Consider the following 1,153,433-nt stretch of genomic DNA (forward strand, 5'->3'; position numbering starts at 1 on the left):
CTTGAACTCAGGGTCTGGGTCTCTGAGCTTCTTTTGCTCAAGGTTAGTGCTCTACCACTTTGAGCCAGAGCTCCACTTAGCCTCCTGAGTAGCTAGGATTATAGATGTGAGCCACCGGGGACTGGTCTCTCTACGATTAAGGTTTCAAGACTTAAGTCTTGCATTTCTTGGCCAGCTTGCAAATACACTCTTGAAATGCTCATTTTAGTGATGCAGTGAGCACGTAGGCAGATCCAGTAAAAACAAGCAATCAACAGATGATTTAAAATCTTCAGGATCATAGGCAGAGGTTACATGACAGTAGTGACTTTTTTTTTTTACCATGTACAGAAGGAAACTTTGACTAGATACATGTTAATTCTGGATTCTAAAAGCCTATTGTCTGTATTGGGTAGTTTGGAAACCAAAACATGAAACTGCAGACTTCAGCCCCAATTGAAACACTCACATCAAAGCCTTGGATGGTGAAGCTAATTAGGAGAGGACAGTGGGCTGCTGGCCTAGAAGAAATTAGGCCAGTGGGAACTGGAGCTCTGGGAGTGCAGTGACCACCAACCAATTACGCCTCCTGCCTGAACCATAATTAAGGCATTAGCAGCTCGCTGGAGCAGCTTCCCCAACATTCCAGTCTGAGATGCCTGGCGCCAGGGAAATTTGCAGTATACTTACAATGTGACCTAAGGTTTTGTTAAAAAAAATTATTTAGTTGGGCACCAGTTGCTCCTGCTCCTAATCCTAGCTACTCAGTAAGCTGAAATCTGAGAATCCTATTCAAAACCAGCCTGAGCAGCAAAGTCCATGAGATTCTTATTTTCAGTTGACTCCCAAACAACTGGAAGTAGATCTGTAGTTCATGTGATAGAGTGCCAGCCCTGAGCAAAAAAAGTTAAGAAACAGCATCTAGGCCTTGAATTCAACACCCAGGGCCAACACTAGAAAAAAAAATTATAGGCCAGAATCAATCAAGGAGGTCTTTTAGTTTCAGAACTGAAGCAAAAGTAAATAGGTGATTCAAAATTCAAACCCTTGGGTGTTTGCATGTATTGATTTGCTTAATCATTATCTTAATCTTTCTGCATAGATTTGGAGACAATTGATGCTCTGGGAAAGGAAGCCTCAGAGGTCTTGGAATGGCAACTCCTAGATTATTAGAATTGTGCTTGGGCTGGGTGTGTGGCTTGGTGGTAGAGTGCTTGCCTAACACGGGGTAAGTCCTGGGTTCCCCCTACAGTACTGCAGGAAAAAAATAAAAATAAAACTACAACATATAATGCTGTAAATCTATGGATTATAGATCTTCTATTTCCAATGAATGTAATATGTGTTTAAAGGCACAATGCTCAAAAAGATAGGCAAGAGGAAATAAGGGAGAGATGGGGTGGGGGAGATAGAAAGGAATGAAGAGAGCAGAGAAGAAGCAGGAAGGTCCATAATTTATCATTTAGGATGTCTAGATTTGTCAGCTGTAGACAATTGCTGTTAATTTCTTGTCTTAAAAGTTGTAAAATGAAAAGACATTCTATAGTCATGGTTGGTAAAAATTGATATGGGAAATTGTGAAATGACCATGCTTCCAAAAGCATGGTCAATGCAATAATACCAGAATCCCAGTGTCATTTTTTTCATGGAAATAAAAAAAGTAATCCTAAAATGTAAATGGAAGTATAATAGATGTTGAATAGCCAAAGCAAATCTGAGCAAAAGAGCAATGCCAAGAGTAACATAATACTTGATTTCAACTTATAACAGAACCATGTTAACACAAACAGCATGGTACTAGTTCAGAAACAGGCCCAAAGACCAATGGAACAGAGTAGAAGACCTAGAAATAAAACTGCAAAAATGGGTCCAGCCATCTAATTTTTGACAAAGGAGTCAAAAGCATACACTGGAGAAAAGACAAACTCTTCACCATTTTACATTTCTACCAACAGTGCACAAGCATACCACTTTTTCCATATGACTGCCCTGCCAGTAATTGTTTTCTACTGGTGTGTGTGTGTGTGTGTGTGTGTGTGTGTTTGTGTTTGTGTGTGCATGTATATATGCTTCTTAATGTCATTACAAGTGAATTCTTTATCTTAATTTAGATTTTTATTATTAAGCAGTTGCACAAAGGAATTAGCATTCAACAAGTTTATTTCTAAGTACAATAAATCTCAGTCACTGTCACTCCTTTTATCATTTTCCCCCTACCTCCCAACCCAATTCCTCCTCTTAATTTTCTTAGTTTTATAGGATATTCACTGGATATTACAATTTCATTCTTCCTCTTCCTCCTCTTTTCATTGGGCTAACCTCCTCCCCAGACACCCCCACCTGCTTCCAGAGCCAGTTTCCTGTTAGTGAATTATCTTCTTAATTTTCTTTTTTGGACTGTTTACTGTTGTTTGGTATATAGACACAACTGAATTTTGCTTGTTGATTTTGTATCCTGCAATTTTGCTGTGTGTGTGTGTGTGTGTGTGTGTGTGTGTGTGTGTGTGTGTGTGTGTGTATGCACATACGGGAAATGAAATGTAACTTTTTGCAGCCTTTAAGAGCATGTTTTCTACTCAGAAATGAACTTTACAACTGGGAGGAGAGTATAATCAAGGGGTAGGGAAAGCAGGAAAAGGAAATTCATTACCTTATTTATGTATCTGTAACCCATCTGTAATCACCTTTACAATAAATAAATAAGTAAATAAAGCAAAAAAGACTAAAAAAAGAGCATGTTTTCTGTCTATTAGGAGGCGGGATATGAGGACTGTTTGTGTGTAACATCACTGAATGCAGATAGGAGAACGCTGCTTATGCTGCACTGCTGTGGCAGACAGCAAAAGCCAATCACAGTTGTTCATGTGCTTTGAGCCTGTCACTTACACAGAGCAAAGCACTCATGGTCCAGAGTCTGGTGAAACATGTTGAGAGCAGAGAGGAATAATCAGGAGACCTTTGTAAGTGTTCTCCATTTGTTCAGTGTTAGAATGAGACCTGGGAAGGCATCTAAATCATGCGAACCCCTGCATGCTGAAATTGTTACAGAAAATGATATTTCAGGTATAAATGGTTGTCTTTGCTTTTCTTTCTTGAGTCTTTTTTTTTTTCTTCCAGTCCTGGGCTTGAGCTCAGGGCCTGAGCACTGTCCTTGGAATTTTCTCATGGCTAGTGTTCTACCCTGAGCCACAGCACCACTTCTGGCTTTTTCTATGTATGTGGTACTGAGGAATCAAACCTGGGTCTTTGTGCATGCGAGGCAGGCACTCTACCACCAGGCCAACCTCCCGGCCCGAGTCTTGTTTTTGTTCTGATGTATCAATCTTGGGGCTTGAACTCAGGGCCTAGACACTGTCCCTGAGCTTTTGTGATCAAGGCTAATACTTTCCCATTTAATTAGAGATAAGAATGTCAGGGATGTTCCTGCTCAAGTTGGCTTTAAACTGTGATCCTCAGATCTCAGCCTCCTGAGTAGCTAGGATCATAGGTGTGAGTCACTGGTTCCTGGAGTAGTTTTCAAAAAAAAAAAAAGATTTCTCTGCCTGAGAAAGGCAGCCCTCTCTACTCTCAGAATCACAGGTATCCTTCATTGAAAAAGGACAGTGCTGGGAATGCGGGCAGAAGCTGGGGAACTTGTTGAATGTCAGGTTAGAGCTCCAAGATATGACAGGCCTTTGGGGATACACCTGCAGCCCCATATTAAAGGATGTGACTGACAAGCAAAATTCTCTCAGCCTCGCCAGGTGCTGGTGGCTCAGTCTGTAATCCTAGCTACTCAAGGAAGCTGAACTCTGAGGATTGCAGTTCAAAGACAGCCCAGGCAAGGAAAGTCCAAGGGACTCATATCTCCAATTAATCACCAGAAAATCAGAAGTAGAGCTGTGGCTCAAAGTGGTAGAGTGTTGTCCTTGAGCAGTAAAGTTCGAGGACAGTGCCCCAGCCCTGAGTTCAAGCTCCATCTCTGAGCTGCCTCCTCTTCCACCCCCCTCCTCCCACAAAAAAAATCTGTCAGCTTCTTCTGCTGCAGGGTGTCAGATCCTGGAGGTGCTTACTCCTCTGCAGGGCCTGGTATTCTGGTCACAGGAGGGAGGGTCTATGTAAGTGGTGGCTTCACCTTGGCCCCAGAAATGTGCACTTAGGCCTTCTCCCAGCTTTCCTGGATACAGCCCTGAAAAAGATAATCCATTAAACCAAAGCCAGCCCCCTTCCCTGCAGGACCAATCACCACGAATATTCCCTGGAAGGCCATACCTGTGGTGGCTGGTCAGGCTCATTTCTACCTCTCAGCAACATTTCTACCTCTTGGCAACTCAGGAGGCTGAGATCTGATGATCTTGGTTTGAAGCCAGCCTGGGTGGGAAAGTCCCAGAGACTCTTATCTCCAATTAATCACCAAAAAGGCATAAGTGGAGCTGTGGTTAGAACCCAAGCCCTGAGTTCAAGGTATAATACTGGAGAGGGATATATATATATATATGTATATATATATATATATATATATATATATATGGAGAGAGAGAGAAGGGAGAGAGAGGAGGGAGAGGGGGAGGTAGGGGGAGAGAGAGAGAGAGGAGAAAGAAGGGGAGGGGGAGGAAGGAGGGAGGGAGGGAGGGAGAGAGAGAGAGAGAGAGAGAGAGAGAGAGAGAGAGAGAGAGAGAGAGAGAGAGCGAGAGAGATCTCTTTTCCTATGCGACAAACATCTCAGTTTTAGTTTAGCATGTAAGGAAGAAGAGGAGAAGGGATCTTGGTGGGTGGGTTTCATGGTCTTTGAGCTCTGCAGTTGCTTGCAGATAATTACCTTGTTCTTTCTCAGAGTGGAGGAAGAGATTCAACTTCAATAACAAGATAGACAGCTGCTTCTTCCCCGCCCCATAATAAGATCTGAATGGCCATTCAGGTAGCATTTAGGGCTGCACATAATTCTGTGGTGCCTGAAAGATGCTTGCTGAAAATTGTTTACTGAAGCCGCCCAAATCCACTTAATAATCTCTGCCATCAACCTTTACACTGATTTCTAACGTACATATTTTTGGACATACTACATTTGAAATACAATTTTGAATTTTTGCTCAGACTTAGGTCAACCATCTTCACGTTCATTTCATCAAGATAACCACAAGACAAAAGCCAATCTAATCACTCAGAGCAGAGTCAAGACCCTGTCTCACTTTCACCTCTAATAGAATAATAATTAATGAAAGAAACAAAATGGGATTTTCCAAAGCCACTTTCCTACAACTGTGTGTCTGTCTCTGGGGTGATTCAGTGATTATTCCTTAATGAAATCAGCTCCTTGTGTCTTACAGACTGATTTTTGTAAATTTAGAGACTACACAGATGATGGCTAACAGCTGGTTGATTAAGTTAATCCTGGAAAAACAAATCAATTTCTCAATCACCTTACAAACAATTAAGTTCCTTTCCCATGAAACCATTGTTTACAAGGAACAGGCAGCTTGAGATCCCTATGCCATTTAGTTACACAAGACATCGGGGTCATGTGTACACCATTTTCTCTCATTCAACAGATAACCTATCTGTTCATCCTACTGGGCATTGAACTTTGTATCTTGTTTTGTCAGGCAGGCACTCTGACCTCAGTAGAGCCACGCCTCCAGGCCCCCCCTCCACACCTTGGCTTCTTTGGGGGGGAGGGGGGTGTCATCAGGCTTGAACTCAGGGCCTGAGCACTGTCCTTGATCTCCTTTGCTGAAAGCTAGTGCTCTTTCACTTTGAGCCATAGATCTACTTCCAGGTTTTGGGTGGTTAATTGGAGATAAGAGTCTCATGGGGACTTTTCTGTCCTCCATCCTCAGATCTCAACTTTCTGAGTAGGATTACAGGCATAAACCACCAGTGCCTGGCTAGCTTGACCCTGAGTGTGCCTGGACCGATTTCTGCCACATGCCCCCCCCTCCCCCCCCCCGCTCTTCACATTTGGATGTCCAGTGAACAGTCTCTATTCCGATCCTGCTCTGAAGGTAAGAATGATGGCATTCCTAGGGCAGAGGGTTCCAGTTCTCTGTAAATGGTATAACAATGTGGCCAAACTAAAAAGACAGAGACAATTCTAAGGATGTGGATGGCGACTTTGATCATTTGTCCAATGTTACAGTTCAGGCAGAAGACATCAGTGGGTGCCCGGTGGCATGATCAAGGGCCTGGGTTATGGGGTAGTGATATCTGAGAGCCACCATAGACAGGTGATACAAGAGACATGCACAGGAAATATGTATCTGCTTGATGAGAATTTCATTTTCAGCTTGGACCTGTATTGGTTACAGTTAGCTGTGATGGCATTTGATAAAAAAAATTCCTAAGTAAGAAGAGTAGTTAAAACAGTAGTTTCTTTGTGCTATGGAGTTAGAAACTAAGGCCTTATAATTCATTACGGGTGAGGCTGCATCCAGTTCTTGACCTCATGGTAAAAAGTGGCTGCTAGAGTTCCAGTCATTCGTTGTACGGACATTACAGACAGGCAATAATGTTAAAAAAAAAAAAAGCAGGCTTCTGGATGTCACCACCACACTTATTTCTCATGACTCTTTTCTTGTCTTTTTTTCTTGGGTTTTTTGTTTGTTTGTTTGTTTTTGGTACTGGAACTCAGGACATCGCACTTGCTGACTCAGCCACAAGGGCAGCTGGGAAAAGTAAAGTTAGGTGCCTATGCACTCTGAAGTGCTGGTAAGTGAGCTTTTTCTGTGCCTACTAACCAAAAAAGAGAAAGACCATCAGAGGTGATTGCAGCATTTGCTAATTCCTGCAGTGCAAATACCAACTTGAAGACTGACTTGCATAATTCCTTGGACTGCAAACCTCAATTTGTCACTCAGAAGAAAGGTACAAGGAGTGATGAGCTTTATTACATTGAGGCATATCCCCTCTGAATCTAGTTTCTTCAGGAATTTTATCATAAAATGATGTTGAATTTTGTCAAAAGCTTTTTCTGCATCCATTGAGATGATTGTGTGATTCTTTGATTCTATTTATGTACTGTTTGATACTTATTCACTTACGTATATTGAACAAATCTTGCATCTCTGGCTGGAAAAAAGCCAAGGTTATTATTATGGTATGTGATCTTTGTGATGGTGAATTTGGTGAACAGATATTTTATTGAGAATTTTTGCATCTATGGTCATCAAAAAGATTGGTCTATAAAAGATAGTTCACAGAATGGGAGAAAAAATATTTCTCAGCTATCCATTAGATAAAACAAAGTCCAGAATAGAAAGAGATCCAAATATTGAATAGCAAAAGAACAAATAATCTGGGCCAGGAGTTTGGTCTAGTGGTAGACCCAGATTCGATTCCTCGGTACCACATATATAGAAAAAAAAGCTGGAAGTGGTGCAGAGGCTCAAGTGGTCGAGCTCTAGCCTTGAGAAAGTCCAAGGACAGGGTTCAGGCCCTGAGCTCAAGCCCAGGACTGGCAAAAAAAAAAAGAACAAATAATCCAATTAATAAATGGACAAATGAGTTAAACAGACATGTCTCCAAATAAATACAAGTAGCTAATAAATACACAAAAGAATGTTCAACATCTTTACCCATAAGAGGATTGAAAATCAATAATAACCCTGAAAATATTTAATACAAAAGGAATAAAAATCAAAACGACACAGATTTCACCTTGCCGCAGGGAGAAGGGCTATCGCAAGCAACCAAATAACAGCAAATGCTGCTAAGGATGCTTGGGGTGGTGGGGTGTGGATGTAAGCTAGCACAATCACTGTGGAAAATAGTGTGGATGCTCCTCAAAAAATTAAAATGAAACTCCTGTACAAGCTATCCATTCATATAAGTGAAAGACTGAAAGTCAACCTATAGTGGAGGCACAGTCACATCCATGCTCATTACAGCCCTATTCACCTGCCAGGAATAAATGAGTCAAGAAAATATGGTATATTTACACTGCATAGTATTAGCCATCAAGAAGAAGAAAATTAGGTTGTTTGTGGGGAAATGAAGCAAGTTTTGGAAGGACAAAGATCACGTGCTTTCCTTCATAGGTGCTTTCATATGTTCTTTCATATGTGAAGGCTAGTCCTAAAAGGTAAAACATATATGTAATCATACATAGGTCATGGATTCATATCTATTCTATCTATCCAGCTTGCCAGCTAGCTATTGAATACTATATGCTTTTGTTCATGATACCATTTGAAGGAATTATAGGGAGAGGGTGAACAATACCAGAATGTATCTGTGTGTAAATTTGGCAAAATGAAACTCACTATAGAGTAATAGGGGCGGTGGGGATGGGAAACGTGGGAGTCAGCCAGAGGTCTGTATGATTAAAGAACAGAATATGAGCCAGACATGATGGCTCATGCCTGTAAGCCTAGCTACTCAGGAGGCTGAGATCTGAGGATTGGGTTCAAAGCCAGTCCAGCACTAAAGAATGGGAAACTCTTATCTCCAATTAACCACTAGAAAATGGGAGGTGGGGCAGGGCTCAATGGATAGGGCAGTAGCCTTGAGCTGAAGAGCTCCGAGACAACGCCCAGGCCCATGGGTAGGATGGTGGCCTTGAGCTGAAGAGCTCAAGGACAGCACCAGGTCCAGAGTTAAAGCCCCATCACCCACAATAAATAAAATAAATAAATAAACAGAAAATAAAGTACAAAATAGGAGGCGGGAGATACTCGTGTGTAATCCTTTTGAACAATTAACTACACTAAAATATAATGAATGGCAGGAAAGTAAAATAGATCCCATCTGGTTACTAGTGGGAGGGGGAAAAGTGAACAGAAAGGGAGGAAGAAGGAGAATATAGTCAAAACATTTTAGGGGGGCTGGGAGTTTGGTCTAGTTGTAGAGTGCTTGCCTAGCATGCATGGAGACTCAGGTTCAATTCCTCAGTACCATATACATAGAAAAAGCCGGAAGTATTGCTGTGGCTCAAGTGGTAGCATGCTAGCCTTGAGAAAGCCCAAGGATAGTGCCCAGGCCTTGAATTCAAGCCCCAACAATGGTAAAAAAAAAAAAGAGTAACATTTTATGCACATGCATGATAATAGAACAATAATCTTGGTGAGATGGGAAGGTGGTAAGGAGCCATGAGGGAGAATGATGGGGGAGGAAAGTCTGACCAAAGCACATTGGATGGCAAAATGAAACTGCCATGTATCACTCTTTGTCTTGTCCTTTGTAACAGCTGCTGGATAGAGATACCATAAACTTTCAACACTCGGTAAGAATTTATCTTCCTTAGAATCCATGTGGTTGTCAGATAGTATCAAATGATACCTTCCTGGGACAGAGGTAAGCCTTCATTATGTCCTTCTGTGACTGCTAGAAATGACTGCACAGTTGCATAATGACAGGACACATCATGAGGAGTCATGTAGCATTGTATATTCTTACACAAATCAAGATGGCTCGGGTGTCACTAAGTATTATGATATTATGAAACCACTGGGGCCCAATTTGGAGATTCCTAATTTCATAGACAGGAGACAATTACGCACAGATGAAACAGGCAGATTGTCATGACAATTCTTTCAGAAGGTCAGGAGATGGAGGGAGATCATGATGGATGTGCTATAGGAAGAGAACCGCACAATTCTTTTGGTTGCAAATGAAAGAAAATCACTCTGGTCTAACCAGCATACCTTGCAAATGCTTTTTTTTTTTTTTAAATTATTGAACCAAGGAGTCTAGGGATAAACTGTTGTTTCAGACATAGTCTGATCTAAGCCCCAGTGGTTGCAAGCTACTCAAGAAGCTGAGATCTAAGAAATGAGAATTTTTTGAAGTCATCTTAGGCAGGAAATCCCGTGACAAACTTCTTTTCCATTAATCACAGAAAAAAGTGGAGTAAAGCTGTAGGTCAAATGGTAGAGTGCTAGCAGTGAGCAAAACGAGTTCAGTGACAAGTGCCAGGACCAGAGTTCAAACCCTAGCTCCAGCAAAAGAAGAGAGAGAGAGAGAGAGAGAGAGAGAGAGAGAGAGAGAGAGAGAGAGAGAGAGAGAGAGAGAGAGAGAGAGAGAGAGAGGACACCCACAAACTATCCTATGGTATTCATACATTATGGCTAGTTTGGCTAATTGATAGTCCTGTAATGCTGAAGTTGCAAAGACCTTTAACTTAGAATTTTAAAGATCTCTTGCCATTATTTAAAAACTTCTTAGTTCCTTTTTATTCTAACCTGCCTTTGTGAGTTGCTTTGCTTTTCCTTTGACAGCATACAGATATGTTCATTTCTGACAGTGAGCTGTTTGGAAATGTGCATTAGTGCTGATTTTTCTACAGCACCATCAGATTGCTGATAATAGAGGGCATAATCAACGAAGAGAGACTTCAATTCATGCTTTTGTATTTCTTGGACAGTTCTCTTTGTTCTTTCATTTGGCATGCACATCATTACAATATTGGCATTTTTTTAGTTTAATCTCTTCTATTTTCCATCTTCCAATGTGTCACCCTTTCCAGGTGGTTTTCTTGATTTTTCTCTCTCCAATCTTTTAATGAAGATTTAAATGTCCAACTTGTTTCCATCTCTGTAGGCTGGGACAGGCTGGGTCATGACACCAAAATAGCGATGACAATGGAGGTGTGTTGTTGGCTCAGGGGTGCAGGTGGCTCCACTGCGTTCCTGTCTGAGATCCTGATTAATGGCACACTCTGCATGGGTAACAGACAACTGAACATTGAATCCGGAAGCTTCTGCCTGGACTGCTGTGCCCATTCAGAGTCAGCTAGTTAGTTCCAGAACAAGTGAGAAAGTATAATCTAGCCTCTAGAGATAAGAAATGGCTATTTGTCAAGAGTAACATATCTAAACACACAAAGAGTAACATATTTAAACACACACAATACACACATACACAAATGTATTTGCATCAGTATTGGATGCTGTCCCTTAGCTTTTTTACCCAAGGCTGGTGTTCAATGGAGTACTTATGGCTTTTCGGTGATTCATTGGAGATACAGTCTCAAAGGCTTTTAGGCTTGGGATGATTTTGAATCAAGATTCTCAGAGCTCAGCTTCCTGAATAGCCAAGATGTGCAGGCATCAGCCTCCAGTATCAGATCTTATAATGCATGTGTGCGTGTGTGCATATGTGTGTGTGTGTGTGTGTGTGTGTGTGTGTGTGTGTGTGTGTGTGTGTGTGTGTTTGTCCTGAGGCTTGAACTCAGGACCTGGACACTATTTCTGAGCTTTTTTTGCTCAAGGCTAGTGATCTATTACTTGAGCCACAGCTCTTCTTATGGGTACTTAATTGGAGATAAGCGTTTCATACATGCTTCTGCCCAGGCTGGCTTTAATCATACTCCCCAGATCAGCTTTCTGAGTAGCTCAGATTATAAGCACAAGACACTGCTACCTTACATATCACATTTTTAAATTGAAAGATTATGTTCTTGCTTATACCATACAGATTCAGCATCACAGAAACATTAAAATATAAAGTTTTACCTGCACAGTGTTTCCCCTCATCCTCCCCTCCTTCCTCCCCCCCACTTGTTGACTATTGCCTGCACATGGCAGGATTTCTCTGATGGATCTTTGGTGTCTCGTTCAAGTGTGACAGGGAGTCTTCCAGAAGCAGATGGATAATGCCTGTGGACGGGGACCTCACCCTCAGCAACAGTCATTAGTCCCTGGTTATTAGATTTGCCATCTGTGCAGGAAATAGTGACATGCTCCGGACATGACGGGGTTGTAAGAGAGGCTGAGGGGACCAACCATGGAACGTTCAGGCGCTGACAACAGCAGCTGCCATTCGATGAGGGAGAGTGGAAGGTTCTGAACTCAAGTCACAAGTCCCAGATCCAAATATTGAATAGCAAAAGAACAAATAATCTGGGCCTGGAGTTTGGCCTAGTGGTAGAGTGCATGCCTAGCATGCATGAAGACCCGGTGCTGTTCCTCAGAACCACATACACAGAAAAAGCCAGAAATGATGCTGTGGTTCAAGTGGCAGAGTGCTAGCCTTGAGGAAAAAGCTCAAGGACAGTGCTCAGACTGTGAGTTCAAGCCCACGACTGGCAAAAAATAAAAGCCCCAGCTGTGGAAGAGGGACTCTTCTACAACAACAGCTACCACTAATGGGGGAATGTAGCTAGAGTCCAGGACCATAGCAACATGTCCCCAAGCCAGTCCATCTGTCAGAGGCTGAGTGCGAGAGCCCAAGGGACACCATGCCTGTGGCTTAACTCTGGGAACATTAAGTAGAGCAGGAAAAGATCTGAAAAGGGAGAAGATCCAGCACGGGGATCTTAATCTAGGGGTCTTCAGGATCCCCAAGATCCACCGAGAGCCTTCTAGAAATCTGCAAATGGGGTGGGGAGCCACGAGGGGACCCTCTCTCCACAGAGACCTCATTCCCACATTCTCAGCCCTGGTCTCCAGTCACCTGCTGTCCCAGGGCCTCAGACTCTCCAGAAGGACATGAGAGTTGATTTCCTTCCCATTCACCATTCTCTGACACCCACCTGGGCTGTAGCTTTCTCTTTCCCCATATTGCACACCACTTCCATCCCAAGAATCAGCTAGAATTCCTGCTGCTATGTACATTCATTTTTTCCCTTATTCCCCTATTTCATGTTGCTGGGAAACAATTACTCAGCATCTGTACATATATTTTAACAGAAGGACTCGCAGATTAATCCTTTATAATTTTTTTGTCAGTCTTGAAGCTTGAACTTAGCCTGGGCACTGTCTGTGAGCTTTTTGTTTAAGGCTAGTGCTCTATCACTTTGAGACACAGCTACATTTCTGGTTTTCTGTAGTTAATTGGAAATGAGTCTCATGTCCTTTCCTGCCTGGTATGGCTTTGAATGGTGATCCTCAGACCTCAGCCTCCTGAGTAGCTAGCATGGCAAGCATGAGCCACTAACAGCCAGATCATAATTCTTTAATATTATCCATGTTAGTGACATAGAGAGTAAATAATAATGCTTTGACAAGGTACTTTCAATAGATTTTTTTCTAAGAACAAAGAGAAAGACAAAGAAGTCGACTCTGGTGTTGGATATTGCTACACTAGAGCACTACCACTGGAGCCATGCTTCCAGTATGATTTTTGCTGGTTAACTGGAAATGGAGTCTTACAGACATTTTTCCCAGTCTGGCTCAGAGCCTATATTCTCTGGATATCAGTCTCCTGAATAGTTAGAATTGCAGGCACGAGCCTGGCTGAATATGTAAAAGTCTTGTGTGTGAATTGTAAAATACATGAGTATATACAGTGGTGAGCTAACAACATCTTTAGATGCTCCAGTCTTGGATAAAAAACACAGAGTAGAACTGAGCACCAGTGGCTCATGCCTGTAACTCTAGATAGTGGGGAGGCTAAGATCTGAGGATCAGGGCACAAAGCTAAGCCCAGTAACTAGCAAAAAACTGGAAATGAAGCTATGGTTCAAGTGGTGGAGCATCAGCCTTGAGCACAAAGCTAAGAGATGGTGCCCAGGCCCTGAGTTCAAGTCCTAGTACTGGCACAAACATATCAACTTACAAACAAAAATGGGGTGATATTTGCTTAGGACCTGTTTACATCCTCCAGTATAGACACTGTGTAAATATTCATTCTGCTGTATTGATTAGGGAAGGTTGACCAAAAGAAGTCTGTACCTATTCAGGACTTACACAATTTTTCACAATATTTTTTTTTATTTTTGTTTGTTTTGGGCCTGAGGCTGGAACTCAAGCTCAGTACCTGATGCTTTCACTCATTGGCTAGCATGCTACCAACTGAGCCACATAGTTGATTCAACATGTAAAGTTGCAAACATGTAAAATAATGCAGATATCAAATAGGGAGGTATAAGGACTGGTTGCAGATTGATATTTTTTCTGTGAAGAAGTGGCTGGAGGAAGTTTGGAAGAATTCTATGTTGTTGGACTTGATCTTCTGGTTTCAAACCCCAGCTATACTGTGTGTCCCTTTTGTAAAGAAGTGAGAAGCTCACAGCTTCACCAAATAGCGGTTCTTGCTTGAAATATTTGACCTAAATATAGTGGCTGGGAGAGAGTTGGACAAATATAGAAGGTGAGATGTTTTACAGGTTCTCTTCAAAGGACTTCTCGTCATGAAGAATAGAGTGAGGTGACGATATTGGCGGAGGAAAAGAGTAAAGAATTGCCAGGTATTTTGCCCAAATGTGAGGGTGGGACCCCTGCCACTCCATGTAGAGTTAACACATAGAGCACCGTTCAGGCAAGTGGGGGATTGTGTTGGCTTCTTCGATTGCACTATGCTGGTTTCTTGAGGGAAGAGGAGTAACATGATGAAAGCCAAGGACCTACAATGGCACCCATTTCCTGAGAGTTCTGCAAGAGGCAAGCCTGTGTGCAGAAGAGACATCTGAGCTCTTCAAGTGAAAGCCCTTGGCCAGCTTAGAGTGAGTTCACTATATTGTTATTTGTAAGTTCAAGGGAAAATACAAGTAAATGAGAAAAAAAAACCCCACCAACTTCCAAATTTCAAAAGGATTTCTAACTGGAACATATCTCTACCTTCCTCTCTCTGGTTCCCTCACTCCTGCTCTCTCACTCTCTTTAAGTAGCACAAATGGGTTTTGCTTTATGAAACAAATGCCCAAGGCATGCTGAAAGAAAAGAGGTCAGCTCAAGAGACCAGACTAGATAGATGGCCTCGGATGAGAAATGTCATGAACTCTTCACCCAGAACGCTTGCTCACAAAGATAATGGATTTTCTCTGGGCTTCAATTTCAAACTCCCACTGGCCAAACACCAACATGAAGCTGCTTTCCTATCCTCTAACTGGGTGGAATTTTCATCCACTCCTCTCTGAAGAGAGCTAGAGATCCTGGTGTGCTAACTCCCTTCTTCCTTGGCCCAGCCAGTCAAAGGCCCCATCTTGAGAAACTGATTTAAAAGCAAAGACTTTCCCTAGGAAGGAGTGGGGAAGCCCTGGTGTCTCATCACTGAATGCTGGAAGACAATAAGGTAAGAGATTTCATTTCGGAAGGATCTCAGAGGGATGAAGAAACACATGCGATACAACCAGACCTATTGATGCTTAGGGGTATCTATGGCTGTATGGCCACATATAATCTATTCTCCTACATTTATTTCAGTCACCTGTTTCTGGACTTCTCTTACAAGAGGACACCTGGATCTACTGACAGGCAACTCAAAGTTCTGTAGCATGTGGGGAAAGTGTCTGCTTTTACCCAGAGGTCTAGAATACCTGATGGAAGCTGATCTAGATTGTCTCCACTTTAGACACATCATACAAAACATACTTGCCCAGTGAGACATATGACATATACATTATGCACCAGTAATATGCCAATACGACTAATAAATATGCTTTGGATTTTGGGAATTTAGTACTTCTCTTTCTGCATTCATCCCCAATCTCTCTGAAGGTATGTGTGATTATCTGCTTGCTTTTTTTTAGGAGTGCTTGTGATGAGGCTGGCATAGCTACTTATACAAGTTTGCAGATATAGATATGATTAAAATGTGCATGACTGTTGTGTTAGCTAGCTTTCCATCACCGTAAGAAAACACTTGAGATAATTATCTTATAAAGAGAAAAGTTTTATCTGAGTTTATAGTTTTAGTCCATGATTTGTGGGCTCTGTTGCTTTGAGCCTATTGTGAGACTATACATCATGGTGGGAGTGCTTAGTGAAGTAAAACTGTGCATCTCATGACTAGGAAGTAAAAAAGCCCTGGCTCACGGCCCCTTCCTCCATCTTCAATGTGATCACGTCACTATTTTTCACATCCCATTTGTCTAATTCTTCTGCTGTACAGACATTTCCATCCCAGCTAGCTAGGAAAGGCTGTTTGTGATTAAATTTAGGACCTAGAAAACCCAGAACATTCTCCTCATCTCCAGGTTCTTAAAATTTGTGTGTGGGTGACAGGTCTTGAACTGGACCAGCATGTTGTCCCTGAGCTCTTCAGCTCAAGGCTACCACCCTACCCTTGAGCCAAGCCCCACTTTCCATTTTCTAGAGGTTAATTGGAGATAAGTGTCTCAGGTTCTTTTGTGCCCCGGCTGGCTTTGAACCTTGATCCCCAAATCTCAGCCTCCTGAGTAGCTCGTATTACAGGTATGAGCCACTGCACCTAGCAAGGTTCTTAATTTTCTTCACATTCACAAAATTTCTTTTCTCCATTTAAATTCACATTGTTTTAAATATAGAAATTAGGGCCTGGAGTTTGGCCTAGTAGTAGAGTGCTTGCCTATCATGCACAAAGACCTGGGTTCGATTCTTTGGTACCACATACATAGAAAAAGCCGGAAATGGTGTTCTGCTCAAGAGATAGAGTTCTAGACTTGAGAAAGCCCAAGGACAGTGCTCGGGCCCTGAGTTCAAGCCCTTGAACTGGCAAAAAATATAGAAATTAGGACATTTAAGGAGGACATTACTCTGCTCACCATATTGGCGAAACAAAAATTCTCCCTTTGAGAAGTGTCCACAGCCTCATATTTTCTTTCAAAACAACAACCAATACTTGGTGAAAGCCCTCTTCTGCCCCTTTTGAAAGATCACCCCAATGACAGATCTCTCACTGAGCCCAACCTCCTAAAGGCTCCCCCACCTTCCAATAATACCACCCTGGTGGCCAAGGTTTTAGCACATGGCATCACAATAACAGGCATGTGTGAAACAGGTTTCATACTGGTGCACACATGGCTATCACCCCAGCTCGGAGCTGTTCATCTCATTCTGGAGTCTTCTCAGTGTTTCCTCCTTTGGAAGACAACAGTTTTGCAAAGCCGTTCATCCTGTGTAGACACTAGAAGTAAGGCAGGAAGTGGGGCTAGAAATCAGATAGGGAGGAGTATGGGACACAAGACACTCTAATGAAAGGCACTGTCACCGGAGACCAGATCCTCCCAACTCTAAAGGGAATGGCAATCCACTCGGTCAAGACTGATAAATGAGGAGTCCTCTGAGATCGGCCAGTGTCTTCTCTTCCTCTTCAACTTTCTTCAAAGAAACCCTGCACCTTCCCTTCTATTGCTAGGGCTGGGATCAGGAACGTTATCCCAAAGCTCACATATTTCATGCTGGCTCTTCAGCCTATGAAGATCCTTCCTTTTGGGGAAGCAGTGGAACCTGCAGGGGGCGGGGCCTAGTGAGAGTCATTGGTGGTGTGCTCTTGAAGGGGAGGATGGCATCCTTCCCTTTCCTTTTCTGTGCTTCCCTTCTACCACGAGCCATTCCTCACCACAAGCCCCAAAGCAATGGTCCCATCAACCACAGCCAGAAACCTCCAAAACTGTGAGCCCAAACCCACCTTTCCTCTTCTTAAGTTGGTTGTCTCAGATATTTGTAACAGTGAAAGAAAACTAATACATGTGTTATCTCTAAGCTGGAAAATGAAGTTATGGGCAAACCCAGAGGATTCTGTAAGCTTCCCATTGGGAACAGCTCCCATCCGGATCCCTCCTCAGGGTCCGGAAGAGTTCCTTGGGTGTTGAGGATGGTGGTTCCGTGAACCTTAAGTAAAAGCAGCGCCTTATGGTGAAGGATAGTATATACTAGCAAGCAGATTTTTAGTCTGTGTCTTTAAGGAAGAGTGACATCTCATGGAATCTCAGTGTCAAGTATTGACTGTTTTCCAGCTGGAAACAGCCTCTTGTGGCTGCTTGCATCTGTCAGCTGGTATACTCTCAGCTTCTGCTGTCAAATACCTTCCCCTCTGCCATCAAATACCTTTCCCCTCTGCCTCTGCTTCCTCCTGGAAAGACACTGTGACTCCATCATGCACACCCAGATAATCCAATTGACTTCCTTCTCTCAGTCTCTTTCATGTAATCACATCTGCAAAAACCTCTTTTGCCCATAAGGCAATAGGCACAGATTCTGAGATTAGAAACAGACACCTGTTTGGCAGTGGGATCATTAATGAGTTGACACAGGAGGTAGATAGGACAAGGCAGTGAATTAACTTGGAGCGGTATTTCCAAATCAGTTAATCGTGACAAGCCAATAATATCAGTTCTCAGGAGGCTTGAGAGTTCAAAACCAGCCTGAAATACATGGTGGGATGAGGGAGAGAGAGGGGGGGGAGAGAGAGAGAGAGAGAGAGAGAGAGAGAGAGAGAGAGAGAGAGAGAGAGAGAGAGAGAGAGAGAGAGAGAGACTCCCAGCTGATAGCAATGATTTTTTTTATTAACTTGCCTTTCGTATGAAGTATACAGACCAACACAGAGCTTTACCATTTTAGAACAGAAGAATCAGAGATGGATTTGGTGGCTCATGACTGTAACCCTAGCTTCTTAGGATGAGATGAGATCTGAGGATTGCAGGTTGAACTTAGTCTAGGCAGTAAAGTCCATGAGGCTCTTTCTTACCTCCAGTTAAGCACCAAAAAGTCAGACATTGAGTTGTAGCTCAAGTGATAGAGTCTTGAGTAAAGAAGCTAAGGGGACTAGGCCTGAATTCAAGCCCTAAGACTGGCATATACACCCACATGTACACACACACACACACACACACACACACACACACACACACACAGCATTCAGTGACGTTAAACTTGGGTGCTGTAGCTCAGGTCTCAGCTCACCTAGGGAGGAGGGCTTACCCTGAAGCACAATATTCCAATGTATGGGCATGTGTTGCTAATGACTTTTATGCATTTGTTTCACTACAATCAAATGTGCTCAGTGGTTTGTAGAGAAAATAGACATGGTCATGTAAACGCTCTAAGAACTCTCGTGAAGCCAGACACTGGAAGATGAGATCTGCCCAGTGAGAAGGCAGAATGGAGCTGCAGTGCAAGTGGTAGAAGCCTGGACCAAAAGTTAAGTGAGAGTATGAGGCCCTGTTTTCAAGCTCCAGTACCAGCACAATAAAAAAAAGGCAGGAGCTGTTTGGACATAGCAGAAGCCGTTGGACATGACAGAGTGAGGATGCAGAGACTTGGGGTGCCATGGTCTGAATACAGCCAATAAGTAAAGTCATAGCATAGCACATTCAAGCAAGGCTTCATGGAAACCCAACAACTGGAAAGATGAACATTCATAACTTGCGAGGAGCTGAATTAGTCTTTTACAAACATTGCTTCCTGAAAGAAATCTTCCAGCAAACCAAATTTTAAGGTTGCTGTAAATTTGTGCCTAATCGTATATAGCACTTCTCTGCGAAGGAAAATAAAATGATTCAGCCCATAAGTAGATAGAAAAGTGCACTGGAGTCTGGCATTCGCACAGACTATAAACAAAATCATAAAATTAATGTGTGGTAAGGGATTGACTTTTATGACAACAGAAGAAAATGCACCAATAATAAATGTACTCTAAGAATAAACCATTTTTTTTCCTGGACTCTAGTCCATTCGGTTGTCATCCTGAAATGAATATATTCAAATAAAAGCATTTAAGTCTGTAGAAGGAATGTGTTTAGAAATATATGATGATAAAAATATAATACTAAGCTGGATGCTGATGGCTCACGTCTGTAACCCTAGCTACTTAGGAAGCTGTGATCTGAGGATCGAAGTTCAAAACCAGCCAGGGAAGAAAAGTCTCCATGAGACTCTTATCTCCAATTAACCACTTACAAACCAGAAGTGCTGCTGTGGATCAAAGTGGTGGAGTGCTAGCCTTGAGCAAAAAGAGCTCAGGGATAGTGCTCAGGCCCTAAATTCAGGGCTCATGAATGACCCCTCCATACATATATGTGTATATGTATATGTATACGCGTATGTATATAATAGTGAATGATGGGATGGAATGGATGTGTGTATGTGTGTGTGTGTGTGTGTGTGTGTGTGTGTGCGCGCGTGCGCACGCGAGCCAGCACTGGGGCTTGAACTCAGGACAGTGCTATTCCTTAGCTTTTTAATTAATTAATTTTTTTGCTTAGGGATGGTACCTATGAGCTACAGCTTACTTCCTATTTTATGGTGGTTAATTGGAGATGAGAGTCTCAGCTTCCTGGCCTGGCTGGCTTTGAACCAGGATCCTCAAAGCTCAGCCTCCTGAATGGTTAGGATTACAGGCATAACCTACCAGAGCCCAATTGAGTGTTTTAAAAATAATTAAGCAAACCATCTTTTTGGGGGGAAGAGTGTTAACAGTACTTTTTGGCACCTAAGAGTTTTTCTTAAGGACAGATAAGAAGTCTGTGAAATAAGAAATGACTAATTTCTGGAAATAGGATCTTTCCTGTTACCTGGGAGATTTCTCAGCCTCCATTCTGGGAATCTTTGGGCTAACAAGCTGCCAAGCTAGTGCCACAGCTGGTTAGAGTTATTTTTTTGTTGTTGTTATTATTATTGTTTGCCTGTTTGTTTGTTTGTTTTTTGGTAATGTGGTCCTGGGGGGGGGCCTTGTGCTTGCTAGGCAATCACTTGAGTCATACCTTCAGTCCTTTTTGATTTAAAATTTCTTTTTTTTTTTTTTAAATGCCCATGACAACATGGACCATGCTCATCTATTTGCACTTCCCATATGGCTGGAAGGACAAGTGCATATTACCATAGCATACTTTCTATTGGCTATGATGAGTCTCTAGCTCTTTTTTGTCTAGGCTGGTCTTTTACTGTGGTCCTTCTAACCTCTGCCTCCTCTCTAGTATCTAGGATCACAGATATGAGCCACCATACCTAAAGAGGTTAGGAGATGTTGATGTATGTACCTTCCAGGCTTGCCGGAGGGCACTGTCGCACTTTCCATGGTGATTTTGAGGTAGTGGGGTCTTTAAGGGGTGGGGCCTAGTGGGAGCAGGTGAGGTCATTGGAGGAGATGCCTAGGGAAAGAATCCTATTCCTTCTCATGAGAGAGTTGCTATAACATAGCAAGACTGCCTGCTGCCCTGGCTTGTCTTATCATGAGATCTTTCTTACATGAAGCACACTATGGGTCCATCTGTCATGATGTCATTCCACAGTTGGCGCCAGGATGTTCAGATGTCTTGCTTTTAAAACCATGAGATAGACAAACCTTTTCTTTACTAGTTTGCCAGGTATTTTGTTAGAGAACAGCAAATGGACTCGCACATGCTCTAAGCCAAGTCACCTACTCACCTGGCAAAATTGCCTTCGCTGAGGTAGGAGTAACCATTCCAGCCATCTGAAACAAGGGGACTAGGGAGCCTCAGGCAATGCCCTGCAGCTAACCTAATTCTGTTTCCTGCCCACACATAGCTTCTGCTTCAAGATAGTACCGTTGGCATAGAACTGCTTGTGCTGGTAATCCAGATACTGGCCAGGGCAGTCCCTGGGGGAGTAGCAACCTCCTTCCTCAATGTTTTCTTTTCCTGAGCATCATGGGTCACTCATAAGTAGAGATAAGGACCAAGTTCTGGAAGAAAGTTGAGTTTCTGCAGGTCACTGGACTCTGGGCGATGAGGATAGAGTGTACTAAATCAGCCACCATTTCAAATGGAACCGATCTGCAATTGACTGCTACTTCCCTGCAAGAAAACAAATAGGAAAACAAACACGTAAGGAAGGGCAGGTACAGTGCGGTGCATGCCTGTAATTTAGCTCCTTAGAAGGCGAAGATCAAGATTGTGATTCAAGTTCACTCCAAACAAAAAAGAGGCCTTGTCTCAACAAACAAGATAAATGTATACATATAATATAATGTGTGTGAGCATGTGTGTGTGTACACATACAGATATACAGGTGATATGGGTGAGTGTATCATGGTGGTCGGAGATTGGCCTTGGGCAAAACCAGGAGGCCTTACCTTAAAAGATAACTCAAGCAAATAAGATGAGGACAAATTTTCCTTTTTTTCCTTTCTTCCTTCCTTTTTTCTTTTTGTATTTTCCTGGCAAATGCAAGGTCCAGAGTTTGCATCGAAGCACTTCTAAAAAGAAAGGAAAAAGTGCAAGTTACACCACCGAAAACAACAATGTAACAAGTATTGACTCCAAATCCTGTGCCCTTTGGAAGTTCAGTGCTTGTTAACTAACTAATTAATTTTTGTGCTAGTACTTCGACTTGAACTCACGGCCCAGGCAACATTCTTTAGCTTTTCCACTTAAAGCTGGTGCTCTACCACTTGGACCACACCTCCACTACTGGCTTTTAATTAAACACAGATTAATTGAAAATCAGAGCACCGGGGACCCTTCTGCCTGGCCTGGCTTTGGACTATGATCTTCAGATCTCAGTGTCCTGAGTAGCTAGGATTACAGGTGTAAGCCAGCAGTGCCCAACTTAACATTATATTTATATGAATTTTGCTACACCTGCTGAAGTCGTATGGGACCCCATCAGAACCATCCCTCTCCATTCTCCTGTTCTCCCCAAGCCTGAGCTTAGCCATTGATCATCTCTGTGTCTTCTTTCTCCTCCCTTTTCCATGCACTAGCACAAATTACTGCCTAGCACGTCTTCAAACTGCTAGGACTTTCCTGTTGCCACTCTGGTAACTTCCCTGGCCCTGTGTTCCCCAGGGCTCCATTTCTCATCACTCCTCCACAGTCCTAGGCACAAATTCAGATATATTCTTGGACATGCTCTCCTCCATCCTTCCCCAGCCTGGAATACTCTCTGCCCCCTATTAGCTTGTTGAAATCTCAGAGACCTGGAAAGATACTGTCCCCTCTGGACTCTGTCCACCCAGTGCATATACCTCTCTGAGCTTGCCAAGTTCAATAATGAATTAATTTAAGGTGTGCAGATTCTGGGGCTTGAACTCAGAGCTGGAGTGCTGTCTCTGGGGATTTTTCTCAAGGTTAGCAAGCTATCACTTGAGTCACAATTCCACCTTGGCTTTTCATTTTTTGGTGGTTAATCGGAGATAAGAGTCTCAAAGTTTCATGCCCAGGCTGGCTTTAATTTCAGCCTCCTGGTTAACAAGGATTCTAGGTATGAGCCACTGGCTCCCAGGCTGCCACATTGTTGTTTTTTTTCCCTTCAACTTGTTAACTTTTAAGCACATCTCAGTAAGATTTTCAAGGTTTCTAAATCCAAACTATGGTCCAAAGAGTCCAGTGTTGGCTGTTATCCAGGAATCTAAGACCGTGATGCCAGTATGACTCTCTGGGACCCTTGCAACCACTGGGGCTTAGATCAGTCTATGTCTGAAACAACAGTTTATCCCTAGACTCCTTGGTTCAAAAAATTGAAAAAAAAAAGCATTTGCAAGTTATGCTGGTTAGACCAGAGTGATTTTCTATCATTTGCAACCAAAAGAATTGTGCAGTTCCCTTCCTATAGCATATTCATCATGATTTCCCTCCATCTCCTGACCTTCTGGAAGAATTGTCATGACAATCTGCCTGTTTATCTGTGTGTAATTATCTCCTGTCTATGAAATTATGAATTTCCAAATTGGGCCCCAGTGGCTGACACCTGTAAGCTTAATATTTATGAGGGTGTGATCCAGAGGATTGAAGTTTGAAACCAGCCTGAATGGAAAAGCCTGTGAGACTCCATGTCCTTAATAGCCAGCAGGGATGGAGGGGTGGTTCAAATGGTAGATCATTATTCTAACAAGCACACCAACCAAGCACGGGGTCCTGAGTTTAGACCTCAGTACCAGAAATAACTAAATAATAAACAACCAAATAATAATTGATTGATCCTCCAATCCAAGATTTTCTCCAAGGATTTCTTTAGTTATAAAATTTCCATGAGCCAAAGTTCTTTCCTTAGTCATAGTTGCTAAGATGTTTTTTTTGTTTTTTGTTTTTTGTTTTTGGCAATTGTGAGACTTGAATTCTGGGCTTGGGTGTTGTCCCTGAGCTCTTTAGCTCAAAGCTACTGCTCTACCCCTTGAACCACAGCACCACTTCTGATTTTTTGGTGGTTAATTGGAGCTGAGTCTCATGGACATTTTAGGCCAGGCTAGCTTTGAACCTCGATCCTCAGAGCTAAGTCTCCTGAGTAGCTAGGATTACAGGCATGAGCCATTATGCCCAGGTAGTTGCCAAAATCTTTACCATGTGCAAAAAGTCTGCAAAATTCGACAATGAAACCAGACATAGGATTTTGAATACTCATTCCAAGCCATGGAAATGGGCAGATGACCAGGCTTTACCAATGAGAGTAGTCCATTCCCCTGGCCACAGTGATTGGTTCGGAGTAGATACAGAGAAGCTGGTACTGTACACTAAGACATTTCCTCCAGCTCATCCATCCCCACACAAAAAGGAAGCTGTATACAATAGATAGGAATTCGTCTATTAGAAAAAGGAAGCCAAAATGCAAAGCCAAGAAAAGGAGAGAATGAGAGACGAGGAGTGTCTTCACTGTCCAGGCAAACTGTTATAACCTAAACTAAGCAGCTTCTAAACAGTGTGCCAAGATTGCTTCTTACTTTGATCTCAGCCTCCTGAGTAATGAGGATTATGATTGTGTATGAGAAGCCTTACTTCTCAATACTCCACAGTGCATGCACACACCGGCTGTGATTGGCTAGCAGTCTGCAATATAGAAAGACCCGGAGACAGGAAGAGCAGAAAGCCTGCAGTTGTAGTGTGGGAGCCAAGGTCAACTCTGAGCCAGGCCACGTCCTCACTGGGATCAGTGACAATGCTGGGCGGCACAGCCCAGCAGCCCTTATCTCCAGGCTCAACAATTTGCAAGATTGTAATTCACAGAAGAGTCCAAGAAGCCTGAAGAAAGGCAGCAAGGACTGACCTAAGCCAGTACACAGGCCAGCAGCTTCAGCCAAGCCTGGAAGGGTGGAGTTTCCTGCTCCCTGCTGGTCTAGCTGCACTGCAGCTAGGCTGGGTGGAGGCTGCCTCCTCTTGCTACCTCATATATCCCTCCAAGGCTCAGTTCCAGGTGATCTTGGAGGTTAATAGCTGAGTCCACTGGTGGAGGTGGCAGGCTAGGCACTGTCATGTGCTGGTGGCCTGCGTGGTCATCCATCCATATGTGATTGACCTGGACATCCCCCAGGTCATTTTCTTTGTCTGGCTGGTCTTTGTCTTATAGTTGCCTGAGCAGCCAATGTGTCACACAAGCTAAGTCCAATAATGGGAAATAGCTAGCAGTGGGCGTGCTGCTCCTTCTGTGGGAACAGAATCTGAGAAGTTTCAGAGCTCAGTTCATCCAGCTCAGAGTTCAGGTACAGCTGATGTCCCACTTTGGCACATAACACCTGGGTTCTAACATCCTGGCAGGAAGAGCAGGGCAGCAACACAGCTGTATCTTGTCCAAATGCTGGCATGAGATCCAAGAGGGGGCATCTGAACTCAGTCCTCATGGTTTTTTGTGTTCTGCTTCTGAGCTGGTATTGACCCAATCTTCAGCGGCTGGCCAAATTCAAGATCAGTTACTCCATGCTAGTAGACCTGTAGGGAGGAGGGACAGATAGGGGTCATTTCTTTAGCCAATTGTTGTGCTACTCTCCTGCTTAGGGAGAGTTTATACTCTTGTCTAACTAGGAACTGTCTTAAAAAGTTTTGTCATTCTGGGGGCTTGAACTTAGGACCTGGGTACTGTCCTGAGCTTTTATGCTCAAGGATGGAGCTCTACAACCTAAGCCACATTTCTAGCACGCATGCGTGTGTGTGTGTGTGTGTGTGTGTGTGTGTGTGTAACTGGAGACTTTCCTGCCTGGACTGGTTTTGAACCAGCGTCCTGAGTAACTAGGATTACAGGCATGAGCCTGTGTTTCTGGTTTATGAAGTTTTTTGTTGTTGTTTGCTTTTTGTTTCTGTTGTTGTTGTTGTTGTTGGGCATGGAGCCTGAACTCTGGGCCTGGGTGCTGTCCCTGAGCTCTTCAGCTCAAGGCTAGCACTCTACCATCACTTGAGCCACAGTGCCATTTCTAGTTTTCTGGTGGTTAATTGGAGATTAGAGTCTCATGGACTTTCGTGTGGCTGGCTTTGAACCATGATCCTCAGATCTCAGCCTCCTGTGTAGCTAGGATTAGAGGTGTGAGCCACCAGTGTCTGGTTTCTGAAGTGTTGTTTTGTTTTTTTTAACCAAAGTATTTATACATAGTTCCAACAGCCATTATTTGATTTTATTGTCAGGCTGAAGTACAGAGGGGTTACCGTTACGGTTACATTCATCAGGTAGTGGGTACATTACTACTTGAACATTGTTACTTCTTCCCATTTTCAACCCATCTCTATGGAGAACATTTGTCCAGAACCTGAGGTGTGTTCTTTCAACTACATAAAGGGCTGTCTGTATTTTCATACCTTTCATCATTATGTTGAGTTGTTTTATGTTTTTCACTATTGGGGTAAATTATTTCATGAACATTCTATGTGCACATATGAATATTTCAAGTGACAAATTACCAGATACGAAAACTTATGCTTAAATACATTTTAAATAACTAGGCCCAGTGGCTCATATCTGTAATCCCAGCTACTTGGGAGGAAAAAGATAGGAAGATCAGGATTTGAGACCAGCAATGGGAAAAACTAGAAGCCCAAAAAAGTTTAGCAAGTCATCATATCAAAGAACAAGCCGGGCAGGGTGGCTCACTCACATCAACGATCCTAATTATTCAGCAAGCACAGATAGTGGGATTGCAATATGCCTCCCCACTCCTGGCAAAAATGAGATACTATCTAAACAATAACCAAAACAAAAAAGGACTGGAAGTGTGGTTTAAATGGTACAGCATTTTCCTGGCAAGCATTCAACTCTATGTTCAAACTCCAGTACTGCCAGAGGTAAAAACAAAAAACAAAACCAACATCATCTTAAAGGTACAGTTTAAAAACCCTTGAAAACAAATAATAAAAGCAACCTGCTTTCACTTTATAAAATATAGAAAACACAGGAAAGTTGAGAGCTACAATCACTTATAGCAACATCTCTTCTAAACCTCTGATCAGATTTTAGTTAGATTTTTTGTTTTTGCCAGTCATGGGGCTTGAACTCAGGGTCTGAGCACTATCCTTGGGCTTTCTCAAGGCTCGAGCTCTACCACTTGAGCCATAGCATCATTTCCAGCTTTTTCCTATATTTGTGGTACTGAGGAATCAAACCTGGGTCTTCATACATGCTAGGCAAGCACTCTGCCAAACTTCTGGAACTATATTTTTTTAAAGAATACTTTATATGTACATGAAAATCCTGATAATTGGTCAGTTGATATCATTTTGTGTTTGGTGTTTTGCTTCATTGCATGGTAGGGTAATTCATAGTTGTGCCATACATTTCCTTATTCTTTTTGTGTCAATTCTTAACCTGAAGGATGTTTTTGGAGGCAAGGAGAGCTGTTTAAACACTACGGGTGTGAAAGTAATCACTGCCTGCAGGACACTGGAGAAGCCTGAGCTGAGCACTTGGGGTGTGAGGGGAAAGTTCAGGCCTAGGGTCTCAGGACTGCTAGAGCAGGGTTCAGCCTGCAGGATCAGAGTGGGCTGGTGGGAACCAGAAGAGGGCTGCATCTGGCTCCGCACACTTCCTGGAGAATAAACCTGCCTACCTGTGGCCTTGAAGCTGGAAGCATGATAAGGCTAGAAAAATATTAGATAAGGTTAGAAAGTCAGTCTTTCAAAGACAAAGCATTTGATTCTAAGTAGAAAATTACCAGTGGCTTGCTTGCTTAGTGACTAAAGCCTGCAGATAAACAGGACTGATTAGAAGGGGGCCTGATTAGCAAAGGAGAAAAATGGACTCCAATAAAATGAGAAAATGAGTAGGAGCTGTGTGTGCCAGAAAGCACAAACCTTCTTGCTATTTAACAATGATGGGGTGGAAGGAGCCAAAAGCCCATTTCTAAAACTCAAACATGATGAATTCAAGTTACCCAATAGAAAGAAACATAACTTAGGTGACATTCTGGAGAGAATGTGGCTTCCTGTTTCTTAGACCAATGAGGAATTAGGGGGAGGGACTTCCATGTACTGGATATAAAATTGCTTGTTGTTATCTGGGAGAGTGTGCCTGCCATCAGACATCTGTTCTTGCAAGACCTCCATTCAAGTCACTTTTGCTGTACTTCTTGTCTGAGTTCATGCTTTGAGGTTGGATGGGTGTGTTTCTCACATGAAAAACGTAGACTATGGGCCAGAGGTGTCTTGAGCATACTGGATATTTATCCAAGTAGCAGTTGTTGGTCTATACACCGGGATCCACTTTAGGTGTGATGGGCTAAAGGATGGTCAGGATGGACAGTCCTGAAACAGGGTTTTTAGGCCCTAGGTCCAAGTTCAGGAATCCTGAGTTAAGTCTGATCACTTTCTTCCGCTATACCAAATAAGGATACATGGTGAGAAGGCAGAGAAAGGGAGTTATGATATTGCAGCCAGGGTAAGGCAACACTTGAGAGTGTTCAGAGTCTGTCATCATCTTCAGAGGTTGGCTTCATAGTAAAAAGAGATGTAAGGGGGTGAGAAAGATATGTATGGTAAAAAGAATACTCAGTCATAGGCTTGGCCTGGTTGGTGGAGCTTTGTCTCAGGAGGAGTACTTTATTAATGGAACAGAATAGGAATAAGGTGGTCTTGTTAGACAGGCAGTTTGTCTTCCACACAAGATTGAGATCTGTCTCAGAGCCCACAATGATGACCCCGTTGACTCCAGCAGACAATAGCTCAGATCCAAAGGGCACCGATTTAAATGTGGGAGGCTTTTAAGTTGTCTCAAATAGTCTTTTTTCTCATTAAGCTTATAATGGAGTGGCGGAGACAGGGAATAACTACACTCAACAGAAATCTAAGAAGCGAAGGAGTTTTCTAGGAATACAAATCAGGCAAAGAGGCCTTGGTGGATGCGACTGTCACACGGAAGTGATGAGGAGGAAGGACCGTGCTGGGCACAGGGCCAGCTGGAACCAGGCTAATGGCTGGATGAATGAAGGAGAGATCTGAAGAAAGGAGGCAACAAGCTGAAAGGAGAGAACTTCATGCCTAGGATGAAATTTCCTACAAGTCCAAGGAGACAAAGGCTGGGTTTGGATTTAATTCCATTCAAGGACATAAAGAAATGGATACCAGTGGCTCATGCGTATTTCATAGCTACTCAAGAGGCTGAGATCTGAGGACTGAAGTTCAAAGCCAGCTTGGACTGATAAATCCAAGAGAAATCTTATGTCTGATTAACTAGCAAAAAGCTGAAAGTAGAGATGTGACACAAGTGATAGAGGACCAGCCTTGCGTGAAAAAGCTAAGCAGGAGCTGCAGGCCCTCTGTTCAAGTTCCAGTACTAGCACACATACAGACACACTCTCTCACACAGACCACCACCACCACCAAGAACAACAACAACAAAGATTCTGCTCTCCACTTGAGGACATTACACCCACCCCTTCCTGAATACCTTCATTCTTCATCTATGTTTTGCCTTCAAGGCATTAAAACCCTCCTATAGAGGTTGGAAGTTTGGCCTAATGATAAAGTGCTTACTTAGCATTTCCAAAGACCCAGGTTCAATTCCTCTGTACCACATACATAGAAAATGCCAGAATTGGTACTGTGGATCAAGTGGGAGAGCACTAGCCCTGAGAAAGCCCAATGACAGTGCTCAGGCCCTGAGTTCAAACCCCAGGACTGGTAGAAAACAAAAAAACCCCTACAGCCACTCATGGCTATAGGATCTCACACATCCTTACAGGTGCAATGCAAAGCCTCTCACCAAGCCACTGCCTCAGAGTCAGTCCTGCTTTTTTGTTCCCCTTTTAGTCATATTCTAACTTCTATCTCCATGATTTTTCAACAAGTCCCCGTAGCCCTACCACATTTTAAAATTTCTTCACTAAAGTCTCTTACATTTAAATACTCCCTTCCCAACTTAATAGTGAATACCCATGATGTATGTAGGTACTTGTAAACCAGAGAGTGTTATAAGGCCAGTGATAATAACAATAAAATACCAGCACCTTTGCTGGGTGCTGGTAGTTCACACCTATAATCCCAGTTACTCAGAAGGCTGAGACCTGAGGATCATAGTTTGAACCAGCCTGGCCAGAAAAGTCTAGGAGGCTTTTTTTCTTTTTCCATATATTTTTTATTGTAATTAATAGAAGGGTTACATTATATTCACCAGATAGAAGGGACATTACTTCACAAACATTGATGCCCTTTCTCATGTCTTGGTCCCAATTTCCCTTTCCCCACCCCTACCTCTCATCTTGTTTTCCCCCCCTTTCCTATCTGATTTCAAATAACCAAATATGCATATATACAATATATCAGATAACAAGGTGAAATACTGCAACAATATGAGATAACCAAGGGACAGCAAAAGAGATGACAGATAACATAGTACATTAAGGACAACTATCACTCATTATATGGCTTTTGTTTCTATCTCCTGGAGGTCCTTTCATTTAGCGTCATACTATATGGCCTTATGTATCTAGGTTTTGCTCTATTGTAAATCTCTGCTAGGAAAACCCAAAGTTTCTACTAATTATGACAAATGAAGGAAACCATTGAGCCTATGTTCCTTTGAGTTTGGCTTACTTCACTTAATATGATTTTTTTCTAAGTCTTTCCATTTCCTTACAAATGGGGCAATGTCGTTCTTTGTGACAGCAGCATAGAATTCCATTGTGTATAAATACCACATCTTGTTGATCCACTCATCAACTGAGGAGCATCTGGGTTGGTTCCATATCTTTGCTATGGTAAACAGTGCTGCAATGAACATTGTTGTGCTAGTGGATTTAGTATGTCCTTGTTTCTGGACAATTGGGTAAATGCCAAATAGTGTAATTGCTGGGTCATAGGGGAGTTCTATGTTTAGTCTTTTGAGGAACCACCATACTGGTTTCCATAGTGGTTGAACGAGTTTGCACTCCCACCAACAGTGCAGTAGTGATCCCTCCTGGCCACATCCCCACCAGCATCTGTTGTTATTAGATTTCTTGATCCTGGCCATTCTAACTGGAGTGAGGTGGAATCTTAGAGTTATTTTGATTTGCATTTCTTTTATGGCCAGAGATGTTGAGCATTTCTTCATGTGTCTATTGGCCATTCTTATTTCTTCTTCAGAGAAGATTCTCTTTAAGTCTTTGGCCCATCTTTTAATGGGATGGTTGTTTCTTTGGAGATTAGTTTTGGAGTGATTTAATTTTTGGAGCCGTTGATATATTTTAGATATGAGGCCTTTGTCTATTGTATGGTTAGTGAATATCTTCTCTCACTCTGTAGGCTTTCTAGTTAATTTGCTAGCTATGTCCTTTGCCATACAAAAGCTCTGCAGTTTAATGCAGTCCCACTTATCCAGACTTTCTCTGATTTGTTGTGTTTCTGGGTCCTTATTAAGAAAGTTTCGATCTGTGCCAGGGAGACCTAGTATATTTCCTATTTCTAGGAGGTTTTTATCTCCAATAAACTACCAAAAATCCAGAAATGAAGCTATGGCTCAAGTGGTAGAGCACTAGTTTTGATCAAGAAAGAATTAGCAAAAATGGGGAAAGATATTGTTTGCAAACGATAAGATACTGTTATTATTATTAGTTTTATGCCTGTACTGGGGCTTGAACTAAGGGGCTGGGTGCTATTCCTTAGCTTTCTTGCTCAAGGCTGGTATTCTCCCACTTGCACCACAGCTCCATTTCTGGAGTGTGTGTGTGTGTGTGTGTGTGTGTGTGTGTGTGTGTGTGTGGTGTTTCATTAGATAAGAGTTTCATGGACTTTCCTGTGAGGGCTGGCTTCAAACTATGATCCTCAGATCTAAGCATCTTGATCAGCTAGAATTATAGGTGTGACCCATCAATGCTAGGCTATTAGTTTATAGGTGCCCCAAATGTAATTGTTTGATTGGATACAGAGACAGAGGAAACTATACTTAGTCAATGCCAACTAAGTCCCAGGTTTATTTTCATTCAAGTATTGAAGTGAGGAGTCTGAGCCTAAGTAACTTCTCATAGCCATCCTGGCACCTTGCTGGCTGGAGCGGCCTCTCCACCCAGCTCTGAAAAGCCTAAAGGTAGGAGAGGCCATTGGTTGCCTTGCAGATGTCATACTGTTTAGCCTTAGGAGAGCTTTTGCTCCACTTTGATTATCTCCCTAGTTTGATTCACCTGCCTTTGAGTAGACTCTGTCTCTCAATGGAAAATTTAAGGTATATCCCCTTTACAGGAAGTTTAAGCTCACCCCTGAGCTATTTTCCTAGATGTAAAAGTCTGCTGGTACCTGAGCTACTTCTTAATAAGGTTTGCTTTTGTTGAGCTTGAGTGCCCCCACCCAAGCAGGTGGTTTAAATGCTTGTTCAAGTGCTGTTCTGGGGTGCTGGTCTTTAAGATGGCAGTCCACCTGCAGCCAAATGCTCTCCGATAAAGACTCCCAATTGGGCCTCTCAAAGCATGATTTCTTTATTTCTCAACGACTGAACTACCGTACAACTATATTACCAGTATTTTTTACTTGTTTCCCCCAGTGTTTTTTTTGTTGTTGTTTGTTTTTTTTTGTTGTTTGTTTGTTTGTTTGACACCCAGTGCCTTGTTCATTCAGAAGACTCTCCGATCTCTTTCAGGCTAACCAATTTCAAAGTTCAGCAGAAATCTTAAGAACATGTCTTTGGTATGCCAACGAGATTATCTGGAGCCCTGCATGCCCTATGCCCTTCTGCTTTTTCTCTGGCTTCTACTTTTGGGTCATTCCCACTCCTGTGCTAATCTCTCCAGAGCCAGGCTTCAGACACTTCACAGCCACCTTATATCACAGAGCTTGTAAATTCTTGTAAACACGAGACTGGTCAGCCTTTGACCTGTGCCTCACAGATGTTTTCCTAGCAAACCCCCAATCAAATCTCCCTTGCAGTTTCCTCTGCAAAGTTTTCCTGCCTCTGACTCTCTCTCAGTGCCTCTCAAATGCCCCTGCATGCTGTCTTCCTTTGGGGGTAATAAGCTACGATCCAATCATCTAACCTCTTACTCATATACTTGTAAAGCCTACGTCCTCCACCTGCCTTAAAAACAATATGCTGATTCATGGAATAGTCATAGCAATCCTGTAGAGAAAAGCATCTTAATAACTGAGAAGACAAGTGACTCTCTCCAGGTCATGGAGACACTAAGAGGTGAAGGCAAAATGAGACCTATGTCTGCCTAACTCCAAATTGTACGCTCCTCAACAATCATTATGCTACATGCAGAAGACAAAGCTACACAGTTAATATGTTCTACATGACTACTAGATATTTTATGTGTAGCTGATAGAAGAAATCCAGAGGCAAATAATGCAGTGTCTTTTTTCCCCTTTTTAATTTTCATCAGTTGTAGGGCTTGAAATCTAGGCCTGGCTGCTGTCCCTGAGCTCTTCAGCTCAAGGCTACCACCTTACCCCTTGAGCCATAGCTGTCCTTCCAGTTTTTCTGGTGGTTAATTAGAGAAAGAGTCTCATGGACTTTAGTGCCTGGGCTGACTTTGAACTGTGATCCTCAGATCTCAGCCTCCTGAGTAGCTAGGATTACAGGCATGAGCCACCGCACCCAGCTTAATTTTATTTATTTTTTATTTTATTGTATGCCTATGTTAAGCTTCCCAGCAGCTAGGGTAAAGGTATATACTACTACACCCAGTACTTTATTGAGAAAGGGGGTCATTTGATTTTTTTCTTTTTCTTCTCAGGCTGGCCTGGAATCTCTATCTTTCCAATTTCAACTTTCTGAGCAACTAGGGTTACAGGCATGAGCTCATATGGCCCAGCTGCTAATGTACTCTTTTCATCACTGAATTTCCAATGTCAAATTAATTCAGCATTTTTTTCTCTGCATCAGTTCCTTATTGCTTCTGTAAGAAATCACTGCAAAAATAGTGGTTGAAAATAACACAAGTTTATTGTGTCAGAAGTCAGAAATAGGACTTACTGAATAAAATCAAGGTGAAGAATTCACTTCCTTGTCCTTTCTGGCTTTTATTGACTAGCAGCCTTCTCTAGTTTATGTCCCATCTGTCTTCAATACCAGATGTACCATCTTCCAGTCTCTCTGACTCTGAGTCCTGCTTTTGTTGTCACTGATTCTTCCATTACCCTCTTGCCTTCCTCTTACAAGGACTCTTAGAACCACATAGCATCCATCTGTATTACTCAGAACACTCTTCCTATCTCAAGAGCCTTAATATAATCATATTTGGAAAATCCCTTCTGTCATGGCAAATAATAGATTCACAGGTCCAGAGGATAGGACATGTGTATCTGACATCATTATTCTGTCTACCATGGTTACCAAGAAGGCCCTTTATCAATCTGAAATGCTTTTGTAGAGTTTGAGAACCTTGCTTGGTGGTAGAGGATTTTCTTAGCATTCCTAGGGCCCTGGGTTCAATCTTCAGCACCACACACCAAACAAAAAATGAATGTTTATGTCAAAGTTTATTCACATTCCTATATCTTTTCCATTTTAATCTTACTCCCTCCAGTAATTTCCTCTGTTTGTCAAAGTGTTACCATTTCATTTGTCTATTTCTACCAAGTGGTAGTATATGATATATGCTCTTTCTCACTTTTTCCTCCCTCCCTCCCTCCCTCCCCTCCCCTCCCCTCCTTCCTTCCTTCTTTCTTCCATCCTTTTTCTTCCTTCCTTCCTTCCTTCTCCCTCTCCCTTGTACTCCCTTTCTTTTCTTCTTCTTTGCTTCATTACTTCTCTCTCTCTCTCTCTCTCTCTCTCTCTCTCTCTCTCTCTCTCTCTGTGTGTATGTGTGAATAATGGGGCCTACTGGCTGTCCTGTAGCTTTTTCGCTCAAGACTGGTACTCTATGACTTGAGCCATAACTCCTCTTCTGGCTGTTTGGTGGTTAATTGAAAATAAGAGTCTCACAAACTTTCCTACTTAGGCTGGCTTCAAACCTTGATCCTTAGATCTCAGCAGCCTGAATAGCTAGGATTACAAGGGTGAGCCACTGACCCTTGGCTTTAGCTATTTCCATGTATGTTACAAATGATTTGTTTCCTACAAATGATATTTTTACTTCATCCAATGATGGTATTTGATTATTATTAACAAATAGATTATTTTAGTTATTATATTATTAAATTTGAGGGTCCCAGACAGACAAATCTGAGGTGACTCTTAATCTCCAATAAAATAGCAAAAAGTTGCATTTGGAGTTGTGGCTCAAGTGGTAGAGTTCCAGCCTTGAGCAAAAAAAGCTAAGCGAGAGCATGCAGCTCTGACGTCAAGCCAAGTACCAGCACACACACACACACAGGAGGGGGAGAGAGAGAGAGAGATAGAATATGACTCCTCTTATCAATCAAAAAGAAAAATACTCAATTTTAGAATCAGCTAAGAATTTAAACAGACATCTTATAGGTCTAAAAAAAACCCACTAAAAATAAAAATGAGATTTCATCACTTAGCCATCAAACAGGTAAGAATTTTTTTCTCTGTATTCTTAGTATTACAAGAATTTGGAAACTTTCATATATTGGTAGATCCTGAATTTGTCCCCTAACTGGCCCATTCTTTGAAATACTTAACTTGCCTTTAAAATGTGTGAAAACCAAGGACTTTTAGGGGAAATTCACATTACAATGGCAGGCAGATGTTATTACATACCTGTCCTCACATGCCCAGTGTAAAACCAGCAAGTTTGGCGTTAGTCAAACCAGCAATGTGCACTTTAGTCTGGGCTAGTAATAATGTGTTACTCTCAGGGAATGTTCCAGGCTGGTCTGGAGGGTGGTAACTGGAAGCTGGGCCTTTGTGTGTACCTGCAGGAGCACATGGGAAGTGCCTGGACCCTCTACTCATTTTGTCAGTGAGCCTGAAAGTGCTCTAAAAATAATTAATGGAGGAAACTATAAAACACATGTAACATATAATGTATTTTCAAATACTAACATTAGATGCACAGCTATTCTACTTATTTCTCCTATGGAATTCATCAGAAATGTAAAGCAAAGCAAGCTTTATATATAGACTAATGATCACAGCACCATTATTTATAACTGAAAATGCCTATTCCGTAGGCAGTGATTTGGGGTTGTTAAGTGCTAATTAGCATATATCGGTGATGAAATATTCTGCAGAGTTTCAAATCATGAGTAACGGAGAGAAAGATAAAGCCCACATTTCGTCTCATGTGTGGAAGCTAGATCTAAATTGCAGAGATATGAGACATACACAGAGTCATATGCATATACACAGACATGGATTAAAGCACGATGCATGTGAAGGATTCCAATGACATATCTCCTTGGAACAATGAGCTTACAGTTTAACAGGAAGCTGAAGCGTGTGTTATTGATATGGAGAGGTAAGTGGAGGGAGGGCAGACAGAGGGAAAGAGGAAAGGTGAGGGAGTAAGGCCCTTAGTGAACACCTGTGAAAATGGGACCCGGGGCTGGGTGGGGCTGGGAGAGATCGGGGAGAATGAATAAAGGGGTGACACTGATCAAGATGTGTCGTGGTTAGAAATGGACATGTTGAGTAGTTTCATACAACTACTTAGAGATAATTAAAAAAATGAATGAAAGCATGAACACAACCTGTGAAATCACAAGAGAGGCTGTTCACCATTACTGAGGACCCATGGCTACGAGGAGTCCAGTACTGGAGTGTATGTGTGGCACAGAGAACGGGACAAAGTAGGCTTGGAAGTGTTAACCGTGGCTTTCTCTGTGTGCAAGAGCTGCACACTGTCTTATGTCCCTTTATACTTTTCTGTGTTGTTCAGATTCTATTCTATGTCATTCTGTTTCTCTTGAAAACAATGTTTTGTTGTGTGTGCAGGTACTGGAGCTCCAATTCAGAGCCTGGGCACTATGCCTTAGCTTTTTTACTCAAAGCTGGTGCTTGGTCACTTGAGCCAGAGCTCCATTTTCAGCTGCTTCATTTAATTGGAGGTAAGAGTCTTATGGATTTTCCTGCTCAGGATGGCTTTGAACCTTGATCCTCAACTTTCAGCCTCCTGAGTAGCTAGGATTACAGGCCTGAACTACTGGCACCCAACTCAGATCCTAGCTAATAATGAGCATGTAACAGGTTCTTTCTCCAAATGAATAATGGTATACAAAGTATTTACATTGGCTTAGTACGTGTGTGTGTGTGTGTGTGTGTGTGTGTGTGTGTGTGTGTGTGTGTATGCTGGTCTTTAGGGCGCTAACCCTGAACTTTTGTACTCAAGGCGAGTGCTCTACTATATTGAGCCACAACACCATTTCAAGGTTTTTGGTGGTTTCTTGGAGATGAAAGTCTCATAGACTTTTTTGCCTGGGTTGGCTTTGAACTGTGCTTCTCAGATTGCAGCCTCCTAAGTAGCTAAGATTTCAGGCGTGATGCCCTTGGTATTAAAAAAAAAAAGAACATGATTTTCTAATTTGCAATGAACTAGAACAATACCTGGAGAATGTTAAGTAATAGAAATTGAATATGAAGGGACCGGGAGTTTGGCCTAGTGGTAGAGTGCTTGCCTAGCATGCATGAAGACCTGGGTTCGATTCCTCGGCACCACATACATAGAAAAAAGCCAGAAGTGGTGCTGAGGCTCAAGTGGTAGAGCTCTAGCCTTGAGAAAAGTCCAAGGGCAGTGCTCAGGCTCTGAGCTCAAGCCCAGGAATGGCAAAAAACAAAACAAAAAAAGAAATTGAATATGAAGATTTTATGAAGAGTATGTCAATTATTTGCATGAGAAGTACACCCTGATTTATCTAGCTTCTGATAAACTGATAGAGATGCAAGCCATGTATTATACCAATGTACAGGTCACTCTATGGCTGGTTTTCAGCAAAGAATTGCAGTGAAACTTTGCTGAATCTGGAAACAAATCTCAATTTGAGAGCCTCATTTTTCATAGTCACAAATGATTAGTTAAGATTTATCGTCGGGGGCTTTCCTGAGCTGGAAGCCGCTGGCTGTGTTTTTAGAAATGTCTAATTTTTCATAGTTAAAATAATCTTGGTCATTTTGTTTAGGTAGCAGTTTTAGTAATTATATTTTTAAAAGATGAAAGTGTATGGGTAAGCTCCCTGTCTTTTTAAAATTGTTTTGCACTTGGTAAATTTAATATACAAAGTAGCTGGAAATCAGCCTGATGTAAGATGGGGCAGAAAACAGGCTAATGAGAAAGAGTAAGGAATTGGGTAAAGTAAGGAGTTGGAAACTTTATCACAGAGTCAATTTAAACTGTTGAAGACCAAATCTTCAGTTTCTGGTTCTTTTGTTTTGTTCCAGGGCTGGCGTGGAACTTGCAATACTTAGGCTTTGTCCTCCCCATTCTCTGTAGTGAACAGCAAGCTTCATATCTTTTTTCCTATTTATTCAATTCCATATTTATGGGATGGGATTGCTTTTTTTAATAAAAAGCATAATAAATACTTGCAAAGAAAACTCTATAACATCAATAAACTTGCATTATTAAAATCATATTGAAATAGATGACCTCCCTGTTTATATCCTAAGATTCTAAGTCCCTTCTAACTTGGCTACTTGTGTTTCTATCTACCTATATCAACTATCATATTAAAAAGTGAATCAGGTGAACTGGGAGTTTGGCCTAGTGGTAAGAGTGCTGCCTAGCACATATCAGGACCCAGGGTCAATTCCTCAGTACCATATACATAGGAAAAGGTCAGAAGTGGTGGTGGTGTAGCTCAAGTGGTAGAGTTCTAGCCTTGAGAAAGCCCAAGGACAGTGCTCAGGCCCTGAGTTCAGTCCCCACAATTAGCAAAAAAAAAAAAAAGTGAATCAACATGGGTAGGGGTAAAAATGTTCAAAAAGCAATGTACTCACTACCTTATGAATGTAACTGTAACTCCTCTATACATCACCCTGATAAATAAAGTGAATCAAAACTCCATCACCATCTACCTCTAGAGTTACTCTGTATCTCAGGCTATGCTTCATATTCTCTGCCAAAGTTTCAGCTTATTCAAAGTGTGCCAAGAGTTTAACCATTTCTTTTAAGGGACTTGACAAAGGTTATTATTATTATTATTATTATTATTATTATTATTATTATTATATTCACTCCAAAGTACATAGCAATCATAATAAACAAACCCAGCCATCACTCCAACAGGAACACATCAAATCCAAAGGTCACAGAGCATGTTGGCAGTGCTATGTGAAAGCCAGATAATGCCAGGCAAGAGGTAGACTCACAAACACTGCATTCTGGAACACTGACACAGACCTACTCTGTTTGACAGAAACATTTGAGCATGGAGAAATCTGACATCTTGTCGAAATGCCTTTTCCCAAAGGAAGCCAGCTTCAGGCCTTGAGCATGGCAGAGAATTCTGAAAGGTCTCATATCTGTTGTTGCTGTTGTCCTGTCGCATAGAAAAAGCTAGATGGCTTTGTTTTTTCCCCTTGGCCTAGCTGGTGAATTGGTTGTTAGGACTACAGATAGAAGAACATACTCTTCCTTAAGCCACAGAGATCAAGTTCCCATCAGCTCTTAAAGCTGTCCTCCTCTTTATCTGTTAGTCCTGTCTCATTTACTTCCACCTACAGAGAAGGGTTCCAGAAACTGAAGGCACGAATTTCATTGATTACCAGCAAGGATTTTGAGTGCGGATGACAGACTTGAGTAGCTCAGAGCAGGTCAATTCCTGTCAGGCAATACTCTCCAAAACCACAGGATGGCGCTTTAGCTACAGCAAAGGTGGTGAAATCTCAGAAGCGCTTCTGCTAGAGGCATAGAGGAACTCAGGCCCTTTGGTAAGAATAATGGCCACTATTCTGGGTCCTTGCTGCAGGCAAATGCATTACGATTATTTTTAATAGGTTCTTAATTTGTTATTGGGTGTCTTTTAAAAATGTGCTAATAAACAGGATTGCAAAGCTATAGAAAAGTACATCTGTAAACAGTTCTTATATCACTGCTTCAGGCATCATTTTTCTTTCTTCTAATGTGCATTTTAAATGGGAAAAAAATAAACTGTGGTTAAAAATCACCAAACAATGTTTTATCCTGTAAATCCCCAGGAAGATATTTTTCACTGCAATTTTCAAAGTGGATCCCCCCCCCCCACACACCCCTTCACATTAACAGGTAAGACGTACATGGTTCTCCATATAGCTTGATTCTCTTGAAAGCCACTTAATTCAAGATCTCAAGGGCAGAGGCAATTTAGGGGGTGCTCAGGTTAGTGTGCTCTGTTTTCACTGTGAACAAACTTGGTACATACCTGGTGACCATAAAGAGCACAATGAATGGTCCATGTTTGTCGCCTTGTTCTTGGCAAAGGACAGTGAAGTCTAGCATTCACTCATTCCCAAAACAGGAAACAGGCCTCCAGAGAGAGCTTCCGGTGGAAGAGTGGCCAAGTGGGGGAAACCCCAGAAGTTCTGTGATGTGGGGACTTACTTTCCTTACCATCTGCCAAGTGCAAACCTGCTTGTCGATTGGTGGTTGAAGCTGGGGTGCAATAGTCTGCACTACTTGACTTGGCCTGGCCGTCATATAGGTCCTACGTCAAAAGGTGAGAATTCTCCAGAAAGCTGGAGCTTGGGGGAGCAGCAAAGAGGTCAGGGGGAGAGAAATAGAATAAGGGGGGAGGCAGGAGAGTACAGCCATAATTTCCATGTACATATGTTAAAATGGAACTAGGAAAATTGAGGGGATGGGCAGAGAAACACCCTGTGAAACCTGCTGTCATTTGCTTACCAAGTAAACAGGGGCCCAGTCCTTGCTGATTTTGTGCCTGACTGCTGCATAAAGACCTCACAGAAACTTCCAACTGACGTCACAGCTACTTTATTAAGAGGTGCGAGCACTGTCTACATTACAGGTAGAGTGTAGGGCATCCCAGGAAACACACAAAGGTGTTTGCTTCTTTTCATAAGGAGGAGAGATACCAGAGTCAAGAGCCTGGGGCTGAAAACTATGCAAAGGCATGTACTCCTTACCTGGATCCCTGCTTGCCTTGAGCGGACACCAGCTTCACCGGGGTGGTTTTGGACCTCCATCTTCCACAAGAAGAGAGTGCACACTAGTTTTTCCACCTACATATGTAAGAGCAGGGATAAGGTGTACTGTTTAAAGATGGTCAATGGGAAGACGAACAGGAGCTGGGGAATCTGGGAGAAAGATAGCCAGATGGCAAGGAAGATTGAGAGGATTCATCTGATGAAGATGCCACCCCAGCCTCTGGTTTCAGCAAGGACCCAGCGGGCCAGTATGTATGCCACCTCCGGAACCTAGTTTTAGCTGCAGGTAGGAGGCAGAGGGCTCTTCCAGCTGTAGATGGGAGTCTCCATTTTCTGCAGCTTTTTGCAGCTGATAAATGGCTTGGGATGTCTGTGGTTGTCCCCAGGACAACCACTGAGAGGTAGGCCCTTAAGCCCTGAGCCATTCCTCCAGTCTGGCATTTCTGCTAGTTAATTAGAGATGGAGACTTCTGGACTTTTCTGAGGAGGCTAGCTTTGAACTGCCATCCTCCAGGTCTCAACCTCCTAAGTAGCAAGAGTCATCATCTCTTGGCTATCCAAGCTTTCATGCCAGCACTCCAAAGTGCCCTGTCACCCCTCCTTCCATCTCCTTAAAGAAGTTAGACCAATGTTTGCCTTGGGTGACAGAGGAAGAAGCCAGGACATAGAGAAGGCAGAGGGCCATGCAGGGTCACATGCCCTGTTGGTAAAGGAACCCACATTCTTTCAGGACTGCTTGTTGGGTTCCTGGGACTGCTTGTTGGGAGATGGACACAGAAAGAGAGGAAGGCGGGTGACACTCTTGGGGTGGGAAAAGTAACAGCTATTGCTGTTGTGGAGTGTTTCGAAGGCACCAGGGGCAGCCTGCTGGACAGACAGGCACACAGCTGAACCGGCACCATGCTGCCTTTATGAAGGACCATTAATTCTCTTAGAAAAGAAAAAGATGCATTATACCCACAAACTGACACATTAAATTGAAACCCCTTTGTACAACTACTTAAAGAAAATTAAAAAAAATAAGCATATACACATACATATAAACAAAATTGTTCTTTGAAGTGAGGATTTTATAGCCTAGATAGCAAGCCTACAGTGCAAAGGGGAGGAGGAGGCCTGGAAAAGAGACTGGTAGCAACTGAGGGAGAGCGAGGGACCCAGAAGCCCAGTGAGCTCTTCTGTGTACCAGGCCTCCCGCCAGGGAGCTGCTGTCATCCTCTTACCTTACAGGTAAGGAAATAGAAGTTGCCTAAATCTTAGGGCCACAGAGTCTGTGTGGAGTGGGCTGTGGCCGGGGTTTACACTCTCAGCTCTAAGCAGCGCTGCCCCGGGCTCTTCTGGTCACACCTGCAGCTAGGCTGTCCCCAGCACCCTCAAAGGAAGGAGTTCCAAAATCAGTATGGCTATTTCCCTGCCCACCCCAACCTTGTTTCTCAACTCTTCCTCACTCAAGAAATGCTGCCCACAGCAACTGTATCTTTTTTTTCCAGTCCCTGCCACCCTCCTCCTTTCCACACAACCTCACATTGTGTTCCAGGCTCTGCCCTATGCCCATGGTAAGTTGCACATCCCCTGAAATCCAGCATCATCCATGGAGGAGCCAGCTCTGCAGTACTACCTCTTCCAACTCCAGGCATGTGAGTCCTCACCTTCTGCCCTCTTCATCTGCTTGCCTTTGGTATTTAGTTTGTTTTGATAGAATATCAAGCTGTGTGTGTGTGTGTGTGTGTGTGTGTGTGTGTGTGTGTGTGTGCCAGTACCATGGCTTAAGCTCAGGTCCTGTTCCTTAGCTATTTTGCTCAAGGCTGGCATTGTACCACTTGAGCTGTAGCTCCACCTCTGGGGTCTCATGCTTTTGTCCAGGCTAGCCTTGGACCTGACCCTTTTACCTTTACCTATCCTGTAGCTGGGATTACAAATATGAGCCACCCTGTCCAGTCATTATCTTAGTTCTTTCTAACACCCCTGGATTCTGACTCTGAGTATCTTACACTCTCAGTCCACGGCTCCATTAGGTCAATGGTTCCCAATATCTGAGTACACTAGAGTGTTTCCAAGATGGCACACACAAACACAAGTATGTTCTGATTCTTTGGGTCTCGGAGTGTCAGGGCTTGAATCCAAGGTCTCCTCTGCCTGCTCAGGTTTTTTACTAACAGATGGCATCCTAACACTTGAGCCACTCCTCCAATACAACTTTTTTTGCTAGTTAATTGGAGATGATGTCTTAGAGATATTTTGCCCAGTCTGGCTTCCTCAGATCCTCAGATCTCAGCCTCCAGAGCAGCTAGGATTACAGGCGTGAGTCACCCGTGTCCTACTTGAATGTGCATTTCTAAGAAACACCCAGGATTTCTGCTGCTTCGGGAAATGCTTATTCCTGCCTGCTTATTTCAGTCACCCAGGGCATCCCAGAAGTCAGCCAGGTCCCAGCTCCACCTCAGGCTAATTAGCATCTAATTAACAGATGTTCTAGGGCCAGGCAGTTAGCCCTTGTGAAGCTCCCTAGGGATTCTGAACCATGGCCAGGACCAAAGGCTCTGACCCTTCCCTGGATTCTTTGGTCTCTCATCGGGCAATACCCTCCATGTCTTCCCTGCCTTGCTTAGCAGAATAGCAGTCCTGGAAGATCAATCAACACTCTGCTCTTTTCTATTGCTAGCCCAGAGCTGCGGAACACACACATCCTTGGGAATTGGACCAGCGCAAGCATGGCCTTGGCAGTCTCTGCTGGGTGCTCCCTGCTGTTTAACAGTCCTACAAGGACCCCTCATCAGCTCCCTCCAGGCTCCTCAGTCACAGGCAGAGCTGAAGGCACATAGAGCCAAGGTGCACACCACCACAGAGCATAGCTGCTCAGCCTCAGTGGCCTTATCTGTCAAAAGGTAGCTAAGATCATACAGCAGACATTTGTTAAGTCTCCAGAGCAGAGCAGAGCCAGGAACAGGAGAAATTCCTGGAGTTATACATCTATGTCTACATATGTATCTCTATAGAAATCTATATCTATAGAAATCTCTCTATATAAACTATATATAATTTTTAAATTGATGAATCAAAAATGCATGTACTGAGAGGCGTTGGTAGGTCACACCTACAATCTTAGGAACACGGGAGGGTGAGGTCTGCAGATCATGTTCTGAAGCCAGCTCTGATAGGTAAACTCTGTGAGATTTTAATCTCTAATTAACCAGCAAAATGTTGGAAGTGGAGGCATGGCTCAAGGGGTAGGGCACCAGCAAGCTAAGAAACAGCACCCAGGCCCTGAGTTCAATTTCCAGCGCTGGCACAAAATGGTGTGCAATATGGTGTTTTAAAATATACATTCATGGTGGAACTGAATTAAGGTAACTCATGTGTCATTTCACATCCTTACCATTCTTTTGTGATGAGATCATAGCCTAGCCTTTTTAGGTCTTTTCAAGTAGGTTATTTGCTAAACATATCACTTCTTTTTCTTTATTTTTTTTTCTTTTTTTTTGCCAGTCCTGGGCTTGAGCTCAGGGCCTGAGCACTGTCCTTGGACTTTCTCAAGGCTAGAGCTCTACCACGTGAGCCTCAGCACCACTTCCGGCTTTTTTCTATATGTGGTACCAAGGAATCGAACCCGGGTCTTCATGCATGTTAGGCAAGCACTTTAACCACTAGGCCAAACTCCCGGCCCTAACATATCACTTCTTATCTGAGGATTTTCTTCCTACAGTTCCCATTACCTATGGGAATAGTTTCAGTGGAAAATTCCAGAAATAATTCATAAATTTATTATAGTTATTGTTGCCTTTCCTGAGGCCTAAACTCAGAGCTTGGGTGCTGCCCCTGAGCTTTTGTGCTTAAGGCTAGCACTTGAGCCACAGCTTCACTTCTGGTTTTTGTTTTTGTTGTTGTTGGACTTTCTTGCCTGGGCTGTTTTTGAACTTCTCAGCCTTGTGAGTAGCTAGCATTATAGGCATAAGTCACTGGCACCCAGCCACAATTCATATGTTTTAAATGCACATTATGATGAGTAGCATAATGTCATCTCTTGATGTCCCCTGGTGTTCATTCCAGGACTGGAATCTTTGGCCTATATCTCTGCAGTGTATAGGCTGTGAGTCACCTGACAGCCATCTTAATTACCAGATCAAGATGGCAGATAATATAGTAGTGCTTGAGGTCACGTGATACTCATTTGATTCAATAATGGACACATTATTCTCAATTATACATACAATGAATAGTATTGTCAATTTCATCAATACCTCCTCACCATGGCCCTGTGACTAGCTCATAAACAAAGCTTTCTCCTGTGAATGTATGTGTAGGAAACAAACATAACATAGGAGGGCTTTAATAACATAATCTGGGCTGTAAGTGGTCTGTGGCACAGATTGGGACATTTTGGAACATGTCCTCCAGGAGATAAAGGGACTATAGAATAATAGCTACCATGTTATATAGTAGGTGTCTTGAACGTATTCCTCTAGCCTTAAGTGAAATTTTACATACTGTAAAATTTCTTCTTCTTCTTCTTCCTCCTCCTCCGCCTCCTCCTCCTCCTGCTTCTTCTTCTTTTTCTTCTTCCTACTGTCCTTAGGCTTTCTCAAGGCTAGAGCTCTACCACTTGAGCCATAGCATCAAGAATTGAATCTGGGTCTTTGTGCATGCTAGGCAAGCACTCTACCACTAGGCCACGCTCCTGGCCGGGTAACAATCTTCTTAATGTGCTCACGAAGTCTGTAGCACTCGGTAGTATTGACCAACTCTATTTTCCTGAAATTGCCCACTGAGCTCTTTTCTGGTTTTGAAAATGACTTGGCTGCTCCACAAGCCCTCTGAGGCTTCTGCCTCCCTTGTTGCCCTTAACGACACGCATCTGCTCTTTCTCCACCTTTCCTTAAATAACTCAGCCACTCAGTGGTCTAGTGCAAGGCTTCCTGTTTCTGGAGAATACGCCTGAACCTTAGGACCACTGTTCTGCTTTAGGGGACCATTCTGCCTGGGCATCCCAGAAGTCCACAACCTATGTCCAATACTGGCCTTGCTGTGACCATGCCTCACTATCACCCTGACTCCTTATGTGGCCTTATTGCCAGGGGCCACCATGAGCAACTTGATGCCAGGAAAGAGGATTCCTTGGGGTTCACTGTGGCCTAAGCTCTGAGCTGGTCATGCTGTGTTCACAGTGTTTAAGTCACTCATTATAGCCTTCTTCAAACAGCTAGGAACTCTGTGTCTGTCTTCCTCGCTGGAGCTTTCCTGCACCCCTTCCTGCTGTTGGGTGCCCTCTTAGCTTCCAGTAACACCATGGGGCCTGGATATGGTACATCACATTCTAACTGTTTATAATAAGTTGTCAGCCTTCTCTCTTCTCATAGAGGTTGGAGCTTCTTTCAGACTCTTGTCTTGGGGACTCTGCATCCCCAAGAACTCAATTTAGTACTCAGAGTACTATAGAATTTGTTACTAGGCGGGTGCTCATTATCTGGTTTACCAAATTCTTTTTTTTTTTTTTTGCCAGTCCTGGGCTTGAGCTCAGGGCCTGAGCACTGTCCTTGGACTTTCTCAAGGCTAGAGCTCTACCACTTGAGCCTCAGCACCACTTCCGGCTTTTTTCTATGTATGTGGTACCGAGGAATCGAACCCGGGTCTTCATGCATGCTAGGCAAGCACTTTAACCACTAGGCCAAACTCCCGGCCCCTGGTTTACCAAATTCTTATGCACATGCAAGGGACTGAGGCCAGGTAGGAGTATTAGAGATCTTTGTCTCCACAATTCAGACACCAACTGACCTGGTTATTCGTTTTTGTATCTATAAATGGAAAATGTTATAGTGATTTTGTTTTACTTTCATTTTCCTAATTTTTTTTTGAGGAAGGACAGTTTTATTATCTTCATGTATAGAGAAATCAACATTGTACACCTAACCCAGCTTAGTGGCCAGTTCCTTAGCCTTTGCCTTTTCCAGCTTGGTAATTTGAGCCACAGATTTTGGACCCAGGATGTTGCCTCCTCAGTGACGATGGATCTCATCCTATCTGTCATTGTAGTTGGTTCTGACAGCTTCCACCAGCTTTGCCAGCGATACTTTGTCTCCTGAGTTGACCTGGGTGAAGGCAATAGTGGTGCATGTCTTCCTGTGGCTTTCCCCTTTATGATGCAGTAGGAAACACCCATCTTTCGGCACAGGGCAGGCAGGAATACAACCAGCTCGATGGGGTCCACGTCATGTGCAATCACCACAAGCTGAGCCTTCTTTTTCTCCACCAAGGTAGTAACAGTGTTAACCCCTGCTCGAAGGACTGGTGGTCTCTTAGTGGGGATGTCTCCTTTACCAGCAGCTTTCTTCTCAGCTCGGGCCAACAATCTTTGCTTCTTCTCCTGCTTTGTCTCTGGCCTGTACTTTGGGCCAGCTTGAGGAGCTGCATAGCTGTCTGATGGTTCAAGGCCTGGGTAAACTGGTTGATTGCAGGAGGCACTTCCAGCTGCTTGTACAGGATGGCCCTTTGGCGTTGTGGTTGGATGTAGCGGGGACATTTGACAAAATGGGTGAGGTCCCTTTTGGGCTGGATGTCCTGTTCGATGCCAAAATTCTTGGGCCTTTTCTCAAATAGAGGATTTACCACCTTCTTGGCCTCCTGCTTTTTTACCACAGCAGTGGCCGGGGCCACCTTCTACCCCTTGGCCTTCCTTTCGGCATCTTGGGTGGCTGGAGAGAGAAAGCCGTTTCCTAATTTTTAATTTCAGAAATCATATAAAAATGTTGGGCACTGGTGGCTCAGGCCTGTGACCATCGTCATTATTTCCTATGCAGGAGGCTGAGACCTGGAGGAGCTTGGTTTGAAGCCAGAGTAGCCAGGTAAGTCAAAAACTCCATGCCCAAAACAACCAGCAAAATGCAAGACTGGAGGTATGGCTTGGGTGTTAGAAAGTCAGCTGAGAGCAGGAAAACTAAGCAAGAGCAACTATGTTCAAGCCCCAGATCCAACCCCACCCCCCACACACATTGTAGGAGAAGAGCTATGTAATAGAACTAGAACTTTCTTGTCATAGGCTTAACCAATGACTGGCATTCAGTAGATATTTTTTTTTTGCCCGTCCTGGGCTTGAGCTCAGGGCCTGAGCACTGTCCTTGGACTTTCTCAAGGCTAGAGCTCTACCACTTGAGCCTCAGCACCACTTCGGCTTTTTTCTATGTATGCGGTACCAAGGAATCGAACCTGGGTCTTCGTGCATGCGAGGCAAGCACTTTAACCACTAGGCCAAACTCCTGGCCTCTCAGTAGATATTTTTATGGCTAAAGTGTAGCTATTCCTTGTGAGTAGGGATCTGTTTATGATGAGAAAGAGGGGAAAGGACTTTGCCCTGTGGAGAAATTGGAGGGAAGAGGGAAGAGGAGAGAGAGGAAAGAAGAAAGGAGAGATGAGATGCTCTATTTGGGATTTTCAGTGTTTCCCAAATGCCCAGATGTTGAAGGCTTGGTCCCAAATCAGCTATGAGTTGATGAAACCTTTGGAAAGTGGGGCCTAGTGCAAGGAACTGGAGTGTGACCAGCAAGGTCCAGGGACCGTGAAACTGTGAGCCAAAGAAACCTTTGTATTGATTTACGTTTAGGTAGTATGGAGTTTGAACTCAGGGCTTTATACTTGCTAGGCATAGGTTATACCACTTGAGCCACACCCCCAGCTCTATTTTGCATTAGTTATTTTTCAAGTAGAGCCTCTTATTTCTACTTGGGGGTGAGCCTCAGTTTGCAATCGTCCTGCCCACAGCCTCCCAAATAACTAGGATGATAGTGATGTATCACATATCCACCTTATTGATTGAAGTGGTATTTTACGTTTTACCCAGGCCAGCCTTAAACTGTGATCTTCCTAATAGATACCCGCTGAATTAGAAGCATAACTCAGTGTGCTCAGCCTCCTCTTTTTTGTGTGTTAGATACACATGTACACACATATGGATATATACATAATATATGATATAGTAAAAATACACTATATTATATATATGTAAAACTGAGTTGACTAACATCAAAAATAAGGTCAAGTACAAGGCTCTGAGTTCAAGCCCTATAACTAGCAAAAATAATCCATAATATCTCATTTCTTCTACATTGTATCTGCATGTATTTGTTTGTGTATCAGAGAGAGTAGGGGTAAGAGAAAGGAGAAAAGAGAGAGAGGAGAATGAGAAGAAGAGAAAGACCAAAGATGACTGTTTTCACTTTGAGCTTATTAATATCAGACATAAGCATAAATCTCTAAAAGGATATGGCTTATTATTTGACTACTTTAAGTCTAAAATCCTCATTTATAAATCAAGGAGCAAAATGTCTCTTTTAGGAGTGAACTTATCTTAATTCACAAGAAATAATTACAGTTTTACGGATTTTCTTCAACCTCTCTTTGAAAGGTATTGTGTAAGGGGGAGCCCCTGTGGTGGTGGTATCCCCAATGAACCCCACAGGCCACAAACTGTGGGTCTTGTTCAATTTATGAAATATATTTCTAGTCTTTTCTCCCTACTGGCTATCCTAGATACTGGAGAATACTAAAATACTGTGAACAATGATAAATAAATGGATACAGAGTGAAATAGTAAAGCAATTTTAAAAAGTCAGAATGTAGAGCTCTGCTATGAAAACTGCTCAGAACTCAGCACTGGTAGCTCATGATGTAATCCTAGCTACTCAGGACCCTGAGATTAGAGGAATGGGATCAAAGCTAGCTCAGGCCAGAGTCTACCAGACCCTTGCCTCCAATCAGCTACCTAAAAGCCAGAAATAGCTCCGGTGGCAGAATGCTAGTCTTGAGCACAAAAGGTCAGAAACAGCACCCTGGCCCTGAGTTCAAACCCTAGGACTGGCACATGGGCATGCGTGTGTGAGCACACACCAGATCAGATACATGAGAATTTTTTTTTCTTTCTTTTTTTATTGTAATTAATAAAAGGGTTACATGATATTTGCCATATAGGAGGGGCATTAATTCACATACATTGATACCCTTTCACATGTCTTGGTACCCTTTACCCTTACCCCCCCCCGCCCGCTCCCCTTCCCGTCTTAGTTTCCCCCCTTCCCTATCCGATTTCAAATAACCAAATACAAATATATCCAATATATCAGATAACAAAGTGAGATACTGTAACAATATGAGAAACCAAGGGACAGCAAAGGAGATGAGAGATAACATAGTACATTAAGGACAACAATCATTCATTATATGGCTTTTGTTTCAATATCCTGGAGGTCCTTTCAATTAGCTTCACATTATATGGCCTTATGTATCAAGGTTTTGCTCTATTGCAGATCTCTGCTAGTAGAGCCCAAGGTTTCTACTGATTATGACAAATGAGGGAAACCATTGAGCCTAAGTTCCTTTGAGTCTGGCTTATTTCACTTAATAGGATTTTTTCTAAGTCTTTCCATTTCCTTACAAATGGGGCAATGTCATTTTTTTCTGACAGCAGCATAGAATTCCATTGTGTACAAATACCACAACTTGTTGATCCACTCATCAACTGAGGGACATCTAGGTTGGTTCCATATCTTTGCTATGGTGAATAGTGCTGCAATGAACATTGTTGTGCTAGTGGATTTAGTATGCCCTTGTTTCTGGATGGTTGGGTAAATGCCAAGTAATGGAATTGCTGGGTCTAGGGGAGTTCTATGTTTAGCCTTTTGAGGCATTGCCATACTGGTTTCTATAGTGGTTGAATGAGTTTGCACTCCCACCAACAGTGTAGTAGTGATCCCTCCTGGCCACATCCCCTCCAGCATCTGTTATTATTCGTTTTCCTGATCCTGGCCATTCTAACTGGAGTGAGGTGGAATCTTAGAGTTGTTTTGATTTGCATTTCTTTTATGACCAGAGATGTTGAGCATTTCTTCATGTGTCTATAGGCCATTTTTGTTTCTTTTTCAGAGAAGACTCTCTTTAAGTTTTTGGCCCATCTTTTAATGGGATGGTTGTTACTTTGGAGATTAGTTTTGGAGTGATTCATTTTTTTGAGTTGTTGATATATTTTAGATATGAGGCCTTTGTCCGTTGTATGGTTGGTGAAAATCTTCTCCCACTCTATAGGCTTCCTAATTAGTTTACTAGCTATGTCCTTTGCCATACAAAAGCTCTGCAGTTTAATGCAGTCCCACTTATCCAGCCTTTCTCTGATTTGTTGTTATTCTTGGTCCTTATTAAGAAAGTTTCGACCTGTGCCAAGGAGGCCTAGTGTATCTCCTATTCCTTCTTGTAAAGTTTTCAGTGTGTCAGCTTTTACCTCCGCATCTTTGATCCATTTGGAGTTAAATCTAGTGCAGGGTGACAAAGAAGGATCCAACTTTAGTTTTCTGCAGGTGCTTAACCAGTTCTGCCAGCACAACTTGTTGAAGAGGCTGTCTTTCTTCCATTCTATTTTTTTGACTCCCTTGTCAAAGGTTAGGTGGCCATAGGTCTGTGGTTTAATATCTGGGTCCTCAGTTCTATTCCACTGGTCTTCAGGTCTGTTCTTGTGCCAGTACCTTCAAGCTGTTTTGATAATTATTGCTCTGTAATAGAGTCTAAGGTTTGGTATTGAAATTCCTCCTGTACTGTTCTTTCTTTGAGACTATTGCAAAAAGAGTTGCTTTCCTGATTGTTGCCTCGTTCCTCTCACTGTTGGCGTAGAGGAAGGCAGTTGATTGTTGAGGGTTAATTTTATACCCTGCTTCCCTTCCAAAGTTTTGAATCAGCTCAAGGAGCTTGGGAGTAGAGTCTATAGGATTCTTTAAATACAGGATCATGTCATCTGCAAAGAGGGATAGTTTTACTTCAAGACGGGAGTCTCTTATAAATTTACTATCTAGGTTATCTTCAGAACTGGTCAGCATTCAGTATTCATCTGTGGCTCTGTTCTACAAGTTAGACAGAAAAAGATTACAACTCAAACTTAGTGATGATTTGGGAAAAAAAAGGAATCCAGCTCTACGTGCTTATGGTGCTCTGGTCATTTTCCTGCTGCCATGGTTCCTTCCCTCAAAAGACTCAACCTGGTTTTCCAAGATGATGACAGTAGGGTTGGAGATGCAAATAATGGAAACTAGGCTACTTAGCTGACTGACTTGCAAATTTGAAGATATAATAGCCCAGCCTGCAGTCTCTGATTAGTTTAATGAATCTAGTCTTCTGATGACTCTGAAGGAAAACATATTCCTGAGTGCAAAGAATTGTCAGGTTTTTATTACCTCCTGAAAGCAGGGAGCCTGTGGAGGAGGGCTGAGTCCAAATGAAAAATTCAGCAATACAGAAAAGTCATTTAAATGGCCCGACACCACTTTAAACACCAACACCAGGAAGATGCAATACACAGCCCCATCACCAATAGAGGAACTTGAGGTTTTCAGCTTCTTGCAGCCCCATCCTAGGAAGAAGTGTGATATATACATACATACACAATGGATTTTTCTCACGCAACAGGAAAAATTATATTATGTCATTTGCAAGGAAATGAATGGAATCAGAAAAAAATATGTCAAGTGAAATAAGCCAGGTTCAAAGAGACAAAGGACACTTTTTTTCCCTCATAGGTAGAAGTTAGATCTAAATTATAAATATATTAAGACATATACAGGGTCATTTGCATATGTACACTGACAAATTGGCTGAAGTTTGGTGTACACAAGGGAGGATTCCGATGCTGTAATTCATTTGAACAAGTCATTTCCAGTTTAATAATAATGAGTATCAGGAAGCTTACACATGTTTTGGCAGAGGGGAATAAAGTTAAGGAGAGTGCAGGGAAGACATAGAGAAAAGAGGAGTGGGCAAAATTTTACAGTCCTTATAATTAGTGTACATAGTGAAAATGAAATCAGTCACTTGAGGTGAGGGAAGGGGTTGGGAGAGATGAGGAAAACAATGGAAGATGCAGTGTGTTTAACAATTTGCAACAAATAGACTATTATCACAGTGTGGAAATCCTCACATGCTGAACTGCTCTGTGCATGCGTGTGTGTGTGTGTGTGTGTGTGTGTGTGTGTGTGTGTGTGTGTGTGTGTGCTTGTGTGTGTGTTTATAAGCACGTCATTGTGGTATTCCCCACATAACCTCTCATAGCCTGTGTTTCCTTGCCTGTCCATCTGGACACTGCTGCCATTTCTTGGGTTTGGTGGGAGAGTTTGGTTTTCAAGGTTTCTGGGAGAAAAATGTGTGACTTCCATGGTAGAATGCCAGCCTTGAGTGAAAAAGCTAAGGAAACATGAGAGCCTTGAGTTGGAAGTATCTGTACTGCTAAACACATAAACAAAAACTAAAGAAACCAAGATCCAAACCCCAAAGAACAAAAACAAAAACACTCCAACAAGCTCACTTCCATTTTTGATAGTTTTGTGATCATCTTGATTTTCTAACTAAAAAAGTTTAAGCACAGAAAATCATCTCTCCTTTGTAACTGAAATGGTTTGAAAGCTGCAGAGAAAATCTTGGCCATAGAAGAGCTTGGATAAAGGTGATTTTTTTAACAGTGTTTGTCCAGTTTGCCAGTTCTTTGCCCAGGCTGGCATTGGCACTCAGATGTACTATCCTAAAACTATCCAGAATAGGAACAGTCATCCTCAGAGTAGAATCAAAGTATCCTCATTGTAAAAGCAGAATTCTGGAACTACAAAAAATGTTGGTATAATGAGGACTGAAAAGGCTGGGGGAAGAATAGAATTTTCTTCTGCCAGCTGCTCAGAATAATGGGCTTGAGCCTGGATGGGAGAGTTGCTGTAAACTACAAGTGCCTGCAGCCGATCTCCACAGGGCTCATGGCACAGCTCGGCTTCTGTAGAGAAAAACCTAGGAGATGGGTGGGATAGACCCCAACAGCAGATTCTGAGATAAGCCTGGGATGGTTAGGTATTATGGGATTGATGTTTCCATCTCGTTCTATATGCAGACAGTCAGATGATGATACTAAACCCACTGTCAGCTTCTGAATTAGAGGCCAAAGGTGGCCTGATTTGGAGAAAGTCAATGAAGCCCATATACCAAACAGTGTCTATTCCAGGTGAACAGAACTTCCAGACAGAATCTGCTTACCCTACCCCAGTGGCAGGATAATCACCAGACAGTCAGGGGCGAGTAGTGTGCCCTTCACATTGAGCATGTTGGGAGTTTAGCGATAGACTGGAGCAAGCTGTGTTGCTGATTCCCTCAGAAAAGACTTGGTGATTCAGAGCAGCGCATCTCTTTTCTCCTATCTCCCCTAGTTAATGATGTCAGCCCACTGTGATTCAATAGAGAGCTAGACTAGATGAGAAGATACACTAAGTCAGGCAGGAAGGAAAATACAGCTGTGATTTAGTCATTTGTCATTAACATGGCTCTTTGGCAAAGCCTGACTCTGGCAAGGAAGCCAGAAAGATTGCAGGAAATGTCAATGTTTGTTTCTAGTAGCTTCTAGTTCTTTCTAAAGACTTCCACAGAGTTTTAAGCACTTGTTGCTCCATTTTTCCTTTGGTCAGCATGTGGATCTCAGCAGAGAAATAAATCACCGATGTCTTGTAATCTGTTTCATTCTTTCAACTCAAAAAGCCAAATTCAACCACCAGCCCTTCCCAATAATCTGGTTTTGCCTTAATAATAATAACATTAAGGACAATAGAGCTCAGCTGCTGCCAGGCTCAGCCTCAGTAAAAGAAGTGTAACTCTCCATTCCTCAAAACAGACCTGAAGCCTGGAGCTGCTACATCCCAGATCTATGATGTGACTTTCCCCCCTCCGGCTTGATGTCTGTGTTTCTAACAGGGTCCTCGGCAGGTGACTGCCCTGTTCTCAGAGATAATGCTGAGATCTGGTGAGCTGGGAGGGACGTTTGGTTGCTTCCCTGCAGGGTCTCCTTCACCTGCTGTTCGATTTTCCAGTCCACTTACATCTTACAGACACATCAGCACGTTCCACTGCAACCAGGCACGTTGGCAATCCGGGGGGTGGACTCTCAGAGGTACTGGCCATGCTGCATTAGGCATTGGGCCAGCAGGTTTCCATCTGAGAAAGCTCTCCATCTCATTAGTTTCTCTCTCTCCAGCAAAATGCGTGGTCATCTAGGTTACAGCAATCAGGGCGGAATTGCTTGCAGTTGCCAGCGATGGGAGAGACACTAGATTTCAGAGATGTTACACAATGCTGTTCTCTGAATGGTGGCATTTTTAAAAGCAGGGTTTACTGGGGGACAGCAAACAGGTTTATCCTATTCTGAGTGTTTGGATTCCCTCAACCCCCCTCGCCCCCCCCCCCTTCCACCCTCCTTTGCTCTGGAGAGAAAACTGAGAGATGCTTGCATGTGTCTTAGATCATTGACAGGCTCAAGCTTTTCTCTGGGCTTAGCAGCAAAACATAACATGCTCTGGGCTCTGGGAATAAACAGAAAGTGCAGTTTGCTCTGTTATGAATTCTAGTAGGGGCTTTAAGTGTCAAATAGGATCTGAGGCAATACATTGTTTAATCTGTAAAGTTAATAAACTGAGTCTTAGACCAAGATGCTACAGTGCTCCTTGGGTCCAGCCTGTGTGGATGTTAAGAGATAAATTGCTTTACAAGGCTATTATTGATCTTCCCATTCATTTCAGTAGATCATTCATTTTCTTAATTGGAAGAAAGCTAAGACAGCGAATGAGTAGATGACAAGCAGACTTCGCATTTGTGCATGAAGTCATTTATTTCTTCAACTGCTTCAGCTTAGATTCATACATAGGGAATCTGCTAACTGCTATCCCCTGTGTTAGGTGTCAGGTTGATCCTTGAAGCTTCTTGTGGGAGAGGGGTGTTTTATGTGTGTATATGCACATGCATGTGTAGACAGATTATTTCGATACAGTGAAAAAGATGACAGAAGCATTGTCCAAGGAGCTCTGTCAGTACTAATTCTGGATTGGATACATGAGAGAGCCTTCTGAACAAAGAAAGAGAATCCTGAACTGAGTCCAGTCATTATCTATAAAGGTTTCCAGTGAAGGACTGGAAGGTCATTTTCTGGGAGTGCTCTGGCTTCTCTTACTGGTGGTATATGCTTCTGATGGGTGCTCAGGTTCTTTGATTTGAGCAGGCCAAAGACAAAGATTGCAGAGGCAAGGTGGGGATGGAGGTGGTATACATCTAGAGTTCTCACCCCTAGATTGAGCACTAGCAGGAACAAGAGCAGCAGCTCAGAGCCTCACAACAAACTGTACACGGATCCATCCTGGCATAGACTCACCCTGCTACAGCTACATCAACCTCATTCTGTTCACAGGTTCACATCCTCTCCCCCTGTTGCAGCCCCTCTTTGTACCTGATCCTCTCGCAGCAGCACATAATTCAACAATGCTACCACCTGAAGGCCACATGCTGGCTTTTCGTGGTGTCTGTTTCTACTTTCTCTAGACAAAAGTAACATTTGGCCAAGGAAGGGCCACACACACACACAGTCTCAAGGCTACATGAGGAGCCACCTAAGGTATTGTGTGCTTACATGACTCGAGATTCCATGCATGCACAACCAGCAGAATCCAAGTTCTTGGAATGTGCTGGCCCTATACCCTCCAGATGCTATGGTGAGAATAACCTGACTTATTCCATTAGCCCTACATGGTAGACAATTGAACACCTTACACCCATCACTCAATAGGATGGAGCTGATCACAGAGGTATCTTGAGCTAGATTTCCAGAAACTGTAGGAACTGGGGGCCTGAGGCTTGGGGTTCAGAGAAAACTGCAGGGAGATGGGGAACATTTCACAGCCTGGAAAAGTCAGTCCACCAGAATGGGTGAGTCAACTATATTGCATTGAGTCTATCTTTTCCCCCATTCTAGCTTCCAACTTTGGGGCTACCAGTAAACATTTCAAACCTGCAATAAATGAAGAAGCACTTACCTTTGAATTTTTGTGAATTATTCAGGGTCTTGCTGGGCCCCTCTATGGTGGGGCCAGAAGACACACTTCCTCACCTGTCTTCCCCCTGGTGTCTTTCTGTGGGACACGTTTGCTGCTGAGATGGCCCATGGGGTACACATGTAATGAATCTGGGTCCACACATTGGCTTCTACATGTGAATGTAAAAGCTCATTTTCTGTATCTCCTGATCTCCAAATAAAAGCAATGGCCATATGTCCTTCATTCTTTGCCTGGACCACTTCATCTTGGGGCAATGTAGGAATTACAGTTGGGATTTGCTCATCTCTCTGCCCGTCCATGTGCTGCAGGAAAGTTGGTCACATCCATGATCAGCCAGGAATCGGAGTAGAAGCTCATTAGCAAATAGTTGTCAGTGGCACAGGAACTGACTCCAGATCGCTACAAAAGCTGAGCACAGGGCTTTTGAGACACTTAAAGAATCATTGTTCTTAAGAGTGAACCACAGGCCCATCTACCATGTCACCTGTGGAAGAACTTCAATTTCTTTCTCTTTGAAAGCCAATATTCTTTTTTTTAAATATATTTTTATTGTAATTAATAGAAGGGTTACATGATATTTGCCAGATAGAAGGTGCATTAATTCAGATACATTGATACCCTTTCACATGTCTTGGTCCCCATTACCCTCCCCCTGACTCCCACCCCTCATCTTGTTTTCCCCCCTTCCCTATCCTATTTCAAATAACCAAATACAAATATATCCGATATATCAGATAACAAAGTGAGATACTGTAACAATATGAGATAACCAAGGGACAGCAAAAGAGATGACAGATAACATAGTACATTAAGGATAACAATCATTCATTATATGGCTTTTGTTTCCATATCCTAGAGGTCCTTTCAATTAGCTTCATACTATATGGCCTTATGTATCAAGGTTTTGCTCTATTGCAGATCTCTGCTAGTAGAGTCCTAGGTTTCTACTGATTATGACAAATGAGGGAAACCATTGAGCCTAAGTTCCTTTGAGTCTGGCTTACTTCACTTAATATGATTTTTTCTAAGTCTTTCCATTTCCTAACAAACGGGGTGATGTCGTCTTTTTCTGACAGCAGCATAGAATTCCATTGTGTACAAATACCACATCCTGTTGATCCACTCATCAACTCAGGGCCATCTAGGTTGGTTCCATATCTTTGCTATGGTAAATCGTGCTGTAATGAACATTGTTGTGCTGGTGGATTTAGTATGTCCTTGTTTCTGGATGATTGGGTAAATGCCTAGTAGTGGAATTGCTGGGTCATAGGGGAGCTCTATGTTTAGTCTTTTGAGGAACTGTCATACTGCTGAAAGCCAATATTCTATCCTATGTAAATAACACTCTTCCATCTTCCATTCATTTATTAGGAGACTCCACCCCCAGGCTGTGTCCACAGCTGGGCTGTTGTGAATAGTGCTGCAGTGACTATAAAGTGCAGGTCTCCTGGAGATTCCAGTGTCACTTCTTTTGGATAAATGCTCCAACAGGGCATTGCTAGATTACAAAGGAATTCTGGGCTAAGTAGAATAAGCATCAACAGAACTGCCAGTATGGTGTGATTCCACTTTATATGAGGAATGTAAAACAGTCAACCTCACAGAAACAAGCAGCCAAGTCAGGGGAATGGCAACGGGGAGCTGTTTAATGGCTAAAAAGTTTCAGCTAAAGTGCTAGAGCTGTTCTGCATAGCATAGCAAAAAATATGCTATTATCTGAGAGTGGATGCAGCATGTTAACGGTACCCATAACTTCCCCTCCCAAAGTAAAAACAATAGAAAGAAGAAAAGAATAAAAAAGTATAAGGAATCTGTTTGAGATGAAAGATCTATTACGTTGCTTTTATTGATAGTTTCATGAGTACAGACATAAACCCTAACTCATAATTGTGTATAATATATGCAGTTGTTGGGTGTCGGGGTCCTTCATCCCCAGTCCCTCTCCAATTGTAGGAGGGATGGGGAAAAACACACCCCAACCAGGATAAGCTGCGAGAGGAGAGGGCCAACTGACCTCCCGTACTCAGCCTTCTTCCCCCGGGGCACTAACAGAGACACCATGCAGCTTCATCAAGTCAGGACAATCTCTCTCTCCATTCCCCAACTACTACAGGTCTCAGCAGAAAGTTACTAGACATGGCGTTACTTAGCCCCCGACAGTTGGGTTTGTATATTAAAATAAAAAAGAAGGAGCCACAGGAATGGATGATTATTCTCCCAGGGGACCCGAAGTCTAAGCAAAGGACCCAGATGAATGTAGAGCCAAGAGCCAAGAGCCAGAGCCAAGAGCACTACAGGGGATGGGACAAAGCCAAAGCTCCTTGATGTATCCCAATAGATACCTACTCTGTTAACAGACATGACAGACTTCCTTCTATTTCTTTTTCTCTCCTCTTTCTCCCTCCTTCCCTCCCTCCCTCCCTTCTTCCTCCTTTCCTTCCTTCCTTTCTTCCTCTTTCCCTTCTTCCCTCCATTCCTTGTGCTTGTCCTAGGCTTAAACTCCAAGCATAGGCACCATCCATGAAGTATTTTGCTCAATCACTTGAGCTACAGCTCCATTTCCAGCTTTTTGGTGGTTAATTGGAGATAAAAGTCTCACAGATTTTCCTGCCCAGGCTGGCTTTGAACTGTTATCTTCAGATCTCAGCCTTCTGAATTGATAGAATTATAAGTGTGACCCAATGGTGCCCAGCCTGACATTCCTCTCTCTTTCTCTCGCTCTCTTTTCTTTCTCTTTCTCTCTTTTTTCCTTTTTCTTTCTTTTTCCTTTTTACTATTGTTTTTAAGTAGTTGTGCAAAGGAGTTGCCATTAAATAGTTTATGAATACAATATATCTTGACCAATGTTAACCCTTTCAACAGTCTCATCCATCCCTCCCCACCCCTCCCCTTTCCGTCACTCTTCTTAATTTTGTAAGATGTACAGTGGACAGACTCTTTTCTACATTTCCTCCTCCTCTCTTTATTCTTCCCCCCTTCTCCACTTGATCCCAGCCTATCCCTTTCAAGTACCCATTTACTGGTGTTCTTTTTTAAAAAACGGAACTTGATTTTAGTTAAGGAATTACAGTATTTGAAATCTCCCTTGAATCTACTTCTTATTCCCAGTTAACTCCATCTTTCACCCCATGTTGAGTCTGCCCCAGTTTCAGCTGAATTGGGACCATCACTCCCCTACTGGGTCACAATGCCAGCCAGGTGATTCTGAAGTCCAGAGAGGCACTGCCAAGCCCCAAAGGCTTGCAACACCCCGTCTCACCCTCCTGCCCTCTGCAAGTGTCTGGTGTGTTTGCTGTTTGGATCCCTTCACCATCTCTGTTGTCATCTCTTCACATATACCATCCTTCCTCTGTCCAGGGTCCTCGCACCATGGGAAGCTGTGAATGAGGCAGTGTGTGTCTGCAGGGGTTTACCTGGAACCCCATCCCTTCTCACCACCACAGAGTCATCAACCATTCCCCAAGGGTGCTGCCTGGGTAAGGAAATTTTGGTGCAACATCCAGAAAAGTACCCTAACATTAGATAAGAACCCCCATTACACAGAAGAATCATGCTACCTTGTAGACTAGACCATGCTGGCCCAACATTCAAAAGCATATCTTTCTGATGCTCAGAACTTTACCAAATAAAAACATTATGATATTAGGCTGCTTCCTAGTAACGCTGCCTGGCCCTGCTCTCAGTAACAAGGACAAGATGTTTGAAGCACAGCCGACCCTCCTCACCTTGAGGTTCTACAATCGCAAAGGCAGCCAAGCTTGGGTCCAAAACATGTGACACAAAATGAAAATAAACTCGGTACTGAATAGATCTGTTTTTGTCATTATTCCCTACAAGGTAGACTATAACCATTATTTACTTTGTAAGTAATGGTATTATTATAAAAGATATTAAAAGTAATGTGGAGACAATTTAAAATATGTAGGGGATGAAGGTGCTGGAGGATCACACCTATAATCCTAACTACTGTGGAGATTTGGAGGATTATAGTTCAAAGGCAGCCAGGGCAGAAAAGTCCTAGAGACTCCATCTTCAAAATAGTTAGCAAAAACCAAGTTTGGGACATGGTTTAAGTGATAGAGTATCAGTCAAACACGTAAGCCAAGCAGGAACAATGCCCTGAGTCCAACCCTTGACACAGACAAAAGAGGAAGAGGAGGGGCTAGGAGTTTGGCCTAGTGGTTAAAGTGCTTGCCTAGCATGCATGAAGACCCGGGTTCGATTCCTAGGTACCACATATAGAAAAAAGCCGGAAGTGGTGCTGAGGCTCAAGTGGTAGAGCTCTAGCCTTGAGAAAGTCCAAGGACAGTGCTCAGGCCCTGAACTCAAGCCCAGGACTGGCAAGAAAAAAAAAAGAGGGAGAGGAAAGGCATACAGGAAGATGTACATAGGTAATATACAAACACCTGACATTTTACGGAAGGGTCTCGAGCATCAAAAGATTGTTGTATTTACAAAGGATTCTCAACCCACTTTTTGACAGATACTGAGGCATGATTGACTGTGTTTAGCAAGTCTTCCCTGTTGGAGGGTATTAAAATCTCCCTTTCATAGACTGAATTGTTTGCTTTGGTTAAAATGTGATTTTAATCACATTGTGAATCACCATTTTCTATTGTGCCAAGGAAAAATTTTACACAGTGAAACCAGCAAGAGAACAATATGGATGCCTTTGCATGGATGCCTATGTGAAATCCAGTGTCTCTCTCACACCCCAGCATGTAGAATGGTCACATCATTCTATCCAGTGCTCTTTACACACCCCAAAATGTGGTGTTGAGATCCAGCTTCCATGTCTGAAATCCATTCTGTTAGAAAAGCTCTAGCTTTTAACCAAGGAAGCACAAGATCATAAATCACATGTTGTTTTACACAGAAATTGCCTGTTAAATTTTAATATCAACCACAGGAGCAATGCTTCTTTCTCCCTCCATTAGGCTATGAGGAGAACATTCCTGCCTTCCAGCAGTGATAGGCTACCTACCCTTGAAGATGTTAGAGCTTTGTAGGTACCATTCCCCAGAGTGCTAAAAAAAATAGAAAAGATAGTCAATGGCCATTGATTAATTTCAAAACATAAATAATGGCTGTAATTGCAATTTAAAAAGGAATGTTTTTCCGCTTTGATTAATCTGACCTGTGGGCCACCGTTCATAGGCTAATTAGAATGCTAATAAGCATGGGAATGGGGAAAAGACCAGGCAGTGGGGCAGGTGGTCAGCTATGCCTGTCTCCCCCAGCAGCAACCTCTGTTCTCCCTTCTAACATCATCACCCGAAACGGGCCCTCCAACTGTAACAAACACCATACTGCATCTTCAACAACTCTCCCTTTCCCAGGGCCTCTAGACAAATATCCATCTTAGTACCAGAGATGTAGCCTGGCTGCTATGTTGCACATTACCCTTTGGCAATGTGCTTAGACTTTCTAAGCGACTCAGGAGTATGAGATTTGAAGATCATAGTTTGAAGCCAGTCAGAGCTGGAAGTCTATACGACTCTTACTTCCAATGAGCCACCAAAACAAGCTAGCAAGTTGTAGAGTACCAGCCTTGAGCAGAAAAGTCTAAGGGACAGCGTCCAATATTCCCATTTACAGATTACTAACTAGGCAAAGACACTGAGGTTAATGAGATTCCCTGAGCAGCTGGCCAGGTAGGAGGCAATACACAAGGGAATGTTTTTCTCCACATTGAATGTTCCAGCTGTATTTTGCTCGGAACTACTGAGAGTGGTTCTGAAAGAGCTCTGTTCCTTTTGCCTTTTTCCTAATCTCCCTGGGGTGCCCTGGTCTCTCTCTCTCTGCCTACTCTATCTCCCCAGCCCCACTGGTCACAGCCAAGCCTACAGAGGGAGCCCTACTCCTCTCTCCCCTCTCCGACCCCACCCCAGCTTCTCTTTAGTCACTCAAATAGCAGGAGTTTCTGAGTTCCTTTTCTATTACAGGTACTGCAGGGCTTGGCAGCAGAGTCCGGGAGGCTGAGCCAGAAGGGAAGCTCTTCTGACTGTATTCCTGCTTGGAATCATGACCATGCCTCTGCTCCCTTTGAATGCTGGGCCAAGACGCACAGCTGCTGGAGGAAATCTGCCACCTGGGTGGCCTTCTACCTGCTCACTCAGCTCCTTGCCAAGCCTGTTCAAAGAGCTTTCCTTCCCCTGGAGCAGCATGGACCGAGCCACTCCACACCCCTAGCCAAGTATTACATCCTCCCATGATAACATTATGAAACTCCATCAGGAAGAGAGGGTGCGGAGAAGAGAAAAGGTAGGGGTTCTTTTTTGCCCAGAAGAATATTCTGGCTGCTTAGGCTGGTCAACAGGCAGGACCACAGGCACGTCAGTCCTGGAGAATATTCCAGAAACCTGCACCCTACCCTGATTCTAGAAATGACCAATTCTTAGGTTCTAAAAACTAAGAACAGCCTTGTCAGAAATGAACAATTGACGTGAAATGTTCTGTTCTCTGTGAAGTCTTCTGTGAGAAGTTGGGAAACCTGTGACATTTTTCAACAGTGTACAGGCACCAGAGCCTCAGAAGAATCACAGAAGTCATTTGGCCAAAGGAAAGATCGTACTTTTTACCCAATTTGTTTTATATCTTTCTCTTTACATTTAGTGATACTGTATCAATGCAGAAGTACTCTGATGTTTTATCAAGACAAAAGGTATTAAAGGCATCCTTTTAGTCATGTAGCTTAAAATTTAGCAGCTTAGACATTTTTTTTGTCTGTCCTGGGCTTGAGCTCAGGTCCTGAGCACTGTCCTTTGACTTTCTCAAGGCTAGAGCTCTACCACTTGAGCCTCAGCACCACATCTGGCTTTTTTCTATGTATGTGATCCCAAGGAATCAAACCCGGGCCTTCACTCATGCTAGGCAAGCACTCTACCACTAGGCCAAACTCCCGGCCTAACAGCTTAGACATATTTTGACAACCCCTGCATGTGGGGCAGACATTCACTTGACTGGGGGATCAGACGTTGCTTCTAGAGATGACCCCAGTTACTGTGGTTTTGCAAAAGGTCTGTGGATACACGAAGACCCTGTGTGAATATTTGTACCTCTCAGTGATGGAGATAAAGCTTGTGTAGTATCTGGGCTCTGAGCTTTAGCATCTACATTGAACTTGACTTTGTTTTGTTTGTTTGTTTATTTTAATATTAAGTCCTCACAATCCCTTTTTCATATTTTTTGTTGTAATTGTTTGTTTGTTTATTTTAATATTAAGTCCTCACAATCCCTTTTTCATATTTTTTATTGTAATTAATAGAAAGGTTACATTATATTCACAAGATAGAAGGTACATTACTTCACACTGACACCCTTTCTTATATTTTAGTCCCCATTTCCCTCCCCCTACACCTCATCTTTTTCCCCCCTTCCCTATCCTATTTCAAATAAACATATATACAATATATCAGCTAACAAGGTAAAATACGGTCTCACAATCCTTTTATGTTTGGATCTGTCTTCCTCTTTCTCATCTTGGTCTATTGGGCCTCCCCTCTTTGTTTCTTCCTTTCATTCTTACTCTCTTCTTTGACTGTCTTAAGTGATCCCAATATACTTATGAGGTCCATTTAAACTTTGGTTTATTTTACAGGATCTTTTTTTTCTTTTAGTTATAAAAGATGAATGGATTTCCTGTCTCAAAAGTAAAATAAACTGAGCACTGGTGGCTCTTGTAATCCTAGCCTCTTCCTAAGGAGGCTGAGAAACAGGATTGGCTCAAAGCCAGCCTGGCAGAAAAATCCAGGGAAACTCTTCTCTCCAGTTAACCACCAAAAAGCCAGAAGTGGAGCTGTGCCTCAAGTGGCTAAGCATCAACCTCAAGTGACAGAGCTCAGGGACAGAGCCCAGGCCCTAAGTTTAAACCCTAGGACCAGCACAAATAAAAACAAAACAAAAACCAATAAGGAAGACAACCTTTGCTTTTAGTGGCCTGAGTTTTCACTACCAGAAGTCAATGGTTTTCTGAAATTCGCTTTTGCACTTACATAGGAACACAAATTGTCTATACTCAATACAGGATGGTAAGGCAGAGGATTCCATAAACGCCTACTTCAGTGGGTATGGGTTTGTTGACAAAACAAAGGGGGAGCTGTGCAGGCTGCTGTGCATGTACCATCAGCACAATAGTTGGGATCACAATTTCAGGAACTGCCACAGGTTAACCATCTGTTTCTAGGTTTGCATCTGGAAAATGTCCATTCGTGTACTGATTGCTTGCCAAGTTCCTGCTAGCACTCTCCGTGTCATGACTCTACCTGGCAAAGCTGAATAAAAATGACTGTTCCTTCCACTATACATATGCTCTGAAAAAAAAGGAGTTCTTTTTGTGTCAGGACTTGGGCTTGAAATTAGGGCCCAAGTGCTGTCCCTGAGCATTTTTTGTTTTTTATTTATTTTCCTATATTTTTTATTGTAATTAATAAAAGGGTTTCATGATATTCACCAGACAGAAGGTGCATTACTTCACAAACATTGATACTTTCTCATGTCTTGGTCCCCATTTCCCCTTACCCAATCCCCCCCATCTTGTTTTCCTCCCTTCCCTATTCTATTTCAAATAATCAAATAAACATATATACAATATATCAGATAACAAGGTAAAATACTGTAACCAAGGGACAGCAAAAGAGATGACAGATAACATAGTACATTAAGGACAACTATCACTCATTATATATGGCTTTTGTTTCTATCTCTTGAAGGTCCTTTCATTTAGCGTCATACTATATGGCCTTATGTATCTAGGTTTTGTTCTATTGTAAATCTCTGTTAGGAGAGCCCAAGGTTTCTACTGATTATGACAAATGAGGGAAACCATTGAGCTATGTTCCTTTGAGTCTGGCTTACTTCATTTAATATGATTTTTTCTAAGCCTTTTCATTTCCTTACAAATGAGGCGATGTCATTCTTTCTGACAGCAGCATAGAATTTCATTGAGTATAAATACCACATCGTGCTGATCCAATCATCAACTGAGGAGCATCTGGGTTGGTTCCATATCTTTGCTATGGCAAATAGTGCTGCAAAGAACATCGTTGTGCTATTGGATTTAGGATATATATCACCAGCTAAAAAATTGAATGACTCCAAAACTAATCTCCAAAGAAACAACCATCCTATTAAAAGATGGGCCAAAGACTTAAAAGAGAGTCTTCTCTGAAGAAGAAATAAGAATGGCCTATAGACACATGAAGAAATGCTCAACATCTCTGGCCATAAAAGAAATGCAAATCAAAACAACTCTAAGATTCCACCTCACTCCAGTTAGCATGGCCATGATCAAGAAATCTAATAACAACAGATGCTGGAGGGGATGTGGCCAGGAGGGATCACTACTACACTGTTGGTGGGAATGCAAACTCGTTCAACCACTATGGAAAGCAGTTTGGCCGTTCCTCAAAAGACTAAACATAGAGCTCCCCTTTGACCCAGCAATTCCACTACTTGGCATTTTGTTTGTTTTTGTTTTTGTGCTCTAGATTAGTGCTCTACCACTTAAGCCACAGCTTTATTTCTGGCCTTTTAGGGGGGAGGGAGGCAGTGATTAATTGAGGAGCCTCATAGACTTTCCTGCCATCTGACTTTGAACCACATCTTCAGTTCTCAGCCTCCAGAATAGCTAGGATTACAGCCACTGGCACCTAGCTTTCTACAGAGATTTTTGAAAGCTTCATCAGAGGATTGTGTACAATACTTCAATATTCAAGAGGTATATTGATCACACTCAGAACCTTCTCTTACATGGAAGGGTACAAGGTCAATAACTCTTATGATGACTGTTTTGGAGAGGGATAGATTATAATGATTCTGAAAGAAATTTGCATGGGAAATTCTCAAAGAGTAAAATTACATTCAGACATTTCTGGTACTTCTATTGGTAAGTGGAAGCTTTAAGAAAAAGAGGATAGTTCAAAATTTTAAAATGTGATGTAGAACTGCAGAATTCTACAAGATGTTTAAAGATAAAGTAACACCTATGCTCTTGAAACTCTTCTGAGAAATAGAAGCAGAAGGAGCAATACCAAATTCATTTTATGAAGCTAATATTACACTCATCCCCAAACCAGGGAAAGACCCAACAAAAAAAGAAAGCTACAGACCTAGCTCTCTAATGAACATAGATGCAAAACTCCTCAACAAAATACTGGCCAACAGAATCCAGAAACAAATTTAAAAAAATTATACGCTATGATCAAGTAGGCTTCATCCCACAGACGCAAGGCTGGTTTAACATTCACAAATCAAATCACTGTAATACATCACATCAATAGAGCTAAGGATAAGAATCATATGATAATTCTCTGGATGCAGAGAAGGCATTTGAGAAAATACAATATGCATTCATGTCGAAAGCACTAGAAAAAATAGGAATAAGAAGTACATACCTTAAAATAAAGCCATATATGACAAACCTACAGCCAGTAGTATTATAATAAATGGTGAAAGACTGGAAACATTTACCTTAAAATCAGGAACTAGACAGGGATGCCCACTCTCTCCACTTCTCTTCAATATAGTGCTGGAACCCTTAGCCATAAGGCAAGAAAAGGACATCAAAGGGATCCACACAGGGAAAAAAGAAATTAAACTATCCCTATTCGCAGATGACATGATCCTCTACTTGAGTGACCCAACAAACTCCACTCCCAAACTACTAGAATTAATAAACTACTTTAGCAAAGTGGCAGGATACAAAATGAACCTTCAGAGGTCAGTAGCCTTATTGTACACCAACAATACACAAACAGAAGGTCAAATCAAGAAAATGATCTCATTCACAATAGCCACCCAAAGAATAAAATACTTAGGAATTAACCAAAGATGTAAAGGAATTATTTACTGGAAAGTATAAAAGCCTAAGAAAAGAAATTAAAGGGGACACTAGGAAATGGAAAGACATCCCATGCTCATAGATAGGGAGAACCAACATAGTGAAAATGGATATATTGCCAAAATTGATATACAAATTCAATGCAATCCCCATCAAAATCCCAAAGATATTCTTTACTGAAGTAGAAGATATAATCCAAAGGTTCATATGGAACAAGAAAAGACCTAGAATAGCCAAAACAATTCTAGGCAAAAAGAGCAATGCTGGTGGTATTACAATACCAGACTTCAAACTCTACTATAGAGCCATAATAACAAAAACCGCATGGTATTGGCACAAAAACAGACCAGAAGATCAATGGAACAGAATAGAAGATCCAGAAATAGAACCACATACCTACAGTCAACTTGTATTTGACAAAGGAGCCAAAGATATACAGTGGAACAAACACAGTCTATTCAATTATTGGTGCTGGCAAAACTGGGCAGCCACATGCCTTTTGCCTGCACAAGCATTAACTCAAAGTGGATCAAATACCTCAATGTCAGACCGGAAACTGTGTAACTGCTACATAATAGAGTAGGAGAGACACTGGAACTCATAGGCACAGGCAAAAGATTCCTGAATAGAATCCCGTGTAACTGCTGATAGAGTAGGAGAGACGCTGAAACTCATAGGCACAGGCAAAAGATTCCTGAACAGAATCCCAGGATCACAACAGATTAGAGAGAGACTCAAATAGGACTACCTAAAAATAACAAGTTTCTGCACAGAAACAGCCAACCAACTGGGAAAAGATATTTACCAATAATACTTCTGACAAATGCTTAATATCCAGTATCTACAGGGAACTCAAGAAACTAATCCCCCCCCAACCCCAAGAAACCATTCAATAAATGGGCAAGGGAACTAAAGAGAGACTTATCAGAAGAAGAGATTAAAATGGCAGAAAAGCATATGAGAAAATGCTCATCATCCATGGTTATAAAGGAAATGCAAATAAAAGCAACCCTAAGATACCACCTAACCCCAACAAGAATGGCCAAGATTTTGAACTCAGATAATGACAGATGCTGGAGGGGTTGTGGAGAAAAAGGAACCCTACTACACTGCTGGTGGGAATGTAGACTAGTTCAGCCACTCTGGAAAGCAGTGTGGAGGTTTCTTAAAGAACTGAAAATTGACCTTCCCTACAATCCAGCCATACCACTTCTGGGCATCTGCCCTGAACATCATAACCCAATATATGATAAGGACACCTGCTCAGCTATGTTTATCTCTGTACTATTCCCAATAGCCAGGCGATGGAAACAATCCTGATGCCCTACTGCAGATGAATGGATACAGAAAATGTGATATATATATATATACACACACACACAATGGAATTCTATATACTCAATAGACAAGATAAAATAATGGCATTCACAGGGAAGTGGATGAATCTAGAGCAAATCATGTTGAGTGAGACAAGTCAAGACCTAAGGAACAGAAGGCGCATGGTATCCTTAATATGTGGCTATTAGATCCAAATGGTACAAGAGCAAGGACTCAATATTTGCATACCCAATGCTTTGGACATAGTATTGGAAATATAAACATAACTACATAGACATAAAAACCTAGGACTCTATAGACATACTATTTTATTTCATAAATTAATATTATCTATGATATACAAACCCTTAGCCTAATTTTGATTATGTTCTAAAAACTAAGTGCCAGTGATTGTATATAGAGATTCCCTTCTTGAACACTTGTTTGTTAAATATGTCATTTGAAATATGATGTAAAAATCAATGTTAATAAATTCTTTAATAAAAATATTACCCACAAAAATGTGGTGTAGAAGAGAAACTGATTCTCATAAGAACAAAACCAGAAAAAGACCACTAATTGAGTAATTTGATTACAGAGGCTGAATTTTGAGAATGTCAGTATGTCTAATTCATCTTAAAACTAAAAGGATTTCAGTGATTTTTCTCTCCAGAAATGCCATTCACGATTTACCTTGCCCAGTGGGTAGTGTGCTCATGCCACCATTTTTCTCCTATAACAATGCAGGGAGAGTGCTGGATGCTGCCCCAGGCACAGGCTGAATCTTTCTAACCAGGAACAAATGCCTTCAGTACTGTCATGATTCTTTTTTTTTTTTTTTTGGTTGTTATCATCAAGCCAACAAAAGACAATTTTTCAAGATCACACTTATCTATGCCTTAGATTTCACATGTCAAATTGCAGTAATTTCTTAGCAGAGTGAAAAATATTCACTGTTCAAAAAAAAACATTGGATTTTTATTCCCTTCTTAAGCACGCAGTAAACTTCAAATAGCCATTGGTGAATAATCTCCCTGTCTGTCTTCCCGCCGAATTAAAAAATAAGAAACCAACCTCCATCTTGCAGGAAATATGACAACATATACGATATTTAAAGTCAGGCAAAGGGAATCTCTAGACTATATATTTAATTCTGCCCAGGGCAAATAAATGCATCTTCCAGAAGCAGAGTGATTTTCTCTTTTGTTCTAATACTCTGCTACCTTAGGAAAGGGATTTTTCTCCCTAAGTTGAGATATATTAAAAAGAAGTAAGGACAGGAATTATTTTTGAAGGGAAATCATGATACTCAGCTCTGTCTGAGTGTCATCATTATTTCCAGTTGATCTGGAACATCACTTCCCTCCCCCACTTTCATTCCTGTATCACCACTTCTGCCAGACGTGATAGGTTACATTCTCTGATAAGTTAAATTCTCTGTTAGAATCAAGTACAATCTCCCTACCTATAGAAAATAATTTCTTGTGTCGTTGTTGTTATTGTTGTCAGTTGTGGGGCTTGAACTCAGGCCCTGAGCTCTTTCACTCAAGGCTAGCACTCCACCACTTTGAGCCACAGCACCACTCTGATTTCCTGGTGGTTAACTGGAGATAAAAGTCTCATGGAATTTCTTGCCTGGGCTGGCTTCAAATTGTGACCCTCAGATCTCAGCTCCTAAGTAGCTTGGATTACAGGCGTCAGCCACTGGTGCCTGGCTCTAAACTTCTTGCCTAGGCAAAGCGTTCTGATATAAGAAATTGATGTACAAATTCCAAAATTGCTCCATGGTGAATGAGATTTTTTTTTCCTGGAAAGTTATTGTCAGGGTTGTTCAAGGAAACGAACGGAAAGCAGAACTCTTAGCCCTTATGGGCAGGTAATTAACTCAACCTTGGTCCTGACTATGACCCTGAGCAAGATAGGAACAAGAAGAAAGTAGCTCACCTTGCCAGGTGGAGATAGCTCATTTGTTCATTAACTGGGAGAGGAACAGAATTCCTCCTGACCACCAAAAGATTCTCACTTAGCAATTTGAAAGTATCCTCCACATCGAATGGTCCCAAGCCATGTTGTGTATAAAAATCACAGGGATGGCTGACGCCAGTGTACTCCTACTCGGGAAGCTGAAGTCTGAGGATTGAGGCTTGAAGCCAGCCTGAGCAGCAAAGGCTGACTCTCATCTCTAATTAACCACCCAAAAGCCACAAGTGGAGGTGTGGTTCAAGTGGTAGGGTTCCAGCCTCAAGCAAAAACACTTAGGGACAGTGTCCAGGCCCTGAGTTCAAACCCCAAGACCAGCAAACACACGCGGCACACACACACACACACACACACACACACACACACACACACACACACACACACACTCTATAGGGATCTTGTTGTAAAGCAGGCTCTGATTCTGCAGGTGTGGTGTCTGGCCATGTGCATCCCTCAAGATGGCCCAAATGCTTCTGGTTTATGCACCAGTCACTGAGGAACCGGCTATGTGAATGCTAAAGGGCCCTACTGAAGACATGGCCTGCACTTTTGCACTATCACCTAAGAGCTGCTTAGAATGCCTATCAGTGAACCCCACCCAGACTGAGCCCATTCCAAATTCCAGGTGTGGTGCCCAGTAAATTCCGAATGGATGCCCACCTGGACATCTTGAACCAGAATCTGCATTTTGACCAGAGGCTCAGGTCTACACGTGAAAGTCTTGAGAAGCCTGCTCTTGAGGACTGTTCCAGAAGAATCATGACAAGCTTGAGTATCTAAGGAGAGTGACACACTTTAAACCTGAGGACTGCTCGCCTGGCACAGACTGCCCCAACGGTCTCCTTTTGAAAGGAGTGATGGACTCTGATGGACTGTAGTGTAATGGACACCACTTTTACCCTCCTGCTTCATGTGGGACTGCTCTGGGTAGGGGAGTCCCAGAGGATCACTGCCAGATCTCACCCACCCACCACGGTCCCAGTGCTCTGGCATTCACCTCACTAACCAGCAGGCCTTTTGTTGATGTTTTCTCTTCTTTATTTGATTAGAAGAGTAGTAGATAGATGTCTGTTGTTGGAAATTAAAATCTGAAAGACCAGTCTACCATTATTCAAGAGAACATTATTATTTCTATCTTGATATATTTTCTTTTTAGGCTTTGTTAGAATTCTACTTTGTGTAGTTTTAAGCTTTAAAGACACTTCAACGCAATTTTAAGTCCTATAATACTTGCATAGTAGACATTAATAAACTTTAAAAATTATGGTAGACATTGTGTCATTTAATTTTTCTTTCTATTCATACAAGCACAATCTTTATATTCATCTCTTATTTCCTTTGCGTAGAGTCCTATAAGTGTAATTACAGTAATTACTGGGCAAAATGATTTTAATATTTCTAAGGCTGTTGTTATCTCTTGCCAAGTTGTTTTTCAGGAAGTTTTAAATAGTTGGATCTTTTGCTTGTAAATCAGGATGCCTATCTCTCTGTACACTTAGAAGCCTCTAGGGCTGTTTGAGGAATATTTGCTAATGTGAGGAGAGATGCGATGTCATCATGGTCGTCCTTGCTGGCCTCATGCTTTATGTGAGGATTCATGTTGATCTGTCTACATAGTCACTGACTATAAGGCTGTGACTGGAACTTGTAGGAGGCTTGCATCCATAGCACATTGGCTTTTCTCCCTCTGCCTCTGAGCATCCAGTCTCCATGTCAGCCTCTTCCTGTCAGGCCTGCTTCACAATTCAGAGCATGTCCTCTAAGCCAACATCCAGGCTATTTTCACTTGAATCAGGGCCATTAAGACCTGTTCATAGGTAACTATTTCCCAGACAGCTGCTCACTTCTCATCTAAAGACTTTATGTCGGATAGGCATTGAAACATCATATTAATTGTGTGCATGTGTGTGTACATGCACTAGTTCATGATGCAATCCCATAACAGAGTGGGCAGGTTTGGGTGAAGAGAAGGAGCATCAGCAAGTATAACTCTACCAGCTATTCCAGACGGCTTAATGTTTTCTCTGTGTTTTTCGTGAGCCTCTCAGTGGGGTAGAGGAAATTGCTTCCCTTCTCTCTCTCTCTCCAATGCCTGGCTACATCTGTCTATAGGAATCCTTTTTTCTAATCTTTACATTTTAATGACTTTTATCCTTGCTGGGGGTATTGAGCTAACAGTTGCACAACTACAGATTTTTTTTTTTGTCAGTAGTGGGGCTTGGACTCTGGGCCTAGGCACTTTCCCTGAGCTCTTCAGCTCAAGGCTACTGCCCTACCCCTTGAGCCACAGCACCATTTCCACTTTTCTAGTGGTTAATTGGAGATAAGAGACTCACGGACTTTAGTGCCCCTGATGGCTTTGAACCACCATCCTCAGATTTCAGCCTCCCGAGTAGCTAGGATTACACTTTCACTCCATTTGAAAGGAGTAAGAGGCCTCACTGTAGTGGACACTGATTTTAGCCTCCTGTTTCATGCGCTTATTATCTAGCTGTTCATTTCATTCTAAAGCTATACTTCCTTGCTGGATTTGTCTCCAAATGTCAACATCACCACCCTTCTCCTCACAGTTGCTAATGGCCTTCGCCTGACCTCTCTCAGCTCACATCTTTGATAGAAGCAGCTGTTCACCTGATGATTTGGGCAGATTTCTGCTGTAAGTCTGAGATGAAGGACAGGGAGAATGAGATAGGGATGTCAGTTTGGAAGGGTGGGGGTGCTCCAGGAAAGACAATGTCTTCATTTTGGAGTAACAACTGGAAAAATGGTGAAGTCACGAGCCTTTAGGTCTAAATGGCAGTCACCAAGGAGAGTCACTCAGTAGGAGAGCATCTACCTGGTGTTAAAGATCATTAGGTATAAACAGAAACGACAGCCAGTGTCACAAACCCTGTTGCTGCTGTACCTCCATCTGTGAGGCAGTTTCAGAGATCAGAATAAGGTGGTGACATTTATTTGACTGCCTCTGATTGGTAACAAAGATGTGGAAACTTTTTAGGATTAGAATTTTTATTCTATAAATTTGATTTCTAAATGAATGGCTAGTACCAAAAGGTATATGTGTGTGTGTGTGTGTGTGTGTGTGTGTGTGTGTGTGTGTGTGTGTGTGTGCATGCAGGTACTGGAGGTTGAAACTAGGGCCTTGAACTCTTGCTTAAGTTCTTGTTCAACGCTGGTGTTCTACTACATGAGCCACAACTCCACTTGTGGCTTTTCATGGTTTATTAGAGATGAGTCTCAGACTTTCCTTCCCCAGGCTGGTTTCAAATCACGAACCTCAAATCTCAGCCTCCGGAGTGAGAAGGATTACAGTGTCACCAGAGTCACCAGTGGCTGGCTTGCTCTGCTACTAAAGCACTTGTAAAATTTATTCTAAACTATTTGTAAAACTGGATTTCAATTTTACATGTCAGTTTATGAGTATAACACGTACTCATGCACATCATCCCTTCCGTTTTTCTCCCACATTCTTTCTCAAAGTTACCCAGTTCCGTTTCCATTGGATATTATGACTGCATTTAACCACACTTTCTTTCTCCATTCATCTGCATTCCCCTAATTTTAGCTTTCTGATATTCTTTTGTATGTGCGTATGTGCTGGGCCTGGGGCTTGAACTCAGGGCCTTGACTCTATCCCTGACCTTTTGTTCAAGGCTAAAACTCTACCACTTGAGCCACAGCATGACTTCCTGCATTTCTGGTAGCTTAGTGGAGATAAAATTCTTATAGACTTTCTTGTTCTATCTGGCTTTGAACCACAATCCTTAGATCTCAGCCTCCTGAGTAGCTAAAATTATAGATGTAGTAGCTACTATAGATGTATAGTAGCTAAAATTATAGATCAGTGTAAGGCTTGGTCTTTTTTTTTACTTTTTTAATTAAAAAATTTAGTTATATTATAAAGCTAATGTACATAGGTGCTTCGTTAGCCCAAAGGGTAGCGCATCAGTCTCATAGAATTAATGTACAAGGTGGTTACAGTTACAATGGTATTCATTTTTTAAACTTTGCCATTTGACAATTCCCAAGAAATAACATACTTGTCAGTCAACTTGTAATACACACATGCGCGCGCGCACACACACACACACACACACACACACACACACACACACTCAGCTCTTCTTGTATAGGATACTTGAGAATTTGGGTATAGGTATATGTTCTACAACCAGTCCCCAGGATACTGTGTGTGTGTGTGTGTGTGTGTGTGTGTGTGTGTGTGTGTGTGTGTGTGTGCTTCTGTGTGTGTGTGTATGAAAACAAAGCAGTAATATTCCATCTATTCCTATATCTGTGTAAGAAAAGCATGGGTGTATGGTAGAATGATAATCATACTTCTGTTGTTGTTATAGATCATTTTCTCAAATAGTCCAGTTTTTCTATATTCGTTTACATTTCTATAATTCTAATACAGGGAAATAAGGAAGAAAAAATCAAAAATGGCTGCCAGAAAAAAAATGAGGCAAAATTCAACTGCAAGGGTGTGGTCTGTATAAAGGGGGGCTTATGGAAAGCTGTGACCCCAGGGGGTGTGGTATCTGGATGTGATCAAGATCTCATCTCTCTCTAGCATCAGCTTTCCAGGAAGGATGATGAAATTAATCAGATTTCAAAATTGCCTGGTGAGACTTTATTAGTTTCTTGAAGTTATACAGGCTGTAAACTTATGGCATTAGTCTATTAATAATATAATGGATGGCTTTTTCATCCTGGCTGGGGCTACTGTATCTAGACTACCAAACATTATAGGTCTTATGCTCTATTTCTATTATCTCTGAGGGCTGGAGAACAAATTTAAATGGAGAGAATGAAAGGTAAGATGACCTCTTTCTTACTGATTGTAGCAAGAATTCAGCTCTAAGCTTTGAGAGCTGTGTATCTTTTTCCAAGGGGAAAATGACTGTGAAATTTAGATTCATGTCTAAGGGTTTCTGAAAAGGTTGTAAAATTAGTCTCTTTATAGAGCTAATCCCTCTTTGGGAAATTTTATTAAATGAAATTTAATGTCATCGAGTTTTAGCTGGAGAAGAATTCCTTTTTTCCCCTGTCACTTTCCATTGGGCCTAAGCACATATCTATCTTTTTTCTCTTCTATTTCAAAACATGATTTTTCAAATATTGAAGTAATATTTCTTTCTCTTTTAAGATGCTTGTTTCAAGTGAGAATTGAAGGTGGATGTTCCCCCCAGCATTTAATCTGTAATTTTGTAGGTTACTCTCATTTGCAGATTTTAGAAAGTGCCTTTTATTCTTCTCGAAGTGTTAAAGCAATTTAGATTAATGGGCCTTGGACTCTTTGATACCCGTTTTTAAGGCGTTTCAAAATCAGTACAAGAGGATACCCTTTCAGACGTGATAAGTAAAAATCTTGGCAGATGAAAGTCTTTTTTTCCCCTCCTCTTTTTGTTTTTGCACAAAAGAACTCTTCAGAGCAGCAGAAAAACTGCAGAGGTGAGAGAAAAGAGCTCCATACTGTAGATTTATTATTTTTTTTTCATTCCCCTGAGAATCACACCTTTTGCAGCTGCTCTTGGGATGGAAGAAGACCAGGGAAAGCTGAGTGTAACCCGTGGTCGCCGTTTTTGTTTCCCCAAAACTGTATTTTACCAAGCCTGACATCCCACCTCAAGTTCAATCATCCATCAGCTCTAGGAGACTTTCTGAGGACTAGTATTGTCTAGTAAAGGTAGAAATCCTGGCTCCGCCATGGCAGGCTAACTTAGCCCTGAGCAGTTGTGTGAGAGGAAGCCTTCCTAGCCTGGATTTGACTCAGATTCCTGGGCAGATCAGCAAGTTTGGGGGCCCAGGCATATGAATTGAGTGTGGGGCCATTGGTTTCCAGTCCGTCCTTTAGTTGTGTGTTTTTATTTTTATTGAGTTCATCCTAGGCTCCACTACAGATCCTTCTGCCTCAGTCTTCCAAGGGCTGGGATCTGGACCATCATGCCTGAGTAGTTCTCCTTTTTTTCATATTTTTATTGTAATTAATAGAAGGGTTACATTATATTCACCAGATAGAGGTGCATTACTTCACAAACATTGATACCCTTTCTCATGTCTTGGTCCCCCATTTCCCTCCCCCCAAGTTCTCTCCTTTTTGACTGAAGATTCTCAGCATCTTCTGATGTTCTGCACTTAAAGAGAAATTAAGGGAAACCACTACAGGCACAGTTCAGCTTGGTGTGCAATGTATGGCCCTGTATGCATTTGGGTCCATTTGCCTGATTGGTAGAAAGGATGGCTATTACAGGCAAGGAGAGCTGGGTATGGTGGCTCAGGCCTGTAATCCCAGCACTTTGGAAGCAGATGCTATTCTGGGTATAAAGCGAGGTCAAGGCCAATCTGAGATACACATGGACATGCTATCTCACAAAACAAACAAAAGAGCCATCTATTTCTAATGCTCTTTAAATTGTTCCAGAGAATAATCCTAATCCAGTTCACTATGTGAAGCTAGTATAAGACTGACATCTTAAATTTGATTTTAAACACTCAAAAACAATACATAGCTGGGTACTAATGGTTCTAGCTAGGATGCTGAAGTCTAAGGATTCAGTTCGAAGCCAGCCCAAGCAGAAAAGTCTGAGAGATTCTTATCTTTAGTTAACTAGCAAAAACCTGGATGTGGAGCTGTGGCTCAAGTGGTAGCATACCAGTTTTGAGTAAAAAAGCTAAGGAGCAATGCTGTAAGGCCCTGAGTTTGAACCCAGTACCAACACCGATACCCATACACAAAGACAGTGTTACTTAAAAATCATTAGGTAAAATATGTTTGCAGAGCCATGATTATTAAGTTCAGTTTAGCTCATGAATATCCCTTTGGTTCAATATTAGAAAATCCATTTATGTAGCCTACATCTATCCTAGGGAGAAAATACATGTAGCTATTATCATAAATGCTGAAAAACATTTATTCCTGATGAAAATACTAAAGAAGCATGGATCTGGTGGTTATATTCTTATTTATTTATTTTTGCCAGTCCTGGGGCTTGAACTCAGGGTCTATGAACTGTCCCTGAGCTGCTTTTATGCAGAGCTAGCACTGTACCACTTGAGCCACAGAGCCACTTCTGGCTTTTTCTGGTTATGTGGTACTGAGGAATTGAACCCAGTGCTTCCTGCACATTCCCAGCCCATTGATGGTTATATTCTTAACTGTAAGGATTAAGTTCTTAGTCCCAAAGTTAATGTCTTACTTGATGGAGAAACTAGAGAAATTTCCATTAAGGTGAAGAACATTATAGGGGTTTGGCCTAGTGGTAGAGTGCTTGCCTAGCCTGCACGAAGACCTGGGTTTGATTCCTCAGTATCACATGCATAGAAAAGGCCAGAAATGGTGCTGTGGCTCAAGTGGTAGAGCTCTAGCTTTGAGAAAGCCCAAGGACAGTGCTCACATCCTGCATTCAAGCCCAGGACTGGAAAAAAAAAGAACATTGTAGGGAAGCTCACTGAGTTCAAAACTCTTTAGCATTGCACTGCATGCACTAGCCAATACAATTATACTACAGAAATAAATGTGCATGGATTAGAAAAGAGTTAAATCATTCTTCTTTTCAAGTGATATGATGCAATCCTTAGAAATCCCAGAGAGCCAGCAATAAAACTAACTCAGATGATCAAAATTCAGTAAAGTTCATAGACTGTAAAACTAACATATGACAGCAAACAATTCTATTAGAAGGTTTGGTGGTAGGGAATGTGATGTTTTCAGTAGAAGCAAAGAAGCAAAAACACTGCAGGCTCACAGTTTTGTAGGTTAACATCCAAGGCTTTGCAGCTCCAGTTATTTGTCCTTTGTGAGGACTTGGTGGTGGATGGCATCTCAATGGCAGATGAGATCAAATGGTGAGACAAGAGACCAGAGGGGTCCAGGCTTGCTCTTAAGACAACCCATTTCTTCTCTTTTTTTTTTTTGCCAGTCCTGGGGCTTGAACTCAGGGCCTGAATACTGTCCTTGGGTTTTCTCAAGGCTCGCGCTCTACCACTTGATCGTGCTGCCTGGGCTGGAAGTCTGGGCCATGGTCTGCACTTTCTGGCCTTCACATCAATGTCCATCCAACCTCCTGCCCAATGCCCCCAGAGGGCAGCCAACAGAGCCAGCGGGGAGGCTGGCACTTCAGAGAGAACTTATAGGGTCCACTCAGGCTCAGCTGTACCAGGACATAAAGATGTTTATCTGTGTCTACACTTGGGGAAACTGAGGCCCTGCCCTCTTCGGAGTCAGTTTCATCCTGGGGAGAAGGCTGGACATGTGGATTTGGTGGTATTCTTGATACACACACAGGCTCACTTCTTTCCTTTTGGGTTATTTAGAAAATAATAACATGAGCAAATATCTCTTGTGAGCCAAGCCTGGTTCAGAGACATTAGCTGATTCCTCCCCACCAACCTATGCAGCGGGCATTAGAATCATCCTTCTATTGGGAGGGAAAGGGAATGGAGGAAGGAATGGGTTGGCAACCTTTACCCAGTGGCATGACATCCCTGGTACCTTAGTCTATGATAACAATCCTTCCTAAAGAACACAGTCCTTCAATGTTGTTTGTTGCTTTAAATAACATTGTATTAGCAGTTTATTTTATGTGACCATAAACGATTGTAAGTTGACAGTGGAACAGGATTTCTGTATCTCTGTCACAGAGTGTGATTACTAGCTTGATTGAAATTTATTGAGTACCTAGTTGCTCAGGAAGCTGAGGCTGAATGATCAAGATTCAAAGTCAACTAGGTAGGGTAGGAAAATCTGTTAGACTCATCTCCAACTACCCACCAACAAAGCTGAAAGTGGAGCTACGGCTCAAGTGATAGAGTGTTAGCCTTGAAGGAAATAAGTAGCTCAGGGACAGTGCCCAGGCCTTGAGTTCAAGCTACAGTAATAGCACCCAAGAAAATAAAAAAAAGAAAAATTTAATGAATGGAAATAAAAACTGGTTTAGGTGTGCATACATTAGAAGGTAAGACATATTCAAAACATCTGCTGTGATACATTTAATGTATGGGAACATAATTGCCTTGTTCTGGGACACATTTGCCTTTAAAAATCTATCATGTCTGGGCAGGAGCCTCCTCCCAGATGGGTTGAATTAGCCATGAGGAAGATGTGACCGGGAGCCCAGCATATTTGCTGCTTGTTGACAGGAGGGCTTACAACAGCCACCTATGGTCCTCTGTGACCTCCCATCAGCCTGGCTCCAGCTCTGCCTGAGGAACCCCCACTCTCACCCCCCAACTCCCGCTCCAACTAGCTCCCCTCCTCTTAATGTGGCAGATTTTCTCTCACACCAAACATGCTAGGACACGGGGGTGCATGCGGAATTTGCAGCCAGAATTTGTGTATCAAAGCAGACTAAAAAGGTGGTGAGGCGATCATTTCAGGTCACCTCCCAGATGGCAATGCCAGGTGAGTAGGACATGGCTCTGCTGTGGGAATGCAGCCATAGCTTTGGAGGAAGCAGACACATGCCCAGAGCCAGGCCTGGGTCACAGCTGCCCTGTTCAGGTGGTCCTCAGGCATCTCCGTGTGTCCTTTGGCCCCTGTGACTGGATGCCTGTTTCTGCACACATCTTTGGAGTCCAAGCAGTCTGCTGTTCACACCCAAGTCTTCCAAGGGTGAAGGGCCATGATATGATTGATGACTGTGTGACTGCTCAAGGCCATAGTGAAGGGCGCAGAACCAACGGGGCGGAAGAACTTCTCCCCAACTGCCTAGCCAGGCTTTTTCTCTATTTTCATCAGCAGCCCAGTGTTTTGTTTTTCCTTTCTTTCCACAGAGCCTGGGGGGGGGCACACAAAGGGAAGGGGTACAGGAAGTAGCTCCAAAGACTCCTAGAGGAAAGGTCTCAAGCAACGTCCCAGGCAGGACAAAAGTCAAGAGGGGAGGTAGGAGGTAAGATCAGAAATATGTGGGCTTATCTGGACCCCAAGTCTAGAACTGCACACCTTTTTGGGTTACCAAGCATCTGTTTGTATGATGAAAGGGCATTGTGGTCGCTGGCTTTCATAAGTATGCACTCCCACAATCTAAACTTTAAAAATTATGAGTGGATCTTGCAAAAAATAATTTGGAATCAGAGTAGCCTTGATGAGGGAGTCTTAGTTTTACTGTTGTTTATTTGTGGGGAATATTTATAAAAGATTAAAGACTCACCAGACATAAGCTGTATTGTTTACTAATCATGCAGAAGCTCAAATACTAAATGAAGAAAACGTTGTTCATTGCAGTTGTAACAAGTTCATTGGGGCCTCATTCCCACGTGCACACCTGGGTTTGGAACTCAGGGCTAATTCCTTAATTGCCTTTCTGCATGATCTGCAAAGTCTTTCCCACTTGAACCACAACCCAGTACTTTGGCTTTCATTTATCAGGTAGTTCCTTGTGCAAGGAAAGTAAAGCATTCTTTGGGACAGAGTATGGAAAATATGATTAAGGAAATGCTTTTTTTTTAAAAAAACTAAAGTATAATGACTGTTAGAAATGAGAAAGAAACACGTATAAGACAGATGACGGAGGGGGGAGCGTATGAAGGTGGTAGAGAGCTTGTGAAAGAAAAATTAAGGCAAAGGAGATTTGTTAAGATGGCTAAGCTTAGAAAAGAGTTAAGTTGTGTGTGTCTACTTTTGTTCTTCTTTTGGTTGAGAATTATTTCTGACAAATTTCCTAGGATCAAATTCTAGCTTTATCCTTTTGACTTAAAAAAATAAGTTGCAGGTGTTCCAGAAAGGATCCTGGGGAATCTGATGGAGGGAGATTCTGAAATAACCTGGTAGGTTAACTGCCAAATTGGTTTTGTTTTTGTAAAAATGCTTAATCTGCCAGTAGTTATACCACCTGGGTGGTATATCCTTGTGGTTACTGACTGGGTATCGTAAGTGACGTCATATGGTGACTATCACCTATGTGTGGAGTTCACCTTTAAAAGCTCAGCGCCAAGGTGGAGAGTAGCTGCTGTGCTGCTATTAAACTGATTCCTAGAATGGTTCACTGAGTGATGGTGACTCTATTGCTGGTTCTGGGCTCCCCTAATGGCTGGGATATTACAATTCTAAATAAGACCTGACCATTTCTATGAGAAGGATTGTTCAGCAGTAACACTGACTCTTCAGTTGTGTTTGTTTGGCTGTGGTGATGAAGTCAAATGTTGTGGAGTTGGTAGAAACCTAATAGTACTGGTATGATGTTTTTTAGATTATGATTCTTATTAAGGTCTAATGATCCAACTAGGATAATTATTAGCACTTCCATCTCGACCATTAATCACTTAACTAACCATATCATATTGTTGTAGGCAATAGCTATACTGTAGTATAGAAAATCAGAACTAATTTCTCCTATGTTTTTCTGACCCTTCTTGCAACTTTCCCCTAGTCTCTAGTGGACCTCTTTTCCATTCTGTTTACTTTGTGGAGATGACTTTCTAGTTTATCATAGCTGTATGGGATCATTCTGTGTCTTTTTGTGTCTTGCTGACTTCACTTAACATAATGTCTTCCAATTCCATCCACGATGCTGCCAAAGCCTGGATTTCACCCCTTTTATGGCTGAATAATATTCTATGGTGTATGTAACTACGTTTTCTTTATCCATTCATTTTGTGATGGATCTCCTGGGTGGATTCCCTATCTTAGCTATCATAAATAGTGCAGCCATAAGCATGACCTATAGCCTGACCACACGGGGGCATACTTGTAATCTCAGCACTCAGGATATGGAGGCAGAAGTATTGAAAGTTTGAGGCCAACTTGGGCTATCAAGTGAGATTTTATTACAAAACATCAGCTAATGACAAAGCAGACACACGAAAAACCACAAGAGCAGGTATCTCTTGATATATAATTTTTCAAATATACGTACATATAGCAACAAGGCTGTCGGATCACGTGGTAGCTTCAGTTCTTCAAGGCCGCTCCCTGCTGTTTTCCCTGGTGGTTGTGCTAATTTGCTTTTCCTCCAACAGTGCCTTAGATCTCCCTTCTCTCTGCAAGCTCACAAACACTTATTTTGCACTTTTGATACTAGCCATTTTAACGGAGCTCATTGTGGTTTTAATCTGTATTTTCCTGACTCGTGATATACCAAGCATTTTCTTTGAGTGTGATTTTTAGCCATTGCTATGTCTGAGAAATTTCTATTCAGATCTTCATTTTGATTTTATTCATAAGAGTTTTGAGCTTCTTATATATTCTCAGTATTAACAATGTTTTGATGACTAGTTTGCACGTATTTTCTACTTTGTAGTTTATCTTCTCTGCTGATTATTGCCTTTGTTGGGATGAAGCTTCCTTCCTATAATTTATTTTTTATGCTTGTTTCTTTTGCTTTGGGGAATTCTTAGCCAACACCAAAGTCTTGTAATACTAAGTCTCCCCCTTCTCCTTCTCTCCCCCTCCCCGTTCTCTCCCCCATCCTCTTCTCTCCCCCTCCTTCTCCACTTCCATTTTCCTCTTTTTTCTTCTTCCCATTTTTTTTTTTTGCCAGTCCTGGGGCCTTAACTCAAGAGCCTCCTGGATGCTGTCTCTGAACCTCTCTGTGCTCTACCACTTGAGTAACAGCACAACTTCTAGCCATTTCAGAGTAATTTGTTGGAAATAAGAATCTCATAGTTCTCTGCCTGGGCAGGCTTTGAATTGTGATCCTCAGATCTCAGCCTGCTGAGTCGTTAGAATTACAGGCATAAATCACTGGTGCTCAGCTGCTGTTTTTGGTTGTTTGTTTCTTTAAGTGAGCTCCTAATTGCAGGCCTTGCATTTATATCCTTGTTCTGTTTTTGAGAATCCATATGTGTATGTATGTAGGCCAAGAGCATTAGGATCTAGTTTTCTTCCTGTGGTTACCTCATTTGGCCGGCACCATTTATGAAATAAACAGTCCTTTCTCCAATGTATGTTCTTGGGGCTTTCATCAAACATATTGGGCTGTAATCCTGTGGATTAATATTTTCATTCTCTATTCTGTTTGCTCTATCTGTCTATTTTCTTGCCAATATTGTGCTGTTTTGGTTACTATAGCTTTTAGTGTATTGTTATCAGCTATTGTGATTCCCTACAATTCTGTGGTTTTGTTCATTCCTTTTCTCAAGACTTAATTGGCTACTCTGAATCTTTTGTGGTTCCATATGAATACTAGGATTTTCTTTTTATTTCTTTCTTTAGTTCCTTTTCTTTAAAAACGTTGTATTTATTTTACTAGACAAAAAGACTATACATTATTATGGCAGGAAATGAAAGTACTGTCTATTTTTTTCCCCAGTGGACTGGAGGATGCTTCAAGGCTTCTAACTGTGGCTAATACACCTGCTGGAAGCATTAAGGTAAAGCCTCAAGAACAATGTCTCTCAAAGCACATAACATCTTATGATGTGGACAGCTTTTTCTTTGAGATGCCAGAGCAAGCCTCTTTAAGTGGACTGAGTCACTCAGTCTTCTTAATCTTCCTTGTGCCTTTTTTTTTTTTGCTTGCTAGACTTAGACCAGCAAACAGACTTCTAGACACTTTTCCTCACTGCTTGATTGAATTGAACCATTATTGAGTGTGGACACAGATGAATCCGTAGATGCTAATGCATAAATAAGTAATGTATAAAATATGTTTTTGGCCAGTTCTGGGGCTTGAACTAAGGGTCTGAGTGCTGTTGCTGAGCTTTTGCTTTGCTCAAAGCTAGTACTCTATCACTGGAACCACAACTCCGCTTCTAGCTTGTTTGTAGCTTATTGAAGATTAAGAATCTCATGGACTTTCCTGGCCTTGGCTGGCTTCAAAGCATGATTTTCAGATCTCAGCCTCCAGCGTAGGTAGGATTAGAGGTGTGAGCCTCTGGTGCTTGGTTGTCATGTATAAGTTACAGGAAAAACATTAGATTATGTGATTAAAAATGGGCAAATATTTTTGTTAGCTCATTCTTCAGTCAGTTGGTTTTAGTTTCTTAGGCTCTTGGCGATGTTAGGGAACATGCAGTAGTATTATCCTCTTGTTCATTTTTTTAATCAGTTGTGGAGGTGAAGCTTGAACTCAGAACCTGGGTACTGTCCCTGAGCTCCACTGTGCTCAAGGCTAGTGTGCTACCACTTGAGCCACAGTACCACTTCTGTTTTTTGAGTGGTTTAAGTGGAAATAAGACTTTTCCTGCCCAGGATGACTCTGAACCTCAATCCTCAGATCTCAGCCTCCTGAGTAGCTAGGACTGCAGGTGTGAGCCACCATGCCCAGTTCACTCAGTGAGTGAGTTCATGTGTGATCACAAGGACTTCATCTGTGGAAGAGAGACTGGAAACTTGAGATGATGGAGACTGAGTAGAACTGAAGGCTGAAGTTTGAGTCAGATTCAGGTACATGAACAAAAACATGGGTAAAAGGAATTGCTAGAAGTTACAGACTCAGGCTAGGAATCTGCATTGGGTCCAGTGGACCAAACCAATAGAAATTAACCACAGTGACTGAGCTTTGGCTGGTCACAGAGCCCCCAAGGCCAGATACCCTGATTATGGGGTAAACACGCTTACTAGTGAAGCTGTCACCAATTGCCTATTTGATTAGCGAGGCTGTGGCCAATTACATTTTCTGTACTTTTCCATAAATGCTGTCTGATCGCTTTGCTACTTGGAAATTTTGTGCCTGCTCTGCTTCAGGGAGCTGCGCAATTCACAAATTGTTTTTTTTTTTGTTTTGCTCAAATAAACTCAAATAAACTTAATTGGTTAAAGGATATTTTTCTCTTTATAGCTGTATCTACGACTTGGTGATTCCTTAGCCTTTGGGTTATATTTCGAGTTGTGAGATAGGCAGTTCTTTCTCATTATTGCTTTGTGCTATTTTTCCTGTAAGTCCTGTAAAGAACTCAGCTGTTATTTTGGAATGAAAACACATAAAATTGTGATGAGAATAGCTTTCACTGGTAACATCAAACATACTCCATACCCACTGTCCATGTCTATCATGCATACTTATTTTTTTTATTACAAGGCTAAATCATAAGGTAACATTCTTAAGGGTACTTAAACTCACCACATCTGGTACTAATAATGTCCGCTAAAGTGACAAACACATGAAATGTTTGAATCAAGTAAGTGCACACATGGTTGACAGGTTTTTAACCTGTCTCTTGCCTGACAGAGACTAAACCACATCCCTATCAGAATCCTACAATGTACATCCCACAGCCAACTCACCATGGCATTTGTCTGCCTTACTATATATATACATATATACATATATATATATATATATATATATATGGAGAGAGGGAGAGAGAGAGAGAGAGATCTATATGACTCAAGAGTCATATTTATGAGTGGGAAGGGGACGAGCCTGAGTGGGAGACTAGAAACATCATAAGTACCCAGACCTTTATCATCCCAGAGGTGATAAAGTTGGGTTTAGAGCAGGGCTCTTCTCTGGCCCTCCCCAGGTGAGTGTATTTTTTGGAGGGGTGCTAGTACTGGAGCTTGAACTCAGAGTCTTCAGCTCTCACTTGGCTTTTTCATTCAAGGCTGATGCTCTACCACTTGAGCCACAGCTTCATGTCAGCTTTTTTTCTGATTAATTGGAGAGAAAAGAGTTGCATAGATTCATCTACCTCAGTTGGCAGACTCTGTCTCTTATTTCCTGGTAAAGGAAGAAGGGAGGCTGTTCTTATTTCTATTATGGGACTCGGGATGGAAGAGCAGTGCCACAGATGTCTCTGTGCTGCCAAGACCCCAGAACACAAGAGCCCCATGCTCCTGGGGTGCCAGCCCTTAGATGTACAAACTTCTATTCACCATGTGGGAAAATCACCTGCCAGAGAGATGCCTGGATATCAGTAACCAGAGCCTTCTGCACTATGCTGCACACACTGGTGTCTCACCCGCCCATATAAGCATGAGGCTACATCCAATGTGACATGATATTTCCTGCTGGCCTTGCTCCTCAGCCCCAGTACACAACATGAAGTTGGTGCTGAGCCCTTGTGGCTGGAGTTAAGTGAGAGGTGCTCTGGGCTTGCATGCTCAGGGTTATCCAGAGAAGGAGATGGAGTGGGGAGGTCTGCATTCATCCATGCAGAAGTGGGAAAAGTGGGAGAAATCTTGGGCTTTAGGGGCAGTCAGGCCAGGGCTGTGTCTGAGCTACCACTGATAGCTGCAAGAGGTAGGGCATTGGGGAGACTCCTGGTTGGCTAGGAGGAAAGGTTTTATGTCTTTTCTTCCCATGTTGCTAGCTCTGTGCTCTACTTCTCATTTCCCATACCCTTTGGAGAGACTGAATAGACAGTTTTGTCGTTGTCCTGTCAGGCTGTGTCTTGGAAAACATCCAAAGCAGACATTTAGCTTTATAGTTACAGCCTTGTCAAGGTGGAAGTGATTGTGTACTAAAGCATTGTAGCTGTATTCTGAAGAACTTTGTAGGCTCAACTTTTGGGGAAGAAATGAATAAATACAGTCTAAAGGTGATCCTCTGGGGTTCCAATAAAGTTGAAAGTATTTATTTAATGAGAGGAGTTCAAATCTGGGATTTCAATGGACTGGTGACCCTGTCACCATCATAGTTACATGTTCTTTTATATAAAGAAAAGTTCATTTGACTTTGGAACTTTGCCTTTTATATAATGTTAGATCTCATATTGCTTGGGCATTTTCACAGAATTTACTGAGAGCATGGTGGAACCCAGTGGCATATAGGTTCTAAAAATTTTAAGTTAGGTGTAAAGGAGAAAGCAAAAGGGAAATATCAAGATTGTTATGAAAAATGAAAACAAAACTCTATGGTCAAGAGCAGCATTACTTACAATAGCTAAAAATGGAGACCACCAAAGGATCCATGTGTGAATGAGTAGATAAATAAAAACTCATATTTATACACATATACAATCTATTTTCTGCACATATACCAGTAGTCTTCAGGATTTGGGGAAGGGATATTGTTTAATGGACACAGTGTTTCAGTAGGGGAGGATGAGAATGTTCTAGAGGTGGATGGTGATGATGGTTGAACAACAGTGTCAATGTGTTGAATGCCACAGAATAGTAAAGTCTAAGTGGTTAAAAAGTAAAATTACACTTATGTTTGTTTCCCACCCCCTCCTCATAAAAAGTCTCGAAGCCAATGTTAACATTTAGATAGGACTCTGGTATTTTATCGGTGGGTTACAAGCATGTCCATAAGCTCTGCAGCAGGCAAGTCTCAAGACTTTCCGAGAGTGAGGGGTTTACCTGACTTATGAAGCAAGACACTTGGGAATAATGCCCACTTAAGGGCCGACAATTAAAACCAATACCTATTACACGGTCACTTAAACGTGTGACAATTTGCTAATGCTTTTATTAGCTAATAGGATCGGTAAGAGGTGAATTATATTAAATTGATGAGCGTACTTTAACATGAGGGTAATAACCGATAAATTGGTGTTTTATGAAATAGAGACATTGAGCTCACATGAGGATGAGCAGGGGACTGGAGCTAATGGACACAGACCCATCATTAAGTCATTAGATGAGCTGAGCCTTCTGCTTCAGGGTATGTGTGAATGCGTAGTAAGGTTCCAGCTCCTAGAAAATATCTGTAGCCTAATGAAGGCTTTCCTTGCCAGCCAAGATTTGCTGTCAGTTGTATTACCTTTTGGGAAGAGTGTAACAGTAAGTACATACACACCCAAGTTCATGTTCTCTTGCTAGGCAGACTGGAGCAGGTCCCAGGGAGTTCAGTACGGAAGACAAGCTGTTTTCCATTCTCCTGGACCTTGCTGGGCTCATCAATTCTGGGCTCATGTGTTAGGTGACTGGCTCACACTGCTGGAGGCTGGCAAGTGGGCCTGAAGCACCTTCTGACTACAATGGCTCCTCTCCCAAGGAGATCCTACTGTGGCTGGATATATATGAGTGGGAGGCCCAGAAGTTGCTGTGCTGGAAGCTTGGTCTTCAGGGGTGCTGTGTGGAAGGAGAGGAACAGCCTATGGGGAGATTGTTAGGCCATTGCTGGCATCACCCTTAGTCCTACCAACACCAGGAAAATGTGTCCTGTGGGGATTCCTGGTGGCCTTGTGGATGGATTGGTTCCCAGAAGAACAGGTTGTGGTAGAGCAAAGCCTCCTAGGGTGCTTGGACCTTTATCTGACACTTCCCTGCCCTGTGGTGATACTGCCAGGAAGCTCCATGGTATTTGGACCCGTGGTAAACCGTTTCAGAATATCACCAGTGTCAGGTATTTTGTCACAGCAGTGGCACATGGGCTTATACAGGTCCCTGTTAGGATGATGTGGACTGAGGGAGTTTTCCACCCCACCTCCTGGCAGGAGCCTTTTGTATCTCCACTTGTCTACCTCACTTCCAGGCTAGGCTTTCTCCAAGCTCAGGTCTGTAGGGTTATAATCATGGCCAGAGCAGAATTTCCCCATCTCAGAGGAGCGGTATTCCACTTGTATGTCATTGGTGAGGCCAAGCTTCCATGCTAAGAATGAACAAGTATCCTTAGGGCATGTGCTCAGCTGATACTCCCTTCTCCAAGCTCAGAAAGACTCTGGGGAGAGGCAGTCTCAGGTGTGGGAAGAAAGCATTCCCTCAGTCTGGACTTTTTGCTTATTTTTTTTTGTTTTCTGTTTCAGTCCTCTGGCTTGAACTCAGGGCACTCTAGGCATTGTCTTTTAGCTTTTTTGGTCAAGGCTTGTGGTCTACCACTTGAATCACAGCTCCATTTCTGGATTTATTTTATTTTATTTTTTTTGCTGGTTAGTTGGAGGGTAAGAGTCTCAAAGACTCTCCTGCCCCTGACTGCCTTGGAACTGAGATCTTTAGATTTCAGTCTCCTCAATAGCTAAGACTACAAGTATGAGTCACTGGCGCCCAGTAGCATTGGCTCTTTGAGGATGAGGCAGACTCTGCACTAGCTCTGGGTCCTGGGAAAGCAGAGCTGGGGAGAGAAATGTCAGCATTCCACTGCTGCCTCCAGAGTGGGTGGGGACAAAAATGGGCAGGCTGCTGTATGCCATCCCGGGCACAGGGTCTGAGATGTCTGTGACTCTGGCTGGGTCAGAGCCAGAGTAGCTCTGCTTCCACTTCTCTGGGAAAGCCTCTGAGTCTGGATGATGCTGGCATGATCAGTATTGCCAGCCAGAGAGGCCTTTCATGGCTCATGCCCTCGTAGCCTCACTGAGCTCTCAATTTCCAAGACCACTTTGAATCACCCTGCAGTGCTGAGCCTCTCTGGCCGCTCAGGGGATTCCCCCCCCCGCTCCCCGATAATCCGATCTTCATTCCTTCATCCTTGAATGAGATGGGATGACTGAGGAGAGAATCCCCAAGACCGTGTGCTGGAGTAAGACCACCAAAACCATGACTAGGGGAAGGAGCAAGCAAGCAAGAGCCTTGGACAGTGCACTTTTCAAGGAAGTACCTGACTGATTTGATCAGATAACAGAAATGAAGACCTGCCCATGGTCAAATAGAAAGTCAGGTGGCTGTTGCTGGGACCTTGGAAGCTGGCCAATCTCCCACCTGGGAAGCACATGGGTGAGCTGATCTGGATTCAAGTCCTGTCAGCACCTTGTTAGCGGAAAGGAAGCTATTTACCCTCGCTAGGTCAGGTTTGTCTCCCTATGTAATGGGGGCTGACAATATTGTAGTCATTATGGGGTGAGGGTAAGTGTCCTGGTCTTCTAGACTATAGAGAATATAAGTGGCCCAAATTTAGTTTTCTCGGTGCTAAGGTCAAGGAGCAGATTTCAAAAATCTTTTTTTTTTTGGTGGGTCATAGGGTTTGAACTCAGCCTGGGTGCTGTCCTTGGTCAATTCAGCTCAAGACTACAGCCATACCCTGAAGCCAAGCCCCACTTCCCTCAAAAACCTTTTAGGTTGACTCTGCAGTGGTAATTATACTTTCACCATTCTATTATTTATACTAATATTAGAATGGAAAGGGCATTGCAATATTGCTTTAATGAACCAGGAAGAAGCCTCCTTCAATTGACAAGTGCAGCATGGGGCTTGGGTTGTGTTCTTTTTTTAGTTTTTAGTTTTGGGTGCCCATCCCAGGACTTGAACTTGGGGTCAAGACACTGTCCCTGAGCTTTTTTGGTCAAGATTACTACTCTATTCCTTGAGCCATGGCTTTACTTCCATACTTTTTTTGGAAGTTAAGTGGAGATTAAGTCTCACAGACTTTTCTGCCCAGATTGGCTTTGAACTGTTATCCTCAGATATCTGCCTGTTGAGGAGTAGATTACAGCTGTGAGCCATCAGTGCCAATCTGTGACCTAGTTGCCTGTTGTTGGATTTCCCAGGGCCTTAGGGGCCCAGTTGGTTCATGGGAATAGCTGGAGGAACCAGGAGTCCATGCTGGCATCGCTACTCAGATGCAGTCAGTCAAATCAGTTTCCTCGGATGCTTTATTGTAGTTAGTTATATTTACATTTAGTTTCCCAAGATTGGCACTCTACCCATGTGGCAGTCTTTTGGTGAATAGAATTTCTTATATTTGATCACCACAACAACTGTATTTGACATTCATATTGCTCTTAACTTTCACCATCAATCACTATTTCTATTTCTTTTCCTTTTTGACAGTACTGAGGTTTTAATTTAGTACCCTGTGCTTGTTTGGCTGGTACTCTACCACTTGAGGTATGCCTCTAGCCTGGCCTTTTGCTAGTTGTTTTGGAAATGGAGCCTCACAGACTTCTACTCACTCTGGTGCTCAACCACCAACCTCTGTAGTATCCCTATCTCTTGAGCAGTCAGAATTACAGGCCTGAAGCATTGGTGCCTGGCCCTATTTTATTGTGTATCATGCTACATACTTGGGAAAGCAACAGGAGACATTGTCATAGAGAGAGGAATGGTCCCCATTGGCTGAGGCTAGCTTAGTTTTATTTCTATTTGGCAGTGAGTAGGACAAAGAAGAAAATGTGGAGTGTCTTATTCTTTCTCCCAAGTTTACTTGATAAGCACCCAGTGGAACTGAGCTGCTTAGGATCACCCATGTCTGAAATGGTACATTTAGAACCCGAAAACTAGAAAGCCCCCAGTACCTGGTATAGTCATGGCCTCATCATCCAATGCTGGTAGCTATGTCTATGAGCTTTCAATGATCAAAGCACAGTAATAGATTATCATATAGGAAAGTAAGTTGCTGTCCACATCCTGGGATAGCATGATGGGATACTTGAGCAGAACAAATGAGAGCAGACAGAAAATGAGTTAAGCAAATGGGTAACCAAGGGATTCCAGGCTTTCTGTCTGTTAAACACTGAATTCACTTAAGCAAGCCTATTGATTTAGCTTGGTACAGGGAAGGTTGCCATAGGTATGTGCAGAAAACAAGATATCTATTTTGTTATTGTAATCATTAACACGAGACAGTATTTGTGTGCATATTGAATAACTGGCTCCATTATTGGAGTTGAGGGGGAAGAGCAAAGACAGCAACTTAGACATAATTTAGATGTCAGTCCTACTTAATCTGTTTAGAACTTTCCAGGGTCCAGTTCTAAGCCTTCTGAGTAATGGCAAGACAGCCTTCCAGCCACCTAATCCTTTCCTAATCTTATAGCTCAGCTTCAGAGTTCCCTACAAGTAAGTAGAGGTCATGTGTAAAACTTTTAAGAGCATTTCATTTGTAGGAAAGATAATATATCTAAGTTAACAACATTAAGGAAGACAAGAACATAAAATTATCAGAGTACAACAGGCATGGTTTCTCTGTAATAAATACCTTGAGCACCATGGACTCTGGTGAGAACCAGCCTGGTTTGTATAAATAGTGCTCCCATCAAAATCAAAAGGAGTCAACCCAGAATTTACCTTCTGTGAGTGAGGACAAAGCAATACTCTCTTTGTCCTAGATTTCAGGAAAATGTAAAGTACCAGCTATTGAAATCATAGCGATTTTGAAGTCTTAACACAATGTAAAGATTATAACATTGAGAATTTATAGAGAATGAAAACAAAGACTAAAACCAGAAAGAAAACTGTGGTTTCAAACACTTCTCAGATCTCAGTCTTTGAGTATCTGGGATTCCAGGCCAGAGACACCAGCAATCAGATTATATTTTTTAATACATTAAAGATGTTATACAACTAACTATAAATGGATGGACCTAGAACAAACCATGTTAAATGAGGTAACCCAAGCTCAGAGAGACAAACATGTTTTCTCTCATGTACAGAAGCTAGATAAAATACCAGGACATAATAAGTTATACAGGACTCTAGACATTCACACACAGTAAAAAAAAGGAGGACACTCTTGGGAGAGAAAGAGAAAGGCACAATGCCTTTGTGTATCTCTGATCATACAAAATAATATTTATCAAAATGAACTCCAGAAAATGAAAATGAGTCCCTTCCTTCCTTCCTTCCTTCCTTCCTTCCTTCCTTCCTTCCTTCCTTCCTTCCTTCCTTCCTTCCTGCTGTTTTCTTTCATTTTAGTTCTCTTTCTTCGTTTATCTGTCTTTGGAAAGGTAAGGGAGGCACAGAGCTGGAGGGACAAAGGATGAACAAATGCAGCAATGGTTCTCACTAGACACTACGTTGAAAATGAATTATATAACCCGTATGGGTGGGAATGGGTGAGAGCAAGGGAAGGGGTGGTATCATCCAAAAAGAAATGTATTCTCTATCTGACTTAGGTTACTGTAACCCTTTGTATGTCACCTTTATAAAAACAATTAAAAACGGAAACAAAAATACCCTAAGTATTACAAGTATTTGGAGTCACATTTTGGGAAATTGTTCCTACAGGTAGGAGTTTCTTGAGCTTAGGACATCATAAGAAGTTCTTATCTCATACTTTATAATTTAAAATTTTTATACTCAAAGGACTGCTTTCTAGAAGTTTCTGCTGAATATCAGAGTTGGAACTTAATTCAGGGGTATAGAATTACCCCTACTAGATTTTCTCACTTAAAATGACAGACTTTGTCCTCTCATGGTTTCTGCAAAGTAGGAATCAGGCGCAGAGCTTAGGTGGGTGGTTCGAGGCCAGCATCAGTCACAATGAGGTTTTGCCTGAGGTTTATAGCTCATGAAGGCCTTATGTATCAGTCAGCTTTGTGACTGTGACAGATAACTCAAGAAAATCAGAAATTTTCCCAAAGATCCATGTGTTAAGGCAGTATTCCCAGCCTGTGGCTACTGTTGGGAGGTAGCTTAGCAGGTCCTGCCTAGTAAAAGGAAGTTATGTAATTGGGGGCGTGTCTCTGAAGGGGTGGGAAGATTCTGGCCTCTTCCCTTGCTATTTGCTCCCCATGAAAGGAACAGATGATGTTCTGCCCATGCCCTAAAGAAAGAGTGTCAACTGACCATTTTCTGGAACTCAGCCAAAATAAACTTTTCATCTTTTTATAAGATAATTATCTGGATACTTTATCACAGTGACAGAAATCTGAAAAAAAAATCAATTTTGAATGGATTTTCCTTTAAGGGACTTTGGTTCATACTCTGAGCCATGGTAGATTAGCCATGTCTGGCGCTTCTGTGGGTCATGGTGAATGAGTGAGTACCTGATAGAGCAAAGCCATTCACTTCATGGGGAAACAGAAGAGAGGAGATGAGGAGCTAGTGGCTCAATATCTCCTCTCCCCCCTTTTTTGTGTTGTTTGTGTGTGTGCTGGTACTAAGGCTTGAACCCAGGGTGTGGATTCTGTCCTTTAGTTTGTTTACTTGAGCCACACCTCCATTTCGAGCTTTTTGGTGGCTGATTATGGAGATGAGAATCTCATGGGCTGGCTTTGAACTGTGATCCTCAGATCTCAGCCTCTTTTTCTTTTTCTTAAATGCCAGCCTTGAGCTTGAACTCAGGGCTTGGGCACTGTCCCTGAATTTTCTTGCTCAAGGCTAGCACTCTACCAGTTGAGCTACAGCTACACTTAATTTTATATGGTGGTATATTGCATATAAGTGTCTCACAGACTTTCTTACCTCAGCTGGCTTCAAACCAAGATCCTTAGATGTTAGCTTCCTGAGTATCTAGGATTACAGTTGTGAGTCACTGGTGCCCACCTCCAACATTCTTTTTTGAAGTTATGTCCTCAGTGACCAAAGACCTCTTGAAAGTTCTGCCATCTATCTCCCCAAAGCATGGTGATTTGGTGACCAAGGCTTTAAAGCATGAGTCTTGGGGAACATGTATCTGAACCATAGCCCCTTAGCTCTGCACTCTAATTCTCCAGGGCCTCACCAAGTACCTGTCCAAAGTGAGTAGTCAAGAAGAGAGCAGAGCAAGCAGGCTGCCACAGCCTGCTTCGTTGTTTCTGCAGTTGAACACCTTCATTTCACTTCATGTGATGTCTTTGTTACTCAGCCTGGCCCAGACTAGAGGGAAATCAAATTCTGCCTCTTACTGGGAGGCATATTAGAATCTCGGTACCTATTTTACCACCAACAGAGCTTCCCTGAGTATGCTAGCTGCGGACAAAGCCAGGGCTGTTATTTTGAACATGAAGACAATGGACCACAGCGGTTGCTCTCTCACTTCTGAGTTCCTTTTAAAGAGCATGTGTTCCCCAGGGAGGAGACACCATACCACCCCTGTCTTTCAAGCACCATTAGCTGTTATAGAAACAGTGGAAACCACACTTTTGCTAATTTCCTGCATTTTAACTTCTCATTTTGAGCTTCTTTTTTGCTTCAATTTTTTTTTTCTGTTAGGACTAAAACCAGTTTCTGCTTTTATTATTATTTTTTCCTAGCCTGGGCTTTGGTACTAATTGTTGATATCTGTCTGTCTGTCTGTTGATATCTGTCTGTCTATCTATCTATCTGTATCTATATAAATATCTACAGAGATGTCCATATACCTAGATAGATGGATAGTGAGTAAAATTTTGATCTAGGATGTTTTGTAGTTTGCCAAGACCCTGAATAGACCCGTCAAGCCAGATAGGCTTGGCTCACATATGAAAGGGCAGGACCTGTGGGCCCATTCACTCACCTACAGTATGCAAGGTGCTGAGGCCTGCTGGGCATTGGGCTTTCCCTACTGAGCCCCCTGCAGGGGCAGGGACTGTCAATGTGGGGACACAGAAGCTCTGAGTGTCAAAGGGGAGGGCTCTAATGGTACAGATGTCTTCCACTTTTCATGGTGGGTAGAGCCTGTTGGGGGTCACAGGCTTCTGGCTCTGGAAGCAGGCAGAGTATGCTAGGTTGTCCGCCCTGCAGCAGGCAATGCCTACTAGTGTGGCAGTACCAGTGGCAGTCAGTGTCTGCTGGTGCTGCAGCTCCACCGCTGGCATCTGCTGCTGGTGCTGCAGCTCCACCGCTGGCATCTGCTGCTGCAGCTTGCTAGGGGTTCTTGATGAATGAATGCCACAGATACAAAGGATGCAGGCAGAGATATTTATTAAGAAGGGAAGGGTCTAAGTCAGAGGCTGCTGTCCAGCCTTTCTTAGCATGCTTGTTGTTGCTTTATCTGAGTATCACAGGCTAAGGAATTTATAAAAAATAGAGCTTGTTGTGGTTGATTTCCTCACAGGTTTTGCAGCTGGCAAGCCTAAGAGTACAGTGGTGAGGGTTTTCTTGGTGTATTGCAACATGGTGAGGACAAGGCAGGCATGCTAGCAACAATTGTTTTTCTTCTTTTAAAGCCACTGACATCAAGGTGGGTGTCCTACCTTCATGATCTTAGCTAATTTTAAATCTTAAAGATCCTACCTCTACGACCATTAGCATCTACATTTCAGGATTAAATTTGCAACACATGTTTTTTCTTCTGCATAAGTCTGTTGTGATGTTGCCACCATGTAGCTTCCTTCCTTCCTTCCTTCTTCCTCCTTCCTCCTTTCCCCCCTCTTTCTCTCTCACTTTCTCGCTTTCTCTTTTTGCTTTCTCTCCTCTCTCCTCTCTCCTCTCTCCTCTCTCTCTCTTCTCTCTCTCTCTCTCTCTCTCTCTCTCTCTCTCTCTCTCTCTCTCTCTCTCTCTCTCTCTCTCTCGTCTTTTTCTTTCTCCAGTCTTGGGGCTTAAACTCAGGGGCTTGGCACTGTCCTTGAGCTTTCTCAAGGCTAGTACTCTACCACTTGAGTCACAGTACCATTTCTAGCTTTTTCTGTGCATGTGGTACCAAGGAATCGAACCCAGGGCTTCATGTATTCTAGGCAAACACAATACTGCTATGTCATAATCTGGGTCCCTGTAGTTTATTTTCTTATTTCAGGTTTTGAAACACTAATCTGTTGAAGTTCAATTGGGGCCCTTTACATAACTTCCATGATAAATCTTTCTTCTAATATTTTCACCCCCTGTAATATAGTTATAACATCTTTGGGCTGAGTGTGAGTATGCACTATAATCCTAGCACCCAGAAAATGGGGGCAGGAGGCTCACTCATTTGAGGCCAGACAAGAGCTTGTCTCAAGAAGCCTAGAACCCAAACAAGATATAAAAAACTGTTGTGTTTGTCTACGGAGTCTACTTCTGTGCTAGTTCTGGGTCAGTTTGAACTGATTGAGTTTTCTCATCAGTTTGTGTTGTTTTCCTGAATTTTCTCATCAGTTTGTGTTGTTTTCCTGCTTATTTGTGTCCTTGGTAATTTGAGTTTGAAATGTGTGTGCTGTGATTTTTTTTTTCTTGGGCACAAGGTATGTTTTGCATTTCTATAAACATCTCGAGTTTTGCTCTGTGATACAGCTAAGTGGCTTGGAAACACTTTGGTGCTTAGTTACTTGGGTAAGCAGAACCACAGCTGCACTTAGATTCTGTTTTTTTTTTCCACTTACTGGGGTAAACCTTCCTGACTCTTTGGCTTATATGTTCTGAGTATTGTTTTCTCCTTGGCTTCAGGTAATCTGCTTGTACATCGGTACTTAGCTGAAGACTTAGGAGAGGTCCTATGAAGTTCTCTCTCTCTGCAAACTTTTCACCTCTGATTATCTGCCCTGATCACTCCCCTCATGTTGGCCTTTTTGAACTTTCAGTCTTATGCCCTTAAACAAAGAATGTCAGAGAACTCCACTCAATTCCTCCCCCACCAACCATGATCTTAACATTCCCTCTAAGCCCTCAGCTAAAAGCAATCCACCTAATGTTTCTGGGAAGTCAAAAGTCTGATATTGCCTGATGTTCTAGCATTTTGGAAGACAAAAAAGGATTTTTTTCCACCAGTGTTCTAATTGCTTAGTTTAGGAAGGTAAATGATGCTTTGTCACTTACCCTCACTTGTCTGTATATATTTCTTTAAAACTAACCCACTTGAAGGGTGATTATGATGGAATTTGAAGACATCAAAGGCACTAAGCATGTTGGCAAAACTACAGTTGAAATGATGTATTATATAGGAAACATAAAGGGACAATACTCAAAAACAGAATTGGAGATTTTCTTAAGTTCAAAAAACAAGGAAGTGGACTGGGAGTGTGGCCTGGTGATAGAGTGCTTGCCTAGCATGCATGGAGCTCTGGGTTTAATTCCTTAGTACACAGAAAAATCTGAAAGTGGTATTGTGGCTCAAGTGGTAGAGCTTTAGTCTTGAGAAAGTGCAAGGACAGTGCTCAGGTTCTGAGTTCAAGACCCAGGACTGGCAGAAAAAAAAATAACAAGAAAAACAAAAAACAAAAACCCAAGGAAATGGAAAGAAGGCAAGGTGAGAGCTAGTATCCGGGTAAGAATCTGGCAGGTTAAGAGAGGTGAGGTGGTTCAGGTCATAAGCCATGGGCTGTGGTCATCACTTCATTCACCTGGAGCAAGGAGATCACTCGTGGAGATGGTCTAAGTACTGGCATGGACAAACAAGTTGCCCCTGCTTGGGAACTTCAAAAGAGGCCATTACCTTAGAGTTTGTTACAAGAAGCTCTCCTGTTACTGAAGGAAGGAGTTTGTTTATAACTGAATGTTTATTTATTTAGCCTATACTAAAACTGGGTCCATATTTCCTTGGCCCATACTAAAACTGGCTGTGAGAGCTATCACCAGTTGATTTTTAAAAATTATTATTTATGGGCTGGGAGTTTGGACTAGTGGTAGAGTGCTTGCCTAGCATGTACAAAGACCCGGGTTCAATTCCTTGGTACCACATACATAGAAAAAAGCCGAAAATGGTGCTGTAGCTCAAGTGGTAGAGCTCTAGCCTTGAGAAAGTCGAAGGACAGTGCTCAAACCCTGAGTTCAAGCCCAGGACTAGCAAAACAAAAAATATTATTTACTAAAAGCATAGTTCGGGAAATGGAAACCTGATTTTTAGTGTTGGTGGTGGTATTTGTTTTTTTTTTTTCCTTTAGGAGAAGCAAAGTGTGGGGTGCAGAAAGAGAGGGAGGAAGGGAAAACAAATGCAATTGTGCTATTTAGTATGTGGAAAATGTCCTGTGTAAAGGTAGAAACAGAGGAAGGGATGACATTGCCCCCCCCCCAAATATAAAAAGAAATACTTGCTACCTGACTTATGAAGTGGTAACCCCTCTGTACAACAACCTAATAAAATATATTTTTAGAAAAGGTAGCAGTATGACCAGAACATAATATGAAAGATTCTTGATTGATGAGACAAGAACCGTAGAGATGAAATTTACTCTGCCCAGCTAATCAGATCACATGGGCGGAGGTGCCAAATGTAGGAGGTCTGAAGGTGGTCCGTAAGTATTCCCCTACTCATTCTTACACTCAGTCAGTTATATTCTTTCAGTAGGCGACCTATCCATATGGAGTAAGGTTGACTGTCCTACTAGCGGGATATTATTGAGATAACAATGTAGGAGTTCCAAACTCAGAACCTAAAAGAAATGGGGGCTTCTGCCTCAGTTTTGTTGCCTCACTGGTTGAGGACATGTTTGTAACTTGTGGGGAGAGCCACATGGGGAAAAGCTGGGTGTTGTTGCAAACAACAACTTGTGAGACACGTGTTTGCTGCTTGGGGAATGCCGCTCACTTCAGAGGACTACAGCACATGGCTCCTCTGAAGAAGGCCCTTACAAGATGTGGTTTCTTGAGCTTGGATCTTCCACCTTCTAGAACCTTGAACAGAATAAACTGTTCTTTTATATAAACCAACAAGCCTATAACATTCGTGATAGCAACAGAAAACAGTCTATGACAGAAAATCAGATAGCCCTATCTAATATTTTGATGGCTTGAAGAGATCTTCAAGCCAGAATCAAGAAGCTGACCCATTCCTAAATTTCTGACCTAAGAAACTAGATGAAATAATGGAAGTTTATTATTTTCAGCACCCAAATTTTGGATATAGAAGTAGACTACTAACACACAAATAGGCACTAATCTGCCAGTTCACACTGTGGGTAAGAGGCAGCAGTTGCATTACTTTCTGAGTATTAAAACAACTTAGTATATATATCCTATAAAGTTAGACAAAAAAGCAAGGTAAAGGGCAAGTTGGGAGGGATAGGTGAGAATGTTGAAATGTGACATTGGTCAAGATCCACTGCATTCATAAACTGCTTTGTTAAAAGGAAACCCCTTTGTACAATTACTTAACGATAAAAAAAAAACCCCAAAACACTAAAGTTGCTTTACCTCTACCCTCTAAATCTTGTATTAAATGACTCTTGAGGCTCACTAGAACTAGGAAGATAGAGAATAGAATTCTGGGAAATGTAGTTCATCCTTTCAGTGCCTCTATATTGCCCAAACATGTTAGATACTGTTACCAATTTGTTCTTGTGATGGGTGCAGCCTGCACTCCCAGCAATATGCCATGACTGGTTCATCATTTGAATTGAAGCACTAACACATGTACAGGGCTTAATAAAAATGACTGTCAGTCACTGTGCTTCACAAAAATTTTTTAATGAATAAATAATTTGATGAAATCAAAAACTATTTACAATATAAACAAATGGAAAAAGCTTTGGATCTGTAAATCTGACTGTTGCATTTTTGAACTGAGTCCTCCCAAGCTTTTCCCTTTGAAACGATACAAATCTGGTAGAAACGACCACTCATCGAACATATCTATGTTCATTACATGTTTATCTGTTAGTCCTGGAAAAGTTACAGAAGCTTATATTATGTGACATGTTAAAATACAAATATTAACTAAAAATAATATATTATCATAATGCCAGGTAGCATTCTCCACAGAACAAAAACATACACTCAGCTTTAACAATGACAAAGGATCACGGGCCACAAAAAAATACCCCAAAGGTACAAATTCCTTCATAAGAATATAATTGTGCTCTTCAGTTGACCAGATGTCTCCACCGTGCTCATAGGCCTGTGATGAGGAATACAGTGTCTGACGACTGTGTGCTGTGTGTGTTTCTGTCAGGCAGCAGCACTACTGGGAATTGGGCAGTGCAAGCAGTTTTATAAACACTTTCTTGGGCTCTTAAAAAGAGCCAATTATGCAAAGCAAAATAAGCATACTGAGAAATCTTCATCTCATCTACACAAATACCACAGGACATCTTGGCATTGTGGAAGGAAGGTTTCCGTGCAGAGCCGTGGATGCCATTAGCCAGAGTTCAAGTATTCCAGAGCCACCTCATAGCAGAACTTGTACTGATCCTGAAAAACAGATTAAGAATGGTGTCAGCATGGGGCTGGGAGCTTGGCCTAGTGGTAGAGTGCTTGCTTAGCATGCACGAAGTCCTGGGTTTGATTCCTTGGTACCACATATACAGTAAGAGCTGGAAGTGGTGCTGTGGCACAAGTGGTAGAGCACTAGCCTTGAGAAAGCCCAAGGACAATGCCCAGGTCCTGAGTTGAAGCCCCAGGACTGGCATAAAAGAAAAAAAAAAGAATGGTGTCAGCTTTGTATTATTTAAACACTGCTTCTATTCAAGCAGTTATACAGTGAAGGGTCTTAATTGGCAGAAATCAAATCAATAAGGATCTGAATTAGGAATTAATCAGGAAGTTACAGTTCTAAACACAAATATACATAAATATACTCAATCATAAATATATTCACTTTTCACAGATGTTCCCCTAAAGCAGTGGTTTTATATCTATATTCATCAGGCCACCCAAAGTCACATCCAGTTGCCTTTCTGTGTCCCTGGGTTCTGTATTCTTGGAGACCACCAACTTTTAACTCAAAATATTTGAAAAAAAATGCATCTGGACCAGGTGCCTGCAATCTGACCTATATAGGAGGCTAACAGATTTGAGGATCTGAAGCTAGCCTGGGTAGAAAAGCTGGTAAGACTTTTATCTCCAATTTATCAGCAAGAAGTCAGAAATGAAGGTATAGCATAAACCTTGCACAGAAAAAAGGGAAGTGAGAGCACAGGCTCTGAATTCAAACCCTAGTACCAGAGCACATGTGTGCATACACACACACTCACAATAGCATGCAAACAAAGAGAAAGAATTGTTTTTACTATGTAAGTTATTAGGTTATTATAATGTATATCCCCAAACAGTAAGAGAATCGCCACTCCTTACACAGTATTTACAATATATTAGTTACTAAAATTTCAAGATTAAGTATACCAAAAGGCTGATTATATAGAAAATATGCTGCTAATCCTAATATCAGGGACTTAGGCTTCTGAAGATTTGGTATCTGGGGAAGATCCAATGACACGGAAATACCAAGGAAGAGTGTTTTCCCATTTACCTGTGCATCAACAATCTGAACTTTGTTCAGGAAATTCAAGAGGTAGAAGAGTCCACAAGGACTGGTGGAAATGCTTTAAAGGCTTGCTCTTCGCAGTCCCACTTGTCTATTTCTTCTTAGGTTTCCCAATTAGTATAGAAACTTTCATAATAATCCTTAATGAATCTATTTCTCTGATACTTGTAATGTCTACTTTTTATTTCTCATTTCCTTTGTTGTGTCTTCTTTTTTATAGTTTAGTAAACCAGATAAAAAATCCTTTGTTAAACATTTAAAAGAAACTCAACTCTTAGTTCATAGAGCATTTATTTTCAGTCTCCATATTGCTTATTTCTATTGTCATCTTTATATTTGGTTTGGTGGGTTCTTGCTTCCAAGAGCTACATTGTTCATCTGAAATATATATATATATATATATATATATATATATTTCCAGTACTGGGGATTGAATTTAGGGCCTTGCTTGCTAGGCAAACATTCTAATACTTGAGCCATGCTTCCAACAACTTTCTTTTGACCTGGTTATTTCTTGGTTATGATCAGCTGGTCTAGCCAGGCATCCTGCTATTTGTGTTTCCCCATGTCACTGGGATGTATTACCATGTGTATTACCATACTCAGCAATTGGTTGAGATGGAGTATTGAAAGCTTCTTTTGGCTTCTTTTTGGCCTTGATCTGCAGTCTCCCAATCTCCACCTTCCAAATAATAAGGATTACAGGATTGACGCACCTTGCTGAGTTTCATTTTTTTTTTGAAATAGATACTTAATTGCTATAAGTTCTCTCTTAGCATTGCTTTTGTTGAACTTTTAAGTTCTGTTATGTTGTTTCCATTTTCATTTGCTTTGAGAAAAATGTAAATTTCTTTTTTAATTTCATCCATCATGTTGGTTCAAAAGTTTGTTTTTCTGTTTCAATATGCATTTATGTCACTTCTAAAAATTTTCTTTCTTGTTGGCTTCATTTTACTCTATTGTAATCAGACGAGGTACTATAGTTCAGTGTTAGTTTTTGTTTTTCAATTGTATTTTACTATTAGGGTGCTGAATAGAGAGGTTACAGTTATATACATTTGTAAGGTAGTAGGTACATTTCCTTCTTGAACATTGATACCCCTTCTCCTGTTTTTCTCCCACTTTCCCTCCCACACCCTCTCCCAATCATCTTTGTAGCCTTGCTTTGTGGTAGATTATATGATCTTTTCTAGAGATAATTCCATGTTCTGATGAAAAGAATGCTTACTCTGTAACTGCTGGGTGGAATGTCCTATAAACTTATGCTAAGTTGCTTCATGTAAGTATAGGTTAATTCTAATGTCTGTTGATTTTTTTTGGTCCAGATGACCTGCCCATGTCTGAAAATAGGATTCTGAACTTTCCACTAGTATTGCATTGAAGCTTATCTCTCCCTTTAGTAGCTTTTGCTTTAGAAAACTGGATGCCCTGATTTTAGGTGCAAGGAGATTTACAATTGCCATTTCTTCCTGCTAAATTGATTCATTATAATTACATAGTGACTTTCTTGTGTCTTTTGACAATTGCAATCTTAAAGATAGAAGATAAATTTGATGAATTTCAAATCATGCTGAGTGAAAAGTTAAACACCAAAGGTGTCAGATTGTATGATTCTATTTGTACAACAAATGTCCAGAATAGTCAAAGTTAGAAACACTGAATGTCGACTGGCATTGGGACAGCAGAGTCAGACTTCTATCATGTAAAGTGGTTGTGGTGGTGATGGAAGTGTTCTGCTTTTGATGAGGGCAAAGATGGTTGCATAGTTCATGAATATAGTGAAAGTCACTGGAGCGGATGCTTCAGAAGAGCAAAGTTTATGGCATTTTGAGTTCTAGTTCAATAAAGCTGTTATAAAAATCACTGTTTGAAAGATACTGCCCATTTCATGCCACGATTCCTGCTTCCTATGTCAGTCAGGGGTTCAGGTGTGACTGGGATTGGATAAGCTTTGTATGAAATGTGAATTCAGTTGATTGCATGTATTTCTGAGGAGCTACAAGTCTGAATGCTCCATACTGAGAAGGACCCCAGGGTCCTGTAACCAGCCCTGAGACATTGGCTAATCAGTCTCCTTTGGTTGTCAAATAGGTCTGTCACATCTATAGCTCACTTCCAGCCTTATTAATCTAGGAATCTTATGAAGTTTGGACTCAGTTGGCTTTTAAAGCAAATCTGACACAAGTGAATTAATTTTCTAACTACTTCATCTTGCAAATAACAAGAACCTTCCCAATCTAGCCTAACCAGTCCACTCTTTATATATAGAAGTTTCCAGGGCTTTTTGTTTTCTTTTTCTCTTTTCTTCCTCCCCATTCCCACCCTCTTCCTTTTTATTTCTTTCTACTTTTGAACTATTATTACTTGTCTTAGGCAAAGTTATATTTCTGAATCACATTCTAGTATTTATTATCTTAGGATTGGATACTTTTATTTTTAGGACACTTACAAGACATAATTTGAATTTCAAAATGTTTAAAGGCCATGTTGTCAGATCACCAAGCTGACAAATGGACCACAAACTGCAGCAACCATTTCTCTTGTTTCTGCAAAACACTGGGATGATGATTTTATGGAAATCAAATCCCTCATTGCATAAAAATAACTTTGGACAAGCCTAACTATGCCATTAGTTTCAGTGGCTACTAAGAAAGATCATCAGCATGATCAAATGTGATGAGTTGACCTGTGGACTCTGGCCCTCGAGCATGGCACAAGATAGAGTCTTACAGGAATTTTCAGGCAGCTTCAAGGCTGCCTGGAAGCTGCCAAAGTTGCCCTGTCTCAGACATAACTGTAATTTTCAAAAATGAATTCACCCTCTCCCACCTTATCCCTCCCAAGCAAGCTGCCAATCCTCACAGATTCTGTGATGAATGGTTTGTGAATCGGAAAAATAAGGGGAAGGAGAAGAAGGACCGTGAATTGCCATGTCCCGGCCTCCAAGCACCTGGGTAAATGTCTGAAATCTTCCTACATTGGAAACTGATTATACTTGATCACCAGGTACAGGCCTGTCTTCTGCAGTTTCTTCTGTCAGCTCACTTGCTTCTGAATGGTATAATTAAGCCACATGAGCTATCCCATGCTTCAGAGGAAAAAAAGAAAACAGAACATTTATGCCTTGGTCCTGAATCTTCCAAAATTGGGTGACATTAACTGTGTGGGCATGAATTGAATGTGGGGAACAGGGACTCTGTGCCTAGCCTGGCTTTCTTCACAGCCTTGTGTGGTACCTTCTGGTATGGCACAGGAATGTACTTTCTGGAACTTCAGTACCCCATGAAGAAGAGGGAAGTGAGGATGGTGTTAACTTATAAAACAGGCATCTTCAGACCCTGCAGCGTGTTACATACAAAGGCGAGTGGCCAGAGTTCCAGTTAGATGGGAAATGGTCTTTCCTTGACAGAAAGCAGAACTATCCAAAGGTGTCAGTACTCGGTGCAAAGTTATTTTGCAATGGAGGAGGAGGAGCCAGGAAAGGAAGAAACGCAGAAGTTTCCAGAAGTATCTTAGACATTTACCCTAGGGATCTGGGTAAATTTTATCTGTATTTTAATAGTCAGGAGGCATTAGCTAACACAGCTCAAGGTCAGATGATTAGAGTCTTTAGAGCAACGTGGCCAAAGCAGTACAGGTATTTGGAAGTGAAGTCATGGCTTAAGTGGTAGAACACCAGTCTGGAATAAAAACGCTAAGCAAGAGCATGAGGCCCTGAGTTCATGACCCAATACCAGTACAAAAATTGGGGGGGGGATGTGGATCAGGCACTTACTACCTGGCTGGCAAAAGGGTACTTCAGAAGCTTCCATCCCTTTCTGGGGGAGTCAGAGCCCTGTGAACCTCAAAGACAAGTGAAGAGGGCAAAGGTGAAGGATGCTGTCACAGGAAGCGGACATTTTCATGCAACTGTCACACCATCAAAGCCATCCAGCCCCCGGGACTCCATTTTACTAGGCTGGCTGTTGTGGTCCCCTATCTGGGGACCCATGTTTTGGATGGGAGCTGAGGCTGGCTGAAGAGACAGAGACCTGGCTGGAAAGAAGTCAGGAACAAGTGTAGCTGCTTCTGCTAGATGAAAAAAAACTTAATGTTGGAAATTATTTTCCCTCTTGGCAATCCACTGGCTTTTCTCCAGAGCCCTCCAAACATAGCATTTGAAAAAAAATCAACCTTCAGGGTCTTCTGGATCTCCCTTGAGAACGTCAGGCTTCAAAATGAATAGACAGGTTTTCAAGTCAGGAGCAATTTAAAAACAGCAGAGCCACACAAAGGAGAGTGAGAGAGACAGGCTGACCTTCTTGTGTTCTGTGGAAAGACCGAAGGCAAGCTGTAGCACTTTCAAGTTCCTGGTGGAAAGGGCCACAGCAGGCATAGGCCCAGTGAACAGTATGAGGAGACCCAGAGGGTTCCACGAGAGAGTTTGCACCCCACCCCATTCAGCTTTCTCACTGGCTAGCTCAGAAGCATGCCTCAGAGCTTTCCAGAATACTCCTCTGAAGATACAGATCACAAGACTTTACTCAGCACACTGCTTGCCTTTCTTAGCTGCTGCCCAACATTCTTCATTTAGGACTTGGGTTGTCTGTTACACCCAGAGCAATCATGCCAGACTTTACCACCCTGACCTGGGTTAATTGATTCCTTCAGCCAACATACTCATGTATGAATACCAAATGAAATAGAAATAGGACTTCCAGCCAAAACCAAACAAACTGTAAGCTCGTATTCAATTCTAGAAGCTTCAAATCCACTAAAAAGAGCAATGTGACCCCTCTATGCCCCCCCCCGCCCCATCACCTCACCAGATATCATCTATTATCCTTCTCACAGTCACTGCCACAGATATAGCAGATGATTTTCTCAGGAAATCTCACAATTTTCCTCCATTTCTCAGCCACTGACCTTCTAAAACCAGTGCTGATATTCAGAGTTCTGGATGTCTGTGTTCTACATCAGAATAACCCATGATATCTTGTCACAAGCTGTCCCCTGGACAGGTACATTTACTATGTGTCAATGAAAGATAGCAATTTTCCTTTTATTGTGAACAAAAAGGAAAAAGAAATGATGATACAATGTCCTATGTTTTTGTATAATTACTGGTGATAACCACAAGTTCTCCTTGGTCTAGCCAGCTAAGTCTCCATTCATCTCATGAAGAATTGCCTGCCCCATACTCCGCATCACCGATCTGGAAAGAGTCCCATTATTTCTGCCCATAAAATTTCCTGTGTGAGGAAAGCAAGAGTGGAAACGTTAGAGGAAAGGCCTGGCAGGTCTGCTTCTAATGATCTCCTTAATTCAGGCTTACTGAGAGAGAAATGACTTTTTTTTAACATCAAAGTCAGCTCTGCTTGAGTACTGACCAAAGTTTAGAAGCTGCATGTCTGCCCTTGAGGTTCAAAGTCTGAGATTTCAATTCCATCATCTGACAGCCTTATCTGTTCTAAACTTAAGCTCCCACTGACTATATGACTTCGCTCTCAAGTGTTTCAGCCTAAACCAGGCACCGATAATTCATGCCTATAAATCCTAGCTAATCAGGAGGCTGCGATTTCAGGATTGAGGCTTGAAGCCAGCCCAGGCAGTCAAGTCTATGAGGCTCTTGTCTTTAAATAACCAGGAAAAATGCTGGAAGTGGAAGCTCAGTTGGTAGAGTGCCAAACTGGAGTGAAAAAGCCAAGCAAGAGGTGAAACCCTGAGTTCAAGCCCCAGTACTGGCATAAAATAAAACCTTCCAACTTTTAAATGCTCCCACCCAGAAGACTGAAAACTTTACTATTTGTATAATATTCCAGGAAGGATGGTTTTACTGAAGCCCACACAAGATGGCTGTTTGGCTCATCTGCATGAAGTCTGTTACTATGTGAATGGGACTCAGAACCAGTGTTGCCATACACTGAACATCTTACAAACACTAGCTGTTAGCATCCCCTTTGAAGCTTGTTTATAACTGGATCCCTCAGGCTGGGAAGGAACAGCGCCTCCTAGATACCTACACTGACAATAACCATCTGTCTCCTCTTTCCAAAACATTTCCACATGTATCTCAATCCCCTTAATTTACACAACTAAAACCCAATGAAGTGACTTATTCAAGGACACTTGAGATGTGAAGTTAATATACCCACGGTCACCTATCCTCAATTAGTAACAGCTAAGATGGGAAATTTGGGCTTCCATAGTCTTCTTGTAGTGCAGCAGTCTGAGGAACACAATACTCTTTGTCATAGAAGCCAATATGCTAACTGCACCCAATGGCCAGCACCAGGCTTCTTGGGAGTAGAATGGCTCCTGAAGCTCAAGACATGTATCTGGGGGCTCCTGGAGAGTGGCTTATGTTGAGGAAGACTTGACCCTACCCCAGGGCTGGCTGTCATTTGTCACTCTTGATGTCCTGTTGCAGAGATTGTTGCAGTGATTTTCAACTCACACTAAAGGACTGTGACTACTTTCTCAACTTCAGTTTAGTCCTCTTATATACTTGGAAGTGATGAAGTTTGAACTCAAGGCCTTGCAATCTATTAGATTGGCAGACTATCACTTTAGCTGTGCCCTTATCTCTCTTTTTTGTTTGTTATTTTGGAGAATGAGTTGAGTATATTTTTTCTGATTGAGTAAGCTTTGAACTCTAATCCCCTAGATAGCAACCTCCTGGGTAGCTAGGATTACAAATGTGAGTTAGCTTCCTTCATCTTATTTTTTAAGCTCCTTAGTAGGCCTACAGTACTGTGGGCTCTAGAGCTCAGGCCTCCTGAGCTTGACACCCATCGGTCCCCTCTTCTCTCTGGCCTAGGCTACAGCCCCAGTCCTGGATTAGCCTTACTGTTTCCTTTAGATTCTTCCTTGTCTCACAGAGAAACACAAAAACCTAACTGAAAAGCTGCCTCCTCGAAGCTATTCTCCTATTCTTGAGTCACTGTGGTTGGCATTTCAACAGCTCCACATAAAGAGAGGATTTCATGAAATACTCCAAGAAAATAATTGCACCTACTTCTTTGTTTTTCAACTCCTTTAATCCTTTTCTCAGATATGGCCACCATAATTAAATGCAATATTCTGGATGTCAAACTAAAATTCTCAGCTTTGATAAATATTAGGCGATTAAGCTATTTATAAAATATATAATTTGAAAATCTGGCATTTCGTGTACTATGATTATTTCTTCTCAGTAAAGAATAAGTGCTTAGCCACGTGGAAGTCACTGCCAGGAAAGGAAATTAATAAGGATGTTCACTTGTGAGTTTCAACTATTTCTTCATTTCAAACAAGTTGAGACAGTCTTCTTGTGAAAAAAAAAAAAAACAAGGAGAGAAAACAGCAAAAAGGGAGAAAATTCCTTTGAGGAAGGCATTATGCTATGCTTTTGAAAATGAGTCTCTTCCTTTATCAGTATCAACACAGGGTTGTGCAACTCTGTACTAATGCAGGGATGTCCCATTTCCCATGAGAGAGGGGAGAGACTGAAGGATGTCCCACTATGACTCAGGAGAGAGGAACTATAGTCCTGTGCTAATTCAGAAATGTCCCTGTGGGTAGGAAGAGGGGGTGGAGTTCTATGCTAATAAGCCTATGTCCCAGGGAGGGGTGGGGGAGAAAACCTACCAGAAGGTCCACCATATTGGGTTTGTTGTTCCTTAGTGTCTTCACAGCATGGAAGACATCCACAGTTCTCTGGTGTCGAAGCATCTCACAGACAATGCTGATGGCGCAGAAGGTGCCACTGCGGCCTCCTCCATTCCTGTCAGAAAGAAATTAGATAAGACAATGTTGGCCTTTGCAAGACACCTTGCGCATGATCCGTGGAGATTTGGGACATAAGCTCTGGAGAACGAGGTATGATGAAGACCTCCATTAGAAGGCAAACGCTCCACCTGGGACTTGAGCTGAATCCCCTAGTTCACGGGAATAAGGTGGCCAAGTGAGGGCTCCTCGGTTCACCTGGCTGGAGGACCTTCCTAACTGTGCTTCTGCCCCCGGTTATGTTATCTGATACTGCGCCTTAGTGGTTTTTATATAAAGGGCCTCCAACCCATTTTCCACAGACATCTAATCCTGATGTCTGCCATGAAGACCGGTGACAAATGTTGGTTTTGTTCAAAGATATAGCTAGCCTTTAAAATTAAAATAATTCCATTAATATTTCACAAGCTTCCAAACATGATGGTTCTTTTTAAATTAAAAAATATTTTGAACTAATTTTAGATGTGTGGAACATTGCAAAAATAGTGTGGAGATGTTCCTTACATATCCAACTTCCCGGATACGAACATAGTTTTTATTCTGTGAACTATAAATGTTATCAATATGTATAGAGCCACAGCAATCAAAATGAGAACAGTAACAGTACTCTAATACTACCAACTGCATACACAGACTGAAGTCGAATTCCATCAGTCTCTCCATTCATGTCCTTTTTCTGGCCCAGAATGCAATGTGGGATCCCACTGTGCATTTGCCTGTCAGGTTTCTTCGACTTCTTCCAATCTATGACAGTTCTTCCTGTTTCCTTATCTTTCCTGACTTTGCCACTGTGGAGGAGCCCCAATTGATTATTTTCCAAAATACAGAGCACTGAATATAGAATGTAGGATGTAGAAAATACATGTAGAGCACTCAGAAGGGAAGTATCACAGTTGAGGCCAGCCTGGGCACAAAAGACCTTATCTCAATGAAGTAGTAGACACAGGTACCTATTATCACACCAATATGAGAGGTTCAACATAGGCGGATTTTGCCCACATGCATCTTCTAACTAAAATAACCTGTGAGAGCCCAGAACGCTGAACTGAGAGATTTGAAGGATTTGGAGTTTAATGCCTCTGCCCAACATGAACCCTCAGAACATTGTTTCCTGAAAAGGCAATCAAGTTCTGGCTTGACAGGAATTCAGATATCTATCCTGGGTGTAGACTAATTCTACCCCCAAACTTTTGGGGTGCATAGGGATAGATAAAAGCCAATGCAAATTGTAAGTCATTTACAGCTTACCTCTCCTTCCTAAGATAAGGAAGTCTTTTATCATTTGTTGGTGCCTATGACTTCAAGACATTTCGATACCTTATTTTCTGCAAGTATGCCTTTGTGTACGCCATTCAATAAATACCTTATATAAAGGATCCCAGGCACCTGAAGCTGGTAGAAAGCTTCAGGTTTCTGGTGCCCCAAACCTCAATTTCACAGTCTGTTCTCCATTACTGCCTTGTCTCCAGATGCAATAACTTGTAACAATAACTAGTGAAAATCAGGGCTAGAGACGTGGTGTAGTGTAAGAGAACCAACCTAGCAAGTGTGAGAACTTGAATTCAAACTCTGGTATCACCAACAAAAATGAGGCGCACGGACCTCAGTCACAATTTGAGTCTACATTTCAATTTGTCTGATGTCTCATGAGGTCATGTCTTATGGGAGGACAAGAATTTGGTAAGAAAAAACATAGCAGAGAAATGATTTTTTTTTCCTTTTTTGGGGGGCAGTCCTGGGGCTTGAACTCCGAGCTTGGGCACAGTCCTTGGACTTTCTCAAAGGCTAGAGTGCTACCACTTGAGTCACAGCACCACTTCCAGCTTTTTCTATGTATGTGGTACTAAGGAATCGAACCCAGGGCTTCATGTATGCTAGGCAAGCACTCTACCACTAGGCTAGGCCTAGGTCAGAAATGGACATTCTTGAAGGGATTTGTGATGATCTCATCCTCAGTGTTGTCTATCTTGCTCAAAGATGATGTCTGGCCCACACACACCTTTTTTTTTAACTATTAAGTGACCATTTTCTCTTTGTTAATACATTTTTCTCTTTATGAGGAAAGATTTATACATTTTTCTCTTTGTTTATGAGGAAAGATTTCTTGGGACTATGCAAACAGCACTGTTTCTCTTCAAAAGTTTCACCTACTTACTTGCTTATCCACCAGTGAAGCTCGTCTCCAATAACCTCTGAGTCTGGTACCTTCCCAATGTTAATTTTGTGTTTCCGTTCCTCTTTCCATATCTATCACAAGAAGGAGCTGTCTTCTCTCCCCATTCTTGATCTCATTATTTATATCAGTATATACAGTGATATTCAAGAGGATAAAATCCAGTATCACCAATACTTTATGGCTTAACCTATTCCATATTTAGCCATTAGAAGTACCATTGGGTTGATTTCCATGTTCTTGTCACATAAAACATTTCTGTCCTAGGGGTCAGGAGTTTGGCCTAGTGGTAGAGTGCTTGCCTAGCATGCATGAAGACCCGGGTTTGATTCCTCGGTACCACATACATAGAAACAAGCCAGAAGTGGTGCTGAGGCTCAAGTGGTAGAGCTTTAGCCTTGAGAAAGTCCAAGGACAGTGCTCAGGCCCTGAGCTCAAGCCCAGGACTGGCAAAAAAAAAAAAGTTTCTGTCCTCATTTGAGCAGTTACTTTCTAGAACTGTAAGATGTTCAGGCTCATCTTGTACTTTCATCATTCACAGTCTGAAGGTCAACCATTTTTTTTTCCAAGGAGCTAAAAGACCTTTATATTTTTAGGCCACTATTGGGCTTTGAACTCAAGACATTGTGCTTCCTTCACTTGTTGGCTCAGTTGAGCCATCCCTCCGCCCAGTTTTTTGCTGGTTATTTTTTAAAAGATGAGATCATTTAGAATTTTTTTTGTCAGGACTGGCATCAAAGATTAATCCTGATTTCAGCCTCCTGAGTAGCTAGCATTTCTGGCATAAGCAAGGATTACTGGTACCTGGCTCAAATTATTTTTAAACACAATATTGCATAACACCTGACATAAACATTATTGTGTTAATATAATCAAATATATAGGCAGTGTTCCAATTTTCCAGATTTGTTTTAATTAATTCTATGTTTAAGTAAAGTTTTCACATTACTTTTTTGGTATAACATACAGGCTTCTTGTAATATATAGGTTTCCTTTTTGTTCTTTGATTCTGGGGAATGTATATACTGAAGAAATGGAGTATCTGTCCTGTACAGAGCTCCACATTCTGGATTTTCCTCATCCATTTCATTTCTCTGAGGGCATTTAACATGTTTCTCTCTAATCCCAAATGTTCTGTCCTTTGGTGGTTAGGACTAGACTTGAAAAGGAACTAGGATGCACAGATGGATGGATAAAACATTCCTTTATTCATACAAAGGCACTTTATGACTATACTTTTCTTAGGAAGCATAATATACTAGATCTTTGCTTTGTAATTTTAAGATTGGGCAATGACCATGGTCATGGATCATTATCATAAACGTCAGCCTGATGAGACCATAATGCACTTCTGAGTCATCTTTTTAAATAAAGAATAGAATACCTGCGATCGAGTCCATGAATGATAAGTAGGATTCTGAGTTAATTTTATCAAATGAACACACATATTGGCTCCACCAGATCTGGCCACAGACCAGATCTGAGCCTCCTGGGTCTCTCTTATCTACCAAAACCTTGATAGTTCATCTTTGTTCTTTCTTCTAGTATCATACATTACTTTGTTTTGAACTTGGTATAACTGGAATTACACAATGCATACTTCTTTAAGTCTGACTCAGTTCACTAAATGTTATCTGCGTGATTTGCCCCTGTTACTACAGCAGTAATTTGTTCCTTTATATTGCTAGAACTCCCATAAATGAGTATATTATAATTTACTTATCCTATACCTATTGTTTTATTTCCAGTTTGTAGGTATTATCAGTAATCCCGTGATTAACAGGCTCAATAGCAAAGTACTCATTTCTGTAGTCACTTATCTAGAGTAGAAGAGCTCCAGCAGCACATGAATACCTAGCTTTGGGAGATAATGCCAAACAGTTCCGAGACAGATGAATAATGTTCAAACGGTTCCAAGACAGATATTACTTCCACTCAGCAGTGTTACAGTTCCAGTTTTTCTATAGTTTCACCAACACTTAGTACTAACATCTGTTTTTCTTGAACATGTCAGCCATCCTGGTGGCATGCAGTGGTATTCAGTCCTGGTCTTAATAGTGTGTTTCCTAAAAATGAATGGTATTAACTGTTTTGATAGGTTCCCTCCCCCTCCTTTTGTAATGTTGACCTCACTCAGGGCCTTTGCACAGGCTAGCCAAAGGTTCTACCACTGAGTTATATCCTTTATTGTTTCTTGTAAATGTGGTGTGTTTCTTTGCCCATAAAAATGTTGATTTATCTGTTGTGTTTTTTTTTTAAGTTGATTTGTCTGTTGTGTTTTAACAACTTCTAGTAGTTCCTAGACATTCTGGCCCTGACTTTTTTTCTTTCAGATGTATGGATTGCAAAATTCTCTTCACTGTCTTGCTTTTTGCTCTCTTATTGATGTCTCCTGATAAACAGAGGTTCTCATTCCAGTGAAATCTGGTCTATCACTATTTCTGTCTTTATAATGTTCCATTTTCTTTATGAATAGTTTTGGGTGCTCTAGTCTATCTTAACCAGTTGATAACCTTGCATTTCTAAAGAGTTTCTCTGGTGTCTTCTTGAAGGTTTGCTGTTGTGCTCTGACTTTTTGGGTCAGAGGAGTCCTCTCTGCAACGCTGCAACAAGCTGCAAGTAAGGCTGTAACTCAGGTAGCAGGGAGCTCCAGCCCTGACTCCGCCCTTGCTTGTTGGTCTGTTTCCTGTCCCTGGACTGCTAATCTGCTGCCTTGTTTACACCATCAGCTTTTAATCGAATGATTTCAGCAGCATCCATGACTTTCAAAATGGCAGCATCTAAATTCAGCTCCTTTTGTTTTCTGGTTTCCTAAGATGGAAGACATTTCTAAAGAAAAACATTCCTTGCCTGTATGTGACCCAAGGCACCATTCCACTTTTAAGCCTGTGGTGCTGTTCTTGAAGGCCAAGCATTCTCTGTCCTCAGCCAATAGGTGGCGCTGTACCATGTTGAATCTTTACCTTGAAGAGCATTATTATATTTCTGAAACACTTTCTTGAACAATACTGGAAGATAGTAAATTAAATTTTATTTGTTATAGTTTTAGAAACTCTTTTCCCTTGTCTTGTTCCTTTAAGATTAGTATTCATACGTATTTTTGCAGTGGTTAAAGCCAGAATTGATTAGAACAAAAATTTGTGGTTCATACAACACATCCTATAACTATAGGATGTAAAACTACTAGGGCGTGAACTCAGGTCCTCATATTCTCATTTAGCTTTTTCACTCAAGTCTAATGCTCAATAATTTGAGCCACTATTTAAACCTTTGGTGAGTAACTGGTGATCAAAGTTTCAGGGATTTTACTTTGCAGGCTGGCTTAGAACCTTCATCCTCAGATTTTAGAATCCTGCATGACAGGATTCTAGTTGTGAGTGCACCCAGCCTCAGTTTTTCATTTTTTTTTTGCCAGTCCTGGGCTTGAGCTCAGGGCCTGAGCACTGTCCTTGGACTTTCTCAAGGCTAGAACTCTATCACTTGAGCCTCAGCACCACTTCTGGATTTTTTTCTATGTATGTGGTACCAAGGAATCAAACCCGGGTCTTCGTGCATGCTAGGCAAAGCACTCTACCACTAGGCCAAACTCCCGGCCCCTTCATTTTTATTTTTGTCGGTAGTGGGGCTTGAACTCTGGGCCTGGGTGTTATCCCTGAGCTCTTCAGCTCAAGGCTACCACCTTGATAGTCTTTTGGACTTTATTGCCCAGGCTGGCTTTGAACCATGATCCTCAGATTTTAGACTCCTGCATAGCAGGATTATAGGATTACAGATGTGACCCACCATGCCTGGCTCTGGTGGGTCTTGCTAGGATATTCATAAATGTAAATAAGAACCCTTTCCGGCCTAAGTGTTATACCCAACTAGAAGCTTAGAGAGCAAGACAGCAGCTTCATGGTAAGATAAAACTATGTTTTGAATGGGGTCAGGAAAAGGTATGGATATCAGACAGGCAGGAAGAGAGAACAGGTATCTGTCACTACAGCCACACAGCCATGGTTACTTGACAATAAACGGAGCGGCAAATGTTTTTAGTTTGAGTGCCAAAGCTGACTCTTGGAGAACATTGTAGAGAAGTTTGGGGAATTTGAGGATTTCTAGAAAAATCTTTCTCTTAAACCTGTGTGGTATCTTAATTTCCTTTACTGGTGATTTAGTCCTGTGGATTAAAGTTTTTGCTAGAAAGCTACTTACCTAAATACTGGATTATGTTTCCAGATCTTGTGCTGGAGATCTTTTAGACACAGGAGAACTATCTGAAAATTACCTTTAGTATCTAAAAATACTAGACCGAGGGGGCAGTGGTGTAGCTGAGTGGTTGTGAACTTGACTAGTATGCACTAAGCCCTGAGTTTGACCACAACGCCACAAAACAAAACAAAGCTCCAACAAACAAGATCTAATGTAAATGAAATGTCACTTGTTTTCCTGCCAAGGCTTAATTAGCTCACTATAGTGATGTAGAGGCTACATCTGCACTTAGAGAAAGACAAATGAGATAAGAGATGTGCCTAAGAGAAAGAATGGTGGACAATAGTGAGAATGGCTAGTATATCACTTGAGAGACAATAAAGGTTAGATCTGATGGATGGCAGGCTCAAGTAGGATCCTGAGACTCTTTCCAAGAGAATGTTGGTTTGGCAAGAAGCAGGGCAGAGTTTAGGGCTTCAGGTCGGGGAAGCCTGTGCCTTCCCCGCCATTTACCACTTTAATTCAGGGTAGTCTGCTTAGAGTTTGCCTTCAATTTGGAAGAAATCTCATGGTGTACTTCTAATAACAGTAACTCCTCTAAACAGCAACATATGCTTATACTTTGCATTTCCACAAATTCTCTAACCATCTTCCCTAACTGACTTTTTAATTGCCTGTTTCATTAAGCCAATTCCAGCTGGATGATTAGCTACACATCACTGCCAGTGAGCAAACACAGGTGAAAGAGCTAGGGAAAGCATGGCATCTTAATTCAGTGACTTTCCATTTCTACCACGCATGGAAATAATGCAGAAGCTTTAAAACAAACCGATGCCTGCTTCTACCCCAGACAGGGATTTAACTGATTTGTATGGGGCCTGAGAGCACATTTTAAAAAATTCCCAAATGACTTTCAGTGTACAGGTGAGGGTAGAATTCATCTGTGCAGAACTTCTTATACTTTCAGCACCTGCTACAGGTCAGCAGGTTTGAAGGTCAGCCTGTGAGGACAGTGGGTCTGTGAGTCTGTATTAGTCTAATGAACACCTGAGATGGTCAAGTTATAAAGAGGAGAGGTTTATGTTGGGTTACAGCTTAGGAGGGCCTAGTCTAAGAGTGGTTGCTCTTGGGCCTGTGGCAAAGTAGAATATCGTGGTAGGAACATGTGTTAGAGGAAAGCTGCTTACCTCATGGCCAGAAAGCCACAGAAAATGGAAGAAATCAGGGTCCCGCAATCCCCTGTTCCCAATGATCTCACAAGGCCTAACCTCTCACCTCCAACATCTCTATCCTTCCAAGGAACAGTATGCTTTCTCTGGCAAACATCTCTCCTAAAACTCACAAAGGCAAAGATTTCCTTGGACCCTGGGCGCTAGAGGCTCACGTCTGTAATCCTAGCTATTCAGAAGGCTGAGATGTGAGGATCATGACTCAAAGCCAGCCTGGGAAAGAAAGTCCAAGAGACTCACCTCCAGTAAACCACCAGAAAACCAGAAGTGGAGCTGTGGCTCAAAGTGGCAGATCCCTGAATGAAAAAGCTCAGCCTCAGTTTAAGCATCATGACTAACTGGGGAAAAAAAAAGATATCCTTGGAAAACAATAATCTAGAATTAACAAACACTGTGATGGACCAGTTTTGGGTGGGAAAGAGGGAGCCCTTAGAGCATTTGTGGATTTCTGTGAGACTACTATGACAACTAGTGGCAATTTCAAATTACCAACAGTTTATAAAACAGCTCAAAAAAATCCTTAAAAGATTTAATACTTGGCTCTCCAAAGCTAGGAAGAGCCCAATGCATCTACCCAGATGTTCTGGGGTTTTTTTTGTTTGCTTGTTTTTTAATGGGGTTGTCGCAGTCACAGGGTCAATGCTTATAATACCTTGTGCTATAGGTTGAATGGGCCTTCCTCAGAGTTCTTGTATTGTAAACTTCCCCTCAAAGTCATAGAGTAGAGCTGAGTCCTCAGAAAGTTACTAGGATTGAATGAAATTATGAGGCTAGGGCTCTTTTGGTGGTATTAGTGGCTTTATGGATTTACCACACTTGTTCTGTCTCAACATGGGCTCCTTTCACCATGTTAACATGCAGAATGAAAGCCAGATGCCAGATTTATACTCTTGGACTTTCCAGCTTCTGAAACCCCGAGTTAGAAAAACCTCTAACCTTCTTGGTCTCAAGTATTTTGTTGAAGTAACAGAAAACTGACCAAGATGCATCTAAAAGCAAAATGTGCCCATGTTGTTTCTGGAAAGCCTACTGAGCCCTCAGTGACAATGTGACTTCTTTTCTGTTTATAATGAAATGAAGTCCAAAGAGGCAAAAGCTCAGCTGAGCTCTTGCCTGGTTCTAATCCTTCTGAGCAGAGCTTTGCTGAACACAAGTACTTACAGGCAGTGCACGACTGTGCGGCCCTCACCACCATTGTATTCTTCCTGCCACTTGTCCACCTGGCGGATGAGCTTCAGGAAGGAGCGCTTAGAAACTGGTGTGTCCCTGTACATGGGCCAGCCCAGGAACTGGAACTGCTGCACCATCCGATATCCATCTTGGGGCTGCACAGAACAGACAACAGTCAGGCAGGAGACAGAAAACAGGCATAGTTTCTTTATTGAATTCCAGTGAGGTGATTCCACCTACTTCTTCATATCAGAGCAGGACATTATTAAAGATCAGTCTGGCCACCAAATAATCAAGGCAGTTTCTATGAGCCTGAAGAGTTATGATTTTTAATATTGAGTAGCAATAATAATAAAAAAAAGAAACACCAGCTGTTGTAAATGACAGGCCACAGACAAGTCAAAGTGATGCAGCATGCTTACATTTTGCAAAAGCCAAAAGAATAATAATATCAGGACTATCTGCATTGTGCATTATGTTAATTACAGGTACATTTGAGATACACTAAATTATAACATATATATTTTTGAGCTTAGTGTGACATAGGTTATGTGTGTTTCTAGGAGTATGTTATATTTTCTTATGGATGTAATTTATGTTATATTTTCTTATGGATGTAATTGTAAGATATGTTTTAATTAATCTTTAGACATAGTTAAATAGAATTTTAGTATTCAACAAAACCAGAGTTCCTGCGGTGCCATTAGAAAAATGACAAGGAGTTGGATTGAGCTTCAGCAGACTCAATGCAGGCAGTATTCTCCCAACATGCTTTTCCTGGGACCTTGGCTTTCCTTCTCTGTTTCACCCTCCCTTTCTCTAAGATCTCTGGTTGACTAAAGCCTCTGGCCTCTGTCCTAGGCTCCTTTTTTTTTTTTTTGCCAGTTCTGGGCTTGAGCACTGTCCTTGGATTTTTCTCAAGGCTAGAGCTCTACCACTTGAGCCTCAGCACCACTTTTGGCTTTTTCCAAGTATGTGGTACCAAGGAATTGAACCCGGGTCTTCGTGCATGCTAGGCAAGCACTTTAACCACTAGGCCAAACTCCTGGCCCCAACCTAGGCTCCTTTTTTCTTGTGTCTGTTTCTTGATTACATTTTAGTCTCAAGCTTTTCTGTATCACCAATAATCGTAAGTTCTTATCTGCAGTTTAGATCTGTTTCCTGTCACCCTGTATTCCCACGTAGGGCTCAAAGAATCATCTCTTAAAGTTATCTCTAACTTCCTGAGTCTAAATCTAACCCTCTGATTTATTCTTCACTTGTGCACCCAGACTAAACAATTTTGTGATACCTGCCTTTTGCAGTTAATGCCAAGTTCATCATTTGGGTTCTTATAACAAAAATCTTGGGTCACTGTGACTCACTGGGTCTGGCTGTTCCACTTTGTATCATAAAGCTCTGCACCCTTTGGGTGATAAGTGCTACTATTCTAACACTGTCACTTGTCATCTGGATTCTTCTCAAAACTGTGTGTTGGATGAATTTCTCTTATTGTATGTTCAAAGCCAGATCGAGAATCTTCCTTTAAAATGTTGTACCAGACACCTGACATGAATCCCATCATGAGAAAAACAGAAAAACTACATTTTGAGACACAGGATTTGGAGTCTTTAACAAAAGGCCGGTGACTGCATGATAGACCCCTGTCTCAAAGACCAGCAACCAGAAAATATACTTAACATTGTTAGGAAACTGAACCATGAAGAGCAGAGAGGAAAGAACAAAAAACAGTACTACCAAACCAGTTCAGCTCCAATGTAGAGCTGAAATGGAACGCCATTGTGACCGGAAAAGAGACACATGGCAAGGCATAATGATACCTGAGCTGGTCTGGGCCTAAAAAGTGTCAGGATCAAGGGGCAGGACCACAGGAAACTCTAGTCCCTGGCACTGGACTGACAGGTTTAGTACCCTATTGTCCAAGTACCCACCCCTGACTCTAGGCATGCTCATCAAGTGGGGGGACACTGCACTTCCCCCTATCATAAGACAAGATGGCAAACCCCCTTCTATCCACCATGTGGCCAAGAGGGCGCCAGCCAGACCTACTCAAAAGCTCCCTACTTCAAAAGGTGTCCATGTGGTTTGTTTACTAACAAACATGTAATGGTTTCCAGTTTTTTCCAAGAAAAACCCTCAGTGGGGCAGCTGCCTGTGAGGCCCAGCAGGACCCCTGCAACCCTCACAGAATACCTCGGGCCTTTTCCTACTGGGCTTAGGCATACCAGCCTTCTGTTGTACCTGCAACTGCCCAGGCACAGGTCCAGCGCCAGCCTTTGCAGTTATCCAGGCAGCCCATGGTCACGCCCTCCAGCGATTATTTCCTGCCTATCTTTTTCTTTTTTCTTTTAAGTGCTGGTCCTAGGGTTTGCTCTCAGGGCCTGGCCACTGACCCTGAGATTCTGTGCTCAAGGCTAGTGTTCTAGCACTTGAGCCACAGTGACATGTCCAGCTTTTTTGGTTAATTGAAGATAAGAGTCTCATGGTCTTTCCTGCCTGGGTTGGCTTTGAGCCATCCAGTTTCAAAGATTCTCAGTTCTCCGGGATTCCTGAATAGCTAGGATTACAGAGGTGTGCCAAAGGCACTCAGCTATCACTTTTCTTTTGGCAAGATTCTTTGCTTACTCAAAGGTTAGTTAGGCTCTTGAGCCTTTTCTTAGGCCTCCTGCATATTTAAGAAGCTTAATTTTAGCAATCCCTGCTATGTCAACTCAGAATTTCTGCCCCTTCTTAAAATCTGACCACTCTACTTCCTCATATCTGATCATGTTCCCCAGCTTCTTTAATACCCACATCAGAGGTCTGATTTCCTCCCTGTCTGGTCTTCACCCAGGATTTCCCTTATCTCTGGTATTTCCTTTCACTTTCTCTTGGCTATCTACCCCAACTTTCCCAGAGTGTATTCAGAGAGGAGCCTAAAGCTCTCTTATCTGCTGCAAGACCCAAAGGCAGTGGTCCCTGCTCTACTGTGGTATTACAGAATCAAGTCTTCCTTTCAGTTCTTGACTGACAAGTGCTACTGAATAATGTTTGCTTTAACATGGCTTCTCTTATACCTGACTCCTGTTAGAACATAAGTCTCTAAGGTTTTGTTCCCTGGGTATACAAATTTCTGGAATAGTGAATGACAAAAGAGTAAGTAGCTCAAGTTTAATGGCTGAGAAAGCAATGAAAAAAGTAAAGCTGGCTCTAGCTCTTACTCTGGCAGCATTATAAATCCGAAATATTCTGCTAATGATGTCTTCTTCTAAATCTGCAGACACAAATTCCACCTGGATAGGCCCATGCCTGTGGACTCCATTTTCAGGCCAGTATTGTGGACACAACTGAAATGAAGACATAGAAACACATGTTCAGTTATCAAAATACATAGTCAATAATGGTCACTGTCAGCATTCAGCTATTAAGACCTCATGCAATCCTTTCCTTCTTTTTCTGTTTTGCAGCAAGCAAGGGTTAGGCCTTTTGTGATGATGGAGTCCTTTACTACTGCTGTCCTTTTAGGCCTCTTCTTCGTTTTTCTCAGGAAAGGTCTGCTAGGCAAAAACAATTCTGGATTCGAAGGAGGCCCTGTGGATTTTACCAAGACAGTCCTGGGTGAGATGCTATCAGCTGCCATAAGGAAAGTTATGGACATACAGTCCAACCTCCAGCCTATCCTTCCTGGCTAGATTTGGGGCTACAGATATTACAGGGTAACCAGTAACCGTGCTGAGGGTGTTCTGTCAGATTCCACTTCAGCTCCTTCCAGCTCAGATCTAGGAAACTACTGTGGCAAAAGAAAACTTCTGTTTGACCTGAACATGTTCTGATTAAATACAGAATTTTTGCTTGGGCATATTGGTACACATTGTAATTCCAGCATTCAGGAGGCCAAGGCAGGACACTTTTAGTGTTCTAGGCCACTCTATGACATGTAGTAAATTCAAAGACAGCTTGAGCTATATAGTGAGACTTTGTCTCAGAAAACCCAAACTAAACAAAACTACCACCTAATTTCCTAGAGCATCAAGGCTAGTGTGGGCGATACTAGGGAACCAGAACTTTTGCACATATATAATGCAGACCTCAGTGAACCAGAGAGGTTTTGAGCATGGTGGCAAAGTCCCGGTTATTTGTTATCATGCTACAAACTTCCTAACCTTGGAGACAGTCAGATGGGAAGAGTTCCTAATACCTTTTTCTTCAAAAATGTCCTGTAAATCCCTAAAGCCTCAATAGGAATTTAAAGTTTGAAAATAAACTTCTTTGGGGGATTGGTATTCCAGAGGTCTGTTTTAATGTTTATCTTTCTGCTTCACCTGAGGAACAGATGTCTTACGATTTCCTAACCTGTTGCTATGGGGCTATGAAAAGATAAAAAGCCAAACATCTCATTTTCGGCAAAATGACTGACCACAAAAGGCCAATCCACTGATGAATTTCCATTAACTTTTTTTTTTATGTGCTGGTATTGGGGCTTGAAATCAGAGCCTAAGAACTCTTCCTTAGCTTTTATAGTCACATCTGGTGCTCTACCACTTGAACTATGCCTACAGTTCTGACATTTTCATAGTTAAGTAGAAAAAAGTGTCTAGCTTTGCCTGTCTGGATCGGGTTCAAATCTCTAATCGGAGATCTCTGCCTCTTGAATAATCAATTATAGGTACGAACCATCTTTCTTCTCTTGATAAAGAAGCTAAAGGTTAAGCTGGGCTCTGGAGGCTTGCACCTATAAATCTAGCTACTCCAGAGGCAAAGATCTGAAGATCATGATTTGAAGACAAGCCCAGGCCGCAAAGTCTTTTTTAGTTTATTGTAAAGGTGATATGCAGAAGGGTTAACATTGCATGATTCAGGTAATGAGCACATTTCCTTTTGAATAGTGTCATACCCTCCCTCATTCTCTTCCAGTTTTTCCCCTCCCCACTTCCCTCACCCCCAATTTATGCAGTTCATTTCCAACATAGTGTCTAGTGGGTTTCACTGCTGGATCGGCTCACCCTGGGTCCCACCATTTCATTGCTTCTCCTTCCACTCTCCAAAGAAGATAAACTTACATACAGGACAAAGGATATGGAAATAGAAAATAGACAGAAGGGAATAAACCAAAGGATAAAGGAAAGAAGAAGAAAAGAACCATACAGTATGATAAAAATCATCTTGCATTTCTTGAGTTCATTTTGATAAGCATCATTTTATATTATCTTGTGCACATCGCTATTGAGCCCCTGTGATCATTTCTAAAGAATATATTCCCCTTTATTCTCAGCAAATGAATGTTTCATTTGTTGGTTAATTAATCTTGTCCACCCGTAGTTATTACTGTACATTGGATTTACTTACGGCTTTATAGGTACATTCTAATAATTACAAATGTTTCTTTTGATTTGACTTATTTTGGTTAGTATAATTTTTTCCCCAAGTCTTTTCATTCCTTAAGAATGAGGTGATGTTAACAAATGCTCGCAGGGATGTGCCCAAAGGGAACACTACTACACCAATGGTGGGAATATAAACTTGTTCAACCACTCTGGAAAGCAGTATGGAGGTTTCTCAAAAGAATAAACATGGAGCTTCCCTATGACCCACCAATCTCACTTCTGGGCATTTATCCAAATGACCACAAACCAGGCCACATTCAAGTCCACCAGCTTTTACCATAGCCAGGATATGCAATCAACCAAGATGCCCTTCAGTAGATGAATGAATCAAGAAAATGTGGTATATACACACAATGGAATGCTATGCTTGTAGTAGAAATACCTTTAAGACTCTTCTCCATTTAACCACCAAAAAAAGCTGCAAGTAGAGTTGTGGCTCAAGTTGTAGTATGTCAGCCTTGAGCAAAAAAAAAGCTGAGACAGCACCCAGGCCTTGAAGTTTAAATCTCAGTACTAGCACATACACTAAAAGCTGAAAGTTGGACTTGAAGCATCAAAGTAGGATCCTTTTTATGTTTTATATGGATTGCAGTGTAGAAGCTACATTTACTTAAAATAATGCTTCCATGAAAAATTTCCTTCCTCACTAGTATTTCCTGGAGACAAGTTATTAAACTTGCCTTGCCAAACAATAGCATACTGATTCTTATTTTCTTTTTGATACTCAAGGGCACCCACTGTTAAAATTAATCAGCATGATGATGGGAAGCCAAGATGGTAATAAAAGCCATACCCATTTGAACTATTCTGCCCATTTTCCTACTGACTGAGCCAGCTCTGCTTTCTGCTGCTTCTCTTAGTTCAAGTGCCTGATCAAAAGCTTGTCAATTACACCAAGGAGATATGAATAGCCAGGACTGGCGCCTGGCTCTTGGCACACGGCATCCTACACTCTGCCCAAGGAAACCATGTAGAAAATGGCTTAAATGGTGCATAACACATCCATGAACCAATGCTATAAATACTTAAAAATAGTTGAGTGCTTTTCTTGTACAGCTGCAAAGCCTTTAAGTTCAAATGCTTAGTTTAGTGTTCGCTAAAAGATAGTCCCAAGAGACTCTTTTCTCTCACTCTGAAAATCTGCTCTGTCTACTGAATAAAATTGGGAGTCTTTTTGTGTTTCTACCATCAGGCAGCCAAGGCCTGGTTGGAGACCAGACAGTTTGGGTTTAGAATGAAACATCACTAACAGCATGCTAGAATCCCTAATATCCTATTTGCTAACAGGAATAAAATCAGTACAGGTCACCATGTTTCAGGATCCCATCAGGGGAAAAACAAACAAACCAGGAACTCACTTCAACAAACGAGTCCCTTATGCCATGAACAGAAAAAAATCTTGAGTCAATGAAATTTAACCTGTGGTACTACGAATTTGACCTGTTGGAAAACGTGTGTTGTCGGGGTCCTTCATCCCTGGTCCCTCTGACTAGTAGTAGGAGGGAGGGGGAGAAACACACCCCCACGAGTCCTAGCCCCGAGAGGAGAGGGCCCACTCCCGCACTCAGCCTTCCTTTACCGGAGCACGAACAGAGACGCCATGCAGCTTCAAGGCAGGAAGATCTCTCTCTCTCTGCCTCTCTGCCTCTCTGCCTCTGTCTCTGTCTCTCTCTCTCTGTCTCTCTCTGTCTCTCTCTCTCTCTGTCTCTCTCTCTCTCTCTCTCTCATAACCCCCCCCTCCTTATATTGGGTGCGGGAGCCTATCAGCACAACAGGTGGGCAGGACAAAGAGGTCCACCTGTTTACCCCTACTACAGGTCTCAGCAGAAAGTTATTAGACATGGCGTTACTTGGCCCCCAACATCTCCCCTGTCTGTATTTTAGAAAAAAGAAAAAACCTAGGATATGTGGGGCTACCATCATGTCAGATCGACTGTGCCTGTCTTAGGTGTCTCCAAGCTCGCTAGTCTTCTTACCCATCATGGGATCACCAAGTCCTTTTTACTTGGCTCCTATCTTAGGTTGATGGGCTAACAGCTGGGACTTGCTCGTCTTTGACTACCAGCTATCCATTTAAGCAAATCAGACCTGAGGGGATGCACCTATTTCCATGGGAGCAGATGCCTGTCACATTAGCACTTTCTGCGTTGACTTTGTAGGCAGGCAATATAGACATATTAGAATATTGTCATTTGTGCACATAACAATTCCAGTCTTCACATTCAAAGCATTCTCTGTAGGAACCACAGTGGCAAGGACAATACTTGCAGCAGTAAGGGCAGGAAAACACCAAAGTCTCTTTTACTGATGAGCAGGAAAGCATTCTCCTCTGCATATACAGGCACTAGTATATACTGAGTGGCTCTGACTACAACAGTCAGAGAAAATAGGGAAACATTCCAACATTAATAAAACATTCACACAAGCCATAGGGAATAGCAGGGCAATGGAAGAATTAGAGGAGTCTTCCAGTCCCCCCACTTTTTTGTTTTAAACGACTGTCTCCTATGTCCTATTTCACCTTCAAAGAATGACTCTGGTCCCTTCATACGGGAGTTCTGGGTGAAGATCCATTTTCTGTAACTTCTTCAAGCTGACTCAGGGGCGTTGTCTCTGTATTTTGCCAGGGACCCTAAAAAGCTTTAGCCTGTTTTCAACTATTCTGCACCCAAGCACAGGCTTTCTAAATCACTACCACTTAATTCTTTCAAGTATTTTTTCAAGCGTCTCTGCATTTTTCACCTGTTCTTAAACTGTTTACTCCTGTATAGACTTAGATTTACCTTTCACAGACACATTCGCAGTTGTTCCGGTCTGAACCCATTTGGTTCTATTCTAAAATCTCTTTTCCCTTTTATACACACATTCATGGTCGTTAGACTTAGATTTACCTTTCACACACACATTTGCGGTCGTTCTGGTTTGAACCCATTTGGTTCTATTCTAAAATCGCCTTGCCCTTATACTGCTCTGGCCAGAGACTCCCGAGGGGTTCCTCCCTACCATGCCCGAAGTGACCTGCGCTTCGGAGGTGATCTGGGAATAATAATTAATATCTCTTTCACACACACATTCGCTGCTTTTTCAGTCTTTGAGGAGTTTTCTCTCGTTGTCTTTCTCCCTGTCTTTCTCTTTTTCTCTTTCCCTGTGAGCAATTTCAGCCTGCATTTTCCCTTCAGGTTTCTCTGGCCCTTCAGTCCCTCCTTTTTCCTTTTTCCTTTCAGGTTTCCCTGGTTTTTCAGTCTTTTTTTCTTTTTCTTTGCATTATCTTCCTTTCAGGTTTCCCTGGCCCTCGCAGTCGTGCCCCTTTCGTGCCCCACGTTGGGCGCCATATGTCGGGGTTCTTTGTCCCCGGTCCCTCTCAACTAGTAGTAGGAGGGATGGGGAGAAACACACCCCCATGAGTCCAAGGCCCTGGAGGAGAGGGCCCACTGTCCTCGGGTACTCAGCCTTCCTTTACCAGAGCACGAAGAGACACCACGCAGCTTCATCAAGGCAGGAAGATCTCCCTCCCTCCCTCTCTCTCTCTCTCTCCCTCTCCCTCTCTCTCTCTCTCTCTCTCTCTCTCCCTCCCTCTCCCTCCCTCTCTCTCCCTCTCCCTCCCTCTCCCTCCCCCTCTCCCTCCCTCTCCCCCTCTCCCTCCCTCTCTCCCCCTCTCCCTCCCTCTCCCCTCCCCCTCCCCTCCCTCTCCCCCTCCCTCTCCCTCCCCCCTCTCTCTCCCTCCCCCCCTTCTCTCATCTCCAATAACCCCCCCCTCCTTATATCGGGTGCCAGAGCCTATCAGCACAGCAGGTGAGCAGGACAAAGAGGTCCACCTGTTTACCCCTACTACAGGTCTCAGCAGAAAGTTATTAGACATGGCATTACTCGGCCCCCAACAGTGTGTGTTGGAAATGGCTGTAGTCTACCCTCTGGTACCCTCTGAGGCATCAACAGGGAAGAGTTTTAAAATATTTAAGCTTCTTAAGCCAAAAAGACTGGGTAAGAGTAGTTATCATTATTATTTCATTAACTTAATCTCAAGAGAGACTTAACAATACAATGACTTAAACAGTTAAAAACCTGTAAATCTCAATGTCCACATCCTGCCTTTTTCCATTTCAGATCTTGTGATCTAGGCCAATAAAGTTTGCTGTATATTAAAAATAAGAAGTCAAAAATATTTCAGCATTTACACTAGACAAAATGTCTCCCCCCTACAATCTTCTACAATGTAATTTCTTCTCACCCATTGTATAAAATTAGAAATTGTCTCTAATCAACTCAGCTCCATAGCAAGTTTATGCTTTTATTTTTCTTTTTGGTGCTGGTCCTGGGTCTTGAACTCAGTGCCTAGGCATTGTTGCTGAGCTTTCTGGGCTCAAGGCTAGTACTTCTTGGTGGTCAAATGGAGAAGAGTCTCAAGGACTTTCCTGCCTGAGCTGGCTTCTTACCTCGCTCCTCACACTGCAACTTCCTGAGTAGCTATGATTACTGGCACTTGGCTTGACAAATTTATTGTTGATATGCAAACTTTGACCTCTCTTACCAGCTCCTGTCATGGTGATAAAGTCAATGACTGGAATAAGTTCAGTTTCTACAAGGCCTTGATGTTCTAACACCCTTCTGGCAGCACCATCTAAGAACACATTTCTGTCTCCATTTCTAACAGTGAATTATCCTGTTCAATTCTTTCTCTGCTGAATGTCTTTCATTTCCATGTTCTAGTTTAGTTTCATTCTAACATCTTTACCAACGAGTTGACTAATTGCCATCCCTTCAACGCCCTTGCTTATTTTCCCTGTGCCCCTATTTTGATAGTCTCCACCTGTAAGACCCCAGTGAGCAGTGCTAGGAAGCATGTAAGGCCTTCTACTCAGGTGGAAACGGGAGTGTGGCCTGCCTCAGCTGCCCATTGGTTTGCTTGCTCTGCTAGATGCTTGAGTCCCCATTAACTATGGCTCTGTTATATTCCTTTTCTTTGGGGATAACCTAATTTCTGACCTTACCTTGCTCTGCCATTTCCTCTTTGTCTTTGGGGTTTCTACTGACTTTCTGCTCAAGACTTTAATAGTGCCTGATGGTTTGTCTGTTAGTACTGGGGCTTAAACTCAGGGCCTCACACACTCAGCTTATTTGCACACTACCATTTGAGTGGTATCTCCAGCCCATATTTTTGGAGGTTAATTGGACTTTGAATCCCACAGTCCTTACTGCTCTGTCTGCCTTGGAACTTAGATCTTCTGATCTCAGTCTCATGAACAGCTATGTTTACAGGTGTGTCCCACTGGTGTCTGATTTCGAATATAAGTGTTTCAGTATTCCTTAGTTCTGTCATCAACTGGCATTTCAGTTCAGGCATGGCAGTCTGTACATGTTAATGTGCAAAACACACATGGGCAACCCCTGTTACAATGACTCCTGGGTCTCACCTGGGCAGGATCCACATCATTGAGCATGACTACCGATGTGCAGTGATAGTCCAGGACCAGTCTCCAGAAGTCTTTGACTGTGTTTGGCAAAGGATGCTGGGTGACTATAAAAGCTGAAGGCTGTTTATAGCTCTGCAAACATAAATAAGAAGGATCCAAATATACCCAGGAAAATGTTGAAGGGAGGAAGTTATATTCATGCAAGTGGAAATGGAAACCATAAAACACTGAACATATTTATCGACTTCTGAATTCTATCACCGTTTTCAACACCAGAATAGCTTACATATAATCTTATCTGCAGAATAAGAATGTTGAAATATTTTCATTTTAATACCAAGAACACACATTAAGTATTTCTTATCAATTTTTTGTTTCTGATAGAAAGCCAATAATGGCTTTACTCATTCTTTTATTGCTTACTAAACATATTCATATTTAATGTTATTTAGGTTTACTTTAAAAGTTATACATAATTAAAATAGTCCTACTTTTCCTAAAAGAATGTTTGCTTGTCATTTGTATGTATGATGTTGCTACTTATTCTTGCCAATAAAGGAAACACATATGATATACATGCTTCTGGAAAGTTTACCCTTCTATATCACATCAACAGAATAACAATTTCCACATTAGCACTGAAAATAGCCATTTACTTTCCCATCCATTCAATAGCCAAAAGTAAACAGACTGAGGGGAAGTAATGAGTTGTGCTTTCTTTCCATGGTAATTACTGCTTAAATTAGGAGGGCAGGGAGTGAAAAGAATGCAGCCAGTCCCTTTCCAGGCTAGGGTTTTGGCCACTTAACAGCTGCTGCTTTGATCCCAGCCAGAAGGTTCATCTTTGCTCAGAGTCCCTACAACGTGTGCCCTTCTGAGTGGGCTCTGAAATGTGTATTTCACTGAGAACTGGTTTGCTGTGCCTTGGAAGGGATAATGGGGCTCAGGTGCATGCATGACTGTCCCCCAGGTAGAGAGACGGCTTACATCCATAAGGGCGGCGTTGATGTAGTTGCTGCTCTCCCCATCGATAGTAATGAGGAAGGGCAGGCAGCGGTCGGGAGGCAGGATATCCATGCACCGGTTTTTCTCGTGATTCCGGGGCAGGAGCGCAATGCTGCAGTCCTCTACGCGCAGTGTCGGTGTCACCATGTTTAAGGTCTAGGGGATGAAAGGGTGGTACAGGATTCAGGTTCTGCCAGGTTCACACAGATGAGAGACTTCATCCTTGCTATGACCTCGTCTAGAGTATGAATAAACCCATGCAGATGACATACTGTATGCCACAAACATGGACAGTTATGATGTGTGTCATAAAGGAGGAATCTCCTACAGTGGGTTAAAGGAACATTATTCTGTTTAAAAAGCAGAGGATGAGTATAAGGATGCACTTCCACAGGACATTTGTCTCCTGTCCAGCATATGGAAGACTCAAGGCTCTTGCAGCTGACTGCAAGACAGTGCTCCCGTTCCCCTCAGGACCACCTCAGGTAGACTATTTTTAATTTTCTCTCCTTAGATTTTGTGTAGCAAAAGTGCTTGGGAAACATAGAAGGCAGAGGCATAAAAGGCATGGCAGTAGGAAGACTGGACAACTAAGGATTTGCAAGGGCAGAAGCTGAGAGAGGGTCTAGATCACTCAGGTAAAACCTGAATATGGGTTTTTATCTAAGTGAAGAATGACGGATGCTCAGGAATTATTTCTAACATGTATTTCCACTATTTTACCACACCCATGGTTAGTTACACTTTGAACACAGGCTCTGGTGCTAAGGACCATTTGGTATCCACTTGCAATGCAAATGGCCCATTAGACTAATGGTTTGTAACCAGGTATTTCTGTCCCTTGTGCCCTGAGAACCATTTGGTGGTGTTTGGCATGATATTGGTGATACAGGCACCGTGAGCCCAAGGATAGTGCTAAACACTCTGAAGGCCAGTCCCACAAAACCCACAACCAAGTTACTACATGTCCCCAAAGGCCAGCATTGATGAGGTTGGGGAATCTTGTGTTGGCTGAAAAGTTCAATAACTGACTTTGAGATACTTTCTAAGACATAACGTCACAGCCCAACTGCTGCTCCCTTCAGTATGCCTTACCCGAAACTCCTCTTTAATCTGGCTTGAATTTGTCTGTGGGTCCAATTTGTTCATATCGTAATATAGAGATCTAACTTGGGAGGCAGGGATGGAGGTATCTCCACAAAGACAGGCTTCCAGGATTGCGTCATGGATAAATACATATTGCTCCTGGAGAAACAGAGGGAACTGGTTAGTGATGGACAAACAGAGAGAGAGAGAGAGAGAGAGAGAGAGAGAGAGAGAGAGAGAGAGAGAGAGAGAGAGAGAGAGAGAGAGAGACACACAGAGAGAGAGACACAGAGAGAGAGACACAGAGAGAGAGACAGAGAGACAGAGAAAGATAGAGAGAGACAGAGAGAGACAAGGAGAGAGAGAGACAGGGGGAGAGATGGGGGGAGAGAGAGAGAGAAAGAGAGAGGGGGGGGATTTGTTTTTAGTCCCACACCATCAAGTTAATAGAAATTATATTTTCAACAGAGAGAGACAGACAGACTCTGGTCCTGGATGCCAAGAGAATGGGTTTTCCAATGGTAGTAGTCCTGACTCACATGCACAGCTGGTATGCTACCTGACTGATATACTATGGCATCATATGGAATTATACAAACCAAAAGGTATTTATATAGTACCAAGCAGACACAACAACATTGTGGTCATGGTGGCTAAAGACTCTGAAATTCTGATTCCATGAATTAAAACTTCGTTGTTCAGATGAGGAATGACCAGAAGTTTTGTATGTTGAAAAAGAATTTGCTACCAAATAGTCTAAATTAACAGGAAAGCTTGACATTGCTTCAAAGACAAGCAGTTCTGAATACTGGGAACTAATTATTTAAAATATCAATTAAGGCAAAAATGGCAAAAGCTCTTTTAAGGTCAGAGTAGCGTATAGCTGCTATACACTTGTACAATCACTATATAGTTTAAAAATAGGTTCTCCATAGTTGGTGTTACAGCTCAGTGGCAAAATACTGGCCTTAAGGGTGAAGTCTCGGGTTTGATCTCTAGTACTGAAAAAAAGAGCAAAAATGCATAAAAATGAGTCCTCTAATCCTGACTAGACTAGGCAGAAACTTTTGCTATAACCAATTTAAATTCTCCATTATTTATTATTATTATTATTACTATTTTATTATTGCTGGTACTGAGGCTTGAACTCAGTGCTTTTTACTAGGCAGGTGTTCTACTACTTATGTCAAAACACCAGCCAGTTTTTGGCTCCAGTTATTTAAAAACATCATTATCTTTAAAATAAAGTATCCCTAGTCTGAAGAGACCAGAAAGCAACATTTCTAGGTTCGATGACTTTTATGCTGACTGAAAGAATGGATTAGATTTCCCAGTGGTTTTCACAGCTTTCATATACAAACTCAACATAATGATTCTTATTTATTCTTTCTCTTTTTGGGTCCTTTTCAGGAGATTAGGTTGTAAGGCCTCCTTAAAAGGATCAAATGTTACTAGACATGGGAAATTCTTCACACCAGATATAAAACTTCTCAAAAATTTAAATTCTGGAATCACTTTGAATTTCCATTTACCAAAGAGTTCTACAAAATGGGAAAATTCCCATGATGCTGGGCCACTGGACATAATTTTTAGGGACAGGAAAATAAAGTTCTTCCTGGTACCCTGGAGAAGAATAAAATGTACAGTGATTACCATAAAGCCACTTGGCAAACGCCGAGTTATTCTCAAGAGTAGTCTTGCTCTGGTTCCCAGCTAGTTTAAAAGGTAGAGTTAAAAAAGAAAAAGAAAAAAGGTACTGAAACCTTGAATGCTTAATGTAGAGACTCTACTAGGTCCCCTTGACCCAGATGCTGTCATCTGGAAAACTTCCTTTTTGGTTTGTTTATGAAAGGAATAAGGACACAACAGAAAGGAAGGGCCAGAAGGACATAGAATTGCAGGCATATCCCTTTTCTCCCAGGCCATTTTGAAGAAACAGTGGGCAGGCTTTCTTCTACCTGTGACCCTGGGAGGTGGGGGTGCATGAGAGACACAGGGGACCAAGCCCTGGGATGGAGGGTGGCCTGGGATACCTCTGTTTGCACCATGTTCACTCTCCGTGACCGCAGCTCCCGCACACAGTTGTAGATGTCCACCACTCCTTCTCTTTCTGCCATGTCCAACATGATATCAATGACGATGAAACAGCCAGTCCTTCCTGCACCAGCACTGCAGAAAAAGAGGGTCTGTCAGTGGACAAAAACTACTGTGTGAGCCTGTAATCCTAGCTATTTATTAGGAGGTCGAGAGCTGAGGATTGTGGGTCAAAGCCAGCCCTAAGCAAAAAATAAAGTCTGTGATACTCTTAGCTCCAATTTACCACCAGAAAATCATTAGTGGCTCTGTGGCTCAAGTGGTAGAGCACATGGACAGTGCCCAGGTCCAGAGTTCAAGCTCCATGACCGACACAAAACAGACAAAAAACTACTCCATTTCTTCTCCTTCAATTCTAAATTCATTAACTACCTAAAGGCACACAAGTCAGGTATTAAACACATTTTCCTCTATCCAGTTCCAAACAGTTTCATCACCCTCTGTAAGCTCCCGAATCCATCCCTGCTGCTCCCTTCCAGGGTCAATGGGCACTCAACTCACCTGCAGTGGACCACCAGGGGGCCTGCGTTGGGTGGACTCTTGGATTTGACCTGCCGGACAAATCCCAGCAGGCCAGTGGCATGGTAAGGAACACCATGATCCGGCCAGCCAGTGAAGTGAAACTGTCTGATCTCTCGGATTTCATGAACACCCCTCTGCAATCCATGGTCCGACAGCACAAGGTGGAAGAGAACAAAGGAAAATAAATGATAAGCAATCAGGGTCTCAACACATCCCTAAGGAGTTAAAGTCTAAGGCTGGAAAATCTTGAATTTCTGGGGAAGAAGGTCATTCATAGATTTAACAATCTGGAAGGTTTAGGAGACCTTAGAACCATGGCTGTAGATGGGAAAGGGGCGGGGGGGGGGGTCATGTTTGGGGAACATGCTAATTTGCATGCGAAATTCCACAAATAGATGATCTCATTGGTTCTTCAAAATTTCTGTCCATCAAGCAGACTATGTTAAAAGCTTCTTGACATCAGCTCCTGAAATGCAGGACTTGGTCCTGGCTCTTGTGTGTCCTCTATATTATCTCTTTGTACCAAGTACTTCAGGGTACACACTCTGTACAACTAGAGGACTACATTCTAACAGGATAGGTCCGTACCTATTTTCACTGCACTTGAAATGCAGGTTCCTTTCCCCACCTCATACCTCTTTATACTAAGGACTGTAGGGCACACACACTGTGTAAACAGAGGAATACTACCCAACCAGATCCGTCAGCGAACTAATTTCCATTGTAACTCAGTTCCTTATATGGATCTTTCAAATGGTTTGACACTTAACCTATTCATTCGACTCACTAATAATTTTGCAATTCCAATGTTCCATACTACTTTAGGTACTAAAGCTATAGAGATATGAAGGTATCACCTCTTGTCTTTAAGTTGCTTTCTCAGTGGGGAACAGACATGCCAGCAAATGCCTATCATGGGATTGAAGGGGTATTTTGCTAGAATTTCTGTTAGACCAGTAAATTGAAGAAGCAGAGATGGGGTAGAATAGCTGCAGGCCACTGAGTAGAAGGGAGGAGAAAGAAATGAGACAGCACTTGTTTTGTTTTTTTGCTCTTTTTTTAAAGAATAAGTTGATTCATAACCATCAGTTTGCTTTCTAACTACAGCTACTTGCTTTAGGACTCTTAAGGAAAAAAATCTGTTTTGAAAACAAAAATAACTTCTAAAATTAAGGCCGCATAACATCTGAGATCAAATTTGACCTGTTCTGTGCTGGAACTGGATAAGCATTGATTGAATACCACCTCAGCTCAGGTCTCGGCTTTGCTTTCATTTCATCTTAAAGGTAAACACACTTTAACACTATCACATTTTCTATCAATCATTCACACACATTTGGCAAACAAAGAATAAATTCAGAATTTTCATGTGCTTGGAAAGATACGGCAAAGCAAACAAAGTATAGATTTTAAGATAAGACTTGTTTGCTATCATTGTGTTACAATGACTCAGTAAGAATATAATCCACCAAAAAAGTGCTTTTGTTTTCTTTTGATTTACTGTGAAAATGCCCTTCTTTAGAAGAGTTTAAGCTGGAATTTAAATGGTTAGGGAATTATAATTCAAATAATGTACTGGGTACTTACAAACCCAAATTCCTACTGCTGGGGGGATAAAAGTTAACTTTTGGCAGCCTCAAAATCTCTACCAGAATTAATATAGTTGAACCCCTGTCATCCCTAAATTCCTAACTATGGGCTGGGTAAACAAGAATTAGGGAAGCTTTGGCAATAAATACTGACCTATTCCAAATAAGAAAATGGGTATTTCACTCTTTGTTAGACTCAGTTGTAGCATCACTAAACCCCAAACTCTCTCCACTGTTAGATGGGCTTCCAAGCAATATCTTTTAAGACTCAGTTTTGGAGTAGGCTAAATGTCAGTTTCTACAGTGCAGAAAACTGGTTCTACAATAAAACTCCACCTTTTAATATGTTCATTACTGACTAGATTAGCAAAGGAAATTGCTTCTGATCCAACTTGCATTCTTATTCATGTGAACAGAGCAGCTTCTCCTTTTGCTGTTTTGTAATACATTGGGGATGAAAGCCATAGATACAACCAACAATCACAGCCCCAACAGTTCCCAACTGGAAATGTAATGTTAATTACATTTTTTAGGTTTCATTATAACAGCATTAATGGTATGTAAAAATAGCCATTTAATTTTTCTACATAATATAATGGGAAAAGAAAACCATGTTCTACTGTGGCACTTATCCCAAAGTGGATGACTGAATCAGTAAGTGCAAGCTCTGTCTCTTACACAGGATCGATCACATTCCACTGCCTTCAAAGAGTATCAATCTCTTCCTAGGCAAGAGACTGTGTAACTTGCCAGGACAGGCAGGGAGATATTTATAGCCTGGATCTATGGAGCTGTTATGGATATTCTTTTAACTTGGTCATTCTATCATTTATACAACAATCAGACTTGTGGAAAAAGGAAGAAAACAGTGAGATGCAGGGAATTCATCTGTTTCACATTGCAACTGTCTATTTATTTTGTAGAACAATATCCAAAACCATTTTTTACCTTTAGGTTCTTGTTGCAATATGCTCTCAGAATCAGAATTGTTGGAATCTTTAGGTAAACACCTGCTTTCCTTTCTTTTCTTCTTTTTGCTGGTACTGGGGCTTAAACACAGGACCTGGGGACTCTTAGCTTTGTCACTCAAGGCTTGTACTCTACTGCTTCAGCTACAGATCCACTTCTGGCTTTTTGGCGCTTAATTAAAGATAGGAGTCTCATGGACTTTTCTGTCTGAGCTGGCTCTGAACCAAAATCCTAAAATCTCTGTCTTCTGAGTAGCTAAGATTACAGGCATGAGCCACCAGTTTCTGGCTTCTTTTTTAATGAGAGAGTTTCAAGTGTACAAGAAGAGATCTATAAAGTCCAATGCATTGTTTTGCTCCAAGATTCTAACTGCTCAGTTAGAAAATCACTAACATGTCATTTTGATTCCCTGGGTGCATTCAAAGGCTTCTCCTCCTCTTCTTCTCATACCATTTCCTCCCTGCTCATCTGATGCCTAAAATAACTGGGTGTTTCAGAAGCTGTACTGTGCAGCTGAACACAATAAGAGGTTAAAAAGAAGGAGTAAAGAAACAAACAATTCTGTCTTGAGCAATACAGATGCATTTTCAGCTTTTTAGAGAGCCAACTATTGTTCAAAGAACTCAGGGTTTAAGTGATGGCTTAAGAAAAAAATATTGAGGGTCTTTTATCACTGTTTCAATGTAGTTATTCATGAGTATTCTTGCCAAGAGCCATACAAAAATTGGTCACAGAAATTTTCCCCAAATCCTTCCTAAGAAAAGGGAAAAAAAATTGACATCAAAGTGTGAGATTCAGAACTTGAAGAACAAGTCAAGCAGAACTTCACATTCTTTGAAGTCTCCAAGCCTCCTGCCAGCTTATTTAAAAAGACAGGATATATATATATAGTTAAATACTAAGAGAAACATTAAAATAAAGTCTTTGCAGTCTTTCCATATTTGGATTTGCAAATCAAGAATGATATTTTAAACCATTAGTGTCAATTAGCCAATAAGCAGATGCTATGATTTCCTAAAACAAAATGGTCTTTTTTTTTTTTTTTTTTGCAGTCCAAGTGCTTGAGCTCAGGGCCTGAGCATGTCCTTGGACTTTTCTCAAGGCTAGAGCTCTACCACTTGAACCACAGCACCACTTCCAGCTTCTTTCTTTGTATGTGGTACTGAGGAATCGAACCTGGGTCTTTGTGCATGCTAGGCAAGCACTCTACCACTAGGCCAAACTCCTAGCCCCCAAAATGGTCTTCTTAATCCAAAAAGTACATTTAGACATAATGTGAATATAGAGCAAAGAGAAGGTCAGAAGCCAACTGGCTAGCAGCTGCTCAGAATCCAGGATGCCCAATGAGAGCTGCTACCACTCAGTAGTATAAGCAGAATAAGTTCATAACAAAATTGCTAAGTCCATTCAAGGCTCAGTTCTGAAGAAACAGCTCTCCATGGAAAAGCCGGTGTGGGCGTTTGGAAGGCAGAATGTTTTCTCAGCCACCTCACCTCCACCTTCCCCACACAGCCTACCTGTGACACTTCTCTGGATGGACTGCAGTTTGCTTCACCTCCGGCCCCTCCCTATGTCAGCAGAAAGAGAGGGAATAAGGAAATTCCCTGTTATGCCCTACAGTGCTTCCCAGAGAAGATGCCCCATCCATGCATATGGGATGAGGCAGGATAGAGCCAAAGCTCAGCATTCACTGACCCAACACCAGCAACTCCAGATAGATACAGTAGGATGGGCGTGAGTATGAATGGAGGAGTCGGTTCATGCAACAGTATCAGGTGTTTGATGGAGACTGATCACTTGGGTTTCCAGGTAGATCTGCTTTTGTCTAGAAACCCCTTCAGTCCAGACTGAACTGAGGCCTGAAATGCCTCAAGGTGCTTCAGAGATTCCAGGAGGAGTTGGGACCTGTGTCTCAACACTGATCCTTACTCACTACTGGGAAATTCGGGTGAATACTCAAGGTGAGAGAAATTTATCCTCTAAGTTTAACCAACTTCATTCTGTGAACAGAGAGATGGGCCAAGTAACATCAACTAGGACCAGAAGAGCACAGATATTGCCTTGTGTTTGGTTGCAAAACTTGAAGAGAGTGAAATGGGAATGATTTACTTTAAAAGATGGAACTGAGCTACAATATAGAATCAGAAGGCAAGATGCAGCTTTGAGACAGCACCAGAGCCTATCAGCATTCAGATACCACTGGGAATCAACCCGTGAGTTTATGAAATGACAATAGGATCATTCTCACTTTTACACTTACCTTCTCAACAGCAAATGTTCTTATCACGTATTCTGCCAGTAGTTCTGTTTCTATTAGGGTAACTTTAATATCTTTATATATCTCTGTATCATCTGGCCAGTATTTACAGCATTTGACCTTAAGAAAACACAAAGGAAATGATGGGTTTAGAACATGGTCTATTTTCTTTCCAAAAGCAAGCAAAATTTGAACCATGGACCAGTTTAAGAACATGGCCTAGAGTTAACAGATTACTATAATGAAGATATCTATACTTATGAATATAATTATTCCCATGCACTTCTAATAGCCTGGGAATGTAAACCATAAAAGACAGTTTACATTTTTCAGTTATTTTGAATCTTACATTTTTTTCCTGTTTCAGAAAGTGATTGGAAATTATTGAGCAGAAAACCAGTATCAACGCTATATATTAAAGAGACTCTTTCTGAAGAGAGAAGTAGCTAGGCATGGTTCCTAATTTAGAAAACAGGTTCATTTTAAAACAAGTAATTTCCATGAAACAGACAAGAAATGAACATACTCTTTAAATATTAGCTGATACCTCTGACCTGAGAGAATTTTAAGTAGAAGGCATTTGTTAGATTTGGCCCATCCTATATTTTTTTTTTCCTGGTCCTGGGGTTCGAACTCAGGGTCTATGTATTTCCCTTGAGCCTCTTTGTGACCAAAAGTAGCACTCTCCTTGACCCATAGCACCACTTCTGGCTTTTTCTGAGTAGTTTATTGGAGATAAAGGTCTCACAGATCTTCCAGCCCCAGCTAGCTTTGAATCTCAATCCTCAGATCTTAGCTTCCTAAGTAGCTAAGATGATAGGTGCCTGGCCTATTAAGTTTTTTGTTGTTGTTGAGTAGAACTTCCAGATGTTAGTGAAACTTGGGAGGGGGTAGAGACTAGATGCAGAGGCTGGGCAGGGACCTGTAGCCACCCTTAGCCTCTAAGTTTGATTTTTTTTTTCTGTTTCTCCCAAATTTCTGGTAGTTCTACCTGTTCCTGTCTCTGCATCTCCAAGGATAGCTTTTAACTCTGCTCTACCATATGCACAAAGTGATTGTTTACTTGTTTTGTGAGCTTTTGCCTTTGGATATCCTCAAAAGCAAAATGTCTAAAAGAGAATTCTTGCTCTGTTACTTTCTTGCTGACCTCTATTAAAGCCACTGCAATTTCCTGCTACCTAGGCAGAGAATCTGGCCAAATCACAGCCATTTTTCCCCCAAATCAAAGCATTGCTAAAATTAGGAATGTCTCTGCAGAGCTAATTTTCCACTGGGGGGAGGTGGGTGGGCAGGGAATACTTGTCCTGGGACTTGAACTCAGGCCTGAAGGCTGTTTTTTGGGGGCTGTTTTGCTCAAGGCTGGCACCATGTGAGCCACGTAAGAAACTCTTGTTTCTTTGCTGGTTAGTTGGCAATAAGGGTTTTACTAATTTTTTTCTGTCTGAGTTGGCTTCAAACTAGACCAATTCAACTTTCAGCCTCCAGGAGTTAAGATTATAAGTATGAGCTATGGATACTTGGTAAGTTTTCCCACCTAGTACTCCTTCTGCCACAGCCTCATTTTGGGCTCTGAGTCCATCCTGCACAGGCCTTCCACATAACTGAATATCAGCAAACGCGTCCTAAGTGCAATTCTTAACATAGCTCAAAGCTCTCCTGTTCCTACTGTATGCAAAATTAAATAAAGATTCTTCATTGCTATATATAAGACACTTTGAAAATCTGGCCACAGCATGAATTTTTAGCCTTATCTGTTGCCACTCTCCTTTCTATCTGATAATATTTTTAATGTTCAAGGACAGTTTATCCTAATCCCCAAATAGAACCCAGGATCCAACTCCTACGCAAACCATTCCTTCTGTTGAGAATCTTTCTTCCCACCTACTTATTTGGGCCAATTGAAGATTGTTTCAATTCTTTAATATATATCTCAAATACCACAAAATCTTGTCTGATTCCTGGATGAAATGAGCTTGTTTGGAGCCAGGATGACACTCATTTTACAATGCTGGGAAATTGCTTATTACCAGCCAGTGGACTTGTGGGTGGTGTTTTACTTCTGTCTGCAGACTCTGAAGCACCTGATAATCCCATCCCAAACATGTTAAATATGCACTAGACATATGAGATGCATTTCCTGGTGAAATGCACCATCAGTATAGGAAGGAAAATCCCAGGCTGGAAATGTTTATTAAAAGGAATATGGGCTGATAAGACTTTCCCCAGAACACCAAACACCTGTGGTGCAAAGGTTTCCAATATGGTCTGTGGTTGTTCATTATTGGAACTGATTCCTATGAGACTTCCTGGCAGATTTATTTATTTATTCATTTGTCAGTCCTGAGGCTTGAACTCAGGGCCTGGGAACTGTCCTTGAGCTTCTTTTGCTCAAGGCTAGAACTCAACTCTTTGAGCCACAGCACCACTTTCAGCTTTTTCTGCTTATATGGTACTGAAGAATGGAACCCAGAGCTTCATGCATGCTAGGCAAGCACTCTACCACTAGGCCACAATCCCAGCCCTCTGAAAGTTTTAGGTAGGCCTTATGATGCTTAATTGACAAAATATAAAGAAGAAATATTAGTTGATGACAGATGAAACAGATGGCAAAAATGTGCCAGCCTTTATTCAGGTTTTCATTTCCTGTGGGACCCCCCTCTCACATGGGGACATTATCTGTGCCTTTATCAAAGGGGATTATTCGTATCTCAGGAGTACACATCATGGATACCAGTGAGTATATGAAACATCCTAGAGTAAGACAGACCTGTACTTTCTCCTTTCCCAGATATACAGTAAGTCTGAAATGAAGATATCTAACTTTATAACAACCGTAATCTCATTTATAGGATGTCTAGCATTGTACTTTTCCAATGTTAATTAACAAAGGTGCTTACACGGTACATATTAGTGCCTGCTCTGTATTTATTTTTATGTGATTTCAATTAAACAATAGCTAAAAATTACAGCACATATGTATACTATTCATCTTTTACTTTCTATCCTTTGTTAAGGAAGGGTCTGGTTTTATAGGTCAAGCTAGCCTGGAACCCATGAGCCTCACCTCTCTATTGATGCAATGGCAGCTATACACCATACCTGGCTACATCTGTTCAGTTTTTAAATTATAGGATGCACGTATGATTACAAGATTCATGTATTTCTCTGGAAATTCTGATAGAGCAAACTGTGTTATAGAAGGGTTAGTTTACCTAGTAAAAGTGCCTCATTTTGGTGCATCTGTTAATAAACGAATTTACAAATGGCAGGGTGCAATGGGTGCAGGACATTTTCTACACTTGTCTTTTCTTCTGGTAGGCACATTACCCTCCCTGCTCTCAGATTTCCCTCCTTCCAACTTTCTTCCTTCCCTGCCTTTTTTGTGGGGTTGGAAGTTGGGGTTTGAACTTAGAATCTCACAATTGCTCCACAGGAGCTCTGCTGCAGAGTCATCAGCTCTGATTTTCAACAGGTGCAGCAGCTGGTCTCCACACGAAGTTCCTGAAAAGTTCACAAAGGAGCCTGGGGCACCGCTGAGCACCCTGGGCCAGAAGGATGCCTGGGCTGGCTGCCTGGGCAGGAAGGATGCCTGGATGCTTCAGTACCAGAAGCCCGGGGTGCTTCCTTCCAGAGCTCATCCAAGGCAGAGTTCATCCAAGGCAGAGCCGCTCCCACACAAAGGCACCTGGCTGGGTGGGCCCAGAAGAGGCAGTCCTCTTTCAAAGCTGGTCCTCCCCTTCTCATCTCCCAGAATATCCTGAAATGCTTTGCCCACATCTGTTTTCAGCCTACTAAACCCTTCTAAATTGGGTTCCTTTTCATATCTTTTTTTTTTTAACTGCTTGGATTTGAGTCAAGTTATTACCATGCCCGAAGACAATGGCACAGGACGATGAAGTATGTTTCCTTCTCTCTAGATGGAGATTTTGTAGGTCTGGAGCTTGCAGCCACCTCCTGTCCTGAATCTGAACAGACACATGCCAAAACCATTGCGTTTGAGATGCCTATTGAGCACAGGCACCATACAACGGATCCTGCGCCAGGCTCTGTTGCCTCTTACAGCCCCATGCGATTGCCCAGCTTGCATTGTGGGCTCTGTGACTCACTCATCTAATGATGTAAAGCTGCAGTCTCCAGCTGCGAAAGAGGCCTAGATCAGGATTGCCTAATTAGCTCTGTGCCTGAGCACAGGTTCCATCAGGGCATCAATCAAGCAAGCAGTGGTAGTACTGAGCCCAGCAATGTACACATTGCTTCACTCAGGGCTACAGGGCCTGTTCCAAAGGGGCTGATCATTTGGGGCTTTGAAAGTTCATAAATATGAAGCAGCACAGAGAGCAGTATAACTAACACCAGGGTTTTGAAGTTATAGTACTGAAAAAAAAATTTCAGAGAGTCATTTCTAACACTCTGGGGTGATGTACTGGGCTGGAACTTAATGCTGAGCAGCACAGCTTTAAACAAAAAGGACTGGGCTGATGTGAGGACACAGGAGTGTGTGCCATCTCAAGTCCTCTACCTGTCGAGGGTTTGAACCGTCTCTCAGCAGTTCCCAAGTTGACCTCCACATCAGAGTCACTTGGGAGGTATGGCTAAACAAATTTCAAAGCTGATGCCAGTTAAATCGCAATGTCTCGTGTGTGGCTCCTAAAGCTCCCCAGGGGATTGTTTAGGTTCCAGGCAGGATAGATAGCGGGAGAGACAGGAAATAATACTATTTTAAAGACATGCCAAGTTAAAACCAAGGAAATAAACTGATAAAAGCAGTTAAGCTCCCTTCCCACCACACTTATTTCTGGATGCTAAATTATAGGATTAGAAACAAAGGCAGGGCTATTTATCTGTCATCTCTTTTGACACAGTAAAAATCTGCAAACTGCAAGAATGGGTAGAGACAGAAAGAATGAGAAGTACCCAAGGCAAGTCTTGTGGACTGACTTCACCTATTTTTCCAGCCCCAAACGATTGATTGTAGAAAATTAGGAGAAAAAGCAGCCAATCAGATAATTGTGGTATATAGAACTTACAGATGACAGGAAAGACAGATACACCAAAACCTGCCAGATAACAAAATGGAAGGGAGCTACTGAAGAATAAGGAAGCAGAACGACAAAAGCATAAAGAAGAACCCAATAGTAAGTCTTAGGCTTTACAATCTTATAGTACACCAAAAGGAGACTTACCAATCAGGAAGCCATTCAATTAATACTACGCTATCAATCCAAGACCAAGCTTTGTTACAAAGCAGACAGCCAAAAATGACAAACATAGCAGACACGGGTTAAACTGCTACCTTCTCCATGGCATGTCCATACCATAGCTCTCTTCCTCATTAATATTTCTTTGCTAATAAACTTTTCTACCATCCTTACTTAGGTTCACATCTTGCCTGAATTCTTCCTTACAGATGGAAAGATTATCAAGGTGGTTTAGCTACTGTAAACTTTCTGGTTATATATTTGGTATGTTGGCCAAGGGAGTTAGGGATTGAGAATGTCTTCTTGTGACATGAACTTAATGAATAGTTATATATCTGGGGTGCTATGAGTTGAATCTGCTGTTCAAGTGGGAACACTAATATTGTGAACTGTAGTCTAGATGACCACAGAGTTTGAGGATTCATTTTGCTGAAAAAGCCCATGTTTCAGACAACATATTAAGAAACTCAATGGTTAGCTCTTAAGTTAGGGGCATGATAGCATGATCCTATAAACACAATTTTTTTTTTGTGCCAGTCCTGGGCTTGAGCTCAGGGCCCGAGCCCTGTCCTTGGACTTTCTCAAGGCTAGAGTTCTACCACTTGAGCCACAGCACCACTTCCGGCTTTTTTCTATGTATGTGGTACTGAGGAATCGAACCCCGGTCTTCGTGCATGCTGGGCAAGCACTCAACCTCTAGGCCAAACTCCCGGCCCCATAAACACAATTTTAAAGGGGTAGAAGAGAAAAAAAAAAAGAAAAAGGCAGCTGTTAAGCTTTGATATGACAAGAATTTCAATGACCTTTTCTTTTTGAAAGATACAGCTAAAGGGAGAATGACTAAACTATTAATAGTTGGGTTCACCTGCTGAGTACAGTTTTGATGGAGATATTGGATATAGCTAAAACACAGCTATTCAAAGCACATTACCACACAGACGCTGGCCAAGAGTAACTGCTGGATCTGTTTTCAAAAACCAGACACACTAGATTCCAAAAAAGAAAACATAGATGTCTTATAGGAATGAAAACATAGCTAGCTCATTTAAATATCATAAAGGTATAGATGGCTTTCATCCCAGAGTGATGGAGTAAGAAGGACATGTACTTGGCTTGTGTTATTCTAACTCGCTTTACTCGGCTTTCTGTCATGGAACACATGCTTCAGATAACCAATTTATATAAAAGAAGGGTTTATTTTGGCTCCCAGCTTCAGAGATTTTAATTCATGGTGTCTTGGCTCTGGAGAGGTGCAGGCAAGCTGCCATGGCTAGAGTGTATGGGAGGAGATGTGCTCAGCTCAAGGCCAGGGAGAAAAGAAAGAGAAGATGAGGCTGTACTTCCATACTCCTTAAAGTTAGGCTCATTTCCAATGACCTAAGTTTCTTTTTTTTTTTTTCCTTTTTTCACAATTTTTTTTTTGTGTCAGTCCTAGGGCTTGAGCTCACGGCTTGAGCACTGTCCTTGGGCTTTCTTAAGGCTAGAGCTCTACCACTTGAGCCACAGCACCATTTCTGGCTTTTTTCTATGTATGTGATACTGAGGAATTGAACCCAGGTCTTTGTGCATGCTAGGCAGGCACTCTACCACTAGGCTAAACACTCAGCCCCTAAGTTTCTTTTACAAGGCCCTGCCTCTAAAGGTTCCACCATCTACCCCATGCAATGTAGGTCATAGACCAACTCTTTAGCATACATACAATGTGTGATAAGATAATGTGGGATAAGATAATGAGGAATAAGATACTGCTGTCTTAAGGAGAGTATGAAAAAATGAAATTTATGTGTACATGCATGTGTAACCCAGGTGCATGCATATATGCTTACTTTAAGACTTCCTACTTTTTCCCTTCAAGGTGTATTTTGTTTGGCTGGGTAGTGGGGAGTTCCTCTGGGCAACATTCTTGAAGTCTTTCAAAACCAACACTAAATCAAGTACTTCTGGAGGTCTGGATGATGTGAATTTGGGAAAATAACTTTTAAGTATCAGGAATTCCCTCTTTCATGCTTTTAGTTGTGTAAACCCCGAACCCCTACCACCACACTAGCTTTCCATTTTAAAATTTAGTACATTAATTAATTTGATGACTTCAAGATCATCCAGTATTTCTAATAGCCCTAAGGGCACATCCATATCCATGCTGGTTTTTATCAGGTACAAGAAGCATACAGCCTGATACCTTTGGAGGGATTTTTAAGCATCCCCTCACAGATCTGTTTTGTTCCTTTGCTTTCTACTTCATTTGGATGAAAACTTAGCCAGCTAGCAGCACATGCCAAGGGCAGCTAGAAAAGCAAGAGAGGCACTTATCCAGACTATGTGTTCCCTACCTTATGCAAGAGATTTAACTTTTAGCCATTCCCAGAATCAAGTCCTTCTGCCAAAGTAAGGAGGTCTGCTATCATTAAGCACTTTGAAGAGTATTCTTGAAGATTCCTGGAGATCTTTTGAGCAACAGTAACATTGCTAGCATACAAATACAGGCCCAAGGTACCTTAGAGAATACGTGACCGAGCTGTGAAGAATGAAAGTCCCTTTTTGCTCCCATGATTGGTCTCCATACATGTCAGAGTCAGAGTTTCATCTGTGATCTTGTGCAAGTCATAGGACTTTCTGGCTTTCTTATGTGGCACCAAGGATACTGGATAACCTGGTGAGTAAAATGTTCTAACACTTAAAATTCTTTGCATGCTCTCTCTATTAATTTTGTGGGACACCCCCATGTTCTACCAATACCTAACCTGAAACTAGGTGAGTCAAGAAAGATATATCAGCACCAGGGCTGCAGTAAGGCCAAGGCCTTGGCCTTCTGAGTGTCTTGCTAGTCATCTGAACAGCTCAAAGCTCATGATAATCAGGACCCCATTCAGACACTGTTGAGCATACAAGGAAGTTGCACAGGGCTGTAATATCCTATAAAGAGAGGTGCATAGCAGCAAACAACTCAAGAAAGGATGAGAGGTAGGACAAGTGGTTCACAGACTACTCCCTGGGGATGTATATCTGGGGTTACAGCCAGACAGGTTTTTAGTTAGTCATGTGACCTTGGGCATGTTACCTAACCTCTTGGTTCCCCATTTCACAAAAAGAGGGTAGGTCAGGAATTTGGCCTAGTGGTAGAATGCTTGCCTAGCATGCAGGGAGACCCGTGTTCAATTCCTTGGTACCACATGCATAGAAAAAAGCCTGAAGTGATGCTGTGGCTCAAGTGGTAGAGCTCTAGCCTTGAGAAAGTCCAAGGACAGGGTTCAGGCCCTGAGTTCAAGGCCCAGGACTGGCAAAAAATTTTAAAAAATTTAAAACATTTAAAAAGAAGGTAAACACAGTCACTACTATAGGCGGTCAAAAGAATGCTATTTCCAATGGGATGGGAAGTTTCTCAAGGGAGAGGATACCACAAGTAAGGCCATCAAGATTGAGTGTGGTTTCATGGATGGATAAGAAGAAGTTGTCATTTGAGAAAATCATATAATTGGATTATTGTGCGACTGGGAATACTTTAAATAACCAGGCAATCTAGTGTGTCTTTTGGCAAACCAGAAAACTGAGGCCTACAATGGTTCAGTTACTTATATAATAAGGTCATGTGGGTAGATTACAATAAAGCTAGAATGAGCCAAAACCCTTCTTCCCAGTGGGCCTTCACTCTTCCCATTATACCACAGGAGTTAGTATCAAATGTTCTTTTGTTTAAGCTCTGGGGCTTAAACTCAGGGACTGGGACTCTTACTTGAGCTACAGCTCCACTTCTGGTCTTTTGGTGGTTAGCTGGAAATAAAAGGCTCAGGAATTTTCTGCCTAGGCTACCCTTTGAACCAGGATTCTCAACTTTCAGTACCTTGAGTAATTAGGCTTCCAGGCTTGAGCCACCATTTTTAAGATTGTTTCCATTTTTAAGATTGTTTCTAGAAGTCATTTTTATTAATTACCTTAAAGATGAACAGTAATAACTAGGTACTGACGGTTAATTCCTCTAATCCTAGCCACTTATTAGGAAGCTGAGCTTTGAGAATCCGGGTTTGAAGCTAGCCTGGGCAGGAAAATTCATGAAACTCTTATCTCTAATTAACTGGAAATAAAGCTGGAAATGGAGCTGTGATTTACGGGACAGCATCAACCTTGAATAAAAAGGCTAAGGATGGTACCCAGGCCAAGTTCAAGCCCCAATACCATCAGAGCTCCACAGGGCGATATAACCCTTGACACTTCCTGGTCTATGCCAGCACTGAGAAGACAATGAACTTTAGCTTCAGAAATAATAATTTGGGATAAATTACTGTTGGATAGTGTGGGGTACACAATTGCCATCATCTCAGTGAATCTCTCTCTCTTTTGTAGGTTACTGGACTTGAACTAGACCTGGGTGCTGCCCAGAGCTCTTCAGCTCAAGGCTACCACCCTACCCCTGGGCCTGGGCATTGTCCCTGAGCTCTTTAGCTCAAGGCTACTGCCCTACCCTTGAGCAAAGCCCCACTTCCTGTTTCCTACTGTTAATTGGAGATGAGAGTCTCAGGTCCTTTTGTGGCTGAGATGGCTTTGAACCTTGATCCTCAGATCTCAGCCTCTTGAGTATCTAGGATTACAGGTGTGAGCCACTGTGCTGCCTCAGTGAATCTCTTTAGAGTAAGTAAAGGGCTCTAAGGGTGAAAGATACAAAAAAGAGACATTTACTCAAGGTCAAGTTGGGCCCAGGCACCTCTACCTGTTCCAGTGCCTTTTCCATAGGTTATCTACTAGGAATTTGTAAACAGAGCCTCAGAAGGTTTAGAAGAATACTAGAATGTATGAGCCACCTAACCTTGACCAAATAGTGTATAAGTACTCCTAAGTATGTGAAGTACATGAAGTATATGAAGTCCAAGCAGTTGACTGGATTAAAGCAACTACAAATTCACCGACAATTCTGCATTTTTTTTTAAAAAAAAAAACAATTTCAGAAAGCAAGACTACATTTGGTGAGATATGAGTGCATCATTTTACTCTAGAATAAAGAATGATCTGGCTAAATGTGGAGATGTACTGGAAAAGAAGATACAGCAGAAGATGATGAGTTATAAGGTCAGCCTGTGTAGAAGGAGAGGAGGAGGGAAGGAGAAGTGGAGGAAGAGAGGATGGGGAGAGAGAGTAAAGGAGGGAGAAAAAGGGAGGGGAGGAAGGAGAGGGAAGGGTGAGAGAGAAAAAGGAAGGGGAAGGGGAAGGGAAAGAAGAAAGGGAAGGAAAGGGGAGGGGGAAGAGAAGGAAGAAGAGAAAAAAAGCAAAACAAAACCAAGCTAAACCAAGAAGAAAGATTTATCTGTCTAAAATTTTAAGTGATAGGAACTATTTCTGTTCTATAAGTAGATAATCCAAAGCTAACAGACACAAAGCCAGCATCAAGTTTTGAACTGGCTCTTAAGGAACTGTCACTCTGCACCCCTAGCGTCCTGTGGCTTTCCCATTTCTGACTCTTTCTTTGGATTGACTCCTAGGAAATAAGCCAATGGAATCCTGATAGCCAGACTTCCTGTTTCTTCTACTCACTACTGGCTGATGCCACCCGGGCACTTCTGTAACCTAGTAGTACCCCATCACCCAACACATATTCCTTAAAAGCATGTAATGGAGCACAGGAAGCAATTTTCACAGTCTTGTTTTGTCAGGTATGAAGGGATTGTTTAAGTAGATTTTCAACACTGCTGGCCTAGAGCTGATACACATTTTTACTTCTAGAAACTTCATCCCAGAGAAACTGGCTAGCAGCGTAAACCATAAGCTCTTGTCCCTCTTTGGACTTAACAAGGAGATACTGTCAGGGCAAAGCTCTGGAGCAGTGAATTCTGCTTGTTTGCAGCTTCCTCAGTCACATTCTGCCTTATTTCCTTAATTAAAGAAACTAGTGATGCTGTTGTCTGCCATTCTGTTAAACTCGAGCAAGTTGGAGAAAAACTCTAAAACTACTCACTGGATTATTTTGCTGTTTGGCCCTATCCTCTTGGAAGGCCCAGCATTTACTCATGTGTTTACTTGGCCAGATAACCTTAAGCCTTCAGGGAAAGGCAGAACAAGGACCTGGACGATTAACTTAACAGACCTAGAAAGCAGAGAAGGCAGAAAAGGATCCTGCATTCTTGCAGGGACCTCATTTACTACTTGTCAGCACATTGCTTGAGCACAGGCTTTTACCTGCAGTATGCAGAGTGGAGAAGATTGACTTTTCATGTGCTTGTGTAAGCAGAACAAAGAAGGCTACTGCAACTTTGAGACCTTTCCATATTGTGCCCAGTGATGGTGCCAAGAATCTACACTTGTTCTCTGCTCCAGCAGGTAGGGGTGTGACTGTGACTGTGCAATAAAAGCTCTTAGGCGGGGATACATCTGGCCCTCTGTACATGCAGCCATCTGCTACAAAGGAAGGTCCTCCACACACGTGGGCCTTTATAAACACAGAAGCAGGTGCCTTCCTACACAAGACCATGGCAGACCAAAGTAGAGGTGACAGGATGATCCAGCTCAGGGCAGTCAAATGGCAAACTGACCAAAAGCCAGGAGGAGAAGATTTTCTAGAACTGTCCGGCTTGGGCACTACAAGAGTATCTGTTGCAGGCAAGTGGCAGGGCTTGACAAGGATGATCACAGATGGGACCCAGGCATCTGCATAAGCTAGCTGGAGAATATTCCAGATCCATCTACTCACTCAGCCTGCAGTTCCCTGGGGAGCCCAGAGAGCATTCTGTGAAACATTTGTTATGCAGACCTGCAAATTTGCTTGATCTCCAATCATCCTGCCACTGTGGCAATATGAGAGATGGCCAGTGCAGGGACACATGATGAATTACAGCATGGCACAGTCTCCAAAGCCTGATTTGAAATTCATCAATATCGAGAAAAAGAATGATTTTTTAAAAAGACATTTGGAATTACCAGGAACTTAATACAGAAAGGTTAATCATATAGGCTAAAAGTAGATATTTTTTTCTGTTGCCTCAAACAGAGCTGCAATGACTTTCATGCACATCCATAATGAAGCGATTACATATCCATGTGACTGTAAATGCAAATCTGTTTTCCCCATGTAGAAAAAAAAATGAGGGAAAGAGAAGTCAATGGAAATTCACTTTGCATGCAGTCAGCTGTTTGGCACCAGTTCACATGTTCCTGTGTAATTATTCTTCCATTCATTCCCTTACTCGCTCCAAGTCCTTCCCAGGTGTCTGTCCTTTGAGATTCAGGGAGCTAATGCGGCCTCTGTTCCCTGAAGGCTGGGGATGGCAGAGGAGATCAACATGGTTGCAAAAGTTTCTTTTTTCCCTCTGTGTGTGTGTGTGTGTGATACTCAGGGCCGGAGTACTGTCTGTTAGCTTTTTGCTCAAGGCTGGCACTCTACCACTTGAGCCACAACTCCACTTCCTTCTTGCACATGCTATAGAGAGCACCTCTGTGATTAGACCAAAAATGTTGTGAGAAGTCCTTTCTTCTATTTCCTGGCCTAATGCAAGTTCTGAGGTCATCTAAAAGTCATCAGTTGCTGCTTAGTAAGGGGAAATATAGCCCAGAATGCACTTATACACAGCATACAGGTCATATAGGTAACCTAGGTTAACACAGCGTAATACATCTACAAAGTTACATGCCTGTGAATCCTGCAGCCAACACTATGATAATTATCTGTGTATGTATACCTATAAAAGGTATAGTAAAAATACGTTGTAATAGGGATAGTCCAGCTTCATTCAAGTCCAAAGGAACCTATGTCATCTATGCAGTCCAAGGAGACATAGTTATGGCCTATCCCTGTGCCTATGTGCTAACCAGCTACAGCTATACCAGGGAGAAGAGCCGGTTGGATAGGTGAACAAAGATTCCAAAGGCTCTAGGCTTCTCACACTGACAACAACACAGACATAGGAAGTGTCAGGAAAAGAGGGAACCCAAGCCTGTTTTTCCCACAGGAAATGCAGCAATGTAATGTGACAGCGCACACAGAAGTCAGGAAGGAGAGATGCTGGCCTGGGCTTCGAACATAGAGCAGACTGCTGTTCCTAGTAAGATGAGTACGTCTGAAGCTAAGGTAAAGATGTATGAGCACAAATGTGTGTGTGTGTGTGTGTGTGTGTGTGTGTGTGTGTGTGTGTATGTGTGACATATACACACTTAGAGAGAATAATTTATCAAATCTTGGGAAGAGGAAAGTTGTCAACAGGATTTCAATACAGACAAAATGAGGGAGGAGAAGAGCACTAACCAAAAATGGGTATATGTGTACATATGTAAATATATTTATGTCTGTACTTACTTGCTAGAATAGTATCACAATAAAATTTACTGAAGCATTTTAGGTGTGACATTTTATATAGAAAAAAAATCTCATGAGTTGAAGTTATAAACTGTAGGACTTGGAAAATGGAATTATGGATCCGGTGGTAGCCCCATCCTTGAGCAAAAAAGCCAAGGGAGAGCATGAGGCCCTGAGTTCCAGCTCTAGTTCTAGCACAAAGAAATGTAGCACTTAGAATTTAATTAAAAATTAGTAGTAAAAGTGATAGGACACTTTGTTAGGAAAGAAACATAGTTTCAATCGATGGAAAGTGGGTTGTCTCTAAGGCAGGAATAAATATTTAGCAAGACTGGAATAAAGTTGTGTGTTTTTTCCCCTTGCTTTAGTCTGAGAATATGTTTTCTGTTAGGCCACATTTTTCAAAAGCACTATGTAATTTAGTAGTCAATGAAGAGTTTCTTGTTAAATAGAATTATTTAAGCAATTGTTTCTGCATTTCCTTTCCGCCACAGGGTATCTTTCAAGTAAGCCGATTTGTTATCCAAGCTGGACTGAAGCATGGAGTGAGGATTCTTTGAGGATTTTATATTTTGGGTAAAATAAGTATTTCTGTGAAAGTTCTCCAAAGAAGCTATGTTCTCTCCTGAGACAACTTGCCCACTATAAGAAACAACTAGATTTGGTACAGCTGAGCCTCAGGTAAGGCAACAGAAATGTGCTTTCAGGATATGATTGATTTAATGTGCTGGCTGACATGCCAATGGCTAGTTATAAGCAATCTTGAGAACTTTTCAAAAGTGTATGTACTCTCAATGCTAGAGATTATTATTGTCACATTTGATTGCTTTCAAAAGAAGGTCTATAAATAAACTGAGTCCCTGGCTCATGCCTGTCATACTAGCTACTCAGGGGACTGAGAGCCAAAAAATCACAGTTTGAAGCCAGCCAGGGTAAGAAAGTCTGAGAGATTCTACCTGTAAACTACCAGCAAAAAGCTAGTCTGGGGCCAGGAATTTGGCCTAGTGGTAAGCGTGCTTGCCTAGCATGCACAAAGACCAGGGTTCGATTCCTTGGTACCACACACATAGAAAAAACACACATAGAAAAAAGCTGGAAATGGGTAGGGATCTAGCCTTGAGAAAGCCCAAGGACAGTGCTCAGACCCTGACTGGCCAAAAAAAAAAGGTAGTCTGGAAATGTGGCTCTAGTGGAGTAATCAAGTCAAGGAAGCACAATAACTTTAAACTCCTGTATTAGCAAAACAAAAAGGGGGGGGTGAGGGTTGGCTGGGAGTTTAGTTTAGCCTATCCTAGTCTAGCACTTGCCTAGCATGAACAAAGACCTGGGTTTGATTCCTTGGTACCACATACATAGAAAAAGCCAGAAGTAGCACTGTGGCATGAGTGGTAGAACTCTAGCCTTGAAAAGTCCAAGGACAGTGCTCAGGCCCTGAGTTCAAGCCCCAGGACTGGCAAAAAAAATTTATAAATCCAAAGAGCCTGAACTTTTTTTGTGTCTGTATAAACTAAAATACACATCAATCACTGATAGGATTGCTCAGGGCAACTGATCATACCATACCACCCCAGGAAATGTATATATACACGTGTGAAAGAAGCAGTTATGGCTGACTTTCTCCCTTTGTCCTACTGCTGTGAGTATGTGAGGTATCAAAGTTAACCCACATCTGCAGGCAGGTGCACTGGCAATTCATGGAAAACTCTTACCTAGAATGTAAACAATAAGCATGTCCCTTTAGAATACTAAGGTTAAGTTGGCCAATTTCCCTTTCTTCCAAGGATGTGAAATTCAAGCAAGCGCAGAGATAATTGGTTGGTTCCATTCTTCACCTTCAAATTCTCACAGTGCTAGATTCACAGTCATGGAGCCATTCCTCTAGTTCTTGAGGACTAAAGTACTGGCTATCACGAGATTCCAATCCTCCCATCTCCATCAGCTGCAGTCTTGCTTCCATTTATCCCTTCTTCATCTCCCCAAGAGAAAAGAAGTCAGGCTTCTATTCCAGACTACTCTCTTCCTTAGAGTCCCTGATTCTTCCTAACAGTTCCTTTTCCAATTTCCTTTTGTTTCTCAGCTCATTTGTGTTATAGGGACCACTGGTGGTCTCTTGGGGTTGTCAATTTGTAGTTAGACTTATTTAGGTATGACTACATCTGCTTTTCCTCTGCAGACTCAGGGAAAGGTATTATAAGGCTCAGTGTAATATCTATACTCTGACTCCCCTCCCATGCTTCCTTGTCTACCTTTTGAGATTTCTAGTTTTTCCCTTTCTCCTGATTATTTTCACACACACACACACACACACACACACACACACACACACACACACACGTAGTTTTCTACCTGACAGACATCCTATGATTTGAGGCATTTCACTGGTGTGGCCCCACTGCTACTTTCTTTTTCCTCCCTAAGTTTAAGTTTCTGGCAAGTCTACACTCATTTTACAGTTTTTCCCTTGGTTCTCCACACCAGCTTCTGTGCTCAGTATTTGTAGTGAACACTCACTGTCCATTCCTCCAAGCTTCATTTCCACTTTACCCTTACCTTCCCTGTAGAGATGAGATTAGCACATGAATCAACCCTGGGGGGGGGCAGGGCAGATAGTCTCCCTTTGTCTTTGAAATACTTCTAACAGGAACAGACACCCACCCTTCTCAGCTATGTAGTGGTAGTCTGATGACTAGTCAACCTGCTCTCAAATATACATGGTTTAAAAGTTTTCAAGCCGACCTTTCTTTCCTTTTTTCTTTCTTCCACATCTCTTGCTCAAGAACAGGGTTTCTAGCTCTAGGTGAACTCATGTGCTTATCTCTTTATCTTGCTGACCCAGGAAATAATGGAACACCCAAAACAGCAAGAGATACACTTCTGAAGACTAAGGTCAGTCTGAGAAAAAGAACAGAATCAAGAACCACCCACCACCCTCTTGCCCAAATTGCTTATCCTCCTCCCTTGAGACTGCAGCTTTTGAGATTGTAGCTCATTTCAGTCCTCATTTCGCCTGGCAAAATTAATAAGCCTTCCCTTCTTTTTCTTCCAAATCTTGTTTTCTTCTTGGTTTTGGGCCATAGCTCAAGTGGTACAGCCGTTGCTAGGCAAGCAAGAGGCTTGAATTAAATTCCCAGTACTGCACAAACACACAACTCAACAAAACCAACAACAAATCTCTGTCCTCATTACTTGTGAATCTGGCATCAAGTCCAAGGCTTGGATTTTCAGTATCATCCTGAGTGCTATGAAAAAACTGCAGTGCCTATCTCTTTTTACCACAGTACTAGACCAGGCTGTGTGTCTGTGAGATCTACAGAACTCCCAGCCTTGAGAAGCTGTTGCTTTTTTTCAGGTCTCTGCAAGTCTGATTCTTGGAGCCTTCCCACAAACTCCTCTGGCTTAAATTAAGCAAAGTGGATTTCAGTTTCATACAACCTTCTAGGTCTTCCCTCTCCAAGCCACAGAGGCCAAGAAAAGGTTACCAATGGCTTTTTCTTGTCAAGGCCTTGGCTGGTTTCTGCCTTGAGGAAGCTAGTGTCTCAGTAGCACCAGCAACAATGGGACGTTTTGGGGACTCTCCTATTGTTTACAAGCTGAAAGCCAATTCCTGACATGGCATAACCAGCTCTCCTTGATGAGGCCTCTCCCTACTTCTCCTAATCTATGTTCACATCTGTAGCATCTCTAGGAGTTTCTATGATTGTCTCTGCCTATAACAACTGTCTTTTCCTCTTGGCTATGTGTTTTCAGTACATACACTAGTGGCTCAGAGGGCATTACTTAACGAGCCTCTCCAGTTAGAACGCCAAGTCTGGATAAAACACCTCTTATAAACTACAAGGGCAGTTGATAAAACTATTCTCATGGAATGTAATCACCTGTGCCCAGGTATAAGCTGGTCAAGCGATCTTCCTCCCTCAGCCTCTGGAGTAGCTGCCACCACAGAGGTACACATGCACTATTGTGCATAGCCAGAACTGTTTTTCAGTAATGCTAATTAGAACATATCATTCACCCCTTCCAGTGTGCCTTCCACTGAAACAACCAATCAAAAGCATCAGCGGCTTTCTACTTCTAGCTCCCTTCACAAAGGTATTGCAGACCTTCCCCCAACCCAGTAATCCTTGAGTATCTTAGTGCTCAGCCTGCACAAAGCCTCACTTGGCCACTTGGTCTCTCCCCTCTTGCTCTCTGTTCAGTGGCTTTCCTTCCTTGTGCTGTTAAAGTGGTTACTGTTTCATGATGGGTATTCAAAAGGACTTTCTCCAGGCAATGTGTAGCTCTTTACCACTTCTCACAGAAGTTTTGGATTCCCATAGGGAGAATCAGTCTCTGCCTAGAGAAGGCACATTCTGGCCTAGTGACTTCTTCAGTCACTCCCTATTACCCTATCAATATGAGGGCAGGGGAATTAGAAATATATTTGAACTTCTCAGTGCCATGGAAGTAAATGCATCATTACATGTCTGGTTAACTTGTGCTAAGAAGGATTAGGAAGCCTAACCTTGGTTAGATGTGAACAAGACAAACTGGGCCTCTAGGCTATTGTTTTCATATTTTTCTAGAGTAGCTGAGATGTTTAGGTAAAGAATATTCAAGTGTCAGCAGACAGCTAGGGAACCATCTCTTCTGGGGAGCTGGCTATGACCACAGAGTCTCGAGGAAGTCTTTCCCCTGCTGCCGACTCCATGGATAATTGCTCTTGGGAGTCTTCTTTCCTGGCTGATGTGCTGTGGGAGTCCTGGTAGTGTGGGGATAGGTCACAGGTCATCGCTGACTTCCTCTTTTACTTACAATTGGATTAAACTCATAGTACATGGTAAATACTACATGAATCAATTACCCCATGACCCACAGAAATGAAGGAAACATCCCTGAAAACAGAGACGCCATTCCCACTGTCCATGTTCCAGGGAGTCTTCCAGCTGCTTCCCTGGGCCTCCCCAGAAGTGCAAGGATTGGTTAGTTGTTCAGACAAAAGGCTAAGAAGGTCAGCTCTGGGAATGGGATAAAGCACAACTATTCTAATATGAATTGTGCCATTTAGGTAATCCACATTTGTGCATTAGTCCCTTTCCTTTTCCTAAGAGGACACTGGAAACCCAAGGGCTTCTGACTTCTGACGTATCAAGGATGGGTAGGGAGGACTAAAATTTGTACTAAAGGGACAGGATGACAGCTAACGAAGCATAGAAGATTTCAAGAAGAAGGAAATGAGGAGGAAGAGTGACAGAGGGAGTGAGTTTGATTGAGTTACACTATACATAAATGGAAATAACACCATGGGACCCCTTTATACAACTAGTATATTCTTAATAAAAAATAAAATAGAGAAAAAGCTGTATTTTAAAGGTCATATTTCAGTAGGCAGAGAGAAGGCAAATGTCATCAGTCATAGATGACTAAGGATTTCTAAATGAATACAAGTTTAATTAATCTAAGATTTCGGCTTCTTGTCACATGAGTCACATTTCAAGTGCTCATTCAGTCAGGCAACTGCTAATCCAGAGTCTTCCCATCACCACAGAGGCTGGATGGCCATGCTAGGAATGGATCCATAGCAGCAACGTTAGAAGATGTGGGAGTATGTGTAGCAAGTGATAAGTAACTCCTGTGTTATTGTGTTATTCAGAGGTTCTCCCACCTGAGACAACTGGGACTGGGGCTCAGAGTTTTGGGGGTTTCAAGTCCTATTGCTTTGGGGCCTGATGTGAGGCAGCACCTCATGGTGACAATGTGTGGCAGGAAAGGTCCATTCACCTCATGGCAGGAAAACAAGAAAGGGAGGAAAGAGCTAGGATCTTATTATTCACTTTCAATGGATGTCTTCAGTAACTACAAGACTTCTATTGGGTAATATTTCTTTCTGGAAGCACTAGAGGTTGAACTCAAAGCCTTGCACTTGCTAGGCAGGTACTGTGTCTGTGGAAGGGGCGGTGGGTAGATGGGTCTTAAACTCAATCTTATGCTCATGCTTGGCTTTTTCACTCAAGAATGTTGCTACACTACTTGAACCACACCACTTCTGGATTTGGGGTGGATAATTGGAGATAACAGTCTTCTGGAATTTCCTACTCAATATGGCTTTGAACCATGGTCCTCAAACCTCCCCTTCCTAAGTATCTAGGATTACAGGCATGAGCTACCAGTGTTTGGTGGTAGGTTAACATTTTCTAAAGTTCTCTTGCTTTTTATGAACATAGGTTAACGTCTTTGGTTCCCTACTTCTCTTAGTGGTAAAACATTTTACCATCTGTTATCAGAACTATTCACAGTGACTCAACAATAATTTTCCTAAATGACTGTGAGACCTCATTTGGATTTTTAATGAACAGTCACATTCTAATGAGGTCTTCATAAAACTGACTAAATATGTTGAGAAATCATTAGCTTAAATTACCAGTACAAAAAAATCTCCTTTGGGAGTCCCGCAGATTTGGTTCGGAGACTTCTGGCAGATGGATTAGTTCAATGTCACGGCAGGTTTTGTATCTCCACACAGACAGTATGAATGGGAATGCATGGAAACTGGCGACTGGATGAAACACAAAATGTCCCTCAGGTGGGTTCATTAAAGAGGGAGAACAATCATAACACATTCCAGCACTACTTAAATGCCAGGTGTGCAGCTGTCAGCAGATGCCAGGAAAACTGACAAGGGTCCTTTCCTAGAACCCATGAGCTGAAAGGGGCTGTAACAAGGGTGTCAGGGAAGTCGTGGATAATGACGGGTCCTGGCAGATGTACCAGGGACCCCGCTGGAGGAAAGTGCCTTCTTTGTTTTCTGTACCAGGTGCTGAAACAGGGAAGGCCTCCCAGTGGCACCAACACCAGCAATTAAAGCCACCTAATACAGAGAGCTTCAGGGCAGGAATTGGGGTAAGCAACTCTGACTTAATGAATTGACAGTGAGTCTGTGTAAACAAACACATCCTCCTGTCATGCCTAATTCATGAAGGACACACCAGGAGTGGTACACATGTTAAGTAGGTAGTGGCTGCCCTTAAAAACCATGTGAGTTTGATTTCTTGGATGGTCTGTTGTTTTTCTGCATGGAAAGTGGAGGAAGTACAGGGTTAAGGATAGGAAGCAGGCTGGATGGAGGTGAATGACTCTTTACCTCCATCATGCCAGGCAATTCAGACTTATGCTATTAATGCCCTAACTAATTGAAGACAGACAGATCCAAGGTAGAGCTTAGTAGAGTTTGCAGATGCACACCAATCTTGGAAGAGTTTGGGAGGATTTTTGTTTTACAAATAGGTTTAGCAGACCTAAAATTATTAAATTGTTAAAGCCTATGAACATGGCTTTATAAGTTAACCAGAAATCTAATTACCACTCCATTTAGGCTACTGTCCTCTTGGCTGAACTCTACATGGGTATTTGTCAGATGCAGTAGCTACCATCATAAAAGTCCACTTAGCAGCCCATTTGGGACCATCCTCAGTGCTTGATGGAAGGAAGAGTGACCCCTACAATGTGACATTTGGAAGTGAAACCTGGCTTCTTGCAAGATATGTGATGGCTAAGAGACAGGGGCTGTCAGTGTATTGTTAATACTTTTTCTAGTAATTTTACAATGTAATCTTCCAATCCTTCACCTACACACTATACTGTCTACCTTTTCTTAAAGAGTTTATCATATGAAAATAACCTCATAAGCTATTGAGTCTGGAAACAGCATCCTGTGGAATTTAAGTAGGCAAAAAGCCAGGCACCAGTGGCTCATGTCTGCAGTCCTAAGTAGCTGAGATCTGAGGATCATAGTTCTAAGTCAACCTGGGCAGAAAATCCCATAAGATGCTTATCTCCAATTAACTATCAAAAAGCCAGAAGTGGAGCTGTGGCGCTCTAAGTTCAAGTCCCAGAATGGGCAATACACACACACACACACACACACACACACACACACACACCTTTATTCTTAAAAATTCAGTACTGCTTATAACTTTAATATTTTCAAAATAAATCCTTGTGAATGTGAGTTCTGAGGCAGATGTTTGAATCTGAGTTATATGGTAACCGTAGAAGTATATGAACCTCTACAATGCTTCTTCCCCAACCCTTCTTCTCCCCAGTAAGAATGTATGAAATGAACGTTAGTGAACACTTCAGGAAAAGCGCACAAGGACCTGGAGTGTGAGGAAGCATGTAGCTTGGCTATGTGTCTCTGTGGCAGTTCACTGTGTTACGGGAGCACTGGGCTGTGAGCATGCTGGGAGTATTCGTTCTCTTCTCTGCACCACTTTGTGGACATTCCTTGAGGAAGGGAAAGGCTACTTCATCCTTCAAAGAAGCTTGAATTCTGGTACGTCTGACTCTCCCAGACCCCTTCACCATTGTTAGTGCCGTCATAACAAGAGAGGGTAGTGTTTGTGTCTGTGTGTATAAACCAGATAATTATGTGCATCACTGTGGGTCTAGGGTTTATTGATGAGAAATGTGAGGCTGAACTAATACTTATATTTATTATGCCCTCAATGGACAGGAAGTTCTTTTTCTATGTTAGAAGTGCAAACTCATTTGATTTCCACAAGAATTCCACGAGGTAGCATGTTGTGGACTGACTACTGGTCTATTGTCAAATTGAAATGACGCCTTAATCCCTGGTATGGTTGTATGTGGAGATGAAGACTTGAAGCAAATAAGTCATTAAGGTTAAATAAAGAGGTCTGATAGTTAGGGGTCTTATAAGAAGAGTGGGATTGGCTCTCTATGCTAAACCATATAAAGTTGGGAGGAGAAGGGCAGGAACACAAGATCTGGGGCAAGCCCTTTCCAGATTGATCTCACATCTATACTCCAGAGGTGGAAGACAAAGGAAGTCTTAAACTCCCCAGCCTGTGGTATTTTGTTGGAGTAGTTGAGCTGACTGATACCAGGCATTATTATACCCCAACCTAGAAGCAGAAGAGACTTCTCTAGATTGCTCAGGCAGTAAGCCAGACCAGGCTCTGAGCCAGCTCACCTGCGCGCACTCCTACTGGGCTCCAGGCAGAGATGAAATGAAAGAGAATGTGACTTCTATTCTTTCAGAATATAGAATATTGTTTTGCAAGTTTTAATGCTTTATATAAGATCTCATCTCCTCCTTTATTTCTTATTTTAGTTAGGATAGGCTTGCAGTAAGATTCTCCAACCCCTTTCTTAATGTATTGTTTTGACGTCTTTGAAATATTCTTGAAAAGCAATGTAAATGTTTGGGATTTACATTTTTTTCTACATCTATTTTTTTATATGTATGCTGATCCTGGGGATTGAACTTAGGGCCTGGGTACTATCTTTGAGTTTTTTTGTTCCTTAAGAACAGTGCTCTACTACTTAGACAACAGCTTTACTTCTGGCTTTTGCTGGTTAATTGGAGATAAGTGTCTTACAACCATTTCTACCTGGGCTGGCTTTGAACCCTGATCCCCAGATCTCAGTCTCCTGAACAGCAAGGATTACAGGCATGAGCCTTTTAAAGCTCTTTTGATTCATCTGCTTCTCATTTTGGAGGCATTTTGTGATATGATACTTAAACTCATGTAAGTTCAGTATTCTATATTTTATAGTAATATTTATTATATTACTTATGATATATTACATATTTATTATATGCTTAAGCTCCCTTAACCTGTTTATTATATATCTTTCTATACAGTCCTAAGTCAATATATGACTGTCTGTTTAGACATAGCTGTTTCTTCTATCAATTTGTGCAGTGCATAATTTCCCAATTCCTGTACTTGTCTGATACTGATTTTATGGTTGTTCTGGCCTTAAAACAAGAGGGACAATCTTTTCCTCATCTCTTACAATAATTTTGTAATATTTATACAATGTACTTATACTTTAAATGTTCATTAAAGTTCATCTTTTAATATTCTTCATAAAGTTGGAATGTTCTGTTTCTTGACTAGCTAGTATTTACAAACATATTTGGGTATGGGTCATGTCTGAAAGTCTAGGTAAATTTTAAGTCATACATCAACTTTTAAATACTTGAAAAGTAATTACTATTCAGAATTTCAGTTTCTTCTAGGATGACCAATCATACAAAATATTGTTCTAGAAAATCATCTACATTTGTGATATTTACATTAACCTATTATAATAAGAACCTTATTGTAGTTCTACTATCAGCTATATGTGGGCTTCTTTTTCTTGATGATCATTACCAGAGGTTTGTCTATCTCTTCATAAAGCCAAGTTTATATTTGCTGGATCGATTTTATTTTCCTCTTGTACTAGGACTTATATTCAAGGCCTGGAACTCTTGTTCAACTTTCTTACTTATAGCTGGTGTTCTATCACCTGAGCCATGCCTTCAGCCTGGTTTTTTGCTGGCTAATTGGAGATAGAGTCTTATAGACTTTTCTGCCTGGGCTGGATATGAAACCAAACTCTCATGATCTTAGCCTTCTGAATAGCTGGGATTGCATGTACATGCTATGACACTTAGCTATTTTGTTGATTTTTATATTGGTTTATAGCTTTTTACTTAATTTTCTGCTAATATATTTTTCCCACTGGTTCTGTTCTGTTCTATTTTTTTGAATTACAGATTGGGTCTTATTTTCAATAACAACCCTTAAGAAATCGAGTAGCTTTCTTCTTTTTTTAATCCTGCAGGTTTACGAAAGTCTTCCCTTGGTATACCCTTGAGTACTGGTCCTAAAATCCTGGGCAGGATACCAAAGTCTGAAAATGTTCGGGTCTCTTAGATAAATGCCACTGTATATACATGGAACAGACGCAACCTTCCTACACACTTCACATCACCTCCAACTCACTTATAATGCTAATGACAGGAAAATGTTCTGCCTACATTCTAGGCAGACACAGTTTTGTCCTGAATGTTCTCAGCAGCTGGCTGAATCCATGGATGTGAAACCATGATTATCACGGACTAGCTCAAGTGCGGACTTGCAGCTACGGTAAATGTTTTCCTTTGATTCATGATGTTGCCAAAGTGCTTTTCACCTGGATCCCACATGCTGATGGATTAACTTCACTGCCTTTTCCAGAGTTGGCTGGTATTCCTTCCTTCCACTGTGTCCTTTCTCCTCCCCTCGTTTCACCCTTTATTTGATGGTCTGTGTTTTGTGGGCTATGGCTATATGTGCACTGCCCTGGTCCACATGCTATTCCCTTTTCTTTTTTTTTTAATTTTTTTGCCAGTCCTGGGCTTAAGCTCAGGGCCTGAGCACTGTCCTTGGATTTTTCTCAAGGCTAGAACTCTACCACTTGAGCCTCAGCACCACTTCTGGCTTTTTCTAAGTATGTGGTACCGAGGAATCGAACCCGGGTCTTCCTGCATGCTAGGCAAGCACTCTACCACTAGGCCAAACTCCCGGCCCCACTTTTCCCTTCTTGATGTTCTTTCACACCCAAGATCCAAGATCAGGCCATCCAAAGCTATTACTTCTTACCAAGATTCAGAGTACCCCTGCATGCTGTGTCCATTCTCTTTCATCTCTAGTCCTTACTTTACTTCTGGGCTGTCATAGTTTTCTTTAACCTTTTGAGTGCTATGCTACATACTTTTAATACAGGTACATGTTATGTATACACATATAGCATCAAATAAGTACACTATATAAATGCATATTATTTTATTGTGTAGCATTTCTAGATATTTATAAGAGGGTTTACAGGATAGGTTAGTTTGTCATCATTGCTAGATATGCATATGTGTGCATGTGCGTATGTATGTGTGTGTGCATATACAGTGTGTGTGTCAGTACTGGGTGTGATTCACAACCTCATGTTGGGCTTTTCCCCTATGGCTGGCATTCTACTACTTGAACTACCACTTCCACTTCTGACATTTTAGTGATTAACTGGAGATAAGAGTTTGTCAAATTTGTCTGCCTGGTTGTTTTTTAAGCTTCAGCCTTAAATATCAGCCTCTTGAATAGCTAGGGTTACAGGTAGGCTAGAGCTCTACCCTTGAGCTACAGTACCACTGCCAGGTTTTTTCTATGTATGTGATGCCGAGGAATCAAACCCTGGTCTTTGTGCATGGTGGGCAATCACTCTACCACTAGGCCAAACTCCTGGCCCCTCCTGATACCTTTAAGCAACACCTTTTATATTGCAATTATGGGCTGACTTTACCAATTTAAGAAGTAATGGAATCTTCTCTTGTGTAGACTATAACTACAAAATTGAATCTATTATAAATAAGTTAATTGCTTCCTATGTGTTTTCTCATTTTAATTTTTTTCTCTGGAAAAAATCCTATAGGATACCACTTCTGAGAGTACAATTCACTTAAGAGTTTCTTGGTTATGGGGCTGGGAGTTTGGCCTAGTGGTTAAAGTGCTTGCCTGGAATGCGCGAAGACCCAGGTTTGATTCTTTGGTACCACATATATAGAAAAAGCCGGAAGTGGTGCTGAGGCTCAAGTGGTAGAGCTCTAGCCTTGAGAAAGTCCAAGGACAGTGCTGCTCAGGCCCTGAGCTCAAGCCCAGGACTAGCAAAAAAAAAAAAAAAAAAAAAAAAAGAGTTTCTTGGTTAAACAAAAATAGCATTGATCAACCGTCATTAAGATAAACAAAAGCAAAACATTAGAGGGAGATTACAGCTTCTATTGCATAGGTTAGGAGACTGAGGCACAGGGCACTCAAATCTAAGCAACAGATGTGATGCTAGCATGGTGACCTAAGGATTGATCCCGCATGCACACTGTTTTTAGAGTCTATTTTACTGAATTATGGAATGTAGTCATCTCTGATACAGCACCCATTGAATTTTGATACTACCAACCAGCATTCACATTTAGAGATTTTTTTTCTTTACACAATATAGCCCGATAACAATGGCTTTTAAATCCTGAGTGCTTTTCCTGTCTGTTGCTATCGCAACAAATGAAAGCAATCCAGGCTATGTTTACTGATAATTTATAAGCAAGTGCAGTAAGCAATAGGAGAATCTGGAGTAGTTAATGTTTTGTAGAGCGTACATAATCCTTCAAGAGCTTGACTCATGCCTGACTTTCTATTACCAAGTAAGCAAAGAATCAAAAGGGGCTCGCAGTGCATGGTGGACTCACCCTTCCCACTTCCACAAGGTTGGTCACCATTATGATGCTTGCTGTGTTCTCGTGCCACACCATCCGCCAGAAGTCATAGACTGTCTCTTGCATGGGCCCTGGCATAAAAAGAAGACACTTGGTTTGTCATTGTTAAGTGTTCCCTGGGGGATTAAAAAAAAGTTTACTTTTAGTGATACTAGGGTTTGAACTCAGAGCCTTGTTCTTGGGAGGCATGTGTTTTTCCATTTGAACTATGCCTCAGATCTTCTGGCTTTGGTTTTTTGTTTATTTTGGTAGGATCTCAAGCTTTTGTCTGGGGCCAGACTAAGACCTTAATCCTCCCGTGCCTCTCGTGTAGCTGGGATCACAGGCTCACATCTCCATGCCTGATCTGCTTGATAGGGGTTCATTTTTGACCTAGGTTGGCCTTGAACAAGGATCCTCCTGACCTCTGTTTCCCAAGTAGCTAGGATTACAGCTGTGAGCCACCATGCCTGGCTGCAACTGGGTTTGCAAATAAATCTATACCTACCCATATTCAGATCTCTCACTTTTATAGATGAGCAGAGCTCTTTAACATAGATGAAAAAAAAAACCTCTGATTCTGCACCTAAGAAATAATGAATCCTTCAATCATGGTTGAAGTCTCTCATGTCATCAAACATTATCTGCATCTGAGTTCTTTTTACCCCTCTTACACTATTACCACGAAAGAAAGTTATTTCTCCATCATTTAGCTATTTATCTCCATAATACTCAAGAGTGAAATTTAAAAAAATGGATAACATTACTCTTTCTGCTAACAATTGGCAGATATCTCAGAGAAGTGGTACAGAGAATGAAATGAGCCTCTATAGGAAAAATGGCCTTTTCTTGTTTCTAATATTTTTCTTACTTGGTGCCATCTGTCAATTGAATGCCTTTTTTTCTGTTTGATTTTTCTAAAGCATGTCTAGGGTTGAGTTGTAAGCACTTGTACTTCCTTTCACTGGGCATAAAGATTCTGGCAGAGCATGGCTAGACTGGCTTCCAAGCTCTTGGGAATCTGAGCTTTATTGTGTCTTAAGGGGAAAAGGCAATGGGGCGATATGTATTACAAAATGGCAATGTTACAGATACCTTCACTTGCAGGAATGTGGGTTTAAAATTTCTCTTAATCTAGATTTAAGAGGAAAAACCTAATTCTATTTTCTGTCTATGCATCCTTAAGGGTATATGTGTAATCGTGTGAATCTCAGAGACAAGCAAGAATGCAAGAAGAAAGCAATGCAACAGTCGTGACACATGGCACATCACACAAAAGTTCAGGCTGAGTCAAATCCAGCACCCTCTGGCACTGGTTTAACATTACAGGTTCTTGGAAGTGAAACCCAGATGTCTGAATCTGAGATTTGCCTTTCCTTTTATCTGACTATGTAACTTAGGGCAAGTTCCTTAGCCACTGTGATCCTCAGTGTCACTCACTGTTCATGACAGTAACACCTTTGAAGGGCATTTTGAGAGCTCTCAGAATTAATGTACATGCAAGTATTTTTTATATACCAAAGCAACAGGAGGTAACCAATGAGCATTTGAAGCTATTTCCTGAGGATTAGATACTGAGCAATACTGGCACACTCAGGAGCCATTGAGTTCCCGCCTGCATTCCTCCAGATCAATTAAGAATTGGTCTTGTGTAATTCTCCTTTCTCTCTTCCCTGCCCAGGCACAGCTCCCAGTGCCACTGTTCTTCCCTTGCCGCTTCCAAGTCCACTCCTCCTCTCCTGCAAAAGTGGACTCTATGTCCTAATGCCCGTGTCTAATCCCTGTTAGTCACACACACACACACACACACACACACACACACACACACACACCCCATATCCTGTGACGTCACCCCAGCGACCTCTGCCCATTCCCCTGGCAGGTGCATGCCATCCTCCTGCAGCAGAGGCTGAAGATTGCAGTGACTTTAATCTAAGGCTACAGAGGGCCAAATAAACATCGAATTCTATCAGTCATAGTATTTCTAGCTGGCACAGTGGTACATGTATTGTGTACTTAACAGTTTGTTACTTATTCATGAGCATCTATCTTTGTGCAATTTGTCTTCCCCATGTGACCCCTGAGAAAGAAAGGTGGCTTTCAGTGGGTATACAAGCCTGTGCCACCTACTTGGAAACTTCCAGAAATGGTTCTGATGACAATGGCTACAGTGGGTGAGTCAGAGTTTGCCCGTATTCAGGACAGTGTGTACCTACAGGAAAAGTGAACTCCCCTTTGTGCCACCAGAGTCCTGTCCTTATCCACCATAATCCATGTCAGCAGGACGCCTCCTCTGGAGGTGCTCTCCTGGTGTATACTGAGCCTTCTTCAGTGCTCATGGGATTCCTGGCACGACGGGAGCTCCATGAATAGAAGCTAATGAGTCATCCATGGCCTCGTGGCTCATGCCTGCACTCCTAGCCACTCAGGAAGCTAAGCTATGACAATTCATAGTTCAAAGCTGGGCAGAAAAATACATAAGAACCTTATCTCCAACTAACCACCAAAAAGCTGGAAGAGGAGCACCTGACTTGAGCAGAAAAGGCTGAAAGCACTCAAGCTATAGGTTCAAGCCCCAGGACAAGGGAGGAAAAAAAAAGTATTTTTACATGTGTAATCTACATTACTGCTGCGGCGGTGTATTCAACACATGCTAAGTATTAAATGACATTAATGTCCAAGGTTGGTTTGATATTCTTTCTCAACTAATACTTCTAAGATTACTTACTGAAGTTGAGAACCTAATACCCTGTCTCCTTTCCCAGATCAGGGAAAGGGGGCATCTTTGCAAGGATTCTTCAAAGGAGAGAGATTATCACTCAGTCCTTGGGGTGCTCTCAGAGCACTGACATGGAACCACTGTTACCCATCACTAAGCAGATAGCCCTCCTGAGTCCCCTGTGGAAGGCTTTGCTTCCAAATTTGGATCAGTCCATTACTCTGGGTGGGCAAAGTACACTTCTACTTGCCAATCACGCTCCTCCCTTAACCACCAGTGTTTTTAATCTACTGATTAGTCGAAACCCATCTACAAGCTCTGTGAACCAAAGAATCCCATTTCTCTCCGACTGGAAGGAAGTTCACTCATTTGTAAATGTTATTTCCCTTTTTTTCTTTCACATATTTCAAATTATTTTCCAAGACCTGGGAAAAAAAAATATGTCTCCTGTCATCAGATCAACGAACTGTGCAAAAGGCCAGGGAAGAAGCAGTCTTGACTGTTACCATGAATAGTTAGTGCCAAGGGATTTTGGAAGTTCTAGTGGAGTCTAGGGGTGCTACTGGCCACACTGAGCTCACAGACTGTGCTGGGAACAGGAGGTGGCACCTTGGATGGGACTGTCCTACAGGGAGAAGCAAAGAAGGAACAATCTTCAGCCTGAGGGATCTGCCCGCCAAGGTCACAGGGGCTACTCACAGCAGAATCACAGCTCAGTTCCTGAGACAAGGGATCCCAAACTTCAGGGAAGTTTCTCAGGACTGAAGGTATGGTTGACAGGCTAGCCTCTGATTCTCCTGGCTCCCGGCTGGGTGGGAGCCACTGGTTTACACTGTTGGTTCCTTTACAAGATATCACTCAATGGGCGAGAAGTTATTCTGGGTAGTCGTCCCTCTGTGGGACTCCAGCATTTGAAAGGTAAAGCTGTTGAAATGTCCACTACTGGGCCACTACCACATTCCCTTCCCTTCACAATTGTTGACAGTCACAGACCTATGCTGAGATATGTAGAATGAAAAAAAAAAAAAACCCACCAAGAAATAAGAGCTAGTGCCATAAAAAGAGAAAGACATTCCAGGGTGGGCTTTAGTGTGTGAAAGATGAGTTCTCTGATTGGATGGTGTGAGAGAGATTAAAAGTTTTAACTTAAAATGTAGATAGATGACTTTAACCCCCTTCTTTGCACATTCAAATTTTTGTCCAGTATGTTTTCCTATCAACTAACGCTGTCAATAAGTCCAAGGTCTTTGAGCACAAACACTGGTATATGTGAGGTGTTTGTTTGTTCCTCTTCCCTTCTCCATCTTTAACAAATCATAAATACCAATTGGTATTCCATCATAAAATCTAACATTTTTTGAGCATTTTGTACTTTTCTAGGTCCTCTTGAAGGACCTAGAAAAATCACTATGCTATGAAATAGTTCTAACTGCTCACCTCCATTTTACAGAAAGGAGACTGAGGGCACAGAGCACTTGAATAAATTACAGGTAGTGAACTTCCTTCCTCTTAGCCTCTTCTCCCTTCCTCTCCTCTTCTTTACCCTTCCCTCTCTCCTTTCCCCTCCTCTTTTCCTGACAGGATTTCACTATGTAGCTTTAGTTGGCCTAGAACTCCTGTCCTGTTCCTTCTGCCTCATCTTCCTAGATGCTCAGATTAAGAGGCGTGGTTTTGAAACCAGCAGTCTGGAACTATTCCATCATAAGGCCTCTATGTGAATGTTAAGAACAGCTTAGCAGGGTTCACCTAGATACATGTGTGCCCTGTAGTTTCCCACAGAGGAAAACAGAAGAAAACCCATGTGGGTCACAGGGAAACTCTTTAACTGGTTTTACATTAGGTTACTTTCTTCCTTTAACAACCCCATTGTGGTAGAATAAAATCCAACTTCATGAGCACAGCTAGCTCCTGAGCCTCCCCACTAGCCCCACCCTCTCTGGGAAGCCCGTAGGAGCAGGTCTAGAACAAAGCCTTGCCTGCCCAGTCCCCTCCCTCCCTCCCACCTTGCTTTACCAGCTCACTGGAAACAGCAGAGGCCTACATGTTCTCTTCAGTTCCCTGCCCTGCCCCTCAGTCCAGCCTCATCTCTGAAACCTTCTCATCATCTTCCTGTTTAGTGTCTACCACAAAGCTCAGAATATAACTTTGTTTTTTCTTCTTTTGGCATGTGTGTGGGTTCTGAACTCAGGATCTTAAGCTAGCATTTTACTACTGAGTCAAACTCCAGTCTCTTTTTGTATTGGTTATTTTGGAGGTACGGTCTTGCTCTGTGTGTGGGCTGCCCCATGGTTGCTGGGGATAACAAGGGCATATCATCATGTCTAGCCATGGGTTGAGATAGAGTCTTACAAACATTTATGCCTAGACTGGTCTCAAACCACATTCTTCCTATCTTTACCTCTAAGAAATTCCCCCCCCCCCCCAGTTTCATCAACTTGTGCCTGAACTAGGTTTCCATAGTGATTATCTTGACCCTGTACTTCCCTGACTACCTTCCTCTCCTTGGCTACTTTGATGTCTCCTCTGAATCCCACCCCCTCTGTGTCAAACAAGGCTCAGCTTAGCAAACTGAAAGTCACTTCTTTAGACTACTAAGACTCATTAATTTGACAATCAACATAATTGGTGGAGTGTATGATTCATTCATTCATGCAGCCTCCTTGGCCCTGGTGGGAGTGAAGTTCCACCCCTCCCACACTAGCTCAACACTCAGCTTGAAGCTGCACAATAGGCATTCTGTACCAGGCCTATAGCAAAGTGCATCCCTAATAGGATGTAGAGGTTAAGAACATAAAGTATTCTGCACTTCCCAGAAGCTTGCTTTTCCTTAGCTAGAGATAAGGCAAGAACAGATGCCCTCGCTTATGTAGTACCAGAAGACAGAGAGTCCTAAGATGGAGACATGAACATTTCTTCAAGGCTAAATGAAACAACAGCTTTTTATTAATTAGTTAATGAACAACAGCTTTAATTAAGTTTGTGCTAGTACTGGGGCTAGAACTCATGGCCTGGGTATTGTTGAGCTTTTTTGCTCAAGGCTGACTCTCTACCACTTGAGCCACAGCTCTACTTCTGGCTTTTTTTTGGTGCTTCATTGGATCATTTCATGGACTTTCCTGTCCAGGCAGGCTATCAACAGCAGTCCTCAGATCTCAGCCTTTCAAATAGCTACGATTATAATCACCAGTGTCAGGATCCAATAGCTTTTAAAACATTAATTTTCTGGTGCTTTACATCCATGTATACTCTACCTAAACTCATCTCATTGAATGGGAGGCTCCACTGACAACTGCCTCTCTTGCACTTGACAAGAGTTTCATTCATCCCTGGTTAGATGACCAGGTACTCTCTAGGTATGAATACTATGGGTAAGAAACAAAGGAAAAGTAGAATAATGACCCAAAAAGACCTTACCCTTCTAAAACATTTCTGTTCAGATCAAATTTGGCATTTTGGTTCACTTTGGAAAGCTCTGGACTCAGAATTGGTTTTGAAATGGATCTAGGATATTTTATGGGAACATCTCATGTACTTGAATAAAACCAGGGGTGAAGGTTTCATGTGTTTTCTTTCAGGTTTGGTCTGCTTTAATTTGTAAAGTGGTTGAGGGCTATTTAACACATGTCCCAGAACACCCATTCTAATTACAGGGATCCTCATTTTATCTTGGAAAGTATGTAATATCATCATCTGTCCATGACTTAAACATAAACACCTGAGGAATGTTTTTATAGAATATTCAAGGGAGTACAAAATTTCAAACTCCAAATTGCCTTTTTGGGATTACACAGGAGGAGCTTGTGGAGACCTGAATTAGTAAATGATGTTTCCCAGCAGATAATGCTGGGAAAGGAGGGGATTAGATCTGATTGGTGCCTGAAAGGCCTTTGAGTATGGACACTGCCTTGGGCCTCATGAAGTAGACCTGACCTGATGCAGGCCTGAGGGTAGAAGGCAGAAACAGCAGGTCTTCTAGTGGGAACAACCACAAGAATGATTCACTCTGAACTGAATGGTAAAGGGGATACACTGGTGGCCATCTTGTGAGGAGGCATAAACTGTTTATAAATACAAACTGATGGTTCAGACTTGATGAGTAGTAAGAAGAAGGGGACATATACTAAAGAAAAGACAAGCTGCATTTACAGATTCCAGTCCTGGGCAAGTCAGAATGGAGAGGAGGAGGCAGTGGCTGGGTGCCACTGACATTTGGTCACTGAACAAACTGCACAGGAGGTTTCCACAGAGATGCTCAGCCTTGGGAGAGAGTAGGTGTATCTCTCAGGAGCCGTGGATGGACAGGAAGAACTGGCACCAAGGGCCGAGAGGATGGGAATGGAGCTGTTATCACAAGGTCAAAACCAGGGGTTCTCGACGTATTTCAGGCAGTAGCAGCCTCAAGGTTTTTGTTTTTCTTTTTCTATTAAATGAACACCTCCCAAGATGCAAGAATTGTTTGACCACAATAGTAAGGAAAAAAAAAAGTAACTGAAGAGATTCTATCCCATATGGATATAGAAAGGAAAAGTTGAAAAACATCTCATGGTATTTTAAAGCCAAGAATGGCTCTCCATCCTGAATGACCAGCAACACAAATGTCCAGATAGGATGAAATGGGAATCCAAAGCAAATGGGGGTGTGGCGTCAGGGGATGGGTCAAGGTGAGCTGCAATGAAGTATGGGGGCAGTGCAGCGTGACAGGTCCCGGGATAGCAAAGTCAGGGTGGGACTATGTTTCCTTAGAGCAGGGGCAGGGTAAGGTGGACTTCTAGGCCCAGGTGGGGCTGGTCTAGGAACCAGGAGGGTGGTGGAGAGGCTCATATCTGAACCTGACTAGTAAAGATCCATTACATGTACTGAAGTAAATCACGGTTCTAAGATCCTTGGACCCTTGGGAGACCAAGAGCAGAATGGCATCAAAATAAAAGGCCCACACACAAAGTCTTGGGAGATGCGTCCTGTATTCTGTCTCATTTAAGGTGCCACAACAGGAAAGACTTGGAAAAAATTCTACTCAGTGAAGTAAGCCAAGTGCAAAGCAACAGGCTGCATCGTTTCCCTCACTTGTAATAATTATAAATCCATAAGTAAACTTCTAAATCCACAAGTAAACTCAGTGGATAGTAAAAGACAAACAATCACACCAGGACATGATTAATTATACAGCAGTCTAAACATTCACACACTGAAAACCAAGGAGGATATTCTTAGGAGATGATTGCAAGGGCTGAATAGCTATGTGCATAGGATCAAATAAAATGATGCCTATCGAAATGAACTCCAAAGCCAGGTGCAGCGGCTCACATCTGTAATCCTAGCTACTCAGGAGGCTGAGATCTGAGGATTGAGGTTCAGTGTCATCCCGGGCACTAAAGACTGTGAGAGTCTTATCTTCAATTAACCACTAGAAAACTGGAAGGGACATTGTGGCTCCAGGGGTAGGGCAGTAGCCTTGAGCTGAAGAACTCAGGGACAACACCCAGGCTCAAGGTTCAAAAAAAAAAAAAAGAACTCCAATGGGCGGGGTAGGGGGAGGGAAATGGGGATCAAGACATGAGAAAGGGTATCAATGGATGTAAAGTAATGCACCTTCTATCTGGTGAATATAATGTAACCCTTCTATTAATTACAATAAAAATATATGAAAAAAACCTCCAAGAAATGGAAGCTAGAGGGTTTTCTTTTTCTTTTTTATGACATTGCTCTTTGCCTTTTAAAATGTCCTTTTGTCTTTGGTATTCCCTTCTGTCACTCTTTTTGATTTCTGTACCCTTTGTCTGATATATAAGTTTATCTGATTTGGGGAGAGGAAGGGGAATCATAGAAACTATGAGAAAAAGAGTAAGCCAATTCAGAAGTGATATCCACTAGACACTATGTTGGAAATGAACTATATAAGACTTGCAGGGGAGGGAAGCTGGAAGGGGAAAATAGGGAGAGAATGAGGGGGGGTGCTACTGTTCAAAAAGAAATGTACTCATTACCTGTCCTATGCAACTACAACCTTTCTGTACATCATCTTTACAAAATATCTAAAAAAAAAAAAAGACACCACAGCAATGGCAAGAAGCACCATCAGAAAATGAGAGGTAACTTATGAGACTAAAATATTTTCCTAGAGCTGCACGGAGGAAGTAGCAAAGCTGGGATTTCAGGACAGCCCAGCTATTCTGCTCCAAAATGAGCCAGGTAAGACTTCATTAGGGATCCTGTTTATGTACACGAGCCCTAAAATGCTGCAATAAGATAGATGATTTTATCTGAAAGATTTAATGCGGTATGTGGTGCTTGAGTGTTAACCCAGGCTAGGCTTTGTCAAGTTCTCTGCCCTCTAATTTGTTCCATCAGAACTGGAAACAACCAAAGAAACAGCATGAATGTGGAAAGAGATGAGCCTGAGATTTATGCATTAATCTTAAAGCTCTTGCTACATTCATAAAAGTGTTCCTAAATGTTCTATCCATTACTGCTGTTGTTGCTGCTGGTGATAATCTATAATAACTATTATAAAGTCAGTTATTCAATAGTTAGAGAATTAGGTATCCCTTCAGTGGTTTCTGAGTAAGTTTTTATAGCAAAACTTTATATGACTTTTTTTCAACATGATACTGCCATAACACTTACACTATAATTTCATATTTAGTATCTTTTCATTTTGGCAGAAGGGAAATGTAAAAAGTAGAACCTGACACTGTGCTTTGCGCACTGAAGTGGTAACAGTGACAGAGAAACAGCTGGCTTTTGCATTAATAATCTTAACATCACTTATTTGATTCATGCCTCCACTCTCCCCTGAGGCTACTTAGGATAGAATGGTGAATTTTTATGAATAATGTTTGGTTTCAGTTGCAGGAAAAGAAAAGGAGAATTGAGATAGCCAGGTACATAGCCGGTGATATGCTCATTTTCCAAAAGAATAGCCCACGGAAATTTCTATTCAAAAAGTAATAATAAAAACTAATTAATGAGGCTAGGAGTTTGGCCTAATGGTAGAGTGCTTGTCTAGCATGCATGAAGACCCAGGTTCAATTCCTTGGTACCGCATACATAGAAAAAAGCCAGAAGTGGTGCTAAGGCTCAAGTGGTCCTTGAGAAAATCCAAGGACAGTGCTCAGTCTCTGAGTTCAAGCCCAGGACAGGCAAAATAAATAAATAAATAAATAAATGAATAAATAAAAATTAACTAATGAGTGAGAAGCAAACACACCACTAATTATTCTATCTTAGGGAATATTTGGGATTATTTTATGTCACCTAAATTTGAAAACAGAACTAGCAGTATGTTAAAATAGTGTGAGTTAAGGACAGTCCTTAGGGGAAGCAGTCTTTAGATATAGAATTACAGGGTTGGGAATGTTCACCAGCCCATTGAAATTTTAATTGGTGATAGTAAAAGAGAAAATTGGCCTTGAAGCTATAATAAACCACACCTTTTTAGAAATATTGTTGAAAACAATGACTTAAATAATAGCATTAAGTTGTGTTTTTGGTTAATAAATGTCAGTGGTTCCCAAACAAAGACTTTCTCAAGTCTTCTAATCTGGATCCCCTGATAAACAGGTAGTTGACATTTGCCAGGGTTGACCTGCAAGTGTCTGTCTTCCTTTTCTCTATACTCCTCTCCTCCCGTTCCTTATTAATATTACGCTGGTACTGAGGCTTGAACTCAAGGCCTGGCCACTGTCCCTTAGCTTTTTTACTTGAAGCACAGTTTCACTTCTAGCTTTTTGCTGGTTAATTAGAGATAAGATTCTCTTGGATTTGTCTGACCATACTGCCATCAAAGTGTGATCCTCAGATTTCAGCCTCACAAGTGGCTAGGACCCAGCAGTGCCAGGCTCACACTGTTTGGCCTTCTTATCCTTAAAAGCAGGCACATCTTTCCTGTGTATCTATGTATCATCTTTCCCACAGACCATGCACCCACAGGTTGACATTTATACTTTGATCACACCCTTCTACCAGATTCTCCTTTTGGAGAACACTTGCCTGCATTTCCTGTGACAATCTCTTCATAATTTCATAGAATGTTTCAAGGTATATTAGCCGAATATATGAAACTCTGGGTGGACAGCAAAAGGTTATGTGTGATTTAATTAGGAGAAAATTGGTATAAACCAGACATTAATGAGCAGACTATAAGTAAATACTAAATTTCTTTGGAAATCTGTGTGCAATTTTAGTGATAACCTTATAACCATCATCTCCTTTGGAGGCTAATAACCTTTTACTTTATTCATTTATTCCTTTAAAATAATTATGAAATGTTAAAAAAAACAAAAAGTAGCAACGTGCTGGTGGCACATGCTGAAATCATAGCTACTCAGGAGGCTGAGATATGAGAATTAGAGTTCAAAGCCAGCCTGGGCAGGAAAGTCTATGAGTCTGTTATCTCTAACCATCAAAAGCCAGAAGTGGAACTGTGACTTTCAGAGCACTAACCTTGAGCAACAGGCTCAGGCACAGTGCTCAGATTCCTGAGCTCAAGCCCTAGAACCAGAAAAATGAAACACAAACAGAAAATACATGAAGTATGCATGGCATATTATTTTAATAAAGATCAACTTAATTGATAACCATGTTATTTCTAAAGATATAAGGAACCTAGTAAATTTTAATTTTGGTCTACTTTCCCATTTGGCAAATTATTATTATCAAGTACCTTAGTTGCAATGATTCCTTCATGATTTGCATTTTGGTTTTCCTGAAATATCTTGACAAGGACAACAATCATGCATTTCCACACTACTATTATGCCTTAATTATTTATGAAATGATTTTTAAAAAGTAAATTGAGGGGCCAGGAGTTTGGCCTAGTGGTAGAGTGCTTGCCTAGCATGCACAAAGACTCAGGTTTAATTCCTCGGTACTACATACATAGGAAAAAAAAAAAGCCAGAAGTGGTGCTGAGACTCAAGTGGTAGATTTCTAGCCTTGAGAAAGTCCAAGGACAGTGCTCAGGCCCTGAGCTCAAGCCCAGGACTAGCAAAAAAAAAAAAAAAGTAAATTGAAAACAAAATTACTCCAGTTTTCTTGGATACTTCTTTGTTTTCTCTATTCAGACCTTCAAATTCTTCAAACAAGTACATGAATGAGAAATGTGGCTTTATTGGCTAAGTTTGTCATACTTTTTGCATATATTTAAAAAGTTATACATGTTAAAATTATTATTTTTGCCATCAGTCTTGGGGCTTGAATCAAGGCTTGTGCATTATCTCTGAGCTTTTCTGCACAAGGCCAATGCTCTGCCACTTGAGCCATAGCTCCACTTTTAGCTTTTTGGTGGTTAATTGGACGTAAGAGTCTCATGTACTTATCTGCCTAGGCTGGCTTCAAACTATGAATCCTCGGATATCTCAACCTCCTGAGTAGCTGGGATTACAGCCATGATGAGCCACTCATGCCCAGCTGTTCAAATTAATTTTAAGGATACATTTTAAAATGAAAATTTATAAGGCTACCCTTAAAATCTTAAAATAAATTATTTCAAATAACTCATATGCCATTTAAATGGAAATGTTATTAAATTCCAGATAAATATAAAGGCATTTAAGATAGCTTTGATAATCTCATGTTGTTACTATATCTGACTTTGTTACCTGTTATATTGTATATACATTCATGTGTTTATTTGAAATAAGGAAGGGAAGTGGGGAAAACAAGATGAATGGGAGGAGAGAGGGGAGGGAAATGGAGCCTAAACATGAGAAGGGGTATCAATGTGTGAGAAGTAATGCACCTACTACCTGACAAATGTAAACTGTAACCCTTCTATACATTATCCTGACAATAAAATAAGAAAAATAAAAATGACTCTGAACATAACTTAAAAAACTTAAGTTATATCATGCTTGGCATATGATGACTTACATCACAATCATGGTTTGCTTTTTTAAAAAAGAAATCTTATCTATAAAAACGCTAATATGTAAACTCAAAGGATAAAAACTTCTACATATTAGTATTTCAAAATTAAGAAATTAAAAACTAAATACTAAAAATATAGAAAAGTGTTTCCTATTGTAAAATAGAGGCAGATGAGACTACTCTGATTGTGTTGTTTCTGAAACTTGTTAGTGAGTTTTTGCAGACAATTTCTCAGATCCTTTAGGCTCTCCCTTTGTGAGTAGGAGAACCCTGGGTGTGGTGCAGAGTAGGGTCACCTGGATTCATGTGATGTCTGTGTTTTATTATCTTTAAGGCAATACTTTACTGGGAACCAATATTTTACTTTCAAAAACAAACTTTCAAAACAAAGTCCATAAGATTCTTATCTTCAAATTAGCCATCAAAAATCTGGATGTAGAGCTGTGGCTTGAGGTATTAAATGTCAGACTTGAGCAAAAAAACTGAGGGACCATGCTCAGGCCCTTAGCTTATATCCCAGTATTGGCAAGCATGCATAAACACCTCCAAACCCAAAGAATTCCTTAAAGATATCAAACACTAACCTTTGATTGTATAGTCCTCTCCTTATGCTGACTTGCAGACCTGAGCCACATGTGACTCTGTATGCAAAACTGAATAAGAGAGGCCTTTCCAGTGCAGTTCCCCATTTCTCAGCTTCCTTGATATAAATCAAGATAGACTATCTTCAGCCATCTGGTCAACCTCAAGCCAAGCAGAAGACAATGGCCTAGCCAGACCCACTTCATACACACAGCAGAAGCAGCCAAGGGCATTCATTTCTTTCCTTTTGCCTTCTTTTTATGTTCCCTTCTATTCCTCTGAATTATTATCCTTTTCCCTAGAACATCATGTCTCAGCTTCATTCTGTTCTCCAGTGGCATCTTAGCTTTCCAAAGCATCACTGTGTAACATCCCCGAGTCATCTTTATTTCAGAAATTGCTTTCAATGAATTCTGTTGGGAAGGAACTGTTTTGGTGCTTGGGATTAAGCTGTTTTAATTCACATGTAGTCCAACTTTAAGTGTACTTCAGGAAACCTTTGGAACACCAAGTCAGGAGCGGAGTCCTTTGTTGCTTTTAGAGCTCATTCATTTCTGCAAGACATCAGGAACTGTGGGAAAACTGGCTTCTCACAGCCCATTATATAGTTTCCTGTCTTTCTACTCCCAAGGTGTGTTTTGTTTAAAATTTCAAGGATGTTGGGCACCAGTGGTTCAGGCCTATAATCCTAGCTATTCAGGAGGCTGTAGTATGAGGATCACAGTTCAAAGCCAGCCCAGACAGGAAGTCCATGAGAACTCATCTAAAAAAAGTCACCCAAAAGCCAGAAATGGAGTTGTAGCTTAAGTGGAGCTATGGCTTAAGTGATAGAGTGTTAGCATTGAGCAAGAAAGGTCAAGAACAATACCCAGCCCTGAGTTCAAGCCCCAGAACTAACAACCAACAGAAAAGTTCACAGTGATGATTGTAGAATATTGGTGACAAAACTTTGATCATGCTTCTAGAAGAAAACATTAACATACTGGGGGAGAGGGGGGAAGGAGAAGGAGGGATGTGAAGAGTGGGCTGACTCCGGAATAGGTAGGATCATAAGGATTATGCTAAAAGCCATCTGAGGTTGTGCAAAGTCTATTTCTGAGCCTGGGAATTCTACATCTAGAATCTATACTCTTAGACTCTTCTTTAGTTAGTCTTGGCCCAGTGATCGACACAAGACATACTTGTATAAAGAAGCAATGTTAGGTCAAGATTTAAAGATTGTTTGCAGGTTACAAAGAAGCAAGGAAATATTTTATGAATGAAATCAAGATGGGGTACCCTGATAATGTGGAGGTGAAATGTTGAAAAGCATTTCTGGAAACCCCACCTATCTAAATAAACCCATTAGTTATTTGGATTTCATTGTCTTGGGATTACATTCAGCTCTGTTCTGGAAGCATGCCCCTTTGGCAGTTACACAATGGGTTCAGCTCGGGTGGTACAACTGTGACTGGGAATGTGAAGGTTTCTTCTTGTGGAGAGCAGGTTGATAAAGGCAAACATCAGAGTTGCATGATTAACAATTAGGTGTCTGGTGAGCCACTGAAATACAAGAATGAAAAGGTTGGTGGTCAAGCATGTCAACAATCTCCTTTACCATGCAGAGCAGGAGTTGTGACTTCTGCAGGGATCTTTGATCCCTGATCTCTGGAACAAGCAACATGCAGAGGGTGTTGAGAGGAGGTGCAGGAGAAAGTACTGAGCCTCAGAATGGGGAGCATGACAGATGTTCACAAGAGCCTCCTGCTGTGACCCATAGCATTCATTAGTACTGGTCTCCAATGAGAAGTCTCAGAAGCTGAGTTTGGGTACTTGCAGCAAGGAGAAAGCAGAGAGAAGGCAACCAAGGAGGAAAAAAGGAGAAAGGCAGCTTTCACAATGAAGGGCTTTGGTAACCCAAAGGACTCACTGCCTTCTGTCAAGGAGAAGCAGAGTGGAGGGGAAAACCTATATTCATATGCTTCAGGGGTTATTGCCAGAGAAATAAAGGCTTTCATTACTCTCTATCTTCTTTAATTAAGCTTTTCTCAGTACACAAGTGGGATCCTCTTTTATTTAAGAAAAAAGAGAATAAATCTAATGAATGAATAAAACAGAGATAAATTGGCTCCCTAGACACAGCTTGGTGCAGGCAATCTTAAACATTCAATGGCTATGTGAGACAGCGTATCAGGAAATAGCCAGCCACAAACTTTTGGGTTGAAAGGCAAGAGAAAGAAGTTAACTTACAATGGACATAAACTTCCTAAACTGTTTCTTGCTTTGGTAAACTTGTCTGGAGCTATCCATAATAGATTAGGGACCAGAGTTAGAGATAGTGGCTTAGTCTTCTTTGGTTAGCATTTTTTTTCATCTGCCAAATGGGGAAGAGAAGTATTTAAAGAAGCCTGGAGTCTGAAGCCAGGTGCTGGCAGCTCGCATCTGCAATCCTAACTACTGAAGAAGGTGAGATCTGAGGATCAGGGGTTGAAGCCAGCCTGGGCAGACAAATCCCAGAGACCCTTATTTTTTATTAGCTGGCAAAAAGCCAGAAGTGGAGGTGTGGCTCAAGTGGTAGATCCCAGCCTTGAGTGAAAAAGCTATGCAAGGACATGAAGCCCTATGTTTGTCCCAGTAGTGATGTTTATGCACCGACCCCCAAACACTGCTCCCCTCCCGCCCCCGCTATGTCTGTTCTTGCATCACAATTACAAACTGGTAATAGAGATCATCATTTACAGATGTTTTTTCATGGAAATTCTGAGGTCCTGGTGCATTGCTGACACAGTGCTGAGCCTCCCACACAGGGTGACAGCAACAGTTCTTTACTTTTAGATGAACGAGTCTCTAAAAATGACTTTTTTTTTTTTTCCACAAGGGCCCAGGGAGCTTGAGGCCTGGAGAGTCTTGAACCATCAAAGAGATAAGGGAATTCATTTACAGTTCTATCTTTTCCAGGCTGAACCTGTTTTTTTTTTTTTTAAAAAAAAAGGTGTGTGTGTGTATGTGTGTGCACACACAAGTGAAAGAGAGAAAGAAAAGAGAGAGAGAGAGAGAGAGAGAGAGAGAGAGAGAGAGAGAGAGAGAGAGAGAGAATATATGGAATATATGTACACAATTTTTCCTTTTGAACAAAAAGGTCCTGTAAGGAGAGCAAGTCTGTCTTATCATATTGGCTTTTCTCCTAGATAAATGTTGCATATGCTCTTTTAAATTATGAATGTTTGCCCATTAAGTTTGATGATACTTTTGCATAGAGGATTTATTTCTGCATTATAGCGATGCATTAAACCAACTTCTACTTTAATTGGCAACTAGTTTAATGTAAAAAAGTAAGGACTTTTAAAGTTTCTATCAGCTTTAAAAGAGTCTGTAATTGTACAATTCAAATGTACCCCACATATGAATTTTTCTTAGATTTAAAAAACACGACTCTTTCAGATTTCACTGTAAGTGAGATAAAGTGACATTTGTCTCTCTGTGTCTGGCTTATTTCACCTTAACATAATGTACTCTTAAGGTCTTCTATGTTGGCAGTAATGATATTATTTATTTATTATTAATATTTGTTGGGTTGTGGGGCTTGAACTAGGCCTGGGCGCTGTCCCTGAGCTCTTCAGCTAACAGCTACTGCCCTACCCTTGAGCCAAGCCCCACTTCCCATTTTCTAGAGGTTAATTAGAGATAAGAGTCTCAGGTCCTTTTGTTCCCAAGCTGACTTTGAACCTTGATCCTCAGATCTCTCTCAGCCTCCTGAGTAGCTAGAATTACAGGCATGAGCCACCACACCCTGCTAGTAATGATTGATTGATTGATTGATTGATTTGCCAGTCCTGGGCTTGAGCTCAGGGCACGAGCACTGTCCTTGGACTTTGTCAAGGCTAGAACTCTACCACTTGAGCCTCAGCACCACTTCCGGCTTTTTTGTATGTATGTGGTACTGAGGAATCGAACCCGGGCCTTCGTGCATGCTAGGCAAGCACTCTACCACTAGGCCAAACTCCCCGCCCCTAGTAATGATATCTTTTAAAGGCTGAATAGTATTCATCACCTATACTGACCATACTTTAAAAATTCCATTTGTTGGCCTGGAGTTTAGCCTAGTGGTAGAATGCTTGCCTACAATGCATGATGACCCGGGTTCCATTTCTCAGTACCATATACTTCGCAAAAAGGCAGAAATGGTGCTGTGGATCAAGTGGTAGAGTTCTAGCCTTGAGAAAGCCCAAGGACAATGCCAAGACCCTGAGTTCAAGGCCCAGGACTGACAAAAAAAATTCCATTTGTTCACAGAGGAACACTTAGCCTATTTCCAAATCATTGCTATGAATCATGTTATAATGGATATAAATCATGTTATGATGGATGTATATCATATATTTGAAATAGCCAAAAGACAGGATTTTAAATGTTCTCACCACATAAAAGATTGAACAACATCTAAGATGATGGTAATGCTAATTACTAAATTCATACCACAATGAATATATGCATTGAAACATACTTGGTTAGCCATAAATAAAGCAAAATAAACTAAAAAATGAGAAAAATACAAAATGGGAAGTGAATAAAATGCATTTGTTTAACCACCTGCTTAATACCAGGACAACATTTATCAGATTTTTTCTTTGTGGCTTTAGGTTCCATTATTGTGGAACATGGATCTGCTGGCATCCACAAGTACATAGACAGATGTGAATTACTATGGTCTGTTGTTGGCATCACCTTTAATTTGCAATCTATCCTTCTTCCTATGTTTTTGATAATTAATCTGAACTGATAAAGAGCAAGTTCATCAGAAACACAGGGCCAAAACATGTCTATGGAAGTGATCATTTGGCTCATTGGCCAGAGTTTTTGGAAATCAACCTGATGATGAACAACTATTGTTGTTCAGGTAATGAAGCTGGGTTACTTAAGGAAACTGAGGCCTGGTGAAGGCAACTCAGAAATATGGTATTTAGAAACACGGAAGTGCCACTTTTGCTTCAAAGAGAGACAGCAGGATGCACAGGATGCAGGATCCTTCCTGAAGGATGCATTCCTCACCCAAAGAATTAACACTTGTCTGACAGGATGTATGTCTTCCTGAGAAAAACTGCAGATAGCAGGATAGCTCCTTGTCTGAAGGATAAGCCTCTGTTTTATGGCAGGATGAATTCTTTCCTTGAAATCAATAAGTAACAACAGGTGTGACTCTAGCAAAGACAAAGCATCTATCTTTACATTAACTTTGAGGCCAGGCCCCTGCTTTTACCCTATAAATACCCCCAACAACCCAAGAAGCTGTGTATCTCTCTGGATGTCTTCTTGGGTATATGTATGTCTCTCTGTATGGTTGTCTCTGTGTCTCTCTTTATGAGAGCATTCACAATCTGCTAGAGTGTGCCCTTGCCCCTCTGTGTGTTTGCTTTTTTGTCTGTTTTCCTGACTGCCTGCTTGATTACTTCCTCAATAAAGCTATCCCAAGTTTTACCATCATGACTTGTCCAGAAATTCTTATTCTGCCACTAAATGAAGAGTTCCTACATTTAAAGGGAAGCTTCATTAACCCTTGCCTCCCTCTAGTGACAGTACCAGTGGTAAACCTTATATAAATGTGTCCCTGGGTAAATGGAGCCCTTAGCTTCATGAGGCTGTGACTACCTTGGAATAATAATTCTTTCAATATTGAAAACAAGAGATATTCCATTTCACTAGATAATACCTTTAACCTGATCTCAACTAGGACATAACAAATGAAACTAAAACATAACCTACAACCTTCTGACAATGTAAAATCAACTTAGCCAAGGAAAACCAGTATCAGCTCCCATAGAACTTGTACTTGAGGTACAAGCCACACTAGTGCTTGCTGGAATTAAAACAAAAGCTGTTTACTGAGGACTTGGGTTGTGAGAGAGAAAGGGCAGGGAGAGGGGGAGAGGGGGAGAGAAGGAGGGGGAAGAGGGAGAGGGAGAGAGAGGGAGGGAGGAGGAATGTTCAATGTTCTTTCAGTTTTACTGAGAGATAATTTCAAGGGCTCATCTCCATCTGGAGGCTGGCATGCAGGTGACAAAAGGCAAAAGCTTCTTTGCTACAGAGCCTGCAGACCTTGTGCAGACGCCCTAAGAACTCCTTGCTTCAAGAATGGCTTGCCTGGGAACATGAAATGAACTACTCAAAGCCTGCTATTTACTGTTCAGAAGCCTGGAGGGGAATTCTGATCTGGGAAAATTATAAACCCCACTCATCTTGCTGAGAACCTTCATTAAAATTGCACACACCACACGAACTATGAGGAAGAAATGTAGAAAGGAAGCAGGTTTGTTGCAAAACCTGATGAAGTGACCACTGTAATTTGCTTGGTAAACATTTTCCACCAAAGCAAACACAAAGCTCCAGATAAAATACTATGTTTCTCTTTTTCAAATGATGGACTAAGCAGAAGGAGATTTGATAAGGTATATGAGGGGTAAGGTTGTACCATCAGGGGCAGTGAAGAGCTATGCAGAAATTAGTTTAAGAACAAGAGCTTTATCTTGTGTGATCTTTGTTCTCAATGTGCTTTGTTATTTCTCTTCTCTTCTTTTGCACTTTGGTTAATCTAATATTGTTACTGTATCTGACTTTGTTACTTGGTATATATACCTGGTAACATATATTGTAGATATGTTTATTTGAAATAGGAAAGGAAAGGGAGAAAACAAGATGATTGGGAGGGGTGGGTGGAGGGAAATGGGGACAAAAACGTGAGAAGGGGTATCAGTGTGTGAGAAGTAATGCACCCACTACTTGGTGAATGTAACTGTAACCCCTCTATACATTATCTCAACAATGAAAAGAAATAAGATGAGCGATTTCAGTTTAATTAGATGGGTGTCTGAGTTTACTGTGGAATAGCACTGGCTAGCCATTTATTACTGAAGAAACCCAACAGCCATAGATGTGGAGATAATGATACCAAAATAGTTCCTGGACAGCAAATGCTTTGTCTGGCTAGCATGACATGCCTTTTCTGCCTGGTTGGAACATTCTCCTATCTAATTGGTACCTGGCAACTCCCAGTTGTTTCATTTACTCATTCCTGCTGTCACTCATTCTTACATTCCTATTGAGTATCTGTCTCATGTTGTCTATGTATCTGGTGGTTGGTACCTACTTGCTAATTTAGTGAATGAATTCTGGCTCTCTTTCTTCTAATGCTATGGTCATGAAAGCTGGTTGAGGTCTCTTCTTTTTTTTTTGCATTTTTTTAAATTGTAATTAGTAAAAGGGTTACATGATATTTGCCAGATAGAAGGTGCATTAATTCACATACATTGATACCCTTTCACATGTCTTGGTACCCATTTCCCTCCCACCCTACCCCCCACCCGTCATGGTTTTCCCCCCTTCCCTGAGGCCTCTTCTTATTCTGGGTTCTAGGACCCTGTCAGGTGCCTGTATGTTAGACACCTGACATCTGGCTTTCTACATTCATTCCTCTGTTCTCTGCCAGTGGGAATTAACAACATCACACAGGATATCCAGTCCCACAGTGCTGACTGTAATAAGCAGGTGGTGAGAGGGTTAATGGCATGTGGCCCGGGTCTGTGTGGACAACAAAGGACATCTACAAGCTAGTCTCTAAAGAGTGAGTCAGTGCTTCTTAAAACCTTATAGATCACTTGTACTCATATGGGAGAAATTAGGGTTCCTGTCAGAAGCAAGAGAATCTACACAGACTACCTTGGTTTTTGAAATGTGAATATCAGTAGCTGTAAGACCTCTTCTAATGTGGTTTCAGTACATTTTTAAAGTCAGTGAAAGAGAATGTGTAGGTACTAGATAATATCCCAAGTGATCAAGGAACATTTGTCCATTTGTATGACTAACCTACAAGATTACTGATAGTATCTTAATTTATGCATAAAGATACTGAGCAACACAGGTTACACGTTGAGGATCCAGGGTTTGAGCCCAGATAACAGAGTTCCAGGGCATCTTCTTTGATCATGATGCCAGGCTGTCTCTTCCAAGTAATAACAACTCACACAGAGATGATATTTCCCCCCTAATACTGTATGTACCATTTACACACTGCCGTGTGCATTTATAACTACGAATTGATGCAATCCTCACAGTGGACGCTAGGAGGCAGTATAGAGATAATAACTTGTGATGCTGCAGTACAATGTCTTGTGTTGGAATACAACTTTCTTAGCCACTTATTTTGAGTCTCTTTGCCTTACTTTTCTCACTTATAAAGCAACAATGTTACCTTCTCCCCATATTCATAATGCAGCAGCTATGCTGCATCTAAGCAAAAATACTGGTACATAGAATTTGAATCTTGGTTCTCAGGACTATTTACCAAACACTAGCACTCTATCTTAAATACTTTCAGGTGATTCAAATAACTTCTGAGAGGCAGTATAAGACTTAGAGCCCAGGCTTCCTGACTGCAGTAGACATGAAATTAATAATATATTCTGTTTTTAAGAGATGAGCCCAATCAAGTTGTTATTCTACATGATTATTGAATTTTCTAATATAAATGCTATTATTGTATAAAAACAAGAAATGATACACACTTTTGTAATGAATTTCAAATAATGACATGCAGGCAACTCCACTGTCATTAAAAACACAAATATAAAAATTACTAGTTGTCAATTGACCTTGGTTCAAAATATTAAAGATTAGAACACTACTTCAGGGCATTCAGTAAAAAATTAAATAATAAAGATGTAAATGATAATTTCTCTAAATCAGTAAGGACTTCAATGCTCTTGGAAATGCATTTCAAAGTTATTTTGAAACTCATGTATGTATGTGTGAATGTATGCATGCATACTGGTTTTGGACTCTAACTAAGGGCCTGAGAAATGTCCCACAGCTTTTTACTCAAGGCTTAGTACTCTACCACTTGAGTCATATCTCCACTTCTGGCCTTTGGGCAGTTTACTGGAGATAGCACTCTCATAGACTTTCCTGCCTACTCTGGGTTCAAATTGTGATTCTCAGAGCTCAGATTTCTGAGGAGCTAAGATTACAGGTCTGAGACACTACCTGGATTTCCATACCTTTTTAACTCCCCCCAAATTATGAGGTTTTTGTTTTCTTTATTTTTGGTGGGTTGTGGGGCTTGAATTTGGCCTGGCCACTGTTCCTGAGCTCTGCAGCTCAAGGCTACCCCGCTACCCTTGAGCCAAGCCCCACTTCTCATTTTCTAGAGGTTAATTGGAGATAAGAGTCTCAGGTCCTTTCGTGCCCTGCTGGCTTTGAACCTTGATCCTCAGACCTCAGCCTCCTGAGTAGCTAGAATTATAAGTGTAAACCATCATACCCAATAGTTTTTTTTGTTTTAAGGTAGAATACTACTCACGTTTATGCTTAAAGCTATTTTACTTCATAGTAGCTTTCATTTTCTGATTGAAGATCTTAACCTGAGTTCTCTGCAGCCTGTGAATTCATGAGTGGGAGGCGTGTGTCCACAAACCATTCCAAATTGGTTAAGATGCTGCACGTTTAGGACATTTTCTCTTTGGAGATGATCTTTAGATTGCATCAGCTAGTGAAAAAAGTGCTTTGTTTCCCAAAGATGAGTAACTGTTAGGCCAGTGAACTTGGGGCAGGGCATGAGGAATCTCCACTTTCCCGCTCACCTGAGCACCCAATTCCTAGGCTCACAAAGAGGCTGCACAGGTTGAGCACTGATAGAAACCAAGGAGCACCTCATGCAGCAAGATCATAAGCTGGTCTAACATCCAATCCATCAAACAAAAGCAATGCTAGAGTGGGAATCAGATACCTGTACTTGGGAAGAGTACAAGGTCTGGATCTTATTATCTGAAATACAAATTATGATATTTAAGCTGATTTTCATTAAGATGTATTTTCTGATATGATTGTAGCATAGAAAGTCTACTTTTATACTGTGCTGTAGTAAGAAGCAGCATGATTCCGAAAGAAGGGGCAGGGATTCTAGACTCATCTTATCTGTTAAACGTGTGGAATGAGAATGTCACACTAGGCAGAGTTTGTCAGGCAAGAGCTTCTTTGTAAAAGAGCACCTTCAATACCTAAGTGTCTGGAAAAGGCTTGCTTAGAGGGAGGAAGAGGTTTAGTGATGTAGCTGAATACAACTACATTTCTTTCCTGTACTGGGGTATCAAACCTGGTGCTTTGTTCATGATAAGCAAATGCTCTTTCACTTGGTTACAGTAACAGGAATCACTTCCAGTGTTCTATAGTATGGTATAATGACTATAGCTGACTACGGAGCTTTTCTATTTTTTTTTTTACAAGGACTTACACTCAGTGCTACGGACTTGCTTGTTTTTCTTGCTAATGGCTGGTGCTCCACCACTTGAGACACGCCTCTAGCCTGGCTTTTGTAGGTTATTTTGGAAATGGACTCTCATAGATTTTCCTACCCAAGCTGGCTTCTAACCACATTGTAGCCTCCAGAGTAGCTAGAGTTAGAAGTGTAAGTTTTTGGTTGTTTTGGCTAATAAAAAAATAATTTAAAAATAGCCAGTATGTATGTGTGATTTGGAATGGATCCATCACAAAGAAATGATAAATGTCCGGCGTGTTGGACATGTCAATTGCCATGATTTCTCACACTGAATCTGTGCTTTAAGAGGCCATTCTATACCCTGTAAATGTGTGCAATTCTTATGCCAATTAAAATGCAAATATGTCAATACATTCATAAAATGATCAATGTCCTCTCAAGAGAAATAAGGGACAACAAAAGACTTTGTGATCATAAGCTAAACCTTCCACAGAGTAGCAACAAGTTCATTTTTAACTGTCTTTCTCTGAACTATCTAAGGCAGCGGGGAGGGAGGGAGGTAGGGAGGGAGGGACAGAAAGAGACAGAAAGAGGGGGAGAGGGGGAGTTCAGGGCAAGGCACTGTCCCTTAGTTTTTATCAGCTCAAGGCTGATACTCTACCACTTGATTCATAGCTTCTTATGGACTTTCTTGCCTGCGTTGGTTTTGAATCTCAATCCTCACATTTTAGCCCGTGAGGAGCTAGAACCACAAAACTTGAGGTTAGACCCTGCTCTTGCAGTCAGTTTTAAAAATGAAGCTAAACAACTAAATGAACATTTCTGCAGGGCCCCTTGGGTGTCCAACAAGAGGTTGGTAGGTGCCCACACCAATCACGATGAAAGGCCAGTTCTAAATGTTCTTCATCCAATCTGCAACTTGCGCTAACTCCACAGGGTACAGTTTGATGAGGAGACAGAATCAGCTCAAGGCTGGCCTGCTGGCCTGCCTGCCTGCTTTTCTACTCTCCTGCTTTGGAAATCTCAAATCCACTCAGGCTCTAAGCAGGCAACAAATGGGACTTCATTTCCTTTGATCCTCTGATTTGTTAAGTCATAAATCTTGAATGTTACAACTGTGTTAAGTGTGGTCATTTAGATGCGATGAAGTTAATATCAGGTCATCAATGTATTAGCTGACAGACATGAAACAATTTAACAGTAGATATCAGGAAGAAAAAATGGAAAAAGCATTAGCTCTGGCTTAAACAGAATCCCTTAATTGGCAGAAATATTATCAAAGGTCAAAGTCAGGCACTACTAGAAAAAGCAACAAATCTGAGGTAGTTGTGGGGAAGGAAGGACAGAAACTCAATACATAAATTCATAGTATATTCTGTATACTGAAGGAATCTGGTGAAAAATGTAAGCATTGCTGTCTCTTGGGAATAAAATTGGTTGTCTGCCAATTAGACTATTTATGTAGCTTTATAGCTTCAGATAGGGAATTTATCTTTAGAGCAACATTTCTATGCAAAACTGGAAAGCTATGTAAGGAGAGATGTAAAACTTGAACCTACCTGTCAGCCCTTATCATTTCTTATCTTCTCAGAATGAAGTGGCTGTAGGATGTGTGTATATGTGTGTGTATTATGTATAATTGTACATATCTTATGTAATATGTGTGTATGAGAGAGAGACAGAGACAGAGACAGAGACAGAGTCCTATTGCTTATTGCTTGAACTCAGGGCCTAGGCACTAGCCCTAGGTTTTTATCCTCAAAGTTTATACTCTACCACTTGACCCACAGATCTACTTCTGAGATTTTGGTGATTATTGGAGATGAGTCTCACAACTTTTCTGCCTTAGCTAGCTTTGAACCATCAGTCTTATACATCGGCCTTCTGCATAGCTAGAACTATAGGTATGACCCACTAGTATGCAGCTGTGTGGGTATTTTATCTTTTTAACAAAAGGTAATCTATGAACATATTACATGTTCATCTGATATCTTCATTATTGAACATCCACAGCCATAACTCATGCTTGAGGAAAATATCAGAGAGGAGGTTCAGATTCACAAAGTTTTTGCATCTGAACATCATGGCCCGAACATATTACTCTCAAACTGATGCATAAAGTTGACTGAATGTTAAAAACATTCATTCATGCCGGGTGCCTGTGACTCACACCTGTAATCTTAGCTTTTCAGCTGAGATCTGAAGGTTGCAGGGTGAAGCCAGCCTGATCAGCAGAAAAGTCTGTGGATCTCTTATCTCCGATATTAATTCCCAAAACAAAAAATTCTGAAAGTGGAGCTAAATAGCCCCACACTCGGCTGAGGAAAAATAAAGAAAAACAAGCTCGGGGACAGTGCCCAGGCCCTGAATTCAAGCCTCAACACCTGCATTGGGGGGAAAAAATATTCATGTTCCTTGTCTCCTACACCACCAGCAGTGATGTAAGAACTATCAGGCTGAGAATTCTGGTCTATAGCCATTCTGCCTAGAGAAAGGCCACCACCCGGGGATTCCTTTCTCCGCCAAAGGCAAGGTGCTGCTACAAGCTCCCCTCCCCAGCCTCCTCACCCACCACTGGCCAAAAGCTATTGAGAAGGGTTGCTGAGCAATTAAGTATACTAACCCATTCTGCAGAAAATGGTGTTTTCTTTCTAAGGTTGTGTTCCTTCAAAGAATAATCTCCCTTAGCGAGACAGGTATGGAGAGAATCAACTCATGGGAATCTCACAGCACTACTTTAGCTGGCTGTTTAATTATATTCATATAGAAATGCTAGGTCTTGAAAATTTCAAACAAGATTTAACTTTCTGTTCATGGTATTTATGAAGACGTGGGTTTCTAATAGAGTTATGGGATGGATCAGCTCAGGAACATTTGGATATCTTACAACCGAAATTTCACCTGCATTTATTAAAACTCTGCTTTTCAAAGTCTAGTCAATGAGATGTTACGACAGCTGCCTTAAGACACTTTAAAGCCATGACTATGAGTTTCAAAGAACAATGGAAATAAGACTATGGGAACAGCTGGGTTCTGGTGGAAGGAGCTTGGATGGAAGAGGAAGACTCTGATCAAAACAGATCATTTGCAACTAGAAAGGAGAAAAATAAAATCTGTTGAAATTGTACTGGGAAGAGAGGAAGAAGAGGAGGAAGAAGGATAGAAGGGTTGAAACTGATTGGAATAGATTATAAATGTAGAAATGTAACAATGAACACCCCCTCATAACTAATGTAAGAAATAAAAAAGGGCCACTTCTCAAAGCATTGTGACTTCAGTGGGAGGCATCAAGTCTAGAAGGTGCATAAGATCAGACTCAGAGGTCCTTGTTCTGTTCCTGATGCAACAGCCTGAGCCAGGCAGTGCTTTTGCAAGATTCTAGATGCTGCTAAACAAGGTTTCCTCAGTCAGGTTAAGGCACTCTGAAGAGTATGCATTTGGCTAGCCAAGTGACTTGAGGAGGGACTGTTACTGATGGCATGCCATAGGGGAGGGCAGGCAGTCATCTATCTTGACTTGGGTACAGAGGCCTTGGTGGTGCCATGAGGTCCTGTGGTTCACCCAAGTTCCCAGTACAGTGTGGCATTAGGCAGGACAAGGACACATCTAGACCTTTTCCACTCAAAACTTTGCTGTCTAAAACTACCACAGGGAAGTATCAAATGTAGCTATTTATCTAAATATTACAGTTTAAAACTCAGTCCCTTGTTTACAATGTTTGTTTGACTACATTTCAAATACAAGCAATCGCTTTATCCTCAGGGGATTGGTGCCAGACCCTGGAGGATACAAAAATCTATAGATGGCATAAAGTAACTTCTACAAAAAGGTGTATTTGTATATACCTGACATATATCCTCCATATATATGTATATATATATTGATATATCATTTCTAGATGACTTATAATACCAAATGGAATGTACATGCTATCTAACAGTTGTTATACTGTATTGTTTGGGGAATGACAGAAGAAAAACTACATATCCAATACATACATATTTTCTTCTCAAATATTGCTAACTGCTAGATGACTGAATCTGTGGATGTGGAATCCAAATATAAGAAAGCCCCATGGACTACCTTGCTTTTTGTTCTGGAATGTTATGCTTCTATGGTTTGGATCTTGAATGTCACAGCCTCAAAGCAATGCTCTGGCTGGTCACTGAATAAAAGCCCTGGACCTGTGGGCTTTTTTACATGATCATGTCAGGTGTTTTGTTATCGACTGAAAAGCTTCTGACCACGAAATACCACTGGAAACAATGTTGAAATATTAATATGGAGAAGATGCATGCTAGTCTACTTTCCTTGGGTCATCTCTACTTCTTACCATGTCTTTAGCTCATTTCATGACTCATTAACTCATCTTAAAATCCTCACACTTCACAGATGACTAGCCTCATGGCAGGAAGAGAATTATCATGCAACAACTTCTACCATGGCTTCCTTGACATATCGTCTACCTCTTGAAAGGACTCACTCTCCGTTTCCACCCTGGAGTACTAATTCCTGCTTGCACATCTTTGCTCACAGTGTTTGTTCATTTACAAGTCCTTCTCCCAGTCCCACCTGAGCCACAAAGCTGTTATGGTAGCCATCTCATCAGAAAGCCAGCCACCCTTTTCTGTTCCGCAATTTTCCACTGCTCTTCTGGCACCTCTCAGAGAAGGGACCTAGGATTGCACCTACCCATGTAAAACCAGACCATTTCATATCTTCCCCTACATACAACCACTCGATTCAACTTGGCTTCCTGCAGCAACTAGCACAGTGCAGAGCAGTCAGCATACAGTTACCTTTAAAAATGTAGGATGAATTCCTAAGATAGAATTCAATAATGAATTGAACACAGTTCTTCATATGATCCGAACATAAAGTTCTAAATAAATGACTACGCTAGCCACACTGCTGATGAAAGAGTAAGGGATACAAAGGGATGACTAGAACTACAATACAATACACATGTGATATCTTCGAGAGGAACCGGAAATTGAGAATGGCAAGCAACCAACCAAAGACAGACATCAAAGCAAAAGTAAACTTACCTTGGGTTGCAATATAATGATTGGGTCGATGATAGCCCTAAAAATAAATGAGAAAAAAATCTGATAAACTTGAAATCAATAAGTAGCATAGAAATCACATGCTAACTCTGTGAAAGTAACTCTGCTTATAAACACCAGCATGACATGAAAGTTAAATTACATATACAGGACCACTGAATTTTTCTTAATCAACAGAGATACATCAAATATAACCTCTCTGATATTGCATGGTTGGCATGAGTAACTTATTCACACCCTGGCTAGATGATGATGGATAAGCAATAAACACTAACAACTTATGGATCCTCTGAAATAACACAACCACAACTCTTATTAAGGTGCACGCTGCCAGGACGTGTGATAGAATTTCATTTGTGTTTGGGATGTTATTGGCAACATGCCAAGGATTTAACCTATCCAGTTATATCAGCATGGACAGCTACATCAATAGTAACACTTGGAACCATTTTTAAGCACTGCTAACATCATGACATGATGCCATTGTTAGGGCCAATAATTTAAAGAAGCACAAATTCTGCAGGATCTTTTTCCTTTAATCATGTTCCTACTGGAAGTAGGAAAGAATAAAATTAGATGGAAGAAAGCAGGCAGCAAAGACATTGTAGGATAAGTATCTTGGAAAGATAAAGCCACTTGAAAGAAAATTACACCTTGTATCATGATGGACTTTAATACTTTCATTTCTATCTCCTGAGATGACCTCAAATGTGGAACCCAAAGCTAACTGGAAAACAGGAAACAGAAAAAAGAAACTTGGAGAGAAAATATAAATCTCTTCGATAACTTAATCTGTTACATTAATTATTTCTGCTCTTAAAAAGTAACATCGGGGCCAGGAGTTTGGCCTAGTGGTTAAAGTGCTTGCCTAGCATGCGTGAAGACCCGGGTTCGATTCCTTGGTACCACATATATAGAAAAAAAAAGCCGGAAGTGGTGCTGAGGCTCAAGTGGTAGAGCTCTAGCCTTGAGAAAGTCCAAGGACAGTGCTCAGGCCCTGAGCTCAAGCCCAGGACTGGCAAAAAAAAAAAAAAAAAAAAACAGAACAAAAACAACATGAATGAACAACAGAAGCAAATACATTCTTTGCCCCCGCACCCTCCCCCCGCCCCGCTCCCAATCCTGGGACTTGATCTTGTTCCTGGGCTTTATTGCTTAAGGTTGGTGGTCTAGCACTTGAGGCTTTACTTCTAGCTAGTTTGGTACTCAATTGGAGGTAAGAGCGCCATGGATTTTCCTGCCCCAGCTGGCTTCATACTGTGATCCTCAGATCTCATCAGGCATTAGCCATGGAGCCTGGCTAGCAAATGCATTCTTCCATACAACTGACCTGTCTCACACACACATGTATATACATACATCTATACAATTACGACAAATATTCAATAGATTTCTTTACATAATTACACATTTCCCATTTAGCTAGTAAGTTTCACTAGGACAAGAACTTTGGTTTACTTGTTCTGTATGTCCTGAGCAGTGCTTAATAAGGAATCAAGGAGATAGGGGAGATGCCCTTGATAAACAGAAGTCACAACCAATTGATGAATGGCCTTCGTAACTAAACACTAGCGCTATTTCTCAGTCCTCACCTATGTGACCTGCCAACTGCATGAAAACCATCAATGCTGATAAAATATTTTGTTTACTTGGTTCCAGGGACTGAGTTTCTGCTGTGCTCCTTTTTTCTTGTAATGAGCAATCCTTTAGTTTAGCTGTGTGTGTGTGTGTGTGTGTGTGTGTGTGTGTGTGTGTGTGTGTGTACTAACTTTCTTGGTCATCTGATTCAGTCCCATGACTTTCAATACTATATGTAATCTGATGAATTTTATATTCTTATTTCCAGCCTAGTCCTTTTTCTTGAAACTCTGATGTGAATCAAGGTACCTTCCCAACACCTCTACTTGGCAGCTAATAAATATTTATAGCTCAATACATAGAAAATGGAACATCTCATTTCCTCCTTAAGTACTGCCCAAACACATTCTACCCACAGTCTACTGAAAAACAAAAAACAATCCCATCTCCTCAAGGAATCCTTGATCCCTCTGTTCTCACAATAGAAACCATCTGTAAGCAAATCAACTCAGCCTCAGGGTAGGTGTGGCATTCGTCCACCTCTCTCCCCACCCTTTCCCAGGTAGTCCAGTTCACCACCCCTTCTCTCAGGTCACTTCCATGCCATCCAGCAGATCTGCTTGGTTCTGCTCCTGTCCACCTACTTTATTCTCCTCCAAGCAACCTGACCTCTGTTCAAATCCATTTCTCACACTGATAGGTGAAGGTTGTGTCACTGTTTATATTCCTTTCTCTTCCCCCAAAGCCCTCACTCCACAGCAGACACCAATAGTCGCCTTTCTTTTAAATTTACCAAACCAGTTCTATAGCAAGGCATATGGTCAAGCTGCTTCTCCCTAATGGATATATGGCTCTACTCATCTCCGCGTCAAAGCCGTCTTCCTAGGAGAAACACTGAACTTCAGTTACCATAGTCAAAATTGCTGACCACTTCCAAACCTCACATTCCCATGGTTTTAGTATTCTCAGTAGTACCAACTACCTTCCAGCCTACCATGTAGAAGTACTTATTTTATTTGTCATTTCCCCTGATTAGAGCAGCTAGTTAACCAGGTTGGGAATTTCTTCATTTTGGGGAGTTCTGCTTTTAATGAGAATTGACTCATAGTTATAAACTTGGCATCCAGACTGGAGCTGACATATAATAGGTACTCAGTAAGATCTTATTGACTAAGTAGATAAGAGAGGCTTGGGTATTGATTCTTCTCTCAGTTAAAATACAACTAGGACTCATCCATCTGGTATTTCCTTTATTTGAGAGCTCTGCCCATATCATCCTTGAGTTGGAATGTGTTCTCACCTCTGATTCTCTCCCTATCATTATGGAAAGCTTAGCTCTAGTGACCTCCTCTATGGTATTCCCTTTGATCTCATTCACTCCTTTAGTTGGCAATTAATCAAACACTAACTCTTCACTATTCTGGGCATGTTCCAGGTGCTGGCAATACAAAGATGTGCAGGGCACTGTCTATGTGTTTAAGGGCTCAGACTCCCAAGGACAGAGAATGGGGAATCTTCATTGGCACCTCCCAGGGGGAAGGTGTGCCATAGTCCCACCTGGACAGAAGGAAAGTGAAGAGGACATTTAGTGCAGCTTCTACACTGTGAGGCTGTGATGATGGTGTCTTAGACATGTGTACATATGGCCATGCATGAAGGAATTGTGTAATGCACTTTGGAAGAAATTCTGAAAAGGAGCTTTTATGATTTTGGCCTTATCAAAATGGTACAGGATCTTTTATTGATGAATTGGGATATAAACTATTCAATAATTATCCTTAAGCCTAGCCTACAAATCTATACAAATGTCAAGGTTTTCCAATTAGCACGAACAGTAATATTTTATGATTACTTTTAGATAACTCTTTCCTAGAGATAATGATGCCAATTACTTGCAGCACCTGAGAAAACTCAACCAAGAAAACATAACAATCCCTAAAGCAATTGACTATCCATTCTCTGCGATTCTTGGGACTAGACTGTGGAATTAACATGATAAGTTTGGGATGGGACCCAACTCTAAACATGATATTCATTTACATTTTTCATGAATATAGGCTGAAGAAAATATATACATTATTTTAAATCATTTTGTATATGAAATAATGTTGGTGTATCACAACCAAAGGGATTGGGACATGAACTGTGTGTGGTGTGTGTAGGATTTGTCAGCAACTTGTCATGAAACATCAGATGTTGGATGTTCCACTGCGGTGGTATCACATCAGTGCTTAAAAAGTTCTAATCTTGGGCCGGGAGTTTGTCCTAGTGGTTAAAGTGCTTGCCTAGCATGCATGAAGACCCGGGTTCGATTCCTTGGTACCACATACATAGAAAAAAACTGGAAGTGGTGCTGAGGCTCAAGTGGTAGAGCTCTAGCCTTGAGAAAATCCAAGGACAGTGCTCAGGCCCTGAGCTCAAGCCCAGGACTGGCAAAAAAAAAAAGTTCTAATCTTGGGCCGGGAGTTTGGCCTAGTGGTTAAAGTGCTTGCCTAGCATGCACGAAGACCAGAGTTCGATTCCTTGGTACCACATACATACAAAAAAGCCGGAAGTGGTGCTGAGGCTCAAGTGGTAGAGCTCTAGCCTTGAGAAAAATCCAAGGACAGTGCTCAGGCCCTGAGCTTAAGCCCAGGACTGGCAAAAAAAAAAAAAAGAAGTTTTTTTAAAAAAAGTTCTAATCTTGGAGCATTTTGGATTTAGGGGTTATGGCTGCTTGTACTATACATGAGTAAGACATGTTCCAGAAGGTCAGTTGATGGACTTGGTGTATAGACCAAGCTTATAATATGTCTTGGGAATCACAGGGAAGCTGAAATCTGTTTAATATGGACAAGGGCCTTAAAAAAGAGCCACAATTTGCCCTTGATTTTTCAGTCTCCTTTTGATTTCATTCATTCTTTCAACTAAAAGCCTGCCGTCTCCTAAGGAATTTCTCCTCATGTAAAACATTAAGTTGACATGATGCAGAATGAACAAATACGCAACTTCAATAATTAAACAGCCTGCATATTTAATGGCATATCTTGCTTGCTGTTGAAAGTCCTGACAAACAGCTGCCTACTACTTTGAAGGCAACTTAAAAGTGTAATGATGACAAGAGATTGCAAATCACCACATTAGGAATTAAGAGAGTTTTGTCCCATTAATATGCAAACAGATTTCTTTTAAAGGTACCAAATAATTACAAGTTGTTGACAGGAAAATAAAAAAAGAGAGAAACAACATGCTTATAGTCCAGGCAAGCATGAGATAGCCAAAGACAGGTTGTAGAGAATTACATCCACCAACAGGCTGAGTGGAGTAAAGAGGCTATGTCATCACTGTGTAAGTCTGTGAGATGCTGTGCAATATTAATGTGTTAGATTGAAACTGATATGTGTTCTAATTCAAAATACATACATCGATATAATTTCCATTGATGTAGTCTGAGTTGGTGTCTCCTTCTATTGTCTGCAGCCTCACCCGAGAATGATCATCTGCAAAGGGAAAAGCAAAGAAAACCACAATGAACCAAAGCTCTGAGGCTGCCCACGTCCCAGAATCTATGCACATTACATTGAGATCCCTACACATGCTGCACTTAAGTTTGCTACAATTTGGATCTTGAATGTCTCCCTAAAGGCTAAGTGTTGAAGGCCTGTGGCATTACTGGGGGATAGTGGGAGATGGAGCCTTTAGGAGATAAGGTAGAGTAGAAGTCGGGTGTGTCATGCCAGAGGATGTTGAGAGCCTAGCTCCTCATCTCTATCTCTTTGCTTCTCGTCTACCATGAGGTAAGCTGGTTGCTCAACCAGCCTCCCCACTATGACGTCTGCCTTGCCATTTGCCCACTCAACAAGGTCTACTGATTATCTACTGTAACCACTGAAGATGCACCAAAATAAACCTTCCCTCTGCTTAAACTGATGTCCATCTTGAACATTTTGTTACAGAATCAGAATGCCCCTAACAAAAAATACTTAAATACCACATGTCTTCTAAACTTTCCTTTGTACTATGAAGACTGAGAAGGATTTATAATTCTTTACTATTTATAGTCCATTTCAATAACTTATTCTTTGAATACTCACATATATTTAATAATGACAAAAAGCTGGAGACTTTCACATGAAGGCCTAAAATGCACAACAAAATTGTTTCTTGGACTACCATTTCCAGCAACGTCTCTAAATCACATAAAAGGCCAAAGATATTGAAGGTTGCCTGTAACATCTTCCTTGACAAATGATGGTTATAATCCCACAGTCTAGCCCAGTGGGATGTTCAGATAGGGTCCTAATTCATCACTTGTGAACTCTTTATCTCCTCCCTCTGTGACTGAGGGCCTTGGCTGATAAAAGCAATGCTGTCACTAGTCAGCACGTGACCACAAATCACATAAATCCGTAGAAGAGGATGGTAGGACCTGCTTGAACTCGAGCTGTTTCAAAGATTAAATGAAAGCATACTTTGTCACGCATATGTCTGGCATATACATGCTAGAGTTGCACTGATAAGATTTTCCCAGCCAAAACCCTCTTTATTAACAATACTAAGAACATCAGTAATGTCCTTAAATTTCTGATTTTAAAAAGAAAGTGCTATATGATCAGCCAAGGTAGAGATTTTCCTCTTGGGCCCACTATATATATATGCGCCCTTCAAGAATTTTTTGAATTTAACTTTTTGTTTTGGTGCCAGTCCTGGGGCTTGAATTCAAGGCCTGGGTGCTGACTCTTAGTTCTTTTGCTTTTGCTCTACCATTTGAGCCATAGCTACATTTCCAATTTTTTTTTGTAGTTAATTGGAGATAAGAGTCTCATGAACATTTCTGCTGGGGCTAGATTAGAATCTTAATCTCAGACCTCAGCCTACTGAGCTATAGGTATGAGCCATGGATGCCTGGTAACATTTTGGTTCATGAAGAAAATATATCACATTAAAAATTATTGTCATAGAAATAAGACGCACTCAGTGGTAGAGTGCTTGCCTACTTAAATAAAGCCCAAGTTATGGCCTCATCCCCACAAAACAAAAACCTTAACTTTCTTTTTAGCAGAAGGCTATTTTTTTCTATTTCATTGTATTTAGAATATCAAAATCCAGTATTGAGGCTATTGCTCTGAAAGGGCAGTATTTAGAAACAGCTGCCCTGAAAGGGAAGCCCCTGTAGTGTCTGACAGAGGTAGCCTGATAAGGCATTTCACTAAACTTCACTTCCTCTGCTGCTGAAATGAATGCACTTAGCAGGAAGCTGCAGCTGCATTTTTCTGAGTCCAACTTTACCCAGAATTCAGTTTGGGGTGGTAGGTGAGAAGCAAAGTCCATAGCTTGAGGCAAGAGCCAGGAGAGTACAGGTGATAACCTCTTTGCCCCTGTTCTTTGGGCCAAGATCAACTCCCTGTTGGATGATTTTTTTTTCTGTTTTCAGTAGTGTAGGAAGATGGAAATAGGTGTCAATTTTCTAATGTCCCTCTTTTGACAGGGCTTTTTCCTTCTTGTCATGACAGATTATTTCATGTCACAGCCTCATAATGAATTAGGATTTAGTATATTTATTTGGGCTGTGGTTATAGACTGGGCCAGACAAGGAGAAATAGCTAAAGGAAGTGGTGTCTTCCAGCTCTGCTCCAAAGAGAACATGGGATGTAGCTACATGTGCAAGTCCGGGGTCAAAGCGTGAAACAGAATTCTTTTTTTTTTTTATATTTTTTTGAAACAGGATTCTTATTGGGGTGTGAGTTACCTTATCCTTTGTATCCATCTCCTTAGCTTCTTTCTCTGTAAGTGAGGATAAGCCTCTCTCATGGTATTATAGTGAGCATTAAAATAGTACACATAAAGAAATGAGATGTTTGCCATAAGTTATGGACATAAGTTATGTAAGTTATGTACAGACATTAGTTGTTACTGTCATGTGCTATGCAATAGATACATACACTTGCCTTCTCAGTATTGTTAACAGTTGATTGCCATATAAAAAAGAGGGCAGTCTGGAAATAGACTCATATGCAGTACAATGATTGATGACTCATGGTGATCGACTTTAGGAACTAATCCCTTAAAACTAGTGGGTTTCTAGACATAACATGAGCTCATTTTGGGAGCTGAGTGGGCTGTTGGTACACTGGACATGTATAGATTGTAATAGCTTTTGTATTTGTTAGAAGAACCAGTACACACACACACACACACACACACACACACACACACACACACACACACACACGCGCGCGCGCGCGCGCGCACACACACCCTTTTTTAGAGTGGAATTATAAGCAACTTTATTGGTAAAGGCATTCAAGCTTCCTGAATGAAAGGTGCTCTAACAGAGTCACAGCTGTTTCTCATACACAGCAAGCTTCCAGTCTATCTCCTCAAAAGAGGAATTTGGCTTCTAAGAAGGCAAGTGGAACGGGAGAACTTTCCAGTTTTTGAAAACTACCTTCTCTTACTTCATATCTCAGATCCTCATGATAAATGCTACCCACCCTCTGTGATTTTTTCACCCTTCCCTTCCTGGCAGTTGTTCTGGAACCTTCCATTTAGGAACTCTAGACTCTGACGAGACTGACTGCTCATGTTCTATCCACACTTCGGGATTATCTCTTACAGTTCAAACAATATTAAATCTTTCACTATGCTCAAGAATGGAAATTGGTCTGAGATTACTCAAGAGATCTAAACAAGTCTGTCCACAGTATCTTTTCTAAGGTTTTCAGAACAGCCAGGTCTTACCTCATATCGATCTCCTCTGTCTTTCTCTACCTCTAAATTTTGTCAATTTTTCAAAATCCAACTCAATATGCCTGTTGTTCATCAATATGTGTTCAGTGTTTGTTCCGAGTATATACTGTATGCCAAATCTCATGCTAAGTTTTGGTGATACAGTGCTAACACAAGTCACATGTGAGGTCCTCAGGTTTATGGCACTTCCAAGCAGTGGAAAAAGAATTAATCTGATTTCTTAAGTAATAAAATAAATGTAATCTTGGTAAGTGCTAAGTTGGAAAGAACAGAGAGTTGTGAAAGTCTAAAGTGTGAAACTCTGAGAGGCTAGCAAGCGCTCCATAACAAAGGGACATTTAGCAGGGAGATCGGAGGTTGCAAGTGTAGAGGACAAAGTTCCTCAATGCAAGGTCCAGCACATAGCATGTGCAGGCCCCACGGAGGGAAGGATTCAGAAACAAATGAAGGTGGGTAGAGGAATGGGGAAGCCTGTTGAGAAATGAGACTAGACAGACCTGGGGAACAGTCCTTTCAAGTAGGGGAAGACTATTCAGAACTTCCAGCATTAGAGCCCCTTGTGTTCCTTAGTCAGGAAGATCCTACCCAGATAGCTTAGACCCTGCACGTGAAGAAGTAAACACAGTGATGACAATGACACTATAGTTTACTAAGAGAAGATGGTCACACATTGTTAGTGCAGAATATAAATTGGAGGAGTGAATCTACTTTGGCCATGGAGACATAGTTGTCTCTTGTGTTGGTCTGGCATTTTTTTGCAGGACCCACTGGGTCCACTGATGCTTAAGCCCCTTAAGTGGCATAGGATTTTTTTTAATTCATGGCTTCAGAGTTTGAGTCTAGTGTGGTGGAGCAGGCATGTTAGAGCTTAGCTTCCCCATGGTGAACTCATGGTGGACAGAAAGCAGAGAAAGAGGATACAGGAAGGGTCCCAGTGCATACTCCAGTGACCTACTTCCTCCAAGCAGGCACCGTCTCCTTCCAGTAATGTTGCCATATTTATCTATCAAGAGATTAATTTACTTACTAAGTTAGAGCCCTCAGGATCTATTCACTTCCTCAAACACTATCAGTTGGCAATCAAGCCTCCAATACATATTCAGGGACACTTTGTATTTAAATATAACGGCTTCTAACAAAAGTAAATCACTACACTTATGTGCGTAAAAGCAACATCCTTGTGGAAATTTCACAACAATGCCTTTAAAACACAAAGAGATAGATATCTGCTTGGGGAATGGTAGAAGAAGCCAAGTACTTCATGATATAGAAAGAAAGATTAGGATGAAACAAAACAAAGGCTAGCAGGGTGTAAATTTAGATAATGAGATTTGGGTGATTTTCTGCCATGTTTTGTTACTGTATACATTTTCTTTAATGTATACGGGTCACTTTTATAATGGAAAGAAAGAAACCCAGTTGTCCTGCAGGGATGGAATATGATTAAGATTCAGTCATGCTTATATCATAATTACAACTTGATGTTTCCCCAATATGAAAGGTAACAAGTTCTACCGCTTTGAAAAATCCTGTCTGTATAAAGGGCTATTTGTGGAATATTCCTATCAAAGCAGGCAAAGCTTTGAAAGAAAAGGAGGCACAGAAGGCTTTCCTACATCCCCTAATAAGTCAACCCTCACACACAAAAGTTCTTATGATACCATATACCTTTCATTCTGCCCTAACTTGAATTTCATTTATTTGTGCAATAATTTATAATCATTTAATTCATCCTATGTTCTTCCTCCACACTGGATTGGCAGATTTTTGAAGGTTTCTGACAACGTGTGTGTGTGTGTGTGTGTGTGTGTGTGTGTGTGTGTGTGTGTGTGTGTGGTGCACTCAAGGCCTAGACACTGTATCTGAACTTTTATGTTCTGGCTAGCACTTCAATACTTGATCCACAGCTCCACTTCTGGCTTTTATTTGATAGTTAATTGGAAATAAGAGTATCATGGACTTTCTTGCTTGGGCTGGCTTCCAACCTTGATCCTTAGATCTCAGCCTCCTGCAAAGCTAAGATTACAGGCGTGAGCCACTGACACCTAGCTTCTGAGTGAGGGATATGTCTCTCTGCTCCAGCAACCATGGTCTTGCAGTTCCATCCCCACTGGGTAAGTCACACCTCCTCTTTCAGTGCCTCTGCATTAGTCACTTCCTTCTCTGTTTCACATCCTTGACTTATATTTTACCCTCTTGGGAAATCCTGCAACTATCTAAAAGGCTGCAATGCATGCTCCAGACCATCTCCCTCCCTGCTTTGTTTTCTCAGTTGCACGTGACTCTTTTCGTCATTTCAGTGCACATTTAGTGGTGGCTCTGTCCCTTCTACCTGCAAAGCATTATGTTGCTTTTGTTTCCTGCTCTGTCTCTGACCCGTGTAATAATATCTGGTTTAGTAGAAGCACTCAGTAAATATTTGTGAGGAGAATGACTTCAGTTTGGCAGAGGGCCTGGCACACGGCAGACCACTGTGTATTTCTTGAATAGATGACAGAAAGGAGGAGGCCAGGAGCATGCCTGGAAAGCTTTTCAGAGTTTGCCTCCTTCTCTTCAACTGCCAGCCCCATACGAGGAGCAGCTGCAAGGGGGCTGCCTCATTAGCTGGGAAATTTGGTGTATGCCTTCTGCTGGTTAATTATAACCAGGAATGGTTGAGAATATTAGGAGGGCCGTGTTTGTGTGTGCAGCGGTGATAATGGCGAATGGGATGATGTTAGTTTCTATTTGGAAAGGGCTAGCTCATCAAATTTATAGTGTAAATAAGGGAAAAGTGGAACTTACTTAGGAGCAAAAGCCAATAAACAGTTCTTAAGCACCATGAGTGCCATTTTGTATGCAAATACTGCTGCAAAACAATGAGTGTGATCATTACAGGCACTCTTTATATTCTTTTTGAGAAACTGGAACAAGGATCTCTAAGATAGGTTGGCTAAATCCCCCAATTCTTCATCCTCTGTAATGAGGGAGGGGAGTCCCCAAGGTCTTAGTTCTGTGAGGAAGACTTCCTATCAGGAGTAACTGACCTGTCTGTAACTAGAGTGGACTAAGACCATTTTCGATGTTTATAAAGAAATTACTGTTATGTATACAGGGACATATTCATAAGCATAATTATGTACATATGGGATGGATAAGTATTCTTAGTTTTTCTTCTTCCTTGAATCCTTGCATGACTTCAATAGGAAGCTAGATTTATTTTTACTGCAACAGACACACCCTGAATAAATGAAGTAGTGTCCAAATGAAGTTGTTCAGACTGGTACTAACACTGCGGTAGGTTCTTTAAAATTGCCCAGGACACACATTCTAGATAATCAGCAGCCCATGGCACAGCTTTTGGACCACAGGCTGGCAGGGGCAAGGAATGGCGTTAGACAGTTCTTCCATTTAGGCTGAGGAGAGTGATCTTTCCTACCCCACACACGGTATCAGAATCACCTCGGTTAACTAGGATAGATCACTAGCTGTACTTAAGAATGAGCACGTTCTGTTTTAAAAGCATTGGTAATTGATAGAAGACGGGCTAAAATATTGGTATCTCTATATGGGGCACCATATTTATCTACTTAGATAAATAGCCAACTGTGAATTACAAATAGTTCTAGAGGAATTTTAGAAAACAAAAGTAAACTAGAGGACAGGTAACACGATGTACATGGAAGGGCTTCAGACTGCTATGGAAAGGGACAGGAGGATAATGTATAGAATGGAGAGAAAGCTGACTTTGACCTAGAAAGGTGGGGAAAAAAAAAACATGGTAGGTAACTTGATATAGAAACACTGAAGGAATAGCATGAGGGAATGGAGTAGAGGACAGGTGAATGCTAAAAAAAAATACAGGCTCCCAAATTAGGTCAAAAGTCTACAGTGAGGGCCAGCCACTCAGAAACACAAGCTATAGCTAAGTGGGGGGAAAAGCCATTCCTGGCAGCAAAGTAATCCGTAATTACCTATTAGCTAAATCAATTGAAGCCTGAGACTTCAAAATGTGGCTCTTTTCCCCCTCCCCTCCTCCCCGCTCTCCCCCTTCTATGGCCTTGATCTCAGGGTAAGGATGTTTATTCTTCATCTGTTAGCCTTTGCCACTTAAGGATGGTGCTGTAGCACTTGAGCCACAGCTCCACTTCTGGCTTTTTGTTGGTTAATTCGAGATAAGAGTCTCGTGGACTTTCCTACCTGGGCTGGCTTAGAACCTCAAGACTGAGATCTTAGCCTCCAGATTATAGGCATGGGCCAACAGTATTGGCTCTGTTCATTTTGAATGAGTCTGCTAAGCTCAGGAGGAGTTAATAGTAATGAAAAGTAATGAAAAAGAAAAGCTGTGTATGTGTGTGTGTGTGTTTAAATCTGGCAATAATAATCAAAGTTGTTTTCATTTGACATTTCAATGTATTTCTACAACTGGTGATGTTCATAGGAAATTATGGCATTGAGAAGCATATGACTCACCCAAGGTCACTGGTCTACTGTACTGCAGACAAGCTCCATCTCTTAAGTCATACTTGTTCTCTTTTGCCCCAAAGGTCCTTCCTGGTCAGACGATTCCTCCTTCCCTGTCTCCTTCCCTCTTGGTTCTCACCAGTTTATGTACAATGTGGTTCCTACCTTGTTATAAACTGGATATCTACCATTTTTTGCAAGTATAGTCTGGTCTGGCCTGGCCTATAGATGAGGGCAATGCATTGATTTTCACCTCTGATTTCTGTGCTTGAGGCACAGGCCATTCAGTTCTTACTTGTTTAGTACTGAAATAATTGGCCATAATGCAGAGTTCTAAGAGTTGAAGATGACCTGGGAGATGATAGAAACAGGATCTGGGTATGATTTTCCTTATGATATCTGTTCACTGAACCAGGAATCAGTGTACTGTATTTTGTAGGTCAAATCTAGTGCCTTGCCTGGATTTGTGATAATGTTTTATTAGAACACAGGCCCATTTGCTTCTGTGCTCTCTGATTTTGTATGAACATAAGTGATGCAGCTGAACTGAGTCTGGCTGGCCTGGTGACAGTGTGTGAAGGCTTATGTCCCTTCAAAATTCATCTTGAAGCATAATCCCCAATGTAACATTTTGAGAGGTAGGGCCTGTACAAATTAATTAGTTCTTACTTTCTTGGGTAGATCTGGTCTCTTAAAAAAGGGCTGCAGGGAATTAGTGAGGTCCTTTGACACTTCCACTCTCCCTAAATGTTGTCTTCAGCTAAAGGACACAGCTTCCTGGAACAGGTTATATGTGAGCATCCATGCATGTTCTCATACTTGTCCCATTATTAGGAAAAAAGTCTTCTAATAACCCTGTCTTCTATGTGTCCATTATGAACTAGGTAAAAATAAGTAATTAAAAACTATCAGGCCAGGAATGTGGCCTAGTGATAGAGTGCTTGCCTACCATGCATGAAGCCCTGGGTTTGATTCCCCAGTACCACATACATAGGAAAAGCTGAAAGTAATGCTGTGGCTCAAGTGGTAGAACTATAGCCTTGAGGAAAGCCCAAGGACAGTGCTTAGGCCCTGAGTTCAATTCCTATGACTGGCAAAAATAAAACAGAACCCTAATTATCAACTGATAAATTAGATAGTGTCTCTAAGTGTCTCTGCTGTCATTCTCAGACACCAGACAGAAGCAATGCAGGATACTTACTGAGGCAGCTCTGGGATCTCTAGATGGGTTGTAGGCTTTAGAGTCAGCTTGGAGACCGAAGTACCTGTCTTAAAGGCTCTTTTGAGTGTGAAGAGATGAAGGAGATGAGGGAGATGTCTGAAGATTAAGTACCAACTTAATTCAGTATGGAATACTCAAACTCTACCCCTCAAGGAAGTATCTGTTCCTTACACAGGACTGTGACAGCCTTAGTGCCCTAAGTATGGCATGCTTTATAACAAACCTGCACCACACGCACAAAGCCAGCATTATTAATACCCTGCAAATCTTGTACTTGGTTTTACTGGTGGTCTAAGTGTGTGTGTGTGTGGGGGGGGAACAGGCTATCTGGTTGTTTCATATTCTACCTAAGCCCACCCTGTATTTACTTTGCAACAGAAACAACGCTTATAATGTCCTATATGATAGATGTTCATCTCAGACTACTCAAATTCAAAATCATAATGATAAAATTAAAAGCAGCTAGGCACCGTGGCTCATGCCAATAATTCTAGCTACTCAGGAGGTTGAAATCTGAGAATGGCAGTTTGAAGTAACCCCAACCAACAAAGTCCATGACTCTTATCTTCAATTAACCAGCCAAAAGCTAGAAGTAAAGTAATAGCTCTAATGGCAGAATGCTCGCCTCAGAGACAGCATCCAGGCTCTGAGTTCAGTCCCAGGAAAAACACATATACACAAAGTTATAATTAGCTCTGCATTTCAAGTGGTCAGTAACCTCCTTGGGCTAGACCAGAACAGAAACATTTTGACAATCAGAAAATGTTTTGTGGGTACAATCACAGTGAGAGAAATTGCACTGTCAAACCAAGAAATGTTAACTCAGCCAAACAGAATTTAACTGTGCTTTCACAATCAATAAAGCTAATACATTGCTCCCCTGGAATATCTTAACCTTCTAGGTTTGTTCTCTTTATAAGTAATAAGACGTGATGAGTGTGGTGTTCTCTGGGCCTAGCTGCATATCGTTGTTCAGTTTACATTCCTGTGTCAATAGTCTTAATTCTGTTAGGCTCCCACAGTGGGTTTGGGACTACCTTGATGCAGTCAGGGATGATTTGAAGCAGTTTAATACATGGGGATGGATGGCTTGAGCCCTGGGAGAAGGAAGCCCATCAATCCACCACCAGTCTCTGCATCGTTACAGAACATTAATGAGGCTGGGCTCGATTTAAAACCCGTCTGCGGCATTATGGATTGGTAACATTCAGCTTCACCAGCACTGGGAATTTCGGAGATATAATCCTTGCTCTTTTGATAATGAGTATTGTGATATGGGGACTATCATTTAACTTCAGAGTTTCGCTTTCCTGCCCTTAAAATGGGGCTATTACTGACCTCCCTAACCCAGTGTCCAGAGGATTAATGAGCCAATGTGGGCCCACACTCTGAGCTCCTTGCACATGGCATGCTGAGTGCATCATTATTTCTATTCATTTTCAGGTAGCAGCTGGGTAACATTAGGGCTCGGATGTCTGCTCCTTTGTATAAATGTACATTCTAACATTAGCTATGTTACCCAAACCCTAAATCTAAAGGTAAAACTGGGTCCACAGTGAGAGTGCATTGATATAGCAGAGATATTGAGGTATTTTTTTCCTTCCTTTAGTACGAGTATAGCAGCAGCTCTTGCAGCAAGCTAAAGGCAGTAATTGCATTGTAAATTCTCACCATATGAGTCTGGTGGTCAATCATATAAAAAGTTATATAACAGCACAATTTCACTGCTAACACTTACATGCAATGATATTCCCATATCTGTTCTTCATTCTGTTCTCATCTTTCTTAGCAGAATCCCATGGTGCAGATTGCCCTTCAAAGAAGCTCTGGAAGGAAGAGGAAGTGACACTAAGCATTATAATTTGACCCAGGGAAAGGAAGGATCCTAACCAGGGAGCAGGCCCTTAAAAATATGCAATAATGGTCAAGCAGAAAAGAATGGTCACAGGAAGGAGATAACCGAGTCTCAGACTATTTTTAGGGGCATTCATGTTTACTTTTTAAAGTATTTCTTTTTTACCATCTTTAAATAGTTATTCAACTTCAATTCAACATGTCACTTTATGAGCACAATGCATTTTGATCCATGTCATCCCTTCCATTGTTCTCCTATTTCATTCCAATCAGATTCGTGAACTGTTATCTAGCTTTTTACTCAGCCTTGTTTTCTTTGAGCTTAATATCAAAACAGCAGTGGATATTTAAGAGTGAATCTATAATGTATTTGTATAACCTAGCAGTATAACCTAGCAAAAGCAATCCCATCCTAACAATGCCTATCCTAATATTTTATATTATTCTGAAAATTTTATACAAAAATGAATGTTTTCCTCAATTTGTTAATTATGTTATTTTTCCATATTGGTACCTGGTATATTATATACACATTAATCTGTTTACTTGAAATAGGGAAGGGGAAAATAAGATATTGGGAGGGGGTGGGGGAAGGAAAGTGGGAGAAAAATATTAGAAGGGGTATCAATGTTCAGGAAGTAATGTACCCACTACCTGAAGAATGTAACTGTTACCCTCTATATATCACCCTGAGAATAAAATACAATTAAAAAAAGAAGATATCTTTTTTCTTTCTAATTGCTAACTAAAAAGAAGGTTATTTTTTGGCTAAAATAGGGAATGTAAGTAAGCTAAGACTTCATGACTTCAAGGCTAAAATCCTGTAATCTACTCTGTCTGAATCTTTCTCTTCATTTTTAATGGAGCTTAGATGTCCATTTATTTAAGGATTTGGCATTATTATGCCAATGGTCTTTAATCTTCATGTTATTAGATATATTTTTCCTGTTCCAGTTCTAATGAAAATTTCTTATTGCTATGAAAAGACAAGTGAAAAAAAATCCTGTGGTTTTATTTCCACTAAGGTCTGCCTGATATTTTGCACATGACTCTTTGCGTAGCCAACTACCCAAGGAGGTTACAGAAGAATGGCAACAAGGAGGTTTTAGTGAAACTGATCCTTTGTCTTTGTCACAGTTACCAACATATCTTTTTTTTCCCCCATTCCTGGGGCTTGAATTCAGGGCCTGAGCACTGTCCTTGGGCTTTCTCAAGGCTAGTGCTCTGCCATCTGAGCCACTTTTTCCTTTTTTTTTCCCAGCTTTTTCTATGTATGTGGTACAGAGGAATTGAACTCAGGGCTACATGCATGCTAGGCATGCACTCTATCATATCACTAGGCCAAACTCCTGGCCACACCATCATAGCTTTTTGACCCATGCTAGCTTCCCTCTTCTCTCTTCAGAATGGAATCAATATCTTACACCCCTAGGCTCCATCCTGTCATCTTGGCCATTTCTATCAGTCACTCCCAATGTTTAGTGATGAGCCATAGTTCCACATAGACTATTTATTTTATATATGGGCTCAGGGATTCCTTCCTCATTAAAGGGCCCCAGTACTGCTGCAGGTGCCTTTCCTACATGCCATGCTATGTTTGGACTCTGTGTGTAGCAGATGGCTTGGCATGTTTTTTGGCTGCTTTCAACTCTGTCTTTGTCATCAGACTGTGGGGTCTTTGAGAGTAGAGATTGGGTGTTTATTAATTTTGGGGGGAGGTGTCGAGATTGTGTCTTGTTGAGTTCAACAGTCAGCTTTTGAAGGAAGAACTGCATTGTTGAGTTTCAGTATGACTTGGCTTTGATCTCAAAATGAGGCTCTTTTTCTACAGTTTCAGTGTGTGACATGTTCTAGGACTTGGAATAGCCTGTCTGTATTAGTCTATTTTTCCACTATAATAATGAAGTATCTGAAGTAGCTCTATTTAGGTCATGGGTTTGGAGATTGAATCTCTCCCAAGATCAGGTGGCCCCACTGCTATGATCTCTTCTGGTGAGGGTCAAGGTAGAGTGCACACAAGAGAGAAGGATCATGTCATCACACACGAAGCCTCAGGCTGCTCATCCCTTCCAGAGCACATCCCCAGTTCACTGGAGAACCTCTCATGAGGCTCTCTCAATGGTTCTACTTCTCACCATGATCAAGACAAACTTTTTGTCACAGATTTCAACCTGGCAACACTAAACATGAGGGGTATTGGTATTACTACTGCCTTATCACTCAGCTATCTCTGAGTGATAGCTTTTATTTATTTATTTTTTTTTTGTCAGTCCTGGGGCTTGAACTCAGGGCGTGGAAACTGTCCATGAGCTTTCTCAAGGCTAGCACTCTACTTCTTGAGTCACAGCACCACTTCCAGCTTTTTCTGCATATGTGGTACTGAGAAATCAAATCCAGGGCTTCATGCATGCGAGGCAAGCACTCTACCACAAGGCTATTCTCCTGGCTTTCAGCTATCAGTGCAGACTCACTGATCTCAGGTCTGTCCATCCTTCCCTGAAGATCCCAGCTTCCCTGCAACCAGGCCATTGTCTAGGTGACAATACAGCTCCTGATAATAAGTGCAGGCATGAAGACAACACTACATATGTAAGAGCTTCATTTCACACTGTCCATCTACTTGAAGACCCCTGGGTTGTGGTCACAATCAGTACCATACCATCATAAAAAGTTTACATTATAGTTTCACAGTAAAATAATTTTTGTTCAAACAGCAAGACAACAGACTCAAACTTCACGTGAATAGTTAAAGGGCAAAATACTATAGGATGAAAGACAAGAGTACCAATAAAAAGATTTCAAGCTATTCATAAACTGAGAAAATAAAATACTTAAAGTAAAAAAAAAAACTAGTTCAGAATAAGACCATAATATAATCAGAATTATAAACATGGATCAAGCTAGAAAACTTTAACTTCTCTTCTGCTGTATAATATGCATTTAAAAATAGCTTCGCGTATATTAAAGTCAGATACTCTTGTTCTGAATAGTGTCTTTGTTAGTCTATGAATGACAATTATTTCACAGATGAGTAATAACTATTATTTGACTTTCAACAACGTGTTTCTACTTTGCATTTGTCATGATTTAATTACCAATTTCACTTCCCCTTGCCTTTTGCACCCATCTAAAAAGTTCTGTGTGTGTGTGTGTGTGTGTGTGTGTGTGTGTGTGCGAGTGTGATATAGAAAGAAGTAAGAGTCACTTTGAAGTCTTCCAACAAATCTATGGCTTCAATTCATAGGAAATATATTCACAGGTGACTCAAGCTAGAGCTGCACCTGAGCCCCACACATCCCTTCCCACTTCTAACAAAGCAGAGGCTCTCTTGTAGGGTCTGGGACTTACACACAGCTGTGTTTCCTTAGCAAGTGTGGTAATCATAGGATTTCCAAGAACCTTTCCACTTAAAAACAGTTATTGTAATTTCATTGTTTTCATTTAATTGAAGCCCAGCAAGAAGACACAAATCTACACAGGGGAAAATAGCCAATCTCATTCCAATTGAGAGCTACGGTTTCCACAATGTTTTCCTGAGGATAAGGCCAAAGCGTTGTCTATCTCTGAGCTCTTATTTTGATGATGTCAGACATGAGCAAATGTTTATAAGTCAGTCCATGGTTTCAAATGATCCTCACGGAGGGAGAGGCTGGCATGCTTACAGTGAAGGGACATGAGAGAGAAAGAGTATTCTAGCCCAATCCCAGCTCTTCAGAAACTACCCCAATCCAGACAATGACTTTGTAGGAGAAGACAACATCAAGTCTACTTGAATATACATGACCAACTACTGCTTTCCATACCTAGATCAGTACCTTATTTGCTAAGCAAAGTTAACAAGATGATGTAAAAAAAAATCTTTGCCTAGGAACTGGAAGTGTGGCCTAGAGGTAGAGTGATTGCCTAGCTTACATGAAGCTCTGAGTTTAATTAATTGGTACCACATACCCAGAAAGGCTGAAAGTGATGACGTGGCTCAAGTGGTAGAAAGCTAGCAAGACTGGCAAAACAAAAAACAAAAAAACATTTCCTATTGATTTTTCAAAGTTATTTTTACATTTTTAAAATTTTATTTTATTATCAGAGTGATGTATAGAGGGGGTACAGTTACATTTGTATGGTGGTAAGTACATTACTTCTTTGACATTGTTACCCCTTCCCATGTTTTTCTCCTAACTTCGGTCCCCTCCAGCCCCTTCCAAGTTGTCGAGTATTTTTCCACCTTTTATCTTGTGAATATCGTTGTTATATTGGTTTATCCTTTGTCCTTTGTTTCATCATCTTGTTTACCCCTTCCCTTCCCTGATTCAAATAAGCAAATACATGTCTACACAATACACCAGGTACTAAAGTCAGATACAGCAACAACAGAGGATTAAAACATAAGGCCAAGGAAAAAGAAAAAGAGAAAAAAAGAGTAAAGAAATAACTTCACATAGTACATCAAAAACAACAACCACAAGGATAAATCTCTGTTTACCTATCCTGGTGTTCATTTCACTTAGGCTCTTCCTATATGGCCATATGCACATAGCTTTTGAGCTATTGAGCTTCTCTGCTAGGAAAATCCTAGACACACACTAACTGTTACAGATGGGGGAAACAATGGAGCTATGTTCCTTTGGGTCTGGCTTACTTCATTAATACGATTTTTTCTCCCAAGTCTTTCCATTTTCTTACAAACAGGTCAATGTCATTCTTTCTAATGGCAGCATAGAATTCCATTGTGTAAATATACCACATCTTCTTGAACCATTCATCTACTGGGGGGCATCTGGGTTGGTTCCGTACCTTAGCTATGGTGAATAATGCTGCAATGAACATAGTTGTGTTGGTAGGTTTTGTGTGGCCTTGTTACTGGACATTTGGGTAAATGCCCAGGAGTGGGACTGCTGGGTCATAGGGGAGCTCTATGTTTAGTCTTCTAAGGAACAGCCATACTGTTTCCCGGAGTGGTTAAACGAATTTACACTCCCACCAACAGTGTAGTAGTGATCCTTCCTGGCCACATCCTCACCAGCATCTGTTGTTATTAGATTTCTTGATATGGCCATTCTAACTGGAGTGAGGTGGAATCTCAAAGTTATTTTGATTTACATTTCTTTTATGGCCAGAGATGTTGAGCAAGTCTTCATGTAAGACAGTTATTTTTGTTATATGTTTTGTGTTTGATTACAAGTCAAGGTAGTCCCCTACTACTTCTTATAGAAACTGTATGAATCACTATACATGGCGAAAAGTATTAAAAAAACATAAAAGCAAAACAAACAAACAAACAAGCAAAAATGAATGCTGTGAGGAACAGGACAGATGACTATTGTTTCATAGTCAAATGATACCTCCTGACTCCCTACAATACAGTCTCAAAATCTCTGGAATGCACTTACTTCCAATCTTCATAGAAATACATTTGCCTCAGACTTAGAAAAAGAAGTACTAGATCTATGGGAGCCTGGTCAGTGAACCAAAGGCTTTCTGCCTTGGCTGCCTCGGCTTTTGTTATGATGACTTCATTTTTTTCTATGACAGATCCAGTTTTAAATATTGCCAATTTTTATTATAGTTCAAAATATCTAAGGAAATACTTACTTTGAGAATTTAGACTTCCTCTTTTGCCTAAAATGGGAGAGAAGTCAACTGTTTGAATTGGTAGGTAGAAAATAAAAGCATCTACAGCTTCAGAGTCACTGAATCCAATGAAATACATGGGTCTTTTATATTGTGAATTATCGGCTGCTTTCCTCAATTGGCATTTCTCGGAGCAAGGGCAGTAATTTGGAACAGAATATTGGTCATTTGCGTTGGAAAACACAGCTTCATACCTAGACACAGCCAGGACTGACACAATATATGTGATTGCAGTGCAACAGACGTACTTCCTTCCTCCTTTACCTAAGAGGCTAGGACTTCTCTGATAATCTGCCAATCCATTTCCTTCTTTTGTTTTATGCTTTCAGACACATATATAGATAATTGCTAATAAATTCAAGAACCAGTGAAGTATATGATAGAAAATTAAGAACCTGGGATTATATGTAATTTGCTATTTGATTAATCTATTGTGTCCTTTTAAATATATTTCTTGGTTTTTTTCCCCCCCAAGATGTCATGATGTAGTACAGGCTTGCCTGGGACTCACTATGTAGCCTAGGTTGGTTGGTCTCAAACTTGACATTCTCCTGTGTTGTGATTTGTAGTGTGGCTCTTTAAATAAGATAGCATATTTTATAAGATTCTTTTCTGGTTCCTTTTCCTTTGTCAAGAACAAAAGGTTCTTTAGTTGTCTTTTTCATGTTGGAAAGGTCATAAGTTATAAAAGTTCTTTTAAAATGATATAAATTGAATGAAGGCTTTGATTACAATTCCACTTTGAACTGGGAAGCCATAATCACCACATATTCTGCATCATGTCTAGGGAGGAAGGGTTCCCATCCGATTTGTTGAAAGTCAAGGCAACCAGATTTTGAGCTACGCTTGTGCTAAGATGAGAGAGCTTTGTTCCTTAAAGAAAGCAGAGTTTTCTAAACATATGCCAACACCTGAGCAAACTTTGTTTATCTGTTCCTTACATTTCTCTATTATGTTCAAGTTTAAGGAACAGCCTCCAATTTCTCCTTCAAATCTCCCCTTATGATTTTCAATTGACAAAATTAGAACCAAATTCAACCAAAGCACAGGTGATGTGTGTGGGAGGGGTGGTGGGGGGAGAAGACTTTAGGAGAGACAAGAAATTATATCCAGGGAGGGGAGAAGGACGTTCCCCACTGGTGACTCAGGAGCTCCCTTCCCAGGAACAGTGACTTCAGGAGGAGTCTGGGACAGAGCTGGAGATGGGGCACCCTCCAGCACTTTATACAGGGGGCACTCTGAATACCATCTGCACACTTAGGCAGTATTTAGTGTTTAGGGCTGTTTTTTAGTACCCAGGTACGATTTAATAGACCAACTATGTTTTTTTTTTTAATACGGGGGAAAAACGCACTTTATGTATTTTGGGGATTTAAGTTAATGGTCTCCCTGTACCTTCTGTTAGAATTTTCATAAATATGCTTTCGTTCTGCTTAAGATGTAATTAAAGTGTTTCCTCTGACTACCTTAGCCCATATATACTGAGAAAAGGCAGCAAACCTGGAAAGCACTCCGCAAGAGTAATAAGTCTCTGAAACAATAAAAAAGAAATGGGGTGAGCTCCAGTGAATACCAATGACTTCTCTGCTTTAAGATGCTGCTCTCCTTGGGCTCAGAGCAGAAGGAAATTGAACATCCTGCATGCTGTCATATTTTTTTTTTGGAATAGGAAACATGTTTTTGTGATTCAATAACCTGCTCCCCACCTTTCATTTCACCATTATTTTCCACAGGATATAATTATACATCTCAGTTGCCCACCTCAAGAGAATGTTACTCCAAAATGATGCAGTCTGTTAAAAATGCCACAGCTCCTAGATATTAAAAAAGGAGAGGAAAAAAAAACCTATTCAATAGAAAGATTGCCAGAAAGAATGGAATGCAGGTCAAGGCTGCATGTAATATACTGTAGATTCCCGAGCAGCGCAGGGTCAAGTGTTTTAGAGGCTTCTGAAATCGAATTTTTCCTCCTTTTATCTTATGAATAAAATTGTACATGTAAAATGACTAAAATCATCACCTTGGAAGGAGGAAGATGAAGTCACTGGGCATGCAGGCTCTGAACTTTCTTTGTGTTCTACCCACATTTCTCTCCTGGTTCTTCAGAGTGCTGCGTTTTATTAGATCCATATAAACTATTTATGGCTCGAGCACCAAAGCAACTGATGTAGCTACCCGCGCCTGGTGAGTCACACAGCGGGATGCTGGTGGAAAGGGGAACTGAGGCTCAGGCCCAGTGACCTCAGTGATGAATCTTGGCTGTCTTCTAATGTCCTCGATAAAGATAGTCAAAGCCCACGACACTGCAGTAGCAAAAAGAAGTGGGACTGGATGACAACAAGAATCTCAATGTACTCAACCTGACTTATGTAACTATAACTCCTCTGCATATCAGCTTTACAAAAAGAATAATTAAAAATAAGAAAAACGGGGGCTGGGAATGTGGCTTAGTTGTAGAGTGCTTGCAGCCCTGTGTTTAATTGCTCAATACCAAATCCACAGAAAAAGAAAAAAAGGAGCCAGCACTGGCACTGTGGCTCAAGTGGTAAAGTGCTAGCCTTGAACAAAAGAACTCAGGGACAGTGCCTAGGTTCTGAGTTCAGGACTGATTCATATTTCTTTGAAAGATAACCACTTTTTACATTTATTTATTTGTTTATTTAGTTATTTAGCTGGTCCTGGGGCTTCAACTCTGGGTCTGGGCACTGGGCGTTTGCTTGTTTTTCTCAAGGCTGGTGCTCTACTACTTGAGCAACCATTTCTGGGTTTTTGGTAGTTCACTGGAGACAGAGTATCAGGGACTTCTCTGACAGGATGGCTTTGACTGGCAATCCTCAGATCTCAGCCTTCTGAATAATTAAAAAAATACATATGTGAGCTATCAGCACCCAGCCAGCAGAATTTTTCTATTTTGCCAGATCAGAACAAGCATTCTACTGCCTACAAAATCCCTAACGTATGGCTGAGCTTCAGAGCATAGCTTCCTATTTTGCAGAATAGTTCTCGGAATAAAAGATATCCTAAGTGACCATTCGTGGTAACATCCCATACTTTTCATTTGATACATGCTTATGGGGAGTTGGAGGCTGTAGCCAAGGAATGTTTATCCATGCTGGGGAGAGGACCGAGGGTTTTATGAATGCCAGATAAGCATTCTGAATTATACCATCAGTCCCAGAGGAGCAGTTTCTATACTGTAGTACAGATCAGGGATTTTAAGATCAAAGGTGCTCCTGGCATCAGTAGCAGTTAGCAGGGGGGAAGGACTCTGCATGGACTCCTATTTGAGTCCCAAACTTGATGTTCTTACTGCTACTAGTCCACACAGCTGGCTGAGAATTGGTAGCCTGTCCCTGTTATACACATGGTGTTATGAAGCCACCTTGGCTTGGGTTGCAACATTTCTGGTCATTACTTCCTAAGAAATAAGCCAGTTTGATGACAGCTCTCTGTGTGTGTGTGTGTGTGTGTGTGTGTGTGTGTGTGTGTGTGTGTGTGTGTGTGAGAGAGAGAGAGAGAGAGAGAGAGAGAGAGAGACAGAGACAGAGACAGAGACAGAGACAGAGACAGAGCAAGTGAGAACATGTACATTCTACAGAAACCTACATACTACTTTGCCTATCCAGGGCTTGAACTCAGGGTCTGGGCACTGTCCCTGGACTTCCTCAACGCAAGAGCTCCACTACTTGAGTTACAGTACTACTTCTGGCTTTTTCTATGTATGTGGTACTGAAGAATCGAACCCAGGTGTTTGTGCATGCTAGGCAAGCATCCTACCACTACACCAAACTCCCAGTCCCAGTTTACTTGTTTTTAATCTTCGCTTCACATTTGTTCAATTTTAACCCCTCTGTTGGTTCTTGTGGATCACAATCAGCAGAGGTCACCTCCTGCTAGGATGTACTTCTTCACACTCCACAGAAGCATGAAAACATTTGAGAACCTTGCCCACATGGTCAAAAACAAAACAAACCCACTTTAAGTGAGTGGCAGAGGGGGAGGTGAAAGCATGCTGGGGCAGCCACAGTTTGCTGGGCTTTTCACCAACAGGCTCACGTTGTAGTGTGGTGCGTGGCTGCTTTACCAAAGGGATGCTTTCTATATAGCTGAGAAAGCCTCAGGGCAGTGTGAATTTCAAGGCAGAGGGTTGGCTGGTGGAGGATACAGAACTTTCCTTTTGCTTGCATTTCTCTTCTCTTTATTGCCTTTATGACAGTTCGATAATAAAGACCCACATTCTCAGTTATGCCCTGCTCTTTTGCTATCTTGGATGTCTCAGTAGAACTTGAGCTCTTTGTAGTAGAGTATTTTGGGGCCCCTGGCCTTTATACTTCTCCTTGGAGGGGATATACAAGAGCTCATCTGAGGAGGATTTCAGTCCATTTGAAGCTCAAAGTCTCTTTCTGGATAGTAATTGATCCTTACAGGGTCTCTAGTGCTTATTATAGACTAAGGACAGGTGTCACGAGGGACTGGATAACAAGAAATTTCTGCAAGTGTTTATAGATATCATATAAAGTTTAACTTTTTCAAGTCGGGCTTGAGTCATTCCTTGCCTGTTTCTCGATTATGATGCTCTTCAACAAAATGGTCCTGTCTTTCAAAGACCTAGGACTTAGGTCCACTCCTATTCTTGAATCACCCTGGCATTTATTCCCCAATTTTTCCATGACTCAAAGTTGTGTTACCCTAGCAACCCCAAAGAGGCCACAATGACTGTATAGGGGAATCAAGATGGTGATATCAAAGAGCAAGCTGTGACAGGTTCTACAGAGAGGGTCACTCTGAAAGGCAATTACAAGTGTCTGACTTAATTGCTTTGTAACTGTCCTAAGCCATCCTGGGTTAATATCTCATCTGCAGGATTGTCACCCACTTCAGAGAGGGAAAGCCATTTTCATTTCCCTAATGATAGAAGTATTACCAAAGTTTATGGTGCTAACACTGCTTGCAAGTGTAATTTCCCTCCCCTGCATGTGACTTGAAATAAGGATCTGTCAGTAAGCCTGAGCTAGAGGCAACCAGATCTTCAAAGTGGAACAAGAGAACCCTCTTGGGAAAAGGTCACTTACCAGTCAGAGAATAAAGGGATGTTTCTGCAGAAAAGTAAGCAATGCCTGTTACCTGATGGTAGCCATAAAATGCTGAGTTCTTACTCATCTCTTGCCATACTCCTGAAGATGCTTCTGACAGTGCTCATTTGCTGCCCTTACCCCAGAGCGAGCTCCTTAAATTACACCAGGCTACCTGCACCAGCTACTTCCTTCCCTAGTGACCTCTGGCCATCACAAGGACATGGGACTTACCTGTGGACATGTGGATATGCATTAACCCTCAGTCCAGGTAGCCAGTGATGGTTCTGGTTCTAAGAATAAAGCTGGACAGGAAACCCTTGCTGACACTAATTATATTTTGTTATTTTCACCCTGGCAATCTTTTTCAGTTTTTTTTTTCTCCACTGGCCTTAATTTAGAAGTAGGGTAGTTTTGTTGTTATTTTTGCTTTTTGGTGCTGGAGATGGAAAATAGCACCTTAGGCATGCTAAACACATGCTCTACCACTGGGCTACTGACTACGCTATGTAGGGTAGTTATTTTATTCTTTCTATTCTGTCAAAATAATATAAAGCATAATGAAATAAAATAGTAAGTGTCCTCCTTGGAGAGCTGTGACTTTTTTTTTTAAAGTCCTCCCCTCAGAAGTTGGAGCACACACACTTCTCTGGAAGTGATTGAAAAGCTCAGGACACAATTTTAGAGATGACAAGCTGGGATATGAATAACTGTAGCAAAAAAAAGAATTTGTAATTTCTGCCTCTCTTTTTGACATGTATTAATTAATAAAATCTCTGTACAATTTCTGGGCTCTTCCTATAATATCCAAGTTATGTGACTGAAGACTAACATTTATTTTTAAGATTTAGATAATCTTAAGATTAGAAATACTTCTTTCAAATAGATTAGTGGAAAAATAATTACCTCTCAACTTCCTGTCAGAAAGTCTAATATGCATCTACTCTTACTCATCTATTTATTTTGCGGGTCTAGGGATCAAACCTAGGTCATGAGATCTACCAGTCAGATATACCCCAGCCCAAGGCCTACCCTTAAAACTATATTGTTATTGAAAATTGTGACCATATGCTTCAATGCTCTAGAGAAATGGAGAATCGTCTTCCTTGACTAAATTTCAGCCAAGTGTCCCACCTCTTGGAGATGAAACCCCCTCACTGCCACTACATGAGCTCTTGCTGGTGACGAAAGTCCTGGCATTCAGCTACGGTCCTTGAGAATTTGGAAGACAGACCAAACTACTGAACCGTCAGTCGGTAGCAGGTACAGAGCAGAATCTTGGTCTGGTGCAAGTTCCAAACCGCTGGGACCACCCATGTATAGAAGCAGGGGTAGGCAAAGCCAGCCCAGAGAACTTTGAATAAGATAACTGGTTAAAAGCAGATACATCTTCTTATTGTAGACCTCAGTGCAATGCCTTTGTCAGTTAAATGTACTCTCTAGAAATTAAAATTATTCTTATTATTCTCTGGGGTTGGAAGATGCAAGTGGCTGAATGGGATAGAGGGAAAGTGAATCCCCAGTTACTAATATAGACACTTAGGAAGAATTAACTACAATTTACAATGTCTCTTTAAATTTTAGCACAGTCACCATTTCCTTTACCCCTGGCCACTCTCCTCTGACTTATTTAGTAATTCAAATACATTTACTTGCAAATGCAAACTTATGCCATTACAATAAATAGAAAGCCAGCAACATACCAGGCAAAGATAATAGGGAAAACAGATAGAATTAAAAACAAAACAGCAGCAGCAAATTTAAGCCTGACAGTGCCACTTGGCTAGGTTGAGGTATGGAGCCCCTTCTTGTTATGAGAGATATGGAAAGATGATAGGCTCCGAATAAATGTTAGTCATCCAAAATATTGAGATATAACCAGGAAGGCAATCATTTATCACCCTGAAAGTGGGGTGACAACCCCTTGGGAGCAGACCTCTGACCAGCACTGATCTCCAGTAGCTTTTCTTTCTCATACTTGGGGAAAATTTCATTCCTGACCTGGTGCCTAGGGCTGGTCTTAAACCCCAATGTTCCTGAATTTCTCTTCCTGAGTGGCTATGGTTAAAACCATCATCATAGAAAAAGTGGGCTATGTTGGCAAATGAATATTACCCCAGCTATAGTAGGAAGTATGCACAGGAAAATCACAATCCAGGCCTAGCCTGGGCAAAAATTAAAGACATTAATCTAAAAAGAAGAGTATAAAAGAGCTAGAGGTATGATAGAGTGTCTGCCTAGCAAGTATGAAGCCCTGAGTTCAAACCTCATTACTACCCAAAATAAAAACAAATAAGTACATGCCTGTAATCCTAGTGACTCAGGAGGCTGAGATCTGAGGAACCTGGTTCAAACCCAGCCAAGGCAGGAAAGTCTATGAGATTCTACCTTCAATTAACTACCAGAAAACCAAAAGCAGAGCCATGACTCAAAGTGATACAGTGCTAACCTTGAACACAAAAGCTCAGAGACAACACCCAAGCTCTGAGTTCAAGCACCATGACTGACAAAAGAAACAAATGAGTAAACTAAATAAATAGCTTCATTTCACATCCCTCTTGACTGACCACAATGGAGGTTGAAAGGAATGAATATGTACCTTAGGATGAGAAGATTCAAGTTGAAATCCCAACTCAGATCCATTTCCAAGTGTGAGGCCACAGGATATCACTGCACTCGTTTTATTTTTTTATATTGACTTTAAATATTCATGATGGCTTGCCCCTAATTAAATTATTTCTCAGGATTGCTTCCAGTATTGAAACCAACCAATGGGATTGGCACTAGTGGCTCAAGCCTATAACCCTAGCTACTTAAGAGACTGAGATCTTGAAGACTGTTGTTTGAAGCTAGTTAGGGCCCAAATGTTCACAGGATTCCATCTCGGAAACTAACCACCTCAGACTGGAGATGTCACTCTACTGGTAGAGAGCCAAGCAAGCAAGCAAGCAAGCAAGCAAAGAAAGTAAGCTGAAAAAGCACGAGGCTCTGACTTCAAACCTTGGTACCAGTAAAAACAAAATAAAACACAACAAAAAACTAATGAATGTTTGCAAAGACAACATATAGAGCAGGCACAGAAATCTGCTTTCTGTCAAGGGCATTTGGAGATTTAACATCATTCATGGATCATTCAAATTAAAAATACAGGCAATGCACCCAATAAGAAACGTAAGAAAATCATGTATGTCTGTAGCAGTATGCACTAAATGATTTTATAGGCATCAAAAGCTGGACATAGAGCATGGACAATTAGAGGGTTGTTACTACAGCAGGAAATGTTACCACTTAAGAAATGTTACTACAGCAGGAAGTATTAACACAGCAAGAAAAGTTACCTCAATAGGGAATGTTATAGTAGGAATATAGCAGTACTATACTAGTTACCACAGTAGGTCGTGTTACTACAGTAGGTAGTGTTGCCACAATAGAAAACTTACAGTAGGAAATTTACCACAGTAAGAAATGTTACTAGAAATCAAAGCAATGCTAAGATTCCACCTCACTCCAGTTAGAATGGCCAGGATCAAGAAAACTAATAACAACAGATGCTGGAGGGGATGTGGCTAGGAAGGATCACTTCTATACTGTTGGTAGGAGTGCAAACTCGTTCAACCACTATGGAAAGCAGTATGGCAGTTCCTCAAAAGACTAAACAAAGAGCTCCCCTATTACCCAGCAATTCCACTACTTGGCATTTATCCAACCATCCAGAAACAAGGGCATACTAAATCCACCAGCACAATGATGTTCATTGCAGCACTATTTACCATAGCAAAGATATGGAACCAACCCAGATGTCCCTCAGTTGATGAGTGGATCAACAAGATGTGGTATTTGTACACAATGGAATTCTATGCTGCTGTCAGAAAGAATGACATCGCCCCATTTGTAAGGAAATGGAAGGATTTAGAAAAAATCATATTAAGTGAAGTCAGCCAGTTTCAAAGGAACATAGGCCCAATAGTCTCCCTCGTTTGTCATAATCAGTAGGAACCTTGGGCTCTCCTAGCAGAGATTTACAATAGAACAAAATCTAGAGACATTAGGCCACATAGTACGATACTAAATGTAAGGAACTCTAGAATAAGGAAACAAAAGCCATATGAGTGACTGTTGTCCTTAATATACTATGTTATCTCTCATCTCTTTTGCTGTCCCTTGGTTATCTCATATTGTTACAGTATTTCACTTTGTTATCTGATATATTGGATATATGCGTATTTGGTTATTTGAAATTGGATAGAGAAGGGGGGAAAACAAGATGAGGGATGGGGGTCGGGAGGAGGGAAATGGGGACCCAGACATAAGAAAGGGTATCAATGGATGTGAAGTAATGCACCTTCTATCTGGTGAATATAATGTAACCCTTCTATTAATTACAATAATATATATATATATAAAAGAAATGTTACTAGAGTATGGAATGTTATTATAGTAGGAAATGTTACTACAGTAGGAAATATAACTTAGTTGGAAATATTACTAGAGTAGGAAATATTACTAGAGTAGAAAATGTCATAATTGTACTATGACATGTACAAATGTAGCACTTCCATGGAAGTGCACAGAACATATAGTCACAAGCATCTATACCCTTCCCAGATGAATTGCAAAGGGGAGGGGCTTGATCTCCATACATTGCACCCTTAGCAGGAAGTGTCTACATAGAGCATCCCGCATTAGTGAAGCAATAAACGACAGTTACAAACTAGAGACTCACATGTCATAAATGTATTTAAACTCTTTGCCGCCGAGTCTTTAAAGTTTATTACAAATTATGTACTTCTAAATGAATTCAGACTTGGAATTTTACAAATTCCTTTAGTAATATAGTATTTTCCATTTCTTTCCCCCATCAGAATCACAGCCTGTTGTAATGATAACAATTTGTTTAACTGAACCAAGGTCAACGATAAAAGGAAGTAGCTAATAGTTGCATTTAGAATCTGCTGAATTTTTTTTTTATAATGAAGAGTTGGCCCTAATTCAGGGAACATGATATTAGCTGAAGCCCAGGGCATGAAGCTCACTTTTTTAAATAGCAAGACTACATTAAAAGCAAGATGCTTCATGCCAATGTCACAGATGAGTTGCCTTCGGCTGAGCAAACTCCAGGGTCAACTGTGAAACGCAAATAGCAGAGACCTGATGCCCTTGTAGGACCTGCTGCTGCTCCCTCCACTCTAAAATACAATAAGCCTTCGCACAACATCTACAGATTTGTTTCAGCAAAGCAAAGTAATGAAAGGCGCTTTGAATTAAGGAAAAAAAACATTGACTTAATTTGGATCATGTAACAATTCTTTGAATGCAATCATAATGAAGTATTTATTCAGTGGTGTTGATAATGACAACAGCTAATGCCAATAACAACAAAAAGTAACAAGGATAGTTTGTTCACAATTTTCAAATACCATGCTAAGTGTTTTATGCAAAATATCTCAGTGAAGCCGTGAGTAGTGCTCACACCTGTAATCCTAGATACTCAGGAGGCTGAGATCTGAGGATCAAGGTTCAAAGCCAGCCTGGGCACAAAAGAACCTGAGACTCCTATCTCCAATTAACCTCTAGAAAATGGGAAGTGGGACTTTGCTCAAGGGTAGGGAAGTAGCCTTGGGCTGAAAAGCTCAAGGAAAGTGCCCAGGCCCAGGGGTAGGGCAGTAGCCTTGGTTGAAGAGCTCAGGGATAGTGTTCAGGCCAAGTTCAAGCCCCATGACCCACCAAAAAAAAAATCTCAAAGATATCTATCTGCTTAACAGACTATCTTTCCTCTTTTTCTTCCTATAGCTGTCACCTGTAATGAATGAGCAAATGCTAAAAATACATTTTTAACTAATTATTGAAAACAAATTTTAAATTAGATAAAAAATAATGTGTGTGTGTGTGTGTGTGTGTGTGTGTGTGTGTGTGTGTGTGTGTGTGCTGTCCCTGAGTATTTTTGCTCAAGTCTAGCATCCTACCACTTGAGTCACAGTTCTACTTTTGGCTGTTGCTGGTTTATCTGGGTTAAGAGTCTCATAGACTTTTCTATTGGGCTGACTTTGAACCAGAATCCTCAGATCTCAGCCTCCTAAGTCGCTAGGATTATAAGCAGGAGCCACTAGAGCCCAGCCTAAGAAAATTTTGATTCCAGAGATTCTAAGTCTATGATCAGACAAACCCAATGATTTCAGGCCTTTGCAAAGCAGAGCTGCATAGTGGAGCAAAGCCCCTCACAAGTAATCAGGATCCAAAGAAAGGCACAGAGTCTCCTTTCAAAGTGCCCACTTCAGCCATGTAAAAATCTCCCACCAGGTTCCACTGGAAAGAGCCTCTGTGGGACCACACTTGAAATACATGGGCCCTTGGAGGTTGTATAGCAAGAGTCCCACTGCAGGATGGAAATACCAGGTGATTCACCCTTTCCCCTACAGAGGAACCATTTGATTCTTTTCAGTTTTGATGATTACAGGAAAAGCTATCATGAATGCTCACTTAAAAGGTTTTATGTGGAAGTGAAATTTCCGTTTTCTGCCACAGATGCCTAGGAGAAGTACTTCTGAGTTAGATTTTTTAAAAAAATGCCATGCGTTTTGCAGATGGGCATGACATTTTCACATCCCCACCATTAACCCATGGGAGGCACATTCTCTAAGTCCCGTCAGGATTGTCCCTGGTTTTTATTTTAGTTGTTTTGAGATACATGTAGGTTTTGTATGGTGCTTGCAATGTGTGTGTTTCTATAATGGCTAACGAGGTCATGTCGACTGCATTTTCATGTCTTTGGACATTTTCTAAAGGGATTAAAAAATTAATTTCTGTCCTTTCTCAGACATGTGGGGCATGCATGCACACAAGCAATGCAGAGACCACCCTAAGAAAGCCAAGGCGGGGGGGTGGGTGGAGAAGAGAGTCCCTTTGACCTTAAGCATTCAGTTCCTGAAATCAAAGAAATGGGCTTCTGTTGTTAAAGCCACTTAGCCTGTAGTCCTTTGTTAAGGCAGCCCAAGCAATTAAGTGCATTTCCTAGTTCTATAGGCAAGTCATTTTCCACAAAGAACAAACACATCTTAGACACAGGTGACTGATGTGCCACGAGCATTTTCTTTCTAGGTATCACCTATGGTTTGGGCCTATACAGTGGCACAAACTAGAGAGCATCTTGACTATCTTGAGTTTGTACAGTGAAGCTGCATGCTCTTAGATAAATGTAGGAGACAGAGAAAACCTGGTTTGGGGAGGTAGTTTGTCCTCTGTAGTCAGGGCGGGCGATGAATACACATCATGTCTCCTGAGACATACTTCTCACTATGAGCACTATCTGTCTGTCTGTCTATCTATCTATCTATCTATCTATCTATCTATCTATCTATCTATCTATCTATCTATCTAGGTATTATCAGTGATTTGTTAGTGAAACCACAATTAATGTAAAGATTGAGACATTCTCTCTCAGCACTAAAATCCCAGGATATATGAATTAAAATGGACTGCTCTCAGAAAACAAAACCACCTCAGCAACAAAATCCTCTAGGCTTCCTAGAGCAGACACAGCCTCCAAAAATCATGTCCATGAAAATAAGTGCCGTGCATGAATATTGTCCCACTCCTCAGGTAGGACTTAGGGTGCTATTATTCAGTGTGGGCTCCTCTGGCAGCAAGAACTTATTACACAGATAGGAGGATGCTCCAGATCTGCAGCAATGGACCATGCTTCTCTTCCAGCCCTGCAAAGTGCAGCCTCAGGGTTGCCACATCTTGCATAGATTCTGACTTTCTGTCATCCCCATTCCTTCCACTAGGTGTACAGTGAGACTACATGCCTCAGGACATGTGATCTTTGCAAAAAGGAAATCTTGCAACAGTTTATCAGGTTACACATGTTCCCAAAGAGATGGTCTTACAAAATCCCTTTGGAAAGAAGCAAGATATGTGAGCTATGGACTTAAGTACACCTTTGCACATGCATATACCACACTTGAAAAAAAAAAAAAAGAGGCAAGGTACTGAAAGTTCCCACCTACAATCCTTGCTATTCAGGAAGCTGAGATGTGATGACTGTAGTTTGGAGCACTTTCCAAGTAGGAAATGCATGAGACTCTTAAATTATTCAGCAAAAATCCAAAGTGGGAGTGAAGCTGTGGTTCTAATAAGAGTGTTAGCCTGCAATGAAAAAGCTAAGGGAGAGCCCAGTCCTTGGGCAAACAAAAAAGAAAGAAGACAGACAGAGGGAAGAAAAACAGGGAGAAGGAACGTTGGAGAAAAGAAAGAAAAGGAGGATTTTACAACTCATACAGCAAGTCCAGGTCTACTGGGGTATGCAGCCTGGGACACTGATATTGGGAAGAGCCCCGCTTTGCTGTCTCCAGCCTGCATTTGCCAAGGCTACATTCCACAGTCCCCAAAAAGCCATGGCCACACTTCACTGGTACCCAGTGAAGTGCAATTTTGCACATTCCTAAGAACTGCGAGTGAACTTGCAAGCAATTACATTTCCTCTGAAATGTATGATGGGATCAGGCCTTTCATTTATTTATTTTTTCATCTTGCCTCTGCTCACGATGGCGGCAGCAATCCCTCAATCAGGAGTGAAGGGTGAAGTTTAATGATTTCATGTATAATTTAGTCTTCTGCCATATGCCTCCTCACTTTGTTTTGCTTAAGCTTAGGAAAGGATGGCTGTTTGTCAGATCTGCAGGGATACCACAGATTTAGATATGTTTCAGCTCTATGTTTTTTATACCTTGGAATTTCCTTCATTCGAATGGGGCACACAAGTTCGATGAACTGCTATAAAAGACTAGAAAAGTTGTCTAGGAGACAGCAGATACTTTTCTGTTTGGGCACTGTTGTCCAAATAAAAACTTTTCAGAATGGCTATATGTAGTTTTCATCTTTATAAAGATGCTAGATATCTCTTCTAGCATTTGATATTCATGTAGGGAGCTGTTTATATTACAGGTGGGAAATATACTGAGAAGCAATCACAAGGTTTGACCAAGAAAAATCTAAAGAAAGTGTTGTGTGGCACTCATTCAGAACACTGACATGAAAAAGTGTGTGCTGATAAACTATTTAGATGCTTGTATTTTCCAAATCCCACCATTGAGGCTTCTTGAATTCACATGAATTTGCAGGAATGAGTACTATATTGGTTTTTCCCTTTTTTTCCCCACTGTTCTTTATTTCTTTACCCTTTGTCTTGTGTATAAGGTTATCTGACTTGGAGAAAGGCAGGGGAATCACAGAAATGGTAGAGTAAAGGGTGAAGTAATTCAGCAGTGATACTCACTAGATATTCTGGGAAGGAACTATATAACTTATGGGGGAGGTTGTCAGGAGAGGTAAAAGTGGGAGACAATAAGGAAGGGGTAACTGTTCAAAAAACTGTACTCATTACCTGCCTTATGTAACTGTCACCCCTCTGTATATCACCTTTACAATAAAATTTCAATTAGGAAAAAATCATCATGATTCAAGCCTTTTGGAATACCAAAATGCTACAAATAGGAAATATTTTAAGTGTGATTTTTTTTTCTTCTTAAATTTAATTTTGTTGTAAAGGTGATTACAGAGGGATTACTGTTACATAGTAAGGTAATGAATACCTTTCTTGTCTAACATTCCTACCCCTCCCTTTTTTTCTTCCACTTTCCCTCCCTCCTAACTTTACCTACCACACACCATTTTGTTATTCCTCTTCCATTCCTCAAATCAGATAATGGTATATACAAAATACAGGGTACCAGAATAAAAATAGTGACTTGACTACAGGGGATAAACCAAAGGAAAAAAAATGAAACAAAAAAGAAGTAACTTCATATGGTACATTAAAAAATGACAATGTCAACAACAACAAAATCTGTTTCCATATCTTGGAGTTCATTTCAATTAGCATCATTTTATATGGTCATATGTCCGTAGATATTGAGCTATTGTGATTCTCTGTTAGGACTATTCTAGACATATGCCAATTTTTACAAATGATGGAAGCCATGGAGCCTATGTTTCTTTGGGTCTAGCTTACTTCACTTAATATGATTTTTCCCGAGTCTTTCAACTTCCTTATACATGAGGCAATGTTATTATTTCTAATGGAAGCATAGAATTCCATTGTTTGTGTGTGTATATATACATATATACATACCTATATATATCACATACATGTATATATATACATACACCACATTTTCTTGATTCATTCATCTACTAAGGGGCATCTGGGTGGGTTCCATAATTTAGCTATGACAAATAATGATTCAATGAACATAATTGTGCTAGTAGCTTATGTGTGGCCTTGTTTGTGATCATTTGGGTCAAATGTCCAGGAGTGGGATAGCTAGATCATATAATAGCTCTATATTTAGTCTTTTGAGAAACTTCCATACTGTTTTCAGGGTGGCAATCCAGTTCACATTCCCACCAACAGTGTAGTAGTGTTTCCTTTTGGTCACATCCTTGCCAGCATTTGTTATTAATTGCTTTCTTGATAATCTCAATGTGGTTTTCATTTGGGCTTCTTTTACTGCCAGAGATGTTGAACGTTTTTTAATGTTTCTAATGGCTACTCTTATTTCCTCTCCAGAGAAGTCTCTTTTAATTCTTCCCCATCCCCAGTCCTGGGGCTTGAACTCAGGGCTTTCTCAAGGCTAGTACTCTACCACTTAAGCCACAGCATCACTTCTAGCTTTTTTTGTGTATGTGGCATGGAGGAATCAAGCCCAGGGCTTCATGTGCTAGGTGAGCTCTCTACCACTAGGCAAATTCCCAGTCCCTCTGTAATTCTTTAGCCCATTTTTTAATGGGGTGGTTGTTTCTTTGAGGCCTTGTTATTAGGGTGTTTGATTTTTTGATATGAGGCCCTTGTCTGTTGTATAGCAAGTAAAGATCTTTTCCCAATCTGTGGGCTTTCTATTTATCTTGCTAGCTATGTACTTTGAACTGTGGCTTTTTAAGTAGTACATCTAAAAACATCATCAAATAAATGTTGATTAGACTAGAATATTAGACACGTGCAATACACATGTGTATTCAAATAATTGCACTTAAAGACAGTAATCAAAATCAGGCATTGGTGCTCATGATTATAATCCCAGCTACCCAGGAAATTTAGTTACAGAGTAGCATAGTTCAAAGCCAGCCTGAGCAGAAATGTCTGTGAAATTTCATCTCTGAAATGATCAGCAAAATGTCAGGCTGGAGGCATGATTCAAGGGGTAAAGAGTCAGCCAAGCAAGTATGAGTCCCTGAGTTCATGTCACAGTACAGGCAAAAAACTAAATCCAACCGACGGCAATGATTAAAAAAAATACAAAGAAATTAAAACAAAACAAAAAACCAATGATCACTTAAAGCTTTGCATTTATATGACAAGATTTTAACTAGAGTCTTACTATTTGTATAATTATGAATATGACCGTTTGGTTTTCTGAGATGTCTCCATTTCTATACATCAAATGCTAATATTTTTAACACCTTTTTTTTTTTGGTTGGTCATGGAGCTTGAACTTTGGGCCTGGGAGCTGTCCCAGAGTGCTTCAGCTCAAGGTTAACACCTTATCCCTGGGTCTGGGAGTATTCCTGAGATCCTCAGCTCGGGGATACTGCCCTACTCCTTGAGCCACAGCCCTACTTCCCATTTTTTAGTGATTAATTGGAGATAAGAGTCTCATGTTCTTTAGTGCCAGGGCTGGATTTGAACCAGGATCCTCAAATCTCAGCCTTCTGAGTAGTTAGGATTACAGGTTTGAACCAATGTGCCTGGCATCACCTTTTTTTTTTCTGCTCCTCATCTTAAACATATACAATGCACTTATTGAAAATAAAAAGAATCACAATGGCTTAAGTACAGTGTGGCTTTGGTTGTTAGGTAAAAATAAGCCTGGCCCTCCTATACAATGCTTCTTCAGGGCTCATTTAGGCAAATCTGCACTTAGGACTTCCATTGATTTCAAACAATGGGTAAATTGTATAAGCAAGACATTTAAAATCAGGTTGGATAACAGGATAAAAATTCTAACATCAACAGCTGATTGTCATGCAACCAATAAATTTAATTTCCAACATTTTTATCATTTTATATCGGGGGCAAGTGAAAATAAAAAGGATGCTCTAAAACCATGATTTTCATTTCTGTTATTTACAATAAGAAAAAAAAATGTCAAAGCAGAAGGTTGCTCTGATACACACACACACACACACACACACACATATATACACACACACACACACAGACAGACATACACTTGGTTTCTATCATCTCCTTTACCTCTGTTTCTTCAGGTTTTTTTTTTCTGATTGTAGAAGGACTTAGGAGGTTGAATTTTGGAGCTAGCCAGCACTCTACCACTGAGCCAAGTCCCTAAACCCTAGACACTTTTTCTTTGAGTTCGTTTTTTAAGGAGGATCTCTTTCATCCATGTCTGGGTAAGCTTTAGACTACACTCCTACTTGTTTCCTAAGTAGGTAGTATTACAAGTGTGTAACACACATCTGCACCCCCCACCTCCAATCCATTTCAGGATTTATAGGTCAAGAGGACAGGGGAAATAGAGAAGGGAATTCTGTTTCCTTGTTATATGCAGAATACAGCATGATTTCAGGATCATGGTCATTGATTCTCTAAGCCTCAATCTCCTCCTCCCAAGTACTCAGGATGGTGGCAGTGAGCTATAACTGAGATAATACATGAAGGAGCTGAACCCAATGTCTGTTCCATGGCTAATGCCCAATAAATGTCAATTATTATGTTGACACAACTATTGATTACTTTTAGCACCACCATGAAACTGGCTATATAACCTGGTATTAAAAACTGGTCAAAACCAAGAGATTATAATTAGCTACTAAACTTCTGAATCCCTGGTTCAGGTTGACAATTCATAGTACAGCTTGAGAAAGAACTCCTTGTCCAAGAGTCAACTCCAATACCTCTTCTGCATTAGGTCTAGTGCTAGACACTGTAGAGACCAGGGTTGAGAATTTAAGACCTATTACTTGGAGAATCCCTGATGTTCCACTTAAGGAAACAGGCAGTAAAAGATATTTACCAGCATGTGAATGGGGACTGGATTTTCTCTTAGGGATTTTGGCTTGCTGTGATGGTTGGAGAGAGAAGACATCAGCAGTGTTTGATGAGTTTCCAAGGAAGGGGGTGGCTTAAGTTGGTTCTAGTAAAGCTGACTAAGAGGAGGAGAGTCAGAAATGTGTCCCAAGCAAAGAGGCAGGTATTTTCTATACCAAAGATGGCATAGAAAGAAAGGCAAGTGAGGGTGGGTGGGAGACTTTCTCCTGGGGATTTGAGGGGAGGACCAAAGGCTGTGGTGATGGGTTAGAAACACCCAGGGCATGAGGCTCCAGATGTTCTTAAGCATGAGGATGGGAGGATTTCAGTGAGGCTCAAGAAAGCAAAACCTAGTAGTAATACAATAAGAGCATCTATCAGACAGTGGCTCAGAGACTGTCGCAGTTATCCCACAATGAAGGCATTCAGGTCTGACTCTCAGTAAAAAGACATATCTACTTTTTTGTTGCTGTTTTTTCTAGCCCCAGGGTTTGCACTCTGAGTCTGAACACTGTCATCAAGCTTTTTCACTCAAGGCTAGCACTTTAGCAGTTGAACCACAGCTCCACTTCTGGCTTGTTTTATAGTTCACTAGAGGTAAATGAATCATGGACTTCACTGCCCTTGCTGGTTTTGAACTGGTATCCTCAGATCTCAGCCTTATGAGTAGGTAGGATTACAGATACATGAGCCACTGGTACTTGGCTATGTCTACTTTTTAGGCATATACATAAAATATCCCTTCCAAATTAACATTGTGAAAATGGCAATCTTGCCAAGGGCTATCTACAAATCCAACACAATACCCATCAATATCCCAATGTCATTCTTTAAGGAAATAGAAGAGGCAATCCAAAATTTCATATGGAATAATAAAATACCCTGTATGGCAAAAACACTTCTTAGCAGAAAGAACTGCACAGGAGGAATTTCAATACCAAAATTTAGACTCAATTACAGATCTATAATGATCAAAACAGCTTGGTACTGGCACAAGAACAGGCCTGAAAACCAATGGAATAGAACTGAGGACCCAGATATTAACCCACAGACCTATGGCTACCTAATCTTTGATAAGGGAACAAAAAAATAGAAGGGGAGAAAAACAGCCTCTTCAACAAGTGGTGCCGGCAGAACTGGTTAAGCACCTGCAGAAAACTAAAGTTGGATCCTTCTTTGTCACCCTGCACCAGGATTAACTCCAAATGGATCAAAGACCTGGGGGTAAAAGCTGACACTCTGAAAATATTACAGGAAGGAATAGGAGATACACTAAGCCTCCTTGGCACACGTCGAAACTTTCTTAATAAGGACCAAGAATCAGAACTAATCAGAGAAAGTCTGGATAAATGGGACTGCATTAAACTGGAGAGCTTCTGTATGGCAAAGGACATAGCTAGCAAATTAACTAGAAAGCCTACAGAGTGGGAGAATATCTTCACTAACCATACAATGGACAAAGGCTTCATATCTAAAATATAACAGCTCAAAAAATTGAATCACTCCAAAACTAATCTCCAAAGAAACAACCATCCCATTGAAAGATGGGCCAAAGACTTAAAGAGAATCTTCTCTGAAGAAGAAACAAAAATGGCCTATAGACACATGAAGAAATGCTCAACATCTCTGGCCATAAATGCAAATCAAAACAACTCTAAGATTCTACCTCACTCTAGTTAGAATGGCCAGGATCAAGAAATCTAATAGCAACAGATGCTAGCGGGGATGTGGCCAGGAGGGATCACTACTACACTGTTGGTGGGAGTATAAACTTTGTTCAACCAGTATGGAAAGCAGTATGGCAGTTCCTGAAAAGACTAAACATAGAACTCCCCTATGACCCAGCAATTCTACTACCTGACATTTACCCAATCGTCCAGAAACAAGGACATACTAAATCCACTAACACAACGATGTTCACTGCATCACTATTTACCATAGCAAAGATATGGAACCAACCCAGATGCCCTTCACTTGATGAGTGCGCAACAAGATGTGGTATTTATACATAATATATTTCTATGGTGCAGTCAGAAAGAATGACATTGCCCCATTTGTAAGGAAATAGAAAGACTTAGAAAAAATCATATTAAGTGAAGTAAGCCAGAGAACATAGGCTCAATGGTTTCCTTCATTTGTCCTAATCAGTAGAAACCTTGGGCTCTCCTAGCAGAGATTTACAATAGAACAAAACTCAGATTCATGAAGCCATAAAGAATGACTCTAAATGAAAGGACTTCCAGGATATAGAAACAAATGCCATATAATGAGTGATTGTTGTCCTTAATGTACTATGTTATCTCTCATCTTTTGCTGTCCCTTGGTTATCTCATATTGTTACAGTATTTCTCCTGGTTATCTGATATATTGTATATATGCGTATTTGGTTATTTGAAATTGGATAGGGAAGGGGGAAAACAAGACGAGGGGTAGGGGAGGGGGGAAGGAAGAGGGGACCAAGACATGAGAAAGGGTATCAATGTATGTGAAGTAATGCACCATCTGTCTGGCGAATATAATGTAACCCTTCTATTAATTACAATAAAATATATGAAAAAATAATTTAAAAAATATCCCTTCCACTATGACCTATGAGATAGACATGCCTCCTCTTTTCTAAAGAAGGAGAGGTATGTGAGAAGAGGAAGCCAAGCTACAAACTACCAGGACAAAGTGTGTCTCTTGGTAGGCAGAACCTGGCATTCCAGGAATACCTGGAGATGCTGGGACTTGCTGACCACCGTAGGGCCTCACAAGTCCTTTATTCATCTTCCAAGGTCAGTGCACGGAAGTTAAGTTTCCACTCTGAGTTTCTCATAAATCAACTGGACATAGCTGAAAAAGGGATGTCTTGATTTTTATTATCTATTTCATTGCTTCTTCACTTTCATACTGTGCTTGCTGGTCTCACATGGTAGCATCAGTACAAACACTGTTATCCTTCCTTCTACATGCTGGAATCCAAATCCCTGTGAGGTCTTTCTTGATTACATATACAAGCTCTTGACAGTAACATTAAAAAATGACTCTCACCTCCCCTCATTCACTGCTCTGGGTCTTGGTTAATGGAACAGTGGTGCCTAAACTATGTCTCTAGGGCTCTAAGGATCTATTAGTACTTCTGAGATATTGGTGAGAAAAGAGTTTAAAGGTCTAAGTATTTAATAAATGTTTAGGGGGATGTGACTGTGAAAAATGGGTTTTTAAGAACAGCTGAAGTATTGATGAATCCGTTTGGACAGAAGTGATGGTTCACGAGAATTATGATGGTCACTACTTGAACTGTTTGGGAGGGAAACGTATCGGAAAGAGCCATGTGGGAAAAGCTGGAAAGGTAATTATGGAGAATCGTTTATTTTATGGGAACTGGGAAGCGAAGCAGTAGCATTTAAAAGAAATTCTCACGTTATCTGATCGATGTATAGTCATAGCTAGAAATCAAACATAAATTTAAATGTTTCTATTTAGTGCAAAATAGATCCAATTTCATATTCTGCAGACTACCCCAGTACTTTTAAAATGGATAAGGGGTGAGTCATACTAATGAGGTCTGTGCCATGCTATAAGCAAGAAATCCAACATGGAAATAGGACCTTAAGAATCCTAAACACAGCATAAACCACTGAAGAATCCATGAAAGATTTACTTTCCACAGGACACTAGATAAGGACCACTTCTGTCAGCTCTATCTACAGGAACTACGAGGTTCCTGGGTACCCTGGAGGGGTACAGCACAGTGGTTTTCAGCACTCTGGGAGCAGGCCAGGTGCAACTCAGTACAGAGCTGCAGGGTTGGGAAGAAAAACCGTACAGGTCTGGATGTTGCCAGGCCATTCAGAGGAATTTTTAAAGAAAAGGAAAATGGGCAAATGTGAAAGGGACTTCTGGGAAAGTATTTTTCTCTTACCTTTATGTTAGTTGTCCAGCTTTCCTTTCCACTCACCAGATGTGTGTGGGGTACAAGTTATACTTTCTAGACAGAGGGAGTCTTGACTTATACTATGACTTAAAAATACCTATATGCTAACTGTTTCTACTATAGCTGACACAGCTTCCCAATCTCTGATGATGAGATGTGTGTGTGTGTGTGTGTGTGTGTGTGTGTCTACTATAGAGCATTTGTTTAAAAGTTAGAGAATGCAGTCAAAAATCCAATGTATATCCTACAAAATTAAGGAGATGAAGGACAAGATGGGAAGGGAGAATGTTGAAAGACGTACTTCATTTATATACTGCTTATTAAATGGCAATTCCTTTGTAACAAGTACTTAAAGATCATTTTTAAAAACTGAGCAAAAGTTAGAAATTTGATGCAAGGCCTCAAAAACTCAGCAATGGAAGAGAAGATGAAAGAAGAGGAGCTGTAGAGTAGAATGATGTGCAGATCTGCCTTCCATCTGGGACTCTAGAAGAAAAGGACAGGAAGATTAATAATGGACCCCAAGAAAGAAGACAGAACTTGGCAGAGGAGGTGGAACATGCAATCACGTTGCTCACAACCACATTCAGCGGTCTTAGGATAACAACCAAGCCTGGGATAATAGTGTAACAAGGGAAATCAAAGAGTACTGTTTGGATTTATACCAGTTTAGATGTATGCCCTACATGAAAGTATAGGCAGCAACACCAGGGAGCAGATACAGATGATGACAGAAACAGAACCAGTGTCACTGCAAGAAAGTCTGCCCTGTGGGATGACACGTGATTGTTATCTGGAGTGACAACTGTTATGAACTGATGGAGGCCCGTGTTCCAAGAAACGGGGTACTATTTCTACTAGCTATGCAGTAATTGAGAGGAAGACTTGGTTTCATGATATAAGAAAAGCATTCAAGCGAGGCACTGGTGCAATCCTTGGTATGCCTGTAATCCTAGTTACCAGGGAAGCTGAGATCTGATGCCAGGGACAGAAAAATCAGTGAGACTCTTATCTCTAATTAACCAGCCAAACGCCTTCAGTGGAGTTGTGGCTCAAGTGGTAGAGCACCAGCCTTGAACAAAAATGCTAAATAATGGTACCTAGACCCTTAGTTCAAGCGTCTGGAATGGTATACACACAAAAGCATAAAGCACACCATTTTTGGTGGATCCTTGCTTCCTCCTGGATGAGAAAAGAGTCTGGTTAGAGACAAAGAGTCAGTGAATTTCTTATTCCTAAGGCTTCATTTAGAGAATGCTCAGTCAACTGTTGCAGAATGCACGAACGAGCAGATTCTACACTACATTATACATGCTACAAGTCTCAAGGAATCCTCAGGAACTCTCTAACCAGGCGACACTGAGAGGAGGAAGAAAGTTCAAGAAGGAGAATATGAAGTGGTTCAATAATTCCAGGTCTTTAAATTTTACTATGTAAGCTACCATTTCTATGGTAACTAGCAGAAGAAAAGGACGTGTATAGTGACAAGAAAAAAAGAGTATATAATCTCTAGATTAGGGCACTGAAAACAGAATGAGAAAAACAGGCAGGAAAAGGTAACATTTCACAAAAACATAAGAAGAAATGTCACATATACAGAAGGTAATTTAAACACATTCACATATGTCAGTTATTACTATGAATTAAAAATACACACAGCAGTAATATATCATGACTTAAAGACAAAAGCTAAAAGATTCCATTTTCTATGAAGCCCAGCTATGGCTGCTCCTCTAATCTGTGGCTTTGCTTCTTACACATCTAGTTCAATCAGGGCTGTGAAATATTAAATAGAAAATTGCAACAAGAGAAAGAGTACATTTATGCTATTCCTATGACAGAATATCATTACGCTTGCTGTTTTATTATGGGATTGTCAACATTTTACTGTATCTGACTTGTTAGTTAATTTTCATCATATGTATGCAGCTATAGGTATACCATACTAGAAAAAGGGTTTATTCTTTCTATCCAATTTAAGATTCTTAGCTTCCATTGGAATCTTGGGATGTACTTCCTACAGAACAGGGGACTACTTACTGTACATGCTCTTCATAAGAGAAACAATGTACAGAGAATTTGAAAATATATTCCAGGTAAAGAATAATTAAAAACTATTAAAGCTATATTGTAAATAGGCAAAATAAACTGTATTTCAAAAACATTGCTAAAGACAGTGGTATCACAGTGTAATGACAAAATATTCTTTAATTCACCAAGAAGAAGCAAGAATTTTAAACTTCTATCTATCTAATAAGTTATTTTCAGAACACATGACCTCTTTTAACATACTTCCTCAGGAACTGATAGATTAAATAGACAAGTGACACAGTACATAAATGGAAAACTTTCATAACAAAATTTAAAAAGCTTGATCTATATATTTATATATTGTACTCAATATTGGTAAGAATATATAAAATAACTTTAGTGTGTTGATTCACACTCAAATCTCAACTACTCTAGAAGTGGAGATTGAGAGGTCATGGTTTGAGGCCAGCCTGATCTTATAAAAATGAGACGTGCACAAGTTCCCTATTCAAATTTTTGATGAATTTTGAGATTTACAGTTTTATTAAATATTTACTAGAAGCCATGTGTGATTGATAGTGTACATCTATAATCCCAGCATTTAGGATGCTGAGGCATCAACTGTTAGCCCAAGGCCAGCCTTTGCTACAATGTGAGATGCTGCTTCACTGTATCCATCCACATTTGAGCTTTTTGATTAGTTTTAATATCCTACTTAAAATTGTTTTGTTCAGATTTTCCATTTCTTCCTGATTCAATCTGGGTAGTTTGTATATTTCAAGAAATTTATTGAAATCTATTTATAGCTTTCTCCTAGGATTATTTGTATTTCTTTGATATAACCTCTCTTATATCAATGGAATATATTCTCTTTACATCATACCATTAGTCATTCAAATGATTAGCCTAAATGATTGACATTTATTAAACAATGCTTATTTTGTTGCTTTTACTTCTGCATTTCTGTTCTAAGTTTTACTATTTCCTTTCTTTTACTAATATTGAGTTTGGTTTGCTAGCTGAGCTAAGCTTTTCTGTTGCTGTTAATGAAGCCATTTATAGTCACAAGCTTTCCTCGTTAAACTGTTTTTCTGTACCCAATAGTTCTGGAGGTTGTGTGCCTACTTTCAATCATCTCACAATTGTTTTCATTTCCCTTTTGACTTGACTCATTGCTTGTCCAGATTATTTTTTTTTAATTCATGGATTTCCAATTTCCCACTGATTACTTGATATTATCTTAATCTTTCTGAATTTGCTAAGACCTGTCTTGCAGCCTAATTCATGTTCTGTCCTAGAGAATGTCCTGCATGAACTCAAAGACTGTTCTCTGTCAGGTAGATCAATGTTTGTCTCTGTTCCTTAGATCCATTAGGCCACAGTGCTTGGTTGTTGGTTTTCTCTCTGAATTATCGATTAAATGGTGAAGGTATTAAAGTCCTTACTTTTAATTTATTGCTAGTTATGCTCCTAGAGTAGCTAGTATTTGTTTTATATATTTAGAAGTGTTGATGTTTGGTATATGAAAATCCGTAAGTCCTGCATCATTTGATGACTTTCTCCTTTGATATTAAGTAACAGCTTTCTTTGTCTTTCATGACCATTTTTGAGTGGGATGGTAGGGGAGCATTGTTTGGGTTTGATTTCACTTGAGTTATATCCCAAGACCTTTGTGTTTTAGTTATATTTTTGGTAGATTCATGATTTTTTTTCTGCCTCAGAGTGATCTTTCCTACATAGTTGGAATAACAGGCAAGCACACCACTTGTGGTGTGTTGGTGAGATAGAACTCAGTATTATTTTGCTTTGGTCTGTCTTGAATTGCGATAGTTCATTTTTTGCCTCTCAAATGGCTAGAAGTATAGGAACACGTCACCAAGATTGGTACTCTGTATCTTTTGATTAGCGAATGTTTTCTATGTTTGATAAGGATAGGTAAGAATTTATGACATAGTGTTCCATTTATAGTTCCTTTCTTTCTTTAATACTATCTTCCCTGGGAACACAAATGCTCCTCCATTTACTAGGGAGTAAACTCAGGGCCTGGGCTCTCTTGGCAAGTGGTCTCCTAGTTGGGGTACAATCCCTTTTCTCTTTGCTTTTAGTTTGTTTTTCATATAAGGTCTCTAACTCACTCTGTCCAGGACCACAATACTTCTATCTTTACCTCTTAACCTGTGATTACATGTGTACATTACTATGCCTGACTTTGATTCCTTTCTTAATTTTCTTTTGTATCTACTGAGTATTTTTCCTTTGTGGCAACAATGCAATATATTTATAATATCCTATCTGGTAACTTTACCCTATCACATTTTAGGTTATTGATTGTAAGGTCTGCGGAAAGGAAACTCCACGCAGTTCAGGAGAAGAGGGTTTATTATGTGAGGAAAGAGCAGCCTCCTGCTGCCCAAGATGGAGTTGGGCGAGTAAGAGGGCTTAGGGCGGGAAGTGAGAGATTGTATAGGGGAGGGGTGTAGACACAGTGGAAGTGGATGTGATCTCAGAGGATGGGGAAATGCCTCAGTGGGGACCTCCCACTGCCCCCAGGCATACCAGTTGCCAGGGTTACAGGTGTTGGGCGGGGATTTCCAGGGTGCAGTGGGAGAGAGCCCAGGGAAGAAGTCATTTCTTCCAGTCGGACCTAACATTGATATTACAATTAACTTTTCTTTTTTTTTTGCCAGTCCTGGGGCCTGAACTCAAGGCCTGGGCATTGTCCTTGAGCCTCTTTGTGCTCAAGGGTACTGCTCTACCACTTCTGCTTTTTTCTGAGTAGTCTGAGATAAAACTCTCATTCCTGCCCAGGCTGGCTGTGATACACAATCCTCAAATCTCTGCCTCCAGAGCAGCTAAAATTATAGGCATTAGCTACTCGCACTCAGCTACAATTTACATATTTTTCATGGTGAGGTTTACACATTCATATGATTTCTTATTATTAATCAACTGTCTTTTCAGGTTCATCTATTTAGCAAGCTTTACTGTTGTTCAATTCCTACAGCTCTTCTTTATTTGTGAGATTATTTATATCTTTCATAAACGGAAGGTCATCATGGAATATATCATCCCATTCACTCTGGGCCTGCAAGATTTCTGCTAAGGAATATGCCAATAGCTTGGTGTATTCTCCCTTGCATGTGGTGTGCCCACTTTCCTTTCTGCTTTCGTAACTCTTTCATCACCTTTTGACTTTTGGTAGTTTAATCACCATATTCTCAGTGTAGGCTTTGGTAGGCTGAAAGGTTGGAGACTTTGAGCCTCATTAATCTAGATGTCTAATTCTTCCCTGTTGGATATGTATATCTATTATTCCTTTAAGAGCAGACTTTCTGCTCTTTTCCTTTTTTGCTTTTTTACGATTCTAATATGTGCCCCATGTTTTGCCAGATGATTCCCATAGATCTCATGGATTTTCTTTACTCTTTGTCAGTAATTTTCTTTTTACTCTTCCGACTACTTAATTTCAAATGAACTTCTTCAATTTTACTGATTCTTTTGTTTGGCTAAGTCTGCGTTTGTGGTTCTGTATTGAATTCTTTCAGATCAGTATCTCATTTATTTATGTATTATTTTCCTAGTTTTGTTTAGTAGACTATCCATGTTCTCTTACACTTCATTGAACTCCTTTTAAAAAAGTATTATTCTGAAAGGTTTGTCAGCCATCTCATGGATGTCTGTTTCTTGAAGGTCACCTCTTTTAAACTCATAAATTCCCTTCAATGTCATGTCATGTTTGTTTATTCACGATCCTTGTATCCTTGATTTGGTGCTGTGAACAGCCACTTTTCCTTTTGTCAGTCATAGGGCTTGAACTCTGAACCTGGGTGCTGTCTCTGCTACAACACCACTTCTGGTTTTCTGGTAGTTAATTGGAGATAAGAGTCTCATAGAGTTTTGTGCCTGGGCTGGCTTTTAACCATGATACCTCAGATCTCAGCATCCTGAGTAGCTAAGATTACAGGTATGAGCCACTGATGCTTGGTGTACCCATTTTTCTAAACTTTCAGGTTCTCTTTGGAGGCTAGATCATCCTCAGTCACTCACAGTTGAGTTTGCTGACATCCCAAATGACAGCATCTTCCAGAAGGTGGGTGGGGTTTTCTGTTCCTCCTCCAATAGTTGGGTAAGGTGGATGTCCATGCTGTGACGATGGCTAGTATGCTGGTTGGGTCTATATTTAGGTATGTCTAAAGACAAGCTTCCATGGTCAGTTGTAGCTTCTGGGTAGATTTTAAGGTAAAACAGGGTCAGCTTGATAGGCTCTGGCCTTGCATCTGATTGGACATCATTGCAAGCCATGTTCTCTAGTTGTAAGTGGGACTATTAGTTGGACTTATGCTTAAGGCAGGATCAAGGGCTGGCCTTCTGCTTAAAGGGGCCAGCTTGTTTTGTTGCCACATTGTTTTGCTGCCAACCTGTCTCCCAGGCTGGATGGTGCTAAATAGGCCATGTAGCTGTGTAGTTACATGGGGTATAGTATGGAATCCATAATCAACTGACTTTAATATCCTCCTGAGTTTTATTCAGTGTTATACTACAGATTATAGTTAGCTTTCTAATGGGAAAACACAGAAACAAAATGCAAGATTTAAATGAAGCAAAATTGTTAATAATGACAACTGACGTGAAAACCTAAAATAATCCCCAGAGAAATGATTGAAATAAAGACAGTTGAGCAAGATTTGTGGCTAGAAAAACAATGTACAAAAAGCAGGTTTATAGACACATTTATGCACCTGTAAAATTCTATCTCTCTGTATAAATAAATAAGGTAAATATATGCCACACTAAACATTACACATTCAGTTTGGGTACCTTATGTATGTCAGAATGAAAGATGAGGGTATCTAATCTGTAAACTTGTGACAAAAATAAAATTCAACTTTAAAAGATACCATTGTTATAAGGAACAAGGTAGAATATATGGAGGATTTTGTGAAGCTTTAGAAAGTTTATTAACAAAGTTAAAAAAATTATGAGTGAGTCAGCTGGGGGCAGTGGCTCATGCCTGTAATCCTAGCTACTCAGAAGAATGAGATCTGAAGATCAAGGTTCAAAGGCAGCCCAGGCACAAAAGGACCTGAGACTCTTATCTCCAATTAACCTCCAGAAAACGGGAAGTGGGGATTGGATCAAGGGTAGCACCAGGCCCAGCTCAAACCCCATGACCCACAAAAAAAAATTATGAGTAAGTGAAGACAGAGCTCATTATCCCAAGCCTTATGACTGGATCTCTAGTAATTCCTAATCACACAAGGTTTGAATGAAGCTGATTTTCTAGAAGGTCCATGTATCCCATGGACCAGGTAATCCTAAAATTATGGAAAAGCAAACACTAAGGACTTCAAACCCATTTTCATTGTAGGAAAGCCATGGAGCCAAAGAAGTAAACAGCAGGAATAATTCACAGAGGAAATTTCCACTTGTCCAGCCAACATGAAAACACATCTTGCTTAAAATTCAATATTTATGCGAGACATTTTAGCTCATCAAACTGGCAAAGGTTAACCAAAAACGATCAATGCTCATTTAGTGATGATGAGTTCAGTCAAGTATTCTTATGGTGTGATGATGGAAATGTGAACTGGTACCACCTTTCACAAGAGCCAGTCATCAATATGTAAAAGCCTGAAGCATTTTGTATCCTTTGAACCCCAAAATTCCACCTCTTAAATTATACTTTTAGAAAATGATGGTAAATCTAAATAATTATTTATATCAAGGTTCATGGAATGAACCCATTGTGATATTATACTAAGTAGAAAAACTCTGAGATATAATGCTACATGAAAATAAATGTGAAATATTAAGATTGCAACATTAAGATTCTACATTAAGATTCAGAAATTTACCAAGAATTGACAGTAAAGTTATAGATGATTTCTCCTTTTGAAACAAGATCTCACTATGGAACTTAGAAACTCAAAATCATTCTGATTTAGACTCACTAGTGCTGGGAATACAGGTATATACTACCATGTAGAGATAATTTTCTGTCCTTTCTACGCAGGGTCTTGTGGTTGTTAGGCAGGTACTCTACCACTTCAGGCATATACCAAAACCTTTCAAGCTATAATTATTTTTCAGATAGATTTTGTGTTTTTATGTGAGTTTGGCATCAGATCAGAATTCTTTCTATGCCTCTCATGTAGCAGAAATTATAGGCAGATACCACCACACATGTTTATTTGTTGATCGAACTAATCATTTGCCCAAGATAGCTTAAAATCATAATGTAGGCATCTTGTGTAGTTGGATTATTGGAATGAGCTGGCATGCACTACCTTCTGGTGAGTGATTTTCATTGTTTATTTCCAATATACTTTTCTTAAATTTTTCCAGATATCTTCCATAAATTACATTTTGCTTATAGAGGAAAATAACAATAAATTGGGCTTGGAATATTTCATAAACAAATTAAGTCACTCTCTATCCTTACAACTGTTTTTGCCATTCAAATTGAGCAAAACTTGTAAAAGCAAGAATTCTCTTTAGGTAAATAAATCGTGTTAATTAGATTTATAGTATATTCTCTTCATGATTCAAGAAGTAAGCTTAAAATACACTTAGTAATCAGCCAAGGAAAATATTTTGGCCATAAAATTGGCAAGGAACTAAAATGCATAATTACCTAAAGCAAATAAATACAATACATATAAAACATATACTGCATATTTATAATTAACACTGAATGCATTATAATTATTCAGTATCTCTTGGATGATTCGCTGAAGTAAACAGACAAGAGATTTGTTCACGTCTCCCTAAAGGGCAACAGAAGATACAGGGAATAGAAAAGTTTTAAGAATCTATAAGAAAGTAAATAATACATGGGAATTCTAATTCTATTACATTAAACTATTTTGTTTCATAAAATACAGTAAACTGGAAAAGCTGTTCTATTACTTTCTTGTGAAATGACAAGTCAGACTTTTATGGGCTCCAACCTGGGAGCTAGAAGCCCATCCCTGTAATCCTACCTACTCCAGAGGTTGAGGTCTGAGGATCTCAATTTGAAGCCAGCCTGAGCAAAGTACATGAATCTCTAAGCCCCAAATTAACCACTCAAAAAGTTGGAACTAAAGAACTGAGGTTCAAATGGTAGTGTGCTAACCTTGTCAAAAAACAAAAACAAAAACAAAAAACAAACCTGTTCAGAGAGTTAGGTGCCTGTGGCTCACACCTGTAATTTCAGTGAAATCCCTGAGACACTTATCTCTAATGAACCAGCAAAAAGCCAGAAGTGCACCTTTGGCTCAAGTTATAGAGTGCTATATTGAGCAAAAAAATATCAGGAACAGCATCCACGCCCTGAATTCAAGCCTTAGGACTGGCCACACACACATACACAAACACACAAATCTTAAGAGCTCTAATTCAGTATTATTATTGTTGTTGTGCTTTTGGCCAGTATTGGGCCTTAAATTAAGAGCCTGGGTGCTGTCCTTAGCTTTTTAACTCAAAGTTGGCTCCCTACCACTTGAACTACAATGATAGTTCTTGCTTTTTAGTGATTAATTGGAAATTGGAATGACACAGACTTTTTGCCCAGGCTGGCTTCAAACTTTGATCTTCACATCCCACCCTCCTAAGTGGATAAGATTGCAAGTGTGAGTCATCAGTGCTACATTCAGTATTATTTTGATGTAGTAATAATACATGTGGCAGTGCTATGAATTCACCCAAATAAAATGTGAAACAAGAGCAACTTTGATCAAGATGCATTGTATTCATAAATTTCTTTGCTAAATGGCAACTCCTTTGTGCAAGTACTTAAAGATAATTTAAAAAAGCAAACTTAAAAGTGGGGCCAGCAGTTTGGCCTAGTGGTAGAGTGCTTGCCTAGCATGCATGAAGACTTAGGTTCAATTCCTCAGTACCACATACATAGAAAAAAGCTGGAAGTGATGCTGAGGCTCCAGTGATAGAGCTCTAGCCTTGAGAAAGCCCAAGGACAGTGCTCAGATCCTGAGTTCAAGTCCCTTGACTGAAAAAAGAAACTTAGAAATTTGAAACAAATCAAGAAACATCAAAACATTCTGTCCTTATATTCCCTTATTACTGATGATCTTAACAAGTAGATCAGTGGGGACCAGTGACAGAATGGAGCTAGGGCTGTAGACACTCCAGATGCTAGGGAGAGTTGGCACAACATTGTGCTAACACCATTACATGATAGTGCTAAGAACTTGGGGGTTGGGCATAGAAAAGTGGTAAAAGATTATGGACTCATCTATTCCTTTCTCTATCTTCTGTCATAGAGTCCCTGTCCTTTCGCGACATTCAGTAGCCATCTAAGTTCCAATTTTCCTGTCTCCTTTCCAACACAGATGCTGTGACCTGAACTCAAATCTTCCAAATAACAATCCTAAGACCCCCAAATAAATGGACTACTTTTACAGTTCCTCCATCTGGACTGGCTGACAGAACAGTTCTCACCAACTTTATTCCATGTAGAAGTACATGTGTTTATAGATACAGAAATCGTTTCAGCATCCACTGAATAAGTCAATTAACACATCGCCTAGTATATTATCACTTACTACATTGTCTATGATATTATTATAACACAGAGCGATTAGACTGTGGAAGAAGAAGATCAAGGCCAGTCTGGGGATCTGGCAAGTAAAGGAAGTTGGAAGTCATTCTGAAAAGACCACATAATATACAGCACAGAGCACATAACACACACACACACACACACACACACACACACACACACACACACACACACACACGAGTGGTGGGAGTTTGAGGAATGGTAATTCTCACCAACTTTTTTTTTCTTAAAAAAAAAAAAAGCAAAAAGCTTGGCATCTCTACCTCCATTTTGCATATGTCTCATTTATTTAGAATCTCTCCTGTAATCACACTGGGTTCCACGAAAGGATGACATCTTTAGAATAGAAACTTTCCCCAAGGAAAGGGAGGGAGCAGCATTCCCACTGCAAGATAGCTCCCCTGTAGGCAGCAATGCCCTTGTGACCTTAACGAGGCCCTGCCTAACCAATCTCAAGATACAGAACAACCAGGTAACCTGTGAACACTGTCTTTGACCACTAGACCATAACTTTAACTAGGACTACTCAATAATTACATATGCTTTCTTCCTCTGCCACTAATTCTTTCTTGATTTAGCCTAAAGCCCATGTCCGTATGGGGACAATGAACTGAAGTGTATTGCCTCTTCTGGTGGCATACCTATGCTGCCTTCATTTAAATCTCTTTTCTCTGTCCTTTACTTAAATCTGTATTTGGCACATTGTAGTGACTGGCCAGACCTGACATATGGACTCCCTGGAGTGGGGCCTATAGCCTAAAACTCTGCTTATTCAACAGATTCAGAAGAGCTGGAGTAGAGAACAAGGAGGAGACTTCCTGTGGTTTAAACAAGCTGAGCCCATGTCACTGAGGCTTTAACATGCTCTGCTGATTTCCTGATTTTGTAAAGAATCTACAGCACCAAAATCAACACTATCCATGTCTTATACAGAAAATGGTGGTGGGATGGGCATGGGTAAAATGCACTGGCAGTGAGGTAAGGAGTTAGAGATTGATTGAACATTGATGTAGAGCAAGAGCAGTCAGAACTTGGGACCTGCTGGGATAGAGGTGGGGGATGAGGATCGAGAGGCTGGGACACAGGAAGGCACCATCTGCAGTCCCTTTGGGGCCTCAGCCTCCCACAAAAGCACTCGTGGCTAATGACATTTGACACTAAAAGCATGTTAACAAGTGGGAAAATGGCTCAACTTCTCTCAGATTAGATAAAGAAAAGTCTTAAAACCAGCTTCCAAATAAAAACCAGGCATTGCCTACAAGTGCTTCAAACAAATTGGAAAATGTCAGCTGCCATGAGCTATCATCAGGGTGAGGACAAAGCTAGCTGCAGAAAAGAAAACACTCTGTCACCTAGTTTTCTGAAGTCTGAGCTGGTGCATGAAGTCACTACAGGCCAGGACAAAAGGAACTAGGGGCAGAAATATCAGCTAGGACTAGAGAGGGGTCCTGAAAGCAAGCTAAACAAAGTGCAGCAGGCAACAAATGCGATAGATACTTCCACATCATAATGGCATTTGAGAAAAACTAAGCCATGTACTCAGTGCAAAAGTTCTATCAATTCCACTATTTAAAAGTATTCTGTGCTGGGGACCAGTGGTTGAGATCTAAGGATTATGGTTTGAAAACAGCTTAAGCAAGAAAAGTTTATAAGACTTTTAACTCCTATGAAGCACCAAAAAGCAGGAAGTAGAGCTGTGGGCCAAGTGGTAAAGTGCCTGCCTTGAATAGAAAAAAGCTACGGGGGCAAGTACAGGGCCTTGTATTCAAGCTCCAGGCTAGGCATAACAGCACAATATATATATATATGTATATATTTAAATCTATTTAATATATAAATATATTTAATACATATGTCTGTGTATATACATATATGCTATAACCTTTATTACTTTAAGCAAGTGTCTATAAACACAGAGATGAGTCTTGCCCAAAGAGCTTAAAGAAATCTTTAACATTTCAGAGATAAATTTTTAGAATCTCTTATCACCATAATAATTAGAGAGAGACACAGAAAGAGGACAAAAAGAACTATCAAAATCACTTGGCCACTACCCGAGCCACTGGAGACGCAGCTGCTGCAATGCAATTCTTAATGTGTTTGCAGTGCTTGCCAAGGCCTCCTTTCCTACACTCCCCACCCCCAGCCTCAGCCTGCAGTGGGTTTGTTTTGTGTGTTTTGTATCCTGTGGGATAGAAAATAACCTGGACTGATTGTGGCCATTGATAGACTCAGCTGGTGCCTAAGCCTATGAAATGGGGAGGGAGAAGCATGTCTGAGAAGTGTGTGGGCTGGCAGTGGGGGCGGCACCCCCTGTTCCCATGGCTAACTGCACTACAGCCTAGCCACCGATTGGTGTTGGCCTAGTGATTCCAGCAGCTGTCACACCAAGTACTTTTTATTCCACCTTTTATTTGTGCTTCTGTTTGCAAAAACCCAACAAAAGAGCTACTGAAAAGTACTCTTAAAACTCTCCCACAAGTACGAGCCATTCTCCTTCTGCAGGCGGGGAGAGGGATACTGAGTACTGGGCTGTATAAGAATCTGGACCTGTCCTCTCAGCTAAGGGCTTTTCCCATTGAAGAGCATTTGGAGATGGGGAATCTGAACAGCCACCTGGGTAAAGAGTGGTGGTTCTCAAACAGTACTTTCTTTCTAACAAGTGTTGGCTTCTCAGATAAGGGAAACAAACAAACTAAAAAAGATAGGGGGATGTTAGAGGGGAGGTTGTGGGGCTGGGGGGAGAGAACATGTGGATAATTCTTTCTCATGGACAACATAGACAAAGACCTCACAGAAACCACTGCCTTTGTGTTGAACAAACCCAGAGTTCCTTATGTTTCGGATACATTTCAGCTCTGGTATTAATAAAATAAGCTTTCAGCCTCCAGAGGCAAGACCATTAGGTACTGAGTCAGGACCCCTGGGTTTCCCAGCATGCCCTAATTGGAAAGCATTTTCAGTTGCTGTCAGATCTTCCATCATAATTCTACAGACCCAGAAGTACATATTGCTTTCCAAATAGTCTGGCTGTCTGCCTATTTAAGGTTGATGTCTTTCTGCTCAGATGCCTGAAAGGACTTTGGAGTAGGTAAAAATCAGAAGTATGAATAAAGCCCTGGGGAAGCACATAAGGGGAGAAAATTCCTGTCCAGGTTTGTGCAGGGTCACCACTGCCTTGCACTCAATGCACATGAACAACTTTCTGTGCTCTTGCTGCTAGGCCGGAGGGCTAGCACTCTGGAATCTAGCTCAAGGTCTACAGAGTCAGGGCTGAGCCACAGTGCTGTGATAAAGTTCACTTTTCAATTCCAGTTGATCAAAGGCCAAGCTGTCTGCAGGGCAGGGAGGCTGAGCTCCCTGGAGAGCAGCTATGTCCTTTCTCTATTTTTGAGATCACCATGTTGTTCCCAGGGGGTTCCCACAGACTGCCCTTTGCTTGCAGGAGAAAGAATCAGCTCATCCCTTACAGCCACATAAACAAACTTGCCCTTTCCACCTGGTCTTTCTCTTGAGATCCCTGAGCCATTCTGCTGACAACATCCCATTCTCCATTCAATTTCATGTTTATTTCTTTATTGTGATTCATGTCTGAGTTTCTTTGGAATCAAATTATTATGTCTCTCTGGTGAGATGTGCCATGTGACTATCTTGTTAGAACCAAATCAAATAAAAAGATCTACACTGAGGGTGGCGCCATTTCCTCCCCATCCCCATGTTTGCCTCTTGTTTGGACACTCTTCTGTCAACTCCAGCATCAGTCAGAAGGCCTTTCAGTAGTGTTGAGGAAAAGTAGTGTCTTGGAAAAGACAAAGAAAAATTGCTTGTCCTAGGGTTTACAGAGGAAAAAAAACACTATTTCAAAAATAGTGTGCAGCTTAGGTTACTGGGTTTTCCCAACATACATTTATTGGAAGAAACCGGAAAGAGCCTGGCTGAGCACACTGAGTCATCATGGTACTGGTGTGTGGGGTGGCTTGCATCATTGGAGGTGACTCTGGTCTGCAACCTCCACTGCTTCAGCTTGTCTGCAGGCTAAGTGCTATGGAGCATTTCTCAACAGGGCCATGATACTATCGTTCCTTTCTCAAGAGACATTTTCTCTCCCTCTCCTCCTTACTGCATTGGGGCGCTAGTTGTTACCTTTTAAGCAATACATAGATGCCTTGTACAAATAATATTTTACAACTGAGCTGTTCATCCTAACTAGCCTATGAAATGGCTACATTTAGGAAAGATAATTATTCTGATTGTTTGAATTGAAGCCCTGATCACTTGTAACTCGGGCAGACAACACTGGGGCTATTTCTCCACCACCTCATCTGCAATGTTCAGACAACACTGGGGCTATTTCTCCAGCACCTCATCTGCAATATGACCCTTCATCTTCTTCTGGCCAACTTGCACTCATCCTTCAAGTAAGAGTCATCCTTGCTCTAGGCTGGTTTGTGGACCCAACACTGGCCTTCAAAGCACTTGGAGAGTTTGCACTTTGATAAGAGATACCACCATTAGTACCTAGCTGCTTCCTCTGAACTGTGAGCTTCCCAGGGCAGGGAGCTTCAGTGTCTTTGGTGCTGGGGATGGTGCATAAGCTACTTTAAATTCTTCAGAACCAGGTCAGGAATGTGGCCTAGTGGTTGACTTTTTGCTTAGCATGCACGAAATCCTGGATTCCATTCCTCAGTACTACATAATAGAAAAAGCCAAAAGTGATGCTGTGGCCCAAGTAGCAGAGCACAAGCCTTGAGAAGGCTCAAGAACAGTGCTCAGGCGCTGAGTTCAAGCCCCATGACTGGCAAGCAAGCAAGCAAACAACCTTCCAGAATCTACACTGACAAAGACATCAGAGGAAGAGCATTCTACAGTCACCAGCTATACTATTCCTTGGGATTTCCTTAGGTATAAAAATTTTATGGTAGAAATATTATTTTAGCAGTAATATAATTAGCACTATATTTTAGCATCTATTTAAAATACTTTCATTATTAAACTACAGAATCAAATCTACTTATTTGTACATTATCTGTTTATTGTGCCAACACAGGAGCTCGCACTCAGTACCTCACACTTATTCTGCTTGTTTACTCATGGCTAGCATTCTATCACTTGAGCCATGATTCCAGCTCTACTTTTTATTGGCTAATTTTTAGTTTTATTTTGTGCTGGTACTGGGGCCTGAATTCAGGGCCAGGATACTCTCCCTTAGCATTTTTTGCTCAAGACTGTTCATCAAGCACTTGAAACATACATCTAATTCCAGTCTTTTGTTGATTAATTGGAAATAACAGTCTCATGGAGTTTTGTTTTTCTAAAAATCTGGTCTGACTTCAAATCTTGATACTCATTCTCCTAAGTAGGTAGGATTATAGGTGAGAATCCCCAATACCAAGCTATTTCTAGGTTACCTTTTGATTGTATATGATACCTGGTAAGAAAATGATGTGTGGGTCGGGAGCGTGGCCTAGTGGTAGAATGTGTATCTAACAAGGAAGAAGCCCTGGGTTTGATTCCTTGGTACCACATAAAAAGCTGGAGTGATGCTGTGGCTCAAGTGGTGGAGTGCTAGCCTTGAGGAAAGCCCAAGGACAGTGCTTAGGCCCCAAGTTAAAGCCCCAGCACTGGAAAAAAGAAACAAAAAAAACTATGTATTCTTAGAGATGTAGAAAAACGTACTGACACGTTTTCACATAGTGAGGGGTTCACTGTGTGAGGTGACAGAGATGACATAGACTGAAACCTAAACATAAAATAGTTTCCCTACAAAGAATGTTCTGTGAACTTATCTTAGATCTCATTGAAAGTTAGTACTTTTTCTTCCACAAGATGACATTTTAAATGAATGATTACTATATGCTAGATAGGATTCTAGCATTAATGACATATTGCATGATTTAATCCTTACAACAACCTTGTAAGGTTGATACCGTCAAAATTCCACTTTAGAAATAAAGAAATAGAGGGTTGAGAGTTTAGGGGACTTGCCCAAGGCTCAGAGAAAGAGCACATGTTCCAGAGAATGACTGAACAAAAAATCTAGCTGAACTTTAAAAGTGTACCCAATTAAAAAAGATGCCTAGAGTCTCACCAGGAAAAAAACTACATAGGGTAAAAGTAACAGCAAGAATAACTGCAAAATAGGACTTTTCTTTCATGGAACTGAGAACTTCCTGATGCTTGGTTGAAGTCACACAGCTAAGGGCCAAATCTAATATAATTCAGAAAGAACACAAAGGTGGCAGATGAGCAGGCATTCAGGTGGATCTACTTAGAAGGGCCCTTCTCATTGGACAGTTTCAACACTCTACTTCCTGGATAATAGCTCCCAAGCAACACTGAAAAGCCCCAGGAGGACAGCAAGGCATATAGGGCAGTGTTACTAAGGGACAGAATTCTTTAACAAGATGTTCCATTCATATTCTTCTCATTGCTCCTTCCTATTTTTTTCCCAATTTAATTTTCTAAAATATATTATTTGCATCTTTTCCTCCCCTTCTTTCTTTAGATAATCAATTAACACAACATTTTTAAATTTTGTGTTGGTATTAGGGCTTGAACTCAGGGCCTGGGCACTCTCCCTTAACTTTTTCTTTCAAGGCTGGCAATCTACTACTTGAGCCATACCTCCCCATCTGATTTTTTGGTGGTTAATTGAAGATTAGAGTCTGATAGAGTTTCTTCTCTAGGGTGGCTTAGAATCCTGATCTTTAGGTCTTAGCTTCCTGAGTGCTAAGATTATCCCACAAGTATGAATCATTGGCTCCTGGCTATAAGATTTTTATTTTAGTAAATAACTCTTTTTCTTTCCTTTTCCAAAGAAGGCTTTTAACTTGGGGCCTTCTGTTTGTTTGATTCTAGCACTTAGCCACTACTTCAGTCCTGCTTTTTACTGGTTAACTGGTGATCATCTCATCGACTTTTCTGTCTGGGCTGGTTCTGATCCTTAATTCTCTGGATCTCAATCTCCAGAGTAACTAGAATTACAGATGTGGGCTACCAGCACCTGGAAAGGTTAGAACAAGTCTAAATGAGATGTCAATCATAATATGCTTAAAACGAATATAAGACACTTCAATTTGTAGAAATAAATCCAAAGTCTCTAGGAGATCCAAGTAGGAAATGAATTTTTGTGCATACTTTCAAATATGTATTGCTTTATAGCTTGTTATAGAAATCGCAAGGTAGGTATTTTTAAACAGTCCATGAAAAATTGGACTCAGCTAATTTTTAAATTGTTATTTGAACCTGTAACTAATCTTTTTGACATTAACATCTTTAATAAACATGTGAGCAATATCTACATTCAGAATATTGGCTAGAACTAAGACATCATATCTATTCATTAGGATTCTATTTTCTCAATAACCTAATTTTTGTCTTTCATAAGATATTAATGCTTTTGAAGTCTCACTCTTAATCCTATTAATTCCTAGACTACCCTTTAAAAGTGCATGAGGCGATATGCAAAGGCAGTCAATTCCACTGAATTATACATTGAACTGGCAAAGGTAAATCTAAGAGTTTCAGGGTTGTTAAAATTCAGAACTTCATACGAAAAATATTTTCTTGATAGAAATCACCCTCGGAGGACATAGTTTGGATTACTTTCCCTGGCTTTGTAGTCTACTAAAAGGAGCTCACTGGCCACACACCAGATTTCACTCATGAACTGATCAAGGTGTGTCTATCTATGTCTTATTCTCCATGTGTGGCAGTGGCTGGGCCAACATCAGTCTCACATACGGTGAAATGTTCCATAATCAGGATTAAAAGGAGCCTGACCCACAGCAGGTGGCACCTGGAATGGGACATAAAGCACTGTGAGTGGACCCATAAGAGGTAACAGAGCAGACTTGGATGCTCCCAGGCTCTAAGTGGAATTAGGAACCACTAGTAAAAGAACTGTAATTCTAAATGAGATATATTCTAATTATGATGTAAGGATGTAAACACAGATCAGAAACATATTCTAAGGTTTGAAAATCCATATGTCAAGGGTAGAGGACTGGCTCAAGTGGTAGAACACCAGACATAAGCTCAGAGACATGCTCTGAGTGAGTGGATGCCCCTGAGTTCAAACTCTGGAACCAAAATGAAAAGCTACATGTCTACATAGTTCTATTTCTACCCTGAGTTATCATACTTTTTCACCTTCAACAATGATTGTAAACTAAGTGTAATAACATAAAACAATCTAACCTTCCCACACTGCTCCTTCTCACCTATGCACACCCTCAAGCAATGATATGCTTATCTGAGTCTGACTCATGCAAGTTCCTGAGTGACCTTTCACAAAATCCACTCATGGCAGAGGTCATGCAAAGGAGGGGTAGTGGCTGCATTTTATGTTTAGTAGGAGACTATCATCTTCCCAGCAATGTCTTGATAGCTGCCTCCAGGAGAGCCCAGGATGGTGATGTGCTCCTGTCTCGCTTGGCAGGACAATAGCAGCTGTCAGGGCCATGATAAGAGCCAGTCCCTGTCATCTAATTCTTTAATACATGACATCAATAGTTGTTCTAAAATTGCTTTCATTGGACATTTTCCTCCTGAGATAATGCCTACAAAATGAGGATTGAGCATTGTAGTTAATTAGCATTGTAGTTAATTAGAAGAAACACCAAAGAGGTGAAGAATGGGGAAGGTAGACTCTGTGTTTGTTTGCTGTTTTCTGTCTTGGTCCATGTGAATACCTTGGCAATAAGTCTCACCAGCAGCCAGAAGTGGATTCACCAGTCAACCACCAGCTCTTCTCTGGCATTTCCCTGTACCTGTGGTTTGCTGCATGTGGAAATGCACTATGTCTGGGACATGCTCACCTCATATTCCTCCTTGAAGCCATAGCCCTCTGCACACTTCATCTGGGTGATGTGTTGTAGGAGGTCTGCCACGCGGATGGCAGGATGAAGCTGCCCAGTCTGGTATGGCACGTCTGCTGTCTCACGCTTCTTGTAAGTGTGGGACTGCACCAGGCTGCTGGTTTCACTGGCCATTGTGTGGGTCTCATCTAGGAAAGAAAGCCAGGGAAAGTGAGGGCGAGCCAGTGGGTAAGTTCGGGGTCACAGAATGCTAAGAAGCTGCCTGAAGCCTCCCTCACTCTACAGCTACACAACCCCAAGGGTAGCTTCACCAAGAAAGAAAAGTTACACGTTAGGAACTCTAAATGGGGTCGGCAATACTGCTAGGAATGAGGCAGAAATCTTTGGTTTTACAAAGCAGTCCAAACGATCTATTTGCTTTTGCAAAGCTCAAGAATGAGAGCCTTTTTGCTGCTAAAATTGGTAGAAGTTTCCAACTGAAACTTCATCAAGACCTGGCTCAGAACCAGACTTGGAGACTTCCAAATTTTTGTTCCCTCGTTTGTGTGATGGCGGAAATAAACTCAGTATGAATGTTCTGTGAGCAAATCAAAAGTGCACAAAATGGGTTGGCTTCGAAAGCTAGCAATGGAAATGGGGGTTGCATACACAAAATCAAAGAAGAGTGGGAAGGGAGGGGAGCCTGGACTGGAGGAAAAGGTTTGGATGAGTCCCTTTGCATGCTTTGGGATCTGAAAGCTTGACAAAATACTGAGGACCAACACATCACACGTGGAATGTTCTACAACAGCAAACATGCAGGCCAGCTCAGGGCAACCCGCTGGCTCCACCAGAAGAGTCTACAGGTGAGACACACACTCTCCCACTCCCTCCAAAACTGCTCCATGGGACAAATTGGGAAACTTACCATTTATTGGCACTTTTAAGAAGATACATATCAGGAGAAAAGAGGAGAAGAAAAAGGAAACAGGGCATAAGCAATAGTACTGTGTGAATAGTTACAGGTAGTTTTTCTTTTAGTTTTGTGATTTCATTTGTTAAAAAAAAGTTTGTATTCAGAGGAGGTCAGAGGACAAAGCCTCTATGTCTCCCATCATCTTAGGATGGAGGTATTAGATATAAGCACTCAATGATAAGGAGGTTAAGGTTAATATCATACTTGCTTTTCATTCCCCATGAACCAAGTAATGACTAAATAAAGCTTATTTGTATTCAACACATTTTTTTTCCTCAACCAAATTGTGGAACAAAATTAAATGTCAGAATTTGGTCCAATAAGCCTAAAGAGGCTGTATTTTAATGAATGACGACTTGTAAATTAGATTAACGAACTGTAGAAATGGTAGATATTAAAAAATGTCTGTGGCAGGAAAGTGCTATTTGATTAAGAATTTCATATTCGACAGGTTAAACTCACTACAATGCTGAATCCCTTTAGTTTCTTTATGATTGAAGGTGGCTTTCATCAAAATATAAAGCTGAAGTCAGCTAAAAAGTAGATGCTATCCAAATTAATCTTACATATAGAGAATTAAAATATTTTTTGAAAAGTGTTTCTAATGTTGGCGAATTACCAGATGAGATATCAAGAAGGAATTCAGCTAGAGTTTCTGATTTTTTTAAAAAACTTTTGTACTCAGAGATTCAGCTCCAAAGAAAATTTAGCCTTAGGATGCTTGGTGAGCTGGGCTTGTCTCGGACCCTCACTTCTGTCTGCATTGCAAAGCCCCTGGGGATGCATGGTATGAAAGGTGGCACACAGGTGTGTAGCTATGTTGCTGTTGCTGAAATGGCACCTGGATCACTACAAGGCGGCTAAAGACACAAAGACAAAATAAAAGAGGGTGGTAAGTTGACTTTATGATTTTTTTCATTTGGATTTGCTTTGAAATTTAGCAATAAGTATGTTCCCATTTTAACCGTCACAAAGACACCTGGAAATTTTGTACCCTAGAGGTTCTGCTTGGCAAGTGCCAAGGTCTAGCAACTGATAAACAGGATCCGTACTGAAGTACTAAAATCGACTGGGCTTTTCATTCCTCCAGCAGGAATTTCTGTTCTTTATACTAAAATAAATGGAACATTAATTAGTTTCCCCTCTGTGCCTCTCTACTTCTCTTAAGTGTTATACTTTGTAGAAGGGATATAATGAATTTGCATTTCATTGTGGGTTAAGACTTCTAAACTGCACCTAAGTGATACAGGCCTTTCAAGTGGATTCATCAACAACCTAGTACCACTCTGATCCCAGGACTTAGGTGTTTCTGAAGTTTCAAAGCCACAGGGCTGTGGTCACTTCTATACAACCCTTCTGCACTGAATCGTGACACGTTGGCCTCATTTCAAATATAGAACACATCTTAAAGCACTCAACCACTACACCAAGTCCACCTAGAATGTTCTTAGCTAGTATGTATATGTTGAAGACAGAATAGTTTTCTTTTAGGAAACTGGGTTACCTCTTGAATCAAAAATTGCTGACTAATTGGGTCCTGGTGGTTCCCTCCTCTAATCCTAGCCACTCTGTAGGATGAGGTTCAAGGCCAGGCAAGGCAGCAAAGTCCACTAGATTCCCATCTTCAAAATAAGCAGCATATAGCTGAACTGAAATAATGGCTCAAGTGGTACAATATCAGCCAAGAAAGCATGCGGCCCTGAGTTCAAACACCATTATAAATAAACAAACAAACAACAACAACAAACCAAATACCAGACTCCAATAAAGGAGTCATTTCCTTTTCTGACTTCTCAATAAGGATTTATTGCTGACAAACAATATTACCTGTTTTATATTTCCTACGTATGTTTAAAATTTACCCATTAATATTTTAAACCAAATATAAATCCTTAGAAGAGGTAATAAGAGAAGCCTAGAAGCCTAGAAGGCCTAGTGGAACCATGCTTGCCTAGCATGCATGAAGCCCTGGATTTGATTCCTTGATACTACACACACATCATATGCCAGAAGTGGTCCTGTGGCTCAAGTGGTAGAGTGCTATCTTTGAGTAAAAAAAACTCAGAAACATTGCCCAGGCCCTGAGTGCAAGCCCCAGGATTGCTTTAAAAAAAAAAAAAGAAAGAAAAGAGGAGGTAATAAAAAACAAAGTTTCTAAATAACAGTGATAATTTTCTTAGAACTGAAAATTAATTCTATCTATATTCATGAATGCTTTATCATGAAAATTTTAAGAAATCAGTTGAAGAATACTGAATTGGAACTAATGCTGTATTTTTTGTGATGGGAGAAGATCTATCTAAGCATCAACCATCTATCTACCTATTATCTACTTTATATAACTAATGTAGCAACCCAAGCAATCTGTCATTCAAGCAATCAATCTGTTTAATTTTGTGAGAACATGAGGTAAAGACGTAATTATATTCTGTGCGAGGGCTGGACATCTTAGCAAGGGAGAATAAAAGGAAAGTACTAGAGAATTTAGTTGTGATGAATTCTAATTGGAAACAAAACATTTCTTCTTGTCTCAATGTATATTTACACATGAGACTATCCACCTAAATATTGGAATTAATATAAGTCTTATCTTTTTTTCCATGGTTTTACCAGATAATGTTAGCACTCTTATTAAGCAATATATGTATTTCCATCAGCAGGTATGAATATTCCTAAGGACTACCACTAATACCTACAGCAGCCATACATGAAAACACTTATTTGTGCATTTGGATAACTAATTTTTCATGTGGTGCATCATTTCTGTGACTTGTCTCTTCAAGTGAGTTTAGGAAAAGATGACTAACCAACTTTAAAAGATGTCATTAGTGTTCATAACAACAAAGCAACAGTTTTAGGAAAAAACGGTATTTGTTTAATAAGCTTTTCTCAATCCTGCTGTGAGCGCTGAACATCTTCTTCCTTCTGACAATGCAAGTCTCATCCCTCTCTGCTCTTTGCTCTCCCAGAGAAACCTGGGAATGAATGCCACAGCACACAAAGGAAATCACAAACAGCCTATCCATCAATTCTGAGAATGTCATTTGCATGTAGATACAATGTTTGGATTCCTGCATTCCTCATTTGTGAAAAAAAAGTAAGAGAGTTCTTCAACTTGACATTTTAAAAATGTGTGTGTGTGTGTGTGTGTGTGTGTGTGTGTGTGCGTGTCTGTATGTGTGCAAGCATGCTCGTGTGTACTCTGGGAGGCTCTATTAGTCCTCAAAATAAGACTCAAAAATTGAGTTTTATTCTTAAATTTTGTCATCGTTCATTTTCCCCCTTCTCAGGCAACAAACTTGCTTACATACAGACAATACCAGGAGGGAAATAAAAATTAGCTTCTATTAAGATACCATAACAAGTGAGAGAAAAGAGAAACACAGGGGGAAAAATGAGGCTGTGAGGACATAAGCCCTTGCAAAGAGAATTAAGAAGAGGAAGTTGAACGACTGAGAATGGAGCTCTTGCTATAATGAATTGTTATATACCTGGAAGTCCTTTTTGTTGTGCTCCTTTCCGGGAAGGTTAGTAGTAGAAAGAGAACACAGCCAGGACACACTTGGGTTACTTATGCGTCTCAAATGCAACAGCAGCTCATGCTCGTTTGCTTATCAGTCAGGTAATGCCATTTCTCCTCACCCTTCTTACACTGCACAAGCGGGAGGGGATTTTTTTTCCCCCTGTAACCCCCTGCTGAAAATATTTCATACTTTCAATGCATTCTGCCCCACTGGGCTAACATCTTAGTTCATTTCTAGTGACATCTGACATATCACAAACCACAGGATGACAAAGTGCCATCGTGTCATTTTGCTATTCAGAACACCAGCTCCACTGACATTCTGCTGTGTGTCAGTCACTTGGGGATGCTGGGGGCTTGCCCTAGGCAGATGGGTAGGGGGTCTAGACTCGATTATAATTGTTACACTGCATCACAGTGGGCATCATTAGAAAAATGCTATTTTTGAAATTGGCATTTTTAGTGCTTAGCAATAAGTGAAAATAATGAGAAGCTATTTTCACTTTTATGACTATCACATTGGACAGAATTCAGCTTTTGGAAGTACACAGCTGAGTGATGACATGCCATTTTTTTTCCTCTGGGATGGGAACTAACATCAAACCCTGAATATAGACAAGAACACTATTGGAGCTGCAACGGTTCCCTTGCATCTTCTGATATCATCCCTACATACATGCATCAAATCCTTCTTATCAATAGAGACTGCTCAGAGAAAGTCTTTCCATCCTCTACCCCTCCCCATGCTCCAATCCCCTCTCCCCACCCAAGTCTCCCTTCTAATCACTGCATCATGCAGAATTAGAACTGCAGTCTCCCGAGAGTAGTCCCTATCTCAATCACTCTTACAATTAACTGTGGCAAAGTGAAATGTTCTCACCTAAAATTGCAGTTGGCACAAATGGGTCTGTCATACATCGTAAGCAGGGCAGTGCAGAGAAAGCAAAAAGAGAAAGAATAGTAAATGACGGATGAAAGGTCCCTCAATTTCCCCCATGAAAGCCAGAGAAAGCTTTGTCTTACAACTTATCAAACACAGTAAGGCCCTAAAGCATGAGACAGAACAAGGGGTTGACAGTTCTGACTGCCAAGGGGTGGCAAACAGAAGATACAGTGGAGAAGAACTCTGTTACCTGGGTAGTAGGAATTAGGCACCGACGTGCTCAGTGTGTTAGTTTTCATGGTGAAGGATGATGGTGAAGACACAGCTGTAAAGAAAAGAAAGGCTGGTCAAAGGCTGTAGAGAGGGTTTGAGACCTTACGTTACCCACACTGCTCTATGGAATGGGAACTGTTTACATCAAATTCTGACATTCACTGAAGTCTACATGGGAAAGACCTGCATTCCCAGCTGACTTAGGTAGCTACCTGTCCTTTTAGAGACAAACACACTTGTATCACTTAGAGACTTGTCTTCCCCTGAAAGGAGAAACAGAGCAACATGCTGGGTGCTGATGGTTCCCTCATCTTCCTCCTGAGGCTGAGGTCTGAGGATTGCAGTTCAAAGCCTGACTAGCCCAGGCAGGAAAGACTATGAGGTTCTTACTTAGATCTATTAACTACCAGAAAACTGGAAGTATTGCTGTGGAAGAATGCTAGCCCTGAGCAAAAGAGCTCAGGGACAACACTCAGGCCTTGAGTTCAAGTCCTCACAACCGAAAGAGAAAGAAAAAAGAAAAGAAAAAAAAAAACGAAACAAAGAAAAGGCCCATAGTTACCACTTGTGACAAAACCAACAGACTTCTGTTTGGCTTCTAGCCCTTTCTTATATAATTCAGTAATCACAGTGAGTTGAGGTATATAAATCAAAGAAAGAAAGAAACCATGGCTTCTTTATAAGGTGTGACTGTTGTTCTTAATATGCTATGTGTTTCTCATCTTTTTTGTTGTCCCTTGGTCATCTCATATTCTTGCAGTATCTTACCTTGTTATCTGATATACTGTATATATGTTTATTTGAAATAGGATAAGGAAGGGGAGAAACAAGATGAGGGGAGGGGGTGAGGGAGGGAAATGGGGACAAAAACAGGAGAAGGGGTAGCAATGATTGCTAAGTCAGGCACCTTCTATCTGGTGAATATAATGTAACCCTTCTATCAATTATAATAACAAAAGAAAGAAATCATGGCTTCTTAAGAATAGTGAGAATGTTCGGTGTCAGTAATCCTAGCTACCCCCGAGACTGGATGGGAGATGTGGTAGAGTGATAGCCTTGGGTAGCAAATGGTAGAACATTAGCCTTGGGCAAACCAACTAAGAGACAGTGTCCAGAGGCTGTGTAAGCCCAGTATTGGCATAATGAAAAGAAGAAAAAGAAAAAAAGGGAAAGGAAAGAAAGAAACTGGGAATTCCAATGTTTTTGTAAGTGTGTCAAAATTCTTTCCTTCCTTATAGTTTGGAAATATCCAGAGCACTCCATACTGCTATGATCTGGATTAGAAAAAAATGAAAGGCCACGTGTCCTCTGCTGAATGTTTACCATATTGATCTTTCCTCTATTAACTCAGCACCACTGTCCTGTCTCTTTATCCTAACAGGGGAAGTTTATTTCAAGAAATTATATGGTTTAACATCTTTAGTACTCAAGGTGGTTAAACACCACAACCATATTCCTGTTCTATGCTTGTATGATTTGTTTGATGCCAAGTTCCCATCGGGTCACCAATATACACTGTCATTATTGCATTTACAAGAAGCATTTTGAATCCTGTGGCTAGTGCATGTGGTAATGATTCTGATGACATGTGTTAGCTTGAGAGCAGTACCTGCAGGGTGATGCCTGTGTTCAGGTGTTTTAAAGATAAAATTAATACATGAGAGAACCAGAACTGGGACCCAGGTGGTCTGCCATTCTACCAGATGCCTTTTCAAAAATACAGAAGCATGTTGGTAACAAGCTACCAAGACCAGAGAGCAATGCATTAAAATATTTTGCCCTTGTAAATTCTGTTAGATTACATGGCAATAAACCTGCTTTATTACTTGTGGGTATTTTTATGTGGTTATGCAAGCCAAATCCAAAATAGTGATATTTACTTTCACCTTTCTGTTAAAATATTTTAAAGTATATTTGTCTCTCAGTATACAAATTAAACTCCTTCCTATTGCCCTATTGTTATGTTCTCATGTTTATAGAATATTAAAAATAGAAGGCACTACTCCTATTTGCTTTGATGGGGAGATTACTCCCAACTGTCATAAAAGTATTCCTGCTTACTTAAAAAATTTCCAGGCTCCTTGATTTCATTGTGTCATTTCTAAAAGCAACCAATCACCCAGTTTCCAGCTCTTTCTTCCAGCCCTAAAAGATCTCACATGTATGCAACTTACCATAGGGGTGGGATAGCCAAGGGATATAACGAATACCTTTCCTGAGAATTTTCATCTCAGTAGCTGCACATTGATAGAGTATTATGAAAAAGCATAAGTATCGGGGTCACTGCTGATAGATGAGATACACAAGACCTACTCATTGCTGACAGACTAGGAGGAAATGAAAAGCCTCTTAATATGCTTTATCTGTAGGATTTAGTAGTTGTGTGCAATCAAACAATGACAAACTGCCAAAAAGCACATCCGCTACACAGGCCCTTGTATGCTGGCTTTTGCAGCAGTCCTTTGTGTGTCTATTTCGCCTCTCCACAGATACACTGACTTTAAAAGAAGTAGTTGCCAAATTAAACTGCCTATCCAGAGACATCCTGGGGCTCAAACTTCAAATGCCTCAAAACTACAATGTACATTCCGAATCTAAAGGTGGATCATTTCAAGTAAATTTATTTATGAGGTAAATCACCATGAAACAAAAGTTTGGAACCTTTTGAGGATATAATAGAAAGCAACAGCATGTATTTGTGTGACCTCTTCTTCCATTTTTTCCCATTCCCTCTCCCTGTTTACTTTTTTCCTTTTCCATTTCCTCCTTTTTTTGCTCTTTTTCCTATCCTGTAAACATTTCTAACTGTTCTTCTAGGCAAAAATTCTAACCCTATACTTGGCCAAAAGAACTTTTGAGTCCTAGCCTATAGCATTTAGTTTTATTTTGGCAGATAAATGTACTATACATGGAAATTTAAGTGAAAAATAAAACCTATTTTTAAAAAAGCAGTCAGAACCCCATGAAAAACATGAAGTAGCATGTGTGAAGCTGAGAAGCCAACATGAAATGGCAAAGAACAGTGCCAAGGTTGAAAATCAAAAGTGCTGTCTTTCCAGGGCAGCAGAGAAGCACCTTATGCTTGCAAGTCTACTGGGTTCAGTGTGTGTGAACACTCAAATGTGGCAGGAAATGGTAGAATGAATGTAGCCACTATAAACAGACAAAAGGAAGGCCTGACTTCTCTGAAGTCAAGCAGCATGTAGAAGAAAAGCCAGGCTCATGATGAGAAAAATGGCTGGACGAGCAGTGCCAAGCACAGGCCTAGGCAGGACACTGGTAGACACAGGCCATGTGGTTCTCAGTAGCCTACCCCCAAAACCCTTTTGAAGTCCCAGTACTCTCGATGTACCCACGAATGTCTTATCCCTACATATGGTACAATTTGGCTCCATCTCCCTGCTGACTAATGTCTTGATTGTGTAGCTGGGGTCAGTGTCAGGTTGTAGGCACAAATTTAACATGTGAGGTAAAGAAAACTTGAACCCTTAATTCAATGAGTATCTGCCATGAACTACAATATCAGACACAGTCACAGGATCTCGCTGTGGCCTCTCAGAAACTCATTAGGAACAAAACAATGGTTTTTTGGTACAGCACATAATCAACCTAATTGTTAGTTTCTGAAAATAAAGCCTTGTACCTGGATCACAGGTGGCAGCCCATGAAGATATTAGCTGAGCTCAGTGTGCAGTTTAAGACTTGTGAAGTTGGAATACACTTTAATTTATTAATTGTCTCTAAGACCCCTATAATAAAGGAAGAACAAGTCAGCTAAACAAATAAACAATTACCTTGTTATTGCCATCGAGTGAATTATTTGTAACAGGCTTCCCTGGAGTAATTCTATACCTGGCATGCTGCTCATGTACGTGATCTAAGCAAGAAAAGCAGTGATGTGAAGCAGGTGCCTTCCTGTCACTGCACCCAAGCATTCACTGGCACTTTACCATGGCTTCTTATGCTCTCTGACCTGATGCTAACACCTTCAGAACAGCATCTCTGCTACGCAACCCAAGGGCATCAGGCTTTCAGAATCACTTAAAAAGACTAGTGCAAGCAACCTGGCTTCGGAATGGTTTATTGCTGTTTTATCTCTGAGGATGACCTGGAATCTCAAAGAACCAGAGCTGTAGGAAAAACCACACGAAGTGTGTACGTACACCTCCCATTGAGATTGTGCGTGTCCATGAAGGAGAAGGCCTCATCGCAGTTGGTGCCTTGCTCTGCGTAGCTCTTGTCCATGGAGTTCACCATTACTGTCATTTCTTGCCGCGTGCTGCTCATTGTTTCCTTCCGCTTCTTGGCCAGTTTCCTTAGGACAAAGAATTCAATTACATAGAAGTGCATGGGAACAGAAAAGGAAGCAATACCATGCCTAGTGGCTGCTATTCACAAATAACAACTGAATTCATCACTTGTGTACTTATTTGTGTACCTTCTTTATGTCAGAGACTCTGCCAAGCTACATATATGAGAATGAAAAACATCCATTGCCTCCTCCAAAAATCCACAGCCTAAAATGGTGTCTTTCCCTACTGTTAAATTAAAATAATGGCCTTTCATATAACTCTATGCTTACTGATAGGCTTCGACAATTAATAACTTTTTACTGGATATTCTATATCACCACATAGCCTAGATATAGTCTATATTGCCACATAGAGTAATGAAGAGAAGAATCTAGTAAATGTTGGCCGGGCAAAATGAAAATAGAGATTTTTGACTTATCATATGTTAGACATGCACTGAATACACCCCACCTGCACACCACAGCTAAAAGGGTTCCTCTGTGAGAATTCTTTATCTTGTTCTCCTTCTATAAAAGAAATACAGAAAAAGAACAAGAAGCCAAGCATGGTGGCTTATGCCTGTTATCCTAGCTACTCAGGAGGATAAGATCTGATGATCATGGTTCAAAACCAGCCCAGTCACTTGAGACCATGAGACTCGTATCTTCAATTAACCATGAGAAAATGGGAACTGGTGTATGGCTTAAGGGCTAGAATGGTAGCCTCAAGCTGAAGAGTTCAGGGACATGCCCAGGCCCAGGGGTAGGGTTGTAGCTTTGGGCTGAAGTGATCAGGGACAACAGCCAGGCCAAGAGTTCAAGCCCCAAGACCAACACCCCTCCCTCAAAAAAAAAAGAACAAGAACAGCAATTTCTTTGCATATTGTTTAGTTACTGCTCAGTAACAGTAATAGAAACTCACACTCCAACACTATGTTACTTATATGAAAGCCATAATAACCTAAATAAATTAACACATAAAACACAGGTGGTTATCTTATGTATCCAAGGCAGAGCAGAATAAGGTCTGAGAAGCTCAAAGGAAAAAGATACAGTGGGAAAGTTTACATTCATAGCACTATCATACCATAAATAACATTCAAGATCTGCCCAGGCACTAATTAGTCAAATCCAAAGAAATAATAGCAGCTATTTCTAGTAAATCATCTTGACACTGAAGGAGCCACATAATCAAGACTGCACCCAAAGCAGGTGATCACTAATACAATGGAAAGCCCTGCATTTTAAGACCATATGGATAATCTTTATGATCATTTCCAACAGATACATAATCCAAATGCTTTCTTGCCTGTAGTTATACTTATCTGTTAATTTCATACTTTGAAGGCGCAAGAGTTTTACCAATGCATTGCCCTTTTAGTTGCAAAACGTTAGTAGAAAAAAGAAATACCTTTTTAAACAGATGAATAAAAATCACCTATAAAGTCTCTAGTAATATAAAGTTATAAAGATTAGGAGAGATACGCCAATTTGTGATCCCTATGGGTGATGACAACCCTCTCTCCCATGTGAAGTCATGGTTGTTTTTTTTTTCCCAAGGATTCCCTGTTTTTAGTCAGCTGTACTGGCATGCAAGCCAGAATCTGGGTCTGGATATTCTCAGCAGGTGTTCTGGGCAAAGGCTCCAGAACAAGCCCCAGATCCACAGCTGCGTTCCCAAGAATACATTTTCTCTCTACTTCTAACTGCCTGTTCCTAGAAAAAATATTCTCAGGCCAGGTCTCCCCAGGAGCCCTGAAATGGAGGACTGAGATAATTACCTCCATAATTCAGGGAAAACACTTTCTGCTTGAGTTTTTTTGATTTGCTTTTGACTGATAGATGTAGGTAATTGTGTCAGTGTTGTTTGTCTTCTTGTTATTCTGCATAAGGAGCCACAGTCACCTTTATTAGACATTGCCTTTTCTTCCTGATTTTCTCTAGTTCTGAGGATTTGGAAACAACAGATAACTCTGCAACAGATTCTTACATTAGTGTTTTCAGGGCAGGAAAGCATGTTGTTAGATGACGGGCACATATCCCCCAATAAGAGCTAGGCTGTATTGGAAAAATATTTCTCCATTTTAATCTTCAGTGATGTTACACTAAACACTCCATGGCTGATCTTTAAGCAGAAAGGAACCCTGGTAGGTATTTATGGGTGCATACTCAAACTAAACAGAAGTCAAGTAAGACCTGCCACCTTGAGCTCATATCCTTTAAGCCCCAGACTCCATGTCCACAAATCTTCAAAACTCAGCTCCAAAGCCAAGAAATGGAATCAACCTAAGATGCTCCTCAGTAGACAAATGAATCAAGAAAATGTGGCATATATGCACAATGACATTCTATGCTTCCAGCAGAAAAATTACATTGTTCCATTCATAAGGAAATGGAAAGACTTAGAAAAAAATCATACTAATAACTGTAAGCAAGACCCAAAGAAACACAGACTCCATGGTTTCCCTCATTTGTAATAACTAGAATGTGCCTATAAATCTACAAGCAAACCCAATGGACAGTAAAAGACATGATTAAACAGCAGTATAAACATTCACACAGTGAGAAGAAAGGATATTCTTAGGAGAGGATCACAAGGACTCAATAACTATGTGCATAATATCATATAAAATGATGCTTATCGAAATGAACTCCAAGAAATGGAAAAGATTTTTTATACTGTTTGTGGTTCTTTTTTTCATCATCTTTTCCCCTTTTTTCTTTGGTTTATTCCCTTTTGTCACTTCTTGTGAATCATGTACCTTTTGTCTTGTATGTAAGTTTATCTGATTTGGGGAAGGGAAGGGGAAACACAGAAATGGTAGAACAAAGGTAGAACCAACTGAGTAGTGAAAACCACTAGAACCATACAACTTTGGGGGGAATACAAGGAAGAGAAAACTGGGAGAGAATAAGGGAGGTGTGACATTGTTTAAAAGGAAACATACTCATTCCCCGACTCATGTAACTAACACTTCTGTACATCACCATTACAAGAATAATAATAAAAAACGATTCAGTTCTCAGCTCCCAATGTCTTCAGAAATTATTCCTGCATTAACTCCACTCTTCAATCACATTTTCCTCCCATCAGATGTGCTAGCCATGATATGTAAAGAAAGGACAATAATGGGTGTGAGAAACTGGAGGGAAATAGCAAGTTAGTCATTCTTGGCAGATGCCAAGTTTTAGGAAAAATCAGCAATCCAGCCTTGATGTCAACTTAATTTTCACATATTATTGAACAACTGAAATTAAAAAAACAAACACTGTAGGGCTCACATAAAACATACTACTCTCCATGAGTAAGAGATAAGAAACTTAATTGTATTGAAGTGGACACTAACACAATGCAGAAGATCACTGCCTTTTAGCACTCTGATCATGACATCCTGTTTAATCTGAGCAATGGTGTAAGAGTTATTCACCATTCTCATTTTATAGATTAGGCAACTAAGTTTTGGAGACATTAAAAAAAGTGGAATTGAGCTAAGACTTGGACCTTTACCAATCGAAAGATTGTACAACAAAAAGATTTCTTCTATAGTCCATCAATTTCCTTATAATTACATTATTACCAAATTCTATTACCTCAAAACTGAATATTATGTATTTAGAAAAAGTCAGATTGAATTACTAGAGCCTGGCCAAGGAATTACACAATTCTGGTAGCATCTAAGATGATCAGTAATTGAATTAATCATCATCACATGAAAACATTAGTAGTTGATTAACAGCTACTCATGTATTCAAAGTAGTACATATCATTAGTGAGAGTAGTGAGTCATTGTATTGGACTTTCATTTGTTCTTATTTTATTTTATTGTAAAAGTGATATACAGAGGAATTACAGTTACATAAGTAAGATAATGAGTAGATTTCTTGTCAAATAGTATTACCCTCCTCCCTTGTTTTCTTCTGCTTTCCCTTCCCCTCTCCACTACTCTCCCCCCAGGTTGTAAAATTCACTTCCAACATAGTATCTTGTGAGTTTTGCTGTTGTATTGGCTTACACTTTGTCCTTTGTCTCACCATTTCTGTGATTCCCCTTCCTTTCCTCAAATCAGATAAGCTCGTATATGCCGGGGCTAACCGGCAGCAAACCAGGGTTCGCAGATTGGGGTTCCTGAAATAGGGGGCAAGGACTAGGAAGAAATAGAAAAGAGACAGACACACCGGGTCCGGGATATCCGCAGTCCAGGTAAAGACTGCCGCATTTATTTTTCACTCCCGCTTCTTCCCTCCCTCAGACCCAGGGAACCTCCAGGTGTTACATTCATATGGTAAATCTCAGGTCATTTACATAGAATAAGGCCAGAAAACAATAAGACAATAAAGCCATTGTCTGATGCAAGTCAAGGTACAGTTTGATTCCACTCTGGCTCCCAACAGTATATATGACAAAAGGCATCCCAATCAAAAGCAATGACAATAGGGGATAAACCAAAGGGGATAATGAAAAAGAAATAAAAAAAAGAACTGCACACAATACAGACACACACACACACACACACACACACACACACACACGCACGCACGCACGCACACACACCCCCAAAACACCCTGTTTCCATATTTTCGAGTTTGGTTAACATCATTTTATATAATCCTATGTACCCAGAATAACATTGTCCCATTTGTAAGGAAATGGGAAGACTTAGCAAAAATCATATTAAGTGAAATAAGCCAAATCCAAAGAAACACAGGCTCCATGATTTCCTTCATTTGTTGTAATTAGTATATGTCTAGGATATTCTTAGTAGAGGATCACAATAGCTCAATAGTTATATACATATGACCATGTAAAATGAGGCTAATTGATATCATTTGTTCTTAGATAAAATATATATTCTTCATGATTGCAGATGGTTGAGAAAGGTTTCATTAAGACTGAGGCTTGGTTATGACTAGATAGAATGGATTTTAGTTTTCTTTCCCTCTTTTAGGCTGTGTGTGTGTGTAAACTTGTCAGAATCATGTATAGAGGGGTTACAGTTACATTAATCAGGTTGAGCCTTATGTTTCTGATTGATCTCTCTCTTTGTCTGTCTGTCTGTCTGTCTGTCTTTAGTGCCAGTACTGAGGCTTGAACTCAGCGCCTGCATGCTGTCCCTTAGATTTTTCTGCTCAATGCTAGTACCCTATCACGCGAGCCACAGCTCTATTTCTGATGATTTGGTTAACTGGAGATCTAAAAGAAAATAAGGTCTTAGATTTTCCTACATGGGCTGGCTTAAAATTATGATCCTTAGATCTCAGCTTTCACAGTAACCAGGGTTATGGGAACAGGCTATTGGCACTCAATTTCATATAATTTTTTTATTGAAAGCTTTGAAGACTATTTGGAAAGCATTTCAAATTAAACAAAATAAATTCCTTTAGACAAGACGATTCCTAATGTGGAACCATTTTCTTTGTAATCTTAACTAAAGGCACAAGTAAATTTGTCATTTTAATTTTTAGCAAATGGTTTTCCTGCACCATTTTACTTTCCACTCTCAAAATCTCTGAGACATGAATCTCAAAGGCCTTTCCTAATTAAAAGACAGAAGGAAAAGTTCCTGTCAACATTCATAAATAGACCATAAAAAAATTAGTAAAGACTTGCAGGTTTCAGAACAGTGGCAAGATGAGGGAACTCTTCCCCATGTCCTAACACAAAAGCTAAACACCCTGAAAATTAGCCCTTCTAAGGTCCTTCAGTGAACTGAAGTTACAGGACAAACAACAGCCCTTCAAATGTAAAAACCAGTAGTGAATCTTTACAACTTTTGGGAGTAAATACCTATGTGCAGAAATCTCTAAATGAATCAACACCTGGTCAGGATAACTCGCACTGTAGTTGAGAAGCTTCTGAGAAGCAGTGTGGACAAGATTTAGGGGATTTCAGGTGAAAAACTCCATGGTTGTGGATGGGGGTGGGGATGACTAACTTGAAGCAGCCTCAACACTTCCATGAGTTACATCTCCAGGATTCCTACCAAGGGTCACAGTTAAACTCAAAGCTCTCATACTGTGGGTGGGCGGAAGTCAATACCAGCCACATATTGAAATACGTGGGAGTGTTCTGATCTTAACTAGGCTTACTAGACCTCAAGGAAAACTACCCTGTTGGAGCCTAACCTGCTCAATTTCAACAGTACAAAACCGATATGGAAGAGAAAGTACCCAATCTTACCTTACTCAGCCTTCCTGGCCTGCCTATGATTGACATAGGCAGCACTTCAGGAATATTGGAGAAGCTCAGAGAGGTCAGCAGTGCAGGCTCACTGCAAGTCTGAGACCTCATCATAGTACTCAATGCCTCTGTGTTCCTTGACACCTAGCCTGCTGCTTGCAGTTTCTTGAAAGGAACACAACATGCCAGCTGGCCAGAAAGAAGATGAGCAAACATCAGAACCAGAGGTAGCGGAATGAAGACAATGAGGAATTAAAACAGCCATGATTAATGAAGGAAAGGACTATAAAGGAAAGATTATGCAAGAACAGACGGGCAATACCAACAGAGGTGGAAATTCTAAGATACATTAAAGATTCACAACATAGCCACTGAGATGAAGACTGCTTTCGATTGCTTTCCTGTTGAGGACAGGAAACAAACAGCAACAAAACCAAGTGCAAGGTAACCCCAAAGATGTAACATATATGTAGTGGAAATGCCAAGAGCACACAGAAAGCATCATACAGGTTTGAAGCAATAGTAAATATTTCCTAAGACTATGATCCGTTATTAAAGCACATATCCATGAAAATGCTGTTAAGTGCCAAATAAAATAGTAAAATAAAATGCCAACAAGAGCTATCCCTAAGCATCTTACATTCAAACTGCAGAAAACAAAAGATAAAGGGGAAAAATGAAGATCTATGACTAAAATACCTTACTTACAAAAAGCAAAAAAAAAAAATAACCTTTCAAAAGCCTCAATCAGGAAGCATCAGGGTCAGGTTGAAGAAGAGAGACACTGCCAGAAAATGCTGCATTCTCTGAAATCACCCGTTAAAAGCAAAAGGAGAAAAGAAATAAAAGACATTGGTAGACAAACAAAAATTAGGAAATTGGTTGGTGGTAGATTTTTCTTGGAAGAAATACAAGTTCTCTTTTTGCTGTTTCTGTTTTCTTTCCTTTTTGATCTCTTTGTTCATTTATGTCTTTGGGAATATAAGGGAAGCACAGAAATGGGGAGGAATAAAGAGTAAAAACAAATAATAGTACTCACTGGATACTATGTTGAAAGGAACTATGCAACTTGTGGGTAGAGATGAAAGTGGGTAGAGATGAAAGAGGAAAAACTGGGAGGAAGGGATGACACTTTGCAAAATGAAATGTACTCCTGGGTTAGGTAACTGCAACCTCTCTATGCCTCGCCTTAATAATAACAATAAAAAAGTTAAAAAGCACAAGTTATTCTCTGATTAGGTTCTTTAGCCTTGCCTGTTCAGCTTGCTCACATCTGCTCCCCATTTCTGCACTTAGGACCCCCCTAGTTCCCTATCCTCTGAAAACAATGAATCAGTTTTCAACAGTCAATCATTTGCCTTGCCTAGGATAGGTTCGTGCTCAGAGTGCTATGAACCCTAATCATCATAAAGTGACATCTAGAAGGAGCACGAGAACCACTGGTTCATTAAGGACTGAATGAGTAACCTGTAGGTAGTATAAGCTCCAATTATGACTCCATCCTTGCCTGTTCAACGGACTTGTACTGCCTATGTCTGGAGCCAGAAATATGGCCTCTTAGGAATGCAGCCCTGGTGATCCCAAAGGATGAATTACATAGTCACTTTTCTGAAGTGCCCCACCCTCCAGATAACTCATATATGGAGGGAAGTGAAGCAAGGCTTATTCCCCTTTCCTTTCAGTTTGAAAATGACTAATGGTTGGGCAAGCACAGTAAGGAGCAGGTTCATGCCATAGTTCTCTGGTGGAATTGGCATCCCAAACATGTTTTCCTGGCAGTAGGACCATGTAACTTCACACACAGTGTCTCCTGTCTTCAGAAAGATGAGAAACCAGCCAGTATGCTTGTAGGAGCAGATGCCTTAGCTCTGCTGATGGCTGAGTTTTATAGTAGAGGCCCAAGGAGCAGGTTCTATCTTTACTGAAAGGAGCTGCCTTGGCCTGCATGAGTCTACCGTGCCAACATGCTTGCTAATAACTCAAAAAGTGTTCAGGGCTCGACTCTGAAAACTAAGCTCCTGTAACTCCTGACTATATCGCCTGTTTCAGGGAACAGTGTGTTAACTGCAGTCCATGACTCCTCTCTAATGCTTCTAACTATCACAACCATGGCTCTTTGACTTTCATCTGTAAGCTTGATATTCCAAGATCATTCTAACCAGCACACCTGTTATCAAATGCTTTCAGAATATAGTCAAGAACTTCAGTCAAGGACCACACTGACCTCTGGAAACCCAGTTCCAGAATAGCATCACCAAAGCATCTATTTGTGCAATAGACAAGCAAGATCATAAAAATCTTTGCACTTTTGGCAGCAATGAAGCTATGGCTATGTAAGACTTCAAGATCTTAATGTCTTTTATTCAAAACTTTGGCATAATGCAAAGCACACCTAGCATGTTTGCGAGAAAAGCCAGACCCAAGAGCACACTGTAAATGCAGTATACAAAAATGGATTGTTCTCTTTCAAGAAGGGATGTTTTTCTTGGTTTTTGGTTTTTTAAAATATTTTTTATTGTAATTAATAAAAGGGTTACATGATATTTACCAGATAGAAGGTGCATTAATTCACATACATTGATACCCTTTCACATGTCTTGGTCCCCATTACCCTCCACCCGCCCATCTTAGTTTTCCCCCCTTCCCTATCCAAATTTCAAATAACCAAATACAAATATATCCAATATATCAGATAACAAAGTGAGATACTGTAACAATATGTGATAACCAAGGGACAGCAAAAGAGATGAGAGATAACATAGTACATTAAGGACAACAATCATTCATTATATGGCTTTTGTTTCTATATCCTAGAGGTCCTTTCATTTAGCGTCATATTGTATGGCCTTATGAATCTAGGTTTTGCTCTATTGCAAATCTCTGCTAGTAGAGCCCAAGGTTTCTACTGATTATGACGAATGAGGGAAACCATTGAGCCTAAGTTCCTTTGAGTCTGGCTTACTTCACTTAATATGATTTTTTTTTTCTAAGTAGAAGGGATGTTTTTGTTTGCTACTTCTTTGAACTCTTGACTAAAACTTGTCTTTAGGATAGTTTTGGAAAATTGTCATACTAATTCTTAAGGTAAGGGGTCTAGAAAATATGTAATTGCTTAGCAGAAAATTAAAAGGAAAACTTTGCATGATCTAGATCAGAAATGTGGACTCCATGAAGAAAGAAAGAGAGCCAGAGAAATGACAAGATAAAAGAAAATAAATTTTAAATTCTTATCTGAACTAGCAGATAAAATCTGTATAAAACAGAGAGCTGCTGCACAAAATTCCATGTCCACAGCTTGTGAGTAAGCGGAATGAACAATAGGAAAGGTACAGTGAGGAATAAATGACTTCGCTACTGCAAGAACATGTAGAACCCATGGTCCAGTGTAATTATCATTTTAAAGATGGAGTCACATTCGTTGCAAATGCATATTGTAAACTCTAGGACATCTAATGCAAAAAGTAAAATAGTAAAAGCAAGAAGGAAGAAAAAAATGGAATAATATAAAACATTTAATTATAACAACAAAAGGCAGAAAAAGAATGGTAGACAAATATAGGATCAAGGAAAATATAGGACAAGAAATGGTTAATGAATCTTAAAATTTTAAATATCAATGACATATACAGATGAATTAAGAAATTGTCAGCCCGGCATGGTGGCTCACTCCTGTAATCCTAGCTACTCAGGAGGCTGAGATCTGAGGATTGAAGTTCAAAGCCATTCTGGGTACTAAAGACTGTGAGACTCATCTCTAATTAACCATTAGAAAATCGAAAGTGGCACTGTGGTTCCAGGGTTCGGGAGGTAGCCTTGAGCTGAAGAGCTCAGAGACAGCGCCCAGGCCCAGAGTCCAAACCCCAAAGCTGTCCCTACTCCCCGCAAAAAAAGTCAAAGTGTGATTAAAAGCAATGCCTAATTATTATTTGTAAGAAATGTTCCGTGAGTATACAGATACATATAGCTTAATGACAAAGAGATGAAAACATATAGATTAAGAACAAAGGGATGAAAATGTGCAACTTAAATAGTAAGACAAATATACTGTATTAAATTCACCAGAAAACTTTACAGGAGGAGTGGATAAAGAGAAGGCAAAAAGGGCCTTTCTTCAGAAATACTTAAACAGCCGTGATATGTACATACCTGTAACAAACCATCAATATATACAAGAAAAGTGATAGAACTACAAAAAGAAATAGATGAATCCACTACAATAATGGGAGACTTAACATTCCTCTGTCATCTAGGGACAAATCTGGCAGGCAGAAAATCAGTAAGGACATAGTTGAACTCAACAGCATCATCAATCAACTGGATCTAACTGACACCTTCAGAATATTTCACACAACAACAGCAAGAATCACATTATTTTCAAGCTCACAGGAACATTCACAAGGACAGAATAAATTCAGGAGCATAAACTATACCCTAAAATTTTAAAAGAATAGAAATTATACAGTGTATGTCCTCAGATGAAAATGTAATCAATCTAGAATTCTGTAACAGAAAGGTTGCTGAAAGTCCACAAATACTTAAAGATACACACCCTCTTAAAATGACAACAGGGAAAAGAAGAACTCTCAGGAGAAATTAAAATAAAATTTAACTAAATGAATGTGAAAATACAACACCAAAATTTGCAGGCTCAATCAAAAGTAATGCATAGCACTTGAATTTAAAACATTGTGCTCAAATAGAAGCAAAGAAAAATCTAAAATCAATACTCTAACCATTGAACAAAGAAAACTTGAAAAATAAAAGCAAATCAAACTAAAGAAAGCAGCTGGGCACTGATGGCTCACATCTATAATCATAGCTACTCAGGAGGCTGAGATCTGAGGATCACAGTTCAAATTCAGCTAGGGCAGAAAAGTCTGTGAGACCCTAATCTCCAATAAATTACCGAAAAAGCCAGAATTAGAATTGTGGCTCAAATAGTAGAGCATTAAGTGTGTGAAAATGAATCTCAGAGTCATTACCAAGGCCTTGAGTTCAAGCCCTAGGACTGGCAAAACAACAACAAACCAACCAGCCAACCAACAAAAACACCAAAAACTAAAGGAAGAAAAAGATAAAAGTAATAAAGTTCACAAAATGAGGGGAGGGAGGTGTGAGGAGGGAAATGGGGACAAAAACATGAGAAGGGGTATCAATGTTTGTTAAGTAATGTATCTTCTATCTGGCTAATCTAATGTAACCCTTCTATTAATTACAATAAAATATATTTAAAAGTACTAAAATTCAAAATCTTCATTATATAATAATCTTTCACTACATACTACAGGGCTGGTAAAATTTACAACAATGGAAATCACAGGGAGACAAGAGCATGAAAGGACAAATGATTTTCTGGTGTTGGCTTTTATAATTAACTGTATGTTTAGACTTAATGGAGAGCTGAGGTAGAGACTGGAACCAAGAAGTATTTAATTTTCTCACAGTTGGGCTAGAATAGTTATTGGTTGAGTCCAACAATGCATACTATACCAAATAGCTAAAATCCAGCTGAATAAGCCTAAGTGACTAAGTAGATGTCACCTTAAAGATAGATCTGTAAAAATTACCACGTAATGATTTTTAAAGTCAAAGTTTTTGGAAAATCAATGTGATCTAATAACTAATTCTTTTAACCCAAACTAGTTAGTACAACAGCAACTGATAGAAATATGAAAATAATATTTATGGAAAGTTTGGAGGGCATCAGACAAGTAAGGCAATTTATATTCACAAAGTTGTGACTCTTACAATGATCCAGTATGAATACTGCTGCTATTATCCCTATTGTAGACAGAAGGCAACTGAGTCAGTTATGATCAGTTTTTCAAGGTTCCAAGGCTAGAGAACCTTAGACATCTGGCATTGTATTTGTTTTTTTATTGTTTTTTTTTTTTATTGTTGTTGTTTTTGCCAGTCCTGGGTACTGAACTCAGGGTCTGGGCAATGTCCTTCGGCTTTCCTCAATGCTAGGGCTCTACCACTTGAACCATAGCACCACTTCTGGCTTTTCTCTCTATGTGGTACCAAGGAATCGAACCCTGGTCTTCCTGCATGCTAGGCAAGCACTCTACCACTAAACCAAACTCCAAGCCTATGGCATCATATTTGTAGGGAGAGATAAAATCACCACTAAAGTAGGTGCAGGGGGTTTCTGGCTGCAATCCTAGCTATGCAGAAATCTGAAAGCTAAGTTAGAGTGGTTTGAAGCATGTCTAGGCAGAAAAGTCTGTATGACTCTACATAAACAGTGTAAAGCTGGGCTGGAGGCATAGATTAAGTAGTCGAGCACCGGCTGAGCAAGGGAGCCAAAGAAGAAGGTGAAAGTCTCTGAGTTCAAATCCTCATATTTGTCCAAATAAATTGTCTCTAAAACCATTGAGTAAATCAGTAATCACACTTTACTAGTTGCTTAAATCTGCACAAAGATAAAGGCTAGTTTACTTCGCCAGCTAGGCATTAGACTGGTAGACAGGTCTTCTATTATCACTTAGGATATTATATTTAAGAAGTTTCCTCAACTGACCCCAAATCATGGAGCATACTTACTGCCTACCCAGCTGATTTGTTTTTTATAGACTAGTTAATGAGGCATGACTTTAACCCAAATATTAGTTTTAAATTAAAAAAAATCAGATTTATGGCATTTTTGCCAGTTGTGTGGCTTAAACTTTGGGTACTGTCCCTGAGTTTCTTTTTTTTTCATTTTATTTTTTATTATCAAGGTAATGTTATAGAGGGGTTACAGTTAACATTTGTCAGGTAGCAGGCGTATTACTTCACACATTGATACCCCTTCTCGTGTTTTTGTCCCCTATTTCCTTCCCCCCACCCCCTCCCAATCATCTTGTTTTCCCCCTTCCCTTCCCTATTTCAAATAAACAAATAAACATATATACAATATACCAGGTAACAAACTCAGATACAGTAACAATATGAGATTAACCAAAGGGCAACAAAGTAGAAGAGAAATAACATAGTACAGTAAGAACAACACTCACCTGAGCTACTTTTTGTTTAAGGCTAACACTCTACCACTTGAGCCACAGCATCACTTCTGTTTTTTTCTGTGTATGTGGTACTGAGGAATTGAACCCAGGGCTTCATGCATGCTAGGTAAGCACTTTACCATATTCCCAGTTCCATGGCATTTATTTTGAAAATCTCTGTTTTAGAGTTTATATCTTGACAATACAATGAGTTAGAATGATAATGTTCTCAAATGTATGTGGAAATTACAAAAACTGATCTTGGAAGCACAGTAGAGTTGTAGTTTCCAGAAGTTGGGGAGGGAAGAAGAGAGAAAATGTCGAGAGGACGAGCAAGCAAGAATACAACAGGAGGGGAGAACTACCTTCTCTTGTTCGTAGTACAGTGGTATAACTGGTTGACAATACTTAAATGTCCACTTAGTGGAAAGGATTTTGAATGTTTCCATCACAAATGAATGCTATCAGATAATATTATTCTGAATGATCTAAGTGACAAAAGATGCTGAGGAATAGTCGGCAACAACCAATGGTATCCTTAAAGGAATGCATCAGGGCAAACAAGCTAAGACATATATGCAGATCTCCTGATCAAATAGCTGCTGACATCTCTCAGGATAGGTGGACACACATTCACAGGCTATATGCATTTGATGGAGAAGAGGTTCAAATTAGAGACTGTTGTATGAACTTAGTAAACATTACTCATTCCCAGACTTACAAGCTGGAAATAAAATATTTTCAAGACTGTCTTTCTTTTAAAATAAGTTGGAACTACAGGTAGTTCAGTTTATGATTACTTCTAACTCATGACATAAACGACTTATGTCATCTGAGCTGACAGTCACTATTATCACAATTTATAATAAAAAATAAGATCAAGATTATTATGTCATTTTTTGCAATAAAAGCATAGAATCCTAAGTTAAACTGACTTGTAAAAATAAAAATAGTTTCAAATAACCTCTGATTGAATACTTAGAATTTTAAGAGGAGAGAGAGTAGGAGTACCTACATTTTCCTAACAGTAGACTGTTGTTCTTGTTTGAGACCAGGCCTTGCTCTGTCACCCAAGCTGTCTGGAATCTCCTGAACCCCCTGCTTCACCCTCCCAAGTGCTGATCTACCATGCTTCACAAACAATGTAGCACTCGGTTGGTTGAAAAATTCAAATTAAAAAATTGAACTCTGAGGGGTCAAGAGTTTGGCTTAGTGGTAGAGTGCTTGCCTAGCATGCACGAAGACCCAGGTTCAATTCTTCCGTATCACATACATAGAAAAAAAAAAGCCAGAAGTGGTGCTCTGGCTCAAGTGGTAGAGCTCTAGCCTTGAGAAAGTCCAAGGACAGGCCCAGGACTGGCAAAAAAAAAAAAAGAACTTTGAGGGTATCTGATAGGTGAGCACAAATGGTTGAGTCATCAAGGGACAGTTCAGTAGGTGTTAGAGGCTGTTTATTATGCTAACAGGCACACCTTTCATGGTAGCTTCATGAGAATAGGATTTTTCTTTGGTTACTGTTCATCCCTCATCCTGAATCAGTAACTGTCAAATGCTGGCAGTCATCAGGTATTTAGATTGCCTGATTATAAAGCCTTACATAAAAATATGATACACACAATTGTGTGAGGGAGAGACAGAGCAGACAGGCAGATAAACACAGGCAGTGAGTGGCTCTGCAGGCTGGTTCAGTGCTTAGCAAGGATGCATGATCTCATGCTCAGTCCCATGCTTCCTCAGCTAATGAAAAATCCAAAAAGGATGTAGGCAATCATTTCATGGATATAGGCATTTCATCTCTGAATTTTTCTGAGTACTATGGTTTCAATGGGTTCTCCCAAATATTGATGTGTTGAAAAGTGAATTCTGTGATGTCTATGTTGATGGTATTTGGAGGTGGAACCTTTGGGAAATGTAGATTTCGATTCAATGAAATCATGAACTCAGGATCCCATGATGGCATTAGGGGCTTTATTAGAGGAAGAGAGAGACCTAGCAGAATACTTGCTGTCTCCCATTGTGATGCCTTCACACGTTAGGCTGCAGGAGGGCCTCAACACGTGCCAGAAGCTTAGTACTAGACTTATATGACAAACTAATTTGTTATAAACTGTCTACTTTGTAGTATTCTACTATGGCCGCAGAAAATGGACTGAAGACAGTGATGGGGGTTCAGCCTCAGTGACTCATGCCTGTAATCCTAGCTGAGATTATAGTCTGAAGTTAGGAAAGTCCAATTTTCAATTAACCAGCCAAAAGCTAGAAGCACAACTGTGGCTCAATGAGTAGACCTTCAGTCTTGAGTGAAAAAGCTAAGGGACAGTACCCTGGTCCTGAGTTCAAGCCTCAGTAAAGGCATAAAAATCAGACAGGCATGGAGAGTAAGTATGCACACTTGTACACATGCACATGTACACACACACACACACACACACACACGCCAGTTTTGTAAGTTGAATCATACATGATTCATATAATATCCTTAACCAAAGAAAGCCCTTGGTTCAATTCTAAAATGCTTACTGATGACTCCCTAAGTACTTAAATGTGGGGGAAAATACCAGCTTCACTGATTCTCTCACTTACCTTTCTATTAAGGAAAACTTCTGATACCTGGTTCTACATCTGGAGGGTGGGAGTTCCCATTCTGCAATGATTTGAGGCTTCCGAGCATGGACCACAGCAAGACTCATAAACACACACACACAACCTGCCCAGTAACATCCACCTGCACACACATCCTTCTAACACAAACAGCTTCCATTTGGGACTAACTCATGACTCACACAGGCCCCTGAATGTAATTTCCCAAACCAACAGAAGATTCTTAAACACTAAAAAAAAATCAGACATAAAAATAATAGATACAATATCTGACATCCTTAGTAATACTTTGTTTAGTTTTATTTCTCATATTAGGACAATATGACTCTAAAGGGACTGGAACTTGCGATTGGCACAAGAAATATGAAGTTGGTACAACCCACAGTAGAGCAAAAATGGGAACAGAGAAACATTAGTGATAGCAAGTCTGCTCACAGTCAGCTTATGGTGCTTAATTCCATGTGTGCACATTCCCTCAAAATGTAATGGTCTCAAAACTGTCACTATGCAGCAAGACTAAATTGGCATACTGTTGCTCCTCTATCAGACTATAAATACATGTGAGAAAGGGAGAATTTCAGTGTATGTCACACTAAAATTTCCCCTTGGTGATTATTTGTGAAGCTCCCTAAAATATCTTACAAAGTCTCTGCCCAATAAAAACAGGGCAGGCCATTGGTGCCAGCACACAGGGAGAAAAAAGGGACCTCAATAAAACTGCATTATTTTGCATTCTAACTTGTGATCATATTATAAAATCTTAATGATCCCTTGGATGTACACAACTAAGTATCCAAAAATCTCATCAACATGTCATTTGAAAATTTTATAAACCCAATTCACAATTGAAAGCATAGTTGCTGTTTAATTTATGCAGAAATAAATCCAACCTGCTTCTTCAGAAGCTATAGTAACTACCAAGAAACATTATTTCCTAACAGATGCAAGGACTTGAACCCAGAAAAGGTGCCCCCAATCATTAGGAAAAGAGTTCTCTTGAAGATTATCTACTATTGGAAATCTATACAACGTGTTATGTGATGACATGGAATTACAGATGAGATTGAGGTTGATAAGGAGGTAAGCCTACAATACAGAATTCATCCCCAATTACCCTGGTGGGCCTCTAAGGTAACATGATTTATACGGGGGTGGGGAGTGGTAGGTGGTGAATGCTCTACTTCTTAAACTACAGTTCCAGTCCCTCGTTTGGTTTTCAAAACAGGGTTTTCTGCTATTTTTATGTGTGTGGGCCTCCGACTCCAGATACAATCCTCCTGTGTTTGCCTCTTGATTACCTGGGATTAGAAGCATGAACCACTACACTTGGCTGTGAAACATTTCTGCTTTTGAATAAAAACATAAAAGGCAATTTATTTGGCCTTTCAATTTATTTGGCTATTTGTTAGTTCTGTATATATGTATAGGGTGGTGGAATGGGATGGGAATAATGGGGAAAGAGCTATTACTTCTTCCAAAATCTAAAGCATACATGTGAGTATCACTGAAGTTATACTAAGTTAAAATAGATTAGTTTGTTTCACCCATTTGGGCTGTCATTCATGAAAATGTTTGCCAATGTTATCAGTGAAAAAAAATGAACCTTATAATTTGTTGCTTTGCATATATATCTGATTATGTGTGAGGTTGAACTACTTTTCAAGTATTAATTATACTAGAAAATTTGTTTCTATATTACAGAATGTATTCCTGTTGTATTCTTGACTATATTTATATTCTTTTTAGTGGGCTGTCTTCTTATTAATGTTTACATAATTATATCTGAGCTGTTAGTATTCTGAAATCTAAATATTATAAATATTTCCTGCAAATCTATAGCTTAATTTAAGCTATGTTTATAGTACCTTTGTTATATAGAAGTTTCTAATTTTTAAATACTTAAGTTTATTTATTATATCTATTATGGGCTAGCAGTTTTTTCTGTTCCCAGACAACATGAAGATATTGTGTTAGACTTCGTTTTTAACTAACAGCCTTTCCCATTCTAATGGCATAGTTAGGGGAGGATGAATTAGATACTAGTGAGACAAGCATGGGTATGTGGGTCTGGAAGCAATGACTGATTTCGTTTTTAACTACGCTTTCTACTCATTATCTTCCACTTTAAGCAACCAGCGTTTGGTATAGAAAGGATTGATTCCAATTACAGGCAGACAACACACAAAATGAGTTGAAGAGACTGTACTGTCACAGAAACTCTCCAATGTCTAAAGCATATGAAAGCCTGGAGCTGATGGCTTATACAAAGAATCATAGCTAAGCAGGAGGCTGAGTTCTGAAGATCATGGTTCAAAGTCAGCCTGCACAGAAAAGTCTGTGAGAGTAATCTCCAATTAATCACAAAACAAAAGCCAGAAGTGGAGCTGCATCTCCAGTGGTAGGACACTAGCCTTGAAGATAAAAACTCAAAGACAGTGCCCAAGGTTCAAACCCCAGTGCTTTAAAAAAATTAAAAAAGGATATAAAAAATATCATGTGCTGGTTGCACATGAGATACTCTGAATATCGAAACACTAATTAGTATAAATATCAAACCTTAAACAAACATTAAAAACCCTGCATTCAGGAAAGGAAGAGAAACTGAGATGGGGAATTGGGCAGCAGCAAGCGTAGGAAGAGCTAACATAAAGAGTGAATGAGGATAAAGAGGGCTGGCAAGTCTCTTTCCATATATGAGAACAGAATGACAAATCTTGTTGTAATTGTTTTCAGAGAGGGGAGTGGGATGAGAAGAGTGATAGAGCTAAGGGGGTGAGGTTTATTAAGATACACTGTTTAGATATGTGGAAATGTCACAATGGAATCTATTTTGTATCAAACATACACTAATAAAACATTACTTGATAATTGTTACCAAGTATTAAAAAAGCCTGTGTTTAAATGGCACCACTAGAAATCTTATAAATGTCCTTTGGTGTCAATTCATCAGGAAGCCGAAAAATAAGGGGAATGAACGTAAAGCATTTATCTTGAATTTCCCATATGAGGTGCACTTCAAGGCAACCAAGCAGGTGAGTACAGAATGATACTTAATATGCAAAGAACATATAATGAAAGATTTCAACACTTTCAAATTAGTAATAAAATAATGGATCTAGGATGATTATCATAAGTCCCTAAAAACCCATTAAGTGCTAGGTGGTGCCAAACTTCATAATGAATGGACAAGACTGGCAAAACCATTACCCATGGTTCAGTCTCCACACACGTGCTTCCTGACACAAATACAAAACACTTCCTGTGAGCTGGGTGAGGGTGACACATGCCTGTTGTCCTAGCTATGGGAGAAGCTAAGATTGGGAGGAACATGGTTCCTCAATGATCAATGGGGGCAGAAAAGTCTGAGAGAGCCCATCTCCATTGTGGGAATATGAATGCTATAGTGAATGACAATGAGGACTAAACTAGGCAACTGAAGCTCAGGCAGGTACCCAGATGGGAAGTAAGACCCTATCCTGAAATTAATCAGCCAAAAACAGAGCTCAAGAGGGACAATGCCTGTTTAGCAAGTATGTGATCCTGAGTTCAAACTGCAATACTACCAAAGAACCATGCCCTATGAATGAGGCTACCATACCAAATCAAGACCCTGATTGTACCTCCAATCTCAGCCCCAGTTGATGGGAAGCATAACGAATGAGTCCAACAAGACCAAGTCCAGAATGTGAAGAATTCTACAGGTAGAACAGTTCATTCAACAAATAAGTAGGCTAGGGACACAATGTAGTTTTCCTGTTAACAGACAAGGAATCACAGGTGAGGTTGAGGGATTTTTCCCATGGTCATCAACACTTCAGGAATGGAATTCAAATGAAAATCCCAGTCTCTATTAGTTTCATTCATTTTTCCTCCCCTCAGGACAATCTGGTCATGTTCTCTAGCTTAACAAGGTCATGCATACTCAGACCAACTTTCCAATGGGAATCTATTTTTTCTGAGTTTTAATGGAAATTCTTAAGCAAAAGAATGGAAATATGCAGGACCTGAGAAACCGAGTCTGTTCCAAATGCATAGCTCAAGAAGAAACTAAAGGCTGATTCTTTCTGAAAATTGAAAATGGCTTTATTTTAATTGAGTGTTTCATCCTGAATGGCAGTTCTCCTTTCCCTCATTGACTATCTTTCCCCTTTCCTTGTGATTAGAGTTGCAGGATTTAAATAAAAAGAGAGAAACTGAACCTACCCAGGTGATAGCTACATAATTCTTTGAAGCAAAGGATGGAGACACAAAAGACATTTCCTACGATGTAAAGCAGGCTTTCAAATTATCTTTCTCGAACTCATTAGCATTTTAGAAAAAAAATAGGTTTCATCATTAAAGAAGCCATCTGCTTATCTGGGAGCTGCATGGTACACGGTGCTTGCTGGCTGTGACTCTCAGAGAATGTGGACCCAGCAGGCAGGGCACTGGCTTTGGATTTCTAGAGCAAAGAGAAAGATCCTGCTGTCACCACTTTCTCCAACCAAAGGAATTCAAGCACGATGGCCTATTCTGTCATGTGTCTCAAGCTTCAGTCACATCAAGGAATAAAGAAGGAACAAATATGACACCACAATAGTATTTGCAAGTTATCCTCTCCAAAGCTATATATACCAGGAGGAGATTTATGGCTTTGCTTCATTTCGGGAACACCTGACCCCCATATTAAATAGCATGACAGCAGACATATGTGCATGAATCACAGACATAAATCACAATCCTTAGATGGAATGAAGTATTGTTATGAACAGTCTGCACAGGTATGACTCCCACAGGGAGAAAATAGAGAAAAAAAAAGCTCAAGTCTTCAAGTCATCTTCAGTCAGATGCAGAACTTGGAACTGCCTTGGTGGCTGGGCTGAAAAGACACAATACCGTGGGAGGGTTTGTCTGCCCAGCATGGCAAGGGAAGATGCTCAGAATTTCATTCTGCTCATGAGTCTTCTGAAAAGTATCTGTACCAGCCAGGTATGGCGGCTCCCAGTTAATCCTTGGGAGGAAAAGACTGGAAGGAGAAATGTTTGAGGTCAGCTGGGGAAAAAAGTTTTTTAGACCACATAAAACCAGTAAAAAGCTGGATATGGCGGCATGCACCTGTCCATCTCGCTATGTGGGAAGTATAAATAGGATTGGGGTGCCAGGCAGCTCAGACATAAATTTGAGACTCTGCTTTCAAAAATAGAAATGTAGCCCTAGAAGTGATGGCCTGTAATTCTAGCTACTCAGGAGGCTGAGATCTTTAGGCTCACATTTCAAAGTCAGCCTGGGCAGAAAAATTCACAAGACTCTATCTCAGAATTAACCAGCAAAAAAAGCTGGAGTAGGGGAATAATCAAGTGGTACAGTATCAGTTATGAGTGGATAAAACAACAGGCAAATTTGAGGCCCTAATTTGAAGTCCTGTATTATCACACACACACACACACACACACACACACACACACACACACACACACACACGAAAGCAAAAGATTGAAAGCAAAAAGGGCTGGGGATATGGCTCAAACAGTAAAGTACCTGCATTGTAGACGTAAAGCCTTGAGATCAAAGTTCACCACCATCAAAAAATTAAGAAAAATAACTGTGCTATTTGAGATGGATCCATATACAATCACACTTTCATTATAGCATAGAAAATTGAACACAGGGTTGTGCGTAGATAAGGCAATGAATTATCTATGAGATGCATCTCTAGTTCCCTGAGACCAACTTATATGAAGAGTTCAAGAGTTGAAAAATTTTCCTTAATCTTGTAACTCTAGGCTACTGACTTGAAGCCTCCATATAATTTCTTTTTTGACACAACTGAAGAAATAGCCCCAAATTACTATCATATGGCTAAAATTCCTAAATCCATTATTAGTCAAACCAGGATTTAGAGAAATAACTAAGGTGTGATATATGCTGCTATAAGGAACGGCAGTGCCACTGTTCAGATCTGAGCTGAGAGCTTGATGCGTAATTAATTCTTAGGCAAGAAAAGTCACAATGAGGAAGAGAATAAAATGGAAAGCACATGGCATCTTCCTATTTATAAGGAAACGGAAAGATTTGGGAAAAATCATATTAGACCATGTCATGAGAAAGGGTATCAATGTTTGTGAAGTTATGCACCTTTTATCTGGTGAATATAATGTAACCCTTCTATTAATCACAATAAAAAATCTTTAATAAAAAAAGTTAAAAAAATCTTATTAGGTGAACTAAGTCAGACCCAAAGAGACATAGGCTCAATGGTTTCCATCATTTGTAATAATTAATACACCCCTAGGACTTGCCTAGCAGAGGAATACATTAGCGCAACACCTAGATACATAAGGCCATATAGGATGAGGCTTAAATAAAAGAATCTCCAGGATATGGAAACAAGAGCTTTATCGTGTGTGACTGTTGTTCTTAGTGTACTGTTATTTCTTTTTTGTTGCCCTTTGGTTAATCTCATATTGTTACAGTATCTGACTTTGTTACCTGGCATATTGTATATATGTTTGTTTATTTGAAATAGGAAAGGAAAGCGGGGAAAATGATTGGGATGAGGTGGGGGGAGGGAAATGCGGTTTCAATATGTGAGAAATAATGTATCCACTATATGGCTAATATAACTGTAACCCGTCTATCCATTACAATAAAAAAGAAAGAAATGGAAGGCACAGTTCTTTATTTTTGCTTGAATAAACAAAGCAATAGCCAGGGAAACTTCTTCTCTTGTTCTGTCTACTTTAGTGTTCTAGACAAAAGACATTGAAAGTCCTTAAGTCTTAGATTTGTCCCATGGATAATGGGGAGAACATACTGCCTACTCTACAACCATGACCATTAAATAAGAATCTGAGTAAGGAGGAAATATTAAGGACTGAATATTGCGCTCAAGAGAATGGAGATAGAAGCCTTTTCTAAGAGCCTAATCACAGTAAGTTCTCATATGTGTGTGTGTGTGTGTGTGTGTGTGTGATGCTGCCTTTATTTGTTTCCAATTATTTCATAAGCAACCCTATGAGCCTAGCAATGTGCCAGGTGTGGGGATATAGGACAATGCAACAGTTTTGCCTTCTGGAAGCTGAGTTACTGGGACAGATGTGCACCAACCACAGCAACAAAGTATGCCATCATACTGACTCTAAAGTAACAGATTCTTCTGTAAATAAAATAAGGACTATAACTTGGATAATGCTTTTCTTCACAACCATCCCAATCCTGTTCTGTCATGACAAAGCCTTCTAATGTTACTATGTTAATACATTACTTGCTTAACTCTGCAGTATCCTAGCGCGTTATTTTTTTTTCTCCCAAGGACAATCAGTTGACTTTTATCTCACTTTACTCACTGGGACCAACATCCTAAGGGTTTTGGAGAACATGTTAGTGAGTAAATAAACTGCTCTCACTGTCATGGCCTCATTAATAACTATAAAATAGCTGTCATATTTAAGAATATCCATCAGCTCATTAAGGCTTATGTTTAATCCGAAGGAACACTGCACATTAAACACTTAAGGATCTTAGGATAGATAATTCCAGCAATGATCAAAGAACACATCCTAACTAAATTGTCAATTATAGTCCCAGGTATTAAAATAAATACCTAAGAGACTAAATCTTGGCCTTTTCTAAGGAAAGAGAGAAAAAAAGGAAGGAAGGAAGGAAGGAAGGAAGGAAAGAAGAAGGAAGGAAGGAAAGGTCATTCAAGAGAAACTAGTTTTCCTTAAAAAATAAAGTGATAATATCCATTGAGTAAGCCAACCTATTATATTATTTTATTAGCCTTCCCTTTCCCTCTCTTCCTTTCTCCATTCCTCCTTTCCCCCTGCCTCCCCCCTTCCCCTGTTGGCTATTTTGCTCATGGCAGGCACTCTACCACTTTAGGCACACCCCCTCCTTTTTTGCATTTTGATGGTTATTCAGAGATAAGAGTTTCATGGATTTATCTACCTGGGATGGTTCTGAACTCTACTCTTCCAATCTCAGCCTTCTGATTAGCTGGGATTGTAAGCATGAGCCACTGGCACTTGACATACAGGTTATTTTTCTTGGTTTTCCTTTAACTGTATTTTTTCTGTCCATCCTTGCTATGTTTCTTCATTTGGGCTCATATTGGATGTTTATGTTCCTGATAATTATGGAATGATAATGATATAATCAAGTAAGCATTAGGACATTACAATTTGTATAAAACATCTTCATGGAGGGAAGGGCCAACTTCCAGGCTCCAGGTTGGGCTCAGTGGGCCAGACAGTAGCTGGTACTTAAAAGGCACTTTTGCTGAGAAGCACTACCTCCTTACTATGACCCACACATAAGCTGAAATCAGGAGAAAAACGTCATTTCTGTTCACATTTTTCTATTTGTCTCTGTTCTTCACTGTGCAATCCTCTTGGAAGCCAGGAAGGATAGGACTTACTGACAACATGCTTAAAACAGTAGGATGAAGAAAACTGATTTCAAGGAAAGGAACCTTAAAACCTCCTCAGGATAGACCACTAACCAGAACAATGACTTTGTTGCACTCAAAACTGCTCCTCTGAAGTGATAACATCTTCTCTAGGACTGCTCTTTAATAATCAAACAGGTCACATTTGGACCAGGACTGTATAAAATTGTCTACCCCTCTCCCCTGCCCCGACTTCTTTGTCTATTCAAACCTAAAACTCCAGCTTATACCTGAAAGATGGCTGAGTATTTACTTTATCTCTTCCTGCAATGTGCCTAGGCCACATACTCTTTCCCTTCCCTTCTTCCTTACTCAATTCTTTACTTGGTATGTTAGGACAGTGGCAAGAACTGACAGGAATTTGAGCTTGGAGCCTAAAACTATCATTATCGGCCCTCCATCTCTCTCAGAGGAGGAAATCTGGCTACAGTCACTGGGAAAGTGCTGTCTGTCTTCTCCAGTTCCCCTAGTACAGGGTCCAAATCCACAGTCACCACAACCACAATAGATGCATTGCTTGGAGAATGGCAAATACTATTCCATACAAGAACCTCCAAGAGAAAAAGCAGGGTTTGTGTTCTTCCTCCCTTTTTTCCTTTGATGGCTCTGACAGCCACCACTAAGGCTTCACACACAAAGCTAGTGAAATGCAAGACAGAAAAATCAGAATCAACGCATCTTTCACTCCACTGAGCACCAACTGCTCCTTTCCCAAAGTTTCCCGGATCTCCCACCAAAGTGCAAGAGTTAATCTGCTGTTTATTTGAAACCACCTACAGAAGTTAATAGACAGTTATAAACTAATTGAGTGCGTCTGTGGTGCTATCTCCTCATCCATCTTGCTTATTCAATTTAACTCCCTCCTCCTTCCAGTGTCTCCTTGCTGCAAGCCAGGCCTGCAACAACAGGAAGCTAATAGTTTAACCGTTCCTCTAAATTTGTTTGACAAAACTGACATTTACAGCATTATGTCACATTGTCAGTAATCTGCAATTTACCCTGGGGTGTGCAATGGATGATCATTTTATTTACCTCTCATAGTTCAAAGCGTAATTAATATTCTGCTCTGTAACAAAGATTAGAGACTTGACAAACATTGCAATTTAAATTCTCCATTATAGCAAACATTAAAATCAAACATCTTCCTCACGCCCCATTGCATAAAGGACATGTGTAGCTGTAATTTAACTTTTTATTTTTTAATACCACAAACTAATTTCTGCTGTCAGTTTAATGAGCTGGAAAACACAAATTTTGCTGCTCTCCATGTGGGCATGGCATGTGAAGCCTGAACTGAAGAGACAGAGCACGCACTTGTCCTTCAAAATATATTTCAAAGATGTGTCCAGAAAATCCTAGACGTCTAATGCCTAAGTGCACTGTGATAATATGTAGTCCCCTCTCCCACAAACAATTTCAAAAGGTTAAAAAAACCCAAAATAAAATATTTGAAGAGAGAAACAAAGTACTTACTTTACCAGTCTTGGAAGTAAAGGTGGAGATGTGTAAGTGTTATACGAAAATATATGAATGTAAGAGGCAACTTTAAAGCTACCTTTTCTGGACCTATGAATTAACTAAAAGCAGGATAAAAGCTGGGGACCCTGTGCCTCACTTTGCATCTGTGCCCTTTGATATGAGCTAGTTTCTCCTGCAGTCACCTTGCAATCACCTTGGATTCTAGGAAGCACAGATGCCTCCTTTTGTATCCTCTTGTATAAAAGGCAAAACTACTCTAATACAAACAGACAAAATCTCAGCAGAGGCCAGGAGTGTGACCTAGTGGTAGAGTGGCTCGCCTAGCTTGTTTGAAGCACCAGATTTGATTCCTTGGTACAACATACATAGAAAAAGCCAGAAGTGAAGCTGTGGTTCAAGTGGTAGAGTGCTAGCCTTGATCAAGCCCAAGGACAGTGCCCAGGCCCTGAGCTCATGCCCCATGACTGGCAAAAAAAAAAGTCTCAGCAGACCACCTTCCAGGCAACTTGGTTCTGGTCCCTTCCAGAACCCCTCCAGAGATAAAGACTGAGATGATGGTCAACCAGCTCGCACCTGTGACCTGGACTGTTTGAACTACGCACACCTTGTCATCGTCTGTCTCCAGTTCCCTGTCTACTTAAAGTTAAGGTAAATGTCTGTGCCCAGGAAGATCATTGAAGACTTAATTGTATCACTGTCTTCCCATTGCTACCATGTAATACATCTCCTTTCTTTGGACTCCACTATATATGGGGGCGAGTGGCCTGACCTGACCTGTGCAACTCCTGGAATCTGGGCCTGGAATCTAAACACCTGGTATCCTAAGAACTAACAACAAGCAACACAACACATAGCCACACTGGTATAAAGTGAGACTCAGTGTGACATACAAGGCAGTCATTAGGACATATTTTAGTGACAGGAAGCCCTTCCCAGGTAATTGAAGATAGAAGAAGGTGGCTAGCAAGTGGAAGAAGTTATCTAAGAAGCATCTACTCTATTCCAATTCATGCTAATTTCCACCAAGTTTCAAAAATTTTATGTGGCTGATTAAAATTATGGTTTTGTAGAATACCTCCAGGCAGCTAAATGGCTCATTAACAAGGAAGCTGGCTGGCAATTATCCATAACGTAACAAACTTGTATACTCTGAATTTGTCTTTAGAAGGAATGTAGATGAAATACACAGGCCTCTTCCCTAGTGGAGCTGGTATAGGAAGTGGAGGAAGAAAAAGCCTGTATCTCCAAGAGGTCCTGGTTCTTCTTCTCAATAAGCAAAATCCCATTGACTGCTGACTTCTGCAGAAGACTTTATTAGTCACTGCCAAGTTCAATCTGTTTCAGTTATTTTTCATTCAGGCCCAGGAAAGAGTATTCTCTGCTGTAATTTGGGGCTAACCCTAAGATAAACTGATTTACTTTAGAAAAGGATAAGCCACATATTACAACAATGAGGAGAGTGTGTGTCACACACTTGCCACAGTATAAAAGGAAAGATGCATATATGTTTCTCAGTTAGAAGGCTTAAACATGGACAGAGTGAAAAACATTGCACAGAGCTCCCTCTAAGAGCAACATGGTTCAGAGGTTAACTCCCCTGTTTCTTTTCCTCCAATGAGGGTGAATAGATATTCCTCCTGATAGATATTCTGGGAAGGAAACGCTGTCTCCACTGTAGGCTACTTGGCTAGGATTCATGAACACTGATAGTGCAATGGTTAGAAGAATTTCAAATGACAAGACTTGCCCCCCCCAAGTATCCGTTTCTAGGAAATGCCTGTAATTTCTCATAAAATATCAAGTCATATACTATGGAAAAATATTACCAATGACTAAGAAATGGCTTGTACCCTCAGGGGAAAACGAAAAATATAGCTGGTACTTAAAAAAAAACTGACCAGTAAAAAAAAAGTAATAGAAAAATAACAAAAACAATCAAAAGAAAACAAAAATTTAAAAGACTGAGTTTTCTTTATAGCATCTTATAAGCATTAATAATAGATTTTGCAGATGTGAGATACTGCTATTATTGTATGTAGATAGGCCAGTCTATGGATCTAGAAACAAATCACTTACTATTGAGATTAAAACGGGATACACAACCCCTTTTAATTCATACTTTGATTGCACATAGATTTCTATGTGTGTTAGGTCCATGGGAAATTTCGGCTATACAGGAAATTAATGGCTATTCATTCCTATTGTTAGAGAGAGAGAGAGAGAGAGAGAGAGAGAGAGAGAGAGAGAGAGAGAGAGAGAGAGAGAGAGAGAACCATAGAAAGCTTCATAATATTATAAAGCAGAAATAAGTTTGTATAAACAACTCAGTAAGACTGAAATGGGAAGAAAGACTTGTCACAGGACTGAACGTTAAGATAGGACCCTTGAGAGGTACTTCATAGAAAATCTTAGGCACAATCCAGCCAAAAAATCTGGGTTACTGGAGTTGAGTTGGGTGGAAATAAATTAGAGGAACTAAATTAAGATGACTCCAAGCCTGTTTTTTGTTGTTGTTTTTTTTTAACTCAAAGCAGCCAAGTTATACCGCTTATCAAGGGAGCACGAAAAGAATCCTGAGATTAAGATTTGGCGAAATAATTAAAATTAGAAAAGAAGAACATGGATCTTTAAATCATAAAGTTCAGTAGCCCACTTCTTGCTTAGCTTGCTCAAGACCTTGGTTTTAATTTTCTCTTACCAAACACAAACCCAAAGCAGCAGCAGAAGCAAACATTGCAAACATCTCCTTCTTTCCCTGCCTCCCTACCCACCCCCACAATCTGAAATGATCTGAAATGCACATGGGCATTCCTGCATTCCTGGTCTTCCTGGGCAACTACATTTGTAAGTATGAATAACCCCAACACAGAATGTCAATCCTCTGGGCTTTAGTTTTTCCCACAGTACAAATAAGTTACATCTTTTCTTTGTGGTCTCTCTCTTCTAACAGAAAGCAAGTTCCGTAAGACATCATGTTAACTTTGTTCTCTAATAGCTGCTCATTTGTTATCTGTTAGGTGAATGCAGAAATAGATCTTCATCATTCACATATGTACTCACATATGTGCTAGCCAATTTTCTAGTTCTGTAGGAAAATAACACTAAGAATACTGAATGTGTTGTAGGCTGGATGCAGAGACTTCATATGAGGACACAGAGGAGATATTGACCTGAAAAAGACTGAGGGGTCTCAGGTAGGATTACCATTGCTGACTGCGCCCTTCATTTCTGCACCCAGGAAAGACTTAATTGTTGCTCAATTCCCTGAAATGTTTCTAATTTTTCCTACTGTAATTATGGATTTTTTCCTTTAAAAATACCCTAAGTTCTGATTGTTATTTGAAAAAATACATTTCTTTTAGATAGTTAAGTATTTTTCTTAGCTTTACATGCATATCCTCTTTTATTGACAAGCTTAATTTCACGAGATGGTCCAGGGATAATTCCATTGTACCTCTCTTATTTGTTATATCTCAATAAACTGCTAGAATAAAAGTTTAGTTTTTCTAAAACCAATTGAGTTTTCACTGTATAAAAATCTAACAATAACAACAACAACAAATCTAACAAAATCTAAAGATAAAAGAAAATACAACTGTATATGCATATATACATGTATGTATATACACATTATATATGTATGTATACAAACCATGTGTGTTTACACGTGTACACACAAAACACATACACACATATATAATAGGCTTTGTTTTTTTTTAAATAAAGCATTAGGTTTGAACTCAGGGCTTCACATTTGCTAGGCAGATACTCTACCACTTGATCCATAATTCTGGCTTCAAACTCTCCACAATTTCCCTACTCAGAATAATAATAGCTGATATTTCAGAATATTGTTATCCAAGTTTTATTTTATTTTATTTTTGCCAGTCCTGGGCTTGAGCTCAGGGCCAGAGCACTGTCCTTGGACTTTCTCAAGGCTAGAGCTCTACCACTTGAGCCTCAGCACCACTTCCAACTTTTTTTTTCTATATATGTGGTACCGAGGAATAGAACCTGGCACCACTTCCAACTTTTTTTTTCTATATATGTGGTACCGAGGAATAGAACCTGGGTCTTCCTGCATGCTAGGCAAGCACTCTACCCCTAGGCCAAACTTCAAGCCCCTGTTATTCAAATTTTAACACATATTTACTTTAAATAAAAATGTGGATTTTTCTGTATCAATTCCTTCTGCATGTTCTTAAAATATATCTGAAAAGGTAAGTGTTAATGACAAAGAAACTATCCCCTAACTAAATAATACTTAAAGCTCCATCATTTATTCATGTCACTATTATTAGAAATGTAGGCAGTGTCTAAATATTTCACTGTCATATATAATCTTGTGATGATTACCCTTACCTATAAATCTTTACTGCCTCTGAAAATTCCCTTAGAAATTCTGAGTGGTATTGATTAATTGCTATGCATATTTTAAAGGGGTAATGATGCACAGTCTAAGTTGCTTTCCCTCCTTAATTTGTGCCCTGTTTTCCTTTCCCCAGAAAATATAACAGAATGCCTCTTTTCACTGAACCTTGACCAGATTTTAAAAATACTTGTCACTTTGATGAGAAATAACAAACACACAAAATTTGCATCTTGTTGCTTATTAATGAAGTTACAGCATTTGGTACTTAAGCATATCATTTATATCACCCCTTGCACTAACTGACTGCATACCTTTTACTCATTTTTCTCACAAGATCTTTGTGTACCATTAATGAATTTGGATGGACTGCATTAGGGATGTCAGCCTCAAAAGTGAAGGAAGGAGGGACATTGCCTAAAAAAGAAAAGTAGTCATTTTCTAATTCATTAAATGGTAGCCTCTACATTCAAAAGTTTCATAACAAAATTACATTAGAAAAAGAATGTCAGCCTCTGCCAATCTATACCAGTCCATCCTGGTTGCATCTGCTATTCACTTCTTCCACCAACCACAAGAGTCTCATGCATTTTCTCTTTGTGACTATGGTAACCTGGTTTTCCTTTAAACTCCAAATAAGTATTGTTTTCTTATTCTGTCTACTTAATTATCTTTCAATATATATAAAGTCATGTGAGATTCATGAGCAAAGAGACCCTTTCCCACACTTATTTCAAATCCACATGTGACCAACCAACAGTGCTCTGAATCACTGGCTACTCCAAATGCTGCTTAATGCCAAAAGATCAGCACTATCTTAAAAAAGGTGTTAGTACTGTTTTTTTTTCAGAAAAATACATTTTATGTTACAAGAAAAATGCTATCAAATATAAACAACTCTCAGATAATAGAAATCCATGATGTATCTAGATGAGATTATTTCAGAATCCACAGTACAAGCTGACATCATGTCCCGAGTTGAACAAGTAAGTAATTATATATGAAAGCTAGCAATGTGTAAAGGAAACTATTTTTGGCAGACAAGATATCCACTACACATGTGTTATTGGTAGTGGATATGTCAAATTATTTTTCTAACTGAAGCGTAACATATTTCAAATATAACTATAAATGGATTACAGTAATACAACATATTGCTGTGTTTTAAAATGCTAAAATATTGAATGTTATTAAGTATATAATCAATTAAACACACAATAAAGAAAGCAAAGAAACAAATCCAAAGCACTTAGTGTAATTTACTCTTAATAAGGATGGCCAAATGTATGCTTAATACATCTAAAAATAAAATTGCATGAATATAATCTAAGGCATGGAGGGAAAGTAGGGATATTTGTATGGAGAACGCAAAAAGCAATCTAATGGAATTTTTAATGGGAGCAGGGGCAATTAAATGGTTAAATTTACTGTTCTTTCCATGTACAGAAACAATATTTATCACAGTGACAACAGACTGTTTCCTTGCATAGAAGTGAACACAGTTCAGGGCTGGGAAGGTGTCTCAGTGGTAGAGAGCTCACCTGCATGCATTAAGCCAGGAAGCCCTGGGTTCCATTCCCTACTACCACATACAGAGAAAAAAAGCCAGAAGGGGTGCTTTGGCTCAAGTGGTAGTGTGCTAGCCTTGATCACAAAGCAGCTCAGGGATAGTCCCAGACCCCGAGTTCAAGTCCCAGGACTGGCAAAAAAAAAAGAGAGAAGTGAACAATTCATAAGATGTTCTACTAAATAAATGGTTTAGTTATTTATTTCAGCTCTAAACTTTAGGTCACGGTCTTTATTGGGGATAGGGAGATAATGGTCACATCTTGTTCTCAAAACTGAATGGTTGTATAATTGTTAAGCCAAATGGAAAATCACTGAGCCAAAGAATATTTTGTCAAATAGTGTAAGAGATACATTACAAAGCAAATATAATTTAGTGAAACTATGTCTGAAGTGGTAGCGTGCCATCTTTGAGTGGAAAGGCTGAGGGATATTGCTCATGCCCTATGTTCAAGCTCCAGTACTGGCACAGGAAGAGAGGGGGGGGACTTGTCAGGCAGACAGAGAGAAAGGACGAAAGGAACAAAGGAGGGAGGGAAGGAGAGAGAGAACGAAGGAGGACAAAGAGGAAGAGAGGGAGGAGAGAGGGAAAATAAAAGAAAAAAAATTAAGTCTGGAGTAGCCACTTAAACAATAAAGTATTACCCCAGGTTTGCAAATGTACATGAAGCAAACAGCACTTGGCATATGCCAATAACCCAAACTCTTTCTACTCTCTGGTCAGAGGAGCCACAAATATTATTACTCTAGAGAAAAAGAAAACACAAGGACACAAAACATAAAGAACATTTGATTTCTGTTGGAAAGAATGAATTTTATTTTTTCTTATTACCATAAAAATTATTTAGGAAGAGCTCTGGATGCAGTAATTTTCTGTATCAAGCCCAAATACAGTTTAAGACAATTCTTAAAATGGCCCTACAGGATTCTGCCTGCTCTACTGCTCCACTGTTTCCTGGTAAAGCCTTTCTTAGGCTATGGGCCACTCCCTCCATCTCCCACCAGGATTCTTCAAAGCTCTGACTGACATCAAGGTACTCTTCCTTACTTCTCCTATTTTCTTCTCTATATGTGTCTTTTCTAAGACTGCTTTCAAAATTAATCTTCCCTCTATTTGTATTTCAATAAGAAACCCAACTTAAGCCTCACTAAACAATTAGAGGGATTTTACAAAAGAAAATGGGGCCTATTTTTACTTCAAAATGTCAAGATTCAGTTCACCTTCCCACAAAATTCTACCCACACAAACAGGATAGAATACATGCCAAAGTATGGCAGATGATAACAGAAAAATAAAAAGTGCTCCATCCGGGAAGTGGAGGCCTGGGCTGCAGGTAATACTGCGAGAAGGAAGATGTGCAAGAAAACAACTCACCAGCGTTTCCAGTATTCCTCTGAGCAACACTGGAAAACCTTTTCTAAATCCTCCCACATCAAACAAATTAAATTACATGGGTCCAGTTTTCCAAGGAACAACAGAGAAAAGCCTGTTGCTGTCAGGACATGGATTCATTTAATTCTGTGCTGGGAAAACAGGGGAAGGGCCTGAGGATTGGCCTGGGGGATTCCACAACTCTCCCTCACGGGGAAGAACTCCCCCGTTCTTTGCCATCTACCAATAGAGTATAAGAGAAACCTGTCAGAAGGAAAGGAACCTCACAGTCTAAAAGTTTATTTAGGAAGTTAGCTTTTATTCAGATGAAATAAGGACTGACAAGAATAAATCTTGGTCAGGTATTTACTCCTGAAGGTGTGCAAATCATCATGCATGATTAACAGTGCTGAGAAATGTCATGTCACTTAATTTTGGTGTATGAAGCACACAGGGCATCCTTAGACACACTTGTCTCCTGGACCAATCACTTTACCAGCCTCTAGATGTGAGGCTGTGAACATGAGATGTATGTGCTGCTCTGAGCAACTTGTGGCATCCTACTTTACAGTCAACATGTGTTTCTTGGTGGGATTAGCATTTAAACTAAGTGTCTTGTGCTTCCTAAGCAAGTGAGCTAACTACATGAACCATATTTCTAGCACATTTTGCTTTAGGTATTTTTTGAAAAAGGTCTTATGTTTGTGCCCAGGCCTGGATGGTAACTATATGTACATAGGTAGAATGTTAGGCATGTACCATCAGAACAGATTTTACTGACCAAGATGAAGTCTCCTGGCCTTGAACAACAATACTCTTGCTTTTCCTCTCCTGAACTAGCTAGGATTATAGGCATAAACCACCATGCTCATCCTTTAGAGTCAACTTTTAAAAAAGAAGTAGGACAAAGGATAAATCAAAGTAACAGGGATACTTATTAGAAACTATGTTGGAAATGAATTTTCTAACTTGGGAGGAAGAGAATAAAGGGAGTGGAAGTAGGAGAAAATGAGGGAGGATGTAGCCCTATTGAAAAAGAAATGTACTTACTACTTTACTTGTGTCACATAAACCTTCTGTACATCAATTTTACAATAAGGTATTTTATTTTGCCAGTCCTGGGCTTGCGCTCAGGGCCTGAGCACTGTCCTTGGACATTCTCAAGGCCAGAGCTCTACCACTTGAGCCTCAGCACCACTTCTGACTTTTTTCCATGTATGTGGTACCAAGGAATCAAGCCTGGGTCTTGTGCATGCTAGGCAAGCACTCTACCACTAGGCCAAACTCTAGGCCCCCCAAAATAAAATTTTAAAATGAAGCAGGAACAGTATAGTCTCAGATAAAGATTAAAAAGTACAGTATAGTAAAACCCAGTAACAACTGTTCATCACTATCAAGTATATATACTGTACATAGCTGTGTGTGCTGTGCTTTTATGTGGTTGCCAGCACAACAGGCTTATTTACACAGCACTGCCATGAATGCACAAGCAAAGCATTGCACTGGTAATGTCAACTTGGCTGCAATATCACCAGGTGGTAGAGATTCTTCAGCACCATTATCATCTTAGGAGAGCACTTTCTGATGGGGTTCATTGTTGTTAAACCCCATGAGAACCATGACAGTGTGTCGAGAAATATGCATACACACATATACACTTACAAACCCTTATTGTGCCCAGAATTTGAAAGAGTAATATAAGATGATAATTTTCCCTTAATAATTTGGCATGTATTGTCCAAGAATATAACTTTTTCCATATGATGATAGCACAATTAATCTCAAGAAATGTAACATGGATGTAAAACTCTTGATACATACAAAATCTTCCAACTGTCATAATATCACTGCTATAAACACACACACACACACACACACACATACACACATTGAAGAAACACACATTTTGTTGCAGTGTTTCTTTGAACTCTTTTATCTGCAACAAGCCTCTTCATTTCCTGCTTTCATGACAATAGCTATTTAGAAGAACACAGCCAGTAGTTGCATAAGAGCTTTCTGAAAGTCCTGTTATTGTTGTTTGAGTAAGTGGTATGATCAGACATTCGCTCTACAGTAATCTGAGCCATGCTTCTCTGACTTTTAAAAAGATTTCCAGAACCTGTTCATGCATAATGGTAGTTATCTTGTATTCAATTCAAAGTCTAAGGCTGATGCTAACCAAGGAGCTGTATCTCAAAGTTGAGTAGATGGGGATATGCTCCTACACTGCCCAACAATGATGCCAACTAGCAGGAATCGGCTTAATTCATGGTACACAGATCGTCTCCTCTTTGTATACAAGCTGGGAAACATGTATGCAAACTTTCCCCCAGTGCTATAAGAAAATTATTTCTGAGTCTGAAGTTGTTGAGTAAGGAAAAGTTGGAGAAACAAGAAGTTTAGTGTCACAATACAATGGGAAAGTTGGCAATCACTTGTGGCATTGAAGGTGTATGCTATGCAAACTCTGCTCTGCCTGACTGCTGCCCAAGTTGTGGTCTGGGCAGTTCCTCACACAGCTCCTTTCAACTGAAGAAAGGCAGTTTAGGACATGGCTGAAACACAGGGACTATTAGTGGCCTGCAGGTCAGTTGTTTATTTAAGTGCGTGGCTATAAAGTTTCTTTTGGGATCTGTTTAGTGATATCTCTCATACATTATTTAACAACCAGTGTGCTTTTTGTGTTTGTTTGGAATCAGGTATGTTTCTGACTCTGGAAACTGAGGTATAGTGCTATTTCTTCTGTTTCTAATATTACTCAGTGATATTGTAGCAATAAAGCCTGAATGAATCATAGGGAAGAGAACTTCGTTAAGAGAACGAACAAAACATACTCTGATTATCTCTGCATTTGGCACACATACAATCAATCACTGCTCCCTCACCAGGGAGAATTTATAGGATTTATTTGGGCTCATTGTTTCCCTGTAGGACAGTTGGAAATGAAATACTTTCACTTCAATGAATTTTGTTCCAGTGATGTATTACTTAAGTAAATAATAAATGAGTCTTCCAGAGTCACTAAGCTTCAGGGAAAAGCAGAAACCACAGTGCTTATTTTTCTTGAGGGAATCTAGAGCTGCACTATCTTCTGTTACAGAATCACACTGACCTTGGCTTTACCCTTGCTCAGGGGTCTCGTTGGCCTACCAGGCAGGAATTATGCTGACAGATACAGACAGAATCCTGCATTTTAGATTGCTCCCCCCCTCTCTCTGTGAGAGAGAATTCTCTCCTTCTACCCAAGACAAGTAATGACAGGGACATGGGTGATTTAGAGCCCAGGCTCTAGTGTCAAAATGCCTGGTCCTGAGTCTTTCCATCTCCATTCTTTGGGATCTCAGTCAAGTGACTTACACACTCTGCATTTTATTTTCCTCTGCTATTATCTAAGGACAATACAGGCATTTCTTAGTATATAATAGCAACTCTTTTTTCCAAAATGCTTGAGACCAGAGGTGTTTGATTTTTTTTAATTTAGGAATATGTGCATACAAATGATAATTCTTTTGGGAATGGGGCATATATCTAGATACTACATACATTTCTTTTCATATGTGCTTGATAAAGACAGCCTACGGGTAACTTTAATAGAAAAAATGATAAAATAGAATAATATATTCATGGTGTGATTTAACTTGTTGATGGAATTCTAACAGTTTGGGAGTCTGGAGCATTTTGGACTTAGGATTCTTGGATGAGCTGTGCTCCACATGTACTATCTCCCTTACTGAGTTGAGGTAGCACCTACTTTAGGATAGGTAATAGCACGCACAGGTGCTTAAGATAATATCAGTCCTGCAGGAATAATAGAGATACTATTAAGACCCATGCAGAAGAGCATGCAGGTACCAGAAGGATAAGATATTCTCATTAGAAGCAACTCAGGCTGGGTGTGAACTCTGTCTCTGACCATTAGTCTATCTCTGTAGACATTACAAGGAATGAACACACATCCATGATGTCACCACATGCTCCAGTAATGAGGAAGAAGTCAATGCACATAAATACAGACAGTATCTGAGACTGTGTTGTCAGCCTCACCAGGCATTGTTCCGTTCCTCACATGGTGATGATCACGCAAGGCAAACACATGAAGCTCATATCTATACTTAGGAAGCTGAGATAGGAGCACTGTGGTTTGAAGTCAGAGTAGACAGAGAAACGTTCCTCTCTAATTAGCTAGGGAAAAAAAAGCCAGAAGTGGAGATATCTTTCAAATGCATGAGAACCAGGCTAGATTTATGCAAAAACAAAAAACAAACAAAAGAGCCCAGCAAGAACACAAGGTCCTGGGTTCAATCATCAGTAAGTACCAATATGTACACACACACACACACACACACACACACACACACACACACACACACATGTCATAACCAAAGCAGCCTATACAATGTGCCAAATACAGGTAGGAGCTCAATAAACACCTGCAGGAGTGACTGTCTTAGCTGATTAATTTTCTTAAAGAGTCATGCCTTTAATTTAAAAATAATTAAAAATAAGCTATTTTCAGGTTGAAATTAAACCTGGGTTCTAGGGCAGACTTTTATGATCATAGATGGATGAGTCTGCAATCTAACCAAGGACTATTGTATTCAATAGCTAAAAGCTAGAAGCAAGAAGCTACACTTCGGAAAATGTGGCAAAGGTCAGAGTGACTGCTTCTTTCCTCAGACATAGAAAAGCTCTGCTCCGCAGGGATAGGTGGAGGCTGGAGACCCTGGGATCAACTTGCAGCAGGAATTGGTGAAGTCAAGGAGAATGTGTTTGGCAGCCAAGTGCCTTGGCCCTATTTTCCTATCACACAGTTAGAGACCATTACCTTGTTCACCAAGCAGAACAGAAAAGCAAAACCTCATCCTTCACTGTGTCTGAACATTTACCATTAGGATTGCTAACACACTGCTCTGTAAGGCCTTTGTGTGTATGTGTGATGTGAGGGAAAACGCTGATGTTACTGAGAACAAGATTAGCAGAGCCAAGAACGGCATGTGGCCTGATTAATCCTATGAAGTAAGCATTAACTTATTGCTGGGGTATAACACAATTATACATTTATGAATGTGCAATACTGACTGCCAATAAACAGAGAAGCTTCCTCCTAAGCAACTTCTTCATTTGTGCTGTGAGCAGAAACTGAAGTTCTAAAGCAGTGGCTCATAAAACAAAATCCCACAGTCATGAAAAGTTACATATTATTTTTTCAATGTTCCCATATTTACATTCTAAACAGTGATCTAGCTATTGAAGACCATACTAAAATTTATGTGGAATAATTAACTGTGTGATGATCAGGGATACTTCATAGTTGTTTAGCTTAGTGACATAGTTTCTGGATGATGTACTGAATACACAGTAACATCAGTGTCTAAAGCCAAAACATTATATATTAGAACCTTAAATAATTTCCATCATTGTTTATGATGCTGGCCTCAAACTCACAAAGGAGGCGGTGGTCCTAAGTTATCCAATGCTTCGTTGCTCACTCAAATACCCAGTGAATATTTCTACAAAAGTACAAATGCCTAAGCTATCCTACTCTGCTAAGACAATTCAAAAGCAAACATTGTTAACCTGGAGTGCTCAGAGGGAGAATTGAGTTGGCTTTCTAAACAATGCTCCCAATTGACCATTTAGACACAATTAAAAGGTAGAGTGACTCATGGATCTTTAGAGTGCTACCTTTGTGCCCTTGAGCTAAGTGTTTGTCCAGGGTATGATATACGACATACCAGGGATATTATTATCCTATTACATACTCTATACAATTCTGAATTGCTAGGTGTCATAGACTGCTTCAAAATGACATCATGGCTCAGAACGGTGGCTTCTAATTCAAGTTCAGGACAGGGGAGGTGAGACCCATGGCCTAGCAATATAATAGTATATCAATATCAATATTTCACATTTTGTCTGTTGTGAGGCTTGAACTCTGGGCCTGGGCATTGTCTCAGAGCTCATCAGCTCAAGGCTACTATCCTACCTTTAGTCACAGTGCCACTTCTGGTTTTCTGGTGATTAATTAGAGATAAGGGTCTCACAGACTTCAGTGCCCAGGCTGGCTTTGAACCACAATCCTCAGATCTCAGCCTCATGAGTAGCTAGAATTACAAGAATGAGCCACCTGACCGGCCTTACACTTTATTTTTTTAATGCTACTCCTGAGGCTTGGGCTTGAGGCTTGGGCACTGTGCCTGAGCTTTTCTGCTCACAGCTAATGTTCTACTGCTAGAGCTCCCTTCCATCTTTTTGGTGACTAATTGGAGAGTATGTAGTCTTACAGACTTTCCTGCATGGGGTAGCTTCAAACCACTATCCCTCCAAACTTAGTATTACAAGTATGAGCCACTGGCACCCAGCTTCTAATGGTCACTTAAAACACAGTTGCCAAGGTGAAAACCAATAATAAGAGGCTGCTGCTGCCATTCTCTGTTGGGCTCTAACCCAGGTAAATCCTTTATACAAACAGCACATTGAATTTTGCAGAACCAGCATTTGTGAGAAGGCTGAGGGATCCTCTACCTGCAGTCCATTCTGCTGAACTGTTCACTGGTCACTCTGCTTCTTTTCTTCTCTTAACAGTAGGAACACTAAGGACTCTATTTGAATATAATAGAAGGTATCTGACCACTTTCATTAGAGCTGTAGTAAAAATCTTTCATTGTTTTTTTTTTTTTTGCCAGTCCTGGGCTTGAGCTCAGGGCCTGAGCACTGTCCTTGGACTTTTTCAAGGCTAGAGCTCTACCACTTGAGCTTCAGCACCATTTCCAGCTTTTTTCTATGCATGTGGTACCGAGGAATCGAACCCGGGTCTTCGTGCATGCTAGGCAAGCATGCTACCACTAGGCCAAACTCCCAGCCCAAATCTTTCATTGTCTTAAGGTATCTACAGAATACATGCCTTGACACAGATTGAAGGGGCTGACATGCGAGGTCCAACCCCAGAGATCCCTAAGAGATGCTGATGCCACTTCAAGACTACCAGCTACATCCAACCCCAAACACAGCTCACACGCCAATGGATTGCTAATGCCAGGAAAGTTGCTGAAGACTTTTCTCAGAGAGTGGTATCAGTTGAGGAATACTCATCCATTACAAGTCGCACATGTTTAATCTGGGAAAATCAGAAATGCTCCAGCATCCAAAAAAAATTTGAGTATTGATAATATGCGACCAATCAAAATTTTCACATGTGAAATTCAACCACAGGTGCACTAAAAATACTGTACAAAATCATCTCGGAGCTATGCACACAAGCTATGTATATAAGGTGTACATAAAGAGTAAATACATTTTGTTTAGACGTAGGTTCCTTCTTTAGGGTAAGTCATGACCTGCTATATATGCTGCAATATTCCAAAATCTGTAAAAGTCAGAATTTCAAGACACCTCTGGTGGTCCTAAGTATTTCAAGTAAGAGATACTGAGCCAGAAGGAAAAAAAAACCATGTACTTGAGCCAGAGATCAATATTTGCTCATGGAACTTGTGTGAAAAGAGTCTGTAACAGGTTTCCTTAGACCCTAATGAAAAATAAAATCCTACAAGCTGAGAATTTTGACTCATAATGGTTAACCCTTGTCAAAGCATGGATAAGAAATAATACAGCCATAGTTCTTGAAAGTCTCTATGCAAAAATCTGTCTTTGGAACTCTCAGATGTGAGGGAGAAGCCTTCTCTGCTTAATCCTTGCAATAATAATAATAGTAATGATGATAATAATAACCGGCTTTTGCAGCTAGGATCCGATAAGATAGAGAAAATGAACCAAGATTGGAACTGATAAATACTACATCACTCTAAGTATAAGGGATTCCTAAACAGGAGAGTACAGAACAAATGCAGTGTTTCAAAGAAAGAAAAAATAAAAAGGCAACAAAAAATGTCATTGAAGAGTGACTTTCTACATTTCCTTTGGGCAGACAGGATATGTTGGATAAATACAGCTGTGGCTGTGCTGTTTCCTGTCCACATGATTTCCAGAATGCCTCCACCACAAATCACTTTGATCCTAAAATCACAAAAATAAATAAGGTTGTGAATGAATATCCAGAACTACCATGGCTGTGCAGAAACTTCCGACTGAAACAAGGAAATCAGTTTGTTTCCAGGTTGGAGTTCAGCCTGCTGCTTAAGTTCTTCACAAATGGGGTCTACGCACAGTGTGAGTAATTTTTTACACAGAGAACTTTGCAGAAACAGGTTCATGATATTTTAATATTCTTGTGTTCCTTGTGACTCATCTCTTTGTTATGAACATCTATCCTGAGACTCTGCTGGCTGAAACAAGTAGTGAACTCAGCCAACCCAGGCAATCTTGATTGTTGCATGGTTCTATGAGTAACAACAAGGTTTCCAAAGAGGGAAACTGGAACTTCTATGGGAAATCTGGTCATGGTGTGGTAAATTTATGAAAGAGGGATGCTGCAGGGTGGGTAAATGCAGTCACACTAGGAAGAAGTCACAACCCAGAAATGTCAGGGCCAAATCAATATGGGGGAAATGATACAGGGACACATAACTGGAAATACAAGTTGGTTTCAAACACTCTTTCTTGCTTTGTGCCAGTCCTACACCTTAAATTCAGGATTTGCATGTTGTTACTAGGTGTTTTACTCAAGCTTGGAGTTCTACCACTTGAGCCTCACCTCCACTTGTGGGGTTTTAGGTGGTTAGTTAAAGATGAGAGTTCAATAGGATTTCCTTCCAGGGCTCGTTTTGAACTATGAATCCTTAAAATCTTAGCCTCCTGAGTAGGTAGTATCAAAAGAGAGAACCACCAGGGCCTGGACTCAAATGCCTTTTCAAGATCATCTACATAATGTGCTAAGAGAAACTACTTAATAATGATACAACTCAGTTATACCACATTAGTATGACTGGCACTTCTCTGTCATTTGTTATGTCATTGATGACATAACAAAATTCAAGATCTTGTGTGTCTGACACAATAACACACACACACATACACAGGGCATTATAGGGAGACAGTCCAAAGAGTGTGGCCCTGGGCCTTGGGTGCTGGCCCTGCAGAGGCTGTGCCTACCATGGAGATAGGTGCAACTCCTCCCTCCATCCCTTGTTTTGTGTGGCCAGCTGGAAGTCTATTTGGCCCTCAAAACTCTAGGTCCCTCAGCACCATTCTGCATTTCCATTAGTCAGGATGTTGCCAGCTGCTCACTGGCTGCTGTTTGGGACCTCTTTGTTCTTAGATGTTAGACCCTACCAGTAGAGAGAGCTCCCTGAGCCTGCACAAGAGAACCCTGTGGGGAAGACATCTGGCTCCAGACTACTGGGCAGCTTATACACATTGCAGCTGACCACAGCTCACGTGAGGATAGAAAATCCTTAGCTGTTATTTAATTGTGTTTTTCAATGGCCCTTGGGAGGTATAGATATTTTGCTGACTTGGGTAGAAAGGAGGTTACAAATAATGCAAAAGGTAACCATCTAAAAGAGGCAATGTGGATGTCTTTTTGTACTTCTTGATAGCTTCCTTCTGACATCTTCTCCCTCCCTCTCTCCCTTCTTTCATGTCAATGCTAGAGCTTGAACTCACGGGCTTGTCATTTTCCTTGACTTTTTCCGTTTAAGCTTGTGTTCTACTACTTGAGTCACACCTCCATCTCTAGCTTTTGCTGGTTAATTGAAGATAAGAATATCAGCTCTTTCAATTTTCTCATTATCTTACCTGGTCAGTCCCTTCATTATTTTTTTTTCCTGTCCTGGGGCTTGAACTCAGGGCCTGGGCATTTTCCTTGGATACCTTTTGTTCAAGGCAAGCACTCTGCTACAGCACTTGAGCCATAGAATGACTTCCAGCTTTTTCTTAGTTTATACTATCAAGGAATTGAACTCAGGGCTTCATTCATGCTACCTAAGTACTGTACCATTAGGCTCCACTCCAGGGCCCCCCTCATTATTTTTTAATGCTGTTATTCTGTATGATCTTTTATCTGCTATAGTTATAGGAAATTTAGGTATTTACTTAGGTCATGTTTTGGTCAGAAAAACTCATATCAGTCCTTATTTTATGCTGTAATTGTTCTGACATTTTAATAAAATAATGTTGTCTTCTCAAAAAAAAAAAAAGAGTATCTTGGATTTCTCTGCCCAAGCTGACTTTGAATCAGGATCCTTAAATCTCAACCTTCTGAATAGCTAGGATTATAGGAGTGGAGTCACTAGTATTTAACTCCATCTTATAGCTTTCCTTTCTTTTTATGTTTCATATTTCGGTCATATACACTATCAAGTACCAGTGAAAGCAAGGATGACATTAACTCCGACTCCATTTTCATTCACTGCTACAGTAATTGTTAATGTTAGCATCCTCTCATTCTCAATACTACATTTCCATTCCTCATAGTCAGCTTATCCTACGCCACCTGCAAGCCAGGTGTAGACATTATTTCTATCCCAAACAACTATGTGAATATGTATTCCTTATTAAGCAAAACGTACGCTAATCAGCTCCTAGTTCAAAACTTGAAATGTTCCAACTTCCAAATTTATTGAATGATATTATGATGCTTAAATCTGTCCTAAAAAGTTTTAGAATCCTTCAGATTTTGAATTTTTAAATTAGTGATCCAACCAGTGAAGTATAAACAACTATTCTCAATACACTCCCTCCAAAAATCTACTCTTGGTCCCAAAAGATTCAGATAAAGAACAAAGAACCTATGCTATTCTCACAAAAGAAGATTCTATAATAACACTTAATATAGCATATACATTCAATATAATAAATTGATCACTCCAATGATTTTATCTGCCGTGTGTGTGTGTGTGTGTGTGTGTGTGTGTGTGTGTGTGTGTGTGTGTATGCGTGTATACACACTGGTCCTAGGGCTTGAACTCAGGACCTGGGCACTTTTTGAGCTCTTTTGCTCAAGGTTAGTGCTCTATAATTTGAGCTACAGCTTTTTGCTGATTAATTGGACATAATAGCCTCGTAAACTTTCCTGCCTGGGCTGGCTTTGAACTGTGATTCTCAGAGCTCAGCCTCTCAAATAGCTAGGATGAAGGTGTGAGCCACCAATACTTGGCTTTTTTTATCTGTATTTGGTTTGTAGAACAGTCTATTTGTTTCACTTTTAAACACCAATTCTATGAAGTATCTAGGGCCAGCTGTTTGTAGAGTATATCATATTCTAGTTATTCCTGGTTGTTTCTAGATGAAACATTCATGATTCAAGCACTTCCAGGTGATTCTGAACCTTAGGCTCAGGATGTTTGGCTTAACTACATTAGTTAGCTAACATTGGTAAGTTAAGTATTGACCACCAGATCTTTGCATTATGACCACAATAAGATAATTAAGTTATTGTAGGTGACACTTTTAGTAGGAATACCAGAACATATCTCACTTATTTTATTTTTTGTTAGCAAAAAGAAAATGATATTCCTCATTAACTACTACACTGGGTTCTGGAAAATGGGAATGTTTGAGACTTTTAAAGCTACAACTAGCACAATCATGTACATTTCAGCATTATTTACCATACCCAAGATATGGAATCAGCCCAGTGCCCCTCAGTGGACAAATGGATCAAGAAAATGGGGGTATATACACAATGGAATTCTACTCATCCACCAGAAAGAATGATATTGTAACTATTGCAAGGAAATGGAAAGACTTGGAAAAACTGTATTAAGTGAAGTAAGACAGAGTCATTGCATGTTTTTCTTCATTTGTGCTAACTATAATGTGCTTATAAATCTACAACTGGATGATCAAAACAAAACAGAACAAAACCCATGGGGATATCATGGTAAATTATACAAGTCTCTAGGCATTCACACACAGTGAGACCAAAGGAGCATATTCTTAGAAGAAATGCACTGCTTATCTGACTATGTAACTGTAACCCCTCTGTATGTATAATAACAATAAAACAAGAAACAAGGGGGAAAATCCTACATTTTAATGAACACAGATCACTTTTTCTTTTCTTTCTTTTTTCTTTTGCCAGTCCTGGGGCTTGAATTCAGGGCCTGGGCACTGTCCTTAAGACACTTTATGCTCAAGGCTAGCACTCTGCCACTTGAGCCACAGTGCCACTTCTGCATTTTTCTTAGTATGTGGTACTGAGGAATCAAACCTAGGGCTTTGTGCATGCTAGGTGACCAGTCTACCACCAGGCTACACTCCTGGCCCCACAGATCACTTATTACAATGAACATAAGACATGAGAAACGGTATCAATATATATGAAGTAATGCACCTTCTATCTGGCAAATATAATGTAACCCTTCTATTAATTATAATAAAAATATATGAAAAAAGATTTAAAAAATGGAATGATGACTTCTCACCCTGTCATTTATTCTTTGGGAGCATTCTAGAAAGATGTTCTTTGTCCTTTCTATGTATTATTCTCTCCACTTTCTTTTCCTGAAACATAGTTGCACTACATCGTTCAGGCTGATCTCAAACCTGGAACAATATGTTTCAGCCTCCAGACTGCGGAGATTACAGGCATATGTCACCATGCCCTTAATTTCTTTATAGAAGTATTCTGCAGATTCATGAATTTAAAGAAATCAGTATGTGATATCCAGTTACTATCATCATTGTAGATGATCAAATCGTCCGATTTGTCCAGTGGGAGCCTTTCTAGCTGGCTGGAGCTTCATCATTTCCTGATTATTTCAATGAATGAAGCTTAAGGAATTATACACATATATTTAAATATGATTTCACACATATATCACCTTTTCACTGATATTTCCAGTATAAATTTGTTACATTTTCCTTATCATTTAAAAAAGAATTTTAATATTTTTCTCTCTCACAGTGAACATTTGGGCTTCTAATTATTTTGGATTGATAATTACCTCATTTGTTTTATCCTACTAAAATAATTTTGGAATATCAACTTAATACTAACTGCAAATATGCTAAGCAATGTGTAAGAATTCAACTCAGTTCTTTTGTGGCTCTGAATATATTCCACTAAGAATATATGGTTAAAGAGCTGTGGCCAAAAGCTTTTAGGATTTTAGTCTCTGGATAATTAAAAAATTAATTGACATTATAAAGGTGAGATACAGAAGAGTTACAGTTACTTAGCCAGGTAAAGAGTACATCTCTTTTGGACAACATCACCCCTTCCCTTGCACACTCCTTGGTTTTCCCTCTTATTTTCACTGTTCATTTTCAACAGAGTGTCTAGTGAGAATCACTGCTACATTTGTTCACCCTGTATCCCTCCATTTCTGGGCTTCTCTTACCCTCCTAAAGACATATAAAACAAACAAGACAAAAAGAAAACAAAAACAGTAGCAACAACAACCAAAAAACCTCATTTCCATTTCCTGGAATAAAAGATGAGTATTAGTTTGTATGATACAAGGCACCTTCATGTTCCTCTCCTGGAAGTGTCCTCCTTTATCTGGGTAATTTTGAAATATATCTTTTAAGCTGTTATAGATATTGCATGAGTAAGTCAAGTAAGTAGCATATCTGGGGCCTCAGATATTTTTCTCTGGGTGACAGTATTAGAAATTTATTGTATGGCTAGATTCTTCTGTATCCATCCAAATCCAATCTCAGGGTAATCACTGTTCTATATTTTAATTTGATTTCAGATTTGGGTATATAAAAGATTTACATGTTTCAGAAGCCAGAGCTGCCATGTACTAAAAAGTATAGTCTGATGAATCTCGTGCTCAGTTCTTGCCATATTCCTTCTACCTTATTTCTTCCAATTTCAGGTCTTTGGGGTTCGTTCTTCTTAGCTTCTCCTTGTAAAAATAGTGTGTGCTATATATGTTTGTAAACAAACATTTGTATGTAGTTACTAATTCCCTCTTATACAAAGCTCCTCATTTGCTTTTTTAAAAAAAAAATTTCAGTGGCTTTTTCAAGATGGTGGCTTTCAATTCTCATTGTTCCATCCACACTAATTAGCTGGCATCCTTCTGTCAGGCAAAGATGTTCTGCCTATCCAATTTCTGCTTCTATTGAGGTGGAATATATCTTTGCTATACTCTAATCTCAAATGCCACAGTTCTGACAGCCTTTAATTACCTTCCAGTTACCCTCCAGGCACACTCATCAAGTACCAAATGACATTGACCTACAGAGCATCCTTCTGGGCCCAGGTGAGCCCAGGGTGGACATTCCAGGATACAGGGCAAAGCCTTGAAACAGGCTTCTGAGTAGCCTCTCAGCGGACATGCCTTCTCCCACTCACCCCACTCCACTTCATTCAACCTTTCCCTCTCCAGCAAACAGAGAAACTGCCAAAGGCCCATCCAGTTTTCTAACTGTGCCCTCAGGCCATTTCCATCTTATAATTTATTAATTAATCATTTCTTTGCATGCTTATAACTTAATGTTTAATATATCCCAAACACACACAGCTTTTGGGAAGACGCTCATGTTGTCATATTGTCACATACACACACAAATCTGCCATGACAATTTTCTATATTTCCCCACATACAGTACAATTACATTAAAATAATGCAATTATCTTGTATACTACTTTTAACATCTGTGCATCTGAAATCAAACTTTTCTATGAAATTAACTATTTTGCATGACATTTCTATAGAGCATGTAATAAAGCATAAATTATTCAAATAAAATTTATTTAGTTGCTGATACTTAAGCACATAACAGTATCTCTTTTTCTGAAAGGCGAATAACACTAGAACAGAAAGTGGAGGTGTGGCTCAAGTGGTAGAACATCAGCCTTTAGACTCAACTCATGACGTCATGAGTTGAAGCTCTAGTATACGCATGCATGTGTGTGTATACGCAAACACACACACACACATACCAAGACTAGATGAAGCACCATACTGTCTGTTCAGAAAAATTGAGGAAAATTATAATTTGTGACAACATGCATGAACCTGGAGGTTACTGCGCTAAAGGAAGTAATCCAGGCTCAAAATAAACCACTGTTTATAGCGGCAGCCCATGTCATTTGAAATTAATAAATACACAGATTCATAAATAAGAAAATACAAGACCTTAGATGGAAAATACTAACTGTCTCTTCATCCAGTGGCTTTTAACTGGAAGTGGTGTACCTTTTATTAAATTTTTAAGATACTTATATACCTTTCATGGAGATTTTCTATAGGTCTTTAGTAGAGTTTGAATCACTGTATTAGAAAATCACAATGAGCAAAAATGTTTTCCAGGGTCATCTGAGAGTTATTTTAAGAAAACTGTATCTTGTCTAGTAAGCGAGTTATAGCAAAGCTAAGAGAAGTTTCATAATAGTGACCATCAACTAAATGATCTTTTCTGTTAAGCCATCTTACATGGTGATTGTCATTCCATGGCTGGACATAAACAAAACATGAACATAAACCATCATGGTGAGAGGCTAGGATTTAAGATGGATGTGTCCTGTATGTTGTGGTAATGTGATGCCTGTTATACAGAACACCTGCGGCACCTGCTTCATTACAGAACAGAATTGCCCGCTTAAATCTTCCCTGCAGAGATGGCTTCAAAATTATGGGTTTGTGCAATGCTCCAGAATGCAGAAAACTGTTGGCTGCTAACTGTTGGCTGCTGCCACAATGAAGCACAAATAATTTCAGCTGTGCACCACCTTTATATAATGCGGAGGTGGATGGATCCTTCTCTCATTCAAATTTTATATGCAACCAAAATAACCAAAGCTAGCTTTAATGATGCTGTGGTGAATCACTTCTGGATTACACTTATGGTTTATTTTTTTTCAAAATGGGACACTAACTTTTTTCTTTTTTCCTTCTCCATAAATATTTGAGCAAAAATTACTATAAAATGTACATTTATTTATTTTTTTGATTTAGGAACCTCTGATTTCTCACATACTTTCCCCTGGTTCTGGAATAAAATACATTTTTACCCCAGGGAATCAAAAAGTTTATATGCATTAAAGAAAAAATGTTATATGGCCTTTGAAATCACTAGCTAGAAAAAAACAAAACAAAACAAAAAAACAACCTAAAGAAGGTACTAGGCACTGGTTGCTCACACCTGTAATCCTAGCTAGTCAGCTGGCTGAGACCAGAGAGTAATGGTTCAAACCAGCCTAGGAAGAAAAGTTCAAGAGACTCTCATATCAAAAAAAAATATGGAAACAAAGCTGTGACTCAAGTGGTAGAGCACTACCTATGAGCAAAAATGCTCAAGGACAGTGACCAGGCCCAGAATTCAAGGGTCAGAACCAATATACCCACATACACACACACACACACACACACACACACACACACACACACACAAACTCCAAAGGAAAATGCAACAGAGCATGATATTTTGTATCATTATATATTGTATGGATTGCTCTTCTGGGATAAGAAGCCCGACAGAACTGAGAACTGTGTGTGCTGGCTTGAACAAACCAAAATCTCTGTACTACACTATAAAGTGCTAGGGTTCCTTGGCATTGAGAACAAGGACCCAGTGCTGTTGTTTTTCTTGTATAGCTATCTTGCCTCAACTGTCTATTACCTAAGTCCTGTAATTTAACCAACAAAAAGTAGGACTGAAAATGTGATAGAGTGCTAGCCAAACAAGTCTAACCAATAGCTAAGCCTTATCCACGCATGGTAGCCATGCTTTAGGCAACGGATCAGATCATTTTCCCATAGAGAAAATCACACCATACTCAATTAGGCTTCTCGTTTCTGTATCCCATTTCTGTTGTCCATCCATAAACACTTCCTGTTCACTGCAGAGCTGAGTGCGCTGAACCTGCTGGTTCTAAGGGATGCCTAATTCACATATCAATCTTTTCTCAATTATACTCTACTAGATTTAATTTGTCTAAAGTTCTTATTTTGGCAGAAGGTCCTCAGAATTGAATTGCATGAATTAAAGAGACCAAGAAAACTCTGAAAGATTGCTAGAGAAAGTATTTATTTTATTGTTTGGAATGATGAGAAGGATCGAAGAAATGCTTCTCAGACTTTTAAAAAAGGTGATATGAAAAGTAGATATGTTAGCTAGTTCTAAAAATTAATAAGAAAATATATCCTCTTAGAAGACAGAAGAATGCAGAGCTGATAGAAAAAGAATGTAATTAAGGAATCTTGGTAAGTTAAAAAAAAAAGATTAAGAGAGCATGAGCTGGGTGTGTTGGTACATGCCTGTAATCTTTAACACTTGAGAGGTCGAGGCAGGAAGATTATGCTTCAACACCAGCCTGGACTACACAGCAATTTTGAGACTACTGAGGGAGACACTGTCTCAGAAATAAACAAACAAATAAATGAATGAATGAGTTGAACAAAATATGTAAAATAAAAAATGAGACAGATGAAGAGCTGAACAGGAAGGGTACTATGGTTTGTGTCCTAAATAACCTTCACCCCAAGGACACGTTGAACCTTCAGGAGGCAAGGCCTAGCGGGAGGAAATCACTGAGGTGTATCCTAGAAGGAGAGATTTTGAAACCCTGGCTCCTTTCTTCCTCCACCTTCCCATTTCTTCCCAGCTACCATAAGGTGACCAGATTACCGAAGGCAAAAGGTAACAAGGTCAAGCAACCACAAACTGAATGAAGCTTCTGAAACCACCAAAGTAATCCTTCTCCCTTCTTAAGTTGATAGTCTTGGGTATTTTGTAATAGTGATAGAAAACTGAGGAACACAACTAGTCAAAGGAAAAAAGGTGGAAAGGAAACAAACATATTTCTTTTTTTCATATATTTTTTATTAAAATTACACAATGGAATTCTATGCTGCTGTCAGGAAGAATGACATTGCCCCATTTGTAAGGAAATGGAAAGACTTAGAAAAAATCATATTAAGTGAAGCAAACCAGACTCAAAGGAACATGCTCAATGGTTTCCCTCATTTGTCATAACCAGTAGAAACCTTGGGCTCTCCTAGCAAACGTATTTCTATTCAATCGAATTCACAAAAAAGAACTAAAAGTGCCAACAGGGCTTTCAAGCCACAGTGAAGGAGATTATTAGTCAAGTGTGCATGCGTTCAGTGGACAGATCAAGAATGGCAGGCTTTGTTTATTGCTGACTTCTCTTTAGGAAGGTGATCACCCTTGATCTCTTTTCCCTGATTGGCTGTTGGGGCATTGCTAATCCGAGCAAAAGTCTTCATGAGTCACCACTTACTACTCTGCAGCTAATCTTCACATGACCTCTCTTCTGCCCTTCCTTTAACAGTCATTTGGATGTTCAAAGTACATCCCAAAATGCCATCCAGTTGGCGATGAAGTGCACTTTGGTTCCCTAACAGAGATAGCTCTTTGAGGTTAAGCTAATAATTGATAATGACGTTCTATAGAGTGGGAGCACTGAGTCTTAGTAAATTCTGAATCAAGAAAGTACTGTTGCCTTGGTTTTGTTGCCGGAATCATGATGAGAACAAGAACAATGTAAGGACTTCAAGAGTCCCTGCCTCCTGGCACATCACTGACATTGCCCAAGATAGAAGCTTATTTCACCTATTTTTAGAGATGGCCACAGACAAAGATTACACAGGCTTCCTTGTTTACTTGTTCCCAAAAAGAAGTTCTAGGTTATTTCAAATTGTCCTAGCTCTGTCTTTATTATACTGCCATATAATCAGCAATTCATCAGCTGCTCAAAATAGGGGATAAATTTCCCCTCAGGAAACTTTTAACAATGTAAGCTCATATATTTTTTTAATTTTCCAGTTTGACCCTGGATGGATGAAATCTTTACAATTTAATACTTGATGAATACAGCTTCTCTTAATTAATATGCAAGGCCCTTTCCATTTCAAATATGCTTTCCCTTACAGGCCTGAGGACACATGCTTATCCCTAAGTCTTTAGGCTCTAAAGACGGAGAGGAAAAAAAAAACAAAAACAAAAAAAACACTAGAGCAGAGCAGTAAATGGCAGGCAGATAGGTCACAAATAAGGCTGCTAGCTGTGTTTAGGGGAAAAAAACCACTATTCTGTGTCTGTGACATGATTCTCATATTAAAACATAGGATGATTCAAAGTAGAAATCCTTGCAATTCAAGTGTGAAACAATGTGAAAGCAACAAAATTATCTTCAAGATCCCCATTGCAATCAGCGTGCTAAGTAAGTGAGGCCATGTGGCTGATGGCCATTTGTCAAACATGAGCTGAATATTGCCAGTGACAGTTCACTGGCAATAAACCCTTGCCCTGAGGCCTTCATAGGTGAAATCTTACAATAAGAAAATACAGACTGTCTAATTAAAGAGTTAGCTGTAAATAATGGAAGCTAGCATGTATTTATAGACTGTCAGTATGTATAATGTAGCATCAGAATATTAAAAAACTATAACCTTTTCTTTCGTCTAGACACTGGTGGCTCATGGCCTATAATCCTAGCTACTCAGGAGGCTGAGATCTGAGGATAGTGGTTTGAAACTAGTCCCAGGCAGGAAAGTCCATGAGATTCTAATCTCCAATTAACTACCCAAACCTGGAAGTGGAGATATGCTCAAGTGGCAGAGTGCCAGGTTTGAGCCAAAAAGCTAAGGGAGAAGCCAGAAACTGGTAGCTCATGCCTGTAATCCGAGCTACTCGGGAGGCTAAGATCTGAGGATCCGTGGCTTAAAGCCAGCCTAGGCAGGAAACTCTGTGAAACTCTTATCTCCAATTAACCACCAAAAAGCTGAAAGTGGCACAGAGGTCCAAACTGGTATCACCTTGAGCAAAATAGCTCAGGGACAGCACACAGGCCCCCAGTTCAAGCCTCATGACCAACAGCAACCACAGCAAATAAAAGAAGCTAAGAGAAAGCACAAGGCCCCGAGTTCAAGCCTCAGTACTGGCACGAAAACCAACCAACCAAACAACAACAAAAAACGTAGTATTTTTTTAAAATAAAGCAAAAGTAAAAAGAAAATAATTATACACTAAGCTTCTAGAAGAATTTGAGAGCCCAGTCCCCCTTTTAGCTAGAAGTACATGTCAAATTCCTTCTAGTTGTAGAATACTACTGCTTCTACTTGCAGAAATCTTTCTTACCCCATCATTGCCTTCCTTCTGACTCCTACAGGTCACTGAAAAGACCAATAATCATATTATAAATTAATTTTTCTTGACTATAGTATAATGACCATAATTAACAGCAAATCCCTTTGCTTTATTTGCAGGGGCTGAATTTTCCTTAATTACTCTGCAGTCTAATTATGGAGCTCAATCTAGAGAACTCACAAAAGCCAGTGAGGCAGAAAGCAGAAGACAAGCGGATTCTACGTGGGGATTTATGGCTCTGACTCCTCCAGGAAACCAGTTGGAACTGACTCTATTTGCGAGGGCATTAGCATGTAAACAGTGTCAGGGAGAAGACACATGGTTTCGGCCATACTAATGGAAAGTAAGATGGAGTTCACTAATTCAGATAAGGGCGCACAGATTGCCTTTTCTCCAAAGCACAAGAACTGTCAGAGAAACAAATGCGTGGCCCATGTTGCAATTAATTTGATTCTTGTTCTTTTAAGGCTGTACTTGTAGATTTAATTAAAGCTTTCACACACTGGGCACATTCAGGAAGGATATGATTTTAATGGCTTCTTTTGAATGAAAGCAGCAGTGGAAAGTTATGATTCAAACAGTAACAGGCAATCATAAGACAAAGATATTTTTAATAAGAAAGTATGTTCATTCTTACTCAGGTAGCAAGTAATTTTTTATTTTAATAAGAGCTGGAAAACTTCACTCTCTCCATACAGCTCACTCTCTTTTGCTTACTAAGTTACAATTTCTGAGCTAAATGCTCCTCTGCACTCAGTCATATTGTGATTATATTATCTGGTTGACAATTCCTTCCATCCAATTTACAGTAATATGTTAAAAAATTCTTAGGTTGTGAAACTCAGAGCCCATGTGTCTTTGTTTTGGTCTTTATGTTTACTTCCAAAATCATACTTAAATTTTATTTGTTGAACACATATTCTCTGTCTGAAAGCACTATTTTTCTGACTAGGTGAATCTCATAAAGCAGCCTGGGGCTAGGTGATATTAGGAGGGGTCTGGTAACCAAACAAAGACAGGAAAATTGGAAGAATGTAGTCATAATATTCAATGTCTATATATGAGAATGCAACTATGAAGACCTAGGGGAGAAATGGGGGTGAAGAAAGGGTGACATTGATCAACAGGTACTGTGTACATAAACCGACATGTTGAGTTGAAATTCCTTTGCACGTAGCTTAATGATAACAGAAAATAATACTATAAAATAATAATTATTGATAATGACAATACTTAATTTTAGCAGCATGTATAACATGAGCACTTGTTTACACTTTTTATCTCTGATAATCTCAAGAAGACTACCTCTCTACCTTGAGGCTTTCCTGACTACTGTTGCTGAAAGCACGTTTTCCACCTGAGCTGGCAAGGCCTGTATCCATAAATCAGAGTGTTGAATAATTTCCTCCAAATCATATTTCTGACCACAGCTCATGATTCTTCCCAAATAGTCATATCCTTGAGGTCCTTAGATTAGTCCGATAATTATCCCTTAGTGTCTTGAACAACAGGAACTTCAAATATTCAAGAATGAATCAGTGTTTCTCTCTACCATTCCTAATCCCCAGCCTGTTCATAGTTCATTATTAAGAAGGATGAAGCCTTCTTAAGAAGGATGGACAGAAGAATGGTGGTTTGAGGCTAGGCCAGGCAAAGGTAACATAAGATACTTTTAGGGGGTCTAAATGAAAAATGAACTAAAAGAATTAGGGTATAGTAACAATAATAGAACTCTGGCTTAGAACTGAGTTTTCCCCCCAGTATAAGCAAATACAATCCTAAATGTATCACAAAATATAAAATAAAAAGCATGTGTATGTAGAGTTTATATATATATATATCAACCTTTTTTTATCCAATAATTTGGGGCTTGAACTTGGAGCCTTACACTGTCACTGGTGCTGTACAAATCCCAAAGATTTGTCTATCTGGGCTGACTTAGAACCACAATTCTTAGATCTCAGACTTCTGGGTAGCTAGAATTAAAGACGAGAGGTGTATCTTTGAGATTGTTGTTCTTAATGTACTATGTGAAGTTATTTCTTTTCTTTTTTGCAGGCTTTGATATATTTTTTTTTAAAAAATTTACTGTTTGGATAATGTATAGAGGGGTTACAGTACGTACGTCAGGTAATAGGTGCATTACTTCTTGCATATTGATACCCCTTTTCATGTTTTTGTCCTCATTTTCCTCCCCCTAGGCCCTCCCAAGCATCTTGTTTCCCCCCTTCCCTTCCCTATTTCAAATAAACAAATAAACGTATATGCAATATATCAGGTAACAAAGTCAGTAACCATATGAGATTAACCATAAGGGAAAAAAATAGAAGAGAATTAACATAGTACTTTTTTCTCTTTTTTTCCCCTTATTGTTTACCTCATGTGGTTACAGTATATGAATTTGGTACCTGATATATTGTATATATGTTTGTTTATTTGAAATAGGGAAGGGAAGGGGGGAAAACAAGATGATTAGGAGGGGTTGAGGGGAGGGAAAGTGGGAGAAAAACATGGGAAGCTGTGTCAATGTTCATGAAGTAAGGTACCCACTATCTGACAAATGTAAATGTAACCTCTCTTTATATACATATTACCCTGACAATAAAATACAATTAAATAAATCTGACAAGCTAGAAAAAAAAGAGCCACCAGAGTTCAACTCCAAGTCTTATTTTAGGCATCATCACACTTTCGCACAATTAATAACATTGTCATATAACTTAGTTCATCTACTAACAATTTAAGACCAAACTGAAAGGTTATACCATAATTTGGAAGAATAAAAAACACTGATTTAGGTCCTCTTGAAGTTTTCCTTCTACTTTGGATACTTTCTTCTCAGGTTAATGCAAAACTATTTCTGTCCTTGTACTGAAACGATCAAACTATTATCTATCTCTTTCCTCACTGGTTCCTGTTAGGCAGTAAATTGTGCAGCTGATTTTCCTTTCCAGGGCACCAGTATTAAACACAGTGTAGGGATCACCATTCCATGGGAAAACAAGAATTTATATTGCTACGCCCCTTGCCCCACACCCTGAGCTATTGCTCCTGGGGTGTGCTCAAGAAAAGTCATGGTCATAAGCTCCTTGGTGCTTGTGTCAGAGGGGATTGGGACTGCACATAGGGGCTTACACTTCAGTATCTCAGAACAGCTCTGTCTTGTGCAGAAATCAATTTCCTAACACACTGAACACATAGGTAGTCAGAGACTGTGAAGAGCAAGCAGCAAGAGCAAAACCAAACCTGGGGTGATCTGTTCCTGAAACATATTGCAGGGAGTGGGTTAATCTAGAAAGCTCAATCTGTCCAACCTTGAAGCATACACATCCATTATATAAATCTTAGCAATGAGAGGGAACATATCTGAAAAGAATCAATCCTCTGTTTATGTCTTCATGTTTTTCTTTTCAGGTAATAGAATCATGTGTTGTGGCAATATTAAGACCTTGTTACTCTCAAGAAAGTTGCTGAGGGTGAGATCAGAGGCATGGGAGAATGCAATTTATAGGCTTCACACTATATTTATAGTCATCACATGCAATATAATACAAGAAGACACAAATCTCCCCATGGATTCAAGGCTTATTCAATTGAAAGGCTGGAGTGCATGCAAATTAACAAATCAAACAACTGACCACAAGTTCTCATAGAAGGAACCCGACTGTTTGCTTACCTAACTTTTTTTACGTAAAGACTAAACTTGGAAATACTATAAATCACATATCAGCAGTGCTATGGAGTCTTAAATGTTATCTGGCAATCTTTAAATGAATTGAACACGAGTCTAAGAGTGTTACAGGACTTCTCAAAGGTCACCTATCAGAAGCCTGACTTAATGACTCTGTGATCGCCATCCCTCGGCCCCAGCCTGCACACAGTCCAAGGTCTTTCTTTCCACACAAGATAAGGTAACAGCTTTCCTTCATTAGGATTCTCTTCAAGGCTCTGTAGGTGAGAAGTACAGAGCAGTTGTCATGGATCTCCTTTCTTTTACAGGATATGCTACCAAGGATCACTAAGACCTAGATGGGATTGCAAAAGCAAAGTTTCCAACTGCTACAAAATGGGAGATTGTCTACTTTCATCTAGAAGGACCTAGAGGAAAGTGGTGATATGAGGCATTCCGTTTTCTAGGCAGTCTTCCCAAAGACTCATATCCACATGCACTGAATTGCTCACATTATCACTGCAAGCTTTGTTCTTTGCTCTATGTGTAGGGTCACTTGCATCTTTAACATTCTTGCACCCTTAATATTGAAGTCTGCCAGGCTCCCTTCCCACTACACCTGACACGTGGTCCTCTGCTGAGTGCTGTCAATATTTGTAAGAGTTGGAATAGGCAAAACCAAGGATGTCCAAAATGCCGACTCTTAAGCCAACAAAACTGGATAATAAAAGTGTTTTATGTTTGAATAACTGCTTATGGGGAATAGGGAGCATCTTCCTAATATTTCTTTTACAAAATTTCCACTTAGCCATATATTATTTTTTGAGAAATGATTCTTGTCCTAATCGTGCTAAAAAATTAGAAATACATAAAAACAGGGGACTAGGCCTAAGCATTAAGGAAAATGTCTCTTTGTTACTGCTCTTAACACGATGTTTTTGAGTTTCATTCTGAAGAGATTTAAAAACTTTCTAGATAAATCCTGTTATCATTCTTCTTCCTGATTCTGCTGATTATAAGATTACAATAAAATCACATCTGGTATTTAGACACCAAAAAGACACAGGGATCCACCAGCACCTTTTAGCCTTATCCCGATCTAGACAATTATTCTAGGTAATCACAAGTTTTCTTGTTTGAGTCTAACTTCTCATTTCATGTAAGCACAGCACTTGCAAGCAAACACACTGACATCAGACCTGTCCTGCTCTCTCTTGCCTCTGATTGCCTTTCACTATGACTCCATCATTTTCTCCCCCTCAAAGAGGTCCAAGCTGTTTACAAGGCCACATTTCCTCATTTCTCACAGTCCCACATCTATGGCAGACCAGTGGCATCTGGTTCAATATTTCATTAAATCCTCCTGAAAACTAACAGTTCAATCTATTAGAAAACTATAGTCCCTGAGCAACATAAATTACCTAGCTAGCTTGCTGTGGCATACTACACAGGCCATTTGCTGTGGAGACATTTATAGCTGTAGACTTTCTGCACATACTAGAGTCATGAAGTATAACCTTTAGAAGCCTCTCTCAGACAGTAAATACCAAAACTGAAAAAATAAGTTCCTTAAGAAGGAAAGGTTATTTGGGTCCAGAATGAATGATTTCTGTGTGGTGACTTAATTATCCATGAACTGAATCTTGAATTCTTTCATGGGAAGATTTCTTTGCCCAGCCCACTCCTGTGGCCTTTGGCAAATGGTGGAAGAACACTCAGAAGAAAGCCCCATCCAAGGCTGGGCTGAACAGGAAATTTAGAGCTAATTTAATTTGCTGCAGGGCATGTATAACTTGGCTGGAAAAAATAAGGAAGGCAGAAGTGTTTCACTTTGGCCAGCACTGGTCAGTCTACCTGAATTTCAAAGGCAGTCGTCACTTTATAAATTGGGAAACTGGGACCTTAGATGCCAATCAGGAGCAGAAGAAGGGGCGGAACCTCAGGGTTTTCTACTCAGACACAATCACAGTGCTGGTACTTGCCACAAGCAAAAGGCCTTGACACCTTAGAGAACTATTCCTCAGCAATCTCTCTGAAATTTGTTCCTTTTGCATTTTTTCACTTTCCTTAGTCTAAGAGTCAAACTTTTCTTTGTAATAATAATCAGAAAGCCAGACAAACACAATACAATACAGCACACACATACACATGCATGCACACGTGTATCTTTGGTAATAAGGCTTGAAATCAGGGTCTGAGTGCTTTTTCCTAGCTTTTCACTCAAGAATGGTACTCTACCATGTGAGCCACAGCTCTACTTCTAGCTTTTTGGTGCTTAATTGAGATAAGAGTCTCATGGCCTTTCCTGCCATTCAAACTATGATCTTCAGATCTCAGTCTCCTGAGTAGCTAGGATTACAAGTGTGAGCCACTAGTGGCTGGAACCTTTGTATAATATTTTAATATTTTAAGGACCTTAAACAGATTAACTATAGGGCCAATACTAACTGTAGTGTAGGCATGAAAACGTTTTACAGAGAGAATAGTAAACAAAAAGCCTTAATGCACACAAATGCTTGGCTCATTTACAAATTTGTTGTTTGCTATTTGAGGATGCAAAGACTGTAACTGATGAGAGTGTGGCGAGTGGCAGAGCATCCTTCACATTGGGCCTTGTTTTGACCCAGTGCTTTTCTTTAAGCATCTGGGCCTGTCACAGCTGAAGATGGTTGGCTTACTGGAGCTCACCTAGCTACACTAGAAAAACATAATGCCATCAAATTAACGGTGAGGACCATGTGCTGTCGTCACTGTCATACCATGAAATTAGCTTAGCTGACATCACTCAGTTTAGCAATCATCAAAAAAGTCACATGGAAGTGATTTGTGCAGAAGCTGTAAATTTGGAGTCACAGCTGTGGTTTCCCCACTCCCTCACTCAACTCAGCACTTAGCTTTTCTAAGCTTGTGGGTTTTTTTTTTCTTGTATAAAATGAGAGGTTAGGAAGAGATGAACTCCAAGACTTCTCAGATCTTGAAATTCTATGTGCTATTTAGTTTGAACAATCTTGTGCATCAAACACTTTCCAAAAGAGAAGGGTGAGAAATGAATACTTGCATACCAAAATGTTTCCAAATCACACTTTTGTTTCAGGAAAAAGTATTTATAGGCAAAAAATGGGCCTAACATTAAAAAAAATCACATTTTAGGAAATTAGTATCTATTCAAGCTATATGAATATATATATTTGGCAGGAAAAAAAAGTCACATTAGAATCAACCCATGTGATGATTACTGAAAACTAAATACAAGTACACACACACACACACACACACACACACACACACACACACACATCATGCTAAGTTTCTGCCTTGGGTGAATTCCTTTCCAATTCAATACATGATATAGAGTCTTATGATAGCATAAGAGTCTCTTTCTTATTAATGATGCTGTTCTGAATCACTGTTACTGGAAAATTTGTGCAGATACTACTTTATGAAAAGTTCAGAGAACAACTCCCTCAGCCAAGAGAAAACTACTATAACTAGGTCTATTGTTTTTATTTCTTCCATACCCTTCCTCTGAAAAAAAAGTTTCATTAACTTGATAAATGATTGTTCTTTTTCTCTATTCAACATGTACTTGAAGATGTAAAGTTCTGGACAGCCATTAACATGTACCTGAGATACTGCAGCAGTACTCTCCTGCAGGAGAAATGAGCAGAAAATGGAGGAAGAAAATAGGACTTAGTCTCATTCCACTGAGTAGTGTTTCTTAGACATTTATACTTTTTACTCTTTATTTTCCTCCCATCTCTTCACAATATTTCTTTATCTAAGGAAACTATTGCTTAGAGGATTGATATGATATTTATAGAGAAACTTAATTTCCAAGTCAAACAGGAAGGCAATATATTTTACTTAAGTTCCTCCACTGAGTAGGGGAAGAACTCACATGCTTGGCATTAAAGTGAATCCTGATGACGGGCACAATCTTCCTCTTCATAACATGTGATAGGCAGACTCTGCTACAAGGGCTGTGTGCATAATGATAAGGCCCAAAGAAGGAAATTGCACTGTATGATACTTGTCATTGCAGAGATTGCAGTGGTTAAATACTGCTTCATTAATAAGAAGTTAGGTATGATGGCACATGCCTGAAATCCTAGTATACTGAAGGCAAAGGCAGGGAGATGGTGAGTTTAAGATCAGTCTGGACTACATAGTGAATTCTAGGCCAGATCTTATCTCAAAAACAAAACAATAACAATAAAACATAAGAGAAGGCTTTGTTTCACAACACTCAGCACTACTTCCGGCTATGTAAATAACGTGATTATTTATTGCTTTTTCTGGCTCTTTTTTCTTCTGCAATAGCACAAATAAATTGATTGTTAATACCACTAATATAATGAACTTTAGAAAATGGTTATTTTAAGGAAACTTAGTTAAAAAACTGACATTTTTCTCACTAATGAAGAAAATGTAAATTACTGAATTTGGAAAATCTGCTGCTGATAGGGTAAAAATTAAATACTGCAAGGCATTAAATGTAGTGTGCATGTTTGTTTTTGTTAGTTTAATTTTATTTGTTAATGATGATACTTCAACATATTTTGTGAGAATTCCAAAAGCTGTTCTAAGGACCTTAAAAACAAGGTGTGGTAGTACCAACCTATAATCCCATCTACTTGGAAGGCAGAGGCAAGAAGATCCCAAGTTTAAGGCCAGCCCAAGCAAATTTACTTTTATACCCTACCTCTACAACAAAAGAAAAGCAAAAGGGCTAGGGTTACAAGGTCAAGTGATAGAGTTCTCACCTACCAAGCATAAATCCAAAGAGTTCAATCTACAGTACTAGGAACATCAAGCCTTTTACTCAGTCTTAACTATAAAGCAAGAGGAAAAGGAAGAATGCTGGGTGAATGGCTCAAGTGGTAGAAAACCTCTTTAGCAAGTAAAAGGTTCCAAGTTCAAGCTCCATAACAACCAGATGAACAAAAAAAATAGTGATTTGGGGCTGAGGTTTAATGTAAAAGCCAAATGATTTGGCCTAAGAGTAGAATAATTTGTTGTCAAAAATAAAAATATGGGGCCTAAAGTTTAGCCTAGTGGTAGAGTGCTTGCCTACCATGCACAAAGACCCGGGTTTGGTTCCTCGGTAAAAAGCTGGAAGTGGGGCTGTGGCTCAAGTGGTAGAGCTCTAGCCTTGAGAAAAGTCCAAGGACAGTGGCTCAAATGGCAAGGTAGAAGTCATTGTAAAGACTACAACATACACTTACCTACATCATGGAAAGGTAACATCACCTTATTATCAGATGCCACACCTTAAATACTGCTGTCCCATGATCATCTTGCCCAACTGTTCCCACATCAGAGCCAAATGCCACCTCTGCCAGATGGAAAGCCAGTGTCTCACTAAACCTCACACTGCATCACATATTTCCACTCTGGACAGAACTCTCACCTCAGACTTCATCACCCATGTAAGTACGGGTCTCCTCCTCCTTGGTTTTTGCGGAGACACAGTAGTGACAAGGAGCAGTGCTAGGCCCTGGTCTGGATGCTCACAGGAGACCATGGAGGGAGGAAGAGGAACACAGCGGAAGTTTCCAGTCCAGGTCTCTCCCTGGTCACCAAGGTTAGTGGGGCTGTTAAGAGCAATGCTGGGGATACACAGTAAAAGCAGGCTTAGCTTTCAACCTATACCCATGTAGTACAAGGGAAAAAGCAAGATGTTGCAAGGATTTCCAAAGACCCAGGAGGTGTTGCATTAGGTAGGTGAGAGTCAGTTTGGGTGTTACCAAACTGACCAAATTCTCTATGGGTGAATTCCATAGAGTTTGTAAACAATACATATAAGTTAGATCTGGGCTTATTGTTCTTATTTCCTTTCAATTGGGGCCTATTTTAAGCATAGTCAGATGATTGGTAGGTCAAAGGTTTATAAAGGTACCCAGAGTACTTGCGTGTCTTTGGTGTGTCCTGACATTATGTGAGCAGGGCCTTTCAACTGAGGCCAGTTTCAAGACTTTGCACCTAGGACTGGGGTAAATATCTTCTCTCTAAATGAAGCAGATGGGAAATAGGGCATGGGGTTTTCTGGTGGTTTCTTTGCAGCTCATTAGATAGATTATCTCATTAATCAACTCCTAGTCAATTCCATTTCAACTACACAACCCCAATGGCTCAGAATGGCATCTCTGGATATAGGGTGCCTGGCTTTACTTTCTTAATTTCCCTTGTATTAAAACAGGGCAATACTTCAAGGCTTGACTGTGAGAATGCTCTTTACAAACTTTATAGCAGTGTCTTTCATGAGGCACATAATTAATGCTTATAATGCCCTGACCACCATCACCGCCACCATGACAGCTACAAAATCAACAAATGCTACAATGACTTAGGAGAGTCTACTCATGTTCAACTATAGGCCTGTTATTAGTCATTTAATCCAGGTAAGGCTCATTTTATTTATTCTTTCATCATTATCATCTCCATTGGTTCTTAAATTTGTCAGGAGAAAGGATGAGTTCATTAAGAAGGGTTTTTGTGGGCTTGGAGTCTGGCCTAGTGGTAGAGTGCTTGCCTAGCATGCACAAAAACCCGGGTTCCATATCTCGGTATCACATACATAGAAAAAAGCCAGAAGTGGTGCTGAGGCTCAAGTGGTAGAGCTCTAGCCTTGAGAAAGTCCAAGGACAGTGCTTAGCCCCTGAGCTCAAGTCTAAGACTAGCAAAGGAAAAGAAAAAAAAAAGAAAAAAAAGTAGTGTTTTTGGTTTTTATTTTATAAGCCAGGTGCTTGTGGCTCAGGTCTGTATTCCTAGCCACTTAGGTGGCTGAGATCAGAGGATCTTGGTTTAAAGCCAAAACATTTTCTTGTCAGGTGTGGGGCTTGAACTCTGGGCCTGGGCGCTGTCCCTGAGCTCTTCAGCTTAAGGCTAGCCCTCTACTACTTAGAGCCACAGTGCCACTTCTGGTTTTCTAGTGGTTAACTTTAGATAAGTGTCTCACAGACTCCTGCATTGAATGACCTTGAGAAGCAATCCTCAGGTCTCAGCCTCCTGAGTAGTTAGGAAAACAGGCGTGAACTACTGGCATCTGGCCCAAAACATTCTTCTCTTCAATTACCAGCAAAAAGCCAGAAGTGGAAATGTGACTCAGCCTTGAGTGAGAAAGCCAAGAGCCTGAGGACCTGAGTGCAAGCCCCAAGATAGCCAAACCCACAGGAGAACTTTCTTAGACATGTCATTATATAATGTATATAGTGTCCCAAAATAGGGCAGACAGGAGAAACTGCATCACTGGTTACTCTTACTTCACGGTGACTCAATTACTAGAGGGCTGTAACATAGGGAGAGGATTTTCCATAAAGGAAGAAGTGGTAAAAAAAAAAAATAAGACTTGCTGGCATTGAGGGCAGCTCAGTGGTAGAATGTCTGTGTAGCATACTCAGGATCCTAGGTTCTGTCTCCAGCACAGAAAGAAAGAAAGAAAGAAAGAAAGAAAGAAAGAAAGAAAGAAAGAAAGAAAGAAAGAAAGAAAGAAAGAAAGAAAGAAAGCAAGCAAGCAAGCAAGCAAAAAGAAACTAACAACGACCAGGACCTGTCCCCTGCCAAAGCAATGAGATGAAACAAGGACAGACTGTTTGGTAGGCAGAGCAACAGGCTTCTAAGTGGTTGGACCCGCTTATTCTCTTAATGTATCTTTTTGTGTTTTAAAGATAGTAGGGATGGGACACAAGGCCTTGCATGTGCTAGGCAGGTGCTCTATTACTGAGCTACATTCCTAGCCCTTGTTCATTCATTTATACAATGCATCAAATATTTATTAAGTGCTTAGTCTGGGTTAGGAATGGAAGAGATAAAGATGATTTAAGCTATGGAACCTGTGCTCTAAGACTTTCTAATCAATTGAGAGCCACCAAGTCTGATTTATGTAGAAAGGGAACTGGAGCATAATTTAGGATTCAGAACGGAAGCTTCATTCATTTGAGAGGAACTGAGCATGATGTATTTCATAGTGCACGCTGTAATTACTTTCTTCTTTTTTAATCAAACCTATAAGAAGCGGCACAACTCTGGACCCTACATTCAGGGATCCACGTGGTATGATTTGAAACACTCAGTCCCTAAGATGCCGGATATATTCATAAGCAGACAATCTGTACCACTGCCACTGTTACTGGTAAAATGATTTAGAAAAAAAAACACCCCAAATCCTCAAAGCTATTGAAGCCATCAACTTAATACTACCTATGTCTCACTCTGGAGTAAAAAAAAATCAAGTAACAGAACATATTGTTTTCCTGCTTGTGATTGCAGCAATCAGGGCGGCAGCGGCAGCAGCAATCTGAGAAATGTGCCTGGCTGCTCCACACCATGACCATTCTGTCTAGCTTCAGGGGAAGCTTCTCACACTGCAGGTGAAGCCTACAGAGGACAGTTGGCTTTCTCACCGTCACCCTTGTCAGTGGCAATGCTGAGAGACTGCAGGTGGCATATTCCCATGGGGCTTCACGTATACACATAGATTCAGGTGAACAGAGACCAACCGTACAAATATTTTCTTGCTGTCAGCCAAATAACACACCTTTCCCAGCCATGCAGGCCTAACTGTCCAAAAGGCAATACCTGATGACAAACTATACCATACCCACCGGGTCATCTCAGGCTATGAGGCTGACAGATGATGCTACGGTGAAGGAAGTGTTAAGAATTTAAATCTAAGTGTCTCTTCTGTCTACCAATATTAAACAATTTAATAAAATCCTGATAATATATGGTTTTATATATATAGTATCATTTTAGCCATTTTTAGTTCTGCAATTCAGATATATTGCATATAACTATATGCTTATATGACCATCGGCAATGCCAATATCCACTTATGGAAATTTTCAACAACCTAAACTAAAACTCCTCATTTCCTTTTCCTTAGCCCCAGGCAACTGACATTCTATTGCTTGTCTGTGAATTTGACTATTCTAGGTACTTCATGATAGTAGACCAATATGGTGTTTGTCTTTATGTTACTTTATGTTAGCATTAAGATCTAACTATGCGGTAATATGAGTCAACATGCTTCCTTTTTAAGGCCAGATACTATTCCACTGTGTGTATTTCCCACACACTGTCATTCGTCAGGTAACTCTTGGGTTTACTATGAACATGGAGGTATACATACACCTTCACAAATTCTTTGTTTTGTTCTTGATAGATACCTAGAAAGTTATTTTCATTCCAGTGTCTTTTTCCTAATTTCCTGATCCAAGGGACTTGTATCCCAGGTGCTGGCTTGTGATCCTAGTTACTAGGGAGGCTGAGATCTGAGGATTGAGGCTTGAAGTCAGGCCAAGGTAAAACAAAAAAAAAGAAGGAAAGAAGGAAGGGAGGGAGGGAGGAAGAAAGAAAGAGAAAGAAAAGCCTATGAGACTCTTGCTTTTATCTTCAATTAACCACCAAAATCTGGAAGTAGAGCTGTGGCTCAAGTAGTAGAACACCAGCCTTGAGTAAAAGGACAGCACCCAGACCTGAGTTCAAGCCCCGGTATTGGCACCAAAATGAGAGAAGGAGATTCAATGATGCTACAGAAACAAGTTAAGTAGTTTGTATTTTTACCAAATCACAAAATTAACTAAGTAAGAAACTTCCTGGCTACCAGTGGCATGCAGTAGAGTCCTTAATTCATAATGATAAAAAGCATTTAGAATCCCCAAATCTATTTTGTTTTTCTATATTCTGCTTAGTTTCTCTCTTAATTTATATCTCTTTCATGAAGGCTACTTCATTTACCTTGGCTTAATTTGATTTGTTATTCAATCAGAGCTCCAGTAAAATTGTTGTAAGTCCTTCCTGTATTATCACTAAAATTAGCCATGCCAACAGCTGAAAAGAGAAATGATTACTGAGTGCCCCCAATTTAACTAACCAACTAAATAAATAAATAATCCCACCAAAGCTAATGCAGTGGTCATGATACTAATTAAAGATGCTTTTTGAGAATTCACAATTTCACAAATCACAAAACGCATGGTATTTAAAAAATTGTGAGCAATATCCTTCATGTCTTGAAAACCAATGAAGACTGTTAACACTGTATATAACCAGAGCTACCATATTGACCTTTGTAACTGTGACCTTGTTAACTGTTCTCATTCATCATTTATTGGCTTCCTACGGTCAGTTTGCCCTCCACATGACGAACTGTCCTTTTACTTAGATACTTATTACTTGCATTACATTTGAGTGCTAATATTCTTTACAACATGGTGACTATGATAGAAAAAAGTACACAAGGCAAGAACCAGTCATTTATGCAATATTTCTTTGCTAAAATGCTGTTCCTCCACGTGGCTGACTTCCCTGTAGTATGTTTCAGAGTTAGCTTAAAATAGAAAGCTTGGTGAATATGTCTGTGGGAGAGAATGGGTGATAATGCAGAGGTAGAGTTAGATTGCAGATTGCTTGTAGTACCTATAATACAGTTGGGTAAATATGGTTTATAAGTATTCACTGAGTATAAAGAGGATTTTGAATGTTCCCAATACCAAGAAATTTTATATATATATATATATATATATATATATCACAGGTGATATGGTTCCTCAATACAATCATTCTATTGTATGAAAGTACTGATAATGTGACTGTGTAGCCCATAAATAAGTATGATCACTATGTGCCAACTGAAAACTTACAAAAAATGAGTTACTAAATGATGATTTCAGTAATAGTTATGAATTCATTAAAATCAAGCTGTGTCCAAATTTAAACACATACTGTTCATCAACTATTTTAATAGATCAAAATAAAATAATACATTTCAAGTGGGTAATATGTGTACTACATATACTACATATAAAAATATATACTATAAAACTTATATCACTAAACCTTTCTTTAAAAGACCAAAGCCATTCAAAGTCTAGTACTGTATTATTTATTTGTTTGTTTACAGTGTGGTAGATGAGCCAAGGACCTTGTGTAGGCTAGGAAGTGCTCTTTGATTGGGCTCTATTCCAGTTCATGATGGTGTGCATTAAACAAGTATTTACTCCCTTTAATGAGCTTCATACAACAGGCACTGTTCTAGATGTAAGAATACACTGCATGTTGAAGATGATTAACAGTGATCATCTCATAGCCCTTATGTGCTATAATCTAATAGGAGACAGATGGCACCTAAATTATCCAGCACATGACCACAAATAGGGTGGATTGCTGGCTTGAGATGAGGGGAGGGGGAAAGAACAACACCAAATCCCAGGTGTCCACATTGCAATTCAGGCAGGCAGACAAGAAAAGCAAGAAATTTGTATTGATGCTTGTGAGTGCACAGGAAAGATAAAATGGACCATTCGGTAATAGTTTTGCCAATGTTTTGCTTTGTTTTGTTCTTACAAACAAAAGTATGTTGGAACCTAACAAATCACTCCATATTTACTTGTTGCTGGCAAACTCATGAAAATAGCTTCGCTGTAGGTCTACCATACCAATGTCAATATGGAAGCAGAATATATGAAAATAACAGAGGCTACAAACTTCTTTCAGTAGATAGCATTCATTCACTTTCAAAGCACAACCTAGACGGATTGGATGGAGGCGTGGCTCAAGTGGACATGGGCAAATAGATCTTTTTGAAGTAAATATATTAAAGTAAAATATAAAATGAATTTTACTTGACCTAGTGTTATGTCGTGTAATCCTGACATTGTCCAAAAAATCCACCCACCCCCATCCTCTAATTATCAATCCATTTTCTATATTGTTCCTTTAAAAATAATTATATGCTATTTTTAATAGCATATATAAAAGGATTGATTTATAATTCTTTTCCCTATTCAAAAGAAATTTCTATTCATGTTATAAATTTTTGTTAGATTAGAAACCTGCTTACTATTTTTTTTGTGGGTCAGGGGGCTTGAACTTGGCCTGGCACTTGTCTTCAGCTCAAGGCTAGTGTCCTACCCATGGGCCTGGGCATTGTCCCTGAGCTCTTCAGCTCAAGGCTACAGCCCTATCCTTGAGCCAAGCCCCACTTCCCATTTTCTAGAGGTTAATTGGAGATAAGAGTCTCAGTTCCTTTGGTGCCTGGGCTGGCTTTGAACCTTGATCCTCAGATCTCAGCCTCCTCAGTAACTAGGATTATAGGCATGAGCCACTGTGCCTGGACTTTCTTACTTTTTCTTGATGTATACAAGTTTCCTTCTCCTGTAAGTATATTTAACTGGTGTTTTATTAACACAAAGCAAAACTGGAAAACATTGAGGATATATGGTCTGAATTTCTGTTTAACTGTGATGCAGGATTCAGTTATTTTATCTGGTATTTATATGGTATAAACTGAAAGAGTAAATCAAGGGAGTGTTCTCTACAGAACTCAAAGACTGGGCAAATGGCCTGAGCTGCCAATGTCATTCGGAGACAGCCACTGATGGATCATCAAATTCAGTAGTATCTATGCAATACTCTCAATACCTTATGTGATGAACTCTTAGAGTTGAAGCTTCATTGATAAGATCTGAAGAAGAGACATGTTTTCATAAGCTATGATCATAGATAGAGAATAAAAATGAGTTTTGCTAAGTGCCTAGGGCTTAACACTAAGAATCAGGAGGACAACCATGGCCTGTGATGGCCAGTAAACATTCATCTAGCTAAGTGGGGTGCAAGTGCTGTGTGGTGGCTGGACAGCCCAGGATTGAGAGGGTTTAGGAGTTAAAACTCTATCCTTGAATTGTGGTAGTTGCAGAACTGAAGACAGGCTCAGACTTTCCATTAAGGAGCATGGTGGAGTTCTAAGCACACTGAGAAGAGGAATGCTTCTTATATCCCTATCCCAGAAGGAAAACCACTGGGTACCCTGCTAGGTCTACTCTGACAGGTTTTGATGCCCCCAAACACTTAAGGCTTTGACCCTCCAGAGTGTTATAAGGTCATGTTCACACAGGAGTGTTTGGGACTCAGAAGGCTTTCTCTGGACTCAGTGCACTGAGCCAGCAACTCATACCCAGTGTTCCCATGTTACCTAGTGGCCTGCTCTCACCCAGCTATCCTGCTGAGACTAGACACCATTCTGTCTCTAGGCTGGAAGGAGAGTGACTGACATGCCTTTGCTTATAACTACTATAAATCTCTACAAATGCTAGCATTCATGGAACCACAGGAAAGCATATTCTACTGTGAATGATCAGAATCATTACTGGGTATGAATTAATCAATGATATAGAATATACAATTTAATAGATTTTTAAAACATCTCTATAAAAGACAATGCTTCAAAAAATTTTACTTAGATATTTTCCACTGATGGTTCACAAATAATGCCCTCCATAAAGGAAAGGCATATCAAAACACCACAAATTCTATCTCGGCCCAGTCAAATTAGACAGCGACAAGAATTTGAACAATCACCAGTGCTGGCAAGGATGTGGAGGGAAAGGAACTTGATTACACTGTGCTGTGGATGTAAGCTAGTAAAACCACTCTTGGAAGAAGATTCCTCAAAACAAAAACACCTAAATACAGAAGTACCCTTGAGCATCTACCCAGAGTATTACAAGTCAGGATTTGGTAAAGATACTTACACATCCATGTTCAGTCTGCTCTAGTCACAAAAGCCAAGTTATGGAGAAAGCCAGATGCCTTACAACACAGAGTAGATGTGGTACATCTATAATTGAATTTTACTCATTCATTATAAAGAATAATATGTTCATTATAGGGAAACAGATGGACCTAGAACAAACCCTGTTAAGTGAAGTAAGCCAGGCTCAGGGAGACAAACAGTGCATGTTTTCTCTCATATGAGGAAGCTAGGTCTAAAGTACAACTATGCATGATAACATATTCAGGGCTCAATGCCTTCGCATACAATAAAGGAGAGTATTCTTAGGGGAGGAATCTAAAGGCACAACTCATCGGAACAAGTAAAGTACAGTTGGTCAAAATGAACACCAGAAAGTGAAAATATGTTTTGAGAAGTGGGCAAAGGTTGCAGCCATTGGAACAGACACAGGAGGAAGGGTGGGCCAGAGTAGTCATTATATTCGATGTATATTATATTAAAAATGAACCATGTAACTGAGGGTAAAGGAGAAACATAAAAGAGAAGCTAAGGCAGGGGTGACACTGTCTAAGCAGCAACATACTCAGAAACTGACTTGGTACAACTACTTAATAATAAAAATAATGGCCTCACTGACCTTCTAGTGATATCTCAAATGTCTTAAAGTAATGCTAAACTATGAACCAGCTGATAAGGATTCCATATTTGTTTGTTTGTGCTAGTCCTGGAGTCCAGGGCCTGGGCACTGTCCCTGTGCTTCCATTGCTCAAGATTGACACTCTACCACTTCAGCCACAGCTTCATTTATGCCTATTTGGTGATTCCTTGGACATAAAAGACTCATGGACTTTCTTGCACTCCTGATACTGAGATATCAGTCTCCTGAGCAGCTAGGATTAAAGGTTTGAGTCTTTGGTGCTCAACAATTTTTAGCTGATGATTGTAGAAAGAGACTGAAATTTACAGATGCATTCAAATGTCACTGCAGCAGGGTAGTTAAGAACTACATGCAACCAACCGTGTGCCCATGGATTAGTACTCAAACTTCTGGGTTCTACAGATATTACTGATCAGTCACCAAACCAATGTACTGACATTGTACCCTTTTGTCTTCCTGATCCCTGTAGGAAATAGGAATCATCAGATTGCACATCTCCAAACTACTACAGAGAGGGAAAGTAACTTTGCTTATGTTTATGCATTACTTCAAAGTAGAGAGCTGGAATATGAATCCAGGTATGGACAATTTTAAAGCCATGCTCCTTCTAAAGTACTGCTAACAGATGGAAGATTGGTACATATCTTCTTTACCCTTCTTTAAAGATAGTATAATATTTACAGTATGTTCCCAAAAGCATGGTGTGAGTGGTATGCACCTATAGCACAATACTCAAGAGTTTGAGGTAGAACAATCATGAGGAGCTACAATGTAAGAACTATCTCAAAAGAAAAACTGGGCTGGAGTTTGGCCTAGTGGTAAAGTGCTTGCCTAGCTTGTGCTAATACAGAGGTTCTATTCCTCAATGCCACATACATAGAAAAAGCCAGAAGTGGTGCTGTGGCTCAAGTGGTAGAGTATGCTAGCCTTGAGAAAGCCCAAGGACAGTGCTTAGTTCCTGAAGTCAAGCCCCGGGACAGGCAAAAAAACTCTTCCAAAAAAAAAAAAGAGAAAGAAAAGAAAAAGCAACCCAACCCACATTAGAATATACTGAAATAAAACATTAGGTTGAGTGTTGAAAGGAGTCAAATAGCAAATATCTGCCATTTCCCCCCCAAATTTGTATTGCCTTCATTATTTTCCAAGAAGAGCAATTTCTGCAATTTCTATGTACTACAGGGCTGAGAGAGGAATATTATTTTAATTAATACAAATATCCCCAAACTTATGAGAGATCTACAATGATATTAGACACAATAGGAAAGATAATTAATCATGCTAAAATTGATGGTGGTTATATACTGAATTCTGTCATACATATTACTGAGATAAATTAATCCTCATGAAAAATCTGAAAATGCGGGTCTTTTCCTTTACACAAATATATTAATTATACATGGATGATAAAAATAAGTATCTGTGATTTGGAGAGTATATTGCCATGTGATGATACATGAAGATGATATATGTGTGTCTTTCCTTAACATTTGCTACATCAAAACAATGCACTATTAGAAGAACATGTCATATTATGATGGGGAAAATAAAGAAGAGATTGCCTTGCCTAAAGAGTCATGTAAAAACAAACGTATATTTACTTAATATATTTTAATTTATAATAATTGGCATGTTAACAAGATACGTTAGTATCTTGTTAATGATTAATATATTTAATTGATTTAATACTTAGAAACAAAAAACCAATCATTGATATGTAAACATTTGATATGACACTATATTCCTGTCCCTCAAAACACACAAAATGATCATCATATCTGTTCTTAATCATCATTCCCTACATGTGAAAAAAATTCTTTGAGTTACTATGAGCCAAATAGGTTTCACTATTTCTATTGGAGGTTTGCTTTCTGCAATTTTTTTTTAATGGAAGGACTTTCCTTCACAAGACAAAATGATGATAGCTAAGCTAATAATCTACAATGGCTCCCAACAATATGACAAACATTCCTGCAGTGCTGCAATCTTCCATCCTCCTCTGCTAATGAGCCAGCCTAATTTGGCTAGGTGTGCTTACTTCTACACATAACCATGACTAGCTCAGCCATTGCCCTGGCAGGGCAGACTTCCAATAATATGAATGGATTTGCTTCAGCTCCATTTACTCATGGGGCTAGGCTGTCTTCCAAAGCTATGGAAAATACACTAGTTGCCAATTCCGAATGCTGTGTGCAGAGGAAAAGCAGGTTTATTCCATATAGGAATAAGAATGGAGTTTGATAGTATTAAGTTCTAGCTGGTGAAAAGAAAACCTACTCTCCAGGATTTGGAAACAAGAGCTTTATAATGTGTGATTGTTGTTCTTTAATGTACTATGTTGTTTCTCTTCTTTTTTGATGCCCTTTGGTTTATTGTTACAATATCTGACTTGGTTACCTGGCATATTGTATATACATTTATTTGTTTATTTGAAATAGGATAGGGAATGGGGGGAAACAAGATGAATGGGAAGGAGTGAGAGGAGAGAAATGGGGACAAAAACATGAGAAAGAGTATCAATGTGTGAGAAGTAATGCTCCTTCTATCTGGTGAATAGAACTGTAACCCCTCTATACATTACAATAAAAATAATAAAGAAAAACTCCTGTTTGCTCTCTCTCTCATCCTCTCTCTCTCATCCTCTCTCTCTGTCTCCCTCTCCCTGTCCCTGTCTCTCTCTCTCTCTCTCTCTCTCTCTCTCTCTCTCTCTCTCTCTCTCTCTCTCTCTCTCTCTCTCTCTCTCTCTCTCACCTTTCCCCCATTGTTTCACCCTTTTAATTGATGGCCACCTGTGGGACACTGGTGGCTATGAAGCAAAGATCAACTATTCACCAACCAAAATTTCCAGTCTTGAAGTGACTGAACAAAGAGAGTGTTTCAAAGTCCTACAGGAGAGGCTTAAATAATGAAACACACTTGTTCTGCATCAGTCACAACTCAGAAGCAGATCTATGAGTCACACCACGTTTTAACTATTCTGCTTAAAAATATTTTTAAAATGTAGACTGAACTGTGATGAGAAATCCTGAACAATTCAAAGTTTCAAGAATTTCTACTGCATATGACACTTGTACCACATGACTGCTCAGGTCTAAATTCTACAAGTGTATTTATAGGCATGGCTTATTAGCTAATTTGTCTTATGGTAAGCATATTCTATATTTCAGAAAAAAAGCAAATACAGCAGTGACACATGGTGTGAAGACAATCCTTTTAAGATTATTGTGTAGTAAATAATCATGTAAAATCTGACATGACTTATGGGAATTTAGTCTAAAGTTGTATCAAGGCCATATGTTACTGGAGGCAATCTCTGCAAATGCATAATTTATAACACAGCCTCTGTGACTACCTGAGAGACCTAGATAGGAAAGTGAATTAATCTGGCAGAAAAAGCCTTGTGGAGGATTAGATAATGTTTAGCTAAGGTCACCAGGGCAACTAGAATACTAGTTTCATGCTATTCCTCATATAAAGCTTGGTAGATGAAATACAGATCCAATAGAGTCCTCAAATATAACAAATCTATGTGAAATGTTCAGTTTCAATATCTAGGCATGGAAGAGTAGTATGTGTGTGTGTGTGTGTGTGTGAATGTGTATGTATATGTACATATATTTAACAAAAGAAAGAGCATAATGCTCCAAATCACTTATAAACATAAGTGATTGAGGGAGGCGATCAAGAAAGATCATCCAAGAAGAAAATTGAAATAAGATGTAAGGAAGAGGAAAAAGAAAAAGGAAATAAGACATAGGGGAGAAAAAGCCATGATGAAGAGATATAGATAAATAAATAAAAAGAGAAGCATAGAGAAACAGAATAAAAAAATTAAAAAATGAAGAAAGCATTTAGATGGAGAAGAGAAGAAAAAATCAATAAAGGACACATGAAAAGGAAGAAAAGACACATTAAATGCTGGTGATCCAAGTCTAGAATACTTACTTCTTCAAAAGAGCAACATGTTGTCCCATGCGAAAAATGTAAAATGAGGGCAGACACTGGAATAGGAGCATAGGTCTGTGTGTGTGTGCGTGTGTGTGTGTGTGTGTGTGTGTGTGTGTGTGTGTGTGTGTGTGAGAGAGAGAGAGAGAGAGAGAGAGAGAGAGAGAGAGAGAGAGAGAGAGAGAGAGCGCTTGTGAGTGTATTTAGACATGAACACATCTTACATATGGCTCTCATCAAGGCTTTATCTTCTTTCTATTCCCTCTACAACAACAGAGTGACCTCTTCCTTTGTGGGGATTTAGCACCCAAGCTGTTGAAGATTTTCAGACTATCAAAATTACTGCTACTAATCAATAACAAGATATCCATCTACCAAGAAGATCTTCACTTAATGGAATCTGGTACTTAAAATGTTCACAGTTGGGCTGGGAGTTTGGCCTAGTGGTAGAGTGCTTGCCTAGCATGCACAAAGGCCTAGGTTCGATTCTTCGGTACATACATAGAAAAAAAGCTGGAAATGCTGCTGTGGCTCAAGTGGTAGAGTGCTAGCCTTGAGAAAGCCTAAGGAAAAGTGCTCAGGTCCTGAGTTCAAGTAACAGGATTGGCAAAAAAATGTTCACAGCTGACCTTTCCATTTTAACTTCTCAAATATTTTCTAGCTTCTCATCTATATCACACTTTGGCATATAATGCTGTTTCCACCAAATCACTCAGAAACTAAGCTTTCTCATTTCTCCAAGTAGCCATTAAAATTTACCTCCTCAAGTTCTTAGAGGAGGAATCAAAGCCATAGTACTTCTGTGCATCTGATCATATAAGATAATATTTATTGCAATGAACTCCAGGAAATGGAAACAAGAGGGTTTTCCCCCCTTGGTTGCTGTTTTTCTTTTTTCCTTGTCTTATTTTATCTGTTCTTGGGAGGTTAAGGGGAGGCATAAAATGAAGGTACAAAGGGGAACAGATGCAGTTGGTGGTGCTCTCTAGACACTGCTTTGAAAATGAACTATACAACTTGTGGGCAGTGATGGAGGGAAAAAAATGGAAAGAGTAGGGAGTGGATGACATCATACAAAAAGAAATACACTATTACCTTATGGAACTGTATCCACTCTGTAACACATCACCATTACAATACCAAAAAGAAATTTACATTAAAAAATTTTATCTCTTAAATGTTTTTCAAGTTGAACCCCTCTTGATTAAATTAGCCCCCCTCACCAGACCCCTTTTCCCTCTCCTAGCATTTAACTTCCTTAGATAAAACTTAGATCCTGACCTATTTAAAGGTCACATATTCTTGAAGACAGTACTTAACCAGCCGTGGCTCACTTTCCACTCAAGACTCCACTTTCATTCCATGACTATATTGTTTTAAACCACAAAGCCAAATCGAGAAGTCTATTTTCCAGAAAAGCAGGCATTACACAGGTTTCACATATGGAAAATAAGGATCACTTACAACAGTTATACCTATTGATTTCTTCCCTTAAAGCCTCCTTTATCTAGGTAGGGGTATGTAACTTTGGTCTTGGTTTAGGTCTCCTTTTACACATGAATTTTGCCATGTATTTTGTTCTTTTGAGATTTGTTTTTCTCTTGGGGTGGCATGTTGACTAATCTTAGTATGGCATGTACATTTTATAAATATACAACAAATGCTATCGTCAATATCATCTTTATAATACTGCAAAGGAAAAGCTTCCATTCTTAAATATAACAAGTGTATTAAGTATAATAGCATGTGAGCTATAAATACTATGCATCTGCAAGTAAGTAACTCCTAAGTTTTCATAGAGCTTTATGTAGCACTTTATGCTCCATGGAAAAGACATACCAGTTTTTTGGGGTGGAGTATGAAATATTTCATCTACTTATATAAAACCCTAGGCATTTATTCTTAATTTTTGTCCCCACCTTGAATGCTAGATGATGAAAAATGTTAATAATTAAAGTCACAGATGTTTCTGGAGGCTAATGACAACTCAGTAATTCCAAATTTTCACACATACACAGAGACCAAACAAGCAATGGATAGAACTGGATTTTTGATTAGAAACTCACCTTTTCTTCATTACCAACACAACTCCAAGAAATATGATAACGAACAGCAAGACACCAGCAATGACTCCAGCAATTTTAACCGTATGGTCTGTTTGTTTCTCTGGTTCAGGGACTGGTTTTGGAGTGGCAGCTCCTGAAGGTGAAATGAGATGACAAAAGGAAAAGAGAGTAAGTAAAGAGAGAAGAATGTTACATTTTTTAAAAAACGTTGCTGCATTGAACAGAGTAGTAAGATTTATCAGAGTCAACAGACAGATATGCTTCAATATTTTTAAACAGCTTTCATATGCCTTGAAAGGCTGCAATTGTTCATGTTGTTTTTCAGTATTTTACTAAACCATAGCACACCCACATCTGACCCTTTTATAAGAGTCTTCTCAAATACAGTTTTAAAATATTTTTATTATCTCATTTGGCTCCTCTTCTTGTTACCATTTAAAAAGTTGCTAATAACATCACAATAGCTATCCCTGAGCCTTTATCCAAATTTGATTTACTGGAACATTTTCTTCTATTATTTTTCATAAATGAAGCAATAATTCCATAACATATTAGCTCCAACACCTGGAAAAGTGAGATAAGCTCATTTACCATGCATTTTACTAGCAATTGTTTTCATTCTTTCCTTTTTTTTCCCTTTTTTAACACAATGGAGTTTTTCTTCCTCCTGCCTTTGGAAATCTGAATCTAGGTCACATCTGGTAGGCAAAAGGCTTCTTCTAAACAATTTATTCACAAAGTGGGAAGCAGCTGGTGATCACACCACTGGCACCCATGTTTAATATCTGTTTAAATGAGATAACCAGGGCCTCAGAGTGGAGACTATGGCTCAGCTCTCCTGCCTGCCCACTGCCAACATACAGTTCGTTTGTCCTGATTATGGTATAATGTGATGGAATGTCAAATCCATGTTTGATGAAATACCCATATCCACTGCTAAATGATTTGAGTTCAAGATAAAAAGTATTAGGATTCTAATGCTCAATTCACTACACAGAATCTTTTTTTAAAGGGCTTTTCCTCATTCAACTAGGATGTGATGCTTTTGGGTTATATGGGTTCTGGGCTACCAACACTTTCCTTACTAGGTAGACAGAAAGCTCTCACATCCTAACCTTGTATCCTAAAATTTCTTTTGAATTTTTGTTCACAAAAATATCATTAAAAGTGACTGTTTATACCAGCTCTTTCCTTCCTCCAGATTTTCCCTTGGTACTTGAACTCTCACTGCATCTGTGCCCTTATATACAGCAGACTGGCAAATTCTAAAATGAATCTATCCCACGAAAGAGGTTGTGCCAAACTATAACTACGTGTTTGTTTCTTCTGGGAATATATAAATCATGTTTCTCTCTAGTGAAAACTCATACTAAGATTTTATATAAGACTTAGCATCCAGAGTGTCACTGTACCCTAATGTGCCAAACCTAAAGATGGCAAAGACCAAGTTTATGCCAGATTTCACTGTGGACATACCTTCCCGTCCAAGTATACCCTTCTGATGAAATCTTTACAGGATATTTTTATTTCTGACAATGTCGAGAAAGTTCTGTTATTTTCTTTGAATGAATATCTCTAGAACTAGTTCTCCAGTTAAATACTGAAGTTTCCAAGCCAATTATTTTACAGCAATTACATTGAAAGTATACCACACCAAGAAACCACTGGGACACAGGACATGGAATGCAGGTAAACATGGTTGATGTGGACATTACCCCATTATATAAACTGCTAGGAAAAACTTCAAGAGAAAACATACATGCAATACAAGGGAGAATAGGGGGCTGGAAGTGTGGCCTCATGGTAGACTGCTTGCCTAGCATGTATGAAGCCCCTGGGTTCAATTCCTCAGTTCCCCATAAATAGCAAAAGCTGGAAGTGGTGCTCTGGCTCACATAGTAGAGCACTAGCCTTGAGAAAGCTCAAGGACAGTACCTAAGCCCTGAGTTCAAGCCCTAGAACTGGAAAAATAAGAGAGGAATGGAACATATGTTAGATTCAGAAACTGAAGACCACCAGTTTTTCAATTCTGATTTTGAACGCTATTCTTTCATCACATAGGACTATAAATTTAACAGTTGATTTAGTTTACAAACTGCTTGGAAAAATAATTGCTTTTATCCTATCTCCTCTCAACCCCAGCTGCCTTTTTTTTGGGCGGGGGAAAGAGGGGACAGGTTTAGAATGGCATAGACTTTCACACTTTTTACTGTGTAATTTTGAATTCTTCATGGAAAGACAATTTATTTTTCATCCTGTGTGCATTCTGTTTATGGATGACTACATACTTTGTTTCTCTTCAAGTGAATGAATATACTATGATGTGTTCATTAAACAGCAGGAACTGGCTAGATGTGACTCAAAATGAAACTGCTAATGAGACAGAGAGTTCCTGGACAGATGAGGCAGCTGGGATTAGGAAGCACCATCCTCACAGACACCTTTCTTCTGTCCCCTCCTGTCAGCTCCAGGAGCTTTTTTAATGACAAAAAATATTCAAGAGGATAGTATTTCAAACCCTATACTTTAAGTCTTTAGACTCCAGTGTAGGGGGAAAAGAAACTCAAAAGAAAAAAAAAGAAGTGTCCAATGTAGTATTTTGGTTGGTTTTCAAGTTGGCAGAAAAACAGTCCACTTTGGCCCAACATTCAATATTAAATTAAATAACAGCAGCCAGTTGGTCAGAGAACATGATGTACTGGGCCTCTGGCCTGAGATCTAGACTCAATACTGACTACTGAACTGGCTTCACAGACATTCCCAGAAGGTCACGGGGTAGCCACTGATGTCTGCAGCTACAGACAGTGCTAATGCTGCCCACAGCGAAGAGCAGAGTTCTTGTCAGAGGGAGGAAAGAGGCCAGATTGGGAATGGCCCATGGTTCAGCCTGACGTAAGTGTGCCAAGGGGAAAGTCTACACTACGGCAACAAGTACCAGGCTGACCTTAAACATAGATGGAAACATCAGCAGTATTATTCTCCTACAAAAGTGCTTTCTGAGCACTGATCTGTGTCCTCTCCTACTTTAGGAGCATGGGACAAATGGACCAAACAAAGCCCTCTGTCCTCCTGGAGCTTCCGTTCTCCCGAGGAAAGACAGACACGTGGACAAAAGGCTGCAGGGAGCATGTTTCTTGGTGTTATGAGTTGGTCTGCTTTCCGACAAGCATCAGGCAGGGTGAGATGAGTTAGGGCAAAGTGGGGGTGGCTGCTAAGATGCAAGCACCAAGGAAGATATTACTGAGAACATAATGTTTACATGGCAAACTGCAGGAGGAAGAGAGTGGGACAGCCTGATATCCAAGATGAAGGCCTGTGTGCAGACTGAAGGAAGAGGGAAGCGGTGTGAGATGAGACCAGAGAAGTGATGAGCCGTGAGCCTGGGTCACTTCTGTAGATGATAAGGAGAATTTGGTTGGTCTCTTAGAGAAAGAAGATAATGGGAGGTTTCTAAGCAAAAAAAAAAAAGTGGGGGGGGGATGTGGCCTGGCATGTCTTTAACAGCAACAAACATCATTAGCAGAAGGATGCTCAAGCCAGGGAGGAATGCAGGGATCAAAAGTTTTGATCTTTCCTTTGGATGGGAGAAATGATGGATGCTCTGAATAAAAATAGCAGTGCCCTAACTAAGAGGGAAATGTGCTGATGCAAGGGAGAAAGGCGCTGCCTACAAGAGAGATATCCTATATTTGAAGAGGTCAGAAGAGTCAGGGGAGGTCAGCATACAGGCAGAAAGAGGTTTGTTGAAAAAAGACCTGAAGGATTTCGATGGATGATTGGGAATAATGCTCCTAGCTTTGTTCTCTGGAGCCAGGAATCGGGTTTGGGAGCTGTGCAGTGGTGGGGCTGGCTTTGAACTGAGGTTTATAGTGTGACAGGTAGAACCCAGTTGATAGAACAGCCAGGATTGCACCCAACCAATCAGGAAGCACAGAGAATGATGGAGTAGTGGTGCTTTGATGAGAATCCATAGGAAGCAAGCCACAGGTTCAATTTGGGGATGAACTGGATGGCTTATGGCTTTTGTGGGAGAGAACCGTAAAAAGAGAAACTGAGCAGATGGGAAATCCTAATGAGAGGACACAGAAGAAGAAACAAAAGAAAACAGAAGTCATGGGGACATGTGAGAATACTGATAAAATTGTCAATTGGTTATTATTATTATTGTTATTGTTGTTGTTGTGTGTACATCACTTGGTTCTGGGGCTTGAATTCAGGGCCTGGGTTCTGTCTTTGAGCTCTTTTGCTCAAGGTTAATGTTCTACCACTTGAGCCTCACTTCCATTTTCACTATTTTTTTGTATCTTTTTGGAGATAAGAATCTCACAGACTTTTCTACCCAGGCTGGCTTTGAATTAAGATCCATCCATATATTTCAGCCTCATGAGTAGCTAGGACTACAGGCATGAGCCTTGCAACCAGCTCTGCACTAGCATATTTTTAAAAATAAATTTTAAGGAATTGATCACCTGTTTAAATCAACTGTCATATATTTTTCTTTTGACTCTTTGCAGAGGCCTTTTTCTTTTTTCTTAAAAATATTAACATTCTAGTCTGTGTGTGTGTGTGTGTGTGTCTTAAGTGAAAGGAGGATTTGCTAAGGCCAAACCCAGGGCTTCATACCTGCTAGGCAAGTGCTCTATCATTGAGCTAAATCCTCAAAGCTTTAAATTCTTGGTTTAAAGACTATTGTGAAACTGTTCATTCATGTCTTGTGTCTCAGAGAATTAAAATTCCTCACAGCCCTTAGGGAGTTTCTTTTAGTTGTACCTTAACATTATACTTAGTCACAAGACACCTCCAAAGATTTCTCACTTGTTACGTATCATTATTTTTCTTCTTGGGAATGGAAATGCAATTACCACTCCTGGGATAATATTCGTTCTCACTGTATGTATTGCTTGATGATGTTTTTGAATTATAACTCTTCTTTTGTCCTTCATTTTTACTCTGGGGATATACAGCATTCACGATTTATAATAATCGAAATCTCTGTTTTCATATAAAACTGAGGTGCTGGATTGTTTGATACACATCTTCTTTAAAAATTAATTTACTTTCTTGTCTTTGTTCTAATTTAGGACAGTTATTGCTCTCATTTATTGATGTGGCTGACACCCCATGGATAAGAAGATCTATCAAAGGCTTATCTCTTACTATCAGGTCACTAAAAGTTCTAAGAGAATTATTAGTGCGATTACTATTTTAATGAAATATTTTCTTTTTTCCATCTGAACTCTTCAAATCATGATCAAGTAATACAATGAGGAAACAAGTTGTCAATACTAAGGTGTCAACTGTGTATACCTTTAATATAAAATGAATAATCACACAGGGAGTTACAAATGAATGAACTGAAGTGCAATTGACTTTGGAGAACACAAATAGTATAATTCTTTTAATAGACTAAGTCGAAGCCCAACAAAATAAGTACCAAGAAATGGGTACTTGCAAGAAGGGAGGGTGGGGCCAAACAGCAATGTAGAAGAATGGCAGGGAGAAAGGGGGGAAATGTAGGCAAGGCTTCATTGTATATACCACAGACTCAAGAGCTATAAGGCAAGGGTGGGTTGAAGGGGGGTGAAGATGTTGAAGTGATGACACAGATCAAGATGCATTAGATACTAAACCTGAACTTATGCATATAAGAATGTAGAGAGGAGCGATGACATTGATCAAGATGTGTGGCAAATGGCAGCTCCTTTGTACAACTACTTGAAGATGATAAAAATACCCCAAAATATACAAAAAAAGAATAATCACTGAAGGGGATATGAGTGGATATGCTGAAATCTATGACTTTTGAGGATAACTTAGTTCAGAGCAAAAGTCGCCAACATTTTGTTTGAAACTAAACTTTGAAGGCATTAATATCAAAATCTACTGCCCTTCCAATTTTTTTCATAGTTTGTGCTTTGGATCATGGCTGGGCTTAGGTTTCACTCTTAAAGAATGGGTGTGGGAAAACAGGTATCACAACTTCCTACACAGAAGAATAATCGTTAATAAAACTCTTTAGAGCTTTTGCAGCTGCCTGAGATTTGTCATTCACTCTTGAGTCATTGCTTCTAAACGTTGGTAAGAAAGGTTTTCAGATTGGAGCAAAATGGGAAAAACAAGATTTATCAGGTTGCTACTTAAAAATACCTTCTGATACATTGATATCTATTGTTGTTAGCCAATTTCTATCAATCCATTATGTGAAAAGATTCTTTTATACAACAAAAAAAGCAAACCCAACAGAACCAAAACCTAGTTTATGATTAAACACTGCATGGAGTGATTGATGATATCTGTAATTACAAAGAAATTTAAAACATGTTAATCAGCAGATGAGATGTAATCTCATCTACTCAGGAGGCTGAGATCTGAGAATCATTGTTCAAAGGCAGTCTGGGGAAGGAAAGTCATGAAATTCTTATTTCCAATTAACCAGCAAAAAGCTGGAAGATAAGCTGTTGCTTAAGTATTAGAACACTAGTATTGAATAAAATAGTTATAGGACAGTACCCAAGTCATGAGTTCAAGGCCCAGTATTGATGACAAAAATGAATGAATGAATAAATCAATAAATAAAATATGCTGATCAATTGTCGTAGTGTAACTTATTTAGACAGGAAGGAAGAAAAGTAAGCCTTTTCAAAGTCTACCATATTCCAGGAACCTGACAGAACTGTTACCAAACATGATGTAAAGTATAATTTCTACTATATTCCAAATTAAGAAGCTGAGGCCAAAAGACACCAGAATTGACAGCTTGTCTTTGAGGTACACTCTGCATCTGGTGATCTGACTATAAAGTCCACTCTGGATTAATTGTACCACAGTGGTCTCTAGCATCACACAGAAAACTCAACAATGGCCTCTGTAAGACAACTTAGATAATTTCAACTTAGTACTATCTCATAGCAGTTAATGTAATAGTGAAAATAGTATAGAAAAATAAAACATCCTGAAATACAAGTAACATGAGTATTTTAGAACTTTCTGTGCAAAAGAAAGATCTGCAGACAAGACCACTTAATTCAGTCAACCTGAGGAAAAGCATGCACACAATCCTTACAGAGTGCAGAAGGCCCATCAGAGTAGAACCTGAAAAGCTCACCACAAAAGAACCACAGATTGACATGTATGATCAAAAGAAAAAACACTGATCAAAGAGCAAGCAGTTAGGGTCATTACCTCACCAAGGAGATGATGAGGTCTCTGACCCTGTCTCTCATTGGAAGTTCCCAAAAGTAAGGCTGTTTCTTAGCCAGGCACTGATTTTTCACTTTTATCATCTTTGCTACTCAAAAGGCTTAGGCCTAGAGCATCTAGATTCAAAATTAGCCTTGGCAAAAAAAAACAAACAAAAAAACCCTGAACCAAAAGACTCTACGACTAGCAAAAATTTGTGCGGGAAGCATGGCTCAAATGGTATAGCACCAGCCATAAAAAAGAAAATAGGTAAGTTGAGACCTTGAGTTTAAGCCTCTGGAAGAATAAGGACTGTGTCTTACTCTCTTGATCCTTAGTGGTCAACAAGATCATTAATGGGGTAGTCATTTGACAAATCTTTTTTTTTTCTTTTTTTGGTCTTGGGACTTGAACTCTGGGCCTGGATGCTGTCCCTGAGCTCCTCAGCTCAAGGCTACTGCTCTAAACCTTGAGCCACAGTGCCACTTCTGCTTTTCTAGTGGTTAACTGGAGATAAGAATCTCACCAACGTTAGTGCCTGGGTTGGCTTTAAATGCTATCCTCAGATCTTAGCCTTCAGAGTAGTGAGCCACCATGCCTGGCTTATTTGACAAATATTTGCTAAATGAATGTCTTAAACTGTTTCAGAAGCAAATACAAACAGAACAATGTATATGATGCGGAAAAATACTTTTCTGTGGTGCTAGGGACAGAACTCGGGATCCTGTGAACATTATCTAGCTACTCTGCTGTTGAGCTATACTTCTGGTCAAGAAAAAGTCCTATTGAGTCAAGTACAGGATTACACCTGTAATCATACTCAGGAGTCTGAAATCTGAAGGATTGTGGTTTGAGACCAGTATTGGCAGAAAATCCACCATCTCCAAATGAGTCTCCTCTTCATTTCCAAAAAAAACGGAAAAAAGCAGGGCTGGAGGCATGGCTCAAGTGGTAGTGTGCCAGCTAAGCAAATGAGCTATGTGAGCCTAAGGTCGTGAGTCTAAACCCTAGTAACACTCTCCAAAGAGGAATCATAGACTTTTATGAGTGGCTTGCCCTCCTTTCTTCACTGCATGCTTACTACTCTCCTTTACCAATGGACGTACTAGCTGGTGGAAATAATTTTCTTCCTTTTACCCTTCCTTTCATTCCTCCTTAAGATCTTTACACCTATAATTCTTTCTCTAGGACTCTTTATCCTAGCAACTTCAGGATCACATCCTAACCTTGTGTCAGAGGCAGAGTCCTCGTCCTGCTCCTAATGTCTTGGCAGTATGTGTTGGAAGCATTTTCCTACCCACTGAATTCTAATAACACTCTGCCTCACCTCTCTTGCAGAGAACTATTTCCAAGCATGAGTTTAGCTATTTTAGCAAATTCTCTGTATTACATGCAAACCATATTCCTTAGGACAAAATTGTTAAGTGTATCTCTGCTCCCCTTGCAGAACCTAACCCCATATTTTGCTGTATCTGCTGTGTGTGTGTGATGGCATACTGGCACAACTGATGTTCTCACAGGCAAATCTAACTTTACTTCTCCTGGTTCATTCATTTGCACTCTTGGAAGTCTCGGTTCACATGAAGACCCTCAAATATTGGGCAGTGGGCCTAACTCACAGGGAATAGAATAAAAGATCCCATTTCCTGCTTTTTCCTCCACAGATCCCTGGGTTTCAATTGATCACTAGCAAGAGAGGCATGTGGGGTTCTTTTGGATGGATCCATGGATATCACCCCAGTATATGAAGAGTGGTGGATGGCATCTGAACATGGCCTCACTAAGGATGCTAAAAGAGAGGCAGAGAAGAAGGAATGCATTCAGTATAGTGATGAGATATCAAAGTCTCCACTACGAAATTTACTCACCAAACTTCCATCAATTAGAAAGTAAGATCAAGAGAAAGAAAGAACATGGAAATAAATACAAGGGTCAAAATGTTGTATTTGCAGACCCACAGTGGTGAAATATACATATGTCATTGCAAAAGGAAGGAATAGCTGTCAAAATAAAGTGTGGGTAAGTGGATATCTGTAATAAGTTAGTGGATACAGACCATGTCTCATACTTATGTGCAATAGTCTGTCCCTGAATTTCATTTCCATTGTAATTACAATGGCTTAAAGTTCTTTGCAAAAGAAATATCATAGAAAAAGGCTTAATAAGATTCAAAACATTTTATTGAAAAGATGGTTGGCCTATTCCTATGTAATGTTTTTTCCCTTCTATGGGAACAGTTGGTTTATTACACATAGAAGAAACAAGACAGAAGAATAAATGATTCTTTTGATTAGGCCCTGATCCTGGCTAGAAAGGAACCCAGAGCTCACTCGGATGCTGCATTTGTATGTAACCATACACTGCAAGGAGAATCCACCACATTGGCAATATTCTCAGCTGTTTATATCATAGATATGCTTCTATCAATCTATCTAAAATCTTACATAAGAATAAAAAGTTAAGTCAGTATAAGCAAATCTACAGAAAATCTCTTGATTTTGACCAAGAGCTCCAATTTACATAAACTATGTATAACTAACTAAGAAACTATGAACCAGGTTCTGGACTCTTATGTCCCTGTTAGTTACTCAGAGAATGAGATCTGAGGATCCTTGTTTGAAGCCAGTTGGGCAAGAGGGTCTGTGAGACTTTTATTAATCAGCAAACGTTGAAAGTAGAGCTGTGGTTCAAGTGGCAGAACAATGGCTTTGAGTGAAAACAAGGAAATGAGAATGTGCAACGCATTGAGCTTAATCTCCAGTACCAGCACAAATATGCAAAATTATAATTCATAAGTGAATCATTACTAGTAGTAATATATAAATAAATACATATAAATGTGACCACCAGTTACGCTGCTCAAGTACTGTACTGCCTATATATTTACTAGAGTCAATGGGTAACCTCAGTGGATATTTTGCTAGATGTTCTGAAGAGATGTTATTTTTTAGCTACCAGCCATGTGCCAGGCTTGTTTTCAAGTATTGTTTCTCACAGATAGTTACTGTTTGTGCTCTAAAAATGAAAACAACATGTTGAAGAAAACAAATGTCTACATCCTACTTCTAAAATCTGTTTCTCATTCCCTTAGAAACTGCCTTATACTTTTCTCAACTTCACATTCAATTTTTGTCTCAAAAAGTTATTAATTGATAATCTATCACCCATCTTAATGGGATTCCAGTAAAGTGCATCCTCTCATGCTCTCTTGAGAAATGAAGTGACCGAAGGACAACCACAAAGGTGCCCACATTTAAACCAAGGACACTGGAGGGACAAAGAAAGCCCACTGGCCAGGACACAAAGGGACCATGGGGTTTTATTCAATGTGCTTGTGGAAAGGAATTAGGAAATAAGTTGCATGCTGCTTGGGGTCATTACTACTTCAAATAATGTAGTTGCATTTGAAAATGGAGCCACTTTTTCATCATGATCATTACCATGGTGTCAAGCAATAAATTAACAGCCTGGGTCTTGTAGTTGTTTCCCTACAGGGAGACAACTGGGAAAACAGATGCATGGAAGACTCACCACAGGTCCTGACATGACAGAACCTTTATTCTCTTGAGTTCCACAGGACTACAGTACCACATGGTGTTTGTATAAATATCACTTTACACTCCATCAAGAAATCCATTTGCATACATGATACCATCAGCTTACATATATGTAAATACACATTTATAATGTGACTATAAAATGAATGGACTTTTTTCTGCTTTGAACAACTATACAGAGATATAATATCAAACTTGGGACTGACAGTGGCCTGGGCTGATTATTCAGTTCTCTTGAAAGCCTCAAGGGCCATAAAATAATTCTACACTAGAATAACAACAAAATAACTAAAGAGGAACCTATCCTTTCATCTGCCTTCACTCTTGGCCAGCTCTTTGCTCAGCTGTATGTGTATTACTGCACTCATGGCCCTAGAGCCCACTGCGCTTTTAAGATATAGTATGAATGGAGGGGGATCTTCTGATTAACAAGCTTACTTGCAACCCTCAACTTGAATGCAATGTATTCTAGCTGAAGAACATAGTTTCCATGTGCTCAGAGATCTGGGCTTCCTGCAACTGGGGATGCAGTGTTAGGAGGATGGAGAGTTGGAGCACAGCCTGGACTGGAGAATGAGTTCAAGGTCAGTCTGGCCCTGGAGAGACTGTTTTGTAAGACCAGAGGCTTGGGTATATAGCTTAGTAGTATGGTAGTTGCTGAGCCTGTATAGGCATCTGGGTTCAATGTCTAGTTCTATGAAAAATAAATAAGAAGATAAGTTTAATCAAAGACTGAGTTGTTCCAGTCCAGATACCTATCTGGCATGCTTGTAACCTGTAGTAAGAGATGAGCCAGGTGGGTACGAAAATGATCTAGATTATACCAAGGCCCCTCCCTGCACCTTTAGAATTGGTGGAGGGAATAAAGTAATCTACCTACTTTTCTATCATGTGTCCCAGCAGTGGGGAGAAAGAACAAGATCCTGTGTGCCTCAACTGCATGGAAACTCTTCCATCTTTTAAAACAAAGCAGGCCCAAATCGCATTTTCACTCCACGCTGTATCCATTTTTAAGAAAAATAAAGCCCTAAATAATATACCATTAAGAAAATGGTGCTCTTAGAAGCTGCTTGTGCCTGGTCTTGTAGCTCTTTAATGCCCTGGCTTTGCAGCTGTCAAGCAGAAGAGATAGGACAGTAGCTGGGAAAACTACAGCTTCACAGTGAGGGGTGGAGAGAAAGGTTATTTGATAGGGAATGTATGGAAGCTAAGCCAGGAAAGGCATGGCTTGAGAAAGAACCAGACATGGAAGCCAAAGCCAAGAACATCTTCTGGTGAAAATAACAATTCTAAATATAGTGAAGCAGTGCCACTGAATGAAGGGAGAGGTATTTTTAACACACTAGAATTTTGTAACTCAAATTTCTGAAGACTTTGGGCTTCATTCTCAGCCCACTGAAGATGCTAACAAAGATTTGACAATGATAACATTGGAAGGGTAAACAGTGCAGCACTACTATAAAGACCATTGGCTTTTTCCCAAATTCTTTTCCAAGGTCAGTAACCCATTTCAAATGTGAATTCGTTCAGGATCCAGTGTCTCATGCCTGTAATATCAGCTGTTTGAGAGGCAGAGATAAGACTGGGGTTTAAGGGAGGCCAGGAGAAAATACAATCAGTGAGAGTTCATTTGCTATTCTTTTCCTTTTGTCTTATTTGTTAGTTTATCTGTATTTAGGAGCATACTAGAGGGCACAGAAATTGTGGGATGAGGGTGAATAAATACAGCAGTGATACTCCTGAGACACTGTATTGGAGATGACTTAAACAACATGAATGGGGACAGGAGAGAAAAGTTGAGGGTGAGAGAAGGGATGACATTGCAAAAAAAAAAAAAGAAATATCTCTTTCCTAACTTATGTAACTGTAATGCCACTGTATATCATGTCCATCATAACAATGTTTTAGAAAGCCAAGGATGGTGGCATGCTCTACAATCCCAGCACTGGTTAGCCTAAATACTCATTCATTCTCTCCTCTACATCTGAAGAAGATAGGAGATCCTGACTTGCTTTCCATTCTGATTAAATATACTGGATCATACCAGTAAGTGTTTCCAAAGAAGTCTCACAAAAACTGAGTGCTTTTGTAGTAATCTAATGATCATTATTTACAAGAGAAACCAGTTTCAAGTTAACCAAAAAGTCAATTCCATGGCAGCTCAATATGATCCTTGCCTTTGAATTCTGAGTGAAATTCATGGCAGTTCAAAGACAGAAATCTTGAGTTATTTTGAAGGCTTACATTTTAAATTACAGTAAAGACTTGTGTGAATGAAGGAATGACAAATCCAAAAATCACAGTACAATCTGTCTACAGGAGTTAAGGACAGCAGGCATCTGAGCTAGAAGGAAGAAAAAGAACTAAGAGAGTCTTGATGGATATTTGAAGATTATCCATATTTATATTAAGGATGTTTTAATTTTACTACAAAACAGAAATGATATATTTCTATATTGAGGAGGAATCATTTCATTATCAATGTAAAATATTGCTATGAAAAATATCTAACCTATTTTTTGGAATAGGAAATATTTTTTCTTTTTTTCTCAGTATTTCGCATCTTTTACCAAACTTGGCTGATTCTGAACTCAAAACTTTCTTCTTGGCACTCTGTATTCATGCATGATATATCGCATTCATATCAACAACAGATCTCATAAAATATACATATATACATTTATAATATATGTAATTCTTATTTATGCTTTTTTTAAGCCAGAAAATTCTATGTTAAGCAAATAGAAGACAGTTAAGTATATCGCTTGGGTTTTCTTTATCACACTTCTGACAGAAAAGAAAACCACCAAAGTATACTGAAAAATCAAATGATTTGCTTTTATAGGAAATATTTCTACCTAGAAAGTCTTATTTATGTAATAAAAATGGAAAACAATACCATCTCGGTGCAATTTACAGCTTTTAAAATATATTTCTATAATAAAATACTTGATACTTGACTCAGTATTTCTTTCTACAAATTGACAAGGAGAAAGGAGCAGGATCCTCCATAATACCCTATCATGGGACCCCATAATAGAGTACCCCACCATGTAGCCTTTGTCCTCTCACCATTTCCTGATAACTCAGCTGGTTTACATATAAAATTGCAATAGCAGAATGACATAAAAGAATGAGAGGATGATAAATCAATGGTGACACCATACCCCATTAAAATGCAATCAGCTCATGTTGCAGGAAGAATAAAATTTCCTTTTATTTCTATTTGAAAAGGAAATTTCAGAATTGTCCAGCAAAACTGGTAAGAGCTCTTATGATGAAATACCAAGCAATTCCTCATCCCTCTTCTGCACAAGCCTCCCCTGTGCAAATCCAGGGTAGTGAGTTCTTCGGCACGGCCTACCACACACACAAGCCAGTCAGCACTGTTAACTATCTGGATTTAGTTTCATTTTGTGCCAGTACTGGGGCTTGAACTCAAGAAGTAGGCACTGTCCCTGAGCTTATTCACTCAAGGCTATGCTCTATAACTTGAGCCATACATCCACTTCCACCTTTTTTTTTTTTGATGGCTAATTGGTTATGAGTCTCGCCAATTTACCTGCCAGTGTTGTCTTTGAATTGCTATCCCCAGATCTCAGCTTTCTGAGTAGCTAGAATTATAGGCATGGCTACCAATGTCTAGCAAACATCTGGATTCATATACTTCGCTGACAGTCATGTCAGCTAGTGGAAGTATGTGAGTGTTAAATCAGCCATATTCGAATCAGTCAATTACCAAGACAAAGGAAGAGTTCAGTCAATTTTCTAAGATATAGCTTAAAGAAAGACATTTTATTTATTTTTTCTTATATATTTTTTAAGAAAGACATTTTTAAATTTCAGTTGTTCCCTATACTATAAAGTACTCTAGAATCATATATATCATATTTCAGAGTATGACTGAATTGTTCACTTATTTTCTATTCACTTAGTATTATTATTAATAGTTCAAGGAATCAGTGCATTCGTTAATGAATGGTGAACTTTTTCTTAACAAAAGCCACACACCTGAGTTCCCTGAGAGTAAATAGCACATGCTGTTTGGTCTTTATTCCTTATCCCAGAGCTAAATACACCCCACATTTTCCCTTCAAGAGGATAAGAAACTCATGAATGCAAAGGAGGAATGACTCCAATATACTCTCAGTACAGCTCCCCACAGACAGGAAGTTGCAAGCTTGGCTTCTTTCAGTACTAAATGATAAGGGAAGCTGGGCAGAGGGAGTTTAAGTAACTTTGTCCAGTGCACCTGCAGAAGGCCCATATGTCCCAATAACATCATGGTTAGAAGACCCTCTGTGGCAGGGGTGTTAATTAGTTTATGGTTTCAAGGGAATTTTATCTTTTTTATTTTATTGTCAGGGTAATGTATAGAGGAGTTACAGTTACATTCATCAGGTAGTGGTTGCATTATTTCTTGAACAGTGAGGAAATTCATCTTTTACAAATGATTCCAGTTCTTTTCTTTTTTTTCCCAGTTTTTATTCAGTTCTTTATTTTCATTCAGTTCTTTAACAGTATGGATTCAGGGGTGATCTTGATTAATATACATTGTAATTAAAAACTGGAATCCCTTTTGTACAACAACCTAGAGATACATTTTAGAATTATTTTGGATTTTTGACATTTTCCCACATCCCTTCCCTTATTTAAATGTTAGGTTATATATTTAAATTATTTTTGCCTTTCAACAAAGCAGTTTATATGTACTGTGCATCTTTTTTTTCCCAGTCCTGGGCTTGAGCTCAGGGCCTGAGCACTGTCCTTGGACTTTCTCAAGGCTAGAGCTCTATCACTTGAACCTCAGCACCACTTCCGGCTTTTTACTTTTTTTTTTTAATTTTTTATTGTAATTAGTAAAAGGGTTACATGATATTTGCCAGATAGAAGGTGCACTAATTCACATACATTGATACCCTTTCACATGCCTTGGTACCCATTACCCTGCCCCCCGCCCCCCCACCCGTCTTGGTTTTCCCCCCTTCCCTATCAAATTTCAAATAACCAAGTACAACTAAATTCAATATATCAGATAACAAAGTGAGATACTGTAACAATATGAGATGACCAAGTGACAGCAAAGGAGATGAGAGACAACATAGTACATTAAGGACAACAATCGTTCGTTATATGGCTTTTATTTCAATATCCTGGAGGTCCTTTCAATTAGCTTCATACTATATGGCCTTATGTATCAGGATTTTGCTCTATTGCAGATCTCTGCTAATAGAGCCCAAAGTTTCTACTGATTATGACAAATGAGGGAAACCATTGAGCCTAAGTTCCTTTGAGTCTGGCTTACTTCACTTAATATGATTTTTTCTAAGTCTTTCCATTTCTAACAAATGGGGCAATGTCATTCTTTCTGACAGCAGCATAGAATTCCATTGTGTACAAATACCACAACTTATTGATCCACTCTTCAATTGAGGGACATCTAGGTTGGTTCCATATCTTTGCTATGGTGAATAGTGCTGCAATGAACATTGTTGTGCTAGTGGATTTAGTATGCCCTTGTTTCTGGATGATTGGGTAAATGCCAAGTAGTGGAATTGCTGGGTCATAGGGGAGTTGTATGTTTAGCCTTTTGAGGCACTGCCACACTGCTTTCCATAGTGGTTGAACGAGTTTACACTCCCACCAACAGTGTAGTAGGGATCCCTCCTGGCCACATCCCCTCCAGCATCTGTTACAATTTGTTTTCCTGATCCTGGCCATTCTAACTGGAGTGAGGTGGAATGTTAGAATTGTTTTGATTTGCATTTCTTTTACGACCAGAGATGTTGAGCATTTCTTCATGTGTCTATAGGCCATTTTTGTTTCTTCTTCAGAGAAGACTCTCTTTACGTCTTTGGCCCATTTTTTAATGGGATGGTTGTTACTTTGGAGATTAGTTTTGGGGTGATTCAATTTTTTGAGTTGTTGATATATTTTAGATATGAGGCCTTTGTCTGTTGTTTGGTTGGTGAAGATCTTCTCCCACTCTGTAGGCTTCCTATTTAATTTACTAGCTATGTCCTTTGCCATACAAAAGCTCTGCAGTTTAATGCAGTCCCACTTATCCAGCCTTTCTCTGATTTGTTGTGATTCTTGGTCCTTATTAAGAAAGTTTCGACCTGTGCCAAGGAGGACTAGTGCATCTCCTATTCCTTCTTGTAAAGTTTTCAGTGTGTCAGCTTTTACCTCCAGGTCTTTGATCCATTTGGAGTTAATTCTAGTCCAAGGTGACAAAGAAGGATCCAACTTTAGTTTTCTGCAGGTGCTTAACCACTTCTGCCAGCACAACTTGTTGAAGAGGCTGTCTTTCTTCCATTCTATTTTTTTTTGGCTCCCTTGTCAAAGATTAGGTGGCCATAGGTCTGTGGTTTAATATCTGGGTCCTCAGTTCTATTCCATTGGTCTTCAGGCCTGTTCTTGTGCCAGTACCAAGCTGTTTTGAGAATTATAGCTCTGCAATAGAGTCTAAAGTTTGGTATTGAAATTCCTCCAGCGTTGTTCTTTCTGCTAAGAAGTGTTTTTGCTATACGGGGTCTTTTATTATTCCATATGAAATTTTGAACTGCTTCTTCTATTTCTTTAAAGAATGCGATTGGGATATTGATGGATATTGCATTGAATTTGTAGATAGCCCTTGGCAATATTGTCATTTTCACAATGTTGATTCTTCCAATCCAGGAGCATGGGAGGTTTTTCCATTTCCTTAGTTCTGCTTTAATTTCCTTTTTTAGGGTTTTAAAGTTTTCATCAAAAAGGTCCTTTACATTCTTAGTTAAGCTAATTCCTAGGTACTTTATTTTCTTTGAGGCTATTTGAAAGGAGTTTCTTTCCTGATTATTGCCTCGTTCCTCTCACTGTTGGCGTAAAGGAAGGCAGTTGATTTTTGAGGGTTGATTTTATAGCCTGCTACTCTTCCAAAGTTTTGAATCAGCTCGAGGAGCTTGGGAGTAGAGTCTATAGGATTCTTTAAATACAGAATCATGTCATCTGCAAAGAGGGATAGTTTTATTTCCTCTTTCCCTACTTGGATCCCCTTTATGCTTGCTTCTTGCCTTATTGCACTGGCTAGGAATTCTATTACTATGTTAAAGAGTAGTGGAGAGTGGGCATCCTTGTCTCGTTCCTGATTTTAGAGGGAATGACAAATGATTCCAGTTCTATTGGAAACATGGCCTCTGAAAAAATTGTCCCTCCTTCAGGCACTCATGCCATCCAGTAACTCTAGCTACTTAGGAGGCTGAGATCTGACGACTGTGTTTTGAAGCCAGCCCAAGATAAGAAAGCCCATGAGACTCTTACCTCCAACTAACTATTAAAAATGCACAAGTGGAGCAGTGGCTTGAGCAAAAATGCTAAGTGACAGCATCCAGTTCTCAAGTTTAAGCCCCAGGACTGACACCTGTGCATGTATGCACACAGCACACATGCATATGTACATACACACACACACACACACACACACACACACACACACACACGTCTTCCAAACGTAACAGGTTTGCAGAACCTGTTATGTATAACAGCTTGCAGAAAATGGAAAGATATAGAGCATGTGGCCCTGGTCAAAGCAGATAAAAATGTCTGATACAATTGTTTGTGAGTTTAGGGACTGATCCTTCGAAAGGGCTAACTGTAACTACAGCTAAAGAAGGAGGGCTTTGGCTCGATGCCAGTGGATTCAGCCCTTGTTACTGAGTTTCCTTATCCTTTATCAGCTTTCATTCACACGTGTGTCCTTGGAAGAGCTCTCAAGTGTGATGGAATAGATCACATTGGCAATTGCTGACTGCCACCATTCCATGGAGAAGAGGGTATTCTGAGTACCACTAATCCAATAGATCTTCCCATCCCATCCCTGCACTTTCTTGTCCTGAGCACTTCCATGATGGCTTCAGATACTTACTTCCTCAGGGCCGTCCTCACATAGTAACCTCCTGGCACTCAGCTTTACTTACACACAATCACTTTGCTTTGTTTTCTAGATTGTTGCATGCTCTTTTGTTACCTAGAGTTCTACTTCCTGAGTTTTGGACCTGTTTATTTCTCTTCTTCCTTCTAGGGTGGGCTGGAGTACATGGGGTAAACCTGATCCTGTCTGTTCCTCATAAAGTAATTGAATTGCTTCTTATTGTCTAGGATTAAGACACGAAGACACCCATATTTCTTGCTCTAGCCACATGACTTGTTGTAATTCTTTATCTTGGATGTGCATATTTCCAACACAAGACTTTTGTACCCACTGTTCCTGTCACTGACCAAGCCAAAATTCAGTGAATAATACAACTGCCTTCAGGCTATATCCAGTCCCCTGGTTCTAGAATATGGCTAAAACTAGTTTCAGTTACATCTTCATTTACAAACACAGACTCCAGGTTCTACAGAAGGATACTCATCACCCATCTATAATCTAGCCCAGTCTGGACGCTCATGAATGATACCAGATCACTACTGGGCCTGCTAAGGGGAGGTAGAGAATGTTGTAGTGGTGGTGGGGGGGGGAGGGAATGGAGGTAAAAATAGACATTAATGGTTTAGGAAATGGGTTATTCCAAAAAACAAATGGGTTAACATGAAATCTTTTGCCCAAAATAATACACAATTAAAACAGTGCTTTTAGGAAGAAAATTTTAACTTGTATTTGCAATGGAAGGGAATGTCAACTGAATTTTAAAACATATACCATGAAGAGCCAGATTTTTACATTCAGTAACATAAAATCAAGTCAAAGTTGGCCAAGCAAACAAATTTCAAAGGATTCCTATCTTCAGGATTTTTTTTCACCATAATGCAGTATATTATCTAGAATACTTTCTGGAAGCCTGGAGCTACCTTAAGAACAGGAGCAGAGGCTACACAGCCAACAACAGAGAAGGTGAAAGGGACAGACAACCAGCAGGGCACCATGTGGCCATCGTGTATGGGGTCTCTCTGCAGGAACAACATGGCACTGGGCCCTGGATGCCAAGGCTTATCTATAAATTCAATGCAATACCCATTAATATCCCAATGTCATTCTTTAAAGAAATAGAACCCAAAATTTCATATGGAATAATAAAAGACCCCGTATAGCAAAAACAGTTCTTAGCAGAAAGAACAGCGCAGGAGGAATTTCAATACCAAACTTTAGACTCTATTACAGAGCTATAATTCTCAAAACAGCTTGGTACTGGCACAAGAACAGGCCTGAAGACCAATAGAATAGAACTGGGGACCCAGATATTAACCCACAGACCTATGGCCAACTAATCTTTGATAAAGGAGTTTAAAAAATAGAATGGAAGAAAGACAGCCTCTTCAACAAGTGATGCTGGCAGAACTGGTTAAGCACCTGCAGAAAACTAAAGTTGGATCCTTCTTTGTCATCCTGCACTAGAATTAACTCAACTGGATCACAGACCTCGAGGTAAAAGCAGGTACACTGAAAACTTTAGAAGAAGGAATAGGAGATACATTCGTTCTCCTTGGCACAGGTCAAAACTTTCTTAATAAGGACTCAGAAACACAACAAATCAGAGAAAGTCTGCATAAGTGGGGACTGCATTAAACTGCAGAGCTTCTGTATGGCAACGGACATAGCTAGCAAATTAACTAGAAAGCCTACAGAGTGGGAGAAGGTCTTCACTAACCATACAACGGACGAAGGCCACATATCTAAAATATATCAACAGCTCCAAAAATTGAATCACTCCCAAACTAATCTCCAAAGAAACAACAATCCCAATAAAAGATGGGCCAAAGACTTAAAGTGTTCTCTGCAGAAGAAATAAGAATGGCCTATAGACACATGAAGAAATGCTCCACATCTCTGGCCATAAAAGAAATGCAAATCGAAACAATTCCAAGATTCCACCTCACTCCAGTTAGAATGGCCAGGATCAAGAAATCTAGTAACAACAGATGCTGGAGGGGATGTGGCCAGGAGGTATCACTACTACATTGTTGGTGGGAGTGCAAACTCGTTCAACCAATATGGAAAGCGGTATGGGAGTTCCTCAAAAGACTAACAAGGACATACTAAATCCACTAGCACAATGATGTTCATTGCAGCACTATTTACGATAGCAAAGATATGGAACCAACCTAGATGTCCCTCAGTTGATGAGTGGATCAACAAGATGTGGTATTTATACACAATAGAATTCTATGCTGCTGTCAGAAAGAACAACGTTGCCCCATTTGTAAGGAAATGGAAAGACTTAGAAAAAATCATATTAAGTGAAGTAAGCCAGACTCAAAGAAACCTAGGCTTAATGGTTTCCCTCATTTGTTATAATCGTTAGAAATCTTGGGCTCTCCTAGCAGAGATTTACAATAGAACAAACCTAGATACATAAGGCCATATAGTATGATGCTAAATGAAAGGACCTCTAGGATGTAGAAACAAAAGCCATATAATGAGTGATTGTTGTCCTTAATGTACTATGTTATCGCTCATCTCTTTTGCTGTCCCTTGGTTATCTCATATTGTTACAGTATTTCACCTGGTTATCTGATATATTTTATAAATGAAGTCGGATAGGGAAGGGGGAAAACAAGATGAGGGGTGGGGGTGGGGGAAGGGAAATGGGGACCAAGACATGAAAAAGGGTATCAATGTATGTGAAGTAATACATCATCTATCTGGTGAATATAATGTAACCCTTCTATTAATTACAATAAAATATATAAAAAATATATGAGAAAAAGCTGTCTTCTCTGTGACCCAATAGTTGCCATCCCAGGACTATTAGGAAGGCAGATCTTGCCATTAGGGAGACCATAAAAAGGGAGGAAGAGAGCCAAATCTCGCTAAGCCACCTGTAGGAGTTGAGAACGGAACCTGGGGTGGCGGAGGGCACAACTGTACTACAAACACGTCCAAGACCTTTGGTGACCAGCATAGAGTGGTCCTATTATAAGGTTGAGGGCGCGTGTATAGAGCTTGTGTCTGCCATTTCTCCAGTCACACTTGGAAGTATGGAGGAAGAACGGAGAAAGCAGCTGCTGCAAGTCCTTAGGGCTGGATATAAGAATACTGTGGAATGGTAGGGCAAGGCAGCAAGGAGCCCAGGTGGCCAGGCTATCAGTGCAGCTCTGCTGAGATGTCTCTGAAAGATGTCAGTTCAGGGTGAGGCTCAGGCAAGGCCTGGAGGCGCCAGTGGGTGTGACAGGTAAATGGCAAACAGGCTGAGATGGGAGAAACCTCCAGATTCCAATCACAAAGCCTAATGGTAAACTGAAGTACTAAACTGAGGGAATATGGGAATTCCTGGCCTGTCCAAGTATACACTAACCTTTAGGCTGTCCTTTACCCATTTTCTGGGGGTGTGTTGAGTCAGGGGCAAAGAATACATGTGGCCAGCTCTGCATCACATCTGAGCTCAGAGGCTCTTTGTGAATACTAAACTTAATTTGCTTTGCTTTTTCAAGGGGATCAAGTTTTATCACATTCACATCTTAAATTTTATATTATTGAAAAAACCTCTCTATATCGCTATAGTTAAAAGGCACATTATGGGAAAAATGAAATTCCTTTGGCTGCAGTTCATGTTTTCTTGATTCTTTCTCTTAGCAGACCCCATGGTCATTCTCCCATGGGCCCAACTTTCTCAACCAGGCCTCAGCTGAAGCCTATAAAGACTGGAAAAAATACTGACATGGTTTCCATCCTTTAAACCTCATCCCCAGGTGGCTCTAGACTTATTAACAAGCCTGCCTGAGAAAACTGAAAGCTTCCAGAACTGAAGTAGCCTCTGCCATCGCCTCAGTATCTGTCTGCTGCCTCTGAAGAAGGGCAGTCCCTGGCACCGATAAAACTAGCAATGACCACAGATGGGTTTCTCGGAGGACAGCCTCAGTCTCCTTGTGGCTGTCTAGAATTTGCTCACTGCACTAGGCCTTCGTTTGTCCCTCTCCCTGCACCCACATTCTTTTTTTAAAAAAATCCCAGTTCCCTCATTTCCAAATCAGAGTGGAACTCAGCCTGCTTACCTTCTGTAAGTAGTTACTACATGAAGTCAATTCTCACTCCTTGCAACTTTAGGAAGGGATAATTATTAGCTTGTGTTTTCTATCTCTCTGTCTCTAAAACTAATTACATATCTAGCAAAAAAATCCCATATACTCTGAAAAAAACTGTGTTGTATTTGAACCTCAGAAGTCATTTTGTTTACAAATATTCTAAACTAAATCTTATCATATTAGATGTATGGGTGAAACAAATGAGTGGTAAGTTTTTACACAAGTACTTTTCCACAGCATTTCAGAGTTGGCTGGGTTATTAAATTAAAAACACAAATATATGAATATAAATAGCCTAAGCATATGTATTAATTTAAAATTCCTCAATGGAAATTTATCGTATGTATAGATTTCTGTTTCTTCTCAATGAACAATGATTTCCATAATAAAGAAAATGAGGCAGAGATGAAAGCACTTATACTTTTTAGCTCTTTCTAAGCATGAACATTCCAGAGACAGTGTTCTGAGGTAGACAGGATCTTCCTTCTGAAAGGACATTCTGCTGCTTTTCAATTTCTTCTGAATTTAGTGCTTCAGCATGTTTTGAAACTAAAGATTAATCCCATCAGTGGGAAATGAAATCAATTTTAGCAGGCAGCAATCAGCATTACAGGGCATCTTACATAGAGAGTGGTGTCTCTAGAGTCTGGGCTTCTAAACCTTTCATTTCAGTGACTCTTGAGGAGTGGATGTACATATGTGTTTGGTGAGGGATGGTGTTGACCAGGACAAATGTCTAAGGGACACTCCCCAGGGCTGCACAGGAGTTCCTGGGACATGTGCTGGTAGCTACAGGCACAGCTCCTTTATTGGAGCTCTGGTTCTGATAAGTGGGCCATTCATTCAAGGAGGTTCACAAATGAGCACTTTCATGGGCCCAGCACAATCCACAAGCTGGGAACAGATACCCTGGGCACTTGTTGTCCTTGGTGATAAAAGTATGCAAGTGGCCCTATCACCAGCATTAGCCACCTAACCAGTATACTGTGTATATGGCATGGCATGAAACAGGATGTACAAGTCTGATGCTCTCCAGAGAGCTTCCTAGAGGAGGTTTATCATTGAATAGGATGTTGAGGGACAAAATATTAGAATGTTAAAATGTAATAAAGTACGGCACTTCAGAACACATCCTTACTGTTGCCTTCTGAAAGGGACAGGACTGATCTAGTAAACCAAAGCTCATAGATGGGAAAGTTCAGAAGTGACACCCTAATCATTTCCTAAGGTGTTCCACATGGAGCATGTGGTCCATTTTCCCCTGTCAGTTATAAATCACTGTATTTCCTTAGCTCAGCTAAATAGAAAGTAGGATACTAATTTTTCATTCACAAGAGTATGTGTACACTGCTGATGATAAAACTAATGCAAATATACCAAGATGTCTGGGCAACTCCATAAACTTAAAATGTTTAAATAAGAACTGTCCACCCATACCTGATATACAGAAGGTGCCTAATAAATGTCAAAGCATGATTGAATGAAGTCTCAGGCTTGCAGTGTGACTTGAGAATAAATCTATTTAAAAAAAAGACAGCGTTAACTGCTATCCAAGTTGATGGCTGATGTAGATGGCAGATGCACAAGAAATATTGCTGGAGTGTGAATGTACGTGCATAAGCTGAACTGTCATTAAAGCCAGCAGCAAATATGGGAGAAAGAATAGAAGCTGCCTTCTTAAAGGTTTTTTTGGGGGGGCTTATTTTTACCATCTATCATTTTAATCCATAATAAACCAAAGTCAATGATGCAGAACACCTACAGCCCTTAAAGGAATGGTGGTCAAATACTGCATGGATGCAGGAAACTTTTACAGACTAGTTCCTAGTAATAATAGCTATGAGAGCCTTATGAATGAAGCTTCTCAATGAGGTTATCTTAATTACACATTTTACAGAGGACACTATATCCAGAAGCTTCCCTACTTCATGCCTGATAACTATCATGTTTCATCTGATGACAGGGGCTATCCCCTGATATTTCTCAATTTTAATGATCTGCTGACAACACTGGTGCCCGTTCATATATAATAGGGCAGAAGGGTTTAGACTTGTGGAAGGATCAGAGAGAACTCTCTAGATGGAGGCCTACTCATACATAGACTTCAATGTAAAGATTTGACGACTTTCATAAAGAAAGATGGCATCTCTCTGCTACTTTTCTGGTCAGAGGGGCAGAGTAGTGTGTTAGAAGTTCTGGATAAAGAACAGTCAAACTTTTATCAGTAATACATATATATGTATATATTTTTTCATATATTTTTATTGTAATTAACAGAAGGGTTACATTATATTCACCAGATAGAAGGTGCAATGCTTCACATACATTGATACCCTTTCTCATGTCTTGGTCCCCATTTCCCTCCCCCCCACCCCTCATCTTTTTTCCTCCCCTTCCCTATCCAATTTCATATAACCAAATACAAATATATTCAATATATCAGATAACAAAGTGAGATACTGTAACAATATGAGATAACCAAGGGACAGCAAAAGAGATGAGAGATAACATAGTACAGTAAGGACAACAATCATTCATTATATGGCCTTTGTTTCTATATCCTAGAGGTCCTTTCATTTAGCATCATATTGTATGGTCTTATGTATCTAGGTTTTGCTCTATTGCAAATCTCTCTCTCTCTCTCTCTCTCTCTCTCTCTCTCTCTCTCTCTCTCTCCATATATATATATATATATATATATTCTTAAAAGGAAACTTGATGGGCCCGGAGTTTGGCCTAGTGGTAGAGTGCTTGCCTAGCATGCACAAAGACCCGGGTTTGATTCCTCGGTCGGTACCACATACATAGCAAAAAGCTGGAAGTGGTGTTGGGCTCAAATGGTAGAACTCTAGCCTTGAGAAAAGCCCAAGGACAGTGCTCAGGCCCTGAGCTCAAGCCCCACGACTGGCCAAAAAAAAAAAAAAACTTGAAAGCAAGGGCAGTAGAAATGTCAGAATAACTTACAAGGTTTAGGCCCTAACATAGAGAACCAGAAAGCTGTCCCAGAATGCTAGTGAAGGAAGTAGAATTGTTGTACATTTCTCTGTCTTATCAAATCAGTTGATAATATCCTCAAGTCTTAGTCACTTTATTTTCCAAAACAATAAGCTTGCAGAACAGATACACTACAACTTCATTTTGTATTTTACTAGTTTGTGTGTGTGTATGTGTGTGTCTTTCTGTGTTATTAGCATTTAAACTCAGGGCCTTGTGCTTGCTAGGAAAGCATTCTACTACTAAGCCAAGCTTTACTCACCCTACCCCCTCCCTGACACAAATCAGTTATTTCTGAGACAGGGTTTCATTTTCTGCCAAGGCCTAAGCCTGGACTGTGATCTTGTTTAAGCTTCCTATCATTGCTAGAGTGAATGACATACACATGCCTCCATGCCTGACTTCTTCCACAGACATGAAGTCTTGACTAACTTCTTCCACAGACACGGAGTCTAGACTAGCGTAGAATCATGATCTTCTCTCTATCAGCCTCCCCCATAACTAGGGATACAGGTTCCTGTATCCCTAGTTACATTTAGCTGTAAATTGAGGAGGGACCTTGCAAACTTTTCTGCCCCAGATGGCCTCAAACTGTAATCCTTCCCCTCTTAACCTCCCAAATATCTAGGATCACAGGTGTAAGCTATTGCCCTATTATTTATGATCTTTTATTCATTTGCCAGTGAATATTCCCTAGTTTCATCCCCAAAAAATTGCTGAGTGAAAATATTGTGAAAATTGGTTGCATATTTTCTATGTGGCTTTAATCATATCTAAATTATATGCAATAACCCATAAGAGCTTGGATCCTGAAACCTGAATTTTGAATCCTCACTATGTGATTAGATTAGAAATCTTGACAATAATTTGCAGGATAAAGCTTTATGGAATTCAGTAATGACTCACCTTGGATATGGAGTAAATTAATGATTCTTCTATAGGCATTAATAGAGTTCCATACATCTTTAGAGATAATGAATGTGAACAAGCGTGTGTGTGTGTGTGTGTGTGTGTGTGTGTGTGTGTGTGTATCTATCTGTTTGATCACAGGGCATCCTACTTGCTAGGAGGTGCTGTACCCCCTTTAGTTGTTTTTAATTATTTTTCAGGTAAGCCATACATTTTTGCCTGAGCTGATCTGAAACTTCAGTTCTCCTACATTTGTCTCATGGATATCTGGCCTCACATCTATGATACCATATATGAGTTGCTAATTGGTAACTTGGTAATTTTTTTGCCCAGTCTGGCCTTGGACTGAGATATTCCTGCTCTCTGCTCCCTGAGTAGCTAGGATTATAAATATGAGCTATCATATCTGGCCTTATTTTTCTTCATGTAAAGAAGCTCTCAATTTAGGTCTATGATTCTAAGCCACTCACTTTTCTAAACTTCCCTAAATTACTTCATGCATTTGCACTGACTTGCAGATGCACTGCTGCTCGGTACAAGTGCTTAGCAATCATCTGCTCTGTAACCACTCTACATACACAAGAGCTATCTGAGCAGTATTACCCTGAACAGCTTTGAGGTGGCTTCTTTTTATAATATTGGCAGGTAAGATGTGTATTGCTAATGTTTGTGGCAACTCAACCTTGTGAGATGAGATGAAAAGAAACCTCTCTCACTCTCAAATTTCAATGGCTTTTTAGGTTAACTTGGAAAAATAGGAATCCATCTTTTAAGTATTTTGCTTGAAATCCTATCACTTGATATCATTGCTATTGCAAAAGCAGCAAATTTCATTTCTATATAACATTAGGCTAGAAAAGAATGCAACCAACAGACCAAACACACAATGAAAACATGCAGTGGGGTTGTTACTTAATGCATGGATATAAATGTGCACACAGAAGAGGCCAAGCATAATAGTTTAATGGGAGCATAGGTCTATACCAAGGGTCTGAAACATTGTAAGCAGGCCTTAAGCAAAGGAGGAAATGTAGAGGGGAAACAAAGCTGAGAAAAATGAGCAGGAAATGGGCAAGATGACTCATCTATACTTGAACATCTGACCTGTTAGTTGGCCGTCGCCTGCAGCGGGGGCGATGCGAATGTAAGGTGTTGTAAGCTGAGTCACGATTATCGCAGCTAAGGCAAAGGAGGATTTCCAGGTCAGCATGCATGAGGGAAAAAAAAGCCAGACTGAAGCTAGGCTAACAAGAAGAATCGCCATCAGCACATCAAATCGTCTCAACTTTGTTTCAACAACCACAGAAAGAAAAAGATAAAAGAGAGGGAAAAAAATCACAGCAAGGTGTTGAATTTTCAGAATTCTTTCCTCTTAAACAAGCTGTAGTTTGGCAGCAGGATTGGTAACTGACACAGTTTTTGGCTGAGATCTTAGAAAGAGCTAATGAAGAATTGTTTTTTAAGTAGAACAAAATATATATAAAAAAGTTAGTCCCACATTAAGCTGAAGACTTAATGCAATTGAGTGCTTTGTATAAAGATTCATTGCTAATTCTGATGATTCAAAACTTTACGCTTTTACATTGTATTAACTTACTTAAAATTATATTGCAGAAGTCACAATATTTTCCCTTCTTGCTAACATCACCTTTGTAAAGAATATTATCTTCTCTTGCTAAAAACATTTTTGTGGAGAGCAGTTTCTCTGATCACTAAATTTCATGCAGATTTCTACTCAGGAATTTTTATTTATTTTTACATGAAGAGGATAAAAATTGTGTCTCAAAGTCTATTTTGAAGACAAAATAGGAACTTCTAATTGCCTTTCCTATAATTGTCCTAGTTAACTCAAGATCAGAGAAATGATTTCAGATTCTCGAAGCAAACCAGGTGGGCTTCTTGGCCTGTCTGCACAGCTCCGTGGTTGGGTTTAAGTACTTCACAGTTATGACACATAGATATTGAAAATTTAAAAAAAAAAGAAAATTAAAACATCAGCTCTAACATGATACAGCTGGAAAATGATGCAAAGAAAAAATACTGGAAAATTAAGAACAGGCTTACATGAAAGATTACTAATTTACATGGAACAGCCTGGGGCTATTAGAAGTGTGGCAGCAACTGAGGAAAATAGATCATCTACCATCTGCACACAATTAAGCCCAAAACTGCTGTGGCATAATATTTTGAAATATCCCTCTGCACCATCCAGACACTGTTATTTCTCATAACCAGACAACTGCGGCAACCAATCTTAAAAATGATACAGTAATAATCTGTGTATTATTAATGAGTATATATACTCTCATTTTGCTTTATGAGATGAACAAGGTATTAGGTCAGAGAACAGATTTCCCAATACAGCCTAAAATACTTTCTTGAGACATGGCAGAGTTAGCAATTTTGTTCACTGGTATAAGTTGTCGATGGTGAGATGTTATTTCCCAGTCATGTTAAAATCTTGGCACCAGCTTTTAAGTGCTCTATGTAACATTATTTTGTTGGCTAGGAACTACCAATGTATTCCTGTGCAGTTCTGCATTACTTTCATGGAAAATCTGATTTCTACTTTGGAAAAACAATACACTTATTTGAATAAAAGTTACTTGAGCTCAGTGCTGGTAGCTCACACTATAATCCTACCTACTCAGGAGGCTGAGATCACAGGATCAGAGTTCAAAACCAGCCTGGGTAGAACAGTCCAATTGTCTCTAATTTACTAGCAAACAGCTAAAAGTAAAACTGTAGTTTCAGTGGTAAAGTACCAGTCTTGGGTGAAGAAGCCAAGTAAAAGCATAAAAGCACGAGGACCTGAGTTCAAGTTCCAGTACAAGGATACAGATACATACACACACACACACACACACACACAGGTTAGAAATAGCTATAGGCAGTCAAGTATTTATATATATATAAATGATAATTTAAAAATAGACCTCAAAAACTACAATCTGTAGCTCTCTAACACATGAAATGTACATTGCAAACTGCAGGAACAATCTTCGTAAGATCTTTGCAGAATGTCATTTTTGGCTTTCAGCTCTATAGAGTGATTCTGACTATTATAGTTAGTTCAATTAAAACATTTGATTATATTCCAAATCTCTTTAAAATGGTCTAATAGGTCTATAACTTGCTTTTAAAAATGATATTTTATCACATCATGGCCAAGCTCAATTATTTAGGTGTTACTCATGTCTGCTCTTTTTTAGAAAGGCAGAGCTGAGTTTGTGGAAGAAATCATACTGAACAATGCTTAAAATAGGATATCATGTATTAATTTGCTTATTTCAGTTCTAGAGATGGAAACAAAGGACTTTTCCACTGAACTATTTTTCAGCCAAATACTTATTACCTGGCCCATGATGTAAAATGTTTGTTGATCTTTATCTTCTAATATCAGTAAGAATGGGTCAGAAAAGAGGAGGAAATTTGGCACACTAAAGTCAGAAATTGCAAGTCTATACTTTTGAGGATATTGTCAAAGGTGAATAAACTTTAGGGTCTCCTCTAGGTATGAAAAAGTAACCAATATAGTATTTCAGGCAAATCAAACTTCTAATGTGTCATTTTGTTCTTTTGTTTGGTGGTGGGGGGAGAGATTACTGGAATTTGAACTCAGTGCCTCAAGCTTTCTAGGCTGATACTCTAGCACAAGAACTACATCCTAGCCCCATAACTGTCATCATAGCTGCATAGTGCAGGATTTTCAGGAATTGGTTGAAGCAGCTTTTCTCACACTGTTTTCTTTGACCCTTACATTCCATGAAAAAGGAGTTGGGATCAAATACATTTGAGGAGCATCAGGCTTTTGAAGATCCTTGCTTTTTGGAACCTCTCAGAAGTTAATGAACTAATAAATACAAATGGTAAAGAGTGTGTCAGATCAAGAAAATATTTTTAATGTAAAATGCTTCAAGCCTCATGCATATGTTCTGATTTCTACATCCATAGCCTAAATAATAGCAGATGAGCTTATATGAGTGGCTTCACTCCATAATGTTTGTTCCTATATTGAATATGAGTAATTAAGAGGAATCTTAATTATGTTTACATCTTAACATTCTTTTGGGTTCTTTTATCAGCACATTTTCATTTTGTAGCACTATGGTATAAAGGATGCTATTTCTTTGAACAGGAGTGTAAAGAAAAACACTCTAGAGAAACTTCTCCAAGAGCTTAGTGATGAGAAAAAAAAGAAACATTCAAATTTCTGAATACAGTTAGAAATTATATCAGAACAATAGAAATCCTTCAGTTTCTTCAAGGTCATCCAGCAAAATGTATTCACATTCAGTACAAATCTGAGTCCAATATGAAATGCCAAACTTACAAACAGCAAGGCGTCTTTTTCACAGAACAGTCTGAAAATATAATGTTGGAAAAAATAATGCTTTCTTCATGTTTAAGGCTTACACTCTGACCTTTCCAGTACTTTTGAAAAGAATTTAGCATGTGTTTGCATGTAGATTTTCTTCAGACTTCTAACTACCCTGCTGTGAGTTAAAGCATAGCAAGGAGAGGAACGAATTTACATGGATGACCAACCACTATCAACAACAACAACAACAACAAAACAGAGCACCTCCAAAACTTTTATGAATTCGAAGTCTCCCAAATTTGATATATCCTCATATAAGATACCTCAAAAGTTATATTGTCAAATACGAACATACTTGGCCTCCTACTATAGAAAATACTATTGAACAGAAGATTAATGTAATGTACACAGTTTAAGCTGATTATTATTACAATTTCATTGGAGAGATCTAATTTACAGACTTTATAAATCTGCCCTGTCAGTTTATAATTGGTCATCCACAAAGCCTTCCAAAACTCATGACAGTTTTACTTTCACAGTAAAAACAAAGGAGTTATAAAATATGAAAGTTAAATAAAACACACATATTAAGTTTAAATAAAACACAGTTGGATCAAATGATTATGAAAGAATCCAACTGTACAAATACAACTATGATTTTAAAAACCAGAAAATAAAATTTTGGAGCAACAAAAAATATTGAAAAGCGCTGCTAGTAACTCCACGATACAGATTTGAATTAGGATAATTATATTCAAATATCACAAATACATTATTGTAGGGTATCTTTGTTTTTGTATCTCAAGAGAGACTATTTTGTGATGAATTTATCTCTAGCTAACAATCAACTTATTACCATGTGAGCTTACATAGAGGGATCTTACCTATATAAACAAATTGAATCAACATATATAAAAATATAAGCAAGCCTCAAATAATAAGTATGTAAGATACACCTGAGGTATGTTTTTGCTGTATCTATTTTTTGTGAGGTCATATATTTGATATGATTTGACTCAACAATGAAGGTGCACTACACAAAGAAATTGTAGTTTATAGAAGGGGAAATTTCTCATTATAAATAAAGGTGGTAGCCATTATATTATGTTGGAAAGGGAAGTCACTAAATCTGCTGAGGTAGAACTTACTAGAATATCACACAGCAGTGTCTTCTGCCCAGGAGAGGACTATCTCCTAACATTTTCTACCTTATCGTGTTTGCATGAAACAGAAATGGGTAAGTTAGGAAGAGAATGTAAGTTTTCTTTCTGTCTTTTCTCCCCAGTGAAGTTATTTGGCTAGAGTTTGTTGCTGTGTAAATGTTCGCAAGTGACTCAGAAAATACAAGTGGGGAATATTCAGTGAATCAGGTCATCTGATTGCCTAATCATGCTTTGGTGAATTGAAAAACAAATTACAATATTGATGGACTCTGGCTGATGGGAGAAAATGAGCCAAATCACCATCTAAATTCAATCCATTGTGAAAACTCCAAACTTGTAAGGCTTTCATATATACTGATTTGTTGTTTATATAATTGTTTAACTATTTAAATAACAGCTATTTTGCTGGGGGTTTTTTCCTGCAATAAATTGAGCAATGACTCAGTCCTAACAAAGGGAAGGTCAGGTGCTTACACTGTGCAATTGCATAAAGGCCAGAGTTCTGCTGGGCTTTAAGCCATGAAATGAAGGTGTAGAAACCCTGAGTCCAAGTGCTTGGGACCAAGCCCTGACCCCCAGATTATTGGGAGATACATCAGTTCATCTCCCAAATCCCATTTTCTTCACCTTAAAACAAGAGTGAGGCCAGGAGTGAATAGTTCATGCCAGCGATCCTAGCTATTCAGGAGGCACGATCTAACTATGTTTTACCAGCATGAGCAAAAATACCTGGGAGATTCTTAACTCCAATTAACCACAAAAAGCCTGGAGTTGTTATAGTGCTAGCTTTACATGATTAAAAACTAAGGGAAAATGCTTGGCCCTGAGTTCAAGCCTCAGCATAAACACACAAAAATAAGTAAAAATTTTTAAAAAGAGTAGCAGCACTTGTCTCCCTTTTCACAGTAATAGTGAAGAAATAAATGAAAACACACGTATGAAGGTGAATTCAAAATGTTTAGCTGTGATGGTCAATGTAAGGCTTTATAAATTAGGCACTTGCAACTAGAGTACATTTTCAGACATAAGGGGAAATGAATGCAATGATATAATATTTCAAAAAGTTCTGTTCTTAGGCACAGCCATGAATTAGAGATCTAAGATGGATCTACACAGATACTTGGTTTGGGGGGGGAGGTTCTTCAATATTCTGGAAATAGCTGCTAGCACATTCAATTCACTCCTAATTAATACTTGTACAAAACTTAGGTACTTGATACAAAAAATCAACTTTGGGCATGGTGGTGCATACCTATAATCCCAGGTATTTTCTCATACTCTTTCCTATGTGATGGTTAAGGTGGGCTATGAAGTCAATGAGACATTAATGTGCATGTGCCAGGCCAGAGGGGGTATATTTCCTTAGGTGGTGCTGGCTGTGTAGAAAAGGCATGCACTCACCTATATACTCTGTCACATGTGTTAGGGTTTTTTTTTTTCAGTCCTGGGCTTGAACTCTGGGCCCTAAGTGCTGACCCTGAGCTCTTCAGCTCAAAGCTAGTGTTCTATCACTTTGAGCCACAGGCCACATCTGCTTTTCTGATGATTAACTGGAGATAAGAGTCTCACAGACTTTCATGCCCAGCCTAGCTTTGAACCATGTTCCTCAGATCTCAGCCTACTGAGTAGCTAGGATTACAGGCTTGAGCCACCAGCACCAGCTTCTTTTATTTTATTTTATTTTTTTTTTGCCAGTCCTGGGTTTGAGCTCAGGGCCTGAGCACTGTCCTTGGACTTTCTCAAGGCTAGAGCTCTACCACTTGAGCCTCAGTACCACTTCTGGCTTTTTTCTATGTATGTGGTACCAAGGAATCGAACCCGGGTCTTCATGCATGCTAGGCAAGCATTTTAACCACTAGGCCAAACTCCCGGCCCCGTGTTAGGGTTTTAAGCAGGCCTGGAAATAGAAGTTTCACAGAAATAGTAGCCGGCTGTAGGTTCATAAACAAGCATCAACACTGAAAAAAGTCTAGACAGACTTGGCTTCCAGTGCTATTGCAACTTTATCAATGCTGTCAAATTGCAGGTGTGCTAGGTGTCCTAGCTATCATCAAGTGGAATGGTCACTTGAGTCCAGGAACTTGGGGGCAGCCTGTGCAACATAGATTTAGTATCAACTCAATGTCCATAAAAGGGAGTGGAGGATAATATTTCATTCCTTTGTATATGCAAATTCACTAAATACAATTTTAGAAGCTATGATGCACTGTGGTTGAAAACATGCATACTGCAATCATAAACAAGTAATAGCATTTAAAATAATTTGTGAACGATACCATGAAAAACTGCTCGGAACAAAGCAGTGGTTTCTTATTTAAGAAACGTCTACAGCTGATAGTCAATATAAACTGCCATGAGTTCCCATGATACTTTTGCACACACGTGCATATACATAATTTCAATGAAGTTACATTTTAAGAGATTTTGGAACACAGTATAAGATCAATTTTGAAAAACATAAACCAGGAGATCATCCCACATTTCAACTTACCTTTTGTGGCCACTCGGACACAGTCAATTTTGGTTTCCTGTAGCAAATACAAAGAGGGGAAGTTATTATTCATATTTTATTTTCAGTTAAGCAAATGTTGTTCCAGTTGAATAACATGGATAAGGAAGCATCTCATTGTTCCACATGTGGCTGGTAACATATGCCAATTACTGTGTGAACTATGCTTGAAAACGTGCTCTGGCTCCAGGACCAGTGGTGGTGAATATTTCTAGAAAGGAAAAAGAGGAGGAGCCAGACACGAAATGTCTTTCCTGGTAGCTATAGGTTCAGATTCCTACTTAAGACTTGTGCTTGCTCTCTACGTAAAGAACATTGGGGAAGAATTTTGGATCCTGGACTTTCTCTACTTTTTCTGGTAAAGGTCAGGTGGACTATGAAACCCAGATCCGTGTGAAGGAGAGAAATCATCAAGAACATCAGTCACCACATTTGTCAGCTGAGATGGCTCTAAAGTCTTCTCACAATTCTGAACAGGAATGAGAAAACTTTGAAAATGATGACATATTTTGGTTTTGTCTTATCTTTCTAAAGCTATTTCTCTTACAAGGAAAAAAACCCTCTATATACTTTTTTTTTTAGCATAAAGACTTTGGAGCTAAGGAAATGAGGCTAAATATGTTGAAAAGACAGATGTGAATCCCACAAAACTGTAAACAAGCTCAGCATATGTGTTATTGCTATACTGTTCTCCTGAAAAATAGCAAGCTAAGCAGAATGACTACCCAATTTTGGTAATATGAAAATCTAAAAATTAAAATCATCATGTTGCCAATGTTTTCCCAACCAAAAATAAATGGGTATACTCATTCCTTCCATAAATTTTCTAGATGGATATGATCTTTTGAAGGAGACAAAATTATTTACAAGGAAACAAAATCACACTTTATGTGACTTACATGATTTAATTTTCCCCTATTATCTTTCTTAATCAAGGTTTACATTAATAATTCCAAATAGCCTAAATAAACAGTCATCTATAAAACTTACCCCATTGGCTCTACTAGCAGCTTGGAAATAAATTCTGTAGCTTTTATGTGGAAGGAGGGGGGTGTTCCAATATCCATTGTAGGTTTTATTGTCACCAATTGTGAAAGGTTGAGCAGCTTGGAGGCTGTCTGCTGGGAATTCAGCAGCAAAGTAGTATTGTGAGTTCAGTATGGATGCATTCTGGAAGTGAATGGGTACTGGGTAGCATTTCAAGATTTCTGTTGTCTTCTTAGTTCTTCGAGGACGCTCTTCCTCAACAACTATTTGGTAGACACTAGAAAAAAAGTACAATTGATGACATATTATGATTACGGAACTGATCCACTCTGTTCAATTATATGGAACAATATATGAAGTAGAAAACACCCTGAAATAAAAAACACACAGTAATACCTGCGTGGAGCTTGACAGACTCTCAGTCAATCTTCTTCTTCAGTGCTCTCTTACTTAAATGAACAGGTTATTAAATTCACTCATTCATGAACTTATTTATTTTGTACCAGTACTGGGCTTGAATTCAGGCCCCAACATAGTCCCTTAGCTCTTTTGCTCAAAGCTGGTGTTTTATCACTTGAGATACACCTCCACTTCTGGCTTTTTCATGATTATTTGGAGGTAAGAGACTTTTATCCCGCCTAGGCTGGCTTCAAAATCAGATGTTTAGTTATCAGGCTCTGGAGTAGCTAAGATTTCAGGAGTGAGTCATTGGCTCTATTTCAAACTAGCAGTTACTGAGAGAAACAAAATTCATTCTAATTTATAAAATATGTGACAATCTTTACTGTTCATAAGTCAGACTATAAAACCTGTAATTGAAGATGGTTTTGCAGAGCATTTAAACTTGGCTGTCATCATAAATGAAATTCTATTGACTTTAGGTTTACAAAGAAGAAGTCAATGTATTTATTTCTTCCATGGCATATGTACATACCCCTGAAGACTGGTCAAGTCACCAACACGCTTTGTGGTGATTCATATTAACCAAAGTTTACCTTCTCATGTTCCCTTATATTTTTTTGCCCAGTCCAAGATGACTTAAGAGGGGGAGTAAAATGTATAAAACCCAGGTTTTAGGAACTACAAGTCATTTGCAAAAGTAATGAATGAGGCCATCTGTGTCACATACAAGGACAAGATGGAAATGAGTACCTTCAAAAATGCCTACAAGAATGATGACCTCAGTTACAGAGGAGCAGGGCCTTAGACATCTGCCCACATACTTTCATGGACTTTGGAGCTTCAATAACCTCAGGAGAATAAGAGAAACCTTGAATGATGGACTTTTTAAAATATTAAGATGCTTAATTTTGCCAGAATAATGAACATTTCATGTAGTTTTGTTGGGAAAAGAAACCAGTTTCTCCTGGTGAGAAAAATCTAAAACTTGACAGCAGCTTTTACAAACTGAATTCTGGTTAGATGAAAAATCCATCTAGCAAATCCTTCTAGACGATAAGATGCATCTTTCCCTACAGTAACAGAGAATCTGTACAATTCCCTAGGACAGTGAGGTAATTCAAGAGTTGTTTAGTTCACCTAGATGTATAAGGCCATGATGTTAAATGAAAGGACCTCCAGGATATAGAAACAAAAGCCATATAATGAATGATTGTTGTCCTTAATGTACTATGTTATCTCTCATCTCTTTTGCTGTCCCTTGGCTATCTCATATTGTTACAGTATTTCACCTTGTTATCTGATATATTAAATATATATATATATATGTATTTGGTTATTTGAAATCGGATAGGGAAGGGGAGAAAACAAGATGAGGGGTGGGGGTAGGGGGAGGGAAATGGGGACCAAGACATGAGAAAGGGTATGTATATGAAGTAATGCACCTTCTATCTGGTGAATATAATGTAACCCTTCTATTAATTACAATAAAAATATATATAAAAAAAGAGTTGTTTAGTTCAGCTACCCACAATGCCAAGAGAGAAGCACGGAACAGGATGCCTAGCTCTTCTCATTCAGGGATGGCCTCTCTGTTCTCTTGTCTGTGTGATGTTTGAATCTGTACTTAGACCCTCTATCTCTGTGACTGCAACCACTTAACACAGTTGTCAAGTGCATGGTACCATTCTGTTTAACTAAAAATCAATTGTTTTAGAACATCTGAGTGATTGTCTGGTACACAGGTTTACAGGTGAGGATAAAGTAAATGTTTACAAGTGATATAAAACAAAAAAATGTAAGGGGAGGGGAGGGTCAGGCAAGAGAGGAGGGGTAACAGGAATGAAAATCTTACTTCTTATCACAGACTTTCCATTGGGTATAATCCACTAAAATGGGTTGACAGCTTGCTGCCTATCAGATGGGAGCCTTTTAGACCCTGAGCAGAATCCTTAAATGTGTCCTGTAGAGCATGGTGGGTTTGGGGTGTCTGGACCATTTACTTGGTTGGCTTTTCCAACCAGATTTTCACAGTCATGTATCTGCATGGAAGAGCAGGAGTAAAGGATAAAGGTCAAAGTAAAAGTCTAGATATAACCTGTCTCTTATTAGATGTCAGCTGTGGATTATCATCAGGTTCATACAGGGCAAGCACCTTCTGGAGACTGCTTTTGTCAGTGTAAAGACGGTACACAGGGCTTGGCTTTAATCTAATTTTGCTAACAACTGAATTAATTCACTTTAAATGAATTTGAAGAGGGAGTCTTAAATTGTTTTCCCTTAGGAAGTGAGAGAACTAGGTGAATGTATAAATGCCTAAAGTTGGTACTCAACATGTTAAGAATTGCTCTCACAAACAGAAAATTATTACTCTCACAAATTATGAAAATTATTACTAGCTTTGCAAAGGGATTATTTCTTCAATAATATAGGTTGCAAAATCAGCTTCCCTCGAAGAGTCAATTTTTTTTGGTTCATTTGCTATAGGACATAATGTTTGAACAAATCCATTAAAAAATTCTAGGAAATCTAAGTAGCAAACAAAGCTAAACAAGAAGGTGTAAGTGAAGAAAATATTGACTGTAGAAATTATTCTACACTAGTAACTGGTCTATTCCAGGTAGATTTATTTTCTGTTTTCTGATATCCTTGGACTACATAGAAGCTTGAGTACCAGGCTGGCATCTTCTCACCTCTCTACCAGCAGAGATCCCTAATTCTAAACTGATTCCAGGAGAAAGCACACTTGCTTCCAGACTTTCCAAAACACCACATCCTGAACTGTCTAGAATGAGACATCTTTGTCTCTGTTCTTTAATCTTGGCCTACCAGGCATGAAGGGTGCTGCCTATTTTTTTTTTTTTTTTTGCCAGTCCTGGGCTTGAGCTCAGGGCCTGAGCACTGTCCTTGGACTTTCTGAAGGATAGAGTTCTACCACTTGAGCTTCAGCACCACTTCTGGCTTTTTTCTATGTATGTCGTACCGAGGAATTGAACCTCGGTTTTTGTGCATGCTAGGCAAGCACTCTACCACTAGGCCAAACTCCTGGCCAAAATTATTATTCTTATTGCTTTTTTGCCAGTCCTGCCTGGGCTTGAGCTTAGGGTCTGAACACTGTCCTTGGACTTTTTCAAGGCTAGAACTCTACCACTTGAGCCTCAGCACCACTTCTGGCTTTTTTTTTCTTTCTATGTATGTGGTACCAAGGAATCGAACCCTGGTCTTCAGGCATGCTAGGCAAGCACTCTACCACTAGGCCAAACTCCTGGCCCTTGTGCTGCCTATTTTTGAGCTGGTACTAGGGCTTGAAGTCAGTGACATGTATTAGTGATTGTGTTCTCAAGGCTGACACTCTACCATCTGATCCACAGCTCCATTTCAACTTTGTGCTGGATAGTTGGAGATAAGGTCTGTCTGACTGGGCTGGCTTCAATCCTTGACCATCCGATTTTGGCTTTCTGAGTAGCTAGGATTATAGGTATGAGTTTCGTTTTTTTTTTTTTAAGCTGGGAATTCTCGGCAGGAAAGTTCTCATTAAATTAAGGAACACTCTGTGACCCCTCTCCCAAGGGACTACCGTGGGTCCCATAGTTTCATACATGCTTGCTTTGCTCCAAACACACAAAACACATGTTTTCAGAAGGAACCAGACACTGGTATGCTTTTATTATTATGTCTTTAAGTTCTTAGAGTAGGAAGGCAATGATTTAATTATTTTTGTATCTTGTGAATCATATAGAGATATATGTTTGAAAGTATAACAATTCACAAGTCATTTTCACTTTATTTCGGGTGTATTATACATGATATATGCTAGTTTGAATGAAGCTTACTGATATTCCCAAGTGTGCTTTGTTTTTCTAACATTTATTATGAAACTAATTATTTTATATTCATATCTTTAATTACAAAGGATTAAAAGAGGAGAGATTTACTACAAAAAAACATATGGTGCTGGTTAAATTTAAGTTTATTTTAGATAACCCACTGGTAGCAGATAGCTTACACCTGTAATCTAAATTACTCGAGAGATGAAATTTGGAGATCAAAGTTTGTAGCTAGCCAGGCAGACAAATCATCTCCAATTAACCAACAAAAAAGCAAGAAGTAGAGCTGTGGAGTGCCAGCCTTGAGTAAAAAGTAAAAAATAGTATGAATCCCTGAGTTCAACCTCCAGTATAGGTGCTCGTACACACACAGTAAAATTTTCTGGCGTAGTTACTCTGTGTCAGGAATTGTTCTACTTTAACTCAAATAGTACAATTATTGTTCCCTAATGAAATAAAGTAGTTTTTTCTTAATTTAAATACCATATATATAAATATGGATGAAAAACGTTAATTATTCCAATCAGGAATTTAGTGAGGATTAGATGAACATCTGATAATTAAGTGAACACTTGGTCTCCTATTTTTTTTTTAGCCAGCTTCTATTAGTTATATTATACAGTCCACTCCAGACATATTACTTTTTAAATGGCTACCATCTACTCATTTCCAGATACATTAAAGAAAGAATTGACTGGAGCAATTTCACACCCCAAATGTCTTTTCATCCTTGCTCCACAAGACAAATTAGATTTGCAAGCATCCAGACCTCAAATCTATTTGCTCTTTAATAATTTAAGCACTGAAAGGTCAAGCAGCTCTTCTCTATTCCCCTTTATCAAAGTCCAAGTGCTAATGAAAAATAGCAAAATCCTTTTAGCTGCCCAGTCACCATACATTGCTGTCTCCTTGATAGAAATTAACACGTTATTAGCACCCAGGTCAAGGGTAGCCTGGGTACCCTGAATGAACTATTTGGCTGTTGGGTTTTTTTTTGTTATTATTGTTTGTACATCATTTCACTAATGAATTCTAGGAAATCTTTCCATCCAGTCTTAATCTTAACACTAGCTTTGAAAAATCTCACTGAATATATATTTTTTTTCTTTTCCTGAAAAAGATTAAAGAAAGCAAATCTCAGGGATGGAAAGCCGATCAGAAGTTTCTGGCTTAGTGAGCTGAATTAAAATTTGATTATCCTTTTAATGTATTACTTAGGCTTCTTTTGTTTATTAAGCTTCTCCATTCCCTGCTCAGTTCTACCACCACTCTGGAATTTCAACTAACATTAAAATCTCCTGACAGTGTTTGCAATATTAAAGCTCAGCCCATGGTGAGGATGAATCTGCCCAAAACATGATATCACTCTATCAGAACTTTCCAATGGAAGGAAACTTAATTTAAAATTTAATTTATGCTAGGCTTTTCTACAACAAAACTCTAAGGCCTTTACAAGGAGAATAAGAAATCTGCATTTATATAGAATAGTACATTAAGTCTAACCTAGAAAAGAACATCTGAACATCTTTCATGTAGTTGCAAAGACTTGAAAGTTCAAATGTGATTAAATGATTTTAGCTTTTTCCTACCTTAGAGGTCTTTCAGAAGAAGCTTGTAGCAGACTGGAAATGCACTTACATTTTGGTGTCCTAATTCATGTCGTGATTTAAAACCTTCATTGTTAGGTCAATTTTTCTTATCCATTTATTCTATTTCTTATCAACATAAAATATTAGACAGTTACCCAACCAGTTACCAAAAGGACAGACAGGGAGCACAGGAGACAGGAAAGGATGTAGTGATCTTTTGTTGTGCTCTTGATGAATCCTTTAAAACAGGCACTACTCAATATTCCAGAGGGCCAGAATATTGCTCACTTGATGGCACTTCAGTGACTTTAACCTTGATTGGCTAGTTTTGATACAACTCATGCCTTCTCTATGTATAAAAAGATTGGTATTGATATCTTTCTGAAGGCTACTTAGGGGTAGTGACAGAAAATAAAAAATATTCATTATACACAGAGCATGCAAAATAAATGTGCAGTCAAGGTTTACTCGCAGACAACAACAAGAAAATGTGATGCTTTTCTTTTTGTTTGTTCAGGTACAGTCTTTGCCAAAACCCATCACCACTCATTGAAATAATAATCCAAATAACATGGTAAGACTGAACTAGGTTTTCAAAAGTATGTCACCAGTTTCACATGAGGAAAATCCAGCTCTGAATTCAATATGCTGCATCACTGTTAGAATTCCTTAGAGTCTTGCATGAAGCATCAGCATTAACAGTAGCTGACCTAATACTGATCTGATAATTTAATTGCAAATGATAACTGGTAAGTAGTTTCACAGATATTTACATTGGATAACACATGGTAGAGTATCAGCATACCTGTGGGATTGAATAGCCTATGTTGGCATTTTTAATTTCTCTTTGTGCTGGTGCGATCTGAAGGTTGGACATAAATTCCCATGGAATATTTGTAGGCCACCACAAATATAGTTCATGTTTATTCAGCTATAATTCATTACAGAAAGCTTTCTTGGTACCAGTGGTATGAATGCGTGTGTGTGTGAGTGTGTGTGTGCATGCTTGCAGTTCAATACACTGACACTATGCTACTTAGGAATAAAATCTGCTAGAATAAAATATAAAATATTAATGACAGTTGAACTGTTGGGTGAGAAATATGAACACAATTATAGTTCCATATTGTGAACAAGTGTAGATTGGAAAAATTCTTAGTTAGCAAGGTTTGGAGGAGGAGGAGGAGGAGGAGGAATGAAAAGAAGAAAAGGAGCAGGTAGACTCAGGCTGTGAGGCTCTGGAAAAAGGCCAGTTGTCAATAATCTTCACAACAGGCACCCTATTTGGAGTAAATCAGTAAATTAGAAATCACTTTTTAAGAGTGCTTTTTAAGTGGTGTGCGCTTTGAACAATGGAGGCATTTTCCATTTCACTTACTTATCATGATTCTGTCAATTATGACTTCATTGCAAGAAAGATTACATATATGAACAGTACAATTCAAGGGCTGGGCCCTAGTGCCTCATACTTGTAACCCTAGCAACTCAGAAGACAGATATCAAAGATCTGAGGCCAGCCTAGCAAGAAAAGTCTATGAGATTCCACCTCCAAGTAGCCAAAGACAAAACAAAATAAACCAGACTGGAGGAATGACTCAAGTTGTAGAGCACCAGCTGTTAGCAGGAAATATGCCAGTGCAAGGCCCCACTATTGGCATTAAAAATATAATCCAAGATCTGGGGCTGGGAGTTTGGCCTAGTGGTAGAGTGCTTGCCTAGCATGCACAATGACCTGAGTTTAAATCCTTGGTACCACCTACATAGAAAAAAAGCCAGACATGGTGCTGTGGCTTAGTGGTAGAGCTCTGGCCTTGAGAAAGCCCAAGGACAGTGTTCAGGCCCTGAATCCAAAGCACCAGGACTGGCGCCCAAGATCAGTTACTATTATGAGAATTGCTCTATTAAACAGCCTGACTTAATAATCTCAATAAAAATAGAAACAGAATACTAGTAACCTCACAGTTGACAGCATCCTAAATCCTTTTAAACAAAATCTGGATTTTTGGAACATCTAGGATTTCAGAATTTCTTATTTTGGATATTCAACTGATAAAGTCTCCCTCCAAATCTGAAAAGATTTGAAATCTGAAACATTTTTGGTCACAAGCATTTGTCATAAGGAATATTATGCTTATTCACAACGTTCTATTATTCACAATGGCTCAGTCCTGAGCCATTTAACTGCTGTGGGTGATGTGACCAAGGACTGGGGACTGGTCACCAGAGGAACAAGTGTCAAAATGGGAGTGCCACAACACTGAAGTGGAAGCAAGAGCTGGTTCTAGCTTTCCTAACAAAACCATCCATCCCCCTCCACCCCTAAGAGGCTTTCAGCCTCTCATTCCTCATGATTCCTCATAATTTGTGACACTGATACATGTAAAGAAAATTATTTTACTCATTTTCTTCTGTTTGTCCTTTTCATGACTGTTTTTCATGCTCTAAGAATCCATGAGTTAACCTAAGTATTTCCCAATGTATCAGTGATTTTCTCACTCAATTCTCACACTGCCTGACTCCTGGCAAGACTCCGTGTTACAAGGCATGAAAGCCAGTTTAGTCTTGAGCCAACCAGCCCTGAGGAGAGAAAGGTCAGTGGGTTGGAGGGGGTAACAGGTAGGATATGTTTAGTCTTTGGGATCACTGGAACCCGAACTGAAACCACTCTTTCTGCCTCTAGAACCACTCCTGAGGTAGCATGACCTATAATTCCTCAAAGTCAGCATATTAGTTCATATTAATTTCTTGCGTGGCCGCTTTTACCACTTGAGTCATGCATCCAACCTTGCTTTTCACTGGCTATTTTGGAGATGGAATCTCATGGCCTTTTCTGCCTTGACTTGATTGAACCATAATCCTCTTTATCTCAGTCTCCTGAGTAGCTAGAATAACCAATATGAGCTATTGGTTCACATCTCCTATTTTAATTATTAAGGTCAATTCAAAATATTATGTTTCTTTCATCTTCGACAAATAGTGATGGGAATATTTGGTCCCAGGAACCATCACAGCAGTCAGGGATGAGCAGCTTCCATCCCCTCCCCTACAGGAGGCTTGTGGCTTCTCCTCAGCAGGAAGTCTGGGCCCACTCACACAGCTACCTGGGAGGCTCTTTTCAGGACACAGTAGCTCTCTGATCTAATACACAGAATCTTTCAGAGAAGATTATGTGCAGGAGAAGGATATTTGAAAACTAGGGCAGGGAAAGCAAAGCAGTGTATTTTTATATACAGAAGCAAGTTTGAAATAGAGTTTGAGGAAAAGTTAAATTAAGTTTCATTGTATAAATGCTCCAATACATTTAGTCTATTATTATTATATTATCTTCCCCCTGCCATTTTTAGAGCTTCTCACCAAAGGTTCTTGAAGAGCAAACTTCATTTCCAAAATGAATTTTCAAAAGAAAATACTGACATTGTCATTGAAGAAGCAACATTAATAAAAATGATCTTTGTTTCTTGGCAGTAAAGGAATCCATGGTCTTATTTTTTAATACACTACAACTCCCCTAAATGCAAGTAGGGAAGGGTAGGGAAGATCCTAAGGGATTTAGCACTTTTCTGTAAACACACAAGTGTAGAGACCCAGCTATGGTAAGAAATAATGAAACAAGTTAATGCCATGATATGAAAGGTGAGGTTTTACCTAGTATGAATAGCATTCTGCTCTTTGTGCCCAGTGGAAAAAGAGAAATTACTAGATTGAAAGAGTTACTTTCTTGAAAGTATTTTAGCAATGGACAGAACTTTTCCCCACGAGACATAACAGAAACAAACGAAAAAACCATTTAATGCTAGTAAGTTAAGACATTTCTGTGATGTACATTTCTTCAGTGAACTAAAACTGAACTATCAAAAGAATATTTAAAAGCACCTCAAAAGACCAGGCATGATCCAGGCCCATGAAGGTCAAGTTCAAACGCACACCAGACAGAAAATTGTGTGAGACTCCATCACCAAAATAACCAGCAAAAAGCCAGGGTAGTGCATGGCTCAAGTGGTAGAGCACCAGCAGAGCAAATTGTAAGTTCAAACTATACTGCTGCATAAGTGAATAAATGTGAACGAGTAAGTGAATAAATAAATTACCTAGTCCTCTAATACAATTTTATTTATGTTCTTAGCTTCTTACAACTATATGGCTAAATGTTTAGGAGGTTGTGATAGAGTACAACTTGACCCTCTCCTAGATTATTTTAGCCCAAAACAAAAATGAAGAAAGCTAAGAACATTGCTTCTAAGAAGTAATGAGGATAGACTCTATCATGACAATCGAGAAATTAGTATAGATGACAGGAAAGAAGGCCTGTTCACTTGCAGAAGAGTGCAAGTCTACAAAGAATGGTGCAAGCACCTTGTTCCAAATAGCCATTAGGGAGTATGCGTTATGACCCAAGGCGGTGGGGAAGCAAAGGAGCATGAAGGAGACAGGGTGTCCAGGGCTCACCAGTGTTGAGGATATGAGCTCAGGAATCTGGAGTCATTCAGAAAGTGCCTGGCTTTGCGGTGAGACAGTGCAAGTCCATGAACCTCCCCAAATCTCAAGTTCCTTCAACTGTCAAAGACAGCTGCTGACATCTAACAGGAAAGGCTTCCCTGGGCAATTTAAAAGAATTCTATCAAGGACCAAGCAGAGACCTGGAACATTACAGCTCTCATGCCAAATGGTAATTCTGATTGGGTTATCATTGTAGTTATTGCATCTCTATCACGAGCTGTTCAGAAGATCATAATGGAGAGTTTGGGGGATATTATACTAGGACCTAGAGAATGTTCTAAGACATGTTTTATTCATTAGTTACTTCTTAAGGAAGTCTTCCTACTGAGGATAATGGCTGTATAAAGTGCCATCCAATTTGTGTGTACAGGTCATCAACTCTAGTTACTCCATCCTCTCCAGTTATCCTTGACATATAAACTAGTACTCTTCCTCTAAATGATGAGGATACTGAATCACAGAAAAGGTACATAAGCTTCCTCAGGTTATGGATCCAGAACTCCATGCTGTGGCTACGCTGTATTGTGGTTCTGAACACCTTTGTGCTTTCCTTCCCTGCAAACAGCTGTAATGTGCAACTACTCCAAACTACAATGCTCTTACTGATGAGGTCCCTGGATGGACCAGGAGGTTTTCTATATCATACTGACATCTGAATGCACCAAGAACAGTAATGCCCATGAAATATAAAGGGTAGCAGGGACAAGGTGTTAAATATTCCACTTAAAGCAGCAAACGGTTTTGTAGTAAAATCGTATTACATCTTTACTCTCTTATGGCAACAAAGTGGTTGGAACCCCTGTCTTCCAAATCCCTAATCTCATTTCACCTTTCTTTTTTTTTTTTCATTCTTTCTGGCTGGTACTGGGGCATGAATTCAGTGCTGGGTGCTGTCCCTTAGCTTTTTTTTCTGAAATCTAGCACTCTTATCACTCCACACTGCTCCATTTCTGATTTTTTTTTCTGGTTAACTGGAATCTGGTAACTTTGATAGCTTCAAATTGAGATCCTTAGATCTCAGGCTCCTAATTGGCTACAATTACAGGTGTGAGCCACCAGTGCTTAGCTTTTGCCTAATCTTTTAAGGATTCTCCTTTTCATATGTTTTCCTAAAATTCAGAAGAGAGAGCTCTGTAATACCCTCAGCTTCTACGAATTAATTTACAGAAAAGTCAAGTGTGAGTATGGAAAGAAAATGAAGGTGCTGGCCCCAGAAGATACAGGTCTTCTTATTAAAGAAGAGATCGAGATGGAGCTTTGGAGAGAAAGACTGTGCCCAGTAAAAGAATTTCATCCTGTTGTCTTCCCATAAATCTTTTCTGTCCCATGAAAATCCTTTGTACCCTTGATTCACCTCATAAATGACTCAATCAAAAGGCTCAGATGAACATTTACTTCCTCTATGTCTCTACCCTAGTCCTTAGCTCCTATGTAAATCCACTCTCAGTTCCGCCACTTCTAGTTCAATCATTTTTAATAAACAAATAAAAGCAATACTTATTGAGGTCTTGGCACAGACTAAAGATTGGAAATAATGAATAAAAAAATTCACAGGCAGTCCCTGCCTCTGAAGGACCTGATGATTTACCAGCTAGTATATACGTCTATAGTGAGCTTAGCTAGTCTGGGAGGATAGCGGGGCATGAAAGGGAGTGAGTCTAGAGAAGACCCAAAGAGTAGTCAGTCACTCAGGCCACATCTCAGACAAGGGTGGAAAAAACATCAAAGTAGGTAGAGTATATATGTGTGCTGGAGGTAGGAGGCATAACAAGAAAGAAAGAAAAAAAGAAGAGACAATTCCATTAAGAAAGCATCAGATGTAAAATACATGAACAAAATGTCCTGCCAGTACCCAGCATACTCTCAGGACTGACATGTATCCAAAGGAAATCCAAAAAAGTCCAAATTGTGAGTTCCTCATTGTGTGATGTTCTGGGTAGTGTGGTGAGCTGCTGTCCAGTCTTACTCAGGCTGTGATGCACTCAGTCTTTTCCCACTCTATATGCTGCACTCCTCTTGGCTTCTTATCAATCATCTCAGGTATCAAGCAACTATGTGGTTTCTTAGTGCTTATGATCAAATACCCCTTATTTTAATAATAGCTTTCTTGTGGAACACTGGCTGGCAAACTTATTCAGTTATTATGATGATTGCTAATCACTACTGTTAATATTTAATATGCTTAATTTGTAAATTAAACTTTATCACAGATATGTATGGATAGGAGGAAATACAGTATGTAGAGAGTTTAGCAGTAGTTACGGTTTCAGGAATCCACAGGGGTGTGTGTCTTGGGAAGTACATCCTCCAATATAAGAAGACACTGTATTGGTAGTTTCTACCCAGAGGATTGCTGCCAGGAGGTTCCCATAGATGCCAGAAGACCTGCATTAGAGGAAGTATGGCTTTCTTGGTGGACAATGTAGCCTGAAAGGGTTATTCTGAAGTAGGAGAATGAAAGCTGCTATAGTAGGAGTAAAACATGGATTGGAGATGTCAGATGACAGAAGTTTGCACTGAGGCAGTGACTAATGGTGAGCATGGATGGGGAAGGATAAAAGACATGTGTTCTGTGGAGGCTGTACTGATAGGCTGATGGATCAGACCCCTGATGGGATCTGTCTGGTTTGCTGAAATGGCTTATTTGGAATAAATTTTCTGAATTGCTTTTCTCAGTAAAAATGAATGATGAATAAATAACTTACTACTTCAGGGTAAGTACTTCATGGTGTACTTTTATGCTTCTGCATATGCTTCTGACTCCAGAAGGGTCAAGGTATTTAACTTTTATTTTAAAAAATTACCAAATTAATCCCAAACTCTACTTGCTGAATAGTTAAAAGAATGGTATTGGGTCTCTGGTTTCTCATCTGGAAGAGTTTTCAGGTGATAATTGATTCTGTTGCTAAGAGAAAAATTAGTTTCTATTTGATAAACATTTACTGCATTATTAATTAGGTTGGAGGTACTGAAAAATATTCAAAAAAGAAATCATTTTTGTGACCCGTTTGCATTTCCGGTTACATTTACATGCGTTTTCTGTAAGCTGGGCTAGGAAAACAGCCACTCCCGGATTAAGTCCATATTAAAGCTGCCAGTTGCTGGCCCAGATCTCACGTGTACATTTTCAACATTCTTAGCTAGAATAACCACTTTAACTTCTTTTAGGATTCCTTTATTATTTTTCTTCCCTATGTTTACTTTTTATCTTTAAGGAGTTGTCCAAAGGAGTTTCAATTCAACATGTCAACATGTCAATTTCCTGGAGTCATGATTTTAACAAAGACCATCCAGGAGTTTCTGAGAACAAATGTGGCCCTTTTGAGATTCACAACCAAAGGGAGTCATTTTGAATTTTCTGATACTATTTCTAAATTTTATTGTTCATATTTATGGATGGTTGAGATAGATGGAAGAAAGAGACCTCTTGCAGCTTTTTAGGCAGTTCGTGCAAAATTAGATCCACTTTTTTCCATATATTTTTTATTGTAATTAATAGAAGGGTTACATTACATTCGCCAGATAGAAGGTGCATTAATTCACATACATTGATACCCTTTCTCATGTCTTGGTCCCCATTTCCCTCCCCCCCACCCCATCCTCCGCTTGTCTTCCCCCCTTTCCTATTCAATTTCAAATAACCAAATATGCATATATCCAATATATCAGATAACAAAGTGAAATACTGTAACAATATGAGATAACCAAGGGACAGCCTGCCTTCCCTCATGAAAGGCTTCTGAGTAGATGGGCAACAGGCGAAAACACATAGCCTGGCCTTGCATATATCAGATGGCCGTCTATAATGCACTGCCCTCACACTAAATGACACTCAAGGACTTCTGGGTAATCTGGAGTTCCAATCTTAGACATTTATCTTTTCACAGACAAGCATAGTTCCTTGGGGATGACAGGTCCTTTGAGCAGTATGATTAAAAACTTGGGTCTTGGGAACAGGAATTAGCCAGGCATCTACTAAGTGAACCACTGGCATGCCTTTTGATGCTTAGAGAAGCATTTCATATTCTGGCTTTTGGAAAATAAAAACACCATGAGCACTCATTCAGAGAGCACTGCAGATTTATTGGTCCCCTCAAAAGTGAGTAAAGCAAAAGTTAGCTACAATCACAGCACTAGCACTGCTCAGGCAGAAAGGTCAAGAGTTCCAGATCAGTTTGGGCAACATAGAGAGACCTTGTCACAAACAAAGTAAAGCAAAATATACACTCATAGAAAAACCAAAACCAACAAAGTGACAGATATAGGTTCAGGCACAGAGGAAGAAGAAAAAAAAGAGAGATCCTAAAAGAGAAAGCTCTAGACAGTTCTTCTGAATAAGGTGGATTAATGCTACAGTTTCTTTAACTCTTCATGAGAACTGAAATTTAAAAACATTCATGCAAGCAGGTATTTCCAATAAATCATCAGAAGCTCTTTGCTAAGCTCGTGAATTTTTTTTTCTAACACCTTAGGATTCTCTTTAGCAATGCTTTAACTGTGTCACTCTTAACTGTAGCTTTGATTCGTCAGAATATTCTCCCTTTTCCTTCTAGAAAGGACTAAATGGTTTTATTTTTCCAACTCTTGTTTCTAAGGAAAATGTGGCATGCATATGGCCCTTGCCTCTGTCCCTAATAGGCCCAGGTAAAGGGTCTTCTCCTCAGTTTGCCCTCCTGCCCATGTCTGCTAGGTGTGTCTTCCTGCCCCAATCATCTCAGGTCTCCTCCACTGCTGCCACTACAGGTTTGTAGCAACAATGCACACCCATTCTCTCCTTTCATTTTTTTAAAATTTCCTGTCCCATACCTTGACATCCACAGCAAAATATTTTCATGTGTAGCAGACCCATGAACAATATGTATCTGACAAGATCTAGCTTCTTGGCTCCACAGTTGTATTGCCTTTCAAAACCCTTAGCAGACTTTCTATGTACTAACCACTTTCTGCAAAGGACACTTTTCTCTTTCCTAATCCCAACTACAAATTTCATTCTGTTTTCTCTCCCATCTACCTCCATTGTATCACCAATGAGTACAGAATGAAAAGTGATCCTAATCCAGCATACAAGAAAAGTTGGTTTCATCCTGGTATGTGAAAGCTCAGGATTAAGGATATTTACAAATTTGTAATGGTCACAGAATTATTCAGAGAAAGATGGATATGAAAGTAGGTTCACACAGCTCCAGAAAATGTGTCCTTTCCCTGTATCATTGTAACTCTGCTTAAAAGTTGTCCATTTATGTTGCCTAGTAAGCTGAACAATTAGACTATTGGTAGAAATGTAAACTAGTTCAGTCACTATGAAAAAGAACATGAAGTTCCAGAGAAAACTAGAAACCAGAGCTTCCATAAATCAAGGTATCTTCTTCTAGACATATACCTGAAGAAGTCAAAATCAGCATGCATTAGAGATATCTGCATAGTATACTGATTTATAGTAGACAAGTTATGAAATCAGCCATCAGCCTCTAGCTCTATCCTCTGGACTGATCCATCAGATGGATAGTGAAAATGGATGTATGTTCATGCACACATACACGCACACAAACACACACACAGAGTAGTAGTGAGCCATAATAAGAACAAAATTATGTTGCCTGCCAGAGGTCGCTATGTTAAACAACAAAAAAAGATGAGCTGGGAGGAAAACAGGAATTTCTCAGCGAGGGAGTGTGTAAGCACAGGGTGAAAGATGGGAGACCAAAGATGGTAGGGAGTTAGCTATGATCAAATCATCATGTATGCAAAGATGGAAATACCATAGTGAAACCCATTAATTTTTTCCCTTAATGTGTATTAACTTTAAGTTTAAAATTTAATTTTAAAAAGTAAATGCTGCAGGAGGAGAGACTGACTGCATCTGTTGAAAACGATTATGTCTGATAGCTCAGGAAGGAGAGGCAGGGAGGTTCCAAGTTTAAGGCCAGTCTGGGCTACAGAATTATACTATAATAATTTAAAGATAAAATTATTTTCATATTTATATTTCAGACTCTTTAGAAAAAAAATTAAATGGAGGAGAGATGCTAGGGTTTACCTCCTGTGTGCTGGATTGACATACTACCATTTGAGCTTGTCTCAAGTCCTGTTTTCCTAGTGATTTTTGAGATAGAGTCCCTGTTCCTGTCTGAGCTGATATATGTCTATTTTACATTTCCCCTTGATACTTGGATCACAGGTGAGTAACACAACTTCCAGATTTCCTCTGTGAAGATAGCAGTCCCATAGACTTTTCTGATAATTCTGCCTTGGATTTGCAATCCTCAGACAGAGATGCATGTCATTGAAGACAGCCATGAGTTAAGAAAGGGTCTTGCAAACTTTTCTGTTCAGGCTGGCCTAGAACGCAATTCTGTTCAAATTAAAGAGAGATTTTAAGACTCAAGGAATAAATTCTAATATAAGGATAGGATTTACTGGATCGACAATGGCAGATAAGTCACAATTATCTGGTTTGGATTTTTTTTTGGAAGTGGAAGAGGACTTCAATTCTTACAGGGTAAGCATCAGACTCTGCATTATATATATCACATGTCTCCCTGGCTTTTTGTAAATATGTCATACTGTAAATTTTACTCTTGCCAAATGACCTTTCATAGTAATCACAAACAGAAGATAAGTTTCTTTTCCTTTCTGGCTAAGTTTGTTCAGCTGAGGTGATAATAAGCATAATTAGGTGGTGATTCAGGTATTGCCAAAGAAATATCTATTTAACTTAAGAGTTGTTGAACTATCTCCAGGAGTCAAGAGAGTTTAGTACTAATCAATAAGATCAATGCCCTCTCTCCAATTCTTGGAGGTTTGCAAATATATAAACAGATAGCCATCGGAATGAAGTTCTCTGGGAATCCTATTTATAGTTTTGCTGATGGAAGAAATTGTCAAATGTATAACTAAGTTTTTATTAAAATCAGATTTCTATATCTGATTTTAAGAAAAGAAGACCAATATGAAAAGTTAGATTTGTTAAATGAAGAGAAACAAATGACTACTGATAAGGTTCAAAAGGCCACAGAAGGAAAATTAGCCATATTTAAGCAATTGTATCCTATGTTCAAAGTACACCTGACATGTTTAAAGATACATTTAATCTTGAAAAGATGACCATGAGTTTGGCAGCCTGAATGGCTCCTTATATGAAAAGTGGAACAGGTTGTTCAAGAAGAATCAGTAGAACCAAAGTCTCCTTCTGTGGTGCTACAGCTTAAAGGGTTTTGTTGTTGTTAGTTTTCCAATATCTTGTTCATACTTTATAACCTCTTGTGCTCTAAATCATAATTAACTATATGCAATCATTTATATTGCACTTTCTTCCTTTTTTCTTTTTGGAGGGGGTAAGTTGTGGGGCTTGAATACAGGTACTGAGTGCTGTCCCAGAGTCTCTTTGTGCTAGCTAGCTCTCTACCACTTGAGCCACAGTGCCACTTTAGTTTTTGACTGATTAATGGGAGATAAGAATCTCAAGGGCCCAGAAGCATGGTTTAGCAGTAGCATGTACCACTAGGTACCATATACACACAAAAAGCCAAAGTGGTACTGTGGCTCAAGTGGCAGAGCACTAGCCTTAGGCAAAGTGCCCAAGGACAGTGCCCAGATCCTGAGTTCAAGCCCCAGGATTGACAAAAAATAAATAAATAAAAATAAAAGAAGCTCAAGGGAACTTTTCTGCCTGGGCTGGCTTCAAACTACAATCCTCAGACCTCAGCCTCCTGAGTAGCTAGGATTACAGAAGTGAGCCAACAGCATCTGGCTCTTTTGCAATTTCAGGAAACTTCTTAACATAGAATGCCTGTTTATCTCCTGACCTCCTCTCTGTAAAACTCCCTATATTAGGTTCAGTGAGCACAACTGTGCTGAGCCCACTTAACTAATGGCTGTCGGGTGATCAGCTGGGAACATGCAGATCGGCTGATGGCCAACTGGAGAAATAATCTGATTCCCTACAAAGTACTAGGATCAAGTGAAATGTTTTTAGAAAGAATACAAAACACCTTTACTAAAAATAAATATAAATCTTTCACTGTCTAGTTTTCATCAGTACATTTGCAATACATACACACACACACACACACACACACACACAAAAGCAAAAATCACAGAACATTTTGTTAGTACAAGAATTTATGTAAAAGTCATAATTTATGTAGAGTTTCTTTCTCCAGGTTCCCTCTGTTGGACTGAGTCTACATATAATGAACCAAGAGAAGGAAAATGAAGTGATCTCAATGAGATAAAAAAAAATGAAACTTCTCCCTTGTCTTACTGAAGAAAAAAGTTGAAACCAAGTGTAGACATTAAAATTCTAACTTAGTTTACTGGCTAGAATGATAGAACTCATGTTCTTGCTGGCCACATCAAGATTTAAATGTTATGTGACAGAGCTGATGTACTGATTGTTAACAAGGCAACAATTATTTGCATTGAGAGCTGAGTGCAATTTCAGCCTTAATCAAGCTGAGTGTTTGCGGTGGAATTAATATACAAGCACCTCACCTAGTGAAATGTGTAAATGAAGTATCAACCCCAATGAATTTCTAACCCCAGTGAATATGGATCAAACAAAATCAAATCATTAGAGAGAAAAGGCTTTGGAAACCATATAATGACAGTCTTTTTGAATACATAAGGCTGGCAAAAATCTAGGAAAGCAAACAGATGTTCAAATCCTTTCTCTTCTTTCTTGTATTGCAGTTTGATTACATGTGCATTTTGCAAATTTCCAGATGTGCTCCCATGTTTTCAATCTACATTATGGCTTGATAATCTAGGTCCATATGATCCTCTAATTAGAATTCTTATTTCTATAAACATTAAATGAAACTGAGAATTGTAATACACCCCATTCATTTTGAGAGGATGATGGATTTCCCCCCCAAACTCATCTTTCTCTATATATTGGCCTTCCATCTTTTCACTAGATAATTAGTTCCATTATGTTGTGCTATATAGGAAATCTCTTAAAGCGAATGTGCACTCTTCTGCTCAAAAGAAGATGAACAAAAAAACCTTAACAGTTAAGGTTGAGACATTTTTCTCTCTTATTTGTACCAAGATAATTTGCTCACTTTACGATAGATATCTGCCAGACATTAGTGGCTCACACATGTAATCCTAGCTACTCAGAAAGCTGAGATCTAAGGATCACAGTTCCAAGTCAACCCAGGCAAATAAATCCATGAGGCTTTCTAAAAAAAAAAAAAACAACCAAAAAAAACCTCCAATTATCCAGCAAAAACAAAACAAAATAACGTACAAGTGATGGTATAACTGAAGTGGTAGAGTCCCAGTCAAGGGCACTGACTTCAAGCCCCAGTATTGATACAGGTTTGTTCTCTCTCTCCCTCCCCCTCCCCCTCCCCTCCTCCTCCTCTCCCCCTCCCCCTCTCCCTCACCCTCCCTCCCTCATAAGTGTGAATCCTCATTCTAACATTGTGAATTATGGACAGATGACAAGTTTATTAATGTCAATATGCTAAGGCTCTGTGTGAAGAAGCAACAATCTAGTTGGAATTCCAAGCCCTGGCAAGATCAATGAATAAGGAGATAATATCTAATCAAAGAAGTGTTCTAGGGCCGGGAGTTTGGCCTAGTGGTAGAGTGCTTGCCTAGAATACGTGAAGACCCGGGTTTGATTCCTTGGTACCACATACATAGAAAAAAAAAAAAGGTGGACGTGGTGCTGAGGCTCAAGTGGTAAATCTCTAGCCTTGAGAAAGTACAAGGATAGCGCTCAGGCCCTGAACTCAAGCCCAATACTGGCAAAAAAAAAAAAAAAAAAGAAGTGTTGTAGTGGACTTGGAAGCCCGGGTGTTACTACAACTGTATGTAAGGGTTTGACAAAGGGAACCCAATTTTAGCAGACTTCAGAAATGACTAGCAGGAAGAAATGATGTAAAAGAGGGATATCATCCAGATAGTTTGGATTCTGATAAGCATTTCAATCTTTTATTTTCCTTTTCCTTTTTTATGAAAACAAGAATAGAACACATGAGGATATCTGCAGTTAACGAACTAGGCAGGTCCTAAAGTCACTTCAAACAACAAAGAAAATATAAAACTTGTAACAAGAATGTCTCCCCAAGGCATAATAGAAAATGTGTATGGTAATTTGCAAGACACTGCATATTTTAAAAAGACAGAGAGGGGTTTCCCAAAGAAAAATTCCTTTAAAACTTAGACATGGAAAAGTCTAAGACACAGACATGGATAGATTCTGAGTAAAAGAATCTAAGGTTAAGACAAGACAAAATTGTTTTAGATTGTGTCAAAAGAACACAAGAGAACAGGGAGTAACCAGCTACTTTTTTGAAGGATTGGTTAGGACTTCAACTACCTTCAGCCAGCTGTCAGTGACATGAGGTGACCTTTAACTTTTCTGATTATTCTTGTAATACTTCACAGCAAAAGTCCTCCTACCACTACAGTAACCATGGTTATGTTGTCTTTCAACAAAAAAATCTGATCCAAAAAAATGTTCCCAAGGATATGGTTCAGGTGTAAATGTTTATTCTTCTTTAATGAACTCCGCACTTCTCAAAGTGCAAATGTCTAACCCCAAGGTATAGATACACCTATTTCGTTTTCAGTCCTGAGGGGTCACACAGACAGGTACAAGCCTTCATCAGGCACAGATTCACATGGGCCGTCCAAAAGGACCAAGCACATCATCTCATCAGCTCTGCCTCTTTTCACAGTCCTTACAAACTCCACACTGGAATGCTTACAAAAGCCATCATGTTGCATAATTAATCAGAGTAAATTCACAGAATTCTGGAGATTTTTTACACATAGTTTTCTATGATTCTACACTAACCTGACACCGCTAATGACTTGGTTGATGGTAAATGAGCTTACACTAGTTATCTACTGGAAAGAAGCCCAGCTGTTTGTCCTTGACAGTGCAGAGAAAGTGTGTGATCCATGTAGTTCCAAAAAGAGCTACAGAAAAATTGTACACAGCCCTGAGCTGTGAGTGGAAAAGTTATCTTGGCTTATGCTATTCACAATAATAGTTTATGTGGAGAGAATCCATTCTGATAAAGCAACATATTGAAATATCTGTGAAACAAGTAGAAATTTCATTTACACAGATTAATAAACTTCTGACAAGTCCACACTAAAGATTATTCTGCCATTCTCTTGCTCCTTCCTAGGAAAAAATGCATTTATTTTATTCATTCACTATAAAAGTTATACTTTATAATTCTTAGCTATGTAAATCATAATGGAGTAAGAAATTGGGCATAGATAATGGCAATAGATTTAAATCTATTCAAATAAAAGCTTAACAATACTCTTTACAAGCATTTGTTCCTCTTTACAAAACAAATATCAGCCAGCTACAGTGATGTGTGAGTATAATCCAGGCTATGGGAAGGTGGAATTTGGAATTTAATTCATGGTTTGAGGTTCACTTAGACAAATGTTTTAGAGGGCCCCTATGTAAAAAGCATATTAAAGTCAAAAGGGCTAATGCTGTGGATCAAATTGAATTACTTGCTTACAAAGAGCTATGCCTCAAGTTTAATATCTAGTACCATAAAGCTGTCCCCTGCAAAGAAACCAAGTACTTATGGTACTTAGCGTTCATTCCTGTAATATTAACTACTGGAGAGATAAGTAGAATCATGAGTTAAGGCAAAAATGTTTCTGAGAACCCACCTAGACCAATAAAAAGGATGCAGTAGTAAATACCTACAGTCTCTGCTATATCAGGTACTGTAAAAAAGCAAGGATCAAGGTCTTAGCTAGCTTCAGTAAAAAATGAGACTCTGTCTCAAAAATAACCACAGCAAAGCTGTGTGGTGGCTCATGCCTGTAATCCTAGCTACTCAGGAGGCTCAGATCTGAGGATCAAGATTCAAAGCCTGCCGGTTCACTACAAGACCTGAGACCTTTTTTTTTAGTTTTATTTTTATTTATTTTTATTTTTTATTTTATTTTTTGTAATTAGTAAAAGGGTTACATGATATTTGCCAGATAGAAGGTGCATTAATTCACATACATTGATACCCTTTCACATGTTTGGTAGCCATTACCCTCCCCCCCCACATCCCCTACCCGTCTTGGTTTTCCCCCCTTCCCTATCAAATTTCAAATTTCAAATAACCATATTGAATTTATTTGTATTTGGTTATTTGAAATTTGAAAGACCTGAGACTCTTATATCCAATTAATTTCTAGAAAATAGGAAGTGGGGCTTGGCTTAGGGTAGGGTGGTAGCCTTGAGCTGAAGAGCTCAGGGACAGCTCCCAGGCCGAGTTCAAGCCCCATGACTCACAAAAATAAATTTATTAACCACAGCAAAATGAGCTGGAGGCATGATTCAAATAGTAGAGTACCTGCCTTGCAAGCACAAATCCCTGAGCTCAAACCTCAGTACAAGTAATAACTAAACAATACAAATAAAGTATTCTAGGTTCAAATAAAAATTATGGAAATAATTCTACATTAACCATTCGATTGAGTAGCCAATTTACTGAAGTTAAAAGACATAAAACTCCATAAACAGGTTTCAAGGGCCATTTAAGGAGGAAGGGTAATGGAAAAGAAGAGAGGAAAGCTCAAGAAAACAACAATAAAACATTATCCTTGGGCAATCAAACTGGGGCATCAGTCACCAGTGGGAAGTAAACAGACCAGGGTTTTGTTCCCTAGCTTCCAAAGAACAGCTCACTTTTATCAGAACAGACAGCATTTCAACATCTTACACAGAACCCCTTCATTTTTCTGTCATTTTCTTCAAGGAAAGCTAATAAAAGGCAGGGCTGTACATGCAGAATGAAGTCTGTTGCAGATCTCCAGGAAAAAGTATTGGAGAAATCCACTCCGCTTTCATTTCCTCCTCTCTAGAGCCAGCCTACCCTCCCCTGGCTCCATACCTCACAGGTGCGCCTCTGCTCTGGGCAGGTTTCAGCAGGACTGTCACTGTGTTGTCAGTTTGATTTAAAGGTGTCTCAAGTTCATAAGCTGGCATAGATGGTGCTGGGGAAAAAACATTTAGATGGTAGACACATTATTTCGGGTTTATCTTTGTAATTTACTCTTACAAAAACAAAACAAAACAAAACCAGGGCCTCAGCATCCTTACATAAAGCTGCAGCTCTAAGTAAGGTGTATGAGGATTGTCCACACAGAGAAATGAGAGGCTGCTAAAACCAGCCCTTACTGACTGAAATCTTAGATCCTGAATGGAAACTTAGAGCAGGAACAGGGCGCATCTGAGGTCTTGGCCAAGTTCTGTTTTTTTGATTGGGATCCCAGTCATATGTAATCTGTGCTGAAAATTTGTAGTCTGTGCACTGTAGTATAAACATGTGATATTCATGGAAATAATCAATAGGACCATAAAACTCAAATTTAAGGTTTCTCTTGGGTCAGACAACAGTAACTCACTCCTGTGACTCCAGTAACTCAGATCTGAGGATAGTGATTTAAAGCCAGCCAGGGCAGGAAAGTCACAAGAATCTTATCTCTAATTAATCACCAGAAAAACCAGAAGTGGTTCTGTGGCTCAAAGTGGCAGAGGGTTATCCTTGAGAGAAAAAGCTCAGAGACAGTGTCCCTGAGCCCTGAGTTCAAGCCCTATGGCCACCATCAACAAGAATCCTCCTGGAGTTTAAGCAAAATGATGTTTAGAGGGACTTGTTGGAGCTGGTAATAACACAAGTTGTGCATACTCGAGGAAGAATGCAGCAGACAAACATGGGAACCGAAGAAAGATCTAGTGAATTTGACTTTTGGATGTGGTCTGTTTTAATCAGTGCTTCTGGAGCTTCAGTGATAGACAGTTGTCTCAGAAGATGAGAAACTACTCTCCACAGTTACGCAGTTTAAAGTAACAGGGAGACAGAGAGCATTATAGGCAAATACAATTTCACAAATATTAGTACTTTTCCCCCAAATCAAAAGCAATTTCTAGGCTATTTGCTGGCTTTTTTTCTTCTTGCCATAATAAGACAGTAGCAGCTCTTCTCAGCAATTATGTTACACTCTGAACAAGACATATCACCATGTGAATCTGCGTGTGTGTGTGTGTGTGTGTGTGTGTGTGTGTGTGTGTGCGTGCGTGTGTGTGTGTGTGTGTGTGTGTGTGTGTGTTAGGGGGGCCAAGAGAAGAGATACTATTTTCTGTACCCACAGAAAGAGATGTCTGAGGGAGAAGGCGGAGATCATTCCTTTCTTCTGAATATAGTTCTTTGTAAAGACATAGGAAATGCTGTTATTTAATAGACATGATTTGTTCCTCAGTTTTGCCTAACAATCTCTATGTATTCGAAATTAACTCCAAATCAGAACAGAATTATACCTTGGAAGTGAGACCAATTCCTTCTCTCAGTTCCATGAAAACAGAATTTTAAGTCTCATGAACTGTACCTATTCTTTTACTTTTTTCTTTCCAAATGAGGTGTACCTTCCCAGATGATCCCTCATTTCCTGGGCATTAGTAATCCTCTTGGTTCACCTTCCTGAGTAACAGGGATTGGTACCTGGCAACATTTTTAGTATTAGAAAAATGATGAACCTGCAAAGGCTAACTAAAAGTTTCCATGCTTCTGAATAGAGTTATATGAACTCCAAGTATTAACAGTAGTCAGATTCACCTGGTTGGAATTTTTAATGAATAAATATGATAAAAACGAATACTTTGGGGTAAAAGAATGCCTCCACTAAAATGATTATTGAAATATATTTTCCACTGGAAAATTTTTAGAAAATTAGAGGCATACAAATTGGCATATAATTAAATTCCTATGACAAATTGATGCATTAGTTAATACCTTTATTTCTTGATAAGTATCCTAATACTCATAATAAGGATTATATTTGCTCTATTAAGATCGGAGAGGAAGGATGTAATAATCAAAGCAAAAATCCAAATCTTCTGACCTTCCAGTGGGTTTTGTGTTCATTCACCTGTACATCTTCAGTCATTTTTAAACCCCAAGGATAAATTTACCCACTCTTTATTATTTGCAGAACCAAGTGCTTCACATTGGCTATCAAATAAGCATTAAACCTTCAGTCGATTTTTGCTGAAAAGAATAGTCTTCCAGCCAGGCACAGTGGCTCATGCCTATAATCCAAGCTACTCAGGAGGCTGAGATCTGAGGATTGCAGTTCAAAGCCAGCCCTGGCACTAAAGATCATGAGACTCTCATTTCCAATTAACCACTAGAAAACTGGAAGTGGCACTGTGGATCAAGGGGTAAGGTAATAGTCTTGAGCTAAAGAGCTCAGGGATAGTGCCCAGGCCCAGAGTTCAAGCCCCATGATGGACAATAAATAAATATTCCAGTGAATAAGTATGATTTAAAATTAGTTAAAAGAAAAATTTCAAAATGTCCTCCCTTATAACCTAGCATTGTACTTGTGCACATTTCTTCCCGTCTATACCAAACAAAAACTTTGATAAAGTTAGGAATTTAAGGGTCACAGAGACCAAAATCAGACAGAATATTGTTGTAACAGTGACTGATACCTCCCTTTACTCTCCTCCAGCTCCTCCTATCTGTTTATGCTTGGATATAAAATGTCTTCAAAGGCTCCTATGTTTAAGGCTTGGTCACCAAGCTAGGTGCCCTTTTGAGAGGTGGTTGGATCATATGGGGCTGCATGGGCCATCAGTAAGTAGGACCTCGTTGGAGGAAGTAGTCATGGGAATATACCTTTTAAGGACATGCCTATCCCAGAACCATCTTTCTCTGCTTTTCAGTCAAAATGATGAGCATGGCTTGGCTCCACTGTGTGTTTTCTCCATGTTTAGTCTCTTCAGAGGCCCAAAGTGACAGGGCCAATCAACCATGGACTGAGACCTCAGAGACCACAGCTGAAATTAGTGTCTCCTTCTTTAATTTGTTATGTCTCAGGTATTTTGTTACATTGCCAGAGACTACAGACTAAGACAACTCAACTCAAATACTTCCAGATGCCAGTGACTCATACCTGAAGTCCTAATCAGGAGGTTGAGCTCTGAGGATCATGATTCAAAACTGGGCAGGAAAGTCCATGACACTCTTAGTTCATATTAACCACTAATCCCCTCCCCTACACCAAAAAAAGAGAAAGCAACTTCAAATGTAGAGTTGCAGCACAAGAGGGCCTGCCATGAGATAAAAAGCTAAAGGATAGTGCCCAGACCCTGATAGTATGTACTCCTGCATATCCAAAAAAAACATTCCCCCCCAAAATAACAAATAACAACCAACCCCCAACCAAACAGACAAAACTAAACAAAACAAAACCTTTAAATGTTTCTACATTCCCAGCCAAGGATGGAGGAAAATGAAGAAAGAAAAAAACAAATCTGTTTATTGTGGTTACATATATACCATACCAGATGGTAACTTCATTTCCTCCAGCCTAACGTACAAAGATATTTTATACTCAGTTGAACATGCCCAGAAATATTTCCCAAATTATATCTTTTATTGGATGACATAACTGAGTCTCTTTCCAGCAGAAAACTAGGGGCCTTAAGTGCCTGGTATTATCCTGTATCCCTGCAAGATGGAAAACTATGAACAGCGAAGGTTCCAAGGCAGGCTGCTCTTCTGCTGAGCTCATGGCTCAAGCATGACATGTATTTTTCCAACATTGCTGCTCTGCTGTCTTGAGATTGCAAAGGGGATCAAAAGTGCTTTAAGGGAACTTTTGACCTCATATCCGAGTCTTCCAGGGCAGACTGTTCTAACACTGACCCTTACCCTAACACAGGAAGACCTTAAGCTCTCAAATGATAAAAATACTTACTTCACTCAATATCATAAGTCTGAGATTTAGACATCAAGAGGTGTATGAGCATGATTAAGATGTGTTTATTATGCAAGCTTGGCTATGGTGGGGGTGGCAGAGGGAAGAGGTGGTAGGGTATGGAGTTGGTCCCTTAGCTTTTTGTTTAAGGGTGGTGCTCCATTAGCTGAGCCACTATTTAACTTCTGGCTTTTTGCTGGTTAGCTAGAGATAAGAGTCTCATGGGTTTTCTCACTGGGGCTGGCTTTGAAAACATGAGTTTTCAGCCTCCTGAGTAGTTAGGATTAGAGGCCTGAGCTACTGGTGCTTGACTCAAGCTTGGCATTCATGACATCAGGAATAAAAGTACAAAATTTCTGCTTCTGAAGAAAAAAAATTCAGAATCCATGACTGTTATCATACCTGATATTTTGGTGGTGAACTGGTTTGTCGCAGGAGGCCCAAAACCCTTGGCTGTGCTTGCCTGGATGGTAAAGGAGTATGTGGTCCCCGGATAGAGTCCAAAAAACAGAAAGTGAGTTTCATTTCCAAGTTTGGAGACTCTTCCGCTTTGATTGGATAAATCTATTTCTGGATCAAATGAACTGACTGCTTTGTAGACAATCTGCAAAAGGAATAAGATGTGATGAAATCTCAGTATCACCCAGGCTGCATCTTTATCCACCATGGCCTTCTGCACTGTGAGAGCCAGAGTCATAAACAGTCCTCTACAATCACTCTTCAAATCCGGGATCCAGAGAAGGGAGCAGCAGCTCAGTCAACCGTCAGAGGAGTGCTCACCTTTATAGACAGGGGAACCTAAAGCCAGGGGATGAGAATGTGAAGGATGAGCTCAGATGTAAGATGATACTTTGAAGTTCTTTGCTTTCCAAGTATTGGCTTCACAAAAACACTTAACAGTTGGTTTAGAACAAAATAACAAAACAAGACAACTAGCTCAAACAGATAAAGCTCTCAGAAACTTGAAAGGCTTCATCTTTAATCTAGTGGCCATGATTTGATTTAGCACTGAATAGGATTATGGTCTATGAGGAACAAGGACACATTTAAGTGTTTTCATCACTGTGAGCAAGATGTCTGCTCTATAAATAAACCCTACCACTCACGATAGTAGCTTTCAGTGCTCTGAATAGTGTCCACCTTTGGGGTCAGTCACTTTTCTTCTAGTACAATATTGTCCAACAGAACGTCCTCCTGTGATAGGTTCTCTTTAGCACTGTTCAGATCAATATGGTAGCCACAAGCCATGTGTGACCAGGGAGAACTTGAAATGCAGCCACTGAGAACGAGTATAAAAATGTAAAGCAGCATGCTTGACTAGAAACTGGCAAACTAGCAAATGTAACTAGAAATTTTGATTGTATTTGTTACATATACTGTTTTCTTGGGCTTGGGTATTTCTGGAATGTTTGAAAAATAAATATAACATAGGTTCCTTTAAATTTTGCTATTTCATGGGATTTTTTTTTCTTTAAGAATTTCAGGATGAGTTCATCAACTATTCAAGAACATGTACTTCAGGAGTGATTACTAACTTCTACTGGTTGTAATGATATAATTTTTAAATGTGGCATATTCAAAAGTTTTAAATTGCAAAACTGAGCACTTTTCTTGCTTCTAAATAAGTAAACTTCCACATAATTTATGTGCATGAATACTAGCACTGTTATTATACAGAGTGATAATTGACATTCTTTCTTCTTATGTTTATACCGTGTCATTATAATTAAGAAGACCTCTGTGAAAGAATATTTAGATTGAATCAACTGAGCTTTGGCAAGGAAATACCTCATATATACATTAATCATTGGAGTGAATGACACAAGCAAGCAGAGTCAGACAGTAAGTCAGTTGTTAACCCTATATTAGATTTTTTCCCCTCAAAGTAAAGGACATGTCAGAAGGTACAAGACCAGATCTGCCAGGGGAGGGAGCTCAGCAATACATCTATCTGTCTGTACCCTCACTTGCTAGCTTAGTTCTCCATTCTAGAGCCTTCATAGAAAAAGGTAGCTTAAAAGAGGAAGTGTGCAGTATAACTGCTTCTCAAACTTTACTCATTTGTTCACTCATTCACATTCAAAGCCTATTTGTTGAGTGTTTCTAACATTCTTAATGCTATGTTGAGCTGGAGTCTCACCTGGTGATTCAGGTACTGCACAGCCCCTGGCATGGGGAGGTGTAGAGGCAGTCTAACAAGTAGGATACTGTTTAATTGCATAAGGGTGAGCACTGCTCACTAGGGGGGATATTAGTTTTCTCATTCATTTTACTGCATTGACTAGAAACTAAGGGCTTGACAAACACCCAAAGAACTAAGTCTGGGCACCTTTGCTTCTCCAAACTAATTTCTGAATAAATTATACTGTCTCCTATTACCCTCTGCTCTGAGTTCTATGGGTGGGGGGAGAAGATTGATGGCCCCAAGTGCTTTCAGGTCTTTCCTGAGGCTACTCTTGCTTCTACACTTCCTACAATTTCTAGGTTTGTCACTTATTTGGGGTTTGGTTGGTTTTGTTTTGTTTTTCCTGCCAATTCTGTGGCTTGAATAAAGGGCCTCATGCTCTTGCCTGTTTTTTTTTTTGCTCACATCTGGTGCTTTATCACTTTAGTCACCCCTTTTGGATTTGTCTGACCCCACTAGATTGAACCCAATCCTCATATGACAGCCTCCTAAGTAGCTAGACTTACATGAACTACAGGTAAGAAGGAAGGAAAATTCATTTTGGAAATGTTTTCAAAGACACTGCAGTGTTCAGGTGAGACAAGAATAAACAGGTGTCTACCTACATCTCAGGCCAGTATCCTAGTTTTGCTTATTTATAGTCTTCCCAAGTCTGGCTTACTAATCACATAGGTCAGCTAATGCCCACAGCTGAGACTGCTTAGATACTTCACTTGGCAATGAGTCAACAGATGCAATAAAAGCTCTCACCTAATCTTAAATCACAATCTAAGTATGTCAGAGGAATTAGAACATTTCATGTAATTATATCTCCTTTCCAAGGAATGACTGATGTTTTATTCTTCCCGATTCCCTTGTGATCAGCGAATATTCAGCACTCCACGTACATTTCCTGGAACAATTCCTGAGGGGAGCACGTGCTTACCTGTGCTCGTGCAAACCCTTTCACCCAGGCAAGCAGAAGCCTCTTGGCCTACCAGTGTAGACTACAACACAGAGTCTCCTCACCTCCCTGGGTTGATGAGCTGGATTTGTCTATGGTCACGAGGCCCAGGACAATCTACACTGGGGATTCTGATCGCTTTAGACACCACCCTTGATAATCTGGTAAAAATTCTAGATTCTCTCCCTTTGCTCTTACAAAAATGCATGACTGTGAAATCATGTTATCCTAACAATTATGAACTCCTTTTCCTTACCTCTAATAATGTAGTTGGGTCAGAAATTTCATGACTCAATCCCTACCCCCATCCTCACAAAATTACCCACAAAGCCAGAGCCCTAGGTGTCTGAGTCCTGAATGAAATTGAGATTCAGGGGCAAGCTAACTTGCAGAGTTCCATGGCTTATCCCAGAGGCCACAGGCAGTAAGCAGCTGCTGACCTGTCTTGACAGTGACGTTCAAGTACCACCATGCATGTCTGTAATCAAATCCACAGGCAACACAGCCCTCCAAAACTTTTGTTCGATTGTTAATTCAGCAAATGTTGATTAAGTGCCTATTAAGTACTTGGCAGTGGAGAGGGCAGCAGGGAAGCTCCCAGAAGGAAAGCCTGGGAAGCTTTTACACCTGCACATGATTGCTGAATGAGGGTGAGGGCATTGGAATGAAGCCTCTATAAAGACTGTGATACCCAGCTATGTTCATCGCTGCACTGTTCAGAATAGCTAAGAAATGGAAACAACTCAGATGCCCCACTGCAGATGAATGGATACAAAAAAAATGTGGTACATATATACAATAGAATTCTACATAGTCAACATACAAGATAAAATAATGGCATTCGCTGGGAAGTGGATGAAACTAGAGCGAATCATGCTGAATGAGATAAGCCAAGGCCAAAAGAACAAAAGGTACATGGTCTCCTTGATATGTGGCTATTAGATCCAAACAGTGAAAGAGCAATGACTCAATATTCAGGTACCCAAGGTTACTGACATGGTCTTAGAGATATAAACTACACAGACATAAAAATCTATGGTGAGACAGATACTCTATAGACATAATGCTATATTATATAGATTGATATATATCTATGACATACAAACTCTCAGCTTAATTTTAGTTATGTTCTAAAATCTATGTGCCAGTGATTGCATATATAGATTGCCTTCTTGAATACTTGGTTGTTAAACATGACATTTGAAATATGATATAAAAATAAGTTAATAAAATCTTTGAATAAAAATAGACTCTGATACCATATAGGAATCTGAGTAATTGTATGGTGTGCCCATGAGAAACCACTGTGATGCAAAAAACAAATGTGGGGAAGGGAGGAAGTTAAATTTAGGTGAGATAGAATGAACTATGCTTATATACTGATTTTGATTTCTAAGTGCCTAACATCTTCCAAAATTACCTACCTCTCTCTCCTTTAAGTTTCTAATTCTAAATGGACAGTTTCATCAACAGTATACGGGAGTAAGAGTTTAGGGAAAATTTTCCCAGAGTTGAGTTGGGAATAATTACAGCCAGCATAAAAATCAGGCCTTTACTTGAGATCTCCATAAATACAAATAAATAGATAATCAAGTTGAATTTCAGAGACATGAAGGGCAAAGGGTACATAAAAGGAAAGGAAACCATTTAAATGGAATACCAAAAGAGCAGCAGAAGTATGTATATTATGGGAGAAGAGAAGAAGAAGCTAGAGGAGCACAAGTGGAGGGGGGAGAGAATTCAGAAGACACTTTGATAAAAAAAAAAACTTCCTATATATACCTCATTGAATTCAGGAGGAAAAAAAAGGGAGATTAAGTGATAAATATAAATTGGGATTAGATCATGGAAAGTATTCAATATTGAAACCAAACTTTAAAAGAAATTATAACTTCCTTTTTTATTGTAAAAATGATGTGAAGGAGAATTACAGTAACATTTCAGTCAATGGCAATTGACTCTGCCCAAGTTATCCAGGCTCAGCATCTTGAGATCTTCAACTCTTGATAGGACAATGTCCTAATCAACTGAAAAGTCCAGTCCTACTCTACTTTGTTCCTGAACAAAACACCTCACTCAGTTCATTCACATGTTAAACTGACGATCTGGGTTTGGTACTTTATTTCTTCTTCAGATTGTTAGTTGCCAAAAGCCCAGCTGCTTCTAGCAGAGAGACACAGTACATTTTTTGTTGTTGTTGTTTCTTTACTCCCAAAATTTATTTATGTAAACCAAGCCTTATTTTCTTGTGTGCTGGTGCTGGGGCTTAAATTCAGGGTCTAGATTTTGTCCCTTAATATTATCTCCTCAAGACTATGCTACTGCTTGAGGCATAGATTCACTTCTGGCTTTGGGGTGGTTAATTGGATAAGATCCCACCCAGGCTAGCTTTGAACTTTGTTCCTCAGATCTCAGAACTATATATGAGTCAGGAGTACCGACCAAGCTTTTTTCTTTTTTCTTTTCTTTTCTTTCTTTTCTTCCTTCCTTCTTTCTTTTTCCTTTCTCCCTTCCTTCCCTCCCTCATTTCCTCCCTCCCTCTCATCCCTCCTAACTCCCCTCTCTCTCCCTCTCTCTCTCCCTCTCCCTCTCTCTCTCTCCCTCCCTTTCCCTGTCTCCCTCCCTTTCTCTCTCTCTCTCCCTCTCCCTTCTCCCTCCCTTTCTTCCTGTTGTTGGGTTACTCTGATGATCAAGAGACTGATTTACTCATTAGAGATTAAAAAAAATGCAAAGATTCATTGAGACACAAAAGTTGCAAACATTTGGAACTGTATCCTAATGCATTCCTGACTGACAACTTCTAGAAATAAGTTTAATATGTAATGTTTAAATTGTGATACTCTCAAATTGCCTACAAAAATACACTTCTCCAGTAAGTCTATGCAGGGCATACTTCATTTTACTGATTAATGTTACTATAGACATTAAAACATTTTATTTCATTGCTTAATAATTAGTTGGGTTAAGCAGACGTATTACCATATGTACACAGTGAAATCTTTGCATGTCATTGCCATTTTTTCTGAATTGTTTCATCCAATTCTTCATCCACATTTTTCCTAATGAGTTGTTTTGATTTTTACTTATTAGACTGTATTGAGTCTGCATTACAAGCAATTTATCTCAGTCTATTAAGATTTTCTTCATCAAATATTTCATTATTCCCCAGTAAAATATTTTTTTGAGACAAGGTCTCACTATGTAGCTAAGACTGGCCATCAACCCTTTTGTTCTTCTGCCTTAGTATCCCCAGTAGAGAGATTACAGGCATGCAGCAATGTGCCAGACTGTAGTTTAAAATCTTACATAAATCTGTCAGTCTTTTTAAATTAAAAAAAATCTAGAATACACCTTTCTATCTATAACAATCTGTTTTTATTTCTGTTCTCCAAAAATCACCCAAATATGTCACTTGCCTTAAAGAAATCTATTTATTTATTTCTGAAGTTTCTCTAGCAATGACATTTATCTGTTTATATTCATATGTGAGTCCATATAGAATCCACTGTTCCTATAATCGCTGTTTCATTAGAGAATAAAACAGTTGTCTCCAATTCTAGGGTTTGTGCCAGAAGACCACAATCCTCCAGAGAGGGAATCCAGTCTTAGTTCACATTGATCTTTCATCACAGAAGCTGTGTTGACTACAGACTAGCATAGTTCAGGTGAATCAGCGCACTGGGACACATGATCTAATCAAGAGTCTCTTTTGGAGGTTCTACCTAGAGACAGAATGTACCTGAGGACCCCAGGACCCCTTTTCTTCTTCTGTAGAAATCTGCTAAGAACAAGAGAAAGATTTGGTGACCACAAAACTTGTACTTAATCACTTAAGCCTGATTCACATGTTTGCAATTTCCCCCTTGGGTCCACAGAAAAATGAATCTATCTGCTCTACTTACAAATATCCACTTTTTAAAACTTTGATTTATGACACAATCCCAAATCCCCATGTACCAGCACTTAGATCAGTGTTCAACTGGGAGATCTTGGCTGGTGAGTCTGAGAGATAAATGAGTTCTTCCTTTGAGTTATTCTTTTCCCTGCTGTTTTCATGGTGAAGTTACTCATCACATAAAGATAAATGTCCAGTAGGATGAGAAAGAAAGAGTTTTGGTATTATTTTCTATCTGTTTAGATAACAACATGTGACTTTCAGGGTGAGTAGGCCCACTGCTTGCATCTTAAAGTGGACTTCCAAGACCATGTTTTCAAGTAAACAAATCTCAATATTCTTATGCAAGAATTCCCAAAACAAGAGGCTTGAAAATGTCCACAGGACCAAAATTGAAGTAAAGGATTCTCATATGTGGAAGATCAAAACAGAGTTCATTTGATGTGATTCTAAAGTTTGAAAAGTTTTAGGAAATGCTGAGCCATGAATTTTCATCACTACACAAATATTTTTATATAATAAATAAGCCAATGATCATGAACAAAAGTTTAAAAATCATATTTTTTCCTTTCATCTTTCTTCATTTTGCTATTCATCCACTTTTCTTGCACTTCAACACTAATTTTCCAAAGACCTCAGGAAACTTCCATGGAAGGCTAGGTGGGTCAGAGAAGGGGTTCATCAGTGATTACTGCTGACAGCTTCTCGCACGGGCTTTTGTCAGGAGTTCTGAAAGGGATTCAGGCAGAGGTTCCATGGGAGGACCTGCCACAATTTTTAGAAACCTTACAACATATAATTTTGTTGAATTTGCATTCAAATAAATGCTAGCTAAAAAAAATGTTCCTGCTTGTTTCTATGACAATAGAACAATGAACTGATGCCCACACACACATCTGCTGATGAATGTCACCCTGTTATTGCTGTTATTTTTTCCTGGAACAATTCATCAATTTCTTCTCTGCTGTCTGTCACTCAACGGTTTGATATGCTCAGTCGACAAAACTGTGTCAATGAAGTCTAACGGATGGTTTGTTAATACAAAGAACCCGAAGACATTATTCTGCCGTTATTCCTGAGACAATTACTACTGACTTTGCTAATTGAATAATCAGCATTCTTTTACAATTCAGAAGAAAAATATCTCATAGCGAAGAAAGAATAGGATTCAGTGTTTGCTTCCAAATTAGCATATATTTCCAAATACTTGCAGTTTTTAATAAGCAAAACTTTAAAAAATGTTGTACTGGCTTTTAATATAGAATAACATATAATCCAGAATAGAAGAACTCATTTCATATACACACCTTGAAATTGTACATGGTTATCAAAAACTCATTTAAAACTTTTCTTTTTAAAGCTGGGTGCCAGTGACTCATGACTGTAATCCTATCCATTTTCAGGAGGCTGAGATATGAGCACCCCAATTTAAAGCTAGTCTGGGCAGAAAGCCTTTGAAACTTTTATCTTCAATTAACCAGGAAAAAGCTTAAATGGTAGTGTGCCTCGACTGGCTGAGCACTGGATATGAGGGGAAAAAGCAAGCAAAAAATGCAAAATCCTGAGCTTAAGTCCTGGTACAAGCACGCACAAAATTGCTATTATATAATACCCTCAACTTGATAAAGCATTAAATGTCTCAGTAGGCATAATGAAATTATGCACTCTAAAAATACTAGACAGCCTAGGCTATCATTAGACAATATCATCAAAAATTATCAATAAATGTATATACTACCTCATATAAAGTGATGACACCATATGTTTGAGTTGGTTCTCTCCACTGAAGAAATATCTTCTCCTCAAAGGTACTTCCTTGGATGGACTCAGTAGGAACAGCACCTGGGACTGAAGAAGGATTAGAAAGAAAATGCTAAAGTTAAGTTTTAATTCTCCATTGAGGCATAAGGCTTGATTGTCTATAGAGAAAACTCAAATTAAAACCAATGGAACTACTCTGACCTTAGAAAGAATAATTCAGTGAATTTTTCTTTAAAGTGTTCATCAATTAGACAAAGCTTATCTGAATTTCTTCACTTTCTTTTAAAGAAAATGAAGATGATATGGGCAGTCAGATTCTACATATACTGCATGCAGGAATGAATGTAGGTAAGCCATTCTGGAAAATTACCAGGTGACATGTGATAAAGTTAAAGATAGATACCTAGAACAAGCTGGACATGGTGACACATTCTTGTAATGCCATCAGATGAGGCAGGAAGTAGGACCATGAGTTTAAGGTTAGCCTGGGCCACATAATAAAATACTGTCTTGAAAATAAAAACAACATGCACAAACACCCTTAGATATATTCCTTGCTAAAATGCTTGCTCACTGGAACCAAAATATGTATATAAAAATGTTAGTCTAGCAGTGAGTTTAATAAGAATAAAAACAACCTGGAAAACAAAGAATCTAACAAACTTACAGTCACATGACGAAAATATTAACTGAAAATAAATGACAGTTACATAAAACAGCAGGGACATACTTTATAATCATAATATTGAGTGACAAAAACATGTCAAAAGAATACATACAAAATCTACTTGGTGACTAACAACAGAGGAGCAATGGCTCAAGACCAGGCAAGAAAACAGATTCCAGGCCCAAAAGAATACATATGCATGTAATACACACACACATATATGTGTGTGTATATATGCACATACTATATACACACATATGTATCTTTCTATATATGTATATATAAAAATGAGTATATCTATTGGAAAGAAATGAAAATAAAGATTGTACAACAATATGTTTTCTAAAATCATTAATATTCAGGGAAATTTCATGTTATCTTTCCAATACCTCAAATAAGAAAAATGCAAATTTCTTTATCAGTTTTCTAGAAAATAAAAATTGAATATTACTTTTAAGTATTATTTTTCAGGCCAAGTGCTGATTGACTCATGCCTGTAATCTTATCTATTCAGAAGGCTTAAGCTCAGGATTGAAGCCGCTGGTTTCAACAAAAGTCCATGAGACTCTTATCTCCACTGAACCACCAAAATAAGATGGAAGTGAAGCTGTGTCAGCCTTGAGCAAATAAACTAAGGGTCATACCCAAGACCTGAGTTCAAGCCCAGTATTGGCAGAAAATCAAATGAGGAGAAAATAATCTGCCAACAAATAGTGCATGGCATACTTATTTAAAAGAATAACGAATGATTGTTATCCTTTAATGTACTATGTTGTCTCTCATCTCCTTTGCTGTCCCTTGGTTATCTCATATTGTTATAGTATCTCACTTTGTTATCTGATATATTGAATTTATTTGTATTTGGTTATTTGAAATTTGATAGGGAAGGGGGGAAAACCAGGATGGGTGGGGGGTGGGGGGGGAGGGTAATGGGTACCAAGACATGTGAAAGGGTATCAATGTATGTGAATTAATGCACCTTCTATCTGGCAAATATCATGTAACCCTTTTACTAATTACAATAAAAAATAAATAAAATAAAAAAAGAATGTATTCTTCTCTCCTGTTACATATAAAAAATTAAACCAAAACAGACTTAATACTTAAGAATTAAACTAAATAACATTTGGAGAAGAATTTTGGTGGAAACCTACATGTACTTGGACTAGGCAGTGACTTCTTAGACATCCTGATACCCAGCACCAACAGAAGGAAATATAAATTAACTCTGTCTCATTAAAATGGAAAGCTATAGTGTTTCTATGGGTAGTGTTAAGAAAAAGATTACACATGGAATAGAATGAAGTTTTTGCCAATCACACATCTTATAACAGACTTTTACTTAGGATATATAAGCCATTAAAACACAATAATGAAAAAAATATAATTAGAAATAGGCATAGGAGCTGAACAAATAGTTCTTCAAAGAATACTTACAAGGCACACGCGCGCGCGCACACACACACACACACACACACACACACACACACACACACACACACACACACACACACTAGACAGTTGGAAAACCCAGAGAAATGATAACCCTAATACAATGCAGGAAGGAATGAAAAATCACACAGCTACTTTGAAAATGGTCTTGCTATTTCTCAAATAGTCCAAAACAGATTTATAATATAACCAGCAATCTCAGTCCTAGATATACTTATTGATTATCTGGATAAACACTCAAGAAAACTATAAAGAAGCATTTCAGCTCAAAAATGTGTGCAAAAATACAGCAGCTTTTCAATTCATAATAAAAGTAGAAGCAATTCAAACGTGTATCCTTGATTAATGAATAAACAGCTCAGAATTTTTTTGTTGGGGGATGATACCAGTACTAGAGTTGAATTCAGGGTCTCTAGTTCTTGCTTATCTTTGTCACCTAAGCCTGGCACACTATCATTTGAGCAACACCTCCAACTCGGGCTTTTGCTTGTTAAAAGGAGGTAAGAGTCTCATGAATATGTCTGTCTAGGCTGGCAGATCTCAGCCTTCTAAGTAACTAGGATTATAGGTGTGAGTCACCAGTGCTTGACACCACAAAATTTTAAAGGAGGGCTGGAGAAACATTTTATATTGTGTGGATATGAATTATCTATTTAATATTCAGAAAGAATGCTGGTCTGGAGAGGCTGCCTGGAATTTCAAAAGGAAGTGAAAAAATTTTAAACCAAACTCATTTTTTTAGTTGAGGACACACTCATATTAGTTAGATTTGGAGTCCCTGCAGTTACTCTAAAGAGCTACGTACAATTTTAGAAGAAAAAAATTACAGTTACATATCACAGGCCTTAGTGATGGAAGACTCTTCAATAATTAAGCTGCAAATGTAGACAAACTGCCAAGCCTCCTGGCATTTTAGTTGCATCATTCCTAAAGTAGTTAGAGTAAAATGATTCCTAATGGAGAAAATCTATAAATGTACTTAAGTGTTCATATGAAGCTGAAATCTACAGTAGTCTACATTAAAGGAAAGACAAGCAAGGTACTAAAGAGGTTATCATAACCCAGAACATCACCATTAGATCTAGAACATTAGAGCGTTCTTCTATGCCCATAGGACGTCATCCTTAAGAGAAGACACCTTGACGGAATACTGATGCTTGCCTTGAAAGAGTTTATTACGATGTCACTCTCTGCTCACATAATCAAGACAAAATGATGTGAGAATGTTATTTCAGGATAATTTCCTATTTGAAGATTTATTAACTTAGATGAGGCTCAAATAAGTAAATGTTCAAAAAATACACATTTGGATTCATGTGTTTGGTAGGTAAAGAGCATATGAGAGTAAAATCAAATGACAGTTTTCAAACTATTTTGATCAAAGAACATCTTAAAGGATAAACAGATTCAAATATCCTGGGGATATCTTATAATTGAAAACATTTCTGAACTATTGACAGGAAAATGTTAATTGTATTCATGTAATTTTATTAATAAAAAGAATAAGAAATTGAACTTTAAAACCACCAGAAGATTAATTAATTAGTAAGATAAAGACAGTGTCTTTCTGAACTTTGACTATGTAAATATCTAACTTTGTCTCATACAGTTTTAGGCTATCCCAGGTGGCAGGATTTGAAGTCAGATGGCCTCATGATGCTTGGTTTGCTAGCACTCTGCTATTTAAGTCAAGTTTCCAGCCCAGCTTTTTTGTTAGAGTCTCTTGAGCTTTTCTGCCTCAGCTGGTTTCAAACACTCATACTCTGGGTATCAGCCTCTTACATAGCTAGAATGAAAGATGTGTGCTTCCTCTGGAACCTGCTTTCCTGTAATATACTTAACAGTTATGTTTCCACATATATACATTGGTAAAAACTGAAATAGCAATAAAGGAAAGCTTAACTTTGTTAATTGTAAGTAACCAGAACAACCTTACATTTACTCTTCAAACTTCATGTTTTTCCACAATTACTCTTTTTATCTTTCTTATCTTCATTTTTTGAAGTTGTTTTGTGTTTGTTTGGTGAGTTGGTTAGACAATGTAATTTATAATGACTGTTTTTCTAATTAGCTGGATGTTGGGGTGCTATGAGAGCAATAGCTTTCTATTTATAAACAATGTAAAGTCTTGATCCTAGAGGTGGGGAGATAATTTAAACAAATAAACACAAAATAAATGAATCTGACCTTATCAAAGGACTTCAAAGACACTGTGGCTTGTGTTAGTTCTCAATATGAAACTCAAAACTGTTGAGTGGTGTCCCATTCTAGCAGGTCTTCCCTGCTTTGTCTCTAGAAATGACTTCATTTAATTACTCACTGGCTTAACCATTTGTGCTGCTGACAACTTGAACTAACTGTTGACCAATAGTACTTTATTTTCTTATGTAAGGACTAATGTGCTTTATTATTTCAGGTAAGAACTAATTTTGTATTTTTGAGTGTTTATGTCCTACCCAATACCATGCATATTGCTATTGAAGAATGACTAATGGTTTCTCCTTGTAAGTAGTTAAGAGTTAAAATGAAATACATGCATTGTAATGAACAAAAGAGTTTCAGCATTGCTATGGATTATAACAACAACAATAGCAGCAATAAGTAATAAGAAAGTTCTCATGCTGAAACAGTCACTGGAGGATATCAGTGAGGTTGAGAGAGATGGGAAAGAATGACAGGAACGTGACATTGATCAAGATGCATTGCACTCATAAACTGACACATTGAATTGAAATCCCTCCATACAGCTATTCAAAGATTATAATTAATAAAAATGTTCCCTCTCTAGCAGTTACAATTATCTCTCATGTAAATTTCTTATAACCTTAATGTGACTGAGAGTAGTTATTTTCATTTTTCATAGCATGAAATTAAAGTTTGGAGCAATCAGGGTCTTACCAAGTGCAAATAAGGTAAAAGCATGAGTATAAAATAGGTGGTAAAGGCTGGATTTTTCAGTGAGAAAACTTAGAAGGATGAGCAAAAGATGGACTTGAGAAGTAGCCAAGAAGTCAGATAGATAAGAACAGGATGAAGGATAAAGTCATCAAGACAGGGAGAAAGGGAAAAGGGAAGAAAGAAGTCCTAGAAGCAAGGAACATGACATTCCAGACACATATTGAGATAACAGGCTACAGTACAGGGAAATTATTACTTCTAGAATGTGAGTCAAGATTCTAGAAAAGACTTTGAAAGCTAAGGTTTCCAATAAAGAGAACAAGCCACTGAAAAGTCTTGGAGGGAAAGGTACATTTTACAAATTAATGAGTGAAGAGTTGTGCCTTAGTGTCAGAAAAGGCAAGGGCCTCAAAGGTTAGAAATAATGACAGAATTTTAACATATAATTCTGGTAGTGGAAGTTGAGAGAAAATAACCTAATGTTTTGGAAGTAAAAACAACAATATATAGGAACATAATAAATTTGGAAATACAAGGAGCAAGGGACCATGTTCACCTGTTCCCCTGGAACAGGAAGAAATAAAACTGTAAGGACTCCTGTCTACATATATGTATATATACACACACACACATATATATATATACACATATATATTACACACATACATATGTATAAGTAAATACACACATGTATGTATATATATGCATGCATATACACATACATTTAACCATATACATATATGTATACATATACATATACATACATATGATGCCAAATAACTGTTGGAGAGTAAGCAACAGAAGTTCAATATAATGGACAAAGGAAATACTGTGCCTGCCAGTTAATGGGCTGTTTCAAGGTCATTCTTCATCAGCCAAAGTGCACAATAGTAGGTAAGTATGTAATAAACATTCAAACCCACTTTGCTAACTCCTCAAAATGCAAAGCATCAGTGGAGTGCTGGTGGCTCACACCTCTAATCCTAAAGAGGCTGTGATGTGACGATTGCAATGTGAAGCCAGCTTGAACAGGCAAAGTCCATGAGACTCTTTTTCCCCCCAATTAACCAAAATTCTAGAAGTGGAAATCTGGCTTAAAAAGCTGAGCAAGAATATGAGCCCCAATACAAACCTCAGTACTAGCACCAAAAAGAAACAACAAAAACTAACAGCAGCAAAAAAAATCCTACAAATATCAATCTTCCTATTTCATTAACAATTTAATAAGTAATCAAAATTAATTATCAAAATTATAACTAGTTGTATGAAGAAACAAAAATAGATTAACATCTATTTTTTCTAGGAATAAATTTATCCATTTAATGAACTCCCCATGTACTTTGTCATCTATTTTGACATCTGGCAAATGAATTTTAGGCTACTTATATAATATGCTGATATTATATTTTAGGTATACTTATGAACATGGTTTTATAAACCAAAGCTCTATGTACAATCAGGGAAAAAGTACATTTGCACCTATGCTCTGGTTTTCAAGATATATTATTTTTTACCATTTAAAATTACTTCAGAGGGTTTTATTTTTTATGAGTTTTTGGTGACATGCAAGGTTTATATGTAAAGTCTCTGTTTATTAACCTGATTTCTGTTTGCAATACTGTCCATATGGGGAAAATGTCTCATTTTGTGACAGCCAACTCAATGGCAAGGCTTGTCAGTACTGTGTAAAAGCAGTGGCAGCCTCTATTTTGAACTGAATTTTTATCAGCAGTAGAAAAAAAAGTTTCAGAAATGTCATTCAAATATATCAGAATAAGCATTTCACATAACTCAACTGGGATCCCCCAAAACAAATGTCCAATGATTTAGCAAAATCTGATAAAATCATTTAGAGAAATATAGAATCAGCAATAAACATAGAAGTACTGTATAGCCAACAAAGATCAACTTCTATATCTTCAGTCCCTATATTGAAAATAATAAGAGTACAGAACAGCGGTACACTTGCTTTACTATTAGGCAACGAAACAATCGTTCCTTCCGTTGTCACTATAAGCCTCTTACACTGAAAGAAATAAACGTTGCTAGTGGAAGCACACAGTTGGCACCAAAGCATTGTTTAAAAGGGCTCACCATCTTCATCTGTCTGCACTATGAGCTCTTGACTTTCCTTCCGCCCCTCAGGATTCATGAGGATGAGCTTCACGCTGACGTTGGTGTAGGGTGACAGGTTAGTGATTGTGTGTTGAGGGTGGGAATTATCTGTATCCCAGCTTACTTCTTCTCTCACTTGCTCTTGTCCTCTGACTTGGTAACAGTAGTGAACTGTGAGATTATAACTATGGCAACGGGTGACATTGTATCCAAATGGCTCCCACCGGATGGTGATTTGTCGAGATTTGACCTCTACTACTTCCAGCTTTCTGGGACCACGCATGGGATCTATATTTTAAGGAGAAGAAGAAACACAACATAAGAGAAAAGAACTTATAAAATATCTAGTGAAGCCCACATATCATATGTATAAATATATATATATATATATGTGTGTGTACTTTTTCCTAGAACCCAGTCTTCTTTTCTTCTGCCATAATACAATCCCTAAACCCTCTTTGAGTGTGTGTGTGTTAGTATGTGTGTATGTCAGTACTGGGATTTGACTTTCATCCAAGGCTGGTACCACAGCTAACCACTTGAGCCACAAATCCATTCCCAGTTTTAGGTGATTAATTGGAGACAAGAGTCTCATGGACTTTGCTGTCCAGGCTGGCTGTTTTTCTAGATGTACAGTTTTATCTAGAGTTGATAAGGGAAAAGATATGTGGAAATTAGACATTATGTGTGAACTACTTTACATATATAAGCTCCTTCCCTTCTTCTCAGGAATCCTGTAGGTTAGACACTTGTTTCGAAAATACATTGATGCAATAATGGTGGCCAAGTCAGGCTTAGTGACTTGATAATATAAATCTGGAATGAGGTACTCAGATTTAGAGATAATTAAGAAACATGATTCTATGTTACTTCTTTTGTGGTCTTGACCAGGGAAGAAAAAAAAATCTGGAAAAAAAGAGTGAGCTGAAAGATATGTAAATATTAGCAAAGAATAGTAAATCTAATGAAGATCCAATGTATTTAATTTTGTGTCAAAGGTGTTGGAGAGAATTCTCCTTTCCTTTCTATACATTTGAAGCAAGGTCTGAGCCATTGTCCTCAGGCCAGTCTGTGCTGCGAAGAACTGGAAATGAGTCTAGACTATTGTTCAAGTTAATTTCTTATATCTCTACATCCCTAAAACAAAGCTGAAACTGAAGTTTTAAATTCCAGAATCTAATTCAAGGAGCACCAAATCATGTCGAGAAACTTGTTCCTATATGCCAAATAAAGAAATATGGTGAAATTAGAAGAAGATTTATTATATCACAGTCAATAGAAGACAGAACTTTGTGGGTAGGCATAAAATATATCTTTATCTTAGGTTACATAGGGAGAACTGAAGGCAAGAGATGAGTACGTATGTACAGGCCAAACAGACCCAGGCTGCAGGTACTGGGTGGTGGCATTAGATGTTCTGACATTCTACTGTCAAAGGAATGGTCAAATGGGGCCTGTGACAATAGAGTTCCTTGGATTTGGTATGCAATCAGGTCATTCTTGGATTCCAAAATGCCCGCAAACAACTGCGAGGGAGAGTGGCTGAAGACAGAGGCTATAAACAAAATGGAGGAGTTATTGATGCCTGACCTTTCTCTTGCTTAATTTGTCAGCCTGAGTAAGTAGTCCTTATTTCGGGAGGGCAGGGAGAAGAGAAGAGGAGGAGCACTTTTTGTTGAGTCAGAATACAATTATTTGCAACTGTCTGGGACCCAGAGAAAACACATCAAAGGGAGAAAGATGCTTAAGATGAAATAATGCCTTGACCTTACATGTGCAAGTTAAACTGGTCTGTTAGAAATTTGCTCCAATTAGAAAATGAGATAATAAAGACTATTTGTGCTACTCTACCTTACATAAACTTAGGAAACAAGCAAGGATGAGTGAGACAAATCTTCCCCAAGGAAGCAAGTGTGGCATTCTAGCGGAATATTACTTATTACTAATAAGTTAGCAGAAAAGCTGACAGGGAAAACTGTGGCCACTACAGCTTGCAGAGACGGATAAGGATAAGCTGATAAACCAAAATCTACCCAACAATAAAATACAGGCAGAGGGTACAAAAGAATAAGGAAGTAAGGAGGATTAAAAAATGAGAAAAGGGCCGGGAACGTGGCCTAGTGGTAGAACGCTTGCCTAGCATGCATGAAGGCCTGGGTTCAACTCCTTGGCACCACATACACAGAAAAAGACAGAAGTGCTGGGGATCAAGTGGTAGACCTCTAGACTTGTGAAAACTCAATGACAGTGCCCACATCCTAATGTCAAACCCCAGGACTAGCAAAAAAAATGAAGAAATAAAGATGAGAGAGTAAATATCTGGGTCATAATTTTACAGAAAGCAGAAAAGTGTATCCATCAGTAAATCATTCAGTTTTCACTATTCAACTATAAGTCTGGCTCTGAAAGAATAAGATGGCTGAAGGGCCAAAATGATAGACATCGAACAAACTGCAGTCTTCCCCATAGTATATCTATATCAAATGCTGTTTTTCTCTGCTTTATTTCATTTCTAGCTTCACTATGTAACTATCTTGCCTGGATTCTTCTCTCTACATGCAAGAACCAAGGACGTTTAGCTTCCTTGAACTTTCTACTAACATATTTGGTGTGTTTGGCAAATGGTTACATTACTCAATTAATTCTTTATATGTAAATTACTAATGTTAGGGAAGATATCTTAAGTCAGTTATTTAGAAATTATACTCAAGATTTATTTCCACATTAGTAATTTACAGTTTAAAGGAAATGTCTAATTTTATTTAATGCTTCATTAGTTGGAAGTTTATACAAACTTTTAATAAGCTCCAAACATCTTAGATGTAAACAGATTAGCATGTGTATCCTCTCCTTTTCCCTTATTAATCACAAGCTTTCCACAGCACTGTTCTACAGCATTTTCCCAAGGTTTTCATCAATTTTATTCACTAATAAAATGACTAAACACTTCTGAAATTAGTTTAAACAAGCAATACTACTCTAACTTAATTTCCATGGAAAACAACTTTCTTTTGCATAAATTAATTCACATCATTTCAGTATTTCTAGGGCAAGAAAATACACATTTAACTCCATAGAAAAGCAAAGTCATGCTGGGAAGACAGCAGTACAGTAACAAGGAATCACCCTTGCTCTCTCAACTCAAGAGACTTAGGGCTCTAACTTTACCCCCAAAAGATCGATAAGCAGAAAAAGCTACACAGACAGAGAATCTGAAGAATGAATAAATAATGCAGAACTTATACCTAAGGCACAAGCACATGGGAGGTCAAACTATTGTGCCCCATCACACCTACAAGCAGCTAAACCTAGAGAGCGGCCCGAGGCTCGGGGACTGTGACCGGCACAGAGAACCCTGAGTAACCACTGCACTCAGACACAGAAAACGTTTACAATGCTGCCAGTCATCTCAAAACCAATATCAGGAACTGTGACTGACCCTTCCACAGGAGACCAGCACTTGTGGTGACCCACAGTATTGTCTGGATCCTTATCTCTTGCCTGAGAAAGGATGAAAAGGAGAGGACAGAGCCCTTCCTCATCTCCTCTGTCTGACTTCCAAAACAAACCAAATCCTAACGCCAACAACAATCCAAGGAAGAACCCTAATGGCAGTAAAGGAGAATGGAGGACGAAACAACTATTAATGATGAGAGAATCTGCCAACAAAATAAAGGTGATATCCCAAAGTAAGTAGAAGAATGTAAGGAGAAATTGACAAAATAATACAGTTTTCACAAAAAGATATGGAGAGAAAAACAGAAACACTATATGCCACATTAAGGGATGAACTTAACACCATGAGGATGGACTTCAACAAAGAACTTGGAAACGTTAAGGGTTCAGTGTCCCTACTGCAAACCATAACTGAAAGCCTAAGCAACACAGTAAGCGAAATGGAAAATAGGGTATCAGGAGTTGAGGATAAAACAAAGGAATTAGAAAAACTCAAAGGCATGGGAAATGCAAGGAGATTATCCCAAAGAGAAATCCCCAAATGGGCAAATTCATCCAAAAGAAAAAAATGTATGCATAATTGGGATTGATAAGGGGGAAGAAATCAAAGTTAAAGTTACTGAAAAACTATTCAATAGAATAATAACAGAAAACCCACCTTACAGAGGTATATAAATCTCCTAGCAGACAGTATCCAAGAAGAAATACTTCTAGACACACTTTAGTGAAAACTTTGCATTAAAAATCAAGGAATTAATTTTAAGTGCAGTAAGATCAAAGATGGAAATATATAAGAAAGGAAAGACGCTAAATGAAAGGACATCTAGGATATAGAAACAAAAGCCATATAATGAATGATTGTTGTCCTTACTGTATTATGTTATCTCATCTCTTTTGCTATCACTTGATTATCTCATATTGTTACACTATCTCACTTTGTTATCTGATATATTGGATATATTTGTATTTGGTTATTTGAAATTGGATAGGGAAGGGGGGAAAACAAGATGAGGGGTGGGGGGGGAAATGGGGACCAAGACATGAGAAAGGGTATCAATGTATGTGAAGTAATGCATCTTCTATCTGGCGAATATAATGTAACCTTTCTATTAATTACAATAAAAATATATGAAAAAAAGGAAAGGAAAGAAGATCAAAATAAGGACAGATCCTTCCATACAAACCCAATGCAAGGAATGCTGGAATAGTACAGTTTAAGTCCTGAAGATCAGTAACTGCCAATTCAAACTGTGTACCAAGTAAAGCCATCAATCCCAACTGACAGAGAAACTAAAACCTTCATGACAACACAAATTAAATGACTTCATACACACTAAAACAGAATTACAAGGAATAATAAAGGGAAGCATAAAATCTGAAGAAAACAATGCCAGTCAAGGAAACGCATTAGACAATAAAGAAGCAAGATTGGGAAATCAGGAAAAAAGTCAGGAAACATGACACATCTCTTCATAATAACCTTAAACACTAATAGACTCAGTTCTCTGACCAAAGAAGTAGAACAGTACACTGGATCAAAGCACAACACCCATCTATATGTTATTTCCAAGCGACCCATTTCACTGTCAAAGATAAAACCAACTTTTGAGTGAAGGAATGGAAAAACATCTGTGCAAATGCATCCCGCGAGAAGCAGGACTAGCTTTATTGGTATCTGATTGAATAGATTTTTTTTCTTTTTTTTCCTATATTTTTTATTGTAATTAATAGAAGAGTTACATGATATTTGCCAGATAGAAGGTGCATTAATTCACATACATTGATACCCTTTCACATGTCTTGGTCCCCATTTCCCTCCCACCCACCCCCACCCCTCACCTTGTTTTTCCCCCTTCCCTATTCAATTTCAAATAACCAAATATAAATATATCCGATATATCAGGTAACAAAGTGAGATACTGTAACAATATGAGATAACTAAGGGACAGCCAAAGAGATGAGAGATAACATAGTACCTTAAGGACAACAATCTGAATAGATTTTTTTCACTCAAATTAGTACAAAGAGATAAAAAAAGGTCATTATATACTAATTAAGGGAATGATCCATGGAGAGGAAATCACAGTTACCAATATTTATGCACAAGACAATGAAACATATAAATACATTAAACCAACACTTTTCCACTTACAGAACAGGTTAGACTACAACACAATAATAGTGAGAAGCTAAACCAAAGATAAGCATAGAAGAATCTGAATTAAATGTCATTACAACTCACATAGATAAAAAATATCTACAGAGTATTTCATGAGCCGATTTACAGTCTTCTCAAAACCCATGGAACATACTCTAAAATTCATCATATTATAGGACATACAATGAACCTAAGCAAACACAAGAGGATTCCATTAACTCCTTGCATCCTGACTACAGTGGAATCAAACTAGTTCTTAACAACAAAACACTGTGCTGAAAGCACTCAGACACTGAATAACACACTACAGAAAAACACATGGGTCACAGAAGAAATTAAGTAAGAAATTAGAAAGTTCTTATAATTCAGTGAAAATGAAAACACATCACAACAGAGCCTCTGGGAAACAGGAAAAGCAGCAGCTGAAAGTTTATAGCCCTAACTGCACGCATAAAGAAAACAGGAACAGCTCAAGTAAATAACCTTCTGATGCAAACAAAACTGCTTGAAAAGAACAAATCAAACCCAACAGTATGAGATGGAACAAGATAACAAAGACTGGAACATAAATTAATGAGCAAGAGTGAAAAAAACTGTACATAAAGTCAAGGAAACAAAAAGCAAGTTCTTGGTAAAATTGACAGTACACTAGGGAGGGATCAACAAAGGGAAGAAATTCAAATCAATAAAATCAGAGATGCCACAAGGCAAATCGCAAAAAACATCAAAGAAAATCAAATAATTAGAAGTACCATAATAACAGAAATTAGTAGTAGTAGTAGTAATAATAATAATAACAGAAGCAACTGGTTCTATCTACCTACTGTTCAAATTGACCTCAAGTAGAAGAATCCTTTCCCCTTTGGTAGGAACTTCTTAGAACCCCAGCATGTTAATACTACATCTCCAGCTTTTTGTTTACCAAGTAAGACACTCAGCTTGGCACAGAACAACCATCTCCAGAGCCAGGTCAGCATTTTGAGTTTTAATTAATATACTAGAGATAGATATATGAGGTCCAAATTATAGATGAAGAGGCTCATAGTCATTAACTGGCATTAAGTTCAAGGTTTACCTCATCCTGTCTTATAAAAGCACCTGTGTAATACAAATAGTTCCTGGCAATCTGAGATAGAAACGTTCAACTTTACAATGGGGGAAAAACCAATGCATATTTAGTAGAAGTGCTATTTCAAACTTTTAATTTTTAATATAGTTTTATTGTAATTAATAGAAGGGTTACATTATATTCGCCAGATAGAAGGTGCATTACTTCACAAACATTTCTACCCTTTCTCATATTTTTGTCCCCATTTCTCTCCCTCCACCCTTCCTAATCATCTTGTTTTACCCCCTTCCCTATCCTATTTCAAATAAACAAAAATATACAGAATATATCAGATAAAAAGGTAAGATACTGTAACAATATGAGATAACCAAGGGACAAGAAATGAAATGAGAAATAATATAATAGTACATTAAGAACAACTTTGAATTTTTTATCTTTCCCAGGCTAGAAGCAGTGAGTGACAGCTCTCCGTTGGCTGAACAACCATGAGGGAAAACAGGCCCTACAGTGCCTGATGTTTGGTGGTTTAGTTGGGTTCACTGGAGTATCTGCTTAGGATATCTCAACTTAAGATGGGTTTATGCAGAGAAAACACCATTGTTAGTCAAGGTGCCTCTAGACTTCCCTTTACAGACTTTGTAGCCAGAGAGGATGTCTTATGGTTCTGTTATACCTGCTACTAATATGCTGATACCAATACAGCAGAGCCAATACCTATAGGGTAAGCGATGAATCATACCAACACCAAAGTGATAAAAACCATTTTGACTAAATTCTAAGCACATATCCCAATGCCAATAGCCTTAAAGAGAATTTGAAGGCACACTTGGCACAAATCACATGGTTCACCAGGGTTAGACTACTAGTCATTTGGCATGGTCTCCTGCCAGGATCCAGGTAAAATGTTAAGTGAGTTGTGACTGAGGCACAAAAAGTATGATGATGATGATGATGATGATGATGATGATGATGATGATGATAGGAACAACAAAACCAGATGTGCCCAAGAATATGAGAGAATCCTACATGCTACCATGCACTTGTGAAAGCTGAGTCCATGAAAAAAAAAAGCTGACAAGCCTTCCTATTTATTCTAAGTGTCCCTTCTGATTGCTAATCTGCAAAACTTAGTTTGAACTAGCACATGGATTTATAATCGTTGCAACTGAAGTTAGTATTTTACAGTACCTTTATTTTCAAAGTTTCTGTAGAAATATTTTCATTAATGTGCTGGTAACTGTGAAAGAGCTCTTCCAAAGGGACTTTTAGTCTAGTGTGTTATGCTAATTATCACTGACAACTTTGAGGGGCATCACTGTAGAAATATGCATCACCCTGAAGGAAATATATGGTGACTTCATAACCAGAAATGTGTAATTTCTGAGGCTAATTGCCACTCACACTGCATTTCTGAAAATGGAATACAAATATGGTGCTTCTCCCTTATGCTCCCAGCATTCTATTACGACCATACTATATGCACAATATAAATCTCTTACAGTTAGATAACAGGGTAATAAATTATATTCATAGGACCGGTAGTTAGAGCATACTTGTTCCTCTTTTTTTCACAATCCTAAAATGCTACTGAGAATAAGGATCAATTCCAAGGCCATTTATTTCTCTTCACACTCACACCCGTTGGCCACACTGACACGTCCTCCTTTCTCTGAAATGAGCATCAGGACACATGCCACTGGCATGAAACATAAGGCTGATCAGTCCACTCTTGGGTACAGAGGCTTATGATGAGAGAGACAAAAATGGCCTCCCTAAGGAGCTCATAGGTGGAGGTGTGGCTGGGGGAGCTTATCCAGGGAGCTCTGAAACATTTTTCATTTTGTTCTCTTTCTGTCAGTTTGAGCCAGGTTTCCCATAGAGAAGCCTGACAGCTGCAGTTCAGACCTGAGGGACTAGCAAGCCCTGTTGTAGCCTCCAGTGCTTCAGCTTCCTATTTAATCAGTGATCCACACTCCCTCTTCTGTTCCTCTCTAAATAAGGGCCAGAGCTGACTGATAGGATCAATTTCCACTGCAGGCTCAATTCACAGCTCATTTTTCTGGAACTCTGCACTTTACCTCCTATTACTTCTACAGTGCTTTCTCAGAAACTCAATTTCAGAACCTGTGAGAGATATTTGGGTGTAATTTTAGGATCCTGTCATTGATAACCAAAAACATAGATTACAACCAATGGACCTGATAACAGATTTCTCTTTCCTACCTGTTCATGAACCACACAGAGGTCTGTTACAATAAGGGGAATCACACTTGAGTAGAATGGTGGCCTCATTAGCCCTTTCAAGCTCTTGCTTGCTCTCTCACCACATTCACAAAAGAGGGTGATGCATAAAATGCAATCACTTCATTTACTTTACTATTCATAAAAATCAGAGAAAACACCTGATTTACTAGTAGTACAGTGGCCTACCCAACAATACAGTATTTCTAAGTACCAAAGATCCAGACATGTGGTGCTCTTGTCATGTGATAGTGTTTGAATCAGTAAGTGCTTTCCAGAGTTTAAAGATCATTTTTGCCATTGAAGAGGGGAATTCTGAACTACATTAAGTTGAATTTTTAGGATTCTACTGGTATCTACATACCACTGGTATAACTGAGTCAATTTAAATTTACAGAATTATATATACAAATGGTTTCTTCCACTAGAATCTCTTTTCCAATTTATATTAAAACTTTTCATAATTTACCTTAAGTAGAATCAATAAATTCCTTGAAGTATTTGGGAGGCTGAGGAATTTAAGACAAGCCTGGGGATGTAGTGAATCTGAAGCCAGCCAAGAGTAGAGATTAATTTTATCTCAACAAACAAACAAAGTTAAGTAAGTTAATTCCCTAAAATAAAAAAGCTGACTCTTAAAAAAATACTAACACCTTAAGATGCAAAAAAGGCCTTCAAGAAAAAATGTATAATTTTGCAGCAGTGCTAATCCCTACATGGAAACAAGCATTCCACTTCATTTCTTGGTTATGGTGGGCATAGAGTTTCACCATATCTTTCATGTTTCCCAATGGCTAATTTGACTTAGGCCTTATTTCTAAACCTAAGATCCCATGTTGCTGTAAAATGCATGGCCCACATATCAATTGATCATTGTATTTACCATCCCATGAGAAAGCTTGATTTCTATTTCACTTTTATAAAGGATGCCCCTATGTAAGAAGGTAGGAACCCTTTCAGTAGGAACTAAGGTTCCCTCAGGGGTCAGTTGACAGGAGTAACAGCTCTGAAAACATTAGTCTTCATAGTGGTCAAAAGCCTAGTTATTTCTCCACTTGGCCATCTGCTGAAACAATAAAGTAAAATGAAACACATTATAACATATGTTACTCACCATAGGTCTTTATATCAAAAGTCACTAAGTCTTTCAGCTTAAAACTTTGAGTTTTGGGCCTGGAGTGTGGCCTAGTGGTGGAGTGCTTGCCTAGCATGCACGAAGATCTGAGCTCGATTTCTTGGTACCACATACAAGGGAAAAAGCTGGAAGTGGTGTTGTGGCTCAAGTGGTAGAGTTGTAGCCTTCAGAAAGTCCAAGGACAGTGCTCAGGCCCTGAGTTCAAGTCCCAGGACTGGCTCTACCACTTAAGCCTCAGTACCATGTATGTGGTACCGAGGAATGGAACCAGGGTCTTCATACATGCTAGGCAAGCACACTACCACTAGGCCAAACTCCCGGCCCAACGTTTTGGATTTTGTTTCAGTGAATTTTGATTAAAGACATAAATTATTATAGGTACAAATCCCTTTTATCTCCTCCTGACTTGCTATTCTAAGGAAATTAAATAGTATTACCAAACATATCTTTATATTTTTCCTGTAAGATTCTTTACACTTTATACAAATGCTACTATCCATTTTTGCAACTTGAGATTTCAATGGGGCTAAGCTGAAGCACAAATACCTATCACCTTCTAATTCTTGTACATAACTGTATTAATTAAAATATGGTTTAATTATCAAAACAGCTTGGTACTGGCACAAGAACAGGCCTGAAGACCAATGGAATACAACTGTGGACACAGATATTAAACCACAGAACTATGGCCACCTAATTTTTGACAAGGGAGCCAAAAAAATAGACTGTAAGAAAGATAGCCTCTTCAACAAGTGGTGCTGGCAGAACTGGTTAAGCACCTCCAAAGTAACAACCATCCCATTAAAAAATGGGCCAAAGACTTAAAGGGAGTCTTCTCTGAAGAAGAAACAAAAATGGCCTATAGACACATGAAGAAATGCTCAACATCTCTGGTCATAAAAAAAATGCAAATCAAAACAACTCTAAGATTCCACCTCACTCCAGTTAGAATGGCCAGGATCAGGAAAACGAATAACAACAGATGCTGGAGGGGATGTGGCCAGGAGGGATCCCTACTACACTGTTGGTGGGAGTGCAAACTCGTTCAACCACTATGGAAAGCAGTGTGGCAGTGCCTCAAAAGGCTAAACATAGAACTCCCCTATGACCCAGCAATTCCACTACTTGGCATTTACCCAACCATCCAGAAACAAGGGCATACAAAATCCACTTGCACAACAATGTTCATTGCAGCACTATTCACCATAGCAAAGATATGGAACCAACCTAGATGTCCCTCAGTTGATGAGTGGATCAACAAGTTGTGGTATTTGTACACAATGGAATTCTATGCTGCTGTCAGAAAGAATGACATCGCCCCATTTGTTAGGAAATGGAAAGACTTAGAAAAAATCATATTAAGTGAAGTAAGCCAGACTCAAGGGAACTTAGGCTCAATGGTTTCCCTCATTCGTCATAATCAGTAGAAACCTTGGGCTCTACTAGCAGAGATCTGCAATAGAGCAAAATCTTGATACATAAGGACATATAATGTGAAGCTAATTGAAAGGACCTCCAGGATATTGAAACAAAAGCCAAATAATGAATGATTGTTGTCCTTAATGTACTATGTTGTGTCTCATCTCCTTTGCTGTCCCTTGGTTATCTCATATTGGTATAGTATCTCACTTTGTTATCTGATTTATTGAATTTATTTGTATTTGGATATTTGAAATTTGATAGGGAAGGGGGGAAAACCAAGACGGGTGGGGGATGTGGGGGGGGAGGGAAATGGGTACCAAGACATGTGAAAGGGTATCAATGTATGCGAATTAATGCACCTTCTATCTGGCAAATAGCATGTAACCCTTTTACTAATTACAATAAAAAATATGAAAAAAAAGAAATGCAAATCAAAACAATGCTAAGAGCCTTCCTTTACGCCAACAGTGAGAGGAACGAGGCAATAATCAGGAAAGAAACTCCTTTCACAATAGCCTCAAAGAAAATAAAGTACCTAGGAATTAGCTTAACTAAGAATGTAAAGGACCTTTTTGACGAAAACTTTAAAAACCTAAAAAAGGAAATTAAAGCAGAACTAAGGAAATGGAAAAACCTCCCATGCTCCTGGATTGGAAGTATCAACATTGTGAAAATGACAATCTTGCCAAGAGCTATCTATAAATTCAACGCAATACCCATCAATATCCCAATGTCATTCTTTAAAGAAATAGAAGAGGCAATCCAAAATTTCATATGGAATAATAGCAAAAACACTTCTTAGCAGAAAGAACAGCGCTGGAGGAATTTCAATTCCAAACTTTAGACTCTATTACAGAGCTATAATTATCAAAACAGCTTGGTACTGGCACAGGAACAGGCCTGAAGACCAATGGAATAGAACTGAGGACCCAGATATTAAACCACAGACCTATGGCCACCTAATCTTTGACAAGGGAGCCAAAAAAATAGAATGGAAGAAAGACAGCCTCTTCAACAAGTTGTGCTGGCAGAACTGGTGAAGCACCTGCAGAAAACTAAAGTTGGATCCTTCTTTGTCACCTTGCACTAGAATTAACTCCAAATGGATCAAAGACCTGGAGGTAAAAGCTGACACACTGAAAACTTTACAGGAAGGAATAGGAGATACACTAGGCCTCCTTGGCACAGGTCGAAACTTTCTTAATACGGATCAAGAATCACAACAAAGGCTGGATAAGTGGGACTGCATTAAACTGCAGAGCTTTTGTATGGCAAAGGAATAGCCAGTAATTAATTAGGAAGCCTACAGAGTGGGAGAAAATCTTCACCAACCAAACAACAGACAAAGGCCTCATATCTAAAATATATCAACAACTCAAAAGATTGAATCACTCCAAAACTAACCTCCAAAGTAACAACCATCCCATTAAAAAATGGGCCAAAGACTTAAAGAGAGTCTTCTCTGAAGCAGAAACAAAAATGGCCTATAGACACATGAAGAAATGCTCAACATCTCTGGTCATAAAAGAAATGCAAATCAAAACAACGCCAAGATTCCACCTCACTCCAGTTAGAATGGCCAGGATCAGGAAAATGAATAATAACAGATGCTGGAGGGGATGTGGCCAGGAGGGATCACTACTACACTGTTGGTGGGAGTGCAAACTCGTTCAACCACTATGGAAAGCAGTGTGGCAGTTCCTCAAAAGGCTAAACACAGAACTTCCCTATGACCCAGCAATTCCACTACTAGGCATTTACCCAATTGTCCAGAAACAAGGACATATTAAATCCACTAGCACAACAATGTTCATTGCAGCACTATTCACCATAGCAAAGATATGGAACCAACCTAGATGTCCCTCAGTTGATGAGTGGATCAACAAGTTGTGGTATTTGTACACAATGGAATTATATGCTGCTATCAGAAAGAATGACATCGCCCCATTTGTTAGGAAATGGAAAGTCTTAGAAAAAAATCATATTAAGTGAAGTAAGCCAGACTCAAGGGAACTTAGGCTCAATGGTTTCCCTCATTCGTCATAATCAGTAGAAACCTTGGGCTCTACTAGCAGAGATCTGCAATAGAGCAAAGTCTTGATACATAAGGCCATATAATGTGAAGCTAATTGAAAGGACCTCCAGGATATTGAAACAAATGCCATATAATGAATGATTGTTGTCCTTAATGTACTATGTTGTGTCTCATCTCCTTTGCTGTCCCTTGGTTATCTCATATTGTTATAGTATCTCACTTTGTTATCTGATTTATTGAATTTATTTTTATTTGGATATTTGAAATTTGATAGGGAAGGGGGGAAAACCAAGACGGGTGGGGGATGTGGGGGGGGGAGGGAAATGGGTACCAAGACATGTGAAAGGGTATCAATGTATGTGAATTAATGCACCTTCTATCTGGCAAATATTATGTAACCCTTTTACTAATTACAATAAAAAAAGGAAAAAAAAAAGAAAAAATCATATTAAGTGAAGTAAGCCAGTCTCAAAGGAACATAGGCTCAATGGTTTCCCTCATTTGTCATAATCAGTAGAAACCTTGGGCTCTACTAGCAGAGATCTGCAATAGAGCAAAACCTTGATACATAACGCCATATAGTATGAAGCCAATTGGAAGGACCTCCAGGATATTGAAACAAAAGCCATATAACGAATGATTGTTGTCCTTAATGTACTATGTTATCTCTCATCTCCTTTGCTGTCCTTGGGTATCTCATATTGTAACAGTATCTCACTTTGGTATCTGATATATTGAAATTATTTGTATTTGGTTATTTGAAATTTGATAGGGAAGGGGGAAAACCAAGATGGGGGGTGGGTGGTGTGTAGGGGGGAGGGCAATGGGTACCAAGACATGTGAAAGGGTATCATTGTATGTGAATTTATGCACCTTCTATCTGGCAAATATCATGTAACCCTTTTATTAATTACAATAAAAAATATTAAAAAAAAAAAAATGCTAAGGTTCCACCTCACTCCAGTTAGAATGGCCAGGATCAGGAAAAGAACAACAACAGATGCTGGATGGGATGTGGCCAGGAGGGATCCCTACTACACTGTTGGTGGGAGTGCAAACTCGTTCAACCACTATGGAAAGCAATATGGCAGTGCCTCAAAAGGCTAAACATAGAGCTCCCCTATGACCCAGCAATTCCACTACTTGGAATTTACCCAACAATCCAGAAACTAGGCCATACTAAATCCACTAGCACAACCATGTTCATTGCAGCACTATTCACCATAGCAAAGATATGGAACCAACCTAGATGTCCCTCAGTTGATGAGTGGATCAACAAGATGTGGTATTTGTACACAATGGAATTCTATGCTGCTGTCAGAAAAAACAACATCGCCCCATTTGTTAGGAAATGGAAAGTCTTAGAAAAAATCATATTAAGTGAAGTAAGCCAGACTCAAAGGAACTTATACTCAATGGTTCCCCTCATTTGTCATAATCAGTAGAAACCTTGGTCTCTACTAGCAGAGATCTGCAATAGAGCAAAACCTTGATACATAAGGCCATATAGTATGAAGCTAATTGAAAAGACCTCCAGGATATTGAAACAAAAGCCATACAATGAATGATTGTTGTCCTTAATGTACTATGTTATCTCTCATCTCTTTTGCTGTCCCTTGGTTATCTCATATTGTTACAGTATCTCACTTTGTTATCTAATATATTTTATAAATGAAGTCGGATAGGGAAGGGGGAAAACAAGATGAGGGGTGGGGGTGGGGGAAAGGAAATGGGGACCAAGACATGAAAAAGGGTATCAATGTATGTGAATTCATGCACCTTCTATCTGGCAAATATCATGTAACCCTTCTATTAATTACAATAAAAAATAAATTAAAAAAATGAAATATGGTTTAATCATCTATTTCCCTCATGAGAGATAAAAGTATGAGTCAACTTTCTTATTATTACAAGAATTGGCACAGGCCACATCCGCAAGCACAGAAAAATAGACTGATAACTTGGATTATGCTAAACTGCTCTCCAAAAGAAAACATGTATTCAAATATTCCATTTTCTCCAAAGATATCCAATACTGATTTTCCTAAGAACAAACCTTAAGGAAGCAGCACTAGATGCACTTAAAAATGAATATGCAAAATATAACAAGGGACAAATCTATGAGTTGCTACATTTACTTGAAATAACTCATAAACTAGATATTAATAATGAAAAAATATGTCCTTTGATAGAAGTAATTCTGACACATGTCTACCTGAGAACACTTTCCCCCCTGCCCCATCAGTCATGGGGCTTGAACTCTGAACTCTTCAGCTCAGGGCTACCATCCTACCTCTTGAGCCTCAGAGTCACTTTTGGATTTCTAGTGGTTAATTGGTAAGTGTCTCACGGTCTTTAGTGCCCAGGCTGGCTTTGAACCAGGATCCTCAGATCTCAGCTCCTGAGTAGCTAGGAATACAGGCATTAGGCACTGCACTCAGCTGAAAAGACTCTTAATCATTAATTATATTTATATTATAATATGTATTTGTACGAAAATAAAGCATTCACAGTAAAAAAGATAATTATATATAATTAAATGGTATTATTGATTCTTACAATAATTACTAGATATGATAATAGTTAATTCTGATTGTTATTCTTTATTTTTATAGCCAGTCCCTGTGTTTGAACTCAGCCTGAGCACTGTCCTTTGCCTTTAGCTTTCTCAAGACTAGAGCTCTACTATTTGAGCTAATAGCACAATTTTCAGGTTTTTCTTTTTTTTTCTTTTTTTATATTTTTATTGTAATTAATAGAAGGGTTACATTATATTTGCCAGATAGAAGGTGCATGAATTGACATACATTGATACCCTTTCTCATGTCTTGGTCCCCATTTCCCTCTCCCCCCCCACTCCCACCCTTCATCTTGTTTTCCTCCCTTCCCTATCCAATTTCAAATAACCAAATACAAATATATCCAATATATCAGATAACAAAGTGAGATACAGTAACAATATGAGATAATCAAGGGACAGCAAAAGAGATGAGAGATAACATTGTACATTAAGGACAACAATCATTCATTATATGGCTTTTGTTTCTATATCCTAGAGGTCCTTTCATTTAGCGTCATACTATATGGCCTTATGTATCAAGATTTTGCTCTATTGCAAATCTCTGCTAGCAGAGCCCAAGGTTTCTACTGATTATGACAAATGAGGGAAAGCATTGAGCCTATGTTCCTTTGAGTATGGGCTTACTTCACTTAATATGAGTTTTTCTAAGTCTTTACATTTCCTAACAAATGGGGTGATGTCATTCTTTCTGACAGCAGCATAGAATTCCATTGTGTAGAAATACCACATCTTGTTGATCCACTCATCAACTGAGGGACATCTGGGTTGGTTCCATATCTTTGCTATGGTAAAGAGTAATGCAGTGAACATCGTTGTGCAACTGGATTTAGTATGTCCTTGTTTCTGGACAATTGGGTAAATGCCTAGTAGTGGAATTGCTGGGTCATAAGGGAGCTCTATGTTTAGTCTTTTGAGGAACTGCCATACTGTTTTCCATAGTGGTTGAACGGGTTTGCACTCCCACCAACAGTGTAGTAGTGATCCCTCCTGACCACATCCCCTCCAGCATCTGTTGTTATTAGTTTTCTTGATCCTGGCCATTCTAACTGGAGGGAGGTGGAATCTTAGCATTGTTTTGATTTGCATTTCTTTTATGGCCAGAGATGTTGAGCATTTCTTCATGTGTCTATAGGCCATTTTTGTTTCTGCTTCAGAGAAGACTCTAAGTCTTTGGCCCATCTTTTAATGGGATGGTTGTTACTTTGGAGGTTAGTTTTGGAGTGATTCAATTTTTGGAGCTGTTGATATATTTTAGATATGAAGCCTTTGTTCATTGTATGGTTAGTGAAGATCTCCTCCCAGTCTATAGGCTTCCTATAATTTACTAGCTATATCCTTTGCCATACAAAAGCTCTGCAGTTTAATGCAGTTCCACTTATCCAGCCTTTCTCTGTTTTGTTGTGATTCTTCGTCCTTATTAAGAAAGTTTTGACTCGTGCCACGGAGGCCTAGTATATTTCCTATTCCTTTTTGTAAATTTTCAGTGTGTCGGCTTTGACCTCATGGTCTTTGATCCATTTGGAGTTAATTAATCATGACTATATAGCTGAGAATTTTATTCGCAAAATATTATAGCCCCCGAATATATAATGTTTATTTTTTGCAGTAATGAGGTTTGAATCAGGTCCTTGAACTTACTAGGCAAGTGCACTACCACTCAAGAAATATTTCAGCCATTTCTTGTGCTTTAGTTCTATAAGGCAGGATCTCACATTTTTGCATTGGACCAGCCTCAGACCACAAACCCTTACCTTACGTATGTCTCCTAGGAGTCACCATACCTGCCTTGTTTGAAATGAGGTTTTGTCAAACTTTTGCCCAGGTTGGCCTTCAAAGAACAACCTTTTAACTTCTCTCCCTTGATTAGCTGAGATTACAGACATATGAGCCAAAGTGCCTGGTGTAATTGGTAATTTCAATTCCAGAAACAAACAAGGGTGTGTATGTGAACAATGTATTTCATTCTTCATTATAGACACAAAAATTCTAAGCGAAATATTCATATCTAACCTTATACATATGAAACATCACATGACCAATTAGGATGAAAAATTATGACAAGCAAAAAGTTTTAATATATTAATATAATTCATCACATTAACAAATTAAAGAATTAAACATCTGAGCATTTCAAAGGATTGTGAAAATGTTTCTGAAAACATCCATTCATAATAATCAAAAAATCAAGTTAAGAAAAAATGAAAATTTTAAACACTGATTAGCAAGCATGAGTTAAATATCAACAAGTGCAGGTGTCAAATAAAACACACACTGCTGCTACATACATTTCCAAAGAAGTTTTATTCCGTGAGAAAGAAAAGATGTAAGAATAGGCAGGTCAAGTGCAAGGAATTAAAGAAATCCATACATGATATAAAACAAGAGGTGCAAGACATCAACAATGAGCAATTAGAAGCAAGGGAGATGAAGAATAAAGTAGAAATCTTTGAGAGCAGGTTAGACAATGCAGAAGAGAGAATTTCTGGGGTTGAAGATAATTTAGTTGTTATAGAGAAAGAACAGAAAATGAGTCAATTCGAATCTAGGAAATATGACTTCATTAAAAGTTTAATTGTATTAGGGATGGAACATCAAAGTTCCAACCCAAAGAAAACAAAATAAAAAACTATCGAAGACTGTGTCTAAAAGGACATGATGGGAATGTTGATACATTTCTTCTTAATATCTATTTGAAAGGTAAAGTAGGAGAATAGTAGTCTGAGGCTGGTATGGGGCAAAAGTGAGATGCTATCTAAAAAGCAACTAAAGCAAAAGTGAGTTGAGGAAGGACTCGAAAGACTTTGGCTGGGAGTTTGGCCTAGTGGTAGAGTGCTTGCCTAGTATGCACAAAGACCCAGGTTCAATTCCTCAGTACCACATACATAGAAAAATGCCAGAAGTGCTGCTGAGGCTCAACTGGTAGAGCTCTAGCCTTCAGAAAGTCCAAGGACAGTGCTCAGGCCCTGAGCTCAAGCCCAGGAGTAGAAAAGAAAAAAAGTAAGACTTTGAATTAAAAAAAAAAAGTTACTGGTGTTTAAAAACCAAGTATGAAGTTAAACAATGGGGCATTATTTATGTGATTTCACAGTAGGGAAATATTTCTTAAATGGAAAAACCACAAGCCCCAATTATTAATGCAATGCAGATAATGTATGCTACCTTAAAATCAATAACTTATGTCCAACGTGTACCATAAAGAAGGATAGAAGGCAACGAAATAAGTCCAACACTGTTTTATGTTTTGGTTTTTTTCTGCTAGTCCTAGGGGTTGAACTCAGGACCTGGGCACTGTCCTTGAGCTTTCTCAAGGCTTTACCATTTGAGCCACAGCACCACTTCAAGCTTTTTCTGTGTGCGTGGTACTAAGGAATCAACCCAGGGCTTTGTGCATGCAAGGTAAGCTCTCTAGTACTAGGCCACACTCCTGGTCCAACACTATGTTTTTAAGGTTAAAGAAAAATAAGTAAAATGACAAAAAAAATACAAATAGACATTTCAGAAAACTAGAAAAACAAAGCATGGAGTGAAAGATATTCACAACAATATAAGTTAGGAGAGACAAAGATTCCATATAGAATATCTATGAATTATAGGAAAGAAGATAGTACTCAATATGAGACAGGACAGAAAGACAAGGAGATCATATTACCTTAAACCAACATGGAAAGGGCCAACCTCAGAAGTTGACAAACTGAAAAAGCAGTTAAGTTTTCTTCTTAATACACTTATATTTGAATGTTAAATACAAGATTAAGAACATAGGAAGAATGATCCAAATTAGCTTTGTCATTTGAAATGGTAAAAATCTAGGAACCATTCTAGAATGGGTTGAGGCAGAAAGAATGAAAGTCATGTTAGGCAAAAGAAAGTACTGTAGTTTACATGTGTTTTGGGAAGACCCACTCATTTTATCCATCAAAACTCACTATATATATAAAACAGGATTAATTGTTGCTGGATGACTTGATTGCATATATTCACTGAGTTTAGAAAGTATAAAAGCTGGGCTGGGCTATGAGTGTGGCCTAGTGGTAGAGTGCTTGCCTACCAACCATGAAGCCCTGGGTTTGATTCCTCAGTAACACATTAACAGAAAAAGCCAGAAGTGGTGCTGTGGCTCAAATGGTAGGCTTATGGAGAGTACCCAGGCCCTGAGTTCAAGCCCCAGGACTGGCAAGATAGATAGGATAGACAGACAGACAGACAGACAGACAGACAGACAGACAGACAGACAGGAAGGAGAGAAAGAGAGTGAAAGACAAAGTAAAAGAAAGGAAGAAAGAAGGAAAGAAGGAAAGGGAGGAAAGGAGGGAAAAGCCACAGACAGGAACTACTATTCTGTCTCCAACTCCCATTCTTTGCACAGGCAGTCTCACTAAGCAGTCAAATCAGTGGGTTTGTATAGATACATGTGTGATGTTATAAATGTTTAATTTATATAGCAATTATAAACTTTCTACACAGACACAGATAGCTATATGTGGTTATATACATGTATATATGTATATACACATACAGTTTGTAATACACACTAGAAATCCTTAGAGAGTATATCTGTAAGCAACTTCAAAGCTTATGATAAACCAGGTATGCAGAAGTAAATACGTTGAAGCATGCATGTTAACAGAGGTAAGTAGCTTATTTTTCATGAAACTGAAAGTATTTACTTATTTACTAGACTTCATTATTCATATATTCTGTAAAGTACTACTTAAACTGCTTTTTTCAGAAAGGTTCCATCTATCTATTAATCTCATTTATCCCTCAGGACACTGTCAGAATGCCTTCTGGATAAGACATTTCATCGCAATCAATTGAAAGATTTCAAATTAATATCCTCTGATTATGTGGACCAAATAAAACATGTTTCCATTAGTAAGTCACAACTATCAAACTGATCACATAACACTTGTTGCTTTGCCAAGCAGTCATGGAAATTTACATGCTGTACTTCAGACAGTTCACTTTGGAAAACTCTTTGCTCAAGTAGATCCATAGCCACACAGTAATAGTTGCCTTTTTAATCTGCCAACAAGTCATTCTAAATTCTCTTCCATCTTCAAAATGGGACTCCTTCATAGCTATCTTTTTCTTAGTTGAAATAAAGGTCATGGCCCTACATGGTCCAATTCTAATGTGCATGTGAAGTTCCAGTCTCTATATGTCTTACCATGTTCTACAACTCAAGTTACATAATCTCATCCCACATCTAACTGTGATACTTGTCCTAGAAAATATCTCAATTTTTTCATTAACATAGTTGCAAAATAACAATAACAGACAATAATCAAGGATGATCATCACCTTGCTCAGTTCTTTGCTGCTCGAGTTTATCCAGAAAACATTCCTCCAATGTTCACTTATTTCCTTTATTTTTCAAATTTTGATTGAATATATACGAATGGTTACATTAGCATATGTTATATTGCTGTGTGGCATGTTGGTATATGTATATCACCTATGATGATGTAATCAGCCTGAGTCATTAGTACTTAAAAAACTCCCTAAACATTTATCATTACTTTATGTTAGACTTCTTTTGTAACCCCCTTTCCCCATCACTTCTCCAACCAGAAGTAACTGTTACTCCACTTGTGGGTGAGCGTATACAATATTTGTCTTTCTGTGCCTGGATTATTTCACTAACATAATGTTTGATCCCACTATTATGTGCAACAGTATGGAGGTTCCATACAAATCTAAAGGGAGAATTATCACATTATCCATCAATATTATTACATTATCCATCAATATACCTTCTAGATATATGTCTAGAAATAAAAGTAGGATGTCAAGGATATATCTGGTATAGCTGGGTTTATCATTACAGAAGGAACACTGTAGCTCTACTCAAAATTAGCATCTCAAATTGTCTTGATGTACCAAAATGAACCAACAGCAATTCGTCCTATAGATGAGCTTTACAAAAAAGCCATTGAATAAAATAAAACGAATCTGCAGGAAAATATTTTTTTGGTACTTACTTGTGACTGCATGAAACAGGAGGAGGCAAAGTGATTTTCACAGAGTTTTGCAGAACTGTCAAAAATTGGTTTAGAATGAGTTCTGACCTTTTCTAACATTCACAAATCTATGATACCCACCAAAAGCCTTAAAAGATTGGAACTGAGATTTAATTCAGGGCAAAAGAGCACTCAAAGTCCCTCTTTCTTATAGAGATAATATGATTAAAGTCAATAAAAGACAACTATGACCCAAATGTAACCATTCTCTAGCTAATATTAAGTAGATGAATGTTATTTAAGATATTTAATGTGTTTAGATACTGATATGCTGTTCCTTTTATGATTGTACAGTATTCCATTTGAAGTTGTTTATGAAACTGGATACAAGGTTTCACAAAAGACCACATTCAACTCTGAGTGGCGGATGTCTATACTGCATTTTGTCTTCTGTTTTTCATCAAGAGTGTGTTTCAAAACAATTTCTTCAGTTTAAAACAGTACATGAAGCCTGAGCCTGGTGGTGATGACTGTAATTCACAATTAATTGGGGCAACAGATATAGCATTCTGATTAGGAACTGGCCTGGATAAAAACTTGAGATGTAGTTGGTTGCTTGTGGCTCACACCTGTAACACTAGCTACTCAGAAGGCTGAGATATAAGGATCATGGAATGAAGCTAGCTTAGGAAGAAAAGTCCATGTGACTCTATTGCCAATTAACCAAGACAATAGAGAAACTTTTGGCTCAGGTGGTACAGCACTAGTCTTGAGCATAAGAGTTTAGGGACAACGCCCATCCTTATCCCCAAGAGGCACAGACACAGATTCATTCTCTCTCTCTCCCTTTCCCCCTCCCCCATCTCTCTCTCTCTCTCTCTCTCTCTCTCTCTCTCTCTCTCTCTCTCTCTCTCTCTCTCTCTCTCTCTCTCTCTCTTTCTCTCGATCTGAACTGAAAAATAACTAAAAGCAAATGAATTGAGGGATTCAGTAAAGTAAACAGGTAGGGTGTTTTACTGCAATGTGAACAAATGAATAACTACAAAAAAAAGTAGCATATGGCTGCAAAGTTAATTATTATACATCTTTGGGTTCAATTGATTTTTTTAACGTTTATTTATTCATTTTTATTTTTTCATATATTTTTATTGCAATTAATAGAAGGGTTACATGATATTTGCCAGATAGAAGGTACATTAATTCACATACATTGATACCCTTTCACATGTCTTGGTCCGCATTTCCCTCCCCCCACCCCCACCCCTCATCTTGTTTCCCCCCCTTCCCTAACCAATTTCAAATAACCAAATACAAATATATCCGATATATCAGGTAACAAAGTGAGATAATGTAACAAAAATCTTCTTTAGAAACCAGGAGTATGAGAGGAAGGGAAGGTAGCTAAAGGAAGAATGTGGTTGGCATCTCTGGAGGATTATTCCTGAGAACAAGAAGAGGCCTGACCATGGCCGAAAAGAAAACCCAAAGGCCTACTGTGAAAAACTTCAGCTCCATCAAACAAAACCATATATTCTTTTAAAAGTCTGTCTTTCTGTAAAGAGTATTTCAAGTCTCTGGACAATGATGTCTATTCACTTGACAGTTACTATTTGGTTTTGTTTGGACAGCAGTTGAAAATTAACTCAGGTCCTCGGGCTCTTAATTGGCTTTTCTGCTAAAGGCTGGTGCTGGTGTTCTACCACTTGAGCCATACTTCTTTCTACTTTTAGATTTTAACTTTTTGCTGGTTAGAGATAAAGAGTGTCACAGACTTGAACGACCCCAGCTTCCTGAATACATGTATTATAAAATGCTAGCGATTGTGCCCAATTTCTTAACTAGGTATTTTCTTATGAAGAACAACAGGTAATTCATTGGACTAGTAATATAATAAACACTTAAAAATCGAGCTTTTGAAATACTTTCAAAAGTTTAATTTTTAGTGAAGAATAAGTTTTTCAGAATGTAAAAGATCTCTTTGTTTAGAGGTCCTATGAATTTCCGGATATTTTTCTGACTTGTAACAAGATGATATGAAGAGTTAAAAATGTTATTACAAACTAACCAGGCTTGAAAAGTTAGTGATGAATATAGTTCAAAAATAAATGTACTCATTACCTAACTTATGTAACTGTAACCTCTCTGTACATCCCCCTTACAATAAAAATAATAAAATTTAATAAAAGAAAATCAGCTTTAAGAAAGAAGGATTTGTTTTCAGAAAAAAGTTGATGATGAATGTCCAGAAATACAGATTTTCTAGAAAATCATTTAACAGAATCATATCTACGCTTAAAGATGTGACTGGACAAAATATTTGATTACTCAATGAATATTGGGTCATTCTGGACCCTGAAACCTAATCTTCTCTGGAGTAGGAGAAACAAATAAAATACTGTCTTTGGTTAAACATAACAGATTCAAACAAGGAAACCATAAGGAAGAGCAATCGTTATATAGATGAAGACTCAAGGAACTGATAATAAGCAATCCAGTTTTTTCCCAGTTATCGCTCATGCTAGACTAGGAGGTAATTAATAAAAAGCAAATACAAAAGTATTGATAAAAGAGGAATATAAGACGGGAATCAGATGAAAGATTGGTATTCTTAGTAATCCATTGACATACTAATTTTTGGGATGCCAGTACACAACAGTCTTTCTACACATTATATATATTCTGTCTTGGTTCTCAACTAAGAGATGGATCCTACTGATATAAGACAAATAAAGGTAATTAAACCAAATAAAGCTGGATTCTGTGGAAGCTTCCTTTTGTTATTCATATTTTTTTACTTTTTAAAAATATTTTTATTGTAATTAGTAAAGGGGTTACATGATATTTGCCAGATAGAAGGTGCATTAATTCACATACATTGATACCCTTTCACATGTCTTGGCACCCATCACCCTCCCCCACCCACCACCCACCCCCCGTCTTGGTTTTCCCCCCTTCCCTATCAAATTTCAAATAACCAAATACAAATAAATTCAATATATCAGATAACAAAGTGAGATACTGTAACAATATGAGATACCCAAGGGACAGCAAAAGAGATGAGAGATAACATAGTACATTAAGGACAACAATCATTCATTGCATGGCTTTTGTTTCAATATCCTGGAGGTCCTTTCAATTAGCTTCATACTATATGGCCTTATGTATCAAGGTTTTGCTCTGTTGCAGATCTCTGCTAGTAGAGCCCAAGGTTTCTACTGATTATGACAAATGAGGGAAACCATTGAGCCTAAGTTCCTTTGAGTCTGGCTTACTTCATATTCATGTTATTCATATTTTTATTTACACTCCTTTTAACATATTTTGTTCTGTAATTCAATTGCCATTAAACTTACAAGTCAGTAATCTTTACTACATGCATAGCTTAATGTATCTACTACTATGAATTATAAGTTAATCATCTTAAAAGAGGCTCCATATGTTTTAGTAATCTCCTCTCATTTCCCATCTCATCCCGAGACCTTAACTACCTCTACTCCACACTGTTTCTTTATGGGTTTGCCTCTTCTAGTCATTTTCTAAAACGGGAATCACACAATATGCAAGTTGTGACTGCCTTCTTATATTTAGTAAAATGTTCCCAAATTCATCCATGTTGTAGAACATGTCAAACTTCACTCCTTACTGTTGAAAGGTAAAATTTCACTGGATAGACATCAACTATAGGATTTTTTTTGTATGTGAGTGTGTGATAATGTTCTCATTTACCACTTTTTTTCTCAAGGCTGCTGCTCTATCAGTTGAGTCACACTTCCAACAGCTTTTTGCTAGTTAATTGGAGCTAAGAATCTCAAGAATTTGTCTGCCCCAAGTGGCTTTGAACTTCAGTCCTCAGATCATAGGTTCCTGAGCAGCTAGGGGTTATTGGCATGAGCCACTCTCACCTAGCTAACTACATCATTTTTTTATTATGTGTGTGTGGACACACATATTTAGATCTTTGGGATATTCTTAGGTATATAACTAGGAATGGGTTTATTTGGTCATGTGGTAATACCATGCATAAAAATGCAAATGCCTATACTATTTTATATCCCCACCACCAGAAGTATCCAATTTCTCTACATTCTTTTTTTTTTTTTTTTTGCCAGTCGTGGGCTTGAGCTCAGGGCCTGAGCACTGTCCTTGGACTTTCTCAAGGCTAGAGCTCTACCACTTGAGCCTCAGCACCACTTCTGGCTTTTTCCTATGTATGTGGTACCGAGGAATCGAACCCGGGTCTTCTTGCATGCTAGGCAAGCACTTTAACCACTAGGCCAAACTCCCGGCCCCTTCTCTACATTCTTAAATTGAACTGCCACTTTTAAGCTGAACTGCCTTTTTTATTATTCACTTGTAAGAGTTTATCTTTACATATTTTGAACTCCAGTTTATAACCAGAGACAGGATTTCCAAAATATTTCTTATTATATATATTTTTATTGTAACTAATAGAGGGGTTACAGTTATATTCGCCAGATAGAAGGTGCATTACTTCACACACATTGATAGCCCTTCTCATGCTTATGTCTCCATTTCTCTCCCTCTACCTCCTCCCCTCATCTTGTTTTCCTTCCTTCCCTTTCCTATTTCAAATAAATAAATATATATAAACATTTATATATAATATACAATATAACAAGGTTAAGATACTGTAACAATATGAGAATAACCAAGGGACAGCAAAAGAGATGAGAAATAACATACTACATTAAGAACAACAATCACACATTATATAGCTTTTATTCCCTATCCTGGAGGTCTTTTCATTTAGCCTCATCCTATATCGCCTTAATACTTTTCAAATCTTTATGCCAAGAAATTTGAGAATCTAGAAGAGATGGATGAATTTCTCATTTTTTTAATTACATGAATTTATATTTCTGTTACTTAAATTTTTTGTTTGTTTTGGTACAACAGCATTCTACGTTATTTATTTATTTACTTGCTTAAGATTGACAATCTACTACTTTAGCTACACATTCTCATTTGGCTTTTTTGCTGATTAGCTGGAGATTGATGTATGGGGAACTTTACTGCCAAGGTTGCTTCAATCATTCATCTTCATATCTCAGATACCTAAGTTGCTAAGAGTTCAGGCAAAAGCTTGGTGGCATATATGTATATATATGTATATATATGCTCTTATATTTTTGAGTTAATTTTTTAAATAGTGTAAAGTAGAGATATAAATGTATGTCTTAGCACATAGATGTCCATTTGTTTCTGCTTTTTAAAAAATTTTATTGCTTGGGTAATGTAAAGAGGGATTTCCATTACATTTGTCTGGTAGTGGGTACATTACTTCTTGAACACTGATATCCCCTTCTCATGTTTTTCTCCTACTTTCTCTTCCTCCATCCACTCCATCCACTGATACCCCCCCAATCATCATGTTTTTCTCCTTTCTTTCCCTATTTCAAATAAATATATATACAATACACCAGGTAACAAAGTCAGTTACAGTAAAAAAAAAATATATATATATATATATATATATATATCAATCCTGGGCTTGAACTCAAGAGTCTGGTCACTGTTACTGTGCTTCTGTGGCTTAAAGTTCCTGAGTGGCTAAAACTACAGGCATGAACCAATGGCACCCAGTTCTCCTGACTACTTTTTGAAAAGACTATTCTTTCTCAATTGAACAATCTTGACAATAAATATAACACAGACTTATTTCTAAACTTTCAACATTATTATGCTGATCTGGGATACATAGGTTTTTTGATTGCTGCAGGCATGTGGTGAATCTATTTATGAATTAAGTTTTCACCCTCCATTTACCAGGAGATCTAAAAAATCCTCACATCTACCTTAGGTGGCACAACATACCTGTGGTTTTAGAAAAGCACATTTGGGACATCAGAGAAATTCCTACAAGAAGTTAATGAGATACCTTACATTTGTCTCTCAAATGTCAGTATTTCACGGAGTTTTTGCTCTTCTAGGAATGAGCTACAACTAGGAAGGACTGAGAGCTGACAAAGATTCTCTGTTTGACCAAACTCCAGCGAGGGTCCTCTGAGTACTTCTGGACAGGGTGTCAGTTTTGGCCTATAATGAAAGGAACAAGCACTATCTCCTAACAGCAGTATCCCTAAGATGAGCCTATATTCCCTTATAAGGCCTGCGTAAGGAAACTCAAAGCTACCAAATGAATTTCTGTGAGTTCCAGCCAATAATCTAGGATAGGGCCCCTGCCTCCTTGTCTTTCTGGGACAGAGGAATCTACTTTGGTAAAGGCAGAGGAGGAGAGGTTTTTGTTTTGTTTTGTTTTCCTAAGAACTTGCCAAGTGTATACGAAAATCATCCTCTAAACAAGAATAAGGTGAAAGACTCCAAAAAAAAAAAAAAAACAAGATCTAATTAAACGGCATAAAAATGAAAACTAGTCACTGTGGTGCATACAAACTTACTTTCTACCTTCAAATCTGAACAGTGCATGTAAAGACACTGCCCTAAAACCCAATAATAGCCAGTAGTCAATGGAGATATGTCAGGTGATTATACAATGTATCAGTTCAGAAGGCTGTAATAGCAGCATGCAGTAGATATAAGGAAATTCTGCCATTCACTGCAGTCTTAAATGTGGGATTGAATACAGAGCAAGTTATGTCTGGATGATTAAGAGAGCTGGGTGCTAAAATAAGTTTGATAGGGGTGTAAATCCTGGCTATAACAGGGCCCGAAGCAGGATAAGACTTATCTATACAAGGAGGAAAATGGCCCTAGCCATAGGAGAAAGGTGTGGCAAGCCTAAAAGCACAAGGAGCAGATCTAAACAGCAGAGATGAACTGCAGACAGAGAGCATGGAAAGGGGAGGCCCCAGTCTTCAAGGCAGGCCTGTAGTGGCGATGAGAAAATGGGTTCTGGACAGGATATAGGACTGTGAAATCATCTTGAAAATACACAACACAAGATGATGGTTTAGATGAGCAGCATTGAGGTGGAAGGTGATAAAGGAAGGGTCAGAAAAAAAAATCAATGAAAACCTAACTTGCACTGGAGGTAATTCTGTGACATAGAAAAAAAAGAAGAGGTTGGATGAGATGTCCATGAGGCTTCCTGTGGGCAGTCAAGACATTCATGTGGGAAGACCCAGCATGCCACTTACAACAGGTCCGCAGCTCACACTGAGAGGCGGAAAACAGAAAGGCCATGCGATGGTTCAAGCCACCAACATAGATGACAATCCCAAGAAAGCATTCAGAAAGAAAAATAATAGCAAAGAGTACCGTTCTTGGAATTCATTGTACCTTCATTTTTTTTTCTTTTAAGACACCGTAAGGCATCTGCCCTCTCACATATAATTGACAGTAATGAAATATTAAGGGTTATAATTTTAAAGCATTCATTCTGTGCTATTTGCCACTTCTGTGTATTATTTTACAATAAGCTTTACTTGAATTTTAAGAGAAGATAAGTTTTTTTGCCGAGTGCAGGATTTTCAACTCTGAACTAAAGCCAACTAGTATTCTGATTTTTTTTAAAAAAATGATACATACTTAATAGTTATATATTTCAGAGAATACCTCATTTAAATTCTAATGTATTTTAATAAGGAATGAAAGAAAATACCAGCCAGTAATTTTTTTTCTTAAATTACCCCTAGTGCTTGATTACTCCTCCACAATCAAAATCATGTCTTAAATATGAATGATACAAAACAAGGCTACAGACTGAATGTCTAACAGAGCGAGTTTAGCTGCTTGTTTAAAATGACATACCTAGCTATTCAGTAATCACTTTATAATAACCCCTTTCATTTCTAAATCCACTCAGCCATCAGGCAGCAGAGAGGAAAGAGCTGGCAGCAGAGTCTACAACTACACATTACTTTTACATTTCATGACAAGCTAATTCTAGTGAGTTCTAAAGAGAGACACGCAAGGGTTCTTGCAATTTTCTTTCCTTTGCATGAAGGAAACATGTGTCTAGCTGATAAATGGAAGATAAAGTGTACAGATATACACTATTCACTTTCACCCTGCACCAGTGACAGTTTGCCCCAAATGTACCCCGGGTGACACAGTACACATCTAAATTAACAAAAGTAACTCATTTGACAACCTCTATTTGTTCAAACCAAGAAGAATTGCTGCAAGGGTACAGATTTCCTACAGTTCAGTGGTGGACAAAACCATAGAACGATGGTATCTTGTCACCAGGAGTCCTGTCACAGTGAATGCAGGATACTGCTTCTCACATTGCAAAAGGTGGGAACTGCAACCACATCATTAGAAATGACGTATTTCTTTGGCCTTAATTTTTTTTGCCTTTGTTCCATATAAGGTGCATTTCAGTGCAGACTAGTTCAAGATATTCCTTTAAATTCAGTCCTCATTAAACTCAAAATGCCTCCAAGTGTCAAGTGTGTGTCCATTTGGCACTAAAGAGCTAAGGGAGTAAAATGGCTTTCCAGGCATTTTTGGAACCAATCCATGTAATCCACAACTGAGCAATACATTATATTCTCAGTTTAAGGCTTTAAGATTGCTAGGAAAATTACCTGGTACAATGATTAAAGACAGCATAAATCTATGCAGATCCTAGCAGCTCCATTCTTGCCCAGAAAGCACAAGCACAGATGTTGTTTATCACACTGTACAAAAAATAAATGGGCTTTGTTATTTGATACATCGGCATGAGGAAGACTGAAGAAGACTGTGGTTTATGGCTGCTGACAAACTGCACTGATTCAAAATCATTATCACCATCAAGGAGAGCTAAATAGAGAATCTTAGACATTACTGAATCAGTGACAAGACTGCATGGTCCTGTCAATCAATGCTAAACAATATCAGTGAATGCTATATTGCAAAATAGCAAAGATAGTCTTCATAAATGTAATCAGCATGTGCCAAAGAATGTATATAGTAAAACCATGTTTGGCAAGTTAACCCTAGAATGCAGGAATTGATAAGTGAACTAGATTGGCTGAAAAAGAAACTTTGAACTTCACAGTGCAAAATGGAGAGACAAGACTTACTAGCAAATAATTATATAAGGACATTTTTAAACATCTGCCCACAATATAGAAATAATAAAAATGTTGAAAATTGAAAAATCATTCAATAGACATTATGTTGAAAATAAACTATGGGTAGGAATGTGAGGGGAAAACATGGAGTGTGAGGGAAGGGGTGCCATGCCAAGAGAAATGTATGTTATCTGACTTGTATAACTGCAACCTTTCTGTACAGCACCTTTATAATACCAATTAAAAATAGGAGAAAATAGGCAAATCTGTGTCAGTGGCCACTGGCTCATACTTACAATTCTAATTACTAAGGAGAGTGAGATCTAAAGGTTCCAGCCAAGGCAGGATGCCTGTGAAACTCTTATCTCTGATTAGTCAGCAAAAATCTGGAAATGGCGCTGTGGTTCTACAAATGATTTCATTTCTTCTAATTAAAAAGGCTACTTCTTCAATAAAGCCATATGAAAAGCATTTTTAATGACTGAAGGCAATTTGTTCTATCACTTTGCAATACCTGCAGTTTGAGATTTGAAATACATTTGATGGATGTGTGTATGTTTAGATGGATGTGCATATTTCTATTATTGTTGGCCATGGCCTAAATATCTGTAATGGTAACATTTTTTAAAATTATCTCCAAATTGGACAGGGAGTTTGGCCTACTGGTAGAGAGCTTGCCTAGCATGCCCAAAGATCCGGGTTCGATTCTTTGGTACCACAAACATAGAAAAAAGCCAGGAATATTGCTGTTGCTCAAGGGGTAGAGCTCTAGCCTTGAGAAAACCCAAGGACAGGACTTAGGCCCTGAGTTCAAGGCCTAGGTCTGGCAAAAAAAAATTATCTCCAATGGTTACGATATTCTATAGCTTTATCGAAATTATTTATCATTTCCATTGTATATTTGTTTATTTGAAATAGGAAAGAGAATGGGGGAAACAAGATGACTGGGGGAGGCGGGGGAGGGAAATGGGGACAAAAACATGAGAAGGGTTATCAATGTGTGAGAAGTAATGTATCTACTACCTGGTGAATATAACTGTAATTCCTCTAATCATTACCCCGACAATAAAAAAAAAAAGAAGAAAAAAAAGAAGAAAGTGGCCTATGGTTGAAAACCAAGAAACCTAGTTAATATGGGGCCCTTAACAAATCCAAACTAAAAACTAAAAAAGACAAAGCAACAAAGAACATGCAACTTTTGATTATCCATAAGATTAGTCTTGGTGTTCAAACTCAGGTCTTGGCGCTGTCCCTGAGTTCTTCAGCTCAAGGCTCCTTCTCTACCACTTAATCCACAATGCCACTTCCAGTTTTCTGGTGGTTAATTGGAGATACGAGTCTCACGACTTTCATGACTGGGCTGGATTTGAACCATGATCCTCAGATCTCAGCCTCCTGAGTAGCTAGGATTAAAGGTGTGAGCCACCAGCACCCAGCAGAAACCTCTTTTAATTAATTAATTTTAGCGGATTCTGGGAAGAGACCCTAGACCACACTCTTCTATTTAGCTACATCATCAAACTTCTGTTAAATTAAATAAGAAAACAACCAAACAAGTTATCGCATTGTTGACAAGAGAACTGCTTATAAGGCTTCATCTTCCATGCAAGCAAAACAATACACAAGATTTAACAGGTATCTGAAACATAGGCAACTGAATTAAACTTCAAAGGCTGATTTCTAAACAATAAATCTAGTGGACTCTTAATAATATTACAAATCTGCCACTTAAGAGAATTATGAATCTGGTAATTACCTCTGATTGCACAAAAGCACATATAATTTTGGTAAAAAAAAAAACCTAAAATGAAAGCAATTCTAGTAATATCACTTGTCAAAATGTCTCAAGGCCACAAATATGTTCCCTCATGAACCAAACATTCTAATTCTAGTTGATTGCATGACTCAATGATTTTTGCCTTGTCCTCCATTCAAAGTGGTAGGGAAAGGAAAGCAGAGATTTGTATAATAAAAATAAAGGGGCTGACTAAATAGCGACTGGGAATAATATTAAAGCAGCCTATATATGATTAAAAATGTGATTACCTGAGAGAAACTCAAATTTCATTTTTTAAAAAAATCCTCAAACTCCAGAAAACCAGTATCTGTTTTAGAAAAACATATAAGCCTTTTTAATATTTTCATTTTATCATCGATTTTATTTTGTCTCCTAGGGAAAAATATAGCATTATTATGGCATTCTATGAAGAACTTCAGTCTTTGGTCTCAGCATTAAGAGCTCTTGGAATATAAGCCTTTTAGGCAAAGAAAATTTGATCAATAGGACAATTAACTTCATTCTAAGACTCCAAAGGTAAATGGCAGGGCTATAGAACAGTGGAGTATTGATATACATCTCAGTGGAGACACGCCAAAGTCCAGTGGGAGACAGAGATACAAACTTTCTCTGTTAAAATGGACTTTGCAGAGGGATCTGTCATTCAAAGTACAAGAAGAGAGCAAGAATCACAAAGTAAGGATATCAGTTGAAAAGGCCAAGGCGCTCAAATGCTCACATCAGTCCTATAGATGTAATTCCAACAGACTGTAAGAATTTCAAAAGTAGAACAATGTCCTGCACTACTAAAACACACACAGGGGAGAAAAGAAAGAAAGTATGAACAGATCAATGTGAGTCACCTGGAGTGAATACACAGCAATGCAGCTTCCACCTTGACACCATGCCAGACAGGTGCTGAGTGTATGGGCTTCTCTATCACTATCTCAGACTTTTTCTTCTTCACATAAGAACGGAAGCAATCTCAACTTACACTCAGCCTTTAAAGAGTGATTCTCAATGAACAAGAAAACCAACTGGACCTGCAAATTTGGGATATGCAAAGACACCCAGAAGTCTTTATATTAAAGGCCTGTACCTCAGCTCCTGGTACTCTGAGGATGGCAGAACCTTCAGGAGGTGGGATTTCATGGGAGGAAGTTACTGGGGATGTGCCTCAGAGGAGATCTTGAGACAATGATCTCATGCCATCTCTGTATTTGGTTCCTGGCTACCACAAGGTAAACAGTTTTGTTTTACACCATGTATTATATTGCACAGGACCAAAGGAATGGGGCCATGTAACCACAGACTACAACTTCTGAAGGTATGAGCACAAATAAACCTTTCAACCTTTTAAGTTGATTGTCTCAGGTACTTTGTCCCAGTGATAAGAAGATCAGTGACATGCTCATTTATTTTTAAAAGTTTACAAATATGAATTGTAGTGAGGAGAAACAAAAGGAACTAGAGTCAATAAGAACTACAACTATTTCTGAAACTATGACAAGGGTAAAGAATTCAGACTGTTCCCAGATACATTTAACTCATTTCTTAAAGTGAGTGATTTAGAACCTCCAGGGAAATAGGTAGTGTTCAATAACTGTAGTTTAATATTTCACAGATGCTTAAGATGTTTAATCAGCAATACAGAAATGACAATTTTTCTGCTTCTGAAATTAAATAATAATACCACCGTTAAAAAGCAAAAGAGAACATTTCAAACATCCCAAAGAATCCATTATCTGAAGCATATATTTTTCCTCATATAACCATTTCTGTGAGCCTGAAAAATTAGCAAACATGTAAGAGATGTATTTTCTGTGAGGCAGGTGCAATAGGAATAGGATAATTCCAGCCAATAAAGGTATTAAATGGGAGAGAGGTACAGAGCTACCATAAGAAAAATCACATAAATTTTGAAAAAGCTTCTATCTGTTCTGGTTAGAAAAGCCTAAAAATGATATTGGCATCTCTACCTATATGTTTTATTTAGCTTCATGTATTACTCACACACAATTTCCATATTTTGTCTAAATCATTCATTTCTGCTGGGAAAACTTGCAATCTGTAAGGTAGGATGTATCTCATAAAACCAGAAGCTCAAGTTCTTCTTTCTTGAGCAGAGAAAATTCCTCAGGCAAAATATCCTGTATGTGTAGCTAACACAATGCACAGACAGCTAGTTCTCTTGCATCTTTACCTTGTGTACCACTGCAGACAGAAGAATCACATTTATATTATAAACAGTAGTATTTAAACCAAGAGGGCACATTCCAATCTAGAAATACCTATATTAAATATATATTCCTTGGTTGATCCAGAGGATCATAGTTTGAGTCCAGCCTGGGTAAAAGTAATCAGTGAGAGCCTCATTTCAAAGAACAAGGTGAGAAATGTACAGCCATCTCCAATATATCCATATTGGAGACAGGAGGATACTATCTGAGGAAGGCCCTGGGAAAGAGTGGCTAAAGCAAAAGGACTGGGGCATGGCTCATGTGGTAGAGTGTTTGGGTAGAATTGCAAGGCCCTGAGTTCAAACTCCAGTACCACCAAAAATATTGCTACTAATGTGTATACAAAAATTATTTCAAAAAAAAATTATTTCACAACATCCCATTTGTAGGTAATGAGGCTACTTTAAATGATTTTTTAATGTTTATCTTAACAAACATTCTTAAAGCTCTCTGTCAGCAGGAATTATTCTCTTCTCTCTATTGTTTGGTTTAATTCCTGGGAACAGAAATGCTAGCTCAAAGAGAGTAAAATGTTCAATAATTTCAGTATCAATGACCAAAATAACCTCTAGAAAAAAATGTTCTACTTTATATCTCCACTAACCATGTCTATTTTTTCTAATGCTAAGTACTGTATTGAATTGATTGATGGTCTTTAAAAAGATATGCTGATGATCTAGATCCTAGGAACGGAACTTCATATGGATATAATTTAGGATTTTCAGGTGAAAGCATACACCTAGGTTATGTGGGGGAGGGGCAATAAATGATCACCATCCTTATCAGAGAAATTTGAGATACTTTTTTTTTTTTCTGGCACTTCTGTGGTCTGAATTCTGGGCCTTAAGCTTGTTTGACATGCATTCTACTTCTTGAACCACACCTCCAGCTCAATAAGGGTGGTATGAAAGCAGAAAAAGAGAGGACCATGGGAGGGTAACTGATACAGCCACAAGCCAGGGAATGTCAGTAGTCATAGAAATAAATGCAACCTTCACTGCAGCCTCATTAAGAAACACAATCCTGGGCCGGGAGGTTAGCCAAGTAGTAGAATGCTTGCCTAGCATGCATGAAGCCCTGGGTTCAATTTCTGGTAACATACATGCTCAAGTGGCAGAGCAAAATAAAGTCCAAGGATAGTGCCCAGGCCCTGAGTTCAAGTCCCAGGACTGGCAAAAAAAAAAAAAAGAAGCACAGTCCCGCCAGCACTCTGACTTTGGACTTCAGTCTCCAAAGTGTTGTTGCTTTCAACTAAGAGTACAGTAATTTACTACAGCAATCATGGAAAGGTAAGATGACGCTGTGACTAATTCCTAATCTTGCACCTGAGGAGGTGGGCAGCAAACATAAGGTGAATAAGATTTATGTCATATGATACAAAGAAAACCTTAGATTGCTTTGAATACACTTTCAGTAGAAAAAATTTATATTACAAATATAGCTGGTGAAGCCAGGCACTGTGGCTCACACCTGTAATCCTAGCTACTCAAGAGGCTGAGATCTAAGGATCAAGGTTCAAAGCCAGCCTGGGCACAAAAGGACCTGAGACTCTTATCTCCAATTAACCTCTAGAAAATGGGAAGTCAGGCTTTGCTCAAGGGTAGGGTGGTAGCTTTGAGCTGAAGAGCTCAGGGACAATGCCCAGACCAAGTTCAAGCCCCATGACCCACCAACAGAAAAAAAAAAAAAAATATATATATATATATATATATGACATACAAGGAAATAAAATATTTGAGGGTAGATGAGAGGTAATCTTTGTTATAGAAGACAGAATGTCTGGTGGGATAATACTCTGCAATTGTGTACAAAGCAGAATTTGTAAGTGATAAACTTGGAAATTTAGCTGCAATCTCCAAGCCAACATCCAAGGTTTAACCTGGTCTCACCTTGGTGCTCATAATAAAACAAAATACAGATGCAGTCAGGGGAGAAAGGGAGGAATAGAGAAAGAAAAAGGATGAAGAGGGAAGGAAGTTGGTAGGAACACGAAGAGAGATATAGTGAGAGCAAAAAAAAAAAAAGAAAATCTGGCAAGTTAAAGAGCTAGCATTTGGTAACTTGGAAGGTTCTTCCTTTGTGAAGGATACTAACATTGGGCTATTCAGTGTAAGAAAGATACTGTAAGAAAAAGTCAAAGATTGGCTGGGAGTTTGGCCTAGTGGTAGAGTGCTTGCCTAGCATTAATGAAGACCCCGGTTCGATACCTCGAGACCACATACGTAGCAAAAAGCCAGAAGTGGTGCTGTGGTTCAAGTGGTAGAGTCCTAGCCTTGAGAAAATCCAGGGACAGTGCTCAGGCCCTGAGCCCAAGCCCAGGACTGGCAAAAATAAATAAATAAATAAATAAATAAATGAATAAATGAATGAAAAAGTCAAAGGTCAAGTGGGTGGCTAAACTTTCACTAAAGAGATGGGACCTGGGACCTAGCAGGCCCATCAATCACCTGAAATCTCAATGGAGTACTATCTGTCTAAATGCATGAATCCTGTACCATGTGCAGGAGACCTAGAACTTGTTTGAAAATGTATCAAGAGAAACACTGCCAGCTTGGATAGAATGGGGACAGAGAGAGGATGGGATGCAGGGAGGCTGTCAAATATCTGTGGGGCTGAAAGAGATACTTAACTATAAACATGTAAAGGGAGATGATTCCTATAGCAGAACCCTTGTCTCCAGTGGTACAGCAGCAAACACAGGGACAGAGGCTGACAGAACTGTGGGCCCAGAGAGAGACTGGATCCATCAAGGATTATTCTCAGGCTAGGAAATTTTAATGGAATCTTCACTGCTGGTCTTCAAACTTCCCTGGGTATAAAAGCGTTCTAATTTTCTCCTACTGGCAATGATAATGACAATCCTGAGTCTACTTTACGTGAAATTTGGAAAACACTGTTTTTTAGTTGTGTAGGTTGCAGATAGAGGAGTTGACCCTCCATAACATCAAATCCAGGAATATCTGATCCAAATGACTAAGATGATGACACTTAGCACTTTTGAGCTGATGCTTCTGAGCCTCAATATGACACTGAGCCTTAGGAAAGTTAGACTAGGGTGAAGGCATATTGCACAGAATGGGTATGGGTGTTTCAGGGCTAGAGGGTGTACTATGTGGATTGAGTGGTGGGCTCTCAAAAGAACTTATAAAAGTTACGTCATTTGGAAAAAAGTCATCACAAAAGCAATTAAAGATCTAGAGGACAGAAAACAATCTTAGATTATGCAGGTGGGCTCTAAATTCAATCATGTATGTCTTTTGAGGACTTCCAGAGGGCAGCGGTGATGAACAATAATAATGTAAAGGCAAAGTCAATGCTGACAATATAAACAACCATTAGAAGCTGTTGGAGTAGAATCGCCCCTAAGCTCTCAAAGAAGCCCACTACCCTGATACCACTGATTTCAAGACTCCCAGCACTTAGGCAATGAGGGAATAAATGTTGCCTGTATTAGAATATACAGTTTGTTAATTTGTTATGATAACCATACTTTCACACATCCCCAATAGATTGTATTCTATACAAACTTTCCAATTTGATGTCTGCTAAAAATATCAGTTGAACATGTGTATTTTTCTAGATAGGGCTTTTAAAATATGTTTTAACAACTTATATACTAACTTATATTTCAGAATTGTTAGACTGCCAGTTGCAATTCTTTGATCAATTTATTCTGCCTTTTTTTTTTCTCATTGATTGTTAAGAGTTTACAGTATATTGAAAACCGTTTTTACTTCAAGGCTTTTAGGTCGTCATTTGACTTTTTCATGGTTATTGTATGAAGAGACACAGACTGTAGTCAAATGTAGCTAATTTTTCTTCATCAGTTAATTTTTTTTCTTTGTGCTGGTACTGGGGTTTGAATGTAAGTCTGAGTGTTACCCATTTCTTATTATTGTAAATGGAATCTTAAATTTGCTATGAAGAGTATACAAAAGCTACAAATGGAAACAACAGTCAGACCAAAGGGCTGTATTTGTACCAACCTCATAGTGTACTTCACATACAATAACTTTGTTCATTCTCATGATAAACACAAGAATGCAGATAAGGAAATGAGTCATAATGGTGAGATATGCCAAAGTTCCCAGAGATGATAGGTGGCTGAACAGTATATTCCACAGACCCTGACTTAGATATATTCTGCTTCATTGCTCTCTAGTTAGCTGACTGTCCTAGAGGTTTTAACCAATTTACAATATATTCTTCTACATTTCCAGGAAGAAAACATTATGAAAACCTTTCGCACCTACATCAACACTGTACTTTTGTTTTGCCCCTAAGGTACTGAATTAGCACATAGTTCCCTAATAATAACTCTGTATCCAATTTTCACTCTAGGATGTTGGCGGTTATTATATCTGAGTTCTACACACAAAAGCATGTGTATTTGGACATTTTTTCCACTGCTTTTTCCATTTTGTTGGCTAATCAAGCCTTACTAAAGTCCCAAACAAAGCCAAACTTGACTGGCTTAGAAAAGAGTGGTAACTGGCTTGGACTCAGCAACTTTGAAGTCCAGCCAAATTCATTCCATCACTCCCCATATCCCCATGCGGCTGCCAGGTACTTGGTAGAGCCATGGGGAGCTAAGATAGCAGACTATCCTTCCTTCTTTGCCTGGCTGCTTCATTGTAGCTCTGTTACATTGTCTTTCTAAAATGTATTCACTTGGGAGGCAAGAGGAAGACAGCTGCCCTAAACTTTATTTTTTTTTTCAGCTCCATTTCGCTGTCTAGACTGCCTTGTTTCTGGCATTTTCATTAATTCCACACATATTGCATCTGACAGGATTACTGCTGTTTGTTGACAGGACCCTCTGGCCTCCAAACATCAAATGCATGATGTCCCTATCAAACTTGACACCTGTTTTTCATTCCCAGGCATTGATTTTTCCACTCACTAGCCAGCATATTTCATTGAAGGAGGTGGGGGGGAAACACCAACCAATGCTATCTGTCAAGTATTGATCACAAAAATGCTGAAATCCCTACCTGAAAATTTACAACCTTAATTTCCAGTAGGGTGCATTGGCTCTCTTCAAATGGGTAAAAATTTAACAGTATGATCAGCATGTGTTTACAACCGAACAGCCTACACAACTGCAGCTCATACAAAAATTGGAAGGATAGAAATGAACATTGGGTGATAGCTTAGCTTTTTTTTTTTTTTAAAGAGCAGATAGATGGAGCCAGATTCTGTCCTGAACAACTGTGACCCCGACACTCTGGAAGCTGAGTCATGAGGATAGAAAGTTTGAGGCTAGCCTGGGTTACAGAGGAAAAATTCCAAAACTACATAAAGGAACCAAACAAATCAGGTAAGTGACCAACTATTTCCATATAAGGCAAAAAGAGGGTAATTTCTTTTAAAATCATGAAAGTGGGAAATGTAAGCATTTGAATTTTGACTTAGAAAGAAAATAATTTATTTTACCATCAGAAGTCAAAGTGTTAAGCTGGGCACTTGCGAAGTAAAAGGTGTTGACATTTGTGGTTCTAGTTCCTCAAGGGGTCAAGGCAAGAGGGCCAACTGAGCCCAGCTTCAAGAAAAGCCTAAGTGGGGCTGGGAGTTTAGAGTGTTTGCCTAGCATGAATGAAGACCTGAGTTCGATTCCTTAGTAGCACATACACAAAAAAATCCAGATGTGGTGCTGTAGCTCAAGTGGTAGAGCTCTAGCCTTGAGAAAGCCCAAGGACAGTGTTCAGACCCTGAGTTCTATCCCCAAGACTGGCAAAAAAAAAATAAAAATAAAAAAAATAAAAAAGTGCCTGAGTAACATTATGGGAACTCAACTCAAACACAAACAAACAACAAAAAAAAAAAACCACAAAGCAAAGACATGAACAGAGTGGAAATGTTTGATGTCTTTTACACAATCTTGTGCCATAAATCTTATAACTTTACATATATACTGTATATGTAAATATACATGTATTTATCCATGTAAATTTTTAACACTAAGACATATAGCAACTTAAGATTTGTCAGCAATGTTTGTGAAGTAATGCACCTTCTATCAGGCGAATATAATGTAACCCTTCCATTAATTACAATAAAATATATTAAAAAGATTCAACTGTCACTCATTTATGAGCATTTACCTATTAAAATACTACTATGTGCTTGTTATTGTAGTATTTCATTTGAAGCTAGGAGCTACACTTATAATCTTACCTACTCCGTAGTCTGACACTTGAAGATTAAGATTCAAAGCCAGCATAGGCCAGAACAGTCCACCCAATATCATCTCCAACTAACCAGTAAAAAGCCAGACTGAAGGCATGACTTCAGTGGTAGAACAGCAACTATGAGTGAAAAAGCTGAGCAGAAAGATGAGGCCTTGAGTTCTAGCCCTAGTAGTGGCATCAAAACAGAAGAACAAAAGAAAGAGGAGAAGAAAGGGGAAGAGGAAAGTAAACGGGAAAGAAAGAAGAAACAGGAAATAACAGAAAAGGAGAAAAAAATCATTTAAGTCAGTGCTGGTGGCTCATGCCTGTGATCCTAGCTCCTAGATAAGAGTGAAATAATAGAAGTTATATGTCAGCCACAGCAGAAAAGACTGAGAGAATTTCCCTAGAACACAACCAACAAGAAACGGGATGGGGAATGGCTAAAGTGGTAGAGTACCAGTCCAGCAAGCAGGAAGCTCCATGGCTTACATTACTTGTGAAAATGACCCTATAGTACTTTCCATTCTTTTTAAGAGAGGACAACTTACTTGGGTTCCTGTTTATGTTTTATTCAGAGCAAGCAGATAAAATATTTTCAGTAATAAAACTGAAAAATAGTCTTAAAATCTATTGTATCAAGGTAGAGAGAAACTTAACCTTAAGGTCTGCATGCTACCTTACTACTGTGCAAATGTTCTGCTCACAAGGATACTTTACACAATTCCTCCTCTCAAGATTTGAAGAAATTCTCACTGTATAGGAGTATGTGAAGAAAAAATCTGGGATATTACTGCACCCTGGAGCATCTACAGCACCCACCACTTGTTTCTGCATTTCACTAGAAAGTAACAGGGTTAGCCTCCTCTGTTTTTATGCCTCTTACCTACTTCATGTCACTACTTTTGCCTTTGGGTCACTGCCAAGGAAAACAAAGATTAACTGAACATAAACATGGAAGTCCTCCAGTGTGGTACTCAAGGTGGTCACTAGCCAGCTGTTCACAGGTGTTTTATACAGCTTGGACATGGCAGGCAATGCAAGATTCCAGTGCTGAGCTGACCAGAAACAGGCAGTTTGATTTTTTCAAGTGACACAGAATTGCACATAATGAAAAATTCATTCTTGGTTGGTTCCATTGCATTTTTTTTTGTGGGTCATAGGGCTTGAACTTGGCCTGGACGCTCCCTGTCTCTGAGCTCTTCAGCTCAAGGCTACCACCCTATCCCTGGGCCTGGGTGTTGTTCCTGAGCTCTTTAGCTTAAGGTTACCACCCTACCCTTGAGCCAAGCCCCACTTCTCATTTTCTAGAGGTTAATTGGACTGTGGAGCTTTTGTATGGCAAAGGACATAGCTAGTAAATTAATTAGGAAGCCTACAGAGTAGGAGAAGATCTTCACCAACCAAACAACGGACAAAGGCCTCATATCTAAAATATATCAACAACTCAAAAAATTGAATCACTCCAAAACTAATCTCCAAAGTAACAACCATCCCATTAAAAAATGGGCCGAAGACTTAAAGAGAGTCTTCTTTGAAGAAGAAACAAAAATGGCCTATAGACACATGAAGAAATGCTCAACATCTCTGGTCATAAAAGAAATGCAAATCAAAACAACTCTAAGATTCCACCTCACTCCAGTTAGAATGGCCAGGATCAGGAAAACGAATAATAACAGATGCTGGAGGGGATGTGGCCAGGAGGGATCACTACTACACTGTTGGTGGGAGTGCAAATTCGTTCAACCACTATGGAAAGCAGTGTGGCAATGCCTCAAAAGGCTAAACATAGAGCTCCCCTATGACCCAGCAATTCCACTACTTGGCATTTACCCAACCATCCAGAAACAAGGGCATACTAAATCCACTAGCACAACCATGTTCATTGCAGCACTATTTACCATAGCAAAGATATGGAACAAACCCAGGTGCCCCTCAGTTGATGAGTGGATCAACAAGTTGTGGTATTTGTACACAATGGAATTCTATGCTGCTGTCAGAAAGAATGACATCACCCCATTTGTTAGGAAATGGAAAGACTTAGAAAAAATCATATTAAGTGAAGTAAGCCAGACTCAAAGGAACTTAGGCTCAATGGTTTCCCTCATTTGTCATAATCAGTAGAAACCTTGGGCTCTACTAGCAGAGATCTGCAATAGAGCAAAACCTTGATACATAAGGCCATATAGTATGAAGCTAATTGAAAGGACCTCCAGGATATTGAAACAAAAGCCATATAACTAATGATTGTTGTCCTTAATGTACTATGTTATCTCTCATCTCCTTTGCTGTCCCTTGGTTATCTCATATTGTTATAGTATCTCACTTTGTTATCTGCTATATTGAATTTATTTGTATTTGGTTATTTGAAATTTGATAGGGAAGGGGGGAAAACCAAGACGGGTGGGGGGGGTTTGGGGGGAGGGTAATGGGAACCAAGACATGTGAAAGGGTATCAATGTATGTGAATTAATGCACCTTCTATCTGGCAAATATCATGTAACCCTTTTATTAATTACAATAAAAAATTTAAAAGAAAAAAGAATCTCAGGTCCTTTTGTGCCCAGGCTGGCTCTGAACCTTGATCCTCAGAACTCAGCCTCCTGAGTGGTTAGGATTACAGGTGTGAGCCACCACACCAAGCTCTCCACTGCATATTTTATAAGTAAAATGTAGAAAATAAAACCTATAGATAAAAGGGGCGGTAACTACTGTAAACTACTAAAGAAATACAAACATTTAGCAAAACATAAAAACTACAAGAGTGTTGGGGATGTGGCACCATAGAGCATTTGCCTAGCGTGCATAATGCCATGACTTCTATCTCCAGCACCGGATAAAGAAAAAAGTACAAAAGAACAAAAGGGAGGACAGAAGGTGCTCTCACTGGGGACAGAGCACGAAGAGGATAAGTGCAAGGAGGCTTCTTCAAAGAAGGATGCCTGAACTAGGACTCAGGGATGACAGCCAGGGGGCAGCAGATGAGAATGGAGAGAAGAGTATTCCAGGAAGGGCAGATGAGTCAGGGAGACAAAGCTGGATCCTGGGTGAGCAAGTCTATGGGAAGATACTAGAGATGGCATCTTGGATATCTGTGTATCCAAAGCATAATGGTGCTTCAGTCAGGGAAGATAATGGACTCATATGTCCATTTCCCAGGAGACTGGAGTGGATGACAAGGGTGTAACTGAAACTCAAAAAGAGCATGACATCATCAGCCTTTGATATGTTACTACTAAGGTGTTATAAGCACAGTGGTGAGAGAGACAGTTTCTTTCTTGGTGGTAGTCCTGGGGCTTAAGCTCACATATGGGTACTGTCTCAGCATTTTTTTACTCAAGGCTAGTGCTCTACCACTTGAGCTAGAGCTCCTCTTTTGGCCTTTTGCTGGTTAAATGGAGATGAACATCTCAAGACTATTCTACCTGTGCTGCCTTCAAATTGCAACCTTCAGATCTCAGGTCCTGACTAGCAAGGATTATAGATATGAGTCACTGGCCCAGGAAGAACAGTTTTGTGGTGGACATTCAGTTTTCCTACATATATCCTATTCATGAATGCTCCTGCAATCAACCAGCTGACAGGCTAGAGATGTCAAAGTCATGTCTGATGATAATTCATTCTGATCCCTCTCTCGTTCCCCTCTCTCCATCATACGCTTACTATTCCTCTCATTCAAAATTCATCAATTTTTATTTACTCCAAATATGGCAGCCTAAAACACATTTTAGCTTTAGTAAAATGTGCCTTTTAATCCAGTAACTGTTATAATAGGCATTTAATAAAAGTTAGCATTCAGTTAATCTTCAGTGAGTAACTGTCTTAGGAAACAATTAAATAGGATTCTAGGCAGTAGCACAGGAAGTATGACACATAATTTCAATAGGCAAGTTCTGAATAGCACTTTATATTGGCCACAGTCAGGAATTAAACCATGCTGAAGATAATTCATTGAAATATAAAACAGTACATATGTAGCCCGGTGTGAATGGCTCATATCTGTATTCCTAGCTTCTCAGAAGGCTGGGATCTGAGGTTCACAGTAGGCCCCAGTAGGAAAGTTCTTAAGATTCTCAATTGCAATTAAGCAGCAAAAAGCCAAAAGTATTGGGAGAGGGTAGAGAGAGGGAAAATACATGAGAAAGGGTATCAAGATTTGAGAAGTAATGTACCCATAACCTGATGAATGTAACTGTGACTCCTCTAAATATTATCCCAACAATAAAACACAATAAAAATAAATAAAAGGAAAATTTCTAGGAAATGATTTGATATATAGTTTGATGACATATCTATTCATATACTATATTCTGTTTATTTTTCTTGAATTATTGATTATAGTTTGTAGAATATCATCACACTTGGGAAGATATTGAAAAATAAAACATCTTAAAGAAGAAAAAAGTCCAAATTGTGGCTCAAATGGTAGAGCTAAGTGAAAAAGCTAAGGAACATTGTCCCAGTCATGAGATCAAGCCCTAATGAGTGCATAAATAAAGATATATATATATATATGATTATTTAATTAACTTAAATCATTATACCAAGATCCACTTGATTTTCTCCAAGAAACAGTAGCAATTTACCAGATTAGGGATCTGCACACTTATGAAGATCCGAGAGGTGATTAAGCAAACTGCTGGGATTTAGAAAGAAAAAGAGAAATGTCATTTTAAAAAAAAAACTAACCAACTGGGGTTGGGATGAAGTAGGAGAAAAACAAGAGGGCTGATGAGAGAGCTAGGGCTAGAGATGGAGGAAGCTAGGGACAGGGTGAAACAGACCCAAATATAAGCTCTATTCTGTATGTATGATTAAAATTCTGACTGTAAAGCTAGTGTTTGTGACTAGCTCATTGTTTCACTAAAACTGTAGTAAACCTATTTCTTTTAACTTAGTATGCTTAGTCTTGTCTTCTGTAATAATTCAAAAATTACTTTCCCTTTTAAAATCAAATTTTCATAGTCGAAGTTCCTTCCTGCTTTATATTGTTCTCTTTTTAAAAGGGTTTTCCTGTGTAGCAAATCTCTTGCATGTATGGCAGGTACCCAGGTATTTTTTACTACACAAATAGATTTGGCAATGAACTATGTTAGCAAAAAATGGGCAGCATCTGATTAAATAGAAATCTCAAAATGACTTTGGAAGGACATTACCTCACCAGTTGTACATATTTCCATATAAAACAGATTCCACAGGAATGTCAAATCCTAACAGTTCTCACATGCCAAGGGGACAACCGTCATTTTTAACAGATAAATTTCTCTCTCTATGACAGACAACTAATTAACAGGCCATCTCTCTGGGTAAAAATTGAATGCAATGAGGACCATAAAATAAGCATCCATCTAATTTATTTACATTAAGATAGTAAAAAGATTAAATTGATTATCACTCAAATCCTGAAAGATTAATTCTTAAATGGATACATCAGGACTTAATTAATATTTATGTGCTTTGTTAAAAGCACACTGTGTGTGTGTGTGTATGTGTGTGTGTGTTTATGCTGTAGTAGGGCTTGAATTTAGGGCCTAGGCTAGGAGTGTACCAGCTGAGGCACTGCTCTACTTCTTTTATTTGTGTAATTACCCAGAATATGAGTCTGTACTGGCTAGCTTTGAACCACAATCTCAGCTTCCAGAATAGCTAAAAATCAGTCAAGTTTTGACTTTTGATGAAGGACTGAGCATGACCAAAACAAGTAATGTTCTTTATTTCACATACCCAATAGAGAAGTATACAGATGAATATCTACATCAATAACAAATACCACTCATTTTGGATTTTGATAGTTACAGAAGCTTCCTAACAGATGTAACTGTCTAGTTATAAATGAACCAACAACCGCAGAGAATTATCAAGTAAGGTCAATTTTAATATTAACAGGCTTTGATAGATATTTAGGCCACTGATATTTAGAAATAGGATAATAATTGAAATGTGGTTGAAATACCACACTGAATATTACGTATGAGCCTACAGTCCAAATATTGCCGCTGTTCACTATACTTCACAGACTTGCAAATGGAAAAAGAAGTTGGTGTCTGATACCATGTGCTTCTAACTCTTCCTCTCCTGAAAATGTCAGGACAATGACAGAATGAACCATTCAGAAGCAGAAAATTCCTATAAACCTAGAACCCAGAGGTAAGTTGAGAATTCCTTACCTGAGATACCATGAAATGCTCTGCTATGCCACAGTCTGGTCTGAGGCTGTACCTGTGCCAAGGATATCTGTGGATGTGGAAATATATATATGCTCTTCCTTCTGGTGGAGAGCTTCTGCTCAATCCTTTGTGCAGCTCAGGCATCCCAGTGCCTAACAGACTTTGACAGAAAGAAGAACTTGCCCTGCTTTGAAATCTTGTGCAGCCATTTGCAATCATACCAGACATTACAGAAACTCCTGGGGAATGGACCGGCAGGATTCAGAACAGACCAATGTGGGTGACAGTTATGATAGAAAGACATCCCTACAACACTGTTTAATCTACAACTCAATCCTACTCCTTCTTACTCCTTCTACCCTCAACATTCTTCTTCTGGAATGATTCTACACTCTGTGCTCTCCTCACATGAAAACACATGGTGGAAGATTCACATGCTAAGCAATTTACCAAGATATTTTCGCCCATTGAATCCATTCCATTGCTTGATCTGAGGGCAGCCACTGAAATAGTTCAAACTTTATTTTATCCCCTTATTATAAATTTATATGAAATGCAACCACAGTAAATAAATATACCAATATTTACTGAAATAAATCCATGAAGATTTTCCTTGAGTGGATTTTCCACTCAAAAGTGATAGTTTCAGAGAAGAAACCTCTCCTGGTCCCTGTCTGGTAGATTTTTAAGAGCAACCAGGAAGAGTTCTACACCTCCTTCCAGCAATGACCGCTATACTTCTAGAAAAAGCTTGGAGAACAACAGCAGGGCTTCGATGCTTTCAGAGCAGAACTCATCTGTTTCTCTTGTCTTTGATATTGAAAGTCACTTAAATTGGATCTTTAAAAAAAAAATCTCCACAAAAGCACCTCTGGCAGTGGCCCAGAGAGAAAGGGAGGTTCATGGATGTTTTATGAAACCACTTGTTGCAAACAGGATTACCTCTCTGAGGATCCAGAGTTTGATCTTTAAAAAATGCAGATTTTAGCCTAGCTCTGATGTCTCACACTTATAACCTAGCTATGCAGGAGACTGAGATATGAGGACCGCGGATGGAAGCCCTCCCAGGCGGGAAAGACAGTGAGACCATCTCCAGTTAATCACCAGAAAAAAAAAGCTTCAATGCAGGTATGGCTCAAAGTTGTAAAGTACCATCTTTGAGCAATAAAAAGCTCAAGGTGGGCCTGGAGTTTGGCCTAGTGGTAGAGTGCTTATCTCGCATGCATGAAGGCCCCAGTTTGATTCCTTGGCACCTCATACATAGAAAAAAGCCAGCCTGAGGCTCAAGTGGTAGAGCTGTAGCCTTGAGAAAGTCCAAGGACAGTGCTCAGGCCCTGAGGTCAAGCCCAGGAATGGCAAAAATAAAAAAAATAAATAAAAATAAAAAACTCCAGGCTATGAAGTTAAGCCTCTCAACCCAAAACAAAAACAAAAATAGTAAGTACTGAACTCATTCTAATATCAAAGAAGAAAATTGCTTTACCTTTCCTAATACACAAGATAGGTATGGTTCCCTCTGGTAAGAACACTTTGGACATGCAAGGTTAATGAAGAAGCATAGGTCTAGCCTGATCAGTAAGGAAGGACATAATAATCCAAACTGATCACAACACAAATCTCAAAAAAATACAGTCAGTAAAGACAGGATAAAACACAAAGCCAGAACTTGGTGTTGTAAGGTGAATCCATTGAGCAAGACAGAGAAGTCACATTTGAGAGGTTGCAAGCTGACTATTGTCCCAGAGACCTGCAACCCCATAAATACCCTTAACACTTAGAAAACTGAGCCCTGACAGCAGGAAATGTGAAAGCAAGATGGCACCACTTACATCCAATACCCTATCATCTACTTAACATGGCCAAGATTGTGCTGGTTAGATTTGGCATCCCTACTTCATTAGTTCACTTGAATGTGTGTGTGTGTGTGTGTGTGTGTGTGTGTGTGTGTGTGTGTAAATATTTCATTCTATAAAAGTTTTTTTTTTCTCTGATTGAAAATGATGAATTTCTTAAAAGTTGTTCAGCACTCAATGTTGACATTCAGTTTTGAAAGATTCTCATCAGGTCACTTAGGCTCAGCTTTAAGATATATACTCTAAAACTGTTTCTGTGAATAATTAGAAGAAAAGCACATTAGGGGCTGGACTGAATGTGAATGAACTCGCTTTGACTTAATTTCTACCAATATGAGTATCTACTTTATCTGTTCTTGTAGATGCTAGACCCTTTGTTGACTTAAGTAAACTGTCCCAAAGAATGAGTAATAAAGTTACTGCTAAGGCCACCTACTGTGTTGTTTCCTCTTTCCTTTCTTTCTAGCTTTCCCAGGGAATAATGTGAATAGTAGAGCTTCCGTGGGGTCCTTTCCTGAGGCAAGGTGACAAATATCTGGAACGCTTTTCTGTAACCACATTCTCCCTAGGACTCTTCTGAGAAGCACAATACCCATCAGAGATGTTACCTTAGCAATCTTCACCATTTACCTGGGATACTGGTTTGGAATGTTATTTCCATTCTTGTTATGTATGGGAATATTAACAGAAGCATTGGTAAGCTTGTATGTAAGCAAGTGAGTGACAGCTAAGGATAGAAGCCTTGCCATCTAATACATAATATACAGCTCTAGCCACTAATTCTTGCTTTTTGTGAGGTGGTAAAGCCCATAAGCCCATGCTACTATTAATCTTTAATGAAACCAAATGTCAGCTATACTATTCAGAATCATCACTCAGATTCTAGGGTAATAATCAGTGGAAATTCAAGCTTAAGACCACACATTCCTATAGAAAGGTTGAAACAAAATCCAATTTCCTTTCTATAATTACAGAAATTACTTTTAACATGTCACAACAATTTTACATGAGAAAGGAAAATTAATTTCCCCATCAGTTTTACCCTGGAATATTTTTCCTCTCTTTCAAGAGCTGATCTTGTATTATTATGAACTAATTATTTTTACTTTCAAGAATCCTTCCAAATAATGATGTCATCCTAGTAAATGTTTCATTTCCTACCTACCAGTAGCAGAAGCCTTTTGCCAGGGGACATTCTGATGCCCTATGACAAGTGGGTTATATAACAAATGAAACAGTATATATTTGAGGCTTTGCTCAAATGAGGCTCATTAAGCTCTTTATTACTTTCCAAAATGCACAACAAATTAAAAAACCCTGCCATTTAGTCAGGTACCAGTGTGCCTCACCTGTAACCCTACCTATCAGCAGATTGCGATATGAGGATCTGAGTTTGAAGCCAGCCTTCCCACCAAAAAGTCAAACGTGCATGTGTGCCTCAAGTGGTAGAACAAAACCTAAGAGGTAGTTCCCAGGTCCTGACTCCAAGCCCCAATATGGGCACCAAACAAAGCAGACACAAAAACCTTCCACTGACTGAGTTTTCCCAACTCTGTTTAGTAATAATAATAATAATAAATAATGATAGCTGGGAGTGGTGGCTCATGCCTGTAATTCTAGCTACTTAGGAGGCTGAGATCTGAGGATCAAGGTTCAAAGCCAGTGTGGGCACAAAAGGACCTGAGACTCTTATCTCCAATTAACTTCTAGAAAATGGGGAAGTGGGGCTTGGCTCAAGAGTAAGGCGGTAGCCTGGAGCTGAAGAACTCTGAGACAGCACCCAGGCCTAGTTCAAGCCCCATGACTCACACACAAATATTACTGCTACTACTAATACTAATAATGATAAATTTCCTACTTCTTTACTGACAGTTTGACTAAAAGTATCTGTTATATGGTTGCAAAAATCTGCAATAAACAAAAAATTGATTTTTATAGATGAATGTAGCAAAAGCTAAATTTTTTACTATTGGTTTATCTACTGATTATAACCATTTTTGTCAGTGATCCCGTAGAAACATTTCTTTCTGCATTAATTTTAAAACTGACAATAAGTCAAACAACTTCTAATCAAGTAAGCTAGCTCAAAGTAGCTAACTTGCCAAAGACACTAGTCCCAGGGTTATTCAAAGACATCTATCTTGGCAAATGTAATGTAACCCTTCTATTAATTACAATAAAAGATACATGGAAAAAAGACATCTATCTATCTATCTTTGTTGGATTGAAACTGTGTTGCACATTCTGAATTAATTATAAAAGTTTTAATGCATGCCAGAATGGGTTATAGACTCATCATTTATAAAAAGAGAATATGGGCCGGGAGTTTGGCCTAGTGGTAGAGTGCATGCACAAAGACCTGGGTTCAATTCCTCGGTACCACATATATATACATATATAAAGCCAGAACTGATGCTGAGGCTCAAGTGGTAGAGCTCTAGCCTTCAGAAAGTCCAAGGACAGTGCTCAGACCCTGAGCTCAAGCCCAGGACTGGCAAAAACAAATAAAAAATGAAAATAAAATGAAGCAGCTTTAAATAATTTGATTTAATGTGAAAATGTGGAAACCTGAAAAGTATGTGTAGTCTTTGCACCAAAGAGTAGCCAGAGGTTGGATTCTGGGTTGTACCCAGTATCTTTGAGGCTGTGAGGAAATGGAACATCCTTTCTTGTAATGGTTAAATTGCTAGTAACTCACAAATGTTCTGGGTTCTATGATTAGGCAATACTCACAGCCATGCAAAAGAAGGTGAAGGGATGAGCAAGTTCCTCTGAAGCTTCAGGTAACTACTAGAACTAGAAAATCAATTCTCTGATTTACAACCTCCTCTAGAGGATTCAGAAATGCATTAATGGAACATGATGTATGAAATAGCTGTTACAAATTCATTCTCCTTCACAAACATTTAACACTAAGTCAAGACTGTAAGTCTATGTGTATACGTGTGTGAGATGCACACATGCATTTATAGGCATTGGTATATGCTCTTAGTTTAGACTGATTTACAAATGTTCAGGCAGAACACAAACTTTTGTACTTGGATCTATTTTGTATATTATTCCTTACTCCAATATACACTTTTACATTTCACTTAGCAGTAAACAATGGAAGCATAATGCATCCATAAAAGCCACTTATCCTAACAATTCTAATTATCTTTTAACACTGTATAGTTTCCATCAGTGTTAGATACACTAATGTTGCTTTCTTCCAAAAAAATGGACAAAGGGGATGCTTTTTTTTAAGCAATTCACTTATTCAGGAGACTGTAACTTCTTCAAAAGCAAAGACAGACAGACAGACAGATAAGACACACACACACACACACACACACACACACACACAGTTTGAAAGAATTTTTAAAAATCTTCCAGTTAAACATTGCTTAACTATCACAGAAACCAAATCATTGGTTAAAAAAGGACCTGTCTAGGGGCCGGGAGTTTGGCCCAGGGTAGAGTTCTTGCCTAGCATGCATGAAGACCCGGGTTCGATTCCTTGGTACCACATAATTAGAAAAAGCCAGAAGTGGTGCTGAGGCTCAAGTGGTAGAGTTCTAGCCTTGAGAAAAATCCAGGGGCAGTGCTCAGGCCCTGAGCTTAACCCCAGGACTGGCAAAAAAGAAAAAAAAAAAAAAAGGACCTGTCTAACTTTTAAAAAGTGTATGTATGCATACGTGTGTTAAAAGAAGTATTAACCAAGACATGTGAAAGGGTATCAATATATGTGAATTAATACACCTTCTATCTGGCAAATATCATGTAATCCTTTTATTAATTACAATAAAAAAAAGAAAAAAAGAGAAGTGTTAAATCTTCCATACTACTTTTTTTTTTACAGTTTATTTGCTCAAATCTTGCTTACAGGCATTTTTCCTTAAAATTTAACCTATATTAATTTCTCACATAACTAAAAATTATGTAAATAGTTATTTAATTGCTTAAAAGCCAAATTAAACTGAGAAAAGAGTTTAATTCAATGGTAGAATATTTGTATCAATGAGGCCCCGGGTTAAACCACCAGAATTGAAGGAAAAAGAAATATAGCTAGATAATCAAAACCAACTATGATTTATGACTATAATCCTAACTACTCAAGAAAGCAGAGATTGGAAGAATGAAAAAGGCCAACTTGGGCAAAAAAGATTGTAAGATCCTATCCCCTTATGGTTAATCTCATGTGGTTACTGTATCTGACTTTGTTACCTGGTATACTGTATATACATTTATTTATTTATTTGAAATAAGAATGGAAGGGGCTTCGGGGAGGGAGATAGGGACAAAAACATGAGAAGGAATATCAGTGTTTGAGAAATAATGCTCCCACTATCTGACAAATGTAACTGTAACCACTCTGGACATTACCTAGACAATAAAATACAATTAAAAACAAGCTGGGCTTGATAGTAGGCGTCTGCCATCCAAGCTATGTGGTGAGTATAAATACAAAGGTTGCAATCCAAAACACTAGAGAAAAAAATGAAATACTCAATTACAAAATAAAAAACAAAAGCCTGATGTGCTAGTGGATTTGAGATGTGGAGATAGCTATTTGAAGCCAGCTTAGGCAGGAAAAGTCTTATGTGAACCTTACCTCAAATTAACTTCTAAACAAAGACAAAGATGGAGTGTGGTCAAGTAGGTAGAGCATTACCTCTGAACAAAAAGCCCAGGAACCATGCCCAGGCCCGAGTTCAAACCACAGCACTGTCTCATGCTCATGTGCATGCACACACACAGCAGAAATGGCTCATGAAGAGTGTCAGCTCATGAAAAGTGCCAGCCCAGCAATCGTGCCAGCCCAGAATCATAAAATTCAACACCTAATAACATCAAAAACAAATAATGTTCATCTAAATCAACAAAACCTTATTCTTTTTAGACTATATATGTAAAGAAAGAAAAAAGAACGGATTCTGAAAATCTTAAAATTCCCCACTTAAACTTGAAGATATTGTCATGAAAAATCTTTGCATTTCAGGATGACATGTTTAGATATAATTTTAACTAATAACCATAGATGTGTACTATTCTTTTTTATTAAAGAATTTATTAACCTTGATTTTTACGTCATATTTCAAATGACATGTCTAACAACCAAGTATTCAAGAAGGGCTTCTCCATACACAATCACTGGAACTTGTGTACTGTTCTTTTAAGAGGTCTAAATTTTAATGCATAGAAGTATAATATGTATAAATGCAGTGATATAATTCATATAGTTTAATATTTCTGAATCTATATAAAATTTTCAGAAGTTTGAAATAATTTTTCTCCAAGTTAACCAATGTTTCCTTACTCTTGATCAAAGTAAAACCAGTGAAGGGAGCACGGCCAGGCCAATACTATTTTCTGAATTCATAAAAGAACTAAATTTAGAATTTGAGTTACCATATATTCAAGTTTTCTGTTCTTTGATACTATTTCAGATTACTTTTTGAAGGTTTTCATGCTGCTGAAAATCCCAGCCCATGCCAACATTACTATATCAAGAATAGCTTTCATACTAAGATTAGAGTGCTTTCCAAGCTAAGCTAATGCTCTTCTTTGGGTTTGTTTGATCACAGGGGCTCTTCAGGGAAGGCTGGTGGCTAGAAATAACTGTTTCTCCTGTACCTTCACCTCTCCATTGAATAGCTGGGAGTGTCTGCCCCAACCTTGGAGTGCTCTAGGTCTTGGTGTTGTTCCCTGTAGCCTACACTCTGGCACAACAAACAACACACTTCATTCGAGAGAGACAACATCCTATGAATCACCATTCCCTTGGTGAAGAGAGAGCATTTCAAAATGACAGCAGTGAATGCTCTTGTAAAAAACCAAAGATGAAACAATTAGAAGACCGGAATGCCAGCGGAAGGTCAAGGGAGAAGCACCATTCCAGAGAAATCTCCACAGCTCATCCATCTATCACAAACACAAGATTGCTTTGGAGTCTTCAGAAACAAGAAAGCCATTTCTAAAATAACGGTTACATTTGGAATCAGAGGAGACACTATTTCCCATAGCTATATAGAATCAATAAAGGAAACAGTGTCTAAAAATAACTCCCCAAGGCCTAATTACTGGTTTGAAAGAAGTGAGAATGCACTGCAATGCAGCATTTAAATAGACGAATGTTTCCACTGCTTGGGCAACTGTGATCACATAGAAGTATCCAATAAAAAAAAAAAGGCCAGAAATGCAGAGAGAGATCTTGACTTTCCTTAACTCAACCTCCAGCCTCACTGAGCCAAAGTCTTTGGCCCTTCTCATTTCCCTCACCTATCCAAGAGCTACCACACAGACTAGGTAGAATTATATAATCTGCATTTTCACAGTTCCTACTATATCCCTAGATTACTCTTGTGTGTGTGTGTGTATTGCTTCATTCATGGTAAGAATATCTTACTCAGCTACTGACCAAATCAACAAAACCAGAAGGTTCTGGGAAATGAAGTATGTTTGAAGTCCATGAGTTAACCCAGCTCTCAGGAAAAGAAATTTAATAAGGAAAAAAGTAAGAGGTAACAGTGAAAAGCAGCAGATACCACATTGAGACACTAATACTTTTTCTTCTCACTGTGGGAAACAAAAACTCATTAGAGGCTTTTGAGCAGAGAAATAACTTGTCCAAAGAAACAAAATAAACTTGGTAATGATTTCATGAAAAAGGAAAGTATATATTCTAAATCACCTTTAAAAGGTCATTTAGAGCTAGGCGAATGTGGCTCATACATAATTCTAGCTACTCAAAGGCTGAGCTTTGAGGATTGTAGTTTGAAGATAGAAAAATTTGTTAGATGACTCAACAAAAAAGTAGGACTGGAGACATGGTTTAAGTAATAAAATACCTGGTAAGTAAATAAGCAAAGCAAGCATTAGGGTATGATCTCAGTACTAATCTAGAACATTTTCCTGTGTGTGCACTCAAAGCCATCATATGAATTGTAAAACGTTCATAAAAACAATTGTATAAAAGAAATCTATGGTCTACCTAATCATATACCTATCCTTTAAATTTAAATAACTCAGTGTTTTATTCTTACAAGTCACATAAAGTAAGTTTCCATGCAAGTAGGTACTATACTTTCAAAAAAGCATAAAACTCATAGAAGTGGCCAATAGTTAATTGTTACCTTCCCTGGTTTTCCTCCTTGATTACTATATATTTACTCTATTTTATTTATTAATTTATTTTTCCAGTCCTAGGACTTGAACTCAGTGCCTGTGCACTGTCCCTGAGCTTCTTTTGCTCAAGGCTAACACTCCAGCACTGAGCCACAACACCAGTTTCAGCTTTTTCTGTTTATGTGGTACTGAGGAATCAAACCAAGGGCTTCATGCATGCTAAGCAAGCACTCTACCACTAAGCCACATTCCCAGTATACACTAAGTATGCACAAAGTATCCTTTCATCCAAGAGAAATACTTTACAAGGAAGAAAAGTGAGAGGGAAAGCAAATAATGGGTATAATCTCTTAGCTACTTGGTCATAAAACCAAGACTAATTTTAAATAATTGGCTCTTAGGACTTGAAAAAGAAGTGTGTGTGGGGGGGAGGGCAGAAGCCAGCGAAATTTAATGTCATCTTCACTGTATCATGATGCTCACCTTTTCATTTCACACCTTCATGTGAAAAAAAGTATCTTCTATGACTTGATAGGCTCAAGATTTACACACTTTGCCATGAATTCTTACCCAGCACGCAGGACCAATTCATCTGAAGAAGGCTATCGTAAGACACCACTGCTTACCTGTCCTTGTTCTTCCCTCTCTTGTCTCAGCAGTGTTTGCCCTTCAAAGCGCAGGCTATGTTTCCACGCCTCTGGGGCCCACTGACAACTGGTTTATTTCCCACTGAATAACTCGAGCATAAACTTGACTGCTATTCAGGGCCAGGCACCAATAGATGTTAAATCTCCTTGAGATTGTTGTCAGGCATATCCTATTAACCACTGCTTTCTCTAACTGCACTATGAACTCTGAGTGGGCAGAATTACTCTCCTATCTCTTCCTGCTCTAGTGCTTGCTGAGCATCCTCTGCCCCACCATTCTGGTGGTTTAGGGGAATGAAGAAAGCAGGGCTGTTTGCCCAGGGGTGTTGCCATGGATTTCAGCACTGAGGTGGCGGGATTCTAGCACCACTACCTCTGCAAAACTGTGCATGAAAGAAAAACCCGCATTCACAACCAAAGCTACAGGAATTCAAGGAGAACAGTTCATTATGTTTTTTTTCTCTGTCAGCCAACCACATTATTAAATCCTAAAATACAAAGAACTAACATTAGTAGTTAAGTTTGGAACCAATGTATTCAAGATGCGAGGATGGGGGAAACACATTTTTCTCTCCTTATTTTAATAATCTATTTCTCAAAACAGTAAGTCATAGCTTTTTATTTGAAAATATAAAACACAAAATAGCTTTTTCCCCCTCATTTGGGCTTTTGAAGCTGATAGATGAAATCATTTCTACACCTTCTTCATCAGCCTTTCATTTCCCTCTTGCCAGTCCTGTCGGCCATGTCTGCTGATTTCTTAGTTTTATTCTGTGAACGGCAGCTCTCCTATTCCCATTCAATGTTAAAATGTCAGTTTTTAGAATTAGGTCTTCAGGGGTCAGTGGGAGATTTAGCATTGAATCTCAAACACAGACCTACAGTACTACTGTCAGCTTAGTATATGTCCTTATCCTTTGTAATCCTTTATATCTTGATCTCACCCATGATCTCTCTAAGATTTGCTTTTGTTTTCATTTTGGTGCCAGGAATTGAACAGAAGACCTCACACTCTGCCAATGACCTTTATCTCTATTCCTAATTTAAATCAAGATATCCCCTTTTGGATATTTTTCCACCCAGTGGCTTGATGAGCAATTTTAGGTAAGTCATTTGACTCTGCTGCATTTTAACTTTACTTAAAAAAGAGATCAACTATTTACTGTGATTCATTAAATTGTGGTGCCAAAAGAGAAAAATAACTCCCAATACTTGACAGTTAGAAAAGGGCTTTAGCAAATAAATGAAGAATTGTGGATTCTAGAAGGGATACAGTTTGATCCATGTGATTCTTAGCTGCCTACAAAAATGGTAAGCTAAAAAAACAATGTTGTTATCCAGGGCTGGTGGTTCATATGTGTAACCCTAACTACTCAGAGCCCGAATCTTGAAGGCAGCATAAGTCCTTGAGAGTCTCAACTCCAACTAACCAACAAAAATTATGAAGTGGAGCTGTGGCTCAAGAGAGTAGCGCAATGGCTTTGAGCAAAAAACACTCGGGGTCAGCACACAGGCCCTGCATTCAAGCCTTAGACCAGCACCAGACAATCAAAGAACAAAAAAACAATGTTCTAATAACAGAGAATTCTGTTATGAAGTACTCTGAGAGACATATATGAGTAAGTAAAACTATAGGTATTATTTAACACCCCTGCAGAACGTCCCCTGAGCCAGAGCTACACAGTCACACTGGGTTAAGGGGCTAGATACCTGGAAGAAGGGAAAAGTTGACAAGTATCCTCCAGGGAAGTGCAATGCAAAATAAACTAAAGCATTTTGAGAATAATTTTATTTGTTATCTAGCGAGGACAAAGTTCCTGAAAAAAGACTTCAAAGAGCTTTCAATAGATGAATTCTCAAGAGAATATCCACACTAAAATAAATCCACACAAAATTACAAGTACTGATGAAAAGGCACATTTCCTCTGAACATCTTCTTTGGACCTAACAGATGTCATGGAGGACACTGAGAAAGTTCTAGAACCATGGTGCCACCTGGCTCTGGTTCAGGCTCAGGAGGCCTGGTTCTCCAGTGGCAGGAACTCCATACAATACAACACAAAAACTCTGAGTCTGTCTGAGATTGCTATGCTTTTTAGGATTAGAAAAACCTCTCAAACCTAAACCCAGTCCTCTGAGAACTATGCCAAAAGCAAGCTAGCTTCCAAGCCTGGGAAAAGCCAAGAGTTCAGACAGAAAGCAAGTTTCCATATGGCTCCAAACAGTACCCAAATAAGACCAGAAAAAAGAAGAGGCAACTTATTGCATCTCAAGAAATTACAAGACTTAAAATTTGAAAGGCCAAGGCACCACTAAAGTAAGTTTTTCAGTTATTGAATAATAATAATACAACTACTAAAAACTTCAAGCAGAGGAGAAGAAGCAAGTAAGAAATTTTGGGGAGCAGTAGACACTTTCTGAAGCAAAGGAAGTACAGTGCAAAACACTGCTACAGGGCAGGATGTAATTTTGGTAAATGCTCCCCAAAGGCTCTTTTATGAAATGCTTGATCCCCAACCTAAAATACTATTGGGAGGTAGTGTACCTTTAACAGATGGGGCGACACTGGAAGTCTTCTATATGCTCAGTTGCAAGCCCTTGAAGGAGATCTTGTGACTCTGGCTGCTGCTCTTTCTTTCTGAATTCTAGCTCTCATATAATAAGCAGCTTCCTCAGGTAGTGTGTTCCTGCCTTGTTGCTATCCTCACCATAGACTTAAAAGGAATAGGCCAAGTAACTGTGGATGGAAACCTTCAAAGCTGTGAGCCAAATTAGACCTTTTTAACATTTTTATCTCAGCACTTCTGTAGTCAAAACAGAAGGCTGACAAACACAGCTCAGTGAGCTTGGATCTGAGTCTGTTTCTTTATCAACTGTAAAGTCAAAGGGCAGCTATCACTGTGCTAAACAATAGCTTACACTATCTGTAAAATAGGTTACATCAGACTCAACCATTACCCTGAGAATTTGCTGGGATCATTAATATACAAGTTTTTTTTAATAGGATAAAGTAATCCATTAGAATGAAACAACATTTCTCCATAAGAAGGTCGACTCAGAAGATAAAACTTTCTAGAAGCTGAGCACAGATGCTCAGGCCTATAACCTTAGCTATTCAGGAGGCTTATATCAGGAGGGTGGTAGTTCCAGGTCAGACTGGACATTAGTGAGACTCCGTCTTAACCAATTAAAAAAACAACAACAAAAAACGCACAAAGTGGTAAAGTGGTATGTGGCTTTCATCCCAGCTAGACACAAAGTGCAAATAGGTCAAGGTCTAGGTCAGACTGTGTAACAACAACAAGAATATAATTAAAAAAAAAAAACTAAAATGGGGCCATCAGTTTGGCCTAGTGGTAGATTGATTGCCTAGCATGCACAAAGACCCAGATTCCGTTCCTGGGTACCATATACATAGAAAAAAGCCAGAAATGGTGCTATGACTTAAGTGGTAGAGCTCTAACCTTGAGAAAACTCAAGGACAATGCTCAGGCCATGAGTTCAAGGCCCAGGACTTGGAAAAAAACCAAACTAAAGTAAAAAAGGCTGAGGGAATAAATTTAGTAGTAAAGTCTTTGCCTGGCAAGCACAGCACCCTGAGTTCAAACCCTAGTACCACCAAACAACAAGAACCACATGAACTTCCAAGAGACATGATATTGTCCAAAGTGAACCTGCCTGCTTTTAATAGACTAAATGGTACAATGATCTTTTGGTTCTGCAGGTCAAATCAGGCAGCTCAACCTGAGCGGATCAATGAAAGATGTGGGTTATTCGTTATGCTAGTGACACAGTTATCAAGAGCATCCCTCAGCTAGAATCCAACTGTCCATAGTTTTAATATCCTGCGTAGAGTGTATGTACATATAACCATTCTCCAGCCAACTCAAAGAAACCTTCTGGTATAAACTCAGAAACAAATCTAACACTTAGCTATATATACTATAAACATGCTTTTCTGGAAAATGAAATATAGTGCATACTCATCATTTACATAACCAGTTGGTTGGAATCTACAGACTGTAAATTCTATCTTCATTAAAAGCAAAAAAAAAATATACATCATGGAAATGCGAGGTGACCACTTGAGGGAAAAGAACAAAAATCTAACCTTTAGTCCAATAAAACAATTCAAATTATCTTCCAACATATACATAAGTGTAGGGGTTTGTGTTCCTTTATATGCCCCCCGTATTTGTGCTGACCAATGGATTCCCTGATCCATGATGCCTTCTACAGCACCAGTTCTCCCACACAGCTCACAGCCACCCTTGTGGAGGCCACTGTCCTTTTCCTAGTGTTGTGGCTTTTCTTCATTCTGTTTTTCTTCTGTCTTATCAGGTGTTGGTCAGTTCTGAACTGAATGGCTAGGGCTGCAAGCAATACCAGTTCCTTTTGCAGGTCCCTTTGTCTTTGAGAACTCAGTTCCAAATCTGTTACAACATTTTCTCATTTTCTTTTCTTTTTAAAACCCATGAAATAGGCAGGCAAACAGCCAGTCAAAATATGCTAACTCATGCCAAACATTATCAATATGAATTGCCTGAACAATTTTTCTACCCAATTTCCTAGAAGACAAGGCACTGCACTACGTGGTGCACATTCACACACACATACACTCACAGACACAATTTTCATAAAAGCAGAGGAAAAATCCAGCAACTATAAAATTACAGTGATTGTATATGTCTCTCATTATTTTAAAATAAGGGGATTATTCTAACACGTGACCTCTTGACCTCACTCAAAGGAAGTGACTTGCTTTCAATTTAGAGCATAAATCATTTCAGTCCTCAAAACAATCCTCAATTCACTCTCAAATCACAGAAAGTGATTTGATTCCAGAAATATCAGTGCAGATGAAGATTGCCCTTCTGTCGTGCTCTCTTGGGCTGTACAGGGCTCAGGTCAATAGGGCAGGAGACCAATAGGTCAGTGTAAAAGAAAGGATTTCAATTTCTATTTCCATTTCTTCTGAGAAAGGCCTGTGCTTTCTTCCCAGCCAACATGAAGCCAGGAGGAGTTCCAGTAAGTGCCTTTCAATGTTGGGAGATACACTCAGCAACCATTCATCAGAACTATCATTTCTCTGAAATTCAGGCAACAAATAAATGGCTGAACTTACAACTCTGATGGAAAAGGAAGTGGAGAATTTCTCTTTCCTTTTGCCTGAGTTTCTTTATATAGCAAAAGGACCAAGGGGAAGGGTCAGAAGAGCATAATTAAGGAATGCCACATTAATTTGTATATAGCTGGCCTTTTAATGTGTATTGCATAGGCTACTGGACTGATTCAGTGGGTATGTACATGGAGAGAAATGCACAAATCTCCTAACTTGTAAATGAACATATGTGACATCACTGACACTCTGAATTTGGTTTAGGCATTTATGTTGCTGCTAAGACTTGTTTTTATAGAACTAAAAATTTCTTGTTTTGCCTACTAATCCTACGAATGGTACACAGTGGGGGTGGGAGGCTGCTATGAACCTCATTCAGCAGAAGAAATATTGCCCCAAGACCATATCTGCATGAGCAGAAACCAGGCAGTCAGAGAAGCCTTCCTCTCTCTCATCTGGAGAGCTTAAGTCCGAAGTCATATTGCAAATGGAAAGTACATGTTTGCAAACTGTTTCTCAGTCTTTGTAAAATGAGAAATATGGGGCAGCACAATATGAAAAGTGCCTGGCTTTTTTCTTTTTTTGGAGGGACTGGCAGTACTAGGGTTTGAACTCAGGGTCTTTTACTTACTTGGCTTTCTGGCTCACAGTTATTATTCTTCCACTTGAGCCATAGTTCCATCCCAGCAATTTGCTCGTTATTTTAAAGATGGCATCTCACTGATTGGAACTGCTATGCTCTGGACCTTAGTCTCCTGAGGAGCTAGATTATAGGAGTGATCCACCAGTGCCTAGCTTGTTTCATACTCTTTTTTTGTGGGTTTTAAACTTGGCCTTGGTGCTGCCCCTGAGCTCTTCAGGTCAAGGCTACTGCTCTCCCCTTAAGCCAAATCCAGCTTCTTTTTTTTCTAGAGGTTAATTAGAGATAACAGTCTCAGGTCCTTTTGTGCCCAGGCTGGCTTTGGGCCTTAATCCTCAGATCTCAGCCTCCTGAGTAGCTAGGATTACAGGCGAGAGCCACCATGCCTGGCTATTATATTTTCACTTGAATCATATTGAGATTTTTAGAGGATCCTTCAGAATTTCAGATTTTAACAATGAAAAGCATTCTATTTATTTTAGTTATCTAGTATATTAGTGGGTGAAACATAATTACATTCTTTACTCCTCATCTTAGTTTGAGGAAAGTTGGCTATGCTATTCCCTGTAGCTTGCTGGATGATTCCTGTTTGTTCTCTATCATTAGAACACACCAGAAAACATTTGTTGAAACTATATTGCCAGGTGCCACAATGAAGTGTCTGAGTCAATTACACCTGAGCCATAGCCTGAGTATTTGCATTTCTAATCAGTTATCACAGGATGCCAAAGCTTGCTAGTCTAGGGACCACTGAGCTGCATTACTGACAAATAAGGATACCTGGGGCCAAGGAACAAGAAATCCCAGAGTCTCCCTAGCTCATGTATCTTTCTTGCCACAATTTTTCACTCCCAGCCTTGGCATTCAATCACTTGATGCTTGACTTTCAGGCTGATGGTTGTGCCCTTTATCTTGTCCACATTCCTATTCACTTCTAACATAACCCAGAGTAGTACTGGCTGGAGAGTTAGCATTGTCCTGATTATGTGCAAGAAACTACTTCCTCTACTAATTAAATGTATCTCCCCGGTAATAGGAGTCATACCCTTCCAAATATTTGCTTCTTAATGCTATCAAGGTTTCCAGAAAACAAAACACAGATGAGAAGAAAGGACAGAAACAATGCACACATTTATACATACAGATATACTCAACCTCTGCATATCTACATTTCTGAAATCCACCTCTTCTGTGTGTGTGTGTGTGTGTGTGTGTGTGTGTGTGTGTGTGTGTGTTCACTTTGGGGGGAGGTTTCATAACTCTAAAAACAACATGACTACAACTGTATGGATTATTACCTGTGATTTTTTAAATATATAATTTCAACTCACATGATTCTTTACAGGCCAAAATAATCAGAAGCAGTTTTCAACATATAACAGTAATTCTTGTTAGATTCTGAAACTTAATGATGTTATGTGAGGCAGAACTGTTCAAGAAATTCAAAGGAAAATGTCAATCATAAAACACAGCTACTGCAGACAATGAACGCAGTGCTAGGAGCTATAAATATTTGTCTTACCATTACTAGAAAGCTATTTGTTAGGTAAGGCCAGTTTTCATGTCTCTGCTAGTTTGTTTCCCAAATGCCTAGAATTGCTACCTGATGTTATTCAACCTCACCCAGTAAAGACAACCAACAGGGGATGCTGTCTGGCTTTTCACAGAGAACTCCAGTATGAAGCATGGATTATGGGCTATGCAGCTTTGAGTGTGGGTTCAAGGGATCATATATATATATATATATATATATACACACACACACACATATATACATATATATAGTATGTATATATATATATGATAGTTTGAAGCTAGGCTTGACAAGGCAAGTTCATGAGACTCCATTTCCAATTAACTAGCAAAAACTAGGTCCGGAGACATGGCTCAAGCATTAGAGTATCAATGTATCAGAGGGATAGGTAGTGAAACTGCTTCCATCTCCTCTGACAAGCATGCCACAGTTCTATCCTGGAGTTGGAAAGGTCTACACTGCCTCTTCTAACAAGACTACAGGTGTTAAGAAGGCCAGCTTAGCAGAGGTTTTTACAGACCTACTTCAACGTGGCCCCAAGCAATGAGAAATGCCTGTGGATGCCATCCAAAATTCCCTGCTGAACACAGCTCCTTGTTCTTCTTTCTGTCTCATCAGAAGCTTCCACTTTCCTGTAATGTCACCCTATTCACTCAACGTGCTATAACTGAAGCTCTTGTTCCTGGGTACCCAATCTTCCACCCATTGACCACACCACAATTATTTCCATGTCTTTAAGTCATTTGCTATATTCTTTCCAAACTGAGTAGTTTACCGAAGAGCAAATAAGTTTTCAGAAAAGTACAATGAAACATAAACAACTAGAAAAACTGACTACTTTGTTATATTCCTGTACAACATTTCACCTCCACTGCCATCCACAAATGATTGCTCCTTCTATTTTCTTACAGGTACACAATAGATGGGTTACAATGATGAGACAGCCACGGAAAGCTTCAGGCTATGTTTCTGTAAACTTGAGTCTAAAACAAGTGACACCAATTGTGCCATAACACAAACATTTTCCCTATCTGTAGCTAGATTCTAGAGGGTAATTATTTTTTTGCTTAACTAAGTCTCTATACAACCTTGACCATTACTTTTGCACATAAATATGAGTGGTAATCCTAGCTACTCAAAGTGAGAACTCAAGATCCAGTTTGGAAGCCAGCCTAGGCAGATAAATCCAAGACATTTTTATCCCCAATTAACCAGTAAAAAGCCATAAAAGGAGGCGTAGTGCTAGTGGTATACCAGCTTTGAGTGAAAAAGCTAAGCAAGGGAGCAAGACGCTGAGTTCAAGTCCAAGAACCACACACAGAATTTGAGGCCAGACTCCACCAAGAACTGAGAATTCTCTTACTCAAATCTACTCATAGAAATGCAAACACGGAAACATGCAACCATGCAAACTCACAAGAGTTTCAGGAGTTAGTTAACAAGTTTCTTCTAACAATTTGTGGTAATTTGGATCTATACTTTTGGTATTCAGGATTGTGATGTTTAAATTTATGTGTCAATCTGAAAGGTCATAGAGTGCCTAGATATTAGGTGAAATATTTTGAGTGTGTTTGTGAGGTTACTTTCTGCACAGTATAAACCTCTAAATTAATGCCTAAGTGAAGGAAATTCCAACTATCCTACATAGAGTGTGTGGAAAAAAAGCTGGAAAGATCCAAAAGGCCATGCCATCTGTGAGTAAAGGGATCTCTTTCAGCCTGCTTCCTTTTGGACTAGGACATTTTTTCTTTATAGCCTTTGGATTTGAACTGGAACACTTGCTCTTCCTGGCCCTTAAGCCTGTGGCTTTAGAAATAAATCATGCTATTGGCTCTCTATACCACTAACTGTTCATTATGGATCGTGGGACCTAGTGTATTATGTCAACCAATTCTTTATATGTTTACACACATACACACACATCTGTTAGTGTTCCGTAGAGAATGCTCAATACAATGAAAGAGAGCGCTCTTGCAACTCCTAACATAAATGTTCTCTCGGAATGAACATGTGATTTTCAGCATTCCCTGGGATATTGAAGGGAAGGCCCTGCTCTTACATCTTGTCCATGTGGTCTGTGTGTCTAGAATCTCCTCCCACTTTCTTCTGTTGACAGTTTATTTCTTTCTAGATAGTCCAGTTCAAGAACAGCTTTATCTATGGAATCATCCATGCTGTAGCCTGCACTGATAATACTGCCTTCAATAGGAATTGAACACTAATTATTGCAATCTGTCATCCTTACTACCAGTGCTTTCTTTCATAGAGATTTTCTGTTATCAACTGGTCAGAAAATACACAGTAACACGTTTCCCCATGTTCACAAAAGCTAGTGTCCATCCTATCAGCCAGTATCCACAGGTTACAACCAAAAGGTAAATGGAAACATGAGGCTGGTCTCCCCACTCACCTCTGCCTTTAACCACAGAAGGGAATCTTGAAGAGGAAAGGTATGCACCTTTACAATAAAATAAAATAACAAACAGAAAATACATGAGGAAAAAACAGGCCTATATGAAACATCAGTGCTTTCACATATTGTCTCATCTGTGTTTGTCAAACAATCTCCAATAAGAATTTTTCACTTTCTGTAAGAGATGCTGCTTCCATGTTCAATAAAGTGGCATAAGCTGGTGTCTCAAAAATATTACTCTTAAGAATACAGTGTTACCACTCTCACCTTTGGACAGATCAACAAGGCAAAAACTCAACAGAGAAACCTTAGAATTGAACAACTATATAGACCAACTAGATCTAACAGACATCTGCAGATTATTCCACCCAGCAACAACACAATATACGTTTAGCTCAGCAGCACATGGAACATTTTCCAAAACAGACAACATTTTAGGCCATAAAACAAACCTGGTCCGATTCAGAAACACTGAAATTATTCCCTGCACTCTCTCAGACCACAAGGGCATCAAATTGGAACTGAACACACAACTCCACCAATGAAAACCCTGTAACTCATGGAGATTGAACAACACATTGTTGAATCACCAATGGGTCATCGAAGAGATCAGAACAGAAATCCAACTGTTTATGAAATTTAACAAAAAGGAGCACACAAAATACCAGCTCCTTTGAGACACGGCAAAGGCAGTACTCAGAGGAAAATTTATAGCTCTGAGTGCCTACAATAACAAATTGGAAAAATCGCAAACCAATAATTTAATGTGTCACCTTAAGCTCCTGCAAAAAGAGCAACAAACCAACCCTAATCCCACTAGAAGGAAGCAAATTATTAAAATCAAAGCAGAATTAAATGAATTGGAATCCAAAAAAACTATAGAAAGAATCAACAAAACAAGGAGTTGGTTCTTTGAAAGAATTAACAAAATTGACAAACCCTTACCAAATCTTACCAAAAAAAGAAGAGAGCATATCGAAATAAACAAAATCACAGACGAAAATGGTAATATCACGACAGAAATTACCAAGATCCAGAACATCATGAGGGAATACTTCTCAAACCTTTACGCCAACAAATTTGAGAATCTAGAAGAAATGGACGAATTCCTAGCCAATATTAACATACCCACACTGAACCAAGAAGAACTAACTCAACTAAACAGGCCTATTTCAACCACTGAAATAGAAATGGCAATAAGAGAACGTCCAAATAAGAAAAGCCCAGGGCCAGATGGATTCACAGCTGAATTCTATAAGGTCTTCAAAGCAGAGCTCACACCAATACTCCTAAAGCTCTTCAACGAAATTGAAAATGAAGGTTCTTTACCAAACTCATTCTATGAAGCCAGTATAACCCTCATCCCCAAACCAGACAGAGATTCATAAAAGAAAGAGAACTATAGACCTATTTCTTTGATGAACATTGATAAAAAAACTTCTCAACAAAATACTGGCCAATCGTCTACAACAACTCATCAAAAAATTTATACACTATGATAAAACAGGATTCATCACAGGGAGGCAAAGCTGGTTCAACATACACAAATCAATTAATATAATTCAACACATCAACAGGAGCAAGGACAAAAATCACATGTTTGTCTCAATAGATGCAGAAAAGGCATTTGACAATGTTAAAAGCTCTGGAGAAACTAGGAATCCATGGAACATTCCTTAATATAATAAAGGCTGTGTATGATAAACCCACATCTAGTATTATACTTAATGGCGAAAAGCTAAAGCCATTCCCTCTAAAATCAGGAACAAGACAAGGATGCCCACTCTCACCACTCCTCTTTAACATAGTACTAGAATTCCTAGCCAGTGCAATAAGGCAATAAGCAAGCATAAAGGACATCCAAATAGGGAAAGAGGAAGTAAAACTTTCCCTCTTTGCAGATGACATGATCCTGTATTTAAAGAATCCTATATCAGTTCCTTGAGCTGATTCAAAACTTTGGAAGAGTAGCAGGGTATAAAATTAACGCTCAAAAATCAACTACATTCCTCTTCGCCAACAGTGAGAGGAATGAGGCAACAATCAGGAGAGCAACTCCTTTTGCAATAGCCTCAAAGAAAATAAAGTTTCTAGGAATTACCTTAACTAAGAATGTAAAGGACCTTTTTGATGAAAACTTTAAAACCCTGAAAAAGGAAATTAAAGCAGAACTGAGGAAAGGGAAAAACCTCCCATGCTCCTGGATTGGAAGAATCAACATCGTGAAAATGACAGTCTTGCCAAGGGCTATCTACAAATTCAACGCAATACCCATCAATATCCCAATGTCATTCTTTAAAGAAATAGAAGAGGCAATCCAAAATTTCATATGGAATAATAAAAGACCCCGTATAGCAAAAACACTTCTTAGCAGAAAGAACAGAGCAGGAGGAATTTCAATTCCAAACTTTAGACTCTATTACAGAGCTATAATTATCAAAACAGCTTGGTACTGGCAGAGGAACAGGCCTGAAGACCAATGGAATAGAACTGAGGACCCAGATATTAAACCACAGACCTATGGCCACCTAATCTTTGACAAGGGAGCCAAAAAAATAGAATGGAAGAAACACAGCCTCCTCAACAAGTGGTGCTGGCAGAACTGGTTAAGCACCTGCAGAAAACTAAAGTTGGATCCTTCTTTGTCACCCTGCACCAGGATTAACTCCAAATGGATCAAAGACCTGGAGTTAAAAGCTGACACACTGAAAACTTTACAAGAAGGAATAGGAGATACACTAGGCCTCCTTGGCACAGGTCAAAACTTTCTTAGTAAGGACCAAGAATCACAACAAATCAGAGAAAGGCTGGGTAAGTGGGACTGCATTAAACTGCAGAGCTTTTGTATGGCAAAGGACATAGCTAGTAAATTAATTAGGAAGCCTACAGGGAAAAGATCTTCACCAACCATACAACAAAGGCCTCATATCTAAAATATATCAACAGCTCAAAAAATTGAATCACTCCAAAACTAATCTCCAAAGTAACAACCATCCCATTAAAAGATAGGCCAAAGACTTAGAGTCTTCTCTGAAGAAGAAACAAAAATGGCCTATAGACACATGAAGAAATGCTCAACATCTCTGGTCATAAAAGAAATGCAAATCAAAACAACTCTAAGATTCCATCTCACTCCAGTTAGAATGGCCAGGATCAGGAAAACTAAGAACAACAGATGCTGGAGGGGATATGGTCAGGAGGGATCACTACTACACTGTTGGTAGGAGTGTAAACTTGTTCAACCACTATGGAAAGCAGTATGGCAGTTCCTCAAAAGACTAAATATAGAGCTCCCTGATGACCCAGCAATTCCACTACTTAGCATTTACCCAACCATCCAGAAATAAGGACATACTAAATCCACTAGCACAACAATGTTCATTGCAGCATTATTCACCATAGCAAAGATATGGAACCAACCCAGATGTCCCTCAGTTGATGAATGGATCAACAAGATGTGGTATTTGTACACAGTGGAATTCTATGTTGCTGTCAGAACGAATGACATCGCCCCATTTGTTAGGAAATGGAAAGACTTAGAAAAAATCATATTGAGTGAAGTAAGCCAGACTCAAAGGAACTTAGGCTCAATGGTTTCCCTCATTTGTCATAATGAGTAGAAACCTTGGGCTCTCCTAGCAGAGATTTGCAATAGAGCAAAACCTAGATACATAAGGCCATACAGTATGATGCCAAATGAAAGGCCCTCTAGGATATAGAAACAAAAGCCATATAATGAGTGATTGTTGTCCTTAATATACTATGTTATCTCTCATCTCTTTTGCAATCCCTTGGCTATCCCATATTGTTACAGTATTTTACCTTGCTATCTGATATGTGCTTTATATGCTTATTTGGTTATTTGAAATAGGATAGGGAAGGGGGAAAACAAGATGAAGGTGGGGATGGGGGGGAGCGAAATGGGGACCAAGGTATGAGAAAGGGTATCAATGTATGTGAATTAATGCACTTTCTATCTGGTGAATATAATGTAACCCTTCTATTAATTACAATAAAAATATATGAAGAAAAAAAGAATACAGTGTTGTATGCAATGAGATCCTATCCTATCTAAGTACTCAAAAGATAAAACAACACTTAGGTTAACTGACCGGACATAGGAGAAAGGGCTAACAAAAATTCCACTCCTGGTCTGTTCACCCAGAAACTGTACCACAAAAAAAAAAAACCCTCATACCAATTCAAGCCAAATATCTCCATCTCCCATCAAGGACTAGTCTTCCTCCTGTGTCTAGAGTGAATACAGAGTGAACATTTGCATATCATGTATAAAGTCTAGTTCAATCCTAAGCACTGGAACAAAATCTTTTTGTCTGATTTTTCCCTTACTAGTTCTCTTTTTTACTACAGAATAACCAATTTAAAATGGAAAGGAAAAGAAAGAGGAAATTTCCATCCAAAATATTTAATGAGAAAAATCCTTTTAAAATAATTTTAAAAGGAGTATTTTTCTTCTAAGAATTTCAAGTATCACAAATCTATGTTACAATGGGTTATTTTCTGTGTAACTCTTGGGGGAGTTGCTACGTACATCACCTAAGTCCTAAATCTTTACACCAGTATTTTGAGAATGAGGAACTGTATGATCTATCAGCAAAATACTTCATGTCAAATCTGTACTACTAGGAACTAGCTCTTCCTGGGTCAGGAAGCAAAACATGGACCAGGAGTTTGGCCTAGTGGTTAAAGTGCTTGCCTAGCATGCACGAAGACCTGGGTTCGATTCCTTGGTACCACATATATAGAAAAAGCCGGAAGTGGTGCTGAGGCTCAAGTGGTAGAGTTCTAGCCTTGAGAAAGTCCAAGGACAGTGCTCAGGCCCTGAGTTCAAGCCCAGTACTGGCAAAAAAAAAAAGTAAAGCAAAACAAAGGTATTTTACATGAATTGGTAGATTAGATTGCTGTCAACAAGTATAAACCTTCTTGGTGACTCTTAGCTCCTTTCTTTTAGGAGGCTTTGCTTCCAGCTTGGTAATGAAATCAGATGCTGGCATTCTATCACATGCTATTCTCTTACAAATGAATATTCTATTTTAATAATGAATTCTAAAGAGTCTTAGATTTACTTCTGTTCCTCCTCTTCCCCCTTCGTCATCTTCCTCTTCTCCTCTTCCTTCCTTCTTTTCTTCCTTCTCTTTCCAATTTTGAGGCATTTTTTGTTCATAAATAACAATCCTGCTCCCATTACAATTAGAACCACCACAATTCTCAAGTGCTTAAAAGCACTATGTTGCAAAAATAAATCAACCCACACTCTGGCTATTTCACATTAGTTCTCACATAGAGCAGTTACCAACAGACAGGATCAACAGTGGGTGAGGTAAGCTGGGTTTTTAAAGTAAGGTTTCTTTATATTTTAAGCTTTTGCAGAGCTTTTAATAACATTCCGCCTAAGTTCAAGGCTGAAGCAGAAAAAACAAACTAGGAATCTCATTTGTGGTGACTTCATTCTCAAGAAAATACTGGTATTAAATGCATGAGTATAAATTCACTGATTCTGTTGAATTACACTCAATTACACTGGGTCAGTAAGCTTCAAGCAAACCAGAGGCTTATTCTGATTCATTTCACAGGGCTTCCATTAGCTTCCACAATCATTCTTGTAAGAACTCATTGCAACACTCCGTTGTCTGCAAAACCTGGCACCTTGATAACAGCTTTATGCAACTCTTCTGCTACTCACAATACTTATGGTCACTTCTACACAGTGAACACTTAAGCACCATGAACATGTAATTCTCAGGTGCATTACTTTTATCCATGCAATAAGGAAGGAGTTTTTTTTCTCCATCGGGAACCAGGAATGACTGTTTCCACAGAAGCTCCTGTTGGTCAAAAGGCTGAAAGGTGCTACCCACACGTCAACACCATCCAAACACCATGGCTATCTTTCTGGGCAGAAACCTCAAACCCTTCCAATTCACACCAGTTTTATTTATTTTTTTCTGTCAGTACTAGAACTTAAGTTCAGATCTGTACTCTTATTGGTACTCTACCACTTGAGCTATACCTCTACTTTTCTACTTCTGGTGGTAAGTTGGAGATAATACCGTCATAGATTGGTCTTCCCAGGCTGTCTTTGAACCATGAGCCTCATTTCTGAGTAGTTAGAATTCTATGTGAGCCACTGGTACCAGCTCTCACTTTGAATTTTTAACACTAATATATGTTGGCTATGTAGTAAGCCATTTATTTCATATTTCTAATATCCATATAGTTGGTCCTCCATATCCATTGATGCTACATCAAGGGGATTCAACAAACACTAGATAGAAAGTAAAATTGCTACAGAGAATATATATTTTTTCTTTCTGACACAATTCCATACACAGTATAGCATATGTGCATAGCATTTACTTTATAGTGTATATAATTCATATAGACCTAATTTAAAATATCAAGAGTGTAGTGGCTCACGCCTGTAATCCTAGCTACTCAGGAGGCTGAGATCTGAGGATCTAGGTTCAAAGCCAGCCTGGGCAATACAAAGCAGAGAGACTCTTATCTTCAATTAATCACTACAAAATGGGAAGTAGGGCTGTGGCTCAAGGGTAGGGCGGGAGCCTTGAGCTCAGAGACAACATCCAGGACAAAGCTCAAGCTCCATGACTCCCCCAAAATATATATATTGAGGATATTGTCGGTTGTATGTAAATAGCATGACACTTTATCAAGGAGGCTTGATCATCTAAGGAGTTCAGAGCCTGAGAGGGGTTCTAGAACCAACTTACGTGAATACGGAGAAATTTTATACATATATATATATATATATAAACTAGCATGGTATATATAAACATCTAAATAGCAGTATCATGTTCTCTAGCCTTAGTGACACTCTTCATTGATTTCCATCGAAATTGATTTCCAATGTAAAATTTTGTGGGGACTATATCTAATTTGTATCAAAAGCCCTTAGAACCTGAATAGTTTCTTGTTAATAGCAACATTTCTCACCACAGAAGAAATGTAGAAATAAATCCAAATGTCAACCAACTGACAAATGGATGCATACAATATGGACCAGTACATATCAGCCATGAAACAAATGACGTTTTGGTGTATGGAAAGCATCATGTTTAATGAAACCAGCCAGCCACAAAAGGGCACATATGGCAATTACATGTGATATGGAGGACTAGGAAATTCAAAGGCACAGTAAATGAAGGTGGCCAGAGTAAGAAGACTACGGGGGAGGAATGGAGACTATTGTTTAGCAATGTTTCATAATGGTAAAAGATGATGGAAACAAGACTGTCAGCAAGTATAATAACAGAACAATAAAACCTCTTGAAATTATGATCGGAAAGAGTCAGGAGTGTATGAGAGGCAGTAATGGACAGGGATTAATTGGAATACTTTATATACATTTGTGGAAATATTACAATGAATCCCCCCTTGAACAGCTAATATTTGCTGATAAAAGTATTAAGTCAAAGTATGACCTTAAACAAGTCAGCCGCTCAGCTTCCTGATTAATAAATGAGGGTAATACAATATCCTAAAAATTAGGTTCACAGTTCTAGACAGAGATGATGAAAATGTTTGGGTATGTGATGATGGTCTCACAGCAATGTGAATACCTTTAATTTCACTGACTCATACTTAGAAATGGAGAATTTCTATTTACCAAGTATATTTATCACAAACACCTCCCCTCTCTTAATCAAAACCAGAAAGGGTTCATTGCTTCAAATCATAAACTAATAGAAGGATTGTTTATTAAAAGTTTCAGATTACATAAAAAATCGAAATCATTCCTATTACAAATATATACTTGTTTATAAAATATCAATAATATACTGTATGAAAATTTGCAAAATGAATCAATGAAGATAATAAAAAAATCATAACCCCTCTGGACATTACCTTTGCTATAAAATAAAATTTAAAGAATGAATCATATTAACTTTGACACATATTATCTTTCATCTTTAATGACATTTTGAATATGACACTGAATTAAAAATCTATTCACTTTTCCAGAGTTTTCTGAAACAATTAAAATAAGATCAAAGGCACTGCCAATGTAAATTTCCATACCAGTGAAGGTATGTAACTGGTAATCCCATTCCCTGCTGGTGACCTAACAAGCCATGGCTCTTTTTCCTCAACCAGCCTTTGCCTACAACATACTCTAACTGCCCCAACTCATGCATGCCTTCCAGTCCCCACAACAATGTGTCTCTGGAGCACAGCAGCAGGCAATAGGAGACACTGTCCAGTCAACAGCTGCTACCCAACCATTCGAATGAAATCTATTATGCTTCTTGCTCAAAGACTAGACCAGGACTCATAGAATAAAACCTATTTCTAGGTGATCAGGTACATAAAAGTAAGATATCTGCTTTTCACTCCCCTCCTCAAAACAAAGAAACACATTTCAAACTCCTACAAACGGTTTTGATTCTGTCTGTGTTAGGCTGAACTAAGCTGCTTTAAACCAAGCGTCACAGTACAGAGGATGTGGAAATATGGGGAAAACTGTTATTCTCATTCATTTTGAATTCCGATAAGCTTGTCAGATTTTTTAAAAAACATGATTTTTTGTCCATCTATTTGGGCTCTAGGCCTTAGACAGTTTTCCTTTTATGTTTCAACTTCAAAGTATGATTTTGAACTAAAGGTTTACTTTCCTGGTGAATTCTGAAAGCTGGATACTGTTAGAGCCAATGTGCTAAAGTTTGCTGAAATGAATTTCACACTTGGAGAGAACTTTTATTTGTATCACACATTCTCCCCTTGGTGGGTAGCTGGTACTAGTGAAAGGAGCGATGGTGTACACTCAACTCTGACATCCCTGTCCCCTCCCATCCCAGGCTGCCAAGCTACTCACTCTTGGAATATTAATCATGACGGTAACTTTTCTAGCTATGTTACATACTTGTATTCACTGGAACTGTGTTAGGTATCTTAGCAATAAATTAGCTATGTCTAAGAAAGAAGACCGCATTTTTTAAAAATCTACACCATTTTATTTCTCCTAGAGGCTTGAGATCCAGTTGAATCCTTTACATTTTGAAATCTGCAATCAAATATTTATATATACATGTAACTCTTCCATTTGGAAAAATAGCAACAGGGAATATATAATATTAAAATGATTACACCCAGTCATTGGGTAGATTCTTAAGAGAATGATAACAGAAATTGTCCAAAATGCAATGTTATATATACATATGTATTATATATACATATATAGTGACCCCATTTTTTTTATTCAAACACATTTTGGATGTTTATCTGATGTGTGTGAGTGAGATCTCTGAGGGTCACTTACCTTCTCTGAATCTTGGTTCCCTGATTTGGAAAGAGAGGTACTGTCATCCACCTTGTAATCATTAGGAGGTTTAGGGAAAGGAAAATGCACTAAGGAAGAAATGATGGTGACAATTTTGGCTTGATTCTCTAGTTACCATGTGGCAGACCAGCAGTCTTCACTGTCCTGTTCTAAGATTCACATGATGAAGCTGCTTCACATCCTGGTTTCATTTGGAGACTGTTTCAAAAGGAACTTTGAAACACACTGCTTTCCAGAACACCATTTTCTAACAATTCACACTTTTATTCATCAAGTTAATAATATTTCAAGGCAAATTGATCATCTACCAACCTTGATAATGTCAATTTACTATTATGGGTGGAAATCTCAAATGCCTCTTGCTCTTTAGCATTAAATATTGAGTGGAAGTAGAGCTTTTATTGACAGCTTTATTACTTTATTTTACTACCACATGCTTTTATGTGACAATAAAGCAGCTAAACACACATTAAGTAAGTGCTGAGATAACTTGGTAATGACCTTTCTCAGATTATTTCTTCAAAGAAGGTTAGTGGCAAGAAGACAGGCAATATACTGCAAGCTAAAAACTAGCTCCTCTAGACCATACCAGGAGCAGGGATATAAATACTGCCCATATTTCTTGGGTCTCTCATGTATGCTAGGAACTGGAACACGTGAAATAAGAATAGGATAAAGGCTTTTAGAAACTAATGACAGCCAGAGTGTGAAACGAGATTTATAATACATGTGAGAGATGCCTGGATTCAAACTTACTGCCAGGCAAGGAATAGGCATTGGGTTTACCTGATGAGTAAGTCACTCCAATTCCTTTCCACCAAAGATGGATATATTTGACAAGCAGCAATGAGGAGGAACAAGCATTTTTGAGACAGGGCATAGTATGTCACAGGGTATAGAGGTAGGAGCAAGAGTGTCAGGATGATGGATTCAAGCAACTCGTATTGGAATTCCTACAGGACTGAGGAGCTCTGAGAAACCTGTGTTGGTGCCATGTTTCAGATGTGCAGGCCTCTCACAGAGAATGCCTGACCCTTATGGACTCTCAGAGAACCCTAATCTCCATACACAATACACTTATGCATGAAAACATTCTGGCTGGCACTCATGGCTAATACTCCTCAGCACCCAGTCTGGAGTGATGGTACAGAGATCTGAAGCTGGTAGGGCAGAGGGAAAGGAACAGGACCTTGGGCTCAGCTAATTCAACTGTCTCCGATTTCCTCAGATTCTAGTGGTTTCACCAAGGTAAAAAAGACAGTGACTATTTGCAGCTCATACGATACTGATTCAAACTTTGAGTGATGAAGACTTATCTTGAAAGCTCATACTTAGCTAGGTGCTCTGTGAACACTTGTAAGCAAAAACCAACATGGTTCCTAAGGCCCTGTGGCCTTCTGTGTAACAGAGTCTAGATGTTTAAGAAATAACTAAATGACAGGAGACAGAAGGGTGGCTCAGTACAGTACTTGTCTAGCAGCAGGCATAGTCCAGGGCTTGCCACCACTGAAAAATAACAGCGTGTATGATAGAAGGCAGGATGAAATAAATGAAAAATGATGGGGAGATCGGGGCAGGGATATATCTGCACTGCTGATAAGCAGTTGAGAAGAAGAGCGATACCCTTATATTCTAAGCCAGGAAGGAGTAACTTGATGGGAGAAGAGCTACTGCAAGGGTTAGGGGTCTATGGTGCAATCTTCATGGCATTCCTTGAGTTCCTTATACAGCTCAGGAGCTCTAAAGGGACAAGTATGCCCAGGGTTTAGGTTCTAGTGGAAGAAGACTGAAAAACATATGGAATCACCATCTTACATGTTTGTTTACCTGAAGGACAGTTAGGAAGAGAAAGGACACAGGAGGGAGGAATCAGTTGGCATTTGAAGCACCTGATATGCAACTGGCTGCCCACTAAAAAAGCTTAGAAACTCCATGACTACATTAACAGTTACTTACTTACTTAGCATGCTATTCCTGGAGCTTGAACCCAGGACCTAGACACTGTCCCTGAATAACTTTGCTCAGTGCTAGGTCTCTACTACTTGAACCACAGTTCCATTTCTGGCTTTATTTTTGTGGTTAACTAGAAATAAGAATCATCAGAAATTTCCTGCCCAGGCTGGCTGTGAGCCTTAATCTTCAGATCTCAGCCTCCTGAGTAGCAAGGATTATGGGCCTGAGTCACTAGTGCCTGGCTTGACTAGCATTTCAAAAGAATCAGTGACTATAGGTTAGGATGATTTAGAATGAACAAGGGACAGTCACATATGAGCGGCCCAAGTGAGCCATGGCCAGGCTGCAGGTGGGCTGACATACTACTCTGAAGCTCCCCAAACACAAAGATCTACAGGATAGAAAATAGGTGAGACTTGAAGATAGGTTAGATTAAGAGTGGAGAGCTGCAGGGGAGGCACAAAGTTTGGCTAGAATGAGTCAGTAGTTTATGGGGCTGACAGAAAACATGCTTAGGGCCAGAAGTTTGGCCTAGTGGTAGAGTGCCTGCCTAGCATGCACAAAGACCCAGGTTTGATTCATAGGTACCACATGCATAGAAAAAACCAAAAGTGATGCTGTGGCTCAAGTGGTAGAGCTCTAGCCTTGAGAAAGCCCAAGGACAGTGCTCAGGCTCTGAGTTTAAGGCCCAGGACTGGCAAAACAATCTAAAAAGAAAACAGATGTGGGCAGGGGCTGAGAAGTTGAGCAAGGCTGATGAGGAAGATGGTCAAATTCATTACAGCAATGCAGCAATGCCTTTCATGCCTCCAACCACCTGGCCCAATCTTCCCAGTGGGCTTTCTATACTTCCACCAGCACACTGCAAGGTGACCAAGGTTCATTCACATTCTTTTCCACTCTTCTTCATGACTTTTATATATCATTTCTAGCATTACTCATTCAAATCATGTCATTTTCTGAGAATAAACTGCAAGGAAAAGATAAGTAATGCAAACACGTCTCATTGTGATCTACACTATCTTTGGGAAGACAAGGTTTAACTTAAGCAAATATTTTACATTTTGACTCATCAATTTATCATGTAACATGCCAAACATTTGTTTCAAAGGACACACCTGTCATTTGGAATATTCCTGGAAAGAGTAGCTTAGATCTACGTACCCACAGGCAGCATGAAAATGCTTCACAATGTGTCTAACTGAGGAACATCTCAAGAAGAATTCAAATTTTACAACTGCTGGAACTCCTGCATCATAGTAATAATTATAATAATCAGAATAATTTCTGCACCAACAATTTCCTACACAACTGCTCTTTCTTTAGAAGCCTTTCCTAGAAAGTAAAGAATTGTCTGCTCAAACAGGAACACTTGTTTGTTGTATAAACTTACACAGGGTCAGACCAAGGTGACCAGGATACAAGAGACAGCAATGGGCATTCGTGGTGGGTTCCTCTGATGACCAGAAACCGTGCATCTGCAGAGATTATCCTCATGCTCACTTCGGTTTCCAGAGACTTTACTGTTCCGGCTTCAATATAACCAGTGATAAAATTAAAGACGTAGTTTATAGATGAGATTGCCCACATAACATTCAATTTTCTTTGCTACAGGCTGATGGCTCCGTGGAAACAGGTGTATGTGGCCTATGGTCATGTCTGCTTCCCGAGTGAAATATGGTTCTGTTTTTTGGATGTGCCTCCCTGCCCCCACTCCCACTCCAAGCTGGTAGATGCAATTCTGAGAATAGAAATTGTCTTAAAAAAGAATACTGAAAAAAATCATGAAACTATATTGGAATTTTTATGAAAATATTCTACCACATACTCACAGAGCATTCATAATTTGTAATATCCTAACTTGAACATTGTGGTATATAAAACATTTTAATAGTTAAAACTGAGATTAATCACTATTTGTAAAGGTCTGGTATATTATATGCAATATATGCATATTATATATGATATTGCATAGAACATAAGGACAATTTCAGTATAAACAAGTTTGTTTTAAAGAGAAAAATAGGTAGTGGTGGTTAGAGCCTGTAGCTACTCATGAGGCTCAGATCTAAGGATCATATTTCAAAAGCCAGCACAAAAAGCTGGAGGTGGAGGTGGCTAAAGTGGTAGAGCTGGGGTGGTACTGTGGGGGTGAGTGTAACAGGTCAGATTAGAAAAGGATAACCAAGTTATCTTTTCAGGTTATAAGAGCTTGTCCTATATTCCTAAGCTCCTGAGAAACACAATCTCTATTTTGCAATGTTGTGTATGACCAATCATCTTTGAGAGACACTCTAGAACCAAGTCCTTTTGGGCCTCAGCTTGCAAGATGAGCACAAGTGTGGCAGACTTCCCAAGGAACTGCATCCTGGCATCCTTGTGGCATTTCAGGTTCTGCAAACTGCTTTCATAAATAGACTCATGGGCAGATTCACGTTGAATATGAAAAAATGGGCTTCTAATTGATCTAAACAGGCAAATATTCTGGTACCCCTACTAAAGTTAAGCATATCTATGTATGTAGGTAGGTAAATATTTGTATGTATGCACGTATTTGCATGCATGGAGCTTAAACTCAGGGCTGAGGCATTGTTCCTTAGGTTTCTCACTTAAGTTAGTGCTCTACCATTTTAGCCTAAGCCACAGTTCCATTTCTAGCTCCTGCTTCTTTCCCCTTTCTCTTTCTCCTCCCCTCTTTGTTCTTTTCTTCCTCCTTGTGCCTTTCTTCTCCTCCTCTTCCTTCTTTTTTTTCCACACTGGAGATAATGGAGGTAAGAGTCTCATGGATTTTCTTGCCCAAGCTGGCCTAGAATAGCCATCCTCAGATCTCAAACTTTTGAGTAGTTAGAAATATAGATTTAAGCCACAAGGACCTGGTAACTCAAGCATTTTTGTTTATTGATTTATTTATCTTTAAACTGGTATATAAAAAAGTTTCAATTCAGTATATCAGTTTATGACTACAATGCATCTTGGTCAGTGTTATCCCTTTCATAATTCTCCCTTACCACCCCAACTCCACTCATCTCCTCAAATTAAATAAAAAGGAAGGTTACTTTCAGATCTTAATTCTGATTCAAGACAGGACTTAAAAAACTTGGACACACCTACATGAGATAAAAAATAAATTTCACACAGTTTCTTTGGTCATTTCACTTTAAATATGTTATTTATTTCCCTCACCTTCCATAGTGGACATTGTCAGTTGCTTTCCTCTCATTCGTTCTCTCCTTCCCAAATCTGATTTGTCTTTGAGTTTTCCTATGGACTTAATTTCCCCAAGCAATTTTAGCCTCACAGTATCAAGAAGGCAGTGCACAGAGCTCCCTGGGCCTATGTCTTCCCAGCATGCACAGCCTCTCCCACTACCACCATCTGATACTACACTGCTATATTCCATTATTGGCAATGAGCCTACCCTTGTCCCATTATTATCACTCAATGTTCATAGCTTAGACTGGAACTCCAATTGTTGTAGTTGCTACTATTTACAACAAATGTATACTGGCATGCACCCACTATTATTTTCATTCAGAATTGTCTCACTTCTCTGTTTTCTGGCCTCCCTCACCTATCCCTTTCTATTCCCTAATCCCTGGCAACCACTGTAATTTTTTTTAAAGTATTCTTCCCTTCTTCCATATCTCCAAACAGTTGTAGTCATATTTTATATAGCAATTTTAGATTATCATTTTCCTTCAGAAAGGTCCGTATAAGTTTCTTTCCTGTCTTTTCATGGGTGAGGCTCTCATTTCTTTTAGGGCTGAATAATGTATATTTCATGTACATTCTCTTCTATTAACAGCTCTGCTGATATGATTGAAAGTGCTTCATGAGGCTACTATTTCTATGAAAAGGACTAGTCCTGAGTTGAAGCTCAGAGAAATGAGATTTGGAAAGAAACTATTCCATGGTCAGACTCCTGAGCTACTAATCAGTAACTCGTAATGTTCAACTTATATGAATTTCTCATTCATACATGTTAATACAAGTTAAATTGGTGGTTAGCCTTGCTATTTGAGCCAACTTTTAATTACAACAAAAACATCCTGATTAAATCAATTTATTTGTAAATTTCCTCTCTTTTCTAATGTTTGTGTTTACCTCAAGACCCTTGTCTCTACATCTGCTCTGGGAATCACAACGGACTCTACATCATGTAAATGTTTGCATGTATTTCGAATCAATGGATAACTGGATAAATGTCAAAGCTATGTCCATGAGGGTGGGGTAATAGTTTGTTTTAGGCATCCCTGTAGCTTAAATCATAGGAAAGTACCTGACAAATAAAAGATGCTTAACAAATATTTGCTGACTAGATGAACAAATAAATGAAGCAGATCAAAATGAGCTGCTAGTATGTGAATTCATCTATGTCTCATCTGCTTTCATCTGGGCTGAAGTCGCTGGATTATCTGGATATTTCTGGGTTACATCACACAACATCCAAAGGCAAGAAAGGATGTCATCGGCTATGATCTCCTAACTGAAATCTGTAATCTAGTTGGGTACTGGTGGATTACTTCTATAACTCAAGCTACTCGGGAGGTTGAAATCTGAGGATCACAGTTCAAAGCCAGCCTGGGAAACAAAGTCCATGACTAAATCATTAGCATAAAAAATCTGCAAGTGGCACTATGGCTTTGAGTACCAGCTTTGAGCAACAAAGCTAAGGAACAGTACCCAGGCCCTGAGTTCAAGTCCTATTACTGGCATACACATACACAGATAGATAGAATGATAGACAGATGTAGACACACACCTACACACACATACACAGACACACAGACACACACACACACACACACACACACTTGTTTTGGTTTTTGCACATGAAATGAATGGCTCTCTGCTCTGCCATTTGCTTCTGTCCGGATGTGCCGCTTTGCCACAGACTTAAAAAATGGAGCCCATAATCATGGACTGAAACCATTCAGAGACAGTATCAATCATTTACCTCCATAAATTTATCACTTAGGCTACTTGTTATCTTATGGAAAACTGACTGACATGGGTAAGTGATTTATTTTTGTCTTCTAGGAAAGTAACTAAAATAAATCTGTTAAATTTCTGCCTTGTGTATGTCTATTTTTGTATATGACATCTATGACATTAATAATTAAAATAGATCATTAAGAAGAAATAAATATATAATGTGTGATTGTTGTTCTAAATGTACTATGTTATTTCTCATCTCTTTTGTTGCCCCTTGGTTATTCTCATCTTGTTACAGTTATCTCATCTATCTCACCTTGTTATCTGGTATACTGTATATATATTTGTTTATTTGAAATAGGAAAGGGAAGGAGCAAAAACAACATGAGGGGAGAGGGTGAGGAGTGAGAAATAGGGACAAAAACATGAGATGGGCTATCAATATATGTGAAGTAATGCACCTTCTACCTGGTGAATATAACTGTAACCCCTCTATTAATTACAATAAATGTGAAAAAAGAAATAAATACTAATAGGTTAGTTATGAACACATTTGATCCAAATTAGGATTAATAAAAATACTGAAATATGTATTTAACATTTCTATATATTCTAGTAATAACTTATGCCAGAAAGGATTTTTCACTGCCAGTTATAAATATCTGCCCATATCCACAGGAAAAAAATATTGCTATTTGTTAAAAAGAAATACACTGCCTGAATAAATTGCATTACTTATAGTGCTCATTCTACCAGGGAAATAAAATGGCTGAATGATCAGCAATTTTGATATACAACAGTCCTACTAAACTTTCTTGTTTTAATAATAGGGGTAACTATACTTGCTAATAAAATTCCTTGTATTGTAGCTGAAATTTCATCCATATGCATTATTCATTTTAAAGCTTTCTATTAGCTTGCAATTTATTCTAATAGGTAATTATCAGTTCTTTATATTCCCAAATTAATTTATAAAAATGTTATACTAACAAAAGATCATCATTAACCTTCATGAACTAAAAAAATCTGACACATCATCAAGCTTTTATAATCTTTTATTACTGTAAATTTTTTAGCTCTCATTCATTTTACTGATTAATTTTGTTTCCAAAAACATGAGTGGCATTTTCCTTATAATACAACAAGCCAGCTCTAAAGGAAGGCCAGAGAATATATACCAATGAGCTACATAGTAACATGAATGGAAATAAACGACTGAGAGTTGGTTTGGTAAGAGGAGAAGAAATTAGCATGAAGGCAGACTATGGACAAAAGCAATAGATGTAAGGTCAAAGGCAAAAATCTACCAATTTTCCAGTGCTAGACATTGTCTTGTGTCTTGCTATAACTTGAGGTTCCAGGTATAACACATGACACAGCTGGGAAGTGAGGAATGAGTGCACATTTTATGCAATGTTCTGCATACAAAGGCTTCCTGAGACAAGCTAACTGCTCTTGGCTCCAGAGCATAGAATACAGATAGGAGAAGCTCAGAAATTATCTTCATTGTCCCCATGCCCTAGATCCATCAATTGCAGGTCTCTCATGCCGTTAACCCTTCTAAGTCTAGGTATAAATGAGCAAAAGGGAAACCAGTCCCTCAATCGTGCTGCTCTAACCAAAGTGTTCTCCACCTTTGCATGTTCTGGGCCATCTTCTTAGTATTAGAGATGGAAGTGGTGCTGCTCCTCAGGATAAAAGTTCTACAAACACTCATTACATCACTAAGCTAGTCCATTACTATGGAATGATAACAGCTCACACACGAATGAGGCATTAATGGCTTTCTGTATTCTCTGTCACCTGCAAAGTAACACTGGGCCACCAAGCTGTTTTCTAACTTTCCATTGACTAGTAAGTGAAAGAGTAACAAAAATCAATCTATATTTCAGTGTCCCATGTGATCTTTTCACAGTAGCTTGAGAACATATGGTTATTTATTTTTCTTACTATAAACTGCAACTTGATCTATCCATCTATCTATTTATCTATCTATCTATCTATCTATCTATCTATAAAATAAAACTCAATCCCTTCAGCTTAAAGTCTTATTAAAAGATTTGTTTTAACCAGGGTAGTATGAATGTTCAGTTTTACTAAAGAACAGTTTCATAAACTGATCAAACGTGGCCTGCAGCGCTATGTAAGATTCAGTAGATACCAGATAACCAGGGAATGATGTTAGAAAGAAGACGGTTGGTATTGGTAGAAAGTTAACAACATCTTTAGAAACCCCAAGTTTAAGAAGAGTAAAAAATGGCTGAGGACCTGCAGAAAATTAAAGATGGATCCTTCTTTGTCACCCTGCACCAGGATTAAGTCAAAATGGATCAAAGACCTTGACTTAAAGGCAGACAAACTGAAAACTTTACAAGAAGGAATAGGAGATACAGTAAGTCTCCTTGGCACAGGTCAAAACTTTCTTAATAAGGACCCAGAATTACAACAAATCAGAGAAAGTCTGGATAAGTGGGAATGCATTAAACTACAGAGCTTCTGTGTGGCAAAGGACATAGCTAGCAAATTAACTAGAAAACCTAGAGAGTGGGAGAAAGTCTTAACTAACCATATAATGGGAAAAGGCCTCTTATCTAAAATACATCAACAGCTCAAAAAATTGAATCACTCCAAAACTAATCCCCAAAGAAACAACCATCCCATTAATAGATGGGCCAAAGACTTAAAGAGAGTCTTCTTTGAAGAAGAAATAAGAATGGCCTACAGACATATGAAGAAATGCTCGACATTTCTGGCCATAAAAGAAATGCAAATCAAAACAACTCTAAGATTCCACCTCACTCCAGTTAGAATGGCCAGGATCAAGAAATCCAGTAACAATAGATGCTGGAGGGGATGTGGCCAGGAGGGATCACTACTACACTGTTGGTGGGATTGCAGTATGGCGGTTCCTCAAAAGACTAAACATAGAGCTCCCCTATGACCAAGCAATTCTACTACTTGGTATTTACACAATCGTCCAGAAACAAGGACAACTAAATCCATTAGCACAATGATGTTCATTGCAGCACTATTTACTATAGCAAAGATATGGAACTAACCCAGATGCCCCTCAGTTGATGAGTGGATCAACAAGATGTGGTATTTATACACAATGGAATTCTATGCTTCTGTCATAAAGAATGACATTGCCCCATTTGTAAGGAAATGGAAAGACTTAGAAAAACTCATATGAATTGCAGTAAGCCAGACTCAAAGGAATATAGCCTCAATGAAAGGACCTCCAGGACATAGAAACTAAAGCCATATAATGAGTGATAGTTGTCCTTAATGTACTATGTTATCTCTCATCTCTTTTGCTGTCCCTTGGCTATCTCATATTGTTACAGTATTTCACCTTGTTATCTGATATATTGCATATATGCTTATTTGGTTATTTGAAATCAGATAGGGAATGGGGGAACACAAGATGAGGGGCAGGGGTGAGGGGAGTGAAATGGGAGCCAAGACATGAGAAAGAGTATCAGTGTTTGTGAAGCAATGCATAGTCTATATGGTGAATATAATGTAATCCTTCTATTCATTACAATAAAAAATATATGAAAAAATTGGCTGAGGGTTCTTAGTCTTACTGTCACTATCAGCATTCACCCAAATTCAGTCAGACATCAAAGTAAAAGTTCTCCAGGGGAAAACTACCTCCTGTGAATGTTTATAAAACCAGCAACAAATATAAACCTTTGTGATAATTTAAATGGGCAATTATGTTCCAAGCATGCAGCACATATTGATTATGAACGAAACCCCAGAGTATTATAAATGCTAACAGAGATTGCAAATGCAACCCCAGTGTGTCATAAATGGAATGAAGAGCTACGACAGTGGCTCTGAATTACAAAATTATTCATTTCATTATCACTATTTCTTCTTGCTAAATCTGTGGGACATGTTAAGAAAGCTTTTGATGGTCCATAGGGTCTTCAAAAATGGTTTGAAGATGATTAATGAAGTTTAAATCTAAAATATCCCCCAAATGTCTATGTATCGAAAGTTTGGTTCCAACTCATAGCATTACTTGAAGGGGTAGTGCCTCGTTAAGCGACTGAGATCAACAGGGGTGACTCTGAATAGGATGTTGGGACCACAGCCCTCTCATTCATCACTGTGTTGCTTCCAGTCTAATATAAGGTAAGCATCCTCTTGTGTTGTGCCTTCCTACCATGAAGTAATGAGCTGTCACTGGCCTAAGGCAATGGGTCATCTAATCATGGACTGAAACCTCAGAAATTATGAGCCTTATCCATTGACTATCTCAGGAGGCTGAAGGCAATAAATCTGAGGATTTTTAGCGATATCCTCAAACATTTATGCATGAGACACAGTAAAACTAGTTTTCAAAGGGACTGACACTAATAACTGATGCTTCAGAACACTAGAACAAGGAATCTAGTCAGACACTGGCAGGTTACCAAATATGATCTGGGAGGATTCTGCGACTTCCTCCCCCATGTAGTATTCTTAGATGGCCCATTAGAGCCCCATAGGTGCCCAGATTCAGGGTAATTACTGGTTGTCTTCAACTCTATTTTTTTAACCTCCTCAGTTTCTTCAAAGCCATACAGCAAGTTTTCTGCCAAAATTTCAGAAAAAAAAATTGGGGGAAACTAAGAGTTAGCAGCATGCTCAATACTTAAAGCTAAGGAAACTGCCTTACCTTGCAAATAACCCCAATTCCAGCTAACTTCATCTGTTGGCACTTTAAGATTTTCTTCCTAATGCCCCAGGTAGTTCCTTTGTAGTCCTGCAGTTCATTGGTTCAATGAAAGGCAGGCTTGAACAATTGTAAGGAAGGGATTTAAGGAAGGGACTAGCAATATTATAGTGGAAAAAGTTATGTACTCCTAATACATTCCTGTTTTTCATATACAGTGCAATGCAATCCAAAGCAGAAAGTGTTTATATCTGCTGTCTAATAGAGAATGCTCTTCTAATGCCCTTTTAATGTTGGTAATTTTAAAAGGTTCTTAATGATTTAATGTGTTAGGCATGCATTAAAAACATGTTGCCCTTTGGCAGAGATGTTTCAGAATTAGAACACTTTTAATTTTTCCCTGGCAAATAAGCTTGAATTAAAAGTGAATTACATTCTATTCATTTAGGTCCTAGAATCTTGGTATGTTCTGAGAAACAGCCACAATTAGATCACAGCCCTCAAGCTTCCCCGGGTTAGAAGTATAGTCTAAATATATGTTATAATGGTGCTAACAGTCACAAATACAAATGACTAGTCTAGCTACCTTTGATTTAGGAGGGACAACATACATTTTGGCTTAGCCTAACTGCAGATCAGGTCCATTCCAAACAAAGTTATTTCTTTTTCTCCAACAAGAATGGACTAAAGATAATAAACAAATAGAATTGCAAGGACAACCTTCAGTTGAAGGCTGGCAGAATAGAGTTTAGGCTTCAAGGATGTCCCTTTATGAAGTAATACATCACAATCATCAGGTATATTTAAAATGAGTCTCTCTGGTTTCACAGTTAGATAAACAGAGGGAATTAATATTTCAGAACCAATATTAACTCACACTTTATGGTATTTAGACTCTATCTGTTATAACAATGGGCCTTCACAGAGAACAGACTGAAATGGGCTAAGGGTGGATCATAAGAGAAATCATAGATTTGCTGGGAGGCAGTAGCTCACACCTGTAATTCTAGCTACTCAAAAGACTGGGACCAACACTAGTGCAGTCTTAAGCCAGTCTGCATGAAAATTTGGACTAGAGGCAGGGCTCAAGTGTTAGAGGAACAACTATGAGACAGAGAGCAGGTCCCAGTACTGGCAAAAGAAAGAAAAAGGAAATCACAAGTCTTTAAAAGTTTAGCCAGTACAGATTCCTATTGAGAATGCTGAGTCCTACCACAAAGGAATATTGGCTGGATGCATGTGGTTTATTAATCAAAAGACATGACCAAAACACAATATAGCTCTACAAATGTATTCTATTAATTAAGTGCAACCAGACAACTATGATAACAAATAACAGGAAATAAACTAAAATCACCCCACAGGGGTTCTGCATGCACTCAGTCTGCTGAAAAATAAAGAACCCTCAAAGGTGAAATGTCTCAAAATGAGGGGATGGTAGGTCCAGTATATTCTGTTACTGGCAATCATATAGACAAGATAGCTGCCCTTATATGTTATCAGAAATAAATTTTAATGTCATACAAATTCAAAAATTTTACTTGCAATTGTGCAAGGTCTCTAACTAACTAGCAGCATATAACCACACAAATGTACACATTCTGAAAGTAGGTATAACAAATGTATCACCCTTAGTATAAAAAGATAAGCTATTAAACCACCCTCACCTCTGTCCATCAGTCTTCATTGACACCAAGTAACAGGTGTGGGCCGGCTGACCCAGTGGCTCTAGCACAATCATTTATGCTCTACACAGCAGTGGGATCTATGCCAGACCAATTTCTCTAAATTGTAAAGGTGTATTTTTTAACTTTAATAGAAAGCCAGTTAGAGCCTCAGTCTCTGAATAGTCCACAAAGAACTTCATGGAATAGACACAGAATGTAATTGCACACAACATAATATGGATGTGCTTAGAAGACATCTGTTAAGTCTCTCAGATGATCTCTCAAGAGAAGTTAAGCACACTGGGACTGTGGTTAGCACACAGATAGCCAGAGTGTGGGGATAGCAAAGATGAGAGTTCAATTTGTCACAAAAAAGTTTCAATTTGGGAAAGGCAGAACAGTTGTGGAGATGGGTTGACGGCACTTATCATTTAACTGAACTTAAAAAAGAACTGGTTAAGTGTTTTCATCTTATTCTACCACAGGAAAAAGAAGATAAGAACATATTCCTTTTCCTATTTTTCAAAGCATTTATGGCTATACAATCATTTGTTAAAACATATATGCATTTTATATTTATATTTTATATATAAATATATATTTATATATTTTATGTATTTATATTTATACATATTTATGTTGCCTACATATTCCTTTCCTCTAATACCACCTGAAAGTGTAGTATTCAAAATATGAAAGAAATCAGGTCTTGCTCTAGAGTTAGGGCTTGGAAGAGTTCCTGGCACATAAATAACTTATTAATGTTTTTAATGGCACAATAATTCCTTTTTTGCAAAGCAATTTAGTTACATTAGTCCTAAAGAACACATCTGAGCTGCTTTTCCCTGTCATCAATTTTAATTGCTCTATCCCATCGTTAGTTTATTATATTCCTCCTTAAACTTTTGGGGCTAGTTGTTAGCAAGGAACAAACCACAGACAACCAATATCCAGGATGCATAAAAGCAGTGTCCTCAAATAAAACACATACAAAATCTACTGTGAAAATTAATCTAACAGTGTCTCTCTTTTCTCTGTTTCAAGTAGCTATGACTTAATGGCTTGGGATTATACTGGCAGCTCATAACTGTAAGAATATAAAATAGAAATCACAAACTAAATTACATTTTGTTTAACTGGATGCTGAAGTACTTTCAATTCTCTGAAGTTACCCAACTATGGCCCAACTGCAAAGCTGGGAAATAACTAAATATGTATGTAAATCATTAAGCTAGCTCCTTATCATTATTGTACTTCGAAAAATAACTCTTAGGACAGAGAATTCTATCCTTTTTAATATGCCTTTATAGTGAAGATCTGCCCTGACCTTGAAAAACCCCATTGCTTCAGGTAGGGCTGGTATTGCTGCTCCTAGTTAGGGATGAAGATGTGGAACCTGAGGAGCTAAGTGACAGAATCAAGCTCTCACACATGGGGCCTCTGCATGTACTTGGAACTAATTATCAGAAGCTTAAGAAGCCAGTATCTGGAAGTGAGCTACAATAGGTTTCTTGCCAAAATCTAGCAGGTAATGACAATGCACCCTCAAGCCGTAGAGGAACATGAATTTCACAGCACAGAGGGCAGACAATAAATGGGGATCCTGCAATATTAATGTAAGAAACTAAATGTAATTTCAGAGGTGTAACCAAGACGCAGACATGCTAAGACAGTTCTCAATGGACCACATACATGGATCTTAAAGATGAGAGAGTGATGTCTGTCAGAAATCTAATACTCTGCTACAGGCAACGAATTCTAAGAGCTTGAGGTATTAAAAGTAGTCCTCAGATTCTATGTTCATTAGGATGGTAATATTTCTCAAAGATCGGGGTAAACGGGCTGCAAATGTCAAAAGGTTTGGGTAAAAATAGAAACACATTTCTTAAAGTCTTTTATTTTGACTACTTGATCTTAGGTAAGGCTCTCTATGCAGGTAGAAGTGTAATGACAAGAACAAAGTCTGTATATGTTCAGTACAGATTTTTTTCCCAAATATTTTCAACTGGAGGTCGGTTAGATCTGTGGTTATATAAAGCCATAGACACAGAATACCTGTAATTTTAATATTTTTTTGCCAAGAAATGAAACTTTGACACTGATCTTCTTAATTCATCAAGCTCCATGGAGTCTCCACTCAGCACAGAAAACAATTCAGTACAAGTACTCTTGATGTCTATGACAAAACAGAACTTTAGGAGCCACTGTTGTTCTATCTTTAACCATAGTTCAGAAATAGCCTAGAGACTTCCAACATGAACTTTCTTCACATTCTGATTTTCCAAAGACCTTACTCTACATCAAGCCTACTTTTATTAAGTTTGCAGAACAGGTTTAGCCCAATAAGGACTTCCTAATCTAAGAAACGTAAAGACTCCACAAAGTCCATTAGTCATGCTGGTACCTGTTCCAAATGGGCCTGTATCATACCATACATCCATTAGCAAAAACACAGCACTCAATCTTTAAGAAAAAATCTATGGCTCCTTGCCCCAGTTTATAACCACATTAACTTTAAAATAAGACAACGCAGGCAGCCAAAGAAGGCCAGACCCTTGAGTAGACATCATTCAAGTAGATAGATGTTGAGATCTTTAGGGACCATTCTAATATAACTACATGACAACCAAAAAAAAGGTGTAAATTAAGAACAGAAAAAGAGATGGAGGTTAATTAGCACAACGGTGTTCATTGCAGCACTATTTACCATAGCAAAAATAGGGAACCAACCCAGATGTCCCTCAGTTGATGAGTGGATCAATTGTGGTATTTATACAAAATGGAATTCTATGCTGCTGTCAGAAAGAACGACATTGCCCCATTTGTAAGGAAATGGAAAGACTTCGAAAAAATCATATTAAGTGAAATAAGCCAGACTCCAAAGGAACATAGGCTCAATTGTTTCCCTCATTTGTTATAATCATTAGAAATCTTGGGCTCTATTAGCAGAGATTTGCAATAGAGCAAAACCTAGTACATAAGGTCATACAGTATGATGATAAATGAAAGGACCTCTAGGATATAAAAACAAAAGCCATATAATGAGTGATTGTTGTCCTTAAAGTACTATTTTATCTGTCCCTTGGTTATCTCATATTGTTACAGTATTTCACTTTGTTATCTGATATATTGTATATATGTGTATTGGGGTATTTGAAGTGGATAGGGAAGGGAAAAAAACAAGATGAAGGGTGGGGGTGGGGGTGGGAAATTGGAACCAAGACAGGAGAAAGGGTATCAATGTATGTGAAGTAATGCACCTTCTATCTGGTGAATATAATGTAACCCTTCTATTAATTACAATATAAAATATGAAAAAAAAGAGGTGAAGGTGAGATGAGAGACATTGGGTCCCATGTTCCAAAGTTCATAAACTCCTAGCTTGAGGTTCTCAGGGACAAGGGGATATTTATCTATACATAGGTTGGCACTGCTAGGGAAACATGAATGACCGTAGGATCCCAATATTGTTGATCAATGCCAGAAAGACCATCATGTTTTATGGACATTGTCTTATACTCACCAGCACACTTGGTCCTTGTCCTGAGAGCTGGTCCAGGAGATCCTGTGCCACCCTCTCCTGGTCTGGTGAGGAGTACACTAATCTCATATTCTGTATCTGGGTCAAGGTGCCCAATTTTGTAACTGGTGGAATCCACTGGCTGCCGGTCATTCCAGCTCCCACTGGCTGTGCAGTATTCCACCTCTCGGGCCACAATGGGCCCATCCCCATTGATGGAGTTGGCGTTGAGCTGTATCCACAGGTAGGTTGCTCCCACAGAAGCAAGCTGAGGGGGGGCAATGGGAACAGGTGGTTCTGAAAGGCAAAGCAGAAACACTTTTCAAACATTTTTGTCTCCACTTGGAAAAAAAAGCTAAGTGTCTGTCAATGATTAAAAAGTAAACAACATTAAAATATCAAGAAAGAACTGATGAGAATAATTCTTTTTTGCTTAATAAGAATAAGCATGGAGGATGGGAATGTGGCTAAGCATGCTTGCTTAGTATGAATAAAGTCATGTGTTCAATTCCTCAGTGCCACATAAGAAAAAAAAAAGGTAAGCACAGTTGTTGAGTGATGCCCACAGGATCCCACAATCTATCTTCCAGATGTCTGTCCGAAGGAAATGAAATCATGATGTTAAAGACACAATTGATATGGCTGGGTGCCAACGGCTCATGCTTATAATCCTAACTAATCCGGAGGCTGAGGTCTGAGGAACACAGTTCTGAGCAGAAAAATCATGAGATGAGATTCCTATCTCCAATTTATGACCAAAAAGTTGGAAATGGAGGTCTGGCTTAAGTGATAGAATGCTAGCCTTGAGGGAAAAAAAGGCAGGTAAATGTGTAAGACCCTGAGTTTATACCTCATACACCCACACATACACAAGCACACATGGGCACACATGCGTACACACACACGCACTCACACATACACACACTCATGGAAAAAAAGGATTTCACAAAGTTCACAGTAAAAATAAACTGTTTTTAAAAACTTGAGCTTGGCAAATTTAGTCTCAGCTACATAGAAGATTGAGCTGGATCACTGGAGCCCAAAAGAAATGTTCAATACATAAAGACCCTGTCTCAAAATAATCAAGAACTACAATCTAATGTATTTAATAAGATATACCCCTAATTGCTATAGGACACAACTCTATTTACTCAGCAATACAGACCGGTAACTTACCAAGAGAGTCACCAGTGAAAGCTGTCATGGTGGTGGTATTTAATCAATAGTAAACATTCCAGTGACAAACTCCTGAGAATCTTTTAAAAATCAAATGTACAGTGAGTGTGGCCTAGTGGTAGAGTGCTTGCCTACCATGCATGAAGCTCTTGGTTCAAATCCTCATTACCACATACACAGAAGAAGCTGGAAACAGTGTTGTGACTCAAGTGGTTGAGTGCTAGCCTTGAGAATGCTTAAGGACAGTGCCTAGGCCCTAAGTTCAAGTCCCAGGAATGGCAAAAAAAAAAAATCAAAGGTACTAGAGTTCTCTTTACATTAGTGAGTTTTCTTACACTTACATCCCAAAGATACTATAATTTAGAAAGCATTACTGAACTTATGTTTATCTCAGCATAAGGGCATTTTTGAGATGACTCATTCTCAAAAACAAAACAAAAAAACAATCAGAAAAAAACCCTATCACAATAGACTCATGTATCTGGAGGAGAATTGACCATTTTGAATAATAATGTCTGCCATTGTTAGTGTTCAGTGGACTTCCAATAATGAGTCTTATTAAAGGTATGAATAGAAAGAAAAGCTTCAAATCAAAAAATATACTATGCCCAGCTGGAAAATGTCTAAGAAATCCATAGTGAACTGTATACAACCCAAGGAAGTTTCTCTATTTATAACCTGAGAGTGACTGTTTCTGCATCACTGTCTGAGAAGACACAGAAGGTCCTGACACTTCAGTGCTAGTTGAACGTCCATTCAGGAGCCCAATAAAGGTTAACCACAAGCCAATGTCCCTGCTAAGGGTCCCCCATATGAGAAACAAGGTCACTCTTCATGTTTATGCTTCAATGAGTTAACATATAAGGAAAAACATAAGATCTGATGATTTTTCTCCCAAATGTTTCCACCGGTATTTTCGTTCTTTTTGTAGAAACAAATACATGGAAAATAAAGCCTACTCCAATCTATTACCAGCATATGGCTTGCCTGGGGCAACTTCTTCCTACTCCCAGGGAAGAAAGATAGGGCCAACTTTGTTTCCTACTAACAAGACCTTGGGAAAACTAGGGCCATCTGAGGCCTGCACCTGGGATGCTACGTGAATGAACGATTCCCAGACCAGCTAAGAAACCAGCAACATCCATTCTTTTATTTGTTCTTTTTTATGTTTAGTTGTGCTACGTTACATGGAATATGAAACAGCACCTTAGATTAAGTCAAAATAAGACATGAAATTTTTAATGGATTTCATTTAAAGGATATAAATGTGATGTGAAGGTACTATCGTTTCTATTGTTAAAGTATGTGCTGTATAGTTCTCACAACGACTTAACATAAATTTCTATCAGGCAATTTCTTGAATTAGGATAAACACATTCAAAGGAATTTGCATAGCCATAAACTGAGTGAACCTTTTATCTCTTTCGAAATATAAATGGCAGCAAGAGAGATTTTTAGTATTTTGTTTTGATTTTGTTTATTCTTAGGGTAATGAATAGAGGGGTGACAGTTACATTCGCCAAGTAGTAGGTACATTAATTCTCACACATTTATAACCTTTCTCATGGTTTTTAGTTTTTAACTGCTATTCAAAACTAAGCAGCAAGATCACAATGGGTCAACTGTTGGAGGAGTGTACCTACTATTGACTTCAGTGTATATTTTTGTCAAGCAATGTTTTTCTATGTGAACTCTCTATAGAGAAAAGAAACTCAAATGCTAAATCAGTTGATCCAGCAATAACCTGGAAATAAACATTCAAAAGGACTTTTGGTTAATGAAAGAATCAATAACAAAAAATGTCAACATTTAAATTTTGACCAGAATTTCACAGGGGTGGCAGGAAGAGTGGCTGGACAGAATAATGGCAATGCAACATAGTATCTCTTGTTGTTGTTGTTTTAAGTACTAGAGATTAAACTCAGGGGTTCATATTTACAGGCAAGAGGTCCACTTTTTTTTGTGAGTTCATTCACAATGCCTTTTTATTTAATGACTTCCTTTACATGGTATTGAGGAATTAAAACCCAGGGCTTCATGCACGCCAGGCCAGCACTCTAGCACTAGGCAATGCTCCCAGCTCCCAAATTCATGTTTTTGAACATCAAAGTGTTTCCCACATTGCTCACATACACAAAGCTTCTCCCCAGTGTGTCACTTCATCTATGTGTAAGGAACTAGAATCACTGAAGGCTTCTCCACATTCATTACAGAGGAAAAGTTTCTTTTCAATGTGAGTTCATTCGTGAGTTCGTTCATGTTTCCGTTGACCACTCAGGGTAAAGAAGGCTTTCCCACACTGCTTACACACATAAGGCTTCTCTCCAGTGTGAGTTCTCTCATGGATGAGACAGTGACTGGACTGCCCGAATGCTTTCCCACATTGGTTACAGACATAAGGTTTTTCTCCAGTGTGGGTCCTCTCGTGGATGGTCAGATAACCACAGGACCTGAAGGCTTTTCCACACTGTCTACATACATAGGGCTTCTCTTAAGTGTGAGTTATTTTATGTTTGTGCAAGGAGCTTGAATCACTAAAGGCTTTGCCACATTCCTTACACAGAAACGGTTTCTCACCACTGTGAATCCATTCATGCTTTTCAACATCAAAGAATAGAAGGTTTTCCCACACTGCTTACACACACAGGGCTTCTCTCCAGTGTGAGTCCTCTCATGCCAGATGCGGTGACTGGACTGCCGAAAGGCATTCCCACAGAAGCTACACACGTAAGGCTTTTCCCCACTGTGCGTCCTCTCGTGTATTTTAATGTAACTGGAAGAACTAAAAGCTTTCCCACACTGCTGACACACGTACGGCTTCTCTCCTGTGTGAGTGCATTGGTGTGTCCTAAAGGAAGTGGGGTGACTGAAGACATTCCCACACTGCTCACACTGGTGGGTTCTGGCATTCTGACAGCACTGGGTATGACTGCAGGCTCTCCCGCACACGAGGCATTTACAGGGCTTCTCTTCAAGTTCCCCATACTCATAGAGTTTGGAGTCAGTGTAAATTCTGAAGGCCATGCTCAAGGATGAATGCCTGAGGAAGATGTCAAAGACACTCACTTCCACTCCAGCAGGGGTTTCAATGTTCATAACAGAATCTAGAGTACCACCAAACACTTCTCCACCTTGAAGACCTTCTTTTTATTTTGCCAGTCCTGGGACTTGAACTCAAGGCCTGGGCACTGTCGCTGAGCATGTTTTGTTCAAGGCTAATGTTCTACCATTTGGGCCACATTGCCAATCCCAGCTTTTTGGAGTTTATTGGAAATAAGAGTCTCATGCACTTAACTGGCTGGTCTGGCTTCAGATCACGAGCCTTAGATCTCAGCTTCCTGAGCACTGAGGATTACAGGTGTAAGCTGCTAGTCCAGGGCCTGTTTCCATCAATCCTGAACTCTTGGTCATCTCTGGGGACTTTTGCACACTTCTTCAACTGCCTGGTCTTCCCGTTCTTTTTGTATGGAGGCCAGGTTCCTGAAAGTATCCACCATCACATCTCTGTACAGCTGCTGTTGGGAAGGATGGAGCAAAGCCCATTCCTCCAGGGTGAAGTTGACAAACACATCATCAAAGGTCATAGACTCATTGCTGAGTGCATGGATTCACTTACAGCAGGAAAAACTCCTGACTTCTTAGTTTACATTTGGCATGTGGAATTGCTCTCCTCCCTGCCTCATTCTCACCATGGCCGCCTCCTGGATCCGCAGCGTCCTCCCTACACCAGGAGGCCTGCCGGCAGCGGAGGCCCAGCCACCGGGGCCTGGGACAGCCCGGAGCCCGAGGCCAAGAGGTCTACTTTTAAAGTCATGAACATTTTGCTTTCCTTAGTTTGGTTTTTTAGATAAGGTCTCATGTCCCATCATCCTCTTTGTCTCTACCACTAGAGTAGCTTGGATTATGGACCTGTGCCACCAGCTATAAGAAATGAGAAAATTCACACACATAGGCAAATATTTAGAGACAAATAAATGGTAGTGGCTAATATAGGTCATTATCACATTTCAGTATATGAAATATAAACACATGAATACATTTTACAGAAGTAAATATTGATATTTACATATAAGAATATTTATATGCACTGTATGAATAATGTTATGTCCTTGTCCTTTAGGGAATGGACATCAAATCAGTATGTGATCTTTTTTTTTTCTTTCTGGCCAGTCCTGGGGTTTGAACTCAGGGCCTGGGCACTGTTCCAGAACTCTTTTTTCACTCAAGGCTAGCACTTAACCCATCTGAGCCACAGTACTTCTCTCAGCTTTTTCTGTGTATGTGGTACTGAGGAATTAAACCCAAGGCTTCATGCATACTAGGCAAGCACTTCAATGCTAAACCACATTCATTTCTAGCCCCAGTATGTGATCTTAACAAAATTATAGGCTCTAGAGAATTTAGCTTTTCCATTTATAAAATAGGAGCAAAACAAATATTACATGGTATATTAAAATTGTTTCATATACACTAGAGACTTAAAATGTTATTGTATATCTTCAAATGTTGCCTCAAAGAAATAACTAGCAGCATCCAGAATGCTGTCACATTTTCCAAAACTGAAAAAAAATATAACAGGCTTAACAATTATTAATAAAGGAAAAGATACAGTTCACATCTCAATCTTATTTGTATGCCCACAAATAGGGAAGGTAAGTAGGAGCAGCAAGCATTTATCAAGGAGCTAGAGAAACTACAAGGTCCTAAGACAGAAAAATGTGCTGCACAAATCTAAGCAAGAACTCACCTATTCCTTCTATCTGTGTTTGTTGTGGAAGACTAGAAATTTCTGGTTTGCTTATATGTTAACATACTTGAGGTGGCATGTTTATTTATTTATTCATTGTTGGTACCGGAATTTGAATTCAGGACCTTGCAGTAGGTGGGCAAGCACTCCATCCTAAGAATTTTCTGGAGGAAATCTGGGCTGTCTTGGAACTGCTGTTCTCTGGGTCTCAGCTGAAATGAAGGTTCATGCCAGGACACGGAGCTCTGGATGGAGATGGGGCTCATGTGGGGTTCATGTGCAGGCCCTGGAGCTAGGTAAGTCTAATTCAAGTTTCACTAAAACCAAAATACCCAAGAGTCTAATGTGACAAAATATAGGATTCCAATAGCTATTTTCATGCACAGTTCCCTACAAATATTTCTAGAGGGAGAATCCTCAGTAAACTAGTATTGCCTTTCCTAAGTTGTGTGTGATGATGCAGTGATCTTGTGTCAGAGCAAATGCCCAAACCAGCTCTATCTTTTAGAATGAAAGTTATTCCAGGAGATTCTGCGTGTGATTGTGGCAGAAGAAATGAAGAAACAATTGAGAAAAAAGCATTCATTTATTTATTTTCTCAATTAAACTCTTTTCAAATTTATTCAACTGAACAGATGAAAATCAAGTGAATTACAGTGAATTCACTTGACAAAATGATAAAGTGATCAGAAACTAATGGCTGGAAAGACAACATAGCTAATGTGGGGCAATATTCATATGAAACAGAAAAAATGAGGATATAAAAACTATACACCCTGTAACGATAATTGATGAATACTCAAAATAAAAATTCAAAAGAAAATTCAATAAAATAATCATGATCCTATGATCAGAAAATCTATGACTCTTTTTCTTTGAAAAAGAATCTTTAATGCTGGGTGCGGTAGCTCATGCCTGTAATCCTAGCTACTCAGGAGGCTAAAATCTGAGGATCTTGGTTCAAAGCCAGCCTGGACACAAAAGGACCTGAGACTCTTATCTCCAATTAACCTCTAGAAAACAGGAAGTGGGGCTTGGCTCAAGGATAGGGTGGTAGTCTTGAGCTGAAGAGAGCTCAGGTACAACACGAAGGCCAAGTTCAAGCCCCATGATCCCCCGTCCCCCCAAAATAAATAAAATCCTTAATAGTGATTTTAATTTGAAAAGGTACTTTTGCTGTTCATTCTCAGATATAAATCACAAATTTCTTTACCAAGTCAGATAGTAAGAGTATCCCTTTCCCACCCACTCCCCTTCATGGCCCTGACATGGCAGGCAGCTTATTCTGTACACCCTATAACTGGCACAGATGTGCTTTCCACAAGTGATTCCTCTGAGTCCTGCCATGGCTGTTTCTCTTCCATATACAAGAGAATAAAAGCCCAGAGAGGGCAAGCCCCTGGCCTGTGTCTACAAAGCCAATTCAGGAATTTGAACCCACCGTTCTTTAAAATGTCCTGAAAAGAGGAAATTGCTGATGAAAAGAATAGTCCATCTTTTTTTCATATATTTTTATTGTAATTAATAGAAGGGTTACATGATATTTGCCAGATAGATGGTGCATTAATTCCCATCTTAATAAGACTAATTTTACCCATTCTACATTAAACTTATACAAAAGGAAAACTGAAAAACAGAGCATAGATATGGCAGTGGGGTAGCTCAGTAGTTACACATGTGCAAAGCTTTGGCTTATATGTGTGTACGCTTGCACACGTGAATGCACACTTGTGTGCACGCACACACACACAGACACAGACACAGACACAGACACACACACACACACGCATGCATGCACATACAAGGCCACTATTCTGTTCTTTTAAAAGAAACAGGTATTATCTGCTGCCACCAGTGCCTACAATGGTGCCTCCATGGTACCTCAGTAAGATTCAATTATTCTATTTGTGACCCAAAATTGCCCAAGTTGTTTCATAATAAAATTGTCAGTCCATTATAAAAAGTATTAAACTGATTAAAGGAAACTTGTTTCCCTTCTCTCTTTCCCTTATCCTCCACCTTCTTGAATATAATGACTCAATTTGCCAGTCACGCAAAATATAGTAATAGAGCCTAACTGGGACATTATGAATGCTGAGACAGTATTATCAATATGGCTGGTGTGATATAATGGAACATTTTTATACTGACACTGTTTCATTTTATTAACCACCCTGCTATCATAAACACCCTAGCTGCTGAATATTTGCATTTTAAGTGATTTTTCTATCAGTAAGAAATTTTTCATTCCTTAAAAAAATTATAGCTTTTAATCTGTATATATAGAGCTGGCAGAGGACCTTGCCAAGAGCACATTCATAGCTTTATATGCAACTAAACCAACATAAATTACATGCATTTTTCAAAAATATTGCTCACATGCAAAATTTGTACTTAAAATGCAATCCATCAATGTAGGCTATCATCAAACGACTGTACAGACACAGACAAGAATAAGCTTCAGCTTTAAACAAATAGTAAACTAACCACCACCTAGCATATCTAGTTTCATAGACTATTTGGGGATATTTTTTAAAAAGATGTTCAATACCTTTAACTACCAATTCTGCATAGTTGGATATCCCCACACCTCCTTCTGTGCGAATCAGGCAGCGGTACTTCCCTGCATCTCGCTTGGTAGTATTCACCACATTAAATGAAGCTGTAAATCTTCTTTGATTAGTCACCTTTATTTCCTTCAGAGGAGCATCCTGGACATCAATGCCCTGTATCAAAGGGATGGGGTAGACAAAAACCAAGCAATATCAACTATCATATCAAAACAGTAGGACACTGGTGATGCATTATCAATGTCATGCTTGTGCATTTTTGTTTGGCTGTTCATGGCCCCAAGGAAGCTGTTTTATGAGAACAGCTGGCCAAGACTTGTAATTTTGCCCAGCACAACATTTCTAAGATTGAGGGGTGCAGAACTGAATATGCAAGAAACATCATGCTTTTACTCTTTCAAGGTTTTAATCATGTTAAATTAACTCAGCTGCAGAAGAGAGAAATTAAGTATACAGAGAATTTTTTTCTTACTTTGCTCCCTACCCATGTTTGGTCTTTTTTTAATAACATTTAATCTTATATTTTGTATGCTTGAATAGGAAACAAAATTAAGTCACCCACTACCCTATTACTGATCCCAATTTATATATGAATAAATAAACAATTTATCAAGAATAATACTAAGCCCCATGTTGTCTCCCAAGTGTGTAATCCTAGCTATTGGAGAGACAAAGATGGGGGAATCACAGTTTGAAGAAAGCCAAAAAATAAAAGTTCAGAAGAGTAGTGTCAGTGGTTCATGGTTGAGATCTGAGGACTGATGTTCAGAGCCAGCCCAGGCACACAAATCCATATGATTATTATTTCCAATTAAACAGCATAAAGCTAGAATAGGTAGTGTAGTTTAAATGGAACAGAATCAGATGTGAGAAAAATAGTTGAGTGAGAAAGTAAGGCTCTGAGTTCAAGCACACACACACACACACACACACACACACACACACACACACACACCATCACCACCACCACCACAACAATGTATGTGCATGAAACTATCTCAACTGATTGCAGGATGGTGGCACACATTTGTAATCCCATCCACAGGGGAAACACACTGAGTGCAATAGTGAATGGCTGTCATCCCCATGACATAGGCAAGCAAATAAGATCAGAATCCAGCCTCATCTGAGCATAAAACAAGACCCTATTTTAAAAAATTAGTTGACACAAAAGGGTTGGAAAAGTGGATCAATCAGTACCATGTTTGCCTACCAAGCACAGCTTGGGGTTTAAACCAAAGTTTCAAAAAGCAAGCAGGCAAACAAACAAAAGAAGACACTAGAATTTACACTGAGATTACTGAACTCCTAATGGCTCGGTCTGGAGGACTAAACTTTATTTTTTTCTAATATAGAAAAAACCAAACAGAAATTGATGTTTAACAAATATTACCTGGTATTGAAATGTAACCAGAGAGCATTTCCTAGTACCACATAAAGTTGGTCTCACTGCTGGAATATTTTATCTTTCCTTATCCCTGAACTCTTCTAGTTATTCACACTTCAAAACCCACGTTATGCTTGCAAGAATTTGCAGTTACAAAAGATGGCTGCAGATGTGCATTAATTTGGAGAACTGTCTATAACATGTTACTTGCATTAGGAGTAAACAACAGAGATCAAGGCTAATAAAGTAAACACGATACCTATTATTTACTTAGCAGCCAATCTTGGGGCATCATCATTGTGCTAGCCAGTGGGTGAAATGAAAATAATTGTGGTGTTTCCCAGGTGTCATGTGGGGAATGAAGGCTTGAAATGAACATACGGCCACCAAAGATTGCCTGTATGGAGAAAAAGGGGAAGATCGTGGTGGTTGGAAAAAGTCATATGGAACCATGTCTCATGGACATGGGAATCCAGTTGGAGAAGTAGCACATGAAGTGAGATCTAGGGAGTGAAAGGGCCTTCTAGCGTAAGAGTCCCACAATAGTCAGAAATTACTGGACAGAGTAAAGTCAGTAAAAGGAACTGAAGGAGGTGAGCAAGCCCCTGTGAATTCAGGCTATGTGGAAATGCTTTTTATTTATAACTATAAAAGAACAGACAGCATCTGCACTATTCAGTACTCTATATTATGCTAAGTCCTTTAAAAGCTTTTATCTGTAGTATTTTTATTCACAGCAGGTCCTTAAGGACTCAGGTTTGGGAGTTAGCCTGATCAGGGTACCAAATCAAACTTGATTTTGTGAAGTGATTTACTTTCATAGGACCCTGTTTTCTGAAAGAAATGACTTTCAGAGCTGTTGTAAGAAATCAAAGATATTTACAAGGACACTGGCATAATTGACTGGCCCCACAAGTCCCTACAGAGCTTTGGATAAAATGAACAATGAATTCCATGAAAAAAAGCAAGCAGGCTTTCAAAAATATCACCTTTATTACCAGCATGCCGGAAGACCTTAACCTCTGGTTGAGGTGAGCAGAAAACAATGGGTTTGTTCATACTGAAGCACAGAATTAAACAGACTCACCCACCCAGTCACAAGCGGCATTAGAGAACCACAAAGGCCCTTTATATGTTAGCTGCTGCTGTAAAACTCACAGGATGGAAGAACAGGGCTTTCACAGGCAGTTAACTCCCTGAAGAAGAGGCCGACCTAGTCACGATTGACACTTCCTCCCAGGCAGTTCCTGCTTGGGCAGGGAGAAAGCAGGCAGGAGTGTTCCTCTACTTATAGTTCCTGCCACATGCAAGGAAACATCACAAGTGGGAAACTAGAGTTCCACTTACATTATCCTTAGCAATAAGTATAAAGAAATAATGATAGCTTAAAGCCATCAATCATAGTATGAATCCTATATACATCTTATGTCAGTGTGAGTCTTAATAAATTCCAGAAATTAGATCCAACTAATAGCACCAAGAAGTTAAAAGACAAACCCAATAGAATTTAGCAATATTAATTAATAGAAAGCACTTCTCTCTGCATTCAATACATTCAATTTCCAAAACTCTCCTTCGAAATAACCAAATACTATCATGCAGTCTTACATTAAGGGTCTACAAAATTAAGTATTTCCTCAAACTAAAAAGCAAAAACACCCTCAATTCTCCAGTTGCTGAAAGAATAAACACTGAAGAAAGGGATATTGCATATTGATAAGTTAATTTAGTTTATGAAGGGCAACAACAAAGAACTAAGAGGACCATCTAAAGTTTTCATCTTCTTGTGGTATTAAGCTTCTAAGAAGGCAATCACATAATATTTCTCTAATAGGTTTATATGCCAAAAAATTTTTCAAGTATACACTGTGGATCTCTTACAATAAGTCAGGGCTATCCCGAGTGTCCTCAAGGGTAAGCAACCCCCTCCCCCATTTTGATTCATACATAAACTGGAAAAGCATTACTAAGGAGCTGCTCTGTCACCATACCACAAACTCATCCTGTATGATATATAACTTCAGAAAAGCAAGTCTATGAAACCAAAACTTATCACATTTACTCTCTAAAAGGAGCTTTTAATTTTTGAAACTCATAGGAAAAAATGAAAAGACAAGATATAAAGGAAAAAAAAGAGGTAAATTTTAGGGAACTTAACTGCTTTACTTTCAAGTATATTGTATTGCAATACAACCTGTGTCCTCTAGCAAACCACAGGGTTTTCAAAGACATGGAGCTTAATCTTCCATACTTAATGTAACCAAGTACACTACGTAGATGTGTGAGTATCCATGTATCTATATGTATATGTATCTATTACTCATATGCCTATTGTGTATGCATGCATGCATGTATGTATGTACCCATGTATGTTTTGTGTTGTCTTTGTTTTGTTGGGCTAAAATAAAACCTAGGCAAATATTTCCCCACTTATCTCCTGTACCTTAATCCTCTTCTAACTCTTTAAAATGGACAATACATTATTGTTACCTTTGCAAACAAGACATTTCAGAGTTTCTGGGAATGCATCCGTGAGCAACTTTGTTCAAACTCATCCTGACTGTTCCAGAAAATAGACCCAAGGATGACTATACTCTAGTCTCTAGAACCTGTGACTATTACCTTTCATGAAAAATATATGTGTTTGGAGATGTGAACCTGGAGATGGGAAGATTATACTGTAATTTTGGGTGGCCAGTGTCACAAGGAGCCCTAAATAGGGATGACAGAGGATTCAAATATGGAAGAAAGAGATGTGATGACAGAATACAAATAAGAGTAGGACTCACAGAAGACGGTTTAAGGGATCAAGAACTAAGAAACAAAAGGAGAAGCTTGAAAGGTAAAGGAGCAGATTCTCTTCTGGAACTCCATGCTGTCCCTTTACCTCAGGTCTTCTGAGCTACATAGTATCAGACAATGAAGCTGTTAATTTGGGAGTAATCCATTACAGCAGCAATAAGATAATAATATAATAATCATAGGACTAATGAAAGGCTTGTGACTTTTTGAAGGTGTGCAGTCACTAAATATCCTAATTTGTCAGAGCCACATAACAGTCATTCAAGGTTCCACTGGAACCTTACTCACTAGCAAGAGTTCAGTTCAAAAGCTACCACTGCAACCAAATCTAAATAACGAAGTTAGAGAACTCACACTTTTCAATTTCAAAGTTTACCAAAAAGAAGCGGTAATAAAAGGACAGTAGAGTATTGACACGGGTTAGACATGAACCAATGGAATAGTTTCTATAGAATGAAATTATATTAAACACTACTTTTAAATTAAAATAAATGATAAATTCCCTATTACATTTTGAGAGACTATGTTGACCCTTTTTACACAACAAAGATATTCCTTGAAAGTATATTTTATGCAGCTATCATTAAATAGTTCTTGAAATTGAATACACAAACCTAAGTAACATGAAGAGTGCTTGCAATAATTTAAGAGGAGCACTCATGGTGTTATAAAAATATATACTTAGAATTAGAGACACATGGTAATATTTAATTATCTGTAAAATTACTCACTCAAATTGGTATGCACCATTAAAATTAGTGGCATTACCAATAGTTATATACAAGTAGAAAAACCCTACTTTTTTATTTGGCCAGTCCTGGGACTTGAACTCCAGGCCTGTGCAGTGTCCCTGTGCTTCTTTTGCTTAAGGCTAACAAATTACCAGGCACAGCTCTACTTCTGGCTTCTTCTATGGTTAATTAAACATAAAGAGTCTCATGGACTTTCCCACCCAGGCTGGCTTCCAACCGCAAGCCTCAGATCTCAGCCTCCTGAGTAGCTAGGATTACAGGTGTGTGCCACTTAGTGCCCAGCTGAAAAATCCCACGTGGAGACCACTGGCTAGAATAATGACCTGTACACAAGTGAGTCTTGACGTTGGAAATAAAGAAGGAATCAAAAGGAAAAAGACATGCAAGGAGAAAGAAGGGGTGAGGGGGTGATCATGCAAAGACAGAAAAGGAATGAAGAAGAGTCTGGGGAAGCAACAGGGATAAATGAGGAGAAATGGGGGATTATCTTCAAAATATAGTAAGGGTTGAGAAAGGAAAGGAAGAGGAGCTGTGCACCACCACTTGTTTACTGTGATGTAGTCTAGAAAATGCTACCTCCAAGTATGATCACTCTGCCTGCTAATAAGCATTTTAAACTAAAAACTACCAAGAACAGTATACAAACAGGAAATGTGACCTAATCCTATCATTCAGCTCTCCTAAAGCAGTCCTTAGAAGGAAATCCCCTAGTTCATTTCTCCCATGAAGCAGGCCACCAAGCAGGGATTTTCCTCATCCTGTCCTCCCTGACTAAGGCTACACATCCTAGGGGGGCTTCCTTTTTGACCTCCTCCCTTCCTTACCTGCTGAAGCCTCTCATGTGAAAGCTGAAGGTCCCATATCCAAAAGGAAGGTGATATATAGTCAGATACTGTCTGAACCAACAAATCTTGCAACTATGCATAGAAACAATTCTTTCTGCATCATTTTTTTTGCCAGTCCTGGGCCCTGTCCTTGGGCTTTCTCAAGGCTAGAGCTCTACCACTTGAGCCACATCATCATTGCTAGCTTTTTTTCTATGTATATGTGGTAACAAGGAATCGAATCTGGGTCTTCCTGCATGCTAGGCAAGCACTCTACCACTAGGCTAAACTCCAGACCCTCTCTACATCTTTTGATTTTTCACTTTCAACAGGCTCTGGGTCACGCTCCTTTTGCTCAGTACTGTACTGCTGTTCCTTAAGGAAGGAAAAAAAAAAAAACAGGGGCCGGGAATTTGGCCTAGTGGTAGAGTGGTTGGATAGCATGGACAAAGACTTGGGTTTGATTCCTTGGTACCTCATACACAGGAAAAAGCCAAAGTGGTGCTGAGGCTCCAGTGGTAGAGCTTTAGCCTTGAGAAAGTCCAAGGACAGTGCTCAGGCCCTGAGCTCAAGCCCAGGGCTGGCAAAAAAAAAAAGACACAAAAACAATATCCTCTCTGATGCAGGTTACTTTCTTACTATGGCCATTCTCTAACATTCCTTGTAGGATACAAAGTCCCAGGAAAGCAGACAGCTTTGGAATTCACTTTACTACTTTGTCTCCAGCACAGCAACCATGCCCACCACATACAGGGAGGAGTTGTCTCCTGACAGTATTAAATAACATTTAACGAAAGACTGACTGATTAATGAGTTGATCTTAAAACCTCTAGATTTTGAGTCCCTATCTAAGCAGCAAGGGTAGCCAGCTGTGGTGCTTTCTATACTAGCTAAGTACAGAAAGACAAGTGAGGCCCCCTATTCCTGTTGGTCTTCCCCCAAATCAGTATCCACCAAGAGGACAATGTATCAGACTCTTGGTATCATTAGCATATAGGGTGCCTATGGCTTCTGTTGTCTAGCAGAACAAAATATTGACATGTATATTGAATATGTTAGGCAGAGCTAATAAGTTCATCAGCTGGATTCTTCCCATTGTTTCCAGGGTAAGAGTTAGCCATAGTAAGCATTGGTGCCCCACTTACTTCATAGCATGACAGTGACTCAAGCAAAGTCCTGCAGATTATTCCTTTTGACATAAAGAGTTCGTCATGCAAAACAGCCTAAGACAGGATTACTGAGAACAAAAACAAGACAGTTCATGCAAGGAAGCATGACACCTGCATCTTCAGGGTTCTTAATGGACTTGCTGTTCTATCTTTTGTTAACTTAATAAGAGACCCATAATGACAATGCCTGAGAGAAAATGATCTTACTGGGTTAAATACAGCCTTTAAGAAGGCGAGATTGTCTTTAAATGCATGCGTATTTCAATGTGAGCAAGCCAGAAAAAAGTACTGATAGTTACTTAAATTATACTTACAACCTTTTTTATGCAATGGACTAACTGGAGGACTTCTAAATGAGCAGTAATTTACCCGCAAAAAAGATACATATTAAGTCTTTCAGGAATAGTGTTGCAATAATCAGAGCAATGATTGAAAGAAATTGAGGCCTGGGAAGTTAGCAGCACTTGCAGGCAAATTAATCAATCTCAGGCACTCTGGAGTAGCTCTGAGTGGGTGAGCACAGGGGAAGTGAGCTAGGTCCTCCTTCCTCAGCCACATATGTGGGAATTAACCTGCACTTCTTCAGCAGCAAAGCCAGTGTATATTTTCCTACCTCCAAACATACCCATTTCTACCATGCTGATAAGCCTCTACAGGACCAGAACCCATTTTCTTTGAAATGTCCCATGCAATCTAAATCCAGTATTAATTGAATCTCAATAAATGTGATCTCTTTATCTCTAGCTTTTTAATAGTTAAGATATTACTAGAAAAGCACAGAAGTTATGTGCCTTCCTAGGAATTACAGGACCAGTGCCATGTCTGTCTTCCCTTCTCATAAGGGAGTCTCTGATTCTTGGAAACAAGGAAGCTGTTTCTCATAGAATATATGAAAAAAAAAAGACGTGAATTTCACAGCCTTGATCAAGATATGCTGTGTTCATAAACTGCTTTGTTAAATGACAACTCCTTTGTACAACTACTTAAAGAAAAGCTTTCATAGGATTTTGAGTATCCTGATCCAATGGAAGCAACCACTACAATGAGTAGCTGAGACTGGTGCTGATTCTCTCCCTCCCTGCACATGATACCACCCTGATCTAAACCCTGTATTAATTGAACACCTCAATGATATACTTTCTCTACCAACTGTGGAGCTGTGGAGCAGGAAGGACTCCTGTATGAACCACTAGATCCTCCTATTTTTCCAGGATTTCGATAATGTCACCAAGCAAACTTTATTAATTTCTCCCAAAATCTCAGCACACACTTCTTATCGCCTCATCAGCATGGAATAAATCTCAAATTATATTGAAGTAATCACAAATCATGCTAAGTTAAAACATAAGGCAAAAGCTTGAAGGTCTTTCAGTCTACATGTTCAAAGTTATATCATATAGTACTACAGCTAGAGAGATAACTGATTAAAAATAATAATGGATGTGATTTTTCACCACTCAAAAGTTTCAGACAGGAAACGGTTCCTATAGCAACAGAAGGCAGGTCTCTGTACATTCCTGGTATTTTCTGATGGGAAGTGATGTTAAATTCATGCATATATATATATATATATAGTGCAAAATACTCTAAGTTTGCCAAGAGAACCACAATTTCATTTGATCATAAATCATTTTATGGCTTTTACATCTAGTAACAAAGTGGTTCCAATACACCATTGTGTATTTTTTTCATTTTCCTTATAATCTGTAAATCTATAAACATTACCATAGATTGCTGACCACATGCATACATTCATGTACAAAATGCAAGCCAAGATCTGAGAATGTGGATTACAGGTAGAGTGCTTGCTGAACATGCATGAAGCCCTGGGTTCATTCCTCAGTGAATGGGAGAAGTTTTGTTTACCTACTACAGTGCACAGGTGTAACATGCCCACACCCTACTATTCTATTACCTGAAACACGAGGAAAGTAGGGGAAAATTTTTAAAAGGTTCAGTGAAAAGGAAGAAGAAAGAAGAGTAAGGAAAGGAAATAGATTGGTCCTCCTGGCTGCTAAAATCACACAAAAGAACTAGTTTTCTTGGTTTTTTTAAACCCTCTTCTTATGTGCTGTGGAGACACCAGTAGGATTTCTCCATACCTCTTGAGATTCCAGTCTATGTAGGAGCTGAGGGATTGGCACAGATATCTCAAATAGATATATATGATTCCCTCTGGGTTCATCATCCTGTTCCAACCATAAATCTGCCTGTGTGAAGTATCACTGGAAGAGATGCATGACTGGCAAAAAAGTCACTAAGCCTCATGTTTCAGCAAGTATCCAAGGAGCATATATAATACTGTACTAGCACAGGTACCAAGTTATGCCAGTGGTAAATTATGTGGTAGGAAACTTCACAATATCATCATCTTACATCCTTTAGTAAAATAATTTATGACTACTGTGATACTTTCTTCCAAAAAATGTTAAGATGTTTATGAAAGAATAAAACTATTAACTATATAAGCTATCATTAATTCTCAAATTCGAAAGTAAACACCTATTTTTCACAATAAATCTCAGAATATACAGGTTAAAATTACTTGCAATACAACATCACTTTGAAAAAAGAAGTCCAAGTGGCTAAATTCACTAATTTGCACTAATACATAGAGAATAAGCATAAATACATGCACACATAAATTTACATATGGAACTTTTTCATGAATAAAAATATATTTACTCACAATAAATACCCTCAGTACTATGTGTGTCTATGCTAAAGTTTTATATATTTTCTAGACTTACATTTTCACATTAATTAAATTAGGAATTTAATTTGAAGACTTCCAAATTCAAAAGTTACACACATGGTAATTGTGTAAAACAAGCCATTTAAATAGGGTAGGGGTCACTGTCACAGGAAATGCTTTTCTTCCAGGTTTCCTTTCTTTGATGGGTGCTATTCATTCAACCCATAAATGCTTCCTGAGTGTTAAGAAAGAACAGGATCTAAGCATTCTACTATTTGTCTGGACGTACTTTGAGAATCACATGGTAGCTAAGTGAGAACAATAGGGAAATGAATTAAAGGTCAGAAGTTAGGAAAATACCCAAACAGGACCAGATGCTGGTCAAGAAAAGGGCAGAGTAGATCCAAAGCATTGTGCTCTTGATCAAAACATGTGCATAGCACTCTCAAACAGGACACACAAAGGCCAACTTTCGCCCGTTTTGGTTACTGCCATCAGTGAATGAAAATATGAAAATGATTTTATAAATAGGAATGCCCAAGAGAAATAAAACTACTGAAGATAAAATTTGAAATACTGAAGAAAGAACAATAATGAGTGTAAGATAATCTTACCTGGCTTACAGGATCAATGACCGCATAAAAGATAAGCAACTCAAGAATTCCTTTGGAGCAAACGAATGTATTAAAGAAGCATTAAAGGATACTAAACATATATGAGAAGCTAAAATTTCATTTCCTCTTCTAGGTATGTTGAGGGGGAGGAGAGGAAGGGAGCAAGGGAGAAAAAGAAGGGGATGGAGAGGGAGGAAAAGAGAATATACAGCTACAATCTCCTGAAATATTTTCAAAATGTTTGTTTTAGAATCTCATACAGATTACCATGTCTGGTAATATTAGAACTTCGTTGCCTATCAGTTTTGCACTGCCAGAAAGTAGTCCTATAAAAGTCTTCCCACTGTAGATTTTCTGCAATGTGTTCTAAGTACACTCCAAATGTAACAATGGATCTTCATGCACTAGTTTTATTTTGTTGTATATGGTTAAAAAAATAAAATTCTCACACTTGCACTAACCTGTGCATTTCACCGATGCAATGGAAAAATAGATGCAGATGGAACACATCTGCTAGTTATAAACATTTCTCCATTGGTGTCACTATCAGATTTATTCATATTATGATTTTATGAAGACTACAACAAGAATTATACATAAACTTCATTTCAAACACTCAAATTCCTGGTCATTTTCTATAGGTAGGGTGGAGTGTGATCATGGTATAAACATGGAAACCTCTCCTATGTTCAGATGTTAATTATGTCATTTGATCAGAGCCACTCATCAAGTATTCAGTGCTTATGGTCAACTCACCTTCCTTCTGGATAGCTCGGTGGAATTAGTGAGTGTGAAGCACAGGTAGAGACAGAGGGTTAGACTATTCCTAATGATGCCACTTCCCTTTGTGACCTAGGTCAATCCTGATCCTCAAGCACCTCATCTATAAAATAGACACAACAAGCAGCTGCAAAACTAATTGCCAAAGGCCTATGATGGGGCACACATAAAATGACACATTTTTCAGGTGACTACACTAAAAGCACTGAAGTCTCCCATATTAAAGATGTATTATGAATTTTGAAATCTTAGGGAGATTCATATCACAGAGAAAAATGAAACATATTCTCACTAAACTGTCTGTAGGCCAGCATCTTGGAATCATGTTAAGAACCCAAGTGGGCTTATGTACAAAAATATATTTTGCTACTGTAAAAGCATTAGCATGTAGCCAGACAGGTACAGTGGCTCACATCTATAATCCTAGCTCCTCAGGAGGCTGAGATCTGAGGATCAAGGTTCAAAACCAACCTCCAATTAACCTCTAGAAAAATGGAAGTGGGGCTTGCCTCAAGAGTAGAGCAGTAGCCTTGAGCTGAAGAGCTCAGAGTCAATGTCCAGGCCCAGGGGTAGAGTGGTAGCCTTGAGGTGAAGAGCTCAGGGACAGTGTCCAGGCCAAGTTCAAGCCCCATGACCCACAAAAAAAAAAGCATTAGCAAGTAGTAGATTTAAAAAATCCTTTATCAGAAATACTTAGGAAAAAATATTTCAGAATCAAGAGTTCTTCTGATTTTGAATATATGCATACACAGAAATGATAAATGAGTAAACAAAGTTCATTTACATTTCACACACATTTGATATATATTACTTGAAAGTAATTTTATAAAATACTTTTTTTTTTTGCCAGTTCTGGGGCTTTGTACTCAAGAGCCTGAGCACTGTTCTTGGGCTTTCTCAAGGCTAGAGTGCTACCACCTGAGCCACAGCACCACTTCTGTTTGTGGTACCGAGAAATCAAACCCAGGTCTTCATGCATGCTAAGCAAGCACTTTACCACTAGGACAAACTCCCGGCCCCTCTAAAATACTTCTAATAATTCTTCATATGGAAGGTGTGGCTCAGTGATAAAGCCTTTGCCTATTATCCTCTAGGCCCCCAGCACTGTAAATAATTTTGTGGATTAAACAGTTTAAGGTATGGAATTTTCTACTTATAGTATTATATGTTATCACTCCAGAGGCTCAAAATTTTGGAGCATAAGGGATTTTGATTGAGAAGGCCCAACTTTTGTTCTGTTAGATTACAGGAATCCATGATCACAGGTTTACATCTGTCTTTAACTCTTAAGAGCTGTCCTGAGACAAAAGGCAGGGAGTGGGGGACAAGCGAGCAGGGTATTTTCATTGCTGCTGGAAAATGAAGACCAAATAAAACTCTCCTGGTAAGTAAAGTACACCAGTGTTCTGTCAGGAGCTAGCAATAAACACCCCTTGATAAAGAGACTCCTCAACCAGTGCACATGAATTATCAGTTTTTCCAACATCACAAAGATTCACAAGCCAAATAGTATCCTCAGTGCAGGATGAGCTAAGTTTCTTTTAAAATCCAAACTTCTCTATACTATCCTCCTCTTAACCTAGATTTGAGGTAAACAGCGGGACAGCATGTAGGCCAAAAGTTCTAGTAGTGGATTATCAATGTTTATACTCTCAAATACAGCTAACCCCAATATCCACTGGTTGTCCCCAAAGATTTGAGAAACCACAGGTCAAAATATTTAAGAAAAAAATAAACTGAAAAGTGAAATAAAACGGGGGGAAATGTTGAGTACTGACAAAAATTTTACATGGTATTAACAAGCCTTAAAGTAGTAATTAAAACGTTTTTCAAAACAGAATAAAGTAAAATTAGATGTAAAACATATAGTTTCAGTCTTGGGCATATGCTCCTCTTTCCTATTTCAAACAGGTGAGGATAACACAGTGTCATCAGACAAAGGGTGGGGCACCCTGCTTGAAGGATTAAACCACATTGAAGAGGATTCTTCTCCTCAACAGAGTCCCATCTCACAACCCATTAAGGTCTTGCCTTGGGCGAGTACAATTAGCTATCTCCCATTCTCTCAGAAACACAGCAAAAAAATAACACTTTTATAAGTAGTAATAATTATAAAGAACAAGAAATTCAAAAGTTAATATCTTATAATATAACATATAACTATTATCCTGTCACACAAGAAAAAAGTGTGATAAAGCAGAGAGGTGATAGATGTCAGGAAAAACTATGAGGCAGGGACAGCTGAGGTGATGTAATATAATACGTGCAGAACAGTTGAAATATGAAGGTGAGTACAGCTTAGTAGCATAGTCAATCTTTTTTGTTACTAAAATGACTATTTTGAGAAGCCTAGGTTGTGGTTCAATGGTAGACCTCAGGCCAAACTTGGCTAAGAAGTTGAGTAAGGGGAATGGAGGAGATAGGACGTAAGGAAAAGGGATAGGAAAGGAAAGGAGAGGAGAGGTTCAGGAAACTCATGCAAAGTATACAGGATGGAAAAACTGGACAACAACTCATCAAGCTATATTAAAATTATGCATAACTGATTATATAACAACAATATTTATAGAAATCAACTCCAGGAAATAGAAACAAGAGGTGTATACTTGGTTGCTGCTTTTGTTATCTTTTTTGTCTTATATTTTTATCTATCTTTGGGAGGGCAAAAGGGACACAGATATAGGGGGACAAAGAGCAAACAAATGTAGCAGTTGTACTCACTAGACATTAATATACAATGAACTATACAACTTGTAGGTGGGGATGAGGAGTGAGGGAAGGGGTGATATTGTTCAAATAGAAATGGATTCTTTATCTGCCTTAAATAACTGCAATCTCCCTGAATATCACCTTTAGAATAATAATAAAATGCTTGACAAAACACTGTATTTTTTAAATGTTTAAAATTACAAGTATGTTATCAACTTCTATATTTAAGTGAATTGCTTGGAACTCCAAGTTATATAAAGGCATATTGTGTGCATGTGCAAGTATCTGTGTATCTCGGAAGCTCTGCGTATTTTCTTAAGGCAAAAGGGGGTAATGGAATTATAATTTGGAATTTAATAGTGAAAAGTAATTTTTCCACAAGATCTACCAAAACAGATATTTAAGTGAAAAACAAAAGGGATGATGGGAGTTGAGAAAACCTGTGAGAAAGAAAATGAATCACTTATTATGCAGAACACTTAAGAGTCTGGCAAGTCCTACAACTGGGCCCTGACAAGACTGAATGTCTCCAGATCCCCCCTCGGGGTGATTTAGCCTACAGCTGGAGTTATGGTGTACGATTACTATACCTGCAGCCAAAGCCTGTCGCTTGCCACGGTCCTGCCGATAGCGCTGCACTGAAAGGTGGCAAACTGGCCAGCATTCACCTCCACATTCTGAACCCGCTGGAAGTGGGGAGTTCTGGCTACATGAAGAAAAGAAGGCAACATATTAAAATGGATCTCTGAACTTACAGGTGTCCCTTTCAATCCATGTGCACCTTTCCATTTCCTTTTCATCTTAGAAGAAAATAGTGTTTTTGCTTCTCTAAGCTTTAATGATTTCACTATAAATTGTATAAAATCTCATGAAAGGTTTGGGAGATAATCTTTGTAAAAGACAAAAACCACCAAGCAGTCTCATATAGACGAAAAGAGAAGATATCTATTGCTCCTGCTGTGTAAATTATCATAACTCAGCAGTCTTCTTGTAGTAACAGATCTGTATTAATAAAGATTATACTGAAGCTTAATTGATGTTTTGAACAAAAACATATTAGATATTTATACTAGCAACATGAAAAGAACAGTAAGAAGTTAAATGATGTTGTCAAGGAAACTTTGAAACCCAAACACAGAGCTGTGCATAATACATATTTTAATATAACTAATTGGTATGCAGCATAACTTGAATAATATTTTCCAACCACCAAAAATACTATCCCTATAGACACACTCTGTGGTGCTGCAACACCCTTGGCCCAGTAATTTCTGCTGAGTCTTATTTTTAATTCAAGAATAAAGAATGATTCCAGATGCTGAGAAGCATTGTCTCATAATGTGTATTGTCCATATGGGACAGCTGTTCCAATAAAGGATAATTCTATTTGATGTGAGACCAATTTCTTCAATGCATGAAAACCTAATATCCAGGAACTCGAATGACAGGTCAACTTGTGCAACTTCTACAAAAGCATTCTGTTATCATAATGATAGAGAGAAAGTCAGAAAGAAAATGAAAGAGAATAAAACAACCTCTCTGAAAAGGACAGATAAGGCAGGGTAATATTGAGAATTAATTAATTATGTCTTGCAATTTTCTTCTATTCAGGCTCTGTGTAGGTACTTTCACAGAACAGCACCTTATCACTGAGTGATTACAAGCAGAATGTAACAGGAATGAAAACTGGATGACAGCTACAAAGCAAAAAGATGCACATCAAATCAATAAAAGGTAAGAAAAAGCTATTTGTAATTTGGAGGCCACAAATAATTCCATGTATTCATGGTATTTAGCATCTAAAATGTGCTAAATGGCTTATACAGACCTTTTTTTGCTTAATATTAATGTATTGAAACAATTCTATGGGTTCTAGTTCACTGATTAAAATTACTCCTTGCTCAAACATAACATGAATAATGTATTTTTTTAATGATCTCTGTAAAGATCCAAGTTCAAGCCCCAAAACAAAACAAAAACTCTCTCTATGAAAAAACAAAAACTCTAAGTCAAAGTTCTCTCCTATACTTCATTCCTGAGAAACCAGAAACCTATTTTTCCTACAAAATGAAAAAAATAGCAATTATTGAATACATTGTGCCCCAGACTCTCCCTCCAAACCAGAATGTCACAAATGTTTTATGAGGTAGGTATTTTACCCATTTTTTCAATGAAGAATATGTAGGTTCTGGACTAGATGGGTCTTTGAAGGATAGAATCTTGAGTCTACCATTTTCAAAGTCGAGGCAGACACCACTGTATCACACTGCTTCTCTAGCCTTCCCTTCCCTCCATCATTTCTAATAATCTTCATTCAGGTTAGGTGATTCTGTCTGTTTGCTGGAATTGCAACTTTTTTCAAGACCCTACTTCAAGACTATTCCTTCTAAGAAGTTTCTGTAGATTCCCTCAGCTTGTCTTTACTTATTTACTATCAATAGTATATAACATATATACACACCTTTATACTTGGCTCACAGCTAAAACTTTTAGAATAGAAGCTAGAAGATCCCCATTTGTATCAGTATTTGTATTTTAAATACACTCTCACCTATGGGTATTGTGTGTGTGTGTGTGTGTGTTTGTGTGTGTGTGTGTGTGTGTGTGTGTGAGATATTTCCCTACCTCTTTATCAGCTCTTGGGGTATTACCAAATTAATAAAGAAAAAATTATGTTGCAATTGATTAGAGCACAATCTGTGCTTCTGTAAAAAATGCCCCTTGAATGTTTCTAAAACTCTCAAAATACACTGATTCATTGTATTCACATAATGCTTTGTTATATGGCAAAAAATAAGACTACATCAGTTTTCTAAACGATGAATGCAAGTTCATATGACTTATTAAATCTTTGATAAATAAAACTGGTTACCTTAGAGATGGATAGATGGACAGATGGGTGAACAGACAGAAGGAAAGAAGAGCAAGAGCAAGAGCTATCTTCTAAGTTATTTGAATTCAGTATGATGAAGCATATGTTTGTATTCTAATTGGGCTTACTAGTCAAAATGCTATTGTTTTATTTACTAGATATTTAAGTTAATGACTTTAATCAAATTAAGATTTTTTTTGACAGTCCTGGGCTTGAGCTCAGGTCATGAGCACTGTCCTTGTAGTTTCTCAAGGCTAAAGGTCTACCACTTGAGCCTCAGTACCACTTTCGGCATTTTTCTATGTATGTGATACTGAGGAATCGAACCTAGGTCTTCGTGCATGCTAGGCAAGCGCTCTACCTACCACTAGGCCAAACTCTTGGCCCCAAATTAAGATGTTTTAACAAGAGTTATTTAAACAAAAACTATTTTGCAAAATATATCTAAAATAGCTTCCAAAATGTTTTATAACTTGCAAATATTACAATGTTAAGCTAAAATGTTTAGAATACTGATAAATAAAATAAAATCTGATTTAAGCTGATTTATTTTTATTTCTTCTTCTTACAAAGAAACTTAAAAAACCCTCTATACATTACCCCAACAATAAAAGAATTAAAGTAAGAATATATGGATCCATTAGAAAGAAGCATGTTTTGCCACATGAAAGCATATATATTCACAAGATTTGAAAATGACACATTCATAAAATTTGCTAATCCTCTACAGAAGCCTGAAATATGAGCAAAGTTTGCAATTATCTATACACTAACTTTCTCAGTAAAATAAGGGCTGCTAACGATTAAAACATAAGTGGCACATGATACTTTCTCTTTTTTCAAAAATGATAAAATATCGATCTTGAACTGATTTGGATGTTTCTCAAAGGACCCTGAGAAAAATTTCAAAGGGTTTGTTATTTATTTTTGTAGAAAGATGGATGTCAAAAAACATAGTAATAATTCACCATATTTTATGTGTTGACTAACATAAAAAGCATCATCTAATAAGAAGAGTAATCTTTCTTAGGTTATTATTTGCATGAGTAGTATTAACATAAATATTTCAAGAGTCATAAAATTCATAAAATGTTAATTCTCTAGTTGTTAATAAAGAAAATGGCATCCTATTAGTCATAATTCCAGTTATAAGTTGAAATGTATTTTAATGAAATAAACTGTCACTCTAATTTGAAGCTATTAAAACTAGAGTTGTTTTCTTAATTTTCTTTCAGGATTATTGTTACTGCATAAAACGTAACTGTCAGATAGAGAAAATGCGGCCATGGACCTACAGACACAGAGGTGGCAATAAGAGTATTATCAAGTAAAAATATTGATCTGAAGATAAACTTCCCTTATTTAATGAAAGCAGAGCCTCTGCAAAATAATTTCATTAAATCGTCTTAAGCATCTTTCTGCTAATTCAGCTTTTTCCTGTTACTATCCAAAATAGCCCAAGAGAGATTTATATACCCTTAAGTCAATTCTTCCCCTCATTTCTGTTAACTTGAGTGGGTAAATATTTATCTCTAGCTACAAAGAGAGGTTGCCACATCAACCTGCACGTGATTGGAAAAGCAACTTTGTCGTTTTCCCCATTAGTCTGTCAGCTGAATCTAAGGCAGAATAAATATGAAGACAGACATGAGTTACCCATTTTGCGTTTCTGTGGGTTAAAAGCTTAGACTACTGTTTAGAATAAATATGGTAAGGTGCCTCTATTAATGCTGTCTTCTCCAGTATTCCCAAATTCTGATTTTGTTCATCAGTCACTAAAATTGAATCTCCCTAACAACACTTTATATATCCACCCATTGTTCCTCCTAACTTACTGCTAGGGTTTAGACATGGTTGAACTGCAGTCATATTATGGAGCACTTCTCTTTTAGCTGGCAGTGATGGGAGATGGTGTGAAACATGTAAGAGTTGGTACTAAGCTGGGAACCAATGGTTTGTGCTTACAATCCTAGCTACTCAGGCTGTTGAGATCTGGGATCCCATTTTGCAGCCACCCCAGAGAGAAAGAATTCTGAGACTTTTATCTCTAGTTAACCAGGAAAAAGCCAGAACTAGAGGTGCAGTTTAAGTGGCAGAGAGCCAGCAGTGGACTACAACAACCAAAGAAGAATGTGAGGCCTGACTTAAGCCCAGCACACACAAGCACACGCAACTGCATACATACACCACACACACACACACACACACACACACACACACACACACACACACACACACACACACACACACACACACGGGACCTAGACAGAAGGTTTTAGGTCTTCAACAAAAAGGACCCTCCAAGAAATTAAAGCAGTTCTTGTGGACTCTCAAGTTCTCAAAAAAGGCAAAAGTTACAAGATCAAGCTTGACCTGGGAATTACTCTCCAAGTCTTATGATCTTTTATTCCCACAAATGGGGAACCAGAAATCTGCCTGATGTTAGGCCTCTGACTCTAAAATGTGAGCTATATGAAGCCATTTTTCTTTGTAAAATTAGCCTGCAACATATATTCTTGTATAGTAACTGAAACAGCAGATGCTTTGTTCCCTATGTCTCTCCTCCAAGCTGCTAAACATCTCCAAATGTCTCTTGCTTTTCTTATGTAGTGCAAGAGAGTTGTCATAACTTTCCCCAACAAGACTCATGGAAGTGCTAATGAGATCAGATCTGTATTCTCTGATGCACATCTCCAGAGCCATTCCATTGCCTTAGCAACCTTCCTTTCCCTCTATAATCTATGGCCCTTCTAAGATCAACCTCATACTCAGTATCATGTTTTTAGTTGTGTCACAAACAAGATCTCTATCAACAATAATTTTCAAATAAAGTTTAAAGTTTAAAACATACAAGTTCATTCCTGATCACCCATTTCAGGAATTATTTCAAAGAGTTATTTTAAAAGTTATCTCCAAATAACTTAGCAATAAGCCAGAAGTAGTCATGGCTCAAGTGGTAATAGCCATGCACCAAAAATGTCAAGCAAGAGTGGAAGGCCCTTAGTTCAAATACTGATACAAACGTACAACTGAAACAACATCAACGAACAAAATACTCTGCTAATTTCTAATAAACCAAAAACGAAGGCTCAAAATATACAGTAGAATTCCCTTCCTGCATACTTGAATATGGGGTCTGTGATTTTACAGGAAATGTTGCAGGAGATGCAGAGAAAGTTTTTGGCATTGTACCTAACTCTCAGAACTATACTTTGCTATTATAGGAACTGCACATTCTCTAACTTGACTACAGTCATTATTTTTCTGTACTTTTCATGGCTGTCAACATTTTTCCGAAGGAAATTTCCATATAAATTCATTTGAAAAACTGATTATCATATACTACTTTTCTAACAAGAGGTTATTGGTGCCCTCAGAGGGCAGCCAGCTGTCTAGCTGGTGCAAAGGTAATGCTGGCTGCTTGTGGTAGGCAGAAGATGAGGATGCTGCTAAATATGGTGAAATGCAAGACACCATTGGGAACAAAGAATTGTGCAGCTGCAAATGTCAAGAAAGCCTCAGGTGAAAAACTGATACACACATATCAAAGGGATGCACAAAGTCAAGAAAACATCCACCTACTACTGAACACGTACACAATGTGGAGAATTATAATTAAACATATAAATGTTTAATTTTCATTGGGTTAATTTTATTAGAAATTAGTATATTAAAAAGAATGTTACTCATTTTCAAAGACTTTTGATGAACCTGTCAAAGTGTGTTCCCCAACGTAACAATTTACATTTCTTTCAATAGTACTTTATCACCCCTTCCAAAATATTATTGATTTCTGTTTTCTTTCTTGAGAAAGTGATGAAATAAACATACTCTGCTCTCTCTGTGAACTAATCTTTACTGCTATTGTAATGGTGATATACAGAGGTGTTACAGTTACTAAGCCAGATAAAGAGTACATATATTTTTGAATAATGTCTCTTCTTTCCTCACTCTGTCCCAGTTTTTCCTTCCCATCCTCACCCACAAGTTATTTTTTCAAATTAATTTATTTTAATTGTATTTTATTGTCAGGTGAGTGTATAGAAGGGGTTACAGTTACATTCATCAGGTAATAGATGCTTTACTTCTAGATCCTTGCTACCACTTCTCATTTTTTTGTCCCCCTTGCCCTTCCCTCTCCGACTTGTAATGATCTTGTTTTCACCCTTCCCTTCCCTACTTCAAATAAACAAATGAATGTATATATAATATACCATGTACCAGAGTCAGATACAGTAACAACATGAGATTACCCATGAGAAATAAACAACTTCACATAGTATGTTAAAATTTTTTTGATTATCACAGTGATGTAAAGAGGAGTTACAGTTACATTCATATGGCAGTCGGCACATTACTTTTTGAACATTGTTATCACAAGATCTTTGCATTTTCTTGTTTTTTTTATTGTCGGTATAATGAATAGAGAGGTTAGAGTTACATTCATCAGGTAGTAGGTGCATTACTTCTGGCAAACTGATAATCCATCTCATGTTTTTTTCCATATATTTTATTGTAATTAATAGAAGGGTTACATTAAATTCACCAGACAGAAGGTACATTACTTCACAAACACTGATACTCTTTCTCATGTCTTGGTCCCCATATCCCTCTTCTCATCCCTACCCCTCATCTTGTTTTCCCCCCTTCCCTATACGATTTCAAATAACCAAATACAAATATATCTAATATTGAGATAATAAGGTGAAATACTGTAACAACATGACATAAGCAAAGGACAACAAAAGAGATGAGATAACAGAGTACATTAAGGCAACATCATTCATTATATGGCTTTTGTTTCTATATCCTGGAGGTCCTTTCATTTAACATCATTCTATATGGCCTTTTATATCTAGGTTTTGTTCTATTGTAAATCTCTGTTAGGAGAGCCCAAGGTTTCTACTGATTATGACAAATGAGGGAAACTATTGAGCCTAAGTTCCTTTGAGTCTGGCTTACTTCACTTAATAGGATTTTTTTCTAAGTCTTTCCATTTCCTTAGGATGCTCAGCTCATGTTTTTGTCCCTATTTCCTTCCCCCACTCCTCCCAATCATCTTCTTTTCCCCCCTTTCCTTCCCTATTTCAAATAAACAAATAATCGCATAAACAATATACCTGGTAACAAAGTCAGATACAGTAACAATATGAGTTTAACCTAAAGTACAAAAACAAAGAGAAATAATAGAGTACATTTAAAAAAAAACAGTAACACAAGATAAACTCTTGTTTCCATAGAGTAGAGGTCATTTTGCTTACTCTCATCCTATATGGCCTTAGGTACATAGATTTTGAGCTACTATAATCCTCTGCTAGGAGAGTCCTAGATGTGTACTACTTATTGCAAATAAGGGAAACCATTGACACTATGTTCCTTTGGGTCTGGCTTACTTCACTTAATATGTTTTTTTCCAAGTCTTTCATTTCACTACAAATGCGGTGATGTCATTCTTTCAGATGGCAGCATAGAATTCCATTGTGGATAAGTACCACATCTTCTTGATCCCCTTGGAATTGCTGGGTCATAGGGGAGCTCTCAGTTTAGTCTTTTGAGGAATCCACATATTGCTTTACAGAGTGGTTGGGCCAGTTTACACTCCCCCAACAGTATAGTAGCCATCCCTCCTGCCCATATCATACCTGCCCAGCATCTGTTGTTATTAGATTTCTTGATCATGGCCATTCTAACTGGAGTGAGGTAGAATCTCAAGGTTGCATTTCTTTTATGTCTAGAGTTGTGGAATATTTCTTCATGTGCCAATAGGTCATTCTTATTTCCTCCTTAGAGAAGTCTCTCTTTAATTCTTTAGCCTACCTTTTAATGGAATGATTGTTTCTTGGAACATTTTTTGAGAGATTCAATTTTTTGAGCTGTAGGTATATTTTAGATATGAGGCCTTTGTCTGTTGGCTAGCCCACTCTGTGGGCTTTCTATTTAACTTGCTAGCTATGTCTTTTGCCATACAAAAGCTCTGCAGTTTAGTGTAGTTCTCTTTGTGCAAACTTTCTTTAATTTGTTGTGTTCTGGGTCTTTATTAAAAAAAAGTTTCAACTTGTGCCAAAGACACCTAATATATATCCTATTCCTTCTTGTAAAGTTTTCAGGGTATCTGCTTTTACCTCAAAGTCTTTGATCCATTTGGAATTAAATCTGGTTCAAGGTGACATAGAAGTATTTAAACAATTCTGATAGCACAATTTGTTGAAGAGGCTGCCTTTCTTCCATCCTATTTTTTTACTCCCTTATCAAAGATTAGATGGCTATAGGTCTGTGAGTTGATTTCTGGGTCTTCAGTTCTATTCCACTGGTCCTCAGGCCTGTTCTTGTGCCAGTACCAAAATGATTTGGTTACTATAAATCTGTATTAGAGACTAAAGTTTGGTATTGACATTCCTCCAGGTAAGTTTTTTCTGCTAAGAATTATTTTTGCCATACAGGGTCTTTTATTATTCCATATGAAATTTTAGATTACTTCTTCTATTTCCTTAAAGAATGACATTAGGATATTGGTGGGTATTGCAGTGAATTCATAGATAGCCCTTGGCTGGATTACTCTTTTCATGATGTTAATTCTTCCAATCCAGGAGCATGGGAGGTTTGTCCACTTCTTCATGGCTTTAATTTCCTTTTTCAGATTTTTAAAGTTTTCATCATAAAGGTCCTTTACATTCTGAGTTAATTCCTAAGTACTTTATTTTCTTTGAGTTGCTTTCCTGATTTCTGCCTGCTCCTCTTGTTAGAACACAGGAAAGCAGTTATTTATGAGGGTTAATTTTATACCCTGCTACTCAGCTCAAGCAGCTTGTGAGTGGAATCTATAGGATTCTTTAAATACAGAATCATGTCATCTGCAAAGAGGGAAAGTTTCACTTCCTCTCTCCCTATTTGGATCCCCTTTATACTTGCTTCTTGCCTTATTGCTCTGGCTAGAAATTCTAATACTATATTAAAGAGGAGTGGAGAGAGTGGAAATTGTTTCATTCCTGATTTTAGAGGAAATGGCTTTAGCTTTTCACTATTAAGTGTAATGCTAGCTATAGGTTTGTCATACACAGCCTTTATCATACTGAGGAATATTTCATGGATGCCTAGTTCATCCAGAGCTTTTAACATAAAGGGGTGCTGGACCTTGTCAAATACTTTTACTACATCTATTGAGATACTCATGTGATTCATGTCCTTGCTCATGTTGATGTGATGAATTACATTAACTGACTTGTGTATATGGAACCAGTTTTACATCCTGTGATGAATCCTGTGTGATCATAGTGTTTGATAATTGTTGAAAACGATTGGCTGGTATTTTGTTGATAAGATTTTTTTTTCTTTGCCAGTCCTGCACCTTGAACTCAGGGCCTGGGCATTGTCCTTGGGCTTTTCTCAAGGCTAGAGCTCTACCATTTGAGCCACAGCATCATTTCTGGCTTTTTTTCTATGCATGTGGTATTGAGGAATTGAACCCAGGTCTTCATGTATGCTAGACAAGCGCTCTACCACTGGGCTAAACTCTCTGCCCTTGTTGACAAATTTTGCATCAATGTTCAACCAAGAAATGGGTGTATAGTTCTCTTTCTTTGATGAGTCACACTATCTGGTTTGGGGATGATGGTTATGGTGCCTTCATGCGTTTGGCAAAGAGCCTTCATTTTCAATTACATTGAAGAGCTTGAGGGGTATTGGTGTGAGCTCTGCTTTGAAGGCCCTATAGAATTCAGCTGTGAATCCATCAAGTCCTGGACTTTTCTTGGATGGGAGTTCTCTTATTGCCACTTTATTTCAACACTTGAAAAGGGTCTGTTTAGTTGGGTTAGGTCTTCTTGGTTCAGTTTGAGTATATTAATATTGGCTAGAAATCCATCGATCTCTTCTAGTTTCTGTAATTAGTAGGCATAAAGGTTTGAAAAGTACTCCCTTATGGTGCTCTGAGTCTTGGTAATTTCTGTCATGCTATTTCCATTCTCATCCATGCTTTTATTTGGGTGTGCTCCCTTCTTTTTTGGTGAGATTTTGAAAGTTCTGTCAATTTTGTTAATTTTATCGAAGAACTAACTACTTGTTCTGTTGATTCTTTCCACAGTGTTTTTGGACTCTAATACATTTAATTATGCTTTAATTTTAATAATTTTTTTCTTTCTACTGGAATTGGGATTGGTTTGTTGTTCCTTTTCTAAGAGCTTAAAGTAAACCATTAAATTGCTGGTTCGAGATTTTTCCAATTTGTTAATACAGGCAATCAGAGCTATAAATTTTCCTCTGAGTAGTACATTTGCTGTGTCCCAAAGTATACTGGGTTTGTGGAGGCTCCTTTTTTAATGGCAATGTTTTGAGCAATCACTGTGTCCACCAAAGAAATATATGTGGTAGAAGCTCATTCATTACTGCTATCTAATATTGTCACCAGGGATTACTACATCTTACTTTTTTTTGCACATATGAGGCCCAAGTCACCATTATGTGATATGAGCCTATGTTGCCTCCGTCCTTCATAAATCAATACATGTTGCACAAAAGAAAAGTTACCACTTCTTGCCTAAAATTATTTTGACCATCAAATGACCTTCTGATACACTGCTAGTGCATATTACTCATACAATGAATTTAAGGTACAAGAGATATATGCTTTTGTTCAGTTATATTTAAGGAGGACCTCTCTTCCTAGAACACATTTGCGTTCTTTTCAGCAAACAGCATTGCTTGAAAATGAGATCTCCAGAAAAACTAATAATAAAAATAGCAAAACAAAGCCAAATCTCCAATGGAAAGCCAATTAAGACTTGCAAGCCTATTTAACTAAAACATTTTTTTAAGTATCTATTTCAAATTAAAGACAATTGGCCTGAATGGTTGGCAATCAATCATCCACCAGGATGAATAAGACCAAGAGACAGTAGAACTATATTTTCAAGATTACTTTCTTCCAAGAACACAGGTATCAAACATTCTAGTATAATGTATAAAAATTTTTCAATAACCATCAAGGCTTATATAGTTTTACAAGGTTTAAAGAAGCCTGAATTCTCTTTGTCTAGAGCTATAAATCTTGGAACCATTTTCAGGTGGCAAACCCTTTAAGGTGGATACAATTTTGTGACTTGAGTTTCTGTACATCTGCATTCAAGATTCAATACTTCACCCTATTTACAACTTCAGAATACATGCAACATTCCTAAACCCAAGCCTTAGTGGAATTTATTTCATTTGTAAAATAGGGATGTTTTTAAAGTACCTATTTCAAGGGGGTGGTATAAAGAGTAAACAAGATGATACAGGCTAGGCAGCCTGAGTTCCTGGTACTTAGCCCTCCAAAAAGGTCTAAACTGTTTAAAATAACTGACCTATCACTGGAAACTGGAAAAGAGCCTGAGAAAAAGGGCTCTACAGCCAGGAAAGTTTAGATCTCAAGCTGAGTTATAAGCTTTGAACTTTGCCAAGCTACTTTAATTGCAACTCCAGGTATAGCACCTTTAGAATGGAAATTTTCAATCTATCTCATATTCAAAAAGAAACATTCTTTCTCTCTCCAAATTTATAGGCCCATTTGTCTCCTGGATACCCTTTCAAAATGTTCTGCCAGCTTTCTTCTAAACTCTGCAGGAGCTCTGCAAACTAAATATCTTCCATGAATAACAAAACAGGCTTTGGTATAGCTTTCCTATTTTCTCTTTCCTGGCACCTTCTGTTGCTTTGCACAAAGACACACGTTTCTAGGTATTAATTTATTTGATATTAACTTCCTTCCTCAAATAAGGAATTAGCACTAAGAAATCCTTTTTGACGATGTGTCATTATTTTCACTCTTCAAAGCCTCCATTCAAATATTAGCAACAAGATTACATAATAATAACTTGCAATATCAACACTGAGTCTTAAAGGATACAACAAAGGAATAGGCTTTAACCCCTTTTATTGTCCTTATCTCAACCTATGGCTGAAATGAATTCAAAGCATGCCTATGATACAGAATTAAGAGTTGATGATTCTCTATTGGCACATGCTAGCAAAAAGAGCTAATATTGCCCACTGTAATTTTGAAAAATAATGTATTTTGCAAACATGTTCTAAATTTTAAAATGGACACAATTAATTTACCCTCCTATAACCTCAGTCATTTATCTAGTGAGATTTTAGTATTTACATCCAATTTCAATGAGTTCATCAGAATGTTATATATATATATATATATATATATATATATATATACAATAAAGAAGGTTCAATATCCCTTCTCCAGCATGTGTATGTACAAGAATGTTTGAATGTTTGATATTTTTAGTTTTTGGAGTATTTGTATACATATACTGAACTATCTTAGGAATCCAAGAAAGAATAACTTTGATTTATATTTCATATGTTAACCTCACAGACACTAACTCGAGGTAATGTTGTACAACATTTTTAATGGGCCTGTGTTTTGATGGTGACTTGTCATATGAAGTCAATTAGGAAATTTTCCCCAATGTCTGGGCAATAAAATTTTCAAAGTTGGGAGCATCTCAGGTTTCAGGCTTTCACATTAAGGAAGCTCAAGCTGAAAACAATATTAACTAATAGTAATAGTGAACACTCATTAAATTCTTAGAATGAGCTGAGTGTGGTTCAAATTCTTTATGTACCTTAAAAAAATAAAAAACTACTAAACTGTCTATTTACCCTATGGGGGAAAAATGTTATTACTTTTCTCAATGCCAAGTAAGACTACAGGTCAAAAAGAACCAGGCCATACTTGCAATCAAACCAGAAAACTTTGATGTTAACATATTTCAGGAACTAAATTATTTTTGTTTTGCTTGTCAGTTAAAAATAGTATTCAATGAAATAAATTCAGGTGGAAATACATTTGACATGCTTATCCAAGAAAAATAAGTTACAGCATATGAATAACTACGTCTATATTGTAAGAATGATTTTGATGAAAAATCTAGATTTAGTTCTGTAAAATGAAAGTGAAACAAATCTTTAAGATGTCTATTGTGAGTCCTGAATTCCTCTCAGTGTAAAAGCATGTGGATGTAATTAACTCAGTAGGAGTTAATTACAAAATAATTCTAATTTGTGCTTTCAAGGTCATTTCAATTGCATTACATAAGTCTTCATAAAATCTAAACTTAAAAATAAGGAGGCAATGGATAGCAATACAAATATATTAATAAAAATGTTTAAAAGTAATTTATAGGAGCTCTGCATTATTTTCATATGTTATTACTTTATAAACACTTAGTAAAATAAAGTGATTCCAAATAATATTTAGAGTGCAGCATTCCAGATATCATATATGCAAATAACCTTATATTTGATGCTCTATATAGCAACAAATGAAAAGATTATGCATCATGATCAAATGGATTAATTTTAGGATTGCTAGATTAGCTTAAAATCAAGAAGATAATCATTAACAGAACACACTATGCTTGTAAAATAAAAAATAGCAACCATGATAATTTGCTAAAACCAAAATAGCTTTTCATAATAAAAACACTCAACATACTAGAAATAAGACAATTTTCTCCCCAAAATAACTATTCAAACACACACACACGTACACACACGCACACACACACACACACACAAAAACATGTGGCATCCTACTGAGATATGGATAGACATTTTCCTATGTCCAGGAACAAGGTAAAGATTTTTCTTATCTAATCAACATTGTAGGGGGTTCGCAGAAATGACAAAGGAAAAGAGGCACCATATTGGAAAACAAAACTGTGTACTCTACTTGAAGTGATGTGATTTTGTAATAGAAAAACAAGATGATGAGACAATGGACCAAGGATGAACCACTGTAAAATCAATATTCACAGACCATATGTTGCAAATGTACTCTATAACTTGGGAAGGAGTGGGGGAAGGGAAAGTGGGAGACAAACATGGGAAGGGGAAACAATGTTCAAGAAGCAATGTACTCACTATCTTATGAATATAACTGTTACCCTTCTATACATCACTCTGATAATAAAATTTAAAAAGAAAATCTTAAGAATTCATACAAATAATAGTCAATAAGCATGTTCAGAATGTGATGAGATATACTACACAATGAATAAAATTAATGGTATATGTGTACAATGGCAAAAATCCCAAATCTGAAACAATGAATAATCATATTTCTAAAAACATCATGACAAAATACAGGAGTAAATTCTACATAATAAGAATAACCTGTATATTACTTTAACAATGAAATAAATGTTGGAAGAAAAATGAAAAGATCTCAGTAATAGGAAAGATATCCCATGTTCACGCATCAACAACCTAATATTATTAAGATAGCAATAATCATTCACTTGAAACAACCTACAGATTCAGGGAAATTCCAATTATTATACCATCTAATTTGTTTTAGTTGGAATTAACAGATTTTATCTTCAAATTCATATGAAAATGCAGGGAACTAAGAAATATATTTATGGAAAGCCAACTGAGTAAGAGTTTGTCTCTGAACTCAAATATAAATACACACACACACACACACACACACACACACACACGTAGTTGTTGTTCTACCATGTCTAAAATGAGAATCTTATGTCTAATTAAGGACCAGAAAACTGGAAGTGGAGTTGTGGCTCAAAGTGGTAATTATCTATTCTTGAGTAAAAATCTCAGAGACAGCTCCAGGCCCTGAGTTCAAACCTCAGGCAATAAATCAATAACTAGCCCCCAACACACAAATTTACTGTAAAACAACAGTAATCAAAGCAGTATTGTAATAGCATAAAACTAAACTTATAAATCAATATGAATGGAATTAGGTGTCCAGAAATTAATCTTTATATTTTTTCACTAGCAGATGTTAACAGATGCTTAATAATACTGTTCAAGAAATTAAATGGGGCTGGGCTCTGTGGCTCATGCCTGTAATCCTAGCTACTCAGAAGGCTGAGATGTGAGGATTGAGGTTCAAAGCCAGCCCAGGCATTAAAGTCCAGGAGACTCTTATCTAGAAAAGTGGAAGTGACGCTGTGGCTCTAGGGGCAAGAAGGCTAATCTCATGTGATTACTGTATCTGACTTTGTTACCTGTTATATTGTGTATACGTTTATTTGTTTTGAAATAGGGAAAGGAAGGGGGAATGATGATTGGGAGGGAGTGGGGGAGAATAATGGGGACAAAAACATGAGAAGGGTATCAATGTGTGAGAAGTAACACACCTTCACTACCTGAAGAATGTAACTGTAATCTCTCTATACATTATCCCAACAATAAATTTTAAAAAATCAGAAAGAGAAAAATTATCAGTTGGTACTACAAATTAATAATAAAAATGCCCATAGATGCTTGAAAAGTTGTCAGTAAATGTCTTTAATTATAGCCCTTGTAAGGCAAATAAAGGAATAATTAGTATAAAACCAGTCTGTACTATTTAGTGATACTGAAATACACACACACATACACAGATGTCCATAGATGCATAGAGCATAACAAACTACCCCAACTGTAAGAAGCTGATAATGTGCTTCTTCACATTTCCCTACTAATATTATTGACCAAATTCAAACATGGACACATAGATTAATGTGAATATCAAATGCAAGACTTATCTACATTTGTTAGCTATGTGATCTTTAGAGAGCTGCTGATTCTGCACAGTCATCTCCACAATTCCAGCTGACCCTGCATCTGATTGTCACTACATTAAAATCAATTTTATGAGCAAGTACATACTTGCTACTATTAAAAGAATGATTGTAATGCCTACTCATAAATGTACATGAATCCAAACAGGAGCCTTGATACAAAAGCAAATAGGATTAACTATTCTGCATCCATTTGAAAATTCATAATGTTGGACATGAAATGTTTATTGTTCCCTTGGGATCTAAACCTAATAAACATTAAAATTCCACATTAATGGATGATTATTTAAGAATCTTGATATAGGAAATCTCATAAGTTATTACCTATAAACCATTCCATTCTTAAAATCAATGTAATGTCATAATCCATAAAATCTTTATTTTGCTTATTTCCCCCATAAACTTAAGTATTCAGGAAAAATAGTTTCACAGGGCTATCAGCAAAAAAAATCACTTAAAGTACACAGATCAAAATGATATGCATCATGCATCACCTTAGTAAGAGCTGGTTGCAGTGCCATGCCTCCTGCAAGTAGTTGACAAAAGTGCTTAGATATTAACAAGAAATTCTCTATAGAGGACCATAAACATTTTGTCTATGGCTATGAGCGGCTAAGCCCTCAGGAATGCCCAGCTGCTGCTATCTTATTTCTAGAGCATATCAACAGAAGGCTAAGTATTCAGTTTTCTTATCTTTGCTGATGACCATGCCTAAAACCCAGAGGCATGCAAAGGCCTTCACCAGAAAAGCTCCTTGGTTGTCCAGAGGCCAGATACAGGAGAAAGGAACTCAGGACACAGACTGATGAAGCTCTGGCTTGAACCAGTGTGCTATGTCAAGCAACATCTGGCAGGTTTACTCTAAAGGAGAGGGAGGCAAAGGGGGATATGTCACCAGGTCACACAGCAGCAGTGCACTATTGCTGGCTCTCACTTCTATATTTCCTCATAAGCACTGAATAAGAGGCCATGGATATTTGTTCGTATTAGATCCTGTGGCATTTTTCTCAGCCAGAGGCTATTACTTTGAGGATTTGGTCAAGTTCCAATTCAGGTAATTATATTCTGCTTCTTAAGTTTTGCCCCATCGTTTCAATTAAGTGCAGCCGGTTTTATTTTCCTGCCTTTTCAGCATAGAAAAGGAAGAAATTCTTCTGGAATTACCCAGTCTTCTGATGTGGAAGAAAAGGCAAATATGAGAGTTAAAAAAATAATGACCTCATACTAATGAATGACTCTTGTATCCTAACCGGCATGCTTGGCAAATCGGAGTGCCAAAGATATTAGAGAGAGCAAAAACCCTATAATGGAGTTGGATAACTACATGTGAATATCACCTCACATAAGAATCACACAAATCTCCATAACTACAAGAGTAAAACATAATAATCTATCCAAATACTTTCCATTCAAAAAAGAAAAAAAATACGAAGGGGATCCCACAAATGTTTGCATTCCAAATACAACTATTCCCTCTTGAACAATCTTGAGTAGGAAGACAGCAGCAAAGATCCATGAAATTCACAAACTCACCAGTGTCACCCAGCATTAGGCATTCTATAAATAAGACAGGCTGTCATTGCTCGGGTGGACAAATCCTTAAACTCTATCAGTTTTGGGCAACGATGTAGGGGAAATGTGACTTCCACATACCACTGGTGGAGAATGATATACTTCTGCAGATACTTTTCATATGTATTTGATAGCCTCTAGTAATATATATATATATGCATATATATATATCTTGCCTACATCTGGTAACTTAGCTTCATAGCTTCTAGGATAATGGGGGAAAGGGCAGGAGGGGGTATCCCACCAAACTCTCCACATGGCACATAGGTACAGCTGTTCCCACAGCAATATTTTTCTTTTTATAAGTGATATACAGAGGGGGTAGTGTTACATGAATCAGGTACCATCAGATATCCAGTTCCTTTTCCACATAGTGTCTAGTCAGTATCACATTGCATTTATTCATTCTTCTTCCACATTTTACAGGTCCTCCCTTCCTTACCAAATACAGACAAACTTAACAAATATGCCAAAAGGAAGGGAAACAAAACAGCAACAATGGCAACTAAAGAATGTACCTTGCTTCCTTTTCTTGGAGTTGATTTCATAGAATATTACTCTGTATGAGCATGTGCTCATAACTATTGACTTTGTCCCTCAGTGGATGAATGAATAAAAATGTGATATATATATATCATATTATGGAACTCTATCTAGCAGAAAAAAAATGATACTGTTCCATTCATAAGGAAATGGAAGAACTTGGGAAAATATTATATTAACTGAAGTAATCCCTCATTTACTGAAACTAGAAGTGCCTATAAATCTACAAAAAACCCCACTAAATGACTAAAATAAATCATAAATTATATAGAACTCTAGTCATTAATATATAGAGATCAAAGGATGCCATGCATAGGAGAGGTGTACAAAAATATTTTTAATATAGGAAAAGGGGGAATGGACACCAACTGATTGGAAAGAATATAATGTAGTTCATCATTATGAAAAGATACAATGGCCTTTAAAATGAAGAACTAAATAGAAGGCAGTAGCAGACACTACATACCCATGGGTTCAATATCTGCAGCCTGAACAAACCACAGATAGTATATATCAAGAAAAAAAAAAGCCGGGTGCAGTGGCTCACACCTATAATCCTAGTTATTCAGGAGGCTGATATCTAATAATGTGGTTCAAAGCCAACCCGGGAACAAAAGTCTGTGAGACTCTTGGTATCTCCAATTAACCACCTGAAAACCAAAAGTGGCTCTGTGACCCAAAGTGTAGGCCTTGAGCTGAAGAGCTCAGGGACAATCCAGGCCCACAACTGAACCCCCAAAAAGCAAAAGAAAAAAAACAAAAATCAAACCAGAAAAAATTGCACTCTCAGTGAATATACTAATTCTTTTCCCTTTTTTGCCCTGTCTCTTTTTAACCACTTACATAGGGTTTACACTGCATTTGATATTATAATTAATCTAGAGGGGCTTAAATCATATGGGCTAATGTGCACAAGTCATATGCAAACATAGTGCCAGTTTTTATAGCATCTCATGTTTCAGAACCTGTGGGAAGAATACCAAGGTACAGTTATACAGCACAATTTATACTCAGATACTAGTCATTAGCATTTACAGAACAAGAACTTCATGTCTCAGCTTTATATGAATGTGGACTGATTACGGGAAACACATTACTCATGCACACAGACACAGACAGACAGACAGACAGACAGACAGACAGACACACACACACACACACACACACACACACACACACACACACACACACAGAGGCACATGCACATTTACAGAGCTTGGTTTCCCAGCATGGTATATTTCTTGGCTTAGCTCCCATGACAAAGTAAAAATACCATACCTTGCTCTCCTGCATCATGGTGAATGCTGGGGGTGGAGGTGGGGGTAGACAGACATTTAAACTAGCTTTTTCACCTTTACATTCCCAGTAGGACTTTGAGCATAATCTGAGTATGGAAAGATACAAAGACAGCAGGGAACACTCAGCTCCTAGAGACAAAGGTTATCTTTCCAAGGGTAAGTGGGGCAGGGACATAGCAGGCCCTCTGTCATGACAGTGCTTATAGTCTCTCTGTACCAAGCCAGGATTAGGATTTCTCCCAACTCCGGTTTGAACCAGGTGTGCTACTAGGTATTCTACCTGCCAACCAATGCCCTTCTTATAAAATGACTATTCCATTTAACCCAGCTATTACTAGCTGCTATTGTTGCATGGATCTAGAATCTGTAACTGGAGAGGTTCAAGGGACAAGTCACTATGGGGGCACTTGTGGGGATGGGGTGACATGGCCTTGGCAATTGCACTAGCTTGACTGCTTATCTATCGATCTATATACCAACCTATCAACCTACCCTTTACCCACCTACCTACCTATGATAACAATCACTGTTAAAAAGAGTTGTTCACATTACTATTTTCTTTGCTGGTACTAGGGTTTGAACTCATGGCCTCCAGGGCTCACTTGGCTGGTACTACCCTATATGAATCACACATCCAACTTTGAATTTTGCTGGCTATTTCAGAAATGAGTCTCATAAGTTTCTGTCTATGCTAGAGTCAAACCATAGCCTTCAGATCTCACACTACTTTTATCAAAGAGCATATTTCTCACCTACCCTACTGTTTTTATTTTTTGATATTTCAAAAAATAAAGCGTTTATTTTTAGTTTTTATTATCTTTAAGTAGCTGTACAAAGGAGCTAACATAAAAGTTTATGAATACAATATATTCTGATTAATGTCATGGTTTTTTCATCATTCTCACCCACCCTCTCTACTCACCCTTTCCTTCACTCTTTTCTTAATTTTGTAAGATATGCATTAGATTCTCTGCATTTTCCCCATCTTCTCCTCTTCTTTCATCTAACACTGTTCCCTTGATACCACAATATTCCTTTTGAGTACCCACCTCCTAATGTCTCATTTTGATGAACTTTGATTTTGGTTTTCTAAGGAATTACAGTATTTTAAGATCTCCCTTGAACCTACTGCCTTTTGGTTCACCCATTTGTATACACTTGCATACCAGCCAACATCTTTATTTATGAGTTTACTGTAAGCTAAATGCAGCTTCCACATATAAGGGAAAACAGGGATCCTTTGTCTCTCTGATTATGTTCAGTTAACATAATCAGAACAAATGCCCCTCAGTGAACAAATGGATCAAGAAAAAATGTACTATACATATTCAATTTAATGTTACATATTCATTAGAAAGAATAATATACCACTTGTAAAGAAATGAAAAGACCTGGAAAAATGTTGAGTGAAGTCAAGTCAGGCCCATCCTAATGCTTTTAAAATTCGAATTTGTAAAAGACTAAGACTAGGCAGTTTAGGACGGTATCTTACATTTGGAAGATCTCAGCCCTGTTAGGGAGTAAGACTGTTTGAAATTGTAATAAAAGAAAAGAAAAAAACAACAATAACAATGAGGGAACAATGACAGAAACATATTTAACTTAGGAATGAAATGAACCAATTCCCAAGGTTTGCACTTCTCCTACTATTTAAAATGAAAATTCAAATCATGCCTGAAGCAATGTTCAAGCATAATAAAGAATTCTTTACCCTCAACTCCTGATTTTTATTTTAAGAGATACTTACATATACATAAACCATGCCCTTTTATGTGAAACACACAGTTTTGGAATTCTGGACTGGCAAACTAATTCTCAGGGATTTGTTATGAAATGCATGCAGGATGTGGATGCCATATCCCTATGTTTTGATCCCTTCTTTTCATCTATCATGTAAAACAGCCTCTCAGTGATTACACAAATATTTAGCAGAAGTGGACACTTACTACACGGATGTCCTAACACCTTCACTTCATCAATTGCAATGTAGCCTTGATGTCCAGAAGTAACCACTTCAAAGATCACCTGGAAAAATGAAGAAAGATTTACATTATTCACTTAACTTTCTCAAGACACGTAATTTCACTCCTTGCTTCCTTGGTATTTTCAACCTCTATTAGTGGAATGAGTGCCTATCACTTACTATTTGATGTTCCAGGTTTTAGGCTACAAAGATAAATAAGATCCTTAATACTAGCAACAGAGAGACTAAAGAAAAGAGAGTAGGTCATACAGCAACTGACTAAGACTCATCTACACAGCGCGGGGAAAACAAAGGGCAGATATTTGGAAGGCAGAGTATTGGAGTCATTTATAAAGGGCATAAACTCCTTCTAAACTGCACAATGCTATGTTATAACATACAATACACATGAGAATGAGAAGAGGCTCCAAAGGAAAAAACAGATATGTGTCCTGTTCAAGTTGAATACTTTTTACTATTTTTACTGCTAATATCAAAGAAAGAGATGCTCAGATAGTCCTGCAATGGGACCATGGTAATTTTTCTATGACTAATTGTATAAGAGGACAATGAAGCCATAAAAATGAACTTCATAAGGCATCTGTGGTTCACACCTGTAATCCTAATTACTCAGGAGGCTGTGATCTGAGGACCATAGTTCAGAGGTAGCAAGGACAAACAAATGTAAGATAATCTGAGGTGTAGCTCAGGTGGTAGAGCAACAGGCTTGAGCAGGAAAGCCTAACAGGAGTACCAAGCCCCAAAGTTCAAGCTCTAGTATTAGCATGCACACAGGTGCATGCACATGTGCATGTACGCACATACAGAGATGAATTTCAAGATTAAGGATAGAAACATGATTCAAGAGATGCCTTGTAAACCATAGTGGAGATATGGAACCAACCTAGATGTCCCTCAGTTGTCTATGCTGCCATCAGAAAGAACGGCATTGCCCCTTTTATAAGGAAATGGAAAGACTTAGAAAAAATTATATTAAGTGAAGTAAGCCAGACTCAAAGGAACATAGGCTCAATGGTTTCCCTCATTTGTCATAATTAGTAGAAACCTTAGACTCTACTAGCAGAAGTTTACAATGGGCAAAACCTAGATACATAAGGCCATATAGGATGACACTAAATGAAAGGATCTCCAGGATATAGAAACAAGAGCCATATAATGTATGATTGTATTTCTTAATGTACTAGGTTATTTCTCATCTTTTTGCTATCCCTTGATTATCTCATATTGTTACAGTATCTTACCTGGTTATCTGATATATTGTATATATGTTTATTGATTTATTTGAAATAGGACAGGGAAGGGGGGAAAACAAGATGAGGGGAGGAGGTGGGAGAGGGAAATGGGGACAAAAACATGAGAAAGGGTACCACCTTCTATATTCTGGTGAATATAATGTAACCCTTCTATAATTACAATAAAAATATATTTTAAAAAAGAGATGCCTTGTAAAACAGCTGTATCCCACAAAAATCAGAAACCTATTTGTCTCTGCAGGGATCTGCAAGCTGCTCTTGTACAAACAACCTCAGCTGAGGCAGAGGCAGATGACAGCACTATCAACAACTACTTGACATCACTGTCCCTCTGGCTGTAAGCATGGCTTTTCATCCAAGAGAAGTGGTATGATTGATGACTCAAGCCCATAACCTTAGTGATATTTGGGATATATAATCAGAGGAGATTGTGGTTCAGTGCCAGTTTGAATATAAACAAATTCACCAGATTCTATTTCATTCAATGGCTAGGCACAGGGGCATACATTATTATTCCCAGCGACTTGGGAAAGCACAAGTAGAAGGACCACAGCCCAAGCTGATCTAGGCTTACAGAGAAATTCTTCCTTGAAAATCGACAATAGAGAAAGGGACTGGAGGCATAGCTCAAGTAGTAGAATGCTTGCCTAACAACTATGAGACTATGAGTTCAATTCCTAGTACCTCTAACCTCTTAAAAAATACAAGGTTCATCTTAAATAGGTCTCTTAAGAACAGATTTCAGAACCCTATTGAAGGTTTCATTGTCAAAACCTCTTGTCAGATATTGAGTTTTCCATTTTTCATTCCTTTCTAGCCAATGGCTACAGCAGGAAAGCTTCAAAAGAAAAAAAAATAGCCCATGTCTCTTTCATCAAGTAAGGGATTTGTCTATTTAAAGTATGAGTATTGCCTCATGCAGCATAACAGTTGTACGAAAAACTCAGAAGGAGTCACGAGGAAGTCTCAAAATGCTGATATACAGGTCTGCAAAGACTGAGGTCATGGAAAACAATAATGTAAGAATATCAGTGGCACCACTAGAAAAAGAAAACAAAAAGATGCAAGACACAATGTGCAAATATGTCATTCTTGCTTTTATCAAATAACACAGAACATATCAAAAGTGTTCTGTATTAGAAGTAAGGCTTGGACTAGCAGAATGATGTATATTGCAGCACTATTTACCATAGCGAAGGTATGGAACCAATCCAGATGCCGCTCAGTGGATGATTAGATCAAGAAGATGTACTTTCACACAATGGAATTCTATGCTGCCATCAGAATGACATTACCTGATTTGTAAGGAAATGGAAAGACTTGGAAAAAAATCACACTAAGTGATTAAGACAGACCCAAAGGAACATAGGCTCAATGGTTTCCCTCACTGGTAATAATTAGTACACATCTAGGACTCTACTAGCAGAGGATTACAATAGTGCAAAAAACTAGATACAATAAGATGATGCTAATTTAAGCCATATAATGAATGATTGTTGTTCTTAAGGTACTATGTTATCTCTCATCTCTTTTGCTGTCCCTTGGTTATCTCATATTGTTACAGTATCTCACTTTGTTACCTGATATATCGGATATATTTGTATTTGGTTATTTGAAATTGGACAGGGAACAGGGGAAAACAAGATGAGGGGTGGGGGTGGAGGGAGGGAAATGGGGACCAAGACATGTGAAGGGTATCAATGTATGGGAATTAATGCACCATCTATCTGTCAAATATCATGTAACCCTTCTATTAATTACAATAAAAATATATGAAAAAAATAAAATAAATGAAAGGATTTCCAGGATATGGAAACAAGAGCTTTGTATCATGTGATTGTTGTTCTTAATGTACTATGTTATTCCTCTTCTCTGTTATTGCCTTTGGTTAATCTCATATTGTCACTCTGACTTTGTTACCTGGCACATTCCTTTATTTTCAGAGGTACTCCTATATCCCAGGAATATATTGGATGTGTTATTTACATTGCCCTAGCCAACCATCATGAGGTAGGTCACATTGACACTCTTTTTGTGATGAGCAAGTGAACTCAGAAATGTTAAATTACTTTTTGTGACAAAAGTTAAATTATTTTTGTGAAGTCAAATAAACTATTAAATTTATTTAGGTTTACTTCATCTCCAAATGTGGACAATCTGTTATCAAATTAACTTATGTACTATAAGATTATACCCAGAAAACACGTATGTGTACATCTGCATGTACATACATATGCATGTAAACATACATTCAAATATATATGTATATATATGAAAAATCTATATATGTTCTTTAAACACATAGGTACATATGTCCCAAAATGTTTAATTATATAAGACTTTTATAAGAAACCTATTCCACTTACAAATGTAGCTGCAAGGAAAAGTTGTATCACCCAATCTTAACAATATAAATTTTAGGACCAGAATCAGCATTGGACCAAATGTGTCCTAGATTTTGTACCAATCCCAAGCTAAGGATGATTTTTATACTTGAGACTGGAAGGAGAACATCAAGAGTCTAATAATAGACTTGTGATTTTGAGAATTATATTAAATGGAAATATCAACGTCCATGAATAAACTTTTATTGAAATATATCCATGCTCATTTATTTATGCTATGGCATCTTCTGATTTCAGACAGTATCAGAGGTGACTAGTTTCCACAGAGACTGTCTGCAAAACCAACTGAAATATTTACTATCTAGTCTCTGATTTTAGAGAGACTTTCCTGCTTGGTTTTCTAACACACTGTCATTATTTTGCTTAACAAGAAAGCACATGTCAAAAGCAATATTTTGTAAAAGCCAAATACAATATGCTTGGCAATCCACACATGAGATTCATATTCCAGCACTGACAGCAAGACCACTCAGCCTCTGGCCTGACCAGTGATTTATCATTGGAGTGATATACATACAAGGTATTTTAAAGTCCATAGGGTTTGTAGTATAATTACCATTTTTAAAATAATACAAAATATTTATACAATATGCCCAAATGAAATTATAGAAACTATTTTATAGATTATAACATATGATATAAAATAAAACAAGATAAATTACTTAAAACTCAAGTCTTCCACAGAAAGAATAAACAAAAAACCTGAAGATTTGTAACATGTTAGCATTAAAATCTGGCCCTCTGATTTTTAATTTCATAATTCCTGGTTTAGCTAGATTTGGGCTAAATGTTTTAATTTGCTTCTTACACACATTTTGGAGAAAGAGTATCTTCCTTTAGCCTAACCTACATTATATTTTTGTTAGTTAGTAGTTTTTGATAAGTAGGATAGAAACAAAGAATTGCTCTTACTCTGGAATAATTTTGCCACAGCCCAGTATGTAATTTTACATCACCTTGGCTTTACAGAAAATATGACTGGCCCTCATTAAGCATTGACTGAATATTTTGAATTTTCTCAATCCCTGTGTAACCCCAAATCATGTCTTATCAAGTTTTATGATCATTTGTGGACATGCACAGAAAAGCACAGTATAAGAATTACTTGATACACTTGCTCCTAGCTGAGGTAAGGAACACAATACCTGTCTCTTTTTTCTGCTTCCATGGGGTAGAAATGTATCCCTATAATGATCTACTAAGCTTGACATCTCCTCATATTCTATGCTTTTCTTTAGGGATTCTGAAGGTTGAAATAGTCATGGTAGTATTGCTTAATTACTGAGTATTGTTCACTTTTAAGTGCAAGAAGCTATGCCATGCTGAACCAAGAAAACAGAATGAATCACATAGGCTTTTATTCAGGCATGAGATCATGTTGGGCATGGTTTAATTTTAACCAATTGCATAAATTATATAAGGTATTTTAACAGGAAAATACACAAAAAACAAGGTCATGAATCAGTGAGTTGACAAAAACATAGTGACTATAGACATGTAAGAACCTGAGCCACATTTCCCATTCTGTATCTTAAGAATTCAATCCACTGTGGATGGCAGATATTTGAAGAATAACCAAGGCTGCACTGAACATGTATAAACATTTTTGTTGTCATCATTCCTTCACTGGTATAGTGTAACAACTACTTACAAAGCATTCATGTTACTTTAGGGATTATAAATAATCCAGTCATAATTCAAAATATAAAGGAAGCTGCACATATATGTGTATGACATTTTCTATAAATGGATTTGCACCCTGAGATGTAACGGCGTAAGGGACAGACAGAATCAACATTTATTCCATCCTACACCCAATAACATCTCAGGAGACAAGTACTACACTCTCTTAGCCTTTGGAGATCTTGGGAAAAGCCACTTTCTGTGAGATAGGAAACAAGTAGCTAAGCCACTGACTGGGCTGTCATTTGCTCCTAAACAATCCTCCTGAAAACTGGCCCGCCAAGGGCTGACAGGAAGCTCTTCTCAGGTTCCTGCCAAGGGGGAGAGGGAGAAGTTGAGCACTGCCACATCCTGAACCTCTCTGCTTCAGTGAAGAGCAAAATTAGCTTTCCAGGCTATCACTTCCCTTGTAGACAGGACCACGTGTAAGGGATTTTCTTACCAGTGCAAATGCTTGCAAAGGAAAATATATGGGTGGATGTCATTTGTAATTTCTCTACAACACAGGGGATTAAAAAGCAAGCAATGCACTCCTGCAGATTACCTATAGGGTCCTATCGATTTGGATGTAAATAGAAGGCAAGGGTAGTCCATACCCATTGTCAAAGCTTTTCTGTTGCCTTTGTCAAATGAGTTAAATACAAAATAGTAACACAAACAGTAAAAAGGATTCTGTAATAATAAACACCTAAAGCAAAAAATATGTCCCATTAAGACAGCAGGAGCGGTCTTCAAGATATTTGGTTGGGAAAATGAAAGTTATATGCCTTCTTTGAAAAGAATTAGATGATAGTGATTGATCTTTCTCTTCCCACAAAAGCCATAATTAAGAAAAAAAATCATGAGGTAACATCCTTTTTGGTGCTTCTTGGATAAAGAGAAGTCCCAAACTCAACCTCAGGGTATATAACATAGATACTTGTCTCAAAAAATACCTTTTGAGTTTATAGTCCTACCTCCCTGAACACATTCTGTTTCGTTCTTCTCCTTCTAGAAGAGAAACGCACACATATAAAGATCCTGATTTAAAAAAAAACAAGGCAGGATTTTATTCATCCACTCACTCACTCTACAGCTCCATGTCAGGCCTATTTATTGGTATTAGAATGGTTTACCAAACAAGATTTGTCTATGAGCAATAGTGGTACAGTTGTAATTTACACCCAGCCAGTATGATTCCAGAGGCTTTCATAGAAAGAGGTTCTTTGTATCTATGACTGGAAGGGGAAAACCCTTAGATATCAGATTTGTAGGCTGTACGCCTCTCCTTTCATGAGTTCTCTGAGGCACTGGTGCATGAGTGTTGGTAATAATGATACCGTACATGATAAAATAGTTTAAAATATAGCTGGCCTTTTATTATTCATGAATTTCATATTTATTAATTCAGTGTCTCACTAAAAATTATTTTTAATTATCTCTTCTCCTGAGAGATAGGAAGAAATCAAAAGCAGGGTAAGGATATAGCTCATTGCATAAACACCTGGGAATCTTTGCTAACAAAGGGGAAAATGGATAATTCTTTAACTGGGTGTCGTGGTGCATGCCTAAAATACCATCACGCAGAAGGCTGAATCAGGAAGATAGTATGAGACTAGCAGGCATTACATTAAAAAAATAAGAAAGAATCAAGAGCGAAGTAGTCAAACATTTACTTATTTGGATGCAACATCAAAATACAAGGTGATAACCTAATTTGTAAACCTAAAGGAAAGAAAACAAGAGAGCTATTATTAGTGCTCTGTCATCCCCATCACCATCCATCTATCTGGCTAGCTAGCTAGCTAGCTTCTGAGTGTCTATTCTGATGTCTCACTCATGCTAGGTGATTTCTATACTACTGAGATACACTGCCAGCAACCTAGCAGCACAGGATACATTTTCCAAAACAGATCATATTTTAGGAAATGAATCATCTTAACTAATATAACAAAATTAAGGTAACAACAAGAGAAGCTACAGAAAGCATAAAAATAGAAACAGAGACGAAATGATATATTTTTGATTAATCAGTGTGTCACACTAAAAAAACTGGGGGAGGGGGAGGATGTGATAAAAAATATTCCCAGAGGTCAATGAAAACAAAAACATAACATCCAAAACCTACAATAAAACAAATCAAAAGAGAGAAGTTTATAGCTGCAAGAGCCTCTAATTAAAAAAAAAAACTAAGATATATCAAAGGTAAAAAGAACTAGCACAAGCCAGTCTCAATGTGACATGAAGTAACAACTATCACAAATGAAACTAAAAGAATGAAACAGAGGATAAGTGAAACAGTTGCCTTTTTAAAGAATAAACAAAATTGACAAACCCTTAGACGAATTAGTAAAAAGAAAGAAAATATTTAACTACATGGATGGAAAAAAAAGTCAACATATTTACCCATAAGAGAAACACAAATCAAAAAAATATCAAGTATCTACCTCAACTCAGTCAAAATGGCTATCATCAAGAAAATAACAAAGAATATAATAAAGAATACAGCAAAACACAAATTCTTATTCATTGCTAGTGGGAATCAATATGGAAATATTAAAAATAGGCTGGTGCTGTTGTCTAATATTTGCAGTCCTAGCTATTTGTAAGGCTGAAAGCAGAAGGACTGAAGGACAAAGCTAGCCCAGGCAACTGTTTGCAAGAGTCTCTTTTAACAGCCCAGCAAAAGTACGGCTAGAGGAAACCTTCAAGTAGTAGAACATCAGCATAGCAAGTTCAAGTTCCTAAATTGAGAAAGGAATTTAAAACAGCAATTTCACATCATATTTATATCACTTCTGGGTATATACCTACAAAAACTAAACTTGGATACTTACCTTGCCATAGAGATGTACAAATACCTGTGCTGTTAACATCTCTATTCACAATTTCCAAGTTATGGAATCAGCTTACATGATTCACAGAAGAACTATGAAAATGTTTATGTACCAGGGACTATGATTTAGCCATTAAAAAGAATGAAACTATGTCATTTTCTGAAAGATGGATAAACTAAAGACCATCATATTAAGGAAAAGAAGCCAGTTCTACAAAGATGTGGAGAAAGAACTAAAAACAAGATCAAACTGGCAGGTGGGAGGTGAGAAGGGACTAAAGGGCACTAAACTAGTAAACATAATCCAACTATATTATACACATGTATGGAAATATGATGAAATCCCTAACTAGATAAAAGTCAGTATGTGCCACTAATGTGTGAAACTAAAAGTAAAACATCATTGAAAAGAAAAAGAAGGAAATGTTAGAGACGTTCTAATAAGTAACCATCAGCAGCCCACCTACAGATGTGAGAATGTTAACAGAAAAGGTGCTTATCCTTGAACAACAAATAATAAGTACAAGCTGAAAATGAAATGTAGAGATGTGGCAAGTTTTTTTTTTAATGAATAAACAAAATGTGGTCCTTGAGCATAAAAAAACCATAATACAAACTGTTCAACCTCCTGGAGGCAGCTGTAACTCAACAGCAGAGTGACAACCTCAGGTGCCTCCACTGGTTTCTCAAAACAGGTTGTTTATCCTCTTATAAACCCAAAATACACAGTACAGGGACAACTATCTTAGACTAATTTTCTTGTTGGAGGAAAAGAGTTATACATCATTGTCATATCAAATTCCCCAGGTCATCTGAAAGGCAGGAAGCAATTCAATAAAGGCCACAGGCAAGGAATTTATGGAATCAAGATAGGTGTTATTTTTCAGTTGGTATTTCCCAAGGATACTTCAGGAGCAATGGACTAAAGACAAGCTTTGCAGATGCATAAGCCCATGCCCAGACTCTGCCTGGGCATGCACACTCACCATGTGATTCTCTTAGAGACTCAAAAATATACACAAGCCCTAAGGAGACCGTTAGGTCAAGAATTATCCATGTGTCTTCCCTTTTGGCCAACACTCTCCTAATACTCCCTAGAATTTCAAATCAGAAAACAGTTACCTATTCCATCTTAAAACACTGTCTCTAGGCAGCAAATACATTCGTGCTGTCATTCACCAGGGCCTTACATAGCTTCTTGATAAAATAAGAGACCTGAAGACAAATACAGTAAAAAAAATTTGAGGCAGCTGTGCATGGAACGAAGATTGAAACTAAACACGAAGAAGCTGGGGGAAGATCAAGTCATTCCTATTCCCTCAACTCCTCATTTACCAGCAAAGCTGTCAGCCTGGTAAAGGGCAAGTCTTGGTTTAGCCTCTCCCAACCCCCAAGTACAAGCTCCTTTTGTAGTTTCCCTGCATAAAGAATTTAGAGCAGGGCCCAGCTGGAATCTGCTCCTAATCGTCTCCCAGGGCACTTTGACATATCTGAGAAATTTGTTTTAACAAGGAGGCTCCAGTGAGCCTCATTTGATGACTCTATCTGCACATCCATTAGTCACTGCCCACCCTCCTCAAGGGCCCTTTATTGCAAGGCCTGAGCAAGGAGATTCCCAGGTTACCTGTGCATCTTTCTCTTTTCAAAGTGATCTTTAAATACTTTGCCTTTCTGGACTCCAAGTAAACTCAGAACCATTGTCGGGCTTTGAAAGGGCTGCATGATTAGAAAGAACACAAAGAAATTAAATGGTGATTTGTTGGCTTCAGAAGCAACTGAAACATGGAGGCAGGAGAGAAGAGCAGTGGTAGAGATTCAAAGCAGACAAATGTTTTTTCTTAGCAGTATAACTAAGAGTGAAAGTGAATGTGAAAGAAAAAGATTCCTCTTCAGATGGCAGGAAGTCCATGTCTAAACTAAGAAAGTAACCCAGGAGAGAGAATTGTTCCTTCCCTTCTGCTTCTGAATCCCACAGGGCAGGTAAGAAGAGCAACAATTGGGCCAAGCATTAATTGAAGAATTAATTCGGTGGTAATTTTTGACAATTATGTTTGATTATTTATGTTTTAAAAATTCCTAATTAACCTGCAATTAGCTTTATTCCATTCAGGTTACTATTGTGATTTCTAGCTGCAGAATGCTTCTCTACATGGTAGAGAAGACTGTACACATTGTTTCACTGTCATGAAAAAAATGACTCAGTACACTGTAGATACCATAAGAAGGAGGACTATGACAGACAAAACCTGCACAATATCTACAGTGTTTAACAAAGATATAAGAAGTTGTATCTGGTTTGATTAAAAATTTTCCCCAGTGCATCAAGAGCAAAATTTACATTTTGAAGTGATTCTCAGGATAAATGGATGAGAAGGTACAAGGGGAAAAGAAACCATCAGAGTTCTATGTAGAGGTTCTCCACTGTGGACTTAGACCACCCCTTCCTCAGTCTGTAGCCAAACAAGCTACGTAAGCAAATTCCAGGGATTAAACCTCAGCAGGTATTTTTTAGGACAACAGAGAAGATGCTTTTGGGTAAAAACAAAAGTAGAAGCGAACTTGTTTTGTTCCCTTTTCAAAAAGGATTTGTTAAAGAAGCTATCTTTCTTCCATTCTATTTTTTTGGCTCCTTTGTCAAAGATTAGGTGGCCATAGGTCTGTGGCTTAATATCTGGGTCTTCAGTTCTATTCCATTGGTCTTCAGGCCTGTTCTTGTACAGTACCAAGCTGTTTTGATAATTATAGCTCTGTAATAGAGTCTAAACTTTGGTTTTGAAATTCCTCCGGCGCTGTTCTTTCTGCTAAGAAGTGTTTTTGCTATACGGGGTCTTTTATTATTCCATATGATATTTTGGATTGCCTCTTCTATTTCTTTAAAGAATGACATTGGGATATTGATGGGTATTGCGTTGAATTTGTAGATAGCCCTTGGCAAGATTATCATTTTCACCATATTCATTCTTCCAATCCAGGAGCATGGGAGGTTTTTCCATTTCCTCAGTTCTGCTTTAATTTCCTTTTTCAGGGTTTTAAAGTTTTCATCAAAAAGGTCCTTTACATTCTTAGTTAAGGTAATTCCTAGGTACTTTATTTTCCTGAGACTATTGCAAAAGGAGTTGCTCTCGTGATTGTTGCCTCATTCATTCCTCTCACTGTTGGCGTAGAGGAAGGCAGTTGATTTTTAAGGGTTAATTTTATACCCTGCTACCCTTCCAAAGTTTTGAATCAGCTCAAGGAACTGATATAGGATTCTTTAAATACAGGATCATATCATCTGCAAAGAGGGAAAGTTTTACTTCCTCTTTCCCTATTTGGATGTCCTTTATGCTTGCTTCTTGCCTTACTGCACTGGCTAGGAATTCTAAAACTATGTTAAAGAGGAGTGGTGAGAGTGGGCATCCTTGTCTTGTTCCTGATTTTAGAGGGAATGGCTTTAGCTTTTTGCCGTTAAGTATAATACTAGCTGTGGGTTTGTCATACACAGCCTTTATTATATTAAGGAATGTTCCATGGATTCCTAGTTTCTCCGGAGCTTTTAACATAAAGGGGTGTTGGATCTTGTCAAATGCCTTTTCTGCATCTATTGAGACAACCATGTGATTTTTGACCTTGCTCCTGTTGATGTGTTGAATTATATTAATTGATTTGCGTATGTTGAACCAGCTTTACCTCCCTGTGATGAAACCCGTTTGATCATAGTGTATAATTTTTTTTGATGAGTTGTTGTAGACGGTTGGCCAGTATTTTGTTGAGAAGTTTTGCATCGATGTTCATCAAAGAAATAGGTCTATAGTTCTCTTTCTTTGATGAATCTCTGTCTGGTTTGGGCATGAGGGTTATACTGGCTTCATAGAATGAGTTTGGTAAAGAACCTTCATTTTCAATTTCGCTGAAGAGCTTGAGGAGTATTGGTGTGAGCTCTGCTTTGAAGACTTTATAGAATTCAGCTGTGAATCCATCTGGCCCTGGGCTTTTCTTATTTGGATGTTCTCTGATTGCCATTTCTATTTCAGTGCTTGAAATAGGCCTGTTTAGTTGAGTTAGTTCTTCTTGGTTCAGTGTGGGTATGTTAATATTGGCTAGGAATTCGTCCATTTCTTCTAGATTCTCAAATTTGTTGGCATAAAGGTTTGAGAAGTATTCCCTCATGATGCTCTGGATCTTGGTAATTTCTTTCATGATATGACCATTTTTGTCTGTGATTTTGTTTATTTCAGTATGCTCCCTTCTTTTTTGGTAAGATTTGCTAAGGGTTTGCCAATTTTGTTAATTCTTTCAAAGAACAAACTCCTTGTTTTGTTGATTCTTTCTATAGTTATTTTGGATTCCAATTCATTCAATTCTGCTTTGATTTTAATAATTTGCTTCCTTCTAGTGGGATTAGGGTTGGTTTGTTGCTCTTTTTCCAGGAGCTTAAGGTGACACATTAAATTATTGGTTTGCGATTTTTCCAATTTGTTATTATAGGCACTCAGAGCTATAAATTTTCCTCTGAGTACTGCCTTTGCTGTGTCCCAAAGGAGCTGGTATTTTCTGTGCCCCTTTTTTGTTAAATTTCATAAACGGTTGGATTTCTGTTCTGATCTCTTCAATGACCCATTGGTGATTCAACAATATGTTGTTCAATCTCCATGAGTTACAGGGTTTTCGTTGGTGGAGATGTGTGTTCAGTTCCTATTTCATGCCCTTGTGGTCTGAGAGAGTGGAAGGAATAATTTCAGTGTTTCTGAATCTGTCCAGGTTTGTTTTATGCCCTAAAATATGGTCTATTTTGGAAAATGTTCCATGTGCTGCTGAGAAAAACGTATATTGTGTTGTTGCTGGGTGGAATAAACTGCAGATGTCTGTTAGATCTAGTTGGTCTATATAACTATATATTCTAAGGTTCAATTCTAAGGTTTCTCTGTTGAGTTTTTGCCTTGTTGATCTGTCCAAAGGTGATAGTGGTGTGTTAAAGTCACCAACAGTAGGTCGAAACTTCCTTAATAAGGACCAAGAATCACAACAAATCAGAGAAAGGCTGGATAAGTGGGACTGCATTAAACTGCAGAGCTTTTGTACGGCAAAGGACATAGCTAGTAAACCAATTAGGAAGCCTACAGAGTGGGAGAAGATCTTCACCAGCCATACAACAGACAAAGGCCTCATATCTAAAAATATATCAACAACTCAAAAAATTGAATCAATCCAAAACTAATCTCCAAAGTAACAACCATCCCATTAAAAGATGGGCCAAAGACTTAAAGAGAGTCTTCTCTGAAGAAGAAACAAAAATGGCCTATAGACACATGAAGAAATGCTCAACATCTCTGGTCATAAAAGAAATGCAAATCAAAACAACTCTAAGATTCCACCTCACTCCAGTTAGAATGGCCAGGATCAAGAAAACTAATAACAACAGATGCTGGAGGGGATGTGGCCAAGAGGGATCACTACTACACTGTTGGTGGGAGTGCAAACTCGTTCAACCACTATGGAAAGCAGTATGGCAGTTCCTCAAAAGACTAAACATAGAGCTCCCCTATGACCCAGCAATTCCACTATTGGCATTTACCCAATCATCCAGAAACAAGGACATACTAAATCCACCAGCACAACAATGTTCACTGCAGCACTATTTACCATAGCAAAGATATGGAACAAACCCAGGTGCCCCTCAGTTGATGAGTGGATCAACAAGATGTGATATTTGTACACAATGGAATTCTATGCTGCTGTCAGAAAGAATGACATCACCCCATTTGTTAGGAAATGGAAAGACTTAGAAAAAAATCATATTAAGTGAAGTAAGCCAGACTCAAAGGAACTTAGGCTCAATGGTTTCCCTCATTTGTCATAATGAGTTGAAACCTTGGGCTCTCTTAGCAGAGATTTGCAATGGAGCAAAACCTTGATACAAAAGGCCATATAGTAGGACACTGAATAAAAGGATCTCTAGGATATAGAAACATAAGCCATATAATGAATGATCGTTGTTCTTAAGGTACTATGTTTTCTCCCATCTCTTTTGCTGCCCCTTGGTTATCTCATATTGTTACAGTATCTCACTTTGTTACCTCATATAGCGGATATATTTGTATTTGGTTATTTGAAATTGGATAGAGAACGGGGGGAAAACAAGATGAGGGTTAGGGATGGGGGGGAGGGAAATGGGGACCAAGACATGTGATAGGGTATCAATGTATGGGAATTAATGCACCATCTATCTGTCAAATATCATGTAACCCTTCTATTAATTACAATAAAAATATATGGGAAAAAAAGGATTTGTTCTAGGTCCCTTGCCATTTAACACCTCTGACATACAGTTAAACACATAGGGAAGGGCTTACTCAAGGACACAGTGCTTAGCTATTAACTGGTTCCTTTTTGACAGTCTCTCAGAAGTCTTAATGGTGTCTCAACAGGCTGCTATAATTTATTGAAATGCTACAATATCCCAAATGCCTTCTCCTATGATCCATACACACTGACAGGTCAATGTACTTAGACTATAATTAGGAAAGTGAGGCTTATTAAATTTAAATTATTTATCAAGGATCATAAACAAGCAGGGATGATATTCACATCCAATTCTGTGCCATCAAAACGTGTTCTCTTCTACGTGGTGCAATGTTGCCCATTTTACAATATTATGTGAAGTACCTCCAAAAATATTTGATTTATTCATATAAACTCATGCCAAATATTCACACTTGTTGGATGTTCTAGCTACTCAAAAAGCTGAGCTCTAGAGGATTGTGGTTCAAAGCCAACCCAGACACAGAAGTCTGTAATATTCCACCCGCGGTTAATCACAGAAAAGCTGGACTAGAGGTATGGCTGGTAGAATGCCAGCCAGGAACAAGTAAGGCTAATGAGAGCATGAGGCCCTGAATTCAAGCCTCAGAACTGAAAAAGAAAGTTGTTTATTATTATTATTGTTGTTTTTGTTATGAGCTGTGGATGCAGATCTGTGAGAGAGAACATACTTAGTACATATACCAGTGCTGGGTGCTATCCTCAACACTATATATTAAATATGCAGTAACTATCACTTTAATTACATAGTATATACTAATATTGCAAGTATATATAAATCATGTATTAATTTTTTGCAAGCTTTATGACATATACTGCAACTGATATAAAAAGTGCTGTGCTGGGCTGGGAGTTTTGCCTAGTGGTAGAGTGCTTGCCTAACATGCATGAAGACCCAGGTTCAATTCCTCAGTACCACATAGATAAAAAGCTGGAAGTGGTGCTATGGCTCAAGTGGTAGAGCTCTAGCCTTGAGAAAGCCCAAGGACAGTGCTCAGGCCCTGAGTTTCAATTCCCATGACTGGCAAAAAAAAAAATCACATTCACACCTCCAGCCAACTATAAAAATCTTTACGCTAAAGTGTTTATGGAAAGTGGAATCAAAAGTAAATAGAAACTGGGTGCCAGTGTCACTTACCTGTTACCCAAGTAAGGTATTCGAGAGGCTAAGATCTAACGATCTCTACTCAAAGGCTGCACCGGCACAAAGCACATGAACCTCCAATTAACCACCAAAAGGCCAGAATTAGAGCTGTAGAAGCACTAGAGTTCTGGACTTGAGTGAAAAAAACTAAGGACAATAACCGGGCTCTGAGTTCAAGCCTCAATATCACAAAGTAGATGGAAGAAAATATAAGAGGTGATATTGATCAAGATAAATTGCACTTATAAACTGATTTAGGGTCAAAGATAAATGTAAAAGGATACTTACAAACTTAAAAGGTACTTACAAACTGATGTGTCGGATTAAAACACTTTTGCACAATGAAAGAAATAAAACAAATACAAATGAATGAATGAATGCAGACAAGGTTTTGTATCAGATGAAGATAGTTAACTCCTTTGCAAAGGTATAGTGGAGAAGAGCCTGGGACTTAGTCTGTAGCCCATGGAAGCTCTGTCATTTGCTGCATCTGGCAGTTGAATATCCTGGCTCTCATGTGATGATGAGCTATCCAGCTCATATCTTACTTCATTTCTACTGACACAGCTGGGTTTCTCATCCCAATTCAAAACCATAACTCAGATCTTATTTGGGGTTTTAAGGCTTACAACTCAACATTTGGCACGTTTGCTATTAATCTCTCTTGTATATCATTTATGACGTGTCATTTATGACTTCAGTATATATACTTCACTCCAGCAGAAAAAAACAGAAAATATGAGGAAGTACTATGTCCACAATCCATTTTATCTTCGGGCTTAGGTATACCTCAGATAAGCTTTCCAAGGCAAAACCCCTACATGGGCAATAATTTAATCCTATGAAGAAAACTTTGTCTCACAGGCCATCTTTTAAAATTATTTTACTGATAGTTTACTAGAATGTTTGTGTTAAAATAAGATATTTTCAGGTTTGGTGTATTGGCTCCTACATGTAATCACAGCTACTTAGGAAGTAGAGCTCGGGAAGATCACAGTTCAAATCCAGGCTGTGAGAAATGGTATGCAGACTTCCAGCCCAATAGAAATGCTGAGAGGGAAAGCATGTGCCCATCAGCTTCCTACAAAGTGAGGCTAAAACAGGAGAATCATGATCTAGTTTGGTCTACGCAAAAAAAGTGAGACTATTGAAAAAAAAAATGAAAGCGGGCCGTGAGTTTGGCCTAGTGGTAGAGTGCTTGCATAGCATGCACGAAGAGCCAGGTTCGATTCCTAGGTACCACATACATAGAAAAAGAGCCAGAAGTGGTGGTGAGGCTCAAGCGGTAGAGTCTATCCTTGAGAAGGTCCAAGGACAGTGCTAAGACCCTGAGCTCAAGCCCAGGACTGGCAAAAAAAATTAATAATAATAATGAAAGCCAAATATCTAGGTGTAAATAGTAAAGCACTTGCTTTGGAAGCATTAATCCACAAGTGCAAAAGTCATTACTGGGAATTAAAAAAATAAACACAAGAAAAGGCTATTTTCCTACCTCGAGGAAAAATAATCCTTTTTGTTTCAGCAATATATATTGTACCTGTAAGCTGGGAAAATGTACACTATAATAAATAACAGAAACTATTTAGATAACTTTTTTATTCCATTCTCTAGAGAAATACCATTTTTATATGTTTATTTTAGAATATATTTTGGTTTTTCATTAAATATTAAATTAATTCATTAATATTAGATATTAATGTATATATTACTTCATATTTTAATATGTAATTATCTAACATATATTCTCAATTTATATATACACATGTATTTAAGAATGAAATTTAAGTAATGCTTTTTACCTTCCATATCCATTTACAAAAATAAAGTTAACTATATCACTATATCATCTTCCATAATATTAATAGCTACAAAGAGAATTTTTGTATTGAGATAGCATAAATTAAAATCCTCTGTTGTTAGAAATATTACTTATTTTGCATTTTTATAAATAAACCATTACGAATACCTTTGCAGTTGCTTGCTGCAATCACTGTTCTTTAGCAGACTGCTAAATTTAGACTTATCTAAATTTTCAGCTATCCTAATGCTTACTACCAAGTATACTCTAAAACGATACAAGTAATTTGCTTCTATTCTAATAGAGGATTTCCCCCCATTTCATTTCTATCATAAAGCATTTGTCATTCATTAGTAGTAGAAACTGTGCTGGGCTCAGGGATCCAATGATTACATAAGTAAAAATTTTACCACCATATACCCATGCCCATTTCCAAGGCAGCTACAAAGGCAGTACGTCTAAATGATCTTGGCTAAAAAACACCCAAACAGCAGAATAGAATGTCTGAAAGTAGGGGAGTTATTGCTCAAGTAGTAGAGCAAACAAGAACAGTTCCTAGGACCCGAATCCATACAAGCAAAACATACAAAAACAAACACAAAACAGATGGGTACTGGTTGTTCATGCCCATAATCCTAGTTACTCAGGTAACTGAGATATAAGACTCATGGTTCAAAGCCAGTGGAGATAGTAAAATCCTTGAGACTCTCATCTTCAATAAACCACCAAAATCCAGAAGTAGTGCTGTGGCTCAAGAAGTCTTGAAGAAAAGAGCCCAGAGACAACACCCAAGCCTTTAAGTTGATTCCCCCAAACCAACACACACATACACACACACACACACAACAAACGAAATACAATCTTATATAGACTTCCTCAACAAAAAAAATCAACAGTATTTATTACCAGGGATTTGTTAAAGATGTGGCCAAAATGCAAAAGTACCCCTTTTTGCCCAATTGCCACTTATCACCTCAGGTCAGAATGGTTATGTAATTACTTACATTTTTCTTTTGTGCCAGTGTTGGGGCTTCAACTCAAGACCTGGGCAATGTCCCTGAGCTTTTTGCTGAAGGCAAGATTAAGCCACAGCTTTTTGCTGTTGAGCTGAAAGTAAGTCCATGAAGCCTTTGTTGCCTACACTGGCTTTGAGCCATAATCTTCATATCTCAGTCTCTTCAGGAGCTGAACCATAATCTTCATATCTTGGTCTCTTGGGAAGTTAGAATTACAGGCAAGAATCACATGTGCTCAAGCTATTGCGTGATTGATTTTTTTATGATGTGTGAACTGTCCTAGTTTTATCGCTTCAGTTTTTTTGTTTTGTTGTTTTTTTGTTTTTTGCCAGTCCTGGGCTTGGGCTCAGGGCTTGAGCACTGTCCTTGGACTTTCTCAAGGCTAGAGCTCTACCACTTGAGCCTCAGCACCACTTCTGGCTTTTTGCTATGTATGTGGCACCAAGGAATTGAACCCGGGTCTTCGTGCATGCTAGGCAAGCACTCTACCACTAGGCCAAACTCCTGGCCCTTGCTTCAGTTTTTTAAAGGAGATCTCAATGAAAGGAGATAAAGGGGGTTTCAACAGATCCTCTAGAAAGAAACTCACAGCAGCTCCTCTGTGACAAGGACTTAGTGTGAAAGCCCATCCTAAGCTGCCCTCACCAGGGCTCCCTTCTTCATGGCTTATCAGTGCCAGGGGAGGCAATTGTATTTTCAGGGGCTATAGCTAGGTCAGCATGCTTACTTTATACAGAAAGCAAGGTATCCTTGCAGACAAGACTGCATCATGAAAGACAAACATAAATCAATTTGAGTTAAATGTTTATTCATTTCAGAAAGCCTCAAGATACTAGTTATCAAGCAGCATAGGGCATTCTTTCAGGTGTATTTTCAAAAACACCATTTCTCCTATACTCTGTAATAAAACTAATGTAGGAACAATTTATGGTTTTAGAAATGAGAAGATATTTTAAGATGCAAAATGAAAGGAAAGCACCTACCTGATAGAAGTTAGGCCAGAATGTACTGATGGCCAGTTCTGCCCTGTTCCACGTACGTGTTGGGTCTCCAGATATATTCCAGATAGTATTCCCTAAGGGTCCATTGTTGACCTTCACATAGACATTGAGAAACCCCGGAGCAGCATTACTCTTGCTGGATACAAAATAGTGAAAATCAATGCAGTGGGTGTCATTTTCTTTGAGCTGAGGTAACAACAGGTGAGTTCTCTGCCCCTCAGGTCTTCCAGATGTGTTCACCAACATGAAAGAGCCTACACAGACAAAACAGAGGACAGTCAAGATCCAAACCCTACTTCTGCTCAGCTCAGAAGGGCTAGTCCATATATCTTAGCTAAGCTTAAAACTACTTTCATAGCTTTTTCATCCATTACAACCTGCTTCTACTACTCTAGGTGTGCTCTCAAGGTTTAGTAATGTAGTTCTCTGGATGATACTGGATTCATCTATTAAACAACACTTATGCAATATAAATAGTTGTAGACTTGCCAACATCAATCTGGGAGGTACATGTGTTTACTAAAACTCAAATTAATTAAAATCCCATACTATTAAAACATTCAGGTCCTCTGTCTCACCAGCCACACTGTATTTAAAAACTCTATGGCCACCGATGACCACTTAAAACACAATGAACAGCATGGGCACAAACAACTGTTCTGTATCAGAATGTTCCATGGGTCAACATGAATTTCACTTGGTAATCACTTTACTATTTTGGGTGGAGTCCAGGCATAGTGATCCTCCCGGGGGTCATATGTGAGTTCTAACCACTACCCCTTTACCACACTGCAACTGTGACTTTACAATGTGTATGGGTGGAGGTGGGAAGTGACAAGCAGGTGTAGACCCAGCACACTGATGTGGCCATTGCACACTCTGAAGGTGGACAGTATCAGAAGTCTCCAGGTGTCTTTCTTGTGACAACCACACCACTGACCTGCAAGTGCCAAAGATTGCCAGATCATTTCATATTTGCCAGATAATGTGGCATTTTAGTGCCCCTCGTGGCCAAGATGAACAGAAACAGTGATTAAAACTACAAGTTCTTATACCATTGTAAATATTCTGAGAAAAAAAGAGGAAATGAGTGAAGAAAGTCATATTGAGAGACTACGGAGGAAATCTTAGTTTTTGTATTCTGTTCAAGTGAGGCTAGACTCCAAATTCCTCCAGAGCAAGCCAGCTGCTGCCCCTGATATTTAATAATCTTCATAAGGCTCCCTCCCATCTAAACCTCAATGGTCAAGGTGGTATGTATATATATGCCTGTACATAAATTCTAGTGAAAACCATACATATATTTACAAACAAATAAAATACTTAAGAAGTGTGTATAATTTTTATCTTGTTCCTAGATGCCAAGATTCCCCAAATAGCCAACAAGTAGACTGCCTTTCCAGAAAAAAAAATTGTTGTAAGGCCCAATTGAAAAGAAAAATGTATCCTTTACATTATTAAGAAATTAATGTTGATAGTATGTTTGCTTACAGTTGTTGCCATTACAATGCCCTGTGGAATAAGCTACTTTTAATGTCATTTAATTAAATAGTACTGGAAACTCTTGGAGATTAGGAGGCAGTTCATTTAAGTTTTAGGATGAATGACTGACAATATCAGATCTTTGAGCCTCTGAGTTTCTAGCCCATTAGTCATCCTGCCATACTCCTATAACCTCATGTGCTATTGAAACATATATGACAAAAAAACCCACAACAAACTTCTTTATAATAGTACAGGAAAATTGTAGTAGCTATTTTAAAATAGAACAATTTTTCAAAAGATGAATGTTATACACCTGGAAATATAAAAGCTAACAGACAAGGAAAAGGGTTACCTATGGAACATATATAGTTCAGTAGTAAGGTAGAATTCTGTGAGTTAAGCCAGATTTGGGAGCTGGTTCAATGACATGTACTGAACAGTCCCAGCTTCCAGGGAGACCATTGCTTGAGGCCAGGATTTTAAAACCAATCTAGGCAACATAGAGAGAGACCTTGTATTTAAAAAAAAAAAAAGGAAATGAAAAAGTGTTTTCGGCCCTCAGTGAAATAAAAACAAGCTGATTTTCTGTTAATTCTACTAAGGCCTCTGTGGTCTGCCACACAGCGGCTATGTGATTTCCTCCATGTGGGGCTGAGGCATGACGGGACCTTGAGACCACTTCTGAGTCACCAAAACCTAAAGTACTATCTGAAAAATTATTCTTCACACTGAATCCATAAAGAAAACTATAGACTAACCATAGGGGATAATTATGGCAATGTGTACAAGATGGCACAAATCCTTGTTGCCCATATCCCAGAAAGCAAGCAGCTCTTCATATGCCCCATAAGGGCAAGTCCTAGTACTCTAAAATAATTAAATGGAAAATCCAAGAAGTAAGCAATTCAGAAAAGTTTTTAACCTATATCATACTCAGTGCAACCTGATAAAACTTTTGGATCATCCTTTTGTTCTACATATCCATGCTGTCATCTTATTCTCAGAGCTTCTACATACAGTTTGGTCCAATGCAAGATTTCAGGCATCCTCTGTGTCTTGGAATATTTCTGACATAAGGAGAGAGATGTTGTACTCTAGGACTTGATGTTTTATAGTCCTCTCCTGCTTTGCATCTCTGACTGAGTGTTATGAATCCATTTGAAAGCACTCAGGGCAAAGTTTGTCCACAGTATAAGCTCTCTCAATCATAGAGACTGAGATAACCTTAGCTCTTCTACCTCCATAAATACATGACTTCCTTGCCTTATCTGCAGTACTCTACCATCATCTGTTTCCCTACCGGGCCTAACCTAATTCATCTAAGTGGTGATTTTTTTTTCTTTCCTGTCCATATAAAAGAAATGCTGGGCCTGGAATGTGGACTATTAGCTGCATGCTCGCTTATCATGCATGAAGCCCTGGGTTCAATTCCCCCATATTACATACACAGAAAAAGGCAGAAATGATGCTGCAGCTCAAGTGACAGAGTGCTATCCTTGAGCAAAATTGTCCAAGGACAGTGGCCAGGAACGGAGTTCAAGCCCCAGGACTGGCAAAGAAAGAAGAAAGAGAGAGAAAGAAAGAGGGGGGTGAGGGATTCCGGGGGAGGGGGAGAGGGACAGGGAGACAAGGGAGACAGACAGACAAGAGAGAGAGAGAGAGAGAGAGAGAGAGAGAGAGAGAGAGAGAGAGAGAGAGAGAGAGAGAGAGAGAAAGTAAGGGAGGGGGAAGGGGAGGGGAAGGGAGGAAAGGGTGGATGGGGGGACAGAGGGAGAGGAGAGGACTGATACTGATATCCATTTTGGGGGAAGAATTTCTTCAGTGCATGGCCATTAAGACTCATGGCTTTAAAGCAAATAAGGGAACATTTGCACCCCCATGAGACTTTCCTGATAGTACTGCACTGAGTTTTCAGAATGAAGTGTGAAACTTTGTGTTCAGCCAAGTCAAGCAGCCCAGTCTCAGGAAAGGCACAGTTATGCATAAAGAAATTGCTGGAAGTGAAGGAGTTGCCTTTTGTTTGAATTTATCACCTATCTGTAATGAAAGTAAAGTCAGCTCACTAACTAATGTCTAAAGAACTAAAACATTCAAAGCACTAATATTCAAATACAGCTCGGTATGTTTGTATTTTTAAATAGCCCCTTTATAGTTGAATGTTTAAATTTCAATTCAATGTTTTGACTGTAGGGAGAAGTATTTTCAAAGAGTAATTGGGCCTCCCTCTGCAATTACTTTCTTGCCTAAATTTTTGTCCATATACATATATACATGTGTGTATATATATATATACACATACATATATATACATATATATACCCAACTAGGCAAGTAGATAAAAGCAATCATAATTCAAATTATTACAGACATTCTGTTTGTACTCAGATAAAGAAAAAACAGCCTTAAATAACTAGGCCTTACGGGCAGAGTATATAAAATTACAGGCAAATTAAATGAGGTACACTTGAGGAAGTTTACTTCAAAATGGACAGTCTTTCAATGTAGACTTTGAAGGTTTTTAAGAATGATTATTTTGGTATCCCTGAAGAGGAAAACTCTCTTCAGAGAACACCCAATGTTCACATTCTCAAATCTTAAGGTGAATTAAATTTAGTTTAATCATATCCAGTGACAAACACATTTGATTAGACTATCTCCTGTCATTGTTTGTGGCAGCAGTAATAGCTTCATAGAATCCATTATTCCTTTCTACCCCATCATTAAATTTTGCACTGGTGTGATACAGCCTGGAGACTTGCGGGGGAAATGTAACAAAATGAGGCTGAGCATGAATTCTTATCCTACATTTGAAAAACTATGCAAACAACAAAATAGGAAACATTTTCCAGTAGACAGTGGATGTCATTCAGTCCTTAGGCTGACAAGAAGCAGTATTTTGTGAACTTTAAAGCCATTAAGAAATTCACTATTTCAAAGCTTTTTGAGCTTTGGCAACATATACACAGATCATTGGTCTTTCCTTCCCTTTGGCTGTTTTGTCTTTACTTTTTCCTGTGTAAGCCTTCAAATGGGTGGATTTAGTATCTAAAAACTGCAGAAAATGTTCACAAGTTCTATTATTCCTGAAATGTGCCCTGACTTTGGCTGGTGAGCCCACTGACAACAACTCAACTACTAATGCAGCACTTTTCAAGCCATCTATGGAGGAATAGTTTCTTAAAACAAAACAAAAAAAGCTAATATGTCCCTGGCTGAATTTATAAGAATGTCATAAACATGAATTGCTACAAAAATGGTGAAGACTCAAAACAAACAAGCTTGAAATTGGTTTATATTCAATAATAAGAACAAAGGAATATTGTGTAACATTCCTATAAATGTTTTATCAAGACTTGCTATCCATTTCTGTACTTGTCATGGACTAGGAACCAAGGTACACTATATGAGTAGCACACACTCCTCATTACAGCCAGCACTGCTGTACCCAGATACCCCTCTCAGCACTCTGGGATTACTTTCAGAACTCCATGAAAGATAGTAATAAAGTTAAGAATTAATGTACTCACTACCTTATGAATGTAACTGTAAACCTTGTATATGTTACTGATAATAAAAAAATAAATTAAAAATTTAAAAATTTAAAAAATAAAAAGCCCTGAATGCTCAAATCTTATATTAACATGATGTGGTTATTTGCATATACAGTACATATCCTCCAGAATACACCATATCATTGGATTAGTTACAATACCTAACAGGATGTAAATGTAAGCAGCTGCTATCCTGTATGGTTTAGAGGAAAATAGCCTATGAGGAAGAGGGACTGCACATACTCAGTAAAACTGTGAACATTTTTTCAAACATTTTAAAATATTTTGTATCTGTGAATATAGAATGGCATTCATAGGGGTGATTACATACATTTCCTCAATAGCAGATAAGACAAATTGGAAGAAAAACCTGGAAGGAAAGCATCTGATTTCTTTTAATCCAAAGCTATCAGTTATAAAAACCAAGGTTTTTGAAAGTGAAAGTTGTCAAGAGTAAAATGCACATAAAAAGAGGTTATCATGGGGACTGGAGAAACAAAAACAAACACAAAACCAACTACTAGGGAGGCCAGGAGAAAATGCAGAACACCAGGAGGCTATGATATGTTAAACTGTCGTGTGAGTGCGTGCTTGTGTGTGTGTGTGTGTGTGTGTGTGTGTGTGTGTGTGTGTGTGTGTGTGTGTGTGTGTGTGTGTGTAGATATTAAGAGGGATGAGGCTATGAATGTAAACCATGCCATCCTAAGTGAGGCACTACACACATTTAATCTTAATGAATCTTGCCAGGATAAAGAATTAAATAAACAGAACAGAGGGAATCTAGCAAAACAGCACCAGGAGGCTCTGAGATAGCCAAGGAGCATCAAGGCTCTTTCCTTCACGTTCTAGAGGTTCTAAATGCTGGCATCCTAAATGCTCTAACATGACAACTTTTGAATATTGTGACTCTAATTCAGTATAAAATGTGTTGCTTATTGCAACCAAGTATCTATATGGGATGCAGAGTCTATACCTCCACTTCCATACATACAAAAAAATAACTTTCATAAAAAGTATCCCATGTTTATGGACATGAACTCCAACAAATGGAAACAAAGTTTATTTTCCTTTTTGTGGTTCTCTTACCCCTTCCCTTTCTACCCTTTTGTCCCTTCTTTTGATTTCTGTACCTTCTATCTTGTATGTAATTTCACCTGATTTGGGGAGAGAAAAAGGAAGCACAGAAATGCTGTGACAAAGGATCAACTAATTAATCAGTGATACTCACTAGACACTATGTTGAAAATAAACTGGGGCCAGGAGTTTGGCCTAGTGGTAGAGTGCTTGCCTAGCATGCACTAAGACCCAGGTTCGATTCCTAGGTACCACATACATAGGGAAAAAAAGCCAGAAGTATTGCTGAGGCTCAAGTGGTAGAGCTCTAGCCTTGACAAAGTCCAAGGACAGTGCTCAGGCCCTGAGTTCAAGTCCAGGACTGGTTACAAAAAAAAAGAAAGAAAGAAAATAAACTGTAAAACTTGGGGGTGAGAAGAAAAAAAAATTGGGGAGAAAGTGAAAGAGGGGTTACACTGTTTAACAAGACATGTACTTAATACCTGACTTATACAATTGTAACCCCTCTTATACATAACCTTTACAATAAAACTTCTGAAAAGTAAAAACTAAAAAAGTATCACAGCTTCTCATCATGTGTATATATGCAATGAATAAACTCACATTTTATAGTCTACTGAATTTCTTTTTGCAAGATAAAGCAATCGATGCTAGCTGTAGCCATTAACTGACTTCCCAGCCCATGAAGGCGATTCTTTCCCCCAATAACCAAAACCACACATCCACATTGCACACATCCACATTGTATCCAGCTCTGTCAGAAAGGCAACATTTTATTTTTGTACTTTAAAATTTGATCTTGTTTCCCCAAGGTGAAAATACTAGTTTACATGCCTCTTTCTGTTCCCTTGGTCAGTAGTGCCAATGCAGTGCCAATGCAAAAAAATAAAAATGCCGGTCATTGTACAGATGGAGTCTCTCTGACTTGTCTGCTCAGACTACATTCAAATCACGATACTCCAGCTCTTAGCTTCCTTGAATAGCTACATTTAGAGGTCATATGAGCCACTGGCTTCATGCATATTTTTGTAGTGCTGGGTTAACACAAAGTCTTTCAACATGCTTGAGGAAATCCCGTATCACTCTAGATGCTTGTTATAGTTAGATCTGGAATGTTTGCCAGGGGGCATGTATTGAAGGCTCACCTCCCCACCTTGGGGAGAATTCAGGGATATTAAAAAATTGAACAGTGGGAGATCTTGGGTCACAGGAAACACGCCCTTGATGGAAGTGTGGGACCCTGGTCTCTTCCCCTGTATCTTTCTTTGTGGTCATTCCAGTATGTACTGAATCCTCCCAAAGTATGAGCAAAATAAATCTTTTCATTTTATAAGTTGATTATTGTAGATATTTGTTACAGTGTTGGAAAACTGACTCATACCAGGCTATGGAAAAAATATCAAATATAGCCCATATACCTCAAATGTACATACCTACTAGGGTTAGGACATTTATAATAAATACTCAAAAGATAATAATTTTCAATTCAGTGGCTCAAAATGGACCTGAATGGTTATTTTGTAATGATTCATAAAAATATGGAGCTGAGCAAAAATATATTATTTTGCCATTAACCATTTGTTTTCAGCTATGGCAGGAATCATTTGAAAAAAGATTGTATTAGAAATTTTTGCAAATATTAAAACATGAACCTATTTCTCTATCAATAACCTCACAGCTTACTCATAAATCACAGTTTAAATGTTTGTAATCAGCATACGCACAATTTAAAGTGGCTGTCAAAACAAATCAAATCCACCAACTTTGCCAACAAATTTACATACATGTAACCTGAAAGTAGCTGAAAACTCATTTAGGAGCTATCAGCCCATCTTTAACAGGAGTTTTAGGACACACTTATAAAAAGAGAAGAGAGATATTTGGAGAGGTTCATAGAACAGGAAGCAGCCCTAGGAATTCCATTTATGAATAGTGGCTTTAATGAGAAGTAACTGTATTACAGTGTCAGAGAAAAACTACTTCATTGACTTAGCTGAAAACACAAGATGTGTGCCTTACCATTTATAAGAAGAAAACAAACAGAGCAAAGCAAACACAACCTTTTAACTATCTCAAAAAAGCTAATGACTATATCTTAGGAAATGAGACTCAAATACAACAATCTAGTAGTGACAGGTAGGCTATTTAAAATGTTCTTAAGAGACTGCTTAATTTCCCATATGTCAAGCATTTTATTGATTGACATCTTTAGAAATAGATTCCTTTTTGTTCTAAATCTCAGCATGACACCAACGATCACAATATAAGCTTTCACTTATTTTCTCCCAAAATTACCGTTGATTCACAGATCTTTTTTTCACATGTGTATCTGGTGATAGTCTAACAACTCAAGTGGGGCTTACCTTAAGAAGCAATTATATGGTGAGCTTTTATACAAAATGGAGACCAACCTTGAATATATATTAATGTCTCATCTTTGCTATTCTCCACTTAATAAATGCCTGTTAGTAGTCCTATGAAGGAGCTAGCCAAATCCCAGCCTATCATATAAAATTGTTATCTAAGGAACTCCCAAGGTTCTGTCCATAGCCCTACCTCAAAGTTCTGACAGTCACGACATGAAAGCTAAAGGGCTTTTTGTTCCTCAGGATGGAGTAAGCAGAGGGATTTCCTAGAACCACTCAGGGACTTCCACCACAGAGGACAGAAAGAAGGCATTGGTTAAAAAAGTAAACCATTCTCCACATGGATCTGGTGACAAAAAAATTTTAACTTATAAGTTTTTGAAAGGTCTACCTCTTAAGACATCTCATGGGTTAATTAACTAGGAAAGTAACAAGACACCAATAAATATATATGATCTGAAGAAGCGACTTGCATAGGCAGAAATCAGTTAGATGGCTAGGAAAGTATTTCTTTTTGCCATTAAACAAAGATATTTATTCATTTATGTATGTATATCTGTGTGCGCGTCGACATGTTTTTTTTATTTTTAATTGTTTTTCAGTATGCCCATTTTTAAGTACAATGCATCTTTACTAATATCACTCCTTTCATCATTCTGCCCCATAGTTCTTAATATTGTTAAAAAACAAACAAAAACCAACAGTTTCACTATGTTGTCCAGGCTGGTCTTGAATTCAAGATCTTCTTGCCTAAGATACCAAAATGTTGGGATTATAAGAGGTATCCTTGGCTAAGATATTAAATAAGATATTAAAGCAAATATCTGGTGTAATTTTAACATGTTATTAAACGTGTAAAAAATTGACATAGCCATCTTGTCAGGATCTGATAAAGCTCTTATGTGGGTTTGAGAAGAAAGGACAACCTATAATTTATTACAATATTCCTATAGAGGCCACTATGAAGAATATGAGACCCTGGGTCAGAGGACAGACAAAGCTGTTCAACAAATCCAACTTACAAAACTCATCAGCATTGTGATCTCATGAAAACCACTCTCAACCTGAGTCAATTCATCAAAAAAAAAAAAAAATCCAGAGACCAGTAAGTATGTGCTTGGAAATACATAGACTAAGGCTCCTTAACCAAAGAGGGGTGGACTTAGCCATCTAATATGGGCCATGGAAAGAGTTAGTTATTTTCCCGATGCCTCTATTTCTTAATCTATTCAATGGAAATAACACTGCATCCATTTGAAAGATTTTGGGTGAATGAAATAAGAAAATGCACATAAAATGCTTAGGTATGCTTATTACAAAACAGAGATGCAAGCATCTTAGTCCTAGATTTTATCCAGATATATCTGCACCTAGCTCAGGAAGATGAAATAGTTTGATGCCTACTTCAAAGTCATTTCTGGTACCCTGAACTTACAGGTATCAACGGTGTGATTATGTAGGTTACAAACAGTCATCCCGACTCAGCCTAGCAAGGAAAATAATACAACCAGGTATGCTAGTAGATTTGTTTTCAATATCTAAACAATAATTTTCAAATATAAGTGAACATCCTAGATGTAATTTAGTGTGAAAAATATACTGTGATATAAATGCTGAAATGTTAATAAGTCTGTTGAATTTTAAATGCATCTGTTTTATTACGAGTAAAAATCCACAATAGTCATTCGTAATGGTAAAAGCTATTACTTTTATTTCAAGAACCTATCATCATTCATTGGCTGGTGCTCTTTCACTTGAGCCACGCCTGTTCCTATTCTAGTGTTTTGTTACTTTACTGTAGATAGAATTTTATGGGTATTAGTGCCAACACTGGCTTTAAGCCTTAATCCTCTGCATCTCAGCCTCCTGAAAACCTGGGGTTACAGGCAGAACTCACTAGCTCCAGGATGAAGTTTTTGATTTTCTCTTTCTCCTAATGTTTTAAACCTGTAGGAACTATATACAAAATAACACTGCTTAATTCAGGGCATCCTAATTTATTCTGTTATACATGCTCACATGCTTATTTCTGTTACTATTATCTCCAACTTGGTTGGAAGGCAAGCTATTACTACAGAGCTTGCTATTCAGTATAATTGTTGCTAGTTTTTTCCTTCAGAGGTATAATTCCAATGAAAACTAACATTTTAAAACTCAAAGTTATAACTTAATTTTTCCTATTTTCAGCATGTTTTATTTTTATTTTAGGTAAGCTTATCATAGCATAAGTTTTAACCACTTTAAAACTTCACTTTTATTACTTTTCCTTTCAATGTACTGCTGCTGAGTTGTTGTGTCTACAGGGGAAATAAGTACATTTAAGGAAATTCTATGTATTAACTCTTTAAGTAGCACAGAACTGTATAGTTAACTGCTAGACTTCTTTGAAAGTTGTTTAACACAGTCCCTGTTTTTTCTTTTGCTGGTTTAATATTCTGATTTTCTTTAAAACAAACTAGAAAAAATATTCATTTATTTCAAAGTACTAAAAATAGTTTCAAAGGAAGAATGAACCTATTTTTTCTCTCATTCCGACACAAACTTATACCACATAGGTAGTTCATATTGCCCTCAAAATTCCTCTTTGTACACATATAAACTGTACTCACAAATATGAAAGGTTATTTCAGTCTCTTGCTACTTTTCCTAAAATCTAATAACTTCATCTGTGCCTTTGTGATTTATCTAGTACCTTTACCAATATTGTATGATGGACACCCTGAAAGCAAACAGAGACTCAAAGGCCCACATTGACATTTTTAATACCTGCTATTCCAAAGTCTACTTCCCCAAATGTCCCCATGAACACACAAACAATGGGAATGATAAAAAAAAAAAAAAGCTTCTCCATGGCTACACACAAAATCAGGATTCTCATGTGGTCATCTTGATTTCAGTTCTGACATATTAGCCTAATACATATAATCAAACTATCATAGCACACCTCAGAGTCAAAAGAACAAAATATTTGCAGAACATGCACTTGAGAGAAATTCAAAACAGACAAACAATGACAAAAAAGCACGAGAAGCTAGTAGAGTGATCTTCAGTTTTGAATTACAACTTAAATAAAAAGTAGTTGATTATAAAATTATGTAAGCTAGTCTGTTGTTTATAAAACACAAATTAAGCCCTACTATATTTACAATGACAGAATGAAGCCAAAATTATTTCTATTATTTTTGCTCAACTAAACAGAAGAATTTGTGACAGAAAGCAAGACAAGAAGAATCAAATTATTTCTTTAAAACCATGGTTCACTGAAAAACATGAATTTTAAGTAAGACTGAATATAATATAAACAATTAAACCAACTCTGTGCTCTCTTCAGAAGCCCGAATGATAGTGTTTATTCTTGCTGTTTCTTAATACAATAAAATGGTAGAATAACACTCATGTGGCTTTACTTAAAAGTACAATTTAAGGTCAATTTATTCAAAACAGATGTTCAGTCCTCTTAGCTTACACAACTCTGGCAGAGACATACATTATCTACTGATCGCTAAAGGAGTGTGATGAATTATAGAGGTACTCAATGTCAAATGCACTTCATGTTCAACCTGGACAGGTGTGTCAGGAAATATACAAGGAATCATCCAAATGTTCATTATTATACAAATTATAATTTAACTTGTGGTGACATAAGTTGTAAAGAAATATACAGGAGCTAAAATAATTGATGGCTCTCAGAACTTTCATTCAAGGCCCGTATCTCTTTTGGTTAGCCAATGTTTTTGTAAAAAAAAAAATCCATGTAAAGAGCTGGTCTTAATCTAGACGGACAAATAAACCAGTATGTATAAATAGTACTATTTTTTTTTCTTTCTGTTAGCATGAAGGGGAAATACTAGCCTGGGATAGTAGATAATCAAAGTCTAGGGTAGGAACACTGGTGAGTTGGGAAGGATTAGAAGGTAAATTGAGTTTCAATGACAGGATTCACTATCAGAAACAGATAATGACAGGCTGGGGAGCTAATGTTGTCCAAAATTAGTCTCAGGTTAAGTAATACAGGATTGTACAGAATGTTGACTCTACAATGAAATAGTATCCTAATGAAATAGTAAAAATAGAAAATTTTATACTAGATTACAAATTCCAGAAAATAGTTTTAGTGTTATGTACCATTATATATTATATAATGTATACATTGGCAATGGGTGCATTCTGAAATCACTTTATGTATTGTACAACTTGAGCCTTTAATTTTACAGATAAAGCAAATGTCAGAAGTATGTCAAATTCCTTTACAATGTATTACAACCTTCTGAACAAGGACATAAAGGTCCCACCAGTCTACAAGTACAACTTCACTTCTGATCACTGTTTAAACATATATCTACACCTTTAGCAACCACTGTACCAGGCACTGTGGAAGTCACAGTGGATTCAAAGTCACAGGATAAGGAATATGATACTGCCACAGAATGAGTAGTGAGAGTAATATACTAACAGAAAAGACTACCACACCCAGTTTAGGGAGGTGAATGCTAGAGATGGCTCTAAGGAAAAGGTATGTGATTGTGTCTTTCAGGATCGGGAGTTAGCCAGAGTTAGAAGAAGGAGGGACTGGCACTTTAACATAAGTCTTTGCAAACATTTCTGAGATCTCTATGGGTATCACGCACTGATACTGGCAGAATAAAGATATATCCTTGACCCTTGGAAGCTTCTAATCTAAAGGAGTTAGTAACACATGAACCAGAAATTATAATCAAATATCTGAGTGGTTATGGCACAACATACATAATGATCCAGATAATGGAGAGAAACAGAAAGACAGCGCAGAGAAAGATTAGGCAATGCAATTTTAAGGAAATTAAAAACTCAACTGGTCAACACTGAAAAGATTTAATGCTCGCACTGATACAAATAATCAATATAATTCTTTTGAATGGAGGGATACTCATTATTCATTTAAACTGCTATGCAAACCATGGAGGTTTACACTGCACTTGGGTGATGAAATCGAAGTGTAAGTTAAGCACAGGGAGACCCATACTTCCTCAAGTGTTTTAGGAATCACAGTACGGCTTTCCTAGAAAGTAACTGGGTTTTTCCAAAAACTAATAGGAGCTTGCATTGAAATGCTTTGGTCCTTCCAGCTTGATAGACTAATTTTTTTTGATATACTAATTTTTATAAAACTTCTTTCAGGAGCTTTTTTTATTGTCATAAGTGTTATTCCAGGGAGTTGACCTCTGCCCTTCCATACAAATACTTCACCCTAACCACTTCTGTGAGGAGTTTGAAAGCTACTTCCTCGTAGTAGTAAACTCCAGAGATACGGCCCCTTGGTAGAGCATTTTAGGGTGTATTTTTGTTGGAGACCATTGCTTTCAGCCTCCTGAGGAAGTAAGATTATAAGACTGCACCTGGCAGCTCGCTAATGAGTCAGTACTTGTTGACCAGGAAGTTTATTTGCATTTGTTGATTTGTTTCTTCCGTGCTTGTAGATAGAGTGGATCACTAGATTTCTTCCAGGTTTGTTTGCTGCTTTGCAGTTGACCTTTACTGTGATTGGCTGCTTAAAGTTATAAATAGTGTGGGGTTTCCGGGGAACGAGAAGAAGGTTGAAAAGATGGAGAAGGGAGAGGAGAGAGGAGAGAGGCAGAGAAGAAAAGAGAGAAATAAACGACCTCTGCTTGCAGCAATTTGAGTCTGTGATCATTCCCAGTACGCCTCCGAAGTGATGTGTTTTTGTGGCAGGCAGCGACAAGTGTTGGCCCGTATGGGGACATTTTTTGGGCCTGGTGGTAAGTACTGAGGAACCTCGCGGAGGGCGAGGCAACAGTTATTCCCAGTCCACCTCCGAAGCGCAGGTCACTTAGGCACGGTGGGGAAACTGAGGTACCTCGCGGAAGTCTCTGGCCAGAGCAGAAAGGGCGAGGCAATAAGAGGTTCGGTAAAGAACCGGGAATAAGGGGTTCAGTAAAAAACCAGGATTAATGGGTTCGGTGAAGAACCAGGAATAGGGGGTTCAGAAAGAACTGGGAATAGCGGGTTCAGGAGATTCCAAAAACCAGATGTTGTAGTCCAAGAAAAGGTTTGTGCAGTTGTTAAATGTGAATAATGGGTTCAGAAGTTTCCAAGGACCAAATGGTTAGAGTCATAAGAGATTTACTTAAAGTTAACGGTACCGTCGTAAAAGAAGCCACAGTTAAGGGTCATGTGGATACGATAGCGAAAGTAAGTGCCTGGGTTTTGAATGAAGGACTTCTTAATGTACCACAGTGAGATTTACATAAGTTAGATTTGGAAAAAGCTTTAAGACAGGGAGATCTCCCATGAGGAACAGTTCCTATGCTGCAAATTATACGGGAGTGCTTGCTTTCGTCCAAAGAGTTAAACAACAGGAGGAAAGAAGCGCAGAGACACTTGGAGAGATATATGAGAGAGTCCAGTAAACAGGGAGAGGAGGAATTAAGTGGTAATGATTTAGAAAGTCTGTGTTCTGGAGTGGAATTGCAAGATAGGGGGCCACGGCCCATAGTTCAGCTGTCTGTGCCTCAGTGGGAGGAGCCAACAGCTAGCCTCCTCCGATCTGTCCACAAGAATAGAAATGTTAGAAATGGGGAATGGGTGGGGTTTTCCAGTGTTTGAGGCCTACCTCAGGATATGGCTAACAGTCCCACAATCTGTCAGGTGTATGTTGATGCAGCCATTAAGACCCTTAGAGAAAGCTATCCTGACATAATGGTAATATATTATATGGATGATGTCTTATTAGCACACCCCAATTTAAATTTACTTTTACAACTTTTTGGCTTGATGTTGGATATGTTAAAGAGTCATGGACTTCATATAGCTGAGGAAAAAGTATAATCAGGTTCTTCCATTCTTTATTTGGGATATCAAATTCAAATTGCTATGTTCTGCAGGAGATAGACATTTTAATCCTTCTAGAAGTCATAAACCTTTAGTATTGTGGAAAGATAGTTTTTCTGGAAACTAGAAAGGGCCAGACCCTATTCTCATGTGGGGGCAAGGAAGTGTTTGTGTTTTTCCACAGGACGCTGACAGTCCCATTTGGGTGCTGGAGAGTCTCATGCATCAGACGGTGGAGGTTCCTCAGAAGCACATCGGTCAAGATGAAGGCTCTTCTACTTAGCACAAGTACGGTTCCCCAAATGAATCCATGTGTGGCAATGATCAATGTTGCTGAAGACCACGCTGCTGGGAACCTGAACAATCTTGGCCACCCTCCTGGACTGGATGTCAAGGATCCTCAAGAGCTAATTTTGTGGCTCAGTCATCTTTTATCAAAATCCAAATGATGACTGGAATTGTTATGCTTAATCAACGAGTTGATTTATTGCAAGAACAATTGAATGTTCTGGAGCAGGTGATGAGCACCTCTTGTGTAGCAGCCTATTCCGGATTTTGAACTTGGACAACATGGAATGCTCAGATTGATAACTTTATGGCCTCTCTACGTGCCCAAATAATTAGACACATGTTGATATTCCAACCTTGGGTGATTGGTCATGTTTATTTGAGACTGTTTGGGGATTTGATCAAAGGAGGGCAGGATTGATTGGCTTCGGTTTGTTTTTATGTGTTACAATTGTAATATGTCTATATTGCTTGTGTAAAATAATGCAAAGTCAATGTAGACAGCGAATGCTGATACGACAGGTGTTTGCTGCCATGGAAACAGGTGCATTCCCTCAGGTCTGGCTTGCTTAAATGGACAGCTGATAGTCAGAGACAGGTAAGTCCCAGTTGTTAGCCTATCAACCTAAGACAGGAGCCACTTAAAGAGTACTTGGTGATCCCATGACAGGTAAGAAGACTAACAAGCGTGGAGACACCTAAGACAGGCACAGTCGATCTGATATGATGGTAGCCCCACATATCCTAGGTCTTCTCCTTTTTTTCCCTTTCTTTTCTTTTCTAAAGTAAAAACGGGGGAGATGTTGGAGATCATTGCTTTCAGCTTTCTGAGGAAGTAAGATTATAAGATGGCACCTGGAAGCTCACTAATGAGTCAGTACTTGTTGACCAGTACTTGTTTGCATTCGTTGATTTGTTTTTTCCGTGCTTGTGGATAGAGTGGATCACTAGATTTCTTCCAGGTTTGTTTGCTGCTTTGCAAATGATCTTTATTGTGATTGGCTGCTTAAGGATATAAATAGTGTGGGGTTTCCGGGGAACGAGAAGAAGGGAGAAAAGACGGAGAAGGGAGAGGAGAGAGAAATAAACGACCTCTGCTTGCAGCGATTTGAGTCTGTGATCATTCCCAGTATGCCTCCGAAGTGACGTGTCGTTGCGGCGGGCAGTGACATATTTTTAAGCCTTTTCATTAGGCAGAGTCACTTCAGTAGAGCCTAGATGAGGTTAAGAGGAAGCACCATATCAAAGGCAAAGAATATGTAAAAAAAATTCAGGAGAACAAAAAACAAAACCCACTTTAATGTGGTTATGTGATGTTCCAATGAAAAAAATCACTCATTGAAAAAAACATTTAAAACTATCTGTTAGACATTGCGTGGATTTGTAGGGAGTACAGGTAGGTAGAAATATCTATCATTCAAATGAAAAACTTAGTCCTGGAGACAAAGGACAGAAAAGAAAAACTCCTGCACAGCCCAAATGGATACCATCAAATACACCCACGTTCAAAAGATTCTGTGATTTAACTCATCTACAGATACAAAAATTATGCTCTTAGCCTTCTCCAACTCAAGGAAGTGCCAGTGTAGGCTGTAATAAAAAATGAGAAGACATGAGTTGTCAAACAAAGGACAGCCATGACACACAGCAGGCATAGCAAAGCCATGAGCACAAGCATGGTAGCAAGGGAATCTCATGCTCCTAATGATGACCTTCACCTACCATACACAGGCTCCTGCATGTCTAGTCTCCTGGAGGAGACGGCTGGTGTTCCAAATGCCTGTAGATACAGGCAGCCAAGGGAGGCCAGTGCCCACTCATGGAAAAATTCAGCTCTCCAAGAAATGTTACCAGGTAACAAGGAAGATAGCAGTCAAAGGGCAGTTTCGCCTTTCATTCCTGTGCTTTTCATTCCTTTACTTTTCTGTAAGGTTCCCATCTCCAGGTCCAGGAAGATCTGGATCCCTTATCTCTTAAGCTATTCCACATGCACATTGAGTATGAATGTGCAGAACAGTACTGCCACGTGGTCAGATACTGAGGGAGTAAATATCCATAGACCCCACATTAAGAAGCACTTAATAATTGGTTACATTAGAACATACACAGAAAATTAGCATTTCTTTGAAAAATCCACCATTATACACTCCAGAAGGACAAAAGCTTTCTTGGGGAAGTTAAAAAATTCAAAACATTATCAAGTCTCACTTGAAACTACCGAATTCCAAATCACCTGAATCCAAACATGTTCTGTTGATGCTTTTTTAAAAATTGGTTTATTTTGTGTCCTCAGAACATTTACATATGTTTGTATTATACATGTTATCCTATTAACATTCATTACTATTTCTTAACTTCTATCTTTCCTCTCCTGGTCACTTCCCTAGCAGTCCTTTTTCTTTTTATGACTTTGATTTTGCTATTTTACTAAACTCATCACAAGGACCAATCCTAGCACCAGCCTTTTGACCATTCTCAATCTACTAACAGAAAAACTAAGTATGACCAGAAGAAACTAGTTTCCATAGACATCTCCTTTAACAGGTGTGTGGGTAGTTTCTGGCCAGTTTCTACTGTGACTGGACAAGCAAATCCCCTGGGACAGATTATAGGCATTCCTAGTTAATACAGGAAGCCAGCATCGTAAGGGCTGAAACCTACGATATCAGAATTCTGTAATAATGCAACAGTAGTAATGAAGGTAAAATTACTGACAGTCCCATTTATTAACTAACTATACTTAGGCCTGTTCAACAGACTAAGGACAGAAAACATTAATAGTCTCAGTAGGACTACTGCCAGCAAGTGTCAAGCTCACTTTCCATCTTCTTCCTCATTCATGCTTTTCTTTCTCTTAACCTCTGCTTCTTTCCTAACACTCCATTTGTGTACCTAAGAATGTGTGCAACTAAATCAGAAAAATACACAGGAGCGAGTATATAGATATAATTCAAGGGGTTCATGGAGTTGGATGAGCATACACTTTCACTTGAGTTTTCACACCCACCCAAATAAATGTAGCATTTTCCTTCCATTATGATATAGGCAACAAGCCACATTCATGTGACAGTCAGTACCTGCAACTCTGCCGTCATTCAAAACTGTCAGAGATTTTCAAGTTGCGTTATCATGTTACATTAATTCAATCTACTTCTGGATCTCAGTATCTGTGCATTGATCAAGACTTTAAAATTACATCATAAATTTGGTGTAATGTTTAGGTTCTCAACCAAAACCTTGATATACAAGTGAGTATAACAGAAGCCTTAAAAAATGTATCAGTCTTAAACTTGTTGAGGCATATTTTATAGTTTTTTGTTTGCCAGTCCTGGGCTTGGGCTCAGAGTCTGAACACTGTTCTCGAACTTTCTCAAGGCTCTACCACTTGGGCCTCAGCACCACTTGTGGCTTTTTTTTTCCTATGTATGTGGTACCAAGGAATCAAACCCAGGTCTTCGTGCATGCTAGGCAAGCACTTTACCCCTAGGCCAAACACTTGGCCCACTTTATAGTTTTTATGCTCAATTCAAGACTGTAGAAAACAGTGGTTTAGTATAAATATAAATATTTTTCAGTTTTTTTGTTTTTAATTTTACTTTCAGAGTATAGAGGGTTTACAGTTAACATTCATAAGGTAGCGAGTACATCATTACATCTCAAATATTTTTTACCCCTTCCCAGCTTTTTCTCCCACTTTCCCTTCCCCACCTGCTCCCAAGTTGTAAAGTCCAATTCTAACATATTGTCTTGTGAATATGGCTGTTACATTGGTTCACCCTTTGTCCTTTGTCTCATCTTATTGTTTCTTTCCTTTCTCTAATTCATCTAAGCAAATAAACTTATATATAATATACCAGGTACCAAAGTCAGATACAGTAGCTATAGGGGATAAACCAAGTGTAAATATTTTAACATAGGATTCCACCACTTGCTAAATCCTATATAATACACCAGGTACCTAAGTCAGATACAGTAGCTATAGGGGATAGACCAAGTGTAAATATTTTAACATATGACTCTACCACTTGCTAAATCCTAATGAAATGAGGCAGATTGCATTCAAACTTTAAAAATGTGAAAACTCTCTGCGAATAATTGTTAAGCTCCCTATATTACTATAAATACTGAGTGCATTTCAACTTAATCATTATTATGTTTACTTCATAGGCAGAAACTGAAAAGCACAAAGCATTTTTTTTTCAGGGGAGTTAAGGAACCACAAGCCTGTAGTTAAGCAAAAGCCATATAATGAATGATTGTTGTTATCTCTCATCTCTTTTGCTGTCCCTTGGTTATATCATATTGTTACAGTATCTCACTTTGTTATCTGATATATTGGATATATTTGTATTTGGTTATTTGAAATTGGATAGGGAAGGGGGGAAAACCAAGATGGAGGTGTGGGGGGAGGGTAATGGGGACCAAGACATGTGAAAGGGTATCAATGTATGTGAATTAATGCACCTTCTATCTGGCAAATATCATGTAACCCTTTTATTAATTACAATAAAAATAAAATAAATAAAAAAAGAATAAATAAAATTTCAGGGCTGGCAGGAGACACAAAGAAATAATCCATTCAGTCACACTGAATGCATTTATTAATGGTGGAGACACTGAGCTCAACAGCCCGGGGGTTGGAATTCAAAGAAAAAGACACAGACCAGGGCTACAGGGAGCTCATCATAGAAGGAAATGCAGACATGCTGAAGACATAAGAATACAGTCTGCCTATGGGATGTATGGTGTTAATAGAGAGAGGGTTTAATGAAGGGGGAGGTAGGGGAAGGCAATCAGATCACAACAGTTTGCTTCTCAGGAGAGTTACTATTAAAGGATCCCCCTGCCATCCAAAGAATAAATAGGAGGCCCCTAAAATAAATAGGAGGCTCCTAATAGGAGCCAAAATACTTTGAAATGCTAAGGATATGGGACAGAGGTGAAATCTGACAAGTATTGTATAGAGGAGCCCTCTACCAAGCAGTAGAACATCACAGTTCTGGTGCGAATTTGCTATGAACCACACATCCAAATGTGCCAAGTAAAATTAGACAACTGTAAGACACAGCCAATGTAATTCCCTGCAGATTTTAAAAGCTGTGCTTGTACTGTTTCTGCTAAATACAAGTATTATACATTTCAGCTAACAACTGTTAAATTCATTCTAATATGAAGAGGAAGTAGTGGGAAGAGTATGACTAGATGATGCCCAAGTCTAGGAAGGAAATATGAGAAAAGCAATGGCCCCAAGAACCTGAGACTGAGTCCCAAGCAAAGAGAAAGGATAAATGATCAGGAAGTGGGATCTACACCCTTGCAGGAGCAGAAGAATCTGCAGGAAGAGAACACCGAGATAGACAAAGACCCATTCCTGCACCACGGAAACACTGAACTCAAAGGAGAACGTAGGTATGATCTGATCCCCTGCTCGACAACTTCCTCGTGAATTTCTCCCTGCAATGGGAAGTCATTTCATGAAGATTTCTTTCATGTAAAAGCCCAGATGCTAGTACCTGCATTGTATAGTTAAGGATGCTTGATATCTTGTGATAAGGTCAAAGTACTAAGCAGATACTTTCAGGCTACTTGTCTTTAAAAAAATTAAAAATTCTTACTCTATCTGCTTAGGACATGAAGCCTAGTGTTATCAGCCTGACACACAGGACCCTTCAAATTCAGCTCAGCCTACTCAATAAGTGTAACCATCTGTCAAGCAGCCGGGCATGTACCTATTTATACTTCTCAGCCCAGACACAATCTACTGATTTTCCACCACAGCTGAGACTAGCATTCCACAGGTCTCTGAAAACTAGTTCCAGGAGCAAGGGTAAGAGAAAGATGTCAGCACATCAAGGTCCCTGAGTTCTTTGTACATCAGATGATTTGGAGACTAGCATTGCCTTTGCATAAACAGAAAGAACACAGATACAGCCCCTTGTCACCCTGAATAGCGCCAATTGGCATTATTCAAATCAGACAACACTGCTGACCTTTTCAGCTGGTCCAATAGCCATGAGTATTTTAATTTCCCTCTTAGGATTATTTATTATAATCACATCACATCATATATACATATATATGTGGTTGTTGTATATGTGTAGAATGCAACTATGAATGCCTTAAAATTTTTTATTCTTCCATGAATTCTTGTTTTATGATTGGTATAGTTTAACAAGTACAGTTATGAACAGAGCAAGCATTACTAACTTTTCCAGTCGGTGGAAAGCAGAAAGAAATTAAGAATATAGAATCATTAACTATGCTAACTATACCTATCAACCATAATTCAATGTTCTAAAGAGAAGGACTAGGAAGTCTTGTACCTTTAGGGCCTTTTCATATAGAGGTATTTTATAATTACTCCAAGCAAACGAAATTTATTACATTCGCATTGCGAAGTTAAGACAGAGTCACGGAGGCCAGTAACATCCTATTGAGACTGAGGGTGTGTGAGTCATGGGCTGCTCACTGTAAAGCCACATTCCTGACTATGTTACACATTTGTATTATCATTATTTCTCCTCTGCTTTTGTTTTCACTAAGGTAAGCAAGCCTCTCCAAGAAGTTCATATGACTGGACAGAAGAAGTGATGTCTCCCTTGATTACACTGTTTCACTGCAAAACAACTTACTGGGATTTAATGGACTTTCAGTGTCTTGGGAGCTTAGTGATAAGAAAAGATCACTTCAATACCTAACAAACTACAAAGAGTTTTGTCCTATTTCTATTTTACAAATGAAGAGTTACAATATTAGACAGGGGAAGTAAATTAACCTCTTTGGTTAGTTTGAGGAGCAAGAGCAAGAGAAGGTAGAAGTAAACTAGTCTCTTTGGTTAAAATAGCATTTTGATTAGTGTAGCTGGGATTCAAAGGCAAGTTGGTTTCTGAGTCTGCAACTAAGATTTTCCCACGTCCTCTTTATGCCTATGTATATCTGTCCCCATAATACTCCCAAAGACATCCCTTAAGATAGAGGAGAATTGAATGGATATGTAGAAAAGGCAGCCTTTGCCAGAAGTTTGGCCTGGGGGTAGAAGATTTGCCTAGCATGCACTGAGGACGTGGGTTCGATTCCTTGGTACCACATACATAGAAAAAAAAAAAAGTGGTGCGAAAGTGGTGCTGAGGCTCCAGTGGTAGAGCTCTAGCCTTAAGAAAGTCCAAAGACAGTGCTCAGGCCTTGAGCTCAAGCCCAGGACTGGCAAAAAAAAGGGGGCAGTAAAGACAGTCTTTTCCAAATCAAATCATAGGCCTTCTAAACCATGTGTTCTGATGTTATCTCTCAAGGAGAAAACTCATTAATTGCAAATTAATTTCAGGCACCTACGTTAGGCAAAATGTCTGGCATATCATTATGTATGTATATATTTATATTTATTTATGTGTATATATATATTGTAATGAAATCAAATCGATGTTCTTATGCATGCTAGGAAAGCATTTTTTTTATTGGCAAGTCCTGGGGCTTGAACTCAGGGCCTGGGCACTCTCTGTGAGCTTTCTCAAGGCTAACACTCTGCCATTTGAGCCACAGCACAACATCTAGTGTATATGGTACCAAAGAATCAAATCCAGGGCTTTGTGCATGCTTGATGAATACTATACCATTAGGCCACACTACAGGCCCATAGGAAAGCACTCTTATCAGTAAACTGTAATAGCTAAAGCTTATATGAAGAGCTTAATGCCCAGCTTTCTGACAATTCAGGGTATTTGTGTACAGAGGACTAGAGAGCAGGTATTCTTCTCTACTTGGGGATGAAAAAGAAATTGCTCAGAAAAAGTTCTACAACAGCAGATACAACCAACTATGAATCAAAAATATTTCATACTTTTTGTTGTAGAAGTCCTGAAATATAGTACTTGCAGGGGAAAATTTAAACAATTAAATTTCTTAGAAAAATCCAGTCTAATACTAGGAAAACCAGAAAATCAGTGCTTGAAAGTATGTAGGGTAGGGTCAAAGGGAAGGAAGAAGACTAAGAAAGAGAAGAGTGGCAACTTGCAGTCATAATATTCATTGCATGTACTATGAAATTAAGAAAATTGAGAGTAGAGGTATTGGGAGTAAGGGAGGGATTAATAAAAGGGGTGACACTGATCAAGATGCATTATATTCACAAAATGATTTGTTGAATGGTAACTCCTATGTATAACTAAAGATAATAAATACAAAACTGCATTTGTACTGAACATGTACATTTTCATATATTTCTTATCTAAAGAATACTGTCTATGAATTATTCACATACAATTAGTAGGTGTTAGTGTTATAAGAGATCTAGCTATGATTTGAAATGTACAGGAGTATATGGAAAGGTTATATATAAACTTATACTATTTGATATGAGCAACAACTTGAGTGAACTTAAAACTTTGTGTCTATGGGCAAAGGGAATTCTACAAGGAATAACAGTATTCAAGAAAATCTTTATGTTGCTGGAGGTACGACTCAAGTGGTATATAGTATTTGCCAAACAGTATTAAGCCTTGACTTCAAATGGCAGTACCACCAAAAGAAAAAGAAAATTCTCCTGTAAATAAAGCTGAAAATTATCCCCTGGAAACCCTCAGTATATAAATATTTTCATAAATATTTTAAATAAACTATACTATATATTTTATATATAATAAAATATAAATTTAAATATAAAAATGAATTCTATCAAGTGAATTAAGCCAGACACAAATGTTGCAGAGTTTCTCTCATTTGTGGGTGCTATACAAATGATTACAAGTGAATTAACAGAAATATAATAGGACTCTATAGAGACCTCAAATATAGTTATTTAGAAATATTTTTAAAATGTTTTAGAAACAGCACCAGAAAACGGGTACATGCAAAAGGGTAGGGCCCAAGAGGAAAGGGGTAAACAAATGGAAGGGGGAAAAGAGGAAAAATTCAGTGAGGAATCCATTGTATATTTTCCCAAATGAAGAAAAGGGAAGAGGTAAGGCAAAGGAGAGGTAATGCTAGAAGAATAACAATGATCAATGCATTATATTTAGAATCTGCTTTGTTAAATGGCACCTCCTTTGTACAACAATGTAATGATAACTGTTTTTTTGGTCTAGGAAAATTACTTGGCAAATACATGCATGAAGAAATGTTATCCAATTCTTAAGGATAAGTTTGCAAAATCATAATTATTTAAAATTACTTGCTTGAAAAACATGTTAAAGATCAAAGGCCAAGTATGGAGAAGAAATAATATAAAGTGATAATCCTCTGCAATATTCTTATATACTTTAACATTTACATAGGAAACCTGGAAGAAGAGAAAGTGGGGAGAATGCGCTCAAGGATTCAATGGATATTCTACAAAATTAAGAAGCAGGAGGGAAGGGATGGATTGAGGAGGTTTAAGAATGTTGAAAGAAAAACAAAAGAATGTTGACAGGGGGACACTGATGAAGATACATTGCATTCATAAACTGCTTTGTTAAATGGCAACTCCTTTGTATAACTACTTAAAGATAATTGAAAATCCTTTAGAAATGACATGTCAGGGTAAAAAAATCCTAACATATAAGAAGTAAAAGTAAATACTAGAGGTCTCCCACTATCTTAACCTTTAATTTCATGCCTCAGAGGTGACCAACTGCTAACAAACTCATGTGTGTCCTAATGGATATAAAGAGATTCATCTTTCAGCAGTATTTTAAGGTTGGCAAGCAAGTCAAAGACTATTTTGATTGTGGCTCCAGTGTTTTCAAGGGGTTTCAAGTATCTTAGAATACAAACTTAACATTCCATAATGGATTTTCAAATAAAATAAAATTTAGGCTCCACTACATTTTGTGCATCACAAATTTTTCACAGGACTTCTGAAGAGTTTATATAGGGAATTCACTTGAGTGTCATAAAAGTAAAGGACATTCATAGTAATTGAAATGGGGTAAGATACAAAACGCTCATTTTTTCTACTATAGCCAAGAGTGGCCAAAAAAATAAAAAGACCATAATTGAAATTTCATGAAATTCTTTCCATGCTAAACTCTTCCCCTGTTTCAACAATAAAAATCAGTGGATTACATAGTAAAGCAGTGTCAGTGACTAGCAAGTATTTCTTTAATATCAACTATAGGCTTTAATATCAACTGTAGGCTGGGCACCCTCACTCCTGTAATCCTAGCTACTCAGAAGGCTGATATGTCAAGATGTGATTCAAAAGCCAGCCCAGGAAGGAAAATCGGTGAGATTCTTATCTCCAATTGATCACCAGAAAACCAGAAGTGGTGCTGTGGATCCAAATGGTAGAGTGCTAGCCTTGAGCAAATAAGTAAAGGAACAGCACTCAGGCCCTGTGTTTAAGCAACTACAATAATTTCCCATAGCTAATGGAATCAAAATCCTTCATCTTCTTGGCACATTAAAAAATCCCTGATATTGTTGCTTAAACTTTTTGATATATGTAACTATGGGGGCAAATCCCAAAATGCAGCTCAACAAATGGCTGATTCAGCAACTCTCAACTCAGCAGTCTAGGTCCAACAGATTCAGAGATAATTTTATGCTCGTTTTTCCTTCAACACCTGCTCTCATTAGCTAGACTTCTCTAAATGAAAAGATAACCAGACTGAAAACATAATTCTACTGACTACTAACAATTTACCAAATCAGCTTTCATTGAAGTTCAAAGATATAAACCTGATTAGAAAAGACTGCTCCCCGATTGAAGTTATCTCTAGTGGACAACATAAGTTTCAAAGAGAATCAGTTTGGTATAGAATATTATTCTGAGCTAAAGACTGCTTTTTCTAGCTTCCATTTTCTCCTTCCAAAGACTGTTGGATATCTTTCACTTCTTATCAATGAGATGATCATATTGAAATAGGAAGTTCAGGTCTGGCCAAATGGTGGATGGGAGGGTCTACCATCTTGTCATCCAAGTGGAGGAAGGAGGTGAAGTCTGCCTAGATGGAGAATGGCATACCTAAATCCCTGGAAGTGGTGGGGGGCGGGCGATTGGCTGATAGGTTACTAAACCTGTCAGTCCAATGCCTGACCTGACCTTGCTTAGGCCTAGACCAGCTCAGGCACCATTCCACACAGGTCTCAGTGTTCGTGACTTGTCTCTTGTGTCATGGTTCTCCAGTCACCATATTGTCCCAAGTCAGCTCTCCATTGGAGCTGAATTGGTTTATTGGTATTGTTTTTGGTTTTGTTTTTTTTTTCCCCTCACTGGCCTTCATGGCTCAGTTTCCTAACTATGTTGAGTGCATTTGCTGGCTGCTGGTCTTTGAGACAGGAATCCACCATGCAGTGGCTGGCCTTTTAATGAAGACTCCAAGATTCAACCTCTCAAAAATGTGGCTTTTCTGTTTTCTCACCTTACAACAATATTAGTAACTAGTGAGGAACTGATGCATGGAAAGGAAATTGGACAATCAGAAAATTAGGTCAACTTATTTATGGGGTAAATCACACTTGTGGGGATGTAGTGGTATAGGTGCATGTTAGACAAACACTGTACTAGTCAGTTACATGCCTGATATTTACACATATGATAAAGGAAAGTGAATTTCCCTTTTCTCAGCATGCTTTCAAATTTCCAAAGTTCCAGTACTACTTCCAAAGTTACTGTAATCTAGTAAGGCTTATACTTAGGCACAAAAACAAACTTTCTCACTGTTGGCCCAAGATATAACCTATAACTCTGGGAAGGGCCACTTCCATCAAATATTACCTGTAAAGGTGGATATTCACTTCTCTCTAGACAGATTTCCTTTCTGTGTGTGTGTGTGTGTGGTATGTACATTCTTGTACAAGAGCATGAAGTCAGAGCCTTGAGCTCTGACTTGGCTTTGCAGCTCAAGGCTGCAACTGTACCATTTGAGCCATACCTCTACTTCTGACTTTTTACTGGCTAATTGTAAGTAAGAATCTCAAAGACTTTTCTGCCAGCACTAGCTTTGAACCATAGTCCTCAAATCTCAGGTTAGGATAATTGGCATAAACCAGCAGTGCTCAGCTTAGCCCCACTTCTTAAACTATACAACTGAAATTTCTAAAACTATACAGTGAAAGACATCTATATTTTTGGAAAGAACTTATGCATTTGAACAGAAAGTTACACAAATATTCAATCATAAACATTATTCACACAATGCATGAAGTCTCTGTTGTCTTTAACCAACTCGATTCTTTTTAGATAAGCTAATAGAATATTGCTAAATATTCTTCATTTTATTTATGTACTGTGGATATGTTAAGTAGAAAAGATTTGGAAATGGCTTATTTTCCTTATGTTTATCTAGTGGAACCTTTTTTGTTATGTGAAAGATCTCAACTTGCAGTCCTTGGCACTTTGGCATCTGTTGACAGCTGCAGTCAGTCTGATTATTATTCCTGTTAAGATGGGAAAGGAGAAAGCAGATAGGCCAGACATCATACTGGCTATTCAGTATGGAAACTAGTTTCCCATATTCAATGTCTTTTTTTCTAGCTGCTTTTAAGACTCCCTTTCAGTTTTAGTTTCTAGTAGTTTGTCAATGGTAATTTTCAAATTTTCTTCGCATTTATCCTGCTTGAGTTTATAACTTTTGTTTGCATTAGTGGTGTAATGTTCTTTGTCAGTTTTGGAAAAGAATTTGACCATTTCCTTTCCTCCGGAAAGGATCCACGTTATACCTTCCGTATGGACTAGGACTCCTAACTCATTCCATTCTTTTGTTCCTCTTTGTAATTTTTTTTCCTGTCCAAAATTTGGCTAATTAATTTTCTCCTACCTATGGCAACAACCAATTGTTGTTATTGTTATTATTATTACCTTGAATCATATGAAAAGTATTTTAATTTGACAAATCAGTTTTAAGTACAATGTATCTTTAACTTAAAGTGGCTGTCATTCTCCAATCTCTATTTAACAATTACATAGACTGAGTTGCCTGTGAAGTTTTTTTAATCTTGTTAACTAATACTCTAAATATGGTTATCATTTTTATAATAGCTACATAGCTAAGAGTTTCTACTTTCAAGCTCTTTCTTCTATCAATTTGCAGTTAAATGATGTGTTTTGGACCACTTGCTATTTTTTTTTTTTTGGCCACTCCTGGGCCTTCAACTCAGGGCCTGAGCACTGTCCTTGGGCTTTGTCAAGGTGAGAGCTCTACCACTTGAGCCTTAACACCATTTCTGGGTTTTATTTTTTTCCCTAAGTATGTGGTATCAAGGAACTGAACCTGGGTCTTCATGCATGCTAGGTAAGCACTCTACTACTAGGCCAAACTCCCAGCCCCACTTGCTAATTTTAATGGAGGAACACAATAAATGAAAAATGACTGAAAATTGCTAGGCACTCATGGATGTTAAGTTCCTTTATAGAGAAATTCCTTTGCTTCTTTCTTGACGAGGGTCACGCCAAGACATACAACCGTACGCCAGGGCTAGTGGGAGGAAGAAGTGAGTAACAGCCATCGTGTAAGCTGTTGTTTTTCAAGATCACACTATTTCCATAGTATAATCTTTGGGTCCCTGTGAACACTGGACCTATCTCTGAATTCCACTCAAGAACTAGAGCCTAGAAGCGATGTGGCCATCTGTAATATTAATAGAGATTAGGAGGATAGAGGTTCAAGTCCAGCTTGGTCACGAAAGTTCATGTGACCAAATCTCATCAGAGGAAAAGTAGGCATATGTCTATATACCCATCATCCCAACTACAGAAGAAAGTATAAATTAAAGGACCATAGTCCAGGGTGGCCTGGATGAAAAAAAAAAAAAAGAAAATATTTCAATATAACCAGACCAGCCAGGAGTTTTGGCCTAGTGTTAGACTACCTGACTAGAATGCATGAACACCTGGGTTTGATTCGTTGGTACCACATACATAGAAAAAAGGCAGAGCAGTTCTGTGGCTCAGGTGGTAGAGCTCTCGCCGTGAGAAAGCCCAAGGACATTACTCAGGCCCTGAGTTCAAGCCCCATGACTGGCAAAACACACACACACACACACACACACACACACACACACACACTCACAAATAATCCATGCACAAACAGCTTCAGGTATTGCTCAAGCTGTAGCAAAAATAACAAGTCTAAAGCCTTGAGTTCAAACCCCAGTACAAGAGTGGGGGGAGGGACTGAAGTTAATACTGTACAAGGTTTTTAGAGATGTGCTTGTACAGATTGAAGTCTGAACACTGAAACTACTGTTCTTTTTGTCTAAAACAGACTTATACAAGCTTCATTTCCTGGCTACCACAGAAAAATTAAGTGAACTTGGGGTACAGGAAGGGGGCCATGAAACAATGTCATTAAAACACACAGGTATCTCCAAAGGAAGAACAGCTTATAGATGGATAACCTGACACACTGAGTCCTTTCCCTGAAATTACAGACATACAGGCTTCACTCAAAGTTAAATGAGAAAACCATCCCAGGCAGCCACTGGGGGGATAATCCACTCCATGGGGAAAAGGGAAAGCCAAATACAGCCAGTGTAATATATTTTACCAGAAAGATATTTACCAGTTAGATGCCATCTCAGATCAGGTAAATGCTCCCCTCTGACAGGGGAGAGAGAAAGAAAAACAAAAAAACACAGCACTGACAAGAGTCAAATCCCTTGAACTGGAATCAAGGCTGAACCACATTTGATAGCTTATTTGACAGTGGAAGTCATTTAACCTCACAAAGTTAATGTGCTTCTTTATACAATAAATTACCCAGAACTTTAAAAAAAATGAAAAGACTTTATTTTTGAATAATGAGCTTACCTTCACTGATAAGTGAGGCAGTTTATAGTTGAGCAATTTCGTATAATTCTGAATTTAATGAAACCAAGGCATTAGATGTCAGGTGCTTTTAACATGGCTAAGTCAGATCACTCCTTCAGACAGGGCAGAAGATGGAGGATGCTCCTTTTCTTCCCCTCTTCTCTTTCCCTCTTCCCCTCTCTTCTCCTTCAACACACTGATCCCTGAGGCAGTTGCAGGAGACATGTGCTATCTATTTTTCACTTCAGGAGGTAGCCTTCTGGGGAACATACAAAGATGTTCCTTCACATGCCTCAAACTAACTTTGCATAAGGGCAATTAGAGAATGTAGAAATGGACAACTAGACCACAAATACTTGTGGCTCTCTAAAAGCAACACAAGATCATCCAAATACTGTGGCGAGTACTTATATGTTAATAGAAAATTATCAGTAACAGAGAAACGGCACATAAAAAGAGAAAGCATTTGAAATAAAATTCATGGACTTTTTTATTGATCATATTTTATTTTTAGTTGGCAATGGAACTTGCAAACCATAAAGTTCAGAAATGTAGGTCTAAATCTCATGTTTGCAGTTATGAATTGACTTTAGCTCATTTCTTTAAAATGAGTGTTACAGGCTGGGAGTTTGGCCTAGTGGTAGAGTGCTTGCCTAGCATGCGTGAAGACCCGGGTTCTATTCCTTGGTACCCCGTACGTAGCAAAAAGCCAGAAGTGGTGCTGTGGCTCAAGTGGTAGAGCCCTACCTTGAGAAAATCCAGGGACAGTACTCAGGCCTTGAGCCCAAGCCTATGACTGGCAAAAAAAAAATGAGTGTTACAGATGGGTCCTGGTTTTCCAAAGGAATAGAATTGATAGCACAGAATCCCTCTTATACACATACAAATGTGTGTGCAAGACAGAAAGAGATTCAGCTCAAGAAACTCTTAAACAAGTATTGAGCTGGCAAGTCACCATTCCCCAGGACATCAACCTTGAAATTTAGGCAGGGATTTTATCCTAGTCTAGACACATCTGTTGCTCAATAAAACTCACTTTCCATTTACAGGCCTTCTACTGGATGAACTCACCCATGTTAGAGTAGATAACCTGCCAGCTAATTGGGCCCATAATAGCCAGTACCTATATGAAGAAGAGAATCAGATAGAAGGAATATATAATGCCAATAGGAGATTGGCATACCAGACAATGAGTTAATGCTCAAAGCAAGGGCAATGTTGCTGACATGGCCATCATTCTATCTTCCTTCCTACTTACTGATCTTATACAACTGCACATAGCCCCTTCACGTTCCTTAGTTTATATACAAATTGATCTTGCTTCATGTCTCCTCCCATATGGATATAAAAGAAGCTGGCAAGGATAAAGGAAGCAGGCATGTTTGTCTGTCTAAGTTGGACACCATCCTCTACTTTGGGTGGCTTCACTGCTAGACTACTCTCATACACTACGACAGCAACCTCGTCACTGAGCTATGAGCAAGATGTGGCAAGTAAGTGTCACCAGATCTCTGCCTTGAGCAGAAGGGTATACTGTTCATTTCAGAAATAAAACAGATTTTAAACAAAGATAAGCACAAAAGTTGTTAAACACTTATAGTCATTTTTTTCTCAGGTTCTAGAAAGTTTATCACTTATATGCTCAAGTAACTTCAGAAATAATGACATGGAATATAAAATTATGACAACTAGCATTTTTTGCCTTTGATATTCCAGATCATTAAGAAAATAATGCAAAGTGTCACAGTTCTAAGCATAATAGATCAGGATTTCAAGGTGTGAGTAGTTTTAGGGGATTTTTAAACTTTTTCCATTCTTTTTTTTTTCTTTTTTTTGCCAGTCCTGGACTTGAGCTCAGGACCTGAGCCCTGTCCTTGGACTTTCTCAAGGCTAGAACTCTACTACTTGAGCCTCAGCACCATTTCTGTCTTTTTTCTGTTTATGTGGTACCGAGGAATTGAACCCGGGATTTTGCCCGTGCTAGGCAAGCACTCTATCACTAGGCTAAACTCCCAGCCCCTGTTTTTCCATTCTTTTATAGGGGCACACATATTTGACAAACTTCAACTTTTCTGTCCATTTGGAAGTATACTGAATGTTCAAATTACTTCAGCAGTTTTGTTTTTTAGTTAATGGGCTATTTTCATGCTATACTCATTTCAGAGCATTTTAAGAAATTCTGATACCATATACAAAATCTCTAATATTCAAGTGCTAGCCATCCTTACATGAATCTGATTCAAGCCCCAATGTCCAAATCTGAGTTGAACTTAGAAACCTAACTCTTTTCGTTTTCAAAGAAGCATCAGGCAGAAAAGGGGCTCTCAAATGGCTCTTTCATCTTTGCTCAATTACTTCATTTTCCTCTGTCTAAGGATGAGCTACACACCTTATTATTCATGTATGCTCAATATTGGTACCAAGTCCTTGCATGTGATTCACTTTTAAGCTAAGGGAACTCAAAATAGTGCCACATGGCTATGAAAAAGTCTGATTTTTGTATATAGTTTCACTGTGATATTTCACAAACCTTAACTTGTGTCACAACACACACATTACACAAGTGAAGCCTGACTTCCAAGGAAAGTCCCACTAAATTTCATGTTAGTTGTAATACACAAGCCCATGAACCAAAGAATCCTGGATTATCATGAACATGTCAAAGCCAAAAAGTTTCAGCTTCTGGAGTTACAACACCAACTCTGCACCTAGTAGGTACACCATAAGTTTCTAATGGTTTTTATTTTACACTCCATCAGTTTATCATTTGAACAGAACTCAATATCACAGACTCAAAGAAAAAGATATTATTTCTGATTGCTCATTTCTTTCAATAGCAAGCTCTGAGTTCTAAACAGGAAGAGATCTGCCAAAAAAATTATAGCTAAAGCGTCCATGTTCTTTACATAGAGTCAGCTAGGAAAAACACTAACTGGTGAGTTTTAGAGGTAGGCCTATAGAGTTATTGTCCCAGCTTCTACATAACAAGAGCACGAACAGAGACACTTATAAACAAAGAATAACCTGCTAGATCCACATATGTCTTTTTATAAGGAATTCATGTCTGAACTAACCTCATATACATATATATTATATATACATATATTATATATAGTTATTTCTTTATTGCAAGCACTGTACCATTAAGGTACACTCCCATACTCACAAGTATATTTTTCCTTGCAAATTATCCTTAACAAAATTTAAAAATACTGAAATGCTTCCTGTGCCATTGAGTAGTCCTGGCTGGAAAGTTAACTGGAATTTTTTTCCATATATTTTTATTGTAATTAATAGAAGGGTTACATTATATTCACCAGATAGAGGGTGCATTATTTCACATACATTGATACCCTTTCTTTTTTTTGTTTTTGGGGTTTTTTTGCCAGTCCTGGGCTTGAGCTCAGGGCCTGAGCACTGTCCTTGGACTTTCTCAAAGCTAGAGCTCTACCACTTGAGCATCAGCACCACTTCCGGATTTTTTCTACATATGTGGTACCGAGGAATTGAACCCGGGTCTTCATGCATGCTAGGCAAGCACTTTAACCACTAGGTCAAACTCCTGGCCCTACATTGATACCCTTTCTTATGTCTTAGTCCCCATTTTCCCTCCCCCCACCCCCACCCCTCATCTTGTTTTCCCCCTTCCCTATCTGATTTCAAATAACCAAATATGCATATATCCAATATATTTAACTGGGATTTTTTAAAAAAATAAATATATCCTTGCTCTGATAAAAGACTGACATGATAAGAAAGGTTGACTTGATCCCTAAGGGTTGTATTTCAAAGTAAAATATAAATCACCTTCAGCAATATTTAAGACCCTGCTCCACTTCTCAGTACAGATAATCAATAGTTGCTAACTGCAATCTAGCCCTTGCTGACAATAAAAGGAGTATGTGTTTGCCTCAAGTACCAAGAAAAGAAAGAATGTGATTGTTCAGAACATTCAAAAAAACTTAAAACTCTATGAACTTCGTACAAAAATTGTGCCTAAACATGATTTTGGACTATCACAAAATACATTCAATACCATAAATTTTCAATTCTTTTCTATGTACTCAAAAATGTCAAGAGTCCAAATAATAGATTCAAGATTATCTCACTAGGCTGTATACAAACAAAATGATGTTGCCTTTGTTCTTTGGGGGTCATAGAATCTCCCTTTGAAGCCCAGACTGGCCTTGAACTGCCTGTCTCAAGATCCTGAGTGCTGGGTTTCCAGGCATGAGCCAGAAAATTGACCTATAATTTTTATTATATTCAATAGTGACAGAAAATTTATTTTTTAAAACATGAACAGACTAATCCAAAAGGAAACAATATGTGTATGTATAAAGAGAGGCAGGAGAGAGAGAGCAAGAGAGAGGGAGGGCGGGCAGGATGGAGGGAGGAAGGGAGGAAACAACAATATGGTATACAGTATATGGTATATACTGAAGGAAGGATACAAAGGAAGCCCACAACTCAGCTAATTCCCTAGCTCTGACTGAAGCTTATAAAGAATGCTTGGCAGCCAAAATACAACCTAGCTATAACCTACCTCTCTAAAGCTCTTGGGAAATAAAAAGTCACAACTTTCTAAAAACTGTGACAGTCTCATGATTCACTCTGGTGGATACACTCAAGTCTCTAAATAAGCAACTAGCACAGGGAATTGAGTAATTCTGTGGACTTGTAATACAAAAGTCAGATTCCCACCACTGAACTAAGCATTGTGGCTGTGGAAAACTGAGACTCTGAATGGCCAGCCATGAGATGACACTGAAAGGTAACACTGTGAGCTCAACTTGAAGCTTTATGGTCTGAAGTGGTACACCTCCCTAACAGGGTACTGAAAAGAAAGGATATCTAGTGTGGAAAAATCATATCCAACATTTATTATGGTCTACTAAATTAATAAAAAAAAAGTATGTTGGCAGGGAGCATGGCCTAGTGGTAGAGTGCTTGCCTAGCATGCATGAAGCTCTGGTTTTAATTATTCAGTAACACATACACAGAAAATGCTAGAAGTGGTGCTGTGGCTCAAGAGTACAGTGCTAGCCTTGAGAAAGCCCAAGGACAGTGCCCAAGGCCTGAGTTCAAGTCCCAGGACTCGCAAAAAAAAAAAAAAAGTGTGTTTCCGTGGTCACAAGATGTTTTTTTTTTAAGTGCTGTAGACTCAACACAGGGCTAGAAAGACTCATTCAAATGATATTTTAACTAACAAGAGTTGTAAAAAGGAAATGTCTCATTTAACACCAAATAACCAGAATATTCACTCACCCATAAAGTAAAAGACAATATTTGTAAATGAGGAGAGGGAAGCAAATGGGGAAGCTGGAATAGACAGGCAAAAGAAAGAAAGAAGAATGGAGGGGGAGGGAAGGAAGGAAGGAAATCAAATTCAGAAGAGGAGTAACCCTGGTTAGAAAATTCTTTTAGAATTTCATTTCCCGAAATTCCTCATACTAGAAAGAATATCATTCTCATTCAAAATTACTTACAAGTGATTTGAAAATCATTTATGTTCCTGTGAGTTTTAAGTCACAATGATTTAAGATACCTCTAAACATGAGCCATAGCCAAACCTTTATAATTTCAGTAGCTTTAACATCAATTTGTGTTTTGTTTACTTTTACTATAATTTTTCAATGTATATTTTGGAAATCTATGAGCCACTTTCATTTAACAATCTGGTTTTGCCTATATCTGGAGTAAAAGTATCCTGATTCTTTCCCAATAGAATCTGCTGGTATTTTCACTGCTATAAAATACATGTCTTTTGTTATCTTGAGTATGAAAAGTGCTAGATTCAATTCTAAGGCAGGCAAATATGCAACTATTGAAGATACAGACACAAGCTTCCTGAAAATATAATGCACATAGCATCATTAACATTTATGTACATTATTTCTGTTTGTTCCTTGCAACTCAAAAGTGTTTTAAGCCATACAAATGCTGTTACAAGGTATCACTGCTATCATCATCTACATTCAGGTTTCTATTATTTATGATAAAAACGGTACAGATAATCCACATGGAAGATAATCTGAAAATCATTTCAATTTCAAAATACAATTTGCTAGTTAGAGTAAATTTGGTATTTTAAGAATCAACAGCACTGAAATTGAATTACTGGAACTCACTGAGGATCAGACAAAATAAGAGGAATGTCGTTCTTTATTGAAATGTTCTTATGCTATCATTTGTGTAACCCCTTTTACCTTTTAAAATACTTTTCATATCTATTTCCTCATTTCTCTTTTCAAGGACACTAAATGTAAGTGGCTATTTTGTCAGCTGTAGTGCTGCAGGGCTCATTCCATAACTTAGGTTTTGGTAATGGCTTCCATCTAGGAAATGTTACTCTGTTGGGCTGGAATCATCTTGTCCACTATAGTTCTTTATATTAATTTGACTTAAGTGTAGCCATCTTCAACCATATCCACCATGGCTGCCCCTGAGTAACCAGGTTGGTTCCCCTTCACAGCTTCTGAATACACTATGAATTGGGTTTTTTTGAACCCTGGTGCCACTAGTACCAGAAATGAGCCTGATGAGTTTTATATTAGCTTGAGATAACCAAGTCCATTCCAGCTTGAATGAAGTCCCATTTCTCCTACCATTACATACACCTTTCTCTCTGATACAAATTGTGGAGATTCACCTGATCTTGCTGTTGCCCAAAACCACACTCCTGTCAGTTACTCCTCGGGCACTGTACCCTGTGCGGTGCTAGATCTGCTATGTGTTTCTTTCTTTTGTCTCAAGGAACTTTGAGGCTGTATCTCATCCACTAGAACATTTAGAATTATGTCAAAATATTAATTCTTATTTTAGTCTAGAAAAATAGAGCACCCTTCCAAACAGAAACAGTGCATGACACCACTGTTCTGTTAGATGTCCAACATCATTTGTTAATTTAAAAAACATCCTGTTAATCAAGGTGCAAGGTAAGCAAGACTTAGGCAAGGAATCACTTGTGAGGAGGCACGAGCCATGACTCTACTGGAAGGAAGGGCCTAGTAATTTTGTCACTTTGACACTTGGATTTCCATTCCAATATAAATTTTATGACATAAACTTTTACTGTTTCATTTTACTTTATTCTATTATTTTATGTTTTGCCAATATCAGGAATTGAACTCAGAAGCTATTCTCATGCTCCTATTTTTACAGCTGGTGCCCACCATCTATGCTATACTTCTCACACATTTTTTGCTAGTTCATTGGAGATGGAATATTGAGGAAATTTTCTACCCCACCTACCTTTGAACTACAACCTACAGATCACAGTTTCTGGAGTAGCTAGGATTATGGGAGTGAGCCACCTGTTCTCAGTTTGGAATTAACAATTATAAATCAGTAGTTGCTAAAACTGATTATCAGAACCTTAGAGGAAACTTACAAATGTTAGATCCCTAAAGCCATTTAAGGAAGTATGAGGTTGAACCAAATAGAATCATTAAACTTGGATACACACACACACACACACACACACACACACACACACACATATATTTTAAAAATTTCCCCAATGAGTCCAATGATGAATTGCTGCCACTCTGATCTAATTTTTAAATTGTCAATGGTCTCAAAACCATCCATAGCCCTGATAAGCATTGGTAAAGTATCCTGTGCAGTGTACGTGAATTGTGACTCTGACTGACAGATAAGTAAGGATGTCATAATACAAAGAAAACTGTGCTTTCTGACACCTGCCAATCTCACAATGTATGTTCATTACTGACATAAACACCAACAAGGGCACAAGTGCTCACATAAGGGTTCAAAACTAAAAGGAAAAATTAGCTGATTGATCTTGACACAGAAGGTCAAAAATTCCTGAACATTAGTTTGTGACCTATTATTTGTGACTCCACTCTGATACTGTACCTGTAGTACCTGTACTACAGGTACTGATAATACTTAGCATAGCCATGGTGCCCAACAGCCTCAGAGAGGCCTGGGAGTTGTCCCTGAGCTCTTCAGCTCAAGGCTACTGCCCTACCCTTGAGCCAAGCCCCACTTCCTGCTTTCTTTTTTTGGGGGGGACATTTTTATTATAATTAATAGAGAGGTTACAGTCATATTCACCAGATAGAAGGAACATTACTTTACACATATTGATACCCCTTCTCATGTTTAGTCCCCATTTCCTCCCCCCACCAACTCCCCTCATCTTGTTTTCCTCCCTTCCCTTTCCTATTTCAAATAAACAAATAAATGTATATACAATATACCAGAGTACAAGATAAGATACTATAACAATATGAGAATAACCAAGGGACAACAAAAGGGATAAGAAATAACATAGCACATTAAGAACAACATTCACCAAGACACGAGAAAGGGCATCAATGTTTGTGAAGTAATGCCCGATCTGGTGAATATAATATAACCGTTCTATTAATTACAATAAAAATATATGAAAAAAGAACAACATTCACTCATTATATAGCTATTTCCATATCCTGGAGGTCCTTGCATTTAGCCTCATCCACTTCCCATTTTCTAGAGTTTAAGTGGAGATAAGAGTCTCAGGTCCTCACACTGAAAACTTTACAAGAAGGAATAGGAGATACACTAGGTCTCCTTGGCACAGGTCGAAACTTTCTTAATAAGGACCAAGAATCACAACAAATCAGAGGAAGGCTGGATAAGTGGGACAGCATTCAACTGCAGAGCTTTTGTATGGCAAAGAACATAGCTAGTAAATTAATTAGGAAGCCTACAGAATGGGAGAAGATCTTCACCAACCATACAACCAACAAAGGCCTCATATCTAAAGTATATCAACAACTAAAAAAATTAAATCACTGTAAAACTAATCTTCAAAGAAACAACCATCCCATTAAAAGATGGGCCAAAGACTTCAAGAGAGTCTTCTCTGAAGAAGAAATAAAAATGGCCTATAGACACATGAAGAAATGCTTGACATCTCTGGCAATAAAAGAAATGCAAATCAAAACAACTCTGAGATTCCACCTCACTCCAGTTAGAATGGCCAGGATCAAGAAAACTAATAACAACAGATGCTGGAGGGGATGTGGCCAGAAGGGATCACTACCACACTATTGGTGGGAATGCAAACTCATTCAACCACTATGGAAAGCAGTATGGCAGTGCCTCAAAAGACTAAACATAGAGCTCCCCTGTGACCCAGCAGTTCCACTACCAGGCATTTACCTAATTGTCCAGAAACAAGGACATATTAAATCCACTAGCACAATGATGTTCATTTCAGCACTATTTACCATAGCAAAGATATGGAACCAACCCAGATGTCCCTTAGTTGATGAGTGGATCAACAAGATGTGGTATTTATACACAATAGAATTCTATGCTGCTGTCAGAAAGAATGACATCGACCCATTTGTTAGGAAATGGAAAGACTTAGAAAAAATCATATTAAGTGAAGTAAGCCAGACTCAAAGGAACATAGGCTCAATGCTTTCCCTCATTTGTCATAATCAGTAGAAACCTGGGCTCTCCTAGCAGAGATTTGCAATAGAGCAAAACCTAGATACAGAAGGCCATATAGTATGACACTAAATGAAAGGACCTCTAGGATATAGAAACAAAAGCCATATAATGAGTGATTGTTGTCCTTAATGTACTATGTTATCTCTCATCTCTTTTGCTGTCCCATGGTTATCTTATATTGTTATAGTATCTCACTTTGTTATCTGATATATTGGATATATTTGTATTTAGTTATTTTAAATTGGATAGGGAAGATGAGGGGTGGGCGTGGGAGGGAGGGAAATGGGGACCAAGACATGTGAAACGGTATCAATGTATGTGAGTTAATGCACCTTCTATATGGTGAATATAATGTAAGCCTTCTATTAATTACAATAAAAATATATGAAAAAATAAACAAACAAATAAATAAATGGCAACTCACATTTTCCAATTCTCTAATGTACTGCACTGCCAATGAGAAAGATGATTGGATATGAAGCCCAAAAGTAAATAAATAAAGCTATATTTGAAAATGAAAAAAAAAAAAGAGTCTCAGGTCCTTTTGTGCCTGGGCTTGCTTTGAACCTTGATCCTCAGAATTCTGCCTCCAGAGTAGCTAGGATTACAAGCATGAGTAGCTAGAATTGCAGGCATAAGCTACTGCATCCAGCCATCCATCTTTAATTTCTGAAGTTCTCCCTTTGAAGGAAATAACTGAGCCTTACAACAAAGGGAAAGAAACCATGTTGCCATGCTCAGTCTGCGCTTTTGAAGGGACAGCATGGGTCAGGACTAGGTGGCACATTTGGTCACCATCAATCCAAGTGTGACCACACTATCAGGCCCCTGCCCACATCAGCATGCTGAATTCAGATGCGTACACACTGGCCCTAAAAAGGCACAGCAATATGGAACAGCCCCAAGGGAGGCTTATCATGTTGTTCGTGGAGATTTCACTGGAGAGAAATGCTTCATAAAGTACATTTATCAAATCTTTATCTCGCATATGGAGAAGATAGTCTACTCCAAGTCATTTAACCAACCCTGTATGATTTTTTGTGAAATCCTACATGGCAGATTCTTACCACAGGCAGAGTCTTAGCCAGGATGCACATGGCTATAGATGCTATGCTTGAAATGTCTGTGCTCTCTGGACACAGCAGGTTCAGGTTTATGAGGGTGAGGAAGAACAATGGGCAGGCTGGGTGTCACTGCAGCATCATTGTGTAAAAGTACCCTAATGAGTAAATGTTGTGAGGATGAAATGCATTAATATTTGTCACAGAATAATGTCTCCCATGTTCTCAACACTGATAATACTCATTGGATTTGATTCTAGCACAATGTAAGTTTCAAGTGATTTCCATTTTTCTGTTGTTTAGAGCCCAGCTGCTTAGCCTGCAGGTATCTTCAATAAATAGGCAATTAAGGGTCAGGACAAACAGGTCAGTGCTTGTTCAGTCAAAAGCATAATACAGTTTGAGCCTAAAACTCCACAACTTTCAGATTAATGGAATTTTTTTGGTTCGATTATCCAAATGCATACCTATCCTAAGCACTTGCAAATGCCTGGTGATTCTCTGAGCTCTTAAGGAATATTCAATGCTCCCTTAGAGCAGTTGTAACACCTTCCTTCCTTAGAAAAGACACCCTGAAACCACTGGGATTTCCTTAAAAATGTAAATGCTCCCTACACTTTCATGGACTGTCTTCCATGATTCAGGATGCCTTGGCCCACAGCTGGGGGAAATTAGGTCTTAGTATTTCCCTCTCTTCTCTGTCACAAAATCTGGGATGCAATTTAGTCCTGTATCCTGGCTCCCAGCCACTTTTTCCTAGCCAATTTCCTTCTTTGATAGCTGGACAAAAACTCTGTCCCAACAGACTGAAAGCCACTCCACATGAAATATGCTATGTCTTATACCAACTGGAGCAGAAGAAGACTCCTCCTCACCCGCCCAGACAAAAACTTTTGTGTTTACTAGAGCTCCATGAAGACTGAGGAAAGTCTAAAAAGCTCAACAGCAGTTCCATTCATACAAGAGTATAAGCAGACAGGCCTGCAGTGGTGGGGGGAGGCACTAACCTCTCCCCCCCCCCAACTCAGGGAGCTTCAGCTATAATCAATTACCCTGACACAGTGTGGACTTTCTCTTCTCACCAAGTCTCCAGAGAGAATTGTACTTTAAACACAGCTTAGGCTGTATTTTGTTTTATAAAGAATGGAAAGGCAAAAATCTTTGAACTTTAGTAATCTAACAAGAAAATATAGACAGCACAACTGCATCAGAAATATTCCATGACAAGAAATAGGCAATCTCTAGATTCCCACAGGGAAAACAGTGTAGAAAGAGAAAAAATAAAACCCTCAATGATAAGCAGACATATTAATAATAAAAGGGATTTCTTATCTCTAAAGATTTCATTTGTCCAAGACTTTCTGTGCAGCAAAAAGTCAAATGAAATCTCTTCATTTACACACATAAAACCACACCAAGAATTTTTTTGGCCACTAAGGTGCCTGTGAAAGAGTTTGTTTCACATGTGCCTGTGAAAGAGTTTGTTTCACATGGAAGACATGACTGATGACCAACTTTCCAGCAACTTTCCTGAGGAATGGAAGATAACTAGACCAAGGGGTCTTACTTCAGGGTCCTCATAAGATCAGGTTCTACCATTTGCCCTGAAAGAAAGTGAAACAGCAAGGCATAGTGAGGCATACCTATAAACCTAGCTAGCACTAGAGAATGTGACATAGTTTGGATGGAGGGTTTGAAGGCATGCTACAAAATCAGTTTGAGTACAGCCTGGGCTACACTGAGATTTTGCCTCAAATAAAAAGATAGAAAGAGAAAATGATGGGGAAGGAGAAAAAGTCAGAGAAAGAAGGGGAAGGGAGAATATATTTACACATAAACTACACATGTAAGTGTATTTATATATGTATGATTACCTTTAAGTCTAGAATCCACACACATGAAAAAATGTTTATTGATCAGAGCTGTTGTTCCAAGAAAACAAGATGATTGCGAGAGAGAAAACTCAGGGGGAAAAAGAGGGGTAACTCAAAAGGGAAAGATCAAGTGAGGTCCTTCAGATTAAAGAACTGGAGACTTCTAGGCACCTTTCTGGTAGTCTGCCAAAGAAGAGTCCACAGCACAGGCCTGCAGCAGCCAGGCTCTGAAGGAAGGAAACTGGCATCTGGAGATTGGGCCCTACTGCAGGAGAGACTTTTAACTGAGGAGCAGCTAGCTACCACTGTTCAGCTCTACTATTGGAAGAGGGCATGCATGGACATTTAGAAATCTAGAGTGCAGGGAGAAACCCAAAGGGTCTGTAGAATACATACTATGTCTTTGCTGATAGACCAGGTAAAACCATGAGTATAAATCAGCAATGGACTTGACAGGATAAGTGACTTCAGAAATTATTATGAAAGATCAGAAATGGAGGAGCTGATAAGACACTCCAGTCTTCATTCTCCTAAAATGTCACCCCAGATGCAGGAAATTGCCTCTGTGTCCCCCTGGTGACCTAGACAACATTCACACTGTTTGATCAAGTAACTTCCCAGACTTTGTCTTTTACAAGTTTGCCTCAGCTTAAATTTTTCACCCTGAAATTTGGGGTTCTTATATAATCATTCACTTTGATGGGTCTGGATCTACTGAATCCTTGGGACAGCCTTATCACTCTGAAAGTGGGCTTGATCTTTTAAGACTGTATTCCTCAGTCATGAGGAGAATGGCTCGTCATACAAATTCAGCACCAGCACAGACTAAGTGTTTTACAGACTCACCTACAGAATTCTGTGCTGTAGGATTTATTATTATTTCATCATGGGAATGCAAGAGTATGTGCCTGCCTCCAAAACTATCACATTTACTAAGTGCAAGTGAGGATTAAATATTATTTACTTGTCTAAGGCTAGAATCCCTATGCAGCAGGCTTGGGGTACACATAGAGAGGAATACAATCTGAGTAGAGTATAGGAAGAGAGGAGACATAAAGAGTTCTGATTGGTACAGGTATCAGTCTACACCTGACTTGATAAAGCTTGAAGAAGGGAGAGATCAGTTCTACCTTGATTGGTAAGGAAATAAGAATTTATGTATTTCGATACAGTGAAAGTACATTACAAACAATAATACCCATATCTAGCCAAGGAAATATGTGCGTGTGTGTGTGTGTGTGTGTGTGTGTGTGAGAGAGAGAGAGAGAGAGAGAGAGAGAGAGAGAGAGAGAGAGAGAGAGAGAGAGAGAGAGAGAGAGAGAGACAGAGACAGAGACAGAGAGAGAGAGAGAGAGAGTGTGAGTTTGTTGCGGGGAGTACTGAAGCTTGAATTCAGGGCTTCTATTCTAATTTGGCATTTTTGTTCCAGGCTGGATAAGGAAATTAATAATGGTTCCTTAACTACCAAGCTGTTTTCCACCTGTAGTCTTTTTTGAAAAGAAACCAATTGAGTCAACAAATAACCAACAGGAAACCTACATTCATTATTTATACTATTGTATAAAATCATGTTTTCTAGCAATTAAGCAAGTTTCCTAAAAAACTGTAGTTGCAAGCTTCCTTCAAAGAAGGTATTAGCCAAGAAAAGAGGAAATTAATTTTGCTCTGGAGGAAGAGGTTAACTAGAAACAATCCTTGGGCAGATCTGATGTTAAGGGCAGATACTAAGTTCCCCCAGATACCATCTGCCTGACAGAGTTTTCCTTCCTAGTACAACACTGTTTCTTAACATCTCAGATGGAGAGGTCAGCACCATCGCTGCTGACCAGCTCCTGGGCATCTCACTCACATGACCAGTAGTCATACGGACACTGAGCATAGGTATGCAACAGGCTGCCCCGGATCAGTACACAAACTCCAAGACTTCTGCAAATCACATGGTGCAAACACAAGTCCAATTCTACAATCCGACCCCAATTATCCTCCCAGAGTTAGTTCTATCCATCATGCTGTCATAGGAGTGGAAACAACCAAAGTGCAACCCAGTTCACAGCATGCATTATTTCCTGGAGTGGATATGAGAAGAACATGGAAATAATCTGATAAAGCAAATAGTTTAAAGTTCTGCATGAAGCTAAAGAACGTATCTAATAACAAAAAAAACATGTCTTTCATCCCTGTGCAAGTACACAGTGGTCAACAATTACTAGAAAAGCTCAGCAACAGAACAGGTGTTTAGGTATGTGTGAGGCTTGGGTCTAATCTCCAGCCCCAGAATAATAACAAAACACAAAACACAGAGCAGGACTCATATGAAATTAATGGAATGGTGGTAGTATTTTATGGCATTCTCATCAACATATTTCACATTGAAATTAGCATTTTTAAGCCTGTTATGCATTTCTTATAGTCAGCTTTGTGCTGGATTAGCAACACGCCCTTTATATTAGGTCCTAGTCTGAAAATCAAATATTATCTCCCATAGGCCAAATATTAATGAGGAAAAGGTGTTCTTAGATGAATTTCAAATAATTGCAGTTATTATGATTATTATCAGTCTTCTGTAAATTCATGATTCATGTTATATCAGTTGTTTGCTATCAATAATTGTTATGTCAACTCAATTTAAAAGAATTTGATTTTTCAAACAGAATTTGGAGTCATGAAAACTTTTACAAGTATCATCTTACATGTTTATTTTAAATATAGATTAGCATGACGAGGTGACTTATGCAAGTGTGAAAAGAAGCAAGCACATGACACAAGGTATCAGAATTCAATTGAATGGGAGAAAGAATGAAAATAGGACCCAAGAAGAAAAACAAACATGTAAAATGTCTGACTAATAAAAAAAAAAAGAACAAGCTTAGGAAATTAAATGGAAGTAGTATTTCCAATACACGGGTATTAACATTCCAGATGATAAATTTAGAAGAATAATTATATTTTCTTTAAAAAATGTAAATATTTCAGCTATGGCATGGGAGGAGAAACACCCCAGGGGGGAATAAATATAAAAAATAAAGAAAAATGCAAATATTTATAATTTACTGAAAATGACAGCCTTTACTTACATTTATAATGTTTATTTAAAAATTTTTTTTTCCAGTCATCGGGCTTGAACTCAGGGCCTGAACCCTGCCCTTGGGTTTTCTCAAAGCTAGTGTACTACTACTAGAGCCACAGCACCACTTCCAGCTTTTTTCTATGTATGTACCAAGGAATTGAACCCAGGGCTTCGTGCATGCTAGGCAAGCACTCTATCACTAGACCAAACTCCTGGCCCCACATTTATAATTTTTAAAAGCTCATGTCAATATACAAATGAATGAATAGATGATTAGAGTACATTATTATTACTTAAGAAACTATTTTTCTAGGGGCCAGAGACGTGGCTCAGTATACATCATTTACCTAGTATGAGTGAAATCCTAGATTCAGTCCTCAATACCAGAAATGAGTTAGCAATAAAAAAAAATAAAACTAAATTCTTCTAAGATATACAAAAGGAAAAAGTCTGAAGATAACTGCCAACTGTGCCAACTGCCAAACCATGCCAATTGTAAATAAGGCTGTAGGTTCAAATGACTGCCAAGATAGGAGCAATTCCCCCAACCAGCCAAATACAGTCCTTACTTTTTGAGGGCAGTATCAGTTCATCCAGCTCCCTCTTCAAACCTGAAAAGACTCTGCATTCAACATAATCAACAATCATCTTCCAATGGACAACAAAATTCAGATAAAAATATGTAAAGCCATATTACTAGCTTTTAGTCACTAGATTTTTTAAGATGTATTATATAATGTTCTTCCTTGGGAGGGTTTCCAAGCTATATATATCGCATGGGGGCACTGAACCAAAGACCAACAGATTCCCTGTGCTGAAAACACAAAGAAGAAAGTTTGGAGACACCAAGGTAACTGAGGTTTAGGGAGCAGAGTACTACAGAAAAGAAAGATAGGTAAAGAAAGCAAAATGAAGGTACAAAGAGAGAAGGATTAAGCCCCAGGAGGCCAGCAGAGCTCATAACTGCAATATTCCATGGTGTGCTAATCACCAGAAGAACACACAAAACTACCAAGGTCTAGAAAGGATCCTCTACAAGGTTTAACAGTAACAGTGTCATCAATGGGCCACAAATACTACATGTTCCCACCAATCAGACTGGAAAACCTTGGCATTCACAGAGTATAATATAGCAGACTCAGAGAACCTAGTGGGTTAAAAGTACTTCTATAATATATATTACTCCAGGTATTAGCTCTACTTAATACATCAAATAAATAAAAATGGATTTAGCCAATTTCAAATCACATAAATTAGAAAAAAAAGTAGTTTAGGAAAGTGTACAGAAAAGCAAATGTATCTGGTATCCAGCAATGTATTTTTAACCATATTTACCAGCTACTCAAAGGTTACCAAGCATGCAAACAAATTAGAAAATATAACATAGTGCTACAGATCAGTCAATTCATTGATATGAATTCAGATATTAGAATTAGTATATAAGGACATGCCTAAAACATAGAGAAATATACAATACAAAGACTGATGCAAGCATAACTTCTAAGTATGAAATCTGCAATGTATAACATGCATACTACTGAATGTGAAAGATTGTAGATTAGACATTACACAATAAGAGACCAAATAACTTGAAAATACTGTAATCGAACTAAAACTAAATAAGTACAGACTAGAAAAATTTTAAAAATTGAAATAGATTTTTGACGTAATAATGGGACATCAGAAATACAGTTGATGTTCCCAAAGAAGACTAGTAGTAACAGAGACAAATATTATTTGAAAAAAGACCATTTTTTAAATTTTATGAAAACTAGAAGCAAAGCATCCAAAATACTCCTAACAGCATTTGTTGCATAAAAATGAACAAAGGCAAAGATGATTTCTTACTTACTAATCCAAGAAAAAAGTCATCTTCAAAATTGTTAAAGAAAAATTCAAAGCAAATTAAAAATATATATAAAGACAGAGGGCTGGATTATAGCTTAGCATTAGAACAGGTGCTTATTAGCGTGTGTGGGAGCCAGAAGTCAGCATGGAAAAAAAGAAGAGAAAAGAAAGGAAGGAAAAGAAGAGGCAAAATAAAGATATTTACAAATACAGAAATGCTGATAGAGAATACACACACAGACACATACACACATACACACACACAGGTCATTTCATAATAACAAAACAGCTAATTCATCAAAAGACCACAATGTTTCTAAAAGTGTATGCACCTAATAATAGATCTATGAAGTAGAAAAGTCTATAGAACTATATAAGAAATAACTGTGCCTACTCTTATCATCTAGATTTTAAAACTCCTTGCTCAATACAATAAGACAAGCAGACTGAAAAGAAGTATTGATATACAGGACTTGAAAACCATTAGTAATAAACTGAACTACTGATACTTGTAGGAAACTGTAAGTAATAACACAAGACTATACATTAAAAACATTTTTATTAACACGTTAGTTATACCAAAGGAGTCTGTCATTCCCATACACATAAACACACATATGTACACAGACAAACACATACAAACATACAAAATCACCCCAATCACTCTTACTATCTCTCTGTGCCATCCTTCATTACTCCTTTAAAACAATTTTAACCAGTTTCATTTTTCTATTTCATACATTATCCTTCATTACTCCTTTAAAACAATTTTAACCAGTTTCATTTTTCTATTTCATACATGCTTATGAAGTACATCAAAAATATTTACCTTCATTTACCCTCTCCAATGGCCTCTCCCTCCACTGGTATCCACTCCCCAACACAGTCTGTTTTATTTTGCTGTGATTTTTTTCCGTGTGTATCAGTTGTACCAAAGAGGTTTCAATATGGAAACTCATATCTGCATGTATCATAATTCAATCATAGCTTATCTGTTGCTCTCTATTTTTCTGTTTCTCCCACATATTGCCAATTATATTTTCTACTCTAGTGCATGCAGATTTGCCAAGATGAAACTCAGTCTGTAGCACAAATAAATATTAAAAGTTTTTTAAAGGTATCAAATTAAGCCAGGCATTGGTGGCTCAAGAAGCCTATAAGCTTACCTACTCAAAAGGCTGAGATCCAAAGGATCATGGTTTGAAGCCAGCCAGGACAGAAAATCCCTGAGATTTCTATCTCCATCAAAAAGCTTATCTGAAAGCATGACTCAAGTAGAAGCGTGAGCAAACAAGTAAGTGAGAGCTCAACACTGTTTGAGCTCAAATATTGGAGTACACATACACAAAAAGTAACAAATTATACCACATTGTTTCTTGACCATAATGGAATTGTTAGAACATGTTGAAAGTAACATACTTCAAAGTGACTCAAGGGTCAAAGAAGAAATTGTAAAACATCAAATTTTGTGGCACATTATGCACAATCAGCTTTGTGTACTTTAGTAAAGTCTGAGAGCAACAGAATCAGAAAATGTATTTCATCACTGAATCCTTTTTTTGAGCTCATTTTGAGAATGCTATTAAGAATTGGAGACCCCAAAGCACTTATTATTCATTTGCCACTTAGTGATATACTGGCCGGGGTTGTTCCATTTTTCATTCAGACATGTCTGATCTATTCTATTAAATTAAAATCTCTTCAAAGGGAAGGGACATAACATATATTGGTATCCTTCAAAAAGGACAAGGTGGCTCTTCAACTTCATTTTCTTCTCCACACTATTTCTCCCCACAAATATTAAATCCATTCTCATATAAACATGGCCCACATCTGGGTAAGAAGCCCTGAGGCTAAATCTTCTGCCTTAAACATCTAAGTATCTCAAAAGTGCTCACTGCAAATGCTCTATATCAAAGATGGACTGAAGATAGAAAAAGAGACCCACAATGAATGCCTGGCTATGCTTGAAAGGCTTCCTGCCTACTGAATTCAAGCTTTTGATCCTTTTCAACCTCAGTGAAGTGCTTCTGCTGCAGTGATCCTCTTGAACTCACCATGTAGATGCATTGTTCCCTTGAACTCACATCTACTCTTTCACTCCTTAATTTCTCCCATTTTTCATTTGTAGGCAAAATAATAGGAGCCTGACCTGGGCATATGTTTATCTTTGCGAGAGAATAACACCCATTCTAGAAGGAAAATGCCACCAATGTGGGCATGACCTGAAACCATTTATATATCACAGGGAATAATTTGCCTGTAAATGTTTCAACATAATGTCTTCAACATGATGACCACACATAAGCTACAGCAGAAGGAAGAAATACCTTTCTCCCTGCTTCCATTCAAGCTTAGATTGACACTCCTCAGATTCAAATACCCAATAAGTGCAACACTGAAGATAGGTAAGTAGGTGAGTAGGTAGATAGGTAGGTAGGCAGGTAGGTAGGCAGGTAGGCAGGCAGGCAGGCAGGCAGGCAGGCAGGCAGGCAAGCAGGTAGGCAGGTAGGTAGGTGGAAGGGAGAAAAAGAAAGGAGGAGGAAAGGAGGGGCGGGGGGGAAGAGAGGAAGGAAGGAGAGAGGGAAGGGGGAAGGGAGGGAAGGGAAGGGAAAAGGGAAGGAAGGAAAGGGAAGGGAAAAGGGAAGGGAAGGGAAAAGGGAAGGGAAGGGAAAAGGGAAGGGAAAGGAAAGGGGAAAAGGGAAGGGGGGAAAGGGAAGGGAAAAGGGAAAGGAAAAGGGAAGGCAGAAGGGAAGGCAAAAGGGAAGGGAGAAGGGAAGGGAAAAGGGAAGGGAAGGGAAATTCCCAGGTCTCAGTTTTCAATCTTTAGTGGTAAATGTGGCAAGTGCATATTTTAAATTCCAGCTGATTCCACAGTTCTCCCAAGCTGCCTTGTAGAGTTTTATTTTCACATGATGCATGTCAATCCATCAGTTTCTGTACCCTAAGGGAAGAACAAGAGTCCATCTTTGCAGCAATAGCTGCAGAAGATTCCTAAGGAAAATCTTCCCTTCCAGGCTGAAGCTTTGAGCTTAGATCAAAGAAACTCACTTCCCACTGAGAAATATCATTCACCCCTGACCACTGAAATGTTCATGAGACTACTCTAGCAGCCCCAACTAGAAAGAGTAAGGCAGTTCACAGTACATATCCTGCTCATGGAAGGTGGAAAAAGAAAAGGAAAGGGAGTAGGTTCACCTAACTGAACTAGAAGAATGTGAAGCCTCATTACAATAATTTTTGAATGTTTAATAATTCAGGTCTGATTTTATTATCCATCCTTTTTTCACATATTTTTTATTGTAATTAACAGAAGGGTTACATTATATTCACCAGATAGAAGGTGCATTATTTCACATACATTGATACCCTTTCTCATGTCTTGGTCCCCATTTCCCACCCCCATTCCTCATCTTGTTTTCCCCCATTCCTATTCAGTTTCAAATAACCAAATATGCATATATCCAATATATGAGATAACAAAGTGCAATACTGTAATAATCTGAGAAAACCAAGGGACAGCATAAGAGATGAGAGATAATATAGTACATTAAGGACAACAATCACTCATTATATGGCTTTTGTTTCTATATCCTAGAGGTCCTTTCATTTAGTGTCATACTATATGGCCTTATGTATCTAGGTTTTGCTCTACTGCAAATCTCTGCTAGGAGAGCCCAAGATTTCTACTGATTATGACAAATGAGGGAAAGCATTGAGCCTATGTTCCTTGGAGTCTGGCTTACTTCACTTAATACGATTTTTTCTAAGTCTTTCCATTTCCTAACAAATGGGGCAATGTCATTCTTTCTGACAGCAGCATAGAATTCCATTTTGTACAAATACCACATCTTGTTGATCCACTCATCAACTGAGGGGCATCTGGGTTGGTTCCATATCTTTGCTATGGTACATAGTGCTGCAATGAACATCATTGTGCTAGTGGATTTAATATGTCCTTGTTTCTTGACAATTGGATAAATACCAAGTGGTAGAATTGCTGGGTCACAGGGGAGCTCTATGTTTAGTCTTTTGAGAAAGTGCCATACTGATTTCCATACTGGTTGAATGAGTTTGCATTCCCACCAACAAGTGTAGTAGTGATCCCTCCTGGCCACATCCCCTCCAGCATCTGTTATTAGTTTTCTTGATCCTGGCCATTCTAACTGGAGTGATGTGGAATCTCAGAGTTGTTTTGATTTGCATTTCTTTTATGACCAGAGATGTTGTCGAGCATTTCTTCAGGTGTCTATAGGCCATTTTTATTTCTTCTTCAGAGAAGACTCTCTGTAAGTATTTGGCCCATCTTTTAATGGGATGGTTGTTACTTTGGGGATTAGTTTTGGAGTGATTCAATTTTTTTGAGTTGTTGATATATTTTAGATATGAGGCCTTTGTCCATTGTGTGGTTAGTGAAGATCTTCTCCCACTCTGTAGGCTTCCTATTTAATTTACTAGCTATGTCCTTTGCCATACAAAAGCTCTGCAGTTTAATGCAGTCCCACTTATCCAGCCTTTCTCTTATTTGTTGTGATTCTTGGTCCTTATTAAGAAAGTTTCAGCCTGTGCCATGGAGGCCTAGTGTATCTCCTATTCCTTCTTGTAAAGTTTTCAGTGTGTCAGCTTTTACCTCGAGGTCTTTGATCCATTTGGAGTTAATTCTAGAGCAGGGTGACAAAGAAGGATCCAACTTCAGTTTTCTGCAGGTACTTAACCAATTCTGCCAGCACCACTTGTTGAAGAGGCTGTCTTTCTTAACCAAAGACCTTAATCTATGTCCTACCTCCTAAGGACTCTGACAAATAAGCCTTTAACACACCAGCCTTTTTAGGATGTTAGACATCCTATCTTCATCAGTAGTTATTACAACCTTTGACAATTTATCCCTTTGAGATTTCTTTTTTTATTGTAATTAATAAAAGGGTTACATGATATTTGCCAGATAGAAGGTGCATTAATTCACATACATTGATACCCTTTCACATGTCTTAGTACCCATTACCCTCCCCCCCACACCCCACACCCGTCTTGGTTTTCCCCCCTTCCCTATCAAATTTCAAATAACCAAATACAAATAAATTCAATATATCAGATAACAAAGTGAGGTACTATAACAATATGAGATAACCAAAGGACAGCAAAGGAGATGAGAGACAACATAGTACATTACGGACAACAATCATTCGTTACATGGCTTTTGTTTCAATATCCTGGAAGTCCTTTCAATTAGCTTCATATTATGGCCTTATGTATCAAGATTTTGCTCTATTGCAGATCTCTTCTAGTAGAGCCCAAGGTTTCTACTGATTTTGACGAATGAGGGAAACCATTGAGCCTTGGCCTGAAACTTTCTTAATAAGGACCAAGAATCACAACAAATCAGAGAAAGGCTGGATAAGTGGGACTGCATTAAACTGCAGAGCTTTTGTATGGCAAAGGACATAGCTAGTAAATTAAATAGGAAGCCTACAGAATGGGAGAAGATCTTCATTAACCATAAAATGGTTTTTTTAATGTTAAAAGTCAGAGCCAGATGTGTGGCCTAGTGGTAGAGTACTTGCCTGGTATGCATGAAGACCTGGGTTCGAATCCTCGGTACCACATACACAGAAAACGCGGGAAGTGGTACTGTGACTCACGTGGTAGAGCAGTAGTCTTGAGAAAGACCAAGGACAGTACTCAGGCCCTGAATTCAAGCCCCAGAAGTGGCAAAAAAAAATGTCACTTGAAATGTTTAGTTTAAAGGGGGCAAGGCAAACATGCCATGTACCCAATAATGTTCATCTATCTGGTATCATATTCCCACAGGGTTGGTACTCAACATGTTTTTAATAAAAAATGGATTCAAGTTTTTACTAAGAAATCAGTGGCAAGAGGCTTGATGGACATGTATTGTCATATGAAAGGTCTTAGAACTATGGTTCAAACTTACCCTGATGAAATACACTGAAAGTTAATTTTACAATAAAGAATCTCAGATACAATTCTTGGCAGGATCACTCATGAACAGAGGCTGACACAACATATGTGCAAGCATCATCCTGGTTACATTAATTCTTCCACGTGTTCAGAATATTAATTAGACTCTGTGCTTCTGACATATATGTTTCCAGAAATCCCATAGGCTTCCTGTAACAGTCTCACAAAGATACCTCATCTTCCCTGTTCTCAGGAATACCAAACAGCACACAAGTAATCTAATACACACACACACACACACACACACACACACACACACACACACACACACAGCTCACAGCCAATAAATACAGCCTGGGCCAGGCTTTAGCCATGCTGCAGCTACAGAGGCTCCAAGTCTCCCAAACATCCAGTGTAAGTAAAGTCAATGCAAACTGCTCTGTGAAGATAGCAGAGGCAGAGGAGCCTTAATGTTGTGGATTTCACCATGTTAGGAGTGTCATGGCTCAAGATCAAAATGGAAAAAGTTAAGACAGATCTTAATTCAAAAACGACATTAAGAGTGCTGGCACATGTTTGTAATCCCAGCAAGTCTGAAAGGTGAGATAAAACGACTACAGACCAAGACTAGCCTGGGGTAAAATGTAAGGCCCTAGCTGAAAATACCTAAAGCTTACAAAAGGCTGGAGGTATGACTGAGGTATTACCTACTAGAGACAAGTCCCTGAATTTGAAACCTAGTACCAGCAAAATAAAAAAGGAATAGCTTATCTGTATCTTTTCAAAAAGTATAACAGGTATTAAAAATGGAGATTTGTTAAAAATCAGTACATTACAGCCGGATGCTGTGGCTCATGCCTGTAATCCTAGCTACTAAGAGGCTGAGATCTGAGGATCAAGGTTCAAAGTCAGCCTGGACACAAAAGGACCTGAGACTCTTATCTCCAATTAACCTCTAGAAAACGGGAAGTGGGGCTTGGCTCAAGCATAGAACTTGAGCTGAAGAGCTCAGGGACAGCTCCCAGGAGGAGTTCAAGCCCTATGACCCACCCCCCCCACTCCCCAAAAATAAATCAATACATTTCAAAAGAGGAAAAAGATGTTAAGTACAAGAGTACCCACCCAGTTTATGCCTATTTTGGGAAATGAAAAAATATCACATCTTCTTGATCCATTCATTTATTGTGGGGCATTTGGGTTGGTTTCATATCTTAGCCAGGGTAAATAAGGCTGCATTCAATATAATGGAATTCTATGCTGCCGTAGAAAGAATAACATTGCCCTGTTTGTAAGGAAATGGACTTGTAAAAAATCGTATTAAGTGAAGTAAGCCAGACCCTAAGAAACATAGGCTCCATGGTTTCCCTCATTTGTAGTAATTAGTACACATCTAGGATTCTCCTTGCAGAGGATCACAATAGGTCAAAAGCTATGTATATGTGGCCATGTAGGATGAGGCTAATGAACTCCAGGATATGGAAACAAGAGGTTTATCTTTTTGATTGTTGTTCTTAATGTACTATGTGAAATTAGTTCTTTTCATTTTTCCCCATTTATGGTTTATCTCATGTTGTTACTGTAGCTGACTTTGTTAGCTGGTGTATTGTATATAGGTTCATTTGTTTACTTGAATTAGGGAAGTGAATGGGGTAAACAAGATAATTGGAGGAGGTGGGGGGAGGGAAAGTGGGAGAAAACATGAGAAGGGGTAGCAATGTGTGAGAAGTAATACATCCATTACCTGATGAATTTAACTGTAACCCCTCTATGTATCACCATGACAATATACACTTCAAAAAAAAGAGGAGGTTTTGACTGAAACAATGGATTTTTATGAAGGCATATATCTAAGCTATCTGGCCTAAGTCTTCATACCAAGTTTTAGAGTACATTCCAATTTTCCAATTCCTGTCTCCCCATTTGCCACTCCATCTCTGTCTCTCTTTCTCTATTTCCATGCCTTTGTCTCCCCCTGGCCTCCCCCACCCTGGCAACAAATCTCACCTCCTCACATACACAAGCTACTAAGTAAATATCTCCAAGCAGACTAAGGTACAGGGCTCAGTTTTTCTCTCACTAACCCTAAGTATACATGCTTTAATTATAAATGCATCAGTCAACAATTTACAACAGGCTTTACTCAATAAATTCATATGTAATCCAACTATACAGAAATCATAGTAAATGCTCTCGTGAAAACTATGTATTTCAAGCTATTTGTATCTCCAGGCTATTTATAATGAATCAGCAGCATAACCAGAAAGTTATAGAACTCACAAGATTACAGGACTATCTGGGGAATACAGTCTTGCTCTTTGATGACCTGGCTCCTTCCATATCCTAGCTCCAACACTGAAACCCAGACCAATTTGGCAAGAAAGGAGCTTTTCAAGATGTTTTCCCCAGGGAGTGAGGGGATGGGAGAAAAACGTGGGAAGGGGTAACAAAGTTCAAAAGTGATGTACCCAGTACCTGATTAATGTAACTGTAACCCTTCTGTACATCACTCCAACAATAAAAAAGAAGCACCTGCAGAAAACTAAAGCTGGATCCCTCTTTGTCACCTTGCACTAGAATTAACTCCAAATGGATCAAAGACCTGGAGGTAAAAGCTGACACACTGAAAACTCTACAGGAATGAATAGGAGATACACTAGGCCTCCTTGGCACAGGTCGAAACTTTCTTAATAAAGACCAAGAATCACAACAAATCAGAGAAAGGCTGGATAAGTGGGACTGCATTAAACTGCAGAGCTTTTGTATGGCAAAGGACATAGCTAGTAAATTCAATAGGAAGCCTACAGAGTGGGAGAAGATCTTCACTAACCACACAATGGACAAAGGCCTCATATCTAAAATATATCAACAACTCAAAAAATTGAATCACTCCAAAACTAACCTCCAAAGTAACAACCATCCCATTAAAAACTGGGCCAAAGACTTAAAAAGAGTCTTCTCTGAAGAAGAAACAAAAATGGCCTATAGACACATGAAGAAATGCTCAACATCTCTGGTCATAAAAGAAATGCAAATCAAAACAACTCTAAGATTCCACCTCACTCCAGCTAGAATGGCCAAGATCAGGAAAACGAATGACAACAGATGCTGGAGGGGATGTGGCCAGGAGGGATCACTACTACACTGTTGGTGGGAGTGCAAACTCATTCAACCACTATGGAAAGCAGTGTGGCAGTGCCTCAAAAGGCTAAACATAGAACTCCCCTATGACCCAGCAATTCCACTACTTGGCATTTACCCAACCACCCAGAAACAAGGACATACTAAACCCACTAGCACAACAATGTTCATTGCAGCACTCTTCACCATAGCAAAGATATGGAACCAACCTAGATGTCCCTCAGTTGATGAGTGGATCAACAAGTTGTGATATTTGTACACAATGGAATTCTATGCTGCTATCAGAAAGAATGACATCGCCCCATTTGTTAGGAAATGGAAAGACTTAGAAAAAATCATATTAAGTGAAGTAAGCCAGACTCAAAGGAACTTAGGCTCAATGGTTTCCCTCATTCGTCATAATCAGTAGAAACCTTGGGCTCTACTAGCAGAGATTTGCAATAGAGCAAAATCTTGATACATAAGGACATATAATGTGAAGCTAATTGAAAGGACCTCCAGGATAGTGAAACAAAAGCCATATAATGAATGATTGTTGTCCTTAATGTACTATGTTGTCTCTCATCTCCTTCGCTGTTCCTTGGTTATCTCATATTGGTATAGTATCTCACTTTGTTATCTGATATATTGAACTTATTTGTATTTGGATATTTGAAATTTGATAGGGAAGGGGGGAAAACCAAGACGGGTGGGGGGTGTGGGGGGGAGGGAAACGGGTACCAAGACATGTGAAAGGGTATCAATGTATGTGAATTAATGCACCTTCTATCTGGCAAATATCATGTAACCCTTTTACTAATTACAATTAAAAAAAGATGCTTTCCCCATTCACTCTTCTTCATAATTGTACTTCAAGTTCTTCGTGCCTCCTATAATTTAAAGTCACTCAGTTTGGGGGAAGTGCATGAAGAATGTCTTACACAACTGGCTGTGGAAGAACAGACTGTGATGAGCCAGAAGCAAGCACACTCCTGGAAGATTTCCTGAGAATTTTATTGCTAGTGTCTTTAAGATGCATTTGTCTACAATTCTCAACATTCTTGTCCCTTTAATCATGTACTCTGCCACAATCTCCCTCTTATCCCATACTCTGTAAGAATGTAGAACCTCAACAGGTGTGTTATAGAAAAACTTGTCTCTATTCAAATGGATATGGCTCTGGCTAGGAGGGTGATGGGCAACCAGACAGGGATACTGTGATGTTAGGAGAGGTGGTGGTGACAAGGCAGGGGCTGTGGCTGCACAGAGGTAGCATCATCCTGTCTCTTTCCCCTTCCCTGAAGAGACCCACATTGGAGATATACCTGAGCTCAGGAAAAGCCAGAGTAGGAAAAAATACTGTAGTTCTCACAAGGGTGGAAGGGAAGACAGTAAGAGTCCGAGACATACTGACTTTGCCCTAAAAAGTTTTCATCATGTACAAACTTACAGAACCCTACTTAGGAGATGGGTACTGAAGTCAAAGCTGAGAAGTGAGCACACAGAGTTGGAGACTTTGTCTAGTCATTATAGTGGGAATCTGAGTTCAGGCTCATCTGAGAGTTTACCATATTCTTGTCCTCCTCCTGGGAACATTCCACACACACACACACAAAAAAAAACCAAACAGATGATCTGGGAGGCTGAAGTCAGAGAAAGGCAGGAAACAGTCCTGCTGCAACCCAAATCAGTTCTACCAACCCAGACCTGCTCCTAAACCTCCTTATATCTCAAAGGGATAAATTGTCAAAGGTTGTAATAACTACTGATGAAGACAGGATGTCTAACATCCTAAAAAGGCTGGTGTGTTAAAGGCTTATTTGTCAGAGTCCTTAGGAGGTAGGACATAGATTAAGGTCTTTGGTTAAGAAAGACAGCCTCTTCAACAAGTGGTGCTGGCAGAACTGGCTAAGCACCTGTAGAAAACTAAAGTTGGATCCTTCTTTGTCACCCTGCTCTAGAATTAACTCCAAATGGATCAAAGACCTCGAGGTAAAAGCTGACACACTGAAAACTTTACAAGAAGGAATAGGAGATACACTAGGCCTCCTTGGCACAGGCTGAAACTTTCTTAATAAGGACCAAGAATCACAACAAATAAGAGAAAGGCTGGATAAGTGGGACTGCATTAAACTGCAGAGCTTTTGTATGGCAAAGGACATAGCTAGTAAATTAAATAGGAAGCCTACAGAGTGGGAGAAGATCTTCACTAACCACACAATGGACAAAGGCCTCATATCTAAAATATATCAACAACTCAAAAAAATTGAATCACTCCAAAACTAATCCCCAAAGTAACAACCATCCCATTAAAAGATGGGCCAAATACTTACAGAGAGTCTTCTCTGAAGAAGAAATAAAAATGGCCTATAGACACCTGAAGAAATGCTCGACAATATCTCTGGTCATAAAAGAAATGCAAATCAAAACAACTCTGACATTCCACATCACTCCAGTTAGAATGGCCAGGATCAAGAAAACTAATAACAGATGCTAGAGGGGATGTGGCCAGGAGGGATCACTACTACACTGTTGGTGGGAATGCAAACTCATTCAACCAGTATGGAAATCAGTATGGCACTTTCTCAAAAGACTAAACATAGAGCTCCCCTGTGACCCAGCAATTCTACCACTTGGCATTTACCCAATTGTCCAGAAACAAAGTCATATTAAATCCACTAGCACAATGATGTTCATTGCAGCACTATGTACCATAGCAAAGATATGGAACCAACCCAGATGCCCCTCAGTTGATGAGTGGATCAACAAGATGTGGTATTTGTACAAAATGGAATTCTATGCTGCTGTCAGAAAGAATGACATTGCCCCATTTGTTAGGAAATGGAAAGACTTAGAAAAAAATCATATTAAGTGAAGTAAGCCAGACTCCAAGGAACATAGGCTCAATGGGTTCCCTCATTTGTCCTAATCAGTAGAAATTTTGGGTTCTCCTAGCAGAAATTTGCAGTAGAGCAAAACCTAGATACATAAGGCCATATAGTATGACACTAAATGAAAGGACCTCTAGGATATAGAAACAAAAGCCATATAATGAGTGATTGTTGTCCTTAATGTACTATATTATCTCTCATCTCTTTTGCTGTCCCTTGGTTATCTCATATCGTTACAGTATCTTTGTTATCTCATATATTGGATATATGCGTATTTGGTTATTTAAAATAGGATAGGGAAGGGAGAAAAACAAGATGGGGGTGGGGGTGGGAGGAGGGAAATGGGGACCAAGACCTGAGACAGGGTATCAATGTACGTGAAGTAATGCACCGTCTATCTGGCGAATATAATGTAACCGTTCTATTAATTACAATAAAAATATATTTAAAAAATCAGAGATATGTAGAAATATGAAAGCTAGTATCTGTGAAAAACTTATACCTTGGGCTCTCCTAGCAGAGTTTTACAATAGGGCAAAACCTAGATACATAAGGCCATAAAGGATGAGGCTAAATGAAAGGACCTCCAGGCTATAGAAACAAAGGCATATAATGTGTGATTGCTGTCCTTAATGTACTATGTTATCTCTCATCTCTTTTGCTGTCCCTTGGTTATCTCATATTGTTATGTATTTTACCTTGTTATCTAATATATTATATATATGTTTATTTGGTTATTTGAAATAGGATAGGGAAGGGGGGGAAAACAAGATGAGGAGCAGGGGTGGGGGGGGGAAAGGGGACCAAGACATGAGAAAGGGTATCAATGTTTGTGAAGTAATGTACCTTCTACCTGGTGAATATAATGTAACCCTTCTGTTAATTACAATAAAAAATATGAAAAAAACTTTTAAAAAAAGAGTATGGGCTTTGGTTATTAGGGATGGACAATTTTAGAGGACTGTGGGACCCCAAGCCATTCTTCTTCCTCTTTTGCTTCTTGGTAATGAGCCATTTTGAACCACTACTTGCCATGATATAATGCCCCAAGCTCAAATCAATGGGCCAATCAATCCTGAAATGAAAACTTAAAAACAGTGAGGCAAAAATAAACCTTTTTACTTTATAAGTACATTTTCTTAGGTGTTTTATGACAATGGCAAAAAGAATAACCCAATATTGTAATTAAATTTCTAAATCTCCCTTACAAGTGGTACTCATAATTCACAGCTATTCTTACTGTTAATTCACCTCTGAGTATCTGAGGGATTTTTTTTGCTTAAGTTTCACTCAAGATGAAAGGTAAAATCAGAAATTAATTTCTTAAAAATTATTGTAGTAACTTGGAATATTGTAACTACCTATGATGACATACTAAAGAGATAACAAAATGGTCCTTATTCAAAAACATTCCTCATTGCTCATACATAAAATTTCTCATACCCAACATATCAAAAACTTTCTTCAAGACATTTGGAGTCTTGTATTGCATATAAAATCTCAAAAATTCTAACTACATCCTCCATCAAGAGTAAAAGTGAGCTTGACAGAGAAAAAAAATATCTAAAGTATGACACCAAATTCAGGCTAAGTGTCTTTACTAGAATCCAAATAAGAATTTTTTTTTGTAAAAAAAGGACAATTCCGCTCTATTCCTTATAAGGGCAGTGTTTCCTGAGGAGGGACAGGCTATGTATCTTACAATTACAATATAGTTGGGTCCAACCCTTGAAATGGAGTAGGTGTAAGTTCTGTCTTAGACATAACTGTTTATAGATAACAATCAGAGTCTGATTTTCACATTACCACCAAAACAATATCCCCTGATGGAGAGGACAGGACCTCTTTACCTTTAGCCATCTACAAGTGAGCCACTTCACCTCACATCTTTAATGGTGTTTTATAAGGGGATCCGGAGTAGAATAAATTAGGTCTTATTCTGTTGATTTTGTTTTTGGCTTACAGATTTCAAGATGGAGGGGGAAAAAGAAAAATACTGGTGAATATGGAATTGGAGGACTGCTTTTATTGCATCTACTTAAGCTCCATCTACTGCTCATAAGCAGCAATGCTTATTATGTTATGATTACGCATGGAATGCAAATTCCAGGGCACAGGAAAAATTTACTACTTTAACTTTCAAGTTAGAAAAAAAGTAGTAGAATCCGAGAAGCAAAAAATTGAAGGTTGAAGGTTATATTTGTACCTTCTCAGTAAACACAAGGTATGAAAAACACACCTTGGGGGGGTGTGGGGGAGGGTAATGGGTACCAAGACATGTGAAAGGGTATCAATGTATGTGAATTAATGCACCTTCTATCTAGCAAATATCATGTAACCCTTTTATTAATTACAATAAAAAATTAAAAAAAAAGAAAAACACACCTACTAAAATAGGGAAGGAGAAAGACAAGATGATTGAGAGGGGGTGTTGGGAGGGAAAGTGGGAGAAAAACATGAGAAGTGGTATCAATGTTCAAGAAGTAATATATCCACTGACCTGACGATTATGACTGTAACCCCTCTATATGCTACCTTGACAATAAAATACAATAAAATAAACAGATGGCATAGAGACTGTAAACATAGTCAATCAAACTCAAAATTTACATATATCTAAATGTTACTGATCTCTAGTTCCTTAAACATCTGCACATAGTTACATAAGTATCACAGTAATTCAGAAGTAGAAGTTGTATCACTCCATGTTTATCTTTCATTTGTCAATACACTAGTATTATTATATGTTTACTTGGAGGCTTCTTTGGTATTAGAACCACAAAACAAAACAAAACAAAATCTGCTTCCGGACAGAAATGTTCTTTCCTGTTCTGCCACCATTTGAACTTTAATTAGACATCCACAAATCTGTGATGTTAGGGTATACAAAATGAATACAAAGGACGTGTGTCTTAGGGGGAGTAAGCAAGTTTTTGAAAAATCAACAAGTACAAGTTGTTTATAATTGAAGGCGATACCCAAACTATACAGAATATTAGGCATTTGCTGATATATGATACACATTTAAAGCCAAGACTGACGTGTGTTAGGTTTTAGATTGTTTTCAGATTTTGAAATATTTGAAAATCCTGGGAGATGAGATCCAAGTCTAAACTGGAAATGCTCTTATATATTCACATACAACTTGCATGCAAAGCCAAAAGGGAATTTCTGTAAGATGGTTAATGCACGTGTTCTTCTCTTGAACTCAGGTGGAAATTTTCGCAATTGTAGCTATCACATTGCTGCTCAAAAAGTTTTGGCTTTTGAAGCATTTTAGACCTCAAGCTAAGAATGTTTGAGCCAGGAGTGTGGCCTAGTGCTAAAGTGCTTGCCTAGCATACAAAGTTCTGGGTTCAATGTGTACCACATATTTGTATTTGGTTATTTGAAATGGGAAAACAAGATGAGGGGTGGGGGTGGGAGGGAAGGAAATGGGGACCAAGACATGAGAAAGGGTATCAATGTATGTGAATTAATGCACCTCCTATCTGGCAAATATAATGTAACCCCTCTATTAATTACAATAAAAAATATATGAAAAAAAATCTGAAAATAAAGTTGTGGCTCAAGTGGTAGAGTGCTAGCCTTGAAAATGCCCAAGGACAGTGCCAGGCCCAGACCATGAGTTCAAGCCCAAGGACTGGAAAAATAAAAATAAAAAGATCAACCTGTATTCTAGTAAAATATCTCCATGCTAATTTACAATTTTATTTTTTTCTTTTCTCTATTTGCTATCAATGTGCCTTAAGTGGTATAAAAAAATATTTGCCAAAGGAGGCAGTTTAGTAAGGTAGCTCTTTAAAAATCTCTTATGTAAAGATTAAAACAAAAATTCAGTGTGCAAGAAGTAATGTACGTACTACCTGACAAATGTAACTGTAACCCCTCTATATATTATCCCGAAAATAAAAAAAAAAGATTAAAACAAAAATAATGATGCCACCAATAGTTTCAGCACTGAGCACAGGAATCAGTGGAGAAATATGAACATTCTGAAGCATATTTAATTTAGCAAAAGAGAAACCCGAGGAAGGCAGGGAGAAAACTGTTTCCCTCACAATAAGCACAATCATTCAAAGAAAGCCTCTCAAAAGGAGCACTGTCCAGGTGTGTCCAATGAGTGAGATAAACATGTAGCTGCCTCAAAGGAAGTGAGAGGGAGATAAATGTTAATGAACAGCTGGCAGAGAACAGCTTGGAGCCAAGGAAAAAGAGAAAAAGGAAATGGAATTCCTTCTTTCATGCACAGGTCCTCTCCCTTTATCACGGAAACCATCTCAGGCACTCCAGCACCTTACCAACTTGGTTTATGATGTTCTCATGAACACATCATTTCTAACTTCACCCCTGTAATACACACACAACCAAACCAAGCTTGCCTACATTTAAAGGAAAGGCAACCAAGCATGTAGCTCTGATGCTCTGCCTAAGTGAAAGGTGCATTATTTCTATGCACAGTACCTTCTAACCGTGGACCAGCCACATCCCAGATCTGAAAAAAAAACAAGTGAAAGTGACCTCAGCTCTAGTCACCAGCTCTTCAGGCCAGCATGCCCCCCCCACCCTGAAATGAGTACAGTTAAAATGTTAGTTAAAGGGATATAACTATGGTAGAGCATTGACAAGCATGTGTCAAGGTCTGGGTTAGATCCTAGTATTGAGGGAAAAAAAAAAACCTCAATTGTTATATTTTTATTTTTAGATTCAGTTTTCCTCGAGTAAGTCTGTACCTTGTTGCTGACGCCTTGATTATTCCTTGCAAGGTTCCTTGCTAAGAAACTTCAATAATTTACAGGGAAATTTTTATATTTGTTTCTGAGACTGAGGAGTCTACACAATGAAAATTTATTGAGGAAGAAGGGACAAGCTATAGAGTTCTAATTACCAAGTGGCTCAGTGCTGGGTTTCTTCATGGAGCCTTCTCTGCCTGGGCCTCTACCCATCCTCAGTCTGCCTGAACTCGCAATCTAGATCTGCTGCACATTTTCAACTCCAATTGTTTCTCTTCTGAGGAAAGCGTGGTCTCTCTTTTCCTTTTTTGACACCTAAAGAATTCCCTTTCTCAGGACTGAGATAGTGTGGGCTTCTAAAAATCACTTGCAATATTAAACATATTCAATTTCTTAATCTGTCCTTTGATCAAAGAGAAGAGACCATCCATTTTAATTCATTCCGCCAACCCAAGAAAAGGTAGTTTTCTCTCCCAGCCTCTAAACTCCATCTTGTCATCTCGAACTCAGTCCTAAGCATCTACCTTCCATCATGAGTGGCACTCAGTTCTCTATGTCTTCTGTGCAGAAAAGTACAAGCTATGTTTTCTATTCTCTACAGACTTAAGTCCAATCTGAAAGATAAGGTGATGCTCGTAGAAGAAATAAGTATCAAACAAAGAATACAAAACCTCCAAGAGTTGTCAAGTTCAGTAAAACTGCCTCTCAACCAGATGTCAAAGGAAGTAGTGGGATATAAAGCTCAATTCCCACAACTCTTTGAGCTCTGAAAGTATTTTGGAAAGTCTTTATCTCAATCATCACAAGACTGAAGTGAAAGAGTTTATAGATAGAGCACAGCAGGTTACTGGAGAGGTTCAGAAATTGTACAAGGAATTGAAAGATTGGAAGCAATCGTTGTGGAAAGAAATAAGAAAGTTTGGATGAAATGTGCTGTGCTGATGGTTTGAACAGGAGGAGGGAGTATGGCAGAGAAATCAGAGATGGTAAGGGCATCTGTAGAGATGAGAAGTTCACGAAATTGTCATCAGCCCACTAAATGTTTAAGAAACAAAGCTGGAAACACAGAAGCACAGAAAGGGGTCAGGCTTGGGGCTACTTACTGCCTAGACACCTACAGAGGGAGGGGGGACACAGGGCCTCAGAAGGCTGATCCCGACAGAGTGATTCCAAGTTTCTACCACTTGTAGTGGAACACCAGTGGCTCACACCTATCATCTCTAAGTACACAGGAAACACAGATATAGAGAATTTCAGTTCAAAGTAAGAAAATTCCATGAGGCTGTATCCTTAATAATTACCCGAAAGCTTAGATAGAGATATGGCTCAAGTGGCAGAGCACCAGTCAGGCAGGTTTGAGGCTTAGGATTCAAGACATGGTAGTGCCAAAAAAAAAAAAATAGTTTCTGTCACTTTAGGATAAATCAAGCTAAATAATGCCCCATTAGGACAGTTATGTTTTTCCACTCTGAATTCTCCTGCTCTTAAAAAAAGAGGAGATGTCCTACTGAAGAATGTTCAAGCATGAACAACTGAAATGCTAGGGGCACAATGTCAAAGTGAAAGGAAAAGTGAATTATCCTAACACACTTCTGTATTTAAATGAAGATAAAGTGACTGAAAAAGATTTACTGGAAGTAAGATTAAATCTGCTGACAGAGACTTAAAGAGACAGTTGCTCAAGGGAAGGAAGTGATCTAAAATAAAAGCACATTTTTCCACTATTATATGAAGTTTAATTAAATATTACCATTTTCAAATTCAGGCAAATGACACCCATTACCAAAAGCCTTTGTGTTCACTTAAAACTGACAATCTGGCAGAACACAGATGTGTTCATCTTAAGATTTCAAACCCAGACCTAGCTCCAGAGAACAATTAGAAAACATCAATCGCGGGATAGATTTCAGATGATATCTTTCCACAGTAATGATAATGTAAAACAAAGAGCCTTAGCCAATACCTCCATTTGAATGATTTCAATTGAAATTTGAGAACAAAGCTCAGAGTCCAACTCTGCAATATATAGCTAACACTTGGAAGCAGTTTCCAGGATTGCTTAACTAGCAAAATAATCCAGGCTGCTCAATACATAGTCCCATCTCTCTGAACACAGTGATTGACATCGAGTTGAGTGTAAGATTCAGGGTGTTGTAAAATAAGGCTCATTCTAGATTTGCTCTTAACCTTCCTCTCTTCCCATGTCAGGTTTATAAGGCAATGGAGCAACAGCCTGAGCTGTTAGGTACCTGTTTCCACAGGAGAATACTGAAGACAAAACCAACACAGACAAGAGCACAGCTAGTACATGGGAACCTCCAGACCCAGCTATACCTGAGCGTTTGAAATCAACAAGCCCTGCTGGGTGAGTTTGGATCTACCTGAGAAAGGTATTCACTACATGAAAGAGATAGAATTCAAATGTGGATCAATATTCTGACTGGCTTGTCATACTCAAAGTATTTGCGGAATTATATTCGTGTGTTCTGTGCACAGGAATCTTCCTTTTTTCTTACCTATATTTCAGATTAAGCTCTGATAATTCATAGATAATTAGCTTCAATTTCTAGTCAGTAAAGAGTGCATGTATTATCAGTGAAGAGCCTTCAAGGGTGGGTAGAGGAAATTTTCAATAACTCAAATCTAATTATTTCCTCTTTAATAGTCTCTCACTTTCCTCGGGATAAAACTCAATCACATGCTCATGGCTGCTTTCTTCAGTCCCTCTCCTATCATATGCTTTCCCCTGGTTGAGTCTGGCTGAAACAATTGTTTTTTCAGCTCTTCAAATATGTTCATTTCTAGGGATGCAGAATAAGGCTATTCCATAATCTACATAAACATGACTGTATCTTATGTTACAGAGAAAAATAGGATATTCTTATTCTACTTGCAACCCGAATTCACATCAGCTTACCTGGATATTAGGAGATGACAGCTTTGGGCCCAGAGTCATCACAAGACTCTTATAAAGTAGGAAAAGAAGTCAAGAGATCAGGCCATTGGGATTGGAAGACAGAAGAAATAACCACATATATGTTTATTTATTTGAAATAGGAAAGGAAAGGGGGGAAACAAGATGATTGGGAGGAGGTGGGGGAGGGAAATAAGGACAAAAACATGAGATAGGGTATCAATGTGTGAGAAGTAATGCACCTACTATCTGACGAATTAAAAAAAATTAAAAGAGAGAGAGAGAAGCAAATAGCCATTAGAACCTGGGAAAAGCAAGGAAACCCATTCTGCTCAAGAACCTCCTAATGGAACATCGCCCTTTGACAATGTGATTTTTAACTCAATAAGAAATCATTTTAAGCTGAGAAGTATATAGTGATTTATTAAAGCAGTCAAAACAAATCAATGTATTTGTCTAGAAGAATCTTCCATTTCCTATCCGCCACCATTTCTGAGCTCTTGAGTTAGGCATCTTGTCTCCTTCCGGAGGCAGTGTATGCCATCTAATGGTTGGTTTTTCCATAATCCTAGCAGACACTTTATGATTAGAATGAAAAGTGATTGTATACTTGTCTATGTCCCTAATACACTCACTGTATCTTGTTTGAAGATCTGCTTACTGTTAAATATGCACTACCCAGTAGTGTGCCTGGATAAAGAGTTTTTCAATAATTGTTGAGTGAAGGAACGATGTTGCCAGTGAGTGAATCAATGAATCAATACAGAGATGTCATCCTTTATCTAAAATTGTAATAGACTGTCTCATTGAAGGCAAAATCCAATTCAAAGAGGCTGGTTTCAAAAGTGATGTCAATCGTATAAGCCTTCTAATGCTGTAGCATTAACTAAATACTGCACATCTGTAATAATAGCAGTGGAATATTACATAGATGGGTAATAAAAGAAATCAGAAATAGCAAATTATATTTCCCTTAAATGCTGTTGCCAAATAATACACAGTTCCCTGAATCACCAGGGCTTCATCTTTGACTCTATCCATTTAGTGGTAATTCTCAACAGCTAACACCATTTAGAAACTTTTGTAGTACCAACAGCTTTGGTAGATGACATAACATTATCACTTCATGGCCTCCAGATCTTTAAGTTTGAAAGCCCAGAAATCTCCTAGGTTAAATAAAAAATCACATCACTCAGTGGACCTGGGAAAAAGAAGCACAGCACACATAATCTTTTCCCAATCAATGTAAGAGCTAGCAGCATCCAAACAAACAGATCCAGGATAGAAATTGGGTGGCCAGACACATTCCCCAGGTGAGCATCTCAGGAAACCAAGGCCAAAAAATGATACCTAGGAGTTATATCAAACTGAAAAGGCAGAATAGAAAAGAACATGAAGGCAATGAAGTGGGAAGAAAGGAACATTTCTACCTGAAAGTGGAGAGGTGTAAAAGAAGGAACCGTATAGAATATATTTTCTTTTCTTTTTTTATTATTGAGGTAATGTATAGAGAGGGTTACAGTTACATTCACCACATAGTGGGTGCACTACTTCTCACACACTAATGCCCCTTCTTAAGACAAAAACATATAGGATATTTCTTAAGTTGGTGGATGTACTACACTGTCCACTATAATAACATGGATATGAGCGTTCTCACCATAGAAAATCCCATTGGGCAGTGCTCTAAGTGATGTTTTGTGCTCATTTGGCTGTTGAATGAAACGCTTATCAGCTGAAGCACAGTGATTTAATGCTTTCAGTGATTATACAGATAATAAGAACAATTAATTTTAAGGGCTTGGGATAATTGAGATTTTATTGCTTGGGTTCTTTCTAACTAGACTCATAAGATGTTCAGATACAAATATCCCATAGTACACTACAGAGTAAGGTCAGGGTGACATCAGCCCACATTCACAATACTCCCTGGCCAGCATCCCAACTACAGTGAGGAGAGTTCGCAGGGAGTCACAGTAAACAAGCAGTACTAATTTAATGAATGATTAATAAGGCTTCCGGAAATCTGTCTTGTCAAAATTCCTATCATCCTAAGTTTAGGATGATATATATGAATGTAAGTATTTTTTCCCTGAATCATTAAGTGAACTGAACAAAACGAATATAATTTTATGTGCCCACAATATTAAAAAGTGTTTTTTTCCATCAGTTGTGGGGCTTGAACTCAGTACTTTGGTGCTATCCCTGAGCTTTTTTGCTCAATGTTAGCATTCTGCAACTTTGAGCTACAGTGCCACTTCTGATTTTCTAATGATTCATTGGAGAAAAGAGTCTCACAGACTTTCTTGCCCAGTCTGACTCTGAACCACAATCCTAAAATCTAAGATTTCAGGCATGAGCCACAGGTGCCCAGCCACAAAGTGATATTTTAAAAGTTAATGTTTATAACCGTATTTAAAAATATCTAGCATCAAAATTACATCTTACCAAAGCTGTACAAGTACTCCACCATGTACAAGGGTCTATGTATATGTCTTCACTGTAATATATATGTATACATGTGTTTGTATATGTGTGTATAGGTGTGCATCTACATGTATGAACATGCATCTCAATACATTTTCATTATATAATACTTTATATTTTAGAAATACATAATATACTTTGATAATACGTTAAATATTTCTATTTCATATATATGCTATATATACATATATATCTATTATATATTCTTACCTTACTAAACACAAATTTAAAGGATTAAATAAATGGACACCCACTAATTGACTAAAAAAGCACAATGTATTTTATTTCTCACAAGCAATCTAATGATTAAAGACAATCAGAATCAACCTCCAAGTTGACCAGCTGGATTTAAGATACCCAGTAGACCCTTGGTATCCAGAGGTATATGGTTCTAAGAGCACTGGTCACAGGAGAATATGCACATGTTCAATATGGCTAGAGCTCGGTACTGTAATGTAGATCCTTCATTCACTCTCCCCATGACAACATCCAACTTCTACTAAAGACATACCACCTTTCAATCAATCTCAAAATTTTACTGTATTATTTCTACTGAGCACATTCACTTTTACCTTGCTCTTTGAGCTTCATTTGCTTTAAGAAAAGCAGATTTCCACAAAATCAAGTACAGGAAAATATTAATAAGCACATCATACAACTATTGAAATAAAACCTAAGATGACATGAGACTTACTTGGAGTTTCTTGTATCAACTGTGGGATGCACTGATGGGAATCTTTTTTTGTCTACATATGGCCAAAGCCACGTGTATAAATAAATAAGCCACAAATAAGGTTGCTTGCTATATACAGTAAAGCCAAAACAATCTACTATAGTATCTGCTATGGCATATACTACTCAAAATCATTTGTTTCAACTTCACATTTGTTTCAACTTAACACCTAAATGCGGCACTCTGGTGGATAAACTGTTAGGGTCCAGTCCCCCAAAATTACGGTCTGTGATCAAAGGAACGAGTCTGACACAAAAGCAGAAGTTAAACTGGGTTTTATTCCACGCCTAGCATCGAGAATCATACTGACCAGTCAGGGCCATCTCTAAGATGTGAGTGAGAGAGCGACCCCGCCTAATCTTACAGGCTACTTTTATAGACCGCCAGCCATGTGGTTGGGCTGGCCATACACAGGTGGCCAATGGAATTCAACATAGTTGATTGATGGCTGGGGCAACCTTTGCTGTTTGAATGGACCTATCATCTAGGCAGGCTTCTGGTGCACTGCTCTGTCAATGAAGGAAAGGGAGGGATTTTCCTGGCAGGCCAAGGGGGTTTGGATGGGGGAGGAATTCTGGTAACTTCACCTGGTTTAACTGCTCTTGTAATCTGAGCTGTTATCAGGGATTTTACAGCCCCTGCCTTGGGTCAAGTACTCCTTTGTCATGAAGATGGGAGATGCCTATAGGGGATGGGTTTTTGGGGATGTCCCTTTCAAAACAGGGCATAAAGGCATACTCTCTCTTTCCTCCTCCTCTCTTCCCCCTCCCCCAACTTCTCTCTCTCTCTCCAGGACTAGATCAATGTCCTTACAAAAGAAGATTCAAGAGCTGCTTGTCCTTTCCTCCTTCTGGGGTGCCAATATGGATGCAGAGCACTCAGCAGGAAGGGAGCCCTCAGCAGGCATCAAATCCTCTGTGCCCCCATCTTGAACTTCCCTGTCCTCACAACTAAAGGAAATACATTTTCATTAGTTATGCATTAGGCCGTCTCCAGTTCTTTCATATAAGAAGAAATGCAATAACTCACTAAGATGGGACCAAAGAACATAAAAAGGGACAGGTTGGACCTGCTCCAACAGATAAAATGATATCATATACTAGTAATTCCTATAGTCATTAAGAGCTGTCTATACTTATCTGGGAATTACTTTAACTGAACAAATCTATACCTCTATTTCAAAACATTTTTAAAAATTCAAACCATGATGTGGTCAGGACTGTATTCTGAGAGGACAGAATGAGAGGACCAGTACAAAGGCATTTTCAGTATTTTCTTTTGCAAGGCTGTTTAAGCAATGAAGTTTTGCCTAAGATAATTAAGAGATTAATGTATTTTATTTGGATTTTCTAAATCCCACAAAGTCATGCACTAATTATTTTCATGTTGATTAAGGCAATAAATCAATCTATTTCTCACTTAAGCAAATGTTTTTTACAAATCCAACATAGGGACTTATATTTAAATCATAAAGAAAACTAGGAAACATACTCAAGTAGTCATCTACAATAGTCATTGTAAATACCTCGATTATATCCTACCAAGCTCTGATTTTTGTAGAATATGATAATAACATATAACTTTGTAATATGTCATTTCTCTTACTTGTAGATATTAAATTAGCCCTCTACCAATGAGCTTCATCTCTACTGTCATAAACTGTTGCAATGTCAATAAATATATATTCCTGTCTCCCTTTAAGGGATTTAGAATATTCAGAACCTTCTAGGTCAGTTTCACAATCCCTAGATTACTATTTGTTTACATTTATTCATTACTTTAATTTTTTATATTTTACTATAAAGGTGATGTGTAGAGGGGTTACAGATAATTATGTAAGATCATGAGTACATTTATTTCTTCTTAAACAGTGTTATGCCTTCCCTCATCCTTTTCCCATTTCTCCTCCAGAACCCACTTCCAAAGTTGCAAAGATCATTTCCAACATAGGCTCTAGTGAAATTACTATAGAATTAGTTCACCCTTTGCCCCACTATTTCTGTAATTCGTCTTCCAAGCCCCATATCAGATAAACTTATATACATGACAGAAACAGTGACAAACGGGAATAAACTGAAGGGAAAAAGAAAGAACTACAAAGAGTACAATTAAAAAAAAATCCTCTGGTTTTCATTTCTTGCAGTTCATTTCAGAAAGCATTATTTTATATGGTCATACACACATAGGTATTGAGCCATTGTGATCCTTTCCTAAGAATATTCTCCATTGTTTTTGCAGTGGGAATGCTTTGAGTGTTATTTAATTACTCCTGTCCAAATGTAATTATTTGTCCTTAACTATCCATCAGATTAACTTATAGATTTAGAGACATATTCTAGTTATTACAAATGAGGGAAGCCATGCAGTCTACATTTCTTTGGATCTGTTTTTAATTTGCTTAATATATGTCCATTCATAAGGAAACTGAAAGACTGGGAAAAATGACAATCGTTACTTTTAATTTTCAGTAAATGTATGGCATGATGGTGGCCAAGAACAATGGGTCCAAAGCTATTCTATTTATATACATATTATAAATTTGAATATAGGCATATTTGGATATCCTAACAATTGTTTAGCCCTTAAAACTTACACATGCACTACATATACATACACCTATTGGAAAATGAAAAGAAAATCTTCTTAGAGCCAGCTCTTTTAAGCTCAGTGCACCAATTAACAAGGATCCATCAAAATGGTCACCAGATGACAAGCTAAATTAGACCTCAAATTGTGTGACGCTTTCTGGATTATTTGATCTGACTGAATGCTGATGACAGCATTTCAAACTGTTTGACTCTACTGGAACGAAAGTAACCACAGCCACACAGCATTAGAAGAGGTACCGTCCCTAGGCCTCTTCTCTCTCCTTGAGAATAGATAAGGGACATTCTACTGGATGATTGAAGAAAAACTATCCCCGCCAGGACCTGTTGGAACGCTTATCCCCCTTCTCCTAGATTAAAGTCAGTAGAAGAGATAGACCCATACTTTCTTGTGCATCACATGGTCTGAGTACACCTAACAAGGCAAGTCTTTGTTTTAATCTTAAAGGTCATTTATATGCACATTCATCAAAAGTCAAATTCAAGATATCTATGATCTGATATTCAGTCCACTTGTGACTTGAATGAGGGGAGGGAACACTGCCACACTCAGATTTACCAGAACAGCATTCGCATTCGCCACCTCACCAGTGCACGTTGGCTAATGAACATTTACATAAGCTACTTATTAGTAATTTCAGCTCTTAAATTTGGTTCAAGTTTACTTACATCAACTTGTTATTGCTAATCACAGCTGTTGTGTCCATAGCCTTTTCAGTTGTGCTTTGACTAGTATTCATAAAAAAATTCTTATTTTCAAAGTGGTTATTTAACATAAAGGTAGTACACTAGTGGTAAGAAACTTCCTAGTTGTGAAAGCTGCCTGGTAAACTGACATACAGTGCAAGTGAGCAGTGGAATTGAGCATGTGCTAATACCCAAGGGAGATATGTCTTCAGGAGGGATTGTTTCATACATTTTGTCATAATAAAAGTTCAAATAGGAAGCAGAAGATGAATATCATGAAAGTCAGATTTGACATGACTGACAGCAAGTTGCTTCTAGTCCTTAGTAAATTGACCATTATTCAACTTTCAAAACAACAGCATCACAAAAATTTATAAAATGTCTGAAGTGCTACTATCTGATTGATCCGAGAGAGATTTTTCCCCAAGCACAGTCATTTTGTCTATGTACCTACTAAATGTCAGGAAAGAAGAAGAAGTACCCCAAATTACAGAAGTGCTATTACAGAGGCTCAAAGGGGAAGGGGTCACTATGAAACTCTCAGAATCAGCTGTAGGGAAGTAGAAGAGTTCACTGACATAATTCCTACAGAAACGATGCTACTAGCTTTCTGTCAAACAACAACACACATCAAAACTAATAGGAGAAACAGTACCATTTGCCAATGAGTAAGTCACTAGGTACAGTGGGAGCATAACTTAGTACCCCTGGGTATCACAAGGAGTACTATGATATAACTGAGTTAATTTGACAAAAGAGCAACTTTAAATCATAGGAGGCTTTCATTGTCAGCCCTAATGCAGGGAAGGTCTCTAGGGCCAGTGTCAATCTATACTACACCTTGATCTACTTCTAAGGAAAAGTTGTGTGGGGAGACTCAGAAATGGAAGAGCCCCATGCCAGTGCTATTTTAGGTTTGAGGCATATTAAACATAACAGAGATGCCAGATGCTGATGGCTCATGCTGGTAATCCCAGCTACTTAGAAGGCTAAGATCATAGGATCATGGTTCAAAGACAGCCAGGGAATGAAAGAACATGAGACACTAACCTCCAGTTAACCACAAAAAAGCAGGAAGTGAAGCTGTGGCTCAAGAGGTAGAGCACTGGCCTTGAAAAAAATAGCTCAATAAGGACATTATACAGGACCTGAGATCAAGCTCCAGTACTAGCACAAATGTAAATAATAAATGGTGAGATGATATGATACCATTCTTAGTGTTATTTTAAATGTTTATCACAGACACTTTAAAGAATGAAAACCTAAAACACAATGGATTGTCATTTATTCTATTAAAGACAAAACTAAAAATATCAATCTACCTAGGAAATGGAAGAAAATTAACCCATAGGTGAACTTATTCATATGTATACTATTGTAGTCAGTCTTATGACTGACAACTGACTGTATTCACTGAAGATTCATTACAAGTTGCCATGTAGCTCCACTCAAATTCTAAACAATCATTATTAATATTATCTTAAGGTTTAAATACTTCATTTGCTGTATATAGACATAACCTAGGATGGGATGGGACTGTTATTTAATTTTTCAACATTTTCCTGTAAAGTAGTGACCTAGTTTTTAAATCACGGGAAGTGTTGTGGAGAAGAAAAGTATTTCTTTCTGAAAGTTCTATTTTCCATGGTTTTAATCATACTGGGATTTTAATGAATTATCTCCCAATTAAAACATTTGAGTATAAAGTAAAAAAAAAAGTATCAACTCAAAATTCACAGTAAGCCATGTAACTCAGAAGTAAGATACTGCTGGTATACATTCTATACTCCTGTCAAAGCAGGGCTTCAAGTGTCAACTCAAGAAAGGTGTTGAAATGCTTCAGCATCACATTCCCGTCTTCCATCATTTTTTCCTCCATTATTAGAACTAAAAACAAGTTTATATAATGGGTGCTGGTGGCCCTCACATGTAACTCTATCTACTCAGGAGGCAGAGCTCAGGAGAATCACAGTGTGAAGCCAGCTAGGTCTAAATGAGGCCTCACCTGGGGGTACTGGCATCAGCTGTCATCCAAATCTTAGGAGGCTGAGCAATACTGTGGCCCTAGAAGTTCAAATCCCTTGCCAGCAAAAACAAACAAACAAAAAAGATACTATTTCTAAATATGGCTCACATTCTGGAATGAGGACTGGGACCTCAATACATGAATTTTGGTGGTGGAGGGCAGTTCTGTCCTCACTAGACAGGTTGTGTTACAACTAAGGTTGTTGTTACTGGCTATCTTATTTGAAAAACAATTAACTCAGCATTGATCCTGGACATAGAGGAAAATCAGTGGAAAGTAAATGTGAAATTTTGGAGAGAAAAATCTATGAAAATATGATCCTGATCTTGAACAAGGATTCAAAGTGAAGTCCATAAAAGAAGAAAGAAACTAATTAGACTCTATGCCTGATTTAGCTCTCAGCTCTGTATAAATTCCCATTTAACTCAGGAGCCAAGATAGATTATCTCCATTTTACAGATGAAACATTTGAGTCTCAGAGAAAAAAGGAACTTAAACAAAAAGTCATATATGTAGGGGGTACTGAAGTCAAAGCACTCGTAGCAACTACACTAAGAGAGACTTTTTATTTTACTTATGAGGCATGCTGCAAAGCCGAACACAATCATATTGTAATTTGACAACCTACTCATTGTCTCTAAGTTAAAATCTCCAATTTCTACTTTTCGATGGTGGGATTTATTATTATTATTATTATTATTATTATTATTTTTGGTCAGTCATGGGCCTGGGTATTGTCCCTGAGCTCTTTAGCTCAAGGCTACCAACTTACCCCTGGAGCCACAGCACCACTTCCTGTTTTCTAGTGGTTAATTGGAGACCAGACTATCCCATACTTTAGTGCCTGGGCTGGCTTTGAACCATTATCCTCAGAACTCAGCCCCCTGAGTACCTAGGATTACAGGTGTGAGCCACCATGCCTGGCTATGGGACTTATTTTTTTTTAAGTGGGGAGCCGTATTGGTCCCTCTATATTCTACAGGAAATACCAAAGACCAGTTACCAGAAAATTTGATAATAAACATTTGCCACTTGTATGGAATCATTTATTTTGACAAAGTCAATGTAAACTTTCAAAAACAATCTAAAAATTGATCAACCTTTTCTCCTAGAAAAAGTTACGTGTCAGTCTTGTAATCAAGGAACACAAACATTTTTCAGAGTGAAGTCCATATTGAAACAAAAGCCATATAATGAATGATTATTGTCCTTAATGTACTATGTTATCTCTCATCTCTTTTGCTGTCCCTTGGGTATCTCATATTGTTACAGTATCTCACTTTGATATCTGATATATTGGATTTATTTGTATTTGGTTATTTGAAATTGGATAGGGAAGGGGGGAAAACCAAGATTAGGAGGGTGGGGGGAGGGTAATGGGGACCAAGACATGTGAAAGGGTATTAATGTATGTGAATTAATGCACCCTCTATCAGGCAAATATCATGTAACCCTTTTATTAATTACAATAAAAAATATTTTAAAAAAAGAACATGAATCCCAAGAACACACTTTCAGAGGCATGTTATGCAGCAGATCAGCAGGATTACAGACCCTTGACTAGAACAAACAGAAAAGCAAGGACCCTTGGCCCCCTCTGGAATTTTCCTATTGGGAAAGAGAAGTTGGAGTAGTCTTTATACACTTTAATAATAAATGACTTTTCCACAGTACAAGTTTAAAGTGAATTAGATGTACAAATAAGACCACAGTGAAGAATGATCTATAAAAATCATGATGCCATCGTCTATAAATATCTATTGCTACCAATACCTTTATATTATGGGTTGGCATCTCGGTTTATTAGAAAGATCCTTCAGATGTATTAAAAATTCTGTTTACTTTCAGTATGGATTTTTTGATTAATATATTATCCAGGGAGGTTATATGCAGTGATTTCTCTGGAAAAGCTGACATTTATTCAATGATATTTGCTTTACCGAATTAAGTAGCAATATATGCTTATATATCGTTGCTGTATTTGAGAAATTATCTTTCCAGAGAAAAGTGAATATTTTATAGAAATTTTAGGATTCTAATTTAATAATATGAAGCTTAGGGAAGAATGTAGTTTTTTAAGATCTAGATCTTTTTCACTAACTTGCATGTCAAATCATCACAGAATTCTCAAAACATCATAGTCAGTTGTTTAGATCTTTTAAAAAGATGACACTTGTCACAAGAATAAAAGTAATCCTACTTTCTCCTCAAAATAATTTTCCAGTACCATTTTCTTTTTCTTTTTTATCCTTTATGGGGGTTAAGAGAGATGAGGTTTTTTTTGTTTTTAAAAGTCTGCTGCCATTACATAGTTGTCTTCCAACTCTCATTCCTCCTGTCTCAGACTGCTCAGAGCTGGGATTACAAGTGTGAACCATTATACCTGGTCAGAACACCATTATTTAAGTAAAATCCTCTAAGGCCAAGTGCAGCAGACACAACCAGCTTGCCATGAAATGTTCTTTCCTTCCTTCCTGAGACTCTCTACTAAATGTTAGTCCCTAAATTTTGTTCCCGACTGCTCTTTCTATATCCTGATTTGGCCCAAAGAAACTTCTTGCAAGACCCTCCAAGAATTCTCTCTTGCCATGAATTAGTCCACTTGGGGGCAATCTTGAGAAATGTGTTAAAGATGGCACAGCATTTTACCCTGGACTTCTGTGCAGATCTTCCAATGTTGGGAACATTCTCCCCCTCCCTGAATTCTTAGCATAAGAATGTGCCTTCATAGTTCCTTGTTCTAAGGGCAACATTTTGTAAATTAGGTTACTAAGCAACGCATGCCTGCTTGTGTTGATATGCAAACATCCTACCACCTGACCTCCTACCCCAAGCAGTACCCCAACCCCCTTCTGCCTCTCCTGAAGAGGTATATAAACCCCTGTGTGAAAAATAAAATTCGCAGCTTGATCAGAACGCTTGTCTCGCTGCCTTCTTCGTGTCTCCTGTCCCTTTCATTCCTCCCTCTAGGTTCTTGGCCCTAGTTGACGTCCAACTCACATACTTTTCAACCTGCAGCATCCACAGCATGATACAAAGCAAATAAATTTGTCCATAGGGTTAAAGCACTGCCACTTTGAGATTAATTTTTTTTCAAAATCTAGTATTACTCCAAAATATACATTTTTGAGTTCTAGCAGCAAAAAATATTAGTTTTATTCTCTCTACAAAGTGAATAAATCTTCAAATAACAATCTAGAACACAAGTTCTACTGAATTTGATGTGCTCTCACATTCTCAATATTTCTCAAAATAGTACAAGTAGGTAACAATAAAAATATAATTTAAAAAATGACTCCAATAAATCAATAGTAATTTAAGAAATAAGCATTTCATTGGCTTTTATCAAGATTTACAAGGCAAATGAAAATATTATGCATGACTGTAATTCATGATTTACCCTACAACACATCCTTAAATTCCATCTTTCAAAGACAGAAAAGTCTTATGCTTCAAAGTTCAAAATAAATAAATAAATAAGCTGGAAATAGAGCTGTGGCTCAAATGGTAGATCCTGGCCTCAAAATAAAAGCTCAGGGACAGTTCCCAGGGCCCAGAAATGATACACACACACACACACTACTCTAAGAACAACAGATTTAGTTACATTTCACATTATTCTTATTTGTTTGGCAAGTGAATTGTTTTGTGGGAATGTTTACTTATTTTATTTTGAACCAAATTTCTTTGCCAAACTTAAAAGAGTTTTTAGCTACTTCCATGAAATTACCTCAGGATGCTACCTTTCCTTCTTTTTGAACTTACTGGAAGAAAGACAGTTTGCACAGAAAAAAAAATTGTGTTTAAAAAATCTAAAAGGCAATCATTGCCCCCAGAGGATCAGTATAAAGAGTAACAAATGGCCTGCACTTATTGTACTTCTAAACAATTTTACTTTTGGAAAGTTCTATTGGGTTTGTCAGGTAAAACCTTACATGACCTTTTCTTCGATGGGTGGAAACCATGGAGGAAAGAAGAACGCAGAAGCCCAGCTTCTCTACTCTTTATGCTGATCTCCAAGATCTGTGACCAGAGTTTGATCCTGCTGGCTGAAATCAGATTTGACCCTTTAGCATATGCTCTGAACCACAACATGAGCAAGATATGGCCTGTGAACTTCTCACATAAGATTTAATCTGGCCCCATGCAGCTGGGAAGATGCTCTGCCCTGAGCTCTGCTGAAGATGTATCATTAAAGAAAATACTGCTCTCATCTACTGAGGAAGGTCACTAATGATAAAGACTTTATGCAATGAAAGAATACCTCAGAAGCAGGAGGGTTTATCCATTACCTAATTAGTCAGCTTAACCTGGAGCACAGGCCCCAATTATGAAATGAAGAATTACACATCTCCATCTGCTGGGGGACTTAAGGAATTACCCAAACTAGAAGGTGTGACTTGGTTGAACATTACTTCATTTTAAGGGTAAGAAATTCTGCCAGCTCAGTCACCACTATGATTTTGTTAAAGGATAAAATGATACTACATGCCATTTCTCTCTTCACTGTCAGGGTCAACAAAATAGGAGCTGAATAGAACTACTACATGAATATATCTTGAGGTAAAAGAGTGCTTCTCAGTTATTATTTGCCAGTCCTGAGGCTAGAACTCAGTGCCTGAGTACTGTTCTTCGGCTTTCTCAAGGCTAGAGCTCTATCACTGAGCACCACTTCCGTGTTTTTCTATGAATGTGGTACTGAGGAATCGAATCCAGGTCTTCGGGAATGCTAGGCAAGCACTCTACCGCTAGGTCTCACTCCCACTCCCCACTTCAGTTGTTTATGATGATGATGCAACCATAGCATCATGGAGACCCATGAGAGGTAAAGGACAGCTTCTGCAAATGTCAGTTGGCAACTTTAGACTGTCTTGGTTACATCTACTACATTTTCTTAGTCAAGCAAATTCCAGTTAAAGTGTTCTCAGACTGCTAGGGACTTCGATAGCATATCATTTCTAAAGTGAGTCTTGGGCTTCAAAAGCCACTCGTGTGGGTAAATCAATTAGATAAACTTGTTGGCCTGTCTAAGGCACTTGATGAATTTAACTTTCTTTCAATGAGCCCATTATTAAATTTAACACTCAATCCTCCTGTGGAGAAGGAGGTGTCAGTCTCCCTATCCTGACCTCAAAACTTATTACACAGGCCTCCAAGAAGTCATCTTGTCAGAAACAAAAATAATGCCTTCACAAATATTTGTGCTAGAAAGAATTAAAGAGCTTCCTTCCAGTGTATTAACTATCTATATAGTAGCTAAACAAATCTATGAAGATCACCACATCTCAATGGGAAATTATGTTATCTTCATCAATACAGAATTCAGACAATGTTTATCATGCTTTCCATATATTAGCAAGCCCTGGTAGAACTGCTGTCTTCATCTTTAGAAATGAATGCAGTGCTTTATATAATCAGTCTATTGTCAAAAGACTTGTGACTGGTAAATTCACCTGGGATTTGTTATTGATTCATAATCTCCACCAACCACAATTTCCAAGTCTCCTGAAACATGTTTAGTCATCATAACATCACTTTGTCACTATTCATTTCACAATAAAAGAACTAAAGTGATTTTATCATGACAATATGTATGACAGATCACAGTTAAAATCTCAGAAGTAGTATCATTGAATAAATTTAAATAGAATACTCATATATAAGCTTAAGTAATTCACTTTATCCAACCCTCTAACTCTCTAAAATCCTATATTCAATTTCAAGTATATGAATATTAATCTTATTTCCAATTTTTCTAGAACAAAGGATTTCATAAACTCAACCTTCATAGAATTAATATTCACATACAGGCATGTGTCTTGATACAACATCATTCTCTGGATGTTAAACCATTTGATACTCTAGTGAAATGTATATTTGTTATTATAAAGGACCATGTCTCAATAATAAGCATAATGAAAAACTTACTGGTTTTATTCTGAAAGGAAAGGTAAATTTTAATACTTGAGGATATCCTTTTTTGCAAGGCTTCCCGATAGTTTTTCTGCCTGACTCGGCTGAATCTTCAGGCACATCCCTCAGGAAGAACTACATCAATGCTTCTCCAAGTGTTTTCCAGGGTCCCTTGAAATCTCTAAGTCACTGAGGTCACAAGATAAACAGACCACAAGATTCTTTTGGTTATTATTACTATTATTTGGGGCAATACTAGAGTTTGAACTCAGGGCTTGATGCTTAAATTTAAACATTTTATTTCTCATGCCACACCCTTCAGCCTTTTTTGCTTTTAGTCATTTATTCACATGGGGTCTTCTACTTTTTAACAAAACTGGTCTAAAAACCATCATCCTCCTACCTAAATCTCCTACCTAGTTCAGATTACAGGCATATGCCATTAGACTAGGTTAAAAAACAAACAAAAAAAACAATAAACAAAGTTCATGATCATCAGAAAGCATTACCTGCCAAGCACCAGGAACTATAGCTTGTGCTCCTGTCTACTGGAGAGGCTGAGATCTGAGAACTGTGGTTTGAAGCCAGCCTAAGCAGAAAAAGTCCATGAGACTCTTATCCTACAATTAATCACCAAAGAAGCTGAAAGTAGAGTTGTGGTACAAGTGGCAAAGCACTAGCCTTGAGTGAAAAAAGCCAAGAGATAGTGCCCAGGGTCTGAGTCCAAGCCCAGTACAGACAAAAAAAATAAACAAATCAAAAAAATTACCTGACTTTAGCATTCCCATTTGATTCTCAACTGCTCCCAAATGCATAACACAGCTCTGATGCCCAGTAAAACGGACATTTATGTACCCTCATGTTTTCAAAACTTCTCATTTTTAATTTATAATTTAAGTTTATGAACAGGTATTACTGTTTTCAAAACTTCTAACTTTTAATTCATAATTCAAAATTATCTGCAGGTATTACTGTTTTCAAAATTTCTTACTTTTAATTCATAATTCAAAATTATCAACAATTATTACCCACATGAACAATTTTTTGGATATTTCTAACTATTTTAAGAGTAAAATAGGCCTTAAGGCTGGTAGCAGTGGCTCATGCCTGTAATTCTAGTTATCAAGAGTTAAAAATCAAGACATATGGCTTGAGGTGAGCCTGAGACCCCAATCATCCAATAAAAGCTACAGGAGATTTTCTAACAGCTGTAACAGACACCCAGCCCAAAAGCAACCCAACACTTCCACAGTTACAAAGACAGAGGAATAAAAAGTATAGTTTCACCTGCTGAATCTTGTCCTGGTTCTACAAGCTTCTGCCTAAAATTAACACCAGGCATATTCATTAATATTTCACCAGTCAACATAGGTAATTCTATATCAAAAGCAACACAGATTTACAATCTTCCCAGATGTCCAGAAAGCTGTGTCTAACCACTACTAACTATTGCTGGGACTACATCTGGTGACAGCTAACTGCTTCACAGCCTTTCGCAAAAGTTTCCTGCCTGGATGACTCTTCACCAACCTAGCAATACACATTTCAGAAAATGTACAGTTACTATTTAATTATGAAACACACAAAAACTCATTTCTTTTCATTTTTGCCACCCCAAAACTACAGAGAAATATTCTGCGTAAAAACATCTCATCTTAAAGTGAATTCTTGCCAGTAAATTCAAAACTAGTAATGGTACCATGTAAAATAAGCCCTTTAAGAACATTTGTTTGCAAGACGGGTGGGGGGTGGGGGGGGAGGGAAACGGGTACCAAGATATGTGAAAGGGTATCAATGTATGTGAATTAATGCACCTTCTATCTGGCAAATATCATGTAACCCTTTTACTAATTACAATAAAAAAAATAAAAAAAATTAAAAAAAGAACATTTGTTTGCTCAGTGTGCAAAACAATTATCACAATAATTTGTGCCACCCACAAATCTCCTGAACCTTTATCTAAGAGCAGGACCCAGATCAATGGAAAGAATTAACATTGCTGTCTGATGTGACTCATCTGGCCCCAGGAACAAATTCGTATGTCAATGGTGGAAGGGCCCAATAACCTATCCTCTGAAAAATACAAACTGTATCATTTTGTTTTCCAAATAACAAGCATCGATTGCAGTGCCAGAAAGGTCACTTGTCATCAGCTCAGTTGTTGACCTACAGACAAATTGCAGCCTGTCACTCCCCAGTCAGCAAGAATCATCAGGATTCTGTCAGGACATCTTATTTATACAGTGCAATTAAGGAGGTGCCACTATTTTACAATGTGTGCACTGAGCAGAGTCTTAAATTCAATGAAGATAAAATGAGAAGGCACCGGGAAAAGGAATAAAGGGATGAAGATTTAGCCACTTCCCAAGATAACAGAAGAAGTTTGATCATACTGATCAAACTGATCGAACTGGGAAACAAACCCCAACTCATGTCTTTTAAGTCTTACTACAAGATTTCGATATTCCATTCATTTACTGTAAATAAGAAGAGATTCTTTCTTCTACTTGTGAGGGAAAAATGCAGTTAACAAATAAAACCAAGCCAGGCATTGGAAGCTCACAGCTACAATTCTAGCTACTCAGGAGGCTGAAATCTGAAGGTCCAAACATCCCAGGCAAAAATATCCCTGAGGCTCCTTTCTCTAATTAAGCGGGCAAAAAAAACAAAAACAAAAACAAAAACAAAAACAAAAACAAAACAAAAACCCAGACGTAGATTGTGGCTCAGTCTCAACTTTGAGAAAAACAAAATAACAAGCAAGTGTGAGGCCCTGAATTCAAGCCCCAGTTATATTTAGACAAAGATTGAAAGGGAGAGAGAAAGAAAAAAGGGAAGAAAGGAAAAAAGAGAAAGGCAGGAAGGAAAATTAGAAAAGTAAAAGCACAGAAGGGTGGGTCATTTGAAAAATTAATTTTCAGTGAAAACTTCCCTAAAATAGCCACCATATTAACATGGTCCTGGCATATCCAACACAGGTATTTCCTATAGCATAATCTGTTGCTCAGATTCACCCACCTACCATAAGGAAGTGTGATGCTTGTCAGGCACACAATTAATTAAATAGCCATACTTACTTCTCTTTCAACCACTCAGGCTTTAAAACAACCATATTAAAATATAATTTGTCACAATCTCTAAGAATAAAACATTGGTTAACTAGGCATTAAAGTCCACTTATTTAAAATAATGATCTGCACAATCATTTACTGGAGTTTGCCAAGAAATTCTGCATTGTATGTTTTCCACATTCAGTTTCATAATATGAAGTTATAAATGCATACTAGTATGTATCCAAATATAAAATTTAATAATTCTTGATGCACCTTCCTATAAAGCTTCACCATCTACCAATGGGATAAAGATGACTGTATTTGATACAGCCATTGAGGTATAAAAACCACAGCATGGAATATTTGTCCTATTTTAGAAAGTCCTAAAATTATATCCCTGAAACGAGGTGTTCCAATATGGTGGTTACATAAGTCCTGCTGCTCCACTTAGCCTCTGTACTAACAACCCTGAACCATCATGAGGAGCTCAGAAATGGGAACCAGAGTTCAACTTAGAGTTATGAAATATACAAATTTCAGTTCAGTGTTATGGCACTGATTTTAAATTCATCAGAAGGTAAAAAAAATTACAGTGTCACAGCATAAAGACAGTCTCCTTCAATCATGTATTTTTTGCTTCACTAATTTATAATTTTTACTTACCATCAAAGGTATGGCAAAGTTGAAAACATATGCTATTTAGTTATATTTCACCAAGATATGCCATGTTTTAACAACTTAACATTGATCTGCCTATTTATACACACATGCCCACACACACACACACACACACACACACACGCACATTTTTCCTTCTGGATAGATTCTGAACACTTAGCCCTTAATACTTTGGTGTGAAATCTCCTAAAACAAGGACATTCTTCTTTAAGTTTTGTAGGTATATATTTACTAATTAGATTTCTGTATCATAACTTTATCTAACATAATAATGGTACAAAGTTTGGTACATACTCAAATATCTTCTCCTTTGCTACACGGAATTCAATATTCAAATCAGCCTAACATGTCTCAGTTTTCTCATGGTCCTACAGACTCTCAGAGCTCTTTATCCCTATCTTTTCTTCCTCTTCTAGGTAGCTGAGATTTCCCCAAATTACCTCCAGCTTTTGAGTGCCTTAGCCACACCTATGTTTTCTTCCTCACCCCTCTCTAACTTTGGACAGGAGGTTCCTCTGTTGAGCATTCTGATTTTCTCCAGCCTTATTCCCTGTGCTATATGCCCATCAAGGGCTCTGCCTCCTCCTAAAAGCCCTGTCTCTCTCTCACTCCAGTACCCTCATTGGGTAACAATCTTACTCAGGCTCCATGCAGCTGGGTGGAGCCATCAGCAATATGATCTCACCACATCTCTTCTCCAAGGCCAGAAAGCATAAGCATTGTCTAAGCATAAGCATTGCCTAAGCATTGCCTTATCACAAATGACCCAGTACCTGAAACTGTCTCAAACATGCCATATGCTCACAAAGCAGACCTTTATGCTACCCTGCTGTGAGGCTAAGCAGACTATTCCCAGCCTAACATTTCTCATCTACACGTGTTCAGATCTTTGGTTCTAGAACTATGGAAATTCCCAAAGGCACTTCTGAGCATCCTGTGACTGACTCAGTCTGACAGGAAATGGGTAGACCAAAGCCCTCAGGTCACCTAGAAATACCAAGGCCTTTCCCATCCTGGTTGTCTGAATGAGGGTCAATCACAGGCCACTAGCCATCTGCCAATGCTCTGTGACAGGTGATGCAGGAACAGCCCACCCAAATCCATATGACCCCTGGATCCTGGTCCCTAATAAAGAGTACTACTGAGCTGGGCATGGTGGCTCACATCTGTAATCCTAGCTACTCAGGAAGCTGACATCTGAGGATCTAGGTTCAAAGCCAGCCCGGGTACAAAAGGACCTGAGATTCTTATCTCAAATTAACCTCTAGAAAAGGAGAAGTGGGACTTGGCTCAAGGGTAGGGTGGTAGCCTTGAGGTGAAGAGCTCAGGGAGAGCACCCAGGCATAGATTAAGCCCCATGATCTACCCACACCCCTCCCCCCAAAAATAGTGCTTACTGGATGACTGTTCTTCATATATGAGGCTAAGATTCCCCAGGGCTGTGACCTTCTAGTCCTTAGACAGATTAATTTGCAATTAACTCTATTCCTACTTAACTCATCCTTCACAATTTTACTATGAATCTGGGCTCAGAAGAACAAGGTGCTTTCTCAGGGCTGTGAGCCATGTGCTATTTTCCCTTTAAAAAAAAAAACAAAACTGATGCCCAAGTAGCCTCTTTTAGTACTTGCCCTACCCTGCACTAGTGCCTTACACTATGGAGCTCAACACAGAAGACGCAAAAAACTTGAAGTCTTAACAAATCCATAGAGTGATGTATAAAACCTGTTCTATCACCTTAGCTCTCTGGTCTTCATCCCCTGTATTTCTCTACTCTCCCACACACTAGAGTCAGATGCTAACTATGTGATTTACAACATCTGTTGCACTTGCACTTGGTCCATCTGCTTATTCTATTGCTCGGCCACACATAGTTCTCATGTTGACATCTTGAACAGTTTTACAAGAAATTAAGAAATACACGTATTTTAAAATGCAGATTTGTATACACAAAGCTAATCTGTATACTTTTTAGCAAATATTTAAAATCCAGCTAGCCACTATACTTATTTTTGTATGAATTTCCAATCAGACACCACAGGAATTGGGAAAGAAAACATTTGTTGAATATTAAACATAAACTGAGGGCTGAGGTAATCTATGTACCTCAATGGCTAACACCAGTCCCTGTGAAACAATGAAATATTAAAAATCAACATGCTTCAAAATGATGGCCCCAGTCTTAGTATATCTTGACATATAAAAATAGAAACATTGAAAATATTATGTGCAGTGCAATAAATCAGACACTAAAGGATATCACTGTATGATTTCATTATATGAGTGGGAAAGCTGTAAGAACAGTAAGAAGCATGGTTTGTTGAGCTGGATAGAGTTTCTGTTTGCAAACATGCAAAGAATTTGAAGATGGATGGTTGTGATAGTTACATAGCAATATGAATCTCCTAAATGCCAGTGAACTGCACAGTTAAAAAATGGTTAAAATGAACCAGGCAGTGGCTCATTTTAATATACCTACACAGGAGGCTAAGATTGGAGGATCAAAGTTCAAAGCCAGACCAGGAGGGGATGCCTGTGAGACTCTTATCTCCAATTAACCACCAAGAGTAAGTAGAGATCAAGCAGCAGAAAGGTATTCTTGAGTAGAAAAAGTTAAGGAACGGTGCCCAGGAACTGAATTCAAATCCCAACACTGGCACAAAAATAAATGGTTATGATGATAAACTTTATGCTTTGTGTGTTCTCCCATAATTAGTTAAATGGGAGAAAATACAAATCAGATGCATAATTCAAGAGCTAAACAATTCTTTTTTCTTTCCTAATTACTGAGAGCAGGTAAGACATCACCTAGCATGAATGTTGACATACATGCACCTCATATAACAGTAAGAGTCACCAGGTACTTGCTCTTATTTATATGTTTAGGGGACTGACAGTCTTGGAGTATGGGCCTACTGGTTCCCTTATAAGTCCTGTTTTTATTTTTTTAACTATAAAGTTGTTTTTCTAAATTCTGTAACCTAGAAGTTGCTGGCTGAACACAAGTCTAGTTAAACATCTTGGATAGTATATCATTATTCACTACTTAAGTGCTAACTGTAAACTCGTTGAGAGCCACACCAACATCAAGAAAGATGTAGATATGAAGAATACTTGTCAGTGACTATATTACATCAGATGTTAGACAGGAGCTTTGGTGTGAAACATTTACATAGACAACCAAAGACCACAAAACCACATTCAATCACTAGAAATATTCAGGCTCAACTAAAATACTGTTAAATTCAATGTTCCTCCAAATGCTGTAAATATTAATTTTTACTATCAAGTTTGAGTGACTTCAAGTAAATATGTGGAATAGAAATGAAGGAATCCTACCATCTTGCTACAACATTAATTGATTTTTGGCTTTTGTACTTTAAGCCACTGAAAATGTTGTCAAGATATATAAATTCTGTTTCTTATTTGGTATCATTAAGAAACAATATGAATTTGGAATGAACTACCAATTTCACTGTGTCAAAATTAAATTATAAGCTGGATTCATACTCTATTGTCCATAAAAAAAAGGAAAGATGGGGAGGAAGGAAGAAGGGAGAGGAAGAAGATAAAGGGGAAGACATTTCTTAAATACATATTGAATCAGGTATGAAGCTAAGCTTCAGATAGGGATTATGGACCATTTCCTGGTCAACAACCCTCAGGTAGGCTGTCAATCACTTCCTGTGGCTATTAGATTCTACAGGATCTTACCACTAGCAAAGCTCACCTCACTGTTCCTGTCTCCCCTCACCTGGCTCTCCTTGTTACCACAGTCTCTTCTCCTTGCTTTTGATTCATGTCTCTGCTCACAGACTGCCTCAAGTCTGCTCTTCCCATGATGCCTAAAGCCCTTATCCTGATTTATTATCTTCCCGACTCTCAGCATTGGTCAGTTGCCTCCTTCATGAAATAACACACTGACAAGTGAATAGATTCAGGTGTTGCAGCACCAGCACTTACTAAAAAGCCCATGGTAATCTCTCCATAAACATACCATTGTCCCTCCATATCTATAGGGAATTGGTTCCAAGAGCACTCAATGATAACAAAATCCAAAGATTATCTTCCTTTGTACTAAACGGTATAGTATTTACTAAGTACATCATCTCATATGCTTCAAATCATTTCTGTATGTCTTATAATACCAAATACAACATAAATGCTATGTGTACAGCTGTTGAATAACAACAACTAAATATAACAGTAGCTAATAATAAAATAACTACATGTGCAAATCCAATATGACCATTAAAAATACAATCAATCTGCAGTTGTTTGAATCCATGCATATGGAATCCTTAGATACAGAGGGTAGACTGTAATACTGAGATTTTACAGATGAAAAGAATGTAATACTACAGAGCTTAAGAATTTACCCAGGTTTGAGTACGATAAGGTGTCAGAACAAGCAGACTCCAGAAGGGTATACATGCAGCCCTCTCTGAGGGTGACCTTCATGTTCATTTTGAGAAGATGTCAACAGATGTCACCTGAAAAAAAGATGGATACTATTCCCTTAATGCATGTGTGCACACATCCCAAGGAGCAAAGATGGAGACTGTTTTGTTCACTGATAACTCTGGAAGAAGCTTACATATTTAAGCTTCAGCCTCTATGATGTCAAACAGGGATAATGTCAGCAGTTGTTGAGGACCATCAAGAGGATCAAATGACAGAAAGCAAAGTGCAATTCATCAACTTGTAAGTGTCACCTGTGTGTACAAGATTATCTTGTTTCACAGGACACATTAATCAGAAGCTGTGGCACTGTCCCCTGTGTTTGAAAATTTTTCTTGCCTTTGCTCTTGTTTTGTATTACTTTTGTAAAGGACAAAATATAGAGGAAATCTAAATCTGTACTGTACATCTGATGAACTGGATCAACTCATTATGAAATAGGAACTAACATGATTATCAGCATAAGATCGAGAGAGAGAGAGAGAGAGAGAGAGAGAGAGAGAGAGAGAGAGAGAGAGAGAGAGAGAGAGTGTGTGTGTGTGTGTGTGTGTGTGTGTGTGTGTGTGTGTGTGTGCGCGTAGATCCTGGGGCTTGGATTGAGCTCTGTCTCATTGAGTAGCTAGCATTACAGGTGTGAGCCACAGTGCCCAGCTAGCACAGGTTCTGTTAGCCACTCAAGAAGAGCAGATAAGAGACAGCAGGAACACCAGGGCAGGCATCATTCTCTTCACTCTCAGTGTAGAAGCCCAATCATCAGTAACAATGCCTGGCATGAGGCAGGTGTTTAATAAACATTTGTAGAATGCTCACTGATTGAAGAATGAATGAGATAATTAGGCAACTGTCTAAGAATTCTGTGCCAAACCTACTTCTCATTGGATATGTACTAAATTTTAAAGGGATGAGGGAGAATGTCTTTCTAAGCGCATAGTCTCTTCTTCATTACTCACTAAGTCACAACAGAAACCCTGCAGAGTGAATAAATGGGGAAAACCTCCCTCGCACGCACAACAGATGCTTGGTAAATGCACCCAAATAGAACTTCAATTACTTTGTGCCTCAATCCATCATCTTTCCTGAATGGGAAGCTGATGCTACACAAACAATCATTTTTTTCTGTTTTCTGGGTCATCACACTGAGGGTACACATGGCTGCTCTACTTCAGAACTTCTGCCTCTGCTTTTCACACTGGCATTGCAGCCAAGACTTGATCCTTAGTTACAGAATCAGCGTGAAGATGAGCAAAGGAACAAAGCTGAGGCATGGAAGGCAAAATGAGCTTTGTAAAAGCATATGCCACATCACCTGAAGAAGGCAATTAGCATTTTCTAGAAATATAAGTCATACTGTCTAGGGAATGACAAAGATATTTACATTTTTCCAGCACTAGGTTTCAAATTCACTTCAGGCCAGTTGTTTTTGTATGTATGCTAAGAAGAAAATACAGGGAATAAATATCAATTCCATAACTACCAAATGAATATGATTTGAAGTTACCTTTAAATATCAATACCATAGGAAAGCTCTGTGTATGTGTGTATGAGAGAGGGAGGGGAAAGGGGGAGGGAGAGAGACAGTGACAGAGAGACATAAAGAGAGACAAAGAAACAGAGACACAGAGAGAGACAGAGAGACAGAGACTAGGATTTAAATTCAGGGCCTTGTGCTTGCTAAGTAGGCAAGCTACTCCTTCAACTTTAGCCAGAGTTCTTTTCGTTTTGTTATTTTTTATTATTTTTATGATAGGGTTTTGTCCATTTTGGCCTATACTTTCATCCGCCTATTTACACATACTACATAGCTGGAATAGTAGATATAGACCACGATGACTAGTTTCTCATTGGCTAAGAGAGGGTCTCAAACTTTTTGAGTTAAGCTGTCCTTGAATAAAAATCTTACGAATAGCCACATCCCAAGTACCTGGGATCATAGACATAGGGCACTATATTGGCAGTTTACTTGCTCACTATACCAGGGTAATATTTTTCTCCCTATAATACAGCAGCTTTTTTAATTCTTTTTTTAACTATATTTTGCTAGTCTTGGAACTTACACTCAGAGCCTGAGCACTATCCTTGGGCTTTCTCAAGGCTAGAGTTCTACCACTTCAGCCACAGCACCACTTCTGGCTTTTTAAATTTATACGGTACCGAGGAATTGAACCTGGGTCTTAGTGCATGGTAGGCAAGCACTCTACCACTAGGCCTCGGCTCCTTAAATTACAATTTCTAGAAAACTATGAGTAGCAGCATACGAATGTTACACAGAAATAAAGTATAAAAATATGAGCCATTTTTAAATATGGTAGGTTGAAATTTCTTAATTAGAAGAACAATTACCTATGTGATACCTATACAATGTTGTAACTCTACAACCTTCTGTGCTATATGGAACATTGAAGAAGAGCTATATGAATTATTGAGATCAATTTTTATGCTCCAAGCAAAATTCCATATGATAAAGCCTAAAACATTCCCCATTGCTAGTGGAGAAGATAACCTACTATGAAATAAAGCCCATGCTCACCAATAAAAACTAGGTTTGGCCTTCTTTTACCATCAAAGAAACTGTGGTTCAGAGCTGACTGCAAAAGGACAACCTATTGCTACCTCTATCTGGTAAACTACAAAGATCTAAATGCCATTTTGTATTTACTTGTTCTAAATATGTATTTCCAGAACTGTCTCAGAGAAACGATCAAGTAGCTGGTAGCAAGTTCCTGAGTTTAAACTTTTTAAATTTGGATTAAAAAGAACTTCATATATATATATATATACATATATATATATACATACATATATATATGTATATGCAGGAAAAAACCTCTAGCATTTGATTTAAAATACAGGAACCCTAATTTCAAAATAGGCACAGAAAAATTATAGATCTAAGAGAGTAGAAATGTTCATCAGTCATCATTTTCAATTCATCTTGATGGGTTATTTGCTAATTAGAGTAACAGTAGTGAAACATAGCTGTGGTACTGGAAGAACACAGCAATGTTCTTACAATTGGTATTTAATACAAAGAAAATCACTAACCTTGTTTGTTTTTATTTTGATTTTTTTCCATTGTATTTTATTGTTGGGTGATGTAAAGAGGGGTCAGATAGTGGGTAGCTTACTTCTTGTACATTGATACCACTTCTGATGTTTTACTCCTGGTTTCTCTCCCCTCAACCCCTCCCAGTGATCTTGTTTTCCCCCTTCCTTTCCCTATTTCAAATAAACGTACACACCAAGTACCAAAGGCAGATACAGTGACAACATGAAATAAACCACAATAAGATGAACCAAACCAAACAACCAGAAGAAAAAAAAAGGAGCGAGAGAGGGGGGAAGAAAGCGAGAAAAGAATGAACCTCACACAGTAGGTTGAGAGTAACACACACAAAATCAAGCTATTTATTTTGATTTTTTAAAAATCTCTAGAGTTCATTTTGATATTTTATATTATCATATGCATATATCTAAATGAATTCTATAAAAATGGCAATGACAACATTTCTTTGTCATTTTTACTTGATTTCCCCTCCTTTGTCACTATTTTTGATTTCTCTACCTTTTGTCTTGTATATAAATTTATCTATTTGGGGGAGGATAGAGGGAGCACAGAAATGGTGGAACAAGGAGTGAACAAATGCATGTGTGCTACTTATTAGACATGTTGGAAATGAACTATACAACTTGCAGGAGACAGAGGTCAGGAAAGAGAAACTTGGAGAAAACAAGTGAGGAAATGACAGTGTTCAAAAAGAAATATACTCATTACCTGACTTACGTAACTATAACCCCTCTGTGCATCACTTATATAATAAAAAGAAAAAAATCTCTCTTTTAGCACAGTGCTGGTGGCTCATGTGTATAATCACAGCTACTCAGGAGGCTGAGGACAGCAGTTCAGAGCAAGCCCAGGCATGTAAGTCCATGACTCTTGTCTCCAATCAACCACCAGAAAACTGGAAATGGCACTATGGCTCAAAGTGGTAGAGCAATAGACTTGAGCTAAAGAGATCAGACATAGCACCCAGGCCCATCAGATCAAGCCCCATAATCACCACCAACAACAAATATCATTTTATGAAAATTATATGAAAGTGAAAGAAAGTGGAAGTTGCACTTATATATTAATTTTTATGAGAACAGAAAACAGTAACAATATAAACCAAGAGTCCAATCCAACAGTTCTATGCAAATATCATAGGTCAACTGGACCTCAGGTATTCAATTCTGATTTTCACCTTCCCATCAGCCACCTCCAGAATTTAAATTGCAGAACATGAACATGTGTCAGTAAAACTTCATGGTGAAAAGTGAAGTTCACATGTCCCAAAATACTATTGTTTCTTCAATGTTCTTTAGAAATGGCAACACCTCTCCTGGCTAACAGTCAACACTGATGGCTACTGAGCATGCTCAGCAGGACCCAGTTTTCAACTGTCAATTTAAACTGTTATAGAAGCAGCCTACAAGGGGTGGGGGGAGGATTGGAGAGCTTACAAATACACATATAAAAACAAGTCTAATTCTATTCTAAATAAAGCTTTAAAGAAATGAACCCACAGAAGCTATGGCTGTGTGATTTTGACCATTTAGGCAAAGAAGTTTAAAAAGTTAGCTTCTGTTTTTTCATTAGAGAGAACCAGCTTTGCCCTCAGCTTTTGAGAGGCAAAACTCACATTCAATACACTAAAAGAAAAAAATTAAAAAGGAGGAAACACTTGAAACTAAGTAGTATTTCAAACTTGTGCTGTATTTACGTGGTAGAAACTCAGTTTTAAAATCTATCCATCTCTTAGATCCTATGTTTCTTTGGGTCTGGCTTACTTCACTTAATATGATTTTTTTCCTAAGCCTTTCCATTTCCTTACAAATGGGGCAATGTCATTCTTACTGATGGCAGCATAGAATTCCATTGTGTTTATAGATCACATCTTCTTGATCCATTCATATACTGAAGGGCATCTGGGTTGGTTCCATCTTCGCTAAGGTAAATAGTGCTGCAATGAACATCATTGTGCTGGTGGCTTTAGTGTGGTGATCATTTGAGTAAGTTCCCAGGAGTGGGATGGCTGTGTCATTGTGGAGCTCTATGTTTACTCTTTTGAGCAATTTCCATAGTGCTTTCAGAGTGGGTGAACAAGTTTGCATTCCCAACAAGAGTGTAGTAGTCTTCCCTTATGGCCACATCCCCACCAGCATCTGTTATTGTTTTCTTGATAATGGTCTAAGTGGGATGAGGTAGAATCTCAATGTAGTTTTGATTTGCATTTCTTTCATGGCCAGAGATGTTGAGCATTTATTCCCATGTCTATTGATCATTCTTAATTCCTCTCCAGAGAAGTCTCTTCTTAGTTTTTTAGACTACTTATTTATGGGGTGGTTGTTTCTTTGAGGATTTGCTTTTGGGGATTTAATTTTAGGGGTTCTAGGCATATTTTTGATATGAAGCTCTTGTCCATTAAATAGCTAGTAAAGTTGTCTTTGCAATTTGTGGGCTTTCTATTGATTTTGCTAGCTATGACCTTTGCGACGCAGAAGCTCTGCAGTTCAATGCAGTCCCATTTATCCAGCCTTTCTTTGATTTGTTGTATTTCTGGATCTTTAGTCAGTCAGTTTCCCTCATTTGTAATTATTAGTATATGCCTAGGATAGTCCTAGCAGAAATTCACAATATCCCAAGAGCTATGTACATATGACCACATAATGGAAATAATCTCCACAATTTGGAAACAAGAGGGTTTTTTTTTGTATGCGTGTGCGTGTGCGTGTGTGTGTGTGTGTGTGTGTGTGTGTGTGTGTGTGTGTATGTGTGCACACATGCATGGTTGTTTTGTTTTTCTTTTTCTTTCTTTTTTTTAGTGTACGGTTTTGCAATTATTTCTTTTGTCTTTTATTTTTTTCTCCTCTGGATTATTGCCCATTTCCAGCGTTTCTAATTTTGATACCCTCTGTCTTGTATATGTTTATTTGATTTGAGGAAGGAAAAGGGCATCACAAAAATGGTGGGACAAAAGGGGGAACCAGTGCAACAGCAATACTCACTAGACATTACGCTGGAAGTGAAATTTACAACTTCAGAGACAGAGGAGTTGGAAGAGGGGAGGGGCAGTAAGAAAAAAATGAGGAAGGAGGTAATGCTGCTTGAAAAGAGATATACAGGGCCAGGAGCATAGCCTAGTGGTAGAGTGCTTGCCTAGCCTGCATGAAGCCCTGGGTTCTCCAGAAGTGGCGCTGTGGCTCAAGTGACAGAGCACTAGCATTGAGCAATAAGTGTCAAAGCACAGTGCCCAGGCCTTGTGTTCAACCCCCAGGACTGAAGAGAGAGAGACAGAAAGAGAAAGACAGAGTCAGACAGACAGACAAAGACAGACATAGACAGACAGAGACAAATATATTACCTTAGTTATATAACTATAACTTATCTGTACATCTGATTCATAATAAAATAAGAATTCACTTCATCCCTTAGTGTAGACAGGGTGAGTACTGCTCATCCCAAATGCTCAGGAACAAGTGTGGATATTACAGATTTTCCTGAATTTCACATATGTATACGATACTTTGGAGATGGGACTCAATGCTAAGCATAAAACTAATTTAATTTTTTTGATCAATGCATCTTTTAATGCCTAACAAAAAAATCTCACAGGTACAATTTTATCATTTTGTATAATCAAATTTGGTTATGAATTTTGTTCACTTACTACTTTATTGTATTTTATTGTTGGGAAAATATATAGAGTGGTTACAGTTACATTCATCAGGTAATGGGTACATTACTTCTGGAACACTGTACCTCTTCTCATGTTTTTGTCCCCCTTCCCTCCCCTTACCTCACCTAATCATCTTGTTTTCCCCTCCCTTTCTCTATTTCAAATAAATAAATGTATATTCAGTATACCAGGTAACAAAGTCAGATATAGTAACAACATGAGATTAACCATAGGGGGGAAAAAAGAGAAGAAATAACTTCATATAATACCATAACTCACAGTTCATTTTTTAAAATTATCCTTCAGATCGAATGCAGCCCCTTGAATACTTAGCAAATTTTCAACCAATGATTTTCCAGACCATATAAGTATATTTGCCCAAGATTTTTGTATACTGTGTTGTGACTGATCTATCATATGAGGTCAGGTGTAGAATTTCCATTCTTGTTGTCATATCTTGTCAGCACTCAAAATACTGAAAATTTGAATCATTTCAGGCTTTAAATAATCATGCTAGGGAGATTCAAACTGTAGTCAAATGTATCAGATAAGAGCTCCTTATTTCTAATAACACTGCAGGAGAGTTTAACAACTCACTTACAATGAAATGGTCAGTGGAGCACATGTCTAACACACTAATGCACTGGGCTTACACTAAGAAAACAAAACACTTCTCCTTGACCCCACATCTAATAATGAACAGTCTTAGGCTATTCAGCTTTCCTAGTAGATAAGTTGGAATATATTTTCCCATGTTGGAAAGATAGCCTATATTTTTATGTTTTCCTGTAGCAGTGACCATAATGTTTGTCCTAGTACTAGGGATAAAAGAAAAAGAAAAGAAAAGACAGGCCAGTCACCAGCAGCTCACCCTTGTACTCCTAGCTACTCAAGAGGCTCAGAGGATCACAGTTCCAGGCAATCATCGGCAGGAAAGTTTTTGAGACTTTTACCTTGAATTAACCAACAAAAAGTCAGAAGTAGAGTATGATTCAAGTGGTAGAGTGCTAGCCTTGAGCAACAACAACAAAAATGCTCAGGGACAGCACCCAGGTGTTTAGTTCATGCTCAAGGACCAACCCAAAAAGCATGGCAGAGACTAAGGTTTGTTAAATAATAAAACTTTTACTTTCTAAAATACAGAAAGTACTTACTTTGATGAGACCATTATCTATTTTCAAATGTCTCATCTATACCCATGGCAGGTAAAAATACAGTTGTATACAGAAAACAATAGGACTAACTAGACACAAGGGCTTACACTTGTAATTCTAGCTAATCAAGAGACTGAAATTAACAGGATTGCAGTTTAAGGTCAATCTAGGCATAAAGTTCATGAGACTCCACCCTAATCAATAAAATGGTGGGAACAATAGCTGTACCTATTTTCCCAACTATATAAGACATGTAAATGGAAAAACCAAGTATCAGGTAAGGCCCAAGCAAAATGCAAAAGCCTACTTAAAAGTAACAAAACCAAAATTACTGTGTGGCTTAAGTGACAGATCACTTGCTTAGAAAGTTCAAACTCCAGCACCTCCACCTCCCAAATAAAGTACTAGGTTTTCCTTCCTCACTTAATAAATAATGGCAGGAAATAGCGACAATTTCAAAATATTATCTATATCCTACTTGTAGCATATGTACCACATACACAGAAAAAGCCAGAAGTGGTACTGTGGCTCAAGTGCTAGAGCACTAGCCTTGAGAAAGCCCAAGGATAGTGCTCAAGCCCTAGGACTGGCAGAAAAGAAAAGAAAAAGCAAAGAAAAGAAAAGGAGAAAGAAGGGCCACATGAAGACCCAACCCAACATCTCCATGATGATACAAAACAAAAAGGCAGCATGGCAGAATAGAAGCAGGAGAATTATCTAAAGCAGACCACTGATTCAAACACACAAATACTCAAAGATACACACAGTTACAAGAGTATAGGAGAGATAGAAAATAAAAGTAAGCTATGGGAAACTGACCAAGAGCTGAAAAGCAAAAACTCTAGTTCTCAATAGACCAATAATCTTTTAACGGAAATCATGAAGAGTTAAATGTAGGAAGGGAAGGACAGAAGGGCAGAAACATGGCTAGTTTAGAAACATGTAGCCAAAGGTTAGTTATATTTACATTAACTTCTCTTTCATGTTTAAAAGCTATCTTTTTTCTTTTCTTTTATTTATTTGTGGAGAGGGGGAATTGTGGGGCTTGAACTCTGAGCCTGGGTGTTGTCCCTGAGATCTTCAGCTCAAACTAACCACCTTACCCCTTGAGCCACAGCCCCACTTCCTGTTTTCTAGTGGTTAATTGGAGAGAAGTGTCTCACATACTTTACTTCCCCCGGATAGCTCTGAATCTTGACCCTCAGATCTCAACCTCCTAGCTGGCTTACAGACGAGAGCCACTGCACCCAGATTCAAACCTATCTTTACAAGATCACTTATGAATCCTAAATTGGCATGCTTATCAACTCATCACTATAATGAACCTACAAATCTAAAATTTTAAAGTGATGTCCAAGGTTACAACCTGAAAATGAGGTCCAATAAAATTAGACAAGCTCCAGTATGATTCCAATTTTCCAGTCACCCTCATTCTGTTTTTCCATCCCAAATCATTGTTAAATTCTTGCTGGTTTGAGTAAAATGGATGTCTTACTCCGAAGACACTTGAGTACTTCTAGAGTACTTGGTGAAATGACATCTACATTTATGCAACAGCAATGAATCTTCTGAAGGCTTTCAAGATCACTAGATACTCTCCTAGATTTCCCAGATGCTAAGTAAACCCTTGAGGCTGAGAAAGGAAGTCACCTCCAAGCTCTTCTTTGTGACAGACTTATTACTTGCATTCTTCAAGAACAGTTCCATCCATGAGTCAGATAAGAGTTATGTATTTTTTTTCATTCCAAGGGAAAGGGCCAATTGGATAATGACAATAATTTACCTAAAGTATATCTATCCAAATATAAAGGAAGTCAATCATCACTAGACTTTAAAAAGGGACATTCCTAATTAACACCCTGGTAATACCGTTCTCACTAGCTGGCAGCCATCGACTGTTACCCTCAAAGACCAAAATCCCTCTTCATTCCACCAATATCCCACGATCAATATTGTCAAGGGATGTTTAAGACTCCTGTTTAAGACTCCCGTAATTAAAAAAAAAAAACAAAACCTGACAAGTAAAAGCAAACCTGATGGCATCCATGGATCTAAAGTTGGTTTGGTCAAAGTGTTTACTTGTTCCCAATTGAAGTCATCATCTTCAGACTGACTGTATCCACAGGTGCTATATGGCTCATCAAAGACACAACCACCTATAATGTGAAAGAATAAAAAGTAATGTAAATAACAGTCAGACTCCAGAATAAGGTGTGGTGGCTACAGGAGGCCATATATTGGATATCACACAAAATTTGGCTTGATCTGTTTGAATGGGAAGCTCAGAACTGATACCTATTGTACTCTTGCCAAGCTCTGGGAATTCTCAAGCATGCCTTGTTCTTTCTGCTATATTGTTTTGCTCTCCAAAAGGAATTCAATGTTGGTAGAAGAAAATTGGAAGTAGGACACAAGCAAATTTAAAACTGCATTTTCCAGATGTATAGAAATTTAGAAAATTCATCTTGCATTCAAAACTTTAATAGAACATTCTTAAGTATTCAATATGCTTTCAATAAGAAAAAATGCAGCATAATTTGTCAAAAAAATGCTTCCAGTAGAAAAATGGCCCAATGGCAGAGAAAGAAGTTACACAATACAAACTACAGATAGTCACAGCTTACAAATCTTTTTCAAAGTATTGTACTGAATCTAAAATAGAACATATTTCATTTTATGATTTTGGAAAATTGAGGTATCAAAATTTAAAAAGATTATAATTTTATTTTATAGCTCACACATGTTTTAAATGCAATAGTAATTCCAAGATTAAACATGTGGCAAACATCTGCTTAATTCTGGTACTAGAAATAAACTACTTAAATAAAGAACAACAAATAATAGAAAATGCAGAATATGCATAAAAGTTTAGCTGTTTCAGCATCAACAGCATACAGCAAATGATAATTTCAGGTTTCACCCTACATTCTCTTAATGTCTATCCATATGAATGATCATAGTATCAGATCTGTTGCCAATTGTTTCCAGGATGGAATGTGTAACTATATTGATCATAGTAATAATTATAAAAATAAGCCACCATTATACAATGTATATTATATATAACAAAGCATATAGTATGTTAATTATATTAAGTCAGTATATTAATTATGATTGGTTGCCAACAAGAAGTAACATCAACATCAAGATAACATGAATGCACATCTTATGAGATGTGTCTATAGGCATTCAACAGGAAGATCTTGAATTTGAGCTCCAGCCTGGGTTACATATCATCTTCCTCGCAAGCATGAGCTTTAGAACAAGACTTTATCTCTAATAATAACTATAATAATGATTTAAAAAAAGTCAGCATATGTCAGAAAGAATGACATCGCCCCATTTGTTAGGAAATGGAAAGATTAGAAAAAATCATATTAAGTGAAGTAAGCCAGACTCAAAGGAACTTAGGCTCAATGGTTTCCCTCATTTGTCATAATCAGTAGAAACCTTGGGCTCTCCTAGCAGAGATTTGCAATAGAGCAAAACCTTGATACATAAGGCCATATAATATGATGCTAAATGAAAGGACCTCTAGGATATAGAAACAAAAGCCAAATAATGAATGACTGTTGTCCTTAATGTACTATGTTATCTCTCATCTCTTTTCCTGTCCCTTAGTTATCTCATATTGTTACAGAATCTCACTTTTATTATCTGATATATCAGATATATTTGTATTTGGTTATTTGAAATTGGATAGGGAAGGGGGAAAACAAGATGAGGGGTGGGGGTGGGGAGGGGGGAAATGGGGACCAAGACATGTGAAAGTGTATCAATGTATGGGAATTAATGCACCATCTATCTGGCAAATATCATGTAACCCTTCTATTAATTACAATAAAAATATATGAAAAAAAGCATAGGCCTATAATCCCAGATTTACTCAGAAGGTAGACATAGTTAGATTGTATTTTGAGCCTAGCTCAGAAAAAGTTATCAAAACCCCAACCTCAAAAAAGAAAAAAACACAAGAAGATTGGGGATATGGCTCAATGGGTAGAGTGTCTGTCTAACAAGTTCAAGGCCTTGAATTCAAATTCTAGTATCATAAAAAGTAAACAACAAAAGTGATCCTAAAAATTAAGAATAGTATTAATATGCATTCTATGTATGTATGTATTCCCAAAGAGAAAAGAGATATTGGAGGTCAAAAGTGTAACTCAGTCCTACGTTCTCCCCAAGAGTCAGACTCCTAAGAGATAAGATAAAGGATTAAAGTCAGAATTTTATAAAATACACCTACCATGTAAAAAATTCTCTGCACCTGTAATCCTAGCTACTCAGAAGGCTGAGATCTGAGGATGATAGTTCAAAGCTAGTTTGTGCGACTCTTACCTCCAACTAACCAACAGAAAACCAGACGTGGCACTGTGGCCCAACTAGTAGAGCAGTGGCCTTGAGCTGAAAAGCTCAGAGACAGTGCCCAGGTCCGGAGTTTAAATTTCACGACCAACCAAAAAGCAAAAACAAAAACAAAAAATTCTCCGTAATAAGTCTGATGTTTGACTTCAAGGGATGTATACCCATTTACATTTGCTCTACTCACTTTGGAAAGAGTGAAACTCCCTGCTCCTATACATGAAAGCTAATTGCTTACAAAGGACTATCATGCTCTGGGTCTTCAACTCTCCAGACAAAACATGCTGTGCTCTCATTTCCTCCTACTAGAACATTTAGGACCTATCATCTCCTGGCAGGTGTTCTCACTGGCCCAGAACTTAGCAACGGAACCAGAAATCATGTAGGTCCTATCCTTGATCTGCTGCTCTATTGACAGCCTAGGGAAATTGCTTGTTAGTCCACTCTGTCCTGCTGAGATTTGGAGATCCATTCATCCACCATTTCTTTAATACTACTCTCTAGTGGTTCCTCCATTTTTATAATGAGGTAAGTGATTTTTCTGAACGTACAATAGTAATATCCAGTTTCCCTTACTAAGTTCATCTTGTTGGTGCCAGGGCATTGCTCTGGCATGTGGAGAACTTGGATAATACCTGAATAGCAGGGTCAGGATTCCCCCTCTTACTAGATTCATGTTGCACATGGAACAAATATTCCTAATTTTAAAAATCAAAATTCCAAACTCTCCCAAATATTAAACTTCTTATGCATCTGTAAGATGACCCAGTGGAAAACTTTACATCCTAACTCATGTTCTTGGGTCAAGATCAAAAAGTAGACACAGTAAAAACAATGTATCAAAATTATTTCAGGCTATGTGTAGAAGGAGTTATACATAATAAAAATGAATTACATTTTTTAGGCTTGAGTAAAATCCCCAGGATATCAAATTGTGCAAATTGTGTGTGTGTGTGTGTGTGTGTGTGTGTGTGTGTGTTTTTCAATATCAAAACAATTCCCAAACTTGAAGTGTTTCTGGTCCAAAACCTTTGAAAAACTTGTACCTGATAGTTTCATGAGATCTGCCTCTACCTGCTAATAAATGTTCAACAAGGGACAAGCAAAGAACTCTGGGCTATTCTAAGTGGTCTCTCAGCTTTCTGCTTTTTTTTTTTTTTTGCTCAGCGATTCTAGTCATGGTCTGAAATCAGTGCACTATCTTCTGGAACACTTTGAACCATTCTGCTCTCCACTAAATTTTCCCCAAGGAAAAGTAACCTCATTATAAAAGATACAGGATGAAATCCAACATTTCACCTTGACAACATATAGTCATTTTTTATCTCCCTCTTACTGAGTTCTAACAAGTATAGGAGCAAAGTGGATTTACTGAGTTCATAATGCTAATGGCTTTCCAATTTGGGATAAGAAATGTCAGAAGTGTGTGCAAATATTTATGAGATTTCTTTTCTCTTTAGATGCAAACTCCATTTTAAAGGCAGACAACAGTTCCAGCACTGAAGGGATATTCCTGAACAAGCAGTGGCACAAATAACAGTAAAAAAAAAAGTGAATAAAATAATCATCAATTTAGACAGAACTGGCCCCCCAGGGGAGACACACACAGAATGCTGATAAAGTCCTGTAGTATCATCTTAAACAGCAAGCTTTTGGGGCAGCATCACAAGCCAGGTAAGGCTAGTGTATGACTAGGTTTGCAAAATGACTGTTGGCATTGAAAACACACACACAGGTACCTAGGCAAGAACATGCATGGCTGACAGCAAACCCTAAAGACCCATACAATGCCAACACAAGGATGCAATTTTCTCATTTCACAGAGCTGTTTTATCACTTGAAAGGAAACATAAAATGGGTAATATGGTTCTTTCTGAACCCAGTATGATATGAAGCTCCTCCAAAGTGAGCTGACTGTACTATGAATTTCCAATGGCCCCAGCACATATTCCCCTCTGCATAACTGTCTTTACTAGTGAGGCCCCCTAACACAAGAAAGAAGGCTTACAGAACTAAAATAAGTTGTGGACCCACCAAGATAGTAAACGTGGTTTATTGAGCTAAAATAGGATGAGCCTAAAGGAGATGATGTCAGAACTGAAGCAACCAATTAAAGAAACAACTATTAAGCTTTTGGCTTTCTGAGCAGCTTTCAGTAGCAGTGATGCGTACAAGTCAAACACCCCTAGGTATTTTTCATAAAATCTGCATATTTATGGACATGTATCTGGAAGTTCATGGGCAGCAAAGGAATTCTGCCCATAAGCAATACTGACGCTAACTGCATCTTAGTTACATGGGTATTCCCTAGAGTGGGCACACCTAATAAATGCTTCCTTTACAAATACACAATGAAATTCCCATAATTCTATGCAGAATGTGGCTGTAACAATTTTGTATGAAAATTTAAAAAAATATAATGTAATATCCACTCAAACAATGAAGAACATGTTGATACAGTTCCACAAACCATCTAGCTTGGTTCTAGTAGATCCCAAGATAACACAGCTGCAAAATGTGACTAAATCACTGAACACATCTACTTTTTATTGTGGTTGAAATGTATAAGCCACTTAAATGTTAATGAAGTCTCTGCAAATCATGGCTTTCCAACTGTTTTATTTTTTTTAATCCTGGCAATAATTAGATAGCAAGGCTAGTTGTCTATAAAGGTCATTCCCGATTTATGAAAATAAAATATTGTCATTTGCATACTAAAGAAATTTTCTCTTTCTTTCCTCTTAACAGTAATGACTGTTCAACAGGAGTAGTATGAAACCATTAAGGGATAAGGTAAAAAGAAAATGACCTAGCACAGGGTGCTATGAGATTAACCCTATAATCTCTGCTACTCTGGATACAGCAATCTTGAGGATGGCTGTTCAAAACTGCTCCCAAGTTAAAACACAAGGGGCTGGGGACGTGGAAGTGGCTCAAATCTCAATGATGGAAAAGAAACATAAAAAGCAGAAAGAAGGCATCCCAAAGGGAACCTTCTATATAAGCATTCTATATACTGAAGCTCTAGGCCTGGAACTGTGACATCATAAAACAAATTGGCATAGATTAGAATTCACCATGTAAAGTGGGATCTTCAAATCTTGTTTGATTGTAAGCCATGGTCATGCCATACATATGCAAATGTATATGCACAGTATATAAACCAAATGAGTTTTGTCCTGCGCTTAACTTTATAGAAGGTAGCTCTAGATGTAAAAAATCTATTTCAATACCTTTCAAAGTTGCTAGCTTTATATTCTCTAAGGTTTGGGTGTGAAAGCCATTCCCAGGGACTGAGTATTTAGCTTGACACTGTTGAGTAATACTTAATGGGCAAGAGCACTACTAAGAGAGTAGCCCATGATTGACAAAATCCTCCCCTAGTACCATTTCCCATTTCCTCCACATGTGCAAATGGCAGTCATGGTCTGTCAATATAATACTTAGTTTATTACTTACAACTAATGTAAGACTTTTGTCTAGATATGCTAGATTGCAAAATCTCACTGCATGAGAAAATTTACGTGTGTGTGTGTGTATGTGTGTGTGTATGTGTGTGTGTATTATCTCACCTAGTTTTCTTTTTTTATATATAGTTTTATTGTAATTAATAAAAGGGTTACATGATATTTGCCTGATAGAAGGTGCATTAATTCACATACATTGATACCCTTTCACCTAGTTTTCTTTTAAACTCTGGTGATAAGCATCTATAAATTTGTAGCAGACATCAACTTTAAATCAACTTTTCATCATTTGCTTTGAGAAAACTATTCCAGGCCCTTTACCTATATTTCCCGTCCTAGAGTGTAAATGTTCCATTTAATTTTCCCTATTTGAATTACTAGTCTATCTTCCTTTGGTTTGGACCCTGATCAATACACTCCTATTTTTACAAAGAGAAGTTTCCAGTGGTAAATACTGGATGAATACAGTCTGAATACTCAATATGTGAGAAGAGAACTTGAAAAGATGGATAGTGGTGGGACAGCTGGTAAAGAGAGTAATAGAGTGAAAAGATGCATTGTACTCAAAAACTGATACACTGTACCTGTAAGTTGAACTGAAATCCCTTTACATATAAGTTTAAATATAACTTAAAAATAAAAATAATTTACAAAAAAAATCTCACCCCAATTTCCACAAGTTTCAGTGCATGCCCAGACATTTCAACAAGGTCTGAATTCAAAGAACTTTGTAGCCTGTACACTTTCACCCACTCCTATAAAGCCAGGAATTAATACACCAACTGTCAAGAGAACTGCACAGTAAACAAGTACAGTATCTAAGAAGCCAGTAAAGATGATCAAATATTAATTTCATAAACGTGTACTTTAAACACACATCCACATCTTCAATGGCTTCTGCCTTAAAGGGGTTAAACTGACTTACACACTTCAGTAATCATTCTGATTGTTGTAATTATAGTCCATTTAAAGTTTTATAGAAAGTCTGTAACACTCCTTGAGGAATTCTCCAGAATAGTTTTCTCATTTGTTCTAAATACAGGATGACCCCATTTAAGGCAATCCTTATCAAATGCATAAAGTATTAAATGGGTCTCTCCATACTGAAAAGAGATGTTAAAGACAGTGTTAAAAGTTTCTCCTCCAATAGTTAATATCCTCTCTTCTATTTTCTTTAGATACATGAAATCTTAAGCAGTCCAATCTATTTTAAATTTTAAGACTGTAAGATAAATAGCTGTAAGTTATGCAGTTCAGAGAATAAACAGAAAGTGAGCCATAACAGACATAATTAAGAGTTAAAGAAAAAAAAGTACACCAACATGCCACAGAGTCTCTACTTCCTTCTTTTAAATCACACTGACATCTACATTTAATTGCCTGCCAAACAATAAAAGTCTATAATGTCTCAAACTTTGAGTGTGCTGGTGATGTTTAGTGAATCAGACACTAAGCATTATAGAAATGCTCTTGTACATAATTTAATCTAGCAAGCAGTTTTTCCACATTGCAGAGGCATTTAAATAGCTAATGCTATGCACTATTGTAAAAAGTCCTAAATGCCAATGGATGTATCCCATAGGATGTAAAGGAAATGAGAAATGAGTTGTCTTGTTCCAAAGGTTTCTGAGGCTTATTACACTTACCATGTACTTCACATCAATCTACAGATCCTTAATGTATTACAACAAATACCTATGTGCTTTCTATACTGACATTAAAAATCTATTTTTCAATGAGCTAAAAAAATTTTTTAATGAGTAATGATATTATTTCTTTTTTCTTTTCTTTTTTTTTTTTTTTTTGGCCAGTCCTGGGCTTGAGCTCAGGGCCTGAGCACTGTCCTTGGACTTTCTCAACGCTAGAGCTCTACCACTTGAGCTTCAGCACCACTTCCGGGTTTTTGTATGTTTGTGGTACCAAGGAATCTTTGTGCATGCTAGGCAAGCACTTTAACCACTAGGCAAAACTCCCAGCCCCAAGTAATGATATTATTTCTAAATACAGTTCAGACATAGCCAAAGTTAAGGGACTTAATTCCTGATTTTCCATACACTAATTAAGTACCTAATGAGGCTGCTACTGGATTTAATTAAGCCACTTATATGAATTCCCTTTGTAATTAGAATATACCTGAACTTAACACAAGCTCTTGGGGCATGAACCATAATTCTAAATACCACTACTGATACAACTAGAAATATGGCTTAGAAACAAAGAAGAACCTTCCAGAGGTAGTGGTACAATCTGATTTTTTGGAATCCTGTGATGGAGCAGTGGTTCTCAAAGTGGGTTCCTGGGCCACCCAGGACCATGGGAAAAGTGTAAATCCAACCTGAACCCAAAACTCCTGAATCAGACACTCTGAAGGTGAAGCCTTACAAGCTCCACTTTAACAAACCTCTAGTGATTCTGATGCACACTAATGTTTGCTAACCACTGTTCCAGAGTGACCTATTTAATGAGAATCTTCTGGGAGCAGCCCCAGGAATTTGTGATTTTAAAAAGATGTCCCAGAATAATCTAATCATTGACCTATTTTAGAAACAGTTGTATAGATTAGTGGTTTCAAGCTGTTTAAGAAGACATCTTTACTTGTGAAGCAAAGGGATATATCTCAGTGAGAGAATGTAGAGAATGTTTATCTACCATAGATGAGCTTAATCCATACCATAAGAGGAAAAAATGATACTGATACTTTCTTTCAAAAGGACTACAATCTTACTTATATATTATATAGATATTTATACACCCTCGTTGTAACAACACGTACACAGTGGGGTTTTTAGAAGACTATTAGGAAAAAATATGCATCGAAATCCAAATATTCTCTCTCTCTCTCTCTCTCTCTCTCTCTCTCTCTCTCTCTCTCTCTCTCTCTCTCTCTCTCTCTCACACACACACACACACACACACACACACACACACAGAATATTCCTCAAAGAAAGCATGAAGGAACCCCTTTGAAGGTTATGACTTTATGTAACTTAATACTTTAGACATAAATACATTTCAGGTGAATAAGGAGAACAAAAAGCATGCCTAGATCAAAGTATTTAATTGTGGCTCTAATTGCCTGCTAAGAACCCCTGATCTGTGATGTTTCTTCTAAATCAAACTACTCACAAAGAGGAGGGGGATGGAGACAAGAAGAGAGGGAGAAATTCTACTTAGAAAATGATCCTGGTTACTGGTCAGTAATACTCAAATAGGCAATAAGTTTGGCCTAGGGATAGAGTGCTTGCCTAGCACGCACAAAGGCCCAGATTTAATTCCTCAGTACCACATACATAGATAAAAGCTGGAAGTGGTTCTGTGGCTCATGTGGTAAAACTCTTGCCTTGAGAAAACCCAAAAACAGTGCTCAGGCCCTGAGTTCAAGCCAGGACTGGCAAAAAAAGAAATATATATATATGGGAATATATATATATATGTATCAGAAATACAAAGCAAAAATTCATTTAATACCCAAGAGCACTCCTGCCAAGGCTAATATGATTTACAGACCTTTCTTCTGATCATTGTATTTGCATAAAATCCTGATCTGGGACAGCTAATAAAAATGAATTCACCATTTTAGACATGAAGCCAAACCAGGCTGTTCAGCCGGCTAATTGTTCATGATTGTGGGAGCTGATCAACCTAAGCTCAGGTAAATGCATATACCACAGAACTTTTATACCAATTACCCTCATTTAGCAGAATCAAATTAAAAGGAAGAAGCCAAATATCACTACACATGCCTTCTTGGTAAAACATTCAACCCAATCTCCTTTCATTAGGAGAATGGCAAGCCTAACAAGAGGGAATTTACACAGCTGACTACACTGAATTTAGACCAGATGCCTGGGATATATGCTGTCCCCTATCCATCAGTTAAGTGTGACTTGCTCACTGTGTTAGAAAATATAAGCAGGCTTACACAAAAGGTACACTGAACTGGCATGATTTCAAGGATGAAAATGGAAGTGTGTGATAAAGAAGTGTGTGTTTTTAGTTCAGGAGTCAAGACAATAAAATACCCCAGATGGACTAGAAACCAGAAAGGAGAAGGTGACCTACTGTTCTTTCCTACCTTTCCAAAAGCTGTTCTCTGTTCCTTCACCCTTTATGACTCTCTCAGTATAGGCATCTCGTTGGGGAAAAAAATTCTCAGGTCTTAAAATTCAAATTTTGACTAAGACCTGATTCTGAGATCAAAAGAGGAAAGAACAATCTATTTAAATATAAGGAGGCCCTGGAGGGGTTCTGCTGAAATGCCTGAGGAAGTGTGGTGATCTTCAACTCACAAGTTCCCTAAAGGATAACTATGACCACAGGCAAATCCAAGGACCTCTGTCCTGCAGCAATTATAATTCCTTCACAACAGTTACCACTGATCTCCCAGGACACTGGAGAAAGTTGAACTTGGTACATGCCAAAGCCTAGTTATTGATACATGATGAGATTGGTATCACTGAAACTCACAGCTTGTTGGCCCCTGGGACCTTTGAACTAGGAAGGTAAAGAGATATTTCTTACTTAGCTACATTGTCCTTACCTCCCTCTTTGACTAATACTTTGTCTCAATAACTTCCTAAATTCAGGGTCCTTCATCCCCAGTCCCTCTAGGGATATACTCATTTTCCCTACTTTGCTGTGAGATCCCTGGACCAGCACAATGCTCTGTTCAGTTTTATATCTCTGCTTCCAACCCCTGAGAAGTGCTAAATATTCGATAAACAGTTTAGAATTTTGTGAAAACTGCTATCAAAAACACTGTTCTCTTTGTTAGAAAGACAATGGACACAATTCATAAAACAGGTGGCTTCACCAAAAGAAGATATGTTGACACTACAGTTTTTACCTTTTTTGATCAGACTGGTGGCATCTTCTGATGTTTCTCAGCACTATTCCTACTAAGAACTTTATATACCAGGCATTCTATCAGGCAGGGGAAGGAAGGGAGGTACTTTAAGATCAGAGGGTGAGAAAAGTTCTTCTCAAGGAAAACAACTTGAAGGTCACAGGAAGTTAAAAAGTGAAATGAAAATTCTGTAGGACTCACCCCCTCCCTAAAAGAGAGCAAAAACTCATCTTAGAGTTGTCTTCTTAATAGTCCACATAAAAAGGAAACTAGAGAGTCAGCAACTGGATGTGAGAATCTGCTATGATACTCATAGCTATTGTAAGAATATGCATAATGAGGTTAGTATTTGGTAGATCTCAGCGTAAGTGAACGGAACACATGGAAATGGTATATGCACCACACCAAAGCTCTGCTTTAAAGTCTCAGCCAGATGTATTTGGTTTTAGGTTTAAAACATGAAAAGAATGTTAATGATCATATATCCTATATCTTTTAATTTATGAAACATAAATATAGTTAATACTCAGCATCAAATTTTGGCATTTGAGCGATAAAGAAAGCATGCTTTGTAAACACAAAAGTGAGATGGTTATCTAATTTTAAAATCAGAATGCTAAATTCCACGCAAAAAATTTCAAGCTGAAAGCAATACTTAAAAAGCACAACAAGGGTTATGTATAAGCTTTTCTTCTAGTCACTCGATTTGACTACTTAAATACAAGAACTAATATCATTAACTCTTCTGCAGGTTAACATAGCTGCATTTCCAGTTCTAATTGAATGTTTGCTCAATATCCTATTTACTTGTAAGGATATATTTTTAACCTACTACAAAGAAAAAGAAGCAAAGATAAAATGATGGTGGATCAAGCGGCAAAGTCTTGGCTCAGTCCCTGTCTATCTACATATGGCTGTGGCCAAGGCAACCAGCTGGCATAGTAGATACATTAGACAGAATGTATACTTGCCACCAAAGAGACCAAATAAAAATTCTAAACCTGCCCACTTAAAGGCCTCCATCTTTTCATGTATAAAATTGCCTAACTTTAAAAATACGTACAAAGGCTTTGGTGGTGGGGTAACACAAGCTTGTGATCCCAACTTGGAAGGCAAATACAGGAACATGGGTCAGTAGAAGCCCATGAAAACACTAGCAAGACACTAGCTCAAAACACAAGCAAGATGTGATGGTCAAAGCCTGTAATGCCAGTATACAAGAAAGGTGGAAATGAGGATCATGACCTAAAGCCAGATCAAGAAAAACAACATAACTACATAGATAAAAAAAATAACCAAGCTCATAGAAATCATAGAAAGCGCTGGCAATAAGCCAGGAATGTGGCCTAGTGAAAGTGCTTGCCTAGCATGTAGGAAGCCCTGGGTTCTATTCCTCGTTATCACATACATAGAAAAAGCTGGAAGTGGTCCTGTGGATTAAATGGTAAAGCCCTAGCCTTGGCCCCAAGGATAGTGTTCAGGCCCTGAGTTCAAGCCCCAGGACTGGCAAAAAAAGGGGCGTGGGGAGTGGGGCTGGCATATTCCCTCACATCTCACATGATAGCATCAGCCTAGAAAACATAAGCCTAACATATAAACCACAGTCATATCATAAAGAAAAAAAGTAAAAGAGTAGTTTTGTATATGTGCATATGTTTATATATACATATGTTGTATGCTGTATTTACCTACCTATATACATACTTACACATCTATCTGTCTGTTCTTTCATCTATCTATATATCTATGGATCAGTATAGGCAAATGTTGCCTTTTTTTCCTCTTAGCCCTTGGTTTCTGTCTACAGAATAGCAAGAATGAATTAGATCATTGTTCTTTGTTCACTTTTAACCAGGGATTGAACCTAAGAGCTCTCCTATAATAGACAAGTCTGTCATTTAAGCTATAGCCTAGCCCAGTCTGAGTATAATTTTATACTTCATTATACATGGCCTGGAGTTATTTCCCTCTCTCTTTCCTTACCACTTCCCCTTTCTTGGATAGTGGTTGTTGTTTTCAGACAACACTCAGAGGCTTCACAATCCTCCTACCCTAACCTCCTGAGTGCCTCCTGATGCTTGATTATAGGCATCTATCTCCATACTTGCTTCAGATATTTCCTCTTTAGGGAGAAACTTAGAACTTCTCCACAGTTAACCAGGTATTCTATTACTAAGCCATGCCTCTAGCCCTTTTTTATACTAATTATTGTTGAGACAGGGTTATGATATTATTTCCTTCTTTAGGTACAGCAGCAGACTATTTGAGGCTTCCTGGTATAATAGGATAACAGGTGTGGAATCCAGATCTCCATTAGGAAGGAATTGAGAATATTTTTTTCTGTCTCATCCTCCCAAGTAGCTAGGATTACAAGTGTGAGTAACCAGCACCCAGTTTAGGTTATTGTTTCTTATTCTCTTTAATCTTCCAGTTAGTGGTCACATTTGATATTTTAACAGTATCTAGCCTAGTGTGTGCATCTTATGAATAGAGAAAAAACACTAACTGGGCTTAACCAAAAATAATTCTTTATGAGGCCATAAATTTGTTTGGAGAAAGCTTCCCAGCCATTGTAACATCTGGAATGTTAAAACCAATGATCCAGTAGAGTACTCTGGGAGCCATAATCCCAGCTGAGGTTTACCAACTGGTACCTCTGACTTGGCCATTTCTGGAAAACACGTGATTTGGAATTCCTGTGCTCTAGTTGCTGCATTCCATTTGGAAGCTGAATGTATCAATATCAATATTACATTCCTTCTGCTCTGAGACTGGGTAAGTGAAGGACTATACACCACTTTTCAGAAGTATACTTCTCTGAGAGTTGACTGACAACAAGTTACATCTATCTCATTTTTCCCACACACTCTATCAGTATTTGCAAAGATGTTTGTAACAGAAATGTAGACATGACCTTAAACATAGGAGAGCAAAATGTGGCACCATTATTAATCATTCTTAATAAAGACCTTCATTCTAAATTTATAAATGCCATGTCTAGAATTCAAAAAAATAAGTAAAACACCAGAGTAAAACAAAAGGTTCTTAGGTCAGAAAAGAGAATTGTGTCCTGAAAAGTAAAATGTGTTTTAGATGTACAGCTAAACTATTAGATCCATTAAACACTGAGAAATCAATTTAAACATAAGCCTAACTCAAAGTGTTTTCCTCCACTTCAAATTCTTGAAAACAAAATTAATTCCCACAAGACATTTCCTTATAGGTCCCTATTTTCTGGTTTCCTGGCCAGGCTGGTCATTCTTCGTTATATGCTCAACTCCTAGCTCAATGATCCTAGTACTGGGATGCAGACAGTTACTTATAAACCTTCTTAAGCTAGCCATAACCTGTATCTTCCCAGCAAATGTATATATGTATACATTTTATAATTCCTTGTTTACAAAGGACTCAGACAATTTAGCTTTTACTCAATGGGTAATTCACATTTGCTGGAATCATTTATTACTATACAAATCTTGAGCCTCACTCTAGATTTATTTACAGGATGGGGTAGTATGTATGCAGAAACTAGCATGTGGAGTGCAGGACATACCCCTCGCCTTGTACACAGGCTCTGACGCATTTTCTGGCACACTGTTTTCTCATGCCCTGAGACTCAGAAAGTTAATGACTCTACTGTTCCAGAGTTGTTAGCCTTTTACTATTACTCTCATACATAGTGAATTGGGCATTTGCACACTCAGCCTCCAATAACCCAGTGGCATCCAAAACTTGCTATAGAAACAGTACATGCTACCAAATACTCAGGAGTCATTCTTACCTATACTAAGAATAAAGGATATACAGTGTAAGTGTTCATAAAGAACCTGAAAACGTGTCCTCTTACACTCAAAAGCTAAAAGGTTGTTAGGTATTCTGCACATATAGAGACTAAGATTGAATGTGTTGCCTGACTTATCAAAAGCAATCCAGCCAACACCTATCTCCAATCCACATCAGGGCAAAGTTCAGTGTGAGAAAAGGTGCCCATGTATCCTGACCCAGACTTAAATCAGAATACAAGACCCACTTACACATGACCAAATACAGTTCAGCACACTGGCAAGAACAGGAAATGCAACAGAGGGAAAAAGGCATTTCACCTGTAGCTGGAAAGTTGGGTAAACTTTTGAGGTACAGAACATTCCAAAGAGCATAACTAAGGGGTATGTAACAGCGACATTATGTATGTATGCATGAAATAGAAGTTTACTGCTTCATAAATAATGTCAAAGAATAGCTGGAGATCTGCCTGCAAACATGGCTGGGAATAATACAGTGGTGGGTGGCAGTCCACCCCCCAGAAATGGGCTCTTCACACTGCTCTATCATGGTTCCACTCAGCCATTACAAATCTGCTAACAAAGAAGGGTACAGATATCCTTCCCTCTTACAGAAAAGGGTCAGAATCAGAATGGTCTGACACCCCTGTAGTGCTACAGATCGGCACCACGGGAGCTTGAGAGGGGAGGACCTGGTATCTTATTCCCCAAGAGTCAAGTTTTCCCAAAAATACAATTGTAGATAATCACACTAGGATAATGTACTGTTCTCTTCTGCTATGTTTCCTAAGTGAATTGTATCTGATTGAAAGAGCCATTAGATGTCACCTTTGAATTATCCAATCAAACAACATGGACACCTCAATATCATTGATGGTCCCTTTGACATTTTATTAAGTGAAGATCCATTGGTCCTTTAGACATTTATTAAGTATAGATCTGTTAACAGAAACGAGTTAATGAAAGAAAGGTATTATGAAACTCTGTGGCAGAATGCTTGCTGAGCATTCATAAGGCTGTAAGTTCTATCCTAATACTAAAAGAAAAAAGAAATCAAGAAAGGCACAGAGGAGCAAGACTAATTTCTTCAGATACCAGAGAAAGTTCACTGCTAGGATTATCAATAATTCTGCCCAACAAATAAATCCTGTACAAACAAAAATATCCTAATCAAAACTTAAAGAGGCAATAGACTACTTGAGGCCACGGGTTGCGTGTTTGCTTTCCAATTCACATCAGAAGCCTAAATGGACAAAACTAAGTTAAAACAGGCAGTAGATACAATTAATCATTCAGAATGCAAGGAGGGCAGAGTTATAGCTCATTGGTAAGAGTATTTACTGTCAAGCAGGCACCAGGCCCAGGGATTGAACCCTGTCATCACAAAAGAAAAAGCCACGTATGGGCCCCTGGCAAAGCGTGCGTGGATATCAAAATCGCTCTTCAAAATTAAAGAAATGCTTCTGTACACAGCTCATGATTGCCATGCTGCAGAGGAAATTAATGTCAAAGCTAGACTGGAACAGAAGCTACTGCTACTCCTCACAACACAATAAAACAATGTGGCCAGCCCAAGAGTGTAAAGAACTAGAGGAATCTGATAGAACAGAGGAAATGAAAACAAACCTTAAAAAAAAACTCAACGATGAACAAAATTGTACAACTTACCACTGGGAAAGGGACAAGTCCAGGAGTTCAGATGTTGGTGTTTAAAAGGATATGATTTTAAGAGCTCTTAGCATAGGGTCCCTCTTAAAGATTGCACCCTCCTATGTTAGCAAGGAACCAGTACAAAGCAAAAATTTGAGGAAAAAGTCACTGAAACGTCAGTTTTCAAAGACAGAATTTTGGAAAGACTAGGTACCATTTTGGCCAATGATATTTAAGAAAGGCACAAAGAGAAGGAGGAAGAATAATTTCTTTGGTTTTGTTTTGTCAGCCATGGGGCTTGAACTCAGTACCTAAGCTCTTTCACTCAAGGCTAGTACTCTACCACTTTAGTCACAGCTCTGCCTCCAAGGGAAGAATAATTTCTGTCATTTTAATGCTGGTCTATTTAAGAGTTAGTGACACATAGCAGAAACTAAGATTTTTGAATGTATAAACTTTGAATCTAAATTCACTCAGCTACAAAGCATTTTAAGGATTCTTCTTCATGAACCAAACATGTGATTCTTGGCCAGAGCAGGAAGGCTTTCCTTATCTACATCTGAAGATACAGGATGTACATACTATCACCCTCCACCATGTTATGTAAACAGCTAGGCTGATTCAACAAACCCAATGCTTGGAAAGATCTCAAAATAAAAAAAAAATCTACCATTTTGGTATTGCAAAGCATCCAAAATCCTTGCTCCTCACTTGTTAAAACATATAACGACTATAAACATTTACAACAGACCCACCGCTTCTTTTCTTATTATTAATTCTCTAAGTAGTTGTATGAAGGAGTTACAATGACATCAGTTAGGTTGAGTACAAACCTTTTTGACAATGTCATCCCTTCCTTCAGTTCCTCCCCCTTTTCTCCCTGAGCTTCTTGTTCTTAATTAATTGTAACAGTAGCAACTAATAACCCTTCCCCATCACTCCTTGCCTTCCTACATCCACTTTACAGTCTTAGCTTCCAAGAGTTCAATAGAGCCTTGAATAGAGCCCACATCCTATCTTTATGGTTAGTTGGGGGTTTTATTTTATTTTGTTTTTTAAAGGGGAATCATCTCTGGTGTCTGTGCTTTCAATGAAAATTCTACCTTTTCCTGTAGGGGATTATGTATTCTTCCATGACCATTAGATGTTTGATTTGTCTGACTTTTATCTTCAGATTCTTCAGATACTTAAATTGAAAAGGGCATTTTATGAAAAAGAAATTAATAATAGTAAGATTAGATAACTATACGCTGGCAGGGGTGTGATGAAGGAGATACACATGGGTTACACCAACGAAGTTTGTCAGGCTAGCCCTCTACTTCTAACTACTGGTGACCCTCCAATTGTCTGTAAGAAGTAAAAGATCCACTTCCCAGCTGACAGCAAGTATCTACATCTTCCTCTAGTTTCCACATTTCTCAGGATCTCATAAACCGCTTCTGTCAGTTCTAGCTGCTTATCTCATAAGAGAGCAGACTGAAGGGAACTAAAGCCATGCTGCTACAAAGCTGCTGTCACAGGTAGTGTGACTTCTGAACAAATCAAAGAAATCCTGTCCCTTGCAACTGGTACAGCCAAATGGCAGACTTTGATAGCTTGCATGAATCCATAGAGAAGAAAGGAAGGCCACAACTTAGGAGCTAGAAGCCTGGTCTATAATAAAATAGTGCTCATATTTCTTGGTTTACTATCCATAGTCACATTCCTGCTCCTACTCCTGCTACTATTGCCTCTTGTTGCTCCTGCCACCAAAGATGGTGCTACTACTGTTTCCACTGCTTCTATCTTCTCTGCACCTCTCTTGTGTTACCATGTCAGCCCACTCAACCATTGATAAACAACAAATGGGGTCTATTGTTGAAATACCAATAAACAGTATGAACAGCACAGCAGGCTGAGGCCAGGAGGTGAGGCATGATGGGCAAGCCTGTAACTCCAGCTGCTAGAGAAGTAGAGGTGGGAAGACTACAGTGTGAGGTCAGTATAGACACAAGACACTATCTGCAAAGCAAACTAAAGAAGGAAAAGGACTAGGAATGTGACTCAAGTGATACAGCATTTTTCCATCAACTGAGATACTCTGAGTTCAATCCCTAATACAGCATTTTCTCCAGAAAAAGAAAGCAAATGGCTTTAATGTATAGCCAGAAAGGGGGTGTGGTGTGGCATGAGTGTTGTAATTTGTACCAATCACAGAACAGTTTCTAGTTTTATCAATTATGGCATATGTATGGGACCAATCACAGGCTTTCTGTTGAATCATTATGGAAAACTCCAACTTTAATGAGAACAGGTTCAGATAATAGTGATGTCTTCTAAGGCCATGCAGATTAACTGAAACAACGGTTCCTGCGGCAGACGTCATTGCTAGCAACGGTTCCCTGCAGGTATCGATCCAAGCAAGACAGTCTAGCCAACTGATATAAGAGGCTACATGTCTAACAGGTCTGCACTCAAGTCTACCAGGAATAATGGAAGGGTCTACCAGCTATTATTCAACAGATCCAAGAGCTGCATTCATAATACTTTTGCTCATTCAGAGCAAAAGATGACAACAAAAACCACCAATAGGTTCTTATAGTAAGGCCTTATAGCTTTCCTGCAAATGTTCTACACTACATAAAATATTCTCAGTAACATTAATATGCAATGTTCTTAGTGACATTAATATGCAACCCTAGCCAAATGCCCTTGGGAAGAAGTCCTTATCTTTCTCATTCCTATGACATTTTGATCCTAGCTCAAACATCACATCCTACGCAAACCCATTTCAGCCACAAAGGTTTCCCCAAGTTCCCACAAAATGTAATACTTTGCTTTGGTAGCACTCAGTATGCTTGTGACTATTTATTCTGTGTATAAGAACCAAAAACGAAAAAAAAAATCACTATTACCTAGAAAGTAGGCAGTAGGAAATTTTCTCAGAGGAAGAAGCATGCTCCAGAACCTGAAGTGGCCAGGGTAAAAGCTGATGAGGCATCTGGGTATACCATGTCTACTGGGTACCTGGCAATGTAAAGGTCACTCTGCGAATGAGGACATTTCATGGAACCCTAATTGCAACTCTATCATGAACTGACTATATACGGCCTTCCCAGATGATGAAACTGGGGCCTTGGGTAGACTACAATTTCTACCTAAAGTCACATAAATTGCACATGAAATAAGTTACTTTCCAGATACATGTCCGATTCTAAAATTACATGTGAAAAATGTGTTTCCCAATTCCCTTCATTTTCAGATTAGAGATCAAGACCCTAGGATATGAAATCACTTTCCTGGAGTGGCAAAAGGCAGGCTGCAGCAGCAGCAATGTATTGAAAAGACTGGAAGTGAATATAAATGAACATGAAAACCCAACCAAGTTAAAACAGGGGTGGAGGGATAAAGAAAAGCCAAGTAAGACACCAACATTTTAGTCTATTTAGAACAGACAAGTTAGAAGAGTCAGGCAAGGGTCTAATGAAAATGACAGGAGACATCTAATGAAGCAACAGATTCATTTCAAATATACTTCCAGAAAATCGTTTTTCAAGCAGTACAAATTCAAATTCTTTAGGTAAATAGAACTCATAGGCCCAGGTTGTTAAACAAGGACTTCTTTGTTCTATCTAGTATTTTCCAGTCTTCCTTATGGCTCAGCACATAAACACAGAAAACAAATATTTACATCCCCATGTACTACTGGAGAGACAGTTTCATATGGAACACATTTGAGACACACAGGAAGGTAAAGCTCAAGCTGGCTGTGTCATGGGACTAAGATGACATATTCCTTGTTCCCACTTCAAGAGGACATTCTTATATTTTATCATTTCTGGCCTCTGACACTCAGGACTGGATTATTAAAAGCCTGGCACATTGGGAGTTCAGTTTTCTTGGCATCAAAGGTTGAGAAAGAGGCAAGTTTTAACTGAGTGCATAGTCACACAAAAACTAAGAATATGTATCTGACTACAGTAAAGGGCTAGAAGACATTTTATTCAGATATGTAAGAAGAAGATCCCTGGTAAAAGTGGTCAATAAAGTACATATGGCAAGCAGGAGGCAAGAAGATCAGGTGCTGAAAGGCTTTAAAGTTTTATCATATCCATTATAGACCTGCCCAAAGACTATTGAGATGATACTCTTCCATTTGTAGCTGCATAACATAGAGCTAGGTAAAAATAGATGGGCCAACAATGACCAGAGGTGCCTTCAAAACTAGAAAAATGGGTTAATTGCACAGAGTGCTTTACAGGACAATTTAGCAAAGTAATAGAGGTTACCTAAAAGCCTTTAACAAGCTTGTTTTGCTAAGAGGCTTAGAAATCATTTGAAAATGAGAAAGGAATGATACTAGTCAGGATGCATTGTACTTGCAAATGGACATACTGAATTGAAACCCTTTTGTATAATTACTTAACGATAACAAATGAAAAATAAAAATGTCTAAAGCAAAAAATAAATCATTTCAGTGCTCTTTATGTTAAATACAAGATCAGGAGAGGTATCTAAATCTACTTTTTTTTGGAAATTGTGAAAATCTCAAACTCATGAATGGGTGAGTAGAGAAAGAACAGAATTCATCTGACAAATGGAAGGCCTTAAGGCTATGTGAGGTTTGGCATTTCACACATCTAACCTGCCCAAAATCACTACCTAGGATTAAGAGTTGGTAGATGACTTGGCTCAAAAAATATACAAGCCCATAATATGATTTTTTCCAAGTCTTTCCATTTCCTTACAAATGGGGTGACATCTTTCTTTCTGATGACAGCATAGAATTCCATTATGTATAAGTACCACATCTTGTTGATCCACTCATCAACTGAGGGACATCTGGGTTGGTTCCATATCTTTGGTATGGTAAATAGTGCTGCAATGAACATCACTGTGTTAGTGGCTTTAGTATGTACTTGTTTCTAGACATTTGGGTAAATGCCAAGGAGTGGGATTGCTAGGTCATAGGGAGCTCTATGTTTAGTCTTTTGAGGAATCACCATTCTGCTTTCCATAGTGGTTAAATGAGTTTACACTCCCATCAACAGTGTAGTAGTGATCCCTCCTGGCCACTATAGCTCTGTAGTAGAGTACTGATAGTGAGAATTGATATAGAGTATTGATATTCTTCCTGGGCTGTTTTTTCTGCTAAGGATTGTTTTGTTATTATTTTGTTATTATTCCATAAGAAATTTTAGATTGCTTCTTTTATTTCCTTAAAGAATGATATTAGGATATTGATGGATATTGCATTGAATTTGTAGATAACCCTTGGCAAGAGTGCCATTTTCACGACATTAATTCTTCCAATCCAGCAGCATAGGAGGTTTTTCCACTTCCTCAGTTCTGCTTTAATTTCCTTTTTCAGGTTTTTAAAGTTTTTATCATGGGTCCTTTACATTCTTAGCTAATTTCTAAGTACTTTATTTTCTTTGAGGCTACTGGAAAAGGAGTTGCTTTCTGGTTTCTGCCTTGCTTCTGTCGTTGTTGGCACAGAGGAAGGCAGTTGATTTTTGAGGGTTAATTTTATACCCTGCTACTTTGCCAAAGTTTTGAATCAGCTCAAGCACCCAAAGGAACATAGGCTTAATGGTTTCCTTCATTTGTAATAATTAGTACACATCTAGGACTCTAGCAGAGGATTACCATAGTTCAAAACCTAGGTACATAAGGCCATACAGGATGAGACTAAATGGAATATGGAAACAAGAGCTTTATCTTGTTTGATTGTTGTTCTTAATGTACTATGTTATTTCTTTTCTCTTTTTTTGCCCTTTAGTTAATCTAATATTGTTACTGTACCTGAATTTGTTACCTGGTATATTGTACATACATTTGTGTTTTTGAAATAGGAAATGGAAGGGGGAAAACAAGATGATTGGGAGGGGGTGGGAGAGAGAAATGGGGATAAAAACCATGAGAAGTATGAAAAGTAATGCACCAACTACCTCGAGAATGTAACTATAACCCCTCTATATATTACCCTGACAATAAAAAAATAAATAGAGGCAAAATTAGACCACAGTAGCACAATAGCTATGTACATATGATCATATAAGATGAAGTGAAATGATCTCCAAAAAAATATTTGGACCATTTTGAAAATTACAATAAAAGATTTGCCTACATATACAGTAATATCTATCTATATATGTGTGTATGAGTATATATATATATATATATATATCCCAGCACAAGTGGGTCATGCCTATGAGGCTCTCATCTCCAGTTAACCACCAGAAAACAGAAAACCTTAAGTGGTCCTGTGGCTCAAAGTGGTAGAGTACTAGCCTTAAGCTAAATTACTCAGAAACAGTGCTAAAGCCCAGAGTTCAAGCCCCACAACCAACCAACCAAAAAAAAAAAAGGCATAAAAGCTGCCAAGTGCCAGTGGTTCAATGGTTCAAAGCCAGCCCCAGCAGAGAAGTCTATGAGACTCTTATCTTCAATTATCCACACAAATGATGAAGTAGTATAGCAAATGATCAAGTAGTATAGCAAAACCACGCAGAGACATTGCAAACGCCTGAGTTCAAGCCCTAAAACAGCACACATACACACCAAACAAGTATAAAATCTACTCTGAGAAATGCCATTCTGAGTTATTAACTCCCATTTCCAGTTTCCTACCAGAGGAAAAATGTTTTTCTGTTTCCACCACTGTCATCTTAAAGTAAATCTTTGCTAAAACTTTTTTAATGTGTACACACACAACTTAAAAGTGAACAAAGTGTATATATTTGTATCGAGCTTATCACAACTAAACTTATTCTTTGGTGTCTCCTCCTACAGTTATTAAAGTAATAACAGAAAAAAATATGGTTTAGTCATAACACTCTCCTGAAATTCCAATTCTCCTAGAAAAAGATCATGTGTTTGGGGATTTATATAGAAATTCTTATCAAGTAGGATACCAGGTCTTGAAATCTGGGTGAGTAAGGACCTTACATAAGAAATGAAATAATCAACAGTTACCCAATATGAAATGTCATTATAGTAGATAGAACATTTTGTAAGCTATCTGCAAACACAAAAAACACTTTTATCTGACTTGTAAATGAATATTTTAAATGCTTCACAAAGCAGAAACAGGTCTGGCCTTGGAAGGCAAACAATTTCACTTAAAAACAGAATTGTTTAACTCTAGGGATCTTGGCAAACATTTTGTTTTCTGTAATAGCTCTAACACAAGGATTGAGAGAGTCATCTATGCTTTTCTAAGTACAAAGCAACAGATTCAGGTAAATCATCTTCAGTGAGAGCATCTGCCAGGAGCCTCTGCTTTCTGCACATGACCTGTAAGCACAAACCATCTACAACCTCATCACAAGGGCCCACACCAAATGTTAGGAGCAACTGAGGTCAGACTGTAATTACACTTTTTCTTTTTGCCAGTCCTGGGGCTTGAACGTAGAGCCTAGGCACTGTCCTTGGACACATTTTTGCTCAAGGCTAGCACTCTGTCACTTGAGCCACAATGCCACTTCGAGCTTTTTCTGTGTATTTCTTACCCAGGAATAGAACTCAGCACTTAAGGCATGCGAGGCAGGCACTACCACTAGGCCACACTCCTGGCCCATAATTGCACTTAAGTAGGACCCCCAAGCCTTATCTCAGTCGACATAATTAGGAACTTTCTGTTGTTGTTTTAAATGCACCCATAATCTCAACTTGAAATAAAAATATTAGTGCTTCATATCTCTTGATATTCCAAAGTATACAGAAGAAGACTCAGAAGGTTCTAGATTACAGGAAGAATGGCAATTAATGAGCTATTACTATTTAAAGACCAAATCCCTGTCAAAACAGCTTGACAAAAAAAATGGTGGGTTTAAACACACACAGCTTGCAGAAATGCTGCCAACAAAAACAGTGGGTGGTGACTTTGCCAGCCAAATGGAGCAGTAACAGGGGAATGCTAGACCCATGCTGCAGTCCCAGTGCCCACCCTAGCAGCCACCAGCTCTGAAAATATACATGCCCTCCCCCACACTTCATTTCTACAGTGCCCCTTCGTTTAGCATAGAAACCTTGGGGGGGGGTCCTTTTATGAACAAGTAACCCCAAAGAAAACTGTCAAAACAGCTACAACCCTAAAACCACTGAAGTGAAACTACTACTCAAATGCAGTTTTCTCATTCCAAGCAAACTCAGAGGTCTTAGGTTGTAATCAAGCAAGATCAACAGAGGAATTCTAAAATTAGCCTTGAGTTAGACACAAGCAAATCTTTCTAAATGCTTTACAGAAGAGAAGTTTCCAGGGTGTCTAGTTGGTAACTACCGCAATGGCGAACATCTAAAGGGGTCCTCTCCACCCTGGCAAATAGATGGATGTAAGTTATAAGCAAAAGAAGTCTGCTTCCTCCTCTTTTGTAAGTGTTTGTTGAAAGAATGGCAACAAGCATCTATTGTCATTACTAATGCTGTTGAGATTTACACTTGGCCTTTGCATGAGATTATCCAGAGAGAGTGAGGAAACTCAGGTAATAGTGGACCGAACACAATATCGTTCCAGATTATTCCACTCCTACACATTTTCCACATGCATAAGTAGCCCAGGGGCTGATATGTCAGCTCCCCTTCACGAAGTCCACAGAGACCAGAGCCCTCCAGCAGTCCTTACAGCAAAGCCCTCATCCTCAAAATGAGACTGAGACTCCAGTCGTCATCTCACACCTATGCTGAAGGGTAGAGGGAGAAGGGTAGCCTCTATTCTCAGCAGACCACTCCCAGGTCTATGCTATGCTGTTCAGTACTAGGCTACAAACTAAAAGTATCTAAACTGAGGGCAACTGCATATCACTAAAACTGAAAGTATATTATTTAAACTTGCCAGGCAATTTCACGTTCTCAGCAGCCTCATATGCTAAATGCCTACCCTTCCAGACAATTTCATTATCACAGAAAGCTCTATTGGACAGTTTGCATCTGTAGATGAAAGCTCCATCTACTACGAGAGGGACTGGGAAATGCAGTGTTGGTGGTAAATGCCATATACTCAAGTCAACTTAGATAGCACCTTCCTACAGCAGAAGAGACCCCAGGAAAGCTGCAAGGTATCGCATGCAAAGAGATTTTTTAAAATCTTTAATGTTTTAAAACATTCCTGCACTCCTCACTTAACAATAGCCCACTTGGAAATGCCAGTATTATGGGTCCAGTTATGTCAAATCCTAATCCCAGACCTCACAATGTGGCCCTATTTAAAACTTATGTCATTGTAGGTGTCATTACTTAACATGAATCACATTGGGATAGGATGGGCTTAATTCAGTGTGACTTGTAATTTTATAAAAATGGGAAATCTGGACACTGAGACCCCGCATAAGAAGATGTCATATGAACACTGAGGTTGAGACAGAGATATTTCTACAAGCCAATGAAAAGCCAAAATTACCAAAATAACTGTAGAAACAAGAACAAGAATTCTCTCAAAGCCTTTGAAAGAGCCCTATCCTGCCTACCAATCAGTCTCCAGAGCCTTGAGATAATCCATTTCTGTTTAATCTATTCTACCAAGTCTGTGGTGCTATCTATGGTTGCTCTCAGATTCCCTCACAAGCCATGTGAGACATTCTGCTTATGAAATACATTGTTCTCTGTCAGATTCCCCTCTTTCGCTCTCCCCTTTTTCTTCTCCTTGCCCTCTAGAATAGGCACTACACCTGCTCCAGGGATGCCACGAGCAGAGCAAAGCTGGCTGTAGAAGTCAACACCATCCAGATGGGAAAGGAAAACCCAATAAGGCTACATGAAGTGAAAGACAGGGGAAAGAGGTTTTCTACATCGATGTAGAACTCAGGTCCAACTGTGAGCACATGATTTTAATAGAACCCCCGATTTAACATGCAGTACTATGGAACTATTTAGGGACTCTAGCAAATTCAACATACTACTAAACTTTATATGTCTTAATGCATCTGAATGATATCCTCACTTTCATAATTGATCATTATTGGGTAGAGCTTTACAAATGGTGTAATTCTTCCAGGACTTCAAAATTATTTCACTGTCTATTAGATTTTGTTGCTTCTGCTGAAAAAAAATCCAATAAAAAGCATTTATTGCTTCTAGTAAGTATGTTTCTTTGCAGGCTGCTTTTAACACATTTTTTTTTAGCAATTTGACTATGCTGTGCTTATATATATATACATATATATATATGTATTTCTTTGTCTTATTTTGTTGACATTTGAATTTCTCCAAATCTCTGCTCGATGTCTTTGATCAATTTTAGAAATTTTACTGCATCTTTTCAGACACTGCCTTTTTTCTCTTTCTTTCATTTTTTTCTAAGACTTTATATTCATGTTGGTTACATCTATCTATCATATCCCCCTGTCTCACAGACACATTTTGCTCTATGTCTCTACCTTGATATTTTGCTTTTCACTATTTTCCTATTCATATGTGAGTAATCTATTTAAGTCATCTTCAAGTTTGAACTGTTACATTTATAATTTTCACATTTCTAGTAAGTGATATAAACTTTTAAATCTTATTGTTTTCTGTTTATGAGACATTTTGTTTATAGGCTTTTCTTTTTTCTGCCTTTCTCTTTCTCCCTACTTCCTTCCCTCTTTCCTCCCTCTCCTTCCTTCTCTTCCCTTTCTTTCCTGTATGCCAGTTCTGGGACTTAAATTCAGTGATAGATATTCTCATTTAGTTACCATGTTCATGGCTATTCTACCACTTGAGCCATGACTCCAGTTGGAGCTTATTTTTTGATGAACTGAAGGTAAGTCTCTTGGGTTTGTTTGCTCAGATTGGCTTGGAAGTCATCTCAGCCTCCTGAGTAGCTAGGATTATAAGTGTGATCCACTGGCACTGGGGCATGTATGTATTCCTACTGTCTATAGTTTCTCTTGGTTTTTGGTCACTGATTTGTCATCTCTTCATATATGCCTAATGTGATTGTTACTGACATCTGACAATCAGGAAGGTTTGGGGCACCAGCAATACCAGACCACTATAATCTAATCAGTGATTTAGATAACTCAAACTTGTCACTTCCTATGTACCCTATGGCCTAGAATATAACCTTTGGGAACCGCTGTGCCTAAGAGGCTTATATCTACCTTCAATTCAGTTCTCTCACAGACAGCCTTGACAGTCTTCTGGAATTCCTGATCTTCCTTATCAACTACTCATACCAAAGCATATGTTTGAGAGGAAGAAATACTGGAAGAAATACTCAATATTCCTAGGATACTCAGGTGTCCTAAATGCCATTTGGAACCCCAAGCAAGGAATCCTACAGAAGTCAGTTTGGGAACCAGCACTCTAGGGACTAGGGACTTCCAAGTTTAAAGAGGTTAGGATGAACAGGAATAGGTCAGTGAGTGACCTCAACCTCGGTTACTTCTTACTCTTCCCATAGGCTATATAAGAAATATCTCTGCTGTGTTGCTACAGTGCTTGAGCCAAAAGCTCTGCCATACAATTGTAGAGTTCCAGTGTCAGTGTAGCCAGGCCATGACCTATCCCCGGTGCCTAGATACCCTTGAAAGCACACAGGTACCTCTTTGGTTCCTTGTACAGACAAACTGTGTCAAAGAAGAAATATGATCACTGGGATAGTTTCCTCTTGGGCCACACCAGAGAGACCTAGGACTATCATGCAAGTAAATGCAGAATAGGTTGGTACCAACTTACATGGCAGTATTGTCTGCATGTTCTGTGGATCAGCAACTACACTGTCTCCTGGAGGAGGCTAAAGAGACATTCTAGGTGGAAGATATACCAGCAAGTGGCTCCAGGTCACATAGAGGCAAACTGTAGAGCTTGTATGCCTGAAGAATGTGCCAGTCAGCCAGACCAAGTCAAATGTACTTCTACCCCCACAAAACCATGACCCTTGTGGATTAGCATTTGAACACACCATTTTCTGAGAGATGTTGTGGGCTTTGGTTTCTACTCACTGGTGACTCTTAACTTTGAAGTTACGCTTGAAGTGGGTTCTAGAAGCATATATACCATTATGAGCACTGGGTGCTGTTAACTTCCTCTCAGGGGGGCTGTCCATGCTGGCCTGTGTTTCCAGTGTATGGTCCTCAGCTCTCTCAGGGATAGAAAATGTCTGGAGCAACTATTTGGCCTGTGGCTGCTGCTCTTCTTCCTCCTCTTTCTTGATAGGTCTGCTGGGCTCTACTACTGTACCGCTGCTGTGTTGCTGGATAGACTAGGCATAGGGGATGTGAGCTTCTACCTGGTAGCCTAAATTTCCTTCCAGGTCAGTCTCTGGTTTGCTAAAAGGGTGCCATCTTCATAGCCATAAGATTTGTCTGTATTCATTAATTCTGAAGAAAAAAAGTATATATTCTGCTTTAGGTTTTAAAAAGGATTTCATCCAGTCAGTCTAAATACAAATCCATGTGTGATGCTTTCCCACTAATCGAGGAAAAATATAACTCCCAAGCCTGTTTTCATAGTAATCATTGCCATTTGTTTGATGAATTCTGTAATTTCAGAATACTCCTGAAGCCTCTTAGATAAGAGCACACTCAGCTCAAAAGAAGAGCTACTAAATAATACATTCCTACTTTTATGTAAATAAAAGTGTTATTAATTTTGATAGCTTATATAGATGTTTTTAATCTACAGTTTTAGAGCACAAGTTGCTCTATAAACCGGCCAACAGGCTAAAATATATTAAGGAATAATTATATGTATTTTCTCTTTTTCTGCTTTAAATCTAAAATATTCAAGGGAAAACATACTGGTGTTAGCCAGTAAGAGACTTAATCCTGTATGGGAAACCCAGGGTCAACTTCCTAAATAAAGCAGGGGTTCTATTTGTTTAATTTTTGAAATATTAGGTTCAAGCCCTGTTTTTCTTTTTACTTTCAGAATTTATTATTCTTCAAAGTTTTTATGCAATTTTCACATTGCCATCATTCCGGTAATTCACAGTAACCATTCAGTAAACATTTTTAAATGATCTGACAAATAATGAACATTAACTAGGACAGATAAGAGTTTCTTAGACATTTGCAAATGATCTAAAAAAATGTGGTATATGTACACAATGGAATTCTATGCTTCCATCAGAAAGAATGGCATTGCTCCATTCGTAAGGAAACAGAAAGACTTGGAAACAATCATATTACGTAAAGTAAGCCAGGTCAAAAGAAACATAGGTTCAATGATTTCCCTCATTTGTAATAATTAGTGTACATCTAGGATAGTCCTAACAGAGGGTCACAATAGCTTAATAGCTACATACATGACCATATAAAATGATGCTAATCAAAATGAACTCCAAGACAGGAAACAAGAGATTTTCGTTTGTTTCTTTTAAATGTACTGTGTAAAGTTATTTTTTTTCCTTCAGTTTTTTTCCTTTGGTTTATACATGTTGTCACTATTTTTTTTATTTGGTAACCTGTGTCTTGTATACACATTTACCTGATTCAGGAATGGGAACAGGAATAACAAAATGATAAGACAAAGAGTGAACCAATGCAAACAGTGATACTCACAAGACACTATTTTGAAAAAGAACTTTACAACTTGAGGGAGGGGGAAGGGAAGTGGAAGAAGTGAGGGAGGGGTAACAACGTTGGAAATGTACTCATTATCTTACTTATGAAGCTGTAACTGTTACCTCTCTATATATTACTCTTACAATTCAATAAAAGAAAACAATGGACTAAATAAAAGAGCATTAACTTGCAATAATGCACCAAACATTCCATGCCCATTATCCCTTACTATCTTCACAATACCATATTGCATTTGATAAGGCAGGAACTGCAATGCCCACCACACATCAGCAAAATAAGGCAAATGTAAGTTGTATGTTAATCTTTACACTGGTTTACTTGATAACTTTTGAGCTATTTTTTTCTCATTTATCAGGCTTAAGTTGTATTTTATATCCTGGGCTCAAGTGATTCTCCTGCCACAGCCTCCCAGGGAGCTGGATTTACAGGTATGTACCACCATGCTGGACTCTGTAATGACATTCACATCAGACAACATACAAATAATGCCCCCAAACAGGCAAGTATCATCTAATTTAAGTATCTAATTTAATTTCTGGTCTTAAAAGTAAAAATTTCACTGTTAAAAAATAACAATTTTGGGTTGAGAGTTTGGCCTAGTGGTAGAGTGCTTGCCTAGCATGCACAAAGACCTGGGTGTGATTCCTCAGCACCACATACATAGGAAAAAGCCGGAAGTGGTGCTGAGGCTCAAGTGGTAGAGCTCTGGCCTTGAGAAAGTCCAAGGACAGTGCTCAGGCCCTGAGCTCAAGTGCAGGACTGGCAAAAATTTTTTAAAAAATAACAATTTTATAAATCTATTCTTGCCACACAATCTATCTTTGGCTATGTCTCCTACTTCTTAGCTACTTATATGCACATTTACTTTGGTCAGAGCCAGAACTCTGATCTGCTACATAGAATTTCAAAGGAGTTCTTTAGAAAAACAAAATTGCATTTCTCAAATATTCATCTTTTATCAAGCAAATTTCATGGTACTATACCTTAATCATAAAATGATGGCAAGATAGATATATGAATGGTCAGAGAGATGAGTATATGGACAAGAAAATCTAATTCTTCAACTATTTGACACAGATTGAGAAAATCCCAGAGGCCTAAGTACTGTGTAAGAAACTGATGGAAGCGCCCAATATTCATATCCATTTACGCAAAATTCATAAAGAGATTACTTTTAAAACTTTCCACTGTAACTTAACATCACTCAACTTTACATATAGAAAAATTCCTTATTTGTAGAAATATGAAAACACTATATAATCAATTCCTTTAAATTTATAGTCCTGCACTACCATTCCTAGGTAATTTCAAAATTTGAGTATCTGAATGTATTTATTTATTGCTTCCCACATACCCACGTCTTGTCTTCCTTCACACTAGAAAACTTCAGTGGTCAGCAATGTGTTAATAATGTAACAGTAAATTCTACAAGATTTCGCTCTTTTTTAATAAGACTTTGAGTAGTTGATGGTACATGTTAACATAACACAATTGCTTTTGACAAATGGGTGCACAGTCCTTCCCATAATCAGGAACTTCTCTCTAGGAAAACTTCCTCCATTCCCCTACCCCCTCCAGGTAACTATAATTTGGCTGTTTCCTGAGGACACTGATGAAAGCATTTACAGGACGTAAGAGTTGACTTCCCCAGCATCTGTTGAAGCAAAGCAGCAGGAAGGTTTCATTTCTACCAAAGGTATTCATGGTTCCTTCACAACAGAACTCTGAAAGATGGAAGACATCTATCTCATCAGAGGCAGAGGCACCTAGTGAGGTGAAAACTCTTTTTTAAAGTTTAACATCCTAGCCTTAAAGGTTAGTCAACCTACTAAAGTCTATAACAGTTTTTTCCAAAACAACCACCCCCAGTGTTGCATGGAAGACATAAGCAAAACAGTACAATTTCTATGTGTTTTCATTAACTGAAAATCAGTCACTGGCAAATACAAACATTTATTAAAAATCAGTGGAAATTGCAGTGGAAAAGTGAGTTCCCTATTCCAGTGTTTTAGAAAGGTAATGTCAGTAGATTAACCTTGCCAGTCATGTGAGACTTTGCTTGATGGCAGAGACAATTACTTGCACCATACATTTAAGTAAATCAGCTTAATAAAGAAAACAATTACAGAATCAACTCACTAGCTTCTCTAAAACTCCATGGCACAAACATGTTATAGACACAGGGAACTACTTGCTTTCAAGTACAGTGAAAGTGAGGATGCATGTATTTTCAGGTATGACGATAACCTGAAATACAGCCCATGAACATTCATTGGATACCCAGTACATACCACCACTTGCTATGCTAAGAACTTCGCAGAAAGTATCCCACTATGGCTGTTCCACTAGCCAATCTAAAAGAATTAAAGAAACTCTGAAACTAAAAGAGATTCATAACTTCCTCCAATCACAAAGCCATTGAGGTCCAAGAGTCTTCATGCTCAGCATTATCCACATACAACTTCTGCAACACAGCCCACTCAAATGCGGGATAATTACAGACATGATGCTTCCAACTTGGCACTAAGAGGTATGGTAGGTATAGAAATGACCATTTGAGCCCTCAAGATCTGACAGCAGCCCAGTCCAACAGAACTTTCTCTGATGAAAGAATTGGCCAGTGCTAACTTTCATGGTACTCACTGATGATATGTTGCTAAGGCAGCTGAAAGAGCTAAGTTTCTTATTTCAATTTTCATCTTGAAGCAGTAAAAGGTAGATAATGGCATGTGTGCTGAATAGCTCAACTTTAAAGATTAAATTGAGACAAAAGATATTGCCTCCTATCACTACAGAGCAGGAAATAAAAAATGGCAAACACTGTAAGAAACATACAAATGAAGCCTCTTTCTCTAAAAATTCAAGGACAAAAACAAGCTGAAGACAATCAAAGTTGATGTAAGGATCACTTACACAGGTGAGGGAACAAGACGAGCTTTATATGTTGATGGTTCAGAGAAAAGGAAAGGCAGATTAAATCCATAGGACTGCAGTGAGAGAATGTGGGGGCAATAATAGGTAAGACACACAAGGGCAGCCTACCTGCACACTGTGGTTGATTCCCACTAAATCCCAAGGCTAAAGAGTAAGAAAACAAGAGAAATAAGTGGTTTATACCCAAAAGAAAGGCCTTACCAATCCAAAGGAATGAAAAACAAAATTACTTGCCTATGAAAAAACTGATAAAGCATCTATGAAAAGGATCCACTGCAGTAAATAGAACATAACTCAAAATAGTTTAATGAATGCTACCCTCAAAATAAAAGTGAAATCTATAGGACCCTGAAGTTCTATGCATGAACAACTGGGATATGGAAATCAACAGCCAGAGTCTCAAGGCAGGGCAGGAGTGGGGCTATTAGACTCACTGTAATTGTCTTTCCTTGTATTCTATAGTCACAATTCTGGAATTCTGTGTACTAGAGACTTTGCTCCAAAGTATAGAAGACAGCCTGGCACAGAGAAATTGCCATGGATGGGCTTCCATAGTCCTTAGCCACACAGAGTTCTTCAGTAAAGCCAACAGCATTAGGCCATGGCCATTGAACAAACCAATGCTTCTGTCACATTTTAAAAACCAGATGCATGTGTACCAGTGTTGGCTAAGTAGGAGTTCTGGAGTCTTCTTGGAAGGGTCAAACCCTATCTTCTATCATTTGCTGTTTCTTCTTTCACTTCATTTGAATTAGCTGGCAACATTTGAAGATCCTAATGTTTTACTTAGAAGTTTCTAGACTGAATTTTTAAAAATACAGACCATAAAGATCTGGCAAAATTCACCCACCTAAAATTATATAGGCCCCTTTTTTACTTGGTCACTGTGGCTGTCATCTGCTCCTCATCCATGGAGTCATCTAGGTTAGTGACTTTGGGTACCTGTGCCATAAAGTGACACTACAACTAACACATGGGATCAAATTGAAGTAAAGTGAATTCCCCAAGTAAGGTAACAAATTTCTGTTCTAATGAATCTGAAAGAGCCAACTTTTAAGAAAATCCATGTTTTCCTACTTGCCAATGACCATTTTTAAACAGCAATGTCACAATACCACCTGCAATGTTAATAAATAGGCATTGTTTCAATACACTATAAGTAGTAAATTTCACACCATTTTCTCTAACTTTTCATACAAACATGTATCACAGTGCTTTATCTATTCCACACCTTATGAAATAAGTCTTATAAATTAACGTATAACTTGAATAACTCCTTTGGGGGCCAGTCCTAGGTCTTGAACTCAAGGCCTGAACAATCTTCTTGGGCTTTCTCAAGGCTCAGAGCTCTTGTGGCACTTGAGCCACAGCACCACTTCGGTCTATTTTTATATATGTTATATCAAGGAATCGAACCTGGGTCTTTGTGCAGGCTAGGCAGGCATTTTACCACTAGGCCAAGCTTCCGGCAACTTGTTTAACTTTTATTAAGTTTTATATGAACTAGTAACTTGATTTTCTGTTCAACTAGAATCCAGACCTGTCTGCCTTTCCCTAAGATGTTTGTCTGTGGACCTGATAATTTGAATTTAGAATTTAAAACACTATTTGGGTTTAATTAAAAATAGACTATTAAGTATACATGAAATCACAATAAATAAATAAATCCCAGAAATATTAGATACACTAAAATCCAATTTAAAGTAGAAATGTGTCAGGGTATAGGTGACCATGCTGAAGGCATACTGTATCCTCTGGAGCACATACCACCTTGTTCTTTTTCTACAGACACTTCCCATGTTCTGCTGCTCATGAAATAGGACTTAGGGTACTAGTCCTTGTACTTTTTATACGACTTAATATTGATAGCATGTGTCTGCCTCTGGGCCTAAGGCACCAGGTCCCAAAAAGGGTCTATTGCATTTAATGCAAAATCCCACTACACTGTTCTTGGTTTTGGATGTAGATATGGAACTTCCCACAAGTTTCACCCCCTTGGCAAGTATACAATGTTGAGCATGGAGAACTTACTCCTTTACTGAGGGGGCAGATCTATAGCCTGTACTGTAGTACAGTGGTTCCCAGACATTGAATAAAGCTGGCTGTGGCTGTCTGAGGAGTCTTGACAAAGCACCTTGAAATCGAATTACCAAGTAAACCCAGAGCTTCTGGCTCCATGGCTTAACTATGATGTCCAAATTCTGGGTACATATCTCCTATGAGTTTCTGAAGGTTGGGTATGTCGAGAAGCAGTCCTCCCTTCAGTTAGTACTGCTCTGCACCTCTCTGTCAAGGTTGCAGCTAGGTTAAAGGACACTGAGCGTTTCAGAAGAGGTACTCTGGAGATAGGATGTGAACAGAGAGAGGAGCTCTTCAACTTAAAGCCACTGCCATACCCCAGGCCTGGGCTTTGTCTGAGCTCTTCAGCTCAAGACTACTGCCCTACCCCTTGAGCCACAACCCCACTTCCCTTTTCCAGTTGTTAATTGGAGATAAAAGTCTGAAGATCTTTAGTGCCTAGATTTGAACCATGATCCTAAGATCTCAGTCTCTAGTGTAGCTAGTATTACAGGTGTGAGCCACTCCAACTGACTAACACATTGTTTTTAAGAGTCAGAAAACCTTTATTTTTGCCCTGGTTTGTCTATGAATTATTTAGATGGCTCTGTTATGAAACACATACCTCTCAAGGCCCACTTTTGTCTCGTTTTTTGGATGAAAGCTTTGGGTACTTTCTAACTCAAGGATTCAATAGTACTTACTAAAGTAAGTTTAAGGGCTCCAGATTAAAATTTATTGTAGCAATTCTTATTTCAATTAATATCGTCAATATTCAAGAATAAGATATATATATATATATATATATATATATATATATATATATATATATATATATTTGGTCAGTCCTGGGGCTTGAACTCAGGACCTGAGCATTGGGCTATTTCAAAGATAGAGCATTGCCATTTGAAACCCAGCACCACTTCTGGCTTCTTCTATGTATGTGGTACTGAGGAATCGAACCCAGATCTTTGTGCATGCTAGGCAAGCACTCCTACCACTAGGCCAAATTCCCGGCCCCAAGGTATTATTTTATATGATTGTAGTTCATATGGATTTCTTTACGCTAAATTTGATAGTCATACTCCTCGCTGAGAAGAAACTTTTTACAAAAGTTTTTTGAAGAAGTTTCAAAATTTTAAATTGATAAACTAAAAGCAACAGCCTGATGGAGCAGTGCTACTTACTTTTCAAGTGTGTGAATCCTGAAGATAAAAGTTGTTAAACATCACTTAGTTCACTCTAGAGTACAGTTAAATAGATATGATGGATGGCAAGTTGTCTTGATCTTTTCCTTTGGTTAAATTATGATAGATGAATGATGCTCACTGATGAAGTTCCAGAGGCAGTGTTTGAACTCTTTGTTGGTATTAAGAACTTCCCATCCACATTTCTTCCACATCTATCTCCATCAGAACAATGTGACACTCGAAATTATGATAAAGGGAAGACCAGAACACTTACAAAATAAGTCACGGTTTCAACACTGGTGGAATTTGGCAACTTTCTATTCACTGAGGATATAGCCCGGGTAGTCAAAAGAGAAGTTTAACATGCACATAGTAGATTTATTGCTGTATTAATGACTTAGTTTAGGGAAAGTATTAACTGGCAGATACTCAAGGTCCATGTTTCCTGAGTGATGCCGCAGCCATTGATAAATGATTTTTAATTCATTGTTCTAAATTCAATAAAAAGTCACACAGACCAGCTCAACTGTACATACCCCAAGAATAAATGTTTGGCCTTCAGGTAGTAAAGGTGTTTGTAGAGTGCTACGTGCGCTGAGCATGTGTGTGTTTCTGCTATTATGGAGTTTGAGGTAATGCAGACCACTTTCTGCATGCTCATTTTCAAGTTAATTTGTAATGAGACTGGGAAGATGGGAAGTGCAAAAGTACAGGAAGACTTCCTAACAAGTAATATTGAAATAATAGTCCCCTACATGCTCCCAGTGCTTAAGGCAATGATTTGTGCACCAAATTTATTAGTGAATAAAAGATTTATCTTCAACAAAGAAAAAGTGGACTCAATAAGGTTCATCTTCAACATCATACTTCCTCCCAAAACCTGACCATAGAAAGGCTTTCACGTAAACACATTTTAATTCAATGATTACAGTTCACTTTCATTTACCAGGGTTCATTCCTGGCCTAAGGTAAAATAGTTTTCATTACTTCAGTGTGAGAAGTGTAGAACAGTGCAAACTTCCACATCCACACAAGCCAAAAAGATGCAACAGTAAGGCCCAGGGCATACCAAAGATTCCACATGAGCACTGAAGTATCCTTTAGAGAATATGCCATTCATGAGATACACTAGAGACAGCTTCCAGAACACAGAATGTCTGAGATACTGATTTTAGTTCATTACCACAAAGATAAAAATGAGATAAAGGCTTCAGTTAGATTGATGCGGCTCCTTATTATCAGATTTTATTCAAATTAGATGCATTTTAAAAAACCAAGGTAGTTAATAAGGATAATAACTGAAGTAATAAACTCAAGTGGCAAACTGAAGAAAAAATCTACAAGTTGCTCTAGAAGTAGCAATACAGTAAGCAAAATTATGAGCCTAAGTACTGTTTATAACTGACCTACTTATGTGCATGGCTTACTTCTTTTTGATAAGAAGTCTATTTGGACTATATTCTGTGTTTTGTAATATTTTTCTATCTTACTATAAAACAAATTGTAATTGTTTTTGTTGTTTGTTTTTTTGTGCTAGTATTGGGCTTAACTCAATGCATGTGTGCTCTCCCTTAGCATTTTGCTGAAGATTGGCATTCTACTACTTAAATTACAGCTCCATTTCCAACTTTCTGATGGTTAACTAGAGGTAAGAGTGTCATAAACTTTCCCGTCTGGAGTGGCTTTGAACCAGATTCCTAAAATATCTGGGATTATATGCTCCTGGCTCTTATAGCAGCTAATTAACAGAAATGGGAAAAAAATGATATTCAAGGATAAGCTTAGAGCATGACTGTATAAAGTATTCTGAGACCATCACCTAAAGGGGATTCTGTGTGCTAAATTAGAAATATACTGTGAAGTCCTCCATCAACACAAAAAGTAAAATCTTGAGGCCATGAGGACCAGTAATTTTTCTGTCACTCTGATATATAAGAGAAGCCCATCCATTCAGAATAACACAGAAAGATGGAAGTAGTCTAAGCTTTAAAAACATCGGTAGGTTGAGTTTCAATAATACTTCGGTTTCTTTTTTACTCTTGAAAATACATGTAAATTTGAGATAGAGCTCACAAGTACTCCAGGACACAGATCAATGAATCCTATTTCTATCAATAGAAATACTAGAATAGTTAATGTGTTGGAATAGGTAAAACTTACTATATAAGGGAAAATAAATAAATGAAACTGGAAAAACTCAGAGAAACATTTAAATTAGCAAACTTCAGACTGGAAACAAGATTTGGGCTCTATTCAAGAGGCAGGAAAGTCTGCAAGACTTTTCTCCAATAAAGTGTGCAGCACACACACACAGCTGTGGCTCAAAGGACAGTGCACAAGCCCTGAGCCATAAAGCTAAGGAACAGTGCCTGGGCTGAGTTCAAGCCCCAGTACTCATGCTCATACTCACACACACACACACACACACACACATCTACCATAAAGGAAAAAAAGAGATTTGAGTTCTAATCCAGGTTTATTACTCATACATGGTGATCTCTGTCTATGAGAGATTTCCTTCAATTGTGATGACGTAGGTTTTAGTGCCTTCAGTATAGAAATAACACAATACTACAGTGTTATTTAAGGACTTCCATTTCATTTATAAATGGTATGACATAAGCAGATGATCTCAAGTAACAGATTTTTCAATACTTAACATAATTCATTAGGGTTAAATTTCTCCCATTTGGAACTTTGCAAAATTGCAAGCATCTAACACAGCACCGAGGAAAACCTATTTTTACATCCTCAAGTCATTCCAGTAATAAAAGCCAAGTCCATACTTAGTTTCCCACATTCAAATTAAGGACAAACAATAATTTGGCAGTTTATTTGGACTTCTCTTTGTGCTAAACAGCTTTCCAACATAAATTCAAATATGACATGCCATTGGCTTGCCACGAAGGAAAAAAAAATCATTGACTTGGCTGTCTCTCAAAGGATCTTACTAAATACAGCTGTGAAACTTAACCAAAAAAGTGAGACTATCGAACCAAAAAATTCATCTGTGCATACACTTAAAATCATTAACAGGGACTGAAGATGTAGCTCAGTGGTAGAGCACTTTTAATATACACAAGGCCTATAGGTTCTATTCTAAAACAACGAGTATCAGTAGCTACTAATACTGAATATATTTTCTCTGTAACACAAAATAATTATGAATTTTTTAGAAATTGGGTTTAAAAGAGCTACTTTTCTAAATTAAAATACACTAACAATGCACATCATTTAAGTTTTTAAATAGCATTTTTTCTCACAAGTATTTTGGGATGTTAATGGAATTAAAGATAATCATTTTAAAAAGTTTATCTTCTAACCAAGATTCCCTTCTACCAATTTCTGACCATTGTCTACTCAGGCTCCACTTAAAAACCGTGAAAGGCAAAGAAGTCACTACTTTTCCAGTCAGCCACTCCATGGTTTCTGAGTTCTAACCAATCTTCAATATTAGTGTCATAATCTTTGCTGATCTTGTCTTGCACTGAACAATAAGCTGCCTCCATCCTTTCGATTAAACTTCGTACAAATCATTATGCTTATCAAAATGTTTTGAATTTATAACTCAAAGAGTGAATCCTAGGGTAACTTATAGATTTCACTTAAGAATAATCAGAGAATAGTGAAATGGAACAAAGTCACGTTCTCATTTACTTGTTGGAATGACGTTTGACAAGGGTGTTTAGTGCATTTAATGGAAGTTGGAGGAATAGTACCCATAGGTAGAGGAATAAATCTAGACCTTTACCTTACTCCACATATGGAAACTAAGTCCAAATGCATTAAGGACCTGAACAGAAGACTACCATTATAACAAACTTAAAAACAATCTTAAGAGGAATAACTAATGATTTCTTGAATATAACACTAAAAGTACAGGCAACAAAGTAGAAGACAGGTAAATTGGATCAAAATTTAAAACCGTGAATCCAAGAATATAACAGTGTGAAAACAACTCACAGAAAAAAAGAAGCTATTTACAAAATATATAGATAATCTGATAGAAGCTAAGTTATAAAATGTAATCAATTTCTATAATTCAGTACTGAAAAACAAACATCCCAATTATAACATAGTAAAAGAATTTACTAGATATTTCTCTGAAGTAATCTGTATAGAAGTGACATTTTTTCAATGAATAATCCTCCCAAAGTAAGTTACTGCTATCCACTTGTCCAGATCTACATTTGAAGTGCGGTCTTGAGTTCCCCTTATATAGATTTTACAAATGCATATTGTTTTTGTTAATATTCTAGTTGGACTGTTCTCTTCTGTTTTTAACATACTTATCATACTATTAACTAATATTCACATATATTAAGGCTAGTCTTTTTTTTTTTTGCCAGTTCTGGGGCTTGAACTCAGGGCCTGGGTACTGTCCTTAGACACATTTTGCTCAAGGCTAGCACTCTGCCACTTGAGCCATGGCGCCACTGCCAGGTTTTTCTGTGTATGTGGTTCCGGGGAATCGAACCCAACGCTTCGTGCATGCTAGGCGAGCACATAACACTAGGCCACACTCCCAGCCAAAGGCTACTCATTTTTATGTATTAATTGTATATCTTGCTGTCATACTTAACCCTTAAATCATTTGTATAAGGTTTATCACTGACTCTGAATTTTTCAAGTATTACCTGTAAGATGATTTTCCTTCCTTGTGCTTAACTTCTACACTTCTATTTTTCTTTCTCTCATTTAACTGGTTATTGGCCCCCAACATAACATTAAATAAGAGTGAAGGCAGTGTGATGCCTTGTTTGGCATTTGGTAGGATGCTTCTCTGTTTTACCACCAAATAAGATGCTGATCTTTTCTGCATAATGTAAATACTCCATATCATGCTCAGAAATTACCATTTTAATCAATGTGTTTTTAGGCCTCAAGTCAGAATTAGGTGTTAAACTTTTTCAGACTTTTCTAACAGCTATAGAAAGAGTAATACTGAACATCTTGACCACAGTTATTAGGAAGAAATTTCCAATACACTCTCTAAAGAAGGCCCACATACCAAGTTAGCATTACTTTCAATTACTGATTGAGAAATGTTCAGGTCCCAGCTTTCCTGAATAATCTATCGATTAAATTTTTTTCTACTGTTTATAGTTCAAGAAGTAGTCACACTTCTCACCTGATGAGTAGGCTCAAGAAATTTTTAAAAATAAATAAATAAATAAGAGCTAGTTATGGAGGCTGGACAATTTAAGCTTTAAAGCAGCTGACAAATATTCCATCTCTGTCGTGGGGAGCTTGTTTCTTCTCTCTCCCTGGAGGTCAAGAGCAGGGAGAGAGCTAATGTAAGCCTATTTTAAATAATCTACACAACTTTCAACATTCATTATGATCTCATTGTAAAACCATGCAGGTAAAAAGCTCAGGGCTCTGCACAGCGGGGTGAAGGTTTTAATTCAGTGGGAAGAATGGACAAGGTAAGCCAATAATATAAAAGCAATTTTAACAAAGGATGTTATTCTCTTAAAGTAGCAATCTATAGCAAATTACAGAGAAAGAGCGTGATTATAGTTTTCAGTCATTTAGAAGAGGATAATTTAATACGAAGTTAAAAGCTGATTCGTCTGTGCAAAGGGTTTACTAGCTGTCAATTACACTCCATGAGTCATCTGCTAAACTGATACAAGTGGAACAGACTAGGAAATACTATTTGCTTACAATTAGGGCTCCCAATATGATATTGCAAAAGTTGGATATATACCAAAAATTCCTAGTCTTGAACCTGTATTTTGTGTAAGTCGAGATGCTCATGTTACTTAAAAACCTTACACCATCATTTCTAAAAGCCCATAAGAATAAAGCCTTTGAAGACAAATAATCACAAAACACTTTAAACAGCAGATTCTGCAATATTCTTGTACTAATTCTTACTGGAATTCTAGAGGCAGCATAGGAAATCAATATGTCTAAACACAAAAACAGATTATTGTGATAGAGGAGACCTTAAAGACTATTTACTAATAATTTCACACTCTCACATTAGAAAGTTTAAAGAATCCAAAGAAATATAGTATTTTTCTAGGTGGCACATCATATTACTGATAGAACCAGAATTTACTTAGGCTTCTCAATCCACTAAAAACTCCAGTCTATTTTGCTCCGTCTGTGCACCATACTTTAACAATCACAACAAATTATCAGATAGCTGGCAATATAGACTTTGATTTACATTTTACTTCAAAACCCTGAGGTAAATTGCCTTAACTCAGTTAAAAAGAGCCTCAAAGCCAGGGCTTTGGTGTCTCAAACCTGTAATGTTAACTACTCCTGAGGCTGAGAATTAAAGAATAGGAATTAGAATATAGCCTAGGCAGAAAAGCTTCAAAGACTCCATCTTCAATTAAGTAGAAAAATACCTGACTAGAGGCATGGCTGAAGTAGTAAAACACCAGTGAAGAAAAGCAAGCAAGAGGCACTAAGTTCAAGGCCCTAGAATGTGAGATGAGGGGGAGAGGAGAGAAGAAAGAGGAAAGAGAAGAGAGAGGGAAGAGAAAAGACTGAGGTTCAAAGCCCTAGAGGGAGAGGGAGAAAGCAAGAGGAGAGAAAAAGAAGAGAAGCAAGAGGAGGAGAGTAGAAAGGAGAGAGACAAAAATTATCTCCTTCAATGTTTTTACTTGCATAATAAATGATCAGAATGTTGCTTCAAGTACTTAATAAAGAATGCTTTATTATTCTATAAATTGATTACTAAATGTTCTCTCAAACAAGAGGTAGGTTTTGTTTTTTGTTTTTTTTTCTTGCCAGTCATGGGCTTGAGCTCAGGGCCTGAGCACTGTCCTTGGACTTTTCTCAAGGCTAGAGCTCTACCACTTGAGCCTCAGCACCACTTCCAGCTTTTTTGTATGTATGTGGTACCAAGGAATCGAACCCAGGTCTTTGTGCATGCTAGGCAAGCACTCTACCACTAGGCCAAACTCCCAGCCCAAGAGGTAGGTTTTTAAAAATGTATTCTACAACATCTCTATAATGAACATAATCCTCAGGAACCCCTAGATATCAACATTCTCAAAACCAAAAGTCACTTTTTGTATTTGTTTTCCTTTCTGCTTCCCATCTCAGCTCCCAATCTTGAAGCTTCAAAAGTAAAACAAAAAATTCCCAGAAAGATACAAAAGCCCGGCTACTCATTTATACTTCCTTTCAGAAATTTTGGTCTGATTTCTGATTTAAATCAGAACAAAATTCTCTCAAGAGTGAGGATATGCACTACTAGTCTTGAAGCACATCTCAGTTCGTAGGCGTGAACAACCTCCCTGCATACAGACAGAAGTGGGTAGCCTGTGTTCCATAGAAACAGCCTGCTCCTCCACATGACCTCAGAATCCAAACTCTTCTAAATCATATCCCATTGGCAGCCACTCTTCTGAACTATTTTTATATCTCAGCAAGAATAAAGAGAAGCATGGACAGACACACAGCATGTGTGTGCATATACGAGCACACACATGCGCGCGAACACACACACACACACACACACACATATCTCTTTCTTGATTTTTCTCACCCCCCCACGGTGATTACAGATAACCCTTCTATGTCCATAGATGCTTCTCAGATGATTTCAACCCAAAGAAATATTTTATCATTGTCTACAAGTAGTATTAAAATGCTTACAGAAGTTGGGAACACAAGAGGACTACTATAGAAAACATTGTATCTGAATATGATCTCTTACCTATTATATATCATACTCCCTTATCTTTTGACAGTTTAAAGAAACTTTTTAAGAAAAAGATTTAGTGAGGTTTTTTTTTCCTTCAAATTCATCTTAGTCCTTTAAAGTCAAAAAAGTATGAAGCAGACTCACTTGACTTTATTTCTGCCAATTTCATCCTGTCCAGCTGCTGCCCAAAGTAATTACAATGGTTTCTTTGTGTCTCCCCAACATGAGTTCAATTTTTATATTTTTCCTTCTAGAAAGGCTAACTTTGGAGAAAATAATCAAAAAGCAACAGAGAAGATTTTAAAATTACACATGCTAAATAACCCACAAACACAACTACTTTGAAAGTTTTCAGAAATACTGGTGTATTTTCAATTATTTTTAGGCAGAAATTATAAGATTTTATATAAATGGAGTAGGTGATTCACAAGTTATATTTTATACGTAATGCCTTTGTTTAATTTGATGTATTTTTCTTATAACCCAATAATACTAACATATTACTTCTAGTAATTATATATTACTTTCATTATATAGAATTAATCAGCTTTACAAATCCCTCCATGACAGAAATCTGTTTTCAAGTTTGAGCTCTTACAAACACTGGATTGAAGTTCTTATTTGAATATATTACATGACAGAAGTCCAAACGAAATCCCCTTTATGAATCTACATTAAGAACCAAAAGCTAAACTGCAACAACTCTTTACATCACCTCTACAATAAAAATAAAAATTTTTTTTGTTTTAATTTATTCATTTTTGCCAGTCATGGGGACTGAACTCAGGGCCTGAGCACTGTCCTTGGGCTTTCTCAAGGCTAAAACTCTACCACTTGAGCCATAGCACCACTTCTGGCTTTTTCTGTGTATTCGGTACCAATGAATTGAACCCAGCCTTCATGCATGCTAGGTAAACACTCTTACCACTAGCCCAAACTCCCAGCCCCCCAAAATATGTTCTTTTTTTTTAAAGAAAAAAGAAACAACTAAGAGAAGAAAGATTCAGAGATCTAGTTTCTTTGTACACAATCCTATGTCCCACAGCTATTGATTTGTCTGTGCACAGAGTCTAGTAGTGAGATTCTAAACTCCTACACCCAAGATTGTGTTGTTAATTTGCTCACCTTACAGGGATGCATTTTTCACGTCTTATTCCACTGTCAGGAAACCAGAAATGAAAAAAACAGAGCAACTACTCACAGAGAAGAACCATAGGAGAGAAAAGGGAGAGGAAGATGCATTGAGCCAGGCAAGGCAAACGTCCACAATCACTTCAGATGTCCCATCATTTCCATAGCCTGTAAATCCTGTATTACTGAAAGTATCCTGTCTTCAAAATAAATACCTGAGAACAGCTGAGTCAGAAACCATCTCTTGTTACAGATGCATATAATTCAGAAATGACAAAATGTTTATACATGCTTTGATCAACTATCAACATTTCTATATGAGCATAATTTCTATACAGTACATGAGAATCACTAGGACATTTATAATTGGTACTTTCTAAAACTGCAAAACAGCAATGTATAAATAAGACTGGAAATCAAATAAGTTACCTACTCAGAGAATCAGTCAAAAGCTTTCAATTACCACTTGCATACTGATTTTTTTTAACAACATGCATTAAAAGGGTAATAATTGTAACACAGTGGGATTTCTTCCTGGAGGACTCATCTATTCACTGGCTTTCCTACTACATGCAGTAAAAAGTCTATTCCGCTAACACCCATTTTTAAAAGTGAGGAACATGCTTAAGTTTGCCTTCTGGCAAATGCATATCAATCAGTTCATCCCTGACAAACATTTCTTCTCCTTTAAGAGCAAGGTCAGTTATCGCCTCAATTACACATTATACCCCAAAACACTGCTTGCAAACCTCCAGCACTGGAAACCCTTGGAACACAGTGGAATAACACAAATCCCTATTCCAACAAAATCAAAATTGTCAGTAGAAGCAGATGCTGAAATGCTATGTGAAATCTCTATCACTAGGCACCAAAGTTGGGGGGAAATGTGGAATTTATACACAATGGAGTATTATTCAGCCATAAAGCAGAATAAAATTATAATTTGTGAAGGAAATGTATGAAGCTACATACCATGATGATAAGCAAACCAGGCTCAAGACAAAGGTCACATGCTTTCTCTTTACAGATTTATCCCTTAGAATTAGATTCTCCATGTATACATCTATAGAAGAGATTTCAAATGATCTAACCACAGAGAGATGGTAATAATGTGGAATGTCAATGATCCTGACCTAACTGCCGTATATCACATACTCACATGATATGAGTTAAGAAGCAGGACTGGTTTTTGTTTTTGCTTTTCTTTTGGTCTATCAAAAACCATCCCACCACAATTTTGGGGGGAAGGTGCTGTTATTGGGGCTTTAACTCACTTTCTTTCAGCTTCCACACTTAAAGTTGGTGCTCTACCCTGTCACAGTTTTAGTTCCAGCTTTTTGGTAGTTCATTTGGGATGAGTGTACAGACTTTCCTACCTGGACTGGCTTCCAACTTCATTCCTTTGATCTTAGACTAGCAAATCATCCTCTCTAAAGGCAACCTCTCTTGACGCCTAATTCGGTCAGTATCTACCAGGCTAGGCTGTGGTAGCCTCTCTTACCATGGAAACAAACTGAAATACAGGGCTATCAGAAAAGTACAGCATTCTTAAGGTTTGATTTCTTGTTATTTTCCGAGTCTGTCCAACAACTGAGCTTTCTTCCAAGGGAAAAAGTGAACAGTAATTCAATACTACTCCAAGATTTTGTCAATCACACCACAGTGCTGTTTTTATCATCCCAATGGACAAGATCCCTATTAAATTCCTCAAGTGTATCCAATAATCTTCAACAAGATTGAGCACGTATTAGAGCCTCAATATCTGCTAACCTTGCTTGTTTGTTAATAGCTTTGAATTCTCTTTTAGGATTCCCAGAATGTTTTTTTAAGAAAAGGCATTTAAAGAGAACATTTGTGAAGGAGTATAATTTAACTCTGATTAGGCCAATAACCAGGTACCTCAGGATCTAGAAATCCTCCAGGTATGGATGCATATGATGTTTAAAATCTCTAGCAAATTGCTTCATTTTACTAAACTTAGCGATTAGCTCTGAGATGCTAATGTTTGTGGCAATCCTTTGCTAAACTGTATCCCTTTCTTTTTACATGCACACATATGGAGAATGATGTTTGATATATGCTAACAATCTTGGCAGGTTTCCTTTTAATAAGCCGCTCCAGATGCTAGTCCTAGTAATTATGCCTGACATAATTCAGCTTTAGGAATGAAATACTGCCATCACAATTCCTTGTGTGTGTTTCTATGGATCATGTACAAACATAAAGGAGCCCATGAGGAGACTCTACATGAAGACCTGCACAAAAACCCAGCAATAGGAAGAGCAATAGCATGAGGAAATGACAAAAAATGAACTTTGTAATTCCACGCCATCACATAAGAAAATCCTTATGTAGTATGTGTGCATCTCTACATCGAATGCAGTATTCCTATATGCGAGAAAAAAATGTGGTTTAAAATAACTTTCAAATATTGGATGAGGAGGGGCCAGGAGTTTGGCCTAGTGGTAGCGTGCTTGCCTAGCATGCACGAAGACCCGGATTCGATTCCTTGGTACCACATACATAGAAAAAAGCTGGAAGTGGTGCTGTGGCTCAAGTGGTAGAGCTCTAGCCTTGAGAAAAGCCCAAGGACAGTACTCAGGCTCTGAGTTCAAGTCCCACAACTGGCAAAAACAATATTGGATGAAGATAAAACTTGGTATCACACACGATAGTAAATATACTCTGAGAAAGAGGTCCTAAGAAACTTAAAATATACAAGGCGTGCACTAAACTTTCAAATGTGTCATCAGAACCAAATAATTATGGTATAGTTTTCATTTTCTAAAGGCATGATTTGCCAAATAACAGAAACAAAAGATTTATTATCCTACTTTTAATAGGACATTAGGGACATTAAGATACTAAATCTATTTAAAGACGAAATCCCCTGAAAAGGACTATCTAATACTACAAGTAAGTCAGGATCTTTGTTTGGTGAGGATTAATTTCTCTGGTTTTCTGAGACATTTCAGTGACTGCGTGAATATGCCAATATTATCCATTAAACAAATCACACTGATACATCAGGTGATGACTAGCATTAGAATATAGAAAGTATTAATAAGTGATAAGCAAGAAGCTCCTAAGAGAACTAATTTTATGTTAAGAACTTAAGCAGTTTTTTTTACCTATTTATCTTTAAACCATCTGAGGATAATGTCAACTACTCCTGTTAAAAGCCATTTGCTTCACTGAAAGAACATGAAGACCCAGGCAGTTGACCATCAATTTCAGCCCAGATTTACTAGAGCTACCTTAATTGTAGCTAGGCTAGTGGATGACAATACTCAAAAGCAGCTAATTCTATCTAAAAGACCGTGGAAGCAGAGGAACTCTAAGTACAAAATAGCAAGACAATGGAACATAAACAATTATATGTCAATGGCAGGCAGAGATTTAATAAAGTGTTGTGAGCTTATGGAACAAGATGTGCTGTTACATTCACTTGAAACTAAGAAATAACCAGGAGAGTACATGCCAACTCCACATTCAGGAGTCCATTGATAGGCACAGGCTGCAGTGGAAAAATTCTGTATGATAGCTCATTGTTTCTTTCCTCAAGATACTTTCCAAAGGGGAAATGTTACAAAGCTTTTGTAATTTAATCTTACTTTTCTCTAATCCAAGGATCTAGGACTTTTGGGTTTCTATGTGCCTTTGGCAAGTGATTTTGGTGACATGACGAGCTAACTCTATTTATAGAAAGGCTACAAAACCATAAGATGGGAATAGAGGTCTACCTGGGCTCAAGGCTCTCTGCGGCTCATTAGCAATCACAACATTTCAATCATGTCATTCATACTAACTGAGCAGATGTTTCCTTATCAGAAAAATGGAAATACCAATGATCCTCTCTCTCAAAGCTATGTCAGGATTAAACAGAACTAAATGCTTAAGAAAAACAGAACATGAAGAGTTTTTAATAGAAATTTGCTTCTGAGTCTTTCCATTTCCTAACAAATGGGGCAATGTCATTCTTTCTAACAGCAGCATAGAATTCCATTGTGTACAAATACCACATCTTGTTGATCCACTCATCAACTGAGGGACATCTGGGTTGGTTCCATATCTTTGCTATGGTAAATAGTGCTGCAATGAACATTGTTGTGCTGGTGGATTTAGTATGTCCTTGTTTCTGGATGATTGGGTAAATGCCAAGTAGTGGAATTGCTGGGTCATAGGGGAGCTCTATGTTTAGTCTTTTGAGGAACTGCCGTACTGCTTTCCATAGTGGTTGAATGAGTTTGCACTCCCACCAACAGTGTAGTAGTGATCCCTCCTGGCCACATCATATTAAGTGAAGTAAGCCAGACTCAAAGGAACTTAGGCTCAATGGTCTCCCTCATTTGTCATAATCAGTAGAAACCTTGGGCTCTCCTAGCAGAGGTTTGCAATAGAGAAAAACCTTGATACAAAAGGCCATATAGTAGGACGCTAAATGAAAGGATCTCTAGGATATAAAAACATAAGTCATATAATGAATGATTGTTGTTCTTAAGGTACTATATTATCTCTCATCTCTTTTGCTGTCCCTTGGTTATCTCATATTGTTACAGAATCTCACTTTGTTACCTGATATATCGGATATATTTGTATTTGGTTATTTGAAATTGGATAGGGAACAGGGGAAAACAAGATGAGGGGTGAGGGTGGGGGGGAGGGAAATGGGGAGCAAGACATGTGAAAGGGTATCAATGTATGGGAATTAATGCACCATCTATCTGGCAAATTATCATGTAACTTCTATTAATTACAATAATAAATATATGAAAAAAAGAAATTTGCTTCTGTTTCCTCTTTCAGTTTATGGTGATTACTACTGTTTAATCTTAATTTTGTAAATGCTGTTTTAAACTTTTAACCAAACTTCTATTATAAACCTACCACATATCTAAATGAGCTATAAGCATCTTATTAATATGTTCTCCCATTTTTGAAATTTTCCCTTTCTCTATGTATGTACGTTGATGTGGAAATGTATGTATTATGCTTCCTCCAGTTAGATGTCCACATAATTGTTGCCTTTTGATCCAATCAAAAGGCCTCGTATTATTCACAAGTAAAACCATTACGGTGCATTGTAATTTTTCACAATGTTGCCTGAAATTGAAAATGCCTTAAAAACAACACACATGAAATTTATGATGATGAGAATACTCTCCTTCCTGCTCTGAGGCTGGTATGTAAATGTAAAGCAAGGGGATAGCATCAGAGAAAAACAATAGGCATAAGGGTGTCATTAAAAGCCATGAGGAAGACCTCATACAGAGCTCACAAACTCTGCAATAACTCGGGCCACCCTTAATCCCATACATGGTATAGCAGAAAGCTAGTTCACTGTAACTGTGGCTCAAATGGTAGAACACTATCCTTGAGCACAAAAGGTCAAGAACACCCAGGCCCTGAGTTCTAGTTCCAGGACTGGCACATATAAAAGAAAGCTAAGGGAAATAGGAAAACAATATGAATGGGGGGAAGAGTAGGGAGGGAAAGGGGACAAAACATGAGAAGGGGTATCAATGTGTGAGAAGTAATGCACCTAGTATCTGGCAAATATAACTGTAACCCCTCTATACATTACAATAAAAAATGATTAAGAGGTTAAAGAAATCTATATTCTACCTTGTACATCTGTTATATTCTACTCAGACTTTGACCTAGGAACCAATGTAGGATGAATTATGGCAGTGAAGACATTCTTTTGGCAGAATACACAAGTTATATAAAGTCTTTAAGTCAAAGGCTTGGTTGTATTGTTGGTTACCAAAGTATGTTCCACTGGGCTTATAAATTTCTGCTCATTACCCTTTTCATGTTTTTGGAACAGGAAAACATTAGGAAATAGTAGGAAGGTAGGTCTTTGAGATTCAAATATCTGATTTCTAATCCTATTGTGCCACATCATCAGCTGTGAGTGTGTGGACAAGTTACTAACAAATGAGGCAAGCACAAAAATAGATGATAATAGCTATTGCTTACAGTAGTTCTAGACAATGTGTTCGAGATCATAGTGGTGGGAATTCAGAGCCCCACCCCACAAAATACTAATTAATCTCAATAATAATTTCTTCAGATTCCTTTGTAATTTTTCAGCTCTTTCTTCTTTTCATGTTTTTGTAAATTAAGACTATACAGTAACAGCAACATCATTTTTAGGAAGTCCCAATCACTAGTTAATCCATGCGTGTGGAGAGCACAAAGCATTGCATGCAATTGGCATCATTCGAAATACATAGATGACTTCTTGACCAAAGCAGCATTCATTCAAGAACCTCAGGAAATGATAAAAAGCATCACTTGACAGTTTTCCCATTCCTCAACTGTTAGACATGAAATGAAAATGCTGGTCAGTCTTGAATCAAGCTTTGATAGCATTCCATTTCATATTCCTCTGAAAATGTTCTTCCAGCAACACTTTTGAGTTTTTAAAGCTGTTTAATATTCTCAGGCAAGGTAGCATCATGGATTTTAACATACATTTAGGAATGAAGAAGATTTAATGGGGTCCCAGAAAGAGAAGGCAGAAAAATATTTCACGAGGTATCTAACATGCCTCAGTCAATTTTTCCGAATCTATTTATCCCACAAACCATCAGTGGCTCCTGTCATGTGCCAGGCTTAGGAGGAGTCACTTTGGAAAAAGAAAAAAAAAATAAGAGAGTTTTTCAGAGAAGTAGCTGTCCAAAGGAAAGCAGTCTAACAGATTCAAAACTCAAAATATAAACACATAACACAATTTATGCTTTTATTAAAAGCATGGTTCACAAATTTCTATGCTAGCTCCATGTGTTCAACATGAACATTTTAGAATTTCCTTCCAATATTTCAAAAAAGAAAAGCAGCCTGATTTTCATACTTTCCCATACAAGGAAGTTGTTAGTATAATTTGAGATCTTAAAGGAAAAGTGAAATCAAAACATTTACTGTACAACTGGCTCGTAAAAATTGCTTGATTGAGATATAATATCTACCAATCACTCTCCAAACAAAAAGAAGAAAAAAAGTATATTTGTGGGTCAGATGAACCAGGCTTTTGAAATCTATTGTAATGGAATTATTCGCATTCCATTAAGATTCTAGAAAACAAAGAATGCAGCATATAAATCATAATTTTTTCAGAGTCAGAAAATAATTAGACTGAAAGAAGGCTTATCCTAAAGCCCAATACCGACCCTTTCATTCTGATTACTGTGCAGCTGAAGAAATGGTATGTTTCCCAAAGGGTTTTTATCAAGGCAGCAAGAGCTAATGAAGTTTAGGTAATAGCCATAATTTTAAAATATTGAGCTATATAGCTTGCAGACATTCTTCAATTTACATATGCCATGAGTATTTCTTGGCTTTCTGACTTGAAATTCTGAATAGATTTCTCTCCTGAAAATACAAATTGTACATTTATAGTTCTCTGGTACCTATTAAATGTTATACACTTAGTCACTTTAAAGAAAATGTATTAAAACATGCACTGCAAGTAGGTAGACCTGAGCTTGATAAATCAATACTAACAAATAAAAGCAAGTTAAAGATCATATATAAATATATATAGTACACAAAGCAGGGGAAAGTACAGACATATAGTGGTTAAATATGTACTGGGGAACAGAACTTGGAACAGAGCTGCAGTTCAAACAAATTTATTTGTTTGTTTACTTTACAAATATCATTCCAAACAAGGATCTAACAAATTACCCTCAAAAAACACAATTTCTGAGGACTCTGATAATGGGAAGGGCTCTATGAATCTTTATGGACTTAGAAAATACAGACAGGTCTGTATTCTGTGGCTTCTGAGAGATCTGATATATCAGGGATAGATTGAATGCTACAGGCTATTGATGAAAGTATTGGATTAGTAGTTTAATTCAGCATGACTATACCTGCTTAGCATCCATAAGGCCCTGAGTTCAATCCCAAGCACCACATCTCTGCATGTTTACTTTTAACTGGACCACACTTGCCAAATGGCTTCTTTCCTTTGATTCCTAGTGGTTCTTGGTCAAAACACAACAGGTCTATACTACATAATTCTCATACAAACATACACACTCACACACAAACATCTATATATATCTAGAAATAAATCTAAATATTTAGAAATTATGTATCTATACACAAAATGTGCATGTCAAAAATAATACGGGACCTATCATTTTCAAATAGCAATTATTTAATTGGGCTTCCTGCAATGTAATGAAAGATAAAAGATAAACAGCAATCATCTCCGGGCTAAACCCTTTCTAGGAAAGCAACTCATTCAAAAAAAGAAGAAGGTAAATAACCTGTCTCAACTACGAAAGTTATTTTACAAAAACTAAAAGGTACTCACTACACTAATTACAACTTATATGAGCATAATAAATATGAATAAAGCCAGGAGGCTGACTGGCAAGGAATGTAACTGATGTCACAATTTCCTGTTGTTAATTATTTTCTGACATTAGCCTATACACATCTCAGTATATCATGATTAAATTTCAAACTTACATTTCTTTTGTTGCCACAGCCCCCTCATGAAAATTCAGCATACATCTGCATCCTGGTGACTAAATGCAAATTCAGTGAGAAGCTGGTAAGGTGCATGCTTGCAGGAGGTAGGTGGATGGTAAATTCATGGCTAACAAGAACTACATAGTACATGCCAGGAGAGCCTGAGCTACACAGAGAGATCTTGTTGATCAATCAATCAATTATTGAACAGGATGTAATAGATCCCAAGTACAGCTCCTGTCATCGATGGGATTCCAATTTTAAAATCATGGAGTATTTTCTACTCATAAGAAGACCAGTATGTCACTTGGGTGCCCAAAAGCTGCTCATAGAGATGAAGATGGAGTGAGAAAGGAATATATTGTTATTGTATCCCCAATGGCACCAAGCACCTGATATGGCCTATCTGTGAGTTTGCTTTCCAGCCCCTGGAGTCCAAAACTGGGTAGTCTGAAGGAAGTTTTGTCACACTGCTCAGAACTCGGCTCCTTCAGCTGCTATTCAGTCAGGTCCTTCTTGTTTAGCTTCTCTTTCCTGCACCAATGCAATTTTTGATAGATACTAATAGTTATCAATTTACTTCAAATGGGACATCATGTTCCTTTTACCTTCAATTATCTAAATACCTCTTATTGTCTCCCTTATAATAAAGTTCTTAATAAAAGAACATACTGTATTCCAACTACAGATCATGTTCGCACTATACACAGAAAACAAGTACTCATGAATCACTGAAATCACCTTAAAACAAAAATCCAGGACACAACACCATGCTCATTTGTATTTAGTCACCAAAACTTCCCTCACATTCACCGTGGCTAAGGGTTTCTTCCTGCTCTAGTGAGTTACAGGAACACTGTCCTTTTAGAAAGAAGACCTGCTCACAACTTTCTCACCCCATCTTCTCTGATTTAGAAGTCAGATTCTCAGAATGATTATACTCCCATGCATCTGGCCATTACAGAATGGGTCAGGTATTCTGACAGATATCAGAGGACAACTTAAGGCAAATCCCCTGGACCAGAAGGTGCTTGGACTACTCTCTCCTGACTTCTTGGCATAAAGTCTTTTCAGCTTTCCTCCACAACCCACCTTCATAAAATAATGACCTTCAAAAAATAATGACCTTGTAATGTACCTAAATGTCATTACCCAAGCTTCAGTCTTCCCTCAAACCTACTCTGCCCTCAGCCTTTACAAAAAAACAGAATTTTTCAGAGGTACTCCGTATATTGGGGTTTAACTAACCAAACCAGGAAAAGTTTTTTTTTTAAGAATTTATTACTGTCATTTAAAATATGATGTAAAAATCAACAAGTTTAACAAACAAGAGTTCAAGGAGGGAATCTCTATTTACAATCACTGGGACTTAGTATATAGAACTTAATCAAAATTAGGCTAAGGGTTTATATGTCATAGAAACATATTAATTTAAGAAATAAAACATTATGTCTATAGAGTCATAGGTTTTTATGTCTATATAGTTAGGTTTATATTTCCATTACCATGTCCATAGCTTTGGGTATGCAAATATTGAGTCCTCGCTCTTGTACTCTTTGGATTTAATAGCCACATATTAAGGATACCATGCGCCTTTTGTTCCTTAGGTCTTCACTTGTCTCACTCAACATGATTCGCTCTAGGTTGATCCATTTCCCTGAGAATGCCATTATTTTATCTTGTCTATTGGCTATGTAGAATTCCATTGTGTATATATACCACATTTTCTGTATCCATTCATCTGCAGTAGGGCATCTGCATTGTTTCCATCACCTGGCTATTGTGAATAGTGCAGAGATGAACATAGCTGAGCAGGTGTCCTTGTAATATCCTGGGTCATGATGTTCAGGATAGATGCCCAGAAGTGGTATAGCGGGATCATAGGGAAGGTCTATTTTCAGTTCTTTAAGAAACCTTCACACTGCTTTCCAGAGTGGCTGAACTAGTCTGCATTCCCACCAGCAGTGTAGTAGGGTTCCTTTTTCTCCACAACCCCGCCAGCAACTGTCATTGTCTGAGTTCAAAATCTTGGCCATTCTTGTTGGGGGTAAGGTGGTATCTTAGGGTTGTTTTTATTTGCATTTCCTTTATGACCATGGATGATGAACATTTTCTCATATGCTTTTCTGCCATTTTAATCTCTTCTACTGATAAGTCTCTCTTTAGTTCCCTTGCCCATTTAGTGAATGGTTTATTGGATTTTGGGGGGATTACTTTCTTGAGTTCCCTATAGATACTGGATATTAAGCATTTGTCAGATGTATTGTTGGTGAATATCTTTTCCCAGTTAGTTGGCTGTCTCTCTGCTTTTGCAACTATGTTTTTATCTGTACAGAAAATTTTTATTTTTAGGTAGTCCCATTTATCGAGTCTCTCTCCAATCTGTTGTGACCCTGGGATTCTGTTCAGGAATCTTTTGCCTATGCCTACGAGTTCCAGTGTCTCTCCTACTTTATCATGTAGCAGTTTCACTGTTTCCCATCTGACATTGAGGTCTTTGATCCACTTTGAGTTAATTCTTGTGCATGGCACCAGTCTAGAGTCAATTTTTAGTTTTCTGCATATGGCTGCCCAGTTTTGCCAGCACCAATAATTGAATAGGCTGTGTTTGTTCCACTGTATATCTTTGGTCCTTTGTCAAATACAAGTTGACTATAGGTATATGGTTCTATTTCTGGGTCTTCTATTCTGTTCCACTGATCTTCTGGTCTGTTTTTGTGCCAGTACCAAGCAATTTTTGTTATTATGGCTCTTTAGTAGAGTTTGAGGTCTGGTATTGTAATACCACCAGCATTGCTCTTTTTGCCTAGAATTGTTTTGGCTATTAGAGGTCTTTTCTTGTTCCATATGAATCTTTGGATTATATTTTCTATTTCCATAAAGAATGTCTTTGGGATTTTGTTGGGGATTGCATTGAATTTGTGTATCAATTTTGGCAGTATAGCCATTTTCACTATGTTGATTCTCCCTAGCCATGAGCATGGGATGTCTTTCCATTTCCTAGTGTCCTCTTTAATTTCTTTCGTTAGGCTTTTATAGTTTTCACTGAAAAATTCCTTTACATCTTTGGGTAAGTATATTCCTAAGTATTTTATTCTCTTGGGGGCTATTGCGAATGGGATCATTTCCTTGATTTGGCATTCTGTTTGTGTATTGTTGGTGTACAAGGCTACTAAATTCTGAAGTTTAATTTTTGTATCCTGCCACTTTGCTAAAGTGGTTTATTAATTCTAGAAGGTTGGGAGTGGAGTTTGTTGGGTCACTCAAGTAGAAGATCATGTCATCTGCGAATAGGGATAGTTTAATTTCTTCTTTCCCTATGTGGATCCCTTTGATGTCCTTTTCTTGCCTTATTGCTCTGGCTAAGGGTTCCATCACTATATTGAAGAGAAGTGTAGAGAGTGGGCATTCCTGTCTAGTTCCTGATTTTAAGGTGAATGGTTCCAGTCTTTCACCATTTAGTATAATACTGGCTGTAGGTTTTTCATATATGGCTTTCACTATTTTGAGGAATGTACCTCTTATTCCTATTTTTCTAGTGCTTTCAACATGAATGGATGTTGTATTTTGTCCAATGCCTTCTCCGCATCCAGAGAAATTATCATATGATTCTTATCCTTAGCTCTATTGATGTGATGTATTACATTGATTGATTTGCAAATGTTAAACCAGCCTTGCATCTGTGGGATGAAGCCCACTTGATCACAGTGTATGATTTTTTTAATTTGTTTCTGGATTCTGTTGGCCAATATTTTATTGAGGAGTTTTGCATCTGTGTTCATTAGAGAGATAGGTCTCTAGTTTTCTTTTTTTGTTGGGTCTTTCCCTGGTTTGGGGATGAGAGTAATATTAGCTTCATAAAATGAGTTTGGTATTGCTCCTTCTGTTTCTATTTCTCAGAAGAGTTTCAAGAGTATAGGTGTTATTTCATCTTTAAATGTCTTGTAGAATTCCACATTGAATCCATCTGGACCTGGGCTCTTTTTGGTTGGCATTTCCCTGATTGCTTCCACAATTTCGTTGTAAGAGATTGGTTTGTTCAATTTGTTTACCTCATCGTTGTTCAGTGTGGGTAGCCTATATTTATTTAAGAAATCATCCATTTCTACTAGATTTTCTTGTTTCTTTGAATATAGGTCCTGGTGGTACCTATTTATTATGGACTGAATTTCTTGGGAATCAGTTGTAATTGTTCCCCTGGGGTCTCTAATCTTGTTTGAGTCTCCCCTTTCCTTTTTTTTCATTAATCTTGCCAGGGGTCTGTCTATTTTGTTGTCTCTTTCAAAGAACCAACTTTTTGAGTTATCAATTTTGTGTATAGTAGATCTTATTTCAATCTCTGATATTTCTGATTTTATTTGTTATTTCTGTCCTAGTTGTTTTAGAGTTAACTTTTTCTTGCTCCTCTAGGTGTTTCAGGATTTTTTTAGGTTATTTACATGCTCTTCTTCTGTCTTTTTAATATAGTCTCCTAGTGCGATAAATTTGCCTCTTAGAACTGCCTTTGCTGTGTCCCATAAGTTCCTTTGTGATGTTTCTTGATTGTCATTACATTCAAGGAAGTTTTTAATTTCATTTCTGATCTGATCTGTTACCCAGGAGTTATTCAGAAGTGTGTTGTTCAGTTTCCAAGTGATTGAATGTTTTTTAACTTTGACTGCATTGTTTAGAATTAGTCTGACTCCACTGTGGTTTGATAGAATGCATGGGATTTTATCAGTCCTCTTGTATCTGCTTAAGTTTTCTGTATGAACTATTATATGATCTATTTTGGAGTGTGTTCCATGTGCTGCTGAGAAAAATGTAAAACATTTTGCCCTTGGGTGGAAGACTCTGTGTATATCTGTTAAGCCCATCTGGGCTATGGTGTCGTTTAAGTCGATGGTATCTTTGCTTAACTTTTGTTGAGTTGATCTGTCATTTGTTGAGAGTGGTGTATTGAGGTCTCCCACTATGATTGTGTTTGAGTCTATCTTGTTCTGTAATCCTAAGAGAGTTTGTTTGACGAATTTGGGTGCTCCCGTGTTGGGGTAGTAAATGTTTATAACTGTAATATTATGGGCATGGATTGTACCCTTTACTAATATGTAATGGCCGTCTCTATATGTACTGATTTTACTGAGAAGTTAATTTTATCGGAGATTAAGATTGCTACTCCTGCTTTTTTGGTTGGTGCATTGGAGTGGAAAATTCATTTCCATCCTTTCACTTGGAATTTGTTTCTGTCTTTGGCAGTGAGGTGGGTCTCTTGGAGGCAACATATGGATGGGTGGTGTTTCTTAATCCAGTCTGCTGCTCTGTGTCTTTTGATTGGATTGTTCAGCCCATTCACATTTAGGGAAATTATAGAGAAGTGTCATAATTTATTTTTACTTCTAAGCTTCTTTATCTCTCTTTTTTCTCTCCTTTGGTGTTTAGTGAATTATAGATATTCGCTTCTTGATGGGGGTTCTTGATGTCCTACAATTTGTTCTCGATTAATTAATATTTTTGTAATGCTGGTTTAGTGTGCACATATTCATAAAGCTTCTCTTTGGAGTGAAATATTCTTGTTTCTCCTTCAAATGTAAATGCTAGTTTTGCTGGATATATCAGTCTGGGTTGGCGGTTGTTGGTCTTCAGGACATCAATGATGTTTTTCCAAGCTTTTCTTGCATTTAGAGTTTGTGTGGAGAGATCTACTATGATTCGAATTTTTTTCCCATTGTAGTATAGCTCTTTCTTTTTTTTTTGCAGCATTTAAGATCAATTCCTTGGTATTTGGGTCTAGTGTCTTTACTATGCTATGTCTAGATGAGTTCCTTCTAGGGTCTTGCCTGTTTGGAGTCCTGAAACCCTCAATAATGTGAGTATTTTCCCTTTTGAAGTTGGGGAAGTTCTCTGCTATGATTTTGGTGAATAAGGGTTGCATTCCTTTGTCCTCATATTCGGCCCCCTCATCAATCCTTATTATATGAAGATTAGACTTCCTTGCTGCATCTGCCAGTTCCTGGAGTTCTCTCTGGTGGATTCTGACTGATTTTTCCAAGGTGGCGATTCTCTGTTCCAGCTCTTGTGTTTTATCTTCCGTTCCTGATGTTCTATTCTCCATCTCAGTCAATCTGCTGCTTAATGCCTTCATTTTTGCTTGAAGTGTGGACACTGAGCTGATAGTGTCTGCTGAGAGGGTATTGAACCTTTCTTCCACTTTTCTTTTGAATTCGAAGAGTTCCTTGGAAATTTCTTGCTTTTGTTTTTGGAATTCAGCCTTCATTTCCAAAATCAGCTCCTTTATTTGGGTCATATTTCGTGTCTCTTCAGGTGTCATTTCTTGGGATGGTGACATCTCTCTCATCCCTTCGCTCATTTCCCTTTGGGCTTTGTGTGGGACTTTGATTATTTATGTATGTCGTAATTCGTCTTTGTGCTTTTCTAGGCATTGAGAACTGTTGTTGTAGTCGCTCTGTGGTCGGTAGGTGGCGGTCTTTACTTGGATTGGGACTGGTGGTTCTCAGCCAAATTGATTCCTCTGCTGACTAGGTCAGAGTTTGCAGTTTTTGCAGGTGTTTGGCCTGTTCTCAGAGGCTGTGTGCCGCTGTATGACTAGCTCTCAGCCCAATCAGTGGCCTCACAGTGGTCCTTGGGATGGGTCTGCATGCTTCAGTCTCAGCGGGCTGGGAGGATGGTTGGTTTTCCTGCGCTGCTTCCAGGGGCAGCGCCCAGCCAAGGGTCTGGAGTTTGGGAGTTTCCAGGGACCCTCAGGTTGGCCAGCTGGTGTCCCCTCTGTTCCAAGGGCGGAGCCATGCCTTTCTGGTTCTCAGAAGGCAAGCTCGGCTACTGGTTGGCCTTTCAGTTCCCTGCTGTGTTTCCACCTCTTTGGCCAGGAGTCTGTGACTGTGGGGGGCCCCTCGGTGCTGTCTTGCTCAGGATTCCCAGATGGAGGGTGCCCGGCTCAAGATTTGAATGGGACAGATGCTGGTTCCCAGACTCCCACAGACCCCACCCGCTGTTGTAAGGCAAGGTCTCAGCACCCCCCACTCTCCAGACCCAGTGGCCTGGGAGAGGAACCTGTTGGGCGGGTGGGTGCTGGGACACCCACGCCCCCTTTGGTGGGGTGCTGGGTTTTAGAGCCAGCCACCTATCAGTCTCCAGTCAATGGCCTGGGGGAGGGGGCTGTTGAGGGAAGGGACAGGGTTCTAAATTCCTTGCCCCCCTGCTCCTGCCAGTATTTCTCAGGCGGGGTGGAGGGGTCTGAGTTAAGTTCTATATCTTGGCACCAGCTCTGCTTTCCCAATTGGTTTGGGGACCCGCTGGGCTACTCACTCCTCTGTGTTTGCTATGGGTGCTGCAAGGTTTTGGAAAATCATTCACTCCCCTCGGATCTCCGCCGCCACCTGTGGTCCGCTGCTTGCTGTTCTGGTTCCGCGTCTGGGTTCTGCTGCTTCTGTGCTCGCTGGCCCCATCCTATGCTGGTTTCTGCAGCGGTCGGGGCTGCCCGGCCCGGCACCTCCGCCGCTTTTCGCAGCTCAGAGCTGGCAGAGAGGGGTGGGGGGAGGGGTCCTCGCATTCCGAATTCTTCATGTGGATTTATCTGGATTCTTTATCTGGATTCTTTATCTGGATTCTTTATCTGGATTTCTTTTCCAGTTTGAGTTCTTCTCCCTTGCTTCTTGAGTTTGTTGTTGTGGATTTCTTAAGGTAGTTGGCTCGTGGGACTCCCTGGTTCTCTCTTTTTGTGGGAGAGAGCTAGGCAGCGTCTCTATTGTCTCAGCGCCATCTTCCACCTCTTCAGGAAAAGTTTTTAAAAACTATTTTTGAGCCAGGTGCTAGTAGCTCAAGCCTGTAATCCTACTATTGAAGAAGCTGAGATCTGAGGATTTCAGTTCAAAGCCAGCCAAGGTATGAAAATTTGTGAGACTCTTATCTCCAATTAACCACCAGAAAACCAGAAGTGGTATTGTGGCTCAAGTGGTAGAGAGCTAGCCTTGAGCTAAATTGCTGAGGGACAGTGCCCAAGGCCCAGAGTTCAAGCCCCATGACCAAAAAAAAAAAAAAAACTAGCAAAAATCCATTTTTGCATTTATGCATGCGGAGCATAAGCAGACTTCATTTGCCCTTGATATTACTCTGGAAGTAACATAGGATAACAAGTGCTTCCACACCATTTCATTAAGTATTGTAAATCACCTAGAGGAGATTTTAACGTATCCAGGAGGATACGCATAGGTTCTATGAAGAGATCACACCATTTTATAAGAGGGATTTGAGTAACTGCTGATTTTGGTATCTGAGGCCGGTCCTGGAAACAATCTCCTATAGATATCAAAGGACAACTTACTATGAAGCCTCCATCCTCTAATGATGGCTAGACAACAGTCTTAGAAATTAGCAGCTTTGATTGTTGTCCTTAATGTACTATGTTATTTCTCATCTCTTTTGCTGTCCCTTGGTTATCTCATATTGTTACAGTATTTCACCTGGTTATCTGATATATTGTATACATTCGTATTTGGCTATTTGAAGTTGGATAGGGAAGGAAAGAAAACAAGATGAGGCGCAGGGGATGGGGGAGGGAAATGGAGACCAAGACATGAGAAAGGGTATCAATGTTTGTGAAGTAATACACCTTCTATCTGGTGAATATAATGTAACCCCTCTATTAAATACAATAAAAAATATATGAAAAAAAAAAGAAATTAGCAGCTTTGGAACTTGAACACGATTTCCCCCACAGAACTCCTGTAGAATCTCCATAATTCTCTCTCCTTTCTTTCAACAATAGCCCTGGAGAGCTGGGTCAAAGGTGGAGCTCTGTGGGAAGCTGTGTCCTGACTGGAGAAATCTATTGCTGAGTAACATGCAGTGCTGAAACTAAGGTCAGAAAGACAAAAGAACCATCCTAGCCCCCTTCCTTTCCCCAAACCAGGCAGAAAACAAAGGGAGGTAAAGGATCTTCAGAAGTACCACCAGTGTAGGGAAGTGCCTAGGCCAGAGAACCTGTGAGGCCTACAAACTATGATGCCATAGCTCACCTTGCTTGGAGACCTTGCTAGGGAATAGTTTTTAAGTTTTTGCAATATCTTAAAGAGTTCCTTGTTTATGCTACATCCAGCCATAGATGGTGCATATAGTACAAAGCAATTGATGGTAATCCATCCATTACCATAAAATATGAAGCCTAGTATTGCTGCCCATTAACAAACCCATCGTTCTCCATGAAAGCAAACAACTTTTGATGCCAATACGCACTTCATAATGTTGAGATGTGCGTTTTAAATGGAAAGTTAAATTATTCCAGGGAATAAAATTATCATTAGGAAGGTTTCCTAAAGCAATTACAGTGGCAGCAGATTTTTAAATTATCATCTAACAGGCTGCTGATATCAGATTAATTAGAGTAAATCAAAATAAGATTAAATGTGTAAATAATGTATTGCTTCGATGCTAATATAGGTGTAAGTCATTATGATAAAAGACTTTTATATAAAATGAGGATCATATACCAAAATTGTCATTTTTTAAATTTTCCTGCTGCTTTTATGCCATTTTTAAATTTTTCCTGCAAGAACACAATTAAATCTTGAGATTTTTAGCTCACCAATATAATCCTTTTTGCCTGCTTATTCATTTAGAAATCTCACATTTTAACTATGCGAACTTTGTGCTACCAAAGCAATGCTTTAGTCCAGTCATAATTATATTATCCATATTTTAACAGAACTTTGCACACTGGTCAGTAGAATTCCCAAGGCACATATTAAAATTCTACTTTGAAACATTTATTACAAGATTAGCTGGGGTTATAGGCCAGAAAAAAAGTCATTTTCAATCAGTGAAAAGCAATAATCTTACTTTACACGAAGTCTTCTTACAACAGCCTATATCATTTTATAAAATAGTCAAAATCTTTTTGAAACTATTACTTCCTTCAGGAGCCTTTGTCTTTGATGTCATTAACTTTGGTCTCTCTTTTGTTTTTTAATCTTCAATCTTAAATTAATTCCCTGGGAAGCTTGCAGCAGGTTGGCTGGCTGAAGGGATTAAGTGTAAGATTTATAAAGAAAAGCAGCTTTTGATACAATGCTATTACAAAATGATCATTTACCCATACATTTCCAGATACAGAATTTTTTATGTGAAACACAAATGCTGTTCATTTTAAAAGCCATTATCATGCAATAAACAGAAGAGAGATTATTTTCATAGTTTTTATTTACCTTAGCAATAAAAACACAGTTAAAATGACCCTGACATCAGGGTCATTTTTACTCCTGTGTATTTACTTGCTGATTTTTCCTTCTGAGAGTTGAGGAAAGTGTAGAGACATCACTTTTACCGTGCTGTGATGGATGGAACCTTTTTACACAGCTAAACAAAAGATTTCATTGATGTTATATAAGGAGAAATATGTGCAAAATACTCTAACACATTTTGGGGAGGTAAGAATTTTGATTATTGAAATGATTTAGGACAACAGTAGTATAGGAATTTAAGACTATACTTTTGTCTAAGAAATTCATTAAATAATCACTCAATACTTTCGATTGGGGGAGTGCGGGAGGTAGGGGGTCATGTGTTGGTAGTAGGACAAAAACTCTATGCCCAGACACTGTTACTTCATTTTTATCATTCAAGGCTGTGCTCTGTCATTTCAACTATAGCTCTACTTTTGAATTTTTGGTGGTTAATTGAAGATAAGAGACTTACAGACTTTCCTACCCAGGCTGGATCCTCAGATCTCAGCCACCTGAGTAACTGGAATTAAAGGCAGGAATCACCAGTTCCTGGGTGACCTTTTTCTTACATCACTTTGAAGCAGCCTTTCAAACAACAAGGAATATCAATAAATACCACAATACTCTAGCATTGACTCTCCCCTTGCTTGGGAACAGCATTCTCTTTCAGGGACTCATCAGGTTGCAGACTTGGGTAACTGTCCCTAAACATGGTTCTAGAAGTACTTTGAGTTTTGACTGAAGCAATGTCTGGAGAGAGTAGAACTAATTCCCTCCTATTTCCTGCACTACATTTGAAAGCCAGGGAAGAAGTTAGACAGGAAATGAAGCTCCCTATCTCTCTTGATCTATATGCTGTGTTACTTTTCTGGCCTGCCACAGCATTCTGTAAGTTTCCCGATGGCCTTACAATAAATTTCTATTCTGGTTTAAGAGAACTGCAGTCTAATTTTATTGCTGGCAACCAAAGAACCCCAAATAATAAAGGTGCCCTTTCATGAGATTATCTCTGTGATAAAGTAATGGACTTTGACTCCATTTTAACCACCAGACACTCTTTTTAGAGATAAATTATTGCCTGACCTGCCTCCTTGCTTGGAGGAGTCCTTAAAGGTAAACTAAAAATCAATAGTCTCAGGAGAACAACTTCTAATGGCTTTGCTGTTACTATATAGCCTTAGGAGTTGATAACTGATCAAGATGGTAAAGCTACATTTGTCCATTTATGTGAGAGATCTTCTAATTTATGACCTGTAAGTCCAATTATATTTGTAGAAAGCCAAATACACCAGTTCCACACTTGTTCCCAGGATCAAATGAGTAGCAAACTGACTCAAATGCTTGTTGTATGTCTTTATCACATCTGTATAACACTGAATCTGTATATAAGAAGGTCTACGTCTACAAAGCTGGAACAATACTTGTTCATTTTCTAACAAGTTTACTCTTAGTTCCAGGAATCTCTAATGCCCTTTTGGACATCAAGAAATAATAATTGCATATTAGCTGAAATTTCTGCCCATAAATACCTTAAAATCAAATAAAATTAGCTATTTGTACTGAATGGAATGTTAGTCAGGCCAGCAAATAACAGCATGGTTCAGACAGAGCTAGGACACGTGAATGGTCTTTGGACATGGATGAAATGCTAAAATATGCACCCATGTGACCAGAGTTTGCATAGAACTTAAATATAACTTGCGCCCAGAATAATGCTTCTCATCGTAAGCAACCTAATTTAGGTAGCAGTATGAGTTGCCATGCTATTAGATGGCAGTGCTGATCTTAAACACTGCAATTCTAACTGGAACCCTTGAGTCCTGCTGCTGTGAATATGCACTGAAACAGCCATTATAGAAAATAGTACCAATATGCCTCAAAAAATAAAAATACTACTACCACCAGTGTAATCCTAGCTACTCAAGAGATATAAATCTGAGAATCATGGTTTCAAACTAGCCAGAACAGGAAAATGTATGAGGCTCTTAAATCCAATAAACTACTAGGACAGCCAGAACTGGAGTTGTGCTTCAAGTGGTAAAGCACTACCCCTAGCAAAAAGCTCAGGAGCAGTGCCCATGCCCTCAGTTTAAGTCCCAGGATGAGAGAGAAAGACAGAGACAGAGCCAAAGACAGAGAGACAGAGATATACATAGAGACAGACAGAGACAGTGAGAGTGAGACAGAGAGAGAGCAACTACAATTGAAGTAGCAACTCCAATTGTAGACATTTATCCAAAACAATTAAAGTCTGGATTTCAAAGTAGCACTATCAAATTTATTTCGGAACTACTCAACAAAGCCAAGATGCAAAAATAAATGAAATGTTCATTAATAGGTAACTGAATGAAGAAAACAATGGTAACCAGGTACACTAGTGAGTGTTGTAATCCCAGCAACTTCGAGACTAAAGCAGAAAGCAGCATAAGCATATAAAGTAGAAAGCAGCATAGGAATATAAAGCAACAGCTGTCTAACACAACTTGAGCATGTTGTTAAGTGAAATAGGCCAGACACAAAGTATGAACAGTATACAATTCCAATTCTAGGAAATATCTAACTCATAGAAGCAAAGAATAGAACCACGGTTGCCAGGACCAAGGAGGAGCAAATGGGGAATTTTTGATCAATGTATGGAAAGGGATGCTTACATAAGATAGATTTTATAGAATTGCTAAACAATCTCATGCCTACAGTAACTAATACTATATTATATACATCAATGTCTCAAGGTAAATATTATGTAAAATATTAATACAAAGTTTTAAGTATATATACATATAATAAATGTATATACATGCAAATATACATATATTTATGTATATATACATATATATGTGTGTGTATGTATATATGAGAGATACTAATTTCTGGGTCTGATCCAACCAAAGGGACCAAGGTTTAGAGCTTTGAGGTTGCTGGCAAATTGGAGCGTAAGGGATTTGACTAAATGGGCAATGCTAGGCTTAAAGATGGAGCAGCAACATGAACAGGAAAACAAGGACACCTGAGCAACTAAAAATATGTCACTGACAAAGAGAACCACAAGAAGCCAGTCCTACCCAACAAGGGAGCCTGGAAGTTAATTCCTTCCACAGCCTCAAGTTAAGACCTCCGCAAACAACCTTGACTGTGGCTTCTGTAATACCCATGGCTTGGTAAAAGCCCAACAAGTGTTACTTTCATCTACCATGTCTGTAGCAACCAGCAATGAAAAAAAGGAATCAATCATTCCTTTCCACATGAGGCTTTAAGGTCTCTTCTCATGTGCAAGAAAGTATCTCTGAGAAATCATCCTCCAGTTTCCTCAACCAGTTTTCCAAGTCCACTACTTGTCACCAGAGGTAAGAAAGGAAAGGAACCTTTCCTGCCAATCTGTGCCAGTGATACCACGGATCGTCTTTCCGTAATATATACTGGCCAACAACCTTAAGCATATCCTACACAGAAACATGAAAAAACTAAGCCTCACAGGCACAGCCTACACAAGAACTCAAATCCAAGCTCCAAGTCATAACAGCAAATTAAAGCCAAGAAGAAACATGCTGTTCTCCCACAAGCAGAGTTTTTATTCTTAAATTTATACTCACCCTAAAACCACTTCAGGATGCTGAATCATAAGAACACTGAAGAAACCAAAGGAGATGGCGGAGGTCACATGGCACTCTGGCCAATGTTAAGCTGTAATAGTTCTCAGAGGCACCTTGAGAACATTGCTGGTACCCTGCAATGCCCAAGACAGAAAGAATCCCAACATAGTAAAAGGGCCATTTAAAATAAAAAGGTCCAAATGACTTCCTTCAGCAACTTGTGATCTTTAAAAAATGTACAATTCCCTACAAATTAATACCTACATTTTATGCTACATTTTACAGCTAATTCAAAGAGGTCATAAATTTCATTGAACCCCACTGTTATACAACATCATTAGGCTTGGGTACCTAGGGAATCTTCTACAGATAGCACTATCTAAATATTTTCTGCCAAATGCAAACTGCAAAGAAGCACTGCTGATCTTATAAACAACTCCCCATTCCCTGAAATGGGGAGAGTAAATCAAAGAGCCTACAAAAAACTTAGGGCCTAGAACTGATTAAAATTTAAGATGCTAATGACTTTCTTCTGTAATCTTATTATTTTTCAGGAAACGGTTGTAATCTTGATGAATAGGTAAATGATTCTAAAAGCAATTGATTGTTTAGTATATTTTCTAATGCTGATTCCTCAAAGTATTTCATACACTTTCTGCAACATTTTTTGAAATGACTTTCCTCAAATTATTTACTGAGATACCTCCAGAGAGAGTATTTACATACATGCATACCAGGCTATAGCTAAACTCTATGGTACAGGTTAAGAATAGAGAATCAAAAACCTGATCAACTGAATTCCAACCCTGTTCTGTCACTTACTTCCTAACTGCTGGCCATACAACCTTGTGCAGAATTTCAACTTTGAAAAAGGTGGAATCTAGGAGCAACAAGCACCCACTACATACACACACACACACACACACACACACACACACACACACACACACACACACATACACACACGGCATAAATATCAGCTCTTGGGTGTTTTGCAACACCCAAGATATGTGCAAACTCTGCCGATATGGGAGACACAGGAGAGACTTCTGGGCACATCCTACCTAGGTCAGCACAACTGGACCACACATTTACTCATTCCAGGCCACGGATATGAGAGAGCCACAAAAATGTATGATCCTAAGTAAAATGAGCATCCAAACTTTAGAGTTGTAATTTAAAAAGTCACTGAAAATCAACCAACTCACAAGGGCTGTGAACGACACCACTATCTGGATGCTATGCCAACTAACAGCTATGTCCTGAAAACATGGCTTAGCAAAATGTAAAAAGTATTTCAAAAGAATATGACACCACTTTAATTCCCAAACATGGGACCTGAGAGACCCTGGGCGGAGGTCCAAATCAAGGTGACCCTAAAAACAAAACTGTAAGGAGTAAACTTGATTTCCATGTGCGTCTCCACTTGCCCACAAACTAACAATTACAATTCTTGACTGTTAAGAAAACTGCTTGCACAGGAGACAGGGAAAGCACAGGCTTCCTAGTGGAGGGAGGGAGGGAAGGAAGGAAGGGGGTAGGGACTGTTTTTCTGCAAATGTGTTACAAGGGCAGCCACACTAGCAATCCTTATTTTGGTAAGCTATTTTACACTTCACCAGACCTCACGGTGCTTTCCCAAGGAGGTTGAAGATTAAATGATATTATATAACAATCTATAAGAAGGATTCATGAAGTTCCTCTACTATCACTATTAATCAGACAGTTCCCAAATTCATACTAAAAAAATATACCCAATCACCAAAGTGTTGGAGGGGAGGCCTCAGGGCAAGTCATTACACTTCTTCACCATGGAAGTCATGAAAATCTAAGGTCCTTACAGCAATGTCTGACCTTTCCTTTCACCTCTGCACTGCTGACCCACATTGCCCCTCACCCTGCTAAGCATTCCACACCCTCCGCAAAGACCCAAACAGGTGTCTCAGACAGGAAGAAGACAGGAGAAATGGTGTGTGCATACTCTGAGTGACACATGCTAAAGGGCAGGGGCTCTGGACAGGTATGGTTATGGAAGGAAAGAGTGGGATAAAGAAGAGTGACAGGATACAGAGTTCAGGGAGCTCGTGGCCAGGCAAGGCCTATAGAAAAAAAGGCATTTCATTGCTTTTAAAGAATCTTCTCAATATACTGCTGAAAAGAAAACATGTTAAGTATCGGTGTATACCTTCCTTCAGGCGAAATGATCCGTTTTCTCCAGTAAAGTTCTATGCAGCAGTTCTCACACTCAGCACTTACCACACAGCAGAAACATACAACAGTTCTAGCATTGTAATCACCATGTTGCTGCATCTTCTGAAGTAATTCTTCGTTCACAAACATGAGGCCTTCATCACTACTCCAGATAACTCAAGTTACAGCACAACATAGCCCATAGAGATGGAAATCTGCAGCTAAACTGGATAGGACACCCTGCCATAAGCAAATTGCTATTCATATTCTGCCTTCAGTTGAAGGGATAGAGACCCAGTTACTGCACTGCACAGAATCACAGCTGGGGTCCCTGCCCTCTCCACTGAATTTCATCCTTCAGATTTAAAATATTCAGCATTTATTGCACTGACTAATTACATGTAAATAGATGAGTGAATAAATCCTAAACATTTCATGACAAGTTCACTTGCATTACAGTTTTCCAAATTGTTTTAGTCAGACAAATTCTCCTGGGGTCACTCATAAAAACATTATGTGAGGGCCGGGAGTTTGGCCTTGTGGTAGAGTGCTTGCCTAGCATGTACGAAGACCCGGGTTCAATTCCTCGGTACCACATACATAGAAAAAAGCCGGAAGTAGTGCTGAGGCTCAAGTGGTAGAGCTCTTGCCTTGAGAAAGGCCAAGGACAGTGCTCAGGCCCTGAGCTCAAGCCCAGGTCTGGCAAAAAAATTATGTGAGGGACATTCACATTCACATTCACAACTTCTAGAAAATGAAAACTTTTCCAAGGAAAACCCTCATCTCAATATTCCTTATTAGTCAAACTTGGAAATCAGACCTTTTCATTTGAAACAAAGTGAAATAGCTGATATATTAAACAAGTAGTAAAATGTGGAACAGGCACATGGGGCCAATCATTATAAAACCTGAACAGTCCAAACTCCATTGACACATGGAAGGTACAATAAATGCTATTTGTACATGTAACAAAAGACTTGGCTAGATACTGAAGAATGTAGGGGAAAAGAGAAAGATGATTTCAGTTCCTACTTGATGGATTAGAAAAACATAAAAATGACCCAAGAGTCTACTTCCAGTCAAGGTACAAGGACTGAAAGGTGTAGCATTGTTGCTGGGGGAGTAACAGGACATTTAAGGACAGTATCTGACAAAGACTGGCTTAAGTGGTTGAGCACAGCATTCATTAACTGTCAATAGGTCCTGAGTTCAAACTATGGTACTATTTTGTATATGCAAAAAATATAGGAAGGAAGGAGGGCAGATAGAGAAGATGAAAGCACCCAAGTAATGGTATTTGGAGATGGGACCTTGGGGAGAAGTTATCATTGTTAAGTTGGGAATAAGCACACGAGTAAACCCCTACAGCTCCCAGCCCACACCAAACCACACATTTCAGCTACCTGCTTTAGGATAAATGGCTGATGAACACCAGGTGCAAACATTTTCTTTTCATCAAGATAGAGGGGCTCTCAACAGGTTCTTCTAAATTTCAGCTCTATGCTCCCTCCTCTAGTACCTTTGGACAAGAGGAAACTCGCACACCCAATACTATTTGCTTTCCTTGAACATGTCACACTTGCCTTAGCACCAATTTCAGGCTGGTCCCAGTAAGCTATTGGAAATGACTGCAAATATAAATTCCTGGCAGAAGGTAACTCATGCTTTTAAAACAATGAAAGAACTAAGACACTAATGAACACAGAAGTCTCTGATCCTAGGACCCCACCATCACCCACAAAAGATTAAAATTTTCCTTACAATATTTACAAAGGCAAGATTTTTAGAAAAAACTGATTTAGTTTGTTTTCCACCAACTTGATTCAATTTTTATTTTAAGACACAGTTTGGTAAGCAGTAAGTGTCAACACTTAATTGTTACCATGCCAACACACCACATTCTTAAATCACATGCTAGGTTCATAGCACAATCATGTTGAGTGGGTAGAACTTTTAAGAGGTAGATAAGTCACAAGGCACCACCTCTAGGGTTAGCTCATGCCTGCTTCTGCTTTGCACATGCTTGCTTTCTTCCCATCTGCATCTCTGCCATATTGTAATGAACAACAAAGGCCTACACTACACCAAGCAGATGCTGGTATCATACTATTGCACAACCAGGAGCCAGAATAAACCTCTTTTCTTCATAAAGTTCCTAGGCTCCAATATTCGTTATAACAACACTAAATTAACTAAGACAGTCCTTCTAACCCTGCTAAGGATCTAATTCCCTCCCATCTTCTTAGGATCTTGTTTCATGGCTTATAAAATTTGTTTTCCAATTCAGAAATCCTGTTGAATTAGTGAAGCAGCTTTAAAACCTCCATTGCACACATGTCTAACACCAATTAAATAGGAATCTCTGTGGGAGTGACAAGCCCATGTTTTTACTGGTGTTTTTGGCTTTTTGCAGTACTGAGCATTGAGCCCAAGGATGCAAGCTTGCCAGGCAGAGATGTTCTACTACTTGAGCCACACCCCTACTACCTACCCATCAGTGCTTTACTAAGTCTCCAAACGGTTCCAATTCACATTTAAGATTCGAGAGCCCAGGCCTTCTTTGTATTTGCATATTCTTTATTGGTAATTCAATATTTGTAGCCCTTTCCAATCTTTAAGAAAATACAGCCAGTGCCTCACACCTGTAATTCTAGCTACTCAGAAGGCTGAGATGTAAGGATCATGGTTCAAAACCAGCCCGGGCACTAAAGTCTGTGAGACTCTTACCTCCAATTAACCATTAGAAAACCAGAAGTGACGCTGTGGCTCAAGGGGAAGGGTGGTAGCCTTGAGCTGAAGAGCTCAGGAACAGAGTTCAAGTACCACTACTGACAACCCCCCCAAAAATGGAAGAACATAGAGCTTCCTTATTATCAAAAAAAAGGACAAACACTAACAAATACTGGTAAGGATGTTGAGAGAACTCTCATACATTGCTGACAAAGATATGAATTAGTACAGACATTATAGGAAACAGTATGGAGGTTCTTAAAATAAATTGATCTGAAATAGGATCCCACTAACCTACCTATGGAAGTATATACAAAGGAATAACATAAATATGCGAAAGAATCATCTATACAACCATCAATTGCCAAGAAATGGGAATAGCTGAAATGTTCTTCAGTGGATGAACAAAAAAAGGAAATGGGACACCTACACACAATGAAATGTTAGTCTGATGTAAAAAAAAAAAGAATCCTGTTATTTGCAGTGATATGCAGGAGTTGGAAGGTCATTATGGTAATAGAAATAAGCCAGACACAGAAAAACAAGTAGTGCCTTTCTTAAAATGACGTGATAGCTAAGAATTATAATTTCATACAAGTGAAGAATAGAAAAGAGGCTAGAAAGGAAGGAAGGTAGGATAAGAAACACTAAATTGAACTTGTGCTGGAGGATAAACTTCTAGCTGTAAGATGGGGTCAAGATAAATCATGGTAATTCCCATACATTTCATAACAGGAGGCAGAGTTTTGAATGAGACCAATGCAGAGAAACAATAATGCTTGAGGTGACAGGTAGGCCCATTACAGAGATTTTCATATATATGGAAATCTCCACACTGCCCTTTTTATCAGTAAGTCCATCTCCCTAGTCTGCTTCACAGGGAATCTTTTTCTGATCTGACTTGCCTAGGGCCTGATTTACTTGCTGACTCTCCCTACTCCCCCCCCCCCGCCCAGTTCCCCTCAGATCTCCCTGGCTGCTTCCACAGAAGTGCTCCGCAATGGCCCTGGACACCCTGTCCTCTTGCCCCAGAGTTCTTTACTATCCAGTAATACAGGGCTTTTGATTCACTGTCCTGAACAGTTTTTGCTGTACATAGTGTGACCTTCTCACCTGCACATGTCTCCCTTTTATCAGCAGAGTTTTCTTCCACTAACCCTTTGAAGGTTTCCCCCTCCCCTTTGGCATTCACTTCCTTGAGAGAACAGGTAAGTGTGCCATGGGTAAGCCTGCTTTCTTCACTTGTCATCTTCAGAGAAAGTCTTTTTATCTCATTTTTCACTTTGTTGTCTCCAGTCTCTTTATCCCTGAATTTTCACTTGTGTTTACTCTGTTCGGTGGTTTCTAAGGTGATTTTCATCTTTCCAGTGGATTTGTATTTCTTTCTCTACTAGGATTGCTTTCCTCACGGGCCCTTTATTTTCTCTTTCCTTTCATCTGATGTATCTTTCCTTTGAACTCTGTTTTAACAAAACTCCACTCCCATCATGCCTTTCAGGCCATGGAGTACAAGGATTGTGAATTTTAATTTTGTCAGTAAAGTGACAGGCCTTATGGCTTTTTTCTCTTCCTCTGACCTCTGTGTCCCCTCCCCTGTACGTACTGCCCTCACCCCAGAGACATACAGACCGGGGGTGACCTGCCATGTGCCAGAGAATAGCTCCACATCTCCACTGACCTCCATTGTTCCAGCACTCCTGGACTGTAGGGAGGATTTCAGATGCATCTTTGGGGGGACGGGGTGGCTCCCTTCAACCTAAGCAAAGGATAATATAGGCTCTGTCACTGACATTCTGTGTGGTGAAATCTCTGCCTGTCTAATCATCCTCTACCTCACTGAAAATTCTGTACATCCAAGACCCTGCACTAAATATTAAGATGGGACCAGCCCTCCTGGATGAGATAGGCCTGGGGATTAGGAAACTTGAGCCCAAGGACCTGCATTCATAAAAACATTGGTGGGCATGGAGGTCCCTGGAGTTGCTCAAATTGACACTTGCCCAGTGCTACACAGAACTGTCTGTGCTGCCTGGCCACATGGTAGGGCAAAAATCGTTCTGCTCTTCTTTTTTTATCTCAGCAAAGCTCTTGGATCCAGAGGACCATGGCTGGAGAAGTTTATTCCTACTCCAAATTTGAGGACTATGAAAGTTCACAGCAGCCTTTTCTCCATCGTTTCAAATTCATCGTGTTTGGAAGAGTTTCTGTAAAGTTTATGGTTTGAAGTAATAGCTGTTCAACACAAGACAGCCATTTCTTCTCTTTTTTCATTGTTTTGTTCCTTTGTGGCCTTAAAAGCAGAAAACTGAAATAAAAATACTACTTTACAACACCATCTTTAACTAGCTCTTTATTTAGTTTTTTATCAATTTGAAGTTAAGCCAATGAACATTTTTCCTTGTAGTTGAGCCAAACAAATGCTATCCCAGAAGTTACATTAAGCTCAAGTATGGAAAGTTATATTAACATATACTCCCAAAGGCACATTATTATTTTTGCTACCTTTCATTCTCACTGTATATGTAAGTCATATATAGGTGCTTTTCAATTCATAACCTGAAGTACTGCACATACTTCTGTGGTTATGAATTCCAGCATTTGTTGAACTTATCATCTTCACTATATAACTACATACATATATATATATATATGAGTTCCTGAAAGACATTAGAAAGAAAATCGTGATTCTTTCCAATGTAGTGAATTCCTTCCAAATTAATTCTTCTGAAGTTAATTCAAGTTGAACACTTGAGGAATAGCATTCTTCTCTGAGAAACTACACTTCCAAGTTATCTTTTGGGTTGAGGGTATGGCTCTGTGTACTGCACTTCCTTGGCAAGTGGTTATCACTAGTTGTGAGATCCAGGGTCCCTGGTCGTGGGTCCCATCCCATCATAGCCTTAAAGAAAAAGAAAACACTGAAGGAGGAAAGAGGGATGGAAGGAGGAGAAAGAGGGGAAGAAAAGAGGGGAATAAGGGGAGAGGTAAGAAGGAGGAGAGGTAGAATGATGAAGAGAGGACAACAGGAGAGGGAAAGGGGGAAGAGAGAGGAACGATGGAAGAGGAAGAAGTATGAAGGAAGAGGAAGGAGAGAGAGGAGGGAGAAGAGAGGGGAAGAAAGGGTGAGAGGAAAGGAGGAGATCAAGGAAGAGGGAGAAGGAGAGAAAGAGGAAAGGGGGAAAGGGAAGAAGAAGGAGTAAGAAGGAAGAGAGAAAAGGGGAGGGGACAAAGGAGGGGAGAGGAGGGAGGAAGGGGAAGAAAGATATTACTCTATAAAATTCTAATCCTGTCTCCATTTATGTTCTAATTTTTCTATCAGGTCAATAAAAATTAAAATTAATCTCTATATGCTTTAAAAGGTTTGGTTTTCTTTTCTCTGGGGGCACTTTCCTTGCACTGAACTAATATAACATCAAGTACAGAATCACAATAAATTGCAATAGCTACATATATATGTAATTGGCTTACAAATAAATGATTCATTTTGTTTTGAAAATCAAATTGCTTTCTTTTGAAAGAATAATTTATAATAATTGCTATATATCCCATATTATGGCACATCCCACTTATACAACTAATGAAACACTCAAATATATTTATCATAAAGACAGTTGTCCAAGGATAAAAAGATTAAAAAGAATTCACTTAAGCTATTGTTCTATTTTTCTAATTGAGATGGGTCAATTGAGTACCTCCAGGTTACATAGGAGAAGGGAGTCTTTGAGGACCCTAGCACACATCTGGCTAAGAAGGCAGCAGCAATAAATGCAAGCTGACAAGTATCCAGAGACCAGAGCAATATCCTATCAAGTATTTTTAAATTCAGTTCCACACAAGTCAACTCAGTTTTGCCTGGAGATTTTACCAGACATTTAGCTGGTATATATATAATTACTTGTCTCTCCGAATTGGGAGTGCAGAGCGGAAAACAGCAGAAGGAGATATACAGAAGGTTTAAAGATGGCAATAAAATAACAGACATCATGTGCAAGGAGCTAACCCCTGGAGAATCATTCCACATCTTATTAATAACATCTTTAAGAATCATCTTTTTTTTAATTCAGAAGGTCATCATTATTGTTTTACTCGGATGGTGAAAAACAAAATCATAATGCTTTCTATTCCTAATTTCAAGAGCTTCTTTCTCCTTCGTCTAATTTGCTATGTGTGTCAAGCCTAGCAGGATTTAGGGCATGAGTTACCACCTCAGTCCTCTTTCAGAGCTGGTCAAAAATTCTTACCTATCATAGACTTCTGTCTCAAGTAGCAAAATACTACTACCTGTCCAATTGCTACATGTGTGTATATACATGTGCATTTATATAGCTCTGGATTTCTGCATTCACTATTTCTCCTAGAAATTACTGTGCTAATTTGGTTCACCAATTAAAAGGAAAACAGAATCATTACAACTAATGATTATGTTCCTGATTGCCTATAGAGTAATATACATTTTCATCCTGCTTCTATGTGACTCAATAACATCAAGAATGCTCCAGTATAATTCATATACTGAAAATAAGGTAAGTATTTTTAACAAAGAGAAGGAATCTACATGTAGCCAGTTTTCTACTTATCATTAAACCCTCATAGCTGAGGTATCCATCTACACATATCAGCCATAAGTAACTGACTACTGTATACTTGAACAGGTACTTTGAAAATTATATTATTATTTTTAGTCAGTACTAAGGTTTAAATTCAGCGTCTTGTGCTCACTGTGTTTGCTTTTGCTCAACAAGTACTCTACAACTTTTTAAAAAATAAATCGGTCCAGCTTTTACCTGGCTAAGTAGAGACTTGTCTGCCCAGGTTGTCTTTGAACCACCATCCTCTGGATCTTACCTTCCTGGGTAGCTAAGATTACTTTTTAAATATATGATTACTATAAAATGTTGACTTGAAACTTCAACTTTTAACTATGTATCCAATTGGAAAGTGTGGGTTTGGTATGAGGATTTTGTTGGTGGTGGTTTTTGGTCTTTCCAGTGACTTACTTTTTGTTTGTTTGTTTTCTGCCAGTCCTGTGCTTGAGCTCAGGGCCTAAGCATTGTCATTGGACTTTCTCAAGGCTAGAGCTCTACTACTTGAGCTCAACACCTTTTCCGGCTTTTTTCTATGTATATGGTACCAAGGAATGGAACCCCAGTCTTCATGCATGCTAGGCAAGAATTCTACCACTAGGCCAAACTCCCAGCCAGTGAATCATCTTTTGCATGGCAGAGTTTCAGGATATTTTTTTCATTCATCCATTCCCTCAATAACAATTTTTCAAGGTATTGCTGAAAGAACTTACATTACTGAACAAGACACAAAGGCAAGCATTTTAACAAAAAGGTAACTTATGTGTCACTTCTATGAGGTAGTAAGTGCTCAGCAAAAGTAATAAAAAGCTCAGAAAAGGAAGTTCTGGGGCTCTGGATGAGTGACTAAGCTGGTATATGCAAGAGCTAGGAAAAGGGTGACACCTCAACAGAGACAAGGAGGACAAAGAAGCAAATCTGCCTTCAACAGGGCAACTGAATGCAGCAAATATCATAGCTAGGAGAAATGGTTTCTATGTTCCTCTTGCAGGCAGTCTGTACTGCAGGAGGAAGCTGGGTTAGGAGCAGAGAGACAAGTGTTCAAAGGTTCATGTGGCCAGATCTCAAAGGCCATGGTCCGCCCTAAAGACTAGCTTTGGTTGAGATGAAAGCCCTTTAAGTCTTGGCTCAGAGTCATTCCCTCTGCCTTTTGGATATATCACCAGGCCCACTGTTCTGAGGCTCTTGGGTGGAGGGTAAAAATCAGGAGGAATATTTAATGAAAAGATATCAAATACTGTTACAACTGAAAGCTAGGTAGTGACAAGAAAGACAAGGATAATAATGTTTGATTGGACTGACAAAGGAAAGGTGGTAAAGAGGTAACACCCAAAATGGTGTTACCCTGACTCCTAATGCAGGAGTCCATGGGCGCCTCCAGGCTGCGACTCCTCGCTGTGCCTTTGAAGGAGAGAGCCTTAAAGAGATTCCCTAATATAAAAGAAGAAAGAAAGGAAGGAAGGAAGGAAGGAAGGGAGGGAGGGAGGGAGGGAGGGAGGGAGGGAGGGAGGGAGGGAAAGAAACTACTTCTCTAAAAGAAAATACATTACACCAGCAATAGAAAGAAAAAGGGAAAAAAGGGGTGAAGACAATTAACCTGACATTGCTAACCTAATTCATCATTTAGTCAGGAAACATAGCAGGCATGTAGACTGCCTTTGGATTACATACTCACATTCCCCTGCTAGTGGAAGTAAAGAAAAAAAATCACCAGTATAAATAAACATTAATACAGAACTAATTTTCTTAGTTCTCATTTCACTGAATAATTATACCTTTGGGCTAACATGAATAATTTATTAAGTAGCATGCAGTTTCTACGTAGCCTTACAACTTACTGTCCTCATTATGCAACCATCTGAAATCATTCTAGGGCAAACCAGAGCTGGAAAGCAACTTCCATGCAAATACCCTTTCCTTATGAGTCTATGGATGGTTTACTAAGCATCTCTTTAAGGTTAGCCAGAAAGATTCAAAATGATATTTAAAAAAATAGTTGCTTTGAAAAATGTTCAATAATTCATTAAAGTTCTAAACTGTCAACCCCTTTTTTTCTTTTTTGTACTAGGCAGGGTGATGTTTACCTCAATAAGGCTTTTAAGGAACATTAAATCATGTATTCACTTCCTGATTTATTTTTTAATTATCAGACATAACCTATCCTTTAACAAGAACTATTGTCACAAAAATGATCCTCATAAAATAATTCAGCGAGGGCGCTTTGGGATCTTATGGCCCTAAGAGAGCTCTACTTCCATTAAAACAGTCTCCATTTTTAGCTGTTATAATAAGAATCCAACATGAACTGAAATATCAATACATTAATCCTGAGTTGACCTGTTTTCCCAAGTCTCACGAAGCACAGAGCATTGATCAGATAGATCAAGGTGGGCCTCTTCAACTGTCTTGCCACTTTTCATTCTCAGTTATGTGGTAGCTCATCATCAAATGGTGATCTAATTAATCTAATGATTAATTATGCTTATGATTAATCTGACACATATATACCTGGCTATAGTGAGAGACAGTACTCCATCTTAATGAAATCCCAACACCTGAAACTGTTAGGCATTATTATCAGTAAAGGAACTGAGATAAATTTCTCTAGTTAGGCATATTAATAGACTTGTTCCCTAACATTATTTACTAAAATTTTGCTTTAATACAAAGTTGTGAATGTGCACCTCAACTATGGCCTTAAACTAGAGGCTGAGGTCCATACGTGCCTTTCAGGAAGGCTGATCTTTATAATTGCTAGTCTGTGCTTTTGACTGCCTCTGAATGCTCTCCCTTGCTGGTTTTCCTGAATTCCCTAATCGCATAAGTCCTCAAGTCTTTTTTAGAGTTTCGGAAATGTTGAAGAGAAAAGGAAACACAAACAAAACAATACAAAACAACAACAACAAAAAAGCTTTTATTTGTAAATTATTTCTCATCCATGAGATTCAATGCAGGCCAGAGGATATAACTAATAACTGGGTTTTCAGAAGACAATCAGAACTCTCAGGTATGGATTCACATTTGCAAAAGTGCCATGAGTGTTAGAACAAGTGTTGTAAAGAATGTTGTAAAGAATGTTGATGTATTTGAGCCTCTCCCCAAATTAAAGTCTAATTGTGAATCCAGGTATCAGGCTACTGCCCCAGTGGTTAGCAAACAAAAACATCCTGGAGCCTCATCTTCTTCGGGTTCAGCCAAAAGAGGAGGTGAAAGTACCATGAACTTGTGTGCTACTGTTGATATGATTTCTGTTCCTTAAGTTCCCCCTGGCCACCAAGAATTGGGATGGATGGATGCATACATGGATAGAAAGACAGAGAGATAAATGGATGGATAGAGAGAAAGGGGACAGAGAGAGAAAAGGGAGGTCAAGTAAGATTAGATGGAAGGAAAAAGGAGCTTTAGTTAAACCTAAGAGTAAAATGTTTTCAGCAAAATGGTTAATTGTTTTGCCTCCTAACAAGTTTTTTCTCTTGAGTGAAAAATTCTTCAATAAATAGAAAGTTGATATTTTTTAAATATTTTATGATGGGATGTTGAATACATCCTGTTATTTTGCCATCAGTTAATTTATCTCATGGTTTGACACTAATAGAATTTTTCCATTTAAGATTTATGGGATATTAACAAAAGCTAAAAAGAATTCCATTCTTCAAGTCCTGACTCAAGCCCATGTAGGGGGTTGATCCAGAGTAACTCAGTTTAAGTGCTCTTTGATATTTTCAAAAAAAGAATCAAATTTCTCAAAGACAGAAGGGCAATAATTTGGTCTTCCATTCTTTTTTCATATATTTTTATTGTAATTAATAGAAGGGTTACATGATATTTGCCAGATAGATGGTGCATTAATTCACATACATCGATACCCTTTCACATGTCCTGGTCCCCATTTCCCTCCCCCCCACCCCCACCCCTCATCGTGTTTTCCTCTGTTCCCTATCCAATTTCAAATAACCAAATACAAATATATCCGATATATCAGGTAACAAAGTGAGATACTGTAACAATATGAGATAACCAAGGGACAGAAAAAGAGATGAGAGATAACATAGTACCTTAAGAACAACAATCATTCATTAAATGGCTTATGTTTCTATATCCTAGAGATCTTTTCATTTAGCGTCACACTATATGGCCTTTTGTATCAAGGTTTTGCTCTATTGCAAATCTCTGCTACGAGAGCCCAAGGTTTCTACTGATTATGACAAATGAGGGAAACCTTTGAGGCTAAGTTCCTTTGAGTCTGGCTTACTTCACTTAATATGATCTTTTCTAAGTCTTTCCATTTCCTAACAAATGGGGGCAATGTCATTCTTTCTGACAGCAGCATAGAATTCCATTGTGTACAAATACCACATCTTGTTGATCCACTCATCAACTGAGGGACATTTATGTTGGTTCCATATCTTTGCTATGGTAAATAGTGCTGCAATGAACATTGTTGTGCTGGTGGATTTAGTATGTCTTTGTTTCTGGATGATTGGGTTGGTCTTCCAATCTTTTAAGCACCATTTAGGCTGTGAAATAACTTTAAGAGTTTAAGAAATTTACATGCTAATGAGTAAGATGTATGAAAATGTCTGTTCACATGAAAATTAATTTTTTTTTAATCTAGGTAATTTACACCAAAAGAACACGTTATAAATGAAAGCTCTCAGCTGAGATTTCTAGAATGTAATACGTACACAGTCATATACTGCAACACATACATAATCCATAATTACTCCCAAGAGCATCAACCAGTAGGGAAAACCACATATTGAACATCTTCACTGAGGTTTCTAAATTATGAGTAAATCCCTCCCTTAGTTTTCTTGTCTCACTCCACCTCACACATCTCTTCTATCCACAAATATACACATTTTGTTAACAGCAATCAAACCAGTGCAGTGGCTCAAGCCAAAAACATTGGAACCACCCTTTACCACTCTCACAAGTGAAATCTAAACCCGTCACTACATCTTACTTGCTCCATCTCTGAAAAGATATCCAGAGAATCTGGGTGCTGGTGAATCACACTTGTTATTGCAGATACTGGAAACCATGGTTTAATGCCAGCTTACACAGGAAATACAATGCACCTGTTATTATCCAAGCTGTATCAGGAAGTCTAAAACCCTAAGGGATCATTCCCAGGCAGGAAGTGAGACCTTATCTCAAAATAAATTATTAGATAACAGGGATGGAGTCATGGCTAAGCAGTTAGGTAACAGGGATGGAGTCATAGCTAAGTAGTTAGGTACCTACTTAGCAAGTTCTTAGCCCCTAGTTCAAATCCTAGCACTTCCATTTTAAAAAAAAAAGGAAAAATGAAAAGAAATATATCCAGTATATCCACAGAGTAGTCATTCCTCATCACTTCCATTGTTATGACCTGATCTAGCCCAATTATCAGTCTCTGAATTAACTATTCCCACAGTATCTTAATAGGTCCCCCTGCTTCTGCCTTGTCTATCTCCAGAGCACTCTGTAAAGAGCAACAGCTGGCACAGGGAACTTTCCAAAATATCAAGCAGACTAGCCATGATGGTCCTGCCATGCCATGGCTAAGAAACCTTCAAAAGTATCTCCTATGAGACCACAAAGTCTCTTCCGGATTCCCACTCCCCTGGTCCCTTCCAGATCCACCTTTTCCTAGTTTCCCCCTTTGAGTCTGGTCTCTACTTCTGTGAACAGCTCCAGCATGCTCCTTGGAATGGAACATTCTTTTCCCAGATATCTAATGGCTCCATCTCTAACATTCTTCATGAAATTAATGCACTGTTGCAAGCTACCCCACCCACCAACACTCCTTTTCTGCCTTCTTCAGATCTAGTCTTTTTAGGGTCTAGGCCTCTCAAACCTGGGCAGGCCCTTGGGCCTGCTTCAATAGTGTATGTGGGAAGTGATTCCTAAGATCCACAGCTTGGCCAGAAATGCAACAAAACTTCTGTGTGGCTCTCCTGGGACATGTTACTGGAAGCCAGCCAGCACACTGTAAGGAAGGCCCTGCCACAGAGACAGTCACGTGAAGAAGTCCAGATGGTGAAAAATCAATCTCGACACCTGGCGGAGCTTCTAGTCAACAACCAGCCCCAACCCACCAACTACAGGAGCAGGTACCTGGAAACAACTCCTCCAGGTGACAGCAAGGATAGGGAACTAGTATCTTTGCCAGAGACCTGGGTTCCCAAGAACTTCCCGGGAACCTAATGCTTTATGGTCATGACCTAGAAATCCTAAGCAACTTTAATTCTGAATCTTTACTCTGTAAGAGAAGAACAACGGGGAAAGGATACTTGAACTTGCATCCCTGTGTGATCCGATCTTCCTAAGACATGACCTTAGGAGTCCCCTAGCTACCTCTGTCCACCACTTCAATAGCCACTGCCTCCTCTGCCCTTCAAAGTGTCTGAGTGAAACTCTAGGAAAGTCTGGACCGGTGTTCCACAGTGTGGTATGTGTAGCATGGTAGAAGCTACACTGTTCAGGGCTACAAGAATCTAAGACAGATGTCAGAATTGGTATCCCAATCTAGATGCTAAGCATATTAGACATGGAAATAGCAATCCCTCAAAGATCCTCAGTCTACTGTTCACTAGTGCTGGACAAGGAAATGGGAAAAGTCCATCTTGACATCCCTGAAAACAGGGCTACAGTTTGAGTGAGTTCTGTGGGGTCAGAGATGGAGCAGCTTGGGAAATGAAAGCACTGAGGCAGAAGTTCCAAGTGCTAGTCAGCAGTGTCCAGCAAAGAAGCTCATCTCCTAGCTTTCTCAAGGACCTCATTATTACAAAGCAAATGAAGACTACCACAACACCCTGGTGCCACACAGTCAAGCCTGCAATCTCAGCTACCCAAGAAACTATGAGTTAGAGGATTGTGGTTTAGAACCAAAGTAGGCCAAAAAAACAAAAATCCACAAGAATCGTCTCCAAAATCACCAACCAAAAAGACTTGAGTTAGGGTTCAAGTGAGACAGCACTAGAAAAGCTGAGCAACTGTGAATTCTAAACCCAGTACTGAGGGAGAAAAAGATTGCCATGATTATGAAGAAAGGAATGATTTAAAGAAAAGATACTTCATATTTTAACATTAAATATTTCTGCTTCTTAAAAAGGGGCCACTGTTACATGCCAGCTCTCAGTATTTGTACCGAATCATCACATTGAACCTTCCCCACTGAACCCTACCCAAACTATAGATATGTGAGCATATGCTTTTAAGTCACTACTTCTGGGAGAAGAACAAAAAAAAATCACTAAAACACATGCTGCTTATTTGCTGACAAACTTGCTCTCTCCCCCTCTCTCCCTCTCCCCCCTCTCTCTCTCTCTCTCTCTCTCTCTCTTCTCTCTCTCTCTCTCTCTCTCTCTCTCTCTCTCTCTCGCACATACACACACACACACAAACATGCAAACTCACCCTCATGATTTCAAGACAATGATTTTTTTATTTATTAATGTTGATTTTTACATCCTATTTTAAATGACAAGTTTAACATACAAGTGTTCAAGGAGGGAATCTCTATTTACAATCACTGGGACTTAGTATTTAGAACTTAATCACAATTAGGCTAAGGGTTTGTATGTCACAGAAACATTAATTTATGATTTACCATGTGGAAGTAATGATATGATGATCATTATTTTGATTTATTTCAGCATTCATTCCATGATACCACATTGCCCCTCACTCTCAACTGTCTCTCAGTTGTCCCCCAGCCAGGACTGAGAAGATACACATCAGAGGGGGTCTCTTAAGGAGACACATATGTAAGAAGGACAAGTTGCCATGTCACAGGAGCTGCAGGTTTGCAGCACAATGCCCCCTTCATCTCTCCATGGGATTCCTGGTTTTCCTGGCCCATTCAGAAGAATGAATTCATGAGAAAATAACCTAAGGAGAGCTGTGTAAAAGAAACTCTTCCAACCCAGCAGAGATTGTAGCTTCACTTACCAGCATGGAAACTGTGCCAAGAAATAGAATCTGTCTTCCCAAGGACCCATGCCACCCTTTCCCTATTGAGAACTCAGGAGCAAGACTTTTGAGAACAGCAAGAATTCCACAGAAGCAATGTCTTTATGTATAAGAAAAAAGTCTCTTTTAGCAGGAGCATGGAGGTAGGAGGATGAGTCTGAAGGGAGTCCTATGCAAAAGTCGAGGTTTTTATCTAAAACTAAAAATCACTAGAGAAAAAGCACGGTAGAGCATGGCTCAGGTGTTAGAGTGCCTGGCTAGTAAGTTTTAAGCTCTGAGTTAACCACCACCACCAATAACAACAGCAAAAAGCAGAGTTCAGAAGAAATTGTCAGAAGGCACAAAGTACTAAGTTCCAGTTACACGGGATGAATAATCTCAATGTGCAGCACAGGGACTACAGGTTATCAATTCCATACCTATATTACACACTGGCAACATGCTGAGACATAGAACTTAAATGCACTTAAGAAACCCATCCATAGAAGGCTACTGGAAGTGACAGAATGCTACTCTGTACACCTTAAATAGAACCAATTTTTATTTGCCAATTATAATGCAATAAAACTGTAGGAAAGAATGAATAGGTGACAACACTGAGCTCTTCCCACGGAAATATGATTAAAAATCATTATCATGTCCTGGAAAAGAGGCTTCCTGGTAACAAGGCAAGCCGGAGCTGGCACGAGCAGATCGCAAATGAAACACCTTTTTCATCTCACTGCTGGTTTTCTGGGCTGTGATGCTTGATGAAAATTTCAGTCTATCTCCAACAGACACTGCTCAGTGCAAGGCCAGCACACAATGAAAAGCACATGCCCCTTCTGTAACTCAGCTTGAGCCTACTGTGTAATTTGACTAGAAAATAGCATATAAAATGAGTAATGGAGCCGTGTGTGTGTTCTGTCATTCTGCATTACTACTGTGTACAGAAAACAAGATGCAAACATTTGGTGATGAGCAGGGTGAAAGAGGGAAATGAAAATGTCAACCTCAGGAGGAAACCGTTAAATGGCACCCACTGCCTGGGTGAAGTGTTTGTCTACCAATGTGCTGCTTGTCTCTCTCAATCTATCATCAGAAAGGACAAGCCACCTCAGGAGGAATGGATGTCCTCAGTCAGGAGGACAGGAGAGCCTCTGCTTGGACTGCCCAGGGCAACAGCACACTTGCCCTGAACTGTCAGTCTGCAAGCTTCACTGTAATCTGACTGCTGTGCATGGAAGATCCAGAAATAGGCAAGCACAGGGCCTCCTATCCTTTCAGCCCTCCCTGTTTGGCAATCATTAAACTCAGGGGAAGCATGGTGATAAGAAACATCTTTTAAAGCAACATGTTCTGAATGGGGACAACACTAGCATCTCAGTTTCTTGCCCACTGAAGAATCCCAATTTTATCCAAAGCATGTATGGCCTGTGGGAGAATGCACGGCTAACATGAAGGAGAAAGACCTGCAAAGCAAATTTCAGAGGAAGCAAAGTTACTTCTGCTTATTATACACTCATGTAATATAGAAAAAGATGGTAAAAGAATGAAGTTAGAAGAATTCCATTGGGAAAAGTAGGTTTGGGCCTCCAGAGAAAGAGATGTTTAGAGCTGGGGAGATAGGTAAACTATTTGTATATCTGAATCCCTTCACAAGTAAGGCAAACAAGAAAAATTTTAAGTACTATTAGCTCTCAGAGAAAGGGCAGGTAACTAACTGGGCTGCAGGAAATAAAGGAGACACCCTCAAAATGTTTGTTATATTTGTCCATCTCTTCATAGTTCAGGTGGATTTAGTTCTCTGCCTGGCACTGCATGAAGCTTTGTTGTTTGTTTTTTCAGAGATATGAAGTAATTTATTTGAAGTAAAACAGCTAAGAAATAATAGATCCAGATGTGAGAATTTAGCTACTATCCTCTTCACTCATTTTTATTAAAAAGAACAACTCTGCACTGCTCTCTGTTTACAGGTGTTTTCTTTGTGCTCACTACCAAGCTAGCAGTATGAATTAACACAACTATTTCTTATTATACTTGATGAGATAGATATGCTTATCAAACTTGATGCTTAATAAAGAAACCACTTTAGTGAGATTTAGTAACCAGCTTACCTCTATGTCACTAACAAATTTAGTTCAAGATCAGTTGCATTCCAAAGTTCATATCTTAATCATTGTGCTGTCCTACCAACATTGATTAATGTGGTGTTTCTGTCTATTCGGGTCATTAATACAGTGATTGTGTTGTTCTTTGCTGAGTTTTTCTGGTGGTGCGGGGGCTTGAATTCAGGACCTTGCACTCACTCTACCTTCCTGTTCAGTGGGCACTCTACCACGTGAACCATGTATACAGCCCAGTTTTTTTCCTGATTTTTTTGAAGATACAATAGCCTACGCTTTATCTGCCTGGGTTGGCTTCAAACTGTGATCCTCCTGGAATTAAGCTCTCTGAATAGGTAGGATTATAGGCACAGGCCAGAAGTATTCAGCTTGCACTAGAGCTTTCAATGACCATGTACATAGTGACAGGAGCAAATGAAAAAGATGAGATGAAAAGAAAAATAATAAAACAAATATATCTTCAGGGTGTCAGTGGTTCGCACCTATGTTCTTACCTACTCAGGAGGCTGAGATCAGAGGATCACAATTGGTAGCTAGACTAGGCAGGAAACTGAGACCCTTATCTCCAATTAAACACCCCCCCCACACACACACATATAAAGTGAGTCAAATGGTAAAGCATTAGCCTTGAGCACAAAAGCCTCTGAGCTGGGCATGTTGATTCACATTTGTTTATGAGATCTTAGCCCTCCTTTGAACCTATTCAGGGTTCAAAGCCAACCCAAGCAGAAAGACTATCACCAATTAAGCAAATAAAAGCAAGTTTGGATGTCTAACATACGTGGTAGAGCAAGCAACTCTTGCTCAACTGAGGAAGCTAGCAAGTTGAACAAATCAACCAAACAAACAAATATATGCTCCTCTCTAAACTGAAAGCAGTGATCTTCAAAGGGCAAGAATGTGCTGTTGTTAAGGCTAATAAGGCTGTAATAAGTAAGCCCTGGCATATGCTTACAGAAAAACTTGACATTTCCTACTCCCAGGCTCACCAAAAGTATCTGGATTAAAAGAGATGCCCACAGTGCTTACCAAAAATAAAAACAAAGATTGCTCTGGCTAAAGGTTGTGTGTCCAACCTCTTTAATCTGTCCTATTTTGTCATAAATTAATAAAACCATTGCAGTGGTACCTACCTGTTATATAGCAGTTAATCCGGCTGAAACAGGATGATTATCTGAGTTACCAGTTCAAAATCAGCCTGGGCACACAAGTGAGACCTTGTCATCAAAATTTATAATAACAACAACATAAAAATAAAAATTAAGAAAGTGCCGTGCTTCTGTTTTGGAAGAGGCCCACGCTGCACGAGAGGATAAACATGATACTACCACTTTTAAAGACCAAGGAACAGATTCTTAAGTCTTAAAACAGGCAAATTCATAAGAGCTGCTGTCCTCCAGAAAGCACCAATGTTTATTCCACTGTATCAGCTGTTTCTTTCCATCCACAGGTTAAACACTTCAGATGAGGACAGCATCCTGAGCTGATCTTTATCTGTGTTCCTTCCTCCACAAAGACCAGTCTATCAGTCAAAAGGAACAGTATTCCATGGTAGCAAATGAGATTGCTCACACAATCATTGCCTTGGACAGTTACAGGGTTTGTATTAACATTTGTGTAACACCTAACTTACATTTTAGCATCCTTTAGGAAAATGGCTATATGTTATTCGATGTAAAAATTCCTTATCCTAGTTAAATTCAGATGAGTTTGAATATAGCAAACAAAACATTCCCAGATAGGACAGCACTTAAAACTAAAGCAGGTTCTTTAAAAATAAAAATATTGTAAGGTGATATACAAAGGGTGACAGTTACATGAGTCAGCTAATGTGTACATTTCTTTTTTAACAGTCACCCCCTACCTCAGTCTCTCCCAGTTTTTACCCTCCTGACTTCCCTCCCCACAAAGTTGTATAGTTCATATCCAACATAGTATCTAATGGGTTTCACTGCTGAATTGGTCATTCTTTGTCCCACTATTTCTGTGCTTCCCCTTTCTTTCCCAGAATCAGATAAACTTATACATAAAACAAGGTTCAATGGATATGGACCAGAAGATTCTAAAGCAGATTCTTGAGAACTCCAACCAACAATGTAAGCAGACACTTTTACAGGAAAATAGAATGGAAGGACAGAAAACCACCCAAGAGGCTATGGAGTATAGTCAACCAGTTAACTCATCACAACTAAACTAGTTCACTGATTACAGAATATCAGGGCCTTCTGCTACCAGCCAAGCAAAGCTCATACACTATTATTAAACTCTTAGATTGTTGTGGTCTCATGTCACCACATAGGTGCCCAGTCCAAGAACTTTATCTAACAGAAGTGATCCAAACAAAAGAAAACCAGAGGTTCCTATTTTGATAAACTAGGGGGTCATGAATCATTTTCATTTCTAAATATGAAGCATTTTCCTGGAATTGTTTAAATAGTTACATAAGTAGAACTGAAACATGATTAAATCATAGGCACAAAAATATGCCAAGCACTGAATTTATTCCCCAAATAAACAGTGTAAAATGAGGCTGATATTTAAAATTCGTTTTTTATAATTAAATTTAAAAGGTGGCTTTTATTTCAAGTAAACGTTTACTATTTACTTACCTCCTGGGCTGCACTTTAAAAAATGTAATATTTCTACAAACTACTACATAGTCTAATGGCCAACATTTCTACAGCTGTTGAGAGAAAAGCAAGTTATTTTCATATTTAAATGTGTTGATACGGTAGAAAAATGTAACTGTCTGAAATGTCTTAGTAAAAAGTGAAAGAGTTATACGATCTGAAGAGAAACCATAGTATGAAATAAGTTTTTTTATATAATATATAAACTATATAAACTATCAACTGAAATGAAATCTATGAAACAAGTGTTTAATAGTAACCATTGGATTAAAAGTATTTTGTCCAATTGTGAATAATATTAATAACTGTAATAATAGCTGTTGACTTCATTGGGCAGATGTTACAAAATGAGGACTGAATGTATTTTGAATATAAATGGTAGATATTTATTTGACTCTCTAATCTTTTAGTCTATGGCCATTGCCTTTGGTCATGCGTGCTGATTACAGTTCATAAACTATCTGTTTTACTTAACTCTCAAATATCCATGCTTTCTCTCAGGGTTGAGATTTAGGTTTCCTCTATTTCTTTCTCATTTCTGAACTAGCTGTATCACACTACTGTAGTAACATTTTTTTCTTACAAAAACAGTTCATTTTTAGTATTTCTAAAAGAACCATCCAAGTTTTTATGGATCAGTGCTCTTTCACCCAATTCAAGCTTCTTCAATTTTCTTGGCAGAATAAAGTTTTAAATTGATTACATTAAAAATGCAAACAGGATAAGCAGGGACATTTGACACTTCTAGACATACAACCTACTGCTTTTATCATAGAGTGACATCAGTTAGCACGAACTAGTATCTGAATTTAAAGACATAGTTGGACAACTGTGTTAGACAGCTTTCTACAACTATGGTTAAAAACTGTGATAATCCATTTATAATTTTTTTAATGCTGCAGTCAAGGATCTGCTGGCTCCTTTGTTTGTGGGCCTGTAGTAAGGCAGAACACTGTGGTAGACGGTACCTGGTAGAGCAGAGCTGTTCACCTCATAGCAGCCAGGAAGCAGAGAAAAGAGGAAGGGATTGAAGTCGCAATATCCCCTTTCATGGGACATTTCTAGTGACCTAACTTTCACTAGGCCCCACATGCTAAAGTTTCTACCATCTTCCAACAGTCACATTTTGTTGATCAAGCTTTTAAGTCATGACACATTTAAGAACCAAACTACAAATAATTCATGGTATATTTAAGATCCAAACTACAGCTAAACTAAATATGAATATCCTTTAAGTAATACAATATGCTATACCTCAAATGTATAAAAACAAATAACACATTATTTATTTTTAAAACTCCTTCCTCACTTTACCAAACATTACTCTCAGCCCTTTTACTAAGGAGCAATGTAAACTATTAGAAATCATTCCCCATATGGCATTTCAATCCATATGCACATTTTAAAAGAAATATTCTTATTATAATATGCTTCTAATGTATAAAAAGTTTGTGTGAAGATAAGAAAACATTCCCGGGAATCTAAGAAACTATTAGGTTTAAATTTTGCAGTCTGGTTATTCTTTCCGTTTAGCTGTTAACTTGATACTGTTTTGATAATATGTTGTTGTTGTAAAGTTAATAAGATTGTCCATGAATTGTGGTAACAAATACAAATGAAATAATGAATAATACAAAAATAATCTTAGTAAAAATTAGTACAAATTTTCTTTGAACTGCTTTGATTTTTTTAAAAAGCCCATATTGGTTTAAATTGCTTATTTGTTTTACTTTTTAAAGAAAGGGTGATCTTTACCATCTAATGAAATAACCAGGAAAAAAAACGATCCACCCCAAGAATAAAGAAATGTAGCTTTCAGCTTTGTAGAGGTTTTCCCACTAACAGGTCTCAGTGACTGCCATGTCAGCATATCAAATTTTAATTTATAAATTATGCCTGCAATCCTAGCCACTCAGGAGGCTGAGATCTGAGGATCGTGGTTCAAAGCCAACTCAAGCACTAAATGATGTAAAACTCTTATCTTCAATTAATTGCTAGAAAAAATGGGAAGTGGGGATGTGACACAAGGGGTAGGGTGGTAGCCTTGAGCTGAAAAGCTCAGGGACAGCACCCAGTTCCAGAATTCAAGCCCCATGACTCACCAAAAAAAAAAGAGTATTATTTTTAGGAGAACAAATAAAGGTGATTGAAAAGGAGTATCAAGCCACATCAGCGAATTAAGGTTTCAACTATGAAGAGTCATCTCAAAAAAACTCAATCATCTATGAGCTTGCTCATGTAACGAAATGCAATACCAACTTAAAAAGAATACAACATATAAATTGTATACAATAGTATACAGACAATATATCCCTAAACATTAGAAAGAAACAGCTCTATTATTCAGAAATGAAGTTCATCTTCCATATACTTGTAGCCCAAATGTGGAACTTTATTAATGTCCCATTATTAAAAGGCAAATACTACAAAATGGAAAGACTTTTTTCATATATTTTTTAAATTTTTTATTGTAATTAATAGAAGGGTTACATGATATTCGCCAGATAGAAGGTGCATTATTTCACATACATTGATACCCTTTCTCATATCTTGGTCCCCATTTCCCTTCCTCTCACCCCCACCCCTCATCTTGTTTCCCCCCCTTCCCTATCCAATTTCAAATAACCAAATATGCATTTATCCAATATATCAGATAACAAAGTGAAATACTGTAACAATATGAGATAACCATGGGACAGCAAATGAGATGAGAGATAACAGTACATTAAGGACAACAATCACTCATTATATGGTTTTTGGTTTTATATCCTAGAGGTCCTTTCATATAGCGTCATACTGTATGGCCTTATGTGTCTAGGTTTTGCTCTGCTAGGAGAGCCCAAGGTTTCTACTGATTATGACAAATGAGGGGAACCATTGAGCCTATGTTCCTTTGAGTCTGGCTTACTTCACTTAATATGATTTTTTTCTAAGTCTTGGAAAGACGTTTTTTTAAGTAGTAACATAAGGAAAATGAGTAGCTACTCCAAAAACCTTAGCTCCCTTTACAAAGGTGTGCTGTTAATGTGGCCACAGGACCTGAAGGATACAGACCACTCATAGTCCCCCAGGCAGTCATTACAGCGAGCACAGTAAGTGAGCACAATGCTACGATGGCTCTCCATGGAAAAGGTAGCCCACACATGTATGTCATCTGTGAGTGAGGCAGCTCCCAGAGAGGAGGTATTCACTGGAAAGACAAGGAAAAAAAAATAAAACAGAGTATCCAAGCACTGTTGTGTTTCCCACATTGTTGAATAATTTTTTCCATTCCCAAGATGATTTGAGTTGACAAATTGGTTCTTCTGGTTGCTTAGCTTCCTGTCCTAGAAAAGTCCATTTTCTAACTTCTATCTCATCCAGCTGTTGACAGGATAATGCCATGAACCAATGTAATAAACCCTCCACAGGGTTTAGGATTAGGATAGGAAACTGTAATGACAGCAGACGCATTAGATGTGATAGCTGTCCAACTTTTAAGAACAAATCTGTCTCTAAAAGAGAATAAATAGTTCTCTGGAAGGAGTCTAATACATATTCTGTTCCTCTCGGGGAACTCGGCTATAGAGAGTTTCCTAGGGAAAAGAACTGAGAATTTTCCCTGCTAAAACAAAAGAAAACATTTGATATAATTTAAGTACACATTCTACTTTGGAACAGTTTTTGTCAGAAAAAAATATTCAACTTTTTTCTTCACAGAACTATGAGTCAATAATTTAGTAAAGCTATTAGCTTTTCCATCCTAAAAATATTTTGGGAAATATCTGCCTTAAATGTAGGCAGAAAATAAGGTGGGGCAAAATCAATTGTGTTTATACCCAAGGTGGAAACTGTGACCTATCCATGCCCTCCTCATCCATCACAGTAGCTAAGAGAAAGGAGTCAGATCTTCCTCACATCATTTTCTTTATCTCTCTTAGCCCATGTGCTCTGTAAAGTGAACTGTATTTACAACTGTATTAGAATGTATACACAGGACAGTGCTAAATGAAAAGTATCCAATCTATTTTTTTCAACTGTTTCTTTACTGTCCCATTATCTGATCTTAGCAAGTTAACAATGATAAAATCTTCTACTTTAAGACTACCTTTGACTCATCAGTATGCCCTCCATATCATATCAAAGTCTGTAAGAATGATCATTGTATTTATCCACTAGAGACAGAATCACAGCATTTGGAAAATTCCCCACATATTAGACTCATGATATCTTTCTGGTTTGGCAATATGGGCTGCATTTAAAGAATCCACATTCTTAATACTAATACTGGAATATGTGTTTTTCCTAGGGCATAAGAGAAAGTAAATATCCTATTATATGATAGCAATTCACATATTACACTGTTTTGGGGTTACTAATCTTTCCCTGTTTTCCTTTCTTTCCTAATACAGTATTTCTGATCACATTTACAACTACTAGAGAAGTTCTTGAGGAATCTCCATACTGCTTTCCATGGTAGCTTAACAAGTTTACATTCCCACCAATAGTGTAGTAGCATTCTCTTTTGGCCACATCCCCAACAACATGTTATTGTTAGTTTTCTTGACAATGATCATTGTAACTAGGATGAGGTAGAACCTCAATGTTGTTTTGATTTGCATTTCTTTTATGGCCAGAGACATTGAACATTTCTCTTCATGTGTCTATTTGGCTAAAAAAAAGTTTCTGCTTAAGTCATTTATTAATTGAATTATTGTTCCTTTGAAGGTTTGTTTTGGGGAAGGTGAATTTTTTGAGCTCTAATTATATCTTAGATATGTGGCCCTTGGCTGATGCCTAGATACAAAGTCCACAGAATGGGCAATTTTTTTTACTACTATCTTGCTAGCTACATCCCTTTTACCATGTGGAAACTCTTCCTTTTACCATGTGGAAACTCTTCCAATTTGACGCAATCCCATTTATCCAGTCTTTCTTACATTTGTTACAATTTGGGGTCTTTACTTAGGAAGTTTCTACCTGAACCTAGGATCCCTAATGTTTCCCTTATCTCTTCCTCTAATATTTTCATGGTATCTGGCCTTACATTGAGGTCTTTAATTCATGACCCAGCAATTCCACCACTGGGCATTTGTCCAATAACACAAAAAAAGAACACACTATAACTAACAGAACAACTATGTTCACTGTCACATTTGTTTACCATAGCAAGACATGCAATCAACCCAGATGCCCCTCAGTGGACAAATGGATCAACAAAATGTATCATATGAACACAATGTGCTTTCATTAGAAAGAATAATATTAAACTGTTCATACAGAAATAGAAAGATTTGGGAAAATACATTCAGCAAAGTAAGTCAGACCTAAAGGAAAATAGTATGATTTCCTTAGTGTGTGTGTGTGTGTGTGTGTGTGTGTGTGTGTGTGTGTGTGTGTGTGTGTGTGTGTGTGTGTGTGTGTTTGCCAGTCCTGGGCTGGGCACTGAGCACTGTCCTTGGACTTTCTCAAGGCTATCATTCTATCACCTGAGCCTCAGCACCACTTCCGGCTTTTTTCTATGTATATGATACTGAGGAATCGAACCCGGGTCTTCATGCATGCTAGGCAAGCACTCTACCACTAGGTCAAACTCCGGACCCTTCCCTAATGTGTTATAACTAGAATGCACATTAAAAATCTACAAGTAAACACATTGTATGATAAAAGGCAAAAAAATACACTTGAACATGATACATCCTACAGGACACTAGACAGTCACATAGTGAAATCAAAAGAGGATATTCTTAGAAGAGGATCACAAAGACTTGATATCTATCGACATGATCATATAAAAAGATGTGTATCAAAATCAAGTCCAAAAAGTGGAAACATGATGTTTTCTGATTTTGTTGTTTTTTTTTTATCCTTTGTCCCTGTTGTTGTTTTCTGTACCTTTTGTCTTATAAGTTTATCTGTTTGGGGGAGAGAAAAAGGGACCACAGATATGGTAGAACAAAGGGTAAACAAATTCAGCAGTGCTACTCATTAGACACTGTTGACAATGAACTATGAAGGGGCCCAGAGGGAAAAACTTGGGAAAAACTTAGGGAAGAAATGTAATCATTAGCTGGTCTATATAAATGTAACTCCTCTGTACATCATCTTTACAAGAATAATTTTAAAAAGAACTACTAAAACTAGTTTTTAAATCATCAGACATAAAAATTCATGTATACATATTGAGCATGTTTAACATTGAAAAACAAAGTAAATCTAGTGGTTGAGATGAGCCTTATTTATGAAATGTTTGGGCTTCAAACTCCATACCTGAGAGAACTGAGTGGAGAACTGCATCTTTCCTTATAGGCTAGTTTAAAGTAGTTTGAGTTGCAGATCCTTTTACAAGTAAAAACATCCTAATACACAATGACCTTTGAAAAGCCATATTACTTGACATCTCAGATTTCCCATTATCACAATGAGACAATCTCCAGAGTTCCTTTCATATAATAATCCATTTCTAGATATGTAACTAGCAGATCATCAGGAATTCCTCAGGGAAAAATGGAATTTTCTTCAGCAAGTTCTGGTTTCCCAACTAGTAATCTTAACCACTTCAGGAAGAAAACCCTAATGTTATTATTCATCAGCAAACTAAAATAGGGTTAACACTTTCATTCACCCTGTCAGATACAGAAAATAAATTTTAACAATCATTTCCCCTTTTTTGTCAAGTATTGTCACTGCCAATCACCTTGCCATTCTATCATTTTTTCCTTAACTACTCACCTCCTTTACCCTACTGCACTTTACCAAATAAAATATCAGCAAAACACTAGTTAGGTGCTCTGTGGATTATTCAGGAACTTGCAATTCGTTACAGGAAAACAAAGCATGAGATGACAAGCTGGCTCCTACTTTTACTAATATATGTTTACATTTGTTGGGCAAATTTCTAAACACAGATATAGTCTAACCCAAAATGAGCTAGCAATAATATAAAAACTCATTTTTTTTGCTTACTGGGAATGAGCCAATGGAAACACAGTAAGAAATTGCATGTGCTACAATATAAGGAGAGTATCTGCTGCCTCAACATACACAAGAAGTGAAAATATGTAGAACTGTGTAAGTCAATCAAATCACAGAAATGCTGAAAATGGAAATAAAGATACCTAATTGAAATTCATCACCTAGAAACCAAGAAATCTCACAAGATAAAACATAACAGGTCTAGGGAAACAAATATGATTAAGTTTATATGAGTTTACATTTTTTTCTAGAAGATTTGTAATAATTCTGACCTGTAGAAGTTAATATTTAACTAGATTTGGAGGTGCTAGAAATATACCTGCACTAAGCAGTTAGACCAAAAGAAAAGCACATTTTAATAGATGCATAAGAAAATGCATTTCCTTTTTAAAATTGTTTTTGTATGGCTAATCTACAGTTATATGAATAAGGTACAATTAGTACAATTCTTTTTGAACCATGTCTCTACTCCTGTCACTCTCTCCTAAACTTTCGCTCCTGTCCTCACCCATAAGAGGTCCCTAAGAAATGCACATGCATACACTTATTTGTTTATCTGATCAGGAAGGGAAGGGGAAAAACGAGGATTGGGAGGGGGACGGAAAGTGGGAGAAAAACGTGGGAAGGGGAAACAATGTTAAGAAGTAATGTACCCACTACCTGACGAAAATAACTGTAACCTTTCTATACATAACCCTGACAATAAAAATTAAGAAGAAAGAAAGAAAAGCATATCCATTTCTTTTAGGTAATACTGGGGTTTGAATTTAGGCCTTGTGTGTTAAGTAGACACTATAATGTTTTTGCATTCCTAATTGTTCTAATATAATCTTACATTGGGCCCAAATCAGCCTGGACCATGATCCTCCTATTTATATTTCCCACATAGCTGGGATGACTGATGCCTATTATAGCAGGTAATTTTTTATTGGTTGAGATAAAGAGTCATTAACCTTATTCCTGGTCTAGCCTGAAACTTGAAACCTCCTGACTTCTACCTCTCAAGTACCTGTATTTTTGTCAATGTGAATTATAGCTGAAGAATAAGAGTAATAGTTGGCAAATTCAGATATTCTGGTCCAAGTGATTATCAGAATTCTGACAGACTTTGGTAACAAGTCTAAAATTAGCATAGGACTTAAATGAACAATACTAAGCTAACAAACACATTAAACGTAAGATCATCATTGCCATAATAGAGTACTTCCTGCTGTTCCTGGGAAGATGGCCTAAATTAACATTTTCAGCCATTTTCAGTTTAAGAAATAAACTTAAAATAAGCAGAGCACTGGAGTAAACATAAACTGTGAATGCTTTACAAGTACATGTCATTAAACCAGTGTGTTTAGAAAATTATAAGCCACTGAGTTGTTTATATAACACAGAATAAAACATGGGACAGGTGGAAACATTGTTAGCTAACATCAAAAGAACAATCATAATACCTGAGTTCAAATTATTCTACTGAGCCATGGTAACAAAACAGCATGGAACTGGTACAACAATTGTTATGTAAAAGAGTGGAACAGAAGATCCAGAAATAAGCACAGACACAGCGACCTGACTCTTGACAAAGGCCTGAGAAGTATATATTGGGGAGGGAGGGAGAAAATACAGCCTCTTCAACAAAAGATGTTGGGAAAATTGGCTATCATGTAAGTCTTCTATGTAAGACTTAACCTTTCCCCTCTTGTATCCATTCAAAGTGGGTACAAAAAACTTAAAAGCAAATTTTAAACAACTGTAAGGAAACAATTCAAGATACAGGCATAAGCAATGACTTTTTGAGTAGAACTCCCACAGCTCAGGAAAAACATGAGATGACATGGTGGAGGCATGGTTCAAGTAGTATAGCACCAGCCATGAGCAAGTAACTGGAGAAAGAGTAAAAGTGCAAGAGTTCAGCCCCAGTATTGGCACAAAATGAAATTCTTTAAGATACACACACACACACACACACACACACACACACACACACAGATTTGACAAATGGGACTGCAATAAATTAAAAGCTTCCCCACATTGTAAGCCTCAGTGGCTCACACCTATAATCCTAGTGACATGAGAGATTGCAGTTCAAGCAGCCTGTGCCTGTTCCTCTCTCTTACTGCAATATCCTCCCTCTGAAATCTCCACCCTAGTCCATTTCTTTCAAATCAAGTATCTCATTTGAGGGCTGTTCAAAATCCAATTTGTTCTTGCTAGTGTTCAGAACTTTTAGATACTGTACAGAAAATTTCCCCCGCTCTGAAATGCCTGGATGGGCAACACACTTTGTTCTGTATTGAGAGTGGTATAAATTGTCCTCATCACGTCTGGAAGATCTCATATATCTGGAGAAAAACAACCTTGCTTATATTAGAGCCCCTGCTCTTCATGAGAGGCCTTGCAACTCTGAGACACACTGAATCACTGTGGAATGAATGAAATTAATACGATCATGACAAGGAAAGCTGATTTTCACTCTTAAGTCAATGATACAGCACAATATTGATGCAAAGATGCAATTCTACTCATTCATCTGAAAAAGGACTGACCTTTTAGGCAAAGCATAAAGTCCTGGTGGAGCCAAACTAGATACTAAACCATCTCTGCAAACTGAGCTTAGCTCCTTCATCTACTTTGTCTCTTCTGCTTTGTCATCATTCCGTCCCAAGTAGTCTCCAAAGACTAGATTCCAGGCACTGAAATGCTTTATTGGTAGAAAATAAAGAAACCTGCAACAGAGCAAGTCTAACTCTCAAAGACAAGCAGTTTCTGCTTCAAAAGTCTCACATTTGAAAAGCCACCATGTTCTCCTGTGCCTATACAATCACAAAGCAGAAAAGCAGAAGCAGTTATCTACCCTATACAGTGACTCCCATTGCTGAACCCAAATGGTCATGAACCATAAATAACCTGAGTAACTAATCTTCACAAAATGTGGAACTATCAAATTCAATTCAAGTGGGGCTTCTATGGGTTTTATGGTGCTTTAGTGGTCTCTGATCACAGTAATATATCCCTATTAATTTAGTAGAACTGCCTCTCTGTCTGCGGCAAGGATGCCATTAAGACAGGCAAATGTGACTTCTCTTTAGTCCCCAGGGAATCCTCCTGTCTCCAGTGGCTTTTCTGGGATTAGTTCAGGCATTAACTTGTCTGCTTAGAACTTTCCACCATATTTGGGCTCTATATTATAGAACTTCAAGTAATCAAAGCTACTTAAAATTTCAAAGAATGTTCACATGTTCATTATTTATTCAGTAGATAAATAATTTATTAATTCCTCACAATGTACAAAATTCTCTACAATCTTAAAGTACGCTTAGCTAAAAAAGGGATAAAAATAAGAATAACACAACCATGATACATGGAATATTGAATAATAAGGCAAGATCTCTAAAAACAAGACAGCACCAAGTACTAATTTTATATTATATAAGACTGTGCTAAGTAATTTATACAAAATATTAGCACCTCCAATCATGAACTGGCAGAAAGACAGAAAGGAAGTAGTATAATATGTTGACTTAATGATGAATATAAGTCCTTTGTAAATTTTTTCTACTATCATAAAAATATTCTACTATCTATAAAGTATATAGAGCAAACATCCCAAATATTTAGCGGTCTCAGGGAAAATTAACTGTTTTTTCTTTGTAAGTAGTTAATTTTTATTTAAGTAATAATAGCTTTTCTTCTGAAAATCTAAAACTCATTAGGAAGGAACGAACAAACAACAGAAACAAAATATATGCCTGACCGATATGTTAATAATTCATTGTTTATTTTCTTAGGGACATTTAATATGAAAATAATATATCCTAATTTGTTATCATATACATGCTCTCTCTTGTTCATATAAATAATTCATATAAAAGGAAATAACATCTTCCATGCTAATTGAAATAATTTCAAATACGAACTTAGAGATGTTTCTAACAGTTGGTTTAACACAGCATAAAAAGGGATAATTAAGGATGGATCACTGAAATTGAAATAAAATCCTTCATCAAAGATGATACAATGACAACCAAGGAGAGATACTCACAAATTAATTCTCTAGGCCAAATGTGGCCAATGAAATATATGTGGGAGCAAACATCAGAGGGAAGAGAGGCAGAACACATTTTTGAGAGGGGCACCTGCTATGATTTCCTGAGTTGGTTTGGGCATGAAAAATAAGAGTCCCTGGGAAAGTTAAAGTGATCAGAGATCATCACAGTTAAGAGAAGAATAAAGACAAAACAAGGTCCACCTAGGGTCAGGTACGCGAGCACAGCTTGGCGTCCTGTAAGTTACAAATTGACAGGGAACTGGGTATTGTGGAGAAGATCAAGTGCAACTAGGGAGTATGAACTTTAGCTCTCAAACTGAAAAGAGAAGGAAAGAGAAAGGTACAAGGAGTAGATATAGCAGTCAACAAAATGAAAAAAGGCCTGTTATTTTATACAACAGGAAGCAAAGATGACAAAAACCAAACAACAGTGACAACAACCTCCTTGACAGATAGTACAAGGGTAGACAATTCAATATAGAGTGACATGTGACCTGAAGGAATGAGATAAGACAGGAAAACAAATGGGGTTTACAGAATTTAGAGAAAAGGAGACTCTAAGAAGAGCCACCTAATGGCCCCTGCTAAAAACTCTGAATTTTGCTTGGTGAAATGTGAAGCTATTGTGTAATTTGATTCCAATTTTCAAAGTAGGAAGGCCAGTTAGAAACACAAGAATCTTAAAGAGGAGTTACACCAAGAAAGACCTGCTTGAGGACAGGAGGCTGGTTGGAAATATTCAGAAGGGAGAAATCAACAGAATTCGACAGCAGGTTGAAAAGTAGAGGAGAAATGGAAGAAATGAGGATAACTGTGAATATTTCTATCTATAAACCAGCTCAAAAGCCATTCCCGGAGAGAAGGAGGTTATGAAAGAATACATGGAAATAAAGACAGGATATCAAGGATTTGCAAATAAGAAATTGCTGAACATGTGCCAGAGTAATATATGGAACGGGTCAAATTCTAATCTAGATCTGTCAGATTCCAACACCCACATTTGTCCCAAAGAGGTGACAACAGAAGGAAACAAAAGGCAGGTGGGGAGGGTGACATTATAGCAGAGAATAAAAGGGGATATTCTTGTCTGGACAAAAAGGCAAAGGATTTGAGAACTAACCATCCTCCCCCCCCAAAAAAAAAACTTTGTTGAATCCCAGCTCCTTTGTATAACTACTTAAAGATAATAAAAATGTTTTTTTAAAGCACAGAAAAACAGATGTGCAAAATATCTGTTGAGTGATTCATACAAATTTGAAAAAGGCCAAGAGCATGGAACCTGCTGGTAAAATTAGATAATAGACCATGGAGTATATATCCAAGAGGGTCTACTTCTTTAAACAATGGTACATAGTGGGGGCGGGGCTTTCCAATTTAGCAGCTATGTTTCCTTCCAGAGAAAAATGCAAAAAAAAGAAAGAAAGAAAGAAAGAAAAATCTCATTAATGTAACTTTAAGAGCCACTGCCACAGCTCTATGAAGTTTGAGAGATCATGAACCACACTGTTGTCAGTAATGTATCTTCTTACATGTTCGCGCTTAGAAGCCGAGGCAGAAAGAAACCATTGTTTATAAAGACAACTGCCACTCTTCCATATTCTGGCTTCAATGTAATATCGCAGTACCACTGCTGTCTGACATTGTGTCACATGGGGCCATGTGGCTAATCCTGATGATTCTCTGTGATCCACTGTGTGATAATAACAGCATCTGAAATCTGATAGATTAATGAAAGACCATTACTGCTAATTGCTAGCATAAGACTGTTTAGAGCACTGAGACAATCTCTGAATTTTTGTGTTTTCACAGCTTCTCAGAGAAATATACTAATCAGTCATGTTAATTCCTAGAGTAAACAGCAAGGAGCTTTCTCATCGCTACAGTTCCTTCCAAAACCAGCCCTAAATCCAGCTTATTCTCTTTTAGCATTTACCTGGCTATAACATGCTACCTCTCTTGACTCCAGGGAGAGTTAATGGCCATCTCCTAGTGAGAAAAGATTTGGATAGACAAGGGAGGCTTTCTCAGCTACCTACTGTTTCAGACAGTGTGTCAACAAGGTGAACCAGAAGTCTTCTCATGGAATGACACTGAGCTTTAAGACACAAAGGTTTCCTGGAGATGGATCTAAGTCAGAATTGATCTGTGGATTCTACATCCTAAGAGAACTGTCCCATGAGTAGAAATACAGCCAGTGGAATTAAATACAAGCTCAAGCTCCAACTTGACTCTTACTTTCTATGTAACTTAGGCCAATTACACAAGACTTCCAGGCTTGGATTTCCTCATCTCTAAAATGAGCAAATTATTTATTTGTATGTTAAAAGTGTAGGACATGGATCTGAACACCATCCTGTGACATAGGAAATACCTTTCAGGCTTATGTCACAGCTATATCACTACACTAAAGAGATTCACCCTGCAAGCAGCTAACAACGTCCATTTGTGATGATCCCACACTCAATACAATCTTCTCACCTGATTTCCCATTTAGATAGTTCAGACATAGGTAACACATGCCCAGCATAGAACATCACATTCCAGATATCCATATCAACTGTGAAACTAGCCCTCTGATTTTTACCTATTTATACCCTATGATTGTGTTTAATTTGAGTCAATTAACTGGCAAAAGATGTATTGTCAAGGAAATTTCATAACATTTTAGTTAACATACTTTGATGGATCTGTAGTGCAATAACAACAATAAGAAATATCCCTAACCTGGAAGAAGAGGCAGTATTTCAAAATGAACTATGAAAAAAGTCCTTCAGCATCTTTTTTTTTTTAATTGCCAGTTCTGGACTTGAGCTCAGGGCCTGAGTGCTGTCCTTGGACTTTCTCAAGGCTACAGCTCTACCACTTGAGCCTCAGCACCACTTTCGGCTTTTTTTTTCTATGTATGTGGTACCAAGGAATCGAACCTGGGTCTTCATGCATGGTAGGCAAGCACTCTACCACTAGGCCAAACTCCCAGCCGCCCTTCAGCATCTTTACATTACCATCTAACCCCTAAACTGAACTCTGTAATCCTCAGAAATAGGCCCCAATCAATCCTTTAATACATCATGAAATTGAAGTCAGCCTAGTATTTGTTCACTCTGTCATTCTGCATACCAATGTGTTATTATAGCAAGGCTGGTGGGAAGAAATACACCCTCGTCCACCCTAGTCACCATAACTAATACTGATAATCATCACTGTAGAATATAAAGCTACTGAAGAAAGGAATGACTTTTTTAAAGAAATTAACACGGGTTTTGAGAAGGCTGGGTAATATTTTCTCTGTGGGATTCTGTTTCCATTTAAAGCTGGAAGAATAGTACGGGTCTAAAGATATTGAGTGATTTAGCTAAAATTCCAGAGGATTGGATTTAAGATTACTTTGTAATCTCATGTCTTTAAACCATTCTTAATTAAGGACTTACATATGTTTTAAATAAAATGGCAAAGATTTCTAGAACCGAAAGGCAAATCACTAAGAGGGTAAATGTTTCTGCACAGTAGTCTCTGAGGTACCTGAAATTAATGTTTTCATCAATTAGAAATGAAAATCAGATCAGGGACAAAGGTTGTCTTGTTGTCTGGGGATAACAAATAAGCTGACTTATAGGACCCATGGAAAACAAACCACTGTCTCTTAAGATTTCACAAATACACTTCCAGAGCCACCCTCTCTTAAATACAAAAGCAGAATAGGCATGTGTCTCATCTCAAGAAGAGAAAAACAAGCTTTAGTTTTAAAAAATGCTATTTATCAAGGACCCCTGTGTAAGAGACTGTGAGTATAAATCTACCATCCACTCAACAATTCTGAAGCTGTGGTAGAAAACATTTTAAATAACAAAGATAAAAAATTTAAAACATTCTATTTATTTCTTTAATTCCTTCATGTTACTCAAATCAGCAAAGACACAAGAAATCTATTCCAGCTTTAAAGAGTGTTTTTAAAATGTGGGGTATGCTCAATGGTAAAATTCTTGTTGATGTAACATCAGCGAAGTCCTGGGTTCAATGCTTGCCCTGCTGTGTATTGTAGCACACACCTACAATCCCAGCCCTTGGATGACTGAGGCAAGAAGTTCCCAAGCTCCCAGCCTCCCTAGGCTACAGAGCAAGATTTTCTGCCTCAAAAGGTTAACAATCTCCAAGTGCAGGTCCTTTTTCTGAAACAAACATCCATCTTCTTCTGAGGCCTCCCCTTCTCGCTCTTTGTCTGGAAACTTATTTTTCTTGAGCTTCCACAATAGCCACAGTTCTGCTGACCTATCAACTGCTGGGCATTAGATGTCAGGAGTGCTCCCTCTCGGTCCTGGCTCCTCTACAACACTCTTGCTCTCTGAAACTTGTCCTATGTTACATCATTTCCACCCATTCACGGCTCCAAAGCCTGATCCCACATCTCCAAATCTACTTTCAACCTCTGGAAGTGGCACAGTGGTTGTCACAGGCACTTCTAGGTCCCACACACTCAAAACATACCCACAACTTGGGTCTGCCCTGAGTGCTTCCCCAATGAGTAAGCCAATTCCCCTCTTAACACCTTACCCATGTATTCAGCCAATCATGGCCACGTGAGCTCCTGGCCAAGGGTTTGCCTAACATTAAGCCTGCCTGCTGCCATCTGTACCTGCCTCTCTCCAACATCTGCAAATCCAGTCTTAAATATTATGTGTATTCATATACACACACACACACACACACACACACACACACACACACACACACACACCTTCATCTGCCCATATAATCTAGTCACTTTCTGTTGCTCGAGATTAAAATAGTCTGCAATTGCATATCATCTTCATTCAGCATGATGTAACTCAATCTCCTGTTTCTGGCCCATGCCTGCATGCCCCCCTTTTCTACACCTCTCCTTTCACTCTCTTGTACAGCTACAAAGTGTGTTTTTCAGTTCTGAAGGCATTCCATACTCTTGCCTCAAAAAATAGATTTGTACATCAGCCACTTCCAATGAACCTACCAAACCCTCATACCTGGTAAACGGGTCATATAATACATTGGCTGAAATGTCACATGTTCCAAGACTACTCTATACCAAATGAAACAAAGGCATTCCAGGCAACTGCAATTCACCCCTCCACAACATGCAGCTACATAATTTGATAGGTAAAGGGGAGAACCTAATATAATCAACCATCCAGGGCAAAATCTCCAGTCACAACTCAGTACACAGTGAGGTAGACTATCTCTTTTGTGAACAGGTTAAACATTTCTTTCTTATATTGTCCAGAAATCTACCTCCTGTCCCTTCTATCCATTGATTCTAATACAGTAATTCCTTCTTCCATGTGAGTGTAACTCTACCATCTTGACTGGTTATCTCTGAGATTATATACACAAGTTTATCAATATGTGTGTGTGAAAGAGAGAGAGAGAGAGACAGACAGACAGACAGACAGACAGACAGAGAGTCTGAGCCTGGGCACTGTCCCCAAGCTTCTTGTGTTCAAAGCTATTGCTCTACTACTTGAGCTGCAGTCTACTTGCAGCTTTTTAGTGGGTAATTGGACCTGTGTCCATTAGACTTTTCCACCTTAGCTGGCTTCAATGTATGCTACTCAGAGCTCAGCCTCCTGAGACGTTAATATTACAGGCATAAGCCACTGACACATGGCTTCTACAACAATTTAATTTATTTAATTTTGTGGTGCTGATTATCTCAATACATAGTTCCAGGACAACTCTTCAATGAAGCTAATTCAATAGTTCAAACCACAAAACCAGTATTAGGGCATATGGAGATGAACAGGAAACTCAGCGAGTTACTTCTGAGGCCTGAGACTATACCGCATCAAGCCACAGCTTCCTCCTGTGTTAAATCCTGGTAACAGCTATGCCCTGTGTCTTTATTGTATCCTTTTGTCCATACAGCTCTCTGGGAAGATAAAAGGAAAACAGTTCATGCCTGGGCAGCATGAAGTATGGATAAAGAGAATGTGTGTTTCCTGAAGACAGAGATTCATGGCTATTTTATTTAATGTCACTAGCCTTTGGAATATGACTAGATACTATAGATGCTCTACAGTTATCTACTGAACGGATAGAGTTATCTTTTGAATGGATTATGAACAGAATTTAAGGAACTTTAAATTTCTTAATGTACTCTTTAAAGAATACAGAAAATGGGAATCAATTTGAATTTAGTTTTCCTCTCAGTTCAAATTCAAGCACGTTCACTAAATTACTCTTAAAATTCCAACTAATAGTTTTGGCATCATTTAAATAGTCCATTCTTTTAAATGAAATACCATAAGACATATGATTTTAAATCAAGTTTTTGTACTATAACTACAATTTTCAACAAGTTAAATTATCTTTTTAAACTCTCATTTCAAAGACAGTAACTGCTGTGTTGCAATAGCACACTGGGGAATCACAGAAATACATTAAATTAGTTGCATTAATTTAAGGCAAAATCATTATATTTTCATTACTATTTTCATTACTGAATTGTGTGAATGCTTTGGTATTAAAGTGAAAAACTGTGTGAATGCTTTGGTATTAAAGTGAAAAATTAATAACTACTTCAGACATGTTTTTAAAAATCTAGTCTGACATTCATAAATTAATAGTCACTCATAGAATGTGTATCTTTTTCCATATATTTGTTATTTTAACTAATAGAAAGATTACATTATATATTACTAACTGAACTAGTACATCTATCATATTGTCAAGCTGAAATTTTTCCAAATCTATTTATTATTTTAATTGTATTATAAAGGTGATGTACAAACATATTACAGTTACATAAGTAAGATCATGAGTACATTCCTTTTTGAACAGTGTTATTGCCTCCCTGTTTTTCATGCCCCCTCTCCCAAGTTTTAAAGTTCATTCCCAACATAATGTCTGGTGAGTAGCAGTGAAGGTGCTTTTTTAATTTTCTTTTAATTTCAATTAGGGATTGAACTTGGGGCCTGGACATCATCCATATACTTTTCTGCTCAAGATTAGCATTCTACCACTTAAGCCAGAGCTCCATTTCTGGCTTTTTGATGGTTAACTGGAGATAAAGAATCTCATGGACTTTCCTGCCCTGGCTGGCTTTGAACCCTAATCCTCAGATCTCTGTGTTCTGAGATATGGTTCACAACAGGCATGTGCCACTGGTGCCAGGCTCTCTAAAATGATTTATAAATATCAAGACAGCCCCTTTGCTTACTTGCTTTCATGCATGTGTGTTGTACTAGAAATTGAACCCAGCACCTCACACATGCCAAGCATACATTCTATCAGTGAGCCATAGTCTTGCACTAACCCAGGATTTCCTATTTGAAGTAAATGAAACTAACTCTAGCTGCTACAGCAAACTACCTGTTTCTAACTAACAGCTACTGTCAGCACCCTCTAAACTCCTTTTAAAGGTCATTAGAGAAAAATCCCCAAGAAAGTTGTCAATTCTGGTCTTTCCTATACACCCTCCATGTGAAGGGCTCAAGGATGCATTAAGGTAATAAAATCCCAGGTGCTCTGGTACCCATACTAATGATCTCATCTTCATGTCCCCTTAGAAACTCACAGTACTGCAAGATACTTCCTAAATCGTTGTTTGAATGGACTGTGTCTTACCCCAAGCCACTGGGCCTTTGGGATCCCAAACACTCTCTTTCAATGCACTTTAAGATCTAGAACTCTCGGGGTAAAGATCTGCCCCCCAAATACACAAGAGTCTCCAGAAAGGGTGAGAATTGTGGTATGGCAGGATCTCAAATAGAACGACTAGGGGCTCTAAAATAGGATGATTTTAAGGTGTATGCCAAAACTTGCATCCCTTCAAAGATAGTGGTAACTATGAGAAGGTCCATTATCTGGCACCCAGAAGTTCGAATGTGTGGTAGACAAAAATCAAAGTAGAAAATGTCTTGTCCAACAGAGTACCTGGTTATGCAAGTCAGTGGGGTTGTAGAAGTGAATGGTAACTTCCTTCTGGAAGTTGTATTTTAGTGTGAGTCATCTCAGAACCTCAAGACAAGGGAGGAAATCAAAGAGGTCTCTCCACATTGAGGAAAGACACTAGTCCACATACACGAGGTGATGATGAGTGTTTGGGATCAATTGAGGGTAATTCTCCAGTGGAAGGATATGACTAGATAAAGTAAGGAAGCATGTCAAGTATCTGACAACTAGACCAGGTGTGGTGATGCATTCCTGTGATCCCAGCTACTTGGGAAGTAGAAATAACAGGACAACGTTCTAATGCCAGCCCAGGCCAAAGCTCAAGATCCTATGTGAAAAATAAACTGAAAACAGCAGTACTGGGTTATGTGGCCCAAGTGGTAAAATGCATGCCTAGGCAGCACAAGGCTCGGAGTTCAAACCCTGGTAATAGAGGGGACAAACCCTCACAACTGAAACTCAATCAAATCCCAGTGTGGAACCCAAGTCAGGCTGCACCCTGAGCACAGAGCACTGAGGCTGCATGTGTGATAGCCTCGCTGCTAGCCTGGCCTCTTGGTTCATGACATCACTGGCTGTGTTCTGGGAGAGACAGGGACTATACTAACAGAAGTTATCTGCCTGCACCTACCATTCTCCACTCACATCCTTCTAAGTATACAGATTGACACCTGATGTCATTAAAGAAGTCCCTGGGAGCAGGTTTTTAGTCCATGCATGAGGCTGTGAAATGGAAAAATTATCTCTGGTAAACTTTATGTACTAGATCAGTACTTTGTGGAGCTGGCTAACCAACAAAGATTGCTGAGACCTTTTACATGAAAGTGAGTCTTTGACAAAGTCAGGTTTATGTCTTACAGACCATATAGTACATCTATGTCATATTCTGATCGAATTGTGTGAGAAAATAAATCTAGTCTAAAATCCTAGAATAAAGTCCTAGTTTGGAGCAGGAAATTCTGAGGATATGTGCCACATTTCCTTTCCTTAGTAAACAACATCAGAGAAAATGATGCCATAATCACAAGAGCCTTGTTTTGAACATTTAGAGAAATAAATGTTAACTCATTCCATCCTCACAGTAGGAAGCACTGCATCTTGTCTATTTCACAGAAAAGTAAAGCTGCCAGGTGGGGGTGGCTCATTTCAGCAGCATGTTGTATACCTGGGTTCTAAGCAAGCCTCGGCTCATGGCCATGTCTGCCCCACAATGCTCCCCACCACCAGACTCAGCTGGTTGAGATGTAGAGTGCTTCTTGATTCTCAAACCCTGACTCCTCCTAACTCCCAACCATTCTCTTCAAGAAGGCATAGAGGTTCATAAGGGAAATCTGCATTCTTTATTGTTTTACCTTGCAACTCAACTGCACTGCAGTACATGCCTGAGGCCATATTCCTTCCTCATTTGTAAGCCAAAAATAGAAAAATGGAATAAAACAGTGTGGGAAACTAGACTTTTGCAAACATCTGTTTGTATTCAATACAATAAGCGCTAGGAAATTACTAATAAATGAAACCAAATCAGGAAATCTGGAAAGCTGCAACTTATTGATAAGCTATCAAGTTGTTTTGTTTGGTTTTAACTACTTTCATATCAGCAAACAAAGGAAACATTGGAGATGACATTCCCATGGCTGCTTAAAAAGCCCTTTGAACTTGGGAGTTTTCTTAGCCCTACAAGCTTTTTTCACGAAAGCTTTTATCTTATTACTCTGTAAATACACACTCTCGAATGACAGCTGTAGGTGCATTTCAAGGTCTTGTGAGGCAAAAATGATTCCTTCAAGGTCTTTGAAAATCGCTGCTAATGGAAGGAGCTGGAAAAGGAACAAGGCCTGACTCAAGCAGAAGCTCTAGGCGCACAGTGCTCACTTGAAACATAAGCTTGGGGTTCTGTGCACACATGGGCATACGTACACATAATATACATACATACACACACACGCGCGCGCACACACACACACACACACATACACGCACACTCTTTGGTCTTCACTATTTAGTACATGCTGCCGTGTTTCTCATCTCCTAACAGAAAAGGAAACTGAGGCATTTCCCAGGTTAGTGAGCCAAAACAAAAAGGGTGTTCTAGGATTCAAATCTAGTCACTACAGAGTACTTCAGTGGACACTGGTAGATTTCAAGTTGGTCATTAGGAAGAAATCTCAAGGGATGCACTGAACATAGAAGATGATTAATGGAGCATTAAGATCACACTCGTTGTCCCAAGTAATAAATACATTGTGTCCTTAGGCAAGCTTAGTTAATTATACTGCTGGACAATTTGGTTCTCAATCGGAAGCTCCAGAAGCTGGGAAAGGACAACCTGAGGATGGTTACTAGTCTATTCCTGAGTTAGCTAGATCTGAACCCTCTATGCTCAGCAGTTTCGGGTTAACTGGCAGCATCTTTACCCACATAATTTCCAGAAGTCCTCTCACCAGAGTGGCAGCTGCTCTCCACAAGTGACCAAGCCTAGCAAAGGAGGGGGCTGGGTCCAGAGTCCTGAAATCAGATCCATTTATGGCCTACAGCACACGGGGTGAGGGGTATATACTCCAATTTGCATAGCTGCAACTAAGTTCAAGCCCCAGTATTGGCATCAAAAAAAGAAAAGATGGGGCTGGGAGTTTGCCCTAATGGTAGAGGGCTTGCCTAGAATGCACAAAGACCCAGGTTTGATTGCTCGCTACCACAAACACAGAAAATAGCTGGAAGTGATGTTGTGGTTCAAGTGGTAGAGAACTAGCCTTGAGAAAGCCCAAGGGACAGTGCCCAGGCCCCAAGTTCAAGACCTACGACTGCCAAAGAAAAGGGAGATTTTTTTTAGTATTTTTATTGTGATTAATAGAAGGGTTACATTATATTCACCAAATATTCACAAACATTGATACCCTTTCTCATGACATGGTCCCCATTTCCCTCCCACACTCTCCCCCCCCCCCGCTTACCTTGATTTCCCCCTTCCCTATCCAATTTCAAATAACCAATTAAGCACATATAAAATATATCAGATAACAAGGTGAAATATTGTAACAATATAAGATAACCAAGGGATGGCAAGAGAGATGAGAGATAACATAGTACATTAGGACAACAGTCACTCAATATATGGCTTTTGTTTTCTTATCCTGGAGGTCCTTACATTTAGTGGCATACTATTTGGCCTTATGTCTCTAGATTTTGTTCTATTGTAAATCTCTGCTAGGAAAGCCCAAGGTTTCTACTAATTATGACAAATGAGGGAGACTATTGGGCCTATGCTCCTTTGAGTCTGGCTTACTTCACTTAATATGATTTTTTCTAAGTCTTTCATTTCCTTACAAATGGGGTGATGTCATTCTTTCTGACTGCAGCATAGAATACCACATCTTGTTGATCCACTCCTCAACTGGGAGACAACTGGGTTGGTTCATATCTTTGCTATGGTAAATAGTGCTGCAATGAACATCGTTGTGCTAGTGGATTTAGACTGTCCTTGTTTCTGGACGACTGGGTAAATGCCAAGTAGTGGAATTGCTGGGTCATAGGGGAGTTCTATGTTTAGTCTTTTGAGAAACTGCCATACTGCTTTCCATAGTGGTTGAATGAGTTTGCACTCCCACCAACAGTGTAGTAGTCATCCCTCCTGGCCACATCCAAAAGGGAGATTTCTTAAATTACTTTTTTATTGTCAGGGTAATGTACAAAGGGGTTCCCAGTTACATTCGCCAGGTAGTAGGAGCATTACTTCTCACACTTGATATCCCTTTTCAAGTTTTTGTCCCCATTTCCTTCCTCCCACCTCCTCCCAATCTTGTTTCACCACTTCCCTTTCCTATTTCAAATAAACAAATAAACCAGGTTAACAGTCAGATAAGGTAACAATATGAGATTAATCAAAGGGCAAAGAAAAGAGAAGAGAAATAATCCAGTACATTAAGAACAATCATCACGTAAGATAAAGCTCTTGTTACCATATCCTAGAGATCTTTTCTTTTAGTCTCATCCTGTATGACCTTATGTACCTAGATTTTGGGCCACTGTATTCCTCTGCTAGTACAGTTCTAGATATGTACTAATTATTATAGATGAGAGAAACCACTGAGCTGATGTTCCTTTGGTCTGGATTACTTCACTTAATATGATTTTTTCCAAGTCTTCCTATTTCCTTACAAATGGGGTGATGTCATTCTGTCTGTTGGCAGACAGAATGTGTAAGTGCCACATCTTCTTGATCAAATCCTCTACTGAGGGACATCTGGGTTGGTTCCATATCTTTTTTTTTTTTTTGCCAGTCTTGGGCTTGAGCTCAGGGCCTGAGCACTGTCCTTGGACTTTCTCAAGGCTAGAGCTCTACCACTTGAGCCTCAGCACCACTTCCACCTTTTTTCTATGTATGTGGTACCGAGGAATCGAACCCGGGTTTTCATGCATGCTAGGCAAGCACTTTAACCACTAGGCCAAACTCCCGGCCCCAAAATGTTGGAATTATTTATGGATACACTACTTTCAGATAAGGTATTTTTTTTGGGCCAGTCCTGGTGCTTGAACTCAGGGCCGGAGCACTGTCCTTGGACTTTCTCAAGGCTAGAGCACTACTACTTGAGCCTCAGCACCATTTCCAGCTTTTTCTATGTATGTGGTACTGAGGAATTGAACCCGGGTCTTCATGCATGCTAGGCAGGCACTCTACCACTAGGCCAAACTCCCGGCCCTGGCTCCATATCTTTGCTATGGTAAATAGCACTGCAGTAAACATCACTGTGCTAAGTGGCTTTAGTAAGATCTTGTTTCTGGACATTGGGTTAAATGCCAAGGAGTGGAAATGCTGTGTCACAGGGGAGTACTGTGTTTAGTCCTTGGAGAATCGCCATACTGCCTTTCAGAATGGTTGAAGAAGTTTATACTCCCACCAACAGTGTAGTAGCCATCTCTGCTGGCCACATCCCCCTGCCCAGCATCTGTTATTAGATTTCTTGATCATGGCCATTCTAACTGGAATGAGGTGGAATCTCAAAGCTGTTTTGCTTTACATTTCTTTTATGGCCAGAGATGTGGTACATTTCTTCATGTGTCTATAGGCCATTCTTATTTCCTCTTCAGAGAAGTCTCTCTTGAAGTCTTTGTCCACCATTTAATGGGGTGGTTGTTTCCTTGAAGATTTGTTTGGGACATATTCAATTTTTTTAAGATGTAGACATATTTTAGATATGAGGCCTTTGTCTGTTGCATGACTAGTGAAGATCTTCTCCCACTCTATGGCCTTTCTATTTAACTTGCTATGTCCTTTGCCATACAGAAGCTCTGCACTTTAATGCAGTTCCATTTATCCAAACTTTCTTTAATTTGTTGTGTTGCTGGGTCTTCATTAAGAAAGTTTCGACCTGTGCCAACTAGACCAACTGTATCTCCTATTCCTTCTTATAAAATTTTCAGGGTATCTGCTTTTACCTCAAGGTCTTTGATCCATTTGGAATTAATCCTGGTGCACAGAAAGATCCAACTTTAGTTACCTACAGGTGTTTAACCAATTCTGCCAGCAATAAGTGTTGAAGAGGCTGTCTTTCTTACATTCTATTTTTTTGGCTCCCTTATCAAAGATTATGCTGCCATAGGTCTGAGAATTGATTTCTGGGTCTTGAGTTCTATTCCATTGGTCCTTAGGCTTGTTCTTGTTCCAGTACCAAGCTATTTTGGTTACTATAGCTCTTTAATAGAGCTATAGTATTGAGCTGTTCTGTTCTGCTAAGGACTGTTTTTGCTATACGGGGTTCTTTTGTTAATCCATATGAAATTTTAGATTGCTTCTTCTATTTCCTTAAAAAATGACATTAGGCTATTGATGGGTATTGCATTGAATTTGGAGATAGCCCTTGGCAAGATGGCCATTTTCATTACATTAATTCTTCCAATCCAGGAGCATGGGAGGTTTCTCCACTTCCTCAATTCTGCTTTAACTTCCTTTTTCAGGTTTTTAAAGTTTTCATCACAGAGGTCCTTTAAATTTTTAGTTAATTCTTAAGTACTTTATTTTCTTTGTGGCTATTGCAAAAGGAGTTGCTTTCCTGATTTCTGCCTAGCTCCTCTCATTGTTGGCACACAGGAAAGTAGTTGATTTTTGAGGGTTAATTTTATACCCTGCTACTTTGCCAAAGTTTCAAATCAGCTCAAGCAAGAGGATTCGACAGGGTTCTTTCAATACAAAATCATGTCATCTGCAAAAATGGAAAGTTTTACTTCCTCTTTCCCTATTTGGATCCCCTACATGCTTGCTTCTTGTCTTACAGCTCTGGCTAGGAATTCTAATATTATATTAAAAAGGTGTGGAAGGAGTGGGCAGCCTTGTCTCACAGAACAGATTTTTAAAAAGATTTTTCCAAGATTATTTCCCATCATGGAAAAATGATGATAAAACTAGCTCCAGAAAATGTCACTTGTAAAATAATATTAGGTAAAACACATGTTTTATCTATATATACCTGCAGGATAATCTATTCATAACAAATTGTAAAGAGTACTTTTCTTTGAGTAACTAGACTATCATCTATTTTCCTTTCAATAGTTCTTTTGGTATTTTCTAACTTATCCTACTGTAATATAGGAATCTAATAATCAGAAAGAGGTTTAAAAATTAAAAGATTATGGGAAAATAAACTTTATTTTCAAATAAAGGTTAAGATTTACATTGCAAATAACTGAACCATAAAATTATCACCCCAATCAAAAATATGTGAAGAAAAGCAGAGAAATGAGAATTTCTAAAAATTATAACAGAATTCAAACATACAAGTTTAACACAAAAAGGATTTCTGAGTTAAAAACATAAAACTTTTATACACATTTAGCTGCCCAGAGTAACAGAAAAATCAGAAATGGAAACTTTTAGAAAATGATTTTTCTTCATACGCTTGGGAAAAAAAAACTTGGAAGGATTATGGGTTTAGAAGAGAACTTGGCTGTTCCAACAAGGCCATTTTTTTATTCCTCTTCTCTGACAGACAGGCTGATGACTGGATCAAAGGACAGAAAAAAGGAATTTTGCTTGCTCCTTTGTTTCCCCTTTTTCAGAATGAAATTTTGTTGGAATCATTTTCAGGTTTCTCTTTCACTCATCAACTTACATTTCTTCCATATCATTTAGTGGATTCATTCATGTCATTTCGTGGTTTGATACCTCACCTAATAAGGGACATTTTTACTGCTTCTAAGTTCTGGACATTGTAAAGATGTACCATTGTTCAAGTTGATCTAGAGCAGTTTCCTGTCCTGTCTATAATGATGAAGCTGACCCTTGCAGTAAAGTTTTCTCCTGGCCTTGCTTCTCTGAGCTTCTCACTCTACAGAAGGCACCAGCTTGACTTAGGGCCACAGCACAACCCACAGCAATTCTGATACCCAAACCTGCTTCAGTGGCATTTGTAACCTTTACCTACCATGCAATACAACACTGGATGACTTGCAAAATAGGCATGGTCCCACAACAGTTCACCAGCCTATCTCTGCCTCAATCTGTATTCTTCCTACAGAAAGCCACCATGTCAACAGACCTTTTTAGATACACACTCATTGCAGTCCAACACTTCTTTTTTGAGGACCAAAACTGATGAGCTAGAGAGCATAGAAAATCCATAGAGAGTACAGACCACAAGAAACCCCGTACTGATTCTCATATCAACATACAACTGACTACTCCTGTGAAGAATGAACTATGGGGTGAGGGAGGGATCAGGGAGGGGAGAGCTTGTGGCTAGAATCTTGAAAGACAAAACATTTAAACAGACACATCTTTCATGTATTAGGATCCTTTAAATATGCATTGCAGAAAGTGTAGAGCACCTATTTATAAAAATTCAAGAATACTCTTCTCACACATCTATTAGACCAAAATTGCTCAACTGACATCATCAAATGCTGGTAAGGATATGAAGCAATGGGAACTTTCAATACTGCTGGAAGGTATATAAAAGGAGTACGACTGCTTTGCAAGATAGCTTGCTTCTTTCTTACAAAACTAAACATCCTCTTTCTACATGATTTCAATCTGGAACTGAAAACACACACTTACACAACTTGTAAAAGTAACATAGCCACAATACCCACACCTGGGACAGTAAAGACAGTAAAATGATCAATGGTTGTCACTTTATCACCAGATAGTGTACATGGGAAATGAAAAGGAAAAGCACAGAGGATGACGAAAGCAGTGAAATTACTCTATGCAATAAATAGTGGATGTCTGGCGCTGTACATCCTTTCAAATCCATAGAATTTCCAACACAAAGTGTGAACCACTACGTTGTCATGTCATCACTCTGGGTGGGGATGAAGAGACAATGAAGGTTCTTCTGCTGTACCTCTGTATCATTCTGCAAGAATGTTGACAGTGAAGGAGACTGTGGCTGTGGGGGAACAGGTAGGATCTCTCTACACCTTCCTCTCAGCCTTACTGTAAACTAAAACTGCTTTAAAATGTAGTAATCATTGAGCTACAGTAACAAAAATTAATTTCATCTTTAACAGCATCTCATCTTTATTGAACTGTAAAAATGCAAAACCTTTTTTCCTGCCAAGGGCAATTTGGATATTAATAATACCGCTTGTGAGCCATAAAAAATACCTTATTTCCATATCCTGGAGTACATTCTATTGGCATTTATATAGTCATATGTACATAGCAATTGGAGTGATTGTGAGCTTCTGCTAGGACTACCATAGACATATACTAATTATACAAATGAGGGAAACCATTTAGCCTATGCTTCTTTGGGTCTGGTTTAGTTAACGTAATATATTGTTTCCAAGTCTTTCCATTTCCTTACAAATGAGGTGATGTCATTCTTTCTGATGGAAGCATAGAATCTTATTGTGTATATATACCATATTTTTTTTGCCAGTCCTGGGCTTGAGCTCAGGGCCTGAGCACTGTCCTTGGACTTTCTCAAGTCTAGAGCTCTACCACTTGAGCCTCAGCACCACTTCCGACTTTTTTCTATGTATGTGGTACAGAGGAATCGAACCCGGGTCTTCATGCATGCTAGGCAAGCACTTTAACCACTAGGCCAAACTCCCGGCCCTATACCATATTTTTTGAGCCATTCATCTGAGGGGTATCTAAGTTGGTTCCATATCTTAGCTGTGGTAAATAAGGCAGCAATGAACAACGTACTGGTAGCTTTAATGTGGCCTTGGTTGTGATCATTTGGTTAAATGCCCAGGAGTAGGGTTGCTGGATCATATGGAAGCTCTATATTTAGTCTTTTGAGGAACCTCCATACTGCTTTCCAGAATGGTTGAATTAGTTTGTATTCCCATCAACAGTGTAGTAGCACTCCCTTTTGGCCACATCCCTGACAACACGTGTTATTTGTTTTCTTAATAATGGCCATTCTAACTGGGTGAAGTGGAATCTCAATTTGCATTTCTTTTATGGCCAGATATGTTGAACATATTTTCATGCGTCTATTGGCTATTCTTATTTCCTCTTCAGAGAAGTCTCTTTGTAGTTTTTTAGCACACTTCTTAATGGGGTAGTTGTTTCTTTGAGTATTTTTTATTGGGGGAGGTAATTTCTTAGCTCTAGGTATCTATTTTTATATAAGGCACTTGTCTATCATATGACTAGTGAAGATCTTCTCCTAATCTGTGGGCTTTTTATTTATCTTGTCCTTTGCCAAGTAGAAACTCTGCTGTGTAATGTGATCCTATTTATCGATGTGATCCTGTTTATCCAGCCTTCATTTGGTTTGTTGTGTTTCTGCAGCTTTTTTAGGAAGTTCAGACCTGTGCCAATAAGCCCTAGCATATCCCCTTATCCCTTCCTGTAATATTTTCTGGTATCTACTCTTGCCTCGAGGTCTTCAATCCATTTGGAGCTGATTCCAGTTCAAGATAATATATAAGGATCTAACTTCCATTTTCTACATGTGTATAGCCAATTCCGCCAGCACCATTTGGTTAAAAGGCTGTCCTTCTTTTATCTGATAATTTTGGCTACCTTATCAAAGATTAGGTGACCATACGTCTGTGGGATCATGTCTAGGTCTTCAATTCTATTCCATTGATCCTCAGGCCTGTTCCTGTTCTTGTTCTCAGAATCAGGTTTATAATAGAGTTTGAAGTTTGATATTGTCAATCCTCCAGCACTGTTCTTCCGGTTAAGGACTGATTTTTCTATTCAGAGTCTTCTATTATTCCCTATGAATATTTGGATGATGCACTGATTCTTAGTGTTGTTGTCCAGGAGAGACATGTGACTCATGTCACATGCCAACAGATATATCCAAAAGAATAGGAAAGTTCAATCCTGTCTACGCCCAGGAGAGTCACCATATTGTCGAATATCCGCATGTAGACAGGGAGGTCTCCAGAATCTGCTTTTCCTGTCTGCTCATTACTGCAAACTTTTGGGAAATAGCATTTCTTAATAAATCCTAAAATAGACAATAGACGTTGATAGAGTTCCAGACTATAAATGTATCTCTCCTGCATCTCCCAAGTGTTTTCCTAAAGCTCAACTGGTAAATAAGCAGAGAACTAAGACAGTTGCCTACAATCTTGGACACACAATAGAGACACACTCACAGACACATGAGCAGCAAGTACCAACTACCTGTAGTGAGAATAACATTTTCTTTGTTTTATGAGTCACACATTTTTAGGACTGGGGTCCCTGGTCAACATGTCTTTACAAAGCTCAATCCATCTCAAGTGCAAATTCTTTCTCTTCAAAAATGCCATCCTCTGTAAATGCTTCCTGGGGCTAAGCTCAAGAAGGCTTCTGGAGAGTCTTCCAGAGCAAAACCTTCCAGGGACCAAGCTTTTAGATCCTCTCAATGTTCCTGGCACCCAGACATTCACGCACTCCTGAATTATTTATGCATCAATCTTTTCACAACTTCTGAAGCACCAACAGAGGCTAGGACAGTCTTGCAATTTGATGTTCCATCTTCTCAAGTGGCTAAAGAGGCTATAAAGCCCCCCCATTGCTTAAGCCTGCCATCCTGTTCCATTAGCAGTAAAGACCTCTCTATTTACACTGCTAAGTAAATCCTCCGAGAGAGAGGGACTGTTTCACGCTTGAAAGCAACTGCTAAGAATTTGACAACAACCAAACTGTTCCTATTTAATCCTTCTCCCAAGGTAAAAAGAATTATAGGTAAACATATGCCTTCATTATTTGCTTTACTGCATTTCAACATCCAATCCTACACAAAAAATTGCTGGGCAGAAATGAATGCAATTGCTTGTGCATTTCAAGCTCCTGCTTTTTTCAGCATAGAGAAGGCCTATCCAGAGCCATGGAACCAAGTTACCTAGGGGCAATATCTTTTGTGATGTACATGTATGTCTCAAGTGTCATGAGGCGAAGGTGGAGGAAAAGGCAGCACAAATCAAAGGTTATGACAAAGGAGGAAGACAGGTGATGCAGAGCAGAAAGTCTACCAATTTAGTTTTGAAAGACAGCAGATACAGGGTATACATTGAGGCATGAGGATTTATTTGGAGAGTTTTATCTTTCAAAGCATTTTGTTTTTGTTGTGAATCTTCAATGTCTTGTCTGCTTGACATGTGTCCAACTTAGTACTTCTCAAGGTAGTCTCATTAATATATTGCTTATAGTAAACCTGCATATATGCATATATATAAATACTTATAACTGGGTAAAGGGGTGAGAAATAAGCATCCTGTAAAAATGTATTATTTCAAGCCAGGCATCTGTAGATCATGCTTGTAATCTTAACTAATTATGAGCCTGAGGTGATTGTGGAACAAAGCCAGCCTGGACAGAAAAGTCCATGAAAATTATATCTCCAATTAAATAGCAAAAAGATACAAGTTAAGCTATGGCTCAAATGGTTTCGTGTCAGTCTTGAGTGAAAAAGCTAAGGAACAATATCTAGGCTCTTTCTTCGAGCCCCAGCACTGGCACAAATAAAGTATTATTTAACAAGGAATAATCAATCAATGCAACACAGTAAGGAAAAGGTGGGAAGTGAAAAGACAAAAGGAAAGCAGAGATCTGAACTTCCAGTAATGTACTGTCTATGTTTAAGTGACTAAACCTTGATCTATTTCTTGAGATAAAACAGTACATTCTTCATTATCCTGTTTGATTCAACTGTCTATGAAATGAACACTAATAAGGAACTGCTTACAGAAGATATTCTGGGGGAAAGGAGGGGGATTTTTGTTTTGTTTTGGGATTTTTGGCTAAATCACTAAGAAGTTGCATGTGACAGCAAACCCTTCTTATTAACATTGGAATGCTATTTCCAATATGCTGCTGTCATCAGCAAGTAAGACCCAAGGCAGCCTCTTGGAGAACAGATTCCAGTCCATGTACTTCTCAGAAGCCCTGTGTCTGACACTCCCCACGCCAGCAGCTACTTCCAGCATTCTTCCTCCTCCTCCTCAGAGCCAATTCACACAGAGCCAACCAAAAGCCCAGGCCACAGTCCAGCTCCCCCATCCAGTTCTTGCAGACAGAGGAGAGGTAAACCAAATTGAAACCAGAAATGCTCCCAGGACACAACAAGGCAGCATTCCTCGCCTCCCACTCCTCATACATTCCACCACTTGAACTCATGTATTTAGCAATTATTCACTCCTCAAATAACACTCACACTGGGAATGGGGAATGTCCATCTACAGATATGAATCTGTAGATATGATCGTTGGTGATCAAACTTGATGTAACCCTCCTCAAAACGAGCTCTGGGAGTTAAGGGGGTAATTCAGTGGTAAAGCATTTGCCTAGCATGCACAAGGTTCTGGATTCCACCCCAGCAATGTAAAACAAAGCAAACATCCACAAAATCTAGAATTAAGCTTTCTTTTTAATTGTAGATTTTTTTCCTAGTTAGGTATAAAAAGTTCTCAGTATACTTAGGAAAATGATGTTTTTCTTCAACAGATACACACAGAAAGAATACTGTACTATATGCTAACTCAAGTCAATAAATCTTTATTGAGTGTGTAATATTTGCAGGGAAATAAAATGGAAAGAAAGAGGCTAAGCCCTCAAAGAGAACACACAAGAATAAAGTAATTTAATCAAATAACCATAACTATAAATTCAGAAATGTATAGTGAGCAGATAACCTACTCAACACAAAAACACCAGATATGGTATTATCAGTAAGTGTCTGTCCCATCACTCCAAGCTTTCCAAGTCACTTTTCCCATACTCTCCTCCAACTCTAAAATCCGTTCTCACTGACTGAGCTGAGCACCTCTCCACATGCTCCTAACCATCTTATGGTGGAAAGAATCCACTTAACTATGAATTCTAAGGCATCAACTATATTAGTTTTAATACCCTCCTGTTTTTTGTGAATACAAACCTCCCTCTCTGCCCTTCTTTTGATCAAAGAGGTGCTGACAGCAAGAACAATGTCAAATGACCCGGGCACTGTATTGCCATCACATATGGAAACACTAAGAAACTCAGTCTTGGGCACCAGCCAGGAAAAGCTGGCCAGACAAATGAGACACACCAGGATCACTTGGCCATGGGAGTGAGAACAGGCGGACCTCTCAGGCTTCCCACTAGGAAGCCTCTCCCTCAAAAGAAACTATCAGCTAGGCTCTTGTGGGAAGGCAGGCAGGAAGGGAAGAACAGAAGCACCAAAGGATCACCCTTTCGTTGCAAGCACAAACAGGCTGCCAGCTTTCTTGAGGCATTCCCCAGGACATTCATACTGGACAGGAACCACAAAGGAATAGACCTACAAGGAAAAGATGTCGAGGCTAGTACCTAGTAGCTGGATTCAGGGCCCTGCAGTATAACACATAACTCCTCTAACAAAATACTTGAGGTTAGGTGTTTTATAAAGCATGATGCCTGTGGAGGCTCCCAAGAAGAGCTACTGCACTGGTGAAACTCCCCTAGCTTCATTACAACATAGCAGACAATCCAAGAGAACTCGCCACATATAGAGGCACAGGGTGGGGAATGGCCTTATTTGAAAATAAGCTAAAAAGACATCCATTGATCTCTTCTGAAAGTAGTGTCTCTGTAACCTAATCACTTATACTAAGTCCCACCTCTTAAAAGCCCTGACACTTAACACTGTCCTACTAGGAACCAAGTTTATATAAAACACTTGGGGGTCACACCTACACTATATCTAATCCTTACCAATGTTAATTCACCTAGAGATCTAATAAAAGGAAATATGTAACCACTTACGGGGCATGCACATATCTCCTAAGGCCTCAGGCTGTTCCTGCACATCAGGCATTGGTAGGCCATTATTACACACATCTGAAACCCAAGCATGGGATCAGAAATATAAATGATATGAGCTTCTGTCCCTTACTTGGCTGAAAGATTTGATACTTGTACCGAGGACAGGAAAGATCACATGCCTTTCCTGTTTCCACAGAAGAGATCAAAACAAAATCTTCTCTAGGTCAGAGATGGCTCATAGGGCCAACCAAAGGAGAAAACATTTTTGCTGAGGGTTAAAGGTCACTGGGGTGTCTAGATGAAAAATCTACATTGTCTTTAGGCCCTGGTCCATAAGTCTGTCACTCTGGACTACATGTTCTAGCCCAGCATATGCAGGACTTGGGAAGGGTTTCCAGGCAGCTCCACCCTGTCATTCTAGTATATTTCCCAGAAGGTCTCCAAGGCCATCAGCAGTGGAGGCTCCACAGAATCAGGATGCCTAACATGAATGCATGCAGGACATTCTGTAAGCTGTCTTGATAGCTCAGGGGCACCTTGAGGACCCAGAAGCTTTGAATTAAAACAAAACCTTTTATTAAACTTTTGCTTAGGGGCACATCTTCAAAATACCTTTAACAGTAATAACCAACCTTTTTCTCATGCACAATCTACCTATACATATGCAGAACTTACCAGAAAATAGGCATGTATGCCTTATGGGCTTAATGTGCTACTAAAAATGTTTCCCTTATACAGCCCTTTCCCACCTGTCCCTGTGGTAACAGCTGTTTCTCTCATAGCCTTCTTGAACAAGACAACAGCCTGTCTAAGGGTGGCTGCCTTCGAAATTCAGGAACCATGCATGATATCCCTCTAAGTTTTGGTGGTGGTGTTAGTTTTTGGTGCTATACTAATTGTACTTTTTGTGCTATACTAATTGTAATTTAACTGGAAAGAAATCCTTCAGAGCAAATAGTGTGCTAGTATATTGTGTGTCATTTCCATTATGCAAGTAAAGGAAAAGACAATTCTAGGAAGATCAAGTCACGTCAGAATACAGTCATTGTGGAATACCCGTGGCACACACCTGTAATCCTAACTACTTAGGACCCACAGTGACTGCCTGAAATAGCAGTTGGTAACTAATCTTTTGGATATTTTGTCTCCCCTAAACAAACAGACCTACACCTGCAGTACAATTTAATTTACAAACTAAGCATGATATGAGATTAGCAACAACTAGGAATAAAACAATTATTTTTTAATGTTGTAATGTGTCATGTGGTTTCTCTCAAATTATTACAATACATAGTACATGTAAGTTTCTGTGCCATGCACAGTGGACAGCAGGTGAGCAGAACTACAGGTAGCCAAGCTAATACAACTTCCACTTCACCAACCAGCAGCATATGGAGCTGATCCTTGGGAAAAGTGCAGAGGTCTTTGGAAGCAAGACACTTCTATTTGCACCAAGGACAAAGAACTCCCAACTCCACTTAACCTTGGCTTTCTGGTGCCCTTTCTGGGATAGACCAGCCCTCACACACCTATTCACATCTTCTCTCCAAAAATTACCCAATACACTCAATGCAGCCTAGCATCTAGCTCCAGCTCCACACTGCTACCCTCCTCTGGAGGTACAGGTCTTCTGTGGTACTCCAGGAAAAGACACAAAAGAACTTTTGAGAGTTTACCAGGGAGAAGTCAGAAGATACCCACCATGCCTAGCCCTTGTTTTCTGCCCCAGTAATTAAATACAACCTGAGAAGGCTGTCAGAGGATATCTATGACTGTGTTTCTAAAATGATATGCCTTATTTGGCTCCTTGGTTTGATGATTTCTTGGTTTGATGATAAAGACTAGCTTTGCCAGTTCAGCTACAAGGCATAGAAAGAAATACATGTAAAGCAAAGGCCATTGGACAGTTTGTATTTATTCTAGGACTACAGAAAAAAGTCTAACTTTATAAATCAAAATTATTTTGAGAGAACAGAAATTCTTGAACAGTATTAGCTGTACAGAGTTCCAGACATGTGCCACATATAGAGGATTAACTTCTCTTGTAAGGTGGTATCTTTGTGCCTCTAATGTACCTATCCATCAACACAATCAAGTGTGGCCCCCTCCCTATCTGAGCCAACCCTATACAATATGTATAAAGTAAGCAAGAAAAGCCCCAGGAGCTCAGATCCCTCCAGAGCACCAGTTCCCAAGAGTGAGAAGCAGAAAGCCACCCTAAAGATGAAGAAACTTTAGGATCAGAGGGCACAAAACAAAGGAGCTCTGGAGGAAAACCCAGATCTGACAGAACTCTCAATAAAAATGAGATCATGGAAGACTTTTTCATTCTCAGATTTTTCCAACTGTTACTGTGGAAAGCATGTTTGTACATAAATGCATAGCTAGGTGGATAGCCAAAGCAAACCAACTTTTCAAATTGAAAATTTATCAGGGTTAAGTAAACAATAATGATAAAGATAACCTTCCTGGAAAAATTACCAGTTTTAGCCTTTCAGAGTATTTAATTACACACCTTCAACCATAGTAAGGCTTGAAGTTGGGGCTCTGAGCTTACTAGGTTCGCTTGGTCAGCTGGGGCTCTGTGATATAATTCATGCCCACAGCCCAGCTTTTTATTCTGGAGCTGGTTTCCTATGGTATTTTTGGCCAAGGCAGGCTTTGAAACTCAATCTTGCAATTCTCAGACTTTTGAGTAGCTCAGATTACAAGAATGAGCCAAGTACCAGCTCAAATCAAAATGTGAAACTACACCCAACACTCAGGAAAAGACTGAGGCAATAGGATTGCAAGTTCCAGACCAGTTTGAATTAAATAGTGAGAAACTGGCATGCGTGCATAAGCACACGCACACACATACACACACGCACACAGAGAGCCAGAGAAAAGTTAAGGGATTAAATCAAAACACTGTGCGTGCATTCAAAACAATAAAGACTAAATAGGGTCATCATTCAATTACTAAATCAGAGAAAACAACAATTACAAACTAATCATCCCTCTTAAAATTTTGATAAAACTTAAAAGAACTATTCTAACAACTAATTTTGCAAGTTCCCTACAGTGAGAAACAGTGCTTTAAGCTAAACCCTGCTTTAAGACAATAGGTTACAAGATAAACATATGGCTATAGACTGATGGCATATTGATCCCAAGTAAAAGACATTAAAGGTTTGTCCACAGCAGCTGGCAATGTACTACTGAAAAATGAGTGGGGCACTGAACTAGTCTGTCATGTGAGGCAGGAGAAGGCAAGAAAATTTATCTAGACAATTTGGCTGGGGCTGATAACATTCAGATTTTTAACTGGATCTGCTGCCTAGACATGACACAATTCCCTCTGGAAAGAAATATCCAAACACAACAAAACAGAGAAAGTCTGGATAAGTGGGACTGCATTAAACTGCAGAGCTTCTGTATGGCAAAGGACACAGCTAGCAAATTAACTAGAAAGCCTACAGAGTAGATCTTCACTAACCATACAACAGACAAAGGCCTCAAATCTAAAATATATCAACAGCTCAAAAAATTGAATCACTCCAAAACTAATCTCCAGAGAAACAACTATCCCATTAAAAGATGGGCCAAAGACTTCAAGAGAGTCTTCTCTGAAAAAGAAATAAGAATGGCCTACAGACACATGAAGAAATGTTCGACATCTCTGGCCATAAAGGAAATGCAAATCAAAATAACTCCAAGATTCCACCTCACTCCAGTTAGAATGGCCAGGATCAAGAAATCTAGTAACAACAGATGCTGGTGGGGATATGGCCAGGAGGGATCATTACTACACTGTTGGTGGGAGTGCAAACTCCTTCAACCATTATGGAAAGCAGTATGGCAGTTTCTCAAAAGACTAAACATAGAACTCCCCTGTGACCCAGAAATTCCACTACTTGGCATTTACCCCCTGGTCCAGAAACAGGACATACTAAATCCACTAGCACAACAATGTTCACTGCAGCATCATTTACCATAGCAAAGATATGGAACAAACCCAAATGCCCCTCAGTGGGTGAGTGGATCAACAAGATGTGGTATTTGTACACAATGGAATTCTATGCTGCTGTCAGAAAGAATGACATCGCCCCATTTGTAAGGAAATGGAAAAACTTAGAGAAATCATATTAAGTGAAGTAAGCCCGACTCAAAGGAACATAGGCTCAATGGTTTCCCTCATTTGTCATAATCAGTAGAAACCTTGGGCTCTCCTAGCAGAGATTTACAATAGAACAAAACCTAGATACATAGGCCATATAGAATGACAATAATTGAAAGGACCTCCAGGATATAGAAACAAAAGCCATATAATGAGTGATCATTGTCCTTAACATACTATGTTATCTCTCATCTCTTTTGCTGTACCTTGGTTATCTCATATTGTTACAATATTTCACCTTGTGCTTAATTGGTTATTTGAAATAGGATAGGGAAGGGGGGAAAACAAGATGAGGGGCATGGGTGAGGGGAGGGAAATGGGGACCAAGACATGAAAAAGGGTATCAATGTATGTAAAGCAATGTACCTTCTATCTGGTGAATATAATGTAACCTTCCTATTAATTACAATAAGAATATATGAAAAAAATAAATATCTGTGTCACAAAATGATACTTTGTTCCTTCTATGGTTGCTCTTTATCAAATCCCTACTCCTAAGCCTACAAGAAGTTCTAACCACCTCACACATGACCTTTAAAATCTCTTCAGTTCCTCAGCTTCTAAATGAACTCTGATCATATGGAATCAAGCTTCTAGTACTGAAACCAGGATTCCCAAGGTGTCCTGAACCAAAATTTCCCACAAGCCACTAGTACACTGACCTGTGTATATTTTGTCACTATAGCAACAAGTTGAGTCTATGATTCAGTTGCTTTATGCTGAGCTGGCAGGGCATATAAATTTCCACAATAAGTCTTAAATAATTTGTACAACTTATAGATATGATTTTTATTCTATTTAACATATATTCTTCATTTCTGCTTCTTATCTTAAACTGTTCTGCAGAGGGTAGAAAAAAATGTATCTTCTTATCTTTGATGTATTTTCTATCTGCACCGATAAACCAGCTGAATCATGAAGTTGACCAGTATCTACTGTGTAGGCAAAAATCAAACCAAATCAAACCAAAGCAAAACCAATGACCATTAACCACAGAAAATACATATGCCCATTTAGCAGAATATTGTCATCTAAGTGACATCTCAATTTATCTGAATCAAAGTAAACAACTTTGAGAGTCCTATTCAGACTGATCATAATAATCTGCCAATCCCAGGAGATTAGTCAGTAGGTCACTTCATCATTGCACTTGAATTAACCAAGCTGTCATTTATCAATTAGTATGGGTATGGTAACATAATCCTGTTTCTCTAAGTATTTTCAGTCTCCTTAAAAAACAAGATAGCTAGGTCAACAACAGCTGGAAGTATTATCTATTGAAGGCCCCCCCATAAGAAGAAAAAGCAACTAAGACAAAATATAATCCAGGGTCACATCTTGTAAAGTAGTTATGAAAAGAATTATTGAGAGAAGGGATGTGTGTGTGCCCATGCACATGTCGGTGCATGTATAAGCACATACTGACACAGGGCTTGTACAGAGGCCTTGTACTCTCTCTTGTCTTTTTCATTGATGTCTGGTACTCTACCATTTGAGCCATACCTCCAGTCCAACACTTTTTCTGGTTAACTACAGATGGAATCTGGAAAACTTTAATGCCTAGGCTAGTTTCAAATTGTAATCCTCAGATTTCAACCTCCCAAATAGCTAAGATTACAGGTGTGAGCCACCGGGAAGATTTTGAACACACAAGAATCACGGACATCTCTATACACCATTACTCTAGGTTGATGGAGTCATGGTGTTATATTTGAATAATCTCAGGACTCCCAAGTTTGAGAATCTCCTAATTGCACTTAGAACCATAGGCACAATCTTTATAGGTGGTATCACTTCTAAAGATTTAACATTACAGTAGCAATTGAGTTCCAAGTAACAAGTACATTGACTTCCTGAGCCAGGAAGGAAGACAACTGCAGATTCTGTTGTCCTGGGTGCTATTTGTGGGCAGAACTAGAAGCAGGCTGGGAAAGCCACTTCATAAGTGATTATTTGTGTGTGATTTACAAAACCTCCACCTGGGCTACAGTGGAAGGAAGGTGACAATTAATGATCTCTGCCTCCTCTAGCCAATGTAGAGAACTGAACTCCAATGACCACTGTAGCATGGCTTCTCTCCTACACACAGAATAGCTAGCACTTAGTCCAAACAATAGGTTGAGCTTCAGATATATGGAAGAAAAGACATGTTAATTCAGGGGTCTAATATGAATCAAGGTTCCCAGGAGATGGAGATGGAATCAAGTGAATTTACAGGGCAACCGGAACAGGCTGGTGCTGCATTTTAACCAAGAATTCTAAGAAGCAGTAGCCAACAGGAGCAATGCCAGACTACACAGCAAAATCTGGCACAGTACCAAGGGAGTCAAGGAAAATTATCCAAGCAGAAAAATGATCCCCTGCTGTTAAAGACACCTGGCATGTGACCAGCACCTCACCAGACTTCATTCACATTTTGGACATTTATTCAGAATAGCGGGAAAACACACAAATTGAAGATGAGAATGACCCCCTGCCACAAACATGAGTGCACATGCACACTACTTTCTCTACCTTAATGAGAGAAAGCAACATGTTACTTGAAATGTTAAACACATGTGGGAGAAAGTCATATAATTCACACACTTTACCTCAGTGATTTCTATGTCAGTTTTCAAGTCTGAATAAAGAAAAGTTTATAAAGAAAATAACGAACAACTCAAATAATATTTTACTGAAGCATTTTAGTGAGCCCTGGTTTGAGAAGCACCAACTTAAAACAAAAACAACAACAACAAAAAAAAACACTTTTAAAAAAGACATTACAGTTGTGAACTAGTGGCTCATATCTGTAATACTAAATACCCAGGAGGCTGAGAGCTGAGGATCATAGTCTAAAGCCAACATGGGCAGGGAAGTCTGTGAGACTTTAATCTCCAACTGATCACCAAAAACCAAGAACTTAGGGCCCGAGAACTCTCTCCAGGCTTTTTTTTTTTTTTGCTTAGGCTGGTACTTTAACACTTGAGTCCTTTTTATGGTTTATTTTTCAAATAACACCTCCCTAACTTTGCTTGAGTTGGTATCAAACCACTTCCTGAATAAGTGGGATTACAAATGTACACCACTGTACACCACTGCACCCAGCCTTGCATGTAACTACAAGTCTGAAACTGAGGTCCCACACAAAACTATATAAAACAAAACTTCCCTTTTTTTTGAAAAACAGGGAGCATCGCTCCTTCAAGATCCAATTCTCTATCAGAGAACATGGATTTTCTGAAAGGAGAAGTGATATGCCAGTAAGTACCACTCCGATCAGAACACTGGAGACTACTCTCCAGGCTATCACATCCTAGGACCAGCCTATGGCTGTCTCCCTATGTAGGTAGTAGCTCTTTAGTACACTGAAAACTCTTAACCACCTACCATCTACAGCAAGGCAGAGATGTGAGGGTAAAATTCACTCCAATGAAAATCTAAGAAAAAGGCTGGGCAGGAAAATCTTAGGAATGTTAATTAAGGACAAGAGAACTATTTTAGCTTCAAATGACACTAGCTAGAAAGCATACACTAGAAAAGGAATATGCGAGTACACGTAATCATTTAATAATAGCAAGGCTGTGCCCTAAGGGAGAACACAGGAATTCTGAAGAGCATCCCAGATCACTAACTGTGACATCTGCTTCCATCTCCTCTGATCGCAGGGACTAGCCTACACTTGCAGTTTTCCAGATGTTTCTGGCCTTGCTCTTTTCTTTAAGGATCTATTCAAAGTGAGAGAAATTGCTGCATCTCCAGCTTTTTCCCCCCCAAACTATACTCACACTTGCTTCCTAGAGTTTTTCTATAGTTATAGAAGCCATTTCAGAGCAGACATACTTCACTCATCCTAGGATAGCTGGGGTAACTGTATCACCCCCAAATAGCATGGTTTAAGAATAGGAATCATGCAGCAGAAAATAGTCCCAATTATGCGGGGCAAAAGGCCTTCATCTCAAGGCCAAGGACTCCAGAGAGAATTCAGAAGAAACCTGGACTTCACAGATACCCACACACCGATGTCACTCAACTTCTCAGCAATAGAGCTAGGCCTCCTCTTTCTCACTTCAGAGACTTCAAAAGCTCACTGGCATTAATACCAAAGATTAGTATACAACTTCAAAGGGTAAAGGGGAAGGGGATCAGGTAACCTATAGGGTATTCCTTCATATAATCTCACAGGGCAACAATGTTGTCTTTACCTTGGAACTCTGCCCTTGTCTTTTGTAAAGATGCAATGTAACTAAACAGAGTTTTCTTCATCCTGGCTAAGCTTATTCTGGCTAGCAGAAGTATGATGCTGGGAGTATATAAAACCTGCAATCTGACATAAGCATCAGTCAAAGAAAAGCATTTTCCATCTCTCCCAACCATCTATACCACCTTGTCCAAAGCCACATCACCATTCTCATATTTCTATCCCAACAGCACTTTTCAAAAGCTATTCAGAAAAATAAAGTGGATGCAAGTCCCTTTGAGGTGACTCTCAGCCAAAAGACACTTCTCCCAGAAACTCTATGCCTTTTCAGTGTCATTTCTAACTGGAGCCTGGAAGGCCTCGCAGTCTCACTCATTACCGCAACAGGTGGCAGAAAGATCTTGTCCAACAGCAGGGTCCTATGCCCCTAAAAGGCCATCTAGCAGCAGCTGTAAGGTGAGAACTGTAATAAGGGCTACTGAGATGGCCTCACCCTTACCCAAACCATTCAGCAAAAGGGAAGAAAATTCAGTACTGGAAGCTTTGGGAGTTCTGGAGAGGGTAAACAGGGCTCTAAGACAGAGTGAGACACAGGCCTTATACCTAAGGCATCCGGAATGCTTATTTCAGGAAACTGACATCTTAGCCTGAAACAGGCAGCAGCAACTTGAAACCAAAAACCCCAGAGCTTATCTTAGGACAGTCCATGCAACGCACCCTATCTTCTGGCCGATCAAGCCAAGCCAGCACAGAAAAAGCAAAGCTTCACTCCACTGGTGTAGTTACTCTGTACTGCCAGCTCTAATGTTTCGTTATTTAACGAATAATGACACAGTGATGCAGGGAAGTAATTCAGCCAGTTATACAATGTGGTGGGCAATCAAGATTAAAATCCTGAGTGTAGCACCTTCTGTCTGGCAAATATCATGTAACCCTTTTACTAATTACAATAAAAAAAATCCTGAGTGGCAATACAACTATACTATCAGTTATGAGAGAGGATAAACCAGGAAGATCCCAGATGGCCAACAATTTAAGACCACTATGAGCAACTGGCTGAGTCCCTATCTCAAGAACAAAAAAGACTGGAACCCATATCTGAGTAGAACTCTGGTGTGACAGAAGGTTAGAATGCATTATTAAATAAATAAATAAATAAAACAAAAAAAGCCAACACATTGGACTGAAAAAGCTGCAAGAGGTGCTGTGGCTCAAATGATATGGCAATAGCCTTAAGAAAGCCCAAGAACAAGTAGGGCCTCCTCAGGAGGCTAAGATCTGAGGATCTCAGTTCAAAGCCAGCCCAAACATTGAAGACCACAAGATTCATATCCAATTAATCACTAAAAAAAATGAGAAGTGGGGCTATAGCTCAAGAGGTAAAGTGGTAGCCTTGAGCTGAAGAGCTCAAGAACAGCACCAGGCCCAGAGTTCAAGCTCCATGACTGAACAAAAAAGAAAGCCCAAGGACAGTGCTCAGGCACTGAGTTCAAGCCTTAGGACTGGTGAAGAAGAAGAAAAAAAGGTAGTATCAATATCTCCCTTTAATAGCTTCTGTGAATATTTAATGAAGCAACATAACACATGCACACCGCACACCCAACACATATGAAGGACTTTAAAACAAAATGTCCCCGGGCCAGGAGTGTGGCCTAGTGGTACAGTGTTTGCTACCATGCATGAAGCCTTGGATTCAATTCTCAGTACCAAATACAAAGAAAGTTGGAAATGGTGCTGTGGCTCAAGAGGCAAAGCACTAGCCTTCAGTTAAAAAGTAGTCCAAGGACACCCTGAGTTAAACCTCAGGACTGGCAATAAAAAAACAAAAAAAAAAACAAAAAAAAAACAGTCCTTTTCCCTTCCTCCTCCTCGAGCAACAGACCCAGGAAACGCAAGATGACTCTTCAATTGTTGGTATCCAAAGATGGAAGGGTGGTGACTGTATGGTTCTCCAGCATGAAAACATCATTCTCTTCCCCCAAACACTCCATGACAGCCTCCTTTCATTCCTAAGGAGTTTGTTTTTTTGCTTTCATTATTATTTCTCTTTGGCAGTACTGGGAGTGGAAGTGAAGGATTCAGACATGCTAAGCATGCACCACTAAACTACACCTAGAGCCTTAATCCTTGGGAGTTTTAAAGATGGCCTCAATCTTCACCATACAATGTATACAGAAAGCCACCCCTATATCCACTTTGTGGGCCAGGGGTCAAGCGAAAGAAAAGCTCTGAGAGGGAATTTGGGAAACATCCTATTTCCCAGGCTCACCTCAGGCCTGGAAATGCTCCTCTGGTTCCAAACAACAGCCTTTCCTTTTCTGCATTGTTCTGCAAAAGCCTGCCCAGGTATGAGAGCCTGGCCCCTATCATCTCTCTGTATGAACCCACTTAGGTGAAGAGAATCTGAAGAGCTGTATCACCAGGCAGCTAGGCTGGCAATATAGTTTCAGATCTACAGTGGATCACAGCTCAACTGAAGCCATTCAGAAGAGGTAGTGACAGGAATGAAGTGTACATGGTTCCCTTCCACTCACCCTACTTCACTAACACCAGAGCAGGCAACCTAATTCCTGAGACAGCCAATGACAGGGCCCACTGCAGGGCTTAAAAAGACATAACCTCCCATGTACATCTACAGGCTAGAGAAAAGAATACCCAGTTAAAAATGAGTGTACCCTTTCTATACATGTTACGAAATATGTTATTAAAGTAGAAGGAGAAGTACTTACGACACGGTCTCTGACTTCTAAAGTAAAAAGTGATATGGTGAGCTTAGCGGCAGTGGCTCATGCCTGTAATCCTACTCAGGAAGCTGAGATCTGAGGACAGCAGGTCAAAGCCAGCCCAGGCAGGAAAGTCCCTGTGAGACTGTTGTCCCTAAACACTGGAAAACCAGAAATAGAGCTGTTGCTCAAAGTGGAAGTGGCAATAGCATCAGGTGAACTGAAGGCCAAGCACACATTTCATAGTAAGGTACAACATGTTTCTCATCCTCTGGGCAAATTATTCCTTCATAAACTTGGAAAAAGGGTCCAAGGGGTCCCCTTCCCCTCAGATTCTATCACTGGGAGGAGAAGATTCCACATATCTTCCTTTCAGCACCTGTTCCACATGAACTGAGTTTCTTCTTACTGTGTTTGATTATTTTTAACAGAGCAGCCTATCCAAATCCCACCAATTTCTAGCCTTGCCTCCTACCACGGCCATGTAGCCAAGAAGCCATTCGTGTCTGCTCTTCACTCTCCAAATCCTAAATCTGTCTCCTGATGTCCCAAATTTAGACTGAAAGTCTGCTTGGTGTGAAAATAATTGGAACAACTCAGTTACAACCTGGATCATTTTCTAGTCTTCTAAAGAGAAATATTTTTAGTAAAGCAATAATTTAAAAAAATGAAATCAAGTACCCATGGCTCATCTCAGAAGGCTAAGATTCTGAGGATGGTGGTTCTAAGCAAGTCCATGAAGAAAGGTTCAATGAATTCCATTCCCAAAGTAACCAGCAAAAAGCAAGGCTAAAGGCATAAATCAAGTGGTAGTACCACAGAAACACAAAATGCATGGGTCAGGCTCAATTTCCAGAAAAACAGATGAATACATCCCTTGAAGGTCATAAATAATGATCATAAATAATGATCTGTCATCACAAGAATGAAAAGACAGAAAACAAGAGTGAGATTATAATAATGCGAGCTCTCGGATGAAGCTACAAACAAGAATAAAATAGTCTACTGAAAACCCATCCTGGCTGAATTAAGTACTAACTTTGCTGCAGAAGCCAGGGAGACTAAGTAGTAGGGACCAAAATCCTCCATTGTAAATGGCCTACTTAGCAGACTCTACAAGGCTACCAATAAGCCACCGAGAGAAAAAAGTCACAATTCCAACGCCAAAAGCAGGCGATTGCTGAGTGAAAGTACTAATGGGTAGTTACAGGAAGGGCAGAGGGAACCTGCAAGCTGCAGACAAATAGTGATCTCCTGAAATAAGAAGAGTGGAAAGGAAAAGAGTGAGGCAGTCTGAGGCCTCCTTCAGATCCCTGCAGAGGTTAAGAGGCTCAGGGCCTTAAACACATGCTCAGTAAGCATCCAAGTCAAGTACATACAGAAAACTCAAATCCCCCAAAATATTCTTGCAGCAATATCCTCTGGGTTTTACAGTAAATCTTAACAATATAAATTCTACAGTTAAAGAAATTTCCAACCATTTCTTCACCATAAAGTTAAATGATAGCAAGAACATGGTAAGAATGAATGAACTATTATGAAGATTATAAGAATGAACTATTTCCAATGAAATAGTCCTTAGATATATCACAGGGTCATTTTTCTTTCAGGTCCTAGGCTTGATCTCAAGATCTGGACACTGTCCTTGCACATATTCCACTCAAGAGTAACGCTTTTCTTACTATTTTATTAGATGTGAGAGTTTCATGGACTTTCCTTACATGTGCTGGCTTCAAAATGCCATTCTCAGATCTCAGCCTCTGGAGTAGCTAGGATTACAGGTGTGAACCACCACTGCCCAGTTCTCTCAGAATATTTTTAATATTAAATACTGAAACACATATAAATTCACAGAGCAGTAAAAAGCAATTTCCTTCTTCTAACAAGTTCTATTTTTTTTTCCTTTGCTAGTCCTGGGGCTACACTCAGGGCCTAGGACACTGTCCCTAAGGTTTTATACTCAAGGCCAGTACTCTACCACTTTAGACACAGCTCACTTCTAGCTTATTTTTTGTAGCTCACCGAAGATAAGAGTCTCAAGGACTTTACTGCCAGGGATGGCTTTGAACTGCAATCTTCCTGAGTAGCTAGGAGTGCACGTATGAGCTACTGGCACGGTCTAAGTTCTTTTCTTTTGTTTTTTACTGACTATACAGGGGCCTGAACTCAGGGCCTAACACTGTCCATCAGCTTTCTTATTCACAGCTTGAACCACAGCTTTGTTCTGGTCATTTTGGAAATTAGAGTGTCATAAACTTCTGGGCCTAGGCTGATTTTGAACTATGATTCTCCAATTCTCAGTCACTTGAGCAACTAGGATCACTGATACCAAGCTCAACAGACTTTATTTTTAAAAGCAACATGGTCTAGATAAAAAGGAAACTGGCCCTACTGAAAATAGTACTGTATTAACACATTATTGCTTATGAAGTATCTTTTATAACACTGTTGCCACCATCAAATTTCATAGATAACCAAAAGATGGATATCAAATTCAAAGCCTACCAATTCTTTTTTTTATGTTTAAAATATATTGACAATATTGATTAAAGTCTGACCAAGGCATTAATTGTATGTTTCTGCTAGACCCCAGTAAACTTTAAAGCTCATAAGTAACAATAATCAACAGGTATATTCTATTTTAAAAACTGCTAGATTGTTGGCATTATGTGTTTTTATGGACATATTTTACATTCTATTGTCAATAATAAAAAAGCAGAAACTATCATCAAATCCTGTATTAACCTATCTCATTTATTTTTTTTCATATTTTTATTGTAATTAATAGAAGGCTTACATGATATTTGCCAGATAGGAGGTGCATTAATTCACATACATTGATACCATTTCACATGTCTTGATCCCCATTTCCCTCCCCCTCACCCCCACCCCTCATCTTGTTTTCCCCCTTCCCTATCCTATTTCAAATAACCAAATACAAATATATCCGATATATCAGTTAACAAGGTGTGATACTGTAACCAAGGAACAGGAAAAGAGATGAGAGATAACATAGTACATTAAGGACAACAATCATTCATTCTATGGCTTTTGTTTCTATAACCTAGAGGTCCTTTCATTTAGCATCATACTATATGGCCTTATGTATCAAGGTTTTGCTCTATTGCAAATCTCTGCTAGGAGAGCCCAAGGTTTCTACAGATTATGACAAATGAGCCTATGTTCCTTTGAGTCTGGCTTATTTCACTTAATATGATTTTTTTCTAGGTCTTTCCATTTCCTTACAAATGGCGCGATGTCATTCTTTCTGACAGCAGCATGGAATTCCACTGTGTACAAATACCACATCTTGTTGATCCATTCATCAACTGAGGGACATCTAGGTTGGTTCCATATCTTTGCTATGGTAAATAGTGCTGCAATGAACATTGTTGTGCTAGTGGATTTAGTATGTCCTTGTTTCTAGATGATTGGGTAAATGCCGAGGAGTGGCATTGCTGGGTCATAGGCGAGTTCTATGTTTAGTCTTTTGAGGAACTGCCATACTGATATCCATAGTGGTTGAATGAGTTTGCACTCCCACCAAGAGTGTAGAAGTGATCACTCCTGGCCACATCCCCTCCAGCATCTGTTATTATTAGTTCTCTTGATCCTGGCCATTCTAACTAGAGTGAGGTGGAATCTTAAGAGTTGTTTTGATTTGCATTTCTTTTATGACCAGAGATGTTGAGCATTTCTTCATGTGTCTATAGGCCATTTTTGTTTCTCCTTCAGAGAAGACTCTCTTTAAGTCGTTGGCCCATCTTTTAATGGTATAGTTGTTACTTTGGAGATTAGTTTGGGAGTGATTCAATTTTTTGAGCTGTTGATATATTTTAGATATGAGGCCTTTGTCTGTTGTATGGTTGGTGAAGATCTTCTCCCACTCTGTAGGCTTCCTAGTTAATTTACTAGCTATGTCCTTTGCCATACAAAAGCTCTGCAGTTTAATGCAGTCCCACTTATCCAGCCTTTCTCTGCCAAGGAAAAGCCTACTAATTCTTTTTTTAAAGTTTTTCCTTGGTCTTTGTATTCTGCCTCTCGAAGAACTATCCCTCCAAAGCTTGGCTTGTGCTACACTAAGTCAAGCTCAGAGAAGTGGAGAAATTGGGCCATAGTCTTACCACCAAGTTAGTGATGTAAACTGGGACCCTGGGGCTTATGCTCTGCACTCCTGGCTGTCTGGAATGTCACAACCCTAAAAAGTGACTGCAAAACTGTTGTCAAAAGGGTCAGACCTAAGCAGAGCTTCCTAGGCTTTGTAAGGGCTCCAAGCCTTAGTCACTTCAGCAATAAAAGGGAACAGTGAGGCTCTTTTCTACTGTGTCAGTAGAAGTCATTGTGTGCCATAGTTCTTAAAATGAAAAAAGTTTAAAAGAGTAAGTCAGGTGTTTGTGGCACATGTCTATAATCTAGCTACTTAGGAGGCTGATATCTGAGGATCTTGGTTCAAGGTAAGAGTCACACACACTTTCCCCACCAGGAAAGTCAATGAGACTATCTCCAATTAACCCACAAAAAAAATCCACAAGTGCAGCCTGGAGTGTGGCCCAGTCGTAGCGTGTTAGCCTAGCATGCACAAAGCCCTGGGTTCAGTTCCTTGGTACGACATACACAGAAAAAGCTAGAAGTGGTGCTGTTGCTCAAGAGGTAAGAGTGCTAGCCTTGAGAAAGCTTAAGGACAGTACCCATGCCCTCTGTTCAAGCCCAGGACTGGTAATAAGAAAAAAGAAAAAAATAAGTGGAACACTAACCTTGTACAGAAAAAGCTCAGGGACAGTGAAAAGGCCCTCAGTTCAAACCCCATGACTGGCACCAATTAAAAAGAAAAAATAAGACTTTCTGGCCAGGCATAGTGTCTCATACCTATAATCCCAGCTATTGAGGATGTTGAGATGGTGAGCATTATGGCTTGAGGCCAGACTAAATTAAAAGCTAATAAAACCTCACCTCAACAAATAAGCTGCATGTGATGTTTCATATCTATAATCTCCACTACATAGAACAAGTAGGAAGACTGTAGTCCAAGGTTGGCTCCAAGAAAAAATTCATGACCCCATCTGCAAACTAACTTTTTATTTTTTAAAGTATATCTCAAGTATAGAGCCCCTAGCCCAGCAAGCAAGGGGCCCTGAATTCAAATCTTAATACAGAATAAAAACAGTGGTTTCAATGGGGAGGGAGTCCAGTCATATTATTGAAACAAAAAAAGTTATTTCATTTAGATATCTAACTTCTGGGAAAAAATGACTAGATATACAAAGAAGAAGAATATTAAATATGTGTACATAACAGATTATTTAAAGTGGTACACCGAAAAATATTGAATGTGTTGCTTGTCCATCAGATTTAACCCACTACTTGTTTGTTGCTTTTTTTGTGTTTTTATTGTCGGGGTGATGTAGAAAGGTGTTAGTTACACTCAGCAGGTCCATTACTTTTTGAACACTGATATCCCTTCAAAATCTCATTTCCATTGTTATTGTTATAAAAAAAAATTCCTGGTAGTAGTTAACACACAAATTTAGCCTACGGAACTGGCACATTAAAATGGATATATAACCATGTAAACTATCGCTACCCAGGTGCAGTATGCTGGACGTGCTCACCCCAAGATACCAAAGTCCAAATCCCAGGAGCCTATAAAATGTTCTTATTTAAGGAAAGGGGCTTTTCAGATATGGTTAAGGGCTGTGAAACGATTATCCAGGAAGGCCAGAATAGTCTGGCTCAAGCCTGTAAATTCTCACTGCTCAGGAAGCAGTATGCAAGGCCAACCAAGAAAAAGTTCACAATACCAATGTCAACAAATAACTCAGACATAATGGTAAGAGCCTGTGATACCAGCTACACTGATAGAATAATTAGATATATATCCAATACTGATTCCAGGCAAAACTGTGAAATCCAGTCTGAAAAATTAGGCAACGGGTTTGAGGTATATTTCAAGCTGCAGAAAACACTGGGGGGAGGGGTTTGCTGGTGGCTCACATCTAACTACTCCGGGGACAGAGATCTGAGGATTAAGGTTCCAAGCCAGTCCAGGCAAAGAAAGTCCATGATATTCTTTTTTTTTAATGTTTAAAGACAATTTTATTTCTCATGTTATAAAATTTCTACTTTTCTTCAGTAAGGTAACCACGAAGTTTTTTCAAGAAAAGGACAGAATGAAGTAAACGGGATTCCTCACCAAGAACCACACTACATCTCTACAGTGCAGAAGAGCTGAGCTGAGCAAACCAAGATGATACAACAGTCAGCTGTGAAACTACTGCCCAAGGTAAAAAGCCCATTTGGTTCTTTTTGCTAATGAGAAGGACTAAATAATAGTAATAAGGAAGGCACTGAGGATGAGCTGGAGGAAGTGCTGTTGTTTTGGTTGCTTTGTTATGATGAAGTCCAGTTACCTCAGTAATCCCCTTGTCAGTCACTGGTCAGAATTCCTACACAACTCATGGTATGAAGACAAACGTAAGAGCTGAGGCAATATAGTTTGCTTCCCCCAAATGAGTAGAGACCGTTTAAAGCATGCTGTCCCAAACTCCTCAGTATTCTACTACATACAATTAGAAAACTATCATTTATTGATAGATTTAAGGCGTAATACAGGTTTCCAAAAGTGTGGCAGTGAGAATACCAGCATAAAAAAGAGAAACTTGTGCTAAAAACAACCTGAATTCATCATTGGCAATATTACATAACAATCAAGATCCTCACATACTAATGATTTCCACTTTGCCTATATTGCCAACCTCCCATGCATCAAAAACACAAAACTAAGATTATCAAACCTGGGAAGCAATAAAGTACTCCGTAATTTTAAAATCATAGTATTAGGAAAGTTTGGGAGATTCGCAAAATATATCCTAATCATCCATGTGTACAATTTCATTTCTAGTCATTTTTGCAGTGATCATTAGAGAATAAAGAACAGATTTTACATTTTAATATAGCAGGGCATCTGGGTTCAACATAAAACTGTTACAGACTTTAGGTAAATACATTTTTCATGAGACACAGCTAACACTTAAAGGAATTAAATAAAATTCCAAAACTTGGAAAGCAAATAAAGACAAGACAACTAAGAAGCATTTTCCACCATTTACTCTTGTTATCAAAAATAGTTCAACTCTTCTTGCAAAACAAAAACAAAATAGTACATACTGGACACATACATAGTCCATGATATTCTTATCTCCAATTAACCATCAAAAAGCTAGAAGTGGAGCTGTGACTCAAGTGGTAGAGCACTAGCCTTGAGCAAAATAGTCCAGGCCCTGAATTCAGGCCCCAAGACGGGAAAAGACAGACAATAAAGAAGGGCGAAAATAGGAGGGAGGAATGGAAAATAGGAGGGGGTGGGCAGAGAGACGTAGATGAGGGGGAAGAAGGTGGGATGCAGGAAAGAAAGAACAACTGATCTGTGTATTAACAGAGGCAGAGACCAGATCCACACAGACAAAACTCAAGGACCACCAGGTATTTCTGCAGCCCAGGATACTGAGAGGGACAAAGAAAGGACCAAGCAAGCCCAGCCCTGCCTGCAACTTCATCCAAACTTCTGTCTCCTGATCTGTAGAGAATAGACTTCTGCTGTTTAAAGCAAGAAGTGAGAAATAATTTTCTGCAGCAGCCTAGGAAACTAATTCACCAGGGTGAAGCATAGTGATTCACAGAGTTAAGAAATAAAAAGGAGAAGAGAACTTTCCACAGCTAGGACAACTATACTTCTTGCAGAGACTGAGGAGGAACTCCTGGCTGAAACTTAGATTTAACACCCATGAAATTGTTTATAAACTGTGCAGTCTGGGAAAATGGTCATTTGGACATTATGACCCATTTTCTGACTCATAAAAGGTAGACAATTTTATGAGAAGGGGACCTCAGGATAGGTTGCTTTTTATTCCGAGAAAGTCAGTCCAGCAAGCCTTAGCAGTCTGGATGTGACTAGCCAAGGAGCCTGGAAGCATGGGTCCTGCAGAAGAAAAGCTTGCTGCTGGACAAGGATCCAGGTCTGTGTAACAGGCAGTAAGCTTGTCCTGAGTTCAACAGCACTCAATGCCAGTAAAGGCATGATCTCCTGTAGGCCCTGGTACACGCAGGGACAGGCAGTGGGCCTGAGGCCACGATATCTTTGGGCACCTTTCAGGTGGCTGTGGCCTGGAACTTGCATTGCAAGTTCAGCCAGCCTCAGCAGCAGCTGTGAGAGCAGCCTGCTCGTTCCTACACTAGAGATGAGCCCAAGGAGAACAAGGCCTGTGTAGATAAGTGGTAAAGGGGCTTATATTCCAGGGGAAGCAGGTGAAGAAAGCACAGGTGGTAGCCAAGTCTGTTGAGGCCTGGTACCATCAACATCAAGAAATGCATGTGCAAGGGAAGTCAGAACAAACCCATCAGCGTGGGACGAGCAGCCTGGGGAGCAGCAGTGTGTCTGCTGCTGCTTAAAGTGGAGGGAGACAGCACTGCTGCCCCCTAGATCTAGGGGTAGAGAGGGAGGGCTCTGCAGGGTGATGCTAAAAATGGCAGCAAAAGAGCGAGATCACAGCCATGGCATGGCCCACAATGTTACTTCCTGTTCCTAGATCTGCCACTTTATTTTGTCCTTGCCACAGACAGGAAGAAGTGACCATTCTCCCCATTTTGAAGCACAGAAAGGTAAGCTATCCTTGGTCAGACAACTAAGCCAGCAACCACATTTCCAATGCAAATGTCTGGGCCCTCAGTCCAACTCTGGAAGGAATAAAAAGACTGAGGTAGAGCACTGTGAGAGCAGATAAAAGCAACCAACTTTACAACAAAGCTGGGTGCATTAGAGGAGACTCCCTGTGCAGAGGTGACTGGAGAGCAAAAGAGGAGGAGATACCAGGAGGGAAAGGTGTGCCTCATGCCAACACCTGAGCCAGAGAATAGGGTAGAAGCAGACAGTCAAGTTGCATGTATGCTTCAGGAGCAGCCAGTGTATGGTAGCCAAGACCCATGGCAGATGCCAAAGGAACAGAGCCAAGAGCATCTTTGGGCCACTAAATGGCTTTCGTTTTCTCTCAAGAGGGCTCTGAATCACCTGGAACAATTTTGTAAATCACAGGCCTATCCTGGGCCCCATGCCAGCTTCCTGAATAAAAAATGCCCACTGTGTTGGGAGCATACTCCCAAGAAGACACTGGAAACCCTCAAGGTGGGGAATCCAGGTGGCCGTAAATGAGAGCATTCACAGATCAAAGGCCGAGAAGGGGATAATGAGTGCTACAGTGGGACTTAGGGGAGGGTGCAGGCTTGGCCCAGGCAGAAGATGGAGACGGCTTGCTTACATAGTGACATCTTCACACAATGCTTCCCATGAATCTTGAATGAAGGCTTACTTACTTGGACCACATTAATTCTCTTAATTCCTGATCCAACATCAGCCAATCAGCTATTAATTAAAATTAACCAATCCAGGAATGTTGAACCATTTGTTACTTCAGGCTTGAAAACTGCACTTTAAAGTAGTTAGCCATATCTCACAACATAAAGCACTCTGAGCACATCATCTTTTCTAATCCTCTTTTTTAGTAATAGCTCCTAAGGATAACCTACTTACAAAACCAAATGCATCATATTTCCCAGTGACAGAAGAGCTAAACTCCTCTGATCTTACTGAAGTCAAAAATGCTAAACTCTTCATGAAACTGTTCCACAATGGGAGAGGCCACAGTGTAGTGGGAAATGGCAAATAACAGAATAAAATAGAGTATCTTTATTTGCTCCAAGTTGGGAATTAGTGCTATAACGTTGGTGGAGTCCAAGCAATTTAAAAGCATCCTTTAGGAATGAGAGTTCATTGCTAAGTAACTGGGAATAAATCATCTTAAACTGGCTAATGTACCAGGGGAAACAGAGTTACTAGAAGAAGTGGAAAAAAGACTAGGAGAAGTAGAAAAAGAGAAACTGAATTTTTAGGCTGAACAGCCAGTTGAAAAAAAAAAAAGCTGGGATAATAGCAATGTTTAGCAGGAAGAAAAAAAAAATCTAACATGAGGCAAAAGTTGAATAAGCAAAAAACACTCCTCCCAAAAAGTGCTGACATCAACAATACTATTAATACTGCAAAGCTCTTCTATGGTTGGAAGCAGTTATAAAAGATTAACGCTGTTTGAAAGACAAGTGTTACTTACTTCTGGAAAATTCTCTCCAGTATCTAACTTCTTCCCCTCCCAATAGAAAAATACTGCGTTTCCAAACAATGTGAGTGTAGAGCAAATGATCAACAAGCTTGTAATCCTAGCTACTTCAGAGGCACAGATCAAAGTTTAGGACCAGCCTGAGCTTACAAGTTCAAGAAAGTCCAGTTGAACCAATGGTTAAACATGCCATGTGACTATCATCCTAGCCACAAGGGAAACCTAATGGCTGGGCACAGCAACATATATCTGTCATCCCAACAGCAAAGGAAAGTACAAAGAAGAGAATCACAGCCCAGATCTAAAGTGAAATCCTCACCCAAAATAACACAAAAAGGGGCTGGAAGAAGAGCTTAAGTGGTAGAGGGTCTGCCTAGCAATATGAGGCCCTGAGTTCAAACCCCAGTACTACCAAAAATAAAAGGGGAGGAAAGAGGGGGGGAAGGGAAGAAGGAGAGAAGGAGGTAAGGGGGGAAGGGGGAAGGGGGAAGGGAACAAGGGAAGGAGGGGGGAAGGGAACCAGGGAAGGAGGGGAAAGGGGGAAAGGGGGAAAGGAGGGAAGGGGGAAGGGAGGAAGGGAGGAAGGGAGGAAGGGGGAAGGGGGAAGGGAGGAAGGGGGAAAGGGGAAGCAGGGAAGAGAGGGAGGAGGGAAGAGAGGGAGGAGGGAAGGAGGGAAGAGAGGGAGGAGGGAAGGGAGGAAAGGAGGGAGGAAGGGAGAGAGGAAGGGAGGGGGGGGAGGGAGGGAGGGAAGGAAGGAAGGAAGGAAGGAAGGAAGGAAGGAAGGAAGGAAGGAAGGAAGGAAGGATACACTTGGTAGAATGAGATTAATAAATATTAAACTTCTTCATCTCAGAATTATGCTTTGTATTCATTCCTGTGAGAGAATGTATGACTCCAAATATAATCTTAAGCATTTAGCTGAAGATTTCACTTATATAAACATGGAGTCATGATTGGAGCCACAATGCTTACTAAAAGACAACTATTGCCAATAAACATTTTTGAGTTTTGGGAAACCAAAGGATTTCTTGGTAATACTTAGCTTCAAAAGAAGAAATACATATTTGGATTAAACTAAAAAATTCCTTTTGTTACACTCTTAAACAAAATTCTTTAGGGGAAAAATGCAAGTCTTCATTTTATTCAAGAATCTAACCTAAAATTATGTCTAGAACACCATACTAATTTCAGAAAGACATTTTCTATACATTTTTGACCATGCAAACTAATTCATTTTTGGAAATCTAGTACAATTTTTAAATATGATATTTCAGGTCTTGGAAATTGTATTACTCAACAAAGTTATGATGAGTTATTTACAAATGTCTGATCCACAGTTCTAAACTGATTCTGCAGTTTTAAGAAAGATTCTTTTTACCCCATCACATTTTAGTTCTCTTTGCAAATCCACATTTTCTTTTAAATAGTGTGGTTCCAAAATCCTTTGCAGGAGGTCTGATTACATATACTTATTTAGCACTTTCCATTATATAATAACAGAGTCAATCAGTGATATCACATCATGGGTATGCTAAACTCATACAGTGGTTCTCTTTCCTGCCTGCCTGGTCAGCTCCAGGAAAGCTGAGTGGATAAGTTAAATGAGGACCAGATTTTAGTACAAACATAGTATAAAATAAACAAAAACACCTCAGGTAGTGGTGACAGTGGCTAGCTACTTATTTCTAATTTTATTCTATATTCATCTTCCCCACTAAATTATAAAGACTCTCCTGTATATGAGAATTAGCACACTGATGACACTGTATCAATCACTGCCCATTTGGGAGAAGTATAACTTCCAGTTGCAACACTGATAGGATCACTTCCATGACTAAGATCTGAAGGACTGCAGTCTGAGGCCAGTCCAGGCAGAAAAATGTCCACAAGACTCTATCTCCAAAATAACAACAACAACAAAAAGGCTAGGGATATAACTCAAGTATTAGCGTGCTAAAAGAAAGAGCAAGCAGAGCAAGAGCCAGGCCCAAGTTCAAACACAAACTGTGGCTCCTGTTCATCTGGGAGGAGCCTCGTGCTGTGGGGATTTTCTAGGCCTGACCCAATGCTCTCATTCTGCCCTCTGCTATTTAACAGTGGCCATTCCAGGGCCCAGTGTGTGCCCCTGTCTCTAGAAAGTGAGAGCTGTAAGCAACTCCAAGGATTTTTGAGATCTGACAAAATAAACTTACGTAAATGTTAAATTTTATTCTTAGTAAGTGAAGTTTCCACGGGCTTCCTCACAGAGAAGTCACACAAATTTGAATATTCACAGATAAACAGCAGAGGAAAGAGCTTATCAGTAAAATGATCTTCATCTTCTACAGTCAGGATATATTCAAATGTAGACAGAGTGACATTACTATGGTAATCTCAGACCCATCACTTTCTTCATCCAATACAAACACTGAGGCTTTATTGAAGAAAGAAATGCCCATACCACAGAGGGCTCTCTTACAACACTAAGTCTCCTGGGATGGCCCTGTCACAACACAATGTTCCCAAATATTATCATCTCATTATTTCCCCCGAAATGGCTGAGCATCCTGCTGGAACAAAAAATCACTCATGGATATCCCCCAATGCTTAAATAGCTCCGATTTTAAATGCCACTCAATCTTTGGGTCAATCTGTTTCGCTGCCTCCAGGTGCACTTTTTCAGCCAAGCACATCAAAAAGGTTGCTCAGATTGTTTGACTTCCTGCAAGCATGGTGACTCCTTGGATAATACCTGCTCCAAAATCCTCCAGGCAAAAAACATTCCTGTCATTGTCAGAGGTCCAGGAATCTGGAATCAAACCATACCCTGTCTGAATCTAACAAAACAAACTGGGTCCTACCTACGTCCAACCTGGTAGAACAAACCATTCAAAAAATAAATTGAATATCCTACCATTCCCTAATCATCCCTAACTGCAAAGACCCTAAAACTAACTCCACATATTGCAAGAGTATTTATCACTGCTTTCCCTGTTGCCAACATTCCGTGCAGAGAAGTGGATGACCACAGAACTGCTTTCTCTGAACTGTTAGAAGTAATTTCTTCAATTTGAAGGTCAGATTAAAAAAAAAAAAAAAAAAGGTGCACCATAGTCTGCTACCACACTGACCTCAAGCTTATAATGAGAAGAGCCTCATTCATTCTATAAAACCTGAATTTTATGAACTAAAGCCTTCCTGAATTTCCCTCTGTACTGTTGCTGAGGAGCTCAAAGCCAATATTTAATGCTAGATAGATCTTTCGCCACCACTCTTGTGTTGGTAATATTCTTATCCTTACATGACTATTTGAAATATGCCAAGTGGAATGGATGTCATTATGTCCTCCAGAAATTTGATTTGTTTTCCTTAGTCATTCAAAATTATCTACTAATTCTGTAACATAACAAGCACTAAACTTAGGAAGTGAGAGGGAAACAAAAAGTTACTCTGTTACATCCACAAAGAATCTGTGAATATCGTCAGGAAAAAATTCTTTGTGGAGTGAGACTCTATTTCTACCACTTATTTCCCAGAAAACCTTAGGAAAGCTGTACAGATCTACTGCACCTCAGCAGCCACCTACATTAACTGTGGGCCTGAGGTCTTCCTTGTCAAGATGATGAGATTCCCAGCGTAGGAAGAGGAGAGCATTAGCAAAACATTATATCTGAATGAGCCCCATATGTCCTGAATCCAGAATCCAAGGTTAAAGGCGTGAGAAGTAAAATTCTTGCACAGCCATTTTCTCAAGCAGAGAAGCAGCAGGTAGAAAGTGGACTTAAGTGATTGCTAATGCATTAATGACTGACATGTGGCAGCCACCATGAGACATCCCAATGCAATGTGACATTAATGGAGAGAATTGCCTGTGGTCACGTATGTGGGGTGGAAGAGCTGCACCGCCTCTTGCCTTTAACTTGGCTATGAAATCAAACGTCAGCCAAAATTAATTAGAAGCCTGTGGTTTCATTCTACTGTGTGGATAGGGAAAGTATATTTCCATAATGGGAGGAAGCAGGACTCGGGGAACACAGAGCTGGCTGACATTGAGGGAAGGGCTGCTTTATTGTGAAGGCTGCCTGTGTGGTGCTTGTCAGGGCAATTACTTTCTGCTCAAGTGGCTTGCTTTTAACATTTTATTATCTTAACAACAAAAAGCCCTGCAAGCAATAATTATTTATTATGTTAATTCTCTAGCTTTCTTCCTGAAAATTCTGTAAAACCATTAAAACCTCCTGTGCTCTTGAAACAAACCATGAGTTTATTAATACTCAACCAATTAGGGGGAGAAGGAGGAAGAGAAAGAACAGAAAGCACCACACCAGCAATTATTAACCAAGGGGTGGGTTCCCATCACTTTCCTGGGCACAAATTTTGATCAAGGAAATATCCTATATATTTAATCAACTAGCAAACAATGTGAAATGTGTTTAAATCATTACTAGCACCTAGAAAATGTAAAGGGAACTAAGGGAATCTATTGCACAGGTTATAGTAAAAAGCCAAGCTCCTTTGGTTTCTTTCTTAAGGGAAGGGCCAGCCTATTACAGAAGGCCCCATGGCACAAGGCACTATTCCCTTCCCTGTTCAACTCCCACTGTTAAGTAGAGTGACCCCAAAAGGTCATGTATTAAAAGGCTTGGTCCCCAGTCTATGACACTATACAAAATAGTATAACCTTTAAGAGGTGGAACCTACTACGAGAAGTCAGGTCACTGTGAATAGCCCTTGAGGGGGATTTGGGGATCCAGCTCCTTCCTATCTCTATCTTACATCAGGAACATGAGGTAAATAGTTTCACCAGGTGCTCCAACCTCCATGTGTTACCTTATCACAGGCCATCAATCCTGCACTGAAACCTCCGCAACCAGGAGCCAACGCAAGCCATGCATCTTTTTAAGCAGATTATCACAAGAATTCTGTTTAGAGACTGGGTGATCAATTAGTTTATCAATTAAATCTTAGTAATACTGCTTTTTAAATAACATGAATGCTAATAATTTTATTTTATCAAGCCCCAGGAGTGGCAAAAAATACTTTTATGCTTAAAAACACATTTATCACTTTTTGTTTTGGGGAATGAAAGGGAAGGAAATACTAAGGCTTCAAATCGTTCCTTACACTTGACTGACTTCAGTTGCTCACAGCTAGCATCCTAACACTTGAGCCATAACATCACCCTAGCTTTTTGCTGAGTAATTAGAGGTGGAGTATCTCAAACTTTTTTGCCTGGGACTTCCTTCAAATCACAATCCTCTGCATCTAACTGCCTGAATAGCTTGAATTGTAGATAGGTTAAAGACAGCATTTCTTCAAAGAGGTTCATATTCAAAACAAAATACACTTAAATAAGCAGATTGCTAAAAATGCTTAGAATTCCATTACTGTGATAATGCTGAGTGTAAATTTTGCAATCTGCAGGGAAAGGAATGGGTACAGGTAACTTAGGATATAGACAATCAGATAATACGGCAAAAATCTTAGAGACTGGTATTGTCTCCTCATCCTTTTCCCTGCTCTATTGCTTAAAACACAGCCAACATTCTCCGATGCTAAATTCATCTTTCTTACTTTCAGACAAAAACAGCTGTCAACCACGGTTTTAAGAAGTCCATATAATCCAAGCTATTATGTTTATTTTTTAAATAGACATGATCCAATTATATTTTCTGAAATTGTTTCCCTGTCTTTCTCTAAGCACACACTACCACTAGGCTCATGCCTAAATATAATCAGAAGCAACGAGAATAGAAAAAAGAAAATGGAAAAAGGAAGACAAGCACTCTAGAGATTTTAGAAATTCTTGCTTGGCTCTTTTCCCCCAAATAAATGTAAACCCAAATGATTTAAAAAAAAATTCACCATGTTGAACTAGCTTGCATATTGCCTCTTTAGTAGCATTTAGATATGCAACAATAAAGATGTTGGTATGCTTTAAAATCCTTTTCACCCTAAGGTTTTCCATAACTGTTTTATTTTAGGAGCAGGGGCTTGGGTGGGGGGTCTTAATTAGTGCCCAAACTTGTTAGTCTCAAAATCCTCCCATCCTCCATTACTCCTGACACTGGCAGGCTGTTTCTCCAAGTTTGGATCTAAAGCTGAACAAATGCTTAATAAGGTTGTAGAGATTTAATACAATTAGGAGTGTTGTTCACAAATTAACCAATCCATTAACACTCCTGCAAAGAACCAATTCCAGAGGAAAAGCCAGCCAAATGAGAATTAGAAAGGTCCAATGTGTTATTTTTTTAAAACAATACACCATAATGCATGTTCACACCTATATTTGTTTACTTTGTGTTTTCCATATATCAGAGCAAAGAAAAACTGGAGGTAAATTTTGACATCAGAAAATGTCCTCTTATACCACTGGGCCCCTAACAAAAGAGGAAACAATACCAGTTTTTGCCAGGTCATGCTCACCAAAAACTTTACAGTGCTCTTCACTGACTCAAGTATGGACTCAACTTTTTCATAATAACTACTTTAAGTAATTTTCTCTCATTTTAAGACAGATATGCATTCAAAGAAGCCTACTGAACAAAGAAAGGTAAGGAAATGCAAAAGTAATAAATGCACTATCTAGAAATAATTAAGGATCATATCCTATATATCTCCACACATTTTTCAAAAGCATTTTGACAAATTAAATAACAGTGGCATTCTCTTTAACACATTCGATCACTAGAATAGACCCCATATAACTACACTGTGATCATCTCATGCCTTAGATACTTTTTGTCATAATTTGTGGCTGTATGCCAACCACCTTAAACCTGATTTCCCTCTCAATTGTTGGATATTTATATTCTTTTCAAGATTTTATTCCTCTAAATGACACTTCAATGAAGACACACCTAACATACTCTTTGTACATACTCCTCTGAGACTGAAGCCCCATGTTAGGAGATGTGTAGACAGATAAATAGTGGGGACAGGTGGAATGCAGAAGTGGGTCAGGCACACCAAATATGAGTGAAGCCCTGGTAATGGGCCAGACAGAATACAGACGTGAAGACTGAGCTCCTGCATTCCTCATTTGAAGCATGTTCCTCGGGGCTAAAAAAAAATAAAGAAAAAAAAACACCAGCAACCTCATGAAAAAGAAATGATCAGCACAATCCCCAGTGATTCATAAAAGCCTGCCCCCAGTGCCCGATATCAGCACAGCCGCAGCACTAAACTCTGCCTAACTGCCAGCCGCTTATCTTTAATGGCATGCACATTAAGCCTTTGTTTCTCATACCCTCCTATCAAAGGACAAATGTGTCCTATTTCAATAAAGTCCTACTATGTTCTTTATTCACTCTGAGAAGTTTTGTTTTTCAGGCTCCATCCCCAGGAAAGAGTCAATGATCTGGACAGCCAGCAATGATCAATGCAAAGTAGATTAAGGATCTTAATATAAGACCTGAAACTTACTACAGAATATGTGGGGGGGGGGAGAAGAACACTATAACATATTGACATCAGCAGTAACTTCCTAAACAGAACTCCAATAGCTCGGCTAGTAAGAGCAAGGGTTGACAAATAGGATTGCATCAAACTAATTCTATACAGAAAATAGCCTCTAAAGAGAGCCTACAGAATGGGAGAAAATCTTTGCCTGCTATACAACTGATAATTATTAATAGCCATAATATAGGGAACCCAACAAGCTACAAAAGAATCAATAGTCCAATTAACAAATGGGCATATGAACTCCAACTCGCAAAAGAAGTATAAACAGAAATATTCAACATTCCTGGCATGAAATGAAAATTAAAATGACACTGACAGTGAGATTTCATCGCAGTCCATTCAGATTGGTCATCAAGACCATCAACAAATACTAATGAGGATATGGGGGGAAAGGAACTCTTGTACACTATTGGTGGGAATGTAAACTACTATAAACACTATGGAAATCAGTATGGAAGCTCCTCAAAAGGCTAAAAATAGAACTATCTGATCATCCAGTGATACCACTCAAGGAAATAGCCAAAGTAACATATTTATGTCATGTTTGTAACTGCAGAACTGTTTTAAGAGGATTAGAGAGAGGGGGAAGGAAAAGAAAATAATAGAGCGAACAATCAAATTTCTTCAATGAATGTAGATGGGCCCAAACCTAAACAGTACAAAATAACAGATATCTACGAAGTGTTTGCATGAAATTAGGTACTATAGTGTGGATATGCAATGAAAGCATCCAGGAGTATGTTCTATGAAAATATATATAATTCACATAGGAAGTAAGCATATCCAGAGATCCCAGAACCAATACCTTAAAGAATATACCAATGGACCACTCTACTAATGACTTAACACCTAATGTCTTACATCTAAACTATCTATATCATAATTACCTGTTTTGATTTCAAAAGAGGTAGTCAAGGCAGAAAGGCAAGAAAATAACAAGCATGGTATGAAATGCCAAGCATGGTAATGCATACCTATTAACTTTGCCTTAGGAAGCTGAGGCAGGAGAGACCAGCCTTGGCTACATAGAAAGACCCTGCTCAAAAAGCAAAAACAAAACCACAACAAAACTCTTGCCAAAGACACAGACTAATAAGAGCAGGGTTACAACCACAAAGCAGCTCAATCATTTCAACTGGAAGGAGGAAGCCCCACAGAGCCACCCTGTATGAGTACAGGAAAACAGAGGGCTACAATACTGAAAGGTCAAAGAACATCAGTGGTTCTCCTTTACCATTCTATTTCTCAACAGATCTCATCTCTTTCAAAAGCAAGGCACACCCCTCCCAAAACATGTAATACCTTCATGTTTCCATCCAAGGAACTGAGCTTTTCTCTCAAGCTTTGTGAACAGTCAGCCCAACAGCAGACATTTGCTGCAGGGCTTCTTGTCTTCTCCTGTCACATCCGTATTTCATTAGAGGGTAAAAACATACTAAAGAGAATCCTGTAGCCCTTGGAGGTTGTTATAAAACTAGATATATTACACAGCCTAACATCCACATAACTTACTTCACATGACCATAGTCAAACAGTGTGTTTCACGGCCAAAGAGGGAAAATTTAAGGAAAGATTATTGTTCAATATCAAATATAAACAACTCTTTCTAGTAAGAATACTCACACTCATATTCGGTGTTAGCTTGGAAATAACCTCCCAGAAACTACAAACTATAAGGGTAAAAGACTAAACATTCTTCACACTCACACAGAGAGAGAGGGAGGGGGAGGGGGGGGAAGAGGGAGGGGGGAGAGGGAGAGGGAGAGGGAGAGGGAGAGGGAGAGGGAGAGGGAGAGGGAGAGAGAATTTGTGCATAAATGGGTGAGTGCATGCGTGGGCGCCAGGGTTTGATGTCAACGAGAGCTTCTCACTGTTGGTTCGCTTTTTCCATTAAGACTAGGTATCCTAACACTTGAACCACACCTCCACTTCTGGCTTTTTGCTGCTTCATTGGAGATAAAGAATCTCAAGAACTTTAAACCATGATCCTCTGATCTCAGCCTCTTGGGCAGTTAAGAGTACAGACAAGAGCCATTAGTCTGACCTGATGTTTCAAGTAGAGAAACACACAAACAAAAATGTCTGAGGATTGAATTTAGATTTGGTACGTATTATACAATCAAATATATAAAAATCTATTTTAAGAAATATGTCTATGTATGTTCCCAGTGATGGGGAGTCTACCTTCATAAGATGCTTATTATTTTCTATTTCTTATTATTTTCTACATCTTATTAATAATTTTTGTGGATCTGACAGACAAAAAAATTGACAAAACTTTTTAGCAATGTTAATTTCTTATCAAATACATAGTAATTAAAAAGTTGGATCTTGAAGTCTTTGAAAATTAATATTCTTTCTGGAGGAATGCCAATGAGTCTTATAATTATTCTCAGAAGCCAGATTCTTAAGAGTTCACTGTACATGTTTGCACACATTTGACAGAAAATTGCATGCTTTTTAAACATAATACTCACTTTATAATAGTTCTTAAGTTTAATTGTTTATTATATTCATGTAAATTAGTGAAAAACAGATTTTCTATGGTTTTATACCTTATTTTAAAATATAAACAAATCTTTTTGGTAGTGCTAGGGATTGAATTCATAACCTGAGACTTGTCAGTCAAGCACCCTAACATTTTTTTTTTCTACGCCAGTCCTGGGACTTAAACTCAGGGCCTGGGCACTGTCTTTGGGCACTTTTTGCTCAAGGCTAGCACTCTGCCACTTGAACCACATTACCACTTCCGGCTTTTTCTAAGTATGTGGTACTGGGGAATACCAGGGAATCAAACCCAAGGCTTCATGCATGCTAGGCAACCACACTACCACTAGGCCACACTCTGGAGCCAACTACCCTAACATTCAAGCCACATTGCCAGCTTTAATTCTTTTAAGTATACACCATCTTAAATTGGTGAAGCAAGTCAGGCACAGTAGCTCATAGCTGTAATCCTAGCAATTTAAGAGAGTGGGATCTGGGATCAATTTGAGATGTAACCAACAAAATGTAGCACCTGAGGTGTGGCCCAAGCAACTGGGGACCAGAAATGTGCAAGAAAGCCAAGTGAACAGACCCAAACTGATATGCGTTCCCTTCCAGTCCCGACTCTAAGTACACAGCTTCCACCTTCAGATACTCACCAGTTTAGAAGAAAAGAAACATGTAAGGGACATATGTAAAGATGTGTTCAGTGTATTCTGAGTAGTGCCTGAATTATTTGAATGTGTCACTAGCAGCTGGGCTTCGGACCAAACCACTTGAGCTTTCACTGCCTAACTTCATGCAGAAGGCCCTGAAAACTCCTCTGCCAAATTCCATCTCTTAATGTCCACATTATGTCTTCTTAAACATACAAGGAACAGCTAACTCGAGGGCCTCAGGTGTTGCTGTGAGTTCCTTAAGACAGCCTAACTAAAACATTCTTACCCCATCAGTGGCCAGCAAAGTAATTTCAAAGCCTGGGTAGAACTCGTCCACTAGCTCTAAGGCCATCAGTCACAGCAGGAGGACATCATCCTATCCTACTGCTCTTTTAGTCTGTCCTGGGGAGTTTTGTTCTTGAAGAGAGCACGTCTTGCACATGATTCTTGAATATCCTTGCCTTTGCTGCTCAGTGTGTTCAGTTCTTCCTACTGCGTTCGCTGGGGCAGGATAGAACAATCTCAAACTATAGGAGGTAGTCCAGAATGGAACAAACAATATGCACTCAGAAACGGCACCCCAAGAGGAGAAGACACCCACTTAATAGTGAGTTCTCATTTATAAAGAAAGCAAACACTGAACTGGTGAACTAACTTATTTAATTGAACCACAAGCCAGCCTTAAAAGAATCAGAGTACAAGTGTAACTTGAGGATAAAATTCTGCCAAGCACTAGTGGCTTGTGTCTGTAGTGGGAGGTGTAGGGAGTCTGAAGTCTAGAGGACCATGGTTCAAGGCTAGCCTATAGAAAAGTCTACAGGAATCCATTATCAAAAATAATCAGGAAAAAGCTGTGCTAAGGCATGGCTTAAGTGACACTACACCAGCCATAAACAATAAGTCAAATGAGAGATCAAGGCCCTGAGTTCAAAACTCCATACCAGCATAAAATAAACAGTTAAACCCCTATACAACAAGGGCAACGACTGTAATGAACACAGGACATACTAGACGTAAGCAAGCAATTTTTATATCATGTCACCTCATAGCTATAACCTTTTAAGGTAGTCAAACTCATATTATTGTCATAATATCCATCCTACTTCTCCAAGACTTGAACTGCACTGGAAAAGGCCCCATCTCAAGTCACAAGCCTCAGCTATCAGAAGCAAACTTTAATATCTTGTGTCCTAAACATCAGGCTTAGGATCTTTCACGCCCTCACCATCAACAAACACCTCAGTTTACCTCTACTACATCAGGACTCTTGCCAAAACAAGTACTTATATCTTCATTTGCACCTTTGAAGATGATTTCATTAACAATTTTAGTAAGAAATATAAGCCTATCTTTTAAAAAATCTCATTGTAAATAGTCATGTTCTCTCAATATTCAAATATTCTTGCTTTTGTTAATTTTTATGTAATTTTCCCCAAAGATGCTCCAAAAGAAAGCCATTTAAATAAGCAAAATTTGTAGACATTTCTACAATCCAGTTCTTTCCCATAGAGAACACAAATGGACACTACTGGACTGCTTTAAATCCTTTAAATATGGATCTGCCTGTGCCTTTACCTTTGTCAAACATCAAAAGACAATGTATTTTGTCATAGAGAAGGTGGTTTGCTTGGGTCATCAAAGGCCTATTCATCTCCACTTGAAGTAAAAGTCTTAAAATACATCATTGCTGATTTTAGTGCCGTTTTGCTCCTGAAACTTCAAACACAAAACTTTATACCTCTCAGATTTTCAGATACAAAACACAGGATATTATAAACACACAGAAAACTTGAAAGCACAGAGAAGACGGTCTACTTTCCTCTCCTCATTAAAAAAAATGAATAAATCTCTATTTCATTAAAGCTATTTAAGTTCCTAAGCAGTTAAGTACTCTTCCTTCTAATTTACTGAGAGGGCTCTGAAATAACAAAGTCCATACTGGGCTACAACAACCTTACAGTTGTTTTTTGAAATTCATGTGAAAAATTAATACTAAACACAAAGACAGAGTTGAAAAGCATGGTCTGTATTTTGAAGTCTACAGGTGAAGATAAAAACACAGATTTTGAGCCCAAAGGACCTGGTACAAAGAAGCACTTTGGAAACCAAATCAGCTGTACCCACTGTCTGACAGCCTGGTATATGTTGGGACCTCAGTTTCCCTTTCACTCTACAATGGAAATAAAAGGGAAATATTCACTGTCATTTAAGGATAGCTCAGGAAGTAGATATGTACAGGATCTAGTACTAGGGTACCATGAAACCATCCTATCTCCTTTTCTCTTGCTTCTGAGCAACGGGGATGGGGGAGGAGGGAGGGGGAGAAATCACAAGTTTATACATCAGAATCACAAATAGACAGGAAAACTGGGGAACAGGAAAAAGCATTCAGAAAGTATAAGGCAATGATGTGAACTTTTACGCCTCAGACAGGGGGCTCCACTAACAGTCCCTGAACAAACTAGAATGGAAGGTACCTGCAATTCTTCCAGCTGGAAACTAAGACAGACAAGAAAGATCTAATACAATTAAAAATAATGAATACCAAGAAGCTGCAACATGTGTTGTAAGGGGAGAGGAGAGATTAAGGGAAATGGGTAGGCAAATAAAGAGAATAAGGGTAGGCAATGCAATAATAATATTCAAGGTACATATGTGAAAATAATAGGACATTTAAGGGGATAAGTGGGGTTGGGAGAGATGGAGGGGGAGAATGATAAAAGGGGTGACATGGACCAAGATGCAATGTACTCAAACTGACACATTAAATCCAAACTCTTTTGTACAACTACTTAAAGATAATAAAAGTTTTTTAAGGCAGGGTCTAATAAAACTGAGGCTTTCAGAACACTAAGGGACAGGTTTATGAAAGTCTTGTCATTTGATCTCAAAGGCAAACCCGTAAAACATGGTGGTACTGAATGACAGTGGCTTATCTGCAACTAGGCTAATCTACAATTAACTTCACAGAGTTTAACAATTTCCTTCTTCAGATGACAATGAGAGAAGTGACCTTTAAGTGCAGGACTGAAATCTAAGTTCCTTTTTTTTGTTGTTGTTTTTGCCAGTGATTTCCTACATATGTTCTATTCTGAAGGCAGAGACATCAAGTCACATGCACTGGTTCAGTTGGACCCATGTAGGGCACAATTCTCCTCCTGACATTATTCAAAGCATACAACGCACAGCAAATCAACCCACCGAAGAGTGAGGTATATCAAGCTGATTTGGAAGCTGGTTCTGAACAAAAACAGAGTGATGAGGTACCTTCCCAAACACAATCCAAGAAGTCCTGTTGCAATTAACCTCTCTTTGGAAACTCCAACTATGAGAGAGAGCACCCAAGTTGCCGCCAAAGCCATTCTAGTCAACCAATTCTATAAACAGATGGAGTTTGTTTGAAGCCTCTAACGTTTGTGGTAGTTATACATCAAACTGCTAACTGCTAACCAATATATCTATATCTGAAGTACTTTTATCCTTTTGTTCCTATGTTAAATTTGCTTGATCAAAACATAGAGACTTTAAATGATAAATTTGAAATAATCTACGATCAGCTTTACACTCACTCCTTAAAATTCACCTTAGCAAGCTACAAAAGTATTCTCTGGTGTCATTAAGAAGTGAAAGAAAGAGGCTGGGAGTTTGGCCTAGTGGTAGAGTGCTTGCCTAGCATGCACGAAGACCCAGGTTCCATTCCTCGGTACCACATACATAGAAAAAAGCTGGAAGTGGTGCTGAGGCTCAAGTGGTAGAGTGCTAGCCTTGAGAAAGTCCAAGGAGAGTGCGCAGGCCCTGAGCCCAAGCCCAGGACTGGCAAAAAAAAAAAAAGTGAAAGAAAGCAGGACCCGGTAGCACACACCAGTAATCCCAAAACTCAGGAGGCTGGAGGAGGAGGATATGAAGTTCAAGAACAAGAACAATCTGGGCTGTAACTCAGTGATTTTCAGGGTTACATTCTTGGGATTCTGACTTTAAAAATCCCCCCAAAAAAGAAGAAATGAATGTATACACACAAAAGTTGCATCTGGACTATTCACTCAAATGCTAAGATTTGAAACTCATTACCTCCACCCAGTTCCAAAACATCCTAGTACATTTATAGTGATTATTATGTGAAATATAATACAGCAAAACTTAATAAGATGCTGTAAGACAAGTGAAGAAAGAGAACACTAAGAAGCAAGCCAAATGGGGGCCAGAAACTATAATCTATAAATAGATGTCAGCTCAGAATGTTTAGCTACCTTTGCCCAAACAATCCACTCTCTCCCCCTGACAACAGTCTACTTTTCCTGGGCACTTAATAACAGAACTGATTTGTACACTGCCAAGTGGTGGGATTTTAGCCTGTGACTCCTTAAACTAGCCCTACCTGCCCATAGACTTCTCTGTGACAAGCACCAGAAATTTTCCTTGATGCTGGTTGGCACTTTTGCTGCTCAATTCTGAAGACTCTAACATTTGAATTCTCCCAAGATCATCAGACTTTTTTTTTTTTGAGAGGGGAGGGGAAGGGTTGAATCCAGGTATGATACACAAATGCTCTACTTTCTGAGATAGCTTTGCTATTATCTCAATCTTCATGCCCCCTATCTCAATTAGCTAGAATTACAGGCATGGACAACCATGCCTGTCTTGTCATACAGGTTTGTTTTTTCACTTTATTTCAAGAGTGGTGTACAGAGGGGTTACAATCACATAAGGAAGATAATGAGTACATTTCTTCTCAAACGTTGTTATCCCCTCCCTTGTTTTCTCCCACTTTCCCTCCTTTGCTGACTCCCCTCCCCATTAAGTTGTAAAGTTTACTTCCAACAATGTGTCATGTGAATATCGCTGTTGCATTGGTTCCTCTTTGTCCTTTGTCTCACCTTTCTGTTATTCTCCTACCCTTCCCCAATTCAAATAAACCTATATACAAAACTCAGCGTACCAGAATAAAAAACCGTGACAACAGGGGATGACTCAGAGGGGAAAAGAAAAAAGAAATAAAATAACATCACAGGGTACATTAAAACAAAACAAACAAAAAGTGCCTTTGTTTCCTTATCTTGGAGTTCATTTTTATTAGCATCATTTTTTTTGCCAGTCCTGGGGCTCGAACTTAGCACCTGAGCACTGTCCGTGGGCTTTTCTCAATTCTAGAGCTCTACCACTTGAGCCATAGCACAACTTGCAACTTTTTTCTATGTATGTGGTACCAAGCAATCGAACCCAGGTCTTTGTACATGTTAGGCAAGCACTCTACCACTAGGCATGCTGCTGGCCCCTACTAGCATCATTTTGTATGGTCATATGTCCATAGTTATTGAGATATTTTGAGCCTCTGCTAGGACTACCATAGACATAAACTAATTATACAAATGAGGGGAACCATTGAGCCTGTTTCTTTGGGCCTGGCTTATATTAAGCGAATTAATTGTTTGCATTTCCTTATGAATGGGGCAATTTTATTCTTTCTGCTGGAAGTGCAGAATACATATTCTTTCTGCTGGAAGTGCGGAATATAACATTTTCTTGATCCTTTCATCTACTGAGGGGCATCTGGGTTGGTTCCATATCTTAGCTATGGAAAACAATGCTACAATGAGCATAGTTGTGCTGGTAGCTTTAGTGAAGCCTTGTTTGTGATCATTCAGGTAAATGCCCAGGAGTGGAATTGCTGGATCATAGCTAAGCTCTATGTTTAGTCTTCTGAGGAACCTCCAGAGGTTAAACCAGTTTATATTCCCAACAACATGTAGTAGCAATCCCTTTTGGCCACATGCCTGCCAGCATTTGTTATTATTTGTTTTCTTGATAATGGAAATCTCAATGTGGTTTTGATTTGCATTTGTTTTATAGCCAGAGATGTTGAACATTTCTTCATGTGTTTACTGGCTATTTTTATTTCTTCTTCAAATAAGTCTCTTTTTAATTCTTTAGCCCACTTACTAAGGAGTGGTTGTTTCTTCGATGATTTTTGTGTGTGGGTGAGTGTGGGGTGGTTAACTTTTGAGCCCTAGGTATATTTTTGATATGAGGCCCTTGTCTATCATAGTCTTATAGGTTTTAAATAATGTAATCCCCTACAATTCAGTCATACCACTCCTGGGCATCTACCCTAAGCATCATAAACCAGGATATCATAAGGACACCTGAACAGCCATGTTCATCACTGCACTATTTACAATAGCCAAGCAATGGAAACAACCCAGATACCCCACTACAGATGAATGGATACAAAAAAAAGTGATACATATATACAATGGAATTACAAATAGCCAACAGACAAGATCTACTTCACTGGGAAGTAGATCGAACTAGAGCAAATCATGTTGAGTGAGATAAGCCAAGACCAAATGGTCTCCTTGACATGTGGATATTAGATCCAAACAGTCCAAGAGCAATAACTCAATATTTGGGTACCCAAGGTTATTGACATGGTCTTGGAGATATAAACATAACTACCTTGACATAAAAATCTATGATGTGATATCTACTCTATAAATATAATATTGTATTATATAGATCAATGTGTATCTATGAAATATAAACTCTCAGCTTAATTTTAATTATGTTCTAAAATCTATGTGCCAGTGATTGTATAGAGAAATTCCCTTCTTGAATACTTGTTTGTTAAACATGATATTTGAAATATGATATAAAAAATCAGTGTTAATAAAATATTTCAATAAAAACTGTAAGCCCTCACTCAACACCACTCTGATACACTTTGAAATTTTATTTTTAGTGTACTGTTAACACAGGTGAATAAAAGCAAAGCCCAAGTCAGTTAAAAGGTAACTCTGTATACATACAGGGCCCACAGTACAAGAGACGTGATACCCTACCCTCTGCCCTCATGTTAGATGACCTGCCCCTGTCAAGAAGGGCAACAATCTGACCTAACAAATCCACTGTGAAATTTATATTAGCTACAGAGGTGCAATAATTTTAAGGATATCATCCTTTAAGGATATCATCTGCACAGCATGGTACCTAGAACATCATCAGTGCTCAAAATACAGTCATAAATTATTACTGTCAATTCTAAGCCCCTTGAATTAAAGGTGAGTATATTGTGTTGTTTGTTTGTTTTTGCATAGAACCTGACATCTCTTAGTAAGCAGGAAACTGTAGGGCTTGGGGGAGCACCGGTGAATGGTTTAGAACAGAGGACAAGTGCCAACTCTTCTAGCATGTATTATAGCCATTAGCCTATGGTAAATGTGCAACACACCAAAACGCCACATACCTTTGGCAGCACCTATTTTCTCTAACCAGAGCACCTCTCTCTACCAGATTACCATCAGCCAGATGGGCCCAGTGTTCTGGACAATTGTCTCATCCTCACAAGATCAAAAATAACCTAGTTCAGTACCCAAGTGATAGTCACTTGCACCATTCTCTCCATCAAATTCAAGTGAACTAAGATGCAAGTACCTGATAGCCCTCATACTTTCTAAGTCCTAGAATCAAATATTTCATTGTACAAATGAGAAATGTAAATGCAATAATGTCAATGTATCGAGGTGACAGCTTGTTAGGGTTGTCATTTGAATGATAACTTAGCAAACCAGCTCTCCTAGAGACTATATTTTGACAAGTATCTTTCTTTCTTGACCAAAATGTTGAGGAAGTAGAAATTTCAAGTGCTTTCACAAAAGAGAATGTTCATTTTTGAGATCTGTGAAACCAAGAAATTTGAGTACCAAGCTTCAGCCTGTGCTTATGGGACTCACAAGGTGAATTATTTTACAGCACCCATGTTTCAATGAACATAAAATTAAGGCAAACATGTTGGAAAACAATCTTCCCTGAATGAGTCATCTGCCAATTTAGAGAGCTAAAAAAAATAACTGTTGTTCTGATCACTGTATCCTCAAGTTCCAGACATTTACTAGATAGAGGTTACCACACTGAAGGGTGGTGTGAAGCAGCTAAGTTTTTATAAAATGCCTTCAAAATTCATTACAAAATTTATCTGCATTATGCATGTGTGGCATCTTTGTTCAGAACCATTTAAACTCAAGGCCTTGTTCTTGTTAAGTACTTGCCCCATTATCACCAGCCCTTTTAATTTTAGCTATTTCTCCAATAGGGTATCATGTTCATACTTGGGTCAGCATGTACTGCAATTGTATTTACATCTCCCATGTAAAAAGGACGATGGGCACACATCACCTCCAGCTTTTCACTGATTGAGATGGGGAAATTTTTGCCTGGGCTGCCCTCAAACCACGATCTTCTTAATCTCAACCTCTCAAGTATCTACAGATATGAGCCATTGCAACCAGCTTGTGTTTGTGTGTTATATACATACACGTTCTTTTATATGTATAGAAATTTTGTATACACACATACAGATGTAGATATACATACTGGCTACTTTGAAATGTAAAAATGAATAGTTCCCTCAAATGTTCTAACACCAATCAGAGAAGATGTGGTTAATTCTGCACAAGGACAGTACCTGAATCATTGCTATTCCCCCACCAGAAGCTCTTGAACTTGAATGAGTAGCAAATCATTTGAAGTATTTCCTAACAGTCTCTGTGGCCCTGCTCCAATGATCCTGACTCACTCTGAGGGTTAGGAATCCACTCTTTTTCCTTCTCTGGTAGTACACTAGAAATGGAACCAGGGCCTGGTATTTATGCAATACCTTACCACTTGAGCCATACCTTCATGCCATTTTGCTTCTAATCTGTTTAGTCTGGGCTGGCCTCTGATCATGATCCTCCAACCTGTACCTTCCAAGTAGCTGACTTGCTCTTGAGATATCTCATTAACTTTTTGCCTTGTGCTGGCTTTTAACTATGATCCTCCCAACAGATGTACACTCAAGTCATAGGTGACCATCTGCTGTCTGCAACGCTCAGTAATGCTGGCTTTTCACCCTGCCAACTCTGAGGTACTCATTTTGCTAATCTCAGGTCTTTATTTTCTTTTAGAACATAATAGTAGTCATCCATTTCTAACACAGATGTACATTAACTGCACATGCACACTTATATGTCTTATACAGCCTTCGAGCACCCAGGCCACCAAAGCCTTAGACTCAAGAGAAAGGTTACCAATGTTCAAATCATTTTTTCTGACTATCAGAAAAAAAAACTGAGGTAAACGCCATTTACCTAAAAGGTAAATGGAGACAGGTGGATTCCCTCTTATCCTGACCATTAAACATATATAGACCTACCATTCCCCACAAGTAGATCCCTTCTTATCATGATACTTAAACCCACACAGCTCCATACCCTCCAGACACACCTAAATAACACACCGTGAGTTCTCAGGTTGATAGCTTCAATAACCCTATTACTCAGAAAACAAGATGAAATCATGGCAAAATAACATGCCCAAGACCCCAGGCTACTTTAGGTAGAACCAGAACTCAAACCCACGAACAAGTCATCACCCTAAGACCTTCTGCCCACCAGTGTGTCCATACTCCAGGAATCTCCAGTGACTGATCCTTTCCACTCCCAGTCTCTGCCTGGGAAGCCCTACCTTAACCCACCAAAGATCAGGAACAGATATTCTCCCTCTGAATTCACAGCCTCCTGTACAGAGCTACAAGGGAATGGAAGGCTCTCTAAAATGCCATTTGTGATACAAATGGCAACTGATGTAAGGACAGAGGAGGTCTCTCTGAACTTCTCCTGCCTCCTACCTCTTGCCACCCAAAATGATCATAGAAAACAAAATTCTTCTTCCTCCAAGTAGATCACATAAACTAGAACCCTGTTCTTCCAAAGTCCATGCTAGAAAGGGCTCTGTCTCCCTTCTCCTCCCTCTTTCCAGAGAAGCCCTATCTTCTACCTGAAACAAGGAGTGCTACCCTGAGAACACAGTAAGAAACCTGGAAGGACAGGCCTTGTAGAGTTTCTACTGTCTAGCAGCATTTTTGCATGGTTGTCCATTCCTCCTTGAAGTGTAACATAAAACCAGGAAATTTTCCCTAGGTTTTTCATGACTGCAGGCTCTGGAGTCACCCCAAACTTGAATAGATGTGGCGCGTTTTTCTCTCATTAACCTGTCTTTGGTTATGTGTCATAACTTGTCTTTGGCTATGAGAATGTGGCCTGTGACTCTTGAGGTGAGTAATATCATATCTTGTTGCCCCTAAGATAAACCCAGACCCCCAAAATAACAGCTACACTGCCCTGACCCTTTACAGAAGATCATCATCAGGGAAAGAGCTTTCAAAAGCCAACAAAGAAGAAAACAGCATATAAAATGGTTGCTTTTTTATGAAGAAAAGAGGAACAGAAAGAGCATGCACCTTATAACAGAGATGAGACCGGCATAATCATACACAGTATTGAGTTCAATGGGGGTGTAATTAATTCCATTGTATATGTAAAATAAAAAGCTGTAGCTATAGCATATGTTATTCTCTTCTTACTAGCAAATGATATCATGGTTCTTTAATATACCAGGACCAAAATCAAATCCCCCTACAGTAGAATCATAAATATACCACATGATAAATTTTACTTGTTAGTGCTCAGTCTGTCAAAATTGTACTTTGCGGCAATAACTGTTTTATAAATTTTTATATGTGTGATAAAAATACAGGTTTACTTTTAACTAGGTAACAAAAAGTAATATTTTCCTTTGAACTTATCAACTGAATCTCTACATATACATAAATTGCTAAGGGATACATACATTGCTAAAGGATACATAAATTGCTAAGGGCACCAGGCAATAAATCTAGACCTGGTTCTGCTTAAGGTTACTCCAAAGTATAAAAAAGTCAAACTGAGTAATTTTTTTTTTGCCAAAGTAGTATTCAACCACACATACTCATTCACTTAATATTTACTAAATTCCTACTATATGCCAAACACCATTCAATAATTTGACTCTAAACAATCAGTATGAATAATTTTAAAATAATTTAAAGGAATGTTAACTTTATTATAGCTAGATAGAATACAATGAGTCTATTTCAACGATGTGATTATTACAATATGTAAAGCTACTCATATTGAGAAGGGATATCAAAAAAGATCCTTAAGAAAAATTCTAACGAGTGTGGTCAATTCCTGGCCACCCTTATGGAAGCTCATCTCTGAACTGATTTAATTCTAGAAGGAAGCCAGAGAGAAAGCCAGGAGGCCTCAGACTTCCACAGGAAGCCACTCTAAGAAATATCTTTTCCATTGTTTGTGATCAATTTGCTTTCTGCATACTGAATAGAGAGAGTAAAATGAATATTCACCCATCTGAAAATAAACCGGTGCTCTATAAGCATTTATGCTTTGCAGTCCATAAAAAGTAAATGGTTTGCTTCCATTTAGGCTGCTGCATGTTCAGATAAATCTCTGCTAACCAGTGGCTGCTCCTCTGGGAGAGATTCTAAAACCATAGCAACTCTGACAAGTCTCTAGCTCCCCTACTATCATTCATTTGCTCCTCTGGATCCAAAAATCTGAATTCTTTCAATATGCGAGGCCATTCCTCTTCCCCTGAGCCTTATCTTGATAAACCTTCTCCCTTCCACTTATCCTTGCTTTCTTCCATCACAAGGATGCAAATTTTTGTGCTTCCTAGAAAAAGTTTTTGACTCATTAGTGTCTGAGTGTTAAGTAGGACAAAACCATAGAATAAGATTTCCATACAAACTTTAGTGGCTCTTATACATAAACCTCAGCACCTCATGAGTAATTGCTTGCAGATGGAAGCAAAGATGCACCCAAAGATGTTCCACATCAGAGTGCTTAGTACTCCACTGCTTTTGCTGGTCTATAAGTCCCCAAAAGTTAACAGGAATTCCGACCTGGTTGGCCAGTAAATACTATGCTCAGTTCCACCTGTATAGACACTGAAGCAGCAACATAGCAGACAAACAAAAAAGAAAGTTGTCTTTGGGTCAATGTTGAATTACTCCTAAACTAGGCTACAATTAATAGAACTATAATTTCCTCTGAAAAAAAAGCCTGAAATTTCCAAGTAAGATTTAGAGATAAGCCAGGCAGTTAGGCTCACACCTATAGTCTTAGCTACTCAGGGCACTGAAAACAGAAGATGGTAGTGTGAAGCCATCCTGGGCAGAAAAATCTGCCAAGAAAAGATCTTCAATTAACAAACAAAATGCTAGACTTAAGGCTTGGGTTATTCAAGTGGTAAAGTACCAGGAAGTAGTGAGCAAGCAAGCAAATAAGCAAGCAAACAAACTGATCAAGGTGCCTAGAAGCCTTAAATTCAAACCACATTGCCAGCAAGGAAAAAGGAAAACAGAGATACTAAAGATCCTCTCTTTGTTCAGCTGTAAAGGTATTGCATCCAGGACTCCTTTCCTGGCTCAGGCAGGTGGGGCTGGGACAGCAGCTACACCTAGTGATCAGCTGCATGTGGGATTAAAGCAAGAGAGCAGACAGCAGGAAGCAAGCCTCCCTGGCACACAATCTTAACTGTTTCTAAGAAAGGCAGGCTGGACGTGTTCAAGTAAATCTTCTCAGTATTGCAACTACTTTCATTTACCTCAAGGATTAAATGACAGAGATGCAGGGATTGTCTTCTGTGGCCAGTGGAAAACGAGTCTTTGATTTAGGAAACACACTGTTAGAAAATAAAAGGCTTTCACTTTGTGTCTAAAGTACTATTTGGAAGCTGAGTCTATTTCCAAAGACAAAGTCTCACATTTTTACATTCAAACCCCAACCCTTATATATAAATCAATTTCAGTTCCCTCCAAAGGCGGGGGGCGGGGGGGGAGGATCTTGTTTCTATACATTTGAGTCGATTTTTAAATTCTAAGTAGATGGACAACTTTGTTATATACAGCCAAGACACTTTCTTATCTTTTCCCACTAGCACCTCATTCAGGGGCCTTATAAACAACAAGAAATATTTGCTTGAAGCAAAGGCATTATTTTAACAAGCACAGTTGGTTACGCCCTTATAACAAGCCAATAAATATCTGTTAGGCCAAGTGTCCCAGAGAAAGTTCTAATGGCTGAATGTGACAGCAAAACTTAACCAAAGTTTATGTAAAATTCTAGAAGGCTTTTTCCCCCTAAACTTAGCTTTACAACCTACTGGACTCATTCAGTGTCTTCTGCAGAAAAGACGAAGGTTCAGGATATAGCTCATGAAGTAGTGTGGCTGCCTAGCAAGCAGGAGGCTTTCAGTTCAAATCCCACCACAAGAAAAAAAGAAAAGACTATTTGAAACCTGACACTGGTGAACCTAACAGTCTAGCACAGTCACAGCCCTGTGTCTGGAATTTTGACAGAGCAAATCAACAGGGTAAGAAGACATGTATGCACATTATATGTGTATCCCCAATGTGCATTCAGCTTTTCCCAAGGAAGTCTAGCAATGGACTGTACAAAGGAGTTTCTCACATTTCCAGGTATACCAGAACTCCCTGCAGGGGGGCCTGTGTCCAACCAAATGCTGGTCCTTAGACCACAGTTTTTAACTGATGCTGATGCTGGAGGCCCAAGGACCACCCTAGGAACTTCTCTGTTGGAGATCTCAAAGGGTGGTAACAGCATTGCCTGCAGGTACAGTGGGACTCTCATCTAGGTGACCGGACATCAGAACCACCAAGGATTGGCCCAGGAAAACAGCATCCAGGAGGGTTCCAGATGAACCTTACCTACAGAAATATTCAATCCCTCCTAAAGGCAATGAAAGCTGCCTAAATGCACATTACTTACTCTTCCTGGCCCTCCTTCCAATTTCCCTGGATTCCCCACTTAATATCAAAGGGCCTAAGAGCAGAGTCCCATTCCCTGCCCTCAAAGATCACAGGATGGATGAAACACACACAAATCCTAGTTTACCCTCACTCACTTCGAGCCCCTTACTTATGCTCTGGCCTTGCAAGCTGCCCCACCAAAGGGAAAGAGAATACATTACACATCGGAAAGTCTGATGACTAAATCCTTCCTCCTCCCCACCCAGCATGGCCCTACTTATTTTTCCTTTCTGAAGCTACTGCGTAAACTCAGGCTTTCTGAGGACTAAACTAAAAAACCACTGCAGTATTTTAGGAGCCCAAGAAGTTGAATTGCCTTGTGATGGAATGCTGGCTTACAATAGTTTATAGCTTTACAAAATGTTTCACTCACGAGTTAGAAAGATACTTATACTTAAACCTCCCCTGGCTGAATGGTTAGGAATGAGCAGGGTCTGTGTCATACTGGTGATGTGAAACTATAAGGAACTTGGTGAAAAAGTTGGTTTTCAAAGAGAGATCTCCGAATGGAAGTCAATGTGAGGTATCCAACATCCTTATATTTAGACAAACTGAACACAGTGCTGCAGCATATTTAGATGACACATCATGCTGGGAAATTTCATGAACTATAAAAACAAAAACTGAAGGAATACTTAATCTACAATGGTTTCTCCACAAGGCTAAACAAGGCCAACCACGTCTTATATTCGATAAAAAAAAAAAAAAAACGTAAAGCCATTGACTTTTATACATCCATCTCAGAAATAAGTTCTAAAATCCAGCATTTCCCAAGAATAAAGGCCAGGCTTCCTTCGTAGAAGCTTATATTATATGAAGATTTGTCAAGTGCCTTCTTGTTAGTGAAAGACTATTTAGAATTACTCAAGTTAGGCACACTTACTGTATCACTCCATGTCAGAAACTTCCACTTTGGAAACCTATACAATAACCCTTAGGAAACAGAGGCTAAAACCTGTAATTTTCTAGATCAGAACAATTTATTATGTTCAAGCAATTCTTCCATGCAAACACATAATACTAAGAATGGTACAGTAATTTCCCAGCATATTCCATTCAGGCTCACTGATTGAAACTTGAAGTATTTTCTTCCTATCAATTATCTAGTGAAAGCACCACAGAAATTTAAAATGCCCTGACTATAGCTATCTGCAAAAGAATAAATATATCAGACTGCTAAACAAACGTATCACCACCCTTTGTAAATAGACTTTTGCAAGTTTGCATTTTGAAATAATTTTAGGCTTATAGAGGAGTTGCAAAACAGCACAAAGACTTCAAGTAGCCCCTTCACATTGCTTCCCTAGTGCTAGCAATGACCTTATATAACCAGATCACAATTCCCCAAACTAAGAAGTTAACACTGGCACAATGCTTTTAATTCAGCTGCAGACTGTATTCAAATCCTGGCCGTTTCCCCACTTATGTCCTTGAAAGATTATTTTGAAAAGAAGTTTCTGCAGAGGCCTTCACATTCAAAAAGTTATGGCGAGGTTTAATCTATTCCAAACACTTCAGTTGGAAAAAAATTTAAAAGGCCAACTCTGAATTTGTTTCCGCAAACTACAGCTTAACAAAACTTAACACATCAATCCCACAGAGACACAAAACTAAGCATTTCATTGTACAATTCTTATTAAAATTTGGCTTTTAAGAAATGGGGTCAAAGAAGAATAACTTGCCAACTCTAACTTCTCACCACAAAGAGTTTAAGCAAAACTGAAACAACTTTCTTCCTCATGTCTTGTAGTGCTATTCTTACCACTCTAAGATGAGGAGACAGAAAGTTAACTTCAGTTATTTTGCTTAGCAAATCAAAGGTATGGAGAGAATGGAAATAATTTTCATGGAAATAATTTTCAAACAAAATATTTAGTTAATAAAGTCCTCACAGGCCAAAAGTCTTAATGACTTTCTCTTTTAATGAGTTTAGCACTCTGCCTGGTGTCTGCTAGCTAAAGAAGGGTAAGTCAACTACAGAAGTGACTAACAATCTTAATTCCAAACTCATTCTTAAGGAGGCAGAAAACCACTGCAAAGGAAAGGGCAAAGTTGTCTTCAGTATAAATCTTAAATGAAAACTCTCACTGATTACAAAAATCCATTAAGTGGGGGAGTGGGGGACATGGAAAACACAAGCCAAAGCCTAATAAGGTATTTTGTATCTGCATAGTGCTATGGATGCACCTCAGTTTTGAGAACCCAGGACAAGAGATTCCAACAATCACTGTTCTCTCTCACTTTTGGACCAGACAATTCACATACAATCTGACTGCTGGTAAATGATCTATACTAGTCATTTATTCAGCTAATAATGAATGCCTGTTGTGTCTAAGGAGCTATGGTAAGTGTTTTGTGGGGGACAAAAAAGGAAAGGTAATGACTTAGCCTTCAAAGAGCTTCCAATCTAGGGTCTCTAAAATTTATTCATATGTCAGATAAAAACCAGCCAATTATTGCAATTTTCAAGTAATCATAAAAAGAAACATGTTGTCAACTAAAGCATCAAAATGAATTTTCCCAAATTGGAAACACATACACACATACACACACAACTGCCTTTTGCAAGACTTCCAAGTGCCCAGCATCTGTAATTCCTAAAAGGTGAAGTGGGTAGGTGGAGGAATTAACTGAGTCCTATCGGATCCTTATACACATGAGACCTGCCACATTCAAATTCTACACTTATGTCAGCTTTTCTAAGCCATTACTTACATTACAATCCTCTTTTTTCCTTTTACCCACTAACATAATAGATCACTCTTGCCTTCCTTAAAGAAAAAGTTGTTCCCATTAATGCACAGATATCTCAACTCTAGTGTGGCTTGGTTATTTGTATCAGCCTAACAGGCGAAAGTCGGTGGTACTGTTAAGGTTGAAATACTTTTAATGATGCAATCATGGTTTAATTAGTCATATACATGTTTGTTCCCCACCCCCTTACAATTTAAAAATCTACCCCATTAACGAAACACAGCTGTTTCAATGATCCTGTTGGTTGGATTTTTTTTCCTCCTCTCTACCGAGCATACTTTTTACCTGATGTCTCATCTAATGCAGAGTTTGCCAACACAACTGAACAAGTCTAGTGTAGAGAAAGGTAATGCCTTTGGAGAGCATCCAGCAGAACAGGTCTGTGTCAGTCTGTAAGATTGGCCATATTTTCTGTCTGAGTTTTCTTTTCTTTTTCCCTGTAGTGGTACAGCCCTTGCTTCCTTGAGTCCTAGGGTTCTCAGGCACTCTGGGGAGAGACATGCGTTGATATTCATTCTCAATCCTTCCTGAATTGAGTATGTCTTTGGGCAATACTGTTTACTTGCTGGCCTGTTTCCTTATGTGAAATCTGACTGTCTAGTTCCAAGTCTGGTCACAAATTGGCCAATGATTGGTGAGATTAATTATCCTTGTGGGAAGAAACTTTACAAATGTTAAATTGTACAATGTTGTTGAGTAATGTAAAACTTGTAAATAATGTAAAACTTGTAAATAAAGAGTTCGAGAAAGCAAAAAAATAAAAATCTATCCCAAGGCATTAACTTCAAACAAGACCCTGGTAGTCATGTTAGCGATTTTAATAAAGAGAAAACTTCACCCAGGCTCAAAATTGACTTCTTATACTAATGAGCTACAAGGCTCCCCAACTGGCAAGTGCTACTCCATTATTCACTAACAAGACAGGCCCAAATTGGCATCGAGTTTATATCAGACAACTGTGCATTATGTTAACTCTTCTGCAGCAAGTGCAATTATAGGATATTAAGGAAATATTAAGCTTGAAAAGAGGCAGTTTCTCCACACAACTCTGAATTTCTTTCAAAGCACAGAGCAATCAGCTCTCTCCCAGCCAGCCCACTCTCTCCAACTGTGGCCAAAGTTCCAGGGAGCTCAGCAAGGCACAAGATACAACTCTCTGAGCCTCTGTACACAGAGGCCCAATACCCAATGGTTCCAGCCGCCAAAAAAAAAACAAAAAACTGATGTTACCACGCTCACAGAACCAAACATATTCATGTGCCACCAATTGCAACCAAAGGGGACCTTCTTCGGCAAATAAAAACCAGCCCAGCATGGTTCTGAATAACCATGCTGTCAATAACCATAGAACACTATTTTATGCACCAAATGTAAGGATAACTAGTGAGCTTTAAAGAAAAAGAAAATGCACTTCTACGACTCCTTAATCAAACTAATAAACAGAAACATGCAAATGTGGCCAGGGTTTGCCACTCACCCACGAGTGTCATCCAGGCACGCATACACACACACACCCCTTCTGAAGGAAAGCCCTGGGACATCATACACGTTTGGTGCAGGCCCGGCTGCACCCCCAGCTCCCACCAACTCGGGTTCAAGACCCGGACCCCATCCCCACCTGGTGCACTAGCGGCACTGACTCAGCTGGCAGGCTGGCCTGCTCCCTCGCACCCAGAGTAAACAAGCCGCCACGGACCCTGGCGTTCTAGGGAGGGACCCAGGGTGGCAGGGGCGCCTGTTAGGGCGGAGGGGACGGTGGAGGGGGGTTGCCTGGAGGTGGAGACCTCCCTCCAGGATCCACCCAGACGGCCCGTCTGTACGGCCACCGGCCGAGCTGGCGGAGGAAGGCAGAGCTCCGGGAGTCCGCCGCCGCCGCTGCCGCTGCCGCCGGAGCGGGTGCCAGGTCCAGCGGTCGCCCCGGCCGAGCCCCCCGCAGTCCCAGGGCGGCCGCGCCGCGTCTACGCCCGGCGGCTGCAGCTGGGAACTTCAGGCAAAGTTTTCTGCTGTTGCTTTGGAAGCCGGGAAGCCGGCCAGGAGCGCCCGCGCCACCCGAAGCACGAGCTCAGGCCGCGGGGGCTGGACCCCGGTGGGGCGGGGGGTCCCGGCTCGCGGACTCGGGCTCGGGCGCGTCCGTGGCGCCGGCCGGGGTGCACGATGCCCGCTTTCCCTTTTAACCCGCTACTCGGTGCCCGCCTCGGACTCTCCCGCCCGCAGCGGCCGGCGTCCCCGGCTGCCCACTTACCTGAAAACGTCTCCCCCGCCACAGCTAGGAAAAGTCCAGCCAAAGTCGCCAAGCAAGTCCCAAGTCGCGGCATGGTGCGCAGCGCGCGCCGGGCCGCGCGGGCAGCGCAGGGGGACGCGAGCCGGGGCTGCGGGAGCCACGCGCCGAGCCGAGCCCTCAAAGTGCCAACAGTTGCAGAAGTCCGAACTCGAGCAGCCTCCGAGGCGCGGGGACGGCGTCCCGGGTCGTCCAGCCCCGGGCCGGAGGTCCACAAGGTGCCCGACGCTGCGACGGGAGGGACCGGAGGGCGCGCCCGCCGAGCCAAAAATCCTTCCTAGATTCCGGCGGCGACACCCACCGCCCCTCGCTTCCTCCGCTCCGGACCGAGCCGCCCGCGCGCGGCCGTGGCCGTGGCGGCAGTCGTCTCGCGCGTCCCGCCCGCCTTCTGTCCGCCGGCAGCCCCAAGCCTGCCAGTCTCGGGCGGCGGCGCGCCGAAGGCAGAGCCCGCGCCGGCTGCGTGCGGGGCTCCTGCTCCCGGACTGACTGGCGGTGCCCCGCAGGCCGGCTGAAGGGAGCCCACGTCACGGCCGCCCGCCCGCGCCGCCGCGGCCCGCTAGAGGGCGTGAGCGCCGCGCCCGCCGGCCCGTGCCCGGCGCTCGGCCGCCGCGGCGCGGCGGGAGCTGGGGGCGGGGGGCGGCCGCGGGTGGGAGGCGTGACCCGAGCGGGGAGGAGCGGCCGCCGGGGTCGCCGCGCTCAGCCCCTCCTTGCCGGAGCTGCGTCGTCTCTCCGGAGGCTGGCTGCGGAGGGCCGGCCGGGCCAGGGGCTGCGCCTCCGCCAGAAGTTTGTCCCGGGTCACCAGCCGCGAGGAGTTTGTGAGCGCCGCGGGGCGGGAGCCGGGGCCTGGAGCCGCGTCCCTTCCCCGGCGCGGGGATGGCCGTGACACCGGACACGGGGCCAGCTGCGCCCGCAGTCCCAGCGCCGGCGTTCGCGGGGATCGCTGCGGCGGCCGCTGCGATCGCCGAGGCTCCCAGGGGCTGTGGCTGCGCCGCGGCCGAGCCAAGTTGGTGGGCGAGAAGCGGCAGGGCCCGGAAAGCGGCCCTGCGCCCAGCCCACGCCGGCCCGATCTCGCCCGGACACGGGGCGCGCTCTGCGGCTGCATGGTGCCCCGGCGTCCCGAGGAGGCGGCGCGTGGAACCCGCCGCCATGCCGACCTCGGCCTGGCCCTGGCATTTTCAATTCGGTGCAGATTGCTGGGCAACGGGAGGTGGGGGGGGGGAGGTGGGGGCGAGAACGGAATTGTCATTAAATCTTTTCCTTTGGGGTCTGAGACAATTGTTTTATTAAATGAATAAAGATCCCTCGGGTGCTTCTGTCAAAAGTAAAAAAATAAATAAGTTTTAAATTGTAATCTTTTAAAAAGTGATCCTCTTTCGGGATCCACAGCAACACATAGAGCCAACACCTGTAGCTCAGCTGTATGCAATAGAGGGCTTGGAAAGAGGTGAAACGTTTTGGCCTGGGGAGGGCCTTGTTTGCATGGAGCCAGGAATTATTCCCCCCCCTTTTACCTCCCCCTTCTGAGCTTATTAAGAACCTATTAGGAAGGGGTGGAGGTGGGGGGGAGGGAAATGGGAACCAAGACATGAGAAAGGGTATCAATGTATGTGAATTAATGCACCTTCTAGCTGGCGAATATGATGTAACCTTTCTATTAATTACAATAAAAATATATGAAAAAAAAAAGAATCTATTAGGATGCTTTAAAGACCCCAGAAGGTGCCTATGGACCCAATCTCCCGTGGCCCCAGAACTAAGAGCAAGGGTATCTTTCAGCTCTCACCAGCCCAGGACAAGTTTGGGAACTGTAGGGCTTTTGCTTAGTTAGGTAGCACTCTTCCTTCTGGAATTCCACTTACTAAGGCCTTGTGAGAACTGTTGTTTCCGAGTCTTTTCCCCTTTCATTATTGGCTTTCTAATCTGACCTTATATTACTGTGCTTCTTTATCCAAATGTATACCTGTTGAGCCTTATCTTGCAATGTGAAATGAAATTTTGAAGTTTGATAGGAAAGGGAATCCCATAGCTCAAAAAAGATCAATAAGTGACAATGAAAATGCTCTGCTAGAACTCAAGGGTACTTTTTTTTTTTTTTTTGGCAGTGACTTTCCTAATAGAGCTGCATACTTGTGGGAACTAGGATTCAGAGGAGGTGGTAAAAGCCAATCCAGAACCCTTGTTTCTGAACAACTTTGCACAGGTTGATTTCCTTCACCAAGTATACTAATTTTTTTCAGCAAAAATCTAGTCGAGCCATAGTGTCCAGCTGGCACTGCAAAATGCTGGGAGCCCCCTTTGACTGGGCCCCCAAAGAAACAGACCCAGAGGTTAGGATTTAAATACAAGTGATTTTTGACTGGAGAACTGATCCCAACAAAGACAGAAAATGAGCCAGAGGAACAGAGAAATCAATATAGAATGTTAATGAGCCGGGTATGTCTCTGTGAGCCTCTGGAGTCCCCCTGACATTTAGGAATCAAACTAGAGAACTGCCTTGGTTCTTAGTACTTGAAGCTTAGTAGGGGTGTGTGGATTTCTGATATCCTGAGCTCTGCTGCTCACCACACAATGCAGAACTGCCTCTACTCTTTATAGCCTGCCAGCCATCCACAATGCAAAAGGTAATCCTTTTGTTATTGTTATTGTTTCTTTGTGTAAGTACTGGGGTGAGAACTCAGGGCCTGGGTGCTGTCTCTTTTCACTGAAGGTTGACCCTGACAGCTGACTCACAGCTCTACTTATGGCTTTTTTGATGGTTAAAGTCTCATGGGCTTTGCTGCCATGGCTGGCTTCAAACCTCAATCCTCAGATCTGTCTCCTAAGTAGCTAAGATTACAATGGCACATGTAATAACCTGGCAGGTTATTGTCAAGTAACCAAATTGTTTTTGTTTTTGTAAAAATGTGTAACTGCTCAAGCACCTGCAGGTGGTTTCATCCTTGTGATTACTAACTATGGGCATCTTCGGGTGACATCATAGGGTGACTACCACCTGTGTGTGGTGTTTACCTTTAAAAGCTCAGCCCCACTGAAGGTCGGGACTGCTCTCAATCAGCCTGAAGTAAGAGACTAGCCACTTTGCTGCTGTGAATCTGACTCCTAGCTTGGTTCACTGAGGCCTGGGGGGTTCAGGGCCCCTCAAAAATGGCTGAGATATTACACCACAGTAATCTCAAGTAGGGTAATGGAGTTTTACCAGCCAATAGTTCCCTTAAGACCCTGATAACTGCAGTTTCTTTAGTATCCCTTAAAGATAGCCATGCATGCCTTTCTACGTTTGGTTTAGTTTGATTTACATTTGTTAGGAGTGTAGTGATGTTACCCAGAGGATAGCACCCAAAATTGGAAAGCCATTGCTTACTGAACCTACTCCTTTAGAGGCAGCAGGAAATGGCTACATGAACTGGAAGCACAGTGACAATACTAGTACTGTGCTTGCTTCCTTGCAAGACAGAGGTTCACCTTTCAGTTTCTTTGTCTAAAATAATTATCAATATTTCCTAGTATTATTATAGAGGTAAGATTTTTTTCTTTTTTGGGGGTGGGGTGGGGGGTCAGTTGCAAGGCTTGAACTCTGGGCCTGGGCACTGTCCCTGAACTCTTCAGCTCAAGGCTAGCATCTGCTACTTGAGCCATAGTGCCACTTCTGGTTTTCTAGTGGTTAATTGGAGATAAGAGTCTCATGGAGTTTAATGCCCAGGCTGGCTTTGTACTGTGATCCTCAGATCTCAGCCTCCTAAGTAGGTAGGATTGCAGGAATGAGCCACTGGTGCCTGGCTTTGAGGCAGGATAATTTTTATACATGAAAGTTCCAGTCCAAATTAAACTTTAAATATTCTGTTAAGCTTTTGTTTTCTGTGGATATCCTAAATATGAACACCTAAAAGGCATTAAGAGTGGAGATTAACTGGAATTTAAAAAAAATGTTCTGTATTAGTGACATAGAAGTATATATATATACTTGTTAGCATACAAACCAAACTGATTACACTAGATGTGTGCTATCTGAAAAAATACATTAAAATCTAATACCAAAAAAAAAAAAGCCATGCAAAGCTGTCTTTGAGCCTCAATGGAAGGCCGCCATTGAAAATGAATGCATAGGACTTATTCAAGGAAAGGCCCTGAGAAATCCTCCCAGGGGGATATTTTCTGTGAGTTGTTTTTGTAACAGTAGAGATTTCACAGTTCAGTCCAATCGGGTGTCACTTTTCATTCTCTGGGGACAAGAATGACATTTACAGAGTGATGGGTGTGATGAGGTCAGCTACTAACATTGATGAACTTAGAGAAGAGGACAAAGGAAGAACCACCAATCATATGTCTAAATACTGCTGAGCTAAAGATGTCGCAGACGTCTTGCATCAAGCATGAAGTCCTGAGTTCAAACCCCAGGGCGACCAAAAGAAATACTGCAGTTATAAGTCACGCTAACAAACTATATCTACCTAATACATTGTGACAAAACCAAGTTGAAAGATAAACTCTATAGTTGTCTTTTCTGGGAAGGAGCTTAGTAAGCACTGAACAAGAACCTTCAACATAGTAGGTGTCCCATATCAGAATTCTACCATCCTTCCTGTAGTTCTCATGTAACAAAAAACAGACATCAGAGACAAACATACTGTTAGTGCATTTCTAGATTTTTCATTGAAAAACAGGATGACTATATGGATAAGTAAAAAGACACATAATCCATGTTGTCATATATTCCAGAAAATTGCTATTCTCCTTTATCTTAGTAAAATCACTATGTTGTACTAGTGAGGATTTTTTACATCCTGTTGGTAGTATGGACTTAAAGCTATGCTCTGTGAGGTCCCATTTATCTACTCTCAATTCCATCTATTTTTGTTATTTGACAACACTGAGATATGAACTCAGAGCAAATGAGACGAATGCTCTACCATTTTAGCTTCATCTCAGCCGTTTATACTTTAGATTAACTTTTTGTTTTCTCAGATAGGATCTTGCATTTTTGCCTGAGCTGGCCTCAAAACACAATCCTCCAATCTCCACCTTCCAGATAGCTGGAATGACAGGTATAAATGACCGTATTCAGCCTTTTGTTGAGTCGTATGGGGGGAGGGCATATTAGGGCCTCAAATTCTTAGTTTTTTTGCTCACGGCTGGTTTATATCACTTGAGCCACACCTTCCTTTCCAGCTTTTGGCTGACTACTTGGAAGTGAGAAGATTCATTTTTTTTTTTGAGCTAGCTCTGAACCCCAACCCTCAGATCTCTTGGTAGCTAGGATTACAGACATAAGCCACTGACTCCCAGCTTTAGTTGTCTTGTCTCTAGATAACAGTGATCACATTTCAAGTGGCACATGTGTCTAGTGGACAGCACACATAGAACATCTTTGTCACTGCAAAAGGTTCTGACAGCCATGATCTTAAAAGATGAATGTGTCCAAATTGTGCAAAGTTGGATTACATATGTAGCATCAAGTATCCATTTTTAATTCAAAAGAATAAAACTATTTCCCTACAGCTGTTGAAAGTTATTTTCCTCCAATAATTCAGAGATCTGTTACACTTAAAGGTAAAACAACGAGATTGAATACCAACTTTCAATGGAGATCACAGCTTAAAATTGAATTTAATATTTGAAAATGTTTTTAGAACTGATAATATTTCAATAAAAGATGAAACTATTACCAGCTCTACACTTCAGTGTTCACCTAGTTGCCAATGTGATGAACCATTCTTGTGTTTCACGTGTCACAAGTACATATCTACCATTTAACATTAACACTCATTATTTAAATTTGACGAATATTGCGCCACATTGAATAACATGCAAATGGTGGCTATATAATGATCATGGTACCTCCCCGGTGCTGTAGATTGGAACATAAAGAGAACAAAGCACATAGGTGTTTGATACTACTGGGAAATAATCTTCAGTAAGAATTATATTTTTGCTGTCTAGAAGGATCTGACAGGGGGTTCACTTGACTGTCCATCAAGTGTCTCCCCCATTATACCCTCCACACAGCAGAGGGGCCAGTGGGAGCCTCTCAGCTATTGGATGTGGTCACCTATGTTTCATAGACCTGTGGCAAAATTATGATCTGTGTTCAGGGGCCTGCCCTAAGCAGATGTCCAGTTATGTTTGCTATTCTCTCAGCACTGAGCAGAAGATTTCTCCTGACTGAAGTGTCCTTAGTGTGCCTTAGCAATGTACATGACATCACATACCTGACATGCCAGACACATGGGGGGAACTATTAGCTGTGTCATACTGTGCCAAAGGTCACAGCGACTCTGTTTCTAATTGTGATCCAAATCAATTAACATCACAAAAAGAGTGAAAAGGAAAACTGATCTGACCATAACCTGTTCATACCTGTCTACATGCTATGTTGAATTTGGAGGGTAACTATGCACTGAAAGTTCCTAAGTACATAAGGTATCACATCTGCCAAGAAGCAGACACAGAGAGATCATGTCACTCTCTTCAAGCCACTTAACTGGACAGTTGGGATCCAATGGGGGAGGGGAGAACCTTCTTTGTAGGAACAGCTAAGTACAAAGGTGACCTGCCAGAGAATCCCTATCCCCATCTAATCCCCTCCAGAGACAGTTCTCTTATCCTCTTGGGACTCAGGGGTCATGGTGACTTTCTGTTCCATGTATAGGCAGAACACCAGGCTTACTTTATGCCCAGGGCCCTCTAGGGAAACAGGTTACACTGTACCCTTTCCTTCCTTCCTGGACTAGAGGAAATTGCCTACGCACAATCCCTCTGTGTGACCAGAGCAGCCTGTCTGCCCTGTCCTAATGGGCAGGAAATGTCTGGCAGGCTTTTTTCCTGCCTGGAAGCAGGGTTCTACCTTATCTCCCAGGACTGCCAAAACAGCACAGGCATGGTGGAGCACCTACCCACTCTCAACCTGCTTAATCACATATACAAAAAGAAGAGGAAAGTGGCTGATTTGTGAAGATTCCATCAGAGCCCTATGGGCAATCACGTCTTCTGGTTAAATCACCCAGAAATTCTAGAAGAAAATGTTCTCTACAAACTTTCTGGAACTGAAAAGTTTGAATAGATCTGCTGGCTCATTCTGAGAGTGTGAAATGACACTTCACTGTTGAAATCACAGTCAGTTCAAAGGCACAGACACCAGCTCATGGAGTGACAGCTAGTTTCCATGTGGGGGTTCATTAAAGGAAGAAACTGTCTGCCTTTGTTTCCCTCTCTCTGCCCAGAGGCTTTGAACTAACATTTTATATTAGCTCTTGTGTGTTTGCATGAGACAACTGTTTTTTTCTCAGAACCCAGTTTGGAGGTTAGTTAGATTGTCCAAAAACTCAGGATGGAAATCGCAGTCCTCTATCAGGTACTCAGAGAATCTTATTTCCTTTTTATTTCATTTTCTTTAAAACAAATCCTTTGAAGTCCATAAGTATATGCCTTAAAGCTCAGCTTGACTAATACTATTACGAAAAGTTATGCTAACAATATCAGAAATACTTCACTTTAAATTATTGCAACAATGTATCCCCAGTCCTGTGATCTGTAATAAGGCTAGATTTTCAGTAGAATATGAAGGGGGGGAAGTTTCAATGCTAACATCAAAGAAAAGATCCTTTTTACTTTCTCTTCTTCTTTGATTTTTTAAGTTTCCAAATGTTTCAGTTTAAATTAAGGAATTCTAGACAGGCATTACCATCAAGAAGAGACAAGTCACAGTAGAAAAATATTCCAACATATCCCAGGGTGTGTGTGTTGGTACTGGGACTTGTACTCATAGCTGCCCCCTCTCCCTTAGCTTTTTCACTTTCTTAAAACTAACACTCTACCAAAGCTCAAATGTTAATTGACAATGAAAGTTGCAGGGCTTTTTCTGCCTAGATTAACTTTGAGGCTCAATCTTCAGATTTTAGCCTCCTGAGTAGCTAGAATTACGGATATAAGCCACTAGCCACTGGCTCACTTACTGCATTCTTGCTATTAAGGAAGCATTTTGATACAACATTAAACTCTGAAGGATATATGTGAGTAATGTTCCCATTTTCAATGAGGACATTTAGGCTTAAAGCTAGAATGATAGATGCTATCAAGATAAGGCACTGTATATAATAAAGACACAGAATTACTCAGCAGCAAAAGATTCTAAATCCCAATGTCACCCATATGTTTTTCAGCAGTTAAGAGAGAGGTAATTTTGACTGTCCCAACTCCTAGTGCTGTTCTCTGAGGCAGATGCAGTAATACTCCTAGAAGAGATTCCAGATTTAAAAATCTGGGGTTAAAATATGTTTTTTATCATCTACATACATACCATGAAATCTAATTTCATGTCTGAAAAATCTTCATTAAATCCCCAGTAATTTTTTATAACCAATAGACTTAGCTAGATATTTTTCTGAGACAGAAACTCTTCAAGTAACCCAAACTGACCCTGAACTCACAATTCTGTCTCAGACTCCTGAGAGTTGGAATTATAGGTATGAACTACGATGCTCAGCATATGATATCCATTAAAACACAACAAACAAAAACATGGATATGTCATCAGGAACCAAAATAAAAACTAATGCTCTCAACCTGCTAGTTTTCTATTTGTTCCAATAGCTCTGTTGCTGGCAGTGAGATCTGTGATCACACAGGAATCCCTTTGATCTTGGCTTTCTCCTTAGGTGAAAGGAACTAACAAGACACACCCTCACTGACCAACACAAGAACCATGAGGATAAAGTGAGACCCTTTCATGTGGGTTAAGTATCCTCTTTCTGTAATATTTAGGGGAGAAAGGGATCCAAAATTTCAATTTTTAGAAAATTTACTTATATGTAAGCATCTGAGTACCAGAATTATGAAAACTCCAAACTCTGAAGCATTCTAAAGTTCAAAATGTTTTGAATATTGTCTACACATAAAATGTTCCATGTTTTGGACTATTTCAGATTTAATACTTTGGGATATGGATACACAAATTACACTATTAAAGTGCTCTATAGATAAAAGAAAATCATCTCTCAGAGCCTAGGTTTCAACTCTTTCTTACAGGAAAAGATACTGAGAGCACAAAGCTCAGACAGTTTATCAGGGATTCTGGTTAAAGATGCCAAACTTAAACCCACCCTTTTGCCTTGTCTGTAACTTTGGATTTAGAATTGTAGGAATTGTAGTGGAGAGAACATCAGATTAGAATAGAATTATAGGAATTATAGTGTAGGAAAAAATCCAGCCTGGTAGAAAACTTGGAAAAATTAAAACTCATGAGAGGTGGCCAAGTAGGTAATAATGATAAGATACTTAATATGTTTGGCCATACTGAAAAAAGAGTTAGCTTTCTGTGGATACAGTATAAATATAAGTTGATAAGAAAATTAGAAAACTGTAATTAATAGAAGGGTTGCATTACATTCACCAGATGGAATGTGCATTAATTCACATACATTGATCCCCTTTCTCATGTCTTGGTCCCCATTTCTCTCTCCCACCCCAGCCCCTCATATTGTTTTCCTCCCTTCCCTATTTGATTTCAAATAACCAAATCCGAATATATACAATATATCAGATAACCAGGTGAGATAGTGTAACAATATGAGATAACAAGGGACTGCAAAAGAGATGAGAGATAACATAGTACATTAAATGTTGGGAGCCAGAGTGGAATCAAACTGTACCTTGACTTGCATCAGACAATGGCTTTATTGTCTTATTGTTTTCTGGCCCTATTTCTGGGGGGGGCTCTCTGCTCCATCCCCATTTTCGATAGAAAATGTAGCATTTCTTCTAACTTCTTCTCCATCGTAGCCATCCGGCCCTCCATTGATTCATCATAACTTTCCTCCTTGATATTCAAACCTGAATTCTGATACTCAATATCTACTGGTTGTTGTTCCCTTTTCAAGATCTCACTTAGACTCTCTTGGGCTGCGGCATATGGCTCAGCCTCAGGTTTTTCAGAAGGGTCCTTTAACTCATAAATTTCCCTTAATTCAAGATTAAGTTCAGCATTTTCATGTTGAGGATCTATGCATTCACTTACTAAATTCCATACATCAATAGCCTCTACTGGGGTCTTTTCGGGGCCATATACATTATAATATTCTTGAATTCTTTTTCCCATCCGCTGCCAGGTTTTTTGGAATTCCTCCTCTATAAACCTCGGGCATGCCTCCTCGACAAACTGTAGGAAGCTCTGAAGCACCCCTTTTTCCACCCACGTTCCGTGGGCTTCAAGTAGGCCTGTTAAGATCGGTACATATGACCTATGGCTATTAACTTGACCCATAATTTTTACTCCTGACTATACACTCTCTTAAGATCCTCTCTTAATAGTCCTACGATGTGTTACTCACCACAGGGAGGGGTCCTTCACCTTCGTCCCAGATTTTCAGGGTCCCTGTTCAGGCGCCAGATGCCGGGGCCAACCGGCAGCAAACCAGGGTTTGCAGATTGGGGTTCCTGAAATAGGGGGCAAGGACTAGGAAGAAATAGAAGCGAGACAGACACACCGGGTCCGGGATGTCCGCAGTCCAGGTAAAGACTGCCGAGACTGCGGCGTTTATTTTCCACTCCCCCTTCTTCCCTCCTCCAGACCCCGGGAACCTCCAGGTGTTACATTCATATGGTAAATCTCAGGTCATTTACATAGAATAGGGCCAGAAAACAATAAGACAATAAAGCCATTGTCTGATGCAAGTCAAGATACAGTTTGATTCCACTCTGGCTCCCAACAATTAAAGACAACCATCACTCAATATATGGCTTTCGTTTCTATATCCTGGAGGTCCTTTCATTTAGCATCATTCTATATGGCCTTAAGTATTTCAGTTTTGTTCTATTCTAAATCTCTGCTAGGAGAACCCAAGGTTTCTACTGATTGTGACAAATAAGGGAAAACATTGAGCCTATGTTCCTTTGAGTCTGGCTTACTTCACTCAATATTACTTTTTCTAAGTCTTTCCATTTCCTTACAAATGCTGCGGTGTCGTTCTTTCTGACAGCAGCATAGAATTCCATTGTGTATTAGTACCACATTTTGTTGATCCACTCATCAACTCAGGGACATCTGTGTTGGTTCCATATCTTTGCTATGGTAAATAGTGCTGCAATGAACATTGTTGTGCTAGTGGATTTAGTATGTCCTTGTTTCTAGATGATTGGGTAAATGCCAAGTAGTGGACTTGCTGGGTCATAGTGGAGCTCTGTGTTTAGTCTTTTGAGGAACTGCCACACTGCTTTCCATAGTGGTTGAACGAGTTTGCACTCCCACCAACAGTGTAGTAGTGATCCCTCCTGGCCATATCCCCTCCAGCATCTGTTGTTACTAGATTTCTTGATCCTGGCCATTCTAACTGGAGTGAGGTGAAATCTTAGAGTTGTTTTGATTTGCATTTCTTTTATGGCCAGAGATGTGGAGCATTTCTTCATCTGTCTATATGCCATTCTTATTTCTTCTTCAGAGAAGACTGTCTTTAAGTCTTTGGTGCATCTTTTAATGGGATGGTTGTTTTTTTGGAGATAAGTTTTGGAGTGATTCAATTTTTTGAGCTGTTGATATATTTTACACATGAGGCCTTTGTCTGTTGTGTGGTTAGTGAAGATCTTCTCCCACTCTGTAGGCTTTCTAGTTAGTTTGCTAGTTATGTCCTTTGCCATACAGAAGCTCTGTAGTTTAATGCAGTCCCAGTTATCCAGAGAGTCTCTGATTTATTGTGTTTCTGGGTCCTTATTAAGAAAGTTTCGACCTGTGCCAAGGAGGCCTAGTGTATCTCCTATTCCTTCTTGTAAAGTTTTCAGTGTATCTGCTTTCATCTTGCGGTCTTTGATCCATTTGGAGTTAACCTGGTGCAGGGTGACAAAAAAGGATCCAACTTTAATTTTCTGCAGGTGCTTAACCAGTTCTGCCAGCACCACTTGTTGAAGAGGCTGTCTTTCTTCCATTCTATTTTTTTTTGCCTCCCTTATCAAAGATTAGGTGGCCATAGGTTCTGTGGTTTAATATCTGCGTCCTCAGTTCTATTCCATTGGTCTTCAGGCCTGTTCTTGTGCCAGTATCAAGCTGTTTTGATAATTATAGCTTTGTAATAGAGTCTAAAGTTTGGTATTGAAATTCCTACTGAGCTGTTCTTTCTGCTAAGAAGTGTTTTTGCTATACAGGGTCTTTTATTATTCCATATGAAATTTTGGATTGCCTCTTCTATTTCTTTAAGAATGACATTGGGATATTGATGGGTATTGCATTGAATTTGTAGATAGTCCTTGGCAATATTACCATTTTCACGATGTTGATTCTTCCAATCCAGGAGCATGAGAGGTTTTTCCATTTCCTCAGTTCTGCTTTAATTTCCTTTTTCAGGGTTTTAAAGTTTTCATCAAAAAGGTCCTTTACATTCTTAGTTATTTCTTAGGTACTTTATTTTCTTTGAGGCTATTGCAAAAGGAGTTGCTTTCCTGATTTTTGCCTCGTTCCTATCACTGTTGGCATAGAAGAAGGCAGCTGATTTTTGAGGGTTAATTCTATACCCTGTTACCTTGCCAATGTTTTGAATCAGCTCACGCAATTTGGGAGTGGAGTCTATAGGGTTCTTTAAATACAGAATCCTGTCATCTGCAAAGAGGGAAAGTTTCACTTCCTCTTTCCCTATTTGGATCCCCTTTATGCTTGCTTCTTGCCTTATAACTCTGGCTAGGAATTCTAATACTATGTTAAAGAGGAGTGGAGAGAGTGGGCATCCTTGTCTCGTTCCTGATTTTAGAGGGAATGGCTTTAGCTTTTTACCATTAAGTATAATACTAGCTGTGGGTTAGTCACACAGCCTTTATTATACTGAGGAATGTTCCATGGATTCCTAGTTTCTCCAGAGCTTTTAGCATAAAGGGGTGTTGGATCTTGTCAAATGCCTTTTCTGCATCTATTGAGAAAATTATGTGATTCTTGTCCTTGCTCCTGTTGATGTGTTGAATTATGTTAATTGACTTGCATATGTTGAACCAGCTTTGCATCCCTGAAATAAATCCTGTTTGATTATAGTGTATAATTTTGTGATGAGTTGCAGAAGACAGTTGGCCAGTATTTTGTCGAGAAGTTTTGCATCAATATTCAGCAAAGAAATGGGTCTATAGTTCTCTTTCTTTAATGAGTCTCTCTCTTATTTTGGGATGAGGGTTCCATTGGCTTCGTAGAATAAGTTTGGCAAAGAGCCTTCGTTTTCAGTTTCATTGAAGAGTTTGAGGAGTATTGGTGTGAGCTTTGCTTTGAAGACCGTATAGAATTCAGCTGTGAATCCATCTGGCCCTGGGCTTTTCTTAGGTGATAGGTCTCTTATTGCCATTTCTATTTCAGTGCTTGAAATAGGTCTGTTTATTTGGATTAAGTGTTGTTGGTTCAATGTGGGCATGTTAATATTGGCTAGAAATCCATCCATTTCTTCTAGATTCTCAAATTTGTTGGCATAAAGGTTTGAAAAGTATTCCCTCATGATGCTCTGGATCTTGGTAATTTTTGTCATGATATTACCATTCTTGTCTGTGATTTTGTTTATTTTTTTGGTAAGATTTGCTAAGGATCTGTCATTTTTTGTTAATTTTTTCAAAGAACCAACTCCTTGTTTTGTTGATTCTTTCTATAGATTTTTTGGACTGCAGTTTATTTAATTCTGCTTTGATTTTAATAATTTGCTCCCTTCTCTGGGATTAGGGTTGTTTTGTTGCTCTTTTTCCAAGAGCTTACATTGTGACATTAAATTATTGGTTTCTGATTTTTCCGCTTTGTTAATGCAAGCACTCAGAGGTATAAATTTTCCTCTGAGAACTGCCTTTGCTGTGTCCCAAAGGAGCTGGTATTTTGTGTGCTCCTTTTTAAGTTTCACAAACTGTTGAATTTCTGTTCTGATCTCCTTGATGACCCCTTGGTTGATTCAACAGTGTTGTTCAATCTCCATGAATTACAGGGTTTTTGTTGGTGGAGATTGGTGTTTAGTCCCAATTTGATGCCCTTGTGGTCTGAGAGAGTGCAGGGAATAATTTCAGTGTTTCTGAATCTGTCCAGGTTTGTTTTATGGCCTAAAATGTGGTTTATTTTGGAAAATGTTCCATGTGCTGCTGAAAAAAATGTATATTATGATGTTGCTGGGTGGAATATTCTGCAGATTTCTGTTAGATCTAGTTGGTCTATACAGTTGTTCAATTCTGAGGTTTCTCTGTTGAGTTTTTGCCTGGTTGATCTGTCCATAGGTGAGAGTGGTGTGTTAAAGTCACCAACAATCACTGTATTTCGATCTATGTGCGGTTTTCGTGAAATTAAAGTTTGCTTGATGAAGTTCGGTGCTCCGGAATGAGGTGTGTAGATATTTAGGATGGTTATGTCCTCCTGGAGGAGAGATCATGTGCTTCATTCTTTCAGAGAATTGGCACGTGTGTAATCTAACACAGCTATAAACTAATTGCTTTTCTCTCTATTTCCTTTTCAATGGTACAAAGAATTTTGAACTTAGGATCTCTTGTTGCCATTTTTTTAATAGAGTCTCAGTTTTGCCTCTGATCTCAAACCACTATCCTCTTAGTTATTCCTCTCATGTAGCTTATATTACAGGCTTATATATCCCATTAAGCTTATTAATTGAGATAAGGAATCACAAGTAATTTTTCTTTTCTTCAGTTGGCCTCAAACTATGACTCTACCAATCTCTGAATCCAAGATGGTATTACAAGTGTGATCCTCCATAACCATCTTAAAGTAAATTTCTTAAAAAATCAACTAGATTTGCCAAACTGTGTTTTGGCCACAAAAAACAAAATTATAGTATTTCCATTCTAATTTTCCCTTGCTTATTAGATTATAGAACGAGCACATCTTCAAAATAGTAAATAAGCAAAGAATGAATGCCGAAAATTATATAAAAATAGGAATTTGATCGTCAGTCAGTAGCAGCCAGCCGAGGAAACCCAGCCACCATGTATAATAAGTAACTACCCCATGAAAGTAGCCAGTGGATAAGTCAGACTTGGAGATCAGACTCCTGTCTTCAGCAGTCAGTCCAAGAAATATAACAAAAGCCCGTATAAAAAATTCAGACCGGGGGGAAAACCAAGACGGGGGTGGGGGGGAGGGTAATGGGACCAAGACATATGGAAGGGTATCAATATATGTGAATTAATGCACCTTCTATCTGGCAAATATCATGTAACCCTTTTACTAATTACAATAAAAAATTAAAAAAAATTCAGACCCCAGTAACATTTGATGGGTAACAATTATCTTAATTTTCTGTCCCTGCTTCTAGTTTGGGACCAATGAGAGATAGTCAAATATATCCTCCCTCCCCCTGTCAACCACATAAGGTACTCACTCTACTTCTTGTTAGCCTACTTTCAGCTTCCTGTGCCAACAGCCACCAATCAGAATAGACCTGGTATCATCAACCCTTTTCCTATTACAAAGCCTTCTCCTTCTCTACCTTTCTTTCAGTCTCAAATAGAGACTGCCCTGTCTGCCCCCTATCTGCTAGCAAGCTCTGAATAAATATCCTTTGTTTTTCTTTGTATGCTCTTCATCTATATACAGACATTATTTTGAGGCATTGAAAATGTCCAAAGATTGGAAACAAGTTGTTAAGAATTAATAGCTGCTGAGCACTGGTGGCTCATACCTTTAATACCAGCTTCAGGCCACTAGCTACCTGGAGGGTCAAGATTGGTGGCCAGCCTGGTCAGGAAAATCACTGAAACTCCATCTGCAGCCAAATACTAGGCTGCAAATATGGCTCAGGTGGTAGAGTACCACCTGTAAACAGAAAAGCCAAGCCAAAACTTGAGGCCCTCTATTCAAGCCCTGATACTGGCACAAAAACAAAAATGAAGAAGACAAAGAAGAGGAGTAGGAAGAGGAACAAGAAGGAACAGGGAGAGATGGAGGAAGAACAGGAGGAAGAGGAGATAAAGAAAGAAGAAAGAGAAGAGAATTCTTATGTGCTAAATGAACAATCCAAGTTTAAGAATATTTATGTTCTTGAGGATTTGGGTCATGGGAAGAGCTCTTGAGTAATATATACAAGACTCTGGGCTTGATCTGTATTGTACCCCTTGTAACAAAAACAAGGGGGAAAAAAAGAATGAATTTGTTCATTCATCCACATATTTTTTTTCTGTTTCCAGATACAAAGTTGTACAGTGGATGTTAAGGAAGACAAAGGTATATTACATAATTGAAGTATTTTACCTAGTTGGATTTAATAATTTGAGTTTCTTAAATTCAGACAAAGTGATTTCAATTTACATAACTCAATTAAAGCTGTATTCATACTTTTAAGAAAGTGAAAATTTTTCAATGAGTTGCCATAAAGCAAGAACAAGTTTTTTTTTCTTTTATTCATTTCTATTTTACACTGTCTTTCCAATTGTGCATCTTAAATTTCATTAGCATATTTTAGTATATCTCTCAAATATGCTTCCTGCCTTGAAATCTCTTACATTTACTATTGCGAATAAAAATGTTAAAAAGTAATTTCATTACTCACACTTTCCTCTTTACTTCAGAACTGAGTTACAGATGTCCTGTGATGGAGCACACATACGATTATAGCAATTATTCTATTGGAAATAACAGTAGTTTTTATAATGATGTAAATCTGAGAAAGCAAAAGAAATTGCAGTTAGAAAAACAGATGTGTTCAATAGAAAGCTACTGTGTGCACGTGGTGAACTACTTAGCAAGATCCAAATAGTGCAATCAGTAGGATGCTGCCTGGTCTGTGGAGTTGTAAAAGCCATGTGGAACATTTGAATAATAGCTGTAAATTTGTTGTGGACACGAGGCTATTAAGCCTGTCTCTTGATGCATTCAATCTGGTCATAAAAACTATTATTAAATAACTGATTTTATAGCAACTCTTGAATTCTTTGGCCAAAGTATAAATTAAACTTTATGATGGATACAAATGTATGTCCTAAAATGTATAATACTTATTTGGGTTCCTGTCCTATTTTAAAAGAATCACTCAGATGAAAAGAACAGTCATTACCAAAATAAGAACAAATGAATATGGCTGCCAAGAATTCTTCTCAAAAGTGTGAAGCATTAAATGTGACTTGACTTGTCAACACAGGAACCCAGGGCTCAGGGTCGTGTCCCTAGCTGATGGCTTACAAAATCCTATTAGCAACAATGAAAGTGACACATGTGAAATTGAGAAAGGAAGAGGCACAAATTACTGATTCTCTACAGCCCCTTAGGTAGCATGCAGATGCTAGGGTTGACCTGCAGAGGTGACTGATTGAACAACCAGTTTGGCTCCACTTCTAGCTTGTGCTGTGTGTATCCCAAGTCTTGAACTCAGGGCCCAATATTGCTGCTGCCATGAACTCAACCCACCAACGTGCTGTATTCTGGTGTGCAGTCTAGGAAATGGTGGCCCCCCTTACAACTAGGATCCCTCTAAATATCAGACAGAAATAAGGATGTCATGAGAGGCAGATGGAAGCAGAGTGAGATGGAGGCTGGGTAGGTGAGCGAGGTTATTTTGAGTGAGGAGTTTCAGGGGTTCAACAGCCAATATGTTCACTGGGGAGGGGAGTGGGAAAGCATCAAATGTGGCCCTGGTCTCAGGCTATCTTCCAAGATCCTTGGTACATTTTTTCAGGAGTAAGGGGAGGGGAAATGATTTAAGAGGTCTTCAGCAAGGACAGTTCTAAGACATGGCTCTTAGGGGAAGGTGAGTGCTGTAGATTAAATCATTTCCCATCACCTCCATTTCTGGCTTTTTATGGGTTAGTTGGAAATAAGAGTGTCACACACTTTCCTGTCATGGCTAGCTTTGAACCAGGATCCTCAGATCTCAGCCTCCTGTATACTAGGATTGCAGCTACAAGCCACTAGTTCTCAACTTAATTTTGATTTCTACTTGTACCCTTTTTCTCTCTACAGCCCTGCAGTAAAACTTGCCAATTTATAATGCAGTGTGTCAGCCTTGGAGATAAGTTTTCTTGGTTCTGTGCGAAGGACCAATTCTTCATTTTTCCTCCCTGGTCTTCCTCCTGTATCAGACTGATTGTCCGGTTTGAGAAGCATTTTATTCCAGAAGCTGTTTAGTAATGTCCAATTCTCACATTCCACTCTGTGTTTACTGAGCCTGTGAGGTACTCTGCAGTACCTAATTTGGGCTCTGCTGAATGTTGAAAGATGGACTAGTTTTAAGAAGCACTTAATCAGGCATTATTTAAAGACAGGATGCAATCTCAGAAGTATGTTTTCTTATACTTTTCAATTTAAATTTAATTGTGAAGATGATGTACAGTTACATAAGTTAAGTAACGAGTACATTTTTTCTTGAACAGTGTTACCCCTTGCCTCATTTTCTCCCACTTTTTCCCCTCCAAGTTATATACTCATTTCCAACATAGTGTCTAGTGACTAATCACTGTTGATTGGTTTACCCTTTGTGCTACCATTTCTGTGATTTCCCTTCCCTTCCCCAAATCAGATAAACTTATATACATGACAAAGGGTACAGAAAATAAAGAAACAAAAAACAGTGGCAATAGGGAATAAATCAAAGAGGGGGGAAAGAAAGAAAAAAGAAAGAATTCCAAAAAATACAGTAAAAAATTCTTGTTTCCGTTTCTTGGAGTTAAGAAATATGTCAGGCAATTTTATGATTGTGTGAACATGTTGTATACTTGCCCAAGCTAAAAGGAGTATAATGTCACTAGGTGATATTTTGATAATTTTTAAATTAATTCATATTAATTATACTTAAGGTTTTCTTACAATATGTATTTACATATGCATATACTGTACTTATTCACCCTCCTCTTTTCAAGTTTTCCTCTTCCCTCCTTTTTTTTCTTTAATGGGCTATATTATTAGTCTATTTTCATACAAGCAAATAAAGTACTTAAATCATATCCCCTGTCCTAACACTCTTTTCCTTTAAAATATGAGGACATGGTCATAAATATGACTCTGCTAAGCAAAGTATTGTTAAGTAGACAGATCAAGATTTGCATTCACACAAGCACACACACACACACTTTAAAAAATTAAGTTTATAAAATGAGTACAAATATCTGATATATTTTATATGTGTTTAATTGGTTATTTGAAATTGGATAGTGAAGGGGGGAAATCAAGATAACCGGGGAGAGAGTGGGAGGGAAATGGGGACCATGTCATGAAAAAGGGTATCAATGTTTGTGAAGTTATACACCTTCTATCTGGTGAATATAATGTAACCCTTCTATTAATCACAATAAAAATATTAAAAAATAAAATAAAATGAGTTCAAAGCTGTTTTAGAAATCATATAATCTAGGTTTGTATTGTAACTGTTTGGAAAAATCTAACAGAGGATAAATTAGCTCAACTGCTGTGCCTTTGTTTTAGAGATGGGGCCTGGGACTTGCCATGGCTTAAATCTTTGAAAACACATTGTCTGCCTCATGTACAAATGTTCAGTTTTCAACCCAGGCACCTTGTTCTTCCAGGACCTGCCCATTTATCAGCAAGTTCTCCTTCCTTCAGCAAATGGTTGGCCTAATTCTCACTGAGGTGGCCTGTACAGCAAGTAGGGGAGGGGATGGCAGACAACTATCCCTCCCTGGGGCTGGCCTCTGGTGGTCAGCCAGAAGCAAGACCTATGAAACTCCTTCGGCAACTTCACACTTTTATCTCATAGTGATAAAATCTGAGTTTAATCTCCCTTGTAAGCCACAGCATTCTTGGTATAGCCTTGTAAAGATGAGTGTTAACCCAGTATAGACATGGTTGAAAGGTGGTCTTGGTAGATTTTCCTTCAAGTTCCAAGTTGTCAAGTTCATTTTGGGTTCTATCAATCTATACATTAATTTCTGTTTCTCCAAGATCATGTCATACTTGTATTTGGTAAACAGCAACTTCTAGCCTTACTGAAGTTTATTGATAAGTTTAGGAAATGCAGGAGAGCTATGGAGCCGGTCTCTTAAAAGCCTTCTCTGGATATTCTTCAGTTTGCCACCCTCTTTGGTCCAGTTTTCCTCTGGTTACAAGTCTACTGGTTTAGCACAAGTTTTCCACCTGGTTAATAAAAATTATTTAAGAAGTTTCAAAGAGCTGCTTTCCTTAGATAAAATCTTAAACCTTACATTGTTTTATACTACCCCAAATCTTTCTGCTTCTGTAGCACAAGTTTTGATTTTACATGTTCCTAATATTTTATATATAACGTTTTTGCTGTGTAAAGATGCCTTTCTTAATTTAAAACCTACCTATTTTCATTTTTTTAATCTAGGAGCTAACTTTACTACTGTGAAATTTCTTAGATTTTTTTTTTCCTTCCACTAACATATACTGTCTCCTTTCATGACAAGATTCTGGCTGTTCTAGAGGCTGCCAGCGCTGAGAGTAATTCAGTGAGGTACCACATTTCAATTGCTTTGCCACATTTCAATTAGGAGACCTCTGAGGTGAGAAAGAAAAAGAAATCTAGTGGAAGCCAGGTGATGAGAAAGGAAACACAGCTTGAAAGGCCAGGTTAAGAATCCTCTCCAAGTAATGGGCAAGAATTCTCAGGAACAACTTGACTTTACCTTTAATTCAAAGTAAACTATCATGAAATACGCATGTGAATAAAAAGTTCCCAGCCCCTAAAACTATGAGTGGAGATATTTTTGTAGAAATTAAGTTCTAATTGTAAAGTAGTAATTTATATACTGTTATTTCTTTTAGGAAAAAGGGGGGAAATGGCTGAAGGAAAGAAAGAATTTATTGTCTGAAACTCAGAAAATGGCTTCACTTCAGGCCTGGCTGTCATAACATGAAGTCATTTGCCTGGGTCATGATGTGATAAGCCCTTGTTTCTCTCTGCTGTTTTCATCCACTTCCTCCTTCTGCTGGCCCCATTCTCAGGCAAACGCCCATACTTAGAGCTAAATCCAGGAACAAGGAAGTCTTTTCTCACTTAATTTTGTCCCAGCGTAATAAGTTGAGCAGTGGTCACCTGAAGAAACCTGTAACTAGCAAATGTTACCTTCTTCACATCTGTGTAGATATGGCAGGTTTTCCCTGAGGTTTGCAGATTTTCCCAAACAGCAGCCGAAGGGTCCTTCTAAGAGAAAGGCTGAGAGAATTCTCACAAGGAAGAACAGGAGGGAGGGAATGTGGCTGTTGTGGCCCATAGGAGGAATGCAGCCACAAATCCAGGAAGGCTACTGGCCACCAGAATCCGATTTCAGACTTCTAGTCTGGAGAACTATGAGAGCATAAATTTCAGTCATTTCATGTCACCAAATTTATGGTGATTGGTTACAGAAGCAGAGGATATGAGTATATCACATAATGAATATTGCACTAATTTGTCCAAAGCTGAATAACACCACTAGCTCTGAACCAATCCCTGCTCTCTTTCAAGAGCAGCCTGAGCTATAATAGGAGGAAAAGGAGGAGATGGAAAATGAGGAGGAAGAGGAAGAAGAGGAGAAGAAGTCTCTAAAAAGAAAACACAACAGGAAGTAAATGCTGCTGGAATGAAGGGGAGAAACCCCAGACATTCATTTCATATTTAAAGGAAAGAAGGGAAAACTTGAGTATACCTCAATGGTAGCATATATGATCCCCTATGTTTAATTCTTACAACCACCACCAGAAGAGGAAAAAAGGAAATAGAAAGAAATGAGATACAGATTTAATATTTATGCATTTATGTGTTCATAAATTTATGTATTATTATATCAGTAGTGTAACCCAGCTTTTTATGTTGATAATTCTTAAGAAGCATCTGATCAAAATATACAGAGTTAAATAATCACCACTGTGAAAGATCTTATTTGTTTTCCTTGAGGATCACTGGACCTTTTCAAGCTTTGACATGCCCTTTGGAAAAGTACTGTACAGTAGACCCATCTTATTCTATGTCTCATTTTTCATAGTTTTAAGTACTTATGGTAAAAAAAATAAATTGGGAAATTCATGTTTTAAGGTAAGTGCCATTCAGAGTAGCACTATGAAATCTTCTGCCATGTGGATTTGAACTGTCTAGAATGTTCTGAGGATTCATGTTGTGTAGACTATCTTTCTGTGAGTCACCTAGTAAGTGGCACAATTATCATATCCACTGTCTTGTTGACATAGGACTTGTGTTCAAGTAATCACTGTTTCATCGTTTAAAATAACCCCAAAGCTAGATGCTAATGGTCTATACCTGTCATCCTAGCTGCTTGGAAAGCTGAGAGCTAACAATAATGGTTTTAAGGCAGCCTAAGCTGAAAAGCCCATGCTGTTCTTACCTACAAATAACCAAAAAACGGAAGGGGAGGTATGGCTCAAGTAGCAGAGGGCCTACCTTAAGTGAAAAAAGTCATTTAGAGTCTGGGACAGTGCCCTGGCCCTGAGTCCAAGTTCAAGACCAGACACACACACACACACACACACACACACACACTGATGGTGGTAATTATGACAAAAAGAAACTGTACATTGAATCCTTTAAGTAAAAAGATAGAAGTTCTCTACTGAATAACAAAGGAAAATCATTGAGTTTGCTAGGATGAACTTTCTGCCCTTCAGATTGTGAAGAAGGGAAAAGAAATTCATGCAATTTTTGCTGTCATGAATGTATCAGCTATAAATAAGGAGGGTCACTACATTAAGATGCTACTTATTATTCTAAATAAAAGTCAACTATGGTATTCGGGGAAGAGAACATTTGGTATTTATTATTCTTTCTAGTTATGTCTATGAAAAAATTATATAAACAACATTTGACACAGTAAGAGTAGAACCAATGTGTACCAAGTGAAGTCTATACTACTTCTGTATCTATTATTTTCTGTGTCTTTTCTGAAGAATGCTCAAGGATGATTCTGTCCACATGAATTCTTTGGCTTTGGGTAAGTTATCTATACTTTCCATATCACTTTCTTTATATATTACTTAAAGCTGATTTTTTCAGCATTTTCTTTGTGCTGGTGCTGAGGCTTGAACTCAGGTCCTCATGCTCTCACTGGGACTTTTTTTTTCTGATCAAGGCTGGCACTCTACCCCTTGAGCCACTCCTATATTTCTAGCTTTTTGTTAGTTTATCGAAGACAAGGTTCTCTGAGACTTTTTTGCCTAAGTTGGCTTTGAACCATCATCTTCACAATTTGACCTCCTGAACAGTACCTCAACCACTAACCACCACCAACTGGCTTAATTTGTCATAATTTTTAAAGTACTATATAAAATACATGTAAGTTTTTAGTAGGGTACATAGCATAAAAATGCTGACTATGAATCCACTATATTATGAATCCATAAAACAATTTCAGCTTAGCTCATTATTTTCTCATCTATCTTCATATTCCTACCACACTGAGGCTGGCATAGTGATGTGTTTCTGCTTCAAATGATCTGTTTGTGATTCCTATTTGGCTTACATGTTCATTTTCAGAGTAGTCTGATGGCAAGTTTATATTAGATGTGTTAGCATTCTGAACCCCTTCCAAAACCTTTATAAAATTTAAAATAAGATCCATGTCAATGCTGTCTCACTCAGGGCAAGACCAGCTATATACTCTCAAACCATCATGGATGCTAATAAGACTTCCTTGATAGGACTGAACAGTAAAGCCTCCCTCTCCAACCTGAGATGGTTTGTTTGATTTTCTTGTTAAACTGTCAGATTTTATTTAGAAGGTTCAAATGAAGTGGAGCTATTAGTTTCCCCCTTAGCTTTCTCATTATTAACTATCAAAAACTCTTGGGGATAAATCAGGCATAATTTCCTTTTAAGGGCATTTTGCTGAAGGCAAGTGGAAAGCTGGCATTGTTTGATCTACAGACAAGAGTGGGTCCTGGTTAAATGCATATTACCTTGGACTCTCTAGCATCTCGGTGTAGATGGAGTTGCTTCTGGATCAATTGGTGATGCCAAAGCATCTCCGAGATCTCCAGGAATACTGGAGAAATCTTACTGTCATAAGTAGGCAGGCCAAGACATGTGAAAGGGTATCAATGTATGTGAATTAATGCACCTTCTATCTGGCAAATATCATGTAACCCTTTTACTAATTACAATAAAAAAAAATAAGTAGGCAGGTTTGGGGAGTTCCCAGTACTCTATCTTTGCCTGGGAAATCTTACAACTCATAAGCATTTCACTGCCAGACTTTATTTAATAGTTTTATCCCTCTATTCAGGTATTCAGGTTAGTTATCATTCCAAACATTATAAACCACAGATAAAATATACCTTATCCAGGCTTCAAGGACTTAAGGAAATTCAGAGATGAAATATAGACAGATGGCTTTCATAGATATAATTTAAATATTTGCTCAAATTTAAATAAAGGAAGCTTATTATTTAATGAGGAATTTTATTCACATTGTATCTGTAATTTATGCCTCCTTGATTCCAAGATCTTACCTGTCCTATATGAATAGCTGTTTTCTGGCAGTCACATGGAATATACCAAAATCCCAAATCTGAAAAGTAATGAAATTATAAACAACTTCTCATTTTTTTATTCTCATGGGCAAAAATTTCAAAAATTCTATACTTGACCAAGATGATATTCATAATAGGTAACATTTGTATTTTAGAAAAGTTTTGTATTTTAGAAAAGATTAAGCTGCAATGAAGAATATGTTAGTTTTTAGTAGGTTAAACCTGCAGATAGATCTAATCACAGAAACTATTGAATTTAACTTTTATATCCTTACAGTAAGATACACTCATCCCTTACGTATAAGCATTTACATTTATTTGAAGGTTGGAAAAATACTAGTTTAAATTTTATACCAGTTTTCCCAATTCTTTTTTTTATTATTCAGTCCGGAAGCCAATTCTTCTTATTCACTTCCTCTTCACCAAAACTTTTATTTTCATTTCCAGATGGAAAGCTTATGTATTGAGAAGAAAGAATATGTTAATGAAAAGACCACTTTACATTTATACCTGGGTCTTCTGAAAGTCAGTCGTTGCTATTAATAAACAACTGAGACTTAGATGAAATATTCTTTTTATTAAATGATTTGGAATTGTACTGGGAAGGAACAAGAACATTTAGAATATCGTCAGAAATACTTAGAATTCACAAATGGTTATAAATATGAGAGGTCAAATATTGATAAACATTTTATCTTGAGAGCTGGAGCATAAAAATAAAATACAATCTAGTTACATATTATATCTACATAGATGTATATTTATAATGTATATGTACACACATATGCATGCATGTGTGTGTGTGTGGTATGTGTGTGCCAGTAGTGGCACTTGAACATAGGGGTTGGAGCTCTTTCTTAACTTTTTTGCTCAAGGTTTTTGCTCTGCCGTTTGAGCCATAGTTCCACTTCCAATTTTTTGCTCATTAATTGGAGATAAGAGTATCTCTGATTTGTCTGCATGGGCTGACTTCAACCTCAGATCTCAGCCTCCTGAATAACTAGGATTACAGGCATGAGCCACTAACTCCCAGTGGAGTATAAATGAAAAGTTTACATCTCCCTCCACCCCTCCCTCTTCCCCCTGCCCCACTCTTCTTTACCTGCACTATAAGAAAGAAATGGAAACACTTTCCCTCATCTCATGACAAATTAAATTCCCCTCTCTGGTGGAGAATGATTAGTTTCAGGCTCTGGGTATAATGAGCCACCATATACACAGTGAGAGCTTATCAGGAAGGAGTGGATCTCAGAAAAAGCCCTGCTCTGCAGAAGCTGGCTGAGTCTGCTTTACTAGGTGCTGATACATGCCAAGAGTCCCAGTATGATGAGAAGCGGTTTTTTTGTATGCTCTAGCAACTCCTTTAACAGATCACAGAGAAACTCCGTGAGACATATAGAATATGTACTAAACACGCCTTTTTATCTAGCTTTTTGGTGCTTAGATACATTAGGGCCTTATTGAGGCATCAGGGGTTTATGATCCTGGGCTAGCTGATTCCAAGACAGAGTACCCAACTCCTTAGCAAACATATCTTTCATATGCTAACCCCTCAACCCAGAATTCACAGAATCGTTTATTAGACAGTTTCTTCTGGTTTACAATTCCCCTGGTCTAGCCACCCCAGGACCAGATAATCCTGAACAACCGGGATACCTCACATCCTTGAACTTACTTAAACTAGCTAATCATAAGCCCTCATACCACCTGACCTGTTCCTCCCAATGGATTTCACAGGAGCCTTTTGTTCATTTCTGTTCTCATCCTCATGGTGGCCTGACCAAACTTAGACTTTCCTCATGTAGTCCTGCTTTAGGTGACTATAGGTATAATCGATGCTATAGGTATAAACTTCTCCCTTTAGGAGAGTCATTTCGATGTCTATGAGTTTTACCAGACCTGATTAAAACAAATCCTAGATTTTGTTAAAACAATGAGTCAGTAGAGCCCAAGAGAGTACGGGAAAGAACGTCTAGCATCCACAACTTTATAGAAGCAATAACAAAATAATGAAAACTGCTAAAATCAACTTCCTGAAACTTCTGGAAATTAATCAAAGACTTATAAACAATATGAGATCTGCTTAACAAAATTGGCAGAAGTGTGGTAAGAACAGCAAGATGTGTGATTTTTAAACTTGATCTAGTCCCATTCATCTCTCAATTCCATAGTAATGTTGAATGCTAACTATCTGAAACTAACATGAAGGGAGATGGAATATGAGGTCTCTCATGATGCCCCTTTTCTGTTGCTTTCCTATTATTCACCCTGTTTCTCAGCTTTCTGGAAAAGCTCCATTCATAGGGCACTGAGCCCCCAAGGCATTTTTTAAAAATCAGTAACAAATTGTTAATTATCACTTTGCAGCTACAATACCAATTGAAGGCAAATAAGAGCCTGGATTAAAAGCTAAAAGGCAAATCAATCAAGGGAATAGATCTTCAAAAGCAGCTTGGAAAAGTTTTGTCATATCCCTCGAGCTTTGAAGTGTAGGTATGAGGGCAGGGGTATATGCACATCCAGGAAGGATCTTACTGATCTGCTCACCTTTGACCTTGAGACCCTGTACAAATAGAAGGTAAGAGCTGAGGCAGTTTTAAACTATGAGAGAAATGAAAGTGTTCCCAATCTGTGCATGTAAGTAGCCTCATGGCAAAGTGCAGAAGATGTACTGGTTCATGCTAGCTAAAAGAGTCTCTGAGGAGCAGTAGCTGAGCATGGAACTAATCAAGCACACTTCAGTGGCTGCTCATTACAAGAAATAAAGATTTTTACCTAAGTAGTCCAGGGAAATCACTGGAAAATAGCAAAATAACAAAAATCAGCAATAGGGCCAAGTGTATGACATATACCTATAATCCCAGTTACATGAGAGGCAGAGATGAAAGAATCATGATTTCCAAATACCCTTTAAAAAAGTAAGACCTTATCACAACAAATGTGGTGGTTGTGATGTGCCCATTTGTAACCCTAGCTATTCAGGTGGAAGAGATAATAGAATCATGGGCCAAGGCTGGACAAGCAAAAGCAAATAATCTTACCTTGGAAAATAAACTAAAAGCAAAAGAAGTGAAGTATGGCTTAACTGGTACTTACTTAACAGGAGTCCCTGTAGCACTGAAATAAACAAGCAAACAATAAACAAATAAAACCCTTGTTAATGACAAGAATGAAGAGAGAGTGCTAATCATATTTTCAAAGTTAGTACATTGTATTATCTAAATGTCCAGTTTTCAGAAAAGATTACAGAATATGGTAATAAACAGAAAGTATCCCCACACAAAAAATAGAACTGTCCCTGTGAGGTCTGTTCTGACACCTTAAATTAGGTAAAGCCATGTTCAGAGAACTAAAAGACACGCTGTTAAAGGATTTTAAGATACATCTAAAGCTATATTAAAATTTATATTTATACAGTGCATATTAATGTATATGTAGAAACTATATGTGTAGTACATGTAGGATATTTATAGATGTTATATAATGTATAGTAATATATAACAATATAATATACATATACAATATATGTAGATATTGATATATTGTTGATATATTATATGCACACACAAATACATACATAGACATGACTTTCAATTGAGATGATATGGCCTCAGGGGAAAAAAGAAGGAACAAAAATGAACAAAGCCTATGAAATAATGACTGTACCAACGTATGTTCAGTGTGAGTTCTCAGATGAAAGAAGAGAGAATGAGGCAGGAAGCTATGCATAGGTAAATAAAAACTGGGAGTTTTTGTCATAGAATTCCTACCCTGCAAAAAATACTAAAGAAAATCATGTAAGATGAAATAAAAAGGAACCAATCACCTGAATCCACATGAAGAAATAAAGAGCATTAATAAAGTTACCTACATAGGTATACAAAAAAAAGAAGTATTTTATTGCTCTTTTCTTCTCTTATGTGATTCAAAAACAAAGTATAGGACAGTACTTAAAAATTCTGTTGATGGTTGCAGCACTATTTACTGTAGCAAAGATATGGAAACAATCCAGATGCCCCTTAGTTGATAATTGGATCAAGATGTGGTATTTATACACAATAGAATTCTATGCTGCCATCAGCATTTGTAAAGAAATGGAAAGACTTGGAAAAAATCATATTAAATGAAGTAAGCCAGACTCAAAGGAGCATAGGCTCAATGGTTTCCCTCATTTGTCATAATTAGTACAAACCTTGGACTCTCCTAGCAGAGGCTTACAATAGGGCAAAACCTAGATACATAAGGCCATATAGAATAAGATTAAATGAAAGGCCCTCCAGGATATGGAAATAAGAGCCATATAATCTGTGATTGTTATTGTTAATATACTATGTTATTTCTCATCTCTTTTGCTGTCCCTTGGTTATCTCATATTATAATATCATATCTTATTATCTGATATATTTTATATATGTTTATTTGTTTATTTGAATTAGGATAGGGAAGGGGGAAAACAAGATGAGGAGATGGGGACAAAAACATGAGAAGGGGTAGCAATGTTTGTGAAGTAACGCGCCTTCTATCTGGCGAATATAATGTAACCCTTCTGTTAATTACAATAAAAATATATTTTTAAAAATTCTGTTGATGGAATTATAATAATCAAAAGGTGCAGATACAATACAAAATAAGGAAAAAGGAATAGAAATTCCTTATTGTTGGCATTCTTTTGAATTTGAGTTAATATTCAAACAAACTAGGTTGATTTGAGTTAGGGTTCTACTTGTAACACAATAGGTAAACACTAAGTAAATAACTTAACAATATGATAAAATAAAATTAAGATGGCACACTAAAAATACGTAGTTGTAAAAATAGGCAGTAATAGAAGCATAGAGGGGAAGAATAAAGCAAAAGAGCAAAATAGTAATTTTATTGACTACAAATATGCTAAGCATGCTAATTAAAAGACAAAGATTGTCAGAATTTATTCTAAAAACTCATGATCCAGGGTTGGAGATATAGCTCATTGATAGCTCACAGGCACAAGACCCAGGTTTGGTCTCAAGCACCACAAAAATAAAATCATGATGTAATTCTAAGATGTCCATTCTAGATTAAAACATAAGCAACTGAAAATAGTACTGAATATGTACATCTATATTAATAACAAACTTTAAGTTAAAGACACTGCTACTCGAGAAGAAGAAATTTGCCTCATAATTACAAAAGATGTAGATAAACTAGGAACGTGTCTTACTGATAGCACATGCATGCCTCGTGTGCATGAAGCTCTGGGGTCGATTCCTCAGTACCACATAAACAGAAGAAAACAGAAGTGTCTCTGTGGCTCAAGAGGTAGAGTGCTAGTCTTGAGCAAAATAAGATCAGGAACAGTGCCCAGACCCTAAGTTCAAGACCCAGGACTGACAAAAAATATATGTGTGTGTGTGTGTGTGTGTGTGTGTGTGTGTGTGTGTGTGTACCTAAAAGTGACCCAAATTATTTGAAGGTAAAGTGACATAGTTGAAGAGAAATGTAGACAACTCACTAAATAATACTTGGTGACTTCATAAGCCTATATTTTTGTTGGTGGTGGTAGTCGTGGGGCTTGAACTTGCAGCCTGAGTGCTGTCCCTGAGCTCTTCAGCTCAAGGCTACTGCCCTACCCTTTGAGCCACAATGTCACTCCCAGTTTTCCAGAGGTTAGAGTTAAGAGTCTCACAGTCTTTAGTGCCCAGGCTGGCTTTGAACAGCAGTCCTCAGATGTAAGCTTTCTGAGTAGCTAGGATTACAGGAGGTAGCCACCACACCAGGGTAGAGGCCCACTTTTAATAATGGGTAGAACTATTAGGCAGAATATTAATAAGGACTTAATACTTAAGCAATATTATAAGTCAACTAGATTTAAGAAAACATTAATAGGTTATTCCACTCAACTAATGTAAGGTAAATATTCTTGCATGTATGGCACATTCTCTAGAATAAACTGTAGGTTAGGGTATGAAATAAGATTCATAAATTTAAGAGTTAAAGTCTTATGCAATATTAACTCTAATTACAGTGAAATTATGTCCAAAATTAATTATTGAAGGAAATGTGGAAAATCACAAATAAGGGCAAAGAAGACATTATACGAGAAATTAGAAAATATTTTTAGTTGAAGGATAATTAAATTTCAATATCACAAAACTTACAAAGTCACCTAAGAGAACATTTCAACAGAAATGTATACTTAACAACATGTAGACATAAAATAAAAGAATGAGCTAAAATCAGGACACCAAATTTCCACCTTAAGAAATTAGAAAAAAAATAGAAAAGGCAGGCACTAGTGGCTAATGTTTACAATCCTAGCTACTCAGAAGGTGGAGACCTAGAAGTTCATAAGTTGGCAGAAAAATCTTCAAGACTTCATATCCAATTAATCAGCACAAAGTCCAACTGGAGGCATTGTTCAAGTAGTAAAGTGCCAGCTGTGAGCATGAAAGGCGAGTAAGAACTCGAGGATCAAAGATCAATCCGAAGTATGGATCAAAAGAAAAGAATTTTTAAAAAGATACCAGTAAATTTAATCCAAGTAGATTACATAAAAAGTATTTGATAGACATTAAGGTGAAGGATAATTGGGGAAAAAAGAAAAAAATTAAGTATGATTTCACTGGATTGATACTAAGACATGTCTTATGGCTAGGCACAATTCTAATTCTAGCTACTCAGGATGCTGAGATTTGAGGATTGTGATCGGAAGCCAGGTGGGCAGGAAAGTCATGAGAAACTTTAATTCACCACACACACACACACACACACACACACACACAAGTGGAGTTGTGACCTAAGTGGTAACTTGTTAGTCTTAGCTCAGAGATAATGCCAACGCCATGAGTTCAAGCCCCCCAAAAAGAATATCTTGGGGCTTGAACTCAGGGCCTGAGCACTGTAATTGGGCTTTCTCAAGGCTAGAGCTCTGCCACTTGAGTCACAGCACCATTTCTAGCATTTTTTCTATGTATTTGATAGTGAGGAATCAAATCCAGGTCTTCGTGCATGCTCGGCAAGCAATCTACTGCTAGGCCAAACTCCTGGCCTTGTCTTATGAAGTTAATAAAGCACACTGGGGATGTCTTTGAGGATGTTCACAGAGATGATGTGCATGTGGGTCAGTGAAATATGGAGAGACCCACGTGCTATGGCTGCATTTCTCAGTAGGCTGGAGGCCTGATGAAACAAACAGTAAAAAAAGAGAAGTACTTGCACAGAACAAGCTCATCTCTTCTTGAGCAGAGACCATCACCACTGAGAGCAGACTGCAGATGCTTCAGCCTTTGAATGTGAACTCACACCAGTGACTTCTCTAGGAAGCTTCTAAACTGTCAATGTGCACTGAGGCTGAACCAACGGTCAGTAGTTCTGAAGCTTGAAGCTTCTTGGACTGAACAGCTGCTAGTTTCCACAGCTCTTCAGCTTACACATAGTAAAGCTGGACAGTGAGTCTATCGGTAAGTCAGTAAAATAAGTGCCTCTTCTAATTGTATAAACTGATGTTATTGATACTGTTCTCCTAGAGAATTTCCCACTAATAATACCAAAAATTTATTCTTTGAAAAATTGAACAAAATTGGCATATTTAGCTAAAGATAAAAAAAGAGAGAGAGAGAGAAGACACCTGGATAGCCTACGGGATTGGAAGAGTTCTTTGTACTAAAGGTCAGAATTTCTGCTAGTGAGTGAGGAATTCCTAGGTAAGGCTCTAAATAAAGCCTTAATTTCTGTGAAAAAAAAAAAAAGAGAAGATTCAGGGCCGAGAGTTTGGCCTAGTGGAGGGTGCTTGCCTAGCCATGCACGAAGACCTGGGTTCGATTCCTTGGTACCACATACACAGAAAAAAGCTGGAAGTGGTGCTGTGGCTCAAGTGGTAGAGCTCTAGCCTTGAGAAAACCCAAGGACAGTGTTCAGGCTCTGAGTTCAGGCCCCAGAACTGGCAAGAGAGAGAGAGAGGGGGCGGTGGGATCAAAATTATTAAATGTAGGAATCATAAGAAAGTGCTACAAGGAAGTGTACACAAAGAAACCATGGGGTGAGTGACAATGGATGGCCCATGGGGGTGTGGTCAGGAAATGATTCATAAATTAGCTCCTCTTCTGCACACACATTTATACTTGTTCACATAGTAACTTACAGATAAAGTTTCCTGCTTGGATAATGCTGGTGGTACGGTCTTCATTACGCTGAGAAACACAGCATACAGGATTTCCATAGTTTTCCCATGTATGAAACTCATAACTACTTTACTAAATGGAACTCATTAGAAATCTCAAAGAATAGGAAAGGGAAGGGGGGAAAACAAGATGATTGGGAAGGGTTGGGGGAGGGAAATGTGGACAAAACCATGAGAAGTGGTATCAATGTATGAGAACTAATGCACTTACTCTCTGGAGAATGTAACTGTAACCTCTATACATTACCCCAACAATAAAAAACAAAAAATAAGAAATCTCAGAGAATAAAATTAAGATTATAATAATAATATCTAGAGACACTTGTGATATTTAAAAATATCACTCTTCTTAGTTATAAAAATATAAGATAATCAGCATGTTTGATTTCCAGCACATTCTTAGGATAAGTAACACTAAAAGGAAGAACGTTTCCTTTGGACTCGTTGTTTCAGAGATATCAGTTTTTAGTCAGTGTCTTCACCGGCTTGAGGCCTACGATAGGCAGAACCTTGTGGTAGGGTTCACACAGTTGAGAAAAGCTGCTCACATCTTGGTGGCTAGGAAGTAAAGAGAGACCAAAAGTGGTCAGGAATCTAATATTCCCTTCAAGAGTTGATTCTCAGAAACCTAACTCCTCTCCACTGGGCTCCAGCTCCTAAATGTTCCAACACCTCCCGATAGTAATGTATGCTGGGAACCAAGTCTTTGGTGGAACATTTAAGACCAAAATATAGCACACCAAAAAAAAGAACAGAATTTTTCCCTATCAGTCAACTTAGTTTTATTTCTGTTTGTCTACTGATAGCAAAAAACAAAGGACACTTCCAGTACTGTAGGTTTGCTCATAAGGGAGCTTATGTGCATTTGTTCTTTACCTGCCATACTTTTGGTTCCTGATTCACTAGTAGTACCAACCACACAGTTTCTCCAGGCCTGACCGCCTCTCAAGAGCCTTGCACGGTTGCCCAGATAGTTCTGTCAAGTTCTGCATCCTTTTATGATCTGAGGTCTTTCCATGCATACTAAAGAACAGAGGAAGTAATGGTGCTGAGAGGCAGAGGAGGGGAAAGCCCAAGTTAGCTGCTAGACTCTTGGGATAGAGGAAATGATGGTGCCTGCTGGCTGCTGTACTTCTTCCGCATTTGGTCTGCATTTTCTTTGCAAATGTCTTTTCTTTGTTTGTTTTATTTTGTTTTGTTTTCAGCTCCTGAATTTACCAAGCATGGAGAAAATCTGAGAATGGTCTCCATCCTTCAGGTCTGGACTTGACTTGAAGTGACAAGTCCTCTATGAGGTCAGTCCTCAAAACCTGTGTAAGAGTTTTGTCATAAAGTTTCTTTCATTATGTGATAGAAGTATAATTTATTTAACCATTCTCTTGTTGAATATTTAGAAAGCATTCATCTTTTATTATCATATGTTATACTTTCCTGAATATCTTTGTAATAAAAACTTCAACCACATGCATTATTATTTCTTTAAAAGAAATTCCTAAAAGGGCAATTTATGTGTCAGAGGATGTATGTACATACTAAAATATGCTTTTGCTTTATGCTACCAATCACTCCCCAAAATGTAACTACTTGCCTCTCAAAAATAGTGCCTAGAAATCCTGATTTCTGGGGTCTGGAGCGTAGCCTAGTGGCAGAGTGCTTGCCAAGCATGCATAAAGCCCTGGGTTTGATTCCTTGATACCATACACTCAGAAAAAGCCAGAAGTGGCGCTGTGGCTGAAATGGCAGAACGCTAGCCTTGAGCAAAAAGTGTCCAAGGGCAGTGCCCAGGTCCTGAGTTTGAGCTCCAGGACTGGCAAAAAAAAAAAATCATATTAAATGAAGTAAGCCAGATTCAAAGGAATATAGGCTCAATGGTTTCCCTCATTTGTCACAATCAGTAGAAACCTTGGGTTCTCCTAGCAGAGATTTACAATAGAGCAAAACCTAGATACACAAGGCCATATAGGATGACTCTAAATGAAAGGACCTCCAGGATATAAAATCAAAAGCCATATAATGAGTGATTGTTGTCCTTGATGTACTATGTTATCTCTCATCTCTTTTGCAGTCCCTTGGCTATCCCATATTGTTACAGTATTTTACCTTGCTGTCTGATATGTGCTATATATGCTTATTTGGTTATTTGAAATAGGACAGGGAAGGGGGAAAACAAGATGAGGGCTGGGAGAGGGGGAAGGAAATGGGGACCAAAAATGAGAAAGGGTATCAATGTTTGTGAAGTAATGCACCTTCTATCTGGTGAATATAACGTAGCTAATATTAATTAAAATAAAAAATATATGAGAGCCGGGAGTTTGGCCTAGTGGTAGAGTGCTTGCCTAGCATGCACGAAGACCGGGTTCGATTCCTCAGTACCACATACATAGGAAAAAAAAGCCGGAAGTGGTGCTGTGGCTCCGGTAGTAGAGCGCTGGCCTGGAGAAAGTCCAAAGACAGTGCTCAGGCCCTGAGTTCAAGGCCCAGGACTGGCACCAAAAAAAATATATATATATGAGAAAAAATCCCGGGATTTCTTTATGCCTTGGAAGATATAGCAATAACTTAGCCACACTATTAATGTCTATGGAATATCCTCACATAATGGTTGCTGTAAAAATTAGAATTAGGGGGGGCATCGTGGGGCTTGAAATCTGGGCTTGGGTGCTGTCCCTGAGCTCTTCAGCTCAAGGATACTGCCCTATCCTGGAGCCTCAGCCCCACTTCCCGTTTTCTAGAGGTTAATTGGAGATTCAAGTCTCATGTTCTTTTGTGCCTGGGCTGGCTTTGAACCACAATTCTCAAATCTCAGCCTCCTGAGTAGCTAGGATTGCAGGCTTGAGCCACTGTGCCTGGCTGAATTATTGTTCCTTTAAACTAAAAATCTCATAAAATGTTTGTCTCAGAATTCACTTCTTGACAGGACTTCAACAAGGCTAATAATTAATGTCCCACCCAGCTCTACTGTGCATTGAGTACAATTTTTTTTAGCTATGTAACAATAATTATTGGGCAGAATAGCCCCTAATGAAAAATTCCCCCCCTAGTGTCTGAATCTTGGACATGAGTTACAACAAATAGCAAAGGGGAATTTGAAGATATAATTGAGGTTGGAGTCCTGGATTATAGGTTAGGTTAAAATCAGGCTGTGCCTGATGATCTGGGTGATGGGAACTCACAGTTGGTCCATTAATGAGGGAAATTCATGCTCTGCTGTTGGAACCTCTCTGTAGAGTTCCACATAGTGAGAACTGGCAGTAGGAGGTCAGCCCAGCCCAGCTAGCAGCCAGAAAGGAAATGAAAATCTCAGTCCTCAACTGTAAGGAAATAGGTGTTGCCAACAGCTTAAATGGGCTCCCCAGTAGATGCTTTCTAGAGCCCTCAGGGCAGAGCCCTGCAGGCAGATACACACATGGCCACCTCTACTTCTCACCAAGGTAACTGACGAGCATTTGTGTTGTTAAATTGCTGAGTCTGTGATTTCTGCAATAATTGGAAATTAGTTCATTGAGTGAATAAATGAAGGAAAGCAAACTTACATAAATGAACGAATGAATGAACATGAATTCACAATGGGAAGTAATATACCAAAAAGTCACTGCATCTTTCACTTTTTGGCTAAATCACACCAGTCTTGCCTCAACTTGCTTTTGAGAGAAGACAATTATGTGATGTAATTATCACCTCTGTATTCTGTGTGATCCCTTTTATGATTATTTTTTGTGTGCAGTAACTGGTTATGCATGTGGTTCTCCATTATTACTGCCTGAACTCATAAACATTTTTCATCTAGAACACGCTGTCTCTCTTCTTGCACAATAAGGCACAAAGAAACACCTGAGTATCTTCATGTCTCTCAACAGATATTCATTAAACTTTTGTTCTTTTTTTTTTTGCCAGTTCTGGGCTTGAGCTCAGGGCTGAGCAGTGTCCTTGGACTTTCTCAAGGCTAGAGCTCTACCACTTGAGCCTCGGCTCCACTTCTGGCTTTTTTTTCTATATATGTGGTACTAGGAATTGAACCCGGGTCTTTGTGCATGCTAGGCAAGCACTCTACCACTAGGCCAAACTCCCAGGCCCTAAACTTCTGTTGTAAGTATAGTCTTCTATTAGGATATAATGCTAAAATAATTACAAAATAACTAAATACAAAATAAATCAGAAAAAGAATAGAAATTTAGGTATTTCCTGAATTAAAACCTAATTTACATTCTGTTAGGAGTTTGTCACTCAGAGCAGAGCCCTACTGGTGCTAATGGCTCGCCCTTATAATCCTAGCTACTCAGGAGGCAAGTTGAAGCCACCTGGGCAGGAAAGTCCATGAGACTTAGCTCCAATAACCAGCAAAAAGCCAAATGTGGACCTCTGACTTAAGTACTAGCCTTGAGCAAAAAGAAAAAAAAAAGACCAAGCAAGAGCTTTGTTCTGAGTTCAAACCCCAGTACCTAAACAAAGCAAAACAAGAAAACCGTTGTTGAATGACTGAGTTAAGATGTATATTAAGATGAGTTAAGATTTATATTTCTATAAGAAAGAATCAAGAGAACATTTTAGGGACGCTGATTAGAGAAGACAATAAAGGCATTGAGAGGCAAAGAAACAGAGGACTTGCTTTCTGGAAATAAACGGTTCCTGTTGAAGATGGTAGGAGGTAAAATGCTCAGAGTAGTTGGGCAGCAGATGGTATAGGACCTTTCCTGATGCCTTGGGGGTGAGAGTTTGGACTTCATTCCGAAAGCAACAGGAAGCCGTCGATTGCATTGTTAAAGTAGGCATTTAGCAAGATTAATTTGGCAGCCATATGTAAGGTGGACACAGGGTGCTTATTAAAAAGATATTTTGGTCATATAAGGGTTGAAGGTACAAATTTTTAAAGACTTACTCAAGTGTACAACAACAGGAACAAACCCACAAATGTCTAGAACTGATTTAAACTTCTAGTGCTAAGTATTTGTTCTGTTTCCCATAGAAATGTATTCTAATCCTTCCTAAGTAAAAGAAGTCCAATTCTGTAATTTCTCTTTTTCAATCTGATCAATCAGAGAAGGGAAGGAAAGAAAAGTGGAAGTGAGTTACATTTGTTTAGCCTTCCTTGTTTCCTTGTACTGTCATGGACCTGTACCTAAGTTCACTCTTCCTTTATGAAGGTGTGTGTGTGTGTGTGTGTGTGTGTGTGTGTGTGTGTGTGTGTGTAGATGTGTGTGTGTGGAGGGGGTCCCTTCAACAAGAGTGGATGGTCAAGGAGCCAAATTGGTTCATACATCAGAAGACAGTGGGAACCTTCAGCTCTATCCATACCACGTCAGACATAGGACATCAGGTAAGTTCTGTAGCTGTCATTTGAAGGTGAATTATTCCACCAATTCTGCACTCTGCTTTTTCTTGTCAATGTTAGACAGGCTGTGTGTGTGTGTTTTTGTGTGTGGGGGGGGGGATTCTCTCTGAGCTGGTAACCATCTTCCCAACTTTATCAGAATATACATTTCTTGTCATAAGTCCCCTAAATCAAATAAAAAGAACTATTATGTAGTCTTAGGACTCATCCTGACTAAGCAGAAGACAGAACATAATCTACCCTACCTCATTCTCATGGAAGGTCTTTACTTATTCCCTGTCAATCATTTGTATGCCTCTTATTTTCAGCTTGGACATCCTTTTGTTCTGGTCTAGGTAGGGGAGTCATCCAAGAAGACATGGAATTTTGAATGTAAGAGTTGTGGATTCCTTGCTTTCACAATGTATTGTTGTTTATTGCTTCTACAAAAATGTACTGTCTCCTGCCAGTCTTTTAGAAGTAGGAACTTGTGGTAATGAATGATTTAGGTGAGTGGAGAAGTTAGGGGTAAACAAATGAATTAGTACATTGACTGTGAATTAGTACATTAGTATTATGCCACCACATGATTCGAGTGCCCCCAAATTGTGGATTACATATAAGAAAATATAAAGAGGAAACATCTATTAGACTTGATTCGAATATGTCTTGGTTTGTTTTGTGCTGCTATAACAGAATTCTTGAGACTGGTAACTTATAATGAAAGTTGATTTCTCATAGTTGTAAAGACAGAGGTGCTGGGATCTGGAAAAGCTTTACGGTAGACTGTGGTAGACAGTGGAAAGGCAAGCAGAGCTTACGTGTATGAGGGAGGGAAGTCCAAACTCCTTCTATAACCAGCATATTCCCACAGTACGTTTTCCCTCCCATTGATGTCATTATTCCATTTACGAGGGAGGAGCCTTTTTGGTGTCATAACACCTCAGCACTGCTGCTTTGTGGATGAAGTTTCCAGCATATGCACACGTCATAGCATATGCTATGTCACATCATAGCAGAGAAGTATGCACAGCACTCTGTGAATCAGTTAAGGGTTATTGAGCATCAATGACTGGAAAGGAGTGACAATGACAAAATAAAAAGGGAAAAGAATGAGAGACAAACCACCAGCCTGTGTCTTTATGGCTTGATATAGTTGAACCAGAGTGGGGACAATGCAGTGAACATGTGTATGATGTACATTTTATGAATGATGTAGAATGTGCTGTCTTTAGAGCATCATTTGATCTAACTCACTAAGAATGATCTGGAAAGAAGTATATCTGTAATCAGAGTTTCAGATCACCAATTCCATGTTTCTGCATGTCAGGTCTGCTCACTTGCCTCAGTACACATAATCAAGAGACATGTGGGAAAGGCAGAGGAAGACTTATTCAATGGGTAGCTATGGAAAGTCAACACTTCAGCCTATCTTCAGCCATCTTGAGCTTTAGGTTTTATAGAAAAAGAATTGAGGTCAGGGAGAGAAAAGTATATATATTTATTAAATAATACTGGTCAAAGTGAGGCTAGGCTGCACTTACTTTGGGAATGCCTTTGTATTGCCAGTCCTGGGCCTTGAACTCAGGGCCTAAGCACTGTCCTTATTTTCTCAAGGCTAGAGCTCTATCACTTGAGTTACAGCACCATTTCTGGCCTTTTTCTATGTATGTGGTACCAAGGAATCGAATCCCGGTCTTTGTGCATGCTAGGCAAGCACTCTATAACTAGGAGTCCCTGTTTTTATGGACAAACAGCCATGGCATGGAGGGTGGTCTGTCCTAAGGAAGCTTCATATTTCCTTAAGGGTAGTTTCTTTCCTTTGCAACAAATTCTCTCTGGATTCCCATTGCACTGTGCAGAGGTAATAGCTTAGAGCAAAGACACATACAAAATGGAGGCAGGGATGCTACGCTCTTCTCCTGCTGTCATTTCATTTCTGGACCCAAGGAAGTCAACAAAAACAGCTATTAAGCACCTCTTACCAGCCTACTCATCCATTAGGCTGGGGAATCATATTGAACAGGGCGGGCATAGCAGCCATTCACATATGAACACTGAATCCTTTCGACGGGAGCTGGACCCGGGCTAGTCCTTAGATGAGGAAATTGATGAGTGAATATAGACTGCTAACAGAGAGTTAGCTGTGATGACAGGCTATCCAACTATGAATATAATGATTGGCTCTTCTTGGTGCTAGGAGTATTTCAAACTACTGTCTTTAGGCTCAGAAAATTTCTCTACCTAGAGAGTAAGGACACATTAACAAATTCTACCATACCATTCATTTTCCATATCTTTTTTCTGCAACCTAAAGCTTCCATCAATTCCTGATGACACTTGGCAATTTCTTAAATTACTGCTAATCTTCCTCCAGTTACATTTTAAATTGATGCCTTCCTTTTCAGGGAGGCATACCAGACCTCTTGGTGCGACTTGGAAAGTACCCTCAGATTGCAAGTAATATGCCTGCGAATCATGTCTTCAGTGGCTCATTTCCCAGTGATTTTTGCAGATGACTAATCTTGCCCATTTCATGTTGATTTATTTCTGTGAATTCTGTAAGGGTAACAATGTCTGTCCTAATTTTAGATATGCTTTTTTACTATTATTACTCTTTAGACTTACTTTCTAAAGTTCTATATTCATGGTATTTAAAAAATTTTAGAAAGGCAGGTGATGTAGTGATAATGACCTAAACTTGGAATATATTGAAATTATGATATATATATATATACTCATATTGATCTAATTAGAATTAAACTGTTACGTGTAGAGGTCTAGGAGGCCAATACACAACTTTTAGTTTTCCTTCTCCACTGAAGAATTAGGTTATATAAATTAGACAGACAGAGATAAAATAAAATCTCAATTACTCTCTCCCAAGTGCTTAGAATAATGCTTAGAAGATGATAGAAATTCTATCATGCTAGTTTTGAGGGTTCAACTCAGGGGTCCTTGCTGTCATTTGTTTTTCTCACTCAAAGCTGGTGCACTACCACTTGAGCCACAGCTCTACCTCCAGCTTTGTGTTAGTTAACTGGAAGTAAGAGTCTCGTGAACTTTCCTGACCAGGCTCACTTCAAGCCATGACCCTCAGATCCCAGTAGCTATGATTACAGGAGTGAGCTACCATAATAAAAGCCACTCAGCATAATATTTTCTTTTTATTTTGAACTAGGGTCTCTGGTCTTAAACTTGCAATCCTCCTACCTCTGCTTCCCATACGCCTAGGTTATAGGCAAGTGCCACCTCCCCAAATCAGATGTCTTAGCATACATTGGTTTCCTGAATTGTAAGATTATAGTCCCTACTGGAAGATCTAGGTCACCCCAAAGCTCTTCTATGGAGGTGAAAGACTTCATGACAGGCGGCCTCCAAGAGAAAGATGATATGGAAGGAGTCAGTGTGAGCGGGGAAGTTGAGTTTCCTGTCACGGGAAAGAGTAAATGGGAATGTGCAGAGGCCAGAAAGGTCATTCTGAGAGAATTCTCCTCATGGGACAAGAGACCATAGACTGAAGTCTCCTTTATATTTTTCTAATACTTTAGCTCTTCTAAATCATAGAAAATAAAAGCTGAGCATACAATCAACCAAAATTCCCCCAAAACCTTGGGGAATGCGAGCAGAGGAACTTTTTGACCAGTGGAGGTGGGGGAAAGATGTGGGCTGAGAATAGTTCACTTATGTCTTTAATCCTAGCTACATGGGAAGTAAAGGATATGAGTTTGAGGTCAGCCTAGGCACTAAGTTAGCGAGACCCTCCCCCTTCATGTCTCAATGAGATGAGTGTTCATGATCCTATCTCTAATCCCAATTGCTGGTCTGCAGAAGAGAAATAATTACTGTGCAGATCCTGGCAAAAACATGAGACCCTGTCCAAAAAGTAACTAAAGGAAAAACAAACTGAGGCTCTGGCTCAAGTGGGAAAGTGCCTGCCTAGCAAGCATAAGGCCTGGAGTATATATCCCAGTACCAACATATTAAAAAGAACGTGAGAAAATACACTTAAGATTTACCACTTAGCCATTTGGAAATGTGCATTTCAGTGAATTCATTTTGTTTTGTGGCCAATACTCTTTTCCTATTACCTATCAGAAACCCCACACTCATTCAATAAGAGCTCTCATCCCTTCCTTCTATTACCTTGGGAAACTGTCTCTGTGAAGTTAGCTATGACAGAAGAGAGCTTTAAAAATTATCCTCAACCCAATTAAAAGTTGGCTGGAGCCAGGTGCCAATGGCTCATGCTTATAATCCTAGCCACTCAGGGGAATGGGATCTGAGAGTCCTAGTTCAAAGCCAGATTGGCAAAAAAGGCCGTGAGACGCTTATCTCCAATTAACTGACAAAAAGCTGGAAGTGAAGGTGTGGCTCAAATGGTAGAGCATGAGCCTTGAGTGAAAAAGCCAAATGAGAGCATGAGTCCCTGAGTTCAAGCCCCATAACTGACATGAGAGGGTGAGCATGCGCACGCACGCGCGCGCACACACACACACACACACACACACACACACACACACACACACTAGTTGAAAGGACAGAGTTTTAGATATTGTAATCACATAACCTCCTTTGCTCTAAATAACTCCAGAATTAAATGCCTGCATGTTCTAGCCTTCATAGGTCCCTCTTTCCCCTCTCTAGGAGAGACACCCCAGGATAGCAAGACCATTCTCCACACAAGCAGATTCTGAGGCCCAACCTCTCCTACAGTTAGAGAAATGTGACAACTTCTCCAAGTGTGAAGGAAGGAACCGACCAGATATGGGAGAGGCTAGGAGGCCTGCTTTCCCTCTCCCCTTCCCTCTTGGCCCCTGAATGGGTGTCTTACCATGCTCTGAGGATAGACAAGGTCAAAGGAGGTAAGGATAAGTGGAAGAAAGGCCTAGAAATTGAATGTCATGCTATCCCTTGAAACCTCACAGAAGGAAGCAAAAGCTGTCACAAATTGTGTGACAATGGACAGTGACAATTACCTGGAAGTCTTGTCACTGTAACATCAATTCCTGCCTATTTCTTTGACTCAGGTCAGGAAGGAAAGGAACCAAAGCTTTAGTTACTGGTTACTGACAATTACATATAGATGTGAGATTTTCAGTTGGTTTTCTCTGTGTGTGTGTGTGTGCGTGTGTGTGTGTGTGCGTGTACCCACAGGTGCAGTAAAAACTCTACCATCACAGACTAAAGAGATTATTATTCCCAAGAGGTCACTTTGTCAACCACAGTGAATCACTGGCCTATGTCACAGGCTGTCTAGATAAACTATAAGAAAACAAACGCAGAAATCTGAGACAGAGCTGGGAGAAAGGGTGCAAGGCCAAGGTTGCTGTTAGAACTTGCAGGCAGGTCATTTGTCCTTAACAAGAAGGATGTTTGTGTTGTTTCAGGGCACTGGATCAACCTCTCTCTCAGCCGAGTATACAATTCTGGCTGAAGCTGAAACCTAGCGAAGAGTTAGAAGAATACTGTTTGTGGGCTCTATGAAGCCAACTGCTACTTGCAAAGAGCCAGTCACTAACGCGACAAGAATAACAGATAACCTGAATGTTTGATTTTTAATTTAGTTAGTTAATTAATTAGTCAGTAGTGGTGTTTGAATATTTGCTAGGCAGGGGCTTTCTCTAACACTTCAGCTGAATTTCCAGTTCTTTTCTGTTTCAGTTATTTTCCAGATAGAGTCATGAATCTTTGCCTCAGACTTGTTTCAAACTGCAATCCTTCTACTAGGATTACAGAATTGCTATACCATACCCAATATTTGTTCAGATGTATCTCACTAACATTTTACACAGGTTGTCCTTAAATGATAATCTTTCTGATCTCTGGTTTCTGAATAACTGGATTTACAGACATATGCCACATGGTCAAATTAAAAATTAAGTCAGTTATACATTAATATTTTTTGGAGTATAGGGGTTTGAACTTGTGGCCCTCTACTTCCTTGGCAATTACTTGAACATTTGAACCACATCTTAAGCTCTTGGGATCTGGCTAAATTTGACTACCTGAGGGTTTTTTCTTTGTTTGTTTTAGACTCAAGGATTTTTTAGGTCTTGTAGAAATTGATATTCATGGATAGTCAGAGGTTGGAAATCTGACAAAAAAGCAGCTGGAGGATTGCTTTTCCTTGGAAAATGAGAAATGACCCTGTAGCTCGTGGATAGCACTTTCCCATGATGCTCTCAGCCCTCTTCAAGTCTTACTTTTCTCTTTTCAGAAGACTGTTATATTTGGCATTCAAAAGTCTTATGTCTTTAGAATTCATGTGGAGGACAATTCACTAGGATAATACATGTACCCACAAACCTATGTTCTCTGTCATAATATTCATAATACTCAAGCAATGGAAACACCCCATATATCCTACAACAATGAATGGACTGAGAAAATGCAGTGTATATGCACAATGAAATACCATAAAGCCATAAAAAAAACAAAATTATTTCATTGGTAGTGAAATGAATGGGTCTGGAAAACATTGTACTAGGCCAAATAAGCCAAATTCATAAGGACAAAGGACACCTGTTCAATTTCATATGTGCATGTTAGGCCTAAAAATAAATGTTCGAGTAAACACATACCGAATCATTATATACATATCTTTCCCCCCCCCTCTCTCTCTCTCTATATATATATAATATATTCTCTTTCTCTCTATATATATGTATGTGTTCATATGATTGAACTAAGCTCTCATTTTGGCGATATGTCCTACTTGATCATAGCATATATTTTTTGTCTTATATTCAGTTTGCTGTTGTTTTCTTTAGAATGTTGGTGTCCACACATATAAGTAAAAAATATTATATGGAACCGTGTTTTCTTGTGACTCATTTGTCTTGTTTTTGTACAGTAGCCTTATAAAATGAGTTGGGAATTTTTTCTTCTTTTTCTATTTTTTCAGAAGAGTTGGAAAATAAATCAGTCATTAAATGTTTGATAAAATTCAACACTAAGGCTCTCTGGACTTTAAGCTTTATCTTATGGATTTTTTTTAAAATTTCTGATTCAGTCCAGTCACTTGTCATAGGTTTTTTCAGAATGTTCCTTTCATCTATCAGCTTGAGTATTGGGTAATTTATGTATTTCTGAGAAATTGTTTCATCTAGTTTATACAGTTAAATAACTATAGAATGACTTCAAAATTTGTTCTCCCTTTCTCAAGACAGTAGTAATATCTTTGTTTTATTTCTGACTCCATTAATTTGAGCCTTTTCTCTTTTCTGTGCCTAGTTTAAGCTTCTTTTTTAGCTAGGATAGTAGGTATTTGTTACTGTATTATTTATGAGTTGAGAAGAGGAGTCTCAATAAACTTGTATTCCTGGGTTGGCCTCTAACTGTGATCCTCCAATTCCTAGTCTCCCAAATAGGACTACAAGCATAAATCACCAGTGTTCAGCTTTCTGAGATCATCCCAGCTTAACTTTTCTAATATGGAACCACTTGCTTTACAAGGTAGTCCAGATGGGTCAAGTTATATTAGGATCTCATTATCTTTGGTTTCCCTGAGTCAGAGCCAGGAATGACTACACTTGACTTGGACTTCATCTCAGCAACAGGTAGCTATGGAAAGACAGAAAGAAAATTCCAAGGTTAAGAGCTGGAGGAGAATTTCATGTTCTTGTAGAGTGAAATTTTGCTGGTAAGAAGAGGTAAAATAGTATAACTCAAATACCACAGACTCTCATCTCATCATATATATGTAATATGTTTTGTTATATATATATATAATTTTCCTGCATCTCATTTTCCTCACAAAAGGCTACAAGGATCTCTGAAGTCTTTATTCTAATGTTTCATCACCCTAGAAAGATTGCTTTGCTCACATCCTATTTTCTTTTGGTGTGCTTTGAGGTTCATGTCTATCTCTATAGCAGGTAGAATCACCAAAAACTATAACAAATGATAAGGAAGGATAATTTAGCATCACTTTCTTCCCATGACCCAGAACCTCTACAACTTTCTAAGTCTTTCTATGTTACTTAGCAATTAGGGTATTTGTAAACATAGCTCTGTGAACAGTGCTAGTCAGGTTCCTATTTATATCAGCTAGTTCTCAAGAATCATGGAAAACTTGAAGAACTTTCTAGTAGCATCCTCTGCTTCCTTTACTACTGTCAGATTCTTTTATAACAGTATGGTCACTCAAATCCTTTCTCTCCATTCAGGGATTATGTTTCAACTTATATTATACCTTGGTGTATAGAAGCTACAGGTCTACTCCTATGGGTTGGCTTAGGAATTTCAAGTCCTGAATTCCTGTCTGTTCACTGCCTAACTACAGGAATCTCTGGTGGAATTTTTTTTAATTTTTTTCATATATTTTTATTGTAATTAATAGAAGAGTTACATTATATTTGCCAGATAGAAGGTACATTAATTCACGTACATTGATACCCTTTCTTATGTCTTGGTCCCCATTATCCTCCCCCCCACCCCCACCCCACATCTTGTTTTCCCCCCTTCCCTATCCAATTTCAAATAACCAAATACAAATATATCCAATATATCAGATAACAAAGTAAGACACTGTAACAATATGAGATCATGAATGGATAGCAAAAGAGATGAGAGATAACATAGTATGTTAAGGACAAAAATCATTCATTGTATGGCTTTTGTTTCTATATCCTAGAGGTCCTTGTTTCTGGACAATTGGGTAAATGCCTAGTAGTGGAATTGCTGGGTCATAGGGGAGCTCTGTTTAGTCTTTTGAGGAACTGCCATACTGCTTTCCATAGTGGTTGAGCGAGTTTGCACTCCCACCAGCAGTGTAGTAGTGATCCCTCCTGGCCACATCCCCTCCAACATCTGTTGTTACTAGTTTTCTTGATCCTGGCCATTCTAACTGGAGTAAGGTGGAATCTTAGAGTTGTTTTGATTTGCATTTCTTTTATGACCAGAGATGTGGAGCATTTCTTCATGTGTCTATAGGAATTTTGTGTTTGAATTCCTACCAATTACCTGCATGTCTTCAAGAGCCCAGTTGCACATTATCACTGTTTCCTTTCTTACTTCCTGTTCTGATATATTGCCAGATTTTTTTTTAACTCCAGCCTACAGGAAGGATTGCTTGAGGTTGTGGACAAATAAACATATTTTCCCAATACACAATAGACCATTCAAGGAGCTATCATGACCAAAACTTGGGAAAACTTTAGAACGTAAGAAATTGAAATAATGCCTGAAAAGAGCACACAAACCAAGATGATTCAGAGAATTAAGAAGAAAAAAAGTCATAAGAGTAGAGAAAGAAAAATACCACATCAGCTGGAAATCTAAAATTATGAGCAAAAAAAAATCCCTCCTGAAATTTTATAATAATTTTCAAATATTGCAAGGTAATATCTCTTGCCAGATAAAAATGAAACCCCTTGTAATATAGACTGGTTATAGGATTGCCAATCTCTGCTTATGACATTTATCTTTATGAATTCATTGAGCTCATAAGGGAGAAAGGCTAAAATAGTATTGGCATTATCTTACTTTTCTTCATGAACAGAAATGTCAAGGCCATAATAAAGATGAGGTATACTTTACACAGCTGCACTCCTCTTTATATTATATTATGAAATTATAAATTAAAAACAAGCAGCCCAGTTTAAATATAGGATGATTAGTAGAAGGGCAAGGAAAAACTTTACATTTTTTATTGAAACATAATAGATATATAGATATTCAAGATTACTCCTAGTTCAAAAATAAATTTTGGAGTTCAAAAACAGAGGACCACTGGGAGATAGCTTTAAACTTTTCTAGGGAAAAAGAAGGGCCCTGGTTCCTGGGAAATGCCCTTGCCTCTTCACGCCTTACTCTGCCCTCTCCTGCCCTTCCGTGTCTTATCCTCCCCTCTACTGCCTTGCACTGTCTTGCTCTTCCCTCTTCTGCTCTCCCCTCCCTTCCCCTGTACTGTACATCCCTCCCCTCTACTTCCCATCCCTCCTTTTTACTTCCTCCCCTTACCAACCTTGTACTTTTCTCCTCTTCCTTCTCTTCCCTCTCCCATGTCTCCCCCCATTCCCTCCCCTTCTTCTTATCCTCTCCTTTCTTTTGACTTCCAGCCAATTCTACCTCGTAGCCACCATTTCTTTGTGTTCCTTGAGTGTGGGCTGAACCCAGGAACTTGCTTCTCATGAACAGAACACTCACCATCACCAACAAAAGACTTGGGCCTCTGTCTTGGATGTCATCTCTTGATCTCTCATTACTTATCTGATGGAGCCAAGAGCCATATTTGTGGATGGCTGTATGGAGTACAGCCCTCTCATGAAATAGAGAAGCCTGCAGGATAAGAAGTAAGGATGCTTTCCAGACAAGAGTCAGTGAGGAAGTAAGTCTATAAGTCTAAGTCCTCAAACCATTGATCCCACCAACAATCCCTTGAGTTCCATTGGAGCCAGAATGTCCTCAGTCAAGCCATGAGAGCTGCCCTACTGATGACACCTTCATCACTGTCTTGAAGAGACTTCAAGAGAGACAGCCAAGTAAGCTCCACAGTTTTCCCAAACCACAGAAAATGGAAGAGAAGAAAATTTAGTTATTCTGAGTCTCTAAATCTTGGCACATCTAGTATGCAGCCCTAGGGAATTACGATAGACTTCCATGATAGAAAAGTGAATTATTCTAGAACCAGTCACTGGTGGCTCAAGACCATAATCGTAGCTTCTTAGGAGGCTAATTTCTGAGGATTGCAGTATAAAGCCAGCCCAGGAAAAGGGGAATCTTATCTCCAGTTAACCAACAGAAAGATGGAAGTAGAAGTGTAGCTCAAGTGGTAGAGCATCACCAGTCTTGAGCCCAAAAGCTAAGAAAAAATGTAAGGCCCTGAGCTCATGTCTCAGTGCCAACACACACATACACACACACACACACACACACACACACACACACACACACACACACACACACACACACACAGAGTGATTCTAGAGTACAGAACAAGTTATGTCACTAGCACAATGATTGACCTCTGCCTTGAATTTAAAGATTCACAGTCTTATTTGACATTTGATATAGCCTTGGCTTTATCCACAGTAAACTGCCTAGACCATGCCTAAAACATCCCAAGTACATAGTTTTTCAGCGAATTTAATTCCACATATCCTTTCATTAGTTGCAAAGTCTGGAGATATAGAATTACCTTTCCCCTGAGGTTCCAAAGTCCAGAGAAACAGAAAGGAATTGAGACAGAAAAGACATAGAAAACATAGAACTGGAAAGTTGTAGGAAATAAATACTAACAGGGACACAAAGGGTAAAAAGATATGAAGACAGCAGAGAGGAACGCTGACAGAGATTCTTTGGCTTCAAAGAGAACAGACTGTGAACTGCAGCTAGATTGGGACAATCTCACATCAGGAAAGGAGGTTGTCTTACTTTGTAAGAGACTCCTCCTCACTCACAGCTGGGAGAAGCCTTAGGTGAAGGAAGGCTGTAGTTATTTCTGGTCAATCAACATAAGCAGCTCTAGGCACAGGATTCTGCCTAGGGCTCTGCTCCCACAGGCAGCCATCATGCAATAGCCTCTGGGTACATTTACAAATATTATTTTTAGGTGTCATTTTTTGGCTCTCAGAACTTTGGGCTCTGAGCGTTACTTCATTCTCCACTTTTAAATTAGATTTCTTTCCCGTGGAATGTCAAGGCGTCTAAGTTGAAACTCAAATGTTCAACTCTTTGCTCAAATCTGTTGTTAAATCTGCTTTTCAGAATGCTTTTATTTTTCTTGTCTAGGCTGTTTGGTCTAAGAGTTAATAAGGGAAAACAAAGCAAAAATAAAAATAAAAGCAAAATGAAACAAAAAACTTGGCTAATGGAAGCAAGGCTGAGAAAAATTGAACAGTATGTAAATTCAACAGGAAGCTCAAGGACTGCCACGAAAGAGAGTGGGCTACTCTGCTCTTTAAAAAAGGAAATATATTAAAATGCAGTCATTAACTGGTACAGTTAATGGGACAGTTACCAGCTGGGAATTGGGATGAAGCTTCTCTAGACTGTAATTCTTCCTTTGCCAAAGCTAGACAAAGGAATGCTCAGGAGCATAGGCCTTGTTCTTTGCAGTAAGAGAAGGAAAAGTGGAAATCTCCCTGCTTTATCCCGAGGGAAGATAGAGACAGGTTGCCTGGGGTGCAGGTAAGTAAAAGTTAGGATTCCCATAGTAAAAGCTGTTCCACGAGGGCCAGCCTAGGGCTATGTCTTCTATCAGAGGATGTGTATGTGTGTGTGTGTGTGTGTGTGTGTGTGTGTGTGTGTGTGTGTGTGTGTGTGTGTCCGCATAAGCTTGTGCTAGTACTGGGACTTGAACTCAGAGCCTCACATTCATGGTTGTTGTTTACATTCAAGACTGGTACCCTACCACTTGACCCACACCTCCACTTCTGACTCTTTGGTGGTTAGTTGGAGATAAGAGTGTTACAGATTCATCTGCCTGGACTGGCTTTGATTCCTAGATCTCAACCTCCCAAGTATCTAGGATTACAGGCTTGAGCCACTAGTGCCGGGTGCTAGAGGGTAGGGTTCTTTTTTTTTTTTTTTTTTTTTTGTCAGTCCTGGGGCTTGAACTCAGGGCCTGAGCACTGTCTTTGGGCTTTCTCAAGGCTTGTACTCTACCACTTGAGACTTGAGCCACAGCACCACTTTTGTTTTTTCCTATGTATGTGGTAGTGAGGAATCAAACCCCAGTCTTTGTGCGTGCTAGGCAAGCACTCTACCACTAGGCCAAACTCCTGGCCCCTAGAGGCTTGATTTTTTTTTTGCATTTTTTATTGTAATTAGTAAAAGGGTTACATGATATTTGCCAGATAGAAGGTGCATTAATTCACATACATTGATACCCTTTCACATGTCTTGGTACCCATTTCCCTCCCCCCCCCAAACCCCCCACCCATCTTGGTTTTCCCCCCTTCCCTATCAAATTTCAAATATCCAAATAAGAATAATTTCAATATATCAGATTTTTAAAGACATTTTTTTTTCAACTGTGGTGTGGAGACTTGGTTACTGGTTAATGCCTACACCAAGGAGCTGCCATTAGGTTAGACCTTGCTTTGGCAGGGTCAGTCCAGTGAGGTTCAGGGTTCAGTCCTTCATTTATCCCAGGGAAAGCTGGCCACCCTGAGGGCTTCTCTTGTTGCAGGCCCATCTCTCAGTCTCCTGATCTCCATCCATTGGGATCATTCTCAAATCTGAAATGTTCTGAGTTTTGACTATAGAGCTTCTACTATTAAATTGGAATATATCTTGAAGTCAAGGGTAGTCTTTAAGATATGGTTAGGCCCAAATCACAACTTAAAACATGCTGTTGCTGAGGCCTGTGACTTGAATACAACTTTAAATATATTCCCTTTCATTTGATCTGTTCTCTACTGCAGTCCCCTTTACAATCACTCCGGACTCCAAAAAAACACTAGACTCACTTATAAATGTTTATTAATGTTTTGTGTGGAAGGCAAACTGCCCCTCAAACAGGCAATACCTGATGATCTTAAAGAAAAACCATCATAGTACCACGTCACTCATGTTCCAGCAATAAAATGATAATTTTCTAGAACTCACCAAGCTAATGGTCAACCAAACCATACTCGTGAGTAGGAACTGTTTTAATTATGTAGACCTTTTTCACTTCCTGACCCAGTATTTCCTATTTAACCTGAAGCCAATGTCTTTCTTTACCCTTGAAGCCAGCCAAAGATGCACTGAAGTGCTCTCTTTCCATGGCTACTATGTAATACATCTCCTTTCCTCTGTGTTTCACCATTGCTCTTTAGGTGTTGGGCCTAGTAGCTGGGACTCTGGGACTCAATTTCAGTATCAGGCTAGCTTGTTCTCCATTTCTGCCCCACCGCAGGTCAGCACCGTGGTCTAGAACTCTGCAGTTCTTAAGAACTTACATCTATTCAGCCCAGGGCTGAAAAAGTTACAGAAACAGAATCGTCAAAGCTTGAATAAATGGCTACATGAGGTAGGAATAAGTCTAGGAGATGGGGAGATGTAACATACAATTAGGGGTGGGGATGGGATTTAGCCATTTCAGGAACATTTCTTCACGGTCAGGTCACTGAGAATGATTCTCAGGCTTAGCACTTCAAAGGCCTTTGGCATTTAGCCCTATCTGTGGATCACTCATTATCCTATTATAGTTGCAGAAGGACTTGTATGAAGTACACTTTTAAACTGAAATCTAAGTAATTATTAAAGGAACAAACTTTTGCACCATCTGACTTCATTTGGTCTTAGGAATATATAGCCTGGATCACTCGAATAACCCAGCCAGTATGTTTTTGAATGACATGTAAGCTAAGAACAATTTTCATATGTGTGTGTACATGCATGCACGTGCATGTGTGCATTCATGTACAGTATGAAAGCGCCAAAATAGTTGTTGGAGGGCGTTCATGTACAGTATGAGAGCACCACAATAGTTGGAGGAGGGCCTCCAGTTCGCTTGACTTGGCTCTTCTCACAGTTGGTGCTCTACCATTTGAATGCTGCCACCACCTTCGCTTTTGGAAATGAAATCTTGTAGATTTTTCTGCCTGTGCTGGCCTTGAACCTCAATCCTCCAGTTCTCAGTTGCCTGAAAGTTCTAGCCACCTGAGCTATAGTTAGAGACATCTTCAGCAACCAACTCTGTGTCATTTTTACAAAAAAAAAAGTCTGCAAATAGAGTTTAACTGGAACTGATCCAAGTTCATCCATTTATGTGTTGTCTACTACTGCTTTCACATTACTGTGGCAGAGTTAAGAAACTGCAACAGGGCCGGGAGTTTGGCCTAGTGGTAGAGTGCTTGCCTAGCATGCACGAAGACCCAGGTTCGATTCCTCGGTACCACATACATAGCAAAAAAAAAAAAAAAAAAAGCCAGAAGTGGTGCTGTGGCTCAAGTGGTAGAGTCCTATCCTTGAGGAAAAAAAAATCCAGGGACAGTGCTCAGGCCCTGAACCCAAGCCCAGGACTGGCAAAAAAAAAAAAAAAGAAACTGCAACAAAGACCATATGGTCTGAAAAGACTGAAATATTCCCATTACAGATGTTTAACAATTCTTTCTCTATCCTGTTCTTCTTTTCATCCCCTTTATCATCCCCTGGCATTTCCCTACCTTTAAGCCTGAGCTCAACCCCTAACACTCCAAAGTATTTGCAGTATAAGTGCACACCAACTTTTCCCTCCCTCCCTCCCTTCCTTCTTTCTTTCCTTCCTTCCTTCTTTTCTTTTTTTTTCTCTACGCTGGTCCTAAGGTTTTAATATGGGTCTTGAACTCAGAGTATAATCACTGTCCTGGAGCTTTCCTACTCAAGACAAATGCTCTGTCACTTGAGCTACAGCTCCTTTTCCAGCTTTTTGGTGGATAATTGGAGCTAACTCTCATGGATTTTCCTGCCCAGGCTGACTTGGAACTGTAATCCTCATATTTCAACCTCCTGAGTAGCCAGGGTTATAGGTGTGAGCCACCTGTATCTGACATTTTCCTTTTCTTAATACCCATGATGCCAGCCCCAAACAGGAAAACTGCTATGTGTAACTTGTAGCTGGGAGTTTGGCTTAGTGGTTGAGTGCTTATCTAGCATGCATGAATACCTGGGTTTGATTCCTTGATACCACAAACACTGGGGGGGGGGGCAATGCTAAAAGTGGTGCTCAAGTCTTGAGTTCAAGCACCAGGACTGGCAAACAAATTAAAACCAAAAAACAAAATACACCCATGTTACACTAGGATTCATGTATATGTCCTGAAGATTTTAGCAAAAGCAATTGCATGAGATTAAAAGGCACCCTTCATCAACAAGAGTGTAAGACATGGCTGGTATCTATCAGAGAGATCTTGTGATCACAGTCTCAGGTTGGGTGAGACCATATCCTGAACAAAGAAGCCTATAAGCAGATGACTCTTCCTGCCATACCACATAAGTGAGCTTGGAAATGGGTCTTGTAGTCCTGGTCAAGAATCCAGTGACAGAGCCCAGATAATAGCTTGACTATAACCTAGGAGAAAGTTGGAGGTGGAGACAGATCAACCAGTTAAGCTATATCCTTCATGGATAATTTCTCTCATGATCAGAAATCATATGAGAAAATAAATGTTTGAGAAAACCAATGTAAAACTCAAAAAAAAATTTTACCTTGTCCACCATGGTATGTTGGTCAGGTCAATCTTTAGGATTGTGTTCCAAGACCCCTACTGAATTCCTAAAAATACAGATTGTAAACACACACACACACACACACACACACACACACACACACACACACAGAATTTTAACTAAGAGGTTGATGATGTAATAAAGCAGAACAATTAAAGCAGCATAATGAAAGAAAAATAATTTAAAACTTACAAATTGTTTCTTCCTGGAATTTTCCATTCAATATTTTAGGTTGGTTTTGATAACAGAAACCACAGAAAGTGAGTTGTGGATAGAGGAGTGATACTATACTGTTTTCATACCTATCATCTACCTTGTCTTATGTGCTTTGTCTCTCTTCCATAATTTTGCTATGATCCTGCTCAAGCTGCCGCATATGACAGAACTTCCAGGGCTCATAGGACTTCTCAGAGAGCTTGGCCCAGGGCTTAGCTGTTACTGGTTGGCTGGGTAGGTATTCCTGTCCCAGCTGGAGCAGCAGGCAGTCATTGTCTCTGTCATCCTTTTCCTGCCTCCATTGGGCAGCAAGTTGCTTTGTCTGGGCCAGTGACCTCATTACGCTGTGACCAATGTCTTGTGTGGGCCTGAAATGGGACTCCTGCATTCCTGCTCCCTGCACAGACAACAAAGGATAACCTATGAGGCTTCAGAGACCACTTAACCCAGGCTACAGAGTCCTGAGCCTGAATCTATCTCACTCCTAGGTGATAAGGAAGTGTCCAGACAAGAGTACAGAGTATGACCTAGGCCTTTACAATTGTACAGTTAATGAGGTTTGCTTAAAATCTGAGCCTGGAAGCCCATGCTGTGGACAAGCTTTGAACTGCCATCTCTGTCTCATTTTTTTTTTGGGGGGGGGAGTAAAAGGAGAATTATTGCCAGAGAAGTAAAGCCTTATTAAAAAAAAATCTACCAGAAACTGAATGTAGTGTGTGCACCTGTAATTTCAGCACTCGGGAAGTGGAGGCAGGAGCATTGGGAGTTTGAGGCTAGCCTTGGCTGCAGAGCAAGAGGCTTTCCAGCTTGCCTTGGCTTCTCTCATGGGGCTTTAGGCTTCCTGGCATAGTCCTTGGCTCTCCCTGGCCCCACAAAGGATCAGTTCCAGGCATTTTGATTTTACACGTCAAATCCTATTAGTATTTAAATAGGACAACAAGATACAAATTCAAGACTTGCTTTGTTGTGGCTGGAGGTTTTTGTTTTTATTTTTATTTTGCTTTCTTATTTGTTTATTTTTTTTTTGGTGCTGGTTCTGAGCTTAAACTCATACCTGAGTATGGTTCCTGAGCTTCTTTGCATAAGATTAGTACCCTACCACTCCAGCCACATCTACACTTACAACTTTTTTCTGGTGTTTAATTATAGATAAGAATCTCTTGGGCTTTCCTGTTGCAGCTGGCTTTGAACTGAGATTCTCAGGTCTTAGCCTCCTAAGCAGCTAGGATGATAGGTTTGAGCCACCAGTACCCAGCAATGTTACTTTTCTTTTTAATATTTTTTTCTAAATATTTTTTTTTCTTTTTTTTTTTTTTGCCAGTCCTGGGCTTGAGCTCAGGGCCTGAGCACTGTCCTTGGACTTTCTGAAGGTTAGAGCTCTACCATTTGATCCTCAGCACCAGTTCCAGCTTTTTTTCTACGTATGTGGTACCAAGGAATCAAACCTGGGTCGTCGTGCATGCTAGGCTAGCACTCTACCACTAGGCCAAACTCCCGGCCTCTTTTTAATATTTTTGCTGATATCCTTGACATAATTTTAGCTTCTCATTCAGGAGAGTAGAATATCAAAAATTTAGAAATAACATAATGTGAGTGCCTGATTTATGCAGGAAGACCAGATTACATGACATTCCCCAGGTCATGAGATATCATGGAAGGGCATTTATTATAAAAGGTAATTGGAGCTTTAGCTGGCTTGATTTAGGGAAAGGCAGATTTCTCTGAGGTTGTCCCAAGCTTTTATGTCTGAGAGGTCCTGGTTCAGTTACCAGAAGTGGGAATGGAACACAATGGGCCAGCAAGATGACTCATTGGGTTGGTTTCCCATATTTTTATGGAAATTTTAGGGAGAGAACAAACTCCTGGATCAAGTAGCAGCTACTTAAGTCTCAGTGTCTGGCCTCCATGTGAACATGGAAGAGCTTTTTCCTACTGAGAATTAGCTGTGCATTTGATTTTACAGGTTTGTGTTTTGTCTGGTGCTCCATAAACAGAAGAAATAAAGCTTATTCTAATCTTGAGAGGAAAAACAAAAAACCTCAGAAAAGGTTGGCCACATGCCTAGGGGAAACTGCAAATGTAAACAGTGAAAGACTTGGATTTCAAATGGGAGGGAAGAGGGGTGAGAGGAGGAGTTGGTTATTAAGGTTCTTTTCTATGCATTTCCATGTTTTGGAATCTTTTACCAGAAACACTTCTGGTAGTTATTTTTTTTAATAAGGCTTTACTTTTTTTTTTCTTTTTCTTGTGGTGTTGGGGATGGAAACCAGGGTACTTGTGCATGCCAGGCAAGAGATCTACCATTGACCCTAATTATTAGAGAAATTGACTATGTAAGTAGCATTTGAGAATGTGTGTGGCATGTATGTGAATCAAATTCTGACAAAAAAAATAAAGATGGGTGGATTATTGTGAGAAGATAGCAAAAAGCGAAATTAGCCTGCAAATGTCAGGATAGAAGTGAAATTGGAAAGCAACCGACTCAGAACAGATCCCATGAGAAGAAATAGGGTTAAGTTATGGCATAAGAGACTCGAATTAACTGTAATGAAGAGCATCTTGAGGTAGAGCTATTAAGAACAGGAAGAAAATTTAGTAACAGATTATTCAGGCAAACTGGGACTCTTCTCCCTTGGATATTTTACAAATGGAATTAAAAAGCACTTGTTTCTGACTAATTAGTTAAGAGTTCACCTTGGGGGTTTAATTAGTTAACATCTTCTCTATTTGATTATTTCCAAGAAAACTGATAGCAACTTTGATAATTACTGTCAACATGCAATCATCTTAAAGTAAGTTTGGAGGAATACATATCTGTGTGGTACTTTCTAGACAATGAACTTAAATGTAATTGGGTAACTCTTATAAATGTTTTTAATTTTTTACTCACTTGTGGTGAAGTTCAAAACTCTACATCTTTTAAATTGTTAAAACTTAAGTCTATTTGAATTTTTTCTATAATGGATACATTAATACTTTTTTATGATAAAACGCTAAGGATGGGGTTCAGTAGTAGAGTGCTTGTCTAGCATATATGCAATTGTGGGTTCCCATCTTTAGCACTAAAAAGCCAACTAAATACTATTAATAAGAAAAATAAGTAAGTGAAACTCATCATGGAGGACAAATATGCTGAAAAACTTAGTACAATAAAAATTTCATATTGGATTAGTCCAAAGAATAAACAAAATATTTTATTTTGAGTGATTTAAAATCTTAAGATAAGCATTAGTATAACATAAGCTAGAATTTTAAAAAGGTTGTTTTTAATGAATAAATAAGAGTTCTTGACTCCAAAAATATGCGTGGCAAGCTTGTTATAAATATTTTAAGTACTTCATCTTGATTAGATATTAATTTGTAATAAGAGTGAATGAAGACTGACTTGTTTAAGAAAATCAGCTCCATACTTAATGGCGAAAAGCTAAAGCCATTCCCTCTAAAATCAGGGACAAGACAAGGATGCCCACTCTCTCCACTCCTCTTTAACATAGTATTAGAATTCCTAGCCAGTGCAATAAGGCAAGAAGCAAGCTTAAAGGGGATCCAAATAGGGAAAGAGGAATTAAAACTATCCCTCTTTGCAGATGACATGATCCTGTATTTAAAAAACTCTATAGACTCCACTCCCAAGTTGCGTGAGCTGATTCAAAACTTTGGAAGGGTAGCAGGGTATAAAATTAACCCTCAAAAATCAACTGCCTTCCTCTACGCCAACAGTGAGAGGAATGAGGCAACAATCAGGAAAGCAACTCCTTTTGAAATAGCCTCAATGAAAATAAAGTACCTAGGAATTACCTTAACCAAGAATGTATAGGACCTTTTTGATGAAAACTTTAAAATCCTGAAAAAGGAAATTAAAACAGAACTGAGGAAATGGAAGAACCTCCCATACTTCTGGATTGGAAGAATCAATATCGTGAAAATGACAATCTTGCCAAGGGCTATCTACAAATTCAATGCAATACCCATCAATATCCCAATGTCATTCTTTAAAGAAATAGAAGAGGCAATCCAAAATTTCATATGGAATAATAAAAGACCCCATATAGCAAAAACAGTTCTTAACAGAAAGAACAGCGCAGGAGGAATTTCAATATCAAACTTTAGACTCTATTACAGAGCTATGATTATCAAAACAGCTTGGTACTGGCACAAGAACAATCCTGAAGACCAATGGACTAGAACTGAAGACCCAGATATTAAACCACAGACCTATGGCCACCTAATCTTTGACAAGGGAGCCAAAAATATAGAATGGAAGAAAGACAGCCTCTTCAACAAGTTGTGCTGGCAGAACTGGTTAAGCACCTGCAGAAAACTAAAGTTGGATCCTTCTTTGTCACCTTGCACTAGAATTAACTCCAAATGGATCAAAGACCTGGAGGTAAAACCCGACACACTGAAAACTTTACAAGAAGGAATAGGAGATACACTAGGCCTCCTTGGCACAGGTCGAAACTTTCTTAATAAGACCAAGAATCACAACAAATCAGAGAAAAGCTGGATAAGTGGGACTGTATTAAACTGCAGAGCTTTTGTATGGCAAAGGACATAGCTAGTAAATTAATCAGGAAGCCTACAGAGTGGAAGAAGGTCTTCACCAACCATACAACGGACAAAAGCCTCATATTTAAATATATCAACAGCTCAAAAAATTGAATCACTCCAAAACTAATCTCCAAAGTAACAACCATCCCATTAAAAAATGGGCCAAAGACTTAAAGAGAGTCTTCTCTGAAGAAGAAACAAAAATGGCCTATAGACACATGAAGAAATGCTCCACATCTCTGGTCATAAAAGAAATGCAAATCAAAACAACCCTAAGATTCCACCTCACTCCAGTTAGAATGGCCAGGATCAGGAAAACGAATAACAACAGATGCTGGAGGGGATGTGGCCAGGAGGGATCACTACTACACTGTTGGTGGGAGTGCAAACTCATTCAACCATTATGGAAAGCAGTGTGGCAGTTCCTCAAAAGGCTAAACATAGAGCTTCCCTATGACCCAGCAATTCCACTACTTGGCATTTACCCAACCATCCAGAAACAAGGACATACTAAATCCACTAGCACAACAATGTTCATTGCAGCACTATTCACCATAGCAAAGATATGGAACCAACCTAGATGTCCCTCAGTTGATGAGTGGATCAACAAGATGTGGTATTTGTACACAATGGAATTCTATGCTGCTGTCAGAAAGAATGACATCACCCCATTTGTTAGGAAATGGAAAGACTTAGAAAAAAATCAATGTATGTGAATTAATGCACCTTCTATCTGGCAAATATCATGTAACCCTTTTATTAATTACAATAAAAAATATTTTTAAAAAAGACTCCCCTCTTATGTACCATCTATCTGGCAAATATCATGTAACTCTTCTATTAATTACAATAAAAATATATGAAAAAAAAAGAAAATCAGCTTCAGTCTATACTGACCACAGATTTTCAATGGTACAATGTATTCTTCTATCATTTTACTCACATGCTTTCCTTTTTGCTGTGAAATGACAATGCTACCCCAAAAGAGGCCAGGATAAATAAAGAAAAGAGAGCTAACACTGAAGTGTATAACTTATGCAATGAGCACAATGGCTCAAAATGTCAGCAATTAAATATTGAGGCTACTTTTCACACCTGATAAATTACCTGGCATAAGTGTTTTGCTGAAAATTCATACCTCAAGAAGCCCATTCTTTGTTCTTAAATGCTTATGTCATGGTCAGGAAAAAAAATAAAAGAAAGTTAAATTAATGTAATAATGAAATACTTCTTTGTAAGAAATATTGCAATTGTTTAAAATAACGAGACATTTTGCAAACCTTTTCTTTCTTTGAATTGTGATGTTTAGATTTGGAATTGACTGTCTTATTTATTTATTTATTTATTTATTTATTTATTTATGTATTGTGATACTGGGTTAAACTCAGAACTTCACATGCACAAGAAGTCTGCTTTAGCCATCACCCAGCCTCTCTCTCTATATTTTGTTTCTGAGGTAGGCTCCTATTACCTTTATCTAGGCTGGTCTCAAATGAATCTACAAGTCTGCCTGTGTCCACTTCCCAAGTACTTGAAATTTCAGGTGTCTGTCCCCACACTCAACATGCTTAGACTATTAATTTAGAGGCTATAAAGTTTCTTCACTTTAGGGGCTGGGAGTTTGGCATAGTGCTTGCCTGCCATGTACAAAGACCTAGGTTTGATTCCTTGGTACCACATACATAGAAAAGCCTGAAATGGTGCTGTAGCTCAAGTGGTAGATTGCTAGTCTTGAGGAAAGCCCTGAGTTCAAGCCACAGGACTGGCAACAAAAAAGTTTTTTCTCTTTAGAAATACTACCTAAGTCAATTTCTCTTTCCACTGTCTGTATTTTAGGTCCTTTTTTTGTGTGCCCCTACTGCTTGACTCCCTTCTCTAGCCCTTTTTGGTTTGGTTATTTTAGATAGGATCTTACTTTTTCATCCAGACTATCCTGGATTTTGATCCTCCTATTATTTGCATAGAGCTTGGATCACAGAGCTCAAGGGTTCAAGGAACATTTTGCCTGTTTGGCCTTAATCCTTAGCCCTTCCAGTCTTAGCCTTTTGAGTAACTAGAATTACAGATGTGAATCACCATGCCTGGCTAGAGACCTATTCTTTATTACAGTCTTACAAACCACTATGTATCAGCTTTTCCAAATTTGGCTTAAATTATAAGGCTGAGCCCAACTTAGTGCTATCCTCTGTGGACATGGACCATTTCTCTGTGTTACTCACTTTTCATCCAATCACATGATTTGTCTCAAGAGATTTTCCTTCTATATTTAAAAGTATATAATCTAATATTTATTATTAAATATACATATTATAATTCACATTAATATATAATTTATATACTTATATTAGTAAGCCATTTCATATAAATATTAGTCAGAATTAGCTAGGTTGTTCTGCAGTAAATAAGGAATGCCCTTTGGCTTAACAGAACAAAGGGTTTTTCCTCATTTGTGCTATTGACCAGTATAGACAAACAGAGCATACACCTCTATAGTTTCTCAACACCCAGGCCAGTAGGTACTGCATTATCTCCATTGAGAAGACCATAGTCGATATGGAGAAAAAAGTAAGAGGTTGGAGAATTGGTTTCTGGTTTTGAGTGCATAAGATCAGACATAACTCTTATCACCCCCACAGAAAAACTCACAGGGCTCTACCTAACTCAAATGTGAATCAGGCTGGAAGAGCATGAGGCTATCAATACAATATTTACATCAGGAATAATGTGACAGATATTAATCCAAATTGATACTGTCCAGGATTGGCCAGACAGATAAATTTTAAAATAGCAGCTGACTGTTTCATGCAGCTGAGCTATGCTGGATGATGTATTTGAATATTGTATCTCCTGACTGTGATTTAATTTAAGAAGAAAACCCAATTCCATGCCAAACCATATCAAGTTCAATTTTAAGAACTGAAATAAAGAATGAACAGACTCCACTCACGTGTACATAAGACTATTTTAAAGTGATTTGCAGTCTTAAAAAGACTTTCGTATATCCCAAGATGACTATGGAAAACATGCCTTTAATATATGGCTGATGCACGATTAGAAAGACATGCTACTTTCTTAGCATTTCTTGCTGGCAGTTCAATAGGGAATTTGTGTGTGTGTGTGTGTGTGTGTGTGTGTGTGTGTGTGTGTGTGTGTGTGTGTTGTAGGGCTTGGGCTCTGGGCCTGGGTGCCGTTCCTGGGCTCTTCAGCTCAAGGCTACCAACATACCCCTTAAGCCACAGTATCCCTTCTGATTTTCTAGTGGTTAATTGAAGAGTCTCATAGTCGTTAGTGCTCAGGATGGCTTTTAACCATGATCCTCAGAGCTCAGCCTCCTGAGTAGCTAGGATTACAGGCATGAGCCACCACACCCGGCTTCAATAGGGAATTCTAACATTCAATATTTCACTGAATCTCTTTGGAAGGATTTTTTTTTTAGGTCAGAAGTGCACTTCTCAGTACCTATGCTGAAGCAACAAGATCTATAATCAGTTAATGAATGAAATGTTTTCATGAGTCACCACTAAGGTATTTCACTCAAACTAACTGAATTAGCACAGCCTATTCTGGTTTGAAAAGATTTAGTTTTGGGCAACCTTATTGTGCGATCAAGAACAGCTTTGTGTTCCAACCACACTTGGTAGGCTTGCATTTGGATAAGTCAAAAGGGGGGGAAAGGCTGGCTTGCTTTTTGAGATGCAGATTTCTGCAGGCTTTTAAGAGACACAGCTGAATTCTGAAGCTCTTCTCTATTACTAGACAGCAAACAATATTCCTATTGCTTTTCAAGGGTAGGATTTTCTTCTTCAACTTTCAAATTTCTTTTCTTATCATGGGAAGTAAATTTTTTTTCAAAAGAACCTTTATTGTGTTTATGTGTTTTAGAAATACACCTGTAGTATCCAGCATGCCGCTCCTTTATTTTTTTTGTCTCCCTTACCTCTAGCTTCCTCTCAATTTCTTCTTTTGATTTTGGCACTTATTAAATATGAATTCATGGTCAGTATTATAAATGGTTCTTACAGAGCTTGTCTTTGTTAGTGAAAGACTGAGATTGTTTTGATTTTAAGAGCTTTTATCTGGGAGGACAGGATGCTACTACTGGAACTTGAATTTGTGGTTTTGAAGCTGTACCTTAGCTTTTTTACAAGACCACTTGAGCCAAGCTCCATTCTGTCTTTTGGGTGGTTAATTACAGATAGGAGTTTTATGGGTGTTCCTGTCTAGGTTGAATCTTGATTCTCAGATATCAACCTAGTACCTAGGATTAAAGTAGCAAACCACAGGCACCTGGTTGATTTTAGTGTCTTTTCTTAGTGGATCTCACTATCTTTCCTGCTTGGAGGAAGTAACATCTAAATTTGATATGCATCTTTGTATTTGCATGCTTCCATATATACAACAAATGTCATTTATTACAGATAGCTTTTATTTTGTAAATAATATTTTAACTATTTCTTGGAACTACATATACACATATTGAAATGTGAATTTCCCCTGGTGCTAATCATAGTATGATGTCCTTTCTCAGTGATGGAAACCACAGTGCCCCCTACCCCACAAACAATGGTTCCTGCAAGGAATGTCTAAGGATTTCTATACTCTTTGTACCAGTATGGGAAAATGGGGTCACAAGCTGTAGCCATGTCCTATGGCTCTCTGAAATGGCTCTCCTGTATTATACCAGCATCTTCAGGAATGCATGTTATGGAAGACAGTACATATACATGCCAGGTCTCCCCTCTTGGCCTCAGCTGGTTTGACTTTGAGGCACTATGGGCTTCATGCTGGGCCTCTGAGTTCAATACTAGCCTATTAAGGCTTTGTGGAAGAGACATTTATTCAAGGCAAGAAAAACTTTGGTGCCAGTAAGAGTAATGAGGCAAGATGTGAGAAAGAAGATTGATGTAGAAAATGAAGTAGAAGCTGGAATGTGATTGATGGAGGGAGCCCAGGGCTCAATAGATTCCTGGCTCAAGGGGTATAGCCAGCCCCTGCATAGACACCCCCTGGGCCTTAGCAGTTGGAGCCAGAGCCCTGGGGTGAGCAATGATCTAGTTTCTGCAAAACATCATCATCTCTCACATTAAATTAATGAGGTTAATTTGAATGTTATTGTTTTTGTAGTTCTGCTTGTAATTAATTTATAAATTTGTTTTGGTTTTATAACTGTAAGCAGCCACAATCATAATAAGTTTATACTTAATTGTATATTGCTTTATATTTGAGCAGCAATACAATAAAAATACTTAAACTAAACTCTGCCGAAGACCCTTCAAAGTGTCTATTTTCCAACTCAGGTTGGAGGAGAATTCCTCAAGCTTGATCCAATGGTGTTGACTCTTGGACCCGACATCAGGCATGTACACTTTTCTCTGGTATTTTTTCACTTTACACCTTGGCAATCTTTTATATTTTGCCCCTGCCTCCCAATATATCATTCTCCTTTCAGATTCATGCTTTGGGAAAATTTGAAAAACACATCACCAGTCAATATTCTTAACTGAAAGAAACAAAAGTAATAATAGCTAATACAAAAAGAGAACAGTAGAGTTCAGTTGCTTATGGATTCACTGGAAAGGTCACAGAACCTTGGTCAGGGCCAGAGCAAAGGAGGCCTGAACAGTAAAGACACTACCACAAACTCTTTATGGAACTCACCTGTATAGGATACCACTGATCTGGCATCTCAGGCAGCATTTCCTGTCTAGTGTCTGGCTCTGCACTGTGGACACAGTGGTAGCTACCCTGGAAATCAGAGCTCTGTCACTAGAAGGGATTTACCTTAGTCACTTCTCTGAGTGTCCATCCTCTAGTTCAAGGTGGCAGAGGAGGGCTTTGAATCTTGTGATTGGCCTAGATCACACACACACACACACACACACACACACACACGCACACACCACACACACACACACACACACACACACACACACACACACACACACACCACACACACTGGTAGCATCTGGTGCTTCTGGAACCTCTTTTTCAGGTCAGCTCTGCTTCTCATCAAGACTTCTTGTGTAATCAATTCTCCAAACACAAGATTGAGGTTCAGATTCTGGGAAGAGATGGAGGAAGGAGAATTGCCCTGCTAAGGCCATGTGGAAGTACTTGCTAAGAGTGTAGAATAGAATCAGGATAATGGCAGCTGGAAGTTCCTTCTCATACCTCTGTGTCTGTACGAATGACTACAGGACAACTGACAGTGTGGAAGCAGGCATCGCTTGATATTTATCCCTGATCTCCATAGTTCCCAAACCACATTTCCTTCCCAAACTCACATTCATGAGGGGAGGAGGAGGAGGGAGGAGATGGGAGGAGAAGCATGTTAGTTCTTGCTCCCCTCTGTTCTTTCATCTGGCTAGATGCGTCTCCAGAACCGTGTAAATCAATGGATGTTTTCATTACTGCAATAAGATTTGCCTTTGTACCTGACTCCCCAAGGAGTCTGAACATAAACAGAGCTTCTACAATTCACACTTCACCATACTCAGGCACAGTCTTTGTTAAGACTCTGTTTGATCATTTTGTGTTTGATCTGCCTGTTTGCATGGAAGGAGCCATCCCAGACAGCTGCAGGCCCTTCTATAGGAAGCCCTCTGAGAAGACCCTGTAAGGATCCAGGCCAGTTATGATGTTAATTTTATATGTCAACTTGACAGCACTAAGGGATGCCTAGATAGCTGATAGAACATTATTTCTGGGTGTGTCTCTGAGAATGTTTCCAGAGGGGGATTCCCATTCCAATAATATGGCTGAGTAAAGAACATTGCTCTCACCAATGTGAACAGACAGTGTCCTGTCCAATAAAGTCCCAAACAACAAAAAAGGAGAGGAAAAGTGAATTTATGCTCTGAGTTGTAGCATGCATCTTCTCTTGCCCTTCACTTCAGATCCTGATTGGACTGGGATTTAAATGGCTGCTCTCTAGTTCTCAGGCCATTGCACTTGGCTAAGGGCAGAAGTGGATGGCTAGTGTCCAGCAAGGTAATGGGAAGTTCTATCTGCAATCTTAAGTGGCTAGTAGCTAGTGAATTCAAGCCAACTTACTTTCTTTCCTCTATGGGCCAGAGAGAGGAGAGGGGGGCATGAAGAAGGAGAGAGAGAGAAAGAGAGGGGGGGAGGAGAGGGCAAAGCAGGGAGGGAGAGGGAGAGGGAAGGGAAAGGACAGAATACCACCTTCTTGTATTTGGGGAAGGAATGCTTCCCTGACAGATGCAAAGAGAACCCAACAACTGTTAAGTAAATGTATCTCAATAAGCTATTTTTTTAAAATAAAGCATAATGCTGAGCCAATGAGGTTTATAAACAGTAACTGCAAACTTGGACTCAAATTTAAGCAGTCCTTGACATGAAGTAAGATAAATGCCAAACTCTTAGTAATATGGTGAAGAAGAAAGATTCCCAAGAGAGCCAAAACACGGCATAAAAAAACACTTGAGAAAAGACAACTTAGGAACTATTTACCCAGCAATCTTGCAAACTAGAAAAAGTTTTCATATTAGAGGAAGCAGCTGCCAACCCCCAGAAGTTAGCAAAGCCCATGAGGCTTTCCTTTCTCAAGCAGGTGAGCCTCCACACTCCTGGGGCTGAGATACAGGCTGGGCAGCACAAATAGCTATCAACTTTCAGGGTGAGATGTACTAGTTCCCAAAAGTACAGGGACGGATCTGATTCTATTTTTCTCCCCTTCGTGCCTACCATTTCAGAACCTGGAGTGCATTCAAAGGCATCTTCTGTGATGAAGTGATCATAGTCTATAGAGGAGTGATGTTACCATTTCTTTGCTGCAGCAATGACCTTAGATGATCAACTTGAAAAGAGGCAAGGTTGTACTACAGGTGTGGTTTCGTAGTAGAGTACTAGCAAGTGTGAGGCCTTGAATGCAAACCCTGCTCCTGAAAAGAACAAACAAAAAACAAATGAGGAAAGGCGTTTTCCTCCATTTCCAGTTTCTGAGGCTTTGACACTTTTGTTTCTGTACTTTGGTGGCACATTGTGGTGGGAGCTCATGGAGGAAAGAGTGAGACAGGAATGGATGGTGGTTTTAATCTTATCTTTAAGAGCAAGTCACCAGTGACCAAAAGACTGACAGTATGTCATGCTCTATTTTTTAACTGATACTGGGACTTGAACTCAGAGCCAGGACTCTCTCCCTTAGCATTTTTGCTCAAGGCTGGCACTCACCCACTAGAGAAGTATCTCCACTTCAGATTTTTTTCCCGGTTATTTGGAGATAAGAGTCTCACAGACTTGTCTGCCCAGGCTAGCTTCAACCCATGATTCTTAGGTCTTAGCCTACTGAGTAGCTAGGATTATAGGTGTGAACCACCCGTACCTGGCAGCCATTCCTTTGAAAGATTATACTATCTCTCAGTAGCATTCTAGTCTGGCCATAAAGCCTGGTCTGGTGCCTGGGCCTTTGCATCATACTGATCCAAAACATAACAGATATTGTTACTATTTAATTATTAATGAATAGTAAAATATTGACCTCAATATGATTTTCTTATTTCACTTGGAAACACTATTTGGATTAGACTGATAAAAGTAGACAGCAGTGAGAGATTGGCGGAGGATGGTGGCGGTTCAGTGTGTTTCTGAGCTCTCGCCAAGATAAAAGTTCTGCCATCTTATGGGAAAGTTCATACCCAAAGATGGAACCTAAGTAAGCTTTAGCATCCTGAGATCTCAGTCAGAGAGGAGAAAGGCAGAAAACCAGTGCAAGAAGACAGCATGGAGCGGCACTAGCCACTCGGTGCGGCCGGGGACTGAGCAGACAGCACTTCTAGGCAGCGCAGACCCGCCAGCTCCAGACACTGAAAACTTTACAAGAAGAAATAGGAGATACACTAGGCCTCCTTGGCACAGGTCGAAACTTTCTTAATAAGGACCAAGAAACACAGCAAATCAGAGAAAGGCTGGATAAGTGGGACTGCATTAAACTGCAGAGCTTTTGTATGGTAAAGGACATAGCTAGCAAATTAACTAGAATAGGAGAAGATCTTCACTAACCATACAACGGACAATGGCCTCATATCTAAAATATATCAACAACTCAAAAAATTGAATCACTATAAAACTAATCTCCAAAGAAACAACCATCCCATTAAAAGATGGGCCAAAGACTTAAAGAGAGTCTTCTCTGAAGAAGAAATAAGAATGGCCCATAGACACATGAAGAAATGCTCGAGATCTCTGGTCATAAAAAAAATGCAAATAAAAACAACTCTAAAATTCCACCTCACTCCAGTTAGAATGGCCAGGATCAATAAATCTAATAACAACAGATGTTGGAGGGGATGTGGCCAGGAGGGATCACTACTACACTGCTGGTGGGAGTGCAAACTCACTCAACCACTATGGAAAGCAGTGTGGCAGTTCCTCAAAAGACTAAACATAGAGCTCCCCTATGACCCAGCAATTCCACTACTTGGCATTTACCCAATTGTCCAGAAACAAGGACATACTAAATCCACTAGCACAATGATGTTCATTGCAGCACTATTTACCATAGCAAAGATATGGAACCAACCCAGATGTCCCTCAGTTGATGAGTGGATCAACAAGAGGTGGAATTTATACACAATGGAATTCTATGCTGCTGTCAGAAAGAACAATATTGTAAGGAAATGGAAAGACTTAGAAAAAAATCATATTAAGTGAAGTAAGCCAGACTCAAAGGAACATAGACCCAATGGTTTTCCTCATTTGTCATAATCAATAGAAACCTTGGGCTCTCCTAGCAGAGATTTAGAATAGAACAAAACTGGGATACTTAAGGCCATATAGTATGACGCTAAATATAAGGGCCTCCAGGATATAGAAACAAAAGCCATATAATGAGTGATTGTTGTCCTAATGTACTATGTTATCTCTCATCTCTTTTGCTGTCCCTTGGTTATCTCATATTGTTACAATATTTCACCTTGTTTTCTGATATATTTTATATATGCTTAATTGGTTATTTGAAATAGGAAAGGGAAGGGAGGAAATCAAGATGAGCAGGGGGAAGGGAGAAGGGTATCAATATTTGTGAAGTAATGTACCTTCTATCTGGTGAATATAATGTAACCCTTCTATTAATTACAATAAAAATATATATGAAAAAAGGGGCCGGGAGTTTGGCCTAGTGGTAGAGTGCTTGCCTAGCATGCATGAAGACCCGGGTTCAATTCCTTGGTACCACATACATAGAAAAAAGCCAGAAGTGGTGCTAAGGCTCAAGTGGTAGAACTCTATCCTTGAGAAAGTCCAAGGACAGTGCTCAGGCTCTGAGTTCAAGGCCTGGACTGGCAAAAAAAAAAAAATATATATATATATATATGAAAAAAGTAGACAGCAGCTCCAGAGGAAGTCACTGGGCCTTTCAGGCTAGACACAACGACAGCTCCAAGTTTGTTTGCTGCAGCTATCAAATACAAGGGCACTTTGTTCAGAAAGCCTTTTATTTATGTATTAAATGGAAATCGAAACAGAGAGATAGATCATAGCCTATACTTGATACTTGGTACTTGAACACTTGAATAATTAGAATGATTGCTATTAAATACAGTATACACAAATTAATCATGTATAAATGGAAACACATTTATTCTTTCTTCAGGGAGAAACAAAATGAAAATGCCAAGAGATCATAAGAAGCTAAGCCAGAATTCTTTTCTCTCAGTTGTCTGTGCAGCCATCTGTCTTGTATATACTCTTGCAAACACCCGATTGTTCCAATGATATGGTTTACTCCATTCATTTAAGTGGTGGACAGGAAACTCAGATGGGAACTTCTATGACCCTGTTTTTGTTTGTTCCTTTGATTTTTTTCCCCTCAACTCTACCAATAACTCATAGTGAGGAGATTTACCCTCTGCAGAAGTAGTATGAATAACTCAGTCTTGGACTAGAATTCCAGACTTTACTGAGTGACTTTGGACCCTTGTATTTAATCTGTCTTCCATTTATTCTCACTGAAACAAAAAACATTGGTGTCAGGCTAACTTTATAAAGAATAGAGTTTTATCTGGCTCATGGTTTTGGAGATTCAAGAGCATGGCACTGCCATAGGCTCAACTCTGATAAGGTATCTCACTATATAGCCAAGAGAGCTTGGCTGTAGCTTCATGTTGGATGACAGTGGTGGATACAAATGCATGAGAAAAGCTTTACAGAGTGCTCCTGGGTATGGTAACACTTAGGTGTTTAAGATAGTCTGGTCATGAGAACTAACTTAGCCCCACAGAAATATCTCATTTCTCTGAAGATCATATGTACTTATGTATGTATGTATGTATGTATATATGTATTATTGGTCCTGGGGCTTGAAGGTAGGGCCTGGGCACTGTTTCTGAGTTTCTTTTGCCCAAGACTAGCAATCTATCATTTGAGCTACAGCTCTATTCTGCTTTTTGTGTGTGTGTGATTAATTGAAGATGAGTCTCATGGACTTTTCTGTCCTGGCTAGCTTCAACTCATGATCCTCAGATCTCAGCCTCCTGAGTAGCTTGGATTGCAGATGTGAGCCACCAATGCCCACTTTGAGGTCATACTTCTAATGACCTAAAGATTTCACACTTCATAACAAGGCACCATTTCTTAACAATTCTGTGACACCTCAAAATACCTTTATCCCAGGTCCAAGTTCTAGACATATGGACCTTTGGAGGCATTCAAAGCACAGCAACATCAGAAAATTGACCCCCCCACACCAAGTTTCTTTTTATTGTCAGTCTTGAGGCTTGAACTCAGGGCCTGAGCACTCACTGTCCTTGGGCTTTCCTCAAGGCCAGAGCTCTACCACATCAGCCAAAGCACCTTCTGGCTTTTCTATGCATGTGGTACTAAGGAATCAAACCAGGGTCTTTGAGCATGCTAGGCTTTACCACTAGGCCAGCCCCACATTTCTTATTTTGTATGATGAAAATAGAAACACCATTTACTCTATAGTTTGTTCAGCCCTTAATAAAAAGGATCCATCTAAAACAATGGTCAGAATGCATGGCTCATAAAAAATGGTCAATCAAGGCTTCCATTATCATTTAAATAATCCTTCATATCATAACCTTTGTCTGGCAAAATGATGGAGAAGACACAGGTCATGATTATGGCATAAATATCAGATGGCTAATAAAAAGAATGCTCAATGATGTGTCACAGACCCCAGTGCAGGCCCAATTCCTACAGTCTTCAAGTAAGCCATAGAAGCCACATGATAATGATGAAAGCAAGTGCTTGTGTCAAAGGTCTCATTGGAATTCTGTCTTCAAATTAAAATACTATCAGTGCTTTGCTGATAAGCTGTAAACTATGTCTGAATCTATTCTGGCAGTAGTTTCATATTTGGTTCCAAAATTCTTTCCTTTATTCTGTTTTATTTTTACTTATTTTGTGGAAGTACTGGGTTTGAACTCAAAGCCTATCCTTTAGCTTTTCTGGCTAAATTCCAGAGCTCTACCACTTGAACCATAACTCAATTTCTGGCTTTGGTGATTCATTATAGATATAAGTCTCAAGGACTTACTTGTTTCAAACTATGAACTTTAGATCACAGGCTCTTAGGTAGCTAGAATTATAGATGTTAGCCACCAGTGTCTAGCACCAAAATCAGTCTTCCTCCCTCCCTCTTTCCCCCCTCCTTCTTTCTTTTTATTAAGTTTGATAATACAACAATATATTTCCAAATGGAAAGTTGTCTTATACGTATCTTTCTAAATTCTGTATGCATTTGGCCTTATCCAATCACCTGTCCCTCTCTCCTTGAAATGTACGGTCTGTTCAGGTGTTGGCTTTATCCAGCTTGCTTACTTCATGCCTCAAGGTGACCTTATAATTTGCTATTATTCACTCTTCACTATTTGTTCTGTATGGCTCTTTAGCTACACCTGAAACAGCATCCTATTAGACTGTATATCCAATGAGTGAGGAGACATCTAGAGGGCATCTACAATTGGTAACAGATCAAATATGTATATCTTTAAAAACAATTGCCTGTTCCACTCCACTTTTCATTTGAAAGGAGACCATTAGAAATTTAGAAAGCAGCTGGACTCTGGTGGCCCACACCTGTAATCCTAGCTATTCAAGAGGCTGATATCTGAGGATCACGATTTGAAGCCAGTCCAGACAGAGAAGCCTACTCTTATCACCAGTAATCTACTCAGAAATAGACTTGGTGCTATGGCTCAAGTGGTAGAGTGCTAACCTTGAGCACAAGAAGCTCAAGGACAGAGCCTGGTACCTGAGTTCAAGCCCCAGGACTTAAAAGAAAGAAAGAAAAAAGTAATTTAGAAAGCATACCTATAGGTTGCAACCACCTGGAATTAATTACTTTGGACTTAATGTTTCTGGGACTCATTTGTCATGGCAGAATTATGGCAACAGGTATGACTGAGATATCCCAGGTGCTTAAGACACTTATCCTAAAGCATGTTTAGCAGGTTTCCCTCCCTGCCTTGTTTCTTCTAGCATTTATAACCTGCTGAACCAACCCATTCACATCTTTGGTATATGCCGGTGTCTTACCTATACTGCCTAAATATTCTTTTTGCCTTACTTTCAGAATAAATCTGTTTGTCTCTTGCCCTGTGTTTCTGAAAATTCTTATTCTTCATTCAAAGACAAGAACTTAAAGGATCGAGTTAAGAATGATCTGCTTCTTGTAGGGTTTCCCTGAGCTCTCACCAAGCACTGGTGACAAGCATTTGCAGAAGGCAAAAAGATTAATTACACACTGACTTATTTGGAGGTGACTAAGACAGCAGGAGAAGACAATGTGGCCTTTCCCTATCCTGTGACGTTCTTACAGTTTAGTTGCAAAAGTAAGCATTGTGGGTAAATTCACTTTTTACATTAACTCTTCATCAGAAAGCCACAAGCAAAGTTCTGCTGTGTTCAGGTACTAAAGGCCAAGAAAAAGGACCTTACTAACTTGGTTTCCCCTTTTCATCTCCACTTCTTGTAAGGTGTTACCTTCTTCCTGGATCCCTGAAATTCTTTCACCGAAGGAAAGGTCTTTTAAGTTTGTCAAAATGTGTCTCACCAGACAATGTTGAGTGCTTTCGAGTGCCCATCTCTGCTCTGTGGCTTCAGGGAACAGGAAAGCAAAAGTCCTGGCTTTGCAGACGGATAAGACTGAGGGAGAGAGTCTGTGTAAGCCAACAAATATTGTGATGGCTGCATACAATGATGTTTTAAAGACTATAAAAGGGGTAGAATGTTCTGGAAATGGGTGGCTCAATAGGGGGTCTGAGATGTTCAGTAAGCTGAGACGAAAGTAAGGGAACGCCAGACAGGCACCTGATCAGGAAGAGAACGATCCAGCAGGCAAGAGGCACCATACTTTGACAGATGGGAATGAGCTGAGTGAGTTTGAGGAAAACAAAGAAAGTGGGTGTCAGTGAACAAGGAAGTGGTATAAACTTCAAGCCAGAGAGGTAGGTGGGGAAGGAAACAGGATTTTATTTTTAGGGCAAAGGTAGTCATTAGAGTATTTTTGAGCAGGACATGGATGTTTTCTGATTTATATTGTTGAAAGGCCAGGGACGGGCATAATTCTAAAATAAGACATAAACAAGCATAAAGGAGAAGATTTCTAAATTTTGCTATACAAAAATTTAAAAAAAAATTCTATTACCCAAACTCCAAGTTTAAAGAATAAAGGGACAAACCACAGTCCAACAATCAATTTCCAGAATAAAGTTTTTGTTGTTGCTTGTAAAGAAAGAAATAGGAAGGAAAAGTACAGTCTAAGAATGGATGGAGGAGCAAAATCAGGAAGATGGTGGAGGTACAGCTGAGGTCTGACTGAGCTGTCTCCAAGGCACCAGTTATAGCGTTCCAGCAAAAAAAGTTCTTGGTTTGAGAGTCATCCCAAGTGAGACATACTAGTACAGAGCTTTGGGCCAGAGAGGAAATATCCAGACAAGCTGCTTAAGAAGATAAATGTGACCACTGGCAGGTGAACAGTGGTGGTGGCTGGCGCTGGTAGCCATAATGGCAGGCAGATGGAGCCAGGACAAAGGCACCAGAGACAGAGTGCACTCAGCTTTCCACTCATCTCCAATACAAACTAGATGACTAGGAGCAGAAATCCATGTCCTGCTGGCCACAGACAGTTGCAGATTGCAGACAGTCTGAAAAACCAAGGGAAAGCATGTGCACCTCACAAAAGACATCCTCGTCTCTCACAGAATAGCCCTTCCCCCACCACTGGAGAAGAGTGCCATCTTTGATACTGGCTGAGACCCTGCCAGAGCAGCTAGCAGATAATCCAGCCCTGAGAAGCAGAGACTACTGCACCATTTTATTCAGGCAAAGGATCCGACCAGTGGGAGTCAGCTCTGCCCAGGGGAAGATTGCCCCACACAGGAGGAAGTAGCCTGTGCCAAGGAGAACATCTTTCTTTGCCAGGTAAGCACAGACAGAAGTGACCCTGCCCCATTGCAGCACTGCAGCTTAGTCAGCTGCAGGAATTAAAAAGAAAAAAGAAAAAAACCTATAAAATCTCACTGGAAAACAAAGAAGCAAACAAACTGGGTAGTCCTTAAAAGCTGAGTGTCTCTAAGTTAGGCCAAAGAGAGTCTCAGGAGCTAGCCTATCTGGGAAAGCCACTGATTCCAGACAGGCTACAACCCCATCCACACTCAAGCTCATTCCCAGAGACTCCCACCTAGAGAAACCAGCCACCTCCCTCATGTATGACACACAACGCCAACAACCTCCCACTAAATTAGCCTGGGAGGAGGGACAGGAAGACCCCAAATCTGTAAGGCAGACCTTTTATCTATCCACTTAAACTGATTTGAGAAACCAGCTAAGCCACAAGGAAAATTGACCACTGCATCAAGAGACTGGATAGCAGATGCAGGGGAGACACAAGATCCTGCCCCAAAATTGAAGAATATTTTTCTAATTATAATTCTTTCACTTTTTCTGCTTGTTCATTATTTCATTTCATTTTTTTTCTTTTTCCAGTTTTTTTCTTTTTTCTTTTCCTACTTCATTGCATTCTTGTTCATTCCTAGATACATAGCCAACTGATTTCTAGGCAGTCTCCTTTATTGTGTGGATACTTAAGATTATATTTTGATTAGTCAATTCTCTATTTCTCAATCTTAATATTTTTAATTTCAGTATTATTTCTTTATATATATATATAATTGTTTAAGTTTTCCACTGCTTTCTTTTTTTTTCTTTTACCTTTCTCTGAATTTAGGTTTTAGTTATCTCCCTTCTGTTCCTTTCCATCCCTACATTCCTCTACACTTATTTTTTCTCCTATTTTTTATTATACCTTCTCATTCTGATCCTCCACTCCTTCGTTATTCTTACTCTGTTGGTCTCTAGTTGTTTGTCATTGAGCTAGACTATATCTGTATTCATTCTGACGTCACTGCAGCTCTTTTCAATCAGAGGCCTATCCGACATACATCCAGATCCTTCACTCTGCCCATGAAGGGAGGAGTTGAGATAAGCAGTTAAAGAAGGTAGATGTGAGGGAGATGAGCCATTACAGGAGAGAGATGCCCTTAGCCCCATCCTGTACTTCCCCTTCCCCTGGATGCCTGAAACCACAGACGGTACCAGAACTACATTTACTCCATTTTTCACCATATATACATAAGTACCTGTGATAAGGTTTAATGTATAAATTAGGCATAGAAAGCGATTAACAAGAGCTATTTAATGACAAAATAGATCATTTATAAGAATACACTGTAATACAAGTTCTATGTATGAGAGCCCTTTCTCACAATGTATCTGCTTGTACTTAAAGGAAGCCCTTTGTACGTTCTGTTTAACATATATGAATGACCAGCGTCACTGCTTTAGGGCCACTCTGGGACTGTCACTATGGAAAATGCAGATCACTTGAACCCAGGACTGTGCCACCTGGATGAGTAGGTCTGTTTACAACGATGGCTCCTGAGTGACTAATGGACAGGTGCCCTATACTGTATGGCTCTGGCAACAAAGGGCTGATTCACATCCAGGCAGGATAGAGCTGGATCGCCCAAGATTTTATCACACTGTTCTGAATGGTACAGTTGAAAATGGTGGAATTGTTTACTTCTGGCACTTTCTATTCAGTGTTTCTGGGATGCTGTTGATTTTAGGTAACTGAAACTGTGGAAGGTGAAACTACAGATAGGAAGAATCACAAGCCACAGGGGACAACTACATTAAAGACAATAAAAGGGAACTAACGAGACAGTTGTGGGAAGCCAGGTTATTTTCTGAAACACTGCTGTGGTAATTTATGTCACCATGATGATTTTACAAATATTGTGCTTTGGCCAATGTAGAGCTTAGTATGAATCTGTTGCATTCTTTCAAATGTAGGAAGGGATCTGGGTAGGATAATTGTATGAGGCTAGTGTGATACAGCACATAAGAGACAAGCCAAAAATCATAACTGACCTTACGTAAGCAAAATCAAGGGACTACGAAAAGAAAAATCTTGTAAAGAATTAATGTCTGTGGCTTCACCCAAACACAGGCTTCATAGGAATTCTGGAACCTTCTTTGACTAATTCTCCCACAAAGGCATGAATAGATGTCATATCAAATGGAGAGGGGTGTGTGGTGGGAATTATATCTAATAGGACTTTGGACATATATAAGTCTCTTTGCTCCTTTCTAAATTTGGGGTGTTTTGTGCCTTTCCATGATAACTGCAATTATACCCATGGAGATTATAGTCTAGACAGCAACTTTCCTCTCTGTGGGGATGAAGAGTGTGGCCACCTCTGATTCATGTTTTCCCCTGATGCCCAGGCCCTTAAGTCCCAGAAGATGACACAAACAGCTCACCCAATGTGACAGGTACCTCTGAGGTCTGGACTCTATATGCAGTCACTAGCATGCTATCCTTAGGCCAGGCACCCCATTTCTGCCACATTTTACTAAATGTAGGAGACTATCAACTATAGAAATATCAATATTTCATGCAGCACTTATTTTAAAAGTTGCCACCAGTTGCAATAGGAAAATAGCATCCATGCTAAGACGCATCATGATTCTAGAAAAGCTAAGGTGACAATAGGAAGAAGTTAGAAAATAGTACTCATGGTTTTTGATGGAACCTCTGGAAGAGAATGGACTGGAACATAAACATGAATCTTTAAAAAAATGGTACTGATAGTGGGAACTTGAACTCAGGAAACTGTGTTCTTCCTTAGCTTTTTTTTTTTTCCACAAGGCTAGTGATCTATCATTTGAGTCACAGCTGACTTCTACCCTTTTGGTGATTAATTAGAAAGAAGAGTCTCAAAATTTTCTGCTTGGTTTGGCTTCAAATTTCAATCCTCAGATCTCAGCCTCCTGAATAGATATTAGATACTGATGTATGACACATATCCTGACTGTGTGTGTGTGTGTGTGTGTGTGTGTGTGTGTGTGTGTGTGTGTGTGTGTGATGCAGGTACTGGGGTTTTTGAACTCAGAGTCTGGACACTATCCTCAAGGTTGTTTTGTTTGTTTTTGTTTTTGTTTTGTTTTGTTTTGTTTTCATATATTTTATTGTAATTAATAGAAGGGTTACATGATATTTGCCAGATAGATGGTGCATTAATTCCCATCCTCAAGGTTTTTTTGATAAAAAGCTAGCACACTACCATTTGAACTACACCTCTATTAATGGCTTCCTTTGATGATTAGAGATAAGAGTTGCACAGACACTTTTTCAGGTTGGCTTTGAACCATGATCCTCAGATTTTAGCCTCTTAAGTAGCTAAGATTACAGACATGAGCCATTGGTGTGGCTACACCTTGAACTTTTAAAGAAAAAACTAAATTCCAGGGAAAGTCACATTTGCAGTAAAGCTAATAGGGGCTCTAAGAAAGTTCACAGTGGCTAGCCTGGAACCAAGAAGACCTCAGGGTCTGTATAGTACCTGGTTCTACCCAGAGGCTGGTGCAGGGAGGCATATAGGCATGTGGATGAAGAACGGCAAAGTCACCTGGGGCTGGAGTCCTTGGACTGGGTAGAGGAGTCTACCTTCCCTGCATGTGGAGCTGACGGAGCTCAACTCACCTCACATCTGGGCAGGTGGATGGTCTGAGAAAGCAGGTCCAACTGCACAGCAGGCAGTAAAAGGAGCAACAGGTCTGTTTCTGGCCCTGGGTGCAGGGAGCCAAGGAGCCCAGTTTTCCTGGTGGCCCTAGAGCTGGTGCTTCCTGGGTAGAGGCTGAAGGCACATGTTTTCTGCACTCCAAAATATCCGGGTAGAGAAACTCCCTCCCCTGAAGAGCAAATGGGGTTTTTGCTACAAGGTAAATATGTTTCACCCAACTTTACCTAGGGTCATTTGGGATTTAAATGACAAGAAATGTGTCCTCTTCGATGAGGAGGAGTCATCAAGATAAACTTTTCCTTAAACTGGGCACCAGAGGCTCATTCTTGTAACCGTAGCTACTCAGAATGCTGAAATATAAGGAACTGTGGTTTGAAGACCACCTGGGAAAGAAAACCTGTGAGATTCTCATCTCCAATTAACCATCAAAAATGCAGAAAGAGAACTATGGCTTATGTGATAAAGCCCCAGCCTTGAGCAAAAAACAACTAAAAGACAGTGTCCAGGCCCTGAGTTTAAGCCCCAGGACCAGCACACACACACACACACACACACACACACACACACACACACACACACACACACACACACACGCGCGCGCGCACATACGATAAGCTTTGTGTGAATAAGCCTGATCCATAGATCAGGGTGGCAGTAACAGAATGAGGCCAGGAGTAGTGCAGGACTCAAGCTGTCCTATGGCTGAGGGTAGCAGTTGAATGGCACCTGAGTAGTCTCACACAGCAGCAGTGTTACTAAACACAGGTGTTTAGCAATACTAAGGCAGCCTATGTCCCCTCAGTGCCAGGCTACAGTGCCGGAATCGTGAGCAACTTCCCTCCATGCAATTAAATTCATCTGTACCCATAATAGAGTGTGTGTATGTGTTGGGGTGTGTGTATGTGTTGGGGCATGAGTATATAAAGGGAACAGAAGTCTAGGGATAGAAAGCCTATTTTCTGTGGGCAGAGCTAACTAGTGGTTTACCATTCAGGGCACTTTGGGTGGAAGTTAACAGTGGGAAGTAGTGCAGTTCCCGATAGAGCTAGTGCAGAAAATGGAGGGAAAAGGGCAATGCATTAAAGATGATGAGCAGGACTTCTTCCAGAACTGATAAAACTGAATAGAAATCAGGATATATGATCATCACATGAATGAAGAGGGGAAACAATAAAGCAAGAAGGAGGAAGAATATTCTCAGACAATATTTAAGAAGATCAGAAACACAGGGGATGGGAAGGGAAGTAGCCATTTGAAAATCGAGGCAAAGGGAACATCTGCATACAATGGAAACAGTTCGTCTAAATATGTGAGTATTCATCATCAACATAAATGTTCGTACACACACACACACACACACACACACACACACACACACACACACACACACACACACGTCCCCGGCAGTATCTCCTGAGCTTTCCTCTGAAATTTATTGACCCTGATCCTTCCCTTCCAGGAGCAAGAGGTGTGCTAGCAAAGGCTACAAAATCCAAACACATCTCTCTGTCCTCTCTCCTCGCTATCTCCCTCCTCCCCCTTTCCCCCTCAACATTTCCACATGTAGGGAACAGAAATCCAGAACCTTTTGGTTAAGAATCTGTACTATATGAAACTCCATGTCAGATGTGAATGATTTAAAGATAAATCCTTGTCTCTGGACTGACTAGTGACCTTGGAGGTAATGAATGCCCCAAGCACACTAGTTTGTGATAGTACTAGATGAATCACAGATGTCCCTGACTCAGCGGGAGTCAAGGCCAGTTTATGGAAGAAATAGATGGGGTTCTGAGGGATGAGTAGGAGGTAACACAAAGTAAAGGCCCTTTCATATAGTCAAATTAACATGAAGGGGCCGGGAGTGTAGCCTAGTGGTAGAGTGCTTGCCTAGCATGCATGAAGCCCTGAGTTTGATTCCCCAGTACCACATACACAGAAAAAGCAGGAAGTAGTGTTGTGGTTCAAGTGGCAGAGTGCTAGCCTTGAGCAAAAATGTCCAAGGACAGTGCCTAGGCCCTGAGTTCAAGCTCCAGGACTGGGGGAAAAAAAGCATGAACAACAAAGTGGGGGGAAAGGTCCTAAATGACTTGGGAAACTGTAGGCAAATATGTGTTACTCCAGACTGCAAAGAGAAGGAAGTGGCTGAGAAATGGTCTTACAGCCCTTGAGTCCCCTTCAGGCCAGGACAGGTTTGGGATGAAAAAAAGCCCATTCTCAAAGTGCATAACCCCTGTTTTCTAAGGGGAAAAAAATTCCTGGACTCTCACTCCATATTTTCCAATCAAATTCTTTCTCTGGAATACAGCCATATGGGATTTCAAAGGAAAGAACAGGAACGGTTTCCTGGGTCTCAGGGCAGGCAGTTCAGAGCTCTGGTCTTAGGGGCCGAAAGTCTGGCAATGGGATCTGAACCCTTTGACTACAGCCTGAATAGTTGATAAGTTACTTAGTCTCTGAGCCACAATTTTCTGTCCATTAATGATGATAAGTAATCTTTTCTGAAAACGAGGTGAATGTAGCCAACCCCTATCAGACAGCCTCAGGCATGGCTGTCTGTTTGCAGTTTGCATGCAGGAACACAGATGCAGATACACCTTGTGCCTGTAGGCACTGGACACATGATGTTTGTGATCTGTGACCCAACACTCACCTCATGGTCCCACGTAGCCCTTTCCTTCTTTTGATCAGTCCTGGTGTTTTCTGTGAGAAGTGATCATCAAAAGAAGTTCCCTTACCTGTCTGTAATGAATCAAAGGTGAAACACATGCTCGTTCAAGTCCATTAAAACCCAGGAAAACGTAGCTTTGTGAAGTTGTTCAGAATCACATTCTGTCCTGGGTGGACAAACAGTTCTTCATTTCTTAAATCTTCCTAGGCCCCACAAGTACAGGATAGGACTACTTCACCCATACAAAAGCAACTTTGAGAGACAAGCATTTCTTTCTTTCGATTGCCTTCTTTCTTCCGAGTGTATTGTGAAATAGGACAGGTAGAAGCCAGACAGGCACCCTGGATACCTATGCAGAATTAACTTGTCAAAATACAATCCAATTATTAGACGTATTCTCTTTCTTTTGTCTTTACACCATTCCAAATTTAGACTGAGACAGGACCTATGAAAGGGAAATGAAGGGTGATAGGAAGAAGCCCATACATGAAATTGGCTAATTTTTCCTTTACTGAACATGTTGAAACTCTTAACCCTTTCTGTAAATTCCGTATCAGTCAGATCTGTGCCCTTGCCCTTGTGTGTGTGTGCTGTTCAGAAAAGCTGACATTCTGTACAGTGGAGTGAGTGTGGTCGATGAGTATGTGAATCTTGGTCATGCACTTGTGTCCTATTAAGTCCCAACCAGAGTGAACAGTGCTTTGGATCTGACCATGGGAGTGACCATGGCCCTGCGAAATCATCTCGAGAAAAATCAAGTTCCCTCAGTCACTTCCTGTTTATTTAATGAAACGTGTCATCCAGTGTGACCTATTTCAAGTGGAAAACTTTGAAACAAGTCCTGGAAAGACATCAGTCCCCATTGTATTTATGGTTAATACCATCTATAGACAAAGGAAAACTTGGATTTTGTTACCGATAGGTAGATTATAACACTTATGTCATTCTAGAAAAGAAGTACTTTGCTTTGTAATCAAAGGCTTTGTCCAGAATACAAATCCTTATTCTACTCCCTGGATACATAGACATAAACTTCCTCAGGAGTTCAGTGCCCTCTATGTGTCCAAATAACACATAAAGCAGTGATGACTTCCGGTCGGGAAGGATTTAGGGGGCCTGCCTAGTGGTGGTAAATCCCACACAATGCCTCCCACCTACACTGAGAAGGGGAAGATGGTAACAGAAGCTGATGAACACTTCATCCCTGTTAACAAAAACAACAAATATCTACAAAAGGCTGGGTGTGGTGATGCCCACCTGTAATTCTAGCACTAAGAGTAAGACAGGATAACTGTGAGTTTAAAGCCAGCCCAGGGCTATATAATGAAACCTTATTATAAAACAAAATAAACAATAACAACACAAAAACTAAACGGCAACTACAACTGAAAGTAAAATCAAACCAAACAGAAAGAAAAGCACCTGCAAGGCCAAGATACCCGTCTTTGGTTTGTCCCCGAACAAACAAAAGTGAAGCTGTGTTGCAAAGTTGATAAACAAACCAGCTCCTCAAAATCTTCTTCTTCAACTCAGTTTCTGTTGGCTTTTTCACCCAAGCCAGAAAAGAGCAAAGTGCTATAGCATTCCCCTCCCATGTACCCCACTAATATCCTAGACCCTTCTCATCCAGGCTCAGTCCCTGGGGCATCACTTTGAATTTTTATAACATTGGTGGATAAAATGTGTCCTGTTCCTGTGTGCACGCTTTTGCATACTCACTGCAGATAAGCACCGGAGAGACAGTCTCCTCCAGGTACGCAAGGGCACTTGCCACTCTGTGTGGGATATGGGACCTGTATGAAGCCAAGATGACATGGGACCATTTTGTCACCGTGAAAAGCAACTTTGACAGCTCTGCGGCTGTCCACAGACCTGAATACCTGATTGTGAATAAAGAAGCCATCCTGTCAGGACAAAGTTGAGATGTTTTGCTCTCTGTGATTCGTCCGGATCATGAGTGGGTGCAGTTTTATTGGTATCTGTGTCATGAACTCAGGGTTTCATACTCTCACTTGGCTATTGTGCTCAAGGCCAGAGTTTTGCCGGTTAATTGGAGATAAGAGTCTCATGGTTTTTCCTGCTTAGGCTGGTTTGGAACTACAGTCTTTAGATCTCGGCTTCCTGAATAGCTGGCATTATAGATTTGTGCCATGATGGTTGGTGAGTATGTTCAGTGTATATGTGTGTGTGTGTGTGTGTGTGTGTGTGTGTGTGTGTGTGTGTGTGCATGCGTGCGTGTTTGAATAAAGTCCTGTTAAAAGCTCTCCACCTCATTTCAGAAACTCTGGCTAATTGGGGATTTTGGTAGTTAGTCTTTCCACCCATTCTAAACAAAAGTTCAAAGTGACTTTGTAAAGACCCAACTTTCTCTGCTAAAGCTTCCATTTTATTTCTCTCATTTTTAAGATTCACTGTAAATGTCTTTGTAGAGCCTTAAGTATTAGGGGGTCTGGGCTGAAGCAAAAGGAAATGGCATCATACTGGCAACAATTCAGCATTTAACAGTTCAGAAAAGTCCTTAGAGACAGTAGTGTAGCTGAAATAGTCAGGAATCTAAATTCATGCTGCCAGAGGGTAGGATGAACAGAGTAGTGCCAGTGTGCTGTGGCAGGCCTAGGAGAGTTCCCTAGCACCCACTGCAACACTGGTTGAGACATGGAGAAAGAAAAGCTTTCTGGGGGGCACTGTTGCAGAGTTTGCCACTGGGCAAAGACATAAGAGAATTTGATCTCTAACATGGGCTCAGCTTAAACTGAGTTTCTGCTGCTGCTTCTTGAATACCCTGATTTACATGCAGCAGGAGGCAAGGGAGCCAGGGAGATGGCTGCAGCCCAAGCACTGGCCTGCAGGGTTGGAACAGAACAAGCAATAGATGTCTTGAGTATTGGAAAGGAACACTGCCTAAGTGGGGAATGTCAGTGAAATGCCAGTCCAGCCAGGCACTCAGTGAGCAAGTGACAGATATAAAGAGCTTTATTGAGATGCCACAGGCTACAGTGGCTGGTAAGGCCTGGGCACCTGTTAGCCTAAAAGAGAAGGTTTGAGAGTTCATCTGTTCTGTCCTAATGTGACATTCCTTGTAGGCATAGGGCTGTTCTATTTAGCAAGGACACTGAGGCTGCAAGCTTACTACTCAGGGATCTTCCATCTTCACCTCACAGGCTCATTTAGAAAGGGGTCGGGGGAGAGAAGTTTCAGGTGATACAGAATAAACATAGCCCAGAAATAGAGTGGTAGAACTCAGTACCACTTGTGAAGGAGCAACTTTCCAATAATACTGCCTCAACAGTAGAGAAAACAATACTGGTATCTGAAAGAAAAGATTTGACAATATTTTGCACTGACTAAATATTAAAACAATGGAAGATTTAAAGATCAGGGATTTTAAAAAATATTAGCTGACCTCTGAGAAAAAGATGAAGATGAGAAGATGCTTACCTATTTAGAGAATTTTCAGCAGAGGGCTTCAAAGGGTTTTTGTTGTGGTTTTGTTTTCGGTAATGACAGCTCTATCAGAAACAATGTAAAGTCTGAATAGAAATAATAATAGTTAGTAATCCAATCCCAAGGAGAACTATCAAAAGCCCATAGTCCTATTTATTTTGGGTCCAAATTTAGATTTTTTTTCTTACCAAAAAAAAGAACAAGGAATCTGGCTAGAAATCTTTCTCTCTCCTTTTTCCAGAAACAAGTACTCCATTATTATGATTCCATACAATGAAGTACCATGAATGCAGAGATAATTTAAGGCCATGACAAACTCATAAATAAACATTCATGAATAAATATCTTAAAATAACAAAAACTTTAGATTTATAAATAAATATCTTGCCATTATCTTTTGTTTCATTCCTAGTACTCTACTCTGCATGGAACATCACAAAGCTTCCTTCTTTCCTTCCTTTCTTCCTTCCTTCTTCCCTTCCTTCCTTCCTTCTTCCCTTCCTTCCTTCCTTCCTTCCTTCCTTCCTTCTTTCCTTCCTTCCTTCCTTCCTTTGCTTTTGTCCTTTGGTGTCTGGTACTTGAACACAGGACTTTGTGCTCCAACTCAGCTCTTTCATTAAAGGCTGTCAATCTACTGCTTAAGCCATACTTACACTTGGTTCTGCTGATTAATTGGAGATTTGTCTACCTGGGTTGGCTTCAAATTGAAATCCCCAGATCTTACCCAGTAGCTAGGATTACAAATAGGAATCACCAATTCCTGCCTCCTCTTATAACCCTTTGCCACCTTGTTCTTTTCCAAGTGGTCCTGCAGGGCATGTCATGTTTCTTGCTGTTAGGGAGTGTAAGCATAAAATTCTTCCTCGTGACAGCCTTTTGGCTGCAGTCTTAACACACTTAACTTCAGAAGAAATGTCAGGTGCATGGTGAACACACAGAGTTATTGCTCACTTGAGGCTGGGTGGCAGTCCTTAGACTTTCTGTCTTGAGCAATATCCATCGAGAGAATTAACAATGTAAACATTTGGGCAATAGCACCAAAGATGGGATGAGGCCATCCAGAACTTCAGACTTTGTGTTTCTAAAGATACCACATATGATTCAGCCCAAAGAAGTCTGTATAATAGAAATGACAAACATGTACCTGTCGTAGGAAACTCTAGCCATCTGGTTAGACTTTGGCTTGGATCCCACCAAATGAATTTTAATCTCCATAGTATGGTGTTAAGAGGTAGGGCTAGACAAAACCTGGCTTTTACAGTGGGTTAATCCTTTAGTGGGTCAATGAATTAATAGATTAAGGGGCTAATGACTTACCTGAAGAGAAGGTCTGCTATTAAACCAATTTGGTTATGTCTTGGATGCAACAATTTTGGTATGTGATGCCCTGTGCTGCTTAGGCACTCTGCAGCATGCCCTGTGGCTAGAATGTTGCCTTTGTATCTTGAGCCTTCCAACCTCCAGAATAAACCTGTATTCTCTGTAAATTACCCAGTCTGTGGTATTTAATTATAGTAACTAAAAGTGGATAAAGGCATGTTGTGAAGCAGAACTATTAGAACCAAGTCAAGTAGAGCCTTTCCCTTAAAATTTATTTTTTCACACAGTAATTCCAATTCTAGAAATTAATCCCAGGATAACAACTCAAAATACACAAGTATTTTAGGTGTGTGTGTGTGTGTGTGTGTGTGTGTGTGTGTGTGTGTGTGTGTATCCTGGAGCTCAAACTCAGGGCCTGGGCACTGTCCTATAAGGTGGTATTCAAGGCTGGCACTTTGAGCCATAGCTTCATTTCTGTTGTAGTTAATTGGTGATAAGAGTCCCACAGGCAGCTGGGTATGGTGGTTCACGCCTATAGTCCTAGCTACTCAGAAGACTGAGATCTGAGAACTGAGGCTCAAAGCCAGCCTGGGCACTAAAGACAGTGAGATTTTTATCTCTAATTAACCACCAGAAAACTGGAAGTGTCAGTGTGGCTCAAGGAATAGGGCAGTAGCCTTGAGCTGAAGAGCTCAGGGACAGCCCAGATACAGAGTTCAAGCCCCATGACCTACACACACACACACACACACACACACACACACACACACACCCAAAGTCTCAGGCTTTACTGGCTTTGGGGACCCTCAGATCAGCCTCCTGAATGACTAGTATTGTAGGCATGAGCTATGGTGCCCAGCTGTAAATATTTTTTATATTGCCCATAATTTTTCATTTAAAAAAGTGATCACCCTAAATGGGCAATGTGAGATTTGTTAATGAAGTCGTGATGCAGTCATATGCTATACAATTTAGCAGTCATCTGATATAATGTTACATGTCATGAGAGACAAATAATATAGTATCAGTTTATGTAAACAATTAACAAAATAGTAATATGACATAATCTTTTCGCGAAGTATGCATAGACATTTATGCAGATATTGAAACCTAGGGTTATTTCTGCCTTGTGTCATTATAGTTGACTTTGCATACGTATTTGTTTTTCTGCATTTTCCAGATTCTGTGTGGTGTCCAGATACAATCATCCAGTCTCATTAATCTCTAGTACATGGACTGGGTTTTCTCTGGGGCAGGATTGGGAAATGTTGAGTATTTAAAAGATTTCCATGGAAAGGACAATTAGATGCCCCTACCCAAAGGACTTTCTTAACAATGAGTGTTCAATAACCCTCAGAGAATTTAACTTTAGGACAAAGCCTGGTAGAAGTTGCTTCTCAGGCCCCACTTGCTGTGGGTGAGAATTCATAACACTCCACAAGGTTGAGCCTACCTGCTCCCAGCAGCTCTGGCTGAATAGGGGCTCACTCAACAACAGGAATGTTATGGGACATGAACAAGGACTGAGGAGACTGTATGCATGCCACAGTTCCTGTAGAGCATTCATAATTTGCAAGGAGCCAGAAAAAGAAACAAGAGAGGAGGAAAAAAGTCTACCGTGTAAAGCAAGAGCAGTCCACTCAAGGATCAATGATCATTCACCCCTTAGAAACAAAATACAATGGAATGGAGTACACTGGGGCCGGGAGTTTGGCCTAGTAGTAGAGTGCTTACCTAGCATTCACGAAGACCCGGGTTTTATTCATTGGTATCACACACATAGAAAAAAGCCAGAAGTGGTGCTGTGGCTCAGATGATAGAGCTTTAGCCTTGAGAAAATCCAAGGACAGTGCTCAGGTCCTGAACCCAAGCCCAGGACTGGCAAAAAAACAGAACAAAACAAAAACCCACAATGAACTTACATTAAATGCACAGTAGAAAGAATAAGAGTAAGCATAGAATTAACTGATGTATGTGTGTGTGTGTGTGTGTGTGTGTGTGTGTGTGTGTGTGTGTGTGTGTGTGTCCATAGTAGAACTTGAACCAGAGCTTAAATTGAGGGCTTGGTGCTGTCTCTGAGCTTTTTTTGCACAAGGATGATGCTCTATCACTTGAGCCAAAGTTCTACTTCCAGTCTATTGAGGGTTAAATGGAAATAAGACTTTTCTGCCCAGGTTGGCTTTTAATCATGATCCTCAGATCTCAGCATCCTGTGTAGCTAGGATTACAGGCATGAGCCATTAGCTCCAAGAAAAAAAAACAATTTTTTGTCAGGCCTGGGCTTGAACTCAGGGCCTGAGCACTGTCCGTGGGCTTTCTCAAAATTGGAGCTCTACCATTTGTGTCACAGTACCAATTCCGGCCTTTTCTGTATACATAATGCTGAGGAATGAAACCCGGGTCTTCATGCATGCTAGGCAAGCCACCAGCCAAACTCCCCGCCCCAATAACATAACTTTTGAAAATCCCAAACATAAGTGTACCCAGTAGTTAAAAGAGCTGTAAGGAAAGGAACTTGTTATTGATCAACTACCAGATCTTTGCTTTCATTTGAAAAGCATTGTGTCTTTCTCAAATTTCAGGATAGTGATGAGAATGGCAGTCACTTTTCAATTCTTCAAGGATGCTCAAAAGAACAACTACCTCTAAAACCTAGAACACTCAGGCTCATTTGAAACAAATATCCTGGAAATATGTGTTATATGTAATTGAAGTCATGTCATATTTTATAATTACAAAGAATCATTATTATTATTATTATGCAGGTACCCCCCCAATTTTAAAGTCTGGAATCATCATAAGACAGCTGCATTCTGACAAATAACCTGTGACAATTTTCATAATACAGGGCTCAGAAACCTCATTAGGCTGCGTGCATGGTGCCACAGAAGCACGGGAGGGTGTCCCAGGGTTTGTGAAAATGTAATTAGGCAAACCACAGGCATTTGTGAGCATGGAGCTCCTGCTCCAGATGGATGGAATCTCAGGGTACTGCAAAGAATTCACAGGGATACTATCTGCTTTCTCTGTGTCAGTGACTCAAACACATACCAACGATGGTGTTTTTGTTCTTGCAGGTGAAAATGTTACCAAAGGGTAATTAAGCACTCACAGCTGATGGTTTGGTTATATCTGTGTGTGTGTGTCATCAATTGCTGATGGGAGCTAGGACATTTTGCAGGCTACAAAATATCCACTGGTCATTACACGGTTCTTGTCATTGGTGCTTGGATCTTGTAATTGATGCTTGGATCTTGTCATTGATGCTTGGATTTTGCAAGATATGTGTGGAGAGGTTGGATTATAGGTACTGGACTCACAATATCATCTTATATCATCTTTTCCTGTGGACTGGTCCCCTATACTCCACTCTGGAAGCCATATGTTGGCCATTCTCATGGCATCAGTGTTAGGCATATCCATAGATGTTATAGCTACAAACTGGTGACTCAGACATAAACAGGAAGAGGTAAAGGACATGCCAGCACCCACTCTAGACAGTATTTCTGAAGTGAAAATTTCCAATCTGGGGCACCACTAGAATGTACTATAGTGGAAATACATAGATTCCTGAATCCCACAGCATAGAGCTGGGTCTCTAGCTTCCATCTACCACCTTTGTGATCTTTGCTATGTATTTAATATTTCTAAGCTTCAGTTTCACTACAGTAAAAGCACGATGATATTGTTTTCCTGATAGAGTTTTAGTGAGGATTAGATGTTATTGCAGCAAGGATATTTTGAGAAATACTGATATTAATTCTCTACCTGGGTCTGTTTTTTTCTCTATGCATCTATCTTTCTGTCTCTCAGTCTCTCTCACACACACATATGTATATACACTTATACACACACTTCCTTGTTTATGTTATATATAATCTGATACCTTTGAAGCCTCTAGACCCTCACAAAAGTTGAAGCAGAGGAAAACAATACATTAAATTCTTGGCTTTCAATGCAAAACAAAGCAAACAATGCTGAGGGAGAAATACAGGAAAGCTCAAATTTTCTCAGGGAAATTTGAGAATAGTACCTTCTCAAGTTCTAGTAAACCATGTCACTCTCCCACAGCCCAACTGTCTTGAGATTTCCTGGCTTGATGAGGCAGGGTGGGACAAGGAGCAGGAGAGAAAGATTAGATGCAGGAGTTCTGTGGTAGAACATCCTATGAATGCTTAGGTACAACCCTTGATTACAAACAACAAACATGGGCTTCTAGCCAATGAGAGAGAAAATGAATGCATTTGAGAGGATGAAAGGAAGGCTGGAAACATAAAATGGGAAAATGGAGAGCCAGCAACAGAAGCTGACTTAAGAGCCCATGCCAGTCCTCGCCATGGTGTGACATGTCACCACTGACATCTCCAGCTGAAAGCCCTGCACAGGTCTTGTGTAAGAACAGAAAGCTCAAGAACTACCACCCATCTTCCTATTATCAACAACCCTGTTGTGCTGACTATGAATCTTTTTGTGGTGTTTTTGTATTTGTTGGCTTTTTTGTTTGTTTTTACCAGTCCTGGGACTTACACTCAGGATCTAGACACTGTCCTTGGACTTTCTCAAGGCTAGCATTCTACCACTTGGGCCACTGCACCACTTCCTGGATTTTTCTATGTATGTGGCACCGAGGAATAGAACCCAGGGCTTCGTGTATGCTAGGCAAGCACTCTACCACTAAGCAAAACCTCTGGCCCCTGGGGTTTGTTTTCAGGTCATGTGTGCCAACAGCATGGAAGGACAGGTTTTCATGAAGGAAGAAGCAGGAGGTACACTGTAGCCCACGTGGGACTGAGATAGAGTTCAGGCCTGTGTTCTACCAGCTCCCAAGGGCCTGTGTTAGCATGGAGGAAAGAGACTCCATCTTTGGTGATGAGTGTTCACAACTCTCCTTGGACATGGGCAATGAGGACACCTGAAACTTCCAGGCCCTCTGAGTGCAGAAAAGGGGTAAGTGATGATGTGGGAGGGCAAGGTACCTACCTCATGCCACGTGCATCCTCACCACCCAATGATTAGTGCTTCGACTATGCCGGGAGTCATCCTTGGTTCTAGAATACCTCTGCCTCAACACTCCTAAGACAAGCCAGGCACCAGTGGCTCACACCTGGAATTCTAGCTTCTCAAGGTGGCAGTTTAGAGCCAGGCAGGACAGGAAACTCATGAAACTTTAATCTCTAAGCACCCAAAAAGCCAGAGTGGAACTGTGGCACAAGTGGTAGAGTGCAAACTTTGAAGGAAAAAAAAAACAACAAAACAACTCGGGAACTATGCCCAGACCCTGAGTTCAAGCCTCAAGACTCGCACACAAAACAAAACAAATCCCAAGCCCCTGAAACCTCTGCAGCTTTCAGTATGTCAGTCATCACATTCCACAGTCCTCATCCAATTTTTGGCCCACCCTCTTGCTGTTGTAGAACAGCCATTTCCACGGCAGTGACATGGCTGACTCAGTGGGTGGGAATCAGAAATTATTTTCTCAGAGTTGTATCCTTCCATCTTTATAATAAGACTTAACCAATGTTTTGCAAATAGAAAAAAACAATTATAAGGGAAAAAGCTGGAAGTGGAGCTGTGGCTCAAGTAGCAGAGCACTAGCCTTGGTTCCATGTTGCTTTTCTCCATCAACGTGTTGAAAGAAAACCCCTAACCTAGTATCATCTAGGACAGCTTTGTTGTTAATTCTATAAACTCTGTAGCCATCACTGGATTACATGTACCCTTTCTCATTCCAGCCATTTGCCATCCTCCTACGTACTAAATGTATTTTTTGACTGAAATGTCTCAAGTTTTACAAGATCGCCTTCTTGGGGTGGCAGTACTGAGAACTCTTCATATAACATGTGCACATTGTCTACCCTATAATCTTTACATGTCGGCAAAGCTCTTGGCTATTCAGTATAACACCCTTGAAGAGTGTTTACTTTTCTCTGGCCTAAAACAACATTACTAAGACATAATTAGTGAAAAATTAGCCAAGCAGGTGACCTCCAGGGCTGGGCATAATTTTGATGTTCCCACAGGCTACCAACATAAATTGAATATGAATGATACGATTATTATTCTAGATATGTTGCAGTGTGAGCACCAGAAGCCGGAAGATGACATCCGATGCCTACAGCACTGTGATGCCCTGTGTCTCTTTTGACCTCAGCAGCTAACAATAATAGATGTGACGATAAACAATTCCTATATGGGGGATTGTGAGGAATAACCAATCACTTTCGTAATGGGTGGCAGTCCTCAGTTACATCTCAGGAAGCACCATTTATGAGTTATAAGCCAAGATCTGGCACTAGCAGCTTACCTGATTTACACCCATTTTATGGGTGTTTGTTTCTGCACAAGCAACATGTAGTTTAGAAATAATTCTTTTAAGATTTATGTTTCAGTATCACCCCTCCTTTTTTTTTGGTGGTGAGAGCAGAAGATGTGGTACTTATACACAGTGGAGTTCTATGCTGTCATTAGAAAGAACGACATTGCCCCATTCGAAAGGAACTGGAAAGACTTGGAAAAAATCATATTAAGTGAAGTAAGCCAGACCCAACGGAACATAGGCTCAATGGTTTCCCTCATTTGTAATAATTAGTACACATTCCTAAATGGCCTAACAGAGGACTACAATAGCTCAAAATCTGTGTACACAGGTCATAAAGGACTAAATGAAATGAACTCTAGGTTAATGAAACAAGAGGTTTATCTTTGTGATTGCTGTCAATGTACTATGTAAAGTTATTTCTCTTCTCTCTCTTTTTTTCCACTTATGGTTAATCTCATGAGGTTACTGTATCTGAATTTATATACTGGTATACTGTATGCACACTTACTGGTTTATTTGAAATAGGGAAAGGAAGAGGGAAACAAGATGACTGGAAGGGGGAGGTAGGAGGGAAAGGGGAACAAAAACATGAGAAAGGGTATCAAGTTTTGAGAAACAATGTACCCACCACCTGACAAATGTAATTGTAACCCCTCTAGATTATCCCAACAATAAAATATAATTTAAAAAAAGACTTTGGCTAGGTAATCAGGAGAAAGGCCTCCTCCCGTAGGGGCTCTGCATTCCTCACCATGACCTTGAGAAGTCTCATAGGCAAGCCTCTAGACATCATATCTCCATGACCTTGAGCATGCTGGCCCTTGGGCCCACTGACCCTGGAAAACTTGAATGTGAACAATGGGCTGATTGGACTCCAGAGATGTGTGCCAGGATGGACCTCCAATCAAAGGGTTAAGTGATGTATGGAGAGCTGTCCAGTGATCTTGAGAGTAACTCCCCTTCAACTGCTGTACAACATACCCCAGGCATTGCCCTACCTTGGAATCCTCATTCTAAAGCCAGCTCTGCTTATCTTTTTCTTCAATAAATCCTTGTTGTTTTACTTTTCCCTCTGTGTCCAAGAACTTATTCTTCAAGACAATACAAAGAATCTGATATGGGTGTGACAGGAATTTGGGGGGGATGTATTACTGGTACTGGGCTTCATACTTGCTAGGCACAAAGAGCTCTGCCACTTGAACCAACCCCTAGACCCCTAGCCCTTTTTGCATTAGATTATTTTTTCAGATAGTCTTGTTGTTGGTTTTGTTTTTGTTCATTTTTGCAGAACAACTTCAGACCTCAATCCTCCTACCTGTTACTCTTCTCCATAGCAAGAATTACAGGCATGCCCTATTGTGTCTACCTTGTACAAGGTGGTTTCAATTCAACATATCAAGTTATGAGTACAATGCATCTTGATCAGTGTCATGTCATTCATCATTCTCTCCCATCTCTCCCAACCCCATCTATCCTTCACTTGTCCTAGCATTTTTGCCAGGACTAGCCTTGAACTGCAATCCTCCTTATTTCCATCTCTTAAGTAGCTGATTACAGATGTGAGATGCTGTGCCTAGGCATGTCAGAATATTTTTATTCTGTTCAAATAGCATCACTGTTGTACTGAAAAAAAATGCAACAAAAGCTCTGGAAATGGGCCAAAAAATAGCTACTTATTAGCTTACTTCGTTTCTTTCTAGAGTGGCTTCTTTTTTAGAACACAGACTGGTTCTGAATAGACTTGCTCTACTAGACTATACAGAGGAAATGAGTGTCAAGCATGGCACCAATCCCTGAGCTGTTTTGGTTTTTAATATTCTACACATGTAATCGCTTCTCGAAATTCTATTCATAACGGAGGCTTCAGAGCACTGGTGTCCATGTAATTTTATAGGCTAATGGATACTTTTCAATTTAATAACATCGTACATTTGAACTGGCTTTGGAATCTTTAAAGTGCTATCACTCAGAAGAGTCCCGTCTGCTCTTGTCACATGCCTGTGAAGCCAGCAGAATCCTTCCTGCCTGTCACACCACTGAGAAGCAGCCAGTTTAAGTGCTTATGTGGCTGGCAAAGGGAAAGAGCCCCAGATGGAGTTCAACTCCTCAACGGACAGTCAAATCACCTCCTCACACATCTTGGGAAGCACATTTGAGTTGAGCCTGGAGGCCTTGCTTCAAATTTGAGTTTCCACTTACTACATATGAGGCCCTCTCACTGGGTTGGTGAGAGTCTCTTAAACTGTGATACACCAATAGGAAAATGTCACGCACAGGTAGGCTCCTGTTTCACTTGTGGCCCTGGAAGTTCTGGTCTCACTGAGGTCCGTAGGAAGGCCTTTGACTACAAGGAAAGATGTGTGATTGTATGACATCTGATTATGTATCTCCAGCTCAGTAGTTCTCACTGTAGAGGGCAATATTTTAAAGTCTAGGGACACAGCTGGTTGTCATAGTAAGGAGAGGTTGCTACTGACATCTACTATGACAGTAGTAGAATGAAGGTGAATGTCCTATCATACACACACAGCTCAACTCCATGAAGAAGAATCCTTAAGTTCTAAGTATCAGAAGTGTCAAATCTAAGCTGAATGTGAAGCCTGTGAATTCAATGGGCTGTGAGGATCCATGGATTCACTTTAAGACATTGATATGGTCTAGGCTAGCTATGATGGCTACAAAGGAGATGGAGTTAGGAAAGACTGAGATTCAAGACCAGCCTGTGCAGAAAAGTTTGTAAAACCCTATATGAACCAAAGGGTATGGGTACATTTCTGTCATCTCAGCTATGTAGGAAATATAAATAGGCAATTGTAGTCTCAACCTGTCTGCAGAAAATGTGAGATCTTAAACTTAAATCAAAAAAGACTGAAAGTGGGGTGGGGGTGTGGGGGAGGGAAATGGGGATCAAGACATGAGAAACGGTATCAATGTATGTGAAGTAATGCACCTTCTATCTGGTGAATATAATGTAACCCTTCTATTATTAAAATAAAAAATATATGAAAAAAAAGACTGAAAGTATAGTTCAAGTGATACAGCATGTGCCTAGTAAGCATGAGGTCCTGAATTCCATTCCCAGTTTTAAAAAAAAAAAGTTCTGTGACCTACCTAGATTCTGAAAGTGGTTTGCAGTTACAGAGTGACTTTGATCTTCCAACCATGAAGTGATGTATTTCTGCTCTTTGGACTTTGATCATCCACAATTATGAGCTGAGTAAACCTTTTTTCTCAATGAGCACCCAGCCCCTGGTATGTCCTTACAGTAATAGAAAAATAGGACTAATATACCTCTGCATCAGGGAATGGAAAATAAATGATTTATTAGTGCAATAATAAACTACTATAAAATACATTTCTCCTATGTGTTTCACAGCTCTGACATTTTACTTGTATTGTCTCATTTGAGATTCTGTTACAGTTATAGTTCACCTGAATTACCCCAACTAGTGAGATCTGCTCAATAGCTGGAAGGCTTTCTGGAATCCAAAAATTATACCTAAATATACTGGTTAAATGACTAGCAAGCTGAGGACAGACTGTGAAAGGTCCAGTTCTGTCTGGATGGGGGCAGTGATTTCTATCAATGTTTTAGATGGTCATTGACTATTGGAATCTAATGTCATGAACTCCTTTTTGCCAAACCCTTCTCAAAATGACAGGGTTGCTTATTCTGTGGAGAATCAACGATTTCATGATCTCAGAATCCAGTAATCTTATTTCATAAGGTCTTGGATATACTGGAGCCATTTTCTAGCTTAATTTTCTTTCTTTTTTTTTGCCAGTCCTGGGCTTGAGCTCAGGGCCTGAGCACTGTCCTTGGACTTTCTCAAGGCTAGAGCTCTACCACTTGAGCCTTAGCACCACTTCCAGCTTTTTTCTATATGTGGTACTGAGGAATCGAACCCAGGTCTTCATGCATGCTAGGCAAGCACTTTAACCACTAGGCCAAACTCCCGGCCCTTCTAGCTTAATTTTCTAAATTAGTGTTCTAGATGTTTTGGTAGTTAAAGGGAAAAGATGGGGAAAAAATGTTCAGGCCAATGTTCAGATGAAATGGTGATAGTGTGTTAAACTGTAGTGCATGGTTCTCCTCGAACTACTTCTAACTGGTAGCTGAGTTTGAACTCAGAACCTCAAGCTTGATTGCTCGTCTGGTGCCCAACTAGTTGAGTCATGCCTCATGTGCAAACTAGGGTGTTTACAGAGTCATGTTGGTTGATTGGAGATAGAGTCTTGTGGACTTTCCTGCCAAGGCTGGCACTTGAATTGAGATCCTCCAGCTCACAGTCTCCTGAGTAGTTGAGATCACAAGCATGAGCCTGACCTTTTCTGTAATACCTAGGTACTGAAAATGTCCCAAATAGTTACTGCTATAGCTACCTAGCTCACATTGTTTCCAGTGACAGCAGGAATTCCATAGGAGAAAAGAATTTGTTTCTCTTTCCATATCTGTCTGACAAAGTCCTGGAGGTGGATTGTAATTTTATCTTCAATATTACTCTGGGTTACTGGGCTCCACTGTTCAAGCCTCATTCACAGAACATACTTGAAGCTTATTGCAAATGAAGCTTTTATAAAACTTGAAAGAAAGCAATCTTAACGTGAAGGTACTCCTTTACAAAATAAGGAAAGTCAACTGGACCCTCATATGGAAAAATGGACGAAAGTGAAAAGCACTAATGCTGCTGTGGAGTTTATCACCTGAGGCTCACATAGTCCAATCCAACCATAGCGGAAAGTAATCACATTGTTTTATGGCCACGCTGCTGTGCAGGTGGTCTCAGCCCAGCTCCTAATTTAAGTGCAATGCTACAAAAAACTACTGCCAGTGCTCATGGGCTCAGGAGGGCACAGTCACGGGCACAGAGCCATTCTCTTGGAGTGAGTACTCCTGAGTTTGGCTCATTAGCTGTTACAGAGTATGGCAGGTAAACCCCGTGGTCCTAACAATAATGCAGAGTCCTGAAAGCACAAATGAAAAGAAAAACCTCCTTTATCCAGAGGTTTCAGTGCAGTGTCTATCTTCAGAGCTAAAGGCACTCAAAAACACTTCAAGAAAAGCAACACATGCCCATTAGCACATGTCGTCCATCCAAGTGAGTCAGGATTCCTCACAGTCTGAGAAATATGACCATGCTCTGAAGCCTAACGCAGCTGAGTCTTAGCCGATAACTTCAGCATATTGATCAGCTCATAGTTTGCTGAAAGCCTCAGTCACAGGCAGCTACCAGAGTAGAGAAATGAGAATCTTAATGGCAATATTTTCAAAGTGTCAGAACGTTTACAGTAAACATTCTTGAACCACAGGAATCAGTGTGGCTATGAAACACAGAACGGAGAAAAATTGGCTATTGGTGTACATAGGTGTATGCACTTGACTCTCTAGTACATGACAATGGTGTACATAAGGTTATGAATCTCTGTGCCCAGCCCAGTGTCTGCAGCTCCCACCTGTAATCTTAATTACTCAGGAGGCTGAGATCCGGAGGATAAAATTCCATAGGCAGTTCTTGAGGAAAGTCTGTAGACTCCATCTCCAAGCAAAAAGACAAAACAGTAAGCCCAAGTTGTAGACAACTATCAATGCAAGAAAACTAAGTGAGAAGAAGCCCTGTGTTCAAAACCAGTTACCTGTAAATATCTTTCTATCATCTGTCTATCAATCTATCAATCAATCGATCAATCTATCTATCTATCTTTTTCTGTGACAAGTGTTTGAATCCTCATTTTTTTTCCTTCAACATATATGATTTAGGAACAAATTCTTCAATTTCAGTGACTAGTTTTCTCATTGGCAAACTGGGTTATAATATACAAGGTATGTGTTAAGTTGCTGAGATTTACTATATGTACATTTGTGAGTTTCTGACCATGCAGAGATAAACATTCATCTAGCAAATATTGAGTGCCAACTGAAGGCCAGGCTCTGTTGTTGGGATCAGACTAGTCAAAAAATCAGGGTGTCAGTGGCTTATGCCTATAATCCCAGTTACCCAGGAAGCTGAGAGTTGAGGATCCCAGTTCAAAGCTGGCAGAGAAAGAGAAGTTGGTGAGCCTCTTATCTCCAGTTTACCTCCACAAAGCCAGAAATGGAATTATGGCACAAGCAGCAAAGTGACAAAGTAAGGAACAGTGCCTAGGCCTTGAGTTCAAGCTCCAGTACTAGAATACACAGGCACAGACACAGGCACACAGACACACTCACACCACCACCACCACTACCACACCACCATCAAACTGTTCTAATCTCATTGGGCTCACAGTTAATTGTAAGCTCTCAGTAAAAGTGAATAATCATTATTATTATGAAAAAAATCCGATTTTTTTCCAATCATGGAGAGAGCATATATTTCAGGAAGGAAGCTGAAATAAATCCTGTTTACTAGAACACATTGCTCAGAAACTATGACTACCTCAGGAGACTTTTTTCTTGATTTCCTAATGAATCCTTTCTCTTTTTTCCTTGACATTTCATATATTTCTTTTAACTATGTCAAGGAACTGGGGAACTGAGTTGATCAGAATAGCAGATAGAAGCTATGCATAGAATCTAATAGCCCATGAGGCCCTTGGAAGATATTCACTCTGTTCTTGGGTTATCTCTTTAGGGAGCAGATGGGCTAATCCCTACAGCCAAGCTAGGTACAAGCTTTTGGCTTCAGTGTGACAATTGAGTTGATCTGTCTGGATAACCACTGCCCCTCTTGACCTTTGGTGTGCCTTTACCCCTACTTAGTGTTGGGGACAGTGAATGGAGTCAGTGTTGATACTGGGGTGTGTCTGACCAGGCATACTCTGTCTGATACTGGCTCAATCTATTGTCTGACTCAAAAAATCACAGTGCTATAAGGTGTCAGCTAAGAGGACCTGACATCTGAGATAACATGGGTAGTGGCCAACCAAAGTGGCTGAGCGGGATGCCAGTGTGTTGTGACTCACTGTTACTAATCATCTTCACATTTAAGATTGCATGCACAACTATGGTAATTAGCAGAGGCTCCTAAGCTCAGGATTTGAAAGAAATCTAACGTGAAAAAAATGAACAAAAAGACAAATAAGGACTTAAAATGTTGACTATTTCATAGCCGTGGAGGGAATAGCTCACCCACAGCCAGGGAGATAAACAGTCAGCAACAACAACAAATTGTGTATAAGTTTGGTACTCCTGTAATCCTGGCTACTCAGGAGGCTGAGATATGAGGTTTGTAGTTTGAAGCCACATAAAGACTTTTATCTCAAATTAACCATCAAAAACCAGGAAATACAGATGTAACTCAAGTGGTAAAATACCAGCTCTAAGTGAGAAAGCCAAATGAGAGTGGAGTATCAGCCCCCACATAATTGTGTATACCTAAAATGCTGTTCTTGGAAGATAGTTTTAAATCAACCTGGAAGGTATACATAATTAGAAAGTATATAATAAATATATAATACATAAAACCTAATATGTGTATCTATACCTGAGTATGCAAATACATATTCATACTTGCATAAATTACTGAAATGCTATATACAACTTTGTTGCATGAACACAATGTATGGACCCTTAAAAATAAAAATCTGCATGCTTGTATTTTTGGGGGGACCAGTCCTGGGCTTGAGCTCAGGGCCTGAGCACTGTCCTTGGACTTTCTCAAGTCTAGAGCTGTACCACTTTGAGCCTCAGCACCACTTCCAGCTTTTCTCTATACATGTGGTACAGAAGAATCAAACCCAGGTCTTTGTGCATGCTAGGCAAGCACTCTACCACTAGGCCAAACTCCCAGCCCCATGTTTGTATTTTGAGGATGATATATCCCCAGAATAATTTTAAAAGAGATAAGAAAATACAATCTGTAGATTAATATAATGGAAAATTAAATCAAGCAGTTATCAGTTTGGCTCAGATTCAGAAATTATTTTCATTTTCTAAATCACTAATACTACAAAATATACAAGTTTGGCTGGACCAGGGACTCAAAAGATGGAGACAGAGTACTTCCATTTGAGGTTAGCCTGGGAAAAATGTTAGCAAGATTCTATCTCAGAAACAAGATAGGCATGATGGTGGGCACCAGTGGTCCCAGCTACTAATGAGGCAGAGATAGGAGGAACATGGTCTAAGGTGAAAGCACAAGACCATAGCTGAAAAACTAGCTAAAGCAGAACGTGGTTCAAGTAGTAGAGCACTTGGCTTAAGTCCCTGAGTTCAATCTCCAGTACTGTCAGAAAAGAAACTATTCATTAGTTTATTGTTGTATCTTTGATTTATTGAAAGGATTGAATATTAAAAGTTACAATCTTTAGTGTAATTTACACTGGGGCTCTCAAAAACTCACTTGACTTCTTTGGGTTCCATCAAAGTTGTTGACAAAACTCCACACATTGTTCTAAGGAACAGATTTAAAGTTTTAAGTTTTATTTTCTCTAGTATTTTACCAGTTTGTAAAACAGACTCATTTGGTCTTCTATTACAATAGAATCAGAGAGGGGGAGGGAGGGAGGGAGAGAGGGAGGGAGAGAGAGAGGGAGGGAGGGAGGGAGGGAGGGAGGGAGGGAGGGAGGGAGAGAGAGAGAGAGAGAGAGAGAGAGAGAGAGAGACAGAGACAGAGACAGAGACAGAGACAGAGAGACAGAGAGAGACAGAGAGAGACAGAGACAGAGAGATAGAGAGAGAGAGACAGAGAGACAGAGACAGAGAGAGAGATCCTACAGGTTGTGTCACAAACTTCCAAAAAAAACTAAGCACTGACTGTTTGGAAGACTTATGTCTCCAGAGTTAGAGATGGTGTAGAAATTAGAAGAAAACATAGAATTATCTCTGCTTATGAAGTCTGACTTTCCTTCCTTTGAATGATTGTACCTTAGAAAGCAAATACTATATAAAACCTTGATTCTGAGCCTTAGCTCTAAATCACAATGAGACCACATTACAACTGCTTTCATGGGCTATGCTTGGAATAGGGTACTCTGTGAGGTCTCAAACTCTTTTCTGTTTTACTTCTAGTTATTAAAACAAGTCTGAGAGAATTGTAATTGTGTGTTTGTTGGGTTCAAAGTCTCTCTGTATAAAAGTAACCCAGCCAGCTGCATTAAAAAAAAAAGTAAATGTAATATTTTACCAGGAAAACATTATTTTCAGCAAGCAATAGACATTAATGCTGTTTACTTTTTATGGATTTGCCTCATTTCTCAAGGGATGATCACAGTGACAGAATCATTTTTAAAAAGGTTAAAAAAAGAGCAAGGGATGACAACTGAACTCTTGCTTGTGCCAGATGACCCACGTTAATAGATCATTTCTGCAAGAGCCATGGAGTATTTCTTCTACAAATTCCCAATTCTCTGTTTTCATTCCAAGTGCTTAGTTTGGCTTATAACAACCACACTGGTGTTTGAAAGATCATTTTTGTACTTGGAAGGAGGTTTGATGACCGGAAGGGCTTTCCAGAAGGTTCACACCCATCTCTTTACAGGTGAAGAGAAGGAGACTGGGGAATTGCTACCCTTTTATTCTGAAATCACAAAAATGTCTGACTTTGCCAGATGCCTGTAATCCTAAACTACACAGGAGGCTGAGGATCTTAGTTCAAAGTCAGCAGAGGCAAGAAAGTTTATGAGACTCTTATCTCCAATTAACCACTAAAGTGCCAGAAATAGAGATGTGGCTCAAGTGGTAGAACACTATTCTTGAGTATAAAAGCTAAGGGATAGTGCCCAAGCCCTTAAGTTTAGCCCCACTGGTGGCATACAGAGAGAGAGAGAGACAGAGGGGGGGGAAGGGAGGGAGGGAGGAAGGGAAGGAGGGGAGGGGAGGGAAGGGGAGGGGAGGGGAGAGTGGGAGGGAGGGAGAGAGAGAGGGAGAGGAGAAGGAAAGCAAAGAAAAGAAGAAAAGGAAAGGAAAAAAGAAATAGAAGACCTACTCCAGCAGCATCTCTCCTTCCTCAGGCCATACATACCACACAGGTGCTGTGCAGACTTTTTGGCGTCAAATTTGTATCGATCCAAAGTTTTGCAATTCTTTTGGTCCAATGAGCCTAGAAGAGAGAGAAATGTCTCCATTCTCCTCTGACCTCTCACCTCATGGCTTAGAGTTTTTCACTTACCTTCAGCCTGCCATTAACAATATGAGCCAAAGGATTCAGAGTTCTCCAGCCTTTTGTAAATGAGTGCTTACAAAGCACCTACGAATGGGAAAAATTCCTTCAACACGACTACAGCTGTTCTTTACAAACGTGTGGCCATCTCTTCTTCCTCAACAGAAGTGGAAACAAACCGCAACCTTGTGAGGGAACAAGTAAGTTATACCTGTGGGCTGAACATAGAGACAAGGCTGGTCTACAGGAGTGATGATGGAATGCTCTGTGGGTTCTCACGTTGTCTGTGATGGTCAGAAACCATGGAATTGCACACTTTATGTGAATTCTGGTTTTACACATCATCAGCTTTTAAATAAAGAGGATGGTGTGTGTGAGTGTGTGTGAGTGTGTGAGTGTGTGTGTGTACTGGGGCTTCAACTCAGAGCCTCCTGCTCTCCCTTTGCTTTTCACTCAGGATTGCTCCTCTACCTTTTGACTTATACCTTTGCATTACAACTTCTTGCTAAGAGGGGCTTAGTACTGTGTTGGAATGTTGGGGTGGATTTAACTCAGAAGTAGAGACACATTTAACATCCAAGAAGCCCTCTACCCCTCTCTCGCTCAAGCATACATACACACATAGACTATACTGACAAATAAAAGTAAACAAAACAAAAATGACGGCAACAAAACAACAGTGTTTGAGAGATGATGTAACATAAATTTTATAATAAAATCTTTGAAATTATCATTTCTCTCCTTTAATGAATAAACTAGTTAAGCTCTCTTGTGGTTTTGTGTGATTTCTATAAAACTCATAGAGGAGCATTTTCTTTTAGATTTTGTTAAGGATCTTTAAATAATTGTATGAAAATTTTCCATTTAACAATCCAATTTATACATACATCTTGGTTATGTCAGCCCTTCCATATTCTCCCTAGTCTCTCTCAACCCTACTCATTCCCTAAAGTTTCTTTAGTCTATTTTCACATGAGTGTTATGACTGTATGCACCCCTTTCCTCTCCTGCACTGGGGGAATGAAAGAGTTCTGAGTAGCCACACCTCTTAAACTCTAAGACTATAAGAAAGGTGAACTGAATACAACACTCTTCCCTCTCCTACCCAGGAAGGGACTGGAAACTGATCTTTACAAATGTGAAGGAAGAAACCTTACCTTCTTATTTTTTTCAGTGCCCAGAGTGTCTATCCCAGTTCACAGGCACGAAAGAAATACTTCTCAAAGCATTCCACCTCCCTTTACTTATATGTCATTTGACCTGATATAAATATAAATATAAATATAAATATATATATATATGCACAGCCTGCCACCTCCCTTTATTGCAGAAGAGCAACTACAGAGCTGGTCTATTATCTTCAGCCCACCAACCAGCTTCTGTGTTTAAGCACAGCAAGCACCCCGCTCCCCCCCCCCCAGTCTCCAGGGAGTGCCTCAGTGCCATGCTCTATTTTCAAGCAACCTAATGCTCTTAAACCTGATACTCTCTCTTGGACCTAGGGTTAGGATACATGTGGAAGGCAAAAAGTCAGAACAGCTGAAGAGGCCTGAACATGACCTCAGAGGAAAGAGCTTCTTCTCTGTGAATGGCATTTCTTTCCTGCTGTCATGCAAAGTGGAAGACTTTTCAGGAATAAAATGTCACCTGGGTAGAATTGTACATGGTGAATTGTAAACTACTTTAGGACCTTTACCAGTATTAATTAGAGTTTTAAGTAATCAAAAATTCCTCTGGGGAAGATACCGTGCATACAAGGGATATCTGACTAGAAAGTAGGTCTTGCTCAACTTGCTTGTGGTGTTTGGCCTCCCTAGTCTGCAGGGCCTAGCCACTCCAGTGCCTCGGCAGGCTCCTTTCCTCCATCCTTGCTCACTTGTTTTCTTCCTCTGGAGAAGGTTTCCTGTTTACAAGATAGCCCAGGAGGACTGAGGATGTTAAGTAATTTAATGACCAGAAATTAGGAAAAGACTAGCTGTTTCTTTCTCTGAAATCCATCCCCTAGGGTTATCATTGATTCTTTGTGTAATTTTTCCTGTTTGATCTATTGTATTTCCATAAAAATAAGGCAATGTTTTATGCAATATTTTGCTCTACAGATACACATTTCATCTATGTGCATAAAGAAAGAAAATGAGTAGTGAAGCGTCTGAGTTAGAATGGGGACCAGGAAAGCAAAGTCACAAATCATGGCAAATGTCATAGCCTGAGGTTGCCTTTTGATGCTGAGACTTGAAAGACACAGAACTGTGCTTCAGAAAGCACATGGCAAGTTTGTAAATTCAACTCCCATCCTGTGAGTACACAGAATTTAAGGGTGCAAGTTGGTTGCTGGTAGCTCATGCTTGTAATTTAAGCTACTCAGGGGCTGAGATCTAATGTTTGTGGTTCAAAGCCAGACAGAGAGACTCTTATCTCCAATTAAGCAGCAAATGCTAGAAGTAGAGCTCTGACTCAAGTGGTAGAGCACCAGCTTTGAGCAAAAAAGCTGAAAAATAGTGCTCAGGCTCTGAGTTCAAGTCCCCACACCGGCACCAAAACAACAACAGAAACAAAAATGTGGAAAATGCCTCCAGACACTGGAAGGCTGAGGATGTAGGTGAATGGGAGAATCAATTCCGTAAGATGCTTGAGTTCCTTTCCTAGAACCACAAAACAATTACAGTGCCTCCCCAATCATTTCTCTGTCAGAAAAATACTTCACTAATTGTTGCTTACAAGCTTTATACTTGATATAGTGCTTTAAGAAATTTGCAAGAAGGATACATTTTCCTTTATGGATTCTCCCCAGGAAATAGTCCAGAATTCAGATGTATAAGTATTACTTACTTTATTTTTATATCAAAAATTACTTGCTTATTTATTTTAGTGATAGTACTGGGGCTTAAACTCAGAGCCTGGGTGTTGTCCTGTAGCCTTTTCTTGCTCACTCTACCATTTGAGCCAAGCTCCACTTCTGGCTTTGGGTGGTTAATTGGAGATAAGAACCTCATGCATATCCCTGTCCAGCTGGCTTGGAACCACAAGGCTTGGTCCTCAGATTTCAGCCTCCTGAGTAACTAGGTAGGAATCATTAGCACCAGACCTATATTTGGTTTTGAAAAACCAGTAACAATGAGCTGAACAAGAAAAGCTCTTAGCTACTCAGTGATATTTCAGTGACAATGAATCAGAAGCAGCAGCTATAATCTGAAAGTGTTAGGAGGGTTGGTATTGTCCTGATGGGCACAGAGCCATAGGAGAGGGGACCAGGGATATTCTCATGCTTGAAAGAGAAAAGGGGCTTGGAGTTTGACCTAGTGGTAGAGTGCCTGCCTAGCATGCACAAAGACCCAGGTTCGATTCCTCAGTACCACATACATAGAAAAAGCCAAAAGTGGTGCTTTGGCTCAAGTGGCAGAGCACTAGCCTTGAGGAAAGCCCAAGGACAGTGCTCAGGCCCTGAGTTCAGTTTTGAGGACGAGAGAAAGAGAGAGGAATGAATGACAGAGGATGGTATATGACGTATGGTCCTGAGGGAATGGTGGCTCCATTAACAAAGTTACCTAGAGGAAAGAGATACGTGCTGGACACAGGACATGGGCAAGGTGGGTCCAGCTAAACAAGGAAAACTGAATAATGGGTGGTGTTTATTCCCTAAAGTTAGCAACTGGGTGGAAATTGGAATTTAAATTGTTTGTCATGTGATTGAGAAACAAAACTCAATCATTGGTGTTTACAAATAGGTTGCAATAGACACAGAAGAACAGAGCGAGGAAGACAGGGTAGAAAGACTCAGCAAACCACCAAAGCGACAGCGCACACGGGGGCCTTCAGCAGTGAGTTGCTTTCGCTCAGGATTGTAGTTCTGCATTAACGACATATAACACAGTTGAGGTTTTGTGCTGGGAGGCAGGCACTAGAGTAGTTAACATTCACTGAATGCTTACTCTGTGCAGGGGATGGGAGAGTGCTTTCTATTTAAAGGCTCATTTAATCCTCAGGACAACTCAAAGATACTAGCTCCGGTTTCAGTCCCAGTTTAGAAAGTGATTTGTTAGGTGACAGGGTGGCCAAGTGCAGTCTCTGCAGTCACCTGACTGGGCAGCTTTGGGATTTGAGCTCATTGCCAAAGGAGAAAAATAATAGTCTTCTCTCCAAGTCATGGGGTATTTTTGGAAAAGCATCTAAAAGGAAGAAAGTGGAAATGTGGTGCCAAACATAAACCACCTTTCCAATAGGCATTGCCAGTGGACTAGGTGCTCCTTAAATACTATCCAAAAACAAGGTTAAAAATGTCTAAAATTTGAAGACGTTCTACTTTTATAATGTTAATGAAAATACTTTCATATGGACCTCAGGTATTTAATTTAAGTCAAATAAATAATTAATATTGTTAGCTAGAGCTTGAACACTTACCAGTGGAGATAGATCTTACAAACATACTCGAGCAAATATTAAAAAAAAAACAGGTTGGGGAACATTACCTACTATTTTTATCCATTTGTTTAAATCCTAAAATGCAAAGTGGTACTAGATTATATATATATATATATATGAATCGATACACACTTAGAAAAGTTATGAAACCATGATTCATGTTAAAATTCATAAACACTAGCTGCTTGAACAGATAAACCCTGAAAATTTAATAGCTGTACCTAGACAATAAAATCTTATTGTTCTCAAGTACATCCCAGCTGATGCAAATCTTTCTGCTTTCATGTGGTTATCCAAGTGTCTTAGCACTCCTTGGTCCTCTCTGCAGGGTGAAGCTGGAAAAATGGTCCAAGAAGATCTGTCTAGTGTGTTATAACTTGGGCAGAGAAATGACAAACATTACCATTTCTATTCAGTTGGCTACAATAAAAAAAAATCTAGCTACATGGAAGGAAAAAAAGGAGTAAGACCCATGGTGTTCTGCATGTGGTCAATGTGAATATGATTGCTATTCAGTAGGCTTTTCTTGCTCAAGGCTAGCACGCTACCACTTGAGCCACAGCTCCACAGCTTTTTGGTGATTCATTGGAGGTAAAAGTCCCATGGACTTTCTTACCCAGGCGCCTGGCTTTAACTGTGGTCCTCAGATCTGTCTTCTAAGTAGCTGGGATTATAGGCATGAGCCACTGGTGCCTGGCTTCCTATTGTACCTTGAGCTCAAGGAGGAAAGGTCAGTGTGTTGGTAAATTGTCAGACTGGAATTAATATACAGGGACATTTGGATAGTAACTGTTTTCAGGGAAAAGGAAAAGTTAAAGCAAACACACAAATGTAATATTTCTTAAATCTCAGTGGAGGGAACATAAAAATTATGTCACACTGCATTTTATTTTGTATTTAAATGCTTTCGCAAGTTCAGAAAAGACAAAAGAGTGGAAATATGAAGATTTTTCTAGTTGTACTCCAAGGTCTTGTGAGGATGTCAGCCAGCCATGTGAAGGAATAGGACTGGAATACAGGTGGGGATGGCAAGAGGTTCAGAAAAAAAAATAGGAGAATTGTTAGCAAGACAGGAGAAGACAAATCCATACCCTTCTGAAGACTCGCTTCACCAGGGGCTCTTCTGGGAGGTCCTCTGCCTGCTGGCTGCCCTGACTTGTCCCAGCTCAGGTCCCAGAGAATGTGGGATGGGCTGGTGTCTCATCTAGATTATTCCCCTGGCTTATCTCACCTGGCAGGAATCCTCCCAGCAACATAAGTGATGAATGACAGGCCAAAGTAGACCATTGATGATTTTAGGGAGCTTAAACACAAGACTGACTCTGTAGAAGGAGAAATGCAGTTGCTGAATCCTGGGCTGGTTCTGGAGAGCTTGCATAAATCACCAGTACTCTGACCTTCCAGTATTCTCCCTGTCTGGGTGCTCTTGGAACAATTTTGTCCTAGTAAGGAACCTCACAGGAAACCACTAACTGCAGAAAGTATCTTCCTTCTCTGACCATCTCAAAGAGTCAAGGCCAGTGGAGGGGTGGGAAGGGAACTGGAATGGGCACAAACAAGGGCTTTGCATTGGGTTGTGTCAAATATAATATCATGAGGTATAAGGCACACTATACTTTGTGTATCGAGGCAGAAAAAAAAAAGAAAACAAAAGTACTTTGTGTTTTTATATTGGTAAAAGGCCTTTGTTGTAGATACTTTGACTCCAGAGACAATAAATATAAGAAAGAAAGAAAGAAAGAAAGAAAGAAAGAAAGAAAGAAAGAAAGAAAGAAAGAAAAGAATAAACAACTGTCTACAATAGATGGGTTCCGCATCTGCAATTCAATACTCTGGATCTTGAAAATAATTTTTAAAATATATGTACACTGAGTATATAAAGGCTTTTATCTTGCCATTGTTCCATAAGCAATACCACAGGACAGCTATTTATTTACCTCTAACCTTGCATTAGGTGTTGAAAGTAAACTAGCAATGACTTCAAGTGTTGAGAAGATGTGTAAATTCTATCCAGGTGCTCCATCAGGTCTCATACGGGACTTGAGCTACTGTGGTTCCACAGGGATTTTGGAACCAACTCCCCAGGCATCCAGGGACAGATGTTCAGAATGTTCAGAAAACAAGAGTTGAGGGTGTTGGTAGAAGGTTCACAAGGAACTATGGAACAGAGAGAGTGGATTCAGGACAAAGAAAGCTCAGGAGAAGCAGAGAAGATTCAGCTTACAGTCTCAGAGAACAGTCTCCACCCTTGGGAAAGCACAATGATTATGTAGAAATGAATGGAAGTAAATGTGCAGGACAGAGAAGGAACATTTAGGAAGCATAGGCCCTGGGCCTCACTTCTCAGAATCATTAGGAGATGATCTTATATTTCATGTTGGAATTATTTCTTTTTTTAATGAGTTCTTTCATCCTCTCATACTTGTGTTTGTCAGTCTTGCTGCATTTTGCCAATGACTCTCTCTAAGATATGGCAAAGTACATAAGGATATAGAATTTAGTGCTTAATAAAGGAAAACCAAAATCTGACACAGAGTGCTGATTCTATGGCCTCATTGTACTCCCATGGAATTGCAAACAATAAATTGTATATGATATTACCAAAGGATATGATCTCTGATTATGAGGTTTAATGAAAAGTATTGCAAGCTCAGAGCTCAAGGAAAGGGAAGCTAGAGGCTGTATAGGATGTTTATTACATCCAGAAAGGGCCTGGAAGTTCAGTTATACCTATGACTTAACTTAAAAATAAGAGAAGGAGTTCAGTGGGTGGCAGAACTTTCCCAAGGGCACACAGAGAGCAGGAGTCAGTGCTTCAGAGAAAGTTAAGGAGCATATACTGCCTGTACTCTACCCCTTATTTGGCAGAAATTATCAACTCTTTAAGTGAAATATTTTAATTCATTACAATGTTATTTCCTTAATTTTGTACAGAGGGATTTCATTGTGATATAACTTGCCTATATACACTTTGATCAAATTTACCCATCTGCTCTTTTCTTCTCTTTTCTAATCATGCTTCCTCTTCTAATTATTTTTAAACTATTTATACACACACACACATGTATGAATATATAATGATTTTTGTAATATTTTCCTTCCACTTCCATTCACAGGTTCCTGCCATCCTGGGATTTGAACATGGGGCTATACACTTGATACAACTTGAGACGCATATCTATTTTAATTCATTTTGAACATAGTCTTCTATTCTTGCAGTTTGTTTTCCATGGAGGCCATCGCTTTTCTAGCACCCACTTTGTGTGGAAGTGACTCCTGAATGTAGGGCTTTGACATCAGTGTCATGAGGGCACCTCATTTCCATTCATTTGCAGTGGGCATACCTTTCAAGGGTAGCGAGCACAGGGATGTTCCAAAAAACACAGTTCTGGGCCTATGTTTGGCCTCACCTAGTGCCATTTGACAAATGGCTGAACAGACCTGTATCACATCTCAAGGAAGATCAGCTTCCCCAGCCCAAATTAGGAAAACTCGTAAGAACAGACAGAATAAGATGATCAGCTGTGTGCTCCTCACTAGCTCCGCCCCATGCTCACATCCAGCTGCTTATGTGTTATCTCCATGGACTCCCCATTCCATTCACCTGTGAGTCTTTAGTTGTGGACTCTGACATTGCAAAACATTTCTACCCCCCCCCAACCTCTTCAGATACATTTCCAGCCCTAGAAACATCTACTCTGCAAGTGCCTGCTAGTGGCAAGTGCCCAGGTAGGACTGGCTTACCATAGTGCAAGAAAAAGACATGCTCACTACTGTCAAGGAGTTACAGTAGGAAGATATACACCAAGTACAGAAAGATGAAGAGATGCACAGTTTATAGACAATGATGATGACCACAAAGGCCAACTTTAAAGGTGCTGAGACTGGGTAGAAGGAAGCTCACTGAGATTGTCTGGTGGGCTAGGAAGGCTCATCAGAGGAGGCAACACTGGGGATGGACCAAATTATTCTCATCAACATTAGTACTCTCAGCAATCCTGGAAAATACCCCAGAGACATGAGTCTGGAGCCTTTCTTCATCAGTCCTCAAATCTCTCCCCCTGTTGCCCCTCCCAGTCTGTGCATTTGACTGGGCTGTCACCTTCCCTGTGAACTGTCCTTGCCTGCCAGTTAGGGCTGATAATCCTTGATGAGCCTAGAGCACATTTGACAAGTCCTTACCATGGTATCTGTACTAGATGACCTTGGGAAATGACCTCTTCTATGTCTTAAAATCTTCATAATTCATCCAACCAACCAAGGACATTGCCTGGCCTGTTTAGCCCCATCTCTCCAACTAAATTCTTTGAGGTTAGGTTCTAAATCATCTTTGCAGACTAGACTCTAAAACAATATGTGATGCCTCGTAGGCACATTGTAAATGCTCTTGAAGACTGCTATTGATGAAAATGGCCTCAAGCACACTGAAAAGTTGCGGTTCTCATTTGTTGAAAAATACATCTATAAGGAAAAAATGCAGTGGCACACAAAATCTTAGTTTCACTGCTTACAAGTGCAACATCTCCAAAAATAAACAAACAAAACCAACAATGCTTTTTAACTTCAAACTTGAACTTTGACAACCTTTAGACATAATCAAGCAAGTAGGTCAAACTTTGATGATACATTTTATGGGAAAACAGATGGAGAAAAGACCTCAACATTCATCTGGATGTTGCTTTTTTTCACATATTTAAATATATGTGTAACAACAGAGCATACTGTTTCACGTTTTAGCAATTCACAGAGAAACGACTGTCAGAAGGGAGGGATCTAAGGGACTTTCAAGGTGAGTTCCTTGGAGTCCTAGTTTGTTACAGATGTCTCTGGAAGGGCTAGAGGGTCGCAGGGACTTACTTCAGTGTCGCTGCTGTGGTACTGTCCAACTTTCTCCACCTCTCTGCAGGCCCCACCTGCCTCAGGTCCCTTACTAGACTGCTAGAAATAGTCCTTCTTCTCTTAAAGCCTTCCCCATTCAAAGATTCAAATCAGCATATTCATTTCTGGATATTGCAATTACTGTATTCAAAGGCCTGGCTATTTTCTCGATTATGTCCTTCAAATTACTGATTGCTCTTTCCTTAGGACGATCAGGGGTTCTTCCCACTTTGCCTGTCCCTCTCCAACAGGGACCTCTGTGTGCTAATTTTATACTGAACAATCTGCAATTGGCCTAATCTGGACGCTTGGAGGGCACTGGCGTGTGTCTGTGAAGGCTCCATGCAAGACTACTGCAGTTGGAAAGTGCGTGGTGTCAGCTTGTCCACCATATGGTAGCTCAGTCTGGGGATTACCTGATTGAAGTACAACCTACCATATGTCTTATGGACCCTACACAGTCACAGGATTGCTACTCAATTTATTAACTAGGAGTTCAGTTACATCTATCTATCTATCGATCGATCGATCGATCTATTCATTTATCTATCTATTCATCTATCTGCAGTAGTGATATTTGAACTCAAGACCTTGCACTTGCAGGACAGACCTCTTTTTTTTTTGCCAGTCCTGGGCTTGAGCTCAGGGCCTGAGCTGTGTCCTTGGACTTTCTTAAGGCTAGAGCTCTACCACTTGAGCCACAGCACCACGCCTGGCTTATTTCTATGTATGTGGTACTGAGGAAATGAACCTGGGTCTTTGTGCAGGTTAGGCAAGCACTCTACCACTAGGCCAAACTTGCTTTGTTTTATTTAGAGAGCTTTTCTGCCTCTTGAGTATTTGGGATTATAAGTATAAGGTTCGGTGTCTGGCCCATTTATTTTTTAAAAAAAATTAAATACAGGAATCTTGAGAAATTTAGTAAATATAAGTATGTGTGATTAATGACATTTTGCTCAGAGCCTTTAAATAATCCTGCTCAGAGCCTTACTTGTAATCCATTGCTCCTAAGATTAATTAAATAAAAGATTTAGTAGCCACATTTGCCTCGACTAGATCCTCACAACCCATCATGTCACAATTACTTCCACCAACAACAACACACATGCATCACACACACACACACACACACACACACACACACACACAGATGTACACACAGTAAGGCACACATAGGCATTTTACATATTAAAATCTAAGAATAATTGTATCCCAAATCTTATGTTTCTCAAAATCACAGCTTATCTTCTTCACTTTCACATTTCCTATTTCCATACTCCCCATCTCTCCTCTTATCACACAGCAAATATAAACAAATTTGAAAATATTACTTTCTATCAAATTTAGCTTTGACTTGCTGCCTTCACATTGTGTCAGCATGAGTCAGATCTGGTAACTCCCACCCCAAAACACAAGTGCTCTTTGTCAAGGCTGAAAGCCAGCTGAGGGGAATTGAATTTACCAATTAGAAACCAATGATTGAATGGCTAAAAATAACATGATCCACTCGGATCATGCTATGTTGCTATATTGTGGACATAACATCAATTTACAGCCCTAAGATTATTTTATGACCGCATTGGACTCAGGAAGAAAAATGACTAAATTGAATTTTAATTTTCCATGCTGAGAAAGATTCAAAAATCCTAATGAAGATTTTTATTATTATTTAAAGAAATAGCCTCTTGGCTATTTCTTTAAAGTAATGTGTATTCCATGTAACTAGGGTGGCAGGTGCATGTCACCAAGTACAGCTCTGGACTGAGAAGGAGATTTGTAAAATTTCTCACTAGGGTTGGCCTTGAACCACAGTCCTCCTTAGCTCAACCTCCTAAGTAGGCATTAGCAGCTGGCACTCAGCAATTTTAAGAAGAAACTGTTATCTTTTGTTTAATGCTATAAATAAAATTTCAAATTTGAATAATGACACGGGCATTTTTTTCTGTGTAATCAGAGAAAAATGCCATACAAGAAGTTCATAATATCTTCAATTAAGTTTTTAATTTTATATCTTAGAAATACTGAAGAACATGAGACAAAATGAGCAGCAAAATCTGACTAACAACTTTTCACATGAACTAAGAAATGAGGTAAAATGCATGTCCCAGTTTTAGACAGAATGCAAGAATAATTATTACTGAGTTCTTAATCTGATGATGAAATCAAAGGCAGGTTCCATTCTCCACTGGTACTTGAAGAAGCCACCATTGGGAGCTGTTGATTTAGTTGCCTTTCCCAAACAGCTGTGTTTAGGACTGGAGTTATGCCTCAAACAATATAAGGCCTAGCAAGAACAACTCTGAGTTCAAAAAAAAAAAAAGCAAAATGGCTTTGTTTAATTGGAAAGTTCAGGTAATAAGAGAATGCATGGTTTGACATTATGTTCTTTTTACCTTTCAACAGTAAAAAGAAAAGGAAAGAAAGAAAGACAGTGCTTACAGTGTGATCTGAGTTACATGCAACAGCAGAGATTAGAGGATTGTAGTTCATAGCCAGCCCAGACCAAACACACACACACACACACACACACACACACACACACACACACACACACACACACACAACTGAGATTATCTCAAACACAAAGCTGTCATTGCTATATGCTATGTAATCCTGTAGGAAGACTATAGTCCAAGGACTACCTTGGGCAAAAACATAAAACGCTTCCTGAGAGGATGCCTTCTAAACCTATTTCTATAGGAGAAATTAAATTACCTTTACTGTCTCTCATGGTGTGATTAATTACATCTACTTTGAAGCTCTGGGTTTGTTTAAAAAATGATCATTTAAAAATCCCAGCAAAGCCCCTCATGGATATGTAGAAACTAAACTGTTGTCCTACTAGAAGAGTGGAGCTGAAATTATCATTCTGGATGGGATGCCAGAGATAAAGAGGAAGCAGGATGCTGGTTAAGTTAGGTAGGATGTGGTGTTTCACAGCGTGCTGAGGGCGTGGTCTAGAGTTAACATAGTTCATTGTATACTTCAGAAGACCTAGAAGAGAAGATTGTGAATGTTTAAGGTAAGAGACACGTTAATTACTCTCCTTTGATGATTATACCCTGTATGTATACACATGTCAAACTATCATAGTGTGCTTCATCTTATACATATGTGTGATTGTTATGCATCACTTTAGGAAAAGCAAACCTCTGAAAGCCCCAGGCAGGCTGGTGAGAGCCTTGCTCTGCACACTGTCCATACCCGCCCTGACCCTGTCCCAGCTTAGCCTTCTGCACTGACCTGGTTCCTTGTCTTACTCTGAGCTTCTTTTGTCTCCAGTGTCTCCTTAAATGTCCCAACGTGACAGATTTGGGTATCTAGTTTGCTCTCCTTAGGTGATAAGGCTTTTAAGCTGGGTCCTAGAATTCCTTAATTTGTAAATTTTTGTAACCCCCCTCCTTTTTAATTTTTTTTAAGCTTCTGGGTCCCAATCCAAAAGAAGAATCCAGGGACTGTAGCTTAATACCCAAACCAATTGGCGAGGACACAGATGGAGTTGCCCTCCAGTTCTATTTTAAAAATGCATTTCAATATTTATAAGGCTGGAAAATGAAGTCAATTTTTCAACCCTGAATACTAAAAACTGATCAAGACAAAGAGGAAAGGCTGAGCTCTGGCTGGGCTCAAGGTCCCCCGGCTTCATACATATATGCAGGCCCCTGGCAGAAAGCCAGGGAGAAAGGGGAGACAGGTCATATTATTCTAGTGCTATTACAAACTGTGTTGACCAGGTGACAACTATAAAATGATTCCCATCCTCACAACAAGTGGTATTTTCTATTCTAAATAATCTCAGTAGTATCTGGCTTGGGTATTTCCTTGGCAATTTTCATATACAGTAAATCAACCTATGGATGCTGTTGACATTTTTAAATAAGAACTTCCCTTGGGCTTGGAGAGCCCCTCATGGTGAAAAGTTACAATATGTCTATTCATCTTCTGTCATTCCTGAGTCTCAGGGCCACCACAGATTTTCTGTAAAGACTGTGTGTCTTGTACTTTCTGACACATGAAAAGGCCTGGAAGTGCCACAAGCAGGAATAGAGGAGCTGGATGGTGGGAGGCTTTCACACAACAGAGGAGACCAGTCTCCCTGGGCCTGTGTATGGCCTTAAATGGGAGTGTTGTCCTGGTGGGTTGTGAAATGTGATATGCCTCAGTTGTATAAAGAAGGTCCTTTATGGGATCCAGGTGACACTGGGACTCCCTGGGCTCCATTACCAGGGAAAGATGTTCCTGTCTTCTTTCTTCTGCCCTGGCTTCTTTCTGTCTCCTTTGGTACCCCACTCACCGGTTCCCTTTCTCCTTCCTTCCCTCCCCCACCACTCTTCAGATATTATCCATGTGCCATACACCATGCTTCACTCTTCAGATGTAATGATGAGAAAAATTAACCTTTCTTTCATGGGACTCTGGTCTACTGAAGAAATAGAAGTTAATCTCATCATAGAAAGAAATAGGTCATTACCAATACAGTAAGTGCTTGGGAAAGAAATGCAGATAGCTGTATAAAACTTGTCCTGGGGGCCGGGAGTTTGGCCTAGTGGTAGAGTGCTTGCCTAGCATGCACGAAGACCTAGGTTCAATTCCTTGGTACCACATACTTAGAAAAAGCCAGAAGTGGTGCTGAGGCTCAGATGGTAGAGTTCTATCCTTGAGAAAAATCCAAGGACAGTGCTCAGGCCCTGAGCTTAAGCCCAAAACTGGGGGAAAAAAAGAAAAAGAAAAAAAAAAACTTGACCTGGGGAACTGGGGGAAAACTTCCATGCTATATTGCTTCCTGAATAAGGACCATAAAACAAGGGAAGGAACTGAGTCTTCTGGGGAGAAAGCAGGGAAGACCATTGCAGGTGGTTGAAAAGCATACAGGAAGACTTGAACTTCAAATGGGTAAGAGCAACCACTGCTGAGAAGGTTGCAGGGTAAGACTGGGCTGAAGATTCCTCTACCATTTTTTTTTGGCCAGTCCTGGGGCTTGAACTCAGAACCTGGGCACTGTCCTTGAACTTTCTCAAGGTAAGCACTTTACCACTTGTGCCACAGCACCAGTTCCAGCCTTTTCTGTGTCTGTGTTATCAAGCACCTGAACCCAAGGCTTTATGCATGTTAGGAGAGCATTATACCACTAGGCCACACTGCCAGCTCTCCCCTGCCATTCTAAAAGCAATGGGAACCACTGGCTTTGGTTAGTGATGAAGGTGGATGGATGGAATCTATTTGCATTTTTCTTTTCTTTTTTTTAATAGTTGGATTATATATTCGATTTCTTTTCTTTTTATTTTATTGTTGGGGTAATATATAGAGGGGTTACAGTTACAGGTAGTGGGTGTTGTTTTCTCATGTTTTTATCCTATTTTCCCTCCCCTCAATCCCTCCCAATGATCTTGCTTTCCTCCTTCCTTTCCCTATTTCAAATAAACAAATATACATATATACAATATAGCAGGTAACAAAGTCAGATACAGTAACCACATGAGATTAACCATAAGGGGAAAAAAAGAGAAAAGAAACACTATAGTTCATAAAGAACAACAATCACAAAGATAAACCTCTTGTTGCATTTTTCCAAAGCACTCTTGCTGTTATGTGGGGGCTGGATTAGGAAAATCCTAAGAGAAGTACATTCATATATATTTAGATTTTATTTTAGAAATTAAAATTACTAAACTGGATTTACTGGGTACACCTGTAATCCTAGCTCTTGGGAACCTGAGATAAGAGAACCACGATCTGGAGGCTAGCTTGTGCTATATCGTGAGAACTGGCATCAAAATAAACTAAAATTAAATTAAGAGGTAAGTAAAATAAAGAAAAGGAAAACATTTACAAGAACTTTTAGTTCTGGACTTTTAGAGCTACTTCATCACTTCTTATCTTTACCAGGCTCACTCCTGTGACTAATACCCCTGGACCCCATACAACAAACAAGAACAGAAAAATTACAAAAGGTGAAACAAAACAGAATGGTAAGGGCACTTGGCAGTAGAGAAATAACATTGTCTGAGTGCCCCAGGTTTTTCTGTAGCCAGATCTTCCCACAGGCACCCTCTTCTGTCCCACCAAAGAACAGAACAGTACACCTTCTTGATGAATAAATACACACTTGAGGAAAACCTTTTCTAAGCTCTTTCTCCTGTGTTATCACCTGGGCCAAGTCAGGAGCTGGATTTCCAACCCTAAAGGGTAGCAGCCAGGCAGGGGGGGGCTGACATGCCCTTCAGCAGGGACTGAAGCTCTGAGAAACTTTACGACAGTCAGAGGTGTCAGGGGTCCAGTGGAGAGTGATTCTTCTTCATCCCATCTGAGCTCACACAAAGCACCTAAATGAGGGGAATTCTTGAGACAGGAAATGGACCCATAACATAATACCTACAGTATGCACTTATCCTTCTGTAGAGCAAGGAAATCTCAGCTTGGATGAAAAATGGCAGACAACAGTAGGTGCAACACATAGATCACATAGCTAGCCAACTTGCCAAGAGGGACCTTAAAGGTCCCGTCCTGGGAATGCATCAAGGGACAATTACAAAACTGAAGCAAGGGATATATTCGAAAATCTCATTTCAAAGAGCTAGGAGATGGAAAGAACCAAATGGGAATTTTAGAAACAAAAACTAAAATGACGACAATAAAACTCAGATGGAGTGGAGTGAGGAAAGAGCCACTGAGTGTAGAAACAGAATATTCTAGATAGAATGATCTATTTGACAAGACACAAAGAGAAAATACAGAGGCTCTCAAGAACTCCAGAACAAGAATCAAAGATCTAACATTTCTATCATTGGACATAATAAAAAGAAGACAACGTCAATGCACTTGAAGATATAAGGTTTTAAACCTTCCCAAAACTGTCAAAAGAAGAAAACTTGGATATTGAGGGAATGGAGAAAAAAATCTCAGAAAACAAATAAAATTCAAGCTAAAGCATATCATTATCACCTTCAGAAAACTAAACATGGAGAAAAATAACATTCAACAAAAAGATAATAAGGGAAAGAAATGTGAAGCATTAAGAGTAGAGACAAAACAATGAAAAGGTAAAGATCGACCAACGTAACAACTTATTAACCCTCAAACATTCCAAATCATGTTAGATAATTGAAGCAAAAGTAACATTGCCTCTCTTGTGGTGATCAATACATACACAGAAAATATTTCAGTGAACTATACTTTAAAGAGATGAGAGGGAATGAAGGCAAGATTCTTATATTTTCCTCAATCTTGCTCAACACAGGTGGCAGTGAATAATGTGCAATGTAATAACTAGGGCAATCATTTAAATATCTCCAAAATGCACTGAAAAGAACTTCAGATGTATCAGAAAGGGATTTTTTTTGGTAGTGTTGAAGGTTGAACAATCAAAGGAACAATTTGTAAAGATAACAATTTAGAGAGGCTTTGTGGTTTGCACAAATCTGCATGCAGTGAAGACGTGTGGAACTATATGTGTGCATATACACCTCAAAGTGCAAATATGACTGGTGATTTACAAAATAGGATGTATGGGTTGTGCTAGTGCTAATTTCCTGGTTTGGACATATTGTCCTATAATTTCCTTACTGGTGCTATTGCCATTTGACTTAACTGAGAAAAGAGGAGCTTAAGACCTTTCTGTTATTTTCTTTTAATTTTCCTGTGGATCTAGAACTATTTCAAAACAACAAAAATAAAGAGGTATTGAAAGAAATGAAAATAAATAAAAACTATCTACATTCCCAAATACTCAGTTCCCACTATAATTTTCTGAGTTTGTTCATGTTTCATTTGGGTAGAACTATGAAAGTATTTACTGAAAGAGATGCTACTGTTCATACTTCTTTGTTACCATTTTTTAACTAATTTGTCATGAACAAGTTTCCATACTTTAAATAATATTTTCTGTAACATCCTTAATTTGTTAACAACCCCATTTTTGTCAAACTCTACTAATTAGCAGAGACTCTTTAAACCCTGATATCATGTGAGGGAGAACCTGCAAGCAAATTGCTCTTAGAGTGGAGTGCAGAAAGCCCATGGGACCTGGCTTTGTTCCTGTAATGCTCCCTGTAATATCTCTATCACACTTTCAGACTAGAAATACCAGTTGAAGATGATGTCCATTTGATGACAAGCATACCATATCAAATAGATTGACAGCTGCATTTTTATTATTATTTTATTATTTTTTATTATACTTGCATCATTTCTACCTTTTTTAAAAATGTAGTTGTAAAGGTGATATATATAGGGGGGGTTACAGTTTTTAATTACACTTAACTAGATTGCTACTCTGCCAGATGTGGCAATCACTTTGACTTTGTGTCTCTCAACTTCAGGAGGAAATAACAAATTGGAAATACTGTTGCTGTGGTGATTTAAAAAAAAAAAAGACCTTGGTGAGCAGATGCTGGTGGCTCAAGCCTGCAATCCTAGCTACTCAGATTTGCATTGGAGGATTAGATATGAAGACAGAGGGTTGAAGCCAGCTCCGGCAGAAAAGTCTATGAGATTCGTTTGTCCAATTAACCAGCCAAGAGCTTCAAGTGGGTCTGTGGCTCAAGTGATATAATGCCAGCCTTGAGCGAATAAAGCCAAGCAAGAGCTTAAGGCCCTGAATTCAAGCCCTATTTCTTATACCAAAACACCCACACACACACACACACACACAAAAAAAAACCCCACCACCAACAGCAACATAAAAAAGGTCTTAAAAATGAAATGATTTTTGTTTTTCAGAACTTTTCATCTAAAATTCCTACTTTCTTGGGAGATTCCATTATAGACCTATAACTTTCATTCTCCATCCTGAGAGTTAAGTTTTATATGGTACTCTGTTTTCATCTATAGGAATTGATCATTGAAAAGATGCTTTTAGCAACACTGAGTTTTTCTTACTAAAATTAAATGTGCCAGGACTTTCAAAATCATTCTGGCAATAATTAATCTCATGTAACTGGGTATGGTCTTTGTAAGCAGTTACTTTTCATATAATGCCATCATTTCTTTGAAGTTAAAGCATTTAATGAAACAATCAATTATGATGTAACCCAGCTATACAAAATGCCTCTTACAAGCGCACGTACTAGAAATTATATTTAGACTGCAGCTTCCTAAGAAAACAATTAATGCACGATATCAAGCCACACATATTTTCTGCTAAAACCAAACAAAAAGGCAATGTTCTCTCAGTGAGACACGCCTTTGGCAATTCATTCCATTTGCAGAAGTCTCAGGTGCCAAAATTGCTACTAATCAGGTTTTCTGTCTCAGTTGCCAGTCCTGGTCAAGTGCCATGATTTTATTTTCTTGTCCAATTTAATGTCACAGTCCAGAACTTTAGATAAAGTGGGAAACATCTCTACATGCTCCACAAGGAAAAAAAAAGAAAAAGAAAAGGGGGGGGAGGGAGAAAGAGAGAGAGAGAGAGCGAGAGAGACAGAGAGAGAGAGAGACAGAGAGAGAGAGAGAGAGAGAGAGAGAGAGAGAGAGAGAGAGAGAGAGAGAAGGAAGGAAGGAAGGAAGGAAGGAAGGAAGGAAGGAAGGAAGGAAGGAAGGAAGGAAGGAAGGAAGGAAAGAAAAAGAAAGATAGAAAGAAAGAAAGAAAGAAAGAAAGAAAGAAAGAAAAGAAAGAAAGAAAGAAAGAAAGAAAGAAAGAAAGAAAGAAAGAAAGAAAGAAAGATTTGGTTTCCATGTCCCACGTTTTCTGGAGAACACAATTATTGACCCATAGTTTAAAAATCACTTTTATTTTAAGAATCCTGATTTTTAGTGCATAAATCACTCCATGTTTCACCCTTCCTATTGTGCCCTTTATCAGAGCCTGCAAGCACCATCTCAGTCCACTCATTGTTCAAATCTCAACTACTGTACCTGACACCCTGGGCTAAATTGCATTTCCTAGGGCTTGAGCACTCCAAGATTGAGGCAAAGGCATCTCAACCTTATTAACATTTCTCGTGAATTACCACTCAATGTGTTCAAGGTCCATCACAAGTGTTTTGTGAAATGCAGTATAATTAGACATTAGCTAAATGAAAGCCCTGATTCCATATATTTCTTCAAATTCTGTTCAAATTATTTTCTTTACCTTTCTCTTTTGTTTGTTTTTGTACTGATCTTGGCTCCTGACGGCTTGGGTGCTGTCCCTTAGCTTTTTTGCCTCAGGCTAGTGCCACAGCTGTACTTCTGATTTCTTGGTGATTATTTGGAGATAAGAATCTCATGGACTTTCCTGTCTGGACTGACTTCCAAAGATGATCTTCAGCTTCATGAGTAGATAGGATTACAAGCAAGAGCCACCAGTGGCAGCTGAGTTCTTCAAATTTTGATGCTGAAAGCAAGCAAAGGAAGAAAGGAAAATGAATGAAGAGGATTAGGATCGGGTTTTGCTAGACTTCCTAATGACCTTATTGTTCTTTTTGTGAAAATCACCTAGTTTTTTTGAGGGGGAGGGTGGTGAGGGGCAATTCTGAGAAGAGGTCCTGCATCCTTTGCTAAGTATTCAGTTTATGTACATGGTGTTTGAAGTTTACTTCTTAGTGCAGTGGAGTTATTATCTTCACAAAGGGCTGGTAGAGAATAGAATTTATTTTTCTTTTCTTCTTTTTTTTAAATTTGTGAGGATAGGCTTTCCCTGAAAGGTTGCTATGTTTGAGGCTTGCTCCCTATCATGGTTTGATTGAGAGGTGGTAAAACCTTTGAGAGATAAACCAGGAGCTGGTGGCTCAAGTCTCTAAACCTAGCTACTCAGAAGGCTGAGACCTGGAGGATGATGGTTTGAAGCTATTCCAGGCAGAATAGTGAGACTCTGTCTCCAGTTAACCAGAAAAGTGCTAGACTGGAGCTATGGCTCAAGTGGTAAAGCATCAGCTATGAGCAAACAAGTCACATGAGAGTGTGAAAGCTCAGGGGTCCAGTCCTGGAATTAGTCAAACAACAAAAACAACAAATACAAACATGATGGCCAGAAAGTCTTCAGATAATCGGGGAACTCTGTCCTCGAAGAGGCTAGAGGGAGCTCTGCCCCTTCCTCTTCCTCTCTTTCTCCTCCTGGCCCATGAATTGAGCTTTTCTGATTTGACTTGTGCTCCCACCATGGTGGCTGCCCTGCAAAAGCCCCAGAAGCAGGCTATGGACTGAACACCCCAAAATGGTGAACCAAAATAAATCTTTTCTCTTTGTAAGCTGATTATTATTTGTCTTGTAGTAATGGAAAGCTACCATAGGGTCCACTGTATGGCTTAATTTACAAGCCAGATTCTTGCCGAAATTGAAAGAAAAACCTTGTGTTCTCGACAAATATATATATATATATATATATATATATATTTTTTTTTTTTTTAAAGACAGATGTAAGTGATTCTCTGGGCAGTGTGGATCTCATTAAGATGCACTGACCACTCAGTCTGGGGTATACATCCTGGGCAAAGCCCAGAATATGAATTTGATTCACAAGGTTGTCTCTTTCTTCTGAGTTCGTCATGATCTACACTATATGGTTATCAATTTACAACGAGCACATCATGTATTCTGTGCTGCTCACATCAGCTGCAACACAATGCACATACTTATTAGTGATTTAAATCAAGAGTGTCTGCACCTGAATAAAGATGAATCTGTAACCCACACCCAGGACAAGAAGAATTGGGAAGCAGGGCTGGCTCTCCCCTTGGTAAATACTAATCTCTCACTTCCCTGAACACTGGCCACACACAGCACATTCTGCCTGTGTAAGAAGGAAGAGCAAACAGCACAGTCCGCCTGTACTGTAAATCAGTCAGGACCTTCGAGGACCCAGATGCGGGAGCCTTCTTGTTCTTAACTATGATGCATTTTCATGATGGGGAACAAAGTCTGGGAAAGGAGTTGTGAGTAGCATAAAAGATAGTGCAGGGCCCATGTGTGCAACTAAAATCCTTCTGTCTGCTGTATCTTTGCAGAAGAGAGGTGAACTAGGATCTGTCTCAGCAAGGTGACATTTGTTGGCCTTGTTGATGGCAAAGGGGTTCCTTAAAGGTGAAATGATTTCTGAGGTCTAAGGTGAGTCAGGTAGAAAGTTGACACCCAAGAGCAGTAGGCAACCTTCCCAGGCATCTGAAGAGTGAGTGTGTAAACTTCCTAATGCATAGACAATTCATGAAGTGAACTCAAGTGCTGTCACTTCTGGTACTGCCTGTAGATATCTGAGGGGTGGCCATGACCCCATGCTGCTGAGACCCAAATGCCCGGATGACTGCTTGAGCTTCATCTGGAGGAGCTATGGACCATGGAATCCTGCAAGGTCTCAACTATGTGGAGAAGAAGTCTGTGGTAGCTCCTGTGAATCACAGAGGACCTTGGCAGGGCCAGGAAGGGATGTGATGGTTCTAATCAGTCTTAGAGCCGTGTCCTCCCATGTAGGCATGACAGCTGATAAGTAAAGTGCCTTTATTTGTAAGTGGAGAGCCGAGGACGTGTCATTGTGACTGACACAAAATGGCAGCAAGGTCAAGAGAATAAGCTGTTTGAATGGAGGCATCCAGGCCCAGAAGCATAATTCCCCAAACTGTAATCTGTCAGGGACTTGAGAGCGAAGAGTGTTGAGTACAGAGGTGAGCTTGCATGTGTGTGCCTTCCTCTTAAATCACTGTCTTAGCAATTCCCATGGTCATCATTAAATCTTTCCTGATATAGCCAAATGGTAGATTTCTCTTTCTTTTTTTTTCCTTCTTCTTTTCTTTCAACCTAGTTCCTTCCTTCCTTCCTCTCTCATTTCCCCTCCCTCCCTTCCCCCTTTCTCTTTCTTTATTTCTTAACCCACTTTCTTTCTTTTTTCTTTGCGAAATGTAGATGGGCCATTATTTATTCCTTTTCCCTAAGGAATTCCGTTTTTTGAAGTATCTAATGAAACTAACATTTATAGCATTTGTTGCAAGTTTGAAATCACATTCAATCTCTCATTGTTACTAGCTCCTCAAAACAGTGTTTAACAACTAGATACATAAGGCCAAATAGGATGAGGCTAAATGAAAGGACCTCCAAGATATAGAAACGAGAGCCATATAAGGTGTGACTGTTGTTCTTAATGTACTATGTTATTTCTCATCTCTTTTGTTGTCCCTTGGTTATCTCATATTGTTACAGAATCTTACCTTGTTATCTGTGTATATATGTTTATTTGTTTATTTGAAATAGGATAGGGAAGGGGGGAAACAAGATGAGGGGAGGATGTGGGGGAGGGAAATCGGGACAAAAACATGAGAAGGGGTAGCAATGATTGCTAAGTCAGGCACCTTCTATCTGGCCAGGAGGAATCACTACTACACTGTTGGTGGGAGTGTAAACTCATTCAACCACCATGGAAAGCAGTATGGCACTTCCACAAAGACTAAGCATAGAGCTTCCCTATGACCCAGCAATTCCACTCCTTGGCATTTACCCAATCATCCAGAAACAAGGATATACTAAATCCACTAGCACAATGATGTTCATTGTAGCACTATGTACCATAGCAAAGATATGTAACCAACCCAGATGCCCCTCAGTTGATGAGTAGATCAACAAGATGGGGTATTTGTACATAATGGAATTCTATGCGGTCATCAGAAAGCATGGCATTACCACATTTATAGGGAAATAGAAAGACTTAGAAAAGAATCATATTAAGTGAAGTAAGCCAGACTCAAAGGAACATAGGCTCAATGGTTTCTCTCATTTGTCATAATCAGTAAAACCTTGGGCTCTCCTAGCAGAGATTCACAATAGAAAAAAATCTAGATACATAAGGCCATATAGTATGACACTAAATGTAATGACCTCCAGGATATAGAAACAAAAGCCATACAATGAGTGATTGTTGTCTTTAATGTACTGTGTTATCTCTCATCTCTTTTGCTGTCCCTTGGTTATCTCATATTGTTCACCTTGTTATCTGATATATTTTATATATGCTTATTTGGTAATTTGAAATAGGAGAGGGAAGGGGGAAATCAAGATGAGCGGGGGGAGGGGGAGGGAAATGGGGACCATGACATAAGAAAGGGTATCAATATTTGTGAAGTAATGTACCTTCTATCTGGTGAATATAATGTAACCCTTCTATTAATTACAATAAAAAATATATGGAAAAAAATTCTAGCCCACAGTGTCTCCCTAGGCTTTCCCCTTTCACCCAGGCTCTCCACTTGTTTCCAGTGAATTGTGAACACTGGGAGCTTTTTTTGTATATGGTGGCCATGTTCACATCTGTATATCATAGTAGACCTGATAAACACAAATCCAAAATCATCCTTTCACACACACACACACACACACACACACACACACACACACACACTCCAAGCTTACTTTTCTATCCCAGATTTCTGAAACTCCAGATTCATATACATTGGTTTTCTGAACAGCCCCGATGAATGTCAAAACAAACTTAACATCCCTGGTACCAAACTTTTTCTTAATCTCACGCTTGCTTCTCCCACTGTTCCCCCACACTTCTGTAAATGGTAACTCCATCCTTCCTTGCTCAGGCCAAACACCATCATGTCACCTTTACAGCACAGTTCCTCTTGCACTTGTTCTGATCCATTAACAAATTTTGTTTGGTTCTATCTTCAAGTAATGCCTTGGACCTGTCCTTTCGCAATGCCTGGCCAGCATAAAGCCCTTTGCTGCCAGACCAATCTTTACCTCATAAAAATGTACCTGGACAGAAGTATGCAGTCAATAAAAATTTATTGCATAACTTTGACAGAAAATGTATTTGTGTTTTTATGATCTGATTAATTAAGTGATAATATGTGTCCTACTTTGTTACAAATGGGAAAATATTACACTTTATTTCCTTCACAGGAGGCTTGAAGGAAGATTAACATTTATTACTCCAATGTAAACTTGAGCCTTTGAGAACAAGATGAGCTTCATTCCCATTTCGTGTAAAAGTTAAAATGCTTTCCTACAGTATTTGTGAATTCCCAAGTATTCAGATCCACCTGTTCACCTCCGGAATAGTCATTCATGTCAGTGGAGTATCTGTCACCTCTCCATTTTCAACCTTTACATGACATGGAAATTAACACTGATTTCACTTTCCACTTTTTTTTTGCCAGTCCTAGGACTTGAACTCAGAGCTTGAGCACTGTACTTGGGCTTTCTCAAGGCTAGAGTTCTAGCACTTGAGCCATTTCCAGCTTTTTTTCTATGTATGTAGTACTGAGGAATCGAACCCTGGCCTTCGTGCATGCTAGCCAATCACTCTACCACGAGGCCAAAGTCCCGGCCCAACACTTTCTACTTTAACCAATCACAATTTACAGGAAATTTTGTTTAATAAAAAAGAAATTTGTAAAGCCATATAATGAGTGACTGTTGTCCTTAATGTACTATGTTATCTCTCATCTCTTTTGCTGTCCCTTAGTTATCTCATATTGTTATAGTATTTTACCTTGTTATCTGATATATTGTATATATGCTTATTTGGTTATTTGAAATAGAATAGGGAAGGGGGAAAAACAAGATGTGGGATAGGGGAGGGGAGGGAAATGGGGCCAAGACATGAGAAAGGGTATCAATGTTTATGAAGTAGTGCACCTTCTATCTGGTGAATATAATGTAACCCTTCTATTAATTACAATAAAGATATATGGAAAAAATATAAAAAAAAGAAATTTGTATTAATTCACAAATGATGTGAAATTACATACTACATTCTTCTTTAGCTATCTAACACTTTTTCTTTTTGGTAGTGCTAGTTGGTTGAACTCAGAGTCTTGCAATTGTTTGGAAGGCTTTTGTCTGCCCCCCCCCCCAACTCCACCACTTTTTTTTTTTTCTTGTCAGTCTTGGGGCTTGAATTCAGTTCCTGGGTGCTGTTCCTAAGTTCTTCAACTCAAGGCTAACACTCTATCACTTTGAGCCACAGTGCCATATCCTGTTTTCTGATAAATATTTGGACATAAGAGTCTCCACGACTTTTGTGCCTGGGGCTTTGAACCACAGTCCTCAGAACTCAGCCTCCTGAGTAGCTAGGATTATATGAGTGAGCCACCAGTGCCTGGCACAGCCCCCCTTTCTTTACTATGATTATTTTGAATTAGCATCTCACTTTTTAACCCAGCCACTTTGGGTCTGTGATCCTCCTATTTATGGTTCACACCGGGAATGGCAGGCATGTGCGAGCATTCCTAGTTTTTTAATCTGTTGAGATTAGGATCTCTTTTGGGGGGGCAGGCTTGTCTGGAATCATGATCCTCCAAATTAGAGCCTCCTGTTTACCTGGGATAATTGGCATGCAATCTCATGCCCAGCTATTGTTCAGACTGAGGGTCTATGAATATTTTCCTTGGGTTTACCTCAAATCATGACCATCTAGATCTCAGCCTTGTGAGTGTCTAGACATATAAGTGTGAACCACCACATGTGGTAATGCTGCAATTTTAAATAGTCACCTCACTCCATACAGTCCTCTTTGTCACACAGTCTCTCCCAACTTCCTTGCTCCTTCTGAATTGCTATCCCATGCCATTCCAATATTCCTCTTATTCTTTTCAGGAGCAAAATAAATAAACCTTCACATTATGAGATCTTCCCATAAAGATGGTAGCTATGGGTTATTTTGTTTTTGTTGTAAGTTCATTTGTAGTATAAAAAATTTGAAGCATGTAAAAATAGAAAGACTAAAACAATGAATGCCCATATAGCTAATAGTCAATAACTTTGGTTGTTGTTGCCTCATGTATGTATTTTTTTCTGAACCATTGAAAAGTAATTTGCAGATAATATTACTTTTCTACTCTAAAATCATCTTTGAAATCGTAAGGACTTCCTCTTACATAGTTGCAGTGGGACTTTCATATCTAACTCCTTAACAATATTTCTTAACATCATCAAATACGTAATATATTCTGAAATTTCTCCTACTCGTGATTTGAAATAGCATCTTTCCCCTCACTTGAGCCTGTATTTAAATAGCATTCTCTTGTGCAAAACATCTTGATATGGTTGCGTGCTTTCCCTAATGCTTCTTTTTGTACAGAGTGGGGACAAATCTCAGTGGCCGAAAGCTCTTTATAAAATTACCTGTTAGTATAATCCAGTACCATTAAAGTGAGGTCTCTATTTTGTACAGTAGTTTAATGGCATGAGATGCATGAACTCATTTGTTAAATTGGTATCTGTAAACAAAATCAAATGGGAGAAAGAGCAATAGAGACAATGAGTGATAGAAGCAGTTACCAGACTGTAAAAGTGGAGGCTTTAGAATAAAATACATGCAGCCTGGAGGAGAGACTTTCTGGGGTCCCTGTGGCTGTTACCTAGCAACAAGGCCATTATGTAGGGGTGTATACTGGTGTCCAGTATAACAGAGCTCAGAAGAGCATGTAGGGAACAGGACCAAATGTCTTATTTTGTACTAGTTATGCTAATAATTCAGGTAGCCAAAAATCTTCCAGGGCTGAGTATCTGAAGAAATGATCTTTGTATAATGCTTTCCTTGTCTTAAGTCTCTGAAGGAGGAAAATGGCTGCAGCTTAATTTACTGTGCAACAATTTACTTGTCCATACATCCATCTGATGAAGATGAAATACGCTACATGATAAGAAAATCATCCAAACTCAGATTAGTTTTGATTCATGGTATAAGGCACCAAGACCTTTGCAAATTCACTCCTAACAGCTAGTGAAGTCTGGAGCACACATTAGCTTTATTACTCCTCCTTCATGCCTTTGAAAACTGCTTTTAAGTGCTTTACTGCTTCCCCTCCCTGCAGATTTTCCTCTTTCTTCTATTAGTGCTACTCTGAGCTGCCTAGATTCCTTCCCTGTCATCTGGTTTGGGCTAAAATTTGTCAGGAACAGAGGTTTGTTTCTGTGTTAGGGAATTTTTTAACAACACAGCAATGCCAATGGTTTTTAATGCTCCAAGTGTTTTCCCAATTGTGCTTCTCACTTATCTTTTTACTAAGTCAAGCTAAAATACACACTAATTAGAGTTAGGATAGAAATCTAAATTTCTCAATTTGTGATCTTGCTTCTCATTGATCAAATTGCTTTCTCTATTTTTTTTCAAATTAATTGAGATTGTGGAAGTGCATTTGACTGGAATTATGTCTTTAACTCCCAAGGCTCTATAGGCAATGAAAGTGAAACCTAAACTTTAATGCCTTTTTTTGCCTCACATGGCTATATATTTATTTTCTTAGAAGATAATTCCTCCTGATATTAGAAGAGCCAGATCCCACGGTAGCAGCAAGCTTTATGAAAGCTTTTATTGATGAGCCTATTTACTGAGCACTGTTCTAAGCGGTTGAATCCTCACAATAGAGCTAATGAAGAATTTGGATGTAAGCAACATCTCCCAAGCCTATGTCCTAACAAGAGTTCAACATCATCCCATCCCATCCCATCCCATGCCTTCATTCAGCTCATGAATCTCTGTCGCAGACATAGTATCTGTTTTCCCAGGCTCCTCCTCAATTCTGAGTTACATAAGACCCATCGATCACATTATTTCATCACTGTCATATATGAAAACACATATGACCATGATTATTCCAGATCACGATCTGGAATCTAGATTCGACTGCTCTGGGACTGCCAAAATTTCAAAGACCAGCCATTCTGTCAGATATACGGCTCACAATTTGTTCATCGATTTATTGTTCAAGCACGTACTGGATAGTCTTGTTATAGTGATAGGCTCAGGTGTAACGAGGACACTAGAATGTACAGGAGTATGAACAAATATTGTAAAGGAAGTTCTGCTTGTCTGTTCTTCTCATTGCTTGGAATATAGGAATATATAAATGCAATTGGGATAAAACTCTTGACTTTTGTTCTAGGACCTGTAAAAATTTTGCTTAAGAATGCTTTTATTGCTGGGGCACTGGTGGCTCATCCTTGTAATCCTAACTATTCAGAAGGCTGAGATCTGAGTATCATCACTAGAAGCAAGCGCAGGCAAGAAAGACATGCGTCTCTTATTTTCAATGAACCAGCAAAAAGCTAGAAGTGGAGCTGTAGCTCAAGCAGTAGAGAACCCGCCTTGAGTAGAAATGCTAGAGGACAGTGCCCAGGTCCTGAGTTCAAGCCTCAGTACTAGCACAAAAATAAATATAAAATGAAGTGTCTGTTCAAAATTCCCCTCAGGCAAGTTTATTCCTTCAAAGACCACTAATTCAGTAGTTCTTTCCATTAATATATCTCATGGTTGCTTTCCCTAGCACAACTAACCAAAAGAGGACCCATAACTCAGTTCCATGTAATATGTTACTATAATATAGAAATTAGAGGTCATGGGAGGCAATGAGGGCAGGGGTAGGACTGTCACTATCCCATCCAAGTCTCCCCATCCTCACTGGGCTTGCACCTGCCAATGCTCGCATTTCATTTCCTGAAAGCATTCTCTGCTCTTAAGTGGATTTTGTCCACCTGTGGTAGAAGGCAACTGGAATCCAAGACTCCCAATTCAATGCCATGCAATCCAAGACTCCCAGGGTTCCTCAGCTACCAGTCAATGGTGAGGCTCTTCAGAAGTTCACCTTCAGTGCCTACTCTCTGACTTCCACAGCAGGATAGAGCTCTAGCACCCACAGCACTAACACACTTGACGATGAGCCCTCTCTTGGCTAGTCTTCCTCTTTATCTTGCTTACTGTCCTTTGGCTTTGCTCTGCACCTCATCCAAAGTATACAAAACATATCCCGATGCTGGACCTGGGAATTGTTTCTGAGCTGCTCAAAGAAGTTCTGAGTTCTTTGGATCCAGGCTCTGGGCAGGGTCCCATCAGGCCCCATCCATTCTGTGGGCCTGGCCAGCACATCTGCTCCCTGGAAGAGAGCAGCATCCAGCACCATGATGTACCCACAGCAAGGACCTTGACCTTAGATATGGACCTGCCTTTTAGGCAAGGTCATTAACTGTGTCATTAGTTTGTGCTTTCATCACAAAGGAAACTTCACCTTCAGTTCCCATGTGAGAGATGTCAGTGATTCAACCTGCCCATCTCTCTATGCTTTTGCTCTTCTCCTGTGTTCAGGAAGGTTCTGCTGGGCTAGGAAAGGGGAGGAGACATTCCAGGATACATTGGTATGGTATGTAACCAGATGGCATTGGGCTGGAGAAGAGCTGAACTGTCCTATGTTGGGAAGTCAAGGGAGAAGGCAGGCATTTGAGAACAGAGTAATTGAAAAGTGATGGCGGTGCAAAGTAGCCAGGGAACAGAGGAGTGCTGGCATGGACGCGTGAGGAGAAGGAGGGAGAGGAGCAGGAAATGGATCAAAACCCAGCCCAAAGAAAACACAATCAAATGCTTCTGTCTGTTTCACTGCCCTGCATTTGACCTCTCAGCTTTGATTTCAAGAGAGGAGGAAGCTATGTGGCCAAGCAAGTACCTCCGCCCCCGTACCATGCCACAGCAGATGGAAAGCCACAACTTCCAGAGCCTTCCATCCCTTCCTACAGCCTGCCACATGCGATAGCAGTCACAGCCCTGAGAGCTGCCCCTGGGTGGAGAGGGATTGTTTCACATCATATTGCATGCAAATTGATTGTGTCAAAAGTAAAGACTTTTATTAAGTGACTGCCTGAAGGTTTCTTGGGAAAGATGTGGTAGTCCTGGATCAGTGATTGGTTCTATTTGATGATTGCATTATTTTCCATATTTTGTTATTGTGCACCCCCTTTGCCCTCAATGCTAGAAAGAGACAAATGAGTTCCAACCCCTACCACGTTAAGCACTCCTTAACCAAAAAGCACAGCAATTTTTTTCTTGGTTTCAAATGTGCAAGCCTCTCCCCAAACAAGATGGTCAATTTCATCAGCCTGATGGGAAAATGGGCATCTTCCAATGCAGACCTTCCATCTTCAATGGACTCCTCCCTCCGTTAGCAAAGCCTTCAGAAACAAATGACCAGCTGTGTTGGTCCAGGTTTGAAGATAAGCCCAACTCCTGTGTTTATCATCCCACATGACTGCTAAGCCATTCACATACAGGCACAACTTGATATGCTGTTGATTTGACCCTCTTCGGGGCTGGGAGGGTGACAGCCAGGCAAACAAATAGCTCCCAACCCAGGGCACATAAGTGAGAGAGAAAACAACCAACTCAGTGCCTAGGATAAACTCTGCTGTGCCGGAATAGTCTCGAGATATTCAATGTCCACAAGAGCAGATGGGAGACTGACCTCTCTGATGTCTTATTCCAAGGAATTTCTCCAATCCTGGTGGCCAGAAATGAGCCTCAGAGAAAAAGGGAATTCTGATTTGATTTTGTTTCTGCTTCAGTCTGAGATGTGACCAAGGAAAGGGGAAGTAGGCTGTGATTTGAGGTAAGAGGGGCTCCAAACCTTCTATTCATGGCCCCTGCTAAGGTGGGCTGCTTTTTTCATAGTTTTTCAGGTATTAGGCCTTGAAGTCAGGACCTCTCTCATTGTGGCTTAGCTTTTTCAGTCAAGGCTTACATTGTACCACTTGAGCCATATCTCCATTTTGGCTTTTTGCTGGTTTATTGGGGATAAGAGTCTCATGGATTTGTCTGCCTGGACTGACTTTGAGTCAGAATTCTCAAATCTCAGCCTCCTTAGTAGCTAGGATTAGCTATTGGCAACTGGCACTCTCCAGGGTTCTGTTTGCAGCCCATTACTCCTCATTGAACCCCACCTAACAGAGCCGCATTCTTCTAGGGTTCTTCAGGGCCTAGGCTCACCCCAGATTGCTGCTTTGGCATTGTTCACTAATTAAATGAAAACTTGAAAGCACACAATAATTTCCCAAAAATACAGACACCTTTTCTTGTTTTGAATGAATGCAAAGCAAGGCACCAGTGGTTTGTGCTTATTAGCCTATCTACTCAGGAGGCTGAGATCTGAGGCTGGTAGTTTAAAGCCAGCCCAGTTAGAAAAGTCCTGAAGTCCTTACCTCCAATTAATCAACTGACAGCCAGAAGTGGAGCTGGGGTTCAAGTGGTAGTATGCCAGACTTGAGTAAACAAGCTAAGGAAAAATGAGAATGAATGCAAAAACTTCTTGGATTTTTATGACCTATTGCCATGTATCTACTCCGGTTATTCTGTTTTTCTGAAAGAAGCTCAGAAAACCCAGGAACCCAAGGCTGACTAGAGAGCCACAGGGCAGACTTTATGAGATTGGAAGGCTTCCAGCTATTCAGCATCACAGAACTCAGCCGATGAGGAGAAGGCAAACTTTTTACTGTTATCTCTCATACATTGCTGCCATAAATATCTTTTTATTATCATTTCTGTTGTTTGTAGGTTCAGTTTATGCATGTGGCTAATGCTGCCTCTGAATGCTAAGGGACTGAGTCACCTTGTTAAGATTCTGACCAGTTGGAGAGATTTGTTTAGCCTTTTGTTTTTCCTGCAATAAACACATCTGGTGGGTGGCTAAGGGCTTAGTTTTGCTTTGTTGTTGTTTTGTTTTTTAATGTTTGTTTGGTTTTTTTGTTGTTGTTCTCCTGGATGCTCTGGGGAGTGTTTTGGGTGGGAGCAAGCTTTAAGCACCAAACTGGGGGAAGATAGGGAGGCCTCTTACATCTAGGCTGTTCCTCCCCAAAAAGCTGTGAAGATACAGCCAATACAAAGTCATGAGGAGTCTGTCTGTGTGGATGCGTGCCACCCCTCACGCGTCCACTGTCACTTAACTGGGCCAAAGTCATGCCCTCCTGTGACAGGCGAGATGTCTGTTCCAAATACAGTTAGGTGAGGGGTCACCTGTGAAGGGGCTGGGAGCAGAGTGGAGTAGGGTAGCATGTGGGGATCAAACACAGGATTCCTGAGAGAGCTGAATTGACCTTGGGATAACACTAGTCACTTTTTGAAGAGATGCACCGGAGAGAACAAGGTGCTGGCTTAGTAAACAACATCTTGATTAAGACAGGCACCAGTGCTGACCTCTGTAATCTGAGCTACTGAAGAAGCTAAGATCTCGTAGATCTTGGTTCTAAGCCAGCCTAGGCAGAAATGTCTTTGAAACACTATGTCCAAAATAAGCATAAATAATTTTTAAAAATCTGGGTTGGAAGTGTGGTAACTTGAATCAGCTATATAGGCAAGCTGAGTATTTAGCCCCGAGTTCAAACTCCAGAATTGCCCAAAACAACAAAAACCCTCAATTAGCATTTCCCAACACCTATAATAACAGCATTTCATAGAACCAGGAGGGGCTGAGATGTGTGTGTGTGTGTGTGTGTGTGTGAGAGAGAGAGAGAGAGAGAGAGAGAGAGAGAGAGAGAGAGAGAGAGAGAGAGAGAGAGAGAGAGAGAGAGAGTTAGCTCTTTCCTGATCTTTACAGCTACATCCAATGATCTTTGACTCATCTTAATTTGGATATTAAAGTGAGGTAATGGTTTGTCCCTTAGAGGTTCAGATGTCTGAGGCTTGGTTCCCAATTCTGCCATGTTAAAGGGCAGAATCTTTAAGAGGGACTTGGGAAGAGTGGCCAGGAGGCATTCTTTGGTCATGGAGTCATTGTTCTCAAGAGGGATGAACATGGATGTTATAAGAGCCTGGGAATGATGGCTCATGACTATAATCCTTACTACTCAAGACGATGAGATCTTAGGATCATGGTTTGAAGCCAGCTTGGGCAGGAAAGTCCATACGACTTTTATGTCTATTAAACTACCAAAAAGCCAGAAGGGGAGTTGTGACTCGAGTGGTAGAGTGCTTGCCTTGAGTAAATGAAGCTCAGGGTCAGCGCTCCAGCAGTGAGTACAAGAGTTCAAGACCAGTGCAAAAAAAAAAAAAAAAGAAAGAAAGAAAAGAAAAATGAATGAATGAATGAATGAATGAATGAAAAAGAATGAATTGCTCTATGGCTTCCGGGTTTGACATCGCATTCTTGTATGTCTTGCTGGCTCCATGTACTTGAACCTTCAGAGCTATGAGGTTAAAAAAAATAAAAACAAAAAACAAAATCCTTTCTTTATAATGCTAGCCTCCTTTAGACATTTCATTATAGTAGTGCAAACCAGATTCATGTAGTACCACTTTCACAACATCTTCAAAACCCATTCTACGTGGTTTTCTTCCAAATCTTTCCTTGCCCTTTTTAAAGAAAACAGCCTACTCATTTGCCCAAATCAGAAACATTGATGTTTACCTTATCTCCTCTTTTCCCTTAATCCATTAAATCAGCATATTGTTTTTTATTCTGATTTATTCATGTCCCCCCAAATCTTCCAACTGATCTCTTCCAATTGGCATCACCCTACCTTTCTCTCCTATCTGGAGCTATGGTAACAGCCTTCTAAATAGCATACTTATCTAATCTAGTTCCTTCAATCCATCCTTCTGGTGCAATGAGGAATAACATTTATTATCAGCCCACCCTTGTTAGCTCCCTATCACTCTCAAGAAAGGGTAACATGGAGCAGACTGCATGAAAGACAATCTCCAGAAAGTTCCAAAAGTCTAATCATGTAAATTATTTGCTGCTTCCACAGTACCCTTTTTTTTTGCTTTTGGTATGTTCATTGTATGTTCGCCTCTCTGTTTAAGTGAAGTAAGCCAAACTCAAAGAAACATAGGCTGCATGGTTTCTCTCATTTGTAATAACTAGAACATGTTTAGGATATTCTTGGAAGAAGATAACAATGGCTTAATACCCGTGCATATGACTATATAAAAATGATATTTACTGAAATGAACTCCAAGAAGTGGAAACGAGGTATTCTCTTTTTAATTATACTGTTTTCAGTTTTCCTTGAAGGGACTCCCTCTCTCTTTGTAGGCCCAACACTTTTGCTAGACTTTCCCCTGATTTAGAAGTGCTGTATCATCAGCATAAATTACTAAGTACAAAGACTGGAAAGGGGAGGGGTGAAATTTTATCATTTTTTACTGCTAAACATGTTGGCAAAGAAAGGAGCTAGCTCAATATGTTAAGCATATGTCAGATGACCTGAGGCTATGATTTGAGAGATTGCTTAAAACTCTCAGGGACCAAGGGTACAGAAGGAGAAGATAGAGTAACACCCTGGGAAGAGGGGCAGGCTATCAGTTCATCCAGTCTTTGATCCATCATTACATTACAACTATATTCATTGTAGTGTTCAGAGGCTTTGAAGGCCATTGCATGATGGAATCACTCTTGTCCAGTCTATCTGGGGACCAATGGGGAAGTTCTGCTGCCTATCCATGAGATAGAAGCCTTCTGCAAAGGCATTCTGGCATTCCATGCCAACTCTTTCTTCACCAATTTGGACAATAGTAGACAAGCCACTCCTCTGTTCTCACTCCACTCCTATCTTTCCACCGGTTTTAGAGACACAAGCAAATGGAGCTCACTAAAAATGCTATAAACCTTCTTGTCAGTGTTCAGGATTCAGATCTCTCTTCCTGGGGTAAAGAGTCTGACTGCTTTCAAGAAAAGATTAAAAGCTTTGATTAGAGCTTCTAAGTTTTAACCAGTGGGCCAGGACTAAATAAATAGAAATGATTAAGCTGGCTTCTGGTACTTTAAATCCAAAGTAAGTCTTGGGCCAACTTTTCTATTAGGGAAAGGTAGCTTCGAGGTGAGGCATTTGGTATACAAGCTCACATGAGTACACATCAACACTCTTATTTAGCATCTTCACTGTGCGCAGAGCTGAATGAAATCTACATAGCCTTTGGCAGCAGAGAACTTGTATTTGCCTTTCACCTCAAGACAGACAAATGCAGTGGGGAAGTATAGGTGGTACATGTTGGAGATTGCAGTCCTTAAAGATCAGAGTACTGCTCACAGGCAAAGCTGCCTCCTCTACCCTTTTAAGAACAGAACAGGGAGGCTAACAGGATGAGCCAATGGACACCACGAAGGCTGAGAGGAAGAAGTGGAAGGGAGGCATCCCTTGTATGATGGCTGCCAGGGTTTTATTTATAACTTCCATATTTCTTAATTATCATCATAGAGAGAACTTCTAATTTGTCTGGTCTCTGGTCAACATCATTTTGGCCCATCTCATCCCTATGAACTACTGTTACTATGCTCTCCATTAGATGGGTAAGAAATGGAGGCACAGAAAAGGTCAATAGGCTGTGGATTTTATTTGACCTATCACATAAGCCAAATTCATTTGCCAACAGTTATCAACTGAAGGAGTGTGCTTGTGCACACACACACACACACACACACACACACACACACACACACACGGATCTGTGATATTTCTTTGAGAACCAGAAGGTCTTATAATATTAGATTTTATGGTGAACAGAACTAAGCTGGAAAATGCAAACACTTATTAGCAAGTATGCATAAAAAGCCACACAACCTGTTTTGTATGTTCTGTGAAGTTCTGGCTTTCATCTCTGTAGGCACTCTGAAAAACAATGTTTATAAAAGATTCCCCCTGAGAGGAATATGAGACAGTGTTCTAGGAAAGTTGAAAGTCCCCTACTGATAGGATTAGGCAAAATCATCATCCAATAAATGATGAGATGAAGGTCCAAGCTTCAGGTTAAAGGTGGCTTTCCCACAGTTTTTGACTTGCTGGGCTTCCCAATTCCCCAATAAATACATGCATAAATAAAATGTTCTCATTATGCAAAGAATAAATAATTTCTAAGAAACCTTACAACCATTATTTGATCTAAACGAATACAAGAGCGGGAGTTTGACTGTGAATTGTATCTCATCTCTAAATCCACCCTTCACTACCCTCGAAATGAATATTTTTCTGCCCGCTGTAATATGGTGAGGTTTTGTCAGTAGAGGATGCTGGAGCAACATCAGAAGGAGAGACTCCCCTGTACGTTCTGTTGGGGAGAAGCACCACACTTGGCAAAATTTTGCAGCTTTGCGCCACCTGAGAGTTGTCTCTGAATAACTGTTCTCTCTGGAAAGTTCTGAGGCACAGCATTTCTTCACAGGCAGCTGCTCCCAGCACTTCAGCAGGCAGAATTTCATCATCTGCTCTACAGTAATTGACCTTTGTGCATTCAATCATAGCCAAGTCCTTTCTAAGAAGTTTGGAAGTCAGGCTGGAGGAAGGGTCTTAAGTCTCCTTCCTGGGGCCTGTAATGAAGTCTTCAAGCAAGAGTGACTGCTTGTTGCTGCTGTCTATAAGTCTTTGCCTTTCCCTTTAATTTTCCCTAATCAATTTCCCACTGCTACTGAATCTGTGAGTACTTTTATTTGTCAGTCATGGAACTTGAACTCTGTGCCTGGGCGCTGTCCCTGAGCTCTTCAGCTCAAGGCTACCGCCATACCCCTTGAGCCACAGAGCCATTTCTGGTTTTCTGGTGTCTAATTGGAGCTAAGAGTCTTATGGACTTTACTGCATGGGCTGGCTTTGAACCTTGATCATCAGATCTCAGCCTCCTGAGTAGTGGGCTGAGCCACTGCACCAAGCTGCTGCTGCTGCTGCTGCTGCTGCTCCTCCTCCTCCTTCTTCTTTTTCTTCTTCTTCTTCTTTTTCTTTTTCTTCTTCTTCTTCTTCTTCTTCTTCTTCTTCTTCTTCTTCTTCTTCTTCTTCTTCTTCTTCTTCTTCTCCTTCTTCTCCTTATTCTTCTTCTTCTTCTCCTTGTTCATGTAACTTACTCATTCATTTTATTAGAAATGCTAGCATCACAGTCTAGGTAATATATTTTTAAGAGGGATAATGCAGTTTTAATTCCTTTGTATGTTATTTTATTTATTGTCAAGGTGATGTGCAGAGGAGTTATCATTACATAAATCAGGTAATGAGTACATTTCTGTTTGAACAGGGTCACCCTTCCTTCATTTTCTCCCAATTTCCCTCCTCACCCCTCTCCCCAAGTTGTATAGTTCATTTCCAATGTGTCTAGTGCATATCACTGAAGAATAAATTTACCCTTTGTTTCCCCGTTCCCTCTCCAGATAAACTTACATATGAGACAGCAATTACAATTATCAAACACAAAATGGGAAAAACAGAAGGGAAATAAAGAGCTACAAACAATACAATTTACAAAAGCCTCTTGTTTCCATTTCCTGGAATTTATTTCAATAAGCATTGATCATATGCACATAGCTATTGAAACCTTGTGATCCTCTCCTAAGAACAGCCTCCTTTGGTCTCACTGTGAGACTAATTCTTTATATTAATCTTTCTCTGTGATATTTTTGGTTGTTCTCTGTTCTCTGATTGGGCCCTGATCAGTGTGATACCAGGAGATGCCAAAATGGAATCTGAAGGTTGGTATGAGCCAACCTGTTAACTTGAGGTCCATCCTAAGCTCATTAACAATGGGAAATGGAGCACTAGAAAGCCATTAATAAGATCAGTATTTTCACACAATAAGCCAGGACATTAACTATCACGGATTGTGATGGAACTCAAGGTTAAGTACATGTTTGGGAGTCTTAGTGGCTACTTCCCCCCTTCCATTATGTTGATAATATGTACAATATGTTATCGGATATATTTGTATTTGGTTATTTGAAATTGGATAGGGAACGGGGGAAAACAAGATGAGGGGTGAGGGTGGGAGGGAGGGAAATGGGGACCAAGACATGTGAAAAGGTATCAATGTATGGGAATTAATGCACCATCTATCTGGCAAATATCATGTAACCCTTCTATTAATTACAATAAAAAATATATGAAAAAATATGTACAATATGTACTCTGAGATCTGTGAATTCTTTAGAGTGTACTTGGGAATGTATGGGGAATAAATAACAAGGTTAGCCTTTTTAAATCTCAACTCAAGTCCCAGTCTGACAACTGGAGAAGGTCCATGTCAGCTCTTAATCTGTTGTTTTGTTGTTGTCATTGGATTTCCATTAGTGATAGTTATATTTTTAGCTGGGTTCTCAGTTATAACAGTTGGTCTCACATGAAGCTAAGTTAATAGGCTTCTGAAAGAATGGAATCAACTAGCTGGTTGGATTGTCAGGTGAAGCTGACATCTGGTCTTACAGTGGCTTTTCCTGTGGTGTCTTAAGAGAGCAGGTTTGCTTGTATGAAATCCCTAGAATTCTTAACCTGAGGCACATACCTTGAAAGAGGGTATCCACTCACTTTAGCACACTCAGAACTACATAATGTTGCCAAGAGCTACACTCAAATCAGTTTCAACCTAGAAAGGATTATGTATTTTGCTAATATATATTATCAGAAACCTGGTGGCCCTATGTCTTGGGTATAGGCTTGCCTGTGTCTCCGAAGATTTATACTTTGGAAACTTTATGCTGGCTTGTTCCTGTTACTCAGGAAGTGAAGGATAGAGGACCATAATCTAAGGCTAGTCTAGGCAAAAGCACATGACCATATCCAAATAAAAGAGACTAAAGCCAAAAGGGCTCGGCTCAAGTTATAGACAGTATGCCTAGCAAGTGTGAGAATAACTTTGTTTTTGTTTTTGCTTTTTGTAGGTCTTGGGGCTTGAGCTCTGGGCTAAGTGCTAGTCCTGAGCTCTTCAGCTCAAAGCTAGAGCTCTATCATTCTGAGCCACAGCGTCACTTCCGGTTTTGTGATGATTAATTGGAGAGAAGAGTCTCCCATACTTTTTTGTGCCCGGGCTGACTTTGAATCTCCATCCTCATATCTTGGCTTCCTGAGTAGCTAGGATTACAGGTGTGAGCCACCAGCGCCTGGCAAGGATAACTTTGAACTACATGCCAGTAAAAGAAGTGGGGGGGGGCAGGAGGGAGTGAGGAAGAAACAGGCATAGAGACAGAGACAGAGATATGGGCATAGTGGGAGACCTTTTGGACATTGAGTATTTTTCAAGAGGAATTAATGCAGTTCTTATTGGACTCCAGTCTCTTTGACTTCCTATCTTAACACGATCTCAACCATTTTCATGTCATGTGCTACCAGATGTTCACCAGAAAGGAGATGATGCTGGCAATGTGCCCTTGATACTCCAAAACTGTAAGCTAAGCAAATATATTTTAAAATAAAGCTCCCAGCCCCAGGCATTTAATTACAATGGCAGAAAATGCATCTAGAGAACTTTTGTAGGATTGAATTCTATGAATACCAGACTGGGAAGGGAGGAACGGTTCATTTTCAGTTTGAAGTGGTCTCTTGTGCTATTGAAAGGGGTCTGATGGTTTCCTTTATGGTTGACTAGGACCCCTCAATGGCCTACATTTAGTGACATTGATTGTGCACAGAAGTAATGCAAGGACTGAGGAAGACATGAACTTGGAACTGCATTTTTTCCTTTATGACCTACACAGTTCTCATCCCTACACCTCATGACTTCCACACTCAGGTCCTGAAGGCACTCCTTTTAGCAAGGCACTGGGAAGAACTGTGTCCACAGGAATCTTTGTGACTGCTCTCTTGTGTGGGGGAGGCATGGCTACGTGGAGTTTGGCTTCTCGATGGACAACTTGATTCCAATGAGTCTTGAAGAGTGCAAGTGACAGTAAGGCTGGGTCACACACCCTGTATAATTATGCCAGGGCAGCGAGCAAAAAGCCATGAGAATAGTCACCTTAGGTTTGGTAGTGAAACATTTGAGACTAAGCCAGACAATAATACTGTAAGTATTTATGAATGACAGCCTCTGATTAGGGTCTTTCAAGTGGAAACTAACCATCTCTGGAGTATAGATTTCTAATTTCAATAGTACTTCAAATGTTAACTGACTGTGTCTAGGATATAGATGGAAAGTAAATCACATACACATATTTATCGCACTGGATTTGCTGGAGTATTTTAAAGTCAATTATAGGCAATATAATTGACAGTCCTTCTCTTGTGAAAATAACCAGCTCAGTACGTGACAGTACCTTCTCAGATAGAAATGTGAACGCCATATCACCATACTCTCTCACTCCCTAAAACCATCCTAGAGTGCTATCACTTTCCATTTGTGCTATGTTCACTATCAAAATCAGAAAAATTAAAAGCAGACAGAAGGCAGTTTGCATTTAACAATAAGGAGAATACCTGGTACCTGTGATTCACACAGGTAATCTTCGCTAGCTCCTAAGGCGGCCAGGATCTGTGATCTGAAGCCAGCACAGGCAGGAAAGTCCATGAGACTCTTACCTCCAATTATTTACCAAGTAGTCAGAAATGGAGGTGTGACTCAAGTAATAGAGTACCAGCGTTGAGGGCAAAAGTTAAGCACCAGTATTAACACAAACCAAAACGTGCAATAAACTAAAACAAAAAAAAAATAGAGCATTCTTTATCTTTGTAAGGGATCCACCTATGCAATTATTTATTTCCCAAAGACTTCAGAAAGAGGATGCTGTGGTGGAGCTCTTATAAGGATGGTGAGGTGCCAGTCAGGCACTCTATGTTCTTCTGTAATGTGACCAGCTATATCGCATGAACAAGATGTAGAATACATGAAGATACAGAGGTGAGCTATCTTGCCTAGAGGCCACTATCTCATCTGTGGTACAATCTGGTTCTCAGCCCATTTGTTTTCTCTCTCAGAACAATGTCTACTGGACAGTAGGTGGAGCCACAGCTGGCCTGCGTCCTCTATTGCTATGTGAGCGATGGGGTGGAGAAAACCAAATCCACCTTCAAATCCAAGAGAACAGCAGGGAGCGGAGGGAGGATTAGGTGGAGGAATGTAAGAAATTCAGGTTCTTGGGCTTGCCTTAGTGACTGTTCTTGTAGTGTGTGTGTCTGTCCATTCTGAGGCTTGACCTGAGGGTTAGGGTTCTCTTCTTTAGTGTTTTTGCTCACAGCTAGCATGCTGTGAGCCACATCTGCACTTTTTGGGTGGTTAATCGGAGATAGTCTTCTAAGTCTATAGATTTCCCTGTTCAGGTTGGCTTTGAACCATGATCCTCACATCTCAGCCTCTTCACTAGCTAGAATTTCAATTGTGAGCCACCTTACTTAACACTAGGACTCATTTCCTTAATGACTTTCTTGATCAATGGAATGTGGAAGGAACATTCTGGAGCTTTAAGGGCCACGTCTCAATTTTTTTTATTTTGGCTGGTCTTGGGGCTTGAACTCAGGGCCTGGGCACTATCCTTCAGCTTTCTCAAGGCTAACTCTACCACAGCATCACTTCCAGTTTTTGTGTGTATATGTAGTACTAACGAATCAAACCCAGGGCTTCATGCATGCTAGGTGAGCACTCTACCACTAGGCCACACTCCAGGGCCCAGGACTCATTTGAATGCCCAAACAAGAGAGGTCACAAACAGTTGTTTTAAGTCTCTAAGAACGGGCAGGGATTATCATGCCAGAAGTAATAACTAAAACCAAGTCTATTGTGCACAATTCTCTGTTTTACTTATTCTTTGTCTTCCTGCACTCTGTAGGCTGTGAGCCTGAGATTTCCATCTTATAATATGACCATCCACCTCCCTCCACCGCATGCATCCCTCTCAGCCCAAGTTACCCAACTACTTACTTCCCGAGGTATCTTTTCACAGATATACAGGGACGGGGACTTGTGGGGCCCACCTTCTCTCACTTGCTTTACTTTATACCACTTGAAGTTTACCCTCACTATCCAGTCTATCTAGTGAGTACCTGCAAAGAGTAAGTTCAATCTTACAATTTTGATATTTCCAAGGCAATTGCTTCACCCATCATTTAGTTCTGCTCCACCCTAATCAGATCCAATCACATAATAACCTTTTTCATAAGTCCACAAAGCAGTTCCCATAATGTCTTCACCAAGACTCTAACATATTGTTCCAAACAAAGTGCACTCCTATCAGAGAAGGCCATCTTTTTCCTGCCAGGGGCCAGAGGGACTGTACGTTAGGGGAGACACACACAGACCGGAAGCCCTTCCTCTTCCTTTTCCTCCACCTGGCCTCCCTGCCAGGACTTGCTCCAGGAAAGCCTGCAGGGTCCCAGCTGTGTTCCTATGTTCCAAAAGCAGCCACATCCACATCTGTGTCACCCGCCTGAGGTCTGGCCTGTGTAGCTTCTGCACAGAATCGGGTCCCTCCACCCAGCTCTCTGGGTGTTTATCACATTCTTTTTCCTGAGGTTCAACGGGGCCAACCCAGCTCACCAGTGCTATCAGCACTGGGCGTCTTTCCCCATAGATAGGCATGGGAACAACTAGGGAATAGAAAAACTTGAAACAATGAGCATTGTTTGAGATAGAATCAGGACTAAGTCCTGAGCAAACAGCTGGACAGAATACATCTTCATCTGCCACTGTCTCTAATTTAAACAAGCAGAAGATGTTTGTTCAAAACCCAGCACCTCTGCTGTCCCTTTCTTTCATTAGGAATTCCATCCAACCTCTCTTGTCAGCAGCTGGGAGAAAATGACATCTTTTGCTGGAAGTAGCTGACTTCTCCCTCTTCTCCAGATAATCCCCCACCCCAGTAACACCAGCCAGTTTTCCAAGGGCTGATGCTGTGGTCTGTTCTCATTGCCTGAGCAACAGCAACCAGGTGATTCTGGTGTGTATGTTGTTTTCCCCTAAGCTGCAGAATTGGGCATTCAGCTACCTGAATAGGATCCAGGCCTCTCTTATCCTTGGCTTGGCTTTTCATTTGTTTGTTTGCTTTTTGTGTTAGTCCCAAGGCTTGAACTCAAGGATAGTCCTCTCCCACTTGAGCCACACCTCCACTTCCAGATTTAGGGTAGTTAATTGAAGACAAGAATTTCATGGATTTTCCTGCCAGAACTGGCTATGAACTGCTAGTCTCAAATCTTAGCCTCTGGCACATACCGAGGATTAAAAGTGAGAGCCACTGGTGCTGGGCTCCTTGGTTTAGTTTTAGTTCAGTCCTTTTCAGACTATAACAGAGAATAATACGGCCAGAGGAATTCCTCAGTGTGACATGTATGTGTCATCAAGTCCAGAAAGAAAAGGCATTGCTGGAAGACATGCCCACACCCTATTCCTCTGATCTCAGGAGTGTGAGTCTGATGTAAAGTAGAGCCTCCAGAGGATAAGGGCGGATGATGGTTCTCTATGACGTGAGTTCCTTGTGATTCCCTCTGCCTTTGTCTTACTTTGCAATCAGAGCTCTCTGACTTTTCTTAGTATTTCCAAAAGGAAAGGCAGGATGGTGTTGGTGTGTGAACATGTGTTTACCTGTTTTCTGTTGACACACTCGTGTGCATGCTCCTCTAAAGAGGGGTTTGAAATTGGGACTACACACTTTCCCAACCCCCAGGAAACCCCCCCCCCGCCCAATGCACTGTGTATCACCCAAGTGACACGCAGTGCAGGATGAATCACACAATGAAGAGACAATGACAAAGTGAGCTTCTGACACTCTTTTTCACTTAGGGACGTAGATGTGGCAAGTGACATGGGGTAACAAGGGCCTAACCAATAAGAAATGGAAGACGTAGATGTTGTAAATACAACAATTGTCTCTTCAGGCCTTTGTCTATGAGCTTTTCTTCCTGCATGTCATAATGACTCTTCCAAACTAGAGGAGGAGCTCTGCATGAGGCATCTATTTTATTTTCCTAATAGGAATGGTGCTGCTCTATTCCAAGCATTATAATTATCAAGCACCCCAATTCTAATTTAGTGGTACAGCAGGAATATTCTCTTTCTATTCAGCAAGCACCCGAAGACCATCACATTGCTAATTATAACTGTGGGCCGCCAAAACTCCAGCTTCCTTCCATTCTTCTTACATCCTGCAGATGGCCCAATGTAGGAACAAGTCATCAGATTCCCCTGGAATCACAGCTGGCGTCCTGAGAGGTCAGTGTTTGGGATTTGGTCTAGGGTAGAAGCTGTGAGCCTGAGTCTCTAATCACAATACCAGTTCCTCTCTAAACAATCAAGCCATGGCCGTCTTCCTGATGAGAAAAATGTCCACCTTTGTGCATTGTTGTTGTGCCCCACACTGGCTGGCTACAGGTAAAACACTGTCCCTCTGTTTCTGGGGTTCACACTGCCCTTAAGGACTTCCATAACTGTCAATGTGACTCCCCAAGATACAGGTTGGCTAGAGAATTGTAGGGGCCGTTATATCATCAGTTCAGAGGCACAATTAGACATAAGCACATGGACTTTCTCTAGAACAGTCTTCTAAAAGTAGAACTTGGGACTATCTTTCAAGCAATGTCGCAGTTGATTCCCTCAGCATACACTGGGGTATGACCACCTCTCCTCTCTTCCCTGGGTAGATACTGAAATCACAGCTCTCTCAGCCCTGGGGTGATTAAAGACTGTGGATTTATTGTTGTAGTGGGACACGTGGCAGCCTACAGGTGTCCAAATGAGTATGCAGATGAGGAAGCAGATAACCCTGTGGGCCTGGATCTCTGAGCGTAAGCAGTGGGAAGATAAATGAACTTGGAGTCAAAGCCATCTGTCAGGATCCTTTTGTCTTCCCTGGCTTCACAGACCTTGGGCAGGTTCCCTGATCATTCCGGACTCCAGCTATTTCTTTCCGTACAATGAGATGTTAGAGGCTTTCTGAATACTCATTAAATTAGATAGCTTTTGATTGTCCACTCATTCCAGGCAAGGGGCCAATTGATGAACTTAAAATGAGTGTCTAGTCTGTGTCCCAAAGGGACATCTGTTACAGAATGGGTACACACAAATCCAAGAGCCAGGAGCACTATCCTACAGTGTGAATGACACTGAGGACATTGCTCAGGCCTCCATCAGGGAAGAACTGAGCAGAGTTGGAAAAGGCTCTTCTTGCAGTCAGGCTAAAGGCACTCAGGCCCAGTCAGTTTGCCCTTTCAGGTTCACACAGGATGATCCCAAAGGCAATATTTTCTCCAGAGGCCACATTGGCTTTGCAGAGCCAGTGTCTGGCCATTGTTATCTTCTGACTTCTATCCACTCCTGCTTTGTCTTCGCCACATCTTATCTCCCACACTCTATCTCAGTGGTGAATTCTAGAGAACTCCACTGCCATACAGCTGAGGATATCTCAAGTCACCAAGATGTTTGAGAAGATGGAAGCCAGGTAGAATCTTGGAGCTCACTTTAATTATGTTGTGTACTGCTATTATGTTTGGGGTGGCTCTACTGCAAATATCCTACCATTATTTGCTTTCCTCAGAAGAGGGGAGATGAAGACTGGCTACAAGTGGATTCTTTAGCTGATGGTAAGAAGCAAGAATGAGAGATGGGGAGTGAGGAGAAGAACAGAAAAAGCCACATGAGCTCTGTCCCTCAAAAGATCAACCAAGTACCAGGTATTGGTGGCTTATGCCTGGAATTCCAACTACCCAGGAGGCTGAGATCTGAGGATGATGGTTCAAAGCAAGTCCACGAGATTCTTACCTCAGCCCTGAGTTTAAGCCCCACAACTGGCAAATAAATAAATAAATAAATAAATAAATAAATAAATAACAGAAGAGCTTTGAGAGCATTGGGGAATGGCTCAAGAATCCTTTTAAGGAATGCAAATGAGGTGTAAGATTGGTGTGGTGGTACAGGCTTCTAATTTCCGCTGCTGGAGAGGCTGAGGCAATACAGAATGGGAGAAGATGTTTACCAACCATACAACAGACAAAGGCCTCATATCTAAAATATATCAACAGCTCAAAAAATTGAATCACTCCAAAACTAATCTCCAAAGTAACAACCATCCCATTAAAAGATGGGCCAAGACTCAAAGGGACTTAGGCTCAATGGTTTCCCTCATTCGTCATAATCAGTAGAAACCTTGGGCTCCACTAGCAGAGATCTGCAATAGAGCAAAATCTTGATACATAAGGCCATATAGTATGAAGCTAATTGAAAGGACCTCCAGGACATTGAAACAAAAGCCATATAACGAATGATTGTTGTCCTTAATATACTATGTTGTCTCTCATCTCCTTTGCTGTCCCTTGGGTATCTCATATTGTTACAGTATCTCACTTTGTTATCTGATATATTGAATTTATTTGTATTCAGTTATTTGAAATTTGATAGGGAAGGGGGGAAAACCAAGACGGGTGGGGGGATGGGGGGAGGGTAATGGGTACCAAGACATGTGAAAGGGTATCAATGTATGTGAATTAATGCACCTTCTATCTGGTAAATATCATGTAACCCTTTTATTAATTACAATAAAAAATTAAAAAAAATAAATAAAAGATGGGCCAAAGACTTAAAGAGAGTCTTCTCTGAAGAAGAAATAAGAATGGCCTATAGACACATGAAGAAATGCTCAGCATCTCTGGTCATAAAAGAAATGCAAATCAAAACAACTCTAAGATTCCACCTCACTCCAATTAGAATGACCAGGATCAAGAGAACTAATAACAACAGATGCTGGAGGGGATATGGCCAGGAGGGATCACTACTACACTGTTGGTGGGAGTGCAAACTCTTTCAACCACTATGGAAAGCAGTATGGCAGTTCCTCAAAAGACTAAACATAGAGCTCCTCTATGACCCAGCAATTCCACTACTTGGCATTTATCCAATTGTCCAGAAACAAGGACATACTAAATCCACTAGCACAATGATGTTCATTGCAGCACTATTTACCATAGCAAAGATATGGAACCAACCCAGATGTCCCTCAGTTGATGAGTGGATCAACAAGATGTGGTATTTGTACACAATGGAATTCTATGCGGCTGTCAGAAGGAATGACATCTCCCTATTTGTTGGGAAATGGAAAGACTTAGAAAAAATCATATTAAGTGAAGTAAGCCAGACTCAAAGGAACTTAGGCTCAATGGTTTCCCTCATTTGTCATAACCAATAGAAATCTTGGGCTCTACTAGCAGAGATTTGCAATAGAGCAAAACCTAGATACATAAGGCCATATAGTATGACGCTAAATGAAAGGATCTCTAGAATATAGAAACAAAAGCCATATGATGAGTGATTGTTGTCCTTAATGTACTATGTTATCTCTCCTCTCTTTTGCTGTTTCTTGGTTATATCATATTGTTACAGTATTTCACATTGTTATCTGATATATCGGATATATTTGTATTTGGTTATTTGAAATTGGATAGGGAACAGGGGAAAACAAGATGAGGGGTGGGGGTGGGGGGAGGGAAATGGGACCAAGACATGAAAAAGGCTATCAATGTATGTGAATTAATGCACCTCCTATCTGGCAAATATCATGTAACCCTTCTTTGAATTACAATAAAAAAAATATGAGAAAAAAAGATAGGCTGAGGCAATAGGAATCACAGTTCAATACTAATGTGTGCTATATAGAAAATTCCAGGTCAACATTATCAACTCAGTAAAATTTCAGCTCAAAAATGCATGAGCATGTGTGTATGTGCATATGTGTGTGTGTGTGTGTGTGTGTGTGTGTGTGTGTGTGTGTAAGACACTTAGATTATCTCCATGGGCAACATAACAATGACAGTTCATCACAGTAGCAGCCAAAAAGAAAAGTGGCCGCAATATACCACATCTGTCCTCTGATTACTATTGTCTGTTAACTGCCACCCCCTACTTGATGGTCACCCCAACGTTTCTATGGGGACACAAACTTCAGGCTGTAGACCTGTGATCTGCCTGGGCTGTATGCTGGACTAGGCAGAGGGAGCAGCAGCTGGGCTTTACCCTGGTGTTCGATGGTGCCACTTGAGCCTTGAGAACCGCTCTGGGCAGAATAGCTCTGGGTTTGCATTCAGGGCCAGGAGTCAAGGGATGTGAGTCCAAATACCAATTGCCACATACAACAGCAAGCTTTGGATCATTTGCAGATCAGCTGGGAAGGTCAAGATGCTTTCCCGTAGAGCGTGGTGGCAAGATGCCATGAAATCATGTCAAAAGCACTTGTCTCTGGGCCAGAAGAAAGAATGAGGAAATAGATGGAGTTTCCTTTATCCAAAATATCTGAGACCAGAAGGGTATCATGAGATACCTTGAAGTAGCTCAAGTCTAGACATTTATGTATATTTCACCTAGCTTACAAACATGGACTGAAGGCGATTTCATACAATAGTGGGTGCACTTGAGTCTTGACTGTAACGTGTACCATGAGTTGTGGTATAGAATTTCCTACTTGTGACCACAGCTAAAGGCTCAGAGCATTTAGAATTAGAGAATTTTCTGGGTTTCAGATTGAAGGACTAAGTATGCTCAGTTTAGCCTCATTAGTAGTCAGAGTGCTTATACTTTATGCCAAGCATCCTTCTCCAAGACAAGTCTGAATGCTAGACTTCCTTCAGAGAAACAGCAGCTTGAGGGAGGGTATTGCTCTATTGTCTGTTTTAATAATAGCCCCACGTGGCAAGCATCCCCCCCCTTCCAGCTGGTTAGCCATTGTTAATATCCAGACCAGCCATCCGCCCTTCCTCCACATTTCAAGCTTCAGGGGTGAGGTCCCTCCCTAACTCACAATCTTTCTGAGACCACTTACATCTCTCATTGCTTCTGAATAACAGTTTTATTGCTTGCATCAAAATCACCCTCTATGCTCCATGAAACAAACTACTTTGAAGTCATCTTTCAGCAGCTTTAGTTCTGTGTTTACTAAATTACTTATTCTACAATAAACCTGATGAGAGGCATGCTTCATTATTCTTGAGTTCTACCCCAGCAGAAATGTAATAATTGTGGATTGCAGCACTTCATAGTAGCTTATAGATTTCATTCAGCTTTCTATTTCTTTCTGTTCTCTCAGCATCTGGTTTTAACCTATAGGGTGAAGAGACCATAGGAACCCCCGGCCATCCTGGTAGACTCAGTGCATATAAGGAGGTCACCTTCATTAGTCTTGGTGGCTGTCATCAACCCCAGAGTGTAAAACCTGAACAACAGAAAGAGCACAATAGTATAAGACAGTTAAAAGCAAGAAGTAAGAACAAAGGCCAAAGTTCAAGGTCTGGGAAGTTCTTTGTGTTACTAATCCCCATACCATAATATAATGCATCCAGCATAATACTTAGCACAAATTAACCTACAAACTAAGTGATAGTTTTACTTCAACCAGAATGGCAGCTAATGAAGACTTCTGTGTAGATACGGGGTGAATGGAACATACCTAGCCAGTTTGGGGTTTGAATTTCAAATCCTGAATTAAAGACAGGTTCTGTCTTTCTCAGTTCAGAAGAACTTATGGGTAAACCCAAGCCCTTATTAAAAGCCATAGCCTTTTACAATACTGTGTAACAGTCACTTCTGTTAATAATTCTATCCAGGAGATAAAAAGAAAACAGTCAAGCAGTAATGATTCTAGAAGTAAGGTGTACCAATCAAAGGTCAATCCACTCAGGTGAGTATAATCATTGATTCAGTAAAAGCAGATGCTTACAATATAGGTTCTAGGTATCAGGACCTCAGTCCTCAGTGTAGGGTGGTATCCCTATACTTTTACTTAACTCATGGAAACATCCACCCAAACTTCTCTGTGTTCTGTGACCACGATCTTGACATGTTTCTTACTGGAAATATTATTTCAGGTCAATAAGGGTTGCTATATGGGGAAAAAAAACAAAGGACCACAATCCTCCATGTTTATCCTTAAAAGATAATCCTGTAATTGGATCCTATCTTTCTATGTGCTATCAGACTTGGATCTTTGCTTTTAGCTTTGCAGATGGAAAAAAAGGAGACAGACAGAAGGAAGCTCACACATGTAATATACTGTAACTACCCTGGAAGGACACGATGTCTTTCTGCCCACATCCATCAGCCTGAACTCAACCCAATTGCAAGGCATGCTGGGAAGTGCAGTTTCTTGAGTGAAGAACTAGGGAGTTCAGAGACCAGTTTCTAACACATTTCCTGTTAAAGACAGCAGTTTTCTTTCGCTAGTAGTCAACTAATGCTCTTCTCTGCAATAATCTCAGGCAGCTAAAAAGGCAAATTTATACTCGATGATTTAGGGAGAAATATCTGAGTTCAAAGCATTCTTGTAAAAGTGGAACCATATTATTTCTCCCAGGCCCACCTGAATTAATAGGGATAGGATAAATAATGCTACATCAACAATCTCCAATCTCTGTGGTTTAAGAGTTTGTTTCACACTCTGAATTCCTCTGTGATCTAGCTCCTCATTTCATGTGCTGGACTTTCCCAATCCATGCTCTCACTGTAAGAATCCATGCTTGTGGCTATGGGGAAAAATTGTAGAAAATCTGCTCTGTGACCCAGAAATGCTTTTACTCTCATGTGACCTCCGTCACTTCTGTGCACATGCCACTGTGCAAAGAAAGACACAGTCCAGCCAAAGGCAGGAAGAGAGATCTCCTCACGTGACCAACAAGGGGAGGGGAGACCTTGGTGAGAAGTAGTGTATCCTGTCCCTGCACAGGGTCTCATGAATGGTGGTCAGAGTTACAGGCCACTTACACTGCTTCTTATTTCCTCACTAGATTTCTTTTTCCTTTCAGAACTCAGAACTTAGAAAATGTCTGGGGTTCTAGGCTAATTGAAGTGTTTGATAGGTGTCAGATACCAGCCTTTTCTACTTTCTATCATAGACATACCCCCTCCCTCACACTCCACTGCGATGACCAGTCATGGGATTTTTATAGCAAATGCAAAGACACATTTAGATTTTTAAGGCATAGCAGGTTTCTGTTTCTGTAGGATTATGAACCAAAAGGAGAAAGAACTGATAGGAGCTGCTTCCTTCCACCCTAGGGGAAGAAAGCCTGTGTGTGGTGGAAGAGAGTGAAGATGATGAGCAAAGAGGGGCAAACATAAGATGGATAGACAGACAGACAGACAGACAGGCAGGCAAACAAGCAGACTGACAGGCAGACACACACACACACACACACACACACACACACACACACACACACACGAAGGTCTTTCATTGTATGTTAGACTGAATCATATCTGACCCAATCTACCCTTTGCTGTCAGAGTCAGAGGACTCAGTAAACCAGAGACTGTTCTGTTTTGATGACTGAGCCTGGCTAAAATGAGTTTGTGTCACTTACAGGTGGAGTAGTCAATCCTGAGCTGTGTAATCAAGGACTGTACAACTGGAGAAAAGCCATTCTGGTATCCACAGTGGGAGGACCAAGAGGTGTATTACTGTCAACAAAGGTAGTATTATGGGGCCAGGAGGTGGGGATTTCACATCCCTCCAGGTGGGGATTCCACGTCCCACCAGAGTCCACCACACAGAGACAGTCTCATATAAAAAGGTGAATTTATTGGGAAAGAGGTTGGTGAACTGACTGGCCAGAGGAAATAGATGGTGAACTGACCGGTCAGGGACACAGTGCAGACTCAGGAGCTGACACTGTGACCCCGAGTGGCTCTCACACTGGGTTTTTAAGGGCCAAACCCATGCAGTCGAACCTGGCCACACAGGTGGCCAATGGATAGTTACATACACAGATAGCCAATAGGGTTACAGCCCAGTGTTTGCATTTACCTATCACCTTAGTTGGAGTTGGTGGGCAAATTGAGCAGGTCTCCACACAAAGCAGGCCCACCACCCCCCAAACGGATATCCTTCCTCATGGGGGGGGGGAATAAGGTTGCCCCTCCCTAGAAGGCCAAAGGTGGCTGAGCTGCTTCACCACTGTTGACCTTTCCACAATGGGCGGGGAACTCTTAGGCATTCAGGATGGTGTCAGTCCCCACTCCCCTTAACAGTAGCAGACAGAGTTCTTCCCAGGCCACCTAGAATGCAGACATGGCTTGGATCTATGGTCAAGTGAGCCAGAGTCAGATGAGGAGCTGGGGTTCTCCATAAAGCCTGAAGACATTTATAGAGTAGTCAATGAGGGCTACACCCAGAAACCCCAAATCTGATCAGCTGTAGGTTACTTCCTGAAACAGAATCATTCCAGAAGAATCATTTTTACTTACCTCTAGCAGGAGACGTACCAGAGAGTATGTCCACCTTTTAAGACTAAATTTACATAGTAGATTCATTTGAATTGAGTTGTGATTCTGATCTTGTTAGTCAAATTTTAAAGCTAAAAGAAAGAAGTCCTCTGTGAAGACTGATGTTAGAAGGCAATCAGGCCAACCTTCCTTCCAGCCCTGCAAGGTACTTGGATGAGGAACTAATCAGATCTGGACTGTGTGCACAAGACTCCTGCCAACAACAATCACAGGAGAAAGGGATGCAAAAAGCCAAGGTGTGTTTTGCAGCTAGTATGTGGCAAGGCTGTATCCACTGGCTGTAGTTAGCACACCTGAGCATTTCACACTGCAGGCCCCAAAGCAGACAGCTCCTCCTCTGACGCCCATTCCCATCAGTATGAGTCCAGAGCTCTCAGATAGAAATTTAGACATTAAAAGCCAAATTCCCTTAAATTTTGAAGAAGAAAGGAAACTTCAAAGATGAGGAGAGCCTTAATGTCATAACTTTGTGGCCAGTGGAAGCAAATCATAAGGCCAAGGGCCCAGTATCACTGTTGATGGAGTAGCAGTGTGGCCAGAACTGGCCTAGAACTCAACCAGCTGTTGTGAGGTCTGACCTGGACAAAATACAGGATAGGAGGAACTGGGAAGAGTTAGCCTTTTACAGTGAGCCATTTTCACTTCATTTCTACCTCTACTATTTTTTTTTGCCAGTGGTGGGGCTTGAACACAGGGCCTGAGCACTGTCCTTGGACTTTTCTCAAAGCTAGAGCTCTACCACTTGAGCCACAGTACCACTTCCAGCTTTTTTTCTATGTATGTGGTACCAAGGAATCGAACCTGGGGCATGCTAGGCAAGCACTCTACCACTAGGCCAAACTCCTTGCCCCTCTACTATTTTTTTTTAAGTCAAAGTCTTGCTATGTCTCCCAGACTACAATTCCCACTTGAATGGGCCTTCTGAGTGCTGGGAATGTAAGTGTGTGCCAGCATGCCCTGCCTTTATCTCTAACTCTGTATGTACAGAATGACATAGAATGTGGAGGCTGTAATAACAAATTCCAGCTAGCTGCCTGGGAGGCAGAGATAGAAAAATTCTGGCTCAAGGCTGACTCCAACAAAAGCTGGAGACCCTATCTGCGAAACAATCAAATCCAAAATGATGAGGAGCAGGACTCAAATGGCAAAGTGCTCACTGTGAAGCCTGAATTCAAACCCCACTACTACTGGAAATGAAGGCAATATTTCAGCCACACTGAACAATGTTTTGCAAGGTTAACATTCGAGAAGATATTTCCTTTCTGGAATGACTAGAATTAGGGGAATGGTAACACATGAGAGAAACTGAACATCCTGTGGATTCATTCAGGGAAAGAAACATGGGAAATGAATTGCGAGGAGAATTTGTGTGGTCAGACATATAACAAAGTACTAAATAGTAGTGAAAAGAATTGGAGTAAATAAGTAGTCCCAGGGTTAGTCTCAAAAATGCCATGTTGACTCAATGGTTTCCCTCATACATCATAACCTGGAGAAACCTTGGGCTCTACTAGCAGAGATTTGCAATAGAGCAAAAACTTGATACATAAGGCCATTTAGTATGAAGCTAATTGAATGGACCTCTAGGATATTGAAACAAAAGCCATATAATGAATGATTGCTGTCCCTAATGTACTATGTTGTCTCTCATCTCTTTTGCTGTTCCTTTGTTATCTCATATTGACACAATATCTCACTTTGTTATCTGATATATTAGATACATTTGTATTTGGTTACTTGAAATTGGACAGGGAAGGGGGGAAAACCAAGACGGGGGTGGGAGGGAGGGAAATGGGTACCAAGACATGTGAAAGGGTATCAATATATGTGAATTAATGCACCTTCTATCTGGCAAATATCACGTTACCCTTTTATTAAATACAATAAAAAAAATTTAAAAAAATGCCATGTTGAGACGCATGGTATGCTTACTATGTGGCTATTACATCCAAACAGTACAAGAGTGAGTGAGGACTCAATATTTGCATACCCAATGCTATGGACATGATACTGGAAATATAAATACAACTACACAGACATAAAAACTTATGACTCTATAGACATAATGTTTTATTACATAGATTCATATGTATCTATGACATACAAACCCTCAGCCTAATTTTGATTATGTTCTAAAATCTGAGTGCCAGTGATTATATATATTTCTTCTTGAATACTTGTTTGTTAAACACATCATTTGAAATATGATGTAAAAATCAATGTTAATAAATTCTTTAATAAAAAAAAAGCTAGGAAGACTATCTCGCTAACAGATTAGAAAAAAAAAGTGCCATGTTGAGCAAACTATTCACCCGGTATCAGTTGCATAAACTTCCCCAAAGCATGCAAAGTGGTCACCCTGGCATATGGAACATGAGTATGAAGTTATGTGTGGAATAACTACCATATCTAGTTGGGGAGGAAATAGTGTATTTTGGTGGACAACAAAATACAGGGAATCCCTATGCTTTCGTGGCATTTGCTGGTTAAGCTGGTAGTGGCATATTTGTCATTGCTACATTATTCTCTACATATTTTCTTGATGTTGGACATATTTTCTAACAAAGTAGAGAGGCGACCTGAAGGGATAGGGTAAAAAAATGGGGGGAGAACAATGAAAGGAGTAAAATTGATCAAGATACATTGTGCTGCTGGGCGTGGTGGCTCACATCTATAATCCTAGCTACTTAGGAGACTGAGATCTAAGGATAAAAGGTTCAAAGCCAGCCCAGGCACTAAAGTTGGTGAGACTCTTACCTCCAATTAGCTGCTAGAAAACCGGAAGTGGTGCTGTGGCTCAAGGGGTAGGGTGGCAGCCTTGAACTGAAGAGCTCAGGGACAGAGACCAGGCCCAGGGGTAGGGTGGTAGCTTTGAGCTGAAGAGCTCAGGGACAGAACCCAGACCCAGAGTTCAAGCCCTACAACTGACAAAAAAAAAAAAAGATGTATTGTGCTTATAAACTGATTTGAATTGAAACCCCTTTGTACAATTATTTAAAGATAATAAGGGGAAAAAATTAAGTCAAGAGGAGAGGGAGAAAGTAAGCAAACAAACAAAGTCAGGTCAGCCAATGGTGGTTTAGTACCTGACAGAGGATCCTAAAATCGCCTTAGAATTGTTTGTCTAGACAATGTCCTTGAGCTTTTTTGCTCAAGGCTAGTGCTCTGCTGCTTGAGCAATAGCTTCTGGCTTTTTGGTGCTGAATTGGAGAAAAAAATATTGTGAGCTTTCCTTCCTAGGCTGGCTCTGAACCACCATCTTCAGACCTCAGCCTCCCTGGTAGCTAGGGTTATAGGCATGAGCCACAGGAATCTGGAAAAACTTCCTATGTCTTAACATCTCATTTTATGCAAATAGAATGCCAGTCACAATGTCGAAGAGTCTTGTGTGGGTGATTCATTACAGGAAACATAAATTTTCTTTTCTACTCATGTTAACTTGGTCAATTTATAAATGTTTTAAGTGTTAAAAAGGAGGAAGAAGAAAGGCCTTTAGAAGACCCTGGCTAATTCAGCAATAGGAGCCTAATTAGGAAACAGGATGAGGAGACATCAAATTCAGGTTGGCCTTACAAAAGTCACAAGAAACTTGTACTCTAGCATACAAAAATATATTCCTCTGATTTATTTCTTTAGCGGTTTATCGATTAAAATATCATGATAGGCTTTGCTATACCAAAAATCCCAGGAAGGTAAAAGAAGTCAATTTCTAAGAAGGAAATACAAATGTTCACATGATACTCAAAGACATGCAGTCTTATTTTTTTCACATTGACTTGTAAAAGGTGGTGGTTATTTTGTTATTGTTGTTTTGGTTTGGTTTCATTTGGTTTTGGTGCTCAGAGCCTCATGCTTTTGCCTGTCTTTTTCATTTTTCACTCAAGACTAGTGCTCAACCACTTGATCTACACCTACAGTTTCAAGAACATCTTTTCATTGTGAGACCCAGTGCTGTTGTGAGACAGTGTTTTCCATTTTCCATTGGTGGCATTGGAAATATGATTGCCTTCTCAACTGTAACTCATGTAACTTGATGTGTACCAGAAAACCTACACAAAAAGCAACTCAATATAAGTAATTAAATGTCTTCCCTCACCCAGTCTTTAGATAAGAAGTTCAAGGAATTTATTAAAAGGCCACCTGTTATCTGGATAGATTAAGGCCTCAGTCATTATTAGATCTTATTGAAAAAAATCAGTCTATCAGATTATCCCGTGATAAGCCACTAGTGGACTCTTTTTCTAATATTTTCTAGTTGGAGTAGAAAATGTAACTGCAATAGCAGAGAGCCAGAGTACATCTATAAGAAACTATGACAAATATTTGTTTGTAGATACATGTATATGTTTGTGTACTGTATACAGATAATTTAATATTATAGATATTATATCTTTCTTTATTCTATTTCCATTATAAGTATTACCTTTCCCCCCACCAATCTTGAGGCTTGAACTCTGGTCTTGGGTGCTTTCTCTGAACTCCTTTTGCTCAAGGGTAGCACTCTACCACTTGAGCACTTGAGCTACAGTTCCACTTCTGGCTTTTTCTTTTTTCTTTTTTTTTTTTTTTTTGCCAGTCCTGGGCTTGAGCTCAGGGCCTGAGCACTGTCCTTGGACTTTCTCAAGGCTAGCACTCTACCACTTGAACCTCAGCACCACTTCTGGCTTTTTGCTATGTATGTGGGGTACTGAGGAATCGAACCTGGGTCTTCGTGCATGCTAGGCAAGCACTCTACCACTAGGCCAAACTCCCGGCCCACTTCTGGCTTTTTCTGTGATTTAATTGGAGATACAAGTCTCCCGGCTTTCCTGCCTGTGCTGGCTTCAAACCACAATCCTCAGATCTCAACCTCCTGAGTAAAGAGGAAATGTAAGCCACCAGCACCCAGCTTTGAGTTTCTTTTGCAATGAAACTTTCTTTACCTTCTTTTTTTACTGCTGGTCTTGGGCTTGATCTTAGTGCCCACAATTTCAAAGTTAATTCTCTAACATTTAAACCACAATTCTACTTCTGACTTTTTGCTGTTTGATTAGAGATAAAGTCTCTAGGATTTGCCTAGGACTAATTTGAAATGGGATTCTCAAATCTCATCCATCTGAGTAGCTATAGCTATTAGACAGTGGCATCCGGCAAAAATAAAGGTTCTTTTTTTCCTTTTTGCTAGTCCTGGGGCTTGAACTCAGCACCTGGGCCTTTGAGCTTTCTCAAGCCTACCACTTGTAACAGAGCATCATTTATGACTTTTTTATGTATATGTGGTACCAAGACATCAAACCCAGGGCTTCGTGCATGTGAGGCAAGCATTCTACCACTAGGTCACACTCCAGGCCCCTAAAATAAAGCTTTAACCAAGTTAATTTGGCATAACTCCAAGATATATGGTTATTATTTCATAGTGTATAATTTTTAGGCACAGTGACAAGAAACCCAGTTCTCAAAGACAAACAAACTCCATTGTCTTCTTGTATTTTGTTAGCGTCCAGCCCTTTTGAGTAGTTTATTCGAGATACGAGTCTCATGGACTTTGCTGCCCCAGTTGGTTTCACTCCACAGTCGTCAGATCTCAGCGTCCTGAGCAGCTAACATTATAGGTGTGAGTCTCTGGTGCTGGCTTTTTCTATTTCTTGAACAATCTGAAGTGTGTTTATTGATGTGTATTTTAATTCCATCTTAGAGCAACCAATTAAAACCGTACATTTCAAAAACTCCTTCCTTGTCCCTCAAACAGTTCCTCTTTTCCTCTTACTACTTGCTGATATTATCATAACAGAATAACCCAAAAGAGCCAAGCCATCAGGCTAAATCAGTCTTTTAAACAACTCACTTCATAGAGAAGACAATTTTTCTCACAGAGGGAAGAAAAGAAGGGAGTGAGGGAATGAAAAAAGAAGGGGAGAAGGAAGAGAAGAGGAGAGGAGACGAGAAGAGAGGAGAGGGAAGGGGGAAGGGGGAAAGGGGAAGGGGGAAGGAGGAAGGAGGAAGGAGGTCCATCTGCCTATCCTTAGGTTTCTCAGGTAGAGAAATGGGGTGCTCCAGGGGCCGGGAGTTTGGCCTAGTGGTTAAAGTGCTTGCCTAGCATGCATGAAGACCCGGGTTCGATTCCTCGGTACCCCACATACATAGCAAAAAGCCAGAAGTGGTGCTGAGGCTCAAGTGGTAGAGCTCTAGCCTTAAGAAAGTCCAAGGACAGTGCTCAGGCCCTGAGCTCAAGCCCAGGACTGACTGGCAAAAAAAAAAAAAAAAAAAGAAATGGGGTGCTCCAGGAGAGATATGATTGGACGGGAGTTGGAATAAAGAGGACTGTAGGGTTGAGCTCGATGCCTGGGTGTGTTAGGAGGTTAGGGACTCACAGAAAGTGTGAACCAAAGTGTTTTTGATCATGTGGGCCACCATCTCCTCCCCTTGGCAAGAACTCTGCTGGAAGAGAACAGAAAGCTCAGAGAGGCACTGTAGGAAGGCAGTCAGAAGCGCTCCAGCGCTCTACTTTAACTTTTACCCTCAAGGCTGGCAGTCTACCGCTGAAGCCACACTTACATCTTCTTTTTTTTTTTTTCTTTGCCAGTCCTCATGCTTGAACTCAGGGCCTGGGCACTGTCCTTGAACACTTTTTGCTCAAGGCTAGTGCTCTGTCACTTGAGCCACAGTGCCTCCTCTTGTTTGTTTTTTTTTTCTGTGTATGTGGTACCAAGGAATCGAACCCAGGGCTTCAGGCATGCTGGGCTAGCACTCTACCATTAGGCCACACTCCTGGCCTTACACTTTCATCTTCTTAATGATTAATTGGAGGTAGGAGTCTCATGAACTTTCTCTCCAGGCTGACTTTGAACTGCCATCCTCACATTTTAGCCTTGTGAGTAGCTAGGATTACAGATGTGAGCACCTGGCTTACTCAGTTTTCTTGGTCATGGCTGACACTTGAATCATGCCTACTACCAAGATTTTTGCTAGTTAGTAGGAGATGGAGTCTCACAGCATTTTCTGCTCAAGCTAGCTTCAAACTGGGATACTGCAGATCTCCTGAGTAGGAAGGATTGCAGATGGGAAATGTCAGAGTCTGACTCCTGTAGGTTCTTATGTGAATTGCTTTATAATAGAAATAAAACAAGTTGGGGCTGACAAGCCTGAACATTGTACTGGATATAAAGTAGCCACAGGAAAAAATGATTTACAGATACAGACAGGTTCCTAAATGTGCTTTAAGTGGAAGAACAAAAGGGATCATTGCTGTTGGTTGCCTGAGCGATTTAGCCTACAAATTATTGCTGTGCTATGAAATTAATTGCAATCAGAAAAGAAAACCTCCAGTGATTTAAAATTATATTGCCTATATCTATGTAGTAGATCATGGTATATTAAGAAAGCTAAAGTAAATTAAAAGCCTTAAAACAATCCACATATCATGTCAAGCTCCTGATGGCATCTTAATACTTTTTCTGTTCTATGTCTCCCTCTCTCTGTCTCTCCTCTCTCTGTCTCTCCTCTCTCTCTCTCTCTGTCTCTCTGTCTCTCTGTCTCTCTGTCTCTCTCCCTCCCTCCCTCCCTCCCTCCCTCCCTCCCTCCCTCTCTCTCTCTCTCTCTCTCTCTCTCTCTCTCTCTCTCTCTCTCTCTCTCTCTCTCTCTCTCTCTCTCTCTCTCTCTCTCTCTCTCTCTCTCTCTCTCTCTCTCTGTCTCTTTCTCCCCTTCCCCCCACTCCCTTTTCATCATTCTGGGAATGATCACTGATTTTCCCTGGCTCTTTATCATCCCGTGGCATGGCTGCCTCCTACTGGCCAGTGCCCTGAACTATTGTTTGGAGACTTCAGTGCTAACTCCCATGGTAATCTTACACTCAACCAAAGTCTTGAGGAATGCACAACTTTGGAAGCTCTGTGTAGCATTACAACAGTGTTTGTGGAGCTGACCTCAAGAGTCTACACACCACTGAGAATGTTTAGCAGGGTCAAGACTCAATACAATGCTGTTATGAAGTGCTCTTAGTATATATACTGGCTTATAGACTGCATTCTCTTCTTTCTTCCCCCTCTCATCTTTCTATCCCTTACTCTTTGGCACCACTCCATCTCTTTTGAGTACCTTCTTCATGGTGTTTTATTTTGCTGAGCTTTGAATTAGCCTTTCTAAGAAATTACACTATTTGAAATCTCCCTTGACTCTACCATATTTCAGTTAATATGTCTCACTGGGCCTGACTTATTTCACTTAACATAATTCTTTCCATTTTTCCACTTCTTTATAAGTGATACAATTTCATTGGACCACTGATGGCTTTATTGCCTCCTGGTTTGTAATCTTTTAGATAAATGCCCAGGAGTGGAATTGCTGGATCATATGGTAGTTCTAGGTTTAATGTTTGAGGAACCGCCACCCTGCTTTCTGGAGTGGTTGAACAAGTTTACATTCTCATCAACAGTGTATTAGGATTCTCTTTTGGTTACATCCTTGAGGAAGAGGTGAGGGGAGGGTAAAAATATTGAAAGATGTGATATGAATCAAGATATATTGTATTCATAAACTGCTTTGTTAAATGGAAGTATACCTACTTAGAGATGAAGAAGAGGAGGAGGAAGAGGAGGAGGAGGAGGAGGAGGAGAAGGAGGAGGAAGAGGAGGAGGAGGAGGAGGACTAGCAACAACAAGAACAAGAGTTCTGGAAGAATCAAACTAGTCAAATTACTTTCTAGCCTCTGATATTTATTAAGGTCTTGTTTTAGACACTGACAGCTTTTCACATATCCACTCTCCATTATACATTGAAATCAGGGGACTTTAGAATATGATTATATTTAGAAACAAGGCCTTTAAGGAGGGAATTGAATTAAATAGGGTAATTAGAGTGAGCCCTAATGCAGTCTGGCTGTGTCCTTATAAGAAGAGGTCATTAGCACACAGCCATGCACACAGAGGGAGGGACATGAGAGGGCAGAGAACAGACAGCCATTGAGAAGCCAAGGAAAGGCTTGGAAGAAGCCAAGCCTACCACCATTGTGATTTTCAAACAGCAGTCTTCCCAACTGTGAGGACATACATATCTGGTGTTACAGCCCACCCTGCCAATAGCAATTTCTTTATTGCAGTACCCCTATCAAATGAATGAGGTATTCTATGAAGATGCAATGGATGTTTTATGTCAATCACTTTGTCCAGTATGGGAAGCACGCAATAAGCACTAGACATTCTTAGATAGGAAAATACATTGCTCATTCTAAAGAGCTTCTTCGCATTAAGACTTAGCCCCCAATCTGCTCACAAGCAAATTGGATATTACGTTTGCCATGACGATCTGTTCCCTCTGTTATACATGCATTTGTTCATTCATTCATCCCACAGACATATTCTCTGTTGATGTTGAGCCACAGTTGTGCTGAGTGTCAGGGGGACAGTGTGGGTATCAAGGCTTTGCATTGCCTCCCAGAGAAGTATGGTGTTGGGATATGGTCCCTCACAGCTTTGGGCTTCATGAGAATAGCAGAGTAGAGGCTGAAAGTGTCTAGAACAATTGTGTGTGCACAGGCAAGCACAAAGGGGGCTCCTCTTGTTTGGGGAGCCCTACCCAGCTCAGCCCATGTGTCTCTAGTGACACCACGACATTGTCCAGTTGACTTGACATCCAAAGAGGCCTCTGCCGGAGTGAGACCATCAGTCCTACTTGAAGCTGAGGGTGAGAATGAAGGCCAGTTCTGCTTGTGAAATTACAGTTCAGACACAGAGGTCTAGCAGGTGTGTAATGGAGGTGGGGGGAGGATGCTGGTACCATCTGGTCATCCTGGTCACTCCAGCAGGGGAGGACTGGCTGTCGCTTGTGTTCATTGAGAAGCTGATTCCACAGCGGCATCCGATTTCTTTGAAGTTACAATACCAGTAATGAAGTTCGCATGGTTTCCTCTTATTTTTTTGTGCTGTGGAAAACTGAACACAGCATCTCTCTCTCTTTTAAAAACCACTTCTTTGTGTGTGATTGACATATAAGCCATACAAATTTAAGTGATAGACTTAAATATGTGACTTAAAGTCACATATGTGACTTCATATGTGTAAAGTAGTAAAATATGCTCCACAATTAAGACTGTAAACAAGCCTGTTATACTTTTAAATCCTTCTTGTGGCTCTTAGCCAACCCTCCCTCACCCCACCCTACCCCACCCCACTCCACCCCTGCAGGAGACAGCTAACATGATTTCTATTGCTGTGAGTGACTTGACATTTTCTAGATTTTTGTATAAATGGAATTGTGCAGTATTGACTCTTTTTCTTTTTTTCCCTTGGTCATGGGGCTTGAACTCTGGGCCTGGCACTGTCCCTCAGCTCTTCAGCTCAAAGGTAACACTCTACCACTTGAGCCACAGCACCACTTCCCATTTTCTGGTGGTTAATTAGGGATAAGAGCCTCACATTCTTTAGTGCCCAAGCTGTCTTTGAACCTTCATTCTCAACCTTCTGAGTAGCTAGGATTACAGGTATGAGCCAATGGCACCTGGCTTGTTTTTCTTTGGATTTGAGCTCAGGATCTCTCATTTGCTAGGCAGGAACTGTACCACTGAGCCAAGAATTTTGTGCTATTAATTTTTTTTAAAATAGAGGCTTGCTTATTTTTTATTATTTAATTTTATTTTGTTGTGAAGGTGATATACAGAGGGGTTATAGTCCTTTACTGTCCTTCTTGTTGAACTCTCAACTGTCTCCTCACCTCAGTGAATCTGCTGCTGCTGGTCTTACTTACTCTACCTGGATCTGGCTGAAAGCTCTGAGAAGATAGGAAACTCAGGTAGTTTAGTTCATATTTTGTGTTTCCCATGTGCCCATCATCACTGTCCCTTATCTCTGACATCTACTAGCTTGAAAAGCAGGTATCACCCATTTTATCTCCAGAAAAACCATGTGTTTTTATAAGATAGACTCAGAAGTCACACCTAGAAGATGGTCCTCTCCCCTGCTTGTTGGGGGCAGAGGGTGGTAGTAGGCGCATCCACATAAGGACACGCATATCTGAAGAAAAGAATCACTGGAGGCTGGCAGGCACACAGGCCATGAGCACACAGGCCAAGTTAAATTGGGAATTAGATTGGACAGGCACAGTAAAGCCATCACTGTCCATCAGAAAGAGCCCTGCCAGAAGTGATCCTTCCTGATTGATGTCTGTTCAATAAACACTTCTATCTCAATTTAGTTCCCTTCATCTTATTTCATTAATATTTCCAAGCTAGCCTCCTTGACTAAATTGAGAATTTCTGGAAGGCAGTACTTCTTACCCATATTGGATTCCCCAACTTTTTTGTATCAATTCCTGGACTATAGTAGAAGCTCAAGAATAGTTTTTTTAAATTCAACTAGATAGAATGGGATAGATTGATTGCATTACCAGTTTCTACCACATGGCCTTCAATGTTGGGTTACACTGAACTGGCAATGGGGTCAGGAAAATACACTACGAAGTCTAACTAGAGCCAAGGTCTCTCCTTAGAGAGAGACCAAGAAGTTCTGTTCTATGACTTTGGCTGATGCTATGGACCAATACATTTGGGAAGCAAAATCTCTCACAGTTCTAACATTAGTTTCAACTTGCCCTCTTTCTCGTCCAGTCCTTCTCTCCAGGAGTTGCTCTGCTACTTAGAGGATGCAGAGCGATGTGGACATTGTGTTTGGCCTCTGACTTTTGGATCAAGGTTTCTAGACTGGATAAGGTGGTCATACTTGGAGGACTCTTTCTGCCTCCCCCAGTCAATATTGTCCAGATCTCACCTTTTAGTTGGTATATTTAGCACACTGTTGGTTTGTTTTGCTGTTCCTGTAACAAAATGCCCTATGCTCAGTGTTAGAGGTTAAAGGCAGGGGGCTGGCATCTGCTTGGCTTTGGTGAAGGTCATCTGGCTATATCACATGGTTAATAGCATCATGGTGGGATAGGCCATATGATGAAGTAGGAAGCAAGAAGACTATGAGCTAGGTTTATTTTTCTCAATAGTAACCTGCTCTTACTATAATTTACCAGGATCCCACCAGAACTACGCTCATCTCTTTGGAGTGCAGCATTAAGTGACAGAATTACATACTATGAGGTTCCACTTCTTAGAGCCCCCATCATCTCAACCCTGCCACACCAAGGGTCAAGCGCCCAGCACATACACATGTGTATGTACACTCTTACCATGGACACACAAACCCTAGCTCCTTGCTTCCTCCTTGATGTGCAGAGATTCTCCCCAGCACTCATTGCTTTCGACAGATACTTGGCATCCATCTCACCTACTCCTTAGTGAGGAATAAGGGAGATCTCATTGGAGTCACCTGGCCCTCCTAGAGTTCTAGTTTTGCCAGGAGACTGCAAGGAGGAGCTCAGAAACTATCATATAGATGAAAATGATGTGACAAGAAACACGCACACTTTACTCATCTGTGATCACTTCAGGTCACTTTTTAAAAGAACCCCTCCACACTATCCTGCAGTGCTTCAACTACCACTGTTTTTGTGAAAGTCACAAAGACTCTTTGGAAACTTTAAATAATTTATTTTACAAGGCTATCTCTTCTGCCCCCTGCCCCTCCCAACAACCTGGGAGGTTTTTATGTTAAATTCTATTAGCAGCTTTTCTGTTCTGATATAATGCATACATTAACAATTAAAAGCCATTTAAAATAATTGATTTAATTCACTAAAGCCAACAAATTAATTAACTGATGCATAATTAATCAGAGCAGTACAGCGGCCATTCTTCAGGGACCAGATAGGAGAGCTGTGATTTGCAAGTTCATGAACAATGTAGACAGCAGTCACCTGGGCTCTTGAACCAGAAACAGACACAGTCAGGGTCAGGATTCAAGAGCCCAAGGCCATTTGGCTACAGAAGTTGCTCTTAGCCTTGATCATTCCACTCAACCCAGGGGAGTGGTGTACTATTGATTTGCCAGTCAGGATGGTGTGGGTGACTTGAGTGGCACGTTCACTCTTGAATACTGGCAGGCCTGGCATTTGGATGCGTACAGAGCCAGAGCTCACTGCCTGACCTGCAAACTCCTGCTTTCTTGCTATGTTTTTGCTGGGAAAAAGAAATGAAATCCATGGTTCCTCCTCCTTCTGCTCTGTCCTCCTCCTCTACTTCTGCTTTCTACTTCTGCTCCTCCTTTTTATCCTCTTCTTCTTTGACAGTACTGAGGTGTGAACTTAGGGCCTGACACTTGCTAGGCAGGTGCTGTAGCATTTTTGCCATGCCTCCAATTCATACTTTAGGTTATTTAGGTTTTGAGCTTTTAACCTGGGACTGGCCTTAGACTGTGATACCCCTACCTATACCTTCTGCAAAGCTGGGATTACAAAAAATATGGCCCAGCATAGCCAGCTTGTTTGCTAAGATGGAATTTTGCTAACTTTCTGTCTGGTTTGGCGTCAATTCTTCCGCTGCTTCTAAAAATACTAACCCCATCATGGCCTCATCTAATCCCAATTGCCTACACCCTAAACCCCATCTCCAAACTGAGGTAGACAGAAACATTCAGTCCATAACACTCATTCTCTGTCCAAGCCTCAAGTTGGACAAAGGGTGTCAGACCTAAGGGTCTTTCAACACATTCAGATTGGGATCTGCAGTAGGTTCTGGTCTGCAGTTTGATTCTGGTTCAAGAGGAGATACATCTAGGAGCAGAGAGTTCATTTCTAAACTTTGATAGGCACTTGAAAGAGTAACTTTGTCAACTGGATCTGATGTTGGAGGCTTATATTTGTATGTGCTTTTTCATTAATTTTTTTTTCTCATAACTCATTTTAATTGCGTTTGAAGTAAATTACAAAAACAAAGCAAATCCAAAAAACCATCTGGTCCTTTCCTACTGATATTTCTATAAGCACTACCTTGGATCATCCCAGAAATCTTTAAGCCCAAACCTTACGAAGCACTGTCTTGGGTCTAAGTACAGTCTGAGGGAGATACCATCAACTCCAAGATCCTTCTGCAATTAAATTAGAAACAGGGAGCTGAGAGGCCTTGTGTTCATCTTAGTGGTGCAATTTGCTCTGCAGAGCTCACTGCTATCTACAGAATAGATGAACAAAGATCAAAGCTGTGTACGTTATAAACAGCATAGCTGTGCTAATACTCATGCTGAGCACACGCTCCAGAGAGGGTCATGAGTCAACTGTAAAAGGTCGAATTCTCATACAGTCACTAGCAACAGTGTGAACTAACAACAGTGTGAATTAACAGCAGTGAATTAATGTTCTGGCTCAGAGAGCAAAAGTGACAGAGACCTATGCATGGCTTTTAGTGAGGAAGCAACAACAACCACCATGGCAGGGATAGCAGACTGCTGAAAAACAGATGAGACAGAGGGAACATTGTAATCCATTTCTGTTGCTAATTACACAATATCACAGCCAGGCTAACTCATGAAGGTAAGAGGTTTATTTTAATTCATGGTTCTGATCCAAGATTGAATGATTCTGCTGGTGATGGCCTTCTTACTTGCAGAATCCTGAAATAGCCCAAGGTGAGAGATGCAAAGCAGAAAGAAGGAGCCAAACTGGCTTCCATAGCAAATGCATTCTGGAGATAACCTATTAGCCCACTAATCCACTAATCGCATGAGTGGATTAATGCATTTGTAAGGCCAGAGTCCTCATTACCTTTTATGGATCTAGCCTCTCATCATAGTGGAAATTAAATTTTATTGTGAGTCTTGAAGAAGGCAAACCAAATTCAAACTATTGCAGGCAGTTAGCTATATCTACTACTTCTTTAATAAAAGCTGGAGGGATAGGTTTTTCTAGCTAGTAGTGCATTGCATATACATGAGGCCCTGGGTTCCATCTTTCTTTCTTTTTTTCTTATTTTTTATTGTAATTAATAGAAGAATTATATTATATTTGCCAGATAGCCGCGGTACCTTTCTTTCAGCCTTTACATCTAGTAAGAATACAACCGTGTTCTGACTTGACATAAGACTGCTTGAGGGCTTGAATCTCGTTTGTCACCTCTTGGCAAGTTTGCCTAAGTCTTTTTCTCTTGTTATCTTAGCTGTTACAGGTTTACTAACTTCCCACAATGCAACTAGGAATTCTGGTGAGCCTGTGTTGATGTTTCATTGGCTTGATATAGACCAAAAGAGATGGCTCCCCAAAAGCCAAAGATCATCTCATTTATTTGCACTTTTATTAAGTATAGGCGCCTTGACTTGGGAATGAGGAAGGCTTGTGGTTTGGCATCTGTGCATAAGTGGCCTTAGAAATAGGATGTCAAGAATTTTTTCCATATATTTTATTGTAATTAATAGAAGGGTTACTTTATATTCACCAGATAGAAGGTGTATAACTTCACAAACATTGATACCCTTTCTCATGTCTGGGTCCCCATTTCCACCCCCCACCCCCACCCCTCATCTTGTTCTCCCCCCTTCCCTATCTGATTTCAAATAACCAAATAAGCATATGTACAATATATCAGATAATGAGATAAAATACTGTAACAATATGAGATAACTAAGGGACAGCAAAAGAAGTTTTTTTTAATATTACTTTGTGGAAAAGAACTCCATATTGCCTTATCATAGAAAAGATAGCAGAAGAAATAGAAGAAAACATCACCCACTTGAAATCATATGTGTGATCTATTTAGTTGTATGAATAGTAACACATTTTATTTATGGGATCAGGAATGTTATATTCCAAAAACTGAGTGGGTGAGTTGATTTAACATATCTAATACTTTTATTTCTGGCTAGTACTGGAGCATAGTGCTTGATACTGACTCAGTTTTTTTTCTTCAAAGCTAGTGCTCTATTAGTTGAACCACAGACCCATTTCTGTCTTTTAGGTGATATAGACAAGAATCTCATGGGCTTTCCCGCATGATCTGGCTTCAAACTATGATCCTCAGCTCTCAGCCTCCTGATTAGCTAAGAGTATAGGCATGAGCTACCTATGCCCAGCTTCTATCTGAAACTTTTACATCATAGTAATAGCAATGGAAAATAACAGTAACTGAAAAATCTGAATCAAAGTGCTAACTTCTCTACTTTCTAGTTATTCAATTTTAGTCATCTTGATCCCTTTGAGGTTCTGTTTCCAGATCTGTCAGATGGAGAAATAGTACTTACCCTGAGAGGTTCATGAAAAGCTCAGTGCTAAGTTTCAGTTTTCAATGTCCCATGTGTTAAAGGGTTGGTGCCAGCCATGGTGATATTGTGAAATGATGGCTTCTGAGGAGATGCAGCCTAGTGAAAAGGAGTTAGGCCATGCCATTAGGAGAATGGCATTGGTGGCATCTAATAGAAGGAAGTCAGTTTTCTGAGGGCATAACCCTTTCCATCTCTTTCTTTGGTCTCCCAGACACCAAGCATAAGCAGCTTCCTCTATCACCATGGTGTTCTCCCTTTCCACCGGCCCAGATGCAACCAACCAACAGACCAGTGCCAAAACCTCTTGTGAGCTGAAACCAATTTTTTTCCTCATTTTAAGCTAACTTGTCACAGGCAAATGTTACTGTGATAGAAAGCGAACACACACTCTCACACTTATCAAGTGCTTCTTTTATACTAGTCTCTATGCTCAATATTTTCAGCAGTTGCTTTCTTTCCTTTTCACAGCAAACTTTTTTGGGGGGTGGTCTTGGACTTGAACCTGGCCTGGGTGCTATCCCTGAGCTCTTCACTTCAAGGCTATCACCATGCCCTTGAGCCAAGCTCCACTTCCCATTTTCTAGAGATTAATTGGAGATAAGGACCTATGAGGCCAACAGAAATCATTTAGACCAGAGCTTCTGTCCTCAGCCCTGCATTAGCTCAACCTCATAGAAGCGTTCAAAGGAAATCTGAAGGCCATTTATTTTCTTCAGCCCATGCACAGAATCAGCAGTTCTGTGAATGCTTCTGAGAAGCCATGCCTATGACCCACAGGCAGCAACCAGTAGAACAGAGCCTATGGTGGGTGCCATGTATTGTCCCTGAAAGGGGGAAAAAACTAGCAATATAGTGCCTTTCTTGTGTTATTCATCTGTTAGAATTTCGATCACTTATTTTTCACATTGTAGAGAAGTGGAGTGCAGTGAGGTTGCAGGTTCCCTGTGAGGTTGGGTTTTTTTCTCTTATTAGGTTTATCTGTTAGCATGCTGAAACAATGGGCATTTCAAATGGTAAACAGGCTCCAGTTTATATTCTCTCTTGGTTCCATTTTTTTTTTTGCCAATCCTGGGGCTTGAACTCAGGGCTTGAGCACTGTCCTTGGGCTTTTTCAAGGCTAGAGCTCTACCACTTGAGCCACAGCACTACTTCTGGCTTTTTCTATGTATGTGGTATATAGAAATAGAACCCGGGTCTTTGTGCATGCTAGGCAAGCACTCTACCACGAAGCCAAACTTCTGGCCTGTAGGTTTCAATTTTTATTCCCCTCCATCTTTGCCACATATCCTCTGGTCTCTACCCCCAAGGGGGCAGGGGCACCATCTTTCTCATAGCTATGATAATAAAAAAATAAATGTCTCCATGCCAAGGATTATAGATTTTAGGCTCCTGCCTATATTCCTAGGTACTCAGGAGGCTGAGACCTGGTGGCTCAAAGTCAGCATGGGAAGAAAAGAACTGTAGGATTTCATCTCTGATTATCCAGTAAAATGTTAACCTAGAAACATGGCTCAAGTGATAACACCCTCCCCCCCCCCCAGTAAGAAAACTGAGTAACATTGCAAGACCCTGAGTTCAAGCCCCAGTTACTGCCACACATACACACAAAATCTTTTAATACTGGCTCATATACGTTATGTTTAAGAAATATAGTGATTAGCTCATTCATACTAAAGTTCAAGTGACCTAATACATTATTTCTTTAATGACTACATTTTGCCAATGGAACTAAGGAGAGACAACACAAGCATAAAGAAATATTCATTATTCTGTCTTTCTAAAACCCAATAACCCCCTAACTTAAGTTGCCAGATAAAAGAAATACAATCCATGGATTGGATAAGCTAGGCCAGCTTCAGGACTAGATTTCAACAATTCAATTCACGATTTCCTCCTCAGACCCGGGCTACTTGCTGCTCAATGTATCTTAGGCAAGAACCCCCCTTCCTTTTAACCATCATCTGTCACATGTAGCTGGAAGGGCAGCCAGATAAGGCCTCTCTTGTGTTGTCATCACTCTCTTGTGTTGCCTCTTCAGAAGCTTGAAGGAGGAAGGACAATGGAAGCTTGGAGTCTAAAAAAGCCAAGCATTTGCTTTTGTTGTGGAACTTCCCCTGAGACAGTGATAAATCATTGCTGTTATCTGAAGCTCCAGGGAGAACCCTAGGGGCTGGTGAAGAAATGGACTGGAAAGAGAACACATGGCTTAGTATCTCTCAGCCTTCCTCCCTTGATATCCTCTCTGTTCACAGGTACCTAGGATCTGGAGATGCATACGTAGCAACATTTGCCAAGCACAGCTTCCTAAACCCACAGGACACTGCACTGGGCCTGATTCCATCAGACTCTTGGATGGGTAGCTATGGGCTACGCGTGTGGAACTGGAACCAACCCATTTCTTATCCTCTGTCATCAAAAGAACATTAACACACATATTGGGAAGTAGTATCATCTCTCTGTGCCTACAGACCTGTTGGGAAACATTGGGGCATCAGGGAAGGTGTCACTATGAAGATGAATGTTACCACACTCCTATGGAGAAGGATGATTTCTTTTACAAGGGGGACACGATAAGACCGTGAAAAGCCACCGAGACGTCCCACAGTTGTATTCAAGAATAGACAGCATGGAACAGGCACTGTGCTGAGTTGGCCTATGCAATCTTGTAATTATCAAGGTAACATCTTGAAGCCCCTGTCCTCCCCCTCAATGACTCACTTCCGATGTCACCGAGGAAGCAGAGACAGAAGCAACAAAACTGTCCAAGCTGTCTGCCTGCGCCTCTTCCTTCCACTAGAGGAGCCTTCTAGGTTTCTCTCAGGGTCGGCTGCATCACCCTCTCCAACCTTATCCCCACTCCTCAAGCACAACTTCATGCAAATCATTTTCTTAGATGTTTTTCCTTTCTTGTCAAGATCTAGCAGATGCCTGTTTATTACTCATTAGAAGAACAAAAGCATATACTCCGGCTTTCCTTCCCCCTCTCCCCCATTAGAGTATAAGTCCCACCCAGAGCTCTCTCATCTCTCTTCCATGAGCTAGTACCCCCATTCGGCTGACACCCCATCCAGAGACTACTTCAGACAGAGGCACCAGCCACTTCTAGATGCGCCCCCTCCCCACAGCCTGACTTGATGGGCATACCACTTGGCCCTCCTTAGGACATCCTTCCACTTGAAGTTAGAGCTCTACCATGCCCCTCCCTGCCCATCCTCCCCCCTGGCCTGTACTGGCTCCTCTTTCCTCCCACCTCTGCCTATTATCCTCTTTGTATGTGTCATTGTTTCCATCTGGGAGGTCCAGCCACTTGCAGGACTTTGAGTGTTTTTATAAGGTGGTAATACCCCAAAGTTCTCTATCCAAGCTGATTGCTCCCCAAGATGAATTCTATGTGCATATCCACCCTCTTAAAATCCACAGCTGATTCCTATAGACGCTAAGACCTAAAATGCCCCAAGTGGGCACCTAACCTCTACCACCCCTGGCCACCCCTTTACCTCAAGCCTACTCCTTCTCCTTTCCCCTCTCCTGTTGGGTCTCAAAGCATGACATTTCTTTAAGAAATGATGGCAGACCCAGGAAGCTTTTCCCTTAGATTACTACTACCTACTGATACTGTTGCATTAGTACTTAACCATGAAGTTTAAGAATAATTCATTTATAAAACCTGTGATATGTTAATGTGAGTGATTTTATGGAAAAAAAAAACAAAACTCTATTCTCCAAAGAAATAAAACAAATAGTGAAACATAACAGCATACATTCTCCTTAATATATGGCTTAACAGAAGGCAGGTTATCCTATGTGCTTCTGCTTTCAAAATGTTGCAACGTAAGCCATACGGCATTTAGAAAACACTACACTGTAGTTCTGTGAATGTGAGACTGAACAGGGAAAATTAGCCTTCCATTCCTACAAAAACAGTCTTTGACCTACTATGGCCCCTGCAAAGGTTTCTCCCTGCTCCAGACGTTTCAGGAAGACACTTTCCTTTACATCCCATGGGTTTAGAGAGGGAAGGTGCCAGTGGTAGAGCACCAACTTAGCATGTCATGTGTCAGGTCCTGAGTTCCATCCCCAGCACTGAGGAAAAGAGAAGAAAAGAAATTAAGAAAGGAAAAGCACCATATGAAATCACAGCACACTAGTCAAAACTCCACAATGATTCCAAACAGAACAGATGAGTCAAAGTTCTATCAGAGGTCTCCAAGAACCCTCACAATTTTTCCCATTACCTGTCCTACTTCAGTTTCTTCCCTCCTGCCCTCTCTCTGATTCTACCATCCTGGTCTCCACACACACCCACTATCCTTCCACCCCTATGCCCACCTCCAGACCTGGCACTTCCTGTGTCCTCAGCCCACAATGCAGTCATTTCCTGGGGTCTCCCTAGCTCCCTGGTTCCTCTCATTAGAGGAACTTCTCTGGCTAGGTCTCTAAAATTACCACAGGTAATTTCCTTTTCTGTCTCCCCTCCTACTTTAGCTTTTGCCTTTGTCTTTGTCTTCCTCTACTTAGTAATCATGTTAAAATGTCATTTTGTTTATTTCTCTAACCCCAACCATATCCTCCTTAAAATGCAGGCCCCAAAATAGTACTAAAATTGTATGTGGTAAAGACTCAACATGTGAGCATGAATGAACAGCAAGTAGCCCTGGGGTGCAGGCCCTTGATAAACAGAAAGGTCAGAGAAAGACCACGGAAGCGGAATCTTGAATGCCATTTAATAATGCTAATGCCATGGTTGCTCATGCTTAACTTGGCTTCCTCTGGGCAAGCCCACACAGAGGTCAATATTTTCAAGCTCTGAACTTGTGCTGAGGCCCTCCCTTGAGTGACAGAATCCAATCCTGACAGTCTCCAGAGAAAGACAGTAGATTATAGATGTGGCCTGCGTGGTATAAGGGCCTTGGGCCTCTGAGCAAGCATGAGGGCTCCATGGGACTCCAAAGAGCACATACAAGGTCATTTTTGGCTCAGTTTACCTGTGGTACTATGGTTAGACAACTTGACATTGAACTGATTTACTGCTAATTTTTCACTCATTTGAGGGGAGTGTCTGTTGTGTCACAACTCACTGTGACTCTGATCTCGTTTCTGTAGAGGTAGTAGGGTATGTATTGTCATGGTTTGGTAACATCTCAGGATGCAGATTACTGAGATGATTTGCTAAGGGCCAAGGGGTGAGCTGCCAGGCTCAAGGGTCCAGTCCACCTATGTGAGTGAGAGCCAAATATGGACACCTTCATGTGCCTTGTCAGTGTTCTCCTTCCCAGAGTCACTCTATGGCTCCCATCCACACAGGGATCTCAGCTGGGCACACTGATGCCCTCTCAGCTGTGGTACTCCAGTACTGTGGTCACTCCAATCCTGGAACTCAGAGCAATGAGGTATGGTAATAAGTTTCAGAAAGTCCCTAGGTGAGAAAACTAGTGGAGCCCAGATAAGATGTGTTCCCATCTTGCAGACCTTGCTTCTGACACTTCCTGAGAAGTTAGGTTTACAGACATGAGCCATAAAAAGTAATTTCTAAGGACTGGGGGCATTGCTCAGTAGTAGAACACTTATGTAACATGGGTTTGATCCTTAGCACCAAGAAAAATCTTTTTTAGTTAAAGATTTGTAAATCATGAATGAGTACCCTGTCTTAAATACTTAGAACCCAAATTGTTTCCAATTTCAGATTCTGGAACGTTTGAGTATGCATAACGAAACATTTTGGGAATGACCCAAGTCTAAACACAGAAGAAGTTGGTAGCTCACACCTGTAATCCTAGCTACATAGGAGGCCAAGATCCAGAGGATTTGGGGTTGAAGCCAGCTGGTGAAAAATTCGCTAGAATCCATCGCCAATTAACTAGCAAAAAGTTGAGCTGAGGCATAGCTGAAATGGTAGAGCGTCAGCTGGACAAGTGTGAGACCCTGAGTTTAAACCCCAATATTACCATAATGTATAAATACACCTCATGCAATTGTCCTGAAAGCAATGTTATACAATATTTTTTAAATGGTACACTGTTTCCATAATGCATTATCAAGAAAAGAAAGAATTTCACAAAAAATTTCAAACATTCAATCGGGGGTTTTAAATCAGGGATGCTTGACCTGTATTAAGCTTTCAGTTTGATTTTAAGTGCATATTTCTATTTGTATGTTCATGTTTATATCAACATTCAAAAAATGCAGCTCTTTCTCCAAAGACTTCACCATGGTGTATTCAAATAAAATATGAAATTTTAAAGCAAGAATTCAGTGCCACTGTAATTCAAGTCTATTGCATATCTAAAAATCAGGTTATAAAACAACATTTATAGTATCAACATGTCTTCTTTTCTTTTCCTTTGTTTTATGATGGTGTAAGATTTGGTTTGAACTCAGAGATTTGAGTTTGCTAAGCAAGTGTTCAATCACATGAGCCATATCCCCAGCTCTTTTCACGTTAGCTTTACATGTCTCACTCTTTTGCCTCAACAGCCTTGGACTATGATCCTTTTTCTTCTGTTTCCCAAGCACCTGAGATTACATAGGTGTGAACCACAACACCTGGCTTGTTTTTTAACTCATCTGATCTTGAACCTAGATCAGCCTATCACTACTTCTTGAGTCTCTGGGATTATAGATGTTTGCTGCCATGTCCAGCCACATTCTCACTAAAAAAGAAAAAAAAAAGAAGAAGAATGATTGGAAATAGGGTGCAGACACACATGAACCAGGAGCGTCTTCCCTCCTTGATAGGAAGCCATGTTGATGTCCTGTTCAGGGTAGGACCCAGGAACACTTAATATATTTAAAACATTCCTTGCTACTCTGCTCAGGAGACGAATGTTCCCTGATCAGAGTGCTAACAGAAGGAGGGATCCTTTTATGAGAAAGGCAGCATCAGGCCTTTATTTGTCTACTTGACAGCTCTCCAGGAACAAGGTGCCACACCTTCCTAGTGGAAGAAGCAGCTGTCTGTGTGCTTGGACTCCACACAGAGGCCGGAGGGTAAATAAACAACTGCATTGGGATGGCACGAACAGTCAAGGGGGCTGTAATTGGAGACATAATTGTAGCAGATTCATGTTGCCCAGCTAAATGGAAAATCTGTAATTCTGACCATGAAGGAGGCAGCTGGGTTTGTTGCTTTAGGCAACATAAATCTAAGGTCAGGGATCTTCTCCTGAATGTGCAACAGTGGCAAGCTCCCAGGCGTAGCCTTTGGCTATCCAACACAAAGATAAGCTAATAGATCAATGCAATACTAATGGGACTCTGTGGATTCTATTACTCCAGTATTGCCAATCAATTAGTGGCTTTAACATAGTCATACCAACATAAATTTCCTTTCCTTCCAATTAAGGCCACTATTCATCACGATGATGGCTTTCTTGTGTTTTGTGGGGGTTTGAAGCTGAACCCTGACCTTCTGCATGAAGTAGACAACCTCCTAATTTCTTGATCTATACAGGGGCTTTTCCACAGTCTAGACCCCACTGAGCTGGGGAAGGTGTTGGCTGAACAAGCTTTCTTTGGCAACTTAGATAACATTTTGAGAAAGGAACTCAAGATTCTTTTTAATTAAGTTTTTTTTTATTTGTATGTGTTTATTTTTTGTGCTGGTTCTTGGGCTTGAACTCAGAAGTAGTTGCTGTCCCTGAGCTACTTTTGCTCAAGGATAGCTCTACCACTTCCAGCTTCTTTACTGATTAATTGGAGATGAATCTCTCCGTATTTCCTGCTAAGCTGGCTTCAGACCACAATCTTCAGATCTCAGCCTCCTGAGTAGCTAGGATTACCAGTATGAGCTAACATCATTCAACTCCGGAGTTTATGTTTACACTGGGAACAAACTGAAATTCTATCGTTTTCTGATAGAGATCTTTAAAGTTGAACAACATCCATAAATGTCAAAATGCTCAAGAAATATTGGTTGGTGATAAACATTACAACCTCTGATTCAGGATGGGGTAGAATTTATGATGACAAGGGGAAAAAAGCATTACAGAGTCATCCTCACTTTATTCCAATGGTCTCAACCTTGCCCTTCTTCCTGCTAGAAAATCTTCAATGCAGACTTTATTATCCCGATGTCACTGCCATGTTACAATCCTGCTGCCTCACCCATCATAATGAACACCATCTGAAGAAAACACTTTGAGTATTTTGAATCACATGAGGTAATAAAATTCTTCTAATGAGCTCCCTTATGTGTAGTTTAGCTGTGAGTCTTCTTCTCCTTAGGATACATTGTGTGCCATTTCAGGCATTTTTTTTAGAATTCCTGATGCCCTTGTGAGAAACTCAAGTGAAATATAAGCAAGTAATGGCCATCAGTCCATCCATCTATGCATCCATCCATCCATCCATCCATCCATCCATTCATCCATGTACTCACATACTTTTCCATCTATGGAACGCATTTTTGCTCATTTTGCGAACATAAAATTACCGTGAAAAAATCATACCTGATGTCATACATTTATTTAAATATTTCTTAAAACTCATTCAAAAGTTATAAATTCATGTTTTATATATATATATATATAAATATAGACCAATACTTTCCAAATAACAATTTAGTAGCCTCCATATATTTGAATGTATTCTCTATATTCACATGTATACATATATGATAATATATCATAAAACATAAATTCATAAAAGATGACTTTAAGTTATGAAGTTCTATGATTTTCTGTCCTCATCTTAACAATCATAAAGTACATTTGAGATATATTCTGTATATATTATTATTTTCTTTTGGTAGTATTGGGATTTGAACTCAGGACTTTGTGCTTGCTAGGCAGATGCTCTACCAGTTCACATCCAACTCCAGGCTGCCTTTTGCTGTCCATTTACATGAGTGGTAAATCCCACACTTGAGGAAGAATGAACATCTCTGCTTTTTCATGGACTCTCTTTGGGATTTGTGGAGGTAGAGTTCCCTTTGTCCTTTTACATGAGCAGACTGTTTACTTGAAATGGGTTTGTGATTGTCTTTTTGTCTTTTTAAGTTTAGTTCAACAGGTTCCAGGAGCTTAGAAAATGTAGGACAAAGTCCTACAGTAATTCAGAAGATAGGATAAACACACCACAGAGATACTGCTGGGCTGAAGGCTACATTTGTCTGAGAGCATGGGTGACAGATAAACAGGCTACAAATGTCTACCTCTGGCCTCATGTAGATGTCAGGTGAGACCCAGGTTATGCCTAAGGGTACAGACAACTTGCTTACCTCTAGGAGAGTCAAAGAGAACTTACTTTAGATGGCAAAGTAGATACTACCACCAGAATGTTTATGTCTCATTGTTTGCTTTTTCTTCAGAGCAAGACAGACACAGGCAGAAGAAATTACCCATAGAATTGTTATAGAGTGAGAAAATAGAGAAGCCACATTTTGAGAAGTCAAATCTTGGAGACTTTATTAAAAGGCCAGCAACTGCATGGCAGATTCTTGCCTCAAAGACCAGCAGCCCTCAAATACACTTAACACAGTTAGAAAACTGAGCCATGAAGGTCAGAGAGGAAAGAAAAAACAGACAATACCAACAAACCAATTCAGCTCCAATGGAGAGGTGATGTGGGACGCCATGGTGAGTGGAGAAGAGCCAGGAGACATGTGGCATAGCTGGTTCGGGCCTAAACAGAATTAGGTCAGGGGGCAGGCAGGATCATAGGAAGCTCCCAGTCCCAGACACTGGACTGGCACCTTTAGTCACCTACCATCCAAGTGTCCTCCCCTGCTCCAGACATTCAGACATGCCCACTACCTGGAGGGTGGAGGCTTTGCCTTTCTGATCCATGAAGACAAGATGCCAGACCCTACCATATACACCATGTGGCCAAGGTGGTACTGGCCAGACCTTGCTGCCCTATTGCAGAACTATCTCTCTTTCTTCTGTCCAATCAATTACTTTTCCACCATTATCAAAGTGCTCATCAGCAGCCCATCTCTTTTTCCCAGTGAGTAGCTGACAGCTCTGCAGTAGTGTAGGTAACGTAGCAGGAGAGAGACAGAGGGAGAGGGAAAGGAAAAAAAAATCAAGGCTGTAGTGATAAAGCAAAGGACTGTGAAACAACTCTGTTATCTCCACAGAGATAAGAATGACGTATTCTATGTTTCTGCCCCTTACCTAACGCATCCCCTGACACCTGACAGAAATCTACTGATGCTTATAGACTTAGGAAGGTCTCTTGGTAGTACAGAAATAAGTAGAGAACATCTAGAGACAGTGACTTTGGGATACTAAACTGAAAAAAAAAACGTACAGAAATTAAGGTTTTTGTTTGTTTTTATGGAAGCTTTGGGGAGACAGACCAATGACAACACTGTCATGACCTCCACGGGATCCCAAAACTTCTTCTCTTGTTTATGCTAGTGGATATTCCCTGAAACTGTTATTTGGGCATCTGTACCTTCATTACCATGGAGATGGGCAAACAGAGGACTCCCACACACACACAAAAGATGAATAATCCCTTGCTATAACAAAATACTGGAGACAATCAAGTCAAACAAAAGAAATGTTTATTTTGACTTGGAGTTTCAGAGGTTTCAGTCCATGCCCTGTTGCTTTGGGGTCTGTAGCAGCACGGCACAACCCAGTGGGAGTGTATAGAGGAGGAAGTCACTCCTCTCCTAGCAACTTGGAAGTAAAAGAAGGAAGTGGAAGGAGATGGAGCCCCATAATTCACTGGAAGGGCACAACCTCAGTGACCTAACTCCCAGTTATTCTCACCTCTTCAAGGATCTACTGCCTTCCCATAGTTCCGGGTCTGAACATCAAGCCTTTCCAACATAGGCCCATTGGGACATTTAAGATTTGGTCCATAGTGGTCAAATCTTCTGTATTTGTCCTGTTACCTGTTGTGGATGAAGTCAAGGAGTTACTAATAAGCAGACACAAGGAGAGAGATGGAGGAGAACCTTGGCCCTTCATATTGAAGACATTCCATAGGACACAGGAGGAGACCAGAAAGAAGATACAAAAAGAAAACCAAGAGGGGATAGAAGCGTGGCCTAGTAGAAGAGTGCTCACCTAGCCTGAATGAAGCCCTAGGTTCGATTCCCCGGTATCACATACTCAGAAAAGGCCAGAAGTGATGTTGGGGCTCAAATGGCAGAGCACTACCCTTGAGCAAAAAGTATCCAAGAACAGTGCCCAGGCCCTGAGTTCAGGCCTCAGGACTGGCAAAAGAAGGAGGAGGAGGAGGAGGAGGAGGAGGAGGAGGAGGAGGAGGAGGAGGAGGAGGAAGACAGTAAGAAAGAAAGAAAGAAAGAAAGAAAGAAAGAAAGAAAGAAAGAGAGAGAGAGAGAGAGAGAAAGAAAGAAAGAAAGAAAGAAAGAAAGAAAGAAAGAAAGAAAGAAAGAAAGAAAAAGAAAGAAAAGAAAGAAAGAAAGAAAAGAAAGAAAGCAAGAAAGGAAACAACCCTATTCTTTCTGCTCTCCCACTGGCCTAAATATGGCGGATAACATCCCTGGATGCTCTCCAAATGGTCAGAAGCTTAGGATGGTATCATTGCACTACTAACTCCCTTCTAAGCAGCATATGTGCAAAACAGCCCTGCAAATCCAGCCCATTGCATTTCGCAGGAAGGCAGTAGCCAGAGGACAGCCAGCTGGCTGCTCCTGTGTGAAGCTTTGAATACAAAACCATCTGATTATTTCTAAATATGCTTTATTCAATTTGACCTTAGCAATTTTGAGTGGCAGAAACATATATGGATGTTAAATGACACTACAGTCTATTGAGAGAGCACACGAATCCTTCCTTCTCACAGGAGATTCTATCCTTCGGTTTTACTGCAGTAGATTAACATGGAATTTTATTTTTTTCTTTTTTTATATTTTTTATTGTAATTAATAAAAGGGTTACATGATATTTGCTATATAGAAGGTGAATTAATTCACACACATTGATACCCTTTCACATGTCTTGGTACCCTTTACCCTCCCCCCCTCCCCCCCCCGTCTTGGTTTTCCCCCCTTAACATGGAATTTTATTGATTTGGAACCTCTTTTGCATGCCATTTCCAACGCCACTGGCATTTTATTGGGGGGAGGGAATAAAACAACCTACATCTATTTTTTGTTTCCATTTCACAGATGGATTCTTAGGCATGAAGCTTGGCTTCTTTTTGTTTTATGTCTTCACTTAGTGTGTGCAGGTGAATGCTGTTTCAAGCTCTGGAGGAAAATACCCAGTGCTCTCATCCTTAGTCTGTTTTGCACCACTATAACAAAATAACCAAAGCTGCAGGTTTACAAGGAAAAAATGATTTACTTCATAGGTTTAAAGATTCAGAGAGGTTTAGAGATTCAAAGCACATTAAATGCTGGCTTTGCTGAGGATCTTCCTTCTCTATGTCCTATCATGACAGAAACAGCCCTAAGAGGGAAAGATCACTCAAGAAACAGGAAACCAACAGAGACACTGGATCTCAGAAAACTGTGCTAATTCCTTCTAAAGGAAGCTCATTCGGTGACCTAGGAATCTGCCACTGCCCCACCCTTTAAAGGTATCAGGACTTATTAGTGGCATCATGTTAGAGGCCAACCTTTTTACCTATGAATGCCTACATGACCCAAGGCCACAGAAAATTCTATATCATAACAGCTATGGGCTGCAAGCATTGTGACTCAAGTCAAAGTAAAGCTCTGGTAGGGCTTAAACTAATCTCATTGAGCAGAGCTAGTTATGATCAGATAGTTCCAATTTTACAATGAGGGCCATGGAAGGAAGGTTAGTTGATTTGAAGAAAGTTGCCTACCTAGAAAAATGATCTTGGTGTGTGTGTGTGTGTGTGTGTGTGTGTGTGTGTGTGTGTCTGTGTGTCTGTGTGTGTGCATGCGCGCACGCGCGCGCTACTCCTACGGTTTTAAGGCCTGGACACTGTCTCTCAGCTTTTCTGTTCAAGGTTAGTTTTCTACCACTTGAGCCACAGCTCCACTTCTAGGTTTAGGGTGTAGTTCATTGGAGATAAAAGTCTCAGGGACTTTCCTGCACAGGTTGGTGTCAAACTGCAATCCTTGCAATCGTTAGATCTCAGCGTCCTGAGTTGCTAGGATTATAAGCATCAGTCACAGGTTCTTGGCAATCTTGCACATTCTTTTGAAATAAAACTTTCAAAGGAAGCCTTCCTCCATGACAGAACCTTCAGCTCTGTCCACTTCACATTGCAACTAGTTTAGTGCCTTACCAGGCTACCACAGACGCAGAACCCCATGTTTGTTGTAAGCAGATGTTAGACTCTACCATGAATTTAGTAATGGAAAGAGGAATCACATGGTCACAGAATTTCAAGCTGGAGGAAACAGAATGTCAGAGACCATTTTATCATGCTCTCAATTGGTCTCTTTTTGCAATAGCAGCTCCCCTTGCTGCACAAGATTTACCTGGTGATGTCCTTAGCAATAATGATGTCATCCATTGTGTTGTTTTTCTCTCCCAGATATGAATTGTAATGGCAGACACTTCTTCCTGTTTATCACTGTACCCCAGCCTGAACTGCTGGACTGGATATTTTCCAGATTTACATTTCTGTAAAGCAGAGCATTGTGCCGGGTGTTCCATGTGGTTTCTTTCCTATTCAAGAGGGTTTTTAAGAAAGTTGGTGGGATTACCCATAAATATTGATTAGAAAGAAAAGAAATCTAGAAGCCAGACACCAGTGGTTTACCCGTAATCCTAGTTATTCTGAGATTGAAGCCAGCCTGTGCAGAGAAGTCTTTGAGACTCTTATCTCCAATTAACTGTGATAGAGCATCAGCCTGGAATGAGAAAACTAAGCAAACAAAAGACCTGAGTTCATGTTTCAGTACTGGAGCAAATGTACACACATATGTGCACACATGCATGCAAAAGGGAGGGAGGGAGAGAGGGAAGAAAGAAATAAAAGGAGTTATATGTCATTATCAGCATATGGATCAATTAGTGTTTCCTAAACTTTAAACCCTCACGTCCTTTCATTTGGAGTGCTTCAGTATCCCAGAACTACCCATCTTCGGAAGGATTCCAGAATCCTGCTCCTCTATACCCTGGGAGAGGGAATTTAGGCCTTTCTGGGACCCATTGTGACCTGCACCATTCACTCAGAGCCAGGCAGACTTCACTGAAATGTGCTACTGGTTGTCTGCAGGGCCAATAGCATGGAGATTCCTTCACACTCATCCCCTTCTCTGCTCTGGAGGCATGACTGGATTGAGAACTGGTTTTTCAAGCAAAAAGATTACATTTTAGGAACATAGTCACATTTTGGTTCGATTTGGGACCCAAATTGCCTTCACTTCCCTGAGAAAATTGTCACGGGATTCTTGAAGAATAGTGACCATTGCTCAATATCTTAAGATACGGAGGGAACTGTGCTGAATTCCTTCCTGCTTAGTCTGATTTCATCCTTGTCTCATATTTTTTTAGGTAGTAGAAGAAAGTGCCAAAGGCTGGGTGGCTTACAAACTGCAGATTATGGATCTGGACACTGAGAAAAACCAAATCAAATGGAAGCAGTCGGGTTCTGGTAAGAGCCTCCCAGTTTCAAACTGGACTTCTTGTATGCTTATGTGGTAGGAGGAGGGTTAAGGAGCACTCTCTGTGATCCTCATGAGGGCACTAAGCCAAACAGCAAGGCTCCATCCTCATGAGCTAGTCATACCCTAAAGGCATCATCTCCTACCACCAACCCATTGCAGGGCAGGATTCCATCACATGAGTTTTGGGGTAGAAGACAAGCATTCAGTTCAAAGCAATCCGTCGAATAATCAAATAGGGTAGGTAACAACATTTTAGACCAGGATATCAGACTTAAACAGATGTTAACACCAGTCCAAGACTTGGTCAAATCTTCAAGACGCACTATCCATTGTTTCTCTCTGGGAGACTTGAGAGAAAAGCAGATTTTCTCTCTGGAGGTACAGGAGAGAAGGGGGACGGTTGTGCCCCTTCTGTACCAGACTTGTAGCTCTCTAGCATCTCAGTGATTTCCGGTGAGGTCCCTGGGGAACCATGCAGTGGGTTACTGGCAGAGTGACAGCAGTGTAGTTGAGATAAGAAATAATACCATTCTCTAGGCAGAACCACAATCTTCCAGCTCATATAAACGATTCCTTTAGTGATTTTTGCCCAGCATTATGTGTTATGTGTGCTTGGGGACCCAACACAGCCAAGAAATCGTCAATATTTCTGGAGACGGGTGAGCTTAATCAGTCAGGCATTCCAAAAAAAGATACAGGCAGTGATTTTCACAGCCAATGGTTGTGACTATGAACAGATTTGACAATAGTTGGACTTTTTGTGGTTATCTCTCTCTCTCCCTCCCCTCACCCTCAGAATCACCTCAAGCAATTTCTGAAAGAATTAAAATTCAATGTTCCTGGAAGGAACAAATCCCCTTGTCTCATGTATAGGAGCTCTCTCACTTTATAACTAATGGGTCAGAAGGGAGACAGCCAAAGATTCTTGACAAGGCTATAGGGACCCTAAAGCAGGAGAGAAACCCAGGGAGCTGCTGAGATGATATAATTGTCTGAGTTATGAGTTAGCTGCTTCCTAATACCCTAGAAACATGTGACCAGTAGGTCACAGATAGAGGGAAGGATAAGCCAGTCAGAGAGCCATGGGGTTTCTAGACTAAAGCTCACTATTGGCGGCTGTGTTTCAGGGGATGCAAGGCTGGGCATTTAATGTATACATTTCTCTCACCTCTCCTCCTGGCATTCATCATGATCTCCTCTGGCTCATACAGTGGCTGCCTTAGTATAGAGTTATTCATCACACTATGAACAGCCAAAAGTGAGTGCCTGTCCTGCAAGTGACACTTTCTTTGGAAAATAGACTATAATGATTTATCAGCAGGTTACTGTATTTGGGAGGCTGGCTTGAATTTACTGTCTTGGAGGAAATGTTATGGACAGATAGAGCCTTGCTGGTTTCTGTCTTTGCGGAGTGATTTTTTTTTTCTGAAGCTGAGAAAAGAAAAGGTGAGCAAAGATAAGAACGGCCAAATGATGTCTCCAGGGACGTGACTGCCACCACCCAACGTGTTTGGAAAGGAGGGGCCGATGGCTTGGATCTGGATCAAGATTTTCCCTTGAAGTAGCCAATTGTGAGCTCACCTGGGAGTAGTGTTGGCCTCTCAGTCACCCGAATCGATTCTACTTCCCTCCTGGGCCTTGACACACCTGTCACAGTCCACACCAGAAGCCGTCACCAATGCAAGACTCCTTGAGGACCACAGAGTATAGGCGCACTAAGGTTTTACTCCCCTACCATGCCAAGGCCTGTGGCTGATTATTAACCACTCTCCCACCTGACTCACAGATCGAGGCCTACGCAGCTGCACCACCTTGAAGCCCTACAGTGGGCTTCTTCCTCATGCCCCTGCCTATTAGAGACCCCTATCCCAGAGAAGTCCCCTACCTGTGCTCTGCTATTTCGGCTAGAATTGCACTAACCTGAGGTTAGTGACTTCATCAGATGGAGGCTTTCTTTTTCCTCACTATTTAAAAAAAAAAATCCTCATAGAAATGAATCTCAGGAAATGGAAACAAGAGATTTTTTGTGGTTGTTGTTCTTGCTTCATTTTTGTTTTATTTGTTTCTTTTTCTGTCTTTGAGAGACACAAATGCCACAGTGGTACTCTAGATACTATGTTGAAAATGAACTATGCAACTTGTACATGGGAATAAGAAGGGGAAACTAGGAGGGAGGAAGAGAAGGGGTGGCATTATCTAAAAAGAAATGGTACTCTTGGGCCAGGAGTTTGGCCTGGTGGTAGAGTGCTTACTTAGCATGCACAAAGACCCGGGTTCGATTCCTTGGTACCACATACATAGAAGTAGTGCAGAGGCTCAAGTGGTGCTGAGCTCTAACCTTGAGAAAAATCCAAGGACAGTGCTCAGGCCCTAAGCTCAAGCCCAGGACTGGCAAAAAAAGAAAAGAAAAGAAATGTATTCTTTACCTGACTTACATAACTGTAATCCTTTTGCATATCGCCTTATTTTTTTCCAGAGAGGGAACTTTCACTTTGGCCTTCTAAAGAATTACATAATTTGAATTCTTCCTTGACTCTACCATATTTCAGTTAATACATTCATATACACTTGCATACCACCCAATGTATTAGGATTCACATTCTTGTCAAGTACTCATGAAAGCTTCCCTATGACAGAACATATGGTAGGCTATAAAACAAGCCTGATACATTCAAAGTACTAAAATATTGAAGTATGTCCACAGTGAAATCAAATTAAAAATCACCTAACAAAGATATTTGGGAAAAATCCATGAATATATAGCAAATAATAATTCTAACAACAGGGATCAGGAGTTTGGCCTAGTGGTAGAGTGCTTGCCTAACATGCATGAAGACTTGGGTTCAATTGCTCAGTATCACATACATAGAAAAAGCTGGGAGTGGTGCTGTGGCTCAATTGGTGGAGCTTTAGCCTTGAGGAAAGCCCAAGGACTGTACCCAGGTCCTGAGTTCAAGCCCCGGGACTGGCAAAGGAAATTCTAACAATAATAGGTCAAATAGAAATTGTAAGGGAAACCAGAGATTGCTTTGAGATCAATGAAAATGCAAAGGCAGTAACCAGAGTTGATGGATGCATTGAGAGTGATGCGAAGAGGGAAATGTGTAGCGGGAGATCTCTACATTTAAAAGGAGTTTTCTCAAATTATTAAGTGATCCTTCTATCTCAAGTAACTAGAAAAAGAACCAAACTAAGCCCAAAGCACACAGAAAGGAGGGAATAATAAAGATTAGAGTAGAGATGAAGGAAATAGGGAATAGGGAAACAGAGCGTATGAAACCAAAAGTTGAATAATTGACAAAAAAAATTGGTTAATCTTTAGCTAGACTGAAAAAGAAAACAAAGCTGGGTGTGGTGGCTCATGCCTGTAATCCTAACTACCCAGGAGGCTGAGACCTGAGGATCACGGTTCAAAGCCAGCCTGGGCATTAAAGACTGTGAGACTTACTAATTACTAGAAATTAATCACTAGAAAACTGGAAGTGGTGCTGTGGCTCAAGGGGTAGGGCAGTAGCCTTGAGCTGAAGAGCTCAGGGACAGTGCCCAGGCCCAGAGTCCAAGCCCCACAACTGACCAAAAGAAAGAAAGATAGGAAGAAAGGAAAGAGGAAGGGAGGGAGGGAGGGAGGGAGGGAAAGAAGGAGAAAAGGAAAGAAAAGAAAGAAAAAGAAAATGAGAGAGAAGACTGATTCAGAAATGGTTCACATGTTATTACTACCAATCTCATAGAAATAACAATGGTTCTGGGGGACCAACCTGAACAACTGTAGGCCAACAAATTAGATGACCTGGATGAAACAAGAAAATTCCCAGAAAGCCAGACTACCTAAAACTTACTCCAGAGGAAACAAGAGATCTGAAGAGCATCTACAACAAATAAAAATAATTGAACTATGTAGCTTCATTTCTGGATTCTATTCAACTTTTTTCAATGCTGGTACTGGGGCTTAATCTCAGGGCCTGCATACTCTCCTTGAGCTTTGTTGCTCAAGACTGGAACTCTATCACTTAAGCCACAGCTCCACTTCCATCATTAATAAGCATTCTTATGGACTTTCCTGTCTGCGATGGCTTACTTTGAAGTCTGATCCTCATACCTCAGCCTCTTGACTAGCTGGGATTAAATGCAGAGCCCCCAGCATCTAGTCCTCTATCCAACTTTTTTTTTTTTTTTTGCCAGTCCTGGGCTTAGGCTCAGGGCCTGAGCACTGTCCTTGGATTTTTCTCAAGGCTAGAGCTCTACCACTTGAGCCTCAGCACCATGTCCGGCTTTTTCTAAGTATGTGGTACCAAGGAATCGAACCCGGGTCTTCGTGCATGCTAGGCAAGCACTCTACCACTAGGCCAAACTCCCGGCCCCCTCTACCCAACTTTTAAAGGCTGAAAATCTTTAGAATTGTTTACCAAGCATCTGGTATGAGACTAGGCACAATCCAAGGATTCCTCTAATTCTCACAATGACCCAATAAGATAGGCATACTATATCATCAATTTAGAGATGGGAGTAAAAGCTGAAAGGTTTAGTCATCCTGATTCATTCAAGTAGTGGGTACAGAACTAGAAGACATAGCCAAAGTTTACCCAGGAAGGGAAGAATTTGCCAGGGGGTTCCAGCTCTTCCTTTGGCTTGAGAAGTGTGAGAGGAGTTGAATGTCATGTGGGGACATAATAGGTGCTTAACTTTTAAGTCTCAGATTTGCATTTGCCAGATGCAAACTCTGGACTTGGTGGGGGAAGACAGGAGAAAGACTGAGGCTGTGGTCTGCAGCAAATCCCCGTCTAGTTTCTCAGGGAGTCAGGAAAGAAAATAATAGCCCCTAAGAAGTCTCTGAAGTTCTAAGTGCTTGTTCATCTAGAAGGCTTTGAAATCCAAAACAGTCTGATCCAAAATGCGTTTGAGACCCAAGAGAAAAATAATCAGCTGCTCATACAATGTATACCAAAGCACTTGTAGCTAAAAGAGAAAGAGGGACAAAACTCCATTGATTGAAATGACCCCAAGTCCCCTGCAATTCTACTAGGTATATTTTAACATTTTTCTGAAAGCAAAAGGCATACTTTGGGGTCTGTTTTCAGAGACAGACAGATGGAAAAAGAGAGAGAAATGGAGAGAGAGAGAGAGAGAGAGAGAGAGAGAGAGAGAGAGAGAGAGAGAGAGAGAGAGAGAGAGAGAGACAGGCAGCGTGCAAGCACCCACAGTATGATCGGGATATTTGATAATTACATGATACGGATTCAATGGTTAAGTGTTAGGACCTTGAGAGTGAAAAACTTTTTTCAACTCCTAATTAGAACTAAGACAGGCAGTATGGGACTCCTGTTAGCTCTCATGGATCATCTTTTATACCATGATCTCAATAAAACCATTTTTTTCCTGTCATTCCAAAGGAACCAAGAAGTCACAGTGGGTGAAGAATTTCCTCCCAAGAGCTTCTGGGCTCCAGAGCTTAAGGACTGTGTCATCCTGCTACAGACTAAGCCTGGGGCGACTTCAGAGGAGTGATGGCAGGATGCCCTTGGCTCCTTTGGAACCTGTTGTTACAGAACTATTATTTTTGAGGTCACTCTTTTTATTTTATTTTTATTTTTTTGTACTGGTCCTGGGACTTCAACTTAGGGCCTAGGTGCTGTCACTGAGCTTTTGTGCTCAATGCTAAACAACCACTTGAGCCACAGATCCACTCCCAGCTTTGGGGGAGCTTAATTAAGAGATGAGTCTCAACAAACTTTCCTGCTGGAGTTAGCCTCAAATTGCAATCCTCAGATCTTAGCCTCCAAAGTGGCTAAGGTGGCAAGCAGGAGACACCAGTGCCCAGCCTCTGAGGTCTTTCTCTCAGGATTAGCCCCAATTTCACAGGCAGTGGAGAGCAAGACTGTTGTTTATGTCCCAGGAAAAGATCATTCCTCAAAGCTAAAATGCAATCAATCATCATAATTGCTACTTAGTAATCTTTAGCCCTGTGACAGGGACTTTCCTGGTTTTCTATTCCTACATGTTTATTCAAGCTCTTAGGACAAAGCAACAGCCCAGTGTCATGGGCTTTCAGGTTGCACCAATTTATCCCACTGGTTATCAGTGACCAAGTTCAGTTCCACTCATACCCATGTAAATAAAGAGGGAGGCATGCCAGGCCTTGAAGTTGAAGGGCAGTGCTGTCCTCCCCTGCACACCCCTTAGATGCTGAGCCACACAAAAGAAACAGTAATTACATTTTATTCCGGTCCTTGCTACACTAGCTATAAGGGCCTCTTATTTGAGAGCCTCTTATCTAATTCTCAGGAAATCCCCAAAGGGAAACTGAAGCAGCTGAGCCCAGACAGGTTAAGCAGGGGGCCTGCAGTATCACAGAGATGACTTAGAGAACAAGCCTTCTTTTTCCACAGAGAGGCTGAAGCAGGGCTGTGAGGCCGACTGTGGCTATGAACTTCTTCCATGAGGAAGGCGTTGATCAAATCCAGAAGAGGAAGGAGCTCTCTTTCTGCAGAAGAAAGGAGAGAAAAGTCTAGCCAAACAACCCCCTGGAATGCCAGGAAATGGAAATCTGACAGCTGGAAGACATCTGACCTCCCAGCTACCCTCACCCCACCCAAACATAAGTAAACAATTGAACAAACATCTTCCCCTGGCTTGTATACCTTCCTGTTTCTCCCTGACTCTGAGAGTATGTGCATTGTTCTTCTTGGCTCAGGAGAGTTTTCATAAAAATAAGGATTCACTGTGATTCCTTTCACCGAAGTTAAAATTCCATTTAAAAATAAATTGGCTTCCTGAAAAATATATGTATTGGCAGCCATGGTGACCCAGTGCTAGATTGCATTTTACATTGAACACGGAGCTGTTCGCCTTGACAGATCCACACTTTCCTCATACATAAATCAATACAGAGATGTTTGAAGAAGTCAATCCATCTTTTATCATCCCCCCCGCCCCCACACTCAAACTTGCAGCCTAAACCCATAAAGAAGTAACTTTCCAGCAGGTGTCATTTAGCCCGAGATGGTTATTTACAGCATGTGACTGTAACTCAGCCAACTGTAAATTCAAACAGGAAATGCCAAAAGGAAGAGCCCAAAATTGGCTTCTGAAAAGCATTCCAATGATTTTTTTAAAAAAAATTGTGTGTATATATGCATTTACAGTGCAAATATGTGCACACATGTGACTGTACAACTGTGAATCTGTGGGTGTATGTGTACACACGTGTGGGAATGCTCAAATGTACGCATAGGTGTGTGAGTGTGCTTGTATGTATGTGTTCTTAGGTAATTGTATATAATTTGTCATGATCCCTCTGTCCAGAAGTCCATTAGGTTTTTACACTTACCATACTGTGAATTCTTCGAGCTCTTGTTCCCATTGCTCAGACTCTCTTCTACTTGTAAGATGAGTTCTCCGGATTTAACAGCCTAAAGATTTCTGACAATCAGCATTTCCAAATGTGTCTGCGAGGGTGTTTGAAGGTATTACAACTGGCCTTTGAATTGGTGAGAGAGCATTGCTCCATCTGTAGAAGGCCCAAATAGAATAGAAAAGGTAAGGAAGGAAGATTTACTTTTTTTGTCTTGAGCAAGAAATCATCATATATCTTTGGCACTGGACTCGTGGCTGTCAGGGCAATGACCTATTGACCCTACTATAACAGTACACCCCCACACCTCCTGTCCTCATCCCTACTGTAACAGTACACCCCCATACCTCCAGTCTTTACCCTGCCCTACTATGGTCTAGATTTTTCCAGAGTTTACTTTTATAATAAACAATACTTATAAACAAAAATAAAATCTTATAAAATTTGTTTGATTTCCTTGCCAGTCCATTTATTCTAATTTGTAGGTCAAACAAGGATCATTCTGTGACTAAGAGAAGAATGTTCTCTCTGTCCCTGTGACTCCACTACTACCATCTATATTGTGGTTTAGTGTAGATGATCTAAATGAACACAACTGGTTTTCCAAACACAGCTTCTGTGGGGAGGTGCGGGGGGGGGGGTGAATGGTGTGTACAGGTGTTAGGATTTAACCTCAGGGCCGGGATCCCTTAGCTTTTAATTATGTTCAATGCTGGTTCTCTACCAGTCAACCCACAGCTTCATTCTACATTCTTGATGGTTAATTGGAGGTAAGAGTCTTATAAATTTTTTATCCCACGCTGGCTTCAGAACATGATCATCAAATCTCACCTTCCTAAGTAGCCAGGATTACAGGCATGAGGTGCCAACACCTAGCTAAACATTAATTTTTACTAGGAAATGAGACTCTGTTCCATTCTCTGCCAGGAATGTGTACAATCAATACTTCTTTGTCAAGCACATTTGTCTAGATATGCGACCTTGACAAAGTTTCCATGAGATATAGCCCAGAATAGCAGAGCCCAGGATCAAAAGCTTAGAATTGTAGGCCAAAGGCATGGACAACTCAAATGTTCCTTCCATTTCAATTTGTTCTTTATTTTTCCTCAGATGACTAGAACAAGTGGTAGTCCGGAGGTATGGTGTTAATAACCCAAGCTCCTTCAGCCAATACCCTACAATACCTTCCAAAGATAGATGCTGATAGATACCAGTCTCTAACAACTCTACCAATGAGGCCCATGATAAAATGGATAGTTGGAGCAGTGAAAGAGGGGGTGGAGGGCCCAATTAGGATTCATGGCTAAGAATTGCCACTTAGATTGACTGGCCAAAAACAGGTAACTTGGTGTTGACTGAGGAAAAAGAATGAGTCTACTTACTTGTCCTTAGATGCTGCAGCTGAATTTCTTCTAGGAGCTGGGTCAGGAGTGGTCAACAGCTGGCTAGCTCCAGGATGTCTCCTGATGAGGTTTTATGAGGGCGATATGCTATTTGTCTTGCTAGAAATATCCCCAAGTAATAATCCCAAAGTGCATGATGCAGAATACCCACCAGTGCTGTCACATTGTACTCATTCCTTGAGATCCAGTTAAAGTCCCAAGTCGCCTCTGAGGCCCACCATGATCACAATTGCTTGTGCTGTTTGTAGAATATTTGTTTATGTTTCCTGTGACTCCTCTTCTCATCTAAGTTAAAAACATTTTAAAGTTGTTATCATTGTTCATATTATTCTGTGCTTTTCAAAGAGCCTCGCCCAATGCTTTAAATATAATACGGATTCCTATGTTTGGGTTTTTAAGTAAATAGCCTAAAAGGCCCAGGGGTGATAAAGGAAAATTAACCTCAAATTGTCATTTACAAGGTTATTCCTGAATCAAAACAAGAGCTTCATGTCCCACCCTCTTGTCATGCCTTTATCCCATGTACTTGTTTAAAACTGCAGTTAAATTTATTGGAAAATAATCTACTTTGGGGAGGAATGTGCATTGATTCTTTAAAAAAAACAATTAAAAATTTTCAATACTGAGATTAAGATGCATCTGCCATTGGTGGTTCTTATAATGGGTAGCAGTTTTTTTTTTCTTTTTTAGTGTTCCACAAAATAATGGTGCAACTGATAGTGGATGATGATTTAAAGCTGATGAAATACATGTGTGTTTATGCCTATCATCTATCATATGCCTATCTAGTAATTCATCTATAATCCATGCAGTGGCCTTTACCTGATAAATGAGTATGGAAGGAGTATTTAACTTACATCAAAATGTGACAGGTCCTCAGCTCTGTCCCTTCCCTGGTGCCTCTCAGGCATGCCCTTATGGGCTCTAAGAACTCAGTGGCCTCTAAATGTGGGGTAGAAGAGGCTGTATTAATGGGGACTGATGAAGAAAGTATATAGATGTACATACCCAGGTAGAACTTGTTCGCCTATCAGCTCAGCCCCATTTTACCCTTCCTTCCTCCTCTCTTTTTCCTTTCTTTTCCTTTCCTTTCCTTTCTTTTTTCTTTCATTTCTATTTCCTCCTGTTTTCTTTCTCCTTCTTGCCTTCCTGCTTTCCTTCTGGCCTGCCTGCCTGCCTTTGTGCAGGTATTGGAGTGTGAACTCAGGGTCTTGTATTCTTGCTTAGCTTTTTACTCTCGGCTGGTGCTCTACCACTTGAGCTACACCTCCACTTCCAACTTTTTGTGTCTTAATTGGAGATAAACATCCCAAGGAATTTTCTGCTCAGGTGGCTTTGAACCAAGATCCTCCTGAGTAGCTAGGATTATTTGATTAATGAATCCAAATGCTCTTGCTATTTCATTCTATCTTATCTTGAGCTTTAGGCATGAACCATCAGCTCCTTATTGCTTTTTGGTTATGTGATTCCAACCTGGGATTTTTTTTAGTTGTTATTAATTTCACTGGTAATTTTCAAATGTGGAAGTCTGACAGAAATTCATAATGAGAAAGTGAAGTTGCCAGGTGCCAGTGGCTCATACCTGCAATAAGACTCTCAAGTTCGTGTGTTTGTTCTTTCTTTCTTTTCTTTTTTCTTTCTCTTTCTTTTTTGTTGGTTATGGAGCTTGAACTCTGGGCCTTGCCAAGTGCTATCCCTGAGCTCTTCACCTCAAGGCTGCCGTACTACCCTGAGCCAAACCCCACTTCCCATTTTCTAGAGGTTAATTGAAAATAAGATTCTTATGTCCTTTTGTGCTCTGGCTGGCTTTGAACCTTGATCCTCAGATCTCAGCCTCCTGAGTAACTAGCCACCTTACAAGCACGAGCCATCTGGCCAGGTGAGGTAGTGATTTTCTTAAGCAAGAAATTATATGTTATCTGGGGAAGGATTTGAGAAATTAAATTTTCTTTTGTTTACTTATAAGACTGGGCTTTTTTTTTTCCAGTCCTGGGCTTGGGCTCAGGGCTTGAGCACTGTCCCTGGATTTTTCTCAAAGCTAGGGCTCTACCACTTGAGCCACAGCACCACTTCTGGCTTTTTGCTACGTATGTGGTACCGAGGAATTGAACCAGGGTCTTCGTGCATGCTAGGCAAGCACTCTACCATTAGGCCAAACTCCTGGCCTGGGCTTTTTTTTTTTAAACTCTCAGGTGGAACTTTCTTTCTCACTCTCTCCCTCTTTCTTTCTTTTCTCTCTCTCTCTCTCTCTCTCTCTCTCTCTCTCTCTCTCTCTCTCTCTCTCTCTCTCTCTCTCTCTCTCTCTGCTATTTTTTTTGTAGGATATGTAAAGTGAATAGTCCAAGGTAGAAGTCTTTTCCCTTTGGCTCTAAGGGTGATGGTATAATCAGCAAATAATTGTATGAATGAACAAGACAAGATGGGTATTTCATTTGCTGTATTACAGATAATTACACTCTGTTACTGGAGCAGGGAAAGAAACCTTCCCATTGTTGATAAAGCCACTGAAGTCTTGGCTCAAATGGATTCTAACACCAAAGGGTTTAAAGAAAGTACTCTGGGAAGTATTAAGCCCTGGATGTAAAAGTAATACTGTCTTTGCTTAGATACAGGGCATAGGACTCAATAGTGTCTAAAAACCAAAAAGATATTTTCTGATTTCGTTATTATTTAAGAAGCTCCATGTTCTTTCAACCTCAACTTACAATTTGTGTAGCTTGGTAGGGAAATCCATTTGCTATTGTCAGAATCTTTCACTGAATGGTATAGATAACCCAGTGGTTTCTAAAGTGATGCTAGAGGAAACTTCTTTATCACCTGCGCAACCTGGGATTTTTTTTAACTGCTGGAGAGTTAAAACAATCTGCCTTAGAAGCACAAATATCTCAGTTATTAACTTACCAACTGTAGAATTTTTTTTTTACTTACTGATCAACTCAAACCAGCAAGGCCTGAATTAAGGAGAATGGACAAGAGAATGGATAAGCACTCTGGAAAACTGGACACATACCCAGCAGTGACATTTCAAAACAGAGCTGTAGATGGAGCCTATTTCAACCTCCAGGAAAGTATGGGTGTGCCAGAAAGAGGATGAATGAGGGAAGCAGGTAGTTGGCAAGCTGGCCTTAAACAAGGGAAAGGGAGAAAATATTTTACCTCTTTCCATCTTTCTACGACATACTTGTTCACCACAGAGGAACAGTGTTTCTGTACTTGCCTTCCATCTTTCCTTATTTGTCCTTTATCTTTCAGAGACTGACCTTTCTAGTTATATTCAGGAGCTTCGAGAAATGTTTCTTCCTTCCCTTCCCTCCCTCACCCCCACAATTAGCTTCAGTCAATGACAAACTCTGACTTGGGAGAAAGTATTTTGGCATGTAATCTCACTGGGGACCTTGAGACACGGGTGTCTAAGGAAGCCTTTTCCTTGTGCTTCTGAAAAATCGAGTCCAAGAAACATTTCCATTTGTTTAGAGACCATGGAGTAACACTGGGTAACCAATTCTCTTTTAGGATTATGCATATTTTTGAAGTATGACCTGGAAACTGGACCACTGTATATTTTGTTACAATTTCTATAACAAAAGCTTTTTGTCTTGGCAAAGACCCAGTTACTTCAAACCAATGTTTGGAAAACTTCCTGCTCAATTAGAGAGTAAAACTGGTCAGTTTTGAGAGAGAAGACTCATTGATGAGTACCAAAGAATTGAAATTTTTTCTATCATATTTCAAAAATTTTAGAGTGACATTGTGTCCTGAAGTGATATATTAGAATTGAAGGGGATATGACATTCTGATATAAAAATGCAAGAAACTCGGGTAATTTATGAAGTGCTGGCAGCCAGCTTCATGTTAATGCTCACTGTGTAGGCACTAAATCACTTAGGACAGCTTTGGTGAGAAACTTTAGTGCTTTGTGTTATGAAAATCCTAGCTTCAATGTTCAGGGGCAGGATATGGTTTCTGCTTGTCCTGACTTGGCATCTATGAAGAAGAGATCTGTTCTTACCCAGTTCAGTCTCAGAGTTGAGAGGCTGTGGGGGGGGGGGGGAGGGAATCCCAGAATATCTGAACATGAGATCCATTTTGGATTCAGGATGATACACATTTGCTCTCCCAGTGTACAACTGACACACTCACCTAATAAAGAAAAATAACCACAAAAGCCAATCGTTTTAGAGGAGTCTTCGCAGTTTGTAAAAAGTTTACTATCAAGCCAGGTGCTGGTAACTTACACTTATAATCCTGATGTGGCTGAGATCTGAGGACTGTGGTTTGAAACAGCCTGGTCAGGAAAGTCTGTGAGACGCTTACCTCTGGTAAACTACCAAAACACCAGAAGTGGAGCTGTGGCTCAAGTAGAGCACTAGCTATGAGCACAAGAAAAGCTCAGGCACTGCAGTCAGGCCTGAGTTCAAATGTCAAGATGGGCACAAAAAAAAAGTGGGGGGAGCTCATTATCAGTAGGAGACTCAGTATGAGGTAAGGGACTTTTACACAGGATCTTCATGTCAGCAGGACTGGGATTCTAACAGGCTTCTGAATCCAAACATAAAGCCTGGTTTGGTGAATGAATCCAAACGTTCTCACTATTCCATTCTTTCTTATCTTGAGCTTTACTAAAGAAAGTGAGACCACCAGATAGGAGTCCCTTGTTCCTATCTTCAGTGCATCCTTGCAGCAGTCTTTCTTATTTTGTCTTGAATAACTAAAAGGAGACATCACTCCTCCCTCTAAAGCTAAAGTGCATGATGGAATTAATCCCTCTTCCATGACCTTCTGCTCTTATTGCCCTGGTCTCTGCCTCCATTTTGTCTATTAGCTTGAAGAACTCTGCCCCTATGCAGAGCTTTTCTTTCTTTCTTTCTTTCTTTTTTTTGCTTTTGTTACTAGACTTAGCCTTTATCTTTTTTTTCTTTATTCCCTGCAGTCTCTACATGTATGCTTCCCAACACTCCCCCCCCCCCCCCACACACACATTCCAACTATAGTTGTGCTTCTAGGCTGATAAATATTTTTACGGAGACCAACTTTATTCAGGCCTTGATCACTCACACAATGGCATAAACTATATGCATTGAAAGTGAAGCTGTATTTGAAGCCAGTCTTTGACAAGGAATTTAAAGTTTTGTGAAGTCATATGGTGGTGACATAGACAGACATGCACTGTGGGAAGACAGTGTGAAGACATAGAAGAAAAATAGTAAGCCACTTGTAAAATAACGAGAGGCCTCAGAAGAAACTAGCCCTAATCCTGGACTTCCAGACTCCAGAAGGACAATAGAATACTTCTATTATGTCAGCTGTCCATCCAACACTCTGTTACAATGGCCCTAGCAAATCAGTCCAACTTACAAGCTGTAATTCGCTTCTTATCCATTTCCCATGCTTCTAGCTTCATCCCTTTTGATACCAACATCTTTTCATATGTTCAAGGATAAAAAATCACTTTGTTAAATTAATGCATTGACTATAAGATGATGGTCATCTATAAAATGTTTGAGGGTCGCCTTTTACCTGAATAAAAAACTTGAAAAGTTTCTTCCTGATACACAAGGCTGCTCCTATTTTTTTAATCATTTTACCAACATTTTCCTTGAAGCTTCTGGTTTGTCTTTTCACATTGAACTTTTGCTTTTTCCATTTTGTATTCCATCCCATGCCTGCCAACACTTGACACTTTTGTTTGTAGAATTCCAGCCTACACCTTAAAGCCAAGGGCAAATTGCATACAAAGCCTTGCCTTAATGTCTCCTAAATTACATAGAAAATAGTATTATTTTACTCATGCCTTTTTTTTAATGTCAGTACTTAGCTTTGAACTCAGGGCCTTAATTTCATGTTCACAATGAGCTCCCCACCACTTGAGCCACACCTCCATTTCTTGCTTTTCATTGAGTAATTGGAGAGACCAGTCCCTCAGACTTGTCTTCCTGGGCTGGCTTTGACTTGCAATTCTCAGGTCTCACCTCCTGAGTAGCTAGGATTACAGGTGTGAGCCACTAATATTTGACTCCAGCTCAACCTAATTTTACAATTATGTACATCACTGGATAAAATTTAACTTTTCAAATGGAAGCCAATCAGTTGGAGGGAAATCAATATTTTATGTTTTTGTATTCTTTTTGCCTCCTAATAGAATACTTTATACATAGAAAGGAATCTGCGATTATTAGTAATAAGTTAATAAAAACCCAAAAGCAGATTAATGCCAAGAACTACTTTTCCTTTTTTAAGGTAATAAAATTCTTATCTGGGAAGATATAAAATATGTAAAATTGAGTTCAATATTCTACAATGGTACTTACTTATTTTTAGGAACCTATTGTATATTTTCTTTATTTATCTGTCCCCATAATGTCCACCTATGGATAGTTTTGTTTAAATGTAGTTATCAAGAAGTGTTGATATATAGTATATTGCTCTACTCCATTTGGATTCTCACTTAATTACTTTTGTAATATATTCATTGCATTATTTGAAGGAAGCAGTCCTGTGTAATTTCCATGATTGAGTGTATTCATTTCGTGAAGATTGGAAAAAATGGATAGCAAACCACTTTTTATTATATGTGTTATTAAGAAAAGCATAGAATTGCTTTATCACTTTTTATTCAAGGAGAATTTCCTTTTGTTTACAGTTTGGTTGAATCATTCTCCCCCCCCCCACCCTGATGACTCTCTGGAACAGCTGAAGCCTTTGGCAGCGCTTGCTGGCTAGACAAATAGATCGCTGCAATTGGCAAAATATCATAGAGGGGCAGGTCCAGGTTGGAAAATAGGGCAATTAGCTCACAGCATGAACAGGTATGTCAAATGTTCCTGAATCCCAGTGACAGATAATGGTGGCTTAAGCCAGGAATCACACCAAAGGCTGACCATGGCCACGGAGAATTCTTTCCTGCTGTTCTCTATCATTGATGGTCACGTCTGAGCTAAATTTCATTGCTCATTCCAGAAGAATTTGCCAGGGAATTACAGAAGTATGTGCATACATATGTGAATGTGTGTAATGTGCACACATGCAGACATGCATACCTCTGAATATGGAATCAAACACTCATTGCTTCCTATATAGGTATAGGGAATTCTGCTAGACAAAGCATACGCTAACTGTTTGGGAAAATTTATCAGAGTAAGCAGTTAATATGTATCTCCAGAATCCCTTTCCTTTGGAGAAGGAAGCCTCTTGGCTGTTGTTTCTGGTGGGGTCACCAACCACAATTCCCCAAGATCTGACTGAAAAACCCGGTGATCGGGCAGAGCAGGAAGCATATCAGCATGGTAGACCAAGGAGAACCTTTCCCTGGGAGTTGTATGAACTGGAACAGACACACGGGGCTCTCTTCCTTCTGGCTGCTTTTGACACAGGCCTGATGCAGCAGCTACCTCTGCCAAGTAGTTATAATCTATCCAAATGAGAAGGAAAAGAGAAGCCAGCTTATCAGGAAAAGCATAGGTACACTGGGACAGGGAATGAATGGAGACAGGGCATTGTTTGGATCTCCATACTCAACCTCCTCTAACCCCATGCCTCCCCTCCCCTGTCTGAGCCATCCCATGGTAACATGTGCTCCTTTATTCACTCATGTATTATGCTCTGGAGATGAAGATGGTGCCATGGTGGGTGGTGGAAAGGTGGAACACTGCCGGTGGCCTTGCCTCTTGCCTTTCCAAGCTCCTCTGGTTACTCCAGGGAAGGTTGGTGGGGTTGGCTGTGTCTTGGATCAGTCTCATTTGAAAACTGGGAAACCCAGTAGAATGGCCACCGTGGGTAAGTGACTCTCCAGCTCCTGGTTTCTAGTCCCTAGACTCAGTCGAGTCAAGGAGATGGAATAAAACAAATTACAGAGAATAGTCTGGGCCTCCCCGATTGTGCTATTCTACCAACCTGCACTGTGTGTCCATTGGTGCTGTTGGTCTGTGAGGAGAGGGAGCCAGGTAGGGCCTGTAGAATCACTGAGGGCTTCCTGGTGATGGTGGTGGCCTTTCATCAAGGATGACCTTGGAAAGGCCGCTCAAGTCAATAAGACAATGGCAGGATAAAGTGATTATTCCCTTCCCTCTTTGTAAGTGTAGAATAGCTGGAAGTGTGTGCTTCCTGCTTTTCTAGAAGGGTTTTCTTTTGGTCTAAATCTTCAGTTGTTGTAGCCAGTACTAAGGTCATTGCAGAAGCAAAGGACAGTCTACAGGACTTGTAGCTCAGTCCATACAGGAGCACTGAGCTCTCAGCACCGCAGAGGATAGTCTGACTCCACAGTGAAGGATACATTGTCTTTCCCTGTGCTCGAGTGACTGATCAACAGACTGGTTGTCACACAGGTTACGATACCACCCCAGAAAGGTTAGTCGCCTCAACCGTATGCTAAGCTATTTCAATGGACATGTCTCAGCCTCAACAGTGTAGTTCTCAAGAAAGGACCAGAGTCTTGTCCATTTGCTCTGCAGGATTCAGGGAATAAGCCTGCTGCTTGCTCAGAGCTTCCTGGGCCAGGAAGACATGGAGGAGTCATCTAGACTGCTGCTCTGGCCAGAGACCTGCAGACATGGGAAGAACTTAACCAGAAATCATGAGTGAGACATAATGGTAAACTATTTGTTTAACCTACTGTACTTTATAAACTTACTGTACATTTATAGATCCATGAGGTAATGTAGAGTTAAAATAGATTAAAACGTAAAGATACTGAGAGGGAGAGGAAAGAAATGTATCTTTTGTGAGAATTAATGTACACAATCTCAGGGACTAAATTCAGGGTCTAAGGTCATGAATCAGAATTGATGCAACCACAGAGGTCCATCCTTTTGGGTCTAAAATCTTGTGAAAAAAATATGAACAGTGTATACATATATAGTTATCTTTAAATTAAAAGCGTTTCAGTTTGATGACAATACATCTTGATCGTTGTCTTTCCATCCATCATTCTCTCCTCCAACTATCTCAATTCCAACCACCTCCCTCCAGTTACCTCATTCCAGCCGCACAGATGGGCATTGACTGTTCAACTCTGTTCACCCATCCATTCAACCTCCATTTACAAACCGTTTTAAAGAAATGAGTTTCCATTCCATAGATGAGTATGAAATTTCCACTGAGGACTTGAGCCAGTTGTACATGAATTTACCCTCAGTGAATCTCCCCATAAGGAGTAAGAAGACTCCCCCCACCCCATACAGCTTTGTTTCAGATTTGCCTTTCCTGGCTCCTATCAGCCACAAAGTAGCCATTTTCTCCTCCTAATTTCCCCAATTGCCCTTCCCAACCCCCTTCCCCAGGGATGAAAGGTACTAAAGGATGCTTTTAATTCTAGCCCAAGGCAAAGAGGCTTTTGCACCTTGTAGACTCTGTCCATGTGGAGGTTTAGACATCAAGAAAAGTACTGAAAACAACTGCTTGAGCTTCTGGAGACTCAGGAGAAAGGAGATGGCAAGATTGTGGCCACTGAGACTCATTCATAGCCTTGACTTCTAGAAGATTGAGAATGGCTCTTATCACCTACCACCTTCCAGGCACCTCAAGGGATGTCACTGATGCATAAAAAGTGTACTTAGAACACTCATGAAGTAGAAGGGACATGAAACTTCCAAGTTCTTAGTCTGTGAAACTTGAGAAGGAAACTCATGATCAATAAGCAACATTCAGGACAGCTTCATTTTAAACACTTCCAGCTTCTCATCTTTCCCATAGCAATCTATCTTCAAGTCCACTGGTCCCCAGAATATTCCGATGGTTGCTAACCACTGTTATTTATCCTCCAATGCATTTTCAAGGAAAAATAAAAAGGCTGCCTTAGGTATCTACAAACTCATTTTCCATTCACTTCCATTTTCTCACCTTTGGGCCTATACCTTTGCCATTTCTTCCACCTGTACGTCTCATGAATTAAAAAAAAATCAAAACATGAGCGTGGTCTTATGTGTGAAATCTATTAAAGTCTGACAATTGGTCTGTGACCATTATCAGGAACACTGTTCACGCACCATCTCCATTGAACAAAAGACCCAACAGAACATTTTGACATGCTTCTTCCCCTTGGATCTGACTTGTGTGAAAAGTAAAAGCATGTTAAGGAAATATCGAGATGATTTGTTTTGGGGGGAGGGGGTGAGTGTGCAAAGATAGATTGAGGACCTTTTATTTCAACTTTGTCACACAAGAAAGGAAGTAAGCTGTGTCACAGTGAGACTTTCCATGAAACAGCATGGCTTACTGGAGAGATTTGAAGAAATGAATCAGCCGATGACAATATGCTGAGAGCCACAAGAAGGGGGCACTGGCCATTCAGTCTCAGTGGCTCCTTCATTTGTTCAGTCGGAGCCCAGGGAACAGGAGCTGCTCTGACTAAGCCAGTGACTCACCCATTTGGGCTTTCATACTGTCCTCTGCACTGTAATCTGCAAAACGGAGGTAAACGGAGCCCCATTCCCTGCAAAATATCCAGCCCCCGCCTCCATTTTGTCAGGAAGAGGCCAGAAGACCCAGGGGGTGGGGGACTCAGCTTCCTGCCTGCACCACACTCCTGAAGGCACTTAGGCAACACCACTTGATCCTGCAGGGGCAGTGCCAGGCCATTGAAATGAGTCCCACACACAGCTTCCAGCCTCTCATATCCACTCAGAACCAATCCCAGCTGGCAGCCCTTGGAATCCCCCCTCCCCTAAACTTTAAGTTCTGGTATGTTGTGCTACCCACTTAGCAGCCTTTTGCTTGGCTTGTTTGCTTTGGCTGGTGCTTTACTGCTTGAACCAAAATTTCAGCCTGGCTTTTTGCTGGTTAGTTAGTTTCTCAGACTTTTCTGCCCAGGCTGGCCTCTAATTTTAATCCTTCAGATTTCAGCTTCTTATGTAACCAAGGTTACAGGTGGGAGCCACTGTGCCTGGCTTTGTTTCCTCTTTTTTAATGTCCCAATTAGCAGTCCATTGCATAGTTTACAATTCTTTATATTAAAAGTCTTTCTCTTCAGAAAGGAGGTGTGATGTCTCTGTTCCTGGGCTGGCTCTTGATAAACATTAAGAACAAGGCAGATTTAGGGGAATAGAGGAGATTTTTTTTAATAGTGTTTGAAGAATGGATGGGGGCATAGCTGAATGCATGAATGAATGAGCCATTGAGTCCCATGGTTTGAGGCAGCTGCCATGTTCCTTGTGCTCTCAGCAAGAGTGAGCACAAAGGCTTCCATCACACAGTGAAGCCAGACATGTGCCCAGGATGCAGCCTTGTTGCCCTGTCTGCCTAGCTGTGTTTGCTCTGCCAGTGCAGCAACTATCTCTACACTCTGCCTCAGGCCAGATATGTCCTTGTGTCTACGAGAGGCCCGTAGAAGCCACCAGGAGGGGGTGAGGGGTGGCAACGACTCTGCAGAAGAAACTGAGCAGAATATAGGCTTGCAACTCTCAAACCCAGGCCCAGTTGGGGGAGAATTCAGGCTGGCTGTTACCCAATTGAAATCACCTAGTAGGAGGCAAATGAACATGATTAGAAAAAATGGAGGGGGCCTACTGGTACAGTGCTTGCCAGCATGCACAAAACCTTGGTACCACATACATAGAAAACTATACCAGAAGTGGTGCTATGGCTCAAGTGGTAGAGCTCTAGCCTTGAGAAAGCCCAAAGACAGTGCTCAGGCTCCCTGATTTCAAGCCCCAGGACTTGAAAAAAAAAACAAAAAACAAAAAAAGCAGGAGAAAGTGGAGTATATTTCTAGCTTGGTAGAGGTGGGAGGGGGGGAGTAGAAGTGTGTGTGTGTGTGTGTGTGTGTGTGTGTGTGTGTGTGTGTGTTTTAATGTACCTGAAATTTGTTTCTGCTTGACCTGTGAACTGGAATCCTAATGCCAGAGCGCCACCTGCTGTCCATGCTGAGGTTGGCACATGTGGGTGTTTCAAGCAGGACAGAAGAGACACTGCCACAGACATTTAGTGTCCCCCAGATGTTTGGCTCTGTCCAGAGCAGGCAGATTCCTCACAAGACTGGAGGAATCTTGAGGAGGTGTGGATATGTCCAGCTGGGCTTGACAAAGAGGCCTCAGCAGAAAAGCCGCACTGTGCCACCTTTCCAAGGATGATACTTGGCAGTGGAAACCGAAATTTAGCCGTTAATGTGTGGAAATAAATATTATGGCTGTGGATTAAATACAATGAGATCCCAGAAACTCATTCCACGGGCTCATTGAATTGGAAGGCTGAAGCTGGGAGCAGGTCTTAGCATAATCTTCATGAGAGAGCCACAGCAAATGATGAGTAAGTACACTTGCTTGTCACTTAGAGGTTCAGAATAAGACATGGCAGAGGACAGCAAGAGTTGGCAGTGATTATGTTGAGAATGGTGGTGATGATGGTGATGATGGTGGTGATGGTGGTGAGGGTACTGATGATAGTATCACTTCTTAACCCTCTCTCTGATGAGCTGGGATACCTTTCCCAATAGATTTCTGACCCACTCTCCCAACAACAGTCCAAATTCCTAGATGTAAAAATCAAAGTTAAAGTTAACAAGCCAACACAACCAACCCAAAAGGAGGAAGTGGGGGCTCACAGAGGTTATTCCAAAGAATTTCCAATTCAATTCTCTCCTGAAACAAGGTTTGGAATGGTGGCCAGGGGGTGGGAAAGAGGGGCAGAAATGCACAGAGCTGTGTCTGACAGGGAAGTTAGAGGCGAAATCCTAGGAAGAAATTTGATGATGGGGGTCAGGGGGGAGTGGGGGGTGTCAGAGGAACTTCAAAAGGCAAAGTCAACCTGATCATAGCGCCCCCTGTAGCTGACCTCAGGCAAATGCATGCAAAGCCATCCAGAAACTCTCTGAGAATGATAGACATTGTGGTTTCTGTTGCAACAGGCTCTTTGCCTGTTCTGTGTTCTTTTTCCAAGTTTCTACTGCTACGTTTTTATTTTATGTGGAACTAAATGTAACAGCTTTGTGGTGGATATTTGTCTTCTCTCCTATCCCATAAAAATTTCCCCATCACAGACCAAGTATAAATGCCCCCCTCCCTCCCTGCCCCCTCCCTCCCTGCCCCCCCTCCCTCCTATAAAATTCATCCTGACTATCTAATAACTGGCACATGCGCAGAACCAAGTGGCTTTCACAGTGAGCCTGATCAGATCTTGATCCTCTGAATCATCCGTGATTGGATTATGCCCAGTGAAATTGGAACATCAAGAATATTTCACTGCATTTTAATTTCCTGGAATTGAACATTCACAGGGTTAATTGTGACATTTGGTGACTCACTGTCAGCCAAAGTCTCAGTTGATCAGAATTACTGTTCTAAGAGTACTTTACGCATCATTGGCAATAGAAGCAAATGAAGTCAAATTAGTTTCTCTGCTGACCTAACATTTCATTTCAATAATCATTGAAGGCTTCTGGAACAAGAGAAATGTATCTTAAGGTAAATTTCAACCAACATTAAATGATGCCAATGCACACCAGTGATTCTAGCTATTTTCATGACATGGATGACATTGGCTTAGCACAATCATGGCAATTCTGCAGCATCCTAGACTTTGTGGGGAAAAGAGAAAAGAATAAGATGTGGCTCTGTCTTCTTCAAATACTTGGTCAAAAATTGTCTCCTCAATTAAAAAAGAAATTTGAGTTTTGCTGGGTGCCAGTGGCTCATGCCTATACTTAGCTACTCAAGAGGTTGAGATATGAGGATCGTGGTTCAAAGCAACCCCAGACACAAAAGTCCATGAGACTTTTATCTCCAATTAACCACCAGGAAAATTGGAAGTGGTGCTGTGGCTCAAAGTGGTAGAGTGCTAGCCTTCTGCTGAAGAGCTCAGGGACAGTGCCCAGGCCCAGAGTTCAACCTCCATGACCAACCAAAAGAAAAAATAAATGGGGGCCGGGAGTTTGGCCTCGTGGTAGAGTGATTGCCTAGCATACATGAAGACCCAGGTTCGATTCCTTGGTAACACATACATAGAAAAGGCTAGAAATGGTGCTGTGGATCAAGTGGCAGAGTGCTAGCCTTGAGGAAAAAGCCCAAGGACAGTGCTCAGGCTCTGAGTTCAAGCCTCATGGCTGGCAAAAATTTTAAAGAAAGGAAAGAAAATAATGGAGTTTTATGGCTTATAACTGTTATCGGAACCCACAGTTGTTTTCCTTCCTTTTATTCTTCTTTTCTTCTCCATTACTACTACTACTTCTTCTTCTTCTTCTTCTTCTTCTTCTTCTTCTTCTTCTTCTTCTTCTTCCTCTCCTCCTTCTTCTTCTCATCCTCCTCCCCCCTCCTCCTCCTCCTGCTCCTTCTCTCTTCTCTCTCTCTCCCCTCCCTTTTCCTTCCTTCCTTCTTTCCTTCCTTCCTTCCTTCCCACCTTCCTTCCCTCCTTCCTTCCTTCTTTCCTTCCTTCCTTCTCTCTTTCTTTTCTTTCCTTCATCTTCTGTACTGAGGCTTCGATCAGAGCCTCATCCTCTCACTTAGCTCTCTCACTCAAGGCTGATACTCTGTTGAGCCACACCTCCAATTCTGGGCTTTTACTGTTTAATTGAATATAAGAGTCTCACAGAATTCTCTGTGACTTTAAACCATGATCTTTGGATCTCAGCCTCCAGACAGATGAACTACCAGTGCCAGCCTATATTTCTTTAAAAATGAAATAATACTGGAAAATGAAAATATAAAATGTTACTTTGTGAATTTTTTTTTATAAATTATGTATGAATTGTTTTGCTGTATGCTTTGGGTTTCTTTTTTATTGTTTATGATTTTTTGCCATGAGTTGTATCCAAAAAGTTAGAAAGTCTTTGAATTAGGAATTCATCTTCCCTCTCCCCACATGCCAAAAAAATTGATTTTTTAAAATCAGAAGAAAAATTGCCTCTGTTTGCAAGCACTGCACTCCATATACTATCTATACTACTGACCTGGATGTGTTTTTCTCTATAGCAATAATTCTGTCTGATAATATACGATGTTTACAAAACAAAATAAGGAAAGGAACACTCACAGATGCACCGCAGCTAGGCCCTTGCTTGTGCCTGGGTTTTCTTCTCTCCAGAGAAGATGTGAGATCTGAGTGGGGCCTGGTTTCCATTCTCCAGTGCATCCTTTGGGAAGAGAAGCACAAACACGGTCAATAATTATTTGTTGATCTAGCGGTGCTGATTGAACCCATGCATGCACTATGTATTTTGCTTATTTTTTAAATGCTGGCTTTCTTTTACCATTTTAAGAAAAATCTGGGCACTTCTGGTTTAAGCAAAGTGATTACTGAAACTTAGGAGGGGCCTTTATTATCATACATGATACATTTGCAAAAATGGAACATTTTGTAAGCTATGGCTGTCTTCCTAATTCATTCATTTCCTACCAAATTATGTGTCTCACATTATTAAACACATCCCCTAGGCGACCATCTTTTATTTTCTAGTCATGGCAGCCTTTACCCATTAAGATATATAAGCTCCAGAAGTCACTAATCTGAAGCAGGTCAGGTCCTAGATGTTTATGTGAAGTGATTACTGTACAGCCGAATTATTGAGCGAATACCATGTGCCAAAAAAGAGCCAGCACTTCCACATGTTTAATTTGAACATTGAAACCCCCAAATAATAAATGTGATTTTCACCTGTCAGATAAGAAACCTGAGTCTAGGGGCCGGGAGTTTGGCCTAGTGGTTAAAGTGCTTGCCTAGCATGCATGAAGACCCGGGTTCGATTCCTTGGTACCACATACATAGAAAAAAGCCGGAAGTGGTGCTGAGGCTCAAGTGGTAGAGCTCTAGCCTTGAGAAAGTCCAAGGACATTGCTCAGGCCCTGAGCTCAAGCCCAGGACTGGCAAAAAAACAAACAAACAACAACAACAACAAAAAAGAAATCTGAGCCTCACAATAGCTAGTTGCTAACTCTAAAGATTAACATTAAATATGTGATTCTAATAGTGAAATTCTTCTAACTTCCCAGTCTGAGATCTTTCATGTCCCACACAGGTATATTCTTAATGAGATAGCTGGGTGCCAGTGGCTCACACCTGTAATCCTAGCTACTCAAGAGGCTGCGATCTGAGGATCGAGGCTCAAAGCCAGCCCAGGCATGAGACCTATAATTCATGATCATAAATATGCAGGGACACCTAGTATAGGATGCTAAGAATTTGAGGTACCATGACCTCAGAAGTATGATAGGATTATAGGTGCTTTCAGGCGCAAAAGGTTTGGGGTGTTATGAATTTAAGGATGAGCAATGAGTTTAGGCATACTATAAGATTAGAGCACTGATTTAGGAGTACACGGGTAAAAATGTTATGACTTTAGAGTATAACCAATTCAGGGTCACTAGAACACTTAGTTTATAAAGAAATTTGGACTCCGTGTAATTTAGGGGTACAGTGGGTCAAGAGGTGTATTGACTATGAGCTGAGAATTACCATGTGTTTCAAGGATACTTAGAGCTTACAGATGCCATGCTATCAGAGTTCTGTACGCTCAAATGTCCTATGAATGTAGGGATAAAATGAGTTCAGAGATGTAGTGAGCTCTATCTGCTATGAATCTTTAATGAGGAGATATTATGAGCTTTAGGCAGTTTTACTGTTGGTGCCTCTTCCTCTATTAAAAAAAAAAACAAACAAGTTTCAGATCGTATTGTAAAACTGAGTCACGACAGAAGCAACTATAATACATGTTGGGTTCATTACTCGATGGTGGTTGTTTTTATTTCTTCTTTTTTCCCTATCTCCTCCTCTCTTCTCTTCTCTTCTCCACCTTTTCCCTCTTCCTCCTCCTCCTTTTCTCCCTCCTCCATATGACAGATTCATTCAGGGGAAATGTCATTGGAAGAATCAATCTTGGGATAGCACCTTCTAGCCAACTGACATTGACAAGCAAATACTTATGAGTTCTCTAAGGACAATAGAAAATGCAGGACAGAGGCTGAGCCAGTGTGATGTCCTGGACTTCTACACATCTAGCCTAGTCCTTCTCCCTCTTCCTCCCCATTTTCCTCTTCCTCTCCCTTTCCTTGTCCCTCTTCCTCTTCCTTCTTCTCTTGTTGTTCTCTTGTTTGTTTTTTCTACGTATCAGAGCCCTGACTGTTTCTATAGAAACCATCATATCCTGCTTCATTTCCGCCCAGTCTTTCCTCTAGCAGTCTATAGACATTTGTGTACGCATGCTGTGAGTCATAAACACTGGACCCAGTGTTATTTCCCTTGTCCTTAACCCTGCACTACTACTTTTTATGCTTCTTTGTAAGGTGTTATTTGAAGTCTCTTGTTAATGTACCTGGTTTTACCTAATTAGGCATTTTACAAACACATAGAAGGCATACTCTATTGTAAATCTATCAAGAGTTTACCTTGACCTCTAAATAAATTATTTCATATGTATTTTTCTCTAACTATAAGAGTAAAAATAAAGCTACCCCAGCAGCCACTGTGCACTCCATATAGAAGGAAGTATGTAACATGGTCTTAATTCAATGTTATCTGTCATAGTTCAGGTTTGGTTAATAAAATCTGGAGTGGAAGAGTTTAGAGTATTGGCAATAATGTAAGAGAAAAATCTTTGTACCTGGTTAGAAGGGATATATACGGAAGACAGTATAGATGTTCTTCAAAAATAGAGCTTTCGGGCCGAGAGTTTGGCCTAGTGGTAGAGTACTTGCCTAGCATGCACGAAGACCTGGGTTCGATTCCTCGGTACCACATACATAGAAAAAAAACTGGCAGTGGTGCTGAGGCTCAAGTGGTAGAGCTCTAGCCTTGAGAAAATCCAAGGACAGTGCTCAGGCCCTGAGCACTGGCAAAAAAAAAAAAAAAAAAGCTATCTTATAAGGCTCTTGTATGTATGGTGCTGGGAGTCAAACTTGGGGCCTTGACCATGTTAGACAAACACACTTGGAACGAGCTATGCTTCTGTCCTCTGGATTTTTGAGGCTATCTCTCTACATAGCTACAACTATCCTGGAACCATTGATCAATCTCTAGTAATAGTACCAGAATCACTCTCAACTCCTGAAATAATTTCATCAAGTCAGTAGACCAGTGCCTCTTCTTTGAACCTTGTATATCTGAGATTGCCTTTATGCAACATAGAACCAAGCATATCTTTGAGAGATGTAGTCCTTTCTATCAATTTGGAAAATATTCCTTCATCCTTGCGTCTAATTGTTTTTGAGGTCTTGCTAATTTCTGAACTTGTAAAACAGCTAAATTTTAAAACTTCGAAAACAGCTAACCTGTTTTCCACCAGAATGCTTTTATAATTTTATTTTCCTGTTCCTAGAAATTGAAAAACATCACACACCATTAGTGACTGACCTTGATGGCCTCTTAAGTCTTTCAACCCAGGACATTTCCACTCCTTTATCCTTGGTATGTCTTTTGATGATCATCCCAGGCAAAATAACAGTTCTACTTGTTTCTATTTCTTTCTGGAGAATAGCCTAATCTCTCTGTCTCTCTCTGTCTCTGTCTCTGTCTCTCTGTCTCTCTCTGTCTCTGTCTCTCTCTGTCTCTGTCTCTCTGTCTCTGTCTCTCTCTCTCTGTCTCTCTCTCTCTTTCTCTGCCTCTCTGTCTCTGAATCTCTTGTTCTTTCTGTCTGTCTCTCTCTGTCTGTCTCTCTCTGTCTCTGTCTGTCTCTGTCTCTGTCTCTCCCTCTCTCTTCTCTTCTCTTCTCTTCTCTTCTCTTCTCTTCTCTTCTCTTCTCTTCTCTTCTCTTCCCTTCCCTTCCCTTCCCTTCCCTTCCCCCCCCCTCTCTCTCCTGGTATTTGAACTCAGAGCTTTGCCTTTACTCAGCTTGCTTGCTCAATTGGAATTCTACCATGCCTCTAGCTCAGCTTTTTCTCAGATGATTTTGGAGATGGAGTCTCACAGACTTTTTTTCTGGGCTGGCTTTGAACCACAGTCCTCCAATCCGTTTCTTTACATAGCCAGGGTTAGAGGTGTGAGCCACTGGTGCCAGGCTTCTTGATGGTCTTCTATTTATGGGATAATCTAGAAGTGACGCTGTAGCTCTAGGAGTAGAGCAGTAGCAGGGATGATCTATAAAGTGGAAGCTGTAAAAGGGACAGAGTACAGACTGAGGTTTCTGGGGAGCCCAGAGTTGGGTACAGGACAAGAAGCAAACAGCAAGGTAAAGCAGGAAAGACAGACTTATAGCTCAGAAGACAGAGAAGCAGTGTGGTTCCATGTGACCAGGAATTCAGCCTTCCCTCTCAGAGTAACATTAGAGATATGAGCAGGTAAGTGAAAACATAGTAAAAACTTCAAAAGTCTGTGTCTAACATTGTAACTTTCTCCTATGAGGCATGTGACCAAGAAGCCTTCATTTCTGTCTGGGGAATCTTGAAACAAAACAACAAATGGACACCCAAAGCAAAACTCAGGTGACAGAGGGAGAAATGACAGGTAGGCATTCATTCTGCAGCTGTTTCAGTCCTATGGGCAGAGGATCTCAGAAGCACCAAGGCAGGTTGATAGCCTACCATCAAGTACATCACAGAGGAGCATTTTCAAGCAGCTGCTTCAGACAAGTCTGCTACCTGAGGGAATGGAGTTGCTGCCAACTCATTGCCTAAATGCAAACACTTCAAAGATGCAGCCAGTAAAACAATAGCCTTTGACCTGTCGAGCCTTCAACAGCCCTGCTTTTCTTGCCAATAACAGAGCTGATTATTCTCTGCCCTTGATAGAAACTTGGCTACCACCCCAAACTGTATATTTGTCATTCTCTATTTTTACCAGCCAGAAATATCAAAGCTAATGTTCTAGAACTACCAGACAGTGATACTCTATCTAGATCTGCTTAATTCAATCATTTTTTTCTGTTTTTTTTTCATTTAATTTTATTGTCCGAGGGGTTACAGTTACATACATAAGGTTATGAATACATTTCTTGTCAAACATTGTTACCCCCTCCCACATTTTTCTCCCATTTTCCCTCTCCTCCAATCCCCCATCCCAAGTTGTAAAGTTCAATTCCCACATATTATCTTGTGTGATCATTTTCTTAACCTAAGCACATTGATGGGTAACCTAACAATGCACCCAAGCTTGACAGGCTTGAGCAATCAACAACTCTCAGCAGCTCTGACCTTCAGCTCTTCTTTCTAACTGGAAGACATAAGTAAGTTTGGTCAGAGCTGGGGGTGGGGCGCAAAAGAGGCAGGGACAAGGAGCCTTGGGTGATTGGCAGGTGACAGGTCACAGCACTGCATATCCTATATAGCCCATCTGGCCTTTGGGTGAGTTTGTAAGTGTATTGTGGAAGGACTTAGCACCCTGAGTAGGAGACCAGTGGACACAGTGATACTTATCTGTCTTCCTTGGAGGTGGTGGTGTTTAATTAGAGAGTGGAAATAAGCCAGAAATAAATACCAACTACTTAATGCATAAATTAATAATCAGTTCACGAGTTGATCAGTTGAGCAGTTTGGTTTTGAAATAACAACTCTATTTTGTATGAGCCTGGGAATTATGAATAAAAGCTTTCTATTTTCTTTGTTTTATGCCATTAAATAGCAACCTGGAAATTGACAACACTTTGGCAGATCCCAGTTTTGTGAACAAGTAGATCAACCTCTAGGCTGGGAAATGTCTATGGTAGATCTGAGGAATTCTCAGTGGAGACCAAATGACAAGATCAGAGATAAATGGAAGTCCTTTACCAGTCTCTGGATGTGTGTGTGTGTGTGTGTGTGTGAGAGAGAGAGAGAGAGAGAGAGAGAGAGAGAGAGAGAGAGAGAGAGAGAGAGACAGAGACAGAGACAGAGACAGAGACAGAGACAGAGACAGAGACAGACAGAGAGAGAGAGACAGAGAGACAGAGTCAGAGAGAGACACAGAGAGTGAGACAGAGAGAGAGAGGATTGATTGGGGTACCCTTAAATCTAATGTTTGCTAGTTGGGAGATGCCATGCCCATTGATGTGCACAGACACTCTGGGAAGACCAGCATGAGGGCTACCCTCCCCCACTTTGAGGCACCATGGTTTAACCATTAGCCTTCCAGCAGGATCAGCAACTCAGCTGTCTCATCTAGGAGTGTGTCAGACTAACAAATGTAAACATTACATCATTACTGGAGGGAGGGGACATTGCATGGTGTTAATATCTCATTTATCTAACTCTACTATTTCACTTAAGTCGCTCTACTGACTCATTTTTTTTTTAGTTTATTAAAATGACCTCTCAGGTTGGTGAAGATCTTCTCCCATTCTGTAGGCTTCCTGATTAGTTTACTAGCTATGTCCTTTGCCATACAAAAGCTCTGCAGTTTAATGCAGTCCCACTTATCCAGGATTTCTCTGATTTGTTGTGATTCTTGGTCCTTATTAAGAAAGTTTCGACCTGTGCCAAGGAGGCCTAGTGTATCTCCTATTCCTTCCTGTAGAGTTTTCAGTGTGTCAGCTTTTACCTCCAGGTCTTTGATACATTTGGAGTTAATTCTAGTGCAAGGTGACAAAGAAGGATCCAACTTTAGTTTTCTGCAGGTGCTTAACCAGTTCTGCCAGCACAACTTGTTGAAGAGGCTGTCTTTCTTCCATTCTATTGTTTTTTGGCTCCCTTGTCAAAGATTAGGTGGCCATATGTCTGTGGTTTAATATCTGGGTCCTCAGTTCTATTCCATTGGTCTTCAGGCCTGTTCTTGTGCCAGTACCAAGCTGTTCAAGGCCTCATATCTAAAATATATCAACAGCTCAAAAAATTGAATCACTCCAAAACTAATCTCCAAAGTAACAACCATCCCATTAAAAATGGCCCAAAGACTTAAAGAGAGCCTTCCCTGAAGAAGAAACAAAAATAGCCTATAGACACATGAAGAAATGCTCAACATCCATGGTCATAAAAGAAATGCAAATCAAAACAACGCTAAGATTCCACCTCACTCCAGTTAGAATGGCCAGGATCAGGAAAACGAATAACAACAGATGCTGGAGGGGATGTGGCCAGGAGGGATCACTACTACACTGTTGGTGGGAGTGCAAACTCGTCCAACCACTATGAAAAGCAGTATGGCAGTGCCTCAAAAGGCTAAATATAGAGCTCCCCTATGACCCAGCAATTCCACTACTTGGCATTTACCCAACCATCCAGAAATAAGGACATACTAAATCCACTAGCACAACAATGTTCATTGCAGCACTATTTACCATAGCAAAGATATGGAACCAACCTAGATGTCCCTCAGTTGATGAATGGACCAACAAGATGTGGTATTTGTACACAATGGAAGTCTATGCTTCTGTCAGAAAGGACATCGCCCCATTTGTTAGGAAATGGAAAGACTTAGAAAAAAAATCATATTAAGTGAAGTAAGCCAGACTCAAAGGAACTTAGGCTCAATGGTTTCCCTCATTTGTCATAATCTGTAGAAACCTTGGGCTCTCCTAGCAGAGATTTGTAATAGAGCAAAACCTAGATACATAAGGCCATATAGTATGACACTAAATGAAAGGACCTCTAGGATACAGAAACAAAAGCCATACAATGAATGATTGTTGTCTTTAATGTACTATGTTATCTCTCATCGCTTTTTCTGTCCCTTGGTTATCTCATATTGTTACAGTATCTCACTTTGTTATCTGATGTATTGGATATATTTGTATTTTGTTATTTGAAATTGGATAGGGAAGGGGGGAAAACCAAGATGTGGGTGTGGGGGGGGAGAGTAATGGGGACCAAGATTGTGAAAGGGTATCAATGTATGTGAATTAATGCACCTTCTATCTGGCAAATATCATGTAACCCTTTTATTAATTACAATAAAAAATATAAAAAAATGACCTCCCAGGAAAATGTATGATAGTTTCTCACAAAGCACTCCACTTTCAAGATCTTTTCCCCACACATCAGTAAATGTGTCTTTTCTCCTCATCTATCTTGGCATAGGGGAAGTAGTGTAGTCCTGATCATAAGTGACTGGCGCAAGCCCAAAGGCTTAGTCCCAAAGAAGACACTACTGTAATGGTTAGGGAGATGTGGGAGGTCTTTATGTAAATGGGGATAGGCTTGTGAATGGGGATCCTGAAACTCTGTCCTCTATAACTATTCTTGGTCCATTGACTCTTATACACCCTCTTGCCAGAGACTCTAAGAATAGAGACAATTTGGCTATTAGTAGGACCCCCAGAATTATGAGCCCAAGTAAATCTTTTCTCTTTATATGTTTACCTCAAGTATTTCCTTACAGTAACATGAAGCTGACTAACATAATAAGTGGGGAAGAGAGAAGAACGAAAATTCGGCAGAGTAGGTATCAATAGACAGCTCATTGTCTGATGGTGGAATTAGGATCCAGATATTGGGATGCAGGAAATGCTCTCAGTAGGGTACTTTGGTTTGAGGAGCATTTTCTTTTTTCTTTGTTGGTCATGGGGCTTGAACTCTGGGCCTGGGCACTGTCCCTGAGTTCTTCAGCTCAAGGCTACTGCCCTACCCTGTGAGCCACAGCGCCACTTCTGGTTTTTTGGTGGCTAATTAGAGATAAGTGTTCATGGCCAGTCTTTTGTGCCCAATCTGGCTTTGAACTGAGATCCTAAGATCTCAGCCTCCTGAGTAGCTAGGATTACAGATGTGAGCCACTGTGCTAGGCTTGAGGAACATTCTTGAATCAAAACGAAGCGAGTCAACCTTGGAAAGCACCTCAGAACCAAGAACTTCCAAATCTTTTCTTGGCAGGCAGGGAAGGACTTTGGAATTTTCTTCTCTAACTGAGGAAAGTTTCATAGGAAATATATTGGCTTTGACTTCCCTCATTGGGAACTTCAACAAATAACTAAGATGATGAGCTCCTGAAGAGAAGACAGGAGGCTATGAGACCTCACTACACCCATGCTTTCCTCTATTCTCTGAAGGACTGCTCAGGTTACCTGGGACACTTTATCTTCAGAGGAGGAAGACTCCTTTTGTCTCAGATGAATTCTTCCTCCTTACTTCCACAGCCCACGTTGCCTCTATCTAGTCTCTGTTCTCTGGGGGTACTTCAGAAATCCCCAAAAGATCATGTATTAACCTCCCAAATTATCTATACTCTGTCCTATGAAGAGGATTTAAGGTATTGAATCTCTTTTGGTAATCACCGTGTGATGCCTTTTTTTCTCCTATTAATCTGTCCATTGTCAGTTCATTTCAGAAAAGCTCCAAAGGTGGAGGAGAAATATCCCTTACTCCTACACAGACAGCATGGAAGGAAGAGATGAGCTACTATCTCCAATTCCTGAGTCTTGGACCAGGAGAGAACAGGTAAACTTCAGCATTCAAGTAATTGGAATGCCCCATTGGGAATAATCAACAAGAATGGCCCCCATGATAGGACAACTTCACACCTGAACTTGGGCTTTGCAAATATTAATTCATTCGATACCTGAATATGTATCCTTTATTGGATGAGCACTTCCAGACAACTGCTGTATCATAGATATTTCAAGCTAGTCCTAGAAATCAAAGACAGTCAAGCAAGATAATTGCTATTTGCCTTGTGCTGGGTGCAGTTTAGGTATTGTGTTCCAGTCTTCTTGTAGCCCTGCAGTGAAAGGAACTATAGTCACCAAGTCACAGGTGAGGAAAATAGTACTTTCTGTGACATCACTTACCTAGGAAGTGACTAACCCACCCTTGAAGTTAAATCTTTGTGACATCAAAGATTTTATTGTCATGGAAAGAAACAAGACTCCCCCTAAAGAAGCCAAAGTGGCTGTTAGAATCACATAGTGTAACTTACCCAGGGCTTCTTATGGGAGAAGTTAGAAAACAGCATTTCATTCTTGTACTTCTTGAAGTCTAATTGAAGGAGTCTGAGTTTCCTCTGACGATATTGGGATTCTGGTCTTGAGTTCTTTCACTGGAATCCTTTCCCACAGTGCCCAGCACCCCTTACATCTCTGTACTCCTGAAAATCATGTTTCTGTTCTAGAAGGTTCTCTCCCCCATCTCCAGTGCAGAGCCAAATATGGCTACGGACTGCTTCAAATTGACAGGTGACTACAACCTCTTCTGAGGTTGTAATAACTTAGATGAGAAGCTTCTGTATTGCTTGTCTTTGTGTGAGTCCGGATGGCCAATCTGGGGCTTTGCTTGGGGCCTGGAACATGTATATTTCCTCTCTGCCTCTGAGGAAGACCACAGAGATCTGTGCTGATGTGAGGCAGATGAGGTTCTGTTACTAGTGAAATACAAACTCTTCATCATCCTGGTAGATGTAGCTCAGATACAGCTTGCCAGTGGCATTTAAACTGGAAGTGGCATTTCTGCATGGCATTCATCTTTTATTGCCACCCTTCACTGACTGGCAGCTGTTCCGCCAATGACAACTTCCTTGTGGTTTTGTGAGCGGCCTTTTTTATTAGATACACCATGATATATTCCACTGAGGAATGTAATGGATATTAGAAATGGTCAACTGATCTCGAATGACCTCAGAAAAGAATTTGAGAAATGAAGGTACCCTGCGGGTACATTCCCAAAGAAGAAATATCCATCTTCCAATTAAACCAATGAAGGTGGACCAGTGCTTTCTTGACTACATAAAAATAGAGAGGATACTGGATAAAAGATGACACTTCAAAATCTGAAATATTGGCTGAACTGATGGGATTCAAGGTACTGAGTATCTGTAACGCCTGTGCAATGTTATAATCTGAGCCTGCCGAGTAGAGATTTGGTTAGATCATAATGTATGAAATGTCCCTAAATGTCCCCAAATGAGTCATATTCAAGCTGTCTTCATATTATACACCTACAAAGTCACTAAAAAACTACAGATGTAAGATGACATTTCCAGAAAGTCTCAAGTCTTTTGTCTCCAAAAGGCAGGGCATTTCCCTAAATCAAACATTTCCCAAACCAAGATAAAAAAATGGGTATTACGTTTCCAAAGCCCTTTAGGGCATGAGGAAAGGGAGGCAGAGCCTAAGTCAGATCAGGAGGATACTTCTGACATTTGTCATTAAAAAATAAAATCCTAGCTCTATCAAATGACTGCTCCTTGGGATAAAAGGGAAATAAAGATAAAGTCCATCCCTATTCCCAAGAGAGCTAAAGCAGCATTTTGACTCGAAAATTGGGTACAAAAAAAACAAAATCTCCTAGAACTGATCATAACACATGGTATCTGAAGCAAGTGTATTGGTAGCATAAAGGTTCTTAAAGCTTGGAGTTTGTCAATTAGCCCAAAGCAGCCATGTGTAGGTGAAGCACCCAAAAGTCAGAAAAATCAAATTCAGCCTCCCCTAGAGGGGTGACACCTGTCTTCTTCAACTTAAGTTTCAAAACCGTCTTCCATTGATGTTCCACTGTTGAAATTCACAGCATTCTCAAGGAAACAAGGCTTGTGAGCAAACATTAAGACAAAAATTAGAACAGAAATAAGATCTGATTCTGGAATTGCCAGACAGTAGAGACTGTATCCGTCTGTTAGTTATTAGAACTAAATGTCTGCAGGTGGGTTTATTTAGTTCCCAGTTCTGGAGGTACACGAGCATGGTAGTAGCATGTGGTCAGCATGTGAGGACCCCTGGAGTATGGTATCACTATGGCAATGTTCACTCAACCTATAAGACCATCAGTAATTCTTTCAATAATCTCCAATGACCTAACTACCTTCCGCTTCTTAAAGATTCTACCACCTTTGATCCCAATGCATGAAATTTTATTATAACGCATTGCAAAAAAAAAATCTAGTTTCATCAGAAGTTGCTCATCTCTTACTGTGCTCCTTGCTCTTGTTAAGCAGGCATTCTACCTCTCAAGCCATGCTCAAACGCTTAATGTTTTTAGAATTTTGCAAACTTTGCCCAGGGTTAACCTCAGACAACAATCCTCTTATAGCTGAATGGCCCTTATAGCTGAATGACAAGCATGCACCACCATCTCCAGCTTATTAGTTGAGATAAATGTTCTACCAAATTTTCCTGGGCTGGTCTTAAACAGCTTTCCTCCCAATCTCTGCTTCCCTGGTAGCTGGCTTCCCCTGCACCCAGCTCTCTTTTGTTTTATAAATTACTCTGCTTCCTATTTTTTTTCCCAGTACAGACTACAACTACAATGAAAGAGCAGACCTCAGAATCAATGATATAGACCAAAGATATCAATCTTTTCTCTTTATAAAAAACCTGATGGTAAATATTTATGTGTCATTGGTTACTAAGATCTCTGTTCCAACTAACAGAATGGGCTTTGATTCACCAAACACTATTAATGCCAGCTTTCAAGTACACCTGAAAAAATCTTCCTCTAGTGTTTTGCCTTTGTCTCCACTAACCCTGCCACCACGTGGAAGGCTCTGTTTTAGGCAGCCGGTGAAGAGTGCCAGGTAATTCACACCTAACCCTGTGACTTCTACAGAGTTGCTGTCACCAGAAGGCACTCAAGACTCTGGTCACTCAATCTTTCAACAAGCAGTCTTCACAGGCACATTGCCACAGATGAGCTCAAGCCATGCTCCCATGCCAGCCTCAAAGGCTGTGAACACCCCACCGGGTCATTTCCCAGTACAGTGAAGGGATTAGCTTTGTCAGAGCATATCAATAAATACGGTGGAAGAAAGACAGGTGGCTCTACCTCATAGCTCTTTAAATTAGAGGCCCAGCAAGAGGATAAGAGTTGAGTGACACTAATCCCCTAAAAGCACTTAGCAAAGAATGTCAGGGTGGCATTTCCAATGGGCAGCTTGTGGAAGGTTGTCATCTCAGAACCACCTGGCAGCAGAGGGCAGGGGAAACCACGGCAAGTTCTGGAATCAGAAAGGCTGGCAGGTGGCTAGAGTTCTGAGAAAGACTTCACACGCAGAGTGAAATGGATTCGGGGAAAGCTATGGGAGGTGTTGAGCCACGCACAGAAGCACTGCAGTATGGAAACACAACCTCACAAAACAGACATTTGGAGGACAAGGTGATAAATAAATACAAGGCACAGAAGGCCGGGTTTTGGGCTGGCGAGTACTCCGTAGTGGATGAGAGTATAATAGATAAAGAAGGGGCAGAGTAAGTCTTGGAGAGTTGGGGAGATGACACAGGATGGGTTTGCACAGGGCTCTTAAGACACTGGAAGGACTCTGACCTCCTGGTCTTTGGGGGTGTACACATCAGAGCACGCCTGAGTGCTGTGTGGTTGCTCCTTCCCAGTGTTAGACACACAGAGAATAGTAACCTGGAGTCTCACTTCTTACAAGGATAAAACGGCTATGTTTGATAGAGCTACATGGAGAGTCCCAGCAGATGTGATCCACTTTACCCTGCAGGGTCTCCCCACCTCCCCTTTCCACTAAGAATACTGAGTGCAAAACACCCCTGTGCTAAGGCAGCAACCTGAACAACCCTTGTGGCACCAACAAGGATCTTCCATCCCCTTCAGCAATTGAATCCAGCATTCTGTCTGAAGCCTGAAGTGACACAGCTGCCATCCCACCCCTGTGAGAGACCCACTTTCATTGTTGACAGCATCATCCCACCCTCAATTGGCTGTCACTCAGACAGTGACACTGAAGGGCAGAGTAGGTCTGCCAGGGTCCTGAAACTCTTCAATTGTCACAGCTGTATATTTTTTTATCAGAGATGCTACAGCTGAAACCCAAATGGACAAAAGTTTGTATTCATTCATTCAAAGGAACACTCACAGAAAAATGCACTATAGTCTCTGATGACCTGTTGGAATCAGAAATGACAGCTCTCACGTGAGGATGGGTGATATGCTGTGATGCGCAACGGGGCTCTGGCCTCGCTGCTGGGGGCAAACCTGCCACAGTCACAGATGCTATCTGGTACAGGAAGACAGGGCACAGCTCGGACTTTAGAGTCAACCAGAGGATGCTGGTGGAGAGGACAGGGACGGGCAGGCTACCAGGGCCACATTCAGAACTCTCCTGCCAGCACATTCTCTCCTAAAGAGGATTTCTTTCTCAGCAAATACTAAGGAAGGCTCCCACATGGGCAACCCAGATGCTGTGAAGACCCCTGAGCCTGATGCTATTGCAATGAGTATGGACACCACACTGGGAGAGATAGGATCCAGAGTTCCTTGTTTAACCACAGGCCATGGGGCTAGGAGAATAACATTTTCTTAAAGAATACCAAGGGCTCTGTTGCAAGAAAGGACTATCCTCACCCACAGGGGATAAGGATGAAAACAAATGAGGGTGTCAAGGAAGGAAGCGTTCCCAGAACTGCCTAGAGATTCTGCTCCAAAGGCTTCCAGTCTGGAGTGAAGAGACAGACGTCACTGGGAAGAGTCTGTGTCTACCCTGGTTCACACATTGGGGTCTGGTCACTTTGGAAGCTTATGTTGGACGCTTGTGAAATCAGTGTCCTGGCTTCACCAATCCTCCCCCCACTCCTTCCCTTCATTTTCTTCAGGTTTGACTCCACAATGACTTTTTAACCCTGCTCCTGGTCCTTTCCCAGGGCAGCATTCACCTGAGCTGCCGTGGAAGTGAGTTCTGGCAGCCTGCGGAAGGTATTTGCCTGACAGATGTCTTTGACCATCTTCTTATTCCACTTTCTTATCGGTGGAAATGAGAGCAACTAACAGGGTGGTAAAGATTAATAACTAAGAGTAAACTCCTATGTATTTACTCTTTGGAGGTCAGTTCCCTCCCCACTCCCCCCTCTTCCTGAGTTAGAATTCACTTGTACACCTGCTATGGTCCTTAACTAGCTGGAATATTCTTGCTATGCTGGAATGTTCTTTCTTGAGGAGGCATTCAGATGCACAGAGTGACGTGATGCTCTCTCTTTTCTTATCAAGTTAGGAATTAGGATCTCTTTGCCTTCTGTGACCAGGCCAACTTCTATGAGGCTCAACATGGTCCAAGGGTAATAAAGGTCCAAGGGTAATAAACCATGATTGGGTCTGTGCCCAACTCTTTCCGTTACCAGATGCTTTTCAAGGCTCAGTTCTTCAGCCTACAGGATGAGTTAATAATGGCCAGATGCCTGTAATACTACTCACGAGCATGAGAGCTAAGGATCACATTTCAAAGCCAGCCCAGGCAAGAAAACCCATGAGACTCCAATTCACCAAAAGGAGTGGTTCTGTGGTTAAAGTGGTAGAGTGCTAGTTTTGAGAATCAAACCAAACCAAAACAAAACATGTTAGTAATGGCAAGAGAGGACTGAGAGCTCTGATTAGAATTAACCCAACTCATGGCAAATATTTAATGAACCAGAAGCTATTTATATTCCTATGATCATTATTGAAGCATTATTATTGTTTCTTCCTTACATTACCACCTGAGAAACAAATGTCACTAAACTGTAGCAACTAGATTTTGTCTTCTACTACACAGTGAAGGAAATATTGCCCAAAGTATCCATCCATCTCCAAGCTAATCATTTATTTATTTAATTCATGACTGTGAATTTAATTATGTGTGCAATGTTAATGTTGAGGTTAACCTAAAGTAGTTGATAAGGACTTCGCACATGTATTCTTTGGTTTCCAAGGGCATTATTTTTAATATAACATCACTCTGTTTTTCCTAAAAAGCACTCTTTAACATGGCATTTGGTTAAGAAGACATTTCAGCTAAGGGGCAATTTACAAATTAATGATCCCTAATATCAGATGTGAATACATTCAATGCAACAAATGCATGAAGTATTTAATGTTTCCAGGAAAAATGTCCTATGATGAGTGACAACAGTGAATTTGTCAAATATGCTGCTACTGTTGTGGCAGCTAGGGAACAGACAAACTATATGTGTATGTGTATGTTTGTAATTTAATATAATATAATTATATACACATATAGAGAGACATCTATGTATGTATAACTGTATGTCATTTATTACATCTAGTTTTGTGTACATGCATATTAACCCATGCATGTGCTTTCCATTGTGGTAAGCATTATGGAGAAAAGGCAGTGTTCCCAAGAGAATGTGTCCCAGCTAAAACTTGAACATGGAGTGAGCTATATCCAGGCAAGATGAATTTTTGGAGAAGGACAGTGTTTGGCAATCTAAGGAACTGAAGAAGCGAGAATTCATCATAGCCAGACTTTGTAGACTTGTAGAGCATGTAAAGTATCGTGCAGAGAGGCAGTTATTATAAACACGTGGGGATGGATTTTAAGCCAGAGTGGAGCAAGATCCAATTTGCCTTTTATATTTAAACATTCCTCTTAGTTCCTCTGGGAAGATGGATAAAAAAGGGGGCCATGAAAAAGGAGCAGTGAGACCAGAATTGAGTTGGAAGACAGTAGGAGAGATGAGGGCTTGGGGAACTAGGACCTCAGGACTGAATACCAGGCTAGGAGGGAGAATGGGTGAGGGAGATGGCGAGATAGAAACCCAGATTTCTTGGAGAATTAATATAAGTTCTTTTTACTGAAATAGATGGCATGGGAAATGGCTCATATTTAAAGGAGAAATGAAGAGATCAATGGACTATACTTTGGCACTGGGTATACCCCTTATTGCTGTGTTTCTGCACAGAATTTTCTTTTCTTTTGTGGGTCATGGGGCTTGAACTCTGGGCCTGGGCACTGTCTCTGAACTCTTCAGCTCAAGACTACCATTCTACCATGTGAGCCACAGCATCACTTCTGGTTTTCTGCTGATTGGAGATAAGAGTCCCACCAACTTTAGTGCCCAGGCTGGCTTTGAACCTTGGTCCTCAGATCTCAGCCTCCTGAGTAGCTAGGATTATAGGCATGAGCCACCAGCGCCCGGATTGCCAGTCCTGGGTCTTGAATTCAGAAACTGAGCAGCATCCTTGGACTTTTCTCAAGGCTAGAGATCTACCACTTGAGCCACAGTCCCACTTCCAGCTTTTTTCTGTATATGTAGTACAAAGGAATTGAACCTGGGTCTTCATTCATGCTAGGTAACTACTCTACCCCAGGCCAAACTCCAAGTCCAGATATATTTTAAATATGTTTATACAGGGTCAGTCTTAACATTTAGAAGCTAAAAGTTTAGATGAGGATTTTAGTCTGGTCATGTTAAGAAGAGAAAAATAAATACCATAAATATTCGACCATCCCCTTGTACCACTTACAACTTATCAAACCAGTGACTTCTATATATTATATTTGAAAATTTGAATTTTAAAGGTTGGATGTCCTATGATGTTATTAACAAAAATCTCATTTAGGTGCAAAATTCCAAACATCAATCCTCTAAAGTATCATACAGAATTGCAATTGTGAAGCTGATACAGTTTTAAATTATATTTATCTGGCTTTTTTCAATCCTTGTACCATTTAATTGGTAAAGTGCTAATTTAATTGGTAATCGGTAATTTTCTAAAATTAGTGATGAACTCTTAAATTTGAATGATGTGATATATAGAGAGGAAAGAACTTCTCTATCTCCGTGATAATATCTGGGGTGTAGAATTAGAAAAGTTTATCTTAAAAATTATACTACCCATGTAGCTTTAGATGCTTTATACCCAACAGAATTAATGAGCCCTTTCTTCTTCCACCTCTTTCACATATATCCTCAAATGTATTATTTTCAAGGCTATCTTTTCTCTCTTCCCCTTTGCCTCTCATTTTCTCAAAGTATAGTTTTCAAAGTCGGTTGTTAGCAAGTCTGTAGATTTTTAAACTGCAGCAATACGTGAGGAGAACAGCAAATACCAAATCAGAGATTATCCCTCACATTTTTATTCCCCCAAGCAAAGGGAACTGCAAGATGGAAAAAGGCCTGTCATCATCAAAACACACATGGAAAAAATAATTTCCCAGGGAGAAGATAAAACTTCGTGGCTGTCTCTGCCATTTAAACTAAGAGAGCAGAGTTTGTCTGAAAGACCTTCTATTAGTAAGATATACACAACCACCAGCATATTTGAGTAAGAAATCAAAACATGTGCTCATAGAAATTCTCTTTGGTTTTCTTAATGTTATTTTCCTTCACATATCCTGTGTAAAAACAAACAAATAAAAAAAACCACAAAACAACAAAGAAACATGAAAACAATATCCTGCCATGAATTCGAGAATTAAACTACATCTTCTGCTCTGGTAAGTTGTATCAAAATGGATTCCGGATTATGAGGTATTTATCTGCCTCCTTCCTAGCCATAAGTATTTCCAGCACATTCGTCCTCTGTGCACACAAGTTTATGGCTCCCAGGCCCAAATAAAAGGTGATGTTGCTAGGAGTGGTGGCTCATGCCTGTAATCTAGCCACTCAGGAGGCTAAGATCTGAGGATCGTGGTTCAAAGCCAGCCCCGGCACTAAAGAACATGAGGCTCCTATCTCCATTTAACCACTAGAAAAGGGGGAATGGGACTGAGACTCAAGTGTAGGGCTGTGGACTTGAGCTGAAGAGCTCAGGGACAGCGCCTAGGCCCAGAGTTCAAGCCCTATCACCCACTAAAAATATAAATAATAAATAAATACATAAATTTTAAAAAGGCGATGTTTTGTGATAGTTACAAAAGAAGGCAGTTGTCATCTATACAACCTACACAAATATTAGCCATTCAGACAGAAAAGTAGCAGGATACACTAGACAATGTTCAGAAAAGAGTGTTCTGGGCTGGGGCTAGCATGAGCTGTGTAGAGTGGTAAAGTATGCTGCTAACTCTTAAATTATAGTTGTTAAATCTCTCATTATAAAATATATTTCAGGGCCAGGAGTTTGGCCTAGTGGTTAAAGTGCTTGCCTAGCATGCATGAAGACCCGGGTTCAATTCCTTGGTACCACATACATAGAAAAAAGCCAGTGGTGCTGAGGCTCAAGTGGTAGAGCTCTAGCCTTAAGAAAGTCCAAGGACAGTGCTCAGGCCCTGAGCTCAAGCCCAAGACTGGCAAAAATAAAATAAAATAAAATATATTTCAGAGAATCATCAATGGAAAAAAAAAAGTTCCTACCCCAAATTCCAAGAGGAAATCTAACATGGATGTTGGTGTTGTTAACCTTTAAATAGGTAAATGCTTAGACACCTGATGATAGTGCCAAGACTAAAACAAATTGAAAATAGAGAAAGGAAAGATGCGAGGGGGATGAATTGGGACTTGTCTGATTGCCTGAGACACTTGTGGAGTACCGTCATGCCTGCTGATTATATGAAATTGCTGTCAATCAGAAGAGCAGGATGGGTACATTAGTAGCCAAAGGCAGTTGGGCATAAATGCCCCTAGGAACACTTATCCCTTCCAGTTCAAAATTCTGTGTGATTAGAGACTGCTTCTCTTCCTATCAACCAATCATTTCAAGGGTTTTCTCGACTACAAGTATGAGATCTAACTGTAGTGCTATCTCATTTAGCTACCATCTGAATAAAAGAAGCACTGTTGGAAATTTCCAAATGGCTGAGTACCATATTGTAAGAAAAAAAATCATCATGTTTGATTGAAACCTTTTCCAGTGACATTTATTTCCATCTTCTTCCTTTCTATTTGTGAACACATTTTCCCATAACTGGTCTTCAACCCAGAATCCTTGACCTTAGAGTATCTACACAGGTGACCCACTTGAAAGTATATGTCATCTTTCCCGAATTAGCATGTTATTAAATAAATAATAATAATAACCTCCTGATCATGTCTTCTGCACTCTTCTTTCTGCAAATGATGGTTATATTCTTCCAGTTGCTTCCATCAGTAATCTTCTGTCAAAGATTTCCATAACCCAACCCCAGCTCCATAATTTCCTGTGTGCTGAAGCCACAAACATAGGTCACCTGAAATACTGGAACAGAATCCTCATTAGGCTTTCTGCTGTCACTTTTGCCACTATAGTCTTTTTTCAATGCACCAGTCCAAGACACATCTCTGAAATGTAAGTTATAATGTAACTGTCCTTTCTGCCTACAAGCTCTCCTGGAGCAAGACGTGCCTATCTATACCCACAGTATTTGGGATGCCAAGGTAGAGCGATCACTAGTTCAAGGCCATCTTAGGCTATATAAGAGGACTCTGTCTTGAAAAAGAAAAAGAAAATATCTCTCACCTCACTCAGAAGTCAAAAAAATGTACAGCCTCCCACAGCCTAAAGCCTTTAAGTCTCACTCTCAACCTCACCCCAACCTCACCCTTGTTCCATGGACGCATCAGGCACACTGCTGATTTACCACACAATTTTTCTTCCACCTGACCTACATTCTGCTGAAATATCAATAGAGCTGTTTCCTCCCTTATCTTCAAGATGCTGCTCAAGTACGATTTTCAGCCAGTGGAGGTGGTTTATGTCTGAAATTCAACTACCTAAGAGGCAGAGATTGGGAGAATTTTGGCTGAAGGCCAACCCAGGCAAAAAATGTGCAAGATCCTATCTCAACAAATCGAAAGTTCAACATGGGGGACTGGGAATGTGTCCTAGTGGTTGAGTGCTTGCCTAGCATTCATGAGGCTCTGGGTTCGATTCCTTGGTACCACATACACAAATAATAAATGAATTAATTAAAAAATTAAAGTTAAATATGGTACCATGCTTCTACATCCTAGTTGCACTGTAGTCCCAGCTGGTCTGGGTCTAAATATGACATCCTATTGGAAAAATAACTCAATCCAAAAATACTAGGCCTGGCTCAAGTAGTAGAGTACCTGCTAACAAGTTCAAGGCCTGGAGTTCCAATATGTGTGTGTGTGTGTGTGTGTGTGTGTGTGTGTGTGTGTGTGTGTGTGTGTATCTGTATATATGTGTGTGTATACATATATAATTTTCTGAGCAGTTTTTCTAAGCATCTGATACAAAACTTTACTCCAGCCTTAATCTCTCTCCCTGCTTTATTTTTCCCATTATCTGACATGCTCCATTTTTTGTGAAGATGTTTTAAGATCTCCAGTGGGTTCCTGAAACTGTAAATTAGCCATAGTGACAAGTCTTATATGTATTACCTTGTTCTTCTATTGACATATGATGGTAAAGTTTAACTTACCTACCTAGCTGTAGTAAAAGTTTAATAGCAACAACTAATAATAAAATAAAACTATTATAGCAACACATTACAACAGAAGTTATATGAATGTAGTAACTTGTCTTGTGCACTCTAGTAGAGCAAGAGATGTGCTCATGGAAATGGCTTATGTGTGGGTAACATATATAGTATGAGTATCTTGGGAAAACGTACAGAGCACAGGAACAATAGACAAACCTGAGCAGGATAGTGTGAGGCTTTGCTCCCCTCTGAGTGGAACGCCATTTAAAACTCATAAATTATTTATTTATGGAATTTTCTATTATATTCAGACCACCGTTGACTGCAGATAACTGAAACCACAGAAAATGTGGTCAAGGGGTACTACTGCATGCATATATATATATACATATATATATATATATCAATGTACGTATGTCCAATTATCATTAATTATCATATGATTTAGAGGGCTCATCTATGAATCAATGAATAAATGTGAACTCTAGAATCTCAGACACATTTTGAACAAGCACATAAGATTCGCAGATACATAACCTATTAGAGTGGAGGAAAAGATGATTTTTGCAACATCTACTCCAAGAGATACTCAGAGTGTCCCCAGAGACACAGACCTCATCTGGGCAGCCTCCACACTGAGCTAGTAGGACTGGGGAGCCATTCTTTTTATCAAGAATCTGCATGGACTCCTCTAGGACCAATGGTGCCAAATCTTGATTCCCAGTGTCTTCTGGTACTCCGCAGCTGGTTTTTATCTGACAACTCCTACACCATTGTAGCAGGAATCCACCAGAACGATGCAATTATTATGCCTGGAATCCACCAGAAGGCTGTAGTTATTGTGGGCATGAATCGCTCTCTCCAGAAAGACATGACCCATCCCCAGGCGTGGCCAGCAGGGTGCCCTGCTCCTGCCATGACTCTGTTCTGCTCCTGGCATGCTCCTACTACTGACTACTGACTACTACTATTGACTTCTTAATGAAGTCTATTTTCTAACCTGTGGCTTTTTAGACATTTCCAAGACCACTTGTGACAGTTTTCTAGAAATGACTCACAGATCTCAGAATATCTATCATCGTCCAAATTATGGTTTATCACAGAAAAAAGATATAATTTTACAACCAGCAAGGACAAAAGGAGCATACTGCAGAATAAAGAAGGATCCAGGCACAAACTCCCCACTACCCTCTCCTACGGGAGTTGTAGAGATGGTACTTAATTCTCACAGCAAGAATAAGTGACAAGGTGTGAAAGATGTCCCCATCTCTGAAGCTGACCTGAGCACCAAGGTGCTAACAGGTTTCAGTGGAGACATGGAATGGTTGTGGGATTGGATGTGGCTTACATTTGTTCATCTAGCTCTAGCCTCTCAGAGGTGAGATTGAAACCATGTTGTGTGAGTACCCACCCCAAACCCCTGCCTAAATACCAGTATTGGAATGAATTGTCCGACATGACTCAAGTCTCCAGGAAAATAGATGCTGTCATCAGGCAACACACTGCAAGGGCTGAAGGGTTCACTCTTAGGAGCTGGTCACAATTCTCACCATCTCCTGGGCAGATCTGCTCAGTCTACCCTTGACTGCACATTGCCCTGTTACTTTTACAAGCTCACCCTGTCTTTGCCCAGAAGGAACTGACATCATGTGGTCATGAGCTTGTGAGCCCTGCTCAATGAAATACAAAGCTGTATTCATCCTCTTACCAGGTCAACTGGTCCTTGTGGCAGATGAACAAACAAGAAGCTGGCAAGTTCATTTCCAAACCTAGCAAACTCAGTTTTTCTATACTCAAAACGTTACATGTAGAAATGAATGGTTAAAATATTCTGCAGGAAAATGCTGCACAAGTTTCTGATAGATCAAACAAATTCCTCGTTTGTTTGGAATGGGATTGGGGAGCAGTACTGCAGCTTGAACTCCAGACCTCACAATCTTGTCTGGCTTTTTCCGCTCAGGACTGGTACTCTACCACTCTATTTCTGCGTCTAGCTTTTTACTAGTTAATTAGAGATACGAATCTCTCAAATGTATGTGCCTACGTCAAATCAAGATTCTCACATCTCAGCCTCATGAGATTCTAGGAGTCCAAGCGCAAGTCATTAGTGTATAGCTCTTGATTATTTCTGATAAACTGTTTTGTTTATGTGTGTCAATACTAGGGTAAGCACTTAGGGCCTGGGTGCTATCTCTAAGCTTTTATACTCAAGGCTGGGGTCTTCCTCTTGAGCAACAGCTTTATTTCTGAAAAAAAAAACAATTTGGTAGTTAATTGGAGATAAAAATATCATGAATTTTCCTGCCTGGGCTGGCTTCCGATCTGTGTTCTCAGATCTCAGCTTAACTTAAGGAAGATGACTTTTATAGTCCTTCTTGGGTGGGCTCTTGTTAATACTATTTCTGTAATTTCTAGACTACAAACCTTACTCTTCTCAGGTACCTTAGTGGAGGGGGTAATACCATTCTTTGAATTCTCAAAGCATTCTGGGCACCAAGATTATTCAAAAATTCCTGTCACTAAGGCTTCCACTTCTGATTTCTATAACATAGAAATCACTGTGGCTTTGAGAAAATGAAGAAGGGGAGAAAGCATCAAAGACAGCAGAGGAGGAAGGAGGAGCTTTGCAAATTCAGGTGCATTCATTTACAGAAGCTCCTTCAGAAAATGGCAGCAAGGTTCAAATCCTTGTGTACTACATGTACACAAGGAAGGGGAAGCCCTTGGGAGATGGTGCAAAATTCATGACAATATTGCCTTAATTTTACACTTGGGACATCATATACTCTTTTCTTCTTTCTTTCTTTCTCTTTCTTTTTTCCTTCCTTCCTTCCTTCTTTTTCTGTGCAGGTCCTAGAGCTTGAACTCAGCTACTGGGTGCTGTCCTTAAGCATATTTTGCTCAAGAATAGTGCTCTACCACTTGAGCCATAGCTCCACTCTAGCTTGTGCATATGTGGTGTGTGTGCGTGTGCGTGTGTGTGTGTGTGTGTGTGTGTGTGTGTGTGTGTAATTGGAGATAAGAGTCTCATGAACTTTTCTACCAAGACTGGCTTTGAACCACTGTCCTCAGATCTCAGCACATCTCAGCCTCTGTGTGGCTAGGATTATAATTGTGAGCCACCAGCACCAGTCTTTTTTTTTTTTAATTACCTTATATAACAAAGATTTTTATCTCTAAGTGTTCAAATCATGGTAAGAAATTGAATTCAGAAAGTACTTTCCTAAAAAAAGATACTATTAGAAATTTCATCTCCTCTGGAAGTATAAATCAGAGTTCTTTGTTTGGTATTAGGGTTTGAACTCAAGACTTCACATTTGCTACACAAATACTGAGCCACTGAGCTGTGACTAGAGCCCTATTTTTTGCACTGGTTATTCTTGCAATAGGATCCCCTTTCCAAAGGGTACATGTTTTGCTGAGCCACACTTTTTTTCAGCCTGTCTTGTAACCAGGCACACCTTGGTCTAACTGCACAGGCCCTACCTTGGACCTCTTGAATGAGTGCACTTCTTACGGGAACTGAGCCTTTAAACGTTTCACAGTTGCCCAGATGAGTCTAATCATGAGGTTCCAGTGGGACTTAAATGTGCTGATCAAGTTCTGGGGCCTTTTGTCTTCCCTGCCCGCGAGGTTCATGGCCTTGTTGGCTGAAAGTGCCCCATAGCTAGCTGCTTTAGTAAAAGCCTTTATCAGCATTTCTCAGAGTGAATAACAGAGTTGCTGGATCTCACCCAGATTAACAACTTCAGGACCTCTTCAACTGAGGCCAAAACCAACCTTTCCTTCCTTCCTTCCTTCCTTCCTTCCTTCCTTCCTTCCTTCCTTCCTTCTTTCTTTCTTTCTTTCTTTCTTTCTTTCTTTCTTTCTTTCTTTCTTTCCCTCCTTCCTTTCTTCTTCCCCTCTCACTCTCCCTCCCTCCATTTCTTTTTGTGCCTATAGGTAATAGGGCTTACAGGGATTCACACTTCCAGTTTTTGCTACGTAATTGGAGATAAGAGTCTCTTGAGTTTGCCAGGACTGCCTTTAAACCAAGATCTTCAGATCTGTCTCCCAAGTAGCTAGAATTACAGGTGAAAGCCACTAGTACCCAGCTGCAGAGCTTTGTTTTGAAATTCCACTGAGGAAATGTGATGCATAGCCAGTGTTGAGGACTACTGCTAATCCCTGAGAACCTCTTAGAATGCTAGCCCACAATACAGAAAGGACACAGCCCAGTACAGATGCTCAGAAGCTCCTCTCACACCCAGGGCATCAAGCAGCAGAAGACACTCCCTTTTCTGCCCTGGTCCAATCTAACATCTCAGCTTCCACCAGAAGGAAAAACAAAAATGAACAAAAATGTACCACAAAGGAGTTATAGAAGATAGACTGTTCTTGGATAGTGGGATTCATGAATTTTCCATCAAGATAAAGTAAAACCAGAGGAAGCGTTGGGCCTAGAACAGTCATGTTGGACTGTATATATCCTATTAGTCAATCCGCCCTACCTCTGTCATCCTACCTCACGTAAATGCTGATGTACTTGTTGACAGTTGTGTTTAATGGAGATTTGTCTTCTTTGCCCATGGACCTGGGAACTCCTGGGAGCAGTCATTCCATCGCTGTGTGCCTAACACCCATATTCTGAGGACAAACAGAAGCTCAGTAAGTGCTGAACAATTAACACACTTGTCTCGCTTCAGAGCTCTTCCCACCTCTCCATGCTGCTCTTGTACAGGAGGGTGGGCAAGGTACTCCTGAGACCAGCAAAGAAGAGGCTTCTCCCAAAACGGCATGGCTAGAACATTGACTCCTGAGGAACTCGTGTCACTGAAGGTGAAAAGGCTTGGTGAGTCCAGTTCCTGTAGCATCTCTCATCCTTACAAAGCCAGAACTTGCCCTGTTCATAACCTTTACTACTCTCCTGAGTATCAGGAAACACTTTGATATCACTCCAGTGTATCTTTTATTTTTCTGCTCTATGCTGAAATAAGGAATAAGCTGAGAAGCCATAGGAAATAAACTTTCCCCTTGCAAGAAGATTCCTATGATACCACTTTTTAAAAATCTGCCTCGCTAGCTACATGCTAATGGCTTTCACTTATGCTCACCCTAATGACACCAGAGCTGTTACAAATTCATTATGAGCTTTCTCTGCTTCCTCTTTTTATTACCATGCTGTCTTTTTCTTAATGAGTAGTGCTTTGGATTCAACATAGAACTTGACAGGTAACTTAAAAAGAATGCTTGTAGAAAGTTATTTTATCTACAAGGTCAAGAATGTTCCTATTATTACTTATAATAGCTTTTGTGCCCTTTTGAATTTTGTCTTGTTTTCTTAAACTACATGAAAGATTTTTTTAGGTTGTGTTCCTGGATTATCATAAGTAAGAAATGACATGGCCAGCACTGTGGCTTGGCTGGACATGTAATTTAGGGTGGGGATTGTGTGTTTCTCAATGTAACAGAGTGCTGAAAACCCAACTCCTGGAGGAAAGTGTGAGAGTGAGAGAACATCTTACCTTAGGCAGATCCAAATTTTAGAAGTGTAGATACCGAAGATGTAAGTCAATATTTAGCATCTTTGTATTGGTTTCATCTAGCTGCTTGAACATTTAATTTTTTCATTGTATTTTATTGTCATGATGTTCACAGGGGTTACAATTACATTAGTCAAGTAGTAGATACATTATTTCTTGATGAACCTTTGATTTTTCGTTCTTTCTTTTTTAGATCATTCTTGAATTCATCTTCTACTTCACTTGTGTTGTGTAGATTTTTTTGTTTGGCCAGTCTTGGGGCTTGAACTTAGGATCTGAGCACTGTCCTTGGGCTTTCCTCAAGGCTAGCACTCTATCATTGGAGCCACAGCACCATTTCTGACTTTTCTGGATATGTGGTCCCGAGGAATCGAACCTGCATGCTAGGCAAGCACTCTACCTCTAAGCCAAACTCCCAGCCCCTCTACTTCACTTTTGGACAGAATCACAGTAAGTAACTTGATCCAGAGGGGCTTGTGCCAGCCTTTGTGTGTTTGTATACACATGTATATTTCTATATATATCTATATATTTATACATATTATACTTATATATATATTTATATATATAAATGTATATAAATTAATGAATATATTAACCTAATAACATATAATACTATATATATTATATGTATATAATAGAAAAACACCCAGACCAGCCTGCAGAGCCTCACTTACTCCATCATCTCAGCCCTGATACCAAACTGTGTTTCCAGAGATTGAGCACCTCAATTGGGTTCCTTAACTTTCCTCCTTTCCCTAATGAATGTGCAGTGGGTGTGTAGAAGCATGAGAAAGGGGGACTTGTGAAACTGCAATCATCCACTGCCGAAAGAAGAGACCTTTTTCTTTCTGTGTATCTCCACTAATAATGACAATGTTCTTTTTCTCTTCTTTTATCTCAGTGCAGGCATGCCTTCCTTGTGAAATCCAGAGGTGAGGGTCCTGAAGTCATCTCTCTTTGGTTATTCCCCAAAAGAAGTCTATTCAGTGAAGCTGGAGAACTAAGTACATCACTTCTATTAACCACATATCAAGCCAACAAGCTAAGTAATGACTGTGTTTTCCTTTCTTATATACAGCCATCATCTGCATTTAGCAGCACTATTCCTTGAACAGATGTGTCTTTTCAATCTTCTTCCTTTCTTAGGAACATGGGATTTTTGCCTAATTGTGTGCTTATATTCTCCAACTGTTTCAAAAGGTATTTCTGAACACACCAGACATCCCTCCCTCCCAAGAGCCCAGAGACAAGAAAATCACAGCATCATCAGAGCGGGTGCAGGCAGCTCCTGCATCAACCACCCAATTAGCTTATATTCTTTGACTAAATACTCCATAACCAATGCGGTCAACCTTGGTGCTTTGATTCCAGAAGCTTTAGAAACAGCTGTGAGTTACCTGAATGTGGCAGAATTAGAAGTATAAAAGATAAGCCAGAAGCATTTCATAGACAGGAAACTGTAGAATTTCAGAATTTCATAGTAAAGACACAGAAGGGTATTCTGAATTCCCTCAATGATAGTGCTTTGAATAACTAGGCACATTAACAGGTTTGTACAGCATCTCCCTTTATTGATATAAAGCAAGCGAGAGAGAGAGAGAGAGAGAGAGAGAGAGAGAGAGAGAGAGAGAGAGAGAGAGAGAGAGAGAGAGAGAGAGAGATCCATAAAGGGTCAATATTGAAAGCACCATAGGCCCCTGCTGTACTGCAGTACTTTTGTGATTTCCTCCATGCTGAGTTTTAAACTAAGAAAACTCTGCTATTGTACTTATGAAAGTCACCCATTGGAAGCTAGTAACCAAAAGGATAACTTTTTTTTCTTATAAAAAGTATCATAAGCTCTTAGGTCACCTTCAAAATGTGTTGACATTCTTTCCCTGGAGTCAAGTTACTGTGGGATCAAGTGACCTGAGAAGGCTGGGAGAACAAGAAATCATTGCTCAGCAGGAAAAGCATAGTTCTGTTTAGCCTCGCCTGTGCCACTGCCTGTAGCAAGGTCACAGATATTCAGCGTGAGCCCAAGTGATTTCTCAAGCAGTGAACGTGCCCAGATAGGCCGCTGGCCTGCACCATGGTCAGTCTAACAGCTGTGTGTCCTTCAGCCAAGGCTTCTGTGAAAACTTGCCCGGTTCTGCAGAGCATGGCTCAGCCCACAATTTCCTACTGAGCCAGGAGGTCAAGTACAAATTCCACTGATGTTTTAAAATAGTCTTGGCTCCCACAAGCCACTTGTGGGGGGAGGATTTTGGAGTGTGCCTGTGTGTGTGCATGGCTGGCAGGGATCTATCCACAGGTTTCCAGTTGCTGCATGGAGGGGTTTAGAAGGGACATCTTCAGCGTGACTATGGGAAGGTCTATTTACAGTGGTTCAGCAGAGAAGCCATGCACAAATGTGCAAATGGTGATCATAGCGAAATTCACCTGGCTCGTATGAATAAGTATAGGAAGAAACAGCACATTGTAGCCGCTGAATGAAGTTGATGTGACCCCAGTACTTTGTTGTTTCTTTTCAAATGGGGAGAAGAAAGGTGGGGGTAGTTAGCCCAGTGGATCACCACTGGGCTGTATATGGTAAAAACCCATGTGTGTCTCTCTTCTACAAATAGTGAGTCCCTAGTAGAAGGAACTTCCTCTTGGATTGTCAGCCCGGTGTCTAGAACAGAGTACAGTTTAGATACTTGGAAGCTTAATTCAATTAAATCAAGAATATTGAATTATACAAGTCTCAGGCCAAATTGCAAAGTCCAAGTCTTGCAATTTATTTTGTTGTTGTTATTGTGTTCTGTAAACTAATGGCTGGGAAGACAAAGAAATTGGTTCATTGTGGACCTGATCTGAAAATAGCTTTATTGCCACATTGTGTGTGTGTGTGTGTGTGTGTGTGTGTGTGTGTGTGTGTGTGTGTGTATATATGTATGTCTGTACTAGGTCTTACACTCAGGGCCCGAGTGTTATCCTTGAGCTTTTTCATTTTTTGCTACTTGAGCCACAGCTCCACTTCTAGCTTGGGTGGTTTAACTGGAGATAAGAATCTTGTAGACTTTCCTGCCTGAGCTGGTTTTGAACTGTTGTCCTCAGGTTTCAACCTCCTAAATAACTAGGATTATAGGTATGAGCCATTGGTGTCCACAAATTCCTTTCTTTCTTTCTTTCCTTTTTTTTTTTTTTTTGTTGTTGTTGGTGGTGGTGGTGGTGGTGGTGGTGGTCAGGGATAGGGCCCAGGCCCAGAGTTCAAGCCCCACTGGGCCTGGGCCCTATCCCTCAGCTCTTCAGCTCCAGGTTACCGCCCTACCCCTTGAGGCACAGCCCTACTTCCCATTTTCTAGTGGTTAATTGGAGATGAGTCTCATGTCCTTTAGTGCCTGGGCTGGCTTTGAACCTTGATCCTCAGATCTCAGCCTTCTGAGTAGCTAGGATTACAGGCATGAGCCATTGGGCCTGGCTCACAATTTTGATTCTTAACCCCAATTAAATACCAGTGTTGTGGGTCTCTTGGCTACTGGGATGTGATGACTCTGGGCACAGAAACTCTGTCTTTGCTGACCCTGTGTGCTACTATGTTTAGCTAATAGCCATGTGCTCTCTAAATCAAAAACAAACCAGGCTTTATGTTTTCCCCGCCAGAGGGACATTTGTCTAAAGAGCTTTTAAATGTCCACATGTGAACAACAAGTGGCAAACATTTCCCCTTTCTTAAATTCATAAAAGCATTTACCTTTTTCTGTGGCTCATGTCTCATTTCCTCATTCCTGCATATTGGCCATTTTCCTTCTTCCCCTTAATAATTGATTAGCTCATCAGTAAGAGGACAAATCCATTAAGGGAGAAGAAGGGAAATTATGAAGAATTAGAAAAGGGTCCCAGGACTGAGTACCAGTATTTGTAAAAAAAACAAAACAAACAAACAAAAAAAAAAAACAAGGAGAAAGGGGTCTGGGAGTGGGGGGTGGCAGAACAAGGTTGGAGTCATGAATTGATATCACTTTGTGTTTATTATCTGGAAATTCACCCTGGCCATAACCATCAACAGCCTTGTGCTTACCCTGTAGGCATTTTAAGGAATAGTTCCTATGATTCATTCCAGAAAGGCCAAGAAGGCTGAGCCTCCTTGAGCCTTCATAGAGCACAGCTCCACTTGTCCCTTGGTCCCTCATTTTGACTGGATAGTGAAGGAACTTGTCTTGCTGTTGCCATCTGACAGCAGGTCCCTGATTCAGGGGTCCTGCCCCATACCATACAGATTTGTACATGGTTGGCATCTGGATTTTCTACTGAATTCAGACCTGTTATTCACTCAAACCAAAGGCTGTATCTCACTGCTCCCTAAAGCAATCAGAGCAACCACTTCCCCCCCAAAACCCTAAAGCCTGTTTCAACTTAAGTGTAGAACGATATAAGCAAACTCTTTCAGATGCTACTGAGAACAAACAGTTACAACCTTCCATGGACAGATACTCACAATGGTTAAGAAATAGTCACCAAGCACCCGCAGACATCAACAGTAAGAGCAGAAAGCTTAGACTGTAGCAGTACCCTGGCTGGCAGAGGCAGAATGCTCTGGCTAGTGTCCACATCTGAGATGCCCATGTCAGTTGTGTTTCTTGTCCTTCAAGTAGCTGAAGAGCATCTCCAGGCCTCCCTCCACCAGCTCTGGCAAGGGCTTGGACAGAGGATTGTGGGAAATGTGGAACCCTTTGTCCATGGGATTCCAGGCAATTCTTCCCAGTCTACTGAGCAGATAGAGTTCATCTGGCAGAGTCTGGATGTCGTTGTTGTTTAAGTTCAGCAGCTCCAAGCTTGTGAGGAGGCAAAGGGATCTTGGGAAGGAGTGGATATTGTTGTTCTCAGCAATGAAAATCTGCAGGCTGGCCAGGCACTGGATGCTCTCTGCGATGTTTTCTAATCGATTGGAGCCCACGTGTAAGAAATCCAGCTCCTTCAGCGAGAACACACAGATAGGGATGTGTACAAAATAGTTGTTGCTGAGGTTCAGCTTCCGCAGTCTCGAGAGGTCGGCGAAGCTGGCAGGAAGCTGGGACAGGCAGTTGTGTGACAAACTCAGCACTTCTAAGCTTCTGCACTGGCTGAGTTCGGGAGGGAGCTCGCTCAGGCAGTTCATGTTGACAAACAGGACTTTGAGGTTCTGGAGAAGGCTGATTTCTCTGGGTAGACTTTTCAGGTGGTTCCCACACAAGTTCAGGACCACAATCTGAGTCAGCTTCCCCACCTCGGGAGGGAGGATTCGGAGCTGATTGTGAGATAGATTGAGTTTCTGGACTTCAGACAAGCCCCACAGAAAGTCTGGGGTGTCTGTCATTCCTCTGGTGACCAAGCTAAAGCTGACATGGCACATGCCTCGCTTCAGCAGGGACCTTGGGTCCTTTCCCAAGAGCAGGGTATCATCCCATGCAGGAAACTTCTGCCGTCTCCCCAGCATGGGCATCTTTTTGGGGTCCTTGTCTTTAGAGTTGGCCTTTGATTGCCTGGCTCCCATGGTCTCCTCTTCTCTTCTCTTCTCTTCTCTTCTCTTCTCTTCTCTTCTCTTCTCTTCTCTTCTCTTCTCTTCTCTTCTCCTCTCCTCTCCTCTCCTCTCCTCTCCTCTCTTCTGCTTTCTTCTCCTTTTCTTTTTCTTCCTCCTTCACAGTTGAAAGATTGCCCTGTCCCCGCTATTATAAGGCAGGCTGTGACAAGTAGAGACAAGTAGAGAGTTTGTTTGGTTATGAGGTTGCAGCATGGAGAGAATTGATGAAAACTCTCAGTATCCAAGATGGGCCCTGGGTGGTGACAGGAGAGCTGTGCTGGTTCCTGTGAGTGGGTTTGAGTGTCTTCTCTCTGAACAGTCGAGCTGTAATGATATACTTGTTTCCAAGTCTTCCAAACAGAACTGCTCAATTCCCTCTGAACGCCACAGTGACAGCTGTCTCTGTCATTCTGCCTGAGTTGTATTGACCTGGTATGTGCAAGTAGGTCATAGAGTGGCTGCAGCTAACTTTACCCTCTTAGCTTTTCTTGGTATCACAGTTGAGCGGGGTGATTAAAAGTCCACCTTTAACAAAGAAGCAAAGTGGAAAATACCCAGGGGCCCAGCCATCTCTCTGGAGTGTAGCAAAAACTGTTTCCCCACAACTAGACCAAGAGACAGAGCTAGGTCTTGGCCATGGAGTTGGGATTTCAGAGTGAAGAATTCCTGGACGGTGTCCTCATGCTTTGTGCCAGCTGCAAGTGTACATGAACTATGTATTTGTGCAAAAATAACCAAAGGAGGGTGGACATCTGGAAATCTCCAGTCCAGAAGATCCGACACTATGCCTGCCAGAGATAACATATAAGAAGCACTGGTTCCTGTTTTTCTTGTGGACTTCACAGGAGGACTTTCAATGCTGTATCAGTGGCCACCTCTGGCACACATCACACAATGTCCCGAAAGAAAGCATTGTCTTCTCTCTTGCTTGAAAAATTAACCAGTATCCTAAGCATTCAGAGTTCATCCTTGGCATTATGGGATGAACTGCATCTATCACTCCAGTTCACGTGTGCATATAGATCCAGGGCTTTAAAGCATGGCTATACTTAGACTATGTGCAAGCACAAAGTAGCCACGTGCAATGCCTAAGAGAGAGAGAAGCCATGAGAGAAACCAATGTCTGATATGAGACTTTTAGTCTCCGGAGTTGTGAGAAAAGCATGTCTAATGTTGAACCACCAGTCTGGTTCATTGTCACAGTTGTCCCCAGCAAACAAATGCAGCTGGTTGGGGATAGTCATTGGTGTGTAGGTGAGAAACTTTAAAAATAGTGATGAAAGGGAAGAGAAACAGCTAGGTGATGATCTAGGTTCTGAGAAAGGGGCTTGTGACCCTAGCAAGGGCTGAATTGGCCCCAGAAGCATGTGGTTTTGGCTGGCAGCTCATCTGGGCTGAAAAGGGAGGTTAGTCTGTGACCCTGACCTTGTGGGGCTATCCACCAGCCTAGGAGCTCCAGCTAGGCCCTGATGGAGCTGTCCAGGAACCTGCAAGTCCAGCCCAACCCAGGGGACAGCTCTGGGCTAGAGGAGCAGCAGAGGTTGCAGGTAATAAAAGGCCCCTTCTCTCTCCTGTTGACGTTGGCAAGAGCTGACCTGTCAGGATTGGAGTTAGCCAGGATTCTTGAACAATAGTGACTTTTTATAGGATACCTGAGTCATTTAGTTATTATTCGGGAAATACATTCATGTTTTTGGAGCAGACTGTGCCTTTTCTGTGAAATTTTATGGAAATATGTAGAGCTACGGTTTGGAAAATAAAAGAAAGATTCTGGAGGCTTCTCCCTCCTTCCGTGAGTGTCAAGGGTGAGGTAACACAGAAAGTGGGATGGGCTGAGAAAGAACCAGCTCCTCTCCTCGTTGTAATAATTCTTACTTTCCTCTTGATGCGTTTTTCCCCCTCCAATCAATGTATTGGGGCATTTATGGACAGTTAGCATTTATCAAATGTTTACTATGGGAAGGTTTACTGTGGGGTGTTAAAATCTCTATTTTATAGCTGAGAAAATAAAGGCAAAGAGAGGTCATGTTCCTTGGACAGACGACTCACTTACTCAAGGGTAAATGGATAGTCAGTGCCAGTACTCGCATTTAGACTCAGTTCAGCACCATAGCCTTGGCTCGGAGTCATTAGAACACACCTGGCTTAGCCCTATAGAATAGCAATACTCAAGTATTGACAGGACAGAGTTTTTCTTTGCAAGGGATACTGATTCAGACTGGAGGGGACGTAGATTTTAAAATGACTATAACAGCATACACAGATATAGTAGTATAATTTAGGTGGTAGCTTCTCTTGCTCTGACCCCAGTATATATGGAAGAGTAAAAGTTAACAGATTACTGCAGAAAAGTGATGCTGTGGCCCAAGTGGTAGAGCTCTAGACTTGAGCTGAAGAGCTCAGGGACTGGATCCAGGCCGAGAGTTCAAGTCCCAAGACTGGAAAAAAAAAGAAAAAAGAAAGAAAATAAAAAGATTACTGCAGAAAACTTGGGAGTAGTGGACTTCATCCATTCAAAATATAGTTCCGGTTTTCTCATCTGTCAAATGGATGAGCTGTGAGAATAGCTGACTTGGTTTCTTGGGAATGTTTGGAATGTAAATGCTGACTGCCTGGTTAACCACAGTCATCCAATCAGAACCAAGAAATGGGCTATGTAGAGGAGGTGATTTCCCAGAGCCCTTTCTGACCCTGGAGGCCTGATCCTCACTACAAAGGAGAAGACAGCTAGAATAGGAGACTATCAAGTTTAACCCTTCCTAGCCAAAAAGGAAAAAAAAAAGCAAATTCCAAAATGGTTTACATTTTACAGTAACCTTTACATTGACTTTTGGAGAATAAATGGGATCAAGAAATGTCATTATCTTCAGGATTCTCTATATAGGCTATGCATTTGGGGTTTTGCCAAGAGTCTTTCCAATACTCCCAGGGTGAGTTTTAGTTTGGAATGAGCTTCAGAGTGAAGCTGTATTGGATGAGGTTTTTGAAATTCCAATGCTATGGTAAATAAGTTATTGTCATAAAAACATAAGGAAGTTATAGAATCAATAAAATGTATTCAATAGGAAACACATTCCCTACATCTCTGTTATCGTTGAAGAGGAAGATTTCTGAATTTGAATTTAAGCCAAGCATTAGTATAAAAATCACTTAATTGACAACTTTTTTATGGATGTGCCTGTCTGTACTTTTTTTTTTCTTTTTCTGGGTATTTTTTATTAGAGAATTTATTAACATTGATTTTAACATCATATTTCAAATGATGTATTTAACAAACAAGTATTCAAGAAGGGAATCTCTATATACAATCACTGGCACTTAGATTTTAGAACATAATTAAAATTAGGTTGAGGGTTTATATGTCATAGATACATATTACTCTATGTAATAAAACATTGTGTCTATAGAGTCATAGATTTTTTATGTCTATGTACTTGTGTTTATATTTCCAGTACCATGTCCAGAGCATTGGGTATGCAAATATTGAATCCTCGCTCTTGTACTGTTTGGATCTAATAGCCACATATTAAAGATACCGTGCGCCTTTTGTTCCTTTGGTCTTCTTGACTTGCCCTATCTATACTTTTAATTGCCAGGTGGCTATGAGAGATGAAGGTAGATTTAAGTCAGTTTTGTTCTAAGAAACATATGATTGGTTTTTTTTTTTTGCACAACTCAGTGTTACTGAAAAACATATAATGTCATATCTGCAGACCTTTTTAAATTTTAAAAACAAAAGCAAGCGTTGGGTGCGGTGGCTCACACCTATAATTCTAGCTGTTCAGGAGGCTGAAATGTGAGGATGTTGATTCAAAGTCAGCCCAGATACTAAAGACTGAGAGACTCTTATCTCCAATTAATCACTAGGAAAGGGGAGGTGGGGTGTGGCTCCAGGGGTAGGTCGGTAGCATTGAGCTGAATAGCTCAGGGACAGTGCGCAGGCCCAGAGTTCAAGCCCCATGACCCACAAAAAAGAAAAGAAAAGAAGCCAGTAAATTCTGAGAAAGATAACAAAACATGCTTTCCTTGAAAATGGAAGGAAAAAAAATCAACCTTTAAAAAAAAATCAACTTTTGCCATGGTTCATAGCTCTATAGAAATTGTATATTTTGATTCAATTTGCTCTGAAGCTGAGCCAGTTGGAGCAGTCTGTGTTGCCTTTGATTCTGTCCAAATCTCTCTAAGTTTATTCACCTTCACGAAGCAAACGTGCCCCACAAGAGAGAAGCTAGGGAAAAGAAATCCTAACTTCAAAATCTTTCTATCACTTTAGAATCCTCTCAAAGTTTTCTCTTTGGAGTATACTAGTCAGCTTTCCATCACTGTGAGAAAACCTAGAGACAATCAACTTAAAAAGAGGAAAGGTTTATTTTGGCCCATAGTCCCAGAGAGTTCCACCCATGGGTCCCTTGTCCAACCTTGTAGTGGCATAGAATGTCATAACCGGTGGAAGAGACCTGGTTGCCTCATGAGGGCTGGGAAGGGAGGAGATAAAAAGGATGAGGGCAGGATCCTAATAAACCTTCTGGTGGCCTGACATCCTTTCTTCCATTAGGCCCCACCTCTTAGAGCTTCTGCAATCTCTCAATAGCATCACAGGCTGTCAATCAAATCTCTTGAGGGACATTTAAGATCCAAACGGAAACAAGAAGCCCTGCTTCCCCGTGTCCATTTTCAGGCATAGCACAACCCAGTCTCTGTGCTTTGTATTATCTCTATGATTCCAGGTATGGACAGGCTTGCTCTCTTGTCCATCTTTCCCCTGTTTCCTGCCGTCCTTCCATGGAAATGTTGTATTTAGTAAATTCAACTAAGTCTTTTTAAGTCTAATTTGGAAACATGTTTTAGAACAACCCAGTACAGGTTAAAGTAAAAATAAATTATACCTCACTACGTTGTATGAATAGTATATTCCTTTGTATCGATGGTCATTTTATACTTTGAAAAATTGTACTGTAGTTTTATAATGGAATTTTATTTTTTCAAGGAAATACTGAAAAGGAAAGGGAGCATGATACTACATTTTACTTTCAAATGATTACAACAAAGGTATTTGGTGTTAATCATTACTTGTAAATCAATCAAGCAAATGGGATAAAATATCATTTAAGAAGTACTAAAGTTCATTGGTGAGATCCTAGGAAATTTAGAAAATTAATTCCCAGGTCCATAGCTCAAGAGATCCATCAAGGCTGCTCCTTCTACACCCAGGTTTCTTTGTCATCAATTGATGTCCCACACAGAGGTCTTCCAACCTGGGCTCACAAGGCACCAACATGAACTACCACCTCTGGAAAAAAGGTGGCCTCTTCTTCCTCCCTCACCCCTCCTTCCGGCAAGGTCTGTCCCCACAGGAGTTGTGTTGACTTTAGAATGAGGAGGTAAGGACACAGAAGCCTGTGTCTTACATCTGCATCTTCTATGGAGAATTTTGCACATCCCATTCCTTTCCTTTTACTCCTCTGATTTTAAGGACTTTTGACATGCATACAAATGCTCAGTTTCTACCTTCACTTTGGAAAATGAGTCATTTGAAAACATGACTTCTTTCCCAACACAATGGGAAAGAGGCAGCTTTACGCCAGGGATGGCCTGTTTTCCTGTGGCCTTGGTTTTTCTCTGTGAGTCTGAGAATTGTGATGAGGACTGGCTAGGTGTCTCATGAGCATGGAGTGTGGCAAACAGAAGGTGCTCAGGACGTGAAAGCTATGATCGTTATAGTGGTTTTACCTCTTCTACTATGCATGTAAACAGAAGTGACTGGTGAACTCGTATCTAATTAACTGAAATGAGAGCAGCTTCAACGGGAATCCAAAATCCATTAGGAAAAGCCAAAATGAGGCCACCCATATCTGTTTGCCACACTCTGTCCCTGGCCTTTCCATTTCCAGTCCCACACCACTGCTGAGTAGGTCACCGAGGAGTATTTGCTGTGGGAGAGGAAGGATGTGAGGCGATGAACTTGAGGTGAAGTAGCTGCCAAAAGAAAAAATGAGGTATGGATTGTAGGAGGAAAATTGGCTGTGCTCTTTGAATTTAGAAAGTCTGAAAACAGTGCAGCATGATGATTGGCTATTAGCTAATTGCAGAGTTTAGTATAATCCCAGGATTGACATTTGGGAGACAGAATAAACATCATTCCTAACACCAAGCTAGTTTAGCCCCAACAATATAAAACCTGGGTTTACTAAAAGTCTACTGGTAGTCATATGCCCTGGGCATTTATTTTTGCCCATTAAGAGTGAGAATAAATGGGGAATAGAGAAAGATAGCTGGAAAGAAGCAATGGGAGGAGGTAGAGAGATGAGAAAGAAAATAGAAGGGAGGAAATCAAGGAGGAAGAGAGAGGGAAGAAAGGATGGAAATAAAGGGGGAAAATGGGGAAGAGGTAAGAAAAGGGAAAGGAAGAAAGAGGAAAAGGGAAAGAATAAAGAAAGAAAAGAAAATGGGAAAAGGAAAGAAAAGAAGAAAAGGGGAAAGGAAAAAGGAAAAGAAAAAGTATGGTAACCTGCTGAGGCTAGCTGATGGGAGGGATAGGAAAGACGACGGGAGTGTGACCACACTCAGACTCTTCCAGGTCAACACAGCATCACTGTTTTTAGAAGATTGCTCAGGGGACATTTTGTTTTCAAGCCATTCAACAAGTGTCCTTTGAAATGGACCAACCACTATCAAGCCCTTATACAAAGCTCTGCCAAAACATTTCACAATCATCTTTGGGAAGCCAAGCAAATTATTTTTAACCAGTCAATGCTAAAGACTCCCTGAAACAGATCATCAAACACAAGTCTGTATTGCTCCCCTGCTGCCTCTAATCTCATAATTGCAAACAGTTGAAAAGCCTGAGTATTTACAGAGGACATACTAAGTGTCACAAAAACTTAGCATGGCAAGCTGAAACAAGTCTCCACTCTGTCCGTGTATCATTGAAGTGGAGCCCAGGGGTAGGGAGCAGACCTCGATGCCTTGATGAATGGAACCCACACCCATTCTTCCACCCCACGCCTTCACCTGAAATCGCCTTCTCAGGGATATTTTGTTTTGAGAAGAATCAAATCTTCAAAACAAAAGAAAGGAGACTAATTGGCTGGCTTGCAAATTTTAGAAGTAGATATAAATAATTTGTGTCCAACTCATGAGTAGGGATAGTTTTCTGCTTCCCTACAGATACTGTTTTGGGGGGGGGGGAAGTAAGGGAGAATCAGGGTGGCGTGTGGAATTCTGGGTATCCATGTGTTACCTGATAACCCTTCATCTTACAGAGACAGAAAAGAGGCCCTGGGGGGCAGGGGGTGTCGACATGGGACAGGGCTTTATAAAATCAAGAAGGCTTTTGGCTGGGAGCATGGCCTACTGGTAGAGTGCTTATCTAGCATGCATGAAGCCCTGTCTTCTATTTCTCAGTACCACATATACCAAAAAAAAAGCCAGAAGTGGTGCTGTGACTCAAGTGGTAGAATACTATCCTTGAGAAAGCCCAAGAACAGGGCCCAGGACCTGAGTTCAAGCCCCATGATAGACATTTCCCTCAAGGAGTCATAGAAACAGTCCAGAAAGGATAATATATAATATACATGGTCATTTATGTAAACTATAATTCACTTTCTAGACTTACCTCATTTGTTGTTGACTGGTGGAGTTTTTTTTCATTGCTCACTTTTCTAGGTTTGCTTTGTTGGTTTGTTTGTATTGGTATTAGAGCTTGCCCTCAGAGCCCCCACTCAATCTCACCACTCAACACAGAATGGTAGATGAGCCTCATCAAGTCTAATGGGGGATGTCCATAAAATGAAATTACAAATATGAACTGAGTTGTACTCATGTCATGGAATGGATACCAATCCTTAGCTCGGAGATCAATAATCCGGTGATTTTACTTGAAATGGAAAGACATTCTCATTTTTGCAATTGGTCCCTTGCAATTGGTTGAAGCATTGTTCAAAGATTTACTATAAAGGAGAGCAAGCCCAGATGGGATGGGAATGCAGATGTGTAATCTACACTCATCTGGGATGGGAATGCATTGGAATTCCCTTTGAGAAAGTGTGCTTGAAACAAACCAACAAATAATTAGAAGCCAGGTGCTGGTGGCCAGGCCTATAATCCTAACTTCTCTAGAGGCTGACATGGGGACACACACACACACACACGCACGCACGCACACACACGCACGCACGCACACACACACACACACACACACACACACTCAGATGGGAAGAAAACAAAGAACAATTAGAGAACTTGGATTGATGCTAGAGAGGAGACAAACAAGTAACAGAAGACGGCCTCCAGGTCGCCTTGGCTCTAAGAAAGAAAGACCCTGCCACTAGAGAGCTCCTACTTTTGCTGTGCAATGGTGATGAATCTGTGGGTGCAGGTTTGGAGAGCTGTTCCAGGTACTGCATGTCTCCCCACTACAGAAGGAAGGCATTTGAAGCTTCCTCTGAGAAGACCTATGGGAGTGAGGGAGGAATGTCAAAGCTTAAGGCAGAAAGATGGCAGAGGGAAGACAGGCTCCAGGCAGCTGGACAGGAGACACAAGACTGACAGAGCTGGTTCTGCTTCCAGGCAGGAGACAGAGACAGCATATGCAAATTAATGTCTAGGAGAGGAGAGGAGAGGAGAGGGGATGTTATCAGTTACCCCTGATTAATGCTCTGAGGGTGCCTTCATGTGCATGCATACACACATATGTGTGTTCATGTGTGACTTAAAACTACATTGATGGGGAGAATGCTAGAAGGGGTTGAAACCATTGCTTAATGCTAGAAGACATTGATCAAAATGCATTGCACTCATATAGTAGCATGTTACTTTGGAACCACTTAATGATAATGAAAAAAATAGGGAGGGGAAATAAAAAACAAAACTGGATCCAGACTGAGTACTGGTGACTCATGCATATAATCCTAGCTACTCAGGAGGCTGAGACCAGAGGACTGGCAGAAAAGTTCACAAGAGTTTACCTCCAAACTAACCAAGGAAAAGCTGGTTAGAAGGTCTCACTCAAATGGTAGTATCCCAAGCTTGAGCAAGTAAAATGAGCAGGAACATAAGCCTGGAATTCAAATCACAGTACTGACACACAGAATACAATAGTAGCAAGTATAACAAGCTCTGGTCTCAGCCCCAGGTAAGAAGACAGATGTATCAACCTAAGGAACACAAAGTTCCCTTCTGAAGGAAGCCTCCGTGGCCCATGTGACTAGGTAGAAAGGAATTTTCCTCTGCACGTAGTAGGTTCTTTCTGGCTGCAGAGAGAATTAAGTGGCCATGTCTACTTCCTCCAGGTTTCTATCTCTTGTGGATTTAATCCACCTCTCTAGGAAATATCATGCACTGTCTGTTGCCAAGCTTCTATCCATGAGAAATTCCTATTAGCTTCAGTTGGCATTTTACCAAAGAAGCAGAAATCTAAGAATGAACTCAGATCAGATCTAGAGTGAGTAAAGTTTGCTGGGTCCTAGGAAAAGCTGGGAGAGTCTTATGACGAAACATTTATTAGGAATATGAGTTTGCAAAGGGTATACCCATTTAGAGATGGAGAGGTGTGACCTGGCGCCATACCCAGCAGGACTGACATTGGCCTGGCATTGTGCAGCCAACATGTGATAGAAATTAAGCAGTCAGGACTGCAAATTTGAATCCCATGGCAGAAATTACATACATTTAAGGAAAATTCTATGTTCACTTGTTTGTTTGGGAGGGAGCGTTTTCTTTAAACCATTAGATCCTGATAATTAAACTACTTCTTTGAAATTCATTTTTCTAGGTGTCTACAGCACCCACCCAATAGCTAATCTGGCTTACTGGATTTGTGATTCTGCCTGCAAATTGAAGCAACTTTGAATGTTTCATACTCTGGCTCAGAGCTTGGTCTTTTCTTTGATGATTTAGATGAATGCAAAAAAACATGGCAGGTGTACTCTAAATGTTAGCCAACTCTCTACGGCTTACATTTGAACATTTTCTTGGGAAGTAGCTTGCCTCTAAACTTGTTTAGTGAATGTAATTAGATTGTAGATGTTATACCATGTTCACACCCAACTACTGGTTGGGGCTAGAATTTCTTTTCTGTTGAGACTTTCCCAGTATATTATCAAATAGCTATTGACTTGATTCTTCAATGTAATTCTGGCTTTTGGCTTTCTTTCAGTTTAATTTTCAGTCTTTGGTAATCTGCTTTTTATCTTGCCTTATATTAACTCAGAATTATGCATCGTAATTTCCCATTGAGATGAATGAAGGAACTAGAAAAGACAGTAATGAATGCCACAGGTCTCTTAAGACTTAGAGAAAATTTTGAAAAGCAAAATCATCGCATGTTCCTTTCATGGCATTTTTATCATTTCTCCCAATCATATTTGCGACAGTTACTTAACAATACTTATTAATTTCTCTTGAAAACATTTTAGTCTTACTGCTAGTATAATAATATGACATTCTTAATATTCTCAGATGGTTGTGTTTTGATTTTTGAAAAAACTAAGATGATTGTCGCTAGAAAATTAAACTCACATTTTATTAGTTTGGTGTTTTGCTTTTTTCATATTTGGGTCTGTTTAGGTACATGTATGCTAGTATGAAGTCTTTCACTTGCATAAGGAATAAGTTATATACTAGGTTTTTCCTAACTGATAATTATAATCATCGTTTTCTAATTCATCTTGTAAAAATCTGCAATAAAATGAGGTGACATTCTGAATTTGCATTGTTTAGTACCTGTGAATTACCACTAGGTGGAGATGTTGGCCCTTTGTTAGTGGATACAACCGCCTCCACTGAATCTGTAAAGCTGCTTTCTGATTCAGAATGGCTCATTATCCTCCCGAGTGTGGCACAATTATGAAAGAACTCTAATGGTTCAGAGAGACAGTGAAGACACAAATAAAAAGAAGCTGATAAACACCATCAGATACCTTGAGGACTTCTGAAGAATGTTCAGCTGCCTTGAGGCTCATCTCCCACTAACAATGATTCCACTCGAGAAAGCAAAATGATAAAAAAAAAAAAAAATTCCACACAAGAAACACACTTCACTGAAGATAAAATGGAGTAAAGTTAAGTTTGAATGTCCCTCAAACTGCTTATTAGAAAACAAGCCGCCCTGAAAATGTCAGCCAACCAAATCCCCACCCCAACACACACACACTACCACCGCAACACTCTTCTTTTTATTTTTCTTTTTGAATTTAGCTCAAAGAACCCATCATAGTGACACTAAGTTCTGAACATTAACCCATGAAGAAGCTATAGAGTTGGGGCCCTGCTCAAATCTCCCTGCTATGTTTTTTTGTTTTTGTTTTTGTTTTTTTTGTTGGTCATGGGGCTTGAACTCGGCGTGGGCGCTGTCCCTGAGCTCTTCAGCTCAAGGCTATTGCCCTATCCCTGGGCCTGGGTGTTGTCCTTTAGCTCTTCAGCTCAAGACTACCACCCTAACCATGAGCCAAACCCCACTTCTTGTTTTCTAGAGGTTAATTTAAGAGTTTCAGGTTCTTTTGTGCCTAGGCTGCCTTTGAACCTTGATCCTCGGATCTCAGCCTCCTTGAGTAGTTAGGATTACAGGCGTCAGCCACCAGGCTTGGCTTGTTTTTGTTTTTAATCCATCTGTAGTGGAATCTCTCTAGAACAGTGATATTGCCTCTCCTATGGTGCTCTGGGGTCCAAGTGGTAATAGCAGGTCAGAGCCTTTCTTCGCCCAGTGAAGGAAAGGACGTGATCCCTACAGCATCCGCCACACCCCATGAGCCTGTCATGAGCACCTTTCTGTGTCTCTTCATCTCTTAGGGGCTCTCCTCCTGCAAGCTTGACGTTTCTCGGGCTCTTTTCTTCTGCCTCTACAGAAAAGTAAAGAGAACACTTAGAAACCATTAAAACAATAGACATCATTTTCCTTTTTCCTGGAAGCCAGGTCTCATGGCAGCCATTTTGTCATTAGGTAGATTATCTAGGAAGGGAAGAAAAGAACTGGAGCTGATGTTCCTCCAGGAAATGATAGGGCAAGCCATACATCAACAGTAGAGAACAGTACCTCTGTAATCTGACCATTCTTGGAGAAAGAGCTTTAAGACGATAACTGGAGCAAAAAGAGCTCATTGGAGTAGGCTCTGGTCCAATGTGATTCATATTTGTATAAGAAGAAGGCATATTTGTCTAAGAAGACACAGAGAGGGAGGATGGCCTGAAGGTACAAGAAGAAGGCAGCCATCACAAGCCAAGGACTGAGGAAGCAACCTTGCCGATGCCCTGATCTCAGACTTGCACCTTCCACGACTGTGAGGAAATCAGTTTCTGTTGTTGAACCCAAGCAAGCTGTGATACTTGGTCACAACAGCCCAGGAAAATCAAATAGACCTGACTTCCCCTCCTGGAGGTTATTTGATAGGTAGATCAATTAAAGGAACTGTGAGAGCAAACGGTGGTATGGTTCCCTGGGATTCTGGGAAGAAAACACCTCAGAGTCCTTGGCATGATGTGAATGTGACTCCTGTTTGCTTTAGTAGCAGAGTGTGGGTCCATCTTAACCACATCTTCCTCAGCATCCATGAAGCCTGGGGACCCTAGCACTGGGGTGGTCCTTGGGGAAGTGCAGAGGTCCACTTGAGGAGAGACTAATCTGGATTCTGTAGACTAAAATAGCCCAGCTTGCTCCCTCATCACAGCTGGGGGCCAGTGGAGCACTGGCAGATACAGTGTCCCTTGTAGGGGAAAGTGGGTACAGCTAGCAGGGAAGGCCACCAGGCCAGCTGAGGTGAGATGGTGGGACAGCAGTAGAACATGGCAGCTAAGTGAGCAGTCATCATGGAATAGTTACCATTGCCAAGCCACTGTGGATGTCCAGTGCAGCAGAGAGACCTTGGGTATAGAACCCAGGGCTCCTGAGCTTCACTGCTTCCAGAAAGCTCTTCTTGCCCAGATACCATCTTGGAATTGGAAGGGAACATGGTTATGGGATGCTGAAGATGATAGTTTTCTGCAGGAGACTGGAAGACACATTGGAATCGGGCCTTTCCCTTGTCCTGGGGGAGGGAGATTCAGTTGATCATGCTCACAGTGAGCAGCAGCAGGGCTGCAGAGGTTAACTGGAGTTACTCATGGATGGATGGGGACCCTTTCTTCTGTGATACCAGCAGATGTCCCAGTGCTGGGCTTGACAGATTACTTATCTAAACAAATGTTCCCATTGTCCCTCTTTCTTTTCCCTATCATGGGCTAGTTCCTCACTGATGTCACCAAAGCTACCCACTGATAAGCAGACAAAGCTGTTGACTCTTCTTAGGGACCTGGAAGGGAGAGGGGAAAGCCAGGCAGTGGCACTGAGCTTGTGGAATCCAGTTCCAGGTGGCCTTTCAATCCGTTTTCCATTGATAACCATTGTGGACAATGGTGTATTTATTAGCTTCAGATTGTTGGACACAGCTATCAATGATTTAAGGCCAGGAATGGAAAAGCCTCAAGATGGGTATTGGGAGGCTTTTTATTGGAAAGCAGATGGATTTTTTAGGAAGATTCTAGAGCTAAGTGGCAACTGTTACCCAGTTTCCACAAAGGTTATTGTTTTCGAAAGTTCACCACCAATTATGAAGTCAAACTGGAATACTATAGCCAGTGGCTCTTGCCTATATTCCTAGTTGAGGAGGCTGAGATCTGAAGATTGGGATTCAAACCAGCCCAAGGGGAAAATATTCCTGAGATTCTTATCTCCAATTAACCACCAAAAAGCCAGAAGTGGAGCTGGGACACAAATGGTAGAGTGCTGGCCTTGAGAAAGAAAAATAATAAAAGCTACGGTGTAGTTTCAGGCCCTGAGTTCAAGCCTCAATATGGAGACACACACACACACACACACACACACACACACACACACACACACACACACACAAATATAGAATGATACATCTATCATACCTAATCTATCAGTCGTCCTAAGAGCACTCACACTTATAGGGGCAAAAGCCATCTTTAGTGTAGAGAGTGAGCTGTGTACCACAGATGCTTAATCCAGGATGAGGAAAACCTCAGCTCAGCCCTGGTCAAGGCAGAGGTTACTGAGTGGCTAGAGCCCATGCAGCCCGAACTAGAGTTTGGATTCCAGGCCCTGAGTCCCGCTGGTGACAGGGCCCGAGCTAGTCACCTAACCTCAGTTCCAGGAAGGTAACAAATTCTCTCTATTCCTGTTATCAGAATCTATTCACTGGCTCTCAAAGAAATTAGCATTCATGGAGAAATCAGATAGGCACAGAAAAGAGCCAGATAAAAAGCCAAAGGGACCAGAACCATTGTCAGTAACCACAGGGATAAGGGGTCACACAGGGCAGGCTTTTTGAAACAAAGCCCTAGGCCACTGACTGAGCTTCCCAGAAGGCCACCAGAGCATGGCTAAGGGTGGGATGGAGTGAGCTGTCTTTCCTGTGAGTGGTTTGGGGTTTCACTGCTGCCTGATTGCCTTCCCACACCCTTTCTTTCTCTGTGGCCTCATAGCAAGTCAGGAAGCATGACACATGGAGAAAGTAAGGCCCACACTCGCTTCCAGGCAGGATATGGCACCACAGCTGGCCCTGTGTGGCCCTGGTCACACAAGCCACTGAACATCAGCTCCAGAGCTTGGTCTATGCTATGCTTAATCAGGTAGAGACAGGTCCCGTCTGGAGGGTCCTCCCTCAGGGCCCCCTTCCATGTCTCCATGGCTTTCCACACCCTTCTCTTCACCTATCAGCTCATCTGCCATCCCTGTGCCACTGTTTATCCTCCTGTACATCCTGTCTACCTATCTATGGATGCACTGTACCTACATACCAGCCATTATGCATGCTCTCAGGGCCACAGAAGAGCTTGGCCATGACACGGTCCTGCAGTTCAACCTGGGCCTCTAATTGACCAGCTGTTCAGACTGCAGGAAATGGCTCATGGCTGTGCTAATTCTAGTCAAGGTCTTCCTCATAGCCCAGGCTGGCCTCTGACTAGTGATCCGCCCATCTCAGCCTCCCAATGCTCGATTACAGTTCTATACCAGCAGTCCAGCCAGATTCCGTGCCTTATAAATAAGGGAGTGCTGTGTGGTCCGGTGTCTTAACATTACCCAGTACCCATGAATGAATAAATGAATGTTTCATTTGCCTCCTGGAGTGTGCTGGGACCACAAGAATGGTTCTGTGGGTGGCTTGGGGATGGTTTCACCCTGCGAGCCACCCTTCTGAATTCTTGGTTTTACCAAGAGCAGGACTAGGCAAGCTATGTGATCAATTATGCCACTTGGCCCAAGGTTTCAGGGGACACAAAAAACTTTATAATGAAGGTAGATGGTCCCCCTTATCCCCTTCCTTTCTTTTTATGCTATACTAGGGCACTATGTATAGCAGGCAAATGATTCGTCATTGAATCCTTTTTAAAATTTGTATCATAAGACAAAATCTCAATATGCCATCCAGATGACCTTGAACTCTTGCTCTACCCCCAGCTCTGGGATTTGAAGTCAGAGGGTCATACTTGCTCAGCTTACTCAGATAGATTGCTCAGCAGGTACTCTACCACTTAAGCCATATCTCCAGCCTGTCTTTGCTGATGAATTTTAGAGCTGGAATCTCACAGCATTTTCTTCCCAGATGGCTCTGGGTCTCGATCTTCTGGATGTCAGCCTCCTGAGTAGCCAGGTTCACAGGTATGAGTCATCAGTGCCTGGCTGCCTTTGAACTCTGGACAGTGGTGAATTGGGCAGGTGCTCAATGTTTAGGAGGCTGGAATCACATCTGCCTGGAAGGCTCATAGCTTCTCCAGGTATGTTTGGGAGAGACAGTGTGTGGTTCCTTAAGCCAAAAATCTGTCTCCCCAAACCGTATTACCATCAGGAAAAGCTATGGCAGGGTGGGGCAGAAAGGAGGACAGCAGGATTCAGGGAAGGCCTCTACCACCTGACTGCATTCTGCCACGTGATTTTGTTGATTGCATAAGCCATGTGTTTCAAAGATCCTAGTTTAGCCCATGAGCTTTTCTGGCCTCACCCTCTGTGGTACCTGGGCAAATGATGAGCTTGGATGTTCCACTGCACAGAGGCTCCTTTTCCCATGAGAGAAACTTCACTTTCCTCCATAGTTAATTCAACTTGGGATTTTCCTCACTGGAGTTAAATAGAGCTCCATCCAAGAAAGCATTGAGTAATCAAAACACATAAAATATTTATCATCAAAATATGTAGAAGAAAGATCCTAACAAGATGACACACACCTGCAATTCCAGCTACCCAGGAGAGGGAGGCAGGGGCGGATAATGGTTCAAGGCCAAAACAGACTGAAAGTCAGTATGCCCTCATCTCAATAAAGAAGCCACACATGGTAAATAATTGCTTGTCATCACAGCTATGCAGGAAGCAAAACTAGAAGGAATGTGATGCAGGCTGACATAAGCATAAAGAGGATGCCCTAGCCCAGAAATAGTAAGGGGGAAAAGGCCTGGAGGCATGGTTCAAGTAGTAGAGTGCCTGGTTACCAAGCACAGACCTCTGAGTTAAAACCCAAGTATCACCATGAAAGAAGAAAGAGGAGGAGGAGGAGGAAGAGGAGGAGGAGGGAGAGGAGGGGTAGGGGTGGAAAGGGTAAGAGAGGAGGATGGAGGAGGAGGAGGAGGAGGAGTAAGGAATGAGCCACACAGAAAGATCTTCTGTGCCACATAGTTGGATAGGCTGGGCACAGGTTCATATGAGAGGACTAATGATTCTGGCCCAGATGTCTCCCTAGGATTTGCTTCAGCCTTTAGACTAACTCACCAGGGCTGCAAGTAAAAGGGGTGGGGAGCAAAGTTGCTGCATGGAGCTGGTGAGTTCCAATGGGAGGGGTGATTTGCAGTACCTGGACGAGACTCATCAACATTCTAGATTAAAAGAGAATAGAGGCTATGATATATAAACCCTTAGCCTAATTTTGATTATGTTGTAAAAACTAAGTGCCAGTGATTGTATATAGAGATTCCCTTCTTGAACACTTGTTTGTTAAACACGTCAATTGAAATATGATGTAAAAATCAATGTTAATAAATTCTTCAATAAAAAATAAAAAAGAGACTAGAGGAATAGTTTATCCAGAGGCAAGCAGACTCAAATTGGATCCAAGTAGGAAAAAAAACTGGTTGAGATAGAAGAAATCTAAAGACTTGAAGAAAACATAGAATGGTGGGGGAATTGATAATTCATTACACAGGTAGAGATTGTTCACTGAAGAAAAGGGACTCACAGAGTGACATGGACATATTATCTTATATTTTTAATACATAATTTGTTCATAGAAAGAATGTAGAGCTGGGCATGGTGACACATGCCTGTAATCTCAAGAGGGTTGTGAGTTCCAGGTCAGTGTAGACTACATAATGAAATTTTCCTGAGAAAGATATACAGACAGACAAGGGCAGATAGAAAGGGAGAGAGGGTGCATGCTAAAGTGTTGACAATAGAAACCTCTGCTTCTGTGTGAGCTTAGTGTTACTCTATTTTATTTCCGTGTGTGTGTGTGTGTGTGTGTGTGTGTGTGTGTATTAAGATATGCTGATGGTGCTGGAGACAAAACCCACACAATACTAGGTAAACTCCCGTCCATCACCAAGGTGTACCCAAGGTCCTATTGTCTTATTTCTGCTCACTGTGTATTTTCTAAGGTTATGTTACTAAAATAAATAAATAAACAGTGGAGGGGGAGGAGGGGGAGGAGGGGGAGGAGGAAGTCAACCCCTATAGTAGTGGTTCCTTCTGTCTTAGGGTGAGCTGGGCCTCTCTGGCCTCATTCACAGGCCCCTTGAATCCCCCACGAGCTGCATGTTGGCAAGCTGTGCATGCAGCTGTCCACATTTCACAAAGCCAAAGGTGCAGCCAGGGGCTTTGGTGGTGTAATTCTAGTTACTCGGGAGGCAAAGCGGGAAGCCAGCCTGAGAAGACAAATCTGACTCTTATCTGCAATCGACCACCCAGTCACACACACACACACACACACACACACACACACACACACACACACACACACGCACTCACGCACACATACACAGAACCAAAGTTGCCTGGTGGGATCTGCCCTGCTCTCGGCTGGGGGTTGCAGAAGGTCTGATTAAGAGCCATGAAGGCCCCACAGTGGCCTCCGGGACACATGTCTGATAGTAAATCTGCCATATTGCCTCTCCCCTTACTCCATTATCATTGTCTTAGGAAGGACTGGTCAACTGGGAGCCGCCTTGGTGTGTGGGTCCCCCACTCCTCCCCCTCCATTGCTCTAAGGGACCTACTCCTTCCCGACAGGACTGTGTACCTCATAACCACCTAAGATGGCTTATAAAGGGCAGGTATTAGGATGTTACAGGTGGAGCTGTCACATGCCTGAATGTGACTGGGGCCTCTTGTCTCCCACCCTTTGCTTTCCCCATCAACACCAAATGGGGGCCTAGGAAATCTCCTCATGCATGCCTCAAGCATGCATGGGGGCTTTGAACTGGGCCTGCCTCAGTTCTAAGGGCTTTCAGTGCATCACTACAGACACACAAGGCAGGGGAGGGCTACACTAAGTCTGTAGACAAGACTTCAGGAAAGACATGAGAGATGAGGCAAGTTCAAGGAAGCCTCCTCACTCCTCCACCCCTTACCCCTGCTCCCAAGGCAACGAATGGTCTGGTAGAATCAATTCGACCGCTGTCTTCCCAAGCCCCTGGGGACCGGATCCAGAGAGCGGGCACAGGAAAGCATTAGCATGGCAATTTCCTGATGGCTCTTCTAGATAGGCAGGAAGTGACAGGGCCCACGCAGGCGAAGGGGGGGCTACTGCATGGTCCCCGGGGCCTTGTACAGAGCAGAGAGATGCCCTCTAGGGCTGCAGGAGAGGCTCCCATGGCTCCGGGCATGGGACAAGTATAGGGGGCTGTTGCCAAAGTTATGCTGCCCCCCCCCACACACACACTCAGTAAGCCTCAGGAGGCCAAGTGAATGTGATCCCAGCAATCATCAGAAGGACCCATTTGAGAGTGGCTTCCTACAACAGATCCACCCAGAGCCTCCTCCAGTGACTGAGAGGTGGGGGAATTATCCCCACCAACACCCAAGACCTGGCTAGTTCTCCATGCCTCACCCAAGTCCTCTCACAGCCCACAGCCACTTCAATGTCCCTAGTCCTGAAGACATTTCTGGAAAAAGGAAGGTTATAATGAAAAGATAGGATGTACTTGTCCACTGTGGATAAACCGGATGAATGCATATGACAATGTGAAGGTACGGTCGGGGTCCCTTCCCAGGCTTAACCAGACACCCAAGTAAAGAGAAACAGGAAGCATCTTTCGTTTCCCAGCAAATCCCCATCCTCCGGAAGAGATGCAAGACTAAACGGAAGCTTGGAAAGAATGAATTTTCTCCCTCTCAGGATTTCTGACCTAGGATACAGTCTCTGAAGGAAGGATTCACTACTCTCTCTGAAAGATAAAGTAGCTGGAAAAAAGCCACATATTAATGAGTTAGAGCTTGCTCATATAAAATAAAAGTCATTATCAAAAATTAGATTGGAGGCAGATTTAAAAATTGCAATTTATTCTCAAACATTCCCTTGGAAGTCACATGGGCAGAATATAAACATTAATCTCAGAGTCCTGGGACTTTAAATTCCAAATGTAGCTGTGTCTGCCTTCTTAGGCTTTTTGACCCACTTGGAGCTGAGTATTTTATGATTATAGGATTTTTCTTCCTTTCTTTTTATTTATTTTATGTTACGGTACAGTCTTTCATTTTTTAACTACTCTGAGGTGGCAGAGAGAGAATATCCCATAATTGTTTCAGAGCGCAACCTTTGGCAAAACAAGCCACTGCAGGTTAATTAAGAAATTTAAAAACTTCTTTCATAGACAATTCTGTGCCCTGAGAGAAAAGGTTATAATTAAGATAGATTCAGTGTCTTTAGGATCATTTAAAATGTCATGCCTTCAAAAAATAGAGATAATACTGTCAAGAGGGGGAAAAATGCATGCTGTGTATGTGTGTGTGTGTGCATGTGTGTGTCTTGGGCTTGAACTAGCACTCTACCATTTGAGCCACAGCTTTTATTTGGCGGGGGGGGGGGGAGTTTGAGGGTAGTTGTTTCCTCTCAGGACTGGCTTCAAACCACCATCCCTCAGATCTCAGCCTTCTGAGTAGCTAAGATTACAGATGTGAGCCACCAGCGCCTGGCTGAAAATGGATGTGAATGAACAGACAGACCCTGGTAAGGTTTAGAGGACTTCCTGCTCCTCCATGTGACTGTCCCACATGAGCACAGCCCCATTTTCAGACCTAAGAAGCCCAGATCTTTAAGACTCAAAATGAAGATCTCTCAGTGGACTAAAAGCTTCCCATGTCTCATGGCGGTGTCAGCATGGGGACAAGCTAAAACTAAACCAAATTCCTGGCCTGCTTGTGCCTGTTTTAACTCTGCCTTTTGGGGTGTGGGGCTGCTTGGCTGAGAGGGTTGTCCAGAGTGGAGTTTTCAGGCAGCCCCCTAACTAACTCCAAGGAACTAAAATGACAACAGAGCCAACCGTGTTTACCCAGAAGCAGGCACTGCAGATTCCACGTGAAAGGAAAGAGGAAGGAAGACCTTCCACACAGAGCACAGATCAGGTGTCATCAAGTGAGTTCTGGTTGGCAGGGAACCTGGGGTGAGACGTGAGAAGGCCAAAGCGCTGGCTGATTCAGGATAGCAATTGCTTGTAAAGAAGATGGAAGGAAGAGAAGGTAGTATCTACCAGTGGCACAGTGGAGGTGTTTCTTGGCTCCTAACTATGAGCCTTTTTTCTTCAGAAGGGTCTAAGGCAAGGGTAGAATTACGGAGGTGAACATGCTCTAAATGCGCTCGTGAAACACAGGGGCTGCACTCAGAGATAAGGTGTGTGAGTGAGTGAGTCAAATTATTTCCAAAGACAGATGGCACTGTGATTCCACCCTGTCACAGGAGGATGCAAGAAGCAGCTTCGTGAAAGTTGGTCTGGCCCAGTGCACAGATGGCCATCGCCATCTAGTGGTATCCTGAGGTAACTGCTGTGGTCCAGAGTCTTAAGACTGCTCTCATTCCAAACTATAACTCTCTAACTACCACCCCGTATTGTACACAATCAATATAACTTATTCCGGGTCAGAAGAAAAATTTTAACAGGCAAGGGCTTTATGCATGGCTATAATACTTTACACTTAAAATCGTTGGGAGGATAGAACGGTCTTTAATCTTACATTTTATTATACAATAATATTATTGACTGTCCACTGGAGGCCAGGTCTTTGGCACTGGTGGGATAGTGTGGTATAAGCATGAGTGTCCGCCTATCTTGATTCCACGTGTGGCTGCGGGCTGGTGGGAACGTCTTCTGCCCGTCTGGCCAGGGGTGGGGAGGGGGGAGTGTCACTGCAGGCAGTGCCCTTAGGTCACAGGTCCCTAGATCTTATGACATCAACACGAGATCAAGGGTTGCTTTCAGTCACAACACAGGTCAGGGTAGATTGGCTGAAACTCAGCTCAACCATTTTTCTGGGGCCACCAGAGGCTCCATGTACAATCACCGAAGTACTGATGACCATATCCATTCTTAAATTACTTAATCAGATAGGGGGCAAGTAGCATGCTTCACGTATTTCAATTAATGTGTCTTTCTGTCTGTTGGGATGATTATTCTCCACTTGCTTCTGAGTTCTATGCCTCACTCTTCTCTGTCCACTTCACACCCAGCCGGGGGAGCTGGATCATCATTCTGTTCCCTAATTGGTTTGAGTCTAATGAATTCAGACTTCATCAGCATTAGCAGGGCTCTGAAGGATGAGAGGAAGTGTCAAGGTAGTTCTTGGCTCCATGCCTGCCTGGTACCAGGTCTCTGCTCTGGTGTGACTCCACCTCCTTTGGTCTCATCAAATGGAATGAGTCTAGGGGCTTTCTATATGAGTGTGGTTCTAGGGTCAGCTGGAAGCACTGCCTTTGGATTTAAAGCCCAAGTCAATTCCTACTGGAGGTTGTTTTAAAAAAGCAAAGCGGGCCTTCCTCTATTCTGACTTCCTGCCTCTCAGGTACCTTCTCCCTCGCACTAGTGGTCCTTCCATGATGCCATCTGTGTGCCAAAATCAAGGGGTCCTTGGTTTATCACAGCCAAGCTATTCTCCTTCCTCATAAGATGCCCATTTAGTAATTCTGAACCACCCAAACCGTAAGCTCAACAAACTTTTCTTTGTCAACAAAATGTTCAGCAATGGAAAATGTAAAGAAAAATAGACCAGAAAGAGAAAATGTATTTGGAACATCTAGAAGACCAATTAGGTCAGGGAGTGGCGCATGCACTGTGGACTCTGGGAATTGCACTGAGGTACAGCAGGCCCCAGTGTGGACAGTCAGAGCCAGACTGAATGGTGTGGACTCCCCAAGGAGACAGAAGGGGACATTTCATAAGAGGTACTCAGCTATGCTCTGCAAGAGGGATTGAAAGAGAGTGACACAAGACATCACAGAAGTTATTGCTGATATTCTGTTTTGGATAGAAATACTTAAGGGAAATGGAAAAGAAATGAAAAGAAATTAGAGGAAGATTCTTGGACAAGTCTTGAGTTTAAAGAGGGCAATGAAATAGAGTTGTGACAGAGGCTATTATTTTGCTTAGCTCAGATTACTTTTCTTGACATTTTCGCTAACTTGCAGAACGTTGGTTTTACATGAACTGAAATGATTGCCTTTTAAAAGACTAAATTTCCCAGCCTTCCTTGAGTACTAGTGGGGCCTCATTCTTGCCAATGAGGTGTAAGTGAAAATTCAGGATTGGAAGAAAGCTAACTTAAATGGCTGCATCTGGGAGGTGAGCCTTTTCCTTCTCCCAGTTGCTACTGGAACCAGGAATGCAAACACACTTGATAGCTCTCCAGCAGTTCTTTTGGGCCATGAAGTGACCTTCCAGAAAGAGCCTCAGAGTGAGACCAATGATAAAGAAAGGTAGAAACATCCTAAGGAGGCTGAAACCTTCATGCATGTCCTAAACTAGCTGACTCTAAAATTCCTTGTGAGATCAGTTTTTGTGTACAGTTTCTGTTATATGCAGTTGAATTTTAGATTGAACAAACTCAACAACAGACAAAAATGCCATGAGGAAGGAAAGGACTCTACTACACAAAGGGCAAAGCAATGGGAGAGGACTGAGGTGAGAAGATTGTAAAGAGAGCAATGTCTCTGACATGTGTCACTGAACATCTATCGCGTTGATGTCCCCCAGCTCCTCTTTCCAATTTGATAGTGATTTCCTCAGGGCTTTGCCTGCTGCCATTTTACTTGGATTCTTCACTCCCTGCAAAGACACTCCTTCCCAGATCCTGGTTACTCAGCCTGGTCCCAAGCAACCCCAAACCTCATCTTCCCAGGCCTCTGATTTCTTTTTACTTTATATAACTGCAGAGGAATGTCGTTTTCCTGTTGTAACTCTCACCCGTGGACATTACCACATCACAGCCAAAGGGCTCCAACGGTGTTTCACTAAACAAGAGACATGAACTCCAGATCCCCATTCCAGGGACATAAAGATCTGGCGAAAGCTTTGAAATTAAGGTTCTCTTTGAACTGGAGCCAGATCCCATACTAGGGCAAATTTACTGTCCTTTCAAGTGTTTTCATATGGCCAGCCCAGAGTTCCTATTTCTTTTTCTGATATACAAATGAAGCTCTGCACTCACTTGCATAATAAACCCGTAATACCTTGTTCAAGAATGATTCTGTTAACAGAAAGATAACTTAATGGAAAGATAACTAAGAAACTCAAACACACACACACACACACACACACACACACACATCTTAGATTTTTTTTTCAAGTTAACCAAACACAACTGCAAACATATAACCCTATGTAATTTTTATTATCAGATTAGCCAAGAGGAAAAATCTGACCATTGATTGTGTGGATATGGGAATGAAGAGGAAATATGTTTTCACACGATGCTGACAGTGCACTTTGCTATTTTTCTTATCTGTTTTCGATTTTTCCTGCCTCCTGCTCTTTTGGTTGGTTGCTAGCTCAATGGAAAGCTCCAGATGCTTCAAGAGAAGCTACATTTTAAAGCACTGCAGGTCGTCCTGGCCTCCCCTAGGACAATCATTTGACCCGGGGAGGTACTGCTGAAGCCTGATTTTAGCATATATATGATATAGATCGCTTTGTCTAGCAGCTGCTCTTTATCCGAAAGGACAATAATATTAGCATTTTTTTTTTTGCCAGTCCTGGGCTTGAGCTCTGGGTCTGAGCACTGTCCTTGGACTTTCTCAAGGCTAGAACTCTACCACTTGAGCCTCAGCACCACTTCCGGCCTTTTTCTATGTATGTGGTACTGAGGAATACGAACCCGGGTCTTCATGCATGCTAGGCAAGCACTTTAACCACTAGGCCAAACTCCCGGCCCAAATATTAGCATCTTATAGGAGGTACTTTGATGTGAAAAGCATCAGGTAATTTCTTTTCCTCATTTTTGCATTCTTTCCAACAGATTGTTGCAAGACATGGTGTTTTCTTCTTTCCTTCTAACTTCTCTTGTCCTTCCTTCCTTCTTTCCTTTTCCCCTTTAAATCTCTTTCTTGCTCCCCTGAGGTAGCATTTCCACCCCCCAATACAGTGTTCACCCTTGGGATTTGCTTAGAATTGGCTTTCTAGGAAACCTAGACAGGTAGTAAAAGAGTATAACTACCAGGCTGGTAGTTCAACACAGGTCTTCACATTTGCTATGCCTGCACTCTACCACTCACTACATTCCAGCTGCTGCAAAGGTTTGAGTGCTACATTGCCAGTATACATCAACCACAAACATGCATGTGCTTTCTTATTGTGACAAAATAACAATTGACACTAATATTATGTAAACTTAGCAATATGAAATTTACCATTTTAACTATTCTAAGTGTACACTTAAAGGCCATTAAGCTTTTCATAGTTGTGTGACCATCACCATTAGCTATATTCAGAACTTCTTCATGATCTCAGGTTGAAACAGTGCACTGATTAAACAATTCTCCACTCCATCCTTCCCCCAGCCCTTGCTCACCACCATTCTACTCCTGGTCTCTGAGAATAGGACTTGTTTAGTTGCTTCATGGAGTCGTCCATACAATATTTTTCCTACAGAGCCCTCAGGTTTCACGTGTCCTATTGTTTTCAAAATTAATCCAGGTTGTAGCATAAATCATTTTTTTCCCTCTTGAAAGGACAAAGAGTAGTCCGTTATATGTACAAACTACAGTTGCAGTTTAATCCATTCATTCATTCATGGACATTTCAGCTGTTTCCATCTTGGGTTACAATGAATAATGTTTCTGTGTATGGGGGTGTATAAATATCACTATAGATTTCGGCTTTCAATTCTTTGGGGGTATATATCTCGATTTGGAATAGCTATGTGATTTTTATTTAGTATTTTGAGAACTATCTATCCACTGAGCCTTTTTTTTTTTAAGTGTATAGTTTTAAGCTAGGGGCAGTAGCTCACATCTATAATCCTAGCTACTCTGGAGGCTGAGATCTGAGGAAACTGGTTCAAAGACAGACAAGCACAAAGTCTATGAGACTCTTATCTCCAATTAATCACTAGAAAAGGGGAAGCCGGGCTGTGGCTCAAGGGTAGGGTGGTAGCCTTAAGCTGAAGAGCTCAGGGACAACGCCCAGGCCCAGGAGTAGAGTGGTAGCCTTGAGCTGAAGAGTTCAGGGACAGTGCTCATGCCTGTAATCCTAGCTAATCTCAGGAGGCTGAGATCTGAGGCTCATGGTTCAAAGCCAGCTGGGAATTAAAGCCCATGAGACGCTTATCTCCAATTAAATACTAGAAAACCAGTAGCGGCACTGTGGCTCAAGGGGTAGGGCAGTAGACTTGAACTGAGGAGCTCAGGAACAATGCCTATGCCCAGAGTTCAAGTTCCAGGACTGACCAAAAAAAATGCATCTCTTGATAACTTCTGCCTCATCATTTTACTACTCAAATTCAATTACATTTTCTTTCCTGTTGATGTGAATATTTGTACATTTTTCTATATATATATATGAAAGTATATATTCCAATATAACAGATAAAGTTTCTGTTTCTTATTTTCAAAGTCAAGTAATTATCATCTAAGCAGTCATTCATCATCTCAGTTGGTGGGGGTCTAACAGACTCATCAGCAAAGCAGATTTTATTTTTAATTTTTGGGGGGTACTTGAACTCTGGGCTTGGGGGGGCTGTCCCTGAGCTCTTCAGCTCAAGGGTATCCCTTGAGCCACAGCCCCACTTTTGGTTGTCTGGTGGTTAATTGGAGATAAGAGCCCTCAGACTTTAGTGCCCAACCTGGCTTTGAACTATGATCCTCAGATCTCAGCCTCCTGAGTAGCTAGAATTACAGGTGTGAGCCACCAGCACCCAGCAGATTTTTTTTAAGCTGCATTCTTGATTTTTCTTCAGAACAAGGTCTTAAAGTATTTTCCATCTTACCATATAATCCTCCCTCCCCACCCCCATCTAGGGAGGAGCCATTTGGATTTCTGGAGCTTCCAGAGAGACTGGATTCATTTTGGAATCCTTCCTCGTGGGCCATCACAGAAGCACACTGGACAGTTTCTGCTCACCAAGTGACTGGTAGTGAGCTCCTTGATGCTCTCACGGAGGCTGTGACTGGGGATGTTGGCAGGACACTTTAGAAAGGCCAGCCATGTGATTCCAGAGTGGAGGCTTTGGGGCCTGTGACATCGGTTCTAATGTTTGGGGAACAAAAGAGTCTTGAGATTGAGCCAATGGAAATACAATAAAAACTCTAGAGAGTGAGACTCAGGGTAGTGTCCCAGGTTCAGAACACAGATACTTTCCAATGTACAACTATTCACCTTAAAATTTTTCATCTTTATGATGGTGTACAAACAGAATACCTTCAGTAGACATCATGATTTAAATTTTGCTCTTTGCCCAGACTAGTAGTCTGATATTCTCATAATGCTGGCCAGTGATGGCAGGCTATGCAAGTCTCCTGGTGAGGGGAAAAAAACTAATGCTCTGAAGTATATTGTGTGGGTAAGATAGGAGGTTCAGCAGGTTTGATGTATTAAAGGCACTGTCATCTTAAACCGAAGTACCATGTTTGCGGAGCAACAAGCATGCTTTAAAAAAAAAACTCCTCAATTTTGTGGTAAAGAAAAAAATAAGATAAAGCATCATCCTCTGATTAGGCAGAGTTTTATTTCTAAAGAAAAATTATGTAGGTGGGCTTGGGTTAATCACACAAATCCAATGGGCATGGTGGTACACACTTACAATCCCATCAACTGGAAGGCTGAAGCAAGATGATCTTGAGTTCAAAGCCAGCATGGTAACTTATTGACTTCCAGCCTGGGCTACATGTTGATGCCTTGTCTCAGAAGAATGAAACAAAATATCATTGTCTTCATTATCTTTCTCATTATCATCAAACTCTTTAAGCACAGAAAACTTCCTGAGGCTGGTATTATAGGGGAAGTCAGAAGAGGCAAAGCATCGGTAAAGCCACACTGTACTAGCCTGAAGATGGAGATAGGTCAGCTTCACCCTTCTAAATGGGACCGGACAGAGTATCTTCTAAAAGCCAACTTCTAGCTTGGCACCAAATTCTGCCAAGGAGGTGAGTGAGTCTGAAAGCAGATTATTCCTAGATACAGGTGAGAGTCCAGCCTGGCTGATATCCCAGCTTCAGCCTTTGAAATCTTACATAGATCTCAAGTGAACCCACTCATACTTAAGGTGTATGAGTTAATAAATAAATGAATATTGCCCAGGGGCTGGGAGTTTGGGCTAGTGGTTAGAGTGCTTCTCTAGCATACAGGGAGCCCTGGGTTCGATCCCTTGGTTACCACATACACAGAAAAGGCCAGAAGTAGTGCTGAGGCTCAACTGATAGAGCATTAGACTTGAGAAAGCCCAAGGACAGTGCCCAGGCTCTACGTTGAAGCCCCAGGATTGGCAAAAATAAAATAAATGAATATTGTTCAGGTCATCAATTATAACACAGCATAAAATGCTAGTGTAATGTCCTGGTTATCTGGACTCCACAGAGATTCTGCAGAATCCCGGGGGTCTATAAAACAGGATTGCCAACCCTCAGATGGACATAAAGGAGAAGACAATTATGGAATACTTTGCAGATGAGAAGACTTTACAGAATATGGTCGAGTTTTTATTGGCATGCCCAAACATGCCCTGGAACTGTGCCGGACTGCTCAGGTATCCTCCTTACTCCAAAATAAGAGTGAAGCATTGTGGGATTGGAATAGAAGATGAGGGGAGCTCACTGACCAAGTCAGAAGTCTCTGTTATCTATATCTGAAACCATACAGACAGCTCACCCTTTGCATACTCCTTTTTCAAAGACAAATGGTTCTTCTCAGTACCTGTTCCAGTTTGCAGTTCTACAATGTTTTGTCTTCCCCACCTAAAAATTCAAGAAAGAAGATTGTCCCTTCCTTTGCATTTCAATTGTCAGTGTTTGAATTAATTTCTCATAGACATTTATTTCCTGGGGTTCTGTTGGTATCACTGTCAATGCCCCACTTGCTCCCTTCACCCATCACCATGGCTAACTGAGTCTCATCCCAAGCTTTCCTGAATTTCATGCTGTGCTAAGAGTTCATTTTCTTGTCGTCGGGTATTGGGAAATCGTTCCACTGACCTCATGACTGGTGATTTTCCTGTCACACTTTCCATCATATATAAGCCAATGTGTAGACATGCTTCAACCAGCTGGATATATAATGGGAAAAGAGGAAGTATTGTTAGGGCAAAAAATCTTCGGATAGGCCAAAAACAACTCTATTTTCTTCAAGAAGATTCTTTTCTTCCATAAAAAGGTCACAACTTTTTTGAAAATGAATTTATTGTTTTCTTGTCCATAACCTAATTTAGAAAACCATAGAATAGCATTAATAACTTGTGCAAGAAACACTTTTTTGGTACTTGTCTCCAAAAAGCAAAAGTCCCTTTAGAATTTTTTTATTAATTAAAACAAAAATAGATCCTAATGTTTAAAAGAAATACCTTTATATCTGACCAAAAACTATGTCTATAAAACTGTAGGTGTTTATGCAATTACCATACCAAAGTTTGAAATGGAAATATTTTATATGAGTTTTACTCAACTTATTTTATTGGCTTTTGTTTTATTGTTTTCAGTCATCTCAATAGTACATTTTTAAATAGAATGATCCAGATAACATAGAAGGGGGCACATAAAGTGCCAGCTTATTTAATGTCAGCTAACGTGACATTAAATGAGATATTCTTCAAGACTCAACTAGATTTGTACAGTCATTTATCAATCACCCTCTTCCTTGTTTCATCCCTTATGCAATGTTTTCTATTATTTCTGGAGTACAGTTAGTGGTTTGTTAACTTTGTTCTTTATTTTTAAATTTATTGAACACTGGGACCATGGAATATTTATTCTTCAATCGCCTGTCATCCTTAGCACTTGAAAGGGGCACCTACCAATGCCTCAGGCCTTTAATCTTAGCTACTCAGAAGGCTAAAGTCTGAGAATCTTTGTTCAAAACCGGCCTGAGTAAACAAACTGTGAGACTTATATCCAATTAATCCACAAAAAGCTACTGTGGTAGAGCTCCAACCTTAAGCGATAGAAACAGACCCAAATGAAAGAGACAAGCCCAGAGTTCAAGCCCAGTACGGGCTTAGGAAAAAAAAAAAAAAGCAAAAACCAAAGCAAGCCAAAACAAGAAACAAACAAAAATAAACAGAAAAAAAATCCTCCAAATGATCAAACAACCTAAAACAACCCCCTTAAAATGACAAAATTTTAATTTGATTTTGATGAAAAATAACACAAAACACAAAGACACTTTGATTTATTTAAACAACTTTTTTGTATGTGTCATGGGGTTTGAACTCTGGGCCTGGTTACTGTTCCTGAGCTCTTCAGCTCAAGGCTACCACCCTAACCCTTGTGCCACAGTGCCACTTCCAGTTTTCTAGTGGTTAATTGGAGATAAGAATTTCACAGACATTAGTGCCAGGGCTGGCTTTGAACCAAAATCCTCAGATCTCAGACTCCTTGGTCGCTAGAATTACAGGTGTGAACCACCACGCCTGGCTAAACAACTTTTGAAAATGTTTCTAACCTAACAGGCTAAAATATTTGACTCCAGGTTAATTCATTTACCGGCCCAGCAATGTCTTGAAGGACATAAATGTTTGGCCTTTACTATTTTCTGTGTTTAGTGTGTCAGCTCCTGCTCCATGTCCACAGGGTAACTACACAATTCTAGCGTCATATTTTTTATTTATGTATTCATTTGTTATTTATTTATTTGCCAGTCCTGAGCTTGATCTCAGGGCCTGAGCACTGTCCTTGGACTTTCTCCAAGGCTACCACTCTACCACATGGGCCACAGCAGCACCACTTCCGGCTTTTCTATGTATGTGGTACCAAGGAATCAAACCCGGATCTTTGTGCATGCTAGGCTAGCACTCTACCACTAGGCCAAACTCCTGGCCCTCTAGCATCACATTCTCACACAACAGTACCTAAAAGCTGAGATATAGTTCACCAGACTAAAAGCTGGTAGATGAAGGAAATCCAGAGCCTGGTCTCTTAGTACTGGTAATAAGTGAGCTTTAGACTAAAGGCTATTCAGGAACTACCATTCAAACAGTTTGAAGCAAAACTGCAGAAGGTCAAACTGATTCAAAGTTTGAACAAAACTAAAAAGCTATTTGTAGGAAAGGAACAAAATCCAGCACAGAACCAAGGAAATGTAAAATGAGCAATAAATCTGATAAAACTGCAGACATATATAGAGAAAAGAAAACATGCCTTGTAAAGTTAAGCAATAGAACCATCATGACATGACATAGCAGCTAGGATATATAAAAATGATCGATGTAGGGTCCAGGAATGTGACTTAGTGGTAGAGTGCTTGCCTAACATGCACAAAGCCCTAGATTTGATTCCTCAGTATCACATACACAGAAAAAGCCAGAAATTACAAGGTGGCTCAAGTGGCAGAGTACTAGCCTTGAGCAAAAATGTCCAGGCCCTGAGTTCAAGCCCCAAGACACAAACAAACAAAAATCCTAATCTCTATACTCAAAAAAGAAGGGTGATAAAAGAGAAATGTACAACATAAAATGACTCAAATACAATTTTTTTGTTTTTGGTTTTGTGGGTCATGTGGCTTGAACTTGACCTGGGTGATGTCCCTGAACTCTTTAGCTCAAGACTACCACCCTACCCCAGGGCCTGGGCGCTGTCCCTGAGCTCTTCAGCTCAAAGCTACCACCCTACCCTACAGCCACAGCCCCACTTCCCATTTTCTAGAGCTTAATTGGAGATAAGAGTCTCGGGTCCTTTTGTGCCCAGGCTGGCTCTGAACCTTGATCCTCAGATCTGAGGCTTCTGAGTAGCTAGGATTACAGGCAAGAGCCACGGCTCCTATTCCAAATATAGTTTTTAAAGATGAAAAGCACATTATTTAAAATTAAGAAATGCTTGGGGTTTTCAGATTAGATAGTGTAAGGAAACATTTAACAAGCTTACAAACAAAACAATAGAAATGATGCAAAAGTTAAAAAGAGAAAAATAGACAATGTCATGAACAGATTATCATTCATCTATAAGGCAGTTGCTACGTAATGTACATATCATCTGAGCCCTTAAGAATAGCAACTATATGGAGGATATATAAATAATCATAGAAACAATGGCCCCATTTTTTACAACTAGATAAAATCTCTGCACAAATCTAAGAAGCTTAACAAACCCTACACAAATAGGTACACAAAAGGAGAAAAATACATCAAGGTATTTTATAGCCAAACTGATCTAAACTAACAATAAAGACAAAACTGTAAACAGACAGAAAGGCAAGACATCTTACATGCAGAGGAACAAAGATAAGAATTATGGTAGAACGCTCATTGAAAAGACTTAAGCCAGAAGACAATAGAGAATGTCTTTAAAAAGTCCTGAAATAGAACAGCTCTCAACCTAGAATTCTATTCCCAAGAAAATCATCTTTGAACAATGAAAATGAAACATTCTCCAGAACACATAAGCTGAGAAAATTCACCAGCAACAAGATATGGTGAAAGAAATTCTTCAAGTAGGGGATGGGGGATGGAAATGGGGACAAAAAAACATGAGAAGGGGATCAATGTGTGAGAAGTAATGCAACTACTACCTGGCGAATGTAACTGTTACCCCCTCTATGCATTATATTTGTGGAAACCAGGAGAAAACAAAACAAGACCAAAAACATTTAAAAAATGAAGGTTATGAAATAAAATTGAGACCACTAGGATGGTGAAAGGGGAAGGGAAAAATGAGGGGAGGGGTGGTAAAAATGTATGATGGAGGGGGTAAAGAAGATCAAATTTCTATATGTAGTCATGGAAATGTCATGCTGTATAATTTAATATATGCCTATAAGAAAGCAATTCTCCAGAACCAAAGAAAAATGAAAGAACTTGTTTGTGCAACAGAAAATAAAAGACCATAGGTGGCAAATTTCTGAATAAAATGAAAGATTTTTTTCTCTTTTGAAATCTATTGAAAAGTTATGTCTGCCTAAAGCAAAATAATAATCATGTGTTCGATGTTTTAAGCTATGTATAGAAATAAAATGTTGGATAACAGCACAAAGACTAAGATTTCATATTTTAACTTACAGCAATAACTTAATGACACATGCAAAGAAGTGAATATGCCATGCTCAAAAACCGATATAAGCCTGTTGCAGTGGCTCATGCCTATAATCCTAGCTACTCAGGAGGCTCAGAGCTGAAGATCAAGGTTCAATGCCAGCCCAGGCACAAAAGAACCTGAGACTCTTATCTCTAATTAACCTCTAGAAAATGGGAAGTAGGGCTTGGCTCAAGGATAGGGTGGAAGAGCTCAGGGACAGTGTCCAGGCCAAGTTCAAGCCCCATAACCCCCCCCCACACACACACACAAAAATATATATATGTGATATGAAATAGGATAATAAAATATTTTCAATCTAAGAAAGGCCGTAGAGAAGAAAAGGAACAAAGATCCATTTGAGAAAACAGAAAACAAGCAGGAAGGTGGCAGATTTAAACTCATCTATATTTATGGTTACTTTATTTGTAAATTAGATTGACTATAAAATTCGATCTGTGTACAGTTATTGAAAAACTTACTTTACGTTATGTGCATCTGGCCAGGAAAAGTTTAGGATAAGTTACTCACATAGAAACCTAATTGAATGGGGAACAGTAACATTTGTATTCCTATTAATCAAGACGCAGCTCAGAGGAAGAAATTGAAACAGGAACCAGGTGCTGGTGGCTCACTCCTGAAATCCTAGCTACTCAGTAAGCTGAAAGCTGAGGATCACAGTTCAAAGCCAGCCTGGGCAGAAAGTCTTCACTAAACTACCAATTAAGCCAGGAATAGATCTGTGGCCCAAGGATAGATCACTACCCTTGAACAAAGGAAGCTCACAGACAGCACCCAGGTCCTGAGTTCAAGCCCCAGGACTAGCACATACACACACACAAAAAGAAACTCAAACAGGAATAAGAGGAACATTTCATTATGAGATCATAGCAGTCCCTTAGAATGTGCCTGCTTTCTTAATATAGAATGTCAACATAGATCAAGTAAATGGAAATATTATTAAATCCATTATTACAGTTCCATGTATCAATACTTCCTTTCAATAACTTGTAAAGGATAATAAGCTGTGACTGCTGCTGTTACCCAATTTAATCCAAATGGTAATTAATAGAACCTATACTCAGTAGAAAAATACTTGTTTTGGGGCTGGGAGTTTGGCTTAGTGGTAAGAGTGCTTTCCTAGCATGCATGAAGACCTGGGTTAGATATCTCGGTACCATATACACAGAAAAAGCCTGAAATGGTGTTATGGCTTAAGTGGTAGAGCTCTAGCCTTGAGAAAGGCCAAGGACAGTGCTCAGATGCTGAGTTCAAATCCCAGGACTGGCCAAAAGAAATACATATTCTTTTCAGGAGCATGCATAGCATTCACCAAAATCCACCAGCTTTAAATGAATTTGAGCCATACAAAATATATTCTCTGAGGAAGTGGAGCTATGGCTGAAGTGCTAGAATACCAGGTTTGAATAATAAAGCCAAGTGAGGGCAAGACATCTTGAGTTCAGGTCCCAGTGCTAACACAAAATATATTCTCTGAGCCCATTGAATTAAATTTGAAATCAAGAGCAGAAATCTGGAAAGTAATCCAGCATTTGGAAATTAAATAACATGCACTGAATAGCTCAAGGACAGAACCAAAATATAAACAAGTCACAATAATGTGGGTTACCACTAAGGCAATGACTAAGTTTAAATTTACAGCTAAAAACTTATGTCAGAAAATAATAACCTTGAATTTAAAACCTAACTTCTCCGATAAAGAATAAATTGAGGGCTGGGAGTGTGGCCTAATGGTAGAGTGCTCACCTAGCATACATGAAGCCTTGGGTTCAGTTTCTCGGTACCATATATACAGAAAAAATCAGAAGTGGCACTGTGGTTCACGTGGCAGAGTGCTAGACTTGAGCAAAAACTGCCCAAGGACAGTGCCCAGGCCTTGAGTTCAAGACCCAGGCCTGGCAAAGAAAGAAAGAAAGAAAGAAAGAAAGAAAGAAAGAAAGAAAGAAAGAAAGAAAGAAAGAGAGCAAGCAAGCAAGCAAACAGAAAAGAAATACTATCAATACCATCTTTGCCACACAGATGTCCAGAGAGAAGAGACAAAGTTCATTCTTTGAGGCTAGCAAAACCCTAAAATCACAACCATAAAAATACATTATAATCTACCAACTGGTGGCCCTCAGAATATAGATACAAAACTTTGTAACAAAACGTCAGCAAATTTAATCCAACAGTTTATGGAATTAATAGTACAACATGACTAAATAGTATTCCTCCAAGAATCCTAAGGTTTCTAAGAAATATAACATGTCAAAAGACTTTAAAGAGAAATCCATGCAGCGTGCTGAGGGCGCATCCCTCTCTCCCTACTCAAGAGACTGAGATGTGAGGATTGAGATTTAAAGCCAGTCTAGGCATGAAAGCCTGAGCGACTATCTCCAATTAACCATCAAAACCAGAAGTGGAGCTGCGGTTCAAGTGGTAGAGTGCCAGCCTTAAGTACAAGTAAAACTAAGGGACAGTACCAAGGCCCTCAGTTCAAGTCCCAGAACTGGCACACACACACACACACACACACACACACACACACACACACACACACACACGAGTCCTTATGATTACCTCAAGAAATACAGTAGAAATACAGTGTTCCCTTTGTGGTTGCCTATCAAGAAGCCAAACTATGGAAATAGTTAAGCTCCTTTCAGAAAATAGATAACATTTGCATGTAACCTACAAACATCCTCCTCTAATTGTTTTACTCTGAAATACTCTGTGGATTAGTTATACTCTTTACACTGTGCACATGCTATGTAATCAGTTGTTATAGGCTGATTTGGGGAAATAATGATCAGAGAGCACAAAGCTACCCACGGTCAACATAGACATAATTATTTTCTGAATATTTGCCATTCACAGTTGCTTGAACTCACAGATACTGAAGGCCACCTGACATCACACGGGACAACACTTCCCAGAAGGTGTGGGGGGGAGGAACTTTAGGAAAAATAGCATAAAAATAATAATTTTGTGGGGTGAAGAAAATGTTTCTTATCCTGAATGTGGAGGTAGTTACATGCCATTTATATACATCCATCTTACCAAGTCCTGCCCTGAAAACTACTGGATTTCCTTAGATGTAAGACCAACACCGATCTACACCAATCTCTGGCCAACTGCCTGGAATTACTCTGACCAACTTCAGGCTGTTCAGAATCACCCCCCTGGTAGGTAAGAAGATCATTGTTCCTCAAGTACAAGTACACCCTATCTTGAGTGTGAATTGGCAAGAAAGAAAGTGGGTTGTAATCAGCAGTAACTTCTGCCATGGTCATCTTTATATAGGCTGTGGAGAATACAAATGCCCTCATTAAAATTAATCATATACAACCATCTCATAATTAAAATCCAACTTTCCATGAATAGTAATTACCTCTTGAACCATTCCTGATAACCCAAACGGAGTGGAATGTTAATGAAACATAGCTCTTCAGACCCAAGTCACATATTAAGCAAATCTTCTAGTACAATGGGCTCCAATCTAGGCCTGAGTAGATTAAGTTGTGACATTGTTACTGGCACATGTGGCCTATGACCTTCCTTCAGCTTCCCCTTCTCTTCTCTCCATCTGGGTTATTTTATTTTCAGTCATTGTCTGTAGCTTGCCCTTGTGGCTTTGAAAGGAGGACATTTTTGGCCCAACTCTCAGAGAGGAAAGACAAATGCTGCTTTGCTCTTCAAATGTTTATTTTCCCCCACTCCATATGTTTTGCTTCCTTTCCTAATGTCTGCACTGAAATTTAAGAAGTCTGCCTTAGACCATTGGTTTTCATTAACGTGAGCCTACGCTGGTCCCCATTTCTATCTAGATTTCTGCACCACCGCTTTTTATGGGTGAGTTAGAGAGCTATGCATAACTTCTCTCCTGCTGCTGCTGATGCATTATGGGTATTTTTTAAAGACTATAGGAGTAAATAAAGTGAGATCTGGTATAGACTTAGCTCCAAATACCTTTAAGAATATATTTAAGAATATAGAATATATTAAGAATATCTTTAAGGATATATATTTAAGAAAGGTGATCTAACAGAACAATGACCAATGCCTTTTCCAAGATTCCTTAGACCCTAAATACCTTAGGAATGTAGGTAATCAGAAAACAAACACGCTGGGCCTCATTATCTGAGGCTGTTCCCTCCAGGAAAGAGCTCCTTAGCTAATAAACACAAAAACTTTGCCCTAGGCTCCAAAGAAAGTGACTGGGAGAGCCTGAATGAACAGTGCTGGCCCTGAAACTCTGTCACTAATAATAATGTCTATGATGCTGGTAATTCAAATAATTCATTATTGGATTTTCTTACACATAAATGTTTGTCTCTGCAGATAAATGCTTTCTTTACTCTAGAAATGAGATCTCTGCAGGCTTTAGCATTTTCCAGTTTAACTCTGGCTACCAGGAAACATAAAACCCACTGCAGAATTCCAGTGAGGAGATTAGCTTAGATACCTATGAACACCTGAAACACGATGTGTGTGTGTGTGTGTGTGTGTGTGTGTGTGTGTGCGTGTGTGTGTGTGTATGCATGTGCCAGTATCGGGGCCCAAGGCTGGTGATTTACCACTTGAGCCACCCTTGTACTTCTGCATTTTTGCTGGTTAATTGGGAATAAAAGTCTCATGGAGTTCCCTGACCATGCCTTTGAGCCATGATCCTTAGATCTCAGCCTCCTGAGTACCTAGGATTATAGGTATAAGGGCCCATGCCCAAGAACACATGCTTTTTAAATGATTCCCATCTGACTAGAGGTCAGGTCTAAGGTAAGTCCTCTCTTGATCCTATAAAGTTTCTTCTACACCTTGAATTGTCTGGGCTTTGTGTCAGGCCAGGCCTGGCAAATGCTTAGAGCAAGAGAAAAGATTCTTCCCAGCTGAACACATAATAGAATTTTCCAGACTGGGTGCCTTAGGAAAGCCCCAACCCACTGTAATGATATGCTTTCCCATTTGAATCCATCTGTAGCTGCACAATCTGTTTTGGAACACTATCTTGTCTATGTATGGACCCTAGTGTGCTAGATCTTGTCTATCCCTCTCTCTCTGGCCCTCTCTTTCTTCCTCTACATGCTTACCTGGGCTTCCAAGCCTGGGTTTTCATTCTTAAGTATCTCCCTCTCAACTGGGTCCTAACATAGTCCAAGAGAATTTCTCTGTAGGATAGCAGTTCTTTCTTTTCTTTCTTCCTTTCCTTTTTTCTTTTCTTTTCTTTTTTCTTTTTGCCAGTGCTAGGGCTTGAACTCAGGGCCTAGGCACTGTCCTTGGGCTTTCTCAAAGCTAGCACTCTATCACTTGAGCCATAGCACCACTTCCGACTTTTTTGTGTATGGGGTATTTAGGAATCGAACCAGGACTTAGTGCATGCTTAGGCAAAGACTCTACCACTGGACAACACTCCCGGCCCTAGCATTTTATTCTTGAGGTTAGGCCTGAGCAGATAATTTGATGTGGTTAATGCACTATAAATTATGTCAATATTTGAGGCCAGTCTGTGACTAGCTCCTTTTAATGCCTCAGTTATTATGAAAGTGTATGTTGAAAAGAAATCTTCAAAGTTAAGCCCAGCATGGTGACACATGGCAGTAATTCCAGCTCTCTGGCAGTGAAGACAAACAATTGAGAGCTCATATCTTCATATCTGGGTTACATGGTCCGACCCTTTCTAAAAATCCAGGAGAAAGAGAAAGGAAAGAGATCCAGCTTTCATCAGCACAAATCCCCAAAGGACAATAGTGAATATAGCCCATTGTTAACTTACAATGATCAAGAAAGCTATCTTTCTTATTTTAAGCCTCTGAGCTTTGGGGCTTGTTTGTTTTTGCATTGTAATCTAGTTCATCCTGACCATAAACCCTCTCTGGTGTTTTGTCTTTCAATGTTTGGTTTTATAGCATTATATAATCTTTTCCATGCTCTGTATTTTAGCGATTCTTTTGGGCTTGATTGACTTCTTTTATTAATTTTGGACTTTATCATCCCTTATTATTCTTAATGACTCTGACATCCAGGATTATGACTTTCAGCAGCTAACACTCAAAAATCTTGCCTTTTTTACCTTTAGATTTTTTTTTATATTAATGAAATCACTTAAGACTTGGCTCCAAATTCTAAACCATACACAACTCTGCCTGATTTCACCTCCTTGAAGTCACTTAGAGATTTTATACCCATTTTCTTGTCGAAAAATAATAGTTATTAGCACTGGATTTCTATGGAGATTCCATGAGATACTGCCCCCAAATCCCCCAGGATAGCATCTGGCACATTGCAAATGCCTAATAGCTCAGTTCTAATAACTGTCATTAGGGTTCTGTCCAAAACTGCTTTCTACCACACCTGGTAGTGTGTTCCATTTTCATTATTTTGAATATTTTGTCCTAATTCTTATGTTCTGTTTCTACTACCTGTTGGCTCCTATGTTTAGCTCTGTGTATACCAGCTGTGGCTCACCCTAAATCGCATAGCCTCTGAGCTTGGATCTGCCTGGAGATCCATGAGTGAGTTCAGGGAGGCAGCAGAAAAGCAACCCCCAACTCACAGAATCACTTGCGGGAAAATAACAATGGCTGTTCTAGTCACCAGTCACCAGTCACCAGGCTTGGAGATAGATGGTTTGTAACATAGCAAAGACAATGAATGATGTGCTGTGGTTTATCCATTGTGCTATGTATGAGTGGTAGAGCCTAGAGAGGTAATCAGATTATTAAGAAGAATTAAAGAATTAATGCCATTTTCACGGGAGTGGGCTCTCTCTCTCTCTCTCTCTCTCTCTCTCTCTCTCTCTCTCTCTCTCTCTTGACTTTTTGGATCAAGTCTGACACTCTACCACTTGAGCCACATCTCTACTTCTGGATTTTTGCTAGTTAATTGGAGATGAGTCTCATAAGACTCAGATTCCTGAGTATCTAGGATTACAGATATGAGTCACCAGCACGTGGTAAATTTTTGAAAGAATGCGCTGTTATGAAGTGAGGGCTCCCCTTGTGCTTTGTTCTCTGTGTCCACATCTGCTTGTTCTTCCTCCTCTGTCGTGGATAGACACCAAAGTCCTCGACTTCTCAGGACCAGAATCATAAGTCAAAAGATACTTTCTCTTTATAAATGACCTCATTTCAGGTTTTCTGTTATAGCAATATAAAATAAAGACACTGACTGATGTGGGGTGTGTGTGTATGTGTGTGTGTTGAGAAATTATCACTCTTGATAATCCAGGCTTACTTAGAACTGAAAAAGTTCTGTTTCTGCTGCAGGTACTGGGCCTGCAGCACCATGCAGGACCATGCCTGCTACAGGCTTGCTCCCGGACCCCAGAGTGGGTCCTGGAACCCACACTGGGCAAGCTCCCTTGGGGAGCACCAGCAGGCCCGAGGATGCCCAGAATGAACTCTCCATCCCCAGCCTCATCACCATCTGCATTGAATTTCCAGCTGTTGTTCCAACATGGCCATCTGACTATCTGGGAACATCTAAATCACAACAATCAAGCTGTGCTCATTATTTTCTCTCCCGTTGGCTCATCTTCCTATTTTTTTTTTCATTTTCAGCAAGAAAAATTTAAATCCCCAATTTCCTTGATCATCTGCATCCCATTAGTGACTAAGGTAAGATTTCATTATTCTCCCTTTCACCATTCCTGCTGTCATTCCATGGCCTCTTAGGCCCTGTCACAGTCACATTACTGTGACAGTCACCTAATTTAAATTACCTCGGGTCTCCCTCTGGCTGTTCAATGTTTTAAGTCAGATGTTCCCAAATTGTTTTTTCCCTTGGGTCTGGGCCTAAAGTTTATATTCCTCACCTTAAGATTCCGTCTACACAGTGAAAGCCAACACTATGGTATCAAAATCTGTCATTTCTTCTTTCCTATTCCTCTCTCCATTCAGGAGGGTTTTTGTTGTTGTTGTTGTTGTTTTTCCTAGTTCAGTATCTCCTCATAAAGATCCTAAGGCAAATATTCAATTGCTGTTGCTTTCTTAGACAACAAATCCATGACAGGGAAGAATATGAGAGGTAAAGGATATAGAGGTAGGAATCATCCTGCTTTGTGATAAGCTCTGAAATAATCACACAGAGGACTGGGCAGATAGGTCCTTATTCTGCATTTCTCCATGCAGGATGCCAGGAGAAACTGGGTGTTGTAGAAGTGAGCTTCAGAGGGAAAATCTTAGTCTAATTCCCCGATCTTCTCCTCCACATAGGTTAAAATTCATTCCAGGGCCGGGAGTTTGGCTTAGTGGTAGAGTGCTTGCCTAGCATACACGAAGACCCAGGTTCAATTCCTCGGTACTACATACACAGAAAAAAAGCTGGAAGTGGTGCTGAAGTTCAACTGGTAGAGCTCTAGCCTTGAGAAAGTCCAACACTGGCAAAAAAAAAATCATTCCCTGGATAATGAACTGTGCCCCCCTCCACTTCTGGGTTTTAATACCTGTCTCATCTCCAATTGGCTGAGATCACTGATGTCACAAGGTAAGTGTGTGACATATCATCCAAACTCAGAGTTGCAAGGAAGAAAAGCCACTGCTCTCAGGAAAAGGCTTGATGAAGAGCCCAGCTGCCCTAGGGTGAGGCTGGCTGACAAAGAACTGAGCAGAAGTCTAGATTTCTGTTCAAGACAATCTGAAGCCTCTATAAACATCTCCAATGATGTCTATAATGCATTTGTTTCAGTTATTCTCCACAACTTTTATATTTTATTTTGTCTTTCCAAACTATAGTCATCTCTTGGGGAATGGGTTCTAAGGACCCAATGTCATCCCCGGTGAGTATGAACATGCAAGGTGCTCAAGTCACTCAGATGAAGAATCACAAAACTCCCACACAATTCCCCATGTTCTTTAAATCATCTCTGGCATATAATGCTTAATATAGTACAAATGCCACATACAAGATCATCCTACTGCATTTAGGGAATTATGAAAAGAAAAAAAAAGTCTGCCTATCTGTCTACTACACAGTATATGTCAGCAACCAGGTAACATTTTCTATCCATCGTTATTTACTGATCTGAAAACAGCAGCTAGACAAAACTTACTATAGTCTCATGCTCCAGTGATGGATCCTTGCACTGGTTCCCAAATCTTATCCTTAGGGCCTGTAAAAGACTGATAATCACTAGAGCCAGGAGTATACCTCAAGTGGCAGAGCTCCTTCCTAGCACACATGTGGCCCGACATGAAAGAGAAAGACACTCACAAAGGAATTAAAAAAAAATGGCAGAAGAAGGAGAAAAGAAGAAGAAAAAGAAAAATAGATGTGCTATTTGCTATTTTGGTTTAGTCCGAGATCACCCTCCTCCCATTGGCTCTCTGCCCTTAGAAAGAGAGAGCTCCATATGGTATAAAATCCTACTTCCCTCATTCTCACCCTATGACCCTCCTATGAAAAAGAAGAGGTCCCCATTGCTTCTACCCACACCCTCCCACCCTGCCCGGGCTCTCAATGTAAGCTTAGCCAATCTGTTACTATTTTCCCAGTCTTTGAACCTTGAGCAAGGGAAACATGTGAAGGTCAGACAGCTCCCACCACTGCTGTCTGTTTCAGTCATCCTGTTTTTGGTGGGTGACCTTGGCTGTGGATTTTGTTGCCTAGAATCTGTAATTTTCTTGGTTTCCTGTGTTTTATAAGCCTGTCTTCCAGGTTCCTGTGGATGTGATGAACCCTCTTCTCTCAGCCACTCTGATTTCTTTGCAGTAGACTTTGTTTAAAGTAGCTGGAGTCAGCTTTTGTCCTTTGTAACTTAGAACTCTTTCTACTTTGTAGGTTACATTACTATCTGCCACTTTCAGATTTTTATGGAATTTGGAGATAGTTTATGTTATATGTTTAGCATGTAACATAAATCATCACAAAACATAGTAAACACACTGCTATAACATTAATATCATATTTAATAAGTATCAAGTTTCAGATTTGGGGAGTGCTAAGATAATACAATGAGAAGGAATATGAATTCTTATGTGATGGGAAATATGCTAATAACATTACCAGGGCAATTATAATGGGATGGTTACAACAGATATTGTATTACGCAGTGTGTTAGTGGCACCAAGGAACAAGTAGTTGCTGAGATCTGAAAGGCTCCTATGGAGGATGTGTGATTTCTGTTGTGAAGGATGACTAAGACCCTAAAGGTGAAGAAAGAAGGGAAGGACCCATGAAGTAGAGGGAAATGTAACTGGGCTCTGAGAGGCTCAACTGGGAGACTCCCTTGGAAGCTCTAGGTCAGTGTGGGTCTCACCCACATTCAGTTACCTGGAGCCAGGTGGAGCTAGACATGTCAGCAGAATAAGTGAGACAATGCATGTAATGTACTACTTTAAGACTTAACACATGATATTGTTTACTGTCACTAGAGTTACTAGACATTTTTTTGTTTCTTTTTTTTGCCAGTCCTGGGCTTGAGCTCAGGGCCTGAGCACTGTCCTTGGACTTCCTCAAGGCTAGAACTCTACCACTTGAGCCTCAGCACCACTTCTGGCTTTTTCTATATATGTGGTACCAAGGAATCGAACCCGGGTCTTCGTGCATGCTAGGCAAACACTTTAACCACTAGGCCAAACTCCCAGCTGATATTTTTTATAAAAAGTGATGGCCCTATACAAATTTTAGAGGGAAGGTGAGACTCAGAGAAAGCAACTGAGGTGTCTAAAAATTAATAATAATAAATCAGAGCTGGGTGCAGTGGCTCACGCCTGTAATCCTAGCTACTCAGGAGGCTGAGATCTGAGAGGATCAAAGTTCAAAGCCAGTTGGGGCACAAAAGGACCTGAGACTCTTATCTTCAACTAACCTCTAGAAAATGGGAAGTGGGGCTGTGACTCAAGGGTAGGGAAGTAGCCTTGAGCTGAAGAGCTCAAGGGACAATGTCAGGCCAGAACAAGCCTCATGACTCACCAAAAATAAATAAATAAATACATAAATAAAAATCAAACAGTTAGCTAGGTGCTGGTGGCTCATACCTATAATCCTAACTACTCATAAGGCTGAGTTGTGAAGATCCAGGTTTGAAGCTTACCTGGGCAGAAAAGTTTGTGAAACTCTTATCTTCAATAAACTAATCAAAAATCCAGAAGTGGAGCTGGGCTCAAGTGGTAGAACTTTAGCCTTGAGCAAAAGAAGCTCAGGAAGAGTGTTCAGGCCAGGACCAGTGCCAGGGTGAGTGTATATAAGTACACACACACGTGCATGCACAGAGCTAATGCATTTTAGAGACAGGCTTAACTTTGCCTTTGCCTTCTGACTTTCTAATATCCTACATTGTCTCTTACATGTAATTTAGATCTCTTTCAATGAAAGAATACTGTCAGCTGACAAATGCTATTTCTAGTAATGTGTTTCTTCTCACTATTTGTATATTATCTTTGTGATTACATCAATGCCATATTTATAATTTATTTCACTCTAAACTCCCTTCCTGATGTAAGGTCTGGAGCCAAAAATGGTGAAAAGAAACTCCCAGAGGATGCTAAGTATAGAATAGTATAGAATATTTGCCTCCATTAGGAATCAATGAAGAAATTAATAACGTAGAAGGATGCCCAGTAACAATAACAGCATAAAGGGTTAGAAACACCTTCTCCAAAACACAGCAGGTAATCATCTAATGGTGAATGGCATTGAGATATCTTCCTAGATGCATATGATCCAGATAATTGGTGTCCATGTATAAATTTATTATGCATTGCTACTTTAGCAAGCTTTGATTTCCCAGTCTAACTTTCTTGTTGAAGGGTTTTATTGTTCCTGACACCCAGCAGGCAGGCATGTCCTGCCGAGTCAAGGGGACAAATGCTGTTTACATGTCCCTTTGAACAGCTGTCTTCTAGTCCCTACAAATTGGCTTCCTTTTCCCCTATAAAAGAAAAATACCCTTGCCAAGTACCCAAATGACTAATTCCCTGCCAGTATTTTTTCCTTTTAAAAAATCTTTTTAGTTCTTCATATTGCTATTTTATTGTAACCTCTGTTTACCATTTGGCATTTAGAGATACGTTCTTTCCTAGCTTCTTTCTCCTCTAGATGTTCAGGCATCTTCCTGTTTAAATAAAAGAGCAGATGGCAGTTTGTCTTTTCCCTGTGTCGATCTGCCTCTTAGATGCATGTGCTCCCAAATCCACTCACCTGAATTAGAGTCTCCACGGCAGTCTCAGATCCGTGTTCTGCACTACTTCCCTGTCTATGCTGGTGATGGATGAGTGAGCATGCAATAGAAGGGATATGATATTAAGTGCTTACACTGTGCTAAGGATTTTACATTCATGATAGCATTTGTTTCTCAGGTCTTGGTATTTGCCTTTATCTCTGTGCTACGCAGATGAGGAAAGTGAGGGGAAGAAACCTAACCATTTCAGTACAGTAATGTGGGAGCTGATATTTGTCCCAGGCAGATCGATTCCTGCATTTTTCCTTCTTTGCTTTTTCATGCATGAAATCCTTGTGAAATTCTACTTCAGTGCATTTTGTACTTATGCATTGGAATTTCAGATATCTAAACGTAAAATACTCTAAGCCCCTTAAGAAAGAATCAAGGAGAGCTGATGATATCCAGCATTCTCTACAACCACTAATGGAGGTAAGTATACTAATATTTATAGAAGTATCTTCTTAGGACTCAGTTTCAAAGGATACAGACTTAACATAGTTAAAGAAGACAGTTTCTTGGCATTGTAGATACAAGTGAGTTTTCCCAAACCAAGATAAGCCTGACTCTTGATAATCTCCTCTTAAACAAAGGTCTAGATAATGAGTATGATTGTTCCAGTCACTGAGGGTAGTGGTTGGGGTGGGGCAAAGTGAAATTATACAAATAGGACAATCTTCTGGAGACCATACAGCTTCAGAAAGGGAATTGTCAGAAAGCACGTGAGCCTGAAGTTAGACAATCCCAAAGCCGTCCTGTACAAAGGGGAAGATCTGACATATCTTAAAGAAGCATCTAAGAAATGCCATCTGTGGAAAAGATTGAAATGCAAAGAAGAGCAGTGTTCTTATTAGATAAGGCAGTTCTGGGTAAGGCAAAGCTGATGAGCCTGCAGATATCAATTGCATTTGCATGTATGTGGCCCCACACTTATATATAATAAATGGTACCAATGGGATTTTGAAGATTAAAATTGTTTGAAAAAGACCAAATAGTAGTCCTGGATCTTTTTTTCTCTAGTCCTGGGCTTGAGCTCAGGGCCTGAGCACTATCCTTGAACTTTCTCAAGGCTTGAGCTCTACCACTTGAGCCTCAGCATCACCGGCTTTTTTCTATGTATGTGGTGCCGAGGAATCAAACCCAGGTCTTTGTGCATGCTAGGCAAGCACTCTATCACTAGGCTCAACTCCTTGCCATACATGGCTCTTTTCTAAAGCAGGGAATAGTCATAGGAGCCCAGCTAAAGAAAAAAAATCTTGTGAGAACTCCTGAATTGAGATAACTTATAAATAAAAAATAACGTGAAGTACGTAAAGGTGGGTGAATGTGGTCTCAATAGTTTGTTTACACTTGAAAATGGAAAAAGGAAGGTTGCTGGGAGCTGTGAACTGGTGGTTCATACCCATAATCCTAAGGAGATTGAGATCTGAAACTTGGGGTTTGAAGCCAGCCTAGGCAAGAAAGTCCCTGAGATTCTTATCTCCAGTTAATCAACCAAAAATGGAGGCAGTGGAGCTGGGACTCAATGGTAGTGTGCCAGCATTGAATGAACGAGCTATGGGACAGTGCCTAGGCTCTGAATTCAAGCCTTAGTACAGACACACACACACACACACACACACACACACACACACACACACACACCCCACCCTTACAATGGAAGAGTATGATCAAGATAAGAATGGATTTATCAGCATATCAAAATAAAAGCCTTTCTACAACAAATTGATCTTATAAAAAAATGTGGGAATAAAATAATACAACGATAATTTTTTTGCCAGCTCTGGGGCTTGATCCCAAAGCCTGATTCAGTGTCCCTGAGATTTCTCTAGGAAAGCACTAGAGCCACAGCACCACTCCCAGCTTTTTCAGTGTATGTGGCACTGAGGAATCAAACCTAGGGCTTTGTGCATGCTAGGCAAGCACTCTACCACGAGGCCAAACTTCTGGCCCCAACAATAACAATTTAAAGCGGGGAAATTAAAAATGAATTAGCAGTGAACATTTGATTCAGGTCTGGAACATAGCTGGATAAGATTTTCTTTCAGGGTCAGAAGCATAGGCTAGTTGTAGAGTGCTTGTCTAGCATGCACAAAGCCCTGGGTTTGATCCCACAATACCACATACACAGAAAAAGCCAGAAGTGGCATTGTGGCTCAAGTGGCAAAGTGCTGGCTTGAGTAAAAAGTGTCCAAGGACAGGGCCCAGGCCTGGCAAAGATTCCCTTTCAAAAGCTATTTCTTTTCTTTTGAAATAAAATTTTGTGAAATCGTTACTTAGTTAAGCTTAATGCATATCTAATTTTGATTTGAAGGGAGATTCACTGCTGGAAAGCCATGATGATTTTTTCTTGTTCAGGGAAGGCTTGGCTATATAGTAAAGTAAGACTAGGTGGCCTTTATACAAAGGGCTCCACTACAAAGTGGCTTGTGTCAGATCCTGTTTCTATCTTTCAGCTATAATACAGAGCAAGAAGCAAGGCAACCTTGCAAACAGTGTTAGCCACGTCCCTTCCAGAATGCTGGTTCTCTGTCTTCTAGGAGTGGTCCAGAGCTGTGGGGCTGGAGTGACAAGGTAAAACCACATCGGAGTTTTAATAAATAGAAAAGAGACAGAGCCCCTGTGTAGTGCAAACAGGCCTTCTTCAGCCTATATGCGCTGAGCTCCTATTTGCTCTTAAAAAACTAAGCATTATTTTCTTATCATTACTGTAATATTTTCCATGTGGGTTGAAAAGTAGAAATATTTGTATTTCAAGGCTTCCTCTAAGACATGCAGAACTGTGATTTGTTCATTAGATTGGCTTCTGAGATTCCTCTTCTGCTTTATTTTGAGCAGTGATAAACTGCAATCTATTCCGTCCCCAAATACACTGACTGCTAGCCTCCCTTGTAGATCTCTGTTTGCGGGCCAAAGACAAGGTGTGACCTCCAGCCAGGATGTCTAGAAACTCAGGTTATGGGCAAACGCCTTCCTTTTTGCCTTTAATCTCTTCTTCCAAGACTTCATTATGGTGGTTTAGAGGATGCTGTCCTCCACCTCTGGTCTGGACATTTGCTAATATTGGGAACTTCAGCCCCTAAAGTCACTTCCTTATCTTTTTCCCAGGAGAACCTTCTGCCTAGAGGATAGAATCACAAAAAAGCACTGTAGGAGATGCTAAAAGAGATGCTAAAAGACACATATAGGAAGAGTATATAGCTTTGTTCATGGAGCCCTACATTGCAGAAATAAATACTAAACAGCTGCTTATTTGTTTTCTGTAATCATTTACTTTTTAAATTCGATTTATTCAATATAGATTCTACAAAAATTTTAAATAGTGAGGCAATGGATAGATTGGGAGGGATGGATGAGAATGTTGAAAGGGACAACACTGATTAAAATATATTGTATTCATACATTGCTTTGTTGAATAGCAACCCATTTGTACAACTACTTAAACCTAAAGATGTAATTATTTATGTGTGTGTGTGTGTGTGTGTGGATCTTGAGGCATGAACTTGATCTGGGCCTTGTACCTGAGCTCTTTAGCTCAAGGCTACCACCCTAACCTTGAGCCAAGCCCCACTTCTCATTTTCTAGAGGTTAATTGGAGATAAGAGTCTCAGGTCCTTTTGTGCGGGGGCTGGCTTTGAACCTTGATCCTTAGATCTCAGCCTCCTCAGTAGCTAGGATTACAGGCATAAGCCACCTGGCTTCATTTACTATTTTTTTTTAATTAAAAACGTCTATATTTTAAATTTAATACTGTGGGAGAGTACCATGGGGAAGCCATAGTGCCTCTTTCTTTTTTAAGAAGCCAGACTCCACAGTTCTGTACTTTTATGCTGTTTTAAAACCATTGCTAAATATTATAGTTAAGTTTTATTGCTTTACTTGTAGTGTGGAAATGTGAGAGCTGTAGTCTTTTAATACTTGTGCTAGGAAAAAATCAAAAGAAATGCAAAATTCCATGAAGAGGGAAGAGGGTGAGTGGGAAGGAAAGAGGGAGGGAGGGAGAGAGGAATGGCATAGAGGGTTAAAAAAAAAAAAAGAAGAAAAGAATTCTTAAGTTTTCTTTTCATGGTAGTAAGGATCACTCAAGTCTAAGTGACCCGTTTTACCCCTGAAGGCAAACGAAGTTGGAAACAAGTCACAACTCATTTTCAGAAGAAAAAAAAACCCAAAAATCCAAAATACATGGCCAACAAGCTCTGGCGACTGCGCCAGGGCCGAGGAGGGGCCCGAGTCCGGGAGTGCGGGCGCAGATCCAGCTTGGCCTGGTCTGGGCTGGAGGGGCTCTGAGGAGCGGTCGGGGTCACCGGGGCAAATACTTTCTCCCTCGGAATCCCCAGGCCGGCCTGGTGGAGCTGGGCAGCGGCGGTCTTCCCGGCGCGCTTCCTCCGCCCCGCCCGGCCCCGGCGCGGGGGTCGCAGAGCCTGGCTCCCGCCGAGCTCGGGAACGCGAGGGCCCTGGGGGAGGGGTCGGGGCGGCGAGGGGGGACGGGGCGGGGCGGGGCGGGGAGGGCGGAGGTCGGCGGGGGTGTGTCCGAGGGGCCAGCGCGCGCCGCGGGACCGCGGGCAGGCAGGGAAGCACACATTCGCGCCGGGCACCGAGCGGCCAGCGGCTCCCGGAGCTCCCGGCGCGCGGACGCAACTTCTTCCCCGGAGCGCACGGAGCGGCGCGGCGCGGCGGCGGCAGCGGCGGCGACATGCACGGCCCCGGCGGTGGCGCGCGGGTCGCGCTCCTGGCCTCGCTGCTCTGGGTCTCAGTGCAGGGCCACCAGAGAGGTGAGCCCCGCGCCCCAAGACCCTCACCCCGGGCGGGCGGGCGCTTTGGTTGTGCGGGACCAGGCCAGGCGCTTTGGGGGCGCACGCACTCGGGTTCAGCTCAGACTCGTAGCATCCGGCACGTGGGTGTCCGGCGCGCGCTCTACGGGTCACCGAGGTGACCAGAGCTCCAGCTCTTGGCGGAGGTCGGCTGCTGCTCGGGTTCGCGGTGCACTTCGTGAGTCCCCCCACTTTGTAGCCTTGATGGAATCTGGGATCCAGGCACGCCGCCGAAGCTGGCGGCACTGGGGGCAGTGGGGACCGCGGGACGCTGGGGCTGTGCGAGGAGGGAGTTGCCCTTTGGCAGCGGGCTTCGGGTCCCGGGGCTGCGGGGGGCGACGCCGCCGCGCTGCTGAGACCCCGCTGCCGGCCGGGCGCGCGAGATGAATGGGAAAAGTCCTCTGGATTGTCCTGCGGTGAGGGAAATGCTCCCCTCCCCACGGGTGGGCTAGCGCGGGGCAACGGCGGTGGGAGGCGCGCCTCCCCTCCGCAGGCCCGCGAAGAACGGCCGGTGACATCCGGGACACCGGGCACCGGCGGGCTGCCCGAGCCGTGCGCCGACGTACGGTCCCCGACGTGACCGAAACCACTTGTTCCCCTTCTCCACGCGCGTTTCCATCGCGGGGCGTGGGTCGGGGATGGCGGCGGGAAAGGGCGCACGATGCGCGCGCGCGGGCGGCGCCCGGACCGTGCAAGGTTGCAGAAAAGAGATCCAAAGTGAATGTTCAGTTTGTCACCTCCAGGAGGATCACCACCCCCTCCCCGACCACTCCTCCGGGGGGGATCACCTCCCCCTACACCCCCACGCCACCTACGGGAGCTCGTCTCCTCCGCTGCGTCTCGTTGGCTAGGCGTCAGAAGTCGTTGCCTAAAGTATCTTATCGGGTATAATTTGCCCATAAAACGAATTTCCTTTAAAAACACGCAGGTCAGAAGGAATAGGCGGAATTCACAATATCCTCGTGGGAAAACTGAGTTTGGGCCCGGGGCGGAGCGGGTCGCGGCGCGGCCTCCCATTCATTCCGGCACTCGGGGCGGGCGGGCAGGCGGGTGGCGACCGCGGCCGGGAGAGGAGGGAATTTGCATAGTGATCAGGCAGGGAAAGGGGAGAAGAAGCCTTTTGATTCTGAGAGCCCAGGCCCCTGTCCCTCATGTTTGCTGAAAGTGACCAAAATCTCAGTGTCCCTGGAGCTTTTGGCCTCAGCTCATTGTTCCAAGAAAATGGAAAGTCTGAGGCTGAGGATACCCCGGGAGCTTCCGGAGCCCCAGGCCGATCTGCCCTTGGCCTGGGCCTGGAGAATGGTGTTTGGAGAAAGTGGACTACATGGGGCTTTCCTACTTTGAGAGGCTGCAGGAAAGCCACGCCGGGCAGCCGCTTGTGAATCTTTTCACATCGAGTTCAGATTTGCCAGTTCACACCCCATCTGTCATTAAGCGTTTTTCTTGCCAGCCCCGGGGCTTGAACTCAGGGACTGAGCACAGTCTTTGAGCTTGATCAAGGCTAGCGCTCTACCACTTGAGCCACTGCACCACTTCCAGCTTTTCCTGTGTATCTGGTATCAAGAAATTGAACCCAGGGCTTGGTGAATGCTAGGCGAGCACTCAACCACTAGGCCACACTCCCAGCCCCAAATTTAGTTTTTAAAGGCATTGTGGTTTTTTAATTTGATTTTCGTTTTTGTGCCAGTAGTGGAGCTTGAAAGTAGGATTTCAGCACTGTCCCTTAGCTTTTCTATTCAAGGCTGACACTCTACCACTTGAGCATAGCTCCACTTTTTGCTTTTTTGCTGGTTAGTTGGAGACACATTTCTTCTTTTGTCTGTAGAAGCTGGTTTTGAATTGTGATCCTCAGATCTCAGCTTCCTCAGTAGTTTTTATCCTCTTACATAGCATTAGCCATAGAATAATTCTGACCTGCACGCTTATCTGCTGAGTTAGCCTGTCTGGCATGCTGATGATCTATATGTGTATATTATATGCACATGTATTACTCATATGGATACTTATTTATTGTAGAAAGAGCCAGCCTAGGTTCTGCTACATTGTCCAGACTGGTCTCTAACTTCTAGACTCATATTATTCTCTGGCCTAAGTCTCCTGAAGAGCTTGGTCTGCAAGGTGACCTAAGACACTTGACACAGAGATTATAATTTTGAAACCCAGCATTATCTAACAACATTCAGATGATCAGAAGCTTTCTTTCCTTTTGCAGCCTTGTCTTGCTTGATTAACTGTACAACTCACAGAACCTGGAACTTTTGTGAAGTGATCTATTCCTGAACACTGACAAATAAGTGTATTATTTACAGAACTGGGGGTGTAGCTCAAGTGTTAGAGTACTTGCCTAGCATGTATTAGGCCTTGGGCTGAAAAAAGTATATCTAAAACAAATGTGTTAAACTCATAGCTGACAATTCCATAGAATTACAGTTTGTGCATAAGATAGTTAACAATTAGTTTTTCAGTTCTATCTCAGGCATATTTGTTGTTTATTCTAAATTTAACAATTCCAAGTATAAAAACGAAATATCTGTGTAGAAGGATATTTATTTCATTCTCCAAAGAGGTATAGTGTTAAAACTTTAGGGAGTATGAGCTAGGTGCTAGAAGTTTACACCTGCAATCCTGGCTACTCAGGAGCCCAAGACCTGCATAACTAAGGTTAAAAAAGAGTCAGAAAAGTCCGAGAGACTCCATTTCCAGTGAAATGGTAAAAACCTGGGATGGAGGCATGGATAAAGTGGTAAAGTGCCAGCCAAGAAGTTCTTGAGGTCAAGCTCCAGTACTCCACAAAAAAATGTGTGTTCCTGAGTGGAATTCCAAGGTGCCTTTTTCCTTTTCTGTCAGTATGCTACAAGTAAAGACTAATTTAAAATGCAATGGTTGGAAACAAGGATATGTGTGATTATGACACTGCCTAATTCCTATATACCCCAAACTCGGTAAGCTGTTTCCTTTTCCCAAAGCTTATGCCTGTAGCTCATCAAGGTGATCAAGAATCTTGATGCAGCCAGAATATGAAGCAAACACATGTCCAGTGCTTTAGTGCTTCATATCACTGTTAGAATCACATTTCACATAAGATATTTATGTGACCACTTATGCCAATGTAATCATGATACTTGAAATACCTTACCATTTCATGATAACTAATGCACAAAGTCTTGTGGACAATCATTGTCTGTAGTATTTTTTTTTTTTTTTGGCTGGTTGGGGGCTTGAACTCAGGGCCTGGGCATTGTCTCCGAGCTCTTCCACTCAAGTCTACTGCCTCACCTCTGAGAGACAAAGTCCCACTTCCCGTTTTCTATTGATTAATTGGAGATAAGAGTCTCACGTTCTTTAGTACCTGGACTGGCTTTGAACCACAATCCTCTGATTTCAGCCTCCTGAGTAGCTAGGATTATAAGTGTCAACCCCTCGTCTGGCCAGTAGTAAATTTGCATGAGGAAGCGACACAGCTACATTTTCAGTGTCAGATGTCTAATTCTCTGGCTTTAACAGCTGCAGAAAATCAGAAAAGGTTACTTAATCTCTCCATGCTCTAATTGTATAGATGGTAAATAAAATGAGTTAATGTTGGGAGAAAAATTTCAGAAAGTCCACTGTTAGCACAGTCTAGTAAACATTATAAACATCATTGTTATTTCATGTAGAAGTATGTGAAGAGGGCCCATTTCCATAATTGTGCTCTTTGGGCCTCATTATCATTTAGAAATTTGGGGAGTGGATTTGGCATCCAATAGTCCTGCACTTGGTTAGCGGTGACAGTGGCTCAATGTGTTCACCTCTGAGAAGGTCAGTCTTTTATCTCCTTCCTCCTCAGCTTTACCACCATTGACTTTCTAGAAAGATCATCTGGAGAACCACTCCTAACCTTTAAAATTCTCCTTATCAAATGACTTGGCATTCCTGATTCCATCTACTTCCCTTCCTTTGTGGCTGTGCAAGCAGATCCCTTGCCTGGTGCGGATCTAGCCTTGTATTCCATGTCTGTTTTCCTGGCCCACCCTATGGGTGCCCTCAGCCCCTCACTTCATAAAATTGAACATAGGGGGTTACACTGAGGTAACTCCCCAGAGCTGGGACTCTTTTTTGCCTGCTTTTAGAATTGAGGTCCTTCTGGTGGGCACACCTGTACCTACTTACTCATAGTCAACTGTTTCTAGACACACGAGCTACAGAGTTGGCTCAGTCTCGCCTTTGAGATCTAACACTTTAGAAACCCATCCTGGCTGTCTTGATGCTGCCATATTGGTTAGGCTCTCTGCCTGGAGTACGTCCATGCCTTTTCCCCGTTAATACTATGTCTGTGTTTTTCTTGGTGTTGGCGATTGGCTCGGGTCCATATCTGTTTCACTTAACTCAGGCTGTTTCTATTGAGTATTATGGGAATAAATAGGAATTAGTTAGTTTTATTTAGGAACTGAATAATGCAAGGATCTTTTATACAGGTTATCCATGTCAATGATACTACATTCAAAAGGAACTAAAGAGCCTATTGGGGGGGGGGGCGAGTAATTAAAACTTGATTTTGTCACTCTCTTTTGAGATAGCTGCTACATTCATTCTGTTTCTTAGGGACATTTCTAGCAACGTCTCGTCCTGGAACTTTCAAATGCAAGTTATTTATGAACACTCTTTCTTTCCAAATAATTGTTAGAGAGGTACCCATTATTTCCTAATAAAACAAGATGCCCAGAGATGTGGGTATCTTGTGCAGGTATCAAAATGTCACCTAGTAAATTTACATATTTTCCATCTTCCAATTGTCCCAAGTATGTATTGGGCAGAAATATATAATAAGACCAGTGTTTCTGGGTCTTTCCAATTTGAAAATGGCATCACTGATTTACAGTAATCCTAGAAGTATTGTTCACTGAAGTATCAGTAAACTCTTTTAGTCCATGCACGCATACACACGTGATAGAAATCAAGTTTGAAAATAGCTGTTTGAAGTTTAGAATACTTTGGGGGGTGAGGAAGGAAAATGGGAGGAAAATGAGGGAGGGAGTAACACTACTCAAAAAGAAATGTACATATTACCTTACTTGTGTAACTGTAATCCCTCTGTAAATCATCTTTGCAACACAATAAAGTAAAAATATAAAAAGGAAAAAAGAACAAAAAGAAAAGAAAAAAATAAAGTAGAACACTTTGTTAATAAATTTACATATAAGTATTATTTACAGAAAAACTTTAAACTTCACCAAAACAACTTAGATGCTTTTTTGTTTTGTTTTTGCCAGTCCTGGGGCTTGAACTCAGGGCCTGAGAACTGTCCTTGGACACTTTTTGCTCAAGGCTAGCATTCTGCCACTTGAGCCAAGGTGCTACTTCCAGCCTTTTCTGTGTATTGGTACCGAGGAATCAAACCCAGAGCTTTGTGCATGCTAGGCAAGCACTCTACCGCTAGGCTATTTCCTGGCCTCAAACACTTAGTTTTTTAAGAAAGCAGTTCCTAATGAGTTAAGAATTTTTTTTTTTGCCAGTCCTGGGCTTAAGCTCAGGGCCTGAGCACTGTCCTTAGACTTTCTTAAGGCTAGAGCCCTACCACTTGAACCTCAGCATCATTTTCGGCTTTTTTCTGTGTATGTGGTACCGAGGAAGCGAACCCGGGTCTTCGTGTATGCTAGACAAGCACGCTACCACTAGGCCAAACTCCCGGCCAACGTTAAGAATTTTAAATAGAAAAATTAACTGGAAGTAGCCAGACAGAACACTGGAACTTTACCTTAAGCTGAAGTTTGAAATTTCATTCCTGAGAAATGATTGAGTGAACAGAATAAAGTTCTAATCTAAGAGGGATATAGCTTATTGACCTGATTGAAAAATAGTTCTTTGACTTGTTTTATTTCTAAAATACTAATAATGCATCCAAGAGCAATAGAATTAGCCAATGCTTTGCGCAATTAGTGAGGAGCAAAAAACCCTTCATGGAAGTAATTTCGTTAAGGTCATGAACTTAGGTTCTGTTGGAGCATGCCTGTGAGGGCACTGTTTCAGCATAAAATACCAGGGCTAGCTGGCTTCGTTGCTTTTCTTGTTCATTAAAACTGAGGGTGACAAGCAAGTCCTAGGGTAATGATTTAAGAATAGCCCTGAATCCTTCCATTTGCATCTTTGTTTTCTCAAGGCTGGGTCAGGAGCACTTTTCTTGGGTTAACTAGTTCCCAGATGGGGTGGGGGTGCTGGGGGCCGCAGACAATGGAGGCAGTGTGGAACTTGGTAGAGAGCATTCTTGTCTGTGTTAATTGTCAGAGTGTTAATTCAGAAATGGTGGCTTGCAAATGCCACCACCCCATCAGGAGTGTGATTTCAGGGTATGTATGCATTAAAAAAAATTATTTTTCTTCTTCGAATAAGTCATTTGAAGTTTGAATCTCTCAAGCCCAGAAGTTATCTTTGAAGTTTGATCTGTTGACCCAACAAGCCATATGCCTTAAATTCTTGTGCCAGAGAACCTCCTATATTGCTGGTGGGAATGTCGAATTTAGATCAGTGGGTATTTATGGAAAATGCCATCTTTGCTCATTCCCTGAAGTTATTTCCTGAGTCCTGCTCCCTGGCTCTAATTTCCTGCTGGAACCAAAGAAAACTCTCTGCAATGGTAAAGATGTTTAAAGAAGATATTTAAATATAATGTTTTTTTTTTAAGAGAGACATTCAGACATTACACCACCCCTATTAAATTCTATCCACTTAAATGTCTTAAGTTTTTTGTAATAATAAACTCTTACTCCACAAAAACTGGCTACCTTGTTATCTCAGGCTCAGAACAAGTAATTCCGTCCTTCTCAGGATGGCTTCTCTTCCCAGCCTCCATTCATAGCCTTATTATTATTATTATGGGTATGGGTTATCTTGGCTTCATCTTCCTTTTTTGGTTTTCTTTTTTATGTACTGTATCCAACTTGTCTCTTTGGATATTTATTTCTTTCAGAAGCCATCTCTTTTGGTTTTTGTTTCTGTTGCCATTAAAAAATGGTCACCAGCTGTCCAAATGGCCACAGTCATATCCAATGGCTCTAACGTTGTTCTTATGGAAGTGGAGGTGTGACCCAAGTGGTAGAGTACTGGCCATGATTGAAAAAGCCAGGGAAGAGCACGAGGCCCTGAATTCAAGCCCCAGTATTGGCACACACACACACACACACACACACACACACACACACACACTACCAACAAGCAATCCCAGGTTTCTGATGTTAGCCAGTGCCTTTCATTGAACTAGTCCACACTGCAGTTAGACTAACTCTGCTGGAATAGTGCACCATCCAGATGCCCCTCTGCCTCACAGAGTTCCAGCTCTTAGCACCTTCCCAAGACACCCTTTCTCCCAACCCCTCCTAATTCAGTCTAGCCACCAGCTATTATCCACCCTTTTCTCTATCCACTGTTTCTACTTCCATTGCAAATGTTAACTTCTGGTCCCTCTGCAGAGCTGACTTGCAGTCCTGGATTTGGTTGTGATCCCTGCACCTGAGATGTGCCCCAATTCCTACCTAAAATCTGAGCAAGCACACATGCATAGACTGCGGTTACCAAAGCCAATACGGACCACTGCTTTCCTGTGATAAAATGGTTCCCACCTGCTCAGAGTTGTCCTCTTGTTCACTTTTGGATGACTTGGGCAGAAGACCATCAGCTGGGGTTAAAAAAAAAAAGATGGGCCGGGAATTTGGCCTAGTGGTTAAAGTGCTTGCCTAGCATGCACGAAGACCTGGGTTCGATTCCTTGGTACCACATATATAGAAAAAGCCGGAAGTGGTGCTGAGGCTCAAGTGGTAGAGTGCTAGCCTTGAGAAAGTCCAAGGACAGTGCTCAGGCCCTGAGCTCAAGCCCAGGACTGGCAAAAAAAAAAGAAGACATTTTGCTCAAAGATTAAATCCTCACTTCCCACGTCTTGGTGCTGATTCCAAACCAAATGATGATAAAGGGTAACTCCAAGAACAACTCCTGAGAACGAAGTGAGAGAAGACTGAGGGGCAGAGATTGACCATGATGGCAGGAGGCACGTGGATTTTTAAACATTTCTCAGGTTCTTATCACTTAAAAAGGGGACAATAATATGAGCAGCTTCACATGGAACACGCGAGGCAGATGGGGGACCTAAGACTCAATACTAAGCAAATTCCAGTTGCCCACCTGGAATTATGCCTGCCTTGGTGGGAATCACCTCTGATGAATGTTTGAGGTGCCTTGTAGGAGGAGTTTGCTTGAGCATTCCAGCAGAAATGGTGGTGATGTGTGAGGTTCCTGGTTGCTGGAGGGCTGGTGTTAGGCATGACACTCTAAAGTTCCCAGGCCAAAACAGGTAACAGGGTATCTGTTGAATTGTGCCAACCACAGGCCCTCAAAGTACTGGTCAAACTCTTGATGTATTTCCAAGTTCTGCTGTTGAAGCCAGTTACTCGCCTAAGAGGGGGCTGGTAAGCTCTGAAGGGGAAGGAGAGCACCCTGGGATTCCTACATATGAGATCTAATAGGATATCCAGTTTTGTATGCTTTTATGTATTTCCGTGTCTGCACACCAGTACTGGGTCTTGAACTCTGGGCCTTGTGTTCTCACTTTGCTTTTTTAATACAGGATTGGTGCTTTACCATTTGAGCCAAGCCTTTGCTTCTGGCTTCTTGCTGGTTCACTGGAGATCAAAGTCCAGAGACTAGTCTGTCTGGGCTGCCTCCACCTGTGCTTCTTAAATCTCAACCTCCTGAATAGCTAGGATTATAGACTTGATTTACCAGTATCCAGTCAGACGTCTACTTACTCTTGAACAAAACATCAAGACAGAATAAAGCAAAAGCTCCAAAACCAAGACCCCTCGCAGCAGATAGTTTGGAACTGCTGTGAAGCTACAGAAATCTCCAGAGGTGGCAGGCATGCCTTAGTGACCATCAAAACCATACCTAATTTCTGCATAGCAGACCCAGCTTTTGGCCCTGACTGAGCACAAGTATCTCCAGTTTCCTGGACTGAGACTCAAGAGGATTGTTATAATCCGCAGGACAAGGTCCAATCTAGAATCTGTCTTTCAACAATCCTTATTCTATCTGGCCACAGGTGGCTTTTGCCTGTCCTCTTAGGCACGCAAGAGGCTGAGATCCAGAGGAGCAGACTTAGAAGTAGACTTAAATAGAAATGTCTCCAGCATCTTCTCTCCAAAATAAGCAACGAAAAAGTCAGGAGAAGGCATAGTACAAGTGGTAGAACATCAAGTATGAGCAAGCAAGCCAAGCATGAAACACAAAGCCCTGAATTCAAAGTGCAAATAAAATAGAAATATTTTTTTAATTGTCGGGATAATGTATAGAGGGGTTACAGTTACATTCGTCAGGTAGTAGGTGCATTACTTCTCGCACATTGATACCCCTTCTCATGTTTTTATCCCCGTTTCCCTCCTTCAACCCCTTCCCAAGAAATAAAATTCTTATTCCATTTGGTTTAAACGCTTGTTTTCAGAACTTTTTTTTCCCACTCTGCTGACTCTTTCTGTGCCATGTCCTTGATGCTTGCTGGGACCCTTTCCCAGTCCCCCAGAAATCCTGGCTTATTCTGTCAGTCTTCTTTCTGAATTTCAAATTGTGATATATCTTTATTTTTACTCAGCTCTTTACATTCCACCTGACTTCGTGACATACTTTTGTTCATTCTAGAAGTTTAGAGTAGAGAGACTTGGAAATACGATAGGTTTACATGCCTGAGTCTGCATTTCGTGTGTGTGTGTGTGTGTGTGTGTGTGTGTGTGTGTGTGTGCATGCTCTAGTACTGAGGCTTGAATTTAAGGGGTTTGGTGCTCTTGTTAGGCTTTTCTCACTTAAGGGACATATCATTTGAGCCATATCTCCATTGCCAGCTTTTTTTTGCTGGGTAATTGAAGATAGGAGTCTCGTGGCCTTTTCTGCTCAGGCTAGCTTTGAACTTTGACCCTCAGATCTTGGCCTCCTGCCTACGAAGCTAGGTAGGAGCCACAAACTCCTAGTGAGTTTACATTTCCTTAAGAAAATGAGCATTTTTATTTGTTTTCGAGTGTTTTGAGTGTGATACCCAGGCTGGTCTCAAACACCCGATCTTCCTGTTCCATCTTTCAGAGTAACTGAGATTCCAGGTGTGGCGTACCTTTCAGGAGTTACTCATTTGAAACAGTTAATACCTTTTTGGCAAGAGGAGTGGTTTGCCTTTTTGGAAAGAGGAATGTTGTATCTATTTTTTTTTTTTTTGCCAGGCCTGGGCTTGAGCTCAGGGCCTGAGCACTATCCTTGGGCTTTCTCAAGGCTAGAGCTCTACCACTTGAGCCTCAGCACCACTTCCGGCTTTTTTCTATGTATGTGGTACCGAGGAATCGAACGCAGGACTTTGTGCATGCTAGGCAAGCACGCTACCACTAGGCCAAACTCCCAGCCCATGTTGTATATATTTTGATACCTGGTGTTTTTGTTTGTTGCTTTTGTGTTTTGATGTCTGCTCCTCATTTATTCATGTAACCTAGCTGGAGCAAATATAGGAGCTGTTCTTGCCTTGGTGAATATCAAGTCTCATTAGCCTTCCTTGACATTCTGACTAAATCTGTCTATGAAGTTCAACAAATGGAAAAGTGTATATACATCACCAAGAATTTTCTTCCTAATGCATTATGTTCAAGAAAAGGGTTGAGGGATTAAAGTTCCAGTAGTGCAAGTTAACACCTGCATTTTCCCTGCTTATGTTCTGTTTAAGTTCACAGCAAAATGACTAGTGCAGGTCTGGGAGCCAGGATTGCAGATGGACAGTTTGGGGCTTGTAGGGTCAGCTTCAATCCTAGACAGCACTGGGCCTGGTGCCCAGCTCCCCCTGCCCTGAGGCTTCCTTTCTTCCTTGAACACCACAGAGCTGGCTAGTTCAGCTGGCTCTTGTGCCAGGAGGGTATATCAAACAGTGGCACACAAAATCCCTCCCCTGGTTGCACCTAAGACTGTACTAACATCAGTGCCCAGGTTTTAACCCCGGAGATTATACTTTATTTGGTCTGTGGTGGGGTCTAGTCATTTGCATGTAAGAGATGTTCCCCAGGTAACTTTACAGCCAGAGTTAAGAACCGTTCCATAGATTTGTGGTGAAATTGCTATCATTACACAGTAGCACCAAGCCAAGCACAGGCAGGCAGGCCCTGCAGCAATCCCGCAACTTGCCTGTAGGGTACAAGTCAGGCATAGATCTCCTCAGAAGTTTATCGCATAAGTGACAAGGAGCACTGCTTGCATTTTGTCTCTGTGGTGCTCCTTCCCCTTGGTGAAATGCGCATAGTAATACGTCTCTCATAGCTGTGTGTGAGGAAAGTCACACACAGGGTCAGAGAAGTTGCTGGGAGAAGTCAATCACACATGCAGTCTTGCCTTGCTGACTTGTCACTTTCTGATTTCTTGCTTTAAAAAAAAAAATACTTCTGATCAAACCCTTAGTTTCTTGTGCTTTGGGATAAGTTCTGGGTTGATTCACTCTACCAAAATTTATCAGATAGCTTTTTGGGTGGCGGTACACTGGATAACTGGGAATTGAACTCAGGGCCTAGGCAGTCACAACTCCACTCTGTTTTGTTTTGTTTTGTTTTTGGTGATTAAATGAAGGTAAAGGTTTCATGAACTCGGGCTTGCTTTGAACCTCAATCCTTGAATCTCAGCCTAGGAATCTAGGTGTGAGCCTCTGGTGCCCAGCTTCGAATAGCTTTTATAGTCAAGCATTATCTTAAGCAGTGTCCTTACTTTCCTGCCATCTTTAAATGAACCACATAAAACCATAGAACCTTTTCTTCAGGGATGGCCTGAGGTGCTTCTCTCAGGAACCAGCTGCTCATCTTTCCTGGACCTTCTAAGTCGGGTGACCCTAGGGAGATCCTTTCTCATTCACCCTCTTACTCCCAGTCTTCTTGACAACTGTCCACAGTTGAGGACATTCTGAACTTGCTGTCCTGGAAACGCCATCACTACTTAGCTTATTATTTCCCTTTTAGCTGTACCCAGCTCAGTAAGAACTACTTTCACATCCTTGATGATACCTCCCCCTCCACTCACACACACCTGTACTGAGTCACTTCCTCACTACCTTCCCTGCTCTGTTATTGACTAGGTACTGCAATAATTGCCCCAGACTGAGCATAGGTAGAACCTGGAGCTGGTGTTTCATCTGTTGGGAGCTTCCAGAAGCTCCTGGAAGAGCTGATCTTGTTGCTTATGTTGGGCTCATGTCTAACATGGCCCATAAAATCGTTTGAGAAGAGCCCAGCAAGCTGTTGGCACTTACATATCACACAAGGCCTCAGACAACACGGTCAGAAAAGAAGTTCAGAAGTGCTCTGTGCTTATGGGTAGTGCCCAAAGATGAACAGGATGAGCTCCAGAAGCAGGGAACTAGAAGGACCTCAATCATCTGTACAGATTATTAATCAGGCTACTGCCCTTCTGTCTTTTCACCCTCCCTTCTCTTTTTCCTCTTTGCTAAAGAGTATAAACTCAGAATACTGATGTGTTAACTTCATACTTGGCATTTGTTTCCTAGCTCGTTAGCCTTCGCCCCATTGCCATATTTCAGATGAAAAGGAGATTTGGGGGGAACTCTACCTGGCTGAGTTTAAGGGCCTTTAGTAGCAGAACTGCTGTTTGCCTGTAGGCATTCCAGCCTAAGACATCCTCTCCTCAGAAACAGAACAAAGGCATACAGAATTTATGTAACAGATGGATTTGTGTTGGATAAAACTCACTTCTGACTGAATTGAAGAATGGCCTATTCTCTTCAGAAACAGGAGCACAATATCACCTGTGTTTTTAGTATCTTAACGGTGTTGGTTTAGTTTTAATTATTATAATTGACTGAATTTAAATGGACCTTATTTTGTCATGTCAAACGTTTCTTGAAATTTTGTGTATAGGATTGTTTTCTGTAAATGAAACCAGTTCGAATTCATTATTAAAAGAATACCCCAAATAGTATTTGAAGGGCTCAAGAAAATCAAAATTGCTAAGGATTAGAAGCAGCCTTTGAGGGTACTGTTCTCAGCTACATAAGCTATAACAGAGGTGTGTAACTAGGGGGTTCAGGGTCCAATTTCTGGGTGATTATGCCCATGGAGGAAGTTGGTAGTTCAGTAACATTGGCTTCTCCCTATCGGGCACCAGTGACCCCAACGCATAGTGGGGCTGAAATGTTGACTTGTATGGTAGATATAGTAACAATATATATATA

At 39.6% G+C, this 1,153,433-nt stretch overlaps 2 protein-coding genes and 2 pseudogenes across 9 annotated transcripts; all 4 read right to left on the reverse strand.

The window, feature by feature from the left end:
• Nucleotides 1-46,490: 46,490 nt before the first annotated feature.
• Nucleotides 46,491-54,587, reverse strand: LOC150049937 (large ribosomal subunit protein eL8 pseudogene; annotated as a pseudogene).
• Nucleotides 54,588-100,317: 45,730 nt separating this feature from the next.
• On the reverse strand, nucleotides 100,318-850,969 carry Ptprm (protein tyrosine phosphatase receptor type M). 8 transcript variants are annotated; one of them, XM_090353472.1, is made up of 34 exons: nucleotides 850,823-850,969; nucleotides 678,182-678,304; nucleotides 578,405-578,676; nucleotides 558,970-559,048; nucleotides 537,743-537,858; nucleotides 523,402-523,576; nucleotides 514,931-515,224; nucleotides 422,133-422,441; nucleotides 414,999-415,108; nucleotides 406,640-406,841; nucleotides 402,367-402,469; nucleotides 379,177-379,450; nucleotides 378,169-378,205; nucleotides 371,298-371,372; nucleotides 343,555-343,687; nucleotides 266,631-266,782; nucleotides 262,445-262,519; nucleotides 262,192-262,218; nucleotides 256,834-257,021; nucleotides 209,641-209,728; nucleotides 198,911-198,987; nucleotides 193,913-193,949; nucleotides 165,448-165,545; nucleotides 138,942-139,058; nucleotides 138,199-138,249; nucleotides 134,103-134,257; nucleotides 133,541-133,676; nucleotides 131,517-131,666; nucleotides 130,404-130,577; nucleotides 129,417-129,548; nucleotides 121,843-121,968; nucleotides 118,634-118,797; nucleotides 109,742-109,877; nucleotides 100,318-101,061 (listed from the first exon to the last, which is right to left on the reverse strand). In XM_090353472.1, exons 1-34 carry the CDS (start codon nucleotides 850,893-850,895, stop codon nucleotides 101,008-101,010), a joined length of 4,512 nt encoding a protein of 1,503 aa, XP_090209598.1. In that variant the 5' UTR covers nucleotides 850,896-850,969; the 3' UTR covers nucleotides 100,318-101,007. The 8 variants fall into 8 exon arrangements, with proteins under 8 accessions (XP_090209598.1, XP_090209601.1, XP_090209599.1 ...); XM_090353475.1 differs by lacking the exon at nucleotides 371,298-371,372; XM_090353473.1 differs by lacking the exon at nucleotides 262,192-262,218.
• Nucleotides 518,093-519,687, reverse strand: LOC150049939 (uncharacterized; annotated as a pseudogene).
• A 238,675-nt stretch (nucleotides 850,970-1,089,644) lies between the features above and the next one.
• Lrrc30 (leucine rich repeat containing 30) lies at nucleotides 1,089,645-1,090,550 on the reverse strand. Its single transcript, XM_090353600.1, has one exon. It carries the CDS (start codon nucleotides 1,090,548-1,090,550, stop codon nucleotides 1,089,645-1,089,647), a length of 906 nt encoding a protein of 301 aa, XP_090209726.1.
• Between the last annotated feature and the right edge of the window lie 62,883 nt (nucleotides 1,090,551-1,153,433).

This window comes from Megascapheus bottae, chromosome 19 (genome assembly GCF_031878675.1).
Source record: "Megascapheus bottae isolate mThoBot1 chromosome 19, mThoBot2.hap1, whole genome shotgun sequence".
Lineage (NCBI taxonomy): Eukaryota > Metazoa > Chordata > Mammalia > Rodentia > Geomyidae > Megascapheus > Megascapheus bottae.

Excerpts from the sequence above, each read along its gene's own strand:
- Ptprm (XM_090353472.1), bottom strand. The coding sequence starts at position 850,895 with ATGCCGCGACTTGGGACTTGCTTGGCGACTTTGGCTGGACTTTTCCTA. Across the intron at positions 402,470-406,639 it reads GTTCACCACCAAAATATCAG|CACCATCTATGCCAGCTTAT; the intron begins GTATGATAACAG and ends TTTTTTCCCCAG. Across the intron at positions 209,729-256,833 it reads GCTTCAAGGAGGAATATGAG|AGCTTCTTTGAAGGGCAATC; the intron begins GTGAGCATGTCC and ends TCTTCCTTCCAG.
- Lrrc30 (XM_090353600.1), bottom strand. The coding sequence starts at position 1,090,550 with ATGGGAGCCAGGCAATCAAAGGCCAACTCTAAAGACAAGGACCCCAAA.